This window comes from Alligator mississippiensis, chromosome 3 (assembly GCF_030867095.1).
Source record: "Alligator mississippiensis isolate rAllMis1 chromosome 3, rAllMis1, whole genome shotgun sequence".
In the NCBI taxonomy this organism is placed as follows: Eukaryota; Metazoa; Chordata; order Crocodylia; family Alligatoridae; genus Alligator; species Alligator mississippiensis.
Genome location: NC_081826.1, coordinates 242,373,929 through 243,527,361, shown reverse-complemented (window position 1 = coordinate 243,527,361; position 1,153,433 = coordinate 242,373,929). Strand labels below are relative to the sequence as shown.

At 42.0% G+C, this 1,153,433-nt stretch overlaps 6 protein-coding genes and 3 long non-coding RNA genes across 25 annotated transcripts; 3 read left to right on the top strand and 6 right to left on the bottom strand.

Moving 5' to 3' along the window:
- Positions 1 to 250,530: 250,530 nt before the first annotated feature.
- On the bottom strand, positions 250,531 to 445,969 carry CETN3 (centrin 3). 14 transcript variants are annotated; one of them, XR_009461092.1, is made up of 12 exons: positions 445,827 to 445,964; positions 441,231 to 441,366; positions 439,428 to 439,542; positions 434,860 to 435,051; positions 334,557 to 334,661; positions 333,542 to 333,622; positions 333,323 to 333,426; positions 268,733 to 268,966; positions 267,647 to 267,890; positions 266,311 to 266,452; positions 252,539 to 253,842; positions 250,531 to 251,927 (listed from the first exon to the last, which is right to left on the bottom strand). XR_009461092.1 is itself a non-coding variant. In XM_019483235.2 (7 exons), the coding sequence occupies exons 1-7, from the start codon at positions 445,841 to 445,843 to the stop codon at positions 409,819 to 409,821; spliced, it is 717 nt and encodes a 238-aa protein (XP_019338780.1). In that variant the 5' UTR covers positions 445,844 to 445,969; the 3' UTR covers positions 407,330 to 409,818. The 14 variants fall into 14 exon arrangements, 9 of the variants coding, with proteins under 9 accessions (XP_059581019.1, XP_019338796.2, XP_019338788.1 ...); XR_009461095.1 differs by having other exon boundaries at positions 250,531 to 253,403; positions 253,789 to 253,842; XR_009461094.1 differs by having other exon boundaries at positions 250,531 to 252,657; positions 253,789 to 253,842.
- Positions 445,970 to 455,110: 9,141 nt separating this feature from the next.
- On the bottom strand, positions 455,111 to 467,631 carry MBLAC2 (metallo-beta-lactamase domain containing 2). Its single transcript, XM_006263751.4, has 2 exons — positions 467,061 to 467,631; positions 455,111 to 457,888 (listed from the first exon to the last, which is right to left on the bottom strand). The coding sequence occupies exons 1-2, from the start codon at positions 467,629 to 467,631 to the stop codon at positions 457,503 to 457,505; spliced, it is 957 nt and encodes a 318-aa protein (XP_006263813.4). The 3' UTR covers positions 455,111 to 457,502.
- Positions 467,632 to 468,013: 382 nt separating this feature from the next.
- Positions 468,014 to 499,530, top strand: POLR3G (RNA polymerase III subunit G). Its single transcript, XM_019483265.2, has 10 exons — positions 468,014 to 468,103; positions 468,993 to 469,036; positions 470,879 to 470,933; positions 474,609 to 474,737; positions 479,943 to 480,072; positions 485,121 to 485,183; positions 486,834 to 486,884; positions 491,250 to 491,332; positions 496,608 to 496,742; positions 497,178 to 499,530. Exons 4-10 carry the CDS (start codon positions 474,618 to 474,620, stop codon positions 497,262 to 497,264), a joined length of 669 nt encoding a protein of 222 aa, XP_019338810.1. The 5' UTR covers positions 468,014 to 468,103; positions 468,993 to 469,036; positions 470,879 to 470,933; positions 474,609 to 474,617; the 3' UTR covers positions 497,265 to 499,530.
- A 4,800-nt stretch (positions 499,531 to 504,330) lies between these two features.
- Positions 504,331 to 512,088, bottom strand: LYSMD3 (LysM domain containing 3). The gene is made up of 2 exons (XM_006263754.4): positions 511,774 to 512,088; positions 504,331 to 508,671 (listed from the first exon to the last, which is right to left on the bottom strand). Exons 1-2 carry the CDS (start codon positions 512,074 to 512,076, stop codon positions 508,006 to 508,008), a joined length of 969 nt encoding a protein of 322 aa, XP_006263816.2. The 5' UTR covers positions 512,077 to 512,088; the 3' UTR covers positions 504,331 to 508,005.
- A 17,959-nt stretch (positions 512,089 to 530,047) lies between these two features.
- ADGRV1 (adhesion G protein-coupled receptor V1) lies at positions 530,048 to 1,017,238 on the top strand. The gene is made up of 90 exons (XM_019483282.1): positions 530,048 to 530,107; positions 547,378 to 547,562; positions 551,194 to 551,343; positions 552,563 to 552,658; positions 555,870 to 555,974; positions 559,237 to 559,350; positions 566,094 to 566,659; positions 570,411 to 570,681; positions 572,345 to 572,674; positions 584,004 to 584,180; positions 588,643 to 588,866; positions 602,082 to 602,208; positions 602,293 to 602,475; positions 607,487 to 607,667; positions 609,335 to 609,498; positions 611,663 to 611,786; positions 612,187 to 612,453; positions 615,639 to 615,765; positions 617,323 to 617,540; positions 620,510 to 621,253; positions 628,994 to 629,367; positions 631,186 to 631,362; positions 633,367 to 633,547; positions 634,153 to 634,355; positions 635,252 to 635,381; positions 638,583 to 638,663; positions 640,069 to 640,208; positions 642,970 to 643,579; positions 644,638 to 644,853; positions 646,909 to 647,124; positions 649,866 to 650,110; positions 652,797 to 652,978; positions 653,457 to 654,268; positions 655,885 to 656,094; positions 661,101 to 661,231; positions 661,511 to 661,610; positions 662,462 to 662,641; positions 664,254 to 664,417; positions 665,025 to 665,118; positions 668,901 to 668,979; positions 671,212 to 671,350; positions 671,877 to 672,018; positions 677,474 to 677,736; positions 680,514 to 680,689; positions 683,030 to 683,154; positions 685,770 to 685,936; positions 686,035 to 686,178; positions 687,175 to 687,282; positions 687,713 to 687,965; positions 689,454 to 689,576; positions 690,670 to 690,892; positions 692,968 to 693,172; positions 695,308 to 695,454; positions 697,424 to 697,679; positions 700,076 to 700,278; positions 701,069 to 701,245; positions 701,682 to 701,864; positions 703,305 to 703,484; positions 708,119 to 708,283; positions 710,838 to 710,955; positions 712,521 to 712,644; positions 713,726 to 713,864; positions 713,986 to 714,171; positions 714,622 to 714,854; positions 716,542 to 716,690; positions 718,591 to 718,789; positions 719,329 to 719,548; positions 722,715 to 722,954; positions 729,293 to 729,442; positions 730,709 to 731,179; positions 732,225 to 732,368; positions 735,054 to 735,225; positions 735,611 to 735,746; positions 738,603 to 739,450; positions 742,187 to 742,304; positions 743,173 to 743,344; positions 748,243 to 748,485; positions 753,769 to 754,176; positions 755,757 to 755,941; positions 757,445 to 757,694; positions 757,879 to 758,018; positions 759,776 to 759,936; positions 760,963 to 761,063; positions 856,844 to 856,960; positions 873,230 to 873,408; positions 917,493 to 917,650; positions 957,199 to 957,320; positions 1,003,931 to 1,004,122; positions 1,005,901 to 1,006,078; positions 1,016,799 to 1,017,238. The coding sequence occupies exons 1-90, from the start codon at positions 530,086 to 530,088 to the stop codon at positions 1,016,915 to 1,016,917; spliced, it is 18,651 nt and encodes a 6,216-aa protein (XP_019338827.1). The 5' UTR covers positions 530,048 to 530,085; the 3' UTR covers positions 1,016,918 to 1,017,238.
- On the bottom strand, positions 700,889 to 713,805 carry LOC132249589 (uncharacterized). The gene is made up of 3 exons (XR_009461090.1): positions 713,720 to 713,805; positions 706,634 to 706,784; positions 700,889 to 701,168 (listed from the first exon to the last, which is right to left on the bottom strand). It is a non-coding gene; the product is annotated as an uncharacterized LOC132249589 (long non-coding RNA).
- LOC109282179 (uncharacterized) lies at positions 781,506 to 829,568 on the bottom strand. Of its 3 annotated transcripts, none has more exons than XR_002089102.2 (4): positions 829,425 to 829,568; positions 811,530 to 811,663; positions 807,586 to 807,665; positions 781,506 to 781,972 (listed from the first exon to the last, which is right to left on the bottom strand). It is a non-coding gene; the product is annotated as an uncharacterized LOC109282179 (long non-coding RNA). The 3 variants fall into 3 exon arrangements; XR_002089103.2 differs by lacking the exon at positions 829,425 to 829,568 and adding an exon at positions 811,929 to 812,190; XR_002089101.2 differs by lacking the exons at positions 811,530 to 811,663; positions 829,425 to 829,568 and adding an exon at positions 807,797 to 807,900.
- Positions 1,017,239 to 1,099,108: 81,870 nt separating the features above from the next.
- On the top strand, positions 1,099,109 to 1,111,190 carry LOC109282180 (uncharacterized). The gene is made up of 3 exons (XR_002089106.2): positions 1,099,109 to 1,099,404; positions 1,106,426 to 1,106,563; positions 1,108,050 to 1,111,190. It is a non-coding gene; the product is annotated as an uncharacterized LOC109282180 (long non-coding RNA).
- Positions 1,111,191 to 1,116,955: 5,765 nt separating this feature from the next.
- Positions 1,116,956 to 1,132,263, bottom strand: ARRDC3 (arrestin domain containing 3). Of its 2 annotated transcripts, XM_006274232.4 has the most exons (8): positions 1,131,715 to 1,132,258; positions 1,128,232 to 1,128,313; positions 1,125,934 to 1,126,081; positions 1,124,645 to 1,124,747; positions 1,124,020 to 1,124,276; positions 1,123,407 to 1,123,569; positions 1,122,377 to 1,122,531; positions 1,116,956 to 1,119,742 (listed from the first exon to the last, which is right to left on the bottom strand). In XM_006274232.4, the coding sequence occupies exons 1-8, from the start codon at positions 1,131,992 to 1,131,994 to the stop codon at positions 1,119,686 to 1,119,688; spliced, it is 1,245 nt and encodes a 414-aa protein (XP_006274294.1). In that variant the 5' UTR covers positions 1,131,995 to 1,132,258; the 3' UTR covers positions 1,116,956 to 1,119,685. The 2 variants fall into 2 exon arrangements, with proteins under 2 accessions (XP_006274294.1, XP_019338863.1); XM_019483318.2 differs by lacking the exon at positions 1,116,956 to 1,119,742 and having other exon boundaries at positions 1,122,438 to 1,122,568; positions 1,131,715 to 1,132,263.
- Between the last annotated feature and the right edge of the window lie 21,170 nt (positions 1,132,264 to 1,153,433).

Here is a 1,153,433-nt window from a genome sequence, read left to right as displayed (position 1 = left end):
ACCTTGTCACCAATTATAGGCTCTGAAAAGACCCATCTCATTATAGTACTTATATTGCTTGCTCCTGCAGGTGATGCTTGGTATGGCTCTTCCTAATCTTGCCAACAAGAAAATCACCCTTGAAGTGAAAAGATGTCAATCAAGAGGCACAAAGAAAAAGCAAAAAAGAATTAATAAAAACAATGTCTGGAATATTAATAATGCACAGGAAGATAAAATGAAGCAATGGAAGGGAGATTTCTGCACGCTTTTACCAAATGGGCTATACCCCCTTCGTAATTTATGGCCAGACAACATTTTGATTATGAATCACACATTTGAATATGAATTAAGGTATTTATACTAGTATTATTTAATGGATAGGGGGTGAATATATTGTTTGAACTTGTCTTAACCAACTCTCCCTTTGCCTATTATGAGCTGGATACACACCTTCCAAAAGTTTACATGTGTATCTCCTCTGTCAGAGAGGCTATACCTGTTCGCATTTACACATGTCTTCAACCATAAACCTTTTTCAATCAATAAGTGATGACTGTGAATACATTCATATAGCTAACATTTTTTGGCAGCTGACAATATATGACCCAATATTTTATTTGTATTTATAATCACTGTATAGTCATTTGATCAAAAAAGTGACATGAAGAATACTGAGGTTTGATATGTTCACTAAATAAATAAGCACTGCATTCACTGTACTGTAAATTGTTATTATTTCATGTGTTTTATCTCTTTGTATTTTTATCTGTTCTATGCAAAACCTGATCTAGAAAGGTGGATTCCATTGACTGCAACTGGGCTCTGCACTGGCATATGGGTCTACACACATGACTCAGACCATAAGACTGGGCCCTCTGTTTGTAAATTTACAGAAAGTATCATCCAAAAAAGCACAGTTTCCTGATTTCAGAAAGAATGTGGAAACACAAGAACTGTTAACATAATATGGAGAAACATTTAACAACTTTTTTAAAGTTGATAGTGGTAAAATATTTAAACTTTTGGGAAACATACTTATTTTCAGCTACAGTAGATCCTGATAGTGCCCTAAAAAAAAAAAAAAAAAAAAAAAAAAAATATATCAAATCACAAATTATGGAAAGGATGTTTCTCCATGTACCTCTTTGAAAGTCAGAAGACCAGCTGTTAAGCAACAAGGCCTTTGTGAAAGTTTTACAATTCTATTTAAATAACACAATAGATGAATATGGAAAAACACAAATATACAGTTCTCAAAATCCATGATTATTTTGTGTGATTTAGTATCTGTACACATAGTTATGAGAACTGTAATAGGGGAAAAATAAAATACCTCTTAAATGATATAACAAAAATAATACCATTAAGATTTGGAAATCTAACACTTAATAGTGGCATTATTCAATCTAATGAACTAACAGTATTTAAACCATAAAGGGAAAACAAGTGGGGGAAAAAGCATCCCTGAAACAGAGATTCCATTTCCTGAAAAATCTGACATCATATCTGCCTTCTATTGTGGTATCTAAAGGCATGTTTGCACCATGTCCTTGGTGTCCCCTTGAGGCTGCTCTTCAGACCTCAATTTCTCTGCAGCTCTGGCCCTGGCACACGTGAGCAGGAATGTGTGTGAGTTAGACATTACTGGGATCATTCTTACAGGACACAGTGAAGTGCATGCAGTCTCTTGGGTCTAATGAGACAACTATTCTTTGTAAGCTCACCATCAAAATCTTTACAATTAAGTTAAATTTTTGCATTCAATTTGCAAAATAAAACAAACCCCCAAATTTCCATAATATAGCAGTAACCATGAACAGTATAAATAGCCAACAGATTGGAAACTGCAGTATAAACTAAAACAAAATTTCAGATATCCAAATTTAAAAATTTGGCCCGATCAACTTACCCTAAACTACACACCATTGTAGTTAAATAGCCAGTACTAAAACCCAGGAACTCCTGTGTTCAGACTACCAAACTAGGCTGCTTTACTGTTCATTTTTCACAAGAAAACCAGAGACAGTCTCAGTATGGTTCTTTTATATCAGTAACAAGGGTATTACAGACAATATATGGAGTACTGTGTCCAGTTCTGGGCTCCGCATTTCAGGAGGGATGTGGACAGCATTGGAGGGTCCAGAGGAGGACCACTCACATGATCGCAGGCCTTACAAGGGGAAGCTATGGGACCTGAACCTGTTCAGCCTCCACAAGAGAAGGATGAGGGGATCTGGTGGCCGTCTACAAACCGGCGAAGGGGGACCAGCAGGCAATGGGAGAGTCCCTGTTCCCCCCAAGCACTACCGGGAGTAACAAGTAATAACGGCCATAAGTTGACTGAGAGTAGATTCAGGCTAGATATCAGGAGGCACTACTTCACAGTTGGGGTGGCTAGGATCTGGAACCAACTTCTAAGGGAAGTCGTGTTCACTTCTACCTCGGGGTCTTCAAAAGGAGGCTAGATAGTCACCTAGCTGGGCTCGTTTGACCCCAGCATTCTTTCCTGCCATGGCAGGGGGTTGGACTTGATGATCTGCTTAGGTTCCTTCTGACCCTACCAACTATGAAACGATAGGATTGCCTAATGACTCCAGTCACCTGCCTCCTGAGTAAAATGTGGTAGGATTCAGATTTTCTATTTCATGGGAATATCCAAAACTTCATTTTTTTTTCATTCTGAAATAGACCAAAATACAATTGTAACTACCCGTGAAGCAAAATGAGGAATATGATGGCAGAGTAGTTACAGTGCCTTGTTATGGATCAAAAGATGCAAGTTCCAGGCTTTCTCCAGACTCGCGTTGAAGGATATCCACATTAATCTGGCCAAAAGTGAGTACCTTGTCATTTGAACTGGGCAGTCAAAGGTAGCCAGTCTTGATGCTAGTCAATCCTAGTCCCTGTCTGCTGTTTACTAAAGAAACAGATATACCTTATCTTCAGCCAAATGAGCCATCTAGGCTTAGAAAGGGAACTTAATGAAATGAAATAAGAATAAAAATAATTTCAGGTCAATCAAACTGTTTTGTTACAATTTTATCTAAACATGCAATTCTGATTTTAATCATTTAAGCTTTAACAAGCAGTGTAACAACAGCAATGGATTTTGTTTTATTTCACAAAATCAAAGTCTTCCCTTTCAGTAATGTCAAAACAGCACATTTCAAAATTATCAAAATGCTTCATTTCATTTTTTGTTCCGCTTCATAAAATTGCCTCAAATTTGAAATTGACATCATCAGGAAGTATTCCAATTTCAATGAAAACAGTATTTTTAATTGAAAAACCATTTTGACAAGATATATGTCTAACCTCTATCATGCTTGGGCACAGCTGAAGAGTTCTACAGTGATCATGGGAGGAAAGACTGGTCCCCTTACAACATGGTCACCTGGACATGACTTATGATAGCTATAGGGCTGCTCTAAGTAGCTAATTAATCACACAGAGGAACCATTCATATGTACTGGTACTAAGGACCAGGCCAAAAAAAAAAAAATATTTGTTCTAATTGTCATGGTTAAAATACTGTTGGTTTTTGATCAGTAATACTGGGCTTTCATTTTACTGCCAATGTTATGAATCAATATATTTATCAACTCTACCAAAGGCTCATGTGCCAAAGCTGAATTACAATTTAATTTTTAAATAAAATGCATAATTGACATGTGGCAAGTCTTTTTTGCCATAAAATATTAAATGTAATATGCATGTTTACAACATGTTTTTTTCCTTATTCTTTAGAAAAGTATTGCTTCCAAGCATGAGTTTATTCATATAATCCCACACCCCTTATCCATTTATTGAATCAAATAAGGTGAAAGCAATGAATTCCTGAATAACATAATGTAGATAACTTATTATAGGCTGAACGGTATCTTGCCAAAAACCAACAATCTAAATCTTTTAAGAGAGAATACAGAATTTCAATGGCCCTGTAACATGACTGTGCCTCAGGGGTGGCCATGATAGCCCCTGATAGCCACACATTTCCTGCCCCACTCCAGCTCCTTTGGTACTCTCCCTTCTCTGCCACACATTGATGGAATTATTTTCTATTGTAGAAGGGAGGCCTCCCCAGGGTCCCCGAGTGAGCTCTAGCCTGTTTTGACCCATGGGTCCCTTCCATACCCAGATGACCTCCAATCCTGTTCTTCAAGCCCTAAGTGGGAACCCACTTGGCCCCATCAGTACACAAGGGCACCAATTGCCTTGTGGGTTATTCATGGCTTCCTTCCACAGTAACAGCTATGTCCATGCCTCACAGATGTTACTGTGTCCACTGTTTAATCCTGCTGTAGATGCCTCAGCCCCCTTGGCTTTAGCCCCCGTTTAGTCTAGCTGCAGGCTTCTTGCCCTGACCCAATTATTCAGGCCCATATCTCTCAGCCTCAACCCTCTCTGTGTCTCCAGGTCCCTCAGACCTGCATCTTGTCCCACCCTCCTGGAAACCCAGGCCCATGTAAGGTTGCTCACAATCTGTGTTAGCCCCCCTGGCATCCATGACCTAGGGCAAGGCTGCTCTCAGTTCTAACCTCTGTCTAAAGTATTTGGGCTTCTTCCCCATGCAACCCACCAAACTCTGGAAGAGCTCTATGCTGGGTGCCCCTACAGCACCCCTCTGGCATCCTATCCACCCCTCTCAGCCAGTCTAAAACTAGAACAAAAAACACAAGCAAACACTTTAAACTCAAAGTCTTACCCTCCAGGTCATCATACTGCTGCTGCTAAGGCATTTTCTCATCTCTTCCTCTCTCAGCAACGGGAGTACTTGACAAGGCCTGCAGTGTCTACTTCTCACCAGCCTGAGCTCCTCTTCCTGCCCAGTTCAGGGCTGCACTGCCCTTCTGCCTCTGGGGCCCAGGTGTATATCCCCTAGCTCCTCCCCTTCTGTTCAGATGATCCCCTAACCAGCCACAGGTGTGCCCTTTCAGCATCCTGGACAGCTTACTGATAGGGCTGTGCAAAGCTTTGGTAGCTGATTCAAGTCAGAGGAGATTTGGCCTGATTCAGGGACCAAATCTCCAAATCCGAATTGAATTCAGAGACCAATCAAAATGCTCTGAGTTGATTTGAAGCATCCAAATCAATTCAGAAAAGCTTTGGAAAAGATTCGGCCACTTCGGAGATTCAGCCATAGACTAAACAGGCAGCAGACACAGCTGCCTCCAGCTGGTAAGTCTGTTGGGGGTTGGGAGATGGAAGGGGCATGAGGGACAGAGTGATTGGAACTAGGGCTGGGACAAGCTGCCCAGCTGGGGTGGGGGCGGGGCGGGGCGTGTTACTCGGGGAGCCCTGCACTCACAGGCTCTGGCAGCAGAGATCGGGGCCTCTGAGGGCTCATGGCAGAGGCCCCCACCCCACCATGCACTGCAGGGCAATGGGGTTTGCTGGCCCCCCGCCTGGCACTCACACAGCAGCTGCCCCATGGTACGGGTGCAGTGTGGCTCAGCAGGGCATTGTGCACTGTCTGAGACCTGGGGTGGCTCCACCTGTCAGCTGGAGCCCAGAACCCTGAGCCCCAATGGCCCCAGCTCCCAGACAGCATGTAGCGCCCTGCCAAGCTGCGCTGCACCCATGCGATGCAACAGCTGCCGTGCGGGTGCCAAGTGGAGGGGGGCGATCCCTGCTTCCCCCCCACAGTCCTGTGCTGTGTGCAGGGGGTTCTTTCACAAGCCGTCAGAGGGCTCACTGCTGCTGCAGCCAGTAAGTGGGGGGGGTGCTTTTTTTTTTTTTTTTTAAGCCCCTCACTCACTGGCTGCAGCAACGGCAATCATGGGCCTCTGACAGCTTGTGGCAGAGCCCCCCTGCCCAGCACTGGGAAGTGGGGGACAGCAGGGATCGCTCCCACCCGCCTGGCACCCATGTGGCAGCTGACCCATGGCGCGAGTGCAGCACAGCTTGGCAGCGCACCATGTGCTGTCTGGGAGCTGGGTCAGCTCCATGTATCAGCCAGAGCCCAGTACCACTCAGTGCCAGTGGCCCCAGCTCCCAGGCGGTGTATAGCACCCATGCCATGGTGCAGCTGCTGCACTGGTGCCAGGTGTGGAGGGGTGATCCCCGCTGCCCACCCCCACTGTCCTGCTCTACCATGAGCACCCAGAGGCCCCAATCACTGCTGCTGCATCTGGTGAGTGCGGGGCTGGTTTTTGTTTTTTTTAAGTGCTGGGACTAGGCTGGGGCCAGGCAGGGGATGGGGCTGCGCAGGGTAGCCACTGGAGCTTCTCCTGTGGCTCCCCCCACCCAGGGAGAGGCAGGCACAGCCAAAGGAGCTTCGGGAGAACCGGCAGCTGCTCAGCTATGCCTGCCTCTCCCCAGCCGATCCAAATCACTGAATCTCTCCAAATCAGCGCTGAATCTTCCAAAGCCAATTCAGCCAAATCGATTCAGGACAGCAATCTGAATCTCCGAATCAAATCACTGTCCTCCGAACTGGCTGAATCCAAATCTGATCTAAATACTTCCCTGTTTACACAGGCCTATTTACTGATATTCCTCTGGCTACCATAGCAGTGAACTTGCTACCTAACCATCCTATTGCTAGGTAGCTAGCCTCACAATTGGCACTTGCAGCCTATGGGCCCCGGGATACCGACTTACGCTTAAGATGTGATTAACCAGTTAATCATATCTTAAGTAGTCACATGACCACACAGTAATGCAGTTAATGGTGTGATAAAACAAGGAAGGAGACACAAAGTTATTATAGAAAATATGTGTAATAACTTTATTGCTGATTCCTATCACACCATTAATGGAATGTGTGACCAGGCTGATTAGGGCTCCCAGCCTCAGGGGTCCATTGGAGTCAAGGGCTCCAATATCTCTCTGAGGCTGATATCTATGATCAGCTGCTGCTCCCAGTCACAGGGGCACAATGGAGCCCTTGGCTCTGATATGCCCCCTTGGCTGGGAGAAGCTGCTGGTCAGGGCTCCCAGCCATGGGGACGCAGCAGGAGTGAAGGGATTCACTACTGGAACAACAGATCAGCTAATGGCCCCCAGTCATGGGGAAACATGGTGTCTCCCTGTGGCTGGGAGCCCTATCAGCTGTTGGGGCTTCTAGCCATGGGAGCTTGTTACTTGCTGGTACAGTGGAAGCCTGGGAGTAGGATTGCAGGCTTCCCCTGCACTGGCCATATGGCATGATGGGATCTGATGCTAGATCTCACAATCACAGACATAAAGAACTTCTTTATCAGTTTAGAATATGAGTTTCAGCTCTTCATTTTTTTTCCTTCAATCATGTGTAGGTTTATGAACTACTGTCAAACCAGAACGCTTCCCAATAATAATGCCATGCAATACATAGATAGGATGGAAGTACACTCTAACTTATTTTTCCAGACCAAACTCCATCTCATATTTTAGAACTACACATATTGAAAGAAGCTGGTCCTTCACAGAAGCATTTGCCACCAAGAATGTGTACACTGACTCACAGTCGAACCTATGAACTTCACTTGATCAACCTACTGGCTACAAAAAATCATGGACTAAATACAGACATTGGATTTATGACATATTATAACCCGCCTAACATCTGACTCCCCAGGTAACCTCTCTACTATTTACTAACTATATTCATTCCCCTCCCCTCCCCCACTGGTCTCTCATTCATGACTACCTCAATTTTCATTTTCACTGACTGGCTTTCTTGCATGCATGCTGGCCTCTGGGTTCTTTACTATTCCATCCAGCAAGAGCACAGACAAACTGCAGATGCTTCCTCAACCTGACAAAGGGTATTTGTACCCAAAAGCTTGCAAAGAAGAATTTTTCCAACTATTTGAGTTGGTCTAATAAAAGATGTTGGATTTACCCAAAGAACCTTGTCTACACTGACTGGTCCTATTCATTAATCCAAGGGGAGATTTTTAAAATTATAAAACACTGCCTCAGCCCATTACCTTTGTGGCTTTGGGACATACAAAGTATGGGATATTGTACTTTGCTCCAGACACACAGAGAGCAATTTGAGAATGTGCTCACAAGTGGAATGCTTTAGTTTTACATTGTCAACACTATACCTGTAGAGGATTACCAAAATAAGACTACAGCCTGTATCTACAGTTATTTGTGCATGTTACTATTTATAGGAGCTTGAGTTTTTCCTAAGCTAGGGCAATGACCTTTTCCTTGGAGGATTGATGAAGACTATCCCAGAAGGTCTCAAATTAGAATACTTGATGACCTGAAGAAGAATGTTTTGCATTAGAAAGCATGTCAAACTCTACCCCAACTATGCAATTGGTCCAATAAACGATATCACCCTAAGAAATCCTTGTCTCTCTGCAACTCTTGATAACATAATACTGATGATCCTTTCTTGCAGGTCCCTGAATTTAAACTTTATACCCAATACATCTCATAGAGAAGGCCTCATCCCAACCAGCATGTATGCACGTGTTGAATAGTAAGCATGTAAGTAATCAAATTGTCTGTAATCACATTATAAGTAATCACATGTGCCAATCACCTTGACTTCAATTACATGCTTCAAATTTCAGCATGAACCCAAGTGGCTTGCATAATCACAGCACATGTATTAGGTTATAAACTTCTTGAGGAAGAGGCCAGATTCACACTGTTTTTATATCCTAAGCACTGCAGTGGTATTTAGCATTAATAAGTAATCATAACTGCTGCTGGAGTTGTTCTGGTGAGTCTTCCTGTTTTTCATCCTTAATAACTTAACATCTTGCCAGAAAACCCTGACAAGCAATCCCACCAAAGACACATCCATAGACAATTATTATAGTATTGAACCATGCCATCTGCCAATTTTAGTAGTACTAGGGCAAGGAGAAAAAAACCCCTAACTTAGCCCCTTGTATGATAATTCATTTAAAACCAGTATTGTCAGGACATTCACTAAAACCAGGAGCTGCTATGGACAGCAGGACGAAATGATAGAGAAGTTCTTTTCACTGCTATCTCCTACACAATGACACTGGAAGAATGAAGAACTCTTTATAGAATCTAATAGCCATTTAGCTAGTTATTATTAAGGATCTGTCGCCATTTCCATTATGACATTCAGTTGTTAGGTTTATAACTACAAGTGAAACATCCTGGGAAAACTGGAAAACCATACCTTAGCCTCAGAATGATTTTTTCCCCCTGAAACATGAAGTAGAATCAGTCAGGCTGTTTTAGAGCAGAGATAAGCCAGAAAAGTTTTGGTTTGGGCCTTTTTATCCCCCTCAGTTATGTTCATTTATTTTTGAAAGACCTATGAACACCTCACAAAATTTTAACTTAAAGCAAACAATTCCAGATGGCAATATGGCCAAACAGCAACAGACCTCTGAATTAAAATTGCACCACTACCCATGGTATGACCCATAGTAATAATAAAAACATGACTAAAAAAGGCTAGAAGGTGAAATTAAACAGTGTCTCACCAAGAAGGAACCAGGAAGGATGTTACTGATGTATTTTGGCATAGAAGTTTTGAGTACTTCAAGGTCTTGGGCCATTGTTGATGTCTCTAATAATAGTATCACATCTTGGATCTCAGTCCACAGAACAACTATGCTTCAAATCTTCCAAGGAGCAAAAGCCTTTAGAGTTTGCATATGATAGTTTTTTTTAAAGGTTCAGGGTAAAACATGAGCCTTATTGAGGTCAACAGCAACATTCTTTTAGACTTCATAAAGGAGAGGATTTGACCCTTGGTTCTTACCAAACCTTTGCAATTACTTAGGTTTGCCCATTAGGAAAATATATCTAAAATTAATTGCTTCCCTCCTGTCCACTCTGTTAATTTAGTCATGCTGCCATTCACTCTTCAAGTCTTTATTGTTTACTTATGCAGATATGGAGACATAAAGCGTGAAGCATATTTAGCATACATCTAAGCCCTCTGTATAAAGTGCCATTTATATAGCAAAAAGTGATGTCATGCCATTTTCCTAGAGATTTCATAGTTAATTAGCACTGCAATGGGGCTTGACATTTTTTGTGGAAATTCTGCCCCATCCATTTCTAATTACAACATAAAAAAAGGACAGTTGCAAAGTATGCCTTTGAATCAGTTGGTTATTCTGAACTAACTGGCCCAATGCAATCAAATACTTGGAACAAAGTCCTTTAATGTAATTACAGAACTACTTGTTCATAAATGTACACAAGGAACAACAACAAGTTATAACTAGTATTACTGAGAACTAGCATGTTCTTTCTCCTCAATAAGACAATTTAAAATTATATAATTTCTCTCTCCCTTTTTCCTTTAAGTAGAATTATATCCTTTACTTTGGCATTTTTTTGCAAATAATAATAAAAAGAAGAGCTCATATTTATTTTAAAATATTTTTAAATTAAGGAGAACAGGAGAAAGACACAACAGAGGGAAGAGACATAATGATGGAAGAAAGAGGTCTTGAACAATAATGTAGGGTATGTCACAGGTCATGACTCCATTTATAATGTGCTTTTTTGTTTGACTGTAGTTTCCTGTGAACAAGCCAGAGAAAAGTCTTCAGTGTATTTATGTAATTATGTCTTGTTTACAGAATTTAAAGATTTAGTCAATGTAGACACTGAATGTGGTTCCTTAGGAAGAGGAATCCAAGAGATGTGTCATATCTAATGTTTTAATGAGTCCATGTAGACTTCCTGCAAGGAGGGAATTCTCTTGGGGTTTTCTCCAAGAGGTCATTGCTGGAGAATGTTTGCTAGACTGAGATAGAGCCATGCGTTGGGGGAGGGTTCTGCCCTTGCCTCTGAGAAGGAAAACCATTGAAGAATATAGGAAATGAATCACCAGACATGTCTTTTCCTGTCTCATCTAGGGAATGGAATAATTACTTTTTAATTCCACTGGGGCTATGGATCATTTCACAATCCTCTGAATCACAGGACTGGATAAATCAAGGCCAAAATATTCTCTGCATTTGAAAGAAAACAACAGTGATCTATAAGACTGTGCACAACAAACCCACCTGGGATCAGCACCATCACCCAGGGAAATTATAGCAGCAGTTTGGTGGCTTCTTTAACGTATTTCCTCCTCTAATGCATCTCAAGCTGTGCAGTTTGCAGCATCAAGATAGTCTACTGCCTGCAGGTTATTTTTTCCACAGTTCAAAAATCAACAGATAGTCAGGAAACAAAAGTTAGTCAGACTGTGAAGGAAGTAAAGAGCAGAAATGCACTTTAAACTCCCCAGATATGTGAGCTATCCACCAAGCCATCAATTACATAGCCAGTGAGTTTTGCTTAGAACTTGGCTCATCTGATCTTCTCTCAACTGTCCAAAGGACAGTTAACAGTTTTCATACGTCTGGTGCTACCTACATTATATAAAATAAATACAACAGCATTTGCAAACATAAGCAATTTTGAGTGAAATAACAAGTCCTGTGTATGGCCTACCAACTCTTGTTTGTCTCAGGATTACCTGCTCAAAACTCAACCAAGTAAAAGACAAGGCACATCTACACGTGCAAATGCTGCTCTATGGATTGACTCTACAGTAATTTACTGAGGAGTAAATCCACCCTGGGCAGGCATCTACTCGTTCAGACATTTGGGAAAAGATTTGCTCCCAATGGGAGCAGCCTGGAGAGAGCTGCTCCCCCCTGCTCTGCCTCTCTATATCAGCCAGTAGAGGTGTATGAAACAGGCCATATTAGATTCAGACTCAGGTTCAGCCCAAATCAGAGACAGTGATTTGATTAGTTGATTTGGATCACTGTCCCAGATTCGATTTGGCCAAATCCTAATCTGGAGCATCCCACAGGAGTGTGGGGGTGGAGGGGGCGCATGCACAGCGGTGAACCCAGAAGTGGACCGGAAGTGCTTCTGATCCACTTATGGGCCTGCTGCCAAGCACTCTGGGGACCCCCCTACACTCCTGTGGGATGCTCCATCTGCCCCAGCATCGCAGCATTCACGAGCTGCCTGGTACATTAAGATATGTAGAAAAAACATTTAAAGCTGTGTCTATGTCCTAATCATCAAATCTTTCCAAATCTCTCCAAATCAATTCAGAAAGCTTTGATTAGATTCAGAGATATTAAATGGTCTCCTGATTTAATTCGGATTTGGAGATTCGGCCACCAAATCGGGCCAAATCTCCACTGAATTGAATCAGTGACCAAAGCTTTGCACAGCCCTCTCAGCCAGGGGGAGTTGTAGGCTTCCCCTGGGTGCTAGCCCAGGAGCTGATAGGGAGTATGGGTCCAGAAGACAGCTCCCTGCAGCAGGGAGTTCCCTGCCCCAGCTTCCCAGTCAGGGGCAGGGGGCTTGGAAAGAGCTGCAGGGCTGGGGCAGGCTCCAACCCCCTGCCCCAATCTCAGGGGGGAATCCCACCTGCCCAGCTAGAGGCTCACTGCTAGCTGCCCCACCAGTGAATCGGGGCAGGGGGCTGGGATCTGCCACCCTCCAACAGCTCTTTCCAAGCCCCATTCCTATATTGTCCATTGGGGCACTGGGCTGGGAAAGAGCTGTGGGGCTGGGACCTGACCCAGACCAGGACAGTTCCCAACCAGTTCCAGGCTGCATGTGCAGACTTCCCCATGCAGCCCAACTGACCAAGAACTCTTTTGGTTTGGGTCAGGTCCCAGCCAGATCCAGGTTGGGTTGGGAACTTTCTCTGTACAGTGAGGTCCTGGCCCCAACTCCATGATTGGAGTAGGAGCTGGAAGACTGCTCCTTGCCCCTGGGAGCTGCCTTCTGCCAGGGCAGGCTCTGGTGGTAGAACCCAAGCCGGGACAATGTCCCTCTGCCCTGACAGCAGGGAGCTCCTGGCCCTGGCTCCACAATCACGGGAGCCCCGGCTCACAGGCAGTTTCTGGGGGCAGGAAGCAATATCCTGCCCCCCTCTGCCCGGCTGACTGGTAGCAAATTTGCTCCTGGTTGGCCATCTACACATGCCTTACTGTGCAGTAACTACTCGACTGTCAATTTACTACTTGTATTTGCATTTGCAGGTAGCAAATTAACTGCCAAGTAGAGCAAATCAATGCACAGTAAGGGTCTGTGCATAGATCTTGATGCTTACTGTGTATACAATGATGTTTATTGTGCAGTAATTTGCTCTACTGCACAGTGAAGTATTTTGTGTAGATGTGCCCACAGTGACATCACAGACATTCAGACCTTAGACAACAGCCACATATGATGAAGTAAGGTCTCTACAGGAAAAAGCTTATGCTCTATATCTCTGATTTAGTTAGTCTATAAGGTGCAAGTCTACCCAGCCTTATAGTAGACAAGTACAGCATTCATGCGCAAAGATGATGGGTAGCCTTTAGTGATTGGTAGGGCTGTGCAAAGCTTCAGTAGCCAATTCAATTTGGAGGAGATTTGGCCAGATTCGGCAACTAAATCTCCAAATCCGAATCGAATCAGGAGACCAATTAAAAGCTCTGAACCAAATCAGAAACCTCTGAATTGATTCAAAAAAGATTTGGCACCACTTCAGAGATTTGGCTATAAACTAAACAGGCAACAGTCCTCACCACACTGGACACAGTTTCCTCTAGCTGGTAAGTCTGTTGGGGTTGGGGGGAGGAAAAGGGTGTGGGGGAGGGAGGGATTGGGGCTCGAGCTGGGACAAGTTGCACAGCTGGGGCAGAGGGACACAGGAGGAGGATAGGAGGGTGTGGGGGCATGGGATATGGGCATGGTAGTGCTGGGAGTGGGGGCTATGTCCTGCTGCCACTTGCCCAGCTGGGGTGGGATGGGGTGGGGGCGGGATGCAGGCACGGCTCAATCCAGGTGGAAGGGGGCAAGTGCAACAGGGCATAGCCCCCACTCCCAGTGCTGCCGCACCCGCATCCCACACCCCCTGCCCTCACTGGACAAGTGGTGGCAGCACCCATCTCCCACGCCACCTGGGCAAGTAGTGGCAGGTCAGAGCCCACGCTCCCAGTGCTGATGTGGGTGTGACAGCACTGGGATCGGGGACTATACCCTGCCACCACTTGCCCAGCTGGCATGGGAGGAAGCGGGGGAGGGGGCAGGTGCTACTGCCCCTTGCCAGCCAGCGCGGCAGGGCAGGTGCAGCCACCACTTGCCAGCCAGCATGGGGAGTATGGGGGTCAGGTGCTGCCACCGCTTGCCAGCCAGGGCAGGGCAGGGTGTGGGATGGTGGGCACTTGCCAGCTGGAGAGGGAAGCGCAGGTGCTGCCACTGCTTGCCAGCTGGTGTGGGAGGGTGCAGGGGGGCAGGTGCTGCCACCACTTGCCCAGCCAGCATGGGGGACATGGGATGTGGGCACAGCAGTGCTGGGATTAGGGGCTATGCCCTGCTGCCACTTGCCCCCTTTCGCCCAAAGCAAGCTGCACCTGCATCCCACCCCCCTCCCCACCCTGACTGGGCAAGCGACAGCAGGGCATAACCCCCGCTCTGAGTGCTGCTGTGCCCACATCCTGCGCCCCCCCCCCACTCCTTCCCGAGTTCTGCAGCCCCCGTCCCGGCTGGGCAGTTTGTCCCAGCCCCAGCTCCAATCCCTCTCTCCCCCACAACCCTTCCCTCCCACCTCCTGCAACCCCAACAGACTTACCAGCTGGAGGCAGCTGTGTCCAGAGTGGTGAGGACAGCTGTCTGTTTAGTCTATGGCCAAATCTCCAAAGTGGCGCCAAATCTTCAGATCTCATTCAACCGAATTGAATTGGGACAGTGATTTGAATCTCCAAATCTAATCACTGTCTCTTCGAATCAGCTGAATCTGTATCCAAAGTGAATACTTGCCACTTTGCAAAGGCCTAGAGATTGCTAGTGATTCACTGCTATAATCTATTTGTCTGCGATCCTCTATAAAACAGAAGGGTCATTCTAAACCTGAACATGGACATTCCAAAATTCAGTACAATTTGTTTTCTGAACCTTTACTTATATCAAAATGACATGTGGGATTAAATCTATAAACCCAATACTAAATAGTTGTAGCTATGGTTTTGGGACTAATAAAATATTCGAGGAAAATTCTGGTTGTCTCTGTGTCATAAAAGAAAAAGTTACATAGAACCTGTCTTCCCTAAGTCTCTTTCCATGGACCAATTCCTGGCACATTATAGGCTTAAAACTTGTATGGACTTCCCCACTGGTGTCAATAGGAGTTGGATTAACTCCCTGACTGGTCTGGATGGAAAACCCAGAATTCCACTGTCTTGAAAAGAACAAAACTGTCTGTGTTAGAGCCAAGGTCACAGTCCTACTAGCCTTCTCTTACAGGGTAGAACACATACTGCAGTGTTCATCGGTAGGAGCTCAGCATAGTATTCTTCCCCTAAATGGCCCTGCAGCATTCAAACATCCTTTACCTACCACATCTTAGAGCACCAACACTTGATTTCAAGAGCTCTGAAGCTTTCCCATAGTGATCCAGAGAGAAGCTAAACCAGGATTTGACCCATAGACATAAATGCTTATACGTGTGTCCATTCAGACATACACATATACTATAAACACTTCTGAAAAAAAGGTACATTAAGGACAAGAAAGTGGGATCTAATAGCAAATATATGCATATACCAGAAAGCAAGAGCACATTTTAAAATAAAAAACAGTGAGGCTGAAACGGGTGTCTTGACATTTGAAATGCTTTCTTTTTTTTCCCTTCAAACCAGTGTTAGTAGGTTTGTACCACCTGTCATTGCTTCCCGAGATATCTCTACTGCTACATAATTTAATCATTCCAGCTGAAGTGTCAGGCAGTTAAATGTATTATTAGTTAAAAGTGGATAGTAGTTTACTTTGAAATAGAAGATTTGGGTTTTGTTTTTTAACTATTAAACACAGACAAAAATTAGAGTAAGTGCTTGTACAGTTTTAAATAATCGCATTTTCTTACCTGCTATTTTAGGTCTATTCAAGAGATTTCTAAGCACCCGTTAGCTCTTTAGCAATACATACAGAAATATATTTGAATATAATAATCTACACATTCGTGGAGAAAATGTAAACAGAACAACACATAAAACTTATGACAACCCTACATTTCTGTTAGAAATACAATTTTAAGCACAGACGGTGATTTTAGATAGGAGCAGCACATGGTACAAAAACCGACTGCATAGGACTTCGGCTACAAATAGTGATCGTATAAATAATAGCCACTTTACAAGTGGTTTAAGTGAATCACTGGTTTCTGTGGAAAGAAAGGAGTTTCAGGGCTGCACTTTGAAACTGTTCGATGAGGTTCTGTAAGAAAGTGACTCCAGGGGGTACGTTTTCAAAGTGGTATACAGTGATTTAGTGATTTATATTAATGGTAGTCGCGTGGCTAAATCACTATGTGCTGCTTTGAAAATGCATCCCTATGACCTCCCTTGTGCCCTCCCTAATCCAGCTGTTTTCAATACTGTGCAGTAAATTAGAGAGAATTCTGTGCCGCAATGTGAATCCTGTTGTGCTATGAAATCACATCAGCCTATCCATTGATGCTAATATTTAATTAAAAGAAGAAAGAAAACATGCACAGTCCAGGTTTAGGAAAAGAAGTACCTGCCCACTGGGTAATCCTATGAATTGCATGGTTAGAATAGACATAGGCAAACTTATTGGTATCACAGTACCTTTTCTCAGGGGTCTGGGGAGAAACAGACACAGCAGAGCTAAGCAGCAGATGGAACAAAAGCTTGTATAAAATTTCATACGTAAATAAAATCAGGATTAAAAAATTCAGGATAAATAAAAAAGGTACCTAATAGCACCCAGACCTGCCTTAACAATAAATGCAAAACCTGTCATCACATCTCTACTGCCACAACAATCAACACTTCCCACAACAAAACCATCAGAATCCATGAAGCATACATGTCTCTCGCAGAATGTGCTATACTTCATGAAGTGTAGCACATTCTGGGAGCAGGCTTGGGCTGGCAGGGGGCATGAGGGGTGGCAGCATCAGGTGACAGAGGTGCTGGCTGGGGCATGAGGGATTTAAAAGTACAGAGCCATGTGGCAAGGCAGCAGGCAGGAGTCTAGCCCTCAGCTAGCTGGACTGACCAAGCACAATTTACAACCATGGTCAGCATCTACACATGTTTAATCACAGTGAATTACTCTGACATAAGACAGTACTGTCCCTGACTATCTTACTGAGGCATTAGTTTACTGTGGCCTAATACCATCGCATGTGTAGACGGTAACATTTTACTCCGCAACTAATTAGTCTACTTCTCAGTGGGTGTGTCTAAATGTGTATTTATGTGCACCTAAACTTAATCCACCTTTGCTTAAGGTGCATTATGGTGATTCAGGCACACATATACACGTGGATGCGCTAATGTGCATTAAGTTGCATTAAATTTAGGCGTGAATAGTTAAGTAGCATTAACTCATGTGCCTATGCACTAATGTGCACTAACACAGTGTATATCCATTGACACATATCATGTCAATGCGCATTAGCACGTCTACACATGCGCTAATGCAACTTAGCTATTCAAGCTTTTTTTTTTTTTTAGGCTTGCAAAGCCTTAAATCACCATTCTGAAGTTACATTAAGGGCATGCATGTGTAGATACGCACCCTTAATGAGCCTTAAAAATGGCAATTTTAGGCTAAGCTTGCTTAAAAGAGGCACATGTAGACATGCCCAGTAAAGTTCATGAGCAGATGCAGCCCCTGTAGCACGTGCTAGTATACTAGCTATCACGTATAACAAAAGAAATAAAGAATGAGGGGCTTCAGACCAAGCTAGCAACCAACGCACAAATGCAGGGTTCTTGGAGAATGAGTTCTCCAGAGGCTAGCATATGCTAAAGCCCATATTATGGGACCCAAGTTGATAGGGTGCACTCAGAGAGACCAGAAAAGAAACAAAGGCGGAATTAGCCTCATAACTGCATGTGTCAACCAAATATTATGAATTTTAATTTTGATTGATATTGACCTTATTTGCATTTGACATGCTGAGAGCGAGAGAAAAGAAGAGAAATTATAATAGTGGCCAATGAAATCAGTGGTACTGACAACTATCATGTGACACGGGTAGACTATAACTTGTCATAGCCCTGGCCCATATCATAATATGCAGACAAGGAAAGAAAGGTTTGTCTCTTGGCAGCCATGCAGAAGGAGCTTTTACATCTTTCATGGGAGCAAGCTGCTGTCTTATGAGTGAAAATCTTAGAAATTTCCCGCTTACTGAGCATTCAGATGGCTTCAAATCTGTCAGGTGCTAAGCAGTGAAAGTTGAAAGTGCTCAAAAGGATAGACCTACAGTAGGACCCTGTTGGCCTGGAATGTAGAGATAAATATTGATTGGATAACATATAGTTCTTAAGACTTTTGTCTTCATTCCTCATACTGGCTCAGTTGGTTTTGTTATAAAACTAATTAGCATACATGTGGAAGCATTTTATGGAAGCAGCTTAATCCCAAACAAATGTGAAAATAAGCCTGTATTGTTTTTGAGAACTGATTTACATTAATTATCTTCTACTTTAAAAAAAAAAAAGCCTGCAAGCTTTTTTTTTTTAATCATTGTTTCTTTGTGGAGAAATTAAGAACAGAGCATTTCTATACTGCATTTGTACATAATAAAATACTTGTATTTTCAGCACGGAAGTCTCCTTCAAATTAAGACAGGGTTTAAAGTCAAAATGTTAAGGCCTAAGTGGCTAAACATAGGCACCTCAATTCATAACTAGCACCTAAATTGCTAGTCTGATTCTCAAAAGTACTGATCTGCAAAGGATCGGGCTTATTTTTAGGAACCTAAATATGGATTTGGGTTATGTTAGCCTACTTCAACATTTTTTCCAGGGTTATCTATAGAATTGTCCAGTTTGTGCAGATGGATAATCTTGTAACACATTCAAGACAGTTTTATGATATCACAGAAAGGTTAATTCACTCAGATTCAAGCAGTAACAATGCAACAGTAAACTGGCTTCAAGCAATAAACTTGTGGTTTCTTTGGTAGCTGTGTCTCTCTTCCTTAAGCAACCTGTCTGATTTTGGACAGCCCTGGTCCTGCCCTATTCCTCATCGTTTTTCTAAAGCACCACAATTTTGTATCAAATATGGATATTAAAAGCATGTTCTGCAACTAAAGTTTTCTTTTTTACAATCTACTCCCATAACAAAATTATGTTCCAACTGTCTATTGAGGGGTGGTTGAATCACATGCCAAGTATCTCTTGTCAGTATCAACCAAAGTCTAGTCTGAGTAAATATCCCAATTGGTTAAATATTTGGGAAATTTAGTATTTCTGATTTGATGCTGTTAGGTGACAGCAGAAGGTCATGAGTTACCAGACCTAATCTGAACTATTTCACCTGATTTATCAGGCAGAATTAGGGAAGTTGAAAGTAATTCATGTATGGCTTTGTGTTATATCCATTTTATGAGCTTGCTTTGATCCCTTTCTCAGCTTCAGGCAGAAGGGTTACACAAAAAGGACAGCACAAGTGCTTGCAGACCTAATTGTAGGTCCCCTCATTTAGTCTTAGTAAGAAGAGAGGGTACAGAGCTATGAAGCCAGTTTAAATTATCCTTTAGCTAGTTCCTAACTGTGTGTGACTGTGACTCATGAAAATAAATTGCTTATGTCACAACACAACTGTCTGCATCTTCTTCACCCTTGGAGGATATAGATCCCGGAAGGAGGTGCATTCCCCTGCTTTTTGAGAAGGAAGAGAAAGCTGAAGCAGGAAGGTAGTGTGGGAGAAGAAGATATAATTTATTTGATTTATTTTTATTTAGTTAGTTATAGGTCAAATACACCAGGGAGCTGGAGTCTCTCAATGAAAGCCCACCTGAGACCTTTTCACATCATTAGTCTTTATTTCCCCCTGTTCATGTAACCCTGAGTGCCATCAATGCACCCTGGATATAGTGCTTGGGAGTCTCAGGGGCTAAATGTGCAGCAGCTTGAATGGCATAGTGGAACTCCCTAAAAACAATGAAGTTAGATGCCTCTGCTCCTTATGTTGTGAACTAGACCCCAAAAGTGAATTAGGACCAGTCGTTGGATGGAGATCTGATGAATACATATAATCCTGAAATTGCTACAAAATGGATCAAGTTTAAAACAAGTAATACTTGCCTTTAACCAGATACTGGGGAGTTTTCCCTGCTACATGAAAACAACAAGTTTTTGTAAGATGGTTTCTTACTTCAAGTTTAATATTTTTCTCTGACAGAGATGAAAGAGGGTTAGACAGGAAGTTCATGATGATTGCTCTGAATATTTGACTGTACTTGACCAAGTCTACATTCTTTGCAGAATTGGTAATAGATACTATAAAACACACAGACATAAGGGAAGCCATTACATTTTGTAGGGAGTACCAGCCAGGGAAAGGGAAATGATTGTGTTGAGCCTTTTCTTCCTCGCTCCCTGACTAATCTTACTTGAGGTCTAAAACATGAATCTCAGTTCTTCCTTTTTATTCCACTTCAACACTATTGCCTTCAACTTAAAACCAGCTTGTAGTGGTTGTGGTTTATTACAATGATGGTCTTACAAGGACCTTTCAACCCACAAAAATGGTATGTTTTCTTCACTCATACCTTAATAATCATGGAGGAGAGGCCAGTTTGCTTGGGTTTGCCTAAGAGCAACTTGCTCAATGGATTTTACTTTTCGTTTTGTGTAAAGCACTATTGCAAGCAAGCATTTACTGACCATAGAAAGAGACGGCCATTTTAGAAGTACTCTTTTTATTTGTAAAACTCATATAGGAAATTTTGTGAAATACCAAAAAAAAAAAAAAAACCTTTAGTGGTTTATTAAGTGGTTTCATACAATTTATCTAAAGGACTCAAAGCTGTGCTCAATAACACTTGACATGGAAAAAAGGGGAAATATTGAATAAATTCCCTTTGAATTCTCCTTGGTGTGTTGTGCTCCTGGTAGTAGTGTTTTACATCCACACAGCAAACATAAATGACTAGAGATGTACTAGAAAATAAACACCCAACACATTTTATTTTCAGCAGCATTCCTTCAAATTTCAATGCTCCAGAAAACATTTGGCTTTTATTTTATATTCTTTTATTTTATTTAAATAATAGGGACTCACAATTTTGCTCAGTGAATGTAGATTCATTGAATGCAAGAACTATTTTGCAGTTGGCTCTCAATTATTGACATGACTGAGTTCAATAATAGTTCCTGCCAAATTTGTTGTGGAAATACTTAATGGGCATAAACAATCTAGCATGTGGTGCCAGGACATGTGCATGTAATTTTTTTTTTAAGCCCTGCAGGTGCTTAATGCTAAGTGGAGAGGTTCTCATCAATAGTCAAGCAAATCCCTTAAATCTGTGCCTGGCTTTAAGCATACGTTTAATCTTAATAATCTCAAAGCCACTTAGAAAATTTCTATAACATGTTCCATGGCACTTGCAAGGAGGGCCACTCACAAACATGCTCTGCCCACCCACTCCATACTTGCTATAAACTCCAAAATGGGGTATTGGCACCATTCTGGTGATCTCCCCAAGGCTACTCTTTTGGCCTCCAGTGTACTTAAGAGTTGCCCCAGAATGATTTCACTGTGGTGTTCCTGGGGTGTACTTGAGAATCACCTGCTCTAAGAATACCTGGGAACATGGTACATACTTTTAAGCACATGTTCAAGTGCATGTTGATTCAGGAAGCTAGACCCCAACTTTCTCAGACCAAATCCATCGTATAGATCTTGACTGAAGCCTAGGTTCATGTTATTGCCCAATAGCAGGATACATACTTTAGATCATAATAGGTTCACACATAGTTTCCCAAATACTATATATTCTATCAAAAATACATCAGTATAGTTCCCAGTCTACTTAGTTAATAAATTATATTGGTGTAGCACTAAATATTATGTATTAGACTATATCTACTAGACCTGTGCAAAGTGGCTAGTATTTGCTTCAGATTCCGATTTGGCCGATTTGGGGGACAGTGATTCAATTTGGTGATTCGAATCACTGTCCCGAATCGATTCGATTAAATCTGATTCAGAGATTCGGCTGCTGCCAAATCTCAGAACCTCAGAATCAGCCAGGCCAAGCTCATCCCCCACCCCTCTCCCAGCCCGGCAATGGCTGCCCCACCCAACCCAGCTCCCGGCACTTTGAAAAAAAGGCCCTGACACACTGAGTGCTGCTGGGCAGGGGAGGGGGCGATCCCCACTGTCCCCTCAACCCACACTGTGTGGGGGGCTCTGCTCTTCCCCATGGCTGCCCTGCACACCCCAACTCCATCCATTTAAGAAACCCCCCTTGAACTCACCATTCCTGCCCAGCAGGGGGCAATCTCCACTGCCCCCCACTGTCCCACAGAGGAGCTGTGCATGAGCCCCCCAAAGCTGCTGCAGGAGTGGTGAGTAATGGGGTTTTTTCAGGTTTTTTTTTCTTAAAGGGCCAGAGCTGGGGCAAGCGGGGCAGCCATGGGAGGCTGGGAGACTCAAGGCAGAGTTCCCCATGCAGTGTGGGGCAGTGGGGGCATTGTCCCCCTGCCCAGCAGCACCTGGTGTGTGGGGGCTTTTTCTTAAAGCACTGGGAGATGGCATGGGCCATGGCAGGGGCTGGGGGAGCAGATGGAGGTTGGGAGGGCAGGGGGAACAGGCAGGGGCTGGGGCCTGGCAGGGGTTTCACCATGTTCCCTTCCCACCTCCTCCAACCCCTCCTCCCCCACCTGCTACTTACTGGCATGGAGTCTGGTTCCACCTCCCTACTGCAGCAGGCACAGACTGTCCAAATCATCAAAGCTCTCCAAATCTTTTCAGAACATTCAGAGAGCTTTGAATTGATTCGGACCTTTTAATTGATCCCCTGATTCAATTCAGATTTGGAGATTTGGCTACCGAATCAGGCTGAATCTCTTCTGAATTGAATCAGCACTCGAAGCTTCTCACAGCCCTAATATCTACACATCTACACAAGATCTTTACTGTGCAGTAGACTAATTAGTTGCACAGTAAACATATTGGCATCTACACATGCATCCTTATTAGGCTGGAGTAAACTAATTGTATTTACAAATACTTTCCTGCTGTGGAGTAAAAACTCCAAAGCAGTGTATGTGTAGATGCTGGAGGGGTTGGCTGGGTCATGCTTCAGTATGAGGGCTGCCTGCTGGCTAGTTCACGGCTGAAGCACACTTGGGCCCCAGCCAGCCTTTCCACACGACATTGAGCCAGGCTGAGCAGCCCCAGGTTGGCAGTCTGACCCCCAGGACCTCCTGCCAGCCGGGGCTGCTCCACCCTGGCTCGATGTGTTGTAATCCTGGGCACATATGCAGATGCACACATGGCAGTAATAAGCTCCAGAGTGATAAACTCTGCAGGTTATTGCTGCACATTAATAAGCATGTGTAGATAAACCCCTAGTGTACATGTTAGGTTAAGTCAAGATTTTCACATACCTATAGCAACACTACTCTTAAGTCATCATATGTTGAAATAATGAACATGTCCCCACTTTCTACGTAAACAATATCACATGCAATATATCATGTGCATATTGACAGTAAGTCATTGAGTTAAGTTTTTGTGTTTAAACAAAGTTCTCCTTGTTGCTTTCTGCAAAAGTGATATCAACTGAATACAACTGCTATCAATGAATGTGATTTTTTTCCTTGTTTTCAGGACATATGTGATCATGGGATTGGATTAGGATGATGCCCAACCTTAAAACAAAACAAATGTTTTCCATGGCTTTTTCCACTCTGAGGAATAAGAAATTATTTAAAGCAAGCAGCAGTATTCAACTTCAATGCATTCTTATACTATTTCTGGGCTTGCATGTTCTCAGCATCATTTTATAGGATCAGGCTATTAGAAGGGTTTTATTTTTTATAGGAAACTGATTTTATTGAAATAATAGCTGTCATGGACTACACTGAAAAATGTAACTTTTTTATTGCAGGAAATACAATTTAACAACAAGAAAGAAATAAAATGACAAACACATTTAATTCTTATTTGTGGAGAAATCATGTTAATTTGTGTGCATGTCCCTCTCTGTAACTGGATTACTTTTGGGAGCAGGGGGACACCCTCGCCAAACTGGAGCCACAACGTGGCAACCTCTCCTGAAGGCGGACACATACAAACCTTTTCTCAAAAACAGGTAAGGGGTTACTCCTTTCTTTTAAAACACACAGTCAGAGGGTAAACTACAACTTCCTTTTCATACACAAGTTAGGGAACTTATCCAGCATGTGGGAAACCCAAATTCAACACAGTCTTTTGCTTCAAGGCTAGGGACAGACATTACACATAAACCGGTTTAGGTAATCAGAAACTGGTTTAAACCTGTAACAGAACAGATGTTCAGTGCACATAAACCAGTTTGAAAATGGCTGAAATCAGTTTGAGATAAACCTGGTTAAATGTAGTATCAGACTTAACTGATTTGGGTAAAACCGGTTTATGTAGTGTCTGTCCCAGACCCCTTGCTGTTTAAGATAAACCAGACACCCCCAGCATCCCAGCATGCTCTCTGGGATGGATAGGGCTCTCTGCTCCACAGCAGGGCTGGCCCCTCCCCTTTGCTCCCTGGGTGCAGCTCCAGCACAGACTGTGGTCTGCTTCTTCCCTCCCCCTCACCACTCCCTACTAAACAGGAATTCCCCCCTCCCCTCTGCCTTGCTGAGGAGGCCTCTGCATTGTAGCTCGCAGACCACATGCTGGCTATGGTCTCTGCTGAATCAACAGGTCGCTGGTAATGTCCCTCTGTTGTTTTCTTAATGGGGTGATAAACACTGAGTTAGGGGGTGATAAACACTGTTATCAATTCCAGGCTGGGCTAATCAGAGCATCCGGCTGTGTCTTGGCCATGCCCCTTCTCAGCTCAGTACTGTCGATGGGAAGGGAGGGCTGCTCTAGCACCCCCCAGCTTCTAGCCTGAGTCACTGACGGTATGTTCCTGCATATCTGAGATTTCTGTGCAGTTACAAACCAGTTCAGCCTAGCCAGGTTAGCTTAACCTGCAAAGACTGAATCAATTCAGGCTCAGGCTTTTTGAGCATCTGTCCCTAGCCCAAGAGAGTCAAACCTACAGTACCTTAATCACCAAGCTATAGAAGTATGTCCAATGATGGAAGAGATGATATTGTAAAGCCTTCTTGTTAAAGCAGCTACACTGCGCACAAAAAATTCAAGATTCATAAGGTCTGAGAAGAGGTATGACTCATGTATCCCAGTGTTTAGGACACTCAGCAGGGGTGAAGGAGATCTGGTTCCTGTTCCAGGGATTGTTGGTGTATTTTACAAGAAGCGGTCCTTGGAGTGGTTCTCCCTGCCACTTCCCAAGGCCCTTCTTAGGGGCACTGATTGTCTTTATTAATCAGCTGACACATATTTGACACTTGCTGCACCCAACCTGCTTTATACCCTGTGTGAGTTAACAATCTTGACATGCCATGGCAAGTCAGCATGGCTCATTCAGTATCTCCCTGTAAGATTCTAATACCTGCTAGCAGTATGCATGAACAAAAAAAGCCAGGCTACAACAAAGCTTTTTTTGAACTAGAAAAAGAAACATGCAAGTAATTTTATGTGGGGTTAGGAACACTCAATTTATAAAAAGATGGTTCTGCCACTAAACAGCGATCTAGTATAGCATTTACATATTTCTAATTAATTAATTATTCATTCACTTCCAATCTATTCACTAGAAGTCTGTTTACTTCCCACCCCCATTAATATAAGTGACCTAATTGAAAGCAAAGCTTGTGGCCCGGTGCTTTCTAGGTTTTGAAATAATCCTCCCTTCCCCCATGCAAGCTCAAACATCACAATGTCAAATGTTCTACTGACATTTCCCTTGGGAATCTAAAAGGCTAATTAGGGTGAGCTTCACCATAAAGAATACAGTTGTTAAAACAGCTTTTGTACACACTAGAGTAATGATCGTTCTTTACACATGCTGTGATTTGTTGCTGCAATTTGCAGTCATATATCTCTTAGGAACTAATTCATGTGTTTTTATTTATTGCACGTATGATTATTAATGATATCTTAACAACTGTTGGAAGTAACTTATTTCACCTCAATAAGTCAAGTACTTTAGCTCACTGTTTACAGATCTGAAGAGACACCAATTTCTCCAGAAAGCCATGTCTCCATTTCCCCTATTCAACACAGCTAGGAAAGATAAAGGAGTAAGTCCAAGCTATTACCATGTATGGATGAGATCACAGACCTTAAGGAACATTTCACTAACATTATTACTAAGTAATAAAAATTAATATTTTTCAGTTCTTTTTTTTTTTTTTTTTTCTGTGATAGGGAGAGCTCTTTACAAAAGTCCATACATTCAGACTGTCAGCATATCTGTGGAATAAATAAATACTGTTTTCCCAGTATGGCCAGTCAGGAATTGAGGCACTGAGGGATGAAGCAATTCACCTAATGTTGCAAAAGATACCTGTGTCAGAAGCAGGAATAGGCTGTTGTTTTCTCATACACAAGAATTTAACATTTCTTTTAATTTAGTTAACAAAAGCAACCAGAAGAGAAAGGAATAGTAACATTTCGATGAGGGAGAGCACGGTGTTGCCCCTAGATAGAAGCAGCAATTTTGTGGGGAAAGCTGTTATTTAATTCTGTAAGCAGGAAAGTTCTCAGAAATGTAACTGGGAGGAAGACAGACCAACAGTAAAGCAACACAAGCTTCATGCTATAAACACCACAAAATCTATGTCTTTTTTTTTAACTCCTGTGATTTAGCTGGAAGAACAGCTTTCCTACACTAAAGAAAGTGTTGAGTTTTGAGTTCTTTGGTATCCAATTGAATTGCTGCTGATTTTACATTAAAACTGAAATCTTTTTTTCTGGGTGTTCAGAGAAACAAAATGATATGTAATCAGGAGAGACAGATTAACTCATTCTGCCTAATTTTGATCCCACTTGAATATCATGAGTTTGAAAGTGACTATAAAACAGACATTATTAGGGTTGTGTTCCGTTCAGCAAAGACTGAGAGATGTAGGCAAAGGGACCAGAGTATCCTAATGAAACAAAGCAATAGCCCAAATTCTCTTCTTCTTGAATTCAGCTGACATGAGAAGTGAATGGGGCCCATTTCTTCTGCTAACTATGCTAGCATTTGGGGAGCAGTGGTTGTTTTGTCTTTAAACGACAGCACACATTTCCCTTAAATGTCAGGAAAAACTTGATGAACTCAAATAGAATTAGTCTGAGCTTTGCAAAATCTTAGGTTTACTGGTCTCTGCTCAGTAGCAAACATTTCAATTGCATGATTGTTTTATAAGCTGTCATATATATACTAAGCATTATCATAACCTGTTTGTTATTGTGTCATCTAATTTTATCAACACATTTAATTTTGTAGTGTCTTCTTTGTTATTTTAGTGTTAGAGTAATGTGATGTTGTAGCCATGATGGTACAGGAATTATGTGAGAGGCAAGGATTTTTTTGATGCAATATCTTTTATTATACCAACTGTACAGTTGCGATAAGGCTTTCAAATGCAAAGCATTCTTCTTCAGGTCTGAAGAGCCCTTAACATTAGCCCAACTATACAGGTGGTCCAATAAAAGCTATCACCCCACCCCAATCTTTGTGTTCTTTGTTTTTTGACATGCTGAGCTTTTAGCTAAGTTCTGCATGACAAATAAGGACCAAGGTATAATAATAATAATAATAATAATAATAATAATAACTATTATAGTGAAAGAAAATTAAAAGTCCAAAGTCCAGAAGCTTAATGTATTTTAGAAATATATACTATTAGATGAACATATATAAAATATGGATAAGATTTAAATAAAAAACTCAAATATAAAATATTGATCAGTGCTCAGTCTTTCTGTACCTTAGCCCAATGATCAAAAATGCTTTTGCTTTACAGTTGTACAGCAGCTAGAAATTTTTATTGTCTCACGCTCGTGACATGATTACTTGATGTGGAAAAACAATTAAAAATAATATATTTATTTTTATTTTATAAAAATAAAAATAATAATATTGACTGATGTTTTCATCTTCACCCTAAACAATATGAGCCAATATTGACCTCAGTAATACTTTTGTAAATTCAGAGAAATTCCTCGTAACTTCGTTAGACTGACCCAGAATTTAGACCACTGCTTAAGCAAGATTGTATTTGGTTCCAGGTGAAAGATGTCACCTACCTACAAATATCTAAATATTTAGTTAAATAAAAAGTGGGAATATGCTTTAATGAAATTTAGGGAACCTCTGTTGTTTTGTGTGATTATTAGGGGTGTCCGAAGCAGGTCATATTCAATTCAGATTCAGCCTGAATCAGGGATAGAGATTCAATTAGTTGATTTAGATCACTGTCCCCGATTCAATTTGGCTGAATCTGAAGATTTGATGCTGATTTGGAAAATCAGCGATTGGAACATAGACACATCTTTAAATGTTTTTTCTACATACCTTGAGGTACCAGCATGGCTCATGAATGCTGCGATGCTGGGGCAGATGGCGAGTCCCCCAGAAGCGGGGGGAGGGGGAGAGGGAGGGGACCCACGTGCTTGGCAGTAAACCTGGAAGTGGACCAGAAGCACTTCCGGTCAACTTCCAGGTCTGCCAGGGAGCATGGAGGTGAGCCCCCGCACCCTGCCCAGCTCGGTGATTGGCTGCAGGGGGACCCCGGGTGCCCCCCCAATCCAGAAGGCACCAGTCACTGAGCTGGGGGTATAGGAGGGCCCCCTGCATGCTCCCTGGTGGACCTGAAAGGACCGGAAGTGCTTCTGGTTCACTTCCGGGTCTGTGCTGAGCAGGTTGAGGAATGCCCTATGCTCCTGTGGGACGCTCCATCTGCCCCAGCATCACAGCGTTCATGAGCTGCCTGGTACCATGAGGTGTGTAGAAAAAATATTTAAAGCTGTATCTATGTCCGAATCTCCAAATCTTTCCGAATCTCTCCAAATCAATTCATAGTGTTCCAAATCAATTTGGAGACATTGTTTGGATTCAGATTCAGAGATTTGGCCACTGAATCAGGCCAAAATCTGCAGAATCATATCAGAGACAGAAGCTTTGCACAGCCTGATTAAATTGAAGAAATATGTACAGCATCTATATGAATGTTCATGCTGAAAGTATCACAAATGCATTTGCACATATATGTTCATGTAGATTTTTGTGCCAGAAGTTCATCACTTCTGTTCTGAAAATTTTGTCTTAACAAGTAGATAGAATTCCATATGATCCGTTATATGGTATAAACAGTGAATTATGGAAAGAGAATACTTGAAGCGATATTCTTAGCAAGTGTTATACAAACGATCCCTGAACTGCTTTTCCTTTACATAACAAACCAGTGGAACAATTTTCAGTAACCAATTAGTAAAAATGCAAAGCCTCTTCGTGGATAATTCTCAAGAAGAAAAGGTGCTAAAATGTGTCAACTTGTTTGTTATATCAACCAGATCTAAGACTTACTTGTTTACATCCAGGGACAGAGCTGAGAATGGGAGTTCAGTCATACCTCATTTGGCCATGCTGCACATGAGCTCTTAGCACAGGGCCAGGCAGGAGCCCCTGGTTTGCTTCAGCTTTAGAGCTCCTGAGATAAGTACTGCCACCACTGATTATCCCCTCCTTTCCCCTGCTCGTGAATTCAGTGGGGATGGGGAGAGAGGGAAAGGACAAATAGCAGCAGGATTCACCTGCTGGGCTCTAGAGCCATGCAAAAGCAGGGGTTCCAGACACTGCCTCAATCAACTGGTGAGCTCAGAGCTCACTGCTCATGTGGAGCTCTGGCAGGAGCCTGCACTGACCGGGCATTGAACTTGGTGGGGGAGGTGGGAGGTGGGCTCCCCTTTCCCTATTTCTGTATCTGCTACTATTACATCTTCTATGTTATTTGTAGGAAACTACCAAAATCGAGGTGGCTGCCCACTGATTTTGTGGTCCAAGCATGGGTCTCAGCACCATTTTAATAGTCTGAATGTCTGAATTTTAATAGACCCTCATATACCTCTGATTGGCCAAGGAGTCCCGATGGCTCCACACTTTGCTGCTGATTGGCTGCAAGGGCAGCCTGTCATATGTCCCTGCCCCTCACCATCAACTGGTGGAGAGGGGCAGAGCTATATGATAGGCAGCCAATCAGCAGCAAGGGACAGGGGCAGCAGCCCAATTGAATGGGCAGCCCGATCTTCCCCCTCACCCCCTCTGCCAGGGTGCAGCACCCTGAGGACTTCTGGCTCCGTTTAGGGAGGCAGCATTTTATTTTCAATAAATTCTCTTTTTTTTCTCCGTGGACTATGCAGACATTGCCCACTTTTGTGGGCAATGCTGGATTTTGTGAAATCTGCAAAATCACGATTTCAGTAGGTCCCTAGATACTTGAGAAACACATGGAAAGAAGTATCCAGAACGCCTGAACTCTTTACAAAATAGCTCACTGAATGTTTGCATGTGCAGCTGCTAGGATTATGCACACAAAATAGCTGTGGCTGGATGTGCTTTGTCATTTATGTAATATTTGGTGTGTGCATGTTTCCATGAAGCTCTCCAGATTCCCTTCTGAATTATAAATAAAGTAAATTTGACCCTAAATATTTTCACTAATTAGAAAAAAATAGAAGTATCTAGAGGTTCCTGTTTAGTGCAATTTCATGACTTCATGACACCCATTGAAATTTGGCAAGATGACTTGACAAGATGACTTTTTGACAACAGGCAATGCCATGAGACACATAAACCCACCTTGTTACTAATTACTTCTGTTACAAAATCATCTCTGACAAGAAGTCATACCTTGACAGTTTATTGTTACACTGTGAGAAGGCTGCCAGAGTTATGTAGTGAAACAGGATTTTTACATCTAGTGTCGTCACAGCCAGTCAGAAGACAAGATTAGGTGCTGCCCACATTTAAACTGATCTAATTTACATTTTTTTTAAGTAAAAGTGCAACCCTATTAAAATGCCACTAAAGTATATCATTCCCAAAAGGCTTTATGGGAGTTTGGGGTTGAGCAATAACAAAAAAAAGACTGAAGTGATGGGAATGTGCCTCCAGGACTGACTGTCCCAGTATGACTGAGCAGACAAGACTTGAAGGAAAGCAATGAATCTGCATATCTAAGGAGCATGATAACAACATCAGATGAAACAAGTGAATATCAGGACTGAAAAGGCTGCAGGAGTTTGCAAGCAGATGTCAAAAAGCATACAAGAAAACGTCAAGAAAAGTATAACAAGCACTGGTTGCAAAGATTACGGTGCTAAATATATGCATGATGAGCACATGCTCGCAGACCTAGAAGCTGCTTTGCAAGCAGGAGGACAAAACCCCATGAATAATGTCTATAGATAAACTTGGAATCAGAATACAAGCAGAGGTGCAAGACAAATAAAGCAGTGACTAGACCATTCCTCTGGTATATCTCCATCATGCTTGTTATATCAATATCTGAGCTGATGATCCCTTCCCATTAAAAGGGGGAAAGAAATAGCCAACAGTTGTCAAGAAAATACAATGGGAAATCTTAAAATGGAAATTATAATGAATGGTGCCCTTTAGGAACCCTTTTTTTCCTAGAAGCACAAATATGAAAGAGATGTATAGCCATGGAGAGTGGTAGTAAAGAGTGGCAAAAGTAATTACATGGTGAAAGGTCAATTAAATGGTTAATGAGCTCCCTTTTCTAACAGAGCATTGAGCTTCTGAAAGCTTGCAGAACTAAAGCCCTGCATGGAGTTGCACATTCCTACCAGAAGTTTCAGACTTAAATGGTACTTATGGAGTACATCAGTGCAAACCAGACATTTATGTCTGGAGTCACTAGGGCCAGTCAGAGTGAAAAGGTTCCTGGATAATGTCACCTCCGATAAGTCTAATCATATTCCAGTATTTATATATTATATAAATGATGTTAAGCAACATGCTATAAGACACACAGGAGACTAACATCCTTTACAGTACATGAGGGAACAGATCCCAAAAGAGGAGAGCCCTGGATATGAGACACTTGTATTTCTAACTATGCACATTGTTTTCCATATCCTGCCCCTTTAAAATTTCTAAGACTGTTCTCTGCAGGGGGTATATTTTGTGAGTCAAATTAGATGCCGCAAGGTAAAGAAGAGGCACATTGTGACTTTAGTCTTTGTTCTCTCTCATTTTGTTTTTTACCTTAATCTAAAAATTGTCCAATCTAGTCTTTATTCTTTGTATTTGGAAAATATTATATAATATAATGCATCACAGCTTATACTGTTCTGGGAATGTTTATGCAAAACTTGTTCAGACTACTCACACTCTTTGAAAATTATTTTCCCACCTTCTCATTCTTTTCCACATTCTTTCCTTCCTTTTCCCCAACAAACTAATTGCCGTCTTCCTCTTTTTTCCAGAATTCTCAAATCTAGTGTATATTATTGCTTTTCTTCCACTTCTACATTTCAATCCTAAGCACTTCTCTTTCTTTCCTTTGTCCTTTTTTTTTCACCTTTCTTCCTACCCAAAAGTCTTTTGTTCTCTCAACAGTTCCACCAATTATAAAATTCATTGTGGGGCCTCAACAAGATGGCCAGTCTCTGGTAGGCTTCTTCTAGTTGCTGCAGTCTTCCAGTTTTTATCCCAGTTCCAGTATCAGGAGTCAATACCATGTACTCTTAATTAAACCAATAACAAAACCTAAAAACCTAAAAACACCAGCAGGTACAATGATGACTACTAATTTCATGGATTCAATTAAAACAGTGGCCTGATATTTAGTATCTCATCCTATTCAATCACCCACTTCTAGTATAGCACAAGTCTTCTTGCTTAAAGCAGCTGTTCATTCAGTATATTTATATTGATAATGTTCTTTCTTTTTTTTATTTGGATAGACTCAGTATGGTTCATTTATCATTCATTTGTAAGGAGTCTTATATGAAGTCTTTTCTCAGATCTCTTACTATTATTTCTAAAATTAGAATCATAGACTCATACATAGAAAATTAGGGTTGGAAGGGACCTCAGCAGGTCATCTAGTCCAACTCCCTAATCAAATCAAATCGAATCCCCAACTATACCATCTTAGCTATGTCTTTGTCTACCAGGGTCCTAAAAACCTCCACCACCCTTTCTGGGTAACCCGTTCCAGTGCTTTACTACCCTCCTAGTGAGAAAGATTTTCCTAATATCTAACCTAAACTTCCCTTGATACAACCTGAGACATTGTTCCTTGTTCTGTCATCTGTCACCACTGAGAGCAGTCTAGGCCCATCTTCTTTGGAACTCCCACTCAGGTCACTGAAGGCTGCTATTAAATCCTCCCTCAGTCTTCTTTTCTCCTGACTGAATAAGCCACATTCCCTCAACCTCTCCTCATAAGCCATCTGCCCCAGCCTCCAAACCATTTTCATTGCCCTCGGCTGAATTCTCTCCAATTTGTCTACGTCCTTTTTGTAGTGGGGGGCCCAAAACTGGACACAGTACTCCAGATGTGGCAACACCAGTGCTGAATAGAGGGGAATAATCACTTCCCTCAATCTGCTGGGAACACTCCTGTGTATTATCTTCCACCCAGGCCCATTGGCCTACACAAACTCCCTGTACAATTCTCCCTACCAACTCCCTTCTCAAAATGACAAGTCCACGTTTGTCACAGATGCTACGAGTTTGCTTTCCCCTTCCTGTAGCGCTTTTGAGACTCATGGAAGGTTTCAGGTTGAGACCTCTGGGTAGTAAATTCCTTTAATTTTCTGTAGAAAAGGTAGATCTGGTCAGTGAATGACATACTACCCACAGTGCTGCACTACTGTTGGCTTTCAGGGGAAAAGAGTAATTCATCCTCTGAAGAGACAGTATACTTGACTGAAGTGAGCACATGGGTGGGATTCAGAAATTTCTGAGCTGGGGCCAACTGAAATCATAGGAATGACAATAAAAACATACTTGAAATAAATGCTTGCTATCTGCAGTGATAATTAATTATCACCTTCACTTCATTCTGGATATTTATCAGCTTCATAATATTAATGACACAGTCTCTTACCAATATAACATTGAAATTAGGAATCAAGGACATTCAGCTTCTACTCATGCTATTATCATGTTTTATTAGGTCCCTTAAAGTGAAATATGTATTCCCCCTCTGTGTGGGACTGTTGCTGTGGTTGGCCTTGCAGTGGGACCTCAAGGCAGTGGAAGGAAGGAGAGTTTGCAACCTTTCATCTTTGTATGTTCATGCTGAGGCTAACTATCTCTTATTCTGTGAAATTAGCTTGGTGTAGGGAGCTTTCCATGTCAGATTTTTCCATTTAATTTGTGGTGACTCATCTTTGTTTGTTTATGGCTACCAATGTATGCTTAGTTAATAGAAAACTGATGCCTCATATCCAAGCAGAAAAACTCTTGCTTCATTTCAAAACTGCCACATAATGGTCAGTTTTCCCATGCAATTTTTTGTTTAGCTAGTTCACTTAGCTTTGCAGTCGCACATGGAAACATCAATTTCCACTCATCCATGTAATATACTGCACCACCATCAAGGTGATCCATAAAACAAATACAGCTTTCTTAATCCACTAGACTCATTCTTTTCATTGTTTTAGCATTTGATTATATATTCCACTGGTCTGAAAAAAAATACAAATGGGAGATTTAAAAATCATCTTTGCTTAAGAGAAGTATTTCAGTTAAAAGCGAATGGACATTAACAATGGCATAGATATATACTGAAATTGTCCTAGCACCAGCAAAAACTACATGTCTGATCATGAAAACCTTTACTAACATGAGAAACCCATAATCCTGTGATTACTTGAGGCAAAGTTGGAGATGATTCTGCGGAAGTTTAACTGAGCCTACAGGGACTCTAAGTTACTGGATGAAAGAAGAAAATGTGAATGTAAATGTGAATTCTTATGCGAATTTAGAATCTCTCTAATCCTGGGGCCAGACCATAATTTGAACCTATACACCCAGAAGAAGAGTAAGAATCCCCCTTAAACCCTTTGGTGAGCTGTCTTAGACCATGTGTCGACAAAACAGGGGCCCTAAATTGAAGTACTGGGTTTTAAAAAACACCACATCAATTTACAGCTGATTAAACCCATGTTCCGTGCACACATCCTGCTGATTTATCTGCCTCTCTGGTGGGGAGAGGAGGGTGAGCTGCTGGTGGGTGGAGTGGTCCCTGGGCTGTGGGAGGGGCTGGTGCTTCCCTCCATGGCAGTGGTGGCCCCCGCAGGTGGCACCTACCCACAGGCACCTGGCTCAGGCAGTCCCAGGGGGCACCGCAACTGCGGAGGGAAGCACCAGGCCCCCACGCAGCTCATGCAGGCATGCAGGCTCCAGGGGGGAAAAAATATATCAGACTCACTACTTTTCTTGGGTGGAGCCTGCTTTCCCGGGCTGCTGCCATGTTGCCTGCAAAGCTTCCTGTGGGGCTGTGGAGCTGCATGGAGCCCGGTGCTTCACTCCATGGCTATAGGGGCAGCAAACTAAAACTTCTCAAAGGAATTTTAGTTTGCTGCACCCCAAGTCATTCAAGAGACATTATGCCACCAAATTTCCTACAGCAGCTGGAATTAATGCGCAATATGCTGCAGATGCATGCAAACACCGACACTATTAAAGCAGTGCAAAAGTATTTATCCCACTTCAAAGTGTCATGCACACATGCTTCTCATTTCATCTACACACAGCCCCAGTTCACTAAGCAGAAGGAATAATTAGATACTTCTCCTGCTGCTGCTCCCTCACACAGAACATGCATGATGAGAGGACAGAGACCTGGCTCTCACCCACCAATGAGTCTACCAAAGCAACTAAGCTAGCACAGCTGTCATAATTTGTTGCTCCTTTGGCTAGCAGAAAAGTATTCCTTCCTCTATACCATGAGCAAGACAAAAGCTGGAAGGAAAGAGTGCATCAGATAGGTGTGTTTCGTAGGGTGTGCAGGCAGGGTTCTGTGAGTAGACATGATATCTTTTATTAGACCAACTGAGTAGTTGGAAAAAATTTCTTAGCAAGCTTTTGGGCGCAGTCACCCTTCTTCAGGCATAGGAAGTCTCTGCTGTTCTGAGACTCCAAGGAATGAGACAATGAGAAGGGTGACTTGAAAGCTTGCTAAGAACTTTTTTTCCAACTACTCAGTTGGTCTAATAAAAAACATCACGTCTATTCAAAGAACCTTGCCTGCCAATGTCCTTAGACCAAAATGGCTACACCCAAAAACCCAGTGTCATAGGGTGGCACATTTTAAGCACTGTCTTACTTGGAGTTACTTAAAAGTTTCACACTCTTCAAAGTGCAGCTTCTTTTTTCCTCACTCACTATTTCAAATTGAGTCCAAACAGGTTTAAACATTTATGCCAAGGATCAAAAGAGAGAAGTATGGTCAGAAAACAACTAATTGGAATGTAAGAAGACACCAGTTAAAATAGCTTTCATACTATATTACAAGCACAACATATGCTTCCTTTCAGCTCCAAGATCTGTAAGCAGAGCCAACCCTAGGGGTGTGTGGGGCTGGGGCATATCAGCCTGTGCAGGGGGGAGGCAGGGGTGGCAAGTGGCTGGAGTGTAGAGCCAGTAGCATGCAATGGCTGCACAGAGTGGTGGCGCCCTCGGCACATGACAAGGGCACTTTCTGTGGGGCCTGTACAGCACTGTCTGCGGTGCCCCCCAAAGCGCAGGGCCTAGGGCGGTCACCCCGATTCACCTCCCCCCACCAAGGGACAGCTTTGTATGCAAGTTACATAAACTTATCATTTTTTAGACATCAGTAAATGAACCTGAGAATGTCTAAATAAGCAGAAGGGAATCTAAGTTCTAACACTTTATACCTCACCTCTGAATCACTCCAAGGGCACGTTGTATGAATGAGAATGTGCATCACCTTTTTGAGCCTGGTTCTGCCCCATTCTGTCACTCTAATTCCCATGATCAATTAAATTTTCATGGTCAAAGTGCTTGAGAAAGTTGCCACCTGGCATTTAGTTTGTAAAACCACAACCATCCTGTCCCCTTCTCTCTGTGCGATTAAAAGGATCATGCCAATGGAATGTGATAAATAAAACAGATACCCTCAAAAAGAACAAAGCACACAATTAAAAGTTGAGAAAGTATTCCAAAAAAGGCAGAAAGGACAAAAGGATCAAAATCCAAACAGTCTTTTTTAAAGAAACAATTGCTAGAGGATTAGAACATGTTGGCAAAGGAGCAGCCAAGGCTAGCTAATGATGCAATGCTTGGAATCAAAGAACATTCAAGTCTAACACAGAATTATACACAAGAAGAATGGTTAAAAGAAACAAGGAGCTCTGAAATGAATTGAACAGTCTGAAACTCCATCTTTCTAGCCAGGGAATGGTAAGAGGTCTCAAAAGATCTAAAATAAATTCCAAAAAGCAATAAAAACATGAGAATGGAAACCACATGCAACATAATGGAGTCTCAAAGCACCAAAGAACCTCCATCCAAGATAGACAGATTGCATGGTTACATTCAGCTTGGATGAGTTTTGAACATTTGTATAGTGAAAGCTTCTTTTTTTTTTAATGAATGAAGCAAAATAAAAATATTTGCAATACAGCTGGCAAGCAATCACTCATGCTGGATACTCCCTTTGACCCACTCCCAATAATTGAAATTACCCCTGAATAGAATGTTTCTTTTCCATCTCTCTCTCTGTCTCTTGTTCTTCTTTCTTCATATGTTATGTAAAGCACTACAGAAATAAATGGAGGCAATAACTTTATCATTCACTTGTATAAGAGAAAGTATAGAGCATTTTGTCATTAAATTTTGTTGCGACAACAAAATGCTGTTGCACAAGTATTTTGTTTGTGGGGGGGGTGTTTTGCTGTTTCATAATTCAGTATTAAAGTAAACTTTGCAGGAATTAACATGAACACCAATATGGTATTGAATCAAGAGCAAGAGAGGTTTTCCAAATTTTGACTAGCAACAGTCTCCAGCTATTCCAAAAAGGCAGAGTTCAAGAGATGCTCCTCTAATAGATGAGACTCCAGCCAGTGTTCCATCCATTTCCTCAATTTTTCTTCTGTTTTCCCCTAAGTGAACTGAGTAGTTACAAAAGGTGAAAAAATTGACAGCACTGGAGACTAAAGCCATAATTATATCCGGAGACCATATCTAGGAACAACCAGCACCAGAAGCACATCTTTCCTCTCATGGCCACTGTCAATATGCTTCAACCCTGACTCAGAAGGACCACCTGAGGGTGAAAGAGCAGTTCATACTTTTATCCCGGCTCTCCTGCTGAGATTGCCAGCAAGGGTGTCATATTTTGTGATGTTGGCTATGTACTGTATACACTTGTCCACTAAGAAATGGACTGACCCCACCAACTCATTTCAGAAGCAGCAGGCCATCAAGTGGTGACACTTTCAATTACAATCTGTGTGAGTCAGATTTGCCATTCACTTCTAGGTTGCCACTTCAAATGTAAGTCATCCAGCCCCTTCATCTCACTATCACCAGGTCTAACAGTGCCTCTGCTTTGTTCTGGGAGGTGTTTACAAATGTAAGGATAATAGAACTAGTAAATTTATGTGTGTTACCACAATAAATTCTTTTAAGTGTCTAAATCACTTTACAGTAGTACATACACATTGGATTTCTGATTTTAAAGCTTTAACCACCCTGCTGTATTCAGGCAAGAGAGCTTATTCATAAAGAACTGTATCTTCAGACTTTAGTCATTAGTAGAAATGGGTCATAGATCATGTCATGTTGTCTGTAACCTAGTTATAGTTCTGGCAGGCGAAAAGTTCTAAAATCATGGGTTCATATTAGAAACCTTTAAAAACTCATTAGCTTTTGATAATTATGCTAATATCCAAAGCACTAAAAACCATGGAGCTCATTTCTGTTAAAGACCAGATTGTGAATATGTTCAGAAGAAGTTTTGTCTTTTTAACTTCAGAGGAACAAAAGAAATAGATGATTTTTTATATAGAAAAAGACCATGTTTCTTGGATACAGTGCAATGAAGTTAGCTCATTCTGTGATAGAAAGAAAAATATTACAACAACTTCCTACTAAGTAGTTCCAACTTGGGGCACTACATATTCCAAGCCATTTTCACTGATTTTTTTTTCCTTCTCCATATCTGATTTAGAAGGCAGTGCATTACACTTCTAAAAGTAAGTTTATCCAGAAACCTTCTTCAGCTGCTTTTTTGAAGACAATGGTAAAGGTTACTGTGGGTACAGTGGCTATATAAGCAGCATGTATTATAAATAAGTAATACAGAGTTTCAGGCTTTCATTTTGAGGTCATCAGCTGCTTTAAAATGGTAAGGTTTCGGGGACAGCAACATTTTGCAGTAGGGAATGCTTTAATGGAGCTTAGCTCTAAGCACAGGCCACTTCTAACCTGGCTCCCCATTGCTAGAACCAGAGCCACAGTCACTGCTCCTGCCTCAGCAGGCCTTCTGCCACTACTTCTCCCTGATACCTGGTTGTTTTGTGGGCAAACCTCTGCCATCCCATAAATGCTGTTAAAGCCCCACTACCAAAATACCACAGATGCCACCCCCTTCCTCTGAAAGTAGTGTGCTTTGGATAAAATGGCCCCATGAACCCTGATTCAGCCTGTGGGTCGATGGTTGCCAAGCCCTAAATAGGTCCACTAGAGTATGTGTAGTTACACTGATTTAAATTAACTGAGAATCTGGCTTATGAATTTGAATTTGCTGTGAGTGAGAAGTGAAAGTGAGCTTGGTAACCTCATATTTCAGCCCTATTCAGCATTAGGCAAAGACCACTATGATATTCAGCACAGTTGGTAGTTTCTGTGCATGAGATGCCCTGTATTAAAATGTCAGGGATTCATAGATATTAAGGTTGGAAGGGACCTCAGCAGATCATTGAGTCCGACCCCCTGCCCCAGGCAGGAAAGAGCGCTGGGATCAGATGACCCCAGCCAGGTGCTTGTTCAGTTTCCTCTTAAAGACCCCCAAGGTAGGGAAGAGCACCACCTCCCTTGGAAGTTCATTCCAGATTCTGGCAACCCTAACCATAAAGAAGTTTTTCCTGATGTCTAACCAGAATCTGCTCTCTGTCAGTTTGTGGCTATTATTTCTAGTAACTCCAAGGGGTGACCTGGTAAACAGAGTACCTCCTATCCCTTTTGTCCCCCTCAATGAGTTTGCAGATGGCCACAAGATGTTACAATTCAAGATTGAATAGCATTGTGTAGCGCTGACTTCTCACACAGGCTCCTGTTTCAGGTAAAAATCATAGCATAACTTCCATTAATCTCAATAGCTACTCTCTCTAGCTGACCGTTCCTTCGTCTTCCTCAACTTACCTGTAAATGAAAGGCAATTGTTAAAAACAAAAAATAAAGCTAAACTTCCCCCCTCAAAAGGGTCAGTGCATTAAAATAAATACCATTCTATAATCATTATCACACTGGAAAATGGTAGGAAATTAACAAAATCACACTCAAAATATTAAAGAACAGTCGTATCATCTACAATACCTCCTGCTCAAAATACAATTCATATAACTAACGTGCCACATGCAAGCTATCACCTTATTCTACACCTCCCCATCATGCTGTGCTCTATATATATTATGAATGTGAGGATTTGGGGATGGGGAATGTCTCCTGCTCTTTGTACAGGGCAAATACAGTGCAATAGGCCACAATGCTAGTTAAGGTCTTTAAGCCCTACCATAAAATGAACAACAGCAGCAGCAGCAACAGCAATAGCAGCTCTGATCTTGCATGTCTTCTGTAATAGAACAAAAGAGACTGAATTAGCAACCTCCAGAGCTAAAAGCATTTCTGGATTGAGTACATATTTTATGGGAATACTTGGTACAAAAGGATACCCCAAACTAGTCCCAAAAGAATCAGAAATCACTAGAGTGGCTAGATGTTGAACATTTTTAGTTCTCAAAATTACTAACATTTCACAAACGTATTATTTAAATGAAATCAATACGAATGTTTGTTTTTATAAAAAAGATAATATATTTTTCTACCTTTGAGTTCTTGTAAACAGCAATCTGGCATTTAAAAAAATCAAGCTGTGTTCTGACTACTTCTTACATCATTGTTTGTAATAAAAATCTGAAATCAGAGCATTGCTGGTAATTTTTGATGTTGCATTGGGAAGAATGAGAGTACTTCTTTGTTCTTAAGTAACAGTATTAGCTTTCCAAAACTGATAGGAATAAGAGTAAATACATAACTCAAAAATACTCTGGGCACAGAGATAGGTAATAATGACTCTATTTTACAGTCAGTTTTCCTAACCATAACTAAGCTTTTAAGTTTTTCCTTGGAAAACTATATTTTTCAAGTTTAGTTAAAATAGCTTCTTTGCATTGCTTCTGAAGTGTTTGATTCATCCTAATAGAAGTCTCTGGGTAATAACCCTTTGTTACCATTAACCCTTTCCACAGTGGTCTTATTTTTCAGCAGAATGTGGTTGCGTCCTATGTGTTAACTATTTAATTGGTACCCCCAACTACTGGAGCATTTAAGAGTGGCAGGTTGTTTTGAGTGCCTCTGTTTTTGGGTGTCTGGACTGAGGCATATTAATGGACCTAATTTTCAAAGGGTGAATGATTAAACTTCTTGGATGATTAGGCCCATTTAAGGTATCATGTTGGGCATACTTAAGCTCAAAATTGCTAGCTACTTGCTCAAAACTAGGGTAACAAGTATATAGGGCACTGGAAACACCATCTTTCACTTAGTACCCTGAATATTTGACAATACTGAAGCAGTTAAAATACAAGTGTACTTTACAAGGAATGTATGGGTAAGCAGATGGCCAAATGAAAGAAATAAATCCACAAATCCATCAAATGTTTTCTTACTTGCAATAAAACATATTGGATTACTAGGACAATGATAAGGGGTTCAGGGCATGACTGTGGTGGTGGTAGGGAGATGCTGAGAATTACAGTAGAAAATTCTATTTCCCCTCATTTTGGTGAATCTGCTTCATTCATTTTATCCATTAGTCCTATGAAAGCTCCCATTTCAGAGCATTTGTTGTGGGCTCAATAAAGCAGTACAGGTGGTGCTGCCTCAGCAGGAAATCTACTCCTTGCTGAGGGACCGCCAATTATTTGTAGTGAAACTAAAACAGAAGAATAAATATTACATGCTGATGGATGCTTGTCAGAAAAGGTAGGGGTACTTTCAACAGGGCTTGTCAGACACAGTTCGTTCAGCAAATCTACATTTTCTATGGTAAAGTGGATAGAATATTCCAGCTGCTCCCCTGGCAAGCCTCAAGTTTTGTCTCTTAAATTTAAATTATAGATGACATAGTGGTGGAATGGAAATGGATTGCACCTTTAAAGATAAATCTATTGAAAAACTCATGCTTTCAAAGAAAGAAAGAAAGGAAAAGGTCCTCATGTCCACTAAGGTATCTTTAGTTTGTTGTAATATTTACCCTTCTCTATCTTGAAACTTAGCAAAGTACTTTTTCTCCCCATTTCACTCCACTTCCATCTACAGCTGTGTAAGTTTTTGTGAAGCTCACAGGGAGTGCTGGGTTGCAACTATAACAAAAAGCTTGCCAAGATGTGGTAGTCCAAACTGGCAATGTTTTCTGTTGTGTCAGCATTTCATTATTATTGTAATGTTTTCATATCATGGAATTAAAAAGAAACATGGAAGCATTGATGCCAAATCCTTTTGACAGAAAGCATGCATTGGGTATCTATAGGTATATCTGAATTTTTGGCTGTGTTGTAGGTGAACCTTCCAATTCATCATAAGAAATTGTACTTTTTAATTTAGACCATTAAGATCTAATGTTCTTGCAAGTTTCCTGCATCTGATAGTGGTAAAGAATAATAAGTAAATAGTTTGAAAATCTGCAGTACCTTAAGATGGCTTGAATGCCCAGCAAAGAAGGCTGTTCTTGGAATGGAGCTCAGAAGTTCTTTGTTTTCCACAACATATTGAACTAAAATACTGGGATTTTTGCAAAATATTAGGAATTCTACAAAAACATTTCCAGCTGCATAGTGCCCAAGTTTGCAAAACTACAAGGGAAAAAACTCACATAAATTAAACAGGCAGAAAAATGGTTGTTTTTTAATCTCAGGAAAAAAAGACAGCTGAATGCCAAGTCCAGAAACCCAGTGAATCAGCATTTTTCACAGTTGTGTTGTCTAGCAGAAATATAATGTGTGTGTGTGTATATATATATATATATATATATATATATATATATATATATATATATATACATACACACACACACACACACACACACACATATATGTAAGGATGGACAGTATGGCAGAATAATTGTCTTAAATCAAAAAGAAATGCATGCATGCATGATATGTGGTTCGAGTATTAAAGGCAGTTAGATTTTGGGTGTGTCATACATTAGGAAAATCCTGTAAGTTGGTGAATAATTCACAACTTACTTTTAGCTCCATTACACCACTCATTAAGTGAACCCTTACTGTGTAATAGTTCTGTAGGAAATCAACAGGCTTCATTCTGCCAAGCAATTGCAGTGGCTGAGGAAGAAGGTAAAGGTGGTCATAAGTCACCTTTAAGTCTCTGATCCTTGGAGAGGATGGAGACTGAAGCAGCCTAAGAGCTGCTCTGACTTTTGCAGGTGTGTACGAGCCCAGGAAGGGGCTATTACATCAGTGAACACATGTAACATACAACACAGTCCATAAATAGAAAGAAGGATACAGGGATCTGACCTAATGATGTTACCTGGAAGGCTGCTTGCTGAAACAACAAATAAGCCGGTATTGTACAATAGTAATAGGAAGTGAACGTTGCCTTTGTAATTATGAGTTTTCAGCTCAGAAACCTAACTGCAATTCCTATTTCCACTAATACCAGGGAAAGAAATGGACCATGAGATCTATATCTCCAATAAAAATTTTACCATTTGAATAGTAAGTCCCCTGAATATTTTAAACATTCAATATTTTAATAGATCTGCATGCAAAATGAGGAGTAACGGTAACTCATTTGATAGTTACTTCTTTCCTTTTTATTTTGAAATATATCTAGTAATCATTGCTAAGTATTTTTGCAGACTCCCAGTAGGAGTATTGAAGGCAAGAAACCAAACTGTTCTTCAGATAGAGCTGCACCGATTTATGAATTATTTGACATGGTTGCCTGTGATAGGAAAGAACTGGATTCCATGTTCCGGGAATTCCCTTTAAATTCTGTGTTCCTGTTGCCCTGTGGCTTGTTTTCAAATACTTTTTAAAATTCCACATATAAACAGTTTTAATTAGATTCTAAGGTCATGTGCTTTGTTATGTGTTAGAGAAGCTGTTATAATAAGGTTTTGGGTGCAAATACTGGCAATGGTGAATTCAAAATCTTTTTCCTGCACTATCCTGCAATGTTGTTTAAAACTTACTGCTTCTTCAAACATTCCTACAATTGAACTCATTCACTAGAACAGCATTTCTCAACCTTTTCCATCCCATGGCACACTTACATTAAAAAAAAAATTGTGGCATACTGCCCCCTCCCTCTGCCCCCAACAGATAATATGGCTGCCGATGCCACCACCACCCCATGGTGCCACCAGTCCACAGAGTGGGGGGGTGAGTGGGGGGTGGTGGCATGGGGCTGGATGCAGAGCGGAGGGGGGTGGTGGCACGTGGCAGTGGCACTGTTTCATTTATTAATTTATTTGTGTGACTTTTCCAAAATTCCGTGGCACACCTGTTCATGTCTGACGGCACACCAGTTAGGAAACGCTGCACTAAGCCATGTGTAGATGAAAGGAGAGACGTGTGTGCATGACACTTTAAAGCAGGCTAAATTCTTTTGCACTGCTTTCATGGTGTCAGTGTTTGCATGCATCGATAGCGTATTGCACATTAATTCCAGCCACTGTAGGAAATTGGGTGGTGTAATGCACCTTAAATGACTTGGGGCACAGCAAAATAAAACACCTCTGAGGAGCTTTAGTTTGCTGCCCCTACAGCCACAGAGTGAAGCATTGGCCTCCAGCCAGCTCCACAGCTCTGCAGGAAGCCCTGCAAGCAGCCTGGCAGTAGCCCGGGAGAGCAGGCTCCACCCAAGAAAAGTTGGGAGCCTGATCTCCACCCCTGCTGTCAGAGCCTGCCTGCCTGAGCTGCGCAGGAGCCCAATGCTTCCCTCCATGGCTGCGGTGCTCCCCCCCCCCGACCACCTGAGCGAGGTGCATGTGGGTGGGTGCCGCCTTGTGGGGGGTGCCACTGCTGCAGAGGGAAGCACCAGCTCCCCCAAAGCCCTGGGACTGCTTCTTCCACTGGCAGCTCCCTGCTGGAGGGGCAGGCAAGTCAGCAGGATGTGTGCATGATGCAGAGGTTTAATCAGCCCTAAGTTGAAGTGGTGTTTTTTAAAACCCACCGCTTCAATTTAGGGCCCCCGTTTCATCTACACACACCCCTAGAAGGTATGTAGCAATACCAAAGAGATGCAAACACATTAGATGTGAATTCATTTTGAATTCAGGCAAAATAACTGTTGCACATTTTGCAATACTCACCCTGCTGTACATCTTAAATAGATCAGTCAAAAGCAGACTGTTATGCATCATTACTTTAAGAAGGTAAATCTGCAGCAGTAGATCTTCCATTTAAATGTTCAACATAAATAAACACCAGAAATAAAATAAAGAGCATAAAGTACCAGCTTTTTAATGGTGTTTTGATGACTAAATAGGATGTCAGATGTCTGGGTCCAGGTTAATGAGAGAGAGAGGTAACTTAGGTACCTGACTGCCTCTTCAGTGGAATAACTTCCTTAAAAGGGACAAGGATTGACTCTCCCAAAAATAATGTCTACCCTTGAGTTTTGGATACTCTTGTGGGAGACCTGGGCTGGAATCCCCTCTGGTAGGAAGAAATTTGAATCTGGGTCTCCCATATCCCATATAGTAGGTAACCAAGAGGGTATTAAATAAACAAGTAGGCCATCACCTGCTGCTGCTGCTGTGTTTTGAAAGGACTTGCCCTGCTTCTTGCTTCTTGAAAGAAGGCAGGGCAAAGTTAGTCTCTGAATGAGTTGGATTCTAAGGCCAGGTACAGACATTACGCTTTTACCAGTATAAGGGTGCCTATACATGTGAAAGCGAGGCTGCCCTGACATGCTGTAATTACAACGCATTGGAGCACACTTGGTTAATCAAGTCTGCTGGTTCGTGCTAATTATCACTTTCCAACAGACTCTAGCATCATGTGTCACAGTGTCCCTGTACTGAAAAATGGCAGTGGGGGTGCTTTTAACTAAAACTTGTTGAATGAGCTTTAGTTAAAGTGCACCTGCCACCATTTTTCAGCATAGGGACACTGATACATGTGACACTACAGGTGCTTTAATTAGAGTGGCTCTTGGAGCACACGTATAAATGCCCTAAGTGATCTCAGCAACTGGTCTATACCCATAACAGAACAGAAGTATGGCACACAAAAGTGGTCTATACCCAGAACAGAAGAGAAATTCAGTATACATAGACTAGTTTAAAAATGGTGGAACCTGGTCTAAGATTTTTCCTCTCTTTTCTTAAATAAAAGGTGTCAGCTTCAGAAGAGTGCTTGTGTATGTGTACCCTAGAAAAGAAACAGACACTTACCTGTAGCCCAGATTTAAGGGCCTAAGCTTCAGTTTCAGCTTACTTGACTCCCCGCTCCTTAGCAATTCTTCTTGACTACCTCAGGCAGATCCTTGGGAATCCTTCCCAGCTTCTGGGAATGCTATTCTTAGGCATCTAATTCTCGACTGGACCTGTATAGGCTAAAATGTCTAATTCAAGATTCTGATTCCAGTTAGCTAGAGCATTGCCTATTAGGGCTGTGTGAAGCTTTGGGTGGTGATTCAATTCAGAGGAGATTCAGCATGATTCGGTGGCTGAATCTCCAAATTCGAATTGAATCAGGTGAGCAATTAAAAGGTCTGACTTCATTCAGACCTTTTCCAAAGATTTGAAGAGCTTCAATGATTCGGGCAGTCCTCAGCGGCTGCAGCAGGGAGCTGAAGCTGGATTCAGAGCTGGTAAGTAGTGGGTGGGAGAGGGAGGGCTGGAGGAGAGGGGAAGGGGACCGTGGGGAGACCCCCACCAGCCCCCATCCCCTGCCTGCTCCCCCAGCCCCTCCCAACCCCCCCACAACTCCAGCCCCTCCCTATAGCTTCCCCACCTGCCCCAGCTCCCAGCACTTTGAAAAAAAAGCCCCAGCTCACCAGGTGTTGCATGGCGGGGGGCTGATCCCCACTGCCCCACACTGCATGGGAGGCTCTGCATGAGCCCCACAACCCCCCTGCTTCCCCAGCCCCCCCATGGCTGCCCCACCCAGCCCCCTCTGGCCCTTCAAGGAAAAAAAAATGAGAAAACCCCTGGGACTCACCAGTGGCCCCAGTGGCCTTGGGGCTTTGCGGGGCTCATGCAGAGCCCCCCATGTGGCACAGGGCAGCAGGAGGCAGCAGGGATCACCCCCATCAGGCAGAAATGGTGAGTCTGGGGGTGAGTCTCATTCTTTTTCCTTAAAGGGTTGGAGCTGGGGCAGGCAGAGCAGCCATGGGGTAGGCTGGAGGAGCAAGGGAGAGGTAGGGGGGGCTTATGCAGAGCCCCACATGCAGCATGCAGCAATGGGGGGACAGCAGGTATCACCCCCTGCCTGTCTGCACCCAGTAAGTCAGGGCTTTTTTTTTCAAAGTGCCAGGAGCTGGGGCTGGTGGAGCAGCCATTGCTGGGCTGGGAGAGTGGGTGGGGGATGGGCCTAGCTGATTTGGATATTGGGAGATTCAGCTGCTGCTGAATCTCCGAATCAGATTCGGTTGAATCAATTCAGGACAAAGATTTAAATCACCGAATCAAGTCTCTGTCCCCCAAATCAGCCAAATCTGAATCTGAAGTGAATACTAGCCTAGTGCCTATGTCTGCTTTCTAAACACAGGACTTTTATACACATGCTCTGGGAGGTGGGGGAGAGGGCAGGGTGCTTTGATTAAAAAGCCCAGAGCATCACATGTATCAGCGTACCCATGTTGAAAAATGGCTGCGAGAGCGCTTTAACTAAAGCCCATTGAACGAGCTTTAGTTAAAGCAACCCCACAGCCATTTTTCAGTGTAGGGACATTGATACACATGACACTGGAGCACAGTAATTACCACACTCCAGCAAACTCGATTAGTCAAGTGTGCTCTAACACACTGTAATTACAGTGTATCAGAGCAGCCTCAATCTATATGTATAGGGTGCCCATAGATAGCCATTGGCAATTTTGAAAATCCCACTTGATTGATTTTTAACTTACTATATAGCAAAACAGTGAAAGTAGCTGCCACGTGCTCAAAGTAAAAAAATATAGAAACAAAAAGACTTTTGTCTCAAATTTCTTTGTTATAATAAGCCTATAGTAGGCATTTCCTGCAACAATAGGATAAATAGAAGGGTGATTTTTAAATTGATGGCTCTTTAAAAAAAATTCAGCTAATATACTTGTGCCTGAACCCAAACCAAATATTTTCAGTTGATGTAAACTGACATAACTCCATTGAGTTCAGTAGAACAAGGCTGATTTATGTCAGTTGACAATGTGGCCTACAATATCTTGCCTTTTGAAACCCACAGCTCCCAGGCACAGTTGGAAAAGCTTCCCTATAACCTCATTCTCTTTCCATTTTCTTTCCACTGAGGAACAGTTAGAAAAATCAGAATGTTTTCTATGAAGAGGTGAATGGAGCAGTTATGTACAATAGCAGTTTCAGCCTTAGAAACAACCTATGTTCAAACTGAAAATCCCCAGAACATATTCCTAAATTGGAGAGGTGCTGCAAAAAGAGGAATAAGTTGCTGAGCCCTCCAAAAGGGGAAAAACATTTAAAATCCCCTGCAAAACCACAGCACATGTCAAAGAGGGAAGTGCTGCTGGCCTATCTCAAAAGTCATTTGCACCTGGCAGAGGCGGAAGACCCCAAGAGTCATTAAAGCCTGATGTATGGGACTTTTTTTTCCTTTGCAAATGGGAGAAATGCTGAGGACTTGAGTCATCTTTGCAGTAAAACACTGAGTGCTGGATCCCTGTGGTGTACATCTGCACTTAGGCACTATTTAGAAGCAACGCATTCTCTGCCATATGCTACTGATTCACCTGGTTGGCTTGACAAACTGATCAAACTAGCATCGGAACCCATTCTTCCCCCTAATGCACCCTGCTGTCTTACTGCTTAAGTGGTTTTAAGAAGATCTTTTTTAAGGGAGGCACAGAGGACATCTATGGCACAGATTAGAGTTATGCACACTCTTTCTCTCCCTCTCTCTCTCACTCCCTTTTTCTCTGCTACCTCCCTTTGGAGATATCCATACCCAGTTTAAATGCCTGGAATTTAATGGACTTGTGATCATTTACACAGAGGGTGAATTTATACCTTTATGTTCCAGGGAACCTCCATCCCTTAACAGTATAGAAATACATTAATGCCAAATGCTAGTGAAACAGAAATAAAGATGAATCCCAGATGCTCATTTTCCACCATTTCTGAGCATGATGATTGTCATTTACTGATGGCACCTGCATGGAACCTCTACATTTTGATGGTCTATAAGGAACTTGATGTGCTCAGACATTTCTGAGCTTATGCATTGCTTACCTCTGTCCTTTGCATTGGTTACCAGGTTTCTCCGCAGTTTAAATGTTCAGTGAACAGGACAGATTAGGATCTCAAATGTTCATTGTGAACAACATCACAAATCCTTGGCTAGGTGGGAAACTCTGCCTTTAAACAAGAACATTAGCATATTAAATTTAACTTCCCACTTAAAGGTATTTCTTGGGCTAGACTGTCGTTCATTGCTCTCCAATCAATGAATTGTTTGATCAGCTCAAGTGCAGGTCATAATAAACCTTAGTATTGCTACAGTTCAAGGATATTATTATTTAACTGAAGCGGTATAGCATTATACCTCAGGGAAGAAAAAGGAAATATTCCTGTGGTTCATTTTTAAAATAAGTGGTGGCCATTTCAAACTGCCCAGAGATTTACAATGATCAATGTGGTTAATTAATGTAGTTAATAATTTAGCTAATTAATGGATAATTAAAAGGCTGATAAGGTGTATGTAAGATACATTCTCTCCCCTATGCAACATCACATGTGGAGCTTATTGATAGAAAAAATATCCCTCCTGCTAATGAATTTCTTGTCTGGGTAGTCACACAGACTTATTATTTCTATCAACAAAATGCAACACTTTAGGATGGGAAGTGAAGAATAACTTAGCCAGTAGAAAATACAAAGATGTTCCAGATGCATATAGCAGAACTTGGAATTTATCCAGCACACAGGGGCTAACACCCTTACTCTTGAATAAAGTGCCATGGGATCTTTTCACAAGAGTAACTTGCAGATTGCAAAACAGTTACCTTAACTAGTTCCTGATGTGCTGTATCACACCACATTCAAATTTCCATCTGTGGTGTCTGCAACTACTGTTCATAAGATGAAAGTTTATGTGCAGAAATAAATATATTGTATATCAGTGATGGTGTTGCAGAATGCATTCCATCATTTGATTGGTCCCAAAATTTAATTTGAAGCATACTTCAATTAGCAATAAATCACAGAATAATGCTGTTTAATAATTTGGAAGTCCATCAACCCGCCATCCTCATAGTATCATGTTGTTATCTTCTGACTGTATTTATTTCTCCAGGCACTGTCAGATAATTCTTTTCCTGTCTTGTTTTGCTGAATACTGCTGCCAGTTACTGCTGTAGAGCAACTGTCTTCTACCCAAGAAGGGAAAAGCTTGTAAAACAATTTGAGATCCTCTAGGAAGGAAAACATTAGATAAACATATGATATGAGTATTGTTGCTTCAGGGATACTTTAACATTACTTAGATCAAAAGGAAGGGATAGAAGCTTTATCCTCAATCTTTCTCTATGTGACTTGTCTTTTATTAAGGCCATAACTCAGTAAATACACATCCCCATTCTTAGCTATATAACTAAACAAAAGAATAGAAGTACCTCTACAAAGTTATCAAATGATTATCATATGTTGGCCTTGGTTGATAAAATACCAGTGAAGCCACAGCAACAAAAAAAGAACGGAGTTCACTGGTAGCAACCACAGCCCATGTATGCTGAAGCACAGGGAGGTCTGAGAAGAGTGCCGTTGCTTGAGATCATGTTCCTGAGACTGAAACAAGAAGCTGCAAGAGAGGAACTGCAGCAGTGTTTTTTGCTTGGTTGTTTTTAAGATAGAAAAATGTGCTATTCAGGGAAACCAATGATGAGTCTGAGGCAGACTACCCTGAGAGGAAAAGAATGGGTCCTGGTATTGGAAATAAAATGTGTGAGGATGAGGGTGGACGAGAGAATATACAAAGGGAAGTAAGATCTTTTGATGGCAGAAAGGGATAGGGGCTCTATGTGGAAGGTGACTTCACATGGAAATATCACTGGGCTGGAGAAACAGACAACCTCTCACGTTATTTGTGACATTTCCTCTAGAAACATGTAAAGCTGGTTTCATTGCCTATCAGATTCCTAAGTGTGCCTTCCTCTCTACTTGTTTGGAGGCAACTGACACCACTTCTGGACAAAGCCCACACAAGTTGCCAAGAGACAGCATGTCTGAGACCTCTATGTTAATCTATTTGCAGTTAAAGGAGAGGCTGAAAAAAATTCTCTGTGGCACAAGAGATAGACCTTTTATTTGGCCTGTTTTCATTGTAGTTCTTTCCAGTACTGAATATAACAAAAGCAAGACCAAAGAGGCATCTACATTTACAATGTCAATACCTTTAGTAATGACATAATATGTTTCTACAAATATAAATTTATATCAACTATGATGTTAAAAAGTTCTGATGATATGGAGCCAAATTCATCTCTTTTGTAAGTCTATTGAATTAAATGAGGTTACAGAAGGATAAATTTGGCTTCCAGTGTTACTTGAGAAAAAAAGATGAGTTTTTATGTCAAGATGTTTTTTATGAACTTGAATCCAATTTCTAATCATCCAGATTGCCCTGTACAATAAACTCTTGATTATGACTGCTGGCGTTAACAGTAATAAGACAAGATGATGTGTAGCACAATTTTCTTCATTCATCTCTTCATTCTCCTACTGCTTCTAAAAAGTCTCTGTGTCTTTCTGTTAGTTTTGTTTAAAAAGTCATGTAAAATTAGATATTATCAATCATGCTACACATTCCCAATGCATTAACATTATTTTGTTGATTGCCATGTCATTTCTGTGGGGCAGAGTTTTCAGTTCTTTTTAATGTTCTAAAAAGTGTATAGTACTGTATTCACATTACTTTATTCAATAAATGGAACAAACTTTGGAGCACCCTGTTTATGCACTGACTTATTTTTTCCTCTGTAATGGATTCCTAGAGTCTAATGTGCATAGAAGGTATACTGTCTCTCTACTGCGTGTCAACTCTGCATTTCAAACTTTTCTCTGCCAAGACTAATTAAAACAAGGAAAAAATCAGATGTTTGCACTCAGACTGAATGAAAATCATTTGAAGAACAAGCCACATGATGGAATTATAATCAACAAAAGACTTTCCTTTTAAAATCATAATCTGACTTTTCACTAACTTGGACATTTCAACTTAGAGCTGTGAAACTTAATATTTCTGTGGGAGTGTGGCTAATCAATTTCAAAGATGTTGCACATTGACAGTGGTTGTACTATTCCCACCATTAATACTGGGGTTAGTGGAACACCAGAGTATTTCAGTATTATAGATGCATAAAAAGGAAATGGACAGAAATATTTACAAATTTCAAAATGTGCTGAGTTTCAAGGCATGTCAAGCTGTTTTGCTCAATTGGTTAACTGATATTTGTTTCTGGGGCAATGTGTGACACTTATCTAGAACATAGGCTATTTATCTAGAAAATATATTTACAGAAATCTTTCTTTTAATACAGGTGGCATTTGTGTGGCTAATGTTATCTTAAATGCATAGCCACAAATCCTTCTTTATTTATTGAGGTCAAGCTGTAGAGGACTGTTCTATGGTAGCTGTAGAGGACTGTTCATGGTAACATATACACATATAGATGTATCTTTAAACAGCAGCCTGAAGGAGAGCTCAAGTTAGGTTGAGAAGGCTCAGAGAAGTAGCCCAAACTGACAGGCTGTCTTGCTATGGAGCATGGCTACAGTTTGGCCAGGTTCCCAGGTAAAAAAAACACGATTCTATTCTGGCATTCTAGCTATTCCATGCAATGCCAGTTTACTAGGTGGTTGGATAGGAAATGGGGATTTGGCCTTTTTACTGATTTTTTGTTGCAAATGCAGTGAAATTCAGTGCCTGCATTTGCAATCCACTTTTCATTTTACAAAACTGAACAATCCTTTGTTTGATATGCTACATGCATGACAAAAAAACCCTGTTCTTTCATCCACACACACAATTAAACATGAATACTGGTCTTATATTAGCTGTTTCTTTAATCACTGAGGTCCCTGTCAATAGCCCTAGCATGATCATTTTCACTGATATAGCAGGGAGAGGCTGTTATAAGCTGCTTTGACATCCCTCCTCACAATGCTTCTGCTCAGGGAAATCTCTGGTGCTTGGAGCTGAGTTAGCAGCACTTCCCTTCTTTATCTCCAGAGAAGAAACGATGTCCAGAAAAAAGAAGTGCCCAACCAACTAAGTACTACTTTGTAGTGTTTGATGGATGCCAGAAAGTTCTCCTGGAGTCAAAGGTTCCTTAAGACTCAGGACTACTATAATATTGCTTGGGATTAATCTGGCATATGGTCAGCCTCAGGGTTAAACCAGGTTCACTCTGCTTTCTGCTATTAAAATGAAAAGCCCCTTTCCTTCACTGTACCTGGCATAAGCTACAAAGAATCAGACCTCACCTTTGTCCTTTGTGTGAGATCCTATAACAGCTGAGGCCACAGCTAACAGGGCTATTTTCTGTGAAGAGTAAATTGTTCATAGTTAGTTATCAGCAGAATAAACAAGTCTTCTCAAAATAGGAAGCACTGGAAATGCTCTAAGGTGAAACCTGCTTTCAAGACATTTCTAGATTACTGCTGCTTCAGAGAGGTTGAGAGAAACTTGAATTGGAACTCTCGATCCTGGGGCTGGTTTTGTTCAATGTCTTCATCAGGGATCTGGGATGGCATACAGTGTACCTTCAGCAAGTTTGCAGATGAGTAATAGATGCACTGGAGGGTAGGGTTTGGATTCAGAGTGAACTAGACAAATTGGAGGACTGGGCCAAAAGAAATCTCATGAAGTTCAACAGGGACAAGTGCAAAGCCCTGCATTTAGGACAGAACAATCCCATGCACCAGTACAGGCTGGAGGCTGACCAGCAGCTCTGCAGAAAAGGACGTGAGGGTTACAGTGGAGAATTAGCTGAATATGAGCCAACAGTGTGCCCTTGTTGCCAAAAAAGCTAACGGCATACTAGGTTGCATTGGTAGGTGTGTTGCCAGCAGATAAAGGGAAATAATTCTTCCCCTCTGTTCAGGACCAGTGAGGCGACATCTGGAGTACTGTGTTCAGTTTTGGGTCCCCCATTACAGGAAGGATGTGGACAAATTGGAGAGGGGGAAGTGGACAGCAATGAAAATGGTGAGGGGGCTGAGGGACATGACTTAAGAGGAGAGGCTGAGGGAATTGGGTTTATATAGTCTAGAGAAGAGAAGCCTGGGAGGGGATTTAATAGCAACTTTCAAGTACCTGAAGGGAGGTACCAAAAAGGAAGGAGCTGGACTATTCTCAGTGGTGACAGATGACAGAACAATGACAGACAAGAGCATTGGTCTCAAGTTGCAGCAAGGGAAGTTTAGGTTAGATATTAGGAAGAATTTTCTCACTAGGAGAGTAGTAAAACACTGGAACAGGTTACCCTGAGAGGTGGTGGAAGCTCCATCCTTGGAGATTTTCAAGACCCAGCTAGACAAAGCTTTGGCTGGGATGAGCTACTTGGGGATGGTCCTGCTTTGAGCAGGGGGGTGGATCAAATGACCTTCAGAGGTGCCTTCCAACCCAAATTTTCTGTGATTCTATGATTTTATGATTCTCCAAGATTTCTGTCCTGGGCTCTCCTATATGGTTTGCTCATTGCTATTTAGGCAGAGACTAGATTTCACAATGCTGTTTGCATCTAGTGGAATTGCATTTACCCCAAACACTACCATCTGTAGGAAGAGATTCACTCAGAAGAGGGCTCATTGCTAACTGTTCATGCTCAATGGTACACAAGTCATGACACACATACCTCACTAACAATGATGTTAATCCCATAGGAGTGGATGCAAGGGGTGAAACACTTGGTCATTTTGCCATGAGGCTTCTTCAACACTTCCACTGCCTTGTCTGATATTTTTCAAAACTCCACATGATGAGTGTCACTCACCTACTGATGTTGTTTAGTAGTGAGAATCTGCTTGCCTCCAGGAAGAGAAAGGTACCCAGTGACCTATGACCTTGAATGCTACTTAGTTCCAAGAACTGTCAATGTTTATAGCAAGAACAATACAAACCCCTGCAAGGGTACCAGTAGTTTTTCCAGACAGCTCCATGATACTGTTTCACTTCTTCATGTACCCTCAGTAACCAAGCTTTGCTAAATCTCTTCCTCGGTGTGCTGCTCTTTGTTCTTAGTTTCATTCTCAAGAAGAAAAAAAGAAAAAACAAAACAAACAACCCCACCCCTTGATTCCAAATGCTAACACTTTATGCACACAAATATGCCAATGGGATCAAATATCTCACTGGATACATATCCCCCTGCGTGGGGGATCACTGACTGTTTTGATGTCCTGATCACCAGAACTGCTACTGGTTAGCACTAACGGATATCCCAAAAACAGAAGTGTGAAAAGAGCCTGAATAATGCCTATCTTTTTGATAGCCATCAGCAGAAATGTTGCATCGGCTTCATTTCATAGCCATTTCTTTCACTATTTGAATTCACCAGGAGCTAAGGAGGCATTCTGCTTCCCAAAAGCACAATGGCACCCAGAGCTTCTGCTTCGCTATTTCACCTCTGCACCATGCCCAGGGTACAGTTGTGGTTTACTAGCACAATAAGGCTCATTTTGTGTGTTGGGGGTGGGTTTGAGGGTGGTGAGCATGGTAACATACACACATATAGATGTATCTTTAAAATATATGTAGGCCAGGTTTGCTGGCCAATCACAGGAATTTTGATTGGATTTTTATTTGCCTAAGTTGAAATGTATGATAAAATAATCAGTAAAACCTATGACATACTTTAAAAAATATAAAAGGAACATTGTTTCAGGTCCAGAAATGAAGAGCTGTGACTTGAGAAATCCAAGAAGGAAAAGAAAAAGAATGTATTTTAAAGCCAGACTAGTCACTTGCCCACTGCAATTTACAGGGGAATTTTTTCTCCCTAAAACATTATTAATGTATTGGAATTCCTCAGGAAAAGAAAAGTGATTATAAGGCTAATCCAGACATTTCCAGAAAGTTACTATAAAATGACTGAGTGGCATTCGTTAACCACTGAGGTAAAATCACAAATCCTCAAAGTACACTTTTAGGCTACTGCTTTTGACCTCCCACAGACCATTTAGGTCTCAGTAATCATTGTTGACATGACAACCTCAAAGAGAAACAATAGATTTTGCTTTTTCCAAGTGAAGCCACAAAGTTGCTCTTTGGAATAAGAAATCAGCAATGCTGTCTGTAAACTGTGAATTGTAAGAGAATACTGGGTAATGATTTTTTAAATGTTTGAGCACTAAATGTGACAGTTATATGAAATGCCTAAGAGTCAAACCACATGCACAGTTATAAAAATACAACACACTCTCAAAAAAACAATAACACAATCCACTTCTCTTTTGACTAAAAGAAATCATTCAGCTACTCACTCACATGGTAAAACAGAAAATGACAACTGGCTTATGGAAGTGGCAGAGGTATTATGATGGGAATTACCTGTACTGAAAAAGGGGGGGGGAATCAAGGGGACTTTTGAAATTATTTGAGTAGTTTTTGTCTTCCAACATTTTTTACAAGCCCTGTAGTAAACCTTGCTCACTTAAACCACATAGGTAATCCAGCTGTAGTCAAATGCACACATTTTAAACTGGTTCAGCTCCATTGGTTTGAGTAGAGTTATGCCATTTTACACAGACTCAGGCTCTAGCTCAAAGTGCACAGGATGTGGTCCTAATTCACGGTACATTGAATTCATGGTACTTTAAATTAAGATTTTTTTTTTTAATAAAAAAAATTGCTTTGAAAGCTACTCTCCACTCGCTTTATTGCATTGAACTATGACATAATGTACTCAGATGATACACCCTTTAAATATTCTATCTTCTATAATGTCATATATCTGAAATAGAAGTTCTGCTGTGGAAATTTTGGGGTTTGTTATATTTCTTTCTGAGTCATTGCTTTAGCTGGCTTGACCTATTTCCTCTCCTAGAGGCTTGTTGTTCAAATTAAAGCCCCATTCCTCTTTTCAGGGGCACAATGTACAAAATGCAAAAATTCTGCTTCCACTGAGGGAAAAAAAACCCTTTTCTTTAAAAGTGTGATGTTGGCCCTTTTGACTGTTTGCTCTTTAGAAAGAAGTTCTTTGTTCTCAGATATGCCCAGCTAGGAGGCTTTTTTACATACAGAAATAAACACCTTTCCTCCTTTACCCTTCTGATAGGATGATGTGAAGCAATTCACATGGAAACATCCTCCCTCTGTTTCCTACCATGGGCTTTTCTGCAGGAAGGGTTGACTTTATTAATAATAATACAGGCATCCACTATCTCCTGTCCTTTCCATTGCATACAGCTTTGTGACCAAGCAATTTGAGAGTCACAAAAACTTGATCATCACTGCAAATAAACAGCAGTATGTAGACAGTTCTGAACATTTGCCTGACACCTGAAAAGACATTTTGAGTTCTCTTTCCTTGTAGGTGGGAATAAAAGGCTTTGGCTTTTCATGCTTTGATGGAACGCAGACTAATATGTACTGGAAAAGGAAATCTGCTGGTGGTCGTTTTAATATTTCCTTGTTGATTACTATTTGACATGCCACAGAACATATCTGTATTATTAGCATTTACTTTTTCTTTCAGAAAGAGAGAGCACAGTTATATTCTCCAAGCACTGCTTTTCTTGTGGCTTTCCTGCTGAGTGTGTAGGAACAGGATGTTCCATAGGGTAGTATGCTGTCTATTGTTCAAATGATTGGCTTTAAGAACTGGCTGGCTTTCACTTGTTTCTGTGAACTGGTCAAAGCTGAGGATTGCATTGACTGCTAGGATGGAGTGGAGAAACACATTTACCCTTCACTGGGACTCTGTGGAAGGGGTTTCTTTTCATGACATGAATGTAATGCATCCACAGGAGTTGGATTTCTTTGTGTATTGAGAATGTTATGGTTCAAATTACAGGGGTATTTTGAGATCACAAGACAGAATTCTTCCTTAATGTAGTGAGTGTTTATTATTATTTAATATGGCTAATGCGCTTTAAAATGGCATATGTACACATGCCCTTAGAGTGCAAATACAATAGTTGTGACAGTGTATATTCTGATGGAACCATGAAGTCATAGAAGTTACAGACAACATAGTGTTTGCTGGTCCCTGATTTAATACCATATGATTAGTTCTCAACATAAGAGTTCTGTTTTTTAACTTGGAAAAAAAGATTCATCTTGTAATTAAACTGATATATCTGTCCCTGTCATAATAGCAAAATGGACACACTCATAATCAATTTGTAAGAGAGAGGTGACATTATCTGGGTCAGTTTAAATAGAATCATTGCAACTCTACTAGATAATGTGTGATATGACCATAAATGCGCTGCAGGGATCTCTAGTCAGTTTATTCCTCAACAATTACCTTTATCAGATTAGATCAGGGCTTTGGACAGGGTCACAAGGTGGTCATTTGTGCAAGGACTCAAGATCTCCAAAGGTTCCAAGGCCACAATTTTCAAAAGTATTAAGACATCTAGCTCAAATTAATATTTGATTCAATCTATTTCAATGGTAGTTAGGCATCTTAATGCTTCTGAGAATGCGGACCTAAGTGCCTTGTCGTGTTCAGCTGTGATGTGAATGGAGAAATGAGTGCTTTGCCACATAGGCTGAAAAAAAAAAAAAAAAGGAGGAGATGCTGACCTGGTTTGTTTAAACCTGCCAAGCTGCTGACATATCAAAGAGATAGGCATACACAACCAAGAATATATTTTTGTTGATTTCCATGCAAGATCACATGATTTTCCCTAACCACATAACTGCTTTCTGGTTTAATTCATCTCTTAGATAGAAATTTGTTCAATATATGGGAGTGATAGTATTCTTGTGCTACTCAGTTCTGACTGCTACCAACTGACAAGGTCCCAGAAGGTAATGCATGCAGGTTCTGGGAGTGTTATATGAACAGAACTATTAAGTACAAGCTCTATTTGAACAAGCATTCACTCTGGATCTCTTTTCTCTCAACTCATTATTAAGAGTATGCGTGTAGGGATGGGGGGACTGCTTGAAATTCCAAATGATCTAATTTCATTTTGCTTCTGTACATCAAATATGAGAAGTTTGTAATACTTCTTTCTTCCAAAATTGATCCACAGCCTGAGGAAGATGCCCTTTTTCATTTCTTTTCTATCTATTCTAATACATAATTTCAACAGCACTACTGTGGAGGGAAATATTTCGCTAAACTAAAATGTGGTGCCTGGAAGAGAGAGAATTATCCAAATCTAATTATTAGACACTGAAAGCATTTCTAGAGTCAGAGATCCTACTGAGATGGCAGCATGCCGCATAAGTAATGTAGCAGGCAGATTTTATTTCATTTCAAGGAGACTATTCATCTGTGGATATAAAGCATCTTTGATAAATATATAGAGGAAGCACAGTACCATTCTAGTGACACTATCAATTATTAGTTAGAGTGTGCCATCGGTACACATGATACTAAACAACAGATGAAGTGTGCCAGACATATAACTGGTATAATCAGGGAGTAAATAGCTCACTGATTATGGGCATGTCAGCAAGTACAATAAAGAACAGTATGATAGAGACTAATCATTTTAGCTGGAAATTCTACACAGAATATGTGGTTTTGTGAAATTTTTTGAAGGGAAAGAAAGGAGGAGCCTGAATTTAAGGTTAGGACATATGAAAGAATCTCTTTGACTTCAGTGGGCTTTGGATTAGGCTTCTCATCTGACACTAAGTACAGGCATTCAAAAACCCCTGATGAAAGTACTCCATCACACTCTACTTAAAGCACAATAAGTTAGAGCAGGAGTGAACCAAACTGAAGTTTGCTATTCAGTGGAGCAGGGGTCGAGGAAGACTCAGAGCCTTCTGCACTGACCAAGGCCAGCAGGCAGGGAGGGATCTCACATACCTCCTAAAAGGCTGCCAGAGCAGCCCCTCTCCCATGCCCTACCATCCTAGCAACTGTCAGCAGTGGCAACGAGGGGGAGGGAGCCTCTTTGCCATGTGGGCTCCCCCAGACTGCTGGGTCAGGTATTGGGGGGGGCCTAGGACAGGTCTGCATGGCAGTGCCCCCCATCCCAGCCTCTTGACAGCTGCAGCCAGGAGCTTCAGCATAAGACTTCCCAGCCCAGCTTTTGGCCATACCATGAATTGGGGGGTGGAAGGTCTTGGGTGGGGGGGGAGGGGCCAAGCCAGGTCTGTATGGTGGGGGGGGGGAGGGGGCTTCCTCCCCCTACTCCCAGTTCCTAGCACTTCCAAAAGCCATGCTGGGCAGTCTCATGCTGTAGCTGTTGGCTGCAGCTATCAAGAGGCCCAAGACCTGACCCAGCAATCTACAGGAAGGCCTACACAGCATGAGGGATCTGTTCCCCAAACCCCTGCCCAGCTATACAGAGAGTAGACAGAGCCTTTTCTGTCTCCTCTCTGTGACAGCCTGGGGGCAGGGCAGGGCTGGGCTGGTGCTCACCCAGAGGAGACAAGCACTGACCAAGGTTAGCAAGCTGCCCAGTGAGGGGCCCCTGAGATACTGGGGGAATGTGACCTACCTTGACTTGGGATGGGATGTGGTACAGACCTTCAATAAAGCACTCTAATGTAAAGTGCTTTAGCCTGATACCACACCCATCCAAGATTAACTTGGTATCCACCATTTTTAAAGGGCTTTATGTGCTGTGAACATCTGTTCTGTTACAGCTGTAAAGCGCTTTCTACACACTTAACGTGTGATAAGTGTAATGTCTGTACCTAGCCTAATACTCTTGTCTTTTCAGAGCCTTAAATCTTGTGGAACTCTGTTAGGAGGCCTGTCAGGCTAGGGTCCATATTTGGCAAAAAAATTTAAAAAATGAAAAAAACCTGCAGTGCAAACTATAATACAAACTACAAAGGGAATGGCTGTTAGCTTTGAGATAGTTGTTATTTGAATCTTTAAACCTGAACTTTCTCAGTAAAACATGTATAACTACAGATATAAATCTACTGCAATTTAGTAGAAATTGGACATTTGTATCTAAAGCCTGGAGTTTAGCACTAACAAAAAGCCAGTCAGGCAATATGTACTTTTAGATGGATGTTTAAAATTCAGCAAGTCTAATCAAGGTGATTTTCTAATTTTATTCTAATCCCCAAATAGAACCAGACCCATTCTTTTCCTGTATGGTTTTTCTCATCATATATGCTACATCACTGGAGGCAGGATGTTCAGCAACCCTGTTTCTCTTCTCTCAGTTTGGTATGTTTCTGCTGCTGCTATTGCAAGTACTGTAAGATCTGTGGGGCTCATGTTTCTGAGAGAGCCCTAGGTCAAGTCAATTCCCTTTTATGCAAGTTATTTTAAGTCACATGTGAAAGATCTTGAGTATACACCTGAAAGATCTCTTGAAGGGTGCATTGATGACTAATGGGATTAATGATGGGAATGTTAAAACTTTATTTCTGCTTTAAATTACACTGATAAATCATAGAATTTAATATAGCTTCACAATAACATTGTGACTTAAAGCATTCTCAGTAACTTAAAAAATACCAAGTTACCTCCACAAGAATACACTGTATGTAATTTTTCAGTCAATTAATTTTGAAAATGTAAAGGAAAGCAGATTGTTTTCTGTATCAACAGTTCACCAAAAAGATTGTTTAAATTACAGTGCTCTCACATCTTTTTTTATTAGGTGTCTTGTTAAAGGTTGCAAAGCCATTAATGTTTCAGTATCTAGCAAAGTCTTTCCTTCTATTATATAACAGCTATTTTGCAGTATGAAGTAGTACACCATTTAAAAAAATTAAAGTCCACAATTATTCTGGTAATAAAATGTAAATTTAAAAGTACATGTAACTATCATGAAGAAGGAGCACTTAATTTTCACTTAGCTTCCCACAGAATGAAGGGTTAATTTAGTGAGAGAGATAAGAAGACTGCAGTAATTACTTTTATCTGCTTCTTCGTGGGAGAGAATAACTTCTAAGACTTTGAATTTTGAGGCCTAAATCAAGTGTTCATTTTACCTAGATATAAATCCCTTGAAACATTAGAAGGTACAATTAGCATAGATCTACCTGTATATCGGCAGTTATGTTTAATGCATGGGAATGGTATGCTTAATTTTACTGCTTTGAAAATATATCCCTAAGAGAATAAAAGAAAGACTTTAGTTCTCAATATTAGTCGAAGAGGAAGAGCCTAATTTATTTACTTGCTGCTATACAATGATAGCTTTACTATATCTGACCCTAATTCTATGAAAGAAGTCAGAAGGTCCAAAAACATGTCCAAGATGACCCTTTGCGATGTGGTGTTTTGAGATGAACAACCTGAATGCCCAGTACTTTTTAGCTAGTCAAAAGAGATCTTACAGGTTTCTATCTATAAAGTTATTGCCTAATGAGGATATTAGTTTGTGTTGAAGTAACGTAAAGAATTTGTTCTGCCATTTTCTCCAGAGTGAGCTATAAAGAGGCTTGGTAGTATCTGCATGAAAACAAGATTCAGCTTAAAAGGGGCTGCTACAAGGGAAGCAAGTAAGGGTCAGGTAAGGTGGCTTGTGAGGCTGTAACTACAAATGAACAGCATAAGAACAGTGAGACAGACCCCAGTTGAAAGAACAGAATCCTGAATGCTTAAACCTACTGATTATCATTTCAGAAGGGGTACCCTAAAAATCAGGCTTAATGATTTGAATAGGGCATGGTTATTTATGCATATATATTGTGATTATCAGAATTGCTTAACGGAATCCAAATGCCATTGAAAATCTGTGGGATTTGGACCTAACTCAGGGGTGGGCAATTAAATAATTTAAGGAGTTTTGGTGAACTGTTGCAGGCCAAAGTGGGGGGTGCTGACCTGGCATTGTGGAGGGGGGTACTGACACAGCCTGACACAGAGGAGGGTAGCAATTGATCCTACCTGGCCCTGGGCCTGTGCACCCTGCATCCACTGCCAGTGGCGCAGGATGGAGAGGGTTGGTGGAGCAGGCAGGTGGGGTCTCCATGGAGACCAGCCCAGGACCCCCATGGGCAGGGCACCTTCTATCTGGCCCACAGTGGGTCTCTTCCCATGGAACTGGCACCTGGCCAACCACTCTCTGGAACTGGGTGGATGGGATGGGATGGGACTGTGGATAGGCAGGGAATGTGGGCCCAGGGCCCAGGGCAGAGCCGTGATCCACTCCCTGCATGTTCCTGTGAAAGGTGCCAGTTCCACAGGCAGGGACATGTGGGGAGTGGATCACATCTCTGCCCTGGGTCTCAGCCCCATGCTGTCACCGCCTTGCAACCCCAGCCCCCACCTGTCTGTCCTGCTCTTAGATGCTACTCTCCATCAGCCCCATCCCATCTGCCCAGCCAAGCACACCCTGTCCAGGGAATCTCAGGCCAGTCTCCATGGAGACCCCAACCACGCACTCCATCCAGCATCCCCAACAGTAGGTGCAGGGCAGACAGTCCGCAGCAGCTGGGCAACATGAGCCACCACTCCAGGGGCTGCCAAGAACCTGAGTCTGGCAGCTGCACTGCTCCCACCCACTACACACCCAGGGGCCTTGGAACTGGCTGCATGTGTCATGGCCTGGACTGGCCAACCACACCTGGACTGGACAGATCCCAGGGACCCACCATGGGCCAGATAGAATCCCTTCATGGGACAGATCCAGCCCACAGGTCACATTTTGCCCATCCCGACCTAATTTCCTTAGAGTCCATTGAAAATCCCAAGCATACCATCTGTTGAAGGGCTTCTAGGGGCCAAGTTAGGGGCACAATTTTTATGTTGATTAAACTCTGAGTTTAACATTCTCAGACCATTTCCTCTCATTGGAATTGATTCCAATCTCATTACTACTAGTAGAATGTTGGTATGAAACACTAGAGTATCCCTATTGATCCTATTAGCTTTGCCATTCTGAAAACACAAAACCTGAAACTGAGGGCCCTGCTACAGGTTCAAATTAAAGCTGGATAAAAACCAGCTATAGAACTGTTATGCATTTTCAAGCACTGACTGTATAGCTGGTTGGCTCTTTTTATAGCTGGATAGTAATTTTTATGGTGTGATCATTGCTTTGCCCATGTGGCCAGTCTAAATCTATTTCACAATTAACTGGTTAATTGTATGATAACTTGTTTGCAGTTGTGGCTGGTCTTACTTTGCATGTGTGGCTAGTCTAAATTTATTGCATGACTAACCAATCAATTAGGTAATATAAGTAACATGTAGCAAGGGCCAGAGAAATGTTTAGGGACAGACCCAGACAGGTATATAGACACCTGGGGAATCTTTACATGTGCTCTGGGGGTTGGAGTAGTGCACTTTAATTACAGCAGCTCCCAAAAGCTCTAATTAAAGCACCCACAGCATCTCGTGTATTTACCATCCCATGCTTCAGAGGCTAGGGACAGATATTCAAAAAGCCTGAGCCTGAATTGATTCAGTCTTTGCAGGTTAGTCTAACCTGGCTAGGCTAAATCAGTTTGTAACCAATACAGACATCCCAGAAATTCAGGGACATACCTGCAGTGGCTCAGGCTAGAAGCTGGGAGGCCTTAGAGCAGCACTCCCTTCCCTCATGGGGGGCCATGGCCAGGCCCTGGCAGGACGCTCTGATTATTTCCCCCCCTCTCCTGACCTGCTGAGCAGGAAATGTTTATCACCCTTAACTCAGTGTTTATCAACTCATTAAGAAAACAAATCCTCTCTCCATTAACTAATGGAGCTCTTCTTAAACAGCTCTTCCAAGGAAGGACTTTAAGTTACCTGTCGATTAGCTCCAAAAAGCCTGTCTGCCTCTGTCCTCTCCCACAGCACGGACTGTAGCCAGCATGTGGTCTTGTAGCTAATGCTAATATATCTGTGTAAGGCAGAGGGAAGGAGGAATAATCCCTGTTTAACAGGGAGAAGCCAAGCAGACACTCTGTGCCTGCAAGTCTGTGCTGAGCTCCACCCATGGAGTACAGGGGAGAGGCCAACTCTGCTGTGGAGCAAAGACACCCGCCCAGCCCAGAGAGCGTGCCAGGATGCTGGGGGGAGTCTGATTTAATTTAAACCAGCAAAGGGTCTGGGACAGACATTGCATAAGCTGGTTTGAACCAAATCAGTTATGTCTGATACTACATTCAACCAGTTTTATCAGAAACTGGTTTCAGCCATTCTCAAACTGGTTTATAGATTCATAGATGTTAGGATCGGAAGGGACCTCAATAGATCATCGAGTCTGACCCCCTGCATAAACAGGAAAGAGTGCTGGGTCTAGATGACCCCAGCTAGATACTCATCTAACCTCCTCTTGAAGACCCCCAGGGTAGGGGAGAGCACCACCTCCCTTGGGAGCCCGTTCCAGACCTTGGCCACTCGAACTGTGAAGAAGTTCTTCCTAATGTCCAGTCTAAATCTGCTCTCTGCTAGCTTGTGGCCATCGTTTCTTGTAACCCCCGGGGGTGCCTTGGTGAATAAATACTCACCAATTCCCTTCTGTGCCCCCGTGATGAACTTATAGGCAGCCACAAGGTCGCCTCTCAACCTTCTCTTGCGGAGGCTGAAAAGGTCCAGTTTCTCTAGTCTCTCCTCGTAGGGCTTGGTCTGTAGGCCCTTAACCATATGAGTGGCCCTTCTCTGGACCCTCTCCAGGTTATCCGCATCCTTCTTGAAGTGTGGCGCCCAGAATTGCCCGCAGTACTCCAACTGTGGTCTGACCAGTGCCCGATAGAGGGGAAGCATCACCTCCTTGGACCTATTCGTCATGCATCTGCTGATGCACGATAAAGTGCCATTGGCTTTTTTGATGGCTTCGTCACACTGCTGACTCATGTTCATCTTGGAGTCCACTAGGACTCCAAGATCCCTTTCCACTTCCGTGCCACCCAGCAGGTCATTCCCTAGGCTGTAGGTGTGCTGGACATTTTTCCTCCCTAGGTGCAGCACTTTGCATTTCTCCTTGTTGAACTGCATTCTGTTGTTTTCTGCCCACTTGTCCAACCTGTCCAGGTCTGCTTGCAGTTGTTCCCTGCCCTCCGGCGTGTCCACTTCTCCCCATAGCTTTGTGTTATCTGCAAACTTGGACAGAGTACATTTCACTCCCTCGTCCAAGTCACTGATGAAGACATTAAAGAGTATCGGTCCAAGGACCGAGCCCTGCGGGACCCCACTGCCCACACCCTTCCAGGTCGAAACCGACCCATCTACCACGACTCTATGGGTGTGACCCTCCAACCAATTCGCCACCCACCGAACTGTGTAGTCATCCAAGTCACAGCCTCTTAACTTGTTCACCAGTATGGGGTGGGATACCATATCAAAGGCCTTCCTGAAGTCTAAGTATACGACATCCACCCCTCCTCCTGTATCCAGGCGTTTCGTAACCTGGTCATAAAAAGAGACTAGGTTGGTCAGGCACGATCTGCCTGCCACGAACCCGTGCTGGTTTCCCCTCAGCATAATTTGTCCTGCCGGGCTCTCACAAATGTGAGCCTTGTGCACTGAACATCTGTTCTGTTACATATTTAAACCAGTTTCTGATTACTTTAAGTGGCTTATGTGTAATGTTTGTCCCTAGCCAAAATCATGGCTTTAACTTTAAAAAGCACCCCCGCCACCATTTTAAAGCACGGGGGCACTGAATACACAAGACGCCAAGGCTGCTTTGGCCTGATTCAGGGGACAGTGATTAAATTAGCTGACTTGGCTTACTGTCCTGATTTGATTTGGCCAAATCTGAATCTGAAGATGAGATTTTGATTCAGAGAATCAGTGCTTCAGCCATAGACACGGCTTTATATGTTTTTTCTACATACTTTGGAGGTACCAGGTGCAGCTTGTGAACCCTGAGATAGTGGGCAGATGGAGAGTCCCATGGAAGCATAGGGGGGTGGGTGCCCCGCACACTCAGTGGTGGACCCAGAAGTGGACCAGAAGTATTTCTGGTTCACTTCTGGGTCCAGGGTTGAGTTCATAGGGGACTCCCCCTGACTCCCGTGGGATGCTCCATCCACCCCAACATCAAAAGCGTGCACAAGCCATGCCTGGTACCTTGAGGTACATAGAAAAAACATATAAAGCTGTGTCTATGGTTGAATCATCAAATCTCTCCAAATCAAATTGGAAGCTTCCGATTCAATTTGGAGAGATTAATGGGTCTCCTGATTTGATTTTGGTTTGGAAATTTGACTGCCAAATTGAGCCAAATCTCCACTGAATGGAATCAGTGACCAAAGCTTTGCACAGCCCTACTAATTAGCAAACTCCAGCAGACTCGATTAATCAAGTCTGCTCCAATGTGCTTTAATTACAGCATGTTGGAGCAGATGTCCCATACATATATAGGCACCCCTAACTCCTATTCAGGTTTCACTGGGAGTAAAATACCTCAATATCTTGGCAGATCTGAGATTCAGGAGTCATCTGGGAGACATTCTAGTTGAATGAGTTAGTATGGTTCTTGCAATTAGGAGACCTGCATTTTTATTCCAGTCCTCTATCTTAATTATTTTATGACCGCAGACAAGTCACAAGTGTTCTAATCTTCATTTCTGCATCAATAAAATGGAGATGCTAATATTTATCTACTTCACTGGGGTGTCATGAAGACTGAAGTGAACTATAATGGCAAAGTATTATTAGGAAACAGGTAGGAATACAATTCAGTCATTCTTTGCATTCTGCCATTTTCTCATTGCACTAGGTGTTGTGGTCTCTAGACAGACTCCTCCTATTGAAATGTCATAAAAAAGGTCATCTCCAATTAAATTTCCCTTTCAAAAAAGCCAAAACAAACATTTGGACTCCTCAGATAGTCAAGTACATTAGCAAAACATTGAGTGTGGATTTTCACTCATTAAGCCCTGATGCATAATTTCTTTTGGTTATCTATACGAAACCTGTTTCTTTTTACAATCATTTATCAATCTGTTTTAAAAGGCTACCTCACAATAGTCTTATATAACTAAAACACAAATGTGTTTCAATGCATAATTTTCAACATCCTGTGAATTATGGAACTTTACCCAAAAAGAATTAGTTGTTGCCATTTATTATACCAGAACATGATACAATCAGTGGGGAGAAATGGAGTTTTTGAACACTATACACTGAAAAAATAGAAGCAGCAAAAACAAAAAGTTTACTGCAGTAGCTGGTCTGCAGTAACTTACAAATTACTAACAACTTATGTAAGTTTTACATGTCTATTCCATCTGCTATTCATTAAAAAAAAACAAGTTGCTATGGAAACTGCCACATGCCATGGTATTTATGCTGCTTCTGATGTACAAAGCATAGTTTGTGTAGGAGTGTGTGTATGTATATGATGTGGCAGCTGTCGTCTCTGCCATTTTGTTGCTGCTCTAGAAAAAAAATAAAGCAAGTAGTGGCTATGAATACTCATTTGAGTAATGATACTAGTGCTCATTTGACTAAAGGCCCACGCAAAACTCCACATGGTAATCATCTGACCAACCCACACATGGGGTGTTCTCACAAAGGGGCCAAATTTCTAAAGGGGTACCTTTATAAATAACCTTAATATCCAACAATGAATTAGCACAACTAGAATCTAAAGAAAACTTACTTCCAGTGACAAAGGTGACACAAGGGTTTGAGGGACGTTCTTGTTTATCTTGATTGCGTGTTGTTTCCCCGTCTTAGTCTTAAATGTCTCTGCCTTTTTGAAGCAGCCAGTATTTTCTGGGTACTTCTGCGTACAAAGGCAGCTTGTAGACAAGTTTCCTCAAAACTACTTTTCCTTCAGTTATGTTTTGAAACACATGGAACAACCACTAAGGACAGACAAATTAGAATAGTTTAAAAATGAGACTTGAACTTTTGTCCAAAGCTGAAAACCAAGCTAAACTTCTTTTGAGTTATACTGTTCCTGTGACTTCAGGTAAGTTTCAAATGGTTTCATTTTTGACAGTTTTGGAGGGGGAAAAAAAATCAAGCAAGTGGCCATTTTCATGACAATTTTAACTCCTTCCAATACAATGCAGTGACTGTTATAAACTTCAGAAGAGATGTGCCTGATAAGATGTCTTGTTTGCCAAAAAAGCTGTTGAATTAATGCAGATAAATGTCAAACAAATATTTGAAACTGCCAAGTTAACTTACCTCACTTAAACCAACCCCTCATCTCCTTGAGGTCTGCTCATCACACCTAGCAAATAAAAATGTTTATGAACCAAATAAGGCCACATCCAAGACTGCAAGCTTCTCTAGCTACATTAAAACACCTCTCATCTGCAGTTATATTCACTGCAGGTTTTCTGCCTTCTATAAAGGACCAAAGAAGCAAACAAAGGGAATTGGCCTCTGGACCTTAAACTGCAATTATAGCAATGATTTGATGGTCAAAAAGGTAACTGCTAATCTTATGAGAAACATTATTATTGCTGAATAGTCTCTGTTCTCACTGGCATTGGGGCATCCTGATTTCATGACTACACACTTGCAAAGTGATTTAAAATATTGGGGAGAAGGCAGACACACATCAATTCTAACAGCCTTTCTGATAACAAAAGCAATCGAGCAGTATTTATTGTCCTTCTTGCATAGCACCTGACAGTGACAGAGCAGCAAACCATGTCACAGTCCTGGATCACAAGAAACCAGAGCAGCTGGTGCAGAGCCATAGCCTACATCTCTTTCAGCTGACTTTCAGGTGTCCCAGATTCATCCGTTTCAGAAGAACGCTGCACATCAGAAATCATGACATACAGCTGTGTGAAGATTGCAAGGATGCAAATAGATGGTTTTCTTCAGCAGAGCATGTTTGTTCCTTACTGAAAATATCTCAAATGTGTATGTTGAGCAGAATGAAAAACAAGAACATTTTTCGCATCTGAACAAGATTTAGGGCATGATCCTGCCCTGCCTGGCACATTATGGAGTCATTTAGAGCTGTTCAAAGTAACTGCTGCCTTATCTAAATACTCCATGTTTTGACCCTGGTAGTACAAATTGACCCCAGGCATGCCAATAAGAGTGCAGGACTCTATTTATTTGTACCAGTGTAAATTCCTGCCCAAGTTGCACTGCAGTTTAGTATCAGGCTTAGGGTGGAACTCAACTTTACTTTGTGTACCTAAATTGCAGTTTTCTAGTCACATAATGGACTTTCTGACCCTTACTCACAGTTTGCAGTTCTACTACACCTGCAGTGCGTGGATGATTAAACACATGCATATTGAATGAGCATTTAGTGTCATTTAGTGTACTGAGCATAGGGCAGGTTATCTGAAGCTTATTTGAGCCATTTTGAAAGTCACAGAGGCTTAATACACATGACAGTGAGGCAACACTAGAGCATTCTAGTTAGAACATGAATGGCGTGTATAGGCACCCATGATGACTTTACAAAGGGAATCCTTAAGTGAGCAGTTAAGCCACCTTTGCAATGTCAGAATCGTGCAAAGCAGCATCAAGGGATCAGACAACCTAACCCTGCATGTTTTCAAGGAAGAAGGGTATAAATGTACTGAGGTAGTGTTTTTAGAAGTCCCAGTAAATCCTGGTCCTGTAAAGTCTTGGGTGTCTCTAAGGCACAAGTCCTATTGAGGTTGATGTACTAAACAGCAAGCGGCACCTCAAAATATCAAATCCTCTCTTGGCATCAGCTAAAGAAGCTTCTCCTAGCTCCATTCATGACACTGTAGCTTAACCTACATTTGCACAGCATTTCAAACCATTGTACAATAGTGCCATGAAGCAAGAGGAGAATGTGTGTTGCAGAGGAGGGGGCACCTTAATTTGTTTTTCTGAGCTTTAATTCAATAGTCTTCATGCTAGAATAGCAAGGCAAATTACCATATTATGCCAGGCATGAGGCTAACTACAAATAGTTGGCCCTGCTCTATTCATTATAAACTTAAAACACCATATTTCATGTACTACCATCATCTGCCTGCTGACTATCTAGCTATTATTACACTATCTTTTATGATGGTACCTCAGGTAGTCATGACTGTTGTGCAACAGGGAGCTAGGGAAACATCTTCAGCTTTAAAAGCTACTAAAGGTTTTTTGCAGGTGTGTTTGAGACTAACACAGCACAAATTAAGTTATCCAATGCAAGAGTTAGACAATATGGACCACATACCCAGAGGGACAATTAACACAAACAGGAGAATAATCTACCATAGTTGCAAAATAAACAGAGCTCATTCACAATGAACTTGAAATCCCAGTTACATTGCAGAATACAGATGTTAGTCCCATAAAATAAATACAATTGGCACCTTTGGCTTATGATGAAATTCTACATGTTCTGAACAAAATATAGACTTTCTCCCTATATAGCTCACCTTACTTTTAGCTCAGAAGAAAACGTTTTTTCGGGGGGTTTTGCATACAATTCCCAACATGGCTTTTTTATATAAAGACAATGATATTTAGTACCCTCCCTTCTTAGTGCCATTACATGTACTAGCCAGAATCTCCTCTTTCCCTCTCAAGAGACAGAACAAAACAAAGATCAATGATTCTGACAATGTAATCATCCAGGCCAGGATCTCCCCAGAGTACAATTAGTCTTCCCTATCTTATCCGCATGTACAGATCCTATTCCCTTGCCCCTGGCACACTCCAGACCCTTTCAACAAAATATGATTCAATGCTTAAGTCCTGGAACTCGACCAATTCTTCAAGTTGCCTCTGAAGATGTTAAGTGATGACTCAAAACTCACTCCTTGAAGGTGTCTCCCTTATAGTCCACCAGTAACTGACCCTGTAATAACTGACCTGGAGGGATCATAGTGTACTATACATCCATTGCAGTATGGACGCATGCATCCCTGCTGAACATGGAATAGGATTACTAAGTCTGCCTAAGTGCCAAAAATGGCAATTACACAGCTCAGCAACTGCAGTGTAGGTGGTAAAGCAAAATAGGATTCTGCCTTTTGCAGTCCCATCAACTGTGAGGTATGAAGTACTGGATAAAGAATGCAAATCTCAGGCAATCCCCTTTTTACCCTAATTAACATCACCCATACACTTCTGAAACTAATCTTCAAATTGAGGTGTATACCATCAGGCATCTAAAAGCCATATTTATAGAAAAACTGAGCACCAACAAAGCTACTTTAAATCAATAAGAGCTGCAACACAGCACCTCTGAAAATCAGGCCTAATTTATATTTAGGTATCTAATCACCGACTTCAGGAACTTAAATTCTGATTTCAATACCAAATTGTTTCTCTTTAGCTGCCCAGTGCTGTGGCTTTCTTTAACTGAAAAAGGAAGGTAGAGGGGGAAAATAAATCAGTAGATGGCCTAAAGTACAAACAGTGGAAGAAAAAGAATATTGTCTATTCCCATTAGGCTTTGGAGAAAATAACCTTTTTTCAATAAAGGTTTGAGAGAAGTCCTGGCTGTGATTAATATTATTATTAATAGTAATATATCATGTTAATATTGCATTAGCATCTACAGATCCTAGTCATTGATTGTGACGAACTATATTAGGCACTTCTTAAACAGACAGCAGGCAACACCTACCCAAGCAACTACTTCATACTATTTCAGTGTCTCACACTTTAGAGTCACAAAAACTATTCACTGAGGGCTCGCAAACCTATACATCAAAACACAGATATTACCATAATTTTGGGTTGCAATATTTGTTTTGTGAACTTCTGATCTCCTAATCCATACTCATTTCCAGTCTTCTTTTGTCTTTGTCATGACGGTGACATGATATGCTCGATATGCTATATCACATTTGCTTTTTTAGTCTTGTCTTTAACTGAGAGTATTCAAACTCAGAAGCAAGCCATCTTATCAACTAGGAAACATGAAACTTTGAAAATGGGCAAGAGCTACTGTTGCTACATTCAGACTTCACACAATGTGAAAGAGCTTTCTTCACTCCTGGTACAAATGCAGAATATACTGTGAAGGTCAGAATTCTTTCCATTAAGAAATAAACTCAAGTGGTGTGTAAAGGGTGTCTGGCCCCTGAACCAAAGAACGAATACATCAGCACAATGTTATTAAGCACAGGTGTTTCTTTTAATTGTGATGCATTGCACAAATGTATTGTTTCAGTAGCCCTCAAACTTTCACTCCCACCTGCGCAATGGTCTATACACAGGGGAGACATATAAACACTGTAGGAATAATAGCTATCTCGAGACTAACTAGAGATTTTTCTTTATAGTGACCTCATTGCCTGCTTAAGAAGTGAGCAGCAAGTACAGATACAAATGGGAGCTTGTACTTTGTTTTGAGGTCTTTCTTCATCGTTATCTTTTATATTTTATAATATGATGAATGATTAAGAACAGCTTTTGTGTGCCTCCTGCAGTGGAACCAAGTGTGTCACCAAACAGTTTTGGGTTACACATGTAACACACTGGCAAGTGGAAGTGTTAGGATGGTTTGAAGTTATTTATATATATTTTTCTATAGTCCGTACAGGAGAATTCACTCTAGTATAGGGGACCCACCCCATAAAACTATCCTCACTATTTAGGCCTTCCTGGAGGAGTCTCAAAAAACCAGGGCTTTAGGGGGATTCCATATACCTTGTACTCTGTACTGAACCTATGCTACTCAAAATGGTGCAGGGAAGGAGTTGGAAACCATAGGAACCAGGAATACATAGAATGAAGCACTCTAATATTTTCGTTAAGTGGAAAGGGATATTGTGGCCATTTTCCTGGAAGGGTCAGAAAAAAATACTTTCCCCTTTAAAAAGAATGAATTATATGGGTCAATATGTCATTAAGCTATGTTAAAAAATGCTCATAACCATTTCATTTAGAAGTTTCTGCTCCTCTATGCATTGGAGCAGGTGGCTGAATATGGTAAAGAGATTGTCCTTTTGGCAGGGATGTGCCCTAAGCCATCCTCATTAGAAAAATCACAGTTCACACATGTTCAGCAAAAGTTTGTTAAAATGTTAGCATCCATGTTCTCAAATTATTTCATCTGGAATTAAGTTTGTCTGTCTTAGAGGTTCTCAATTATTTTAGTCTTAAGACACCCCTCCATAACTTTTCTAAATTTAGTGGCATTCCATATAAAAAAATAATTTCACTTGTTTTTTGACTATGGACAAATATCACACCACTTTTTTCTGTTGTAAAGAACTCAGATCACAACAGATCAGAATGTTTTTGACACTATGAATTCCTATTTGAAATCTCTAGTTTTATCTTGTGAATACTGTGAACCCCACCTAACAGTACTAATATTGCACAGCACACAACAGCACCCTTAAAATGGCTGTACATCATTTCAGGGTGCCATGCATCCTGGCTGAGAATCACTGCTCTGTCTCCACAAAAGCTCGTATGAACTACACATGCACTGTTCCAAAAGAATAACTAGCATTCCTCTTCCAGGCCCTCATAGTTGGGACATCAACAAACTCTGTTCCAGAACCTGGAACAGAATGCAGAATTGCTGACTCTCATCATTCCCCTGCTCGTAGCAGACAGAATGAATGGTTCAGTCCCCTTCAGTGCCTGGTACACACAAAAGATAATAACCTACTGTTTCTATCAGTTATTCCCTTAATTCAAGTGGCAGTACGTAGTCATGTAATTAAAGGCTATATCATAATGACTATGCACGAAGGGGTATGGACAACCTTAATTGTGGCATTTCCTGACTTTTTATTTTAACTTTGTAATCTTACCCTCCTTTTAACATAATTTTTGGGGATATAATATACATACATATTAGTTTTGGAGATTTCACAGATACCACATGAAAGTGTTCCAGAGTCAAAAATGAATGTGCAACAATGCTCTTTCTCCCTCCTCCTCCCTTTTTTCCTGTCTTTCTTTCTGTCTAGACACAAGCATCAAAAAACCTTGACAGTGCACACAACTTCATACAAACAGATTGTCAGATACACTTTCAGCTGTAAGCTATTCTAGGATTTTCAAAACTATCTGCCCCATATATCCATCCTGAAAGGAATTAATTAGCTGAGTTATGTTGTTCTCTTTACAGTTACTGTGGTGAGTTTGTCCTTGTAAAAAGTGAAACAAACAAAAAAAAAAAAATCCCCCAAACTTTAATATTTCCAGCTACCACACTTTGGATCATGTTCATGAAAAAGATATTTGCTCTCTTCACTTCTTTCATTCTAAGAAATCCCATTCCTATTTGAAAGTCCATACATGATAGCTATAGGAATAATTACCTAACCTAAACCTCCCTATGTTGTGATTTTAGATAGCATTTTTATACTTATTTTCTCATATCAATGTAGCATTTGAGCCCAATATACATTATGTAAATATTGAAATTTGCTGTAAGACATATTTGTGCAGTTGCTAGTATTCTACAATTACCAACAGCCCATACTGTAACTAGAATGGTATCTGTTTCACTTTTGGCAGGTATGAATGTCAATTATTTTTGAAAGATTTATTTTTATGTACCCAATTAAATATCTTTTAAAATCCAGATTATTGTGCAGCAAAAAATATATTCAATAAATATACTTTTTCTTTCTGTAAAGCAGTTATTTGATGTAGGAATGAATTGATGGAAGAGTGCCTCCAGTATGCTGTTCCCTGAGGTTCGATTCTAAAAGTCTCAGTTTAGGTCAAGAATTACAGCTGCTCTTGCAGGGCTTTTCCCATATATTGATGCATCAAGTGTTGGTTGATGCTCTGAGTGCTAAGACCTGTTATCATACTGACAGGGTGCAACAGAAGGGGAAGTTACATGAAGCGGCAAGGCAGAAATGTATAAAAATTCTAGAAGAGATACCATCCAATATTTGGAGGAGCAATTCTTTATGGAGGTTTAGAATTTCCTGAGTAAGGAAGAAGCTTCTTGGTCACAAGTATCACTCTGATATATTACTATGCTACCCACTATATACAACTCTAAAAAGAAAATAATGAGAATTTTATAGCAACTAAACTATCACTGTATAGCCTATACCATAAAAGTAGAGTTGGCTCTGGTAAGTGGATGCTTTAGACTTTGAAAGTGTCCCATTCTGAAAAATGAGAAAATCTAAGCCTAATTGAATAAATTTATCTTCATCCCCATTGTACATACCATTCTTAGCCACCAGCTTACTAATGGAACTTTTTGTTAATGACAAATTTTGTGGAGTCATCCCTCTGGAGTCGCATGTAATGTACATTGCCTAAACTGTGGAACAGATTAAGGAAGACATCTAGGCTTACCTGAACAGTTTAGGAGTAACAGCAGAATAAAGGGAATTTCATAGGACCCAATCCAGATGTCCTTAATCAGTTTTTACTCTATAGGGCAGGGGTGGGCAAAATGTGGCCCAGAGACTGGATGCGGCCCACCAAGCCATTCTATCCAGCCCGTGGGGCCCCTAAAAAATTTAGAAAATTAATATTTATCTGCCCTGGGCTGCCTGTCATGTGGCCCTTGATGGCTTGCCAAAACTCAGTAAGCAGCCCTCTGTCCAAAATAATTGCTTGTCCCTGCTATAGGGGCACATCCAGATGAGCATGCACGTGCCTTTTGCCATTTCTCAAAGCAGCGTGGGTTCAAAATTTGATACCTGGATATCCAGGTATCAAAAAAAACAAAAAAAAAACAATGAAAAATGTGGGGCAGGGCATGGTCCAATACCACGCCCTGAGGCAACCAGACGCTTGGGTCCTCCAAGAGACGCTCTGGTACCTAGCTAGAGCATCTCTATGGCTGTCCCTTGCCCTAGTGCTGAAGCACTCTGCCTCCACATGTGGGGCAGCCTGGACCAGTGCAGGCTGCATGGATCCCGGCTCCATCCAAGGTAAATAAGGGACTGGAGGTCAAGGGGGCTGGAGCAGGGAGGGCTGTGGGGATGCGGGGGACTGTGGGTGTTGGAGGGGCTGCTCAGGATGGGTGGGTCCCCCGCCTGCCCCCCACATGGCCCAGAGCTCCCCCCCATCATAGCAGCAGCCCATTGGGGCGCTCAGGGCCCTCCTGGCAAAGCCCCCCCCCCCCCCGCACAGCATGGGGCAGCATGGCTCAGCCCTAGCCACCTAGCACCCGGCACTGCCTGTGCCAAATCTCAAGGGCCTGGCCCAGCCCAGCTCAGCGTTGGGCCATGCACCTTTGGGAGCTCCGGGTCACATGGACTGTTACTCCACGCAGCTCACAGGGACTGCATGTCATGCTAGGCTGGGTCCCATGTGCACAGACCCCACATGCCAGCTGCTGCAGTTGATCTGAGGGCCGTGCGGGGTGGGAGCATGCACCCTACAGGGGTGCATGTGAGCCGAGTGGGGGTGCATGTGTGCCCCGTGAGGGGGACATATGTGCCCTGTGGAGGGAGCTGTGGACTCTGAGGGAGCACTGTGGCTGTGTGGGGGAAGCTGTGGGCCTTGCAGGGGGGGCAGTCCACATGCTGTGCAGGGGGGCTGCACCCTGTGGGAGGGTAGGGGACACATCCCTCCTGAGCAGCCCCCCCCAACAGTTCCCCAATCTACCCACACCTACCCATACACCTCATGCCCCACAACATCCGTCCCACACACACACACCCATATCCCCTCACACCCCTTCCCATCCCCGTCCTGCAAACCCCACATCCCCACATCACACACCCAGAATGCCCAGCTGCCAGACAGATTGAGAGCTAATGGCAGGAGCTGTGGCTTCAGGGGCAGCTGTCCCCACATCCTAGTTAGTGAACCCTAATTGTTATATGACATATGTTATATGTTCCCCCTAATTGTCAGAGGGAACCCTAATTGTTATATGATAAGGCAACCAAAAGCAAACATCAAAACATATACATATTAAAAATTTAGTATGATAATAGACACACTGGCAGGCTTCCAAATTGCTTTAAAATTGTAAATATATCAATAAAACATTGCCCAACTGATCTCTCTCTCTCTCTCTAAATATAGATATATATATAGATATATATATAGATATATATATATAGTGGCCTTTTGTTTTAATTGTAGAAGGACATGGATTTTGGGGTATTTTAAAGAACGAATTTGGGCTTTTTTTATCAGAGAGACTGCAGGTTTTAAATAGGAAACACCAGAATTCCTGCTAGTGAGTCAAGTGGCAGGATCCAGGCAGAGGAGCCTCTCAGGGCTGGCACCTGGGACCCAGCTGGAGGTTGCTGACCTTCTGGCCACTTGGGGCCAGGACAACATGCTTTGACAGTTCAGAGCAGGTCACTACACTGAGAACATCTTCCGGGAGATAGCTGCCCAGGTGGCAAGGCACGTGACAGTACCGACACATGACAGTAGTCCTGCACAAAGGCCAACTGTGCAGCCACAGCCCACTGGCAGCTGGCCCAGAGGTGCAGATACCTCTGCTGCAACCATGCAGTCCCCATTTGGGTCTAGCAGGTACACAGCCTTGGGGTCACATGCTGTTGCAGAAGTTCCTGAGAGCAAGTAGCCCTGAGCTGTTTGCCAGGGCAGGTTTTTGTACTGCTGTACTGGCCCCAGACTCCAGCTCCCCCTGGCTGCAGATCCGGGAGAAACTGGGCAGGGTTATTTTGCCCCCAGAGGCACAACTTGCCCCACCCCAAAGTGCATGTCCAGGCACATGTGCTGAAACAAAAATCCCTAAACTCACATTTGTACCGCTCCTATTTGAGCTGCTGCAAGCACACATGCCTGCATGTGTGAACGCACCTTAGGAGTCTTAAACCCCTGTAGACTAAAACAGGAATAAGAACTAAGTAAAATCTAATCCAGCACTGAGATATTCCCTTCTATTAGAGTGCCCTGGCTCATTTTGACTAAGGGTAATGTTGATTCTGCCCTAGGATAATCACTGGGATAATGCTTATTCTGAAAGATCTTGTGTGAAATGTGAGTTTAGTAAGCTGCAAGAAGCTGTGAAGTGCACTTCACACAAATTCAGCTTCAAGAGTCAAGAATGTGACAATGTTGTCTACATTTTATGAAGGCAGAATTCAAATTTAAGAGGCATGTCCAGAGGTGTATTAGATACAATCTAATGCTAGATCATAAGGAGTATGATATCCTGTTCCAGAGCTTTAGTGCACATCCACATTTTCACCTCTGACACACTTAGAAAGTGCATAGGAGATCTAGTGTAGCACTAGTTTTTCTTCTCACTTCATAAATTTAAAGGCATTAATGGCTGTGTGACCACAGAGGGGAAAAAATCATTGACTGGTAACAGAACATCAAAAATCAAACATACAATTTTATTTTTACATTGGCTTAGACTTTTCAGGTTATAAAATAGTTTTAAAAATACCAGTTTTGTCACCAAAATAAGCTTCTGAACTTAGCCCAGCTGAACTCTAAGGAAGCTCAAGAGCATGTGCCCTCCATATATATCATAGTTTCCTTTTAAAAAATACTTCTTCAAAATGGCTGATTTATTAACAGGAACTTTCTTGCTGCATAGGAGAAACTGAGTATGTACTTATGTTAAGTACGAAAAACCTACATGGATTGCATTGGTACATCTGCAAGTTGTCACAGTGAGTTCATTCCCTTTGACCTCTGGAAAGCATATTGTTCCCACCATAGGTGACTGGTAGCAGGTGCACAGGGGTGCACATGCCCCCCTAAAGGGGCTGGTGTCCCCTCAACGGCCGACACTGATGCTGTCGGTAGGGCTGGTAGGGGGGGCCCTGACAGGGCCGTCGCCATTGGTGGCTTCTGCGGGTGCCCCTCCAGATTCAGGAGGCACCAGTCACTCATGGTTCCCACCAAACTCCCCCTGAGGCAGGCTGCTCTGTACTGTCCCCAAAGCTGGCCCCACCTAATAGACACAATTTGTTGTCTATTAGAATAACAGCATGAATGCAGCTGCCTTCCACATCCTCTATATTCTGGGGTTTACTTTATAGAATAGAAACCATAAAAAGGAGAAACAGAAAATATTACAGGACTAATCCAGCTAGGCTGTACTTGGCATAGGGCTGCAGGAAGCAAATGAAAGTTGTGTTAGACCTCCCTTTCTGCTCCTCTGATTCATAATGGCACAAATGGGATGAAGGGAGATCCTACAGTCTGGTTTACATATGGGTAATGTGGGAAGTTAATGCTGTTATTAGAACCATAGTAGTATATATTCCTTCAGTTTTCATGATTAACCAAGGATAAGTAATTTGCAAGCTCAGTGCTAATGAGGGGGTACGCCTACATGAGATGCTTATACACAGTAGACTAATTCTACTGCGCATTACCCTGTCACGGCAAAAGCTGTGCTAATGAGCTAATACACAGTAGAATTAGTCTACTGCACATTAAATGTCACAAAAAGACTGTGTGCCTTTGCTACTGAGCAGTAGTGCTGGCTACTGTGCATTTAGTTAGTACCTCAGAGGTACTTAACTTAATGCAGAGTAGCAACATTAGACATGCGCAGGGAGTACAAACCAGGGAAATTTTCCCCTTTTAAGTGAGTTAAGAATATCACAAAAGCATTTTTTGAATTTATGAACTGCTCTGACCAAACAATGCCAAGCATTTTTGTTCTGTTTTGAAAAGCCTTTCTAGCAATCCATGACTGACTCGAGCATGTTAGTAATTAGGTTGTCTGTTGATTCTTCAAATTTAATTGTTTTCTCTTATAAAAAGAAAAGATTCTCTATCCAATTTATATTCAATATTTACCATGTACTCTAACTAGAATAGAGGGAGCCTGTGTGCTTGCATCTGTTGAGAAAAGCAAGACATAGCTTTTTGGAATTGCTTAGGATGAAATGTGTGAAATTAACTAGGAGAATAATCCACAAAGAACAAATCTGTGACATTGATTGTCATGTCGATATGTATTAAATAATGTGGGAGAGAGAACTGAGGATTTATTATTATCATGTTATGATTTTCTATTAAAATACTGAACTGAGGAGGGCTAGAGGTTCATGAGACTACCAATTTGTTGTGCTTAGGATGCCCGCTCAAATTTAGTCCAATTAGTGGTCACCAATAGTTATCTTCTGTTAGTCTTTTAGTACCTTTTATGAAATAAAATGGTAGCACCTTTTCAATTTTTAGTTGAGTGTCTACATCACAGAACCATCGACAGAGGCACCGGCTAGAAGCATCACTGACTTTTAAACAGGGGTGCTAAGAAATACATGCACGTGGAGAGGAGACTGGGAAATCTTGCACTGTTTTCTATACTGGATCTAGCTGGAGGATAAAGAAGACATCAACCTCCCTTCTTTTACTTTTCATGAACAAAATCTGAACCAAAGCCCCAGCTAAAATAAAATTTAAATTCCCTTGTATTTGCTCTTCCGGTAACACAGATAATACTACTTTAATTCTTAAAAGAATACCAATTTGCCACAATTACTTATCATAATCTTCTTTTTCCTTTTGCTTTTTATTTACAATAGTGAAGTATGACTGCTGTTTCCATAACTAGAGTTTAAGAATCGTGTAATTGTAGTATAATTGAGGTTATACTGTGTAACTCTCCTGTGGGAAAACAAAAGAAAATAAACTTTACAAAAAGGGGAGTGGAGGATGTGGAGGGGAGGAGACTGAAGCCTAAAAGTATCATGTAATAAAATCCAGACATGAATCATTGTTTTTAAAATCTTTAGTTCCCTTGATCCAAGTAAAACAGAAAGACTTGGCTAAGGCAGGTGCTATACAAACAAATACATTCTAACTGTATTGCAGCAGAGGACAGGCTTTGAGTAAAATAAGAAAGAGTATTTCTCTTCACACCAGCGAGATCAATCGTATATATTTGTTCACTTGGAAGTGCTAAAAAGCACCCTAGGGTATTGCAAGATATGACCAAACTGGAAGTTATGTTAACACTGTCCTGAATTGTTTATTATACATTTTCAAGGCTTCATTAGATTTTCCCTAACTAAATTTTGAATGGTTGGTAGCATGAATTTTAGGGCTTGCTTCTTCCTTGTCAAGTTCCCTCTGCTTTGTATATAGAAAATGTTTATCCATTATGCAACATTCAATCTAATATGTATATGGAAAATGCATGTCTTTTCCCATATCACTGACTGCATCGACATACAATATTTGGCTGGATCAGGTCCCTCTGGGCCATTTTAAGGCCTCTATATCCAGACACCGTGCAGTAAAGGGCCATTAATACAAATGAGGACCAGGCGCAGCATCTTCACTATGCCAACATGTGGAGGGGCCTCTGAATTTAAAGATTACCATCTCTGACATCAGTACTGCATTAAGTTTTCTTGGACATGTGGTGTATCCACTCAATTTTGTTACAAGAAAGAAAAGAATTGGGAAAACTCCATCTTAAAACATAAATCATTGACAAAAACTGACGGATCTAAAATGCATTATGAATAATACACTGTATTCTGAATTATCCCTCTGCAACTCCTTTCTGTGATGATTTGCCTGCAAAGCCCATCTTTACCATCTAACTATAGAAAATTTGGTGGAAAACAAGTCAGGATTCATCAGACTCACATAGCAGAATTATAAATATTTACTGCAATCATATCAGGACAGCAGTTGGCCATATTGCCAAAAAAGATTCATTAAAACAGAGGGGTTATAAATAATTTTGAAACTTTTTTACTTTTTTGTTTGCTTTTTTTGTTGTTGTTCAAAAATAATGTATCATTTAAAAAAATAAAACAAAGTTCAATAAAGTTTTCAGGGAATGGAATGAAATTAAGTAAATTTGGAATGGAAATAGAAACAATCACAGAGCAAGGATTTAAAAAGCTGATTAGCTTTTTAACTGGATGAATCTATGTAATAAGTCTCATAGAGTTAAACTGCCAGTAACATTGAAGGCTACATTTTTTCAAAGCAACCTATCACTGTCTTTCTATTGTTTTTATGTGATCATCACTGCAATAGTATCTGAAGGCCCCACAACATAGAGGAGGGAAACAAACAGAAAAACGCTGAATGACTTGTTAAATGTCAAACAAAAATTTGGGGAGAAGCAGCAACTTGGACCTAGGCATCCCAAATCCCAGGATAGTGCCCTAATCCCTAGAACACCCTTTGTCCCCATTTTTATGCTCAATGTTGCATTTTGGGTGCCTGACCTTTCCTACAGCCAATTTCCTTGCCAGTTTGTACAACTATACTGAGAAGTTGATTCTCAGATAGAAAAATGATTATTTCAAAATGCAGTAACCTCATCCAATAAAATAAGAGCCAATCCCCAAAACGTTTGCCCAGTTTCACAATCAAATTTAAAACAAAACTTTCCTTAAACAAGGAAATGTTCAGATACATGGCTCTTTTTCCAGCCAACAATTGTGCAGAAAATGATAAAACACAGGGGAAAAAAAGCTGTTCTCATATTTTCAATCGGTCTCAGATGAACACGTGCATGGCAGAAGGCATGACTGTGGGATTGCACATAGATCCAAGCATACCTTATTGCCAGTGCAGGGGGCTGAAAGACCCGCAACTTGGGCCTGGCTATGAGTGAGGTACAGCCAGGACTAGGAGCCTTGTCAGTTATGGGGCTCTTCGTCCTGGCTGTGCAAGGCACCACTAGCGCCAAGAGCCCAATGTGGGCTGGGGGTTTCACACCCCTCAAGTTTTGTGGATCATGGCAGCCACAATCCCCAGGACTCAGGGGCTTCACACTGAACAAGGTGTACCCTGAGACTGACAAGGCTCCCAGCCACAGGGGAGAACCTGCTACATGTACAAATTAAAGCTCAATACCAACCAGTTATAAAGTTAGTACACATTTTTGAGGTCTAACTAGCTCTGGTTAGAGCTTTTTATCATGTGATAGCTACTTTGCATGTACACTTGGTTTTAAGATAATTGTGCAATTAACCAGTTAATTGTGCAATACTTATAACATGTAGAGGGGCCTTAGTTATATTTGAGAGAAATTGAGTTCTCCATATTTCTCTCTCCTCAAAGATAAAGTGAGGGACCACAAGTCATCCTACTCTACCTGCAGAAGATAGTATTATTTAAGAGCATGACTGGTTAGAGAATGGGATTGTCTGAAAAAGGTGGAAAAGTTTCACACTAAGTAGAGGGAAGTACTGAGTAAACAGTCATGCTTCCACTTATTTGGGCAAGTATTCACATACTGTATCCCATGTCTCCCCACTCCCAGAGGAGTGCCCCATCACCAAATTACTTGTTACTTGCTTACTTATTTTGCTCCTATGAGAAGTTTTGGTGACTCCGTGTCTCAGCCTTAACAGAAGACATGGAGATAGCCACAAGTCTACAGCTTGGATGTATTTAGGAAGTATGAAATGTGGGTTTGAGTCCCCTGAAGGCAAGGTAGGCCTGCAGCCAGGTCTTTGGCATCATGGTTGATGCTCTGACCACTACACTATAGTAGAAATATTGTAGAAATACCACCATTTTCTATGTTCCAGAGTGAATGTGGGGTTCTTCCTATATTGAGCTAAGGGTTGCCTGTGTCACCCGCAAATTAGGTGTGCTCTACATCTCAGCTGCTCAGGGATGTAGATGGATTTTAGGCTTCTCTCAGAAGAGGTAGACCTAGCAGAGTTTGTGCCCTGAACAAATCCTTCTGGAAAGCACGGCTGGGGCAGAGGCAAGGGCAAGGGAGGGGAGGGGAGGCTGAGCATCAAAGAGGAGGGGATGCCAAGAGTGGTGAGCTAAGAGAAGCTACTGAGCGCTAGAGGGAAGGTGGAGCCAAAAGTTGGGAAAGAAGAGCAGCAGTCTTACCTGCTCTGGTGCTCCCAGTAAGTCAACGCACAAGGACTGGTGTGCCACTTTCCCACCCCATGTTATGCTATGGCTTTCCAGCACCAGTCTGGATTGCAGTGGCTTTTAGATGGGAATTAGATGCCTGGGCACTCGGTCTGCATTGTCTCTGACTATAAACAAAAACCTAACACAGGATGCTTAGGAATCTTTCCATTCCAAAATGGAGGCACCTATGGATTCTACATGCTCTTTTGACAAGCTTTCAATAAAGCACTCCCTCCACCATTTTTAAGTGCAGGGGCATGTTACATCAGATGCTCCACATACTTTAATTAGAGCAGCTCTTGGAGCCACTAATTAAAGGCCCGTTCCCCTCCCCTTCCCCGCCCCCCTGGAGCATGTGCAAAAACACCTGCCTAACTTTTGGTTAAACTTACACACCTATGAGAATTATTTGAAGCTCACTCTTAAATTTTTCACCATAATCCATTTCACACAGAAGATAAACAGATTAAATACCAACCGCAGGAAAATATGAATAAGGATAGTGCTGATTCACCCCTTATATTGCCTACCCACACAGCATTATACCATTGCATTTCATACCACAAAGTGGGGGGTTTCTTTTTAAAGTAGATTTTAAAATGCCTAGCTAGGTAAAGCAATATAATATGGCCTATGAAACATTAGCTCTCTCTCGCTTCCTCTTTCCCTCCCTTGGCAACTCTTGTCATCAAACCTCCATTATTTGAAGATAATGAAGTCATAAAAGGTTGGGGAGGGCTGTCAATGTCATGAAAATGGGATTATTACAATATGGGATAAAGTCCACTATTGTCCAACTTGGACATACACAAGCTGATTAGATACATTCACCTTTGAGCACTACACCTGGTTTTATGGTTTGGTAACTTCCCAAGGAAAAATAGTTTGGTGTGCTATTTTGAGTAGCACTTTGCCTGACAGATGTGGACTGAGGCAGGGTGCTCAGCAAAGCCTAGAGTATACCAAGTAGATTTTGGGAGAAAGAACAGAGGAGGCAGATTTGGCAAGTTATACCTAAGGAATGAAAAAAAGTATCACCACTGGAACTTTTATCCCCAGACCCTGATTGGCTAGAAGCTGCTCCTTCCATTTAAAAATGGCTTTCATTTACATTTTTAAAAAATCTGCATCCAGGGCTCTTCAAATGGCAGAACAGAAAATGCCTTCTTGTTACAACAAACAAAAGGGTGGTCCTCCTGGACAAGTGTTGGCAGTTAAATCTCTGAACGTAAAACTGGAAACTCATTTTGAAAGCTTGGAAAGGAACAATAGTCTAATTGGATCAATAATGTAGGGCACAGAATCCTAACAATAGAAATAATTCAAATTGCTGCCTAAAAAAAATAAGTTAACGTTATTTCAACACAGCTCAGTACAGGCTAAGACTTTACTTTGTTTTAAATATGGTTCATTGAAAGCAGGAATGAGGGAGTTCAGTTATTTCTTTCTGGAGCTGAAGGATAGGATTGATCTGTTTTGAGCGTAATCTACGAAGAAAAGTTTTGGAGAGAGACAACAAACTAGACATTGTTGCAGAAGTCCACAGACATCCAACCCAAACAACCTAACTTAATGTAAATCTAGTGATAGAACTGGATGATGATAACTTGGGCATGGATCCAACTCTAGAAAGAGATATGCCTGCTTTGATTATCTCTCTGGTGGCTGTCAAACAAAGAAATGTCATTATGTCTGTAGTTAAACAACAGCAGATGGGCCATATTCTTAGCCAATGTAAGTATCATTGATACACTGAAGCTACTGTGATTTACACCAGTTGAGGATCTGTCTAGAAACTATATCACAGGGCCAAATTTAATCTCTTCCTTGATATAACCTGACCTCCTCATTACAAATATAGCTAGAGATGCAAGATTTGTTTGGTAATATCTTTTCTTAGACCAGCTATATAGTTGGCAGAGCTATTAGACAGGTTTTCAAGCACAGAAGATCCTTCCTCAGGTCTGGAAAAGAGTAAAATACAGCCAAAGTTAAACAAAAGTAATTATTCTATCTGGTATTTAACTCCACTCTGTGTAATATCATCTTAAGATGGGAAGAGAACAGTAAGCCTCTAGAGAAAAGAGGAGCTATCAGAAGCAGGTAGAGAACAAGCAAAGAACAGCTGAAATAGATAAACCCAATTATATAAAGAAATACAAACATTCAGAAGTAAAATCAAGTACAGAAACTTAACAGGGGGAATAGGTAAATTGAAACCTCTTTTAAGTTCATGGTTTTTAGCATCCAGTAAGGATTTTTTGTTCCCAGGCTCATCTTCCAAAGGTACTGTACTCAGTTTTCCATTGGTACAAGAACTGTGAGGTCAGTGGTTGTTCTGTGAAGTGTCCTCCCACTCATGATTAGGTGCTTCTGTCCTTTAGCATTTTTCAGAGAGGTCATTCTGGAATCCAGTTGCTTTTCAGTTTCACCCACATAATGTTCATGACATTTTGGTGCATTTTATGTGATATATTACATTTTGTGATATGTCATAGGCACATGTAGTAGCCATACATTCTGACAGTGTTGTTGTGGGGTGTGTTGAGTGAAGTGACACTGTAGATATGTTGGCAATTTTTGCATTTGTTGTTTAAGCAGGTTCTTGTTCTGCTTTGTGTGTTGACTAGTGTGGAGTTTACTTTTGATAATGACCTGGGTAAGGCTAAGGCATTGTTTGAAAGACAAGAATTGGGAAGGTTTGGTAATATTTCTCTCAAGAGTGTGATCCTTTTCAAGTATGGGTTGTGCTATTTGATGATCTTTTTTATACTTTCCAGCATAGTATGATAGGTGACAGCATATGGCGGGGGTAGGGAGGAAATCTTTTTTGTATTGTAGTAGGTTTGTGTGTGGTATTCAGGTTGCTTGTTCAAAGGTCTATTTGGAGTGTCCTTCCTAGGTAAAGGCATTTTTTAAGTTGGGGAACATCACATGTATTAACTTCTGAGTAGATATGGTGGTATTTGAGGGCCTGGCTTTCTTGGTGTGTTTGGGGTCATTACTAGGGGTGTGTGAAGCAGGCCCTATTCGATTCAGATTCAGCCTGAATCAGGGACAGTGATTCAATTCATTGATTCGGATCACTGTCCCCGATTTGATTTGGCTGAATCCAAATCTAAAGATTCAATGCTTATTTAAAGAATCAGTGATTCGGACATAGACACAGCTTTAAAAGTTTTTTCTACGTACCTTGAAGTAGCAGGCATGGCTCATGATCGCTGCAATGCTGGGGAGCATCCTACAAGAACGTGGGGGGCCCTCCACGTGCTCAGCAGCAAACCCAGAAGTGGACCGAAGCACTTCCAGTCCACTTCTGGGTCTGCCAGGGAGCATGCTGGAATTCTCCCCATGCCCCTCTGGTTTGGTGATTGGCCACAAGGGAAACCCAGACCCAGGAGGCACCAGTCACTGAGCCGGTAGGGCACGGGGGTGGGAGGGCCCACGCACTCTCTAGCAGACCCGGAAGTGGACTGGAAGTGCTTCTGGTCCACTTCTGGGTCTGCTGCCAAGCACGCAGGGGAGCCCCCCTTGCTTCTATGGGATGCTCCATGCACTCCAGCATTGCTGCATTCATGAGCTGCCTGCTACCTAGAGGCATGCAGAAAAAACATTTAAAGCTGTCTCTATATCCAAATCACCTAATCTTTCCGAATCTCTCCGAATCAGTTCAGAGGGATTTGGAAAGATTCAGAGAGATTAAAGGGTTCTCTGACTCAATTTGCATTCAGAGATTTGGTTCCACTGAATCAAATCAGGGACCGAAGCTTTGCACAGCCCTAGTTATTACTAGCTTTATGAAAGTAACTGTAGCGTGGTCTGTGGATATTTTATTGTTGTTTATACAGGTATTAGAGAAGGCAGACTCAGTTATTTCTTTAAGGCACAGACTTCCTTTAATAGCAGGGAGCAAGTAACCTTAGCAATGCCAAATTATGTACTATCCTTCCCACTCAAGAGTAATAGATCTTGAAGTATGAAGGGAGCATTATCTGTATTACCCTAAGTTATGTATTACAGTTGTTCTTGGCCTTTACATGGGTCACACTTGGGGGGAAAAGATTCCTTGTACCTGGTTCATCAAGAGACTGTGGAGAGAGCAATCTAGCCCTAAATTTTCAAAGGAGGTGTTGACACTGCTTGTATTGTAATGCCTAGTTAAAATAGGTACACAAACAGGGGAGAAATATTGTTCCTGTAGTTTATATGGAGGTTAAAGGCCTATTGTATTGTATGTGCAATATGAAGCAAGTGATCTACCAAAAATGGATGAAAATTCTCTTTTTGTATATACAGTAAAAGTTCTGTTAACCAGAATCTAACAAGCCGGCATGCTCCACTAACTGGCATGCCAACTTGTAAGATAAAGTGAAACCAGAAGTTCCCACCGTGGCATTTCCGGTTTCTCTGAGCCCCCATGGCTCAAGGCAAAGCAGCCTGCACTGCCCAGCCCCCATGGTCTGGGGGCATAACAGACTGTGCGGGGCTGTGCGGCGCCCTCCTCCCTGTCCTGCGGGGCCCACAGGAGGGGCAGGGATGCAGCGGGAGGGGCGGAGGGATGCCCCAGATGCAGCGGGAGAAGCAGCGGCCAGGGCCGCTCAATTAACTGGCATATTTTGTTATCCAGCATCCTCATTCCCAGGGGATGCTGGATAACAGAGCTTTTACTGTAGTCACATAGAAGAGTATGTTTTGTAAAGAGTGTGTTTTCGATGTGTTTTCATAGAAGAGTGTGTGTTTGATGAGACTTGTACAATACGTGACATAGCTTTGCTTCTTTATCTTCTTTTTCATCTGAAAATTACCTTGACCATTAATATTAGCTGGGAAATACAGAACAGTTTGAGCATAAATTTGAAAAAAGTTCCTCCAATTTGTTGTGAAATATTAATTTTTTTTTTTTTTTAAACAAATTGCTATATTGGAATCACAGACTCATGGAAGGTACAGATGGAAAATACCTATTACGTTAACCATTCTTGCCAATACAGAGTTGTTCCCCGCAGTCCACTCTCTAATTTTTTGTCCATCTAGTTTTCAAAGTCCATCTGGACATATGAATTATATTATTTGGAGACAATATGTTCCTAAAATATGTGTAATGTATTTTGTCTTTGTAACTTCTAGCTAACAATCTACTTTTTAGGACAAAGTGTGGGCAAAAAAATTTACTTCTATTCAAGCGAGAATCCAGAGGGGGTGTAGCAGTGCAGTTGTACCCCAATTTGGTTGTGCCGCATGCAAGCTGTTGGTATGGGGGTTTAACCAGAACCCCTGCTTTCATGCCACCTCCTTTCCCCTGCTGCTGAATTCAGTGGGGATAGGAAGAGAGCAGGAAAGGAGAACAGTAGTAATGTTCACCCCCTAGGCTCCAGAGCCATGCAAAAGCAGGGGTTCCCAGCAGACCCTGCCCTAATCAACTCTGAACTCAGAGCTCACTGATCTCATGGAACTCCAACAGGAGCCTGCAGTGACTAGACAGTGAGTTCAGGACTCACTATGTGTAGCAAAACCCCCAGTTTTTCTTTTTTTTATTTATTTTAAAATGCATTCCCTCCCCTTCCCCAACCATTTCTGACTTTTTCTCTCCCTCTCTATTCCCTATAGATAAGTATAAGTAAGCTAAAATGTAGGATAAGCTTTAACATTTTATTTTAGGTAGCAAGTTTTATTTTTCTCTCCCCTCTTTGCAAACAAGTGCCCTGCTATTTTGATATAGATATTCATTGTTTTTGTCTTGATTTTTTTTACTGCTTTTGTGTGATTACTGTTTTAGGCCTATATATGTAAGTTAGCATAAATCATGTCGAGTTTCCATCTTATCCCCATGCTCAGTTGTGTAACTTATGACTCACACCTACCCCTCCTATGTAACTTGGTTCCTGAATGAATGGGGATGAATGAGGGTGCTTGAGAGACAATGGCAGTAGGTCTAAAAATACCTCCCTCTGAATGACCGAACCATCAACACCAATATCTGGACCAACAACCCAGCCCTTGGAACCACCCTCAGCATTCAAGAAACAAAAGATGAGGCAACCCACCATTGTGCCAAGCTGCACATGCTCAGTAAGAACACCTGGAACCCTCTGGAATAGGACTGACACTGCATGGACAGGCCCTCCCCATAGGAGATCAGAGGTAGTCTGCCCCATAAAAAGGGTAGTGAAAACTGATTGCTTGGGATGCCCTCTCCATCTGGACCAGCACCATGCCACACCACCTATTCACCCAGAGGTCCTGCTAGTGACCCCTCTCTGGACAACACCTACTGGACAAGGACCCCTTTCCAGCCTGAATAGGTAGCTATCACCCCCCCCCCACCCTCTCTTCAACCAAGGACTTGGGCTCTGCTTCTCTTCCCCACCTGGACTCCAAACCTTCCACTGAGTCTCTTTCTCCTGCTGCCATTGTGAGTGTGTGCATGCGTGTATGCGTGCGTGCGTGCGTGTGTGTGCATGTGTGTGTGTGTGTGTGTGTGTGTGTGAACCAATAACTTCATGGGGCTATGTAGCATGTCTGTTTAATAAAACTGTTATTTGGAACCCTAAGTTGGGTTTTGCTTTATTATAGTTTGGCCCTGCTCCAATCTCTGCTCCTCTCCTCTCTAACTTCTGTCTCATTTCTCCCTCTCCTGCTTCTGGCTCACTGCCACCTCCAACACCTGTCCTGAGCTCCTCTCTGCCTCCAAACCCTCTGTTTCTTTGCCACTGTCTTATCCCTACTGCCTTTTCGTTTTCCCCTGAGCAACCAGGATTCTGCCTCAGTTTCTTTCCTAACTGTCTTTTCCTTGTCACCACTTATCTGCCCCCCGCCCCCAATATCTCAGCTGTCTGCCTCAGTTTTCAGCCCCAAGCTCCCAGGTTTCTGTCTCGCTCTGTTTCCTAGCTGTCTCCTCCTTGCCAACAGGCTTTTTTTTTTTCTTTCTCTTCCACCAGTGACCTTGAGTAACCCTAAGGACACTTGATCTTAAGTAAACCCAAGCCTCAGTTCCTCAGCCAGCTTCTCTCTAGTCTACCAGCTCTACTCCGGGTTCTGGCAACTTTCACTCCCTATGCTTTAACTCTCTCTCTCTCACCTTAACCTTCTCTCAAGTATCCCAAGCATACACATACACACTGTACCATCCAAGTTAGGAACTTACCTGTGTGTATGTGTAGATGGGTTGTATGTGTGTGAACTGGTGAGTGTGTGTGTGTATGTACTGAAATATATGTCACTGTGTGCTTGATATATGAATTAATGATCTGTGTATGTGTACTGAGTGTGCAGGTATGGACAATTGATTTTTGTCTAACTTTTGGGGTATATAGATTCATAGATTCATAGATGTTAGAGTCGGAAGGGACCTCAATAGATCATCGAGTCCGACCCCCTGCATAAGCAGGAAAGAGTGCTGGGTCTAGATGACCCCAGCTAGATACTCATCTAACCTCCTCTTGAAGACCCCCAGGGTAGGGGAGAGCACCACCTCCCTTGGGAGCCCGTTCCAGACCTTGGTCACTCGAACTGTGAAGAAATTCTTCCTAATGTCTAATCTAAATCTGCTCTCTGCTAGCTTGTGGCCATTGTTTCTTGTAACCCCTGGGGGCGCCTTGGTGAATAAATACTCACCAATTCCCTTCTGTGCCCCTGTGATGAACTTATAGGCAGCCACAAGGTCGCCTCTCAACCTTCTCTTGCGGAGGCTGAGAAGGTCCAGTTTCTCTAGTCTCTCCTCGTAGGGCTTGGTCTGTAGGCCCTTAACCATACAAGTGGCCCTTCTCTGGACCCTCTCCAGGTTACCCGCATCCTTCTTGAAGTGTGGCGCCCAGAATTGCACGCAATACTCCAACTGCGGTCTGACCAGCGCCCGATAGAGGGGAAGTATCACCTCCTTGGACCTATTCGTCATGCATCTGCTGATGCACAATAAAGTGCCATTGGCTTTTTTGATGGCTTTGTCACACTGCCGACTCATGTTCATCTTGGAGTCCACTAGGACTCCAAGATCCCTTTCCACCTCTGTGCCACCCAGCAGGTCATTCCCTAGGCTGTAGGTGTGCTGGACATTTTTCCTCCCTAGGTGCAGCACCTTGCACTTCTCTTTGTTGAACTGCATCCTGTTGTTTTCTGCCCACTTGTCCAACCTATCCAGGTCTGCCTGCAGCTGTTCCCTGCCCTCCGGTGTGTCCACTTCTCCCCATAGCTTTGTGTCATCTGCAAACTTGGACAGAGTACATTTCACTCCCTCGTCCAAGTCACTGATGAAGACATTAAAGAGTATCGGTCCAAGGACCGAGCCCTGCGGGACCTCACTGCCCACACCCTTCCAGGTCGAAACCGACCCATCTACCACGACTCTATGGGTGCGACCCTCCAGCCAATTCGCCACCCACCGGACTGTGTAGTCATCCAAGTCACAGCCTCTTAACTTGTTCACCAGTATGGGGTGGGATACCGTATCGAAGGCTTCCTGAATTCTAAGTATACGACATCCACCCCTCCTCCTGTGTCCAGGCGTTTCATAACCTGGTCATAAAAAGAGACTAGATTGGTCAGGCACGATCTGCCTGCCACGAACCCGTGCTGGTTTCCCCTCAGCATAATTTGTCCTGCCGGGCTCTCACAAATGTGAGCCTTGATAATTTTTTCAAAGACTTTGCCAAGGATGGAGGTAAGACTGACTGGCCTATAGTTGCCCGGGTCCTCCTTCCTCCCCTTTTTTGAAAATGGGGACCACGTTGGCCCTTTTCCAGTCCTCCGGGACTTGGCCCGTGCACCACGAGCATTTGAATATTCCCGCCAGTGGCTCTGCAATGATGTCAGCCAGTGCCTTCAGCACCCTCGGATGGAGCTCATCCGGGCCTGCCGACTTAAAGGCATCCAGTTCTTCCAAGTGACTCTGCACCATCTCAGGAGCTACACATGGAAGTCTGGCGCCTTGCTGCTGCCTCTCTACAACCCCAGTGAGAGACTTGTCGTGCCCCTCGCTTAGGAACACTGAGGCAAAGAACTCGTTGAGGAGTTCAGCCTTGTCCCCCCTGTCCGTCACCAATTGTTTCTGCCCATTTAGCAGGGGTCCTATTCCTCCCTGGGTCTTCCTTTTACTCCCTATATATCTAAAAAACAATTTCTTGTTGTCTTTTACTTGGGTTGCCATCCTCAGCTCCATGGTAGCTTTGGCCCATCTAACTGCCTCCCTACAAGCATGAGCAGAGGAGGTATATTTGTCTTTGGTGATCTCTCCCTGTTTCCACTTTTTATGTGCTCCCCTTTTGGCCCTTAGGCTGCCCTGGATTTCTGTGGTCAGCCAGGGAAGCCTCCTGGCCCCTTTCCGTCTTTTGCCTCGCTCGGGGATCGTCTTGCTTTGTGCCCGAAGGATCGTTTCCTTAAGGCACAGCCACCCTTCTTGGGCTCCCATCCCTTCAAAACTCCTACTCTGCAGTGCGCCCTTGACTAATCGCCTGAGTTCATTGAGATTAGCTTTCCTAAAGTCTAGCACTTTCACCCTACGAGTTACCTTACCCACTCGACGTCTTATGGTGAATTCTATTATTAGGTGATCACTGTCCCCCAGATGGCTACTGATATGGAGGTCCCCTACCATGTCATCCCCCATTGCCAATACCAGATCCACTATGGCATTCCCCCTAGTGGGACCGTGTACCTCCTGTGTCAGGTGGAGGTCCTGTACACAGGTTAGAAAACTTCGTGAGCAGTGGGACTTTGCTGTCTGTGACTCCCAGCAGATTTCCGGGTAGTTTAGGTCCCCCATGACTACCGCCTCTTTAGCTTTTATGGTCTATAGTTTATAGTGTATCTGCTTGAATTGGTGATAGGTATGCATGTTCCTAGGCTGGTTTGGATGTGTATGTGCCTGAGTTAGTAGTGTGTGTGTGCACATAATGGATTTGTGTGTTTATATATGTGCCATTATGTCACACACTCCTGTCTAACAGCATAATATTGAGATCCTGAGAGTTGGCCTGACCCCATAGGGCAACATATGCATGCATGAGACTGCCAAATGGGAGAAGGGAGAGCTACGCCCCCTTTGTCTCATTTCTGGATCAGCTACTGCTTCTGTTGCTTACTTGAGGTCTGGAAGGCACCACTTAAACCCCCACAAAGAACCCATGTCAAGGGATACATCTTCACTGTGGTGACTGAAGAAGTACCCAAGTAAACTTTAAACTACCTAGTTCTGGTACTGATAGCAAGCTGTAGCACAGTACAAGCTACAAAATTCACCCAAGAAGTTGGGTAGGCATTGGCAATGTGTAGGGGGTGCATGCGGGTGCACATGCACCTCCTGAGATTGGCTGTACCTCCCTGAGAGAAGCACAGATGGAACTTCCACAGATGGCAGAGATCAGCCACTGGGGGTGGTGAAAGGGGGGGTTAATGGGGCTCAGCCCCCCCAAATGCCAGAACAACCCAGCTGCAGGCTTGTGCAGCATGGGGGGAGGGGCACACTGGGCTCAGACATGTGGGGAGGGGCACGCCGGGCACTAGCACAGCAGGAAGGAAGCTAAGGTTTCTTTTCTTCTTCTGGTTTCTGGGCTTGGGGGAGGAAGACCCCAACAATGCAGGAGGGAGTGGAGTAGGGATAGGGCTGAATCATTCAACCCCACCCCTCTCTCACTCCCTGTTGCACTGTGGGAATTGTCCCATGACCCAGCCCAGGTCATGGGGCAGTTGGATCCCGGCAGCTCCCACTGCTGCGCACACTGTGAGGGAGCCAGAGGAGGGGTGGCACATTCCCCCAGCCCCTTGGCTCCAATGCACCATGGCCCTGGATGCATCATGGCCCCCTGATCTTTGCATGGGGCAAGGGTGGGCTGCAGCTGTGAGGCAAGCTGGGCTCTGCCTGCTCTGCACCTCGTTGCAGTCTTTGAAAGTGGCGTGCCACAGCGCCATGTGCCTTGCTGCCCAGCCCACCCAGTGGCAGGACACACATGGAAGTGCATTGCTTTCAAAGGCTGCAGCAAGGCACAGAGGCACGAAGCAGGCAGAGCCCAGCTCACCTTGCAGCTGCAGACTGCCCTTGCCCAGTGGAAAGATTGGGGGGGGCACCTTCGCTTCCTGGTGCCACGACTCTGCAGGAGCCGCTGGGTTCTTCCCAGGGATGACTAAGACAGGGCAGGGTGGGTTGAGGGCTCTATCTCTGGCCTGGCAGTGCATCCAAAGCTGGCCCCACTCTAGCTCCAGGCCCCCCTGGGTGGTGTGGGGCTGGGGTCAGACCAGGGCCATTGTGGGGAGGCAGCCAGGACTAGTGCAGGGCTGTGGGGTGGTAGACACCAGTGCTAAGCAATGACCCCTGGTATGGAGGAAGGGGCAGCTGCATGGGTGCAGAAGACCCCAGCCCTGACCCTGATCTCTGCCCAGTGCCAGCCCAAGCCTCACTTCCTCCCCCACAATGGCACTTTCCCCTCCCCCCACCCCTCCTCCTGCAGACTTTTGTGTGTAGGGAAGGTGCGTGCATGCATGCACACATGCTCAGCCCCACCAAAAAAATTCCCTTCTCCCGCAGCTCCCCAGTCAGCAATTGGTCTCTGGGGGACCCCCACCCAGTCAGCAATCTGATGCTGCTGCCCCCCCAATATTAGGAGGAACCAGTCACCCATGTGGGTAGGCATGCAGGTGGTTAGTCTGTGCCAGGCTTGTGCAACATACGGCCCACGGGCCGCCATGTGGCCCGCCAAGCCATTTTCTGAGGCCCGAGGTGCTGTGACAAGAAACAAAAGTAAACACAGTTTACTTTCGTTGCCACCCCTTGTCCCTCCCTTAGCCCCTCAGCAGCTTCCTTATGGCTGCTGAAGGGCTGGGGAAGGGACAAGGTTCCCACATGCACCGCGTCAGCTTGATGTTGCCGATGCAGTGCATGTAGGAAGAGAAGTAGCCGTGTGCTGCTCAGGATGCACTTTCCCCCTACCTGCTAGCTGGTGCCGACCTGGGCGGGTCTGTCCCATCCGGAGCAGCATGCAGCTGAAGCCGGATTCCCACGTGCTTCTGGGAACAGAAGCAGCCCAGCCAGGTCGGCACCGGCCAGCAGAAGCAGCGGTGGAGCTGTGCGCCACTCGGGACTGACCGGCGCAGGTAGGGTGAAAATCCAGCTCAGCCCCTGCCGCTCTGGCCAGGACTGTCCCATCCCAAGCAGCACACGGCTCTGATGCCGCTTCTGCTGGCTGGTGCAAACCCAGCCAGGCTCCTCCCATCCCCAGCAACTCATGGGAAGCCGGCTGCAGCCGCATGCTGCTCCAGATGGGACAGACCTAGCTGGGTCAGAACTGGCCAGGAAAAGTGGCATGCAGCTGAAGCTGGCTTCCCACAGGCTGCTGGGGATGGGAGGAGTCCAGCTGGGTCTGCACCAGCCAGCAGATTGGTATAACGTGACAAGCCTATGTCTGGGGAGGGATCAGGCTCCATAGATCTGAGACCTGATGTAGGCTATGGCACAGAGACTCACTCTGGAACAACGTGCTAATAAATTTGTGTCTGTACCTGCCACGAACCCAAGTAGCAGGTGGTTGATACCTGGTAAGCTCATGTGAGTAAAGGCTGCTTATTGCTTTCTCTGTGGCCTTTAAAATGTTTTTATCCTACTAAAATATGCCATACTTTGTGAGAGTCATTGCCTCTGTATGAGAAAGCAGAATCATAGCCACTGAACTAAATTCATGCCCCGTGGGAATAATCACAATTCAGCAAAATGGGCAGGAAGGAAAAGCCAGAGTTCTAAGTGTGCACCCTAAAAGAGGCCATGAAAGAGTCAGAAGCACACCCTTAGAACCAGGACAGCTATTCGGTGACAGCAGTCCAGGAGGCATGATGGGAATCATCTACTCTCATGAGATTTAGGAAAGCAAGAGGACATAAGAGCAACATGTAGGCAGAGACAGTGCAGGGCCTTGGAGCCATGTTAATAAGTGAGGACAACTGTGTTCCCACTTTGGTCAGTGACTAATTGTGGGTACATCTTCATTAGCTTCAAGTCACTCAAACCTGCTGCCAAAAAATAAGCCCTTCCTACCTATTTACACTTTTCCTGCTCTGAACTGGAAATGAGGCAGTGAGTGCCCTTCTAGGGTGGTCCAAGGACAGTAGAAGCAGATCACACACAGAAAGTAAGAGATGTTCCCAGAATGTCCTCACCACCACATTTCCTCTGAAAAGCAGGGATATCCTGAGGTTCATTTAATGTTTGTAAAATGCTTGGAGAACCCCACATAAATGCACTGCATAGAAATGCAAAATATATTTTGACTTTTTTGGTTGGCACCTTGGGCTGAGATTTTCAAAGCTGAGTCAAAAGGCCAACTTCCATTAAAATGAATAGGATTTAGAGGGCTTCAAATCTTTTATGACAACTTTGTAACATGCCTGTCTACCCCTTTTTGAAAATCGCAGCCATAGCTTGGAAGCTCAGCCAAAGAACATAAGAGCATAAAAAGTGCTATGCTTGGTCAGCCCAATGGTCCATCTAGCTCAGTATCCTGTCCTGAACAGTGGCAGAGGTGGACGCTATAGAGGGAGAGTTTTGAACTGGTTAGACCCATTTCATTGTCACTTCCTGCAACTTCATTGGTGTCAAAGGTCACGTGACATCACTTCCTGATGTGATACTGCTTCCTGTGAGGTCTTTGAATATGGCTTGCCGACCCACTGGGTAATTAAAAGTTCATGATCCGGCCCCACATTAAAAAAGGTTGGACACCTTTGGTCTATGCTGATCTTGGTGCTCCTATAACTACAGCGCTCTCAGTACCCAAGCTAGTTGAAGCCACTCAAATCAACAAAACCAGACTCAATACCAACCTGCTGCAGTCTGTTCCAATACCAACCTCAGGACAAGGACAACAGAGTCCCTTTAGTTGTCACTTACATCCCCCTGTTTGAATACCTTAGAAACATTAACTACCTCCAAACCATCCTTGAAAAGGATGACTGTCCCAAAGTAATTATGAAGGACAAACATGTCCTAGCTGACAGGCAGCACCCCAGTCTCAAATAGTGGCTCTTAAGCAATAGGCTACCTAAATCAGGTCACACTGAGGAGCCAGTGTCTCCTAAATGCAAAGCTACCCAAAGCACTGGCATATCCTTTTATTATATAGTATATTGGCTAACAAACCTGAAATGACAGAAAGGGTGAGGGGAACTGTCAGCAGGCAAGAACAAGCTTGGAATGACTTCATCTGATCTATAACATTTTGAAAATGGATCTATGCACACTTTGAAACATCTATTGCTTTTTCTTCCTTGCCAAAGGATTGCATAAATGCTAAATCTAGCTATATATAGAACAATGAAACAGGCAGACTATTCTCTAATGTACCACTTACAAGTGCAAGCAATATACACTGACCAACTCACAGCAATCTTGGCAAGGATTCATTCACCTATTAGGATCTTAATTCATCACAGATGGACATATATTTGTATTTATTTACGTCTATAGCCATATGTTTGTTAAATAAGAAGGATATTAAAATAGTGATTTCTGACAATAGACAGGAAATTTAGAGTTAATGCTTCTTATTCTATGTTTAACACAGTTATGGTGCTATTCTGTAAACAGTCCATGTACTAAAACACATTACATGAAAGGTGATGATCAGAGGCAAGGACTGAATGTCTGACCCAAACCTCATTGAAAAGGCAATAGAAAGTATCCAACTGATTTCAACTGGTTTTGCAATGGGCCCAGTTTGAGAATTCAGCTGACCTGTTGTGGGTTTCAGGAAGATCCTGAGTGGTGCCTGCTACTGCCTTTATTGTGTTAAAATTCAGTGGGTTCGATATTTATTATTATCAATCAAGAAGAAAAAAGTTAGAAATGTGTTGTGAAAATTGTTAATATTCTACTAGGGTTATCAGAAAGGCCCCCAAGGATCTCAATGAAGATATAGTACACTCCCACCACTTCTGATTCTGTACAGTTTTATGTAGACTCAATGCAATTTAAGTAGAATAGTTTCCTTCGCAGCCATTATAGACATGTGAGACACTCCCATTATCTGCAGATCACTGAAATGATAGATGGTAATGACTCCTTATGAGGCAGAGTGTATGTCAACCTGCAGTGGAGTATGTTTTATAGCCCAGTTATAAATTCCAAAAGAAATGCTGACAGCCCCTTAACTAAAACAGTGCCAATAGTACCACCACACCACAAAGAAAATGAAAGGTTAAACTCTTTATTGCCCTTAATCCATGGTAGAATTCTGACTGAGGTTAATGGGAGTTACATGCCTGAATCAAGAGCAATGAGACCCACAATTTTTAAATAAACCCTCTAAATTTGGGCTTTGCACCCAAACTTTCTGCCCTTTAACAAAAAAAATAACAGAATGCTCACTGTTTTCATTGAGGAAAAGGATTAGACCTATAATAGCCCAAATTTAGCTCTGATAACTGACTGCAGCCAATGGACTTATATACCAAGGCAGAAATTTGTCTAGTAAATTACACCAACCTTATACATTTTGGAGGAAATTTTTACTATCACTTCTCTCAGTCAAGGCCTTACATCTTCCATGTTTCTCTAAGCATTAAGCATCTACTCTTATTAGTATTAAATATGATAATGATATGGTTAAATATGGTACTTTAATTAGTATTAAATATGATACAATAACAAAAACTGATCATATGAAATCAGTTCTCATTATTGACTACTGCAGATGGCTACGCCAGTTGGGTATTGTCCACAATCTTCTCAACTAGCATCTTACTGGCCAAGTCCATTTCATTAACAAAGTCACAAGTCTGAAAACAACTGAAATTTCTTCAACCCAGCATGACTCAATTGAAGCTGTTCTTCCATGATTTACTTTGCTTATCACAGTCCATAGAAATGTAGGCCTGGAAGGCTCTTTAGGAGTTCATCTACTACAACCATCTGCTCAAGGCAGGATCATCCCTATTTAAATCATCTTGTACTATACAAATATCTGTCAAATATATGCTTAAAATTGCACAAACCATCCTCTTACGCAACTACCAGTGAAGTAGCACCAAAACACAAAAAAATTTGCTTAACTTGCAAGTATAGCAGAAGGAGACACTGGCAGTGTCCTGCTGCTTCAAGGAGGAAGTAGTCTTTTAAAATACACTCCAAATGTAGCACAATGGGCATGTTTACACTTCGCTGTACAGTGATGTTGCTACGGTGCCATGCTATGTCGCCAAAGCACTCCATATGGCAAAGTAGCATGTGGCTACGTTGCCATAGGACGATGTATTAGACACACCCAATAATTCCAAGTGAATAAGAAAGTTACCACTATCCTTCCAAACACTAACTGTTTTCCCCAGGCTCCATCTATGTCTCCTTTATCTGATAACTTGCAAGGTAGTATTTTAAAAGGGGATACCACTTTGGAAGGACTCCCTTTGAAAGGGAAGAAGTCCCAGAAACAGTCATTTGAGTGAATGTGGGTAAGTCACTTAGCTTTTCTGTACCTCTGTTACCAACCATAAAAAGAATATAATGGTACTCTCCCACCTCACGCACAGGACTGCTGTTAAAATACATACTAAAAAATTGAGAGGTGTGTATCTACTATAGCAAGGGAGCCATACAAGTACCACAAAGAAACAATATTCTAAAATATGGCTATATTTCTAACTTGTTTTTAGTACAGGATAATTAGTTTTGTATTAATTTATTATTAATTACTTAATTTTCTTTTATAAAATAAGAGTTTAAAATTTGTGCCCAAAATCATTTTTATAAGTGCCAGAATCATGCAATTATTTTCATACAGTTATAATGGTCTAATGTTAATTACTCGTGTTTTATTACTAGGCCTATGAGACAAAACAATATCATTTAGACACTTTAGAAGAAGTAAATAGATCTCACTCATTTTAATAGCATATTTTTGAAATCATGGTTTGTGTAAAAAATTAAATAATTAACTGGCAAACCTTTAATTTTGCATAGATGATATAATGGAAGCAACAGTGACTGCTACAGTTAGGACTGCATAACGATTTCCATTCTAGCTCTCTGTTTTCAGTTATTTATAACTTTCTGAAATGCTGCCTTTCAGACAGAAGGCAATATTTCTTGGAAAGTTTGAGCAGAGCCAGTTCAGCTACTCTTGAATAGAACAGTAAAAACAATACACTTTTCCTATAATAAAAATATTCCAGCAACTTTTATTTAAATACTTATACAACCCAAATAGTAGAGCTGAAAGTTGTCCAGAAAGTAGGTTTTTGTCCAAGTTATAGGGTGAAAACTTGTTCTGAAGTCACTAGGCTATGCCCTAATGAAAATTAGACTTTGCACATGCAAAATACACTTTGAACAAACCTTATAAACCTTATTGCTAGGTAAAACTCCTAAGGAAAAATATGTACAGGACTAATTTAGCTGCATATAAAAAGTGAAATGAAAGAACACATGGGCTAAAGCAGGAAAGCTGTTTTCAGAGAATATTTTGATGAATAAAATTATACAGTTAAACACTCTGAATCAGGGAATGATAAAGTTGAAGTTGTAAGCTCAGCTCAGGTAACTGTAGTGTTGTGTTCTGAATGTAACTTGAATGTCTAACCTGCATCTGTAGTATATTTTTAAGCATTTAACATTCCCACACATGCTCGTACAATACATATTAAACCTATTGTACTAACACATGCAGAAAACAAACATTTCAGGAAAATTAAAATTATGCCTAAAGAAACTAGCAATATATAATTACCATTAAAAATGTTACTACAGAAAGAATCACATCTATTTAAGAAAATGCTATCAGCTATCTCAAATACAAATAGTATATATGCTGCACTTATCTGATTTCCAAATAAAATGCTTAAATAACTAAATTACCTGTAGTGCTTTAGTTACCGGGAGCTTGATTAGGAAACAATAAAAGATAGGTGATTGCTGTACATGTTGTAAATTATTTTCCTTTGTTGTCATTGTTACATTATAGTGCATTTACACTTCTAATTCAGAAATTCCAAGTCTAGGCTACTGTGAATTAAAGAAAAAAACAACATGGTGCCTGGGGATTTACAAGTTATTCTGAAATTTGTATTTACATATCACAAGATTTTTGTGCTAGGCTCCACTGCACATAATGTCTATTGCAAAATGAGGTTTGGCCTTCTTTACATTTGAAAAATATTTCAACAAGCACATGCTAACAGGAGAATGAACTATAAATTGGAAACATGGAAACATCTCTGCTATCATAAAGTCTTGGCTCACTTTTTGCCCCAAACCCTTTGCCTTCATGAAATAAATGTCTTGTCCTGGTTTATTTCATTGCCAAAGGACAAGTTTACTGCAACTTTAAAATGGTTTATATTGGCTTAAGGGAGAGTTGCTCAGTCAGGGTTTAGTCAAAAATGGTTTATGTTGACATGACTCAGGCCTGGGCACACATTTGCCTTCATTTTCTTTTCAATGTACCATACTTTTCAAACATGATGACATATCCCTGCCTGGAAGCAGAAGAATTTTTCCACAGTGACTTGAAACTTTCTCTAACTATACCTCTGCTTTTACTTATGTTATGAGACCTAGCTTTGACATACAACCATTTTAAAACCAGTTAACTGCTAGAAGAATCTCAAACTGGTTGTGCATAAACTATACAGTACGTTATGATATGATGTTTTCTGCCTTTGAAATAGTTATGTATTGAAATTTTACAAAGAAAAACATGTTTAATAAAAAAGCATTAAACATCTCTCTCTATCTGCTTTTCTGTAGAGCATAAGGCAAGTTACTCAATTTTAAAAGAACAGCAAGCTTATCTTCCTAGCTACCACACCTCTCGGTACTGTTATATTTCCCTTTGGCAATAACCAGTGCTTTGGGTTATATGGTGTTTGGGTTAGATGAAAAGATAATGTTAAATTGGTATTAAGAAAACAACATTAAAATATGCTCATTTGCACACCTCAATGTTGCACTTCTTTATTCAATTTCCGTATAAAGGGTAACCATTTGCTCAATATTTCTCCACATAATCTGCAGCCCCCAATACCCTCACATTTATTCAATACCCCTCCATTTCAGGATGAAATTTTAGTCACTACTACTGAAATTCTCATAGCCAGCTGAGCAGTTCCTTACCATGAACTCTAAGCCATCCTTTCTGCTGTTGAGGGTAAATTTAAGGTTAGTCTTAGTTGCTCTGGGACCAAGCTAGATCCTGCTGATCCCAGGGTCACAGAGATAGTTTGGAGTAACTTTTTCCCAACAACTTATTCTAAACTACACTGCATCATTTTGGGGGGCAATTTAAGCCCTGCCAATGCCTCCACAACTGGGCATTTTGATTGACCTAGCATGCTTTCTGGGGTGGGTGAGGACAGGCAGGGGCAGGGGTCTGGCCAGAAAGGAGTTTAATTCCCCCTCCCCATCCCACAGGCAGGGACCAGAGCTGGGTCTGCCAGGCACTGCCCCCTTGCTGCTGCAGCGGTGGACTGGCATGGCCCTTGAGGCAGAGGGGGCAGGGAGGAGGGTTATTCCATCCTCTAACCCCAGTGCCCACCAGGGGACCACAACCAGCTCTGCCCACCCTGACCACCACCACTGCTTGCTCCCACTGGATGCCAGAGGGAGGGGGGCAGGAGGGTTCTTATTCTGCTACTTGCTCTGAGCACAGAGTGAGCTGTGGTGGTGGCAGCAGCAGCTGGGGCAGGCAGACCCCACTGCGAGGCCCCAGAGGGTAATGGGGAGAATAATCCCGCTCCCGGTTCCAACCTAAGGGGCCCTGCTGACCAGTGTTTGGCCCCAGCCCCACGCAGCCACTCAAGTGGTGAAGGGGGAGTGAATATGATGTGGGCAGCAGCCCCTGTCATGCTTTCCCCAAACACTAACCTCTTCCCAGCATGAGGCCACACTGCAGGCTGAGGAAAGCTGCTGTGGACCATGGCAGTGGCAGGTTGGAGGGCTCTGGCTTCCTCCAAGCCCCAGTGCTGCCACGTGCAGTCTGCCACAGCTCTGCCTGTCCCATAGCAGGGGCCCCCACTGGGAAGGGGTTTGCACTCTCTGACACTATGACAGGAGCTGCTGCCTCATCCAAGTTCCCCTCTTGAAAGCACAGAGGCAGAAAGGGATCTTGGAGTCATTATTGACTCCAGGATGAACATGAGCCACCAATGCCAGACCGCAGCCAGCAAGGCCAGTCATACCTTAGCATGCATCCAAAGGTGCATCTCAAGCCAGTACAGAGAGGTGATACTCCCCCTCTATGCGACTTTGGTCAGGCCGCAGTTGGAGTACTGCGTCCAGTACTGGGTGCCACACTTCAAAAGGGATGTGGCCAGCCTGGAGAGGGTTCAGAGGAGGGCCACCCACTTGGTGAGAGGGCAGCAGGTCAGGCCCTACAAGGAGAGACTGAGGGACCTGAACCTGTTCAGCCTCAGCAAGAGGAGGCTGAGGGGGGACCTGGTGGCTGCCTACAAACTCATCAGGGGGGATCAACAGCAAATAGGTAGGTACCATTGTTCCTTGTCACCACCTGGGGTGACAAGGAACAATGGTCATAAGCTGATGGAGAATAGGTTTAGGTTACAGATCAGAAAGCAATATGTTACAGTTAGGGTGGCAAAATCTGGAACCAACTTCCCAGAAAAGTGGTCCTCGCCCCTACCTTGGGCAAATTCAAGAGGAGGTTGGATGATCACCTGTCTGGGGTCTTGTGAACCCAGCATTCATTCCTGCCTGTGGCAGGGGGTCAGGCTACATGATCTGTTCAGGTCACTCCTGACCTTAGCTACTATGAAACTATGAAACTATCAAGGGCCCTTCCCCCTCACCCATGCAGTGGCTGGGCAGGGGCATGGCCAGATGCCGGCTGGCAGGGCCCCTTGGAGGGGCAGGGATAGGGGTTATTCCCCCACCCTCCAGTGTCTGGTGGAGGGGGCAGCAGGGGTCTGCTCCAAGCAGGGAGCAAGCAGTGGTGGCGGCAGTGGTCAGAGTGGGCAGACCTGGCTGTGGTCCCCCAGGAAGAGTAGGGGTAGAGGGGGAAATAACCTCCCTCCCTGCCCCCTCTGCCTCAGGACCCATACCAGCCCACTGCTGCAGCAGCAAGGTGGGACCGCCTGGCAGACCTGGCTCTGGTCCCTGCCAATGAGATGGGGAGGGTGAAATTAAACCCCTCTCTGGCCAGTTCAGTCCAGGCTGAACATGCCCCGCCCCCAGCACAGCTTCCCTGCAGCCGAAGGCTCACTCTGATGCCACCCCCCACCCCCACCCCCAGCTTGTGGCCTGAGCAACTGCAGGCATGTGCCTGCCTTTCCTCAGTCCACGAGGAATGCCTGTGCTGTTACAAATCAGTTCAACCTAGGCAGTTAGACTAACCTGCAAAGATTGAATCAATTCAGGCTCCGGTTTTTTGAATGTGTGTCCCTATCCTTAAAGAAATAAGATACAATGTATTGACTAAAAGGGCAACATTTTTCAGACAAGGTTCCTTGGGTGAATTTGATATCTTTTATTAGACCAACCCAAATGGTTGGAGAATAGTTATTAAGCAAGCTTTCAAGTTCAAAAACCCTTCGTCAGGCTAAGGATGCTGCAGCAGTTGGTGCATGCTCTTCCTGGATGGAATGAAAAGTAAAGAAGCCAGGGGCTGGGCTGGGCTGGGCTGGGCTGGGGAGTCAGTTGCCAGGCAGATTGTAATGTATCAAAAATCCAATGTCTGTGTTTAGTCCCTGATCTCTAGTATCCAGCAGGTTGATGAAATGGAGCTCATAGGCTCGTCTCTGGGATGTGTTGTGTAAGTTTCCCTTGAGGATCAGGACTGAGAGATTGGAGAGAGAGTGGCCCTCCTGTGAGAAATGTGCCCCCACCGGTAATTGGGTGTTTCTGTCTTTGATGGATTTCCGGTGTGCGTTCATTCTAGTGGGCAGTTGTTGTCTGGTCTCTCCTACATATCTTCCATCAGGGCATTTGGTGCATTGGATGAGGTATACTACATTCCTGGAGGTGCAGCTGTAAGATCCTGGGATGCTGATGGCTCTGTTGTGGGGTGTAGTAATAGTGGAGGTGGTGGAGATGTGGGGGCAGGTTTTGCATTTCTTGTCATGGCACGGTCTGAATCCTTTTGGTGTGTTCTGGGGTTGAGGAAGTTTGCTTCTTGTGATGAGGTTGGCGAGGTTTGGTGCTCGTCTGAAGGCTAGGATGGGTGGCTCTGGGAAGATTTTTTTAAGAATAGGGTCTTTTTCTAATATGGGTTGCAATTTTTTGAGGATTTTCTGTATAGGTTCAAGGGATGGGTGATAGGTCATAACCAGCGGTGTGCGATTTGTGGGTGTTTTTCTTCTGTACTGCAGCAGTTCTTCATGTGGTATCCAGGTGGCTCTTTCAAACGTGCGATCTACCTCTCTGGAGGAGTGTCCTTGCTGGGTGAAAGCCCTTTTAAGATTGGTGAGGTGGCGATCCCGGGTGTTCTGTTCAGTACAGATGCGGTGGTATCTGAGGGCTTGGCTGTATATCACAGCTTTTTTGGTGTGTTTCGGGTGATTGCTGGTTTTGTGCAGATATGTGTGTTGGTCTGTGGGTTTCTTGTATACTGTGGTCTGTATTTTACCCTTCTGGATACTGATCATTGTGTCTAAAAAGGGGATGTTGGTGCTGGAGTATTCTAAAGGAAGTCGGATGGAGGGATGGTGACTGTTGAATTTCTGGTGGAACTCAATTAGAGATTCCCGGTTCTCACTCCAAATGATGAAGATGTCATCGATATAGCGTAAGTACAGCAAGGGTTTGATGGTGCAGTTCTTGAGGAAGTCTTCTTCCAGGTGGCTCATAAAAAGGTTGGCATACCGTGGGGCCATTTTAGTGCCCATAGCTGTTCCCATCGTCTGGAGGAAGTGTTGATTATTAAAAGTGAAATTGTTGTGTGTGAGGGTGAAGTGTATAAGCTCAGTGATATCTTTGGGTCTGTATTCTGGGTTGTAATCTTGTTCCTGTAGATATGTAAGGCAGGCATAGATGCCATCCTGGTGTGGGATGTTGGTATATAGGCTGGTAACGTCCATGGTGGCTAGGAGTGTGTTGCTGGGAAGGTGGTCTATGTTTTTAAGTTTCCGTAGCAAGTCTGTGGTGTCTTGGACAAAACTTGCTCTGTGGGTGACAAGAGGTTTTAGGATGGATTCAAGACACCAAAATCACCCAAACCAGCAATCACCCGAAACACACCAAAAAAGCTGTGATATACAGCCAAGCCCTCAGATACCACCGCATCTGTACTGAACAGAACACCCGGGATCACCACCTCACCAATCTTAAAAGGGCTTTCACCCAGCAAGGACACTCCTCCAGAGAGGTAGATTGCACGTTTGAAAGAGCCACCTGGATACCACGTGAAGAACTGCTGCAGTACAGAAGAAAAACACCCACAAATCGCACACCACTGGTTATGACCTATCACCCATCCCTTGAACCTATACAGAAAATCCTCAAAAAATTGCAACCCATATTAGAAAAAGACCCTATTCTTAAAAAAATCTTCCCAGAGCCACCCATCCTAGCCTTCAGACAAGCACTGAACCTCGCCAACCTCATCACAAGAAGCAAACTTCCTCAACCCCAGAACACACCAAAAGGATTCAGACCGTGCCATGACAAGAAATGCAAAACCTGCCCCCACATCTCCACCACCTCCACTATTACTACACCCCACAACAGAGCCATCAGCATCCCAGGATCTTACAGCTGCACCTCCAGGAATGTAGTATACCTCATCCAATGCACCAAATGCCCTGATGGAAGATATGTAGGAGAGACCAGACAACAACTGCCCACTAGAATGAACGCACACCGGAAATCCATCAAAGACAGAAACACCCAATTACCGGTGGGGGCACATTTCTCACAGGAGGGCCACTCTCTCTCCAATCTCTCAGTCCTGATCCTCAAGGGAAACTTACACAACACATCCCAGAGACGAGCCTATGAGCTCCATTTCATCAACCTGCTGGATACTAGAGATCAGGGACTAAACACAGACATTGGATTTTTGATACATTACAATCTGCCTGGCAACTGACTCCCCAGCCCAGCCCAGCCCAGCCCATGGCTTCTTTACTTTTCATTCCATCCAGGAAGAGCATGCACCAACTGCTGCAGCGTCCTTAGCCTGATGAAGGGTTTTTGAACCCGAAAGCTTGCTTAATAACTATTATCCAACCATTTGGGTTGGTCTAATAAAAGATATCAAATTCACCCAAGGTACCTTGTCTGCCTATATCCTTAGACCAACATGGCTACAACCTAAACCCCTGCAACATTTTTCAGTGCTTTATTCTGAAGGATTGCTGGACTGGGCTGAATACACAAATATCTTTCCTGAAGTCCTCATTTTCACCAGATTCTAACTTTTCCTTTTTTATAAAAACATTTAGTTTCCAGCTCTTACAAATGCTGAGGTAAGAACTGAGTGTAACTGATGCAACAATAGCTGCCTGCCTTTGCAGCACCTGAAACAATAGTTTGAGAAGTGTGATCTACCCCATTCAGCTTAAATGGGGTCTGACTCAATTGCTAATGATAATACTTTAACTGTAATATTGTTAACTCACTTTTTAGCAAAGTATAGAAGAAAGGAGAGGGAAGATCATGTTATAAAGATCTGTGCAATCTCCTGTGAGGGGTGTATAATGCAGGCAGAACTTGGAAGAATGCCACTTCCTCTACAAAATGCTTCTGACTCATTGCAGTTGTTCCAACCAGTTCTACTAATAGAGAACTCTAGATACTGATAGCCCTAATTCAAAATGTCTTGTTCTAGTGTCCAGTAATGAAATGCACTAGAGGGGCTAGATTCATTTAACTTTCATATGCCACAGTAGACAAAACTGCAGTTTTTGGCAATTATACACAGTGCAGCTCTTTTTGTGGATATTCTCTCAAACTCTAGCTCTCTCAGACTGGCTGCACAGAATCACCAAGGCATGTGTAATGCTAGGTAAGTTCTGAGACTTTGGTCACAGAAAACCATGTCTAAATACTGCTACACAAAGTAGGACACCATAGGGAGTATGACATCCCCTGCCCCCTCCCCACTAATTTTTGGTCAGATAGGGGGCTTGTACACGTGATAAAAATTGCCTTTTTTGCAGTTTAATTGCATCACACTTTGCATGTATCAGGTATTTTTGTGATTTAAATTAATTTATGTTACAAAATAAACCATATCTGCATGTAGTTTACTTAGCAAGGTACCCATTTGTAACATTTCAGTCTTTAATCTGACAGCTCATCCTCTGGCCACAGAAAAGGTAGGCTCCAGGCAGTAGCAGTGAGGGGCCTGATCCTTTCATTTCCCCTACAAAGCCTTCCCACCTCTCCCATCGCCGGGGGGAGAAGGGGGTGGTGAGCTGCCAGCAGGCTCAGTGGTTCCAGAGCTGCGGAGGGTTCCAGTCCTTCCCTCCACAGCAGTGGTGCCCCCTAGTGCCACCCAGGTGGGCTGCTAGCAGGCAGGGGGCTGCCCCATTTTGGAGCTGCCCAATCCAATGCTTCCCCGAGTCTGCCCAGGCTTCCAGCATGCTGTGCACTATCCCCACTGCCTTCTTTGGCCACCCTACTGCCACTTCCCTGCACTGCCCCAGGGGCAAGATAGCTCGTTTTCAGGTAATTCCAGGCATTTCTCCCTGGGTGGGCTCGGGGAAGAGTTGGATCTGACAGGTGCTACCTCTGAGGTGGGGTAGCATCCAGTCTGCTACCAGCCCGCCTGGGCAACCTCAGGGGGTGCCACCACGGCAGAGGGAAGGACTGGGGCCCCCTGCAGCTCAGCAGCTGTTCAGCCCACCAGCAGCTTCCCCCATCCTCCCCTCGGCCGCATGCAGGCTCCACACACACACACAAAAAATGGATTGGGACCCTTGCCACTCTTTTTTTCCAGCAGAGCCTGCCTATGTGAGCTGCTGGTGGGCTGAGCAGTCCCTGAGCTGCTGGGGGACCTGGTCCTTCCCTCCACAGCAATGGCACCCCTCAGAGCCTCCCAGGTGGGTGACTAAGAAGCCAGTTGCTGCCCCAGCTTGGAGGCAGCACCCACCAGATCCAATTCTTCCCCAAGCCTGCCTGGAGAGCAGTGCCCTAAACACAGTCCTTGTCGCCTTCCCACTGCCCAGAGACTTGCTCCTGGGGCAGCATGGAGAAGTGGCAGAAGGGCAGCTGGGTGTGCCACTGGAAAAAGTGGCAAGGATGGTGCATGGTGCACTGGCAGCTTGGGTGGGCTTGGGCAGTGTTAAATTAGGTACCTCTGAGCTGGGACAGGCCCCAACCTGCTAGCAACCCACCCAGGCAGCCCCAGGGGATGCCACCACTGTGGAGGGAAGGGGCTCAGGGGCTGCTTGGCCCACTGGCAGCTCACCCCCTGGCTGCAGGAAAGATGGGCAGGCTAGCTGTAACAGTGATGGAAGCCCCTAAATTGAAACAATGAGTTTTTAATCACAATTAAATACTCACCATTTCCATTTAGAGCACTAAACCCCTGTCATGTGTACAAGTGCCCATAGATTAGTGGTTAGGGAGCAAGAGACCCAAGTTCTACACCCACCTCACTCAGAAGGGCTTTGAACCTGTATTTCCTACTTCCTAGCAATGTGCTCTAACTATTATGCCACCCAGCCATTGCTACTATTGCTAACATCCTCTTGAAGTTGACCCTCTGGGTAGCCAGAATGGAAGATATTTGAGGCCAGAAGGAGGAAAACAACCTAGGTACATGGCAGTTCAATGAGGTGGAAGGTTCCAGCCTGGGTCTCTGCCCCCAAAGGGGCAGAAACTATCTAGGCATGTCCTACACATGCAATTAATGCTACTGAATATATTCCAGCTCAACTTTAGCTGGAGTAAACTAATCCCAATGACACCTCCTTTACATGCATTTAAGTGCAGTAATTTACTGCACTGCCAGATACCACTTGTATCTGACAGGACTATCCAGCAGCACAGTAAATTATTCTACTGTGCCTTAATTGCTGTGCATGTGTAGACGGTGATGCTTTACTGTGCAGCCAATTAATCAGCTGCACAGTAAAGCATCTCATGTAGATGCACGCTTCTAGTGCTATTCATGCACTCAATTAATATTAAACGCATGGTACAGTAGGATAACTTCAAAAGGAGGTCTGGGCAATGCTCTGAACAATACCTACCCCATGGCCTGGGGGTTGCAGCATTCTGCTGGGATGCTGTAAATGCAGGTTCAAAACACATACAGGTGAGGAAGCTCTAGAACTGGTGCCTCCTTTTCCCTGTGCAAGTGCCCTAGCCAAGGCTGGGAGGGCCTTTTTTCTCCATTTCACTTTCACCACATATGTGCGTAGGGCAGTCCCAATCTGCCACACATGAAAATATAATCCAAGCTGTGCCTAAGCGCTAAAGATTGCCATTGCACAGATACATAAGTACCACTTAGATGTGTGAAGGTGAAATAAGATTTAACTGTAAATATGCTTGTAAGATGAACTTACAGCCTTTGATCTATATTCTGTACCAATACACTTTTATTTGAACATTATAAGAAGTTATGTCTTCACTCTTCTGCTTACTGATAAAATGTAATTCCTACTGATTCCTGATAAATATATATCAGTCACATTTCATTTGATTTTTATATTTTTATACCAAGAAAATCCTTTAAGTCACATGGGCCAAGTACAGTCATATATATGTTAGCTATCCCTCAATGTAAGGATGATGTCTTCCGGGGGGAATTAGTGGTGAGTTGTAAAGTGGCTGAGGAGTCCAGTTGTGCTCTGCAAGTCTTTCCACAGATATGGCAAGTGGTGCTTTGGGGGATGCACAACTGTTGTCCAGGATGTTGTGTGCTTTCCTTCCTTCTCTCCCATTTCTCGGCTTCCTGAGCAAGACAGTTCTCTTCCAAGTAGGCTGTAACTTGATGTATGGTGCAGCACCATTAAGACCTGTTACTAGCCAGCATTTCCCAATTTGTAGGGCTGATGCCACCCTTCTTAAGGTATGCTTTCAGGGTGTCCTTCACCTGCACTTCCTCTGTCCTCTATGGGTCCTCTTACCATGGATGAGTTGAGAGAAGAGGATTTGCTTCAAGAGACGATTGTCAGCCATCCACACATACAGTTGATGTTTCATGATCTTTGCCTCAGTGCTGGTTATGTTAGCTGCAGAGAGGATACTAGCATTGGTGCAAAGGATCTTCCTGAGGCAATGCTGATGAAACCATTCCAGGTGCTTAAGATGGCTTTGATATGTCACCCATGTCTCACACTCAGAGAGAAGCATGGGGATAGACCAGGATCTTAGTTTCCATCTACAGAACTCAGTGAAAGACATGGCAAAGCAGCTTTCTGAAGGATATGATGGCACAGGGAATCCTATGTTTGATTTCTACTTCAAGACTGAGTGACTGGGAGAGGTGACTACCAAGGTATGGAAAATACTTAACGTTTTCCAGGGGTTCTCCACCAACGGTAATTTGTGGGGGGAGGGGGACAGCTTGTGCTGAGGCAGGCTAATGGAGCACCTTGGTCTTCCCAATGTTAAGGGAGAGTCTCAGGCTGTGATAAGCACCTGAGAAAAGGTCAAGGGTGGACTGCAAGTTGGTCTCAGTATGCACTAGGATAATACGGTCATCAATGTACTGAAGGTCGATGATGCCAGTCTTGGTAACTTCCGTTTTGCTGTGAAGGCACTGCAGGTTGAAAAGCTGCCTGTCTATTCAATACTCCGCTCTAATTCTGGGAGGAAGGCGGTCACAGATGAGAATCAAAATCACAGCAAGATAGATGGAAAAAAGGGTTGATGATGCAGCTCTGCTTGACACCAATACGGATGGGACATGGGTCTCTTCTGATGCACTGCAAAGGACTGTGACAGTATTCCCGTCATGGAGTAGCCTGAGTACAGACTTTACACTTACCAGTATAAGCGATCAGAAACCGGTCTATACCTGTAACAGAACAGAAGTTTGGCGCACACAGACTGGTTTAAAAATGGCAGAACCCATTCTAAGATTTGTCCCCCCAAAACCAAACTGCAAATGTATATTCTGTTCACTACCAACCTAAACCACACATCTTACACATAACTTAGATTGATTCTACCTTGGGCTTTTTGAATGTCTGTACCTAGCCATAGTGACATAAAGAAGCCTAATGAAAACATTACCTAGGCAATTTATAAGGTAATATAGACATCTGAACATATATTAATTTGATTACATACATAATGAACCACTGATAGAGCACATCAACATTATTGGCAGAACTCCCTACCTGAACATATTAGAAGATGAGTTATGTGTTTCCCATAATTTAAGGTGCTGCCAGGTTTCTGAGAGTATCTTCTTGAGACTTCATTCCCAGTTGTGGAGACAACAGAAACACTTACTTTACCCAGGAGCTTATGAAAAGTTGGCATGTGTGGATTTCTGAAGGGGAGATAACATTGCACCTGATCCAAGCGAGTTTGAGATACATCTACACAAGACACCAACTGTAATAACTGGAGTTACTGCACAGTAGCATCCCCAAATGGCTTTTTGGTGATGCTGACTGTTCAGTAGCTCATTACTACTGCACAGTAGTGTCACGTCATGCTTTGTACCACATGATGCTACTGTGCAGTAGAACAAGCTACTGCTCAGTAGTAATGAGCTACTGCGCAGTCAACATCTTGTGTAGATGTGGCCAGTATTGATGTTTGATGGTGGCAGCAGTCTTTGGGTTACACTCATTTCAGTGCTAAGCTTTTGCTTTCTGGGGTTCTGTCAACAGAGTCATCACCCTCCATGGCAAGCTTCTGGTATTGAAACCCCCAATATCTCTTAAACTAAGATTTTCACACATATGCAAAATGCCCTTACTATGTCACAAGACTGTCCTGGATTTAGCATTTCTACTAGATTATAAACTACAAGTGGACATAGATAAATAGGATATAATAGCTGAAAAGGATGTTGCTTCTGACCAGTTTACTACATAGTACTCTGTGCATAGCTGTAAAGTTTCATATACTGCCGAAAAATAATGTCAGCTTCACCTTTTTTAATTATGGATGCCTTCAGAGAAGGGGAAAATAAGAAGTGAGTGTTTTACTAAATAGAAAGTTGGTCATTTTGAAATTACAAAAAGTGAAATCCTATTTATATCAACAGTGAAATCAAATAGTGTGTGATCACTCTGAGGTTTGCAACATTTGACAAATTGTAATTTTGTTCTTCACAAACTCCTAAACACTTCCTGCTAAGTGACAACAAGCCTCAGCAAGTTTCCACAAACCTTCTGCAGCTTCTTTATCTCACTATAAAGAACAGATGCCGTTTTGGGGCTGCTGTGAGCTTTTCTGTTCTCTGCATAATAGGCACATGTATAAGAAAGAACTCACATCACATAAAAATGTGATAGCCAAGGCCTTCTGAAAAGCTTTTTCATTAGTGCACAGCACAGCAACAGCTGGCTCAGAACTAGAACCCTCTGTCAATCATGGCAAAACATGAGTGATATGTGACTTCATGGCAAAAGTGAAAAAATTTACAGCTTGGTACAATCACATTAATAACAAAATCATTTGTGTTGTTAAAATATACCAAGACGCTCAAAATTGTTTTCTAACAAGTTTAATGAAAACGAATATCTATTTTTCACATTTATTATTAGGAAACCAGCACAAAGTAGGTAAAATAAATAGAGTTCACACATTCAGGAAATTATTGTTTTAAGTTTATGAAGTTATTTTAAAGGCTTCAGGGCTCAGGTAGCAGCAGTGAACTGAAGCCCTCAAACAGTAAAGATGAATTCTGGGATTATAGCAAATACATACACACACCCCTTGACAATAGTGATAGGCAGTACTTTGAATGCCTAGTTCTTTAACTGTTCCTTTACTCAGCTGGACAGAAAAGGAGTTTGAGTAAGAATTCACTGATGGCTCTGGCAAAGATTTAAAGCATTATTTTAAACAGAAAGTGTGACTATGGCCTTGAGGTAAGGCCATTCCAGACTGATGGTCATCAAAAGTTAAAGAGCACTCCCTAACAGTACAAAGTAAAAGGAGTAAAAAAGAAATTTAAAAAAAATGTGATGAATAAAGTTATAGAAAGTTACAGTAAAGTCAGAAAAAGACAGGATGTGGTAAGTACACAGAGAATTTAAGAACCAAATCCTATAACAGAGATGCAGGCATAGTCTGGAATATCTATTTGCTGCCCTGGCTCAGGGTAGAGAGTGGCTTCCTGATTTATGAAATTCGAACACCCAAATCTACCTTGAAAGGGATATCACAGTAAAGGCAGATAAGAGATCCATAATATCTGCCCTACATTTAGTTAGTCTATGACGTGCAAATTTACCCTGCCTTCTGCCTAACTTAAGACTACCTCTCTATCACCCCTGCATGACATCCCAGCTTTTGAAGCAATGTTTCCACTGTCAGTTGAGCTGGTCCAGAATTTTCCAACAAAACAGTTTATTCACAGGAAAATACTAACTTCTCAAAAACAAAACTTTTCAGGAAAGTAAGAGCCAGCTTCAACAAGGATAAAATATCAGATCAGAGAGTGACCCCAGGGATCGAGACTATTCAGGACCTTTTTCTCCCTACAGTGTGAAAGGACCAGGTTCATCAAACCCCTATTCTGCCTGAGTCAGAAAACAGACTTGAACTTCAGTTTTCCACAATGACAGTACATTTCTGCCTAACCTGACCATTTGGACATGGATGATTTCAGTCTCTCTTGTTGGAGCTGTTCCTCTTTGAATAATTAAATATGCTTTGCAGCTGGTATTTGGACCAGCCCTTTTCAAAGCTCCTCTTGATATCCTAAACATTTGGCTATTTTTGAGGTGTGTGAGAGTGTCTTTCTCCCACTCTGTGGTTTTTCATGAGAATGATTTCAAAAGGCTTTGTATTCATTCTGATGTAAATGGAAAATTAGACAAACATGAAGGGGATATTAGGAAGATATTTTTTGGCACTCAGATTGGCAGGGGATTTATCTTTGAATGAAGTAGAGAAATGGTGCTGAAGAAGTCTTCTTTAAAGAAAGGAAAATCAACAGAAGTACAGAAAATGACAGAAAGCTTCCCTCCACAGGGCTTTAAACTAGGTTTGCTGAGGAATGGGAGAACAAAGCCCTGAGATAAGTGGGAAATAAGGTGACCTGGAGGAAGCACAAGCAGGAGGGGACAACAGGGGAAGTCTTCTCATTGTCCCTTAGAAAGTAGGGCAATAGGCTAATTACCTCAGGTGTCTGTACGTGAATGTACAGAGCCTGGAAAAAAAAGCAGGAAGAATTGAAAGTCCTCAGACAGTCACAAAACTATGACATGATTGGATTAACAGAGACTTGGTGGAATAGTTTGCATGACTGGAGCATTGTCATGGATGGGTATAAACTGTTCATAAAAAACAGTCATGGGAGAAGAAGAGGACTTGTGCTTTATGTAAAAGATCTGTACAATTGCTTACAGCTCCAGTATGAAACTGGAGATAAGCCTTTTGAAAGTCCCTGGTCTAGGGTCAGAGTGGAGAACAACAAGGGTGATGTTGTGGTGAATGTCTACTGTAGACCACCAGACAAGGAGGATGAGGTGAATGAGGCTTTCTTCAAACAGCTAGTGAAGTTTCCTGATCACATATCCTGGTTCTTATTGGAAACTTCAATCACCCTGACATCTGCTGGAAGGACAATACAGTTGTGCACAGGCAATCCAGGAAGATTTTGGAGAGTGGCGGGTACAACTTCCTGGTTTAAGTGTTGGAGAGGCCAGCTCTTCCTGACTAGCTGCTCACAAACTGGGAAGAATTGGTGGGAAACATAGAAATGGATGGCAACTTGGGTGGCCACGAGTTGATTGCGTTCAGGATCCTGAGGAAAAGAAGCAAGAAGAGTAGCAGAATAAGGACCCTGGACTTCTGAAAAGCAGAGTTTGACTCACTTAGGGAACTGATGGGCAGGGTCCCTTGAGTGGCCAGTTTGAGGGGGAAAGGAGTCCAGGAGAGCTGGTTGTAGTTTAAAGAAACCTTAAATGAGGGCACAGGAACAAACCATCCCAACGTGCAAGAAGAGTAGCAAGTATGGCAGAAGACCAGCTTGGCTTAGCAGGGAACTCTTTAATAAGGTAAAACACCAACAAGAAACTTACAAGTTGTCAAAACTTGTACAAACAACTAGGTAGGAGTATAAGAGTATTTCTCGGGCCATAAGTGACTTGTAAGTGTTGACAGTGGGGGATAAGCACAACACCACACAACCACTGCCGCCCCTGGTGCTGCCAGGCGCAGGCTCCAGCTGGGCTGCAACCCCATCCCCCACCATCAGTGCAGAAATATGGGAGGGGGCACATACCTCCAGAGCCCCCTCCACACATCATCTATGGCTCAGACATGCAGGGATGCAATCAGGAAGTCCAAAGCACAATTGAAGTTGCAGATAGCAAGGGATGTGAAGGGTAACAAGTAGGGCTTCTACAAGTATGTCAACAACAAGAGGAAGATCAGAGGAAGTGATCGGGGGTACATGCACTGATAGGAGGCCTTAAATGACTTTACACTAATGTTCAAAGTATGGGGAATAAGAAGGAGGAAGATTGTCCTCCAGGTAGCTAGTACAAACCCAGACATAGTAGAGCTCACTGAAACCTGGTAGGATTCAACCCATGATTGGGCGGTAAACATTAGGGGCTACAGACTATACAGGCAGGACAGAACAGGGAGGAAAGTTGGGGGTGTGGTGCTCTACATCAAAGAGCAATACATATCCTCAACTAATAGGATGGGGTCAGAGGACGGGCAGATTGAAGTGCTCTGGGTCAGAAGACAAGGGGGTCATGGGGAAAGGGACTTAACGGTGGGGGTCTACTACAGACCACCCAAACAGGCGGAAGAGCTGGACCAGGAATTCTCGGGCCAGCTTGCGGAGGCAGTTAAGTCAAGGGAAGTGGTTGTCATGGGTGATCTAAACTACCCAGACATTTGCTGGGAGGAGCAGTCAGCCAGGTCTGACCACTCACATAGGTTCCTTGCTGAGATACAGGACCTCCACCTAACCCAGGAGGTACACAGTCCCACCAGGGGGAATGCCCTGCTGGACCTGGTCCTGGCCACAGGCGATGAGCTGGTGAGGGGGCTCCAGGTCCTTGACCACCTGGGTGATAGCAATCATCATCTACTGGAATTCACCATCCAGGGCAGGGTGTCAAGGTCCTGCAGCAAGGCAGGAGCCCTTGACTTCAGGAGGGCCAACTTCAACGAGTTGAAATTGGTAGGAGAGACATTGCAGTCCCAGAGACTAGGTGATCTAGGTGTCTAAGCGGTTGTTCCTTAAGGAGATGTTCCTCCGAGCCCAAGGGACTCCCAACACGAGTCAAAGGGGGCAAGAATGCTCAAAAGCCCCCTTGGCTCACCAAAGGCATTCAGGAATGCCTGAAAGCCAAAAAGGAGGCATATACCCAATGGAAGGGAGGGGCTAGTACCAAAGAAGATTATACCTCCATCCCACCTTCCCCGGGATAGAGGTCAGGCTGATGGGCCTGTAGTTTGCTGGATCCACTTTCCTCCCTTTCTTGAAGATAGGTACCACATTGTCCTTCTTCCAATCTTCGGGCACTTCACCAGAGCGCCAGGAGTTCTCGAAGATCCATGCCAGGGGCTGAGCTATGAAGGAACAGTCATCATGGATTTACCAAGGGCAAGTCATGCCTGACCAGTCTGCCTTCTATGATGAGATGACTAGTCTCTGTGGATGCAGGAAGAGCAGTGGACATGATATACCTTGACTTTAGCAAGGCTTTTGATATGGTCTCCCACAATGTTCTTGCAAGCAAGCTTAGAAAGTACAGGTTGGAATAATGGACTGTAAGGTGGTTTGAAAACTGGCTGGATCACTAGGCTTGGAGGGTAGTAGTCAATGGCTTGATGTCTAGTTGGAAGTTGGAATCAAGTAAAGCACCTCAGGGGTTGGTCCTGGGGTCAGTTTTGTTCAATATCTTCATCAACAACTCAGAAAATGGGATAGAGTGCACCCTCAGCAAGTTTGCAGATGACACCAAGCTGGGGGAAGTAGTACATACACTGGAGGGTAGGATTCAGAAAGACCATGACAAATTGGAGAATTGAACCAAAAGATGTCTCATGAGGTTCAATAAGGACAAGTGCAAAGTCCTCCACATCAGACAGAACAATCCTATGCACTGGTACAGACTGGCTAAGCAGCTCTGCAAAAAAGGACCTGGAAGGTACAGTGGACCATTAGTTAAACATTAGCCTTTGTTTCAAAGAAGGCTACTGACATACTAAGCTAATGGCATTAGTAGGAGCATTGCCAGCAGATTGAGGTAAGTGATTCTTCCCCTCTATTCAGCACTGGTGAAGCCACATCTGGAGTAGTGTGTCCAGTTCTGGGCCCCCGACTACACAACAAAAGTGCACAAATTAGAGAGAGTCTAGTGGAAGGCAATGAAAGTGGTTAGGGGTCTGGGACATAGGACTTACATGGAAAGGCTGAGGGAACTGGGCTTACTTAATTTGGAGATGAGAAGACTGAGAGGGGATTTAATAGCAGCCTTCAAGCACTTGAAGGGTGGTTCCAAAGAGGAGAGGGTAAAACTAGACTTCACAGTAGTGGCAGATAAGAAAACAAGGAGTAACGGTCTCAAGTTGCAGCAAGGAGGGTAGTAAAACATTGGAACAGGCTACCCAGAGAGGTTGTGGACTCTCCATCCTTGGAGGCTTTTAAGACCTGGCTAGACAAAGCTTTGACTGGGAAGACCTAGTTGGGGATGGTCCTGCTTTGAGCAGGGGGTTGGACTAGATGACCTCCTAAGGTCCCTCCCAACCCTAACTTTCTATGACTCTATGATACAGAATCAGGACCTTTATTTTGCCAAAGTCTAAATTAAATATAAAAACTATTAGTATCAGAAATTTAAAACGATATTAGAAAGGAATTTAACTCCAAACAAACTGAAAGGTTTTAACAAACTGAATCTGTAAGTGGCTTTCGGTGCTCACATACTATAAAGTAAAGAAAGTCACTGTTGCTACATCATGTATTTTGGGCAGTAAAGCAAATAGTGCAGTTAAAAACTATGCTAGGTGGATATAAAAAAGTATACCTGCAGATATGAAAACTGAAGATATAAAAAAATTGGCTTCTACTAAAACACAGGCATTCATGGTAAGTGACTTCCACCATGCTCATTCCATGCAGACTGCTTAATTCCTCACATAGTCATTTACATGTGCCATTCGCTCAGCTCTTCACTCATCCTCTGTATATAGTATGCATGGCGTACACACTATGCAACAGGTCATCCAGTTTGTCATGAAACTGTATTGAACAGTGTGCCCAAAAAAGGGATTAGCTGTCAACTACACTACAGCTGCCTTGTACAAGTTACCCAGATGTTGAACAAGTGGATGGGAAGGGTGAAGTATGAGTAGGGTTTTGTAATACTACCTCAAGGCACAGGCCAGAACAGCTAAACTGGCATTGAAAGAGATGAGATTTAATTTGCATATGGCATATTCCATCACCAAATTACTAATCCTTTCCAGCCTGCCCAGAACAAAGGGAACGAAGATGGTAGTGTGTCAGAAGGATGTTTCTGAGACACAGTGCTTCTGTGGGTACTTTTGCAGCACACTGGCTTACACACTAAATTTTACTTATGGTTGCAGGGAAAGTTACAACTTGGTCCACAGTTTTATAGTAACTTTTAATTTCACATACATCCAGTTTATATTATGGAATATCCATTATAAATAGTAGTAAAAATACTATTCCTGTCCTTGAACTTCATTCTTTATCATTCGACATTTTTTTCAAAAAAGGAATTTCTTGTCCTACCTAATTCCATTCCTAGTTTGAAGAAACATGGACTCAACCAGAACTAAAGAAATCAATTTTTACAAGATTTTATGTTCTCAGAAACCTGTTTCTACAGTGCTTACGCATGCAAAGCTCAGTTTGACTTTATGGGAGTTTTACTTAAGTGAAGTCTGCAGGATTCAACTACAAGCAGCAATTTTAGCATTAACTCTTCACTAAATAACAAATAGGTCATTATTTTTTTCTTTTATTTAAGAGGCACTGTCATCAGTGATACTTTTTCTTTTTGTTACTTTCCTTGCTCTTATGACTAATTCCAGCACAGCTGCCAAATAGCAAATATGAGATAATGAAAATCTATGTGCTGTTAGGATACTTTTGAGTCATCTTAAACCTGTGTAAACCAGTAAAAAACCTGTCATTGCCTCTCTTGTTAACAAATCTTTTGACCTGCCTTAATTAGCAAGGGATTTAGAAAGTGAAACCTAGCTTGAAAAGTGAGAGCAAAGAAATGAACAATTCTCCTGCTATTATTCAGTAAATCTCTTAATTTTCCATAGTTTGAAAGAAATGGGTATGTACGGCAGAAACATGATGACAGTAGAGCTTCACTGGATGCCTGTAAAAAAGTAAACTCAATGCCTGACATCTCTGCGTCACATCAAAAATGAAGGTTACATGACTTTTCCAGTAGCTTTCTGGGGAACTCTGTGCTTGTCAGCTAGACATTTGTACTATGTGCAGTTCCACAATGTGTGAAAGTAACCAAATTAGAAGAACTGTCACGTGAGAACGTGAAGTTTTTTACTCATTTTAATGAATAGAGATGGATTAGTAATGGTGATTTTTTTTTAGTTGTTGGGACCATGCGCTGACCATTCTTATTGTTCATGAAGCATAGAATATTTACTTCAGTAAGCAGAGTGTGACAGACATGAACTGTAAAAACCAGAGCATATTTTTTAATCCTTGGAACAAAGGGTAATTTTTTGGTGTTGCATTTTTACTTGAGTACACACATTAAAGAGAACCATATGATTTGCAAATCTGGTTTAGTTCATCTCTTTGAGAATCAGGAATGTTCTTGTTCCCTCTTAATCACTTTATGCCATCACGGAATTAAAAGTAATTCAAACCTTTAGTAATCAATATGCATTCAGGATCAGAATTTATTGCCAGTCCTAGGTAAATAAGAAATATGTGCTTGATAACACAAAAGCAGCATCTATGAGTGAACCTGGGAGCTTTATGAGAAGATGATAAAGAAGAAAAGCTACACGATGTCCATCTGGGACAGATTTTACCAGCGTTCCATTCAAACTTTTCTTCAGCTTTCTCTTCTGGTCCTCTCCTGGTGACATACAATCAGAAACCATGTTTCTAAGAGATGTTATTTTCTGCCTGCTCACATGGAGCCCATTCCATCAAGGAATCTGTGTGTTTTCTGTATTATGTGTTATGAATATTAAATATTTGTGAATGGCTCTTCTTATTTCCTAAGAATAAGAAAGCCTGATCCAGGAAGGGGCTGAGAAATCTCTTATCACCTTTGATGTTAATATGAATGCTTAGCACCTCATTTGATGCTGTCCATTCTTTGTAATAAAGTAAAATAGGAAGTAAAGCAGGGGAAAATTAATTCTGCACATATGAGAGGTGAAATCTTTAGGGTTCCATTAAAATTTCACCTACACCTGTATCATTCCTTACAGTTATTTACTATCGTACTGTCTCTCTGCATTATGGGCAAGACTGATAACATAACCTGTTATTATGGTGCCTGACATTTCCCATTATAAAACCTTGTTTTCAGGTGCTTATTCCTTTGCCAAATTTTTTCCTGCATGTACTATAATGTTCAGTGCTGGCTGTCTGCCATATATATATATATATATATATATATATATATATATATATATATATAAAATAGATAAAATGGTTCTACCATGCACTATTTTTACTATCTTAAAGAGGTCTGGGGAACTTTTATTTGAAAAGAACCTTCATGGTTTGAAACAGGGACTTGAAAATTAGCAGGGAAGTGGTTTTTTTGTGAAGTATGTGCTTGTGCTCTTTCCACAAAGTTCTGACCAAATTTGGCCAACTTCTAGAAAACAGAAACCTGCACATGCTCAGCAGAGACTTCTTTTATTTTAGCAACTAAATTCCCCAAAGAGTCCGGCCTCATTGAACATGATCTAGCCTGGACCTGAGGAGACTGTTTCCTGCCAGAATGTTTCTTTCTGGCTCCTATGAGTTTTTCTGGCATCAGACTGAGCTGGGAACTCACTATGGTACCTGTAGCTCGCTATTGGGACCAGGAAGGAAGAAGGAAGAAGCTGGTTGGCTCAAATGGACCAAACCTAGATCTGCAGTGAGGTTTGGGAGTGAACTGAGACTAAGAGCATGGGTAGGAGGAGAGTGGGAGTAGAGGAGCAGAGAAGCTGGGATGAGCAGAAAAAAAAAACTAGGAATGGAATTTAGGGATAAAAGCTGGGACTAAATTGATGCTGGGGACAGGGATTGTTTGGGCAAGGAAGCTGAGACTGGAGCTGGAAAAAGTAGGGAGGAAGAGGCTTAGAAGACAATAGGGGGAGCCGCTTCTTAAAATAGATGATGATCACAGGAGAAAATTTGAATTTCCTGGAAAGGAGACAGGAAATGAGAACAGTATGGAAGACAAGGTTGGAGGGTGGGAGATGAACCTGCATGAAACTGCTGTGCTATGAAAATAACTAGCACTGACTAGGCAAAGAGACTGGAAGTCAGAGAGTAGACATTAAGACTGAGAAACCCATGTGGGGGGCATTGAGGATGGGAGCCATCGATAGGAACACAAGAAGAAGAAAACAGAAGGCCGATATCAGAAAAGACAAATAGGATGCAGAAACAAGATTGGAGAGCAAGGAAACATGGAGTGGATTGCAAGAAGACTGACACTGTGAGTAGTGGACTAGGGCTGTTTGGAAATTGGCTGAAAAAAATGGCTATGGCTAAAGGTTCAAAAAGCCTAAGGGAGAAAAGTTCTAAGGTTTGCGCTTAACTCTTTAGTGCCCTAGGTTAGGCAAGGAGGGAAAATCAGGTGTTTGCCCATCTGTGGGGGGAGGGAAGCAGGGTCCCTGCACTGGTCAAAGCCAGTAGGTTGGGGATGCTGGAGCACACCTCCCAGCAGCTGGGTTACCCCCGATTGGCCAGCTTGCCCCTCTCCTGAGCTCCACCCTGCCACTCCCCACCCCCAGATGCCACCTGTCAGCAGCCGCTGGGCAGGTGGGGTGGGCCTCCCCGAGATGTGCTGGCTGGCTTGTTGTGGGGGGAGCAGGGCTGGACCCACACCCTGGGGATTGCAGCTGCAGCAATCCCTAGGGCTCAGGAATGCGGGAAACTCCTGGACCCTGGCGATTATAACTGCTGCAGTCCCTAAGGCTCAGCGGTGTGTGAAGACTGCTACAGGGGTAATCTCACCCCTCCAGGGGAGCAGGGCTGAGGAGAGAAGCCATGCTGGGCAGGCCAGGCAGCAAGAAGGGGAGAAGCCCCCATAGTGTGGGATTCCCCATCTTTTTCCCCCCACTGTCCCACTGGGCTGATGGGTGCAGGCAAAATGCAGGACTGTAGAGTAAAGGCTTTACTGCCTCAACTCTGTGACAACCTGAGGACAGCACTAGCCTGACTCAGCTGGAGCAGACAGCAGGGCCCAAGGCTACCCTGCCTGCCCTGCAAGGGAAGGTTAGCAGGGAGCCGCAAAGCATCCTCAGATTCTGGGGGACTGCAAGGTAACTTGAGTCAGGAGAGGATCTGGAACAGAAATTCAATAGACCATTCTAACCTAAACTGATTAAATCTGATACTACATCAATCCAGTGCTATCTTAAACCAGGTTCTGCCTTTTTTAAACCAGTCTATGAGCACTAAACTTCTGTTCTCTTATAGGTTTAGACTCATTTCCAATCACATATACCAGTTTATGTGTAATTTCTGTACCTAGCCTATGTGAGGAGAGAAGGATTTCAATTATTATCTAAGAATAGAAAAGTGACAGGATTCTGGCTGGGGCAGGTTAGGCTGGGAAGGTCAGTTTTGGAAAGAAAAGATAGAAGAATCCATGCCCACTAGACAACACTTCCCTTCACATCCTGAAGGACAAAGGTGTAGCGCATACTCAAACTCTAATTAAAGGACCCTTTCTCATTTGTAAAAGTGTTGCTGTGGTCAGAAATAAAAGGGATACTGTTAAGGTAAACAGCCCCAAATTTGATGGGTAAGTATCTCCAAAAAAAATAGAGACTCATCTTTAAATGAAATACCTATCATTTCCTATCATGGACATACTATCTGCTTTCTGCAACCAGAACTGTCACAGATTTAATATTTAGGGCATTTTAGAAGATGCAGCCATAATAAAATCCACCTGGGACTCTGAATCTCTAATGTAGTCAGTACTGTTCCATGGGGAGCTAATCTGTTCCTATGCACAAACAAATGGCCTGGTGATCAATGTCAATCACACATTTTTTTAATGAGTTATACATTTGTCAACTTTACAGCATTAGCTGGGGGTATCCTTTAAAAAAATCTTTTTTTGCTGGTACCAGCCAAATTCCTTTCCATTGCTTTTAGTGGAAATTTTTTGTGTGAATATGGATTATTAGTATGAATTATGGTTCAAATATTGCAAGGTCAGATCCCTATTCTGGCTAATTTAGCTGCTTTTCTTCTCCCTGTTCCAACCCAACAGCACAAATAAAGTAGGCATTCAAATAAAAGAGAAGACTCACACCTCCACTGTTGGACTGAAGTGAAAGGTCAAATCTTGCAGTACAGACTGTCTTTTTTAAAAGGTACAGGACCACATACATGACAGCCATTCAAGCTACAACTTCTTGCTAAAAATGCTGTCACAGCAGCAATGACTTGTTTAAACATTTATTAAATCACTTCACAACAAATAGTAACACATCAAGTGCTATCCTCACATTTCACAGCAGTCTCACTTCTAAAAGGGAGAATGTTAGCCAAACTGTTGGGTTTTTTTAAGTCAAGATATTATTTTAGTTAATATCTTGGAGATGAATTGTTCTAGTGTTTTATTTGCATTCACACCTAGTTGGTACAAATATCTGAACGCAACACTTTCATAAATACAGCGGCCAGAATTGGTTCCCATAAAAACCAATGAGTGCTTCCATTTTGTATGACTGGCTGCTTCTTCATTGAGTCACTGAACATATATTTTCAATAAAATAGAATGGAAATCAAGGTGAAACCTGGACCTCATTTATTTAAATGGGTGGGGGGGAATAGTGACCTCAAATTAAGCTAGGATTTTAACCTGAGTCTTTTGAAAATTAGAGGTGTTTGGTTCTACCAGCATGTAATTCCTAAGGTCAGTACTTACCTATTCAATTTATCCAGAAGACTGAGGGGGGGAAATTTCCATTACAAATAATAGACATTCATGCACGTAAGGTTTATTCTGGGCTCATGTTTAATAAACAAAATTTCAGCCTAAGGTTAAATATATTTAACTAATTTGAATATAGTAAGGAATCCATTCAGCCAATATTTACCTTACAAAACTACAAAAAGAATAACAGTTGCTAGCAGCTCCATCTCATACTTTCCTCTTGTAAGAGTAAAAAGTATTTTTTTAAATGAAGATTTGCATGTGATTACTAGTAAATGCACAATTATTTTGTAGATATGGTTAAGAAAACATATAGACATAAAGGAGTCAACATATATATTTTATTTTCATTTTGCTAACAAATCTTCATTTTTGACAAGTAATTTGATTTTGGTGGGAAAATATATATCATCTCACTTTTTTCAAACTCCCATACATTTTACAGCCAGAAGAAAAGAGAGAAGTAGGCTCTCTCTTGTCTCAAAGATTTTTGTTTAAACAAAAGCCATTTTAATTTTTTTAGGAAAAATGCAATGGAAAAATGTAACCATCCCTAGTTCTTTAAAGAAAAACTGCTGTGCCTTTTCAGTTACTCTTTCTAATCAAGCTTGTTACAATTTTTAGCATAATAATAAGGCATCAATCACAGGGCAAATCCAGCCTATTCTCTGAACCTATAGATGGCCTCAACTGCAGCAGAACTGCTAGTGGTCCAGTGTGTGAACGGATGCCAAAATCAGTGTATGAGAAGCCCATGCCACAAGCTCAGTTCCATGGGAAGTTCATATATATTTATTAAATAGGGGCTTTGGGCAGACGACCAGCAACCCAATTATTGAGATGCATGATTAACTAAGAACACACCCAGAAGAACATGTGATATACCTAGGACTGTAAGAATGGCTCCAAAGAAAGGTCTCCAACTGTCAGATTTAATATTGAAAGGAAGCATTTTTTCCACAGACCCCCATCTCTCACCATGAAAATACAACTGTGTAATGTGGAGATTTTAACTGGATCAACATTATTTATTGTCAGACCATACATTCATTTTAGGGGGATCAGTTTATGAAGCAGCAATAATATCTTCCACAGATTATATACATAGAAAAACATTTTGCTATCTCCCTTTATAGCGTTTGCAAATTCCATCACAAATCGGCAAGCACTCCAAAGGAGGAGTGGGAATGGTCTGAAGGGTTATTTGGAGCTTTTATGGTAAATTTCTAAACCATATGATATGAGAGTTTTAAAGTGCCAATGTTTTGTTTTAATAGAAAATTTCGTATTACACTATCATTATTTTTCATCAAGGCAAAGAAAAATGCTTGGCCAAAAATCTCCAATTGTGTCCTGGAAGTATCTTTTATTCTGAAATTTGCCCCATTTTGTTTCGGTATCTGAGAAATAGACTCACTTTTCTTAAATATTTTTGTTTAAACAAAGAGCCAATAATAGCAGTAGTAGTAGTAGACAGCCGGAAATCCTCTGGATCATGGTGTACATGTAAGAGGGCTAGTCAGGTGCCTGATGAATCTGCCTTTACAGAGTCCTGTGACCATCACTTCAAGACCCTCATTGTATACACCTGGGCAAGAGTATGGAGGAGTGGAGGCTGCCCAAGACCTACTATCCCTGCTTTAGACCACTGAGACAGAATGTAAATGCCAGACCCAAGTCCAGGGCTAGGGACAGACACTACACAGAAACCAGTTTAACTGATCAGAAATTGATTTAAACCTGTAACAGAACAGAAGTTCAGTGCACATAAACCAGTTTGAAAATGGCTGAAACCAGTTTGAGATAAACCTGGTTCAGTGTTGTATCAGAGTTAAGTGATTTGGCTCAAACCGGTTTATGCAATTTCTGTCCCAGACCCCTTGCTGGTTTAAGCTAAACCAGAGTCCTCCAGCAACCCAGTATGCTCTTGGGCTGGGTGGGGCTCTCTGCTCTACAGGAGGGCTGGCCCCTCTCCTCTGTGTCTGCCTGGCTTCTCTGTGCTAAACAGGGATTATTTCTCCTCCCCCCACCCCCTTCCCTCTGCCTTACACAGACATCTCCGCATTAGCTAGCAGCCCACATGCTGGCTACAGTCTGGGCTGTGGGAGAGACAAAGGCAGACAGGCTTTTTGGAGCTAATCAACAGGTAGCTTAATGTCCTTCCTTGGAAACATTGTTTGAGAAAAACTGTTTGCTCCCCTCCCCCTCCCTCACCCATCTGTGCTAAGCACAAATTCCCCCCTCCCCTTTGCCTTGCTGAGGAGGTGTCTGTGTATTAGCCAGCAGACCACATGCTGGGTCTGTGCTGAATGAATAGATAGGTAACCTCTCTCTGTTTTCTTAATGGAACAATAAATACTGAGATAAGGGTGAGAACCCCTCCACCCCGACTTGCTTGACTGTCAGTTTGATGCAGACGGTACTGTATACAGAAGCATGGAGAGAGACTGAAAAGTTCCATATCATCAACAGATGCATGCAATGCCCATCCCACTCCCACTTTGCTTCAGAGTGCTAGCCCAGGGTTGTAAGCTGGCAACACTCCTGTTCCTTGAGCAGCCAATAGGGAAAAGCCTGGGACCGCAGGCCAGGTGGGGGTTCACACCCCTCCTTAATCAGAGCCCTGCTGGGGCTTGGCCATGCCCCACCTCAGTTTAGCTCTGTGGAAGGGCAGGGAGGGCTGTTCTAGCATCCCCCAGCTTCTAGCCTGAGCCACTGCAGGCATGTGCCTGAGTTTCCTTAGTCCAGAGGGATTGCCTTAGCTTTTCTACAGCCAAGAGTAGGGGCTAGGGTTTTGATGTGCCTTATACTCACCTTACTCTGGAGAGTGCTACGTTGCAGTATTTTATAGGAGCTATCCCGCCATGGGTAGGTCCACCCCATAGCCACCAGGCCCTCCAGTCAGATGCAGTTTATGATGAGAAAGTATATAGAGTGGTTAAGAAAAGTCACATCATCTGATGGTTATCATTTTGGACAGCCACAGTGCAGGAGTTGCAAAACAAGAAAATTAATGACCATTACAATAGGCAGTCATTTCTTTAAGTAGCAAGGAAAATACCAGGAGTAACAATTTCAATTCAGTTTTAAATTCCTGTACCTTCTTGCAAGGGTCTCTTTCCTTCAACTAGAAACAGAAAGGTATTCAGATTTAGAATTCACACATATGAGGAAGGAATATTTTAACTAGATTAATTAGGACTGTCTATTGCAGGGCCTCTTTGAAAACAACTTTGTGGGGTCCAAGAAAAAAGTAAATGTCTAGACAATGGGGGAATGGCTGAGAAAACTGCACTATGGATGGTGTTGGCTATTGTAAATTTGAAGAATCCATTCTACTGCTAGCATGCTTGGTAGATTAAAAAGTGAATTTTAGGCCTTGTTTATTCCACTTTTTGTTTCATTTTAGCTAAAATGCTCTGGCCATTTCCAGCAAAAAGAACAGGGGGTGTGGATTAAATCCATGCTAAAAAATAGATGAGCTTTTCCTCATGCTTTGAAGCAGTGATTTGAAAATTGATATAGGGTCATTGTTTGTGGCAAGGATATGTCTTATTCCATCCCCAGGAAAATCCATACCAGTCTGGCCAAGCTGTAAACCTAGATAAGAATCCTGGGACTGAGAACTTGTGGGGAACTGAAGGGAAATGGAATTAGATTTGTCATCCCTAGTTTCAGGGGAGACTGGGAATGCAGGTAGAACGAGACCAATGAAGACAGGACAGAGGAGTAGGAGACAGAAAAATCAGATGGAACATTGTAGGTAAAGAAACTAGAACTAGCTGAACAAGTAAATTAGGGGAAAGGAGTCAAATTTGGGGTGAAACTGGGAATGGTTTGGCAAGTAGGAAGGAAGACTGGGATGCTAATGGGAATCAGGAGAGATTATTAGGTGGTAAAACTGAGAATTAGATAAAGCTTGATCCTGGGTTTTGGTCCTGACTTCGACCTTCCTATCTAAATTTTAAGCATTATTATACCTAAGTGGAGACACCTACATGTTCACTTTGGTCTGGTACTATTTGACACAGGGACTACTTTATATTCTAGAGATAATAAAATATATAGACTTGTCTGAACTCATCTGTTCCTGTGGGGCACAAGTTATAGCCAGGGTTTTATTGACAAAAAGGCTCTCTCCATTTCTGATTGTTCTCTGGTGGATATGATAGGGACCAATAACAATAACCAAGAGCCAAAGCTGCAACTGTTGTCCCAATATTGAACTCTCTGAGTAATTTGTTCACACAGGCCAAAAACAACAAAGTTGTCAAGCAGATATGAATAATGATTTAGGGAAAGTGTGATTGGGTAAAATGGTTGAGTGAATTATTCACTTTGAAATATTAATTCAGGTCTAGGTTTTCTTATTCCTTTTTGGATTATTGTAATAGAAAAGTAGTGTCTTATAACTTGGAAGGGTATCTGGAAAATCAGTTTGCTGGCCGAACTGTGTAAGCAGGATAGTTGGGAATACTATGGAAATAAAATTTACAGCATTTCTTGTGATTTATTCAGCAGAATATCATTCAATAGTTTAGCCAATGATTAATATAAAACACAGTCTGTAGAATAGAACCTGGGCCTTCTCCCCAGCTGGATTTTTTATCCAATAAGACATAGAGCAAGGCCTCCTCTACGCCCAGAAAACTTGCATTCTTTTCTGTACAATGGCACAGCTTCTTCAAGCCAGTGAAAATTTACCCCACACAACACAGCCAATTGCTTGGGGATTAGGACATCCTTCTTGGAGATGGAATATATGAGTTTGTCTCCCTGACCAGACTCAGGAGGGAAATAACCCCAGACCTCCTACATCCTGGGTAGGTGCTCTATTATATACAACACATTCAATGTTCTTAAAAGAAAAAAAAAATCCATCTTCTGTCCTTTGAAACAGAGATTGTAGGAGCCTACTCTCAGAAAAGTTATGTGGGCCATGGATATCTTTGTGTTTTAGTGTATTTTGTTTTATTTTTTAACATTACCTTGTAACGTCCTACCATGAAGTGTGTTTTAGTTTGTAACTCTGATGGTATGTAATCAAAGTAGAAACAGCACAGTAGCCTGGATGCATTTTGCTGTAGCAGGTCAGCAAGGTCATGTCTACAAAATAAATTTACCATGCTCCAGTTTATCATTCTCAAGGAGGCTAACCTGCTCCAGGTAGTCTGTTACCTAAACTGGAAACAGTATAGTCATGTCTGCCTGATGCTTTGGGTGAGCTAATTAGCAGCGTGAAGAGACTCTGCCAATTAGTAAGGCTGTGCAAAGCTTAGCTGGCTGCTTTCTTTCAATGCTGTTTCGACTCATTTCAAGCTGAAAACGGTGAAATCAAAATGAAATGAAGGGCTTTGAAACAGGCCGGAAATGAAACAAGACCAGTCAAAATGTTTTGAACTAGACAGCAGGGCAGAGTCAGCACTGCTTTCCAATTCCCCGCTAACTTCCCCGGAGCTGCGAGCCGCTGGAAGCCGCTGGGAGCTGAGCCTGGTGGAGGGAGGCGGAGTGCAGCCCTGGTGCTGTGCTCCAATTCCCCTCACCAGGCTCAGTGGTGTGGAGGGTGCAGGGCCGAGGGCAACTCATGTGGGAACCCGACCCTCTCCCAATCGCAGAGTGGAGGTAAGACCCCGCATGGGCTGATTTGCCCCGGACCTGCCTGCCGCTGGCCCCAGGCGGCAGCACTAGCTGCATGTAATCTGGGAGGCAGATTGGGGGCCTGCACCCCCAGGAGCAGTCCAGCACAGGACCCGCAGCCCTCCCGGGTGTATGGGTGAGCCCCCAATCTGCCTGCCAGATGACCGGAGGCTGGTGCTGCCAGCTGGATGCAGCCCATGCTGGGAAGATTGGTGTTGCTGCTGGCTCCAGCTGGTAGCACCAACCTCCTGTATCCAGCAGGCAGATCGGGAGCTCCCCTGCACCCCTGGGAGAGCTGTGGGGGCTGTGCCAGACTGCTCCCCAGGGTGTGGCCCCTGATCTGCCTGCCAGATGACAGAAGACTGGTGCTGCCAGCTGGGGCCAGCGGCAGCACCAATCTTTCTGGCACTGGGTGTGGGCTCCCAGCCGGCAACAGCCTCCTGTAATCCGGGAGGCAGATCAGGGGCCTGCACCCCCAGAAGCAGTCTGGCACAGCCACAGCCCTCCCGAGAATGTGGATGAGCCCCAGATCTGCCTGCCAGATGACAGGAGGTTGGTGCTGCTGGCTGGACGCAACCTGTGCCGGGGAAGATCGGTGCTGCTGCTGGCCTCAGCTGGCACACCAGCCTCCTGTAATCCAACAGGCAGATCATGGGCTCATCCGCACCTCTGGGAGGGCTGTGGAGGCTGTGCCAGTCTGCTCCTGAGGGTGCGGGCTGCCAATATGCCTGCTGGATGACAGGAGGCTGGTGCTGCCTGCTAGGGCCAGTGGCAGCACCGATCTTCCCTGCACTGGCTGCAGCCTATGGACAAAACATCAAAACAGCATTGAAACAGCAAAAGACTTTTGATGGAACAGAACAGTGCTTTCAAAATGAAACGAAACTCGAAATGAAAAACTGTTCTGTCAAAAGTCAAAGTGGAACAATGCTGTTTCTCATAGGCCTACTAATTAGCCTTCTTCCATGCTCATTAGTAGCTTGCAGTACTGCATGGATATGGCTACACCGCTTCTGGTTGAGGAAGCATCCCACCCAAGGTAACAAAATGTGCTTGAGTATGCCAGTCTGGTGCAAGGTTCATTTATCATGTATACAAGGTCTTAGGTTCCAAAATAGTTAATTTGATTCCATTTGGAGAAAGTAGACTGTTTAATTTAAAGTAGACTCACTGTTGATGTGGGGTAGAACTAGGAACTATAATGTTTTTATATTAGATAGTAATCTGTACGTACCACAGCCCGATTTTTCAAGATGGGTAAATCTATTTTACTGAAACACTTCCAGTCATTGAGTAAATTGTATGTGGATTTGTGGTTTTCAATAATATTGTAACAGCAAGTTTGAAAAGCATCTAACTGAATGGATTCCATGCTCTACTATAAACAGAACTTACGGTTGGAAAAAATGAATTATTTGGTGTTACTGATACTTGTCTACTTTTTTTTTGTCTGACCAAAAGGTTTTTAATTATGAGTATTGCCAGCTCATATTTAAAAGTTTTCTTACAACTTTGGCAACTGGAGTTCCCAATTTGTTGATATAAAGCTGACTTTTTTTTAAGGTAATATAAGTTCTCCGTAATACATTAAGATAGATTTGTCTGTCTTTAATATTTATAAGATTAGCATTTATATTAGACCATAATGAGCTCCAATTAGTGTCATTCCAGTCTAAGCTAAGGTCTATAACCCAATTTTCTTATATTTCAGACATCTTCTTAGACATCTTCTTGACGAGCAAGATAGAAAAGAGTTGATTGATTCATGACAACATTTTTTAGGATCCATTGGGAAGATGAATTGTTTGAATGATTGATCAGCATTTTTCATCTGTCGCTCAAGATTTCTTTTATGAAAAATACCTTGTAAACCTATGCATTTACTGATAATAGCAAGTATTTGGAAATTACCATTTATTTTTCTGCTTGCTCAAAATCTAAACATTTTCCTGGCTTGTCAAATAAATCTTTAATTAAATTGATTTCCCTAGTTGCATCCTTTTTCACAAGTAGCTTGTTTAAATCCTTCGAAGCCTCAAGGTGCTGCCAAGCTGGCATCTAAATAAATTTATCATGTACAACCCCTGCTGAAACCCAAGCATTATTCCAATTAGTAATGCTGTGACTGATCATGGAGCTCCTTTTGTAGCTTTTTCAGGCACAAATATCCTGTGACCTAATGTCTTGACCCAGCCCAGCGACTCCAGAGACAGGTGTGAGGAGAAGAAGCTTCTCACTGAGATTGCAGAAAAGCTGCTTGACATCTCTCCAAAAAGCTTATAATCTAATTAATGGGGAGACATGATAAATGAGTGTTACAAACATAAGAATGGAAGGGAGAGAAGACAAGAATAGGGGTAGTAATAAACTCACACAATTTGCACTCCATATAGTCTTTGATGTTGTCAATGGAAGAATTATCTTTGACTTCTCTGGATACTGGAGAAGACCCTCACCTAGGCTAGCTATTTGCATCATTTGATGGGCCTGTATATTTGTAAAATATTCATTTTTTAAAAGGCATTAACTTTAAAATAGCTTGCTTATTTTGCCCTCAATATGTGTATAATCTTCATTTAAAATACACTACATATAAACACTGATATGATTTTAATTCTGCCCCCTCAGTCAGTACAGTTCAGTAGAAATGCATGTGACATCGCTGACAGACTACTTAAGCCTTTGTGCTAAATAATCCATATTTAAAATATTTCCATGTAGGGATATATGTATAAGTGAACATATAATCAAACATGGATTCATAGAGGTAACCCTCCATCTTAAAAGGAGTTGATCCATCCATAAACATTTTAAATAGGAAGGATAAATAATATTTGTTTGTGAAGCTAGTGGGGATAAAGATCATAAAATGAAATTCAAGATAGTTTCTATTTCTTTAAATCATTTTGATCTGTGCCTTTCTTGGTTTTGTAATTTTCTCCAAGCCCCCAACTCTCACACTAGAATGATTTTTACCCTTGAAATGGCTAGCATTGGGAGTACTGCCATCTGCTATGCCTCATGGCAATTCTGTCTTCAACAATTCTGGTCCTTAAGGCTTTCATTGTATTCCCCAAGTAATTGAAACTAGATGGGTATTAAAGGGATGATCCAAACCCAATGAAGGCAATAGGTTTATTTTAATTGATTTTCCCCTAATTGTAACCTTACACTAAGCCAATCCACAATGTATTATAATTATAGTAATTATCATCATCATCCAATGAGGAGATAACAAAATCAATCCTCCATAGAAGTCATGGTTTTGACATAGTAGGTATCTTACCTGTGATCAGGATAGGGAGTCTCCTTCTTTCCATTTCCCAGTTAGTATATGTTGTTTAATCTCTAATATTTATATAAATTCTAAGGTCAAACTATGGATCAACAGCTATGCTGTTGATAAACCAATTTCTTTCTTTATTTCTTTCCTTCTTTCTTTTGCTTCAAGTGTTTCTGGGAGCTTGTTAAATGTAAGTACTCAGGGAATCAACATAATTTCAGTTATTGTTTAATTATTGTTTTATATTGTTTTATGAGGTAGTATATCCCTTTCTAATCTCAATATTCTATCTTTAATGGATCATTTTCACTTAAAAATGGAATCTAGTAACTTTTCCAGTTCTCTCTGGCAATGGGTCTCTTTCCTTGATGTTTCAATTTCTATATTTTCCTATCAACCTGAGCCAACATCCTGTGCTGGAAAAGAGGATGCCAATACTAATGCAACTAGTAGGCCTGATTTTCATGGATGTAAATACATAGATATTAGGGCTGTGTGAAGTTGCAGGTGCTTATTTGAGTCAGAGGAGATTTGGCCCAATTCAGTGGCTGAATCTCCAAATCCAAATCGAATTGGGAGACCAATACAAAGGTCTGAATTGATATGAAGCTCTCTGAATCAATTCAGAAAAGAATCAGAGAGCTTTGGAGATTTGGGCAGTCCCCACTCACTGCTGCAGGGAGCTGGACCTGGACTCTGTGCCAGTAAGTAGGGGGCAGGGGGGCGAGGGCTGGAGAAGCAGGGAGGGGACCATGGGGAGACCCCTGCCAGGTCCCAACCCCTACCTGCTCGCCCCCTCCCCCCTCTTTCCCCCCCACTCCCAAGCACTTTTAAAGAGCCAGGATGCTGGGGCCAGGTGGGGCAGCCATTGACAGGGCTGGGAAAGTGGGCAGGAGATGGGACCTGTTTGATTCAGAGATTCAGCCGATTTTGCAGTGGACAAATTTCCAAACCGGATTCCGTTGAATTAATTAATTAATTAATAACCAAAACACTGGCTTGCATCCATAGATGCTTCTCAAGCAAATCCCAGGACGTCATTCTCCCCTTGTACTCGGCCTTAGTGAGGCCGCAGCTGTAGTACTGCGTCCAGTTTTGGGCTCCACAATTCAAAAAGGATGTGGAGAAGCTTGAGAGAGTCCAGAGAAGAGCCACACACATGATCACAGGTCAGGGAAGCAGACCCTACGATGACAGGCTGAGAGCCCTGGGGCTCTTTAGCCTGGAAAAGCGCAGGCTCAGGTGTGATCTGATGGCCACCTATAAGTTTATCAGGGGTGACCACCAGTATCTGGGGGAACGTTTGTTCACCAGAGCGCCCCAAGGGATGACGACTAGGTCGAATGGTCATAAACTACTACAAGACTGTTTCAGGCTGGACATAAGGAAGAATTTCTTTACTGTCCGAACCCCCAAGGTCTGGAACAGCCTGCCACCGGAGGTGGTTCAAGCGCCCACATTGAACACCTTCAAGAGCAAACTGGATGCTCATCTTGCTGGGATCCTATGAACCCAGCTGACTTCCTGCCCTTTGGGCAGGGGGCTGGACTCGATGATCTTCTGAGGTCCCTTCCAGCCCTAATGTCTATGAAATCTATGAAATCTATGAAATTTGGGACAGTGATTCAAATCACCAAATCAAGCTTCTCACAGGCCTAATAGATATGGACAATGCTCAGTAAAAGGCACAGTTCAAAGTGACATTTAATGCAGTCACAGAATCACAGAAAATTAGGGTTGGAAGGGAACTCAGGAGGTCATCTAGTCCAACGCCCGGCTCAAACCAGGACCATCCCCAACTAGATCATCCCAGCCAAGGTTCTGTTTAGCGAGGTCTTAAAAAGCTGCAAGGATGGAGATTCCACCTCTCTGGGTAACCTGCTCCAGTGTTTCACTACCCTCATAGTGAGAAAATTATTCCTAATATCTCACCTAAACTTCCCTTGTTGCAATCTGAGACTGTTGCCCCTTGTTCTGTCATCTATCACCACTGAGAACAGTCTAGACCCATCCCCTAGATCACTCTAGATGCCCATGTCAGGAAGTTGAAGGCTGATATTAAATCCCGTCCCAGTCTTCTCTTCTAGACTAAATAGGCCCATTTCCCACAGCCTTTTTTCATAAGTCATATGCCCTAGGCCCTGAACCATTTTCATCGCCCTCTGCTGGACTCTCTCCAATTGGTCCACATCCTTTCTGTAGTGGGAGGCCCAAACCTGAACACAGTACTCCAGATGTGGCCTTACCCATGCTGAATAGAGGGGAAGAATCACTTCCCTCAATCTGCTGGCAACACTCCTACCAATGTAGCCCAGTATGCTGTTAGTCTTCCTGGCAACAAGGGCACACTGTTTCCTCATATCCATCATATTGTCCATTGTAATCCCCAGCTCCTTTTCTGCAGAGCTGCTGTCCAGCTAGTCATCCCCCAGCCTGTACTTGTGCATGGGATTGTTCCATCTCAATTGCAGGACTGTGCACTTGTCCTTGTTGAACCCCATGAGATTCCTTTTGGCCCAATTCTCCAGTTTGTCTAGGTCACTCTGAATCCTAGCCCTACCTTTCAGCATATCTACTACTCCCCCCAAACTTGCTGAGGGTAAACTCTATGCCATCTTCCAGCTTGTTGATGAAGATATTGAATAAAACCAGCCCCAGGGACACTTCCCTTGATAATGCTGACAACTAGACATTGAGCTACTGATTACCATTTGAGCCCAATGCTCCAGCCAGTTTTCTATCCACCTTACAGTCCATTCATCCAGCCCATACTTCCTTAGCTTGCCTGCAAGAATGCTGTTGGAGGCCATATCAAAAGCCTTGCTAAAATCAAGGTATGTCACATCTACTGGTCTCCCTGCATCCACAGAGCCAGGGCATCCCTTAGGTATGGTGAATCAGGGTGACCACCCTGTACCCTGCACTTTTAGGGGCTCCATGCTTTGACATCATGGCAAGGAAAGTTTTAGAGAAAGTTAAAAAGCCAGAGCTAGAGCCAGCTGTTGGGGCTGGATGCACATGGTGTCCCATGAACCCTCCCCCTCCCCTCCAGAGCCCCTCCACATGGCACAGGAGACACTGATGTGGCCCCTGGCTGGGGCTGGCACTACCCTGCAGGACAGGCTGGTGGCAGGTGAGCCCCAGTCCCAGCTCTGAGGATTGCGGCAAAAGTGTTGCCTAGCACCCACCCCATGGCATAACCTGGCCCAGAGCCCCTGTGAGGTTGCTGGGCATCAGGGACCATGGCTCAGTTCAGCTTGGGGCCCCTCACCACAAGGGCAACCCTGACCCAGCCCAGCCCAGCTGGCGCAGCCCTCACCTCAGCTGCCCCATGCTGCAGGCAGCCTCCCAGAGCAGGCTGCACCAACAGCGGCACCCTCAGTGCCAGCACCAGGGCCAGGGCTGGTGCCTCCATCCCACTCTGCAGCCTGCACTGCCTAGCTCTCCAGGCCCTGCCATCCCGGCCCCGGCCCCGGCCCCGGCCCTGGCAGCCAGTGAGAGCCAAGCTGGAAGCTGCAGCTCTGCCCCAACCCTCCCAGTGGATTTCAGAATGTAGGTGGCATAACACTGATTGTGTTTGGCAAGGTTTTTCTAATTATATGAACTTCTTTTTAATTATATAAAAATCTTAAGGAGGCCCCATGCAGGCTGATTTGCCCTGGGCCCCACACCCCCCCTAGGGTAGTCGTCTCATCATAGAAGGCAATCAGGCTGGTCAGGCATGACTTGCCTTAGGTGAGTCTATGCTGACTACTCCTAATCACCTTCTTCTCCTCCAAGTGCTTAGAAATGGATTCCTTGAGGATCTGCTCTATGATTTTTCCAGGGACTGAGGTGAGGCTGATCAGTCTTTAATTCCTTGGATCCTCCTTTTTCCCTTTCTTAAATATGGGCACTATATTTGCCTTTTCCAATCATCCATGAGTTTTCAAAGATGATGGCCAGCGGCTCTGCAATCACATCAGCCAGCTCCCTCAGCACTCTCGGGTGCATCCCGTCTGACCCCAGAGACTTGTATATGTCCAGCTTTTCTAAATAGTCCATATGAATGAATAGCCATTCATTATGCATCAGAGATATCTATAAGGAATCTGTAACAGAGATGCCTTTTAGAGAAATTACATCATTCATGAATGCTGCTTCTGTAAGCTTCATTGCAACAGCATTGTGCATATGTTCATCTATTCAGATCTTTCCTGGACTGATGCTGGTACTTCCAGGAAACAAGTTCCTTGAATATAGCCAATGCACAACATATGCTTTTGAATTTTCAACATTAAAATTAAGGCAATGAAGTAAGCTTTGATTGATATTGGGTTTTTTATATAATTTATGTTTTGTTCTATTTTCTCTTCTGAGATTGGAAATTACATGTGTAAATGGAAAGAAACAGCTTAAGCCTGCAGTGTTCCCAGTAAGTATGGTTCAGCATATTGCTACCTACTTAACTCAAATGAACTTGGCCCATTAAGCATGAAGTCACTTACCACCAGCCCAATCCTAAAATAGGCCAGGTGATTTTAAGTGGGCTGGAGTCAAATATTTTGTTTGGACTCTAGAAACAAATTGGGGCAGTGAAGAAATATGACTGTAAAATGTGGAATGTCACATGATGTTATCTCATATTCTTTTGGAGTCTACATCCAAACATTACAGAGACAGGTTTGGAAAATGTTAAGAACTGTTACCTTCCTTATCCCTTTGTACCTGTTTTCTGATTTGGTAGAACATTCAGTGTGCTTGTAATAATTAGTTTTTTCTGCCTATGAAAATTTCCATGTTTATTTGTCAAAGAATGTCTGGGCCAATGTGTGTATATAAAGTATAGCTAAATTATGTATTTTATTTTACAGTCACATACAGTATATTAAAAAGCTAAAGCTCAACACACATAAAACATAGATGGAGAAGCAATATTGACGGCTATAACAGAGGTTATGATGTATTTCAACTGATGTTTATAATTTTCCCATCCATCTTTTTAACTATATCTACCACCATGGTATTCTAGGGGGCTCTTCTGGGTTCTCAGCTGCTTCTTGATTCCCAGAGAGCAGCACTGGCCAAGAACATTTTCATCCATCTGTACACAGGTTGGAGGTTGTGATCTTCACTGTTTATAGCAGACCTCAAACTTAGTTATGCATCTGTGACTATAGCTGTAAGGGCTACTCTTGGAGAAATACTGAGAAGATTCAGTTAATGCAGAATGTAGCTGCCAGCTTATTTAGTAGTGTTTTTGATACCTGAGTTCCAGAGACAGCACTAGCTACAGTTTCCTTCTTGATACAATCCCAGGTGGTGACAGTTTTTTCTGAAAATTTAAACACAATTTTTATTGTTTCATTTTGCCTAATTTTACCTCCTTCAAATGTTGTGTTTTCCTGACTTTCATGGAAATGGACATTTGACTTTAAAATATGTGAACTGATTGAATGTTAACCAGCCTCTTATGTATAATAAAGTTAACTTCAGCTTAGAATAGGCCTAATTTCAATTTAAAAAAAGGCTTTCTGTTGAAAGAAAGAAGGTAGGATTTTTGGTTTGAGGTTTTTAAGGGTTTGGAGGGTTGTTTAGAAAAATAGGTCCATATTCTATTTTGCTTTAAAACATTTATGACAAAATAATTATTAATGATCCAGAACTGAAAAAGCAGCTGGAACTACTTTTAATAAAGGATATTTGGGGTTGAATTAAAGAGGCATAATAGGATAGCTTAGTTTAAATGTGAACTGTTTACAGTTATAAAAGACTCATTTTGGGAGCACAGGAAAGATAGAACCAGCAAGGGTTTTGCTGCATAGCATTTTCCACAGAGGTGCAATCCCTTGCAAGCATTGTAAATTGAAAGGCAGTCCCCTGCAGCATATCCCTCAGAGAACTTTTGTCCAGAGGGTCATCTCTCAAATGTTTTTTTATCGCTATCAAAAGGGCTTATTTATGGACTCACATTTATGATGAGTTTTGAAGGTATGTTCTATTTTTGTATGATTTATGACATTTCTGACATTTTTTGCCCCAAAGAAACAATTCAGGACAGAACAGTTTTGCCTCAGAGCTAAATAACTTATCCTCTAACCCAATGGTAAAAAGAAAAAAAAAATCAAACTTCTACTATCACCTTTTGTGGTATAAACTTACTGAAGACAAATTAGTTAAAAATATGCACATCTGTTGGGTTTTATTGTTAATAACTACTACTTTACGCTTGTTTAGGGTTCACCTTGAGCTGTGAAACACTGTAACTTTTGGGTCCTAACTACCATTGAGAGCCTTCAAACAAGTCCACCTACATGGAGTCCCACCATAATCAGTTTGGCTCTGACTCTGCCATTTTACCTATGTGGATCAGATTGCACAAGTAAATTCTTTGAGATGTTGGATGAAATTCTGGCTACAATGAAGCCAGTGGGATTTTTGCAGTGGAGCCAGGATTTTCCAGTGCAGCCAGGATTTCAATACCACTGCTGTGACTATACTTTCAACACTGACCTTCTCACATACAAGTCCTATACTTCAGTTTTCAAGGACAAAAGTGCACTCAGTGAAGGGTCCTCAGCTCTGAAATTCCATTACCTAGTTGGGTAGTATAATAATAATGTTATAGCCATGATGGCCCAGAAACGATGAGAGACAAGGAGGATTTCTTAGAGGCTTTCTTCAATATCTTTTATTTGACCATCTGTAGTTGGGATAAAGTTAGACAAGCTTTCAACTACATGGGAAGAATGTCTTGCATTCAAAAACTTGTCTAACTTTATCCCAACTACATAGTTAGTCCAATAAAAGATATCACCCTAAAAAATCCTTGCCTCTCACATTATCCATTATGTCATCAAAGCTTGAAGTGTTTTTATTTCTTGGTCCAGGACAAGATGTAATGTTTACATAAATTATTTATTCAGGCCCAACTCTCAAAAAATATTTAGGCACCTAATTCCTACTGTTGACATATTTTATCATTTGTTAAAGGAGGGAGGGGCTTATATCTAAAGTTATAATGGGTACAATTTTGCAAAAAGAAAAATAGATAAACGTGGTACAGGAGGATATGAAGGGAAAGGCAGGAAAGTAGGATGTTGGAAAGAATTAGTTACATTAATGTATATCCGGTAGTCTCTAACAACACATAGAACAATTCACACTGCATGGTACTTGATACAGAAAAACCCAACTTTAACTGATCATAGCAACCTTAGTGACTTCCAAAAAACAAATGGAATTTCATTGGAGCAGGGTCCCCGAAGCAACACAATTATTAAATATGCCATTGCAGATTGAAAAAAATAGAAGGTTGTCCACCTTTTAAAAATGAGAAACATGAAATATCCATATTTTATCATTGAAAGTAAAACTGTGTAAAATTTGTCTAGCATGAACATCCATCAGAATGGCTTGTTTGGACTTGATGACAATCTAATCACGGTCTTGTTTGAATTGATAGTGGATAGGGGAACAACATGCAGTTTAATCAAATTTGCTCCTTTTTATTCTGAAACTTGTAGCTTACTTAGCATCAATAATGGGGTTATTTGTATTATGTGGTGATTGTTAGGTAAGGTTAAACATTTTAGAACTGTAAATAGAAATGACCATACTCTTCCAGTGCATATGCTATTCTATGTATTTCTCTGCCTCTTCTAACCAAGAAATGCTCACAGTCTCTTTGAAGTTCTCTTCAATGTCTTTATTTTTCAAAATTATTCAATTATCTATTTTTCAGATCTTATTATTTTATGGCTTGCTATTCAAGCTGCATTAGTTAGTTATGATCAGCTAGAAACTCACTTGATGTTTTTGTTTCCTGGTTTAATGAGCATACATTGCAGGGTAGGTTTAATGTACATTTTATATGGGTATTGCACTCCATAGTTTAAAAGCTTCATGAACATGTATGCTACTAAAACATGATCATACAAATATGACAACAATCACAATTAGCATGTAAACTTACTAAAGACAAGCTAGTTAAAATATGCATATCTGATAGATTTTATTATTAATAAATACTACTTCAAGCTTGCTATTAATACTTTAAGCCAGAGATTCTCAACCTGTGGTCCACGGACCACGACTGGTCCATGAGCTCCATTCAGGTGATCCGCAGAAAGGCTGCTGAACAAGTGAGAATATCTGTACTTGTAAGGTAAATATGAGATGTGTGCTTCGATTTGTAGAACAACAAAGAAAAAGTTTATTAAGTAGTCCACTGAGACCCTTAGCAATTTTCAAGTGGTCCACGGAAAAAAAAAAGTTTGAGAACCACTGCTTTAAATATCTCTTGAGTGTCCAGGTTACTTTACAAATTTACATATAAAATTGCATAATCATCTTCTACTGTAAAATGCTGATATCTGAGAGAAATTATGGTAACTTCAAAAGCACACAACAATGCTCCATAATTTAGATCAGGAAAAGAGAAATGCCATTTTCAACTGTAACTGAGGAAGATTTTTGTGTGAACAGAAAGAAACTGGACCAATTTAGCCAGTTGGTTAACAACTTGGTTTTATTAAGAAACATCACAATAGTATCATTAATGGCTGTTTTCATGCTCATAAGTAATCCTATCAATTAGTCCCCCACATGAGTTATACATGCTAGACCTGTCATGCATCTTAGCTGTAGGACACAAAGGCGCCAGTCAGAGGGCTCAAGTGCCTATACATCAATGCTAGGAGCATGGGGAACAAGCAAGATGAACTGGCACTCCTGCTTGCAGAAAACACTTACGATTTAGTGGGGCTAACTGAAACCTGGTGGGACTCTATCCATGACTGGATAGTATACATTGAGGGCTATAAGCTGTACAGAAAGGACAGAGTGGGGGGGGGGGGTTGCACTCTATGTCAAGGAACGTTATACATCGACCCTTATCAAAATGGATTCAGAGGAGGAGAAAGTAGAAGGATTGTGGGTTAGGATACATGGAGGACAAACAGAAAGAGATTTGGTGGTAGGGGTCTGCTACAGACCCCCACACCAAGGGGAAGAACTAGATTTGGAACTCCTGAGGCAGCTCTCAGAGACCATAAAGGCTAGGGAGGCAGTAGTCATGGGGGACCTAAACTACCCTGACATCTGCTGGGAGATGCAGACAGCAAATTCCCGCTGTTCACGCAGGTTTCTATCCTGATGCAGGAGGTACATGGTCCCACTAGGGGGAATGCCTTACTGGACCTGGTATTGGCAATGGGGGATGACATGGTAGGGGACCTACAGATCAATGGTCGCCTGGGGAACAGTGACCACCAAATAATAGAATTCATCATAAGGCATAGAGTGGGAAAGGCAACTAGTAGGGTGAAAGTGCTAGACTTCAGGAAGGCTGACTTCAGCGAGCTCAGGCATTTAGTTAATGATGCACTGGAGAGTAAGAGATTTGGAAAGATGGGAGCCCAGGAAGGGTGGCTGTGCCTTAAGGAAGCAATCCTTCAGGCACAGAGGAAGATGATCCCGATGTGGGAGAGAAGGGGGAAAGGGGCCAAGAGGCTTCCTTGGCTGACCAGAGAAATCCAGAGCAGCCTAAGAGCAAAAAGCAGGGCATATAAGCAGTAGAAACAGGGAGAGATTACTAAAGAGGAGTATACCTCCTCAGCTCGCAGTTGTAGAGAGGCAGTTAGATAGACCAAAGCTACCATGGAGATGAGGATGGCATCCCAAGTTAAGGATAACAAAAAATTGTTTTTCAGATATATAGGGAGTAAAAGGAAGGCCCAGGGTGGTATAGGACCGCTACTGAACAGGCAAAAGCAATTGGTGATGGACAGGGGGGGACAAGGCTGAACTCCTTAATGAGTTCTTTGCCTCAGTGTTCCTAAACCAGAGGCAAAACAAGTCTCACAATGGGATTGTAAGGAGGCAACAGTAGGGCGCCAGACTACCAAGCGTTGACCCAGAGATGTTGCAGAGTCACTTGGCAGGATTGGATGCCTTTAAGTCGGCAGGCCCGGATGAGCTCCATCCAAGGGTACTGAAGGCACTGGCTGACATCATTGCACAGCCACTGGCAAGAATATTTGAGCACTCATGGCGCATGGGCCAGGTCCTGGAGGACTGGAAAAGGGCCAATGTGGTCCCTATTTTCAAGAAGGGGAGGAAGGAGGATCCAGGCAACTATAGGCCAGTCAGTCTCACCTCCATCCTTGGTAAAGTCTTTGAAAAGTTTATTAAGGCTCTATATGTGAGAGCCCAGCAGGAAAAATTATGCTGAGGGAAAACCAGCATGGGTTCGTAGCAGGTAGATCATGCCTGACTAATCTAATCTCTTTTTATGACCAGGTTACAAAACACCTGAATGCAGGAGTAGGGGTAGACATCATTTACTTAGACTTCAGGAAGGCCTTCAATACGGTATCCCACCCCATACTGGTGAACAAATGAAGAGGCTGTGATTTGGATGACTACACAGTCCGGTGTGTGGCAAATTGGCTAGAGGGTCATACCCAGAGAGTGGTGGAGGAAGGGTCGGTATCAACATGAAAGGGCGTGGGCAGTGGGGTCCCGCAGGGCTCGGTCCTTGGACCGATACTCTTCAATGTCTTCATCAGTGACTCGGATGAGGGAGTAAAGTGTACTCTGTCCAAGTCTGCGGATGATGCCAAACTGTGGGGAGAAGTGGACACACTGGACGGCAGGAACCAACTACAGGCAGACCTGGACAAGTTGGATAAATGGGCAGAAAACAACAGAATGCAGTTCAACAAGGAGAAATGCAAAGTGCTGCACCTAGGGAGGAAAAATGTCCTGCACACCTACTGTCTAGGAAATGACCTGCTCGGTAGCACGGAAGTGGAAAAGGATCTCGGAGTCCTAGTGGATTCCAAGATGAACGTGAGTTGTCAGTGCGACGAAGTCATCAGCAAAGCTAACTGCACTTTATCGTGCATCAGCAGATGCATGACAAACAGAACCAAAGAGGTGAATCTTCCCCTCTATCGGGCATTGGTCAGACCACAGTTGGAATACTGCATGCAGTTTTGGACACCACACTTCAAGAGCGATGTGGATAACCTGGAGAGGGTCCGGAGAAGGGCCACTCGTATGGTTAAGGGGTTTGCAGGCCAAGCCCTACGAGGAGAGACTAGGGCAACCTCTTCAGCCTCCACAAGAGAAGGTTGAGAGGCCACCTTGTGGCTGCCTATAAATTCATCATAGGGGCGCAGACAGGAATTGGTGAGGCTCTACTCACCAAGGCACCCCTGGGGGTCACAAGAAATAATGACCATAAGCTAGCAGAGAGCAGATTTAGACTGGACATTAGGAGGAACTTCTTCACAGTTAGAGTGGCCAAAATCTGGAATGGGCTCCCAAGGGAGGTGGTGCTCTCCCCTACCCTGGGGGTCTTCAAAAGGAGGTTAGATAGGCATCTGGCTGGGGTCATCTGAACCCAGCACTCTTTCCTGCCTATGCAGGGGGTCGGACTCGATGATCTATTGAAGTCCCTTCCGGCCCTAACATCTATGAATCTATGAATTACTGCATAGTAAATGTGCATGTGTAGACACGCTCAGTGGGATGGAATGTAGTGTTACAGTTATGGTTGCTCCACACTTTCCATCATAAGATTCTGTTTTCAGTTCCTTGAAATGTTGCCAAACTTTAACTAGTGAATCTGAACCATGCCAGATGTTTCCTTCAGGCTGAATTTTTTGGAAAGTTGCTGACTAAACAGTCCTGCTATTTCCAAGAAAGAAATTAGGGGAAAATATGTTATTTGCCCATATTACACACTTACAACCACTGTATTTAGAAGTTCTAGCACTGACATTTTTTGGAGAGATGGTTTAATATTCAACAGAATCTTGCTAATAATGTTGCTTGCTCTTCTTCTGCAAACCCATCAAAACACAGACAAGTTTAAGGCTCTGAAAATCCCAATATATTTCTCAGTAAAGAAATATTAAAGTTGGTAGCTAAATTTATACTTACAGCCCATGTGGATTTGCCATACTCCATCACAGAGCTCCTACATAACAAGCTCCAGACTGCATGTGGTATCTCCACAGAACAAATGACTATACTCCAGACGAGTGCTGTAGAATTTTTCCTGTAATTGCTCCTCCTAGTTACCAGAAGCTGTTACTGAGCTGTGTACTGGAATTGAAAGCAGGGAGGCCATCTTTCCTATGTTCTCAGTCCCAGCTAACAATTGTCAGAACAGTTTTGCAACAGAAAAGACTGATTCAACAAATGAAGAGAGTTCATAGGAATATGCTGATTTCATCAATTTGTTTATGAAAAATTTCAGTGATTCATTGCAAAAGTCTGAAAATAATATTTTTTCATACAATTATATTACACACAAATTCTTCACACAAGTCTACCTCCTTTGGAAGTCTATAAAATTTGTATATACAGGATTAGGTAATTACAGCCTTACAGCTTTCAAGAATGCAATTTATAATAGTGTAATTTACTAGATTTATTAGTCTTCTGCTTGTTGTGTATTATGAAATGAAACAGTCCATTGTAGTCAGATGAATTTGTTAACTCATCACTTTCATAAGAGTGACAAATTGAGTAAGTTGAAGAGTTCCTCTATTCTCATAAGTCATTACATACAGATGTTACCTTCTCATTTAAAAAATCTGCACTTCTTTGATATTACCTAAAGATTTTACTATAGTGTCATCGTGGGCACGTCTATACATACATTAATGTGCTGTGGTTACAGTGCATTAAGTCAATGCTCAGTAACCAGAGCTACTATGCAGTAGCACCAACACATGCCTTTTTAGTGACACTAATGCGCAGTAGACTAATTCTACTGTGCATTACCACAGCTTTTACCATGACACGCTAACACGTAGTAGAATTAGTCTACTGCACATTTAGCATCTCATGTAGATGTGCCCTGTAAACTTTTGCTGTACATTTACAGAGACCTTTTTTATAATATTAGGGCCAAAAGATGTATCATCAGAGTGCAAAAAACAGAGATAGAAAAGATCCATTAAGTCCTACCTATTCCATCTTCTTGCCTAGGCAGGATTGCTGTGTACTGTATATTTCCTGGTGTTTTGTTCAATTTAGTTCTAGAGTATCAAGATTAGTAATCAAAACATCCTGTTTCTGACATAAATATAATACTCAACATTCTCCTTTCATTTACCATAGTGTAACTAAGGAAGAACTCCAAAGGCAGCAATGGCACTATGCCGGTGTAAAAATGGGGTGTAGTAAGAGAAGAATCAAGCACAAAGACTAACATTCTAGCTGCAAACTCCATGAGAAGCCATGGAAGTTACGCCTCTAATTGTTAGCTAAGCCTTGAAAATGTTCATATTAACTTAGAAATAACATTCCCTATTAGGAAACTCCAACAGCTGAAATCCTGCTATTCACAAGAAAATAATAAGCAAAAAGCCCTTACTAGACAATATTATTTTCTATTATCATCTATAGTATTCAGTGCATGAGCTTTTTGCTTGAATATCCAAACTCTTTTTTTGTTTCAAAATGTGATGTATTTAATGGCCCCATTTATGGATTGCTTCACATTTTCATTATATTTTGCCATTTAACATTCTCCATGATTGTGTTTCATTGAACAGATGCACTACAGTTTCTCTGCAGCGAATTCTATGATCCATAATTAGATGTCAATATGTTTTCTCATACTGCTATTGTGAATTAAATACATTTTTAGTTACATGGACATTAATTAAAAACATATGCTGGATTCTTAAATCTTTTTAAGCCAGTTCGGAAGAAATATTTCTGGTTTACTTGAATGCTATAAAGCGTTCCCTTTTATTTCTTTATTAGTTACTGCATTGTAAGATTCTTCCACCAAGCCAAAGTGACATATATTATTAATGTTTATTTATAGCAAGCTTGATCCATCCCAGAACTGAATGTAATATCTATAACTGAGGATGATCTCCCTCAGTTCCTATGGACTCTAATGAGGAAGCTCTGCCCCTTCTGAAATCACCCAGGTCTTTGAGGCATCAGCCCATTATTTACTAGACACTTGATAGCGCTGACAAGAGACATTCAGCTCACATTTGCAGTAAGCACCATTTATGTTTTCTCAGTGGTGTAAATGCATGTTAAAGATGTGTTTAGAGACTTTAGTAGAAATGAGAAGTATGCTCATGGACCCTACCCCTAACAGTTTAGAATAATATGACCAGTGAAATAAAGATAACCATAGTGGAGCAAACAGGGGTTATGTTTAGAACCAAGAACTTGCATAAGGATTAATGTTTTTATACCCTAGATCAGTGAACCACAAAGGTTTAAACAGTGCTGGGGCACACAGGGGTGCTACCAGATCCTTTGAAGGATGCCACAAGGTGTGAGGAGATAAATAGGTAAGCCAGGCTTAGGTTTGTCCCTGCCTGGATGATCCCCCAGCCCTACTGCTGAGCCCTTGTTTAAGGAAGTAAGCAATGAAATATATTTATTAGTTTTTGAAATGGGGTGCCACACAATGCACAAAAGTTATGGAGGGGTGCCTCGAGTTCAGTAAGGGGTGCATCAAGTCCAAAAAGTTTGAGAAGAGGGGGAGAAAATTCATAACTGGGTGGGAAACAGATTTTGATAGGTAGGAGCTATATTTTAAAAATAAAAAATCTTAAGCAATGAGTTTTGAGGGAGGTTTCCAGCAGGTTCCAACATAATGAATGGCATAAGGCTGACATAGGATATGTGATAAAACTGTAAACAGCTAGTGGGATGCAAACTAGTCAGGAAAAGAGCAAAAATAGTTTAACATATCAAGGTGTGCCAAAGAAACCATCATTTTTTCCTATTACAATAGCTGATGGGTCCTTCAAACAGTGCCCCCGCCCCCCCATCACAGACACACACACCTTTTGATCAATATAAAATTTGATCAATATATTTCTGGTTCTCACTTACTGGGGCAACAGCTGCCTTTACTCTGCTATAGCAGAGGTTTGAAACACAGCAGAAACCATGTGGTTTTGTTTAGAGGAGATGGGGGCAGAATAAGGGAATAGGCACAAGGGATCAGTGTCCTCTGCACCATGCAGAGTTATATCTGTGGACATTGTTTCTATGTTACTGCAGAATAAAGTCCATTAGGGCAGAGATATGGTTAACAAAATCTAATGCATAATGACTAGAGCAGGGGTGGCCAACCAGCAGCTCTGAAGCCACATGCGGCTCTTCAGAAGTCAATATGTGACTCCTTGAATCTTGGCACAAGCAGGCGGTGACCAGCTTCCCTAGCGATTATGTCACCTCATGCCATGTCACATCACGTGACTGGTTGCATATTACATATTACCATGGCTCTTTGGCAATGTACAGTACTAAGTTCTGGCTCCTTCTCAGGCTCAGGTTGTCCACCCCTGGCCTAGAGAAAGCCTCTATGTTAATTGACACAAGGAGCAAGTTGGGCAGAAAAGCTGAAGGGGATGATTTTATCCCACTCCTCTTCACCCCCACAAAGAGTGTACTCGGTCCATCTCTCCAGACAAACTGTCTTCTAAATCACAAAAGCCAAATCCTACATGTCATATCCCATTTAGATATGAACTAAATCTGGCAACTCTATACTTCATTGTTTTCAAAAAAATGTCTCTGTGCTTTTCCAAAGACAGGAGTTGGTTCTGAAAAACGGGCATGGAAAGAGTCTTCACAGATAAAAGAAATGCATGGCTGATACAAGGGGTTAAATAAATTCCTTTCACCTGGGGAGACCATTTCAAAAAATCCTAATCACATTTTCTGAGGCTTGTGGATGTTTTTCCACATCATAAGGCCATCAAGAATATTGATACAAGGACAGTCTTTCTTCAAAAGAACCCCAGGAGCTTTGTAATCAAATTTGCTGTGGATAAAGAGCTGCCCTGGGATAGTTTGTACCTAGGGCAGGTTAGGCATTTTTCAACAAAGCTTTTTCTTTTTTGTTTTTAATAAGAAATGGCAATTTATCAGAAAGGAAACTGTTTTTGTAGGAAAGTTTTGATAAATAGCTCACTTGGAAAAATAACTGGAAAAAGTTACAAATGTTTTCGAAATGCTCCATTTTAATATTTCTTAATTAAAAGTTTTGTGATTGTTTAGAATCACTTTTTGTTTCACATTTTAAGTTTAAGGAACAAAAGTAAAAAAGATATGAAGTCATAATCGAAACGAAAAAAGTTGGGGTTTTTTCAGATTTTCAGCATGAAAAATGTTGAGATTTTACCTTTTCATCTCAGTTTATAAAGCAAAATGCTTTGCAATCTCAAAAATTCTCATGGTAAGGAAAAACTATTTCCTACCCAGCTTTGTGAGAACATACTTGCTTGTAGCTAATGCTGTGGATCCCTGACATCAAACACCCTCATGGTAAAGCATGGATTTAGCAAAGTAAAAAAAAAATTAAAAAGACTACATAGGTTTTATATGAAGTTGATTTGCTTGCAATTTGGAATGCTTGCCTTTGCAAGTTTTTTGTTTATTAAACCTGGAAGAAATATCTTGGTCAGAAATTTAACAATGAAGCTCAACTTGCATGCAAGATTGACTATACATTTAAAACACAAATGTCATCAAAGTAGTCAAAGCAAAGCTCAGAAATAGGTTATACAAAGAGATAACTCATGACTAAAGACTTTACTATTTGCAGGTATCACATCATCAAATAGCTACGACAGTTATGAGTGTGAGTTTAAAGCAAAATCATTAGATCAAGGCTAGGATTTTCTGAATACATCAAAAGTCTCATAGCAGCTCCCAAGGTTCTGCTGATTAACCCAGTAGGATATTAATTATGAAAACATCTGCTATCCATACTCAGCATTCTCTTTCTCCAATTAGGAGAGATCTGGATATTTCAAACTTCTGAAGCACATAAAAAAGGGATTTTTTTTCAGAATTAAATCTATAGAGCACAGACTGAAATGAGACAGTTCACTACTAAACAAAGTGTAATGCCTACTGGAAGTTACAACAATCAACCAAAAAGATTCTCATTTTAAAATATAATTCAAGCTACCTGACCAAGTTTTGTGATGCTGCTAGAGGCAGCATATCTGCATTTGGCACATACTGAAAGATTGCCCCTTCCCCGAGAAAAAGTTCTGGGGGAAGGCAAAATGGAAGGAAAATTCAGTGAGTTTTCATCAAAATGATCAGTCGAGATTTGTTAGAAAGTTAGAATAGAAATACAAACCACAATTGCAAAGTATCAAATTGCTTAAATCTAGAAAATGTCAATGTGTACCCTTCTCAATATATACTTTTTCATCATCTTTTCTGTCTTCATAGCCCTGGGGAGAGTAATGCTGCTGCTGCTGTAGCTGTGGTGGTCCAGGAACATGAGAGAAGTAAGATTTGTGGGGTGAGGTAATAACATTTACTGGACCAATTTGTAGTAATTGCACTTCTCCAGAGGCTGATCCCGTTCCTATAATGGGGGGGAAGTTTTGGCCCCAGAGGGGGTAATACAATCACGTAATGGTCATGTGAGTCAGAGTCAATCTCAGGCTTCATTCACTTCAGTGGCTTACTGGACGAAACAGAATTCTGCCCTCTATGCTCAAATTGGACCTTTATATATATGTATATGGCCAGTCAAGTGTATAATTAGACCATTACAAATTCTGCCATTTCCTCATTAGATTTAATGCTCAATGATCAACCCAGCTAAAGGAATTAATGAGCAAAGGCTGCTGGCAAATACAGGTTACAAGTCTTGGCTCACCTGTGAACTATGGTGAAGTGACAGTTTAGATACAGTACTATTTGAAGCCACTGAGGTCTCTTCTTCAAACTAAGTCCTATCCTGAGTTACTGCAGGCTTCAGGGGGATAGATTCAAAGAAGAAATTGTAGGCTTGAGAGGGTCTAACTTTAGCATAAGCCACAGAGACAGAACAGGGAGGCCCTGCTCTTCCAATCCGCAGCCACAGGCATAAAGGATTCGGAAGGGTTACAAACCCTCCTTTCCCAGCAGCAGTTCCTTCTGAGTAGACTCTGACAATGTAATCATGGAAGGAGTTTTCTATAGAGATTACGGAGCTAGTAGAGACCTGGTGGTTGGATATATAGGATGCAGATAGAGCAATAGACAGGTCTGCTGATAACAAGCTTCAGGTCATTATTAGCAGGTGATTAACAAGAGTATTCGAAAGAGAGGGGAGGGAATTATTACAAGACAAGCTTCTGGGAGCAAAAAATGGGGACAGGTGGGAGGTTGCAAAGAGCAAGAACTGGACCTACGTGTTGCTCTTAAGTACAAGGAAAACAGAAGTGTCACAGAGTTCAAGAACCGAAAAGGTTCCTTTTCTAACAGCCACATGGAAGCAAATCAACATTCAGCTGTAGTAAATGTTTTGAATATTAATGGATCACATGCACGCTGTCAGGTCATTTAAACAACAACAACTATACATTCTCTACTTCTCTAAAGAAACAATCTAATTGCAGAGTGAGAGTTGACACAGCAAACAAGAAAAATGCAGTGTGATGACTACTGAAACCACTACAAGTCATTAATGAATAGTCACACTCCTGTGCAAGGATTTAGCAGACATTATCAGGCCTTTTTCCCCATGATTAAAATGCTTATGTTTTGATTACTACAACATCCCTTTCTCTAGCTTTGACACATGCAGTTCTGTCCCGCTTCTATCCATCCAGAACTTTACTGCAAAGATTGCTCTCCTAAACCACCATTTTGGCCATGTCACCCTTCTTTTTGTATCCCTCTATTGTGTTTCCCTTTTTCTATCATCTCAGCCATAAGCAACTTAACTTCACTTTCATGACCAATACCCATCCTACCAATAGTTTCTCATTCTCTATCAAAATGCCATATCCTACCTCTGATTAATGTCTCATGCAGTGCATGATCAGCATGATGCACACTCCATTATCAATTGCTGTATTTTCAAATAGGCATCATTGTGTTTTCTCCCTCCTGCTTCTCATGCTTGTGAGGAGCTCTCCATATACACCTGCAAAGTTACTTCATTATCTTCGTTCACAACTATTTAGAAATCTCCTCTGCCAGGATGCTTACAAAAAATTAACCCTTGATAGGCCATCAGTACTGAGACCACTGCTTGGTATACTAACCAATACTTTCTCATTGTTCATTTTAACTTCTTTGTCATATGTAACCATGCATTGCTTCTTCTTTTTGATTGAGATGGCACCCCTTAGAGTATGGACTGTCTTTTTGTTCTTCGTTTGTGCAGCACCAAGCACATTCAGATCTTGGTCCATAACTAGGACTTGTAAATGCTATGATATGCAAAGAAACAAATAAATAATAGATCCATACATAGCAGGGGTTTGGCCCTTTTTCCATGTGTTAAATGGAAATAAAAATATTTGAGAGTTTTCAATTAATTTCCTTTTTAATTAGAAATTTGTGAGCTGGAGCTGAAATGAAGCACTTTCACCATTTTTTACTGGTTTTTTGTTTTGTTTTAAAGGTACGTCATGTGATACCATTTGTTTTAGAATGTAATTGATTGCTGAATACTGTACCTCTGCAGTGAACTTTTTTTCCTGTCAGAATGCTGAATCCCAATGCAATGGATGATGTATTAGGTTTTGTTTCTTAATTCTTAATTACTGCTGAGACAGAATATGTGTGGAACTGCGATTAGCTTCATAACAAAAGGAACTAAAGCATGTATGAATGGAAATAACATTGATCAAAACTGGGAGTCGGCAAGACCTACTTCAGTTTTCCTTAAGGTACAGTCTCAAAGGGCCTGATCTTGCTAGTCTTTGTGTACTCATAAGACCTATTTAAGTCAGTAGGCGTTTTGCATATGTAAGGGTTGCAGGATTGGGTCCTAAGCCACATAAAGCATTGTCTTGCCCATTGTTAAGTCATAGTCAGTTATAAATATGCATGCCAGTTTTCCAAACATGCAGGCTTCATCATTACCACAGAAGTATGTGGAATCAGTTCTACTTTAGAAGCCTACAAATTGGCTTCTTTAATGGAATAAAAGAAACTTGCTAAATTATCAGGCTATACTTTAGCCCAATGCCCTAAATTACTGATTCAAGTTCTTTGCTCTCTCTTTCTCTCTCTCCCTCTTAAGTTTGTTCCAGCTTAAGAGTTGCTTCATGAGGTGGGGACATGGCAGGCAGTGAATAACAATCTTGCATGTAGAAGAAGAAATACCAATTGCATGATTTTAAATGAAATGTGGTTATCAAATACAGGTATATAACCACAGAAAATAATAAATAATCAAGACATTCATTATATAATAAAAATATAATGAGAAAAAAGGTTGAGGATGAAAAAAAGGCCCATCAGCTTGAAGACCAGATTCTCTGTCTCAGCTCCAGCCTCTTTGTTTCCCCTGGCTGAGGTACAGAGGCTGGAAGGCAGCCACATTGATTCAGCTGAGCATCCTCCAGTGGTAGCTCTCCAAATGGAGTAAAGCACTTGTGAGCAACAGTGGCAGAATCAGCTCATAGGCCATCTGCCTCCCTTCACTCCACCATCCAGAGTATATAGGGGAGGAATATATATGAAATTCCCAGTGGGTTGTACTATGGAAACCAAAGAATCAATAAGCTCCTTGATATCTGTACTTCTCACTAAATCGGTTTCAGCAGTGTGAGAAAAACCTTATGGTTAGGGCATCTACGTGGAAAGGGAAGACCGGTGTCCAGTCCCTGCTTAATAAACATTTAAGTATTTTGATTAAATAAATGAGCTATTGAGTAAAAGGCGGGCAGCACTACAGCTACTTGATCTGAAAGGCAGATACAGCATGTCCAGAAGAAGCAGACTTTTAGTCACCTAGGGAACTTTTCTGGTGGAAAAATTAGGCACCTATGGATTTCAAGTGCTTCCAGGGTTAGCAGACAGTGAAGCAGTTTCTGAGGAGCTAATGTTTGGATTTAACTATGTTGTGAGCCAGATAGGCAGAAGTTGGTCTTTTGGGAATTTAGCCCTTATTCTATACATAGAACATACTTCATTTTTAGAAAAAGCCCACAACCCAGTTCCTGGTGCAAGGAAAGAGGTAAGGATATATAAAATGGGAAGAAAGGAAGAAAAAAAATAAGCAGCAGCAAAGACATGGGAAATAGTAGAACAGAAGGCTCTCATTCACCTCACCACTCTGTTTCTTTGGTTAGAAAAGTTATTCGAGAACAAGAAAAGAACATGTAAACTATTTTGGGGTACTTGCTGGTATTCTAGGCCCCACTGTAACAGATGCCTTATCTTATACAGACCAAATGAATACTTTTCTATTTTGCATATATATCTAATGAGAAACAGCCTGAATATGGATTCATGAAAAGGAGGGACTAATAGCTCTAAACAGCTCCATGGGCACTAACTGCTGCGCTGCAGAATCTCAGGGCACTACAGACTTCCATACACGAGGAACTCAGTCTTTCATGATTTTGTATAACATTATGTGAGTCGGTCTGTTAAGGTTTTGGGGGCTGATTTTATGAGAAAAGGGGTACTTGGAGAAGTAACACTTTACAAGATCAGACACCAGAGCCTCACTGTACATTATTCAATAAATACAACACTTCTATTATTCCACATCTGGAGTACTCTGCAGCAGAAATTCAGTTGTGCCAAGTTATGTGATGCTTTCTGTTGTATAAATGTCTGCTAGGGACTAATACATTATGCAGAGGGAAAATTTGCCTTGGCAAGGACCATAAACATGAAATAATCATACTTTTCTATCTCAAACATCTATGTTCTTGTAGGTAGATGAAGACCAACAAACTTATCCATTGGTGATCTAAACCAAAACATGACCCCAGAGGTAAAACCCACCATGCTAATAAATGTTGATCTATTCCTTTTCTGAATCCACAGGTTGGATTCATAAGTTGGAGAATGATACTATAGGGAAAATGGAATTAATTTACTTCATCCTGACTCCTTTGGAGCACTGTTGAATAAAAGCAATAGCTGATTAACAATTTCATCAACTAAGTGTGCCCTCAGTGAGTTTGCCAACCTTATTGGCTTCATAGTTCAAAATTTGAAGCCAGCAGAAGAAGATTTTATTGTTAATCCACATTATTTTTGCCTCTCCAAAACATTTCAATCTGTGCTTGAGAGATCCCCAATAAGTGCCAGCAAGATCTGTCTATCAACAGCTCACAGATTCCTTTTACAAAACTGTAGCACAGTCAAGCCTGCAAACTGAAGCAAGAATTTGTGATGACTTACACCCACGCTTACTGTCTGTACAGATGGAAAACTGAACAAACAAAAAAACAAAACCCTTCATTTTTCCTTCCTTTTGTGACCTCCCGAATGAATCACTACAAGGTGCTCTATAGGTGCTGTTTTTAAAAACAGGTCTTACGACTCTGGAAGGCAGATATAAAATACATCTGGCTAATGGGTTGGCAGCATTATCTATAGGTAGCATGTTCTACTCATTCTTTGAAGACTCAGTTGGACTCCTACTTGCTTCTTCCTGAAAAAGAATGTGTTAGCCCTGCTCTATAAAATCCTTATGTGGTTTCAGTTAGGGAAAACCTGCTTCCTAATTCTCTTTTCATTCTAGTTATGTAGCCATAAAACCCAGTATCTTCAGCTGACTTAACCAAAATTTCTATTTATGCATGTCAAAAGAGCAGACCTAGATTTGTCTGACGCCTACGAGTCAAATATACCTTACGGACAGCCCTTGACTCTGGTATTTGCTTCCCTCATTTGTTTGGCCAGTTCATATCCTATCAGCATTCAGAATAATCTATTTTTTACAGGGGTGAATGTTGGGAAGTGATACATTTTACCTTATGGACTGGGAGTACAATTCTGTTGACAGCGGTATGTGAATTATGTGTATTGTTGTTAATATTTTCGTGTGAATATATTGGAATGGGTTCATTTGGATTCTGAAAAGCAAATCTGAAAATAAATATATTAAACTTTTACTGAATCCAACATTTGCATTTTTTCATTTAGATATTTCGCTGAAATACAATTTAACCTTCTGTTTTTTTACCATATTTTGTCATGAAGACAACGGAGAATCACAGAGTCAAGCCTTAAAAAATGAAGGCCTATAAATCTAAGGTGATGGTGGTTTACTTACTAGCTAGATTTAGTCATTCACCATATAATTAAAATAAAAGGCTTCAATTTACTTGAGGTAAATGTCTCTTGAATGGAAAAGCAACTGCCATTTTCTCTCCTACAGAATTAACTCTGTTCTATCTTTAAAATGGAGATTAGACTTCTCCAATCAAAAGCACTTTATTGAAAAGATTGTGCCAGTTTTAAAAAGTGATCACACCATGTGACTCAGTCCCTTAACCAGACAATTTTAGATAGATCCAAACTGGTCAACTAGGTGCCTAAGTGACACTTGGATGGAATTTAGGTACCTAGGGGCATCTATACACGTGCAGCAAGTGCACTGTAATTACAGCACATCGGAGCAGACTTGATTAATCAAGACTTGATTAATCAAGTCTGCTCGAGCATGGTAATTACCACGCTTCAGCAGATTCCACTGTCATATATATCAGTGTCCCCACCCTGAAAAATGCCAGCAGGGGTGAGCTCATTCAATGAGCTTTAGTTAAATTGCCCCCACCAGAATTTTTCATTGCAGGGACATTGATGCTTCAGGTTCTTTCATTAGAGCAGCTCTCAGAGCACACGTCTAAACGCTGTAGCTAAATGCTGAGCAGTTCTTCAGAATATCCTTGTTTCAACAGCTACTCAACCCTTGAGGTGCCTAAATTCATTCTGGACCTATGTTTTGGACTGAAAAGACCCCTATTTAGGTTTCTAAGCATGTACAACAGTGCCTCCATTTGAGCAGCTGGATGCCTGACTCCCACATAAGCTTCACTGCAACTTCGAATGTGGAGGTCCAATCCAGCAGATATGCTTAGAGCATGCCTAAGGCATGCTAACAGAGTGGAGATTCATGCAAAGCACAGCACTTTTACAGTCACTTTCACTTAAAAATAAAAGGTCATGCCCACCTTTGTATAACAGACTGGTAGCTGGAGCAATCACCCAGGAAATGCAAGACCTAAATTGTACTCTTCAACCTGACAGAATTCAACTCACATTTGCCACTTCCCAGGACACTGATTATAAGAATAAAAGAACAGGCTAGATGTGTAATGCAGAAATCATAGGTGTGAGGGAGAAAGAGAGTGATCGTAAGAGAGATTGTGATTCTGCAACCCAATAACTAAGGTCTTCAGGTAAATCCAATATCTTTCGTTAGACCAACTCAAATAGTTTGGGAAAAATCTTCTGTGCAAGCTTTTGGGTACAGCTACCCTTAGTCAGGCTGAGGAAGCATCTGTAGTTGGTCTGTGCTCTTCCTGGATGAAATATTAAAGCAGCCAGAGGCCAGTACATATGCAAGAAAGCCAGTTAGTGAAAATGTAAATTGAGGTAGTCAATGGGTGAGAGACAGGCTGGGGATGGGGAAGGGGAATGAATATAGCTGGCAAAAAGTAGAAACATTACCTGGGGAGTCAGATGTTAGGCAGGGTATAATGTGTCATAAATCCAATGTCTATATTTAGTCCATGATTTTTTGTATCCAGTAGGTTGATGAAGTGAAGTCTGTAAGCTCATCTGTGAAAGGTGTTTTGTAAATTCTCTTTGAGGATTAGAACTGAGAGATTGGAGAGAGTGGTGTGAAAAATGTGCCCAAATAATTGGGTAGTCTTGTCTTCGATAGATTTTCAGCATGCATTCATTCTGGTACATACTTGTTGTCTGGTCTCTCCTATATATTTTATATCAGGGCATTTAGTGCACTGGATGAGATATAATACATTTCTGGAGGTGCAGCTGTAAGATCCAGGAATGTTGATGATCCTGTTGTGGGTTGTAGTCATTATGGGGGTGGTGGAGCTGTATTGGCAAGTTTTACATTTGTTGTCATGGCATGGTCTGGATCCACTCAGTGTGTTTAGGCCATAAAAAGTTTGCTTGTGGTGATGAGGTTGGCAAGGTTTGGTGCTTGTTTAAAGACTATAATGGGTGGTTCTGAGAAGATCTCTTTAAGAATTAGGAATAATTTAAGAATAAATTATTTGCCCCTCCCCACCCCGTGTTACCCGTTGACTACAGCTATATTCATTCCCTCTTCCCCAACAAGCTGTCTCACCCTTTGACTACCTCAATTTACATTTTCACTGATTGTCTTTCTCACATATGTACTGGCCTCTGGCTGCTTTACTATTCCATCCAGGAAGAGCACAGACCAACTGCAGACATTTCCTCAGCCTGACAAAGGGTATCTGTACCCAAAAGCTTTCAAAGAAGAATTTTTCCAATTATTTGAGTTGGTCTAATAAAAGATATCAGATATACCCAAAGAACCTTGCCTGCCTGTGGCCATAGGCCAACATAGCTACAACCTATACCCCTGACCCAATGATTAACATACTCAGTTCAGCAAGGGGAGACCTGACTTCCAATCCCTCCTATTAGTAGGGGCCTACCTAAACTGTGGTTTTGCGGATTCGGCGGAAACTGCAAAAAACAGCATTGTCCACAATTTCCCGTGAAATCAACCAAAAATACAAACAGTAGTGATGTAGACTGAGTGATGGTGCCCTCTGCCAATCATTAGGGGTGGAGCTGTCATGACTCCTCCGCCAATCAGAGGCAAGGGGCGGAGCCACCGCAAAATGCCTGCAAAATCAGCTTTGCACACCATCAGCAGGCTACAAAAAACCCTTTGTCTCACTATAACTTAGGTAGGTCCCTACCTATATAACCTACCTATGGTTATTTCTGTTTTTTAACCAAAAACTGCCTAATGTAAAATACATACAAGCCTGGCAAGCAGGGGCCAAAACCCAAGACTCTCTCCTCCTCAATCACAGTCCATACCCCCAGATACATTTTCTTATTTGCCTTCTGTCCCCAAGGCTCTTGCATTCCTGGGAGTTAAATGGATCAGATTCAACAGGAAAGGCATGAGTAAAGGACAGTCCCTCATGATCTGCAGCTTCACATGTTGGTATTCTGGAATGTAAAATATAGATTCGTAAAAGCAAATGAGATTTGCTATAAAAAGGAATTAAGTATCTTTTTTGTTTTTTGAGCATTTTCCTTTTTTGTCTGGTTTGCCTTGTTTGATCTTGTGCACAGTAATTTGCAACATTTCAAGAATTTGCAGTCCCCATTAAATCCTTTATTAAATTACCCTGGGATGAAGGTCTAACACTAGCCTCTCCACTTTAGGTAAGGGCTCAAGCTGGATCATCACAGGGGCCACCAGGTATACTGAAGTGCTTTCTGTACTCTATCACATGATTGATAGGCCTCAGGGTTCATTGACAAATCTAGGCCCAGGTAGGGACCAAAGAATGAAAGAGCATGTATCCTTTTTCCCATTATATTGCAAAAGTGTAACTGTGTGGTTATGGCCACTGTTCTATACCACAGATTAGAGGTTGGGTGTTCATGGGGGCTTGATGAAGTGACTAAGATTTGCCTGATACCCTGCACTTTAATTGCTTAAAACCTGATTATTGGACCTTTCGGGGGTGAGGTGAATTTTATGCTATTATGAATTAGTAAGGGTTATCACTGCTGTATTTCACTTCATATTAACATAGAGAAGCATTCAATTATAAGAAAGCTAGAACAATATTAAAGGCAGACCTAAACTTGTCCGATAGCTACAAATAGGGTGTTCTTTTTTGACAGCCTTTGGCCCTGGTATTTGTTGCCCTCAGTGGTTCAGCCATTTCAAATTCTGTCAACATTCAGAACAATTTATTTTGTTCTCCAAATCTATTTTGAAGACTGGAATTGATTGTCCAGTCTATTTTGTTCTCCAGATCTGGGGAGCTCAAAATCTCGCCTCATTTACTTACCCATTTTTTTTAAATTGTTGTTTATCAAATAAAGCTTCACAATGAAATAATTCTTTATGGCTAAAACTCCTGCCACTCCAGCTTCCCACAGTGGATGAAAAAATCTGTCAGTGCAAGGAACTGTATGAGGTAGGTTCAAGTTTTGATGTTAGGCTGGAAGAGGTTGCAACAGATGCCATAGCCCCATTGAAACCCCAATGCAGGAGGGTACAGAGCCGTACTGAACATTTTTTCTTGTAAAAGGCAAGCTTTTGAAATAGTAAAACACACTGTATTATCTGGCTTTTTTTATTTACAGCTCTTCTTTCACACTGTCTCCTCACTTCCTAGTCTATCATGGACGCTTAATAGGAATTTTAAGCAGTGTTTTTGCCTTCATACATGCTTGAAGTGTTTTTGACTGTGGGCTCTTGCTATAACAATCATGTTGGGTTTTTTTTCTATAGCTATTTCTTTCTGTCTGACAGACTGCTGTTAATCACATGAGTAACAGTATTCTGAACTATATTAAGTTTATGCGGTTTGAAAACCTGCTATGTACCCCTCCCTTGTCCCTATGCCTGTTACCACGAGTATTTTCACAGGTTGTTTTTTGGAGATTTTTTTTTTTATCTAAACACATCTTTGCAAAAGTGAGATTATAAAACAGAAGGGTGCTTTCACCATGCTTTCATTATTTGCTGAAACAATTTATTTACATGAAGAATGAACTCAAAGGCACCAGAGGAATCCAGGAATAAAAAGGTGCACATAGGAGTATTAGAAAGAGCAAGGGGGAAATTTTCAAATGCAACTGTGTGATTTAGGAGCCTAAGTCTCATTTTTAAATTTACCAGTGACTATATCTACACAGCCAAATTACCATTGTTGGCAAGAAGCCTCAAACACACTGCAAAGCTCTAGGTAGCCTACCTCTTAACAACAACTACATAGTTGGTCCAATAAAAGATATTACCAACCAAACCCACCTTCTCCTAAATCATCTCCACATGGCACTTGAGATGGCCTAAGTAACACTACTGAGGCCAGGTACAGACATTATACAGATACACCAGTAGAAGTGTGTGGAAACTGGTTTAAACCTGTAACAAAACACCTGTTCAGCACACATAGGACGATTTAAAAATGGTGGAACCTAGTCTAAGACAGACCTGGATGGATGTAGTATTAAACTTAATCAGTTTAGGTTAGAGTGGTAAATCAAACTTATGTATCCATAGTGAATCACCTTAGTTCACTGTCCTCTGGCATCCCACGCACCCCTCGCAGGGCAGTTTGCTGGCTTCAGCCGGTGCTCGTATGCTCCCGGCCTGAAAAGCCTCCATCTTCTGCCTGCATGGCCATATGGTAGAGGGGCATGAGGAAGAATGGAGCCCCCTTGCTGCATGGTCTCAGCCCCAATCCAGCATAGTGGTGGGACAAAGGAGGTGCACAGCAGGGGGTCCATTCCTGCAGCCCTCCTACCCCTGCCCAACACTCCTGACAACTGCAGGCAAGAGCCACTGCTCAGAGCTGTGAACCTGTCTATGATGCCAGGAACTGGGGGTGGGGAGGTGGGGGAGTGGAGCACCCCCTCTGCATGGGCCCAGGCCCAAGCCAACACAGCTTGGGGGGGGAGGGGACTGGCAGCAGGGTCTCTGCTCCCCCTCCTCCGGTCCCACTTGACAGGTGTGTTGCTCTGAGCAGGGAACCAGGATTGGAGAGGGGGAACCAAGCCCCTTGCTGTACAGCCCCGCTCCATGTGTGCTGGCTCAGGGCTGGGGCCATGCAACAGGGGACTCCATTTCCCCACCCCTCCTCCCGACAGCCTGACAGCTGCAGACAGGAGCTGCTGCTCAGAGCCACATGCCTGCCTGCCACACAGGGAATTGGAGATGAAGGGGGGGAGTGAAGCCCCCCACCATATGGACCCAGCCTGGCCCTCTCAGACCTGAGCCAGCAAGCTGAGGAAGGCCCGCATGGTGGGGGGCTCCAACCCCCCACTCCCTAACCCTAGTTCCTGGCATGGCGGACAGCCATGTGACCCTGAGCCCCACAGATCTGAGCCAGAATATTTGCCCCCCTCTCCCTCCACTGACGCTGACAATGACAGCCAACAGCTGGTGGGGGGCGGGGCTGGGGAGAGGGGCACACTGGCCAATCAGGGGTGTCTGGCTGCTTAGCTAGGCTCAGAATTCTCTGACAGCCTCTTGGGAGGCATGTGAGCACTCCCCCAGCCTGCTGGCCTTGGCCAGTGCTGGCTGCCTCTGTGCCTGACCCCCAAAGCGTGAATGCTAGTTCTGTTTGCTCATGAAATAATCTAGAGCACTTAAAGAAAGCCACAGAAGGTAGTGCAAATTAATCTTGGGCTTTTTGGATACCTGTACCTAGCCTGAGAGGCCAATTAGCTTGCCTTTGTAGATGCACAGACACAGCTACGCTGCTTCTAGTTTGAGAGAGAGCACCTGCCTGGATCAGTGCAGTATGCCTGAATGTGCTACTTTTGGAGATAGGATTATCATCTCAAGAGCCTAATGGGAATTCAGCATCTAAACCACTTTGATGTTTTTGTTTAATTTTACCCTTCCCCCGCCAGGAGCCAATCCTAAGTAGCTGAGATGAGCAGATTGTGGAAAGTAGCTAGGTACAGTAGCTGCAAGTAGTTATATTAGCTGTTTTTTGAGGCACTGTGCTTCTGTAGTACAACCACTCACAGTAGAGAGACTACAAATATCCACAAAGAAGAGGTCTTCCCCCCCTACCCCTTCTCCAACCTCTTTGTTGCTGGGACAGCTTTCAGTTATACTTTTGCTATTGCATGTATACTCCAAACGAAGTGAAAAGAGCAATTCTTTTCATTTCATGGAATGCTATTTGTTGAACCATAGGTCTTCTCTAAAAATCTGCAAGTTTTCCTGGGCTTAAAAAGTATTTGGGAGCAAGAACAGATCTAGGATTTGGAAAAGGAGTATGTAGCAGAGAGCTCACTGTCATGTGTGCTACACAGTTGAAGGGGAATGTGACTGGCAGTAGAGACAAAAGGCAGAGTGGTAGCTCACTGCATGCGTGTCTCATGGCCAACATCAGAGTTCTTATTGTTGAAGAGCTGACTGTGTGTTCACTACCCAAAGTGAGTTGGGGGGTGTAACTGTAGTTAAACAAAGCCAGACTTCAATATAGATTCAATCCTATAGAGTTTTGTGAGTTCATAAATAAATCATTGTAGGTTTGCCTCAGTTTCATTCCTGTCTGTGCTTCTTTTAAAGATATCATAGATGAAATGTGCAAAATTTTCTGGAAAATAAAGCTTAGGTTTCAAGACAGGGATTCCTGTGAAATGAAAATGTTATTCACTCTGCTTGTATTGACTGATATTTCTGATATTGTACTTCCATTACAATTGCCTCAACAGCACACAGGGGGAAGATGGTGGTGAGCCAGTGGACAGCAGAGGATTCATTTCTCCATGGATCTGTCACACTATTAGAAAACTAAATTTTCTTGATTAACTTTAAGCAAGTTTTTGTCAGTTTTATACGTAATATTTATTTCCACAGTAATGCAGGGTTTTCCTGGCATGGTGGCATCACTCATCTAGAGAAATTTCATTTAATTCATAAGGAGGTCACAAAAAGTGTTGTGAGAAACCACAAAAACCATCTATATAGTTAATTAGTGTTGCTAACAGTGAGAACATGATGTGAGAATTTTCCCATGGCCATAACTGCAGATTTCTTATAGAAACTCTTAATCTCTTTGAGAAATATTAGAGACATTACTGCTGCTACTGTTCATATTGCAGTAGGTTTCAGGATCAAAAAATAAAGTGTTCTCTTGTTTTTCAACTCCATCGCCTGAATTTTTAAGAAACAAGCCAGTCTACTTTGCAATTCTACCTCATGTGTCATTTGAGAATGCAGAGCATTTTGCAGATATTAATTTCCTAACACCTAACACATTTAGACAATTCACATTTTTCCCCAAACCTGAGAAACAAAAGGGAAAACAAAAATGGCCCCTTCCCATGAAACATGTTTGGTTTGACAAATCAGCATTTTCAAAGGGAGAAAAAAAAACAACCCGTTCCCATCCTAGAAGATGTCATGGCAGTAAGGGTGTTACTCCAAATACCGTGGAAAATATAAGTAGCATATCACCATTTCATAAATTGCTCCTTTAATTTAAATAAGTAGTATTCTTTTCACTTCCCACCAGTAGCATAACTAGGGATGGGCAAGAGGGGCACCAGCCCACAGCCAATTTTAGAGGGGTGCCAGAATTGTCCCCCCCCCCCCCCATGGGCTAAGTACAGATAGTAAAAAAGCCTGATGCTGAATCAATTCAATCTTCACAGGTTAGTCCAAGCTATGTAGATTGAGCCAATAAGCAAGTGAACAGACATTCACTTTTGATTCTGGAAATGCAACTACATGGCTGCCATAGCCCAGGCCTAAAGCTGGGGTGAGGGCAGGGCAGAAGAGCATGCCTCCCTGCTTAGCTGGAGCAGCCAGCTTGAGCCAAGGTTAGCCTGCCCAAAGAGAGGTTTGCAAGGGAACTGCAAAGCAGCCTAGGATGCTGGGGGACTTGAATCTGGAGCAGATCTGGGAAAGAAGTCCAATAAACAGATTTACTCTAAATCAGTTAAGTCTGATACTACATCCATCCGGGTTTATCTTAAACCAGTTTCAGCTTTTTTGAAAGTGGTTTATGTGCACTGAACTTCTCTTGTGCTACAGATTTGAACTGGTTATATTGTTTCATATGTAAGTTCTGTCCCTAGCCATGGAGTCTATGCCATGGCAGCAAGAGGAGCCTCATGGCATTGTTCTTGAAGAAGCATCAGTTGATGCATGGACATCTCACTATTGTTGCTGTAAGAGCAAAAGCAGAAGCAGGCAAAGCACATGGCAGTGGCAGCAGCAACAACAGCACAGCTCGGGATTGTTTTAGAGTTCCAGGCATAGATAAGACTCCTGCCCCTCTCCCCACCCCCACCCCCAATCCCTGCTTTCAGAACTGTGCCCACCTGCTCTCCCTCAGGGTTTGTCCAGGACCAGTGGTGACACGTAGAGGGTGTACAGGGGTGTAATGCACCCCCTGAGAGTGCTGGTGCACCCTCTGACAGGCCGCACTTCCTGTTTAGGTGACAGGCAGGGGGGGAGCAGCGGGAGTGCTGGTGCCCGCCTTGCAAGCGCCAGCCAGGAAGTAGGAATGTTGTGGCCACTTCCAGGACAACACCTCCTTCCCCCGGGTTGGCAAGATCAGCTGCAGGGGACCCCCCCCCCCCCAGTCGGCGAGATCAGCTGCAGGGGGATTACCCCCCCAGTCACTGACTGGTCATGCCACATGCCCCACCCCTCCCCAAGTAAGGTGGCACCAGTCACACATGTCCAGGGCTCAAACCCTGCATGTTATGCCTCTTCTGACCCTAAAATAGTGCACAACTGTGCATTGCTACAAAACCAATGACTTTCTACACAGCCAGTGGCATGTTTCTGTGGAAGATGAAATGATTCCATAGTAGAATCAAAGAAAAGTAGGACTGGAAGAGATGTCAGAACATCATGTAATCTAACCCACTGCTTAAATTAGGATCATCTTTGTCTAAACCATCACAGACAAATGTTTATCAAACCTATACTTTAGAACATCCACTGGTAGATATTCTGCAGCCTAAATAATCTGTTCCAATCTTCTATTGTACCCTCTCAATTAGAAAGGATGAAGAGTATATACAAATGTCTTTCTGAACTTGCAGGATAAAAAGCATTGTATAAATGTAGTATTATTGTATAAATTTAGGCTTGATTAAACACGGTGGGCCATATCATCCATTGGTTTAATTGGTATTGATATGATTTACACAAATTGATAATCTGGCCCAGATTTTATAAGGGGAAAATATATATGATCCCATATTCAGACTCTAGCAAATGAGTTTAATCATGACAAGAATTCTAAAGAAACTTTCATGTCTCATACAATCATGCACTTATTTAACAGCCAAATGAGTGCAACAGATATAGATACTACTGAAAGGCTTTGTGTGGGGAAGGAGGGCAGCCAGATTTACTTTTGCCAGGCTTTGTCTGCCAAAAACATTAGGGGGCTTTTCTATATTTAATATTAGCAGTAGTACTGGACCTCTAGCTACTGTCTCTAGAAATGCACTCAGTGGGAGCGAATCTATCTTCACATGATATGACATGAAAGTGCATGTCTCGCATTAAGCTAACACCAAGCCACAGGCAGGTTATCAGAGCTGATGCCAAAGGCCGCCTGCTGCCAGAGGCTATGGGCTTTGCTGGCTGAAAAACTGTCATTACCTCAGCATAGCACACTATGAAATATCACTGTGATTCTAGCAGAACTTCGTCCATGTTACTGAGGAAGGCTGTAGGACAATGGCATATTAAATTATATATATTTTTATTTTAATATGTTTTAAAATTAAAGCTGATGAAAACTACAGAGAAGAATTGCCTGGATATAAAATCTTCTCTTTCATTGTAACTTCCTTCCCTTGCCCCCTCCTTCCCCCCACCCCCCACAAGTTCCTTGGCTTTTTAAGACTTTCCACACACCCTCTCCCACCTCTCACCTCCTCCCCCTCCAATCTGGCTTCCCCGCCTCCCTTGGCAGGCTTTTTTGCTTTAATTAAATAGTTAAAAGGTTGAATCAAAAGTTGTATAATCTGTTCAAATCAACTTTTATTTCAGATCAGAAGGGAGCAGAGACAGAATTCAGACCCCACTATGATTTAGAGCCTTTGGAACTATAGCAGTGAGCTGCCACTGCTTTCCTATTGCCACACCATGTTATTTACCTTCTGAGAAGCAGCATCTGCTCCATGCCATAAAACGTAGCAGCTTGAGCCTTGCTGAGCTATCTGAGTCACAGGTAGAAAGTCCTACTCTCCACTCTGCTGAAAAAATTCCCATCCAAAACATTTCATGACTTCTGGTTCAGCTTTTGTTAGTATCATATTACACCTAGAAGGGTTCATGGGTGGAATTGGTGGCCAGTGTTGCAGGAGGGAAATAAAAGAGGAAAAGGCAAGGGAAAAGAGAAAAGGAAAGAGAAATAAAGAGGAAAGGAAAGTGAAATGAGAAAAATGTAGTGCATGAATATAGGAAAAGAAGATGGGAAGGACAGAAATGAGGCAGAGGATACGAAGGGTGGAGAATAAGGTATGGAATCATAAACTTGAATTGTTCAGAGCAAACAGTAGACCATTACTGGTTAATTTTTCATTTACTGGTTCCACTTACTGGTTAATTCTACCACCCCAAAACCATAAAGAACAGTGTGCTGTGGCTGAAACTGTTTGAAGCCAAGACTCATACAGTGGCCACTGTTGTCCTTCAAATACTACTACAAAATGAATGCTAAATTATAATTTGAAAAATAACTGTGAATATCCTCACGGCTCATTTGAAAGTGACTGATATTGAGCTCTTCACCAAATATCCGAGTCCATATTCTCAGACTTTACACTCACTGTTCTTTGCACAGCAGGCGTGTGTTGATTTTTGTTTCCTGTCAGCTTACTTTCTTATGGATCCATTATAACCTTTCAAGGGATTCAGGAGGAATGAAGATTTTGGGGACTTGGAGTTGTAAGAGGAGGCTGTTTTCTGAAGATTAGGAACTGTATTATATCATTTCACTTTTATCTAGTTAACCTCTCTGCACACCCATCAAATGCACACCGGTGGCATTTCATCTAAAAAAAATATTCATCAGGAACACTTGGAGCTTTCTATTCACCTCTCTGAATTGCTAATTCTTGAGAACAGTAAGTGATAAAGGTGGAAATCTATCCTGAAAAGGAAAAAACAAACAAATCTTTTTCTGTTTCTTTAAGGCTAAGTCTAATGGGGCTACGTCTTAGTTACCTCATAGATGTATACAGATACTGCCTGATCAGGGTAACTGATCCTTTCTCACTTCACTATATATGGCATCAGACTCTGGCCCACACACTCCCCATTATTATGATTTTGTGGAGAATGCCACATCTTCCAATCTGATTATTCTGCCACCACTACAAGATTAAACAGAGAGTAAATGTGGCTTTCCGCCATCTTTGTATTCCCTGGATCCTTGAATCAATCACCCTAGGGCTATTCTAATATGCCGGCTGCCTCCACAAGCCATATTCCATTTCCAACTATATCTCTTATTACTGCTTTGAGACGTACATTACAATACATATTAAAAGCATCCATCTGTATTTTAGATGATGGATGAGCAAAATATCCAATACAGGTGTACACCAATTTGGGAGTGTGCCTCTATACAGGCACTCAAGTCCAAGCCTTCAGGTACTTTGCATCTGGGGAACTTTGAGCATGTTTCTATTGGTTCTACTAAGAATGCCTAAAGAAGTTCATCCTTCTTGACCCACTTGTCCACTCTTGCCCCACACTTGGAATGTCAAGAATGCCAAAACCTGGAAATGAGCATTGAGACTGGTCTAAGGGTAAGTGCTGCCACAGATCTTGATGTCTGTCTCCAGCATGTTTGAGAGCAGTGGTGTAGAAAGCCCTCAGGAAAATTTATTACCTCATTCATAGGGTAGGCACATGCAGAACAGGATCAGGTAGGTAGGAAATCATGCCACGATGTTTCTAGCACTGTGCACTTAATTGCATATCTTTGTCTTACATTGATTCACCACTGTGGCATCTCACTTACAGTATATGTATTAGGGGTGTGTGAAGCTTCAGTTGCTGATTTGATTCAGAGAAGATTTGGCCTGATTTGGAGGCCAAATCACCAAATCTGAATCAAATTGTGAGACCAAAAACACCTCCGAATCAATTCAGAAAAAGATTTGGACATTCGGAATGCAGTCTTGCAGGGAAACAGGAACTGAGAAGAGCAAGGGGGAGCAGAGGGGAAAGACTGACATCTCTCGCTGGCCAGTGACTGTGATCTTTCCATGAGTCCCCTTCCAATCATAGTGCTCGGGGGGAGGGATGTAGAAACAGCACATAAGCCTCTGTCTGCATCCTTTCTGTCCCTTTTGTGACCTGTTTATGTCTGAGCACTGAGAAGGCCCCCTGTTACAGGCTACCATCCCTGCTGTTTCATATCCTGCTGTGCCTTAACACACACACAAAGTCACACATATCATGAGTTTTGCATTTAGAAGCTTGAGGTGCAGTTTCCCAGAAACCCCTGCACCTATCTCCTTGAAACCTAGCAGGCTTCATGGCCTTAGCAGGGGCAACCATGCCTGCTGTTTTCACCCTGTTCTGCCTTAACACACATACAACATGAATTTTGCTTGTCAGCACCTTGCTGTGCAGATTCCCAGAAACCCCTGCACCTATCTCATTGAAACTTGTCAGCTTGAATGCTCTCATAATGGGCTACTGTCCCTGAAATTTTCATTGAAATCAGCCAAACAATGACAGAGTTATAGGTATTTCAGCAATTCCCCATTATAGTCTGTGGCTGAATCTTCGAATCTCTCTGAATCAGCACTGAATCTTCTGAAGCTGATTCAGCTGAATCTATTTGGGACAGTGATCTGAATCTCCAGATTGAATCACTGTCCTCCGAATCGGCCAAATCCGAATCGAATACTTCCCTACTCGCACAGGCCTAATATGTATCACTACAGTCAGTTCTTCTAGATAGGGGGGAGTACTGCAATAGCTCAGAAGCCACCATTTATTTTTTTTAATGGTGACCACTGTTTAATGAAACTACATGACTTATTTTTCGGCAGTTGTTCAGAACAAGCATTTTCCCCCATTTCATATCACTGCAGCCAATTTTCTTTTTTTCACGTAAAAAATTATTTCATCTCCATTTTTATATTTGTAATTAATTAGTGGGCTTTCACAAAAATATTCTCAGAAGACCTCAATTATATGCTGTTATTACATGTTTTCCCTTGCAAGAAGTGAAGGTAAAAAATTGCATTCATTTCATCTCCTACAGTTTCCTCTCACACATTGTCAACTCCCCTCACACGCACTCACCCCACATATAGTGACTGCATATGGGACACTGGAATGGCTGTGGGATAAGTGACACTATTAGCACAGTGTGGTAGCTTTGATATGTGACTCTCTGCAGGGCTGCCAGCAGAGTGACAGACTCTTTCCCCTAATGCAAAGACTATTCTTCATCTATTCTGTTCAGTTCTAATAGCCTATATTATCATTAGTGGCATAAAACAGATTGCACATCGTGACTGAAAGTCTTGCATCTCTCAGGATTAGTTCTTGTTTTGGAGTGCCAGTCCTCAGGCACTCAATAGACCTTTGTCAAATGAAAGTAAAGGTGGGGTGGGAAGGGAGGAACAGAGCAAAGCAAAATGCATGAGATAATAAGCCAGAATTTACATTATCATTGCATTTTGTAAATATTAATCATTCTGCAGAGAGAATTTGACTTGACTATATTTTCCGTATCAGGGATCATCACAGGGATTTTTTATTACCTTTACATATGCAAAAATATAGACATTATTCCAGATTTTTTTATTGTTGTTTTTTGTTCCTGAAATGTTTCTTGTTCCTGTCTTCGCCCTAAACAGTTTACAGTCTAAACAGATCAAACGTGGTGGGGCTGGTGGGAAAAAGCAAGGGATGCAGTGATTCACTGAAGGTCATATCACAAGTCATTAGAAAAGTCAAGAATAGCATCTAGGCCTCTTATTCTCAGGTTCAAGCTCTATCCACTGGACCATATTACCTGTCTTGTGGAAAGAACCAGAAATTAATTCAGTTTAAAAAATGTGCATATATACCTATACATGTGGGAAATTTTTTTTGGGAGGGGGGTGAGAGGGGAGGAAAGTTGGTAAAAAGAATTTAAAAGAAAAAAAATATTATATGCTTCATGGATGATTGTGAAGAATTATTAAAGTCAGCATAAAATCCTAAGAAATACTTGTGATTTGGCACATACTTTAACTTCATGAGTGAACTGATATTTTTGTAAACAAAGTTGCTAATTTAACCGAGACTAAAATAAACTCCTCTGTAAATATTTTGTGGTGTAATAATGCTTTACCTTGGGAGCAAAAACCCTGCCTGGTACATGTTGCCTCTTGAGGTTACTAATTCTGGGCATTTAAGACACTCAATTTAAAGTTATAACAGAGGATAAAGAATATTCTTATAACTTCAGTTTTTCAAAATAGTCATCTGCTAAACTAACAAGACTCACTTTATGAACTGATGATTTAAAGCTGAAATGGCAGCTCTGTCTCCAAACCAAGAATGAGGCTGTAAAGGTAATAGGAATTTTTCTGTCTACTGACGGCACTGGGACATCACAAAGCTAGTGTTTAGATTCTAACATACTCAAACACCACATTGCAATTCTTACTGCTATTAATAAAAAAAAAAATACATCTACGGAAAACAGTCTTATAGTTTCTGTAATATACCAGGACACATAATCACTCCTTTTGTAAGGAGGAAACCAAAATAAAATAAAAAAGGAATGAAAGAGACAACCAGAACAAGGGAAGTGATCAGAGTGTTAAGTCTTTACTTAGAACATTTCTACTCTGAAAACTGTGACATCATAGGGTGCCTGTGCATGAGCGGGGAGGCTGCTCCAATACGCTATAATTACAGTGCTCCAGAGCAGGCTCGATTAATCAAGTCTGCTGGAGTGTAGTAATTACCACACTCCAGCAGCCTCCTACATCTCATGTATCAATGTTCCCATGCTTAAAAATGGCAGCAGGGGTGCTTGAACTAAAGCTCATTGAATGAACTTTAGTTCAAGTGCTCCTACAGCCATTTTTCAGCGCAGGGATGCTGATACAAGAGATGCTGTGGTGCTTTAATTAGGGCAGCTCTTGGAGCCGCTTTAATTAAAGTGTTGTCCCCCACACCCCCAGAGTATGTGTAAAAGTGCCCATAGTGTTCCACATGGGTCTCACTGATTCCCTAGTTGCTTGGTTTGTGAGTAAAAATAAATTTATGTGTGTGGTTTTTAATTGCTAGCCATATAAACTTAGAGTTGATTCTGAAAGTCAGAGTAGGGTTTTTTTTATCCAAAGGAGCCATCACCAGAAAAAAAAGAAACAAAATCTGTCCTTTTTTATATCTATACCACTCCTGTTCTTCAAATAATATTTTCAGTTGCCCTGAAGTTATCCTACTGATAGCTATAACTAAAAACGTTATTTGAAGACAGTGGATTTATACTAGGGCATTATCCTTTAAAAGGCATGTCATTCAGGCATGTCATACTCCACAGAAATTGTTTAGAAAGGCCATTATTTTAGCTAGAAAGAAAGTAGGTTTGTAAAATGGCTTTTTTGTTTACTTAGAAAATAGCTAATTTTTTGATGAGGGAAAAAAATCCCAATTCATCCCTTAATTCAGATTAAATCTCCTTAAAATGTCATTGAAGCTATTTATCAGGAGTGTAAAAAACAGTGTGGTGGGGGTGGGGGATAAGAAAAATAAGGAAGAGAAAGAGGAAAAGAAGAAAATGCCACCAAATTATGAACAGGCATTCCCTCACAGAAGTGCACATTTTTCCATACTTATGCATTGTAATCTACATCTGTCCTAGCACATGAAAAATAATCAATTAGGTTTTACAGGCAAAAGGGAAAAGAGAGAACGAACAATCTAAATAACATCTTACAACAAGCCCCTAACCCTACCAGTTAACATAGCAGGAAAGAAGATTAATTACCAACAGATAAACATGGTCCTCCAAAAACCAACTTGAGTTTGAAAACATAGTGGGCACATCTACACATGCATTAAAGAGCCATAGTTACTGTGCATTAAGTTTAGCACCTATAATAACAGGTATTAACTCAATGCTCAGTAACTGGCACTACTGTGCAGTAGTGCCAGCACATGCCTTTTTAGTGACACTAATGCCCAGTAGACTAATTCTACTGCGCATTAGCACATTAGCATGGCTCTTGCCGTGACATGCTAATGTGCACTAGAATTAGTCTACTGTGCATTTTGTATCTCATGTAGATGCAGCTACTAATACCTAATTGGTGCCTACCTCTGAATTTTAGTTTATTTAAAAAAATAATAATAACATATGCCTTGGTTCTGATCATCTGATCCAGGTAGGTAAATCTTTATATCAGCATAGAGTCTCATCATAATCAGAGGAGCCTTTGACTGCATCACCAATATCAAGGTCTTGTGCTATAAGCAGGGATCCTGATTTTGTCTAATACAGAAAATCCAAAAAATTCTGATTTAAAAAAAAAAATTTCCATGATTAAAATGAAATGCCACTATATATAGATAGATAAACAGATAGATAGATATAGATATATAAAAATACACCTATATATATATAATTATATATATTTATAAAATGATAGATAGATAGATAGATAGATAGATAGATAGATAGATAGATAGATAGATAGATAGATAGATAGATAGATACATGCAGACTGGAAACAACTGAGGAAAAGGGGGACCTGGCTATGTTGATCAATTGTAGGATGACCATGAGCTGCCAGTGTGACCTGTGAAAACGTCTTAATCAATCCTAAAACAAATTAGGCAGCGTATGTTCAGAAATGACTAGTACAAATTTACAAGGCTTTGGTAAGACCTCATTTAGAATACTGTATACAGTTCTAGTCAACAAGGTTCAAAAATGTAAATTTAAATAGGAACATATTAAAAGAAGGATGGATGCCAAGGATGGAATGGAGACCTTTTCTATTGAAAGACAATTAAAGGAAATTTTTAGCTTGTTTAACTTAACAAAATAGAGCTTGAGAGGGGAATCTGATGATCACCCTTTACAAGTGTTAGAGAAAATACTAGGGAAGAAGAAGAGCTTTTCAGGCTGTAAAATACCACCAAATGATTACAAACTGGCTATGGATACATTCAGATGTATTTATTAGATTTATTTAGATTTAATTATTAGAGGAGTAAAGTTTTGGAATGATCTTTTAAACAAAGCAGTGAGACCAAAGAATCTAAATAATCTTGACCTGGATAAATTATGGAAATAATGGTATAATAGGACAGGAAGTTCTAGCTTAACAATCATTCTGTATGATATGTGGAGTGACATAATTGCAAATCCCATTTTAGGGGATAGAGGTAACTATCTTAGGGTATGTACAGTCATTCATTGGGTCTGAGGCAGAAATGACTGGAGCAAGTGACTGGGCTTTTCTAGCCCCGGGGCTGCACTGCAAACATGCGCAAGCATTCGTAAAATCAGGTTAACCCTTTCCTAGATCAGGACAACCCAATCTTAATCTAAATTAATGTACCTACATAGGTGAGCGAACTTAGATTGGGCGTGCCATTTTTGGGGTCAGTTTAAGCCCTATGAACACCTGCATGATTGGGTATTTAGATGGACTTAACCCTGGTTAGCTCAATGTAACTGTAACACCTGTACATTCCCTTATACGGTAGTAGGTATCTGCTAATCGCATACCTCAGCGCTTTTTGCCAAGTGACTATCAATATCAGTCTTACCCACTCGTGAATGCTATTCACTTCTGGGTTTAGTTTTGGTTTGGGTTTTAGTTTTAGCTTTGGTTTTGGTTTGGATTTGGTTGGGGATTTTGTTTGTTTTTCCTTCTTGCTCTGCAGCATTGGGACATTGGCCACAGCTAAAGCTAAGGGTTTTAGACTGGTGTGCACTTCAGCTCCCAAAGGTATTTAGAAAACCCAGAGGTTCCTAGCTAGATCATCTTGCTCGTACTCAAAGTCATATAACAATTACCAAAATACCAATTAAGTATCTGGATGGAATTTTTTCCTGGGTGAGATAGGGGTGGTTTTTGCCTTCTTCTTTATCATGGGCAATACTTTTTTTCCTGGAATCCTATGAGTATATATGTTAATCAGCTATTTCCCTATCAATGCAGTGGCAGGGCATTGGTAGGGCCCTCATCTCCTCTGCTTTTACTTACAGCATGTTAGAAAGTCTTCTATATATTTTGGGCATTGTGGTTTGTTGTAAATGAGGGTTTTAAGTGACAGACTTGAGGGATCCTCAGGTAAATGACCTGCAAACACAGGGAACTGAACCTGATGGCCCAGGACACACCTTCCAGTCCTAAGTTCCTGTCATGCTATAAGATAAGAGTCAAGATTTGTACATGCCTATCAGCAAATCTTATGAATTTTCATTGTAACCCTCTTCTCTATTGCCCTTTTATTCTTCTTCCCATTCTTTGTTCAGTGCAATCTCCTGCTATGTTAAGTCTAATTTAGATTTTAATGCAGCTCCGGGCATATACCTGTCATCTTTATTTGTCTGTGAAATTTCTTGCACATCGGCGTGGTGGTATAATAATTAAGGGTAATAAATTATAATTATACCAGTCCAAAAAGGAAGACACTGATCTGTTCTCCAAATGGAATAATAACAAAGGCCAACCAAATTACCCAAGGAACTATTTGTTTCATTTTGCTCTTTTTCTCCTGGCATGTACCTAGAACTAAAACTACACCAAATATTAGAAGCCAAGGATTTCAAAGACAATTTTCAAAACCCCAGTGATACATCTGACCTTGAAGTCAATACATTGGCACTGAGAGTATAGACTTTTATTTTTAATTTTAGAAGGTGTACAGTCACTATAATGATGGCTCTACCTTTGTTACTTAAAAGAGCACCCAATACTGTAGTATCTGAGTGCAATACAATCTTTACTATCCTATCATTCCCAAGTTCCTGTGAGATAGGAGGCACTTTTATTATTAAGCTACTTCATTATTCTCCTTTAAATCAATCCTTAAACTCCTTTTCTGTGATGTCTCCAAAAACCATGATAATAGTTAAGCTCCTGATGTGCCGAGACCACTGCCTATCATGCTGACTAATATTGTCTTGTTATTTCCCTGCAGTCCCCCGTCTGTCTTTACCCATCTGTTGTCTCTTCTCTTATAGCTAGATTGGAAGTTCTTTTTGGCAGAAACTGTCTTTTTGTTCTGTTTGCACAGCTTCCAGCTCAGTGAGGTCCTGGTCCATGACTAGGGCATATAGGCAGCATCGTAATACAAATAATAAACCTCTTTTTCAGAAAGGTAACTGAGGCAAGAGACACTTAGGTCCAAATTCTGTTCCACTTCTAAACTGCATAAGTGGCACTTCTGCAGCCTTTATCCATTTATGCCACTAAACACAATCTTGTCCCACCCATATAGCACCCAAAATTGTCCTAAGTCATCAGGGTCTCTTATCTGCCTCCACTTTAGCAGAGGATAATTACCCCTATCGTGCTTTAAAAGGATCCAGTATAGCCACCTAGCCCTCTAATTCCACTTACGCTAATTTGTAATCCAGCTCTGTCTGGTGATGCACAACTTTGTAAGTACTTGAGTACTTAGTTGGAAAAAATGACATGCAGCAAATATTTGATGCTGAAATCAAATGGCATAGCGATACCCCACTTTTGCACCAATACCATGGTGGCTAAGGCACTTGACCAAGAACTGGGACATTTGTGTTTTGGGCCTATTTCATCTCCCAAGTCTCCTAAACTGTAAGGCTAGGAGCACCCTCTATCCCTTCCGTTGAAGCTGGATCACTGGGTAGAAAGGAATGCAAGAATCACCAATTCAGAAGGAGAACTAACTGGAATGCGCCTGACTGTATTCAGGCTTCAGTCCCTAATTCATGCTGTCAGTCTTATTTCTAGTGTCTGGGGACTCTGTAGCCTTCCCATTGAAAGAAAAAGAGACCAAAGTGCTTTAGAACTGGAATAAGATCACTCACCTGCAGAGGAAACATTATTATGGAGAGAGCAGAAGCTAACTCCAAATGGATGAAAGAGAATGAACATGAGTCACCAATTCGATGCCGCAGCCAGCAAAGCAAACAAAATCCTGGCTTGCATCTACCGATGCATCTCAAGCAAGACCCAGGAAGTCATTCTCCTGCTTTACTCAGTCTTGGTGAGGCCACAGCTGGAATACTGCATCCAATTCTGGGCTCCACACTTCAGAAAGGTTGTGGAGAAGCTTGAGAGAGTCCAGAGGATACCCATGCATGGGATTAGAGGACAAGAGAACAGGCCTTATGAGGAGAGGCTGAGAGGCATGCGACATTTCAGCCTGGAGAAGCGAAGGCTCAGGGGTGACTTGGTGGCAGCCTATAAGTATATAAGACTGTTTTAGGCTGGACATAAGAAACATCTTCTTTACTCTCCAAGTCCCTACAGCCTAGAATAGACTTCCCCCAGAAGTGGTGCAAGCACCTACTCGACACTTTTAAGAAACACTTGGATGCCTATCTTGCTGGGATCATTTGACCCCAGGTGACTTCCTGCCCCCTGGGCAGGGGACTGGACCCAGTGATCTTGCAAGATCCCTACCGGCCCTAATGTCTATGAAATCTATGAAATCTATTATTTGAGCCCAAATAACTTCAAATTAACAAAGGAAGATTGTAGCAGGGCAAAGTTGAACACAGACTTCCTAAGTGCCAAGATATTACTTAAACACCAGACTATCGTTTCTTCCTGTAATACTGAAATACAGTGGAATAGAAATGTAAATGTCATCAAAAAATTGGACCACCTGCCCCTTTGTAGTTCATTTTTGAGGTACCTGTCATATTCATCCTTACAAAATGATATACATTGAAAGGTATTGTAATGGCAATGGATGCATTAAAAAAAAAAAACAAACCCAAAAGTCCTTTATGCTTTCTTAGAGATTTCTTTTTTTTTCCTTAACAAAATTTCTGCGTTGGTGTTAGGCAGATTTTCCAGGCTTCAGCAAACCAGATGGCCATCCAAAAATGCAATATGAAATTTTTATAGGAAGCTACGAACTGAACCCATCAAAGGGATAACAAGCAGAGATTTTTCAGGGATTTCAAACTTTTAAATATAAATTATATTTCAAGGTCATATGGATCTACATTTGAACTACAATAAATAAATAAATAGCCACAGTGATAATTACCTAATTTCTATATTTAGAGAAAACAGAACATGTGTGTAATAAACAATAGCACATTGTGATATTAATGAAGTGCCTGCTTCCTCTAAATGTAGAACTTCAGCAATTATCACTACAATTGGCATGTGTAAAGGTGCTGGTGACAATTTTTAAAAGGCATATCGCTTGTTTGATAGACCAGAATGCATACTTAGGACTCGCTACAGTCTGCTATGAAGCTATGTATTCCAGAAACCCAGTCCCCAATTGAGTCAAGTTTACCCTCAGCCCAGTGCAGTGGGCCAGGATGAAAAGATGGCTACAAGCCCAGTTTATGCCTCCCCAGCTCTGGGATGGCTAGGGACCAAATAAGCCACCAGCACAAATGAGAGTTACCATAAAGCTGCTTTAATTTTTGCCTGCTGTTATAGTCTCCCATAGACTGTACTCCTTTGCAAGTCATTAGCAGAGCATGTTGGATTCTGATCCTGTCTCCTTTGGCCCCCAATTACACTCCTTCTCTATCCCAGAATGCCCCATCATACCCTCCTGTTGCATTTACAAACCACTTGTATTGAGAAGAAGTCAAGAGCAGCTAACATAAAACTCACTGGTTTTCTACCATCCTGAGATTCACTCCTGTTGAAGGAATTCTCTGTTGCCTTTTTATACTTTAAAGTCACTGTAACAGGGTACCTGGCTCACAGGCTGGAGCCTAGCTGCAGGTGATTGAAAGAGGATTGCCTGCTTCCCTAGGGCTATGCCAGCAGATGGGGATGATTGGGTGGCCTAGAGGAAGTTACAAGGTTCCAGGGAAGGTAGCTAAAGGAAAGAGGAAATGTGGAGATGCTGAGGAGTCAGCACAGAGCTCGGGTTACTCTCTCAGGCCATGTCTACACGTGGTATGGACATCTGGTTCCGTAGGGACAACTAGCAGCGGTGCACCTTGCGCCGCTGCTACTTGTCCCCAGGGAATGCCTATGCCCATGCCATGTGTGCTCTGGTATGTGGCAAGTTACCCTAGGGATAGTGGGGGAGGCTGGGACCAGCACCGGGACCCTTACTCAGGGTCCTGGGGGCCTCCCAGGGCTGCAGCAGCAGAATTCTGCTGTGTGTAGCCTGGCTGGCAGCCGCAGTACGGTTCTGGGCCAGCTCTACCTCTCAGCAGCACATGCTGCTTGTGCGTGCTGTGCTCCACATTTTTTTCTTCCATGGGTTTTTTGACCAGTGGGTATCCACTGGGTATTTGTAAAACAACTGAACATGCAGTACGTAGCACTGCAGATGTATCTGTGCCACCACATACTGCATGGCTGTGCTTGTCTGTATGCAGCCTCAGGGAGAGGACTGCAGGGTTGGTTTAATTGTTCTTTGTTTAAGTGCTTGCTTGTTTTATGCTTTATGTTGTTTCCACTGGGTACAAGTTTGCCACAGAGAAAATAAAGATTGTATTGTAAAAGTGACAACCTACTGTAGTCACATTGTAGTGTATTTGTGCCAACAGGTGAGAAGAAGGCCAAACATTTTATCTTTTTGTCACTGTCATTACAAATTGTGACCCTGCTTCTCTATTGAAGTCAGTGGAAGTTTTGCTGGTGACTACAGGTCTAGGCCATCCCCATCTCTTGCTGTCCAGGCACCCACTTACTCTCAGCCTGCCTGTCTATTTCTGTATAATCTCTCTGTATAAATCTATCTTTTCTGTTTTTCATCAGGCCAATTTCCTATCCAGCTGAGTTTCCTATGACCCTAATATAATCTATTCACAGAAAGGAACTTCCAGCTGCAAAAAGTTTAGCACAGTGTGGGCAGGTAGTAGTTACTTCTTCACCACTGGGGTCTTTGTTTCAGCTGCAACTGAAGTAAGGTGCAGGATGTACCAAGAATAAGGTTGGTCAGTACATGGAGACCTCAGATAATTGCTTAAGTCTGTTCTAATTGCTACGAATACAACCACCTTAACAAATGGAAGCAGGTGTCTGCATACTCAGCTACTACACAACAGAGTAGTTACAATGCAAAGAGTATCCTTTCTGACTGCACACTGCTAGGTCAGAGGTCCATTATGAGCACTGATTGGCCCTAGAATTATGGCCCACCAAGGATTATATTTTGGTCATGCCTACAAGTGGCCAGAAAAGCTCCTTGGTATTTTGGACCTCAGAGAAGCATTAGCTGTGCATGGAAGATATTATGAAATTAATTACTGAAAGAGCAAAGTGGCCATCTTTCCAAATTACTTAGCTCAGCTGTTTCATTCAGTCTTCAACATTCTGAGCATGTTTGTATTACATTATAGGCATAATTGCTTACAATGGCTCTGTCCTTGCTAATGTGTCCTCACAAACAGATCTTTCCCCTCAGGATCACTAAAAGGCCTCCACAGAGGCCTAGGGATCTGACACATAAAGCCAAGTGCAGGATTTTAGCATATGCACATGGGTAAATCCAAATATTTTATAACTAATGAAAAAAAAGAAAGGAACTGGCCCTGTTTTTTATATCCTTCACTTAAAATTCAGTCTTTCCTAAACCATAGATATTTGAAAAAGATAAATTACATGTTTATAGTTTTAATAATTCCCTGAAGTTGAATCATAAAATAATTCACAATGAAAACCTTTTATATACTGTCAGTCTGACTGATAAAAAAAGAAAAAATGCTGCTTGCATTAGAACTTGTAGCCCCAAGCAGGTACCAACTCCTCCAGAGCTAGTCTAAAATGGTATGTAAGGAAAATTTTGTACAGCATTACTTTAGCAAATATTATAACTACTTTCCCTTCACCTAAAGATAACCCTGTGAGAACAAATAAATAGAAAATTCCACAGAGCGATCTGCCAAGGGAACCAAATTTTGTTTCAAGAAGGTGGTAACAGCCCATTTCCAGAGAGGACAGCATGAATTGATGCCTCACATCCCCAGTTTTGTTGGAATAATTATGTTCTGTCCCCAAGGACCTCCAAACAGCAGCACCCCATACAACAGCTACACAAAGAGTTAGCCATTCTGTAACTTATGCAATTATCCTTTCTTCCATAATAACCTGGCTCACTCAGGAATTGTACTGCCATTCGCTTCCCAACCATAACTGCGTATTCCCCCTCTCCATAATAAATGTAAAGAGAAAGTAATTGTTCCAGGATGAGGAACACCACTGAGCAATACAGTTCACTGAAGGGACCAAGCCACACAGATACGCTGCTCTATGACTTAGTCCCAGCGGTGAGAGTGAATTAAAATGTACCAGGAATAGAGAGGTGGGATCTATGAGGGAACACTCCCCTCTCAAGTCAGCATGAAATGAGGGGCTCTCTCTCTAGACTAGGAGTGAGGATTATTCTTCCATCTGTTCTTTCTTATTTAAACCTAAGATCACTGTATTCACCTAAAATGAGCACTCTCAACCAGGCAGTCATTTAATAACTATGGCTCAGAATTTTCCCCATTCCACCTTTTTGTGACGTATCCTCCTTTCTATTTCACATCTTGCATTCTTCCATGGCATATAATAGAGACAAGAATAGGGGTCCACGACAATAATGAGAAATTACAGCAATGACAATGATAGATACGGAGAGAAGCATGGTACATAGTCCTAGACCAGAAAGCTATTAAGCATGGTCTCACGTTATTTCTGAGATCTACTGAAGAACTCTGCTTAGTAATAATTTAGGAAATATGAACTTCTACCACCCAATTCTAATCATCTCAAGATGTTCTATGTATATCTGCGTGCTTTCATCAGGTGGCCTATTGGTAAATTTTCCATTCAACTATATATTTTATAATTAGAAATCAGAACACCAAATGCTTTTCTCAATACTGAGTAGAAAAACACTTGGAATACAAACACTCCACCATAGACAAGAGATTGGAACAAAAGACATTTTGCATGAGAATATCTTCTAAACCGAAAAAATGTCCTGGAGGTCAAAAATGTTAGGTAAACACTTTATCTGCTTCTAAAGAGAGGGGAGTAGGAAAAGACTAATAAAACTTTAAGTATGTTTTACTACAATGACAACATTTTTAATAAAACAAGTGAAACATTTTAATTTAAACATAAAAAGCAATGCATTAAAAAATTAAGGCCCTGATACTACAATAACTGATGAACATGTTTAATTTTACACATGTGACTAGTACCACTGAAATTATTAGTGTTATTATTTCAGTGGCACTGCTCATGTGCATGAATTAAGTATGTCTACAAGATTGTGGGAGGTTTTTTTAGGAGCAGAGTCTATATAATGAACATGTAATGCACATGGTACCTCCTCAGATTAAGTTTATTTATTTTGATATATGTATATAAAGATACTTAACATGTATAAAATAAGTAATTAACTGAAATTAAATGTTATAGAATAAAAATGTGAGTAAACCATGAAGGAGCATTACAGTAACTGAGTTTATGGATTTGAAAATTAGAAAAGAAAAATTCAGCCATGAGCAACTAGCACAGTAACCAGTTTGGAACTATCCTATAGTACAGTGGTTCTCAAACTTTTTTGACTCAATGCACCCCTTGATAGACTTAAGGCACCCCTCAGAAAATATCAGCTCTTAGTTTTCACTCCATTTTTGACTACAGAAAAATAATAGAGCAATTCTTCTGTTGCAAAGAATTTGGAAAGACCAGAGCAGGTCAAAACATTTTTAATACTGTGAATTCCTATTTGAAATATTTAGGTTTATCTTGTGAATTATATTTGCACACCTAATAAAGCTATACTGAGTGGCATCTCATGGCACCTTTGAAAGACTATTAAGAAACACTGCTTGAGAATCGCTGCTATAGTGGCTTTAACTATAAAAGACAATAATTAGCACATGCAGATTACCCTGCATATAGACTTATAAATATAACATTTAGAAGATGAAAAACACAAAGATAAACATAAATGCTTTCTGTGAAAGGGACTTACCAGTTTATCCTGAACTCTGCTGTGATCACAGAAAAACATAATACAGGAGAAACCCATATTTTCCATGACAGTGTTTTAGTATGATTATTATTAACCCAACCAAAAATAAATACAGTAGAATGCCTGGTTTATATTTGATGTGTAAATAAAGAAAAAGCGTTCGAAATAGGCAGCAATTGTAAAGAAACAGAACTGGGTGCTTGCATTCACTCTCTGTTACACACTATCTCTCTCTGATCTCTGTCTCTTTTTAGAGACCCTTCCCCTCCAATTTCATGGTACAACAACAAAAAGAATTCAGTTTCAACCAGAAAATACTAAGTTCATCTTTTCTACGTGCTGTTTATACTTGCTGTCTGACTGGCCTCCTAAAAACTGCTCATCCCACATGGCAGAGCGAGGATTTGGAGTCTGGGGGGGTCTGAAAGCTGTGGAAATAGCCTTGCAGAGTGGGATGTGGGATAAAACAAAAAGATTTCAGGCAGGATCAAATAAAGCAGTGTATTCTTTTGGGGTTTTTTGTGCCCAATTCCCTTCACCCTCCATATATACAAACACATAAACCTCTATCTGTTATGTTGGTGGCATGTTGCTTCTTCACCCTTACTTTTTGCCTTTTCCTCCTTTATGTTGCATGCCAAAGACAAAGGGGTCACATTGTGAACCTATATGCAGGCTCTGGGGTTTGTCTCACGTTCTGATGCTGCCATGGCCACAGTGGCTGGAGAACCGGCTGTTTCACAGAATTTCTGATGCTTTCTAGTCAGGACAAATTTTGACATTCTGATCACTAATTTAGTTCCAGGAGTCAAAGATCCCAGGAAGCCAGCTTTTTAGAAAGTCTGGAAGCCCTGGGGACCCCAAACTATTTCAGAGCTAGGGACACTGCAGCCCAGACTCCTAAGGAGTCTGCCAAGTGACCATGAGTAGGAGCCTGCCTGGTGTTCAGTAAAAGTCCATCGACACACCAAAAATCCACTATACGTTTCCACAAAACATTGCCATTTTGACAAGGTGGTGTTTTCTGGCAAAACTGTATTTCTTTAGAAAATTCCCTACCAGTTCTAGCTTGAGGACTGGCTTCAGTCTGGTGCTAATGTGGGAAAGGGTGACACAATTTGCTGCCTGGACAGAGTTGCTGCTACAAGTTTCTTAAGCTAGTTGCTAGATCTCTGGCAATGGAGTGGATGGAGACTTACCCTGACCAGATCACCCATTCTAAAAGTGGATTTTCTTATATGGCAAACCTGGCAAAATGATATGTAGGCTGTATTCCTTTTCCATACATAGCATCAAGGAGGCCTGTTAAGAGGGGTTAAATTTAAGGTGACCATGATGGGATGCAGTACAGTTGATAGCATGGGAAAAGCCTAATTCAAGGCACTGGGATTTAGTGGTAAAGAGGTGTCTCCATGTCTGATGCAGTTCCTGGCTCCCTTCATTTTGCTTTTCCCATCCCTATTATGGGATCACAGAATCATATGATTGAAGGACCCTTAAAGGTTATGGAGGAACAGAGTGAGTTAATTTTTCAGCTTCCATGCAACAACCCTTGGGAGGCCTGAATCTCTATTGAGGTCTGAACCTCCTCCTGAATCTCTGTGCAGGAGGCATGGCTTTTTACATTCATTCTCAAGCACTTAGTACATATGGACCATTGGTACCAGATGAGAACCACACTAGAGAAATCTGGGTAACCTGGGTGATCTGCCTTTGTTTTATATCCATTAGGCTACAGTCTCTGCAAGGTGTGTATATCATCTATGTCTCATTGTTTCTATGTTCAGATCAGTGCACTCCACAGGATGAAATATCACTGTGAGACCTAGTCAGCAATGAGTTATCATATTGCCCTCTAATGGCTCTCACTTCAAAAGGAAAGGGAAATGAAAGGAAAAAAATGAAAGAGGGAGGAGTGAAGGAGAAATGAGTAGCGCTATAGAGGAAGTAAACAAGAAGGGAGAATGTGAAAAAATAGAAATAGATGTAAGGAAAAAAGAAAGAAGGAAATATGGAGAGAAATAGACAGGGAAACAGAAGAGAAAGGAGGAAGAAATGGGAGAAAAAAACAAGGAAAACAGTGAAAGAGAGAAGGAGATGGCAGGAAAGTGAGGCCGTGTTGCACATTGCACTTAAGGGTGTGTTAACTGCGCTTAAAACTTCAGCATCCATGGGTTCACGCTGTAAAACACATGTTAAGTGATATATAATCATAGCAAAATTAGTGCTTTTTGTAGGAGCGGTATCTCTAAGTGGTATTAAGGTAACACATGGTCAGCTCTCATGGGACTGTTCTGCAGAGATAACGTGAGTGGTCCTCGCTGGCTCCAGTGCAGTGCTGGAGCTGGGACCAACATGCAGCTGTTTCTCAATCACAAAACCAGCTCCAGCCCTTTCCAAATTGTAGTAAACATTACCGTGCAACTTCTCAGAACAGGTTCTAACTTGCAATAATGCTGGTATAATCTAAATATACAACAAGTTCTAAGTGTCCCGTGCAATAAGGCCCTCAGCTCCAGCTGTCACACTTTTAATAGCAACCAGCAGATATTAGCTAATCTTTGTTCACCTTCCACAATGTGAATGAGCACCACAGCCTTCTCTGCACTGGAATTCAATATACCTGTGTGATACCAATGTGCACATACCTGTGTGTGATAACAACTGTACAAGTCAGGATGACAATGTCTTTGAGGTTCATGTGATCCTGTTGCTCTCTAGCATCTGTAATGTACTGAAGATAATAGTTCTAAGTATTATTACATAGACAGGAAAGAGCAGTCACTATATGAGGGATTATTTTATGCATAGCCTTCAGGCAAAAAGCCTCTCTAGGACAGAGCAAATACTGAGGGACACACAACATATTTTAGATTTCTCTCACTATTTTCAAGGTATTTTTCTCTCTATTTTCCATAAGCTAAAGCTTTTTTTAGCCTGTGCTAACAAAAACATTTCTGTCTTTTTGTTCCAGCAAATCAGGGTTACAGTGGGGTTGTGGTGGCTGAGAGGGCACCCGAGGTGAGTATGATTGGGTCCGTCTCTTCTGTGGTGGCATTGCGGCTTCGCTACGGGGCGCAGCCAAATGAAAGAATTGTGTGACTTAATAAATACAGCCCTCTGTAATTCTCACTGTGAACATGTGTACTGGTCTTATGCATAAGTATAAAAGGGTTGCAGACTGCCCATGGACATAATTGATTTTCTTTGCAGTTGTCCAATCCCCTTTACTCTAACCACATACCCTCCTTCTGTAGTAATCCTCTGTCTTGCAACTGTTTACCATGTGGGTTAAACAAACCCATACACAGCCTAACTCTTGTGCAAAACTTGATTTATGACCACAAAATCCATTTTTAATGAACCCTTTCCCAAAATATCAACAGCATGTTTTGATTTCCAAGAGAAGTTTAATAGCAAAAACAAAACAAAAAACCCTTCTTGCTTCTTGAGTGAGGAATGCTGTGGAGACTACTTTCTCCCCTCACATTGGCTGGTACAGTGTATTCCATCATTTTGCAACCACCGGACAAGATGTTTGTGCATTTCGACTGCAGCCTCAAAAGAAGGCGCCTGTCCTTCTAGGTAGAAAGTGAATGCAGATGATTCAAGGATGACAGGACAAAAGAGAATAAAATGAATGGCTTGATGACTAATATCTCAAACTGCTTCCCTAAAGAAATGAAGGCTCATGAGGTATATAACCTAGCAAATATTGGAGGAACTAGATCCTCTTAAGAGCACAACAAGTCCCAAAATATCAGATCTGAAAACCCATTAAGAACTGGTAGAAAATGTTGAACTGCAATTCCTTTCACTAACTTTTTTTTCCCCTAATGATAATACTAACCCCTAGAAATAAGAATCAGGAACCTATTATGCCTGGTGCTATATTAGTACAGGAGACAGTTTTTCCCCCTTAAAAGATCAAAACATAAATTAAGACTAGAGCTTAGTTTTCTATGGAAAAGTGGGAGTTATTTTTCATTACCTTTCTGTTTGTGAAAAATGTTTGGAAAGTGCCCATCTTTTGTCAAGAAATGGAATGCCCGCAATTAAAAGGTTGCCAGCTTCTGGCTGAAAACTGAACTATGTCAATTCCAGTATGCCATCAACACCGTTGTGCATTACGGGCGCTATAAATTGTTTGCTTCCTTGTGGGGAGCAAGTTTGCCAGTCAGCCTACGCATTTCCAGGAGCAATCCCAGGCATTTCCAGGAGCAATAAAGTTCATAATTTATAGGAGATGCTTATACAGCATTGATCAACAGGAAAGACATTGGCATAGTCCGATTTTATTTCCCATGGCACACTGCATCCCAGACATCTGATGCCTCTCTTCACTGCTGCTCTTCACCTCTCTGTTATTGGAGATGCATTCAAAACAGTGAGCCAATCTATGGGGAATAACAGTATGAGGCATCTGAACTGTACAGGTCTCGGGGAGCATCCTGGCAGCACTTCTAAATCAAAATATTTTGGATTATAATTTTACACTGATAATCAGAAATTTTCTATGGACCCTTTTGTATAGCACAGCTATTCTATACAAGCCATGCATGTGATAAGTGTGGGGGATATGTCACAGTTCCACAATTCTGGATGCAGCTGTAGGATGGAAGGGGGAAATGTGGGTTTGAATCCCTGCTGCCAGAGTTATTTCTGTTTAACCAGTGACTGTTAAATGGTGAAAATAATTAGCAGTCTTAGCTTCAGTAAACAGAACTCGTTGTTCCCTCCTACCCTAAGCCTTCATCATTGAGCTTCAGAGTTATGATCCCTCTTTTCCATCCATTGAATCTTACACTTGAATGGCTGCCCAGTAGCCAGCTTCAACAAGAGAGGTTGCTTCAACAAAAGAGATTACACTACTATTCTATAGCTTTGTGGTTACGAATCTCTCTTGGAAAGTGGGAAATATGGGTTTGAATCCAGGCTGCAAAGGACCTAGAAGCTAGATCTCCCATTTCCTGGGGCAGTATTAAAGCCAACAGGAAATAATGAAAAAAGATGGAAACCATCACTACAGGTTGTCTCTCAAGTAAGATGATTGTCCATGATGCACTTTGAACTCAATGGTTTTAGTTTAAATTGGCCATGCCAATGTGAGCTTAAGGGCCTTGCTGCACCTTGGACACGTTTTATTTAGATTATAGTAAGCATTACCATGAGTTAGAAAGTTTTCCATTAAAGAACATGATAACGCTTACTGGGATCTAAATAAAACACTTCCTGAGCACCAGAGCTGTCAAAGACTCCAAGGTGCTGCAGGGGCTAGGTCCAACAAACAGTACCTCCCAAGGGTCTACTGATCACATTACCTTCGTGGAGCAGTCAGACATTAGCTCAAAGCAGGTTAGGTAATATGAGTGGCTCCACTGCCATTTTTCAGTGCGGGGACACTGATACATGTGACGCTGGACTCTGCTGGAGCATGGTAATTATCACACTCTGACGTGCTGTTTAGTTAAAGTGCAGTGGAGCAGCCTCACTGTACATGTATTAGGCACTTGAGGTGCTTAATCTGCGTTCATTTTGAGCATGTTCAGAAGTCTTTGCCTAGATGCTCAGTGATCTTTTTAGGCCTACACGGATGAATTTAATAAATATGGGTGTCAAAGTAGTTTTACAGTCATTGAAATTGTGTCAATCTGGATTACTTTATTTGACTAAGGCACCTAAATTCTTCCTACTGTCCATTTACATGCCTGGCAACACAACTTTTGTTAAGTGTTTTCCATCTTCTCTCTCTTTACTTATCCAAGACTGGATTTTTTCCTCTTTTTTTTTCCTATAACCTAGCTAAATTTGTAAATGATGCCGCAAGCAGGGACAAAGTTAGTATCGTGTCACTAAAAAGTCTAAGAGTGAGCACTCAGTGGCCCTCTAAGGTGGCTACCTTGCCTAATTTCAAGGATCTAGGAAATGGGAATCATTCTTCCCATTCTCTGTAACAGGCACCTAACCCTAACTGCTCTTTGAATGCACTTTAGCCTGTCTGTTTACAGTAGAGAAATCCTAACCACATCAAATTGAATCAACCTCCTGCTGCAAGTACCTAATACTAAGGTGTTCCACGTCCTACATGTAGGAGCATACAAAACCAATTTGAATTTGGACCTAACTCACTTTTGAAAACAGGACTTAGGTTCTCAAAGGTGCTTAAATACCTCTGAAAATCCAAACATTAGGCATTTGTTTAAATTTTACCTGCGATCTTAAAAAGGATCATTCACTTCACAATAGTTAATGTCATTTAATCTCCAATATGCTTTCCAACGTTGAGAAATCATTCACATTGCTGCAAACATAGTGTCGCATTTCCCCAATCCCACCAGTGTTTTCCAGTAAGCTCAAATGCCACTGTGAGCACCACATCTATGTTTACCAACACAATAAGAAGATACAGCTTATGTAAGAAGAAAATCTATTGGCTGAAAAGAATTAATATTTTTGCATTTTCATCAGAGAGAATCAAATGTGCTATTCAAGGATTCTCAGCTTTGTCCTTCATACAGTCCCTTGATCTCCCCTTCCCTTGTCCTCTTTCTTTTGTAATAACAATAACAAAACTCCACCACGAGCCCAGCGTCCCTACTTTAGGGGAACTATGTATTCCCACAGGCTCTCCCTCTTCTGGGATAATAGCAGAAATCAATCACCCGGAGGGTTTATCTCTATATCCCAATTAGATCCACAAAACTCTGGAATCAGGTAATTAACTCTGCTACAATAAAACACTGTACATTCAGAAGTGACACATCAGCCCCAGTACTTGATGAATCTATTTCAGTTAATAGTAGCCCTGCTGGCTTTGTTTTGAGGTATGATTACAATCAAGCATGTAAAGATGATCATCAAAATCATTCATTACAGTAGAGTAAGGTGTACTTTAGTGCTGCTATCTAAAGTATACAGTCAAAATACCAATATCAAACACTCACTGTTAGGAAGGATATGAGTGGAAGGTCTGTTATATATTATTTTCCTATTGCTATATTCCAGCTAGTTAATTCATGTCTTCATCTAACTTCTCTCTGCACTTCATTTCTGGGGGGAAAATAGTTTCTATTGCTGAGAGGAGAGATTTCTTTCTAAAGTAATTTGACTGAAAAAGCACTGGCTTACCTACATATTTATTTACATCAATAATACCAAACGACTCGGTGTGGTGAAGCCATTCTTGACTACTGTGATACACTGTTATGTACAATAACTTATCTTTTTCCTGCGTCTTTTGTAAATTACCTTTTTAACTTTCATTACTATGCCAGATAAACAGAACCTACTTATATTTGCAAAATACATTTGTTTTGGAGAGAATGTAACCTGTTGATTAACTACTGGCAATCTGTCATCTTTGAGATTCAAGATCTGCACAAACTGTGGTGTTACTTCCCAGCGTGCCCCACTCCAAACCTCAAGTTCATGGGAATGACCAATACTAATGATCCCTGAACTGTTTCCCACAGCCAAATGACAGCTGTGATTCTTTAGCCCCAGCTCTACTCCTTAAAGCTGATTCAGCAGTAAATTTATGGCACTTCCTCTGCAGTGTCCCATGGTGGCTTTGGATATTTATTACCCAGGCCTGTCACTCAGAGATGTCTCTTCCCTGTTGTTCACTATCAGACTTCTAGCAGTCTCTATGTGGTAACAGGAGGTCAGGTAGAGACCCGCGTGTCACAAAAACCCCAACAAATAAACTATGTTTAGCTGTCCTGTTGTCATCTTGATTTAGAGATAACTTCTTTTAATGATGAGGTAGCTGTGTGCTTGGTAAGAGACCAAAGCATTCTGTTTGTAAGAAATGTACATAGCAATGCGTGTCTAAGGGAGTGTTCAGAATATTCCAACCACTAGAAAAACAGAAAAGAACTGACTTTTAAAATTAATTTTCAGTTGGGAAATGTTATCAAGACTATGGTAAAAATCCAGTGTAACACTACTGTTGAATGCTATAGGCATGAAACCATTAGCGTCCCACAGAAATGTAATAAGAGCATATCAAAAATATTCTTCAATACAAATTCATAGGATATTTTTTTTAATTCCATAATGGATTTGGCATTCTCTCATAAGTCCCTTTGTATTTTCCATTACAAAAGTAACTATAATAACAGTCAGCCTCAGTTTCCCCTTTGTAAAATAGGATTAAATGAACCCTCAAAGAAGGAAAATGTTTCTAAACATGGAACTTAATATATATTATAGGCAGTAGGAAATAATGTCGGTGTCTCATGAGATGCAGATATTGCAACAACAAGGCTATATGTCATTGGTTTTTAAATAAGTATGATAAACTGGGGGGCATATCACTAATATCCCACAGTGGATGCCTGTCTCTTTCAAATGTGGATCCAGAATTGGATCCTTATTTTTGATGGTCTATACAAAGCTTGTTGTGGTACTTCATCTACGCATCTTTTTGACTCATTATAGGAATATGCTTTAATAGCAAAAATCACTTGCAAATTCAAATCTAGGGATAGCAATCCCCTTCTTTTGACAAAATAAGGGGTTCAAGATTAGGCTCAATTCATCCAGATTATATAGATCTTTTATTTTTTTAAGAATGCCAAGAACAGTATTTATAACTTCAGAACTTACTGTTCAGAGACTACAGCTGTCTGCAACGGGCTGCTTAAGTACTGTTTATCCTGCAGCCATGCCAGCAGAGCAGTGCACCCTTGATCTTTCCATGTGAGCTGTTACACAGAAAGCAGGTTTCACAGCAGGTTCTGTGGCACAAATATATCATGATGCAAAAATAATGCTCCAAACAGCCAGACACATTCTCACTTCTACAAATGTCTAGGCAAAAGTGAATGTCGATGAAGTGGAATGGTTGAAAACATCCTCATCTGATGTTTAGATTTTTTTTTTCCCAAAAGAAAGTGAAACTCTTAGGACTTGATTCTGAATCTTGCTATACAAGTGCCAATCTTAAATTCCTCTGCTGATTTCAATGGAGTTATTCTAGATATATATCTAATCAGAGTTTGACACTTAGATTGGATATTGTTTCTAACATGCACTGCCCAGAACAGCCCCACAAAACACAACTGTCCCTCACCTTAGCCAAATCCAAGAACAAGGTTTCTTACAACAAAAATAGCAGAGTAAACCCATTTTTCAAAGTTGTGTGGGTTACATATTCAAATACCAGTGTAAATTGTGCTGAGGAAAACACATTTCTCAAGTTATGAAATATCACAAAAATCTCATTTGAAGTGCTGATATTCCATCTGTGTAATCAGAATTACAGAAGTAAATCCTCAGCAAACAAATCAGACTTTTGCACCTCACTGTGCAAAGAAAAATATTAAAATTGCAAACAGTGCATAAATAGGAACATTTAAAAATGTAAATTAACTGATGCCAGTAATATAAGGCCAAGCTAATAAGCACTCTCATTAAGTATCTTTATAGAGGCCATAGATTTAATTACCAGGGGCGCTTGTATGGCTTGTTCTGACCTACTAGCTACATTTTCGGTTTGCACATATGTGTGTTAGTGCTGTCTCCTTCCTCTGTCTGTCTCCTTCATTCTTATGAATAGCCATATTACTGAACCATACTAGAACTGTTCAGCAGACCTCTCTCACCTTTGCCTGTCAGCCTTAAATATAACAAGCTTTCCATACCGATACAGTGGAGCTCATTTTCAACCCTGTAAAGATTTAAAACATTACCATTCTTCAATCAGTATTAAGCAGTCAGAGAACTGCTTTTTCTGTTTATTTTCTACTCTCTGTAGCAGTTGGCCTACAAACTTTAACTATTGTGGACATGCAGCATAGAAGGAAAAGAGGAAGTTACGTACACAGTTAACTTACTAAATAATATGTGCTGAATGGAACACAAGCTATTTTTAAGGTACCTGACTTTTCTGGTTTCCTCACTACATACCACTGATGTTTTGGGGCTGCTGAAAAAAATATAGCATCTACAAACAGCTTCAGTGAAAAGGGGAGATTTTCAGAGGGGGGGGGGTTAGATAGAGTGCAAATAAAATTGTCAAATGCACTTTGCTGAAAAGTGTACAAAATAAGGCTATGGAAAGTTCCTCAATATATTTGTGCAGTATCTTGACAGAAAGAAAAAAAAATGAATCTTGTTTATTGGCATGTGATAACTGTCAGGTGGATGTCGATAATAAAATGTGTTTCATCTGTGCTCAGCTGTCCCCTCTGCTATCGTTCTGGTTATTCCTTTGAGTAATCAGTTTTCTGTAAGTTGCATTTCCATTACTCAGCCAAGGAAATGTATTGCAAGATTACATTACCATTTAATCCAATGTAATTGTTGCCTTACCGACTTCAGGCCACGGTCAGCAAAAATCCTTCACTCCATGTCTCTGTCCAAAGAAGCCCTCAGGCCCTTCCCTATCTCAACTGCCATGAGGCCATCTTCTGTGCGTGAAAATATCCTTTCCCTGCCCACAGAGTGAACATTTCTGCCTTTGGCTTCATTTCCTTTCTAGACTACAGGCCCACTGAAATAAAAAAGCAGTTTACTCTAGTGTTATATGTTTGATAGAGACAAACTGATGTTTGAACAGAGCATTTGCCTAAATAAAAAAACCAGCTCTCACTGATGGCTGAAAATATTCCTGATGCTGGTGAAGACATAGGACTCTTGACCTGCTGCCTCATTGTCACAATACATTTTTTTCAACCCATTACATCTATCAGCTAACTGGGGTTAAAAAAAGTTGATCTGCCATCTGTCCAAACTAACTTACAGATTCTGACCTATGACAAAAGTCATTGCTTAATTTAAGGTACACATTTCCTGCAGAAATTCTAGTTATGAAAAGTAGGCTGAATTTATGTGTTTAAATATGTTTATTTTTTAAACAGTTTTCATCATGCTGATATACCTCTGCAGGGAGTACAGTTAGGTTCACAGTGAGATTATTTTCTATTTCTCAGGGTTAATGTTTGATTTACCTTTGAGGGATGGTAGCTCCATTTTGCCACCCTTGGTCTTTGATGCCATCCTGCCATAGATTCACACAGTGTGGCTACATTTACTGTGCTAATCTTGTTACATACTTTTTTGTCACCCCATGTGTTTTTAATTGGTTTCTCAAGCACCCGCAGCAATACAGCTGCTCTATTTGGCAGCTGCAAGCACCCACAAACCCCTGTGTCTTCCTCTTCTCCACTGTTTAGGTATTCTCTTTTGGCACTAAAGTGAAAACAGTTGTAATCAGATGTAAAATGTAAAAAAGCATATGGAAATCTTGTGGCTTTGATGTTGCAAGAGAAGAAATGACTCTTGCTGCCTTCTGCATTTTGCATGCTGCCCTCTTCCACCCATGTGAAACTGGTATTTCTCTGTGTGATTCCGTGCAATGCTGTTATCCAGATGTTAATAATAACAACAGCAATAGTAAGGGAAATAATCAGAAGTAAACACTTACTGATTGGAACTAGAGAATCAGGGATTTCGGGTTTTCTTCCTAAATATTCTTCTGACTTGCTGTGACATGGACTTCACTTTTTCTGTCAATAAAATGGGGGGTAATATTACTTATGACCTTCCACAGCAGTAACAAAGTTGATTAATTGTGTGAGCAGCTTTGAGATGCTTGGATGAAAGAGACTGTATTACTACAGATATCACTCTTGTTAATGTGTTATAAATTTATAGGTAGAGCCTTTGTTCTAAAAGAATCCCAAAGTGATTTCTAAACTACATACATAGAAATACAAATAAACACAGTTACTTCTTAGGTAGAAGGTAACAACCATCACATAGAAACAAGCAAACCTCCTTAGAAAAGTATGATGATGCCCTTTCTGTGTCCACACAGAACAAACAAGGATTTTCGTTGGTTTATACGGTCACCTTTCAAAGTCATATACACACATTGAAATGCATCTTACTCATTTTAATTACCATGAAAGAATGAAGAGTTGAGCCAAGTCCATCAATATTTGAACCAACGGTTCCAGGAAGTCTAGGTGTTTCAAGCCCACTGCTTAAACCACTAAGCTGTCCTGTACATAGACATCCAAAAATTATATATATACATCCATTGTGAATAGGATTTCAAACTCAGAATAGGAAAAGGCTATTTATCCTGACAGATGGTTAAGGGGATGTTGTGGCTATCCCACTCAGTCCCCACAAGCTTAATTTATTGGTTTGAATATTTTTGGTAGGCAGGTAAAGTGAGCTTTTTGTACAAAGTGAATCAGGATTGGTGGATAGAAGGGAATGGAGAGAGATAATGAGTGAGTCTCAGACCGAGTTTTGGCTCCCCATGGAGGATCCTAGTGGAATGGGCTAAAAATAGTTCTGCAGGAGAACAGATTTTCTGCTTAATAAGACTGAGAACACCCAATTCACACTTATAAAACTCCCGTAATGTTTCTGCTGAATTGAGCTTTATATGGGGGTAGGAAAGAACTCCTACAAAATATGCTATTGCATTAATTATAAGTTTCCATTTGACAGTTTAATTAAGAAAAGGAGAGTTAGTGTAGGGCTTGCAGAATTCATGATGAATCACACATATTCATACAGACTTCATTTTCATGTTTCAATTATACACATTTCTAACTGATGAACAGCAACATAGCATTTTCTGTTTAATAAATGTGATATCTGTTAGAATTGATAACATTAGTTCAGTAATTACTGAGCCATTATTGTCAGACATCAGGAAAAAAATTGTGGAAGGATGCCCTAGTTATTAAAGTTTAGTATCAGCACTAAAAAAAACATTTTGAGGTTTTACCCACAGGCACAATATTTAATGGAAGTCAGAGATACAAGATGCCTATGTACATAATTAGGAGGCAGGAGAAAAAAAAAAGTAAGGATGACATTATGGCCTGGGACTTAAAAGATCTGGGTTGAATTCTAGTGTTTCTGACTTGGCTTTGGTCAAGATATTTAACTTCTTCATTCCACACCTCCCTATCTGCAACATGGAAACAATATCCCCTTCTTCTCCACTTTTGTTTCATCTGTTTTCATTGAGAACTCTTCACTGTTGTGACTACCTCTTTCTCTACATTTGCAAGTACATAACATAAAGGCACCCTGATTTTAGTAGGAAGTATCTTGCTGCTATCATAATACAGTTAATAATAATTGTGAGGTTTTTTTAGGTGACAAGATACCACCAAACTAAGCATATGTTCAGAGTATAGCATAAATAGTAGAGGAGGAGGAGATCAGGGCAGGTCTCTCTCTAACAACAGCGCATGTGATATAAAAGGGAGCCACAGGTTCATAAATTCTCAAAAAAGAATATCCTTTTTTCTCTTGTCCAAACATGGAAACAAAAATATGGAGGATGAGAATGGGAATTGTGTTCCATAGTTTCCGTGGCAAAGCTGACAGTGAAACTCTCTGCATCTACAAGTTCAGCCAAACCTTTCAGCTTGTTCCCAAAGTGGGGCTGGTTTGTGAAGTATGGGAGGCAAAAAATCTGCAAGGTCTGGGCATGCATGGGACATGTCAGGGCTCTTCTCTGATGTTTTGTTGTTGTTGTTTTTTACAATAACAGCAGTTTGCTAAATCAAGTACAGATGCTTGTTTCCTCAGTGCTCAATAGAGAGAGGGAGAGTCTCTTAAATCTCTATAAACACAACTCCTTATGCTTGAAGAAAGGTATCTGCTATAATTACCCTTTCAATTTATTCATAATTATCATTCAGAAAATTACTGATCTTAAGTCTTGCCAAAGAGAACAACTGGAAATGTCTCCTTGTTCACATTTCAAAGAAGCTATGGTTGCTTTTATTTTACATGCTCTGAGTTGGATCTGAAATAAATTAGGCACTTGACTCCCATTCCAGAAAACAGTTTTAAAAAAATTACAACATAGTTCTTACCAGATGAACAATTCTGTTTTGTTCAGGTAAAAACGCAAAAGAAACAACTCTGGTGGAGGAACACTAGACATGCATTTATAGGTCCCTACGTGATTGCTGAAAAATGTCTTGGCTCATGTTAGAATGTACAAATAAATGCCAAGACTGGGTTTGAAAGAGGAAGTCTATACCTGAGATATATGAGACCATATTACCTCATGAAATTAGCAAAGAAAGCATGCAGATTAATGCCATAAAGAAATGAATATCAGGGAACCCAGATTTGTTTGGCCCATAATTTCATGGAAATATTTCAGAGGAGACAAACTGTTTGTCTCCTCTGAAAAAACCAGGCACAACAAAAAACTGAAAGCTCACTAGCCTGGATTATAATAATGCAACAGTAAAACATGGGTCTTTAGCAGGGTGGTGTAATTCTTTTTCCAGCACGAGAGCAGTTCTGCAGTACATTGTGCCAAGATTGATTGTTAATAGGCCCAATCAGAAATTTTCCATCAGAAAGTTTTTTTGCCATTGGGAAATGCTACTTCATCAAAATTGAAATGTTCAATGGAAACATGATTTTGATAAAATACTGATGGAAACTATAGAGGTTCTAGATACAGCCCTTCCTGCCAGGTAGGTTTAAAAACCTGTTTGCTAAGCAGGTTTCCAATAGAAACCTGCCTGATTTGCTGCCAGTTTAACTGTCTAGCACGGTGTTTTTCAACCTATGGTCCACAGATGCCTAGAGGTCCGCAGACTATGAAAGATGTGTCAAAAGTCAATCAAAAGTATGTGATCAAAAATCATCAATCAAAGGTATGTGAATACCCACACTTAAAATTCAAAGGGGTCCACACCTCCATGCAAAATTTCCGAAGGGGTCCACTCTTCCATTCAAAATTTTAAGGGGTCCACAAATGAAAACAGACTGAAAACCACAAGTCTAGCAGCATACTGGGGAGTCCAGGCTCGCAGCTTTTTGGTAGTCCAGACCACCAAGGAATCAGATACCCAAAAACTCTGGAAGTTCCACCTCTACTTGTGGTTCTCCAGAACAGAGGCCTTTCTGAACATCCAGACTTCCAGTTCTCCATGAGGAAATCAGCCCTAGAGGCAGAAATCCCAGGGTTCCTAGTATCCACAGTTCTGCAGTAGCCTGCTAGGTGAGTCACCTCAGAGTTGAGTTGCCAGTACCATAGGCGGGGTGGACAACCTTGGAAACATTTTGAAAATGGTGAAAGCAATGGCATGTTGCTTTATTGAAATAAAATATTAGCATTTCTATTCTGCAGAAAATTTTGAAATTATTTTTAAAAAAATCCAAATCAGACCTAATTTTTAATTATGGAATTGTTAGTAGAAGCAGAATTCTAGTTTCTAACCAACTTAATGGTTACAATGCATACTTCATTCAAATTAAAATATTTTTTCTTAGAAATGGATCATTCAACTCAGGATTATGAATTTCAGAAACATTTTGTGTATCAGTTAAGCTACTTTGCACCAGAGGCTGAGGCCTAATAAAGTACTGGCATCTCTTCATATTATAATTTCAGTTCATATGCATTTTCAATAACTGCCAAAGTAGACTATTTAGTTGCCTTAGAGTTGCCTTAGTTTAGCAGAGATGTACAAAATGACTAGGCAGGCACAGTCTGTTAACCATCTCTTATTTGTTACCCAAGCAGCTGCTATTTTAATTTTAGGGAACCAAAACATCACTATGATTTGGGATAGAAGTTCCTTCTGTCTATCAATGTACCTTTTACATTGGTGTCTGAGGACTCGCATTAAAATTCCTCTCTTTTTATTTTGCTCAAGGTATTTATAGATATTAAAATTTACCAGTTCACCTCCACTTTTTTCAGTCCTGCTGGAAGAGTGAATAATGACAAGTCTCCTCAGAAGCTCAGTCATTGCCTCTAGGGGTGTGCAAAGCAGACAGTATTCAATTCAGATGCGGCCCGATTCAGGGGACAGTGACTTGATTCGCTGATTTGGATCACTGTCCCAATTTGATTTGGCCAAATCTGAATCTGAAGATTCAATTCTGATTTGGAGAATCAGCAGTTCGGCCATTGACACAGCTTTATATGTTTTTTCTACATACCTTGAGGTACCAGGCATGGCTCATGAATGCTGGGATGGTGGCACAGATGGAGCATCCCATGGGAGCACAAGGTGGGGTCTGCCGACAAGTGCATGAGGACCCCCTGCACCCTCTAGCTCAGCAATTGGCCACAGAGGGGCCCTGGGTGTCCCCCCCATACCCAAGAGGCACCAGTCACCAAGGCGGGGGGGGGTTCCCCGCACGCTCCACAGCAGACCCAGAAGTGGACCAGAAATACTTTTGGTCCACTTCCAGGTCTGCCACTGAGCGAGCAGGGGACCCTCCCCCCCACACACATATTCCTGTGGGACACTCCATCCACCCCACTATCTCAGCATTCACAAGCTGTACCTGGTATCTCAAGATACATAGAAAAAACGTATAAAGCTATGTCTATGGCCAAATCATCGAATCTCTCTGAATCAATTCGGGAGCTTCCAATTCAATTCAGAGAGATTAATGGGTCCTCATTCGATTCAGATTCGGAGATTCAGCCGCTGAATTGGACTGAATCTCCTCCAAATCGAATCAGCAACCGAAGCTTCACACAGCCCTAATTGCCACCCCATGAACTAGTTAGCAAGGTCTGATCAAAAAAGAAGACATCAAGGCCAGGTACAGACATTACACTTTTACCAGTATAAGTGATCAGAAACCAGTCTACACCCATAACAGAATAGAAGTTCAGCACACATAGACTGGTTTAAAATTGGTGGAATCCAGTCTAAGATTTGCACCCCCCCACCAAAGAGTAAATGTGTGTTGTGTTCACTACCAATCTGAACTATGCTGCTTACAGAAAATTGCATATCTTAGATGGATTCCTCCTTGGACTTTTTGAATGCCTGTACCTAGCCCAAAGGTCAGGTCCCTACTTCCCCTACCTTAAGTCTTCCCTTTTCTATGGAGGCTATACACATCACCTGAAAGAACACCTGATGCCTTTTTGTCCATTCAAATATTAGTCTGTCAGTAGGGGGTAAAAAAGAGTTACCAAACCCAGGTAATTCTACCTGGCATCTTTCCTGCTATTCTATTACAAGACGCAGCTTTACAAATAGTACTTGTAATAAAACAAACTCAGTTATAGTCAATAAGACCCGTTTGAGTTCTTGGATGCTTTAAAATCCAGGAAATTTTTTCTTTTAAAGTTTCAAATTATTTAGGACTCACCAGGAAGGATTGTTCTACAAGCATAGAAAAGCCCCCTCAGATTTGCTGTTCTTTAAAATGCAAGTCAAGAATAAATTGTCAAGCCAAATCCATTCCACTAATCAGTTTACAAAGGTGCAAATTGTTTGTCAGAACACAATGCCAACAAGGCAGTTTTGTTTAACAACAATCCTAGCAGCAAGAGTCCCTGGGGCAGGAAATAAGTAATCAAGCAACCAGGGTTGAAACTTTGAGAGTGCAGGCAACATTTATGTAGAATGAATTTTCTCAGTATAATAAGATCTTGCACATTGAATAAGGAAAAGAAATGGATCAAAGTAAGGGTTTGATCTTACAACCTTTACCCTACCAACTAACCTTTATTCACACAAGGAGGATAGCTCACATGAGTAAATAAGGGTTGAAGGATCAGGCCTGTAATAAAATACAAGTGGGATTTTCAAACATGCTCAGCAGATTTAATCCTATTCTGGCTGATTTCAATAATAGTTTTACCATTTTTTTTCAAAGCAGAATTAAACCAAAGCTAGCATTTCTGAAAATCTCACCTTTAAAAGTATTGATGTTACTATTTCAGGATCATTGGTTGTAGCCATGTTGGTCTAAGAACATATGTTTAAAATGGAAACTTCACAACGTGAAGAAGAAAGAAGCCAAACTCAGCAGCAAAATATATTTTCCAAGCCTGGACTAAATATTAACATTGGATTTATGGTACACTACATCCTGCCTGCCATCTGATAACTCCAGGTAACCTACTTGCTTCTTACCAGCTATTGTCTCCCAAACTATTCCGCACTGACATTTTCACAGAACAGCTTTTTACTGATTGGCTTCTTTTCTACCTTGGAGAACTCATAACAGCTTCAGTTTCTCCTTTGCCTGATGAAGAGCACGTGGGCCCAAAAGCTTGCAAAGAACATTTTTTTTTGCAACTATTTAGTTGATCTAATAAAAGATATCACCTCTACCCAAAGAGTTTTGCCTGCTTGAATTTACTACAAGCTTCATCATGCCAACCTTAGCAAAACACATTTTCATCAGAATTTCTGCATTTTCTCTAATGGGAAATTTAGCCAAGTTCTGCCTAAATACTTATTCTCAACCAGATCCTATTAAGGTGTCCCAGGCTGCCTTAATATTAGCATCGTTAAGTGTGCAACCACTTAGATGATTCACAAAATAAACCCAGAGGACACATCCAGATGAGCACACGTGTGGTTTGCAGCACCACAAGACCCGTCTGTAGCACTGTAAACCGTATGCAGTGCATATGCAGGTATTTGCTGCACCACTCATTTGCAGCACAGCATATTTTTTTGACAACAGGAGATCCCAGTGTCAAAAAAACTTGCACCAGAAAAAAGGAGTGCAGTGCACATTGTGGCAGCATGCACCACCCAAAACCAGAGCCTGGCCAGCCAGGCTTGCTGGCCAGGCTCCACATGCCTGAATCACTGCCACTGGATCCCCAGGAGGCCATCAGGACCCGGGGTCAGAGCATGCGTGCAGAGCCATTCCCCAGGGATAAATAGTAGTGGCACAAATATGGTTTTTTGTTCCCGGGGAACCCACATTCCCACTCATGGGGACGTGCTCAGAGATTTCAAATAGTAAGCTATGGTTTCAAAAACACACTGACCTATTGTGGTATTTCTGAGTTCTTTGAAATCAGAAGAATTGATCTATTAGTTTTCTGCAGCCAAAAATGGAGTAAAAGCTAAGGGCTGGCATTTTCCAGATCTCACGGGGTTTTGAATCTAAAAAGGCTGAGAACCACTGTCCTAGATATTTCTGCACAGATCTGTGTTGCAAAGGTGAACCTACCTGTTTGAAAACAGCTATTGGGCATGCTCAATTTGCCTGCCATTTTAAGTAAGAAGTGCAAGGTACATCTGAATCATACCTGTGGACATTTGGGATTCAGTAACTTGTCATCTATATGCACAAGGCCCCCAAGAGGCTCAATCTGTTAGACAGTCTGATTATATCTAACAGAAGAGGAAAGCCCACTCACTTACCTTTTCCCAATACACTAGTGATTAGGCTACGTGCTCAGGAAACAGACATTCTGCATTCTTGGCCCTGCAGACCCACTTTCCACCAGGAAACTGCTCCAGATAATGGCCTACCCAGAGTTGAGGACATCCTCCACGTATCCTGTTGGAACTGGGCCACTGGGTTGCTATCAGAGCAATGTTTATGTGACCAGAAAGAGAACAAGCTGACTCTATAGTCCAAATGGCACGGCCTAAAAAGTAGGGAGCCCTGTGTTCTGACCTATGTTCCCATTTTATCCACACAAAAAAAACTATCTGACACAAAATTTATCAGCAATCCCAGGGCGCACACTTTCTCAGGCCAGGGCCATTCTTCCTGGGCTACAGAGCCAGCCTCCTCTTGCTTGATCTTCCTTGGGTACCATGACTTGCCACATTCATTGCCCAGTGGCCCAGCTTTTACATGAGGAGTGGAGGATGCCCACAGCTCTGAGTAGCTCATAGACTGGTGGTTAGGATGCTTTCCTGGTAAGGGAGAGATGTGGGTTCCAACTCCCTCAGGGGCTTCAGAATCGAGACGTCTGACTTTTTGGGCAGGTGCCCTAATGGCTAGGCTCTTCCTCTTCCTGATTCAATAGGGCCATCACCATAAGCAGTTGAACCTAAACTGGGACTGGTATTCAGTAGTTCCTTTTGTCTGGTCTTTGCATCCCCCTGAATAGTGTGTGATGTCATATGGGTTCAGGCCAAGATCTGCTTAGATGTCTCCATTCAAAGTAGGGAAGGCAAGGATGAATAACTCTTTTCTTTTCATTCTCTCTTTGAGTGCATACACCTAAATCTTGACTGCACCAGCACACAGCACGTCCATGACTAGAAGACTTAGCAATCAGGGCCATGACTATTTATCATCCCATACTCCTATGAAGCATAATCCTCAATCACTTTGCTGAAATAGGATGATTAAGCTTTTACTCTCAGCACAACTGGAACAGCCCTTTTTTTTTACTTTTAAGTGTGTGAGAGAGCGAGGAAGAGAGTGAGAGAGACTACTGAACTTTAAACTTCCTGATAAGCTGTATTGTGGGAAAGTACCATTTTTAGGTTTACATGAAGGAGCTACCTCTGAGAATGTCCTTCTGGCCTGTGAAAAAACTAGAAACATCCCAGGAAGTCTCTGAAACATTGTACTACTGTGAGAATTTGTTTAAAAATAAACATTGGATTATTTCAGGCCTACTCCCTTGAGAAAATTAGACTGAATTACTCAGAACTACTAGCCTAATCTTGACAGAGCAAGGGAAATTAGCAACTTATGCCAAGGTTTTTTGTTTTGGTTTGACTCTTTTCCCTTTCTTTTTTAACGTAATGACTGTGTGCAATTTTCAAAGACAGAGGGGGAAAAAGACAGGTTAATCATGTGATTCAAACAGCCCCAGAGCTGAGACCAGGAAACAGAGTTCATGATGAGAGCATTTAGAGACCTAATGAATAGTTTTGAAAGGTGTAAACTATAATTCACAGAAGCATGAGAGCTTGGAAACCATCCACTGACAGACACAATCCAAAAGCAGACAAACCAGAGTCTCTGGAGTTTGGGGAATTTTTAAAGCTTTTTTTCAAGGATTTTTCTCAGGAGAAATAAAGATTTGAAAGGCCCAAGGAGTCAATCAGGGTCCCATGTCACTATAAAGGTTGCTCCCAAGCATGGCCAGAAAAGACCTTCCTTTCATGGAAAAACGATTCTACATTAAATTGTCTTCCCATCATCAAGGGCTGAAAAAATTGCACGGCTATAATCCCTCAATCATTATATTTATCATAGTTCATGTAATTAATAAGTAATGATAAGGAAAAGAAACAGGATGCTAAGATTTCAATAAGGAAATCATGCCAACAGATTGCTTGAAGCAAAGGTAATGCTTTGTGGAAAACTGTACAGAGAGAAAAAAAACCCTACTATAGATATAGGGGTATAAAACCCCTAATATATATATATAGAGAGAGAGAGAGAGAGAGATCAATATATCAATATATCTAGATGTAGATATATAAAGATATAGATATAGGTATATAGAGATATATGGAGATATATCTATATCTCTATATAGCTATATCTATATCTATATATCTATATCTATATAAAAAGACACTGCAACTGTCTGACTGCAGCACACACACACACACACACACACACACACACACACACACACATACATACAGCAGGGGAAAAGCAGCAGCGTAAGGACCCTTCTCCCCTTATACCTATACATAAGACTTACTACAGTCGCAGTCTCTTCACACTCCTGAGCACCCGGGTTTCTTCACAAGTGCTAGCTATTCCATTCCACAATAGCCAGAGGAAATGAGAAGTCATGTAAGAAAGAAAAGAAAGAATGGGCCCTTACAGTGTATTGCAGATGGCACACTGCTGGCAGGTTAAGACTGTTTGGGAGTACATGACTTAAGTAATTTTCTCAATTCAGGATAGTGGTTAAAGGCATGCAGAGGACTGCTTGAGACTTCTATTGAAGCAACACCTCCTGGCACAAGGAATTTGACTTCAAGATTCAAACACTGATCATGTCTTCATGGCTGGAGGTACCAGGGGAAGTAGCATGTTCAGCCAGAGAAAGAGTTGGGGCCGTGACACATTCATATCCTTTGTGGTCCAGGCACATAAGACATAATAGATTCTGAGCAGTGGGTTACAGAAGCATCTTGCATTACTCCACCATATTCTTCTAGGCAGTTTGACATGGCAGTAAGTGAGCTCTAGAAGATGAAGACTTTGTCTTTTCTGTCTGTCAGCCTGGCCATCAGATCAATGTGACTGGATAATGTAAAGGCAAAAGACTTCCTTAGGGACAAAATTTAAAAACAAAACAAGCAAACAAAATGTTTCTATACCCAGAAAGAAGTCAATACATCCAGCATCAGGAAAAAAAGATACAGTACATTTTTAGATGTTCTGCCTGATCAAGTTAATCTAAACCTCAAAAAACCACTATAAAACAGTATAACATCTACAGTGAAAATTCAATATCTGCTGCCATTAACAACATCATTAATAACAAATGTCTGTTTAATTACTCTTGCTAAGATTAAAAAGGCCATTATTCTTGTAACTTGAGAAATTCATTAGCTAGAAAGTCTGTTTAATGCCAAATGCACTCTCCTTAAAGATGTAGTGTCTAATATTTGAAGGTATTTCTGACATTCAAACATTTGTGTTGCTTGAAAAAGCACCACCCAACTGTGCTGAAGATCATGCTGTGACAATAAGCAAGTGCTGTTACATTTGAAATTAAGCTACAGGACATTTCACAATACTGTGTTGAGTTCTTTAGAATATAAATACACACATGTAGGGTAACATTTTCCAAAGGACCCAAATCATTTAGGAGCTTAAGTCTCACTGTGTTGTGATTTAGGTACTTTGGAATTAGATTTAGATTCCTAAATCATCTAGCATGTTCACAAATGGTACCTATAAACTATTCTACATCATTCATCTTTCACTTAACCTGGGCCAACACAGTGCAAAAGTAAATGCTCCAGAATATACAGTATGCGCATTTAGGAATTAAATCAGTGTTAATCATAGTAATTACATTTACCTGGATATCTGCTCTTTTCCCTACTAAGTGAAGGTTGTACAGGAAATTCAGAGCCAAGAATACCAGTAAATGCTGAAGTTTGGTAGTGGGGTGTACTTGGTAGCCGTGTTGGTTTGAGACAAAAAGACATACAAAAAACTAGAACTCTTGGTTCCAAAATGATACCTTTTATTAGACCAACTGAAAAATGGCAAGAAAATTGTCCTTTTCTGCAAGCTTTCGGGATCAAAGTCCCTTCATCAGACTCTGGGAAAAGTGTAGATGGTACAAGATGGTAAAAAGTCCCCATAGGTAGGAAGTAAACTTCATTTTTGCACAGAGAGAGCTGAAGATGGACCTATCGGGACTTTTTACCATCTTGTACCATCTACACTTTTCCCAGAGCCTGACAAAGGGACTTTGAGCCCAAAAGCTTGCAAAAAACGACAATTTTCTTGCCAATTTCCAGTTGGTCTAATAAAAGGTATCATTTTGGAACCAAAAGTTCTAGTTTTTTGTATGAAGTTTGGTAGTATTCTTTTTCAGTGGTACTTGTGGCATACACAAAACTGAATGTAGAGGAATACGTGGGTGTGAAAGGAGCAGGCACCACACTACTTACAGAAAACTGCCTAACTTAAATCAATTCCACTTTGGGCTTTTTGAATGTCTGTACCTATTCTAAAAGAAGTAAAATCTGGGACATTCTCATGTGCCATGTTAGACCTGGTGTGGAGTGAAGTGCGGAGCTGGCAGGGGATTTTACCAGACAGTGAAGTGGGTGAGGATACCTCCTTCCACAATTTGGAAGCATATTCACAAAGTGGCATTCAGGTACATAAAGGCTGCTTAAAGAGAATTACTACTATTCACAGCAGCAGCAGTAAACAGAGGCACAGTTAGCCTAGTATAGTTAGCCTCACCAGGAGCTGGTTCCAAAATTGTTTTCCTTTTCAGCTGACCATGCTCTACGTGATGGGGCCTGAGTTGATACCTTTTAGCCAGAAATAGCGATACGGAGAGCAAGAGGAAAACCTGTTACTGTATGGTACTCAGCATGGGTTGACTGACCAGGGTAAGACAGTGAGCAAATGCTCACTCCAGTCCCAGCAAAATAGTCTTAATTCATTCCATGAGTCCAAAACATTTCATTAGAATTTAATTCACTGTTTCAATTCAATACATTTTTAATCTTGAGCTGCTGGGAAGCAATGGAAAATACTAATTTTTTTTTACACCATTAGTTAATGCAGCGATTTTGGTCTGTTTAATATGTTTGCTTAGAGAGATTTACAGTCTTGAAAAAAGTTACCATACCTTTATTGTTGCACAGACACTCGTTTTAGAGAGTTGCTCTATTTGACATGAAGACATAAGCTGCAAATTTAAAAACTGGTAGTTGTATTCTAAAGATGGTGGTAGCAGCATCTTATTTCACAGTTGCTCCAGCTTCTCTTGTTTGCTCAAAGGTTTTTTGTCTGTCACCCTTTTCCTGGCAGGGACACTTTCTTACACACAGACATCCAGCACACCCTCCCCTCCCCCCCCCCCCCCCCAGCCCTTCTCTAGTGTTGGTATTATTTTCAGTCCTTTTTGTTGCAATGTGATCACTTTTGTTCCATCTGGCATCTTGTGCCCTCCTGTCTTTCAGGGAATCTTTCAATAGCACAAACCAGTAGCTTTTCCCTAAAACAGCACTACAGTAAATTTCACATGCATAAGAATAAGGAGAAAATGAAAACGTAGCTATTTTGGAACAGCCATCTCTTCATGGGATGGTATAGACACTTTGACATAGTTATAAACAGTTACATGGACTTACCAAAATCCTAAAGCTAGAGGTCTGAATGTCAGCAGAAGGTTTTAATTTAATGTCTGAATAGGAATTTAGGTCCTTGGCTCCAAGCACTCAGATTTGAAAGTACTGTCCTAATTTTTTTAAGTCACATTCCAGTAATAAATAAAAGGATCTCCTTCATGGTGCACTTCAGTATACTGTGAATGTCTACCACAAAGTTACAAATATATGTGTGAGGGTTCAAAGTGCTCTTTTTAAAGCCTTTCTCCTCCATCCCTAGGTCCTGCAAAAAGGTATACTGATTTAGTGGGCCACTGACCATGGACCAGTAATTATGTTAATATGGATAATGATATATGTTTGTATGACAGATTCCCTTTAGAGATAATTTTATAGTCAAGCAATTGCTTTGCTCTTTTTGGTTTTCATTTGGATAGTAAGTGAAATGAAATGATAACCATAATTTTTGTTAGTGTACAGTGCCATGCTGGATAGAGAAGAATTTTTAGTGAACAGAAGGCATCAACTAGTTTATTTTCAGTTCAGCTTTGTGCTGCTTTGATGTACTTGCAAAGTTTCAGGCCTTGACATTTCATATACAAAATGTCCATCCCATTTATCCATGTAATGTAGGATACAAAAATTTCAATTGCCAAATAGAGCTAAACCATATAGGAAACAAAATTTGCACAGCTTAACTATTCTCTTGGCTTCCTTCTCTTTTACCACTTTCAAAAAGGTGAGACACCCACCAACCTTAAAGTGTCTATCACAGACAAGACAAAACTGTAATGGATGCTAGCATGTGGTTTGGGCCTAGGTGAGTGGGTAAGAGCAGCCATATGGTCCAATTCATTTAAAAATGAATATACTGTGTAGCATATTGTGTGGGTTTTAAAAAATGAGGAATCTGTGCCAGCATTGCTTCTGAACAATCAATCAGCTGTTATATCCAAAATGTGCAAGTCAGGTTGTCTGGGTTTTATTTTTTGACCTGTAAAGCTTAAACTTGAATCGTATTAACAGACACAAAGTTAAACTGAATTTAAAAAAAACTCGCTCTCAATCATTAGACACATAAGCGTGTGTAAGAGTAAGCATTATATTCTGGAGACAGAATTAAAAAGAAACAAATACACTTTCCTGTCCCACGCATATTCATGTGAGATAAAGTGATTATTGTATATACCCATTTATAATACGCAATGGGTTAAATTCAGCCATAGAACTACTTCACTAGTTTAACTGACTTCACTCTAGGGGTCAATTGGGCCCATCACATACTAATTGCATCGTTGAAAATTCATACCTTTTTAAAGTAAATAGTCTTTTCTAAAATTACTTTTATGGAAAACAGGTTTGTTTGTTTTTTCAAGAAAATTATATATTTCCAGAATTCCTGGACATTTCATGCTGTTACAAGTTACATATGGTTTTCTCCACTGGAGTTATCCAAGCCAAAAACTTTAAAGGTAAAGCTGATCCAGGGGAAGCCAAGGATTTGACTAAACTCTGTAAGCAAAGAAAAAGCCAAGCCACAGAGAATATTTAGGCATTATATTCCTGCCCACAGCATAGTGCTGCAGTTCCGTGGAATGCACTATGATTGCCCTGCAACTTTGAGAAATCTGGGGACAGCTGCAAAAACATGGCTTCATCCTATACTGCTTAAACATTCTTTCCAGCTTGGTTTGTTGCAGCCTAGATTTTAATCAGAGACTCATAGAAAATTAGGGTTGGAAGGGACCTCAGGAGATCATCTAGTCCAACCCTCTGCTCAAAGCAGGAACATCCCCATCTTGATCATTCCAGCCAATACTTTATCTAGCCAGGTCTTATAAACCTCCAAGACTGGTAATTCCTTGACCTCTCTGGATAGCCTGTTCCAACGCTTTACTACCCTCCCAGTAAGAAGGTTTTTCCTAATATCTAACCTCAACTTCCCTTGCTGCAACTTGAGACGGTTGCTCCTTGTTCTGTCATCTGCCACCGCTGAGAACAGTCCAGCTCCATCCTCTTTGGAAGTACCCTTCAGGATGGTTCCAGAGAATCAGGGACAAAGAACTGGAACCCACATCATGCACTGGACTTGTGCAAAGATTGAACTTTCAGGTCACATCTACATGAGACGCTTACTGCACAGTAGCTGGTTGTGGCTATGAGCACAGCATTGCTTCTGAACAACCAGTACCCCGGGCAAGGCTAAACAGGAGGGGCACAGAGAGATATGCCCTGGAGAATATCAACCAGGCCTGTTGCCTGGTACAGCTAGGACCCGGGTCTGGGATTGGTCCTGGAACCACCCGGAGGAAGGAGCAGGTGTCTGGATGAAGGGAAATCCTTGGGACACCCTGAAAGCCAGGGGGAGAGAGGCCTGGTATATGAGGGATTGGGGACTGGTGTAAGAAGGGGCCTCAGATATGGATAAAGGCAGCAAAGTGAAGAAGCTATGAAGGATCCAGGAGAGGGCTTAAGGGTCCTTTGGTCCTGGGTAAGACCTGAAACTGTGCCCTGCTGAGGATCAATGGTGTAGGGAGGCTGCCTGTGACAGAGCAGTCTCCAGGAAATGCTACGCTTGTGCTTCCCCAGTGAAAGGCAAGGATGGGGAGTCAAAAAGCCTCAGCCCCCACTACCTGGTGGGTTACCCCATAGAGGGTACAGGTTGGGCAAGATCATGGGGGCTGAGAAGGCCAGAGGCCCAAGGCCTGTAGAACCAGGTCACGCCTGTGTGAGCTGAGAAGGCCTGTAGAAGGGAGCCAACCTGTGAGAACACTGAAGGCCCGTAGAGCTGAGCCAGGTCTGTGGGAGCTGGGAAGGCTGGCAGACCAGTGTGCGTGGGTAGCAGAGAGGGGCAAGAGCCCCAGACAGGGGCAAGAGGCCCAAAGAGGGGCCAGAGGCCTGAGTCGAATGTAGCCTGGTGAGTGGGCCAGAGGCTGAGTTTGGGCCAAGGTGTGCTGCAAGAAACCCGAGGCCTAAGGGGGCCAGAGGCTGAGTTTGGCCCAGTGATGATCAGAAAGCCTGAAGGTCTGCATAGAGTAGGGCCTGAATTGTGGCCCAAAGGTCTGTGCAGAGTCAGGCCTGAGTGAGTGGCCCAAAGGTCTGTGCAGAATCAGCCCAAAGGGCTGCATATAGTATGGCCTGAAAGGTGGCCTGAAGGACTATGTAAAATAGGGAGGAGTCAGTGAGGCCCAGGAAGGGACAGAGTTTGGCCCAGTAGGGGGCCGGGGAAGTATCCAGCAGTTTTGGATGCCATCTGTAAGGCACAGAACATGGTATAAGGGAAGGTTCAGAGCTGTGTATTTGACCCTGAGCATCAGGGCAAAAAATGGGCAGCCTCCTGCTTGTGTATATCGAGTTAACATCAAATGCGTGGCAGGAAAGAGCAGGGTGGGCTGCCCTAGACAGGAGCTGGGACGGTGACTTATGTGGCCCCAGGAAGGGCCCTGTTACAGATGGGCAAACTACCTGGAGTTCAGGGCTTTGTAAGGATTGACTTTTTCCTGGTTTGCAAAACTAATGTGACTTTACAAACCCTGTTTTCTTGTAAATGAAATACGTGGTTTTTCAAACCTGAAGAAATTTCAAACTAATATTGTTTTCAAGCTAAAAGGAAGGCCAAGTAATGTATTACTAAAGCTTAAAAGCTAAGCTGGCACACATGGGTAACATGTATTAATTCTCTTTTCCTATAACATATAGTTTTGTGTTTCCTTTTCTCCTGGGAGCCTTTTACTCGTGAGTAAACTGATCCTAGTTCAAATGCATGTGTAGATGTGCCCAGTCTCTCCTAAATATAACACAAACCTCACAAATGAATACATACTGGGCACATCTACATGTGATGTGTTACTGCACATTAGCCTGATATATTGCACAGTACAGGCATGTATCTACACATGTGTACCATTACTGAGCACTAAAATGGCTAATCATGCCTAAATTTGATACCTGCAAACGCAGTTGTGCCCAGAAAACTAAGCCCTTTATGTGGCAGCTGACCCAGATTTTAGTGCCCTGGGACCCAGGCTGCAACTCTGCAGTTTTTACCAGCAGGGGTGGCCTGCCTGATACCCCACCCTGACCCCCTCCGATGATGCATCACTTGAGAAGGGGCCCTTGGGCACTCCACCCACCCCAGCTCCCCAGCTCCCCAGCTGCCATATGCATTATCAACTTAGGGAGCCTGGCCAGTGGCTGCCTCAGCTGCTGTGGAGCCCCAGACCCTGCCACAAGGAGCAGCCAGCCATGTCACCACCAGCAAAACCAGCTCCTCCCTGGGGGTGGGGCGAGGGGAGGGGGAGGGAGGACTCATGGCCAGGTGCTGGCCCACCATGTTTCACAGGTTGTGGACACCAGGCACAGCTGGACACCATCACTGATGGGTAGGCTCACACTGAGCCACCAGCCATGCCAGCCTCAGACACATGGTAAGTCTCACACTGAGGGGAGGGCCCTCCTAGACCCAGCCCTCGCCCCTGCCCCCACTCCCTGTCCAGCCTGCCTGCACTCCCCTTGCCCCAGTTTTCCCCCTCACAGCATGCAGAGAGGCAGGACACAGTTCAAAACTTTATTAAGCAGCCTGTGTCCCCACAGCTGGGTGGGCACGGGCCTCTCACACCCCGAGGAAGGCGTTGATGCTGGCTATGATGTCCTTCTTGGCAGCGGGGGACAAGGACATGTAGCATTGCCACAGGTAGCCCTCCAGGCAGCAGCAGACAGTGTGGGGCATCCCAGGCTTGCCCCCATGCCATCATAGATCAGAGTCCCAAACCAGAAATGTAGATATGCCTAGGACCCCAAGAGGATCAGTAGCAGCAGGGCATAGTGTGTCAGGAACCCCTCAGCCTGCATAAACAGCTCATTGTGCACCAGCCAGGGTATACACAGCAGGAGCACACTCAAGTTGCAGTGGCAGCATGGGGGCCAGCTCTGGGGCACCTCCCCAGAGAGGTCCCCAGAAGGGAAAGCAGGGACATGGCCAGCTCCTCACCCCAGTTGTCCAGGAGCCCCACATGCCCCAAGACTGGGTGCCGTGGGCTGGGTGGCAGCACAGAAGAGTGCATGGCCTACAGGGAGATGTGGGGGAGTGGGGTCTGGAGCTGCAGCAGCAGGTGCTGCCAGGAGCCTGGCCTGTCCCACCCTGGGAAGGGGGCAGGGGAAGAAGGCTGCCTACAGACAGCAGCTAGCAAGCGCTGGCCCCAGGGAAGTGTCTGGAGATGAGGGGGCTGACCATGTAGGCCCAAGCCTGCCTGGCCTGACTTACCATGGTCCCTGGGCACCTGTGCACAGCCAACCCACAATCTGAGGCTGGGCAGCACATGGCCCCTGGTGCAGAGCATCTTATATCTGAAATATTGCAAACTCACAAAAGGCTTCTGTCTCTTGCTTCTGCAGGGACAGCATTTGGATGTGGGAGCCAGCTGCCACAGCAGCCAGCAGGGATGCTGCACTGGGCACTGGGGATGCCAACACCCACTACTGTAGCCCTCCATATGCACCAGCTGTGCCAGCACCACACAGAAGATTGGACCCTGCTCCTACAGTGACTGGTGGCAGTGGTGGAGGAGCAGGCAGGGGACACACAGGCCTAGTGGCAAGAGGACTTGGACTGGAAGGAGAGGTGGTGGGTGGAGAATGCCTCCTAACAGGTGATGATCTGACCCCAGCTCCTAGCCCTGGAGTGAGAGTGCCTAAGGATCCTGCAGGAGCACAATGCCATCCAGGGCTGGGCAGCAGAGGCCATGGGTGATGACCACCAGACCCTGAGCACCCCCCTGGGCCTGGTGGTCATGTACATACCCTTCACTGGCCAGCCCCTTGCCCTGGCCCTGCAGCCCCTAGTACCTGCCTGCTGCCCTGCAGCAGGCTCCAAACTGGGCCAAGGAGGAGGTCCTCTAGTGCCTCCCACCCACAGGAGCCCATGGCTGGCCCCCACCCCGCATCCATCGCCACCTGCCTGGGCCCAGGCCCACTGCTCACTCTGGTTCCATGCAGGTATGGAGCTGGAGGTGCCAGGAGCAGCATCACAAAGGAATACTGGCCCTGCTGGCTCTGGACTGGAGCATCTGGAGGGGGAGCCACCCACCCTGGAGGAGCATCAGCTGCCATTGCCCCAGCATGAGCCTTCCACCCACTGCAGTCACCATGACCCCTGGACACACTGGGGAACAGCCTAAGGCTGGGGTGCTGGCTTCCTGCTCCCAGGCTGCCCTCTAGTTGCCCCCACCCCATGGCCCCCCACTCTGGGATTCACAAACAGAGACTGGTACTCTTGCATATAGTTTTGACACAGGAAATGGGTTTTTTATTGTTGATGGGTGGGGAGGGTGGTGGAGGCACCCTGTTTGTTGGGGAAGGAGAGGGAGGGGGCTCTGTGTGTGGAGGGGGGGGAGGGATAAAGTGTAGGTGTTGTGAGGGGAATAAAGCATTTTGCTCAACATGTGCCTATCATGAAAGTGGTGCTGGGAGTGGACAGGGGGTAGGGGTATGTGGGCAGTGGAGCAGGTGGGCTAGACAGGGGAGTGCTTCATGAGGTGTTCCTTCAAAACCTCCCACATGCAGTGCCCTGGCCCCTGCTGGGGGGTACACACCTCGTCTGGTGCCTCACTGGGTGGACCCAATGCTGCTGCTGCCACCACAGACTGTGCTTCCACCACCAGGCTGCCTCTGCCTGGTGTGCCTCCTCTGCTCAGGCATCCCAGAATAACTCTCCCTGTGCCTTGCAAATATTTTGCAGTGCACAAGCTGCTATGATAACCTGGGAGAGATTATCTTTTCCACTTCAAGGTAGGCAGTGAGGAACCACCAACAGAAATGTTCCCTCTAAGGCATAGCAATCTTTGAGCACTCTGGTCTGTGAGCATGCTGCTTCGGTCCGCGAGCACGCTGCTTTCGTCCATTCTCAAATTGGTCCCGGCTCCCCCTTTCAGTGCACTGAACAAATTATTCTCACAACATTATTTGGGAGAAAAGAATCTTGAAATACTAAACTATATATATATAAAGACTCTATAATATACTAAACTATATATAAAAATTAACATTTTCTTCATGCCTCTGATCTAAGCAGCTGTCTTCCACCTGTATAGTTTTAAGTTGATTTTTTTTGTGCATGCCTCTCTTGTTTGCAATAGTTGTTCTCTGATAGCTACAAAGTGTACAGTAAAAAAATTTAAATATAAAACCCTACCAAAACAGAAAAGTTTATGTATAATTCTCCACCTGAGGAGAGCATGCAAAAGAGAATGGATTGCATGTGACAGGCATAAATCACACCACTTAATATACACTGTAAATCTCTCAGGTACTGTGAAACACTGAAGGTATATAAGAACAGAATAGAATAAATGGAATAGTACAGTGCTGTATACAGTCCAGTTGTCTGGGACATTTAAATAAAGACTTGATCAAACACTAGGAAATGTATTATTGAGAAATGTCACAATTACATGTTTAGCTACTCCTCTTCCCTACCTGACAGATTTCATCACTCTTTCAAAAATGATCAACATTGCCTCCATGCCTCCACAGCCTTTGAAAGCAGGGTGGAGCCATGTGCGTCCTGCTGCTGAGCAGACCAGGCAAGGAGGAGGTGCTTGGGGTGAAGCCCACCCAAAGGGGCTGGGGAGTGGAGCACTTCCCCAGAGCCAGTGGAGCCCACCTGATGCCTAGTTCTGCCCCAGCCCTTGTCCCCACCCTCACCTCACCTCACCTTGGGGAGGAGCCGTTGTCTGCCCCATGCCGCTCTCCTTCCCTGCAGGGTTGCCAGCCCAGTGAGGAGTGGAGCAAAGCTGAGTGGTAACTTATCACCGGTAAGTGTCCCATGCCAGCCCCAGTGCCTCTGCCACGCTTTGGGTTTTCAGGAAGCCGCAGCCCAGCTCCTGTCTGGACAGGTGTGTGGTATTAGAAAGTTAATGCACAGCAAGATTTTTTTTGTGCATAGCCATGCATGCACTCAGCTTAGAGGGAACCTGGGCCAGCAGTTCTTAAGGTGGCCAAAGGTGCACTCAATGAAGTTGTGGGTCTGGGCAAGGCACCAATTAAAGTGATCCTGGCAAGGGTCCAAGTGCCCAGTGTAGGGCCTCATCACAGGAGAAGTGGGTATGCTGTGTCCCCGACAAGCAGGGGTGGGATGACAAAGGTGCCCAGCTGTAGGTCCTCCACTCCTGGCATGAGGCACCTGCTCTCCACCAGCATGCCCAGTCCAATGTTCCTGAATATGCACATGTTGTGCGTACTGCCCACCCAGCCAGAACTCACATGCGTGAAGGTCCCGTGATAATTGACAACCACCTGCAGGACCACTGAATGGAACCCCCTGTGGCTACAGTAAGGCTGGTCTCCATGGGGTGGACAGGTCACCAGGATGTGTGCGCCTTCCAGGGCCCCGATATGCTGGGGGAATCCTGTGACCACCACCTGGGGGTCACAGATGTGAAAGACAGTGTCCATGCTGCACACCTCCAGGACAGCCTCCCCAGTGGTGGCCTTGCCTACCTTGAACAAGTGCCCCACATACCACAGGCTAGCAGTAATGGCCAGCTTAAGCAGTGCCAGAGCCAGGTGGGTGTCAGCAGGGAGGGCTGAGTGCATGCTAGTGTCCTGGTGCTCCAGGTGGGGCTAGAGCTGGCAGAGCAGGTTGGTGAAGGTGGCCTGGGTCATCCTACAGGCATCAACCCACTGCTCATCATCCCAGTCATGTTGCAGCCGGTGCTGCCACCAGTCCCAGCTGGTGCAGCGAGCCCAGAGGCAGAGAGGCTGGAAGACCAGAAAGTTGACAGCAGGCCCTGGCAGTGGCTTCCTGAAGCCTGTTATCAGCATGGCTGGCAGCAGCATCTATGTAGCAGCGGGGGCCTTGGGAGGGGCCAGGTGATAGTAACTGTGGCCAGCTAGCAGGGTAACTGAGGCAGCCGGCAGGATCAGAGGACCCTGTCCCTCATTGCCAGGGCCAGGGTCTGGGCCAGCCAAAGTTCAGGAATTCAGACGGAGCACAAACAGAGCTGCCACATGCTGCCTCTGTGCATGCCATGCTGCTTGACTGAGCACTGGAATTGGCTGCTCAGAGATAACAGTGTGGGGCTGTGTTTTAAAGATGACTGCCAAGTGCTGGCAGCTGGGGACAGAAGCTGGCGCTCCCCCTGGTGGCCACAGGGGCACATGGGAGGGATGGAGGGACCTGCCACTAAATTTAGTGCCAGGTTCCTACACGTGTGGACACCTACCTAAAATTGCTTACTGCATATTAGCTTAATGCACAGTGAATCTAGTCGCATTTAAATGCACATGTAGATGCACCCACTGAATGGTTGAACCCCTGGTGTGAATTTCTAGCCCCACAAGCGATGTTTGCCATTGACCTCAGTAGGGCCAGGGTATCACCCATAAAATAAAATAATTGAGTTAAAATTAATTATAAGCTTTTTCCCAAAAATTCTAAAAAAAAAGGAAATGAGCTTAAGTATATCAGGCTTTACTATCACTTCACATAAGGCAACTATGGGCATAAAAATTCCTAGCTTTGTCATACCAGTATGGCAGTGCTCATTATGTCACATAAAATCCTTGCATTGTTACTATAAAGACCCCTGTCTGAAGTCAACTGAACAATCAATATAAATATTTTCAAGAATATTAGGAGGAATAGATGTTGTAATGCAGTCTAGTACCAGGGTCATTATAGCACTGGAATTTACAGGCACCTTGATTCTCTTAAAATGATAGCACTTTTCCAAGGGAAAGGCTAGTAAATGTTTGTAGCTACTAAACTGATGCTGGGGGCCATTTTTTAGAGAATGTGTTTTTTCCACTAACAACATGAAGTAAATAATTATATGAATGCAGTATTGATACAAGCACTTCCCTCTCTCTAGCTTGCTCTCTCTAGCTTGCTCTCTTGCGTTCTCTCTGTCTGTGCATATCAATAAGGAACGGGACAATACAGAGCAACCGTAACTGTTGTGCTACACAGTATTCAGCAGATTATGCGGCAATGTTAAACTTCTTGATAAATATTAATTTTCAATATTATGCCTTCTCTGCTTTTTCATAAATCCCTTGAGTAGATCCTAACAAAAGCAGCATCAGCATGTTTTAGACTATTGTTACAACACCATCAAGTCTCCAGGATCCCCTGGACAGTACAGCCTGCTTCAATGTCCACAACTGTAGCTATCAGTTAAATTGCTCTGACATAGTCCAAAATGGGGTTAATCCAGGGCGCTTTTTCATTCTTCCTGTGTGTCTGCTCTCACTTCACTTTTCTCTGTTAGTTGTTCCCGGTCTCTCTCAGTTGCATTCTCAATACTATAGCATATGTTTTTAATTCCTTCAATAAAAGTTTTCACTTCCTCTGATCACTCAATAGGAATGAAAAGAATATTTCTTTAATCATTGAAGCTTGCTCTGGCCACTGACCTTGTTGCCAGACTGTAACAGTATTTGGCCACGGGCTGTCACCAAGTTGACACTATGCACTTCTGAAAGGAAGGGATCTAAACATGATAGTAAACCTTTCCATTCCAATAATCATGGTCTTCTGTAATCCAGGTTGGACCAAACCTGTAATCCAGGTATCCTATAATCCAGGATTAAAACCCGTAATCCAGGTTCTGGAATACAGGCCAGGCTCCCTATAGCTCATTTGTGGGGTGGAGGAGCATAGGTCTTCATCCTGAAAAGGGAAAGAAATGGAGAATCTGGAGAGTTATTTGGAAGTTCCACTCCATGATGCTAAAAGGGGAACCACATTGTTCTATCCTATCCCCTTCCTGTCATCTGTTTACCACCTCTTCCTTCTAACTAAATGGCCATTCTCTCAGCATCTGTTTCCTCTCTGTATTTCTTGCCTTCCCACTGCCTTTTTAGCAACCTCTGACTTGCCTATAAGATACTGGTTTCTGACATTTCAGAAAATCCTACATCTTGTTTTTCCTCACGCTATTTTCTTATGGCTCTTTTGAACTTGAGTACCAGTATCCCTCTCAGATCCATTTCCATCTCTTTATCGCCAATCTCCATAGAAGCCTCTAATTTGAATAATGCCCATTTCCTGATTTGCAGGTCCACCTTCTCTTTACCTCCTTCACTTCTCACATAGACCTTTCATCTCTCATCCTGTCAGCAGCTGCTGAGTTATGCTTTATGCTGGTAACCTTGTTGGGGTTTTGTACAAGACAAAACTTGTATCAGTTTTGTCTAAATTACACAGAAGAGCCAGATTCTGTGATTCTCCCAAGTAATTTAAACAAACTACAAGATAGGTATTCATAAATAGGAGCATCTCCCCTTTCAAAAAACAAGAACCAAAGTGATTGTTTTAAAGAGTTATTTTCCTATAGTGGATTTCCAGACCTCCTCATCTAGAAATCACCTTTGATGCTATTTGTAGAAATAAGTTGTGCCTCAAACATAAACTGAAGACAATGCAAGAACTTCAGGAACATATTGGGACAATATGTGCCTTTTTCAACACTTTAAATTTTCAGTGCCTTACAGCTCTAGTTTATATTTCAGTAATATGCTTTAAATTAGTTTTCTTAACCTTTTTTTTTAAGATCATTTAAAATAGCATCAATAATTTAAAGTTAAGTCTAAATTTGTATGAAACACCTTCTGTGCCTTTTGCATGTCTAGTCTTTTTTTTTTTAATTAAGGAGATTCTAGCAGTCATTTCTGACTTCTGTGGCATCTTTCTGCAAATCCTTTCTGGAGCTCTACTACGCTGGGGTTCATTTGTGTCATTCAAATCTTTGCTCTTTAAATATCCTCTTATAAATTTATTATGGCAATACATTCATATCTTTAAGTTTAATCTGAAACTTCCATAACAAGCAGGAGATGGAATAAATGAGTAGCAAGGAGACCAGACCAAAATTAAAATACTGTTCTGTCATTGCCCATATAAACTATTAGAGACACTGACACGATGGTATTTTAATTCTGTCCTGTTCTCCCTCACTTCCTCCTCCCTGCTTCACTCCTCCATCCTCAGCTTGTTACTGAACCTTCCGATTAAAGCTATAAGCATAGTACCACACATGCAGTCCTGAGAGTATATTTAAAAAGAAAGGATCTTAATGGCATGAGATGTACTTCAGTGTGAAATACAGCAGCAGACAGGCTCTCGTCTTTTATTAATTAAGTAGAATATTCCAGCAGTCCTTGAAGAAAGCACCATTGGCATATCTTTATTTAAACCCTCTTCCTAAACAACTGACAAGTTGAGTAACTTTTAAAAAAATGTTTATATAAAAAGGGAGCTGTTAAATTGAAAATAAGGGGCAGAAAAAAAGAAAGGAATTTCTGCTGGAATGATGAGATTGGTCCAGGAAGTCATTTTGCAATACTAATGCACTCTTTGTTCCCAGACCTATTCTTAGACTTTAATAAAGCCAACAGTTTAGAAAACCTTTATCTCTGCTAAATATGTCACTACATACCTAAGAATATGAATGCCTCTGGTCTTGTGGTATTTTTTGTGCGTGGGGGTTTTGGGGTTTTTTTTGTTTTTTTGTTGTTGTTGCTTAACAGGTCTGACTGTTTACCCTCCTCTTCAGTTAGAGAAGAAGAAAACAACTCTTTTCCCCCCATTTTCTTATTTGTTGAGTATCCAGGTAACAAACTACTTAAAATCGAGCAAACAAAACTTGATAATTGGCCCCTATCCCCATCTGAGCCAGCGAAGAATGTAACCATGGCAACCTGTAGTTTAGAGCAGACCATCTCATGTACCTTGCAGGATTTAAGCTTGTGAGAATCTATCCTTTCCTAAGTAGAATTATCATTCGGGGAACAGTTTGTTCTTTATTTTAAAGGATGGCTGAAGCAGGGCCCATAAATAGTCCCTGACAATGTGTTCAGGTGGAAAAAAAGATGAAGCTGACACTGAAGCACATAAAACCCCCACTAACCAAAGTTCCCCTATGCTGAAGAACAAACAGGAACGGACACTGGAAAAGACAATAATTAAAGATAAGATGACTCAAGCACAGCAGGTTGTCAGAAAGTGCTGTTGTAAATGTGTGTCTCTGCACAGGCTGAGAGGACTAGAACAGAGTGAGTCACATCTCAGCCAGAAGGTCTAGCCTCTCTCTTTCTTACTTTAGGTAACTGCTAGTGTAAAGTACAGGATACATATAAATTGTGAGAAACCTACATCTGTGAAGTGACTCAGATACTTGGGCAACCAAGCCACTCATCACATTGTTCTTTGTGCCTTCTGACCTATTACGTCACACTAAAGTTTTTCCTATTTCTTTTCTTCAGCGGTGCAGCCCACCTTTATGTTTTCCTCTGACCTTATATGCTTGTAAGGAACAAGACTGAGTCAGTAACAGTGCATGCTCCTTATCCCATTCGCTTTTCCTCCTGTGTTTCCATAAATTAAAAGCTCTTTTACAAAATACATTGGCCTAATATGAAAGCCATTGTATTTATTTTGTGTTCATATTATTTACTTTTAATTTTAGCTTTGTAAGGACAGTGGACTGTAACTAGAACAATTAGAATGAATTTGTTTGATTAAGTGATCCTGGCGATAGGGTAGATAAGCAAAGGAGTGGCTGAGCTTACTGTGGCCTTTTGATAAACTCTTACATTAGTAAGACGGGCTAGAAGTGAATAAATAAATAAATAATTATCATACGAAGAAAAGTCCAGAACCAATGAAAGAGAAACATGCCAAATACAGAGCAGAATTCGAATCTGTGTCTGAGTGGAACGCACCTCCTATATCTATTAATCAATGTATCAAATGGCTTTGAGATTTAGCAAATGGAAATTATCGTTATGTGTGTCAAATTATTTCAAAAGTGGATATCTGTCTACTAGACAGATCACTCCATCACATATCCTTTGGCTCTTGGTGAAATTTCACAACCTGGGTTATGCAATTGGTCAGACTAGAACTCATTGACTACTTTTGACTGTAAATTCTGTGACTATGATGCGTAGAACACACATGCACACATACAAGCACATACATACACTCTTCTTGTTATGATACAATGACCACAACAAGTATTATTTTCAGTGAGCATACCTCACTTCCCTCAGGTGATGCATTACATCCCCTTGTTTGGATAGGGTTTGGATTTTTTAAGGCCTTCAATCAGGGTGTGGACATGCAAAATGAAAGTATTCAGAAGAACTGAATTTCATTTCTCTGATTCAGTGATGTTCATATAGACATTCTAGCCTTGGAAGAATAATAATAATAATAATAATAATAATAATAATATTCAAGGAAGAAATATACTCTTATTTATCAGCAAATAAATATTACTCTCTGCTAAACTTTATCCTCAGAGAGTTTCACATCTTGCACTCTTTGATAGAAATATAAGCTCATTAACAGAATATTTTTTAGCCAGACCCTTATGACTTCATTTTGAATCACAGCTCATTAAAACAATTATAATCAAATGTTTCATTTTCTTTTTCCCTTGTGAGGAACAGCTGAAAAGGTTATGTTTGTTTTTCTTTATCTGAATCTCTAGGGCTATATAAACAGACTACATGGGCTTGTTTGCGCTATTTTTCCTTTATATTTGAGTGCGCTGCATGTTATACATTTGAGCTTTAGTGCTGTTCTCAATGACACGTGTTCAGCTTTCCTGAGATAAGGGTGAATTCTTGGCCCAGATGAAGTCCATGGGAGTTTTATTGTCATCTTCCTTGGGGCTAAATATTTAAAATGAAGGTATGAACAGGTAGGCGTGCCTCTTTTACTATATTATGGCTAATCCAAGTCCATATACATTTTTAAAGGTCAGAGACCCACAGAAGCCTAGCAGTATTAAGGTGCACTGGTTCTCACAGCCAATAGCACACAAGGGGATTATATAGCTAGCATTATGGATGGCTACTTTTCACTTCCCAGACCTACTTATAGCTGAATCAAATGAGAGCAGATTTTGGTACAAATCACAGTAAGGTTCAAATGCATGCCTGTGAAACCATAGTGAAAACCTTAATCATGCTGCCATCACACCTCTCAGTATCATTGTGTAATAAAAATATTATCAAAATTAATTAATTTAACTTTAATTTAATTTAATTAATTTCACGCACTATGAAAAATATAATAAAACCCAGTATCATGCTTTTTGTGCAATGCTCCCCAAAATAAAACAAAATAAAAAATCCCAAACAAAAAAACATACCCCCAAAACAGAAAAGAAAATCTATCATAGAAGAAAACTTGTTTACTTTATAACCAAAATTTATAAATTCATTAAACAACAAATCAAGCTTTTGCAATTACATTACATTTTCCTTTGAAAGATCATAACTTTTCCTGGGGAAATGGTGACATGTATTATATTACTCTCATTTTCTCAGTCTTTGAAAACTCAGAGCCAAAATACATTTGCCTTTTATAACACTGTTCTTGGTGTCAACAACTATATTGTAGAGTAAAGAGAAGTTCTTTATAATGGGTTATGGGCCAGAGTGCTTTAGCTTGTATACAGGAAAGTGGAAAATATGAGTCTGTTATATTAACATAGCAAACCCCTTCTACTAGCTCAAGTGGGAAATCGAGTTCCAGTCCTAGTTCCAACCTCTTCTAGGATATTAATATGTCTGTTAGCGTGTGTAAACCATTATATACCAAGGTTTGTAAGGTCCAAGCCACTGGTGCCACATGCGTGCATAAAATGTTAAGTTAAACCAATTAATAGGTGTGGCTTACAACTTTTTGTATTTGACCTTAAGCATAACTTCTGCTTCATGTGAAGAGAATGTAATGAAATGTAATAAACAAATAATATCTGACAGTTTCATATAAAGAAGCATCTTAGCTCAGTTCTTCAAACACTTTAGTCTTACCAGTGTGATGAATTAATTAATTAGAATGTATATACAGCATATAGCCAAACATATGATTTTCCCACTTGGCAGAAGATAAACATCCTATTGACATCCAAAGAGTACTATATTCTGGATTATGTACATGGTCTTAAATTAAAATAAAGGCTAGAAATACCCTTAGGATTTGGTGAAAGGTGGAGTTTGATCTAGTTTCTGCTCATACAATAGACTGAAAAAAAACATGCTATTGGTTTCTTGCTAACCATGCTTTTACTGTGAGGGATTGCTGAAGAAGAAACATGCTTTTACCTCTGGCTCACGTGTGCTGCAAACTAAGCTTTGTAAACTGTATTATTCCAAAGGAGTGCAGTTGCCTCACTGAGATATGGCATGGCCATGATCCATTGATAGTTTGCAAGATACATAACTAGGTCACAATTTTGGAAGCAGAACGAAAAACAGTGGGAGTAATGTGTTCATGACATCTGGCTACAGTGGACAGTTTCAGGCCAAAATGTTCAAAAAACATTGGTCAAGTCTTCAAATTCTGAAAGAAAAAATCATGAGATCTTTTTAAAAGTGGTTCTTTTTCTTTTTTGTTTCCTCTTTTCGATTCTTTCAATTTGCTTTCTGTTGCCTTAGCCTTTTATACTTGGGTCACAGTTTCAAGCCCTCCTCGGGAATCATAGAAACCAGACACTTACTTCCATTTTTTAAATAAAAACTGAGATTCTCAAATAATCCCGTAGCTGGAGCCAAGTTTTATGTAAAAGCTTCAAACATCATAAAAATCTCATGACAAAAATTACAAGATTTGGCTAAACTGTAATTTTGAGGTCCCTAAATATTTAGATTCCCTCCTCTCATACCAAGGAGCGTGATAAAAATGCTAGATAAATAAATTAAAGTCATCTGAATCTCTGGATCTCTGAATTAGTAAATGTAATTTTGTCCCATTCAATTTCTAGATCATTTTCTAAGAAGTAAGCCTTTAGCTAAGCATAGAATTCCTTTTTATGATTGCACTTGAAAACCATTCATAGTGAGTATGGGCACATCCAGATGCTGTTCTATGGCGATGTAGTGACACACTAGTACATTGATGTAGCGATCACGTAGGTCTACATGTGATCGCCATCTATGTCACCATAGTGGCACACTGTGCAGCTACAGTGTGCCACTACAGCGACATAACTGGTAAATTTTCATGTGCCACCCATACGCTGCAGTATGGGCAGCTAATGTGCCATGTTTTAGTACTTCTCCCAAGAAAGTACTAAAACATGGCGTAATACCAACATTGCCATATGGTGACATGTAGACACACCCTATTAGTATGAAATTCCAAATTATGATAACAGGCCTGTAACACTCCAGTTTCGTACAGTCAGCTTTGTTCTAATTTAGGTTTGATCTGTTCTATAAACTATATTCTAGTCCGAGCAGAGAAATCACTGTATCTATATGTTTTTGTTTATTTGTTTTTCACTCTTAGGAGAAAACAAGGGATCTGTGAAAGGCAAATCAAGAGTTCACGTGGTTGCTGTTGAAATGAATGGAAGTGGCAGTTCTTTTCATTCAGGGTGGCACAAACCTGACTGTTTTTATAAAGATATTCTTTATACTGACAACAGGTAAAGGTTTGTCACAAAAACAACACTATTTTAATGGACAGCACCTGAACATTAAAAAAGTGTACTCTCTCTAACAATAGCTCAGCCAATTCATTATCATAAAATGGAATAAAAAATCCAGATATTAGGACTGCTGCCACTAAAATTAATAGAGTTGCTAGTTTGCAATTAGAATGAATTTCCTCTGACACCTTCCAACTGCAAAGCTGTGAACCAATGGACATTAAACTTATTCCAGATTTGAATTGGTTTAACTATCAGGGTAAAGCTGTCAGTTAAGCTGTCAGTTATCCTTACCAGGCTGTCACTTATGATAAGAGAAACAACCACAGAGAGGTGTAGGAAGAAGTGTTGTTTTTTGGAGGCCCGTGGTTCTGCACACTTAGTAGGTTGGCCATATGTAGTTGACATGTAATTTGCACTCTATAAGTCTCCATAAATCATATGGAACCATACAGTATATGTCATTTTCTGATGTTCTTATCAAGGAGGGGTAAACCTGGTCTTTGTCCCAAGCCTGGTACATAGGCACTTCACAAGGGTCAAGGAAAATTAATAATATTCCCTTTTGTAAATGTTGCAATGCTGCTGTGTATCACAGCATTTGCAAGCTTTAGTGTGATGGTATCTTCTGATCTGTTAAGGTGGTGAGGTGGGGACTTCTGTGGGGCCTGCCAAGGCAGTAGCCCCAAGACAAGCTCCAAAGGACTGGGGATACTGGTGGACAGGGACTGCCCTTGTGTAGGACTTTTTGGATGTAGGTCTGGTGGGGCATCCTTAACCTCCTGGAGTAAGCGATGTAATAAGACATTTCAGCTTCAAGGTTCCAGCTGTACCCAAATGTACTGAGCAATGGCTGATAGTCCTGAGTAATTCCATCAGTTTCTCCATCCCATCCCCATTTAAAATATATACCAATGGCAGTGCAGAAGGAACTCCTCCAGACTATATGTAGTAGTTGTCATTGTTGGGTAATGATGCAGATGTGCCTGCAGAGGCCGTGGATTTCATAGATTTCATAGATATTGGGGCTGGAAGGGACCTCACGAGATCATCTGGTCCAGCCTCCTGCCCAAGGTCAGCAAGGGTAGCACCCTGTGCTGAGCTTGTTGGCAATGGAACAGCCCAAATCACTAGACCCATGTGTCTCTTGTCTCTCAATGAACACAGGGTGCCAAAGCCCAGTGTCCTGGAATGGTGGGGGAGAAGGGGAGGAGAAGGGGTAGTGTAGGGCAGGGAGGCAGCTCAGTGCAAAGGTTGATAAATGTGCCATGGGACATCTTAAAGTCTTGCTGCCATTGCTCATCTTCCTAGGTTCCAAGCATGAGGTGCTCCTACCAGTCAAAACTCATGGGCAGTGGCCAGTAGCAACAAGATGGCATCTAATACTGACCCACAGCATCCTGGCTTGTATACTGTCATGTTGTGCATCCTGCAAGTGGGCCAGCATGATGTCCAGAGCAGCATCATGTCCTCAAAGTAGTGCTTCATCAGAGCCAGGATCTTGTGCTGCTGAAACATGGTGTGCATGTGGATGCAAGTGGTCAGGGCAAGGATTTACTTGCTTCTGGCACTTGCATTCTCCAGCAAGCCCCTGGAGATACAATGCCAACTGGAATGGTCAGTCAAGCGGAGAAGGACATTCACATTCTCAGCACGACTCAGCCACTCAGCACTTTCTCTGCACTGGGCTGTTTTTGGCGTGGTTGGAAATATGGTAAAAGTTGCTCCAGCATGGCATGCCAGAAGGCTTCTAGGAGCAGAGTGCAAGTTGTGTATATAGGGTGTGTGGTAAACATTACTGTGCAACTGCTCAGCACATATTCTGACTTTAATGCTGTGTAACATGCCACAGATTTAACACATACTAAGTGTCCTATGTAACAAGGCCCTTATATATTATAGTTTACAGATTTTTTTACTATAATGTAGCAACAAGCTCATTTTGGGGGTGACTGCAGTCTGCAGCCTGCACTCACCAATCTGGATTCCTAACCTTGTTAGCATGGAGATGAAAAATAAGGGCAACATTGGACCCCTGCTGAATCAAATGGGACAGCTGACAACCGACACCCAGGAAAAAGCTAATCTCCTCAATGATTACTTTGTGTCAGTTTTCCACCAGCCCAAGAGAGTCACCCCACCTGACAGGACACAGGACTATGAGGGTACAGGTGAAGACCCATACACCTATACTTAGTGAAGACCTTGTGAGGGAGCACCTTGAGAGGCTGGACATCCATAAGTCAGCAGGCCCTGATGGAATGCACCCAAGAGTGCTAAGAGTTGGCCAACATCATAGCTCAACCATTGATGTGAATATTTGAGAACTCATGGCACTCAGGAGAGGTCCCTGAAGACTGGAAGAGAGCCAATGTGGTGCCTAACTTCAAGAAAGGAAGGAAAGAAGATCCAGGGAACTACAGGCCAATCAGTTTGACCTCAGTCCCTGGTAAGATCTTGGAAAAAATTGTCAAAGAATCCATCAACAACAGGCTGACAGAAGGTGCCATTTTGAGAGACAGCCAACATGGCTTCATTTTGGGTGGATCGCACCTGACCAACCGCATCTCCTTCTATGAGCAGGGAGTGGTGAGGGGAGGTGGGGAGCATAAGGAAGCCAGGCAGATGCCACTGTACCTTCAATCTCTGCCGGAGCTGCAGGCAGGGAGCAGGGGGGAGGGGCCAGCTCTGCTGGGTTGGAGCAGAGAGCAGAGCCCCACCCAGAGTTGCAAAGCATCTGGGAAGCTGGAGGATTGTGATTTAACTTAAACCAGGAAGGAGTCTGGGACAGACATTACATAAACTGGTTTGACTCAAATCAGTTCAGTCTGATACTACATTCAACCAGGTTTATCTCAAACTGGTTTCACCCATTTTCAAACTGGCTTATATGCACTGAACATCTGTTCTGTTACAGGTTGAAACCAGTTTCTGATCACTTAAACCAGCTTATGTGTAATGTCTGTCCCTAGCCTAGCTGAACACGTTACTTAATATGATCTGGAGATACTTCTTATCCAAAAAGTCATGAATTTTGCTATGGTACAAGTGCACCATGGTACAAGTTTTGCTATGGTGCAAGCACACCTACTTCATGTTTTACTGCTTGAACTTGTTTTTTAAGTACATTTAACACATAAGTGTCCCATGCAACATGGCCCTAAGTGTTTAATAAATAGTGTAAGTGCCAAATACAGGCTTCTTACTCCTCAACACAGAGAACAACATGACAGAACCCTGTGCTTCTTCCTGGTCTTCTGCCTCTCCTACACACATGAATTCAGAACCTGCTTTGCCTGTGATAGGAATAGGATTTTTTCTTGGCAATTAGTTTTGCCTTAAGAATTTCATTCTTTCCAGGCAGGACAACACAGGCATGATTCTTGCTCTTTGCTCATAACTACTTGATACTCAGAAAGGTAAAAGATGGGAACAGCCTAGGATGCACAAATACAAGATTACTGAAAATTGTAAAATGCAAGCAGTTGTGTCAGGCCTGGTCATTCCAAAGCCATGAATCAGGCCTCACAAAATCAGAAGACAGTCTTAAAATTATTATTTCTTTTTAAATAATGACTTCTAGGTTCTTTTATCTTCCTACTGACTTTTAAATCTTTAAGATGCATTTAGATAAAGCTTTCACTATTTTCTCTGTAATGAGGATCTGAAACCTATTTTTTTCTTTCTAATGAAAACTGAGTTTCTCAAAAAACACATAGTTCCAGGACTTCGGGTTTCAAGAAAACCATCAAATATCACTAGACTGATGACAAAATAACAGGAATTGGCAACAGGGGGGAACAGCATCTATACACTGGAATATTTTCTTCCTTTTCAGCCTTTCTAATGATACTTGTGCTTTTCATATTCCAACTCCACTTTAATTAAAACCAGTCACTTTCTTTTGTTTCAGCTCCAGATCTAGCTTGAAATAATTCAACCAATTCAGGGCTTAAAAAAAGAGAAAAGAAACTATCTGGATGGGTTTTTAATGGTGGGTGTAAATTCTATCATAATCAAGATTTATTTGTACAAATAACAGCAGTGGGAAAATGGAACCTCCAAAGTGTGCATTCATTTAAGAATCATGCAAGACCTTTGTTATCCTTGTGTTAGATTTGCCGAGTACCTATACACATTGTTAGTTAAACAACATTATCATAATCATAAATAATTCTTATCTCGCATGAAAAGCTGATTCTAATCTAAGCCACTGCATCTCTGTATTTCTACTGTACTTGTAACTCCCTCAAAGCCAAAGCAACTTTATTATAGATTAAATTGCAGTCAAATGCTAATTTATGAACTCTCTTCCTACTGCGCTAGATTGTGTGGCATTTTTTGCCTCTTATCTCAAAGCCTTAATAATGCATTAGATGGCCAAAGTTTCAAAAGAATTTGTTTGAGCTTTCTTCTTTGGCTTCATCTGCAGTTCTCAAAGAGCAATGCATCATCCAAACACATTATAGAAATTAGACTTTGCATTCCATTATGCATTCAGACATTTATAGCAGTATGATAAACCTGTCTGTACCTCTGGGAGTTGGCTTTATAAATCAATGCTTCCTGTAAAAAGATTACATTCCTATTTGGAATTATTGGGGTTCTATATCTTCTTTCTGTGCTGTTTCAAGAAATACCAGAAAGGGGGTAGGGAGAGAGAAACCCTCAAAAACAGGAAGAACAAAGAATATTTTGATTAGGAAGAATATCTTTTTTTGTTTTAAAGAAACACAGATCTTTCTGGATTTTATATCAGATATCTTCACTATGCTGAATTTTTACACAGAACCAAATCTTCTTAGGCATTTAGCTATTACTGTAACATCTGGACACCTTAACATATTTGTCTGCAGTACACCTCTGTGAGACAAGTATACTTGAAAGATCAGGCACAATTGCTCAAGTCCCACAGGAAGTTCAAAATGGATCAGGGAACAGAGATCTCAGATTTGTTCCTCAACTTCTAAGGGCCTTGTTATACGTCAGGCTGTGAGCCACACAAATGTTGATTGGTGTTAGTGCTAGCTTGGAGTATGCAGTACTCACATGCTTAGTCTAGAAACCTTTTTTGACTGCCCCACCTGCACAGCCGTGACTTTCCACTAGAGGCCTAGTGAGCAGGGGCAGGACTAGGCGGGTAAGCCAGGACAGGCTTCTATCCTTGCTCTACAAGTGGGGTTGTGAGAGGTCCTGGGATACAGGAGGACTTCAATTTGGGCAGCACATCTGTGGCGAGTGGCCACACCTTAATGGAACAGAAGCTAGGTAGTGCAGATCAGAGATAATCCTGCCCTGGATTGGTGTAACTATGAAAATTTTAAAACACTGTAAGGTGTTAATGTATGGATAATCCAGGGGTTAAGACCTGCAGAAGCCACCCAAAATTACTATATAACAAGGCCCTACATCAACCTTCTTATCAAGTTTGCCCTCTATTGGACAAGCATAAAGTGGGGGAATGGAAAGAGCAGTCACAAGAAGCATCAGTGGCAGGACAGGACAGGTCCAAACACACAACCAATGTGTTCTTGAGTGCTAGGAGGGATGCTATGTAGTAGGGGTGTGCGAAATGGGCTGTATGCAATTCAAATTCAGCCTGAATCCAGGACAGTGATTCACTTCATTGATTCAGATCACTGTCCCAATTCAACTCAGCCGAATCCAAATCTGAACATTTGATGCTGATGCAGAGAATCAGCGATTCAGCCATAGACACAGCTTTAAATGGTTTTTCTACGTACCTCAAGGTACCAGGCATTGCTTATGAATGCTGCAATGGTGGGGCAGATGGAGTGCCTCACAGCAGCGTGGTGGGGGGGCCCCGCGTGCTCAGCAGTAAACCTGGAAGTGGACCAGAAGTACTGTCGGTCCACTTCTGGGTCCACCACTGAGTGCACCTGGGGGCCCCCCCACACCCCCAGCTCAGTGATCAGCCATGGGGGGGACCCCAGGTGTACCCCCAGATTCAGGAGACACCAGTCACTGAGCCAGAGGTTTGGGGGGGGGCCCGCCCACTCCCTGGCAGACGCAGAGGGGGATCAGAAGTGCTTCTTGCCCACTTCTGGGTCCACTGCTGAGTGTGCTGGGGATGCCCCTGCACTCCCATGGGATGCTCCATCTGCCCCAGCATCGCAGCATTCATGAGCCACCTGATACCTTTAGGTATATAGAAAAAACATTTAAAGCTGTGTCTATGTCCAAATCATTGAATCTTTCTGAATCTCTCTGAATCGATTCAGAGGGTTCCAATTCAATTAAAGGGTCTCCTGATTCAATTCAGATTTGGTGATTCAGGTGCCAAATCAGCTGAATCTCAGCCAAATTGAATCAGTGACCAAAGCTTCACACAGCCCTACTATGTAGTATACTTGTGGCTGCGTTATGGTGTGAAGATTGAATGATGATGGACATGTCTACACATGCATTTAGGTGAACCTAAATTTAATGCACTGTCCCAGGGGACAGTGGTGGAAAGGACCCCAAACAGTAAACAGGAACCCCCTGGGACAGGAACCACAAATAAAAAGAGAAGTAAACACAAAAATGACACAAGAAAAATACTCACCGGCAATAAGACCCATGGCGCAGCTGGAGTGAGGAAAGAAACCCGCACGGGTTGTAAGCCACACCTTCACCCAGCTGAAGCCGGCCGGTGACGTAATCAGCAATCACCGGCCAGTGGGGATAAAGCAGACCACTGGGGAAGGTGGAGGGGAAGAGAGAACAGAACCGGGAAAGGCATGGATGCCGGACACCGCCCAGGATACTCTCTGGGAGAGAGAGCCGGCAGGGGCTCTCTGCTCCAGTGAAGGACAGCTCGACAATAGGGTCGAGGAGCCAGAAGAGGCTCTTGGCACCAGCAAAGGCAGCAGCACCAGAAGGACAGGAGAGCTGGAAAAGGCTCTCTACACCATCGAAGGTGGGAGCATCGGGGGCACCCAAGAGGCGGAGGAGGCTCTCCCTCCAGGACATATCAGACAAGAGCAGCAAGAGGGGCTGTGAAGCAAGACAGCAAGAGCCTGGGTGCCAACCCTTAATATACGAAGCAGCCAGGCTCCTGGGGAGGTACCGTGAGGCACCAGAAGAGGGACATCCCTAACAGGGGAGAAGAGGAGTAGTACCACAGACCTCACAGGGCAGAGTGAAGGGGGAGATGACCCGGGGCAGGAGGCCACGGGCTACCCCGGCCACACATAGGGCCTAACCCCTAGGGGGTTCATAGAGAACAAAGGGACTTTGTTCCCCTAATGGAAGGACCTCGGTGGGGACTGTACGGGTTCTTCGTGATAAAGTTGTGTTGTGTATCTTTTGTTTACCCCTTTTGGAGGGGTTGAGGAGTAGGGCAAGGCGATGCAGACTAGATAACTGCATCAGAGAACCTTTGTACTCCATCTTCCTCTTGGGGGCACCGGTTAGGCATTGTGACCCAGGCGGAGTCTGTCTCGGGACCGGAGTGAGGGATCGCAGGGAACTCAACGCTAAGTGAGTCACCCTTGGGGAGTAGTACCCAGGATGGGATAGGGCTATGAAGGCTACCAAAACTGGGACTACGACAGTATCGGGAGTACAGCCGAGAAGATTCAGTGCTCCACCAATGGTTGGTATGAGGCTGGGGTGCGGGGGAGGTAGAATCCCACAGATGACCGCCAGACAGACTCCACACCGCAGAGGAACCCCAGGTGGTCAGCCCCCTGCCCCCCCCCCCCACTGGTATAACATTCAAAGTTGTGGCAGGTGAGACTGGGGCAGGCCGCTCCAGGGATAAACATCTATTCACCGGCCTACAGGAGACTGTAGGGTGATCACTACCGGCCACTTGGGCCAAGGCCACATATGACCAGATGTTCGAGGCCAGGCAGGCACATGCACATTAGCTTAACCCTAATTTTCTATGTTTCTGTGAATTAAGGTAATATAGGCTCATGCCCACATGTGTGTGCACACATTAAAGTGCATTAACACCACATGTGTGGACTGACATGGGACTAAAATTAGTCCCACATCAGCCCATACACAGTGTTAATGTTCCTTAATGCATCTACACATGCATTAATGTACTTTAACTATTCACACCTAAATTTCATAGACATTAGGGCTGGAAGGGACCTTGGAAGATCTTCGAGTTCAGCCCCCCGCCCCAGGGGCAGGAAGTCAGCAGGGGTCATAGGATCCCAGCAAGATAAACATCCAAATGTCTCTTGAAGGCGTTCAAAGTAGGTGCTTGAACCACCTCCAGTGGCAGGCTATTCCAAACCTCGGGGGCTCAGACAATGAAGAAGTTCTTCCTTATGTCCAGCCTGAAACAGTCATGGAGAAGTTTGTGACCATTTGATCTTGTCATCCCTTGGGGCACTCTGGTGAACAGGTGTTCCCCCAGATCCTGTTGAACACCCCTGATAAACTTATAGGCAGCCACCAGATCATCCCTAAGCCTGCGCTTTTCCAGGCTAAAGAGTCCCTTTCAGCCTCTCATCATAAGGTCTGTTTTCCTGACCTCTGATCATGTGTGTGACTCTCCTCTGCACTCTCTCAAGCTTCTCCACATCCTTTTTGAATTGTGGAGCCCAAAACTGGATGCAGTACTCCAGCTGCAGCCTCACCAAGGCTGAGTACAATGGGAGAATGAAGTCCTGAGATTTGCTTGAGAAGCATCTATGGATGCAAGCCAGCGTTTTGCTCATTTTACTAGCTGCAGCATCACATTAAAGAATCATGTTTATCCTGTGGTGAATCATGACCCCCAAGTCCCTTTTGTCCATAGCCTGCCACCGAAGGTGGTCAGGTGCCAAGCCTATAAGCATGCTGCAGGTTTTTCTTCCCAAGGTGGAGAACCTTGCATTTTTCAGTGTTAAACACCATCAGGTTTTCATCCACCCATTTCCTGAGTGGTCAAGGTCAGCCTGGATCACCCTCCTGTCCTCAGGTGTGGATGCTTTACCCCAAAGTTTGGTGTCGTTGGCAAACTTGGCCAGCCCACTTCTGATGCCAATGTCCACATCATTAATGAAGATGTTGAATAATACAGACCCAAGGACAAAGCCTTGAGGGACCCCACTGGTCACAGCGCACCATGACGATTGACTTCCGTCAACCACCACACTCTGGGTCCAACCATGGAGCCAATTTCACAGCCAGCAGACAATGGTGAAGCTGAGGCCACAGTTGGCCAGTTTTGCTAAAAGGTGATCATGAGATACCAGATCAAAGTAAAGATATATGACATCTGTGGCGGGTCCGTAGAGGGTGCTCCTGCATTGAGCCACCCACCTCACTGCACCCAACCACCTTCCAGGCTCCGAGTGCATCTCATGGGGCGCCTCACGTCTGGCTGACCCCCTTCCTGGAGCACACCCACTAGCCTGGGGGTTACACTGCCACCACCCAGGGCTGGGCTTAATTCTGGCTCTGTGCACCCTGGGAAACACAGGTCTAGTAGCCCTCAAGGGTACTTGATTCACTTCAAGAACTTGGGATGCTTCCCTCAGTCAGAAGCACAAGTAGTGATCTCCCTTAGTTAGCCAAACCAAGGGGACCCCCAGGCATAATCTAGACACACTCCCAATAAGTCTCCCACACTAGGTACAAAGGAGAACTTTATTGGTTACAGGGGGTACGGTTGGAATAGGGTACAGGGTAGAGCAGTGTCAGAGAAATCACATAAAGCAAACTCCCATGGCTGGGTAGCCTTTGATCACGCATCTGAGTTACTGCAAGCTAAATATCTAGTTAGATCTCAGGTAGCTTACTCACGAGTATCATCCAGAGGCAGTTGGAGATTCCCTCTGGAGGCAGGCAGTTCCTTGATCATGAGTTTTGAGAGAGAGAGCAAGTTTCAGATGGTTCAGCTCTTCTCCCTTTCTGAGTCTTCCTCATGGCTGCTGCCCCCTCCTCCTGGGCAGTCCTTTTCTTATATAGCCCTTGTGACCTTATTTACCTGGTCCAATGGAGGCCAGCACCTGTTGGCTGTCAGCCAACCAATTTGAAATACATCACTAGTTGCCAGGCAGACTGGCAGTTCCTAGCTCCCCAGGTAGCCCAAGCCCCTCACCCAGGTGTGTGATACCAGTCACGTAGGCAGAGGGAGCAGGTTTCCCCCCTCCCTCCAGAATGTACCCAGCTCAGGTTACCTAAAGAGATAGGGTAAGGTGTGTATCCTCTGCTGGGCCCATCATAACCAAATTGTCACAGAGCAGAGTTTTTGGGGAGAAACAGAGGTGGCCTTCTGCCACAACATCAATCTCTTTCCCCTTGTCCAGGTGATAGGTCACCTGGTCATAAAAGGAAATAAGATTGGTCAAGCTAGACCTACCCATGACAAACCTGTGCTGGCTATCCCTCAGGATTTTGCCATCAGCCAGTCTGTTGAGAATGGTCTCTTTGATAATTTTTTCTAGAAACTTCCCAGGGATAGAGGTCAGGCTGATGGGCCTGTAGTTTGCTGGATCCACTTTCCTCCCTTTCTTGAAGATAGGCACCACATTGGCCTTCTTCCAATCATCGGGCACTTCACCAAAGCACCAAGAGTTCTCAAAGGTCTGTGCCAGAGGCTGAGCTATGATGCTAGCCAGCTCCTTGACTACCCTGGGGTTTAATCTGTCAGAGCTGGATAACTTGAAGGTATCCAGCCTCTCAAGATGTTCCTTCACAAGGTCAGGATTGATGGAGGGTAAGGAATGTCCCTCACCCAGGCCTTCCTGTCCCGTAATGGGCAGGGGCATCCCATGGGACTGGTGAAAGACCAATGCAAAATACCCATTTAGCAAGTTGGCTTTTTCCTGGATGTTAGTAGTCAACTGTCCCATCTGGTTTAGCAGGGGTCCAATGTTGCCCTTGCTTTTCCTCCAGCTCCCCACATCTCTAAAAAAGGACTTTTTATTGTCCTTGATACCTGTAGCCAGTTGGAGTTCAGTCACAGGCTTGGCTTTTCTGGTTCACTCTGTGCAGGTTCGGACCAGTGCAGAATATTCCTCCTTGGAGGTGGATCTCATCCTCCATCCTTTGTAGGCCTTTCTTTTCAGATGCAGGAGGTCTGCTAGTTCCCTGCAGAGCCAAGGGGGCATTTGATACCTGCTTTTGCTTTTGCAGGTATCAAATTTAGGTGCTAATAACCTAAAATTGCCCTTAATGTAGATATACACCCTTAATGTGCCTTAAATCGGGCTAAAACACCTTCAATTGGCACATGTAGATATGCTCAATGTGATGCATATGTTTTACTGTGCATCACAAACTGGAGGTGTTACTCACTGTCTTTGCTCCATTTGGAGTATAACTAAGGTATGTCCTATTAAGGAAACTAAGGGAATCCTAGGGATGCTGGATGTCAGTCAGGTGCAAAAACTATTATCTTGTAGAGCAGAGGACTAGAGCTCTGAAGATTATGAGAAGGAGCTCTTACACCTATGAGCATGTTTGCTTATTCTTCCACAGAGTAAACTATAAGGCCCTATCTGGGGATTACAGTGGACATTAAGTTGTATATGAGTCAACAGTGTGCCCTTGTTGCAAAGAAGGCTGACAGCATACTGGGTTGCATTAGTAGAAGCATTGCCAGCAGATCAAGAGAAGTAATTATTCTCTTCTATTTAGCAATCAGGAGGCCACATCTGAAGTATCATGTCCAGTTTTGGGGTCCCCACTGCAGAAAGGATGTGGACAAGTTAGAGAGAATCCAGTGGAAGGAAACCATCATGATTAGGGGGCTGAGGCACATGACTTATGAGGAGAGGCTGAGGAAACTGAGCTTATTTAGTTTGTAGAAGAGAAGACTGAGGGGATTTGATAGCAGCCTTCAACTACCTGAAGGGTGGTTCCCAAGAGGATGGGGCTAGACTGTTCATAGTGGTGGTAGATGACAGAACAAGGAGCAATGGGCTCAAGTTGCAGCACATAAAGTTTAGGTTGGATATTAGGAAAAGCTTTCTCACTAGGAGGGTTGTAAAGCACTGGAACAGGTTACCTCTGAGTGGTGGAATCTCCATCTTTGGAGGTTTTTAAGGCCTGGCATGACAAAGCCCGGGCTGGAATGATGTACTTGGGTATGGTCCTGATTTGAGCAGGGGTTTGGACTAGATGACTTCCTGAGGTCCATCCCAACCCTTATTTTCTTTGATTTTATGAACTATCTTGGCTTTCTTGAACCCACTTGCTTGCAGCATGACTGAAAATGGCTCAGAGTCCTCTGCTCAATTCCCTAATTGGTCTAAATATAAGGAGCAAGGTTTGCAATAAATTTATAAGATTTTTGCATTGCCCCAGATTAGTAAAGGATTCTTTAAAAAGTTATTTCTGCCTGTGGTTAAACCACCACTACATTTTATTATTATAGACTAAGAAGCAAGCATGCATTCTGTAATTATTTAGGGTAAGATGCTTTCATGGCAAATGTGGAGAAATCGGCAGCACAGACAGATTAGTCATTCATTTCTTCCATTTCTGTACTTGGTTTGATTTAATTTATAAGTGAAACAAGTTTGATAGTCTCTGCCTAATCCCCAGCAGACATTAATTTTCACCTGAAAACCAGCACAAAATCCAGTACTCATCACATCCAGGGGATGCTCAGTAATGGAAAAAGAAGAAAGAACTTGGAGCTTGAAGTGGCAATGCAAAAAAGTAAAAATAGGTGGGCAGCAAAAAAACATTTGAGCACCTAAGCTATAGGTTTACATTCCATGAAAGGAATGCAGACAGGGATAAGGTTTCACACTTGTTGTGCCCTCAAAATCCCAAGTGTAGCACTTGAATTCCACCAACAAAGGAAAGTACAGTGGAACACTGAGGTCAAGCCAAATAAAATACTCCCAAATCATAAACTGTCCAGCAGATTATCCTGAAATCCTGATTGGATAATGGAATTTCCCAGGTTCTTGATTTTTCATTACAAATATACAAATAACCACTGTAACTTGGGTATCAACATATTTCTGTTTACATACTAACTGTATAAGAACATAAGAAGTGCTAGTATGGGTCAGACCAGTAGTCCATCTAGCCTGGAGCAGACAAAATACGGCCTGCATGCCAGATCAAGCCTGACAGGCCATTCTAGCTGGCCCACAAGGCCCCTAAAAATTTAGAAAATTAATATACATCTTCCCCTGGCTGCCTGTCAAAGCTGACAGGAGCCAGAAACAGTAGGACCCAGGGGAACCCAGCAACAGAACTAAACAAGGGAGCGATCCTCAATGCACAAACTAAGTCTATTCCATCTCAGAGGAAAGGCAGCAAGAGGGCACAGCAGCCCCCCTGGCTCTCCAGGGACCTAGCAGACCTCCTGAGGCTAAAAAGAAAGGCCTACAAAGGATGGAGGATGGGAGTCACCTCCAAGGAGGATTATTCTGCACTGGTCTGGTCCTGTAGGGAGCTGACCAGGAAAGCCAAGGCTGCAACTGAACTCCAGCTAGCTTTGAGCATCAAGGACAATAAAAAGTCCTTTTTCAGATACGTGGGGAGCCGGAGGAAAAGCAGGGGCAACGTTGGACCCCTGCTGAACCAGATGGGGCAACTGACAATTGACGCCCAGGAAAAAGCCAACCTATTAAATAGGTACTTTGCGTCGGTCTTTCATCAGCCCCATGGGACGCCCATGCCCGCTACAGGGCCGGGAAGTCCGGGTGAGGGTGATCCCCTGCCCTCCATTAATGCTGACTTCGTGAAGGAACATCTTGAGAAGCTGGATACCTTCAAGTCAGCCAGCCCTGACAATCTTCACCCCAGGGTACTCAAGGAGCTGGCGAGCATCATAGCCCAGCCTCTAGCGCGGATCTTTGAAAACTCTTGGCGCTCTGGTATAGTGCCCGAAGACTGGAAGAAGGCCAATGTGGTGCCTATCTTCAAGAAAGGGAGGAAAGTGGATCCGGCTAACTATAGGCCCATCAGCCTGACTTCTATCCCGGGGAAGATCTTAGAAAAGTTTATTAAAGAGGCCATCCTTAATGGACTGGCCGACGCCAACATCTTAAGGGATAGCCAGCACGGGTTTGTTGCAGGTAGGTCTTGCTTGACCAATCCCATTTCCTTCTACGACCAGGTGACCTATCACCTGGACAAGGGAGATGAGATTGATGTCATATATCTTGACTTGAAAAAAGCCTTCGATCTGGTGTCCCATGATCGTCTCTTGGAGAAACTGGCCAATTGTCGCCTTGGGTCCTCCACGATCCACTGGCTGGAAAACTGGCTCCGGGGTCGGACCCAGAGGGTAGTAATTGATAGAAGTCACTCATCGTGGTGTCCTGTGACCAGTGGGGTCCCCCAGGGCTCTGTCCTTGGACCCATACTGTTCAACATCTTCATTAATGATGTGGACACTGGAGTCAGAAGCGGAATGGCCAAGATCGCAGATGACACCAAACTTTGGGGCAAAGCATCCACACCAGAAGACAGGCGGATGATCCAGGCTGACCTGGACAGGCTCAGCAAGTGGGCGGATGAGAATCTGATGGTGTTCAACGCCGATAAATGTAAGGTTCTCCACCTTGGAAAAAAAAACCTGCAGCATCCTTATAGGCTCGGCAGTGCTATGTTGGCTAGCACTATGGAAGAAAGAGACTTGGGGGTCATCATTGACCACAAGATGAACATGAGCCTGCAATGCGATGCTGCGGCTAGTAAAGTGACCAAAACACTGGCTTGCATCCATAGATGCTTCTCAAGCAAATCCCGGGACGTCATTCTCCCCCTGTACTCGGCCTTAGTGAGGCCGCAGCTGGAGTACTGCGTCCAGTTTTGGGCTCCACAATTCAAAAAGGATGTGGAGAAGCTTGAGAGAGTCCAGAGAAGAGCCACGCGCATGATCAGAGGTCAGGGAAGCAGACCCTACGATGACAGGCTTTGAGCCCTGGGGCTCTTTAGCCTGGAAAAGCGCAGGATCAGGGGATCTACTACAAGATCGTTTCAGGCTGGACATAAGGAAGAATTTCTTTACTGTCCGAGCCCCCAAGGTCTGGGACAGCCTGCCACCGGAGGTCGTTCAAGCGCCTTCATTGAACACCTTCAAGATGAAACTGGATGCTTATCTTGCTGGGATCCTATGACCCCAGCTGACTTCCTGCCCTTTGGGCGGGGGGCTGGACTCGATGATCTTCCGAGGTCCCTTCCAGCCCTAATGTCTATGAAATCTATGAAAACAGCCACAGCAGCAAGTCTGGCCCAGCCCCACCCCACCCCACCCTCTAGCCCTCGCCACCCCAAGCCCCAGCCAGAAGCCTCTGCCTAGCAGAGGCTTCTAAAGGCTTCTGGCCTGGGACTGTTCCTGCCTCCCTGCACCAAGGAAAATACAGATAAGTAGGACAGGGGGAGAGAGCCAGGGAAAGACCATAAGTGATTGCCCCAGTCCTCAGGGCTGGCTGGGTCAGCTCCTGTGGTCCTGGCACTGCAACCAGGAACCATGTGGTGCTGACTGGTGGGTGGGGAAGCGGGGAAATGGCTGCAGCAAGCAGGGGAAAGGGGCAGCAAGTGGGTGTGCAGAGCACAGCAACAGCCGGGCAGGAGCACAGGGTGCACACTGGTGCACTGGAGCCAGCGCTGACAGGGCCCAGAGCAAGGTGGCAGGAGCACAGGGCTGCCAGGGGTTCTATGGAACCGATCTAACTCCCTCCTCTCCCTGCTTAAGCAGTGCAGCCCATTTCCATAGAGCCCCTGGCAATCCAGCCCCACACACCTGGCACTCCTGTCTGGGCCCCACCAGCACTGCCTCCAGTGCACCAGCATGGGCCCCATGCTCCCACCAAGCTGTTGCTATACTCTGTGCGCCTGCTCGCTGCCCCTTCCCTCCACCTGCCACAGCCACTTCTCCGCTTCTCCCCTGCCTGCCATGCTCTGGCATCAAGTGGTTCTCAGCTGCAGCACTGGGACTGCAGGAGCAACTGGGACATGGAGCCAGAGTGGCAGGGGGGAGCAAGGAAGCAGCAGGAGAAGGGCAGAAGTGGCAGGTAGGGGGCAAGTGACAGTGAGTGGGAGCACCAGGCCCATGCCCTGGGGCCAGGAGTGGCAGGAGTGCAGAGCCCAGACTTGCAGGAGCACCGGCAGGGGCTCTACCTGCTGTTGGGGGGTGGGGCAGACTGTAGGTAACCGTCCCCCTTCACACAAGCCACAACCCTCCCCAGCCACTCTCCCCCCATACACTCACAGGTCCCCACAAAACCCATACCCACCCACACCCCACATACCCACACGTACCCATCCCCCCACAAATCCCACACACACACACACACACATACTCTCCCCCACATGCCACATACCCACAAACATATACCCACCCTCCAACCCACACCCTCCCACAATATACAAGAGTAAAACTTAATTTTAAGCTATTATACTATCACCTCTATGTACACTGCACAAATACATGTAAATCAGGCCAAAAATATTTTTTTTGAAATGAAATTAATGAATATTGTAGTACGTTTGATTTGTAGAATATAATTTGGTATTTTTCTGGCACAGAGATGGCAAAACCCCTTGCTGAAAGGAGTAATTCCGGTGGGCAAGGGGAGGAAATTCGGTGGAAAAGGTCAGGGTTTAGGGTGTGGAACTTCCTGTCCCAAGATGGCAAACAGAGGGTGGGGCACCTGTCAAGGGGCAGGGCTGCCCATGTGGCCCTTGATGGCTTGCCAAAACTTGGTAAGTGGCACACCACCCAAAATAATTGCCCCACCCCAATTTAGCCCATTTTCCTGTCTCTGACATATCCATATCGGGGACCTCCTGGACTGTGCCAGGCAGAGGTGAACAGATCCCTCTGTGCTGTCCTGGAGTATGGAAATGCCTACCCTGCATGCACCCTGTCACTTACTCTGGGAGGTCAAAGCTGTCCTACTGAACACTGCCCTCACCTATATCCAAGAAGTCCTCCAAAAGGGCAGGCCTTACCCACTAGTATCTCCAGCCCTGTGGAGCTTGTCTTGGGGTCCCTGCCTTGGCAGGCCCCACAGCACACCCCACCACACCACACAGGTTGGGAGATTTCAAGCCAGTCCACTTCTGAACAGCTCATTACTGATAGCCCTATTGGCTTGTGCTCCTCCCTCTCCAACATCCCATCCTCATGACTCACCCAGACACCAAGTGGTGGGACACATTCAGTGAGGGTGAGGTCCCAAGTGGACTAGTCTATACTCTAACCCCATGAGCCACTGGGGAATTCAGTTGGTGGCCCCTGAAGGCAGCCATCTGGCATGCTTCATGGACACCTGTAATACCTTCCCCTTCTGCCAGCAGAAGGAGACCCTGGTGCACACCTAACTTGAGTGCACCAGGCAGACTGCAGCTGCCTCCTCAGGAATCTGACTTCAGCCAAAGTCAACATATATCAGACCACAAAGGAGGCTCTGGCTGGGGGGAACCCAAGCTGTTTTCCTGTCCCTCCTCTGTTGCCATCTCCTGGAAGAGTTTCACTAGTTGGCGTCCACTGGCTCCTTGAATTAATTTAAGAGGCAGTCGGCATTGGTTGGTGTACTTTGCTCAATTTCCCCCCTTGGAAAACTCATTATTAACCTTTAACTTGCATCCAAGTCCCTTTTGTCTCTTTTGTTGTCCCCTGGAATCAGTATTTGTGCTTCCAGAGGCCTCCCCAATTGAGGGAGGCTCATAGGGTTTTTTGGTGGGCCCATTGTCCTTTGCACAACAAATAGATCTGTCTCTGACATTGGCAGAAATGGATCATTTAGAGGGAGACCACTAAACTGGGTATATCTAGAGTGATCTATCCCTGTTCATTACCCTCCTGACATCTACCATCATTAGGAATACATACCTGGATGCTTTGTTTAATAGTTGTTAATAGATCTGTCCTTCATGAATTTGTCTAGTCTCTTTTTGAACATGGCTATACTATCTGCTTCTAAAACCTCATGTGGTGATGCGTTCCACAAGTTAACTATGCATAGCCCAAAAATGTACTTTCTCTTCTTAGTTTTAAACCTGACTTCTACTAATTTTAGTGGGTATCCCATAGTTCTAGTATCCTGAGACTCAGTAATAATAGTTTCCCATACCTTTCATGATTTTATAGACCTCTATTGCATCCCCTTCATCCTTTCCAAACTGAAGAGCCCTAGCTTTTTTAGTCTCTCATGGTATGGCAATTGCTGCACACCCCTGATTTGGACCTCACTGGTATCTCTTTGAGAGAAATTGTTCTTACGTTCTATCAAGAAGTGAAAAGTTTCAGATTTTTTTTTTGAGCCTTCCCCTCCTTACAAAAAAATGGTGGATATCATTTATATTTTACGTCTAGAATGTAAGCTATGTTCTATTCCAGCACTTTATTTTGATCAGAAGGATTCATTCTGGATTGTTTATTTAATCTAGGATTTATTTAATCTAAGAGTTAAAGTAGGAAAGTCTTGGAAATAAAACCTGCAAGTTGAATACTATTTGAAAATCAATAATCTTTACTCTTTGCCAGTTCACTGCAATTAGAGATGTTATACAATATGGATAAGGACTCACGCAGTTTAACATATGTGATATTGATTCTTTTTTGTGCCTGTTTTTTATTTTATTTTTTACATTGCAAAATACTCCCAAGAGATACAAACAAATACTAAGCAGGCCAGACTTAGATGCTGTACCAGCACTATGGCACAAAATAATTCAGTGTATGCAGTCTTAAAACCATAAACATTAATCATTCAATGCAGTACAATTTGAGAATGTGGACTCATAAGACACATAATATAATGATAAAATATGGAAATGTCATTATAAAAAAAATCAATAATTACTTCTACTATCTCTTCTCAGTCAAGTAACCTACCACAGACAAATAAGTAGACAGATGTGAATGAAGGATAAGTTTTATAGAACCAAATCACATTTACAACCTTAACAATCTTTTGACATATCCATTTTATATGTTTTATTATATCATCATCTCTTATTAAAGTGGGTGGCACTTCCAATTATAAGACTTTGTTTACTCTTAGTTAAAAGTTTATGATGCTTCCATCATTTGAGTTAAAGGTTCCTGTGCCACTTGCCTAAAATTAAGAATATTTCAGGCAAAATGTCCCATCCTTTCCTGAAAGTGAGGCTAAAGGGAATATGTTGTTTTGTACATATTAAAGAATTCTTTAATTATTTTCTTAAAATGTCCTAGCATCTTCATACTATTGAGAATGCTGTAATGTGCCATGTAGACATACCAGCTAGTTTGAAGCAAGCACAGGTGATGTTGCATTGCACTGTATAGAGGAGTCCTCAGTGCATAGGATCTGAGGTGTAACTGGTAAAGTTTGCACCCTGGGCAGCTGGTGTGGGGGGAGGAGAGAAGTGTCAATATGACCAGCAGCCAGAAGGTTAACACAGCAGCCTGTAGGTGCACAGACCCTCTCATTGCCCCTGACTGGAGCCATGGTTCACTCCTGTTACCACGCACCACCAGTTCCCATCACCCAGTTGCCCAGCAATGGGCAACACTAAATTCAGAGGCAGCAAAGGCAACAGCTGCAGCAAAGGGGTTGCTTCCCCCGTGGCTGCTGGCCATGCTAACACCTCCCCCCTACAGTAGCATTGTTTCACACAAAGGGGGTATAAGGCTGGCACACCAGCCTCTTCCTGTGTACTGCTGATTTCCATCACTGGCAGCAAGTGGCAGCTATGAATTTAGTGCCTCAGTAGGGTGGCACCACTTTAAATACAGTCTGGTGCTCATGCCCCAAGTTATGCTACTACTGCACAGGATAGACTGGATCTGTGGATGGATTATGGTTATCTGCTAAAATCTGTTGCTTGTACAACCCCTCTCTTTCCTGGGATGTTGCAGAAGTTAAAAGATATGCAATGAACCAGGAAAGAGTGTGGAGGAAAAGAAAGGACAGCTTTATTGTTTAATAGTTTTGTTCTGGAGAATAGAATCCTGTGGAGTGTCACAGAGTTCCTCAGCGATCCTAAGCAAGACACTTATGCTAAACTTTTCCGAACTTCCAGTAACAGTGTACACCCTATTTCCTGGTCACCTAACTTGAGAGCACTGGGTCTGATTCATAGCTTGAAGATACAAATAAAGTTAATGGGAGCTGTGTTTGAATACATCAAGCCCTATTATAATGCTGAGTATGCTAAAAGGAAAAGCAAGGCATGGGCATCTCAAATTGGGCACCCAAAATTAGTGAACAGTTTTGATCTTAACCTCTCTTCACCTCACCTTCCTAACTGTAAAATGAGAATAATACCAACTCTTCAACCTAAATGTTTGTGAAATAGACAATATATAGATGACAGCCATAGAAAAACACATGAGAAAGTAAATACTTTTGTCTTTAGACCAGGGTTTAAGGGCATAAGGCCACATATTGAACAACTGGGAGGAAACAAAATAGCAAATGATCATTAACAGAACACCCTCCCTTCCATGCATGAAGCAAGACAGGGGTAGGGTGGAAAAAGTAGTATGTGGCTGTGTAATTACATGATACTGAATATGCAAAAGGAGGGAGGTGCAAATTATGGTTGTAATGATAACTTTAATGCTGATATTTCCTTACCTTTGAGGGATTCATTTTGCTATTCACAATATTCTTTTTATATTTTTGTGTAATATATAAATATGTATGAATATATACCCATATGGGAAAGGCTGGTTCATTTCATTTTTTGAGAGAACAGAGGCCACATAAAATTATACCAATGCACTTTTTTACACTGTACTGTATAGATACAAGATAGTGGCCCTTTAAGTAGTTTATAAATCCCCTTGTCGTGTTCATTATGTTTTCTTTTCAGAAGCTGTCAGAAACCAGTTACAGCAGCAATATGTATGTAACTAGGCCTTGCATGTTTGTATATATTTAATAAACATGGTTATTTGGTACCCAGCTGTACCCTTGTGGTTTCTTCATATTGTTTTTGTTGCGTAAAGATCAAAAGGCACAGCTCATACACCACATTGTAAAGAAAGGAAATAAGAAGGCAAAACTTAGATAATTTAAAAATCTTACTGGCATTTCTCCAAGACACAAAGCACAACTCTGGAGATTTCTTATAACCCTGAATATTACATTATGTACTTTCTCTAGAGCCAGAATCACTGTAGTATTTGGCTTACATTACTTACACTTCCAGATAGTGGAATTCTCTTAATACTGGCTTTCACAATTTTATTATCTTCAGTACCTTTGGCTAAAAGGGCCTCAAGAAGCAATTTTAACTTTCAAATATGACTAATGTAACCGTTTAACTCTGAAAGAGCCTTTTGTTTCATGTCTGAGTATGAAGATGTTTTTCTTATAATCTTCTTTCCCCAACAATTATCAGAGATGCTTGGCAGACACCAGGGTGGTTGGGATTGTTGGAGGGAGCTGCAGTTGTTACCATGGAAGTTAAGATCCCAGAGAGGCTAATGGAATCTTTGGCTCATTGGGTAAAAGAATAGTTTTATAATGGAAGGCTGCTGTCAATCACTGTCCTTATTGAAGATGTTGGGCATGTTACCACCCTTTGAGCAAAAAGAGAAGAGCAAGTGAGCGTCTTTATATAGTGACAGCTGGTAAAAGAGAACCTCCTGCCCAAGGTATTAGGCCACAGGACACAAAGCCTAAACAGAGTTAAGCTGTGCAGGCAGCTGGATTTCCTAGGGACTGACTGATTGCAAACACAGGGTGCAGGCAATTACCAACAGATAATGGCAAGTGGGATTTTACAATGGGTTAGCTGCTCTGCAGTAACTGCCTGGGTACACACTTCTATACGATTGATGAGAGCTAACCCAGTTAGCTCCTTCACTGAGGAGCAGGCAGTGCACTATAAAGCCCAGCCCTCTTTTGTCTCGTAGCCACTTGCTTATGTGCCCATGTGCAGTGCCTGTGAATGCCTCTGCAAAGGAAAAAGGCAACAGAAGGAAAAAGCAGTCATGAATGTAGCCCTGGAAAGAAGTCAAAAGACAGAGCTTCATCTGGGAACTGTTCTTGATGGAAAAGCTGATTTCTGAGCAATGAAATTCCCCCCTGTTTGTTTCTGCTGTTCTCTGGAAACAGGAATGTGTGCGCCTCATTTGGAAGTAAATACAATTACACCAAAGATGTGGTGGTCGAATGATTAAGATGTCCTGTGGTAGCCCTAGAAGGCATGAGTTTGAAGCATTTCTCTGAACTTGTGCTGAAGGCTCACCTACTCAATACTGTTCTAAATGAGCATCTCATCATTCAAGGGTGAAAGTCAAACTAAAAATGGGACGTGATGTTAGCAACACTGTTCTTTTATGTGCTATTGGCTACTGAAACTAGTGTCCCACAACTGGGATACCCCAAAAGTTGCTAGGCTCTGGTGTTCATTTTGATTGACCACACCATCAATTTCTCTTCCTTACAGAATTAACCCTGCAAAACCCCAAATACTGATGTACCATCAAAGGGGCAGCATTACTATGTCTGAATTCAGAACTTATTTGTACTTCACAAGTATAGTAGAAATATCTTGGACACCTGAACACAATCTGTGTTTCTTTTACCCACCGTTAGCCTTTCATATTTATTTTCCTTGCTGTGTTAGCACATGTAATTACTCAACATAATTTAAGGATCTGCCCATGGAGTGCTTATGTGAGAAAAATTGTCATTGACTTCTATGTACATTGTACCTGTGAGGAGACTTCAGAGTGTAGCTATGCCATTAGACTGTAGCTCTATCATTCCAAAGTGACAGGCTGTTTTGACATGCTTTCCTAGCAAATACAAATGCCTTAAATATTTCACTCCTGCTAGTTAGCAAAGTCTCTGTAGTTTTAGATTATTTTCCCAAGTGAACTTGGAGAGTTAAACTGTACCCTTAGATGCCTGTGCTGCTCTTGTTGGCAATAAAGGCACACACACACACATACATCTGAAGGCAAAATCTGGATGTTACTCAAGCCACGGTATAAACTTTAACACTGAAAATGATCTAAGCGCATAAAAATGAAGACCAAGACATCAAGGTACTGTATATAAATATAAAATAAAAGAGCGCTTTATGAAATATAATGTGGAGCAAGAACTATGAAGAAAGATGCAAAGAGACATGTTAGAAAAGCAAACATCTGTTTTATATTAACAAAGGATGGCTGGATAAAATTAAAAAATACTCACCACATATTGGAGGATCGTGGCAAAAAAAAAATTGTTTTGAAATTTGGAGAAGAATGAGGTAGAGAAATCTGAAAATTATAGGAGACTTTCATAAATGTAAACTCTGAATCAAAATAAGCAGCTATGGAATACAACTATAATGGTGATATTGCATTTAGAGGCATGTCAGCTACATAAAGATGAAATCCTTGGTAACGTTGGGGGAAAGAATAAATGAATAGTCGGTTTAATCAATAAAGGCTATTATGATTGAATAATTCCTGATAAGTTGCAGACAAGCCTCAATGGATAACATAATATTTTTTTAAGATATGAAACTAAAGAAAAATACCCTCATATCTATATTAAAGCCCAAAAGGGACAGGACACAAGTTCCTGACACCCATGTGAAACGTTTAAGAATGTATATGTATGTTTGTCATGTTTGTGTGTAACGCATAACAAAGACTGATGGACAGATGTATGCACATGTTCTCATATATAACAAAAATATTCAAAGATTGAATTTAAAATTCTTCTTTTATCCATTTTAATTTCTTAATAATGTATAATAAGGTTTTCAGGGGGAGAAAAGACATAAATTATATCCTTTTTATCCCCCGTTCTCTTGAAAACCCAAATATCATTAAAAAAACAACACACACAGATAACAATTAGAAGTGTAAAAAAACATGATTTCCTTCCCATATCTTTTTATTTTTCTCCTCATATTAAGTATGTCAGGCCCTTCACCAATCCCCATTGTAGTCAGCAGAAATCTTTCCTTTCACTTTAGCGTGAGTTGGATGGAGCCCTAAATGACTTTCATGTACCACATCAGGGCTCTGGCTGTCCATCAAGATTTCTATTTTCTCTCTACTAATATAACTCAGAATTGGTTCCCACTTTCCTCTAGCTTCCTCTTTATCCCACAGATAAGTTTATCCAGGATTTTTAATGTAAACTACAGAAGTGAGTTGCATAAACTCAGATCCATTAAAATACCCCAATCTTTGGTAATGTGCAGTCTTTTTTATCTCTAACTTATGAATCTTGCCCAGACTGGTTGTAAGGGACCCAAGGTTGTTGCTCAGACAGTTTTCCAGTTACTGCTTTAAAATCAGTTTATTCCAAGTACAAGTTCTGGTGAATAACTGTCCACTATCTCCAATACTAACCATGGAAGATTACACTGCTTTTGCCCAAACTTGAATTTGTTTGTGTGACCTCAGGTTCTTCTTCTGGGCAGCTGCACTATGCAGGCAGAAATCCTGGAAAGAAAACAGACAAGGGGACCTGTACGAGCTGTGCTTCCCACCTACAAAAAATGGTATTTTGGGGTCAACAGCAGGAAGTATTCCCTTACGCATTCTCTTGATAACTGAACTCATAGCCTTCTTAATGGTACCTAGACCCTTTTCAAAGCCTTCCATCTCCTCCTACTCTACATTCATCCTCCAGGAATGCATACTGCATCCAACATTTATAAAAAGAAAATGATTGCAGCTCCCATCAAGTTATTTACAAAGCTAAATATATCATAGGATTACTGTGTATTTAGTGAAAGGAGCTGTAGTGAGTGGCTAGTTCTTCAGTTCTGCCTTTCTGTCCAGTTCACTCCCTGCTCAAGTTCACCTAGCAAAGCTATTGAATAGGAGCTATGGCAGCAATGTTTGTGTGTGTAGTAGAAGAGGGAAATGTGCCTTTATTTTGCACCATGTTTCATGTCCCCCAAAAAATCCTATCTAAAGGCATGACTTCAGTGGAGCAAATCCTGAAATATCTACTCAGGCAGATCTCTCATTGACTGTACTGGGAGTTCTGATTCACTGAAAACTGAAGGCCAAGTTCTGTTCTGGGTAATACTAATGTAAATACTCACAGCACAATTTTCTCCTGATAAAGAATTCAAGATCTGGCGTTGTATTTTCCTTTCTGTTTGACTCCCCACCACAAAGTGCCGTGGTTCATATGCTTTCTCCCAAATGCAGAAAAAAACAGCTTTTAAAAAGATCAATATTACAAATTACATTATAGCTGTCTCCTGGTATCTCCCAATATTTACAAACTGGAAAATAAAAATAACCTTCTGATTTAATATAATCTAATGTACAGGAAAATATCAAACTATTTTTTCATCTCTCAATTAAAATGCTGTCTTAGAATGAGCACTTAAAGATAACTCTGCGTGAGCTTTTTTCTTGAATAAAACAATACCTACTGTATGCAGCAAGCTATGCACCAGATATATTTATTATATTTGTTAGGAAGTTAAAAAGCCAGCAACTATTTTTAATTTTGAAGGGTTATATTAACAATTGCTTTATGACATACTTGCTTAAGACTGCAGTTTATAAACACTAGAGACCATTTATTCTTTTAACAGTGTTATCCTCTTATCTGATGTTTCCTAATGGAGTACTTTGTTTAACATGTAGCACTTGCATTAACTGCACTACAATAAAAGTATTCTTTCTATCAGGTTCATCTTTTTAGTAGGCAGTCATGTGTGCATGTATGTATGTTAGCAATTACTGATCCCTTTAGTATTAACCTAATCAGGCTTCAGTTTGAGATTATCTAATCACCACTTTTGGTTTATGCATTTAGTGAGACATACTAGCCTTTGTACATTAGACGGTTGTGTTAATATGCGTAAGATAAAATGCAACAAAAGACAAGATGCACTTACAGTGTTTTGTTTTTGTACTTCTTTCCCTGACTGTTGTCCTAAATATATTTTCAGGCTATGAAGCAAGAAATAATTACATTCAAATTATATCCATGCTTGAGACTAAATATGCATGTAAGCTATGTGTTATTTTAAAACTCCTTATTCTCTAATCTTTGTTCCAACTGCTAAAAATACTGTAAGAATGCTGCTGAAAACTATTTACAGGTTTCTGGAGGAAAGAAACCCAGTTAGGCCTGCTGAGGGATACACATGATAGTGTCTAAAAGCCCCAGTCAAAGAGTGGAAGAAATGAAAAATTCTACTGTGGAAATAAAAACAAGACCTGGACTGGATGCAATCAGAGAAAGAGCTAAACATATAAAAGAACACTTAACCCTATAACGAAGATTTATTATTTGTATGTACTGCATCTGAGAAGAACTGTTTGTTATACGTACTCATCTGGAGGCTCCGTGAAGAGGTGTTGACATACATCAGCATTGTGGCCTTACCTGCAAGAGACAAAGAGAAAGAGGCTATACTGGTCATTAATTATATGATTCATGATATTATGGTTATTATTAAACAGCAGACCTGTTTGAGTCAGAGACCATTATAAACTCCACATGAACCCTAGTGGTGACCAATAGATCCTACAAAGTTTGAACAGTGGTTCTCAACTGGACTTGAGACTACCCTTGTTTAGCTTAAAGAACCCCTTGCTTGACTTAAGGCATCCCTCCACACATTTTTTGTGATTGAGCAACACCCCATTTCAAGAACTAATGTCTTTATTATAGCATTTACCTCATTGCAGAGGCACTAGGCAGTGGGAGCAGGATAGTGGCAAAGCAGAGATAAGCCTGAGTCGTCATTTAACTCTTCACACCTACTCATCTCCTTACACTTTGAGGCACCCTTCAAAAGGTCTCACAACTCCCCACAGTGCCCTAGCACCCTGGGTGAGAATCACTGGTTTAGAAGATTCACTAGTGCAGGCAGAGTAAAAGCACCATCTGAAGAAGGAGATCCATGAAAGAACCAAAGTATTTTCATTAGTTAAAGACTATGCAAAAGGGAGTAAGGGGTAATTATTAATTAGAAGATAAGCAACTTTCTCGGAAAATTGCTCTCTCCAAAATAGAAAATTTATGATGTCATCTGTATCGAATGGCATCACATGCCCAATACTCTTCTCCAACAGTGGCAGTCAGAAAAAAATAGAAAAGGAATATTTTATTATCCCCTAAGCAGGGTTCAAATTACGGGGGTGGGGGTGGGGGTTGAGAGGGTTGAGCTCCCCCCCACCCCTCCCCACACCTCCATAAGAGACAAGAGCTCCCCTGCAAGATTTGAAAGTCACAACCTGGGAGGGTCTACAATTTTATTGGGGCAGCCCAATATTTTTTGCAGACCCCTCAAGAGTCTTGCCCCTAAGTAGCATGTACTGTTGTTGATCAGTACACTAGTCCTTATATACAAGATGCCTTAGATACAAGTTTGTTAAGGAATGTGTGGTTTTCAGTGGTAGGAGTTTGAAATCGATAATACCAAATTCTACCCAGTTTGAAGATTGATCTTGGGCTTCTATCTATTCTATACCAGGTAAGTCTGTAGTACTGTACCTGGTACAGTGCACAAGATCATGGAACAAGTTGAGAGTTATAAATGTGTTACAAGTATTAGCTTATTTAGATGATCTAATTATATCCGGGAAATCAACTGATAAATGTCATTTCTGCAGATCAGCTAAGGACATGTATGCCTCTACCCAAGGAATTACAAAGAGCTCAAGTTCTTTCTAGGAATTAGTGAATATAGTTTTTATTAGCAGCAGCACCAACATGGATTCATAAAGAACTACACGTTGAAAAGCCACTGAATGTCCTCACCAGGCCAGGAGGAAGAAAAGTAAAACATCCATAGAACCATCTGAACAAAAATATTAAGATCCCTTCAAATCCTTTGGGAATTGAGAGGACAAAAAGGTATTGGAAGGCGGTTTGAGAAATCATGACCCAATTTTAGTCTCTGTTGAACTAAGCAAATCTTTTTGTCCTACATACAAATGCCAGTGTGGAAGGCCTAGGAGCAGTTTTATACCAAGAAATTGAAGGAAAGCAAACTGGTGGTCTTTTCCATCTAAGGGTCACAGCCCCAGTACAATGCATAAAGATGCGTAGTCATATCTTCTTGCCCATTCCCTAAAAGTGTTACATTAGCATTGGAAAGCTACATTACATTAGATGATTCCCCATTACTCAGGTTTAATGGTGATCCTTGGCAAAAGACCTAATTGTACATAAATCATGTTTGTGGTAAAGTAATTCCTATAAAAAGAAGTGGGGAATTCCAGAAAAGATTATCCTATCCCTTCTGGGGGCTAAACTACAATTAAAAGAATGCAGCAGAGAAAGCAAACAAGGAAACGTAGCACCAAACACCACCAGACCCTCTATAAAATCAGCTAGACAAATTGTTGCTATCAAAAAAGCCAAAGCCTATGAGCACATTCATTTCAGATATTTGGGAGTGGAAGAACCCTGAAACTCTTGTGGACTTACTGTATTGGCCTTGGATGCTTGAGGACACTTGTAGGAAATATGAGATATGTTCAATGTATTTGAAACTTTATCTACTAGAACTGTGTATCTGGGAAATATCATCAACAGCAAACTTTTGGATCTTATTTACATCTATTTCCTGTCTGTAAACAGACCAGAAACACATGGAAAATATTTTAGTTTCACCTGCCACTTTATCTAATATGCTCAGTCATTCCCAACCAGAAATTACTGTATGCCACAACATTTACTCAGGTATTGTAGAAAAAATACTTTTCAGTATATGGATTTCCAGCGTGATTACACTTAGACCAAAGAAGACATTTTGATGCTCCCCTTTTGATGTTCCCCCTTTAAAAGAAGTACAGTCGGTCACGTCAATCAGATGTTTAAATACGTTGTAGACTTTATGTCCAGAGCAGAAGTCAAACTTGCATATATGACCTAGAAGTTCCTGTCACCTCACCCAGACTGTCTCTTAGGCTGCTACACTTCCTGGACACTCTGTGTATCCAGGGGGAATTACCCTATGTCGTATAAGGCACAAGCAGAGAAATCCTCAAAGAACAAAGGTAGAAAAGTTACATAATTTTTCTTGATGTCTGAGCAAGAAAGCCAATTACCCAATTACTTATTCTTTGGCATGTTTTAAGTTGGAAACAGGCATGAAACTCATCACTGCCATGTTGCCATGTTAAGAGAGGAAGGAAGAGTGGCTGGGACTCATAAGAATTCCGATAAAAATAAGTATATATATGATGTGCTTATTTCAGAAGCTCCTGTCAAAGAAAAGAGTTTTGTTATAAAACCTGGCTATTGCCAGCAAGAACAAAATAGGTGCTCACAATATTACCTGTCTATGAAAAGATTATGAACTGTAACAGTCTATAAGGTAAAACTTGAAACTAGGCCCAGTTAAATTAAAAAAGTAATGTGTAAAACCTCCAGTTCATATCCTTGAACTGAAGAACACGCTCCATGTACTTCAGAACCACAGCAGAAAAAGGATGCTATGAAGGGCACCACCAAAGGCTTACTGTAAGTTCCTAGGGCCAATTGACTATTGGCTCCTATGGGCAGCCTAGACAATGAATTTAAACAAGAGGATGATAGCACAGTATAACCTGAAACAAGATTGTTGTCTCTAGCTTGAGGTGACCTGACCAATCTCAGTCATTTAAATCTAAGAGAAATAATGTAAATTCACTCCTTTTGGTTTCAGATCTCAAAGTAGAAGTATTTGTGTTATAATCTCTTGCTATAATCCCTGCCAAACCAGCCATGAATAGAGCCAGACAATGCAGATGAAGGACTTCACTAGAAAAGACAGAAAAGAGAGCTCCACAGCAAGGGTGAAAATAAAGGCCAGCAGTACAGATGGATGGTATTCGTTGAGGCACATCACCTTAATAAAACAAAATCATTTTGCTCAGTTAGTTGTTTGCATCTCCTGGAGGGTTCAGGGGACCAATTCCTTTGAGAATGGAGCCAAACTTACAAAAAGACTGTTGAACCATTCCTGTTCACCAGCCTAAACTTAAATGATGTTTGGTGGATGGGTAAAATAATGCAATCAGTTTACACATAGTACATGCTCACTGGCAAGTATGAAATTAGATGGACTTCTACCAAGATTACTGCAAAAAATGGATAATTTAATCCCTAGAATTTCTTGTACGGGCTCCAGACACTTTAGCTATTTGTGAAGCTAGATGATGGATTCATTGAACAATACTGTGCAGAAAGGGTACAATAATGAGATGATTCCTTTGAATCAAACCTAGTCTTAACTGATTAAAATGTGGTTAAGGAATTATTGTGTCTCTTCCAGTATCTTGCTGCAAAAAATGAAACCTAACAGTATCTTCCTTTCATTAGGAGAGAGCTCCCTGGTTTATAGTTTAAACCTAATCAGTACTTCAATATTTTCAGTTAGTGACATGACCTCAAGTCCCCATTTATGCAAAAGGCTTATAGCATCAAACAATATTTAGTCCTGTCAGAGTTGTATCCCAAGGGACAGTTTGTCAAATAATAATTTTATTGCCAAACATTAGTCCCACCATTACAAATTCTTCTACAGAATGAAATGGGTCACCCATATATGTAAAACTATCATTTCTTTATTCCAACATGTATATGCCAGATTTTGTAAGATTTTTAAAATCATCATGTCATCATAAGGCTAGTGAGGATGCCACCTTGCTGTGATACAATTTAGAAATCCTCATATTACATAGATAAATTAGGTAGATAATTGGTTTGTAACAGAGATCAGATCCAAGAGAGCTTGGAATCCTAAAATGTATATTCTATCTCTTTGAATAGAGATGTTAATACCCCCTGTATTATTTCTATGCAAAATGAGGCTAGGATACCTTTGCCTCGGAGATGTAATTGTCTTTTGCAAAAGAGAAAAATGTATAAATTCTAAAGCAAATGTAATATCTTTTGACATAGTTTTAGACCTCCCACACAGTAAGCTATGGGAGCCAATAATCTAAAACCAAGATATGTTTAAATCACTGAACAAAGCTTTTGCCTTTTTATACATCTTGTATTGTGTAATAGAAACAATATGAGCTGGTTGTGGACTATCTACATTTCTTTAGCCAACTCTTTGTCCATTCTATGACGCAGTTATTATTTTTCCTGATATAAAATCCATTTTAAGTAAAAAGATATAATCTAATGTAGTCTGCCAGCAGACCACCAATATAGTAATGAAAAGGATGTGGTCTATTTTTAGTACCACGTAACCTTTTAGTACCTGATATTAGGTCCAAAATTGCAATGAAACAAAGAATTGATAGAGTGATACCAGGGCAAGAAAACATTTTGCTGGAACCTGTTTCCTTGTCTACAAATCAGATTCACAGTTGAACCCAATCCTGCAAATGCTTAATATAAAGCATACCACTTATTACTGCCACATTGGTCCCATCAAAACCTCAAAATACAAAGCCCTATGCTCAGCCTTAAATTTTGCTGGATCAGGGTCTATGGAAGCTTATAGATCCAGGTCTATGGAAGCATCACTCGTTGCTGGACCCTGCAAGGGGTGATCTCAGTGGTTCTGGAAATGAATTTGAGTCCATAACTCAGGCTGTAGACACAATGGATGGGGTAAATGTGGAATTAGTTCCTGATTCAAAGCCTATTCCAATCAATAGAATGCATCCATTGTATAGTGATAAAAGTTATAATTTAGAGATATTCCTAACTTGAAAGTGTTGGGAATTAGGAAATGGCCTCAGTTTGGAAATAGCTGTGAGCCCATTAGAGTGTGGGTTGGCAGCATACAGCCCGCAGGCCCAACCTGCAGAGGCACTCCATCCAGCCCACAACACTGGAGGACTTTACTTGTGCCCATGCCAGGCCTGGGCAAAGGAACTGTGCCAGTGCTGAGCAGCTTCCAGCTGCACCCATGTTACTACCAACACTCATCCGATGTGGGCCAGATGGTTTCAGTGGTGCACTACATACATGCTGGGGCCAGGCAACTAGGGGATGCAATTGTGCCACTGCCACGTCTCCCAGGCCCCCACTCACTGGCTGTAGCACAAGTGCAACTTCCAGCCCATGGGGAGTTGTGCTGCTACCAACTATCTCCAGACTGCATCCTTGCTGCCATCACTTCTTCTGTCACCCCCATCTGTGGCATAAGCACAGCTTCTAGCTAGTGGGGAGTTGGGCTGGGCTCAGACAGCTTCCAACTCTGCCTGCACAGAAGCCAGGGTGGGGAGAGGGAAAGCAGGGAGAAACAACAGCAGTGCAGATACAGTTGGCAGATACCTGGGCCCAGAACAGCTCCCCACTAGTTAGAAGCTACACTCAGACCACTGCCAAGGAAGAGGGGATTTAGGGAAGCAGCAGCAGAATGGGTACAGCTCCCGGTTGCCTGGCCACAATGTGGGTTCAGGGAAAGCCCCCCACCACTGACATGCCGCTGAAGCCACATGCCCCACATTTGGCCAGAGGGAGATGAGTTGTTCCAGCCAGCGGCTCATTAAAGGTAGCAGGCCCCTGACTCAGAGAGACTAAAGGACTACAGAGGCTTAGCTACTACTCCACAATAAAACTTGTTAGTTCTTCTCATTAATTGTATTCCTGCATTTATTGAACACACTGAATTCAAATCAGCTTTTGATGAGATTCCCAGATATGAAAGAAATGCAATAGAAAAAATCAGTAAACAATAAATATTTATCCAGTTGTACTTCTTTGTCAAAATATAAATCAGTTCTGGCTGACAAATATGTTCATCCATCTAAGTTCTAGGAATGCAATATACCTTCTCATGGCTAAATTCTGATACTCCTACTCCTAGGGTGCATCTACATGAGATGCTTTATTGCACATTAGATTAATATAATGCACAGCAAAGTGTCACTATCAGCACCTGCACAACAATTACTGCACAGTAGATTAATCTAATTGTGATAGTGAGGAGTGCCAGACACACTGATACCAGCATGGAAGGATCCCAGGAAGCATGCTAGCCTGCTTGCAAAGAGTGACCGTAAGCCCGGTAAGGATGGGAAACAGATATTCCCTACCTGCAGGTGCAGCGATGCCAGCAATGGAGCAGCATGCACAGTGGCAGCCCCATTTCATAAATTTGTGCTCACTGCAGGTTGGCAAGCATGTTGGTGCAGATGTCATAAGCCCGTGCCCTGAGCACGTGAGCAGAGAAGGAATGGGACAGTGTGGAGGTAGCATCAGGAGCTCCGTGGCAACCAGACTCCAGCTACCCCAAGGCAAGCAGGAAACAGGACCTCCAGAGCCTGGTGGCACAGCCTATTTTGGCATAACTGCCCATACTAATGCATCATTTTCTAATACCTGTAAATACAGGTACTAGAAATAGGCACATTAAACTAATGCACCGGAGTGCACATGTAGACACTGACTGGGAGCAAATTGCTCAGAGTCAGCCTAGGCAGCAGGGGGCCACAGGGATTGGAGACAGCAGTCCCAGCTTGGCAGAACACTGCCTGTCAGCCACATGGAGATCGGGACTTGCCCCTGTGCCCCCTATCAGACCAGGGCTGGCACCAGGGGCAACCTGGAGTTCATCCTGGCTGCTGCAGAAGGGCAGGGCAGGGCAGAAGCAGCCCTAGATTTAGCTGCTCCCATCAGGAGTAAATTTGATCCCAACAGGCATACATTCAGATGTGTGTGGGGGCACAGTTTAATGTGCCTGAATTTTTTGCACAGAAAATTTAGGCATATTAATTTCACCTGTAGATGTGCCCACTGATTAGTAATGTTACTATATGAGAAGTCACCATTCCTCTTATCAGGGAGTTTTACTATTCGTGGGAAAAGGTACAGTTCAGTGCAATGAAACCAAATTGAGTCAGACCATTACTGTTTTATTTATTTGTATTATCAGCTTCCTTTATATTTATCCAAGGAAGATTTATACTCTTAATACTGGACCATGAAGGCTGATGAAGGAATTGTTTTTATTTATTTTCCCCTCTACTATAAGCATAATAAATGTACTTGTTACATAAACACTAATACTAATAATATAAAAGGCTTCCAAGATAATGTTCCAACATTGTGCCAGAACTTATTCTGGAAAATGATTTCGCCTACCAAAACTTCCCCTTTTGCATAAAAGGTGCTCTCTGTGCTTTCTTCAGCAACAAGGCTTTGATTCAGTCATCACTTATCCAACTAAAAGACAGTACATAAGCTTGGTTTAATCTCCCTAAGTTCAAAAAGTAGAATAAAGTTTAGCTTTCCTTTAATAAAGAAAAAAAAATGAGCTTTTTAAAGGAAGCTTTAAAGTAAGTAGTCTGAATCAGGTTTTAGTTGTGACATCAGGTATTGCTCTTTCTCCTTGTTAAGCCTAGGACTTGCATAGACTTTGGCAAAATTTTCAGCAAAAGTATAAATAAACCAAATGTTTTGCCACAAGTTATACTAGGGAAACCCAACCACTTACAGTATGTAGATGAGAGGGAAGATGGATAAAAGGAAAAAGGAGAAGAACTAAAGGTACAAAAACAAATATAAAACAATTCTAAACTTTATGTTCCTCTTCAGTTATCTGTTATAATGCAAATGGAAGATGCACCAAAATATGAGATACAGAGAGCAATCATATGGCTGACCCTGATCAGATCAAACATGACTTAGGGCTCTAAGTGCAAGGGTAAAGGGGACAGGGGCTTAAGTGGTATTCTCCTTCATCATTCTGGTCAAGTAGAAGGGCCCGGGCAGGGACGAATGCTTCCTGCAGGTCACTGCATGGCATGGGCAGATGTTGTCAGAAGGGCTTTGACTTCTTTGTTTGTAGGATGTTGTTCCAAGAAGAAGGATAGCTACGAAGAGACAGGATCCACCTCATGAAGAGAGGGAAGAGCATTGTCACAGACAGGCTTGCTAACCTAGTGAGGAAAGCTTTAAATTAGGTTCTCACTGGGGTTTGGAGACCAAAGACCTGAAGTAAGTGGGGAAGTGGGTGACCTGGGAGAACCGCAAGCAGGAGGGGGCAACAGGAGAGGACTTCTCATTCTTCCTGAGAAAATAGGTCAGTTAGGTAGTTACCTCAGATGTCTGTACATGAATGCACACAGCCTGGAAAAAAGCAGGAAAAATTGGAAGTCCTGGTACAGTCATGGAACTATTATGTGATTGGAATAACAGAAACTTGGTGCAATTGCTCGCATAACTGGAGTATTGTCATAGATGGCTATAAACTGCTCAGGAAAGACAGGCAGGGGGAAAGAGGAGGAAGAGTTGCAGTTCATGTAGAAGAACATATGAGTGCTCAGAGCTTCAGTGTGAAACTGGAGATAAGCCTGTTGAAAGCCTCTGGGCTAGAGTCAGAGGGGAGTTCAACCACGGTGTTGTTGTGGTGGGTGTGTGCTATAAACCACCAGACTAGGGGGATGAGGTGCATGATGCTTTCTAGGGCTGTGCGAAATTTCACCAAGTGTTTCCTTTCAAAGCTATTTCAACTTGTTTTGAGCTCAAAACAGTGAAATCAAAATGAAACAAAAAGCTTCAAATAAAATGAGGGCATTCGAAACATTTCAAAAGTTTCGAAACATTTTGAGTTTTGAAGCAACCCAGTGGCAGGAGGCAGGGGAGAGCAAGGGCTGCACTCCAAGTGGTTCCACAGCCCCACGGAGTTCAGCCCAGTGGTGGGAGGCTGAGTGCAGCCCTGGCTTTCCCTGGCTCCCACCACTGGGCTGAGCTTCGTGGGGCTGGTAGAGCTGATCGGAGAGCAGTCTTGGCTTTCTCCACATCCCACCACTGAGCTGCATCAGAGTCCAAGCGACTCTGCAGCCCCATGGAGCTCAACCTGACAGTGGGAGGTGGAGCACAGCCCTGGCTCTGCCCACCTCCCACCACTGGGTGGCGCTCTGTTGGGCTGCGGAGCCCCACAGAGTGCAGCATGGTAGCGGGAGGCAAAGCACAGCCCTGGCTGTGCTTTGCCTCCCGCTCCACGGGGCTCCACAGCCCCATGGAACACAGTCTCATGTACAAGTCCATGATTGGCAGATGTGATGCACACGAAGGTGCTGAGAGAGTTGGCTGATATGATTGCAGAGCTGCTGGCCATCATCTTTGAAAACTCATGGCAAATGGGAGAGCTCCTGGATGGTTGGAAAAGGGCAAATATAATGCTGATCTTTAAGAAAAGGAAGGATGTTCCAGTAAACTACAGACCAGTCAGCCTCACTTCAGTCCCTGGAAAATCATGAAATGAGTCCACAAGGAATCCATTTCTAAGCACTTGGAGAAGAAAGAGGTGATTAAGAAGGGTCAGCAAGGGCAAGTCATGCCTGACCAACCTAATCAGCAATCACCTTCTATGACAAGATGACTTGCTTTCTGGATGTGGGGAAAGCAGTGGATGTGATATACCTTGATTTTAGCAAGGATTTTGATATAGTCTCCCACAGCATTCCTGCAAGCAACCTAAGGAAGTATGTGTTGGATGAATGAACTGTAAAGTGGATAGAAAACTGTCTGGATCATTGAGCTCAAAGGGTAGTAATCAATGGTTTGATGTCTAGTTGACAGCTGGTATCAAGTGGAGTGCCCCAGGGCCAGTATTGTTCAACGTCTTAATCAATGTCCTGGAAGAGAGGATGGAGTGCACTCTCAGCAGGTTTGTAGATGACACCAAGCTATGGAGAGTATTAGATACACTGGAGGGTAGGGCTAGGTTTCAGAGACCTAGACAAATAGGCAAATTGAACCAAATAAAATCTCAAGGGCCACATCCAAACAAGCGCAGACATTTGGTTCCCTGGGACAAGTTGTGGTGGCTGCTTTTCAGAGGCACGTGCTGCCCATGCATGCGCTGCTCGTTTTTTTTCCCACAGATTCTTTGCAGTATGTGGCCTTGCAAAAATGTTTGTGACACCACATACTGCATGGCTGCACTGGTCTGGACACTCCCAACAGGTTCAAGAAGGACAAGTACAAGGTCCTGCACTTAGGACAATCCCATGCACTAGTACAGGCTGAGAACTGACTGGATAAGCAACAGCTCTGCAGAAAAGGACCTGGGAGTTACAGTGGACAATAAGATGAATATGAGCCAACACTGTGCCCTTGTTGCAAAGAAAGCTAATGGCATATTGGGCTCCATTAGTAGGTCTGTTGCCAGCAAATTGAGGGAAGTGATACTTCCCCTCTAATTAGCACTGGTGAGGCCACATCTGGAGTTCTGTGTCCAGTTTTGGATCCTCCACTGCAGAAAGGAGGTAAATAAATTGAAGAGAGTCCAGTGGAGGGCAACAGAAAAGGTTAGGGTGCTTGGGCACATGCCTTATGAGGAGAGGCTAAGGGAGCTGGGCTTATTTAGTCTGGAGCAGAGAAGACGTAGGGGGGATTTAATAGCAGCCTTTCAGTACCTGAACGATGGCTCCAAAAAGGATGGAGCGAGATTGGAGCGGTGGTGGCAGATGACAGAAAAAGGAGCAATGGTTTCAAGTTGCAGCAAGAGACGTCTAGGTTATATATTAGGAAAAACTTTATCACTAGGAGGATAGTAAAATACTGGAACAGGGTACCCAGCAAGGTTGTTGAATTTCCATCCTTAGAGGTTTTTAAGACCAGGCTAGACAAAGCCTTCGCTGGGATGGTATAGTTGGTGATGGTCCTGCTTTGAGCAGGGGGTTGGAATAGATGACCTCCTACCCTAATTTTCTATGATTCAATCTGGGATGGTATATTTTGACTCTTCTGCTAATCTTATTTTCTTTTATGCAATGAAAACACATAGCAGTATGTTAGACATTATCAATACTTTGTAAAGTATGGTTGTCTAAAATTCCTCAACCATGGTCCAATTAACCAGCAATGTGCCAGGATCTTAGGAGCTATACTTCATTTCCATAAAAGAGAACAGATGGCATCTCCAGTAATTTTCAGTACTAAATGCCACCCAAGGAGTTTCTGTGAACCTCAGCTCACTATTAAAGATGTGAGACACCACAAGACGCATTCTAGAGTTTGTTGTGTAATGGCTGACCACTCTTCAGACATCTATGCTTTAAGTGTAAATAAAAGATGTGGAACTGAATGAAGTCAACCTGTTGGACTCTGAGCTACATCCTCTGCCCTATTTGAGTCCCATTATACTAGTACATGAAGGGCATGTCTACATGTCACCATATGACAATGTTACTATGGCACCATGCTTTAGTACTTCCTCTCAGAAGTACTAAAGCACAGCTCAGTATGGGTGGTTACTGCACCATGTGCATGGCACACAGGTAGATTTCACTGCTATGTCACTGTAATGGCACACTATACCTGGGGAGCACACCTTCACGGCAACGTAGCTGGTGATCATGTGTAGACACATCATAGGGTGACATGTAGACACACCCAAAGAAGACATCCAGCAATTTCCCCAACCAGTCAAGATACTTTTTGTGCAGAAGAATCCTTATATGTTGTATTATAAGAATGGCCAGATGCATAACCTTTGCAGTCCCATTGCATAGGGGGACGTGCTACTTGCCTGGGGGCTAATCAAATCTACATTGAATTCTATCGGAAACTTTGACATCATTGATGTCTGTGATCTTTATATCTTGTCCAGGGATTAGAGAAATCAGACTTTCTACCATAGTAAAAGTTTGTACCATGAAATTACTCAAGAAACAAGACAATTCTAATATATGATTTTTTAAATTAGTTTTGCACTCTAGAGGAAATAACTGTAAATGAAGCAAAATATCTCAGTCAAAATAGGTTTTTTTTTCTGTTATCCAGCCATTTATTTCCCTGTTTCTCATCTCAATAGTCCCTTGATACAAAGCATAGTTTATGTTTTACATTACTTTTCATCTTCTGGTATTTATACTATTTTGCTTCATAGTCTTCTCAGCAAAGCCAGCTTGCTACATGCCTCTGATCTGATGGGACACTTACAGTTTTGTGGACAGATGCTTCCGATATTTCTTGGATCTTCTAACGGTGGGCATAATTTAGAAGTTCTGTAACTACCAGGCCACACCACCCCAAGTCCTCCAATAGAAGCAGACCTACTGGGCAGCCAGGAGGGCAAAGTTCACTGGAACAGAAGGGCAGAACAAAAGAGGAAGTGAGATCCTGTAATTTGGTGGTTATGGCATTTCTCTGGGATGGACAAGTCTTACATTCTGGTTCCTGCTGCCACAGTTTTTAAACCAACAACTGTGAAATATAAAATGCATAATCACTCAGGGAGGTAGTAAGAAGGAGTATGATTATGTTGGTCAGTAAGAAAGTCAGTCATCCAGGAGGTGGAAGTTTTGGGGTCTAACCCCAGATGCTCAGGGGGAGCATCATACCTAGCCCAAAATTTGGTGGTTAGAGCATTCTCATGTAAAGTATAAGACGTGGCATTTATTTCCCTTAGGGTCTATAACCCAGATTTTCACCACTCTCCTATGGAGTGCCCTTCCTATTTGGCAAAAGATCAGCACCAGCACCTTGTGCTGTGCTTTATATTTAGTTCCATGCATGCTCTCAAACACATACTTAGCATGCTTAAATCTTGCCTGAGGATTGAGAATTAGAAAATAGGTGCCTCCTAGCACCAATCTGGACTACAATGGAGCTGAGGCAGGAGGAACACACATCAGCAACAAGTCTGGGTCTCTTCTGGACATGCTCAGTAGCCTAAGTTTAGGCATCCAGAGATCTTTTCAGGCCCACATGGAAAAACCTAATGAATCCAGGTGTTTATTGTGGGTACCAGCCAGGTTAATTTGAAATGCTATTTTGATTTATGTAAGAGAAAAGGAATTTTTTGGATGATATATTTTATCAGACCAACTGCATGGTTGAGATAAAGTTATACACTGTTTTGAATCAAAGCATTCTTAGGCACCTTAATCACATCTAAGTCCTCTTCAGGTGTCTAAGAAGCCAGTTAAAACTGCTTCAGTAACTCCAAATTTAAACAGAATTTCAGATCCAGAAAAGCACCCCAATTTTAGTTCTAAGCACCTAGTAGTCATGTAGCTGCACCGGGTCTAGTCAAATGCTTAAACATTGGCATTTGCTTAAAATTTTTCTGGATTGGGACTTTCCACTCCCTTGGGATTCAGGAGAAAACTCCTCCCTTCCCCTCTCCCTTCCACCCCCCACCCCTCCACCCCCCCCAGTTCCAAAACTGCAAATTCCTCTACTTTCTCCAGATATAGTTGCCATCACAGTACATTACTTCTGCCCAGGAAGGTGTAGTAATCTGCTTCAACAAAAGAAAAAACGTATACCAAACCTGGAAAAGCCTACAAGGTGCTCCAGTGTCAGTGAAAGTCATTGTAAAAGATTCCTTTTGATTTCAACGTGCATTTGAATTTTCAGCATGCAACATTCTTAGGACAGCAAGGTGCAGTATGACAGAGCAAACATAGCTCTCCTCGTAGTTCATGTCAGAAGGAGTTCATGTCTCTACAAGGTGAAGCCACACTTCGGAACATTTGTAGCTAAAACAGCACCAGCTAACTGCAATGATTAAGAGTCTGAATCCAAAAGGAAGCAAATAGGTTACATTTATAATCCCTGGATACAAAAAGGTAATCACGCACTATACCAGCTATTTGAAGTTTAGCACTGCATCAATAATCTATTCACATCATACATCTAGCCTATCTTGGTATATAGCATGAGAATCCCTAGACCATTCACAGACAGTTTTTGTGCCTGCCTTTCACCTACCACCTTTTAAACGCAGAGCAGAAAGTATGGCATTTGTGTGCATTCCCCAAGACCCACACAGATTCAAAGCATTGTAACAGCACACTGTTGTTTTTACCAATTACTTTACATTTTTAAACAGGACAATGCAGCTCTGGAAATAGAGAGGTTTTAGGGTAGATCTGTTGTTTTTTTTAACAAAAAAATTTTATATGGCAAAATAAATCTAAAATCTGTACTAGGCAGGAGAGTGGCAGGGGATAACATGAGCAGAGGGAATAAAAAGAGCTCTGAAGAGCCCATACCAGTTGCTAATACTTAATCTCTTTAAATAATGAATTAGCTGCTCATATCTACTGTCGCTGCTAAGAGAAAGCACTTTCTTTGTGAAGTGAAGTAAAGCCTGAATACCCATGAATTATTCAATATAAAGTGTGCCAGTTAAAATGCCTTGATATTAGAAGTCAAGTGTAAGATTATCTTTTGTCTGTCAAAAAGCATCTCTCCCATCTCACTGAAACTTGAGGGGGTGGATATAGGGGGCCAAGCAGTGCACAAACACATAAAAAAGGGGGAATCATTGTAGTAACACATGGGAACCTCTTTCACTTACAGCTGAACTTCAGTCATATACCATAATAATACTTTTGAGCCTTATTCTACTTACCATTCCTATCCAGCTCCTTTTATTTAATGATGGGTTTTCAGTCTGTGACTTCAGTTGAATCACCAAACAATACAGTGATGCAGCAAAGTTGCTTCAAGGTTTCTTCTAGCAGAGACACTACCAGGTATTGATCCGTCAGCCTTTGCTGACTTAGAGAAATATATTTCCTTACTCAGGTTTCTAACAGCTTCTAGAGTTGAATGATGACCTTTCTGCTGTATCACAATATGTAATCTAGAAGAATGCATGATGCATCAGAGATTGTTAGTAGCATATAAAAAATATCATGCCCAAGCATGTTTCACCATTTACAAATATACCTAGGTCATCTAGCACACCAGTGTGACAAAGAGCCAAACTAAAATATGTGCTAGGAAACTGATGTGGTTTGATTCAGCAAGGTGCTGAGTGCGCTTGCTGAAAACCTATATATAGGGACTAGGGAATCAGGTGTCCTAAGTTCTGTTCTGGACTTTGCTGCTTTCTTGTATTTTTAACTTTGTTTTGTCCCCTATGAAATGAAGATATGCCACACAATATGCTAGAGGCTCTCCAGATGTAAAGCAATATAAAGCAATATCATTATTAAAAGATTATTTGTAGGACATATAAAGAACACTTGATGAATAAAGCCCTTGGTCTTTTTTTCAGCTGGCTGAATGGTCTTACTTTCTCTAAGTTGTTTACTTTAATTTTTTTTCATTAGTTTTCTATGAATTTATGGAATATATCATTCCTCTATAAAAAATAGTTCATAGCCAGAGGATCTGCTAAAGCAGCAAGGGGAAAGGTGATAAACATCTTTCCTCTACTATTTTGAATAAATTTATTGTTAATTTAATCTAACATTCACCCTCTTTTTAAGGCTTCCTCTTCCTGTATGTCATCTAGTCACTTTCAGCCTCTCCCAACTCAATTGTAATTTTTTTAATTATTTTTTTTTTAAATAAAATGCAATTATGGAACATTTTTTGCTATTCTGTTTTGTCCAGTGGAAGTGGAACTCAAAGTGGCTGTAAGTGTAGAAACTGAAACTAATATATATCTTAGTGGTTTGGGGGATAATCTCTAACTATTCCTCAGCCCTTTAGTTCTTCCCCCACAGCCTTTTTCTCTTCATTAATTTCCCAAATTCTCACTGTGGACTTATGGATTTTGTTTGTTTGTTTGTGTTTTGTTTTTCCTTCAAATACCAGCTATGCAGCCTTGGTAGTTGGTGCACAGATACAATATCAAAATGGCTTATGAACATATGGTCCAATCAAAATGTGCCTCTAGACATTATGAGTGGTATTTTAAAAAATACTCAGCACTGATATATCTCTATTTCCATTGAAGTCAATGATAAAACTTTGATGTCAATGACAGTACAGTTTGGCCAATGATGAGGATTACTGAAAATCTAATTCTGATTGGGTAAGAGAGCTTTTAATAGAGAGATGATATATTTAAATACTTTAAAAACAGAACTTTGGGTGCATGTGTATTCTGTAAAGTCCTCCTAAGAGTGATCTCTGAGAACTACCATTTTAAATTTCAACTGAAAAAAATGGATAGAACACCAAAAAAGGATATAATCCTAGAATGTTATATGTTCCTTTAAGAAAAACATCTGGAGATTGTACATTAAACTGATTTTTTTCTTATGCTGAAAAAGATATAGAGGATTTATTATATACCTTATAGAACTGGCTTCGCATCTTTGTTTTTCAGTATATTTAGCATAAGTGGGGTTGCCTACAGGACAACTCAATGATACAGTTCAGTGCAGATTTGGATACATTTTTAATCAAATCATAATGTATCTTAAAACCCGGTAGAATCACCCTTCCGAAAACTCTCTATGCATTTCCAAGTTCATAGGCAGAATCAAGCTCATTAACATACAACAGGCCAGATTCTCTGGCTCGGCAGAGCTCTGTTCAGCAAAGGAAAGGAGAAGGCTTTAAATCACATTTGCACATTGTCAGCCCTATGGCTGCCTGCAACATGTACAGAGGAGCTTAAGGAATCTAATCATGTAGTCTTGAAGCCTGAATGAAGAATACAATAAAATGTCTGTTCACAAATATTACATTAGCAAACAGAACAGGTAAGAAAGAGAATGTTAAAAAGGGGAGATGCTGTTTGGCATAAAGGACCTTTTTTTTTTTTTTATATATTTCAAAATGATCATTCCATGGTCCATTACAGGGGGGCTCAACCTCCAGCCTACAGGCCGGATACAGGTCCAAAAAATTGGTTGTATGGGAGCAGTGGCCATACTGCTGCCCTCCCCCACTTCCAAATACTCATACCATGGGGCTGAGCCATGCCTCTTCCCCCCACCCCCACAGGACTGGGCTACTCCCCCTTCCTTTCCATGTGGCCAGGTCATGCTCCCTCCCTCCTGCAGGGCCAGGCTGGGGCTAAGCCATTCCTCCCCACCTGCAGAACTGGGTCAGGGCCAGGCCATGGCCCCTTCCCCCATCCAGCCAGATAGGACTCCCCCCACACCCACCCTGATTGCCAGATCAGAACCACAGGCCAAATCTAGCCAGCAGATGGACCAGGCATTGCTTATCTGGACCAGGCATTGTCTATCTGGCTATTCCATTTCTACCCCATTTTTACGTTCAGTTAGATTGATGTAAAAGACAGATCTCAGTCAGATTCTGCTATCACAAGTGGTCAGTGGGACCACGGATAGAATATGATACTAATTACATGAGAGGAAGGGATTTCAGTCTTTGTTTCCTAATGTCCAGCAGGTTAATGGAGTTTATGGAGTTTTGCTTCAAACCTCACTTTTTAAAAGTGTTTGGAAGGTTCAGCACAAAGATAGTGAGATCAGAAAGGAAGTGGTTGTTCTGTGAAAAATGTACCCTCCTGTGCCTTTGACCTTTATATATATTTTTGTGAAAGTTCATTCTGGTGCATAGTTGCTGTTTGTTAACCTATGTAGTTACCATGAGGGCATTTGGTACACTGGATCAGATGTGTCACATTTTGGGAAAAGCATGTGCAGCGTTCCCTCTAAGCTGTGTGGCATCCATGGCCACGCAGGCACACCTGGCAGCGTGGCATGAGCGTGCCTGCATGACTGAACATGCTGTGTAGCTTAGAGGGAACGCTGGGCATGTGTACAATCCATAAATTCTGATGCATTCGTCAGGCTAAGGAAGCATCTGCAGTTGGTGTGTGCTCGGAAGTCTGGGAATAGGATTGCAGGCTCCCCTTGCACTGGCAATATGGCATGATGGGATCTGATACTAGACCCCACAATCACAGACACAAAGAACTTTATCACTAGAGAAAATGAGTTTCAGCTCTTCATTTTTTTCCTTCAATTATTGTTTCAGTTGTAAGCATATAACTCACTGGAGTGAAGAGAAGTTGTATACGTGCAACTACCTCAATAATCAGGACCTTTTTTTGTTTCTGTACTTGAGTCATATGAGTTTCTTCTTGTTCAAATGAGGAAGCACATGAGTCTAATCACTACAGTGGCATATCATTCTCTTGTCTCTAACAGTTCAAATGCTCTAGTAGTGATTGTACCTTCTTTCCATATTATGCTGAAAAAATTCATTTGACTTCAATAAAGATAATCACATCTTACGCTCATCTACAAAAGAACAGAAAGAAGCCCTATGTCTTTCTCACTCCACATGCAAGATCATTTCATAGGTAAATATGCATGCTGTATTAGAAAATAATATAGATTCAAAGAAGATGTGTGCATTTAATCTTACTGTTAGGTCATCCGTATTGCCACAATGACTGGAACATCTACCATTTCATACAGTTTTATTTTGTTTTGTTTTTAATTTTACCAGCTCTCACCACTCTTCCTTACCAATACATTCTCATTTGCTAACACACGTGTACGTGCTTCTGTGATGTCAAAATCCACTTTTGTGGAGACTTACTTTTTATTCGTAATTCATAGCTCATCATTGTTGGTCTCAACTGATGCCGTATTTTGCACTTGTCAAAAAGGGAATTAATCAAACTCTAGTTCTTGACAGTCAACCAGAACTGCTCTTAAAAGAACCCCTTCTTTGACTAGAGCTTCCAACATGGCACCCACCTACTCATACTTGTTGACCATTTTTTGATACATGCTGGCCTTTGACCTCCATGGCTAGTGGGACCTTCCTTCCTATGCCTGGAACTGTCTATACCAGATTTGGACAAATAATCCATAATTTGTAATTACTTGGGCTTCATTCTGGTTACAGTAAAGATATTTACACCCAACAAAATTCATTTTAAAAATTCACTGAAAAGACACAATAACACAGAAGAAAAATACCCTCAAAATGAGGGGCCACTCTATGTGCCTCAACTAGCACCAGGGGAAATGTGCTACTGGGAAAAGGCTTTGTGGCCCTCCTCCAAAACTTGATGCTAGGGAGCATGCAGCTATAAGGGTTCTAACCTCACTTCATGTGACCACTGCCCCTCTGGAGCTCTACTAGGTGCACATACCTTGGTGTTCTAGGAGTATCAGCATTCTTGCTGGTCCTGGATATATAAAGAAAGGGGTAAAAAGTCCCTTGTGCCTTTCTCCCCCTTAACAGACCTATATAGCACTGTCCAGGATTTAGCTCTAAGCTAGGATAGTCAGCAGCTTGCAGGTGTGCAGATGTATACTAACTTATAAACACTTTATTAACCTTTGCCCCCCTCATTTGTTTCTTCTGTCTGCTTATCTATATTTGTATAGAGCCTAGTTTAATGAAACAGAGACCTATAGGTATTACACCACCAGTAATAACAACGATTGCAGTGCATAGATTAATGCATTTTCGCATATAACTTTCCCTGAAACAGGTTTTTTTTATAAAGACATAATCCTTTGGCCCAATAAAAGCCTCCTTTTGATACTAGGCTCCCTACACTGCCTGCTTTCTGCTATTTGTTAAAATCCATTTTTCCAGGAAAAGGTAAGAGGCCTTTCTCAGATGTGGATTGGGATGCAGTCAGTTTTGGTAATTATTATGGAAGCACTACAGATTCTGAGTCAACCAGAAAAAATTGTCTTGTTATATTTTATATTTTGTCCTAGGTTCCCATTCTTCCTTCTTGTACTGATGTACACTTTGACAACCAAGTTCTCAGGCTCTTGAAGAAGAAATTTCATTGAAGACTTAGTATAGTATGATATGATCACACATTCATGGACTTCAGCAGTGCAAGAATGGCAGAACTCAGCCTTTAGTTTGTACAGCAACTGTGCATAAAAGGAGTAGGCCTTTGTGCTCCTCAGTCCATCACTGTGGCAAATGGAGGCAGTGTTGTTTCTCCTACTTTCGTGAAATACTTAATGAAGCTACCTGAAACTTTTGGGGTGCCTCCTCTGAGGAGTTTAAAATCACTTGCAGTTGCTTTCTACATACTGACTTACTGACTCTTCCTTACTATTTACATTCTATCCAATATGTACATCTGTTAGAGCAACCTAGTATTGAAATTATAATGCCAGATGTCTTGTGCCTGAAAATACCCACACTAATCTTATTACTACTATCACTATTTGTCTATGTATTAATCAGTTGTCATGTTGACAAGTTATTTACATTTGGATTGATTTTGACCTAGGTCTAAAAGGTAAAAAGAAAAAGCATGCATCTTTAGTTGAATCACTAACATTTTTGCATGAGATTTTGCAAAATTGAGTCCTCAAAATACTGGATCATTTGAAATCTACTATACTGTCTTAGAAAAAAAGATGCACTTTATAAGCATTGTGCAAACATCTGATTATAACACTTTACACTTTTCCTTGGGAAGCCTAAAGTTTGGAATGGTCTTTTCTCTTTGGCATTTTTTTAAAGCAAATATGAGATTTTTCTATGTGTTTTCCTATGGGAATTTAGCCCTGCATATTATACAGATTTCTTTCTGTTGGCTGATCTGACTGATTTACCTGTATTTCTCTTGATTCCTGAGATGCAAACATGGTGAGTTAAAAATAAATTGTGAAAGGTTTAAGCACAAGGTTTGCTCACCGAACTAGAATGGGCCTGTAACCAACCTATTCAGGTGTATTAAATATTTTGAATAAAGAAAGAAAGAACATGTTATAATAACTCTAACAAAAACATTCTATTGCCTCGGAAGCAGCATTAAGAATTCTCTGTTCAAAATACCTGCTAAGCACAAAGAATGAAAAGGATCATATTTGAAGATAACAGTGTTGAGCTCTTCATGTATCAGTATGTTATCCCAAGACCTGGAGATTATAGCAATGAGCCCTCAACCTTAAAAGGTATTGATCTCCTACATAACTGAAGAGGCTGCTGCTATATTTCTGTTTCTTCTCATATAAAGGTAGCATCAGATAAAGGATTTACCTTGGGGGTACTTCTATAGCAGTGGTTCTCAATCTTTTTATGCTCAAGGCACCCCTTGTTGGATTCAAGGCATCTCTCCATAACTTTTGTGAATTAAAAATGAACTTATTTATTACAGAACTTATCTCCTTGCATAGGGGACAGGCTTTGGGATAGAGGAATAGCTAGGCAGGGAGATCATGAGCCTGCCCTTATTGGCTTGTTTCCAGTGGTGACGCGGAGGGGGCACAGAGGGGTGACAGCACCCCCTGAGAGCACCGGTGCACCCCCTCACCAGCCTCACTTGCCACTTAGGTGACAGGCAGGAGGGCAGGCAGGAGTGCCGGCGCCCCCCCCTGCAAGCACTAGCCAGGGAGTGGAGTGCCGTGGCACTCCCAGAATCGGCCACAGCCACTTCCAGAAGCGGCCGCAGCAATCAGACTGATCAGCTGTCTTGTGATCAGCTGCAGGGGACTCCCCCCGACCCTGTCTGTGAGATTGGCTCCAAGCTTCTGTGGTACCCTTCAAAGGATCTCACAGCACCCCAGAGTACCCTGACTAAGAATCACTGTTCTACAGCCGTGATCTGCCTTCTCATTTAGGAAAATTCTTGTCATGTTTTCCTAATAAAGCCATATTTTCACCCATCCATAAACACATGTGCAACCTCTTGCTATTAGTCTTGTTGATTCTAGTTCACCGTATCGTCCAGCAAATTGACCTGTTTAGTCCTATGTCTGAAAAGACTGGGATCTGTGAAAAAGCAGGGGTAGAAAAAGGCAGTCTGCTTTTATAGAAGACTGTCTCAAATCAAAGATACATATAGAAGATGATTACATATAAAAAGAGTTTGCCTTTCCTTTATTTACACTAATCCTACACCAGTGCAATGCCATTCATCTTTATGGTTATTATTTAGTCTGCCATGAGGGACATCAGAATCTGGCACAACACTATCCATTATTATTACCATCTCTCTCCCTTCCCTTCTCCCTCCCACATCCCTTCTTTCCTTCCTCTGAAAATCCCTCCCTTCAGAAGCTCAAGGAGGAGACAGGAGTGCGAACACATACCCCATATATAACTATTTTGACCAACCAGCGGTTGGCGGGCATAAAATCTAAGACAGCTGGTTAACCAACCCCTTAGGGCTAACTGCTCCAAAAAGCACTTTTTTTTTTCACAGCACACGTTCAGATTCAGTATCTCCAAGCTAATTATCAGGGCTGGGATTCTCAACTTAATCATCACTACCAAATCTCCAGAGTGTGATGGAATCTAAGAGCTGACTCCTGCCTTCCTGAATCATACACACACAGATGAAGGGCCAGAACTCAACATACATTTCAGCTGAGAAGTCGTGTACACATAGGTAGAAAATCCTTGTACTTTACAAGTGGAGCGTAAACTGACTGACACAAGTGTGAGCAATGATTGAAGATTATAGAATGATTGCAATAAGATTATTAATTTTGCAAGGCTTCAGGGGAAAGAAAGTTTTGTTAGGATGCTTTGTCTGAAAGTGAATTTTCAGTGGACTCTCTATATGATTAAATTCATTTAATAATTTAGGTGAATAAGGTTATTTATAAAAGGATAAATAACCAATCTGCTAGGTAGGAGTAACTTTGTACAAAGCACACCAATTCTGGTTAAATTAAACAAGAAATCTAGTACATCACAGAATTATTTCTCTCTTTCAGTCTCATTAAATTTCAGTTCAACTAGGAATTGTATCCCTTAGATATCTATTCTGTTTTCAACTTTGTATCTGAGCGGAGCCTACACTGATACATTTCAGCATGTGGTTGCAGACTTAGAGAATGATTTGCAGCAGTATAATGCCAATAAATACACTGCTTAATTGTTTTGTAATATATTCCACATATACCTTTCTTTTGTCAGAATAACAGAGGTACTCTTATCTTCAGCTGGTGTAAATCAACATTGCTCCTTTAAAGTCAATGGAGGTATACCAGTTTACATCAGCTGAAAATTTGGCCCAGAGTTTTTAAAGGCTGAAGCAAGGCAACTACTTGGCAAAAAATAAATAAATAAATAAAAATTCAAAAACATAAAAAATCAACAAGCAAATCGGAATTGCAAAGTTTCCTCTTAGGGCATTTCAGCAGTAAATTACATTTCTTACAAACACTCCAGCTATCTGAATGTAAAATCTTGCTGGAATAACTGTGGTAAATTACTTGGTCTGTTGGATGAATGCTATTTGCTACATCCACTTGCAGATGTTCACTCCTATGTGAGGTTTTCTTGATGAAATTGACTATAACAAGCAAATATTTATCACACTTATAGCTGTCCAACTGCTAACTAACTGTGCTCAGGCGGAATAGGACATTTCCTTTCAAGAAATCTACACTAGGTTATTAAGTTTTTGTTGGTGTTTGAGTGTCATCAGCAGTGTTGCCAATTCACACAATTTTAATATAAATCTTGACATTTGGTGTTTTTTTCTTAAAGCCCCAGTTTCTGGAGTCATGCAAACATGTCAGAATTGCCGCTTTCATTTGAAATATATAACAGTGTAACAATCTTTCCAGTCCTCACAGTTATGAAGAAAAGCTTCAAAATGCCATCTGAAGACACCCTGAATGTTTAAAAGCTATCAAGTAAATACACAGGACTCAAAATGGACTCAAAATGTTATCTTTTTTAGGGTAAAGACACATGATACATTTAAACCAGAGGTGCTCAGCCTCTGGCCTACAGGCCAAATGCAACCTGCAGAATCTAGGTGTCCAGCCTGCAGGGCACCCCCTTAGGTCAGGAAATTTGGCAGTGGGGTAGCAGTGGCCATTAATACAGATACCCTCCCTGCCCAACAAATTCCCAAACCCCAAGCCCCACATGGCCTATCAGAACCGGGCTACCCCCTTCACTCATAGGGCTGAGCCACACTGCCTCCCTCCAGATCTGGATCAGGGCTAGGCCACTCTGGCTCCTGCACCATGGGGCCAGGTTGGGGCCTCCTACTGCGCTCCCCCTCTGCCCCACCACCTGTGCTCGGGTTAGGACTGGGCCATGCTCCCTTTCCCCCATGGGGCCAAGCCATGCCCCCTTCCCTTGTGGAGCTAGCTTGAGGCTAGGCTATCCCCTGACCCCCTCCTCATGGCCAAATGTTGCCCATCATACCTGCCCCTGGCACCAGATAGGAACCACTGGCCAGATCCAGCCCAGAAGCAGATGTGGCAATGTCCATGTAGCCTAGGAGGTGGGACAGTTTGAGTACCACTGATTTAAATGAATGTAATTTCTCCTTACACTGGAGTTAACATGGAGAAAATACATGCACTGCTTACAGATGTTAAAAAAAATGGTGCTTTAGTTTAATTCTGTGCACTCCCATGCTAAGCCCAGTGAATACCCAAAAGAGGCAGCGCTTTAGTTGGACCTGACTTGCCCAATGTCTGTACAGATCAGGTGCTTTAGTGAGGCTTTTGGGTGCTTTTATCTAATAGCTTATTGAATCAGCTATTAGATAAAAGTGCCAAAAAGCCCCACTGAAGTGTCTGATCTATACAGATGTTGTAGAGCCAGGTCAAAATAATGCACTGCTTCTTCTGGTAAAGCGCTTTTTTTTTCAATTTAACGTCTGCAAGCAGCCTTTATGTACATCCCTACCAGTATAAATCACTACTTTGGAACAGAGTTACCCTTCAGAAAGTGAAGTGTTTAGATTGCGTGTCTGCATCTCTAGACAATTTCATCCCAGCTGCCTTTCCACTGCAGCTGTTTGCTATTTGCAAAAAAAACTATTGGAGTTCAAGATCCTAATGAAAGGAAGGAAGGAAGGATGGAAGGACTTGATACTTTGGAGAAATAGTCTGAAATAAATTAAATGATATGCAATAAGGACAAGTGCAAAGGATGGAGCAATCAAATGCACAAATATAAATTGTGCAATGACTGGGTAAGCTGCAGTACTGCAGGAAAGAACCTAGAAATTATAGTAGACTACAAAATGAATATGAGTCAACAATGTGCTACTGTTGCAAAAAAAATGTTTTAAAAAGCCAGTAGCATCCTGAATGAAGAAACAGGAATGTCTGAAGCAACTCACAGGAAGTGTTTCTTCCTCTCTATTCAGGACTGAGGAAACCTTACTCAGAATACTGTGTCCAATTTTGGGCCCATGCTTCAAAAAAGACATGGGCAAATTGGTAAGAGTCCAGAAGAAAGCAATAAAAATGATCAGAGGTCTAGAAAGCATGAAATATGAAGGGGAAAGTAATAACACTTTTCAAATAGAGCAGGGTTTTTTTTATAAAGGGATAGCAGAAGGAAGCTGGGGGGTGGGGGGCACAAGAGCATACCTCCCTTCTGGCTAGAGCAGACAGCTTGTGCCAAGGCTAGCCCACTCATCTTGCAATAAGAGATTTGTAGGGGAAGTACAAAGCATCATGGAGTGCTGGGGGACTATGAGTCAACTTGAATCTGGAGAAGATCTGGGACAGATGTTCAATACACTGATTAACCTAAATCAGTTAAGTCTGATACTACATCCATCCAAGTTTATCTTAAGTTGGTTTCGGCCATTTTGAAAGTGGTTTATGTGCAATGAACTAGGCTAGGGACAGACATTACACATAAACTGGTTGAAATGATCATAAAATGTTTTAAACTTGTAACAGAACAGATGCTCAGGACACATAAACCAGTTTGAAAATGACTGAAACTGGTTTGAGATAAACCTGGTTGAATATAGTATCAGACTTAACTGATTTGGTTCAAACCAGTTTATGCAATGTCTGTCCCAGACCCCTTGCTGGTTTAAGATAAACCAGACACCCCCCAGCATCCTGGCATGCTCTCTGGGCTGGGCGGGGCTCTCTGCTCCACATCAGGGCTGGCCCCTCCCCTCTGCTCCCTGGCTGAAGCTCCAGAGACTAAGGGCTGCTCCCTACCTCCCCCTCACCACTCCCTGCTAAGCAGGAATTCCCCCCTCTCCCCTCCCTCCTCTGCTCTGCCTTGCTGAGGAGGTGTATGTGTATTAGCTATTAGACCACATGCTGGCTTCCGTCCCTGCTGAATCAACAGGCAACATCAACAGGTAGCTGGTAATGTCTCTCTGTTGTTTTCTTAAAGGGGTGATAAATACTGAGTTAGGGGGTGATAAAGACTGTTATCAATTCGCTGATGGGCTAATCAAAGCATCCTGCTGGGGTCTGACCATACCTTCGCCCCCCTCAACTCAGTTCTGTGCAAGGGATAGAGGGCTGGTCTAGTACCCCCCAGCTTCTAGCCTGAGCCACTGCAGGCATATGCCTGCATTTCTGGGATGTCAGTCTGGTTACAAAACTGATTTATCCTAGCCAGGTTAGACTTACCTGCAAAGATTGAATCAATTCAAGCACAGCTTTTTGCATGTCTGTCCCTAGCCTTAGAGACTAACTGGTTTAGAGAGGCATGAATTTTCATAGGCAACAACCTACTTCATTAGATGAAGTAGATGGGTGGATTCTTGATTTCCCACAGACAAGTAACTGGGGAACATGCATTTTACTAGGACATAATAGTATCCTTTGAAATGTCTTCTATTTACATTTTAATCTCTTGTTTGGCTCTCTGGATTTTCTTGCTGACAGAAACGTAAAAGTAGACTCAGAGTTAGATCTTTATACTTGACAGTGATGGGTGTCTCAGCATGCATGACAGAAGTCTAATTTCTACATAACACATTGAATATGCATCTTAATATGTCTTCCTTATAGCTACATATCTCCATGAATTGATTACCATTTTTAATAGCTTCCTGTGGTATCAAAAGGAAGCTCTTGCACTTCTGAATTTAGTGCACTGAAGCTCCTATGTCTAACACAAATGAATAACATGGACACTGGGTCCTGCCTTTGCCTCAGTTGTGGCTTTTTGGAGCCTGGATGTTTAGCAATACTCTCTATGAAGAACTCCACACCTGAAGTACTTGCACTGGGCAGATGCTATGTCACAGCATCTATGGCTCTCTCTGTACTTGCCCTGCAGGCTTTATTTAAAGGTAAATTTTCTGTACTGCCACTTGGGTGCCCAGTAATATGTCAAGCTGGTGACCTGCACAACAACTACATATTCTGTGTGAATATAGGATGGCTTTCTTGTTGCTGTCTCCATATTTTGCCATGTTCTCTTTCAAGCATAGAACTATGGAGAGTCAGAAAGAGCAGTTAGGAATCATGGCAATTAGAAGTCCTATAGGAAGATGAGGTGGGTCTCATTGGACCTCCACTGGCTTATAAGTTTGATTAAACTTTTAAAGACTTTCTGAAATATACCTCTACTTGATATATCTTACAGACACCAATTTGTGTATACAGTGACCTAGTTTGTGTAGCTACAAAATGTTGTGATGTGCTTGTACACACAATTACCTAATTGTTGTTTGAATCCTGCTAAACTCTTTGCGTATTCATTTAGAGGGTTACTAGGTAGGTTAATGACACCTAGAAAATTGCTCTGAACGAAGCTGTCGGTATACTGTGATGTATCATAAATATAGATGAATACAAAGTAAGATGCCAGGCATAAAATGCAAATGAGAAGGGAATGAAATTCAGTTAGTTGTTCACTGGAGATTCAGACCTTGATGGAGAAGCCTCTGTGGGGCTATCGAACAAAAAACAGGCTTATGCTTCCACTCCCCAGCTAATATTGAGCAGGCACCACAACCTGTCATAGAACACTAATTGAACAGGATGCTGCTAAAAGGAACTGTGTGTATGTGACAGTCCCCCAGTGGGAAGCCATAAGGTAGATCCATAGAAGAACAACACGCAAAGAGTACCTTGGGCCAATAATTTAGCCTTGAATGCAAAAAAAAAAAAAAAAGAAGAAGAAGTCAGGAGACTAAGCAGCCAAGAGAGAGAGCAACACTGTGAATGAGAAAAGTTTAAAAAAAAAAAGGTTAAAATGCCCCAAAGATTTGAATGGCCTCTGTGTAAGAAGCAACAGAAGGGCTGCCAAAGGGGATAAAGCACTGTCATGGGAAGTAAAAATTCTGCACAACACAACATTATTTCACATTACATTTTTCATACAAACCATGTCCCAGAACACTTCACTGAGTTAAATACTATAAGACAGCAAGGAGGATACAATGCAAATGACAGAAAGCAGCTGGGTAAGATATTGTTTCCCGAGTAAAGCCTCCATCCAGCAGGTCAATGGCAGAAGGAGACAATTAAATATGGCCAAGTTTGTCAGGAGTGACTCTCAGTTTGGGGTATCTTAAGTACAGCAGATCAGAATTTTTTAATGAAACAACTTCATTGGAAAATGATGATTCATTGAAAGGAAAACGTCACAAAGAAATATATTGATTTTGATGAACTTCACTGACCCACAGACAGACTTTCATTCATATTCTACTGGGTTCCTTGACAGGCTGCTTAAGAGCCCAGGCTTCAGGGATCTCGGATCTACCAAATTGCTGCGACAGTTGGCTCCCTAGGCTCCTGAAAACTAGGGAACTCCTTGGGCAGCCTAGGGAACCAGTTAGCTTGGCAACCTGGACACTGGCATACCCAACCTCAGGCTGTCCACATGCTGCAGCTGCCTCTGAACTGCAGACACTGGAAGTCCTGTCAGCTGCTGAGTGAAACTGGCAGTTTCACCACTGGTATTCAGTGGTGGACAGCACTGAATGTGACAAAAACCCTTTAAATCAGAGGTTGGCAATGTTTTTAGCTGCAGTGCCAAAAACACTCCAACCTTGATTTGGAGGAAGTTGGTATACCAGGAGCAGACAGCGATGGCACTTTGAGGGACCTGAACCTTGTTGTGGCAGTGCAGACCCAGCCTCTTCTCCTCTATCTACCCCAAGGTGTGTGTGCACCCATCACTAGCAATGAGCTGGGCCAGGGCTTTGCAGACTTCAGCGCAGTAGTTTGCAGTCTCCTACCACAGTGGGTCCAGGCTCTGGGCAGGCCCCTGCCACCCACTACAGAGCCCAGGCTGCTCGCACTGGGTGGCAGGGAGGCTGCAAGCTGCTGCACCAGGAGCCACAGAGCCCCAGCCTGGTTCATTGCTGGTGGTGAGTAAGAAACAGAGAAGAGACCTGGAGGGATAACAACTGAGAGGATGGATTCTGAAAGTGAGAACAAAAGAATGTAGGCTTTGGAAGAGAATGGCAGAGAATAAGAGACATGGGGGATCTTGGAAGAGTGACAGAGATGACATAGGGATCAGAAAGAAACAGATGGAGAAAGACATAACGGGGCAGCAGGGAGTAGGAAGTTTTCCAACCTTATTGTAGTTTCTGTGCAAGTTCTGAGCAAAAAATCAGGTTGGTTACTCAACTGGCCACACAAGGTAATCTCTGTACAGAGATTTAGCCACTTCCAGTGATTCATCATGTAACTCAACACGATCAACAAGTCACCTTATTCTTGCCATAAGGCAGCCCCATGAGTTACTTTGTGATCTCCTTTTTCATGTGAGAGAAATCTTACTTATTGGAAGCTGTTTCGAATCTCTGGCAGCTTTTTTTATTAAAGGCACAGCAAGTACAGCCTACCAGTCCAGAGCCTGGGGTCTCCTCTATTAATGGACTGGGGAAATCATTTGTATTCTAGTTGTATGCAAGATGATTTTCCTATTGAATTCTTCTTCTCAAGAGCAACTCTGTTTAGTGACCCCTATCTGCATATTAAAGAAAAAAATTTAAAAATCTATCTGTAGGAAAAATATACAAGGAAAAACTTGCAGGGGACATGGAAATCTCTTTGTAATGTCTTTGCTAGCTTGGAAAAGGCAGCTATTTGAATATCAACATGTAAGAACCCACTGATGTGATTTAAAAAATAAAATGGCTCTAGGAAAATATCAGTGGTTTTCATTATTTCTCCATCGGGAATTTCTGGCTTTGTTAGCAGAATCAGACGTTGTTGTTAGCAGCCAAATGGTAAACATTAAACAAAGCATTTCTTCCTAAAGTAAGTGTAGCCTGTGAAATATGCAGTCACAGTGCTTATCCTTACTCAGAGGAAAGGGTTAATGGCATGAAATATTACTCCCCTCCATGTGACACAGAGATTGAATTTCAGAAGGCAATATCTTACAGCATATCCTGACTCAGGCATGCTTTTACTGATTCAGCCATAGCATTCACTTGGAAAGCTTTACATCATGGCCTTGGCAGACTCCCAGGCTTTCTCCAAAGCAGGCTGCTATTTTTCCTTTAGCTTACCAAAAATAGCCACAGATAGATTTAGTGTACTTGGTTTGTCGGTGTTTACAGGCAAGAGTGTTGTCAAGTTTCCTCTGGGCAAGCAGTGACTTTTGCAGGTTGGCAAAAAATGAGAAAAAAAATTGGTTCTTTTGGCAGACAGAGAGACACACCCTACAGACTAAGAATTAGAAGGCTTGTGAGCATTTGACCTCTGCACTTCTTTTATTCCTTACACTGGTCTGCTAATATATACTTGTATTTTTAGTTGAAGGTCATTTCTGCATTCTAACTCTCTCTAGTCACCAAGAGGTTTACCACTCATCAGTCTCTCACTATGGCTCTGGCATATCATTGTACTGTACAGGGAAAACTAAAATAAAGTATCTGTGCCTTTTTGTGGAAGGGAAGGTTGCATAATATTTAGTGGCACTCTTCTTTCAAGGAAGGTGTGTCAAAATTCTGATTCTAAATGTCAAGCAAATTGCTACTGGGGAGAATTAATCTTGTGAAAACTTCCCCCATAAAACTGCTGACCTTAAGACTTTTTTTCCCTGCTCTTAGGAGGACAGACTTTCATCTGCCTTCACAGCTGTCATCCATTACAGCTCCTAGGCTGGCTGGACTGCCTTCTGGTTTGTGTATTGTAATACAAAGTGACTAACACACCCTCATGCAATGAGACTTTGTGTATGTAGAGCAGAAAAAATGTGAAGGAATACCAGTGGGAAACTGGTGTTAAGCAACCCTTCTGCTCAACTGCCAATATGGGTATCCCCCATGCACTCGCTATCCAGAGGGTTTTATGAATAGCAGCACTAACATGTTATAATGGACATTGCTTGATACACAAACATATCGAAAGACACTGCAGTACTACTGCCAACATAAAGGTTTCCAATACTAAATCTACAATAAAATGTTTAGCAAACTAGCAGCGTTGCAAGTCATGAGCAAGAGTAAACTCAAGCCCAACATTTTAACCTTAGATAAAAGACACAATAAAAAGCAGATTATCTCATATGTCTACATGAACTTGTAGCTTAGCTTTCTTGGGTTGCTAGCACAAATGTAACTGTATACACAGTACCTTTATTCAGGTTGTCAGTGGTCACCTCTAGCAGAAGGCTAATGAGATCTGATACTCTTTTTCAACTGAAATCCTATCACATGAAATAATGTAAATTTATTTTAAAGTCTGAAAGACTGGCAAAAACTGCTGTCTAATAGGAGAGCCACATCTGTTCACCATGCCCATATCTCATTTATTGCCACACACTGACCTTTCAGACACAATGATTGGTCAGAAAGTGGAGTGAGATGCAAGGGGTGGAACAGGATTACATCCTTTCTTAGAGATTTATGATTCCCTTGGATCCAGATGGAAAACTTTTATTGCTGCACCTTCTATATAGCAGAAGAACAATACCAAATCTCTCTAAAACGCTGGAGCATAACTCCTTTTTGTGATGACAGTAGGTTAACTTGACAGAAGGCTAACTTCTGGCTATGTAGCATTCAACAACAAAAAGAAAGCTCACTTGATAAAGGTAGAACCAGTAGGCAGAGCAGGAAAGTCCTTTGGTCAGACTCTCATGAGCAATGGTTTATTTGTGTGCACACACAAGAGAATCAATCTAATAAGTTAATAACATCAGCTAGTAAACATTTGCTTTGAGTTTCTCTCTCAGCTCAGTGTATGGAGGATTTGAACCTTTGATAGGTTAACCTCTAACTTTTTTTTAACTTGACAGAAGAGTGCTTCATTTTTTAAATCTTCAAGAAGTTGTAGTTATCTCTCTTCCATCGGTTTCCCACTCAGCTCATGTACTGAGGAGAAACTCCAAGATAAAAGGAATACTAATGCTTGCCCTTTTCCTTCTTGCCACGCTGGTATATACATAGAGTAGCCCCAACAATTTGCTCCCTTACTGGATCACCAAAAAGCAAATAGTTGTTTCTCTTTTCAATAGCTCTTACAGGTGGTACTTCCACATAATTTGCAAGAGGACAGTATATCTGTGACAGAACATTGTTGACTTTCATTTAGCCCTATCTTTTTAAGTGTCCATAAAGCTGGAAAAAGCACTGTCACAGAATGCTGACAAAGCCAAATGCAGCATACCTATGAAACTCTGAAAGACAAAAGTGTAGTTTGGATGTGCAGCACCCAAGCTTAATGACCAAAAATAAGAGCCTGGGTCTGGACCCAAGTATCTTCTTATCAGTATGCAGTGACAGGTGTAGGAAAAAGAAAATGAGAGTATAAGGCAGACAGTGACTAAGGAAAAGAAAAAAAGATCAGCTCAGCCATACCCTTCTTTTCTAGTGCTCACAGCCCACCCTAAGAAATCCAATTGTAGTATATGGGGCACTGTATATGGATATTAAGTAACATTCATACAGATACACACACCTGGTGAACAGGTTGATTTTAGTGTTGGTCACTAACCAAATGGATACATTTTTTGAGTGAAGCCTCTATAATTGTAACAGAACAGTTTAAGACTCTAATCCTCCTTTGCAATAGGATTAATCACTACGCCAGAACATTACTTTCACTCTTGTGTCTCCACTTCCCCTAAGCCTTCAATTTCTAGGATCCCCCATTTTCTATGCTCAGGATGGTAACTATTTCATTTGGACCACTCTTTCAGAGATGCTGAATTCTTTATTGTTAAGGGAAGTCCTTTGAAAGCAGGCCATGCTTATTCAAGTATCTGAGGCAGATGCTGAACTTAGATATCTGAGTATCAATTGGATAATGTCGGCCTTACTGCTAGCATAATAGGGTGCCTCTTATCTTCTCACTTGTTCACGAACACTTCTCAGGTTTGTGAGCACAAAAGCAAGAGAAAGGAACAATTCTTTTTTCAGGCTGGCATCATGTTCAACTTCAGAAATAACTTTTGGATAAGCTTTTCTTACCATCATCGGTTACACTAGCAGGGAAGCTGTTAGGGACATTTTCATCTAACTGAGCTGTTACATGTAGCAGAGTTTGTGGGAGGATGGCCCATCTTATTAGCTGACAGTGACTAGTGCTCTCTTAATTATTTCTTAGATGTCATATAAACTAGGAGCCTACAGAGAAGACAGGACACTTCAGATACTCTGAAGAAGATAACTAAACAGGCACTTGTATTCACTGGTCCACATTCATGACAAAAAAGTAGAATGTGTCCATAGGAATTCTGGGATTTTTTTTATCCCATTAGACAAAGATGTAGTTCTTGAAATACAGCTGAGCACATTGCCAGTCTATCACATCTTCCAAAGTCAAATCTCTTCAGAAGCAAAAATTAACTGTGATTACTTGATGCAAGACATCACTCAACCCAATCAAATTGTTATTTTGGGAAATCATAAATTTGTATCCACTGTCAGTTTGTCACTCATTAAAAGCTTATAAGAATGATTAGGAAATTATCTTAATAAGTAAAACATTCTTGTCTTCATTTAATTACTTAAAATATGAGATTACATCATTTGGATCTTATAAGACCTCTGACCACATCATTGGTAATTATTTCTTCAATGCATAATGTCCAGCACAAAAGAGTAGTCTTTTCCTGCATTTAGGTTTGATCCTGCGAGGCACGATGCTTCTTGCGAGGGTACTGCTGCACCTCTGACTGCTACCAAAGTCAAGTCAGCTGCAAATGTTCTAAGGACTTGATCAGGACCACAGGACTGTGTTCTTAATTACTTCTTCGGGCCAGGCACTCAATGCAAGCCTCTGACCTGCCACAGCAAAAAACCTTAAACCGTGCTTAGAGGAGAAGATGAGGAGTTCCTCAGTGTGAAACTGGCATAGCACGTTTTATGCTACTTCTTCTTCTACATCCCAGCATTGAGAAGGGGGGTGGGAGAGAAGAAGGGGAAACTGGATATGCTCAGGTGCCAGGGGCAGAGAGGTACAGGAGCCATTGTGCAACTGCTTTAGTAAGCATTATTTAGAGCAGTACTGTGGCTCCACTGCTATGCCATCAGCTCTTTGGACTATCTGGTTGTCCCAGGCTCATGAAATAGCTTAAAGGTGTTCTTTCGCAGTCTCATAGCCTCACTTCCAAAGCTATTCCACCTATATACCTCCGCAGGTTCCTTGTACAGTAAAACTACCAAATTGTAGTAGTCTAATGAAGGGTGGGTGAGTTGGGCACCAGCCTAGGCACTAACCTAAGGGGTGCACAACTTTAGCAGCCATCACTGCTGCTAGCCTGGGTGCTGCTGGTGCCCCAGCCATTGCTTCTGCCCATGGTGAAAAAAAACGTGCTTGTTATAACTCTGTCTAGCTGCTTTTTAACTAGCAAATCATGTCCTTCGCTAGCGGGAAAATCAGAATGGAGAGAAAGCTATGAACAGTACCTGGCCATAGGTTTTAAAGGCTCTAAAGAGAGAATCGCCTTTGGTCAGATTGGCCTTGTGCTGCCTCAGTACCATCTAAGTGCCACCTAAATGTGTCTCAGAGGTTTATGTGGAACTTAAGGGGTACACAATTTTTATTCACCCTCTACTCAGGAATAAATACAGTATCCCATTAGCGAACAAAATATTACTTTCCGTCCAATAATTGTGCAATATAGCATCATTCAATTAATATGGGATATACTATGTGTAACAACCTACAAGTTTCCTGTAGGTTGGAACAAGTATTGTTGGGGGGTTTATTTGGATGGTGACACTGGGAAGCTCAATGTGCTTGGGAGATTTTGCAATAGTCACAAGCACACACTGCACTTCATAGCTACAAGCACACGGCACTTCAAATAAAGAGCCACATTCTTGCAATCCAAATGGAGTCTCTTGGCACAGAGCCCTGTGCATGAAATACCGTGTACATTCAATCCAGATATTCACAAGGTAGAAAATAATGGAGAAATAACAAATCCAATTTACCCACAGGCAGTTACCAGAACTGAGCCCACCAATTAGGAGTACACACCATTGTGAAAATGTGGCACAGTCAAATATGATTACTTAATATGAATACAGTAGCTCATACACATTGCTTTACTCCTCCTTGTGTGGAGAACAGTTGAAACCCTGTTGAAATCTGCACTTCTTCAAACTCTATTTTCAAGAGAATAGCTACAGGATACCCAAGGGATTCAAATGCCCAACAGGTTAAGAGATGCTTTATTTAAGACATTGTCCTGCATTACTAAAAGGAAATGGTAATCTCTATAAGGGACCTTTATGATTTGCTTCCAGCTCATACTTGCCTCAGAGTTCAATTCTCTGTTTCTTTCTCTCATATCTAGAAAAAAAAATAAATGCCAGTATGACACTTTCTCAGAAAGTGACAACGTGGTTTCGAAACTGTCAGTACCTAATGAAGCATTTCAGTTCTATTTTATAAACTGTGATTATCGTGATCATTTTAATGATACATGTATGGATTTGACATCTGCAGCCCTTTAGCCTTTTAAATAATCTGGTCAGCAAAATTGCTAGGATGTAGGTCAATTTAACCATTTCTTTCCTTCCTTTCTTCCTTCCTTCCACTTTGGATGCTTTGGACCAGGCTCACTTGGAGCTGCGTGGGGTGATCCTGAGCGTAAGACTCCCCAGCTTCCTATCTCTTTGCTTTTCTGACTCCCACCTGTCTAGAGGTCTCTTGCCTCTGTTTATCTCCCTTTCTGATTCTTTTCTTGTATTTTTGCAGTGTTTTTTCTTCTTTTTCTCTGCTTTCTGTCCCCTCCTCCTCCACTTCCGGTTTCTTTGTCTGTGAGTTGCTACTTTACAGCTTTTTTCTTACTGTTTCTTTTTCTTTATTTCTTTTTTTCTTACTTGTTTGTTGCGGGGAGTTATCTTTTTCTATATCTTGCCTTTCAAGGGGTTCTCTTAATTCCCCCCCCCCCCGTTTTTTTCTTTTTTCTGTTTATGTTTTATTACCAACCCCCCATAATCCTCCCCTGAATCTTTTCAGTCCACCCCTTCCCTCTGTTCCATCCGAGGGGGCTGGGGTCCCTGGCGAGAGAGCACCATCCAGCAGACGGGCTGGGACTATTCCCTAGCCCTCTCCCCTGCCCATTCCACCTACAATGCCCACCCCCGCAGTACAGAGGCCCCACCAGGTGGAAGGGCTGATGCCTCCACTTGCCCCCTGCCTGCATCAACTGCTCCAGCCAAAGCAGCTGGAGTGGCTGGTGACTGTGGCATCAAGGCCCTGTTGGATGATGGGGCTCAGGCCTCCTCCCAGCCACCCTCCACCTTGTCTGAAGTGGCTGGTCCCAGGGAGGAGGGCCAGGAGCAGTCTGGCCTGCCCCCTATGAAGGATGGGCTGCCTGCCACTAGGAAGAAAAAAAACAAAGAGAGGAAGGTAAAGGGAGCCTCTCAGGACACCCCATCCCCACTGGGACCCTCCTCTGCTGGCACCAGGGGGCTCCTGCTGGGAAGCCTGACCCCATTCCAGCTGTCATGCTGGTGACCCTGTTACATGTTACCACAGACGGGGATGACTTGGAGGTGAGAGAGGTGACAGTGGGAGTCACCAACCCCTCGCCTGTCTCCCAGCTTCCAGAGTCGGGTGGCTGTAAAAGTGACGCACAATGCCTCTCTTCTAGAGGCCTGACCCAGGGGGCCACAGAGGAGTCTGCTAACCTCTTGGTCACATCCCAGCCTACTGAATTGGATGAGAAAGCTAGTGAGATGGAGATCCAGCTTTCTGAGTGTTGCAAGTGACCTCGAGAGCAGAATGACCTCTCTCCCAACAAGGTGGGGATCGCTCTCTTGGAGCGACCTGGACAATGAGAGGAGGCTGATGTGTCTAGACATTAAGGGTGTAGACACTGCATTTGTGGGTGAGCTCCCACCTGGGGTGCAGCCTCACCGTGCTTCTGTCAGAAATCTCCAGCCCATGTTGGCAGACCCCCCCGGGTTGATCCCAACTATGGGGGTCTCCTGGCCTTTTTGAAGCAGACCAAAGGACAGAAGAATGTAGTGGGGCACATCACCCAGTGGTGCGCAGATCCTAAACTCCTTGTCAAGGCTGCCAGAGCTGTGGCCAAACTTATGCAACAAGATCTAGGCACTCGGCAGATGGCTTACCATATGGAGAAGCTTGCACCATGGGTAAGAGACATGTGGGGCCTGGGGGGGTCCCTGGAGTAGAGTAGGGCATGATAGGCCTTCCCCAACCTATCTCTGCTTTTGTGTTCTGCTCTTGGGTGCTCACTCTTCCTCTCCCATACCCACACCCATGGAAGCCATGACCATTGGCACTTTTAACATCAACGGCTGTAAGATCCACTGAAACGGGAGGCTGTACTGGAGCTCCTGCACCAGAAGTGGCTGGCCAACACCTTCCTCCAGGAGACACATTCTAATGGGCTCAACCAGGTGGCTTGGCATGCTGCCTGGTGAAGCCACTTGTTCCTGAGCCATGGCACCAACCTTAGCACCGGGGTTGCAGCCTTCCTATCACCACAACTACAGCATGATATGGCAGTGGTGCAGGAGGCCATCCCTGGCCGCCTGCTGACTGTCCATGTCACCCTAGCACAACACCACCTGCTACTCGTCAACTTCTACACACCCACTGATGGCCAGGAGAGGGTCGCTTTCTTTGAGACCTTGGCTGCCCTCCTGCATGATGCTAGTGAGGATGGTGGAGACTTTAATTTCACCATTGACACCTCACTCGATCACACAGGGCCTGTGCCTCACCTGTTCTCATGGAGCAGTGTCCCAGAGCTGGTGGAGCCTCACTCGGGGCAGGCAGCAGCTCCTCCCCAAGGTGACGCAAGGCAGGGATGGAAGCTGGGGCAGGGGGCTGGCGTGGGCTCTGCCAGCTCCAAGAAAGTGCTCCACTCCCCCGCCCTGATGCGGGGGAGTGGAGCACTTCCCTGGAGCCAGCGGAGCCCGCACCAGGCTCGCGCCCCAGGCTCCCACCCCAGGCTCTCCTGGTGTGCAGCCTTGAAAAGGCTGTGTGCGGCCACACTTTTAGTTGTGCACGGCCACACACATGCACACCTTAGAGGGAACCTTGCTGGGAGCCCATGAGGCTGAGCTACTTCTCCTGGAAGCTATGGTAGGATGTGGGCAAGGTACAGATCTGGGCTTTTTGCCAGCAGTACATCCAACTGGCCACCAATGTACTGCACTGCCACATCCAAGAGCTGGAGGAGGATGAGGCAGAGCTCAAGGCTGTCCTGCTGGCTGCCAGCAGTGATACGGTGCTGTGCGAGAGCCTCCAATTCCACAGGAAATGCCTGCATTACTTGGCAGAGAGCGTGGACCATGGAGCGAGGATCCACACCTGCTACCAGAAGCTGGCAGAAACCAATGCCCCAACCCACTTCTTCTTCAACCTGGAGCAGCGGTAGGCAGCAAGCAAAGTCTTAGATCACCTCAAGACCCCTGAGGGCCGGGTAATCACAGACCCAGGTGAAGTACATGATCCTGCCATCGCCTTCTATCGTGACCTGTTTGCAGCTGAGCCGTCCTGCCCTGAGGCCATGTGGGAACTCCATGAGGTCCTGTCATGTCTCTGTGCCCTGGAGGCCAGTGAGCTTGATCAGAAATTGTCTCTGGAGGAGCTGGCAGCCCCCGCAGCTGGCCTCACCTTCATCAAAGCCCCGGGGCTTTGATGGGTTACCTGCTGAGCTCTACAAACCTTCTGGCCTCTCCTCAGCCCCTGCTTCCTGTGTGTTTTCCAGGAGATCCTTGCCTACAAGGTCCTGCTGATCAGCTGCCACCGAGCAGTGCTCACACTGCTGCCTGAGAAGGGAGACCTTGGCTGCATTAAGAACTGGCAGCTGTGTGCAGACTACAAGATTCTGGCCAAAGCGCTGGTGACTCGCCTCTGCACCATCATGGCCTCCGTCACTGGGCCTGAGCAGAGCTGCTGTGTGACCTATTCACAGCCAATGAACTCTAGACATTGGCCTCATCTCTCTGAACCAGAAGAATGCCTTTGATTGGGTGGGCCACACCTACCTCTCTTCTAGACCCTGGAGGCCTTTGGCTTTGGGCCCCTCTTCACCAGGTCCCTACAGGTCTTGTATCAAGACACCTCCAGTCTGCTCAAGGTGAACAGTGTGCTCTGTGTCCCATTCTCCACACACAGGGGCATCCATCAGGGCTTCCCCCTGTTGGGCACACTCTATATCCCGACCATCAAGCTGCTGCTGCACGCACTGCAGCACCACCTCAGTGGTGTGGCCTCCCCATCGGCCATGGGCCCATCCATTGGCCCTCTGCTTTGGCTGTCAGCATATGCAGACAACATGACCATCTTCCTTAACACCCAGGAAGATGTGTGGGCCCTGACAGACTGCCATCAAGTCTATGAACATGCCTCCTTGGCCTGTATCAACTGGGCCAAGAGTGATACCCTGCTGGATCAATGCAACCCCCCTGGACATGCCAGGGGGACTCACCTGGCTCCGAGAGGGCCTCAAGGTCCTGGGCATGTTCCTGGGACCACTGACCTTCATGACATGCAACTGGGGCGGCCTTGAAGAAGGGGTGGAGGCCCACCTACAATGATGGCACTGGTGCCTACAAAGCTTCTCCTACCACGGGCATGTCCTTATTGCAAACAACCTGTTGGCTGCGACCCTGTGGCACTGGTATAGTGTACTCGACCCACCACAGGACCTACTTGAGAGGCTCCAGTGCCTTCTGGTAGATATTTTCTGGAATGGGCACCACTGGGTCCCACAAGCCATCCTTTACCTACCTGTCACTGAGGGGGGCCAGAGCTTAGTTGACCTGGTGAGCAAGGCAGTCACCTTCCACCTGCAAGCCCATAAGCAACACCTCTATGGTGAGGAGTACCTACCCTGGCAACAACTGGCATATTGGTTCCTGCAGAGGGTGGGGGCCCTCAGCTTCCACCAGGAGCTCTTCCTGCCAGACCTCATGCTTCTGAACTGTGTGGTGCTTCCAGCCTTCTACCATGGCATGGTACGAGCCTGGCAGACCACCTTCTGCTTCCAGCCCCAGACCCAGCACCTGCACTTCCCACAGATGCTGAGGGAGCCCCTGGTGCACAACCCAGCCCTGAGGTGCCCCATGTGAGGCCTGGCCTCCACCAACTTCATGCCCGCCCTTATCCAGGCACGTGTCCTCCACCTGAGCCATCTCCTTCACCCTGCTCAGTTGGCCTGACGCTTGCCTGAGGCCCTGACCACCTGGCTAGGCATGCACTCCATCCACAGAATGGGCTGTTTCCTATGTGACATCCAGGCTGCCCTCACACCAGAGGTATCTCTGGGCATGCCAGGTCCCCCGCATCATGGATTCCCTGAGTGAGGCTTTTCCTGCACTGCCAGTCACCCTTGCTGTGGCTGGAAAATCAGCTAGCAGGGTTGAAGTTCTGGACTTCAAAAAAGTGAATTTCAACAGGCTCAAGGCAATAGTAGGGGAAGCATTGCAGGACCAGGGACTGAAGGTGAAAGGAGTGCATGAAGAGTGGTCATTCCTCAAGTACACGATCCTCTAAGCACAAAACAAGTCCATTCCCATGTGGAGGAAAGGTAACAGAAGGGCTGGTAAGCCCTCTTGGCTTAATAGGGATATCATGGTCCTCTGGAAAAAGAAGAAAGATGCATACAAACAATGGAAACTTGGGACAGTCCCCAAAGAGGACTATACAACAACAGTCTGCACTTGTAGGGAGCAGATTAGAAAGGCTAAGGCAACGATTGAATTTAAACTAGCAACAGAAATCAAGGACAATAAGAAATCCTTCTTTAGGTATATAGGTAACAGGAGGAAAACAAATGGAAGCGTAGGGCCACTGCTTAACAACTCAGGACAGCTGGTTATTGACACTCAGGAGAAAACTAAACTCCTGAATGACTACTTTGCTTTGGTATTTCACCGGACTAAGGGGAAAATCATACTAGATAAGGTTCAGAATGGGCATGGTGGGAATGACTGCCTTTTTACTGTTGACATTGAGCAGGTGCATAATCAATTAGAAAAGTTAGACATTTATAAATCAGCAGGGCCAGATGAACTTCATCTGCGGGTGGTGAAGGAGCTGGCTGAAGTCATTGCAGGACCTCTGGTGAAACTCTTCCAAAACCCATGGTGCTTGGGGGAAGTCCCCGAAGACTGGAAGAGGGCCAAAGTTATGCCTATATTGAAGAAGGGGAGGAGAGAGGACCCAGGCAACTGTAGGCCAATTAGCCTAACTTCTATCCCAGGGAAAATCCTGGAAAAATTCATCAAGGAATCTATTTGCGATATGGTTGCAGAAGCTAGGATTCTGAACAACAGCCAGCATGGATTTGTCGCAGCCAGGTCTTGTCTTACCAATCTCATCTCTTTCTACGACCAGGTAACTTGCCACCTGGATAAGAGAGAGGAGATCGACATTGCATACCTAGAATTCCAAAAGGCCTTGAATCTGGTATCCCATGATATTCTCCCAGGAAAATTGGAGAACTGCGGGCTTAACTGCTTGACAGTTAGGGGGGTAGGAAGCTGGCTGCAGGGTAGGACCCAAAGAGGTCTAATGAATGGATCTGTGTCATCCTGGTGAGAAGTGTCCAGTGGTGTGCCTCGGGGCTCTGTGCTTGGTCCAGTGCTTTTCAACTTCTTTATCAATGATTTGGATGTGGGGGTGAAGAGCTCACTAGCCATGTTTACGGACAGCACCAACTTATGGGGGAGCATGGTCACACTTGAAAATAGGCTGCAGATACAGGCAGACCTAAACAGGCTGGCAAGTCGAGTGAATCGAAAACAGATAAAATTCAACATTGAAAGGTGTAAAATGCTCCATCTGGAGACAAACAATCCCCAACATAATTAGAGGCTTGGTGGCACCATACTGACTAGCACCATGACTGAAAGGGACCTACAGGTAATAATAGACCATAGTATGAACATGAGCCATCAGTGTGATGCTGTAGCCAGCAGGGCAAACAATACTGTGGCTTGCATTAACTGATGTATCTCAAGCAAAACCAAGAAAGTGATTCTTCCCTTTATTGAGCATTGGTGAGACTGCATCCAGTTCTGGGCACCGCATTTCAACAAGGACTTGGAAAATCTTGAGAGAGTCCAGAGAAAAGCCACCAGAGAAGAGTCCAGACAAGAGCATGACTTGCAAGGTAAGAGACTTGCAAGGTAAGCTATACGAGGAAAGGCTGAGGGACTTGGGCCTCTTCAGCCTAAAAAAGAGAAGGCTGAGAGGGGACTTGGTAGCAGCTTACCACTACATTGGGGAAATACATCAGGGGCTCGGTGAATAACTGTTCACCAAGGCACACTTGGCGAAAATCAGGAGTAATGGCCACAAATTCCTGGAAGGCCATTTCAGGCTTAACACTAGAAAAAACTTCTTCACAGTCAGGGTGTCCAGACTGTGGAATAAATTTACTCCAGAGGTGGCACAACCACCTACCCTGGAAATCTTCAAGAGGAGACTGGATGGTCACCTCACTAGGGTCACCTAACCCCAGTTGTCTTTCCTGACTAGTGTATGGGGGCTGGACCCAGTGATCTTGTGAGGTCCCTTCCAGCCCTTTACAGTTTATGAATATATGAATCCTTATATGTCCTGTCCAATGGAGTCGGTGTTGTATAAACATGGCATCAATGCTGGTGGTGTTTGCTTGAGCCAGAACATTGGCATTCATTCTTCTGTCCTTCCAATTGATATAGAGGATTTTCCAAAGACATTGTTGATTTTATAGCTTTCAGATAATTCTGATATGTCATCCTAAGATTCACACCAATACAAGAAGGTAGGTTTGACAACAGCTTGGTAGATGAAAAGTTTGGTTTGCGTCCTGAAGTCATGATCATTCAAGACATGATTTCAGAGACATCCAAAGGCAGCACTGACAGATTTTATCCAGTGTTGAATACCATCATCTATGTTTACTTTTTGAAAAAGGTAACTACCCAGGTAGGAGAAATGTGTAACATTCTCCAAGGATTCTAACTACTATATATGGAGAAGAAGCTGGTTGGTTTGGAGTGGGTTGGTTTTCATGAGTTGACAGTAGGTCCAAGAATTTCATATGCTTCACAGAAGCAATCATGAGTGACCTGGAGCTCTTCAACTGAGTGGGCACACATAACACAGTCATCAGCATACTGAATATCAGTAATGGAGGTATTGGTTATTTTGGATTTGGAATGTAACGGGCTGATGTTAGAGATGCCCATATATGCAATATTGGATTCTGACTCCAGATGGAAGTCTCAGCAATGAGATGTGGAATAGCTATAGATGGAAAAGAGTGTTGGTACAATCGTTCATCTTTGTTTTACTGGTTCTAATACTGAAGGGGTCTGTTTCTGTCATGTTGTCATGAAAAAATCTGATAATGGTAACAAATTTTGGAAAGTATCTGAAATGGGGCCCCAACTTCATTACTGAAAAGGAACTGTTAGGGATGGAGAGAGGTCTTTAAGAAAAATGGCTGCTCACCACAGGTACAGGAAACACCATCATGCCTGTGATTGACACGCCTGGTTGGGAAATTGGTGGGTCAGGTAGCCAAGGGAAGTGTGACTACAGGCCAGGACCATCACTGAGGCCTCACACTGGATCTGACCTGCCATGGCAAAGGAGCTCAAGGCCATAGAAGGACAGAGGAAACTCAACAGCATCAGGCATCACAGGTAAATTCTTTTTGTTATATGTTTATTTGCTATCACTGTGGTTTGACACAGACCCAGGGTAGGGGCCAATTTTAGTTTGAAAGCAACTAGCTTATACCTATTGTAGCCCGGGTGTACACGGGTTTGTACTTCCTTCTCCAATTGAGGGAATTATTGGCAGGGCAGTGTGCTGCGGAGGGACACAACAGCCCAATGGCCATCTCCGTCCCCTATAGAGTCAGGTCCAGTCAATAAATTACTTAACTATATACAGATTTATTATCACAACAAAACCATTAAAGGGTAAGGACATAGAATATATATATATGTACAAGTTTACAAAACAATAAACCCTATAATATATATATATACACAGATATACCACACCCAGTTGGGGGGGGGGTCCCTCCCCTGTGGGGACCCTCTCTCCAGGGTAACTTACTACTACTCCGCAGTCCCAGTGGGTTGCCTCTTGCTCTCCAGGTCAAGCTCTGTCCCTGCCAGGTTTTCCTGCCGTCTGACTGCTGCTACCGTCCTGGCTTAAGGTCACAGGCACCACTGTGTGTATTGAACACTTCGCTTTGTGCTAGGGGTTGGAGGCCTGGACAGCCTTGTGCTTCATTGGGACTTGGTCTGTTCCTGGACCCTCTGGGCTTTGTCATCTGCACTAAGCTGCTGCCCCATGTCAGCAGCTGTAGACCTGAGCCACCTCAAGCGGCCCCCAGGGTCTCTCACCCTCTATGCAGCGCCTCCTGCACTGAGCTCCCAGTCTTGTTCCAGGGGTTGAGGGCCTGAACCACCCCAGGGGCTCCAAAGATCCTGCTCCGTGCACCAGCCTGTGCACCATGTCTCTGGCCGCACGCCAGAGGTTGCAGACCCGAGCCGCCTCATGCAGCTCCCAGGGTCTGGATGCCGTGTGCCGTGCTGCACACCGAGAACCTAACCACTGCAGCCATCCCCTGCACCCTGCTGATAGAAGTCTTCGGGGGCTCTTCCTGGGCTACTGCTTTGCCCTGCTGAGCAGCTCTCCTCAGCTCTTCTAAACCCACTCTTCTCTCTCCTCAGTCCCCGACACATGTGCCCCTTGTGCTGGGCACGCAGCTCCTTTTATATGCTCCAGGGCTCTGCCCCGAAGTCTTCCAGACCTGACAGTTTGCAGTCTTCAATCAGGTCTGGGGGAGCTCTTCTCCCCCTCGCCTCAGGAAAGGGGCATGATGTTATTTCTCTTGCTGCCTCCTGATTGGTGGATGGGCTCCACCAATCAAAACAGCAGGATCTCAAGCCTGGGATTCAACCCAAGCTCTGAAAGGTAAGCCTGCTACACTATGTTTAACTTTATACAGGAGGACTGGGAGCATCTGTGAGGGGGAACTTGGAGACAACAGGGAGCACAAGAAGAGTAACTGCCATTGTTGCTGGGAGACTAGACTGCAAACTGGGGATCTGAGCCTGCAACTAATCATGCTGTGTGCGCGGGACCAGATGCAGAGACAGCAAAGGGCAAGAAGCCCCAAAGATTGTGTGAGTAGGCCCAGAGCCTGAAAGGGTGATCCTGGGGCCATGGGGACCAGATCCTGAGAGGCCAACACCAGGGCTGGGGCCCAGGAGTCTAGGACAGGGAACTGGGCTGAGGGACCCAACCAGAGTAAAAGGGCCAAGTCTGGAAGGCCAAAGGCCAGACAAAGTTTTAAGGCCTGAGGGGCCAAATGCTGCATTGCAGGCTGGGGGACTCCCTCCAAATCTATACTGAGTGACACCTATGAGGCATGGACATGACTACAGGGGAGGATGGAGGTCATGATTCTATAACATAATTAGGGCAGTGGGACAGGAGACCTAGAGACAGAGTGACTATGTGGTCAGGGTAGAAAGAACATCCCAACCGCACTGACCTCTGAGGGCAGCTTCCCCACTTTAACATCAAACCATGGCAGGTGAGACAGCAGGGTGGGACCCTGAGAGGCTGGAGTGGGTGGGAAGGGCAAGATCAGGGCAGCCACTAGGGGATGATACAGCCACCCTCAGGGCCTGTCCTGCTACAGCATCCAAATCTTGTCAGGATCTTCCATAAGACCTCTCTGTTGATTGCATCAAGGACCTCAGTCGGGTCCATGAAAGCCATGCAGAGGTCTCAATGTTGCTCATGACACTTCTCCTACAGCTGTTTAGCAACAAAGATCATATCCACAGGACCCCTGAGTGGTCTAAAACCATATTGAGACTCACGTAGAATCTCTTTGGTGAGGAGAATGAGACTACTGAGGAGAATGCGGGAGAGGATCTTCCCAGCTCTGGACAGGAGATCCATACCATAACTACTGCCATCCAATCTATTTCCTTTCATGAATACAGGAATGAATCTGGCATCTCCGGTCCCTGGGAATCTACATGTTTCCAGATTTCTTTTTTTTCCACCATGCTTATACATTTCATCTACTGTTCTATCGGGACCACTTTTTTTGTTGTTCTTCAACTGATTAATGGTTTTCAAGGACTCTTGATAAGTTGGTGGATCTTGATAATTTGGGTGCAAGTTAGTCCTTAAATGGGGTATTTTGTGTCTTTTTTGGCTTTTCCTTTCCAAAAAAGGATGTAAACATGACACCTGCAAGCTGTCCTTCCCTTTCATGTTGAGTCTCACTAAGCACAGCAATATCAATACCAAATGGCATAAGTTCTCTGGCCATCAGTGCTGTCCTTTTCTCTGACAAGTCACTGTTACAGTTGTCAGTCAGGGTGTGAACATTCTAGGTTACAAACTTAATTATTCAATTTGAACTGCTGATAGTTCGATCCCACTGGATATGGTTTTCCTGTGAGATGAAATAAGACATACTATGCTTTGGGCACCTTTTCTAGTCCCCTGCCTGTACAGGGTGAGCCGAGTGAATCTTAAACACACCTCAGTCATGACTGCAGCTGCTGAATTAAACACCTGTCCCAGTTCCAAGTACAAAACAACCACCATAGATATATCTGATGTGAATATTGCCACATGCAAGGAACTACTATTTAAATGAGTACTGATCCAGCAAACCACTTAAATTTGTTCTATATTTTAAGTGAGCAGTCTTACTGGAATCTAGGTAACTTCCATTTATTTCATAAGTGGAACTGATTTCATTTTTTCATGCTACCATGCTTCAACTTGCAAAGGAATAAAGAATTAAAGGAGTGGATCTTATCTACAACTTGATTTTATGAGCTGTGTTAAAAACAACAAAAAGCTGATAAGTGTCCACATTCCATAATTAGTACCAACATTTTGCTGCTCGTCTCAGATAATAAAAGTAACAGGTGTCTAAGTTTCCTAAAGCTGTTAGTTTCACTAGAAAAGAGAGTTTTAAATTGCAAATGCAACATTTCATTGTTTCAGTATGGACATTTCTTGCTAAAATCAGAATGTATGGCTTATTTTTTTAATGTTATTTATAATGCCAGAAACAGTCTTAAGCACTAAACAAGCTTAAGACAAAGACCTTGATTCTTCCTTTCCTACTACTATTGAGTAATATTTACTTGAGAAAATACTATTATAGAGTCTATTTTTGTCCTCTTTGAACTCACAGGAGTTAAAAGAGTAAAGGGAGTACAGCTGATTGCATCAAGCCCAAAATTATTACATGAGTCTGTTTAGGACTGGAGCAGAATAACCACCAATACTACAGGTGGAAAGTATGATGCAGAGATACCTCTACACTAGGAGTCCTATATGACATGCTTATGCTGCTGATAAAATGCTTGTTTACAGCTCACACTGTGTGGTTGGTAGCCTTTATCCACACTGCCAACCCTCACTCAGAATATTAACATTACCAACATTACTAATATAGATCAAAGAAGGTGATGCTCCCCCTCTATGCAGCACTGGTCAGGCCGCAGTTGGAGTATTGTGTCCAGTTTTGGGCGCCACACTTCAAGAGGGACGCGGAGAATCTGGAGAGGGTCCAGAGGAGGGCCACTCGCATGATTAGTGGCCTTCATGATACCCCCTACGGGGGGAGATTGAGAGAGTTGAATCTCTTCAGCCTTCACAAGAGACGGCTGAGGGGAGATCTTGTGGCTGCCTATAAATTTATTAGTGGAGGTCAACGGGGAATAGGCGATGCGCTGTTTACTAGGGCGCCCCAGGGAATGACTAGGAATAATGGGTGTAACCTAGTTGAGAGTGGATTTAAGTTAGATATTAGGAAGAAATTTTTCACAGTAAGGGTGGCCAGGATCTGGAATGGGCTTCCGAGAGAGGTGGTGCTATCACCTAGCTTGGAGGTCTTCAAAAAGAGGCTAGATAGTCACCTGGCTGGGGTCATCTGACCTCGGTCCTCTTTGCTGCCAGGGGCAGGGGGTCAGACATGATGATCCATTGTGGTCCCTTCCAACTCTACAATCTATGAATCTATGAACAATTCAGTGCAAGCTACAAGCTAGTCTTTTGGAGGCTCCTAATTGTGGAGCTAGTGCTAATGTTAAAAACCCATTTAAAGTGTCAAATATGTATTAGCTAAAACTTAGAGGTAATTTTGCTACCAGCAACTGTAAATTGTACCTCTGAATGGAATCACCCACTGAACAGCCAAGCACCAAACAAAATTGAATACTGTCATAGGCAACTGGTAGTGGGCGCACGGGGGTGCATGTGCCCCCCCCCCCAGTGGGGCCGGTGCCCCCCCAATGGCCAACACTGATGCTGTCAGTAGGGCTGGTGCCCCCCATGACAGGGTCAGTGGCTTCTGCAGGTGCCTCCCTAGATTCAGGAGGCACAAGTCACTCATGCATACTGTCATAGCGACTTTTCACAATAAATATGGAAGTTCATGATTTTGTAACACTGAAATCTTATTTTGAAAATTCCTTCTGAAAGCACTAATATAAATCCATTGTTGAATCAGGGCCATGCATGTAATAACAATTATTTGTCTATGCCGTCACCACACAATGAGCTTCTAATCTTTGCTTGGCAAAGCGCTTTGGGATGTGTCCTCAAGAAAAGGTGACAGATAAAATCAAATTCTAGTTACTATGTATTTGCCTTACATACATTCTTGAAACAGGAACCATCTTTTCTTTCACATAAAACAAGAATAAAATTTTCATAAAGCAAGAATCACAGTTGGGAACTTTTTTTTCTTCAATCTTCTCCATAAACATATTTTTTCCCATAAAATATTAAACTCATTTCTGGAACAAAAAAGAGCACCTCTCAGATCTAAAGGATCCTGTTTATATTATGCACAGTTACTATTTAAATACATAATAATGGAAATGGTAGTGTAAGAGTGATGTTGTAGTCATGATGGTCCAGAAATTATGCGAGAGACAAGGATTTCTTAGGATATCTTTTATTGGCCCAACTATGTAATTGAGATAAAAGATATGTCTATGTAGTTGGAATAAAAGGTATGTACTGCATTAAAAAGCTTATCTAACTTTATCACAAATACATAGTGGGTCCAATAAAAAATATCACCCTAAGAAATCCTTTCCTGTCGCATGATAATCAAAAAGCACACAGGGACTTAGTTTACTATTGCTCAGGTCAAAAGCTCTTCTAAATTACTAAAACTTCTTTTACCATCTGCTAGAGCTTAAACAGCGATATACATTATATTAACTACTAATTGGGAGCCTGATCCTCAGCTGGTGGAGAGACATTAATAGCATTCTAACTTATATCCCACGTGTTTATAAATGGGTTATGATTTCAGAGGAAGTTACTGCAGTAACTGGAGGTGAGTTTCACACTGAGAAACTGGAGATGAAAAGCTAGCAGCCAAGTATGTGTTAAAAGAGCTGTCCACTAGAATGTTGAATGTTACACATTAACCTCTTTCTCTGTTCAAAAGCTCTGAATTCCCATGTTCCAACTGGTTCACTAGCATACAACTAAATTCTGATTCTACCTAAAGTGCTAAGCAAGAGGCTTCATAGTGTTGTCAATCATTAGTTAAATAGTAATTCTTTTGATTCAGTCTGCCTCCTGGGTTCCCTCTTGCTCTGAGAGGGAAGTACCCTGTGTCATGTCTATACCCATCTGATCTTGCATGCTTCTGCTCATATTTTGAGACAGAGGATACGGTATTCTGCAGAGTTCACACGTCTCCTTGTGCTGCCCTAAAATGGAGATCCAATGCAGGGCTGTAGAGTCCTTCTCCCCACCCCGCCCTCTCCATATTCCCTTACAGGGAACTGCAAGCTAGACCATGATTTCACCCACAGTAAGGTCATGGTATGAAGACAGGAGGTTTTTCAACAGTCAAAGTGCATCAGGTAATATGCCAAGAGTTTCTGTTCTGTTTTTTAAATTGTACTTTAAGTAGGTATTTCTTTACTTTCTATAACTGCTGTTTTTAAGGAGGATCAGAAGTCCCCTTGATTTTTGTTCTTAGAACATATTCCAAACCTAGCACTAAAGAAGAGTAAATATTAGTGCAGTGAATTCAGACAAGATGAAATCAAGCTGACCTAAAAGGCCATGAATATTGGAAATCTCCTTTCGCTTTATTCATTACTTGAATTCAGCTGATCTTTCTTGCACTGACATTAAAATTAGTGAGCACGTTGTTTCTGTCCTCTTCTGTTTGCTGCATGTTTGAAGACAGGATCATTACTGACTCTATAGAGTGTGTTCTCTCTCTCTTACACACACACACACACACACACACACACACACACACACACACACACGCACAAAGTCACAGCTTGTCAACAGCTTTAGCAAAGTAAAATACAAATGATAATTAGAAACATGTGACCCCAGAAAAACAGCACAGAAACTAAAAGGTCATCTTTTTTCCAAATGACCTAATTAGGAAAGCCTGGAGTGTTGGCTACAATATAATGGCTTTACACAGCATTTTAACATAGACTTCCTGTTTAAAACAGTACAATTTAATGCTCCTGCAAAAATATGAATTGGCATTTCATGCCAGCAAAATTAGGCCTCACAACATCACCTGCCTCAAGCAATCCCCAGGATGTTAGATCTATCAATTGAGTGTTACTGATTTACCATCCCATGATGACCATTTAGAATCTAATGTCAAAATTGCTGCCAACTCACAAGAGAGTCTGAAGTGGTTCCTTAATACCACCAAATAGAATATACATATATTAATAGCATGTAAGAAAACAGACCACAACCCTGCTTGCCCCCATTTCCTGGACATTTCATCTGGCTATTACATTTTTTCTCCTCTACCATTTCTTGATGAAAGCCAAGACATGCTATATAGATTGAACGATCTATCTATCTAGACATATATATATATATATATATATATATATATATAAATCTCTCTCTATATATAGATCTAGATATATAGAAGGGAAGGTTTGAGAAGAAAGAAGAATAAAAATGGAAGAAGGATTAGTCTCTATGCATTCAAATGTTAGTTTTCTAGCCATATAAGTGGCATTTATGGCTACTGAACATGTTCAGTAGGCTCTGCACTGTTTGGACTATGTATGCACATAACTGAGCATAAGTCCTGAAAAAATGAATTTTAGCCACAGTAGCAGAGTAGTTAGAGCACTTAGCCAAGAAGGAGGAGACCAAAGGGCTAGGCACCCTTCACCCAGAAGGGCCTTGAATCTACATCTCTCTGGGCTCAACTACACATGTGCAATTACTGTGCAGTAATCAAAATTACTGGTGCACATCTACACATGCATACCCGTACTCCACAGTAAATATGGTGGCTTACGCCAACTTGAGCATAAATTTGATACCTGCATCATGCAATAATCCAGGGGCCTCCCTGCCAGGTCTATCCAGGGTTCCTGGCTGGCTGCCTCTCCAGGCTTCAATTTGGGACTAAAATTAGTCCCAAGTGCTGGCAGCCATGTGGCCAGAGGCTGGAGCTTCCCTCCCCTGACCCTCACAACCCCAGTGACCACAGGGGCACATGGCAGGCTGCTCTGACCTCAGATTAAATTTAGTCCCAGGTTATCTGCATGTGTAAACGCCAGCCTATTCATGCTTACTGCACAGTAATTTACTGCACAGTAAATTTAAGATGGCATAAATGCACATGTAGACATGCCCGCTGATGTCAAAAATGCCACTTACACAGCTGGAAACCTACCATTTGAGTACATAACAGATAAATAGATTTTGTCCCATTGAGTATATGTAAAGTGCTATTTTCATTCGCCGACAGCTTCTGCATTCTTAACCAATCTTAACTGAGCCCATGGGAGTACATGATCTTCACTGAGGGTTAGGTATATGCCAAATCAAGCTTGCTTTGAGATTTCGTAATGGAGAAAGAAGCAGAAGTTATATTTTTTAAATACAAAAATGGTTTAAAAATATATTAACTTGATGATTGCATGACTGAATCAATTATATTCATTTGTTAGGTTGAGGGTTTTATTTTGTTTTCTTCTTCTTCCCCCAGACTGAAAACAAATGTGACATTTTAGCCTCAGAGGTGCCTTTAGAATGAAAGGCACTGAAAATAGTTGTTATAAAATGAAGGTGTCTTTGAATCATAACTATGACGGCAAAAGTACAATGATAGTGTTCTTTGTAAGTCACTCAGAGGGTAATGCTGTTTGTTATAATGGAGTTATCTCATTCACAATTAGACTGGGATATTGAGAAGTAGTTGGTACTTACAGTACATAGTACAAGTTCAAAAAAACTGTAATGCTAACAAAATACCATAACATTTATAAGATAACTCATGCAAATGCTCAGGTTACACTTTTTGGAGCTCCACTGCATGTGGCAAATTAGCTATTCCACTCCTGCCAACAATGACAGGAATTGTTTTAGTCTTCCATGTGCAGCTCTGAAAATGTAGCCCTTAGCCTCAAGAATATATATTTCACCTAAACCGAATCAAATCCCTTTAAAACATTCACACCTGCATGGGGCTGTCTGTTGATTTCGGGAGAATCAGGTCACTAAGACATAACTTGGTTTCAAAGACTGAAAGGTACTAATTTTACATGCCAGAAAATCCATCAGATCACAAGGAAAGTGAGGAAATGCTTTTATCTTTAAAATGACAGGCATTAATAATGTTACCAGAATTTCCCTTATGTATAACTTAACGATTTGAGGACTCTTCAATACCTGTACAATATGAAAGCTCCTGAAATTTGAAAGACAGTGTCCCTTTCTGAATAACTGACATTGCCAGAAAGGGTGTAGGAGGATGAAATATGTTCCCTTGAAACAGGAAAGGGTTGGACAAAAGAGAGTCAGAAAAAAAAAGTGATTAAAATACTGGCAAAATATCCATCACGTATGAAAAATATAAAAAGGTGTTGCAACCAGAGCATTCAACATCTGAATATTTGCCCTGCAACCACAAAAAAAGACAAAATAATATAAAAGAAAATATGGCCCATGATCAGTTCCAAAACGGAAAGGTTTTACTTAACCTCATCTTAATCTCAGTGTGATTTTCAAAGGTTCTCAGTGTTGGCCAGACTCTACTGTTATCAATTTTAATAGAAGTTTACTGCTGAATGCAAAAGTAAGTCAATGCTGAGTGCTTTAGAAAATCCTACTTATGTGTGCCCAAAATTTACCTAACTGAGAAGTATCTTGACAAACTATCAAAGACATTATAATCACTGCATTTGGCTTCATGATTGCCTGAACTAGATTCTGGGAATGGTATTGTCTACTGACTTCTGCTTTGTATTAAAGAGGCCAGAGAGACAATGGACTTCATTTGGCTTGCCAGCTCTGATTGGACCATCCCAAGATAACAGAGTTTGTATTTTTTCAGCAGATTTGGAAAGGTAACAAAAAACTTTGTATTTTTTGCTCTAATTGCATGTGTTTTTATTGCATTTCCTACCATGTTTTTCCTATAGATAGCTACTGGATCAAGAGAATAAGTATACAAGAAGAATGCAATAGATGTAATCTATCCCTACCCTAACTCATGGAGCTATTTATTTCATGGCAGGCTGCCAATATGTGTCTCAGTTGGAGAAAGACTAAATGACCACGTCTTGATCTGAAATGAGGCTAATCATTCCATAAACTACATGAGGGAGACATTTATCCTGTTATATGTGAGAATTAACAGGAAGAAAATAGCACATGGGCAGAATATAATACAGCAATGAGTCGTATAGGTTCACTAGACAGTCACTGAGATAATACTTACTCCTGGATTACACCATGCACTAAGCATTTAGCAGCACATCTGAATCTTTACATTTTAGCTCTTTTCTTCCAAACCTAGCAGATCTAGAGAACATTTCAGTAATGGAGCTCTGCAGGGAGTTAAAGTGTCACTGTGTTTTTTCTTCTCACCTTACATAATCACCTAGCTATCTAATATAGAAACTGAATCTTTGCCAAAATATGGCAGAGCTCCGAGGGTGGGAGAGAGAGATCACAGAAACAGCAAACCACATGACTCCTTGAGTTTGCAGAGCTAAATAGTCACTATTACCATACACCTGCTTCTCTTTAAAAATCAATGAAAAAATCACCATAAAATGATACAGGTAAATGATTAGATTTATTTACTGAAGTTCCTGTCACCTGAACTTCTGTTCTCTGCTGTTCTGCTGTTCAGTAAGCACACAGTGATGTTTTTCAATGGCAGAAATTCACTGCTTTTCTTAAAAGCTATTTTAAAAGGTGCACAGACAAGATCTATACAAAACCTAACAGGATATTCCACTTGGTTCATATGATCAGGTTTGCAGCAGACTGTGCAGTCAAAGCATCCTATTTTTGTTGGAAATACTACAATCTATAATATTTGTATTAGTTATAAGGTACAGATAAGGAAACTGAAGGATAGAAGTGCTTCTTCCACTTCACACTTTCAGTCGCCCACTCTCTTTCTCTCTCTCTCTCTCACACAGACACATATACATACCATTAATTTCAGTTCTACTTTTATTTTCTTCAAAGCACAGATTTAGTTTATCATAGAAGTTACTCATTCCAAAGGTGAAAGCTTTCTGCTTCGTTTGGCAACAGAAAGCTTTTTTAACAGGTTTGGGCTTTCAGAGTTCATGTTTCATAAGTTAACTGCATGATTTGATCAAGGCAGACTTAGCAGGAAAGGTAACACTGACTAGTTTATTGACAAAGTGTCTGATTTACAAAGACTTTTCACTGCACAGAAATCCTGATTATGAACTAATTAGCATTTTTTTCATCTTCTAATTTTTACTTTTGTACTTGGTAAATTTAAACTCAGCCTAGAGAAGTAGCAGCGTCTGTCATTTCTGCTTGATTATTAATACAGGCGGTGGGGTTCAAGAGGTGAACACAGAGAAATAATTTGTTTCTGCCTACCCATTAGAATACAAGAACACTCTTTCATTATAAACTCATTTGAAATATTGAGTGTTTGTAGCAAAGAGTTAAACCGTAGACTCTGGGCATCTCAGACAGGCATCCCACTTGCGGCTGACAAAGAAATGTTGCAAAGATGACCTATGCCTATAGGTCAGCATCAGACCCAGGAACTCATATTTCTGAAACTGTCTCAGGATTCTGTATATTATGAATGTCGAAGAGAAGATAGGAAGAGTAGTATGAAAGAACGGAGTTCCTATTTGGGGTCAGAAGGAGAATCATTGGGAGTAACAGTCTTCTTAAACTTAATACTTAAATTCTTCAATTGCTAGGAAATTGAATATAGGATTAGTTCCCCTGCTTCATAAAACTGACTCATTGAAGGACTAGAAAATACAGTTATATTCTTTTTTTCTTTTTCAAAGTTTAAAAAGAGCCTCATAGTCTCTGTGACAATAATAAGGAAGACACATGCTGGGTTCAGTCTTGAGAGTCTCACCTACAGAAAATGACCTTTAGGTTTGGTCTTAGGGAGGAGTCAGCATTAGTGCTGTTATAGTGACACCTACTGGGAAATTTGTGAAGTAAAACTGGAGGCCACTGGCAAAACCCTGTTGCTCTACCTTAGTAGCTATGGAAAATATTACTGCTAGATCTAAAACTATCAATAGACACTTTTGGTAAGCAGGTAAAGAAAAAATCTCCCTCTCCAATTGTTTTGATTAGTACCAACGTGAAAGCCATTCCAGGTGATTTTATTGTAAGCAAAGGGAGAGTAAAATGGTAGACACATTGCACAGATTGGAGCACAATGCAATGTGAGATGTATCAAATTAAAACGGATACGCTGGCATGGAATTAAGAAAATGACAGAGCCGATTTTTTAACTGAACTTGTCATTTCGTACGTTTTCCAGTCAAAGCACTATAAAATTTATGTCTGCAATTAATCTTTGTTGCTATGGTCCCTTGCAGATTCTTCTACAAGAATTCATTCTACATCTTTCAAGAGAAAGGCACAAAAAACAAAGCATGGTAAATGGCAAGTGGAAGAGGAGTATATTGTCTTTATTACGTACCAATAACCAGATAATGAATAATGCCATAAATAGTGCATCAGGCTGACCCTACTACCCTCTCAGGTTGTGTCAAGAAAACTGTGTTAAAGCTTTTGATAGTCATGATAATCACACATTATATGTATATATGTAAACCTATTATACTTGTATTAATCAACATAAAAACAGAAACGTAGGTCTTGTCTACTAGGATCATGTTGCCTGACTAACTAAGAGCCTTTTCCCATTAGTCTCTCATAGAGATTAGTTCTAATGGTAAATTAGAGTGATGGGTTTCAGATCTATAATCAGATTTTCAGAGACATCTCTGAGGCACCCAAGTGAAGTGCCAAGATTTTCAAAAGTGCTTATTGCCTTGCAGCTCCCCTTATAGTTCTTCATGGGAACTGCTAAGTGCTAGGCATTTTTGAACTGTAGCTTCGAACAAAAAAACCCCCAAAATCAATCCACTCAGCTCTAGTTCCAAGCACAATATTATTGTTATTAGATATGAAAAGGACATTAAAAGAAAGTTGCAATGTCAAGTCCACAGAAGGTAAGAAAGGTCAGAATTAAGATTTCCCATGCAATATGAATATATTGTAAAATCTTAGTACTGAGAGGTCCTGCCTAGGGTCAGGGCTCCATTGTGTTAGTCAGTAAAAATCTTTAAAAATCTTTAAATCTATACCAACCTTTCACTAAATCCCTTCTCAGTATAGATGGTCTAGAAACTATAAACTATGAGATCAAAAATAAAAGTTGATCTCAGTGTTTCCATGGGCTCCCTGCAAAGGGGTCAGGTATGGTCTCATTTTACAAGTAGAGATGGCCCCACAAAGGAAAACATGAATGCTGCATGTTCATGCTATGTTCATGGAGGCACTATATGTTCCTCAGGAAAAATATTTCCATCCCCTTGTTAACATCATGCTTGTGCTTTCCTACTAGGAATTTTAAAGGAACCTTAGGGTTTGGGTAAGGACCACCTTAGGCATAACTGAACTGTTAACCAGCCCTTCATGACACAGATTCTGAAGTCTTTACTCAAGCAAATCCCCAAGGAAATTATCTTGAGTTTTCCTGGATAAAAGCTGAGTAAAAACAGTATAGACACTTGAATAAGGACCTCAGGATTTGGTCCTTTGTTTCTAATTTATAAATGCTGGTCTTATCTGTACATGAATTAATATTTTACTAACACTCAGTGATTACTTGAGTGGGATGTACCAATGAAACGTATGTGCTGAGCAATTTTTTAAACAAGACTTTTAATACTTTCCTAAAGCATAGTTCTTAAGAAGTGGATCACCTGATCACAACAAACTTGTGGTTGGGGTTGGAAGGGCTAAACAGAAGTTCATTCAACAAGCTGTAAAAGCTTGGAATATCCCTTGTTCAGCAGTGGCTTCTGTAGCAAATTGGGGATGTGCATGATCACCATCATATTTTATTGAAGTTGGTAACAATTTTACTAATTATCAGCAGTGGGTTTCTGAAAAACATTTTTCTTTCCATTAAGTTTGTTTCTTACCTTTCCTTAGAGGCAGAACTGAATATTCATGTGTAGGTAAAATCTCTGTTAATTTGGCTTGCTGCTATTTTTTTCAGATAGACTGTTAACCCATCAATTTTATGGCACTTTTACAGAATTTGCTACATTTATAGAATCTTCACTGGTCTGTTTAATTACTTGGAAGTTTTTTTTTAAAAAGCTAAATAAACTTTTTTCTAAATCAAACATTTATAGCCGAAGAATCATACACATAGCTTCCTTATTTGTTCCTTCAATTTCTTGTTTGGAATCAGCTGCATGCAGTAATTTGGCAGTAGTTTTTTCAGTATTTCAGAACTGATCTTCAAAATTAAACATGTAGCATCTGTAGTCATAACTGCCTGTATGAACAGGTGATTAGAATATTTCTGCTTACCTATTTAGGACCCAGTCCTTCAAATTCCCACTGACTTCAATAGCAGTGTAGACTGTGATTTTGTTTTGGGTGCCATAAGGCATGCTCATGCACAAGGATGGTTAGTTCAGGAACCCTCAAGAAGGGCTGAACTCTTGAACTGGTGTCCCATTTAGATGGAATGAGCGTGTGTAGTTGGATCTTGGATAGTGGCAGAAAAAAATCCTGCGGTAAATGTACACAGGCACTATGACTGACAGCAGAACAAGTACCAAAAGAGTAACAACTCGAATGATTGACAGGCATTGTCAGCACAGGATTGAGTGAGCGAGTGGCATGATGAGATCATGAGTTGCTGAACTAGTGTTATAAAACAGCACTGCAGAGGTGCCTTGCATGCAGCTGATGTGTCCAGGGAGACTGGTGATCTCCTTGGCACATCTGCTATGTTCAAGTTGAAGAGTGGTGATCTCCTTGGTGCACCTTGGGAGTTCAGTGTGAGTGATCACTCCAGAACTGAATGTGTGTGAAGCTGGGTCCATGTGTGGTGCATCCCTGGACCAAGGAGAGTATAGTTTCATAGTTTCATAGTTGGTAGGGTCGGAAGGGACCTGAGCAGATCATCAAGTCCAACCCCCTGCCATGGCAGGAAAAAGTACTGGGGTCAAACGACCCCAGCAAGGTGTTCGTCTAACCTCCTCTTAAAGACCCCTAGGGTAGGAGCCAGCACCACTTCACTTGGAAGTTGGTTCCAGGTCCTAGCCACCCTGACTGTGAAGTAGTGCCTCCTGATGTCTAGTCTGAATCTACCCTCTGCCAGCTTGTGACTGTTATTTCTAGTCACTCCTGGTAGTGCTCGGGGGAACAGGGACTCCCCCAATGCCTGCTGGTCCCCTCTGACTAGTTTGTAACAAGCCACTAGATCTCCCCTCAGCCTTCTCTTGTGGAGGCTGAACAGGTTCAGGTCCCATAGCCTCTCCTCGTAGGGCCTGACCTGCTGCCCCCTGATCATGTGGGTGGCCCTCCTCTGGACCCTCTTGATGCTGTCCACATCCCTCCTGAAGTGCGGAGCCCAGAACTGGATGCAGTACTCCAATTGCGGCCTGACCAGTGCTGCGTAGAGGGGGAGGGTCACCTCCTTGGACCTGCTTGAGATGCATCTGTGGATGCATGACAAGGTGCGGTTGGCCTTCCTGACCGCGTCCCCACACTGTCAGCCCATGTTCATTTTGGCATCAATAATGACTCAAAGATCCTTTTCTGCCTCTGCACTGACAAGAAGGGACTTCCCCAGCCTGTAGGTATGCTGCTGGTTCTTCCTCCCCAGGTGCAGCACCTTGCACTTGTCAGTGTTGAAACTCATCCTGTTCTCATCTGCCCACCCCTGTAACCTGTCTAGGTCCAATTGCAGCCTATTCCTCCCTTCTAGCATGCCCACATCCCCCCACATCTTAGTATCGTCAGCAAATTTGAATAGGGTGCTTTTTACTCCCTTGTCCAAGTCACTGATGAAGATGTTGAACAGCGCAGGTCCGAAGACCGAGCCCTGGAGAACCCCACTGCCACATCCCTCCAGGTCAAAAATGACCCATCCACCACCACTCTCTGGGCGCGTCAGTTAGTGACCCATTTGACTGTGTAGTTGTTGATGCCACAGTCCCCTGGTTTTTTAATGAGAATGGGGTGAGAGACAGAGTCGAAGGCCCTCCTGAAGTCCAGAAAGACTACGTCCACTGCTATCCCTACATCTAAGGATTTTGTGACCTGGTCATAGAAGGCCATCAGGTTGGTCTGACAGGACCTGCCTCTAATGAACCCGTGTTTATTGCCCCTAAACATAACCTCCCCTGCTTGCCCCTCGTGGATATGCACCAGGATAATTCTCTCAAAAAGCTTACCCAGGATCGAGGTAAGACTAACTGGCCTATAATTCCCTGGGTCCTCCTTCCTCCCTTTTCTGAAAATGGGAACCACATTGGCCCTTTTCCAGTCCTCTGGCACTGGATCTCCTGATTGATTTCTCCTAGTGATCTCCTGATTGATTTCAGCTTCGCCTTGGACAGTAGTAACCTCCTTGATCTCAGAAGGAGAGGGGTAATCTCCTTGCTGGGGTTTGAGCTGAAAACTGGTGATCTCCTGAATGGTGTGTGCGCCTCTCCTGAATGGTGAGAAGAGCCTCATCCTACTAAAACCTTAGGGGGCTCCAAAGGGCTGTTGCTTTGGTAAAGTATTGCTTTCATTAGTCTTGCTGTATCCCATTATTAAGAGCTTTGCCATTTATGTACTAACTTGTATTATACTGTGGTCCCTGTCTTTCCCAAATTGCCCCACTTTTACTGTTAATAAATCTTTGCTGTTTCATCTTTAAACCATGTTGCGTAATATACTAAGAAAACCACATCAGGCATTCAACCAGCGTATCTGAGGGGGATGCCAGGCGCTGCTGGTCAACCTAGGCCAACCTGACTTTTTTTGCCACCCCTTTCCCAAGCCAATTAAAATCAGGGTTCAGTCTCCCTGAAAATCGTCTCACAACAGTAGAATCAGTCCAAGTGCAGTCGTGCACACATATTAACATCCATAATTACATTAAACCTAAGTTTCAAAACTGGGACTTCAATCATCTGACCACATCTGATTTGCATGTCCTTCTTGTGTAGACAAAGATACCCTAGGTACCATCCTGAGACATAGGACTCTGACTCAGAACCTATAATGCAGTTCTCAGTGCTGCCAGGAATGCGTTGGGCAAGACACTTCTTTTCTCTGATCCCTGGCTTCTCATCTCTAAAACTGGGATGGAACTAAGTTCTTCACTTGCATTTTCTATTTAACTTGCAAGCTTCTTTTGACATCTCTTTGCTTTGTTCCTATATTGTTTATAAATAACAATAATTAAGAGTTTGAATCAATCCCATCTGAAGTCAAATGTACATGAATTGAGTCCTATAGGACTCTGTGTAGGAACAAAAGGAGAATCAAAGGTTTTAGAATGAGAAAGAGATGATTTTATGTTTAAGGCACAGCACAGAAAGTCAAGAAGTCTGTGTTCTATATTCTTATCCTGGTTACATTAAACCTCTGGATACATCCAGATGAGCATGCATGTGCGGTTTGCAGTGCCTCGAGGCTGTTTGAGGCAGTGCAAACCACATGCAGTGCACATGCATCCATTTGTCATGCTGCTAATTTGCTGTACAGCACCAACATTTGGCACCGGGAAATCCTGGAGTCATAAAAAACCACCACCAAAAAAGCAACATGGTTCACATAGCAGCAGCATGCACCACCAGAAACAGAGCCGGCTGTCCAGAACCATGCTCTGGCTGCTGGCCAGGCTCCGTGAAGTTGGATCGGTGCTGCCGCTGTCACAGGAGGCCCCCAGGACTCCAGGTAAGGATTGGGCGTGTCATTCTTAGGGTGATTTCAACCCTGTAAATGCCTGCATACCAGGACATTTAGATCAACAAACCTTGGTTAGGTCAATCTAAATGTAATGCTTGTATGCATCCTAATAAAACATCATGTTTCTTCTTTCATGGTCTGGCTACAAGATTTTTACATTTGTGGTATAAAAGTCATTTTCAGGTTAGGAAATTAATAGACAGAAAAGATTAAACAGGAAGGAAAAAATCTTCTTAAGGTATTAGGAAGCACTCTAGTTAAAAAAATGGTAGATACTATTGTATTAAAGTGTGAGAGTTCACACAAAAGAATTTATTTGAAATTTTTCACCATAGAATGTGAGTCCAAATAATGAAATGCACTAATAAGTATTCCATAAACGTGGCCATTATTGTAAAAAGGACATAAAATGATGGGTTAACTACTAAATGGAAAAATAGTAACTGGTCAAAATAACAATGATTTGATTTATACATGAATATTCAGTTCAGCCTGTGAAAAGAAGTAACATAAATGATGTGAGGATATGACTATCAAAAATCCTGGGAAAGAAACTTCATGGAAAAAAATATTATTCATAAAAGCCTATTGCTGATAATAAGTAAATTATTACCAACTTTGATAAAACTGAGCAATTAATATGGAAAAGTGCCATAAAAGCATGTAGAGTTTCTAGCATGTAGTATGAGATGTTGCTTAACAATAGGGGAGCTAGGTTAGTTTAAAACTTCTGTAAACATCCTATTTTTATTGATCTCTACATTTGGAAAATTATCCTATCTTCTTTAAGATCTTTTCTTATGGTCTAATAACAGAAATGGAGAGGGTTTTTTTAAAGGCTTTTCAAAGATAATCTTCTCCACTTCAAGGAGAAACTACTTTTTACCACTGTGGTAGCAGCAATTTTAGTTCTAAACTGTATATTATATTGCTTGTGACTTAACAGAGTTATAACAGGGAATGTATAAATTACATAGGATAATGTCTACATTGACGTGCATAGAGGCACACAAAGCTACCCTACAGCTATCAGTGGATATTTCTGGACTCAGGCTTGATGTATATGGGATTTGTACCCTAAACATATCAGGCATACCTCCAAAAATATAAATATATAAAAATGGTAATATACAAGTAATCATATGATAATGTTGAGTATATCCATAGGTTATAAAAATAACATTTGCAGTATGAGGATGTTCTGTTGGACAGGGATTTAGAGCATGTATTGTCAATATCAAAATGTTTTCTCACTATGCAATAGGTGTTTTTATTATATCATATATATTGTAGCTGGCAGTTCTATGTCTAAAAAGTAAAATCAGGGAAAGGGAATTGCTACTGGAGGTAGAGATCCACCTTCATAAAAATTGCATCACAACTAATAAACAACTTTCACCATCCTTTTCTCTAACAGGTAAACAGAATTTGGGATGACAGACTAGCTTTAATCGTGCCACTGAGTGACTTACAAAAATATTGTACATGTGGAGGTGGGCAGGGGAACACCCTAGAAGTCGGTCAAGTGGTTAGAGTAGATGGAAATTGCATGTTTAGCTCTCACTTGCCAGCCAAAGAAAAAAGGGCACTCTCCATCTGAGAGACTCCTACAGCCATCAGCAGCAAAAACAAAATGGTAAAAGGGAGAAGGCCAAATTGGCCAGCAATTTCTATCCATTCCTTAAGGCAGTAGTTTCATTTGTTTTTCCTCCTCCAGTGCAAGCCAGCTAATAATCTATTATCTAATGCATTTGGATTCCTGCAGTAACAGTGGATCTTTCTTTCTGAGACCACATTTTTTCAGTCAGCTTTATGTATATGATCCTGTTCTGCCAAATAGCTCTGCCATTTGGCGTCTATATCTGGCCTGCAACATTGTGTTTTGCCCTCTAGTTGACCGTCTGCACCAATGAAAGACACCCTTGTGAAGAAGTGCCCCTTTGCTCTTGTGGTTACCAATACAGCTCTATAGAGTTTCCAAGGGTGATGCTATTATGTTGCTTCAGCCAGTGTATGCACCCTATTGAGTAATTTATTGGCCCCGATCCTAAAACAGGAAAGGCCAGTCTAGGCTTATGTAGAACTTCATTTTAAAAGGTAAGAATATTACACTTCATAACAAGCAGCCATTAATGAAAACCAAGAATGTAATTCTTATGGAATTATGTTTTAAATTTGTATGAATTCCCAAACATAATAAAAAGAAAACCAAAAATATTAACTTCTTGTATGCCATTCTTCCTGGGGCATAATTTTAGAATATTGAAAGGAGCATGACCCTATAGCTTTCTGACCTCCTCAGTAACATTCTTCATACTGGAGCCTATTGTTTAGAAGAGAGATTTTGTCTCCTCTCTAGTCCATCTTGTGCAAAGTTATACCCCAACATATAACTTTTTAAAGCAGGCCTTTTATTTTATTACGTAGTACCAAAAATCAATGGACTGGCAGGATTTTCTATATATGTCCACCAGGTCATTTTAACACCCCATATATGCAGGTCAATACACTTTTTAAAAGTAGCCATATGGGTTTAGATTATGTATATATGATTGATTCTCTCAGCAGTCCTTTTAATTGTGAGCAGCTAACCTTCTTAATAGCCATTAGCAAAGCTTGTGGCTTTCTGCTTTGATTGTGGATTACTATTTATTCAAATACTTCTTTTTCTCTTCTCTTGAATAATTGGGGATGTGCATAGTAAATTATCAAAACAAACTAAGGGGTGGCTTGAATGTCAGAATGATAAATCTGAGTGATTCTGATACCATAGTTTCCAATGGCTGATTAAGTGGGGCCAAGGTGGCAGGTTCTCATGAAGGATAAATAATCTGAAGTTCAAAATGCTGTCCAGGCTACCATTTGTTACATTAACATGAACCTCAATTCAGTCGGGGGGTTTTAGTGACAAAATGATTGCTGACACCATCACATGATTTACTGACTCAAAGTTGAATGGTGGGGGGGGGGGGGGCTGCAGGTAAAAATTTAACTTTGGGCCAACATTTTCTAATTTGGGCCCTAAATATGTGACCTGATTTTTGAAAAACCACAACCACCTAGTAGCTCCTCTCTCCCTCAAAGGGCAACAACTCAGATGGATGAAATATTTGTAAAGCAGTTTTTTTCCCCTGTCATGGCAACTGGAACTGGGTGTCACATGTTTTCAAAAACCAGGCTACTTATTTAAGCATCCAATAATACTTTACAATTTTAGGCTTCATTGTTGTAAAACTTGGCTAGTCTACCTGCCAAATACTTTCCTAGATACTTGCTTTAACTATACAGAGTTCCAAAAGAAAGGGACTTTTTGTTGTTGTTTCCTTTTCCCTCATTTTCTGCTAGTCTTTCATGAGAAGAAAATAAAATGACTACAGGAAAATAAACAAGAAAAGAAAATGTATGCAAGGAAATAAAATGTCTTGCAGGCCACCTCTGTTATACATGACCACTCTACATTTATTTTCATAAACTATCAGGCTCTATTTCAGTCTTAACTTAGACAAGAACAAGAGGCTAAAGCTGTGACTTGACAGTTGCTGCATAGCCACAAACACTTTCACTGGTGTTAGCATGGCACTATGTTGCTTTGTACTCAGTGGGCATATCTATATGTGCATTAAGGTGCTTTTTCTAATGCGCATCACATTTAGTACCTCTGGGCATTGTTACACGTGCTCCAGGACACAGTGCCAAGCACTTTAATTAGTGAGCTGCACTAATTAAAAGCACCCACACATCACGTATCCCCACATTGAAAAAATGGTGGTGGGGCACTTTGAACTAAAGCTCATTGAACATGTTTTATTTCAAAGCACCCTGCCACCATTTTTTCAGTGCAGGCATGCATGGAGACACTGCTACATGTGCTGTGTGGGTGCAATTAATCAAGTCTACTCCAATGAGCTGGATTTTCAGTGCATCAGAGCAGGCTCCACACATGTATAGGAATCCTCCAATGTGAACTACTAAAAGAAATGTGCATTAGGCTGCCTTCATGCACAGTAATGAATGTGCATGGCTTTTAAGTGATGCTTTAATGCACAGTAAAATAGGCTACTGTGCATTAAAGCGCACGTGTAGCTGCACCCAGTTTTTGTCAGCTGCCTAGAGCAGAAAATTCGAAGCTCAATCCAGTTAGAGAACGGGACTCTCCATCAGCTCAACTGCTTTTGAATGAACTTTTTATCCTTGTAAAGATTAAGATTCCAGCAGCAGTTGAAACTAAGCTCTTCATTTATTCTAACATTGAATTAAGAGCAGATCATTCCTACCATTGCACTCAGTCACTAGGTTCTGAGTTAACATGATAACGAGTTGATGTCTCAGATGTTGCCAAACTATGTACTATGTCTCTGCATGGTTGACTGCTTTCCCTGAGAATGGACTGACCTAAAACTAACAATACTTTTACTTGGGCCTGCAAAACAAATTAAACTATTGTGCTGAAGGTAGAAAACCAGCATTTGTCTATTAAGTCTCTTTCCTTTCATGCTATAGATTGATTCATCAGCCAACTTACTCATAACTGAGCTGAGTATAAATTTTGCAGTAAATAATTAAAACAATAAATTTGACTTTTATCCCTGCTATACATGCAAACAGTGATTTCCTCAAATTAACTTATTCAAATTTACACAATGCATTTTCAAAAGTGTTGTTTGTTTTTTGTTTTTTATTCTGTGGATGATTATATGCAGTCCAATAAGAAATTAAATACTTACTATTCAAAATGTGAGCTGTTTTATTTAACTATATCTGGTCACATACTCAACTACATGGTCAAGGCAAACTACATAGTTTCTATGCTAATTTTCTAATTTATAAAACTGGCATAATATTTATTAGGAGATATTGTTTTGTTGTGAGAAGTGCAGTGAGGATTAATTTGTTAATGTTTATAATGTGTTTTGAAGATTACAGCTAATATATGTGCTAATTTTTACTTATTGCATCATCTGTTTTTGTATTCCTAAATAGCTATTTTACTTTTTCCTATAAAGACAAAGGTGCCAATATCATTAATTATATCAGCTTATTAAGAGTTAGATACAACATGCCAGGAACCACCTATATAAAGTTATTTAAAAAGACTTCAATTAGCTAATTTCATCAACTATTGAAAACAATGCCACTTCTATAAAAAATTAAAAAAATCAATTCCATCATTAATTTGAAAACCAAATAATTTTTTCTCAGTATTTTCCTTTCTTCCTTCCAGTGCTGTTACCAACCAGTAATATTTGCTGTAAGCCCGTCTTAGTGGTGAAAAGGCTATTTCTGTTTGGTCTTTTATTTGTCAATAATACAAATAAGCTTTGTCATAAGGCATGAGAGTCTTTAGCAACTGGAGTCAAGCGGTTTTAAGATGCATAACAAACCCCTCCTGAATTTGCTCTTTTTTATACATTTGTATACAGAGAAAATAACTGAAATCAAGTTTGTTTCCATTATTGAGTGCCAGCTGGGAAAAAATGTTCCTGAAAAAACTGACTTTTCAAAGTCTGAAGTTCCCAGTCCCATGCAAAAGTTAAATGTCTCTGCTTTTCCACTGTGCAATGTAGAGAATGTGGTGGGAACAGAATAGGAAGGCAACTCAGCTGGAAAATATCTCAGATAGATGAAATATTTGTCAAGCAGTTTTCTCATGTGAATATGCCTCTAGTTGGTATATGCCAGTCAATAGAGCATGGCATTTGTTTCATCTTCTATACTGAGGATTTTTAAAAAAAGAAAAACTGCTGTGTAAGGCAGCTGAACTAAAGAGACAACAAAGCAATACAAGTTTAACAAAGCTTTATCTTTCATGAGGCAAACAGAAAAAGCATCAAGTTTTAATATCCTCAAAGGTCCTTTCTTTAGATGAGAGTGTGATACAAAGGAACCTGAAGGCAGGTTCAGTTTCTTCTTCTCCGTTAGACTCATATTCATTACTGCCAACAAGGCATCACTTTGCATCTTTAAGATGTAGACATCAAATGATAGCCCTACATTTGAAATGAATAACAACAACCAAAATATTAAAAAACATGTTTTCCCCAGATGTGCTGATGTCTCAATAGAATCTCTTTACAAAGAAGGAAACAAGACACACATAACTGTTTATCAGCTTTACAGCTTACAAAACTGGTGTCCTGAACAAAGACGGCAACATCTCCAGTGGATGTTATCTGATCAAATACAATCCATACATAAAAATCAAAGCCAGGGGAAACCAGCTATAAGAAAATGAGATAGCTAGTTCTAAAAGCAGCCATGTTAGTAGAAGATCCCCTTTTAAAATGGTTATGCTTAATGAAAGGCAAAATGAAAATTAAATCGGCTTCCCTCAGTCCCTCAGAGTTTACATACAAACAGGCCTTTGAGCTGGACCATTTTCTAGAATGGCTGACATTCTTTTCTTTAGGGTCTATTTGAAAGTAAGTGTGGATAAGGAATAAAAGAGTTAAATTCTGGATGAAAATGCAGGCAGCAGTTAGACTGTGAAGAAGAACCTAATATGACAAAGGGAACTACAGGATGTGAATGTACAATATATTGAAGCCCAAGCCATCTTAACTCAGTGCAGTGCTGAATAAGGTTAAAAAAAATACTTAAACGCTTAAAAATACTTAAACACCTAAAAATACTTATAATGCTTAAAAATACTTACATTCATTCTTACCAACCTATGATCCAGGTACAGACATGACACAATTACCAGTATAAGTGATCGGAAACCGGTCTATACCCATAACAGAACAGAAGTTCACACAAAACCAGCAGTCTATACCCATAACAGAACAAAGGTTTGGCGCACACAGACTGATTTAAAAATGGCAGAACCTGGTCTAAGATTTGCCGCCGCCCCCACCAAAGGGTGAATATGTGTTCTGTTCACTACCGATCTAAACTACGCTGTTTGCAGCAAACGGTGTAACTTAGATCAATTCCACCTCAGGCTTTTTGAATGTCTGTACCTCGCCATGATATGCTAAGTCAATGCAAGACAAAGAAAAACCTCCCCCATGGTAGATTTCCTAGGCAAGGTTGCCCTTGTATTTTTCCCCTGGGATGCCATTCTTGCAGTTGGCCTCATAGATGTAGCAAAGCCAAGCAACTGAACTATAGCATGACCATCTTGTGACTAGCTGCTCTTGGCTGGCTCATTATTTTCACCTAGAAGAAAGCATTCCAAGCTACAGTTGCATTTTTCCTTTCTTGTTTTAATAATTATTATTATATAATAATAATTAGGAGATAATTATTTTACCAACCCCAAACCCTCAAAAATATTAGAGTAATTTAAAAATTAATAAGATTTTTAAAAATAGTTTTTGTTCTTTGCTAGTTTTGCTCTTATTTTGTGTTCTAACGCTTGACCTTTTAGGTTTATATTTTCAGGTTTTTCTCCACAACCTTTGTAGCTAGAAGCTTACCTTATAAAAAGGGAAAACTGACATTCTCCCATTATCACCTGACTCTAGAAACCGAGGCTTGAAAAAAAATAAAAAGAACACCACATGTGTGAAACTTCCCATAAACACAAGACTCATCAACAAAGAGGTAGCATTGTCGTGCAGCCTCGATTGTCTTGCATAGCTAGGGTAGCACTAGTTTAAAGGCCTCAGACACTTGAACTGCGTCTTCTCACGTACCAACAAAGGGTGCCAGACAGCGTTTCAGCGTACAGAAGTGTGCCTTAGAGGCCTAAGCTAGGAACATTGCTTAGCTTCTGGCTGACTTGGAAGCATGTGGGATCCAATAGGTGGCCTAGTAAAAACAGGCTAGTAACTACCCACTAAAGGGACTCATTCAGGTCTGTAACATATGCCAGTGCTCACATGGGATGGCATCAGAACTGTCAACCATATGTCCTAAGTTTACTAAAAGAGATTCTTCTTTAGCCCAAGAGACAGGGTCCTGAGCTTTCTGAACAGAGGAATCTAAATTTTATCTACACTATCTATGCTAAAGCCCCCTTAATAGCAGAGGGATAGCATTGCTGTCCAGATCAATGATTCTCGACTGTGGTGATGTGGCATCTCTGGGTGCTGTGAGATCCTTTTAAGGGTTACACAGGGTGCAAGGAAGTAAGGGCTCACTTCTCCATGCCCAACCCAAGTAGGTAGGTGCTCACCCGCTATACCCAGTGCATGTGTAAGGAGGTAAGTGCTCACTCTTCCTTCCCCCAAGCCTGCCTGGACCCTATGTGAAGAGGTAAACACTGTAATAAATAAATTCATTTTTTGAATGTGGTGATGCTAAATTCAGAAAACTTATGGAGGGGTGCCTGGAGTGGTAAAATGTTGAGAATCACTGGGCTAGATAATTACTGCAATATTGTGCGCTGTGTTTTCCTCAGAAAAAATATTTTTACATGTTTCTTAAATACAAAATTCAGCTGTCTAAAAAGTATAGGTGATAGAATAGCACATCTAAAACCATTCACGATTAATATTATCCTTCTGTTGGGGAGAAAATAATGGTAATTATAGGATTAAAAGGAGAGAAGGCCAGCCTGATGAAGAAAGGGAAAGAGTATATGGTAGGAATGAATGATATTTTGGAGGTGAAAAGAAATGAAGAAGCATAGAGTAAGTAGAGTATCAGAGGGGAAATGAGAAAAGTGAGATACAGATGTGTGAAGTAAGATAGTTAAATAATTAGAACGAACAGTACATTATTTCCTACTTAATACACAATCACAATCCATCCAAGAAACATAATGCGATATATTCTGTATATTATTACAAAATGGCAATCTGTTTAATGCTTGTTTTTTTTGCCAGAACATTAATTCTCAATACAGAGCCTTTTATGCCTGTTTGGATTAATGATTGTCAGTTCCCATGTATTAAGTCTGGAGTTAATACATTCAAATAATTCAAACAATTACTGTATTTATAAGCCAAGACAAAACAAATTATTTACATGTGTTAATATTTAAAAAAAACCTTCCCCCACAGACTTCTAAATTGTAAATGCCAGTACTCAGCCAGAATGGCCTTACATTATTCTGCTTTCCAGGTGGTACCCTCATTTTAGCTTATTTATGCCTCTTGATACTGCCATGTTAGAATTAGTGTTAGATGTGGATTAATCAGCTGTGCATGAATTCTTCCCCTGGGATCTTAGGAAATAGCTATAATATCCTGCTCTAGGGGTTCTATAACAAATTGGACATCTCCCTTCATCACTAAAAGAAGGAAAGAAGGAAGGAAAGACAGCCTTTTGACTTTTTATAAAGGTTTATTAAGGGGAAAAGGGGTAACAATCCAACAAAGAAATGAAACACTGCCCACACAGGGGCCCAGGTACAACAAACAAAGCCTGGGGCTTTGGCCTGCAAGGCTTGCCCTCACAGTCTAAAAATAAAAAATCCAGTACATCAGCCTACTGAGACCCCTGCCTCTACCTGGGGAAAGGACTAGCAGTATCACAGCTCGAGGACTAAATGGCTACCTTCAATATTGCAGAGCACCTCCTGAACTGACCAATGTGCCTGGAAGGTGGGCACCGTCTGCATGCTCAAACTCCAGTGACAGGTGTGCCCGCACCAAAAACTGGAAGAGCCGCAGGGCATCACCTGAGCCGGCCCCAGCAAGCCAGTTCCTGCCACTCTTGAGGATGGCCATCTTAGCCTGGCTGAATAAGAAAGTTGGCCAGACAGATGACCCCCCACATTGGCTGCCCCATAGGGGAGGGAGAACAAGTAAATGGCCTCCGAGAAGGCCAAGTCTAGCACCTCAAGTAAGGTGCTGAGGGCAGCAAATAGTGGCGAAAGCCAAGGACATCTGAGGAAGGCTTGATGAAGATCCTCCTCCACTCCCCCTGGACAAAAGGGGCAGGCTGCTGATGCAGCTGGGTCTAGGTGGTGGACGAGAGTGCTGGTGGCCAGTATCCCATGTAGCAACCACCACTGGAGGTCACTGGTCTTTTTGGAGATGAGGGGCTTATAAAGCATGAACCACATGGGGCAGGCTGGCGTGAGCGCCAGTACTGCTATGTGCCTCCACCACACCATGTCAAATTGAGTGCCAAGGATGCAGGCATGGCAAAGATGAATCACCCACAGATACAGGGCCTTCCTGGGAAGCACATACAAGTGGATGCTGGTGCCACTGTCAGGAGGCATGGGAAGAGCCAATAAGGTGCTGGGCCTACCACCCAGGTCACCATCCACAACCGGGACAATGGGCAGTGGTGGAAAAGGCTTGCCCAGGACATCCCCACTTGGGGGGGCTCTCTGTGCCTGAAGGTGATCCTCTAGGGCAGCTGCCACATCTGGTGAGAGAGTGGCCTGCATGTCCTCCAGGAGGCAGGTGGCACAGCAGACTGAAAGCATGCCCAGGTGGGCACCAAGAGCCTCAGCTAACAAACAGTCTGACTGAGTAATGTCAAGGAGGTGTCCCAGCCAGATGGTATGTGACTGGAGGAGGGAGTCAACAAGGCTGTTAGAAGTGAGGCTTGGTAGCTTGCACTGCAGGGTGGGGTTATAGACCAGGGGCTCTTGTAGTAACTGCAGAAAACACAGGTGCCTGGCTTAGGGCAGGAGGCAGAAGACAGCTCGCCAGGACTGTGCCATGCTTTGATAGAAGAGCGGGAGGACACCCCAGTCCAGGAGAGTGGGGTCCTGAAGGAAAAGCTCCCAGTCGAAAACAAGGCTCCCCCCACCTGGTGCAAAAACAAATTAGCTAGATGCCAAAAGGAGAGGAGGTCATCACAGTAGAGGAGACTTTGAAGGCCACCACCCTGCCCACCAGGTCAACCAAGCCCTGGTCCCCCTTGGCCACTGGCAAATAAAGAATGGCTCAGGAGAGCCAGTGACGACCATCCCAAAAAAAGTCCACAAGAAGTTTCTGGAGCTTCTCAAGCAGGTCTGGTGGGGGGTCCAACACAACGCAACAGTGCCACAATGTCACAGCTGCCAGGTTGTTGACAATAAGGATCTGCCTGTGGTAGGAAAGGCTGGGCAGACGCCAGAGTCATCACTGCAGGCTTGCCTCCACCTCGCCACCAAGGTCTTCCCAGTTCCATGCTGAAAAGACTGATGGCCTGAGGAATACCCCCAGGGCCTTGAGGCCCTGCAAATGCCAGGTAAGAGCCCCGGGCAAGTCAGGGGGTAGAGGGCTGACCCAGGGACCAAGAAAGAGGGTGTCGCTCTTGGTCCAGTTCACACAAGCTGAAGAAACATGCCCACAGACTTGTTAACAGGTGACCAAGTACTGGATATCACCTGGGTGACCGACAGGCAGCCCGCTGAGATGGAGGCAGATGGAAGAGTTAGTCCGGTCAGGCAACACCACAGTGCATGGAGTAGGGGTCCTGCCCAGCATGCAGTAGCTGTGCTCAGGGCTGATGATCGAAGTCATAAAGATGCACAGCTGGTTAGCCAAAGCCTTGGCCAGGATCTTATAATCGGCACACAAAACGGTCACTGGTCACCAGTTCTTGATGCAGCCAAGGTCTCCTTTCTTAGGCAGCAGGGTAAGAACCACTCAGCAACAGCTGGTTGGCATTGTCTGGTCCATGAGACTCTCATGAAAGACAAGCAGGAGGCAGGGGTCAAGGAGAGGCCAGAAGGTCTTATAAAACTCAGCAGGTAACCCATCAATGCCAGGGGCTTTGCCTAAGGTGAGGTCCACAGTTCTCATTCAAGATGGTCAGCCTCTGATAAGCAAAGTCTAGGGAGGCCGTCATGTAAGCACCTAATAGACTAGGCAAATTGGTTCAGCTGCAAACAATTCCTGGTAAAAGGTGGTGGCATGGCATCAGATCTCAACAGGAACTGTGAGTTTTTGGCCATCTGGGGTCTCAATGACCTTCCATGTGGCTTGTCATTTCTCAAGGCTGAAGAAGTGAGTTGGGGCGTCAGTCCCTGCCAGTGCTTGGCAGTGGGCACGGACCTTCATACCCTGGCCTGCATTCCTTGCCAGCTCCCACAGATGTTTCTTATGGAGCTTAAGGCTCTCAAGCAGCCCCACATCACCGCCAACATCATGCAGGGCCACTTCAAGCTGCTCCACATCCTCCTCCAACTCCTGAACACGGTGACGAAGCTCTCTTGTTGCCAACTGCATGTACTGCTAACAGAAAACTGTAATTTGCATCTTTCCCACATCCCACCACTGCTTCCAGGAAGGGAAGGTGACTCTTGTGGCCTTCCATGTCTTCCAAAAGTGAGCAAAGCAGTCACAGAAGTGAGCATCCTGCAAGAGACTAGTAGGGTGCCCAGGAATGTGTCCTTCCAGGAAGGCTCAGTGCACAAGAAACCAGGCTGTGATCTGATAGTCCTGCTGGGGTAATGTAGCTGCTGTGCAGGAATGGTAGGTGGTGCCTGGTGATATACAGGTGGCCAAGGCATGCCACGGAGAGCCCACCGGCAGTCACCTTCATCTAGGTATACTGCCTCACATCAGCATGGAGATGGCACCAGACATCAAGAAGGTCCACTGCCTCCAAAATGGTCCACAGCTTCTGGGCCAAGGATGGATGGGGCTCCAGCCCATTCCAGTCAAGATGCACATTGACCATGCAATTAAAGTCCCTGCCCAGGAGGAAAAAGTCATCACCAGCAGCAGCACTCTGTAAAAAGTCAGCCAGGGTCTCAAAGAAGGCAGTCCATTCTCGTCCAGCAGTGGGAGGCAGCGATGTTGTGCGAACCGGATGTGAAGGGTGAGCAGGCGGCCAGGGATGACCTCTTGGGCTACCTCTGAGTCAGGTATCAGCTGTGGTGACAGAAGGATCATGACCCCTGCACTGAGGGAGGTGCCATAGTTTCATAGTTTCATAGTTGGTAGGGTCGGAAGGGACCTGAGGAGATCATCTAGTCCAACCCCCTGCCATGGCAGGAAAGAATACTGGGGTTAAACGACCCAGACCAGATGTTCATCCAGCCTCCTTTTAAAGACCCCCAGGGTAGGAGCCAGCACCACTTCTTTTGGAAGTTGGTTCCAGGTCCTAGCCACCCTGACAGTGAAATAGCACTTCCTAATGTCTAGCCTGAAACTACCCTCCGCTAGCTTGTGTCCGTTGTTCCTTGTAACTCCTGGGATTGCACGAGGGAACAGGGACTCTCCCAATGCCTGCTAGTCCCCCTTGACTAGTTTGTAGACTGCCACTAGATCCCCTCTCAGCCTTCTCTTTTGGAGGCTGAACAGGTCCAGGTCCCTCAGCCTCTCCTCGTAGGGCCTTTTCTGTCTCAACACTGTCGAGATGGGAGTTCCCCAGCCTGTAGGTGTGCCACTGGTTCTTCCTTCCCAGGTGCATTACCCTGCACTTGTCAGCGTTGAACCCCATCCTGTTCTCTTCGGCCCACCCCTGTAACCTATCTAGATCCGCTTGCAGCCTGTTCCTTCCTACTAGCATACCCACTTCCCCCCACATGTTAGTGTCATCCGCGAACTTGAACAGGGTGCTTTTTACCCCCTCGCCCAAGTCACTGATGAAGATGTTGAATAGTGCGGGCCCGAGGACCGAGCCCTGGGGAACCCCACTGCCCACATCCCTCCAGGTTGAATAAGACCCGTCCACCACCACCCTCTGGGTGCAGCCCTCCAGCCAGTTAGTGACCCATCTGACTGTATAGGCATCAACACCACTGTCTCCTAGTTTCTTACTGAGAATGGAGTGAGAGACCGTGTCAAAGGCCTTCCTGAAGTCCAGAAAGACTATATCCTCTGCAACACCTGCATCCAAGGACTTGGTGACCTGGTCGTAGAAGGCCACCAAGTTGGTTTGACAAGACCTGCCCCTAATGAACCCATGCTGGTTGCCCCTGAGCATAACCTCCCCTGCTGGCCCTTCCTGGACATGTGCCAGGATAATTCTTTTGAAAACTTCCCCAGGACCGAGGTGAGACTCATGGGCCTATAGTTTCCTGGGTCCTTCTTCCTCCCTTTTTTGAAGATGGGGACCACATTGGCCCTTTTCCAGTCCTCCGGCACATCACCCAAGCGCCATGAGTGCTCGTAGAGCTGTGCCAAAGGTCCCGCAATGACGCCTGCTAGTTCCTTCAGCACTTTGGGGTGGAGGTAATCAGGACCTGTGGATTTAAATACATCTAGTCCCTCCAGAAGTTCCCTGACAAGGTCCTCATTAACCCTAGGTCTGGGTGTGCCACCCACAGGGCCCTCGGGGGTGCCAGTGGGGGAGATATCCAGGTCCCTCCTCAGAAATACGGAGGCAAAGAAATTGTTGAATATGTCAGCTTTACCATCTGGTGAGATGACCAGATTTCCTAGCGTGTCCTGCAGAGGCCTCATGTTACTTGGCACCTTTTTTTGCCCCCCTATGTATTTGAAAAAGGACTTCTTGTCCTTGATCTGGGTCGCTAATCCCAGCTCCATTTCCGCCTTGGCATTCCTGACCGCCCCCCTACATTCCCGAGCTACCGAGTGCCATGACTCAAGAAACTGTGGCCTTTCCAGATGGCATGCCAGTCAGCTTGATTAGCTGCATTGGTGTGTGTTTCCTGCAGAAAGGTGATGTCCAGACTTTTATGGTGGTGCAGGAAATCAAAGAGTGCTGTCTACTTCACAGGGTCGCTGCAGCCATTGGCATTAAGAGAACCAAAGGTTGTGGCAGCCATGTTTGAAGGGCAGAGAAGGGGGAACAGACAAGGCCAAAAAACAGAGAGAGAAGTGGCAGAGAGCAGCAAACATGCAGGACAGGAAAAGACTGGGCCTACAACTCCCCAGCTGTCGCTTCTTATAACAAGCACCCAACATTACCTGCACATTTGCTAAGGCAAAAACTACATCCCTAGATTGGATAGCCACTGCTGCAGCCTTAGTGGACACCACAAATGTCTCAGGGTCTGGGAACCATTTACGTAAATGCTGGTCAACCCTCCAGTGGTGCTTGATCTGGTCTAGAAACTCAATGAGGCATTCAACAGAGTAACCAGAACAGAGAGGTTCCTCAGAAGCAGGAACAGGTTCCGCCTCCGAGGTGGGAACACTCCCTATTGAGTGGGACACCTTAGCTGAATCGGAAGACGCTACCTCCTGAGGGAGGACTTCTGTCAACTCATCCTCAAAGGCAGAATCAAAGTCCAACTCTGAGGAGGAGGAGCTATACACGTCATGCACTGAGAGCCCTCGAGCCCTGGGGGGAGCACTTGACCCCTCACCAACACTCACCCGGGCAGCACAGAGGACATGTTTGCAACCTATGAGCACCCCCACATCAGCAGCACGCTCCTCTACTCCAATGGAGGGAGGGGCATGAAGCCAGAGAACAAAGCTTCCGTCCAGAGGGGCTGAAACCCCAGCAGTGAACTGCTCACAGCTGGCTTCAGCCATTCCAGCAAAAAAAGGATTAACCCTGCAAGGAACCAGAGGGGTGGGGGATGGGCAGCCCTCTGCCAGCAGGGAACTAAGAAGCTGGAAACAAACAAACAAACCCGGGGGAGAGGAGAAAGGTAAGCTATGTGGCAGGGAAGGGAAAACAATAAGCAACAGAAAGCTGCAGGGAGAGGGAGAAGACAAAAAACAACCTGAGGGAGGGGCAGAGGGTTACTGCAGGAAAAAAGGCCTGAGAAAGGGAGTGGGGGGTGGGGAAAAGCAGGAAACAGTCATGAAAAGTGGGGGACTACAGTGGGAAAGTGGTCAGACTGCCTAGGAGGGAAAACAAAACAAGAGAAGGAGAAAGGCTTACAACACAGGAAGCTTTCAGAGCTATGAGCAAACCATCCTGTTGGTGGCCATTTTGAAAGCAAGAAAGCAAGAAAGAAGGACCACAAGTGTTGGTGTTCCCTACAGGAGGGCTTCTTTGGTAGTGAAGCAAGACTAAGCAACTGTGGACAGTCCTCTGTTGTTCAGTCTTTTCAGTGTTCTTTGGCTAACACACAAAAACTAAAGACTTTTATATTGTTTAGGCAATTTTATCCTGAATTTGGGGTTTGATTCTACTTAATTTTCCAGAAGAAAATCCCTGTGTGCTTAAGGCACCCAATTACTTACATCTTAACACAAAACGCAGCTGGTAGAGGTTTGCGTAATAGCTTTATGGTAAGATCACTTGTCCAGGAAGTCAGAAACCTGGTCTAAGCTCTTCTCACACTAACAGGATTCAGATCCACATCTCTCATTTCCCAGAACACTGTGCTAGTCACCAGGCTATGAGGAAAGCTAAGTAGGAGTCCACCCTACAACTACTCCTGTGGAAGCTGCTCCACGAAGTCACTAAAAAAAGAGCAAGATTTCTGGAACCAGAATGACAGCAAGTAAGAGAGAGTGACTGTGGGCAAGCAAGATGGCTACTTTTCCATGAAGACAGAGTCCCAGGCTTTGGCCTCTGCTGAAAAGAATAGCATGTGTTTCATGGGCTTTCAGCTTTGCTTGCTGTAACCATCTGAGTTGGGGTCCTCCTCCTGGTCAGAATGTGTTGGTCAGTTTTTCTCTATCAGGTGTGATCTAGTCATTTACCTTTCAAACTTGACTGCTTCCAGTTCTTTTCTACAGTGGAAATGGCTATGGTCAGTTCTGACCTTTCTTTCTTTCATCAGAAACTATTCTTCCTTGCTTGATGCCTCTAGTGCATCTGGTATTCTCAGGCACTATGTAAGGTATAGGTATGTTGACATTTTATATATAGTCCTAGGTGGCAGGGTTGGAAGGAGGTGGTTGTATCCCCTCACATTACCTACCTATAAACAGTAATATGTTTGATATGTATGGAATGTGCTACCCTAATAGAGGTGGTGCAGATAGCAAAACCTATAGTTAACACTAATCCTTTCCATTATATGGCCCTATTTTATGTTGCTTATAACTTTGCCAAATACATATTCATACATGGTTTCACTACCTATGTAGCAGATTTGTTTTCTTATTGTTGCAAGTTATGTTAAAAAACCTGGCAGTTTATATCTGGGAATCTCAATCAGTCCAATCACCTTTTCTAAGAAGAATAAAGTAGAACCTAAATGCTAGAAAATGAGAAATCCAAAGAACATACTATAATTGGCAACTTCCCGATACAGGTATCACCTGCTTCTTTACAGGTCCTCCCACAGCTGTAACCCTAGCCAATTCTTGTCTAACTTGGCTTAGTCACTACCATGACACTCAATAACTTTGAATCACCTCTGATGGCTGAGATACAGAGAAATACATGTAATGCTAGGTATTAAAGACAGAACTTCTTTTGCTGTGAACAAGCCAAATATCACTGATGCACCTGTTTTATGTTCAGAATGGGAAGACAGTCAAAAAGGAAGTGGCCAGCTTTAAAGAGAAACAGTGTTTTCAGTTTCTGAAAATAGCCCAGAGATATAACTGTTTAATAAGAATATGTGCCTGACTAAGCATATGTTTAAGATAAACTTGGTTATTTTTTGTCCTTTACATATTTTATTACATACATATTTTTTGTAATGTGTTTTAGCACGTATAAATTTTGTTTTCATTATTCTGGAATGTCATTTAATTTCATTTTCTGTTTTTGAGCTTAGGAGGTTGCACAGTTCAGTTGGAGGGAAGGTTTATAAGCAAGTATTCAATAAATCCCATGACATCTTATTGGTTTGGCGTTTATGCTTTAAACTTTGATTTTTAGTTCTCAGTGTAACTGAGAACATTAGAAGTCTTTAGGCGTGCACTAAGTCAGCATCCCTTGACGCACTAATTTTGGTAATTCTGAAAATGATTTTCCAACCAAAATATTAATTTTCCTGATACCCAACAGGAATACTGGCTAAAACTACACTTCAGATGAGGAAATTATAACAGGTCAGGAGTTTGTAGGTACAAGACAGACTAGAGAAAAATATCGGTCACTGATAAAAGAAGTCTCCATTGGAACATAAAAGTGTTCAATATCTTAGGATGTTAGGGACAAGGAAAAAAAGCATTTGGTGTATGACATACCTGTTCCTCTTTGCTGCCAGAATCCAGTTTAGAAGGTATACAAAAGTGTCTTATAATGAAGTGAACAAAGATTTTCCAAACCTACAAGGGTGGTAACCCTGGAGCTATGAAAGAAAAAAAAAGAATCTGTTAGAAACCACAGAACACTTGTTAGTATTTCAGATGATTGTAGCAAAGGGATTTTCATGTTGGTTAGTTGAAAGAGACAAGAGAACTTACTAAGAAGTATGGTGTGACATTTTTTTTTTCAGTTTGACCACGAGTCTGTGCAACACAGAATCTCTGCGACCTGGAGCATAGCTAAGGAGAAAAAAGTATAAAATATGTGACTCTTGTAGTTAAAAAAAGGTCATCTGGATCTGAACCTATATAAATAATTACTTAATGTAGTGTGTAAGCCACTACATAACACAAACATGGTATTTTATCTGTTGCTTCAAACCAGCTACACAAAATGTTACATTTGGTACACGCATGCACTAAGAGGTAACGTGGTAACTCTACTTACATATAAAGCAAAATAGATTAGAACAGGGGTGGCCAAAATACTGACCTCAGGCCATATCCAACCCACTAATTGATCCTGTCCAGCCCACCAGCTGCCATCGAGAGTCTGACAAGGGAGGGATGTCCCCATGCTGCTCCCCTCTGCCGCAGTTGGGGCCGAGCTGGGCTGAGCTACACAGCGCACAAACTCCTCCAGCCCCCGCATCCATCTCCTCCCTCTCCCCCTGCCTAGCTTCATTTTGATGCCAGGACTGTGCAACCACACAGGATAAGGTGCGATGCAATGCACCAAGTAACTGTCCTGCCCACCTACTGCAATGAGCTGCTACTGCTGCAGCACCACTAGGAGGTGAGTTCATGAGCAGGGGGGGCTCAGCCTGGGGCAGCCATCTCCAACTTTCCCAGTGTGGTATAGCAGCAGCAGCTCATTGCAGTGGACAGGCGAGCAGGATGGCTACTCTGTGCACTGCATCATACCCCATCCCATGTGGGCCTAGCTGCCAGCATCTCCCTGGCCCCCACCCCCTCAGCCCTCAACAGTTCACCAAAACTCCTTAAGTGGCCCTCCAGCCCAAATAATTGCCCACCCCTAGACTACAGATTGCTGAATTGATGGCTGGTAAATTAAGTCCTTTTAATTTTGCTAAGCAGCCAGATTTCCAAGCCTCTGAACTGAACATAGGAATTATGCAAGGGAATGATTTTGCAAGGAAAAGCACAAACCCACAAGGATAGCAGTTGAATCAGAGTTGCTCATCCGACACACCATTCACCAGATAATGTCAGCACTATGGAACTGGGTGGAGGAAAAGGCTGCATTTGATGCCTCTGTCTGTTGAAACAATAGAATTTTGCTAAGTTGCTAGTTCTGAGAAGCTAACTGAATCAAAAGCTGTGTTTCAAACAAGTGTCTGGAAAAGTTATTTTTTCCCTTTGAGTTAAAATCCCATCCAATATGATATGTTAATAAACATTCATGCCACATATGGAGTTAAAAAAGCAAGAGCTGCCTTCAAACATACCCATAGCATCTGGACATGATGCTTATAGAAAATCAAATAAATAGCTTTAGAGAAAATGTTTAATTTACAGCAGAGATGTGCCTGAGCTCTAGAGGTCTGGTGGGTGGGAGTGGTTACATTCACAACTGAAGCATTGGATCAGGTCCACTTCTACCTTAATTGATCAGATGAGGATTTCACAGTAGCTGTAGGGTCAGGGACCAAATCCAGCCCAAGCAAATTTTCAGTTGCACAGGTAGCCATATTGTGGTGCTGAGAATACCTCACTGGCAGCTGTTTAGCACATGTGAAGCATGCTTGCTGTACCCTTCCATGGATTAAAAGAGACACTTGCAGCTTCAATTTCATAGTTTTTCTGTCTGATATATATGATCTTGTGGCCCTCCAAAGGAGTTCATTTGGGGAACTTAAAAGTTCACAAAAAAGATCCAACCCCTTGTATAAGTGATTTCCTATTCACTATGAGCAAGGATTGCAGAGTCAACCCCTCCACTAGGTTCTTTAAACTCTGCCATCCCGCTTATATCCTTAATTTAGCTGCTTAGTACTGTCTTTGACTTTGCTCAGAAGGTTAGCTCTGCCTTGATAGCTTCTTAAGTTTTTGTATGACATTAATTAATTTGAATGCTATTTCTATATACAGAAAATTGCAATAGTTCATTAGGAATCAGTTTCTGTGCAAGGATATAACCATGATTGTGACAGTGATTTGGTTAACAGAGTCAGGAAACATAATGCTTACCGTTTTTTGTTAGCAGTATTTGGAGACCCTAGATGTGTAGTTCCAATTTTAGGCTATTTTTAATCCTTGTTTAGTTCTGAAAACAGAATTGGAAGCTAAGTACACTTGAGTTTGAATCCCAGGTCTGACACCTGACTTCTTTTATAGCCTTAAAAAATCACACTTAGCCAGAGGGCCACGTCTTTAACTGGTGTGTCACTCACTGATGTCAATAGAGCTAGCCTGACCTACATCAGCTGAGGGTCTACCTCTGTCTTAAAGAAGTGGCTGCTGATCTTAAGAACCTCCATTTTTAGGTCCTTATCTTTTGACTCATCTTAAACTCTCTACAGTTAAGGTAGAGCGGAGAGGTTAAGGTTAGTGTAGAGCTAGTTGAAAAAAAGACATATTTCTCACAATAGTTTCAGTGAAAACTTTCAAGTCTGAGTATTTTCACTGAGCCCTGTTAGAAACATAATACCCACCTAGTTATAAGGAATTTTATGAAGATTCATTAATGGTTTTTAAATGAAGAGAAACATGGAAGTGCTTAACATTTCTCCCCTTCACAACTTCTGTGACCACATTAATATAAAGAGGTTGTAAGGTTCTACCGACTCTATTTATCATTTTGGAGTAAGAAGATCTCCTTAGAGCCCAGAGAGACTTCAGAGCATAATATAGTTTACCTAGAGTTGTGGCTAGCACAGCACATTATCAGGATTAGCTGTGTTTTTTAAAATAAATCTTTAGACCATAAGTATCACACCAGCAATATATTTGCCATTACCTCATGGATTGTTGTGGCATGTTAAATTATTCACTTTCTAGTGCCTGATTTATGACATTTTCTGAAGTCCTTCTGAAGATCTAAGAATGGGGTGGACTAGAGAATATTTCGTTCTACAAAATTTATGGGAAAAAAATAATATTTTCTTACTTTGTGCTGTGGTAACTATTGTATTGTAATTGATATTCCCACTGCAGCACAGAAGAAGAATAATCTCTTAATAAAGATCAATAGCTACTTAATAGCTTTGTCAAGTGCCAGGAAAAATAAATTAGTTGTCTTGGATTATAACTGATTAGTAGTAGACAACTGTCGATCCTTCTGGATCATGGTGTATGCGTGAGAGGTCACCAGGATCTTCGACATAGACACTAAGGCAGGATTATGGAGGAGTGGACCTTCTATCTCCACTGTAAACCATTGAGACAGTATCCAAGGGCCAGTTGTTTCCATAAACGACAATATTGTTTGTCATGTGTATACACCAAGCGGGGGGTGAGCAGGGCGCCAAAGTGAAGGGGTACCAACAGTCTCTGCCCAGCTGGGGCAGGGCCCAGGACGGAGCCACAAATAGCTCATTTGGGGAGCACAGGGATGGAGGAAGGGCAGCTCCTGCTGCTGCATGCACTCCCAAGCAAGCATGAGGGAGCATGTGCTCCCCAGATCTGTGCATGGGGCAAGGGCAGGCTGCCACTGCGGGCTTTGCCCCAGGCACCAAACTTCATTGCTGTGGCACTGTATACACCAGAATCTCCAGTCTTCCTTGGGAGCAGAATCTGAACCTCCAGATCTGTGGAAAATTGCTGGCATCAAGATGTTACTCTGAGAAAAGCTCCCATGTTAGTGACACCATTTACTATTCCAATTGGTGGGATCACTACTAAAATTATACCTTGGTGAGGGGATTAAAATGAGCCAGAAGGAAGAGCTGTAAGAGATAAGAAAACTCTGTCTGTGACAATCTTAGGGAGAGAGTTTACATGAGCAAAATAAAATGTTTCCAAACCTAAGAACCTTATGAGAATGAAGCTGCTATATGTAAGTGCAGTCATTTTCATAGTTGTACTACCGTAAATAGAACTGCAGCCACTGAACCGGAATGATGGGTTTATTTGCCTCTAAAGGTCATCAGTTAGGCTCCTATCACTGCCGGCAAAGGGAAGAACCTGATACATTAACTTTTTAGACTTGGGTCTGAGTTCATGCCTGTTCCCTATTCATTGTAGTCAGTCCTCATTATAAGAAGTGGTTAACAGCTGTAGTTATCTCTTGCATTATTTGAGGCAGGTGCCTGTTCCTGCCTCTGACCTTGACATGCACAGCATGTTGCAACAGCTTGCAGTAATGCCAGGGCTTGTATTTCTAAGCAGGAGTCACTGTAGGAGTGGCTAAATTCAAAAAGGATTGAAGGTTTAGGCAGAAAAACAGCTTTGAGAGAGACTAATCATGTAAAGTATTACAATGAACAAGGGCAGCAGAAGTAGGTGTTCCCCTGTCAGTCTGATGCATACAAGACGAGAGCCCATCTCCACTCTCACATGCACTGACTTTTAAAAAAAAAATCACATAAAAACAACATCTCCACTACAGAGACATCTTTAACAAGTATTCTAGAAAGAGCACCAGCTATCAAAAAGGCTGCCAGGACCAGAAGGAGCCATCAATCGAACAAGTTTACATTTCAAAGTTTTTTTCAAGAACAGTGAAAATGTCTTTACCCTCCTTGATGGGAAAACTGCAGTGCTATAGTAAAGTAGCTATTTGCTGCTGCTTAGTGAAGCCTGTTCCTCTGAAGTGGCCCTTTAACCCTTAGAATGGTGCTAGAATATATAGATATATATATTAAGTAGCTCTCTTGAGAGTTCTGCCTAGAGCAGCTTCAAGACAGTGGAGTCAGTTAGCTATCTTTTCCCTTTTGTGTATTCCATTGTTCAGTTTAAGAGCTTCTCTGTAATGTTTGAGATTAACTGGTCGATTTTTTTTTTCTAAACCTTCCCTGATAGTATTTAAGAGACAGTAGGATGCATTCGTCTGTCTAATTTAGACATTTATCAAAAAATTCACTCAAGTTCCCTTATGTGACACAGCTTCATTCTCAATAAAAGAACCTAGTGCAAACAAAAGGCCATACTGTACTTGCTGCTGTAGTGTTGCTGCTCTCAGATATTCCACAATTAAACTACTAAACCTTTCTAGCCTCGTGGAAATTAGAGGCCTGTGTAAAATGGAATGCTTTTTAACAAGCTGAATCTTCAGTTCTGTGCTCCTCATTTCAGCTCCCTTCTTAATTTTTCTGAGTCATTTGAAAATGATTAAGCAGTTCAAATAATTGTTTCCTGGGTATATTAGTGGCACTATAATTGTCATGTTTAGAGCTAAAGATGGTGTAGACTGTAGTTTGCTTTGGAATATTCCAAATTCTGAATATATTCCGGCTCACTGATAAACCAACGTTTTGAAACTTTTACTACCAATTGCCTTCCCACTTTCTTCTTTATTTCCTCAATTGGCCCCCATGTGCACTTGGTTTTGACACTGTTCTTCATTACCCAAAGGCACTGTTTGAACTAAAAATGTAGAGGAGGTTGCTTGAACTAAGAATGGAGAGTGCTAGCCCTTGGCCAGGATCTGACAACCATTAGGATGCACTGGCTGTTGAAATCTCCATTCTTCTATGTGAAGAGGGTAAATGATAGAACCCCACTGTTTTTGCATACAGAAGAAACAAGTGTCGTTTAATGTAGTTGTAATATATAATTCATGTGAGTGTAGTCACGGCCTCAGACTGACTTATGGGTATACTTGGTATAATTTATTTGGGGGAAAAAATACGTTATCTGTTACCATGCCAACATTCTTTGTAAATACCATTGGTTCTCAATGAACTTCTTCTGACCTCCTGGTCTGAGGTTGTCACTGTGTGATGTACATAATTCTCTCAACACTGATCCATTACTTCTGCTCAGTGTTGGGGGTCAAGACTGTAGTGTAAAGTCAAAGATAATTAGCAGCCCTATCAATAACCAGCTGCAGGACTGCAGCCCAAACGACAAGCCAGAAAAATCCAAGGAAAGAAGAATAAAAAGTGGAGGAACATGCATGTATATTCTATAGTTTGAGCAGCTGCTGTGGACTATCAACATCATCAGGAGACCTCACTGCATTAGCATAAATTCAAATGACAAATGCACAGTGCTATTCAGAGACTCATTAATTTGCAATGGGTGCAGTGCTCATGACATATTAGTGAAAAATTTAAATGTCTTCGTAGCATCGTGAGTTTAGTTGTGGGACCTAAGTCGCTAAAATGAAAATGTGTGTAATTTTTTAGCAGTTTATTAAATTATGAAGTGTGATGACTATATCTGTGCATCTTTTAAGCAGATGAGGTCCAGCGTGCTCCAGCACCGAATTGCATGGTTTGTGTTGAAATTTTCCTGTCAGACAAATTTCAAGCAGTAGACAAGATAACAGGCTGTCTGCTAGACTCTGCGGCATGCAGGCTGATAGCTCCCCCTTCTGGATGAATTGTATTGCCACTCAGATGCAGAAGGAAAAAAACAACAGTTTTATTGTTTCTGTTTCTGTTAAGTTCATCTTCCTTGTGTCTTTTGCCAGAGATTTTGATGCATACTGGTTACAGTGGTCAGCAAAGGCAAAAATAAAATAATACAGTATGATTATACATGAGTTTGATGGCTTCCTCTGTAATGCCATATTCTTCCAGACATGAGGAAGGCCATATATAACGCAAGCACAGGATATAAAAAGCCTTAATTATGAGTATCTTGTTTTAAGCAATTGCTTTGTTTATGCACCAAAAAATGGAGAGAGAAAAGATTTAAATTTTTATATTGAAAATAACTTGGCTGTAGTGCTCTTTCATAATGTTACAATGAAGCTTACAATTATAACGTACAACAACTTAAATATATAGCACTGGGATTTATTCTTAGGTCTTTATTCTGCCCTTTGTGCATAACTCAGAGAAGGGTATATCTTCCTTTTCTTTAAAGACAGTAGAATTTCTACCATGTGCTTCTGTTTGCTTTGGCAGATCTGGTTTTGGACAGATTCAGGTGAAAAATGACCAGTATTTAACCTGTAATTAAACCCGTGTCTGATTTTTCATCACGTTCTCCCTGTCAGATTCAGCATGAGCTTCCTAGCCATTCCTGTAGCAGCCAATGTGCAATAGGATAGTCGCTATATTATTTGATAAATAAAACCTTTATTTTTAAATAAGATCCACAAAACCTGCCCAATGTACATTGCCTCAAATTCTCTAAGTGGTTCTCAGTGCTTGACTTCTGAGAAATCTTAAAGCGGCCTGATTTTTAGATCGTGGAATCAGTTACAAGTTGCACATCCAGAATTAATTAGTCACTTTGAATATTTGCAGGACTGTACGTAACCAGATAATATAATACGCTAGCCTTCAGGTGCTGCAATAATAAGCACCTTAGAAATACCTTCAAGAGATACACAAAAATGAAAGTATATTTATTGCACATATGTCATGTGATGTCTTTGATAATTGCAGAGCCCTATGATAAACTGGATTTATCACCTACTTTAGGTAGCCAAATGGTACTCTGACTACTAAATCATGTCTGGCGGGGCTACTTCTAACACAGTGGTTCTTAACATTTTTAGAGCTGAGGCACCTCTCAGAAAATGCCAGTTCTTAGCTTTCACTAATTTTTTTTGACTATGGACAAACAACAGAGCAATTCTGTTGCAAAATGATCACAAGTCAACTTGTTTTGAACACTAGAGATTTCTATTTGAAATCTCTGGTTTTGTCTTGTGACTAATATTGTGTAGGTGTTTGCACACCTAACAGTGCTACTAATGCATGGCACCCAGTGGCATAGGTGGAATGATCTCACAGCACCCTGGTTGAGAATCACTCTTCTAACGTTAGCAGTTTCCAGTTGGTTGTCACAGTGCCACTGGTTTTATGCCATAAGGGCTTTTATTTCCACTTAAGTACAAAACTTCCCATAAATAATTTGTCGATCAAGTGGGTTTTTTTCACTGATAATATTTCCCTTATTTCTTAAGAAGAGGTCTAAGCATCTTATAACTCTGTGAATGAAGACAAAGCCATTTCACACTCTGGCCATTCAACTATGTTTTACCACCTGCCACCTATGATATGGCATGTCAGCAAAGAAAAAGGTATTGTGTCAGCAAATTCCATGCTGTTTGGGAGATGCTGAGCATCCCAGATCTCTATTGCCTACAAAAGGAAGCAAAGACACTCGGCATCTATCAGGATTAGGCCCACAGTCATGAAAGAAGTGAAATCAAGATCCTTAATTTATAGGAGTATCTGGAAATAACAATGTTTAAGGGGATAACCTGGAACATGAAATATTGAGATTCAATTTCCTTCTGTTCTGCAGGCTTTCTGTGCGACTTCTCTGCATCTTCAAAATGTGGAACAATGATAGCATAAGGATAAATACATTGTAGATGGTGGGATGCTGCAATAGTATGGTGTGGGGTCCATATGTGTAATTAAGAAAAATGTAACTACCAAAAAATGAGCCGTATTACATATCACAAAGATCCATATACACATTAACGTAAGCCATGCATCGATTTATGGTAGTGGTTCTCAAATGAGGGTGCTGTAGGACCGTATCATGTGTTCCACCCTCACTCTCTGTTTCTGGAAGAAATCATGCAGGGTCAGATTGGGAAAGGGTGTGGCAAGAGCAGACACTCCTGCCTGCTTTAGGTTTTTTAGACAACCTTAATGGAGGCAGGTGTGTGACAGCCCTTTCCAGTCTGGCTGTGACTGAAATGTCGGGCATTTTTACCTGATGGCAGAGGCACTGCAGCAGCAACACCACGCTGAGGTAAACTGAGACAGCACAACCGTGGTTCTCAAATGGTGTGCCATCAAATTCAAAAAAGTTGTAGGGAGGTGCCCTGAGTCTAAAAAGGTTGAGAACCACAGCTTTATGGTCACTATGGTACTTTTGGAATGACAGTTCTATATAATATGTCTGAGTAAAGGAATTTACATTTGGATCACTGTGTTGGTTGAAAAGATATGTAGAATCAGATGTTCCTTGACAGCTCCTTATAGATTATGTACCTGAAACATTTCATATGCGTCTTTCATTCTGGCAGCATTTGACATAAGTCACTACATTTGTCTTCAGTACTTATTTACTTGGGAGCCCATAAATAACAAATACAAGATGTCTAACCCCTGCTCCTAAACAAATAGGGAAGAATAACACTTAGGCCTGATAAGGGGTTTAGACAAAACAATCTTGCAAAATGGCTCATACTGTATAAGCATATCGAACTGGATTGCCAATTGGCTTAAAACTGCTCCCCCTGAAATCAGTGCAAACATTATCATGGACATTATCAGGAGCAGAGTGAAATTTTTTTTAAATAACCCCTCCTTCATTTTTTTAATCTTTACTTAAACTAAAGTAAACCTCCAAATCTCTAGGTAATTGCTACTAAAGCAAGCCTTAATCAAGGTTGATTAAGAGAGAAAATTCAAATTCTTTCCTGCCATACAAAAGTAGATAACAAGAAAAGAGTATTGTAAGCCACAGGCTAGCCAAATACTCTCAGCTACTGCATATCAGACTCAGGGAAATGGTCATCCCTGATTTAAAACACATAAAGATATGATTTAAAACACATCACTTTAAAATTCTAAAATATGTTGACTGTGGGGAAAAAGGAAAATGTCCATACAGGATATCAGGCGGCAGACCTACCATCTTCCTGTGAAGGCATGTGCCAAATACTTTGTGAACATTTTCCAAAGGTTTTCTCAAAAGCAATATTGTTGTCCAAAGATTAAGACTAAAATTGTGGATCTGTGAGGCTAAGTACAGACAGTCAAAAAGTCTGAGGCTGACTTGATTCAGTCTTTGCAGGTTAATTTAAACTGCAGAGATTAAACTGAGAAACAACTGGGCAGACATTCACTTTTGATTCAGGAAATGCAGCCACATGCCTGCAGTGGCTCAGGCCAGAAGCCAGGGGGTGCTAAAGCATGGCTCCATGGCAGGTAGCCAACATGGGCTGTGTGTTCACTTCCTCTTCCTGCTGCCCCAAAGGTCTCTGAGATTTGCAGTCCAGACTCACAGTAGCAGGACTGTAAAGGGTTGCTCATCATTTCCTCTTCCTGCTTCCAGGTGCCTCTGGGGTTTGTAGTCCACAGTTGCAGCCAGCAGTAAGTTTCTGGCAGGGCAGCTCTGCACTCAGGGGAAGGGAAATTTAATCCCCCCTCCCTAGCCCCAGACCCCAGCCAGGATTTTGTGGGGGGGGGGGGCGGTAGTCCCTGACTCCCTGCCCCCCTCTGGTCCCTTTGCCCTTCTGAAGCCAACCCTTCCCTTCTGAAGCCAGACAGCCCAGCCCAGCCTAGCCCAGCCCAGCCCAAGGCTGGAAAGCATGCTGGCATGCTGGGGGACTGTGATTTAACTTGAACCAGGAAGAGGTCTGGAACAGAAATTTCATAAACTGGTTTGACCCAAATCAGTTAAGTCTGATACTACATTCAACCAGGTTTATCTTAAACCAGTTTCAGTCATTTTGAAACTGGTTTATGTGCACTGAACTTCTCTTCTGTTACAGGTTTAAACCAGTTTCTGATTACTTAAACCGGTTTATGTGTAACTTCTGTCCCTAACCTGAAAGACTGTAAGAATGCCTTTTCAACCCAGAATTTGCTATCAGTAACTGAGTATTAAACATCAAACCATCACCAAAAACATTCTTGCCTAAAATAGATATCTGTTCTGGCCACACAAGTCATTGAGAAGGCTGAACTGAAGGGATAGCTGAGGATTCCTCTAATGTACAGAAATACTTTGGTGGCATAACGTTGACATAATTGGCTCTATGGCACTCACCCCCTTCCCTCCACAATGGGAACAGAACTAGAGTGAACAGTGCTGTGACCACCTGGTCCTAATGGGAATGTTGATACCAGCAGACTTTAAAATATAGATGGAAATCATTTTGGTTCCTGGATTAGGGAAATTTCTAAATGATTTTGTCACATTCCTCCTTACCCTACCTGCATCAGAAGTACTAAGCCAGAGCTCAGCACAGCTCAGGATTCAGCCTATTAGCTAAAAGGCATAAATTAGCTTTCACTGGTAGACAGAATTTCAGTTTTCATTTACTTCTTAAAAGCCTAATGTGGCAGTCGAGTGGTAGGCCGGGCTGTGGCCAGTAGCCCAAAACGGCAGGTGGGTACTTTTGACCGATAGAGTAGAATTAAGCACCGATACGTATTGGTTAAACTAAGGTTGCTTTACTTACACTGGTGGTGATTACAGTGCAGGACGGAAAACTGACTTAGGTTACAGTTGCAAATGGAACAGGATGAAAGCTTTCTGAGAACAAGATAAGATGTCCGTGAACGGCTGAGCAAGCATGCAAGATGCGGGGGTATGTCGGGTAGGTCGGTGACGGGGAGTCGCTGGTGGGTGATCAGTCCACCAGGTTCACTCCGAGAAATGCACGGAGTTCTCCACACTCTGAGAAATGTGCGGAGTTTTCCGAGTTCTCTGAGTTCTCCAACATGGGCGGAAACTGCTCTAATTTTTATATGACTAACAAGCCAATCACTAGCCGCCAAATATGAATAATTTGGAACCAGCCAATGGTGGTGTGCATATTTGCATAAAGTTGGCGGGAACTTTTTCTAAGCTGTAACTTTCCATTACTGCGGCATATAGTTATTGGGTTCTGACATAGCGGAATTTTCCACCGTGACCTAGTTACTGCCACCAATGGAATTTTCCACTGTGCCATAGGCATACAACTACTTGGTTCTGACACCTAATAAAACAAATAGTCCTCAAAATTATTTTAATCAAAAACTAATGTTCTTGTATTTTTCTTATAAAGAACAATTTGATTCATTAACAAACAACAGTGTTCACAGTGTGCCACAGAGATTATATGGAAATAAAATCATCAAAACATCAGCAGTCAATATATTTTGCAATATGCAATATATTTGGGATCAACTGTACTATAGATTTATGCATCATATTGAAACTTCTCTACTTACTGGCACTATGAACTCGATGAATAACCCACTCCAGAGAATTCTGTAGTGGGAAAAGATATTAGTAGTTATTGTACCATAAGTGTATAAAGCAAGGCTTGTCCCTTTGGGTCTGTTTCCTAGGGTTCCTCCATCCTCTCTGCAGAAAGGCCCAAATAAATATTTTTTTACTTTACATCTTATAAGACAAAAGTGGTTACACTGCATTGCTTCACAGGGTAGAGATGGTTTAGGGAACATATATCAAGAAATTGTCCCTTCTCATGGACTTCTTGTAGTTGCCTGGGTAACAGAGCTTAAATGGAGAATTATCCCATTTTAAGCCCTTCACAGTACTATGATCTGTGAGGAAAAAGAGGCCAGAAAACTTTGATTAGAAGGGCCGAATGGAAATCTGATCAAGTCCATGGACTAAGAGAATCAATTATCTCCCAAACAAAATAAGAACAGCTGAAAAAACACTGCCCTGTTGCATCCATGTTAATCCAGTTACTTCACTGTCTTCAAGAGTAGAATTTGGTCCAAAGCAGTTAAGGAGAAGGAGGTTAGGATATTGTTAAGTCTATGACACTGTTTGTGTTAACATCTTCCTTGTGCAGAATGTGTTTGTGTTTCAATTGGCAAATTATTTACAATGAGTCTAGATGCACTCACCACCAAGGGCAATTAATTCAGGGTTATAAAGTTTGTATTTCAAAACTGGTATGAATAATTCAGTGTTAGATTGTTAAAGTGTGTTTGTAAAATAAAGCTCCAGCTTTTCTTTCTCATGAAAGTGTTTTGGGAAACGTGATTGTTCCTCTCTCTTCTCTCTCAAGGGAGGAAACAATGTCCCTTCAGCATTCCACATTGTGACCTGTATTTCTTCCACAACTCCAAGTGATTTCACCACTCTGAGTGATGGAAAATGAGAGGCTTGTCTGTGTGAGGAATACAAGTCCAGAAATGCAGTAGTTAAATCAGCAGAGCAGATTGTGATATATAACACTGCTTTATAGCCAGTATCAGATGTATAGGATTGGGATTTTTCCCATGCTATTAAAATCAGTAGTTTGACAAATGATTATACATGTGTTGGTATGTTTAACCTGAAAATGCCTTTATGAAATTGTTTGCTGTGTCTCTGATTCCATTCCAGATGCGCTCAGTTTATAAATGTCACACCTATGCAACCATAAACCTTAAAACTATAACTGTACCCTAGGTTACATTTCTGATTAGTCTTCAGTGAGGTGGTACAGGTATATCTGGTGACAAAGAGGTGTAATATGACTGAGGACTTAATTTAGCCCACACAATTTTAATTACTAAAAATAATTGCCTCAGAACCCAATAGGATTTTCCAAGGTTGGCAACAGAGGGTCAGAGGGCTGAAATCCTTTTTCTGTGTGATCTACCCTAACCTCATGTAGAATCAGTCAGGCCTCAAAGCTAAAATAGTGTTGCACCATTGCATATTCTGAGTCTATCGTTCTCTTCAGATTCTCAGCTTTTTGTTCATTTTTGTTTTAAATTAAGTTGTAACTCTTCTGGTTGTAAAGGAAAACATGCAGTCTTGAAGCAATTGGTGCCTGATTTACAGGAAGCCTGAAACAATCTCTGAGGGCCTTGTTACACCTTTGTTATGCTTGTTACGCTTTAAGCCACACAACTATTGATCAGTGTTAATGCCAGCTTGAATTTGGAGCAGTCACACTTCAGGACAGCAGGTGTGAATCCCCACCCCCAAAGTCTAGGCTTCTCCTCTGTCCCCAGGGCTCCCCCAGGTCCCCCTTGACCTCTGGGGCTTCTTCCTGCTCGCCCCACTCAGTTACTTGTGGCTGCCCACACTGTCAGTCCTAGGGGAGCAGGCAGGGAATGGTTAACCTGCTTGCCTAGCCATTGCTGCTGGGTTGCTGCTCTTTTCCGGGCTGAGTCCACCTAGATAGTCCCAGCCTGGGGGTTGTGGCAGCAGCAGCCATGCAGGCAGGTGGTGGCAGCAGCAGCCAGTCAGGCAGGTTGCCTGCTCCCCTGGGACTGACAATGTGGACAGCCACAAGTGAGAGGAGGAGGGCAGTGAGCAGGGACCTCAGGTTCTGGGAAAGAAAGGGGGGCAGCAAGCCCAATCCAGGCCAGGAAGGGAGTGGGGGCAGGTAGGGTGTTTGCACTAAGGTGTAGCCTAGAGTAGCATTTCTCAACCTGTGGGTCACAACCCAAAAGCAGATCACACAAATATATGAAAGGGTCACAAACAAACTTTAAAAAATGGATTCTCACATGCAGCCACCTTTAAAGGAGAAAAATGTGGGAAACTGTGGCTTTTGCCTTGCAGGCTGGCCTGTGAGGGGCTGCTTGAGGGCCCCATACACCACACACACCTCTCCTGCCCCACACACACATCCCCTGCCCCACACACTGGAGGACTGGGTCCTAGAGGTGAGGGGCAGTGGTTCAGGAGTAAGGGGCACTGGGTCGGGACTGGCCATCGATGTTTAAAAATGGGTCCTGGTACAAAAAAAGTTGAGAACCACTGGCCTAGAGTGGCTACATCTTAATGTAATACAAGCTGGGTAACACAGATCAAAGATAATCCTGTCCTGGAATGGCATATCTTTGAGCTACCTGAGGAGTTCTTAAAACTAGAATCAGGTGTTAATGTGCAGACAATACAGGTATTAAGAGCTCCAGGAGCCACCTAAAATTACCATGCAACAAGACCCTGAGACTGGCTAATTCCACTCAGTGCAGTTTAACTCAGACAACCTGCATTTCCATAGGGAATTGGGCCAGATGACCTTAAGGCTAGGGTCAGACATTCAAAAAGCTGGAGCCTGAATTGAATCAATCTTTGCAGGTTAATCTAACTTGCCTAGGTTGAACCAATTTGCAAGTGTACAGACATTCCCTCTGGACTGAGGAAATGCAGGCCTGCAGTTGCTCAGGCCACGAGCTAGAGGACACTAGAGCATGCCCTTGGCTATGGAGAAGCTGTGCTGGGTGGGTGTGGCCACCTGGGGCAGTAGCCTGGACTGAACTGACCAGGGAGGGAGTTTAATTCCCCCCTCCCTGTCCCACCAGCAGAGACCCAAGCCATGGTCCATCAGGCCCTCCCACCTCTCCTGCAGCAGTGGGGCAGGGTACAGCCAAACACAAGCCAGCGTGGCCCCCTGAGGCAGAGGGGGCAGGGAGGGGGATTATTCCTCCCTCTACCCCTACTTCCCCCTGGGTACCACAGCCGGGTCTGCCCACCATGACTGCTGCCACTCGCTCCCTGCTTGGGGCAAATGGCAGAATAAGCCCCCTCCACTGGATGCTGGAGGGAGGGGGCAGAAGGGAGCTTATTCTGCTGCTTGCCTCTAGCACAGAGTGGGCAGACCCTGCTGTGGTGCCACAGGGGTAGAGGGTAGAATAACCCCACTCCCTGCCCCCTGCCTTAGGGGCCCTGTCAGTTGGTCTCTGACCTCACCTCTGCCCTACCACTGGAGCACTGCAGAGGGAGTGTGAGTGATGGGGGCAGCAGCCCCTGTCATGATTTTCCTGGAGCACAAGCCCCTTCCTGGAAGGGGAATGCCCACCCTACAGTGCAGCCCCCCACTGGGAAGAGGCTCACACTTCCCAGATCCTGTGAAGGACTGCTGCTCCAGTGGCAGAGGTCAGGGAGTGGCCAGAGGGCCCCTTAGGCAGGGGGACAGGGAATGGGACTATTCCCCACTCCCTCTGGCATCCAATGGAGGGGCTTATTCCACTGCTTGCCCCTAGCAGGAGTGAGCAGCAGAGGCAGTTGGGGCAGGCAAACCCAGCTGCGGTCCCCAGAGCGGGGGCAGTGGCAGTAAAGGAGGGAATAACCCCATTCTCTGCCCCCTCTGCCTCAGGGACCCTGCCACTGCAGCAATGAGGGGGGAGCACCTGGCAGACCCTGGCTTGGGTCTCTGCCGGTGGGACAGGGAGGAGGGAATTAAACCCCTCCCTGGCCAGTTCAGGCCAGGCCAGTGCTGGGGCTGGCCATGCCCTCACTGCTGGAGCAGTCAGTGGAAAAATGCAGGTAAGTGCTGGTGGGACAGGGGGGGAGGGGTCAGCCATTTGGTTTTGGCCATTTTGAAACTGGTTTATGTGCACTGAACTTTTCTTCTGTTACAGCTTTAAACCAGTTTCTGATCACTTAAACCAGTTTATATGTAATGTCTGTCCCTAGCCTAAAGGTCATTTTCATTCCTATGATTCTAACCAATGAATATATTGTTAAAGCCATTAAATTTAGCATGTGGGCCAAGCTTGGGAAAATATCACTTGCTTTCCCCTCCTCCAAAATCAAGACCTAAAATAATGAAATACTGACAGGGAACCATGAGTCTTCTGATCCTGTGCCAAACAAAAATATCAACTGCCCAGGCACCTCTAGCATAGCCACAACTCCTTTCCATTCCCAAACCTGATATATGACTTTAGAGTCATCACCACAAGATGTTATGGTTTAAATATATTGATGGACTGTGAACCAGACTGAATGAGTGATGCAGGGGAACTTCCTTGCTTTTTCCCCCATATTGGACTCATGCCTGAGCACTGTGCATGTGAACTCAGAGGCAGATGGATGTCCCTTGAAAGCTTGGGTGCTGCCAGTGCTGTTGCTGATGGTAATATCTGTATCTTTTGCATATCCTACCTCAGGGCACAGAGGACAAGATGATCCACTGAGTGGCAGAACTGCTGCTTCAATCAACTCTTTTGTAGCCATGGCCAGAAAGCTTCCTCAGTAGACAACATGGCTTGTATACATCCCACACGTAGCCTCTCAAATCATGTCTCCTGGTATAGTTCTGCTGTCAGAGGGTATTGCCATGCAGGTTCCCAAGAGAATATAGCCTAAAGAGATATTTGGGAAATATTGTACCTGACAAATCTTTGTTGTTAATATGATCTTTCACCTCACTAATATTAGTAAAATGACATGGCTCTAGGAAGAGCTAAATTTTACACCATTTACCTGCCTGTGAAAACAGCAAATGGGAAAATCAATATTGAATACTTGCAGTCAGTTATGTAGTTTATATATGCTGTATGGAGCTTGAGTAAAAGTTACAATTTAAAGGGATACAAACATGGTTTAGAAACCTAAAAATGCAAAAAAAATAATAGTCCACCTAAATATTTCCTTCAGGAAAATACATCTTTAATTGTTGCTTCTCTTATACATGTCACAAGCCTGATTTATTGTTTGCCTGCCATGATAAACCTCTAACAAATGCTTGGATGTTTATACAGGGTGGCAGTATTTAGCGGGCTTGTTTTCTTGTTAGTACTGGACTACATTTTTCTTCATTTATGCTGCAACTGCGAAAGTAGATAGTAGATGTCCAAATTAAAGCTTAAAACATCTCAAGATCATTGGCTTACAAAAGGATGCACTAAGTGCTGTGCAGTTGTAGGAAGGAAACAAATTCCTTCTGTGGGCCACGATTCCCGGATGGTCCTTGGGAAACGGCCGCAGTTGCGTGTCGAGTGGGGCACCGGGTGGTGACACCAACCCAGACACGCTCGGGGATGCCAAGTGCCGGAGGGAGATAAACACCACAGACAATGAGGTGTGAAATAAAACTTGATATTTACTTACAGAACTGTCGACACAACTTGAAGGGTGATATAACTTGGAGGTGACGAACTATATACAGCAACGAGGGACAGGTGGTGGGTGGCAGGTGGAGACTGCAGTATACGAGTACGATGTCTGGTTGGGACAAAGTACAATGCGATCCGGATTTGGCAATGCAGTAAACTATAATGCTCGGAGCGACCGGAGCAGCTCCTGCTATAGACCTAGGGGTCTGACCAGGCCCCAAGACAGGTGATCAATCCGTCCTGAGAGTCAGAGCCTGGGGACCACGCACCGAGATGTGCGGTCCCCTATATAACTTTTTTGGCCAATCAGGAAGCTCCCCTGATGGTACATTCTGGAACCCATGGACATGCTGGCCAGCCAGCCATGCCCATTAGGTGGTCTTTGACTGGTTAGACCACAGGTGATCACGCTCTGTTCACGTGCCGCTCGCATGATGGGTCAAATTACTGATACACTCCGCCACCGCATCACTATTTACAATGGTTGCGTCACTTAACACTTCGATACAATAATCTGGCTGGGTCATTTTGCTTGTTGACACCTTCCAAGTAGCCAATAGGAAACATTGAGGAAGGCATTTTTATTATACTATGTTTACAACTTGTCCTCTCTCCAATTCTAAAAAATCCATTGTTTTGCCTACAAGTCTGCAAGGCTTTATAGTTGGACTTGCTAAAAAAATAGAAGTGTTTCAGTACACAGTTATTAAAACAACAGCTTCCCCATGTGTGCTGAAATTCAGATTTAAAGGAATTCATGCTAGTCTAGTCTGGCAGCATGGGATATTAAAGGTATGGATCTTCAAATTAGTGAACCTGAAAAATGAATTTGTGGCCTACCTCTTGTTACTCCTTTCATTTTCATGTATTTGTGTTTGTCTTGGTAACTTAAACAAGGTTCTTCAAGCTGATATTACACTAACATGAAAGCTAGAATAGCACTGACAGAGATTTTATCTGTTAAGCACCCAGTCCTCCAACTGAAAAACAGGCCACTTCTGACTGGATTCCTTGGCCACGTATAGACATTACACACAAGCCAGTACAAACGATAGGAAACCAGGGCACCAACAGACGTGCAGCTCCCTGCTGTAACTGAGAACACTTTGCAGGAAGCAGTCTGAATTACAAGGATCCCCGAACCAAACAGAAGTTCACTGTTGATTCCAGGGGGAGGGGAATCTAGCTGCTGGCAACAGCCTCTCCTCCCTCCCAGCCTGTGCCATTTCAAAATGGGAGGGGGGAAAGGGAGAAGAAGGAGCTCATTATAGGGGTTTCCCAGCCTCCTGAGGAGGGGGCTCCATAGACAACATGTAAGTATTGACAGTGTGGGGGGCACAACTCCATGCCACTGTCGCCATCACTGTTGGGCTGTGCACTGGTGCTGGCTGGGCTGCAGCCCCACACTGCATGCCCCACCATCAGCACAGAAATCTGGAGGGGCACGTGTCCCCTGTCCCCTCAAATGCCCCTCCCCATGCATCACCTATGGGTTCAACCATTGTTCCATTACAGCCCTCGTGACTGATGAAGGGCAATTTATCTCAATATATTCGTCCTTCTCCTTGTTTATCCTTACAGTCTGCTGTTAAACTAAGCCAATGTATTTATATAACAAACATAGTAAAGCTAAAGTTATTACAGAGAAACTCTGAATCCATCACAGGAGGCATGATACACATACAGTTTCAAAGGGTGGTATTCTCTCTCTCTCTCTCTCTCTCTCTCTCATATTTTCAAATATGTTTCTAAGAGATTAAAATACATTATGGTCTAAGTCCTAATGGTCACAGAATGCATCCAGGGAACTTAATTAACACCCAAATGCACACAGGGCAGTTTCCAAAAATGGATTTCTGAAGTGATAAATAAATTATTTATCAGTTATGTTCAAAATATTGACCTATCATTTCCTTAAAACCCTTTTATTGTGTAGTGGCTTATATTTATCTGTCTTTATAACAGCCTTCTCAGCCCTTGCTTTCTTAACAAGGTCATCTCCTTTGTGTTTTCATTACACCTAATCACTGTATTAATTATTTTCTGTTGATCTTTATCTTTCTTTTACTATGACAGACTGTGCAGTATTTTACAGCATGAGAAGTCTTTGAAATTCTAGACATCTGAATTGTAATTGTCTTGTTCAATCAATATAAATCTTGAGATAATTTGGAATCAGATTTTTTCTAGTCTGTAAGATATATGCAGCAAGAGAAGCCATGAAAAGAAAATGTTATACTTACAATATCTCTGATCATAAACACATTACTGCGCTTGATAACTGAGCTACAAAATATAATCAGCACTTATACAATGCATTGTGAAATGTTTGAGATAGCTCCCCTTACATGCAGCGTTGCTACTACAAGACAAAGTACTGGAATAATAAATGAAATGTTATATAAGTTTAATTGTTTATTAATGTTATATAAAATAAAATTAAATAAAAACATAACCAGAACTTCAACTTAATAAAATTAGTCATATCTATTGCTTTTCAGTCAATAAGTAATCATGAATGTAATGACCTAAAATGTTCAGAGACTGAATGAAATTCCGGTTTGGCCTGACTCCTATAGCTTTTGTACTGGCATAACTTTGTTACTTATGGGTATACTGGATGAGGTGGGAGATATTAATTTTTTTGTTTTGCTTTTACCAACATAACAATATGCATAGCTTTAGTATGGGCACAGTTATACCTCATACTGTTACAATTTATTCCCCTTTCCTATTTATTTAATCATATCTCAAGTAAAAATTTAAGTTCTTTGAGACAGCTTGAGCTTCCTCTCATTTGTACTGTGAAGCACTAGGAATACCAACCACTGCAAAATAAAATTAACCTAACAACAGACAGGGGCCCTAATTCTAAGCTTGTGCTTCAGGCACTTTCTATTGCTCCACTGGCTCAAAGTAGCCATAAGCTTAATGAGTTTCATATCTACTATAGGTGTGTGGCAGGGCACCTGCAGTGCCTGCCACTTCAAGGTTTCTTTTTGGCAGTGGAGCAGCCAGTGGGTGGGTGCTAGCCTCATCAAGGCTAGCACATGACCCTAGGAGGACCCTGGGATTGGTTGAGGGGACAGAGTAGCCTCCATTTCAACTCAGGCCCTCAGAGAGAGAAGCAGCAGTCTGAGCTTCGAGCAGCATACCTACAGGCTGGGGAACTCCCTTGTCATCAGCACAGAGGTAGAAAAGGATCTTGGAGTCATTATTGATTCCAAGATTAACATGGGCCACCAATGTGAGGACGCGGTCAGTAAGACTTACTGCACCTTGTCATGCATCCACAGATGCATCATGAGCAGGTCCAAGGAGGTGATCCTCCCCCTCTATGCGACACTGGTCAGGCCGCAGTTGGAGTACTGCATCTAGTTCTGGGCGCCACACTTCAGGAGGGATGTGGACAGCATTGAGAGGGTCCAAAGGAGGGCCACTCACATGGTCAGGGGGCAGCAGGGCAGGCCCTACAAGGGGAGGCTATGAGACCTGAACCTGTTCAGCCTCCACAAGAGAAGGCTGATAGGGAACCTGGTGGCTGTCTATAAACTGGCCAAGGGGGACCAGAAGGCGATGGGAGAGTCCCTGTTCCCCTGAGCACTACCAGAAGTAACAAGGAACAATGGCCATAAGTTGAGTGACAGTAGATTCAGGCTACATATCAGGAGGCACTACTTCACAGCCAGAGCGGCTAGGATCTGGAACCAACTTCCAAGGGAAGTGGTGCTCAATCCTACCCTGGGGGTCTTCAAAAGAAGGCTAGATAATCACCTAGCCAGGGTTGTTTGACTCCAGCATTCTTTCCTGCCATGGCAGGGGGTCGGACTTGATGATCTGCTCAGGTCCCTTCTGACCCTACCAGCTATGAAACTATGAGCCGAGCAGGCCAGGAGTCAACATGAGGCTGAGTTGCTCCTGGAACATCTTGGAGGTATGGGCAGGAGCTATGGGGATGGTTTGGAGGCTCCTGTTCCTGGGCATGACCTAAAACTGCACCCTGCTGGGGATGGATGGTCTGGTGGGGCTGTTCATGGTAGAACAGTCCCCCAGAAATGCCAGGCCAGTTACCACCTTGGTGAAAAGTGAGGAGGGGTGCCTGAAAACCACAGCCCCTGTCTATGGGTGGGTTACTGACAAGGGAAGAGTCTCTGGGCCAGGCAAGCCCAGAGGGGGACACCTGAGCCCAGTGTAGTGGGGCCAGGCATGGCGGCAGCCATCTGAGCCTACAGGTTGGAAGGTTCCAGTGCAGGGGGCTAGGCATGGTGTTAGCCACCTGAGCCCCACTGGGTGAAAGACCCCAGTGGCCAGGTGAGAGGCAGAAGGCCCAGTTAGGGGCTGAGTGAGAGTGAAGCCCTGGTAAGGGGCCCAGTGAGGGGCAGAAGGCCCAGTTAGGGGCCGAGTTTGTAGAGCAGACCAGTTGAGTGGCCCTAGTGAGGGGCAGAACCACTGGCTTGGGGGAACAGATGTATCAGCTGGGATAATATGGAAATACCGGATGTGACAGAAATATTGGAATTGACAATATGGAAATACTGGATGTGACTGTCACGGGATGGGGTCCCCAAGGATGGCTGTGTTGCCCCTAGGGCTCTGTGACCGTGCCAGTCTTGCCCAGTGGGCACCCTTTTCCTCACCTGCCACATCTTACTGGTAATTATAATATAGGAAGGCTGTTCTCGAGTTTGTCTGGACACAGTCCTGATGGACCCTGCTGAACCCTGTAAGTTCTTGGACCCCTTTTTGGGTCCCGCTCAAAATGAATGCCTCATGGGACACCCTTAGCCTTACGGGCTAGATGCAGGCTCCAAAACCACCCCTTTACCATGTCCCAAGCCTCGCAGATGGTATTTAAACATTGCCTCTCTGGAGCCTTACTATAGCTCAGCCTCCTGTCATCACCGGGCTCTCCTCAGCCCTGTCTCTGTGCCCACACTGGTGCTGGGCTCTCTGCAGCCCCTTTGTTACTGTGCCCCCTGGCACTGGGGTCTACTCGCCCCCTTTGTCACCACACCCCCTGGTGCTGGGGCCCCCACACTGTAGTGAGCCCCCAATGAGGCCTCCTTCTTCCCCAATAGCCTCAGCCCAGTCTACCAGTCCCTAAACAGCAACCAAAATATGAGCCCCTGGGCTATAACATAATACAAGCAGTTCAGGGTGTGCTCTGTCCCTTTAAAAGAGTCAAACTTCTCCCCAGCACTAAGTGCCTTGTAGGCCATGGTACCAGGTGAGCTCCTGAAGCCCCATTAGCCCTACATGTAGCATATCAGGCAGCCACAGCATCTCTGGGCAAGTCTTCCCTGGAGGCTCCTTCCCCTGGCTGCTGCCAGAGAACTAACTCAGCCCTGGGGTTTATATGTGCCCAGGGCCCTGCCTTCTTCCGGTCAGCTGATCGGATGCAGGTGCAGGCTAATTCCCTTGTTACCCTGCTGCCGTAGTAACCTGCACCTCTGGGGTTGCTGTCTGGCTCTTAGGGCCCTCTCCCCAGGCAGTTTCTGCTCTTAAAGGAGCAGGCGCCTTAGTGCCCTGCGACGGTGACATAGAAACAACTGCGAGGCATGGGACACGTGCAAGGGAAGATCGGAGCGTATACTTAGGCCCTTGCCATCAGGAGGTCGAGCAATAGGCAGCCTTCTGCCTTAGAAATAACATTTATATTCTTTTCATCAAGGTGTGGCAGAAGAGTGAAGTTGGGGTTTTGCCCTGAACAGGCGGGTGGCCAGCACTGCAACCTGGCCCTGAAAGGCCAGCCTGTTACAAGGAGGATCTTTAGCTTATATAGAGTGAATATAGTGTCTCCTTCACGACGCTACAGACCAGAACTCTCCTACGCGTTAGCTAGCTCTGGCTGCCACAAATACTTTCTTGTTGCTCTTATATAGAGTTGTTTCTAGCTTCTTCTATCATGTACTAGAGAAACAGCACAGAGCAGTCAGTGCAAGCCTCATCAGCTGTCTTAGTACTTTTCCATGGCAGCTCAGCATCTGGCCTAGAATCTATCATGTGGAAGATGAAACTTTCCTCAGGAGGATGTTTACAAATGTTTTCAGTAACTGTATGAACATGGAGAGCAAGACAATTTGCACAGATACATTTCAAGCATAATGAGAGGAAATAATGACACTTATATGGCTCACATTTCTTGAGAAAGCTGTACTCCCAGTTACCCCAGTGTTAAATCCAAAGTAACTACTGACTACAGCTGCAGGAGGTGACAGTTAAAGCTTATTGCTCATATCTGCTCCCATCAGGAAGAAATTGCAACATGTAAAGTCATTACCTTGTCACAGAAATAAATGTATGCAAATACCCTAAATAGGACATTTCCTGAGTTTGACTGCCTTTGAAAAGTGATTTGAGGATAAATAAAATATTTAATGTCTATTATTTTAAAGGGACACAGACACAAAAACAGATTAAGGTAAATTCAGGTTTATGTAAGAAAGAAATTTATGCACGTTTGTAAAAGTCATCTGGAGTTCCATGTCCCTGCTAGGGATGTAAAATCTTGTGCACAGAACAGCACTGATATGACAGGCAATCATCTGCTCCTCGACTATACCTGCTTTCTAGCTGTCTAAGGGCATGTCATGGATACACCCCAATACCAAGTTGCATTTGGGGCTCACCCTGTGGCCTGCAAGGGTATCCTGCCAAATTAGATTTACTTCTGCAGAGTTTAATCTTTATTTGCAGCCAGTGTAACACTGTGTTCAGGTTTGCCATTTTTATGCCAATATGTATTAAGATTAGACATAGATGTACTTTTGTGATTTCAGATTATAACTGGAAGATAATCTAATAACGTATTTAGCACACAACCAAGAAAAATCCAGTTCCTATGCATCTTGGACCAGGCAGGTCCAAGATGGGTGCTCAAAAAACAATAACTATTCCAGTTCATAGAAAGTCATGTTTGCTCCCTGTATAGAGTAAAGCAATGACTAACTAAATGGGTCCAAAAAGCTTTTTGAAAGGGGAGTGACACACCTTCAGTCACTCCCACCTGGTGGAGAGGGAAAGCTCATCTGTGTTAATATTAAGTCTCCCCAGAAACAAGATAGAGATTTGGAAGATATAACAGCCAGTGCCTGAGGAGACAGGAGGGTTCAGGAAATCTCTAGGGAAGAGGGGTTGTTTTTTCTGGGCCCAGCATCTGAGCTGATTAAAAAACTAGATGCTCCCAAACTTGCAGAATCCTTGTAGGCCTCAGCTAGGGTAAGCCACTAAGCAGGATGCTAGTTAGAAAAGCCACCTGCAGAGAAATTGCTGGTTTCAAGGGATTTCTTTGGTGCTGTTACTAGATAGAGAAGCAGGGTGAGATCTTGTACTTTTGACCTTATATTTTTCTCTTATCTGTCTCTCAAACTATAGTTACTTTTGTCTACCTGGTTTATCTTTTCTGTAATAAAACCTTTTTTTCTGTTTTGCCTTACTGATTGTCTGTGACAAGTGTGATCACAAAGCAAGGATGCTTCAGGCTTCCCTCTTCCTTGGAAGTGGGGGGGGTCTGCTTTTTTTTTTTTTTTTTTTTGCAAGCCCATGGTGATAATCTGAAAGAGTGGCAAAGTTTCCTCCACTGGAGCTGCAAGAGTTTGGTCTGGGGTGAAGGAGATCAAGCTTGGCTGGGGTGACATATCACCACAAGAGCAAGATCTAATCTAGCCCCTAAGAGAGTGGTCCTGAACCTTTTTCAGTCAACGTACCCCTTGGTCTCAGAGTGAGACTTCACATACCCCCTTTCAATGAGAAATTAATCTTTTTAGGACCTTCAACCTATGTTAGACAGTGTGTGAAACATATTTCACATGCCCTAAGACATGCAGCAGAACAGAGGGGAGAAGCTTGGGCTCTGGGGTCACCCCAGCACCTTAACAGTGCAGGGCTTGTCACAGCCACACACATCCTCCTAGACACTCCCAGTACTCTGAATGAAGCCTTGGCCGGAATCAGGAGCTCAACACACCATGCCCAACCCCTGAAAGGCATGCTGAGCCTTGCAACTATGCATCCCAGAGCCTTGCCACTGGTCAGGTGGGCTCAGGTGGCCACCTGAGCTGTGCTTGTATCAAGGGGGGGGAACCTCAGTCACCCCAGAGCAGGTACCTCTACCCACACAGAGGGGGCCACAGGTAGCCCTGAAATCCCTCCCTTCCACCTCCAGCTGCAACACCCACTCCTGGCACCACCAAGCACCATAAACGAGACAGCTCTGAGTCTATATGCAGTATGGCCCATGGGTTGTAGAAGCACAGTTTTAAAAAAATAAAGAAATCATTGGGCTGAATCCAAGGAAGCTGTCTGCCAAGGCAAAAGAGATTGCAAGTAGTTCTGAACTCACAATTTCTCCTCCCTGACACAAGGCACAGTCCAGGAAACATCAAGCAAGCAGGCCAAGTAGTCTTTTCTCACAGATTCCTTATGCAGTATGGGCTAAAGGGGTCCCAACTGCCTGCATATTCAAAAAGAAAAAACAAAAAATTGCATGCAATGCTCAGAGGACCCAAGGTCAAGGCAGACACAGGTCTTAAATCCCACACATTAGACTTATTAATCCAGCAGGCTAACCACCAGGTCATTGCAGCAGTCACTTTGCCTTTCCTCTTCATCCCTCTGTTGTTGCCCTGAGAGCCAGTGTTGCCAAGTATACAATAATTATCCTATTTGTACAATAATTTCAACCCTTGTACAATATACAATCAATAATAGTAAAAGTGTCCAAAATGTACAATATTTTTTGAGGCAGCTAATTGATGCAGCATATGCAAAACCCAAGTCACTCTCAGAGAATTTTAACTGACTTTTGGGTTTGCTGTCAGCACTTTCTTATGACTGCTTGCCTTGAAAGAAAAAAATGCTTTGACTTTGATGACACCATTTGTACTCACTCAGTGGCAACTTACAGTAAGCAATATAAAGTAAATAATAAGAAGATTTATTTGCATACTTATTTGCATATTTTTCTGTGTATGATAGTTTTTCAGCAAATACGATAATTTTGAGCTTCCAATATGACCATTTCACATTTAATATCTGGCAATGCTGCTGGGAGCCTTGCAGGAAACGGTGCCAGGCCTCAGCTGCTACTCAATGCCTTGCCCATGTTTTGAACAGACCCATTCTCCTAGACCCTCCCAATGCTCATAATGAAGTATGGACAGAACTGGGGCTCAGCGTGCCACACCCAGCCCCTGAAGGAAACTGTTCATGGTGTGCTGCACTTGTAACTTGCACCTCAGAGCCCTGCCATTGGTCAGGTGGGCTCAGGATCCCATCTCCACTGTGCTTGAATTGAGGGGAAAGCAAAATCTTCACCATCCCAGAGCAGGCACCTCTGCCCATTTCAAGGGGGCTATAGACAGTCCTGAACTCATTCCTTTCTTCCATTCAGCTTCAATATCCAGCCCTAGAGCCACCAGGCACCTTGGCTAGCCTTCTATCTTTGACTGTACATATTTCATAGATTTCATATATTTCATAGACAGTAGGGCTGGAAGGGACCTCACTAGATCATCTGGTCCAGCCCCCTGCACAAAGAGCAGGAAGTCAGCTGGAGTCAGATGACCCCAGCAAGATAATCATTCAAACACAACTTGAACATGTCCAGAGTAGGTGCTTGCACCACTTCTGAGGGGAGTCTATTCCAGACTCTGGAGACTCGGATGGTAAAGAAGTTCTTGCTTATGTCCAGTTTAAAACAGTCTTCCATAGTTTGTGACTGTTGGACCCTGTTTTCCCTAGGGGAGCCCTGGTGAACAGACATTCTCCTAGACCCTGATATATTTACAGGCTGCCACCAAGTCCCCCCTCAGCCTACGCTTTTCCAAGCTGAAGAGTCCCATGCCTCTCAGCCTCTCCTCATAAGGCCTGCTCTCTTGACCTTTGATCAGGCACATTGCTCTCCATTGGACTCTCTCAAGCTTCTCCACATCCTTTTTAAATTGTGGAGCCCAGAATTGGATAAAGTACTCCAGCTGTGGCCTCACCGAATAAACCGGGAGAATGACATCTTGGGTCTTGTTTGAGATGCATCGGTAGATGCAAGGCAGGGTTATATTTGCTTTGCCAGCTGTAACATCACACTGGTGGCTCATATTCATCTTGTGGTTGATCATGACCCTCAAGTCTCCTTCAGAGGTAGTGCTAATGAGTGGAGCATTGCCGAGCCTATAGGTATGATGTGGGTTCTTTCTCCCTTGCATTTCTCTATGTTGAAGGTCATCAGATTTATATCTGCCCACCTTGTGAGCCTATCGCAGTCAGCCTAAATCCCCAGCCTATCCTCCAGTGTAACCATGCTTCCCCATAGCTTGGTGTCATCCACAAACTTAGCCAGTCTGCTTCTAACCCCCAAATCCAGATCGTTAATTAATATATTAAACAGTACTGGTCCGAGTACTGAACCCTAAGGGATGCCACTGGTCATATGCCATGCTGACTTGGTTCCATCAACTATCACTCTCTGGGTCCAACCACGGAGCCAATTTCCCAGCCATTGGACCGTAAGGTTGTCGAGGCTGCAGTTCCCCAGTTTTGCTATGTGATAAGGCCAATGGACCACTGCTGCCCAAAAATTTAAAAAATCAAATTGGGCCACATTCAAGAGAGCCCTCTATCCAGGCAAAAGAGGTTGCAAGTAGTACTGAACTCACAGGCTTTGCCTCCCTGGCAAAATGCCCAGGCCCAAAGCTGCCAAACAAGCAAACTGAGTAGTAGTAGCCTTCCCACTCAGGCTCCTTATGTGGTATGACCTAAGGGCAGGATAGCTCTAACCTAACATATGGTCGGTCTCTAAGCTAACATGCTTCAGCAATTGCAGGCAGGAGACCCTGAGCAGCCTGACTACAGAAAAGCCAAAACCCCCATCACTAGGCCCTCCTGGGACATCCCTAGCTGCCAAAATAGCCCTAGTGCAAAAAGAACCCTACCCCACCACCAGGCCCAACCTCACTATTGGAACTCCTCTCATCCCCAGCCCTAGGTGAGGCAACCCAAGGTCCATCCCTCTTACCATTAGTATGGACTACGCAAACAATTTATGCCCCAACTATAACTTTGACATCCCTATGAAACTGAAGCAGAAAAACTGCTCTAAACTTTTTCCATACCCTACCCTAATACTAACCATGACTCCAAACCTAATTGTATCTTGGGCTGCTTGAGGCAGGAAGCCTCAGTCAGCCTAACTATAGAAACTATCACTAAACTCAGCCAGTTATTCACTAGTGGACAAAATAATGAAAGGAATGCTCCCACCCCCAAACCTGGTCCCACCTCTCAGCACCCTCCCAGCCCCACTCCTATGTGAGGAGCTTCATGGCTATCCCTCATAATTAGCATTGATTCTCCTACCTACCTGTGTCCTAACTATAACTCTGGGACCCCTTCCAATCCCAAGTTGAAGAGCTCTAAATTTTTCCCATTTTCTAACCCGAACCCTAATTCAGACTGTTCCAGGCAAGAGACCTTGATCAGCCTGGCTCTTAGAATTGTCTATATAAAGCCTGAGCCTGAATTGCTTCAATCTTTGCAGGTTAGTCTAACCTGGCTAGGCTGAACCAGTTTGTAACCGCACAGACATCCCCTCTGGACTGAAAAAAATCAGGCACATGCCTGCAGTGGCTCAGGCTAGAAACCAAGGGACCTAGAGCAGCCCTCCCTTCCCTTCCAGTGCTGAGTTGAGGGAGGATGTGGCCAGGGCATGGCAGGATGCTCTGATGTTCCCACCCCTCCTGAGCAACTCAGCTGGAAATGTTTATCACCCCTAACTCAGTGGGGTGAGAACCCATTAAGAAAAAAAAGCCTCTTTCCATTAGTTCAAGCTCTTCTTAAACAGCTTTTCCAAGGAAGGACATTACCAGCTACCTGTTGATTAGGTCCAAAAAACCTGTCTGTCTTTGTCCCCCCTCACAGCATGGACTGTAGCCAGCATGTGGTCTGCTACCTAATGCTGAGAGGTGTTAAACAGAGGGGTGGGAGGAATAATCCCTCCTTAGCAGGGAGAAGCCAGGCAGATGCCTGCAGTCTCTGCCAGAGCTCCAGTGAGGGAGCAGAGGGGAGTGGGGCATTCCTGCTGGTGAGGGGAGAGCAGCCTGCAGCCTCTGCCAGAGCTGCAACCAGGGAGAAGAGGGGAGAGGCCAGCCCTGCTGTGGAGCAGAGAGCTCTGCCAGCCTAGAGAGCATGCCGATGCTGGGAGTGTCTGGTTTATCTTAAACAAGCAAGGGGTCTGGGACAGACATTGCATAAACTGGTTTGAGCCAAATCAATTAAGTCTGATACTACATTTAACCAGGTTTATCTCAAACTGATTTCATCCATTTTCAAATGGGTTTATGTGCTTTGAACATCTGTTCTGTTACAGATTTAAACCAGTTTCTGATCAATTAAGCTGGTTTACATGTAATGTCTGTCCCTATCCCAAGAGTCCTACCAATCCCAAACAGAAAGACTGCTTGACCCTCAGTGGGTTCAGTCAGTTTCCCAGCTAAGTCCTTAGTAGGTTTGGCCACCCTTGCAGCTTGGTCCCTAATGAACCCTGCAATCAATCAGCCAGAATGCTTTCTCCCTCATTCAACTCTAGCTTCCACACCAAAATTGCTGTGGATCTCCCTGCCACAGTCCTTCTGGGACTACTTACAGTTTCTACTTCCCAGTACTGCTTTCATTAATTCCCATCAGAGATCTGCCTCTGGTCCTGTTTGCACCAGACTGACCCCTCTGATGCTGGTTCAGGGCTTACATCTCCAAGGGCTGCCTTCAGTCTCTCAGCACCTTGCCATAAAGGAGCAGTCCCCATTTTCTTACTCTTTTCCTCTAATTCTCCAGTAACAGGGCATGGTTCCATGTTAAAGATGGACCATGGGTCTCCTCACCTAGGGTTGTGGATGATAGGTCTCCCAGCAGTGGGGTCAGGCTTGGAGCTGGGAAGAAGCTTTTTAGTATCAGCAACTAGTAATGTCCCAATGGGGCTTAGTGATGGGGTTTGTGGGCTTTCCAAATCAATTCCTGTAGTCAGGCTGCTTGGGACCTCCTACCTGCTGTTGCTGGAGCAGAGGTTTAGAGCAGTTTCTTCTTGGGATTCATTGGATAGAGCTACAGTTAGGATACAGATAGGTAGGGCAGTCCATGCTCAGTGTAAGAGTATTGGATCCTGAGGCTCCTCACCTAGGGTTGGGGCTGAGAGGGCTCCCAAAGATGGAGTAAGATTTCAGGATGGGGGAATTCGTTTTTCTTTAAGGCTGTTTTTTTCAACTAGAGCTCTACTGAGTGGGCTAGCAATGAGATTGGGAGTTTTCCAAGACAGTTTCTATAATCAGGCTGAGTCAGATTTCCTGCCTGGAGCAGCCTAGGGTTAAGGTTGAGGTTAGAGTTAAAGAATGGGACTAGGCAGTGGCGATGTGTAGGGGGTGCACAGGGGTGCACGTGCACCCCTTGAGAGCACCGGGACACCCCCTGTCCAGCCGTGCTCACCGCTTATATAGTGGGCAGGGGGGCAGGCCAGAGCACTGGTACCCCATTGTAAGTGCCAGCTGATCACTGCAACTGCTCCTAGACGGGGCTGCAGTCACTCCTGGAAGTGGCTACAGTGATTGGCTGCAGCGATCGGCCATCATAGGAGCAGCCATGGGGGATCTCCTCCCCCTGATCGGAGGAATCAGCCATAGGGGGGACCCCTCCCCCTGTCAGTGGGACTGGTTGCAGGGGGGGCACATGTCCCCCCCTGACTAAGGCAGCACCAGTTGCCCATGGGAATAGGAATGGTTGAAAACTGCCTTTCCACTTGGGATTGGTAGGACTCCCAGAGTAATAGAGGATACAAGTTGGTAGGGAAGTCCATGCTAACACTAAGTAGGATAGACTCTGGGGCCCCACACACCTAGACCAGTCCTCTCCAATTACTTTCCCTTTACCATAGATCAGAGGTTTCCATATGTATAGTTCCCCATCATTCCAGGTAAAACAGTCACGTTTCAGATGTTAAAGTGTGGTGGACCCAACACTAGGGGGTGGGAATGAGCACCCAGGCCAGCATTCCTCTTAGTGGGTGATAAGGGGGGGAAGGGGATGGAGTGGGGGGAAGGGGGGAGGGGGAAGCATGGGGGAACCCATGCTTCGGGGGTCCCAGGGATGAGTGACTTGTGGCTGAAAGTGTTTTCACTGTTCTGCTTTTCCTTCTCTCCTAAACATGAGTGCAATAAACTTTAGTAACTGCACATGACTAAAGTCTGCAATGTGCTTGGCTGACTTAGGGTGCCCAGAGTTGGGAGAATTTGAACCAGTAGTTTTGGGTTCCCAGGAGCTGTAGTCAAGTAGGGATTGAGGACACATCTGGTTGTTAAGAAAGGTAACTTTTATTGAACAAGCAGTGCAAGGGAGCACATGAATAAAAACTGCCAAGAAAAGGAAGGGAAAGGGGACAGAAGAGTTCTGGTTGTAGACCATAATAGTCAGTGGCAGCAGCAGAGGTGGAGGGGAGTGGGGAGGAAGAGAGCATGTGGGCTGCCTAGAGGACCAACTAGACCCATGTCAGAGTGCTTGGTGTTCACACATACCACTGAACTACTGCACTGTGAATGGGTTCAAAAGAGTACTGATTTTTAGGGGTGTACTTGGTAGCCGTGTTGGTCTGAGACAAAAAGCCATAGAAAAAACTAGAACTCTTGGTTCCAAAATGATACCTTTTATTAGACCAACTGGAAAATGGCAAGAAAATTGTCCTTTTCTGCAAGCTTTCGAGATCAAAGTCAGTTCATCAGGCTCTGGGAAAAGTGTAGATGGTACAAGATGGTAAAAAGTCCCCATAGGTAGGAAATAAACTTCATTTTTGCACAGAGAGAGCTGAAGATGGAAGTCTATCCCTCTGGGTCCATGAGAGTGTCTTTGTGAGCTGTGTTGAGTAGCTCTTACATGTACTGATTTTTAGGTACACTTTTTAACCATTTCAGGTGGCTTTCACCCAGATTAATGGGTTTATATATCTGTCAGTATCAGGTTTAAAGCATATTTAAACCAGGCTAAGTGTTATCTGTGCCCTTACCCCTGGAACAGTATTTAGGTTACTCTAACTTATTACCTTTCCTGTCTATGATCATTTGAGTGCACAGACAGTTCAAAAGTGGAATTTACAAAACACCAAAATAAAAGTAAAACTGGATGGTTTCACCTAAACTTTAAAAATAGAGACAGATGGATAAGGTCAGTGTCCTGCACCAGACCAGAAGAAGAAAATGAAATGATATGATTAATACATTTTTCCCAGCGGTTCTAATCCTATGGTGTTTTCCATCTGCCTTTTCATCCAACTCCTTTTGTTAAACACCTAAGAAAATCTCATAACAGCAAAATACTATGGGAGAACTCTAAAACATTCTGCAGGTGGACCTGTTTTTTAAACTACCCTGAGACAATTCTTGATGAAAGGATTCTTCAGGGGATAATGAAGAAAAAAGATGGGTTTAACTTGGTACCAATATAGTATACAACTAGCAAGAGTAGTGACTAACAAGTTTTGGAGGCAAAACACTGACACTGAGCTTTTTTAAGGTGTTAAAAGTTGGGCATCCAAAATCTTGACCAATTGTCCAGCATACAGGAGAGACCTGCAAAGCTTCTTGAGCTTCTTCATTATAAACTCATTCTAACCCTGATCAGTCTGACTCTAGCAACTGTCTTGGAAGGCCCCAAAACCCATCACTAAGCCCAGCCAGTAGATCTCTAGTTGACAAAACAGGCTTAGAGCAAAAGAAATCCTTCCATACACATACACTTCATTCTAAAACCAATATGAGCTATATATGTTCTAAGAGGGATGCGGTACATTGGTGTTCTCACCAAATAATTTTAGGTATTCTTTCCCAATCTTCAGAAATTATATCTATGTCTTAGTTTCAACCACATGAGCATAAAAAACTGATAACTTGTGTGAATACAATCATGCTGTTTGCTATTTGTAATTATCATTAACAGAGAGTCTGGAGGAGGGTCATGATAAAAAAGATGAACCCAGGTTACAGTACAAGGCTGTTAGTTGCCTCATGAGATATAACCCAGTGACAACTGACAGTTTGTCCTCTAACCCTACCTTGATCTTCACAAAGTTGTCAGCTTCCCTTGAGCTAGGCAGATCTAAGCTGTCAATTAATAGATAATGTAAGTTTACTTAGATGTCATGTAATGCTGTTACCCATGTGGAAATACATCAAATGTCTTAGTTTGCTCTCAAGGCTATGGAGCTTAGTAAAAATATTCTCCCATGGGAAGCCTGGGCTTGACAAATGCCTGAGGATTAGTCATAGTCAGCCATCTCTCTGTGATGCAAAATGACACAATCATTGACTTTTTCAAATAGTATTACATTTCTGCTTTCTCAGAATAAAGAATGCAATCCAAGCTTTGCAATATAGCTTAAGGTATATAAACATGTTACAGAATAATGTCTGCTAAATCACAAGTACTCTGGAAATCAAATATTTAAGTAATATTTTAAATTTTATTAAAGTTAAGGTATTTTAAAAACAATAGCCTTCCATTCAGTATCATGTATTTAGTAGAGTTCTGTCTTAGACTGGTTTTCTCACCTTGTAATTAGTACTTTAAACTATTCCCTTTTAAAAGATCCTGGTTATGATCTAAGCACAAATTTTGAGATACAGGTTAATATTTTTCTGTGTTATTTCTATTTCTATTGTTTGGCTGTTTATTCAGTAAAGTGTGGCACCTTTAAATTCAACTATTATATTTTTTAAATAGGACCAAAAAATATCCATTAAAAAGCTTATTTTTCCTAAATCCCAACATCCAAAACATATGGAAAAAATTGCCTCTAGGTATTGAAAGTTGTTGCCTTTATCACACTGTGCATCTAAATCCCCAAGGATGATTGATTTAACGAGGTTTGCACATTAAAAATCTTTTTCATTGTTACAATAAGAGGAAATCACAAGAAAGATTAATGCCCTCTGCATGGTGCCACCAAATTAAAATGTCTTTCAAATGTCTGCACTCCAGGAACACTCCACTATCCAGGCCTGTACTTAGTAAAGCTTTTCTCAGTTTAAAGAATGTATTAGTCATGGCTGATGATGCTGGCAAGCTACAACATAAATATCTGGAATATGCATGTATTAGGACAAACTGGGCACTTTAAAAAGCTTAAAATAAGTGCTTGTTTTTTTCTAATTGGTATGAGCAGATTCCATGTCAGAAACACATGGGACCACCCAAAGATATGACATGCTGTCTTGACATCTTGTCACATGGCAATGGTGTTATCAGACATGAAGCAAAGCAATATGCTTTCCCATCACTTTAAAACTTAAAAACCGCACTAGCTTTTTCTTCTGGCCCAATGTGACAATGTTTCACCCTATGATATATTGAATTAATGCTAATATAAACACATTTTTTACCCACTGTCAGAACCATGGAGAGGGTGGGGCTTGCCTTTCTTCACACATGGATGATAAACATACTGTTGTTAACAATTATAACTTTCATTAAACTGGTCATTTACCCAAAATGGGCTGTAGTGTATCTATAATATAGCAGTGCAATAAAGGCTTGCGTAGGTGTACTTGACAGGTCAACACAAAAGACAGTACAGAGTCTAATTCAGTGAATGTGAAGGGTTATAAGAACTTACCCATGGATTTGTGGGCAATCTGGGTTAAAAGATGGCTAGTTCATTTGGCTTCAAGACCGGGGACAGGTAATGAAAATCTATTTAAAAAGGTAGGACGCTAGGGAAAACAGATGTAATACAAAGCAGCATGGTGGAATGTGTGCTTTGAAAAACCTCAGACAACAGGCCTAGAAATGGAAACATTACCTCTATGATAACGTAAGAGGTGAGGATTTCTTTGGGTGATATCTTTAAGTAAACAAACTGCATAATTGGGACAGAGTTAGACAAGTTTTTGAACACTCAATGAAAAGTACATTTTCACCAGGCCAACGTGATAATCTGGTCCATTGTATAATTCACTATAACCAGCACACAGTAATTATTCCTTTTACAGGAGCACCTAGAGGTCCCTACAAAGATCACGTCCCCATTATCTTCAACATTTCAGGAACAAAAGATATGTCTACATATCCAACACAGTTCCATGTGAAGATTCCTAGGCAGACAGCACAGTACCAAATGTTTCAGTACTGAAATTAGCTACTTCAGAGCTTTCTCAGGTATCTCTGCAGGGCACCACAATTTGCCAGGCAGACATACCCACAGATTGAGAGTCTTTGTCCCAGAGAGTGCAGACCCTAGACAAGGCACACTGGGAGAAAACAAGGAATATTATTGCCAGCATACCATGGGTGACTGGTGCCTCCCAAGTCTGAGGGGCGCTGTAGCGGGGCACAACCAGAGAGGGGTCCCTCAACAATGTGCTGCCAGTGGAGCCATTTTTAGGGGTGGGCAGAAGTGCTCTCCATGCCCAGTACCAGCTGGAGTGCTCACTGTCAGGGGGGCCCTGCTGGGCTCTTTCACCCCCACCCCCGTGCCTTCCCTACACATCACCTATGCCGTATATAGATGCAGAACTAAAGCAAGAGCAGGGGTAACATTTTCAAAATATATCCTAAAAGACCAAATCCTGCCAACTTTCACATTTGAAAATTATAACTTAAATGATTTTCCAAAAGTCTGTGGAATTTTCAGATCTGAGTACCAATTCAATGCCTAACTTATAATGCCTTCTGTCCTCTAACATAAATCAATATTGATGGGTGCACATATAATTATTGAAACAACAGAGGTATCTGAAGGGTTGAAATCCTGCAATTATTCTATTCTGAGTGTCTTCCTTTACTGCATTAAGTGACATAACTATCACCCATCATGTGTTTTTTATTGCTATTTCAAACAGCTCTCGGTAGAAAGAAAATATCCTAACAAATCTGACTACCTACTGGACTAATTTGTTATGGATCAGATCTATGAGGACCTAAATTTATGTAGAAAATCAATCAAGGAAATTGCCAATATTAATTCTACTTCCTACAAAATGAATCTCTAACTTCTATGCAGTAGATCTCAAACTATGGTATATGGACCAACACTAATTTTTCTAGTGGGCCTCAAAATGAAATGTTTGAGAACCAACAGTAGAGACTGGGCAAGTTGGTAGGAGAGATGGTCTATATTCAAAAATAAAAGTTCACCATCGTAAACATGCTGTAAGGTATGTCTACAGGGATGTCCATGTGCAGAAGAGCTGTACTGTTAATGTGTGAGTTAGGGGACCAGCATAAACCAAATATATTAAAGCCACTTAATGCTACCCAGCAGTTCAGGTAAAATGGCCCTAAACATGTTTCAGTTTTTTCCACTAATTCAAGATTCCTTAAACCTAGCACTTGTCTTCAATCGGTACGTCTACAGCAGGCTCTAACTGTGCAGTAGCTTAATAACACTGCACAGTAGCATGCCAGACAAAACCTATACTAATATGCTACTACAGAGTAGTATTAGGCTAGTGTGCAGTTAGCATCAGTAAAAAGCCATACACCGATGCTATTGCACAGTAGTGCCAGTTACTGTGCATTGATTTAGTACTTGGTTATGCACATTAATGAACGTGTAGATGCTCCCACTGTAAGGTTAGCAAAAGTTAACTACATTCCAGTTAGTAAGTAGGGTTCAAAACATTCAAACAGCAGCATTTGTTTGAAAGTGTATTAGCAATCCGGAAGCTATGTCTATCTTGTCTGAATTCTAGCTGGTCAGCACTATGTAACATGAGTCTTTGCACCTCTCAGTCAAGGGTCCATCTGACTCTTGTGAGACCCTTTAAAAAGTTACAATTCCCCACAACATTCTTCCCCAGCGAAATACAACAATTACATGTGAGACAGAATTCCAAAAGCACATAAACAACGTTCAGCTAACAACATTTAATACGGTTCTGAAGTGCCCTGTACTGTTTGGTATTCAGTGGACCAGTGGGTCTTCCCTGAAACAACGCACCTTTAGCAGGCAGCAATAAACCTATTATTTATGGTTTTACCATGTCCTAGGACTAAGCTTGCTCAGTCTACTGTGGTTGCTGCATATCTGAGACTTAATAAATACTGGTTTGACTGTTTTGTTATCTCCTGCCTTTCCGGAAATTCAAGATGATTTAATCTATTCCATCACAATGTGTGTTTGCCTGCAATAGTGACCTCATGAAACTGTGTGGGCTCTTGTGATTCCATTCCCACTTGCACCCATTATTTCCTATACTACATATACAGAACATCATTTTCATGAAGTGGTGGCAGCTCCTGCGAGTCCAAATCCTACTAAGACTGTTTCTTTATATTGCTGAAAATCCTGAATGATTCCAATGTCAAACAATGAAGACTTTTGTTTTCAGTTTTCTGTTGAACAAAATGTTAGTAGGTGACAGACCATGCTTCTTTGATAGTATTCTGTAATTTAAAAGTACTAAATATGGATCAGAGTCTGAATCTACTTTTTTTGGTAAGTGCTTCATTATTTTTTGTCATTTTCCACAAACTCATTAGATTGTGGATAGGAGTAATCAGCAGGAATGTCTAAACCTACACTTAACTGACTACTGTACTGCATTTCACTGTCAACTGATAACCAAGTGCAGCAAAAAATGACTGAACGTGTATGCTCCACTGTTTACCCATTGAATCCTCTAAAAACACTTCCTTATCCATCCTAAACAAATGTATTCCTACTTTGTTCCAGAGGTCCAGTTCTTCCTGTGCCCACTAACATAAGCTCCTTTGATTGCCTTGGTTTATATTTTTGGCATATTAAAAAAAATATTAACAGCTTCTTCATGTCACTATTCATTTGATGCCCACATAAAATAATTTCTAGCCTTTTATAGATTTTTAAAGCCATAACTGACCTTCATCCTTTAAAACACTATTTCTTTAACATCTTAGGAATCACTACCTTCGTACATATGAGCTTCTATTGATAACCCCACATTTAACCGTAATGGAGACTGAGAATACCCTGTACCAGTCACCCTGTGCTAATAGTTTAATTTACTTTCTGTTGCATCTCATCCTCAGTTGTTTTGGAAATCACAGTCCACATTTTACCTAAGAGCAGATAGTATTTTAATCAAACTTACAAGCATATAGTGTAGCTCTGGAGTTTGCTGCATTGCATTTTTGTCAAATGCTCTTAAAAGTGTGTCTACAACTCCTCTCTCTCAGGTTTCTCTTGAATTTGCAAATTGCTAGCTAGCTAAAAATAAATCTCTGTATTCTTGGGGTCAGTGGGAGTCCTTTCTATCCCTCCCCCCTTGTCAATAGGCAATAAACAGTTTACAGTCATATTTAGCTAACAGTGACCACTCATAAAGAAGGACATTAATTATTTTACATCCATATATGTCAAAGCCTCCTCCCGGATTGATATTCAGTAACTCAATGGTGTCCATTTTTCATTGTCCCATTGTAAACTCTTCTTATTCTCCTTAGAGTTGTGCGTGAACTTCACAGCTAAGGCTCGTTAATTAACTAGTGCAATTTATCACAATTGTTATTAAGATTTCCATCCCACTTCCTTTGGACATCTTTGCATAGTAATCTCATTTTGCAGATTCTGGCAGCTAGAATAGGCACACATTTGCCTACTGAATTCACCATTGCAAAGAATCTTTCTCCCCTTCATAGTCTATTGGGGAGGGCATGTTGGCTATGAGAGGTAATTTTTCTCCTAGCTATGCTGTTGTTTCCATTACATGGCATTTATAGTATATTTTTGTTTAGTTTTAGCCCAGCAAATCCATCCAAAGCTACTCAGAATCTCTGGTCATGCTTTTTTTTTTACTGCTTACTGTAAGATCTGTGTAGACATAGTAGGCCCTCTATACTTCAGGAATACATCATATTTTCTCATGAAACATATTAGGTGCCGAGGATAATGCAAATGGCAGTCTGAGAAAACAGTGCCTCCCTAAAGAGGTTGCTACTCTATACAAATGTGTGCTGTTTTTCTAGAAGCACCTATCAGAACCTTTTGAAATATCAAGATACATATATTTGGCATCAGCTGTGTTTTCCAGAATTTCCTTCATTGTAGGTAGTAAGTAATGACCCCCACATCCCACCACTGCCCCCCACCCCGCCTTTTTTTTTTTTTATTTACATCTTCAATTCTTTGGGGCCTTTGCACAACCTTGTTTTTCTCCTCAACCCTTTCACTACCCACTCTCTTGGTTCTTTTGCTTGCTCTGTGATTCCCAAAACAATGAGCCTAATCCAACTGCTCTTTTGGTCTCTGCCATAGAGTGATCAGATCTTTTCTATGAGCATGAACTACAGGATGTACTTTTTCAGCTGTCATGTGTAGTAAGGCTTCTCTGTCCCTTTGGATGCAGTTAGGGAACATGAGGAAGGAAGTGCCTTTGACTCTGCAACTGAAATAACCAGGTACCCATTTACAATTAGGAGGTGGGCAATGGCATAAGCCCACAGCAGGGTTTGACCTCACTTGAATACCCTGCCCCTATATCTCATTTCTTTGGAAGTCATCCACAAGTTCATCCTCAATTGTTTTGTTTCCATGACCCTTCAATGAGAGTATCCTTATGGAAAACAAACTTGATACATTTTCAACCAAGTAATGAGTACTATTCTTCCTGGCACTGCTATAAATTATGTATTTTCTCATTTTAATTTACCCATGCATTTAGTTAATGTACCTCACTGGGAAGAAGATCAACAAGAAGAAGGACAGGGTGGGGAAGAAAGGGGGAGGGGTTGCGCTTTATGTCAATGAGCAATATACTTTGACCCTCATCAAGACAGAATCGAAGTAGGAGAAAGGAGAAAGATTGTGGGTTAAGTTACATGGGGGGCAAGGAGAAAGGGATTTGGTGGTAGGGGTCTGCTACAGACCCCCACACCAAGGGGAAGAACTAGATTTGGGGCTCCTGAGGCAGCTCTCAGAGACCATAAAAACTAAGGAGGCGGTAGTCATGGGGGACCTAAACTACCCAGGCATCTGCTGGGAGACACAGACAGCAAAGTCCCACCGTTCACGTACGTTCCTATCCTGCGTGCAGGACCTCCACCTGACGCAGGAGGTACACGGTCCCACTAGGGGGAATGCCTTACTGGACCTGGTATTGGCACTGAGGGATGGTATGGTAGGGGACCTACAGATTGGTAGTCACCTGGGGGACAGTGATCACCAAATAATAGAATTCATCATAAGAAGTTGAGTGGGTAAGGTAACTAGTAGGGTGAAAGTGCTAGACTTTAGGAAAGCTGATTTCAATGAACTCAGGCAATTAGTCAAGGACGCACTGCAGAGTAGGAGTTTTGAAGAGATGGGAGCCCAGGAAGGGTGGCTGTACTTTAAGGAAATGATCCTTCGGGCACAGAGGGAGATGATCCCGATGCGAGGAAAAAGAGGGAAAGGGGCCAGAAGGCTTCCTTGGCTGACCAGAGAAATCCAGAGCAGCCTGTGGACTAAAAGGGGAGCATATAAAAAGTGGAAACAGGGAGAGATTACCAAAGAGAAGTATACCTCCTCTGCTCGCGCTTGTAGGGAGGCAGTTAGACGGGCCAGTTACCATGGAGCTGAGGATGGCATCCCAAGTAAAGGATAACAAAAAATTGTTTTTTAGATATATAGAGAGCAAAAGGAAGGCCCAGGGTGGAATAGGACCCCTACTAAATGGGCAGAAACAATTGGTGATGGACAGGGGGGACAAGGCTGAACTCCTCAACGAGTTCTTTGCCTCAGTGTTCCTAAGCGAGGGGCAGGACAAGGCTCTCACTGGGGTTGTAGAGAGGCAGCAGCAAGGCACCAGACTGTCATGCATAGACTCTGAGATGGTGCAGAGTCACTTGGAGGAACTGGATGCCTTTAAGTCGGCAGGCCCAGATAAGCTCCATCCAAGGGTACTGAAGGCACTGGCTGACGTCATTGCACAGCCACTGGCGGGAATATTTGAACGCTCGTGGCGCACGGGCCAAGTCCTGGAGGACTGGAAAAGGGCCAATGTGGTCCCCATTTTCAAGAAGGGGAGGAAGGAGGACCCAGGCAACTATAAGCCAGTCAGTCTCACCTCCATCCTAGGCAAAGTCTTTGAAAAAATTATCAAGACTCACATTTGCAAGAGCCCGTCAGGACAAATTATGCTGAGGGGAAACCAGCACGGGTTTGTAGCAGGTAGATCATGCCTGACTGATCTAGTCTCTTTTTATGACCGGGTTACAAAACACCTGGACACAGGAGTAGGGGTTGATGTCGTATACCTAGACTTCAGGAAGGCCTTCGATACGGTATCCCACACCATGCTGGTAAACAAGTTAAGAGGCTGTGACTTGGACGACTACACAGTCCGGTGGGTGGCGAATTGGCTAGAGGGTCACACCCAGAGAGTCATAGTGGATGGGTCGGTATCGGCCTGGAAGGGTGCGGGCAGTGGGGTCCCGCAGGGCTCGGTCCTTGGACCGATACTCTTCAATATCTTCATCAGCAACTTGGACGAGGGAGTGAAGTGTACTCTGTCCAAGTTTGCGGATGACACAAAACTGTGAGGAGAAGTGGACATGCCAGAGGGCAGGGAACAACTACAAGCAGACCTGGACAGGTTGGACATATGGGCAGAAAACAACAGAATGCAATTCAACAAGGAGAAATGCAAAGTGCTGCACCTAGGGAGGAAAAATGTCCAGCATACCTGCTGCCTAGGAAATGACCTGCTTGGTGGAACGGAAGCAGAAAGGGATCTTGGAGTCCTATTGGACTCCAAGATGAACATGAGTCGGCAGTGTGACGAAGCCATCAGAAAAGCCAATGGCACTTTATCATGCATCAGCAGATGCATAACGAACAGACCCGAGGAGGTGATGCTCCCCTTCTATCAGGCGCTGGTCAGACCGCAGTTGGAATACTGCATGCAGTTTTGGGCGCCACGCTTCAAGAGGGATGTGGATAACCTGGAGAGGGTCCAGAGAAGGGCCACTCGTATGGTTAAGGGCTTGCAGGCCAAGCCCTATGAGGAGAGACTGGGGCACCTGGACCTCTTCAGCCTCCGCAAGAGAAGGTTGAGAGGCGACCTTGTGGAGCCTATAAGTTCATCACAGGGGCACAGAAGGGAATTGGTGAGGTTTTATTCAACAAGGCGCCCCCGGGGGTTACAAGAAATAATGGCCACAAGCTAGCAGAGAGCAGATTTAGACTAGACATTAGGAAGAACTTCACAGTTCGAGTGGCCAAGGTCTGGAATGGGCTCCCAAGGGAGGTGGTGCTCTCTCCTACCCTGGGGGTCTTCAAGAGGAGGTTAGATAAGCATCTAGCTGGGGTCATCTGAACCCAGCACTCTTTCCTGCCTATGCAGGAGGTCGGACTCGATGATCTATTTAGGTCCCTTTCGACCCTAGCATCTATGAATCTATGAATTGGAAGCTCATTTATCCATTTTGCCTTTTATGTCCTATAGTTCTTTTTTTCAGTTGAAGTATCACTGTTTCTAGCACCACAGTGGCTTATGCGCTGGCATCCAACTTACAATTAATAAGCTTTTCATTTGTTTTTGGTCTGGTAATCTGTTCTTCTGCTGAAAAGACAACCTTGTTATTTTGCAGGGCTGAGTCCTTGATAAGAGACTATTAATAAATTCTTGGTTTTAAAACAGAATATAAAAAAGAAAGTAAAAACACATTTATGCATTTTTTTTTATGTGAAGTGTGGTGTGGCTCAAATTGCTATCACAAAATAGCAAGGTATTCATCCTTTCCTGAGAGAACTGAAAACTATTCAAAAGGTACATCATGGGTGCATTTATGCATTTGATCCGGGATCAGTTACTCATTAGTAAACTACTCATGAGGAAACAATCCTGGGCAGGCACTTACACATGCAGGGAAGCGGGAACAGATTTGCTGCTGATGGCAGCAAATGGCCCCCACTTCCTGGGGCCCTGCAATGGGCCCCTGCTACCACCAGGAAGAGCTCTAGCCCCTCCCCTGCACCCCCAGTGCTAGCCCAGGGGCTGGCAGGGAGCTCCCTGCCAGGAGCAGATTTGGTCCCAGTCAGGTGTCTAGACAAGTAGTACTGCACCATTACAAATCAAAAGTAAATTTGCTACTTGCATTTGCAGGTACTAAATTTACTCACAATTAGCAAGCTGTGTGGTAAACCTGTGCACATGTAGATGCACATGCTTACTGCACAGTAAACTATGCGACTGCACAGTTAAGCACTTTGTGTAGACATGCCCCATATACACCATAGGTGTCAAACATAGGGCAAGTGGGCTGAATAATGGCCCGTGGAGGTGAGTTATCCAGCCTGCTGTCTTCTCCTTGGGCCAGAGGACTGGGGTCAGGAGTTACCCAATCATGGGGTTTGAGTCCCCTCATCAGCCTCATGCTACTATGGGGGAGGTGTTTGTGCAGCACTCACTGCAGGTACTGCCAAGTTTACTGTTCTCCATTGCCAGGGGCTATGGGAATGGGCAGTACTCAGCGATGGGCAGGGAGTGCTGGCAGAAGCAGCTGCAGTAGGGGCCATGCCAATGTCTTCCCCAGAGCAGTGAGAGGCTGATGAAAGGGTGTGAATCCACGTTAACTTCCTAGCTTTTGGCTGCATCAACTCCTCCCCCTACTTCAGCAGCTCTGGCTGTGGTGGCAATGCTTCTTGCCATAGTTGCCAGAGCCCCAGCAAGAGCAGGACCTCTGGCAGCTCCAGTGGGGCTACAGGTGGATTCCACTGTGGTGACAGTGGATGTGACCCACTGGCACTACAAGACAGGGAATATGGCCCACAGATCAATATGAGTTTGACACTCCTGAGTTTGACATATAAAATAGTGTCAGAAAGCTGTTCTGTTCTGTTTATCACCCTTTTTTCCAATAGCATTTGCTAGCAGATACAGAATTATTCCAGACTACTTCCACTCTGGTGAAGTTTTCACTGCTCTGTTCTTGCACTCTGGGAATTTACTTAGCAGGAGTAAATTGAACTGCCGAGTGTTGTTGGAAAAGATACTTTGACAGAGCTGTGTCCTCAAGACTCCTCTAAACCATCTATGCTGCCTAATTGCTGGGCTTGGGCACATGTAGAGCGGGAGTGAGTAGTCAGGCCTTGTTTCTTGGCAGCAGTCCTGGGCTCTGCCTCGAGGCAGGATAGACATGACCTCAGTGTCTGAATTCTAAGTGATCAGCATTTTGGAACGTGAGCCTCTGCACAACACAATGATTGGTTCCAACATGTTCTTGCAAAAGCCTCTTAAACATACAAATCTCTCTGCGCTACAATCAGAAGTGTGATTGTAGTGTGGCTAGACACTTTTACTAATTTAAACCCGGTATCTCAGGTAAGAATGACAACTAAGACTGGGTGGCATGGTTATCAGCATAGTCTGTCTAAAAGCCCCAGAAATCTTGGATACTTAACTCAGGCAGTTTCACCCCACACAGCCACATACTCGTTGCAGTACCCAAACTAGCTACATTAAAACTAGCTCAGATGTGTGATTTAAATATCGATAGACCTTTCATAATTACACTGTATATATAGGCTCTAGACTGTGTATTAGCAAGGTAGCATGCATGTGATAGCACAGTGTAACTGCCCCTACTGCATTAATTTGAAAATCAACATGCTCGAGCTTCAGCCTAAGCTTTCTAACTGGCCAAGCAGCTTGAGTTTAAAGAAATACTAAACTCAAACTAGAGACTTGGGTGGGCACAGCAGTCAGGTTAGAGTCAAAGTTGAGTTAGAGCTACAGGTAATAGTGAAGTGAAGACAAGGCTCTGAAAATTTAGGGAAAGTGGAACCATCTTGCAAATTGCAGAAAGGGAAATATTTTCATTATTTAACAAGAATTGAATGTAGATTTTAGAGCCACAGACTTGTAAAGAAGAAAGCTATGTCACTGTAAGAGTAATTATTCAGAGGCTTCCTACTTATAGAGGACAAAGCTGGAGAGGACGAGCTAGGAGTTGTGGGGAACACATTGTGAGATACCACTCAGCATACACTTGTATCACCCCTGTCATGTCTCTCTAATGCTGCAGGCAGTTCTAACACACCTTTCAACTTGCATTCATGGAACAAGGATCAGGGTTTCAATTGTGCAGGTGCACAAGGGGTCCCACACACCATCTACCTGCCCTTGTGCTCTCAATCCTGAACCTGCACTTAAAGCAATAATGATCATCAGAGAGAACAGGTAGTGACAGGCTACAGGTATTAAAGGTTAGGCCATGCTCATTAGCCACCAGAAAATACCTAACCCAAAGGTCTTCATTGCTATGATGGTATAGATAGCAAAAATGTAACATGGATACTAAAAAACTGCCTTTTATATACTGAAATATAAACGGAATTGCATTTTGCCATAGATATGGTGTTTTGCCTATTAACAATTGGTGTAATGTTCAAAAGTAGTGAAGTGCTTCTGAAAGAGCTATGCCATACCAAATGCACAACTCCTCTGACTTCACTACACTGCTATAAAAACCAGCAGTACACAGCATAGGACACCTAGCATCAAGCCCTCCTCCATGAATAATCATGAAAAAAAAATTCCAAATTTATCATTTTCATATAACAACAAGCACAATAATAATCAAACAACAAGCAATACATGAAAACCATACAAAGAAAAATGTTAAAAACCGCAGTTTATACTTGTATATATATTATTGCTCCTTGGTAGCAAATAAGCTTCTAACTAGCTTCACCATCCCTGGTACTCCTTGTATTCTGAATCTGGTTAGCAGCAGATTGGATCCACCTTCTCTGGACCCTCTGGATGGATCCAACACACTTGTGTCACTTCTTCCAGCAGGTGCTCAGACCGGGACACACACCTCTGTAGCAGAGAGAATCCATCCAAATTGTGTGTCAATCTCCTTCAGTTCCTGTGACACTGGACAGGTTTTTTGTTTGTTTTTCCTTCTCTACCAGCAGGAGCTAAAGCTCACACAACCTGATCAGTGAGTGTTTTCAATAGAACAATTTTTTTCAGTCCTCCAGACTCTGCCACTGTTCACAGATAGTTCTCTCAGAACATTTGCCTTTGGGCTTCAGCTGCAACACTCACTACAACCTTGTTACTAGAATAGTTTTTCCTCTCCCTCTGAACTCAATGGTACACCCAATATGGCTTCCACTTAGCATGCTCAAGAAGGTATAACTGACCTTCCCATGATGGATGCATTTTGAAAAAAGTCTCCTTTTATGGTACAAAGGGAGGTTACACTTCTTTCTCAGAATTTCAGTAGAGTTAGAATTATTGGCTGTGCTGAATTAAAGCAATGCAATCTAGCATAGAGGAAGAAAAAGAAGGATATTGGGTTTTTATGCATTTCCTAAAAGCTCTGACAACACAGCTTTGATCATTCAGTCTTTATGGATGCATCTACATGTCGCCATAAGGTGACTCTACTATGGTGCCATGCTTTAGTACTTGCTTTTGGAAGTACTAAAGCATGGCGCAGTATGGGTGGTTACTGACCTGTGTGTGGCACATGGTTAGATTTTACTGCTATGTCACCATATACTGGGGGAGCGCACTGCTACAGTGATGTAGCTGCGAATCATGTTATCACACCTCTGGCCACACTGTCATTTGAAGAGAAAAAACCTCCCACACAAGGCCCTTTCCCCAACTTGCCACATCTTGATGAAAAGTATAGAGGAGGGGTTCAGTGTAAACTCATCTGGGTCCCCGTCCAGGCTTTACTCACAGCACCACCTCCCCTACATCCCATCCACTCGCCAGCCATTGCAGATGATGATTTGTGATCTCCGACTTCTGATGCCAACTGCAAGGCACTTTTATCCAAGTCCCTGTGGCCATGGGTGACCAGTCCTGCCGACTGGGGGGGTGGGGAGCCCCGCAGCCGAACCTGCCAACCGGGGGGGGGATCCCCCTAGGTGCCAATCCCGTGACAGCTGATCGCTGCAGCCAATCACTGAAGCCGCTTACGGGAGTGGCTGCAGCCGCTTCTGGGAGCAGCTGCAGCAATCAGCTAGCGCTTGCAGGGGGGCACCGGTACTCCCACCTGCCCCCCCACCCATCGCCTAAGCGGTGAGCACAGATGGGTGCACCAGTGCTCTGAGGCAGTGCACGTGCACCCCTGTGCACCCCCTACATGTTGCCACTGGCTGTGGCATTCTCAGAAGTAATCTTCTTATCCAGGGCTGTTCTTTTTTCAGGTAGGCCAGTAAGGATCACTGCACCCCTTGACTAGACTTATATCCCTATCCTACCTTCTTTTTCCTTGTAACTATTTTATCATAAATAAAGAAACCAAACTACAACTAAACAAGACCTCCTCTATAGTGACATTCCTTATCTTTGGCATAATATAATTCTCCCTAAAACATAGAGCCTCCCAGCTCTCTTTTTTGACTCATTCAAAGCAGACCCTCACTGGGGTCTTGCCTTCCTTGGCCACCTTGGCCAGGGCGAGCCTCCTGCCCCCAGGCTCTATCAGCCCAGAGCAGGCTTCCTCCTCTCCTTCCTCTCTGGCACCCTGCACACCGAGCTGATGTCATCAGCTGCACGCCGCCCATCTGAGCCCAGAAGGAGTTCATAAAGCAAAGTGGCTGCACTGTGCATGGCTCCAGCCCAGACTCCTGTCCCAATAAGTGCCAATCCCCTCCTTCTGACCCAGGCCTCTTCCGGACTGGGTTGGGACAGGCTTTAGGGGTTTGGGCAGTGTGTGGGGTAGCAGACTCACACCACCACACATGTGTACACCTATGTGATCACTACAGCAACACAGCATGTCATATGGTGACATAACGTGTCATTATGTCGCCATAGGGTGATGTGTAGAAACACCCACAATAAATCAGGTACCAATAAATAAATACATTGATACACCAACTAATAAACTATCTAGAACTTATTTACACACTCAACCTATAACTTGTATGCTCCAGGGTAACTATGAGGACCCTGTGTGCACTGCCTCTGGCTTGGTCTCTCAGAGAGCTGCATCTGTGCCCCTGCACTGGATCTGTGGGCGGTCCCTGCTGCTGGCATCCCTCTTCAAGCTCCAGGGGTCTCCATGCAGCAGGCAGTGAGGTCCTTTCCCTGACCACCAGTCTGTCTCTCTTCCCTTTGTTCTCCCCCTGTGGGCAGGGCTGCTCCCCGCTTTTAAATAAGCCTCCTCAGCCAATCTGCAGCCAGGACTCTTCCCAGGCTTTTGCTAACCCCTGCTGGGGTTACATCACTCCTCCCACTACAAAGAGGACTACCTCCAAAGCAGCTTCACTTGCCCTCAGGGCAGACGCTATCCCTACTGGGACAAACTCTGTCTCTCTGCAGGGCAGCCCTTCCTATCCCTTCAGGTAAGTACAATGTTAATGCTGCTATGTATGTAAGCAACAAAACAAACAAAACTAAAACCTACCACCTTTCTTCTGCCCTTGAGAAAGGCAATCCAAACTCTGTACTTCTGCCTCTGCCCCACAGCCTCTTATTTTCTCTCCTTTCCACACTGCTCCTGGACCTCTTCACCCCTTCTGGGACTCCACCCTCATTTACTGAATCATCAACAGTTGCAGCTGACTCCCAAGCTTCAGGTTAGGCAGATTATTAACTACTGCCTACCTGCAGCTCACTGAAGGTTGAGCTGCTCCTTAGGCTGACCCTGCTATCTAAACAGCTAAGTAAACTACTGTCATATGAGTTTGATGGACCTTTTCATATCTCTCATATCTGGAAATGCTCTTTTGACATATTTTGAAGCTAACCATAGTACATATATTTCTGCCAACAATGACACACTGATTACATCAGAGACATAAAACAGTATAGTTTACCTTCTTAAACATATATGCTAAAGACTAAGCCATAATAAAAAATATACAATAACACATATTAAAGTTTGATTTTTTTCTAAATTTGAATATTCCTAGAAACATACTGTTCTGTAGTCTAAAATCCCAAACAACTGCATCCATTTTTTTTTTTTAGGGGAGAGTGAACTAAGAAAGCAAAAAGCTTGTTTTTAATGCTGCTTCTTACTGCAGAATACCACTCAGATATGGTAATTAAGAAGCATGCACTGCTGCTGACTATCATGTATCTATTCTAGCACTTTCCCCTAGTAATAAATTAACTCCTAAAAATATTAAGATAGAAAGAAGGGTAGGAATGACCTGGGTCCAGTAAAAAAAAGCCACATGTTTCACTCCTTTCTGAACACCAGGTTCACTGTAAAGGTAGATGGTAGATGCCAAAAACCTAGAAAAGCTTTTCTTTGATAGCTGCAAACTCAGCAGAAGTATCATGAAACAATGATGGCTTTTCAAACGAAATTGTGCGGGTCGAGAGCGGTCCGAGGCCCTCGGGGGCGCATGGCGGGCTGTGGCCAGCAGCCCGGACACGCCGGGTCGGGGAATGCAGGCCGGCGGACTAGAATTAGGCACAGACGCTTAGCGGTTGATTTAAGATTATTTTACTTACACCGAAGATGGTCGCGGTGCAGGCAGGAAAACTTGCTTGAGTTGCAGTTACAGACAGAAAAGAAGAGAGGCGGACTACAGTTCCTTCCACGCGAACCTTCTAGCCCAATCCAGTTGAAGGCTCTAAACACGCGAGCCCGTCGTGTCAACCGAAGAAAATAACTCGAAGCAGAGAGCTCTGAATACACTCACACGAAGTTTGCTAGGCTCCGTGGAACTTGCGCGCAGGGAAGGGTACGTCAAGGGATCAGGCGGCGACGGGGAGAGGCCAGAGGTTGATCAGACCCCTGTAGCCTTCTTGAGATACACGCTGGGTACGATAGGCTCCGCAGCGCTTAGAGATCTTCACGAGATGTGAAGTTCTCCTCCTCCAGATGGTTGTGGAGTCCTCCAACTTGGGCGGAAACCACTCAAGCCTCTTATACGGCTAGCAAGCCAATCACTAGCCACCACGTGGGAATAATTTAGAACTGGCCAATAGTGGGACACAAATTTGCATGCGAATGGCGGGAACTCCTTGCACAGTGCATTTCTCTTTTGCAACCTAGAAATGCACCCTGCAAAGAAAGCTACAAGTGGCGGGAAATAATTTAGCAGTGCCGAAGCACACACAAACAAAATCACACCCTTAGGTTGTGACAGAAATAAGAGACAAAATGTGTTGCACCTGTTTGAGACATGTTTCTCTGCTACAAATATTTATGCAATATTTCTGAGGACAGTAGATGGATAACTGAGAGCTCAAAATGCAATTAAATTAATCTGTGACTTGTAAGATAGAGACCAAATTCTGGCTCCTTGTTTGCCTCCTCCTCTGCTGGGTAGAATGAAACCTCATTGAAACAAAGAATCTGTGCCCTTATGTCTTCTTGAAATATTTATGCACTTACTCTAAGGTTTCACAAAATTGCTCAGTACAGGTTTTGACTTTTGTAAGGTCTAATTCTTATTAAAATTACATCACTTGACAGGGGTCTTACACAGTCTGTGCAGATCACAACAAACAGAAGCCAAGGGCTTGCCTTCATATTTGTATTTAATTACATGAAATTCAAATGACCCACTTTTGAGTAAAACTGACAACGTGTTAATTCAGAGGCTCATTGCTTCATCTATTAATGTACAAGGACATTAATGTTCAGTTTGTTTTGCAGTGGCCTAGAAGTAATTGCCAAAGCTCTGGATAAAATATGGAATAATTGTTGGAGATCCTTACTTTCTTTTCCACTTGTTGGTGATCTAAATGAGCTGGTTCCTTATGACAGACCTGGCATATATGCACACAAATATTAGGGTCATCAATCCAGACTGATGATTTTAAAAAATCATGTGATCAAGAAAAAACACTGGAGCACTGGATTATAGTATATGTGTGAAAGCCTCTGTTAGGCAACGCACTCAAGCACACATTTAAGTCAAGTCCTATCCAGCAAGACACTTGATACTTGGTGGGACTAAAGCACATGCTTAAGGGGCTTGTTGAATTGGGCTATAAAATAGATGTATCTGAGCTTGATCAGGCCCTCTGAACCAGAGTCATCTGGCCTCTATGAACCAATTTTAATTACCATAGGTCATAGGTAAGGTTACTAAACAGTCTTCATTATTATATTCTGGTTTCATGTGCTCCCAACTTACAAGAATGTTCAGTTTTGGGTTTCAAATTATCCACACTTAGTCTCAGCCTGAATGTGCATGAGCAATAGAATACATAGATGTGTCTTGCATTTTTGTAGAATTTGCGGCATATTGCAGAAGTCAGAGAAAACTGCAAATATTCCGAATCCACAGCTGAACTCATGATTTTCTCTTGTTCCCAACCTTAAGGCAAGATGGCTGGTTGAAATTTTTGCAGAATGTTTCATTTGAATGTTCAAAATTAAACATTCTGTCTTTTATGACTTGTCTCAGTGGTATTCATTCCCTCCTTCTGATAGAGTATCTTTATCAGACCAGTTAGGTCTCATCTATATTAGCCAAAAGTAGATCATCAATTTACTATTAGTGCTAACGTAGTCTAGGCTTAGGCATTTGCACTACAAAGGGAGCATCTATACACAATGCTACATCGTGGTAGTGATGTACTATGACAACTTAGCATCCACGGCCATGTACCCGTGACCAGCAGCTACTTCACCATAGTGGCACGCTGCCCCATTATAGCATGTCACTATGGTGAAGTAGCAGCTAAAAATAACTGTGTGCCATGTATCCAGCGCTGTATGAGTGGTTACTGCGCCGTATGCATAACGCAGTACTTCCTTTTGGAAGTACTAAAGCACAGCACAGTAACAATGTCACCATAGGGCAACATGTAGACATGCCCAAAGTTATCTAACTTTTCTTCTGTGGAGGAGGGTCAGGAGTTCCTATTGACTGTCTCATGAGAATGCAGCCATCTCAGGGCAATCAAATCTCCAGCCCAATAATATATATCAGCAAAGATAGGAATGTTTCTTTCTCCAGCCTCCTGACACTAGTAAGATGTGTACAAACATCAAATCTGACTTATAATCAGGTATATGCTCATATTGTGAACTGCACAGAACTTTTTTTCTTCTGTTTTGATTATGTAAAGCAAAAATGAATAGCACAGCATTCCAGTGAGGCATGCGTATTTGTGACAAGTGTAAAGTTTTTGATCCTGAAGACATTCCTACCCTGCATCCTCTGCTCAGTACAAAGCTGCAAGTGGATAGGGAAAACCTAGCAATGGCAGCTTTCTTCAGTCTTTTAACAGTAAGGATCAGCCAGTAATGCAGTGAGTATTAAATTGTTACTATAACAATCTACAACAACAACAACAACAACAATAATAATAATAATCATCATCATCATAATAATAATTTGTTGTACAAGTCCTCCAAAGGCTGCACTTGTAGAGAAAATTTGGTAAAAACTATCACTCATTTTCTGGGGTGGTTACCTCAAGCCATGGTTCAAAGGATTTTTTCTCACTGTTGTTACTGTTTTCTCAATATGTTTTTTTGTAATGATGTAACTTGCATACCTGTAAATTATATTGTGTATGTCAGAATCAAATGCTCATAAAGTACTCGCGGTCACTAACTATATTTTGCACATTCTTTTCTAACTCTGTGTTACAAAGTTATTGATACCCTGCCCGCAAAGCATCTAAAAATACTCTTGCAGTCTAAAAGCTGCCTGCAAATTATTCTGTTCTGTGTAGCTGCAGACCACAGAAACCAATTTGTAAATCCAACTATGGTATCATTTAGGAAGTTACAGATAGGAAACTGCTTCCACAGCTTGAGCATTTGCTTTGTTTTTTTCTTTAGCTGCCAATATGTTCATAGTGCCCAGGGATAGAATAAACTCAGAGTATTTATTTTCCCCTCTTAATAAGAATTATTTTTCTGTGCGCCTTAATGTTATTGTTCTGACTCCATTAAATAGCATGTAAAACTAAGATTGGCAACTGGCTAAGTAAGAGATGAAGATACAATTAACTCTAGACTTAATTGCTATTGTAGATGTTTGTTTATTGAGTATGTAGTTTAAACAAACCTAATTTATTCCAACCTGTACATCATATCAAGCAATGTTACCATTCATTTTTAATTTGTATTCCCCTGTCACTTATTGTCTGATTTTTTGTTTGTTTGTTTTTGTACCACTTACAGTGGTAGAAACCATGGGCTCATCCCTTAGCCTGTCAAGTCCTAACTATGGAGTATAAAACCCAAAATGGCAGACCTGCAAAAATTATTTATAAAAATATAAAATGTTGTGAGCTGCCTCTTTTACAGTATCTGAGTTTTATAACTTACATTTCATGACACTTTATTTCTGTTGTAAATGATTTTCAGAAAAACAATGGGGGGCACTACAGCTGTGGAGAAGACATGACTTCTGTATTCAGATAAGGGATGTGGGGAACTGTACCTTTAAGAGGCTCTCGAGAACCTGTTTGAACTGGTTGTTTTATAGTGCAGAGGATCATGTTTTACAATTCCAACCGATGAGAACTCAGACGCTGTATGAAGCAGAACTAACAGATTCCTTGGAACTGACCTATAAATTGTTCAAGGAACAGATTTAAAAGCTTTATTAAAAAAAGCTTAATGTAGTTGCATGACAATATGGGACCCCTGTATGGTGGCTATAGTATATAGATACATAGTTGTTGTTTATTAACACAATCTAAGACATGCAGTTAGTCATGCCAGAAGATTATATTTATGACCTAAAATGCCACATTGCCACATTTATGTCATACAATAATTAAACCCAGCAAATGAAGTCACCTCTCATAATTTATTTTATACCCTCCCTTCCACTTGATTTTCCTGCTCCACCCCTATCCTTTCCTCCCTTCAGAATATAATTTACACTAACTAGTGTGTGATTAATACCAGGTCCCTGACCTTGGGGTGCCTTACACATGCATCAAGGCTACTATGACACACTGTAATTACAGCGCATCACAGCAGATTCAATTAATCCAGTCTGCTGGAATGTGGTAATTACCCCACTCCAGGACTATGGACAGAAATTACACATAAACTGGTATAAGTGATTGGAAGCTGGTTCAAACGTGTAACAGAACAAAAGTTCAGTGCTCATAAACTGCTTTCAAAATGGCCAAAACTGGTTTAAGATAAACCTGGATGGATGTAGTATCAGAATTAACTGATCTGGGTGAAACCAGTTTATTGAATTTCTACCCCAGATCCCTTCCAGATTCAAGTTAACTCACAGTCCCCCAGCAACCCAGGATGCTTTGCACCTCCCCTGCAAACCCCCTGAGCCCTCACAGGGTGGGCAGGCTAGCCTTGGCCCAAGCTGCCTGCTCCAGCTGAGCAAGGAGGCATGCTCTAGTGCCCCCCAGCTTCTGGCCTGGACCACAACAGGCATGTGACTGCATTTCCGGAGTCAAAAGTGAATGTCTGTCCACTTGCTTATTGGTTTAGTCTACGCAGTTTAGACTAACCTGCAAAGATTAAATTGATTCAGCCTAGGGCCTTTTAACTGTCTGTATTTAGCCCAGCAGACTCCAGCATCATGTGTATTTCAGCATCCCTGTGCTGAAAAATGGCAGCAGGGGCACTTTAAAGCTCAACTGAAACAAGAATTGCAGAATACTTTAGGAACTGTGGTTTTATTAACTATGCTGAGAAATAAAGGGCAGAAATTGTATTCCTCCCCCCTCCCCCCCCAAAAAAAATATTTTTCTCCCTTGGAATGGTAATGGATACATCATTAACTGGATATTTGTAAATAAAAGAGAGAGCAGAGAGAGATCTATATACCTAACTATTCAAATAAATCAGGTAGATGTGTCAAAATCTTGTTCCATACATAAGTGCACATCAGAAACTATTGTGGAGATTGGAGTCTCATATGTGTAAGTGTATAATCTGGACCTTTCTTTTTTCCAAATCTCTTACCGTGCATATCCCAAAACATTAATCTAAATAGAAAACTTGTCTTAACATACATTCTTGAAATTAATTCCATATGCATTGTTGCAAAACTTGTTCTGCTGTGTTTGGTTATTGCTAGGCATGTCCACTTGTTCATTAATGCACAGTAGTTACTATGCATTTAGTTTAATACTTGCTTAATGAAGTACTAACTAAATGCACAGTAACTACAGTAACTGCACAGTAGCACTGGTGCATGGTTTTTTTGAGATGGTTACTGAGCAGTAACCTAATAACACTGCACAGTAGTGTTATTAGCATGGTTTTTGACTGGCATGCACAGTGTTATTATGCTAGTGAGCAGTAAGTGTTTCATATAGACGCGCCCGCTGTCTCTCATGCCGTACTTATGCAGGTTGCATGTTTTGGTGGTCCAGTATGAATAGAATTGTAAAGAACTTTGAGATCTATTAGCATGAAAGGAGCTGTATTGTCATTGTCCTCTTCCACATCTTCTAAAATCTTAAATATGGTAGGAAAATACAGGCTGCGATTTATGTACTGCTTGCATTTACTTCTTTTTGTCCAGATCAGTATATATAGTAATCCAGGACAGAAAGAGAGACTTTATTTTTTATTCACAGTGTTTAATTCTGAGTTTTCCTATCTCTTACAAGTAGCTGCTACCCAGCATTTCTTCCTCTGCCTGTAGGGCATGCAAAAATCTGCTTTCACAAGCTGATGTCATGCTGTTTGTGACAGATGTAGCCTGCCCTGGCCTACTGAATGAAAATCACAAGTCAACTTAAATTTGCAATCCTGCCCATATGACATTAAAGTTCCACTAAACTGATCTAGGGTAAAATCCGTATAATTATACTACGTAAACTTTTTGTTTACTCCCGCTAATTCACAGATGAACTGAAGGAGGCTTGTGGCTGTTCATGCAAGCCTCTTATTAACAGAACTGGCCTTTGTTCCCTCTACAAGAGAATATCTGCTTTCATTTAAAAAACTGTCTAGCCCTTTTCCTTCCAAAGATAGTCTTCTACGCAACTGATCACAACAGCTGGGAAGAATATGCAGCTGAGAGTAGGGATGCTAAAGATCCTTTATCCCGCATGCATTTTAGGCAAAATGACTCAGCTAAATTTGGGGTTTGTACCCAAGAATGATGCCCACATGAAATGATCCATGTCTGGGAAGAAGTGGATATCATAATTTACTAAGTCAGTTGGCTACAGAATCCTGTTAATGACCATTTTTGTGGTAATGACCATTTTTGTGGGTGATCAAAGGATTTGAAATAAATCAAATGACAAAACAAAACAAAAAATTCTGATGTGTCATTCTCATGTATTTGGCATCATATTCTCATGTTTCCAGAATATCTATTCCCAAACTTAAGAAAGACAAAGAAGATCTATAAGGGGGAATGAAAAAAACCCATAAATGAATGGGAAGCAAGAAAAAAAATGCAAACATGACAGGAATGGATTAAGAGCCATATATTTTAAGTCCTGATAAAATATTTGAATTATTGTATGGAAAAATATCTCATTGTCCCTAAACCCTGTAAGAGAATCTGGCATGACTACTTATTCAAAATGGTTTCCTTCCACATCTTTTTCTTAAGTGAAAACTTGTCATGAGCACTTTCAAATGATGTTACTTGCTATTTAAAATAGCTAGGAAAAAGCAGCTGCAATATACTTTGGCTGAATGCCCCTTCCCAGGCACTCACCAGCTTGCTGCCAAGGTCCCACTGACCCCTCCAACATTTAGAGACTGTGGAGTCTGAACAAAGCGCAGGCACTGTGTCTGTTTTCAAGTCTCTAGTAAGGTTGATTGTTTATTAGATCAACTTACTGTCAGGAGAGATGTTAGACAAGCTTTCAGGTACCAAGTGAATTTTCTCAGGTTTGGGAAAGAAATAGATACAGCCTAAGGATAACTCTCAGGGTTTACAGCCTCTGTCTAACATCACTTCCAGAGAGCTGGAACCCCTGGGTCTAGCCCTGACTCCTCACACTCCCACCATACCGTAAATGCATGAGTTCCCAGAATCTTACTAAAGGTCTGAGCCCTCTGATTTACAGTTTACCTTTTCAGGAGACACATGATAGATAGTTAGATATGAACAAACACACACAGAAGCAGATGAGCTTTGAAGAGAGTTTCAAAAGACACATCACTTATGTTTAAAGAATAAAGCACAAAAGGTTACAGATCATGAGAGAGAGAAAAAAACCAGGCACCCAAAAAAACCTTACCACAATTACATATGCATGGTGAGTTTATACCTGTGATTCTCAGTCAGGATGCCAAAGCACTCTGTAGTGCTGTAAGATCCTTTGAAGGGTGCCACAGGGTATGAGGGGATAAACAGATAAGCATAAACTCAGGCTTGTCTCTGCTTAGCCAATCCCCCATCCAAACTGCCCAGGCCCTCTGCAAGGAAGGAAGCACTGTAATACAGAAATTAATCGTTAAAATTAGGTGCCCCCCTCAATTCATAAAAGTTATGGAGGGGTGCCTTGAGTCCAAAAACAGGTTGAGAGCCACTGGTTTATATAATAGCTATCAAGTTTAATTATCTAAGGGCTTATGTAGATGAAACAATATTTCCCATTTACATTGACACAACTGCATTTGTGTTTGCATGATCCAGGTTTTCCCGCCTCTCCAAAGTCCATTTAGCACCTTAAACTAACACTACTTGGAGATGTGTCAATTTGTGGTGCTTTCCAGTTACACTGCTCCAACTGTGGATTTGTTCATGCAAACAGCAAGAGACTCCAAAGACTTCTAATTAATTCCCTTCACCACAAGGGGGTGCTGTGTTCCGGCCTTTACCCAGTAGGTTCATAGATTCATAGATTGTAGAGTCGGAAGGAACCACAATGGATCCTCATGTCTGTCCCCCTGGCCCTGGCAGGAAAAAGGACCAAGATCAGATGACCCCAGCCAGGTGACTATCTAGCCTCTTCTTGAAGACCTTCAAGCTAGGTGATAGCACCACCTCTCTTGGAAGCCCATTCCAGATCCTGGCCACCCTTACTGTGAAAAATTTCTTCCTAATATCTAACCTAAATCCACTCTCAACTAGGTTACACCCATTATTCCTAGTCATTCACTGGAGCGCCCTGGTAAACAGCACGCCACCTATTCCCTGTTGACCTCCCCTAATAAATTTATAGGTGCCGCTGTGTGTTCTTTTTTACCCTCCTTCACTCCTCACTCCTCCCTCACAATATGCAGTTCAGGTCGGGACGGGTCCACTCAGACTAATTATTATTTTAAAATGGGGGAGACAAATAATCCCTTAATTTTCTACCCCCTCTTAATTATTATGCCCCCCTGCCACCTATAGTATATGTCCTCCCCCCTGCCCATGTACCCTCCTGTCCTCCCACCCCACCACAATGTACTCTCCACCTTTGACCCCACACCCCCCTGTCGTGTGTTACCACTGCAGTGGACATAGCTCCTGACAACAGCTGCAGCATTACTGTAATGGTAAGGTTTTTTGCAAGTAGTTTGAAACTTTGGAGTGGGTGGTTACATGACTTCCTTCGGTATTGCAAAACTTTTGAATTTCACCACATTCCATTTCAGAACCGTGACTAAAAGTCCAGGGGCAGAATGCTGCCTGCCAGACCCGATGCCCAAGATATGCAGTGTCCCAGGTGATATTTAAGTAATATAATATGTCCCACTGACCTTGTGTGTGTGGGAGCAGGGGGGGGAGGGGGCAAAAGTCCATTTTTTCAATTGTGTGCCAAACTCCCCTCCTCTTCCTCTTCTTCCTTTCCCCCACTTCCTCGCAGAAAATTTTCACAGGTGGAACTCACTGGGGGCAGCAACCAGCTCAAAGCCAAGTGACAAGAAGAGTAGAGTGAAGATAGAAAGAGGAGTAGAGTGAAAATATTTTCAGGGGTGGTTTTTTACGTTTTGTATATATATTATATTGTTAAGTTGTATATAGTTATTATTAAAGCTGCAGTGTTTTCAGTAAAGTGTTTTATTTTTGCTCTGTATATATGTCATGTTTTCTTTGGGGTGGGTGGGTGGTTGGGTTGGTTTTTGGAGACCACGCCCACCTCAGCATGGTGAGGATGCTGTGTGTGTGTGTGTGGGAGGAGGGTTTATGGAGTCATGGCATTACCTGAAAGAGCTGCAAAAAGCTGCAAAAAGTTGCAGGGTTATTGGTTACTGTTATTGGAGGGAGGGAGGTTGAAGGCTTGTTAAGTGCTAGCTAGGGTGCAGTGCAGCCAGCATGTCTTGTAAGAAAAAAGACTAAATAAGCCCACCCACCCCCCAGCGGCAAGCAGGCAATCTGCAAAACTTCTTCATGCATACACCTCCCAGGGCCTTTAGCCTTTAGCAAGTTTTTAAAGACTTAGGAAGTCTTTAATGTATTATAATGCATTTCATATGCATGGTCACTGAGAGGGGTGGGGGGCTGGGGTTAACGCCTGCTGCCACAGCTCCAAAACAGCTTCTTTTTGTCTGAGTTTTTTTCTTTTTTCTCCCTTGCCATATTTCTCCTCTTAGCCTTCTCAAAGGATTCAGGGTTCATTAGGGGCAGGTCCTGTCAGACCAACCTGGTTGCTTTTATGACCAGGTCACAAAATCTTTAGACGCAGGTGTTACGGTGGACTTTAGGAAGGCCTTCAACACTGTCTCTCACCCCATTCTCATTAAAAAACTAGGCAACTGTGGCAACGATGCCTACACAGTTAGATGGGTCGCAAATTGGCATGAGGGTCAGAGAGTGGTGGTGGATGGGTCATTTTCGACCTGGAGGGATGCGGGCAGTTGGGTCCCCCAGGGCTCAGTCCTTGGGCCCACACTGTTCAACATCTTCATCAGCGACTTGGACGAGGGGGTGAAAAGCATCTTGTTCAAATTCATGGATGACACTAAGATGTGGGGAGAGGTGAGCATGATAAAAGGGAGGGAAAGGCTACAACTAGATCTGGACAGGTTACAGGATGGTATTCAATACTGACAAGTGGAAGGTAATGCAACTAGGGAGAAAGAACCAGCAGCTTACCTATAGGCTGGGGAAGTCCCTTCTCATCAGCACAGAGGCAGAAAAGGATCTTGGAGTAATTATTGATTCCAAAATGAACATGGGCCACCAATGTAAGGATGCGGTCAGTAAGGCTAACCATACCTTGTCATGCATCTATAGATGCATCATGAGCAGGTTCAAGGAGGTGATCCTCCCCCTCTATGCGACATTGGTCAGGCCACAGTTGGAGGACTGCATCTAATTCTGGGCGCCGTACTTCAGGAGGGATGTTGATAGCATTGAGAGGGTCCAAGGGACGGCTACTCACATGGTCGGGGGGCAGCAGGGCAGGCCCTACGAAGAGAGGCTACGGGAGCTGAACCTGTTCAGCCTCCACAAGTGAAGGCTGAAAGGGGATCTGGTGACTGTCTATAAACTTACCGGGTGGAGAAGTGGGGGAACAGGAGAGTCTCTGTTCTCCCGAGCACTACTAGGAGTAACTAGGAATAATGGCCACAAGTTGACTGACAGTAGATTCAGGCTAGATATCAGAAGGCACTACTTCACAGTCAGAGTGGCTAGGATCTGGAACCAACTTCCAAGGGAAGTGGTGCTCGCTCCTACCCTGGGGGTCTTCAAAAGGAGGCTAGATAATCACCTAGCCGGGGTCATTTGACCCCAGCATTCTTTCCTGCCTATGGCAGGGTGTTGGATGTGATGATCTGCTCAGGATCCTTCCAACCCTACCAGCTATGAAATTATGAAACTATGAAACCATGAGAAATCACAATAAACTAAAACAGTATAGACATTTTTTTTTTACTCAACGGTGCCATTGGTAGTCAACTGGTGAATTTTTTTTTAAAGTACAGCCATTGCCAGCAAATACAATACAATGGGATAAAACACCGATTCACAATATGCTCCCATGGTCCCTTGAGTAATCCCTTGATATGATATGGATGGATGGAGGGCTGCATGGTGGGAAGGTGAGAGGGAGGCAGGCAGCCAGCCTGGTTACTGGCCCTTCCTGGTTACTGGCCCTTCTTGGTTACTGCTGACTGCACAACTTTTATGAAGTCGTGACATTTCTGGAAAGGGTCGACTATTATTGGATAGGGGGAGGTCAAATGTTTGGCCAGTGCTAGTGGGCAGCCAGCATTTTCTTGCAAGAAAGAAGACTAAACAACCCCACCCACAAAGCTTAGTTAGGGAGGGAGGGGCCCCCTCAGATAGGGGCCCCCTCATGTGGGAGCCCCCACGCATGGTACCCTAGGGGCCCCCTCAGGTGGAGATATATAGCTGGACTCCACTGGCTTGCTGAGTTGGGCCATGGATGGGTGAGGTGGGGGAGAGGGAGGGAGGGAGGCATCCTGCACCACCTTCCTCATTACTGAACATGTCCCAGCAGGAAGATGGCTGGGTCAAGGGGGGGAGTCCCAGGCATGGTCCCAAAGGGGGCCCTCAGGTGGCGGCCCCCAGGCACAGTCCCCTAGGGACCCCCTCAGGTGGAGATGAATGGCCCAATTCAGCTGGCTGGCTGAGTAAGGCCATGCTACTTTCCATTACATTGTAACTTTAGAATCTTTGCAGGCCACAAAGCTTAGGGAGGGAGGGGTCCAGTCAGGTGTGGGGGTGGGATTTTCTACTTTCTACTTTCTGTTATCCTTATTTATTTAAAATCTTCCTTCCTTCCGCAAGTCAGAGAAGAAACTCCAGGAGACAGAAACCTCAAGGAAACAGAGTGGTGGGTGGGTATCAGAAGACATGTACCCCAGTCCAAAATTACATAGGCGATGATGGAGAACAATGCAGTGAAGAGTCCTCCAACATGGAGAATATGGAAGACATGGGTGAGCAGGAGGAGGAGGAGGTGCTTCTGCAAATTCTGTTTACCTGGGGATTACTGCTGAAACGCTTGAGATTGATAGGAGCTGTGCTACAGTGTTCAGTGACAAGTTGTGTTCCTGGTTTAACAGCATTAATGACAATAATAAGAAGATACAGGTACCCAGAGGACTTGGAAGAGACAGAGGAAAGTGAAGAAGTGGAATTTGATCGGGCTTTGTTGAAAAACCTGAGGAGGACCAGAATACGTATGGTGTGGGCCTGTGAGAGCAGCTTGGACTGGTGGGAGTGAATTGTGCTGATGCCTTGGAACGAACAGCAGTGCCTGGAGATGTTCCGAATGAAAAGGGAGACGTTCTATCATATCTTCTTGATACTGAGGCCCCGCATCACAAGGCAGGACACTAACATGCATCGGGTCATCCCACCAGACAAGAGGGTTGCAATGGCCAGCATGAAACTGGCCAGCCCATTCAGCCTCCATTGCAAACCAGTTTGGCATGGCTGCCTACGTGGTCGGGCTGGCAACTTGTGAGGTATGACAGCTGCTTAATGAGATCGCTGGAAACAAAATTATCCACATGGCAAATCTGCAGCAAGTCATAGATGGCTTTAATGAGAAGGGGTTTCCAAACCGTATGGGGGGTTTTGACAGCATTCACATGTCAGTGCTGTGTCTTGCGAGGAGGGGGAGGACATTCACAAACAGGAAAGGATATGCCTCCGTGATCCTGCAAAACAACATTTATAAATTCATTTACACTTTAAATCTGTGTCTGTCTACAGGAGCGTGCAGTGTTGCGAACGGGAGGTAGAAAGGAGGACAGTCAGGGGAAGGGGGAGGAAATCTGGACTGGGCTAAGGGTTTGCTGTTTCCAGACTGTTAGTGGTTTGGGGGAGGGGGACATTACTCACCATCACCCACATCTGAATGAGCCCCCCCCCCTCTATGTGGGTGAGAAGGTTAACTATAGCTCTTGGCAGGCTAGGCGGGGGCAGGGGGGGGACCAAGCCGAACAGCAAGCCACATTTTCAAAAACATTCCAAAAACATTTATAAAACAATTCACAACACACCTTCAAAAGCCAGATGTGGTACTACACAAACAGATTGACAGAATACCAGGGCAGGGAATGGGAGGGTTCCAACGGGAGCCCCCCATTAGAAAAAAAAAAGCCAGGAGAGCTCACCACCACCAACATCAACGACAGCAATTGCCAATCAAGTCGGCAACAAACACCCACCCACCCGCCCGCTACTCTAAAGCCTGAATATTTTATGATACCATAGCCGTTATCATAGCAGCTATAGTAAATGAAAGAAAAAACACGTATATTTGTAACATGGTGGGATGGGAAGGGAAAGGGATGGGAGGGGAGGATTCAAGCAGCTTGTCTCTGGGATTGGGATGGGGTCTTTGGGATCGCGTACTGATGGAGGGAGACCAGACCGACCAAGCATAGGCGGGTGCAAGTAACAAGGATTTTGGGGTGACCGTGACTGTGAGTAGGAGAGACTCCTAGTGAAAGTCAGGACTGCCCAGTGAGAGTCTGGGGGTGGGGACTGGGGAGCCCAGGTGGTTTACATGAGCCTCCTGCTGTAATACATTAGGAAAGACATTACAGGGGGTAAATTAGTATTTGACTCCCCCCACTGAAATCTGCAGGGAATGACACACAAGGCTTAACTTGCTTGAAAGCGCCTTTTGTGTGAACGTAAATGTCACGTCGTGCAAACAAAAATGCACCAAAAAAAGCCACTTCAAAATTTTCAGGTGCTCTACATTAACACTCATGTCATTCACACATGCCCTAACTTATCACTTCTCAATTTCTAGTTGGCCCCTTTCAAAACAATGGGTTTTCCAACCTGGGAAAGGTTTTGAGGCATCAAAAAAAAATCTATTTCTGAATTGGAACAAAATATGAAAATCTTGCAAATTTCCACAAACCAAAAATTAAAATAATCAAAAAGAAATTGGTTCAGGTTAAAAAAATATTCCCACAGAAGACCCACAAAAAGATTTTCTCCATAACTGAAAGGAGTTGTGTTGTGTTTTAGGCAGTATTTAGTAGTAACAGGAGACGTTTAATTGACAATCAACTTCAGATGTATTACATTTTAAAGCATTTAGCTTACTGCAGCTCTTTGCTTTTATTAAACCACTTTTCCCTTTTCTGCCTTTATGTAACTTTTTCCCTTTTCTACTCCATTATACATCATGGCATATTGTTTACTTTCTCATCTTCAGCATCTGTTTCCTTTTAACCTTCTCTGTGCCTCCCTGCCTGGTTCTGGACTACAAAGTGGAATTGTTCTTCTAGTCATTATTTGTTTCTTGCAACACCCCAAAAGTGTTAGGCACTGTACACAAACCAGTGAAGGCAAAGCTCTGCTTTGAATACCTTACCCAGAGGGTGAATGTACTGGACAATAATGCATATATGAGCAGCCTCAGAAAGCCATATAAATTAAAAATAAAGAATAACGTGAAGAAACAGAAAGTACAAATTTTATTAATATTAAAATTCTTCTTTCTTTTCAACAATTTAAAATGAGGTGGTCTAATAGTAACAGTAAAAGCCCCTCAGAGCAGTTCATTCCACAGCATGAGGTGCTCTCTATGCAAAATTATAGAGTTAAGAATATTCCGTTAACACAGAGATCTGATTGGCTCAAAGGACCTAAGTGCTTTATAATCATAAGAATGCCTGTAAGTGCATATATAAATGCATAGACTAAAAATGTTCCAAGTAGACTGTGACACAATAAAACTTAACAGCTCTGTTATGGGCGAATGTGTCAAGAATCCCTGTTTTAATAACTACTTGATTATATACTTACCCAATCTAGTGAACATTATGTGTTTGCTGGTAAGGAGTATTGGGTAAATAAATAATTAAAGAATTCTTGAAATATTCATTCTAGGTAATTTTTTCAGCAACTAGAACAACAAAAATACTAACTTAAGAAGAGAGAGGTAATTCCATTATAAAAAAACCCGCACTTAAACATAGTTTTAAATTTGACTTAGACAAGGGTCCAAAAATTCAGAGCTTGGACTGAAAAATCCAGGCTGACACTTAAATTGCAATGCTCAAAAAATGAAAGGAAGAAGAAAGAGGGAGAGTAGGAGAGGCACAACAGTATGAATTAAGGCCAGAGTATCAGCCCGGATTTTTAATCTTAATTCTTCATTTCCTGACTTGTTAATTTAAATGTGGGTCCTTGATACTTATACACTAATTAATTTATACTTCCTATAATAGGTAAACAAGAAGTGAAATTAATTTTATTAATTCACAGTGGAAAAACAGGCTAAATATTTCAATTATGCCCTTTGTTAGAGTACACATGTATAGAGGCACCATAATCTGCTTCTATACATACTCTTCAACAACACCATGGTGGGACAAATATAGTCACTTCACTTCAGCTTCACACGCTGATTCAGTGATAGAATAAAGTACTTCACAGATTAGCTTAGTCTGCAGCACTTAAAGGTCAGGATTTATTGTAATGTAAATCACAAAGCAATTTTATCTTGACAGAGATTACATACTGTTACAATATTTCTCGCTGAATCTAGTGATGCGTTTGCTTTTTCTTTGCAACTGCTGTGCAAATTGGACTTTAGCCCAGAAAAGAAAAAGAGATGGCAGCCTGCTTGGTTTTTCAGCAACAACTTAATTTCTTCTCATATTTTTCAGAGCTCTGAAAAAGGTATTAAAAAAACCTTCCATAAATACAAGCAAACCTTGCAGAATATGAAAGTAGTTTGTGTAGACATTAGATAGGACATTCACTGAGTTATTTTGTAGAATAACTGATAACTTGACTCCTAGTGATCCAAGCCAAATGATCCCATTAGACTGTGCTGAAGCAGCACCATTTCATATTATTAAATATACATTCATTTAAAAATAATTATAATGCTTATATCCTGGCTAAAATTGCGAACAGTAAGAACATTCAGTGGTGAGGTTACTACTCATTTCTTAGCTTGTCCCATTAAATTGAGTGTTACCAGGATTTCAGAATACCATACTTCTTACAAAGTATCAGTCAAATGTGTTTGGGGATCAGCTGGGGCAGCTGGCAGAACAGAGGAGAGAAACTTGGGGTTCTGGGGGTCCCCCACAAATGGTTTGTTACATATATCTATACTCTGATTGGCAACAACCAGGTATAGGTTAGTCATGGACTGAGGTATGTGCACACAGTTTACTGTCCAGTATGGGAATATGTATTAGGCACTTTGACCCATAAACATACTTGAGAGGATCAGAGTAATGTTACTGTAGGACCCAGAGTAATGCATCCTTCCTTTCAGAGAGTCTATACTAGCTTTATAAAGATTTGGTTCAAAAAACATACAATAAGCACATAAGGTATGGCTAAATCAGTCACCTGAACAGACTCCACCATATTTTCACACAGTATTTCAAAATAGAGGGCCACATTTTCTGCTGATGTAATTCCATTTTCTCCCGATGAAACTGGTGCAGTTATTTAAGCAGAGAATTTGGCTCAAAGCATCTAATTATACTTCACCAGAACTTCTGTGACTTGATTACCTCGTTAATGGTGTATTGATTTTTACATTGTGTTCACAATGTTGAAATGTGATTTTGCAACACCAAACCAGCATTTTCAGAGCCTTCAACATTTTGCATTTTATTTCAGCGTAGATGGATGTAAAGGCACATCCCTTTGCATAAATAAGAGTGTGGGGCAGACAAAGACACAGAAATATAACAGTTTTTGTTTACATAATTGTATATAAGGCACAAGATACGTTTGCATAGCCCACTACTATCATTATTAGGTTCATTATTTTCATAGGAGATATACATCCTCAGTTTCAGTCAAGTATCTGTGGAGACTGTTACTTTTTCAGTATATCATCTGTTATCTCTTGCAAAGAACACAAAACTGTGGAAAATTTCCAGGCTGTCACAACTTTATTCTGAGATATGAGATTCTCTGAAAATACTTTTTTTTTTAATTAAGAATTTTAATACTTGAGAAAAAAAGTGTTAAACTGCCAGCCTTTGAGATTCCATAGGTTGGACATGGATTAAGAGCAAGACATGTCTGAGTTAGAGAAGTTACAATTGAAGACTGCATTAGTGAGATTGCTCTTGGAATACTGTGTCCTGTTTGAGTGATTGTATTTTTAAAAGGATGTTGGAAAACCTGAATAAGGTTCATAAAAAGATGCATGACTGATTTGTGATCTGAAAGGTATAACTTACTATCACAAACTTAAGGAGCTCAAAATGTAGTTATCTCAAAGAGAAAAAGCTAAGGGGTGATTTTCTATTGCAGTCTATCTGTACTGCCAGAGAAAGAAGATATGTGACACAAGATAGCTCTCCACTATAGGAAAGGCATAATGAAATCAAATGACAAGAAGCTAACATTAGAAAAAAATTAACTGGAAATAAGATACAAGTTTTTAGCTGCAAAGATAAGTTATCTTTGGAATAAATTACCAATGGACAAGATACATTCTTCATGACTTCAAGTCTTGAAATCAGGGTTGGATGTCTCCCTAGAAGATATGTACCAATTTGGTTACAGATTTAGGAGCTTAGTTCAGGAATTACTAGATGACCTTATGTGTCTTCTCATTATAGTCATTCATAATTATCTCTTTTGGCCTTAAAATCTGAGCTAGATTTAGAGAGGGTTCTTGGGCACATGAGCCCTACAACTAGATTCTCAAAAAACATCACAGGTATCTTAGGCCACCCAAGTCCCTTAGACATCTGAATTGCTGCCTAAGGTACTGCCTAAATCAAATAACAGCCTGAGCTGTGTGGTAGCTGTCACACATCGAAACCCAGTTGGATTCACAAACTAGACACCCCTTTACCTATCTTGCATGCAGGGTCCAATGTAGCAGATGTCCTGCAAGCCGACCTATACCCATAAAAATGAGGAAGGAGGTGGTTCCCCTTTTTCAACTTAAATGGTTCAGCAGTTAGAGCACTCTCCTGAGATGTGAAAGATCCAACTAAAATCCTTACTGCTGGATTTGAAGCATGGATTTGAGCCAAGGTCTTCCAGTTCTTAGATGAATCCCTGAAGCACTGGGCTCTCTATTGAATATTCTAGGATGGGTCTCTCTCAGTTTCGGTGGGTGATGCTGTTCCACTTTTCATACATAATTAAATAGTTGTTAGATCAGAGAAAGACCAAAAGAGAGACAGGGATTCAATAGCCTAGTGGGTTACACCCTCATCTGAGACGTAGGAAAAAATCAGGTTCCAGTGAATATTTAGTTATCTATGCAAAGCTTCCATGGGAGAGAAACCAATCATAGATTATGTTATAGATCAGTGTTGAGGGCATTCTGCCGAAAGGCATGAGACTCCAAGGTGCTGCTCTGAATTGTGGGAGTTCACTGAAATTCCTGGCTGACTTCCACACTGGTGCCCTGTAGGGGGATTGATGAAAAAAGGCTTACCTGACTTAGACACCTCCTCACTCCTGGACAGGGTTCATGTTTGTGAATCCCAAGCACAGACAGGTACCTAGGGCTTATGTCCCATCCATCTCCTTGATTTTCTAACTGCCAGCTTAGGCAGCTCCTAGCTCAGTGTTTTGGCTTTTGTAAATCCCATTATGGGGAGACTAGCTCTCTCCATTCTTTGTATAGGGAGAGTAGGTGCCTAAGTTGAAGGCTGTGATCTCCACATGGCAGCAGGTGCTCAAAAATGTGGTACAGCAAAGCTGGCCGAAATTCCCCTTGTAAATCTATCCTATGAATCTTGTGCGTATTACCTCATTATTTTACCTAAAACCTAATCTCCAATTACTAAATATTTTCCTTAGCATTTCTAGGAAGAATAACAAATAAGACTGAGAAATAAGGGCCAATTTTTAAAATGTCAGTCCTCATTTCAGAGCAGGACTAGAAAAACTGACACAGACCTATACCTATTTGTAGAGTAGAGTAGATATACAGTTAGTTTACGTGGCGACTGTGTATACTGTTAAAAACAAATCATTAAAAATCTGCTTAAGTGTGCAGGAACTCTTTTAGCATCATCTCAATTCTAGTCGGAAAGAATGCTTTTAAATAGTCCATACAGTTTCCTCGTAGATTTAATTAGGGATGAAAAAGCCAATTTGTCCAAGGGAAGCATCAACCTAAATGTTCACCCACATAGTCACCTTACCTTTTTGGGGTTAGGTTATCATACTCTTAACTACATTGAACAGGGCCTGAATATTGAGTAATCCTATTGGAGTCTATTGAGGGGTAAGGTACTGTTTGCTGTGAGTAAATGCATCACAATCTGGAAATATCTGAGTAAATACTGCTAGTCCTTCTTAGAGCCTTTTTACCTTCCATTCTGTAGTTTTAAACTTAGCGATCAAGAGAGATCAGGAATTTCTGCTTTTGTGTGTGGAAAACACAGAATAGAGGTTCCGAGGGCAGGAAGACAAAACGTCTGGTAGGGATTCAGAAGAAAAAGCATTATTTTTATGAAAGTATCACAGATCTGAATTCATGTAGTAACTTGATAAGAAGTTAAATGTTGCTGCCATTTTCATGGCTTTATAACCGCATTAATTTTGAGACCGTGAGCATTGTGGGTTTCAGATCCCAGGTTTATTGAGCAGCATTTGCAGTTAGAACAAGGAAATGCAGATCCTAATTGAAAACTCAATGTGCTGATGATCTGTGTGCAAAATGGGCCTGTAATCTGGAATTCTATTAAGCCAATAAAGGCAATACTGTGTTTTCAGATGCTTTTTGAGGCACAATCACACTTGAAGGTATTTTAAGAAAAATCTACTTGTCTGTTAAAGATGTACAGCAAAGATATATGTACCACTTGTACCATTGCTGTACATTTTATGTTTAGCTGAAGTGGCAACTTAGTAGAATCTGATGGATTTGGTGGATTCCTTTTATTGACTTGCCACCATTTAAATTTGCTTTTCTTTTATATGATAGGGTTTCAAAATGCAAATAAGGCAAAGAAGGCTATGTATAAAATCCATCAAATTCCACTGGGCTGTGCCCCAAGGTTGAGTAAAGATGCCAATTAGTATTCACAATACTGACTTCTAATGAGCATGAAAAGTAAGTGCTAGTGAAAAAGCAAAATCCATGTAATTCTACAATTTGTCAAACTCTGTAATCTTGACTGTATTTTGAAATAATACAATAATTTGTAAGGGATTTTTGAACCCAGTTAATATACTTTCCAAAATGTAAGTGACAGCATAGCAAACCATCAAATATCAAGAACATTTTATATACCAAGGAGCAAGAACTCGCACTAATTATTTCCTTGTTCTCACTAGTTTTGTAATTTTACACATTTGCTTATGCAATCATTGAAGCAGACCTAGATCTATTTGCATAGTATAGTAGATACACAGTTAATGTGGAGACTTTGTATACTGTGAAAAATAAATAAATAAAAATCTGCTTCTTAAGGTTGCAGGGACTCTTTTGGCATCATCTCAATTCCAGTCAGAGGGAACACTTTTAAATCAATTTTAAGACACACAAGTATCCTTTGGTCCCTCTTGAGTAAAGATTTCTTAGTTTATTAATTTTAGCATCATTGCCCTTGCACTTATACTACCACTTTCCAAAGCTGGAAGAAAAACAGCATTAAAATCAGTCATCAATCAAAAGAGAAAAACATGTATTTAAAGACTGTAACCAAAGTAGGTTAATAAGATATTTAGGTACCTCCTACGTACAGATCTGTCAATGCAAATAAATAATCTTTTGATTATTGTATCTGAAATTTGATACAAATGTCCCTTATTAAGTATATACATAGAGCAATCAGGTCAAACAACGACCTTATGCTGAATTAAACACCAGCAAATACAACTGTCTGTAGTCTTATCCTTTAAAAACTCATTATTGTTTATGGCACATTTATGCAAAATTAAAAATGGGTGATCGATTCCACTCGTGTACTGAATCAAATTTTTCACCTTCTTTGTTTTTTGGAACAGAGCTTGAAAAAAAAATATTGCTGTCAGAGTTTTAATGTGTATTCTGACATCATTGATGATCTCAGCCCAGCTCTGTAAAGTTCTTTGTAAAATGACTGTTGCTGAGCATGAAGCAGCTGCAGAGGCTGCCTTTAGGGGCTGGGGAGCCTTGGGTCCTCTCTTCTTCTTTCTGTGCTTCCATCTCCTTTAGGTTCTACTAGCCTCAAGGGCTAAATTCATTGCCTCCTTCAGCCCCTACAGCTACAACCGTGCCTCACAGGTGTTACTCGATCCTCTGTTCTGTCCTTCTGTAGAGTCCTCAGCACTCTTGGCTTCAGCCCCACTTTTCTCTGGCTGCAGGCTTGCAGCCTTGGTCCACTGATTTAGATCCTGCTCTCTCAGCCTCAGCCCTCTTTGTATCTCCTGTTTCTGGGCCTCTAGGCCTAGTCTTGCGCCTTGTCCCAACCCCTTAGGGCCCACACTAGGTTGCTCACAATCCATCTTAGCTCACCTGGCATCCCTGGTTGAGGGCAAGGCTGCTCACAGTTCTGCCCAGCCCCTCTGGAGTACCTGGCTCAGGGCAAGGCTGCTCTCAGCTCTTCCCTGCCCCACATGGCATCTCTGACCCAGGGCAAGGCTGCTTTCGGTTCTGCCCAGGTCCCCCTCCACCCTCCAAGTCCCTGGCCCACAACAAGGCTGCTTTCCTGATATACTTGCCTATAGCCTTTTAATGGGGCTCAGTTGCCTGCTTCTCAAGTGCTTGTGGTTCTTCTCCATGTCTTATGCCCTGCCCTTGGCAGAGCTTTAATCTTGATGTGCCCTAAAAAGCCTTCCCAGCTCTGCATTGTTGCCTCACTCAGGTCATCAGCTCCCTTTTGTTTCCCTCTGGGCAGCTCCAGGGGACAGCTCAGGTGCCTGCTAGTGCATCTCAGGAGCTCCTCTCCTTTCCGCATGCAGGGCCAGACTGCCCCCTCTGGCTCAGGCCCTGGGTATACACTTGGAAGCCATGCCCTCTTTCTGTCGCATGCCTTCCCCACACAGGAGTTTTCCCTGTTAATCAAGGGCCAGCCTGCACTCTTGCAGCTACAGCTCCACACAGCCAGTTTAGCCTGGTGCCTCCTCTTAAAGGTCCCCTCTCCCCCCCTTCCATTATACCTGAGTAACAGGGAGTTACCTGTGGGTACTCCTTGGGTGAAGAAAGGCTAAGGGATGTCACCCTGACAGAAATGCACTCTTGCTGAGGCATTAGGCAGTCAGCAGCAGTTCTTATCTATTGGTCTCTGCAGAAACTACAGTCATTGAGGCACTGAATGTCTGGACTTAATCTAGTCTTTGGGTTCTGTCTCAATGGTCTACAGGGGAGGTACTAGGTTTTGGGCAGCCTCTGTTCCACCATCCACCATACTCTTGCCTAGGGACATACATCAAAGGTCTTGGTGTGATGGTTGCAGGACTCCGTACAAGTGGATTCATCAGGCAACTGATTAGACCTCTTACGCATCCACCAGGAACCAGAGGGTCGACGGTTGTCTACTATACATGGCCTTTCTCAAATGTGGCTTTGGAGCTTAGAAAGAGAATAACCCAAAACAAAATAAAAATCCTTCCAAAATGGAGTGGATGCATAACACTATTTTCAAACAATTAATGGGGCTAAAGCAGTATGCTCAATCTTTTGGCCCCATGGGCCAGATGATGAGTGGGGCAGGACTAGCCTGCATTGGGCCAGGGCAAAGATTGGTTCCCAGGGGTCTAGCATTGCCCGCTTGCCCACATGCTGGGATCGGGGCCTGAGCCCTGGCACCAACCCCTCCCAGCCCTGTGCACCAGTGGACACCTGATCCAGCGTGCAGGGCATGGGACTTGCTATGGATCTGACAATTTGGCAGTAGGGGAGCGGTGCCACCTTTCTCCCACTGCCAAATTTTCAGACCAGGGAGGGGGGCAGGAGGGACTGGGCTGGATAAAACAGGGCTGTGAACTGGATCTGGCCTGCAGGCCAGGACTTGATTACCCCTGGGATAAAGCATCCTTTTTACTGTCAGATACTGGGATAACAATCACACCTTACAGGAATGATTCCAAAACAAAGGATCACATCCCTTAAGAAAGGTATGTCTGGGATAATTGAATCACATGCATTCAATTATCCCAGAGAGGGTTGGTCCTGAAGTTGGTCATGGACAGTTTGGAGCCAATACAAAGTTGGATTGTGAGCCTTCCAGTGGGTTCATTGCTCAGACAGCATGGGAATCACTGCCTTATCATTTACATTTTATGTCAAAGGTGAAGTACAAAAGGATTTGGAGAGAGACTAGGCATGATATCAAAAGCAAGTAAGAAAAATGATTTTTATAGCAACACTTTAAACTGACTAGGGGTGCATAATGTGATTTTTTTTCGTATCAGTATCTTCTAATACCCATTCAGTTGGTTGCTGCTTCACTAGTTGCTATTTCTAGCATAAAAATTGAAGTATTTTGTGAATACAAAAGCTTATAACAAGATGCTTTCATGAACATGGAGGCATAGTAGATCAACAGTTAAAAGCAATTCCTTTCACTTTTCAAGAGATTAAACTACTCTAGCTTTCTTTACATAGGCTGAACCTGAGCATTCCTTGAGAATGAAATACACTGAGTCTTGAACTTGGGACACATGTAATTTATTAATATTTTGGAAATGGCCTGTAATCAGGACGCATATTGTTTAGGAGCGCAGTCCATTTCTCACAATAACATTGCTTTGACATGAGTATCGTTTTTCCCACAAATAATTCACTGTCTGATTATTCCATTGGCTATCTGCTTAAATTCATATGATTTTATTTTGTGGGTCTGTAAGACAAGAGTCAATAGTCTCACCTTGTAGTTAGTAACTTGTAAGGAAAATGCACCTTCTTTTAGTGACATTCTTGTATGGATTATGGTGTCCTTGACATTTTGGAATGACCGTACCTAGCAATGTCCCATCCCTTTCATACTCCTGCTAACCTGTACTGAGAATCTTCAAGTCTTTGGGGCTTGTTAAATGCAGCAATATATAGAATTTCATCCTGGCAAATTTCTGTCCTCCAGTATTTGCTTCCAGACAAGGATGAAGTCCGAAAATCTCCTCCTTTAGTTCCCTGCTATTATTTCTTTCTGTGATTATTATTGTTGCAATGTTTCATCTTACAAAATAATCAAGACAATCCTGTATTCCTTGAATACCCACACCAAAAATTATTGGGGGGGTTACAGTTCACGAGGATTACAAGTCCTACTTCCAATTAATTTTTATTATTGCTTTAATTTCATCATACCAGAAGTGGGCCATGCACTCATCTTTTAGGCAGATCGTGACCTTATAAAAATGATACAATTCAACTGTATTTCATCTGCTTAAATATATAGAAATAATTAATACATAATAAAAGTACTTGGAGGTCTGCCATATATGATTGACCAAGATTCCCTGCATAAAAGAGTGGTCAACTATTCAAAAACCACGAGTAAATTAGATGGTACAATGGGCATTATATGGTATGTTTATTTGAGGATCTGTGCATAAGTTTTGAAGTGCCTAAATGCCATAGGCTAATTTCAAAAATAGAATGTAAGCTCCTAAATCACTTATGTACTTCTGAAATTTTTACTCCTAATCTCCAAATACAACCCTACATAGAAGCTAATGTATGGTACACTATGATGATAATAGCACATAGTCATTTAGTGCAATAGTTCCTTAATAAGCATGCTACATATTGTGAGAAAATTCAATGTACATGTAAAGTAAAAAGTTCTAAAAAATGATCCAGATACCTTTTTGTCTTTAAATAATCTTAACCATTAGCCTGTTTGGTTTACAACAGCTTAAGTAAAGCATTTCAGAGTATTGAAATGTGTAAAACAAAAGGAATTCCTGAAACCAATGTTCTTTTTAAGGAGCAGCAGAATGTTCTCAGGGCTTGGATATTTATTGATAGCAAAGGGAGTGATATTGGAAAGTATTCACTGTAAGTAATAAGATATACTTTGCCTTGTTATTATTTTTGAGTGTCCAGTTGTGTACTAGGTATTTCACCAAAATAAGTAAAGACACATCCCCTGCTTGGCAAAGCATGCAACCTAAATTCAGTATGACACAAGTGGGCAGAATAAATGAGCAGAAATGGCTGAGAGGAGAGGAAAGAAGGAGAAGAACAAGTGTGTAACAACAGGATCATACAGATACTAACAGAAGAAGAGAGACAGATGAATCTCGTGGTGGTTTTTGTTTCACTTTTTGACTAACTTTTTTCATGGGTAAGATGGGAGAAGTGAATTTTCAAGATGAATTTGAATGAAATGACGGCTGCAGCATGCAAATGGGATTGGGGAAGGCAATGTATACATAAAGAACAGCATGGAAGAAGGTGCAGATTTGCCTGTGGGAGATAGACAAAAGGGATATTGAGCCAGGCATAATTGGTGGAACAGCCAAATCACGCAGTAAATGAAAGGAGATCAGGCCAGAGATGTGACCAAAGGGCTGGATATGAGGCTGTAAAAGCAAGAAGGCAACATTTATATTTGAGGCACACACAATAGAGACAGTGGAGTGACTCAAGTTGGGGGGAGATAAAGGCAAGAAGGATGATTCTGGTAGAGGCATCCTGAGTTGAGCGGTATGCAGTTAAATAGAGGAGGAGGAGGCTGCATACTTGAGGCAGGAAATGATTAGGGCATGGGTGAGCCATTTGAATGCTGGGACAGAAAAAATGGGTACTAAGATCTCTCTCTCTTTTTTTTTTTCCTTCTCTGGAAAAAGCAAATAGTACCTCAGTGAATCAGTTCCAATTGTCTTGATAAACATTACATATCCAAAACAACAACGCTGTTTTCCCTCTTTATTTCTGTTTCCCAGTAAGGCTGCAAGATGATTCAACATTCAGAAGGGAAGTAAGTTATCAGTGCATTTAGAGTGCTTAGTTTTTATTTGTGCGTGTTTAGCAGTCACATCTTTGCCAGCAAAATACTATTACATAGGTGGAAGAGGCACACAAGTTTTTAAGCTATATGTATACATTGTTAGAGTCAAAATATTCAGTTATAAAACTTCAGCCTGATACTTGATTTGTTGCTGCTGTTGTTTTAACTTCAAATCCTTTTTCTTAGTCATAACAATAGGTCCCCCTAGTGGATAAAAAGCAGATACATTTTAGCCTGGCTGTTCTTACCAATCCACTATAACCGAACTTGATTATCAGGTTAAAGTCCTCTTTCCACTTGTACAAATTAATGGTGAGAAGACATAATTAATGTTTATGCAGCTCTTTGAAAATGGAAAACATTCTGTAAGTGATACACACTTTTATTGAGTTGGCTCATTAACCAGTAATGTCACAACTCTTCCCAAAGCAGGATCTAATCCCTGTACTGTGTCTTTACAAAACAAAAGGATGTGTATTAGGTTTTTGTAAAAATGAATCTGAATTTTATTATTTAGTTGTATAAAGCACACTTTAGGGTCACAATATTTAAGATATGTCTTATAGAACTAAATTAAGACACTGAGGCCAGGTACAGACATCACACATTTATCAGTATAAGTGATTGGAAACCAGTCTATACACATAACAGAACAGAAATTCAGCACACACAGACTGGTTTAAAAATGGTGGAACCCAGCCTAAAATTTGCTCCCTTCACCAAAGAGTGAATGTGTGTTGTGTTTGCTGCTGATCTAAACTATGCCGTTTACAGACACCTGTGTAAATTAGATGGATTCTGCCTCAGGCTTTTTGAATGTCTGCACCTAGCTTGGTACTGCCAGTGCAATAATAGTAGCCATTACAGCAGGGGTGGCAAAATCTGGCCACTGTGGGATTTTGTCCAGTCCACAAGTCCCTCAGTCCCATCCAGCCTAGGCATATGAGACAGTCTGGGCTGTGGCATGTGTGACCGGTTCCACCGCCCCAGGTGTGCATCAGGGCTGGCATGGTGCAGCAGCTGGACTATTTCCCAGCAGCCCTGGTGGTGGCAGGCCCTTCCAGCTGCCGCCACTGCAGGATCTGACCCTGCTGCATGGGCACCCTGGCCTGTCTGCCCCACACCCACTGCTGTGCAGAGGACCTGCACAGGCAGGGCGCTTGGCCGGGCAGCTGGGATGGGGCCATGGGAAGGTGGGGCTGGAGAGAGTCTGGGATCTTGAGGCAGTGATAGTGCAGGGCTGAGGCCTGAGCAGAGCCACAATCTTCTGCCCGCTCACCCCTACAATAGGTGTGGGTTATGTGGACAGGGGCGTGCAGAGAGCAGATTGCGGCTCTGCCCCAGCCTGGCCCCATGCTGTTCCCACCCCAGGATCCTAGGGTCTCCACGGAGACCAGCTGGGAGCCATGCAGGCAGGGCATGTGGCCAAGCAGATGGGATGGGTCTGTGGGTACATAGGGAGCTCTATCTAGGAGTGGGGTGGATAGGGCTGTGATCTTGAGGCAGTGACAGTGCAGGGCTGGGGCTGCGACAGAACTGTGATCCCTGTATGCCCCTGCCTGCAGAACCGGTGCCCACTGCAGGGGCGTGTGGGCATTGGTTCTGCCCCAGCCTCATGCTGGCACCACCCCATGACCCCACCCCGTGATCCTCGCCTTACATGCCTGTCCTGTGCCCCGTCTGCCTGCAACCCCATCCCATGGAGGGAGTTTTGGTGAGCTGTTGAGGGGGGCAGGTGCTGACCAAGCCCATGACAGCTCAGCAAAACTCCCTATGTGGCCCACAGGCCCAAATAATTGCCCACCCCTGCATTACAGCTGTAATTAGTTTGTGCTTACAAGACCTCAAAACATGTTTTAGTAAGTTAGGAAATCTCACCCAAGTTATCTTCAGCTTTTCTAAAAATACCAGGGAATTATCTGACTTTCACCAGGATTAAAGAAGTGACTTCTGTATAATGCACCATTCTAGGAACAGAATTTCTAACAGTGTTACCATTCCTCACCTCTACCCAGCACAGCATTCAATATGAATGCCAACCCTGGAGTAGATCTATGACCCATATTATTTTGAGCTACAGCTGCTTCCTGTATTGTTCCCTCCCCATCTCCTGTCAAACAACCTTGTCTGATTTAAATCAATTAACAGCTTCTCACTGTCAGGTTTTTTTTCCCACACAGTAACTACAAATTTCTTCACTGCTTACATCCTCCAGGTGTTTTGATCTATTCTTTTTTCTTTGTCTTATTATGGCAGTTCCAACCTGTATTTTTCTCCCTTTATCTCCCATGAAACAGTAGAAAAAACCTGAGTGTTTTAGGTTTGGGGCAAAATTGGCTCTACTTAGTATCTGATAATAAAGAGAACTGGCACATTGATACCTCTTCCTTATCCTACTTCTCAGTTACCCTGCTAATATAATCCTTAGGCCTTCTAGTGCAGCAAACCTCCTTCCAGGAAAAAGCTAGGAACAATGCCTAATGCTATGGTGAAGCCAAAGAAGGCTGTTGAATGCAGCATAAAATGTGTCAAGTATGCCAGCCAACCTGTGGCTCGTATGCAAGCTCAAATTCCTAAATGTAAATGCAGGTGCTTTCTGCTTGTAGACCTCCATGTGGCTTGGGGCATTAAAATCTAAATGCACATTAACTAACTGTATGAAATACTGTATTTGTAAGATGATTGAACACTGAGATACTGAGCTTAACCTAAATGATTAAAAAGAAACTTCTGCAAAACAGAAGAGTCCATCTTATTTGTAAGATGTTTTAAAGCTGCTAACAGATTTTCCACGTTAAATATAACCCTTCTTGCTAAGCCTTTTCTGTAAAAATTCCTAAAGAAAGGTAATTTTAGAAGAGTGAATGCCAAACAGTGCTGATCCAATCTTATACCTGCCAGTAAAATAGAGTCTGCTCTACTGAGTCACAAAAGTCAGGGAATAAAACCTTTTCAGTAATTCTTTGATTGTCAAAATAATGCTTTCTAGCTTTGAACTGCTTGGCAAACAGAATCAGAGTATAAATGTGTAAGGTGGGAAGTATCTATTTCTCGATCTTGGTCTTTTTGCCTCCACAGCATAAGGGGAAAGTATAAAGGTAAAAACTGCATGTGGCATTCCAAATGTAATCTTTCAAGGTGGATTCCCACGAACTATTTGATATGTATTCTGAGGAACTATCACATGCAACAGATGATCATTTGCTAAAATGATCAATTTGCTTGGCGTAGCAACTGAGTTTTCCCAAAAGAGGAACTGCCTTTGCTTTGGTTACAAAAGTTTCTGATTCTCTCAGCGTTTATAAGACTTCCAGTGCCTTCCTATTCATCTACATTATTGTACTGAAATTGTCCAATAAAATTGGTACAGGTTTTCCCTTGATATAACTTGGAGATGGTACAAGAGCTCGAAACACTGACCTCTCTTTTTTCTCTGAGGGACCATTTTCCTTTTGTTACTGAATGATGAAAACCTTCTCAACATCCCTGCAGACTTACTTCAGTGGCAATTATCTCCCAGCAAGACTGGTACAGAAAATGACCTCTGGAAAAGTTTTGCTTGCGACAGCCAGTATCTGATAGAACTCCTGACCTAATGTAAAATTCAAAGGAAACACATTGCTCTTGCTTCAGATATGGCTGATTCTAGAGCAAGAGAAGGTGAATTCATCTATATAGTAGTCACCATTAAGTCTAATTTACCAGTAGCTTCCACAGTGTAATACCTGGAAAAATATGTCCCCATTCTAGACAGAAATCTCAAAACTGTAAATAGGAATTAGAGTATTCTAGAAGCCTGTGCATTTTAGTGTTGCTGACTCCTGTGCTTTTATGAATTTTGGATTATGAGTGTATTTTTTTAAAGTTTCAACATATGCAGGTTGAGAGAAACATCTCAAAACCAGTGCTTTGGGCTTCATGGCAGTCTCACAGAATAACTTCCACATTGTCAAGGATATATAGATACCTGGATCTACCTTCTCTCCATCTGATCAGAGCAGAACAGGATAAAAATCTGGGAGCTTGAAACTAGTTCTTTTGACAGGAGCATCAGGAAACCATAGACTTTTTCTATGCACCTCAGATTCCAAAGTCTCTTGTCCCAATGTGCCAAGTGCTCTGAGGAGCTAACATCTGGCAGAAGCCTTAGGTGTAATAGCGCTAGGCAGTTTGATGAAGACACCTTACTGGATTTAACAGGGAGAAGCTGCATCTATACCAATACAGGCAATCCAAGTATTACTTTCCAGCACCATCTTTGTGACTCAAGTTTTTGCTTTGAAGCTAAATTCAAGCCCAATTTAAAAGATATTTCCTTGTGGTAACCAAACAAGTGTTTTGAACTATACCTGTTTGTTAGATGTGCAAGCATTACTAGGACTCCTTTACAGTTGGGTAGACTTTTGAGGCCAATGATGCAACGATGAGCATCCATCCTTGATACTGTTCTATCACACAGCCAAAGGTTGAAGTTGCTAGGAGGCCATCTTCTTTCTTTGATATAACACATGAAGCAAGGTGGGGGAAGAGGGAAGGACCCAGTATCAAGGCAAAAACAAGAAAAAATGTGCCTCATAAAACACACACAGAGGAAGAGATGTATTAGACCAATGCCAAGAAACTAAATTCAAGACGCTAAGGCCTTAGACCTTAAAAAAAAAAACTGGATCTGGAATACTAAGAAAAATTAGCAGAAAATACAATATTTACCACACAAACAACAGCCTTAAAGTTTTAGGGAAAAGGGTTTTGTCAGAGGTCAAATAATAGTACACAAAAACACTTGTGGCACTGGAAGCTAAAGCACTAAGAACAGGCACTGAAATACTCTGAACACAGCAGATATGAAACCCCCAGATTATAGGTGCTGACTTTGTTTTTTGCCAGCTGGAGCTTCTTTTTTATTTCTCTTTTTTTTTTGCATTCTTGCGCTGGGCTCCATGCACACCCAAAAGAGGCCATGTGTTACTTCAACCCAGCTTGCCTGATGTGGCTCATGAGTGCTGAGCACTGGCTAATAATTTTTGGTGTGTGCTTGAGCCCCAGAGCACCCATGGAGTCAGTGCCTATGCCCCACATGATACTCTGCCTATCATACCAACTAGTATCACCTCACTTTCCTTGAACTGCTGTTTGCTTGCATCCTTCTGCTGCTTCATACTTACTGGCACTGAGTGATGATCTGGAATGGTGATAGTACATGTAGGTAGAAAATGTCTTCACCGGCCACAGTGAAGTCTTAACTAACTGGAATGGTCATAGTACAGTGTTTTGCTTAGGAGAAAGTGGTGTGTGATGAAAGATTAAAAGGGAAACCCTATCTTACTTTCATTGTCCTCACACCTTAAAAGCACATAAACAAGGGCACGTCTGCCCATTTCATACTAAGGGAGAAAAAAAGCAGGAATGAAAACCATGGTTGGATGTTATCTTTAGAAATGACTTTCCTAGAAAGCTCTGCTTAAGAGCATTTTCTCTGATCTTGGATAGAAAGCTTTTAATCTTCCATTTTTATGAAGTTTTGATAAGACTGACTAGATTACAAAATGTTGGTTAAATACTCTGGGGCCCTTAAGAAAAATGGATATGTTCTTCCATATGGAAGAACTCTACTTACAACAATGAGGAACTACAAACTGGTGAGCTTAACTTTTGCTCCTGGAAAACTGGTAAAAACCATAATAAAAAATAAGATGTCCATCACATGGATGAGCAGGATTTGCTTGGGAAGATTCAATGTAGATTTTGTAAAGGAAGCATTTCCCTCACCAGCCTACAAGAGTTCTTTGAGGTTTCTTTGAATAAGGGTGATCAGGTTGATATAAGATATCTAGACTTTCAGAAGTCTCTGGGAAGGCCTGTACCAAAGAGTCTTAAACTTATTGAGTTGTAATGGCATTATAGGCAAGGTGCACTTGTCTATCAGTAACTGGATAAAGGACAGTGAACAAGAAGCAGGCATAAATGGTCAGTTTTCACAAAGAAGAGAAGCAAGCAGTAGGGTTCCTCCAGGATCTGTGTTGTTTGACCTTTATAAATTATTTGGAAAGGAAGATGAATAGCGAGATGGCCAAGTTTGTAAATGACACCATATTATTCAGGAAGGTGAAAAACAAAGCTGACTGACTAATCGCAGAAGGAAGACTGGTAAAATTTAGTGCATGGGCAACAAAGTTCAATGGGGATAAGTGCAGTGATGCATTTGGGAAAAAATAACCCAAGATGGACACATGATGGCACATACATAATGATGGACTCTACACTGACTTATTGAAAGAGAGAGAGGTCTTGGAATTATTGTGTCAGTCCTCTAAAAACATCAGTCCAATATTTAGCAGAATGAGTAAGGCATATAGAATGTTAGGAATTATTAAAAGAAATGAACTGAATACAAAAGAGAACATGTCATTATTCCAATGTATAAACCCATGGTATGTTTACACCTTGAATACTGCATGTATTGCTTGTCCTCCCACTTCCAAAAGGATACAGTAGAACTAAAAAAAGGTACAGAGAAGGGCAACCAGGATGATTAGGCATACAGGAAGTCTTCCATAGGAAGAGAAATTAAATTGGCTAGGATTTTTCATCTTAGAGATAAAAGGAAAAGGAAAAAGATAAGGAACAGGAAAAGATCTATAAAACAACAAATGGCGTGAAAAAAACTAAGGACTTACTAACATCTCTCACAAGACTAGATCCAGAGAACATACAATTAAATTATTATAAAGCAGGTTTAAAACAAATTAAATTCAATTCCTTTTCACACAATTTGTAATTAACGTGTGGAACTCATTGCTGCATGAACTTGTAAAGGCTGATAATTTAACCAGGTTCAAAAGAAGATTGGACAAATGGATACAGGATAGGACCATTAGCGAGTATTAAACATGATACCAAGACAGGTGACGAGCACAAGGAGTACCCAGGTAAGTGACGGGGTCCGAATAGTCCCAAGAATCAGGGGGTGCTGCATGCACCAATACAAGACCTTAAATGCCTCTACACTAATGCTCAAAGCATGGGAAATAAGCAGGAGGAACTGGCCCTCCGGATAGCTAGGACAAACCCAGACATAGTAGGGCTCACAGAAACCTGGTGGGATTCATCCCACGACTGGGTGGTAACCATTAGGGGCTACAGACTATACAGCCAGGATAGAACAGGGAGGATAGGCGGGGGCGTGGCACTCTACGTCAAAGAGCAATACATGTCCTCAACTAACAGGATGGGGTCAGAGGAGGGGCAGGTTGAAGGGCTCTGGGTCACAATACAGGGGGGTTATGGGGAAAGGGACTTAACAGTGGGGGTCTACTACAGACCACTCAACCAAGGGAAAGAGCTGGACCGTGAATTCTCGGGCCAGCTTGCGGAGGCACTTAAGGCAAGGGATGTAGTCGTCACGGGTGATCTAAATTACCCGGACATCTGCTGGGAGGAGCAGTCAGCCAGGTCGGACCGCTCACGAAAGTTCCTTGCTGAGCTACAGGACCTCCACTTAACCCAAGAGGTGCACAGACCCACCAGGGGGAATGCCCTGCTGGACCTGGTCCTGGCCACAGGCGATGACCTGGTGAAGGGACTCCAGGTTTTTGACCACCTGGGTGACAGTGATCATCGCCTACTGGAATTCACCATACAGCGCAGGGTGTCAAGGGCCTGCAGTAAGGCAGTAGCCCTTGACTTCAAGAGGGCCAATTTCAATGAGTTGAGATTGGTAGGAGAGGCACTGGGGTCCTGGAGAGTTGGGGAACTGAGTGTCCAAGATAAGTGGTCATTCCTTAAGGAGACGATCCTCCGTGCCCAAGGGGTGACAGTCCCAACAAGAATCAAAGGGGGCAAGAGTGCTCAAAAGCCATCCTGGCTCACCAAAGGCACTCAGGAAAGCCTGAAAGCCAAAAAGGGCGTACACCAAGTGGAAGGGAGGGGCTATCACCAAAGAGGAGCATACCTTCATCACTTGGGCTTGTAGGGGGGCTGTTAGGAAAACTAAGGCAGATACGGAACTAGGGCTAGCGTCAAGGATCAAGGACAACAAAAAGTTCTTTTTTAAATACATAGGGAGCATGAAGAAAGCACCGGGTAACGTGGGGCCCCTGCGGGATACACTAGGCAATCTGGTGGTTGCACCAGAGGAAAAGGCAGAACTTTTTAACAATTTCTTTGCCTCCATTTTTTTGTGCAGGGACCAGGACTCCCCCACTGAGATTCAGGATGGACTCAGGAGAGACTCTGATAGGCCTAGGGTCAGGGAGGACCGAGTTAGGGAACTTCTGGAGGGGCTGGACATGTTCAAATCAGCAGGTCCAGATGCTCTCCACCCCAGGGTGCTGAGGGAATTGGCAGGGGTTATTGAGGGGCCTCTGGCACGGCTTTAGTAGCATTTGTGGTGCTCTGGCCAGGTGCCAGATGACTGGAAGAGGGCTAATGTGGTCCCCATTTTCAAAAAAGGGAGGAGGGAGGACCCGGGCAACTATAGGCCCATCAGTCTTACTTCAATCCTGGGGAAACTCTTTGAGAAGATTATCCAGGAGCACATCTGGGAAGGACCGGCAGGGGAACGACACTCGGGGCGACTAGCATGGGTTCATTAGTGGCAGGTCCTGAATGACCAACCTGATTCCTTCTATGATCAGGTCACAAAATCATTGGATGCAGGTGTTGCAGTGGATGTAGTCTTTCTGGACTTCAGGAAGGCCTTTGACACCGTCTCCCACCCCATTCTCATTAAAAAGCTAGGCAACTATGGCATTGATGCCTAGTCAGATGGGTCGCAAATTGGCTGAGGGACCACACCCAGAGAGCGGTGGTGGACTGGTCATATTTGACCTGGAGGGATATGGGCAGTGGGGTCCCCCAGGACTCATTCCTTGGGCCCACACTGTTTATTAGCGACTTGGACAAGGGAGTGAAAAGCACCGTTCAAATTTGCTGACGACACCAAGATCTGAGGCAAGGTGGGTAAGCTAGAAGGGAGGGACAGGATACAGCTGGACCTGGACAGGTCACAAGGGTGGGCGAATGAGAATAGAATGGGATTCAATACTGACAAGTGCAGGGTGCTGCACTTGGGCAGTAAGAACCAGCAGCATACCTATAGGCTAGGGAACTTCCTTCTCAAAAGCACAGTAGCAGAAAGAGATCTTGGAGTCATTATCGATTCCAAAATGAACATGGGCCGCTAATGTGAAGACAGTCAGTAAGGCCAACCGCACCTTGTCATGCATCCACAGATGCATCATAAGCAGGGCCAAGGAGGTGATCCTCCCCATCTATGCGACACTGCGTCCAGTTCTGGGCGCCGCACTTTAGGAGAGATGTGGCCAGCATCAAGATGGTCCAGAGGAGGGACACTCGCATGATCCGGGGACAGCAGGGCAGACCCTATGAGGAGAGGCTACGGGACCTGAACCTGTTGAGCCTTTACAGAAGGCTGAGAGGGGACTTGGTGGCTGTCTACAAACTTACCGGGGGGGACCAGCGGGGAATGGGAGAGACCCTGTTCACCTGTGCACCTCCCAGAGTAACAAGGAATAACGGCCATAAGTTGTTTGAGAATAGGTTCAGGCTAGACATTAGAAGACACTACTTCACAGTCAGGGTGGCTAGGATCTGGAACCAACTTCCAAGGGAAGAGGTGCTGGCTCCTACCTTGGGGGTCTTTAAGAGGAGGCTTGACGATTACCTAGCTGGGGTCATATGAGCCCAGTATTCTCTCCTGCCCAGGGAAGGGGGTCAGACGTGATGATCTACTTAGTTCCTTTCCGACCCTACATCTATGCATCTATGAATCTACAGTTCAGGGGCAGCAGCCTAATTAGATTGTCTAGGCCTCTGAGTGCCAGAAGCTGCTAGGGAAGAGGGACAGAAGACAGATCAGTATGAACAGATCTTTTATATATGCTCTTCCCTTAGCATCTATTCTGCCATTGTGAAACACAGGATACTGGGCTACACAGAAATGTGGTCTGACCCAGTATGGCACTTCCTGTGTTGCTCACAGCAAGATTTGGACCAAGGGTATCCAAAGTGCATTCCTTAGTAAGCTTTATTTCTTCCCAAGCAAGTTCTCTTTTATGATGGGGTCCTGGGTCCCTAACTTATTTTTTCTCTACATGTACTGTTTTATCGAAGCATATAAAAGCAATGCTATACATGTTTCAGCTATATGTAGAAGAACTGCTATCTTTACAAACACGGGGTCTAGTGCTGCAAATATTTCACGCTAGACAATGTTTAATCCCATAAGCAATTACCCATTTGTAGATTCTAGCATACAGACAGCACACAAAATAGTCTATTTATCCTACTGTTGGAGTCCCTATAGTTATCATTTCTCCCACTTCCTCTCCCTCAATTTTTAGCTTTGAGAGAAAATGTAGTCTTTTTACCCTTACCACTTTCACCTAAAATATTTTCATGAAATAGAAAGTATAAAATGTTCATAACCACCCCATAAAAATAATTTTCATACTATTCTATTGTTTACATATTGTTATAAGGCATGTTATATCCATATGCAGTACCTGGTTTGTGCTGTTATGACATAGTTTTCTTTCGGATTTTATTTCATTTTATACCTAAAAATATTAACACAAGAATTGCATCATCATTTAGTTTTTTATTGTAATATCAAACTGGAGTAAAATGTTAACTTCTGAATAAAAAAACAACAGGCCTTCCTAACAAAGCCTATAAAAATATTTTCCAAGATGGCACTTAAAAGATCCTGCAAAGAAATGCACGTGGAAGGACCTTGCCTTCACATAGGCTTCACTGCCTTCAATGGGGCACTACATGACATAGCAGAAATGGAATTGCAATGTAACAATTGTACAAATATTAGCTGGTCAATATGGTAGAGTTACTGTAGAGTTGTTAGAGTCTCCTGCATGAATGTATCAATCTAGAGTAATAAGCTAGAAGGACCGCCAGAAAATATTTCCTTGATGAAAATATTAGAGCACACAATTGAAAGATAATGGGAAAAAGCTATTAGGGTTCACACAAATCCTACATTCAATCTCCAACATACTGCGAGATTCATTTTGCTGTATTGGCAACTAATAGATTTAAGGAGCTATAAGCAATTAAAAAATGATTTCTTGGAGAAGGGAGGGGAACAAGAGTAATCAAGGTCTAAAGTTATACCCCGTAAAGAAGCAGCAAGGGAAACAGTTAAGAAAAAGAACTATTACCAAGATCAAGAAATCTATAGGAAGTTTAAATTTAGAAGGATCCCCACGTATAAAATGGAAGGATGACTGGTGAGGAGGACATCTGTCTAGTCTGTTTTATTGTGTTAGTAGCAGTTTCTTTATAATCCTCTTTTCCTAAATAAATACTACTTTGCTTGAAGAATGCTGTCTGATTAATATATAACAGTCAGGAAACAACCTGAGGTATTAAAGTAGGATCTGCTAAGGTAATCCTGGTTGATAACAAACTGAAACCTTGGGTCCTTTCTAACAGTCCATGGTTCAAACTCAAGAAAGAGATGACAACTCAAGACCTGAGAGGCGGGTATACACAGGGAGATCAAAAGGAATTAGGACAGGGGTGGGCAAAATACAGCCCACGGGTCAGATCCGGCCCACCAGGCCATTCTATCTGGCCTGCGGAGCCCCTAAAAATGTAGTAAATTAATACTTATTTGCCCCAGCTCCCTGTCAAAAGCTGGCTGGAGCCAGGGGCAGTAGGGCCCACAGGGAGCCCTCAGCAGGCCTACAGGCTTAAACAGCCCAGCCCTGCACACCCCCAGCCAGTTCCCTGCTTTCCTGCTAACGCCCTGCTCCAGCACCACGTGGCTGCAGCTCCTGGCTGTATCCCTGGACTGCGGAGCATGGGACCATGCTGGCAGGGGTATGTGTGTGCGTGCGTCAGCAGGCACAGGGGCAGAGTATGTGCGTGTCTGCAGGCACAGGGGCAGAGTGTGCGTGTGTCTGCAGGCACAGGGGCAGAGTGTGCGTGTGTCTGCAGGCACAGGGGCAGAGTGTGCGTGTGTGTGTGTGTACAGGCACAGGGGCAGTGTGTGCATGTGTGTGTACAGGCACAGGGGCAGTGTGTGTGTGTTCACAGGGTGAGTCCCACATGCACACCCCTCCATACACATGCACCTACGCCTCCCCTCACACTGCCATACACAAACCCCAGCCACCGTCCCCCCCATACCCACCCACACCCCACATACCCACATCCCCCACAAACCTATACCCACCTCCCACAATATACAAGAATAAAATTTCATTTTAAGCTATTGTACAGCCACCGCTGCATACACTACACAAACACATGTAAATCAGGACAAAAATATTTTTTTTAAATCAAATGAATGAATGTTGTAGATGATCACTTTAGAATATAATTTGGAATTTTTCTGGTTCTGAGATGGCAAAACCCCTTGCTGAAAGGAGTACTTCTGGGGGAAAGGGGAGGGACTTCTGGTGGCAAAGGTCAGGGGTTAGGGGGTGGGAATTCTGGTCACAAGATAGCAACCAGGGGGTGGGGTATCTGTCAAAGGGCGGGGCTACCCATGAGGCCCTTGACAGCTTGCCAAAACTCGGTAAGCAGCCCTCCGCTCAAAGTAATTGCCCGACCCTGAGATAAGAGATACAGTTAGCTAATAAAAGAACAAAAAGTAAGAGACACCAATAGCTTTTAGACTGCATGAATAAAAACTTTGGTATTCTAACTGGCAAAATATTATTACCAAAAACACTGACCTCTTATAGAGAGAAGGTTAGATAGTAAGGTTGAGGGTGTTTCACCAAACAAATACAGGTTACTATTTGCTGAAAAACCCTCTCATTTGAAAAGCACTCCCAAAACTGCAGTGTACTGGAGAGTGCTTCAATCTACAAAGAATGTTAAAGAACAAAAATGGAACCATTAAAAATAGACAGGAATTTCAAAGATTAGATAGGCTTAAAAATACAGCTACTTCAGCAGGCATTTAAAAAAATGTTCTGTGCATATTAAAAAACTTATTTCTTTAAAGAAAATAGGATATTGCATCCTCAACCACTGAATGGAAAGAAAAGCTAGTCAGACATCTGGACTATTTATAAACAAACAAAGAAACAAAAAAACCCAGGATACATAGATAAAGCAGTACTAAGAACTAGTAAAATTCTTCTACAGTCTAGAATACTTGCAACATTTAATAATTCATGACACCACAAAAGAAGGCATCCGTATAAATACTAAGCAAAAGAACCCTCTGTTACTTTAAAAAAATACAGCAAACTTCAGCTTGTAGTCCAATTCAGTTTCAGATTAAGTGCAGAAATAATAAAGTTTTCAAATGCAATAAAAGAACATTTTTATTAAAATGAAGTTTGTCAAACCTTTATATATCAAAACTAAGGCCACAGCTAATGCTAACATAAAGTCAACTTCAAAAAAATTTATAATATGATTTAATTTAGAAATTGTATACAAAGCTATTTTACAAATGGGTACTTAAACATTTAAGAAACTTAACACTGTATTCTAAAATGAGAGTGTATCATTTATTCTAATGATAGGATTCAGTTACAAAATACTGAAGTATCAGTATGTAAGATGTGTGTTTCTTTTGGTCCTGTGAGGAAAAACTGTTTGTGAATGCATCCAGTAAAAGAAATAAAAACATAATGGGGCAACTGAAATGTTAACTGCCAATAATCCTCCCTTTTTTGTGCTGAATTCACTTCTTTTCTTGTGATTTTAAACATCTCCAGTCATAATTGCAATGAACTCTTCCTGATTGACTGTGGTAAAAGAGACAGAATGTAGTTAGACAAACATACTAGAAATCTATAATAGGAAGAACAATATTCTATGTACATACTACACATTACATCTTCCCATTTAGTATTTTAGAACAGTTCCAGTGCTAACAGAGGTTAATAAATAAAAGCTCTGCCTTCTTTGTTTTCAATTTTTAACAAGTTAAAACTCTTCACTAATGTCTTGACAAACCATAAGGTTAGAATTAAAGGAATTACAGAAAAAGTATGGAAGTCACGAAAGCCAGAATCAAGCTACTAAGATTAAAAGCAATATTGCATAAGCAGAATTTGGAATGGTGTACAGAGATCTCCTCATTATGCAGAAAAAATTGGAAAGTTATTTAAAGAAATTAAATGCACTGAATACCTTCTATCGTTAGAATAAAATATTTTTCTAGACTGCTTTCACTGTGAAGATAGTGATGCAATTCCAAAGTTCTGATCAAATTTTGATTTCTATTAAAAGCAGTGATTCAACCCTTACTTTATGGTATAAAAAAAACCTCTCTCCCCAAATGTATAGCATGTGACAAGTTATACAAGTCAGACAATCTTAATGAAACAGCCTTTGAACTTGATAGTTAAAATGTCCTGAAAGTATGTCCAAAATCTACTTAAAAACTGGATTGTACTTACACAACTTTATTAATGATTGCTCAATTCTGTTCTTATGATTATGTAAAATATAAAAAGCTAACATGTATACAACTATCTTAGGTGTTGCAAAGAGTCGAAAAGTTCTCATTAGCACAGTAATTGACCTAATGTTAACATCCTTTAGAAGTTCTATGACTATAAACTAGCTTGAGTAAAAGTGCTTGAAATGCCTTCCAGGCATTGCTGCCTCACATTCATTTCATACCTAGGCAGTGCTACCAGAGGAACTGAAGGAAGAGTGAAAGGCATCAGTAATACACAGAGATATTAGGAGTCAGGGACTAGGCTTTCCTCTTCCAAAACGCATGTGAACACATATGAATCCAAGTTAAGTGGCCAGTGCACTCTAAGCAATTTGTACAGCTCTAGGGTACAAATCTAACACAGTGAAAGAAAATGATTAAAGGTTAATGTTATCCATCTTCTAATCATCTTTTAACATCATGTGGAAGCATTCTCTTTGGGTTTGTTATTTAAGCTCCCTCTACACATGAAGGTGAAAGGATCTAAGGGATCTGGTCTACATGTACACGGCAGGACACACAAATATGGGTGCTGACAGACATGCAGCTCCCCACTGTAAGTCATGGCGTTTTAAAGAAAATTACATGAATTACGGTGACCCCCTATCCACCAACCCAACAGACATTCATTGTTCACTTGGTGGGATAGGGGCTTGAGCTCCACTTTGGAGCCAATCCAGGAGGAGCTGCATGTCTGCAGCCTCGCTTCCCTAGCACTCCCCACCATCCCCCCTGCCTCCTCCCCCTTGGCTCCAGTACTGCCTGCATGAAGGGAGGGAGAGAAAGGAGGGGACAGAGCTCCAGGCTGGGGTTTGCTTCCACCTGTGCCCCCTCCAGCACAGGCTGAACAAACCTCAGCCCACAGCTCCAGTCTCCCGCTTGTCCCCCTCCCATCATGCAGACACCACCAGGGATGAAACTGGGCTGCTGAAGCCCAGCCTCAATCAAACAGAAGTTAATGAAGTCACCCTGCTTTGGAGTGCCTTCATCTGAATCCTCACATAATGAGGGATAACTTGGCACATGACCAGGCACTTTTAAAGTGCTCTGCAGATGCTCTACAGCCATGCACTTCTGTCAGGAAATGGCTGTAGAATACTTTCAAGAGGCCAATCACATGACAAATGTCACTTCTGTCAGCACCCTGTGGAATCGTGCATTAGATCCAATCACACATTAAATCTAATTGTGCCTTACTGCCAGTGTGGGGGGGAGCCCAATCTTGGATTCCCCCTACATCAGCAAGAAGCAGGATCCCACAGCTGGGAGCCCCCTTTGCTGAGGGGGCTCCCAGCCATGGGAACCATGTGCAGCCGAGACGGAGAGCCCATCAGATGTGGGGATTCTAAGTCCTGGCTACCTATGGGACACAGCAGGGACTCAAAGCCCTGCCAAATGCCCCTGCTGTGCCCCATAGGCAGCCTGGATTAAGAGCCCCGTGAGCTGCAGGACTCTTAACCCCTGCAGCCATAAGGTGCTGGTGTGGTCTCCCAGCTGTGGGGGTGCCTGAAGCACCCCAGGGCTGGGAGATCAGAGTAGCCGTGATCTCCCAGCTGCTTCCTGGAGTGCTTCCTCACCTCTGCACCTGGAAGACTGCATTGGCTGTGATCTCCCAGCCCCGGGGGGGGGTGTTGTGCTCCCCAGTACCTGGGAGATTGCAGCTGGGATGCTGCAGCTGCTGCGGACTGCCTATGCATGCAAATTAAAACTGGATAGAAACAAGCTGTAAAGTTATTACACATTTTTGAGCAATACCTTTATAGCTGTTAGACCTTTTTAAGGCGTGATAGTTAATTTGCATGTGTAGCCAGTCTAAACTCATTGTGCAATTAACATGGTAATGGTGCAATAGATAACTTGTAGAGGGGGTCCTTAATATTCACAACTTGTTTTAAGCAACTTGTTGTATTCTGAAATGTTTAGAACTGAAAGAAATGTCAACACAAAATAAAAGATATTAAAATGGAGGTTAAAATTTTGCAGTGCATATCATTAGCTTAAATGTGAGACATATGGATATCTAAAATCATAAATATCCTAAAACCAACAACTGCAGATAAAAATTAAGTTGTCACATTTAAAAGAAAATATGGTATTAAAATTATGGAAATACACAGTTAAGCCACACAAACATTTATTTCTACATCTACCTATTCCTAAATCTACATTGCTCTGCCATGTTAAGGCAAAAGAATATAAATATCAGCTTAAGATCACTGACTTTAGATCAGCTTAATTTAATTTGGGACTGTGAACATTGAAATATAAATCAATCCCATAGCTATTTTATGTTTGAGCAGGTCACAGATTACAGGTCACAACTAAAACTGACTGGGTGACTTAAAAGTGCATTTCCCTAACTTAACAAGCTTAGCTCTTTTTTAAATATAAGTATAATTCTGATATTTTTAATTGTGTTCTGTAATGCCTGGTATTTGGATAGTTATATTTCTATCATTTATGTTAATGATATATCGTCTCTACCTTAATTCCATTTTAAATGTAATTTTATTTCTTAAAATAGTAAGCAATGACCTATGAGAGGTTTTTAAAATTATACCTGAGATTAGTGTTAAGAGAAAATTTACATACTGATAAGGTGTTCAAGAACTAAAAGACAATCTTGCCAATTAGAAACTAGGAATAAATATTATGGCCTGTGCTCCCTATTTAACATTAAAAATAACAGACATATGGATCACATTACTGAAGAAAATGTGAAGAGTATGTAGGCGCATAAATTAGATCAAAATAAGCTTGTTAGTTTCTTTAAAAAAAGAAAGAAAAAGATAGCAAAGACTGAAAAACATGATGAGAATCACAGAAGAGGATGCATGTTGGCCAAACTGGCTTCTACTGCAATAGCTTATACAGTATGCAGTGAAAGTTCAATTCTTAGTGAATGTCTTTTTTAAGTATGGTGCCAAACATAATGATACAGCACTTTATTCATCCAGGTACAGAGTGATGACTTCAAGTTTTACTGCATGAAGATGAGCACACCCAAACACAGATATTCTTTGGGCTTGCAGGGAGCCATATGATAAACAAGCACCAATGTGCACCATATCACACAAGCTACCTTGCTAGCTAAGTTTATTAAATGAATTCAGGAAATTATGGAGTTCTATAATAAATATGAAGGAAGGAATAAGTCAACATTGAAGTCAGGTGACTGCATGAAAAAAGTGCATCAATTAATGTTTTTTCCCCACATTTCCAAGTATGTTGTGCTGGGAAAGGGTGAAGGGATTCATCTAAGCATGTATCTTATTTCTTTATATAGTTATATTTAGGAACCATTGAAATTCCACACTCTGTAGTGACTTTTTAGTTAGTGACACCGAATGTAAATTCAGGAACAAGAACCTTTGAGTTTGCACTCAAAAAACAATAAGTTCTGCTGCTAAAAGTAAGTTAGGTGGAGTTCTATATAGCTGACAAGATTCCAAGGTAGGTGCAAATCTTAGTGATTTCTAAAATACACTATTTCTAAAACATGTACTTAAAGTCTCCAGCAAAAATAGTAATAGGAAACTTGAAATTATAATTTTTCATAAATAGCAATAATATCCATCTGTTGTAGGTCACATTGTAGGAAAACCCCGTTTTTCTTTTTTAATAAATATATATACATATACACATACATATACGCATTCCCTTCCCCAATTATTTCTGGCTTTTCTTTCTCTCCCTCTCTATTCCCTATAGACAAGCATAAGCGAGCTCAGACTTAGGAGAAGCTTTAACATTTTTATTTTGGTAGCAAGTTTTTGGTTTTGGATATCCACTGTTTTATATTGTATTATTAGGTTTGTATTGATTCTTACTGTTGTATATTGTATTATCATCATTTTCGTATTGATTTTTATTGTTTCATATGGATATTGTATGGTTTAGGCCTGTGTTTGTAAGTGAACCAAAGTAATGTCAAGTTTCCATTTTGTATGTCAAGTCTCCATCTTGTGTCCTCTGCCCGGGCGTCCCCTATGTCGCAACTGTATGATTCACGTACCCCTCCCATGTAAATTGGTTCCTAGATGAATGAGAGTGATTGGGAATGACTGAAATACAATGGTAGCAGGCCCCTATTGAATGGCCTGTAACGACTGGGCCATCACCTCGCATTGATTCATCCAGGAACCACGGACCTCACCCAGGAACGGAGACAAAAACCCAGCATTTGAAAGACAAAAGACCCTGCAGAAACAGCAACTCTACCATTGTACCCCACCATTACAGACACCCGAAACTGCACATCCCTGCATGGAGCACACATGCTCAGTATACCAGGGGATGAACCTTGCCTGGGCATGCCTCCTGTCACTAGGGTCACACAAGGTCTGCCCCTATAAAAAGGGGCAGTGAAGACGGACCCAGTGGGACGCCCTCTCCATCTGGACCAGCACCATGCCACAATCTATCCAACCAGTGGCCCTGCCGGCGACCCCCACTCTGGACAAGGACCCCTTTCCAGCCTGGATATCACCCCCACCCCCTCTTCAACCAAGGACTTGGACTCTGCTTCTCTTCCCCACCTGGACTCCAACCCTTCCACTGAGTCTCTTTCTCCTGCGTGCGTGCGTACATACCAATAACTTCATGGGGCTGTGTAGTGTGTTGTCTGTTTAATAAAACTGTTATTTGGATCCCTAAGTTGGGTTTTGCTTTACTATGGTTTGGCCCTGCTCCAATCTCTGCTCCTCGCCCCTCTAACTTGTGTCTTATTTCTCCCTCTCCTGCTTCTGGCTCTCTGCCACCTCCAACACCTGTCCTGAGCTCCTCTCTGCCTCCAAACCCCTGTTTCTTTGCCACTGTCTTATCCCCACTGCCTTTTCCTTTCCCCTTAAACAACCAGGTTTCTTCCTCAGTTTCTTTCCTGGCTGTCTCCTCCTTGCCACCACTTATCTGCCCACCTCCTCCCTCCCCCCCCCCCCCCAAATCTCACCTGTCTGCCTCAGTTTCCAGCCCCAGTCCACCTTAAGTAAACCCAAGCCTCAATTCCTCAGCCAGCTTCTCTGTAGTCCACCGGTTCTAATCCTGGTTCTGGCAACTTTCACTCCCTACACTTTAACTGTCTCTCTCACCTTAACCTTCCCCCAAGTATCCCAGGTACCCCAAGCACACACATACGCACTGTACCATCCAAGTTAGGAACTTACCTGTGTGTATGTGTAAGTGGGTTATGTGTGTGTGAACTGGTGAGTGTGTGTGTGTGTATGTCATTGTGTGCATGATATATGAATTAGTGATCTGGGTCTAAATTTTGGGGTGTATAGTGTATGTGCTTGAATTGGTGACAGGTATGCATGTGCCTAGGCGGTTTGGATGTGTATGTGCCTGAGCTGGTAGTGTGTGTGTGTATGCACCTAATTGATTTGTGTGTTTGTATATGTGTAATTGTGTCACACCCTCCTGACTAACGGGGCAATATTAAGATCCTGAGAGTTGGCCTGACCCCCCAGGGCAACAATAGCACAGAAGTTACACCCAAGTGTGGGTCCCCATTTATGCTAAGTCAGTGGTTCTCAGCTTTTTTAGACACGGACCCTTTGATAGACATGAGGCACCCTCAGCAAATGCCAGCTCTTAGTTTTCACTTGTTTTTGGAAAACAAGTGGAAAAATAATAAAGCAATCTTTTATCACAAAGAACTGAGAAAGACTACAATAAGTCATAATGTTTGTAACACTATGCATTCCTATTTGCAACTTCTAGGTTTACCGTATAAATCATGTTTACATACACAACAATAATAGCATCATGTGGCACCTTCACAGCACCCCTGAAAGGATCTCAAGGCACCTTGGTTAGGAATCATGATGAGACATTCCACATAAATACATGGGAAGAGAATCAGTAATTTCTGTACACTGATCGCCATCTGTTACAGAAATTTAGTTGTCTTCCATCCATTTTAGTGAACAGCAGCCTGCTTATGTGCCTTTATTAAAGTCCTTCTTTGGAAACAGGCCAGAGGGGCAAAAAGTAAAATCAGCTTGAAACAGAAAAAGAGTTTATTTGGCTGATTTTAACATAGCCTTTTCTCTATTTCTACCAGACACAAAGATGTACAATACACCCACTCACACACCAATCTCTATAAATTATTACAAGCTGGGAAGAAAGAAAAAAGTTATTTCTGTTTAAATATATAGTACTCTAATGCTACAGTAATGAAGGCCACATATATAGAGTAGCTAGATAAAGGCTTTTTGCTACTATTGCACCACCCAGTCATATAAACAGTTTCAAAGCAGTCATACAGAACTGCTTTAAAAATAAAAATGCACACATATTGACATGGGAGAGAAGTGGCAGCAGCATGGACACAGCATGCAGATGCCCAGCCCTTGTGCAGCTCCCCACAGGTTGGTAGCTACAGATATGCTACAGCCAGGAAGCTGGAGGTAGAGGAATTTGTGACAGCATGGGAGCAGCTCCTAGCTGCCTAAATCCAGTAAAGCCACTAGCTCCCATTGAACAGACAGACCCAGGACAGGGAGAAGCAGCAGCACCACCAGCTCAGCTAGAAGCTGCCTGACCCCAGCATGGGCACATGCAAAGGCCTCCAGTTCCATAGACCAGATCCAGTGGCTCTGCAAGGTGAATCCGGCCTGCGGGCTGTATGATGCTGACCCCTGTCTTAGGCAATCATGAACACTTTTTAATTAAATAAAATCCAAAACCAAAAACTTGGTATGCCATCAAAGTGCTAAGACTGAGCTTTCTTTTCAGGCTGATCGGATTCCACCTTGTAGTTTAATAGCAAAGTACACTTCTTTCCCAGAGACAAAATATAAATATGTTGTATGGGCAGCACAGAGAGCAAGAACTCTTATTTCCACAAAACACCCGCCTGCAACAGTCATTAGTTTAGTTAAAATCCAAGGGTTTCAGTTCACTTCCTATTCGAAATACAACAGCTCATGATAAAGCTTTAGCTTCCACTAGAAGATGATGCCCCAGAGATACTATTCTCACTACTGTTTCTCTCCTCTAAGGATGGAGTCAATAAATTGGGGTCCCTTCAATTCACTGAAGTGGAGAAAGACAAAGTAGCTTTGGTTATCAGTGGACCTTACGTCTGGCACAAAACAGTATCTTTCACACAAGGAGGAGGGTGTTAGAATGCAAGTAGTGCTATTTCTATATTTATATTATCTGTTAAAAATGTTACCAATAGGCAGTTTTAGATCTTTTCCCAGCAAGGGAAGAAGGAAGCAATAAAGAAGACAGAATTATATTATATGACCCAGTTGTTTGGAGCTAAATGGAGCAGTGAATCATAGATTTTTTTTTAGAACGACTCTTAAAGAGCAAGAAACAGCATCAGCTTCCTTCAGAGAAGTAAAAGAAACACAAAATCTCTAGGATAAACAACGTCATATGAATAATAGTATGCTGTCAGTCTCCCACAAGCAAAATCTTGTGTTTGAAAATCGAACAAGGTGAATGAATGGTTCAGTGTACAACAGGAAGTGGAGCTGTTTGCTGCTAGGTCATCAGTTTGAATGCAGAAACATCAACAGTGACTCAAATAGTTACAACTCAGTAACTTTATGAAATTTGTCAGTGGCCTCCATTCACTTTCTGCAAACACATATCCATTTAGAAAAGTTGCCATCATATCTAGGACCCTTGTTAGAAACTTCAGAGACACCAAGAATAAAATCTGTTTGTAGACTATAAAGCCTAGGAAATCCTTCTTTCAAGAGAGCACTAAGGTAAACTTGTAAAATTATGCATCTGTAAAGAGAAGTTAGAAGAACTTCTGGAACAGCCTCTTCTGTACCTACCTGTAGACAAAGTGAGGATTTTAACCTCAGTGGCATGAGTTTAACAACTTAGTACCAACATCACTAAGCTCCTTCAAGTGTATTCACCCTTTTAAAGATGAAGATATTCCCAAAAGGAAGTAGTTAAGTAGAACAGCAAGCATACTACCACCAATTCTTGTTGCCCACAAAGCTACAAGCACAGGGGAAGCTTAAGCACCCTGCCACCTAAAGGAATACACAACACCATGCAATGCATGGGAAGAGTCAGTTGGCAAAAGGTAGAAACAGGTGCCAAACTGAAGCGGATCAGCTGGGGCAGGACACATCCCACCCAGCTGATCTTTACTGGGCAAAAATCATGCTGCCCATTGTCCTGCAGAGGCCTGATATAAATAATGGAATATGTGTTTCCCTTGCCTGGATTCCCTGCATCCCTCACTGCCCCATATCTCCTTTCCAGGACCTGCAAAGGTATGGGTCAGTGCAGGTCCTGGCACAGAGGTACGGGAGCCAGTGAATCCCCAGCACCCCATGTCTCCAAATCAGAACCTAAGCTGACCCGTGCCTCCTGGCACCCTGGGGCTCCATTCCATGTGAAGCACAGGTCAGCATGGATCCCAGAAAGGAGGCACAGGGCTGTGAAGAAGCAAGTGAATTCTTTTCCCTGTGCCTTCATGCTGGGACCTGCACCAGGTCCTGTACCACCCTGTGCTTCAGGCAAAGTCAGGGTCAGTGCCAGTCCTGGCATGGAAGCCCCAGAGATTCCCCAGCTCCTGCACTACCCCATGCCTCTGCATGAAGCACAGGTCAGTGTGAGCCCTGGTGCAGGTCCCATTGTGAAGGCATGGGGCACTGGAGAGATTCCTCAGGTGCCATACCTCCATGCCAGGCCCCATACTGGATTTCCTTGCTTATGGAGGTGTGCGCCTGGAGATCCTGGGCGGGCCTCCATAAGCAGGAAACCCTGACTTTTTCCATTTATAGAGACTTGCCCAAAGATTCACTGGGGCATGTCTCTGTAGGCAGGGAAAGTCAGGCAGGTGGCTCCAGGGGCCCGAGGGGTTTGATTTTACCTAAGATGTGCAGGATTCGGCCCATCAAGCCCCCAGAACACCTGCCCAGGATTGCTGGAAAGTGTTGGCACCTCTGGGCTACCCACCATCTCCAACCACAGAACAAAAAGATGTCCATTGCAATAAAGCAGGCAAATTTATTACTACCTTTTGTTGAAGCCTCTGATGTGTCACGACAAAGGGCAGGGAGGTCCATTTACCTGCCATTTGTGCTGCCATAAAAATTGTTATGGTGGCATAAATGTGACATCGGGTGACGACTGTTTCTATTTTAAGAATGTAATTTATAAGAGCGTGCACATTAAGTGGGGAGCTGTTTAAGCTAAACCAGTAGTTTCATAGATTTCATAGACTTCATTAGGGCTGGAAGGGACTTCGGAAGATCTTTGAGTCCAGCCCCCTGCCCCAGGGGCAGCAAGTCAGCTGGGGTCATAGGATCTCAGCAACATAAACATCCAAATGTCTCTTGAAGGCGTTCAAAGTAGGTGCTTGAACCACCTCCGGCAGCAGTCTATTCCAAACCTTGGGGGCTCAGACAGTAAAGAAGTTCTTTCTTATGTCCAGCCTGAAACGGTTATGGAGTTTACGACCGTTAGATCTTGTAGTGCTCAACCTTTCAGCACCATGGCTCAAATAAATAGTATGGGGCCCACCTGAGGGCTGGATTTGGCCCTGGGGCCTGGCACAAACCCATCCCTAACCTGAATGCTGGGATTGGCCCTGGTGGCCCAGCACCACCTCCACCTTCTCCACCCCTCATGCACTGTGACTGGATCCCAGGTTCCCAGCACCATTCCCTCCTGTGGGGACTGGGTCCCAGAACCAGTGCGCAGGGCTCAAGGATCACCATGGGTCTGGAGATTTGGCAGCAGGGGAGCAGTGCTCCCCCACCGTCAATCTTTTAGACCCCTGGGGGTGCTCCACAGACCAGATACCATGGTACTGTGGACCGAATGTGATGAAGCAGTTGGCAAAGCCAATTGCACCTTGCTGTGCATCTGTAGGTGCTTCACAAACAGATCCAGGGAAGTGATTCTCCCCCTTTATGTGGCACTGGCCAGACCACAGCTGGAGTACTGTGTCCAGTTCTGGACGCTGCAGTTTAAGCGGGATGCGGACAACCTGGAGAGGGTCCAAAGGGCCACTCACCTGATTAGAGGCCTGCAGGGAAGGACCTACAAGGAAAGGCTAAGGGACCTTAACCTCTTCAGCCTCTCCAAGAGCAGGCTGAGAGGGGACCTTGTGGCGGCGTACAAATTCGTAAGGGGAGAGGAACAAGAAATAGGTGACGATCTGTTCACCCGGGCACCCCCTGGAACGACAAGCAACAATGGCCATATGCTACTAGAGAGAAAGTTTAGGCTGAACGTTAGGAGAAAGTTCTTCATGGTTAGGGTTGCCAGAATCTGAAATGGGCTCCCAAGGGAGGTGGTGCTCGCCCCCTCCTTGGGGGGCTTCAAGAGGAGACTGGACAGACATCTGGCTGAGATCACATGACCCCAGGGTTGGTGACTCTCTTCTTGCCTGCCAGGGGCAGGGGGTCGGACTAGATGGCCCACTGAGGTCCCTTTTGACTCTATGAATCTTCCCCGCAGGTAAGAGGTTGAGCACCCCTGAGCTAGGCAATAGGAAATACTGAGGATAGGGTAAGAGTGAATATTGCTAATAGCTATAATCAGATAGTTTTATGGATGGCCTCTTCAGGAACATAGCTCATGGTTTTGCATTTGGTGTTAATCAAGTCTGCCATATTCATTAACTTGCTTTGTGGAAAAGTGAGCAAGTCTGAGCTAGAAGTCATTTAAAAATAAGCAAAAAGAGCTTTCCAGTCACTTCTCAGAGTAAAACCACATTTTAAGTCAGAATCAGGAGAGAATTATAAGGAGGACAAGGCATACCACATTTTGTTCCATTCACTTACTTTCTCCATCTCCATCTTTATCAAATTCTTCAATCATAGCCCGCAGTTCCTCATCTGTCATGTTTTCACCAAGTTCTCTAGCAACACGTCGTAGGTTTCGCAGGCTTATTTTACCTGAATCATCATCATCAAATAATTTGAATGCTTTGAGTATCTCTTCTTGTGGATCTCTGTCCAATATCCAGTCTGTCACTAAAAAGTGGGAAATACGGTTATCATTTATTTTTTAAAATGCCAGTTGCATGTTATCACAATGCTTTTCTAAAAGCAAATTAAGCCTTTGGCTTTTAAAATTAGCTCACTGGTTCAAATTCCTCTTAGCCCTTAACCTAGGCATTTTAATGTGCATCTCAAGCTTAAATATTTCTAGCAATTAATTATTATTGTACTACTGTACTGTTGTTGACTTTTTTCATCTCTTCCTTTCAGTTTTAGTGGCAATACTGCACATCAGGATTGGGACCCAGTGAAGAAAGAATGGTTTAAAATTTTCTCTCCTGTGCAGTCAAGAAGTCAGATTTGGATATTAAATGCTTGCTGTATCTTAATGAGAGGAACCAGTTGTGAAGTGCAACATTTACTCTAATGCAACAGAAAATGTAACTTTGGTTTTACTGCCTTTACGCTTTGCTTCTAAAAAAACAGGACAGAAAATCCAAATTGCTTCAATATTGTGCACTGTAGATTTGGTAGTCCTTAGAAAGGATGCTTAACAACTCTTCTGCCTTTTTTTGTTGTTTGAAAAGTGGCTTAATAATGGTCACTTCCTGTTGCTCCATATTTTCTGGCCATATTGCATAAAAGAGAGTAAGTCCCTGATGCAGATCTATCAACAATCCAATAAAAATTGCTGCCATCAGACATGAGCTTACAGAGCATGATGATAGATAGCCATTGTATAAATACTGAACTTAGACAAAAATGATTAGTAATGGTCTTCTTACTAATACAAAATATTCACGGAGTAAGGAAGGGTAGCTGAGAACTAAGGACAGTGTAAACAGAAATCTGTTTAGGGTAAACAGTCACAGCACATACTTCTTAATAGTGCTTTTGGCTCTCCTCCATTTCTTCTAGTTCTGTTTAATATCCGTATACCTCCTTATTTGTGTTCCTTTATCTTTCTACCTGGCAGTTTAGCCTCACTGTGCTTTTGAAGAGTAGTGCTCCTCCACTATGTCAGCCTGTACACAATCCTTATCTGTTGGAAACTCGTGTTGAGGAAGAAACTCTAAGTCAATGGTCTCCAAGCTTTTTAAGTAGATCACCTTTGGCATTTAAAAGCAACCCAAGATCTACTGTGTGCTGCCACCACCACCCTTCCCCGCCCAGCAGGTCAGTCTGTGGGGAGGGATGGGGAGGAAGGGGGCAGATTGAGACAGAGGGAGAAAAAATTATTTGGGGGCGTGCCTCCCCATTAGGTTAAGTCCCACTTGTCCAGAGCCTCACTCAGCTTACCCCTGCTCCTGCCTCTGCAGCACTGTCCCTCACAGCTGGGGCCTCGATTTAGTCCCCACCCTTTCTCTCCTCCACAGACTGACTTGCTGGGCATGCACGTGGGCAGTCAGCCCCCCACCCTAGCCTCAGATCGATTCCAAGAGGCTCCAAAATCTGCCACAAGAGGCTCCAAGATCCACTGGTTGGTGTCCACTGTTCTAAGTTTACAAATGTGTAGATGAGAGTTGTTTACTCCTAAAGTTTGTAAGATTCTATTAGTTGCTACAGAGGGAAAAGCAGCTGGGCCTTAAGAATCTCAAGGTAACCAAAGGAGGTACAATAAAAAAATTAAAGACAAAGAAGCTCAAACCCTACAGGTTAATGAAAGGGTTTTTACTATACACAGAAAGACACTAATTCAGAACGGTTTAGTCTGTCTTGATTATTCCTTTGGTTATATCCATTTATCAGTTTCTGTAATATAAAATGAAAAAGAGGCAAAATAACTTGTCATGTACAAATATTTTGCTAGTAATTGCTTCAGTCAATTCTGGAGCCAGCAGAGTAAAAATCTTCACACACTCTGTACCTGCTAGTCTTGTATTACAAGACTTGCTATTTACGACTTTCATCAAGCCATTAAAAATACTTCACCCCTGCTGGGGCTTACAGAACCATTTAGAAACTGCTATTGTTTGCAGATGGAATGCACTGTCTGGTTTAGTGAACCTGACAAGAAAAATTCAGAGCTAAACTCCCAAAGAGCTTACTGCAACTATGCTGCAAAATTGCAGGTTTTTGATTTAGCTTTAAAATAACTACCTTTGCTTAATAGTATTAAATCATTTGAACCATGTAAATGTGTTATAGGGACACGACAACTGAGATTTATTTAAAGAGTACTACAAAAAAACTAATTGAGACATATTAACCTAAAAGATGAAAAATATAAAACATTTGTAAATATCAAAAGCAATACCTTTGATCTTTTATATAATACTTTCCTATATAAATCAAGACAAACTATTCAAATACTTATATATTTTTATGTAGCCCATTCTTGTATCCCTGCAAGTAAACAACATTTTGTACTAAACTTGGTAACGAAGATGGTTAAGATTTATTTTTCCCCTCTGTATAATTTACTTCACAGGAGGCCCAAATGGGCTCATATATAGTTTACTGTGCTTATTCAGGCACTTAAATATTACCTTTCCTGTTGCCTATATTCCCTCACTCCTGTTCTTTCAGCTAGAACTTACATCACTTATTAATAGAGGAGAAAGAACCTGGTTAACTTGAGTTGCAATCACTTTCACTAGAGCTGAATATGGCTCAAAGTTCTGAGATAATGTCAGATAAATATATTGGCTCTCCATGCTGTAGGTCACGGCTGTCCAACTAGCGGCCCACAAGAGGATAACATGTGGCCCACAAGCCCCAGGGGTCACACATTGCTGGCGCAGCCTGCAGGTCAGGGCCACACACCACTTGACTAGAGGCTGTATGCTGCCAGCACAAATTGCCAGGCAGGTGAGGGTGGGCATTGCTGCCAATTGAAATTGGGCAGCCCTGTTGCAAGTAGTTAAATCTACCTGAACTGTTTCATGGCCTCTCTTGGCACTTCAAAGTACACATGACAGGAACAGGAACAAACTGAACAGAGGCTATACTGAACAGGAGGGATAAGAGAACCCCCGCAGAAAAGTGAGTATGTGAAGGAAAGAGAAGCCCCACTCTCCCAGAAATAGCATTTTCTGTCAGTCATAAAGATATTGCACCAACAAGAATTTATGACCACATTAAGATGCAGTAAAAACAATCAATTTCATCAAGTGAAGATAAATGCAAACACCACCCTTAAAAATACAGGATAAATATTTTAATATTTATTATCCTAGGTCTCTTATTTTCGTTTAAGATTTCTTTGCAGTGATTGAGAACCTGCATTCACAGTCTACTAAACTGAACACCTACCTTTTTAAAGCACTCTTCCCAACCTCCTGAATTTGCTCCAATGGCAGTATCTGTACTTACCTACATTCCACATGGAAATGTATTTACTTCTTGGGGTACGATCTGCCCCAGTTCAATACATTTGTCACTGTAATGTTGTTTTAAGTTATCACTTACAATTGTGCCCCATCTTAGCTTTTTAATCAATCCGATTTATGGATCATATTTTAACTAATCCCTGATGTATAATATAGATTAAATTGGTCTTTAAACCCAAGGGCATGCATATCAAAATTGTACTGATTCGTTCTGAAGTTTCACAAGGGCATAAAAAAAACTGAATATATGATTTATGATATATGATTTTTAGTTTAAAACAAGACTGAAATTTTATAAATTTTGTAACTAATAGAAAGGTACAGGTTTGAGAAACTTACGAATTAACAGCAGCTGAATATCTTGAAGGGTAGTGCTTAACAGCTAGATCAGTTTTTCTTACCTTTGCTATAATATAAATCCATATTAATATATTACTACTCTCTGTTTACATTACTACTCTTCTCTTTGGGATTCTGACATGTTTCAATGCCCAATTACTATTTTTCCATCACATCAAGAAAGAGAATCCTATTATGCTCAAAAGCAGAAGAGTCATGTCTAGATTCCTGCAAAGTAGAGCTTTCCCTGCAGCACCGGTATGAAACAAGAGTGAGACTGTTTACGCTGCTAGTCCCCTATAGGCTGGTGCTGTGGGAAAGCTCTATATATCAGAAGTGTAAATGAGCTTAAACTGCTTTTAATCTTCTATTACAGCTCGGGGTGACACAAAGAGAAATATTCTGACTGAAAACAGAAGGGAGCAAGATAAAAAAAGAGAGGAAACATTTGCATATTGAAAAGAACTTGAAAATACAGAGAGAGAGCAAAAACTTGTTAAGTGCTAGTGAAGGAAAACAAATCTTTATTAAAATTGCCCATTACAAAAATCAAGGAGTCTTTGAAAGAGCTTAGGGAAAAGATTGTTCTTCATCCCTATCTAAAACCCTGCTCTTGTCCAGCTGTCTGATACTATTAAGAAACAGAAGTTGACAAGCTGCTGGCTCCAAATTAGCACTATTCCTGTACACCAACTTTCCCCCACTGATTTTCAATATGTACATAAATCAGATACATACCAACTTCATTAAAATCTTCAAATGTGATTTTTCCTGTTGCTTCTCGATCATAATCTTTAAGTATTTTTAGCACATCAGCCTTTTTTACATCAAAACCCAAGGCTCTCATTGCCACCTTTTGGAATAAAACAGAAGTACAACAATATGCCAGTTTCAGACTATATACAGCACAGTTTCCTTTTTCCATGAACCAATATCTAATTACCCAAGACAAAATGTGTTTAATGTGGGGAAGGAAACACTTTATCAAATAAATGTTTTTAAAAAATAATAAACTTTTTTAATCTAAAGCATTCTCTAAAGCACTAATTACAGGAGGATCATACAGAAAAAACACACAAAAATTTCACTCTTTTGGAGAATTCATAAAACGTGTTAAATCTACTGAGCAAGGAGAGGTATTTTTAAAAATTTTATTACAACAACTATAGCTCTGTTAACATGGAAATATCAAATAAAGAAACACATTTTAATTGGAAACCATCTCTATTGCAATGTAAACAATTGTAAATGATCCTTCTAACACTAAATTAAGGATTTTAGTATGCGGTCTGAATTAAAGGTAAAAAAAACTCCAATCCAACAAGATGTGTTTATTAAGTCTGTAATAAATGCAGGTTTTCTAGGAAAGAGGTTACCTTATGTAGCTATTCCTCATTTGTAATATTTTCAGGGGCACAACACAAGACTCCCATACCTAATCACACAGCCATGGAACTAATTTTAACCAGTAATGGGAAAAGGGAGAACAAGTATGTCTTTCAGTCCTAAAGGATATTAACATGCTGAAGGATATTAAAGATGCCCAATATCAAAAGTGCCTAGCTGTTCTCTGTCTTCAGGAGACCTAATGCAGCTGGAGCTTTGAAACAGAGGGAAGAAGGGAGGAAATCAGCATGCTCTGTCAAGGTAAGACAGTCAAAGAAAAGGAATGACATGCTTCTCTGTCCCATAGCCATGACAAAGCCAGAGTGTAGGAAGCTAACTAGCAGTTTCCCTTAGTTAGCTCTCTATAATGTAGTAGAGCTGAGAAGCTCTACTAATCACATAAGATACTGACTACCTCCCCAAACCAGTGTCCATCCTTGATGCACTAACAAGAAAACAGTGATTCATTAAAATAAATAGGTGTACCAAAATCCACATGCTGCCACTTAGAATCTGCAAAAAGGAGGACTGACCAGCAGAGCCTCCAACTCCAAATCAAGGTGGTGGTTCCCAGGAATGAAGTCTTAAGTGAGAGGCAGAACAGGGAAGATTTCCAGGAGCTTTCTATAAATTTAGCAAATATGAACTCTGAGAATCAATGGGTCTCCCCAAAGGAAGCACAGGTTAGTAGACACTAGCCCCTCATTTACTGTCTGATAAATATATTTTGCATCTCTCATATAAGCACGCCCTTTGAAATCAAAGGGTATTCATAACAGAGCAAGAACTTTAAAATATTTTGTAATTATGGGTGTCAGGCAACTTTGCAGTTACCTTTCTCCTAATTTACATTCTTTCCAAAATGATGAGCCCTGGACAGTACTCAGACTCCTGGCAATTCAGGGAACTACTGCGGCCACCACTGCCATATTACTTTTTTTTTTTTTTGTGAATGCACATCTGGGACACACAAGTGCACACCTGATCCAATTCTGAAATATAACTATTCCTTCACCAAAGCAGGAGTCCCTAAGTGCCAAGCACTCCTGATAGTACGGCCACTTGTTTCAAGTGCCTAAATGTGGGCTGAGCTCTTGTAGATATATGGCTGTAAATAAAAAAAAAATACTATCTTAAAAAAAACAAACAACTTACCTTTAATTCGTGATAATCTATTGCTTTATCTTTGTCTGCATCAAACAGTTCAAAAGCATCTTTAATTTCCTGCTTCTGCTCTTCAGTCAGTTCTCTTCTTTTCTTCCTTTTAGTTTTGTCTACTGCAAGTTCGTTCCTGTAAGATAGAAAGAACACAAAATTCCTGAATTCACTGTAACTACTACTGGTGAGATTTATCGTCAAAGTATTTTACACACACTGACAACTGACCAACATATCTGATAGGTAAAATATAGTACTGCCTTTTTTTACAGCTGAAGAAAAAGAGAAAAAGAAGTTTAAGTGGGTTACCCAAGGCCAAAAAGAGCTAGCTAGGATTATTTCTTTATCTAGACTTATAATACAGTATATCTAATTAAGAGATACTGGGCACTTCTACACAAGACATTTACTGTGGAGTTGCCTACGTAGCTTCACAGTAAAATATCACCATCTACACAAGTGGTGCTATTAAGACAAAGTAAACTAATTACCTCTGCAATAGGATAATACTGCCAAACACAAGTAATATCCTTCTGCAAAGTTATTTACTCTGCTGCAACACACATGTAGACACTGACCCAGCTGGCTGTGGCACAAGGGTGCTTCAGTGCGGGGGCTACCTGCCGGCTAGCCCCACACTAAAGCTCCCCTATGTCCCAGCAAGCCCCTCTGTAGCACAGAGCCAGCAGCAGAGCAGCTCTGGGCTGGCAGCCTAGCCCCTGGGCCCCCCTGCCACCTGGGGCTGCTCGACCCTGGCTCAAAGTGCTAGTCCCAGGTGCACATGCAAACGGCACACTCAGGAGCAAAATCTCTGGCACAACTACACCCAAATGTATTCAATCACCTTAGCAGCACATGTAGATGTGCGCACTGTACCAAAAATACAATTTGCATGTGTAATTAACTGCATGTACAGCTCCATATAATATTTTATACCAGGGTTGTCCAACTGGTGGCCCCGGGACTGTATGTGGCCCATGAAATGTTAAATACAGCCCCCTGAGTCCTATCCCACCACTGCCCCTTATGTGCTCCAGCCTTTCCTCAGGAGATGGGATGGTGCTGCACAATAAACTCTGCAGTACCAGGGGAGCCTGCAGCCCAAGACACCACAACGGCATGGGAGCCACCTACAAACAGGAGCCTCCACTACTGCAGCCTCCAGTTGCTTAGATGTTAGACAGCCTTGTTCTACACCACCATAAAAAATTATAATATCGCTACATCTGACCACCTTAAGCTCCTTATCTCACCTTGTCCCTATATGTCCAAAAGAAATAGGGTAGGTAAAAAAAACAAAAACTTTTTAAAATGAAATTTGAAATGGTGTCAATGTATGTTAAGGCCTGATCTTACTACATACAATTATACAGTCAAAGATCAAAATGTCCAAGATAAAAACATGCCTGAAATGCTATCCCAAACTGCATGAACTTGCAAAATAACAGCCCTTTTTTTGCAACACTGAATTATACCCCTACAAAAATCTAAAGACAGCCAATACATGATGAAAAGCTCAGAAAAGAAAGCACATAATTAAAAGGGATACTTTAAACAGGACAAAAATGGGCTAAAGTGGAGACCTGGAAGGACAGCTTAAATGACATAGTGCCTTAAGTGAAATTATTCACCAGTATAGAAGAAAGCTACTGGAATGTGTAGAAGGCTGCAGCTAGAGGTTCAGGCAACATACAACCTACTGCTGGAGCCATTTAGTTTGGTCCTCCAGCTATTACAGCAGTTTACAGTAGAAAAAAGATCCTGTTCTTACTGATGGGAGCACAGATGAAATGAGCTCCAGCTCACAAAAGCTTATGATATATAATTTAGTTAGTCTATAAAGCTCAAATCTACCCTGCTTTCTGCTTGACTTCAGACTAACATGGTTAACAACATGCCTCAGTACAAGTTTACAGAACCACTAAACCTCTACCAATATTTTGCCTACAATTCCTGTCCCAAAAATGCTACCACAGGTAAGACTTAAGAGTAGTACTAGTAACACTAATCAAAAATCTTAAGAAGGATTTTGCAAAGTAAACAAGGCAGTTTACTAAAGAGCTGAAAACAAGTTAAAATGCTTTACAGACTGAGTTTTAAAATTCATTTAAAACAGACATTTTAATTTATGTTATGTGGAAGTTTTTTGGTCTCTGATTTATACAGAAATAATGAACAAGCCTACATATGTCAGCCAACACTGCTAATATACACTCTTTTCCCTCTGCACTACTAGAACCAAGATGAAATTCTTCAGAAGCATGGAGACAGTAGGTGCATTGTATGTGATCTTGGCAAACGAAAGCTGTTAAGATGATAGTGGTTGGTACATTTTGCTGTGTCAGTAGAGTGGAACTGAAGTTATGCACACATAGGATGTGCAGTAATAGGCTTGTGCACACACAGAGATTTGCTGGCCATTGGAGATGCACACACTAGTATGGTCAAGGGTATTCAGACTGCAGGGGATCATGAGCATGTGTAATAAGGGACTACTAATTGCTGAGTCCACAAGAATGTTTACTAGAGAGAGTATGTGTTGAGTCGTGATGAGAATATTGAACACAGATAAGTGAACTGCTATATATATCCAAGAAAAATTGCCTGGGGGGCGTGAGGTACGTAAATAGGTTTAATTCAGGTTAGAGACACTGACAGTGTATCCAGAGAAATTTGCTTAAACAATAAGACTGACAAGTTGTGTATGGTGTGTTTGTTTTAATAAATTACAAGGTGGTGTTACTCTGAGAACATGTGTACTCTGTGTGCACCCTTCACCTATGTCCAAGGTAATTTAGTGCAATTACTGGAAGACAGGCACGTTTTTCCTTTAAAATTCAGTGAGCACGGATTCATTTGCAAAAGCAATTCTACACTGCACGCACAGGCATTTGCTTCTAGGGTGATGCAGTGGTGTGATGGGATGATGATGTGATGCTAGAGTTGTGAGTCTCAACCAGGGTGTATTGAGATCCTTTCAAGGGTGCCATGGGCTACCACACAATATTAACACTCTTAGGTATGCAAACACAATTCACAAGCTAAACCCAGATTTTTACAAATAGGAATCCCTACTGTTAAAAGTCAGACCTGTTGTGGTATTTTTGAGTTATCTGCAACACAAGAATTGCTCTATAATTTCTCTGTAGTTTTCTTTTTCTTTTTTTTTTTTGACTAAGAGCTGGCATTTTCTGAGGAATGTCTCTAGTCTATTAAGTGTCTTGAATCTAAAAAGGTTATGATCCACTGTGTCAGTGGTGTGGTGGTGATGCAATGAGATGCTTCTTTAAAGGAGAGAAGTTAATCACACCTGCAGCTGGCTGTTCAATGTGGTTTACAGACCATTACACATAAAGATGGTTGTTTGACAAGCACCACTGGAATGATGCTGAATAAGTGTGTTAACAATCACCGCTAGATAAGTACGTGGGGAGGTCTAGCCATGAAAAGCATTTAGACATTTACTGTTGGTCCTGTCATAACACGCTTCTCTTTAGCTGGGGGGTGATGGGGAGGGCAGGGGGAAGAATTCTGATGAATTCCCTTCATTTTATCTATGGTCCAGACTGACGTCAGCCCTGATGGATGATGACTGCATTCATTTCAGAATTTGCTTCGCCCCAGCTTTCCTCACACTGATTACCTGAGAGCTCCTCCAACCCTTCGTCAGACAAATACATAATCCAGGCAGACCCTGTACCACAAGCCTTCCTCAAAATCTTAGCCTCTGCCTGGGATTCATTCATTAACCTCCAGCAGTGTAGCCGTCCCATTTCCACACCCCAGCGCACGGTGGAGAATCTGCTCACTGAGCCTGCCAAGCACCCTGTGCAGGTGATAAGCACCAGGAAAAATATTATTTTGGGGGGCTGAGTAACTATTTGCAGGGCGGGGGGGCTAACCCCTGCCCCTCCCTCCCACAGGGCTGTTGCAGGCTTGGTGCATGCTGGTGCTGTGCACAGTGGTGGAGGAGCAGCACTGCAAACTTAGTGGCGGGGAGGGGGGGAGAATAAGCCCTGTTAGCCCCAGCCTTCTGCCAACTACAGTGCAGAGGTAAAGGAGAGACTGCTTCAGCTGGTGTAAATGAGAGCAGCCCAAAGGCTGCCACACGGCTTCAGTAGGTTAGAGCGTGGTGCTGATAAGACCAAGGTCACAGGTCTGACTCCTGGCTGAACCAGGTGGTCTCCCGAAGCCCCTTCCTGCCTTGCTTCTCTTCAGTCGCTTGTGAAGCAGTTTGCAGTTGGCCTGAGGACAGACAGCAGGAGGGCAGCTCTGGGGACATCCTCCACGCGGGCCTTGTGCCGTGGGGGGGGGGGGGACCAAAACCGCCGCGCTCAGGAGTCTGAAGCGAGATTAAGGACGAGCTCGTGCCGCGCCCACCCGCCCCCATGGCCAAGGGCGGCCTGGAAGGGACCCTGGCAAAGTCCTGGAGCACAAGCAGGTGCTGCGCGGGGCACTTGACAAGGATGGAGGCCGGAGCTGGGGGAGCCGAGGCCGAGGACCGCGGCCCCTGCGAGCTGGGGATGCCAAAGTGGGGCACTTGCTTCTTCACCCGCCCGGCCAACAGCAGGATCCCCGGGCCGCCATACCGACCTCAAGGCCAAGCTCATGGTCCCGCCCCCGCTGCCGGCCACACCAGACCGGGCCGGGCCTCGCTGGCTTCCCCCGCCGCCGCCGCCGCCGGGACTCGGGCCCAGCAACGCCGCTCCGGCTTCCCCTTGGAAACGCAACACAACCAACCCCTCGCGCCCTGCCACAGCTACTGCTCCTCTGATTGGCTACACCGCAGCTTCTTCCCGCCTCTCAGCGCGCGCTTCGCGCTGGCTGGCTCACGCGCTTGTCAATCAGCCGGGCAGCGTTGGAGCTGTTGCTGCGTTTTTACCCGTCATGCTTTGTGGCCCCGGCTGTTGGCAGGGAAACTGGCGGTACCATTGTGAGGGGAGGGGGGAACGTGGAAAGAGACCGGAATAGTTCTAGCGGCGCGGCTGCGCATTGGCAGGAGCCAGAGCGAGCGCCACGGAGCCCCGCCCCTCCGGGGTGTGGGGAGGAAAGGGCGGACGGGTGGTGAGGGTGCATGGGCAGCGGTGTTGTCTGGTGTACGGTAATTACCGTATTTACAGGATAATGTCAACCCTTGTACGATCAATAATATTAAAAGTGTTCGAAGTGTAAGGATATTGGCTATCCAGAGCATGGGTCTAGAGGCACAGGCAGACAAAACTCTTGGTGCGGAGGCGATATCTATTATTAGGCCAACTGAATAGTTGCAAATATATATTTGCAAGCTTTCAGACCCAAACGCCCTTTGTCAGGGAAAGGACTGTGAGAATTCAAAGACTGTAACATTTCTCCTGGGTAGAAATGAAACTTCGTATTGCACAGGAGAACTAAATGATGGTATGGTTCTCCTGAGTAGGCAAGTTCACGTATAAAAATGTTCACACAAACTAGGCGCAAACAAAGGTTGGCACAAGGTGTTTCCCTCAGGTGTCCGACCGTGTGCAGGTTGCTGAATTTTGCTTCTTTCTTGTTAAGTTGTTCGTGTTGCACAGGGGATCTAGAAGGTGGTATGCTCATGCCTTTGTTTGAGCCTGTTTGTATGAACCTGTTTGTTTCGGGCTGCATCAGGTCCAGACCTTACACACAGCCCAGCTCAGTGTCCTGCATGAAGTGAATTATCTGCATCCAAATGAATGCTTTGCCTTGAATCAGTCATGGCTAATTTGAGTTTATTGCCTTTCAAGCCTTGTGTGTAAATGCCTGGGCCCCACCTGTTTTGCTGCAAGTCATATCCCAGCCTAATGAGACTTTCATCACACCAATTGTCTGGTTTTAGCCTAAGTTACCTCCCAAGCTACAAAACCCTGGCTCATAACGAGGACTGTGAAACACAAAACTAGTAACACCAGTCTGCAGCAAGGAGCTGAGTGAGAACGTGTCTGAGGCTAAAAACAGACAATTGGTTTGAATCAAATTTGAGCATCTTGTTTGGCAGCAAAGCCTAGATCTTACAGATAGACAAGCCTATTGCCCCATGGTTAAATGCCATAGCAAGGAAGTTTGGCACCCAGGGCAAGCTCACAGTGGCAGCCTGCCCTCGCCCCACATGGATCTTGTGCAGGGGTGCACACAGTGGCGGGAGCCGCACCCTCTTCTTCATGCCCCCCTCCCCCAGATGAGCCACTCACAGCTCTGTCCTGCACCCCTCCCCGGCTGGGCAGTGCCTGCCCCAGTCCCAGCCCTGCTCCTTCCTCACTGGGGAACCTCGATCTGCCCTCCCATGCCCCTTCGCTCCCCCTGCCCCTTCCCTCCCACAACAGATTCACCAGCTCTCCAAGCTGGATAGTTGACAGTGCTCTCCAAGCTGCCGGGATGGCTGCGCGCATGCACGCGGCACTTATCAGCCACATCAGCCAAAATGTTTTGAAATATTTATAACAAAATATCCACCCGCAACTTGCCTGTTGGCACCCCTTCGCTTCAGCACCCAGGGTGGTCGCCTCACTTCCCGCCCCCACCTTTCCTACAGTACTGCCCAAGGTAAGTATGTCTAAATTAACACTTTGCCTCAGAAGAATCAGGGCTCATTTGAATGAATTGCTATTTAAGCCTCATGTATTAAAACTGTACCACATCTGTTTTGATGCAAGTCATATCCTGGGCTAATGCGTGCCACATTAAATTTGTTGTCTGTTTTTAGTCTTATTTCACAGGCAAGGTAACTGAGAACTTGGAAGGACGTCACTTTGGGCAGATCTGGCCTCAGATGTCAGAGTCAAGACCCTTCCGCTTGACCAAAGAGCCTTTCAGAAGGACCAGAGGAACCCAAGTGGTTCTATTATCTGCACTAACACTAGGGTGGTTCTGCATCATCCCTTACAGCTAGACCGAATATAAATATTCATGGTTATGCTTCTATAGAAAGCAACCTGGGACTAAATCCATAAAAAGGTTTAGTTGCCATTGGCATTCACAACAGTCCCAAATGATTATCTAAAAGTGGACCTTGCAGCAATTACAAAACATATTTCTTCCTTTTTTGCCTGCATCTTTTAATTAGATAGTCCTGGCACTCTCTTGAGAGGTGGTAGATCTGTTTGAAAATCTTTGCTCTGTCCCATTTAAGGTAGGAACTTTTACATGGGTTTTTCCATATCCTAACCTAACCACCAGGTTACTGGGTATGGAAGGTTTAAAAAAGTTCTCTTCTGCTGAAGCTGTTACACTTAGTATAATAATTAATTTTTTTTTGGTCCAGGGGGAGAGAGAGAAAGACTAAGCAAAAGATTAACCAACATATTATGGGATGTAGGAAACTCAGCTTCAGACCCTGCTCTAATAAACCTGCAATAACCTGTTGTTTAGGGAATGTATCAGGAATATGGGGAATCTAGGTTGAAGTCTAGAGGTGGAGATTTGAAAACAGCCTCTTAACTGAATGACCTAAACACTTGTGTAACACCAAACTCTTTTTCATTTGGTTTATTTTTCTCAAGCGATAAGGCTCACCAGCCTTAGGTTGGTGATAACAGGAAAAGGTTCAGAGCTGAGATTCCTAACTTGAAGTTATGTTAAGCACCATTCACCCGTTTAGACAGTTCAATGCTCAGGTTGCTGGTTTCTGTTAAACTTATTCCTAGGTACCTAAGTCTCCCAATCCTTACCTGTGTGGCTGGGTACCTAAGAATGAATCACTGCAGTGTCAAAGACCATCTGTAAATGTAGTTCCTGATTGTTTAGCACAAGCAATAGAATATAACATCTAGGAATCCTAGATTTATTTTTCCTAGATGATCCGAAAAGAGGCGCTGTTACATTTAGCTATTTGTGGAGTCAGAAATATAAACCTAGAATCCTAATGCTCAGCATTCCACTGCTGTGTCACACATACCTGTAAAACCCGCTAACAACCTTGACCTGGTGGGAGCTGCCCTATGTTTCAAATAATAGCATATCTCATTTCTCCCACCTCCATTATTTTTAAACTTGATTTGAGAGAGATGCTTGTGCTATGGATCAGAGATTACATGTTCTCAAATGATCCATTTGAGTGTGAAAAACTGGCTGTATTTATAAGTTAGTATAAAAACTCTCAACTAATTGCTGGAATGATTTTATATTGTAAAACTGGATTTAAAAACATATGTTATTATTGTGGTTACATTCATTGTACTGTTTAGTTTTTATTATTTGTATTTGGTTAAGTGAAGCTGTTCTTTAAAGTATAGGGTAAGGCAGTAGTTCTTGCAGATAGAAAGCAATGGGTAGGAGGTTTTGCCAACATATGCAGAAGAGTCTGTTTGTATAAGCGCCAGAAAGCTCAACAACTTGATCTCAAATACTTGTCTTTCCATAAAGTAATAATCTATTTTTATAGGTGTACAATTAACATAATTGGTGGATCGGATGCCTCATGGTATTGCTAATGAGCTATATGGTCTTTCACTTGTAGATCATCACTTGAAGCCTGCCCAGTACAGCAGGAATTGAACATTATTGAACATAACTTCTCGGCCTCTTGAAGGCTCAGATCAAGTATAGTTTGTCAGCCCCTTTATGAAATTACTTTGGTGCCTGCCATTTCCACACCCATAAATTTGTGGTGTCTCCTGCTCTTGAAATTTTATCATGAGTTTAGTGCTGTTTCTGTTACAGCCCTAGTTCTTGGAGATCAGCAACTGCGTGAAAGTTATTTAATTGGGGCAGAGGGGAGTAAATTCCAGTTTTCAAGGTTACAGAAAGAAATGTGACAACCATGATCAGAGTGTACTCTCAAAGTCAAAGTTCTACAGTAATAAAACAGAGACAGACTGCAATTATTTATTTAAATTGTAACAATCTAATTATATTGGGAGTGTAATGGTCATATCTATACTGGTGTAAAAAGTAAACTTTCTTCAAAGAACTTTGATTCCCTCCAGCATCTTTTTAAATGTTACTGTTTTGCCACTTGTCAATGACAACTCTGGGAACAGCATCAAGATTCCTGAGATAGGGCTGTAAATTGCACAGATGTAGGGAGACCACTAGGTGGTGCTCCTTTTGCCATTTATTCAGCCACTTGCTATGGAAAAGACTAGTGAATCTTAATGGACAGTTGCATTTTTGCTATTTAAACTTGTAGCTAACAAATAGTAAATGACTAATGTGTTTCTATAGGAAGATATGAATAACCACAAGATACTGTGCATTGGTTTTATTTACTTCGCAGATAGATTAATTGATTTAAAATAGATTTACATTGCATAATCCAGAACAATCTACATACACCTGAGCTAGTTAACTTAGAAACAGCCAACTGTAAATGAGCGAAGTCAGGCTTTGGAAATAACCTGAAATTCCAGACAGGTTAATTTATACTGCTGAGAAGCCTAGATTGTTTCCAGTATACATGCTAGCTAGTTTAGTTATGTAGGGCGCAGCATATACACAACCTCAGGCAAGAAATTAACTGGCCATGGCTTCATGTGATACTTGAACCAAATATGATTAGAAGTTCAAATAAGGCTGAATTGCCATTTTCCAAAAGGGTTATAATTCTGCGTGCTTTGGCAATTCGTAATTCTATATGGTAGTAAGAAGTGCAAAATATCATGCAGAAATCATAGAATCATAGAAAATTAGGATTAAAAGGGACTGCAGGGGTCATCTAGTCCAACTGCTGCCCAAAGCAGGACCATCCCCAACTAGATCATCCCAGCCAAAGCTTGTTTAGCCAGGTCTTAAAAACCTTCAAGGATGGAGATTCCACAACCTCACTGGATAACCTGTTCCAGCGTTTTACTATACTCCCAGTGAGAAAGTTTTTTCTAATATCTAACCTAAACTTCCCTTGCTGCAACTTCAGACCGTTGCTCCTTGTTCTGTCATTTGCCACCGAGAACAGTCTAGATCCATCCTTTCTGTTAGCACCCTTCAGAAAGTTGAAGTCTGTTATTAAATCCATGCTCAGTTTTCTCTTCTCCAGGCTAAATACACCCAAGTCCCTTAGCCTTTCCTCATAAGTCATTTGTCCTAGTCTGGTAACCATTTTCATTGTCCTCCACTGAACTCTCCAATTTGTCCACATCCTTTCTGTAGTGAGGCCCCCAAAACTGGACACAGTACTCCAGATGTACCCTCACCAGTGCCAAATAGAGGGGAATAATCACTTCCCTCAATTTGTTGGCAATGCTCCTACGCCCAGTTTGCTGTTAGACTTCTTTGCAACAAGGACACACTGAAGCCCCAGGCTGACGAGTCTGGGAGGTAGGATACTTGCCAGTGGTAGTGCCACAGACGGACTTGAACGATTGAGCTTTGCTCAGTCGATAGAATTTGGAACTAATTTGGCCCTAACAAAAAGAGAAAAAAGAAGGAAAAAAACCCAAGGGCACACTGCTGGCTCATATTCAGTTTATTGCCCACTGTAACCTCCAGGTCTTTTCTGCAGGGCTGCTGCTTAGCTAGTCAGCCCCCAGCCTATACTGGTACATAGGATTATTCTAAGTGCAGGGCTTTGCACTTGTCCTTGCTGAACTTCATGAGATTTCTTTTGGCCTAATCCTCCAATTTGTCTAGGTCTCTCGGAATCCTAGCCCTACCCTCCAGCATATCTGCTTCTCCCCCCAGCAGATTTGCTGAGGGAGCCTTCCATCCCCTCTTCCAGGTCATTGATGAAGATATTGAACAAAAGCCAGGACTGACCCCTGGGACACTCCACTTGATACTAGCTGCCAACTAGACATCAAGCCATTGATCACTACTCTTTGAGCCCGACAATACAGCCAGTTTTCTATCCACCATTAAAGTCCATTCATCCAACCCATACTTCCTTAGCTTGTTTGCAAGAATGTTGTGGAAGATTTTATCAAAAGTAGGGCTTTCAATTAATCACCATCAATGTGCACAATTAACAGAAGCACAAATGAATACTTTAACATGTTAAAAAAATTAATCGTGCATGTTGTTTTGGAGCATCCAGGCTCCTCTCTGCCACCATCACCACCACCTCCAAGCAGGGCAGTGGTGGCAGTGCAGAAGAGCCACAGGGCAGTGCGGGCTCTAGGCTGCTGCATCAGGAAGGTGGCGGGACACACGCACACACACACGCACAGTTTAGAGGTGCACTGATATATTGGTACCATATTGGGATGTCCCATACAGGTGCACAGCCACAGCCAGGAATGCAGCCTGGTAGCCTGTAGCACAGTGCCCGTCAGCTAAGTCTGTGGAGGCGAAGTGGCAGGGGGAGAGGGAAAGGGTGGGGGGTCAGATCGAGGCCCCTATGGTCAGGGAGGGAGTGGGGCAGGGGCTGCAGTGAATGGGACCCCAGGGCTGGGGCGGGTTGCGAGACAGAGCTGCAGGAGGCTTGTCCGGGGGCATGGGGGGAAGGGGAGGGCAGCTCCCTACCGCTGCGCACACCCCTAGGGGAGGCATGGGAGATATGTGCCCCCCCCAGATTTGTGCATGGGGCAGAGGTGGGTTGGGGCTCTACACCCTGCTGCTTTTGCTCTGGGAGCTGCATGCCGGCCACGCTGTGTCCCCTGCCTGCCCAGCAGCGGGAAGCACAACGTGATGTTGTGGCTCCCGCAACAAAGGCAGCAGGGCACAAAGCCCTAGCCCACAGCAAGCAGCCTGCCTCTGCCCCACACACAAAACCAGGGGACACATGCCCCCCCCCTTCTCTGTGGGTGTGCGCAGCAGTGGGGAGCTGCCCCCTGACCCCAGACATGCCTCCCATGGCTCTATCCCACAACCCACCCTAACCATGGGGTCCCATTCACCCTAGACCCTGTCCCTGCCATGCTCCCTCCCTCATTGTGGGGGCCTCGATCTGCCCCCTCGCCTCTTCCCCTTCCTCTCCACAGACTTACCTGCTAGGCACTGCTATACATGCTGTCAGGATGCATTCCTATAGGGGTACTGTATTTCCAGTTTCAAAAAAGAGGACACCTATAATGGGGGGCAGGGGGTTAATATAATTATGGGGGAGCAGTGATATACCTATGCCCTGCCCCTGTCCCTCAGTCCCAAGCCACAGCCCCCCCCCCCCCCAGCCTTGCTACCCCTCACTTCTGACCCACAGTACCTCGCATCCTGCCAGGGCATGTAGGGGTCTCCCCTCCCCAAGCTCCAGACCCCCCTGTGGGGACCCCCCCAGGCTCCAAACTCCCTACACATACCCACAGCCCCCCACACCTTCACAAATTCTTCCCCCACACACACTCCCCACACCTACTTCCCAACCATACAAAATACCTGTGTAATTTTGAGTTTTTAGCTGTGTGATTAAAATGATTGTGACTAATTTTTTTAATTGCGCAACTAATCACAATCATGCTTTTTAATAGTTTGACAGCCTTAATCAAAAGCCTTGCTAAAGTCAAGGTATATCACATCCTGCATCTATAAAGTCAGTCATCTCATCATAGAGGGCATTCAGTTTGGTCAGGGACAACTTGCCCTTGGTGAATCCATGCTGACTGTTCCTACTAATCACCACCTTCTCCTCCAAGTGCTTAGAAATAGATTCCTTGAGGACCTGCTCCATGTTTTTTTCAGGAATTGAGGTAAGGCTGACCAGTTTTTTTTAAAGGTGGGCACTCTCTTTGCTCTTTTCCAATCTTCCAGGACTTCTCCTGATTGTCACCAATTTTCAAAGATACTAGCTAGCAGCCCTGCAATCACACCAGCCAACTCCTTCAACACCTTTAGGTGCATCGTTTGGCCCCATGGACTTACATACATCCAGCTTTTCTAAATAGTCCCTAACCTGTTCTTTTGCCACTGTTGGCTGCTCACTTCCTTGCCAGACTGTGCTGCCAGGTGCAGTAGTCTGGGAGCTGATCTTGCTTGTGAAGACAGAGGTAATAAAAAAAGCACTTTCTGCTCCAGCCTTTTCCACATCATCTGTCACTAATTTCTCTCTCCTATTCAGTAAGGGACCCACATTTTCCCTGATCTTTCTCTTGTTGCTGACATACTTGTAGAAACCCTTGTTACCCTTCATGTTCCTTGCTAACTCCAATTGTGCTTTGGTCTTCCTGATTTCATCCATTTGCCTGAGCAACACTCTTATACTCTCCCTTAGTCATTTGTCCAAGTTTCTACTTCTTGTAAGCTCCCTTTTTGTGTTTTAGTTCATAGATTATATCCAGTTCAGTTATTCACACACAAGCAATAATACTGAAATAACTGTAGTATCTAGGTAGTAAATACAGTGATCAAGAAACACACAAAATAATTTGAATGGCTAATTTCTTTGACTATAAAAACCTGTTGTTTCTCTCACCCATGGCTTTCTTCCTTTTCCGCATCCCCCTTTCTCCTTTCTTTCCCATGTTCATTTTTCATTTCATTTTAAGTATTTTTCTGAGAAAAATTGTTTTGCTCTTGGACTGAGGTTCACTTGACTACTTCTCATAGGAGGTGCCAGAGCTCATAATTTAGTGCAGGTTAGTACTACTTGTACAGATATTCATTCTTGCAAGAGCCACAATTCTCTTTGTTTCTGGTCTGGGGAAGCACAATAGTGTTTCTCCAGTGCTCCATTCTCTCCTCTTTTCCCCCTCAGCTGGTGATCCCAGTCTAGAGAAAGTACAGGGAACAGAGGAGAGAAGGTGGCTCCTGGCTGTACCTGTAGTTTCCTTTCCTGTTAAGATTTCTTGTGGTGGGAATGTCTTTGCTAGAAATTACCATGTGTTCATACCCAGAGCCAACACCAAACCATTTTTTAAAACCATATTTAGTACTATTTTTCATGAGTTTTGCAGCCTCAACCTATGAAGAGTAGGCACTAACAGTGTAGTTTACAAAAATATGCTCTTGTCCCTGAGCAAAGATCTTACTTTTTCCATTTTAAACATTTTTCCTAACAAAATAACAACTGGACACCATTAGGAGTATAACACTTTTATTATAAGTATCCATGGCAAAATGATGCAATATTTTTTTTTCCTTGAAAACTGTGACATATCACTAAAGTCTTGATAAATGACAGACTAATTATTTAATTTTTTGATCTTCATAATTCGTCATAAAATTCTTTAAACTACTAAAAACAACTGAATTAACACAACCAACATCTTAGAGTTCTTACAAATAATAAGTCAACACAAGCATAAATATTGCAAAATTGGAGTGTTTAACATAAAATTTAAATATTCAAAGTAGTGTTAAAGGGACACTGTCAAACTCTTACGGTTAAAATCTGACCATTTCTTTAAAAAACTGTCTGAGAGGGAAATCCTCCACATATTTTATATCTAGACTATTTGCTTAGTGTTCTATTTCTTGTAATATAAAAATAAGGACTTTCAGACCCAAAGCATCACTTTCTACTCATTCTGGAGCAGCAGTTTACTAATAAAGTCCATTCTGAATCTGCTTTTATATTCTGAAGCTGTGTTTCTGGTTAGGTAAAAGTCCCATTAGCTTAGTTAGGAAGAACTTGACTGTTATTGATTGCAATATATGCTCATTGACTTTACTGGGCACTTTGCCTGTGTCAGGATTTGAGAATTCTGTAGCTCTGAAGTAGTTGATGCCAGGATGCAAATTCTGACTTTAACAGTTTTGGACAGCTTTTCTTGGTAGCTACTGAATCACAAAGTTCACAAGTCTCCCATTCTAATAGAAGCAGTAACTTGTCCAAATAATTTAGAGCAAACTGTGGCAGCCACACTATTCTTCTTCAGGCATTCTGAATTTGCTGCTTCCCGCAATGGGTCTCAGACTGCCAATCCTTCCAACTTCTCAGAATATTTGGAGTGCAATGCAGTTATCAGTAATATCAGAGCTGGAAGAAAAGCATGCTTTGTGGCCCTTTACCTAATGTCTCCCTCTACCTCCCAGGTTTTGCCTTTCTTTTCCTGCTCAAGGAAGGAACATATAGATCAAGTTAAATAGTTCTTCCTAGACTAAGCTACAAAACAAAACTATCAACCAAATGAAATAACTCCACCATAATCATATCAAAGTATTTGCATTGCCACAGAAAAAAAACCCAAGTCATGCTATAATAATTAACGTGCTCTGACTAGCCAGACATCCGCTTGATTTATCCTGCTCACATATCTATGCTGTTCAATCTAGCTATATCACACATTTGTTTGTCTTTCAAGTACTGCTTTTGGTAAAGGATATATAAAATAAACACATTTGGTACAATGAGCCATAAAAGGAGGCAATGATTTACCTAAGATACTCAATATAGCACAATTCTTGGAGAACAATACTGGTTATTTGATAATTTGTTTCCGAGGAGGCTATTCTTTCTGCCAGAATCTATGTAAAATGAGAAGGTTATAGGTACTTTCTGAATAGAGCACAAAATACAATTTGTTATGAACAAAGAGAAAAACTTCTCTTTATGAAAGGAATTCTCAAACAAAGCAGGTGAATTTCAATCCACTTATAATGAATGAATGAAATTAGCTAAAATAGAAAAACAAAATTTAACAGAGTAGAGCCAATTGTTTCAGGAGAGTAAGATTTATATGTAAAATTATCATACAGTGTCCTTTCGAAGAAGATACATGTATATTAAATATAAATCTTTTAAGTAATTATGCACATATAAACTTTATTTAAACAATTTTTAAAATAGCACACATTTCAATTTTAATAAGCAACTAACAATATATTTTACCATTTTTCATCAATGCATTTTATCTGGGTCTGGAACAAGAGACTCAAATGCAATGCACTTTACTTTTCCAAAAAACAATAGATACCGAAGCATTCTAATAAACAAACAATCAACACTAAGTTACAGTCACTTTCACAGGTAAAATGTTAAACATACTGGATTACACATCCAGTACCTATAACAATGGAATGTTACAGTGCTCTTTTCAAAGACAGCATTAAGAGTTTAATTACATTCCAGTCATTTAAAAATACTTCAACTACAATTCAACATGTAACCAAACACCACATGAAAGAAGTTGGGTTGCAGGCATGAATGAAAAACCTTTTGTTTTGGCATATCAGAATCATATAAAAAATAAAATATTTCAAACTGCAGTCAAATGGCATTCATAATAATCCATGTGCAAACATGCACTGAAAAAATAGAAATAAAAGATGGTAGCTTTGGTAAAAGCTACTAGTTTGTTAATTTTTTTATAATAGAAATAAAGTAGGCAAAAATAAGACTATTTATGGCTCGTTCATTATCAGCATGACTTTTCTTTAATATTGCACACTGCTCATTTGTTGTCAATACTAACTTTCAAAAGCCATTTTGGTTTCAATAGTTTGTTAGATCAACAAAATGAACTGCTACTAAGAAGTGAGTCTAGAATTTGTTACACGAAGAGCTAAACTTGCAATGGATCTCATGGCACAGGTAGAAACCTTGTGACAAACTCCAGCTTTTTCAATGTAGTTGGAAGCTAAGCGATACAGCCTTTCTGCTCCAAATGTGTTAAAATGCCCTGGAAGCACCTTCTCTACAAGACCTCTGTCCACCAATTCTATAAGACGCTCACAGCTTGCAACATAGTCACTTATCCTGCTGTAGGGAAGCCAGTCAATCATTGATCCATCATATACAACATCTCCACTGAACAATATCTTCCGGTCTCGGTCATGTAAACAAATACTTCCTCTTGAATGACCCGGCATATGCATGACAGTGAGCTGTCGATCACCAAGGCTGATCACATCTCCTAAAATGTACATATATTAAATAAAAAAAATATACATTTATTATTATATATAGCAAATCAGAACAAAAGTATATGACTTCTGCAAATGGTTATAAAGTCTAAACATGAAGAAACATAAGTAGAAAGAAAACTCTAAAATTCTTTTAGTTTCCTAAATTTGCTTTTTTTGGCTCTTTTTCAAACAGGTCTATCAAAATGTATCCTTATTTTAGTCCTTTCTAGATTTCAGAAATTATTTGGAGATCTGCAGTGACAGAACTTAAATCAAATGAAGCAAGAGTCCTTCCAAACTGCACCCTTTGTAATACCTTGGTCCATAAGAAACAAAAATTAAAAGGAATTTGAAGTGGTAACTATTTTAGTTCGCATTCAAAGTAGGCTTTTCGAAACACTTGTTTCACTATCTCTGTAACTGTGGAAGTATTTTAAGTGATATGGCCATTACACTAATAGAAGTTTAGACTGACGGAGAAAAATATTCAGCTACCATTACTTGTAAGTTGTATTTATTTTATATTTCTGGTTACTTTAGGAAGATTTATAATCTTGAGGCCCAAAGTGTGGGGAAGAGGGAAGATGTGGTTCAAAACTACCTCTGCACAAGCAGCTGATCAGTGTATGACACCAGATAGTTCCAAAGAAAATTCCATCCCATCCTTCCTGGCCAAAATAAATGGATATTATAATACTACAGCCATGGTAATAACAATAGTGAAACTGATTTAAAATAAAGGGGGTGGCTAAAAACTTCAGAATCCATTTCAGAGAACTCCAAATAGGAGCGAAGAGTAACAAAACAAATTGAGCCCTGGTAACCAGCTATTATTACAGCAGTTACAGGCTTGCTTTTCAAGAGAGTTGTGTGTCTACCACCCTTCTTGAAATCAGTGAACCTGAGCATACTCCCCCTGCCACACCCCTACCCCCCCCATAAAAAGTCAGATGCTAAAATAACTGTGTTTTATGTTGTAGCTGCTTGGGTTACAATTATTATGCTGCTATGCCAAGCCAAGTTTGGAATTGTTACCAACTTCAGAGACTTTCTTGTTTTTAAACTTCAAACTTATCTGATTGTGTTGTGTGTGCATGCTTAGTACAGGGAAACAATCTGTTCTCTCAACTTTTACATCTTTGTACCAAGCAGTAAGTTTTAAAAATATTTGGGGGATGCTTGCCGAAAAGAAACGTCGTAATGGCTGAATTAATACAAGTATAACAGCCTTGAATACTGAGGAAATTATGCAGAGGATGCCTAGTGTGGTAAACCAGACAATAGCAGAAATTAAGAAAACTGGAGCTGCAAATCAAGCTTTCAAATTGCTCCAGAATCAAAGTAACGCTGTACTAAAAAGAAAATAAAAAGACAATCAACACATATATGCAAACACAAAAACAATGGCATACAGCCAGTATTCAAAGAGAAGGAAATCACAGAATTCAGGAACAATCATCAAGAGAGATAAATGAAAGACAGCGCTGACAGCTTTACGAGCGCTTGTGGTGCTTGGGCCAGGTGCCAGATGATTGGAAGATAGCCAATGTGGTCCCCATCTTTAAAAAAGGGAGGAAGGAGGACCCGGGCAACTATAGGCCCATCAGTCTTACCTCAATCCTGGGGAAACTCTTTGAAAAGATCATCAAGGGGCCCATCTGTGATGGGCCGGCATCGGGGATGATGTTCAAGGGCAACCAGCACGGTTCCATTAGGGGCACATCATGTCAGACCAATCTGATTGCCTTTTACAATCAGGTCACAAAAGCGTTGGATGCAGGTGTCGCCGTGGATGTAGTCTTTCTGGACTTCAGTAAGGCTTTTGACACTGTTGACCACCTCATCCTCATTAAAAAACTAGGTGACTGTGGCATCGATGCCTACACAGTCAGATGGATTGCAAACTGGCTGAAGGGTTGTACTCAGAGGGTGGTGATGGATGGGTCATATTCGACCTGGGGGGAAAGCGGGCAGCGGAGTCCCCCAGGGCTCGGTCCTTGGGCCCGCACTGTTCAATTTCTTTATCAGCGATTTGGACGACGGGGTGAAAAGCAACCCGTTCAAATTTGCTGATGATACCAAAATGTGGGGTGAGGTGGGCACGCTGGTAGGGAGGGAAAGACTGCAGCAAGACCTGGATAGGTTGCAGGGGTGGGCTAACAGAAACAGGATGCATTTCAGTATGGACAAGTGCAGGGTGCTGCACTTGGGCAGTAGCAACCAGCAGCACACTTATAGGATGGGAAACTCCCTTCTTGAGAGCACGGAGGCAGAAAGGGATCTTGGAGTCATCGTTGACTCCAAGATGAACATGGGCCGACAATGCGAGGTCATGGTCGGCAGGGCTAACCGGACCCTATCGTGTATCCACAGGTGCATCTCAAGTAGGGCCAAGGATCCTCCCCCTCTATGCGACACTGGTCAGGCCACAGCTGGAGTACTGTGTCCAGTTCTGGGCACCCCACTTCAAGAGGGATGTGGACAACATTGAGAGGGTCCAGAGGAGGGCCACCTGCATGATCCCGGGACAGCAGGGCAGACCCTACAATGAGAGGCTACGGGACCTGAACCTGTTCAGCCTTCACAAGAGAAGGCTGAGGGGGGACCTGGTGACCGTCTATAAACTCACTAGGGGGGCCAGAAGGGTTTGGGGGAGACCTTGTTTCCCCTAGCGCTGCCCGGGATAACAAGGAATAATGGCCACAAGTTGTTGGAGAATAGGTTTAGTTAGACATCCATAAAAACTACTTCACAGTTAGGGCGGCTAGGATCTGGAACCAACTTCCAAGGGAAGTGGTGCTGGCTCCTACTCTGGGGGTCTTTAAGAGGCGGCTTGATGCCTACCTGACTGGGGTCAATTGAGCCCAGTTTTCCTCCTGCCCAGGCAGGGGGTCAGACTTGAAGATCTACAAGGTCCCTTCCGACCCTACTTCTATGATTCTATGAAAAGGCAGACAAGGTTCTTTGGGTGAATCTGATATCTTTTATTAGACCAACTTAAATACTAAAAATTATTTATGTTGGTCTAATAAACAATATCAGATTCACCCAAATAACCTTGTCTGCCTATATCCTTAGACCAACATGGCTACAACCTACACCCACGTAGCCCTGAGGAAAAACGAGAGATATATCAGGAGCAGCAGAAAAAAAGAAGGATAGAAAAGGCCAATTAGGCTAAAAATAAAATTTTGGATGGGATGACAAAAGTGAAAATGCACTAGAAGTTTCAGAGACTGTGATTTTTCTAAATACAAAAACTAACCTCAATGAACTGTTATAGTTGACAAAGAACATATCCAGGCTAGAACATTCAAAGAGCTAAGAGTTCTAATTTGAATGGAATGCTAAACATTAGAGGCGCACCTATACATCAGTCCAATATCAGATCAGCGCTGACATAAAGAAAACTGACTGTATCAGAAATCAGATGTGGCCAATAATTTGGCTGATAAATGGCCTGTGTGGCGTGCAGCCACAGTGCAGCACATAGGCAGTGAGGAGCAAAGCCCAGCAGCTTGGAGAACTGTATCCAGCTGTGTCCAGCTGGAAAGTCTATTGTGGTAGAAGGGGAGGGGAAAGGAAAGGGATGTGGGGGGGCAGATCAAGGCCTCTAAGGTAAGGGAGGGAGTGGGGCTGGGGTTGGGGCAGGCGCTGCCCAGCCAGGGCGGAGCAGGAGTGGGATGGAGCTGTGGCTTATCTGGGGGGCACAGCTCATGCTGCTGCATGCACCCTGGGAAGGCCTGGGGGGTGGGGGCTGTTTGCCCCCAGATCTGCACGGGGCGATCTGCAGCTGCGGTCAGGGCTCAGCCTGGCTCTTCCTGACAGGGCTGGGCCAGACCGGGCCGGGCGGCAGTGCTGGGAGGGGGTTTTGGGGAGGTATAGCAAATTTTGGGGTGGCTGCAACCCCCCCCCCCCCCCCCCCCAGTGCCACCCGGCCTAGCCTCACCTTCCCAGGCCTGCTGCCCCAAAAATCTCTTATCAGTGCACCCTTACTAACCATGCTTTGTTGCACATATTGTATATTATAGCACGCACTTCTTATTCGACAGTAAAATTACTATTTTCCATATATAAATATCAGCATACTACAAACATGAAAATGGCTACATTGGTGCTGTTAGAAACTTAATATTCTGATTCTTCTGTGCTTGCTCTCTCACCATTCAAGATATACAAGGTTAGTTCTTGTACTTGAATATAACTTTAACGGTAGGAATATGTAAAGAGAGATGTGGGTAGTGTTCTTATCAGAACAAAGAAAACGCAAAGATAATGCAAAAATACCACATTTTAACATGCACATGAAAATGTATTTTTGAAAAATCTTACTTTAATATAATAGATTTACTTGCAACAACTGAGCTGTTTTTGAGCATTTGTTTGAAGGAAAAAAAGTAATGTTTGTTTCAATTGTTTGAACTATGGAATGGCAAAAATTATCACCCAAACACATGGGAAATGAGTTTTCACCCTTTCAACAAGCTCTCATACTGTTAAAAAGTGAATAGATCAGGGTGCCCAGCCCTGGGCCTACAGGCCAGATCTGGCCCATGGAGCTGCCATCTAGCCTGTGGAGCTCCTCAAAGGTCCAGAAACATGGTGGAAGCAGTGGAATTGCTGCACCCAGCAGAAACATGGAAAAGCGGTGGCAGTGTTAATTGCCACACCCTTGCTGTAAAAATCCCAGACCCTGAGAAGCCCCACTGGCCAGATAACATGGCCCACCATGCCAGATCAGGCCAGTGCTTAGTGCGATTGAGCCTCATGTGCCACTCATCCAGCCTGCGGGACCAGAAGGTTGACCACCACTAGAATAGGTTAAAGTTTTTTTAAAGGTACTTAAGAAGTAAAGGGACAGACAAAGCATGGATAATTTTAGCTCCTAAAATTTGAAACATCAAAAGGATGTGAATATCAACTAGAACTTCATACTATCATTGCCAATAGTGACTAACATTTAGAATCATTTAAGTTCTAACAATGAAAGTCTTAATATCTAAAATTTCATCCTTGGTTAAAAGGTATATCAGAAACTGTTCACCTTTTCACCCTACCTTTCCACACACACATGCTAAGCACTTACTGATTAAAGCCAATGTAGGAGCTGCAATTGTCTGGTACACAACCATAGATGCCATCTATCTAGTAGTTCTTCCTACTCCTCTACATAGTCCTAATTTCCAACCCATTCCTGAAATTACGTGGGGTAATTTTGAAACCTAACAGGAAACTGAATAAAAACTTTATTTTCTTATGAATCACTCACTGTATTGATCTTTAAAAGGGCAAGCAACATGCATTTCAATAAAGAAAACTGCCTGACACCTCTATGGCTTATAAGAAATAACTAGCTGAAGGTCAGTTATTTCATGGCTCAGAGGCTTGCGTCTTTCAATCAGGCCCATCAATTTCTCCAGCTAGTCCATAAAAACCAGGGGATAGCTACTCCTTGTCTTCAAGTAATAAGATAAACATGTTAGAAACTCATTCTGCACTGGCAGGAAGACAAGAGTAGGTGACTAATGAGCATTTTTATTTCTAATTCTAAGATCCTATAAGCATTTCCAGGGTTGGTAAAATGCTTAATATGACCTTCTATATTTTAGTACCTGTATTCAGATGTTTCGTAAATTTTGCAAAGTGCTGCTGGTTTTTCTTGTTTTGTTTTTTAGCTTTGAGAGTCTGCAGTTCAATCTTGTAAGAAATTCATAAACAACATAAAGATCAACATCCTAAAAGTTACCACAAATAGTTCCCTGTCAAAACAGTTCAAGGAATAAAAGTCAGCACTGTCATTTAAAATATAATAAAATAGAACAAAAACAATCTAGTCATTCAAATAAAAGGAGTAAGTGTATATTCAGGTTTTGACAACAAATTCAGACAAGAGGATGAGAAACAGCTGAAACAGAATAAATTAACACTAGATGGCATATTACAAAGGTGCCGAACAAAGAAAGCAAAACAAAAAAACAGTAGTCAACAGGTGACTACCGAACTTGTAATAAAATTTAACACACCTGAATGACTCCTTTACACTTTCGTGAGATAAAAATGTTGTTTCTTATATGTAGTGGGCAACTCACATAAACCTTTACTATCATCTAAATATTTTAAAGCTAAAACCTTTAACGTAGAGATGCCTATATCCCCAACTTTATAGAGCCAACAACTCATTTCTGTAGTGAAGACCTATTCAAAAGGAGGAAAAACTGTACTGCTCTCAAGGATTTTTTAACTCTAACTTTAATCAAATATTTCTCCTGTACATTTTATAAATATTACCTAAAAGAAAGAGTTACCTTGAGTTTCATTTTGATTTTATCAAAATGAACTGAAGAACCTACCCTATATCATGCAGTAAAACAACTAGATAATTTTGAAATAGTCAGTGCTACAGCAATCTAGGTTGGCCTATATCCATGCTGATGTTTGAAAATATATCACAAATAAAACAACACTATTTCTTATGGTTGCTTTTATTTCCATACTATAAAAAGGGGTACATTAGTGCCATAAGAGAAGAAAAAAGGGTATCTGGCTCTCTCAGAAATCTTCACAATTAAAAAACATCAGAAATAGAATTTCTTTAACTGCTGAGGTAACGTTAATTGCTTCCTTTGCTTTAGGATCAAACCAGAGAAAACATATCTATAAACAAATGTGTGCCTGTATCTGCTGGATTCTTTCAGTATGGGAGAGGGAACCGAAATGTAAGTCTCAGATTTTCCTTACCTTTGTCATCAAAAAATAGCTGAAATACTGAGTATACATGCATATAGTTGCATTAATCTCTCTTAAGACATGAAGGGACAGACATAACCATACACTCAATAGAAGATTATCATCCTGTCTGGTCCAAATTGCTGTTGACTGATAGAGAATTCTCTCCTTGGGTGCAGATTCTATTGCCCATTAGTGAAAAAGCTTCCTGTAACAACCCTGACAAACTGGAAAACCACACAATTCCTGGCAGTCATCCCCAGCCACTGATTTGCCTGCTTCCCACGGGACAACAAAGTAATGTTTTTATTTGACTAGCTCAAGGAAAGTATTATTTTCTTTGTCACTTCCACAGAGAGATGAAAAATTAAGATTCTGAAGAGCGTTGAAAATGTTTGTCTTCTACATCTAGTAACATAATTCCCTCCAATACACCCGATTCATAATTTCCTTCAATACACCTAATATGCCTGATCTTCCACTACCCAATATCCGGAGCAGCTGTTTACATGTTGTGGTATAAACCATTACCAAAATCAGTATTCTCCACTGACTTGAGGTTGTGACATTTTATTTGTTCTTTGCACTGCTGTAAAAGGCCAGATAAGACCAAGGCAGAAAAGAATCAGGTCTCTAATCTGGAAACTAAGACAAGTTTGTGCCTACGTGCTCTACAGAGATTCACTACAAACATACAACTTGATGCAGCCATTATAACTCTGCTGATCAGGTAACAGACATCAGTGAAGTAGATGCCAATATAATTGCCATTCTTTATATTTAAAGACTATATACAGCAAATACCAATAATGCAACCAGAAACTATCCTGGTATGCATTCAGATGCATATAAACGCACCCCAGCCTATATGGCTGATATTAGATGTAGAAACAAGAACTGCAGTAAATGTCCAAGAGGTGTGGGCACACAAAAACACAGAGGCAATACATACAAACTTCTGACAGGCAACCACGCAGGTGCACTGCCCTATGTTGAGACAGATGTGCACTGTCCCTGTGTGCAAGTGGGACACACAAGAGGCAGCAGCGCAGGGCAGCACCTTATACACTAACTCATTCAAGGCATAGAGCACTAGGTGCAGAAGGACCCTGCAGGGGCACATGAATACCAGCAAAATGGCCTATACGGCTGGTGTGCCTGTGTATAGGGGCAACTGCTCCCGGCAGGCTCAGTGCCCCGGGACTGGATCAGTGCTTACCTGGAAGCCCAGATGTGTTTGCACCTAGGTGCTGTACAGACAAGGTTATTTGGGTGAATATGATATTTTTTATTAAACCAGTTAAAGAGTTGGAAAATTGTTCTTTGCAAGTTTCCAGGTACAAACACCCTTCTTCAGGCACTGGGAGAGTCTGGCATTTCTTCATATGCTGTTCTGCGTGGAATCCAACTGGTCTAATAGAAGATATCACAACTCTTGGGGAGGTGATTTATTTTGCAACGATCTAGGTGGTCTAGTAAAAGATATTGCCTCCCCAAGGGTTGCAGACTAACATGGCGACAACCTGTTTTTGTTTTTTCATAATTTTTGTATTCCAAGCCAAATTGGCCAAAGCATTTCCAAATCCGTGAGTCAGTCCAGAACCCAAAGTTGCCTTACTATCGGCAAATATCCTCCACCCCCACCTGGGGCTTCAGATGTTCCCAAATCCTTTGGCGGGCATCCTGTTTGCAGGCCCAAGCCCAGAGACTTGGGGACCCTGAGTTTTGCTTGCCCTTAGCTATAAGACCCCAGGAGCAAGCTAGGGAGGAGTCTCTCATTTCCATAAAGTAGGCATAAAGCCCAGGTTAACTGTGCATTACCTACACGGGTACTACCCCATGCCAGCAAAGCAGTCTTTCCTGAGTGCGACTAGGAAGCCATGGTGGTGATCGTGGTATTTCCCCTAGGTAAGCACAGACTATGCCTGATCTGAGCCCACAAGAAGCCAACAAGCCACGCAGCTACAACCTGTACCCCTAATAAAAGATACCCTACTGACCCCAAGGACCTCGTCTGCCCACGTCCTTAGACCAACACGGCTACAACCAACAACCCTAGGCATAGGGCTACCAACTCTCCTTCAGTCCATTCCCGCAGGTGTTATCACCTGACCTCATGACATTACTGACTTGACACCAGGAAGGCACACGCACATTACTACTACATTTTAGACACCAGCAAAACTACTAGATACATCCGATTCAACATTTAATAATATTAATGTTAACGCATTCCCTCTGGTTTCTCTCCCGGGTAGCAGTCTCCTGGAGGTTTGCATCCAACTCCTGCAGACTCCAGGGCGATCCTGGGGGGCTGGCACCCCACCCAGGTGCTCTCCCCGTCGTCCACCAGACGCACCGACCCCTTCTCGGCCCCCCCACAGCCCGGGGGGCAGGCGCGCCACCCGCAGCGCCGCCCCTGCCTCCCTGCAGGCCGGGCCGGGCCGTACGCACCCTCCTGCAGGACGTGCGTGGGCTGCACGGGCGGGACGCGGAAGCTCCGCGCGGTCCAGCCGGGGCCGGGCGGCCGCACCACTTCGCGGTCCGACAGCCACGTCACCGCCTCGTAGTTGTCGCCGCGCTGCAGGGCGCCCGCCTCGGCGCCGTGCACCGCCACCTCGGCGAACTGGTGCAGGCCGCCCGCGTGGTCGAAGTGCACGTGGGTGGCCACGGCCAGCAGCGGCCGCCGGCCCCCGCCCGCCGCCTCGTCGTCGGCGCCGGCCTCCAGCAGCCCGGCGGCGCGGAGGTAGTCGGGCAGGCTGCGCAGCCCCAACCCCGTGTCGATGACCACGTCGCGCTGCGACCCGCGCACCAGCCAGATGTTGGCGCGGTTGCCCGACTCGTAGAAGCGCTCCTGGATCCAGTAGATGCCGCCGCCCAGGGCCTTGTGCGCGAACCACTCCAGCGCCGACATCCCGCCTGCCTGCCTGTCCCCCTTCCCCGGCGCGGCGAGGGGGGCGGGGCCGGAGGTGGTGGCTGCGGGCGGGCACGGCCCTGCCCACTGCAGCAGCCGGGGTGGCCGCATGAGTGGCGGCTGCGCTGCCGCCTGATGCAAGGGGCGCAGCGCTGGGCGGGGGGCCTCGCCTCGCTTCGCCTCTGGGAACAACCCCCGGGCGCCCTAACGCCGGAGCTCGAGGCCGCCTACCCGGGGGGAGGCAGCGTCCACTGGACTCCTTGGAGGGCTGCTCCGCTCCGGGCCGCCCTTCCAGATCCCTGGCTTTGAACCTCTGACCCCGTTCCCTTCCCTGCTTTCCTTTTACTTTGCTCCAAGGAATTAGTGGCCGCTGTCTCAGTAGCCTCTTTTTCTCCGGGGGCGTTGGCCCACGACCCCTTCTCGCAATAGCAAGTGGGCCGGTGGGTGGAGGGACGAAGCCGCTTGAAGTTGAGGCTTTCAGATCAAGTGACCAAGTGCGCGGGGCTCATTTGCCCGTGCGGTGCTCTGGGCAGGTGCCCCTGGTGTACTGGTGCTCGCGGTTGCCTTGCAAACGTGGGAGGCGGTAAGTGGCCAAGTCCCTGGCAAATGACTCTCATCTTTCAGGCCAGGCCAAAGTGCTGATCTGTCAAAAGGTTTTGTGTTAGGGTAGCTTGTGCCTGTTCCCAGGTTCTCCCAAGGGGTTCTTCACCAGTGGGTGCCTGGGGCAAAAGGGAAGGGCCTTGCCACACATTCAAACAAAAACTGGATAGAAACCAGCTACAGACTTGTTACACATTGTCAAGTGCTAACTTTATAGCGGGTTGGCTCTCTGTAGAGCTGTGTAGTCCTTTTGATTGTGTGATGATTACTTTGCACGTGTGGTGGGTCTAATTTATTGCCTGATTCACCAGTTAGTTGTGTGATAATTACTTTGTGCTTGTGCTTGGTTTTACTTTGTGTGTGTGTGTGTGTGTGGCGGGTCCAAATGTATTGTGCAATTCACCAGTTCGTTGCGCGATAATTACTTTGCGCGTGTGGCCTGTCTTGCTTTGCACATGTGGCTGGTCAGAATTTATTGTGTGATTTGCCAGTTAATTGCATGATAATTACTTTGCACTTGTGGCCAGTCTGGCCACACCTACAATGTAAGTCTAAATTTATAGTGCAATTAACCTGTTCATTACCTAATATGTGTAACGTGTAGCAGGGGCTAAGTGGTTAATTGAAGTGATTTTTGTTGTTTTTATTTTTTTGGGCTCCCATAGGCTTAATTGTCAATCTGAAAAACCTCTTTCTGAGTGTGCACAGAGTGATATTTGGTGCCTCTGCTGCCGCTTTTAGCTTTCCAGAGCAAGCTTTAATGGAATGAAAACTGATACGAATTTTAGCTTAAATACTCCTCTTTGGAACTCATTTTGATCAGCTATAAAACTAAAGATAACCACATGTTTTTGTTTCTCTTGCTGCTGCAGAAATCCATGAACAGCAGCAGAGATAAAAGAAGCACATTCACAAGGTAAATTGGTAACAACTATTTCCTTTCCTGCAGCATCTTGGAGCCTTCGTGGTGTCTGGAGATCTGGCTTATGTACAGTTATTACATTTCTAGCAGCTAGAGTATATTAAAAATGGAACTGGGAACAGGATGTTGGCAGAGGTGGTTCCAGAGAAAGCGCAGTGGTTCTGTTGCACTCCCCTCCCACCCTTTCAAACCACACTGTGGGACTAGCAGCCAGGGACATTTTTAATTCCCTGAAGCAGGTAAGAATCCCTATCCCCCTCTTTCCCTCCATGCTTAGTGGTATGTCCACTTCACCCCATTCCCCTTCTTCCCTGCCTGCTACTATCCGGGAATAGGGGAAGCTCCAGAACCTCTCCTGCCCCATTCTAGCCAGGCTACATGGAAGTCAGGCTTAGCAGGGGACAGCAGCAGTGGCGGTGGGTGGGTTCCCCCTCCCTGAGCTTGTTCCTGAGTTATCAGGGAACACTTAGGGGACCTTGCACAGAGAGAGAACCTGTCCACTGCCACTGTCTCTGGCTGAGCACAATTGGAGTGGGGCAGGAACAGCTCTGGAGCTCCCCTTGTCCCCAAGGTCAGCTGGGGATAGCAGCAGCTTGAGCGGGGAAGGAATGGGAAGGCAGGAGAGGTGCTGTTAAGCACAGGTAAAGGGAGGGGATGCCAAAAGTGGGTGTGGGGAGGCAAGATTCTTACCTGATTTGGGGACTTAAGAAAAAGTCCTCAGCTGCTCTTCCCACTGTGTGTCCTACCCAGGGTACAGCCACCCCTCTAGTGCCAGTCGCTGGTCCCACACCCCTCTTTACAAAATCCTGGATCTGTGTATAGCTAGGGACCACAATCCAAGCTGTCCGTGTCCTACCCCCCCCCCCCCCCCAAGGGCTTGGTGACGAAGCTTTTTACGTGGACAATGGCATGTTTCATTTTCATGTTGTCCCCTTAATAAATTTTTGGTAATTTTTTTCAAGCCAGGTGTGTGAGACTTGATAAGAGGAGGTGTTTGGATAAAGCAGGTATTGGTGTATGTGGGTGGGATGAGTATGGAACAAACAGAAACTGAAGGAGTAGAGATAGTGGCAGTCACCTTTCATCAGCTCCATCAGGTGTGAAAGCTGCTTGCTCTATCTTTCAGATTCATATCCGGCCACCATTACCCATGCTTTTGTAACCTTGAGGCTAGATTAATACTTTAATGCACTCTATGTGGGATTGGCTTTAAGGACCATCCGGAAGCTGCAACTGGTGCAGAATACAGTGGCCTGCTTTCAGACATGGCTGGGTCCCCAGGAGCACATTACTCCCATACTTCCAGAGTTAGTACTGGCTTCCTGTAGTTTTCTGAGTGCAATCTGAGGTGCTGGTCATGACCTATAAAGCCCTACATGTCCTGAGTCCTATATACCTAAGGTAGGTAAGACCATTATGATCCCTAAAGTCAGCCGAGAATAGCCTCTTGCAAGTACCATCAGCACATCAAGTCTGCTTGGCCAAAACACATGGGCCAAAACATCATTCTCAGATGTTGCTCTTCAGCTCTGGAGCTTTCTCTCCCTTGACGCCTCTAGAGTCTGCCGCCATTTAAAGGTGGCATAGGATCTTTTTCATTTGGACAAGAATTTAGCAGGTGGCATTCAGCTGTGTGTATTATTTGGGGAATTGTTTTGCTTGATTAATTTTTATGACTGTCTTTGTAAGTTGCCCTGAGCTTTTGTGGGGAGGGCAGTGGCATAGAAATCAAATAAATAAATGAAGTATAGGGGAGTGGAGGGAGACTTAACACAAAGAGAAGGAACAGGCTGTAAATATAAATAGTACATAACAGTTTATTCCTTTAAATTGTAGGGGACTGTGGCACCACAAATATTTTTCATGCTGGCTTAACCCTCAAGGGCATCAGGTATTTTTTCTTTGTTTGTATAATTTTAAACCTCTAAAATCTACCTTTCTTTCTCTGATATCACCCCTTGCCCCCACCAAAACCACCCGCCCTGAAAATTCATTTTAAGGTTGAAAATAATCAAGAGAGATTTTGTTATAAAGGATAACTTACTTAAGGATGGGTTATTTGAAGCCTCTGTTTTGTGATGCTAGTGTCATGTCAGATGTTCTACTCTGCTCTCTAGCAGGGTTGTTATATGGGCCGCATACAGTATTTGTAATATCTAAGCATCTCTACTGATTCAGAAGATTATATTTTATTTTTAAAGCATTTGGAGTTAACCTTTTAGGAGTTTAAATGATCAGATCTTTGTCATACAACAGTGATGGAACTTCTGTTCCCCATCCCCCACCCCTGGAGCACATGTAAAAGTGCCCATTAGTTTTATTTCAGCTATAGTGTTTTAATGTCTGAGACTGATCAGTCAAAGAAGAGAATTTGAGCCTTATTCTAGATCAGGTAGTTGGTCTATAATGAAAGGTGAAGGGACCAGACCAGAAAAATAGATACTATATCAAAAATACATGCTCTTGGGCTATGACCCTGCAATTTTGTCTTGCCAAGGAGAAGAATTCCATGCCTGTGAAGATGGCCGCTGAATACATTGCAGGAGTAGGGCTTTGTTGTACTGGCATGAATAAGTGTTAACTGTGTTTTGTCAAATATCTGGGTAACGAAGGATTAGAAAATCTTGCCTTACTAAAATGCCATGATATATACCAGCTTCTTTGACTGTCCTTTTTTTCCTACTTTCTCTTAGATTTATTTGTTATGACTGACATTCTACTGTTGGAGAACATTTAATAACATTCAGGGAGCTGAAATATTTTTCTTTTTAGTAACTGACTTTTTTACTTTTCTCCTCACAATTTATCCCAGCATCTGCTAGGTATATTATTTAGCCAAGTGTTTTCAATTAGCATGCATTTTATCTTTCTATAGTGCTCTTTTATGGTTTCAGATAGCTTTGTCCATTATGTAAATTGTATATGTTGTCTTCGCTTTTTTTGTTTGGTAATAAATTTAATTATTTTCTATATTCTATTATGGAGCTAATAATATAATGGTTTAACTTGTTAAACAAGCTGGTGGGGAGGGGGGGAAGAAGCTCACATCACAGCTCCATGCCCTCATCTTAAGGATCAGGAATGATGAGGAAATCCCAGATGACCTTAGGGGTGCCATGATCATGACAGTCTTCAAGAACGGAGGCAGGTCCAACTGTGGAAATTTACAGAAGGATCACTTTGCTGTCTACCACAGGAAAAATCATTGTGCAAACCCTCCTGAAATATCTCCTTCCACTTGCTGAAGAGCTCATCCCAGAATCTCAGTGTGGGTTCAGGGCATCAACAGCTACAACCGACATGATCTTAACTGCTTGGCAGCTGCATAAAAAATTCTGGGAACAACATAAATTTTTCTTCATGGTTGCCTTTGACCTCATAAAAGCCTTTAACTCTTGTCAGCTGAGAAATGCTCTGGAAGATCCTTCTGAAGTATGGATGCCCACCAAAATTCATCTCCATTCTTTGCCTGCCTCATGATGATATGCATATGGTCGTTCTCAGTAATGGATCTTTCACGCACAGATTCCTTTGATGTTAAGATAGGAGTTAAGCAAGGCTATGTCATCGCTCCAACAGTCTTCTCAGTATTCCTTACTGTGATGCTACATCCAACTACCAACAAGCTTCCAGTTGGAGTGGAGCTAAACTATGTAATGAATGGCAAGCTTTTTAATCTCGGCCGACTTTGAGCCAAAACCAAGACCACCCCAACCTCAGTAATTAAACTCCAGTATGTTGATGCTGTGGTAATCTGTGCTCACTTGGAAGCAGACCTTCAGGAAATCATCAACATCTTTACAGAGGCATACAAGAAAATGGGACTGATGCTTACATTCAGAAGAATAAGGTCCTCCATCAACAAGCTCTTAATGAGCAGTCTCCAACTCTGGTAATTCAGATTTACAGAAAATTGAGTGTTTCCTGTACCTTGGAAGCTTTCTCTCACAGAAGGCTGGTATTGACAAAGAAATCCGACATAGCCTTAAAAGTGCAAGTGTAGCCTTTGGACGCATGAGGACATGGTGTTTGAAGATCATGACATCAGATCCAAAACCAAGCTCATGGTTTATCAAACAGTTATGATCCCCACCATACTGTTCAGAGCTGAGACATGGACAATGTACAGGAGATACTTAAAATCGCTGGAAAAATATCATCAATGCTGCCTGCAGAAGATCCTTCAAATCCAGTGGGATAATAGACTCACCAACATTAGTGTCGTCTCACAAGCAAACACCACCACAAGCATTGAGACGTGATCATCTAACATCAGCTTCAGTAGGCTGGCCACGTTATTCAGATGTCCAACTCTGGACTCCCAAAGCAGATTTTATTTTCCCAGCTCACTTGAGGCATATGCTCAAGAGGAGAGCAAAGAAAGTGCTTCAAGGATGTCTTCAAGACCAACTTGAAAAAATTTAACATTGACATCAACTGGTGGGAGACTATTGCCCAGGACTGCCCCAAATGGAGGAAGAGTCTGCTGCTAGGATCTCAGTACTTTGAAACCTTATGATGATGAGAGATGAGGAGATGGAGAAGCGGGAGCAGCAGAAACAGTGTGTCATGGACTGAATCAAGAATCCAGATCCACCCACCACACATGGAACCACATGCCCAAGTTGTAACAGAATCTGTTGATCCCAGATTTGCTTCATTAGCCATCTTTGGACCTATATACAGTAAAAGCTCTGTTATCCGGCACCCATGTGGAATGGAGGGTGCCGGATAACAAAATATGTCAGTTAACTGAGTGGCCCGAACAGGCGTCTTTGCCTGTTTGGGCCACCGCCTGTCCCGCTGCATTGCTGCCCCTCCCGTGGGCCCTAAGGGACAGGGAGGGGGGACCTGTGCAGGCTGCTATGCCCAGGGTTGTGGAGGCTTGGCAGCACAAGTGGGTATAGAACTCAAGAAAATATCGCCTACAAATTGCCTATCTAAAAATGCTCACTTCCAGGTTTTGTATTCTTATAGGGCTGCTCTGCATGGACAGTGCCTCTTTAGATGTTTAGTCCAGAACCTGTTCTTCCCTATGTGGTATGCATTAAATTTGCAGCTTTTAGACAAAACTCCCATTGACTTCAATGGGAACATTGTTTGAGTAAGGACAGCAGTATTTGGCATGTATGTTTCAGTACCCAAACCAGAAAAATCGAAGCTTCTTCAGGTACTGGTATGGGTTGAAAGGATAAAAGGAGTGTTTGTGTATTTACATTGAAAGTTAGCACATGCTGTTAAAATTAAATCACTGAAATGTAAAGATGAAAAGCATCTCTTTGTTTTCATTTTTATAAATTGGATTTGGTAGACTCACACTATCTAAAGAATTAATCCATCCACTCAATTAAAAAAAATACTGCTGTTTGTGTCACAAGACCGCATTTGTAGCTTGTAAGCTCAGTATGAGTCCTAGGCACAAACAAAAAGAAAAAAAATGTGATCAACTTGTATATCTGCTGCTATTTTAAATTCATTTCTTAGCTTTTTTATTTTTTTCTCATTTTATTTGTGGCTATATTTTGTGTGATGCACCAGAAATATTAAAAATGTATAATATTTTCAGTAACTTCAAATGGCTGGGGCAGGTAGAGGAAGAGGGCGTGCTGCATTTACCTTCAACATAGAAGCTATTGGTTTTTCTAAAGGCGAAGCACTACCTGAAGCAGCATTCAAACCCCCGCCACTCTTTCCTGTAAGTAGCAAGATAAATCTTAGTTCTAGAACATATTGTGTATAAGTACATTTTTTTAACTTTCATACCCAAGTAATGGGTGAAACCTTAAATGTGTGAAAAATCCTTAGTACTTTGTCAGTTTTGACTTGCCCATTGACTCCCATGACTGTTATTTGCCTCTCCTTTTTGTTCTACATTTGACCTGCTCCACACATCTGTTATGTTCTCTCTTTAACTTGATTCATGGGGCAGGGATTATGTTTCACAGTGTTTGCAAAATATCCACACAATGGATTCTGATTGCCAGGAGAACCTCTGGACTCCTGAATAAAAACAATGGATACTTGTACCCTTTTGAAATGGGATCTTAGATATGTAGAAGCTATGAACTAGTATTTGAATTTAGGAAAGGAAGATAAAAGTAAAAATACTTAGATAAATATCTCTTAAACTTGCAGCTGATGGGTACTTACAAAGAATGTAGCTGGAATGATAGTTTATATATCCAAGAGGGCACGTGGAAGCTTAAGATGTAGGAGTTCATTAAAAAATGACAGAATTTCCTGCCTTATTATATTTATGATTCTGTAAAGGTATCTGCTGCCTTTCTCATTTCTACATGGTACACAGTATGACCTACAACTTCAGATTTAATAGCTAATTGCTGCCGTCCTACAGTTTTCCTAAGTAGTTACATGGAGTTACTGAGATTTTGATAAACTTGATGAGAGATGCTAATTTGGCATGCTGTGGCTGCATTTACACGAGATGCTTACTGCGCAGTACTTTGTTACTACTGTGCAGTAGTGTCACAGGGCACGATCTGTAATACGATGCTACTGTGCAGTAATAATGAGCTACTGTGCAGTAAGCATCACCAGGCAACCGTGTGCACCAGTTACTGCACAGTCATTTAGTACTTGGTTATGCAAGTGTAGATGTGCACATCTCGTGTAGATGTGCACATCTCGTGTAGATGTGCACATCTCGTGTAGATGTGCACATCTCGTGTAGATGTGCACATCTCGTGTAGATGTGCACATCTCGTGTAGATGTGCACTGTAACAGCTAACTTGGTGACTGCCCTCAAGTGGAATCTAAAGCTCAAAGTTAGGTGCATACAGTGCACAGCGAGAGTTTAGTGCTTTGGCAGGGCAATCCAAAATGTCCACACACTGATTGGGGAGTTATCTAAGAGTTGGCCAATAGGAAACATTGGACACAGGAGCTTATTTGGACTCCCATACTTCTCTGAATTTTAAGTGTCTCTGCACTCCAGGTTCAGAGCTTGGAGTCCTCTCTGGAGGTAGGTACCCACAGTTGTTCTTGGAACAAACTGAGCAGGGGTTACTCTTAAAAATGAGGAGCTTGAGACTCTGGTAGTTTTGCATGTTTATCTATAATAGCCTTGTGATTAGTGTGCTGGTCCAGGAAGTAGGAAATATGGAATCAATGCTCACCTTGGCCAGAGGGCATTCAGAACCACATTTCCTACCTCCCAGAAGAGTGCCCTCAGATCATAGAATTGACTGGGTGAGGGCACCTCCTCTACTGAGCTTGTTGAAGCTGAGTCACGATGTGAAAAGGAGTACATAATTTATGAGGGTAGAAGGAGAGGAATCAAGAGAGAGCATGACTGTGTAGGCCAGTAATAGATTCATAGATTCATAGATGTTAGGATCGGAAGGGACCTCAATAGATCATCAAGTCCGACCCCCTGCATAAGCAGGAAAGAGTGCTGGGTCTAGATGACCCCAGCTAGATACTCGTCTAACCTCCTCTTGAAGACCCCCAGGGTAGGGGAGAGCACCACCTCCCTTGGGAGCCTGTTCCAGACCTTGGCCACTCGAACTGTGAAGAAGTTCTTCCTAATGTCCAGTCTAAATCTGCTCTCTGCTAGCTTGTGGCCATTGTTTCTTGTAACCCCCGGGGGCGCCTTGGTGAATAAATCCTCACCAATTCCCTTCTGTGCCCCCGTGATGAACTTACAGGCAGCCACAAGGTCGCCTCTCAACCTTCTCTTGCAGAGGCTGAAAAGGTCCAGTTTCTCTAGTCTCTCCTCGTAGGGCTTGGTCTGCAGGCCCTTGACCATACGAGTTGCCCTTCTCTGTACCCTCTCCAGGTTATCTGCATCCTTCCTGAAGTGTGGCGCCCAGAATTGCACGCAGTACTCCAACTGCGGTCTGACCAGCGCCCTATAGAGGGGAAGTATCACCTCCCTGGACCTATTCGTCATGCATCTGCTGATGCACGATAAAGTGCCATTGGCTTTTCTGATGGCTTCGTCACACTGCCGGCTCATGTTCATCTTGGAGTCCACTAGGACTCCAAGATCCCTTTCCACCTCTGTGCCACCCAGCAGGTCATTCCCTAGGCTGTAGGTGTGCTGGACATTTTTCCTCCCTAGGTGCAGCACTTTGCATTTCTCCTTGTTGAACTGCATCCTGTTGTTTTCTGCCCACTTGTGCAACCTATCCAGATCTGCCTGCAGCTGTTCCCTGCCCTCCGGCGTGTCCACTTCTCCCCATAGCTTTGTGTCATCTGCAAACTTGGACAGAGTACATTTGACTCCCTCGTCCAAGTCGCTGATGAAGACATTAAAGAGTATCGGTCCAAGGACCGAACCCTGCGGGACCCCACTGCCTACACCCTTCCAGGTCGAGACCAACCCATCTACCACGACTCTTTGGATGCGACCCTCTAGCCAATTTGCCACCCACCGGACTGTGCAGTCATCCACATCACAGCCTCTTAGCTTGTTCACCAGTATGGGGTGGGATACCGTATCGAAGGCCTTCCTGAAGTCTAAGTATACGACATCCACCCCTCCTCCTGTGTCCAGGCGTTTCGTAACCTGGTCATAGAAAGAGACTAGGTTGGTCAGGCACGATCTGCCCGCCACAAACCCATGCTGGTTTCCCCTCAGCATAATTTGCCCTGCTGGGCTCTCACAAATGTGAGCCTTGATAATTTTTTCAAAGACTTTACCAAGGATGGAGGTGAGACTGACTGGCCTATAGTTGCCCGGGTCCTCCTTCCTCCCCTTTTTGAAAATGGGGACCATGTTAGCCCTTTTCCAGTCTTCTGGGACTTGGCCCGTGCGCCACGAGCGTTCGAATAGTCCCGCCAGTGGCTCTGCAATGATGTCGGCCAGTGCCTTCAGCACCCTCGGATGGAGCTCATCCGGGCCTGCCGATTTAAAGGCATCCAGTTCTTCCAAATGACTCTGCACCACCTCAGGATCTACGTATGGAAGTCCGGCGCCTTGCTGCTACCTCTCTACAACCCCAGTGAGAGACTTGTCATGCTCCTCACTTAGGAACACTGAGGCAAAGAACTCGTTGAGGAGTTCAGCCTTGTCCCCCCTATCTGTCACCAATTGTTTCTCCCCATTTAGCAGCGGTCGTATTCCTCCCTGGGCCTTCCTTTTACTCCCAATATATCTAAAAAACAATTTCTTGTTGTCTTTTACTTGGGTTGCCATCCTCAGCTCCATGGTAGCTTTGGCCCGCCTAACTGCCTCCCTACAAGCACGAGCAGAGGAGGTATATTCATCTTTAGTGATCTCACCCTGTTTCCACTTTTTATGTGCTCCCCTTTTGGCCCTTAGGCTGCCCTGGATTTCTCTGGTCAGCCATGGAAGCCTCTTGGCCCCTTTCCCTCTTTTGCCTCGCTCGGGGATCGTCTTGCTTTGTGCCCGAAGAATTGTTTCCTTTAGGCACAGCCACCCTTCTTGGGCTCCCATCCCATCAAAACTCCTACTCTGCAGTGCTTCCTTGACTAATCGCCTGAGTGCATTGAGATTAGCTTTCCTAAAGTCTAGCACTTTCACCCTACTAGTTACCTTACCCACTCGACGTCTTATGTTGAACTCTATTATAAGGTGATCACTGTCTCCCAAATGGCTACCGATCTGGAGGTCCCCTATCATGTCATCTCCCGTTGCCAATACCAGATCCAGTATGGCATTCCCCCTAGTGGGACCATGCACCTCCTGTGTCAGGTGGAGGTCCTGTACACAGGTTAGAAACCTGCGTGAGCGATGGGACCTTGCTGTCTGCGTCTCCCAGCAGATGTCCGGGTAGTTTAGGTCCCCCATGACTACCGCCTCTTTAGCTTTTATGGTCTCCGAGAGTTGCTTCAGGAGCCCCGCATCTATTTCTTCCCCTTGGTGTGGGGGTCTGTAGCAGACCCCTACCACCAAATCCCTTTCTCCTTGCCCCCCATGTAGCCTAACCCACAATCCTTCTACTTCCTCAACCTCGGATTCTGTCTTGATGAGGGTTGATGTATATTGCTCACTGACATAAAGTGCAACCCCCCCCCCCCCCTTTCTTCCCCAACCTGTCCTTTCTATACAATCTATGGCCCTCCATATGTACCGCCCAGCCATGGGATGAATCCCACCAGGTCTCTGTTAGCCCCACTAAGTCATAGGTGTTTAGTGCAAGCAGGAGCGCTAATTCATCCTGCTTATTCCCCATGCTCCTAGCATTAGTATATAGGCACTTGAGCCCTGCGACTGGTGCCTTTGCTGCCCCCCCCGCTCTGAGTCCCAAGGGGCCCATTGTTTCTTACCTTCTTGTTCCTTACCTGTTCTGTAGTGCTGGCCTCCCCATGGCTTTCAGGTTCCCAATGTTCTCCTTCTTCAGGCTGGGCTGTCCTTGTGGGTGCCACATGGTTTGGTGGTCCACAGCTTCCCCTGCCCTCGTACTCCCCTCCCGCTGACGAGCCTAGTTTAAAGCCCGCCAGAGGAGATCCGCCAACCTAGTAGAAAACACACACTTACCTTTGGGGGACAGGTGAAGCCCATCCCAGCTGAGCATGTCCCTCGTCGTGATGTGTGCGGGTCATTGTCCAGGAAGCCGAAGCCTGCCTCGAGACACCACTGCCGAAGCCGCCAGTTGGTCTCTCTGATGCAGTTCTCCTGCCGTCTTCCTCATCCGGTCACTGGTAGGATGGAAGAGAAAACCACCTAATGAGAGGAGGGATGCTTTCTTTTGTATTATCGTATGAATGTTCAGTGTAAAATTGAATTGAACTGATGTTGCATAAAGTTCTGAGCACATAATTGGAATGAAAGAAAATTTATTTGCAAAGTGGCATAATATAGAATTGCATTACTCTCTGTATTAGGGACACTTCTTGTTCTTGTATGACAGATTTTAGCACATGATTACTACTGTTATAATACACCTAAATAATGCAAATAATTTTACACAGAGTACAGACTGTAAACCAGTGCCTTTGAAAACAGGAGAAGATGAAGAATACATGTTGGCCTTAAAGCAAGAACTTCGAGGGACTATGAAAAAAATGCCTTACTTCATGCCAGTAGAAGAGGAACACGAAGGTTTGTGGTGAATCTGTTTTTATCTATAAACAGCAAAATGTGGTATTTGTGTAGGATAATATAATAATGTTTTGCAATTCATATATTCAAACTGGAGTTATTATTTTGACTAATTAAAGGGACAATGTCAACTTAATCATGTTTTACTCTGAAATTTTTGCCTATGCTAGAGTTAAATGCTTGTGTAAAGAGACCATGGAATCTGTCTTACCATCAAGATATTTTAAAATTAAATTGTAAGAACAATGGAACACAGGACTAATTGGGATCACTTGGACCTTATAGTCCGGTCCCCTCCAATCACAGACAACCAGTGCAGTTTTGTTGGTGTCCAATTCAGAGTTCTTGAAATCTAGTACATAAGGTTTTCAATAGTTTGTTGAACATCTTCAATTAAACATCTAAAATTAAAGTTTCCAAACTTTGTTAGAAAATTGTTTTGGGGGGGAAAAAAACTTCCCCTTTTGTTTCCCTGTTACACTGCAGTAGTATCCAGAATCTGTCAACTGCATTTTGTTCTCAGTCATTAGTCAAAGAGGGTTTCTTGCTCATTGTTACTTTTTGCCTATTTTCATCATCTTCCTGTGATCTTACCAGATACAGTACTTGATGTTCTTTGTGGACTTACAGGAATATAGGAATTGCCATAGTGGATCAGAACCAAAATCTGAATAGTCCATCATCCCGTCTCTGATAATAGCCAGTGCTGGATGTGATAGAGAAACGTATACGAAGGTAGATGTAAGATAATTTACTACCTCATCCTCATCATTAGTGATGATTGAGCCCTGAAACATGAGGTTTAGCATCTCCTCCAAAATTTTCATCATAACTGTGTTTACCCAAATCCAGGGTAACTTAGAATTTAAGATGACACCCCCCCCCAATAATTAGGTTCTAGACATGAAAAATCTATAAACTTGTAATTTTCCATGCCCAGATTTTAATTATTGGAGGGTCTAAAATTTTTCCCTTTGACTGTTGTGTAAGGGGGGAAGCAGCAGAGAAGGCAGTCGGCCCCGGGGGGGGGGGGGGGGGGGCGGGAAACAGGTAGGGAGAAAGTAGAGGCAGGGGGGCAGCTGGGGGAAAATGGGTAGGGAGAAGGTAGGGGAGGAAGGTGGAAGCAGGGGGAGCAGGCAGTCTTCCCCCTACCCCTTGGCATCCCTGGTGTCTTCCCCCCAAATATACTCTCCTATCCCTTTCCTCCTCACCACTTGCCTCCCTGCGTACCTCCCCCTTCCACTGCTATCATAGCTGATCTGGTTGCAGGGTGTGCCCCAGAGCCCTTCCTTCTCCACATTGCAGTGAGCTTACAGCTGACACATTCCTTGTTCCCTGCCCATCTCCTCTCCGTCCCCCACCTTCCCTCCCCTACCTCCTCTCCTGGTTCGAAGGAGGAATCTGGAATCTGCAAATCTGGGCTTCCAGCATAGCTGTGGGCTCTCTACAGCCCACAGCAGGAATGGCTCTGGAGCTCCTCCATGCCTGCTACAGCTGAGTCAGATTCCAGCTGGGAGCTGTGAGGGGCTGGTCTGCAGGGAACCCAGCTGGCTAGAGACCACAGCAGCTGGGTGCAGGTTCCTCTTTCCCATCCTGGCTCCCTGCCAGTGAGGCAGATGAGCAGGGGATGAGGGAAGGGAGCCAAGTATGAGTAGACACTAAAAACAGGAATCGGCAGGCTGCTGATGCTGTCTCTGCATGTGGACTTGGGTTCCCTGCACAGTCATTTTTCCCATATCCTAACTGTGATGCTTGATTCTAAGACAGAGCTTTGTTTTGCCCGTGATGAATGCTGGGGGGCCGGGAGAAGTAAGGTGTTTTGGAATCAAGTAAATACTTTGTACATTTCATACTTGACATTTGAATGTCTAATCCATTTTATTTTTAGAGTATTTTGTTAAATGGATTTTACTTGTAGTAAAGTTGCTTTGCAGAATAGCTACCAGGTACAGGGTTTTAACAGTCAACAGATGGTTGGCCCCAGTCCCTAGGCAGCCCCAGGTCTCAAACAAGACCTGGGGGCTATTTGGGCTGAAAACTAGCTAATTATCAGCCCTGGCCCAGGTGACTCCAAGTCTGTAACTGGACCCAGGGGCTCCAGCCTGGCACTTATAATCAGCTGATTGTCAGCCCCATTTCCAGCATACAGGTTCCCTCTGCACTGGCAAGTAGTAATGAATCTGACACCAATGCCAAAATTGCGCCTTCTGCCAGCATGTGTGGCATTGTAGGAGGTGCAGGTCTTGGGATTGAGGATCAGATGCTTTTGCATCATTAAATGAATGTATGCCAGGGGCCTGTTTGATTTATTAATGTTGCCCATTAGGACTGTGAGAAACAGCACCACTCCGTTTCAACTTCTGTTTCGATGGAACAACATTTCATTTCGAAATTCTTTTAGTTTTGAAAGCATCGTTCTGTTTTGTTTCATCAAAACTGTTTTGCTGTTTCGACACCGTTTCATCCATAGGTTATAATGGGGAATCATAAAATGCAGCAGGCAGGCAGATTAGGGGCTCGCCCACACCCCTAGGAGGGCTGTGCCTGAGTCCTCCTGGGGGGTGCGGGCCCCCGATCTGCCTGCCAGATGACAGACTGGCACTGGGTGCAGCCTGCACTCAGCACCGGGAAGATCAGTGCTGTCACTGACCCCAGGTGGTAGCACCCACCTCCTGTCATCCGGCAGGCAGATCTGGGCCCCGCACCCCTGGGAGGACTCGGACACAGCCCCTGCAGTCCTTCTGGGGGTGTTGGTGGGCCCCTGATCTGCGCACAGGATTACAGGAGGCAGGTGCTGTTACTTGGGGCCAGCAGAAGCACCGATCTCCCCTACGCTGGTCTCAGTTGGCAGCACCCACCTCCTGTCATTTGGCAGGCAGATCGGGGGCTCGCCTCAGGAGGGCTGTGAGGGCTGTGCTCGAGTCCTCCCGGGGGTGCGAGCCATCGATCTGCCTGTCAGATGAGAGAGCGGCCTGCAGCCTGCACCCAGCACTAGGAAGATTGGTGCTGCTGCTGGCCCCACGTAGCAGCACCCGCCTCCTGTCATCTGGCAGGCAGATCAGGGGCCCACACCCCTGGGACGAGTCCAGCACAGCCCCTGCAGCCCTCCTGGGGGTGCGGGCGAGCCCCCGATCTGCCTGCCGGATGACAGGAGGTGGGTGCTGCCCAAACTTAAAAACGTTTCTAGTTCCCTTGTTTCGTTTTGAAAGCTTTTGTTTCATTTCCGTTTCACTGTTTCTAGATTGAAATGCATTGAAACAGCTTCAAAATGAAATGCCGGGTGAAATTTTGCATAGCCTTATTGCCCATATGATGAGTGATGAAAACCTTTCTTTAGTGACTGTTGGGCATGTTGTATAATTTTCTTTCAGCTCCCAGTGCCATGATCTATGTGAATTTTTCTTTATGTATGTCTGTTGTTATTCATTGTCTAGCATGCAGACATTTGTTTTATGTTTTGATATTTAGCTATTGCTGGTAAAGAGAAGTAACTGGTATACACACATTTTACTGTGTACGCTAGCAGTTGCAATAATATTCTTATGATAATGGCCCTTCTTTTCCCAGCATTGACTGTTCATACAGAAAAATAAAAGCTACTTACAATAGAGGTCTTTTGGAGACCCATTATTTTAAACGTGAGCTTTTGTTCTACTATTTCACTTGGCTCTTTTGCTAGCATTTGCCATAGTCACCAGACTGTATGTCACAATCATGAATAGAGTCGTACAGAACTTACTTCCCTGCTCCCTTACTTCCTATCCTGTTTATCTTTTACTTCCATCTGCTTATTGTGTAGGTTTTGGACTGTGAGAGTTCTTGTTTTTATTTGTTTGGACAGTGTCAAGAACAATGCAGCCCTGATCCTGTTTGGAATAATTAAATATATTTCTGTAGTAGAAATGAATAAGTTTATATTGAAAAGGTATAGTTTTTTATTTGTGGGTTTTTTAGGCATTGTGGTTTGCAGGAATAAGAATAGGATTATTAGGAAAAGTTGCAAATACTAGAGTTCCTGTTCCAGTTTTTCAATTTTGGCTGTGGGGCTGACGTTTTTGGCAGGCATCCCACTCCAGTCCAGACATGTAAGCTGCCTTTCCTACTTGTAGGACTCATGCTGGCCAGTCCTGCACTAAGGTCTTGTTTTTCCAAGAAGATTGTTTTTGTTGTACTCTGAGGTGTGAATTTATACTATATAACCACCTCAGGTAGACACTTTTATTCCAGTATAAGAATGCCTTTTTCAGTTTAGCATATGGTGGTTGGAATAAGATTATATTTAAAAACAAACAAACAAACAAAAACCTCATATAGGTACACTATGTTGTCTAAACTAGAAAGGGTTGGCAGCATAAGTGCATTTAAAAATATGAAGTGGGTCACTCCTGCGCTGACCATGCCCTAATGAGTATTTTAAAAAGTCATTGTTTAAAATGGGTGCTGACTGTGTTTAAACTTAGGCTAATAAACATATTTAATACACTTATTTTCTCAGTATAGCTAACTCCTAAATCATTTTGGATAGGTTATTTTAACCTCTGAATCCTGCATATTTTCCATCTCTGCAACAGAAATGATATTACTTGATTTACAGAATTGCTTCATGGGTAAATAGTTCTGCAAAACGTGGAAAATGAGAAGGGCCAACTTACTGCTATCCAGTCCTGTTTTCTTCTGTGTTGATGCTGAGTAGATTCAGTGCTTTTTACAGTTGGTAAAGGAAAATATTTTTTGTTTGTTTGTTTTTGTTTTGTTTTGTTTTCCAGTTGAAGGCAGATATCAGTTAAAAGACTGACAAAAAATACGTAGTCTTCCTTTAGATACGATGCCCAGATCCTACAAGCACTTAAGGGTTGAAAGTCCTATTGCTTTCAGTGGGGCTGCTCCTGGTAATCAAGTTTAGCATGTGCATAAGTGTTCAACAGTCATATAGTAGAAAAATGTTTCCTCGGAAAATAGAGAAGCGTGCGTATCTTATTGAAATATAAAGAACACTGTTTGCATTACCTTGTTTTATTCAATTGCTGGCTTTTTTTCTTGTTCTCTAGCAATTGAAAAATACAGTCAAAAATACCAGCAGCTAAGCAAAGAGCGTACGGCATGGACCCCAGGTAATAATGTACATTGTCACAAAGAAATTCTTTGTGGGTCTTCAGTAATCTTTTAGTTTGTTTTAAAATGGAAGACCAAAGTTTTAAGAAATGGTAGGCAAATAGCATTTGAGACCTTACCAAATCACATGTTCCTTATCAAAGACGACATGTCAAATTTGTGATATTAAAGGAAATGAATGAACAGCCTACAAAAATTAACTTTTTTAGTTTCCTGCTTGGGAAACAGTAGCTAAGGCTTGCCTCAGACTTTCCTGGAAGAGTTAAATTTGGACTGCATATGACCACAAGGTTTATTCAAAGAAAACTTAGAAAGTTATCAGTGATTGGTATTTGGGATTTTCAGTAGGGTTGCCAACCCTCCCGGGTCTTCATCGATCTCCCAGTGACTATTGGAAGCAATTTGGGAGATTGATATTATGAACGGGTTGAACAGTACAATTAATGACTAGAGGTGCACTGATACATCAGTCCCATATGAGATCAGCACTGACATAAGGAAAATTGACTGTATCTGCGATCAGCCTTTTTTGGCTGATGTAGCAGACAATGTCGCCGATAAATGCCCCGTGCATGTAGGCAGCCAGGAGCACAGCCTGGCAGCATGGAGAGCACTTGGGTCCAGCTGGTAAATCTGTTGTGAGGGAAGGGGTGTGTGGGGGGAGAGGGCAGATTGAGGCCCCAGTGGTGAGGGAGGGAATGGGGCTGGAGCAGGGGTAGGTGCTGCACAGCTGGGGCAGGGTGTGGGACGGAGTCGCAAGTGTCTTGTCCAGGGGACGTGGGGAGAGGGGGTGGCAGCTCCCGCCACTGCACACACCCCAGGACGGCATGGTGGATGTGTGCCCCCAGATCTGTGTGCAGGGTGAGGGTGGGCTGCTGCTGTGAACTGGGGCCAGGGGCAACGCCGGGCTCTTCCTGGCAAGGGGACTGGGCTGGGGCTATACTCAGGGTGCGCGGTGGCAGTGCTGGGAGGAGGGCTACGGGGAATTTTGGGGTGGCTGTAGCCCCCTCCCAGCGCTGCCACCGCCCAGCCCAAGCGCAGCCCAGCCCAGCCCTGCCACGAAGAGCTCAACGCACCCCAGCACCAGCCCACAGCAGCAGCCCGCCCTCATGCCACACACAGATCCGGGGGCACATTCCCCCTCTTGCCTTCCCGGGGTGCGTGTAGCAGCGGGAGGCCGCCCCCCCATTAAAAACCGCCCCCCATTAAAAACCGGCCATCTGAATCAGCCCAAAAAAACACTATCAGTGCACCCCAATTAATGACATTGCATCATGTTGGGGGAAAAAAATCTCCCGGAATAGCTTCAGTCATAGTTGCCAATCCTAATTTTGAATATAAGGGCTACCACAGCTCATTATCATAGGCTGATCATAATATATATATTTTAAAGGTCACTGTTATGTCTGGACATCTACTTGGGGCAGAAATTCCTTCATCATATGATCTTGTAAAAGGATTAACTTTAAAAAAAACAAACAAACCCAAAAGACAGATGGCACAATTGACTTCCATTGGGGAATATTCTCATTCTAGAAGCCAAACGTGTTTTTATACACAATCAAGTATAATGTGCCCTCAGTAGAGTTTTTGGGGACCTATTTTAATACAAATAAAATAGTTTTGTATATTAAAATTATTTCTTACAGATTGGAGAAGACTCCCAAGAGAAATTAAGCTAAGGAAGAAGATAAAAAAAGGTAGCTTATTTGTTTTTAAGGAACATGCAGTGCTTAAACATCAAGTGTGAATAATTATTGTTTGAGCTGGTTAGTAAAACAGTGGAAATGTTGCAGCAGGTATATTTCTCTGCCTGTCGTGCCACTATGTGTTTGGATGCTGACTGTAGCACTGTCAGGTTTTTTAAGACTTTTGTCATTGTTTTCAATTGCCAAAAATCTTTAAGCATCTTTTCCCTCACTCACAACTTACAGCTGTTGTTTTGCTATCTTTTAACTTTTTTGTCTTATTTTGTTGTTTTGTCCAGTTATCCTGTTTATAATTTAGTTGGCTTGTGTTTAATTCATACACAAAAACTAAACTAATGTAGGTTATTTTCTGTTTTTCTCTATTTTTACTTTTTTTGTTTATTTTCAGCTCTCTGGCAGAATTGTGAACCAGATCCTTCAACAGCAGTTAGAGTTGGTATTGGTTGTTCTTAAAGAAAATTGAGTTTAATTTTCACTGTAAAATACCGGAATATGAATTTACCTATAGCCTAGTATGTATGGCTATTATTTTAACTTTTATGTTAAAGCCTATTGCTTTGTTGATGTGAAGCAGCACTTTGACCTGTGTGCCTAGATGTTGATTATGTTATCATTGTTTACTTTCATTTCCCTCTTTGTTCAAATCTTTCATGTCATCTTTCAGTTCAAGGATAAAAAACAGAAAAGTGTCTGTGCAGTAGTCATGGAGACCAGCTCAGCTGGAAGCTTTGTTCCTTTTAAGAGCCTCTTTGAGAAGCTTGGTCCTAGAAAGAGAATTCAAGCAGTGTACTGAAACTTAAATACTTATTTATACAATTCTAAAAGAAGAAATCAGCATATAGCTGTTGTTCCAAAGTATAATTAGCACTCTCTAAATAAACATTGAGCCAGCAATAAGCTCTTGCATCTTAAGAAATCATCTGATGTATTGTTCATTTGCTACACAGTGACATTGAATGATTACTGTAAATGCAGCTTTAAAGACCCAGAGCCCAATACATTTTTCATATCTCATTAGCTGATATTTTGTTCTCAAGACAAAAGTATCTCCTTTTATCTTCTTAATTTCTATAACAAAAACTTCTGGTAAGGTGAAGAGTTTAACTGAAGGTAACATGAAAAAGATATCCCTTTTAAAAACTGATTTAAAAAAAAAAACTTAGGATAGAAGCTCTTTAAAAAGTTTGGAGGTTTGTAGGAAAGGAAGGTGGCCACCAATGCATAAGTACAGTACAGAGATATCACAAGTAAAACATCCCTTGCAGAGGGTGACTTCTTATTCTAGATCATGATGCTGTCACAGTTAGCAAGCTTGTTTCATCTCTGTCTTTTTTTTCATCTTTTTAAGTGCATCCCATTAAGTATCAGACCTTGTTTCTTTTTCTCTCTTGGGACATAATTCTACAATTCTCCAACTCCTAGCCTGTGTCTTCAGCTAGACTCCTGAACTGTGCCCTGTGTCAGCTAGCATTCACCCAAAAGATCTGACTGGATTCAGTATTTGTAGATCAGTGATGTGCAGACAGCTGTCTTGAGAACAAAATATTGTTTAACATTGGGAACCATGTTTAGAGAAAGGTAGAGGTGATCAAAATCAACAAACTGTCTATTATATGAGTCTGTTTCCTAATGGCTGCCCTCTTATGATGATGACCTAAGTAGACTGACACTCTGCTGTGTGTTTTGTATGTTAGTTTGAGTCTCCCAAGCATTTTATCTTTTTCTCTCCCTCCCTGAGTCTTTAAAAAAGAAAACTGTTCTTTTTGTTTTCTGGTTCCCAAAACTTTTCCTGTAAAGACTAAAACATTTTCTCTTAACAGCCTTCAGATACTTGTAGAGAAAAGGCTCATGTTAAGCTATTCTGTCCCCTTCCTGATGTGTCTTTTCACCTTTCCCATTTAAAGTAAAGCAATTTATAAATACAATAAACAGCCATGTCAATAAACTGAATTTGCAAATTATCATAGAGCAACTGAACTTCCTTCAAAGATGTAATATATTGAGTTGTAAGAAGCAATGTTTAAATCCTTGTTGCCACAGCATCTATAACTGGGTAAAGTATGCAACTGAGGGCAACACTGTCAATAACAAATGCTTCCTGCATAATAAAAGTTATGGCCTCTTGCCTGTTCTTCAGTCTTTTTTCAAAAAGTTAGTTCAGATAAACGAGACCAGACTGCAGACTGTACTAGTGTATTACGAAAAACATATTACCTTATTTGTTGAACTGCAATATTCTTTTCAATATTGTTCAATAGCAAAGGGTTAGTACTATGACTCTTGGGAGGTTACAGTAAGTTTTTTCATCCATAACAAAGGTTGTATCTCCAGAGAAGACAGCAGGGTAGTTAGGAGATTCCTGAACAAGGTTTAACCACTCTAGCTCAGATGCCAGAAGCTGCCTAATTGCAGCAGCTCAGAGCTTCACATGGGCAAATTTTAAGTTTTTGGCTTCAATAGCTTAATCTAGCAGTGAGTTCCACAGTCTGTAAACTGTATCTGGGGGTGGAAACAGTTTCCTTTTACCTGTTTGAATTTTCCAGGCTTTAATTTTATTGAATGTCCCTTGGCTCTTTGGTGATAAGACAAGTGTGAGGGAGTACTCTTTAGCCCCTTATTTATATACAGTACTAGCAAATTGCTCATCATGAATGATGGGGGTGAGAGGAAGGTGGGGATGAAGTGCTGCCACCCAGTGCCCTGCAGTGCTGCCACTCCACCTCTGGCCCTGTGCACCCCCCCCCCCACTCCCTGTGTCCGTCTCTGTGGGCCCCCCCCCCCCCCACTCCCCACATCTGGCTCTGTGCACCTCCCCCCCCACACCCCTGCTGCTCCATCCCCCACTGCTGCCGGCTCCTAGGAATGGGGGGAAGGGGAGCTTGCACGGCCACCGACACCCGGCACCATGCGACATGCTCCCTCTCCTCCTTCCCTCCCTGCTGCCTCCCCCTCTCTCCTGGCTGTTGTTGGGGCCGGGCAGCGGTGGTGGTAGCAGGAGGGGTCTGCCATTGGAAATCCCACCTTTTCCCCTTCCCCCCCTCTCTCTCCCTGCCAGCTGTTGGTGGTGGGGGGGGACAGTGCGGCAGCTCCCTCACCCCTTCTATCTGTAACTCTCCAGGCCCTCACCGACAACTGGCACACGCCCTCTTGGCGATACATGCGCAGTTGGCCCAGAGCGTTATGGACAGACAGGCAGACAGTCTAAGGCTTTTATTATATTAGAATTTTACCATGTCAACTCTGATTTGTCTCCTAAGGTAAAAAATCAGTTTTTTCTGTCTTCACATGGGACTTGTTTCATGACCGTGATTGCTTTCATCACTCTTCTATGACCTACCTATTGCTCTGCAGTATCCTTTTTGAGATAAAGTGTCCACCTCTGCACACAGTACTCCAGACAATGTGAAGAGTTATAGCACAGGTTATTTTGTTTATTCCCGCCACTGAAAATAATCCAGTGCTTTGGGGCCATAGGGTTTTGTCATAACTAATTAGACCACTAGTCCCCATTGCATATCTTGCCTCTAGATGTGGGAAGTACTTGATGTACCAAAAGAAGGTGCAAAATATAGGGGATTGTGCTAGGAAAAAGTAAAATACTACCATAAGCAAGCCTTTTACCCAAAAATAGAAATCTTTGCACCACCACTGCCCGGCCCCCAAAACTCTCTCTCGTAGGATTTGTTTTTCTTAAGAAAGAGTGAATTAGCACAAAGGATTGTCTCAAGGCCTCTCCACAGGTATAGCTATTCTTAGGGGTTAAACCTCAAGACTGCTTACTCCACATCCTAGAGTCACATCTGCTACATGCATCCAAATGAAAAAGTCAGTCACCTGTACAGACAGAACTTGCTTAGCTCTTTCTGAGTTTACAGTTAAGGTAAGATGAACATTGCCCATCTGGTGCAAACACTTCCTACAAGCTTGAGGATACTGCATAATGAAAATCAATATTGGCTCATCTAGAATTTAAATGATTGTAAGGATGTTTTAAAATATCTTTAAGATTATGAGAAATTATGATGATTAAGAGCTTTCTTCACTTATTTCCTTAACCAGTTTTGAATATACATTTGTAAATTATTAGACTGAAGCTGAATGTCTCAGTTTGGGCCAAAATTTGGTAAAATGCATATTCAAAGCTGAATTTTAGATCAACCCTCATTTATAAAAATTTGAGCTATTAAGGTTCAGAGAAGAATAAAGGATTTGCCAGATAAAAGTAAGCAAGTGGCAGAGAAGTTATATTAGTTTTTCAAGACAGATGCTAACACTGAACTTTTAATACTAAAGTAGATGTACGATCTTTGTTAGAATTCTAAGAGACTCAAGAAATAACCTCTTGTTTTATATCAGCAGGTAGAAAACCAAAAAAGGCAAAAGTTGATGCAAAAGTTGATGCAAACAAAAGTAATGTGGATGTGTTGAAAAAAATTGAGGTAAGACCTACTCATTGCAGTTCTATTTGCCTGCATTGTCTTTATTGTGCAGTAGAAGTTTCTGTTAGAGAACAAAATGGTTACGTTCCAATCTTCCCTGAGTGATCTCATAAATCAGCCATTACTCTGGCCTTGATAACAGATGACTGTTAGAGCTGTGCGAAGCTTCAGGTGCCGATTCGATTCAGAGGATATTCAGCCTGATTTAGTGGCCGAATCTCTGAATCTGAATCGAACCAGGAAATCAATAAAAAGGTCTGAATCTATCTGAAGCTCTCCCAATCTATTCGGAAAAGATTTGCAGAGCTTCAGAGATTTGGGTAGTCCCCACTTGCCGCTGCAGGGATCTGGACCCAGACTCAGTGCTGGTAATGAGGGGGCAGAGGGGTGCTGAAGGAGCGGGGTGGGGGGGCACCTGCCAGGCCCCTTCCCTGACCAACACCTGCTCTCCCAGCCTCATCAATGGTTTCCCCGCCCAGCCCGTGTCCCGGCACTTGAAAAAAGGGAAAAACCCCGCATTCACCGGCTGCTGCCAGGCCGGCGGGGGGGTGGGGGTGGGGCATCCCTGCTGCCTCCCACTGCTCCGCACTGTGTGGGGGGCTCTGCCATGAGGCCTCATCCCCACCTGCTCTCCCAGCCCTGTCAATGGCTGCCCCACCCAGCTCCAGCTCCAGGTTCTTAAAAGCCTTGCACTCACCAGCTGCTGCAGCAGCCATCAGGGCTTCTGGAGGCTCGTGGCAGAGCCCCCAACACAGCGCAAGGCAGTGGGGGGCAACAGGGATCGCTCCTGTGCCTGGCAGCAGCCAGCGAGTGCAGGGCTTTTTTATTTATTTATTTTTTTAAAGAACAGGAACGCTAGACTGGGTGGGGCAGCCATTGACAGGGCTGGGATAGCGGGTGGGGGATGGGGTCTTTTAGATTCAGAGATTCAGCTGATTTAGCAGCAGCTGAATCAATTTGCGACAGTGATTCAAATCACCGAATCGAATCACTGCCCCCCTGAATCAGCCAAATCTGAAGCAAATACTAGCCATGTCACACAGGCCAAATGACTGTTCTGCGATATGGTTATTCAAGATGGTGAGGATAGTCACTCAACCACCAGTCTCTGAGACGATTCCTAGCTTTCAAACTACTGTTATTTGGTCACTTGAATATCATGAAGAACATCATTCTCTACTTGCTTAACTGAATAATGGTGTTAGCAGTGAGGCTCGCTAAGGAGAGAATAATAAGAAATTTGGTGCTAAAGTCCTGAGAAGCAGCAGTAGTCCAGTCTACCAATGTTATAAATAAATCCATGGGGTAAGTTGAGGAGAGAGGAAAAAAATGGAAGGGTAGATTTGGAGAAAATTGTGACCTTCATATTAGAGTGACCTTCATATTAGAAGTCACTATAGTATGGTGTCCCTACTATGGCCAGAGGAAATCAAGTGGCAAATGATCTTTGTTTTTGTCTGCTTTATTAGAGACAGGTACCATGGGTATTAGTGCTTGTAAAGCACCACGTAGACTTCCATGGCTTATTTCCATTTTTATCTGAAGTTAAGAGGGAAAGAAAGTTAGGAGTCTTCACACCAGATATATTTATCTAAGATAGTAAGTCAAATATATTATTAGATTTTTATTTCTGCAATCCCTTTCAGTCAAGGTTGATTGTCTTCCGTGACTGTCTTATCTTTGGCTCCAAAGATAGCTGATGAGGTCAATCTAGGATTGACAGACTCTGTTGCAACTCAGGTGTCTGTTTCAGTGTGGTTTCTGGCTCTGGATTCCTGGTTCAGTCTGTCATGCTGCTTTTCCATCCCCTGTTGTTGTCATCAAGAGTTCAAAGTACTGAGATCCTTGCAGCAGACTCTTCCTCCATTTGGGGATGGTCTTAGGTGATAATCTCCCACAAGTTGATGGCAATTGCATTTTCTCAAATTGGCCTTGAGGATGTCTTTGAAGCACTTTCTCTGCCCCCCTCTTGTGTGTATGCCTTCACTGAACTGGGAAAACAAGACTTGCTTTGGAAGTCTGGAGTCAGACATCTCGATGATGTGGCTGTTGCAGCAAAGATGATTTTGGATAATCATTGCCTTGATGCTTGTGGTGTTTGCTTACGAGACGATGCTAATGTTGGTGCATTTATTATCCCACTGGATTTGAAGGATCTTCTGCAGGCAGCATTAATGGTACTTTTCCAATTACTTAAGGTAACTCCTGTATGTTGTCCACATCTCAGCTCTGTATACTGGGTGGGGATCATAGCTATTGGATAAATCATGAGGTTGGTTTCAGATCTGATGTTGTGGTGTTCAAACACCCATTTCCTCATGCATCCAAAGGCTGCACTTGCATTTTAAAGGGGATATTGTATTTCTTTTGATGTCAGCCTTCTGCAAGAGATGGCTTCCAAGGTACAGGAAATAATGTTTTCCAGAGTTTCACCTTATCAAAGGTTGGAGGGATTCTGAGATCATCTTTGATTGGGTGTTGCAGGATAGAGTTGAGAGCAATCTTGTCAACAATAGGAAGTTGATTGAGAAGGTCTTCAAAATGCTCCTTCCAATGGGTGTTGATAATTCCCCTTTCTTTGAGATTTGCACATATGTTGAATCTCCTTCTCCTTGTCTTCCTACCATCTGTTCTTCATATTGTGGGTCCTAGTTTGGACCTCTGCCCTGGCTTGTTGGAGATTCAATTTCTGTTGCTTGTGGTTGGTATCATTCTGCCAAGCACAAAAGGTCTTGCACTTATGGTGGATCAACTCTTAGATCTCCTGGTCATTCTCATCATTCCAGGCTTGATGTTTCCTGGTAGAGAATCCAAGTGTCTCTTCATAGGTGCCAGTAGTGATGAACATGAAGGCACCCCAAGTGCTGCCAACTCCCATTGTTGTTGATCGGAATTTGCCAGTTTTTCGTTGAAGCACTGGTAGAAAATGTCTTGCTTGGTAGGGTCCTTGAGTCCTTCAACATTGATCTTCCATTGGCAATGCTTCTGCTGCAGTCGTCATTTGGGCGTCCAGTTTGAGTGACAAAACTGAGTAGATGTGTCGCTGTTTGGTTTAGTAATCATCAGGTCCTAGCGTAGCTTAGGTAATGCGCACATCCTTGCGATCCCAGATACAAACGGTGATATAGTCAATCAGGTGCTGATGCTTAGATCATGGGTGTTGCCATGATGTCTTGTACCTGTTTTCTGGCAGAACAGGGTGTTGGTGATTGTATGTCCATGGTCCATGAATTCGGTTAAGATGAGATTGCTATTGGAGTTATCCTTTCCTACTCCTTCCTTGTTAATGGTTCCATTCCAGAGGTTCAGGTCCCTTCCAACTCTGGCATTTGAAATCACCAAGAAAAATGCGTTTCCTTCTGGAACGTCAGAAAGGACTTGGTCAAGGTTGGTGTAGAATTCCTTCTTGGTTTCGTCAGTGGTGTCAAGAGTTGGGGCATACGCGCTAATGGCAGTGGCATATTTAAGACGGGGAGTCATGAAGTGCTCATTAATTCCAATAGGGAACTCATTGAGTTGATTACGAGTTCATTCTTGATGGCAAAACCAAATCCGTGAAGCCGGCATCCTCCTTCCTGTTTATACTTCTAGAAGAAGTTATACCTATCTCCATGTTCTTTGAGCTCCCCATCTTATGCTCAGCACAGCGACATCGATATTGTGTCCCCTGAGTTCTTGAGCCACAATTGTTGTGTGGTACCCTGGATGTTCACTATTAGGTTTGTCCATGAGGGTGCTGATGTTCTAGGTCCCAAAATTGAATGTGTGTCTTTGTTGATTTTGCACCACAGTAAAGGTGATCCCACTGGATGCAGTTCTCCAGTGAGGAAGAAGGTAGACAGGCTATGTTTCGGCCACCTTTTCTAGTCCCCTCCCCACGTGGGGTGAGCAGGGTGGATCCTGAAGAGGTCTGCTCTGTTGCAGTGATAGCTGCTGAATCACGATCCTGTCTTCATCCAGGTGTTAGATGACCTTCTTGTAACTGCTACCTTCATGCCATTTCTTGACTAGGAGTTTCCAGACTTCACTGTCCTGCTCCCCTCTTCAATAGCTAGTCACCAAAGGGCTTGAAAAAAGTGCTGGAAAAGCCATTTTCATGGAAGATGCCATGTATGATATATTTTATTGTGGAGAAGATGCTGCACATTAACTTCAACACAGTTCTTGACAGAACAGGACTTGAATCCAATGCCAAGGAGCCCAAGACAACTGGAGATCTCATTCCACTGCAGCCTTCATCCATCTTCACAGCCATTGAGATTCTAACATCTTCTCCTTGTTGCACTGTTGAGGACTTGTAGACTCATGGCTGGGGGTTGGGCAGGCTTATTATAGTGGTTAACTGTACACACCATGTTACAGCACCATCAAAAGATATAGGTGCTTTTCAGGAGGGAAAGAATTGCCATCTGTTGTCCCTATCACGTCCTGGTGGTGCACTGCTGGTTCATCCACGACTGGTGGCAAAACTGTACTGCTACCCAGCACATCTACAGGTGGCAGATAGAGGAAGGTTAGCTGCAAAAGAAGCAGGGTTAACTAGGGGTGTAAATACCGATTTACATAAATATTTGTTTAACCTGTTGCGAAAATTATTAATTGGTCCGGCATAGAGATGGGGGTGGGTGCCCCATGGCAATGTGAATTGTGGGGGGGAGGCCCTGCCTGACTCTGCCATGGTGGAAAGGCTGCACCCACCCACCCTGAGCAGCATGGGGAGCCAGAGGCTAAAGCTGCCCCACCAGGCGGGCAGCACAGCCCAGGAAGTTCTGGAGGGATAACAGCCAGCAAGAGGCTGCAGCACCCCTTCTGTCCCCTCTCCTCTTCCCCTTCCCCTCCTCCTCATCCCCCTCTCCCTCACTCCTTGTAGCCTAGCTATTAGTCACCCCTGCCCTCTCCCCCCTCCCTTTCTTCTCACTTCTCTCCTCTCTCCCTCCCTCCCTCCTGCCCTGCCACTTTCCAGTTCTTGCTGGGACATGGCAGGACTTCCCTTCCTTCCCAGACTGCCTGGCTCCAGGCTAAATGATAACCAGTAAGCTAGAACTGGTTATCACTGAGGCGATCGCTTAATTGTTTAACCATTCACCTCCTGGGGTAAATCTGATGCATTGGATATACAAAGTCTTGGTAAAATACTGGGATTGTATTAAGCCACATATTTTCCCTACATTGTTGTTTCAATTGCTGGTTGTAACAAACCTGAATTCTGTGTTTTGGTAGGGTGGAGGGTGTGCTGTGAACAGAATATGTAGTTAATGTGACTGACTTATGACAGGAGTTGGAAAAGAAAGGCGATGAAGAAGAAAAATCAGATGAAGAGAAAGAGAAAAACAAAGATAAAGAAAAGGAAGATGAAGAAGAAGAAACAGCAGCAGCAGAAGAAGAATATGATGAAGAGGAACAAGAAGAGGTATAATGGTTCTTTTAAATCCGCTAAAAGAGCCAGTCTTTTTTAAAGATTTAATATAGTGGCAGGAATGATAACTGAAATCAAGCACCTGCCCACAAAGAAACTGCTAGTAAAAGTTATGCACATCATGACTTATCTTTTACCACTGTAATATAAGGCAATACTTTTGTATTGATAACTAGGTCTCCTAGTGAAAAAGGAAAAGGTGAAACTACTGACATTTAAACTTACCAGGAGTTAAGTTTTTCCTTTTTGGTCTCCCATCAAATTAAGGAAGGAGATTGTACCGTTTGTTTCAAGATGTTAGTATTAATCAGAATACAACATGAGGTGACTAGCCTTATTTAAACACTGTGTGAGAATTTAATACCTCCCTCATCTGCTTAAATTATATCTTAAAATACATACCTTCACTTATGTTATATTTTCATTTAGGAAAATGACTACATTGCTTCATATTTTGAAGATGGTGATGACTTTGGTGCTGACAGTGATGACAATATGGATGAAGCAACCTATTAGTTAATATGTCCTTCAGCCTTTTAATATTTCTGTTTAAATAGTTTGGAGGTGGGCCAAACAACCTCAACTCTTCATACAGCTAATAAAGTTTGAAGGACTAAGTACATACATGGACTAAGTACATATGTACTCAGAAGATTGGACACTTTGCTTTTATTATTTTATTGTGGTGAAAAATGGTAGACCAGATGCAATATTCTGCTCTTGCTAATTATTTTGCAGACAGATATTTATCACTGTAAAGTACTCTGAATCTCTCATATGATATATGCCATTGTATTGCCTCTGCCGTACTGGAAAAGAATGTATTTTGATTGAATTGTGCCTACGCGTTTGCACTTTCTTATGTTCTATGCATTACGGGCCACATCTTGGCCCTATTGAAATTAATAGAGAAACTCCTATGGACTTTGTTGAAACCAGGGCTTGAACCTTTTTGAATACATGTTGTTCCTGTTTAACAACTGACTTTCTAAGGAAGTTATAAACTTTGGTATTTGGGGGATTGAACTAACACTAATCACCGAGCACTTTAATTAGCATACTAACTTGAAGGTACTTTGGTGCCATGGACTAACAAGGTAAAAATATATTTTGAAAGGTTCTCACATTCTAGTCAAAAAAATTTTTTCACATCAGTCAACCAAAAAAGTACAATTTTTCAAAACTATTTCTTGCTGAGTGTAAGAAGAGGCAATGAATGAGGTTAAATTGCCTCTTATGAATTACTTTGTATCAAAAGTGAAGTTTGGGGCTTATTAGAGAACATGTAACTGAGGTCAAAATATGGCAGTGGGAAATTAGAAAATTCTAATTTCTAGTACTGGTTTTCAGATAGTTTTCCTTTGATGTTGAACAGGTCACTAAACCTCTCTGCCTTGGTTTCTCCATTTTTAAGTAAGTATAATACTGCCTACCTCATGAACTGTTGAATTGGTTTGTAAAATACTACCTGGGTAAACATTGTTTATTAAATATATGTTCCCAAATAACTATTACATGTAAGACTGGAGTCTGAAACAAAAGAAACATGGATCAAGAAAACCATCTATAATAGAAGAGAAACATGATGATGGTGAGAACAATATCATTACTTTTATTATTTTTGTGTATTTGAGTATGAATTTGTTGATTTGATCTGATCTTTCGATTACAGTAATCCTAGGGGTTACTTGTAACAACAGTAGGTAGAAACAGCCTTTTCAGCTGTGTCTAATATTTATGTGTAGAGAGCAACATATGATAGTAATAGGTTCCATTTAAAAAAAGTTTTTTGTTTTTTAATTCCAATAAAATAAATAGAAAATATTTGATCCTAAAATCTTAAATGTAAACTTGAAACTATCATATTGTCTTAGCCATGACTTTTTGTATCTTTTGAAGTGGCTACAGGAATTGTTTTCATGAAGAAGTAGTTGGAGACTTTGTAGCATTGTCTTTAAATCCCCTTTATGTGTAAGGAGATTAAACCTATTCTTGTGTGTATTTTTTACTTTATGCTTTTTTTTTTTTTCCTGGAATACCCACAGCTGCTGTTTTCAAGGAAAAGATGCTGAAGGATGCTAAAACAATACCAATCGGAGACCTTTTTATTTTAATTAAGGTCATGGCCATTTAAGAATTAATTTCAGAGTAATAACACAAATGAAAAATAGGAAATGGATATTTTTCCCTAGGATTATTGATCTGGACAATATAGTATAACTAAAAGTCTTTTATCTGTACTTTTGTCATCCCCTAATGGCACAAATTGGATCTGTGTTAGCTGATCAGATTGGTGCTTTCTTTTCCATCCAATGTTATAAATGCTGGTAACATCACCAATGCTTGGAAACTATAAAGATGTTCTCGCCCAATGAGAAATTGTTTTTCAGCTTGAAAAACATTTCCAGTTTTTAGTTTAAAAAATGGAATGTAAGCCTTTTAAAGCTTCCTTTCTTGGTGGCTGGGGCATGTGTGCCAAATACTTTTCCTTGGTGCTGACTGGATTCTGAAATTATATTGAATAATCTATAGAACACTTATGCAAGCACTCAGTGCAAGTAGAACTTAAAGCATGGCTGCATTTTTTTCTGATTTGGTTAAAATGTTCTCATTTTAAAAAAATAAAGGTAATTCTAAAAAATGAGAAATATAATGCAGGGTGTACATCAAATGTATATTTAAATTTTATTCTTAAATGCTTAATTGCTATGCAAGAAAATATTGCAAATCCTTGTATAATAATTTGTTTATTCAATAAATTGTTTTCTGTATTGCACAGGAAGGAAGCCTACCATGTTCCTTGTATCCTAACTAATAATAAGAACTTAAAAATAATGCTTGTTTATTTACTTACTTTTTAAGACTCTGGCTACACAAACTATATTTAATGCAAGCTTCAGTGGCTACACAGACCTGTATCTGTTCTCTCCCATGGATTTCTGCATATTTTGCACTTGGGCTCTTTAACTACACCAACCAAGGAAGAGATGGGTACAGTAAATGTCAAAAGGCCACAGAGAAAACTCTTTTGCTTATATTTATCAGAGCTGGTGGTAGTTGTAGCTAGTTCTTAAAATAGCCAGGCTGTCATGGATCTATCAACAACCACTTCATTTTCATAAGAAGTGCAAATTTTTCAAGTTGTTGTCCAATAAAAAGCAATTACCATGAAATGAAAAGCCAATTGAGCTCTGATACCATCAGAAGAATGACATAACAGATAAGAAACTATATAAAAAGCCACCACGTTTCAGTATCCACAAGTAAGAATTTTAACTAAAACCACAAGAAGGGAAATAGCAGGGCACAGCTTTAGATGTTTGGAGTAGAAGCTGATAAAAATGTCTTAGAAGTCTGTGGATATCTATGTATGAGTTATGTATGTGGATATGATATGTACAATGCTGGCCATAAGACCTGGAATCCTTGACTTCTTTTCATTATTAGAAATATACGGTCTCAAAAAAGACTTCCATTTTCTATGTTCCAAAGTAAATGGTCAAATGAGTTATATTTATAAATGTGACCTCCAGACCTTAAATACTCAGAAACAGGATCCTTGCTAATAATACTACATGCTACTACTTTGTTCATCAGTGCAAAAGCTGAAATTACTGCCTTAACAATTACAGCATCTGCCAGCACCCAGGGATTGTAGCAAAAGGATAAATGTGCATATAGTATATTTAACTACATGAAGAAAAGGGCAGGGTTAATTTGTAGGCGGATGCATATTCTGCCCCGGTAACAATATCCTTGACTTGACTACATAAACTCACTGCTTTAAAGACAATATGGCTGCATTTATCAGTTTGTGGCTGGGCATCTCCAAGGATGCTTTTGGTAATTAACCTCAAGGCACCAGTCAACTAGTTAGATTTTATGCATTATTCTATGCCTGCTCAGACTATCCTGTAGTTCAGTGGTCAGCAGCTTTTTAAAGCTGTGGACCTGAAGAACTTGGCTTGCATCAGAGATGAGCCAATGCTTCTGATCAGATCATTGCTGCAGGTGAAAGTGCTTGGTTCCATGGGTTGGATCTGGCTTGCTGATTCCTACTGTAGTTGTTAATAGCTCTTCTTTTGGAAAGGCAATCTTTTGTGTCATCCATGAGCAAGCTGGTAGGAGAGGCACTGAAAACCACTTGTGTTCAGCGATCTGGCTATTATAGAAACTGAAGCTACCATGACCAAGAAGGAGTGAATCTGAAAGTTGCTCCCACTCTGCAAATGGAATGTAAGAACAAATTTAAAAAAATTATGTGAATTAGTTTACCCTGGTGCCCAGAACTGATACTAAAACGAGACTAGTTCATGCACTTAGGAAATGTGCTTAGAAATTGAACAAAGCCACAGTTCTGAAAAACTCTCTCACTGGAACAAGTAATTCAGCTAAGGGCCTTGGGCTAAGCTGTGTAGTATGATATAAAAACATAAGTAGTGCCACACTGGGTCAGACCAAGGGTCTGTCTAGCCCAGGATTCTGTCTATGAGTGTCCTCTGTGGTCTCCCTTATTAAGGGAGGCTTATAGTTTTTGTGATGGACAAAAGCCTATGACCCTTGGCATATCAAATAGGCCTGTCTATGAGTGGCAGGAATGGATACTTTGAGGAAGAACATTGAACTGGGTACATCTAGACAGAGCAATGATTCTCAACCAGGGTGTCACAGCATTTGGGTGCCTTGAGGCCCTTTCAAGAATGCCACACATTAGCATTGTTAGGTTTACAAACATGATTTACAAGATAAACCAAGTGATTTCCAATAAAAATCCATAGTTGTGGTCTTATGTTCTTTACAATAGAAAAAGTGCTTTTATTATTTTTCAGCAGGGAATAAAGTGAGAACTAAGAGCTAGCATTTTCCAAGGGATAGCTTGAGTTTAAATGCTGAGAACCGCTGACCTAAAGTTATCAATCCCATGTTCATAACCCTGCCGGGCATCCACATTTGTTGGTTTAGAGATGCCAGAGGATACATCTTTGACTGCTCTGTTGAATAGCTGTTAGACCTATTGTCCATGATTTTGCTTAGTCTATTTTTTTAACCTGGCTAGTGTCTGCCTCTAGCACCTCCTGTGGTAATGAGTTCCACAAATTAACAATATGCTGTGTGAAAAAGTACTTTCTCCTGTTAGATTTAACTCTGATTCCCACATTTCAGTAGGTTCCCCTTAGTCCTAGTATTCTGGATCTTGGTGAATAGCAGTTCTATATTCACTTTTGTCTACACCCTTCATGATGTTCCCTATCACAGCCAGCCTTCTCCTTTTCAAACTGAAGATTCATAGATTCATAGATGCTAGGGTTGGAAGGGACCCTCAATAGATCATTGATTCTGACCCCCTGCATAGGCAGGAAAGAGTGCTGGGTTCAGATGACCCCAGCTAGATGCATATCTAACCTCCTCTTGAAGAGCCCCAGGGTAGGGGAGAGCACCACCTCCCTTGGGAGCCCATTCCAGACCTTGGCCACTCTGTGAAGTTCTTCCTAATGTCTAGTCTAAATCTGTTCTCTGCTAGCTTGTGGCCATTATTTCTTGTAACCCCCGGGGGCACCTTGGTGAATAAAACCTCACCAATTCCCTTCTGTGCCCCTGTGATTATAGGCAGCCACAAGATTGCCTCTCAACCTTCTCTTGTGGAGGCTGAAGAGGTCCAGGTGCCCCAGTCTCTCTTCATAGGGCTTGGCCTGCAAGCCCTTAACCATAGAGTGGCCCTTCTCTGGACCCTCTCCAGGTTATCCACATCCCTCTTGAAGCGTGGCACCCAAAACTGCACGAAGTATTCCAACTGCGGTCTGACCAGCGCCCGATAGAGGGGAAGTATCACCTCCTTGGATCTGTTCGTCATGCATCTGCTGATGCACGATAAAGTGCCATTAGCTTTTCTGATGGCTTCGTCACACTGCCGACTCATGTTCATCTTGGAGTTCACTAGGACTCCAAGATCCCTTTCCGCTTCCGTTCCACCAAGCAGGTCATTTCCTAGGCAGCAGGTATGCTGGACATTTTTCCTCCCTAGGTGCAGCACTTTGCATTTCTCCTTGTTGAACTGCATTCTGTTGTTTTCTGCCCATATGTCCAACCTGTCCAGGTCTGCTTGTAGTTGTTCCCTGCCCTCCAGCGTGTCCACTTCTCCCTACAGTTTTGTATCCTCCGCAAACTTGGACAGAGTACACTTCACTCCCTCGTCCAAGTCACTGATGAAGACATTGAAGAGTATCGGTCCCAGGACTGAACCCTGCGGGACCCCACTGCCCACACCCTTCCAGGTCAATACTGACCCACCCACTATGACTCTCTGGGTGCGACCCTCTAGCCAATTCGCCACCCACTGGACTGTGTAGTTATCTAAGTCACAGCCTCTTAACTTGTTTACCAGTATGGTGTGGGATACCGTATCGAAGGCCTTCCTGAATTCTAGGTATACATCAACCCCTACTCCTGCATCCAGGCGTTTTGTAACCCAGTCACAAAAAGAGACTAGTCAGGCATGATCTACCTGCTACGAACCCTTGCTGGTTTCCCCTCAGCATAATTTGTCCTGCCGCGCTCTCACAAATGTGAGCCTTGATCATTTTTTTCAAAGACTTTGCCTAGGATGGAGGTGAGACTGACTGGCCTATAGTTCCCTGGGTCCTCCTTCCTCCCCTTCTTGAAAATGGGGATCACATGGGCCCTTTTCCAGTCCTCCAGGACCTGGCCCTTGCGCCATGACTGCTCAAATATTATCGCCAGTGGTTGCGCAATGACATCAGTCAGTGCCTTCAGTACCCTCGGATGGAGCTCATCCAGGCCTGCCGACTTAAAGGCATCCAGTTCCTCCAAGTGACCCTGCACCTTCTCAGGGTCTACGCTTGGTAGTCTGGTGTCCTGCTGCTGTGTTTCTACAATCCCAGTGAGAGCCTCGTCTTGCCCCTCGCTTAGGAACACTGAGGCAAAGAACTTGTTGAGTTCAGCCTTGTCCCCCCTGCCCGTCACCAAGAGTCCTAGCCTTTTTAGTTTCCCTTACTATGGCAACTGCTCCATACACTGACAGTTTTATTTCCCCCTGTCATATACAGAACTGAAATCACTTTGTTTTTCCTTTATTGAAATTCAAATTGGAATTTGAACATGGACTGTAATTTGCTAGTATATTGAATTAAACCAGTTAATCAATTAAAAAAAATATTTTGCAAGTGCAAATTATTTATGAAGTAAAATGGGTTTCAGATATAAGCTCTGAGTATGACAGGTAAAGGTTGGTTAATATGCCACTATGTGGAAGGGCTTCCTGGAATTGTATTAGTGTTCTTGTTTCTTCAATACCCCTCCCTCTTTTTTAGTGGGGTAATCATTTTCAGAAATGTCACCGTAGGTAAAAAGCTACCATTTGGTGATCTGGATTTAAGTCTAGTTATTCATGCTTTAATTTATAAGTAAAGTGTGTTCTATTTATACATGCTAGGTGTGAATATTATACTCCAATCTAACCAGACAAATGAAGATATTTCATTACCCAATAAATGTAGCGTTAGCTTGTACATAATGTGTGTAATGTGTTAATGAAGTAAGGAGATATACAGACAATAAGAACATGTTTAAGTTTACCAACTTTCATTTTAAAAAAAGTTTATTTTTTTTAAGAGTACTCAGAAACTCTTCTAAAAATATGAAGCAATTAAAAGCAGACTTTTTTTTATATCAGAGATTTGCATCTTCAATCCAGGATTTTTTTAGAAATACTTACATATTAAGCCTGTGTCAAATATGTTTTTGTTATATAAAGACCACTTGTGGCAAGGTATTCCAAAATATAGCAGACTTAAATAAAAGTTTACATGATTCCAACAGTGCAATATGCACTTAGATTAAAAACTGACTTCGTGAGCAGCAGCAGCAGCATATTGTATCGACTAGTTTAAAGCATGATTTGCCACTCAAGTACACCATCTCTTATAAGTCTTTCTATAACTTTTACAAAACTAATTTTACCACAGCACTCAAATCATTCAGTTATGTGGAAATCTGTTCTATAGAGTGCAATCAGATTAATGTTTAGTGGTATAACTAACCAAAGATGTTGCATTGTTGATCATGTAGTAGCTGGAAAACAATAATACAGTTGTACAGAATGAGACTACCTACAAAAGAGCAAATTAAAAATGTAGATAGATGACTCCTTTCTAATACTAATATAAATGTCATATATAAGATTTGTTAAAACTTATTTTCTACTCTTCAAAAAAATTGCTGTAACAAAGGTCAGGTGAGTATAGTGTGGCTTAAAGAAAAATTACTTTAAGTATTTATCTAGTGAATACTTTGGAATTACTACCAACAACATTTTCCCATACAATATAATGCTCCACAAGTTTTCTTAGAATGATTTATGATATGTTACAGGTATCATAAACCCCCTTCCCCAAAACCACATAATTAGCCAAGTCTGAGATGCAAGTGAATAAGGTTTCTCAGTATGTAATACTGTGTAAACTGAAACACAATCTAATTATCATCATGGGTAAATTCTTTGGGCACTTCCTAATGACTGCCCTGAAAATCTTTTAGTAGCATTAAAAAAAAAAAATCTTTAGAGGTAGTATTAGGTGATCTCTGCTTGTATTACTACTTTATTTTCTTATGGTAGTGGCAGTCTAATTTTATTAGGTCACACACAATATTTAAAGATCACGGAGTGAACAAATGGAATATCAAACTCATGTACCACAGTTCAGAAACCCCTGTTTTCATGTTGCTTCATCAAGATTCACCACTCCCAGCTTGCCCCAAAACATTTCACAGAATGCAGGTGTATTTCTATCTGCCCTCAAGTTTTAAGCTATTCTAGTCTCAACATGCACATTTCTGTAATTGTCACAAGCTTACATTTAAAAGCACTGTACAGCACAGGCAGCTAGTGTTAGCCCAATTAAGAAATTATTTTTGCCATCCTTAAAAACCTTGCATCAGAATTTTAGATCGAGGAAGAGCTCATGGTGTACTACTTTCATTTCTCAGAATTACTTGTTTACACCATACACTTGGGTGGATACTGTTTAAGCATATTAGGAAACAGTGAAGTATATTCCACTCCTTCCCAGTCTGCAAACTTTTTTTTGGTCAAAAGTCTATTTTCATTTAATCTCAGCAGTCTATTTGTATAGCCAAATAATTATAAGCAGAACATTACAATAAACATGTTGATATGAGAAATAGCATGTCATAGGCACTATCCTAATTCATATTTAATAATAATACATAAGCACCATCCCTCCCATATTTAAACAAAAGGGCAACAGACAAAACTTGTCATTTCTCCTTTTGTTAGATGCAACTTAAAAAAAAAAAAAAAAAAGTTCTACAGTTTAGAAACCTGCCTCTCTCTAGGGGCAGATATTTCAGAGCAGAACAGTGGCTGCAAAGCAAATTTCTAGGCCAGCTGCTGTGCAGCTTCTTTTGAAATATTTTAGAAATTAGCAGAAAAAGTAGCTTTGTTTCTCTGAGGCCCATGTATGTGCTACCATAAGCATCCACTCATAAACACGAAGATAGAAGCTGCCTGAGATCACTTTGAGGAAAGACAGTTCCTTCCACAATTTAAGATGCAACTGGAAGGGAATATTTCCTTAATATAAAAAGGATTCTAAAGGAACTGTCAAGGCAAGTACCAAATGCCTTGGATTGTTCTGCCATACCAGTAGACCAGAAAAAGGCACATAGGCTTGCTTAACCAATTTTTAGCTGTTAAAATTTTCAAGCAGCAAATTACTATACAGAGCAGTAACTTGATGTACAAAAATCTCAATGGATTGTATTTAGGCATCAAAACATACCCACTTTATATGAAACAAATGACCTCAAGCTGGCCTATCAAGCATGTACAAAATTAATACATAAGAATGAGTAGACCGTGTGCACAGAATTAGAGATCCAAAACTGGATAGTGGTTCCTATTTGTATAGAAATACATTTTTACTCCAATACAAGTGATTCAAGATAATTTAAATGTCTTAGCTTTCTCACAATCATTCCTTAACTAATTACTTTTAAAACTCTATCCCTGCAATTTCACCATTTCATGTATGTTCTAAAAGGCAGTAATCATCATGTTGTCAGAAAATGTCTTCCAGCATACAGAATAGTAGGTTATAAACACATAGTACTTACCTGAATTTCAGTATATCTTTTTAAATACATCTTGGCAAATTAATTCCCTCACCACAAAGGCCCCAAAGAATACATGAAAGTAGTGCTAGAAGGGACCTCAGGGGGCCATCTAGTCCAGTCCCTAGCTCAAGACAGGATTCCTCTAACCATCCTAGTCAAGTGTCTGTGTAACCAAGGATGGCTATTACACAACCCCTCTTGGGTAGGCTGTTCCAATGCATAGCCACCTTGTATTGAAAAGTTTTTCCTAGTGTCCAACCTCAGCAGTCTCCCCTGTTGCAGTCTGAGGCCATTGTTCCTAGCCCTGTCTCCTACAGCTGCAGAGGAAAGTCTTAGTCTTCAGTCTCCATAATCATGCTTTAGGTACTTGAAGCCTATTGCAAAAATTTCCTCTCCATCTTCTTTTTTCCAGATCAAGTGTAGTTCTTTCAACCTTTCCTCGTTGCCTTCATTTTTCCTCTAGGAGGTTTTACAACAATGTAAAAAAGATTTTTTTTTTTATTTTAAGAATATTTCAGTTAGTTCCATGCACTAGCCCCCACATGAAACAACATATTCTTTGGTGTATGTTGTGAATAAAACAAGTAGGGTGCATCTTCATTTAATAGCTGTAGAATTCTTATTTAAGTATTGATTGTATTGTGTATGGCTAAGTAACATAACTGGAGTATGAAACACTTTCTGGAAATTAAACATTTCAAGGTACACAGCTTTAAGATGTAAATGATATAGTCAATTTTTTCTTATGTCAATGAAACCTGCATTTTTTACTTCACTTTAAAGAGCAATCATTAATTTAAATAAGACGACATAAATAGAAACAAATGTGCAAAGATTTTCAAAAATGTGTCCTGTTTACACACACACACACACACGCAATCTCACATTAGACCTGGAAATGTACAACATGTCTGACAATTTAAATGACCCAGAGAAGCATTCTCTCATAACCAAAGACAGAAGGTGCCCAAAACTCTTCGTTAAATTCAGGGATGCTTTGCTTCCCTTATTTTAATACTGCCCATTAAGTGAAAGTGTACATCATAAAATGTGTTATCTATGTTCCAGATGTATTTTGTATTCTAGGTTTTGCTCCATCTGAATATTACGTGATATGTCTATGAACAACAGTTGCCTGGTGCTTTTGATTATAATGCTGAATCTCCTCTTCACTTTCAACTTTCATGATATTTGCTGGGTTTATTCCATTTCCAATTTGTTTCTGATGTGATGGTGATGTGACTAGTGAATGAGATGATTCCATTGTAGAATGGTGACTAACATCCACTTTCATTAGAACCTCATAATATAAGAGATAAAAAACTGGAGTTACTATTCCAATCACCAACATAATCACTACAGCTGTCCACCAGCCTATGCCCCAGTCTGCTCCATAGTAGGGATCTTTGCACTTTTTGTTTTTGCCATCAGGTTCAAAGTGGATCTGTTGTGTTGATAAGGCAGAAACAACTTCATTAAGGTTCTCTCTTTTTGTATCATTACACTTTACTATTTGTTCTATATCTCTGTCTACTTCTTTCAAGAAATTGCCAACAGTCTCATTACAGGAGAATGCATCAGAAGTTGGTGATGTTTCTTGAATTTCTGGGCAATACTGAGAAGAAGATGCAGGTCGCAAAAGTTGCCTGCCTTTTGGAGAACAATGCATTTCGGTTAGTACACTGAACTTCTTCACTGGAATTTTGATAGACCTCAGTGCAAAAAAATCCTGGTCAGTGATAAGATTGTTAACCCTCTTGATGTCTGCAACCTAAGAACAAGATAAAGAAATATAGTTTAAACATTACAAAATATTCAGTAAATCTTTTCAACAGTCCTCTAATCTGCCAAATGACAGCATTCAGCACCAGAACAGAAGTAACATTTTATAAATTGACACTAGGGGTGCACGAAGCAAGCCATATTTAATTCGGAGGACAGTAATTCGATTCGGATCACTGTCCCGATTTGATTCAGCCAAATTTGAAGATTCTGTTCTGATTAAGAGAATCAGCGATTCAGATATAGACAAAGCTTTAAATGTTTTTTCTACATATCTCAAGGTACCAGGCGTGGCTCATGAACACTGAGATACTGGGGCAGATGGAGTGTCCCACATGAGCATGGGGGGTTCCCCTGTGTGCTGACTGGCAGACCCGGACTGGAAGCATTTCCAGTCCACTTCCGGGTCAGCTGCCAGGTGCAGGGGGACCCCCCCACCCCACCTTGGTGATTGGCCACAGGGGGGACCCCTGGTGCCCCGCCAGAACCAGGAGGCACCATTCACCAAGCCGGGGTACAGGGGTCCCCCACACGCTCCACAGCAAACCCAAAAGTGGACTGGAAGTGCTTCTTGTTCACTTGCAGGTCTGCCACGGAGCGTGCTGGCCCCCGCCCATGCTCCCGTGGGACGCTCCACCCACCCCAGCATCTCAGCATTCACGAGCCACCTGGTACCTTGAGTTAAGTAGAAAAAACATATAAAACTGTGTCTATGGCCAAATCATTGAATCTCTCTGAATCTATTTGGAGGGTTGATTTGATTCAGAGAGATTAAAGGGTCTCCTGATTCAATTTGGATTTGGAGATTTGGCCGTCATATCAGGCTGAATCTCTGCCAAACTGAATCAGCAACTGAAGCTTCCTAATTGACACCCAGTCAAAATTAATCTCAGGGGAGACAGAAAATAAGCAAACTTAAAATACATTTGAAACAGACAAGAGCACATTACTGGGAGGCATACATTCCATTTTAATCCAGAGACTCACTTTGATTGTCTTTTGGGAGGGGAAAAGTCATTTAACTCATCCTAGCAGTTCCATCTGTGAAGGGAAGAAAAAAAAAAACCCCAACCAAAAACTCTTCTGTCTCTATTGTAAAACTCTAGCTATTTTTTTGCAAATTAACTATTACTGTAAATCTAAGACATCCATTGTAGCAGAAAGCCCCTTCATACATTTCCCTTCTGGACGCTGATATAAACAGAAGTCCCTTCTTGCCTGCACCCTCCATTTTGTGCATTTTTTTCCTTCTAAGTATTGTCAGAGACCTAGCACACACATTGCATGGGTGTGGCAAGGCTCAGAGCAAGCCAGAAGTAGGGATCTGCCTAAACTAGCCAATAGGAACTACCAAGTATAAGGATAGGATTTAAACATGGAATTGCTCAATAGCAACTAGAACCTGTATGCTTAGGGAACTTCAGTCAGTCTTGGCTTCCAGTCTGCCCTAAGAAATATTTAAGCATGTTATGCTAAGTGGAAGTTTCAACAGGAGAGATTAAGCAGCTCCCAACCAAGAATGCCTAGTGGTCACAACACATTCTAGGACACACAGAATGTGGGTTTAAGGCAGAGAAAACATTTGAAACCAAGCCTCCTACAACCCTGACAGTTCCTTAACCGCTACTGGTGAGAGAGACCTCTTTAAGGTGTGTTTTGTTTGTAGTCCACTCAAATCAGCACACCCTGTAAGCAAGAGGCAGACTTTCTAGGGTGAAAGTCTAAATAGGACTTTCACTACCTAGCTCAGCATGCCGTGATACTGTGAAGATCCACAATAGCTGAGGACTCTGCAGGAGCTCTGGACTAAAACCCTGTACTCTAAGGTGTGGAAAAAGGAACCTTATTCAAAACCTCGCTTGGGAACAGATAGAAACACGTCAAGCTCATACAAGTTAGTTCCCAAGGCCACAACAGGCCTAGGGAAGAACATATAGACAAATAATTAAAAGTAATTCCCCACGTTAGTACCCATTTGTGGCAATTAAAGGGAGCTTCAAAGCCCTGGAATAAAGATATGATTCCCTCTCCATAAATTACTTTGAATGAGGCAAAATTCCATTAAAATAAAGGGAAAGTTATTATACTACTAAGCATTCAAATCAAGAAGCATCAGAGTAAAGGCTGCTCTATTTCATATCCACCCACCTGCAACTACCACATAGGCTTCATCCTTACATTCTTCAAAATAAATATGTTTTCCCCCCCACTTCCCCCAGGCTTTCCCCTCACACCCATTATTATGTTGCATATACTGAAACAGTTTTTTCTCCTCTGATCCAGTAGTGCTCAGCTTTCCAGCTCTGGAGACTGGATAAGAGGCTCATAGCTGGTACATGGATGCTATCCCATGCACCAGATCTGGCTATGGGCTAATCCAACCCCGAGCCCTGGATCTAGCCAGCGACCCTGCACACGAGTCCCGCTGTAGACCAGTGATCTAGCAAACGGGGCCACATCCTCTGGCCCATGGGTCTTCCCCTGGTTCCAGAAATCTGGCAGCAGGGGAGCAGCAGTTAACATTGCTGCCACTCCGTCGCCTAATTTCCCTACTTGTGGGGAGTCCCACACAGGCTTTCTGATTTGCCTTTGGGGAAATGTTGGCTTAGCCCCAAGGAAAACTAGAAGCCCGCCTTGGTGATGCAGGCTGCTAAGGGCACAGCACTGATTCTTTAGGACACACAAAAATGTAACAGGGATGGGAGTGAGGTCAGAGATATATAAGCAAGTGCACCAAAAGGAACATGGAGCACAACATGCTGGACAGCAGCCTGAGTGAGGCCGAGGAGCCAAGGGACAAGGGCAGGTAGACCCCCTCAGGCCCGGGCCCACGGGGTCACAGCCACTCTGCTCTAAGCCAGGTGTGCCTGACCCCAGCCGGGGGCCACATCCAGCCCACAGAGCCGGGTCACCTGGCTCATGGGGCTCCGTGTGGCCCCACAGATTTGGCAGAGCTGCCAGGCGGGGAGGTCGCGAGGGGCCTGACGACCGAGAGCGGGAGCAGGCCCGCCCCGACTGCAGCAGGCAGGGCCCGAGCCAGCAGCAGAGGCCGAGGCCTAGCCCGGGGAGCACTGGGTGCAGCGGCCCTCACCGAGCAACAGTACTGCAGCGCGATGGCGTTGAGCGTCTCGCCTTCGCGTATGTCCCTAGTGAGCAGGACGGGGAGGTCAGGCCGGTCCCGCGCGCCGCCCCGGCGCCCCTTCTCCCGGCCGCGCGGCCGCAGCTCCTGCCCGTCTGCCTCCTCCTCCGCCTCGCCCTCGCGGCCCAGCGCGTGCGGCAGCCCGGTAGCCCCGGGGCTGGGGGTGAGGGGGCCCGCGGCGGCTGCAGCCAGCGGCGAGAAGCGGGCGCCCGGGCTCCGCGCCGTCATGCTGCCCCACCGCCCCCCGCTGCCCATAGCAATGGCGGCGCCCACCGCCCCCTCACGCCTGCCGCCGCCACGTCCGCAAGGCGGCCCCGCCCCCCGAGCACGCGCAGTACGGACCGTTACCCCGAGCAGCGCGCAGTCTTCCGGGGTTTACGGGTAGTGCATGCCCCGCCCTCCGCGCGTCACCTCCCGCAGCTCCTGCGGCTCTAGGAGTGACGTTACCGCTCCGCCCACCTGGGGAGGGTGGGGCTGTGCGCCTCTTCCCCCGCTCCCTGGCGTGGATAGGGGGCGCTGGCAGCTCCTCTGCTCTCTCCCTCCGCCCAAAGCCTTCCCGACAGCCCTTGCGAGCGGCAGCAGAGTTGGGGGAAGGGGTCAGGGATGAGGAGGGCAGCAGGTCCCTGCCCTCTCCTTAACCAGGCTCCAGCAGGGCTGGTTCCTTTGAGGTGCTTGGAGGTGTTCAGGTGGCCCCTTGCTTGCTCCAGCCTTTGTGTGCTGCAGCGTGGTGGCCCCCTGGGCTGTGCAGATGGGATGGCTCATATTTGTGGTCCCTGGCAAAGGCCCAGAGAGCGGGTTTCTGCACGAGAGCATGTGTCTAGTCATGCGCTGCGCTGGCGGGGTAGGTCCGCGCCTCTGTGGTTAACGGAATAAGATCTCTAGTGAGCCCAAGCTTTTGTGAACGCAGGTATTAAGGTGCGGGTCTACCCTGCCTGCTGACTGACTTCAGATTAACACGTCTAAGCCTCTCAGTCTATTTAACCCTCAGACCAAGTCTGTAAAACTGCCAGGACAAGGGATTGCCACCACCTGTTCATTACACTCCCCTGTACTTATTCCTGATACCCAGGCTTTCGTGCCAGTGTTTTATCTATTTGTTCAGATGTCCACATTTGCTTTTCGCCAAGTTCACGCATCCGGCATCTTCAGTTCTCTGACTTGATACCTGCCCTCATTCATTTTCCTTGCTCCCTTCTTGAGCCAATTTCTCTGCTCATTTATGGATTTTTACTTTTGACGTTGCTTCTCAAGTTGTCCAGAGGTCAGCAAGGCCTGTTCTTCCCAAGCTGCTTTTCCGCACCTTAACTTATCTCCAGTTTAGCATAGCCAGAACTGTGACAGAGCCCGTATTTTGCTGTTTGGAAATAAATGCCAAGAAGAGACACCACTGGGTTTGGGCCAAAGAATGTGAATACCTAATAAAACAGTTTACGGTAGGGTAGTTTAGTATTGCTAAGTACAAGCATTTGAAAATGATAAGCCTGGCTCATGAGTGGATCTAGGATTTTGAAAAGCGTGGTACAGATGGTATGTATGCTGTATCATCCCATATGTACTGGGGCCCCTACCTCATTACTAGAGGGAACAGGGTGTTTGGGGTAGCTCTTTGATTTTTGTGGGGCCCAGGACACTTCTCCCTTCTGCTTCCCCCTGCCCTCCCTTTGCTTCCTTTCTTCTGTTGCTTTGCTAGCTCTCTCCTCCATCTCTCTCTCCCCGCTCCCCCACCATACACATGCACCCGTTCTTATCTGAGGAGGCCTTTATCACAGCATGCCACTGAGCGGAGGAGTCAGGAACAAGAAGGATGGCAAACATGGGTGGACAGCCCTGAAGGATCCATGGCAGAAGTACAAGGGTCAGATGATCCATGTTCACTATATGTGAACCTAGTCCTGGGTTAGGGGGAGAGAGGCTGCAGGAGACCTGAAGGAGGGAAGGCTCCTGGCAGAAAAAGAGAGAAGAGCAGATCTGGAACCAGAACTGGGACCACAGAGAGCAGGCTCGGACACTGGCCGGATGGGGAAGACTGGCAGTGGCACCACGGCGAGACAGGTAAGTTCCATGCCTTTATTATCTTTTTGGTGTTTGTGTTTGGACTGGAGGAAGAACAGGCTAGGGTGAGGTTGACCCACAATAGGGACATTCTTATGTTAGGAGTTGAGCTCCCAGATGGGAGTCTTTGACCCAGTGGATTGGGAAGTGGCTGAAGGGGTTAAAGAGGCCATGGAAAGCAGGCAAGGGCAGTACTCCAAACACCCAGTGCTCATGAGGAACAGTGGATAGAGACTGAGGGGGATAGGTTCAGTGCTGCAGGGGAGAAGGTAGCATTGGCAGAACAGGTGTGATGTGAGCCTGCCTGTGGGCCTGTCAAGGAAGGGCTGGTGGAGGCAGCGAAGGGGATGGCCCAACTCAGGGCTGCCAATTCTGCATTGAGAGCGTGTCCTGCTGCAACAAAAGCCTCTGGGCCTGAACAGTGGGCCCAGAGCTAACCAGCGCAGTTAGAGCAAACTTGGGCTGGGTTCAAGGTGCCCTTGACCAGACACAGACCTGGTGTTCAGAAACCCTGGTGCCCTATGAGGTTGGGCCCAAATTAGTTTATTCCATCAAGGTGTGGCTGTTGAGTCACTGACGGGCAGCACAGAGAAAAAAGGCAACAAGGAGAAGCTCCAGGGAACAAATTGGCCAGGCTCTTTCCTAGGGAGGCATACAACACAGAACTTATTTTTCTCCAAGTAAAAAGAAACTAGAAGCTTTACTAATATGCTAGGGGTTTAGAGTTTAAGATTGAAGCAAAAACAAATATAACTTTGTTGGAATGAGTTAAAAACAGTCTGTAAGGCTGTGAAATATGAGCTACATTACTGGCAGCAGCTAACAAACAGCAGAATTGCAGAAGAAAGGCTAGCTTGATTAGTGGAGCATCAAGTCCATTGTAATGGAGAAAGGGACAGTAAGTAACACTTGTGGAATAGTCTTTAGAAGGAATCATGTAGATGTTAATGAGCAATGAAGTCAGTTGACTCCCTCGCTGCTGCCTGACTAGAAATGCTACTGCCACTCATGCACTTGGTTTTAAACTTTGGGTAGAACAGGAATCAAAGGCAGGTGCTACTGCATCAGTGCATGCCTCTGGATCTGCCTCTCTGTCCACAAATTAGGTTACATCTTTTCTTGGACTTTACTGTAGTAAAATCTTCAGAGCATAATATCACTGTAATATCGTTGTGCTACAATGATATTACATGTGATAGGGTTTTTTGAGGGACCTGATGGCTTTCCAAATTGGTGAAAATACAGGAAGGACATTTGGGTAGGTGCCTGCCTGCTAGAGGTTCCACTGATCACTTTAATATTGTTTTTAATGATGTGTTGTCAGAGTATTATTAGAAATAAAATGCATTTTGATGCATCAACATTACTAAAGAATTATCAAGATGTGGGGGTTTTTTTAGTAGGAATGAGTTAAATAAAATTCTGGATACTTCATATGGTTTTCCTAAGGCATTTAGGTATATTTAACACAAGTGATTTAAAAAGAAAAATACAAAGAACAACAAGCATCACTGAAAGGAGCAGTACTAAGTAAAAGTGATAGTATGAAAAAGCATAAATGTTATGGGTCAGTTTCTCACATGAACTAAAGAAGTAAAATGAATAAAATGAATTTGGTACAAGGAAGTGCATATATCAGTGATTCTCAACCAGGGCACTGTGGCACCCTGGGATGCTGCAAGATCTTTTTAAGGGTGCGTGGGGGTGCTACACAGCATTAGCACTGTTTGATGTGGAAACACTGAAACATTTCACAAGATAAACCCAGAGATATCAAATAAGAATCCGTAGTGCCAAAAATATTCTGACCTGTTTTGGCCTTTCTGAGTTATTTGCAACAGAAGAAGTGCTTTATTATTTCTCTGTAGTCAAAAAACAAACAAACAAGTGAAAGCAAAGAGCTTGGTTTTTCCAAGGGGTGCCTTGAGTCTAAAAAAGGTTGAGAACGACTAGCAGTTAGGATGAACAGGAATAATTCTACTCCAATGGAAAGGAGAACATCTCACAGACGTGAACTGCTAGCTGTGTAAGTGGAACATTTTGCTTGTCTTGTGAAAAGTAGGGAATCATTAGCAGCAGCTAATTTAGGGCATCTTCTATTCAGCATTTGGTATAAAATAGCTCTTATTGCCTTGTGTAATTTAGAATAGTCTTTAAATTAATATAGCACCCATTGCAGCGGTAGAATGTCCTAAGAGACTTTATGGAACCCACCAAAATTATGTTTCACATACTCTTTTATTTTTTTTCTTCTTCTCATAAGGTACATCTATAATATCTTCAGTGATCCAAGTCCACCATGGAAAAAGCCACTCATTTCTGCTCTACTTAGTGCTACATGCAGAAAACACATTGTGTGTTCACATTTTCAGATCCCTATGCCTAGGGATATTCTCAGGCGTATGCTTCAAAAAGTGGTTCTGGACATGCCCGGTATCATTATAAGGGCAATGACATAACATTATTTCAGTGTGTGACATGTACACGGTGGGAATGAGATGCATTTCTCAGTGGCAGCGTGAGGATGACTGAGTTAGACCTATGCAAGGTGTATTTGGTATCATCTTCCCAACGCTTAGGTCTGAGACCTATTTATGGAGCCTTCTATACCTTATTACTGGTCAGCTACCCCACTGGGGTTGGCATAGCTGCATTGGAGTCCCTGTGCATATAAACAACTTTCACACAACCAGTATGTGTTGACTACTGCACAACTGCCCCCCCAGCTGCCCCAGCATGCTCGTCTGTAATACATTTTCCTCACATTTTACTGTTCCTTGTAAGACACCCCTTGGAAGATGATATGATTGGATTAATTATCTCCAAATCAAGATTTTCTCATGGTATCTCCAGATGACAAAATAATAGTAACTGAGTGGGAATTCCAGCTATTAAGAATTGTTATTGCACTCTTGGCAAGGAATGTCTGAAGCATGGACCAGTCTTTAAAAAAAGGAGGCTTTCAGTAATAGAAATGAAGCAACTGTACTTGTCAGTAGCTGGGAAACTGATGACTCAGACCCCATTCATGTTCTTGAAAGACTGTTTTATAAGACTGGTCAGGGTTGTGGGTGGACCTTGAGAGAAGTTTGAAGACAGATTCCATACTCAGTAAGTGTTTGATGATTGCTCTAACATACACCACTGATGGCATGTTCTTTTGGAGATTATGCATTTCTCTTTAATCTTTGGGTGGTGGAGCTAGAGGAGAGGTCAGGGCAGGAAATTCCACCATTTATTTTATCTAGAGAGGTGCACCATCAGGTCAAAAAAGAAACTGCCGAAGCAGCATTCTCTGTGTGTCGTCGTCCCCCCCCCCCCAAAAAAAAAAAAAGGGTATTGGAGTTTGCTCTGACCCTACTACACCCCTGTCTGTAACCATTTGTAACCAGTGACATTTTCCCATCAATAACAAAAGAGTATATTCCCAACTTGATGAGTCGGACTGTAGCTGCACAGCTCTCATGAATGCTAATGGGAATACAGCCTTTCTCCATCTCCATGTAGGTTACTTTGCATATCCTAATAGCGCATACTCAATGAGCAACAGGGTCAGTGTTAATCGCTTCATGGCATTCCAAGTGCAACTACAGGATCTCTACCATCTTTCCTTTGGTCATGTTAGGTCTAATGCTGCTTAAACAGAGCAGAAGCTAGGAAATGGGATACACATTTAGAAACACTAGAAGACTCTTAAAAGAGTAGTCCAGAAGGAAAGTAGGTCAGTGATCAAGATAACAATTATTACCTTTTCTGAATCATCTTCAGCATTTCCTCCACCTGCCAATGTAACCATGTCACTTTCCATCAGCATGTTGTAAGTTATGAAATAATTAGCATTTATATTTACAGATATAAATCAAGATATTCAAATTAGAGCTGCTAAAGTTAAGCACCTAAATGCATATTTTAATCTCATGAATGAAAGGAGATGAAATATCATGGGTCACTGAAAAAATGCAGAAATTTACAGTATTTGTGCCTAGCCGGTGATTAAAGCTATCCAGAAGTCAAGTTTAAGGGGGAGGGTCACATCAAAGTAAACTCCCAGTCAACATGACTCCAGTAAAACTAAGCTGTAGATTATTTCCAGCTTGTGCCTGCCTTTGGACTCTAGAAAAATAGTAATGGGACACTTCTATGAAACATAGACAAATGGAAATATGTAGCTCATGTGTACTTTGGTCCCACAAAGTCTTAATCACACGAGCAGTCTCACAGGTAGATTTTAATGGCAATATTCATGTGTACAAATTAAAGTATGTAAGTAGTCAGAGATCAGAGCCTAAATAATACTAGTGCCAATTCTTAATACACAAACCCTATATAGCTGTTTCTGATTTTTAGTGTTACTTGAAATTTTTTTTTGTTTCCCTTAATTTAGTCAGCCTGAATTAGTTTATTTTTAGTTTATGTTATTATATTTCAGATATCCACTTATTTTGATATATGCAAAGATATGTCCTTTCACAGATGATTTCTTCAGCACACCAGTAGAGTGCATTGGTTGCCTGGTATTCACTTTTAGAAAAAAATCTCTCGGTAAGAGACAGCATGCATGCATGCATGCATGCATGCATCTGATTATGTTTTGCATTGAGCTCTGTTCAGTAATTCATTGACTAAAAAAACCTCTCTCTAAAGTCAGCAGGTCAAAGTCAGGGGTGATATATAAAGTGGAAAATTAGACTCCTCAATAATAGTTTGAAAATCCTTTGTGATCTCATTTCCATATATTTAATAAGACTCACTAATATGTGTATATACTTGCACTTTACTAATTTGTAAATAAAGCTGCACTGATGTAACTTATACACTGAATGTTTTTCATAGCTTCATTGAATCTACAGCCAGTTGGGACCATAAAATTAACGACCTCTGGTTAATTGTCTTCTGTGTTACAAAAGTCTGTGTTATTATCAATTTGTTTCATCTGGTTTCAGCTTCTTTCTCTCTGCCTTTCTCAGCTAAATTGAAGAGCCCTTTGGCACTCTGAATTTTCTTTGTTGAGGTTTTTGTACTCTGTACTCAAGTCATTTCTCAATTTCCTTTTTTTGACAAAACAAATAGATTGGATTTTTAAAATCTCCAATTGTAAGGCATATTCTCCAGTCCTCAAATCATCCCCATGACTATTTTGTACTGTTTCTAGTTTTTCAATATCCTTCTTAACATGTGGACACCAGAACTGTTTTCAGTATTCTAGAACTATATTCACCAGTATTATGTGCAAAGATAAAAATTCCTCTTACTCCCTGTCCCTCATTACTTTGTTATTTATACATTTAAAGATTACATTAGCCCTTTTTTGTCACAGAACAGCACAGGAAGCTCAGGTTAAGTTCATTTTCCACAATGACTCAGAGATCCTTTTCAACAGTTCCCCATGCTGCTGGTATGGGCTGCATTCTCTGTTCCTAGAAATATTGGCTTATATTAAAGCACATTTTGTTTGCATGGGCCCAGCATACTAAGTGATCACTATGTATGACTGCCCTGTCTTCATTTATATTTACCATTCTGCCAGTCTTTGTGCCACCCATACATTTTTTTCAGCTACGATGAAACATTTTTACATAGTTACATTAAGATTGTTGATGAAAATGTTGGATAGCATCAGGTATAGCACTAATCCCAACTAAACCTCACCAGAAATACTCTCATTGATGATGATGCAGTGCCTTCTAAGATCTGTCATTTAGCTGGTTCTTATCCATTTGCTTTATCAATATTGTCCAGTGCTAGTTTTTTGTTGTTGTTCAGAAAGTCATGTGGTACAAAGCTAAATGGTATGCAAAAGTCTGCTACATCCATTGAAATCAGGTCTGAGAACCCATTTTTTCATAAAAATATACTGACTGGCATTACCATAATTCTTTATTGAATCTCATGTGAACTTACCTATTATTTTGCCCAGATTGATGTCAGGCTAATTGGGCTCTAGAATTACCTGGGTCATCCCTTTTAAAATCGGCACAACAATAACAATCTTTCCACTGTCTGGACTTTTCTTGGAATTCAAACATTGTGGATGAATGTCAGCACAAAAGATTTATTTAGCCAACAATTTCAGGACTCTTGAGTGCAACTCTTTTGCTTCACTGATTTAAAGACATTTATCCCTGGTAGGTTTATCCCTGGACAAATCATCCACAATCAGGGAAGTGCAAATATGAGTTTCAAGCCACCATTTTGCAAACCTTGATTTGCATCCTATGCAGCTTGGCTTCACTCCAAGTGCTGGTCTAAAGTGTCTTGATAAGTCCTAATGCTTTAGATTTGGGACAAACGCTGCATAAACCGGTTTGACCCAGATCAGTTAAGTCTGATCCTACATTCAACCAGGTTTATCTCAAACTGCTTTCAGCCATTTTCAAACTGGCATTGAACATCTGTTCTGTTACAGGCTTAAACGAGTTTCTGATCACTTAAACCGGTTTATGTGTAATGTCTCTCCCTAGCCTTAGAGGTTACTGCCTTCACAGTCTGCCATGTTAATGCTATATTTGGACACTGCACTGAGGGCATAATCACAGTTTCTATTCATAACTGTGCAAAGGTATAAAGCAATATACTTTTATATTAGCATTATTTTCTCCTCTTGTGAGTCATACAGATGATATTGTATATAATTTTTATTTTTCTTGAAAAAATAAGGAAAATTTTACCAAAGAAATGTATTTGGTGCTTCAGGAAGTTAGAAACCCAAATATTCATGGCAGTATGGAATTTTTGAGAATTGATTATAGTCTTCATACCGAGCAAGCTACCCTCATATTCACACTTCTCTTTTTTACAGTAATTTGTAGACAACTATTGATATCAATTTCATTTAGTATGATCAAATTTAACAAGGATCTCCAAAATAACTGTTGTCTTAAAGTGTGTTAGGAATTTATAACAAGTTAAATTTTGCAGTTGATATTTATACCTAAATAACATAGACAGGATTACAGCAGGTGTAACAGCTCTTTAACAAGAATATTTTCATAAATTTTCAAATGGATTCCCTCCTCCCCCATCTTCTACAACTTTCGTCTTTCTGTTTGATTCAGTCTGTATACTGGGCAGAATAATGCTTCAGAAACCTTTAAGTTTTCTTTTGCTGAGTATCAGGCATGTTAATGCAAATATATTATGAGTCATCCCCCCATATGAAGAAACAGTTTTGTAGCCCCCACCACATCGGTAAAGTGTTTGCAAGGTATTCATTTGCTGGCATGACAAGATGAATTTAATGAGAAGAAACAAGGAATTTGTTTTATTAGTTTTCCTCCAACTCACAAGTAATAAATCTTAAAAGCTTCAATATTGATTCAATGAAATGAATGGCTGAATAATTCTGGAGGGGCTCTGACAAGTGGACAAATGCTTCCATGGTTACATTGTGCTATGCAGTGTGGTTACTGAGCTTTGTTGGTTTCCTCCCTCCGCCATTGAAGTAGAATAACAAACCACAGGGAAGCGCCACACATGGTGGGCATAAACTGGGAATAACTTTAAAAGATCAAGTTAGCTGGTCTTACACAGATTTTGAACATTACACTTTCTCTTGATTTATGCAGTAACTACTCTAAGCATTTAAAAGGAAGAATATTGAGGCACATGTCCCTTTTTGATGGACAAACTATTTTTTATCATTCATGTGAACAATCCCCACCATTTGGTTTGATAAGCCATAAATGAAAAGGGTTCAATAGGAACACTTTTTATAATAGAGAAAGCTGCAAGATTTGCCAGATTTTTCTATGGCATGTTCTTAAGTACACTTTTACTTTAAGCAATTTTCTTACATCATTCCACTTTCCCATACCTTATCACTGAGAAGACCTTTACAATACATATTTCATGAATAATAAAATGTATGTAGATCGCATCCTTTCAGAAGCATATTACTGAATGCTTTCCAGCATAATTAAAGGGTCTGCTTCTTCACTCTCTCACACCCTTTGTGCTCAAAATTGCTTTATACTCATTTTGCACTTGCACAGATCTGAAGTGCTATATGAAGAGCAGAGCTGTAGAGTCAGACCCACAGATAGTCAGGATTTTAAAAACAACTAGAAGCAGTAACAAAGAGTTTCCCCGAGTTCAAAAGGGAGCAACAGAGTAAGCATTACAAATTAGAGGATGAAATCTGTTATGTTCTTCAACAGGTTTTACTCGGGCCAGAAATTAAGATGAAATCAAAAGGTGCAGCTTGAGAAGAGTACACAATTTACCTGCATAATGAATACAGTAAGCAGTCATGTTCATCCTATATACTTAGCAGGTCCAAGAAGGACCATGTTAGGGATATGTAGCTCCATGTAGACTAGTTCTTTAAAGACATGATTTAATACCCCAGTATATACATCAGGGTTTTGCTCATGAATAGGAAATCAGTTTCATAACAATGGAGGACATTTACATTCTGAGAGGAAAATCTTGGTTCCATTGCAGTAAATAACAAAACTCCCATTTATTTCAGTGGAACTAGGATTTTACCCTGAGTAGTTAGTTTCTACTTAGTCCTAATTCAGGGAAATTACCATTCACTTCATGGAAGAAGGAAAGACCAACAAATTAACTTCTAATTTTGGCCTTTAGAATTTAAGGGAAGAAATGATGAAACACGTGAGTTACGTAATCCACTTTAAATGAACATTAGAAACTCTTTAAACTTCTGGTTCCGAGGTACTTTTCCAGCTATTAGGCATGTAGGAGAATTCTTATCTATGAGGTAACATAAACTAAATAAAAATTTGCATGCACCAGATGGAGCTGCTTCATATTTTACTTTATTGGTTTGAAATACTTGCTGAGAAAACTGAAAGTAAAGTAAACATTTTTTGAGAGAGAGCATATAGGCGTACAAGTAAAAAGTTAAAATACATTGCCAATAAAACATTAGGAATACAAAGTAAAAGTGATCTGTATTGTAAAGCCTAGAATTTGCCTTCTGAAGATGTAAATTTTCTGTAAAGCATTCATCAGTGAATTTGCTGCCTAATGCCAGAAGGGCTTTGAACTTCCTACATCTGTTACCAAGGCATAGATGAGTTTTCAGTAATTTAGTGGGCGTTTTATGAGAGAGCATTCTGAGCTGCCATATAGTATCTACATTGTCAGTGGCATGCTGCAAATGAAGAGATGGACACACTTGATCGGAAAAAACAAGGCTGCAATTTTATTTAACAACAATAACTGCACAAGAGGGGCAGGCAGGCAGTTCTTGCCAAGTTCTCATCTTGCTGTTTCTTCATGTGACCTGCAAAGCCAGTAGGCTCCCACTGTGGTTTGAATGGGGACCACTAGACAACATTATAAGACCAAACCACCTCTGCAGGTATATAATGTTCCAGTATAGTAATAACCTCTGCCTCCAAGAGCTACACCCTGGGAGATGGAACAACTGAATCTGGGATGCAGACAGAACTGATCCAAACTTGAGAATCTATTTTTCCAAACATAATTCATTTATTTTTATCTCAAAGTATTTGGAAGTGATGTTTTTTAAAAGAAGTAATGAGTGTTTTATTTTTTGTGGATTTTGTTGTTCAATTTTCTCATCTGCCAATACGTATTGTAGAATACTCTGGAAGCAATGTCAATAATAGTTCAGCAATATTTTTGATAAATTACAAAAAAACATTTTTTTGATTCAGAATATTTTTGTTAAAATGTGAATTTTAGTTAAAAGCCATTTTTCTATGAAAAACCTTGTTTAAAAAATTCTAGCTAGCTCTTGTCATAGACTAAGTTAGAAACATAAATTAGCAGTCACCAGTAATGCCTTCTGCTACTTAATGAGCTCAGAGTATATAGCATGAAAAGAAAATGGAGTCCTTATACAGCAAACTAGAGAATCACTTTCTTACCTTAGTATTTCCTATAGCTTTGTCCATCTTGGAAGTGCAGAGAACCAAAAACTCTATCTTTTTAATCTACCCCTACATCATCTAGGTAGATATAACGCCTCACTGTAGATATTACTGTTCTTTCTATGTGTGTGTTGTTTCAGGGAAAAACACCATTTGAATCCTGCAATGCAACCATATACAATTTTGTAAGGGCTACCCATTACTGAAGACAATTAGCTCTTTTTTTTTCTTTATATTGTATCTCATGTACACATATACATACACACATACACCTATTTTTCCACTGGGAAGCTATCTAGCAAGTTAACACTGGTGCAAGCCTTTTTTTTTTTTATTCCATTTTCCGCAGAAGACCTTACCTTAGTTTTATGGAGACTTGACCAGATGTACCATTCACTGATTATCTGACATACAGCTAAGTTTATCACCACTCCCATTTTTGTCTCCTCCCACATGTGGCCTTGTCCAATACAAGTCATGATAGGAGAAATAATCTTAAGGAGTCCATGGAGCAAAGATTGTTAAACATTGTCAACCAATTTGCTGTAGCCAGGAAACAGCTATGTCACACGGAGCCAAAACAAGCAAATATAAGGATCTCAGCTACATAAAGATTCACACAAGATCTATTGTCTAAATGTAATTCACAGGCCACACTGAGTTGTCTGACCTGACCTGCTTCACAGAAACAGATGACATTACTGTTAAGTCCTCACACCCTCATCCATGGGGACTTCTCTGTATAGTGCTGACCTTGGTCCAAGTAGGCTCCATTGGACTTAAAAGGGACTCAACTAGGAAAACAATCCTTCACATGCACTCATGTTATGTTATCTGTGAATCTAAAGAGAAGACAAACTTGGGTATTATGCAAGTCTTTTCCTAGCAGAGCTGAACAAAGCACTGCCTGACATGACTATTATGGAGGTAACACCTGGATTAATTATGTAATTGGAAATGATATATTAATAGATATTAGGGATAGAAAGTAAATATGCAGCCAGAGTATTTTAATTAAGAATCCTATCTGCCAAAGATTTATCCACACACGTAAAATTACACATTCTGAATAGTTCTGTTAACTTCAGCAGGAATACACGTAGTATATGGAAAGCTAAGCCCCTGCAGGATTCTTTGCAAGATTTGAATTTAACAAACTGAGATTCTGGCTTGTTTATTACTTGTATTAAAAGTACAAGTGTTTAGACCAAAATCTTTAAATTTAGATGCTGAAATAGAAACAATGAGATTTAAAGAGTTCCCCTGACTTTAATGGAATATGTGGATGGTTCAGCACTTTTGAAAGTCAGGACACTTGTATTATGGTGCCTACATAGATGCTACCTTTACGGGATCTGAAATTGAAAAAAAAAAAACCTTATTGTTCATATAACACACAGACCTGCTTATAAATATAGAGAGTCAAAAAGAGAAAATGTTCCCTTTTGATCCTTTTCTTAGACTCCCTGTCTTTTCTTATATTTTCCTCTTGTCACTTTGTCCTCTTGCTCCTGTAAGTCTTCATTCCTTTCTCTCAGCTTTTTTTCTCCTTCTTCCAAACCCCCTCTTTTCTTCTTTCAGAGGATGCCAGTGAAGGGGAAAGGCAAGATTTCAAAACAAACAAACAAACTAGAGCCCATTGATACTGCTGCTGCTGCTGCTTTCAATACTCATTTGCCCGCAGCTGAGCCATTTTTAACTTGCACAGTTTAGGAAAATCAAAACAAAGAAAATCCAAACAAACAGAGAATTGGGGGATGCACTTAATTTACCTTATTTAGTGCTTTTAATGAAAAGAGAAAGTTAAGGCTGACCTGCAGGAGTAGAACTGCGCAATGCCAGATCCACTGTGGGTCCAATTCCAGGCCCAATTGTTTACTCTTGAAGTTTGTAAGAGATTGGACTGCTGTGCAGGCAGCATGCTGAGTTGTTAGGAGTGGTTACAGAGTGCCTCATGTCACTCAACAATAACCCTTCTGGCTGGTTGAGGAGCAGTGCTGACAGGCTTCAACAGGAGCTCTGTCTAGTCCTTGTCTGCAATAAAAGAGCTGCAATATAGGGCCCTGAGGATGGTATAATAGACATGGAAAAGCAGTAGAGAAATCCTCAGGGCTCTGGAAGAACTCAAGGAAGACTGCAGTCTTGGTGGTGAGGGGAGGCAAGGAAGTGAAGTATAAGTTATTACCATTATGGATCTGGAGGCAGTTTTATTGAAAGCCCGATTAATGTCTCTGTATGTGGGGCCAACCTTGTGAATCAGATAACCTGAGTTTAGGTTTCAAACTCAACCCTTGATTTCCTGGCTCAGCAGAGTGCAGTACAACATAGCACTCAGGCTTTCCAGGAAGAGGGAGTTGCACTTATCACTCTTAAGTGAACCATTCAGGCCAGGTAATTGAGCAACTTTGTTGAGCTCTGAAAGAACTTGCATCTTTCAGTGGAGAAGGGATGATTGCAATAAACAACCTTGGGAGCTGGAAGAAGAAAAGAGAAAAGGAAGAGATTTTTATCAATTGGAATGGACATAACATTTTAAAATAAAAGGACAGAATACAGTAAGAAGTTTTAAACCTACGTATGACCTTCTACTTGGTGATGCTGAGAAGAATCCAACTAATTGGATTTGAGTTGTGATTGCATAGTGAGAAATAAAAGTATCTACAGATAAGTATATTTCACTTCCCTGGTGCTCCTGAGTGTATGGATTATGGGTTGCATTGTAATGTTTCTGTGTTAACTGTATTCATGCTGTTATAATGTGTCCCTGAGTTTCTGCATAAAGCTAATACTTGGGGAAGGAATGAGTTAAAGAGACAGTGAAGCCAAAGATCTGCTTAAGTGTGGGAAGATGGACCCGTAGCATCCCCAGAGCCAGGAATTGCTTTGAGATGGTCAATATTTGGAAACTGGACTGAGATAAACATAACAATGGGAAGAGTAGGCTGGAGAAGAAGATTGCTTGAGAAAAGAGAGTCTAGGAAAGAGATTAGGAGAGGAGCTTTGGGGTCCCAAAAAAACTGAAAAGGGAACAGCTGTACCTTTAGGGGTGCTCAGGGCTGGACTGAGGTCAGACAGACTGCTTAACCCCTGTGAAGGGTGCCAGAGAACCATTATGTGGGTGGCTTTTCCCCCAGTAAATGCCTTTATTGAATAGGTTGCCTTCTTTGCTGCTTGAAAGTTTGGGTTATGCTGGGTTTTCCTAACAAGGTAAAGTCCCTCTCTAAGGTGTGGAACTGGAAGTGCTTGAGTCAGAGCCACAGAGAACCAGGGAGTGTGAGGGACTGGAAGGCCAGGGCCTCTGTGTGGGAAGGAACCTGGGCTTTCCTCTTCTCTAGAAGTCCTGCCTGAGCAGGTTTCAGGGGGACACTTTCAGAGACTAGACAAGATTGCACTAGTCCCAAGCAAGCACCCCTGTGGCATGCACTCTGTGACGTTGAGTGCACAGCAAACTCACGACAGCTTGTGCAGAGAGACCCCACTGCACAAGTTAAATGCATAAATGAGGCTAGCTGCACTTGACTTCTGTGTGTCTGGCATATTTCAGAGAAGTGACAAAGTGGCTTTGCTACCTCATTTCTGCATTTGGTGCATGAGGAGCAAAAGTGGGTAGTTAGGGCCATTCCAAGTGGTACAGATGTACTCATACCAGTATAGCCATACCTATATCTGTAACATGTAGCTGCAATGCCAAGTGAAACGCTGTCTAATTTGAGCACAGAGTTATTCAGCAGGCAGCACGGGGAGCGGAAGAATAGCTACTGATGCTTTCTTCTTAGGAAAAGGCAACTTGAACTTTATCATGGAAGCAGGGCAGAGTAAGTCTTTCACCTAACAACATGTTAATATATTAATCAATAATTTCACACCATGACTAGCAAATTCTTTTTTCAGTACTTCCCAAGTCAGAAACTTCCCATCCCATAAGCATGGCCTGTATTCCCAACTGACTGAGAGATGCAGATTACCCTGTGTCAATGGTGATTGTGCTACATATTAGTAAAAAAGCACAGTGGGGTGCATTCTTGCAAAATGTTGAAATATTCAATAAACTACCAATACAGAGAGGAATGTAAGGACTATTACTTTCTAATTTTCATACAGACCAAACTCCATCTGAGCCTTTAATACTGCTCTCGGTTCTTTCTCTGAAATAAATAGATTTATAAATAGATAAATAAATACATTTACTCTATAAAATATAATTTTGGTGATTTAGGCTGAAAAGCAGGCAAGACTGTGATGAATCTACTGTAGATTCATATTTGGATGTTTTCCAAGGCTTATGTGGCAGTAAATATTAAGGACAATTTGCATAGTGAACTAGGACAGATGTCTATTATATAGCTAAAGTTATCATTTTATGGTTTGAAAAGAATAAATGGATCTAGCATCACCCACATGCTAGATATATGTTTTTGCACTGGGTTTTTTTCCACCAGGATATGTCAGCCTAGATTTTTTTAGGCAAAAATTTTGGTGGCATATCATATGGCACAACCTGGAGATACGGGGCCAGAAATACAGCGGGATTCAGTTGCTGGGTAAGTGTTTTTGATGTGCAAAAGAGCAAGGATGTAAAGGAATCTGGTGTTTTGGAGCTGCTGCATTTCCTCTCCCTATTTTAACTGATATAATTTTTCTGAGGGAAGGGGAGGGAAATGGCTAGCTAGGTTCAGCAGAATGTAGATGATGGATGCATGGTTTTGTGGTGCTGCTGGCAACAGGCTGTTGGTTTATTAAGAGCTATTTTTTAAATTAATAAGGTGGTAATCAGGTTCAAGTCTTAGGGTGTGGCAGTTTCTAGGTACCAGATATGTGCTTTTTTTCAATGTTTTTTGTCCCAGAGGCATCAGGATCCTGACTTTCACAATGAGGTAGGAACCTCTACTCTTGTTTCCTATTCTGATTGCAGGATTTAGGAGTTTAGAGCCAAACCTTGGCAAGATCCAGGTGTCAGCTCTGGGTTTTTCTGGTGCTGTTGGGCCACACAGGGTTTCTTTGGTGGTGATCAAGTGGCTACACCAATTTCCTACTTCATAGAAAATTCAGGTTGGAAGGGACCTCAGGAGGTCATTTAGTCCAACCCCCTGCTCAAAGCAGGACCATCCCCAGCTAGCTCATCACAGCCAAAGCTTTGTCTAGCTGTGTTTTGAAAACCTCCGAGGATGGAGCTTCCACCACCTCTCTGGGTAACCTGTTCCAGTGTTTTATTATCCTCCTAGTGATAAAATTCTTCTTAATATGTAACCTAAAGTTCCCTTGCTGCAACTTGAAACCATTGCTCCTTGTTCTGTCATCTGCCACCACTGAGAACAATCTAGCTCCATCCTCTTTTGAAGCCCCCTTCAGATAATTGAAGGCTGCTATTAAATCCCCTCTCATTCTCCTCTTCTCTAGACTAAATAAGCCCAGTTCCCTCAATCTTTCCTCATAAGTCACGTCCCCCAGCCCCTTAAGCATTTTTGTTGCCCTCCTCTGGACTCTGTCCAATTTGTTCACATCCTTTCTGTAGTGGGGGCCCGAAAACTGAACACAGTACTCCAGATGTGGCCTCACTAGTGCTGAATAGAGGGGAATAATCACTTCCCTTGACCTACTGGCAACACACCTACTAATGCAGCCCAGTATGGTGTTAGCCTTCTTGGCAGCGAGAGCACACCATTGGCTCATGGTCAGCGTATTGTCCACTGTCACCCCCCCCCCCCCTTGTCCTTTTCTGCAGAGCTGCTGCCCAACCAGTCAGCCCCCAGCCTGTACTGGTGCATGGGATTGTTCTGTCCTAAGTGCAGGACTTTACATTTATCCTCCTTGAACCTCATGAGATTCCTTTTGGCACAATGCTCCAGTTTGTCTAGATCACTCTGCCCTCCAGCATATCCACTACTCATCGCTATTTAGGTAGTGACAGGTGGCTGACTGCTGCCAACAATCAAACAAGGCACAGGTGCAGCATCCAGGACTTCAGTGCACTGGGAAGCCTCGGGTTCCAGATTATTGTAGCGATTGGTTCGTGGGGGCATGGAGCCAAAAAATGTGGTAGGATCTAAGCACAACCAGCTCTCCCCCTGCAGTCCTTGGGGACAGAAAAGACTAGAAGTCCCGGCTGGGTGGAAGAATCGCCTAGACGCCCGGCGGCGCCCTGGGGGGGCCGGGCCAGGAGAGCTGCAGCGGGGCAGGGGGACCTGGGCTCTCCCCCCTCTCTGTGCCCGGGCGGTGGGGAGGAGAGAGCCGGCCGCAGCGCAGAGAGGAGGGAGGGAGGGAGGGAGGAGCGGGAGCCCGGGGGATACATAATGTGCGAGTGACTGGGAGCGTGCGGGCGGCGGGCGGCTGGCTGAGTCCGGAGGAGCGGATGCTCATGTCCCCGGCTCTAGGTAGGTGTCTGGCCGGGGGAGGGGGCCCTGCCTTGGGAGCATCCTCGGAGCCGCCGCAGCCTCGGCAGCACCTGTTGCGACAGGACCCGCGGGGAGGCGGCTGCGGCGGAGCCGGGCGGGCAGCGCGAGTGCCCGGGGGTGCTCTGCCAGGGTCGTCCGCGAGGTCCCAGCCGCGTGTCCTTTCACACCTCTAAGGAGGCTTGACAAGAAGAGAGTTAGACTGTTTCAAAGAAGTAAAATAACATCAAACGGGTGGAGTGGGGCACACTTCCTTTCCTTTCCTTTTCTTCATTCGTTCCTTTTCTGTGCTTTTCCTTTTCCTTTCCCTTTCTTCCTTTTCTTCCTTTCCTTTCCTCCTTTTCCTTCCCCTCCTTTCTTCTATTGGACGCTAAACAATACAAAATTCCAGATAAAGAAAACTAAGACAAAGCAACTTGGCATATGAGCATCCCATAATAGCTGTAGTTTGCGGGGGATGGCAATGGAAACATTAATGCAGCTTAAGTTACTGCTTCTGCAAGTGGCTCCAGTCCTGGGTCTTTTTGCTGCATTGGTTCTGTAGGAGGTCTCGCTTAACTGGCTTTGGCTAAACCTGCTGCACTTCATCTCAGATTTAGAGGAAATGTTTGCCAGACTTTCCATATTGGCTGATTAGCGTGTGTACTGTGGATTTCTAGAACAGATAGTTACGGTGAGGCTTGTCATTGATACAGCAGTTAGAAGTGGTCAGTCGGCTTCTAGTTGATATTGGGCATGTCTTCTGGGGCTATTCTAGCAGTTAAATGATAGGTATTTAGAAAATCTTACACATGAATAAAATACATATGTATAACTGAAGGTAGACTTGAATATATCCAGCAAATAGCCTCTCTATCCCTAAAATTGAAACGACCTCTGCCGCCAAAATGTATTCAGTGTTTATATGTGAAACAAGACCCAGTTTTGGTGGGATAATATGCTTTAAATAATATTAAGGTTGGAATTGAAAGTGAGCAAATATTAGGATCTTTGCAGTTAAAACTAACATTCCATGCAAATCTTTTTTTTTACTACTACATCAGTTAAGAATAAAGTGTTATTCTTAACTTCTTGCTTTAATTTTCTTAGCTGTTGATATTTATTTTCTAATCTTAATGCTATTTTATCGCTTCTCGGCCTCTTGAAGGCTCAGATCAAGTGTAGTCTTTGTGTTTTAGTAGTTTGATGTTGAAAACATTGCTATTGTATTGAGTACACTTGTGAATGGGCACGTTAACATCAATAGTAAAAGTGCATGATTATTGCCTTCCGACTATGGGCTGGATCCTACTCATGTTAAAGTTAATGAGAAAACTGGCATTAGTTTTGCTGGGATTTGTTTTGTTCACTTTGTGTGCTAGCCAGATTTCTAGACTACAAGGTCATAATAAGCTTGGGTTTTGAAGGCAGGTACAAAAGACAGGGAAACAGTTGCCCTTTTTTTTCAATAAAGGTTTCAGAATTAGACCTATAATATATCTTTCTGTTAACAATATTTTGTATTCTTTTGTTCTTAATTTTAAGGAAACAAGTGCCAACTACAAGAAAAGTTTAAAATCACTGACATACATGACATCCTCTTGTTTAAAGTATTGGTTTTACTTGCCTTTAGGTTTCTGTTCAAAAATATTCACAGATATATAGGGGTCAGTGCTTACACACATGCTTTACATTATTCATGTTAGCAGTGCTAGTGCCTCTGATGAAGAGTAGTGCCTTTGCAAGAGTAAAGATAAAGAGTTTGCACAATTAAGCAATGGACATGTTAATGGGATTGCTCACACGAGTAAAGCTACTGAGATATGTAAGATCTGGGCCACAAACTGTAGAGAAAAAAAAAAGACAATTTAAAAAAATTAAAAATTGGCAGCTCAAAAACTCACCTTTTTATTGCTATTCCTGCTTGGAACATCACCTAATGTGATTAACTTCAGTAAAACATTTCTCAAATTTTAAAATGACTTTAATAAAGAGGAATAGACTAAACTGTCTGAAATTATTTTAAAGATCTCTTAGTCTAAGTTTTTATGGGTATTAAAAGCTACCTACTATACATTAGATCCATTCTATTACTTGAACTAAATGTCCAAGATAATTTACTTTATTTTATTGCTAGGTAGCACTCTGTGATTTACCTTTCTTGTGCACCCTCATGTAGTGTGTGCTTAATATTGTTGCCCTTGTATAAAATGTCCCTTCAAGAAATATAAAGGATATTACGTTTAAATACTTTTAGGAGGGATCAAATATATATTATGTTGAAACTCTTAAAAAAGATACTAGGCCCTGATCTTCCAAAGGCTTAAGCATGTAACTTTACACACATGAATAGTCCAATTAACTCCCATTGTACTATTTGCTTGCATAAAATTACATGTGTGTACGTCCTACAAGATCTGGGCCCTAGATTGTAGCACTCTTGGAAAGAGTGCTTTCTCTCATAGGAACAGCCATGGTCTTGAACACTGCTTGGCGTATGTGTGACAGGAACAAATACTGTTAACACATTCATTGTCAAGTTCAGCTCACAAATTGCATACTGTGAATTTTAGACATTCAGGACAGTCACTGAAATTCAGAGAAGTATTTGTGCTTTTTTGTGAGTTATGTCTTAGTTCCTTAGGGTAGAGGAATTGCCAGTGTGAATAGCCGTGGTAGGTTATTCAGCCAAATCCAGGTGGGGGCATTGTCACCTTTTTTCTTTGAAAACTGCAGCTAAATCATGAATTCTCTTATTCCTGAGAAGCCTTCCCTATATAAGAAGGCTTTACTCGCGCAAGTAGTCCACTGAAATTGAGTAAGATCTTTTGTGGGAATAAGAGTTTAATCTAGGGTTCATCTATGAGAACTAGGCAGTATTTGTAGAAAGAAACTAAGAAGCAGAGATGTTATGAAGAAGTGACTTGTTGTCATTCTAGATTTTCTTCTAAAGTTATTTAAAAATTGTTCTCTCTCTCACTAAATTAGGGGATTTGTGGTAAATAACAAGAATTTATTCTAGGATACAATCTTGCTATTGATTTAAGTAGGCATTTTGCTGTTCGCTATTTGAATTTGTCCAAGATTGAAGATATTTTCTATATGCAGTGCAATTTCTGTGCGAGTAAATTTTTCAGTACATTAAAAATTCAGTTTCCTCCAAAACGTCATAGCGTTGCTTATATGTTAAGATACTTTGGTTATCTAGTATTGCCTGTTATATATTTCAAACATAAAGAAAATGTTATGTTTATTTGTGTTTGCGTTCTTGAATGGCCCATTCATTTTCCTCTGTCACTTGTCCTGAACTGGGCTGATATAGTTCCGCTTTGAACGGTTTCAAGCTTTACTTTATAAGGGATTTAACATGGCCTTAATTCAGCCATCTGTTCTGGGTTTGGCGGACGGACCAACAGATCTGAGGTACTGGTCAGAGCTTTAGAAATTTCCCACATTTTTAAAGGTTAGGGAAAGAGCTACCTTTATGAATAGATTTTGAATAATTCTCAGCAAGACAATGGTGCAGAAGTGGGGTAAAAAATGCATGTCATTCTCTGAAGCACAAGGTCCCCTGTCTGTCTTTAGCTTTACTGAAGGGCAATTAGCATTTCAACCAGCCAATTTGGTTACATGCAATGAAGTACTTGGGTTTGTAATTTGCTGCTCTCGGCTTGGTGCTGTTGAGAACTAGCCCTGTGTAATCCTCTCAAAGTACCTTTCTTTCCAGCATAGTTATTGTTGCAGGTCTTAAATAACTAATCAACAAAGAGATTTCCTTGTCTTGAACAACAGGGTGCCATGGGATAAGGAATATGAAATGCCCAGCTAATACGGGAATGATTATAATTATTAAATAGTGATTATTAAATGTGGCACAGGTTAAAAGGTTTAGAAAAGCTAAGAAAACCACAATACTTGACAAAGATAATGGGAGGAGTCTTGGAATCCAGACAGCTTTCACTACAGAGTTCTCTTCAGTACACAGCCACTTTATTATATGCTTGATTTAAAATAGATTGCACAGGTATAAGGGATTGGTTCATAATATAGATTGGAGAGGAAGTCTCATGCTAACCATCAATTCTAAAATGATGCAAATGTAATTTTTTCTTCTCTGGAGAGGAATTCTTTTGGGGACTTTGTAAAAGACATCTATAAGAAATATCCTATTCTCTATTTTATTGTAATAACAAATGAAATACATTTAAGCACATAAGTGATCTGTGTTTAGATTTATTTTTGTAATTTTATTCAATACAAGATTTATAGTTAAGAACACACTTTTATGATGTCAGGAACCATTCACTGAGTAATTTTATTCTAGCAAGGAAGTAACATGGTCAGATGTCAGTATATGTGAAATAATACCCTTTAATCCTTATCACCGGGCTATAATTTACTTCTGTGCACCTTGCAAATCTTTTTTTCTATATGATCATTATGTAAGAGGCAGTATGCAGAGGAGGATTGCGTACTTTATTTTTCAATGCATTCCAGCCAGAGAGAGAAATTAATGAACACAAAATGCAGCATCTAGGAATGTTTTATTTTCTGTGATATGTGGGCAGTCCATACGAGGTAATAATTTGAGGGCCTCAAATCTACATGGCATATTTTATAAAAATATGATGATAAACTTGAGATGTTGATAGCAACCACCAAGCCTCAGAAACAAAGGGAAATTTTTTCAAAATTTAGAAACCGGACCCACAGGTTCCCCATCCCCTTGCCCCCCTGGAAATCTATATAGCTAATTAGCAGCTACATTTCTGGCTCAAAACTATTTAAGAACCTGATCCTGAAATATGTTGAGCACCTGCAATTTATATGGCAATCAGTGGAAGTTCTGGAGATGAAGCATCAGTGATATCTTGGGTCTTATGCATCTGTTTGGCTCAATTGTATGAAAAAGCACATGAGACGGACCACAGCAGAATAGAAATCACTTGGAAGTGAAGGGTAAGTGCTGCATTGTGTTGTACACTTAGGAATCTTTGCAGTTAAGTAGAAAAATATATCTCTATATAAATTATAATATACTTTTTGAGAAGTGGAATGTCAGCTCTTGCTATGTCATGGCCAGGTTATGTGCCACATTTGAGGAGCAAGGCACTAATGTCGCAAATCATTATTTGAGTTAGTTTTACCAGTATGAGATATCAACTGACTTAAGTGGCACTGCTTGCATGAAAATGAACTTTTCTCATAAATAAGGTTTTAAAGGAATTGGGATGTACTACTTGATCAGCCTTCCATTTAAGTAAGAATTATACTATGTACCCACAATACCACAAGCTATGCTGCTAACCATTAAATCAGTTACGGCCATGGGCTAATGGTGCCTACTGTGTCAGGGGGGCACATGCCCCCCCCCAGCAGCCTGTCAGCGACTGGGGGAGGGGGTCTCCCTGTGGCTGATCATGTTGACTGGGAAGCACAAGCAGGGCATCCAGAAGTGCCAGCAGTGGTTCTCCTGGTGCCCCGACTCCCCAGCCGGTGCTCACAGGGGGGGCAGTGGTGCTCCTGCCTGCCCCCCCACCTGTTGCCTAAGCGGGGAGCGCACCAGCGCTCTCAGGGGTGCACCTGCAACCCTGTACACCCTCTATGTGTTGCCACTGGTTTAAGCGTAGAGTATTTTACTGCACTTTGGTTATAACTATGCAGAGATTCTGATCTTACCTGCACCAGAATGGATCAGGAATGGCTTGTCTCAAATGAATGGAATTACACTGGAATTAACTTGGTCCAGAGAAGATCAAACACGGACCCTTAGTATGCTGTTTCTTGTTAGTACATATGTTGTTTTAGCAGATTTCAGCCTAAGTTTGTTTATTTGTTGCATAGTGTTAGAGTCTGACTGTTACAAATATAGAAGAGCTCCAGCTGAGTAATTAATTGTAATGACTTGTGATTCAACTTTAAATAAGTAAGATGGCATCTGGTCCTTAGTATTAATGATTATTATTATATTGTCCTCTCTTAGGCCCAACAAGTTAAAAAGTGGTCCACCTGTGCACTGCATGCTTGTCATTGCCTGCTTGTCTTTGGCAAGGCAAAGGATGCATAAATGAATTTATCACTTCCTGAAAATGGGGCACTCCTGAGGAGAATAGGCAGAGCAGGCTATGACTTCACAGTCCCAAGATTTACCTGATTTATCAAACAAAGTTCACTTTTTTCTGGGATCATTACATACCCAGGAATAGTAAGGAACACATCAAAGGAATAATATGGAGTATTTATCTCCTTTCAAATGAGTGAAAAGAAAAAGCTACCAGAAGAGGAATATGAATTACCATGCTTCCACTTCCAGCACCTGGACAAAAGGGCACGTGGCTTTGGTCTTCTTTCAGGCTCCTGCTTTTGCATAACTGAGAGACATTAACACCTTGGTTCCTGCCTAATACAGTATATTTAATTTTCTTTTTAACATTCTGGTTAGTAGATATAAATCTGATGGCAGGTAGCTCAAGCTTCTTTCCTTCCTTAGGACAAGATGTATTCAATAAAGGATGTGTGCCTTCAGTCTTAATTCAAGAAACAAGATTTTTCATGTGGAGGTGTTTTCAAGGACATCAATAGTTATATGGTCAGAGCTACATATCAGGTTAGTGAGTTTGCATGAAGCTTTAGTCATACAATTGTGTTAAAAAGAAAAGGTCAGAGAAAATAAGTGACTAATATTGGTGTAATTGAAAAGACTCTCCTTCAAATGCAAATAAACCCTCTTGGCATCTGAGAGGGAGCCTGCTGAGGCTCTGTAATGAAGCAGCAGTGGGTGGGCAGCATGTAGCCGCTTAGCTGGGGAACTCCAGGATAACGAAATCCAATTCAGGGATCCTTGCAGTTGGTAATATGTGGGCACATCTACACATTGACATGCCTTAGGTACTTCCTTTTGGAAGTACTTTTGGGACGTACTAAAGCGTAGCTCAGTATGGGTGGTTACTGTGCTGTGTGCGTGGAGCATGGTTAAATTTTGCCGCTACATCACCATAACATTGCACTATACCACCAGAGCGTGCTGCTACGGCTAAGTAGCTGGCAATCACATGTAGACACGTCGCCCTGTACAGGTGTATAAAGTCAGGCACTTTCCAATACTCATTATTAAAAGGAGGAGTATAGGTATGTACCTAGAGTGATTCCTCCTACAGTAAAGAGAAGTAGGGAGTAGGTACTGTTAGAGATGGATGCTAGAGGGAGAAGGCCTGCGTGGAAAACCCAGGGCAGGAACAGATTCTCCAACAAAATGTTGTAGTCAACATGGAGGTCTAGACTGGGGAGGAGAGGAGCAGAGAGAGCTGTGATCAGTGTCATTGCCAGGCTCAGATAAGTCTCTTACTTCCTCCCTTAAGGTGCAGGTAGAGACAGTAGGCCCTCTCTCTCTGTAGCAGGATGTCCTTTTGAAGCGGTAATGTCTTTGAAGTAGTCCTGCCAGTCCTGCTCTCCCATCAGAATGAGGAAAGGGGAAGAAAAACTGGGACAAAGCAAACTATTCAAATGCCGGGTTTTGTAGGCACAGTCCTTGCATTCTTTGGAAAATGTCCTGAATCATAATGAATTGAAGCTATTTAACTTTATAAAATTTGATTATTATTACTATACATATAGGAGATGCTATATACTTATTAGTAATACTTATGTTATTACTTATAAAATTACATTGTTACAGTTTTTAAAATTACATTTTTATACTTGCATATGTCTCAATGTTTGTCAAGTTCAGTGCTTATGAAAGGGGCTAGATTGAGAGTGCTGCAAAATCCAGAGTATTTAATGTGTAAGTTTGGCAGGGAGGTGACATTGTAAGCCTTCCCATGCTGTTCCAACCAGTATGTTTCGCTCACTCGAGGAAACACTGCCTTCTGTCTCCAGCTGCCTCGGGGGAATACTGCTGGGTGCCAAGTACCATAAACTTTATTGAGAATAGGGATTTCTCTGTAGGCAATCCCAGGTGGTCCCCATGCTGCTGTCATTCTCAACTAGCAGATGTGCCACTCTTTTTCCGTGTTCTTGGCTGCATGCATAATGCAGTGATTTTTGTCTTCTGGCTTGCATGTCTTTGAAGTGAAAAATGTGCCATACATCTTCTCAAACTGTGGCCTCTCCCAAGGCATCACTACCATTGCAGATTGGCAGCATGTGATGGTTGAAAATCAGGTGTGCTGTGTTTTTTCAGTTCAGTGAAATCCATGCCATAGACCAAATTAATGCTTTTCGTTACAACATTTTTTTTTGGTGACAGTAAACATGACTTGAAGGAGGCTCCAGCACAATGGTCTGTGATCCACAACTTATTCATGATTTGCAACACTTCTGTAAACTACTATGTTGATCAGGGGATATCAGGGGATATCCTTTCAGATCTCACTCTGGGACTCTGCTCCTTCAGCACAAACTTACCTGTGTTTCAGAAAATACTATACCAAGCTAAGAAAATGTATAGTTGAAAACAGGCATAGCATTTGTCATGGGATAAACCATTTTATCAGACACCTATATCTGTTGTCCTGAAATAAATCCTAAAAAAATTTCATGAGATAAGGAATACTAACATTTTATCCTGGAACATCACAAAGTGCACCTGAGCAGTTATCTTGGGACTGCATCATTGAATCAGTGGCAGAAAAGTGGGAGTGCATTCAGCTGCCTGCTTAGGAGGGCAATGCGTGCATATGCCAGTCTCAGGATATTTCTGTTCTGGGACAAACACAGACATAATTTGTCCAGGGACAAATGCAATGGCTGTTCCTTGCCTATGTGTTACCTACTAAAGAGCATTAGTAAGCAACAGTTGAGTTGTAAACTGAATGTTTAATGAGAATATAATTTGGGGATTTGTAGGATTTTTTTTTACTGTAAGACTCATTTTATTTCTTTTGGAAGCTACATTTTTTTTATTCTCGATTCTGTGGATTATTATCCAGGATTTTAGTGTGTAACATTCTGTTGAGTGCCATTTATATCACAAACTGTATTTGTTATGGTTTTATGTAGCCCAAACTGACCTTTATAAATGTTAGCCTATAAGGTTCCACTTACTTCCTGAGCTGCAGAGTCACAAAGGGTGATCCTACCCCTCTTTTGAAGAACTCATTACACTCCTCTGAGCTGTGGAGAGAGAACTTACATTTTGATTAGACTATCAGTTCTCTTTTAAAAACCTCAGTTTTTACTAAGACCAAGACTGAGATCATTGAGGGATTAAATGCTAGACTAATACCCAATAGACCAGGGGTGTCCAACCTTTTTTGAATCTGGGGTCGGATCATGAACTGTTTATCACCCAGTGGGCTGGTGAGCCATATTCAAAGACCGCACAGAAAGTGATATCACATCAGGAAGTGATGTCACGTGACCTTTGACACCAATGAAGTTGCAGGAAGTGACAATGAAATGGGTCTGGAAATGTGGTTTAAAATCCAAAATAAAAATAATATAAAAGCAACAATAAAATAATACCAAATACTTGACTAAAATAAACACTTTCCCATAACGCATAGTGAAAGAAGCATAATACAAGTCAACAGATCAAACGTGGAAAAGATATCAGCCAGAGTGGAAACTAATCCAAGGTGGAGGGAAGTGTCTCGGCAGGAGACACCTCGCGGTGCTAAACATTGTTTACTTTCGTTTCCTGTTGCAGCACCTCGGGCCTCAGAAAGCCAGCAGTAGACATTAATCATCTAGCAATGAATAAAAAATGCATCTAATTGTGATAAAGTTTAGTATTTTTAGTATGAAAAACAGGAAGAGTGTAACATAAATTTGAAGAGTCAAGGATAAAATTACCAATCATTTTGTTGTACATTGAGATAAAAGGAAGTGTAATTCTTGTCTCACAGTAAAAATAATTTATGCCCTGTGCTTAACTTTTATATAATGCGAGTAGGATGGGACTACCCACCATTATGTCAATTTTAAGTCCATGTGTAAGTCTGCAGGATCGGGGACTTAGTATACCAAGCCAAAACTGTTTTTTTAATGGGTGAAATAGAGTAGTCTGTGGTGACTCCTTGGATAGTATTTTGATTCCATTGCTCCAAGTCTTGATTTCTGTTATTCTTTCTAGCTGTGATCTTTTATATTTGAAAGCTTTATATTATATGTTTAATATACATACACAAAAAGGCTATTTTGGCAGGTTGTACAAAGTAAATCTTGGCACAAATAATGTAATGGGGAAGAATACTCACCAGCTGAATAATTGATGGTATGATTATGAAACTTCTCTTGTTCCACAGGAGTAATCCTATAGTTTTAGAATGCCCCCTAGTAGATGTAATAGAATTCAAGTAATTCTAAACTTTGTAACCTTGCCCCCTATGGATCATATTTCAGTATTATTTACATGAGGCGCACACCGTGGGAAGATACTTGCTAAGTCTATGACTAGGTAACAGCTGAAGCTAAAAGGTCAACAAACTCCTGTGTTCAGTATAGCTGATGCCTTCGTTTGCAGGCTATGTAGATGTCTTGGAGTCTGTACAATTTCTACTACAGTTCACATTCCAGCTGTGATAATACGCTTGAGATAATGTTCATAATGTGGAGAACAATTTGGCACAGAAACCCCAGAAATCATTTGTAAACTAATATCGTCAGCTTCCTTAGGATCACTGCTCTAAGATGCTTAATTCATATTTTTAAAATTTTCTTTTCTCTCCATTTTCAGAGTTTTTGTACTAGAATATCTTACAGTTAAATTGATAGGTAGTAATTATGCATTAGCACACATATAGATCACCTTTCTTTGGAGTCATAGGAATGCTGGAGTTGTTTTACTGATTTGAACAGTCCAGCCTCCTGACCCTGATTGTTGCATATGAAAAGATACAAAGAGTGATGGAAGAAACCTCATAGTGGGCATTTATGAGGTGCTCTGTCCATAGGGGAAGGTTCTTTCTAGTTCCTCCTAGTTAGAAGCTAGCTTATGCTACTGCATCCTTTTCCAAATACAGATTTTTGTTTATTTTTATTTTATTTGAAATCCTGTTGTTATAACTCTGGAGCCTGTAAGTGTGAACAGTTTATTCTGTATGGCTCTCACATGTTTTTGTACTGAATTTCCTTGAGAACATTTTTCTGAGTGGAAGAGCCAGATTGTGATAGGACCTTGTGTGGATATGAATATGCAGAGGATATTGGAAATAACCTCCTTTCCCTTTGCATGGCTTGTGCAAAGAGACTTTAGTAGTTGCAAATCTTAAGACTGAGGTGAATGCACTAACCTTTCCATACCTGCCTACCTGAGTGGTATATAGTATATACATTTTAAATTGGTGCGGAAGAATAAGATAAATGTGGGATGTAGCCTTCTCTGCCCTCATACCTTCTCAAAGTTCCAAGAGTAGCCTACAGGTGTATAGGTTGTAGCCGTGTTGGTCTAAAGACCTAGGCAGACAAGGCTCTTTGGGTAAATCTGATATCTTTCATTAGACCAACTCAAATCTGTTATCTTTTTATTAGACCAACTATTTAAGTTAGTCTAATAAAAGATATCAGATTTACCCAAAGAACCTTGTCTGCCAGAGTAGCCTAGACTCATTTGTAGAAGCATGATGCAGTATTTTACTGCCATCTACACAATCCCTCAGCAAGCGAGTGTGAGGCCAGTCCCCCATTGAGTAGCCAATAAAAATCTCTTGCCAAAACACACTGCAAAATCTTTTGTTCCCAGGTGTTAGATAATTTCCAGAACAATTTTAAAAAATTGAGGGCTTCTCCACAGGAATAATATCTGGGCCACTCTATATTGGTTATTAATGTTGAAACACATGGGAATTTACCTAAATTTCTGTTATACTCAGAAGTCCCATTAAAACCTATGTGACTTCTGCCAATGGAAAGCTTTCAGGATTGCACCCAGGAAAAGTAAGTTTCAGTTCATGGTGGTGCAAAATTCCTCAAGCAAAAATTATTTTACTGGGTGACACACTTGTCAGAAATAATGAAACAGATTGCAAATAGGTTGTAAAATGGATCATTGGTTTTGTAGACATGACAGTTGTATTGACACTGATATTGTCGTCTCAGTAATTTCTGCATGTGTTTTGCATGGCACAGTAGGGTTATATGAATAATTTGGTGCAAATAATTTAATCAACTAAAATAGTCTTTTTTCTGATTGTAACCTGGGTATACCCAAGGGTGTGCCCTGTCCTTAATTGGATGGGATAGGTTGGCAGGAAACAGTGCTGTGAGAGGGATGCTGTGACTCGGGTACAAATTCCTCTATTCTCTATAGAGCCACACCACACCAAGAGTTCTTAACTATATACAGAATTTATTTAACATATAAAGAATTATATACAACTATATACATCTATATCTCAAATAATAGATAATATGAGAGAAAATTAACCAGTATACACTCATACATACACCTACTTATAACTATATTTGGGTATGGGGCTGTGCAGGGTATGCTTTGAGAGTGGCCCCCTTACCCAGGACCCTGAGTTCCTTAAAGTAAGCCACTGGGCCCACAGGATGATTCCATGCAGGCCTCCAGCATGTAAATACCAAGTTCCCAATATACTCAACAAAATTGAGCAACAAGAAAAATAGACTCCAGTAAAAAAACCCCAACCTTAAAATTATTTACCAGCTAAAATATAACACAACCAACACAGTACAACCAATTTACAAAATATTAGGTACAGCTCCCCATTTTATAGGGTACGCTTGCTCCCAGTTCTCTGAAAGGAGTGGGGGAGGGTCCCTTTTCTCCGGCCCCTCCCCTACGAAACCCTTGTTCCCTGCAGTTACAGTTGTCCCAAGGTGGTAGGCTAGTTTTCCCCCCATGTGGACCTGGATGCTGCTCCAGCATGCTGCAGGGGGTTCCTTTGTCATAGGCTGGGGTCTGGCGCTGGGCACCTCCAATGCCCCACTGTTTGCTAAGGTGAGGGGTGGGGCTTGGCCTGCCTTTTCTGGGCTGAGGCCCAGTGTCCTTGTGGGAGAAAAGAGGCTAGCAATGCTCCAAGAGCACCTTAGGGCAGGTGCCCCTTGACAAAGTCTGAATGGTCTCTCACTAATCCTAGGGCCCGAGGCTCTGTGCACTGGGGTGTGCACCGTGCGAAGTCCGAGCAGGCTCTTCCTGCTCCCAGGGCTGAGGCTTCGGCAGCAGCTCCTCCAGCAGCGTCTTCAGGAGCCTAGGGCTATCGCCCATTGGGGCAGCCCTCCCCAGCTTTTCTTGGCTCCGCTCTTCTCGTCCCTCGCTGGTCTAGTCTCCCAGCCAAAAACGCTGTTGTTTCATAACCATCTGGGGCTCCACCTTGGATTGCAAAAGATCCAGTCAGAGTGAGGGGTGGCAAAAACCTGACTGGGACCCCTTGTCCTGGGAACTCTGCCCCTGGATTGTAAATGCACCAATCAGGAGAAGGGGGGGGTACTCTCTCCTGATTGGTGGAAAAAATTCCACCAATGGCTTAGCATCTTGCTAGAGCTGGCAAGCTGTGTGCAAGCTGCGCCGCATCTGGTGTGCCTGCTACGTTATGTAATTTTTCTGTGAAGAGTCTGTAACTTACTTGTGTTTCTTTGAGGTTAAAAATTACTTGGTACATAATTTCTACGTATAGAAGCAGATTAAGATACATTGGGGCCCTGGGCCTGCCCACCCCTCCCCCTGTGGCTCAGGCCCCACCCCCTGACCTTTGTCCTGCCCACAGCTGCAGGCTCCATCCCCGGCCAGCGCAGCAGGGGCAGTGTCTGGAGCGGGATGTGCTGCCCCTCATGCCTGGGGCAGGAGCAGCAGGTCCCCCCACCCATAGGTCCATACTGGAGCCAGAGCTCGGGGCCACTTGCACAGGACCCCGCACAATATCACCTTGTGGCTAGATGGCACTGGGGGTGCAGAGCTACTGCCCACTGGGTGCGTGCGGTGTGGAGCAAGCTCTGTGGGTGGCCCCTCACCCTACCGCGGCTCAGTCCAGCTGCAGCAGTGTCTGATAGACACTCAGGATTGTGGCTAGGCTGAGCTGGGCCAGGAGCTTGCTCCACTGGGGCTGCCCTGCTGCCAGCAGGTTCTGGCCACACACCGCATCCTAGTCCACTCACTGCTGCCAGCAGCTCCAGCTGCTCCCAGGGCTCTAGTGTGGTTGCGCCCCATGGCCCGCTGCATCACACATGCCTGGCCTGGTCTGGCTGCTGGTTTCGTCTGCGCTGAGTTGTCCACCCTCCTCCCTGTACTCTCCCTCTGGTCTGTGCATTAATCCACCTATGTCTATGGATAATTCTTAGCCTCCATCTTGTTTGCAAGCAGCTTGTTGTGAGTTTTTACAGTGAAAAATTTGGCTTGTTTTGGTGCACAGATTAAATTAATACCATAATAAATTAGATATGGGCAGGCCCCTGCATCTCTGGGCTTTCCTGGGAGCAAAGACTTGGTTATCAGAGGTTAGTGCCAGATGAGCTCAAGGTATGTTCCTTTCACCTTACTGGATGAACATTACTATTAGAATAGCCATCAGTCTATGGGTATACCCTGGTTGCAAATTTAACATTTTTCAGAAGTGTTATTTTGGTGTACATAAACATTTTCTTTGTCAGTGACCATTTTTACCAAAGTTTACCAGAACATCTGGGGAAGGTTAAGATCACAAATATATTTGTGGAATACATTTGAGAGCTCACCATGATGCCTCTAATGACCAATTTTTATATTCACTGAACAATAGCTCACATATCCTATTTTTATGAAAAATGAGGTTTTATTAATGCTCATTGTCATTTCACAAAAAATGTTGGCACACTATGGAGAGAAATTTAAAACAAAATTATAAATTATAATACTGCTTCCATTAACCAAAGAAACTCTTATCTGAGGAAAATTATCTCCATTATAGACCATCCCTGCAATATGTTTTGTGCTTCTAGGCAGAGCAGGGCACTTATTTTGTTCTGCTTGTGGTAACTTATGTAGTTCAGTGACCACTTGGAGCCAGATTGTCTGATAGACATCTACTTCATTCAGCTGCTGAGTTCTAACAGATCAGGATTGTGTATTATAAATCAATGCATTAAATGATATCCAGTTCTAATTAGTTCATGCCACAGATTCTTTAAGGTACAGTTCCCACAATCTCAGTGCCTGTTGAATTCACTGGAACTTGAGGATGTTCATCACATCACTGTCCATAAAAAGGCAAATATAAATCCAGCTCTGTGGTTGCCTTATCGTTGGAGAAAATGGAGCCAGGCACTGTACATATCCAAACTAAGGGAGGGTTCCAGCCTTGAAGATGTTATGCTATCACTAAAGCAGAATGCCACTGTTTTGTGTAACAGAAACAAAGGAATATGGGAGAGAATGTGAGGGAAACAGAAATAAGAATTTAGATCAAATATATACACAGAAAGATGGCTTAGGGCAGGAGTGTCAAACATATGGCCCATGGACTGGATCTGTGTCATGCCTAGGATGGCATGGGTGGCCAGGTCTAGGAATAGCTTAGATCCTGCATGCTTCTCCCAACCCTGGGTAGCCCCTCAAATCCTAAGTGCAAGGATGCCAGAATCCAGGAGGTGAGTCTGAGAAGCCAAGTCAGAAATCTGGAGTGTCTGGCAGAGTGCAGAATCAGAGGGTAAGCAAGGCTGTATAGCTGGGACATCAAGCCAGGAGTCAGGTTGAGGGAGAGGATAAGTTGGGAAGCTGAAGGGTTAGCAGAGTGCAGAGTCTGCAGGCAAGCCAGGTTTGGTAGTTGAGAGATCCAGTAGAGTACCAAGCCATGAGAACAGCAAGGTAGTTTGGGTAAATGTTAAGCCCTGCTGCCCAGATACTTCCTCTTTTGGGTTGGAGGGAAAAAAGGGTCAGCTGATGCTGGGTGGGTCTTCCAGTTGCAGAAGGTGAGTAGGTGACTTGGCCAAGATGCAGTTTTTCAGTTCCCTTTGTCCAGCCCAAGTGGTCTGCTGGGGAGGTGGCAGATTGGTGTGAATGACCTGTCTGGGAAGATCCCAGGTTCAAGATTGTGGCCTGACACGAGTCACTCCATCTTGCCCTCATGGCTACTTCTGGGCCAGGATATTTGGGGGATGGGGCTAACATCAAGTAGGGCTCTCCTGGTGCTTCATTGCCCGTGGCCATCAGTGGTGGGGGTGTGTACTTATTCCATGGCCACTTGCCCTGCTGCCACTGCTGTTTGCATCGCTTCCAGTCCACCATCCACCACTTCTTACTGCCTGTCCTGCACCACTGGCCTTCACACATTTGACCTGAGGAGTCCTGTGGTCTGTATGCAGCCTGGGGATTGGGTTGCATTTGACACTCCTGCCTTAGAGTATATCTAGACCATACACTTGACATGCTTGGAGCAATGTCTTCAAATATGTCACATTGTTCTGTGTGTGCTGCTCCCTGACTGGAAGGAATGTAATTGCATGTGCATGGCACTGAAGTCAGGCTAATTGTAACACTTACCAGCATTAAATTAGCCTGCCTTTGGTAGTGTGTGTGGATGTAGCTGCACTGCTTGACAGGAAAGGTAGGACACGTAGAGCAGCATGTGGAATTGTTAGTGACCATGATAAGTTTGCAATTATATGTACATATATAAAATTTTTGACTATACTTTAAAACTTTACCCTCATCTTTCTGCAAACAGCATTACCTCTATGCCTGAATTGTTATATAATTGTTAAGTCTATACCAGTTGAAGAAAAAGATCATCCAGTTTGCGGAGACTTAAAGCTTGTAACTGTTCTGGACTTAGTCCTTTAGTCCCTAATCATTCCTTACTCAGGCACAAATGAATGTACTTCAGAACTGAATCAAACAGCTGTCAGTAATTGGTCAGAATCGAGCACTCGATGGACAGCTTCAATATGAGTACAGGCACTCCCTGCTTAGCACTCTTAATTGGTTTCTGAAAAACTGAGCTTTAAGTGAAATGAGCTTTAAGCGAAACCGAAAGGTTTTGATGACCCAAGATGGTGACTGCAAGAGTTAGAGCGAAACTTGCTGAGTGCTAAGTGAAATCAGGTATCAATTAAAAATGAGTGTTATAACGAAATAGTGCTAAGTGAAACAGCATTAAGCCTGTACAGAACCTTTTTTATTCAGGAATTATATGAGGCTTCTTGAAAATATAGTCCTTACGATTCATATAAATTTTCATCCAGGAAGGGAAAAATATATTATACTAAATTATACAAAAAAAGCATTGAGCAGGATATGATGTGTTTCCTCAAATCAATATTCAGTAGAAAGTGTTCCCTCTATTTTAAACACATTAACTTCTGTCATTCTTAAACTTCTTTTTTTTTTTTTGTAGGGATGCCCTCTGCTTCTTTTTTAGTTAATCTTCTTTTAGCATCACTCATCAGTTTTACATCGGGAGAAACAGAAGTAAGGTTTGGTGGACAAACGGAATTTGTAGTTAATGAAACAAGTACTACAGTTATACGTCTGGTTATTGAGAGGACAGGAGAGCCAGCCAACATCACAGCAATTGTATCGGTAAGAAACTGTACAAGTTTCACTTGCATGAAGTATCACTGTCTTCACGATCCTTGAATTATGTTGGTGTGTTTCCTTGTTATACTAAGTTAAAGAATGGGGTGTACAGATGATACTTGGGACACATTGGAATGAGGAACCCCTGAGCTAGAAACCCTTAGTTCCTATAGATGGGTGAATTTCTATTGGCTATGTCAATGTAGAGAGATATTTCCAGCCTACCAATGACTTGCTGAACCAGCTACTTCTCCAGAGAGTGTAAAATTTGATTTCTAGTTGTTTTCACTCTTGAAGTGCAGGTGGATAAAAGATGTATTCCTCCATCCATAGCTTTTACAGGCAGATGGAGAACAACTGTGTTTCTTCCATGAATGTATTATTTTAGAGCAGGTGACAATGTTACTTCAAAAAAATGACAGATAAGGAAACAGAGAAGGGGTTTGCATCCTATTTTTAAAGGCTAATTTTATAAGACTCCCTGCTAGTTAGGTGCCATGACAGTAAACTCTGAAAAATTAAGCTTAGGTCCACATCATTTTCTTAATTTTTTTAGCTATTGGTAACCATGGCCTTGACTCTACTTTCCTTACTCACATTGAGGAGTACACTATTTTGCACATAGTCTTGGGGAATAAGGTGCTAATCAATACGAGTAAGAATGCAGAATTGGAAGCATGCAAGGGAAAATGTGTGCAGTTATTATAGTCTGCTAACTTTCTTTTGAGTTGCTGCAAGTTGTATATCCAGAGAGAAGTCCTATTTTTTTGAGCATGTTGTCACAAAATATGGTATTATTCAGCACTCAAATAGCAGCAAGGGCACACCATTTGGAAGGGTTAGAAATTATTGTGTAAGACGACAATAAGTTTGGTTAGTAACTGGGTATAAAACTTGGCATGATTATCCCTGGAACTGGTACTTGATTGGTACAAAATTGGAAGTTTTTTTATTATGGATATTTTCACATTGTTTCCCATAAAGGTCATACTTTAAGATTGTTATTGTTAGTTTTTATAGCTATTTTGGTTGATCTGAAAAACAACATTGCAGTTACAGCGAAGAGATTGGAATCTGGCATCCAGAATTTTCTTTAGTGGGTTTTCTCCTGCAGAGAGGGTAAAATGGAAATAAAGGAGGAAAAGTTTGGTGAAAACCCTGTGATTCCCAGTAAATTAGATACATGTTTTTCATGCCATTACTGCCTCATTCCCTTGGCGAAAACAAATGGAAAACAGCTAGGAGTATAAACAGAAAATGAAGTGATAGAAAATAAAACAGTTTTGCATATTGGTGAGTACTATTTAATTGCTTTGTTTTGACTGCTGCATTTAAAGTAAGATGTTGAAGAGAAGGAATACCTACTGTAAGAATGTCAAAAGTGGTTAATGGGCTTAATTTGGCATGTGCAAGGATTGTGATATGAAAATGTGTATTTGTGGCTAAGCTTAAATATGCATTAAGAATTAAGAAGAGTATTGTAATGGATGTAAGTAGTACTGTCACAGTGGGGTCCTTTAGGAGGGCCGTGGTCTCCTTAAGGCCCTCTCTCCGTGCCAATTCGGCCCAAGGGCACCCTCTATTTCTCGCCCGCCACGTCTTTGATGTTCAGTAGGTTCGGGAGGCTGCCTTGCGTCTCCTCGGGCACGTAAACTCCTGGACCCCTCGTGGGTCTTATCCTGCACCCATGGGTGCCTTGGGGCACCCTACCCTTATGGGCTATGCATGGCTCCTACCACCCCTAATACCACTCCCCAAGCCTCGCAGATGGGATATATGTTGTCCGGTCACAGTACACCTATGCCCACTCTTGGGCCTTCTCTACAATAGGCTAGTCCCCTCTGGGACGTCCTCTCTGGCCACTGGTCTTTTGGGCCCACCGCACTACTACCCTCTCTGGTACGGGTTCACCGCGCTGCTATCCCCTTTTGCTGGGGCCAACCGCAGCACCTTGCCCTTCTCCTGGGGCGCTGTGCCACTAACCCCTTCCGTTGGGGTCCACCGCAGCACCCTGCCCCTGTCCTGGGTTTTCCTGCAGTGCAGACCTATCACCGGGTCCACGACGCCCGTCCTGGGCTTCTTAAATATTGCCCCTCTCGGGCTCCTCAGTAATCGGCCCTGCTCTAGGGCTGGGGTCTATGCACCCCGCAAGTGACGCCCTTGCTGGTGTCTGCTGTGCCCGTCCTGGGCTTCCTAATATGGCGCTCCCCCTCTTCAAGGCTCGCCACGCCCACCTTGGGCTTCTCAGTGCTGCCCCGCTCTGGGGCTGGGGTCTGTGTACCCCGCACACAACCCGGGGTCTGTGTTCCCCGCCCGCAACCTACTGGTTGCGCTCCTCACTGTAAGCTGCACTGGCACTGGCGCTGCGCCCTTACTGGCGCTGGGGTCCCCATACCACTGGGGTACCTATGAGGATAATGCGCCCTCCCTGGCGCTGGGGCCCCACCCCTATGGGGTCCCTATGAGGCCTCCTCCAACCCCTACAGCCTCACCCAAACCTCCAGTTGTAATACAAACACTAACCAAACAAAACACAAGCCTCCTGGCTGTAACTTAACTTAAGGCCGCCTGGCTGCAATAACATAGCTCCTGCGCCACAGAGCCACCATCCTTCAGCCCGCTCAAGCAGTACTCGCATCCTAGCCCCATGAGCTCCTGCCTCTCTGGCTGCTGGCAGGGAACTGCCAGCCTAGCTTCAGCCCTGGGCTTTATAAGGGCCAGGTCCTGGCCCCTTCTGGCCAGCTGATTCATATCAGTTGCCCTGGCAACCTGCAGCTGTGCTCCTTATCTCCGCTGGGGCTCCTCATGTACTGTCAGAGCTTCTCCTCTGGCAGCTTTCCCCTCTCTAGGAGCAGGAGCACCGAGGTGCCCTGCGACAAGTACATTGTGGATCATGTGGAAAATGCAAACAGTTTGTGAACTTTTGGAAAATCTGAAAATCTCTCTAAAGTAGCTAAAAAAAAAAAAGGAACAAAAAAAAAAAAAAAGGTCTTGATGCGTCAGAAATATGAACATTTTTTAACAAGTCTTATAGGAAGATGTGAATAGCCTGTCCATATTGGGGGTTTTGGAGCTTTCTAGTATTGGTTTAGATATCTGCAAAAATGTTCTCCCTGAAATTTTCAGTGGGAACTGAAAACATTCAACCCTTTTTGACAATTTGTTAGGCAATCAAATTTGAGAATGCTGTCCATTATAAACATACAAAAATTCTGGAAAAGTCAAGGAAGAAGTAAGGATTTCTTAGGGTGCTATCTTTTATTGGATCAACTCTACAGTTTGGACAGAGGTAGAGTTAGAAGGGCTAGTTCTGTACTTATAAGCACAATGCAGACATTGGGCCACCATGTGGTGTGCATGTTCCCATTTAAAACTACAGCAGACTATCTGTGCACCAGGTAGTCACCTGCTGGAATGGATGAAGGCCCTGGAATGAAATGATACCTGGTATCTCAGAAGAGGTAGTGAAAATTACTTACCCCATTGTTGATCTGTGGCACCTAACCAGGAATTCTTTGAGGGAGGAATAATATAGTGAAAGCATCATATATAATACATGAAACAAAGTCAGAAGAAAATCAAAACAAGGAGGAGGAAAAGAGATACAAAGTTCTTTGTGTGGTTTTTATTCTAGCTTGACGGAGAAGACACAGGTGATTTTTTTGATACGTATGCAGCAGCATATATACCTGATACAGAAACAAATAGAACTGTATATATATCAGTCTGTGATGATGACCTGCCAGAGGCTGATGAGACATTCATATTTTACTTGACGTTACAGGTAAGATCTAATTTTTCAGTTTATAGGAATTAAAAAAAAAATGGGGTAAATTTCTTCACCAGTAGTAAAAACTGGGATGAAATTGCAACTGGAATAAGCAAATGTAGCTCTACAAGTTTCTGGGAAGCATGCTTACATTAGTAGTGACTTCAGATCTTCCTAGCTAAAGCTTAAAGTTTTGAAAGCAACCAACTTGGTGGCTTAGCATTTTAGTTTATCAGGTCAATGCAGAAAGTTGTTCAATTACCTTGCCTGGGGGGAATGTCTACGCTTCAATCTGCCACGTTGACACAGGCTTTTGTAGAGAAGATGTATTCAGCTATGCAAGTTCAACAGTGTTTCTGGTTCATTAGGAGGCAGAGTTGTGAGATTCTGAAGAGAATCTTGGCCTTTCTTCCTTGCCCAGAGAGACAAGTTCTCAAGCAATTGGCTGAAAAATGGTGGAGAAACAGGATACTCCTCAATGCTTTAGAAGCAGAGGAAATGGGAGAAAAATGATTCCTTGAACATCCTGGTAAATAAGGCTACATTGCTATTTGAATGATGCCAGAGGCTTTTTAGAAAGACTTTTGTTTTTAGAGTTAGCGATCTGTTGTAAAGTCGGAAGTCTGCATTAAAAATGTATCCTCATCGTATCCCTGAGTTTCATAATTTCACAATAGATTGGTGGTAAATAGAAACACTCATTTTCCCTGTCTTCCTTCCCCTCTTCTCCTAACATTAGATTTAAGTTTATGACTTTAACATATTAAACTGGTGTCTTTTTATACTTGTATAAATAGTTTGCTTGGCCCATGAACTGCAAGATTTTTGAAATTTGTTTCCAAAGTTTCAGCTCCAAGAATCATTTTAAATACCCCAAATACAAAAATGAAAAACCTTTTAGTTTTTAGCAGAGCTGCGTGCTACATACCACATTCCTTATTGCTATGGTGTCATTAATAGATTGTCAAACTATGATTAATGATGTTCAGTGTCTTTTTCAAGCACTTTGTTTAATCAGATTGAGATTCTATAGATGTTTTCCATGAGGAGTAAGAGTGATTTGGGTGCATTCCATTGATTTGAATACCTTTTCCTTGGAACATGAAGTAAAAAATGGATTACTTTACAATTTGAATAAAAATGTGTTTATTTAAAAAACAAGGTCTTAGTTTGACTAAACTTCACTTTACCATTGCTTGCCTGGTTCACTTACCATATGTGTTGTTACTTTTAGAAACCATCTTCAAAGTTAAAGCTTGGATACCCCAGATCTGTCACTGTAACAATCTTATCAAATGACAATGCCTTTGGAATTATTTCTTTCAATATGGTAAGTTTTTATGTTCTAATCTTTTATCATTTTATAGAGGGCAGATTATCTCAAAGCCCACAGTACATAGCTCTGTGTCTGATTCCAGTGCAGTCTTTCATTTGGGTACCTAAATGCCATTTGTGTCTTTGAAAGTGTCTCCCTAAATATTTAACCAGAATTCATAAATATGTAGGACTTTAATGGTATTGGTAGTGTTGGAGTGATGCTGTAGATGTGATGGTCCATAACATAAAGGAAGATACCACCCCCAAAGGCCCCTTCCTCTCTTTAATGCCATCATATGCTTTTAGGCATGCGCTCTCTAGGTCCTATTCAGAGAGCCTATGTGATATTCTATGGCACTCCTAAAAGTACAGCATGCTTGCAGTCCAGGGTGACGTAAGACAAGAACTTGACACAAAATATTACAAAAATGTAGAATACTACCTATAGCAGAATTACTTTTATTACAAGTTATAGAGCTCCCACTGTTTTGCAAGTAAGGTGGGAGACTTCAGTTTGTGTCAAGGTAGCTCAGGAACCAGTTCTGCTCTCATCAATGACAAAGTTCACATTAGGTAAGTACAGGCCTTAACTTTAGATCAAAGTAACCAGAGTTAGGTATATTGAAATGCCCAATGGTACAGGTGTGCATAGGGCTTAAATCACCCCTGAAATGGTGCACCTGATCTAAGTTAGTTCACCTGAGTAGGTGCATAAACGTAGTTTTGAGATCCTACCCCCTTAACTCTGACCGGGCTATTTTTAGTTTCCTGATTTCCTCCCCCCTGTGGACCCAGCTACCCCACTGTGGACCCACTAGCATCTCCATCCTCCCTCCCCCCCGCCCCCCCCCCAGATTCGTCCCACTTCTCCCCTTTCCTTAGATTATTTACACCAGTTTCACCTTGTGGGTTGTGGAAACAACGAATGGGTGCATTCACACAGTTTAATGTAAACTGCATGAATTTAGACTGGGTATGGTGAGTTGCTGTACACACCCATACACACCCATTAACTTCAGAGATTATGGCACAGGATCTTGTCTCCTCCAAAGTAATTAACAGGACTTGGAGTATAGTCATGTCCATTTTGAGATCCAAATTCACTGCTAGTGAAATTTAAGGAAAGAGTACTCTGACTTAAAAGAAGATACATTTATTCATACAATCAGTGCAGTTGGCCAAGAAACACTGTGAATAAATATCTAAAAATCCAATAATCCTCACCTATTTGTCCCAAGTATTTGTGTACTTAACACCTCAGAATCTCAGAGGAGCACCAACCTATTATGGATCACATATACTGTATTTATTTGATTCTAAGATGAGGGTTTTTTTTTCCTATTTAACATGGGTTGGAAGCCCCTCATCTTAGAATTAAGTATGAGGGTGGGGGGAGGTAGGTGCCTGCTGTGGCTCAGGCTCCAGCCCCTACCTAGGACTGGGGCCATAGCTGCAGTTACTGTCTCTGCACCCTCCCACTTTCCTTCCCATCTCCCCTCCAGCTTCAGCCCCTGCTTCCCTGCCTGCCACTCTCCTCCCTTCTTCAGTATGCACAGAGCAAAAGTAAGACCCGGGCATGGAGCACAGCCCCAACCCAGCCCTGTAGCAATGATGCATATCCTACATAGCTGCTGTGGGGGTGGGGTTGGGGCTGTACTCAGTGCCCCAGGCTAGAATGGGGATGGAGCCTGCTGGCCCAGAGTGAGGGGAAGGGGGGAAGCAGAGGTTGGAGAGGGAGGGGGAAAAGCAGAGGCCGAGGGGAGGGACAGGAGGAGGAAGAGGGAAGGGAGTGCCCAAGGTTGGGGAGATGGAGACACAAGCAGGGTTGCCACAAGCTGCTTAACTTTTCCACACCACTTGCTTCCTTGCAGAGATGGGAGAGATGAATTAAAGGACTTCCAATAATTAGATTCTATACGTGGAAAATTAGAACAAACATATACATTTTTTCCATGTATAGAATCTAATTATCGGGGGCTCATCTTAAATTCAGAGTCATCATAGATTTGAGTAAATACAGTACTTTTGCAAAAAAGTGCTTGTGAATGACCTTTGCAGTGTTTTAGATAACATACAAACCCCCTGATTCCCACACGTAGCCTGTGGAGCCCCTGAAAAATTTCTAGTTGACTCAGAATTCCTGGTAGCTTTCTGGGGCTGCTCTACCACTTGTTAAACTTGTACTGTGTGCTTCTCCCCACTGTGCTAAGAGAGCTCAGCTAATTCCTGGAGGTAGATGAGACTGAACTATCCATTCCACAGCACTATTGTGTTACATTTGTGGTTACATTGTGGTTACATTTTTTGCAACATATCACAAGTATCTTAAAATGTTAGGAATCAGAAAACACCATTCAGCCAGACTTGCTTTCTGGATTAATTAAATTGTATTGATTGTGCAATAATTAAAGTATTTATAAACTATCTTTATTGCTAAGGTTAGTTTTTAAAATCACTTTTATAAAAAAAATACAATTAGATGACCAATTACAATGGCTTAAATCAAGGCGTTTAAAACTTTTTTAATAAGTGTACCTCCAGTGGCCAGATACGGAGGGTGGGGGGTGGCGGATGGGGAGTGGCGGCAGCGCAGGGTGGGGAGTGGTAACGGCAGTCGCTGCATGCCCTCCACCGCCCCGGCATCTGGCTGCCGGGGGTGTGGCCTGCAGGAGGTGCTGCTGACCTCCCTTTCCCTCTTCTCCCCAGGCCCTGCTCTTTGGAGGCAGTGGCTCAGGGTGGTAGTGCTTCATCCCCATTCACTTGTGCATACCCGCTAGGGCCTTCCTATGTACCCTTTGGCCACCCTTGGTCTAAATTATTATCCTGCAATTCTTAAAATCTATTTCCATCTAACAACCAAGTAAATTATTTTACAATGGGGAAAAACTGTTTTAAATTGGTTTAGGAACTTCTATAGACATTAATGATAAAAAGCTAGTAGGGTTGTGTATCTTAGTCATGTTTGTTTATAGCAAAAAAAAAAAATAAAAATAAAAAAAAAAAACCACACTCAAGTAACCACTGCTAATATTTTTATTAGAAGTCTCAAGCTTTTTATTAGCTGAACTAATTGGTTGCTAGGAAATATAATACCATCAGTCGACAAGTTCACAGATTGGATTAACTTGTCTGTGGGAGTTTGGTATTTCTGTGGTAACAGTTTTTTCACTCTGCTGAGATATTTGATCAGTGCCTGATTGCCTGTCGTTTCTCTTCCTCATTAGTCTGCCTTAATCACAGTGAATGAGCCTAGGAGTAGAAATGAATCTGTGCCTCTCACTCTAATTAGGGAGAAGGGAACCTATGGGACTGTGACTGTGACTTTTGAGGTAAGTTTATTGAAACAATTTCACACCTCAACATGTTTTCTTGGGACTGAAGGGTAGAATCATAGATCTGCTAAATGGAAACAAAAGTACAGAAAGGGCTAACTACTGAAGTCTAAGTTTTGTTAAATCTCTTCTATAGAAAAGAAACCTGTTATTCATCCCATGAAAAATGCTGCCATTAGACAGGCCAGTTATATTCTGAGAAGCAATTGTTGGGAGACACTAGAAAAGAGCAGAGATTCTTGATGATGTGTATGTTTTATCTTGGTAAATAGTTATACTGTATTGTTAATGAGAAGTTTCTAATTGAAAAAGTTAGGGACATACTAAAGGTTATTTTAGCTTGAATCACTGGAATATATACCGCTGAGCAACAGATACTAAGAATTTTAAGAAGGTTTAAAAAAAAAAACAAAAAAAACAAGAGGGACAAAAAGGTTTTAAATTGATACTGACATATAAACATTATGCCAAAACTTTGACATTTAACTTTAAATTTTGAATGTTATAATATACTGACTTAGCACTTTATGGAAGTCTGATACCATCTTTATGCTGCTTACTCGAAAAGTGAGCCACCCAAAACAATTGAGAACTTTTAAGAAAATCTAGACCATATGGTATCACATTTGATTTGAATGCGATACAAATACTGCATTTCTTATTTGATATTTTTTCTTACCTAGCTCAGATTCAATTACATATTTACAGTTTTATTTCTGTACTCAGATGAAGGAAAATTCTTTCATATATGTTATCTGAAGTTCATTTTTTCTCATTGTTGGGAAAGAGTAATCATCAACAGTCTGAGCTGGCACCCACTGAAATCTAAAGGTCTTTAGATTAGACAATAAAAGAGCTAATATTATTTTGTGTGCTATATTTAATATGCAAAGATAGTACATGTGCAATTTAATGCATGCCAGTTTGTTTTAAAGTCAAATATTTTTTTCCTCTGTAGAATCAGTCAGCTGTCTCACAGTATCTAGTATATGCATCTATTGAGATATAAACAAGTGTGCAATAAATTACCATAAATTTATTTGATACTAAATATAAACTTCCTGCTGCAGAACCAATCAGTTCTGTTTTACTGCATATAGCATTTGTGTCCATTGAGATATAAGCCACTGCATTCTGTATTGTAAAAATTCTCATGTTACCCTTAAGCAGCTTGTAATTAGTTTAGCTTTTATTTGCAAATTTACAATAATTGCATAAAAGTAACCTGTCACAAGCTAAGGAAAATGCCACAATCAATTCCCACTAGAATTCCTTCTCAGAATTTAATCCTATGTAACTAATTCAATGTAATGCTTTATAGTCAATATTCTCTTAGTTATTTGAAAGTAATAGCAATACATTAGCACAAACAAATGAGCCTTCCTGGGCCTATCTTGAAGTACATGGCCTCCACTTATTTGCCCATACATACTGTCACGGCGGGGTCCTCGCGGAGGGCCGTGATCTCCTTGAGGCCCTCTCACCGCGCTACTCCGGCCCTAGGGCACCTTCCATTCTCGCCCGCCACGTCTTGATGGAATATATAATAGAGAGGCTGCCTTGTGTTTCCTCGGGCCTGTCAGCTCCTGGACCCCTCGTGGGTCTCCCCGTACAATGGGCGCTACCCAAGCGCCCTAGACTTATGGGCTATGCGTGGCTCCTACCTCCCCTGATACCACGCCCCAAGCCTCGCAGATGTAAAGGACGTTGTCCAGTCTGTCTCTCTACTGTGGCCCACCCTGGGCTCCCTCTCTCATGCCCAGCCTCTTGCTGGGACTCTCGTCTGGCCCACTCTGGGCCTCCCCTGCCGGTGTGGTTCCGCTCCGGGACTCTCTAGCGGGCCTCCGGTCCTATGGGTCAACCGCACGGATACCCTCCCTGACTCTGGCTCCCCGCGCTGCTACTCCCCGTCTTCTCAGGGGCAACCGCAGCGCCCTGCCTTGGTCTGAGGGGGGTTGCCGCACTAGCCTACGGCCGGGCTCACTATGCCCGTGTGCCCACACTGGGCTACTCAACAAAGCACAATGGCGTTCCCCCTCTCTGGGGCTCGCCGCGCCCGCACTGGGCTGCTCAATAATACACAATGGCGTTCCCCCTCTCTGGGGCTCGCCACGCCCACACTGGGCTACTCAGTATGGCCCCACTCTCTAGGGCTGCTCAGTATGGCGCTCCCCCCTTCTCTGGGGCTCGCCGTGCCCACACTGGGCTACTCAGTAATACCGCCCCTTTCCTGGGGCCGGGGGGCTATGTTCCCCCACATGCACAATCCGGGGTCTAGGTCCCCGTCCGCAACCTGCGGGCTATGCCCGCGACCCACTGGCCGCGCTCCTCGCCGCCAGCTGCTCACACAGTGGCGTGCAAGCGGCGCCTTCCCTGGCACTATACAGGGGGCTATGTTCCCCCACACGCAATCCGGGGTCTAGGTCCCCGTCCGCAACCTACGGGTTGCGCCCGCGACCTACTGGCCGCGCTCCTCGCCGCCAGTTGCTCACGCACTGGCGTGCGAGTAATTGAGGCCTCCTCCAACCCCTACAGCCTCGCCCAAGCCTCCGGGTGTAATATCACAAACACAAAGCAAAACCACAAGCCCCTAGGCTGTAACACAAATGCAAGCCGCATGGCCATAACTCATCGTCATAGCTCAAGCCTCCAGGGCTATCATGAGCTGTACTTGCAACTCAGACTTCTCCCCATAGCTTGGCTGAGTGAGCTCCTGCCTCTCCAGCTGCTGGCAGAGAACTGCCAGCCTGGCTTCGGCCCTGGGCTTTATAAGGGCCAGGCCCTGCCCCCTACAGGCAGCTGGCTCCGCTTAGTTGCTCCGGCAACCCGCAGCTGCGCGCGTTACCTGAGCCAGCCTCAGCTGGGCTCGTCATGTCAGGCCAGGGCGCGCTCACTTGCTCCCTGGCAGTTTCTCCACTCTAGGAGCAGGCACTAAGGTGCCCTGCGACACATACATCTCCTCTTCCTGACTACATTGAGTTTCATTAGCCATCCAAAGTAAGCAGATTTCCCCCAGTAACCATTTGTTACACACCTGGCAACATGGCTTCTGAAATCGAAGTTTTCTTTGCCAAAATGGGTATGAAGTTGGTCTGAGATAGGAAACCGCTGTTATTCAGAGAAGACTTCTGTAGGCTACATGGTTTATTTGGACAATTATATAACCATATTATATTTCTATTCCTGTTAACCTACAGTTATTTACAAGCCTTGAATGTGTACTACATAATCACTGATTACAAAAATTAATTCTTTGCAGATAGGAAATGGTCCAAACCCAGCTGAAGAGGACTTGAGCCCAGCTAAGGGCAATATCACATTTCCTCCTGGGAAAGCAGTGCTAATTTATAATTTAACAGTGCTCGATGACCAGGTAGGAACAAGTTGAATTCATTTTAGAAGGCTTTGATATGCAAAAGGTTAAGTCATATGCATTTAGTATCTTTGAATAATTAATGCATAAAAAACTCACAGTTTAGGAGAAGTTAAAGAACTGTTCTAGTCCCAAAGTATAGAATTAGCACTTACTGTGCTATTGCGTATATCTATTTGCATAGCTCTCATCACTGTAGTATGTGATCATTTAAATTGCAGCAAGAGAAATTTATTTCAGATATTATGGAGGATTTTCTCACTATGAGGGCAATAAAACATTGACATAGGCTACCTAGAGGTTGTGGAGTCTCCATTTTTGGCAAGTAGGTTAGATAAACTAAGATGGTTTAGATGGGGATCTGCCTTAAGCTGGCACTTAGATTAGATGGTCTCCTGACCTCCCTTCCAGCTCTAATGTTCTATGGTTCTGTTTCTGTCTCTCAGTGTTTAAATTGTTGCTTCCTGATGTTACTGTTTTATAAATACAAATAAATAATAATGATAAGAAAACATTATTCCTCTTTTACCTATGGAAAACTGAAGCACAATGTGGAGAAAGCAACTTGCCTATGGTTACACAAGAAAGTTGTGGTTGATCCAGGAATTGATCCAGGTTTACCAAGTCTATAAGGATGTTCTTTCTTCACTGACTTCTCAATATTTCTATATCAAGCATTCTTTGTTTACAAAAGATTTTTCCTAACTCCTTGCTTGGCAAACTTAACCTGTATTTGCACAGTCAGCTTGGGCTCTTTCCTTAGTTTACATTGTTATATCAGCTACAAACTTACAGATCTAACTAAATCTGTATCTTGCATAATGTGCTTTCTTCTACTTAAATCCTTTATGATTCCTATGGAACTCCTTTGTCTTGAATTAATGAACAAGATTCCAGGTTGTTCTTTCCTAGCTGCATTGGCTCTACAGGGTTAACAGGAATGAAAAGCAGTTCAATGTTTATAACTAAGGTATGGGTACATCACTGAATATGCATCGGGAAGAAATGTATTGAAAAAGTGATTCTAATTTTATAGACACTTTTCAAAGTTGAACACTCTCAAATAGACAGCTCCTAAAATAAGCAAAGGGTCATTCTTTTAAACAACACGAACAAAGATAATAAATATTTAATATTTCTAATGTTTAATGACTGTACAAGTATTATAAAAGACTGGGAAGAATGGAGGAAAGTTATTGCTACATGAAAGGTGCCATGATGGTCTGTGTGGTCTCGGGACTGACTTGACTTGAGTAGTTTTATGAGAAATGGTTTAATCCAAAAGTGGCTTTTTGGATGAAAATTCTGAAAGGTATGAAAAAAAACCTTTAAAAAACCTTTAAAAATGGATAGATACATTCACAGAAGTTATTGTCCATGCTTTAGGTTGTTGATTGTAGCAGTGTTGATCGAAGGACATAGGCAGACAAGGTTCTTTGAGTAGATGTGACATCTTTTATTAGACCAACTAAGTAGTTGGGAAAATTCTTCTTTGCAAGCTTTTGGGCACAAATGCCCTTCTTCAGGCATAGGGAAAATCTGTTGGTGTTTGTGTGTTCTACCCAGGAAAGCACACAAACACCAACATACTTTCCCTATGCCTGAAGAAGGGCATTTGTGCCCAAAAGCTTGCAAAGAACAATTTTTCCAACTATTTAGTTGATCTAGTAAAAAAATATCACTTCTACCCATAGAATCTTGTCTTCGCAGAAGTTTTCCCTTTTTTTCAGGGAAGCCCCAGACTAAAGGAGACAGACAGCCTAGAGTAACAGCAGAACAGGTTAGGGATTATTAGAGAAGCTAGATGCTTTCAAGTTGTCAGGGCCAGATGGGATGTATCCTAGGGTACTGAAGGAATTGGCTGAGGTAAATTTGGAGCCACTGGCTATTGTCTATGAGAACTCATGGAGGTTGGGTGAGGTCCCAAATGACTGGAAAGGGGCAAAATACTATATTTGCCTGTTAGCAAATAAAAAAATGGGGTCCTGGACTAGTATCAGAGGAGTGGTATGACACCTCATTCGATAAGTGACACAAAGGCTTTATTTACTACAAGTATTCAAAGTTAAATGAGCCCAAACCAAAGTCCAGTAATTGGCTATAAGGTGATTATTTCTTACCAAATAGGTGATGAAAAGGTGGTCTGTTTCTCTTCAGCTTCTCAAGTAAGCTAGGTGCAGCAGTAGTTTGTGTTAGAGAGATTTCTCACTCTTGAAGCACGCCTGTTAGCTGTTTCACTTCTCTCTCATATCCTTTTCTCAGCATCTTCAAAGCATTCTTGCATTTGTGTAAATCAAGAGAGAGTCCCAAGCACTAATTGACAGGAAAATCCGGCTAATCAAACGACTCATTATTGGTTATCAGAAAGTTCCAATTTGAATTAATTACCTTCCACAGTGACAGGAGGTTATGCATTTCTGTTAAGTTTGGAACATAGCAAGAAACTGATTAACAACCAGAAAAAACACAAGGTTTTGGGGAGTGTCCTTGGAAGATCAAGGGAACCACTAGACAAAACAAGGTAAATCAGGAGGAAATGGCAAAACAATAGTAAATCAGGAGGAGACATCTACCACATATGGAGAATGTCTCTTCCTGCACATAAACACGAGTCAATTGCAAAAGAAATTTTTACCGTACAAATTAATCAAGGATAGGCATTTCACATGGTTACATACCAGACAACTAGGAGCCTGCTTAAAATCATCATGAATATAGTAAGATAAGCTGGAAGTGATACTTCATTATTTCTTCTCAGATGGCCTAGCCATGAACTCACATCCTCTTGCACTATGCAGTTAGGATCAATATTTTATATTTTAACTTTTGTGTGTAACTTTTGTGTGCCACAGCTTGGCATGAGTTTCAGAGTCATCAGTCTAGAAAGGAGCAAAATACTATATCTGCCCTTTTTCCAGTCATCTGGGACCTCACCTGATCTTTAAGAAAGGGAAGAAGGATGATCCAGGGAACAATGTGCCAGTTAGCCTGACCTTGATACCTGGAAAGGTCATGGAGTAGGTCCTCAAGAAATCCATTGTGAAGCACCTAGAAGAAAGTAAGGTAATCAGGAAAAGCCAGCATGGATTCAGCAATATTAAGCCATGCCTGACCAACCTAATTTTTTTTTTTTACAATAAGGTGACAGGCTCTGTGGATGGGGGGAGATTAGTGGATGTGATATACCTTGACTTGATCAATGTCCACAACATCCTTATTAACAAACTAAGAAAATACAGACTAGATAAAAATACTGTAAGGTGGATACATCACTGGTTGAATGATCTTGATCAACAAGTAGTCATCAATGGCTCAATCTCTAGTTTGGAGGAGGTATCAAGTGGGATTCCCTGGGGTCTGTCCTGAGTCTGGTATTATTTAATATCTTCATTAACGATTTGGATAGTGAGATCAAGGGCACATTTAGCAAATTTCTGGGTGACACTAAGTTGTGTGGTATTGGAGATACTCTGAAAGAGTAGGGCTAAGATCCACAATGACATAAATGGGCTGGAGAAATGGTCTGTACCATCTGGAGAAATGGTTTGCAACTAAATGAGATTAAGCAAGGACAAGTGCAAAGTCCTGAAGGACGGAATCATTTACATCGATAAATACAGACTGAGGAATAACTGACTAAGTTGCAGTACTTCAGAGAAGGACCTGGGAATTAGAGTGGGCCAAAAGCTCGCTGTGAGCCATCGGTATGCTCTTGTTTCAAAACAAGCCTACAGCACACTGGGCACAGGAGCGTCACTTGCAAGTCAAGGGAAGTGATTCCTCCCCTCTATTCAGCACTGTTGAGGCCTCACCTGGAGTACTGTATCCAGTTTTGGGTCCTGCACTTTAAAATGGATGTGAACAGCTTGGAAAGAGTCCAATGCAGAGTAACAGAGATGATTAGGGGCCTGGGACATAAGAATTATGAAGAAAAGCTGAAAGAACTAGGGTTTTTTAGTCTTATGACAATCTAATGCTGTCTGTGGCTGAAAGTTGAGCCTGCACAATGTTGTTGAAGGTCTAATACAAAAACAGTGAGGTTGCATAGATAAAATGATGGATTACTTTGGCCTGCAGAACTTTTACATATGGGGAGATTATAAATGAAAAATCAGTTAGTCCTGAGTTTGCTGATCTGGTAATTAAAAAAAAAATGTTAATAAGTTGAGCAGCACCTTTTATACAGAAATCATTGAGAAACCAAAGATATAGTGCCCCCCACAATGTTACTTTAAGCCCCCCCGCCCCTTACACATTACAGGTATTGTGCAATTACCTGGTTAATTGCCCAATTACTTTGAGACCAGCTGCACATCCAAAGTAGCTATCACAAGATAAAAAGTTCCAATCAGCTATAAAGTTAGACCTCAAAAATGTGTACTAACTTAATAGCTGATTGGTATCATGTAGCAGGGTCTCCCCTGCAGCTGGGAGGCCTGTCAATTGACAGAGCACCCAACTGTAAGGGTGAACCGTGCCCAACATGGAAACCCCCTCTTTTCCACACCCCACCCTCTGGATCAGCTGCTGTGATCCCCAAGGCTTGGGGGTATGTAATAGCCCTGGTCTAGGGGGATCATGGTTGCCATGATCCTCAAGGCGTGGACATGCTTGAAACCCCCAGGCCCACATGTGCAGCCATGGCTGAAAGTCCCGCACCTGACGGGACTCTGTCTGGCTGCACCCCACATGCTGCATATCCAGGGACCAAGTGTTCCACAAGGTGTGGGGCTGTTGCTGCTGGCTGCACATGGTCCTGCAGCTGCGAGCCTGCTCAGCAAAGGGAACGTCCAACCACAGAAGACTGGTTCTTGCTGATGCAGGGAGGAGCCCAGGATCAGACTCTCCCTACACTGGCAATAAGGCACAATTGTATGGATCATGCATTAGGTCCAGTTGAGCCTTTACTTGCATGTGTAGCAGGGACCTTCAATTCAGTTTTTGAATGTTTATATATACTTCTATTAGCATAGTTCTGCACAAATTTTTTCCTTAGTTTGAGAGAGAAGGCAGCATTGAGAAACTTTTGTGCCAAAATTTTCTGTGAAATTTGATTTGTGTTTTTTATCTGCCACTTTTGGTGGTCCAGGAGCTCTCAAATTCGAATTTGGGGGTAGAAACATAACTTAAAATGAAAAGTCCTTAGATACTGCATTTAAAAGAGAAAACAATAACTGCACTGTGCACGAGAGTATAGTCATGGGTGGGCTAAAAAAACATAAATTAATAAACTATTATCTGTATTTTCTTAAGACTGACTATGAAGGTGGTATAATTTAGATCTTTCATGATCCACATTGAAAAAATATGTGTAAGTCAAGATCATTATGCAAGTTAAAGTACCACAAGCCAAACAGGGAATAAAATTGGCATTAGTTATAAAGGCAGCTGCACACTCACTCCCTTAGCTATAGAAAAGCATCTGAGGGTGGCCAATTAGCAAATGAGCATGAAAGAGAAGAAATACTGGACAGCAGGGAATTCAGAACCTCTTTTAAAAGCTTAGACAATAATAGTGCTTAGAAAGGATTTGTCCACTCTATAGCTGCATACTTACCATCAGCAATAACTGTAATTGATTTTTTACTGTGATTTCTGTCAGAAGCAAATACTACTTTTTCTGAGTCTCAGAAACAAACAATGACCAGATGCAGGAGTTATTCATTGTGATTTGTGGACCTTTTTCTATGTAAATAGAGTGACAAAATGTAATAGAATCTTAGTTCTTGACTTGGACTTGCATTGATTTAACAAATGAGATTTGGGGGATAAAATGTAATAATACAGAACAAAAGACTTTAAAATACTGTAATCTGTTTGTCTTTTAATGCACTGAAAAGAAAATCATCCTTTACTGTTTACCAGGTAACATTTAACACTTAAATAATAGTTAACAAATGTTGCATAAAAGCATAAATATACTTCAGTACTATGATGCCATAACCTAAGGGACAACTCAGCTAAGCAGTGAAGAAGAATTCTGGTCTCATGAATGTCAGGGTGCAGCAGAAGGTATGAACAGTTATGCATTTTTAGCTGCTTTAAAGGGGCCAAAAAGGAAGTGGCTTTTGACCCTGAATGAAGCAGAGTTGAAGGTGGAGTGGCTTTCTTAAACTCCTATTGCAATAGAATCAGGCAGATGTAACAGTTGCTTGTATTGGTGCCTTTTGATATTGTATAATTGTTACATCTGTCTATACCCTGACAGTAGGCTTTTTTTTTCCCCCCTTCATTTAATAAATGAATAAAATATAATAATGTGACTGACTGATCCAAGACATGCTCATTTGTTGTACCACTAAGGCTGTATTCTCGGGCATGTTGGGTAAGACACTGGTGGGGTTACTGAGGATTTGAACCTAGGTAACTGAATGAAGAGCAAGTCAGATAAAGAAGAAGTTCTAGATAGAGATGGGTACATTATGCTAATTTTGGCTCTAGATAGTGAGCTCCGGTTCAGACCAATCACTAGTTTTGATGTACTTGTGTGTGAGGGTCCAGACCCCTTGTATTTGTGGAGCTTAGTGTTACTTTTCAGAAACTGGAAGGATTTTGTTCAGATAAAAATTTCCATCAAACAAACTGAAGGTTTGTTTCTCTGTTTCCTTTGATATTGAAGAGTTTTTTAATTTGTTCATATTTACTTAAGATGAATAGCATATAAAAGACACATTTTTCAACCAAACTGCTGTGCATACCTTACAAATGTGAATTATTATTAGTTGTTAATATTATTGTTGCAGATACCAGAAGATGATGAATTGTTTATTGTGCATCTGAGAAGTGTAGCAGGAGGGGCTGAAATTAACACCACAAGAAACTCTGTCCAGATTATTATTAAGAGAAATGACAGCCCTGTGCGGTTCACTCAGAGTGTTTATATGGTACCTGAGGAGGCTGATGTGCTACCAATACAAGTGCTTCGTGGTAAAGATGACAGCGGAAAAATAATTGGACCTGATGAATATGAAGTCTCTGTCAGTTACATCATTATAACTGGCAATACAACAGCACATGCACAGCTTAATTTAGACTTCTTAGATCTTCAGCCAAATACAACTATTGTTTTTCCACCTTATGTTCATGAAACTTATATAACATTTAAAATAATTGATGATGCCATACCAGAAATTGCTGAGACCTTTCAAATTATGCTGCTTAAGGACAGTCTGCAAGGAGATGCTGTTTTAATAAGTCCTTCTCTTGTTCATGTCACCATCATGCCCAATGACAAACCGTATGGAGTACTATCCATCAACAGCATTCTATTTGCTCAGACTGTTATCATCGATGAAGACCAAACTTTAAGGTACTATGGATTTTCAAAATGCGGTTAAATATCTGTCTTAAAGAATTTATGGAAACAACTGACTTTTAGGGCAGTTTTCAGAGTGGGGGGGGAAGTATATACACTCTTAAGCAAGTGTTATAATGTTGCAATGGTAAGTTTACTTGACTTTACCACTCTTCAGAGTTTAATACTGAAATCAAAGTATGACATAGTGCATCATTATTGTAAAGCTGCTTAAATTTATCTTTCTGGAACCAATATATAACTACTTTTAAAACATTTTCTCTCTGCCTACCTATACATATTATGCAGCGGGCTGCAGGTCAGGAGTGAGGGTCACCAGTAGGGATGGAGGGTGAGGGGCTGGGGGTTAGGAATAAGGGGGTGCTGGAGGGGTGGGGAGCTAGGGGCACAGACAGGGATGGGGCATAGGGGGCTGTGGGTTGGGAGTGAGGGGCTGGGAGAGCGGGGGACTGTGGGTCAGAAGTGAGATGCAACAGCATGGGCAGGGGCAAGGCACCAGCATATCCGTTGCTCAGTGCCACAAAGAAGTGGGGGACAGCTGCAGTTGGAGCCATTTCCTGGTGAGTGAAGGGGCTAGGTGGAGCTCTAATTTTCCGTGATATGCCAAAATATATATTTAGACTTTATTTTATTATAATGGTGGAAACACTGGTAGGCTTCCAAATGGCTTTAAAATTGTAACTATATCAATAAAACATTGTGTTCACCTGCTACCTATATATACAGTGGTGTTTCATTCCAGTTGCAGAAAAACATGAATTTGGGGTTTTTTAATCGGAGAATTTGGGATTTTTAAACAGAGAAAACCAGGATCCCTGATCACAGTAATGTTTTAGGATTAGTTTATCTTCATTATACACAATAATTAAACATTCTTAGTTTCTTCAAGTAACAAATGTAGACTTGGTTTGGAAATTGAGTTAGCTACAATTTACATAATTTTGTTTTAAAAATGGAATCTTGGATCAGTTCCTGAAAGCTGATCATTTTGTTGATCTTGGAAGAGAACATTTTTAGGAATAGGAAGCCTCTAACTGAAGAAACTGGAGTTAGAATTACACTGGCAGAATGAAAAACTAATTTGCTAATCACACCAAACTTATGTAGTAAATATGTGGTATTTCACTGCCACCTTAACACAAGTTTAAGTATTCTTGAGTAAAGAGTTTTTTCAGACTAATACATGCATTGGCAGATTTTTTTGAAAATTGGGGTGCAGATTGTGGCACATAATCACATACAGCATAACACATTTTTTCCAATTAAAGATAAACTGCAAGTTTTAGTAATGTGGTAGTGGTCTATCACTATATTACTCAGTTTAAGATAAAGTAAAAACAAATATAACCATTGGAATATGCATTTATTTCCTCCATTAAAGATAAACTCTAACAAAGCACAACAAACTAAGTGAAAAATAGAAAAAGATACTGTCTCATTCGTCCTGTAGCCATTATAATTAAATGTACACTGTGCGGGCCGGTGGCGAGCCGGGCCCGTCTTTGCGCATGTGGGCTGTGGCCAGCAGCCCGGGCACGCGGGGTCAGAGAAGACCGGGGACGAGCTAGAATTAGTCACGGACGCGTAGTGGTTGATTTAAAGATTGTTTACTTACACCAAAGATGGTCGTGGTGTAGGCTGGACAGTTTCCAGGTTCAGCTCTGCTTAAATCCTCGTTAGAGGACTACTACAATTCATTCTTTGCCCCGGAGTTATTAAAGCTCCGCGGGTTCGGTAGTTTCTTTGCCCTGGAGTTATTGAAGCTCCGCAGGTTCGGTAGTTTTTCGTACAGGAAGGGATACGTCTAGGAATTTATCAGCGACGGGGAGAGGCTAGAGGCTGTTCGTTCTTTTCCCCGGAGTTGTTGAAGCTCCGCGGGTTCGGTTATCAGGCCTCTATTGCCTTTTAAGAAAAGTGTTGGGTCCATAAGGATCCGCAGCGCTTAGAGATCTTCATGCTCTCTCTCTCGAACTCCAATTGCTCTCTCTCCAACTTGGGCGGAAACCACCCAAGCTCTTTATACGGCTAGCAAGCCAATCGCTAGCTGCCACGTGTGCATGTATTAGAATCGGCTAATAATGTGGCACGAATCTTCATACAAATGGCGGGAACTCCTTGCACCGTGCATTTCTTGGATGCAAAAGAAATGCACCATGCAAAGAAAGCTACAAATTTGGCGGGAATACTCTGTTGCACCGGGGTTCTCTTCTGCAGCAGAAAACTCTACCGTGCAAAGAAGCTGCAATTTAGCGGGAAAATAATTTAGCAGTGCCAAAGCACAAACAAACAAAAAATCACAACTTTGGGTTGTGACATACACCTCTTATTCAAATTCCTAAAACAAAATCTAGCCTTCGTGAACATCTTGAATGTACTTCCAATATTTCATTGCAAGTCATTTCTACACCTGAGTTAATATTACCCCACCTGAGTTAAGGTTTTTAGCTAAAGCTAAAAACAGTCTGCAGGGCTGTGAAATAGAAGAGGGACATTACTAGAAATGGCTAATAAACAGCAAAATTACAGAAGAAAGAATGCTTTGAATTATAAGACATCAAGACCTTCAAAAAGGACAGAGGGTAGTTGACACTTGGGGACTAGAGAGTGATTAGCAAGAATCAAGGAGATAATGATGAGTCATGAAGTCAACTGACTGTCTCAGTACTGCCTGAATAGATATGCCGCTGCCCCTCCAAGGCAGTTAATTTTAAAGACTGGGTTGAGCACACGTCAAAGAGGGCACAATTGTACCACTGAGGCTACCTGGATCCACCACTGAATAAATGTTAATAGAAATTAGCATATTTTTTTAAAGACTGAATGTACTTCATGGACACCAAATCAATCATTCCTGCCTCAGAAATATTGATGTTTTAAGTTTCGGTACTGAAGAAAAAGTGATGGTTTTGAATTAATTAAGAATTTACATCTAATTGTGCTTACTGAGAAGAAATTGGTTAAAATTTGTGTAAATCAAACTAACTCTGGTGCTCAACCTCTAGAGCTGCAGCAATTAATACTATCATTACTCTTCTGCTGTCAAATCTCTGGACCTGTGGGAAGCCCTGCAGGCTGGATGACATGGCCCCATGCTCTGGATCACACCAGTGTGTGGGGTTGCTCTGTGGCCGTATCTGACATGTGGGCTCAGACCAGAGTGCAGGGTCACTCCAAAGCTGGATCTGGTGTGCAGGGTCAGGCTTGGGATTGTACCTGTGGATTGACCCCATGCACCCACTCCATGCTTGGTCCAGCTCATAAACTGACTCTGCCTACAAGATCTGGCCCGTAGACTGGCCCTGTACTGCTCATCGGGCTTGTGGAGCCAGAAGTTTGATCACTACTGCATTAACTGATTTCACTAAAGAAATGTACACTGAACATCAATAGTTTGTTTTTGTTTTTTTTCCCCCCTTGATATCTTTTTCACAACATAAAAGCAGCTAAGGCTATGCCAGCTATGATTCATGAGCAGATGCTTTTTATGTTTTAGAAAAAGCTTAACATATATTGTAGTGGCAATTTCCAAACATTCAGTTGGACCAAACTTTAGGACCTGCATTTGATTTCCATTTGCATCATTTAAAATGATGCTAATTCTACCAAAATAAAAATAAAACAAACTTGCATTAGTATAAAATCAGTTAAGCAAAATCTCAGTCAGGTCCTTAGAATGCGATACAGTGCAAGTCGGCAATGTTCTGAGAGGACAAATAACAAAGAGAACTTCTGTTTTTAAACTTAGGTTTGAAGGAATCACGGTTGTAAGAAATGGTGGAACACATGGAAATGTTTCAGTAAACTGGATTATAATTCGTAATAGCAGTGATCCTTCACCTGTGACTGCAGACCTCACTCCAGCATCTGGAGAGCTGCATTTTGCCCAGGGACAGATGCTGGCAACACTTCCCCTGAACATCATTAATGATGATATCCCAGAAGAGGCAGAGGCCTATCTGCTGAGAATTCTAGCTCATACAATAAAGGGTGGTGCAGAAGTGAGTGAACCATCCGAGGTAAGTCTGTCTTTAGGATTTTTCTTCAAAGAGGGTCAGAAACATATTCTAATTTAGTAAGGATGTTAAATTAGAAGGGTTAAAAGATTTTTTCACTTAAATTCAAATCAAGGACGGACATTCTTAGTATATATTTACATTAAATTAATACCCAGAGGGCCCATCTGAGATTAGGGCAATGAATAAACACCAACCCAGATGAGGGAGTTCTCAGACTGTCCTGTTGATAGTAGTGTTCTACTTCATTTAAAAATTCACTGGAGCTGGGGTTGGAACCCACATGTCCAACCTCTCAGATGAATGCCGTAACTACCATGTAGGAGTTTTTCTCACTTTTTTCTGGATAAATTACTATTTAAGCATTTTATTCCAAGCAAAGTAGCTCCAAAAGGAGGGACTGAGGGGTGTCCTCAGTGAGAGGAGAGCATTGTACTTGTCTCCCCCTCATCCTGGGTGAGCAAGCCAATCTTTGAGCTATTTATTAAAAAGGGACTAACAAAATCAGAAGCTGTGTGAATCTAGCCCTTTGCAGTGACTAGAGCAGAGTCTTGAGGATCAGTGATTGGAGCAACCATATTAGCCAGAGGAGGATCCAAGACCAGTGTGTTGGGTCAAAAACTAAAGTGTCAAAGGCATGGACTGAGTCAAGGTCTGAAATCCCAAAATCATAGTTAATACAGTGCTGGATATTAGGATCCTGGGGATAGGTAGTTGGAACAGAACAGGATCTAGGAACATAACTGAGGCTTGAGCAGACTAGAGACAAGATGGAGAGAGGATCCAGGATAAGAACTGGAGACAGTGTTTAAAGGGATGGGAACAGAGGCTTAGAGACTGAACCTAAAGGCAGCCAAAAATCAAGAACAACTTCAGGCTTCTGAAGCTTGAATTGCCAGTATTTCTCTGAAGACTGTTCCTGCTGTTCTCTGTGCTTTAGCAACTAATCAGGTTGTGAGGTGGAATTAGTTCAGTTGTGGCTAGTAGCCAGGCCCCTTAAACCCTTCCCTTACTTTGCTTTTCTTGTAAGTGCCTGAAACAAAGTTTTCTGTCAAACAATTTTTTTTTCAAGTTTTCATTTCAGTAAGTAAAATTGAAGGAAAAAATAATGCCAGTTTATTGTGCACCAGATTTTTTTTCCCCTTAAGTGTTCAGTGTAGCTGCCAAATCATAAAATTAATTATTCACACAGTCAAGGTTGACATTCATTGATGAGGCACTGTGGGGATGTTTGTACTGCCAGTGTTGTACCTACTGTGTACAAAGATGACTTGAGTCTTTGGGGCTGTCAGTCTGGCTCAGTGGCTAACTGATGGGGGGGGTGGGAGGGAGCCATGGCCCCCAGGTGCTGGCCTGGGGGCGCGGTGCCAGCCAGGCCCTTCAGAGTTCTTATTGTGCAATGTGACTTTAAGTCTGGCTATGAGAAGGACTGAGGGGCGTGGGGAGGGGGGCGCAAATACAAACATAGACCCTCAGGCACTGGAGACCCATGGTATGTCACTGCACTGGCTTCTTCCATTCATACAAAATTCAGAAAAAAAAATTGGGTGAGGGTGGTTGGTTGGAACTCATTGTAACAATCGCAACAATTAATAGATACACGAGTAATATGGTACATACTAATGGTGGCGTATACAGTAATAAGGATATTTTTCTGTTCTTGTAGCTTTTGTTTTACATTCAGGACAGTGATGATGTGTATGGTGTAATAAAATTTTATCCTTTGGAGAACCAGAGGATTGAAAGCAACCCAACAGGGCGTTTTTTGTCCTTAAGCTTTGCAAGGCAAAGAGGCACAATTGGGGTTGTGAAGTTGATTTATACAGCACTGTACATTCCTGCTGGAGCTGTGGTTCCTGAGCGAGCAAAAGATGGCATCCTAAATATTTCTGGAAGAAGCTTCCTAATCTTTCCAGAAAGTAAAACCCAGGACATCTTAAATCTACCAATACGAAATGACGCATTTCTTCAAAATGGGGCACATTTCCTTATAAAGGTATTTTATTTATTTTAAAAATAGCAGAAAGAAAAAGAAATTACCTACTTCTTTTCAACAATGTAAAGTTTGAGTGTTGCTAGTAATGCCTTACTTTAATATAGAATAAAGATTACTGATGCTGTACAGAAAATATATGAAGGAAATCATAGCTCTGAAGACGTATATTCAAAAGATATCATGTTGAACCTTGTGTTCAAGTAGTTATTTTATTACCAAAGATCTTTTTCTTGCAAACCCTATGGTATAACCGAATGAATGTCTTAACCATTTAGCAAAGAATAAGTTTACTTTTGCAAAATTTAATTTTCCATCTTCACTCCAGTGGTGTAATACTTTCTAACAAATGAGTGCTATATACTTATTTTTATCATCATCCTCATTGTCCTCATGATAAAGGATAATTGAGTAGATTTTGTATCTGTGCTAGTAAATTAGCATAACAGGGATAAAAAAGATGTTGATCCTACATTTTCATTCATTGCTTGTAGGGTCTGATCTAAAGCCTACATGCTGCTAGTCTATGCTCTTACAAGAGATCTCTTTTGGGTCATAAGTCAGGCTCTAAGTAGACAATCTAAGCCACATTCAGATATGTTGCATAAGATACTAAGGGCTGAATTCTAATCATTCAAAGGATATGTGTGGACAGCTAAGATGATCTATTTGCCAAGTACCAAGAAGGATATAATCATATCCTATAGCCTTGTTTCCCTTAATTATACTTTCCCAAATGGGCTACAATCTTTCCTTTTTTCTTGAGCCTCTTTGGTATAGTCTAGTTGGAGTAGACTTGGCTTATGGAAGATAATGGGAGCATAAATAACCTAAACTAAAAGTCTTATAGGAAACTGTAACAGGGGGCCTACTTGAGGCTGTTCTCCGAGTGGCCTGCCCACCTGTTCCTGAGCCAACCACCCTCGTTCTCGCCCGTCACGCCTTTTTGTTAATTAGTTAATTTAGATGTTAATAAGTGGGAGGCTGCCCATTTCCTTCCCCGATGCCAGGGGGCACTATCTGCTGCTCCATTCCTTCCCTACACCGCAGCCCAAGCCTCGCAGATGGCATCTATGTTCTCATAATTACCGGCCCCTTGCTCTGGGCCCCAGAATCCTACTATTGAACCCCACCTGGGTTCCTCTGTTCAGGCGTACTCTTCCGCCATCATACTGGGCAGCATAGCTCCCTGAACTGATCTCCCTTCGGGTGTGATCCCCCCCACTGGGACCTTCAGCTCTGTAGCCCTGGCCCACCTTCAGGCCAGTCGGAACCCCAGACCCTCAGGTCTTGGGCGTTCCTTGTGGTGGGCCCCTGGCCCTTCGGCCCTTCCGGTCCTGGCCCCAACATGGGCCAGTCAGGGGAAATTCAGACAGGCCTGAGTCTATGGCCCTTACTCTTTCTCCCCAAGGGTCCACCCTCCGGGCCCTCCAAACAAGGGGTAACACACCCGGTTGTGGGGGCTAGGGGTTTAGGCACCCCAACCCGCCTTTCACTGGGGTGGTAACTGGCCTGGTATTTCCTGGGGACTCCTGTGCCACTGAGAGCCCCACCAGGCCACCCACTCCCGGCAGGGTGCAGTTTTAGGTCGTACCCAGGACCAGGAGCCTCCTGACCATCCCCTACAGCTCCTCCCTTACCTCCAGATAATACCCGCAACTCTGCGGCCAGGCGGTGTTGTTGCCTGGCCTCCAGCAGCAGAACTGCCCTCTTTATATGGACAGCCCCAGATCCAAAATGGCTGCCCTCATCAGGTACCTGCCGGCTGCTGCCTTCTGGCCCTTAAAGTGGCAGGCACCAACAACGCCCTGCCACAGGCACCAAATAACCTTTTTGGAATTTGCAGCAAACGTCTTTTAGTTTTTCAGATATAATTTTTAAAAGGTTTCTTTTTTTTCCAGCTTCATTAAAAAATGTTTTGCCAAAATATTAATTTTTTTCATAGAACATTTAGAAGGATTATTATCCATTGTAGTTTTCTAACCTACTGTTCTGCTGATGGCTATCATAGCCAATGTGCTAGTTAAAGTTCTTTGTATTTAAACTTTGAAGGACTGGACTTTCCTGCATTGCGCCCTAAACTAGATCCATTTTCTGTATTTGCTTTAGATGTAAAACAGATCTACTACAGATAACATTTAAAAACTTTTTTGTGTTTATTATTTAAACAAGTGTGGGGTGTTGAAAAAAAACTAATGCATAATAGACATTGCAGAATTAATGGTTTTCAGTAGTCCCATGAGCTCTGTACAGAATTTCAAAGTCTAGATCTCAACCAGTAGACTTGTACTTTCTTCATGACCCATAAGGATCTTTGTGTTTGGATAAATAAAACCAGAGGGACCTCTCATCATGGACAATTCTTTTAAAAACTCATTTGGAAAACAGCCCTATTTGTCACTAATACAATCCCTTCAAGTTGTGAATGAGCTATAAGCTCAGGGAGCCTGGTTAGAATGAGAAGATTACAGAGCTTGTACTGTACACAATAGATGAGCGATTTAAGACTCGGGTCGGGGATGGAGGAGAAGGAAATGAAGCTTGAATGAAGCTAAAGAATGGTTAGGAGAATCAGGGAAGTGAGCTGAAAATTCTTCAGTGACATACCCAATTAAATAACCTACTGTAGCCTAAGATACAACTTTTGGCATGTACAGGAAGACTAATGGGCTATTCCAAATTCAAAGGATCCCAGAGAACTGAGTGACTCTGAGTGAATCAGTCAGGTCAAGCACAAATGCTTTAGATACCCAAATATAAAAGACATGACGACTTAACTGCCAACAGGGATACCATGTAAGATAAAGTAAACTTAGTATTTATTCATTTGTCCTATGTTCTTTTCTTCTCCCAGTAACATCTATAGAAATAATACATTTAAATAATAAAAATGGAGACGTAGTGGCTATTTTTTGAGGTAGGTGGGGGAGAACGTTGGGCACGTGGTACTTCTTTCTTTGAAATGCTTTATACTGCATGAATCCATGGCATGAGTGTTTTTGTTGGCAAAAGCTGAAAATATGTTGAGGAGGGGTTGGATATAGTACAAATTATTGAGTTTGGAATATTAATTGCAACTTTATACAACAAAGATTTTGGCAGCCCACAACAGAATACTTGGATGCAGTGTAGGAAATATGGAAGATAGTAGCAGGATAACCTATAAGAAATAAAACAAAACAGAAATGTTATGCTTCAGTTATACAAATCAATGGTGTATCTTCACCTGACTATACTATTTAATTTTGTTCAAAATAGATATGATTTAAAATCATACGAGGCCTCTAATCAGGGCTGACTGTTGCCGTCGTGATACACCTGTGCACATTAAGGACGTGATGAAGGACTCAAAAAGACTCCTAAAAAGAACTGTACATCCCTACAAAAAAGACCCAGTTAATTATGACATTCAGGCCTGTATTGTACTAACCACAGAAATCTTCACTTACTTGAGCTGGCTGTAGAAAAGTTTAAAAAACATCCAGTTGTTTTATTGTTTTGACAGGAAGAATATTTGGAGGATCAAATGTGTTTCTATCTGCCTTTCTAGATTCTTTCTTTGTTCACTGATTATTTCATATTTGTAACAAAGAAAATATGTGATGGATTTCTAAAAAAACAGGTCTATTAAGAAGAGGTCACTTATTTACTTAGTGAAATAATCCAAGCAATGAATTGATGAAGAGAGAACCAGCGTAACCCAAATTGCCTCTTGATTAAGTAACTAAATAGGTGTTTTTTCTAGTGGGGGGTGAGGCTTCTTGTGAATGATCGTTTTTATTGAACCAGTTACATGACCGAAATAGACTGAGACAAGATTTCAAATTCAGTACATTCTTCTACTTGTTCAGATTCTGCTCTTTTTGCAATTGGTGTGAATCTAGGGTAATATTTCTGGTCCCTGTGGAGATGCTGCAGATTTAATACAATTTAATGGAGAGCGAAATATGGGTGACTGAATAACAATAACAAATTAATTAAATCAGTTTTCTAACTTGATCATTCAGTGAGTTTATTCACAGATATTTTTTGATTAAGTGTCCTGTTTTAAGGGAACTAGCAAAAACAATTGGGTCCATCTCTGTTTTGCCTTTTACCCATTCATAGACAGATGCAAAACCTGCTTCCCAAGTTCATGTAAGGCCCAGTTGTTATGGTAGGTATTATGTTTTGTGAAGAATGGCAGTGGGTGTTTTTATGTGGACCCTTATAAACTAAACATCTACTACATGGTTGTTTTAGCTTTCAGGAAAGTGGATTTGTAGAGTAGTCCTGTGGTCTTGCATCCCTGTCTTGAAGGTGAGAGCTCCTGGATAGACTGCAGCACCTGTGTGGAAACCTGATGGGGTTTTCAACAGTCTACCTGTATTAGGTTAACTGCAGAATCAATGCCTAACGTGAAACAAGGGAGAGAAAGAGGGTGGAACAAACAATAGGTGACAAAACAGGGGAAAGATGAAGGCAATAGTAATAAGGTTATCTAGTAGTTGCTTGGGGCAGTAATTTGTATAAGTGGATGGTTCCAAATAGTTTCATTTAAAAATAAAGCATTTTGTCCGTCTTAGCTCTTTTTAAATGGCTTGGATTGTTGGAAGTTTATGTATTATTTATATGTCATGGATTGTTGGAAATTATTGATCAAACATGTTACTTGTTAATTGATTTGATTCAGAAACGCTGCCTTGGAGTCCATTCTCTTCTATGAATCAACAAATAATGTATTCACAGAGACATTTTGCGAAATGTTTAACCAGGTCTGGGACCAGCATGATGCAACTGAGTTGCATTAATATTTTATATCTTTTGATTTTTAAAAATATGTAAAAAGTTCCATACTGAAAATAATTGACTCCTGCTTTTCCTTAAAATCAAGATCCATAGCAAAGGATCAATGTCAAATTAGCCACCAGAGGGAGACAGCATTGTTCTCTAAATGCAATTGAGACCTACTATATTGTAATTACAAAGGAGGGAAAAAAAAAATCTGAGCTATATAGCTTTTTAAACACAAGAAGTATAACAAAGACTTCTAAGTTCATACCACAGTGTAGTGCATGCAGTGTGTGATGCACTATTTCATCATATTCAAAGGAAATATTTATTTGCCTTGAGAAGATTATTTTTAATAACGCCATTCATGTAACTTTTTAGCACCTCTTTTAAATGGGTTTGTTCTTTATATAGTGTTACCATGGTAAATCTGATACTGCTTTTCAAGGCAGTAATCCTGCTGGATTCAGTGGCAGGTGCCACCATCTAAGTGGTTCTATTATTCCTTAAAATCTCTAAAGTATCCCAACTGCACTAATAAAAAGAAGGGAACTATAGTTATAAATTAATATAGGATTGTATTTTAGAAGTTAATTTGTAGAAAACTGGGCTGCCATTTGTTATCTTCTTTGTATAGCGATTCAGTATTTTTCAATTCAGTATATTTGTTCAATACCTTCATCAATGACCTGGAAGAGGGGATGGAATGCACCCTCAGCAAGTTTGCAGATGACACCAAGCTGGGGGGAGAGTAGATATGCTGGAGGGTAGGGTTTGGATTCAGAGAGACTTGGACAAATTGGAGGATTGGACCAAAAGAAATCTTATGAGCTTCAATAAGGACAAGTGCAAAGTCCTGCACTTAAGATGGAACAATTCCATGCACTGGTACAGCCTGGGGACTGACTGGCTAAGCAGTGATTCTGCAGAAAAGGACCTGGGGGTTACAGTGGATAGTAAAAGGAATATGAGCCAACAATGTGCTCTTGTTGCGAAGAAGGCTAATGGCACACTGGGCTGCATTAGTAAGAGCATTGCCAGCAGATTGAGGGGAGTAATTCTTCCCCTCTATTTGGCACTGGTGAGGCCAGAGTAATGTGTTCAGTTTTAGGCCCCCCACTACAGAAGGGATGTGGACAAGTTGGAGAGAGTTCAGCGCAAGGCAGCAAAACTGGGTAGGGGGCTGGGGCACATGACTTCTGAGGAGAGGCTGAGGGAACTGGGCTTGATTAGTTTGGAGAAGAGAAGACTGAGGAGCGATTTAATAGCAGCTTTCAACTACCTAAAAGGTTGGTCACCAGTAGGGTTACCATATTTCCGGGTCCAAGAAAGAGGACACCTGTCACATGGGGGAGGGGAGGGTGGGGGGGAATATGATGGGGGGGGCAGTGACATGCCAGTACCCTGCCCCTGCCCATTCTGTTGCTCTTCAATGCCAAGCCATAGACCCTGCCAGCCCTGCTGCTACCCCTCACTCCTAACCTACTGACCCCAGCCCTGCCAGTACCCCTCACTCCCAAACTGCAGTACTCTGCCCCCCTGGGCCATGATGGTGCCCCTGACTCCATACCCACAGCCCGCTTGTGCTGCCAGTGACCCACATTCCCCACCCACACCCCCATAGCCCTGCCAGTGCCCCTCACTCTTGACCCACAGCCCCTTGTTCCCCCAGACCTGCCGGAGGGGCCCCAGCTGTCCCCATCTTGACTGGGCCAGAGCGCAGTGGCTCCGATTCATGCAGGTGGCAGCAGAGCATGTCCAGCCCCAGTGTGGGCTGGAGGGAAGAGGAAGGGAGGGTTGTGGCACCCCATGCCTTGGGATGGGGCTGCTGTGCCGTGCTAGGTACCATGGCCCCCTCCTCCTCCCTCTTTTTCCCTCCCCTCCCCCTGCTTCCCTTCACCCCCCCCCGTGGTTCCTGGCTGCTTGGCCCCTGTGAGCACAGGCACCAGCGCCCGTGCTGTTGGCTCAGCCTCAAGCCCCACTGCCCTCAAGCGTCCCCCCCCCGCCCCTTTCCCTTGCTGGAGAACAGGCAACCCTGCCCTCCCTGCCCTGACCAAATGTCCAGGTTTTTCCTTTGCTCTGGGGATGGGAGCAAGGGGAGGGCAATCAGAGGCAGCAGGGAGCACCACTTGGGTCTGCGCCTCTCCACAGCTGCAGGCAGGTACATCCGTGTTCTCTGCTACTTCCAATCATCCTTCCCCTGCTCCCACCAGTGAAGTAAAGGAAAAACCTGGACATATGGTCAGATTTAAAAAGCCTGCCTGGTTGGAGATCAGAGGGCTCAAAAAGAGGATGTGACCGGGAAAACTCAGACATTTGGTAACCCTAGTCCAAAGAAGGTTCTCAGTACTAGTAGATAACAAAACAAGAGGCAATGATCTCAAGTTGCAGCAAGGGAAGCTTGGGTTAGATATTAGGAAAAGCTTTTTCCCTAGAAGGGTATTAAAACACCAGAACAGGTTACTCCAGGAGGTGCTGGAATCTCCAGCCTTGGAGGTTTTTAAGACCCCGCTAGACAAAGGCTTGGCTGTGATGATCTAGTTTGGGATGGTCCTGCTTTGGGTAGGGGATTGGACTAGGTGACCTCCTGAGGTCTCTTCCAACCCTAATTTTCTATGGTTAACCTTCTTTCAAAAAAAAAAAAATCATAAAACAAAAATGTTCCAGTTCTTGTTTGTAATTGTAAATGAATACAAAAGTGAATGCAATTCTTTGGAAAAAAGGAACATATTTTAGCTGCAGATTTCTCAGTAAATAGAGAGTTTTTGAACATGCTTCCAAGCTAAAAATCTTGGATGGTATAAATTGGTATGCTTTTAGTTATTTTAATAGCTCTTTGCCCCTTTAAACCACTGAAATAAGACTTTACTACCTAGTATTGGTAGAACAGTAGCCCACTCATGAATTTTGCTAAGGTACATATTTATCACAGTGGTCCCAAGAGCACTTATATGAGATTTAGGAGGAGTTTAGGATTTAAGTTCCACAAAATAATCCAGATAGGAGCCTACTGAGTTTTGTGGCTTTTAAGTATAACCAAAGTTCAGATGATGTTTCCTCCATTTTGAACTGCAGAGTTCCATAGGCATTTACATGGGTGGGTGTTTCTGATCGCACACCACTCCAATTGACATAGCTGAATTCAACCCAGAAACATTAATGGCAATGCCTTGTTTTTTCCCAGTAGAAGGGTAGCAGTATTTCCTACCTTTTACATAATAGTCTCATGGTTACAGAAGTAAAAAAAAAAACAAAAAACCCATGGCTTCTAGGCCAGTTATGCTACTGGACAGCCAAGAGCATGTGAGCCACGAGACCCAAAAGAGAGAAAGAAAGAGGGAACCTGAGTCGTAGCTTGCTGGTTACAGTACTCACTTGTTTTCTGGTCCCTTCTGCTGAGGTTATTTCCATTCTAAAGCAAATGACGTCATTGTAAAATGAATCATTTCCTGGATATAGGGACCAGAACTCAGGATTCACTCTCTGTATGCTGAAACAACTAGGCTACAGAGGCATGCTCCTCCTTGCTTGTTTTCCTTCTGGACCAATGATTCTTGTTCTTTAGGGCTAGGGACAGGCATTCAAAAAGCCTGACCCTGAATTGATTCAATCTTTGCAGGTTAGTTTAACCTGGCGAGGCTGAACCAGTTTATAACTGCCAAGACATCCCTTCTAGACTGAAAAATTACAGGCACATGCCTGCAGTGGCTCAGGCTACAAGCTGGGGGACACTAGATCAGCCCTCCCTTCCCTTCCAAAGTGCTGAGCTGAGGCAGGGCATGGCCAGGCCTGGGCAGGCTGCTCTGATTAGGGATGGGTTCTTCTTACCCCACATTGTTGATAACAGAGCATTTAGTTTAGGGGCAGGGAAATTCTTACCTGAAGTTCCTGCTTGGGGCAGGGAGGTGCGAACAGCCCCATGGTCCCAGGCCCCATGGTCCAGGGTTGGGGTGGGGGGAACAGCCCCATGGTCTGACTGGGGGGTGGGGCCAGGTGGGCCCTGGTATTGCAGGAGCCTGCCAGGGCTTCCTCTGGGTCCTACTGCCTCTGAGTGCTGTCATCTTTGACAGAGAGCTGGGGCAGATAAATATTAATTTTCAACTTTTTTTAGGGCCCTGTGGACCGGATAGAATGGCTTGGTGGGCTAGAACTGGCCTGCGGACTGTATTTTGCCTACCCCTGATTTATTTACACAGCAGGGAGTTACACAGGGAGTTATTAGCATTTATCTGCCCGTCAAATAAAACAAAAGCCTCTCTTGTTAGTTCAAGCTCTTCTTAAACAACTTTTTCCAAGGAAGGACATTACCAACTACCTGTTGATTTAGCTCCGAAAAGTCTGTCCACACTGTTCTGTCTGCTTTTGTCCTGTCTCCCACAGCATGCACCATAGCTAGCATGTGGTATGTTAGCTAATGCTGAGAGGTATCTGTGTAAGGCAGAGGGGAGGAGAGAATTCCTGCTTGAGCAAGGAGTGGAGTGGGGGTGGGGGGTGAGCAGGAGGAAGCCAGGCAGATGCCACTGTACCTGCAGTTTCTGCTGGAGCTGCAGCCAGGGAGCAGAGGGGTGGGGCCAGCTCTGCTGGGCTAAAGCAGAGCCCTGCCCAGGGTTGCAAAGCATCTATAATGCTGGGGGTGTCTGGTTTATCTTAAATCAACAAGTGGTCTGGGACAGACATTGCATAAACTGGTTTGAGCAAAATCAGCTTAGTCTGATACTACATTCACCCAGGTTTATCTCAAACCAGTTTCAGCCATTTTCAAGCTGCTTTATGTACACTGAACATCTGTTTGTTACAGATTTAAATCAGTTTTTGATCACTTAAAATGGTTTATGTGTAATGTCCGTACCTAGCCTTGGAAGCTCAGTGGTCCAGCTTCAACAGGAGAGATGGAGGGCTTTAACTTGTATAGCCTGGTGGTTCGGACACTCCTGGGAAGTAAGAGATTTTTCTTTAGAATTCCATCAGGCTTATAAAGGCTTAGAAGTCAGATTTTTCTACTTCCTAGATGAATAGCCTAACTACTAGACTATTAGGGAAAAGGTAAATACTACTACGGCAATTCATGGTTTCATTTATTCATCGTCACAAGTGAATGAAGCACCTAGTATTCCTCCTGAATCAGGCATCTAAGCTCCTGAGATGTGTGGGAGTTCATATACACCTCTGGTTACTCTTTATTATTGGTTACCTATGGAACTTATGAGGTTTTAGGTTCACCCTTTGGAAAGGCTTACATCTCCCCGTTCTTTGTATAGAGTGTTTAAGTGCCTAAATATGGTTAAATTGGATTGTCCGCCTGCTGCAAGCCACCTATGTTTCAGTATTCCATTGTCTACATGATAACCCCGGATCTGGCCCAGTGTTTTTATTCTACCTTGGCTCAAGTCTTTATTGTCATTCAATAGATCTGGGTCAGTAGCACTCAAACTTCTGGCCCCACAGGCCAGATGGGTGGCATGGAGTTAGTCTGTGGGTCAGATCCCATGCGGGGCCAGTGCATGGGATTGGCTTATAGGAGAGATCCAGCATGCTGGCCCAACCTCTCATACCTGGAGCCATGCACCAGCCTGATCCCAGCATGATTGGGTGCACAGGGCCACATTATCCTGGCCTGGAAATGTGACAACAGGAAAGTGGCAATTAATGCTGCCACTGCTCCCCTGTTGCTAAATTTCTGGACCCTTGAGGAACTTTGTAGGCTAGATAATGACGGGCAGGCTGGAGGTTGAACACCCCTGGTCTAGGTGATAAGGCTCTAGAAGAACATATCCTTTCAGTTTGTCTCATTGTCTGGAACTGCTTTTACTTTTTAAATTTGATAGAAATCATAGAGCAGTAGGGTTGGAAGGGACCTCCCTAGTTCATCTAGTCCAACCCACTGCCTGAGGCAGGATCATCCTTATCCAAATTATCCTATTCATATCCATAATCTAATCTCTTAGTAAAGCTACTGTCAACCCCAACACCCCAGCGTGATCTTTCAGATGGACCATTTCATTTTGGATAATTTTTCAGACAAAATGTAGAAGTCTTTGTTTGGTTGTCTGGAAAACTTGTAGCAAACACAGATATTTACAAATATTGAATGCCAGTTAAGAGCTTATCACAATTGCTTTGCTTTTACTCTTTTCCAAATGCATAGACAATAGAGAAGACAGTAGAAAAATTCAAAAGAGAAGAGCAGTCATTGTCATTTTTCCATTAACTGGATGTATTTAACGATATAATTGGCACTGGAGAGCAGAATAAGAGAAAATCCTGTAAAGTACTAATTTTCAACAGAAATGTTCAATTTTCATACATTTCTGCCTATAAAAATGGATTCGGATGACTTTTTTCTGCACAATTTCTACAATATGCAAAAATAATTTGCAAGTTAATTCACTATCTGAATATTTAACTTTTATTTTTGGAGAAGTAGAAGCTTGGGAGTTTACCATCTCATTTACTAAGAGGAATTATTCCTCCTGTTTGCCTGAACACTGCAAAATTTGCCAGATAGTACTGTTGCTTATATATAATGCTAAGGTGTCTTGTCTTTTAATATTTTTTTTTGTAGCTGGAAAGAGTCGAGCTAGTGAACATCATTCCTCCAATTCCATCTGTAAGTCCTAGATTAGGAGAAGTTCAAAATATTTCCCTAAGGATAACTCCTGACATTGCAAATGGGGAAATTGGCTTTACTAGCAATCTTCCAATCATTCTTTTTGAGCCAGAAGATGTTCCTGCTACAGTGGTAAGTAAACTGTATTAATGTTGTTGATTTAATATTGGAAATGTATTTGAAAAAAACCACTCCTTTTTATTCATTGTAGCCTCTTGAAAAAAATATTTCTTCTAAAAAGTTTCTTTGTCACACCTGATCCCCGATGTTACTCATGTTTTAAAAAAGGCAATTTAAACAAACAAAAAAGAACAGCAACAAGAATTCTTATAGGTAAACATGTGGGGCCAGTCTTCTAAGACTTCAGTCGTGTTGTTCCAGAATGAATTTGGCCAGTGGTAGCCATAGAAAAAGACAGACAGCGTTAGTCATTTATAGTCAAATATATATAGTCAAAGGAAATAATTTTTGATTTGGAGATTTCATGTACAGGCTCCTGGACCCTAGAAGTAGAGAAAGTTAGGTCCACACATAAGAACACTGAATTGAGGAGGCTGGGTTAAATTTCTCCTCCTTGCATCCTGTTTAATTTGATTGTCTAAACATACTAAATATCACCCAGCATATAGAAGATGTATTTGAGAAAGGGTTGATAACAGGTGCTGTGTTTGTAGACCCATCAGTGGCATATGACAGTCAACCACTGAAACCTGCTTGCCAAAGTCTACAATATGACATACAACTACCACCTAGTGCCCCTCATCCAATCTCTTTTGGGGAATAGACGTTTTACATAGAACGGTACAAGAAACAGCCATTGGAGATGACAGTGAAACAGTCTCCCATCGGGTAGCATGCTAGCACTGATCCTTTTAAACATATATACCAATGACCAACCCATACAGAGTAATAGGAGGAGCTTCATGTACGTTCATGATCTATGTATCACTTCATAACAGAAGGACTTTGCCGTTGCTGAGAACAGACTGACGTGTATTAAGCAAACTTTCAAATTTACTACAATGAGAATCAGCTTTGTGCTAACGCAGCCAAGGCGCAGGTCATGGGTTCTCTATGGTGTAAGTGAAAAACTACGTGGAAGTTAAACACATCACCTGGGATGAAATCCCACTAATCACCCAAGTCTTGTGTGCTTGGGGATTACACTGGACTGACACTTACCTTCAAAGTACACGTTGAAAAGATGAATGAGAATGTCAGAGCCAGGCAACATACTTTGAAAGCTGGTCAGCTCAAAGTGGGGAGTGAACCCCACATTACAAACCACTGCTATTGCTTTGTGTTACTCTTTTGCACAGTATGCGTGTCCAGTATGAGAGCGATCAGTTCATTCCAAGAAACTAGACCCAGGTCTAAATGACAGCTGTCATGAAATAACAGGATGTATAAAGCCAACACTAAAGGATAGCCTGTACTTACTAGCTGGCATTGCACCACGTGATATCAGGAGAAAGGTAGCGAGACAAAATGAAAGATCATGGCAGATGGAAGACCCCAGGCATCTAATCTATGGTCACAGAGAAGTAATTAAACAGCTTAAAGCTCAAAAAAGTTATTTGTGACCAGTGTTGTGCCATTGGACACTATGACTAACAGGGTGTGACTGAGGTTATGGAAGGAAAAATTATGTGCAATCAGGTGTTCTGAACTGGACCTGGATCCCCAGGAGGACCTTCCCAGAAGGGCTGCTCTAGATTGGCTAACATGGCAATGTCTGAATCGCCTGTGTATATAAACTGGAAGATCAGAAAGATGCGATCAAATGGTGCTATTCTAATGACAAAAATATATCTAAGTGTAGTGAAGTGCAGACTATGGAGCACTGGCTTGTTTGCTGACTGCTCGATAGGACCTATACAAGGAGGACCTTGCTGCAGCAATGGAAAGACCCATCACTTGTGCACAATTCTGGAAAAACGTTAATTTATGACAAGGACGTGAAAAGAATAATTTGATTGTCTAAGTGCTTTTCCTAAAGCAGTATATATAGCTTCTAGAAAGGGGCCTAAACTTTACCCAAACTTCGTGTTCAGGTTCTAGGTTTGGTTAATCCTCATTCCTAAGTTTTACATACTGATAAAATGTTGGAGCCACAAGGGAAAAATATTTTTTCTTTTTAAGGAATATAGCAGCTAAATTATGTTCCTGCCTGATAACGAATTTAATTTGCATGTAAATCAAACTTACTGTAGTCTTCCATGTAAAAGACTAGCAATGATTAAGTGTAACAATTTGAAACAGAGTACTTAAGTCAGGATACTTAAGTTAAAGTTGAAAACTCCACTTTAACTCAGCCTCTAGCTTTCCTGGCAAATCCTTTGTTATCCTGGCTGCTAAAATGCAGCGTCAGCTGATTGTTCAGGGTTAGATTTAATCCCCACCCTGTCAAAGCCCATTTTAAAACCATATTAGAAAAAGTTATCCCTTTAAAAGGTCAAGACAGGATCTGCCTGCTGGGTTAGATTAACCCTCATTATAAGGTTCATGAAAGGGAGCCTTTCCTGACTGGGGCTCAAGTTCTAATCAGCAGACCTTTGTTGCAGTTGCTATTTTGTTGTTTTAAAACCAATGCTGTTTGTAGAGATCAAAGCAGGCCTTAAAGGCTCAGAATAATGTAGACCATTCTATTCTATTCAAATTGAAATTAAATGTGCAGAAAATAAAAAATTATCTATATATCTGATGATCTAATAACTCTTTAATTAAAAACTGTCCTTCCTATTCAATCAAAAATAAAAATAAAACTAAGTCCCTCAAGTTCTAAAATTGCTGAAAATGTGGAAAGTTACCAAAAAGCACTGAGAACTACCACACTGGGTTGCTGTATTGTTTCTTTTATTTTAAGCTGAGTTACTACATCTGAGGTTGAGGGTTCTCCCTGCAGAATAACCTCCATGATATTCTGCAAACTTTTGACCTGAGGGAAACACTGGACTGTTGTTTCCCACTGCTCTTAAGTAAGGCATATCATTTTATCATATCACTGCTCTGTTGACTTTGAGGATATCAAAGTATGCTTCTCCATGATTTTTAAGATGTTTTCCACAAATGAAAGAGATCATAAACTATCAGTTCATGGAAATGATTGTTACACAATTGACCTATCAATGCAGAAGCATCATTTTGCCAGTCAGGCACAGTATTATCCAAATGTTATACTATTTTGGATTTTTATGAGGCTGAAAGAAGCTGTTTGAAATGAATTAACATTTCTCTCTCTGTTCTAAGTGGAGCCTATACATTTCTTTTCTCATGCTTACCCTTTCTTTCGTTGTTGTTTTAATTAAGATCGTTCCACAGTTCCTAAATTTGGACAGCTTGTTTGGCAGACTGTTTCCCCCTCCCCCCTCAAGCTCTAATTAAAACCTGCTAATTACTTTCAACACATTAGTTGATGAGATGGTACTATAATAACCAAAGTAAAATTATGATAATTATCTTTAAAACCCATTTTGCTTTTTGAAGAGATGAACTCTGGCAATTCCATTACACAAAGCTCATTATATTTGTGGTTGTCTGCTAAGCTGTCAATTGAATTAAGTTGTAGACAGCTTATTTTATCTCCTCTTTGTTAATTGAACATATACTCAAAAATATGAATGCACATGAATACATGCAGTTCATCTTTTCACACGTTTTCTTTGATACAACTCATGTTCTGTGGCTCAGGTGTGGTGAACTGTGGGGCCAGAGGTTGTGAGTTCAAGCCTGGGGGTGGATCTCTGAGTATGCCAGCTGGAAAAAGCAGCCCTGGGGGTCTTGATAATTTTTTTTAGACAAGCTGGAGCATGGGCAACTGGTGTCTCCTGGCTCTGGGGGGTCCCCCAGAGGCCAATCACTGGCTCTGGAAGTGCTGGTGGCAAACCAGAAGTGTCACTGGTGCTTCTCAGGGCGGGCATCGGCTGGTACTCCCCACTTCCCAGATGGCAAGGGCCAATATTGGGGCGGGGCACATGCCTCCCCCTACACGTCACCTATGAGTTGGAGAGATTACAGCGGAAAGCAATGAAAATAGTTTTGGGACTGGGGCACATGACTTGTGAGGAGAGGCTGAGGGAACTGGGTTTATTTAGTTTGGAAGAGAAGACTGAGGAGGGATTTGATAAGAGCCTTTAACTACCTGAAGGGGGTCTCCAAAGGGGATGGAGCTAGGCTGTTCTCAGTGATGACAGATGACAGAACAAGAAGCAACAGTCTCAAGTTGCAGCAAAGGTTGGTTTAAGTTGAATGTTAGGAAAAACTTTCTTATTAGGAGGGTGGTGAAGCACTGGAACAAGTTACCTAGAGAGGTGGTGGAATTTCCATCCTTGGAGGGTTTTAAGGCCCAGCTTGACAAAGCCCTGGCTGGAATGATCTAGTTGGGGATGGTCCTGCTTTGAGCAGGGGGTTGGAATAGGTGACCTCTTGAAGTCCCTTCCTACCCGAATTTTCTGATTCTATGAACTCCTTTGGTTTCATTGGTGTTATTACTGATATACAATGATGCAAGTGAAAGGAGAATCAAGCCTTCCATTTCGCAATACTCATGTCCAGATAATATTTTGCAAGTCTCAGGCTGGTAAATATTTTCTAGGTCTCCATTGCCTTGCATCGAGATGGGACTGATGGTCAGGCAACTGTGTTTTGGAGTCTAAGACCTTCTGGCCTCAATCCAAGAGCAGTAACACATGATGATATAGGTCCTTTTAATGGCTCTGTTGTCTTTTTATCCGGACAAAGTGATACTACAATCAACATTACTGTCAAAGCAGATGATATCCCAGAAATGAATGAAACTGTGTCATTAACTTTGGACAGGTATTGTACCCTAATTTTATACAGTGCTAAAATACTTTTAAGTCCTTATATAACACTGTACCACAGCACTTAGTAGCTCTTTCATGCAGGATTCTGCTAGAAACCTTAGGGGACATTATACCCTAGGTCAGTGTTATGGATGGGTTATGTTTTGAGTGGAGGGTAATATAGGAATGTAAATTCTATTTCCTATCAAATGAGAGTTGCCTTTACATTTCCTATGGCAGAATGCTGCTTTGAAAAACATTTAGAATCCTAAATCCATGTTCCAATTCCATTTTCTTATTTCTATTAAAACCTTTTTATAATAATCTACATTTAGGAACACCATGTTATCCTGATGTGATGCACACTTGTAGCATGGACAGCTTCACAACACTTTGCTCTACCTTTGATTTAAATGTTGATTTTTACAGTTAGCTAAATAGTAAAGCATTGGGGGGAAAAAGTTGATATTCCAGCGGATAATCTAAATCCTTCAGCATGTACTACAGTTAATATATTGCTATACATTTTTTTTAATGGTGGTTTTTAATAGTTATATCCATGGAAGAAGTATGGTAGTCTCCTTTTTTCTTTCTTTTTTTCCCCCTTGACATTCTTTGTATTTGAGAACTTGGTTAGTTTAGGATTCTCGAGCAACATTGATTACTAGAGTGAGTTACCTCAGTGACCTAGTTTTAGAGGTTGTAATCTCCCCTTTCTGGCACACAGCTTTCCATGCCTTTGTCACCTCCATATTGGATTTCTGTAACGCGTACTACTGCCTGCATGCAAATCATATTAAAAGGAGAAGTAGGATTGCCACTTGAGAACATGCATCGGCTGTTCTGAATGAATTCTTATGTCTGTTCACTATAAGTGTACGTAAACTACTGGAACTTTAAACCTGATTTGTTCAGGTTTAAAGTTCCAGTGGTTTAGCTCCACAGACCTACAGAAATTATATGTGCACGACTGGAGGATAAAGGCACAAAAAAGATGGGAATAGATGAAGATAGTGGAGGTAGCCAAGGGCCTCTAGTAAATTACTTAGATACTTGGTTACGAGTGGCTTAGTTTCACTTACGTTGGTGTAGGAACAGGAAGATGTAACAGATATACTGGAACAGCTCATACCAGTATAATATTGGTATAACTGCTGTGTCTATTCACGCATGCAGAATCATTAGGTAAATGCAGAATACATCATGCTAGTACAAGAAGAAGGGTATAATTCTTCCCACTTCCAGATATCAGTGCTACATCAGAACAAGACCTACACCCTCCTGTCAGCCAAATTAATAGCAGTCTGTGATGCATGCTCACTTGTATTCCACCTACCACCTTTCTGAGGTACAACTTTCCAGCTTTGTTGCCTACTATAGTAGACTTCCATAGACTTTCATAGACATTTGGGCTGGAAGGGACCCTGGAGGATCATCGAGTTCAGCCCCCTGCCCGAGGGGCAGGAAGTCAGCAGGGACCATAGGATCACAGCAAGAAAAGCATCCAAATGTGTCTTGAAGGCGTTCAAAGTGGGTGCTTGAACTGCCTCCGGCAACAGTCTATTCCAAACCTTGAGGGCTTGGACAGTGAAGAAGTTCTTTCTTACGTCCAGCCTGAATCGGTCGCAGCAGAGTTTGTGACCGTAGTACTTCCATCCCCCAGTTAATTGGCTTTAACATCCACAGCTAACACCTAATACTTCCTTCCTTTCCTCAAATCATATCATATCTGGAAGAAACAATTACAAGAAGTGCAGATTTACCTGATCACAAAAGCTGATCACTGTGTAGCCATCACCAAATACAAACATGTCACACAAGTGCACAACTGATGAACAGAAACACCAGAGCCTAAAGCACCAATAAATGCAAGATGGTTAGGAAGCTCCCTTAAAAGGAACTCGAGCCACCCCAGGGTGCTGTGGCACCCTAGTTGAGAATCACTATCATATAGATTCTTTATTACATAAAAAGGCCTGCATCCACTGAAGAGAGAAATGTAGGAGCAACTTCTGGACTTCTCTGAAAGTGGTTTGGGGTATAACTTGTTATAAGGGAAGTCGTGTTGCCCTCAGAAAGTGTTGGTAGAGACTGAAGGAAGAGTGAGAGGAGGCAATTAAGGATGTAGGAAATAGAGTATGATGAGGAAAAAGAAACCAATTAAGTCGATGGAAGACATGAGAGAGCACAAAAGGGGGAACGGCTTCTATCCTACCTACAATATTAATGTGTTACATACCAAAAGCCTTCTTTACTTCAGTCACTCTGTTCAATTCCCATGATATTGTTCCTTGAAATTAGTACTACAGTGAGGAGCTAAATAGGGAAATAAAGAGTTTATCACTCTTGTTTTGTGCCTATTGGGGGAAGAAGGGAGAGCTGATCAAGAGAGCAACTGGGGATGAAGTGTGCCAAAAGTAAACAGCTTTCTCACACCGTTGCCAAAGCCAGTGGTGCTAAAGTAGAGTACTGGAAGAAAAAAAAATGAACAGGTGAGAAAATCAAGAGCTTTCTAGATAGATTTCCCTCCAGCTTGGGGCTGAAATTTGGCATTAGCAGAAGCCAAGAATGGAATGAACATGGAGATTAAGCTTTCATTAGTTGAGATGACTCTTCCAAATCAGGGTTAAAGGATACTGGAAGAGTATTACATAAAAGATTGCAATGTTGGTTTCTGCATAGTTTTTCTTTTGTGGAGGACCAGAAGTATTCAGTTTCCAGGGTTGGCAACCACTACTGCTCAGCAGTTGTGAATTAAAATAAAAACAATGGCACAGTGTGCTAGAGAACCATTTGTGCTGTATTATATACAACAGCATACGTCTAAGTGAGAAAGTAGAGTGAGCAAGCTATGTAGGCTCAGTAAATAAACACAGGCACTGCATTTAGTACTATAATAGATCAGCGGAAGCCAATCTTTTGGGGCAGGTATGATATAAATTAGCCCTGCACCCTTTCTGAGTGCCACTTTGATCTCCTTCTGCCCAATCTGCTTCTCTGCTTTTTGCTTCCTGCCCTAGCTGGTGCTGTGCTGCCTGCCCCTTCCCTGATCTGTCCCATGCTACACAGGCTGCCTGTGCCACAGGTGGGCTACCCTTGCTATAGATGAAGCATGGTCATTATGAGCTCAAGTAAATAATATATTTATTTATTGACATTTGCGGTTGTATTTATATGTTTTGCATGTTTAAATATTTGTGGGGAGAGTGTGGAAAGGAAGAATTTAGATACCTAAAACAGGATCTGAATGTGCAATTTAAATAGAAAAAAATCCCACTCAGTCATGTCTTCACTTTGGAGGTGTCTGCACTCCAAGGAATTTCCTAGTTTGACCCGAAATTTTCTTAGTTGCATGTATTTCTGCTTTTAAATATTCTCAGACCACTCTTGGTGTCCACTTCCCACCTTAGTCTGATCAAGATCCAGGAACTTGGCAGATAAGTCTTTTGGGGACCTGATCTCTGGTACATGTGATCAGAGTATGCCTACTATTTCCTGACAGGATCTGGTCCTTGGCAAAGTGCAGTTGTTGCTACTTTCTTTAAAAACATAGCCAGACCTGACTCTAGGCCCTCCTCAGCCTCGAGGAATAACATCTTTCTTGTTCCAGGAGGTTGTCTTAACCATCAGACCACAGGCAAGGCTGGCATGATGACACTCTCACCTTTCCCCTACCTTGTTGTAGCCTGACCACAGTGCAGAAAGGAAATCAATATACTTCTGAGGGAAAGAAGCAAGAAGGAGCCTGACATTTTAGGGCTGTAGTTAGGAGCCTCATCTAGAAGGTGGTCGGGAGCAGGGATGGGAAGCCTCCTGCTTCCAGAAGTATTCATATATTTTATATTGAATTATATTATAAAAACAATAACAATCCAGAAGTCTGGCTTTTCCCTTTGAATCCTGTGAATCTTTTTTGTGCAGTGGCACAGCTTCAACAGGAGGAACGAAGAGTTCTCCTTCTCTACTCTGGCCCTGCCTAGTCTATAACTAGGTGACAGGGGGCCATGTCAGAATCAGATCTTAACATTTGCCCACCCCCTTTTCCAGGGCAGTCTGCCCTGCCTTGCCTGCCATGACTTGCTGGATAATAAAATACATGTAAAATGTGGGAGGCTGCCCATTTAATGCCCTGATGCCTGGGGCAAAATACATGGCTCCATACCGCCCCTACACCATGTCCCATGCCCCACAGATGGCATTGCAAATTTATAACAGCTCCAGCCCAAGGCCGAGCTAAACTCTGCCCCCTGTTGAGCCTCTAGCATTCCACTCTTGCACTCCACCCCCTCTCACAGGGCCTCATTCATCCTGCCTCTCACTGGGCCACTCGCAACCCACCCTGCTCCATAAGCGGCCCCCTCAGGCCATCAGGCTTAACTACTCCCACTCTGGCCAGTCCACATGCAGCCCTTCGGGTCAGTCAAGCATCCCTGCTCTGTGCAGTACTGGTCTTATGCCTCACACTTGGCTGAACTCAGCCGCTAGCCCCTCTCTGGGGAACGTGCTCCTGTTGTCACTCGCGGGGGTTGGCCTATGTGCTGCCCTTCAGGCCGCCCTTGCAACCCTACTCGGCACACCCCCAGCGCAGCCCTTCACACACACACAGTCCTTCCTGCTGATTGGTTGCAAGGGTGTCCATCATATGGCCTGGCCCTCACCATTAATTGGTAAAGAGGGACAGGGCCACACAACAGGAAGCACATTCAGCCAATCAGAGGTGAGGGGCAGGAGTGGCAGTCTTGGGCTCCCCTTCGTGATGGCAGCCTCCTCCTCCCTTCCCCCCCAGTGGGCTGCATGGCCAGGTCACAATGCCATGAGGACTGCTGGCTCCTTCTGGAGAGCCAGCATTTTATTTTCAGTAATTTTTTTTTCCCTACAGATTTCACAGACATTGCCCGATTTCACAGGCAATGCCAGATTTAATGATTTCTGCAAAATCACAATATTGATAGATTCGTACCTATAACCTGTGTTTAAGGTTCTCTCTTGGGATGTTGAAATGTAGTTTTTAACTCCCACAGGCTGAGACAGACACTGAGATTGGGGCTTCTGCTTTCTAGGTGAGTGCTCTAAGCACCGGGGAACTTTTACACGTGCTCCAGGGTTGAGGGGGGTGGGGGAGTGCTTTAATTAGAGCGGCTCTGAGAGCTGTTTTAATTAAAGCACTGCAGCACCTCATGTATCAGAGTCCCTGCACTTCAAAATGGCAGCGGGGGGCATTTGAATTAAAACTTGTTCAATAAGCTTTAGTTCAAGTGCCCCCACTGGCATTTTGAAACCTTGGGATGCTGATACAAGAGATGCGGGAGGCAGCTGCAGTATGGTAATTGCCATGCTCCAGCAGACTCAGTTGAGTCTGCTCCGATGCACTGTTATTGCAGTGTATTGGAGCAGCCTCTGTGCTCATGTGCAGGCACCCTAGTTTACTATATAAAAGGTGAGTATCACCATCTCCTCTGGACTGAGCATATTGGACCCACATAAGAGTTAGGCACTGCTTTGCTTTCTTTCTTGATCCCAAAGGAGCTTAGGTTGGAGCAAGGTGATTAACTGCTGATATGAGGACTGTTCTGGGCATGTGCAGAAGCCAAACTGCAGGCATCTAGGGAACTCTGAGGTCAAGCAGGGAGTCAGTGAATTACTGATCTTCAGGGTTAGGTGGTTGCTGAATAATGTTTTTTTGTAGTGTCCATTCGTACCATAAGGCACCTAGATTCCACTCAAGCTTAACTTGTGTTTGTTACTGTTGGTCTTTTATTGGTTACACCTAAGCCATCATAAATAACATTTCCCTTTCCTGCCACCATATATCCAGTTTAAATCTATACTTTAAGAAAAGACTGATCTAATAAGGAGGTCTTCCAGTGAGTCCTGAGGCCAGTGTATCCAGGCTGTGGGAAATCAAATAGGACGGATGTAGAGATAATATCCTGTGAACATTCTTATCTTGCACCCTTTTCATTTAAATTGTTGTGAGCATGGGCAAGTCGTGCCTCCCGAGTCTGGGGGGCACCAGTGGAGCACGACTGGGGTGGGAGGGTCCCCCAGCAGCCAACCGGTGACCGGAAGAGCCACTCAAACTGGAAGAGCACAGACCAACTGCAGATGATTCCTCAGCCTGATGAAGGGTGTTAATACCTAAAAGCTTGCAAAGAAGAATTTTTCCAACTGTTTGAGTTGGTCTAATAAAAGATATCGGATTTACCCAAAGAACCTTGGCTGGCAGGAGTGATAAAGTTCTTAGAATATTTTAAAAGCTAATACATACATTTTTAAATTTCTTATTTGAAGTAATTTGGGAAACTGGAACAAGTGGGTAGAGGCACTACTCTGGCTCACTTTTTCACCTGCTGTTAATCAGCTAAGTTCTGTTGTCTTCAGTGAAACTAGATCAGTTTACACATGCTGGCAACTTGTGTGTTCTTGTCTGTAAATATACTCAGAAAAGGTTTATGTTCTGAGTTATAAGGAAGCAATATAAACACTACAACTGTGGAATATGGATTTGGAATCTTTTAATATGAAGTGTCAGATGGCTTTCAGGTTGTCAGTGTAGAAGATATCACTTGGTTATAGATTTCAGCTAATCATGGAGGGCCCATTCAAGACCCTGTGTAAGCTCCTTAATTCAGGGATCAAGTGAGGCTTATGTGTTGTGAGATGCTCTCTGCATAGGCCTGAAAAGAAATGCTAGTATACTGTATAATGTTTTCTTCAGTACTTTTGTTCTTCAGTGGTTGCTACATCTTTCCCAGGATCATAACTGCTTTTCTTTCAAAGAGATGTGTATTGTTTAAGAGCCTTTCCATTTTTAAACTTGCTTAAGACTCTCACTGTAGAAAAATTAAGTAGGGCTTCACTTCACAGATTTGATCTGGCCTCTTGTTTTACTCAAACATAAAAATATGGGAAATAAGGAATAGAATTTTGAATGTGCTGTGTTGAATACCTACTGGTCACTTTAACTACTTTTCAAAATAAGTAGGCTTTAATGAATTAAAAAATAAATGTAAGAGTTAAATAGTCTCCAGAATCAAATGCATTGTGGATTAAACCTTGGCCAGAGGTCTTCTATGTGATGAGAAACAAAGTGGAATTAATACAGTGGCAAATCCTACTTTATTTAATACTTTTCTTAAAGCTAGGTCTTGGCACTAATTTAATCAGTGGATAATCCTGAAAAAATTAAAGACGGATGAGCACTGAATACAAATGTCAGAAGCAAAGTGATCAAACAACATTCCTTAGCAATTTGAATGTATGTTGCCTGAGATCCCTGCTCAGAGTTAAATGCGTTTATAGAAACAGGGTATTAATAACAGCAACAATACAGTTTCAGTGATAATTCTCAGGTTTTTAGATGCTTCTAAAAAGCATGAAATTTACTATTTGTTCAAAGTCTTGGTCAGTGTCCAAAATCTTTAAAGCTCAACCATGTTATGTTTCCCTCAATTTGTTTGTTTGGGTTTTTGTTTTAAATTTAAAATGGAAATATTTTGCAGGATAATAGAAATTGTTATGTTGGATCAGCACTGGAGTCCATTTAACTTCATTATCTTACCTGTACCAGCAGATTGAGAAGAAGGTACAAGTAATCTTGGAAAGCTTAATAAATTTTCAGTTTCTATGTAGTAGGCAGTTAAGGTGATAATATTTTTCTAAAACACCCTGTATGTGTTATGGCAATGCTAGGAATTATTAGGGCCTTTTACATGTTTGAGAGAGAAGCTTTTTGTGCTTTGTTTCAGTTACCAGCTCAGAATGTGATCTGACTAAAGTTTATGCATCTTATAGTGATTTTTGAGGTTTGTTTTTTTCCCCCCCCCCTATAAATGTCCTGGTAGAAAAATGAACTAAAACTCTTTTGATATATATATATATATCAATACTTTCTGACATATAGAGTAGAAATACTGTACCATATCTGCCATTAATAATCACAGGTGTCCTTTTTACAGAAGAGGAAGCTGAGGCACAGAGAGGTGAAAAGACTTCCCAACATTATCCAACAGGCCAATGGGAGAGATAGGAATAGAACTCATAACCTAAATCGCAGCTCTATGCTTTAACCGAAAAGCTTACCTTGCATACTGCAGTTATGGCAGAGACAATGTAAAATGAATTTGCTCTATTGTTTATTAGTAGGCAAGCTGGTGTCTGGTAGCTCCTGTACACAAATCATTAAAAAAACCTTTTGGTCCTGTGGTGGCTGAATGCTGCTTAAGGAAGCGTGAAAATATACTTAGTTTCAGGGCAGAAATGACACACAAGCCAGTTTAAGTGATTGGAAACCATTTCAAATCTATAACGTAACAGAAATTCAGTGCACGTAAACCGCTTTCAAAACGGCTGAATTTGGTTTAAGATCAACCTGGATGGATGTAGTATCAGTCTTCACTGATTTAGGTTACATCAGTTTATTGAACTTCTGTCCCAGATCCCCTCCAGATTCAAATTAAATCGCAGTTCCCCAGCATCCCAGGATGCTTTGCAACTCCCCTGCCACCCCCCTACCCCCACCCCCTTTTAGGGCGAGTGAGCTAGCTTTAGCCTAAGCTGTCTGCTCCAGCTAAGTAAGGAGGCATGCTCGAGTGCCCCCCGGCTTCTGGCCTGGGCCACTGCAGGCATGTGGCTGCATTTCCTGAATCAAAAGTGAATGTCTGTTCACTTGCTTATCAATTCAATCTATGCAGGTTAGACTAACCTGCAAAGATTGAATTGATTCAGCTTCAAGCTGTTTGATTGTCTGTACATAGCCTTATGGTTATATACACTGTGTGCAACAGTCTAAGTACCTAACTTCATGATACAAAGCTTCGATGCAAACCAGAATGCTGTGAATACAGGCTGTACAGGAAATATGCATGAACGGTAGTTGTGTTCTCCACTGCAGAATTAGGCCCCTTGACTGCTATTATATGCAGGGAAAATTAGGATCCCAGTCCTGCATTTGTTTCAGCTTCAGTTTTAAGCACGGCAGCAGTTCCATTGAATCATAGCTTAAGCATACGTCTAAAAGGTTGCAATACGAGGGCCTAAATCAGGAAGGTTTATGCAGTAGTATCCAAAGCTAAAAAAAAATGACAAAAATAAGTAGGATCAGCCAATTTTCCCAAGAAAATATAGCACAAGAGATGAAGCCAAATTACTTTTTTTTTGTGAACAGTTCACCATACTGATTTAACCCCCTTTAAAAGTCCATGTCTTGGTGGTTACTTTTAAAAATGTATTTGAGAATCCTTTTAATACTTGTATAGCACAAGTAAATCTTTTGATCCAGATTACTTACTCCTTCAGTGATCCCATTGGCTTCAGTACTTCATGTGAGTAAAAGGTTTTAAGTATAACATTTTCTATTTATATTTTAAATTTTGCATAATTGTTTTGTGAACTTCTTAGGAAAAATACAGTAAAGCCAAGCAAATTAATGGTGTCAGAAAAGCTGATGTAAACTGGCTAGTGCAGATATTTTTACAGGACTCAGACTTGTTTCTGTTGAGTCAAGGGGAAAATTCCCTTTGGCTACAATGGGGATAGATGTAAGAACATTCTTATCACCTGTCTTAATAAGACCACCCGGTTTTTATTTCAAATCTTATGATATTCTTCATCTGTTTCATTGATGTCACACTGGGTTTTATCCCATTACCCATATAAAGTTCACCACAGGCTATAAGGTGCTGGCAAAATTCCTCAGTCCATAATCTTAACAGAAATTGTGCCTCAGTTATATTTGGATTTGTTCAGCATAACTCAATACAACTGAAAAGGATATTGTTTCAGACTTGACCTTTCAGTTATTAAAAAGTTATTAAAGTTAAATCCTTAAGCTCGAACATAAGTATTAAAAATCTATCCAATATGGCTCATTTGCATCCTGTGTTATTACCAGAAATTTGGCTATAGATGTTACACTCCTATATCTAACTATGTGAGTTATATTTATTTATATTAAAAGTTAATTAACTTAGATTTAGCAAACCTGGAATGTTCTTCCTAATATTTTCATTTTATTAATGCTTGCTGTGTTTGGAATACTTTGGCAATATATTTTCTGAAGAAAAAAAATGTGTAAAATTCTGGTCCTATTGAAGCCAGTGGCAAAACTTCCAGGATCTATAGTAGAGACAGGATTTCACCCTCTTTAGTTAAATTTGTGTTCTAAAATTGTGCAGAATTCTTCCTCCATATAACTTAATGGCAAAACTTCCTTTGACATTGGTATAGTCAGAATTTCAGTCTGTAAACCTAACGATAAACATTGTGATGCATCATTATGGAAGTTCAGACTTTGACACAGCACAACTGCACTATTACAAAACTTTACTGAGTTTCTATTTTAGTCTGTACTATAAAGTAGTCATTATAGTTTTGTAATGAGTGTCTGGATAAATTGAAGCAATTAAGGGGTATGGAAAATACTTTTTCTTTTGTATATGGTACTTTTGTAATCTGAGTAACTGAAAAATTGCTGTAGATGAGCCTTCATGTGGTTTCTTGTCAAAGTGTGGGGTTTTTTTAATGCATTCCATTAAGCTCCTCCTATGTTTATCTGCTTATATAGTCGTTTTGGCAGATTGATGAAACAACAGATCCTAGAGGCATGTAGAGCTTAGAATAAAGATTTTTTTTTTTGTGGTCTAATTAAAGGCGCTAAGTAATTACAAATGAAGCTGAATAAAATTTACTCAGCTGCTGCGGTTTGTGAGCATGTACAGTGCTTGGCAGTAATAGAGCTCTTGGAGGAGGGCTTGGATTCAAGGAATGCCTTGAATGAGTCTCGACATGCTGATTGGTCATGGGGTCATCTCTCCCAAGTGGGAACTACCGAACCTCTTGCTAGCATTTGTCAACAGGGAAGTGCCAAGCAAGCAAGGTTCCCATAAAGTGAGCATTATTAGCTATTGGAAAAGCAAAAAAAAAAAAAGGCTTTGTGTTTTCTTTTTTCTTTTTTTATCCTTCTTTTCTAAGATGTGTATTATTAAGATTTTGGCAAATGGGACTTTTATTCCCCCCCACCCGCTTTCTTTCTCTCTGTCTTGACAGGGTAGAGACAGAAAGGTTTGTCGTGTACTTTGGGTAAGTGCAACGAACTGTGCCTTTGTCTTCAGTGAATCAACACTTTGTTTTGAAAGTGGTTGGTTTGGACAAGTTTCTGTTGTCTTTATCGTTTCTTTCCCTCTGAAGAACCATGCCTTCTGCATCTTCTCAGGCAATGCATGCTCCTTTGCTATTTCATTTAAGGACATGGGGTGCTGGCTTGAAAATGTTTCTTTATTTAGGCTCTGTGAATGATAAAAGTTATGAATGCACAGCTCACTGTTTGATGTTTGAGCATTTACTGAAACAGTGGATTAGTTGTTTCAAATTACTTCAAGTATAACTTGCCTCAGCTAAACAACTGAGCTTACTGGAGTTAGACAAAGTAAGTTTTTTGTAAATACCTGAAGATAACTTATGAAAAGAGCTATTTTCTTTCAATAGACCCTGCCTGTTTTTTTTGCATTATTACTGTTTCTACTGACATGCTATAATTGATAGATAGTGCACGTGAAAATTCACCCCATTAAATAATGAGAATCTTCCAGCCATTTCTAATCTTGTATTATGTCCTGTGACATTTGGTTTAGGACAAAGAGGTAAGCAGCCTTATTCTGTAGTGACTCTGGGACTCCTTTGAGGAGTTTTTGATTTGATTGATTCTAAAATCTGGTCTGATGAGATTGTTAATTCCTTTAATATAAAATGTAGACCAAGGGTAGGTAGGAATGAAGTGAGATTAGAAAGTCATATGCATGGGGCCTTGTTTTCTTTAGAAACAAAATACCTCTGGAGGAGACATGGATATTGCACAAGGTTTCAATTATGTGAATGACCATGGATGCCTTACACTATCCAAATTGTCAAACTCAAAGTGGATGTTCAGTGCATCCTTGAATGCTAGCATGCAAAAGCATCTCTTATGTCATCACACTTAAGGGTCATTGTGAAGAGTCTGATTTGCTGGTAAAAATGTAAGAAAGTTCTTTGAATATTATATAAAAGTGTTGATGCTTTTAGGGTAAACATCAATCAGAAATGTGTTGGAAAACATACTTTTTCTCTAAGTTTCCTTGTACTCCATGAATCCATTTTTCCCATTGGCTCCTATTAAAATATAAATAATTTAGATATTCCCATGTTTTTTATGAGAGATATAGGACTGGTTTCTGTGACACATGCATGTCATACATAGATTATGATACCCTTATGCTATTTTGTAAGTCCAAAGGGACCAGAAACTGTCCTCAAATGGCCAATGGAGAAATTCCCCACCAACATGAAAATTCTGCCAGTATAAATGTTCTAGTTTTGGGTGGAGGTATAGCTGAGGAGTTTTGTGCCCTGGGCAGCAACAGCTGAGTCACTAGCAGTAGCGGTGGCACTGTGCCAGCACCAGTGGTTGCTGCTGTTTTTGTGTCCCCTTTCAGTTGGTGCCTAGGGCTGGTACCCTGCCTGCCCTCCCTTAGTTATGGTACTGACTCAGGTCCTGTGCCTCCTGCTGTCTAACTTAGAATGGAAAGTGTGTCAGGAGGAGAAAAGGGGAGCTCTGCTATGCCTGTACTTCACAGGTTTTACAGATTACCAAGAACCTGGTCCAAAATAAAGCTGCTCGAAAAAACCTTTCAAATATTACACAAGCTGGGGCTGGCTCCCTGACACTGGCTCTACATTCTGCACCAAGTGGTGGTAAGGCACAGGAGAGAATAAAGTACATAATATTCATATCCAGTCTTGTTCCTACTAAAATTAATACCAGGCTATGCTCCCAATAGTGTGACTAGTAAATTAATTATTGCTATCTTAATGCTCTCAAACTATTTATTATACAGAAGTAAAATTCAACACACTACTAAGCATTGACCTTAAGTGTTCACTTGTGCAATTATATTTGTATTTCTTTGTGTGTTGTGTGCATGTGTGTGTTTTTTAAGCATAGATCAACTAGCTGTAATACTCGGAACAGAAAGTGAATGTATTTCAGGAAGTAAAAAAGCAAATTTATTTAAATTTTCTGATACAAATGTGATTTATTTGCTTAATCAGCTTTCTCCTTGCAATTAATTACAGAATTGTTTTCATTACTTGGCTAGAAGACATTAACTTTTTGTGATTTGCCATTGTTCAAATGCGTGTGTGTAGTGTGTAAAACTCCGATCTGAAAATAGTCCTTATCTTCTTTCCTCAGGGTCAGTGTGGAAAATCATATCCTTAAATCTGGCTTTACTACTTCTGAACTGATTATTTTGGAAAATGATGATCCTGGTGGAGTGTTTGAGTTTTCTCCCTCCACTAGAGGACCCTATACTATAAAAGTAAGCTTCTTGAACAATTAGTTCTGTCCAGCTGACCTTTGGTGAGAATGTTGGAAACTGGTTGACCTTTGCTTTCTTTTTAAGGAAGGAGAATCTGTTGAGCTTCAGATTGTCCGCTCCAGGGGGACACTGCTTAGGCAATTTTTACGCTACACTGTAGAACCCAGAGATAGTGAGTTCTATGGAAGCACAGGAATCCTGGAGTTTAAGCCTGGTGAGCGGGAAATTGTAATTACTCTGCTAGCAAGGATGGATGGGATTCCAGAGGTAAAAGAATTTTTCTACACTTTTATATTGTTCACAAATTGTGTGGGCTTGGCCATTTTGTTTTAAATCACAATTCTTGCATTTATTTCTGCACTCTGGAACAGCTTCAGTGGGAACGTTCGAAAATCACTCTTATCTACCTTTGCTCACAGGCTGGTGATTAGGCACTCTTCTAGGCTAAGTACAGACAGTCAAAAAGCCCAAGGCTGAATCAATTCAGTCTACTTGGGTTAGTCTAAGCCAGGGGCGGGCAATTATTTCGGGTGAAGGGCTGCTTATTTAGTTTTGGTAAGCCATTGTGGGCCGCATGACAGGCACAAAATTGCTTTTGATTCTGGAAAGGAAGCCACATGCTTGCAGTGGCCCAGATCAGAAGATAGGGGCACTAGAGCACACCTCCCTACTTGGCAGGAGCAGACATAATCCAAGGATGGCCTGTCCACCCTGGTTGGAGAGGGTTGTAGGGGAGGTACAAAGCATCCTGGGATGCTGGGGGACTGAGTTAACTTGAATCTGGAGGGGATCTGGGACAGAAGTTCAATAAACCAATTTAACCTAAATCAGTTCAGTCTGAAACCAAATCCATCTTAAACTAGTTTCAGCCATTTTGAAAGCAGTTTATGTGCACTGAACCTCTGTTGCGTTACAGATATGAACCAGTTATCAGTTATACCGGTTTATGTGTAATTTCTGTCTCTAGCCCTAGGAGGCAGAGCGTGGTAGGTTTGAACCTGTCCAGGCTGAACTTAGGGGTTCACTTCCAGGCTTTTATACAAAAGGTTGGTGCCAACTCCTTTTCCCTTTGTTTAAAAGGAAAAGAGTGAGCCAAGCATCCCTATCTGAAGGGATGATTTAGGTGTTTAAATTTAGATATAAATCCCAGTCTTGTTTTGATGTTAACTTGGGGTTGCAAATAGGCTCCTAAATGTGCAGGAGAGGTGGGACTTAAGATCTCTTTGGTATTTCTTGCTAATTTTCCTAGGAGTTGTTTCTCCTCCCCTTCTACTCCCTTCTCTCTGCAACAAATCCTTCAGTGGCCAGCTCCTACCCCCCTTATTAACTGCATAAGTGCCATTCCTATTCCATCTTATTAAAGTCCCTGCAAATCCTAAGCACCTAATAAAGCCTTAGTGTCCTGGATGTTTGAATTCTTAGGCACCCTATACATTGTCTAGGTAGTGTTAGAGTTATGTTGTAGCTGTGATGGTCCAGAAATTATGCAAGAGACAAGGATTTCTTAGGGTTATACATTTTATTGGACCAACTGCATAGTTGAGATTAGAAGCTTTTAAATGCAAGACATTCTTCATCATGTCTAGTGCTTAGCTTAACTTTTAGTGAATTCCCCTGCAGGAATCAAGTTCCTAAAAATTAGGGGTTACAAACTCTCAGAATTCCCATACCCAACACTCTTGCGGATCAGGTACTCAGTTCCTCACCTTTGTAGTAAGATGACAGTCCTACCTCACAAGGAATAAGGTTACCAACTCATGGATTGTAAAATCCAGGTTTTAGTCCTGTATCCTACACACAGCATTGAAATTAGAAACAGTCTATACCACCTCTGCTTCTAAGTAGTATAGTTGCCTTAGTGTGGCACTGTGCATGGATTAATGAGCTCTGCTGCTCAGCTAATTTGAGTTTTAGCTAATTTATTGCATAGCTATCTCATGAACTAGAAGCAATATAATCATGTGTGCCTAGCTCCAGGCCATGTCTTACTGTGTCTCTTGAGAGGTATATGTAACTGTCTCTTAACAGATGCAATGTGAATGTTTTGGGGAGAAAATTGGCCAATTTGGAACCAATTTCCTGTATTCAGGAAAAAAAGTTGGCATTTCAATTACTTTGTGCACACCAGGATGCAGTTCTGAAATTTGGGACTGTCCCAGGCTGTATAGGGTAGCTGGTTGATTTAACAAGGGTGTTGTGGTTCTAAGAACATTGAGCACCTTGCAGTGTTTGGATACCATATTGTTTGGGGCTAATATGCCCAAGTACAACTAAGAAAGATCCCTTTTAATAATATATGCATTTACCCCTGAGTTTGGACTAGAAGGATTTTCCTGAGAACAGTGTGAAATTTTCTAAATAATAGGGCTGTCAAGAAAATTAAAACATGGTCATGATTACTTGCATGATTAAAAAAAAAATAGTCACAATTCATTGCAATTTTAATCTCACAACTAAAAACTCAAAATTATGCACAGAAAAACTCAAAATTAAGGAAAATTATTCAGGTACTTTGTACTATATTGTGTCTCCCACAGCCAGGCAGCCAGGGGATGCTATGTGGCCAGTGTGCAGCTCCCGGGGCAAAGGCCGTAGGGAGCAGAGCCTCAGTGGACAGACCATCTCTGCCCCACACACAAATGTAGGGGTATGTGCCCCCCACCATGTCTTCCCTGGGGGTTCATACAGCAGCAGGGAGCTGCTTGCCCTCCACCCCGTGCCCCTGTACGAGCTACCAACAGCTTCATCCCATGACCTGCCTCAGCCCCAGAGTCCCATTCGCCCCAGCGCTTGCCCCTTCCACACTCCATCCCTCACTGTAGGGGGCTTCAATCTGCCCGCCCCCACCCTTCCCCTCCACAAACTTATCAGCATGACACCGCAGCATGCAGGCTGTAGCTGCTCATGTGTGTCTGTGTGCATGCTCCCTACCCCCCCCCCACCTCCTGCTGCAGATGCCCAGAGACCGCACCTAGGCTTCCTGCAGTTGTCTGCGCTGCCCTGCTGGGCAGCCTGGACATGGTGGAGTGGAGCCTGGGCATGGGCTCCAAAACTACGTGTGCAATTAATGCATTAAACAAATTAACACAAGAGCCAATTAATGCGTTAATCATGCATGTTTACTGTGATTAATTTACAGTCCTAGTAAATAAACATGGTAAACTGATATATTTCTGTGTTGTTGGCTGATAATGCAGTTTTGAAAATCTCTACGTTTTTCTGCTGTTACAAAATAAAATGGCAAAATGTAAAGGAAATTTATGAGGAAAGGTACCTTGACATCTTTCAAGACACTTATCCATTCACTGAAACAGCATATTTGTTAGGGCTGTGCAAAGCTTCAGTATCTGATTTGATTCAGAGGAGATTTGGCTCGATTTGGGTCTCGAATTGGGAGACATGGTAAAAGCTCTGAATCAATTCGGAAAAGCTTTGGCTGATTTGGAGATTTGGTCATAGATTAAACAGGCAGCTGGCAAGTCTGTTGGGGTTGGGGGAGGGAAGGGGTGTGGAGGAGGAAGGGAGGGATTGGGGCTGGGACAAGCTGCCATGGCAGGGACGCATTACGTGGGGGAGAGGCGGGGCAGGAGGAGGTGTGGGATGTGGGTGCAGCAGCGCTGGGAGTGGGGGCTCTGCCCTGCTGCCACTTGACCAGTCAGGTGACAGAGGGGGCATGATGCAGTCACAGCTTGCTCCAGGCGGAAGGAAGCATGCCATGCCCACATTCCCCCCTCCCCCCTGCTCTGTGCTGGCTGGCAAGTGGTGGCAGGGAAGAACCCTCACTCCCAGCGCTGATGCAGGTGCAGTAGCACTGGGAGCAGGGGCTACACCCTGCTGCTGCCCAGAGCGAGATGCACTTGCATCGCACCCCACCTTCCCCTGTGCTGGCTGGCCAAACAGCAGCAGGGTAGAGCCCCCATGGCTCCCCCTGCTGGGGCAGAAGCAGGCACAGCTGGAGGAGCTGTGGGAGAAGCCCCCATGGCTGCCCTGCCCAGCCCCATCCCCCACCCAGCCCAGCCCAGCCTCCAGAATTAAAAAAAAAATAAAATAAAAAAAGTCCCGTACTTACATAATGTGGCAGTGGGGTTTGAGGGCTCATGGCAGAACCCTCCTGCTCAGTGTGGGGGGCAGCGGGAACCACCTCCCCCCTGCCTGGCACCTGTGCGGCAGCTGCCCCTGTCTGGTAGCTGGGGCAGCTCCACATGTCAGCTGGAGCCCGGCATTGCCCAGCCTTCCAGTTCCCAAGCAACGCGCAGCACCCTACTAAGCCATGCTGCACCCACGCTGTGGGGCAGCTACTGCACGGGTGCTGGGGGCGGGGGAGTGATTCCTGCTGCCCCCCACTGGCCTGTGCTGAGTGGGGGGGGTTCTGCCATGAACCCCCAATCCCCACTGCCAGAGCCGGTGAATGCAGGGCTTTTTAAAAAAAAATTGCTGGGATGCTGGGGCCAGGTGGGGCAGCAATCAGGGGAGAGGTGGGGCTGTGTGTGGGGGGGAAATTGGGGAGCGGGGGCTGTGCGGGGGGGGGGTTTGTCACGTGGCCCCAGAGCCCCCACAGCCACTGCTACTGCTGGTGAGTGCAGGGAAGTTTGTTTGTTTGTTTTGATTCCCAGACTGCTGGGGTTGGGCAGGGGGGCCATCAGGGGCGGGGCTGGGGGGGGCAATCGGGTAGTGGGGTCTGCATGGGGGCGCTGTGCCAGGGTGTCCCAGAGCCCCCACAGCCCCTGCTACAGCCAGTGAGTGCGGGGCTTTTTTAAAGTGCTGGGGCTGGGAGGGGGCTGGGGCTGGGCAGGGCAGTCATGGGGGCTTCTCCTGCGGCTCCCCCGGCCCGGGGAGAGGCAGGCACAACCAGAGGGGCTGCCTAGCTGTGCCTGCCTCTCCCCGGCTGATCCGAATCGGCGCCAGCTCTTCCGAAGCTGATTCAGCTGAATTGATTCGTAATGGTGATCCAAATTTAATCACTGTCCTCCAAATTGGATGAATCTGAATTTAATACTTCCCTATTTGCACAGGCCCAATATTTGTTGATTCTGACCTACTGTATATGATCCCAGTGCTATATCTAGAGCTACAGACCTATGGAAGCAGATGAAGTTGTCTTAACAGAAAGATTCTGTGTTTTTCTGTGCTGTATGTAAGCGCATTATACCTCTAGAAATTAGTCTGGAAAGCACATACATACTTTTCACAGTTGCGTCTCCTTGTGTAGTCCATTCTTTTTCATGCTGTGAATTTTGTCAGTCTGTGTTATTTTTCTGACTAATTTTTCCTGTTTTAGCTGGATGAGCATTATACTGTGGTACTCAGTAGACACAGTGAGATGCCAGGCAAGTTGGGAAATGCCACAAGAGTCAATATAACCATTCTGAAAAATGATGATCCACATGGAATAATTCAGTTCTTCCCAGATGGGCTAACAGTAACAATAAATGAAAGTAAAGGAGAAGAAGTTTATGCTGGTAAATTTTCTTTTAGTTTGATTTTAAACTCTTACCAATACCTTGAAAATAAGAGGCAATGGAGATGGTGACTGCTTTTCCCAGTCAGAGAAATCTATGAAGAAGGCCTGTGTTACTTCCAAGGGTGCTAAATTTAAGGACAACCCCCCTCCCCAGTAAAATCCTAGCTTTAAAAAAGTGTAGAAAACAAAAGAAAAGACTATTAAGAAAATGCTCAAAGGACTCAAAAATACTTGTTTGGTATATATAGCAAGGATTTCTTAGGGTGGTATCCTTTAGCAGAAGAAAAGAAGCTGTTTACTGGGAGAGCAAGGCCTTCCAAGAGGGAAGAGGGTCATTCTTACCTTTCATATGTGGAATCTGGGGATCAGGTAGGTCTGATCCCCAGATCATAAAACCAATGTCAATGCTAAGTCTTCGGTTCTTAGTGTCCAGCCAGCTTATGAATTTTTGTTCCCAAGTTTGGTTTCTAAAGGTGTTACGTAGAATTCCTTTGAGCACAAGGATAATGAGGTCATAAATGGAGTGATAGTTCTGTGAAGAAGCTAATCCTACTGACTTGTGGGCATCTCTGTCCTTTATATTTTTTTTCTGAGAGAGTTAATTCTGGTGCGTAGTTGTTGTTTAGCTTCACTCAAATAGTTGCCATTAGGGCATGTGGTACATTGGATCAGATACAGCACGTATTGGGAATGGCATGGGTAGGAACCATGGATTCTGAAGGTTTTGTTGTGGAGGGGGGTGTTGATTGTAGCAGTGGAAATGTGTTGACAAGTTAAGCATTTCCTGCTCAGGCAACTTTACATCCCACTCGATATCTGGGCATCGGGGAGTTGTTTGGTATAGGCACATGGATGTAAAACACTTTTAGAGATGCCTAAGTAAATAAACATAATCTGTCTCATTCTAAAGTCCTCTGAAAAATCCTACGGGCAACGATATAAAATTGGAATATTGTTTTACTTTTCTTTTATTTTGGTCTCATCTTGGAAGTATATCTCATGCTTAACTTTAAGCATTTGACTAATCTGATTAAATCAATGGGAGTTGTCCTAAGCAAATCAACCTTGATTGTATTACCAAGGTTTGCATAGGTTGACCTCTGCATATATGCCCAAGTCCCATTCTACTGGCTGTACATTTAGATAACATATCTTCAAGGTGCTGTCCCCCTCCCCACCCCTAAAATGTTCTAATTGCTCTTGAATTCCAGTAAAGTCCCAAGAACTGAGGGTGAGCTATGCTTTGCAAGTGATACCAAGAATTTTGCAGATTGGATTTTAGTTCAGCAGTAGAGGTGTCTCTTCTGTGGTATTAAATTGTAGCCCAGTTGAAAATGCCTTGATATTCACCTCTTTTTTTTATATCTGTATGTCTTTTCATTTAGTCTATATTTGTTCTACTAAAAAGAAATCCCAGGCTATTTCTCTTTCTCTGATAATTTTTATTTTTAAGTTTCTTGCTTTGATCATCCATCATTAGAAGTTTTTAAGAGCAGGTTACACCAACACATGGATCAGATGGTTTTGATAGGGATCGTCATGCTTTGAGTAAGAGGCTGGACTGAATGGCTTCTTTGAGGTCCCTTCCAGCTCTGTTTGTCTCTGATGCTGTTCTTATTGTTTTAAGAGCGCACACTTACCAGTCTTCATGTTTGCCTTTCACAGCTGTTTACAGAATTGTAAGAAACCAAGGAAATTTTGGCAATGTAAGTGTGTCTTGGGTTGTTGATCCAGCCTGTACCAATGATATCTATCCAGAGCAAGGGACAGTTTTCTTTGGACACCAGGAATATTCCAAAAATATCACTATTTATTCATTGCCAGATGAGGTAAATCTTTTCGACATGCATACTTTTAATTTTTACTACTTTAATGTAAGAACATGCGGCCAAGGACAAACAGTTGGGACTAAATCTTAGAAAGAAAAAGTGGCTGGTTTTGAATAGGCTAACAAGTGCAGTTGTCAGAACTTAAATTCATAAAGAAAATAAATATCCTCAATTAAATTTAAGGTTATACTAACAGGAACAGCAGAGTCTCAGAAGGTGCAGATACCCCTAAATAAAAGAACAAAAACTAATCCCCATTCACTTCCCCTCTCCTGCTCAAAAAAATTTCAACCAACCAACCAGCCAACCAACCAACCAACCAAAAAAACCTTAATTATTTCTCCACATCAGCATTTACACAGGTAGAAATGGAGAAAAATATCTCCCTTCAACCTATGCTTGGGTCATATAACCAGAGAGTGAGACATATAGGATAAATACAGACATTCAAAAAACCCAAGTTATCCGGGTTTCTCTAAGTAGACTATGTTAGTTTGGGAGTGAACAGAACACAAGTTTGCCCTTTTGGGAGGGTCTGGGGTGGGGCACAAAGGGTGCTTGTGCTGGCCAAGGCCAGCAGCTTGGGGGTGCTCCTGCATGCTTACCAGTGTGCTGCAGGCTGCCGAGGGCAGCTGAATGCAGCTGAGCAGTGGGCCACCCCTGGTTGGCTGCTGGGCACATGCCTCCTCTCATTGCCCTGTCATCTGTCAGGCAGGTGTCAGCTGCAGGCAGCCAGCGGAGGGAGGCATGCTCACCCCTGGGGTTTGTAGGGGTGGGGGGCCCATCCCAAGCAGGACAGAGGCAGGGGGCAGTGGAACTTATGAGCTGCTGTGCTGGGAGGAGGTGGTGCCAATGGTGCACCCTGCATTTCTGGCCTGGGTTGATGGGACATAGAGCGTCTCTCCCCTGTCCCAGTTTCATCTGAGCCGTGGGAATGTGCTGGAGTGGCTCTGGGAAGGGTTCAGAGGATTCCTTCCCCCTCCCCCCCAACCCCTCCAAGCTGTATTTGGCTTTCCCCTCCCCCTCGAGCCAGCACTAAGTTCCCATCTGAAACAGTTTTCCTGGGGGGGAATCCTCCAGCACAGGGTGTCTGTCCCTCCACTGTCCTAGTTCCACCTGAGCTGTAGGGCTGTGCACAGGAGCGGCTCTGGGAAGGGTTTGGGAGATTTCTAGCCCCCTCCCCTTGCCCCCAAGACAGTGCTGAATTCCTGGCTGAAGCCACTTTCCCTTCAGCCACAAGGGTCTCTGATCTTTGGGCAGGGCAGCCATGCCCTTGCAGCTGCAAGGGAAGGGGCTTCAGCTGGGAACTTAGTGCTAGCTCTTGGGGGCGGGACGGGAAGCCTCCAATCCCTTCCCAGAGCCACTCAAGTGCACAGTTCTTTGTCTTGGACAGAACTGGGACAAGGAAGGGACAATCTGTGCCCCACTGACCCGGGTTGGGAATGTGGAACACACTGCCGGCACCATCTCCCCACAGCAGCTTGTGAGCCCTGCTCCCACCCTGCCTCTGTCCTGCCTGCAGCTGACAGCTAGAGAGCTCAGGGGCAGGACCCACTGGGCACTCAGTTGGAGCAGCTGAGCCCAAGCTGAGTTCCAGTGTTCCTCCCTGCAGTTGCGGGGGGGAGGAAGGGGGCACTACAAAGCAGCCTGGGATGCTGGCTGACTGCGATCTAAGGTGAGTCAGGAGGGGATCTGGTATAGAAGTTTGTTAGGCTGGTCTAACCTAAACTGATTCAATCTGATACTATGTCCATTCAGGTCCATCTTTGACTGGGTTCCACCGTTTTTAAACCAGTCTGTGTGCCCCGTTGTTACAGGTTTAGACAGGTTTCTGATCAATTATATCAGTTTGTATAATGTCTGTACCAGTTCTAAGATCATATGCTTAAATCCCATTAACTGCATTTGGATTTATGAAAGGTTTAAATGCTTTTTTGAATCAGGTAGAGAAGCTGCAGAACTGGGTTTCTGCTTCTTTTTTGATGAAGCATAGCAAATTGATAACTAACTGTTGATTTAAGTCCCATACACATATAAGGATGGATGAATAAACCCTTAGAGATTCCCGGGTCCTTGATGACCTCATTTTAGTTTCTCCAAAAAAGTAATTAATTAAACAGACTTAGACAAAAAACAGTTTTCTTTATGTTCTCTTCTCTTTCAGCTACCTGAAGAAATGGAAATATTCATCATCAGCCTTTTCAATGCGACTGGAGGAGCTAGAATGGGGAATATAACAAGTGCAATTTTACAGATCACGAAGAATGACGATCCCATTTATTTTGCAGGTTCCATTCCATTATTTTTAAAATATAGTTGCAAATACATTAACTACAAAGAGCATTCTTATTTCCCAGACAAGAGACACGTTAAGGTCAAATCCTTTTAGCACTAGAGGCAGTTGCAAAACTTCCATTTTTCTTGAAGTATTATGTGTGTGTGTTTTATCCAAAGCCTTCCATGCATCCGTCTCATTATTCTCTTTGTTCATATTGAAGTTGGATAAGTTTTTCTGTATATCGATTTGTTCCTATGGCTGAAAATATTCACACAACCTTTCCAGAATTTCTTTCTACCTCACTAAGGAAACCTTCTGGAGGATAACTTTTGAAGGGCTGAACTGTGGGATCTAGCACCAGAGATTCCTGTTTGAAGGCATGTGGTTGATTTGTTGTTTATATGTTTCAGATCCTGTCATTGTGAAAGTTCAGGAAGGAGGTGTTGCTAACTTCACTGTTTTAAGGAATGGATCTGCTGATGTTGCTGTTGCTGTCCTGTATGCCACTGTAAATGGAGAAGCCACAGTTGAAGAGGGAGATTTCATTTCCAGTGGAAGGAGTGAAGTCCTTTTCTTTGCTGTTGGGGAAAGACAGCATAATATATCTGTATATACCAATGAAGATGATATCCCTGAAACAGATGAAGCATTTTACATCATTCTCTTTAATTCTACAGGTTAAAACGTTTACTTGATCTAAGTAAAGTAATAATGACTGTTGCCGTTGTCTTGCATTAACTTGTGAAGTGATAATTATATCACAAAGTATCACATATCGGGTCAACTTATCTAGACAATGAATGTATACAGAATACTTGGATTTAGGCATAATTTTCTCTCATGTCCAGTTGCCTAAAAACTATCTGAAATGTCTGACACTTTATGCAGATGCAATTTTACAGTGGAACCTGGATCATTCCTTTCTGGGTGGTTTGTAACATGCTTAATTCACAGTGGGTTGCCAAATTAAGGATGAGCTGCCTAGATGTTTGCTGCACCCTTTACTTCAAAAGGTGTTGTTTACCACTCAGTGGGATCTCATCAGCAGCCTTGTGCAGCTGAGTGGAGAAATAGCGCCAGCTGAAATAAAAGCTACATCAAACAGCTGGAGCATCTCAGTGATGCTGTGTAGCAGTTACTGTGCAAACTTTCAGTTTTGCATGGACTAATAAACCTAGCTCTGCAAAGGAACTAGGATCCACTGCACTGTAATTCTGAATATGGATTTTTAAAAAACTTTTTATTAATAAATTAATGTAGTGAAAATCAGGTGCATCACTGAACTGACCATAAATATATTATTCTAAAAATCGTTTCTACATCAGCCTCATGTAGAAATAACAATTTTCTTGAAATTTTGAGTATTACTATCTGGAAAAATAAAACCTAGAACTGTCATGTTTTGGCAGAATGCCATATGAACAGGCTTATGCTCTCTCACTAATTCAGAGCTGTACATGGAAAAGATTTGTTCACATACATTTTGATCTCAGAACTTATTTAGCCAGAGATCCACTAAAGAAAAGGTTTATAACCTAAGAAATAAGAACTTCAAAATTTGGACTTGATGTCTAGATAAAATAATATTATGTATGTTACTTTTTTATTCAGCGGGGCTTCTTTTTTACAAAAAGAGAAGAGTAACCTTAATGAGACGAGTGTAAGAGTGAAAAAATAAAATAAAGGTGAAAAAGAAAATCATGTAGTAGAAAAATTATTCTTGCCATATTGTAATTGGCTCAAGAAGCAGAGGGCCCAAAACACTTGAAAAATTATATTTGTTTTTTTACTCAAAATAAGGCAACTTGTCTGTTTCCCTAGCCCTAGCATACTCTATTAGGACACGGGGTTTTGTTCTTTAATATAGCAAACAATAAAAAAAAAATCATCCTATATAATCTCCCACACCTTCCCTTTTAGCCCCTTATGGGAAATATCTGGTCTTTTTCCGACTAATGATTGTACAAGATCATGAAAGAGGGCAGGTGACCCTTTTGCATAAGGTTCCTAGAACTGATATGCAAATGATAAGTTTCTGTGCTCGTTTCTGACAGGGAAAAGACTGACATACTTCTTTGAACAATTTTTCATATTGTCCTGGATCCTCAAAATCTGTGAAGTATACAAAAGCAAGATCAGACAGCTGTGTGCTGATGAAAATATGGGTGGAAACTAAGAAAGATGTAGATAAAGTTAAGCACAAAGCATAGACTGCCCCATAGAAAAATTAGTTTGAAGTTGTTAATTTCTCTGTCTCTGCCTCTTAAGAGCATAAGTTTAAAAAAGGGAGAGGGATGAACAGAAAATGTTTTAGGATATATGGGACTGAATGGGATTCTTGTCCTGCACCTGAGACACTCAGGATGCATCCTTCACTGTTTGGCATGACTTCTTTCATTAGATAGGAATTATACTGTGTTTAGGAGGATTTTCACTGAATCAGATTCAAGCTTCTCTTAAAATCATACGCCGTGTCCAGATGAGCACGGCTGTGCGGTATGTAGCACCACGGAAGTGTCTGTGGTGCAACATAGAACACATTCAGCTGTTCTCTGCAATGCAAAGGAGCAGTGCAGTTTGTTTGTTTGTTTTTTGGGGGGGAGGAGGGGCGGGTTGAGCCCTGGATATCACAAAAAAGAAAAAGGAGCGCTGCACACAGGGCAGCATGCTTTGCTCAAAACCAGAGCCTGGCTGGTCGGAGACAAACTTCAGCTGTCAGCCAGGCTCTAAGCAGCAGGATCGCCACTGTTGCAGCTTCAGAAGGCCCTCAGAACCCCAGTGCTGGCCCCAGCCTTCCCTACCCCACCCAGGGTAACTTGCTGGGTGCACAGGCTGGGTGCACAGGCGTTCCCTGGTGACACCTAGCAGCAGCACAAGATGTCCTCCTGCTAATTGTTCCCAGGGAAACAAATGTCCAAGCTCGTGTGGACATAACCATAGAGTTGGAAGGCACCTCAGGAGGTCATTGAATCCAATCTGGTCAAGGGAGATGCGCCATTGTTGAAACTAAGTGTTTAGACAAGAGTAATCTCCTCTTATGATTCCTTACACGGTGTAGGCTAGATAGAACCTATCATAGATTTTTTGCCTTTGTATTTCCTGTTATGTGAAGTATCTGTTGTTGCATCTTTTGACTTGAATTCGATCATTTAAATTATTTGCCTTTTTTAAATGCAAGTTTCCCTTGCCAACTGCTGGGGTTAGGTTCCTGAAAGTTCCCGTGGTTGGGAAAACCACGGTTGGCAAGACAAAAGGCTAAGTATATAAGGGGTGTACATCAGGATCTGGGGGAATGCCTGTTCACCAGAGTGCCCCAAGGGACGACAAGGTCAAATGGTCACAAACTCCTCCTACACCATTTTAGGCTGGACATAAGGAAAAACTTCTTTACTGTCTGAGCCCCCAAGGCCTGGAATAGACTACCTCCAGAGGTGGTGCAAGCACCTACTCTGGACTCTTTTAAGAAACATTTGGACGCTTATCTTGTTGGGATGCTTTGACCCCAGCTGTCTTCCTGCTCCTGGGGCAGGGGGCTGGACTCAATGATCTTCCAAGGTCCCTTTCAGCCCTAATGTCTATGAAATCGATGAAATCTTACGGGAAAAATGGTAAGTGGTGGGTTGATGCGTGGCCACGGAAAACTGTGGTTACTCAAAACTGTATACACTGTGGTAGCTAAAATGGTATATAGAATATTAAGCATGGATACTCAAAATCGTGGTTGGCAAAACCCTGGTTGGCAAGGGAAACCTGTATGCATTAAAATATCTGAATTTGATAAGAAAATAACCCTGACTTTAGAGATTATTAAAGCAGCTTTCTGTTTTTGTTGAAAATAAGTAAATAAATTCTCCATCTTTAGGTGACACTGTGGTCTACAAGTCTGGAATGGCTACAGTTATCATTGAAGCTAATGATGATCCTAATGGCATTTTCTCTTTGGAATCTATTGACAAGGCAGTGGAAGAAGGCAAAACTACTAGTTTTCTGTAAGTAATGATTATAACAATCTGTTTAGATTTTCAAGAAATATTATATATGATATTTTATTGGAAATGCTTTGATCATACTGCAGACTTGCCAGTACAATAGACTTTGTTTTTATATAGAATTTAAAGAAAAATATGTATTTGAAGTAGCAAATATAATGTATATTTACAGAAGAACATCCAAACAAAAACAATTCAATTATATGATAAATGAAGGAGGTGTAAGTATGACTATAACAACAATGAATGTTCACTGTAGGTATGAAACGATCCAGTAGAATGTGACCTAAGGAAAAAAAAATCCTCTGAAAACCAAATGGTTTCTTTTTCAGCTGTTGATTTTTTTGGCGAGATACCTAGTAATCTTTGAACCTAGTTCTGAAAATTTACCCCATTTGATTGCTTTATTCTTTCTTTTATACTTCATTTTGTTTCACTTGCCTGTTACAAATGATGTTGACCTTCACAGTCCACATTTGATACCCCTCTAGGCTAAAATGACCTTGCCATAAACCATCCCCTGAAAACAAAGGTTATTATCCATATACTCCTCCCCACCCCCATAGTGATGTATTAAGGAACAGAAGGGATTAAGAACCTGGGTTTTATTGACAGGTGGCCCTTGTTACTTGCCAGGAGAATCAGCACGAGCTATATCATCTGGTGATTTTTTTTCCCCCAGGAAGGGAGCAGGCAGAGGTAAACTAGAGACATTATGGCAAGGATGATAGTCTGAGAAGGTTGATTCTTTATATTTTTATTATTTTTTTCTTCTTGATTTTTTTTTTGTGGATAGAAGCATGCAACTAGAACTCTATAGAGAGTCTTTGTATTATATAATACAATATTTAAAGGTCTAATTAGACAGCCTACTGGGAAAAGGGCATGTCTTTTCTGAACCTTAGCTGAATAAATATTATATTTAGCTGAGGTTTGTGGTATAGGAACAAACGGAGGTCTCCTCTAAAAAAAACCTAACCAATACTGGTATATTGGTAAATGAGTGAAGCTGAAAAACTGATTCCACAGAAGGGGTGGGAAAAAAAAGAGTTTGGCCTCTCAGGGCACTGAAGTGCAAAAATTATGAGATGCAGAACTCCTTTATATCCTTAATAATGCAAGGTCAACTCTTATGTCGATTTCAGGTAATGATTTGTATAGGATGGTTTGGATAGGGATGGTCCTGCCTCAGGCAGGGGATTGGACTACATGACCTCTGGAAGTCCCCTCCAGCCCTACTTCTCTATGATTCTGTATGATAAGGTGTATTGCTGTGCAACTTGAAAACACTGTAGTGTGGTGCACGCTTATCGGAAGGTCATAGTAGGTATTTTTGAAGGAATGTATGAGATATGCCTGTATACTTGAGGTAGAATTTAACCATGAGGCCGTAAGCCTTCAAGAGTAGATTGCTTATACTGTCTGTGAATGAATTATTTGAAGAACTATAAATTGCATTTGATTATACAGAAGGTCTGCACCTGGATTTCTTTTGTTCTTGTTTACTGTTTGATATGCGCCTGCCAGAAAGCTCATTGTGCCCAATTCATTGCACAGGATTATAAGGCACAAAGGACGCTTTGGCAATGTTTCCTTGACCTGGCAGCTGTTTAAGAATGATTCTTCTCTGGAACCAGGACAAGAATTCTATGAAACATATGGGACTGTGTGGTTTTTGGATGGTGAAGCATCAAAACCAATAACTCTTCATGCTATCCCTGATAAAATTCCTGAATTCAATGAATTTTATACTCTAAAATTGGTGAATGCCTCAGGTAATTTTCTCTCTTCTATTTCTTCCTCTACCCTTAGACCTTCTATTATAAAACCAGGTGAATGTTAAGCTTTTAATATGGAAAACATCATGGACATAGCCCTAGCTGTATCATTTATATTTTTCTTTATAATTTACCATTTTCCTAAGCCAAACATTTACTTTTTATTTTAATATACTCGCAGCTTGATCCAGCATAGTAGGACAGTTTGTCACTAGATTATTAGTTTTTTAATGAGAAATGGCAGTCAAATTGTTTTAAATGTAGGGGGCAACTGTTTGGTGACTTCTGAAATACGGAACTTTGGGCAGAAGAATGCCATTGTTACTACGACTTACAACAACCCCCCCACAATGTGGCTGGTCCCGCAAGGGTGAATGGGTGAGGCTACAGTGAAATTCTTTTAGACATAACTGCTGCTGCTTCTGATAGCCAGGGCTTATGTTTTGAAGTATTTTTTTTTTTTACTGACAAAGTTCTTCTGTGCCCAGAAAGAATTGAAAATTCCCCTGACCTTTTCCCAACCAATTGCCAGTGACTTAGCATTTCAGATAGTTCAATGAACTAGTTATTCCATAACTCCATAGATGTATGGTATAGATTTACAACCAATAAAACTAGTCTTTTATTTTTAAGCATTAAGTTCTCTGTTAATAATGATGATCTTCCTGTTATAAATACATCTATACCTTTAAAAAAAACAAACAGGGTGGAGAGGTAAGCTGTTTGGTAGACACACAGGCTAAGTACATACAGTCAAAAAGCTGAAGGCTGAATCGATTCAGTCTTTGCAGGTTAGTTTAAGCTGCCCAAATTGAATCTATAAGCAAATGAACACACATTCACTTTTGATTCAGGAAATGCAGCCACATGTCTGCAGTGGCTCAAGCCAGAAGCCAGGGAGAGCTAGAGCATGCCTGCTGGCCACAGCCAAAAGGAAGGGAAGAGAATCCCTCTGAGGCTTCCCCCCCTCTTCCTGATTCAGAGAAGGGGTGTGGGCAGGCACGAGCCAGGCTAGCTTGCTGGAGAGTGGAGACCGTAGCCCAGGTCTGCCTGGTGGGGACAGTGCCTACTAGGCTTCTTCCCCCCACCCAGTGCTGGGGGGGCGGGGGGGAGGAGGGGAGAAAGGTATTGGCATTGAATTCATAAAAGCCTGAACAAAAATAGTCCTGAACACAGTACTTTGCAACCTCATGCACAGGACAGAACAACCAAAACCCTTTCCCTAAACTAAGATACAGCCCAGGAAAACACAGTGAGAGTGCACGCGGCATAATCTAACTTGAAATGGATTATAATAAACCAAAAAGACACGAGAAAACCTTGCATAAGTCTTACATAATCCTGAGGGCAGAGCATCTCCTTGCAGCCAGGTATGCAGAAAGTCCTTGCTTAGATATTCCAGTCTCCCACCGTTTACAGGTTCTGCTTTATAATGTAAATGTAGTTCTCTGCCTTCTTTGTTCATACTGGGTTAAGCTGTCTGGGACCCTCTCCTGTTCCCTTAGTTCCATCTCTAGCACATACACATAATGATTGTGCCAGGTCTTTGCCAACACCTCTCAACTCCGAAGTGGTCTGGTCCTGCAGGGCTTGGCCCTGTGCTTGCAGGTGGGAGGGGACCAGTCCCTCCAGGCCTGGTTCCCAAACCTCTTCTCCCTCCCCCATGGCCTGGGGGAGCTGAGGGGAATTATGCCCCCTCCCCTCATCTTGTCAGCTGCTTGCTTCAGTCTCTGGCAGAGATGGGAGGTGGTGGAGTCTGCTGGTTTCCTGCCATTTGTAAATGTAGTTCTCTGCTTCCTTGGGTCACAAAAGCAGTCCAGGACCCTCTCCTGTTCCCTTAGCTCTGTCTCCAGCACATACATGTGATGATTGTGTCCAATCTTTGCCAATGCCTCCTGTCTCTCAGTCTGGTCCTGCAGGGCTTGGCGCTAGCACACTGAGCTGTGGAAGTGGGGATTAAAGCCCCTTCCAGACCCCACCCAGGGTTTGCCTGGGGGGAGCAGTCCCTCTCAAGCTGTTGCCTACCCATGCCTCATGCCCTGTTCCAGCAAAGAGCAGGCAGTGTGGGCAGCACATTGAGCTGCGGAAGGGGGGATTAAAGCCCCTTTGAGGCCCCAGCAGGGTCCCCAGCCAGGTTTCCCACCCCCTTGTCAGCTAGCCCTCACTGGTCCGGCTACAGACCAGAGGAGTGGGGTCAACCCTGCCCTCTGGAGCAAACAGCACAGCGTAGCCTAGGACTGAAAAGCATGTTTGGGTGCTGGGTGACTGATTTAACTTAAACCAGGAAGGGGTCTGGGACAGAAGTTCCACTTCAGCTTCAGTCAGATAAGTCTGATACTACATTCAACCAGGTTTATCTTAACCCAGTTTTGGCCATTTTGAAACTGGTTTATGTGTACTGAACTTCTGTTATAGGTTTAAACCAGTTTCTTATCACTTAAACCAGTTTATGTGTAACTTCTGTCCCTACCCACAAGGTGTTTTGTTATGCACCTCTGAACTGTATTTCATTTATGTACTCTTTGTGGTTCAGAGGCAATGAGCCAAATTTTGCCCTCATATACCCCAGTGGAAATCTGACATATATTTGCTATACATTTAAATCAAATGTAGCCCATTTTCTCTACCAACTTGAACAAAATTGATCTGACTGGCAAATTCAGAAGAATTGAGGATGTGCTATTTTTGCTGAAAATGCCTCTGTTTATTCCATACCTAACACATTTATAATGCGGGTTTATGGTTCTATTTAAAAATACACCGTTATGCTAGTTTTTAATTAATAATTCTGAGGCAACATTTTATTCATTGCACAAAATTTTACATATTTCCTTTATCAAGAAATTCTAGCTCCCTGTAAAATAATTTATAAAAATCAATCTTTGGTTGCCTGGATGGGTTTGTCTTTATACTGCTGTATGGAGCAGGAGTCGCATTAAATTCTGTTTTTTTTATTTACATCACAGGTGGGACTCCAGGCCCTGGTGGCCAGTTAGCTGAAACCAGCCTTGCTGTAACTGTAATGATCCCATTCAATGATGACCCTTTTGGAGTCTTTGTCATAGATCCAGAGAGCCAGGACAGGGAGATAGCAGAAGATGTTCTCTCTGAAGACGATCTCTCCTGTATTACGAACTTTACAATTTGGAGGCAGCAGGGCATCTTTGGAGATGTCCGGATTGGCTGGGAAATATTGTCTGGTGAATTCCAAGCAGGACTACCACCAATGATGGACTTCTTATTGCTCGGCTTGTTCCCTGCTTCAGTACAGTCACAACCTCACATGAGACGTCATCACAGTGGAACTGATGCTTTGTACTTCAGTGGAAATGAGGATGCATTTGGGATTGTTGGCCCCGAGTACCAGGACAGCACAAATAACATACTGGCCAATTTTACATTTTCAGCTTGGGTGATTCCTAACCCTAACAGTGATGGGTTTATAATAGCAAAGGACAATGGAAATGGGACCTTATATTATGGAGTGAAAATCCAAACGAATGAATCCCATGTTACTGTTATGCTTCACTATGCAACGTTGGGATCCAACATTACATATGTGGCTAAGAAAACTATCATGAAATACCTGGAGGAAAATACTTGGCTTCACCTTCTGATTACCTTGGATGATGGTATAATTGAGTTTTACATAGATGGCAATCCAGTGACTAGTGGAATGAAGAGTCTGAAGGGAGAAGCGATTGCTAATGGTAAGCCAACAACCTTAATTTCTTTTCTATAAAAAATTCTGCACTAAATATAAAGTAGACATCAAATATTGAAATAAATTGCTATATATGCTAGTTTATTAAAGAAAAATCTCAAGAGAACTCCCTTCTAGCTTTTCAACACCCCTCCCCCCCCCAAACCCCCCCCCCCCCAAAAAAAACAAACCCAAAAACATATGGCTGTATAGTTGGGCAACTTATGATGAAGTGGAGCTGACACTATGTACAATTTGCTAATAAAATTCTATCTATCCTAATCTTGGGTTTAAACTAAGTTAATATGTTTAACAGTTTCTTTCAGGGTTTAGATCTACTTGAGTATGTATCCAATAATAAGTTTTTGTTTGTAGCTGTGTTGGTTTAAGCACAATAATGTTGTCCTTATCCAATAATATTTTTTTTTAAATTCTGCTGAAAGTTACGCATACTCCTATTCAAGACCATTCAAAGTCAAAGAAAACATTTTCATCATCTAGTCTGTCTTCACCACACTAGTCATGGAAATGCACTCAGCAATTCCTGCATCAAAACCAATGGTATGGGATTGAATTACATCTTCATCTCATTTTTATTTTTTTGTTTTCTCCTTGATTGAAGCATGAGAATCAAATTTTGTTCTTCATTAACAGTAGAGTACCACCATCAAAATTAATGGGTTTCCATTTAGATTTGTAGTATGACAGCTGAGAGGACTTTTTCTATTCTGTTTTTAAAACAAAGGAAATTGAGACTGCTGAATACTTATGTTCTTATACCTTTTCTATGAAATGTTAAAGTGTATGAGGTATGCACAGTAGGAAAATGCTTGCTAGGTGTGACTGACATACATAGCCCTAATCCAGTAGTTGTTAAAATTTTTTGGCTCAAGTGAATGGAGTGGCACACAATTTCAAAAACTAATTTATGTCTCAGTACTTATCTCCTTGCAGAGGGGCTGGGCAGTTGGGGTGAGGGGACTGTTCAGGCAGGGATGAGACTGAACCTGGCTTATATGCTTATTTCCTGTTGCACCCCAGGGTCTAGGGACAGAAATTAAACATAAACTGGTAAAACTGGTTCAAATCTGTAACACAACAAAAGTTCAGTGCCTGTAAACTGCTTTCAAAATGGCTGAAACCAGTTTAAAATCAATGTGGATAGATGAGGTATCAAACTGAACTGATTTAGGTTAAATTGGTTTATTGAACTTCTGTCTCAGATCCCCTCTAGATTCAAATGAACTCAGTCTCCCAGCATCCCAGGATGCTTTGCACCTCCCTTGCAAACCCTGCCACTCCCCTCACAGGGTGGGCTGGCTAGCCTGTCTGCTGCAGCTGAGCAGGGAGGTGTGCTCTAGTTTCCCAGCTTCTAGCCTGAGCTACTGCAGGCATGTGGCTGCCTTTCTGGAATCAAAAGTGAGTGTCTGTTCACTTGCTTATTAATTTAATCTATGTGTCTTAGACTAACCTGTGAAGATTGAACTGATTCAGCCTCAGGATTTTTTGACTGTCCGTACTTAGCCAGGGTGTCTTGGCACCCTGGATGAGCATCACTGCTCTAATCAAACACTTCAGTTGCACAGATTTGATGTTATCTTTCCTTAGATGGAAAAGCTTTTAGGTAAGATTTAAACTCAGAAATGACCATATACAAAAATGAAAAGACTATCAAAATACATCTTTAAAATAGTATATATACTGGAATCATTCTTTTCCAGCTGCTTTTTCTGGCTCGTATACCCCCATGCCCCATTTTATCATCTTGGAAAAGAGAAAAAATGAGGAAAAGGCCTCTGTGCCCATAATAAGCATATTTGTGTGATGCAGCTACAAGAATATAGTTGTCCTCTCCCTTTCTATCTATGGTGGAGAGTTTTGACAGTTGCAAAAGGAGAGCGGGGACTGGTACTTGAGGATCCTCCCACTGTAGCTCCAGCTGGTGATTCATGTCCGAGTCAGCAACTGATAGTTTCTCTCTGAATCATAGAACTGGAAGGGACCTGTAAGATCATCAAGTCTGGTTCCCTGCCGTGAGAAGGAAGTTACTGGGCTCAGATGAGCTGGACAAGGTTCCTGTCCAGCCTCATCTTGAACAGCTCCACTGAGGGTGACTGCACCGCCTCTGCTGGGAGTGTGTACCAGAGTCTGGTGATCCTTACAGAGAAAAAGTTTTTTCTTATGTCTAGCCTGAATTTACTCTCTATTAGCTTATGCTCATTGGTCTTCATCCTCCCTTGAGCTGCCTTTCTGAAGAGTTGCTCCCCTAGATTTTGATGCTTACCCTTGACATACTTATAGGCAGCTGTCAGGTCACCTCTCAGCTGTCTCTTACTCATACTGAACAGGCCCAGTCCTGGAGTCTCTCCCCACAGGGCCTATCCTCCATGCCCTTAACCATACGGGTGGCCCTTCTTTGTACCCTCTCAAGCTTATCCATATCTTCCTTGAAGTGCGGTGCCCAGAACTGGACGCAGTACTCCAGCTGAGGCCTCACCAATGCCAAATAGAGAGGGAGGAGCACCTTCCTGGATCTGTTGGCCACACATTGGCTGATGCGTGTCAGAGGTCTATTTGCCCTTCTGGCAACCTCATCGCACTACCAGCTCATGTTCATCTTCAGGTCAATTGTGACCCCCAGGTCTCATTCAGATGTTGTGCAAGCCAGTGGACCGACACCCATTGTGTAGTTTTCAACCTTTTTTAGTCTAAGTACCCCCAGCAGCCAGATGCTGAGCAGAGGGGGTGGGTAGTGCATGGCTGTGCGCATGAGCTCAGGGGGGTGGTGCGCGGCTGGACACTGAGCGACAAGGCAAGGATGGAGCACTGTTGCCTCCCAGGAGCAGGGCTGGGGTGGAGTGAGGAAGCTCACTGGGCTGGAGTGAGGGCAGAAGTGCCCCTCTGTGGAGCAGGGAAGCTCACTGGGCTGGTGTGTGGTGGCAGCTGCTGCGTGTGAGCTTCCCCACCCCACAGAGGGGTGCCTCTGCCCGTGCCTCAGCCTGGCCTTGCTCCTGGGAGGCAGTGGCGCTGTGTCCCCACCTGCCCACATGTACACCCTAGGACTGGTCCATGTACCCCCAGTTGACAACCCCTGATGTAGTTATGATGGGGGTTCTTCCTACCCAGATGAAGGACCTTCACTTCTCCCTGAAAAACCTCATCTGACTCCGTTCCTCCCATGAATCCAGTCTGTCAAGGTCATCCTAGATCTTTACCTTATCCTCTAACATGCTTGCATTTCCCCACAGCTTGGTAGCATCTGTACACTTAATCATTGAGCTTTCTACCCCCTCGTCCACATAATTAATAAATATATTAAAGACCACAGGTCCAAGCACCAAACCCGGGGGGGCACCACTGGAGACAGTCCTCCAGGATGAAGCTATTCCATTGATTACAACAGTCTGGGAGCAGCCTCTAAGCCAGTTGTCCACCCACTTCACTGTAGACTGGTCCAGCCCAGTACCCTCCAGTTTGTTTGAGAGCAGCTCGTGGGAAATGGAATCAAAGGCTTTACTTAAGTCTTTGTAAATGATGTCAACCTTGTGTCCCTCATCCAGATGGCTAGTAACCTGGTCATAGAAGGATACTAGGTTTGTCAGGCATGATCAACCCTCAACAAAACCGTGCTGGTTGCTTCTTAACTCTCCATCAGTTACCAGCTTGTAACTGATGGCCTCCTAAGCAAATTTTTCAAAGATTTTATCTAGGACTGAAGTCAGGCTGACTGGTCTGTAGTTCACAGTGTCATCCCTCTTTCATTTCTTAACAACTTGGCCAGTGGCACTGCTATAAATTCAGCCAGTTCTTTCAGGAGTCTGAGGTGTAGGTCGTCTGTCCCAGCAGACTTGGAAGTGTCCAAGTGTTTTAGGAGATCCCTCACTGTTCAGGACTGATTTCATGTAATCTGCTGCCTTCCCCATGTTCCCTGAGCCTCTGGTCAGGCAAACAGCTCCCATTTGATTTCAGGAATACTGATGGGAAGTACGTATTTAAGAGTTCCGCCTTTTTGTGGGGATTGACTGTCGGCTGCCCCTGAGCATTCAGTAGGGATCTCGCAGTGGATCCTGATTGGGGTTTTTTGTTTGTTTGTTTGTTTTCCCCTTACTCTCTGTGTATCCGTAGAAGAACTTTTTGTTGTCTTTTATGCTGGTTGCCAGCTTGATTTCCATGCCTTCCTTAGCTTTTCATGTCTTGTATCTGCAGGCCCTGGCAATACTGGTGTATTCCTCTCTGGTTGCTGACCTGTTCTTCCATTGTTTATATGATTTTTCTTTCTTTTTCAATAGCTCCGTAATATCTCTGTTGAGCCAAATGGGTCTCTTGGCTCCTTTCCCACTTCTTGTCTGCCTGGAGATAGCCTGTTTTTGAGCGGTGAGAATTGCCTCCTTTAAGAAATCACCACCATTCCTAGACTCCCAGTTCATTCAGTTGCTGGTCGCAGAGGGCCTCTCCAGCTAGCTTCTTGAGTTTGCCAAAATCTGCCTTCCTGAAATTTAGGACTTCTGTTCTGCTGATTTGATTTCCCAGTTTTACGGTGGATGGTGAACCTTATCAGATCATGATCACTGTCACCCACAGTACCACCAACCCTCAGGTCATCTATGATGTCCTCCCCCTTGGTCAGCACTAAATCCAGAGTGGTCTTACCCCTAGTAGGCCCCTCCACAACCTGTGTCAGAAACAGATAGTCTGTTGTTGCCAAGAAGTTGGCTGACCTGCTGGATGTGGCTGAGTGGTACTCCAAACAGATATCAGGGTAGTTGAAGTCGCCCATGACTATCGTGTCTCTAGTGCAAGCTGCCTCAATCAGGCCTCTGGATAATGCCTGATTGCAGTCCTTTCCTTGGGAGGAAGGCCTGCAGTAGACTTCCACCATCAGGTCTCCCTCTCCTGATCCCCCTTGTATCTTGACCCAGAGGGTCTCAAGCGACCCTTCCCTGCTGTCAAATGTGACCTGCAGGGAGGGGTACTACTCTTTCACATAGAGGGCCACACCTCCTCCCTTCTTCCTGACCTGATCCTTTCTGTAAAGCCTATAGCCCTCAATATTCATTGCCCAATCATGTGCGTCATCCCACCAGGTCTCTGTCAACCCAATCAGATTTAATTCCTCATCAACCAGAAGGAATGCCAGTTCCTCTTGTTTATTTCCCATGCTTCTGGCATTCCCATAAAGACACCTGAGTTCCCCCCTAGTCACCTCAGGTTTTCTGTCACACTGCCTGTGTCTCAAGATGTTAGTATTTATGTGGATGTTGCTTGAACGCCCTCCCGTGTGCCATTGTTTCTAGAGGATTCATGCACAGCAATGGAACCTTCTCCCGAGCCCCAGATGTGCCTAGTTTAAAGCCCTCCTCAACAAGTCATAGACTCCCATAGCGAAGAGCTTCTTCCCTCTGCCTGTGAGATGAACACCGTCCCTTGCATGTAGACCACTGTAGTTAAACTGCATACCAAGGTCGAGGTATCCAAAGCCCACAAGTGTCACCATCTCCTAAGCCTTCGGTTGACCTCCTTGATGCACTCCTCCCTCTGATGGCCACAGCCTCTGACTGGGAGGATTGAGGAGAAAGACCACTTGTGCTCCTAGGTCCTTGAGCTTTGCCACCTGTAATTACAGGTGAAGAGAGCTGCCTGTAATTTGTTAGTTAGGCTACCAGATGCTCAGATGACTGACTGGCTGATAAAGACATCAGCAGAAACCAGAGGTATGACCTATGGCACTGAAATAGTATCCACTTTCCCCTGTCACACCAGTATTATCCTTAATACAACTGTATTAGGATGGGTCATGTGTAAAACAGTTTAAGGCAGCTTGGACTGGAATGCAAGGATTTTTACCTTGATACAGAGTGATTAGCATGGACATGCTTTATCATTTGCACTGCAGCCAATATAAATCTGTCACAAAAAGTAACAAACAAGTGAGAGAGCTGACCTAGACTGCACACAGACAGTTAGTTTCTCCTCGAGTGCTGATTTCACAGGGGAAACCACAAGTGTAAAGACATTCAGGATTTTTCTCGCGAGCAAAAATGGCTTCTCTAGGAGAAAAATAACCTAGGAACAACCAGGGTTTCTCCTGGGAGAATGAATGCTTGCAGACATTCTCTTTTGAAAAAAGCCACTGCAGTCCTTCAGTATCCCAAACTGTTTTCTGTCTGTCTCTTACCTCCTCTTTCCCCTCCCCACCTGGGAACAGCGTGTTGCTATATAGACTCTGCTGCTATAGCTGAACATGGAGGGAGACCTGCCGTTAGGGTCAGGCAATCAGGGCTGCCCTGTGCACTTGCATTCTGATTGCAGGCAGATTGAGGGAGCTATCAGTGCGTACTGGCTGCACAGTGTCAGCATAGCAAGCTCTCTGCTCTTCTAGGGATCAGCATTTGAATGTCTGTTCAGGTGTCTCTTAGTAGGTTTTTCTCCTAGGAGAACAAAACTGGGAGAATTCTTTCAGATTACTTACTATACATGTGTATAGATGCCTAAACACAGGCTTTGCAGATTTTGGTAATTTTGTAATCTTCTGTTGGTTCTGTACTATTCTATCGTTATCCAGGATTTTAATTCAGCTCTGCCACTTTTCCCCCCTTTGCACTGAACCCTGTTACTTATTTTTGCTAACTGCATAGCAGCTAACACTTATAACTTGACTTGCTTATCTTTAATAGTTTAAAACATCCAAATAGATTAGTGGCCTCTCGACATCTGGGTTGTGGGTGGCGGGTGAAGGGAAGGAAGGAAACAGGGAATATATTACCCTGATAGCAATACATTGCAACAGAAGCTTATTATTTTACATGTGGAGGCCCTGTGTAGATAAAAACACTAATGTTATTCATGAGATCTTAAAAACTAATAAGTCAGGAGGATGACCTTGAGGAGTAGGGTAATAGAAACAGGATGAAATTTAAGAGTACAAAGTGCAAGGGCTAATAACAATTTCTGTTATGAGATGGCAGCTCATCACTTGGAGACAAGTGAGAAAGACCTCATTGTCCTAGTCGATCATAGGATGACTATGAGCCAGCAATGTGATGTGGCAGTGAAAAAAGCAAATGCAATCCTAGGATGCATCAGAAGAATGATTTCCAGTACAGACAGGGAAATGTTAATGCCGTTGTAAATGGCACAAGTGAAATTTCATTTGGGATACTGTATACAATTCTGGTCACTCACATGTAAGAAAGATTAATTCATCTCGAAGAAGTGGAAAGAGGGCCTGGTTGGATGACCAGAGGAGCTGAAGAACCTGTCTTAACCAGAAGAGACTAAAAGAGTTAAGGGTATGATTGTCTCTATACATATATCAGGCTGGTATAGACAAGGGAGAGAGTACATATGTTTAAGCTAAAGGACAATGTTGGCACAGGAATAAATGGGTATAAACTAGCCATGAATAAATTTAGTCTGGAAACTAGAAACAGTTTTCTAACTATCAGAGCAGTGAGGCTCTAGAACTTGCCAGAAGGGGTACTGGGAGCAACACATCTTAATGTTAAGATGGACTTTGAGCAGTTTCTGAAAGGGGCTTTATCATGTTGTGCCTGCAGTAGCAGGAGACAGTGTGAACAAGCAATGCCCTGCAATATTTTGTTTCTAAGAGAAGATGTTTGTTGACATGCCTGTTACTTGTCTGGGGACTATAAAGGGTTAACCATTGACTTTAACAGGAACAGTTACTCATTTACACACTTTGGGGGAAAATGGATTAAATTATTGTCAACTTTTCTTTCTTGTCTAGGTCCTGGGATAGTGAGAGTTGGTGCAGGAATGAATGGTCATAGCAGGTACACAGGTTTCATGCAGGATGTAAGGCTTTATGAGCGTAAATTAACACGACCAGAAATCTATGAACTTCACGCAACTCCTGCGAAGAGTGACATGCACCCCATCTCTGGGTATTTGGAATATCGACAGGGAGAGACCAATAAATCGTTCATTGTGTCTGCAAGAGATGACAAGGAGGAGGAAGGAGAAGAGTTATTTATACTTAAACTTATCTCTGTGTGTGGGGGAGCTCGAATTTCGAAAGACAATACTACAGCAAGATTAAGAATACAAAAAAGTGATAATGCCAATGGTTTGTTTGGCTTCACAGGTGCATGTATTCCTGAGGTAAGCTGGCTCTCAAAAAATCATGGCTGAAAGTCTGGCCTCAGTGAAGTCAATGACAAAGTCCCGTTGCACTTCAGTGAAGCTAAGATTTCATTTAATTGGTTCTTATGGCTGATAAGCAAGATTATCTGACTTCAATAATCCCTGTATTGTCTGCGGTAGTCCTGTATCCTTTTATGATCCTATTGTGTGGTTTTCATTGGTGGTTCTTAAAATAGTTCATAACATATATTTGTTTAGAAAATTTGCACCTAAAAAGAGACAAGTACTACAAAATAAATTAATGCTAATAAATTAGTGAGTGAAAATATACTCTTCACTTGTTTCACATATCTGTGATTGATTAAATATTAGCGTAAAAGAGTTCCTGCCCCCCCCCCCCCTCCTCCCTCAGTCCTCCATACCTAAATTGGAGGGGAAGCATTTTAATAGTTACCCTTTCCCTTTGCCCAGAGTACAATGCCATGCTCTATAAAAAAGTCCCGTTGAATCAGGTCATTTTTCACAAGCCAAACTTCAGAGTAAACCAAGCTAATGACTTTTAATGGTCTCAGTTTGTTTTTATGAATTTTGCTATATATTTAAAATCGGTTATCTTTATGAACATGTACTTTGTAAAATTTTTAAGGTCTTTATAGTATTTTCATGGTTTCAAAAGTTAATAGTTTGCAGAGTACTAATAAGAAAGTAACACTAAATGTTTTTTTAGTTGAGAACTTTCATGTCCTTTCTATTATATTATCCCTGTTTTGAAGCCTTTATGATATGTTTGGATCTATTGTTTTTGGTTTGAATGAAAGCAGTTTTCAATTTGTGCCTGTTGGCTTTTAAGTGCCTGCCATATGCTATGAAAATAGACTCTTTCAGGTCTGAGTGCCATTGATACAGTCTGATACCACAGATCATCACCCAAGCATGGAGGAGAATTAAAAATGAATAGGAGATATTAATTGTTCAGCACTCACCTTACATCTCTTTCAGCAGGAAAGCTAATGCTGATGCTGTAAATACACAGCATTCTTTTAGCATGGGCTTATCTGCATTGTGTACATATCTGTCTAGTTGTGAACCAAGTTATTTTCAGTATATGCTTCAAACTGTCATACAACGTTGCATATAATAGATGCTATACATCTTAAACCTTTTGAAAAATGCAGGTTCTAAGTAATATTATGTTCTATTATTCGTTCTATTATTCAACTAGGTTTACTTTCCTATAAGGAATATATTATAGCACACAGTATTTGCCCTTTATATTTTTTCTCGGTGATGATAGGTAAAGGAGGAAAATACAGTCTGTTTAGCTCATGTAGTGTTTTTAATTCTGGAGAAAGCCAGAGTTGTTTTAGTGACTGAATTGCTAAAGGGAATGTAAAATATATTAGTGAATATGAAATAAAAACTTAGTTGTCCTTGGGGGTAGGCAAATCCTACATTGTTATATCTGATTCTAAGGAAATCATTGACAGCTCACCTATTCACCCCCAACTACAAGAGTGGTTTGGGGCATGTGACCGGATCTTCCCATGCTCTAGTGATACTTGCTGAGTTGATATTCCCTCAGGTAATATTAGAAACCAGTGCAAATTAGAGCAGCACTTGGGTTGTTCTCAAAAGTATCAAGGCCAGTTTATCTTCCAGACAGTACAGTTTTCTAAGTCACCTGTAAGATCTTAAAGTAAAACAGCAATAATTTATTATGATTCTATGAATGTCTCTCTGAAAACCTGATAATTTGAGGGGGAGCAGTTATTTTGCTTTTATTGTATTCATTTCCTTGAGACGTGCATTATTTTTAGCTTTCTTATTTGTTTACAGGCAGCTGAGGAGGGTTCTACTGTATCCTGTGTTGTGGAACGTACAAGGGGAGCCCTGGACTATGTATATATAAGTTACATTATCTCGCAGATCGATTCCACTGGCATTAATTACTCTGTTGCTGATTTTGCAAATGCCAGTGGCACTATCACATTCCTTCCTTGGCAGAGATCAGAGGTAAACCCTATCTTCTTTATTAAAGTTAATCATCTTGTTCTTTGCAAGCCTCCTGGAATGTACCTTCTCAGTGTCCTTTTCTGATTCTCATACTTGAAGTATTTCCTTCAGACAGGTTGTTACAAGCTTTTTTTTTTTTTTTCCCCTCTGTTCTGACACCCTGTGGATTAGACCAGTGGTTCTGAATGTTTTTATATTTGAGGCACTCCTCATTATACTTTAGGCACCCCTACATGACTTTTGTGAATCGAGTGGCACCCCATTAAAAAAATTAACTATTAATTACAGGGGCCAGGTAGTGAGGGTGGGGCAGTGGCCAGGCAGGGAAGAAACTGAGCCTGTATTTATCTGCTTATTTCCTCACACCTTGGAACACCCTTTGAAGGAGCTTGCTGTACCCTTGGGTGCTCTGGTGCCCTGGTTGAGAATCACTGAGTTAGAAAGATGTGTTTATGTATGCCTATTCCTGTATAGATGCATTCAAACCTGTACATTATATATATATATATATGGACTATAGCTTTACAAAAGAAGGTTAACTATGGATAGACTGGAGGTGAACTATCAGTTTCAAACACCCATGAAACTGGGGCAGACAAGGTTCTTTGGGCAGATGTGATATCTTTTATTCGACCAACTAAATAGTTGGAAAATTATTCTTTACAAGCTTTTGGACACAAACACTCTGCTTCAGGCAGAGGGAGAGTCTGCTGGTGTGTGTATGCTCTCCTGGGTGGACTAGAAGCTTAAGCCAATATGCAAATGGAGGTCTGTGAAAATGCATATGCATGGCAGGGAATGAGGGGATGATCCCTCTGATCTTCAAGTGTGTGTGTGTGTGTGTGTGTATGTGTATGAACAGTGAGTAGAGCTGTGAAATTCCCAGGAATAGCAGACCATTAGCAGAAGAAAATAATCATCTGCTAGTTTTCTTTTCTTTTGAACACAGCAGAAAGAAGCTTCTGTGAATTTTTTGCTTTTCTTTTCACCAGAACATAAAGGCGGAAAAGAAGCTTCCCCCCCCCCCCGCAACTACACATTTTTATCCACTGTTTTTAAAAATTGTTGTGCTTGTTTTCCTCCTCAGATCTGAAGAAGAATGCTTTGCATAAAAGCCAGTCTAATTTTATCCTAACTATACAGTTGGTCCTATAAAAGATAACACCCTCCAAAAAATCCCTGCCTTTCTGGTATCTATGCTGCCAAATCTCACATGTACTAAATATGATGGGTTTTGCTCATATATGCATGGGTGATTCTGATCTACATACTTCATGGAAGATGATCTGGATTCAGGATATCAACAAACCAGGGATCATATAATTCTGAAATATGATGGACATGCACATCCATCTGCTAATGATTTTGTTTTTTTAGTTATCAAAACCTATATAGCCAGTCTGCTTGACTGAAAAAGCTCTGAGTGTAAACTAGAGCTAATTTTTTCAAAGGTGCATAAGTGGGACTTAGGCTCCCAAGTGTCAAAGTTACTTTTGAGTTTTAGGCTATGAAGTTGCTTGGACACTTCAGAAAATTGTACCCTGCATTATTTCTGTTAATAGTTGATAGTTCTTCTATAAAACTTTAGGCTAAAGCAGGGGTTGGCAGTGTGCCAAAAATACCCAGAACCTCGACCTATAAGATGTTGGTGTGCTGGGGCCGATGGCAGTGGAGCTGTGAGGGGCCTGATTCTCATTGTGACAGTGCAGCCCTGGCCCCTTCCCCACCATTTGCCCCGAGGTGCACATGCCAAGCAAAATGTCTTTGCATGCCATACTGGCATACATGGTGGGAGCTGCCTACCCCTGGGCTAAAGGTAAAATGCTACCTGAATCTTTTAAAAACCTGCGTAGGAAATGGAACAATATAACTAAGTACTCAGTGCATTTTGACTAAGTTCCTATAAAAATTTGTGATGCAGGTTTGCTGTCCCTCTCCCCTCATGCCCTCACCCCCCATGCCATAGCACTAATTTAATTTGTCTGTGACTTCTTCCCTCTCTAGGTCTTAAACTTGTATGTGCTTGATGATGACATTCCTGAGCTCAATGAATATTTCCGTGTGACACTAGTGTCTGCAGTTTCCGGAGATGGAAAACTAGGTTCTACTCCAACCAGTGGAGCAAGCATAGATCCAGAAAAGGAAACTACGGATATCACCATCAAAGCCAGTGACCACCCTTATGGTAACAGTGGTGGAAATTTGCCTTTTTATTTCAGAGAGTTTCCTTGACTTCAGGTTCAGCAAATAAAGCTGTTCAGGCTTGTAGCTGAAGAAGCAGCATCCCTTTGGCAAGGTTACCACTTAACAGTCTTAATTTATTCAGTATTTATTTATGGAAAACAATTATTTATACTTTAAATATTGAACCATTTCTTCCCTATGAAACCAGACAAAGGAACCATAGGCAACTAGAGATTCTCTTGTAGTGGGCAAATCCTCAGCTAGCATAGGTAGCTCATGTAATGGTGGCTTGTTGAAGAGAACTTCTGACCAAACCACCCATTTCTGAATATGTATTTGTCAGTTCATTGTTTGCCCAATCCTGTGACAGACTGAGGACCATTCAGAATACAGCTGAATGTATTCTATTTCTATTGATACCCAGTGCTTTTCAAGATTCAGCAGGACATATTGGGTATTAATATCAATTTGAGGTGATGGTACACAGCATTTCCCTGAAGATTACATTGATATTCAAATTCCATGTACAATATATTAAATTAAACAACTCAAAATGTATGATAGATTATTTCTGATAGGTTTAAATATTTTTTTTGTATCTGTTAGGGTTGTTACAGTTCTCTTTGGGGCCTCCTCCTAAGTCCAGTGATAAAATGATTTTGCCAGCATCAACTGTGCCCCATATTACTGTTAAAGAAGAAATTGGACATGTCAAACTATTGGTAGTTCGTGCACAGGGCCTTCTTGGAACAGTTATGGTGGAATACAGAACGGTATCACTGACAGCATTCAGTCCAGAAGACTATCAGGTATATGTAGCAGAATTAAATGACTGATACTGTACCATTTTATTTCTTGGTGACACCTGCATCCCATCTCATTCCTTGCAGCTAGAATAGTTTTTCTTTTGGCTTTTTAAATATTCAGGAATTTTCTAAAGTGAGTCTTTCATAGGACTACTCCTGATCATGTGGCAAGCATGGTGAATGAGAGTGCCAAGCTGGAAAACATGCTCATGCAGGGACAGAAATGAATAGTGAAGTGTCATGAAATAATTAATAGAGCATCTCATATTACTAGATTTAGATGTTGTTAGAAATTTGGGGAAACTTACTCATTTCATGTCTTATTTTTCTATGATCAATGAGATGTCCATTTGGCCAGGGTGGGTATTGGTTATTGTTGCAATTCCAAAAATTTGGAATTATATAATTTCATCCAGGATTCATGTCACTCCTGCTGGCTCATGAGTGAGTTATGCTTAAGCCACGGAATGAAGTAATTGCTGACAAATGATTGGGTTGGACCTTTAAACCTGAATATGTAAAGAGAACTTCCTTAACATGTGCATACTTTTGTGCATAGACACATATAGTCATATATCAGCAAACCTAAGTGCATATATCTGGTTTTACTTGCATAAGTCAAACTAGACACAGAAATGTGAGCACTTTAGTGAAAGTGCCGTTTTGTAAATTTGGAGGTTTGTCTTGTACTGTGAAAGTACAAGAAAATTTTGAGCAACTTGAGATACAGTGAAAGATATAATCCTCCCTCCCGAACAAAAGACCCCCAAATACCAAATGGCAATTTAAATATTTCCATTAGCAAAATAGAAAGCTCACTTCTGTTTTTTGGTACTTTGAGTTCATACTGGTGTAACAGATAAATGTGAACAAAAGTGTAAACACCTTTTATTTTTCAGGGAATTGCAGGTACCTTAGAATTTCAGCCAGGAGAAAGATACAAGTATATTACTGTTAACATCACAGATAACTCAGTCCCTGAACTGGAAAAATCATTTCAAGTTGAGCTGCTGAACCCAAAAGGAGGAGGTAAGTCTTTCATGTTAATTTTTCACCAACATATGCATGACCTCTTTTTAGTCACTGGAGGGTTATAGCTCTTAGGTCCTGTTCAGGAGATTAATCTTCCATAGATGGAATTTTTCCAAAGAGAAACCTTATTTTAGTTTTCAAAGAAAAATTGGAAAAACCTTCATTTGTTAATCATTACTGGAAATAGCCAGGCCCAGGGAAACTTGGACTGGTTGGGTGCTGTTAAGTAATGACATTCTTTAGACTCTTCAATACAATATCTGCTTTTTATTTTCTCTTTGGATAGTTTCTTGATTGGTAATTATAATTAATATTAGACTAATAAAACAACTATGTGTTAAGTTACCTGTAAATTCATCTTTGTCAGCTCGGTTGTTTTTGAAATACGTTGACATTAAATAGCTAAAATCATGCCCGCTATCTTGTAAATGAAGTCAGAGGAATTACACAAGAGGTAAATTTGATCCATAGTTTTTCAAGCTGTGCATTGGAGCAGACTCAGTTAATCGAGTCTGTTGGAGCATGGTAATTACTGCACCCCAGCAAACTCCAGCGTCTTTTGTATCAGTGTCTCCATGCTTAAAAATGGCAATAGGCACTTTAACTAAATCCCATTGGAGCTCCTGCCATTTTTAAGCACAGGGACACTAATACACAAGATCCCCCCCCCCCCCCCGAAGCAGGTGTATAAATGCCTAATGGTAGTAACAAAAGGCTACTTGAGAACCTAAAGAGCTGTGTGATAGACAGATAGTAGGCAGTTCCTTGATTACTTGAAGGATGTTCCAGAAGTTTGGAAAAACTTGCACTGGAGATACTTGTCCAAATACATGGCAAGCTCAACTGCTCCTTCCAATCAACACAATCCAGACCACCCAGAAAATATCTGTTTCTTTAGGGCCTTGTTACACAGCAATTTTGGGTGGCTCCTGGAGCTCTTAACCCCTGGATTGTCTGCACCTTAACACCTTAAAGTGGTTTAAAATGCTCATTATGCAGCTCAAAGTTACACCACTCCAAGGCAGGATTATCTCTGATCTGCACTACCATTAAAATGTGGCCACTCCTCACAGATGTGTTGGCCATATTGAAGTCTTCCAGAGTATCCCAAAATCTCTCACATGTCTGCCTGTAGAGTAGGGATTGAAGCTTGTCCTGGCTCACCAGCCCTTGAATGGAAACTCACAGCTGCAGCGCCTAGTCCTGCCCCTGTTCACCAGGCCTCTAGTGGCAAGTCACAGCTGTGCAGGTGGGGGACAGTCAGAAAAGGTGTTAAGCCTACAGGTGTGACTGCTCCAAACTCCAGGCCAGCCGTAACACTGATCAACACTTATGTGGTGCACAGCATAAGGTGTAACAAGTCCCTTGTATATCTTTGCCTGCTGGAGATGTTGTTTTTAGAATAGCTTCTAGAGTAAGTGGGCTGGAGAAAAAAAAAGAAAATGGTAACACCTAGCTGCAAAATCAAAAGCCGAAAATTGCAGTTAAAAATAGAATAATTCAGAAACTCCATGGCAATACCTGATGAGACTTGTAGTTGATTGCCTTATGTCCTCATTCTTCTGTTTGAGCCATGCTCTCTGGTCAAATTGCATTGTTCATGAGGCACCACGATCTTGCTGAGGTTCTTATTTTCAGAGTCTTGAAGAATAGTCTACATTCTCATCAAATAGCAGACACTTCTTGCAAAAAACCCCCCAAAACAAAACAGACCTGTTCAGTCAATTTTCCATCAAAGCAGTTTTGACAGAAAACTTTCAACTAGCCCTACTTCAGAGCTCTGATAGATGGACATCTTTGAGGATATGCTTCCTTGTTGCTGCCTCCAATATCATGAGAAGTGCAAAAATCCAATTGCTTCTAATTCATAAAAACCTGTAGAATATCTTTCAGATATTCTTACCTTCCTCCATAGATTCTGCTTCAGTGTTGTTCTGTACCTTGGTTTGTCCCTTCCATAACATGAGGTGCCCATAGGCAAGCTTTTAGGGTGTAATACCAACTAGTCAGTCATGTATTCATTTTCTTCTATTCATTTACATTTTTGACTCCTGATCCAAAGTGTGGACTATACACAGTTGGTAGAACTCCTGGGCTGAAGTCCTGTTTTATGATCTCCTCTTCATGTGTTGGGGGAGTTGGGCATGTGGTTAACTTTCCATAGAAACATTGGGGGTTGGCCATAGCCAAGCCTGGGTATTTTGACTGGGGGTTGCTCCTGATGGGACTTAAACCTGGAGGTTTCTGGCTAGATGGTCAGTCAATGTTGGACTGATCCCCATGTTGGGGTTAGAAAGCAGTTTTACCTCAGAGTGGTACAGACAGTGAGGGCTTTTGCCTCCCTCTGTAGTAGGGGGCATGACTCTCCCCCTTGGATCTTGTGAGTGAATTTTAACAACCTTTGTAGCAGCAGGACATTGGCTGCTGTTGTTCTCCTGTTTTACTTGTGGCAGGTTAGGGTGCTATGTCTTGTGGTTGTGTCAGGGTTGACAGTGTAGGTTTACAGGCAACCCCCACTTAACACTGTTTTGCTTAGCACTGTTTCGCTACAACGCTCATTTTAAATTGATACCTAATTTCACTTAGTGCTCTCTAATCTCACTTAGAGAGTTTTGTTATAATGCTCTTGGTTGCCATCTTGGGTTATTTAAAAACAATTGTGGTTGCCATTTTGGGTCGTCAAATTCGGTTTTACTTAACACTTGGATTTTCAATTAACCAATTAAGAGTGCTAAGTGGGGGTTGCCTGTACTAATAGGTTAGACAGTGGATTTCAGTAGGCTGGGAGAGGGGTGATTTTGCTTCTGGTGTAGGTTTAGACTAGATGACCTCTGGAGGGCCCATCCAGTCCTACTTTTCTCTGATTTTCACATTCTCCAACCCAGAACAAAATAAAATACTGAGCATTATTGCAACATTATCATCAAGCCCCTGATACATAATTGTCAATATTTGATTTTCCAGTTGTTTCCATGATAATGCTAAGCAAGTAAAATGTGCCCTATATATCTTTTCTTACCCTCCTACCCCCTCTACACACTTCTGTTGGAGAATCAGTGTTCTTCTAAGCCAAATGTTATATCTTGTTGGGACATTCCCATTTTTCCCTTTTGTCCAGAAATGTTTAAATACTTTCTGCCTTTTTGTGTTTATAAATGTATATATGTGTATTGTGTGTCTCTGTCTGTCATCTTGAAGTTGCTGAACTCTTTAGAAATGATGGCAGTGGTAGTGGTGATGGGGACATGGAGTTCTTCCTTCCAGCTGTCCATCAGCATGGTAAGAAGCTTGGCCTATCCTTTGCCTTTTACTTGATTACTGTAATTTCTCATGTATAGTTAGCTATAACTAAACCAACCAGCACTGTGATTTCTTACTCCTAGTATACCTGACTCACCTGGATTTCTTATAATTGAATTATCTGAAAATACACTTTTTGTATTTTGCCTTGAGCAGGATTTCAGTAGCAATCAATGTAATTCTTTTGTAGAAAACAGTAATTTTTATATAGTTGGGATTGCAGCCTTAACCCTTTATTTGTTTCTCCCTAAATTTAGCTTTAGCTTGAAAGATTGGTTTCAAAATAGCCACAATTTCCCTCAAAGCAGCATAGGGAAAATATTTGTCATAAGTAATTGAAATTACCATAATTTGATACATGACACTTGTCTGACTGGTACTTTTGTTGGTCAAAAATAGCTCTAGAGAGAGGTGGTTAGTTTGGACATTAGACTTTAAAAAAAAATCGAACTGAGAAACAATCAAATAAACATTTATTTTTCATTCTGTTTTCATTTCTAAGATTGGATGGAAGCAGAAGGGTTAAAGTGCAACAAATAAGTGTGGTGTAACCTTAGAAAGCATCCAATCTGTGTAAAAGTTGACAGGCAGAAGCCCTGTTCCCATGAGAATTACAGCCCAGTTCTGCAGTCCCAAGAAATTTAGATAAGTGTCTGAACCAAAATGAACTGCCCAATCCAAAGCACTTTTTAAATCACTGGTTATGAATTTTACCCTCACATCCAGGTGTGTTTGGGAAAGTGTGTATTTATGAGACTATAGAAAGGAACAATACAAGAGAGATTTGCAACTTATAAACTACTTATATCTAACTAAACTAATATATCTGCCTTATATACACAAGTCAGATGTATTAGTTTAGTTAGATATAATTAGTTTATACGTTATAAGTTAGTTTATATCTATAGATATAGATATATAGATCTCTACATAGATCTCTATAGATCTCTATATAGAGATCTATATAGATATATATAGCATAAGGTTTTACAAGCCAAAGCTTACCTTATGGTGTATTCAGGAATTATTTTTTTTTCATTCTAACTTTGGAACTTGTTTCTTAAGTGCCAAACTGTTATGCTTGAACCTCAGGTGATATAAGCTGTAATGACAGACCCAGCACTGGGATTTGTGGGGCTTCATTTCTTTCTCCACCCTTTGTCCCCAGTTCTGCTGTAAAACAGAGAAAACTCTGTGAACATAAATTACTTGAGTATAGAATTTACCTCTTGCTGGATCCTTCATGTGGAAAAAATACTAGTTATACCTTTGCACATCTATAATTGTTTTAATATAATGTAGTGAACTAAAAATAAGTGTTTCACTGCTATGACCTAAAGATGGAGAAAAACTAATTTAACTGTCTTGGAATGTGTATCTATAGCTAGCCTAGGAATAGCATCCCACATCATTGTAACCATTGAAGCCTCTGATGATGCTCATGGTGTGTTTGAGTTCAGCACTGAGTCACTTTTTGTCAATGGAACAGAACCTGAAGATGGAGAGAACACAGTTGTTCTACAGGTGAGTAGATTTTGATTGTTCTCTGTTGCTACATGATAATCTTTGATCACTGTCTCATTTAGACTGAATTATAAGCTTACATTTGTGACTGAAATCTACATAAACTACAGTTTTCACTATACTCAGCTTACACATTAGAAAAAATACTCTTTAAATCAAATCACATCAAATCTATAGGTAATATATAATGCAGATAATTTCTAACGACCTTTAATCGAGCACTTTCAAATATCCACTTTACTTAAATTTTAGCTACTAATCTTTTTATAAAAAAAATAATGATACTACAAACTAACATATTTACTCCAATATAAGATGACCCTGAGTAAAAGGTCATCTCTCCCCAGTAGCTAGATTCTATGTATGGTGAATTGATAAATGTGTTATAATTTTCCAGGTATAGAATCTTATTATTTGAGATTTAAATAGAATTTGTCTCTCTTCAACTGCTACAGCAGGGAGAATAAATTTGGGAGTCAGGTAGTCCTCTTTCCCTCCCCTCTAACTTCTACTCCCTGAAGCCCCTTCTTCTCCTTACTGTCAGACCCTGCTCTCCTAGGCAAGTTACTACAGGTACCCATAGATTTACCTTTTGTGTTTTAACTTTTTTGAAACTGCTTCAAGTTTTAGCACAGGTATTCCATAAACACACTTTTAAACAGCACCTCTTTACCTATTTACAGAGGGCACATCCAGATGAGTGCGGTTGCACAGTATGTGGTGCTGCAGACACATTTGCGGCGCCACATAGTGCACAGTCTGGTGTTTTCTGCCCTGCAAGGGTGGAGAAACTGAGAGTGCACTTTGTTGCGTTGTTTTTTCTTTTGCAGGTTTTTTTTTTATCCCTGGATATCCAGGGGTCAAAAAAAACTACGGGGGAGGGGGAAATTGAGCAACACACATTTGGCCAGCGTGCACTGCTGAAAAGCGGAGCCAGCCTACCGAGAGCTGTGTTTTGCTGCCAGCCAGGCTCTGCGTGGCAGAATCTCCATGGCTGCAGTCCTGGGAGGCCCCCAGGACTCCAGATAAGGCTGCTGGGGCCCAGCCTTCCCTATCCCACCTGGGGTAACTTGCCACATGGCACGGGCTTTCCCCAGGGACAGGAAGTGGCAGTGGAAGGCGTGCCACAGCTTCTGGTCCCTGGGGAACCAAATGTCCATGCATGTCTGGAGGTACCCATATAGTACAAACTATACATGAGGCTCATGATTTACCATGTAGGACTTTGGACTGGGACCCAACAGAGTCAACAGCAAATTCAAGCCATGGTGACCCCACAGCTCAGCACTGCTCAGTATGTGTGTGTACTTCAGATACTCTCCCCCCTTTCCCTCCACCCACAAAGGATCCCTGTGCTTATTAGCCCCCTACTCATGGCTAGAACGAGGTGTTCTTTTCACAAGTCCTGGGATACTTCAAAAATGTATATGCAGGTGAGGCACAGAGCAACCTGGTTCAGCTCCATTAGGGTCAAACTAATCATATGTGCAAGAGGGTGTGACAAGGATTCTGGGTGAACTTTTTGGGGCCATATTTGGTGATTATTTGCCAGGCATGTAAGGCTGGTAAAGAAACAGGAATCATTGGAACTGTGAAATAAAAGCATAACTCAGCTGTGGGAGTGAAGAGGAAGTTAATATGTATTCGGTGTAGTGGCTCACTGTCTATTTAAAAAGTCAGTGCTGAGGGGGACTGCGTGCAGTAGTCACTACCATATATCTTACTCAGTCTGCACTAATCCATCCTTGTGATAGGTTTCCATCATGACTGCGATGGTGGCAGGGGAAATACCCTGATCAAGGTAATGCAATTAAAATGGCAGTGTGTAGTGGAGGTTGCACCCTTGTTTGCTTGCAGACAGGACTCCCTATGACAGCCTCATAGTTAGCTCCTGCTGGCCAGCTTCCAGTGGGATCCTCTTGGCTATGTGCCGACTTTATGGAAATGAGAGATTCCTCCCTTGTTTGCCCCTGCCGTCATATACTTGAGGGCAAGCGAAACTTGGGCATCTGAACTCCAAGTTTCTGGGCTTGGGCCTACATGTAGGATACCTGCCAAAGGATTTGGAAGTATCTGAAACCCCAGGCTGGGGTGGAGGATACTTGTCAGTATCAGGGCCACATATAGTTCTTGAATGATTCAAATGGGTTTGGACCTGATCTGGCTAATTTGATGTGGGACATTAAAAATTTTCCTTAAAAAAAAGAGTCCCACCAGCCTATCAAATGTAGCAATTTTGGCACCAAGGGGGTGTCAAGGCTGGTTCTGGCCTTCCGAATGCTGGCCTGGTATTGCAGTACTTCCAGGCCTGGTGTGAGTTCCCTGTGGTGGGAACACCCAGCTGTTTTTATTTTAAGGGCCAAAAAAACCCCAAAGCTACCATCAGCATGTTTGCCTGATATGGGCCATGTGTTTATAGTCATTAGTACATGCTGCTTGTGGCAGCAGTATAATGAGGTTTCCTTGTATGCAGATATAAGATATGGGGCTCCCACCCATGCTGAATTTTATTTCAGTAAATATGGTGTATTCTTACATAAATATTAAAAGAAAAGTGACAATGCAGAAGGCAGACAATAAATTAGAGTTGAGGAAGAAAAGTTATGGGTTTGCAAGAGGTACTCATTTAATTTCTTCACATTCCAGTTGTTCCTTGAATTGTGTGAAAGTTACTAGACTAAGAATGGGTATGTATGCATGTGAAACATGTTTTTCTTTCTTTCTGTAGCCAATTATTTACTACTTCTTTTTTCCACTTTAGGTTCTCAGAAAGCATGGGGCCTTATCCCAGGTTACACTGCATTGGATCATATTCTGTGATCCTGATGAAGACCTGATTTCTACCAATGGCAACATAACTTTTGATATTGGACAAAGAAGAGCACATCTAACAGTGCAAGTTGCACCTGATGAAGTTCCTGAACTTGATAAGATGTTTTTTGTTTTGCTCATGAATGTTTCCAACGGTCATCTGGGAAATCATACTAATGCTACATTAACTGTCCTAGCTAATGATGATCCGTATGGACTTTTTATCTTTTCTGGGAAAAACAGACCAATCAAAGTTGAGGAGGAAACCAAAAATGTTACCCTAACAATAGTAAGGTTACATGGTCTTCTCGGTACAGTTATAGTAGCATACAGAACCATGGATGATGATGAAAAGTCACTTTTTCTGCCCTCAAATGTTGCCAGAGCAACAGAAGGAAAAGATTATTTACCCATTTCTGGATCTGTGATCTTCACGGCAAATAAAAGCAAAGCTACCATACTGCTTCCTATTTTGGATGATGAGGATCCAGAAAGGTCAGAATCAGTATTTGTAGAGCTATTTGATGTCACTTTGGTGGAAAAAGTACAGGATCGGCCAAGTGAGTACTTTACACTCTAATTGTATGCGTTTTAGAGAGACTGTCACCTACCACTATAAATTGTAACCAGTCAAATCAGTTTGCTTTGCTATTCAAAAACGTATAAAAGTTTTGTGTATTAAATTTGTTTCAGTGGCAGCATATCATTTTATCAATATGCTGCTTTGATAGTTTTCACTGAATATAACATAATTATGTTTCTGTGTCCTTTTTGTATTCCTTTAACTGAACCATCTCTTGTCTTACATGAGACAGGGTCAGCTCTGCTTAGTAGGATCTGTTGATCTATACTTTGGGTTGTTGTTTGTTTTTTGTTTGTTTGTTTGTGTTTTTTACAAGCATAGCATCATGAAACAGTGATTAATAGACAGTATTCATATTGAGAGCCAAATACTTTGTGCTACTTCACTCACTACTTTCTGAACTTCTGCATGTTTTGTTTTAATATAGAAAATGCATGCTGATCAGCCATTCAGTCACATTTGGGAGGTTTCAAGCTGATTTGCACTTCAGAGCTTCCAACCTTGCCTAATTACCTCTCTTGCTTATTCTTGATAATCAGGGAAGCTTCAGATGTCATTCTGGGGGGAGATTATGTCATCATGTATATTTCATCATAGGAATTACTGAAATAATGCTCTAATTGAAACTGTAGTGCTCTTGCTACTGGCCCTATGGACAAATGAATAAATAACTATTGATTATGATTTGGCACTGTCCCACCTGTTTGAAAAATAGGATGCTCAAATATGCCACTTCTTAAGATATGATGAAAAGCATCTACAGAAAAATATTAAACTGTACAACTCAGGAGTTGCTGCCATACTGTAATTTCAATCTACCTAATCTAATTCAATCTAATTTCAATGGTTACAAAAAGACTTACTGGGTACTGTTGTGAAATATACTGTCTGTCTAACTTTGTATACTTTTAGTATGTTAGTTTTGTTGATTAACTGATAATAGACCATTAAACCTACTTAAGTCTTGTTAAAAACACCAATTTTCATAAGATAAAGGTCCAAGATGCTGCTAACCAAGGCCCTGTTGCATTTCAGTTGAGAATTCTCCCCGCCTGGGACCTAAGGATGAAACAATAGCTCAAGTAATTATCAATGCCAATGATGATGCTTTTGGAACACTTCAGCTTTCAGCTTCAATTGTGCGAGTTGCTGAAAATTATGTTGGACCAATCATCAACGTGACCAGAACTGGAGGAATTTTTGCAGATGTTTCTGTGAAATTTAAAGCTGTGCCAATAACTGCAATAGCTGGTAATAAAAGAGAATTGCAAAAATGCACATGCTATGTCAAATTTGAATGAATTTACTGGAGACTTTGATTAATACCAAAAAAAAAAAAAATTGATTAATGCCGACAAATGCATTTTGTATACAGTCTAACCAGACAAAATCAAAAGGAGCAATGAAACATTTACTGGCAGGGTTTAGCTTTAGAGGATTTAGGTCCTGAGCAGTATGCCAATCACAATAATTATCATTTGAGTTTACACCAATTATTAAAGATACCATTTAGGGATATGAGACATACATAAATGGCAATAAAATATACCTATTTAATTAAAAGTATTGTCCTCCTTGGATTTTGATCGTTTAAAAACAGCTTCAAGTTACAGACCTGTGGAATTTTTTTGTGTGTATCCACATTTCTCTAGTTTTAGAAAACCTGTAAAAAACCAAAAAACAAGCAAGCAAACCCCACAATAGAAATATGCATTTTTATAAGTTAAATTGCACTAAACAAAATCTCTAAAGTAAGTACATTGAAAATTTGAAGAAATGTTTTCTGTACTCTTTTAATAAAAACATCTTCAATTTTACTTGCAGCAAATAATAGGGAAAATTATTTCCAGGCGAATTCTGTTCTTTAAATTGACCGTCACTTTTATATAGGGATTACAACCTGACTATTACTTAAGTGTTCTATTAATATTTTTGTAAAGAATATTTCAGAAGTGCAAAGTTGAACAGTCAGGAATATACGATTAATTTAAAGATATTAAAGAAATAACCAGTTATCGTGATGACATGATATTTGCTCACAGCTGCTGCTTGTACTGTGCTGTGCTATATAAATTTGCAGAGAAAGCAGGGCTTGCAACATTATCACTTATTGTATAATTTATAATTTTTTTTTAAATATGTAAAATGAAACATAAATGCATACAAACATGTAAAACAATGATGAAACATGCACTAACAAAATTACACCAAGTCTTAAGATATCCTCAAATATCTCCTTATTGTAGTCTCACTTAGGATGCTAATTAGGATTCTAGCTGGTTTTGAACAGATAAAGTAGGTATCAGCTAGTGGAAGAAGTGTAGTAAGAAGCGTTTGTCCTCTCCAGAAAGGTCAGCCATCATTCTGAGGTTTGTGTTATCATAGTACAAAATGTGGAAGTCACAGCAGTCAAGCAGGGTAACATTAGATACCTTTAAAAAGTTCCGCTTTCTCTGATATCTGCTCAGGGAGGAGATGACGCTATTTCATTAAAAGTACTACAGCCTTTGCAGACAGAATGCGTCCAGGTACTGGGTGTTGTCTTACTTTCCTTATGTCCTGTTTCCATTTACATAAAAGTGGCTTCTCTAGCAGCATAATAGTATTATATTTACACTATATTTACAGTCTCATTTATATGGGATTCAAAGTATTGGGTAATATATATCAAACTCAATACCTTGAATTACTTGCACAGAAGGGAATAGGAAGATAGTACAAATGCTGTACAATAGTTATTTTAAGTTTCACATATAGTTTACATTACAAAATAACCAAGCAGCTTGATTGTAGATGCTAGATTATATTTCTGAGTGGCTTTCAAAGGAGATCCATATAAAATGAACTGTGTAAATCCAGCTGGGAATCCACAGAGACATACACGTGAGGTCCATTTGCAATTATTGCAGTCATTTAGCTAAATTTACTTGGATAAAAGTGCTTCCACTAACTGATACTATCTGGAAATCTAGGAGCAATTCACTATCCAAGCACAACCCCAACTTAATAGAGCAGGTATGCTGCATTCTGTGAGTGGGCAGACAACACACCTACCACCTTCTCCAACTCCTTTTCCTGTCCATTGGGTCAATCTCCATCTGGTCCATGTTGAGCCTTTACAATTTCAGTCCATCCAACTCTCAATCTTCGCATTACACTGTGAAATTAGAGACCACATTCAGTGGGGATGGAAGTGGGGGAAAGAAGGATACCCATATCCATAAGCAGGCAAGAAAGATAGATCCTTAATATTAAACTTGTATTCAAGCATTCCCTGTAGTAACCAGAGGATTTTTCTTTTTACAGGTGAAGACTACAGTGTAGCCTCATCAGATGTTGTCTTACTAGAAGGGGAAACCAGTAAGGCTGTGCCAATTTATATAATTAATGATATCTACCCTGAGATTGAAGAGTCCTTTCAAGTGCAGCTGCTGAATCAGACTACAGGAGGAGCCTTGCTTGGAGCATTAATTCAGGCCATCATAATCATTGAGGCTTCTGATGACCCATTTGGATGTTTTGGTAAGCTGAACTGGTTTGAATGTTCTTGATATTCTTATCTTTAACATAAATGTTTAGGCACAGTTGGCTGGACTACTTTTCCCCTGATGCACCATGGACTCCTCTCTAGCAGAGCCACCACAGTTAAATGAGGGAGCTATAATCCAACCAGAGAACCAGCTCCATAAACAGAATGGGAGCTTGAAAACCTGAATTATGTCACCCAGAAAGTGGTATGATGTTGAAGGTGTTGAAACAAATAAAGCAGACTTAGATCAAATCTTGGGAGAAAGCTTTCTCAATGTTCCAACAGTAGGACCAAGGAATGGGCTGTCTAAGCCAGTTGTGGCTTCTCTTTCATGAGAGACTTTCAAGCAGGGGTTGGATAGAAAACTGTCTGGGATGTTTCAGGAACAGTGCATTCTACACTTGTGCAGGAAGTCATGGTAGATGATCCTTAAGGTTCTTTCCACTGCTACGTTTGTAGGATTCTAAACAAACTGCAACATTGCATTCAAGGAAAAATGAAAATATTCTGATATAACCAAATCTGAAAATTTCTGGGCTCTTTATTCACCTAGTATTTCAATATTTTGTTTTGAATTAAACAAATTTCAGTTTCCTGTGGGGCAAAATTTAGGAATTCTGTTTTTTTTTTATCATTTCTATTCATTTACAAACCAGGGATAGATTTTAAGCAGTAACCTGAAGTGAAATTTGTGTACCATTATCGATCCCCTAAACCTGTATCTCATCTACATTATTAGTGAATAATCCAACAGCATATTTAAACCTCTGGTGAAACTGAAAAACTTGAGTAAAAATGGCTTCCTACTATTTTCCATTGATCGGTTAATCTTGTTTGTTCTCCTTGTAATCATAAATCAAAGAGTTTGAGTAATGTAAGGCAAAAGCTATGAAACATTTCCAAAGCAACTTCTATTGCAATGCTTTTGAAAAGTAACCTTTTGTGTTCGTTTTAAAAATGTCTTGGCAATTTGTAGGGGTGCACCAATAAAGATTTTCTTGGCTAATACTTATAGCCAATTATTAACCAACCATATCAGGTGATTCCAATCTGATAAATGATTTATTTTAAAATGCAAAGTATTTTAAAGTACTGACAGAAATATACCGTTTTTTCCCCCCTTTTTGGGGGGGGCGCACTCCAGAAGCCTACTTTGTCACATGTATCAGTGTCCCAGCACTTAAAAATGGCAGTGGGGGTGCTTGAAATAAAGCTCATCAAATGAGCTTTAGTTAACCTCCTGCTGCCACTGTTTTTAAGTGCGGGGACACTCTGAAGTGAAGCACAGCCTAGTGGGGCAAAGGCGAATGTGGGCTGCCTGCTGCAGGTTTGGGGCTGTCCGCCCTGCTGTCTTTGTCTGGGAAGCCCCATGCTGGCTGTGCCCCCTGCCTGTCTGGCAGCAGGGGGCACAGCTTGCCGCCCCTACTGCTGCCGGGTGGGCAGGGGTGTGTAGCTTGCATGGGGCTCCTGAGGGAAAGTCAGCAGAGTGGAGAGTGAGCATGCACCCCATGCACAAATTTTGGGGGGGCACATTCATCCCCATGCCTCCCTTAGGGGTGTGCGCAGTGGTGGGGAGCTGCTTTCCCCCCCCCCTTCCCTGGATGACCCACCCATGGCTCCATCCTGCTCCCACCCCAGCCCCATGCACAGCCCTGCCCCTGCTCCACTCCCTCCCGCACTGTGCGTATCTCCATCTGCCCTCCCACCCCCCAAGCCCCTTCCCCTCCATAGACTTACCTGCAGGAAGCTGCTCTCCACATTGCATTCCTGGCCACATGCATGTATGTGGCTGCATGCATACATGGGGTGCCCCCTGCATCTTGCTCCCGGCAGCCCCAAGCAGGACCCCTTGTAGGCTAAAATACTGCCTGCCTACAAGGGGAAACCTTGCGCTTCCTGAGGGAACCCAGGTATCCAAGGATCCCGGCCCTGCAGGGGAGAGGGAACCCGGGTGTCCAGGGCCCTGAGCAGAAGGCTTAATTATTAGTAAACATTATTGACTACAACAGCCAAAAAAAGCTGATAACATCATTTATCAGTGCTGATCCTATAAGCAACTGATATATCGGTACACCTCTAGCAATTTGCATTGGTAAGCTTGTGGTTTAAGAACATATTTGAGTTTGTATTTTTTTGGCTTTTAGATTTTTCCCTTTATCCTTTTTGTCTTCCTTTCTCTTTTTAAAAAAAACATTTTCTTCTCTATTCCTGTTTCCATTTTATCTGTAGAAAAAGGAAGAAGGTATGGATAAAGGAGCAATGGGGTCAGGGGAATAAAATTAATAAAATATTTTGCTTTCAATTTATTTACTAAAGCTAGGGGAAAAAACAGCAAAAGTCTTCAATGTCCAGAAAAGCTTCTCTTAAAAGAAATAGTGTCAGATATGGAAAACTTTAATTGGTTTTACCTGACAACAGCTGATTCTAGTAGTCTTTCGGGGAAGAATAACAAGAAACAGCTTTTATAATCTCCTTCTCCAGGCTTTAGAGATATATAATACTCAGGAGTAAAAGATTCCTGGTGATCTCTAACAGTATTTATGCCATCTCCTTGCCCTGTGAATTAGTTAGTAGTACTAGCACCTCAATTTCACAACTAGTAATTGCAAACAACAAAGTGATTAAATCAGTATAAAGTGCTTGTTTTGAAAGGTGTTTCAGTTAAATGAACAAACACTATGTGTTCCCCTATTCGGATAAAAAGAAAATAAATCTCTTTGTTTTTATACTTCAGTTTTTCAGATCACTGAACTCACAGTGGAAGAGCCCGAATTCAATTCGGTGACAGTAAGCCTGCCAATAATACGCAATGCTGGGACACTTGGCAATGTTACTGTAGAGTGGGTTGCTACCATTAATGGACAGCTTGCAGTTGGTGACTTGCGGGTTGTCTCGGGTAACATTAGCTTTGCCCCTGGGGAAACTGTTCAGACACTGTTGTTGGAGATCTTGGATGATGATGTTCCAGAAATTGAAGAGGTGAGTTGAATAGCTGAATGCTACAAGATGTGACAAAATGCCAAGCGACTCTGTTTTATTGTGGTGGTGGATAAGAAGCAGAAAAAGGGAGGTAACTTTAAACAACTTGGGAACATATCAGCCTGCAAATAGTTTTTATAAATCTGAAAATCATTTATCACTTTTTCCAGAATTTTGTTTCCTAGTTATTGATATTATTCTTTGAAAAGGTCACCAGATCTTTGAATGTTTCTATGGGATTGACCCTTCTCATTTGCACCTGCTAATAGAATATTATAAAGATACATGCACAAAAATTAGGTGAGGCTTGAGGGGCAAACTCGCACAAAAATTTTAGGTACAAAAAGGGGTTAGACAAGGATGTATCTTTGTTATTTAATCTTTACATGAATGACATTATCGGCAATATGCAGGATGCTCATTTCTATTCCCCAAAATTATTAGCAACTCTAATTCGTATGTTAATGTATGCAGATGATACCATTATACTGTCAAGAACCCCTATTGGATTACATAGAGCAATTGCAACTTTTGAGTATCTTTGTGGACAAAACAACTTAAAGATAAATTATGATAAATCCAAAATAATGTATTGGGGAAGCCATTTGATGAAAAACCCATGGAACATGGTGGGAATCAAACTCAAAGTTGTTAACACCAGATTCAGTCAGTTAAAACTAAAGCAGCCCAATTGGCTGTGGCTATGAAGAAACGTTATGAGATCACAGCAAGACGATCAGTCCAAGTTCCTATATCATCATATAAAGTTGAAGTTGTGTCTTAGATTCCATATGGTGCTGAAGTATAGGGTTATGCTGCCAGTAATGATGTAAACATAACTCGAAACAAGTTTCTTAGGGCTCTTCTGGGTCTTCCTCCTTCAGCTCTTGCATCTTTTTTGAGATTAGAGACAGGATTAGATTCTATTTTAACTAATATTATAACTAATATAACGAATAATATTATTATTATTAGAATGGTGAGATTTTGTTTCAAAATCCTGGCTTTTCTACCGTCTCGTCTGCTTAAATTGTGCTATATAGAAGACATCAATAATCCCTCTTCTCTTCTCTTCAGTCTCCCTGGTTAGCTTTTCTTTTCCGTACTTTTGTACTTTCTGGGGTGGGATACTATATCAAAGACAATGGAAGATTTTTCTCCCCCATAGAAAAAGTTTGGGTTTTTTAGAGGTTATGAGATGTTGTCAGGCAGAATGATTTTGCAGTGGCTAGGGCTACTTGTATTGCCCCTTTATATACTCTTTGGAAATTAGATTCTGGGGAGGGAGAAAAGTATTTACAGCTGGATCTCAACAATAAATGGCGATCTTCTTTTGACTAGACTTAGGACCGAACAGATTCTTTCAGATGTTTTGGCTGGACATAGACTTTCCATTCCAAGGGCTAAAAGATGTTGCATGTCTAGGAGTTTTGGAAGACCCTATTCATTATGTTTTAGAATGTTCTTTATATAACAACATAAGGAGAACCTATTTATCACCATTCTTGCAGAAATTTCAAACAGAGAGAAACTTTTCAAACAGAAACTAAAATGGCTCTTCTAGCAAACAGATCCATATTTAGTAAACTGTCTTGCAATTTTTGTTTATAAGGCTGAAGCGATTAGAGTTGAACATCCTATACTGTTGATATGATTGATAAATTGTAAGACTATTTCTGATTTTACTGTGTCAGTTGTGAATCTATGTACAATATCTCTATAGATTCATGATTTGATTTATTACTATATTTATACTAATAATGTTTTTATAATGGTTGGCTTTATTTTATTATTATATTTGTATTTCTGTTATTTTTGCCTACATTTATTTATATTATGGTTGTGTGTTTTTCATGTTGTTTCCAGGAGCATGGCTTTCAGCCAGAATCCTTAATAAACTGAACTGAACTGGATTGAATGGAATGTATCTATTTAAAAAACATAAATGTTTAAAAAAAATCAGAAGTCTCAAGCAAAATAATGACTTCAATAAATGGGTCCACTGCTGATTAGTGAATCAGATCCAAAATGTCTAACTGATCCAGTAGTAGTGTATCAGAGACACCTTTAACCCTCTAATTTTATGTGAAAGGTGTGAGGTAGGGGAGGGTTGGCTAAAATATTTTTTTCATCATATTGTAGTTAACAATCATGCAGTGTAGCAAAAAAAAAAAAAGAAAAAGAAAAGAAAAGATCGTTTGAATTTAAATGTAGACCTGTTTCTTTGGTTATTTATATTTTACTTCTGACTGAAAATAGTTTTGAAATAATTTCTTATTCTGTGGTAATTTTGAGTTCAACTGAATCTTCCTATTCACTGGCTTGAGAAAGATTTTTTTCACTATTAATAATGAGGGATGAAAGTAATGCAGAGGATGAAGAGAGACTTTTATTTGGTTTGGAAACTGACTATTCCAACCCATTATTTAAAATTAATGATTAAACTAATCAGGTTTTTTTTATTCTCTTTGTTATTTCTGAAGTGTTTTCAGCCAAAGGGCAGACCGTGAACCCTTTCTTCCCTTTAGTAGAGCACTCATTAAAGTCAGTAGGACTACTTATGCAACGAACCTGATTGCCAGTGGGAGGGGAGAGTTCAAACCTGACCCATCCTCTTGAATTGTCATTTCACAAAAAACTTGGTTAAGGAAAGTCTAAATGTGTTGGGTTGTTTTGTTTTTTTTAGATTATCCACATGGAATTAACTCAGGCTTCCAATGGTGGTGCTATTGGATCAGATAGAGTGGCAAATATTATAATACCTGCCAATGATAATCCTTATGGCACAGTGTTCTTTCAGCACCCCTTGTACAGATTTCAGGAGCCATTGGAAAGAAGTTCTCTTGCAAACATAACTGTTCAAAGAAGGTCTGTATAGCACAGTTGGGGTTTTTATGTAACTAGTTCCAGTCCCTTTTTTTTTTTTTTAATCTCCATGACCTTTGTCTTTTTAAATGATTTAGTTTGCCTCCTTCCTTAGGTAGTTTAACTTGTCAGTTTATCAGGTTAATCTTCTCCCAGGGTAAAATTCATATGTCTGTTAGGCTTTGTTTTTTTGTTTGTTCCTAAAATCATTTAAAGTTCTTTTATGAATTTGAACAGAGAGACAAGAAAGTACATTCTCCAGTCATCACTTTGGATTTATAGAAAGCAGGGGAGGTATAGAGGAAGAAGAGCAGTACCCCTGTGAACACCCTAGGAAAGAGATATTTCTCCAGCACAGCTTAGAGTGTGTTTTTTCTGGAGCATAGATTATTTGAAACTAACGAAGAGACCTATAGCATATAAGGAAAAATAAGTCTTGACTAATTACCATGACTTTCTCATTTATTGCAACACCTTCTAGCGGGGGAAGATTTGGTCGGCTTCAGATATTCTACAGCACTTCTGAGATTGATGTTGTAGCTCTTGCAATGGAAGAAGGCCAGGATGTACTTGCCTATTATGAAAATCCTGTGCAAGGAATTCCTGACCAGCCATCAAAGACTAGAGTGAATGTGTCAGCAGCAGGTGATTCATTATATACCTGTGCCACTCGGTGCCTAAAAGAACAAGCATGTGCAGCCTTTACATTTTCTAGTGCCTCTGGAATTCCTTTGTGCTTCTGGCTGACATCATGGATAAATCCAGTAAACAACAACTTGGGATTCTGGACCTACAAGAAAAATGTCACCAGTGTGTCTTTTCTTTTTAGCATGCAAGCCATTGCTGGTAGTGACTACGAATCAGTTACAAGGCAATGGGCCATAATGTCAGAAGGTGAAGAGTTTGCAAATCTCACAGTTACCATACTTCCTGATAGCTTGCCAGAGTTGGATGAGAAATTCATTATATCCCTTTTGAAAGTTGAACTGATGAACATCTCAGCCATCTTAAAAAACCAGCCAACTATAGGACAGCCAAATACCTCCACAGTTGTCATAATGATGAATGGAGATGCCTTTGGAGTGTTTATGATCTACAGTATAAGTCCCAATGCAACAGAAGAAGGTCTCTATTTGGAAGTGGAAGAACGACTTCAGACTGATGTGCAGTTAATGATACACAGAACAGAAGGCAGCATGGGGCAGGTAACAGTGGAATGGCGAGTAACTGGTGGAACAGCTACTCCAAACATGGATTTTATAGGTGATGGCGAAATTCTGGTGTTTGCTGAAGGTGAGGCAAAGTTTTCATTCATTTTTGTTCTGCCAAAATAGTGACAGGCAGAGAGCACTAGATAAACAGACTAAACCCCTAGACTTTTAAACAAAAAGACATTATCTTATTCACTTATTCATTGGCCAGCGTGTTAGGCATGCATTCTCAAGCATAAGGGGATGTCAGGTCTGTCAAAGAATGACACACTTCAGTGGCTTCAGTATCAACTGACAGTTTGATAGAGCAGACAGAGACCTGGCACACCCCTCCACATGCACAACATCCTAAAATGGGGCATGATTTGAAAAATTCATTCTGCCATACTTATTGGCACATGCCTAGCACTCTGCCATGGCAACTACATCATATACATTTTGGAATGTAATGGCGTAGGTACGCTGTGCTCCACCACCAGGCTCCTCTCCTGTCTTTTGATAGTGTAAACAGACCTGTAGTGTTTTCTTGTAGTTCTTCTGTCTGGTCCTCAAGATCTGCTATCCTCTACAAATGTAAATGTAATATTAAAGTCCATTAATAAGTAGCTCCTTTTGGGCATTTTGTACTGCATGTTATATAACTCCCCCCCCCCCCCCCCCCCGTTCCTGGCTCCTTTACATTGATGTATATCAGGAATGATGTCGTTGCAGTCCTTAGGTATAAATAAGAGGAGATCCAGAATACTCTTTCTGAGCCTCTTGTGCAGCAATAAAAATAAAACACCAAATCTTTGGGATGGTTGCCTCCCCTTTCTCCCAACTAGCAAGGTTTTTGAAATGACAGCATCTCTTTTATTTATTTATTAATTTTTAAATACACCAAGTACACTTACAACATTGAATAACACAACTGAGTTGCTGTCACATTGCAAAGTACAATACTCCATGGTACAGATGCACCCTACATTTTGAAAAGCCATTGGTGAGTGGGTGTTGTATACTTTTATTAAGTCAGCTATGTTAATGAATTATATTTAAGTGCCAGGTAATGATACAGTAGGAAACACCTGTGTGTTTTGTAAACATGCAAGTACATAACTGTAAGATGTATTTAGGTATTTCATGTGCTATGAACAGTAAGACTAAACTGGAGATTTTAGTGGTCACTTCTGGTAACCAGATATTTGATATTGTTTAATACTTATATTAATTTCAATGGATAAGTCAGCAAGGTAGGTAGGAAATGCACATGAAAGGGTTATAGAATTGTGAGAGACTATACAAATTCTTAGACTTGGTAAATATAATATATATAGAATTATGGGGATATGAGCATGCCAGTCTGTTCATGCACGTTCGTTAGAAAAAAATCACATGCATTATTGTTTTCTTTTATGCTAAAATTTTATCCTTCTTCTAAATGTAGTTAGAAGGGTGCTTTAAATATGAATGAACAAAGAATTCTGGTATTTGAAAATGAATTATTTAGACTTTTAAGGCTGTTTATTACACAGTAAGTTTAGTAGTTGTGTTGGAATGATATATAATTGCATAATTATATTCAGTAACATACACTCAACTGTAAAAAAGGATACTAAAATATAAATTTGACAAATTACTTATATTTTTCTTCCATTTCTAAAAGTGCATATGACTTACGATGACTTATATAGGTATTTTCCTATTTCTTCTTGATAGGTGAAACTAAAAAAATGGTCACGTTGACTATTTTAGATGACCCAGAGCCAGAAGATAATGAAAGTATTATAATCAGCCTGACCTATACTGAAGGAGGCAGCCGTATTCTGCCCAGTTCTGACAGTGTCACTCTGATTATTCTGGCCAATGACAATGTAGCTGGAGTTATTAGCTTTCAGACAGCCTCAAGATCTGTTATTGGCCGTGAAGGTGGGTTCTTCTTTATATTGACGACACTTACTTTGTTTGCCATCAACTTCCACATTCATGTTCTTTTTTCATGAAGACTTTATAAAGTTTATTCTTTTCATTCTGCTAATGAAAGTAGTCTTGAAAACACAGTGAACATCTGCTATAGTCCACTGAGGATTAAGGTCCTTCAAATATAATTCTCAGGGCGGGGACAAAACGAACAATTATACTGTGTTAGAAGTGTGAGGGTACATGAGACTCTGTTCTTTAGCTGAATACCTGCAGTTATTTTGCCTGTCTGATTCTATCCCTCAGCAAATGGAAATTAAACCAGGATAATTTATAGGTTTAACTGATGAAGTTTCACTTACTGATGGACAGGAGCAGTCAGATTGAAACAGTTCAAATGGAGCAGCTCATGTATGCTTATGAGTAGTAAGTGTCCCTTGCCCCATAAAGTGATATAATTTTCTGTCCATGCCCACAGAGAACCCCCTGAAGGGACAAAAGATTGGGTTCAAAACCATTTTGTATAGCTTCAGCAGTGTTTCCATTTTTTCTTCCTGAAGTCACACCTTGTGTGATTTTTGGCATTCTGTTTCTAGCCCCTTTCTAAATTTTCCCATTATATTCATTTAGTGCCAAATTCTGGGCTTTGATAAAACTACAGTCTTTGTTGAATCATATGTGTTGTTATACATTCATAGCAATAGCCTTATCTGCTTAATCATCTGTTAATGATTTTCACCAACTTGAAATATTCTGAAAGATACAACAGCAACAACAATGACAAAAATGGGAGCTTGTCATGATGAACACACCTCTTCCCTCCTTCCTTCATGACCCTTGGAGGAATGACCACTTGTGTTTTGATTGTAGGTGGTTTGGAGTATAGTAGTCCTGTCTCATCTTTAAATCCCATGGACACTTAAGAAGGAATATAGTGGTTTTAAAAAGGACAAATGTTTATTAATGTTTTAAAGGAAAAAATTGCATGTTAAATTTAAGGTTTGCTGCACTTTCAGATATGATGATTGTCTTGGTTTGGCTTTTGCTGCAATCTAAATGAATTACAGTATCAATGTTCTCTAAAGTTTGTTGATGTCTTGGTCAAGGCAAGTTAACTAGAACACACATCTCTTTCCCCAGGGAAAATATATACTGAATATATTTTGCTAAGAGGGACACAAATTCTCATTTGATTTTCGTAAACCAAATGTGTTCATTGATAGGCATGAAAGGACATCATTACTCTTTGAAAGTTTTCATCTAGGTGGTTTATGTTAATTCTGTGCTGGTGTGCCTCTTTTTTAAATCCACTTTTCCTCTGCATTAATGGTTCTGAGGAGCCAGTCACCAGCTGTAATCTTGACAAGCTAAGCAGAGCCATCAATGAGCACAAGGAATTAACACAAACTGTCTCAGCACCAGAGATTATGATGACCCTCATGAGACTTTTCCATTGGTTAAATTTAATTCACAGAACAGTAGCAAATACTATGTTGACATTGAAATATTGTTGTTTATATTTTGGAAACTGTGTTGGTTATTGCTTTTCCACCTTGTAAAGAATAAGAATGCATTGGCTCCCAGCAAGAAAAAATAACCATGCAGAATCTTTTAGGTAACAAGAATGAACTATATGACTTCATAGACTGCTTCATTTTTGTCTTTGATATCCAGAATTTCTTGGCCTGAAAAAAAATACTTATATCAGACATAACTACCAATGCTAGTCATTCAATATTTACTATTCTACTATGTAACTTCATTATTCACCAGCTAAATAATAAGTTAGTTTCAAAATGAGTATATCGTGCATCATAGCTTTATAGGCATGTATTCAGTGTTCTGTGTCAAATCACCATGTAGATCTCCAGGCTTAGGTAACAAATTTAAAAAATAAAATAAAATTAGGTGAAACTAACCTAATAAAACATTTTCCAGTCAGCAGAAATAGTTTTGATATTTCCTCAGACCTGCTGAAGGCAGAATTGTATACATATTCACTCTTCCCTATGTTCATTCTGGATATGGCAAGTAAAAGGTCTTAGTATTGGTGTCTGAGAAATATTAGTCATTAATGAACCTTTGGAATCGGTGATTAATAGTCAGTTAGATTTAATGTTTTGGTCAGTGTTTTAATATAGGCTGCTCATGAGTTTGTCATAACTGCTTTATACATGATGAATTTGCTGTGAACAATGATAAGTCACTGTATTGCATAATATTGTATTGAAATATGCTGTGTCTTATTTGTGCATTTTGCAGTTGTGGCACTAAAGTACGTTGTAATGTGCTAAGCGTGAATTTGTTTTTGAAAATGGACATGCAAAATTCTCAAATAGGATAGAATGGATTTCAGTGCAGTGTTAAACAATATATGATGTTCCCCACTAGAAATTGTAGACCCTAGCATATATACTTGGAAACCCAGAGCCACAGAAACCGTCATCTTGATGTCATGTTTAATAAATTTGAACTTTCTCTTCTCTCAGCAATGATGTGGACCAGCTTAGCGCAGATTTTAATAATCAGCAAATTCCAGGAGTTAACTGAGTTATGAAATGCTGATGCATAAACACATATACTGGTCTAAGTTATTTGGAAATGGACTTTATTTTACATCTGTATAGCTTTATATATAAATTAATTAAAATATTTATACACTTTCTTTCAAAATTTATATTCTGGTCTCATAAAGTTAATAATTCATTTCCATCTCATTACAGTGATGGACAAACCTTGGATAACAATGGTTCTTCAACAGAAAAGGAGCTATCTAGAGTATATTTATGATGATCTTCCTGTCATTTTAGCTGATCAATACTACTTACAAATATTCTGTACTGGGAATACTCTAAAATCATACTAGGGGTTGAACTGGCCTTACCTGATCTCACACTAATGAAAGAGCCAAGGGTGGTTCACAGCCAACTTAGACTATCTTCTTCCCATTGTTTCATTGCTGCAGCAAGGTAAAATGTTGGATCTGGTCCCACTAGGTCTGTTACAGATCTTGCACCTCTACAAACTAAGAGTAGTTATATTAGCAGTCAATGAAATCACACTGCTGTAATGTTAGTTATGGACTCAACAGAACAAATATGTACTCTTTTTATGTAGCAGCAACACGTAAGTCCTAACAGCCCACATGAACTGATTTTGCACTAAATTAATCTATTGTTTAGAGGAGGTAAGCTCCTTTCAGGTTTAAGAAGAGAATCTCCATTCCCTTGTAGGTGGTAGTTACTGAGGCGTGTACTGGTGCCTATACACAAGCTCTGGAATGGGGGAGGGGGCGTTTTAATTAGAGTGGCTCCCAGACAGCTGCTGTAAATAAAACGCTATAGCATTACCTGTAGTCAGCACCCCACATTTCAAAATGGCTGCAGGTATGGTTTAAGTAAAGCTTGTTTGATAAGTTTTAGTTTAAGTGCTGCCACCACCATTTTGAAATATGGGACGCTGAATGCACATAATGAGGAGGCACAGTGGAACTTTTTAAGTGGAATGGTCCAGCAGACTTGATTAATCTAATTAGAACACATCAGAGCACATGTATAAGTACCTATAGGTACAAGAGAAAGTAGACATCCCTGCCTGCATCAAATAGATTAGTTCTCTGCTCCTTTGACCTCTGTTGTGGTCTCTGCTATGGGGCCACATGAATAGGATTATGTCCAAGTTTAACAACAATGAAAAACAAAATCAACACGATTCCTTTGAATCTCTCTAGTACAAATGGACAGAAAAGGCATTTTTCTAGGAGTTAGGAACATCAAACTAAGCTTGTCACAGGTGTATTTTTGCATCTCTAGAGTAGATTGTGATGAAGAAAAAAAACCCTTAACTTCATTCATTTTTCCTTTTTTCCAAAAGAGAAGAATGTCAGTGTATATAACTTCAAAACAATCTTTTGTATATGGACAGGCCCAAATATCTTGATACTGCAGATTTCTGTATGTTTTCTTGACTTTCAGAAGCCAATGCAATACTGTATGTACTGGCAAACTTAAACAATGTGCACCTGAAAAATGCTGTTGAAAGACGTATGTAATATACTTACATTTTTTGAACAAACATATGTCTTATACTGTGTATATACTACCTATCTAAACACATACTCCAATTATAAATAATAATATATAATCTTTATTTGATGCAATATGTAAATCCACAAACCATTTGCATTTAAAACTCTTTTAAATGCAAATTTAAAACTCTTTTTAAAGGAATTACAGTAATATATATTTAAGTATTAAAACAAGTGTATTTTTGTTTTTCACAAATTTTCCAAAGATGGTTATGCTACTTTTTTTTCCCCAGTTTTTACCTTTTGGGCTAAATAATAGAAATGTAAATAGTATAACTAGTAATGCTTTTTGTAAACTAACATTGACCAAAGTCAATTAACAAAGAACTCTTGAAAAATTATAGGTCAATATTAACTTTTTTTTGAATATTTTCTTTTATTCTGTTTAAAATCTGTAACTGTGATTGTATAAATTAAACTCGCGTAACTGGGATTTACAGGTAATTGCAAGCATTTTTCTGCATGCATTGTGCAAAATTACATTGCAGTGAAATATTAGCAATATGTACATTTTTTATGTTGAACTGCAATAGGAATCCACATGTATCATAGCTGGTACATACAGCATTTACTAATATGGGTAGACTACATATTGCCATTGTTCCGATGTTTGTGCATGTTCTGGAGGGTATTTATTTTTGCCTTCAAGTTGTTCCTTTATGCCAAGTCTCAGCATGCATTTGATAATTCCTTCCAAAACTAAACAGAAAAAAGAGAACTGAAGAGTTTAAGATGTTGGGTTTTTCTCTCTCTCCTTTAATACTAAAACAAATGTATTATATACATCAAGGCTTACTGTTAGTGGATCCTTGAGTTTGTTTTGAAAAAGTTGCTAAAATTATGGCATGCATGCTTCTAATGTCTAGTTATATTACAAAGCAAAGGCAGTTCTGGTTTCTCTATGGCAAATATTGTGCTCTGTTTCTAGGAGAACACTTGCAGTTCCATGTTCTAAGAACTGCCCCTGGACTGGGAAATGTTACTGTTAACTGGAAAATTGTTGGTGATCGTGTAGAACAAAATTTTGAAAACTATTCTGGAATACTCTTCTTTCCTGAGGTAAGATCATGCAGCTTAAGCACATTTAACACCGATGGGAAAGCCATATGAAAACTGAAATTAATGCTGAGGTGAGAGAGGTTGAACACCTTTCCCCCCAAGATGTTTCCTGACATAAATGTTTTGTTCTCTTCCTCTTTGAATTCCAATTTAGAAGTTCTAATTTCCTGATCTCTTAAATTAAAACATCTTGTGAGGAATCACTATTCACATTCAAAGTATAGTGACTTGTATCTTGTACAGCAACAACTAATCAGTTTTACCACTTAAAATAAACAGGAATCGCTGACTGCATCATTCTTTGTTCATCTGCTGGATGATCATATTCCTGAAGAAAAGGAAGAATATAAACTCATCCTATATGACATCAGAACCCAAGGTAATGTATCAGGATACCCACATAGTGAAAGGAGTGGTATTTATATTAATGCTTTAGGTTCTACTAGCAAAAATGTAAAGCACTGCAAACACATTTTAAGGTGTGAATGTTTTCCCCCCATTGATTAAGATTTAATTGGTTCCTTATTTGTGTGTATGTATTTTGCCTATCTAATTCAGTGGAAGTTTATATATACTTCTTTAAGCAGAGCCAGCATAGGGCCTAATATGTTTATATTTACTAATGCCTTTTGGATACAGTTGTTATGAAGTAGGCTGCTAATTATAGCACTTAAAACAATTACTTTTATGCCACAAGCAGATTTTCCCATTTTCAATTGTTCCTTTAATTCAAGCAAGGCAGAATGTTCTAGTCCCACCTTTCACCTTCCTTCTGAGACAGTCGGCATTTAAATCTGTATTTATTACTAAAGCCATGGATAAGTTTACAGACAAAATCTTGTCTTTTACTTAACCTGTCTTCTGGATGAATTTTGGATGATATTCTGTTTTCTCGCATCATTTCATATTACACTCTTGTGCATTGTTATGCTTTTATAAATGTAGTTTAATTGTGATGCTGTATTGTAATTTGTTTCGTGTTCACTATAGAACATATGTGGAACCACCCTTTTTGGTGGCCATAGGTCCTACCTCGGTGTGGGGTTGGCAGCAGATGTGGTTCCATACCAGCCATAGAAAATCGAACAATGTGATAACATCCTGCTTGATTAATTTCATTAACTATGTGATTGACTGCCTGGCATATAATAATGCAAACTGTTACTATTATTAAAATAAATTTCAGTTGTTTGAAATTCTTTCTGATCAAATGCATTGACTATTTTACAGGAATTCCTTCAACGGGTGCTGCTGTTTTGGATAGCCAAGGGTATGAAGCTATTCTGACAGTTGAGGCTAGTGATGAACCACATGGAGTTTTGAATTTTGCTTCTTCATCCAGGATAGTTTTAGTCCAAGAGGGAAATAAAACCATCCAGCTTTTTATCAACAGAGAATATGGATCTTTAGGTTTGTGTAATTCTTTGCAATATGGAGGGCTTATATTTTATGAATGTGTATTTATTGGCCAGGTAAAAGTCAGGAGGAGTCATATCAGTCAGATGTTCATCTCTGTTTATACCTTTCTGACTTTTGAAATCTTATTTGAATAGTGTAGTTATTCCTGTCAAAAACCCAGAGAGGACAGTAACTAAATATTCTTTATTTTTATTCTAGCTTGGCAAGTATATTTCAGTTTGGGCCTCCAAGATGTAATATACTAACTTTGTCAGTAGCATAAGTCGGGGTGGTGGGTAGGAACTAGCCCTAGGTGCTGACTGGAGTGGGGGCACAGAAAGGGCAACACTGCACTGCTAAGCCAGCTACCATTGCTGTCACCAGCAGCCTGGCTGCAATTGCCATTCCTGTGTACCACTGCCACCCAGCTATCTCTCTGTTGCTGGGCATTTTGTGTTAGATGAATAGGGCATACAGATGGGCTGGATTGGAGGGGTGAATAGCAAAGGAGTAACAAAATTAATAAATGTACATTTCTTACCCAGCTAGGAGCAGTAATCATACTGTACCATGTGCCTAGTCATTATGCTAGGACAAAGCAAGCACCTGGTATAAAAAAGCGTTGTGTCTACTTTGTCACAGAGAAGAAACCTCTGTCATAGTCCCCTCTCCTTCTGCACAAGAAATCAAGGAACTAACCACAGTCCAATTTCCATTTAACTTCATGTACTTTTCCATTCCTTTGATGCTTTCTTTTGAAAAGGTAGAATATTGTTAATGATTATGGGTAGTTCTCAAATGATCCTTTCTTTAGGAATGTTGTTACTTTACTAAACTGTATAGTTATAAATTAGGGCATATAATGATGATATATGGCAACTATGCAAATATCCACTCCATGCACCATCTTTAAATTTCAGGAAATTGGTAGTTTCATGTTTGACTGAGATAGTTAATCACTTGATATATAAAAAATTACTGACATACTGTAGGAGAAATATGAGCAAAAAATAACCACAAACCATACTCAATTTGCTTTTACATCTAGTTTATTGGTTTAAAAGGAGGATGTTTAGAGAAAGGCTCCCTTTTCTTTGGGAGAGGGGGAAATCAGCACCATTTGGCAAGGAACAAAGATGATTTCTAGAAATGACAGTAGACTGGGACCTAGGACAGGTATGTTCAGTCAACCTGATCAAGTGCTAGAGCTTCAGATACACAAGCAGTTGCTTTCATTGTTAATTGCAAATTCTAGAAGCTATGGCATGGCTGGCTGTCCTGGAACCAAGGAGCCAGCAATCCTTTTGCCTCTAATACTGGGATAGTCTGTTTCGCAAGCCCAGTAGTCCCATTTGGAAGAAAGAAATATGGCTGGGGACTCTGAACTTTAAAGATAACATGACTCTACTGCAGACCTGCCTGGTTGATTGTTTCAGAGCCACGGACCTAGTGCTGACCCACAGACTCACTGAAAGCTTTTGATCTAATCTATTCTGCAGTTACCTGGCTGTAAATCAAGGATACCTCTTACTTTTTCTCATGCTTTTCCTGTCTTGCTACTTGGTTTGTAGTCATGCAGGAGCTAGAATAAAAACACGGTTTGCTTTTGTTTCAAATTTACCAGGTGTTATCAATATCACATATACAACAGTTCCAGGATTCCTTAAATTAAGGAATCAGACAGAAGGGACCTTGGCTGAACCTGGAGTTGATTATATACCTGTCTCTGGATCATTGCTTTTAGGGGAAGGTGAAACATCAGCTGCCATAAATATTACTATTCTAGAGGTAAATTTTAATCCCTTTCATCAATATACAGTTGAATGAAAGCATAATCTGGTCCCAGTTTCTACATCCTGCCTATAATTTAATGCTGTATAATATATTTCATTGTATTTCAGAAATAATGAAAAGAGCTTTTTGCCTTAAAGGTAAAAATGGAAATCAAAGGGGTGCAGTTAATCACAGATAGCAGATACAAATAGATATACAGAAATCAAATTGAACTGTCTCATTAAGTTTTACTCAGTATCTAGAATTAAGAATACTGTTCTTCATTAACTACAAACTGTTATTAACTGATTTCTCCTTTTGTTCTTATTTTTTTGTTTTTTGTTTTATTTTTAGTGGGTTATTTTTAATGCCTTTAAATTCACAATGGAATTTATATTCAGGAATAGTTTGGTGTCACTGTAGTGACTTCTCTATGAAATGTAATGCTTTATTTGAATTGTCTTACATGAAGATTACTCTCAGACCCAGTACTATTTCAGGAAGGTAGAAAGAAGATTTAACATGATTGCAATATTGGACTTAGTGTTGATTTTTGGGTGAGTTGCAAATTGTTTCTTTAAAAGACCCAAAAAGGGATGTTTATTCTGTTTGTGTTTTTCAGGATGATATTCCAGAGGTTCAGGAATTCTTCCTTGTTAATTTAACTTCAGTTGAGCTTGTCTTGTATCCTATGACAACATCACCTCCCAAACTGGGTATATCATCTGTATCAGTAAAATAATTACTTTTTCAATTTGTATTTGTTGTATGAATTTAATAATATTCTCAAGATTGACTGTTATTACAGTAGCTTAGTGACAACACATGTATAAGGCAAGAATAGCTAAAAGAGTTGGTCAGTTATCATAAGAACCAGGACTACAATGTATTCATTTCAGTTATTTCTACAGAAGCTATTTATTTAATGTATGTTTTTGTTTTGTTTTGTTTTTTAAAAGCCTTGATCATTTGGCTAAATGGTTAATATGAGGACTTCCTGTTGAAATTGAGAACTAGACTTCCAGTGTGAAAATACTTTAGGGGTAGTGAGAAAAAAATATTCTTGAAAATTTGATAAATAAATGATTATTTGCCTTAGTAAAATATCTTTGGCTATCTGATTCAGCACAATGCTTATGACAGTTACACAGAGATGAGGAGCTGGTCTCATTCAAACCCAAACTGCTAAACAGAGGGATAATTTCTTCAAAAGTAATACTGAGAATTGATTGAATTTACCAAGGGATCTAGGGATCTATTATGCCTTTCATGTTAAGCCCTATATTGGAGACCAACGGTGTTGGAGGGAGTATTTTGCATCGTACGTTGTATTTTCAGGATCTACACAGGGATTGTGACCACTAGGCCATTTATTTAAAGGTGCAGTGACCTTTTCAGATAAGAATGGGGCTATGGAGCCTGCAGAACCCCCTCCCCCCCCCAAACATTCATAGTAGCTTGCATCCTTCATTCACCCAAGGATTACTACTGTGTCTGGTGTACATTATATCTCTCCAGGCTTCTGCATCTTTATGGAGGCTGAGCACAATATTGTCTTTAATGTTTTGTCAAAAATATTGCCACCAGTTTGACTATTTTTATCCTGATAGTAGGGCTGTGTGAAGCTTCGATCCCTGATCTGATTCGGTGGAGATTCAGCCTGATTTGGTCGCTGAAACTCTGAATCCGAATCGAATCAGGAGACCCTTTAATCTCTCTGAATTGAACTGGAACCCTCTGATTTGATTTGGAGAGGTTTGGAAAGATTCAGCAATTCAGACATAGACACAGCTATAAATATTTTTTCTATATACCTCTAGGTAGCAGGCAGCTCATGAGTGCTGCGATGCTGGGGCAGATAGAGCGTCCCACAGGAGCACAGGGGCCTCCCCAGCATGCTCAGCAGCAGACCTGGAAGTGGACCAGAAGCACTTCCGGTCCACTTCCGGGTCTGGCGGAGAGCACACAGGCTGCCCCCCCTGCCACTCCTGTGGGACGCTTCATCAGCCCTAGCATCACAGTGTTCACAAGCCGTGCCTGGTACCTCGTACGTAGAAAAAACATTTAAAGCTGTGTCTATGGCCGAATCGCTGATTCTCTGAATCAACATTGAATCTTCAGATTCCGATTTGGCTGAATCGAATCAGGGACAGTGATCTGAATCAACAAATCGAATCACTGCCCCCAATTCCAGCTGAATCCGAATAGAATACAGCCTGTTTTGCATACCCCTACCTGATAGCTGCTTACTCAATATGTGCTTGGAGGAAAAGTGACAAAATAATACTTAAAGCAGTAAAATGACCTCACTAAGTTTTTTTTATTGCTGCTTTACTAGGTTTGCTTTTGAGGTTAAAATTATATAATTCTCTTAATTTTCCATTCACCTTTATTATATCAGCCCATTTGGTTAGATCCTGATCCTGCTTCCACTGAAATCAATGGCAAAATTCTCATTGACTTTAAGGAGAGCAAGACTAGATCCTTAATGTTAAGCTTGTGTCCTTCTACTGTCATTCTTTGACCTCTTTCCCCTTTTCTTTGCATGCCTATAGAAGTGACTGAGTTAATTCGTTACAGGCTAAAAGGTAAATTGTAATACTCATGAATCATATGGGCAGTCTGAACTAGGATTAGTTCATTGATGACACTTATTTCATAAAGGAAGTGTAACACCTGGGTGAAGTACATTTAATATCTACTAGAAGTAAATTCTGTAATGGGTCATTTAATCTTACCCTTCATTATACAAGGTACTTTGTCTCCTTGAATTACATTCACACAGCCCTGGTATGTCACTGGGATGAATTGGCACACACTGTAGATGCATTTAAATTAATGAGACAAAAAATTCAATATCATCCTGCATTTATTGACTCTCATATGAGAATTTTACCAATTATAGCAGGGGAAATTTAAGTTGGATATTAAGAAGAACTTTCTCACTCTGAGGATAGTTAAGCATTGAAACAGGCTACCCAGCAAGGTTTTGGAATTTTCATCCTGGGAAATCTTCAAGAACAGATTAGATGAACACTTGACTGGGATGGTTTAGTGCGGGATGATCCTGTCTTGAGCAAGGGTTGGACTGCTGCGGTCTGTTCCAGCCGTACTTTTCTGTGATTCTAATTTTTAATTTCTCTCATCTACCCACTTTATAATTTTCATGAAGGTATACATCCTAGTAAATATTTATTAAGCCAATATTATAAAGGTCCTCAAAATAAGGAAGATAATAGCAGGGAAACTAACTGAGGATCAAGCACGATGGGGAGGGATTGGATCAGGGAAGCTGAAGGTATGAACAGAAGCATCTGTAAACCTTGGAACATACTCTCCTCAGAACCTGGAAAAGAACACAAGATTCTTGGGGCTTGACTATCTTTTGCTGTCTCACAAATATCGATTTTGTGAACTTAGTGACAATGTATTTCTCTGTTCCCTTCCCGTCCTGTTATAGTGACAAATCCACATACATTATAACAGCCCTCTGCTTCTACCAATTGCTTAATTAGTTTATCTGGTAGAAATCTGTGCTGTGTATCTGAATATTCAGCTTTGTTGATTGATGCTTGAAAGTGGTTAATAGGGTAAAATGTTTTTTCTCCTCAATTTTTTTTTAGTTTTTTTAATGTGAGAAATGTCTTCTAAAAGATTAAAATGAAAAAAAAAATGAAGTTCCAAAGTTAAGGACTCAAAATTTAAAAAATACTAAAATTATGGTTGCCCTTATGCATCTATGTTCTGAAGAAAAAACATGTTTTAAACAAATCAAGCTGTAGGCATACCATATTGGACACCAGAAAGTATTTGCCGTTTCTTATATTAATTGCTCTGTCACTCAGTTTCTTGCCTATAAAATGGTGATGATAATATTGCCTTTTTACAGTGATATTGTGAAGATAACTGTACTAATGTTTGTGGAGTGCTCAAATGCTACTGTGATGAGTGCTAGAGAAAAGTCTACAAGGAAATAAATAAATCTCTGTTCAGAGTAGGTTTTGGAGCCTGTGCAGTAAATACGACACGGCCCCACATGCTTAATGATCAAGTTAAAACAAAGTATTGGTTAGCTGCTTAGTCAAGGAGCAGTATTGATCCCTGCACTGAATTAAGGAACAGTCCTGTGGAAAGTATCTGTGTGATTGTAATCCATAAACACAAATGGTCAGATTAATTTGCTTGGACAACCTTAATTCTGACACCTCCTAACATATCAGTGCTTGGCCTCACAAGCACTTAATGTTTATAAGCTTTGCTAGTAATGCTGTAGGAACTGGATTATATAGGTGATGGTCATTTTTCAATGCTTTTTTCCCCAAATATTCCCAATTAATATATCCATTCTCTTCCTTTCACTGTAGTTTGGAAGATAGAAAAATGCATTCTCTGCACAAAGTTTGGGAAATTAAGTTTTAATTATACCCTAAAACAATATAAATGGATTTTCTTTTTTCTTCTTCATTTTAATTTTTTTTTTTTGTATTTTATCTTTTAGATGTAGAAGGCATGTCTGCTCAGATTATTATTGATGCCAATGATGGAGTCAAAGGAGTAATTGAATGGCAGAATACCAAGTAAGTCTCATCTTCCATGAAGATCATAATACGTGGGTTGGTTACTAGGATTCCCAGTGGCAAAACTCCCAGTGATGTTGATGAAAGCTTATCAGACCTTTATTATAGTAAAACAGTTTTAAAGATGGTTCATCTGGCAAGTAGAAGATCTTTCTGATGCTAGTGAAACATTTTAGGACTAGTGAAGTAGATCTTTCAATGTGCCTGATTTTCGGTCTTACCTTTTATGTTTTACGCTCTTGGCCTCAGCTGGACCCAGTAACGGAAAAGTTGAACCAGTTCCCAAATCCAGATAACAATGAATTTTACCAAATACAGTATAGATACAACCCAAAATCTGATTCTTTGTGGGTGTGTTTACACATGCACGTTTCTGGAGTAAATATGGTGATTTATGCTGACTTGAGTGTAAATTTGATACCTGCATCATGCATGTATGAAATTTACGCTCGATTAATTACTGCGAAGTAACACACATGTAGATGGCTTACTACGCAGTAGCACTGTGTGTGTGTACAGACTTAGGACTAACTTTATTCCCAAGTCAGTCCACACACAGCGTTAATGTGCTTCAACGCCTGCACATATAGATGCTGACCTATTACTGTTTACTGCACAGTAAATTTAAGCTGGTGTAAATGCATGTGTAAACATGCCCTGTGTATAGAAAAGTATGTTGTTTTCTGCTTGAAAGTTCAAGTTCATCTCATTCTAGATGGCTCTGTGCATATATGTTTCCTTATTTTATGACATTTATCTCCTTTCTGCACACACATGAGTAAATGCAGGTAAGAGAATATAATTCTCTTCTTCATTCATGCTGTTGCATTGCAGCACATTTCTGTTGTAGTCACAGATCTACTTACATCTCCAAACTTCCTATGCAAGAGTTCCTATCATTGGGTACATATAGACAGGACTGATAACCATTTCCCCTTGTCTACTGTTAATTTCTTGGGACATGCCAGAAATTCCTGGCCTACGTATGGGCACTTTCCATGCATCTTGTGTGTCATAGAAAGTGGCTATGCTGACAAAGTGGCCATGTACAAAAATTCAGTTGTAGAAATTTTTCTACCCTTAGAAATGATTCTGGGAGGGGAAGGAGTACAGACGTTCAATCTGCAACCTCTCCCTAGCTCCTTCTACATTCCTGAAACTAGGGTGATCCTGATCTGAGGAAAGTGTGCACTATCCCAGTCCTTCTATTCCCAGGGGGATTGGAGCAGCAGGGCAAAGTGCCCTGCCTGCTTCCCTCACCAGGGATCATGATATAGAATGAGAAACAGGTAAGGAGCAATTCCAAGTGGCAGAGCTGTATGGCAAATACCCTGTCTACTTCTGCCACTGGGAACTCTGCCCTTAATGCCTCCACCAGGTTGAGGTGACCCCAGTCTCTGGAAGGCACTGAGTCCTTTCCCCTGGCTCTACTCCTCCTAGCTCCCAGGGAGAGTTAAGCAGGCGGAAAGTATGAGCTGTTCAGTGTCCTCTGAACAATATTTTGAGAGCAATTTCTACTTTATTGTAGTTATTTTACTTCTGGAGCAGGAGAAAAAGCTTGATTGCCTGCACACTTTTGGATTCTTCCAGGAGAATGGTGATTTTCCCAGTAGAAATTGAATGTCTATATGTAGCCATTGTATAAATCCTCCATTATGTGCTGAATTCCACTAAATAATATAAAAGTTATATTGAATATATGATTGACAGCACAAAGAGGTCTGCCTTGTACGGAAAGCGCTGAGTCATCTCATATGTGAATGTAACAATGATCTAATTTTCCATCATGTATCCAAACAATTAGATTATAAAGTATTAATAAAGTTGGAAAAGTAAGTATTTGGAATGGCAGAAAATGCCCAGGCTACCTTAATTCAGACCTTTTCCATATGTATTGTTATATTTTAACTATTTGAACAAAATTATTTTGATTTTACTATATAGGTGTAAATCTAATGTACATGTTTATAATATATAATTCAGAAGCAGGCACATATTACTTAGTAGAGGTTTAAGCTAACTTGCATATAACAGGTTGCATTCTAACCTTTTTTAAGGCAGATATGTTGCCTGTTGCCGCCCCCCGCAATCTTACTTTTGTAATGATGCAGGCTGAAAACCACAAACTGGTAATAGGAAGGGGGAGATAAATTATGCTCAATGTTATTGAATGAACTAAGAATTCTGAGTACCTTTCTCATTACTGAGGGTTCTTTTTGATTTTTATTTTAGTTTTGAAATAGATGAAAACCAAGGGATTCTGACAGTAGTAGCATACCGGGACAGAGGATCATATGGCAATGTATCTTTGTTTTTCTATGCCCAGAATCTGGAGGCCCACCTGGGTTTGGATTATAACGTGTCCTCAAGGGTAAGAAACAAACATCAAAAACAGTGCTATTAATTTCCTAAATTTCTTTACTATTTGCAAAGCAGTGTATTTTTCTCAATTAGCTCAGTCATGCAAAGTGACAGCCACTGCAGCTACAGTGGCTTTTACTTTCGTTTACAAAGTTTGTAAACTGAACATAATGCTCTCATAGTATGGGGCCTATTGTTCTTTAAATATTCTGAATAATGAATGTTTTAAAATATCAGACTTCCATTTTATTTGTAATGTTTGTTTGGAAAATTTATGCAACTCATATTTGGAAACAATGTTTCTTAGAAGATTCTTTACCTCAGGGCCTTTTAAAATATGTTTTTACTAAACATGGCCTTGTTTAGCCCTGATTCTGCAGTGGACTGATGATCTTCATTCCTGTTTTTAGCCAGTTTACATGTAGAGACATTCACAGTTTTGACCCTTGTTTCCATAGTGCAGATCTGTAGAGCAGACTTGCTGTATTTGGTTGGTGTTCTAAAACATGTAATGTCTTTGTATGCTTCCCCACCAGACTCTTTATTTTGCTGATGGAGAAAGGTATAAATTCATTGACATTGTGATTTTTGATGATGATACTCCTGAAGGGGATGAGAGATTCCAGTTAATTTTAACAAATCCCTCTGTGGGACTGGAGCTAGGGAAGAACACAACAGGTAAGATAGACTTCTCTATGTCATTCAGTTTTTAACTCCTGTTTAAATTTCATGCTGCCCAAGAAATCTTTGTATTCCTGAAACCATTGTTCATCTGCTATGGGTGATTTCTTTCCCTTTGAAGATACAGAAACCTGTAATGAAATCCATCTAAGTGCCAAGATTCTATTTGAAATGAATGGGTGTTAAAGTAAAACTTATGCAGAAAAAGAGCTTTGTGAGGAACCTCCATATTATTTTGTGCATTTGCAGGCTTCATGGTGCCTGCCTGGGGAGATCTTTGATTCCTTATTCTCAGTCCCTCATTTCTGGTTCCCAGTTCCTTATTCAAAGAATTAAACTTTAAAAGAACATTATCAAAATAAGAATATTTGTTTAACAACGACAACATATTGCAACTGAATTTGTTTGTAATAATTTAAACAAAGAAGTGGGTTTTGAAAGGCTATTAGTGAAAAAATATTCCTTGGGTCACTTCCAGGGACACTACCTGTGGACCTCAGTTTATTGCCTGTGGGCCACGTGGGGCTTCAGCTGCAGGTGCACCCCTGTCCTGCCAGAGACACAAGCAGTGGCTGCAGGCACTCTTCCCATGATGCCACAAAAAAATGGTGGCAATGGTGGCAGCTGGATCTAAATGGCCTCCTACCCACATCTGACTTGGGTCATTCCAACCCACAGCTAGAAAAATCTGCCTACCCCTGACTAGTGTGCTGCAACAAAGCATAGCACATCAACTGTATGCATTAAACCTTGAAGAACTGTGATGTAGCTGCCCTTAGGGAGGCCTGGGACACCCAAGATGAAGACATATGCATTAGCACCACATTACATTTGGAGGGGCAGAAATATAATGATATAGCACATGGTGTGGTCAGTGTGTCACTCCCTAAAACATGGTACACATGCCCTGACTAAGGATGCTCATATATTTCCTCTTTGAGTGTTGTAAGATAAGATAGATAGAACAATAATATCCAAAGAACGTCCTTTCTTCATGTAATCATTTTGGGCCTGATGATTTCTTCTCATTCTGGATGTCATCTCATGAGTATTACTTACCATGCATGAAGGTGACAGAGTCCTGCCTTCCCACTTAAGTTTAGTAAAATAAGAGTTTACCAAATATACAGAATTCCCTTTGCCTAGATTAATTTTACTAACAGGAGCCATCTTATTTGAATACAAAACTTGTTATCCTTAAATCATTTCAGCAGATGTGGCATGAATTGGGGAAGCAATACATAATGCCTGCCAGTTTTGATAATGCACTGAATCATGTTGTAAGCAGTAAATCTCTTAGTGTTTTGTGGCCAGTCCAACATAAAGCCCTACCACAGCAAAGTATTTAAGCATGTGCCTGACACTTGGACATATACCACATTCCCAGTGAAATTAATGGGAATGCTTATGTGGTTTAAGTTGATTAGGGTACAACCTTATAGGATCATAGGAAGGCAGGGGTGGAAGAGACTTTACAAGATCATCTAGTCCATGTGCCTACTCAGGGCAGGCGCATCCCTGACTAAACCATCCAAATCAAGTATCTGTCTAATCTGCTCTTGAATCTCTAGCATGGACATTTCACAACTTTAGGCAGCCTGTTCCAGTGCCTGACCACCCTCATAGTCAGAAAGTTCCATCTAATATCCAACATAAATTTCCCCTGCTGCAGCTTGAGACCTTTGGTTCTAGTCCTGTCCCCTAGTCACAGAGAAAAGCATATCTCCATATCCTTCAAGAATTTGAAGACTGTTATCGTATCCTCCCTTAGTCTTTTCTTGTCCAAGGTAAATAACCCTCATTTTTTCAGCCTTTCCTCATAAGGCTTGCCTCCGAGGCTCCTAATAGTGTTTGTTGCTCTGTACTGGATTCTTTCCAAATTGCCCACATCCTTCTTGAAGTTTGGGGCCCAAAACTGGACATACTCCAGATGAGGCCTCACCAGTGCTGAACAGAGAAAAAAAATCACTTCCCTTGATTTGCAAGTGACACTGCTGTTAATACAACTCAGGATGCTGCTGGCTTTTTTTGTAACAACAGCACACAGTTGTTTCGTGTTTTGCTCATGGTTTACTATAATCCCCAGGTGCTTCTTGGCATTACTGCAAGTCTTTCCCTAGTATTTGTATTTATGCATGTGGTTATTTCATCCCAAGTACAGGACTTTGCTCTTGGCCATGTTGATTCTCATCTGATTGATTGTGGACTGTATCTCCAATCTATTCAGGTCATTCTGAATCCTAATTCTCTCCTGCAGTGTCCGCAATTCCACCCAACTTGGTGTCATCTACATATTTACTAAGTGTACATTAATTCAAATCATTAATGAAAATGTTGAACAGTACTGGACATAGGACAGACCCCTAGGGAACGCTTTGTGATGCCTCTTCCCACCTAGACATTGAACTATTGAGGGACTACCTGCTGAGTATGATGATTCATCTTACAGTACTTGCATTTAGTCTGCATTTCCTTAGCTTGTTAATGAGGATATTGTGGTTTTGCACAGATTACTAATTTGCTTAAATGATGAGCGAGACCTTAAGAGGGGGCAAAATGCCACATTTATTGATTAGAATATTCAAAAGAGTGCTTATACACACGCACTCCCAATCACTCTGCAGATGTTATAATTACCGAAATGCATTGTACTGTGGTAGCTGGCCAACCTAGGAGTATGAGATAAGGAAGGAGTGGGGCACACAGATGCGTGTCTGTGCTCCAGTGAAGCTTGCAGTGTGTACCCAAATTCTTGCTGCTAAGTCTCTCTCCTTCATAGGGGTTATCAAGTTGGTATTGGGTGACTGGTCCACTTGGTACAGACTTACCTTTTCAGCCTTTTTCACCATTTAGTACCTTGTTTGTTCACTTTATACTCATTCATCCATATATCCATATATATAATAAAAGAAGAATGCAAAAAAGAAAAAAAAAACGTTTGTATCTTTTTAGCAAACAACAAGATATAAAAGTACAATGACAAGCTTAATTCATAATAGCAAACTTAAAATCTCTACAGTGGAAGATGGTGTTAAGCCCCTTGCTAAATTTCAGGTTTACCACATTCTCTGCATTCCTGCCTCCATGGAGCCTGTCACTTTATCATATAAGAAAGTCAGGCTAGGCATGACTTGCTCCTTCATGAATCCACGCTGACTGTTCCTCATAATCTTGTGTTCCTTTAGGTACTTCACAATGGATTCCTAAAGGACCTACTTCATAATTTTTCTGGGTATAGAGGTCAGATTGACCAGTCTGTAGTTTTCCGGGCCCTCCTTCTTCCCCTTCTTAATAATGAGCATTATATTTTCCATTTTCTAGTCATCTGGGGCCCCATCTGACTCCCGTGATTTCTCAAAAGAGATGCACAATGGCTCTGAAATCACCTTGGCCAATTCTTTCATTACCCTCGGGTGCATCCATTCAGCCCTGCTGACTTGGAAGCATCTAGCTTCTCTGAGTAATTCCTAACCAGTTCTGACATTGCTTTAAGCTGTTTATCACCTTCCCTATTTCTTCTGCCAACTGCTCTCACCATCTGGTAGCTTCCTCGGTTTGTGAAAACTGAAGTAAAAAATGCATTGCATACTTCAGCCTTCTCTGCATTGTCTGTGACTAGATTGCCTTCCGCATTCTGTAAGGGACCTATGGTTTCTGTGATCTTCCTCTTACTTTTGACATACCTATAGAATCCCTTTATATTGCCTACCATATTCTAGTCACATGAACTGTCCCACTATGTCTCCAGAATCCCAATTACATAACAAAACTGTGATTGTACTAGGCCTCCAGTTCTTTGTGTTTGTTCCCCATGCTTCTTGCATTAGCGTGTTAACATTTCAAGTATCTATCTAACTGTCCTGGCCTCTTCCTGAGAACATTGCAAAGTTTTTTCATCCAGATCTCCAGGCTCTTCACTTACCTCTGGGCTTTTTTCTTTATCCCTCAGTAGACCTATTTTAAAGCCCTCCTCACTAGATTAGCAAGCCTGTACATGAAGACTTTATCAGGTGGACCCCATTCCTGGAACATCACCCCATGCTCGAAGAATCTGAAGGCCTGCAAATGACACCATATCCGCAGCCATGTGTTAATCTCTAGGATGCATCTGCCTCTGGCTAACTAGAAAGATCTATGAGAATACCACCTGGGACCCTGTATGCTTCACCCTTGCATCCAGAGCCATGTAGTTACTTTTGATCTGCTCAGGGTCATCCCTGGTAATATCATTAGTGTCCACAGGGATGAGTAGTGGGATAGTAGTCAGAGGGTCAGATAAGTCTGGGCAATCTTTCATAACACCTCAGATGTGGGCTTCACAAGTCAGGCCAGCAGATGGATGCCTCTACAGGTCAGGCCTGCAGGTGGATCTCTCTGTGCCCTGTAGGAGAAGGTCGCCAGCCACCACCACCCATTGCTTTTGCTTGGTAGCAATGGTATTGATCCTCTCTCACTTAGGGGTGCATGGCTTGTCTTCCTTTGCCACTGGACTGGGCTCCTTCTCATCCAAAGTGAGAGCTTTTTACCTGTTTTCAGTTGGATAGCTGCAGGTCCAGAAGAGGAATGCTGTCTGTTTCCAGAGGTGAAAAGCTGCCATTTTCCACCTTCCAGAGAAGGTGCGACTTTCAGGGCTTTTTCTGGTTGTCCCTCTTTCATGATTTTGGAGGTCTCTTTGTTCATCGATTCAATGAAGGCCTCATGCTCACAGATGTTTTGGATCCCATCCATCTTCTCTTGAAGTTCCCTTCCCTGATTCCTAAAAAAATCCACCAGGAGGCGCCTCTCACACCAGAAGCATTCTCCCACTTAGCTGTACCTGGCAAGGATAGGCAGACTGTAGGCTCTGCAAAACCAGCCAGAACCTGGGTGGAAGTCTTGGCAGTCAGGGGCCATGCCTGGACAGAGCCTGCATAGGTACAGATAGAGGAAGGGCTGGCAGTGGCAGAAGCTTTGGCATTGTGACATTTTCCAGCTGTCCTGTTGTTTTTTTTCCCTGCTAACTCCTTCCTTTTTTTCTGCTATGTTCTCAACCAGACACAATCAGCTCCTTCCTTCACACAAGCCTACAGAATGTCTCCCAAACTAAAGCGGTCCCAAAAAGCCTAAGCCAGGCAGACATGTTTACTCGTGAGCACTTACAAGCCCTCTCCTCAGGCAGCCATCTTAATTATCTTACTGAACTGAGGTCTGAGGGAGAATATAATTATTTTCTATGAAAAAGGGTCACATTCTCCATCTCATTCCCTTATCCCTTCTAGTCCTGCACTGACAAAATTACAATATATGATGCTACGAAAATATATGCAGTCATACATTTATATGACATTACATGAAGAGATTATATATCGGGCTGTGTGGTGCATGTGAATGTGTGTATACGTTTGTATTTTGTATGTTTATATACACAAATCACATTAACATGATACATTTTTCATTTTCTTTCTTTCAAAAGCCACAGTCACCATCCTTGCTAATGATGACGGTTATGGAGTTTTGTCATTTAATAATAGTGATCACTTCTTCCTAAAGGAGCCAACAGCTCTCGACTTTATGGAAAGTGTTGCAGTACTGAATATTATTAGGGAACCCCCTCGGGGGCTATTTGGCACTGTGACTGTTCAGTATATCATAAGAGAAATGAATTCATCAGATGCGACAGTGGATCTGACCCCTTCACAAGGATATATTGTGCTGGAAGAAGGAGTCAGATTAAAGGTAATGTGCAGGTAGTAATTAAAAAACAGGATAAATAGACCCTTTGCAAATTAGTTGGAATGCAGACAGACATGCCACATTTTATGTTAGATTTGATTTTCAGTGTGTTTTGCTTTCCTTCCCCTCTTGTAGGAAAGTTGACTCAAATATGGTACATGATTTTATGCCATGTTGCAAATGAAAAGGTAAAAAAAGTATGAATATGCCATTACTTATCTCTGGTAGATGTTTAGTCCTGTTGTTGTTGTTGGAATACTTGTCACTTTGAACCATTCAAATAAATAGAAAATGATGTAAATGCTCAGGTTACTTTCATGTACACTCAGAGCCACTTTCCCTATATATACTTGGCATGCAGCTAAGTATTTAAGATGAAGATTTCAGACTGTAGTAACATTTTACCTTTATAATAGAACTAATGTATCATTCTATATCCTAAGAATACTTCCATTGCTCTCACCTAGAGAAAATATATTACTATAAGTGTAAGAAATTGTGTCAGCAATTAATGTCTCAAACTATAAAAATGTTCATTTTGGATAAGAATAGTATGTAGTTCTGTCTAGTGCTTATCTCCCCCCCCTTCCCCTCCCCAACCCCCCCCCCCCAAACAACCCCCCAAAACTTTGACCTAGAAAATGGATTATTTTGTCAATTAGTTTTAAATTTATTTTTATTTAGTTAGGGTAGAATCCTAATCCCTCTTCAGTTAGTGGATTTTTACGGTGTATACAAATGTTGCATTTCTACCAGTAGAATCCCAGTACCACCAGTTGAAACCCTTACTGTACAAGCACTCAAACAGTTTCTACCCAACTAAAAATGGTAGGTAGAAACTTCTACCATATCTGACAAGGTACAATTGGCTGCCATTTGAGTTTCTAGCAGAGAAATACATGCTTGTACACTTATCTCTCTAATAGGATCCTCCATTCTGCCCTCTAACATCCTATTGTACCTAGATCTGTCCCCCTCACAGTCCAGAGAAATAGTCTATGATTTGACCAGACTTCACTGTTCCAGCAGAGCACAGAGCAAATCCCTTCCTGGACGCAGCCTGGCCTGCCTCCACCTCCAGCATCTCTTTCTCCCCTGCCCAACCTTCTTCCCCAACACATACACACTGGCATGGACCAGTGTATGACATGGACCAGTGCTCCTGCGAGTCCTGAAACCTCTGGCCTCCCCCTGCCCATCCTAGACCAGGACCCAGATCCTACCTGAAAAGCTGTTCTTTCTGTTAGTGTTCTGTTTTTTGCTGAATATCCAGGAACCCTATATCTCCACTTTCCCCTTAACTTTTGAGAAAAAAATTGCTTTCAAATTTTTTCAATGAAAACCTGATGAATCCTTTTGGAAAATGTTTCCCACTGAAATTTCCATATTGATAAAATAAGCATTTTGATTGAAAAATCTTGACCAGCCTTAGTTCTGTAACCTTGTTTTAATTTCAAGGACCACAGGTGCCTAATTGGCAGGGAACATGGAATAAGTACAGTAAAAATTGTAATTAAAGCTGTTCTAATAGAATATGTGTAGTATCTTTGAAGAACTGAGCTCTATATTATGTAGGACTTGAGCAGAAACACTTTGGATCATATCTAGAGTTGAGTTAGTAGTCAGTGGGTGCCATCGACATGAGATGCTTACTGCACAGTAGCCTAATAACACTGCACAGTAGTGTGACAGTCAAAAACTGTGTTAATATGCTATTGCATAGTGTTATTAGTCTACAGCACAGTAACTATCACAAAAAAAAGTCTGCCGGTGTCACTGTGTACTAACTGTAGTTACTGTGCATTTAGTACTTCATTTAATGAATACTAAACGAAATGCGCAGTAACTACCACACATTAAATGAATGTGTAGAGGTGCCCAGTAGGGCTGTACAAAGCTTTGGTTTCTGATTCGATTTGGTGGAGATTTGGCTGAATTCGAATCTTCAGCATGAAATCAACGAATCGAATTACTATCCCCAATTCGGGCTGAATCCGAATCGAATACGGTCCAATTCGCACACCCCTAGCAGCCAGTGTAGCACGCATATAAAAAGCTGAGGTCTCCTTAAACCCCTAAATATGACATCATAAATTGATTTCACCTGGAAAAGAAAAAAGCATAGATCTGTACAGCGGTAGCCTGTCAGAGGTACCGCAAATGTACTATTCTGATCTTCTGCTTCTGGCAATAAAAAATTGCTTTCTGTTCCTATGGCACTTAGCTTAATTGCAGCAACATGAGTGAAGCTTTGATACAGCTATCACTAAGGGACAGTTCAATTAGGTGCCTGGTGAGTAGAACATATGGAAGGGGAGCTTTAGAACAAAGAAGGAAACCCAGTACGAAAGAAGTCTTTTCCAAGAGATTTGGAGCCTCTCTTTCAAATAACCTAAAATGTCAAAAACACCCCAGCCCTTTACCATGATCTCAAAAAACCTGAACCAAACCAAAACAAAAAAATTGTAGGAGAGAGAGAGGATGAAGAGAATGGGAAACAGAACTATGAGGCAATGAAAAGGGAAATTGTGTGGTCATCTAACAGTTGTTCAAAAGTAGGGATCCATAAAGAACAGGTTGAGAACTACGTCTCTAGATGACTATCCCACTGATTTCACATTTTTCTTACTGAGTGTGGTATCTGCTACTTCACTCCCACTGTGAGCCAAATAATGATTAGCCTCTCTGAAGTCACCAAAGCAGCAGCATCTGTTGGAGTTCTTTTCTGTCAGTAGGTATCATGTCTTAAATGCCTTCATGTCCTCCTTTTTTACCCTCAGACTCTGCACATTACTGCCGTACTAGATGCAGAACCAGAAATGGATGAACATTTTATTGCCACTCTGTTCAACCCAACGGGAGGAGCCAGACTAGGCACAAAAATAGAAACTATGATCACGGTGTTACAGAACCAGGCCCCTTTGGGACTTTTTAGTATCTACCCAGTTTCAAATAGGTACAGTATCTAATTCAATTAAAAAGAGGATAATTGTTCATACTCGATTGATGGGCTATTTCTCTGCATCTTTCTTTAGTGGAACTGCTTAAAGAAAACAAGGCAATGAGCAATGTATGGTTTTAGGTAATTGAAAATCATTTAATAATATTGTTGCTAAGCAAGAAAACAGAAGACACAGAGAATAATATATTCCTCAAAATAATATATACCATTGGCCTTTTAAGGAGCTGTAGCCTGCCTGCTTGTTTTCTTAGATTCTCATCGGCTTTTGCTAATGTTGTTGTGATTATACCCATGTAAATTGTATCGATTGCTGTTTCTCCAAGTGGCTCTATATGTTACACAAGGGGAAAAATGAGAATGAAGACTGATGTTCCATGCTGTTATTCTTTAGTAGCTTATGTTTATTTGCCTAGAAATATGATGGTAGAAGAACACTATTAGGATTGCAAAGCCAAGTGCTCACAATTTAGGATATGTGAGTATTTAAATTCCCTTGGGCGTGTGCATTTTGAGACAACCTTTGATTACATGAATCTGTACTATTTTTTTCTGCCAGGATCTGTGCCTCATTTGATGCACAGGATGGACAGTTCTCACTTCATGAGCAGCCATTTAATGTTTTCCTTTCTCTAGCTTTTCAATTTATGGCCCAACATCCTATTTGTTCCTAGAACTGTAGCCAGGCATTTTGGTGCCTGATGCAGGTCATGTGCAGAATGCCCCTGCTACATGCTACATATAATTACTTGCATTTGATTTGGCACCCTCTCCCCCTGCCAAGGAAGGGTGCCTGGTACCAGTACATCGCTGGCACCACCTTTGCTACAGTATTGTTTGCTGCACACTATTCAAGCCATGCTTTAAGCATAGAATTACTGCTTCCTTGATGGGTTTTCTGTGGCTATCATCATAATACCTGAGTACTACAGAAAATTTTATTTTCATAAGAGTTAGGGGAGGAGGTTAAATTATCTTATTTTATAATTGAGGAAGTGACATTGAGATAAATAGTAGTTAAATTTAAAAAATATCTAGGTAATGTGGTATCAATTTCATGTATCCAGTTTGTAATACGTGGGACTGGTTTCTTAAAAGTACTTAGCATTATACAGTACTTAATACGTTCAAAACACAGCTCCCATTGACTTCAGTTACAGCTGTGCAGAATGTACAATTTTTGAGTACCTGTGGAAACTGTTGCTTAAATGTCTAGGCTGGTCTCACACAGGGACTCTATGACAGGAGCAGGGATGGAAAGCATATCTCTAGAGCAACATTCAAGTGTCTTAAGCATGAGGCAGGCCTTTCTCTTTTTTGCAGTTCTTTGCTTTGTTCACTATATGCTGTTCAAATTCTGCAACCAGTAAAGCAACATCTGCACTACAAAATCTGGATCCACAGCCAGTACAGATTTATCCTGTACACTAACAGTACATACAGACGTTTGGGGAGGTTAGGTGGAGGTTTGGTTACATTAAAAATGGCCACCCAATCTAACTTAGTTCATCCACGTGTGGACCTTACTTATGCTTGAATCTCTAGTTAGGTGGATCTAACTGTGAACTGTACAGAAATTGAGGAAGTTTAGATCAGTCTAAAAATGACAAGTTAACTGTACCTTGGAGGTAGTCTAACTTAGATCAGTTCCACTTGACCTGATCTAATTGAACTTCTGTACAGTTCTCAGCCCAGACACTGGCCCCAGCCCTGAGGCTGCATTCCCCATAGACAGGATGGGTTGGTTCACTGGATGGGCTGGGGGGCTAAAAACAGCCCCTGGTCCCAGGGACGACAGCCTCCCTATTCTCACAAGCTCCCCACAGACCCCACTAGCCCCCTAACCCCACCAAACCCTCCAAGTCTATGTTAACCCCAATCCCCCAAACACCACCTGGCAAACTGTGCTAACTTCCCCAATTTACTCCCTGCAGACCCTGCTTGCCACCCCAAACTCCCATATACCCCTGCATACCACGCTTGCTCCCCCATCCCCACCACAGACCCCTCTTGACCCCCTGATCCCTGCTAACAGACCCTACTTGCCCCTTCAAGTGCCTCCATCCCAACTTGGATCAAGTGGCCATTTTTAACTTGATCTAACCTCCCTGATATCTAAACTCACATTCTTATAATTGGAAGCATCAGAAAACCTTAGCAAGAGGAAGTAATACCAGTTACACCTATAAAGCAGCTGGCTGCTAGTATTTTCTTTTCATTACTGTTGTTTGTGTTACAGGGGAAGCTCTATTTTAAAACTGATGTTTTGCTTTTCGTACCAATTTATGCATTGTAAAAAGAACTTCTGTTTTTTTATTTCACAATTCTTATGCTTAGAACCAACTTTCTGGTAGTTGAAGAAGCCAACACTACAGTTTACTTGAAAATATCTCGAAGTAATGGGCTCAACACATCTGTGAGTGTAGAGTGGGAGACCTTGTCCAACACTGCATTTGGCATAAGTAAGTTCTTTCCTATCTTTGTTTAAAATATCCTGTTGTTATATTGGCCTGCAATGCAGAGGGATATATTTTGAAATGCAAATCCATTTCTGGACTTGATTAAATAAACTGCTGAATTTCCCAGGGAATGTAAAGATTCAATAGCTAAAATTGCTTCACTGTCTCAAGGGCCCTCCCATTGTCTATAACTTCTGTTAGAGACTGCTGAAATTACCATTGTCCTAACTTATTTTTATATGAGGACTTGTTCCTTAGTATTGGTTATTTTTGCTATGTTGTTCATTATCCAGAGTATGCTAGACATTTTTTACACCTGCTTATAGTGACAGCCTGGGTCTGAAAGGCTTGCATTATAGAGTCTCAATATTGGCACATGCTCCACTACAGCTACTGAGTTCAGTCTTATCAGGCCTCACAGTGACTAAAGATTACTGCATGTAAAACTACATAGGGTTGAAGCCTGAGGCCAGTGGCAAATGTTCACTTAAAGCCATGATGGGATATGATCCCCCATTCCAACAGTTGGGCATCCTGCTATGCCATACATGCACGATAGGATACAAAATTTTGTAATCTGGAATCAAATCAAATCACACCAGACTTGCTAGTGCTAGGGGAGTCCAGGAAAATGATCCCAGGCTTCTCCTGTACAGGCAAGCTGGAACTCGAGACAAATCAGATGATTGTGAGCTGGATTGGGACAATACAAGTGTTCAAACTGACCCAGGTGGGTTCCTGGAGCCAGCCAGCTATCAGATGATTGTCAGCTGGATAGGAACAGCACTGTGGCTTAAACAGGCCCAGTGTGGTCCCTGCCAGCTCCTGATCAGCAAAAATAACCCAAACTGTACCTAAATTATGACGGGCTTTACATTAACTATTAGCACAGAAGAAAGAAATCTAGGAGTTTGTGGACAGTTTGTTAAAAACATCAGCTCAGTGCTCAGCAGCTGTCAAAAAGACAAACAAAATGCTAGGCATTATTGGGAAGGAAATTACAAACAAAACTGAAATTATCATCATGGGCCACACAAATCCATGGTGTGTCCACACCTTGAATACCATGCCCAGTTCTGGTCCCCTCAAAGGATATAGTAGAACTGGTGAAGGTGCATATAAGGGTAATGAGGATGATTAGTGGTATAGCAAGTCTTCCACATGAGGAGAGACTGAAGAAGCTACGCCTATTTAATTTACTAAAGAAATGCTTCAAGGGGGACATAAGGGTTTACAAAATGCTAAATGGTAAAGATTATTTACTGTCCCTCACAATACAAGAACTAGGGATCATAAAATGAAACTAGTAGGTAGTAAGTTTAAAACTAATAAAAGGAAGTTTTTTTTCACACAGCATGTAATTAAAGCTTGGAACTCATTGCCACAAGACATGGTAGCTAACAATTCAGCCAGATTTAAAAAGGGATTGGACAAATTCTTGGAGGAAAGGTGCATCAGTAGCTATTGAGCATGGGAGTTAGGGGCACAACCTCTGAATCGGAACTTCCTAGGCCTTAAATGCTGAAGGCTGTAAATGAGAGAGGAACAGTGGGAAAAACCCTGCTCATACCTAGTTCATTCTCCCTCTGCCACTGTGACACGCAAGACACTGGGCAAGATGGACCTATGACCTGACCCAGTAAATGGCAGTTCTTATATTCTTGTGATCAGGACCATGAAAGGCAACCCCAGTCTTGTCCAGACCCTGCTGACGATCAGCTGATTGTTCTCTGGTTGGTTCAAGCTCCAGTGTGGTCCCAGTCCAGCTGACAATCAGTTGAGTGTCAGCAGGATCGGGAATACATCAAGACTGGAACCCTGGTGCAGCCCCTGGCAGATGACAGTCTGATGATTTTTGTCAGGATTGGGAGTCCAGTGGGACCAGTTTGAGCCCTGGTGTGGTGTTATAGCCTCTGTTGCTCAGTGAGAATTGCCAGCTGGTAGGGACTGTACTGGGGTCACTTGGAGACCTGGTACAGTCCACCCTGAACCATGATCAATTTAAGGTGTGATAAAAGTCAGCCACACAATTATTACATTGTGCCATTCATTGCATTTAAGATTCAGTTAACTGGTTAATTGTATTGTAAGTGTAACACCTGCCTAAGAAATATTACTGCCTGCATAAGTATGTGCAAGATTGAGACCATACCTTTTGTTATACAGGTTAACTTAGATAAGGCTATGTTTATTTGTTCAAAAGTTAGTTAAGCAGATGTCTAAGTTCTGCCAATTTTTGTTTGAATGCTTCTTTACTTGGTTGAAAAAAAAAGTCTTTTGTATTTTCTTTTTGTTTTTCTCCTTGGTTTACTTGTATTCTAGTTTAATTCAGAATAGTCCTAATAAAAATTTGGCTTGAATTACCTGTGTAACTTGCTTGTGTATTAAGAATGCAAATGACAAAAATATACACCTATTGCTCAATTCGCTTAACAATCTTATTGCTTTAGCCTGTGGGTATGCTGACAATATTAAAATCCAGTATGCCATCAATAGTGTTATTTCTGCTTGAAAATAGATCTGAATTTGGCTTGTAAAATTAAAAAAGATGAGAACAGAAAAGACCCCATGAATAATCTAATAGTAACTAGTGTTTGATGTTTTCTAATATATTGCAGAGGATGGTATCAGTGTGCTATCTGTCTTTCAAACTTTTGTGGAAGAGTCAGAATCTAGCTGGTGTTTTTTTCCATCAGGAGATTCTTTATATGGTGTTCTGATGCGTAAAACCCCATCTAGTTTTTCTTCGATTTATCAATGGCGTGGAATTTTTGTTCCAATTGAGGTAAATTCTTCGTTTTGTTTTGTTTTTGTTTTAATTTTCTGTTTTTTATATGCAATGGAAGCAATATTAACAACTTTAATTTATGATTTTCCTTTTAGGATTTCAGTATCTGGAATCCTCAGAGCTGTGTGACATTTCAGATCAGTGGCACCAACTATCTGGTGATTACTCATGGAGAAATGAAACAGGGATCAGCCAGCAATAGTATATATGCATTCACACCTGGAGTCAGAATCCAGCTGGTAAAACTTCTGTGTTGTTTTTGTCCATTCCTGTGAGGCCATTTAGTTTTGAGCTCTAGTATACTATCATGTCCTTTCCAATTACCTTAAATGTGGCATTTTTGTGATAAGATGGTCCTATAACAAACTTTATTTATTTACAAGCCACGTGAATTTAAACTGGACCAAAATTAGCTCTGTCATAAGCTAGTGAAATACCTTTTACTTCACAGGAGTTGCATTTGCTTTACATGTTTATAGGCTATGTGCAGATGTTACACTGAGATTGACTTAATTTGGTGTTAGGTCAGTCTAAGTGCTGAGCTATACATATGTTTCACTGAGTTTAGATCAGTTAAAAAAGGCCGGTCTGATCCAACTTAGTTCATAAGTAGGTGAGCTATGTAGACTGGGCTAACTGGTACCTGAGCAACTGAACATGTGTTCAAGTTTGGAGCACACCCCCAGGGCTGGAAAAGTTCAGCCACTTGCCCTGGCCCCAGGGCTGCACTTTTTCAACCTCCTCCCCCTACACAAACTGAATCAGACTATTTTTAGCTCACTGACTCCTTCAACCCCTGGATAGACAATCCCCACAGACTTGGCAAACCCTCCCAGATTTGCCAACTCCCCCCCACTCCCTCTCCTTCTCCCCCTCCCCCCATGGACCCACTAGCCATTCCAATCCTGCCTGTCTCTCTCCCAACCTGACTGATTTCAATCGCGTTTCCAGTGTAGCTCTGGGCACTAGCGAACATCTATACAAGTGGGGACCCAATTTACAAACACACTGCTTGAAGTAAGCTGAGTGATTTTTGGATTAGGTCCCGTGAACATATACACTTGCTCACAGAGATTTATTAAAGAATTACACTTGTGGGTCAGCACATGGGATTGCTTTTTTGGCATTTTAATAAAAAATAATATATTAACCACTATTGCTATTAGGCAAATTAGCTGTTTGTCATAAATCTGAATTATTTCATAGAACTCTGTCTCTTCTTGTGCTTCCATTAGATACAGACACTGTCAGTTCCAGAAAGCAGAGATGTTAAACATTTCACTTTGAACCAGAAAGACTATTTGGTTATTGCAAGTCAGACAACTGATTTCAAATCCATCCAGGTTGTAATGATCTCTTCTTTCCTTTGCTTTTAATGTGTGCATAGTTTATGTTGTGGTTATGAGAAGTTATGACACAGTTGCCACAGTATTAGTACACCCTGTACCACTCTGCTAATGTGCCTTGGTGTTAGAATGGCACTGTCGTCTTTAGATGTGGGATGCAGTTCAGTTTCTATGTCCCTCCAGCTTTTCACTTTGTGGCTGAATCCACCAAAAAAAGTGTTGTTGGTAGTGATTAGTTTTTGCTTGCCTGCTCGAAGCTGGGCAGAGAATGACAACTTACTTCACTGAGCTGCCAGCTGTTCATGATTAATACATTTTAAAGAATAATTAAAATAAGTCTTCTGCCTGACATCTGGTTTCTGTTATCTTGACATAGTCTTAACTTTGTGTATCTAAAGAAAAAAAAAGTATTTATTATTTTCCATAGGTTTTCCAGTGGAATAATAGGATATTTACATTACATCATCAACTCCCACTTAATGGAGCTCTTTCAACAGCCTTATTTTCCAGAGGGGGTATTATATATTTAGTAATTTCTCTGTCAAGTGCCAGCCAGAATACCCTTCTGTACCAATGGTCGGATAATGAGTTTAAAGAGCTTAATCAAGTGCCAGTAAATGAAATAACACACATGGAGGCCTTGACTTCTGGATCTGATATCTATTTAATAGTGGCAAAAGGTATGAACATGAATTTTGCTAAGCATATGCTAGTCTGTTTGATGGAAAATATTCTGAGGCAGCCTTTTAAACAAAGTTTTACATGGACAGGAGAGTGGATACAAACCCTCATAATATTATCATCAGGTCAACCTCTGCTTTTTATTGCACAGACAGAAGTGTCACTTTTGTTATCAAGTCTTTACAGAACAAATGGGATATTGATTTGAACAGTGGGAGCTGATAACTCCTTACTACTATTTATGTATGTTATTCCACAAATGTGACTTGAGGCACATTGTTTTCTTAACTCACCTCTGTTGAAAAGGCAGATGGCTCACTTCCCAGTTAAATATGCATTTCCTTGCATTTGTTTGTGTCATGACAACTTTGACAATCTAAGGGCCACCAGAATCATTAAATAATCAGCATTTGGTAGAAGGCAAAGTAAACATGCATCTTTATAGACTAACTAAGATATATAGATCACAGGCGTTCTTAAACTTAAGTTTACTTCATCAGATGGGTTCATGAAAGCTTATATTGTCTCTGTGTATATCTTATTTAGGTCATACACTCACGTTCATGGCAGTTGATCTACAATCACACAGCTTGCTTTAAGCCGTGTGATTATAGATTGGGTTCCCATGTGTGCAGATGTTCAGGAGGACAATCTAAGTCAGTCGGTTGTTGGGGAGGGGCAGGTGGGATAAGGAAGCTAGCAGGTCTGAGGGAAGGGATCAGTGGATCTGCTTAGGGGGGTTGGTCATCCATCTGGGGGTGGGGATCAGAGGTCTAAAAATAGCCCAGTCAGTGTGGGGGTGGGGAATAGAAAAAGCACATCCCTCGGGCTGGGGTGAGCAGCTGGACTTTCCTAGCCTCAGAGATGCGCTCTGCACATGTCCAGTTAGATTGGGCAGGGGCTAGCCCAATCTATGTAGTGCATGTCCTTAGGTGAACTAATTTAGATTGGGCTCGCCATTTTTTTTTTTGCCCTATTTAAACTCCCCAGACAGAACCTCAGGTATGTGTATAAAGGTGTACATCTAACCTGCCTTCTGACTGACTTAAGACTAATACAGCTCACTACTTCTTTTAGCATTTGGTAACCACTGTCCCAGTCTAGCTATCTCTTGTTCCAGATACAAAGGAGATGCCATTTTGTGCTTCACTGGCTGCATCTATATGAGATGCTTACTGCTCAGTAGCTCCTTACTACTGTGCAGTAGTGTTGCATGACATGAACCATGATGTGATGCTACTGCGCAGTAGTAGCTAGCTACTGCACAGTCAGTGTCAGCAGGAAGCTGGGTGGGGATATAACACTGGTTACTGTGCAGTCATTTAGTAGTTGGATATGCAGGTACTAAATGACTATGCAGTAACAACTGCGCAGTCAGCATCTTGTATATATGGGGCCACTGTGTGGCAAGAGCTGGCTTTATGTCAACCATGTTTGTTTAATTACTGGACAGATAAAATGTTTGGTCTGTTGTTCTTCCTTTGCAGAATCCAGTAATTCAATTGAAATTTTAGTCTGGGAAACAGGACAATCTTTCTTCAGGCATTTTCAATCCCTTCCATTTTATGCTATAACCAAAATCCACTCCTTCATGCCCCCTTCAGGTTTAGGTAAGTTTGTTCCAGTACTACTTGCTCTGTTATGCTTTTTTGGAAAATGCGCTTAGATAATAGTGTAGTTGTATGTAAAGGTGAAATCATCTTTTTAATGGCAAGGATGACATCAGTCAAATCAACATGACACAAAAGTTTGGATGCATTAATAGCCCAAAATACAAAAGCTCCCCAGTAATTGGGCACTATTGTAAATTAATATTAATTCACAATGACTCTGACATTGATGCAACAGCATCAGTTGAAGCTGGGGGGTTGAAGGAGAGCATACTGGCGTGATAGAACAATGTTGGCTGCAGGTCTGAAGGAAACTAATTATGGCTATCTGTAAAAATAACAGTAATGATGATTGCACTTTCCTGGCTAGACCAGGGCTCTGTTTTTTTGAAAAATTCATTTTCCACATTCAGATAACTTAATGGGACAAATACTGACCTCATCTACATTGATTTTAAATCCTTTGACTATACTACAATTAAATCTAGTGTATAAATTGGTATAAATGAGATCCTCATTGGTTTCTTCTCTATAAGCAGAGAGAGCTTGGTAGCCATGTTAGTCTGAAGTCAGGCAGAAGTTAGTAGTAGTTCTCAACCTTTTTAGATATGAGACAATCCTTGGAAACTGCCAGCTCTTAGTTTTCACTCTCTTTTTTTTTACTATAGAAAAATAATAGAGCAATTGTTCTGTTGTAAAGAACTCAGAAAGAGCACAGCAAGTCAGAATGTTTTTTAACACCACAAATTCCTATTTGAAATCTCTGTTTATCTTGTGAATCATATCTGCACACCTATGCTAACATTGTGAGGCACCCTGTAGAACCCTTGAAAGGATCTTGTGACTCCCTGGTTGAGAATCACTGGTCTATAATGTATATATCTGCCCTGCCTTCAGCTTCTCTATAGCCATTCCCTCAGGAATTGAACAGTAACGGTGGAAATCAATGAATAAAAGTACTAAACAAATGTTTGTTTGGATGAGATTTGGAAAGTGAAAATGACCATGGACTGCTTTCAAGCATCTGTGGGATTGAACAAAAAATATTATATGCTGGTTGTTTAACCTGTCCTTTCATTTTTTTTAAATACAGTTCATGTGCTACTAGCTGGTAAGGATGCATCAGTACTGTATTCCTGGAACTTGGAAGTAAACCAATTTTCCCTAGTGCTGGAAGCCCCTTCTGCTAATCATGTCGCTTCAGCTATGGCAAGGTCACTGAATTCCAGCAAAAGCTTAATTGCTCTGTCTGGAGAGTCATATTCCCAGATTTATGAACTAACTACAGTCTCCAACCAGTCAGACTTCATACCTAGGTAAGTTTCCCATTTTATATTGTTCTATATCATTTTTATTTTGAAGTCCTTCATTTATCTTTAATTGCTGACTAAGAAACCTGTAAGTACCCTCTTTGTAAAGTTCTTGCATTCCACATATGGCCTGATCCAGAATTCAGTAAAGTCAAACATGATCCGAAAGTCATTGAAATGGAATGTATCAATGGATTTCACTCACATCTATATTGCATATAAATCTAACTTCATCTTCCCCACCACATCATTTACTATATAAATGAAGATTGCATGATAGATTTTTTTGATGCTAGTTCAGTTACTTTGTTTCACTATCTCCTTTGTTTAAAAAAAAACACAAAACAAAACAAGCCCCCTCTTTAAATCCAATATATACTTTGAGCATCAAAACAGAAGATTTTTTGCCATTTCAAGCAATTTATTGCCATGGCTTAACAAAATTGCATGGCTTTACAGCACTTTTACAATGGGTACAATGCTTTAAATTAACCCTCGTTAAATGAGGTATTACATTTTGAAGTGCTGTATTTTATAGCACTTTAGCAACCTGCAGTGCTTTAAATACTTTCTGTAGGCTGGTCAAATTTCTGGCCAGTGGAGAAATCCCAGAAGGCTGTGGAGTACCTCCTAGCCTGGACAGTGCAGGGAGGCTCAGAGGCACACCCCCCCACCCCAACAACACTGTACTTACGTCATTTTTAAGAGCACTGTAACTTTTTATATGCTATAGAAAGTGGTCTTCATTTATGGCACTATAAAATGTGTGTGAAGCACTTCTGTACACACCCCCAGTTTATAAAATATTTGCTTTTTGGGGGGGGGGGGGGAACATTTCAAAGTCCAATATTTATTTCTTGATTCAGAATCTAAACATTGGGGTTTTATATTAATTGGGTTTTTTATCATTTTAACAATTTTTAAACTTAAATAATATGGATATTCAGGGGTCAGAAAAATGTGGAAAAACCCCCCAAAGTAACACATGCTCAGCCAGCGTGCACTGCTGAAAAGCAGAGCCAGAAGACCCCCAAGGATCCCAGGTAAGGCTGCTGGGGCCAGCACAGTGCTAGCCCCAGCCTCCCCTACCCCACCTGAGGGCAACTTGCCATGTGGCACAGATGTTCCCTAGAGACAAGTGGCGTCACAAGATGCATCGCCACTACTTACCCCCGGGGAACCAAACATCCCTGCCTGTCTGGACACACCGTAAGTATTTGACTTGGGACTGAAAAAACTCTGGGCTCTTACTTAATGCTCATTAATTATAGGAACTGCCTATGCTGTTCTGTTGCACCTTATCTTTTATTTTCCCAAGATCACTTGTGCCAATAATAGCAGTAATTTAATTTACAAGACCTATCAAGAAGCCTTGAAATTGACTGCTCCTAGTCAGTTTCACCAATTAAACAGTTAAACAGGACACAGTTAGGTTACAAAGTAGACTGTGCAGGACTGAAAGATGCTATCTATGCATTTAAGCTGTTTATGCACTTAATTGATATGTAGCTCTTTGTTACAGTGTAAGAAATAGGTAACAAGCTGGGACTAACACTGTTATGCTTTATGCAAATTATGCAATTAGATAGCATGTACATAAGTGGAGCACACAGTGCTACAAAATTGTTATAAATTATTCATGTTTAGGAACTTTTTATATTTAACTGTTTTGCAGCATTGTAAGGTAGTTTTAGTCTATTTTTGATGGAGTTTATAAATAAGTATATTGACTTGTATAGCTCTCTAATATTAATTCATATATTATATTAATCATGATACATGTTTACTTGAACAAATTGGGTCTCAGTTAAGCAGGCTTCTTTATGCTTTACACGTTTGTTCTGTATGCGATCAGGGTGGTGCGGGTTAGGATCTGTTTTACTTTTCACATAATTTCTAGTAGGAAGAAAAAACATTAAACTTCCCTACGAAAGTTACGTGCCACATTCTTTCCTTTTCTGAAACTGAAATTGACACTTTCCTTTCTTGCCATACATAGCAAAGGCATAATGTTTCTCCTTTCTGCCATGATAAAAAACTGGCCTTAATTTATAAATATTTCATGTGTCTTTTTATGCTAGTTCAGGTGAATTGATATTTGAACCTGGAGACATGGATGCTGTGTTGGCAGTCAGTATCCTTGATGATATCATCCCAGAGGAAGAAGAGTTCTTCAGTGTATGGTTGAAAAACCCTAAAGGGGGTGCAGAGATTGGTGCTAATGGTTATGTTAACATAATTATTCCATCTAATGACCATGCCCATGGAGTCATTGCATTTGCACAGGTAACAATACTAAGTTACATCATTAGAGTCTTGGTATAATCTGTCAAGGGCCAAATAGAAACACAGAGTATTGTAAACTGAACAGATAGGTTTGATTCTCCAGTGTCGTAAACCAAACTAGTTTAGTGACATTTTATACCTAATAGCACAAATGTAAATAACTATGCAGGATCCAAAACAATAAAAAAATCAGTTCCAGCATCTCAACCCTTTGTGAGATTTTGGTCCCATGTAGAGTAAGACAGGTTCCATTAAATATTAGAAAAAGACTGTGGAAAGAAAATGGTTCCAAAATATGTATTATTTCTGCAACGATTGTGGTAATCAAAGGACTGACTAGTCACTATCAATACAGGAGGAACACTGGAGTGGTGGGAAATAGAGAAAAAGATACTTGTAGGATCTATCACAATGGGCTTATTAGGGTGTCACAGGGCAAGGTAGCCCCTTTGAAGATTCATGTGTGGGGCCTTGGTCTGAGGGCATGGCCACAGATCTTGGCCTGCTACCCTGTGGCCAGCTATCCAGGCTCGTCAAAACTGGTGTGAAGTCTACAGCAGGACCTAACCCTTTGCCCACTCCCTGTCACTGAAGTGTCCATCTGGGGTCAGCTGACCCTCCACTTCCCCCTATATAAACCCCTAACCTGGAACAGGAAGTGTCTGGACAACAGGGCTCAACCTGGTCCCAGACCACCTTGCTGTCTGGGCTCTCTGGCTTGTGCTCCGATGTACTTGATCTCCTGGCTTCTCAATCCAGCTTTCTCTCTGACTCTGTTGGCTACAAATGTCCAACTTAGGATCCTTAAAATTCTGGTTTATTAGGCAGATTGAAACACTGTAATGAGTTAAATCATAAACCTTGGGGCTGGTCCTTCCCCCCCCCACACACACACACAAGCTACAAGAGTCAGGTATACCTATCCCACAGGCGCTGGAGTCTGTCGTTGAGGCTTCTTTCAGCGTGGTGTTATCTTCCAGAAGGGGGTCGCCGGCTGGTCCTTCTGGCTGGACAGGTCGGGTGCTGGTCAAGTTGGAGATCAAGAGGGCACCCCTGAGGGTCACTTTTCACTGCTTTTTATCTGTCCTTGGCAGACTTTGGTGACTCCCCAGTTTTCAGGTTTGCCCAATCCAGGGGTTGTTGACCCTTGTGGGACTTCCCCTCGGTGGCTACTGGATGGCATCTGTCAGCCCCAGGGGTTGTCCACATGTACGTGCAGGTTTGGGAGTCCGTTGATGAATTTTGAATAGGGCTCTGGGAGCGGTCGATCTGGAGATATTCAGCCCAAAAGTTGGTCCGCGGCATTGGTTAACTCAGGCCAGGGCTTCTAGCCCTTGATCAGTGACGTTTAGAGATTTCCCGGTTTGTACATTGTCTTCTATTGAGTTCTTCCGTTGGTTGATCTGCAGTTTCTTTAGGTGTTAATTGCTGCCTGCTACCGTATTACACGTTCAATCACTGATTCACTCGCTCTTTCAGGGGCCAGCCTGATACAGGGAAGGGGAGTTTGATTCCTGCCCTTGTTAACATTGTTACAATGTATAACTTACTTATGAAACTAAACACATTTAGTTGAAAGTTGAAAGGTGAGGAGTATAAAATATAAGCTACAAAAGTAATGCCGTGGCACACAAATAGATAAAAATACCAAAATACAAGGGGAGATACAAAATGCACATATACAAATTTCAAAACACAATTCCTTATCTTAAAGTGAAAGAAAGAGGAAGGAAGAAAAGGTAGAAGAGGAAAAACATATCCGAGGAGGGGAGAGCAACTTCAGGCAAGAGAAAAAGGGGCTTTCTGCTACAACTCCACTCAGTGCCTAACCCCCTGGCTTCCTGACCTGGCTTATCCCTGGAATATGCTCATTCCTCCCAACCCTCTATCCCTCTGGCCCCAGAATATTGCTACCACTTCTGCCAGCAGTTCAGGGAATCTAGGCCTTCTTTTCTTTGGCTCTAATCTCCTAAAAAACACAGGAATGTAGGAAACATCGTTATGAACCACTTTTAGAATTTTTGTACCTGCTACCTCGGGATGGTTTTGAGTAATTGATCTGTGTAGAGCTCTTCATGTGTTTTCCAGATATTCATATTGTTTTTAATGGTCTTTCTACATTTATACTTTTCCAGATTTCTTTATCTAAGCAAGTTGAAGAAATGGAACAAGACAATTTAATCACCTTGAATGTAGAGCGTTTACTGGGAACATATGGCCGAGTTACAGTACAGTGGATGGCCAATGGGAGCATTAGTGATATATTTCCAGTTTCAGGAACGGTATGCAATAATATTGCTGATTAACAAAGCTATACTTTTAAAATATTTTAGATGATATCATAAGTCCTAGTTCTAGCTCTCTCATAGGGCATCTTGGATGCTCTAATGTGGTACAGCTCCCCATTTCCTCCCTCCTAGTACTTATTGACCCACCTTATGACAAACAGGCTGTGTTCTCTGAGCTCAGTATTTCCATTTACTTAAGTGAGGGTAGCAGACAAATTCTGCTACTTCAAAAATAATAGTTACAGGAAATCGCAGATAAATGATTATAAGATAAACAACATTCATTCTTAGAGAAAACTGGAGTAAAATAGAAGAAGGGAAAAGGACTTGGGACAAAGGACACAGCAAGGATGTCAAATGAGCAACTAAACATTTATATTAAAATCACTAAAACATTCCCTCCTATAATAGGGCCCGCTTCTGTGGTCAGCAATGGTGCCTGTTCCTCACTTTGTCTCCCTGGGGTATTGCCTTGTTGGAAAATAAATATGAAGTTGGGAGGTCAACCTTTAAATATCAGAGTGAGCTTTGAGGTCTACCCTGCTCATCTGGTCCTCTTGCTTTGGCCCAATCTTTGAACTTAGGTCCCTGAGCAGGGTGTCTTTCTTTACACTTGGCCTTAGCAAACTTACTTCTTTAGGCTCTACCAGGGCTTGCTCTCTCCCTAGCATTCCCTGTTAACAGAACTTTGTCACAGGCTCCACCCCCCCGACCAATAGTCTTTCTGTGAACCCAGATCCCACCCATCAAATATGCAGCCCCATCCCCAAGCACCCGCCGTAACCTCCCTACTCCCCAATAGCTGCTGCCATGCACCATGGCTCAAATAAACCAACACAACACAAACTAACTTATGTCTGTGTAAGAGACCTCCTTCTTCCAGGATTGGGACCAGAGTGAATCTCTAGCACTAGAGGCAGAGCTACATAAGCACTGATGACCCCTCTAGTCATCTGACCCCTTTCTCCCTTGTAACAGGGCACAGGTGCTGTTAATCATCTAATGAGCTGTCTGACCTTCTGCTGCCTGCACTGTTGCCCTTTAACTCTTCCACCTGTGCCTGCTGTACTTGGTAGCCTCGTGGACACTGACTCTTATTAACAGGGGTAGGGGACCCCATTACACCTCCCTCCCTCAAAAACTCACAATAAAGTAAATGTAAAGAAGATGCCACCCAGAACTCATTATGAACCTCATGTGGTTGCTAGTACTGGAGCTCAGAGAAAGGGTATGTTGTCCTTCAAAGGGAAAGTCCTGGTCCTGTTGTTAACTTTGGTGCAAATGGGGCTATTGAATATAATTGATAGACAGCTATTTCAGATCAAGTGGGACAAAATTAAGCCCATGGTCATCAGAAGCTGTTCCTTCCCAGCAGTTGGAACCTGATTTCCTGCAGTTAGCACTCTTGTACAAATACTTTCTGTGCTTCAGCTCAGCTCAGTTCAAGGTTGTACTGACTTTCTCAGTTTCTTGATTTTTGTGAAAGCACAGCAACAAATTAGAGTCTTTGATAGAAAAAGCCTCAATGCAGCTGCATAATTATTTTGAAATTATTGTTGTTCTGCTTCAAGTCAGGCCGCCGTTTTCAGAATGGGATGTCACTTAAATCCATTTTAAATGCTTCTTAATTAAGGTGGCTTGACTTTTTGCAGATATGCTGAAGTCATTGAGCAGTATGGGTGTTTATCTCCCAAAGTGACACAGCTAATTAAGATGTATTTCCTGCTCTATCAGAATCTTGTGCTTTTGATTATTTTGCCACAATTATTTACTTACCTTTCTTCAAAGTGACTCATTTTTCTGTTTGCCTGGATCCCTTCTCTAGATCCCTTTCGCTTATTTTTCTGTCCTAAATGCTTTTAGTTTTGCACATTTCATGAATGCAAAGGCAGATCATAGTGAAGATGAACAGTAGTATAAAACAAAATGAAATGTCTGACCTTCCCCCCCTTTAAACTTTTAGATTACATTTTCAGAAGGTCAAGCCCTGTCTACCATCACCTTGACGGTTCTTGCAGACAGCATCGCAGAACTTGCAGAGTTTGTTGTTATCACACTTACCCATGTCACTACTGTGGGTATTCAGGATCTGACAAGAGGAGCTATCATAGACTCAAAGAGGGCCAGGGCTGTGCTTACTATTCTGCCTAATGATTCTCCCTACGGCGTAGTTGGCTGGCATGCAGAATCTCTCTTTGTTAAAGTTACAGAGCCTGAAGGTAGGTTGGTGTTATTTTCCTGTCAAGACAAATATTTGTGGCTTTCAAAATCAGCATCTTTACAAACTCAGTTATGTGGGTTTTTAACTAGTAATATTTTATTCTACAGTTTAAAAAAATATTTTAGTTTTGAGCAAAATTCCAAACTATAGTGACATCAAAAGTCCTTCCAAACCTAGTAGTCTCGCATGGCTACCATAACTAAAGTATACTAGTTTCTGTAGTGAGTGGATTCAAGAGAGTGATGTGGCTTGCATCACATCCAGTTGGTTTTGACTTCTCAGCCTGAATGACCAGGTACCCAATTACTGATGGTTGATTGAGGGTACCCTGTAAGACAAATTCAGAGTAGGGCCCAAGCTCACATGTCTAGGAGCTGTATAACAAGGCATCTTGACCACTGTGTCACTACACTACAATCAGTTAACCAATGAAAGCAGTGCACCCTAGCAGGCAAGCATCCTTAGACATACAGAACTATGCCACTTTTTATTTTTAAAGACTCAAAAATCTTCAGTAATTGTTTATTTAAGAAGACTTCAGGTTGATTGTGCTATTAACTGGATTTTATAGGTGTTTTTTTCTAGTTTATAGAATCTCTTTCCTAATTGCTAAAAATAGAGCTGGCCAGAAGAGGTGTCTGATTGGAGGAAAAAGCTATTTTTTTTTTTTCTGTGGAAAATGATTGTCAGAAAAAATTAATTTCAAAAAACCGAAATGAGATTTTTCACCTTGCCAGCTGCCTGCCTATACCTGTCCTTGTCAATATAATATCACTTTCTCCATGCAAGTAGAAAGTGAAATTGATATAGCACATTATAGGCAGGCTGTCCTAGACTGATTGTCCTGGTGTCCAGGTTCCCTGATTGCCCATCAGGATGCTTACTAGCTGTGGAGGAGATAGAAGAGGTCAGAACATTGGATCATTTTGTTTTTCTGCAGCTCAGCTGCCTTCCTGGTACCTGGGTTGTAGGGGGTGGAAGTGAGAAGCCTGAATGCTCAGAGACCAGGATGCCTAAGTATGTCTACCAGGAAGGCTCCTGTGTATTTTTATTTCCTCCTTAGAGAAAATTTTGATTTTCTGAAAAGGGAACTTCCATCATAGTGAGAAATTTGTGGCCAGCCCTACTCTAAAGAGTACTTGGTGTATAGTAAGCTGTAAAATAATATTAACATTTTGGAATTTATTTTTTAAGGGACTCTTCCATATTTATTAGTTTCTTCTGTCTTCCTTGAAATATTATTATTGCCTTTATAGATCACATGCTGCAGAGATGTTTAATCCTGCAGATTCTACACCGGCCACAGGATATTACTTAGATTAAGAAGAATGGCTCAAACTTGCTGTCTGTCTGCACAATGCAAAAGGCTGCCAGACAGAAAATCTATGGAAGGGAGGTGGTATATGATGTTCCTGTGCTGCCACTATGCATTTACTACTCCAGAGCAATTAATAGGACTCTCCACCTCCATTCTGCATGATTTGAATAGAGAGACAAAGACCTGGCTGTGCAGGGAGGCAAAAGTTTGCTTGAAATGAAGTCTGAGGTGTTGCTGCAGCTTTGCTAGTATTCTTCAGAGTAAGCTGTTGTAGGGCAGCTATAGATGGCCAGCTAGGCAGTCTGTAGAATCAGAATGATTGTCACTTGAAGACCTTTCCCTTACTACATATTTTCAACCAGCAGTTACTGATCCCGTGAACTTCATATTCTTTCCTCTGTGAGTATAGCCCCACGGTACTGTTTTCCTGTTCTCCTTATCCTGGCATCCAGCTCTTAGATAGACTTCTCCCTTTTCCAAGACTAGTCTGTATCCCATTGTTCTGTATATCCTTTGAGCTTCAAAAGCTCTTTGCCCAACCTCCTGTGCACTAGCAGCTTCAGGCTTAAAGTCCTTTCCCACCAGGTAAAAAAAAGTTCTACATCCATGCTTTGAGCTGTCAGTCCTGTCATTTTCACCTTGTCATTTCAGGTAAATACAGATGTTACTTGTAGGGTTTAGTACGTAAAATGTAAATGGTATCGTACACTGCCTCAGAGGTATTTTTCTGTATCAGTATTAATAGTGTCTTCAGAGTGATTTAAAATATATGAAGCCCACTAGAATAAGTGGGCTGGCTGGGGACAAGTAGGAATGTGTCGTTATATGCTATATATGCTCTGCAAAAATCCAGATAGTTCCTGTGGGTGTTTAACTGCTTGATTCACTAAATGGGGAGGGTCCTGACTGGGATTTTAAAGATCAGATGTATACTCTAACATTTAAATGATTTCAGTGAGGGATTCAGACAACTCTAGCTCAGTGAAGTGAAAGAAAAAATCATCTGGAAAAGAGTTACAGCAAGCATATCTTGATGACTAACAGGCTAATAGAGATTTCCCATTTTTTTCTTGCAGAAACTTCAACTATTGTTACTTTACAAATTCTTCGAGAACAAGGATTTGTTGGAGACATTTCAGTGCAGTTAAGTTCAAAGCCTAATTTTTCACTCCTGCCCTCCAACCAAGCCACAAAAAATGAAGATTATATAATAGAAGAGGAAAAAATAATTATGGCAGAGGGCACAACAGTGGCTTATGTCAGTGTCACCATTTTGCCTGTGAGTAATTGAAGTTTTCCTGGCTAAGATGTATATGTTTTAAAAGGAAACATAGAGGTGGTTTTGTACAAAGGAAGAAGAAATGGGGCAAGGTTCTGAAATCTTGTTAGAGGAACATTGGCTTTTTAAATAGAACTGTGTGCACCAATTTCAGCAGAATTGGACACTGGTGACTAGTTTGTGAATTTTCCAAGTGCTCTTTTTCCAACCCAATTCCTTTTTCTGTAGGAATGAAAAAAAATGTTTTGGTGAATTCAAAACCCTCATAGGAATGTGTTAAGATTTTCATTTGGAACTCCTTCAGAAAGGGCACAATAATTTAACTTTATATGCCTTAACAGAGTTGGTTTCCAGTTTTGCAGGAATAATAATTAGTGCAATAGCTGTAATGATTTCTATCGTGATCAAAACATCAAAATTGAGAAGATATTACTTTTCAAGTCTTTTCTGAGTTTTTGGAGTTCTGGCCTGCTTTCCTATATGAAAAAGAAACAAGAATGCAGCCGGCAGTATTCATTAAAATTCTTGTAGATTTTTAGCTCTGGCTGACAACTTCAAGTCCTCAAAGTCACTAGAGTATTAAAAAAAAAAAAAAAAAAAAAAAGCTTCTTTCCCTTTCAGAGATGGTGTGATGAGGCAGAGAACTGGTTATATAATCCCAACTGCTGCGGTTTTATCTGATACATGCCTAGTCAGCAACACAGCTACCCAGTCAGTTCCCTTCTTTCATAATATTCATTTTACAACATGAGCTTATAAAGGAGGTGACACTTTAAAAATATTTTTACAGGATAATGTTCCAGAATTACATGAAGGATTCATAATCAATATTACTGATGTGCAGTTGGTAGACTCTTCTGTCACTGGAGGGCAGCCAAGCGTGAAGAGACCTGGGTTAGAAATAGCTGAGATAATGATTGAAGAAAATGATGACCCCAGAGGAATATTTAACTTCAATGTTACCAGGGTAAGACTGGATCTAAAATACAGAATAGTGTGTTCTAGCAATTTTCAGGCTGCATTTTAAATTTGTAGTAAAAATATTTCAGGTAATAAGTGTAATTTGTAATGAATAACAGGCCATATGCTGGACAGGCTATTTCTGTGTGCAAATTTCCCTACTGCAAATATACTTAGTTTATTTGGGAACAAGAAGCATTAAAAAACAGCGGTTTATTTTACCGTAAATCTAAATCAAATGATCACCTTAATCTTTGTGGTGTTACCTGTATAGTAAAGGTCAGAAATACTATATTGTTTATAGGTCATATATCAAAGGATCTAAATGCGGTGTTAGGGCATAGTTCTACACTTCTGGCAAACATTTAGCCTCAGGCTTCTGGAGAGAATAGGAAAAAAGAAACCATTTGCCATCGTACTCAATGTTTTTTCTGCATTTTTAGGACATAAGTGGAGCTGTTCCTGGTTATGAAGTGCCTCCACCGGAGAATGTACTGAAGCTGCCAGTGATTCGGATGGCTGGGAGGTTTGAATCAGTAGATCTGTATTGGGAAGCTGTACCTGCCACTGCTAGCCTGGAAGACTTCACTCCATCACATGGAATCCTTACATTTTCAGAAGGACAAGTATGCTCTTACTGTAAATACAAGTCTTTCTGGGATATGCAGGCAGGGTCTTTCTTATTTTCTTCCTATAAAAACTGAGTGTTGATTCACTAAAGACTTTCAGTTAAAACCTGCAGACATTTATATGGCTGCTTCACTTATAGCACGTGAGAAGTCCCATTGACTTTAATGGCAGTTTAGTGTTTAAACTAAGAGAAACGTGGTATATGTTGACTAGGCTGTTCCTATACCTTTATGTGCCCATCAATTGCCTGCTGCGTCAGAAATTCAGTTTAGCCCATAATTTGATGTAATCAAACAGTGGCTTGCTGTTTGTTTCTTTAGTTGTGTATGTATGTTTTTAGATTTCATGTCATATTAAGAGACAAATGAGATATTTTGGCAGGAGGAAGGAAAAGTGGGCTTGGACATTAAAAAAAAAAAAAAAAGATATGCTTTGTGAATGAAATCTTGGTTAGGACCAAATGCAGAATAGAGGGCATGTTGTTACTTGATAAAGAGATATATAACGGAAGAAACAAGCAGGAATCATCTAGACTGAACACTTATCTTTTAACATTTATACCAACAGGACCTCAGATTATGAATTTGAAGAGAGTTTGGTAATTCGCAGTGCACCATTGTGTTTGTTTGTATTACTACAAAAAACTTTCTTAAAGGAGAGTTGTCAAATAATTTACTAATTTTAAAAAATATTTTTTTTGATACATCACCTTGTTACATTTGAAATAAATGTTTAAAAAATCCTTCTAAATTTTAAAAGGGCTTTTCGGTTACTTGATAAATATTCAGCAGTGCCTTTTAGTAAGGGACAGTGTAGTTCCAAATATGTTTGGTCCCAGCTCTCCCTGGGCCATGAAAATTCATGCTTGATGCCTTTTCAGTTTCATGCTGGCTTAGGAAAAGTGTATTTGTGAGCTTTGCCGGTGCAACGTATGACACAGAAAGTTTAACTTCACCAGCATAACTGCTTAAACTGTCCCATACCCGAAACAAAACTGCAAAGAAGAGTTTTGTTTTGTTCTGTTTAAACTTCTCTTTGCTAATAGTGATGTTACTGATTACTTGTTATAACAGCTAGCCCAACATTTTTCAGAAGAAAATATAATTGTCAAGTTGTTTGGTTTTTTTTAATTTACACTGTATTGGGGTCTTTAAGGTTTCATCAGCTTTCATAGGACTTGCCATAAATGAGTTTTAAATATATTCTGAACATTATTTTCTTTTTATCTTATTTTACATAGATAAATATAGATGAATATAATTTTATATATGTATAATAAAATATATTACAATTTATCTAGCAATATCTTAAATTACATTATTACAATTAAAAAATCTAAGACTCAAATCTTTCAGTTTTATTTGGAAAGTACAGTCCACTTGTGTCATAGATGCATCTTAAAATGTCTTTATTAATTTGTTCTTTGTCTTTTGCAGGCCACTGGTGTAATAGAAATCACAATAATAGATGACACTGTAGTTGAATTTTTAGAGACATTCACTGTCACCTTAATCCGGGTGACAGGTAGTGCCAGTCTTGGGGACGATACCACAGTGACTATATTTATTCCACCAAATGATTCTCCTGTTGGAGTATTTGGATTTGAAGAAAAAACTGTAAGTTTTATTTATGATGTAGTTCCATGCAAAAGCACAAAGATTCATCTACGTATGTCTGCATTACAGTGGAAGGTAGCATGTACAGCACAGGCACATCTATGCTAGCTATAATTTTGCTAGAAAAGTACTGGTTGTCATAGAAATACAGCACATGCACTTCAGTGCAGGCTTTACAAACTTTTTGGGATCCTTACTCGGATTGCTACCCTTGTCTCTATTTATTACTGTATTTACTTGAATACAAGACAAGATTTTTCCTCCTAAAAATCTTGGGGTAAAAAGCATGGGGTAAAAAAAGCCTCTCAAATTATATTTGCATACAAGAAAACTTCATTAAATACATTGTCTATCATTAAACTGCTGCCAATAGCAGCAAGTGCTCGGTAGTGGAAACCAACAATGAAGCTGATTAAATGCGGCCAACACCAAGTGTAAAAGACATGGCCCATATTGGGCAAATGGGCTGATGGGAATTGAATTTATTTGGGGGGGGGGGGGCCCTCCCATTGGTGCTAAAAATGCTATATTTGATCTTAGCCAAAAAAGGTCGAGATACTGAATGTTTTGCTCCTTTAAAAAATGGTGCAGGTGTTCCTTGCACAGGGAACTGGCACTGCACCTGGAGGTACTGGCACTGAGAGGACCAAAGCCAGCCCTGATAACCCTCTCCTTGGTGCCAGAAATGCTTGTTTTTTGTTTTGTTTTCTTTGTTAGTTTTTTTAATTAAATATATGTCTCTATATATAGAGAGAGTTATATGTATACATCCTTTATCATAAACTTTCCATCACACATCTTAAAATCACATTAAGAAACCTGCGTTTCCTATTACAATAAATGTACCCACTCCACTGAGCCGCAGAGCACCCCTTAGCCAAAAGAACAGCACATGTGAAAAAGATGTATGGGAGTGCCTATTAAGCACAGTCCCCCACAGTGCCAGCTCTTTTTCAAGTCATAGCTGAACTGTAGCTTTCCTTCCCATTTTCAGTGATTCCTTTTTCTTTACCAACCTTAAACGTCTGGCAAATATCACCAAACAGGGCTCCAAACAGTTCAGCCAGAATCCCTCTGTTACCTACTCCCTTAGCCTGTTGCATATGATTAGTGTGGCCCTGCCCTCCCTGAAGTGAAGCTGAACCTGGTTGCTCTGTGCTTCATCTACATAGATATTTTTGGAGGATCCCAGGACTCATGACAAGAACACCTGGCTCCAGTTATGCATGGGGGGCACATGGATCATTTGTGAGGGTATCTGGAGTACACACATACTGAGCAGTGCTGAGCTGTGGGGTCACTGTGGCTTGAAATGCTGTTGATTCTACTGGGGCAAAGCCCAATGAACTCATGAGCCTTTTGCCTTTGGACTAATATCATAACAACGTTTGTACTGTAGATAAGTAGGTGTAGATCAAGCTGGGGCATCTGAATCCCAAGACCTCCAGGCTTGGGCCTGCAAGTAAAATGCCTGTCAATGGATTTGGGAGTATCTGAAGTTCCACAGTGAGAGCCTGTGTTGGAGGATGCTCACTAGCTGTAGCGCCATACATGGTGTTTAGAACGATTTGAGTTCTGCCTGCTCAACCCTTATGGTTTTTGGAACAATTGAGTTCTGCTCAATTGATATGATTTGGCTGAATGCACGCACGCATGCACACCCCGCTGCTTAAAATTGTAAAATTTCCTGCAGTTTCAAATAAGTAACTTACATCAATTCTAGATGAACTAAACGTATGGGTACCATGTACAAATTACTGCAGCTCTGTTTAATTTCAAGACCAGTGTTTTCCAAGTTTTTCCTCACTTCCATGTGCTCAGGGAGAGCAATCTGACAGTAAGAAGAGAGGGAAAGGGCTGCAAGGGGAAAAAGCTGGGGAGAAGCAGAGAGTAAAGGGGCTACCGAACTCCCAGATTTATTTCCCCAGCTGTAGCAGTGGAAGGGGGACAAATTTAAGGCATACCTCCAATAATTAGATTCTATACCTGCAAAATTATAACAAATTTATATTTTTTCCATACACAGAATTTAATTATTGGGGAGTTGTCTTCTATTTGAGTAAATATGGTAACTGCTGTTGGCATATGAGCTATGTGGAAGTGTTTTGTTGCTAAGAAACAGCTTACATAGGAATGACAGTTAAATTTAGTCTTCATGACAAAAAGCATAGTGACATGCCAGCCAATTGTTTAATTTTATATGAAAATATAAGTAATAAACTTTATTTTTATGAATGTAGTTTTTTGTTGTTTTAAATATTTCACAAATAGTTTAGTGTAATTTTGCCTGAATATGTGTATCTTGGGATATTTGCCTAATTTTGGTTGTTCAGAAAATGTATCTGGGCAGATTGGGGGAGAGGGGGAGGAGCAATATTGCACCCTCCTTCCAAAGTACAGCTCATATGCTAGTGGCATCAGTTTCTCACAGTCCCAAATGCCTGCATCCTGTGCAGAGCCTGAAGTGCATTTGGAGCTTCAGGCTGGTAGGAGGTACCCGGGACCACACAGCAGGCAGGCGAGGAAGTGGGGACCTGTCTGCCACTGTTCTAGTCTGACCCAGGGTAGAGGAAGTCCCAGAGTTGCTTCTGCCCCACTCCAGCTGGGGGCTGTGGGGACTGGCTGCACTGTGTGTGAGGCTTGCTAGTCACAGCAATGGCAGCAGACGGGTCCCTACTCCCTGTCCTCTCCCCTGGTTTTCCCCACACTGTGCTGGAGGCTCCAGCTGTGGGACATGGCTGTGCAGGGAGCTGGGCTGTAGGGAGCCCCCCCCACCTGCCTGTGCCTGCTCTCAGTGAACAGGGAACACATTGGGGGGCAGGAAGGGGGGCTTGGGCCCAGAATGGGAGTAGGTGCAAGGAGAGAATCCACTCATCACCACTGTCACTCTCCCAGGCATCCAAGGCAGCTGCTGCCTACAGCACTCAGCTGGAGTGGGTAGGAGCACTGCTGGGGCATCTACTGCCCCTGGGTCAGCTGGAGACAGCAGGCGTGTCAATGCATGTCCCCTTCCTGTGCCCAGAGATGTAATGAATAATTTTAGTGCTCTGGGCAAACCCTGCTGGAGAGGGGTGGGGAGGAGAAGTGTGGTGGCACTGAGTGGGGAGGACCAGGGCTGCTGAGAACAGGAGGCAGCGAGGGGCTCTTACCTGCTTCAGGGACCCAAAAAGACCCAGGAACTGCTTCTGGGACATCATCTGCTCACCAGGGTTGGAAAGGTTGCTGGTAGCGGGAGATGTAGTTACCTCTAGGGTGCCAGTTGCATCTCCTGTATACGTTACCCCTTTTGAAATCCTAGATCTGCCAATAAAAGATATAATCTGGTTATTTGGTTATTCTGGCTACACACTGTCACTAGGTCACATGGTGCTTTGTCTGATTCCTACTAATCCTTGGAGTTTTTATAAGCAGAAGGTACATCTAAAGCAAGCCCTTGGATGTTTGATTTTGCAGAGAAAGGAAGCACTTTTTGAAGGAGTGAGAAAATGCTTGTGATGAGCTGACACAAGTGTTTTTCTTTTTCTGTACAAGTCCCTACAACAAATAGTATATTGGGGTGTATATGTGGCCTCCAGTATTTAATATAACTAGGTTCCTTCTTGTTTCAAAAGGAGAGAATTATTTGGCTTTCCAGCCTAGCAGATTTGCATCTGTTTTTCTGTCATATTATTATTTTTTGTCTGGTAATAGGGTGTATGTGAAGGATGTCTTAGGAGCAAAATTATAAAGCACTCTGGTTTAAATTGAAGAAATAGTTTTCACAAATATGCTAGGCTATTTTATTAAGCTACAATCTGCATATGCTATATAGCTGGCATATGTATTTTTAAATAATCCTTTATTTTCCTACACCACTCGGACTAGGAAGACTGAGAACTGGTTTCCATGTGCCAAGCTGCCATGCCTTCATAGGTCTATTGCCTCTCTAAATCTGCTCCTTTATTCTGCTTTCTGCACATCCTTTCACAGCATCTGATGAAGCGAGCTTCAGCTCACACAAGCTTGCTTTATCTGTCTATTTACCTAACTACTTTGCTTAGTCTATAAGGTGCAAATCTATTCTGCTTTCCTCTAAATCTCAGAGATGCCAGGAAACTGTTATCTTGGCCCCTGTGGTCTCTCTGAATTGGGCTCCATGGATGGGTTTAGGCCCTCCTGTTCCTTTGTAGTATGGTAAGGAAGTTCTTAGCCTTGAAAAGATCAGGGCTATTTAACAATTTAGATGTGTTTTTTACAGCTTAACTTCAGGCACACACCTACCCATTTTCATTACTGGGCCTTTTACAGCTTTAATTTCTTTTAAGATGTCTAATGATGTAGAATGCTTTCCCTTTTGCTATTGTATCATTTTTTTTCTGTTTTTTTTCAGTGATTCATTGCATATAATTGTTTTGAATCATAAGGGATACAAAAATACATTAAATGACTAATCTTTTCTAGGCATTCAACAGAATGCCTGTATGCAGAGGATGTTCAGTCTTGTGTCTTGGAGACATGATAGAAAATAATAAATTTTCATGTGTTAAAAGCAGCGTTATATTTTTTTTCCTAAGGTAATGTTTATAGTAACATAATATTTTAATGTTCTTTCTTAGCTGTCTTTTCTAACTTTTCCTTCTCCTTTCTTTCTTCAGGTAACAGTTAAGGAGCCAGAGTCACCTGGTGACCCTGCTGCAACTGTGTTTCTCACTGTTAGTCGGAGTCAAGGAGGAAAGGGTGAAGTCCGAGTGATATGGATTCTTGAGGAAGCAGCCAGATATGACCTCACTCCTTTGAATGGGACTCTTCACTTTAATGAGGTATTCCCAGTGCTATAACATCCCATTTGTTCTCTTTACATGTACAAACTTTTTCTTTTTTGTATGTAGTTATATATAAACAGTTATATGTATATGACTGTGTGTGTGTGTGTACACGCATCAACCTATACACACACAACTGTGTACTAGTAGAGCATTGTTATGTACTATAACAAAACAGGAGGAAAATAAATACAATAGGGTGGTATGAGCAAGATATCTAATATCTTTAATTCAGAAAAGAGGTTGTGGCTTGTTCCCTCTAGCAGATCGGCATATTGTAAGTCATCCAAGAAATGTTTTTTAAATGCTGTAAATTTACTTTTAAGAGAATCAAATTTTTATATCTTAATAATGGCCATGGGAAAGAGTTATCTCACTGCATTAACTGACACTTAGATGGCTGTATAGAGGGATCAAACATACAATTAAGAGGCAGCCATTTCAAAATAAAGAGCATACTTTCCCAGCTAACCTTCAAAGTAGCCATTAGCTGCCCAAGTTATAGGTTTCATAGAGTGCCTATATACATGATGATTTTCACCATTTAAAGCATTCTAAAGCCATCACAATACATGTGGGCATCTTTGGAACATTTTTTAAATGGTGGAAGTCATCTTGATTAAACCTTGTTGTATGTGTTTTAAATGCAAGGCAAACTGTAGTGGTGCATCTCAGCCTATCTAGTTTAGTTTTATTGCATGTGTAATTAACTGGGGCTCTTCAAAGTCATAATTACTAATTGCTGCATCATCCAGCACCCTTACCTCCTACTCTGCAGAACTACAGCAAAGCACAAGGATTGCACCAAACTCTGGAATGTCTATTAAGTTTTAAGGCGTTGTACCTAAAGTGCTTTAAGTAAAGTGCAGGCAAGGTTCTTTGGGGTAGATGTGATATCTTTTATTAGACCAACTCAGTAGTTGGAAAAAAGTTCTTTGCAAGCTTTCAGGTGCAATCACCCTTCTTCAGGATTAAGTAAAGTGCAAAAGTTACAGTGCCTTTGAAATATCTGCCCTGCATGTATGTAGGCACACCATAGTGTGCATGTTGGGGGTGGGGGAAGTTCATGAAGACAACATTAAAAGACTGAATTGTGATTTCACTGACTGGCTTTCTTGCATGCATACCAGCCTCTCGCTTCTTTACTATTCATTCCATCCAGGAGGAGCACAGACCAACTGCAGATGCTTCCTCAGCCTGACAAAAAATATTTGTACTTGAAAGTTTGCAAAGAAGAATTTTTCCAACTATTTGAGTTGGTCTAATAAAAGATATCAGATTTACCAAAAGAACCTTATCTGAGAATTGTGAAGCTATTGGCAGTTGGCTGTAACAGACTAATTTGTCTGTTTAGACTTTCTAAAGTACTGAACAAGAAAAAATCCATTTTAAGTCAAACAAAATTTAATGTGCATCTTGGGATATTTCTATTTTATAACTGAATTAATTGCACCAGGTAACGTATTGATTAGTCTAATATATTGACAATTAGACCTTTCAGCAATAATGCCTATTTATTTAAACGAATGCATAATGGTACAGAGATGCAATCAACTTTCAGTCTTACTGATTTTTTTCTAAGCGTTTAATTATTGAAGTAAAGTTTGCTGTGGCTGTAGGAATAGCCAAAGTTTTCTGGAATTTTTTACAACCTAAAACACAACCCTTGTAAGTGTGCCATTTATTTTGGGAGCATTCAATTCAAGCAGAACTGGCCAGGAAACAGAATTTTCTTCTAAAAATTAGGGAGCTTTTTGGAAACTGTTTTTTCCTTCAGATTATGAGAGAGGTGCAAAGGCAGCACATCGTGAAATTCTGCAATATTTAACTTTCAAGTCACCAAAACATTCCTGCACAAAATATGTTTTGGTGTTTCTGAAATGTAATGATGCTTCCCAGGATTTTCAGCTTCGCAGGAGCCAATGTGGAGAGCCTAAGAACCAGGCAGCCCAAAATCCATCATGTAGGCTGCTTGGAGAGCTGGGCAGCTAGGGACCTCTAGGCTGGGGAAGGTGGAGGAGCTCGCCCCTTGTAAACTGACTATCTGAGGGACTGGATAGTAGGTATGTTGCTGGAAAGCCAAAAAAATGGGCTAATTGTCTTTGATATTTCTCCTGGAAAAGTGTCATTTTGATTGAATCTGTGTTTTTTAGAGGAAAAATATTTAGCTGGAAAAATTTTTAATGAGCTCCACCTAGTTTGGGGCTTTCTCATGGGCAGAGAGGGATCCATAATAAGATATATCCTGGACTCTTTAAAAATTATTTCATTTTATTTTTAAGCTTGAATTTTGCAGGGGGGGAAGCTTATAAAGGCAGAAAGAAGCTACTTTTGCTTTTTTGTAACTTGAAGACATGATTTTGGTTTTTCATTAATCTGAGGGAAACTTCAACTTTGCATACATCTTTTTAAAATTTAGATAGATTTGTAGAACGTGCCATGTGTTGAATTGTTTTCACTCTCACTGACTTTATTAGGAGATAAGTGTACCCAACTCCTTGCATGATAGGAATTTTAACTACTGTAAGTTTTCTTTGTCTTCCTGTTGCAGACTGAATCCCAGAAGACAGTTGTTTTACATGCCATACAAGATGGCCTGTTGGAGGGGAATGAAATGTTTACAGTTCAGCTAGTTTCTACTGGTGAGGCAGAAATATCCCCAATAAATGGTAAGGAAATAATCAAGTGGGGATAGACAAATGTAACAACTGAATCACTATAAAAGGATATCGATACAAACTTATGATACAACTGTTATGTCTGCATCATTTTGTAGTGACTGAAGCATACCAACAGCCACTCCAATCCTGCTTCATTCAGGGTCAAAGCTAGGGCTAATTTAGATCACTATAGGCAGATGCAGATCTAATATTCAGATCAAAACAGCTCTCCCCCTGCCCTTTTAAAGTGGCTAAAATCTAACCAAGATTTAGTATTTTAGGAAATAAAAAGTAAAAAGAAGTAAATTTAAGAGCTAAATTCTCTCTCAAAGGGAGATTTTGAATCATAAACTCCAATATATCCTGCCCTGAAGCTAATTCTTAAATGTATGGTATAGGTGACCAGTTTAAACAGGCTGGCTTTCCAGTATTAATCTCTTATGTGTAATGCACAAGCATTGAATATTAAGTAAAGATTTTGCTCATATTTAAAACAAGATTAATTTTAAGAATGAAAGATACCAGCATGACGGCAGTGAGATTTTTTTCAAACTTGCCCTTTTTTAAAAATTAATAAACACTCTTTTGGCCTAGAAACCTATCTGAGGTATAAAAGCACAAACAATGAGAGGTCATTACGAGACTGCAATTCACTTTAATGAGGTCTGCAGCCATTATGGGGAGGTGGTGGTGGACCCCATATTCTAACAGGATATGTTCTCACGGGAAGAATGAAATCGACTACCTAAATCACTGTTTGTGCTGGTGTTCATTCTTTGAAGTAATAAGAGGAAAATGGATCTCTCCATTAATGGAAATTTTTAAATAATAGACTAATGAAGAAAAAACAAGTTGGCTTCTCTCTGTCAACTTACAGCCTTTTTATACTCTGTAAATGTATTTATGCTACTTGTACAAAAAACAGGGGCCAAAATTAAATAGAATCCCCTGTTTTAATTTTTTACTCTACTATTTCATATTTCTTCATTTGAATTATGTTTATGTATTATCATATATTATGTTTAATTTTACTTTAGTTTAAATTATAGGAGGTGTAATTTTATGATATGCTTTTACCAATAACCATAAATCATGTAATTTAATCATTATATAATATATAATTTTATTGTTAATTCCACTATATAATTTTTAGTGAAAAGTGTAAATATAATGCTAGTGCTAGAACTTGTATAATACACTTTTTTAATTTTGTCACACCTTTGTTTTGTAAAAGTTGGTTAAAGTACTTGATTACATTTTTTATTTATTTAACTTCCATGGATTTCAGTGTGGCTGGTCTCAATTCCAATTAACATGTAGTTGATGGAGTTGTAACCGTATAAAAATAGTGTAAGTTGAGGTGAGAATTGGGCCATTTGACTCAGTTGCCCCATATACAGGACAAGGATAATGTGATATAGCCAGCATGGTGTTTGTATTAATTAATGAAGTCTTTTAAAAGTTCAAGGTCTATATATTCTGTGCAAGTTATTTATATTTCCGTTTTTGCTAGTATCATGTCAGTTTAATGATACCATTTAATTTAAATATTATTCATTGACTTTTCTTCACAGGTCTGGCAACCATCGTTATTCTTGGTGATCAGGGAGCTTCTGGGGTTGTCGGGATATCTCCATCATCCAAGCATATTTTCATTGGGGAGCCCTCCAGAAATTATAATGGAACTGCATTTATTGGGTAGGTAAAACTGAGTTCTCTGCTCATGGTCTGAATGTTCAGCACTTTATACAAGTGCTGAACATCAGCATGTTCCAAGGAAGTTGTAGAGTGTTGTATCTATTCTGTTTCTGAAAACTGGGTGTCACATCATTTTCAGGAAAGTCATTTATTTTAAAAGCATGGTTACAGTGTACAAAGTATATTTGAATCATACCTACCACATGGGGAGCCTGAAGGATCTTCAAAGACTTTAAAATGTGAATGCATTAAAAGGAAAAGGCTTTTTACTGAAGCATGAAAAAGAAAAGTGGAAAGTCAGTTGCACTGCAAAGTTCATGCCTTCTCAGAACTTGGTCCTGTGTAATTACTGCTACACAATCAAGTATCAGTATTTGGTTTTGTCTGCTGGTATGCAAAACAATAAAGAAATGGGAAATAAATTGAAACCTTTTTACAACTAAGCACCTGGACATGTAGGATCTAAATAAGCTAGCATGTATTTATACTGCTTTTCTTCTAGCACGCCAGTATAGGAAAAGATGTTTTGCTGCAGGCTGGGGACTCCAAAGGGCTAGGTAGTACTGCCCAGAGCATTAGCTCAAGAGAGGAAATGTGTAGGCAGAACTATAAATCTTGCCCTCCCTCATGGTTTGCCAGACTGGCTGTAACATGGGAAGAGTTGGCTCCAGATTTTTAGAGTAGCGGCCAAAAGCATATCCCCACTAGGTCCCTCAGCAAGCTAGCAGGATGCTTTTGCCTTACACGGCAAAATGCTGACAGGCCCTGCTGCTCAGTGGTCTGCCTCTTCCCTTCTGTAGTGCGCTAGCGCCAAAGATTGTCCAGTACATAGGGCAGGCAAAGCATAGACAATACTGCAGATACTACAATGCATTATCTACCTGCAAAAAGGAAATTGTAAAGATTGTAGTGCTGACATACTGTATTAAATTCAAGCTTCAGTGATCCTGTTTGATTCAGGCACAGATTCAGAGCAACCTGGCAGAGCATCAGCTGTCAGACATAGATAAGAAATATTAAAACTATGAAATTAAACATGAACCAGAAACATATGAATGTGTATATATGTTCTTACCTACAGTCTAGTACGTGGTCCAGGGATTTTTGGTGAGGTCACTGTAAACTGGAATATAACACCCCCTCTTCAGAAGGAATTTGCTGAGATATCAGGGACCTTGACGATGCGAGATAGGCAGTCTGCAGCTGTTGTATTAATACAGGTACAAGAGAGATCTATAGCATTAGCTATTCCAGTACTTCCTTTTTGGTTAGCTATTAATGGTAGATCTCACACTGTGAATGCTTTAAACCTCTTCAGCTTTATTTGTTTTTTCCCTATAGGCTCTAGATGATAACGTTCCTGAAGAGAAGCATTATTACCAGTTTCAGCTAACTGGAATCAGTGATGGAGGCATTATAGATGAGTCTAGCAGCACAGCAAATATCACTATGGTTGCTAGTGACTTCCCCTATGGGCGGTTTGAATTTTCACAGGAACTATTTCAGACAACAGAAGAAGAGAAATGGGTATTGAAATAAGGCTATAAAACTTAAAAGATGCCAGAATGAATCTAATATGGATCATTTAGATGATTTTACTAGCTTTTTAAATTAACCTTAAATATCTGATGCTGATTTACTGAAATCCAACCAGAGTATTTTCTGTAAGTGTTTAATACCATGCAGAGGCAGAGTAGTCCCTTCCACAGAGTGATTCCCTGTGGCGTAAGCTTTTGGAGTTTTTGGGATTGACAGAGAGCGGGGAGGGGAAGGTATGAAAGACACGGGGGGGGGGGAAGAGGAGCAATTCTGAATAATTTGATTAGATACAAAAATCAAATCAACATGTAATTTAGAATGTATTTTAATTTAGTAAAGCTTATTGATAAGGTGTTTCTAGAATAATATCCTTAAAAGAAGCCTAAGTAATTCATTCGAAGCTAGAAATTAAAAAAAAAAATGTTTTGTCTTCCTCAGGTCAACATCACAATTTTCCGTTCCGGTGGATACTATGGCCAAGTGCAGCTCTGGTATAAGACATTAAATGGAACTGCAGAGGGGGGCATGGATTTCACTTCCACTTCAGGGGAGCTTGTATTTGAGCCAAATGAGATGATGAAAAAGATTTCGATTGAAATTCTTCATGATGACCTTCCTGAAGGTCCTGAAGAATTTTCAGTTGTAATAACCAAAGTGAAGCTCCAGGGAAGGTAAAGATATATTTCATTATAGAGGAAAAGATTGTTTACAGGAACAAAAACATACTATAAATGGAATCTTGCCTAACTGCAGCAGAGTCCCTGCCTAATTCCTGTTCTGATTTAGTAAAAGATTTCATAACAAGGTAATAAGAGAGACTATGATCAAACTTAATATGGGAACATTCATTTTTCTCAACATGATTTATAAGTATTTTACTGATTGATAATGAAAGCTAAGAGCAGATCCTGCATAAGTTTTGAAGAAGATAGTTATTTTTGGATGTTCTGGAGAGATGCAGAAAGCAAATGGTCTGGGAACTTACATATTGCAAGAAAATGAAGATATCCTATTGATGAGTGAAATCTAGTTATTGAAATTGAGTAAAAGTTATAAAATGAGAAATCCTGTAGTTTTTTAAGAGGCTAGAAGTGATTGTATTTTATATTGAAACAAAATGTTTGAATTGCAAACTATAATTTGGAAAAACACGAATATTTTAAATAAAAGGTGGAGGATAATTGGAAGAAATGGAAACTACAACTCCCTAAAATTAATCTTCACATTATCATAAATAGCCCATCAAAGCTTTGCAATTGATTGTAAAAGTATAAAAAAATTAGAGATTATCTTATCTAGAATGAGGAACCAGAGATTGTGGCTCCCAATTTTACTAGGTCTGTTAAATAAGCTTATGGAATTGCTAACTTTAAAACTGAAAGCTTTCCATGACAAAATCAGAACAAAATCAAAATCTGTTCCAAAGTACAAGGTCACATTTTTCACCAAGTTGACATTTGTGGGTTATTTTCATTTTACTTGAAAATGAACTTTTGCACCAACCCTACTTCTAGCTGGCAAAAAATAACAAAAATACAAAAGTAAAGTCCAAGATTAAGATGAATGCAACCCTTGTCTCAGTCAAACTATTCTTGCCATGCTTATTCTATCTGGCTCCTTCTTTATCTTTTGAAATCATCCACCTCTACAGCTGGCTAGTAGCATGTCTTACTGTAGAATGACTGATGTGTTAGAATTGCCAAAGCTCATTCTACTTGCAACAAATAAGTAACATTTGGTTCAGTTTATACCTGCCAGTTATTCTCAATTTCACAAAATGGAACTATTTTTTCTCTCCTAAACGTGCTACATATGTGTAACATTAGCAGTCTAGTATTTTTGGTAGACTCCTATATGGGAATGTTGTTAAACCTCTCTGAAATCTCTCTTTATGGGGCTTGAAAAGTTTTGGCCTCAATTCCATAACAGACCATTATGGCAACTGTGCTCAACTAATCTTGTATGTCAACAACAGGAGTCATCATACGCCATAGGTTTATTACTTGAACCTGTGCAGATTCAAGGCTTTATGTTTTTATCTTTAGAGACATAATCTTGTTAATGATTGGTTTCTTTGTTACCATCTGTTCTCAGGGGGCAATCAGGCAATTATGTGACTATTTCAGATTGGGTGCAGATAGAACTGAAAAGAAGACAAAAAGCACCCACTTCCAGAAATAGGCTACTGTCTTGCACTAATGTTGGTTTGGGAGGTGTGGGAAGGGAAGGAGGCAAGAGGGGGAATGTAGAAATAATAATTGTAAAAAGAACAAAAATACCTATTGAATCTATAGTCCCATATAGGTTTTGTAAACTATCCCCCTTTATATTTTATGTTCTTCTTTATGCCCTTGCAAGTGGGTTTGATTTTACTGTTAGAGAAGATGGACTACAGGTGGACCAGCCCCCAGAAATAGGAAATGTCTCCACAGTTCGAATCATTATAACAAAAAACGACAATGCAGAGGGTATCATTGAATTTGATCCACAGTATATCTCTCTGCAAGGTGGGTTAACATTTAAACTGATGTTTAAAAAGATGGGCTTATTTCCAGGACACAGAATTGAGAATCAAGTTTTTTTAATTGTATTCTTGTTTCTGCCATAACCTACATGAAGTTTTCTTCTGGTAAGCTTCTAACACCTTTGTTTCTCATTTTGAACCTTTGGTAAATATAGTGTAAATGTCAATTTACTGTTTGCTCAATTACTGTTTCCTGTCTAGGGTGATATGATTTTCTAAATAAAAATAGCATTAGTTTTTTCATTCTCAGTCATTGTAAAAAAGGGAAGGCTTGTATATTGTCTTTGCCTTTGTTGGTAAACATTGTAATCTAGGCCCTGGAACACATTTGTTTAAAGATGCAATAGGTTTTGATCCCCAATCCCAGCAGTTGTGCCATATGGGCACGGCAAAACGTGCAGTTTAGGATGGGGGAATTGTATCCTAATCCTGCCCTTTCTACTCCCCAGGGTAGGGGGGAGCCCAGGATCATGAGGTGGGGCTCCCCCTACACCAACAAAGTAGGGGAAAAGTCAGGTGTCCACAGCTGATTGTTGGCCCTGGCCTGCACCAAGGCTGGTTCAAGACCCTGGTTCAGTCGCTGGCTGGAGCCAAGAATCAACTGAAAGTATTTATTAAAAACATTAAAATGTTGTTATTTATCATCATCATCATTAATAGCAGCATTATCATTAATTTTACTTATGGTATCATCAAAGTTTGCACTTTCTAAGTTTTTAAGTTAAAAGTATATTGCACTTAAAGAGAACATACTGGCATAAATTAATTCTAGCTAATAAGTCCATTAGAGCTGAGCAAGGAACTGGGATTACACTTTTTTTTATGTTACCAATAATAAGCAAAATCTCTGAAAATATCTATACCTACACCACTACCATGTTTGATTCTTGCCTTACGAAGCTCTTCTTAAAGTTTTCCTTCAAAATCCCTTGCAACTCTCAGCTATTTCTAGATGTGGTAACTTGCGTGTTCAGTTGTGGAAGTTGCCTAAAATACATTCCACTCTTGCTTAGTGTACTGCATTAGCTTATCTGCATATGGATCCGGTTTGGCTCAAGATGGTGTCATTAACGTGTACATTTTTATCTTGTTTATGATGTGCTATAAGACTACCTTGAATGTCCTTAACATAATGAATTAATAATTTGGCATACCTGTGTTCTCACAGTTGTCACAGTCATCATTCTGTACTATAAAAACATAATCTACTAATCTGTTACTAAGAAAACCACAGACCAAGACACAACAAAATAAAATTACAGCTGTGCAGTGTCATCATTCCCTCTGTAACTGATTCAGTTATTAAAACTTAGTTACTTGCATTAATTTTGATCAGTGTATATTAAAACTTATAATGGAACAAAAAGAGAGCCTAGGAATGCAGCATACCTTGATGGCATTCAGTGCTTCTTTGCCTACTTGTTTAAAGAAAATATTCAGTATTCACTACTTGCTCCTGTTCTGTATGCCAAAAACAATGTCATATAGCCATGCTTAGAATAGTGCTAGATACGTGCAGCACAGCTCTCATAAGCACATGCCTGTGAGTAAAATATTGAGAGCAGTACTGGGTGCACTCTGGACATGCTCCAAAGAACTGCTCTGTAGCATTTTTTGGGCACAGCTCATGTGAGTGGGGGGATTTGTTTACATAATATGATGTTCCTGAGCACTGACTGCCACAGTGTACAGAACCAAGTGGACAGAACCAAGTACCAGAGAATATCTTGCAGGTGTGAGTGAAAGTGGGCATTCAGGACACAATCACACATTTGGGATGCTTTAGTACTTCAGTAATACCTCAGTATGTATAATTTAAGAAGCTACATCTCAAAAGAATGTGTTCTTTCTGTTCAGTAGTTTACTTTGAATTGCTTTTGCAGTGGAAGAGGATGTTGGGATGATCATGATTCCTGTACTGAGAAAGCATGGAACTTATGGCTATGTGACAGCTGATTTCATCACTCGGGGTATTACTGCACTCCCTGGTGTTGACTACATTGTGAATAATGATTCTGTCATCTTCCGTCATGGCCAGAACCGGAGCTTTATCAATGTTTCTATCATAGATGATGATGAAAGGTAACTGTACTGGATGAATTAATTGTTCATATATATATATTTACTAACCTATTATTGTTCAAAAATATTTTTGAATCCCTTTGAATGTTGCCTGCTTATACATGGAATTTAATAGAACTAACTGCTGTCTCTGCCAGGAATCGGGATGTCTTGTAGCGGTGTTGAAAAATTGAGAAAATTTTAAAATGTAAAAATATCCTTTAGAGCTTCATGATTCTCATAAAATATAATGCAAATCAAGAAAGCACTGGCTTCCTGCTTAGGTTATCGAAAATCAAATTCATATGAATTTGTCAGAAATTATAAAAATGGTGTGCCTAAGAAACTACGCAATTTAATGTAAAAGAATGAAATAGCATGTTTGTTTCTTTCAAATCTCATGGTTTTAGGTGAAGAAAAAAAAAGCTTAATGCAATGTTTTGTTTGTGTGTTTTTCAAATATTGGGTGTATATCACCATTCAGGCAAATGACAAGATTTTCAGGTGTAGTATAGTCCAGATTTTCAGGTTCTCAGAATCTCATGATCTCTTTGATACAGGGAGTCTGACGAGCAGTTTGAAATCCAGCTGATAGGAGCCACTGGTGGAGCAGTCCTTGGGCTCCACCTAGTGAGCCAAATCACTATTGCAAAGAGTGACTCCCTTACCGGAATTGTCCGATTCCTCAACCAAAGCCGAATTATTCTGCCCAACCCCGATACATTGATGACACTGTCCTTGGTCCTGGAAAGAGCTGGATGGTTGGTAGAAGACACCCAGGTAGGTCTTATCTGTTGAAGCATTTTATGTAACTTTTACTACCCATAAATATGTTGGAAGAAAAATGGTATGAAACACACCTAATGAAATAAAAAGATAATAGATTATTACTATCATAACTTTGTATTTTTACAGCATTTTAGGCACAGGAATGAATTTAGTCCTTCATGCCCTTCTAAGAAAGATGATATTTCAGAGACGGAGAACCTGAGATATGAAGAAATTAATTGATTTGCTGCAGGTCACATACAGTAGTTGTTGAAGGTCTGGGAATAAGCTGTAGAGGCTAAGCTCTTCTAAAGTCATTGTCACTGGTCTGCTTAATAGCCCAGGATCCCCTACAACATTCATCACTACAGGCTGCTACTGCTGCCCCCAATCATCAAGGCTTGTGAAGGGAAGCAGCCTAGTGCCACTTGTCAGTGCTGTGATGTTCCTGGTTGCAGGCCTGGGAATCTGAGGCTATTACAACTAGACAAGAGCTTGCAAGAGAATTCTCTGAGTGCAGACGCATCACTTCAACCCTGTATTGCTTACCATTCATGGAGAGGCAATTTCAAAAGAGTTGTAATTTTGACTTTTCTGTGGAACTATAAATACCACAGTTTTCATTACCTTCTGATAATGGTGCTGTGATTCCACTAAATCGAGTTATTCCTGAATTAGAAAGAGAATAATCAGGCCATATCAACTGCAGTGGACATGTTTAAAGTGAAATCTTCCTTTAATAGTGAATAATATGTCCTCTTCTCCTAAGTGGTTCAGATCCTTATCATTTATATGTTGCCCTGATAAACCCTTAACATGTTATGTTGATTTTAATCATAAAACTAAATGTTTGTGTTTTTTGGCTTTAAACACATCACTTTTTCTAAGTTTCCATTGCAGATGAAATATCTTTCAAGGACTAGTCCACAAATCCACTGCTCTCTCTTCCTTCGTGTCCTTCTCCTTGACTAATTTCTACCCTGGTGCTTCTGGGGATTTTTTTTTTTTAATTACAGTTAAATATATATGTGTATGTGTGTGTATGTATATGTATATATTCAATACATACTTGTGTGTGTGTGTATCTATATGTATATATATGTGGGTGGGTGGGTGTGTATACAGCTGAATATGTATTATATATCCACAAAAACTAGCTTTTGAACTGCAGTCTTCAGACAAGTTAGGATCCTGATTTGAACTTTTAAGGCGATACTCTAATCAAAGTAATAAGAAAGTGAAATAAAAATTGACCTCTTTGCATTTATTAACCTCTACATTCTTGAAGTTCTGAGGGTTTAATAATAGTCCTGAGGGTTTAGTAATACTGGATTTTTAGTACTATTGAAATCTTGAAGTTTGTAGTAATATTCAAACTTCCTACTTCACCATTTCTTTTCTCAGAAGAAAGAAAATTGGAGGAAATTGCCACATATTGCATATGAACTACTAATTATATATGACACATTAAACTGTATATTTTAATATATATGGTAGGGGTGTGCAAAATGGACCGTATTCAATTTGGATTTAGCCCAAATCAGGGACAGTGATTCGATTTGTTGATTCAGACCACTGTCATGATTCGATTTGGCCGAATCAGAATCTGAAGATTCAGTGCTGATTCAGAGAATCAGCGATTTGGCCATAGACACAGCTTTAAATGTCTTTTCTACGTTCCTCGAGGTACCAGGCACGGCTGATGAATGCTGTGATGGTGGAGTGGATGGAGCATCCCACAGGAGCGCGGGGGGGCCCGCATGCTTGGCGGTGAAGCCGGGAGTAGACTGTAAGTATTTCCGGTCCACTTCCAGGTCAGCTGCCGAGCATGCGCCCCCCTGCCGCACTCCTGTTTCATAGTAGCTAGGGTGTGACAGGTTGCCCTCCCCAGCGCCATCTTCCGGATCATCTGTGCCTTATGCAAGGCACCCTTGGAGCCCTCTTGGACCTCTGCTGTCCCGCTCTAATCTTGCCTGCCACATCTTGATGTTATTAGTATGCGAGCGGGAGACTACCGATCCTATTGTGTACATTGGGGGTCTCTTCTATAAGGTTCTGCAGCACCCTGCATTTGTCTACGTTGAACCCCATCCTAGTCTCGTCTGCCCACTTTTGTAGTCTGTCTAAATCTAGTTGCAGCCTCTCTCTCTCTTCAAGTGTGTCCACTTCACACCACATCTTAGTGTCATCAGCAAATTTGGATAGCATGCTTTCCACCCCCTCATCCAAGTCGCTGATGAAGATGTTAAACAGTGCGGGCCCGAGGACTGAGCCCTGGGGTACCCCACTGCTCACATCTTGCCAGGTTGAGTACAACCCATCCACCACTACTCTCTGGGTGCGCCCCATCAGCCAATTTTTGTGGGATGCTCCATCCACCATGGGGGGACCTTGGGTGCCCCCAAGACCTAGGAGGCACCAGTTGCTGAGCCAGGGGGAAGGAGGGTCCTTGCGCACTCCCCAGCGGACCTGGAAGTGGACCAGAAGTGCTTCTGGTCCACTTCCAGGCCCACTCCCAAGCATGCTGGGGACCCCCCTGAGCTCCTGTGGGATGGTCCATCCAACCCAGCATCTCAGCATTCACAAGCTGCCTGCTACTTTGAGGTATGTAGTAAAAACATATAAAGCTTCGTCTATGTCCGAACCATTGAATCTCTCTGAATCGATTCAGAGGGTTCTGATTCAATTTGGAGAGGTTAAAGGGTCTCCTGATTCAATTCAGATTGGGAGATTTGGCTGCTGAATCAGGCCAAATCTCCAACGAATCCTATCGGCGACCAAAGCTTTGCACAGTCCTAATATATGGGATAGCATGGGCATGGACATAGGTGCTAAGGCACACGGTTGACAGTGCACAGGTCACAAGTTCAAGGCCACAGCAGAAGCACTCAGAGTGTGACCATGTCAGCTTCAAACAAATCTGTCAGTTCTGTTAAATAATTTGTCACGAGGACATGAAAAAGAAGGAAGGACCATTCCTCAGATCCTATGCCTCCAGTACAGGATACATATATAGATATAGATGTGTGTGTGTGCGCACGCACACACACACTATAATCAGATATCAGAAACAGAAATTCTGTGGAGAGTATAATAAGTTTTAAGTTGTGTGCTGTTTCTTTGTTGTCGGGCTGTTACAATATTGATGCAACTCTAAATTTGAAACTATCTTCCACAGATATATTGGGACATTTTAGGACCCAATTCAGAAGAAGTTTTATCTCCCCTGAATAGTGACATTGGTGACCCTGTGAATGGTTCATTCTATTTTGGAGAAGAAGAAGGAGGTCTAAGAACTATTAATCTGAAAATCTATCCTCATGAAGATGTTGAAGTCCAGGAAACGTTCATTATTAGACTGAGCCTTGTGAAAGGTGAAACTGAAATAGACCGGAAGGCAGCCAACATTACATTACTAGTAAGGCATTCTTGCTTTTCTCCTGCCTTGGGATGGCTCCTGCAGAGCTTTTTCAATTTAATTCAATAATATGCCTCGTTTGTTACTCGTCTCTTTCATGTCCTGCCCAGTTAGTCCAGCCCTGTGTTGTGGTTTCAGATCTGGAAGTATGGAGGCAATAGATCCATTAATAAAGGTTGGATCCATTAATAAAGTCTTTGGCCTCTTCCAGTTTTCTTGGTTTTCTAAAACTGGAAGCATGGAATGGAGCCTGGTGTCCAGACTCTTGATTTACTCTTTCTTTTTTCCAATGTCTTTTTCCTCTCTCTAGTTTTGTAAGTGAACTAGAGTATAATAAGAGAAGACAAAAAGAGAAGACATCCAGATACAAGAGAATAAGCCATATAGGTAATGGGCAAAAGAAAGGAGAAGGTAGGAAGGGAAAATGCTTGCTGTGAGGATTTGCAGAATAAAGGGGTTTTTGTTGGAGAGAAATGAAGCCTACAAGGAGGAAGCAGGATAATTCCTTTTGCCCCCGCAGGCTGAGGTGGTGTTCTGAATCAAACCCCAGCTTCCTCTAAGCCTTGGACCCAGATCATTACTGTGCAGTGTCTCCTGGCTTCTCACTCAGTACAGATACCTGCTATCCTCACTCTTTATGGAGGACTGTGAGAAGTGAGCATTCCAAACTGCATTTCAAATTAAAGAGTGCAAAAGGACAACAAAGGATTTTCAGGTATTTGTGTGGTCAGTCTTTTATAAAACTGTTCCCTCCCACACCCATTTACCTTGAGCCTGAGTTTTCAGAAAGCATCTCTCTTGAGACTCTTTTTCTTTCTTTGGCACTTTGATCCTAGTAACTAAAGTTAAATCCAGGTTAGGGTCCACTTGTTTGGCCTTTCATCCCTATTTCATCTCTCCTGCCTTTGTGGAAAGCCACAGATCTACAGTGAATTCCTACATAATGAAATAATAAGTATGTGCTGACCAGTAGGAGAGCACCTTTTATTAATGGATCTCTGAGTAGTTCAGGAAAATTCAGTGTTAATTAGAATGATAATTCATTTATGAGTCAAACTGATTTTTTATTTGTTTGTTTGTTTGTTTGTTTTTTTGTTTGTTTGGGGGGCTTTGCAACTTTCCATTGAGATGTAAAGTGATGGTTATGGATAATGGCATGCTATTCATTTCCAGAAGGCCCGATTTTCAATTTGCTGTTAACCTTACAGCAATTTCTGCCCACCATTTCTGGGTATCCTGAGCATTTCTTGCTATTGTAACTCTCTCTTCTCATGGAGCTTCTAAGAGCCGTAATCTTCTCTTTAGAGGGCTGCATTGAACATCCACCAAAGGGACACTCATATCTTCCCTCTTTCCCATCTTCTCTATCCTATCCCACATAAAATCAAGGATTAATGTTTTCTGACAATGTTTCCTTAATTCGTCCCCACCCCCCACCCCCCAGCAGGAAGGAATTATTTGACTCCCTGATTGTGTTTCTGGAGAGTCATGCTATTAAATATATTACTTTAACATAATACACCCTGATTTCCTTATTGCAGGATAGGAAGCTTCTGTCTGTAGATGACAGACAAAACTTAAGCTTGATTATCTTCATTCTGGAACAGTTCAGTCTGTTTTATTTTGGAAGGCTGTAACAAGGAATTGGATGCCCTTAACAGTACAGTGGATTGAATTTTGTAGCCCGTTGACCTGGGATCAGACTGGATGCTTCTATTCAGGACTTTTGAATAGCATCTGTTTGAGGCACAGCAGTTTTACACATAGACGCATCCAATTTTTAAAACTTACTGGGCATCTCCTCACACCTTTTGTGTAGCATTACTGGTTATATCTATATTTTCTCCATAACAGTTGTTCATTAGAAACACCTGGAAACACCAGCTCTGATTGCTGCTAGGATATATGACAAGGCACAATTGTGCACTGATAATTCTTCTGCCCACTCCCCACAATTCTACATTCCTCCTACTTTTCTTTCTGGATAATTTTTCCCATCTGATTTTGCTAGCATCTCTGCACTGGAAGCCTCCAGAAAGATTGAAGCTAGCCTTGATTCTCAGATCTCTTGCCTCCTTACTTCTGGTAGCTGGAATCATAATGTCATCTGTAATTGCTGTGCTGGATGTAAAAATGCTTTTTAAACAAATAAAATTAACAGTAAGTAATTTTGCCTGTCCAACAGAATAATAAATTAATACAGTTGTTGAGGGCAATTTTATCTTATTGGCATCTCAAAGTGCTCTCTTAAGCAAAAATGGAAAGATACAGTAAGAAAAGGGGCACTTCATTGAATCTGTAAAGCTGCATTACATTGACTAATATTATAGCTGAGCCTAGTTTGTGATATCCTCCTCATTATAGAACCTGAAATAAGTGGGATTTAGGCATTCCCATAGTATTGAAAATCCTATCAGGTGCCTGTCTGCATCTTTGAGTACCTAATGACTTTAAATTTGTTATTCTGTGTGCCCAACTACCATTTAGTAGCAAAAATATTCACTAAGATTGGGCTGTATAGAGAGGAGAGTTAGGAAGGAAATGCTTAATTCCTGTTAAATGTGCAATATTAATTCAGATAGATAGATAGATAGCCTGAAACTCCGTATTTATCTACAGCATACAGAAGAGGCAGTAACACAGTGTCACCTTCTCTGTGCAGTCACAGAATTACTTAAATATTATTGATCTACTAATATCTTTGACAAATAATGAATATTAGTTATCTTTCACCTATTGGATATCTAAGTGGACTCGGACATCTAAGCCTGTATACAGATGTTCATTTGTACTGGAAGAAATTTCTTCTGGTAGAAAAATGGCCCAGGAGCCAAATTGTACAAATGTTCCTGTAGTCTAGCCCTAGGACTAGAGAGCTTCACAGGCAAGCTCTTCAGCAAGGAGATACTGGGCCACCCCTGCTCTTAAGAAAACATGTTCATTGACAGCCTCTCCTCCCCCATGCTTGGCAAGGGGACAGGCTGTCAAGTGGCAGTTGGCAGCTGATAAAAAGCAGCAGCTGCCATAGACAGCTAGGGAGTTTCCCCCTAGAAGAATACCTCCCTGTCATGCCAGTCAGACAAATCCCCTGGTTTTTCCTGACAGGAGAATACCCCCATCCCTTGCAGTCTTCTGGGCTGGCCTAGAGAAGTGAGGCGGGGTGTGTGAAAGCTCCAGAAGCCTTGCAGCATGGGCACAGCAGCCTGCATCAGCCAGTGCTGCTCTGGCCTGACCCAGAACAGTGCAGGGCAAGGCAGGGGTCACTTTCCCATGGCACTTTCCCACTGTGGCACAGCAGCTTGCCTTACCCAGGATTGCTCTGGGCCAGCTGGGTGGCACAGAGAAACTGGTGGGGCTAGGAAATGGGAAGCCGGGCTAGTGAAAGCTTCTACATGCCCAGCTCCCAGATTCTCCATCTTCCCCTTGCCCTCCTGCCATGTAATAGTAGTATGGCAATTTAAAAGCAGTGGGCTGAGGTTTTCCCTGAACTTCACTTCTAGCCACTGGCTTTTAAATTGCCCACTGCAGTGAGGCAGCAAAAGGAAGCCAGCAGGAGCCAGGAACCAGATGGAGGACATTTTCCCCAAGCCCTGGTCCCAGTTTCTCGCTTTTAAATTGCTGCCCTGCTCCTCACCTGGGCAGTGGTGTCCGGAAGAAGAAGCCTGCGAGAATGACCAAAGTCCCCTGCCTGTTTTTGAAACCAGGGACCTACCCGGTTTGGAGAAGAGGCAGGGAGGAGCAGTGGCGGCTGCCCCCCTCACTTCTCAGTCTACCAGAGGTGGGGAGGAGCCCCTCAACAGCTTCTCAAGTTCAGGGTGATTCCTGTCTGGGGAAAGCACTGGAGCCTTTTCCTCAGCTCCACTCCTGGTCCTCAGAAGGAGTTTAGCTAGGGGAAAGTATACAGACTCTCAATTCCTGAGACAGACTCCCCAAGGAGCAATTTAAACCTGGTTGTTCCAGGGTTGTTTTTCTCCTGGAACAGCCATCTTTTGTTCAAGGAGAAATAGCCTGAAAGTCTATACACTTTTTGGTTTCTGTTAAGAAAACAGCAATTCTCCCAGCAGAAGGTGAATGTCTGTATCTAGCCTAAGCTTCTATTTCCCCCCTGTTCGTGGAAAGCTGTGCATCTACTGCATCTATTTTTTAAACATACCATCATCTTACCCTTAAGATTGAGTCTCAAAAAGCAGTGAAGATGAGAAGGATGCGTCATGTTTTGTATTACAATTTTTCATGGAGTCAAGTAGGGTGGAATGGGTGGAATAGGATCACACTTAGGTATCTGAGTCCACTTGTGTGTAGTGGGTTGAATAGACTCTGACCCCTAGTTGTTATTTAGGAGTAAATAGTAAACGGTATTTAACTAGTCCAGTTGACTAGTGACTTCGTGTACAGTTTGTTCATCGTTAGGGAAACAGTGAAATTCAGTTTCCAAACCTGTTCAGTTTTCAGTCTGCAGTTATTGAAAACAAGATGTCCTGCCAATATCTACTGTGACTTTTTGTGTGTCAGATGGTCACTAATCCTCTAGAAACTAGTATAAATCCACAGACTGCAATCCTCAGTGCCTGAGAAGTGACAATTTTTCACCATCAATATTTAAAGGAGACATAATGGCATAACTGTCGCTTATTAGTTGGTATCCTTTTGTCAGTTTTCTTCAGTGATCCAGTCCTCAAGTGTTTAACCAATTATTGCTTTCTAGACCAAAGAGTGTAAAGAACTCTCATCCCCATATTCAGATCTTGTCACTGTGTGGGCCGGGCCCCAAGCCCACCCTCGTCGCCATGCGCGGCGGTGATTCTGATCCCATTCTGGCTGCCATGGGCAAGCCGGGGGCGAACCGGGGTCGTACCAGACCTGTCTCCGGTGCACGCGGGCTGTGGCCGTCAGCCTGGGCATGCAGGGTGGGAGAAAACCGCAAAGCGGCTTGCACACGTGAGTTAGAATTAGTCACGGAGGCGTAACGGTTGATTGAAAAGATTGTTTACTTACACCCAAAGATGGTATCGGTGTAGGCTGGATAAGTTTCCAGGCACAGCTCCCGCTTGAACCCTCGTTGGAGGATTCTGACAAAACGATTGCTCCCACAGAGTTTGCTAGGCTCCGCGGGTCCAGTTCAGTTGGGTTCGAAAAGTTTCCCCGGAGTTATTCAGGCTCCGCGGATCTGATAAGTTTTTCCCCCGGAGTTTGCTAGGCTCCGCGGGGTCCGAAATTACAGGAAAGGGATACATCTAGGATTGCGCTCGGCGACGGGGAGAGGCGAGAAGCGAAAGCTCCGTAGGCTCGGTTCTATTGCCTCTATTGCCTGCTTAGGGGAGGCGCGTCGGGTCCACGAGGGTCCACAGCGCTTGGAGATCTTCACACAGAATATCTCTCTCTCCTCCCTCCTCCGGCTTGGGCGGAAACTACCCAAGCCTTTTGTACGGCTAGCAAGCCAATCGCTAGCCGCCATGTGTGCCTAAATTAGGAGTCGGCCAATAACATGGCGCGGACCCTAATACAAATGGCGGGAACGTCTTTACAGCGTGTATCACTACGATGCAAAAGAGATGCACACTGCAAAGAAGCTGCAATTCGGCGGGAAATCCCCCGTTGCACCAGAGCGCTCTCTAGCAGCAGAGAGCTCTACTGTGCAAAGAAAGTGACAAATTTGGCAGGAAATAATTTAGCAGTGCCGAAGTGCACACACAAACAAAAAATCACAACTTTGGGTTGTGACAGTCACAACAGAAGAGAACGTTCTCATATCTCTTAACTCTTCCTCTTCATTGGATTTGTTTCCTAAACCATTTATCATTTTCTTGGTTTCCTAAATTCTGCCCAAATTATTTCTGATATTTGAAAAAAATGTGCTATTTGAAGGTGAGTGAGTCTTAATTAGTGCTAAGTAAAACAGAGCAATTATCTGAATTGGCTTACACATGATATTACCATTATAAAACCCAGAAGCTTTGCTGCTTCTTGTCACACCATCATATCATTGATTCATGTGCCCTTAAAATCCACTCTTGATTCAGTGTTCCTTTGCTGTCAGCCCCAGAGGATTTTCTCCAGGAGGTTAGCTACACTCAACTTTTTGTAAGGCCATCTGTTTTATTTGCTTGCACATGACATCTTTTCCTTTAGATACCATGGTGGTTCAACTTAGTGTCTTTTTTTTTCTCTTTATACAATCTCCATTTAAGCTGCGACTGTACTCTTAATCTTTTGGAAGGACAGTCAGTAGAGAAGGGTTAATTTTGAGTAGTTGCATCCAGTGGTGAGGCTCCAGTGCTCAAAGTATTAAGGTATTGTGTGATATATAGCCTATCTGTACTGCATTTGTTGCTTTCTAGATACAAAAGTTTGGAGATCCCAATGGGATTGTGCAGTTTGCTCCCGAATCATTATCTGAGAAGAAGTTTGAAGAGCCATCATCATTGGAAGGACCACAGAGTATTACATTTGTCATTGAACGAGTCGAAGGCACTCTGGGGAACATAACGGTATTTTTATTCTTATCTAGGGGGTTATTTATAAACACTGTATTTTGAAGTCTTATCAATATGAATGCCTGATGGAGACCAGGCGCTATATAGAGTTCCTTATAATACAGCTGGCTTTCATTTGCTTGCTTCTTATTCAGTCTGTTGTGTCACATTTGGAGGAGGGAAGCATACTGAACAAGGCATCCGGCCCTCATACTTTCTGTTTGGATGTCCAGTTTCTATAATGATGTGAAAAAATGTGAATAACCAATGCACATTGTATTGATCTAGTATATTCTCTCTTCCCTTCCACTAGGCTTTTGACAGGAGAACTCAATAGGATATATTCTTATACTAAACTTTGTTGGAGAGGACCATGTAAATTATTTTCTTTCTTTCAACTTCATGCCACATGCAGATAAGAACTGGATCCTGTATTTGAGTAATGCTGATTATTCAGACACAGAGGTGCCCAACTCCCTTATGTCATTCAGAACTCAGCAAGATATACATGGCATTATGGAATGGACTCTCTTGTTTGTTTGCTTTATTGTAATTAAAACATTCTGTAGAATTTATATGCATGTGTCAAATATGCTGTCATTTGACAGCAGTTCTTTTTAGAAGGAAAACATTTTTGGTCATTTTAAACAAACCAAGATTCTGCACCCTACAATAAAAATATTTGACCATTTTTTTATATTTAAAGTGCACTTTTTTTCCTACTATGCAGTATCTCTGGAGTGTTCATGAACTTGTGTTTTGCTTTTAAACTGGTACAAGGATTTCTTGTCTATGGAAAAGTTAGGAAATTTTGGAGGGAGAAAAACAACTGGAGAATCCTGACCAGTTAATACAAGTCTCTTTGTAATTGAACCCAAAAAATCCGTAAAAGTTTGAGGTGACCCTGTGAAGTTACTCAGAAATAATCCCCACATTCATGTCACTAGAGTTAAGGGGTGGTGGAAAGCAGATTATCTTCCTCTGTTCTATGTATATGTCTTCCTATGTCACCTCTGAACGATAGCTGTGTTAGTCTGAAATCAGGCAGATGGTAGGGCAGGGTGGCATCTTAAAGACTAACTAGTTCAGAAAGGCATGGGCTTTCATAGGCTGCAGCCTACTTTCTAGTATCTGACAAGATCTTTCAGGAGCCACCTTGCTCTGTCTTCTATATAAACATTAAATAATGTCTGTTAAAACTGGTTTGTCATACATCTTATTTTCTGCTTTCCTATGTGCCTGTGTTTTGATTCTTTTGGCAATATTTTTTACTTATTTTAGATTTACTGGGAATTGAGTAGTGATTCTGACATAAAGGGTGACTTCCTTGCAACAAAGGGATCTGTCTTCATTGCTGACAAACAGAGTACAGCTGAGATCATTCTTCACCTCTTACCAGATGATGTTCCAGAATTAAATGAGACTTATATGCTGCAGCTGATTTCAGTGGAAGGAGGAGCAGATTTGGATCAAGAGAAGGGCATTACAAAAATCATTGTCTTTGCAAATGATGATCCCCATGGAGTGTTTGCTTTGTACTCTGATAGGCAATCAGTATTGGTGGAAAGGGATTTCAGTCGACACATTCAGATTAACGTAACTAGGCACGCTGGGGCATTTGCAGATGTGATTGTTGAGTACCAAATCTCATCTCATCAAGAACTATTAACTGCTCCTGAGCATGCAGTGGGACATCTATTGGTTCAAGACAGTGCAAGTTTTGGAATGAAGAGAGTGCCAATAAGCAGTCAGGTTTGTAGGATCCTTTATCTCCTTGACATTTTATTGCCCAGTTAAGCTCTGTTGAATAGTGTCTGGTGGTGGTAGTGGGAGGGGTGGCTTTGATTTTGTGCTGTGTATGGACCGACTTGTGCTTAAAGAAAATGTGACTTTTCAAAGTTTGGAGTATAAATCTATGGTTGTGAATATTTGTATATAGGCTATTCCTCCATCCACGTATATCATTCACATTTTCAGTTTTCGATCCTGTCATGTAGATCCAAATCCTCTTTCTGCTTTGGGGTGGGAACTGTTGAAAGAAAAATCCTGCTCAGTTCAAGGAGATTGAATTCTCCTTAACAGCTGCAGTAGCCCTCAGAACTGCTGTGGGATAGCAAAATATTAGCCTTTTTAATATTCTGCACTCGCTTCCTTAATGTTACTATACTTTGGGATTTATACTGCAGTAAAGCCTGAGGGCAACATCAAAGTCAGGTGGCACTGTATTAGCCATTATGTAGATATATTAGAATGGACACTTCTTGTCCTTAACGCTGTAAAAAGATGTCGCTTTTGGAGTGTGCCTCATTGTTCCAGGTTTTCACCTAGTTTAAAACAGGGGTGAGTCAGTCATTTATACACATTGCTCTTACAATGTGCACTGCTGCACCCTTGCCAGGAAGTGGTGTATGAGAGCGCGCAGCCTGGCCAATTTGACCCTGGAATGACCCGCAATAAGCCTACGGACGCACACAGCCATGCCCTGAGAAAAAGCATCAGCACATTTTATTCCACATACTTCAAGAGACTTAAGTGGGACAATGCACTTACATGTCAGTTGGCTTCTAGGACATAAGGCTTTCTTCTTCATTCACAGTATCAACATTTCATTTAGAAGAGTTTTGAGAAAGATCTTTGTAAAACAGCTTGTCACCATAGCTCTACTCTCTGAATGATATTACAAGAGCTGTAGACAGTTACTGCTACTTAACTCTTCGATTCAATGCGCAAACTTACTGTTTTTAATAGTATGAAATTGCTAGCTGCTTTTACTGTTGTTTAAATTCTCTCTTTAAAGGTGTTTCTTTTATTGGGCTCAAATTTTACTCTGGAACTAACCAATGCAAGCCTGGTTGACGGAAGTGCCAAGTACGTGCCTAAAATATTAGCAGAAGCAAAATCAGTTACTCTGTCTATCCCTGAGGAAGCTGCCAATCCTCAGGTCAGTTGCAGTACAGTAAGATTTCCAGGAGAGGGTGGCTCAAAACCCATTGTGCTACAGTCTAAATCAGGGCTTCTCAACTTTTTTAGACTTAAGGAACCCCTTGGAAAAGGCCAGCTCTTCTTTTTCACTCTAATTTTTTTACTGCAGAAAAATAAAAGAACAATTCACTGTTGCAAAGTACTCAGAAAGACCAAAACAGGTCAGCATTTTTTTTTACAGTAGGTGTTTCTATTTGAAATTTCTGGGCTTATCTTGTAAATTATCTTGCGAACAGTGCTGATACTGTAAAACGCCCTTAAAAGGATCTCATGGTATAGATTTCCCTCAATTTATGCAGGTTCCAGATATGCAAATTTGCTCTTATGCGATCACCCTTTTTCGACCCAAAATTCCTTATATGTGAGGTAAATTCACTCTTATGCGATCGGAGCCCTCCTTCTCCCTATTCACCCCAGTCCCTGGGCTGCACCATGGCACAGTGCAGGCAAGTGGTGTCAGCTGCTCCCAGGTCTGCTGCAGCAGCTGGGATGAGCAGGGAGAAGTGGAGCCCCGGGAGGTTTAGGGCACGGTGCAGCCCAGCAGCTACAGGCAGCTGGTGTCAGCTGTTCCTGCGGCCACTGTAGCAGCAAGTGGGATGAGTGGAGAGAAGCAGAGGCCCCCTGGCTGCAGCAGGCAGCAAGGCACGGGAACTGTGAGTGGGTGCAGGGTGTGGGACAGCAGAGGCATGGCTCTTGCTGCTACATGCCTCCCAGGAGGGCTACAGGCTAGGGGTCTGTGCCAGGCTTTTCCTTGGGGGGGCAGTTCGGGTCCCCGGATCTGCACATGGGACAACAACAGGCTGCCACTGCAGGCCAGGGCCAGCAGTGCCACCAGGCTCTCCCTGGTGCTCAGCGGGCAGGTTGGGAGGGCTACGGTGAATTTTGGGGTGGCAGCAGCCCCCCTCCCAGTACCGCTGTCACCACTGCCTGCCTGGAGTGCCGAGAAGAGCCCAGTGCCACTGCCGGCCCCAGCCTTGTTTACGGGAATGAGGTGGCAGCGCTGGGAGGGGGGCTGCTACCACCCCAAAATTTGCCGCAGGCCCCCCCCCCAACCTGTCTGCTGAGCACCGGGGAGAGCCCAGCCTGCAGTGGCAGCCTGCTGTTGTCCCACATGCAGATCTAGCACTGCCCCCCCACCCAGGGAAGAGCCTGGCACAGTCCCCCAGCCCACAGCTCTCCTGAGGGGCATGTAATAGCAGGACCTGCACAGCCCCATGCCCTGCACCTACTCACAGTTCCTGTCGCTTTGCTGCCTGCTGCAGTCCTGGGAGCTGCCAACGGGCTGTGCTGTACCCCTCCCCTAGTCCCAGCCTTACTCCCTCCCTCACCACCATGAGAAAATATCTCTATTTGTTACATTATAAAGTGGGTTTGCTTTATGCAAATTCAATTTGTGCGCCATTCTCTGGGAATACACGTACTGCATAATTTGAGGGAAACCTGTACCTTGGTTGAGAATCACTGGTCTAGACTTATCTGCTGTATTTAGATTATACTAATATTTGTTTGATTTTTTGTTTTTGTTTTTTTTATGGTCAACATCAAATTAATGGCTGGCTATCCTCCCTCAGTTGTTTATTATATGTTTATGTATAAAATGTTGCCACTCCTTAACTCACAACACACTATTTCTAAGTATATCAACTTTTAGTAGACTTTTCTACAAGTATCTGTCTAGTCATAATGACTTCAGGAAATTGCCAGTGAACTATAATAAAGGTTCTTATAGTTAATATACTCCAGTGTCTGCATGTAACAAAAGTGCTAAGACTTTTAAGGGAAAGTGTTCATTCTATATGCCATTAAATCTTGAAGACTCAAAGAAATGTATACAATTTCTTGCCATTCTTTGACACTGGTTGCCATATAAAGTTCAATATGATTAAGTTTTTGTTGTATGGAGAGTCAAATTCAGCTTTTATTTCCTTCAGTGGGGCTACACAGGAATAAAAAAAGAGTAGAATTACCCCATAATAACATACTATTTGTGCTACAATTCCTTTTCAATATATTGAACATAAGAACACTAACATGCTATTGTGTACTTCTTAAATTTAATTGACGTTTATATTAAATGCTTTCAAATAATTTATCTTGAAGGCCATTTTCTCCTTTTTTCTTTCAATTTGCAATTTAACTTAATTGATGTGGTCTGTCTATGAGCCTTGTTTGTCATATGGATGCCATTTATATTACCACCTTTAGATTGCAAGGCTAACCCTTTTTAGCCATAATTACAGTTGAAGAAGAGAGTTACAGTAGCAAGTTATCTTCTGAGCAATGTTATTTGACGGTGACTTTCTTTTCATCAGATGCCTAGTTGCTCATTAGTTTTAGGTGTGTGTGTATGTATATGTATACACTCATAAACCCCAAAAGATCACTGCTTTCTAGGACAGTCAAGGAAGCGTTAGAGATTCAGGCATTTTTTACGCAGGATGACATTTTGCAGACATGGGACCAGAGTTGAGTCTCAGGAATGCAATATTTAGATCTGATAACTGTGTATGAAAAGTGTATACTATACTATAGTACTATAATAGGCTAGACTTGCCTACTATAATTGACAAGTTAAAACAGAATATATGCACACATGTACTGTCTACTTTATTTTAGATAACAAAAACATGTTATGTTTCTGTAGGTTGGCTTTGATTCTGTTATTTTACGACTTACAAACATTATAGCAGGGACAGGTCAAGCTGTGGTAACCAGAAAAGGAATGTATGGTCCTGTAACAGTTAGCTGGACTTCTGGATACCCACGTGGGTTAATCCCAGAATTTGTTCATCCAGGAAATATTACACCTGCATTTGGTAAGTACTTGTCTGAGTACAGGCAAAGCTATAGAATTTCCATGGCTGACTAACTCCATTTCAGTTGGTGCTTTGGTTTGTTTGTTGATGTGGTTGCGCTCTGTTTGAATGCGACACTTGTTGGAATGGAAATATATTGTCTATTTTAATCTCAGAAGAATAAGTCTCCATTTATTAAAAAGCAAACCTTGAATGTCATAGATAACACATACATTATGCACAATGCTAGGCTTTTTACATTACTGCTTTATACATTTCTCATGCAGATTTCTACTTTCCTAGATAGTGTGATTCAGTTAAAGTTCCTATTTTTTGTTACCAAGTAAAAAGATGATTCCTATTTAACAGTTTGTGAATTCCTGCTTCTCTCTTATTTCCCCTCCAGGAGCTGTTACATTTTCCTATGGCGAACAAAGCAAAGTAATTTTATTTCATATTATTCCAAGTCTAACTACACATGAGGCATTTGCTATTCATCTCTCAGCAGCGCACAGCAACGTATCTGGTGGGGCTCGCCTGAGGTGAGGGTATCACTCAGTGTCTTTGTTGGTTGCATGGACCTCAGAGGCAGTAAAAATTATGATTTGCTTACAGACATTTAGTTTGTAATAAGTCCTGTCAAGTGAAGACGAAGAAAAAATCGGTTATATAAAAATGTGGTAACTGTTTTGGAGAACTGAATTTGGTGGATTTTGATTGTTTTGGACATGGTCTGTATAGGTCAAGGCAGCACCATGCTGAGATATGCTACATAGTTTCTAGGGTCGGAAGGGAAGTGAACAGATCATTAAGTCCAACCCCCTGCCCTGGGCAGGAACGAGTGCTGGGATCATAATACCCTAGCCAGATATCTATCCAACCTCCTCTTGAATACCCCCAAGTTAGGGGAGAGCACCACCTTCCTTGGGAGCCCTTTCCAGAGCCTGATAGCCCTAACCATAAAGTAATGCCTCCTGATATCAAGCCTGAACTCTTTTCAATCAATTTGTGGCCGTTATTTCTTGTTATCCCAGGTGGTGCCCAGGTGGAAAAAAAAAAAACTTTTCTTCTGCCATGACTTGGATTCAAACCAAGGTTGCTGCAGCCACAACACGGAGTACTAACCACTATATGATCACGGCAAGCCACTAGAAAAGCTACACCTGTGTTGCCTGTTTTAGCTTCTAAAGCAGATGTACAATAGTGTATTAATGCTTAAGAGCATGAGTGTTTCTGATAGGCTGGTGCTACTCTGATGTGGTTACTCTACATCAGGTTTGGGACCTAGCATGCCTGAGATGGGCTCAGCATATCTCAGTGTAATGCTGCCTTGCACCATATCTTATCATTCTGTACCAAAGGAAACGATTGGCAGGGCTTGTCTGATCAAGTTAGGGGAGCCTTGCAATGCTAATTCTATTCCACACCAGTAGGGTATGGGGTAATGTCTCTAAAACTAGTGTGTGTGGTAGTAGTTAAGAGAATAGAGGGTCCAAGATTTCCTGAGAAACTATAATAGAGAAGGCCACTATAGAGAAAAATATATCAAATAGGTTTGATTCCCTAGACAACATCAGCTACCACTACAGAGCTGTCCTTCTGTGCTCTTTGAGCTGCTTTTCCATGCCATGCAGGACTGGAACATAAGTATCAAATCCTACACTAGTACAGATAGATCCCTTCAATCCATGGTAGGTCTGGTAAAGTGTAGATAGTGTGGCTATTTCTTTCAGGTTGCATTGTTAATACATGTCCTTTTACCATGTGGAGGAAGAACTATCTTAGTCTTGTGCTTAGGCTTACTTGGAGAATTAGTACACTAGAAGCTACCCTACTCCACAATGAACACTTCCTAGTATTGTGACAAAGCAAATGTCCACTTCTGTTGAATGAACCACACCCCCAACCAGGTGCTCGGGAAGTCAAACAATTCTCTGTGCAAAACACAATTTTACCTGGAGGGGAAAGCTTTCCTGAACTCCTTAAAGTCCCCCAAAATGCTAGGAAACTCAGACTTATATAATCAAGAAACACAAGGTGCGTGTAGGTGAAACGGGGCCCTAAATTGAAGCGGTTGGTTTTTAAAAACACTGCTTCAATTTAGGACCGATTATACCTCTGTGTTGTGCACGCACTCGACTTACCTGCCTCTCCGGCGATGGGGAGGGTGAGCTGCTGGCGGGTGGAGCGGTCCCTAGGCTGGGGGGGGAGGGGGACTGGTGCCTCCCTCCATGGCAGTGGCGGCCCCCCCCAGGCATCACCTGCCCGCAGGCACCTAGCTCAGGCTGTCCTCAGGGGCACTGCAGCTGTTGAGGGAAGCACCAACCCCCCATGCAGCTCAGGTAGGCAGGCAGGCTCCAGGAGGGGAGGAGGAAGGGTGGAGATCAGGCTCACGGCTTTTCTTGGGTGGAGCCTGCCTTCCCAGGCTGCTGCCAGGCTTCCTGCAGGGCTTCCTGCAGAGCCGTGGAGCTGCATGGAGCCTGGTGCTTTGTTTCGCTCTACGGCTGTAGGGGCAGCAAACTAAAACTCCTCTGAGGAGTTTTAGTTTGCTGCGCCCCTCTTCATTTAAGGCACATTATTCTGCTCAATTTCCTACAACAGCTGGAATTAATACACAATACGCCACTGAGGCATGCAAACACCAACACTTTAAAGTGGTGCAAAAGCATGTAGCCCACTTCAAAGGGTTGTGGACACATGCCCCTTGTTTTGTCTACACATGGCCACAGCTCACAGGATTGGTAGCTGCTGCCTAGATCTCTATTGACATGGCATCCAGGCCTGAAGAGAGTCTGTAAGTGCCACAGAATAAGGTGCAGCAAAGGCATAATTAACAAGTTTTAAGTCTGACCCGGACAGAAGTCAGTACTAATTAAAATAATTATTTTAACTGGTAATATTTGAAAGGTTTTGCAGTAAATATCTGAGCTCTTCACTGGGTTTTCCTCTATCAATATACTTACATAAAATTCACAGAACTCTCATTTTTCTTTACATTTGTTAATTAAGCTAGTCTAAGGCTGTCTTTGTGTGCATATGTGCCTTACTCTGCAGGAGTCTCACCAAGAAAGCATAATGTTTTGCACAAAAAATACCTCTGTGTTTTGCCCTGTCTCCTGTCTCAACATTTGTTTCTTTTTTGCCTCAGCTTGTAATCGAGACTAAATGACTAGTGCCAGGGCACTCCACAGAAAATTTATTTTTCTTCCTCCATCATCCTTTCCCCTCAGATTCTTACTTCTCCAAGTATTTTGAATATTCTCAGAATGATAGCTTTTTTCATCCAACTTTTAAAGCCATAAATTATTTCCCAGGATTCAATGCAGTGCAAAATCAGACAATCATTTGTGTGATGGAGACCAGGTTCCTCTATTCAACTTTGTTGTTTTTGTTTTTAGATGGGGATTCACTGTAGCTGAAATTGAGCCAATGGGAGTCTTCCAGTTTTCCCCTAACTCAAGATATCTTTCAGTTGAAGAAGATACACAGGCGATCAAATTACATGTTCAAAGACTGTTTGGTTTTCAAAGCAACCTAACAAAAGTGACTTACCAAACTACTGCAGGAAGTGCCAAACCTATTGAAGACTTTGTACTTGTTCCACATGGAGAACTTGTGTTTGGACGTTTTCAGGCAGAGGCTGTATTTGAAATAATGATCACTGATGATACAATTTCAGAGAAAGATGAGGACTTTTTTGTAAATTTGACTTCAGTGGAAGCTTTGGACATTCAGCAATTTCATCGTAATTGGAAGCCCCGTTTAAATCCAGATTTTAGTGTCGCAACAATTACTATATTGGCTAATGATATTGTTGAAGGAATCCTCAGTTTGGGGCCAGGGATTATTTATACTGAAGAAGACACAAACAACAGTACACCTAATACGGTGATACTTCATGTCAGAAGGACCCAGGGGCTTGCTGGGGATATCAAAGTAACTGTTAAAACCTTTGGAGAAATAAGTGCACATAGTGGGATAGATGCATTTCCTTATGAGCATGTCTATGAAAAGTCAAATCTTACATGGGCAACTGAAGGAATAGACTTTGAAGAGCAGACTGTGGATCTGACATTGCTGGATGGAGAAGGAGAAAGCAAAGTGTCCATCAGAATTCTTGATGATGATGAGCCTGAAGGGCAGGAATTCTTCTATGTTTTCCTTTCTAACCCTCAAGGTGGAGCTCAAATTGTAGAAGGAAAGGATGAATATGGGTTTGCTGCATTTGCAACAATAATTATCAAAGGTAGTATTGTTTCCAGAGGTTAAATAAATAAATAAAAAGCAATTTAACATATGGAATCAGCTGGCCAACTTGAAGTTCCTTCAGAAATTTAAATGTTAATGTTGGGATTTCTTTGGGTAGTTGGCTTTCAAATTTCAGCATTTGCAGACAGGTGGAGCAGAATCCTTATGCCTGAGCACTGCTAGCCACACTCCATCTTGTTCCTCATGGTAACATGCCATCTTCCAGGAGTCAAACTCTATCATGTGTTGTCTGTACCCTTTTCTTGTGTGTGTGTTTAATTTGACCCAACAGCAGGTTCTGGTTTAAATTGCATATACCATGCCTGCAGAATTGAGAAGGGGACTTTGCCTTTTTCTGTTGGCCCAATTTCTACCCTAGTGGCTTCTGCAAGGTATAAACAAAAATAGAATCTGTCCTACCTGTATTCCCCACTTCTGCGCATCACCGTTCTAGGTCTCCCTGCTTTGGTTCCTCCTCTGTCTTTGGAAACGGAGAGGAGCAGACAGGCTATGATGATTATTGTGCATTAAATTAGACAGCTGGCTAAGGGCATGGGCAGGCATTTGTTCCAATGGTAAGAATTTCCTGGAAATTGTTAGCACTAGGAAAATAGGTTGAGAATAAGGGCATACAGGTGTTCTAACTCCTCAGCTGGAGAGCTACACAGATGCCTCAAAGGTGAGCTCTCCATCCAAATGCAACTGAAGGGCTGCTCCTTGAGTCCCCCCATAGTTAGGGGAACCTGATGATTGACAGCCTTCCCTGTCCTTGGCCAGGGAAAGGGGCAGACTGTCAGTGAGCAGTTGGCAGGTACTCAAAAGCAGCAGCTGCCAAGGATAGTCCCCCCCTGCCCTATCATGCAGGGATGGCAGGGGGAGGAGAACTCTTTTCACTCTCTCTTCCCCCACTTCACCCCAGTTGCCCCCCGGATATTCCCTGCCCCCCCCAGATATTCCCCAGGCCCCTCGACCAGTCTTGCAGGGTCCTGGGGCTGTGAAAGGGGCATTGGAAGCTGAGCTGCCCTTTGAACAACACCAGCTCTCTCGAGTACTGTTCAAATGGTAATGGGACGTCATACTGCCATTTGGACAGCACTAGTACTTCCTGCTCCTGTTCAACAGGTGACAAGCAGCCAAGCCCCCATTTAAACCAGGGGTGGGCAAAATGTGGCCCATGGGCTGGATGTGGCCCTCTAGGTCATTCTATCCAGCCTGCAGGGCCCCTAAAAAATTTAGAAAATTTATATTTATCTGCCCCTGCTTGCCTGTCATAAGGCTCTCGATGGCTTAACAAAACTCAGTAAGCGGCCCTCTGCCCGAAATAATTGCCCGCCCCTGTCTTAGAGGCAATGGCTTGTAAATGCAGCAACCCAAAAAGGCATTGCACGTGGTACTTTAAAACAGTACAACTGCTGTTTGAAACAGCTAGTGATTCAGGGTGGAAATGCTAGCTGTTTTCCACTGCAAGCTGCTTGAATGGCTGTACATTTGCATTTTGTGCCAGAAGAAGCCTGTCCACAGCCTAAGTATTTTTTTCTTTCACTGACTTCATTCTAATACAATAGGTTGATACCAGAGCACTGATTTTCTTGTTCTAACTAACTGCCATAACCTTTTCCCATACAGTTTCTGTACATGAATTTTGAGGACAAGTTTTATCAGCATTTTAAAAATAATGTTTAAACTCCTAATGGTCGGCCCCATACTGGAAATTTAATCCAAACAGTTACTTTTAATAATGCTAAATGGGCATCAGGTAAAAGAGCCAAATTCTCTCTAGGCAAGTATATGTGACTACCAGAATTACCTATCCAAAAATAGACTGTTAAAATGTGTGTAATTATGTACATACTAAATTAGATTGATCTGCACACCTGGCCATTTAGATGTTTAGAGGGCTAAAACGGCTTTAGAAGTGGTGAACCTGATCTAAATTTAGCTCATCTCAGGAGGTGAACTAACTTTAGGCTGACTTGGTTCACCTGATCTAAAATGGGTTAACCTGCTCTAGTCAATGCCTGTGCATGTTCACAGCATAGCTCTGAGGCTGAGAAAGCACAGCCATTTGTTCCAGTTCTGGGACTGTGCTGTTCCTATGCACCCCCACACTGGCCATGCTATTTTCAGCCCCCCAACTGCCTTCCTAAATGGGGCAGCCCCCTGCTTGGACTCACCAACCTCTGATCCCTTGACGCACTATACCCTACTCCTGCTGACCGTCCAGTCTTTCCCTATTCCTGAGTTACTTAACTCAGGCTGCCTTTGCTGCTCCCAGCACTGGTGAACACTTGCATGTGCTGCTTCTGATTTCGGTTTACATTGTTCAGAGCAAGCCATCTAAACCTACACTGGGTTCTGGGAATGCTTATTCACATCCTAGAGCTACATATAAAAATTGCTGTTTGTATATTAGACACCTGACCAGAAAACCCCTTTGAAAAGGAGCTTTCTTCACAGTTAAAAGGAAATCTTAAAAATTTATATTTAAGACATATATACATTTATATTTAATTACATATTAGCTTCCAGAATTTTTATTTTGCTAAGGCTTTGAAGAAAACTTCTGTGGGTGCAGCCTTCACAGCCTTTGAAAATTTGGTTATTTGGTTGTTTAATATCCTGTCTCCTTCATGTGGTTTTCATTTTGAAGCAGTATTTTCTTCATTAAAAAATTACAGCTCATTCTCCTCTTTATTTTTTTCTTAATCTTTTTGATTAATGGTTTCTCGCACAGGAAATGATCTTCAAAATGGCATTTTGGGATTCAGCCCGGAGGTACAAAGTGGCCTTGTGCTTGATGAAGATTCTGACAGCAGAGAAGTGCAGCTCATTGTCACAAGGCAACCAAACAGGTGCAGGCAACGGCTGATAAAAGTGCTGTCCCCACATGCTGTAATGTGCTGTGTTGAAATCAAGGATGCTGCTGTTAGCAGAAGAGGTTATCATGGAATTTTATAATAAATCTTTGACATTTAGCTGCTCAAATACTATTTTTTATGAAGCAAGTTTGCCCATTCAGAAATGTAAAGTGTGGTTAAGTCAGGCAGTGTACCAGTACTAAACAGAAAATAGAGAATTCAATCTTTCCCTAACTTAGATGAGATGAAAATTAATTTCCTTGTTATTTATTAATACTTACAGTTAATTGCTTACCTTGCTCAAAGTATATCTAAAATGTCTAATTTCCTTGGCTTATTATACAGTAGGTATAAGCGCTAAGAAATATATTTAATGAGATGAATATGTGTCGGTATATATTTATGGATTTCCATACATTTTGTGTATGCAAGTTTTATATTATACACATGTGTGTGCGCACACTGACAAAAGCACCCAAAAGAAGACTAGGTGATTTTTCAACTTTTAGGAAAGCCAGTTTTTGCTCCCAAATGCTTAAGTACTAACTTTCGAGCAATGAGAAATCCCATATACTTTAGTTAAGCCTGGGTTTGTATAATTTGCTAAATCCAGCAGGTTCCCAACAACCGAGTGATTTGGTCCTTCCTTCTCTGACTCTTATTAATGTAGTCAGTTTTAGAGGCAGTAATTTTCAGAAGAAGAAATATTTTTCACTTGTTGTAAACATTTTATTTTCCATTTTGTTTCCCAGTTTAGATTATGGTTTTTAGTGCAAAAAAGAAATGTATTTGGGTAATTTAGTTTTGCCAAAGCAATAGCTGTCACCTTCAACACATTTATACTGGTTTGCTTTGTTCATAGGGCCTTTGAAGATGTGAAGATTTTCTGGCGTGTGACCTTTAATAAAACATCTGTTGTCCTTATGAAGGATGAAGTAAACCTGGCAAATGAATTGGTAGCTGTCGTAGGGACAACCACCTGCATTGCAGGTCAAACTAGATGCAGTATCTCCATTAAAATAAAACCTGATAATGTGAGTACTCGTTATAAAATTACTTGGTTGGCATGATTGGTTGGCATGATGATTTACAGAGGTAAAAATGGTTCCTAGTATGAAATTTCATACATAGACTTTGTGCAAACTCCCATTTACTTAATTGGGAGTTTTAATCATAGTTGTGATTAGGTCACTAATTTGCTAGTGCTAAGAATTTCACAGAAGAGAGGTGCATGGGGTGGGAAGCTGAGGCAGTGCATCTGGACCCATCCTATACTGGGAGTTTCTGATCTGGCCAGATGTCTTGGTAACCTGCATCTCTTCAGTGACTAGAGAGGATTGGCACCCAGGTAGGGTCCCCACAGAACTCCCTGAGAGCTCACTGGTGGGCAGGCTGTCAGGGAGCCAGGTGCTCTCTGCCTTCTCTCTATGTTGGAGGGATGAAAGAAGAGCAGAGGACTGTGAGATACTAGGTGATTACTTTTACAAAACGAGGCGCACATTATATTCTGGGGTGTGTTGTATGAAAGGAAATACAGTAGGTTGCTATCATTTCAGTGAAATCTGTATTCATTAAGATGAGCTATTCCACATTGTAGCCAGGGTTGCAACTGTAAATGTATAGACTCTCCAGACTAAAAATGCCTGTCTATAAATTCCATAAAAACCTTTCCAGTCCATGAGAACATGAAGCAAACATAGCTCTATAAAAACACAGGCTTGATTAAAGCTCCACGCTCAGAAAAGAAGCTGTGCAGCTCTCTGCAGTGTTGTAGCACAGACAGGGCACAGCAGCACCAACCAGTGTCTGAGCCAGAGCACAGCCTTCTAAAGGTAGCTCTTCTCAGAGCTTTGTGGCTCCTTCCACAACCCCCAGCCATATGCTGGTGCTGCCTCCCATTTGCCTGTAATGCTGCTAGGTGGTAGGCACTGGTCCTTCTTTGGCAGTGTGTGCTGGAAGTGGGGCTGGTGGGGGTAAGGTCGGGTATGCTGGTAGAGCTGCATTGTGCAGGGTGCAGTCAGGAGTACCAGCATGTGGTGGTAATTAGGGGACTTATGGGGTGGGGACACTACAGTGTAAAGCCATTGCTGTAGTTAAGTTGGGTTGCCAATCCAAGAATGATTTGTTAAATATTTTTTTACTGATAATCCACACTTTTTTTACTGGCAACTAGTCTTTTTATTATGGTTTGAACCCAGCTTCTTATCCAGGGTCTGGTAGAAGGGTTACATTTTTATTATGTAAAAGCATGCCAGTGAAAAAAGTTTGGTTGTCAGTAAAAAGTTTGCTGATTGTCAACATTTCTTTTTAAAAAATTGTCTTGTGTTGACAACCCTGAATGCAACTGGGATACACCAAAACACTTTGCATATGGTTTCACAGACTCGTAAATAATAACGATAGAGGGACCATGGAAGGTTTAGTCCATGACTCTTTCCTTACAGTAGTATGTGACCTGAGTAATTCCATCTGGTTATGTAGAACATATAGGCATGTTTCTACCATGTGTTTAAAGTAAAGCACGTATGTGTGTTCTTTCTTGAAATAGAGTTCAATACAAATTTTAACCTTGGTAACAAAGGCTTCTACATTACATTGGGATCTTTAAACTTGGTTGGCCTAAAGCATTGGTTCAAATGTTGAAGCATAGCAGTAATCCTTATATATTAATGAACAAGAAAGTTTAGTTTAGAAAACTATTCATGACATCCTTCCTTTAAAACACTGATAAAAAGAAGTATAATAAGGAAAACTATTCCTTATGGTTTTATGTTTTGCTTCTACATGTTAACTTCATTAGAGATGAATACAAATATACTACTGGTGCAGTGGCAGAGTGATTAAGATATCTCCGCAAATCCAGAGGTATTATCTGGAGCCTCACTCTAGGTTTGTTCTGAAAGTTGCCTCTCCCTCTCTACATCCTTCCAGCTCTGTTCAACTTAGCTGTACTTAAGTACCTCAACATTCAGACCTGGAGAGTCCAAATGGCCAGATGCGACTCTGACATTGCTCCCTTGAGTACTGGGGGCTACAGAAACTGGTGCACATTAATCGTGCTAACACAGTGCATGGTTAGGTTCAAGAAAGAACGTTGATTTTTTTTTTTAGATTGTTACCTTCAAGAACTAACAGGGAATTCTGTCCTGCACCCTGTGCTTTTCAATATGTTTATTAATCATTTGGATGCTAGAATAGACAGCTTAAGCACATTTTCAGACAAAATGAAATTGGGGAGGATTGTAAACACACTGGAAGACAGGAGAGGAATTCAGAAAGATCTTGACAGATTGGAAAGCTGGGCTGGAGCAAACAAGATGAAGTTCAATGCTGACAAATGCAAGGTGGTACATCTCAGAAAAAAATAACTAAAAATACAGATAGAAAATTGGTGACAGCTGGCTGGTTGGCAGCATTACAGAAAAGGATCTTGGAGTCTTGGTGGATCACAGACTCAATATGAATCTGCAATGTAATGTAGTCACATGAAAGGTAAATGGGGTTTGAGACTGCTACAATAGAAGCATTAGGTGCAAGACACACAATGATAGTGTCTCTATACTCTGAACTGGTTAGGCCACATTTAATGTACTTTTTACAGTTTGGGGCTCCACATTAAAAAAAAACAAAACATGGAGAGGGTAGAGAGGGTCCAGAGGTGGATGACCAAAATGATAAAGTGCTTGAAAGGCAAGCCATAGTGAGAGAGGTTGAAGGAAATAGGCATGTTCAACTCATGGAAAAGCTGCTTAAGAGTGGACTTGATAGATATTTTAAATATCTGAAGGGCTGTCATAAAAATGAGGGAGAATATCTTTTCTCTCTAGGGGCAGAGAACAGGACATAGACCAGTGGATTGAAGTTGCAGCCAATAGGCTTATATTGGATATCAGCAAACCGTTCTTTGTGGTTAGATCAATGAGGCAGTAGAATAGACTGTCTACGGGAGTTGTGGAGTTTCCATCACTGGAGGTGTTGAAGAAGAGGTTGGATAAGCTTTAGTCAGAGATCATCTAAGAGTAGCTATGCCTGTGCTATACTGTGGGTATTTCCCAAGCTTCTGGGTTTTGCTGGTTGCCACATGGGGCTGAGAAGAAATTCCCCCTCCCCTTGTTGCTACAAATGTCAGGGGGAGGGGGGGAGGGAGGGGTGGTTGTCTTGCAGTCAACACCCAATGCTTTTGAGCAGCTAAGGCTGGAGATTTTCACTGGGATGTGCCAGTGCTCCTTCTGGATTAAGCCCCTGAGGTTCTTGGCTTCAGGGTCAGACTGATAGCCATATTTGTGGTCAGGAAGGAATTTTACCCTATGGCCAGATTGGTACAGGCTGTGTGGGTTTTTTACTTATTCTGTAATGGGGTGGTGGTGGGGGAGGGAGGGACGCCCCTCCTCCTCAGATTTCTCAAGTGTATTTTGACAGTGCTGACAGCAGAGGGACACTGGCCACCATTGTCCCCCTGCTCTACCAGTGGCAGGTTAGGGTGCTTGTGCTCTATGGTTGTGTGGCTGGGCTGCCTTTGTAGTTTTAGTAATAGATTAGAAGAAGGATTTGATTGGGATGGTTTAGATTTGGGTGGGCAAAACGGCCAATCTGGCCAGCAGCCAGGCTCCATTTCCCACCAGCCCCTGCCTGCATGGCTTTCCTGCGCAGCTGTGGCTGGGTTCTCCATGGAAACTGGCCCCAGCCATTCGCAGGGGCATTTGGGAAATGGAGTCCACTCTGACCGTATCCTGCTCGTGGGTTGAACTTTGCCTGTCCCTGGTTTAGATAGAGATGGTCCTGCCTCAGGCAGGAGGTTGGACTAGACCAGTGGTGATCCCTTCTAGGCATGCTTGTCTCTGAGTCTATGAATGTGTGTGGCAGGGCCTAGTTATTTACAGTGTCTGGCTCAACCTCAGCTTAACTGGCTAACTATTAGATCCTGTTTTCATGGTGAAATAAGCCCCCCAAAATTCCCAAAACTAGATTAAAAAATGAATCTACTAAGATTAAAATAAGCTATATAATTTTCAGTGCTTGTATTTTTTCTGATCCTAAAAAGGTCTACATTTTCAAGAATTGTTGTTATCTCTAGCTTTGTGCCCAAATAAAATTAGAGCTTTCTAACTACCCAGTATTTAGAAAATTAGGTTATCTTTTAGATGATTTGGTTTCACAGTGGACTGTGGATACAAAATAATATCCTATGAGATTTAGAACCAACATATTTATGGGGTTTTTTTTAGAAAATAATAATTTACATTTGCTATATTTGTATTCAATAAAATGCTGAAAAATAAGTTTTTAGAATTGAATGAACAAAATCTCTCACATACTACTGAAATGCATCATTTATATTTCTAGACTGCATAGGAAGTACCAGAAGTCTCATGAGAGACTAGTAATATTTTTTTTCACCTAGTTTGGAAGAGCTGGGAGTTTTTGACCCTTGTTAAGCATCTTAATACATGCACATTTTCCAGGGGCAGTAGGAAATAGCTTATACTTTATACGCTTTTGCTAGTGTGAAAAGGGAATTGGAGGAGAAAATCTACACAAGATCTATACTTTGTACATGGAATTAATTTGAAAATTTGGTCCTTAAGATTCACTTTTACGGCTTGGCATGCACTGATTTTTATATGTTTAAGGTATAAGGAGATTATAAGGTTTCTTTACAATTTATGAAATATTTATCTTCCTTTCAGCATTATCCCTTTTAGGATAGTACTTTATCCTCCTTTGATGTGAATGACGAATCACTGTGATAACTGTTAGTACAAGGAATTTACTGTGGAAACAGACTCATAATTTTCTAACCCCCCCCCCCCCCAAAAAAAAAACCAAAAAAACCCCTCGAACAAACAAAATAAAAGGAATATGTTCTTTAGCACATGCTTCTCTTAGTATTGTTGGACATAACACTGATCTGGAAATATTTATTTATTTACAGGTACCTGAATTTGAAACTTATTTTTTCGTTGAGCTATATGAAGTAAGCTCAGGAGCAGCATTGAACAACAGTGCCAGATTTGCTTACATAACTGTCCCAGAAAGTGATTCTCCTCGTGGCCTGATATATTTTGCTGTGGGGTCTCGTCTGGCTGTAGCTCATAAAAAAACCACTTTAGTCAGTTTGCAGGTGGTTAGAGATTCTAGCACAGCACTCACCATCTCAGTTAGCTACAGGACACAGGTAAGACTAGTGAATTAGTTTACGTGCTATATGCTCATCATTCTCTAAAGCAGCATTTCTCAACCTGTGGGTCATGACCCAAAAGTTGGTTGCAAGAATATATGAAAGGGTTGTGAACAAACTTTAAAAATGGATCAACAAACTTTAAAAATGGATTCTCCTTTAAAGTAGAAAAACATGGGAAATCATAGGCTGCTTGAGGCCCCCCATGCCGCATTCAGCACCCCCCCCCCCCGGAGTCGGGGTCAAGATTGAGGTGCACAGGTAGGGCCAGGGGGCTGTTTTCTATTTAAACTATTTACTGGGTTGGGATTGGCCATCAATGTTTACAAATGGGTCCTGATACAAAAAAGTTGAGAACCACTGCTCCAAAGCATACGCTAGTGTGCTTAGCATTAGATTACTTTTTTGAAGAAATATTCAAGTTATTCACTTATAATAACTGTCATTACTTCCATTCTAGTCTAGCATCTTTTCCATTACAAAAATGATTTCATTTTGATCACATTATCAAAGTGATTATGTGCAAGGGGTCTTCAATGACCTCAAGGAGTAATCATGAAGCATTAGCTAATTTACTATATTAGGTTTTTGCTGAAACTCTCCCTTTAAGAAAACTTCAGGCTTCTCCCTTTAAAATCAGGGTTCCATCACATCAGCATTTATACCTAACCAACTGCATTGCATTATTTCCTACGTTTAATTATGCCCAAAGAATATTTAGGAAAAAAATACTTTCATCAATATCTCGGGGACTGGCAAAGCCTTGAAATATTGACTTAAAAATACCCTTTTTATTAGTTGGAGAACAGAAGGGTATAGGATGGGATGTTTAGGTTAGCACTTGGGCTTCAAGTATGCAGTGATCATTGAAGAGGAATTCTGCTACTGAAGCATTATGTTTTGGCGAATGAACATTCATTTCCGTATTTCAGGAACAGAGTTTTGGAAGGGGCCTCAGGCTACTGAATCCAATCCCCTGCATTTTCAGGCAACAGTTCATCCAACTCACTGTAGCCACAACCACATTATAAAAGCTAAATCAGCACTCTATAGATAAAAAAAACAAAACAGGTAGGGGGATAAAAGCACCACCATTGCCTTGCTTAACACATGTTCGTGGGATCTTAGGAAAAGGACTATGGCTGACACAATACAAGAATACTGCTTTGCTATTCCCAGTCCTTGCCAATCTGATCCAAGGAAAAACTCCTTTTCAAACCCATATCCGGTGATCTTGACTCTTGAGCAGAAGAGCCAAGATACTTATGCTAGGTACCTGGCCAGTTTCAAAATAGTAGCAGAAGCAGCAGTATATCTCAGTCCCTTAAGTTGTGGCCAATGTGCAGTGCTTTAGAGGAAGGTGAGGAGAAGAAAAAAATCAGAGCTGATAAAGTATTAACACAGAAAAATTCTTCCTAGCAACTACAGGCGACCAGCAGAATCCCTGAAGTACAGTATTATCAGATACCTTCCACACAAAGAAAATGTTACCTCTCAACCCCTTACAAGTAGATTGCAAATACTTGAGTCTATGTATCTTATGAACTAATTACTTATCTGAGAAGCCCTCATCCTATCATTCTATCCCATCATTTCCTGAATTGCATCTTAATACAAAGTTGTGTGTTCTATTCTTTAGTAATGCATGTGCATTGTTTAACTAGTCATGATATCGCTCTCTATTTCCATGAATTTGTTATCTAGTAGCTGGTCCCCATGTTCTAGCCAGATTGTATGGTGGCAAATTTTCAAATTTTTGCTAGGAAAATATAGTAGTCCCACTGTCAGTAATCTGGTAAATGTAGAAGGAATGGCTATAGGCGTTTTCAACACGTACAGAGTATCACAAAGTTTAGGTCAATAAGGCTGAGTATAGATGGTCAAAAAGTCCAAGGTTAACTCAATTCAGTCTTTGCAGGTTAGTTTAAACTGCAGAGATTCAACTGAGAAACAACTGGACAGACACTCAGTTTTGATTCAGGAAATGCAGCCACATATATGCATTGGCTCAGGCCAGAAGCTGGAGGGCACTAGAGTATGGCTCTCCGACATGTAGCTAGCACAGGCTATGTGTTCACTTCCTCTTTATGCTGCCCCTGAGGTCTCTGGGATTTGCAGTCCAGAATTACAGCAGCCAGACTGCACGGTCGCTCATCACTTCCTCTTCCTGCTTCCAGGTGCCTCTGGGATTTGTAGTCCACAGTCACAGCCAGCACTAAGATTTAGCACGGCAGGGAAGCTCTTTACTTGGGGAAAGGGAAGTTTAACCTCCCTCCATGGCTCCAGACCCCAGTGAGGTTTGCTTGGGGGGCAGCCCCTGCCTCCCGCCCCTCCCCCCCCCCATCCAACTCTTCTCTGCTGGAGCAGACAGCATAGCCCAGTCCAGGGCTGGAAAACATGCTGGCATGCTGGGGGACTGTGATTTAATATCCGCCAGGAAGGGGTCTTGGACAAAAGTTTCATAAACTGGTTTGACTCAAATCAGTTAAATCTGATACTACATTCAGCCAGGTTTATCTTAAACCAGTTTCAACCATTTTGAAACTGATTTATGTGCACTGAACTTTTGTTCTGTTACAGGTTTAAACCAGTTTCTGATTACTTAAACCTGTTTATGTGCGGGGGGAACGAAGAGTTTGGCCTCCTTCCCACAGTTTCTTTGAATTTCCTTTGCTCACTGCTATTAATTTCTGTCCCCACTTATTTCTCTCATCCCTATTGGTTTTGGGAACCCAACTGGAAAGGATAAAAATCAAGTTTTTTCATAATTAGCAAAGATGGTGATTTCGTTGAAAGACAAGTCTGTACTGATGAGCAATCACAAGGATTTTCAATAATCTGCTGAGGAAAAATTTAAAAATGTTACTGCTGCCCACTAAGTATATTCCTTTAGTCAGTGCAAATAGCATTCGGAATGGATCTACTATTTGACATTAAACAGGATTTCTTTTCTACTGCAGAGACGGAGAAGATTTGCCTGAAGGAAGCTTTAAGTTGTTATCGATATATAATGCTGAAGCTGTTTTTAATGTAAATTTGAATAATAGCTCAGCATTTAATTTCTGTGTATGCATGGCTCTGGATGTATATGTATGTGGGGCAAAAAGGAAAGCAGTGAAGAATGAAACAGTATTTCCATACACCAGGAGGGATAAGACCTTAGGAGGAAATGAAGACATTTAGTTCACCTACAGAAATCCCACATGGCTTGTCTTCCATTTCTATTGTGTAATGTTTGTCCTTCTAAAGGTATAGAAAGACTGATTTTATGGTTACATCACTGGACTTGAACTGACAATTATGGTTTAGTTCCTGGTTGGAGCATGGGCTTCCTGTGTAACACTGAGCAACCTCCTTGTGTCAGTTTCTGATCTGTAAAATGTGATATTAATTATTACCTCCTTTCAGGTACAGTACAAAGCTCCTTGGTGTAAAGTTGTCTGTGAGGAACTCAGACACTGCTGGGCTGAACACATCAGAAAATAATTTATTTTTATTATTGTGACATCTGACAGGGCAGGAGTAGGGTTCAGGTCTAATACTGTCACTATTTGATGCTACAAAAATAAATCAAAGTTAAAAAAGAAAAAATCATATGTAGAGCTGGTTGAATCTTAGCATTTATGTTTAATGGGAATATTTTAAATACATTTATGCTGAATTGCCACGGAAAATAAATATTTGGCAGTCTTCTTCAAAATGGGAGTTCTGACAAATGTGCTTAACATTTTTGTTGAAATGACTTGAATTTCACTTCTATATGAATTTGATTTTAAAACTTGTTTTAATTCTGTATTTTAACATTACTAAATGAATAGTAGTGTATAATATTACATGTGCTAAAGTAGCATTTATTGCTACATGCCATTGAATTTTGTAAAAAATAATTCTAATATTCATATATGTGTGTGTGTAATTACGTGATCATCAATAGATCTGTTAACATTTAATAATAAGAGATATATGATTGACTTAGCCATATGGAAACTCATAGGCCTAGGCAGTAGCCTTTATTTAAGATATCTGATCATTAAGCACTTTTTTCCCCCAAAAAAAGAAATCAAAAGCAAGGTTGCTCTGGACTTTGAGGTGGATGCAGTAGTTTTGTGGAGTATTGTTTGTTGGACTAAAATATATGTGAAGGAGAGCAGTTTGGGAGAGAATAACAGAATAATGAAATAGAGACTGGTACAACCTAAACAACCACTGCTGTATGGCCTGTTAAGAAGTTCATACTGGGTTTTTGGGTAAGGGATGTGCCTGAAGAAACCATAGGGATTTAAGGATGGAAATTCCTCCAGTGGTTTGATTCTTCCTGTGTTCAAGGAGGGAGAATTTTGTATTTTTAAATAAATAAAATTGCATAAAAAATACTCATGTTTATTAGCAATTTCTCCTCCTAACTGTAATAACCTACAAGGCTCTGGTCAAGAGGAGATGTCTTAAAATACATTTCAAAACACATTCTTCTTTTTCTTTCAAAAAAAAAAAAATCTTACATTTTTTTCTGAAACAAAATTGGCAATTAACTTGTTCTTTTTTTCTGTGGCAAATGATAAAATCAGTCCAATTTCAGAAAAAAAGAGGTTTTGTAGCTTTGCAGGCACAATTCAGGGTGCTTTTTCAACCTTTAAGATCCTAAAGTTTGGAACTTATGCATCTCAGGGACCACCTCCCCCTTAAATCCCACTGTGATCTCTGAAGTCAGCTGAGAGCAACCTTCTGAAAGTACCATCAATACGCCAGGTTTACTTAGAGAAAATGCTATGGGTTATGCTCAGTAGTCATTCCTAGGCTCTGGAACTCCCTTGCACTTGAGGGCTGAGTCTGGACATTTTGTTTGGGTAAACTTTGTTTACCATTTACCCTTTGTACCCAAAGGACTTAGCTTTGTTTGGATAAATGGTTAACAAATGATGCTAGACTGAGATACTGTTTAGGGGGCCTCTTTCACATTGATATTTTAGTTCCTTTGTAAGTTGTTTTGTTTTCTTATGCTCAGTACAGTGTGTCAAAAAGCCCAAGGCCGAATCAATTCAATCTTCTCAATTTAGTCTGAAAAGATTGAATTGCATAGATTGAACCACAAAGCAGGTGAACAGACATTCACTTTTGATACCAGAAATGCAGCCACATGCCTGATTTTAAAAGTTTACTTTTATGTTTAGAAAAAAAAAATACTTTGTGCATTTAAAGTCCCTTTGTTTAAAGTTGTCCCTTAGTTTTGAGCTGTCTGCATTACCATAAAGTTACCCTGGAATTCTTTGTTTGGTTTTTAAGGAGCTGAAAAGACCTGAAACTTCATATCACACCTTCATATCTCCAGCCATTGCAGGACAGGATTTTATTAGATCTGAAGGCATATTGACATTTGAACCTGGACAGAGAAGTGCTGTGCTGGATATAACACTGACTCCAGAAACTGGATCCTTAAATCCATTTCCTAAATGTTTCCAGGCCATACTTTCTAATCCTACAGGAGGTGCCAGAGTGGATGATGCATATGGTATTGCCAACATCACAATTGTTGCAGATTCAGAGTCCCTGTCAGTATGGGGGCTGTTGGACCAGCTGTACCAACCACTTGATGAGACCATTTTGGATAGGGTCCTCCAGAATGTAAATATCAAAGTAGCCACAGAAACTACAGAAGAGCAACTCACTGCTGTGATGCACATAATAGATAAGGTAAATATTTATATATCCCCTCTGAAATTACTACTGACTTCTATAAGGGTGTAATAACTCTTGGAGTTGTGAACAGATCAAAATGATAATCAGCATCTATGACCAGGTGAGACAATGCTACAATTCTGAAAACACTGCTAATAGAAACCTGATAAAGGATATCAGAGACCAGTAAGACATATGCTTGCCATTAAACTAATGGTGGCTACTTACCAAGAATTCAAAACCTATTTAAAAAGGTTGACAGTGTCATAAGAATTATCTTGTACTAAAAAAACCCACATTCTCTTTTGTGCCAAATTTCCATCTAGCGCAGTACTGTAAGAGAGCTTATTATTCCTGTTTGATTCATGCTGGTTCTAGACTGAGCACCAGTTGATTTGGCCTTTGCTGCTTTCCTAGCTCCTTTATACTTTTGCAGTGGCACATGGGATCATTAAGCACCTAAATATTTCATCTCAAGTTGCAAAGTACTGCAAGGATTGATTAAAGGCAACAGTTCATTTCATGTAATGGTGATATTTTGAGACTAGAATTGGAAAGATACATACTGAAGCAAGGTATGAGAGATATTATTGTGTATTATTGTGTGTTTGAGTAATATTATTGTGATTGGTTTCCATCATGCCTTAAAATTGAATGTGTGGCAAGGTTGGAACCACAATGGGGTCTCCAACCATCCCAAATGAAGTCCTCACAGCAGACAATCAGCTGGCTGTGCACCAGGGTTTGTTTGAACGGCCCTGGTGTGGTTCCTACCAACTGACAATCAGCTGGCTCCAGGACTATACTGGAATGCAAACATGCCTCGGTTTGGTCCCTACCGGCTGATGATGATTGTCAGCCAACTCCTGGGACTGCGAAGAGGTCAGCTGAAGCCCTAGTGTGGGTTCAAGTCTGGAAATAATCATTTGATTGTCAGGCACCCAGCTTTCAATTTGCCACTTGCAAGTAGGACACAACTGGAATGTGTCCTGCTATGTACATGTTGCATGGCAGGAGGCCAGACTGTGGGGATCAGGGATCAGATCCCATTGCACCTTTAAATGAATGTCTGTCGGCAGCTTATATGGCATTTTCAATTCTTTCAAAATATAATCTCTCATACCTTACTTCAGTCAAAAAAATTTAAAAATGCATTTCATAAACAAATGTGACTGAAAATAAAACCATACATGATACATTTGCATAATTGAAAATGGGCTAAAATCACCAACTTTTTATTTCAAGTGTGTTTCTAAAAAGGGCAAACAAGAAGTAAATGCACTTTCCCATAGTTTATATGTCAGTTATTACTTTGCTTGAGAAATAATTTTCAGTTTACGCCCTGAGATTTACAAAGAGCTTTCTGCAGGCCCATAACTGAGATTTTTGCAGGATTGGGGCAAAAATTAAATATTAAAAAGTTTTATTAATAATAAATTTTGTCTTTCCAAGTTTTGATGACATTTCTCAGTATAAATATAATTAGGAATTAAGATAAACATAATGTCAGTGTTGTCAGACATAATTCTCAATTAAAAAAATTAAAGCAATAATTGTTTCTGCTACCTTTTTCATTTTTTTTCCTCCCAACTTAGGTAGCAGCTGAAGGTGAAAAACAGATCCTCACTGATAAAAACCGAAGTCTGTTCTATGAAATACTCTGTGCTCTTGCTAGCCCAAAGCGTAAGGACACAAGGGGATACAGTCTGCTAGCTGAAATTACTGAGAAGTTTGCATTTTCCCTCTTGACCAGAATAAAATGTGGATCATCTGGAGAAAAGTAAATTATTTTTAATTCACAGTATGAGGAAGGAGTGCTGGACAATGTACTGCCGAGATCTTAAGAAAACTGAATTAAAATATATTAGGAGTGTACATTCAGACTTGCCTAGTGATGATGACAGTTATATTACACAGTTCTTATAGAGATGTACTTCATTCTATGGTATTCTCATAGGCTAGGTACAGATACTTAAAAAAACCAAGAAAGAATCAATGTAAGTTGCACAATTTTCTGTAAGTGGTGTAGTTTAGATAGAAACAGAACACGCATTTACCTTTGGTGATGGGGGGGCAACCAGACTGGGTTCTGCCATTTTTAAATCAGTCTGTGTGCCAAACTTCTGTTCTGTTATGGTTATAGACCAGTTTCATTATGTACTATTACTGCAGAATGCTGTCAGTACAATATTGTAAGGGTTGGGATGTGACTAGAAGTCAGAAAATATAGGGCCTTAATTGTGCAATATATTATACATCGTTGGCTTCCACAAGTTCAGTAATGGAACTGGTCCCTAACTGCACTTATGAAAAAAAATATTGCATATCCATTCAATTAGTGCATATGCTAATGTATTTGTAAAAGTGAGTAGGACTAAGCCTGGACTGGGAATCTTAGTTCTTAATTAAGTTAGTTTATACGGTGCAATTTCCTACACTCTAGGATGCTTGACTGCATGTAATAACATTATTTTAACACAATTTTAAGGTGTTATTTCCCAGGTGTGTATATATTCGTATTTTTTTTTTGCAAATGAATGGTCCCTAGTTCTTAAACAAGTCCAACGATTAGCTGCAGAAGTAGGCATTTAGAGCATTAATCTGAATACAGTGAATTATACATGTGTAGGCAGTTCCATTTTACAGATTGTCTATCTGTATACAACAGATGAGGCAGATTTTTTCCCCAGAGAGGCATTGTTCTAGAGAGCATCAGGTATATCTAATAAGAACTGTGAAATGTCCAGAAAAACCCCAAACTAAACAAAAGCCAAAAAAAAGATCTGACAGTATTCACTAGAATAAGTGTGAACTGAGCCCACAGGCTTGTTCCTAACTGTACGCAATATGTCCTAGGACAAAAATGAAAAACACCAGTTCCCATTTTATCTTTCTCCTATCCTGAGATTCAGTTTTTAACCAAGATGCTGGGATAGTGGCCACAAGGCACCAATGGAGTTCTGACAAATTTTAATTGTAATCAGTCTTGAGCAAAACACCAAGGTAAAACAATGACTTCCAGATATTTATAAAGCAGCCCCTTCTGATTTAGTTTACATGGGGACAGCAAAGCCACCTCTCTTGCTTGTTTTGGCTTAACCAACTACCAAATACCAAAGTTCTTCTACAAACCATGCAGACATTAGATCTCTTTTTTAAAAAGCTATTATAAAAGGTAAAAAGTGTTAAGTGACATAAATACAGCAGTTGTTACTGCACACCCTGTAGTGAAAGGATATATTTCTGTTCCACTTACAGAACTATTGCTCTTCTGTTTCAACAGAGGTAAAACCATCCTTGACAGCTGCCCATATATTGCAATTATGGCCCACCACTGGTACCCTCAGCAAATCAACGGACACAAGTTTGATGGAAAAGAGGGGGATTCTATCCAGGTTCCTGAACGCTTGTTGGAGGTCTCTGTTGCTTCTTCCCTTCCTGGAGATGAGAAGTGTAAATTTGTGCAGTTTACAGAATACAGCAGCCAGCAGTGGTTTGCAATGGGTAATAAAGAACCTGCCCTGAAAAACAAGGTATGGAAATACTGCAGCTTCTTGTTAGGATCTCAGTTTGTTTCCAATATTGATTTTTTTAAAAAACTTTAATATTTGGAGCATGTCATAGTACGTTCCAGGGAGTAGATGTATACAATTACATTTATTCACTAACCGCCAGATTCTAATTTCAAATGTATCTACATTGTGCTTGCTATTTCAGATATTTTCACTAAGTTTGAAAGGCCAGAGCTCGCTCCCACTGAAAGATAACAATGAGGTTATCTATCGGATTTATGCTTCAGACAGTCGTATTGTCCCACATAAATCTCTCTGTCTCCTTTGGAATCAGGCTGCAGGAAGGTATGTTTTATAAACACTATAGCTTCTAGGTATGCAGAATAAATGTGTGTGTGTCAACTATATTTTGGGCACTTTCCAATATAAAATAATTTTGCTTTTCTGGAATCAGAGCTACTTTATGATAATGCTTTTTGTTAGTCTGCGATACAGATTTGAACAAGTTTAAATCATCAGTCATTTTCTGTAGATTGCTCAGTATAATTAGTTAAGTTGTTGGCAAAAACTATGACCATTTCATTAGTTTATTTAAAAAAAAAATGTGCTGCATTTCTCCATGCCACAATGAATTACTTTGGAGGGGACACAGACCAAAATATCTGCATCCCTTCAACTTTCCTCACCCTTCTTTTGACTCATGGGAAGGTACACTGAGCTGAGTGCAGGAGACTGTAAGTTTTTATCTTGCTCCCCTAGCTCATGCTAAGTCTCTAGTGCAGAAGTACAGATTAGCTGGTGGTGTTTTTTCTTGTGTGATCACTTGTACATGCTGCCTTGGGTTAGCCTGTGGTTGCTTTGTTTCTCACCCTGTGGCAAATTAAATAACCCATTGTGAGTTGCCAAAGTCTTACTCAGTTTTGATTATCATTTTCATTATAATGGCCAAATTAAACCACTCCATTACTGGATTAAATACTTTCTTTTTTGGAAAGAAGAGGGGCAGCAGTATAATTGAGGTACTTTTTGATTCTACCTTTTATGCCCACTCTCTTTTGGGACACTTTCCTTTTCTTTATTTTAGTACTTCAAATATGTGTCTAATTTTATGGAATAGGATACAGTGTCCTCACTGACACTTAAGGAGCTACCTGAAGCAACTTGGCCCAAGACCAAATAAAGCACGAACACTAAATAGGTTTAAAAAGGCACAAATATCAACATACAACAAACCATTCTCTATGGCCAGGTACAGACTTACACTTTTACCAGTAGAAGTGATTGGAAACCAATCTATACCCATAACAGAACAGATGCTCAGCACACAAAACCAGGCTATACCTGTAACAGAAGTTTGGTGCACACAAACTGGTTTAAAAATGAACTCAATCAAAGATTTAGTTCCTTCCCCCCCACCCCCACTTCCCCTCACTACCCCCACCAAAGGGTGAATGTGTGTTCTGTTTGCTACTGATCTAAACTATGTTGATTACAGAAAAACAGGTAGCTTGGATTGATTCCGCCTTGGGCTTTTGAATGTCTGTACCTAGCCCATGATACAAGCCAGGTTACAAAGCAAGTCATCATACCAATGCTATAAGAGCTTTGAAAAATATGATCACAGTGATTCTTTAGTGCAGCTATTTTCCATGTTATATATTTACTTAGTTTCCAACTAGAAAAAGCAAAGAAAAGCTGCAAATACTATACAGATTTAATTTCAAGTAGAAAATGTAGTCTGATGACTGCACCTGGAAGATGTCAGAGATTAATTTGTGAAGTCTGGAATTTTTTGTTTTTATAAGCATGTGAAAACAACACTTCTGCTGTCATTTTCAAGTCTGGTTAGCATGAGAATTAGACAAGGCCAGTTCCCTTGATATTTGCATAACACAAACTGATGTTTTGGGCAACTGGATGGATCATGCCTTGGATAAATACTTGACTAGTTCTACTTCTTAAAAATGAAATCCCCTTATTATTTCTGGATTATAAAAGGCACTTTAATTTCAGGCTGATTTTATTTATTTATTTTTAAGAAATCAGTCTCTAGATGAACACTTGTGAATGAGGACTTTGTGAATCTTTTGTTTCTGCTATAGCTGGTTGTCTGATGGTCAGTTCTGTAGAGTGGTTGATGACACTTCAGACTATGTGGAATGCTCCTGCTCTCACATGTCCATTTATGCAGTCTATGCCCAGACGGACAAGCTGTCCTCATACAATGAAGCTTTTTTCTCTTCTGGATTCATCTGTATTTCAGGTAAGTTGGCATAGGATTGTTTGCTTGTTAATAGCTGTTATCATTTTGTTTAAAAAAAAACACATTGTAGCAAACCACCTTGTTGTAAAAATTTGCCTTTGACAACTTTTAGGATGCTTCTGGCCTATTCAAAAGACGGAGAAGATGTTATGCCTTGATTAAAAAAAAAAAAAAAGCAATTACAGGGAGATAATATTTATAGGCTTAGATGGAAAGAGTTTTCATTCCCCCTTTAGATCTGGAGCAAAAGGCAAAGGATTTTCAGGTCCTGACCTTACTAAAGCAGACCTAATGCTGGTCTGCTAACCAAGAGTTCTCCTTGCATCAGGAAATCCATCAATGATGTAAAGTCAGTTTCCCTTTCTGCAGTATGCCACCTTCCAGTCTTCAAGGGCTTAACTTCACTTTGTAAAAGTTCCATCACCCTTTTCCAGCATCAATACTGTAAATATCCATACTTGATACAGATGGAACCTGGGATTCGGAATCAAACCCAACACATCTGCCTGTCATAAAACAATGCTACAAAGTGGGAAGCAAGTTGTACTACATTTGCATTGCTTTGAACACAGAACACTTCATAGAATCATAGAAAATTAGGGTTGGCAGGGACCTCAGGATCTCCCCAGATCTCCTGGGGTCAAAAAAAAACTCTGTTCTGCAAGGGGGAGCACCCGCACGTGTGGTGCATGGCACCATGGACAGGTCTGCGGCACCACAGATGAGTCTGTGGTGTCACACACTGCACATCTGCGTTTGTCTGGATGCAGCCATAGGATTTGGGAGAAACATCAGAGCTGCCCTGGTGGTTCTGCACTATTACAGAGTCTGAGGACAGCTCTAAGGGAGGCTTAAACATGGACCAAGCCTTAGAATTCCTCCCGGTCTGGGAAGAGCAAGGCATGAAGATGGCATATAGGAGATGAGGATTCTGGAGATTGTTCTTTAATTAACTTATTGTCTGAAACACTGAGTATATTTATTCCTACTTCTGAGAATCTTTTGCATTTTTTCCTGTTGCTGCAGGTTTCACTTTGGCTATTATTTCACATCTTTTCTGCACCAGGAGTTCAATGTTTGCAGCTAAACTTCTTACTCATATGATGGTTGCCAGTTTGGGTGCTCAGGTAGGAAAAGACAAAATTTAAAGTCTCTGTATTTGATTTGAGGCACCCTCTCCTTTTTCAGCTCCCTGTGGATGTTCCTGAATAGTGGTGGGAGGATTTTTTTTGTATTTTGAGAGAGAACAAAGCACAAGACATTTTTAATGGCAAATCACAAATGGTTATAAAAATAACATTGATAATTAGGTGAAAAATATACATTTTCAAACAGTATACAGCAAATATTATTGCAATAATATTAAAACAACTGTGCTAACCATAATACTGTACAATTCTTGATGAGGATGGTGGGAACATTCAATTTTAGCTGAGAATAAAAAGTGCCTGTGCTAACAACATAATTTATTTATATCACTTAATGCTGAACAGGCAGAAATAACATGAGAAGAATGAAAAAGATTTAGTGTATGTTTTTCTATGAGCAATAGGGCCTGGGGAAAAAAATCTTCCTACAAATTATGGTAGGATGAAATTTCCAACAATGCAGGTTTACTATATTTAACACAGAGGCGCAGGTCTTGGTTGAGAATTATTGGTCATAATACAGTTAATGAAGCAACTAAATATGGTAGTACAGAATTGACTGAACAGAAACATGGATGCCATGAGCTTCCAGGTGACTTTGGCAGTCGAATAGTACATGCTGTCAGCAAAGTTCAGGTTTCTGAAATGGGGAGAGCAGGAGAGGCCACCAGTGCTTCAGGGGTGTCTGCACCCCTCAGCTCCCACCCTCCCCCTCTTTCACTGCAGTGACAGACCACCATGGGAGCAACAGCTGGAGACTTTCAAAATAATCCCCCTCCCTTATAGCACTCTGTCTTTTCCCCTCTGTGCTCAGTGGCATCTCCCCTCCCCTTGTGTTCTTTTCCTTTTCCTCTCCACTTATGCCTTTGGGTACAGGAAACAGAGCTGTTGATCTGGCCACTTTTGCCCTGCTCCAGCTGGGGCTCTGGAGAGGCAGGCTCAGCCAGGGACAGTGGCGGGGCTTTCTTTTCTGCAACTGCTTCTGGGTTTGCAGGGAACACGCAGGAGGAACAGGAAGGGAGAGGGGAACCTGCCAACTACCCCGAGAGCTGCTGTCCCTTGCTCAGCCCTGGTGACAGTGGGGGTTCCCCCTTCTTGTACCCAGGAGCCTGAGAGGAGGGAGGCAGGAATATAGGAGGGAAAGTGAGGACAGAGAGGAAGGGGAGAATTCTTATCTGGTTTGGAAACTTTTTTGCTACATTTTGGTGTATTTTCCATATATCTCTGTGTATATTGGCAAGATTTATCCCATCAAGCATTTCCTGGTTCAACATCTCTGTATGCCTGTATGCTGAACAGAAAAAACAATAGAAATAGATAATGAACAGGTGCATGAGCCGGGCAATAAATAATTAATATTTTGCTCTAAAAAAAAGTGGTTATTGCAATACTGCTTTTATACCTATGGCCATGTGTGTGGAGTAGAGTGGCTAGATTCTAGGCTGAGCTCTCCATTAAACAAATCAAAAGTACTTATCAAGAAAATTATATGGTAGCATCAGCCCAAATGGTCTTGTGTTAAGCTTGTGGATCTTTTTGTACTCTTTTTGTGACCCATCTTGGCTCTGGTCTGGCCTAACTGCTGCTTCACTAAATATCTGTAGAGACCCATTTTCCTTAATTAGAGTTTACTTGGCTGCATTCACCAACTCTTTAGATTTTGGCATCAGTATTTTCACAGGGCTTAATTATAGTAACTTTAGATTGAAAGCACTATACATATGCCATAGCAGACAAACTGAGGTTTTCTTACGTCTAAAGACATACAAAAAACTCTGAACAAAAGCAAAGTGGTAGAGCGTGTGTGTGTGTGTGTGTGTGTGTGTGTGTGTGTTATTCAGACTCATCTATTACAAGAGTAGACTGGAGGATAGGCTTGGGTAGTAGTCTGAGATGGTGTGATCTACATTCAAGCCTCTACTGTGCCTAGTTCAGAGCAGAATTTTTTTCCCTGTTGCAGATCACTTCCAATCAGGCAAAACATAGTCTTGATCTAGGCTCCTACCTCTCAGGTCAGTACTCTCACTATTGTAGAACTAGTCTCCCTCTTGCCCTTATCCAAAAACATTATGAATGAAAGTTTATGCAAAACCAGTACAAGTCTGTTAAATGCTTCAAATTTAGTTAAACAAACACCTTGAGAATGAAGGCTATGTTGAGCAATACAGTTTAAAAATGCTTCCTTGGATTTTTTCTGTCTTTTCCTGTGAAATCCTTTTAACATTGTTGAAAAACATTTGTATTTTCAAATTTGTTTCATGTTGAGACATCATATTAAAAATGCCAGACATTAGACCAGGGGTGGGAAAAATATGCCCCAGGAGTGGGAAGGACTTTGTCTGGCCCACGGTGGGGTCCTCAGTCCTGCCTGGCCCAGGTGCTCTCTGGCCGGTAGTGCATCCCGCTGCTCTCTGGGCATGCAACAGGGCTGCAGCTGGACTGTCTTTCTAGGTAGCAGCTCCTCCTTGATGCCGCCACCATGGGCCCCATCCCTGTGGTACTGGTGGAGACCCATGTATATAACCCCAACCCCAGCCTGCCCCACACCTACTCAGGACTCGGCCCAGTGGAGTGAACCAGCTCCAGACCAGCTGGAACCCACATGCACAGCCCCAACCCTGGTCCACCATGCTCCTGTTCTGGACTCATCCATTCATGCTGAGCAGCTATGGCAGCAGCCGAGCAGAAGCTGCTGCTCAACATGGGGAGAAAAGGCCCTTCTTGCTGTAGCTGCCCAGAGCCCCTGCCGAGGCTGACCTGTAACTCCTCTGTACTGCCACCACTGCCCTGCTGGGTGGCCTGGAGGCAGCAGTGATGGTGGTGGAGTGGAGCCGTAGGGCAGCCCAGGCTCAGTGGCCAGGCTCAGCCGTAGGGCGACTGCAGCAAGAAGAGCCTGGCAATGATGAGGGGGAGGGGTTGCTTTTCACTTGCGCAGAACAACAGCTTCTGCCTGGCCACTGCTGCTGTTCAGCATGGGCAGATGGTCTGGAGCAGGCGCAGGGTTTTGCTGGGTTCAGGGCTGTGTGTGCTGGTTCCAGCTGTTCTGCTCCGGCTGGGGTGAGTCTGGATCAAGCTCTGGGTCAGGGTCAGAGCTGGGGTTGTATGCTGTTGGTGGTGCTGGGGAGGAGTTGCAGTGTGCATGGGCTCTGGGCTGTTGTGGGTGGGGGGTGCTGATCAGCATTAGACTCAAATTGCAGCCTAGCAGTTCATGTCAGATAACAGTCCTGTCTCCTCTGGTCTATCACTGAAGGGTTACTTTCTTCTGGACAAAGATTACAAGCAGTTCAAGCAGTGTTGACAAATTAAGTTCCTCTTCCTACCGAGAGTTCTGTGATTATGGAACAGCACCTGTGCATTAATTCAATTCTTGACATTTTTTAAATTTTTCTTTCTTGAATTTATGCATTTTGGGGAAGCTGTGAATTATCTTTTTCTTTTACCCTTTTTGTGTTCTTTCATTTAAAAAACTGGAACTTGGCACAACAGTCAAGGTAATGCAAATAAGGAAAAAGAATCTGAAATGCATGTGCCTCGTGGAATAGAAAAATGTGAGAGGTAGTAAGAGGAAAGTGGACTTATGATGGGTAGTGGACGACAAAGTAGGCATGGGTTTGTAATGCAAGTACAGAGCTATCATTTCATGAAGTAGGAAGACTGTAGTGTGTGTTCAAGTGTCTGGTGCACAGATTAATGGATTTAGTTCTAATCACTGCTTTAGAACAGGGGGTTGGCAGCCAGATCCAGCCCATGAAGCCAGTAGATCTGGTCCATGGATGTGGGGCTTCAGGGACATTCAGCAGCAGGGGGCTTTGGCAGCACTCACTTGCCCTCCTGCCATGGGAAGAAGCTCCAGTTGTGGGCCATCTCCCTGTGCCACCGCAGGGAAAAGTAGCAGCAACAGGCACTATGCCTGTGCCACTGTGGAAGAAAAGCGGCAGCAGCGACTGGATCATAGTGGCCACCTTCCCACCTACCTCTGACCTGAACTGGATCATTCCTGCCTGCAGCCTAAAAAGGGTGCTGACAAGGGAAGGGAATACAAAGGAGGCAAAGGAATGCAAAGAAAAGCCAGGAAAATAATGGACCAGCCTGAGGCCTTTATCTGCTCAGTACTTTATGCATGTGTTTCCTCCCCTGTATGCTTATCACAATTCTGTTAACCTGACTATACAATTCAAGTCCTATATTTTTTCTAAATGCTAGATATTTTGGAAATATTACTAGTAGACTATCTTACTCCTTTCCCCATTTGCTCCACTTCCACTGATACTGCAGTCTTCAAAAACCAGTCCCCATTCCATTTTGCTGTGTTGGAGGCCTTGTATGAAGGGAGTGACCATGTCTAAAGCAGCTAGCAGGGTTGGGGATCAATAGGAGGGAGGGCATCTGCAGGGGCAGTTGGTAGACACTCAATTTCTGCAAATGAAGGAAGGAGTAGCCGCCTGGAGAGCAGCTATTTAGGAGGAGAAAATGGCTTCACAGTACAGAGAAAGTGGAAAGGAGGTGTTCAACAGGAGCCAAATGAACTTCTCAGCTGCTGAGCAACTTGAAGGCATTTGCTAACCACCTATGGCAAGTCTGTGGTCTTCCCTAAAGTAATGTTGGTCCTGGCTGGAGAGTTCGTTGTGAGAAAAACTAAATATATATAATCTAGCTAAGTGACAACAAATGAGGAACATAATATAAACCTACAAAGGGAGCGTTGGTATAATAGGACATTCAGAATGTCATTGTAAGTCTTTGATTTTAGCAAACTAAGGAACCTGTATGATGGATGTTTATTCTGAGATATTTACGTTAACATCTGGACTGTTGTTATGTGAGAATCTATACTAAATGGCCCCCTATATAAATACAGAGAAAATGTTAACAGAAGATGAGTATTTTGTTCTTTTTAGGACATGTAGGGAGGATAAATCTGGTACACTATCAACTAGATAGACTATCCACCTAAACCTTGTTCTAACTAGGCTATCTATCTATAGAGAAGTATTCAAGAGACAAGGTGAACTATCTTTATCTTGAGCTAAGGTTCTTTGTGTTAGAGCCTAACATTTATATTTAAAAAATAGTTTCAATGGTGGTGTCTTGTATAATCCAGTATCAGAGAAGGCGCTTCATTAGGATGCTGCTAGTTGGCTATATGCATGTATATTTTTAACGGTAAAATTTTTTAAATGCTTTTGATTCCCAAATATAGTATTCAAGTGACATTTGTTTAAACCTAATGATTCAGGAGAGAGTATGTTCCTGGACTTCTCCAGTACTTTGAAAATATAGTAACCAGGACATTAATTAGGGTTGCTTTAATCTTAGTTGGAATGCATTAATTTGCAACAAACTGCAGGTGGCAGTCAAACACCTTTTCACCATGGTTGCTGAAGAAACTTGCTTTTCCAGTACAGAATTCTTCTTATGGCTGAAAGTAGTAATTGAATATCTTGGACCATGTTGTTGAATTGTGGTCCTGATGATCTTTAGAGCAGTGGTTCTCAACCTTATTTGACTCAAGACACACCTTGGAAAATGACCTCTCTTAATCATTCATTAATTTTTTTACTATGGAAAATAATAGAACAGTACTTATGGTGCAAAGAACAACAGGTCCTTTTTGGATTCCTATTTGAAATGTCTGGGTTTATCTTGTGAACCATGTATAGGTGTTTGCACACCTAGCCGTGCTAATATTGCACAGCATGCCTAGAAGGATCTTGTGTCAACCTGGTTGAGAATCAATGCTTTAGAGCTTCTCTCATAATGATGGCGTTTCGGTAAGTCTTCATAAATTGATGTTTCTGCATCTAACAGATCAAATTTTAGGTAGTTAATTCATCTCCTCTGAAAGACATGCTAACTAAAATCTATCACTTCTTTGAAGCACGTAGGCTGAAGTTTATCTACAATATTACAAAGCCTCCAAAACTCATTTTTTCCAGAATTATTAATTTCCAAAATAGAAGGATTTTTTTTTTCATGTAATAGTCATAAAAAGCACAGCAGCAATTAAGATTAACTGCTAGAAATTGGCATGGTTCAGGAGAAAATCTGTAGTTTTCAACAATTTAGGATGCAGACAATTTTGAGAACCCCTCTGCTATCAAAATAGTAATTCTAATCAATACTCCCCATTCAAAATAGATAAAGAAGTCTTTAAGAGGAATGTTTCTTTGTTTGAGGAACCCTTAGGCTGCAGCAGCACCACCCACCTAGTCATACTGTCATAATAAATATAATCACTCTTAAACCTTTGGGCCAAATATGCTATGGGAATACAGCAGACATATTAGGAAAAGTTAGATCTACTACAGTAAATATGACTTGCAATAACTTTCTTCACATGTGCCATTCATTGAACTCTCATAAGTTTTATTCTTTTTAAAAAGAACCATAACAATTTCATCTGTAACTATAATCTTTCTTAAAGATAATACCAAAAAATAACACATGGAGAAGCTGAAGATTACCAAGAATGAACATTTGGTAGAATTGTTTCTTCTTGGATCTGGATCACAAACAGAAATTCTAGTGACAGTGTAGCAGAGGCCTGGCGTGAATACTGGCTGGTAATTGTATGTATGCAGGAGAAAGTGTTTGGGATGCATGGGAGAAAAAAGTATTGCACTGGAACATCCAAAGGTGAGCAGGGAGCAAAGAGCTAATGGAGCAGCTAAGGGTGTCTGGACTGGAGCATGGAAGGGAAGAACTGCCACGCTGAAGCCAAAGTTCAGTCCAGAAGATGCAAATTTTTTTCCTGCAGTTTGCAAGTTCTTTTATTTTCCTTGTGCAACTTTGGAATTTTATATGAGCTCAAACAGTCTTTAACCTTAAAAAAAAACAAAAAAATCCCAAAACACACATACTTCCCCAGCAGCCTAAATAAATTCTCAGTTCACCTTCACCTACCCTCTACCTCAAACAAATTAACATTGACCTGGAATTACAAACAGTTATAAACAGCAGGGGGTAGGGAAGTAGTTAAAAGGATATTGAAAATGCAAAACATTTAGATTGAAAATTAAAAGTGAATATTGTACTTCAAAAAAAGCCTTGTAAAGTCATCCAAAGAACTCTACTGTTTCTACTGTTCTATAACACTGCTCATAAAATACTTGAAACCCCAGAGACAGTCCTGAACTCAAATGGTACAAATCTAAATTGCACCTGTAATTCAGACAGTTGAGAAGTATCATCCAAAATCTGTCCTGTATTTCATAACCTATTTTTCTGCTCCTGAAGAATTTAGGTTGAGGTGTAACCTGCCTTTTGTTATCACCACAACTTACTGCTGCCTGCTTTATAAAGCTACCTGGAGAAAACAAGGTTTTAAATAACTTTTCTGAGAATTGTTTGAAATATTTCCCCAAATATAGTCTTTCTATTAAATGCAACTAAGGATATTTTTCCTGGTCCCACTTGCCAAAGTAAGCCTTCCCTTCACTCCTCCAAGTCTATGAAAACTAAATGGACAGAATATATACCCAAGCAAAGAATTAAACACTCACCCTCTTTCCAGATAATCTAATAGTAGTTCATCTAACTCCTAACTCCTTTTAAACTATAAGCAAGAAGGACTTGCCACTAATTAAGGATGTATTTGGTAGCTGTGTTGGTCTGAGACCAAAAGAAATGCAAAAATATAGAACTCTTCATTCAGAGATGATACCTTTTATTAGACCAACTGAAAAATTGCCAAAAAAAAAATATTTTTCTGCAACCTTTTGGGGGTCACACACCCTTCACCAGGCTCAGGTAAAGTTCAAGGTGGTAAAAAGTACCCATATGTAGGAAATAAACTCCACCGGTAATTATTCCCTTACTGTGCCACATCATACATCAACTAAAACCAAATCCATGCTTGGATCAGAGTGTAGCCTTAATCCAGGTATCTCTCTGTAGGTCTGTCTCTTCTCAAGAGAGCTCTTTCTTTGGTCCCACCTTTAGACACCATCATCTAACCCATTAGTTATTCTTTATTCAGTTTTTGGGTAGGTGAGGCCTCACTGAAAGTCCTCTCTAATATATTCATGTTGTTTGCATAGTTTTGGACTATAAGTTTTTTCCATATCATATGTCACAGCAAAATTGCAGGTCTACATTGTCTCTCACAAAGAAGCTCTAGTGGGAGCAGGAAAAAGAAGGACTTTGACTCTGAAACAGAAACTGGCAGCTTGGAAATGAGCACTTTGCCACAAGTTCATAGAATTTTCTTACTTTTAGCTTCTCTGAGACATTATTGCCTCCCAGAATCAACACTTGTGTACAAGTGTTAGTAGTCCACATACCTCAGTGTCAGAAAAGCTGGCTATGCCAATTCAACAGGAATGGTTTACTTCTCATGGGAGAAGTTTCATTGATTGAAAGGGACTTCAAGGATCATCCCTTCGTGAATGCAGGATTCTTTATTCTGAAATTATCTGAGAGAGGTGCCTATCCAGCCTCTTCCTGGAAGTCTCTATTGAAGATGATTTGACAGTTTCACAAGGAGGTTGCCCTACTATTCTTACCACGGTGGAAAACAGTCTTTTAAAATGTAATCTAAATATGCTTTGCTGTAAAGCCATTGGCTTGTATCCTACCCTCTGTGGCAAGGGAGAACAATGTTTCTCTATTTTATTTATGGCAGCCTTTTAAGTATTTGAAATCTCTCATGCGTCTCCCTCTTCTTTTCCATTCCGCATCTCCTTTATTCCCAACTAATTGTTCCAAGTCCTTTCAAACTATCTTTATTTAGTTTACATTTCAATTCCTTTTTTCATCTTTGCTGCTTGTTCCGGATCTTCTGTGATTTCTGTATGCCCTTCCTAAAATATGGTGTCCAAACCTGGACAAAGTATTCCAGCTGCTGCCAAGTAGCATAATAATAGCATTATATTTTCCTAAGTCTTCCATACTTTATTTCTCTAAATGTAATACCAAATTGCATTTCTTTTGTAGCAGCATCACATTATGGATTGCATTAAGTCTGTGTTCTACTATAATCACCACATCTTTCTGGGCAGTCCCATTGCCTCATCCCTGCATAGGTTTCTGTTCCCATGTATAGTGCTTACATATGCCATTGTTTTATTTTTATAATAAAATAATAATTTTATTATAGTGTAGCTCAGTGCTCCAGTTTGTCAAGACCCATTTGAATTTTAATCCCAGCCTCCAAAGTGTTTGCAACCCTCACAAATTTGAGGGTGTTACCTGCAAGTTTGATTAATATATTATCTATCTTTACATCCAAATCATTAATTGAAAAATGGAACAGCATTAGATGCAAAAGACCTTTGTGGTACCCCACTTCTCTTTGCAAGGAAGTGCTCTAGTTCAAGATTGCCAATTACTAGCTACCCTGTGCTTCATCTGGCTTAATTAATTAATTTAAGGTAGAAAAAGAGATTCCCTATTCTACTTCATATTTCTTTAGAGAATTTCAAGGCTTGGTCATGCCCTGCTCACTGTAGCTTTTGTCATCGATATCACCACAACTTCTGATATGTCAATCACCGTCTGTAAGGAAACCTGAAATCTGAGTTCCAAGTTTCTTTCTGAAGTCTTGTGATACCTTGTCAGTGAAGCCTGCTACCTTGTGTCAACTAAGGAAGCCATATGAAGCAAAGAGTACCTATTAATCCTCCACAACTGCATCCAGACCTGGTTTCATTACATCCCTCAGTGCTGAAAACTGGATGGTTACTTAATGATGAAGAGATTCTGTAAATATTATCATACAAATTAGGAAGGATTATATAAGAATTATATATCCACTCAAGTGGAAAAGGTTCCCTCTTCAGTGGAGAAGCATTATATTTTTCCATTACAAATGGTTATTCCTCATAACTTAGTCTGTGTATCATAAAAAAGATAAGGACATTCTATTAGTTTAATCAGGGTACACCTAAGAGCTGGATCATCCTACATAGGATATTATGACGCTAAATACCTTTAAGTGTTTAAATACATATATTTCATGGCTTTCACTAGATTCTCCTGTCACGGTGGGGTCCTTCAGGAGGGCCATGATCTCCTTATGGCCCCCTCACCGTGCCAAGTCGGCCCAAGGGCACCCTCAAATTCTCGCCTGCCACGTCTTTGATGGTTAGATAAAGTGGGGAGGCTGCCTTACGACTCCCTGGGCACGGTTAGCTGGGACCTCTGTCCCCATGTGTTCCTGGACCCCCTGGGGGTCTCCCAGTATGATGGGTGCTCCCCAGGCACCCTAGCCTTATGGGCTATGCGTGGCTCCTACCAACCCCTAATACCACGCCCTAAGCCTCGCTGATGGGATAGACGCTGGTATGTCTCTCTCTCATTTTATATATATATATATATATATATATATATATATACATACACACACACACACACACTCTGCCCGTCTCTCGGGCCTCCTCTACGTACTCTCGCCCGCTCTGGGGCCTCCCCTGCTGTACTGCCCTCTCTTGGGCTCTCCAAGCCCACTCGGGGCCTCCCTGTAATGTTGCCCCTTTCTGGGGCCTTCTCTATAGTGTCGCCCCCTGTCCGGGGCCTTTACAATAGTGCCCCCTCCTGGGGCTTTCCCTGCAATGTCACCCAAACTCGGGCTTCTAAAATACAGCCCCCCGTCTGGGGCTCTCTACGCCCACTCTGGGGACTTCTCGGTAATGCCCCCTGACTCTCGGGCCCACCGCACTGCTACCCCCTTCTCCCAGGGCTCACCGTGCCACTACCTCCTCTCGCCAGGGGCAACCACAGCACTCTACCCTGCTCCGGGGTTTATCGCCGCACTAGCCCTTCTTCAGAGGCTCACCGCGCCCACACTGGGCTTCCTAATAATATGGCCCCCTCTCTGGGGCTCGTCGTGCCCGCGCTGGGGCTTCTCAAAGCTGCCCCTCTCTGGGGCTGGGGTCTACATACCCCGCAAGTTGCGCCCTCACTGGCGCCAGGGTTCCCATACCACTGGGGTTCCCCCTTGAGAACATTGCACCCTCACTGGTGCTGCGCCCTCACTGGCACCGGGGTTCCCATACCACTGGGGTTCCCCCCCTTTATGAGGAAACTGCGCCCTGACTGGCGCTAGGGCCCTACACCCTGTGGGTCCCTAGGAGGCCTCCTCCAACCCCTATAGCCTCACCCAAACCACCGGTGTAATATCAGAAGCAAACATAAACTCGAGCCTCCTGGCTATAACTCAACTCAAAGCCATCTGGCTAAACTATGTTGCTCAAACCTCTCAGAGCTGCCATCCTTCACTCAGCTAGAGGGGTTCTTGCAATGCTCGCATTCTAGCCCCAGAAGCTCCTGCCTCCCTGGCCACTGGCAGAAAACTGCCAGCCTGGCCTCAGCCCTGGGTTTTATGAGGGCCAGGCCCTGCCCCCTTCTGGCCAGCTGACTCACATTAGTTGCCCCGGCAACCCGCAGCTGTGCTTGTTATGTTCTGCCAGGGCTCTCTCTCCCTGGCAGTTTCCACTCTCTAGGAGCAGAGCACCGAGGTGCCCTGCGACATCTCCCTTTGAATGCATAGCGTCACCTTCCTGAGAAAATGTCTCTGTAAAGCCAGCCTTCTTAAGTACTGTTTATTTTTCAGCCCCTATGAATGGGTGGCACAGGCATTCATGCCTGGTGGTTTGTATATTGCTTTTCACAAACACCTGGTTTAGATGCTTATTAAGTCTCATTCCTTTGCCTTCAAGCATCAACAGCATTTCAGAAATGTTCCCATTTGGAGCTATGTAACGCAGCTATGTCAGGATCAGTTTATACATTTACAAAACACTGTTTCCTTATGGAGATGTCTATACTAAATGCTTTGCATGGCAAGCCAGTTGAACAATCACTGCTCAGCTAGACTGAGCATGACCTCCTATAAGGTCAGGTTACTGCATGCCCTTAGAGTATAAATAGACGGGCACTCTAGACGAAGAAATTGTTACTTACCTTGCAGTGTCTGTGGTTCTCTGAAATATATTGACTGTATATATTCCATGACCCATCCTCTATCCTCACTACAACAGAGGCTCATAACACCTGGGCTCTATGTTGGCAAAAGAACTAAGGGCATGTTGGCTCTGGTACACTCCTTGTGTCCCCAGGTAATAATAATCTGATCTTGAGCATATTGGACATTTGCACATGAAAGGTATGTCCAGACAAGTGTCCATGTGCGGTATATTGTGTCACAGACCCATCTGTGGCGCCGCACATACAGGCATTCCCCACACTGCTAATTTGCAGTGCCAGGGGGTTTTCTGATACTGGGAGATCCTGGTGTAAAAAAAAATCATCCTAGAAAAAAGCGGGGCAGAGCACATGGCGACAATGTGTACCACTTGAAACTAGAGCCTGGCCAGCCAGAGCCATGCTCCAGGTGCCAGCCAGGCTCCCTGCTGATGGTTTGTCACCACTGGAGCCTTAGAAGGCCCCCAGGGCCCAGATAAGGCTGTTGTTGGCCCCAAGCTCCTCTACCTTATCTAGGGCAACCTGCCATGTGCCAGAGTGGGCATGCATGAGTGTTCCCTGAAGATAAGTAGCAGCAGCATATAGTTGTGCTGTTGCTATTTGTCCTTGGAGCAACGCTCATGCACGCTCGTCTGGATGTGCCTCAAGAATAGAAAACACAGATAATTCACCTTGAAGAAGCATTTATTACTATAGGGTAAGTTGCTGTCTTTCTAATCACTCCCCGAGTGTCACTTGAGGAAACCTGGGTTGATTATCCAAGAAAATAACTTTTCTAGGGCCATGTTTTGTCTTTTCACCACTAGAGGGAACTTATTTTCTTCTGGAAGTTGTAGCCATATGGCCTAGAAAGCATACAGATTTGCAAATATAAATGAACAGTTATTATAAACTTGAAGCAATTTGGGGCAAAGGACATCTAAGGACAATGTGATGATTGTTATAGTATACCCTCCTGCTACAGAGAACTCTACACTTCTAGGTCAGATGGGAATTTTGCTGTGGAGGCAGCTGTACTACTTCTGCTCCAGCTTCTGAGAGAAAGGGGAATCCATGCAGAGGGGCTCCAGTATGTACTTATAATTGGCTGAGCCAACTGGCCCACAGTGCAAACAGCTGTTTCAGATACTATATTATCTATATGTTATGTAATAATATATTGCTTACACACGTATCCAGCACATTATTTATTTTCTACCCTTCTCTTCCTGATGGCCTACTTGAGAATGATAGAGAAATTCAAGGTCTCATTGACAGAAAAAGGAGAACCTTCAAGGTGTGGCATAATGACATCAGTTCCAAATGGAAGCAAGACATATATTGCCACATTAAGTATAGGAGGGAAAAATTCAAGAATAAAAGAACAATGGTAAGAGGAAAAAGAAAAAGAGACTCAAAACTTTGCCAACAAGCATGGCATGCATAGTTTCTTCGGAGCAACCAAAACTAATTATGGGCCAAGCACACAAGGAGCCATCCTTCTGAGGTCTAAGGATGGAACAGCATTCTTTAAAGATGGCTCCACCATCAATGCACAGTGGAAGGAGCACTTTCAAGAGCTCCTGATTCATAGATTCATAGATGCTAGGGTCGGAAGGGACCTCAATAGATCATCGAGTCCGACCCCCTGCATAGGCAGGAAAGAGTGCTGGGTCTAGATGACCCCAGCTAGATGCCTATCTAACCTCCTCTTGAAGACCCCCAGAGTAGGGGAGAGTACCACCTCCCTTGGGAGCCCATTCCAGACATTGACCACTCTAACTGTGAAGAAGTTCTTCCTAATGTCTAGTCTAATTCTTCCTAATGTCTAGTCTAATCTAGTCTGATCTGAGGCTTCAGTGTAGAAGACAGTACCACCAAGTCTATTTCACAACACCCCATGAAGAACTACCTTGCAGATCCACTAACTTATCAAAAGGCCTTGAAAACCATTAAGCAGATGAAGAACAACAAAGCATGCAGTCCTGGTGGAACAGCAGCTGAAATTTTTAAAGCAAGGTGGGGGGAAAAAAGCTGTCACCAATTACATGTCATTATTATGAAAATCTGGAAACATGAACAGATTCCCAGTGAATTAAGAGATGCTAGAATAATTACCATATTCAAAAAAGGAGGTAGATCAGATTGTAGTAATTATCATGATACTGCACTCCTGTTCATAACTTGCCCACATTCTCCTCAGTAGACTTGCTTTCCTTGCTAAAGAGTTTTCCTGAGTTCAAATGTGATTTCAGATTACCCAGAGGTACAAAGACTATCTTTGTTGATAGACAGCTGCAGGAGACGTGCTGTAAGGAACACAAATGTTTTTACCAGGCATGATTAAGGCTTTTGATTGAATCAACAGGGAGGACCTTTGGAAGATCCTGATGAGATTTGGATGATGTCAGAATTTGTTCCCCTTATCAGATTTCTTCACAGTGACATAACAGCAACTGTCCTAAGCAATAGCCATTATCATGCCCTGGAAACTGATCCCTTTGCTATCAGAACTAGAGTTGAACAAGGATTTGTGATTGCACCAACACACTTTTCCATCTCATTGCTGGCAGACTTCAATCTGGAGTCAGTATTCAGTATTGCATGGATGGGAATCTCATTATCATCAACTGATTATATTCCATTGGACAACAACGTAGCAGAGACACCTGAAAACCTTGAAACAGCTTTGGAACCTTGTCATCAGTGATAACTTTGGAAAATCCTCCATATCAATTGGAATGGCAGAAAAAATGAATGCCAGTGTTCTGGCTCAAACAGCACCAGCATTGAAGCCAAGTTTAAATGGCATGAGCTGCATTGCACAGGACACATCATAAGGATGCCTGACAACCAGCTCCTAAAACAGGTCCTATGCTCCTATCTCACAGATGGCCAGTACTCTAGAGGTTGGCAAAATAAAAAAATCAAGTACACCTTGAAGGCCTATCTGAAGAAATGTGGTATTAACCTCAATGTCTGGGAGACTCAAGCACCGAACTGTCCACCAAGGACACCATCACGTACACGTGTATTGATCACTTCAATCAAACTCACCTCACTATGGAGGTGGATAGACAAGAAAGGCAAAGGAAAGAGCTGTGACCCAGGATCCCAGAATTATTTGCCACATCTGCAATCAAACATGCAGATCTTGGATTAGCATTCTTAGTTACCTGTGGATTTACTAATGACTTTCCTACTTACTGGAAGACAGTCATCCTTGTAATGAGGGACTGATGTTGAAGACAATGATTTATATTCCACCCTTCCCTTCCTGATGGCTTGCTACCCATATCATCCTTATGAATTTTTGCTTTTGTTACCATTAGAAATAATTATACTTGTCCTTTATTTTGATTGTTCACTTTTTCATGTGTTGAAACATGTGACATCAGTGCATAAGCTGTTGGCATCTTCTGCCTGACTGTTATTTTCAATTTGTCTCCTACTGACTGCCAAAACTTGGACATATGAGCAATACTGTAACATATGTTTATATTACTCCATAGTCCTATTCTCCATATCTTCACTGCAAACAGTCTTGGCATAGTTAAGGACAGTATGTTTATCACTTTAATGCATAATGGTTTGAGAGTGCTTATCAATTGATTCATTCTACCTCTTTAATATTATACTCCCCACCCCCATATCATAAACATCAAGAGGGACAGAAAGCACCACTTCCACATTGTCTCTCTGACTGCCCCAATGTGAAGCAGGATGTCTGCCCTGCTGCCTCTCTGTCTACCTTTTTATTACTCGTAGTGCTACACCCAGGTTCATCACCTTCTTCTCTTGTTTACCAGAGCCTGTCTCCTCTCTCCTTTCTGTCCCGCTCATTGCTGTCTTATCTCTTTCCATCCTGCTTTGTGCAAGTCAGGTGTCTCTTTTACTGAGCAATTTTCCTGTTCCCAGTCTGCTCACTGAAGATTTTCCCTAGCTCTCCCACTGCCTAAGTGGAGAGAAGTGAACATCCACTCCTACCAAACTCTCTTCTTTTTCTTCAATGTATAAAATATCTGCCTGACATAAAATATCTTCTGTCCTCCTGATTTCATTGGGATTGATCAGGGGTATCACTGAAAGCAGAATTGGAACTTGCATGCTTCATATAGCTGGTACCATCTTAAACCCAGAGAAGCCCAGTTTGCAACTAAAACAGTGGAGTAACATGTTCATAAAAACCTACCTTCTGATTTATTGTAATTAAAAGTGTGTTCAGATGCACGTGTGACCCAAGGGAGGAGGAGGGAGGGAAAACATTGAATCCTGGATATCCCATCCAGGGATGAGCCGTGGAAACCCTGCTGTTGGTGCCAGTGCCCCTCACGCATTGAAAAGACCTGGATCTGTGCAATGCAGTTGGACGAATTCCCCCAGGCTGGAGCCATGTCTTCAGTAAGGTTCAAGCTACCACACATTTGCCTCCCATCCTCTGAACTGATCTGTTCATGGTGGGGAGGAAGATGGGGATTGCATTTCCCTGCATCAGGACCCATCCCACTGCAGGATGGGCCCTGCTGTGTTATCTCACAGTCCCCAGAGCTGTGCACTAAGAAGGAGGGATTCTTCCACAGCTGGACCCATCCTGGATTGGAAGTGGTCCAGCTGTACTACCTCCTGCCTCCATCCACAACTCCAGGTAAACTGAGGGCAGGAGGCAGGGGCAGGCTGAAGACAGCCTGTCAGCCATGAGGTTGGAGGGGTGAAGGAGTCTGCCTGGCTAGAAAGCTCACCTTTGCAGTGACTGCTGTCCAGCCAGAGGACTACGACACTTGCACACTCCCCCTCTCTCCAGGTTTTCCACTGGTCTTGCATGCCCATCCATAACCACTGGTAGCTTTTTTGGGAGACTTTTCAAAATCTGAACCCAGATTTTGCTTTGATGCATCATGCAGCCTTCTCGACTTAATTGGTACTAAAGGGATGTACCTAAAGGCAGAGTTTGATCCTAATGATAAATAGTTGCTGATCATGGATGGCTGAGCAAGTACACCTGTGACCACATTGGTATGTCTGTATTCATATGGCAGCTAATCTACTTAGCTTGGTTTGAAGAGGAATGGGTGGTATATTTGGAATTGCCCAGTATGACTGAAAAGCATGGCCTTTTGTGTTTTTCTTGTTGTGTTTATTATTTCTTGTCACCAAAGATATTTTTTGCAGACTTTCATGATGCTCATTTTAGGCTCTGAAGTTTGTAAGATATGGATGATGATGATGATGGTGGTGGTATAGTGCAATGTAAGAGACCTTGGTTAATACTTTCCAAAGTTTTCAGAGCTATTAAAACTTGACTGCAGTCTCTTTAGCACAGTTCCAGGCATACAAAGCTGTTTGTAAAGAAAGAGCAGTTAAGCATTTTCAGATTTAAGATTTTCGTCATCAGGTCATTCACCTTTAGCAGCTGGAAACCAAAGAACACTGTTCTGCAGATCAATGTAGCTGCCTAAAAAATGGATCATTAATTTCTCTGGTCTTTCACAATGGGGAGTGCCAATACAAAGCTTCAAAGCATGTAGTTCAGAAACCATTTTATTATGCCAGAAATGCTGAGTTGCACGATCGTTCTGACAATGGGACAGATCTCACCCTTCAGATTCTTGTAAACAAATAGCTCCTTTTCTCTATGAGAAAAGATGCAGCCTTTTTTTTTAAATGGTGACTGTATTTCAAAAGTTATTTTCAAGATGTTTTTAATAACCCACAGAATGCCACAGATATTTAAGTGTCACAATGGTATTTTTTTGTGATATGGTCTCAAGATACAATTAAAATTACAATCCTAACATGTTTTTAAATAGTGTGTTATAGTTTTTTAAACAAAGAAAACACTGGGTGTGTATATATTGTATGGCTTTGATTGTAAGTCTACATTTTGTCCCTCTGAAAGAACCATAAAAATGACACTTGACTCATAAGCAGGGTCAGCATATAATGGGGCCCCCAACAGTCTTGACTTATATTTTCAGTAGTTTTTGGTATGAGTTAAAAATGCCAAGTCATTTTTTTTTCAGTTTAGCATTTTTAGTGCATTTAACCCTTTGAATACTTCCCATGGTTATTTGATTCTCTCATGGGATTTTTCAATAGTAATGGCAGTTCATGGTCTTTGTCTGAAGTTATCAACCTATATTCAGGTAAAAAGCTGTTTCTTTCCAAAAATGAACATGGTAATGTAGGATTTGTTTATCATTGGAACAATGTTATGTTGGGAATGGGGGTGGGATTTGATCCATGGATTCTGGATTTTGCAGTTTAGCTTCATTAATTTGCTAAATATTTCATTTGTATGCTTAATTCAACCCACTTGTTTAATTTGAAATATGGACCAAAAAACGTGCAAGGATTTAGTACTAGGTAATCTTGACTAGGAATGCAAGCAGATAAACCCGTTATCAATTCTGCTTTGTAAATGATGCTCCTGCTTATTTGTCAGTTATTGTAAACCTCTGTCCAAGCAAAGTAGTTTTCATTGAATAAAATAAATAGTATTGTAAAGGTAAAAGATGGTCTTTTATCTGGTAATTACAACATAATGTGCTTTAAATAATCTTCTCATCATGAGTTGGCATTTTCTAACTGACCCAGTTTGCTCTTAAAGTTCAAATAGAGACAGACAGACAGATGGATTAACGGGTATGCATGCAGGGTCAGAATAAATGGTTTGCTAGGCCACATTGCTGAACATAGTTTTTAATAGTGCTGATCCTTTTTGACTAGGAAATTTGCAAAGCTTTGTGGAATAGTTGTCTTGCTGGCAGACAGCATTGTGTAGAAAACCAAGTGCTGGTGATAATATTAGAAATGTGGCATTAGTCATCTCTGACTGTAAGTTGAATTTTTCTCTCCCACCTTGACCCTCCCCCACAAACATGGAATTCTTATGAGAATATGAGGAAAACATCCTGTTTAAGAGCAGCAGTCCAGCTGTGCAGTCAGTGTGTTAGAGAGTTGCCCATTCTCAGGTTATCAGTCACAATCCATTTGAATAAATGTAGTCATTGTACTCCCAAGTAAAATTAGATGTTTGCAACTGGATTTTTGATGTGGCAACCTGTAGTTCAAGCAGTCTCGTTTTTGACTTTCCCTATTTGGGTATGTGTGTCATTACAAGCCATGTTACTTACACACCCAGTAAACTTAAATGTATGTAGTGCAGTATCAGGAGGAATTCTATTGTAGTCCTTAACAAACTCAGCTCCGCGCCTAATATCTGTTCTAAAAGTTACTTGCTGACTCTTTTCATAATCTTTCCCTGGGATTGACAGCATTATTAGAGTAGTAGACTGGGGGGTTGCCCTGCTCTCACTTGTACGATGCTAAAAATATATCATGTCAATGAGCAATGTAAGTCATAGGAGCATAAGATATGCCATATTGCTCAGACCACAAGCCCTCATTCCAAACCTATTGAATGAGGTCCATAGGTCTGTCCATTGACTTATTTAAACTGGACCCATCTAATTATTTTCTTCTCTATATTTCCATTTTAATATTTTCCCTTATTGGCATTTGGACCAAGAAACAAATCCTGCAAAATAAACAAAAGAGTTAATCCTTATGCTAATTGTCTAGGTAGTTCCTGAACATGCTTCAGGGCTTTCTCTGGTGTAAAATTTTATATTATTTTCTAGAAAAGATTTTAGTGAAGTAGCTGTTGCTACATGGGCAGCTGATCCTCAAGGATCCAGCCTGTATGATTTTGCTGTTTAAAGGAGCAGAAAAATATTGGGAAATCATTATGTTCTTGCTGGTCTGTGCAATGGATCTTGTTTTAAAAGTAGCAACTGAGCCACATGAGTTATAGTCTCTTCCAATCTAGATGCATGGGTAATTTCTTCTAATTTCAGATTGCAAATTTTTTTTTGAATTGGTAGTAAAACTGGAATCTGATTAAAAGTTACACAAAATTCACCAGGGCTGCCTGGTCATTTGAATATTTTTCTTGTTCCCCCCCCTTTCTCACCCTTGTCTCTTTTTTTCCTCTAGTTATTGTATTGTTTTTTCAGTGGTTTTTTTCCTGTCTTTTTGTGCCTGCTGAGTTTCTTCTATTTACTATAACTCATTGATCCAACACATTGATTCTAAAATTTTTCAAGAACTGGAATAGAAAAGTTAAAATTCTTCCATTAAAGCTGTACAACTCTCTTTAGTATCTTCCAATTCTGCCTGTTTTCCAATTTATGGTGTAATACTGTTTGTTTCTAATGCAGTGCTGCTAGTACCATTTTGTTTCTTATCAGTACTAAAAGACTACTGTTTTGTTTTTCTTTTTCTAGTCGTGTTGAACTGAGCCTCAACTCTTTTTCCCCTTAGCAGACATGTGTCCATGGATGTTTTTCCTCTTTTAAAGTCTTGCTTTGGTTCAGTATTCTGCTGCATTAGACAGCAGCTTTACTAGAACTGTGAGTAATGGAACCGTTCGTTGCTCATGCATTACATTACTTGAATGTACCCACAACTTACGTAAACATTTGATTCCCTAGATCTTCTGTCCCAAACCAAATAAAAGAGTAGAAAAGAAGAATTGATTTATTTTGCTGTTTTCAAGTAAACAAAAATTTTCCACTGGAAATGTGCAAGTATACAGAGGCAGGCCTGGTACACAGAAGTAGGCAGTGATGGCAGAAAATTGACCCCGGGGGGGAAGCCAAACTGACCACATTCTGTCTGGTTTTCCCTTTTAAAGAGAATATTCCCCTTAAAAGAGTCCAGTTCATGTTAACTTTCCAAAGTAAGCTCTAATACTGCTATTTAATTCAAAGTCCCTCAGCATTCTGTTTGCAGATCAATTTTTGCAAAGGAAGTGAGAGATGGAACAACTTATCTTTCAATCAGCATCATTTGATTCCTGTCCTCCTTTAAGTGTGAGTACTATTGCAGCAGTGGAACTCCTCCTCCTGTGTCAGTAAGATTTATCCCTCATGCCTGAGAAGGTGAATCAAGCCCAAATTGCCAAAATAGATCCTTGTATGTAGAGCCTGTGTAGGGAAGGAACCAAAATAAATGTTAGGCATTAGGCCTAAAACTTTGGTTCTAAAAACCATGTTGCCTTACTGAAAATCTCCACAAGTGTACTTTTGGGGACCTCAGTTTGCAATAATATGGGAGTTTTTGTATCAAACTCCATTTAATTTAATTCTAAAGTTGAAGTTCTTTTTGTTAGAGGGTTTTTTTAAATCGGTAGTTACATTTCTTCAATAAACCATATGTCACTATTAATCTGGCTCTTTTCATGAGGAATGAAGATGTTTTATTTCTGTTTTTAGTTTATCGTGAGTGGGGCTTAGTAGGCTATTTGGCTTGCTGGTGACTCTTCTAAACCAGTTCTGAAGGCCAATGTAATCAGTCTGGCCCCTGCCAGATATTCATTTTATGGCATGATGGGATCTGATCCCAGCAATGGCACCATAGTGTCAGAGCAGCCTTTAGAAATGTTAAGAACTTACCTCAGGTTTAACTCGCATTACTCTGCATTCAGTACCTCCTATTGAAATGAATGGGAAGTTGAATCAGATTGCCAGAAGTGGTCTGAAAATTACACCCATCTCAGGAGCTCCTGCCACATTACTGAAGATTTTAAGGACAAACTTATTTTGCATATTGGCCAGAATGGGCTGAGCTTAGTTGTCATCTTTTTTTTTTATACATATATATATATATATATATATATATAATTTGTATCCGAGGCCAAATTAGCCAAAACTAATTCCAAATTCAAAAGTCCAGAACCATAAGTGGCCCTAGTACTGGCAAACATCCTCCACCTGCACCTGGGGCTTCAGATGTTTCCAAATCCTTTGGTGGGCATCCTACTTGCAGGCCCGGATTTGGATGCCCCCGAGTTTTGCATGCCATTAGCCATAAGGCCCTCGGAGCAAGCAAGGGAGGAGACTCCCATTTCCATAACCTGGGCTTAAAGCCGCTGCACCTCAGCGGGTACTGAACCATGCCAGAAGAGCAGTTCTCTTGCGAAGCAGTTTAGGAAAACTGTCTTCTTGGACACAGATACACATATAAGCCAGGTTTTTAGGGCTGAGCTGACTGTCTGGTCCCAGCTGCAGAGAAGGAAGGAGCTCCTGAGAGGACCACAGTGACCGGTGGTGCAGTGAGAGTGAGCCTGAATTGCTTTGAGCCTATGGGATGGGGGAAGGCACTCTTGACGGATGGTCTTATTGCAAACTGTGGTCTTATTTTACTAGACATAGGATGCCGTAGAGGCATTGTGAGGCTTCTGAGAGCTCTCCAGAAGGGGAATATACTGTCAGTTCTGCCTGGGGCAGAACTGGGACTGGGTAAGTTGGGGATGGGGAATTGTGGAGGACTTCCTGGAAAGTGGAGAGTGTGGTGGGGTCTGCATGGCCCAGGAACTCTGTGGGGGTTAGGCAAAGGCACCTAGCATATTCATGTGGCTATCTGAGGGCCACCTCCCAAGTTTCTTACTGTTAACATCAAGGTGTGGGAAGGTTGTTAGAGTGCCAGAGAGGGAAACAGCTTGAGGTGGGCTGCTAGGAGGCCGCAGACTGCCTGAGACACACCTATGTAATATCTGCATATAAAATATTGCCCAACTTTTACAGGAGGAGAGTTAGCCACACTCAGTGATCAATGATAAAAGGAAACCTGGTCTAAATAGTGACCTTATTTAAGGGCTTGCAATTTACATAAGGTTGTAATGTCCCTTTTTTCTTTGGTACAAAAATATCGGGGCCCAAGCTGAGGAGATGGATGGTTGGATAAATCTCTTCCTAAGATTCTCCTTCAAACAATCCTGCAGGCCTTGTAATTATCATTCCCTGTTCAGGGAAAGTGGCTTGTTGGTCCTCTCCCCTTCTTAGCAGTGCTCCCATAGCTTCTTCTTCAAATTTGTATAGAACTCCACAAATGCATTCAAATGAATGAGGGAATCAGCCTGAGCCATCTTGTACTTTTACCTCATCGTGCAGACCCTGATAGAAATGGGAATATTATGGTTTCATTCCACATGGAGTCAGTTAAAAGCATTGGAACGCTGCAGCATAGCTGGAGACAGGACAGCCGCCCTGCCTCAGGGCCTGCATTGCTGGGCCACCCCGCACTGCTGCCATGACTGGACTCACCAAAAAAAAAAAAAAAACCATCAAAAAACTTGACATGGCTTGGAAAAATCCTTGAGCCAGCCTGACATTAGGCTGCTGTTCAAATATTCTGATTATAAAACCAGGGCCAGCCAGTTAATAAGTCAAGGACTAGGAGCCAAAGTCAGGAGGCAGAAAACAAATTGAAGGGCTTGAGGAGGGGCTTGGCAAAACAAGTCTCAGTGTTGACCAAGAGGGTACAACTGCTGCTGCTGCACAAAATACCTGAATCTTAGTAGCCACTCCTTAGGGCAACCAGTCTCACCGTTACCTGAAGGTATACGTCTAAAGACTGACTTATCCTGCTAATTCCATTGGCCTGAACTAAGTAGATTGTAGCCTAGGCTGACAGTTTTGTAGTGTAGTGTAAGATAAACTCCCCACTGGCAGTTCTCTTTATCCTATGTTTAGATGAGGATACATATGATATTGCACTAGGTCATTTCTGCCTAACTTTTGTGATCCTGTTATGTTTCTGACAATTCATTATAATTTAAATAGAAAAGGACTGAAGCAAACATGGTGCATCATGGTACAGGAAAGTTGTCCTTTTGTTAACATAACACAGTGTGCTTTAAACATTGTGTTGGAGTTATTAATAGCACCAAGAATAATAGCACAACTGACTTCTGATAAATACAAGTATGTCAGAGAATGGAAGCTTCCGTCAGAATTGGCTACTGTGCTAGGCTTGAGGGGAAGCAGAATCCAAACAGTATGTGAGAAACTAGAAAAAAGGAAGCAATTCAGCCTTGCTGTTGGGTCAGTTATATTTGATTTACACCCTGCTTCAGCTTTCTACTCCTGCCAAGTTGCATCCAATACACACTGTTGAAGTATTAGGGGCCTCCTTTCTATTCATATTCTACGTCAGTAAGAGCTGAGAGACCACAGAACTTACTTATTTTTGAAAAACTTCATTGTACTTGTTTAAAACAGTGAGCAGTTAATAACACTTTCTGACACATTCTTTTAGGTTTTTCTATAACCTCTTGTTTAGCATTGTTCCAGCGGAAAATACTCTTTCAACCCCATTACCTGTTAGTTTATTTCGTTCCAACTGTATCCTGCTTTTAGCATAGTACACTAACTTCTGCTCGTGATACAAGTTTTCAAGACTTAAGTATGGGTCTAGAATAACATTTATTTTCATGCAGTTTGATATGCATTTTGAAGCTAAATCTGTAATATCCTCCCTCATAAGTATGGAGTAACCAAAAATGAATTTCTGCACATATAAAACTTCTGTAAACTTCCCAGCTCTAGCCTTATGATGCTCCCTGGGCATTTCTATTAAACACTAATAGATCAAAATAAATAATTTGGAAAATTAATCTGTTCAGGAATATTGATATACAATAATGATATATAAATTGTACTGTATTCCAGCTAATGGCCTAGGTCTTTCCCACTAGGATCCAGCTAGGTGAAGTTTCCCTAAAATTTGGTGTTTTAGTGCTTAGGTGAGAACTATTTGTTTTGCTTTGGTGGGTTTATGTAAGCATTTTGTCACAAAGTTGTCCAATTGAATTTAATATCAGTGCAAACAGTACATCATGATGCTGCTGTAAAATGTAGCTTAACATTGTGTAGAATGAAAGACTTCCAATGAAACCATGCAACTTAGCAACAATAGTTGGTAAATTTTGCTGTGTAAGGAAACAAAGCTCGGGCTATTCCATAACTATTTTTTTGTTGTATTTAATGATTTTATTTTTATTTTTAAAATCATTATTTTTATTTAATGATTTTAGTTAATGAATGTTTTATTTGATGATTCTTGAGACAATGTCTCAGGAAATTGAGGGTGTCAGTTGGGGGCCTCAGCTGCCTGTACACCAATGCCAGGAGCATGGGGAACAAATAGGAGCTAGCCCTCTTGCTCTCTAGTGGTCAATATGACCTGATAAGGATCACAGAGACCTGGTGGGACTCCTCACACGATTGGAGTGTAGCTGTAGAGGGCTACACCCTGCACAGAAGGGACAGAGTAGGGAAAGAAGGCAGAGGGGTAGTTCGCTATATGAGAGAGCAGTACACCTCTCTGGAGGCTGACTTTGGCTCCAAAGATAAGCAGCTTGAAACCCTCTGGGTCAATCTACAGGGAAGGGCAAGGTGAGAGAAACCTAACTGTAGGTATTTACTACAATCCACTGAACCAAGGAGAGGAGCTGGATCTGGAGTTCTCTTGAGAACTGACAGAGGCCGCGTGTGCAAGGGACTTGGTTGTCATGGATGACTTCAATTACCTGGACATAGATTGGGAGGAACACTTGGCTAAGTCAGATAGTTCACTCAGTTTCCTGACTGTGATCAAGGAGCTCTTCCTGACCCAGGAAGTGCAAGGGCCAACCAGAGGTAACACTCTCCTAGACTTGGTCTTGGCCAAGGGAGATGATATTCTGTGTGCCTTGAACTTTGAGGGTAACCTAAATGACAGCGGCCCTGAAATTATCAGGTTCACTGTCCACCGCAAATCAACAAATCAATCAGCAGGATTGAATCCTAGACTTAAAAAATGCTGACTACAGCATTAGTAGGGGAGGCGATGTGGGACCAGGAAGGGAAGGTGAATGGGGTGCATGAAGAGTGGTCGTTGCTCAAGGTTACGATCTTTGAAGCACAAAAGAAAAGCGTTTCTGCAAAGAAGAATGGTAGCAGAAAGGCTGGCAAGCCCTCCTGGCTTAATAGGGACATTGCAGTCCTCTTAAAAAAGAAAAAAGAGGCGCATGCTCAGTGGAAGCTAGGGATAGTTCTCAAGGAGGACTATACAACACTGGCCAGCATTTGTAGGGAAATGATGCAGAAAGCCAAGGCAGAGACTGAGTTTAGGTTAGCCACAGGAGTCAAGGACCTCCTTTTTTAGGTATGTAGGCAGTAGGAGGAAAACAGAAGTGTGGGACCTCTGCTTAACACCTCGGGACAGCTAGTAACCGATATTCAGGAAAAAAATGAACTCTTGAATGCCCACTTTGAGTGGGTGCAATACCAATTAGAAAAGCTAGACATTTATAAGTCAGCAAGACTGGATAGGCCCCATCTGAGAGTGCTGAAGGAGCTGGCTGAGGTCATCGTGGAACCTCTGACAAAGCTCTTTCAGAATTTGTGGTGCACAGGGGAAATCCCTGAAGATTGGAAGATGGCCAACATTGTGCCCATCTTCAAGAAGGAGGAGGACCCGGGCAACTATAGGCCAGTCAGCCTAACCTCTATCCCAGGGAAAATCCTGGAAAAGCTCATTAAAGAATCTATGTGCAGTACGTTCACAGAAGGTAAGGTTCTGAATGACAGCCAGTATGGCTTTGTCGCCGGTAGGTCTTGTCTTACCAATCTCACGTCCTTCTACAACCAGGTCTCTCACCACCTGGACATGGAAGATGAGGTAGATGTTATATACCTAGACTTCCAAAAGGCTTTTGATCTAGTACCCCATGATATCCTGGTGGGAAAACTGGAAGGTTGTGGGTTCAGCTGTTCCATGGTTCAGTGGGTGGAAAACTGGCTACAGGGTAGGACCCAGAGAGTTTTCATGAACGGATTTGTCATCCTGGCGTGAAGTGGCCAGTGATATCCCTCAGGGATCTGTGCTTGGACTTGTGCTTTTCAACATCTTTATCAATGATTTGGATGGGGGAATGAAAAGCTCGCTGGCCAAGACGACACCAGGCTATGGGGCAGTGTGGTCACGTCAAAAGATTGGTTGTAGATATAGGCAGACCTGGACAGGCTCGAGAGTTGGACAGACTGGAACCAGATGAGTTTAACACTTCCAAGTGTAAGATGCTCTATCTGGGGGCAAACAACCCTCAACATACATACAAGTTCGGTGGTGACAGCTTGATTTGCACCATGTCCAAAAGGGACCTAGGGTTAACAATTGACCATCGCATGAATATGAGCCTTCAGTGCAAGGTGGTGGTCAGCAGGGCAAATAACGTACTGGCATGCATCAACCAATGCATCTCATGTAAAACTAAGGATGTGAGACTCCCACTGTACTCAGCACTGGTGAAACAGCAGTTGGAGTACTGTTTCCAGTTCTGGGTGCCACACTTCAATAAAGATGTGGAAAAACTTGAGAGGGTCCAGAAAAGAGCCACCCGTATGTTCTGGGACTTGCAAGGCAAGCCATACGAGGAAAGGATGAGGGATCTGGGCCTCTTTAGCCTAAAGAAGAGACGGTTGAGAGGGGACTTGATAGTAGCCTACCACTATGTCAGAGGAGTGCATCAGGACATTGGTGAAAAACTGTTCACTAGGGGACCTCTGGGGAAGACCAGGACCAATGGACATAAACACCTGAAAGGTTGCTTCAGGCTTAATACCAGGAAAAACTCCTTCACAGTCAGGGTGTCCAGACTGTGGAATAAACTCCCTTCAGAGGTGGTGCAGTCGCCTACTCTGGAGGTTTTCAAGAGGAGACTGGACAGTCACCTTGCTGGGGTCACGTAACCCCAGTTATCTTCGTGCCTGGAGCGGGGGGGAGGGCTGGATCCAATGATCTGCAATGTCCCTTCCAGCCCCTAACAATCTAGGAATCTATTAATTTAATTGAGAAGAGAATAAGATTTCTGAATTTTACATGAGAAGGATTTTATTATTTAAATAAGTGTCTGATAATTACTGTTTTCAAGTGTGGTGATGTCTTTTGTGTGGCTTAACTGGACATTCTTGGATCAATAATAATTATTAACTTTGCTTTCAATTTGACTGAATTTTTTTCTTAATGCTGTTTGAAAATCAGAGTTTTCACCCCATTGAAAGTTCTAAATATTTGCAATTTTTATTAAGAAAAATCTAAATATTTCAAACTAAGAACTTTCAAGGGGATGGAAACAGTATTTAGCCACAGCTGGAAAAAGCAGAGTAATCAAAGGGAGAGAGAACCATAAGACTATAGTCACTTAGGAGGCCAAAGAATGTTTCTTGAATGTAATGCAGGTGTCTTTGGGATAGCCTGGTTTTAGCTGGAAAGAGCCAGTTCATCAAATATGAAATATTTTTGTGGGAACATATAGGTTTTGACAATCTTCTGGGAAAATCTATCTGATTTCCTGTTAGCCCAGTCAGTGACCTACATAGAGACCATTGTTGCCACCTCCACAGCTCCAGAGTAGTTTTACGATGTTCACTGCCCAGTGGTGTTATAGATGGGCGTAACAATTGTGCTGGTATCAAAAGATATTGGTGTAAGGTGCCTAAGTGAACCTGTTACATCTGTATGATTATGCAGTAATATAAATAACACAACTATTCTAACTTCAACCTGTTTCATTTAGGGTCAATGTTAAGGTCATTTAGCTAAATTGCATCATGGGTCTGAGTGGGTTAAAAGGTGTTTTAATCTCATTCAGTCCTCCAAAATTCAGGGATTGAGTCATGCTAGAACTCTGGAAGCCCTAGGGCTAGGGACAGACATTCAAAAACCCTGAGCCTGAATTGATTCAATCTTTGCAGGTTAGCCTAACCTGGCTAGGCTGAAGCGGTTTGTAACCACACAGACATCCCCTCTGAACTGAAGAAATGCAGGCACATGTATGCAGTGGCTCAGGCTAGAAGCTGGGGAGTGGGGGCTAGAGCAGCCCTCCCTCCCCTTCTACAGTGCTGAGCTGAGGGGTGTGTGGCCAGGTCCTGGCAGGACACTCTGATTAGGGAGGGGTCCCTGTGACAGAGGGACCAGTGACAGAGACAGCAGGAAGTTGCACAGCAGGGAACATTTAGCACCGCATCAAAAAAAAAAAAGCCTTTCTCATTAGTTCAAGCTCTTCTTAAACAACTTTTTTCCAAAGAAGGAATGGAGGGATGTTACCAACAGACGGGTTGATTAGCTCCAAATAGCCCTAAGTGGACACTGTCCTGCCTTGGTCCTATCTACCTTACACAGGTGTGTCTCAACATTAGCTTGCATACCACATGCTGGCTACAGTCCATGCTGTGGGAGAGGGGAGGGGAGGAATCTGTGCTGGAACAAGAAGTGGTGGGGGGTGTGGAGTAAGGGAAAGCCAGGCAGACCCTGCTGTAACCTGCAGTCTCTGCTGGAGCTCCAGCTAGGAAGCAGGGGGGTGAGGCCAGCCAGCTCTGGAGGAACGGGCCCCACTCAGGACTGCAAAGCATCTGGGATGCTGGGTGACTCTGGTTTAAGTTAAACCAGGAAGGGGTCTGGGACAGACATTGCATAAACTGGTTTGACCCAAATCAGTTAAGTCTGATACTACGTTCAACCAGGTTTATCTCAAACCATTTGCAGCCATTTTCAAACTGGTTTATGTGCACTGAACATGTGTTCTGTTACAGGTCTAAACCAGTTTCTGATCACTTAAGCTGGTTTATGTGTAATGTCTGTCCCTAGCCTAGGAGACAGACAGGTTCTAGTTAGGGGTGTCGGAGTCTGGACTTCCAGCTCCATAACAGGAAGCCTGGAAGAACTGAAAATCCAGGGCTTCCAGCCATTCCAAGTTTTCTTCCTTGAAACTAGATACAGAGCCTAGGAATTTGTGCTAGAACCCCTGAGAGCTACCAGTCTGAGAGCCAAGGGCCTTGTAGTACAGTCTTTCTGGCTCAATTTCATTTTGAAAGTGTTTAGTCTTTTTGCATATTTTGAAACAGAAATATTTGGTCGTCCCATTTGCAGGAAATCTTGTAAATTTCTGCTGTCTTACACAATGGAACAAAATGTTTGTAGATTTTTGGAATTTCCTGTGGAATAGAAACTCTGACTTTCAATCAATTCTAGCTTTGAACACCAAAATACTATGAACAAGGGCTGTATTAACAAGGCATGTGACACTGGACAAATGGATACCCATACAATTGGATGCATGTTCTTTAACACTTGAGTTCAATTTAATCAAATTGTTAAAATTAATCTGCACTATATGGACACTATGTGTGGCGCTTACTGTCCACTAAGTTCGCTTTGAAAGTGAATGCTTATGTGGCACTGACACTCACTGTAGATTGTGCCCTCGAGGTGATAATTGCTGTGAAATTACATGCAATTTTGAATCTTGCCTGTGTTGGCCGAAAAGTGGCAGAAGGCTCCAAGATACCACAAGCAAAACAGTAATTTTATATCACTGCCTGATATAAATAAACGTAGACAGCAATATTTTAAAAGAAAAGAAATTAAATAGTTGGGATGAAGCTCCCGGAAGAGTTCTTCTTGCTCATTATTTCTGGCTTATTTAAGTTTAAAAAATAATAACAATTAGGAATAAGACACCATTCAGTAGCTTGTATTGCCGGAAATGATGACAGTGTTAAATAGATTTTCTTGTTGTAAATAGGTCCAATTACTGCATTATTAATGATATTATTTAAGTACTCATTAAATGTGACATTATTTAGTGGGTTCATGTTAGTTTAGAACCTTCATTAAAAGATTACTGTGAGGGATTTTGCAATCTTGTATTTTTCCATCCAACCAGGGTTATTTCCTACCATCTGAAGATCTGGGAAACTTTTGATATAGATAGTGAATTTTGGATTTCAGGCCCTCAGTGATGATGGGGATTGTGCAATCTGTGGAGTTAGTGCTCCAAGAATATGGACATAGATGGAGCTTCACCTATTTCATTTGCCACGTTTGTCATCTTTAAAATGATGTTTTGTGATGCTGTCCATTAATCCCAAAATGACCATTCATGTGGAAACTTCCCCCTTTGATATACAGTAAGGAAAGGCAAATGGAACTAACAACTTGCTTCTTGACTAGCCGCCTTTATTTCATAGAAGCCACTGAAGGAATAAGGTGTAGCTCAGCTTTAGCAAAAATGGGAAAATATGAATCTGCATGGATGCCACAATTGAAAAAACATTCGTGATCTACCAATATATCGTTATTGGACCTTACCATACAACCATCCACTAAGGAGGCTGCCATAGATTTCTCAGCAAGCTTTGGTTTTGTTATATAACAGAAAAGCATACTTAGCTGAAACCTCTGTTCGTGAGAAAAATCAATTGAATTGATTTCATCCAACCAGGGTTATATTTCCTACCATCTGAAGATCTAGGAAACTTTTGATATAGATAGTGAATTTTGGATTTCAGGTGCTTGGTGATGATGGAGATTGTGCAATCTGTGGAGTTAGTGTGCCAAGAATATGGACATAGATGGAGTTTCACCTATTTCATTTGCCACGTTTCTCACCAGGGAGGTCCGGGTGAGGGAGATCCCTTGCCCTCCATCAATGCTGACCTCGTAAAGGAACACCTTGAGAGGCTGGATACCTTCAAGTCAGCTGGCCCTGACAATCTACACCCCAGGGTACTCAAGGAGCTGGCGAGCATCATAGCCCAGCCTCTGGCAGAGATCTTTGAGAACTCCTGGCACTCTGGTATAGTGCCCGAAGACTGGAAGAAGGCCGGTGTGGTGCCTATCTTCAAGAAAGGGAGGAAAGTGGATATGGCAAACTATAGGCCCATCAGCCTGACTTCTATCCCGGGGAAGATCTGAGAAAAGTTTAATAAAGAGGCCTTCCTTAATGGACTGGCCGATGCCAACATCCTGAGGGATAGCCAGCATGGGTTTGTTGCGGGTAGGTCTTGCTTGACCAATCTCATTTCCTTTTATGACCAGGTGACCTATCACCTGGACAAAGGAGAAGAGATTGATGTCATATATCTTGACTTCAAAAAAGCCTTTGATCTGGTATCCCATGATCACCTCTTGGCAAAACTGCCAATTGTGGCCTTGATCCACCACTATCTGCTGGCTGGGACATTGGCTCTGTGGTCAGACCCAGAGGGTGGTAATTGATGAAAGTCAATCGTCATGGTGCCCTGTGACCAGTGGGGTCCCCCAAGGCTCTGTCCTTGGACCTATATTGTCAACATCTTCATTAATGATGCGGACATTGGAGTCAGAAGCGGACTGGCCAAGTTCGCCGATGACACCAAACTTTGGGGCAAAGCGTCCACACCTGAAGACAGGAGGGCGATCCAGGCTGACTTTGACAGGCTCAGAAAATGGGTGGATGAGAACCTGATGGAGTTTAACACTGAAAAATGCAAGGTTCTCCACCTTGGGAAGAAAAACCGGCAGCATCCTTATAGGCTCAGTAGTGCTACACTGGCTAGTACTAGGGAAGAAAGAGATTTGGGGGTCATCATTGACCACAAGATGAACATGAGCCTGCAATGCAATGCTGCGGCTAGTAAAGTGACCAAAACGCTGGCTTGCATCCATAGATGCTTCTCAAGCAAATCCCGGGACGTCATTCTTCCCTTGTACTTGGCCTTGGTGAGGCCGCAGCTGGAGTACTGCGTCCAGTTTTGGGCTCCACAATTCAAAAAGGATGTGGAGAAGCTTGAGAGAGTCCAGAGAAGAGCCATGTGCATGATCAGAGGTCAGGAAAACAGACCTTATGATGACAGGCTGAGAGCTATGGGGCTCTTTAGCTTGGAAAAACGCAGGCTCAGGGGTGATCTGATGGCCACCTACAAGTTTATCAGGGGTGACCATCAGTATCTGGGGGAACGTTTGTTCACCAGAGTGCCCCAAGGGATGATGAGGTCAAATGGTTATAAACTCCTGCAAGACTGTTTCAGGCTGGACATAAGAAAGAATTTCTTTACTGTTCGAGCCCCCAAGGTCTGGAATAGCTTGCCATCAGAGGTGGTTCAAGCACCTACATTGAACACCTTCAAGAGAAAATTGGATGCTTATCTTGCTGGGATCCTATGACCCCAGCTAACTTCCTTCTTTTCTTTGTTTAACTATTTAGCATGCTTGCACCAGATAATATTTATTACTATGCCTTTATGTCATCTTTTATGCCACTCTCGCATTTGCAACTGCATGCCAGTAAATGCTGTCTAGTACTTTGATTTTCCTTCAGATTATACCACCTCTGTTTCAGGCAGCCAACATTTGCTCCATTGTTTACCTTAATGCTAGCTAACTGTATTGTTATAGTCTATGGCTCATATTCAAAAGTTAGTTTAAATTGCACCATCTTCTGGCTTTCTCAGAATGTAGATTGTTGGTACTTAAATATTTAGCTTCCTTGAGCACATCTACATGAGATGCTACATTGCTGTAGCAATGAGCTACAGCACCATAGCTCATTGCTATGGCGATGTAGCATCAGCGGGCACAAACCGTGACACCAATGCTACTATGCAGTAGCGTCGGTGTCACAGTTCGTGCCTGCTGATGCTACATCGCTGTAGCAACAAGCTATGTCACTAAAGCAAGTACTAGATGACTGCACAGTAACTTCTGTTACTGTGCAGTCCCAACAGCATATGGGTCATTTCTGACCTTACTGCTCAGTAGGGTCAGAAATGATCCATATGGTTCCAGGACTGCACAGAAATGGAGGTTACTGTGCAGTCCTTTAGCAAGTACTAAATGACAGCGCAGTAACAACTGCACAGCTGGGGACATATGTAGACATGCCCCTTGAGACTCGCACCCATTTGTCATTGAGGTGGTTAGCCATATTAGCCTCAAGTCAGGTAAGATAGGGTGGAATCTTAGTCCCTAAGGTATTACCCAGCCTTACCTATTTATCATTTGTCACTGTGTACCTTACACTAAATTTCTCCCATGTAGATGGAAAGCCTAGAACTTCTATGTTCACTTCCATCCCTTTTGCAAGGGGAGACAATGTACTCTAAGGCCCATTTCCACAAATGACCTTTGACTTGGTAACGCTCAGCATTTACAAACCTGAATCAAACACCAGTTCTCAGTCCTGAGAATAGGTACAGTTTGGCATGACTGCGTCTTGGATATGAGAATGCTTATGAATGCCAGCATGTGTGTAATATAAAGGAGGAAGAATTGCATCAAGGGTCAGCACAGAGGGAGCTGAGGTTTGCTTGCTTCCTAAGGCAGGGAAAGGGAGGCTAAAAATTCATTGCTCTAAGAGACTTGAGACTGGTAGTCACTAACTAGTATTTGGAAGGTCAGTGAAGGGAAGACCATGATCAGCCACCTTCTCTGTGAAATGTGCCATGTTTTCTGTGGCATTATTCCCTCCTGAACTGATCCTCTCTGTTTTCTGTCAGACTTGCTGTCAAGAAAATATTTAGGAGAAAATAGTTAGAGTTCATAATTTTCCGTATGTAGAGGCTGGAAGCCAGACGTGGTAACAGCTGTAAAATTTCAATGTTTATATGGTAATACTATGCTATCAGGGTTTCAGTTCTTCTCCTTTTCATCTCTAAATCTGCCTGCTTATGACTACCATAGGATGTATGATTTAAAAATATGAAATGTATAAACTTGGGTTGTCCAATTCTAAAGATCAGCCAAATAAAATCATATTTAATAACATCTTATTTCTTTTTCAGATAGATCAGTGATAGCTGGTGAGAGCAATTACATAGAAATAAAAATATAGCAAAACTGTATATAAGAATAGCTGTTACGGGGTTATAGTTATCTGATGAAAACCATTTAAAACTGTGCCTCATTTCTAGTTTATATTTATGTACTTTCAACTTCCTGGAGCTGAATCGTATTAAACCTTTGACTGTTAGACTAAGAGCTCTCTATAGTCATAATCTTCTTCCCCCAGTAAACATCCACGGACACTGTTCAGTGTTCTAGTCACTTTTTAACCTTATCTTGGATAAGCCAAATAGGTTGATTTTCTTAAGTCCCAAACTGTAAGGCAGGTTAATAGAAAGTATGTACCTAAATCCTGTAGGCTGCTTTGAAATCACAACTCACAAATTTATCAGGGAGTTTACAAATTATAAAAATAATAATTATTAAATAACCTTTTTGAGTACCAAGGCAAATGATTTAATACAGTAGTGTCACTAAGGGGGAGAGGGGTGACCAGGGCACCAGCCATAGGCATCAACTTAAAGGAGTGCAAAAATAGCAAGCATCATGATGCTGCCTTGGCTGCTATTACCATCAGCCCAGCTGCAGCTGTTGCTCCATGTGCTACCACCACCCAGGGCATAGAACTACCCAGTTACACTGCTGATTTAACATTTAAAATGGAATATTTCATTTTCCTTCTCAATATAGAGGCAACTTGATCCATATGCGTGATTTGTGACATTAAAAATGTTTTGTAAATGTGAAAAAATGAACTATTGTCAAATAAACTCAATTTCTGCAAGCAATATCTGAGAGTAAATCGTGCGCATTGGTTTTGTGAGTGAACTGACACACTGCAGAGGGTACCCTAACAGTCTAGTGCTCTCACCAGTGGTGACTCTTTTATAAAAGTGGGGTTTGGATTTGTTTTGAAGGAGTAGGGATATTAACTTCAGTGTTCTGTTAGCAAAGTTCTAGTTCTGATGATTTCGGCAGCAAAATTGAACTTCTTGGTCATTCATATGGGTTGGTGATTAACCCATGTACATATTTAAAACAGTGTAAAATATAAAATAAATTTAAAAACCCCTCCTAAAACTGCTGTGCAGTCTGCTTATACAGAGTTATAGAGCCACAGAGCTGGAAGGGATCTCAAGTGCTCATCTAATGCAGTGTTTAAAAGCAGACACCTGCATTTACAAGCCATCCTAGACAATATTTTTCTAACTAAACTTAATAGAGATACTAAAACCCCTCTGTGATCTGTTCCAGTGCTTAATCACCTTCATAATATGACAGTTCTTCCTAAAATCCAACTTCAATCTCTGTTTTTTAGAATTTCAACCCATTCCGTTCAACACAGTCTTCTCCTGTCCTTAGTAGACATAGAGGATAGTTGAACGCTACCCCCTTATAAAATTATTTTTGCATTGAAGACTGTTATCAAACCTTTCATGATCTTCTCTTGTTCAGACTGACCAATCCTACATTTTCCAACCTTCCCCCAAGTCAGGTTTTCTAAACATCTAATTTTTTGTTCTCCTCTGGACCCTTTATGCTATGCTTACCCGTAGTAACATAGTACTCCAGGTAAGGCCTCACCTATGCTGAATAGGTGGAAGAATCTTTTCCTCTGCATACACTTCTCTTGTTTTGTAACAGCTGCAAATGAGTACTATGTTTCTTCCATAATTATGTTAATAGTTGTGGAAATAATCCATGTGAATACTATAGTCTTGGATGAGGAAGATATTATCCAAAAAAATCAGAAAGTTTCAACTCATTAGGTAGGGAAAGTAGGGAGAAGAAAGGATCTCTTTGTTCTATGTTTATGCTGTGTCTGGTGCAACTGTCTTATGATCTGTGGCAAGCAAGGCCATCTCTGGAAGGGGTGAATTGGGGTGACCATCCTGGGCCCCGTGCTTTGGGGGGCCCTGCAGACAGTGCTGTACAGGCCCCACTACAGCCGCCACGGCCACCGGCGCACTCACCACCCCTTGGCCCGCACACCCCTACGGACAGCTCTGTTGACAAGACTGATATTTGTAATAGTAACATGAATAATAGTAAGCGTATCTGGAAACCCTTTTGAGACCTATGCTAAGCCATGAATTTTGCATGAAAGATGGCAAGGTGAGCCTTAGAGTAAACATAAGCCAGCTATGAAGACAAAAAAGGAAGGTTCCCTAGGTCACCTGAAATTATAGGTCTGGTCAACGCCACTGCATTTTAGTAAAACACCACTAATTATCATATGTTTACAAACAAGTCATTTTGGCTAGGGACAGACATTATACATAAACTGGTTTAAATTATCAGAAACTGGTTTAAACTTGTAACAGAACTGTAACTGTAATGGAACAAATGTTCAGTGCATCAGTTTGAAAATGGCTGAAACCAGTTTGAGAGAAACCTGGTTGAATGTAGTGTCAGACTTAACTGATTTGGGTCAAACCAGTTTATGCAATGTCTGTCCCAGAACCCTTTCTGGTTTATCAGTTAAATTGGACTCCCCCAGCATCTCGGCATGCTCTCTGGGCTGGGCGGGGCCCTCCCCTCTGCTCTTTGGCTACAGCTCCAGCAGAGACTGCAGGTGTCTGCCTGGCTTCTGCTCTCCCTCCTCCCCTCTAAGCAGGGATTCTGCCGTCCCCTCTGCCTTACACAGACACACAGGGTTAGCTAGCAGACCACATGCTGGCTACACTCCATGCTGTGGCAGATGGGACAAAAGGAGAATCAACAGGTAACTGGTAATGTCCCTCTGTTGTTTTCTTAATGGGGTGATAAACACTGAGTTAGGGGTGATAAACACTGTGTTATCAATTCACTGCTGGGCTGGGCTGGGCTGGGCTGGGCTGGGCTGGGCTGGGCTGGTCAGGAGTGGGGGAACCCCTCCCTAATCAGTGTCCTGCTGGGTCTGGCGTCAGCTCAGCGTTGTAGAAGGGAAGGGATGGCTGCTCCAGCGCCCCCAGCTTCTAACCTGAGCCACTGCAGGCATGTGCCTGCATTTTTTCAGTCCAGAGGGGATGTCTTTGTGGTTACAAACTGGTTTAGGCTAGCCAGGTTTGACTAACCTGCAAAGATTGAATCCATTCAAGCTCATGCTTTTTGAATGTGTGTCCATAGCCCTAGTTTTTTCTTTTGGTCATCTTTTGTATATTATGAAGATGGTGCAGAATCCTGTTAAGATTTAGTTCAGCTTTTCATTAAAGGCACAGATAGAATGACAGTTGTATGAAAAATATGATTGCATCCTCCCCAAAACACATTACGTACATATATTAGTTAAGCATAGATAAATTAGAATTTGATGTTCTAAAAAACATACAAAGACAGCTAGGTTTGGGTACCACTGTAGCTAGCAATAATTTCATAAGCAGCCTATCAAACTTGAGGAGTTTACAATCTCCATTTCTTTGCCAGCAAGGTATTTAAATTTCTCAGTCCTGAAGTATTTGGCATATATCTATTCAGGTATATTTAATTGCTCTTGTAAGTTCTTTATTATGTTAGTATACTAGCCAAACATTTTTCACAACTAGTGGAATCATTGAAGTAGTGATATTTGGCTTCAATAACTTATAAATCCTCTCCTCTCACCTCAGTTTTCAGTGAAGACTTACCTGGGCCCTTAAAAATAAAGAAAGATGTTATTGTATCTTGTGATATTATTAAATTTAGTTACTTGTAACTTAAACCTTTGAACCAGATTTTATCAAGGTTGGCTGGCTGGCTGGCTTTTTAACAAGTTCTGCAACAGTACATGCACATATTTGACATGCCTACTTTCAGATATTTTTAAGTTAACAAAGTGCATACTTTTGATTTGAAACAAAAGTAAATGGGGTTAGGGAGGCTCTATTAATATAACTCAGTCATTTTTACAGATCAGAAAAACTATTTCCTATCTATATAAGAAATTGGATTTTTTTTCTTTTAAGGAAAAGAAATAATAATTAGTGACTGTTTATGTACCAAAGGCTATAATACATTTTTATATGTTTGCCCAAGGTATTATCAGCAAGGATCCTGGTTTTCTCTGTTTAAAATTGCAAATTTTCTGATTAAAACAAACCCCCCCCCCCCCCAAATTCTCTGATTAAAATCCCCCAAATCCACGTTTCTGACTCAGTATTTATAGCTGGCTTGTTACCAACATATAGGGTGATTCTTCAGGCAAAGGAAATGTATAGAGTAGGCTGTGTTACAGAGGGATTAAAACTTGAAGCAAATGTTAAGCTTGAGGAGGAAACTTGAATTAAACTTCATCTTTGTTAATATCTGTATTAGTAAAATGAAATCAATTTTTGAGTATACATGGCGTATCAGCTCTTTAGAAAGGGGCCTGATTTTGATGATGATCTAGGCTGTCCTATCCATTTATTGATTTGCATATTTCTTGTGAAATCATCCCCACAAATTCTTTTTTTTTCCTGGTATTTTTCTCATTCTTTCAAAATCTTCACTGATGAAATATAACAGCCTAGTTTTGACCTTTTTTCCCCTCACAAAGCATAAACCTACTTGCCTCAAATTTGACATCTCTGTTCATGTACTCTTATGATTAATTTATTCTTTTTCTAAGCAAGGTGTGCCAGTTTCTGTAAAGAAGCTATAATAGGGCTCACTGTGTGAGTGCCAGTAAATCTTTACAGAAGGTTTGCCACACCTTAAACCTCGAGCACTATTCATCAGCCAAGACCAATAGGATTAATATTTAGCATACCAGCTTCTATTTATTCAATCTGTTACCATGTGATCAAATATTTCAGCCATGTTTGCCAGAGACAAAAAATGTGCCAGTTCTCAACTTATCTCAAACTCATGTATCAGGTGAAAGTATTATTTATCAACACTGCTACATTCCTTAATTTTGATCAAACCAATTTCATTGATAAAAGTAGGATTGGACCAAACACTGAAGTTTGACCAATGTTGCTGTTGTAGCTAATGCTTTCCTTTAAAACCAGCTCCTTTAGTAGAAATCCCTGTTAGTTTTCTTCTCCTCCTTTCCTCCACACTTGTAGCAATCTTGGCAAAGATGTGTTTCACTGGCTGAGAGGGTTCTTCTGTAATTGCTGGTTACTTATCTGCTGCTAAATTCCAGAATTAAACAAACAAACACATCCATGCAGACACTCCTGCCTTCCTTTGAGTTACGCTGCATTTACAGTGACACAGATGAAAGGGGAATTTGATTCCATATACTTTATTAGTTTCTTTATTATCTTATGAGAGCTGCACTGGAATTTGTGAGCAATATGGGAAGAGGGTCATACTTGGTTCCAAACAGTGAAGGTTTAATATGGATATAGTAGCTGCAAGAACTAGGGAACTTATAAGGTCCAGTGGGCCCAGTCTCCAGCTTGATTATGATTATACATTTGATTCTGGACCTAACCACCAGGCTACAAACTGTGCTGGGCTTCAGGGCCCTCTTCATTCCTCCTGTTAAGTCATGCCACTTACCAAAGAGCTTATACTGCTTATACACATTATATTCAATTCTCACTTGGAGGTTATAGATGTGGGTTTGGAAACCATCAGGCTGCGAACTTGGAATTCTTACCTCTGGAGCAATTTTTTTTTCCCCCCAGCCATTAAAATATTGCTCTATAATCACTTCTACCTACTTCTTCTCTGGCTATGTGTTTTAAAATAAAAGAGTCATCCTCTGCTGCTGTTTTGAAACAAGTGATTTAAGTGCCTAAATCTGAGGAAGTTTCTGGCTTTGAGTGCATCTGACATAGGTGCCTCCCTGCAGTCTTCATTTAAGCCTTGAAAGGTTGGGGTTAGGATACATTTCTCTTTTCACTGTTCTCTGTTAATCAATTGTCATGGTTCCCTGTTGGAGTAGTGGCTTTGAACTACATTCTGAAGCATCTTGCTTTCTTCATTAATTGTATGGGAATCTTGGACTTCTAAGAACTGTGGATTTCAGTCTGGGAGCCAGGCACTGAACTGTTCGGTATTGCAGTGCTCATGCTTTTATGGATTTAGCCATACATCACTTGCCTCAAAATCTCACAGGAAGTCTGTGGTAAATCAAGATCTTGATCTCAGGTAACATTAGCACCGTATTTATCTTTCCCAATAAAACACAACAAGTAATTTGCCCTTATAAGGCAATCTTGTCCTAGATGTAAAATACTTTAAAACTTGAACAAATTTTGTCATGCTAGTAAGAATTTGCCACATCATATACTACAGTAACATTTTCTATAACAAAATACCAGCCTTTTTTTAATATTAACTGTTAGTTCTGTAAATATAGAAGGGTCCCTTCCATCCCCTCCCCCTCTGCAAAAATTACTTGGTTGTTTCTTTGCAGCTTATATTTACAAATTTTATTAATTTGCAGTGGGACTCCTGGTTCCTTGAGTAAAATGGTGATGTCCTACCCTTTATCTTTATTCCAACATTACCAAATCCAGAGACAGAGAGCACATGTGAACAAAGTATCAGGCTCTCTCCCTACCAACCTTGATCTGGACTCTTAGGTCTCTTCTACCCAAGTTTGTTATTCATGACAACCAAATTTGGGTGCAGTATTGATTCTGTGTTAGGAATAGCTGTATATTAATTGGTTGCTGGTCATCCTAGAGTTTGTCATGTGCTTTGCTTTTTACTTGCATTTTAATAAACATAAATAAAGGAAAATAATGCAAATGAGAAAAACTATATACAAAACAAGAAGGGTTAAGAAGACAATAGCAAAGATCATTTTTTTCATGGACAATAAAATAAGGCTGTGTGAGTGTGTGTGCGTGTGTGTGTAAATACATAATGGCTGGATTTTCACTGCTAAAGATGAACCTTCTGCTGCCAAGAGAGTAGAATTCCTAGAAATGAGGAATTCTAAAAGCTAGAATAAAAGCTCTAAAAGCTTCAATAAGTGAGCCTTGCCAAGGCCGCATTTGCTTCTCATCTGAGTGAGCACTAATTCTAAGTGATTTCATTATCTCTTGTGGTAACACAACTGGAATAGTAAGAACTTTAGGAAAATCGGATCAAGTAATAAGCGCTTTGGCTACATCTACATGAGAAGCTGGCTGCACAGTTGTTACTGCATAGTCATTTAGTACTTGCATACCCAAGTACTAAATGACTGTGCAATAACTGGCGTTATTGCACAGTAGCATCCCTGCATAGCTTCTTGGTGATGTTGACTGCTCAGTAGCTCATTACTACTGCACAGTAGCGTTGTATCATGGTTTGTGCTATGCAATACTACTGTGCAGTTGTAATGAGCTACTGCACAATAAGCGTCTTATGTAAACCTGATCTTTGTGGAGGAAAATGACCATGTTAAGCATCGTGGGGCCCAAAGACAGATTTGAAGCAACTGAATTTTGCTCTCTGGTGTTTAGGCTATTATAATGGTTGGTTGCTGGGAGACCTGCTTATTGGAAACCTAATTATCCAGCAATAGTTTGTTGTCTCATAAGTCCCTGTATCAGTGTTGACAAGAATATTCTCTCTGTGGGTGGTATTTCCTATGAATACTCTGCCTGCTGTCTGTTTTTCACTTGATTTGAATAATTCAGCTTTTTCATAGTGCCTGGATATCAGTGGTCATTTTTTATCATGTTTATTCTGTTGTTTTTCAGAAAAGTTTTTAGTGAGTTTAAAACTCCTCCTCTCTGGTAGTTCACTGTCTCACATGGAGTATTCTCTCTCTCTCTCTCTCTCTCTCTCTCATGAATTACTACCTTAGATAGCAAAAGAAACTTTTCTTTGCAGTCATTACAAATTCAGACTGTGTCTGCTCCTTTGTATTTATTCTCAGGAGGGGCCCTGATTCAATAGATATATTTCAGTATTTAAAGAGATTGCTGAGAAATAGTTAAAATTTTTACCTGGGTTACCATTATTCATGCCGAAATTTACTGTAGGGAAAAATAGGTTTTGAAATGGCTGGTCTACTGAGATTCTTTTAAAATGGCGAGTGCAGTGTGTAGTTTGCTCTAGCTGATATTTTCTTAACTACGTGGACATATTTTTAGGCTAATGCATGGCTAATGCAGGCTGCTTATTTTGGGTACAGATTCCCACTGTGATACATTGTCAAAATGAGCTCATCAGAGAGTCTGTCTGGCAAAAACTGTTTTGCTGTGATTCACCACAGTGCTTGCCAAATGGTTGCATTGTGTAACTCAGCCTAGTTAAAAAAAAAAAAAAAAAAAGAAAAGCTCATTGTAATACTGCACCATCAGCAGCTATTGCTTTTCTTTGTGTGCAAATCAAACAGTTGCCAAGCTCTGTTAGGCACAACATGAACTAGTACCATGGACTGTTGATGATTTTGACTGTGCTACAAAGTACAAACATGAAATGTTTTGATCAACTGTCCCACTGATGTATTTAAGTTAGGCCAAAAAGTGTATATCTGCATGTAACAGACTTGCTGCCACTCTGTGATGTGTCTAATATTTTTCTTTTGGAAACTGTGTGACTTCATGATTATGGAAACCATCCTTCTTTTTCTCCTTTTAACTGCAGTGGATTTCTTGAGTTTCTTAGCATCATCTTGTCTCAACAGAGTCCTAAATCTTACCTTATAATGGTTTATTAAAATCCTTTATTACTAAGATGGCCCATAGTAACTGAGCCCTGTAACATGATTTTTGTCTTCAACTTTTCCATCAGTTTCCCTGCCACAACCAGACAATCACCTAAGTTCTGTTCTTTACTGCACAACACTCCAAAGGTCCAACCATTTATTTCTATACCAAACTTTTCAGAAGCATGCTAATCATCTGCTGACTTTTCCCCTTGGGTCTACAGTCTTTTCCCCTTGGGTCTTTAATACGTAACTTCCACCCCCAAGTCTGTTCAGAATTCTGCTGATAAAATATTTCCTTTCAATATTTTTGTGATCTTGTACACAAATATATTTTGAGCCACTGTTGCTGACTGCCAGAGTGTCTAAACTTCTTGTCTTGACTTTCAGAATTCTATCATATGGATATCTTTCCACCCTTTAGTCCACTGAGGAAGCCAACCTTGATATCCTCCTCTTCTTCATTTCACCCCCCGAACAGTATGCAAAGAATCCGATTAGCTAGCCTTCTTGACTGTTCTATCCTTCTGGAAAATTCTACAGAATCCAAAGTGGAGGCAGGAGACCAATAAGTCTGAGAATATGCCCATGTGCACCTGATATGGTGCCCCCCTTTTGCTTGTATTGGGCTGATGGGTGATCTTACATGTAAAAATGAATGAACAGAGACGTGACATCAGCTTCAGAAGGACACACAGGCCGGTGGCAGAACATTCTGAACTCCCAAGCTCTTCCATTGCTGACTTTAGGGTGGCTCTTAGGCAGCAAAACTTTAAAAAGAAACTTGAACGGGAAGCTGCGAAACAAGAAATCATCCACAGACTGGACTGTGTTAAGTAGGGTTTAAGTAGGCGCTATGGATTCTTATCCCATTACCTGAATTAGCTTTGTGACCCTTTAGACATGTCTACACATGCTGTTAATTTGCGGTAGGCATATGGCATAGTAAAAATACTGCTTAGTAAGCCTACTGGGGGAGCACATCTACACGTGCTCTCACCCTGCTCTACCCCCCTGCAGCAGCCAGGAGGAGCTCCAGGCTAGCCCAGGAGCTGGCAGGAAACAGCTGTCTCCTGGCCCCATATATATCAGGAGGGGTCCTAATGTGCATGGGTTGGAAGAGCTGCTGCTGCAGAGCATTCCTGCCCCATGCATATGGGGACAAGCCCTGTGTCCAGCAGGGCTTCCCTGTGTAGCCCAGGGAAGTCTCCTGGTGCAGGGAGCTCCTGGCCCTGGCTCCACAATTGGAGCAGGGGCTGGCAGATTGCTCCCTGCCCGGCCGGAGCTCCCTGCTGCTGGGACAGGCTCTGAGCTCTGAGCCTGGACAATATCCCCCTGCCCTGGCAACAGGCAGCTCCTGGAACGGGAACCGAGAGAGAGCTCCCTGCCCTCGGGAGCTGCCCGCTGCCAGGGCCGGCTCAGAGTTCAGAGCCGGGGCTGAGACAGTGGCCCCCTGGCCTGGCAGCAGGCAGCTCTTGGCCCCAGTAACAAATTAACCCTGCGGTTGGCTAATTGACTTCTGAGTAAGTGTCTGCATGTGTAGACAGTGACGCTTTACCATGCAGTGAATTAGTCAACTGTTCAGTAATGTTTCTCATGTAGACCTTGCCCCACTGTTCCTACAGGTTTAGTGCTTGCTTTTTTAGCCTCCCCCAATACAGGTCCCCCTCGGCCCAGCCTGTCCCCTCCCTCCATTCCTGCCTTTTGTATTGAAATCACTGTCTCCATTTTATACACAGCTCTATGCAGGTCCTCTCACAGCTCTGATGAAGTGAGCTTAGGCTCAACAAAGCTCATGCTCAGGGCTGGATTAACCCTTTAGTGGGCCCTAGGGAAACAAATTTGTGGGCCCCCAGCTGAAGATGAAATTTTTATATTACTTTTTTCACTCAATAATTATAATATGTAAAATAAGCACAAGTAGGCCCCTTTTTCACTTGGGGCCCTATGCATGTGCCTAGTTTGCCTATGCGTTAATCCAGCCCTGTTTACGCTATATGTACCTCTGATTTAGTTAGTCTACAAGGTGCAAATCTACCCTGCCTTCCATCTAATATGATGGCATATTTACAAGGAGTATATATAGTTACATTTATTTTTTCAGAAATAAGAGCCTACAAGAAGATCAGTGTATCAGTTAAAATTACTGAGCAAAAAGAACAAAAGAAAAAAACATTTGAGAAAGTGGCTAAAGGACTAAAGGACTTTTTTCACATTTCTTTTCAGGGTTGTTCTAGTCATTAAAGGCAGAATCCTATCAGTAACCAAAGTGTCAAAAAAGGTTTTGGAACAAAATGAATGCTTAAATTGCCACCAGGACCAAACTGGATTTGTTCTGAAGAGTTAAGGATATGTATGACCTCCACACTAATATGTGTAATCTCTCAAAAAAAACCCTATTCTGATTGCATATTTTTATACAAGGCCTTAATGCTGTTTCATAGCATTACAGACCAATCCTTTTGCTTTCCTCTGAGTAACCTGGTTGAAAAGTAATTAAGTGTGGAGCTGGAAAATGCCTAGGTGAGCAAGATCTTAGCTGGATGGCTGAGGTTTTTTTCCTTGGCTTTTCCCATTAGCAGGTGCTAGGAAGCTTGCAGGTAGATGCTAACTGAATCTGATTCACTCACTGTCGCATGTGCAGCATATTTCTGCATTTTGAATTAAGGGAAGAGCTACAGTAGCCAGAGCAATCTAGGATTTGGGGATAAGCAGTCCTAAAGGAGGAACCATACAACCAGTCAAGCCTGGAGTTGTAGCTTCTTGGGTGTTTTGTGTTAATTGATCAATGAAGCAGCCCCAAGAAGTGGCTGACTGTTGCACCTACACAACTTGCACTGCTTCTGCTAGTGAGGTAGGGAGCAATACCTACTCACACTGGTCAGCAGGGTCAACTAGGCTTCTGTTGTGAAAATTGTCTTTCCCCAGCCTATTTGCAATGCAGTGTAGGAGTTGACAAGACATTGGCTAAAGCAGAACACATTAAACAAATGCTTAACAAATACGTTATTCTCATAGGTTTTCCCCTTGTTACCTAATACTTGAAAAGGATGTTATGCTGCTTTTGCTTTTGTAAAGTAAATATTTCATAGGAATATTGACAGAAGATATCAAAACAAATTTAGAAATAGGGTAATGCATTTCTGGATTAAAACATAACCTTATAATGAACTGCTGTTTATTTAACTACATTTTAATTAAAGAAAAAATTAAGACCTGGATGTACAGGCTTTTGTTGGCAGGGATTCTAACTTTAGGTTGTTTGGATTATCAATTAATTGCTACCAAGTTATGTAATGTTCTCTTTCCCAAGGTAGCATGGCAGGGTCACAGGCTGGGATGCTACATTATAAACCTCTACGTCTCCATAGGTTCTCCATCTCATTCCAGCTCCACCCATAATTCTCCTTAAGACATACCACCAACATGAATTCCATCAACCCACCCTCTTAACTGCTGCTTGCTCTTGTTAAGATTAGTACCAATATCATAATTCTTATGTTTCTAATTCTTCTAATTTGAATACAAATTTTGAGGTATTTGATGTTTTAGTAAAGCACTGCTTCCACTGCTTGGAACACTCATTTCACTGTTACCTCTACTTCCCAAAGCCTCTGTTTGCCCTACCGTGTGGCTGCAGAACATCTTGTCATCCAAACTGTTCTCCTTTTCTCAGCCATGCTCTAGACCACCATCCATCCTCTTTCCTGAGGGAGAGAAATAAAATAGAAATGAGTCAGTAGGTTCATTTTACTCTGTAGACACCATCATGCATTCCCATTTAAACAAAGACCACCGTTATCATTTTCATGGTGCTACCTAATGAGAACCCAGTTACCTCTCTTGAGCCTTCTTGGGGGGGAAAAAAGAGTGAGAATTTGAATCTTGAATGTGAATGAATCAGAGAGATTCAAGAAGGTTTTGGCATTTCCTGGAATGTAGACTTGGTTAAAGATTAAAAAACAGAATATGTCTTTGTCTGGGTTCTCTGTCTGCAAGCATTATAAATGTCCAACATCAGCATTATTTTGAAATCTTGGCTAAGATTTCTTATAAATGGGCATCTGAAGTTAATCTTCTAACCCGCTATTTAAGTGCCCACGTAAAAGGCCTGATTTTGAAAGGTGCTGAATACCCAGCCAGAAGGGGGGGGGGGGAGTGGAATGCATGAGGGGGGGTGTGTGAAGTTAGGGGTTCATTTAATTTTTTTAAGGATAAAATTCAAATGTGGGGTCAAATCTTACTTTACCAATTAGATAGCTAAGCTAAGTGTGATATATTCCGGGGCCGGGCAGGAAAGTGATCAGTGTGGGTTGGGAGAGCAGGTGGGGGGTGGGGATGGACAGAGCAGGGATCAAGAGCAGAGAGGGTCCCCCCCATGGCCCCCTCCCCCCTCCTCCAGCCCCGCTGGCCCCTTACTTACCGGCACCAGACTCCGGGCGAGGAGCCAATCACAGAGATGCTCTAGCAGCCAGAGCATCTCCATGGAGGACCCAGCCTCCAGTTGCCCCAGGGCATGACCGTGCCCTGCCCAGCTTTTTTAAACATCAGTTTTTTTAGGCTCCTGGATATCCAGGGTTCTAATTTTCTCCCTGAGCTGCACGTTTGCAGCACGGGGAACATTTTTTCATTCCCACACGTGCCTCTTGCCCCATCTCAAAGGGGTTTGAGATGGGGCAAGAGGCACATGTGCGCTTGTCTAGACATGCCCATAATGTCCAAAAGTTCCTTTTGTGTTATCAGATTATGATGGGCAAGATTATTTTAACCTTCCTCATATATCTACTGGTATTATCATCATATAATCTCATTCATGTTAATGAAACTATTTCTAAAGTTGTACAATGATACATATAAGAAAGTAATGCTTTAATCTAATGGATTTTGTTTAAATGGATGTCAAAATAGTAAAAAATTTGCAAAAGGATCGAAGGGATGGCTCATAAGAAGTTTCATAAATTATCATTAAATGTGTACCCCAAGCCAAGCTAAACGCAGCATTTGAAATGGTTATAATTTAAGGCCTAAAATTTCTTCATAGGGGGCGTAGAATGCCATTTCCAATGTTTTCTACAACATTAGTTATTATTTTTGGCAAATCTTGTGGTAACAACATTTTCTCTGATAAAATATCGGCTGGTGAATCCTAACACTATTTCAGTTTTTGGCGGGGGGGGGGGAGGGGCGGTCTGTACTCAATAAGAAAGTCTTTTTGAATCAAACAAAACTTTTTATATTTCTAGACTAAACTCCGGAATATTTCTAGAAAAATTTTAAATCTTGGAGCATGAGTAACATTCTTAAAATGTTCTGTGTTTGGAAAAATCTATGTTTACTTGTTTCAGAAATTGCTACAAACTTAAATTTAGATTCACATCGCCAACAGAGTTTAAAAGTTTCCATTATCAATTTTTTTCAGAACAGGAAAGGAAATAGATGGACATCTTGGCACTGATTTTATATATATAATTGAAATATTTAATATATATATATAAATTCCAATTATATATAAAATATATTATATATATTTATAATATATATTTAATATATATATATAAAATATGCATACTACATATTCCTTTCTTATACTACTCCTTAATTGTGTTGAGTTATCTCTAACATTTAGTATCTCAGAGCCGGTGTAATTAAAGTTCCCCACTGCCCACTCCCGTAGTACATGTTTAAATGCCCAAGAATTCCCAGTTAAATAAAATTGTTATCTGTTAATCTGTGACTTTTGGTTGCTTCATGACCCAGATAAATTAAAAGGAACGTGCATTTTTTGTGTGAAAGTGTTGCATAGAGTGTTTCTAATTGTACATTCTGAGACAAAAACCAAGTTGTTATTAAGGGCAAAAGTTCTTATGTCAGCAACTTAAGGTAAAAATGCCTCATAAATTATGGTGATTAAAAAACGAAAAAGGTATGCAGCCATAAAACTGGGTTAAATATAATCTTAACATTGACCAAAGCATTATAAAGTTTGAAAAAGCTAATTTATAAATACGAAAACAATCTTCAGTCTGCCAGTGAATGGTACTCTCCTTTTCCTCCTTTGTTGCCCTTTACTCAGATGAGTCCTATATGGATCAAGATTTTTTCTTAATGGCCTGATTTTTCTGGACTGGCTCATTACCAGATTATCTGCTATTTTTACATGGGTCTCTATCCACTTTAACTAGTGGAACAGTTCCATGTCTAAATAAATTAAATTTATGTTGCATCCAAGTGTTGAGGGTGTTCAGCCAAGATGGGAGACAGATTCCCTGATCTAAGTGAAGCCTGCAAACACAGGTTTATCCTGATGTACCTTGTCTTACAGTGATGTAGGGAAGGAGTGGACACACAACAGACAGCTCTATGCCACTATAAAGTACTAGAATTTCACTGGGAAACACTAGGGATAAAATTATACCACTTTAAGTTATACCAGTGTACGTGTTGTGTGCAAACGAGCAGTAGCCAGCTTTTCACTCACAGATTAGTGAGGTCCTATATTTGTGCCTGTTGCAGCAGCCACTTGGGGAGAACTGGTTATTTGTCTTCCGTGGATACTGTGGAAAGTTACATTGAAATACAACATTGATATAAGCTACAGTTGTATTAATAAATCTCTGTCCAGGTCTTCAGACAGAGTGGGAATTTGAGCCAAGGTGCCTTACACCCTCACTATGCGTCCTAGCTACTAGCCTATTACTTATTTTGGGAAAGGGATTAATCTGGTTTTCCAAACCAGTAATACTGTCCCACAAACATTTTTAGTTTCAAGAAATGGATACTTTCTGATGCAAAATTTAAATCTTTGAAGAATTCCTCATTTGTAACATGAGGAGAATTGCACAGATTTCACAAATACTGTCCTTTATCTTTTAGTATTCAATTTATCTCATCAGCAAGGTAGATTTTCTCTAATAATTATGTGCAATGCATGATGCAAGCTATGGTAAGCAGAACCACTTAATTTAAGAGGTTGCTACTGAGAAGAACTTGATTGTTATAGGAGGGTGCAGCTCGCTCTGCTGTCTGAATGTTGTCACTCCAATGGAGAAGTGAGGTGTTTTGGTGTAAAAAATGACAGGTACACACATGTGAAGTATATTTAAACTTCACAGGGGGGAACAGTTTTTTGGTTGATTTGGTTGTAAATGAAGAAGTGGTGAAATACTGATTGCTTGAGCTTCAGAAACCAAAGAGCCCTCAGTTCTCCCAATCAACAGTCATCAGCAACCACTATAACAACTAGCACTCATAAACTGGTTTCCCAGTGGATTTTGTCTAGTTTTCTGGTCAGGTTTAGTGTTTATATGGTGCTGCTTTTCTCCAAACCCCAGTATGGCAAAGCCATAAATTAGTCCTTTAGTGTGTTAACCTCTATTTGGCATCAGAATACAGAGAAAATATATGACCATAAATTATTCTTATCTTAATCTTTAAATGCCCTCCTTTCATAATATGGTGCATTTTAGGTTATTAAGTACACTTTTAGAGCTCTCCTTCAATATACAATGTGTTACTTTAGCATGTATTTGTTGAATTCTTAGACTGAAAGTTAAGAAAGTGGGAGGCCTCACTTCAGTCTGTTGTTTCTCATTCTGCATAAGTTTTCATTTCTTCCTGGTTTCCTGAGTCCATGTTGTGCTTTCCATTGGTTCACTGCTCCTTTTGTCTGACTTCACTGGGGGCAGGATGAAGACCTTGAATCACACTGTTGAAAAGAAATGATGCAAGAAAAATTGATAACCTTGTACTGGCTAAAGGGGAAAGGACTACCAAGGGTAGTAGGGCCAATAACAAGTTCATGATCCCTGCTAAATTTACTCTCAAGCTTGTCTTGTGCTAGTTTAATGTATTTTAGTAATTTAATGCATTTCCATTGTGAAAGCCTCTCTGTTAACTAAAGCAAAGAATAATCTAGAAACTCTCACACTAGATAGCAGTAATCAGGTAGGCAACCAGACAGAAAAAAATACCATAGTTACAGCAGGTCAAATACTTCCTGTACTTGAAAAGTTAAGCCTTGCACATTGTCCTTTAAAGTAAGCGCCCAAGGGTGAGATAAAATACTAGGAGAAGTAAGTTCTGAACCCTTCAACTTCAAAATTCAAGTCTGGAGACAGTGGACAGGAGTATCTTAGATTATATCAACTGTGGCTGTTTTATAAGAAAAAGGATGGCTGCTTTGTTCTTCTGTACTGTCACTTCTGTTCCAAAAGCTGTAAAGCTATTTCCTCTTAAGCTATTATCTCTTCATCCAGAAACATTAATTTTATGTTAAATCGTACAACAGCCCTTCAGAAGTTAATGTAGATCTTTAGAGGTCAACAAATAAGTGTAGAAGAATGAACCAGTTTTTAAGGTAGTATTCTCATGCTGTAGTTATCAAATGTGCATGCTCCTTTAAAGAAGATAGATAGGTAATTATGCATAGTTTCTATTTAATCAGTTTCATTCTCAGTAAACACAGGAAAGTGCCAGCATTTCCAGACCCAAACATTCCCATTCACTCATCACATGTTAAGTACATGGCCACTGGCCAGGTCACCTTTGTATCTTTCCAGGGTTCACGTTAAGGTCTAAATTGTGTTTGTTCCCATTGTGTTTCCAAGGCAACTGAAAGAGTGCAGGATGACTGCAGTGTATGAAACAGTTGGGAATATAATGTTAGGTGGCAGAGTACATTGTTGCATCTCGCCCCCCGCCCACACACACACTTATAAACATGACCAAAGTTTTGTTAAATTAGAATAAGTCATCTTGCCCTTCTGCCATTTTGAAAAGGCCTTCCAGTTTGATGGTTGTTTCCTGTTTACTAGTTCCACTTGTGAGCCCATTTTATGTATCAGATGAATTCAGATTTTATGTACGTAAGCTCAGGACCTGTAGAAACAAAACTTATGTGAATCCACTAACTTTTACCTACCGTGGTCTTTAGGATTTGCAAATCATGATATTGCTACTATTAAGCTACATGCTGTTGACTACACCAGTGAAAAAATATGTATTACTTATTAAATAAGGAAATAGTGCTTCATGTGAATATCTGTGTAGGGCAGGGTCCCCCAAATCCCGGGCAGGGCCCCTTTATTGCCCTAGGAGCAGCTTCCTCAACGGCAGGCCCACTGCGCATGCGCACAGTTTAAAAGGGCCCGCCGACCGGGAAAAAGCCCAGTTAGGCTCGGAAGCGGCGAGAGACGCGCAGGTGAAAGCTTGCTGCGCCCCCGCTGCCCCAAAGCCCCCCAGAAACCCTCCAACAGCCGCAGAGCCCCCCGCCAACCCCCATCACAGCTGGGGTAAGCGGGGCCCATGGAGAGAGGGGGCTAACCCCTTAGTGTGTGTGTAGGAGGAGGCGGCTGAGTGGAGCTGGGCCGGGTCAAGCCCCGCCCAGGCCCCTACTTTGCCCAGCCCCCCAGGGAGCCACGCGAACAGGCTGCGCAAACAGGCGTGTTTCTCTGCCGGCGCGTGAGTTAGCGCGGAGTTCGCGCGGGGGGGCGCATGGGAGGGCCCCAGACCCTGCCAGCGCACCCCCCAGGGTAGACAGCCCCAGCCGTAGCCAGCCTACCAGAGGCATGACACGGATGGGCACGCGCCGCACCCCGAGGGTCCCCTCGGGCTCCGCACCCCCCCCCCCCGGCACCTCAGAGACGGCCACCCAGATGGAGCCCCTGGTTCCGGGCTTCAAGCAGACGGAGCCCCTGGCTCTCGGCTGCGGGGGCTGCCTGTCTCTTTTTCAGGCTCTGGGGCCTGGGAGCATGGTGACCTCCCCTTGTGGGGTCTGCTCCCTTTTGGGGTCTCTGGCGCGCCAGCTGGAGGAGCTCCAGGCCACAGTCCAGAGACTGCGTGCCATCAGGGACTGTGAGCAGGAGATAGACTCCTACTGCCAGGCCCTTCTCCCCCTGGAGGCAGAGGGTAGACCACAGTCTCCCTCCACACCAAAGGAGGACTCTGGGACCTCCTGCTGTGTCCAGCCAGGGGCATGGACCAAGGTGGTCAAGGGCCCTAAGGCCCGCTGCACCAAGGCCCCTCCCCCACCAGAACTGAGCAACAGGTACGCACCTCTTGCTGCCCCAGCAGAGCCTGCTGAGTTGCCGGCCCCCACAGGCAACATGGGCCTAACTGCAGCTCCCGCCCCTGCTCTCCCCAAGACAAAACATAAGGTGTTTGTTGTGGGAGACTCCCTCCTGAGGGGGACTGAGGGGCCAATCTGCCACCCCGACCCCTTAGCCTGGCAAGTCTGCTGCTTCCCAGGGGCCCGCATCCGGGACATTGCGGAGAGGATCCCAAAGCTCCTCAAACCCACAGACCACTATCCCACGCTCCTTATTCATGTGGGCACCAATGACACTGCTCGGAGCACTCCCAGCCAGGTCATGAGGTGCTACAGGGATTTGGGAGTGGGGCTAAAGGGTCTGGGGGCACAGGTGGTGTTCTCGTCGATCCTCCCAGTCTCAGGCTATGGGCTGAGAAGGGACAGGAGGATCTATGTGGTCAACCAAAGACTGCAGCGCTGGTGTCGTCAGGAAGGCTTTGACTTTCATGACCACAGCCTGCTCTTTGGCGAGAGAGGCAGTGAGCTGCTGGGAAGAGATGGCCTCCACCTCTCTCCCCTAGGGAGGAGGCTCTTCTCAGCCAGACTGGCTGACCTACTCCACTGGGCTTTAAACTAAGCCCGTTGGGGGACAGGGGGACTACCGCCACTGCTGGCCCGCTGAGCAATCCTTGCAAAGCCAGCGGATCACGGCACTTCAGGGAGTCCACCCCTGCCCCAGCCCTGGTAAAATCTGTGGGCAAGGAAGGAGCCCCCCAGGGGGCACTCGCCTGCCTGTAAACTAATGCCAGGAGCTTGGGAAATAAGCAGGAGGAGCTCATCCTCCTGCTCAGTGCAAACAATTATGATGTCATAGGGATAACGGAGACCTGGTGGGACTCCACACATGACTGGACCACGGGTATAGATGGCTATACCCTGTACAGGAGAGATTGTGTAGAGAAAAGGGGCGGGGGTGTAGCTCTCTATGTTAAGGAAAACTACACGTCCCTGCAAGCCGATATTGGCGACCAGGGTGGACGGCTGGAGACTCTCTGGGTTAAAATCCGTGGGGAACACGGCACAGGGGACACAATGGTGGGAGTCTATTACAGACCTTCCACTCAAAGTCCTGAGCTTGACCAGGAGTTTGCCCAGGAACTGGCTGAGGCAGCTTGCTCCAGAACCATGGTTGTCATGGGTGACTTCAATTACCCGGACATCTCATGGGAGGATCGCTCAGCAAAATCTGAGCGGTCGCAGAGCTTCCTCTAGTGCATGGATGACCTCTACCTGACTCAAGAAGTCTATGGGCCAACGAGAGGCAAAGCGCTGCTCGACCTGGTACTGGCTACTGGGGATGACCTAGTCAGCGACCTAGCGATCGATGGGAAGCTGGGTGAAAGCAACCACGAGCTGATCACCTTCACCATCCGCCGAAAAGCTGGCAAGTCGGTCACCAACACGCAGGTCCTTGACTTCAGGAAAGCCGACTTTGACAAGCTCAGGAGGCTTGTCAGTGAGGCCCTAAGGGACTGTGACCACGGGGAGAGGGGAGTTCAAGAAGAGTGGTTGCTCCTCAAGGGAGCGATCCTCAATGCACAAACTAAGTCTATTCCATCTCGCAGGAAAGGCAGCAAGAGGGCACAGCAGCCCCCCTGGCTCTCCAGGGACCTAGCAGACCCCCTGAGGCTAAAAAGAAAGGCCTACAAAGGATGGAGGATGGGAGTCACCTCCAAGGAGGATTATTCTGCACTGGTCCGGTCCTGTAGGGAGCAGACAGGAAAGCCAAGGCTGCAACTGAACTCCAGCTTGCTTTGAGCATCAAGGACAATAAAAAGTCCTTTTTCAGATATGTGGGGAGCCGGAGGAAAAGCAGGGGCAACACTGGACCCCTGCTGAACCAGATGGGGCAACTGACGCCCAGGAAAAAGCCAACCTATTAAATAGGTACTTTGCATCAGTCTTTCATCAGCCCCATGGGACGCCCATGCCTGCTACAGGGCCGGGAAGTCCGGGTGAGGGTGATCCCCTGCCCTCCATTAATGCTGACTTTCTGAAGGAACATCTTGAGAAGCTGGATACCTTCAAGTCAGCCGGCCCTGACAATCTTCACCCCAGGGTACTCAAGCAGCTGGTGAGCATCATAGCCCAGCCTCTAGCACGGATCTTTGAAAACTCTTGGCGCTCTGGTGTAGTGCCCGAAGACTGGAAGAAGGCCAATGTGGTGCCTATCTTCAAGAAAGGGAGGAAAGTGGATCCGGCTAACTATAGGCCCATCAGCCTGACTTCTATCCTGGGGAAGATCTTAGAAAAGTTTATTAAAGAGGCCATCCTTAATGGACTGGCCAACGTCAACATCTTAAGGGATAGCCAGCACGGGTTTGTTACGGGTAGGTCTTGCCTGACCAATCTCATTTCCTTCTATGACCAGGTGACCTATCACCTGGACAAGGGAGAAGAGATTGATGTCATATATCTTGACTTCAAAAAAGCCTTCGATCTGGTGTCCCATGATCGACTCTTGGAGAAACTGGTCAGTTGTCGCCTTTGGTCCTCCACGATCCACTGGCTGGAAAACTGGCTCCAGGGTCGGACCCAGAGGGTAGTAATTGATGGAAGTCACTCATTGTGGTGTCCTGTGACCAGTGGGGTCCCCCAAGTTTCTGTCCTTGGACCCATACTGTTCAACATCTTCATTAATGATGTGGACACTGGAGTCAGAAGCGGACTGGCCAGGTTCGCCGATGATACCAAACTTTGGGGCAAAGCATCCACACCAGAAGACAGGCGGGTGATCCAGGCTGACCTGGACAGGCTCAGCAAGTGGGTGGACAAGAATCTGATGGTGTTCAACGCCGATAAATGCAAGGTTCTCAACCTTGGGAAGAAAAACCCACAGCATCCTTATAGGCTCGGCAGTGCTATGTTGGCTAGCACTATGGTAGAAAGAGACTTGGGGGTCATCATTGACCACAAGATGAACATGAGCCTGCAATGCGATGCGGCGGCTAGTCAAGTGACCAAAATGCTGGCTTGCATCCATAGATACTTCTCAAGCAAATCCCGGGACGTCCTTCTCCCCCTGTACTCGGCCTTAGTGAGGCCGCAGCTGGAGTACTGTGTCCAGTTTTGGGCTCCACAATTCAAAAAGGATGTGGAGAAGCTTGAGAGAGTCCAGAGAAGAGCCACGCGCATGATCAGAGGTCAGGGAAGCAGACCCTACGATGACAGGCTGAGAGCCCTGGGGCTCTTTAGCCTGAAAAAGCGCAGGCTCAGGGGTGATCTGATGGCCACCTACAAGTTTATCAGGGGTGACCACCAGTATCTGGGGGAACGTTTGTTCACCAGAGCCCCCCAAGTGATGACGAGGTCAAATGGTCACAAACTACTTCAAGATCATTTCAGGCTGGACATAAGGAAGAATTTCTTTACTGTCCGAGCCCCCAAGGTCTGGAACAGCCTGCCACCGGAGGTGGTTCAAGCGCCTTCATTGAACACCTTCAAGATGAAACTGGATGCTTATCTTGCTGGGATCCTATGACTCCAGCTGATTTCCTGCCCTTTGGGCAGGGGACTGGACTCGATGATCTTCCGAGGTCCCTTCCAGCCCTAATGTCTATGAAATATATGAAATCTTGCAGCACAATGAATCCACTTTTCTGAGCAAAGGATTTTTGAGATATGGCTAGTAATGGAAAACCAAGAACTGACATCTCTGGATTAATAAAGGGTATAGTTCCCCAAATCCACTTTGACTTAGGCAAGCAAGAGAAACCCATCTGTACCACAATACTATGGATTTTACTATGGAAAATTACATAGACCTATTCATATTTAGTATCTTGAAACATACTCATCTATGTTTCTGTAAAAGTGGCATGTTGGCAATGACCCATGACAGTTCTATGTTAGGTGCTCATAGAATGTGCCTAGCTCATACTAGCAGCACTAAGTGCAGTATAAAGCAGAGTACCCACAGGCTAGGGACAGATGTTCAAAAAGCCGGAGTCTAAATTGATTCAACCTTTGCAGATTAGTCTAACCTGCCTAGGATGAACCGGTTTGTAACAGGACAAACGTTCACACTGGACTGAAGCAATGCAGGCACATGCCTGCTGTTGCTCAGGCCAGGTGCCGGGGGGTGCTAGAGCATGCCCTCAGCTACAGGGAAGCTGTGATGGAAGGGGCATGGCTAACGCAGGCTGAACTGGCCAGAGAGGGGTTTAATTCCCCCCTCCATGTGCGACAGGCAGGGATCAGAGCCAGGTCTGCTCAGTGCTCCCCCCTTGCTGCTGCAGCAGTGGGCACCATGTCCCCTGAGGCAGAGGAGAGTTAATTTACCCTGAACCCCCACTGGCAACCAGGTCTGTCTGCTGTCGCTGCAGCACTCACTCCCTACCTGTCCCCTCACCAGAGGCCGGAGTGGGGAGGAATAATCCTGTTCCTGCTCCCCCACTCCCAGGCACCCTGCCTAGCTATGCCCCCGCAGCACCACCGCACTCCACAGCAGCTCTGCGGGCCCCACAGTGTAGCCTTTTGTTGGGTAGGGGCTTGTGCTCTGGGAAACTAGTGACGTGCTGTTGCCTGTCAGCTCACTCACTGCTTGCTGTTGGGTGGGGGCAGAGCCCAGCCCCAGACACTCGTTCTGTCCTGGGGAAAGTCCTCTCCCAGCAAGAGGGGGCTTATTCCGCTGCTGGCCCCACACACTTGCAGTCCTGGAGGGGTTAACTTTCAGTCTCTGGGCTCCCAGCCAGTGGCTGCTCCCCTCCCATTAGCCCCACAACAAGCTTTCCCTGTGGCTGGGCTGCTAGGTGCCATCAGCTTAATAAGCCCCTCCTGCTGGGAGGGGGCTTGCACTGCAGCAGGCTCTGCTCACCTGGCTGCAGCCGCTGTTCAGCCTGTGCTTGGGGCCGGCGGCTGAATAAGTCCCTTCCTGCTGGGAGGAGGTTTGCCCCAGCACAGAAGTGGCAGTGGGTGGGCTGGGCAGCCCCATGTGGGCTTTGGGCAGCTGCAGCAGGAAGCGCTGACAGTAGGAGGGGGATGGGCCGATTTTGCACCTGCAGCGAGCAGCAATTTCTCTTCTTTGCTGCTGCTGCTCAGCCCAGACGGGTGAGCCTGGAGATGGCGCAGGGGGCATGGGGTCAAGGCTGTGCACACTGGTCCCTGCATGTACCACAGGGCTGGGACCAGCAGCACCAGCAAATGAGCTGCGGTGGCCATGCTGCCTAGAAAGGCAGTCCTGCCGCAGAGCAGCCCCAGCCCAGCTGCGTGCCCAGGTAGTGGTGCCTCAACCCGGTGGCACTGAGGGACCCACCAGGACCCAGACAAAGCCCCTCCATGGGCTGGATCTGCGCAGTTGGTAGTATCTGGCCGTGCCCATGCCCAGTTGCTTGTGCAACGAGGGAGGAGCCACTGTGACAGGGGCGAGGCGGGGAGCTGCGAGGCAAGGAAAGCTGCTGTGGGTGATGGCAGCACTGGGGAAAGCAGGTGGGCTCTGGCCAGTGCTGCTGCATGCAGCCCACAACAGCTCTTCCCACCCCGCAGTGGGCCTCCCCACGCTGGGAAGTGGCTCATGCTCCCCAACATTGACAGGGACTGTTGCCCTCACCAAGGGCCCTGCCCCCTCCTGCTGCAGCCACTGGGTGGGGGCATGGCTAGACACTGGCCTCCAAGGGTCTTGTGGGGGGCAGGGATGGGAGTTATTCCACTTCCCTCCAGAGTCTGGTGGAGGGGACTGCAGGGAACTTACTCCCCTGCAGGGAGTGAGTATGGAAGTAAGGGTGGGCTGACCCAGCTGCCAGTTTTGTAAAGGGGAGACTAACCCTCCTCCCTGTCCCTCTCTGCCTCAGGGGCCATGGTGCCCTGCTGCTGAAGCAGTGAGAAAAGAGCATCCAGCAGATCTGACATGGGTCCCTGCTGGTGGCACAGGGAGGGGGGAATTAAACCCCTTTCTGGCCAGATCTCTACCCCTGCCTGTCCCTGCTCAGGCTGAGGAGCAGAGAGGCAGGGCCAGCCTAACTGGGCTGGAGCAAAGAGCCCAGCCTAGAGAGCATGCTGGGATGCTGGGGGAATCTGGTTTAACTTAAACCAGGAAGGGGTCTGGGACAGACATTGCATAAACCGGTTTGAGCCAGATCAGTTAAGCCTGATACTACATTCAACCAGGTTTATCTCAAACCAGTTTCAGCCATTTTCAAACTGGTTTATGCACACTGAATGTCTGTTCTGTTACAGGTTTAAACCAGTTCCTGATCACTTAAACTGGTTAAGTGTAATGTGTGTCTCTAGCCCTGGAGTTCACACACACCATTGGACCTAGCGTTTCCTCTTGGTGCCTCCCTGCTCTGCACCTAGGTGCTCTGGATTAGTCTGGGGAAGTGGGAATGGGAACAGTTAGACTGGAGACGGAGCCTAGGTACCTAGAGGGAAAGCATCTAATTTTTGGGCATTGCAACACCCAAGCAAAAACACTTGTGGAAACAATTTAGGTGTCCCTGGGTCAGCTTCAGCTACTACATGTTCCACAAATACTGCAAATTGTTTTGGAAAATGACTGTATTTTTAACTTGTTAATTGCATCTCCAAACACACACGTTGATAACTATCTTTTGCATTTGTTCCTAAATGCAAGTAAGCTGCTTCTATGTCTTCATATTATTTACTTACAGTGTCGTGCCTTACTACATTAAGACCCTAGTGTGGATATTATGGTGTCATCAGGGATCTTTCGATGACTACATTGGGTGTAGGTGTTAGAAAAATTAATCTCCTTTATTCAAGTGATGATCTGGTATGTATGATAACAGTTTTTGGCCACCTTTGAGTCCTACAATGTTATAAAGCATTGCTTGGCCAAAGAGAGCAGCATAGTTTAATTTACCAAAGGTACTCTTTTTCCCTGACAACCATGGTGGAGAAAGTGGCAATTGAAACAGCATTAGAAAATACAATGATGAGGATGTTTATAGCCTAGTCTTTCCAATGGTGGTCGATAGATCTGTAAATTCAGATCTGCTGGCGCACACTACAGGATTCCAAAGGAATATTGTTCTTTCCCTAGGATAATATGAGTTGAAATGTTTAACAACAAACAGCATAGATGTAGCTCAGTGAACTTTAACACATCAAGGACAATGTTCTCAAACAAAGTAACCTGCAAAGGTGATTGAGTTCAGTGCTGGTCTTGTTGACTTTTGAAGCCAGCGTATTTAATATGAAGTAAGTATATGTACATGGAGATGGACTGTATATTTTGGCTGTAGAATTTGGATTGTTCTTTAACCCTCTCTGTGACTACTGTATTACTTATTAATCTTTGTAGCCTTTGGTCAAAAGTCTGGGAAGCGGCTCTATGCCCTGTGCAGTAAAGTCTACATGGTTTTATCCTGAGTTCCTTCATGAAGTGCCAGGTATAGGTTTACATAAAGAACAAGATAATTATACCTAGCTTTTATATGGCCTTTTTCAGTAGATCTCAAAATGCTTCAAAAAGGATATCCTTGTCCCCATTATGCAGTTAGAGAAACTGAAGCAGGGAGCAGTAATATGACTTACTGTGACCACCTAGTACAGCCAGAGCAGATCCAGGAATAGCTCTCAGAACACAGGCCTTGAGCTCATTCTACGAGGCAGCACTGCTCAGAAAAAAACCTAGATTATGATTATATTGTTAATAAAAATAGATGTTTTGGCTATGACTGCAGTCTCAAACTTGCTCACTACAGTGTAAAGTCTTTAACTTTTAGAAAGTAGCTCCATTACCAGGGGGAAAACTTCACATAAGCCTAAATCAAGCTCATCAGGGGAGATCAACAGCAAACAGGCAGAGCCCTTTTCTCCCCAGCACCACCTGGGGTGACAAGGAACAATGGTAATAAGCTGATGGAGAATAAGTTTAGGTTAGAGATCAGAAGGCAATATTTTACAGTTAGGATGGCCAAAATCTGGAACCAACTTCCCAGGAAAGTGGTCCTCGACCCTACCTTGGACAAATTCAAGAGGAGGTTGGATGATCACCTGTCTGGGGTCTTGTGAACCCAGCACTCATTCCTGTCTGTGGCAGGGGGTCAGGCTAGATGATCTGTTCAGGTCATGAACCCTGACCCTAGCTACTATGAAACTATTAAATCTGGGGAATTGTACCTGTGGTCAAATGAGCGAGTCTTTTTTTTTTCTTAATGAGCATTTGCCATTTTCGCTATCCTCAATCTAAAATATTGCAATGACTATTCTTTATGGCATATTTAAGCCCTCTCTGAATGGCAGAATAAAAATACTTATTCTTAAGTCTATCTGCCTGTCTGTGTATCTGTCTGTCTATCAATATAATTCTTTAATCAGAGCAAGTTGAATTCAAGGGCCAAATTCAATGAGCTGCTTATAATTATCCTGTATTTTTCCCAGTTGATACAGTGTTACGTTCTCATGTTGGAGCAGGCATGCTGTAAATTTCCATGTGCAACTCAGAAGTTTATACCAGCTTTATGAGCATCCCCTTGTACAGTTCTCCTCCAGAAAGTGCTCTGCTTGTTACTGATTGACTACAGCAAAAAAAAAAAAAAATGCTTAAAGAATCTAAACTAGTGATGATACTATTATATAGATTAACATTGACATTGTCTCCATGCTCAAATAATGTAAAAACTCTCTCCCCTGAGAACTGGTGTTAGTAGTTTAATATTAATGAGTCATAAATAGTCTTCCTGTTTTATCCCTTGTGGTGCTAAAAACAAACCACAGTTGCGTTTAAATATTTTTGCTTTTGTTTTAAGGTATAAAAGAATGAAACAAGTAGTTGAACACCTTAGGGAATCATAAGCTATTAAACTGTGGCCAGGAGCTTCGATCCTTTTTCCGCAGGAAAGGATACTTTTCCTTTTGTTTGGTAGCTGGAACAGTGGCACATGAGATCAGTTTCAGTTACTGCACGAGTAGGATTTCTATTAGAATAATGAAGGAAAAGGAGGTGAGGGAAGAAGGAAATATTTAAAAAACACTTTTTTTCTGGTCAGAAATAGAATTTTGCAAGTAGTCTCTTCTGTTCCTTTTATGTTCATTTCCATTACTCATACACTGGGTGGGAGAGGAATGGTGCTAAAAGATCTAAGCTATTGTAATAAAATTATACCTCGTATGAACTAATATTCAGGATAAGTAGTGAAGCTGTGAACTGGTTCATACTTGGAGGAGATCCAGACAATCTTATTTCTAAAATAACTAAACAAACACTGACATTCAAATGTGCACAAATCTTATGCACAAAATTCCAATTATCTTTAATGGAATTTCCCCACATGAATCCCACACACATCAGCAAATACAGCTGCCTGGGGATGACTAAAATCCAGGAGGAACTTTGATTCCCCGATTTAAATAAAAATATTTAGTTTAACATACCAGGGAGAGGGCAGAAGTGGATTTTTTGTTAAGTGTTCATCATTTGAAGCTTATGGTAGTCTGTCAATACCACCAAATTAAAAATCAATAAATAAGACCCAACTTGTTAATTGTTACAATGTAAATTCCAAATACCTGTACTGATGGCTATTTTTTGTCTGAACTAGGAAACATGGAGAACATCATTTGGGAAAGTCACTTTCCTGTAAGCTCTCTAGCTCTTTATATAAATATAGCATCTGTTGTCTCATTCCTTGGCTATATGTGTTCTATACAAAGGTATGGAATCATAATTAAGCAGGGCTGAGAGGTGAAACAAATATTAAACAGAATACCTCTCATCTTGAAGTTGTAAACTATACTTTACCTGCATGAGGGACACCAGTGGTGCCATTTACTTCCATCCTTTCACCTAGTGGTCCCAATCTAGAGTACCTAGTATCATAGTACTTAGGGTTGGAAGGGACCTAAACAGATCATCAGGTTTGACCCCCTGCTGCGGGCAGAAACGGGTGCTGGGATCATAGCACCCCAGCCAAATATCTGTCCAGCCTCCTCTTGAAGACCCCAAGGTAGGAGAGAGCACCACCTCACTTGGGAGCCCATTCCAGCGCCTGGCAGCCCTAACTGTAAAGTAATGTCTCCTGATGTCCAGCCCAAACCTTCTCTCTAACCTTAGGGTAGATAAGGAACAGGATATAACAGGATTGCCCATGTGTATGGAGGAAGGAAAGTTCCTTTTGACCCTACTCCCTCTTTACACTCAAACCAAACTAGCTGTGCCCTCCTTCTGGTCCTCAGCTATGCACACACTAAAGGGACAGTACAATTTTAAACAAAATTATGGTATATTATAGACATTAGAGAGGCATATAAATGATTAGATCCAGTTCTAGAAGTATAAAGTAATGGAGTATTCACCACTTCTCTTGGGAAAATATATACCATTTTACTGGGAAGGTGCATCCCTGATTCCATTACTTCTCTCTATATAATGAAATCACCTCACTCAGTCATTACTTTCTCTTTTATTTGATTAAACCATTCAAATCTGTGTAGGCTTAACTAACTTGTACAAACATCTGGTTTGTACACGTTCAAATTTCCATGTGTTCTTATAGAGGCTGCTGTGATTTTTAAATCATTAAATTATTGTGAATATTCTTAACTTGAGGCATGTTTTTTCTTTTCTCCAGCTCCAATTTCATCTTCTTTTGAGGTTTTTGAGAGTCTCTTGTGAGGTTGAATTTTTATTTTCAGTAGTTTTGTGTGTTTATTTTAACTTTTTAGAGAAATGGTAGTATCTTAGGTCCCCTAAACATGTTGCATGTATTATGCAGTTATCTGGTTAATTGCCTAACTAATTTAGACTGGCTTCACATGCAAATTAACAATGGCACCATAAAAAGGTCCAGCCAGCTATTTGAGTTATTGCTGGAAAATGTGTAATAACTTGATAGCTGGTTTTTCTCCAGCTTTAATATGCATGTATAGCCTGTGCTCCCGTGACAGGGAGTCCTGTCACCACCAAACTTGGGAGCTCCCAGCTGCAGGACCATATGCCCCTACAGCTGGGAATCCCATCAGCTGACAGGATTCCCTGCCATGGGGTGCATGATGTGCTCCCCTCAACCGAGAGATCACAGCAGCTGCAGTCTCCTAGCCACAGGGTGAGGGAGCTACTAGCCACAGGAACTTGATTCTTGCCACTGCAGGGGGATCTCATGATTGGGCTCCCCCTGTGGTAACAGTAAGGCATGATGGGATCCAAGGCATCATCCCACAGTTACACAGGTATATGTGCTGTATAGTACAAGACATTTGCTAATAGTGTGACTTTGTTGCAGTCAAAATCATTCATGAAATAAATAGTGTTACATTATTTGGGCTTGTTTTAGGCTCCACATGTATGCGTTTCAGTAGAACCTGCTTGGAGAAACTGGAGAGCACTTGCAAATTGAGTACTGAGTACTGTGGCCCTTAGAAATAAAACTGCACTCACTAATATATTGTGAAAAAGAGGGTTGGGAACTGAAATTTATCCTTTGGGGTATGGAAAGCAGTGTGCACAACTACACTTTGTATCAGGATGTTTGTTCAGTTTTTCCTGGCACTTGCAAGACCCTTGTGGACACATTTATTCTCTCATCCCTTGAATTTATTGTCCAGAAGCAACTGTTGGCTACAAATGTCCAACTTGGGATCCTTAAAATTCTAGTTTATTAGGCAGATTGAAACACTGTAATGAGTTAAATCATAAACCTTGGGGCTGGTCCCCACACACACATACGCACATGCACACACACATACACACACACACAGTAGCAAGCTACAGAGTCAGGTATACCTATCCTACAAGCGCTGGAGTCTGCCGTCAATGGCCAGTCGAGGCTTCTTTCAGCGTGGTGTTATCCTCCAGAAGGGGGTTGCCGGCTGGTCCTTCTGGCTGGACAGGTCTGGTCAAGTTGGAGATCAAGAGGGCGCCACTGAGGGTCACTTTTCACTGCCTTTTATATGTCCTTGGCAGACTTTGGTGACTCCCCAGTTTTCAGTTTTGCCCAATCCAGGGGTCATTGACCCTCGTGGGACTTCCCCCCTCAATGGCTACTGGATGGCATCTGTCACCCTAGGGGTCGTCCGCATGAACATGCAGGTTTGGGAGTCTATTGATGAATTTTGAATAGGGCTCTGGGAGTGGTCGATCTGGAGATATTCAGCCCAAAAGTTGCTCCCCGGCGTTGATTAACTCAGGCCAGGGCTTCTAGCTCTTGATCAGTGGCGTTTAGAGATTTCCCGGTTTGTACGTTGTGTTCTATTGAGTTCTGTTGGTTGATCCGCAGTCTCCCAGGTGTTAATTGCTGTCTGCTACCATATTACACATTCAATCACTGATTCACTTGCTCTTTCAGGGGCCAGCCTGATGCAGGGAAGGGCAGTTTGATTCCTGCCCTTGTTAACATTGTTACAATGTATAACTTACTTATGAAACTAAACACATTCAGTTGAAAGGTGAGGAGTATAAAATATAAGCTACAAATGCCATGGCACACAAATAGATAAAAATATCAAACTACAAGGGGAGATACAAAATGCACACATACAAATTTTAAAACACACTTCCTTATCTTAAAGTGAAAGAGAGAGGAAGGAAGAAAAGGTAGAAAAAGAGAAACATATCCAAAGAGGGGAGAGCAAATGCAGGCAAGAGGAAAAGGGGCTTTCTGCTACACAACCATATGATGATTGATTCCTATGCAAATGTTTTAGGGCCTGGAGTTCCTCTGTGTCTTTCCCTAATAAAGCTACACAGGAGGAACTGTATTTGGCCTTACGTAAAGACAGTATTTCCTTCAAGACTTACAACATTTGGCAAATGAAGATTTTTTTTCTAGTATATCTAAGGTGGAGTCCCATATTGTAAAGAGCAAATCAGAGGGACAACAGCTTCTCAAATTATGCTACTTAGTGGCATGGGGATCAGTGATGGGGTGGACAGTATGGCTGTCTAAATTTGTTTAATAAATTACTTTATGAAATATATGGAAAGTGGGCAGGGAGAGGCTTTGTAGCACAATGGTCAGGACACCCACCTGAGTGGAGTGAAGCTAGGGTTCCAGTCTCAATTCCAGTGAGGATTTCATTGTTTTATAAAAAGTGAAAGAGCTCCTGCAGGAAAGACTAAAAGAAATTCATCCCAGAATTCCTAACTCTATTGTGCGGACACTTATTTTTGCTGACTGTCAGGAGACCTAAGTTCTTCTGTGTGAGTGCTTAGGGGCAGGCATTACCACCGCTCTGTCTCCTCTGGTTTGTAAATAGCAGCCAATTCCCCTTGTAAATCTTGTCTTTATTTCTGAATTCCTTTTGCTTTTACAGTGGGTTCTGCTTTATAGAATTGCTAGTTAATAGAATCAGCTGCTTATTTGAATCAATATGAGAAAACCAAAACCATTTAGTATATTATTACATGTAAAAATCGCTCAAATTAGAATGACAATTTTTGGTTTTTGGAATCATTTTACTGGAGAAGCCCAGGGATTTTGTAGTTTGCTGAGGAGCCCTCTGCAGGCTGGCAGAGTTCCAGCCTACAGGGGGCTGGGGGAGAGCAGGAGGAGGGTGGTCAGACAGGGGGTGCCATGTACATGTACATGGCCCCAAGCAGCCTGGAAAGCAGCTCCTGCAGATTAGGGGGGAGGGGAGAAAGGAATTGAGCCCACATAGGGAGGGAGTTGGGCAGGGCTGGGGCACCAGCGGGGAGGGGGACAGGGGATGGACGGCACATTTGTGGGGCGGGGGCCAGGAGCTGGACTCCCTGGTGATGTGCCTCCTGCATGCGTGGTAGCTTTGAGAAGCACAACCCCATGCTGCTGCCCTCACTGCCTGTGCCTGCCCCCACCCCCACCCCGCACAGCCCTGGGGGTTGTAGGTCCCCACCTGCCCCTCCAGGAGTGCGCACTGTGCCCAAGCCCACAGCAGGCAGCAACAGGAGGGGAGCTGGGCTTCATTCTGCTGCAGCAGCCACCGCCTCCTGCTGGGGGAAAGGGGTTGCAGACCCAGGTCCTTGGCCCCATAGCTCTGGCAGCTGGGCCCCCCTCCAGCAGGGCTGGGGGGCAGGGGGTTGTGGGTGGGGAGTGAGGGGCCCCAGCACGGCTGTGGGGGCTGAGGAGGAGGGGAGTGAGAGGCATGAGCAGGGTTGGAGCTGTGGGGGAGGAGTGAGTATCTGCATGCTCTTTAAAAAAAAATGTTTTTCCTTTTAATGAAATCACCTGGTTAATATAATCAAATCACCATTCCCCAAAGTGATTCCAATAAGAGGAATCCACTATATTTACAAAGTGGTTAAAAATTACTGTTTTTTTTTTTCCAACTGGCTTAAAAATGAGCAAAAACTTTTGAGGCCACTGAGCCTTAAAATATATCAGTTAGAAAAGAGTTTAAATTACTGTTGTACAAAGTTTATTCCAGTGGTGGTCAACACTTTTGGTAGGCATGCCACAAAGTAGCCCTACGCTCTCCCCAAGTGCTCCTTGCCTTTTTCCTGCCTGATCTGCTGCTCTGCTTTCTGCTTTTTGCTCTCTGCTCTCTGACAAGCTATTGCTCTGCTTTCTGCTTCCTGTCCTGTGCTCCTTGCCTGATCTGAAGCTCTACTTTTTGCTCCCTGCCCTATCTAACACTGTTGCCTCTCCACTCCCCAATCTGCTGTGCGCCATGCACAGACTGTCTGTGCCACTTGCTGCATCCATGCCTCAAGTTGGTCACCCCTAATTTATTCTAACTGTATACATCATGTTTACCTTTATGACGAATGAGATGCTACTTGTTTCTAATGGTTTTATTTACCCAGTTTGGCTAAAAACTGGTAACTTCATAGTCTAGTGCTAGCAATAATAATAATAAGAAATTAAAAGCTAAGAGTTTTCCCTGATAAAATAACAGACAACACTCAAGTTCCTGTGGACTTGTATAGCAGCAACTTCAGTAGAAAGTTTATTTTCCCTACAATATGTACATATTTTCATTAGTCTTTGTTGAAGTTCTGTCTGTCTGATGGGGAGACAAGGAACAATGGTAATAAGCTGATGGAGAATAGGTTTAGGTTAGAGATCAGAAGGCAATATTTGACAGTTAGGGTGGCCAAAATCTGGAACCAACTTCCCAGGGAACTGGGCCTTGCCCCTCGCTTGGGCAAATTCAAGAGGAGGTTGGATGATCACCTGTCTGGGGTCTTGTGAACCCAGCATTCATTCCTGCCTGTGGCAGGGGGTCAGGCTAGATGATCTGTTCAGGTCCCTCCTGACCCTAGCTACTATGAAACTATAAGAGACTTTCTTTTGTAATGATATTTTATTGCCTCTTCTGGCTTAGAATATGTGTCTATATTTGTGTTTAAGAAATTGTATTTGCTATACAAGGCAATATTTATTTGAATCAGCATATATTGAGGACAACTGGCAAACCCTGAAATCTGACAGAGGAACAATAGTTCATATCCATGCAAAACACTGCAGACTTTGGATTTAAAATACCTTCAACTTTCACTTACTGTAACTGGGAAAGGGTCTGTGTCAGGATAACGTGTGCTAGAATCCTCCTGATAATTCTGCTGGTACAATCTTCTCTCAGTGCAGTGAGATTTATATTTAGCTGTTTTGGGAAGCTGACATGTTTTCCACCCTGGAGAAGCAGGAACATATCTCAGCAGTAGTTTAAATCTTAACTTCTCACACAACTAACAATTTAAAAATTAAACTAGTGTTAATTATTACTAGGCTTTAACCCAGTTTTAAAGCTTCTGACACATTGCTAGCCCACTTTCTCTTGCACAATAGTCAGCTTAACAATACAGTCTGTTCCTCATTATGAGCTAACTTTGATACTGGAAGTAGCTTTGTCACACTTTCCAGAGTATTAACTTCTTCCATGCCAGGGTGTTTGAGGATTGTCATAGTTTCTAAGACTGTACCATACTATTTTGAAAGTTTATTTTCGCTAGAATATGGATAAGGCCAACTTTCAGTGGTTCTTTTAAAGTTTCTCTCTAATTTTCCTCTGTAGCTCTCTCTCTAGTTTCAATTACCTAAGCCATTCTTCTTTATTTCTCTCTTTACTTATTATTATTTCTTAACATATTTTCTTAATTAGTGGCAGCATTCAGTATTGTTTAAAAAAGGTTGGAAATGTTTCATTTATTTTGCTACAGAAAAAGCCAGTGGGTTTGTGGCAATGTGTGTTTAAAAAATTGCATTTTTTTCACTTCAGATTATTGGGTCTGTGAAGCCTTTGGTATACCAGCATCTTGAAAGCTACCAAAATTACTGGTACACCAGATGTCCGTGTAAGAGATACAGATGTTTCTATAGGGTCATTGTCTAATGGTACAAATGTTGGCATTCATAAGAATTGGTAAACTTCACAGACTATGGGATTGTTCATAGCAAAAGATTAGTCATGGCCAAGTGGAGGGAAAATGAAAGCTTTTGAAGAGCATCCACGTGTATGACTTGATTCTGGTTTCCCAAGAAGACTATATTGACATCCTCTCAGGCTCTCTGTTTCCCAACCTCCTCCCACATTATTTTATTGCCTCATTGTCTCACTTCCCTCCTGCCTGGTTCTTATAGTAAAGATTAGGTTGGACTTGTTAAATATGAGCAGGCTAGCTTATCACTTAAAGATAATGGGAGACAATGGCCATTTTGAATAAGGGCAGACATTTCCAAAGTTACTATATGAAATTGGGAAGTTTTAAACAGTTAATAATATTGCAAGATATGCCTGATTATAACAGTTTCCAATTCTGCAACGACATGGTACAGGATTTGTTATGTTGTAATGATACTTATTTTTAGTAGTTTCAGTTTATATTTATAAACAAAAGTCTCTATTCAGGGAAGAAAGAAATATCTGTAAAGCATGATATAAAGACATTTTAATTCGGGCATTGTTACATGTGCTTCTGATGTGGCACCAGACGCTTTTAATTAGGGAGCTGTGCTAATTGAAAGTGCCCGTGTATCATGTGTATCAGCAACACAGTGTGTCCCCCCCACTGGCAGTGGGGCGCTTTGAACTAAAGCACATTGAATATGTTTTATTTCAAAGCACATCACTACCATTTTCTCAGCACGGAGATGCGTTGTGCTGCTGATGCCTGTGATGCGTGAGGCTGCTAGAGCATGTCACTTTCTGTGCTCCAGCACACTCAATTAATAGAGTCTACTCCAACTCACTGGATTTGCCCACCACATCAGAGCAGGCTCCCCACAAGTGTGTAAGTACCCTATAGGAAGAAACAATTCCATTCACTTGTGTCAATAAAGCCTCATGTATTTTTAGAGAGCTTTCATGTCCAATTTCCTCCATTCTAGAGGTAGAATAAAGTATTGGCTTATAATAAATTCAGTATGGACACTTAGGATTTGGGCTTGTTTGTTTGCTTGTTTTGAAAAGTAAGCCATGTAGGTTTATCATTTGTTACTTACTGATAATTCTGTTAGACTTACTGCATTTCAATTAAACCATTCTTTTCCATGGGAAATAAAGATGAAATACACTGCTTTTTCAAACAATAGCTTATTCTTCCAATAATACTAAATAGTTGTTGCTTCTGTCCTTGGGATTCCTGTAGTGGGACAGCTACATCTTCAGATATCTATAGTTTACATCAAATTGAGGCTAGTTTATCTATCCTAAATTTATCCACAGAGGCCATGTCCACATGAGCGTAGACATTTGGTTCTCCAGGAACGACTAGCAGCAGGATACCTTGTGCTGCTGCTAGTTGTCCCTGGAGAGCGCCTGTGCCATGCTCCCTGTGGTGCATAGCAAGTTATCCCAGGTGGGGTAGGGGAGGCTGGAGTTAGCACTGGACTGGTCCCAGCAGCCTTATCTGGGGTCCTGGGGTCTCCTCGGGCTGCAGCAGCAGCCGCAGTCCTGCTGTCGGAGCTTAGCCAGCAGCTGGAATGTGGCTCTGGCTGGCCAGACTCTCTAGTGTTGAGTAGTGCACACTGTCACCAAATGCACCACTCTCCTTTTTTTGTGTGGGGGGGTCTTTTTGTTTTGGGGTTTTTTTGGGGGAGGGGGTTGCCCCCCCGGATATCCAGGGGGTCCAAAAAAACCCAACCCTGTGCTGCCCCCTTGCAGCACAGAAAACAGCTAAATGTGTAGTATGTGGCACTGCAGACATGTCTACAGCACCACAAACTGTACAGCCACGCTTATTTGGATGTGACCAGAATGAGCATTGCTTACAGACTTATCATTCCAGTGTCAGTAGAAGGTCCTTTCCCCCACAAAACATGTTTTTCATCAGTATAGTTTAGATCATTAATTTAAAGGTCTTGCCACATTTTTATTTAGATGTAAACAGCAACATATTGGGTCATCAAGAAAGAAAAATAATTCTTCATTAGACATAGGGCTGAAAGTTTGGATCTGACCCTAAACTTTTTTAAAACTTGGATTTGCTCTGGCATTACAATTTTACTTGGGCCCATCTTTAACTTGAATATGGTAATCAGATTACACCAGTAAAATAGGTGCTGTGGCACTGAAGAGTAGTGGCTATGTCTAGCAAGAGTGAGTAATGAACAACTTATTAAAAACCAAATTGGCTCATCTTATTGCAGGATTATATCTTGCAGCAATAACCTCCCCTGACCCCATTCCTTCCTTAGTGCTGTCACGTATCAGACCACCCTGTCATTTTCATCTTCATATTGTAAGACAGAAGGCAGTCAGAGTGGTTCTTTAGAGAGTAATTCAGAGGTGGGCAAAATTTGGCCTGCGGGCCAGATCCAGTTCACCAGGCCATTCTATCTGGCCTGCAGGGTCCCTAAAAAATTTAGCAAATTAATTATTATCTGCCCCTGGCAGCCTGTCAAAGGTGACAAGGCACCAGTGGCAGCAGGACCCAGGAGGAGCCAGCAGCAGGACCTAGCAGCCGCAGCAGCAAGGCCCGCCCAGCCTCACCCCGTTTCCCCACCACCACTCCCAGCCCTCAGTTGGAAGCCTCTGCTTAGCAGAGGCTTCTGGCCTGGTGGCCCTGGAGCCGTTCCTTGACTCCTTCCCTCTGGGAGTGCAACTCAGATAATAATGTGGGGGGTGGGGGGAGGGAAGGACCACTGGCAATCACCTCAATCCTTGGGGCTGGGCCGGGCCAGCTCCTGCTGCATCCTGTGGTCCCAGTGATGCAGTTGGCAACCACATGGTGCCAGAGCAGCTGGCAGGTGGGCAGGGGATTGGGGAGAAGTGGTGGTGGCAGGCAGGAAAGTGGGGAAATGGTGGTGGCAGCAGCAGCAGGCAGGTGGGTGAGTGGCAGTGAGCAGGCAGGAGCACAGTGATAGCTGGGCGCTGGGAGGGAGCGTGGTCCTGCACCAGTGCCCCAGGGCCAGGGGGGCCCAGACTGGCAAGGGCTCTATGGAGCCAGTTCAGCTTCTCACTCTCCCTGCTGGCACAGTCCAGCCCAGCTCTGTAGAGCCCCTACCAGCCAGTCCCCCCACTTGTGCACGCCCTGCACTCCCACCCAGCTGTCACTGTGCTCCCACCTGCTACCACTGCCATTTCCCTACCTTCCCACCCACCGCCACCGCTTCTCCCCCTGCCCCCTCACCTACCAGCTGCTCCAGCACCATGTGGTTTCACCGGACCACAGGGCATAGCCCTGTGGAGCTATAGGACATAAGTCATAGCCCTGTGGAACTATAAGAGCTGGCCCAGCCTGGCCCCCACAATTCTTGGCTGGCTCTGTGTGGTGTTGGGCTGGACTGGCTTCTGCTGCATTCCGCAGACCTAGCCATGCAGCTGGTAACTGCGTGGTGCTAGAGTGGCTGGCATGGAAGGTGGGGGACAAGGAAAATGGCAGCTGCAGGTGGAAAGGTAGGGCAGTAGTGGCAAATGGGGGAAGTGGCAGAGAACAGGTAGATGGGAGCATGGGGCCCACGCTGGTGCCCAGGAGCCAGGAATGGCAGGAGCACAGAGCCTAGGCTAGCAGGAGTGCTGGCAGGGGCTCCACGGTGGCAGTGAGGGAGGGGGTGATCACAGGGTGAGTTCCACATGCACACATGCACACCCCACCATACGCATATACCCACACCCCCCCTGCACTGTCATACACATTTACCCATACCCACCTCAAAACCCCAGCCAACCTCCCTCACCACACACACCACAACCTGCCCCAGCCACCCTCCGCCCACAAACTCATAGTCCCCCACAAACCCCGTACCCGCCCACACCCCACATATCCACAGACACCTACATGTTCCCTTACCCCCCCCACACACAGACACACACCCCACCCCATACCTACCCACACCTATCCCCTGGCCCACAAATTCCCCCCACACACACCCACAACCTCCCCCACACCCCACCATACGCATGTACCCACACCCCCTTGCACTGCCATACACATGTACCCACACCCTCTCAAACACCCCTGCTACCCTCCCCCACCACACACACCACAACCCTCCCCAGCCACCCTCCCCCCACACTCATAGTCCCCCACAAACCCCATACCTACCCACACCCCACATATCCACAGACACCCATATGTTCCCTTACACACATACACCCCTATCCACCTCCCCACAAATTCCCCACACACACACCCACAACCTCCCCCACATCCCACATACACACACATCCACAGCCCCCACAAACATATAGCCATCAACCCATACCCCCACATCCCCGCACAATATACAAGAGTAGGACTTCATTTTAAGCTATTATATAGTCTCTTCTAAGTACACTGCGCAAACACATGCAAGTCAGGACAAAAATATTTTTTGAAATCAAATTAATGAATGTAGTAGTAGCTGTTTCCTTTTTAGAATATAATTTAGTATTTTTCTGGTTCTGAGATGGCAAACTCCCTTGCTGATAGGAGTACTTCTGGGGGTAAGGGGAGGAACTTCTGGTGGCAGAGGTCAGGGGTTAGGAGGCAGGGCTTTGGGTCCCAAGATGGCGACCAAGAGGCAGGGCACCAGTGAAGGGGGTGAGGCTACCCATATGACCCTCGATCATAGAATCATAGAAGTAGGGTCGGAAGGGACCTTGTAGATCTTCAAGTCCGACTCCCTGCCTGGGCAGGAGAGAAACTGGGCTCAAGGGACCCCAGCCAGGTAGGCATAAAGCTGCTTCTTAAAGACCCCAAGGGTAGGAGCCAGCACCACTTCCCTTGGAAGTTGGTTCCAGATCCTAGCTGCCCTAACTGTGAAGTAGTTCCTACAGATATCTAATCTGAACCTACTGTCCAACAACTTGTGGCCATTATTTCTTGTTATTCCGGGGGGCGCTGGGGGAAACAAGGTCTCCCCCAAACCCTTCTGGTCCCCCCTAGTGAGTTTATAGATGGTCACAAGGTCCCCCCTCAGCCTTCTCTTGTGATAGCTTGCCAAAACTAGGTAAGCAGCCCTCCAGCTGAAATAATTGCCCGCCCCTGGACTAACTCATTCAGAAAGGCAAAAGCTTTTGCAGGTTATGGCCTACTTCATCAGATACTATGAAAAATGCTATTTTAAGTGGCTGATTGGTGTGCCTGTGCCTTGAATATGTTTGTAGGTTTTATTTTTGTTTTAATTTGTTCATTTAGGTCAAATCTTTACTTAAGTTCCAAAGAGTTTTAGATCATGGATTGGCGATTTGGATAATATGCTGTCAGTGTTTTCAGATTGTTTTGTTACTTGAGGAGTGACCTGACGTATTTGGTTAAACTGAGTTTAGATTCAAAATCTTTGCAAGACATGTAACAGCATTAGTTCTGAATATCGTATAGAGAAACAGTGCTGCAAAATCTGTAACATTTGTGGAACTCAGTTTTGCCATGAATATTTTTACAGTGGTCCTTATACACAGATGTACAGTAAAAAAAAGCCCTGCTAGGAAACCCCTCTGTCTTTTTAGCATGGTGATTTTTCATAGGGATGTGCACATTATTGTCTAAAAACATATAAAATTATGTGAATTGCTGCATTTCTTGAAAAAGACTTGATGGAGATCTCCCTGAGGATCAGTATAATTTAGGGGTTTTCCATAGTTTTCACTTTCACTGCTACCTATTAGATACTGCTTTTAGTTTCACACTGAACTTGTGTCCACTGAGAGGCACTCTTTGCACATGTTACTGATGTGAATGCTGAGTGTTTTCTGCCTGTTCATTCATGTGTTTTTGTAGTCATTATACATGGACATTTCTCTACATGATTGTACCTGAGCGATTAAATGATAGACATTCTCCCCTCCCCTCCTCCAAATCCTGAATGAACATTCTGTTCTTGGCAAAAGTGTTCAACCTGTACTTTAACATCAATACCTGGAAATGTGCTACAAATAGCAGAACACAAAGTATCAAGTAAATACAGTTGAGACTAGTCATTATAAAGAAAGAAAAAGGAGCAAAGTAGCAATGTAGCATGTAATACTGAAAGAACATCTGTTTTGCGTGACGGATAAATTTATGTTTGTAATGAGGATCAGTTACAATGCAGGACCATTTGAAGGCATACAGATGGGGTCTTAACGACTGTATATGTATTTAAGAAAAAAATCTGCTTTAAACTGTAGAGACTGAGGTTAAAGTCAGCCATGCTTTCCACCCCATGAAGATATCCTGGCTTCTTTCCAGTTGCTGGGAGCAAGAAGATGTATAGGCCCAGGTGTCTTGCTGGATTGCCAGGTGACCCTCTGATCAAAATGACACAAAGGTGACTACAGCTAAGGATCTATGCCCATGTATCTGAAGCCAGTGCTTTGCACAGGGTACTATAGGTTTCTATCATTTCATATTGCACACTTATATTCAGCCAATTAGACAGCTGTATACGTGGATAATCAAAACATTATTCTAAATTATGCCAGGTGCCAGAAGCTGAACCCCCCCAAAATCCTCATTTCCCTACCCCAGTGGTTGTAATAGAATACAAAGGAAATGTAGGAATTTAAACATGTGCCATTTGTTTCTCTCCTTCATCAGGTCTTGGAAACTAAGTAAAGTGGAGCAATATGGTAGCATCAGACTGACCATTCAGAGCATATAAATAATTTCAAATATACCGTCATTTAATTGGGCCATGTTAAAAAAAATAAAATAAAGTATAAATTAAGGAATGAAAGTCTTGTCTTTTCTTTATACGTGAAAAGTACTTTCAGCACATGTAACCTACTAGTGTTCATGAGTTTACCATGATTGGGATGATTTGATTTTGGTTTTGGTTTATTTTAGTGGAGAGTATGTTATAATTAGTATGACTAAGAGCAGGGAAAACCCGTTGAGTTCAAAATGCTTTTCTTGCAGGGAAAACATTCCACCATCGCATAACAAACTTGTGAAATAAGGCTGAGACTAAATACTGAAGTCACCCTGAAATGGAGGCTAGTTGTAGATGTGTGATAAAGGACAGCATTACTTGGATCTGGCTTGTATTTTAAGGAGGGGTATACTGTCTTCCTAGAAAGGTAAAGAAAAGGGGAGCAGAATAAAAAATGCCTTTATCTAGTTCTTGAAAGTTGATTCAGCACGTAGTTGCTTTAGAAATATCAAAACGAGTTGGGTAGATTAATGTTTACAATGTAATAATATGCACATACATGATACTATTGTGTTTGAACTGTTTTGCTTGAATATTTGATTTAAGTGTATATTTAAGGGAGCTATTTCTTTGCATCTCTGGCTTTTCTCGTGACTTTTTTTCCCCAGAAAAATTACCCCAGATTCACAAGAAATACTCATCTTTTTCAGCCAGCTAAATCATGTAAACAGCTCCCAGTATTGCAGTGGCAAAACTGCAGAGGAACTGCAATCACCTCGAGGAAGGAATGTAAACAGGGCTAAACATCTATCAGCCCACAAACAGCTTTTTTTTTTTTTTTTGAACAACTTAAATATGTGTTTCTGTTTGGCTGGCACTATCTGGAGAGAAGTGGTCTCTGTCTTTACCAGAGTGACACAAGCATAATCAGGGCTTAAAACATTTCTAGCAAAATAAACCTGCTTTCAGCACAGAAAGATTATTTATATCACACTGAACGTTGGATTCTTGGTATTTTTTTTAGTCAGAATTGTCCGTTGCAATACAGTATATTGCAAACTAAACATCCAGTGAAATCACAGCAGCCTGTTCTCTGTCAATCAGCTCGTTAGCCAGCACATAGAATGGTCACTTGTAATTCAAGGTCTGGGCATCTACTTTAATATGATAATTAAACAACATAGTTTGGTCAGAGCTATAAGGTCATTACATCTGATAAGCCTTCCATATTGTCCTAGAAGAGACCATAAAAGTATACTTTTAATTCTAGAAGTTTCATGTATTTCTGAAAAAGTCCACTTTTAATCAGTTTGGGAACCACTCTCTTTGTAACCTTCATGAAGAAATGAACATTTTAAAATAGATTTGAAATGTTTCCAGTCACTTTTCTTGTCTGACATGATGAAATAGAAGATACCTCTAGAATTAACTGCTTTTTGCTGTTGGAAATGAGCTTTGTTTTTCCTGCAAACCTGATTCAGTGGCTCACATAATTAGAAATAATAAATGGAGTTCAAATGTATTAAATACAAATGGCTAAGGGACTAAAGCTGTTTCTCTACCAATGGCAAGAGAATTTATAAATAGCTAGTGCTGCAACTACAATAAAACTGTTTGGAAGAATCTGCATTAAAAGATGTGATTGTTTAGCTCTAGGTCATTGTCACATTATTAAATGACACCCTGAAAAATTTGGCAGTTTGCAGGTTAATTATCCGAACTGCTTAGAATCAAGAAGTAGTGCTGTGTTATAACTGGGAACAAAAGCTCCGAGAGAGAAGATGCTGTTAGGGCTGGAGCTAGCCAGTTTGAACCGGCACCAGTTAGCAATGACAGGGAGAGTAGAGGTGGGATGGGGGAAGGGGAAGCACTCGTAGAAAAAAGCATCTCATTCCAGCAGCATGTCTCCACTCAGACTCACTGTTAAAGCCACTTTAGATTATCTCATTCGAATGTGTGATTGTTGGCATAATGTTCTGTGAAAGAGACCAGTGCTGTGCAGCCCTTTGCAACTCTTCTGCTGGAATTTGGTATGCTTTGCTTTTTTTTTGCTGTGTGGTGACATAATAACAGCAAGTGGCAGAAGTTGCTTAGTGTTTAACCTTTACAGGAAAAAAAAATGTCTGCTTAGTATAAAGAATTAAGTATGGATTCAGTGACAATGTATTTCATTTATACAGTGTGTAAAACTGCTGTATAATTGTGTAATTGTTTTATGCATGGGTATAACTTGTGCATCATTTTATATATATATAACTCCCATGACTTCATTGGAGTTGCTCGACATCTCTCTTTAAGTGCTATCAGAGGTAAGACCCTGAAGTCCACCTTTTTAGGATATGCAATAAATATAAGAACTATTTCAGGCTTCAGAGACAGCCATGCTTATGTTACAGGGTGACTACTTCCTACAGCAGGGAAATAAGTCTTAGGACCAAATCCACTGCTGGGTTGCATTAATTTTGTCTTGTATGTTCGAAGAAATATTTCCTCTGAGCAGTGTCCCCCCTTTCTGCAGCTGGCATACGGCATGCAACTGAAACATCCCTGTCTATTCCACCAGCCATAATGTGCCCCTGAAACCAGTGAGCTGACCTAAATTAAGAATACTTCTCAGGTTACAATAATTTGCACCAGGGACTGGATTGGCAAATTTTAGCAAAGGGCCAAAAGGAGCTTAACCCTGCACAGAGCCATAGTTAGCTGCCTGGAGGACTACATCTTTTATGATGCAAATATGTATTCTGTTAACTGTTTGCTGTAGGACTTCCTCTTTTATGCATAACTAACTGTTCTGCAGAATCTCAAATGTATATATTTCTAGCTCTGTTTGGTGAGAAAAACATGAACTGAGTGTACTCAGATACAGTGATGTTTCCTGAGCAGGGGTGGTGCAGAGCCTAATCCCAGCACTTCGGGCCTAAGAACCTGATCCTCATTCACAGGGCTGAGTGGGGGTGGCACAGGGCACCAGGGGCTGATCCTGGCACATGGGAGCAGGCTGAAGCTGCATGGGTCCTGATCCTGGCACATGGGGTGCTGTCCTGCCTATGAATTGGCACTGTACCACTCATCTGGTGCACAGGGCCAAAAGGTTGAATGCCATTGGTCTAGAGTGATCTATCTCATCATATTCTCCTTGGCAGCCACTTTCATTGGTTTAGTTATGCATCCTTGACTGTTCTGTTTAATAGGGGTGCACCAATAGAGAATTTTGGGGCCAGTACTGATGGCCAATTTTTAATAAGCCATGTCGGCCAGTACTGATCTGATTCTGATATGCAGCCAGGCAGCTTGGAGAGTGGCATCCGGCTGGTAAGTCTGTTGTGGGGGAAGGGACAGGGGAGAAGGAAAAGGTGTGTGTGTGGGGGGGAAGATCAAGGCCCCTGTAGTGAGGGAGGGACTGGGACTGGGGCTGGGGCTGGGGCAGGAGCAGGCTGTGCCCAGCCGGGGTGGGGCATGGGATGGAACTGCAAGTGGCTCATCTGGGGGGTGCAGGAGGGGTGGCAGCTCCTGCTGCTGTGCGAACACTGGGAAAGCATGGGTGGGGTGTGCCCTCAGATCTGCACATGGGGCATGGTGGGCTCACTATAGGTTGGGGTTGGGGTAGTGCCCAGCTCTTCCCAGCAGGGGGTTGGGCCAGGCTGTGCTCGGGGTGGGCAGCGGCAGAACTGGGAGCGGGGCTACAAGGGGAGGGGGAAGCAGCCACCCCAGAATTCTCCATAGCCTCCCCAACTGCTTTCCCAACATTGCCACCACCCGCCCCGAGTGCAATCTGGCCCAACCCCCACTGGGAAGAGCCTGGAACTGCCCCAGCCCCAGCCTACAGTGCCAGCCAGCCCTTGCCCTGTGCACAGATCCAGGGGCACACAGCCCCCATGCCCTCCTAGAGTGCATACAGCAGCAGGATCTGTTCATGGCTCTGTCCCCTGCTCTGCCCAGGCTGTGCAGTGCCTGCCCCTGTTCCAACGCCACTCCCTCTCTCATTGCTGGGGCCTTGACCTGCCCCCCTATGCACCTTCTCTCTTCAACCCCCTTCCCTCACAACAGACTTGCCAGCTGACCCAGCTGCTCTCCACACTGCTGGGCTGCGCTCTTGGCTGCCTGCATGCTATGCTGCAGCTGCGCATGAACAGGGCATTTATTGGCCACATTATTGGCCATGTCAGCCAAAAAAGCCAATCTTCAATAGAGTCAATTTTCCTTATATCAGTGCCGATTCAATATGGAACCAGTGGATCAGTGCACCTCTACTGTTTAATAGCCTTTAATGAAAGGGAGGAAGGGAGAGTGCTGATTCCCAGGTAGCCCACCTACTATGGAGGACTTGGTGAATGGGGTCTCCACATTGTTGCCGTGAGTGCTAATGCATGGGCCCTTGCCTATGCCATGATAGCTAAAAAGCAAGGGCTAGCTGCTCTTCTGTGTAAGCAAGACCCAGCACTGCAAGCAGCCTTAGACCGTTTGCATTGTAATCCAACAGGATTTTTTACCAGCTAATGTTCTTTATACATAATGCTTTAAATACTATTTTATTGTTTTATTTATGCAGCATAACAGTTCAAGAGTCATCATACTGATTGATTGATTGATTGATTGATTGATTGATTGATTGATTTTCTTGTCTCCTTTCTGGAACAGAATGACAGACGGTTTTAGTTTTAAGATTAGAAAAAGCAAAAATCACATTTGTCAAGAACTTAAACACAAACTTGATAATTCTGTACAGAATTTTGGCAGTATTTTGGCCAGCTGCCCCTATGCAATTTACTTCTTAACCATTCATTTCTCTTCTCATGCCACCAGAAAAGGAGGGATTTTTCCTTCCCAACCTACAAAATAATACCAAGCCTTCATTTCTTTCTGACATCTAGACCCAGGACACCCCTGTTAATACGGCCCAGTACGCTTTGTTGGTTCATGCTCTGCTTATGGTCTACTGTAACCCCTTTGGTCCTTTTTGCAGTACTGCAGTCTAGTCATTTATGCACAAATACGGACTGGACAATAAATTATTCTACCACTGAACGCCCCCTCCCCCCCCCCCATGGTGTTGTGGGTCAGTGGTAGAATCTCTCTGTCATGTGGGAGACCTGGGTTTCATTCCCAGACGTGCATATAACTACAGCTAGCGAGGCACCAAGTGTCTGAACTCGGCCTGGTCTTTTGATTCTGTCTCAGTTGGCTAAAGCAGGGATGGAAAGTCTGGGCAGCCTTCATTCCTCCTATTCCTGCCTAGGCATACATGTCAAAGGTCCTGGTGATCTCTCACTCGTACACTGTGATCCAGAAGGATCAGTGACTGCCTACTACTATTCTGTCCAAAGTACAGGGCTTTGCACTTGTCTTTTACTCTCATCTGATTGTTTTTGGGCCATTACCCCAATTTATCCATGTCATTCTGGATCCTAGCCCTCCCTTTTACAGCAGGGGTTGGCAACCTGTGGTTCACAGATTGCAGAGCCATTGGATCTGGCTGTGAACATGGGGCTTTGACAGCATTTGGTAGTGGGGGGGGCTTCGGCTGTGGGTGCTCTCTCTGTGCTGCTACAGGGAAGAGTGGCAGCAAACAGCTGCGTGCTAGTACCTGCTGGCTAGTACCTTGTGACTCAGGGTGGGATATTCTGATCTGCAGCCAGAAAAGGTTGCGTACACCTGCTTTAAAGTCTGCAATTTATCCCAATATTATCAGCCACAAATTTGCTAAGTGTGCACTCAGTCCCATCACCTACATTATTAAAGTTGTCAAATGATACTAGACTATGGGGAACCCCACTTGATCACCTCCCAACTGGACACTGAACTATTGATGACTACTCATGGAGCCCAGTGACACCTTGCATTCATACTTCTGAGACCCAGTATTTGCAAGAACGAAATCTAAGTTTGTGGACTTCTGTTTTGAGGACAACTTTAATGCTTGACTTTTGAGTTTAAAAGTCTCCAAGGTTTAGGCCCATCTTTACTAAAACATTGAATTATTTTCTTTCATACTGGGCATACATATAGGTTGAGATTTTGCTAATAAATAGTCCTACATTGATTTTGGCAACATATATGAAAACATTCAATGGCTGAATTTGACTCTTCAGTTTTACATTAATATTGTATTTGCATAACAGATATTTTCTCTGTGACCTACTATATATTTTATGCTAGTTTGTGCCCTGTGAGACCCATTTGTAGCTTATTATTAATTATTTGATATTGAATACATCAGAAAGAACAGCTTTCCAAAAGGCCAAAGTGCAATATACAGCTATTCCAATTTGTTCACTGCCCTTTGTAAATGTGGCTGTACTTTTCCTTGAATAACAGAGTTTGCTCTTTGAACCGAAGTATCTCTTTTACAGTCAAATTTCCCCCCCGTTTTATGCCTGCACAGCACTTGTTGAGGGCACAATGGAGAGGTAACTGTTACCACATAATTGAAGAAGAAGGCTCTGTGCAAAATAATGTAGTTGACTTGCATTGGATATGTTCTACATTTTTTAGAATACATTCCAATATACTCATTATATTGTGGTAGGTAACTTTATTGGTGAATTCAGTCCATTCATAGTTTAAATACTGAGTTTTTTATCATCTTGATAAGCCACAATCTTTTACAGATTTTTAAGCTGGTTTCACACCAAGTAATAGGATAGGAATCTGCTGAGGTTGTCCAAAAAAGACTGTTGCCATAAAGCATTTGGTAAAGAGAAATCTCACAGGTCTTCATGTAACTATGACCAGGTACAGACATTATACTTTTACCTGTATGAGTGATTGGAAACCAGTCTATACCCATAACAGAACAGAAGCTCGAAATGCAAAACCACATTCTACCTATAACAGAGCAGAAGTTTGGCCCGCACAGACCGGTTTTAAAATGGTGGAACCTAGTCTAAGATTCCCCACCACCACCAAAAACTGAATGTGTGTTCTGTTTGCTACCAATCTAAACTATGCTGCTTACAAAAAATCATGTAACTTTGATTGATTCTACCTTGAGCTTTTTGAATGTCTGTACCTAGCCTTTATCAGAGTCACATCTTCACAGCCACTTTTACTGAATTGAGTTTGAAGTGATTTTTGAGGTTTTATGATAAAATATCAAGAAATTGCTTTTGAATGGAGGAAACCTGAAGGAGCTTCTCTACATCTATCGGGAATAGAGTACAGTACTACTGTAAATCTGCCTCTTCAAATGACTCTCCTAATACTAATAATGACATAACAGTCTTTTTCTTTCTGTCAGTCCTTCATAACATCAGATGAAGTAGGTTGTTGCCTGAGAGTTATGCCTCTCTAAACCAGTTAGTGTCTAAAGTGCCAGTCTGCCCTATGTACTACCAGACTTCAGACTAACACAGCTACCCACGTGTGTAATATAACAAGTATTGTATTACATGACTAGTTATAGAAAAACTATCTGTACTAATTAAATAAACAAAATACAGACAAAATGTACTTCCAGTGAAGTGAATGTTGATGCCCAACTGCATTTTACAACTAGGAGCCCCATTTCTCTAAGGCCCATGATTAAAAATGCTTGAAAGAAACATCTTTAAAACAAAGCATTAATTTCTCCAAAAGCATATAGCATGAGGGGCAGATTCTAAAACTTTGATCTACAGCTATGGAGGGAATTATTTCTATAGCAAAAATTCACTCCTTTAAAAAAAATATGTAAGGAAATTTATCATAAGACTAGGGAGAGGAATACATAAACAAGTCATTACAAGTTTTTGTCCAAAAAGTTAATTCTAATCAGTTTTGACTGGAAACTGGATTTTTATTAATAGCAAGATGTCTTTAATGACCTTGATGTAGAACATGTGGTGCTTCCTCCAGGTTATGATATGTGTATCTCCATGCCAGGGACTGTTATACTCTCATTTTATTTTTCTAAATTGACAAATTTTATATATTTAAATCATTCAAAACTTATACTTGAAACTAGGTCTCCTACCTGCTATGGGAGGGCCCTGGCCACTGAACTATTGAACTATTGGCCACCAAACTATTGGCCATTCTGGTTTTTCACCCCAAATGCAAAACTTTAAAAGATCTTGGTTTCATCATGGGGCAGAACTGGAAAACTTTTGAAATGTCAAAAAGTTTTTTGGGGACAGGAACACAGTTATTAGAAACATAAGAGCGTTAAGTAGGAGCCAACAACAGCAACAAAAGAAGCATAGTCAAATAACTTTTTATAAGTCGATGGAAATTGTCAATAGGTATTCAAGTCATTAGCATTAAGCTGTTCTTATTTGACACTTCCCTTGAGTAAATTATATGATTTTCTACATTGTAGCAGTTACAAATTAATGGTGAAATCGGTGGGAAGGTACAATGAAGTTATTTTTTGTCTGTGGCAAAAAATCCATAGTAAAATGATGCTGTATTATAAATCTAGACGCATTAATGAATTTTCAAGAACTTGAACAGAGTAGAGTAGAATTCAACTTAGATACCTAAGTCAACTTGGATGTTTCATAGATCAAATGGAACCTGGTCCTACATTCCACCATATACTTTACTATCAACTAATTATTCCTTTTAAAAAACAAACCAACATGGATTTCTTCAAATTTTTTAGATTCTTCAAAAAAAAAGTGATTTTTTTTCTTAGTTAATCTCACATACACAGTACCTTGGAGGACAGATTCCACCTAGATGAGAAAACATCTCTGTTTGAGATTGAGAAAGCAAATCTATGCTCTAAGCAAAACCCAAAGCTTCAGTGAACTACATACTAAATTCTGTAAGACCGTTAACTTGACTCTAGTATCTCTTATTACAGTAAATTTAAGGAGCCCTCAAAATTGGGTTTGTTGCTTTAATTATTGTCTTAATTTGTAATTTTAACATAAATCTATCCTGAACCTGTAACTATGTCAGACATGTTTCATGACTCAATGCAGAACTTAAATTTTTGTTTAAAATATTGGTACACAGATTCTAAGTTTTATGTATATACTAAGTGAGTTTGACATGCAACAGATATAAATCACAAAATATTAGGAGGTTACTTAATGCAATTTACTCTGCTAAATCAGATGTGTGTATGGTTTTCTTGTTATAATATACCAAAAAAAAACCCCCTTCCCATCAATAGAAGGATATTTTTGCTGCTCATAGTGGATTTGCCCTACATTACTTCCTGGTTCAGTTTGATCAGTATGGGCCCAAGAGCCAGTATTCTTATTAAGTGATACAGTCCAAAGGTTTAGTATTATGTAGAAGTGTGAGAGAGGAAAGCCCTTTATTCTGTTTACTCTTTGTTCTAGATATGGAACTTAAGTTCTGAGAAGCCAGCCCCGTGAACTTGCTAGCATCATAAGAACTGGCACAGATTAATATATTGAATATTCTTCTGACGGTACTCTGGCATTTGATCTACTTGTACACACAATCCCAACATTTTCATAGTTTCTTAGTTTACAAATAAGAGTATAACCGAGAAATTAACTGTAGACTTTTATTATATTCTAAAAAGTAATTTTTCTTTTACCTGTTCTGCAACTTAAATTAAATATGTTCAGGAGTGCATATATCAGACAAAATCCAGCTGCTTCAATTAAATTATCCCCTTATCTGCACCATCCTGGATACTTGTGTTATTCCTCCTTGTAAACCAGTAGATGGAGACATATCATTAAGACTGTGTCTACAAAATTCAAAAACATAGACTTAGTTTATACACTAAACTTATTGTCCCCCATGGTGGCATCATTATGCATGCTGCACTGCTGAAAGCCTTTGAATCCTGTGAATTCGGAAGCAGAATAGTTGTCTCTGTACGGGTAGGCTAGTTAGCTTAAGGGATAGGCTAATTGGCCCTGTTACTTAGCAGTGCTAATCCGCTCACCCAGGGCACCATGCAGTGGTGGCTATACTGTTTCAATATATAAGGCTTAATTTATCCCTTTGTCATCCATCTGAAGATAGTAACAGAACAGTTGTCCTTGTAGACTAGATAGGAATACAAGAAAGTAGGAGAAGCTAAAAAACCCCTCAAACTAAACCTTATTTATGCGTTACCACATGAAGCACCAAGAGCCTGCAAATCCTTTTTTCCCTTATGTCTAGGGCTCATGTCTTCCCAGTAGGTAGTATGGCTAACACCAGTAAGATTTTAGAATTCAGCAGAGAGCTGTTAAGTTCTCATGCAGCCATTGCAAGATCATTGTTCCTGATCTGTGAAAGAAGCACAGACTCAGAAGGCATTCCCATTGAGAAATACAATGGTGCATGTAGACAACTTCAGCCTAAGCATATGTCCACAGGGAAATAGCAAGGTCCCCTTTCAGCAGTTTCTGTATCCACTTTATCTTTTGCCTCAAGCCTCTCATTGAGGACCAGCTGAAAACAGGAAGAGACAAAAGGAAAGAGATGCTACATACAGTCCCTGTCCATGAAAGCAGCCTAATTGGGCCCTATATTTGGTCCCAGGGGGTTGAGAGGGAAGGAGGAGAGAATGGAGAGGAAAGCAAGCACTATAGGCAAGATGTCCCGTATCAAGAAAGTTCCAGGTAATCAGACATTTTTTTTGAGAATCTTCTAAGTCATATTTGGGCTCATACTTGCTTCTAGGAATCCCATACATCAAGGATCCCTAAGGTGGTCTTCTATAAAATATTTTAAGAGTTTGTACTCAGTGATACTAGTCTCCCGTCTTTTCCCGCCCCGCAATCATTTGCATAGGACAAAGGTGTGGTACAGTGGAGGGGGAACGCTGGACTGGGACTCTGGTTATTTGGCGCACATGCACAGGAAGCAATTACCTCATTACATGAAAGCTAAATCAGGGTGGTAATGTTTTTCATTGAGGGCTAACTTACCACAGTTTCTCTTTCATCAACTGAAAGTTAAAGCTGGCATATGGGCAGTTGCTGTGGAACAGCTAATGCACATAAACCAGATATTACTCCTTTTTACCACATAGTTTTTACTCCTTTTTACCTCATCTGGCCTTACCCTTGATTTCTGTTCTTAGCTCTGTGACTGGCCTGCTGGAGAACTTGTGGGAAAATGCTTCATCTCTGTCTCAGTTTACTTGTCTATAAAATGGTGATAATGATAATGGATAGACTTCTCTGTATAGTGCAATGAGATTGGATGGAAAGTGATTCATATGAGAATGAGGAATAATCATGATTACGGAGATCAGTAGAGTAACTTTGTTATCTCTGGATAGCCTATGGTGTATTGTATCTACTGAAAAGCTTACCAGAAGCAAACAGAAAGTATCTTTTTTTTTTTTTTAATTTGGCCCTCTTTTATCATGTTGAGTCCATCAGGCACCTAAACTACCCAAGATGTTATCTTTTCTATTGTTATATGTTCTATTGTATGTAATACCAGTTAGTTTGGAATCTGTTGAAATACTGCTATTCGATTTGTTTTCCTTATACAGGAGACTCCACTTAGGAGTCTGACAGAGTTGCCTAACACAGAGCCAGTCCCAGTTTATTGCCTATTGCTTCCACTGTAACAAACCCTGATTATCTGCAAACTGGTGTACAAACTGCTTAGGTGCATAACATCTTCCAACCCCGCTGCTTACATTTGTAAGTTGATTGTGCTCTGGGTAACTGCATACAAAATGTGATTGTCTACTTTATTACTAATTGTCCTCTCTTTAACTGAGCCAAAAACACTGAAGGGAAAGCATGAGAGCCTTTTTTCTCTATAGAGGCCATGCACTTAAACAGATGCACTGTATTGAAAATCCAGGAGTAATAGCCCTCTCAAATGACATCTTGTAATCTGCTCTGAATAAAGCAGTTGGAGCAGAGCTGGGACCAGATGATAAATGAGAATGCAGGTTGGTCCCTGTGACAGACTTGCTTCAGGAGGGAAACAATCTACCCAGCCTTTTCCGGACACAGTTGACTTCTACTTTAAGCACAGATGCAGTAGCTGACATGGTTTTGAGTATGGAGCCAAAGCTCCTCCCATTAGATGTGCTGCTTGACTAATTAAAAATGTCCACCTGCTCAGGAAGGGTAATAGAGATTGATTTGTAGTGCCCATTCGCTGATTAACCAGTGAGCCCAAAATTAGGAAGCGCATAGGGCCAAGACTAGAACCCAGCAGGAAACACAAAAGCATCCTGCTCAGATGAGAGGGTTAGCTGGCAAGTATATGGTTGTTGATGCAGGGCTGGATGCCCAGTCAGTGATCTAAATGACCTCAAACTCTGCTGCTGTTTTTTAAGAATTTCTTTCCATAAAAGGAGCTACTGGCTATATTAAAACAGAGAGAAAAAATTCGTAGAATTAACTTGCAAAAGTATTTGTTTTTAATTAATTTTTAGGGCTTATTTTTTAAATGTATTGTGCCATTATACTATGGTATGAAAATTGGAATACTGCACATACCTACTGCACATGTGCAAAGTAATTAGAGTCTAGTAAAATAGACATTGAGATTCTAAAATTAATGTTATAACTAAGGCCAAAAGAGTTGTTGCTCTGAAGTGTTTGTCAGGTGTCTGTTAATTATGCACCAATTTGGAAGTTGTTATTACAGTGAAATAATTTAGTGATCACAATAAAATAATTTGGTATTCATGCAAATGTGCTAAGAATCCCAAGTGTTTGCATTATTAATACATAATGAGGATGAGAAAAAATAGTGAACTTTTATTTAGAGATAAATAAATTATTATATATTATTATAAGCAACTTAAATTTTTGCTCTTAATGGTATCATATTTGTCTGTTTCAATACATGCTGTGTATTGTACTTGAATCAGAAAGATTGACTTGAAATTTCTGCTGAGATTCATAAGGCTGCACATTTTTCAGTATATTCTTTGTTGGTATTTTTGGTCTGGCATTTAATATCAGAACACAGAAAGAACAGTTGGTTAACATCAGTGCTGCCCTGACCTACAGAACAAGAGCAAAAGAGCATGATTCATATAGACTACTATTAAACAATATGCCAAACTCTAAAATAATAAAAGAAAAACCTGCTTTTCTGAGACAAAAATCTCTGGACCAGTTTTTGTGAGGTATTATATATATGTATTTATTAACTTAGAAAGACTTGTAGAATCAACAGAATTACTTCTCTGAACAAGTTTACCCATATTTAGGCCCTTTTAGGATTGGGCTTTTAGTATTAATCTCGAATTAAGCATTCCAGGAAACTGTATACCACATCATTAGGCTATTGATGTATCCTTCATCGGTAGTGTCATAAATAATGTATCACAGCATGCTGATAGGTTCTGTGTGTGTGGCATATCCATAAACAGTTCCTAAAGGGGTGGGCTTCTCCCAGTGGTAAAATGTCCCTATCTTAGGAAGTAACTTTGGAAGGCAATTGAGGATGTTAACATGCTTCCTGCCTAAAGGAGAAAGGGAAACTGTTTATACCAACAACATTAAGTGACTTGTCTCTGTACCCTCTTCTAGTAATAAAGCATGTTGTTCTACTTTCTTAGCTGCTTGTGGTAACCTACCAATGAAAAAACTACAGGTCACAATACCAATCAATCCAGAACTTCAGTTCAGATTTTCACTGTGGTAGGCCACTTTAAGAGGTCAGGCAGCCTTTGAATCTGCTGGCAGGTGTGGGCCAGGGCTAACTGGGAGTCTGCTGCCCCAGGGAGCTGGAAGGTGAGACTAAAGCCTGATAGAAAGAGTCCTCTGACTCAGGAGGAGGGCTGGGCTTAGAGCAGGTATAAGCTTCAGGACATGAGAGAAGCCCAGTGGGAAGATCTGGAACCTGCTGAGAGACTACCACCTCAGCAGTGTGGCTGCAACTCCAAAAGGTCAGCTTGGAGGGTAACACCTAAAGCAGTCTGGAGGTTTGAGGAAGGAACTAAGGAGAGGATGAGGTTCCTAGGGACCTAGGGTGGGGTCCAGAGCTCAGACTCAGGGGCTGATAGCATAGGACCAGTGAAGGTTCAGGAACCTCAGAGGAGGGGCTAAGTTGAAGAAAACATCAATGAGGATGCCATCTGTGAGGCATGGGGCATGATGTAGGGAGGGAACAGAGCCATGCAATTAGCCCATAAAACAGAGACCATGAGCACCTGGTGGTCATTTTAAAGAGCAATTTGGGAAGCCCTGGGGTACCCTCCCTCATAAAAGTAATAAACAAGTGGCAGGCAATTGAAGGGGTGATTGACCAGAAAGTGAGGGCTGCAGGGACTGCAGGGCTTCACAGCCACCCATGGAGAGGTACCCTCCTACAGTCACAAACTCCAAAAGAAGAATACATCTCTCACTAGGTTTACTTCTTCACTAATATCCTCAAGGTCCCTGTGGTGTTGACCATCTCTGAATGAGACTTGTGGGACACAGCTGTCTCCAGAGCCTGTTAAAACTACCTTCAAATCATCCATAGGGCTTACTATAGGGCAAGGTAAGGTGTTCTCTTTTCCCTTCTCTCCTGCAGAAAAGCGTGCTGCCTTTTCAGCACTCTTCGAAAACTAAGGATAAAATTGTGACTGTCAGATTGGTTGTTTCCCATATGTTTTCACTTCCTTCTACTTCTAGAATTCTAGGTCAACCCTTTTATTTTACTTTCAAGTGTCTTATTAAATAGTGAATTTATTTAAGCATTTACCATGATGTTACTGAAAGCTTCAGGCATCAAATATTTACGAAGGAGTTGTAACATAGCTAATAGCATATCAGATACAGTTAGATCCCTGTAACACAGAGGTCTTTTCAGTTTTCTTTGTAATGGGAAAAAGAAAATTTTTATTAGAATGGTCTTGAGATTGGCTGGTTCAAGTTGGCAAAACCATGACAAATCTATTTCCCTCTTGCCTTTAACACAAAGTTGAATCTGCCAGTGCCTATTATCCTCAATAGTTATTACACCCTTTCTCTGACAGGATGTAGCTAATTTATCATTAATCAGATTCATCACATTCAGTGTCCACAATAAGGAAGATAATGTTATTTAAATGTAAAAATGGGTAATTTTCTTACAGTAAACTACAACAAATTCAGTAGTTTCAAATTTTCTCTATAAATTTATGGGATATTTCTGTACAGAGATGTGTAAATGTGTCATCATGATAAATATTAATAAAATACATATTAAACAAATTCACTATCTGATTTAACCATTGAAACAACATAAGTCCAGAAGCAACAGAAATTATACTGTAGTAGGCATCAAGCTTGAGTGTTTGACCTTCACCAGTTTTGACATTTTAAATACAAAGGGCTGGATTTTCTACGCCCAGCATTTAGGTAGTGTTCACAAAAATATATTTGCAGTTATAATGAACATCATAGAAAAGAAATGTTTAGAGCCTTGTGGTATTCATGGCTGCTTGCAGACATGGAAAAAAAACAAACAAAAAACATGTTTTACTTCAAATTCGGCATGCTCCAGCACTTAGCCCAGTGCATGCCCAGAAGAGGCATGATGATCAGATCAGGGATTAAAGATATATACTTGCATGTCAGATATCCAAAAAGAGTTGTTGGTCCTTTAAAAAAAAACCATAGTTATATTTTTCAGCCTAAATACAGAAATGGCAATCCCTGAAGCTAAATATAATAAATATGGCACACACAGGCTGCTTGCACACATGGGGAAACCGCCCTCCGCTCCCTCCAAACCCACTTTACCAGAAGCAGCAGCATGTTAGTTTGACACTGCTCTGCAGCATCTGTATAGATAGGGTGCTTTAGTGCAGCTTTTTGGCACCAAAAAGCCCTGCTGAAGTGCCCAATGTATACAGATGCTGCAGAGCAGGGTTGAACTAACACGCTGCTGCTTCCGGTAAAGCGTGTTTCTTTTTTTTGGCGGGGGAGGCAATTCCATGTCTGCTAGCAGCATGTGTGTACCATATTTATTATATTTAGCTTTAGGGATTGTCATTCTCTGTATGCTGTGTATTTAGGCTGAAAAAATGTAACTATGGTAAATCATGCCTTTTATTTTGAAGCTCCCACAACCTTTTGATGGAAGTATATATCTTTAATTCCTGATTTGATCATACCAGTGATAGTTTTATATACACATTTAAATGTGGATACAATCTGTCCACATTTACCATACAGGTTTGGTAAATGAAGTTTATGGTCTGATTTTTAAAATATGTTTCTAAATAGAGACAACTTTTGAAAGTCATCTTTTCTATGCCCTGCAGATGTTTCTCACTGTTTTATGCTGCATCTCAACCTTATTGTGCATTGTTTTCTTTCCTTTAAATATACCACATGGTAGTATTTCAGCACTTACATTTATCATGAAGCTTTGAATCTCCTACTTTTTTATACTCCGCTCCTGTTGCTTTTGTATTCTTTCTAAATATTTATTCATGTTGCTTTTAATTTCTAGCCCTTCTACTTCCTGCTTGACTGCTATGCTTCAGCTTACTGTGAAATTGCTTCAGTTTTCATGTCTACCTCTTTACCCAGCTTTTCAAATAGAACTCCTATAGAGAAAATAATGGATTGATTTGTCCATGTTAACCAGATTTGCAAAAGCAACATTTCCAGGTCTTTTTGTTCTCATAATTCAGCTCTTAAGGGACTTAATTGAATTAATTTAGTATTCTTAATTTGGACTTCTTGAATTAGTTCCTGATATCATCTCTGTATACATGTAATACTACATTTTAAGGCATTGGGATCATTCAGATGGTGAAGTTATATGAGAAATAACTGCGTTTTCTTCAACAAAAGGTTCTTCAGCCATATAACTAAAAAGAGAAGAAAAAAAGAAGAGGGGCCATTGTGCAGTGAGGCTGGAAATTGAAAATAGTTTGTTTGGCCCTGAGAGCAAGTTAAGACATTACCTCAGGGTTCAGTAAGAATGATAATGGTGAACATGAAGGAAAGACATGATTACTAATAGGAATGATGGTACGGAAGTGAAAATTACAATAACTGAGATAAACCAAAACTCAAATGCTGTACGCGCTCAAATCAAGGACCAGATAATCTCTATCCCAAGATTCTGAAACAGTTGGCATAAGAAATTGCTGGTCTCTTAGATTCTATAGTTTCTTATGCTAGTCTTTTAATAAATCTACAAAGTCTGGGAAGATATTGTATAACTGGAAAATTATAAAAGTAGTACTTGTAAGATGAAGAAAGGAAAGTGAACCAAACCACTATATGTTCATTGGTTGGACTTCAATGGTATGCAGTGCTTTAGAATTAATTTTGAAAGAAAGAATAATAAAAGACATAAGGATGAATGGGATAAAATATAACCTGATCATACCAGATGCTGCAGTGTTGTTTAAAATTACTCTGAGAGGTAAGGTAAATTATCCAGGACTGAGTGTGGTGCTAATTATGATACCTGATCTAGTTTATGTCTACATAGCACTGCATAGTGAACTACACATGTCAGTGTTGGAGGAGGCAAGCAATGACTGTTTAAACCGCCACTGCTCTCCTCACGGCCCCTTGCCCCATCACTGCATCTGAATCCAGCCTGTGAGGAACCCCATGGTCTGGGTGTGTCCCAGTGAGTGGGGTGAGTTTGACACCTCTGACATATCTTAAATGTGCTTGACTTATTTAACCACACAGATCAGAGTATGATAGGAGATGTGTTTGCTGTCTATATGAGGGAGTTAAACAGCAGGGAAGGAAAATAACTATTTAAGCTAATACACAATGTTAGCACCAAAATAAATGAGTATGAAATTGTTTTCAGTGGGGTCATTGGAAATAAAAGCCTAATATTGATCCTAAATGAAAAGTATTATATGTTTATGAAAAGCATTATATGACATGTTTGCCTGTAATAGCAGAGGACCAGACTCGATAACCCAGCAGATGCCTTCCATTCCTCTTTTCCTACAGGACATTTACTTTCGAAGATCTTTTTGCTTGGAATTCAAGGGTTTCATTGGTCAACCCAAGTAGAAATGCTTTATGACAAATGCTCTGACAGAAGATGGTTGCCTTGACTTATAATATACATACAGTACTTTTTTCTTTTTTTTCTCGCATTTAAATGGCCCAGCTTGAATTGTGTGCCTTGCTTTAGGGAACTGCTGCTATGCACGTAAATTATCTTGGTGGTCTGTTTTTAAATCTTGCCCTGAGTAAATTGTACACATCATCTTTTTGAAAAGATTACATTTTTATTATTAAAAACAATTAAAAAACAAGAACCATGTCTAATACTGCAAAAATTGTGGTTAACTCAGTCCTTGGACCTCACTTTTTAAAGGGATGTTCACTCTAGTAGAAACATTGTGATCATTAGGGGAGAGGTTCTGAAAGCATATATTATGGGCTGATGCACATACTGCTGAATGATTTTGTACTTTACTTAGAGAGTCAGACACCTCAACCAAGATTCTGACTTGAAATCCTGGCCCCTTGGAAAGCAGTTGGAGTTTCCCATTGACTTGAATGGGGTCAGATTTTCACTCCTGGTGTTTAGCATGATAGAAATGATTGTAGGGTGTCAGGCGGCCTAACTAGGTCAGCATTAGAAATGATAAGAAAAAATTAGAAACTGTTTACTGCAGTTTCCCAGTTCCAAAAAAATATTTTTCTGTAAAGTAATTCTGAATTTACTTGATTTAGCTTATGCATCCATATTTATTTTTAAAGTATTTTATATACAGCTTATATTTTAATTTTATACCAGTATGTTCGTCATTACTAATATGGCAGAGAGATTCTGTCTGTGTTACTTGCAATGCAAAGTTGTCTGAAGAGTCTGACTGTTCATTTGCAGTTGGACTCTGATGAAGATTTTACTTTACTGCATTTAATTAAGTCAGGTTTCTTAATGCTGGTAATGAATAGCTGATAATGAATTACGCTACCACTTAGTGGTTTATCAAGGAGCGTCCTGGAAGAGATCTTTTCAACATCAAAGATTTACCAACGCATTTACTAGCATATTTTTTACTTTATTTGGTAGTTATGTCAGAAACAACTTTTGGGTGCTATTCTTATCTCATTCTGAGAATGGTATTCTGGTATTCTCACTGCATTGGTACAAAAATATCCCATGCAAAGTGGTAAAGTTGTCAGTCAGCCTGTTCTTTTTGTCACTTTGTTAACCTTAAAAAGTAGTTATTTGTGACTTCGTTTATGATCTTCACAGGTAGCATGGAGAAGCAGATCCTGCTACTATCAATAATCAGAAAGGTGGCAAACAGACATCACCCTTGTGCCTGTTTAAATTTTTTATGGTGGCAAAAAACCCAAGTGAATAGACATCTTAGCCCTTTGTCACACCACAAATGCCCAAATTTGGGATTGCTATGATTCTTAGTCATAGTTTTTGTCACATTTTCATGGCTGACATCCATTTGCTTATGTTATGCTGTTTACAGGTACCTCGATCTTTATCAATTTTGTGATTTAAAATATAGGAAAGCTCTGGGTCCGCTTCTAAACTTGCATTCAGATATATCAGGAATGATTATATTGATATCAGTGCATTTATACCAATGTCATAACTGATAGAAAACAGAAGGGAATCAGGACTCGTATCTATTCATCACTGTTACTACTTACGAAAGAGTAAACAAGAACAGGTTGAAAGTATTATGTCACTGGGGCAATGTAAGTGAATACTGTAGAGTGTACAGTCAGGGCCTCAATAAAATAATACTTTTGTAGGCAAAGAAATACCATTAAATAGATTAGACAATAATAGTTCATCTCAACAATAAATTCTTCTAAAAATATTTAGGTGAAATTATTCACTCCACTGAGGTCAGTGGAAAGTCACTGATTATAGGGGAGACAATTTCACCCTAGGTTGAACATTAAGTGCATTTTTACCAAAGTATTTCATGCCGTTATTAAATACTCTCTCAAAGGTACTTTACTTTGCTCTGCATCATTCCAGCTTTCCTTCCAAATGAGAACAATTTGCTGATTTTCTTTATTAATATTTTAATTATAATTGGTACCAGTTTGTATAATGTGTGTGGTTTGTTTGTTAGTTTGTTTGTTTTTTCTTACAGATTTCATTTCTTGCCTCAGCTTACATTAGTCAAGAGCTCTCACAGGAAAGCTGCTCTGTACTGGGAGCTCTTATGCATTACCTTTATCTTTGTCAGTTCAGCTGGATGCTCATTCAGGTTAGTATCTTCCTCCCTAACTGATTCATAACTGTCTGCTTAATACCAATGGACTCATATATTTATTGAATTTCTTGATATCTGCCTCTGCAATCCAATTAAACAAAAAAACAAAGGTAGATGAACCCAACTAACCCTAGAAAGCAACACATCTAGACGAAAATTTTCAGACCATGGTGTATTGACTTATTCCAAAAAGTTCCATTATGATCCACTGCTACTGTGCACTTTGAAAAGTTCTTCTGTAGAAGGTATACTTTCAAAACACTGAAGAATCAGCTTTTTCTAGGGCTAATGACTTTTCGAAATTAATTTCCTACATTTCCATTTTGCAAGTCTCTTAATGATGGTGTAATAGTATAAGCTATACTGGTTGGTACTGGAATGAATGCCATGTTGTACTCTAGACGCAAATGAAAATAAATGTTCACAATGTAGCAAAAAGCAAGTGTGAGGCCAAGAGCCTGTATCGCATCAGCTTGGAGTCAATACAGTCACAGACGCTTTTAGAATTCTGATATGAATTGTGACGTGACATAAGCAGGTAAAACTCCCGTGGGAGTTGGCAGGTTAAATCACGCAGGTATGCTACGTGTTTAGAGGTAAATTAATCTAAGCAGTGACCAAGCTGTGGAAGAAATTAGAGTAGGCTTTATCATGTCTCTTTCTGCAGGTACACCCAGAGTATCAACCTGATGCATACGCTTCTGTACATATATGCTTTTGATGAGATTTGGACACATCATGTTTACAGTATGTGGTGTCAAATATGCAGTCTCTTGACTCACATTGCTGCTTCCCCACCTCCTACCATACTGTACAAAATGTAAGATGTGAGGGCCAAATATAAAAGTGATAAAGCATGCTGTAGCCAAACCTGGGATTTCACCTCAGTGACACCCAAAGAGGTTTCTCTGCTACCTGAGGTTCTGACGAGCATCTAGCATAAAATAGAAGAAACATCGAATTAAAAGTGGAATGGAAACCAACAGAAACCTAGACCTGACAGCTTTCCTCTGAGTTTTAGGCCAGCTCTTAGGGAGGATGCAGTTTAAAGTAAAGCTCTGGGTCCCCCTCTCCCCCTGCCCCCAAGCATTTGCAAGCAGCCACACAAACAATCTCATTTATACTCTTTTTGATTGCTGCTACTCAGTTTCACAGTAAAAAAACTAAATCTTATTAACAAGTCACTCCCCACTATGACCTCAGCAGACTTTTTACAATCTAGATACTTTTGGCTGTGTTCTGATCATATGGCATAACAACTGATTTCAATGAGAGATTGCATTCCTTTGCCAACAGATGACTTCAGATGTCAGTCATCTTAGCTTGCTGAATTAAAGTGGTTAAATTTATATTAGATTATTCTGGTTTCTCTTACAGCTCCATCTTTGATAGTGCTCCATCTCCTTGAATCAACTTCTGTGTGTTGCACTGGATAAGGTGAACATAGATCCCCACTGTAGCTATTTCAACGTGCTGTCATTTGCAGGCCAAGACATTGTTTCTCTCTACATCGTAAGACTGGAAACATTTGGCCATTGTGTCCGCGAGTAGTTGAAGTCTCACATGATTATCATTTTTTAGATTCTGTCTGGATCCTTGGTATTCCTAGGTGACCTGCAGCCACAGGCAGTGGAAGGGGGGGGGCTAATGGGGCTTAGCCCCCTCGCCCCCCCAACACGGGGCAGCAGTAGGGCCGCAAGTCAGTCCAGCTGCAGGCTTCCAATGGCTGGGGTGGGGAGGGGCGCACACAATGGTGAGGGAGCGAGTGGGGCTGAGGCAGGGGCAGGCTCCGCACAGCTGGGGTGGGGTGCAGGACAGATCCACAAGTGGCTCATCTAGGGGATGTGGCTTGTCCTGCTGCATGCGCTCTGGGAGGCATGTGGGGCATGTGTCCTGGATCTGCATGGGACAAGGGTGTGCTGCCACTGCAGGCTGGGGCAGGGGTTGCTCCAGGCGCTTCCAGCCAGGGGGTCTGGGCCTGGGCCAGGCTACTCTTGAGGCGGCAGCACTGGGAGAAGGGCTACGGGAGGGGCTGCAGCTACCCCAAAATTCACCATAGCTCCCCCAGCTCCCCTCCCAATGCTGCTGTCCCAAGCGTAGCCCAACCCCCCTCTCCCACCCTCCCCGCCCACCAGGACGAGCCCAGTATAGGCACGGCCCCACTCCATAGGGGCAGCCTACCTTTGTCCCACACAGATCAAGGGTCACACACTCCACGAGCTTCCCGGGGTGAGTGCAGCAGCAGGAGCTACTACCCTGTCCCCACACTGGGAGTCCCTGGACAAACCACTCATAGCTCCATCCTGCGCCCCACACCAGCTGTGCAGGGCCTGTCCCAGCCCCAGCCCCACTGCCTCCTTCACCACCATGGTGAGGGAGGGAGTGGGGCACAGGCAGTACCAGGGGCTGGAGTGAGTGGGGCCCTGGCCGGGCTGGGTAGTGGAACAAGTGGATGCCCAGGGGGCACATGCCCTCCCAATCTGTGTATGGGGCAGAGGTAGGTGCCGCTGCTCCTTTGGCCCACCCAGCAGCAGGACACGCGTGGCGTCGTGTGGCTCTCAGGGCTGCAAGACTAAAGGCCAAGTGTGCAGCAGCCACCTCCACCCTGCGCACAGACCAGTGGGGCTTATGCCTCCCGGGCCTCTGCTTGTCCCACCCTGCAGCCTGGCCGGGGCCTTACTCACCCCAGGCCCTGTTCCTGCCTATGTCCTGCTCCCCCCCTTACCGCTGGAACCTCGATCTCCCCCTCCCCCCCCACCACCCTTTTCCCTCCTCCTGCCCCTTTCTCCACAGACTTACCTGCTGTGGGGAGCACATGCACTCAGCACCCCCAAACATTTTTTTTCCTCTGCCTATGCCTGCTGCTTAAAGGAAAACTGAGCACTGAGTGAGGTACTGAGGTTCCCTCTACTAACATAGCTGTGAATAAGGCAGCTAAGGAAGCAATCTTCAGAAACCAGCTGAGTATCAAGCTATCTAAAGAAGCCAGGAAATGCAAAGGAAAGAAAAAGCCTAATAATGGTGATGATGCTTGCAGTGGCACCCAACTTTTGCACAATGGCTTTATTGTTTGGGTGCTCACCCATGAAATAGTTAACCTGGCTTTTAGGCCAGGGTTGATATTTCACTTTAGACAATCACTGCATTTCCTACTCCTGGAGCTGTGTTTTCAAGAGAAAATGACTGTGTGTGCTGTACTTTGTGCTGAGTTGAGGGAATTAGTTGTGCTCTGAGCCTGTCCAATGGATCAGGCCTCTTCCAGAACCCAGGCAAATTGTAGGTGCTTAGACTAGGTTCATTCTGGATTGTAGCAGGGCTTAGGTAGAAGTTAAGTGCCTAGCTGCTCAGATAAGTTTTTTGCACATGTTGAGAAAAACCTAAAGAGTTTTTCAGACCAAGATGTAGGTACTGAGTAAATTTAGGTGACTGAGGAGTTATGTGGTTACTAGCGTAAATGCATTCTGGATACTTGTTGACAGGACTCTCTATGATTTTGAGGAGCCTAAATTCCTTCTAAATCACATTTAGATTCCTAGTATACCTATCTGGGATGGGCCTGTAAGGTTATTACATGGCTAGTTGCAAAGAACTGGATTCTGTGATCTGTCCCTTTTAATCCTAAATACCTACGTACTATCTTAAAAAGACTATCTATTTTCACTCAGTTATGCCTGAATTGCATGTGGCTAAATAGGAATCAGCAGAAAGGAGTGTGGGAAACAGTAAAAGGGGCAGGACTGCTGCAGGCGTCCAGATACCCCAACACAGACCTTTCAAGAAAGTACAAACTAATTCAGAATTTACAGCAATTAACATTTGCTTTGTGGCCTTTTCACTAAAATCAACGTGGGCCACAAGCTCTTCTGGATAATTTGTGGGCTTTTTCTGCACTCTCTGGGGTAGTATGAATTTTATTTTTGCTCTTATGCGAGACAGCAAGCACACATATGGATGCTTCAGTCCTTTTCTCTCCCATGTGGGAGGGAATGCTCTAAACCTCTAGCATGCTCTGGCTTCACAATAGTATAGCTAAGGGCGGGGGCAAACAGGGCACAAACCCCAGGTGCAGAGTTGGATGTGCATGCAAAAACAGCAGTTGCTGCACTGCCGGTTTGGCCGCCACCACTGCCAACAGCCCAGCCGCTGGCACAGAAGTTAAGTGTTTAGGTGTGCCTCTGGGGTTTCATACCTCATAATCCTTTCAAAGGAGGAATTGGCACACAACACTCTAGGGTAAATTTTCACTGTGAAAATAAATTGCCATGAATTCATCATAGCAATATACACTCTCCTTCTGTTTGTGTGCATGTTTCTATAGCAGGGCATGATATCATAGAATCACAGAAATTTGGGGCTAGAAGATGCCTCAAGAAATCATCTAGTCCAGTTCCCTGCATGGAGGCAGAATCAAGATTTCTGAGCTCATCCTTGACAGATGTTTGTTAACCCACTCCTCACTGAATGATCTCTATCACGTACATGACTGCATGTAGTTTAAGTTTCTTTTATTTTCAGGAAACCTGGATTAACTGTATAAAATCTGCAAGAACAAAAAGGAAAGGAATACTCTAATAGCTGGTGCACAGTCCTGTCTAATGATTGGAAATAGAATTCCACCATGTGTTTTTTTTTCATTATACATTTCTATTGAGTCATAGAATTACTGTGGGACTCCAAAAGGAGGAAATTAACTATCATGGTAGAATAATTATATTCATCTTACAAAACTGATTATCTTCTATCACATAGATAGCATGAAATAATAACTCTAAATCAAACAGTAGAACTCTTTGACTGGTTGAAACCTTGCTGTATCTCTTTACTTTTCTTTTCTTTGCCCTTGGAGCTCTCTGTACAGGGTCTTCATCTTGCTTCTAAGGCTTTATCTCTCTTTTCTTACAAGAATTTCTTTCATTAGCTTCCAGGACAATCAGTCAATCTCTTTCTCTCCTTCTCTACTGTGTTATCAGGCCATGCCCCTCTTGACTTGTAAACTCTCATCAGCCAGCCTTAAAGGGACAGAGCAGTAAATGTAATTCCTAAGATTTAGCTCATTGGAGGATTTTTTAAAAACTGTAATGAAATGTAAGTCATTGATATTCATAATGTGCTTTATAATTCATGATAAAAGATAACACAAAAATACCTTTGATTCTCCAAACGGATCTACCCAACTGGAGTCCTGAAACTCACTTTTGAAACTTGATCTACATGGGTGGAGGATAAACAGGAAACCTACTAGATGTTAGGGCAGAGCTCAGCTTTACTTGACTGCCTTGCTGCTCAGTCCATGCGACTTCACTTATACAGTCCCAATTTGGGAGATTGACATCTTTTTTCACATTTCATACTAAGGGGGTACAAAGTTGTTTACATACGGAGCCTCTCATCCTGTTTGTCCAACGTGCATATAAACAGCATTTTTGTACAAATGTGAGGGTTTGCATGTGCAGTAGATGCAGCCACAGATGAAAACTTTACCCCCCTGTGTTCAAGTGCGCTTGAATGTATTTGACCTATGAAGTTTTACCCTGCCCAATGGTGTTACCAAATTTGCCCATTACTTTGTGGTGTGCTCATTTATTAAAGGATAGTTTCTAGGGTCTTGGTGATTCTGTCGATGTGCTGCTTGTGTTACTATATGGAGCTGTATCTCTCCCTTCTGCAAGCCCTCACCCCCAGTGGAGCTATCTTGCAGGACTCAATCTCAATGGGACTGGGTTCCTCCAGTCATCAAATCAGTCATACACACAAACACACACAAATTAACGTGACACGCCTGACCTGGCCGGGCTGATCAGTATGGACAGGCTGACACCCTCATATGCCAAGAATCAATTCATAAGAGCAACAATAAAATGCAGTCAGACACAAGCACACAGGTGAACAGAATCCTTCTGAATCCGGCTGGGTGTCCAGCTGACACCCTCATGGGCCAGCATTCAGTTCATAAGGGCACGTCTGAGTCAAACTGGGTTAATCAGCCTGTACAAGCTGATCCCCTTATGTGTTTTAAACTCAGCACGTCCCAATCTTTGGCCTCTTGATGAGCAGACCCCACAATAATTTAGGCTTCACAGGGATCTTTAGCATAAGTAAAAGAAGCGTTGCTGCAGAGCACGGGAGGAAAGAGAAGCAGAGAAGGAAAAATATACCCAATTACTACCAGTTTGACTATAAAAGTTATTTATTGCTAAGCATATGAAATATATAATAGTACTAGTAGTAACAGACATGCAAAAGAAAAACAAACACAAACAATGACAATACTACCCTGGTTTCACTAAGTATTTGGGGAAACTTAGCTCGAGCTTAACTGATACAGTTCAGGTTCAGAAGTTTATGCCTAGAAAAAAGAGATAGAGAGCGAGCGCTGGAATCTCACCTAGTCCACGGTACTCAGGCTGCAAAGCTGACAGGCACAGTCTGTAGCACAATCCTTGAAGAGAGAGATGATCTGTTCTTCTTTCTTCTTCTCCTTCTTTCCCCTTTTTGCAGCGCACACACTTACAGATTTTTATACCCTCAGTTCAGCTGCTTCGAAGCACCCTCAGTAGTGTAAATCGTTGTCTTTTCTGTTGACAAGGGGTTATCTGGTTTGGACCATCTCAGGAAACTGATTGATAATCAGGAAACACTTAAGATTAGGGAGTAACCCAAATACTTGGGAGCCAGCTTGAGATTCCTATGGATGGCAGATATACTGATGGGATATCTCATGGTTTCTTCAGGAGCAATAGATAGTTTACAGCATCAGGGTTTTGGATTTTTACTTGTTGTGCACAAGCCTCAGCTTAGCATGACTTTTCCAGATCTTACTATAGTCTTTTAACAGACTTAAAGCAATTATTGGGGTGCTCATAACCTTTTGTGGAGAGGACTTCCACCAGTCGTCTCGGGAAAGATATGACAACACATGGGATTAGGGCTCCAGCAGGCTGGATGCTGTGATGAACCCTTAACCATTGTTCCAATGTTGCCCATACACCCTCTGACTCGGTCTCTTGCCTCAGCATTCCCTAACCTGGCAACCGAGGTTTAGTCAATCAAGTTTAAATAGGCCTCCCATAGTGGGACCGGGGAATGTACGGCCCAAGATGCCTATTAAACTTAGAGCTGTGTGTGTGTGTGTCTGGGGGGGGGAAGTCCTTAGCAAATCCAGATTAGAACTGGTCTGATAAATGCTGAGCTGGGTGTGTGTGAACATGGGTTGATTAACATGGGAAGCACAGATTCCCCATCATGCAGTGCTCTCCTGCTTCTCTGGTCCCAGAATTCACTGCAGTCTCTGCTTCAGGCTTTCTGTTTTCCATCTCTCATGTAAATGAATGGTTATCTGGTTCCATCTCGGATGCAAATGAGACCTAGGGCAGTTGTTCACTCTTATCACCCTTATCTGGTGAGGGTCTTAGGTGCGTCTCTCACTGCATCTTAATCAGTTTCGTTTAGGTAGAGGAGGGGGGGGTGGTGAGTCCTTTGTGAGTCAGACAGACTGCATCCTGTGCCAGGGTTGCCCAAGAATACAGAGCTGAGGCGTAACAATGGGAAAGTCAGATGTATCCAGGGGCGGATCTACGGGAGTGCAGTGTCTCGGTCGCACCACCCTTTCAGTTGATGACTCCACAGGAGCAGAAGCGAGAGACTTTTCTGTAAGTCTCCAAAGCAAATAAGATTTCCCTCTCCCATCCCCACTGTGCTCAGTAGGACCTGCTCTCCTTTCCCTTTCCTTCTCCCCATCCCCCATCTACTGCTGCTGCTGTCCCTAGCTGCCCTGGAGGTCCAGAGGGTTAGGCTCTGGAGCCACTTCTGCCCACTCCAGACAGGCTCCATGTGGACCTGGGCTCAGCTGCAGACAGCAGCAGCAGTAGGGGAGTCCCTCCTCCCTGCCCTGTTTCCTGGTGTTTTCTGCTAGTGCAGACACAGATGTGCTGCCACTGCTACTATTGCTGCTGCCTGCCAGCTGAAGAACCCACCCACTGCTACTGCATTTCTGTGTCTGAAGCACAGGTCACACTGCTCCTGCACCCCGCTTTATGAAATCCTGGATCTTCCCATGAGTGCTACAAAGGGACAAGCAGTTCTCTTTTCCCAAGATAATTTTTTAAAGTTCTTTCTCCTCAGTTATTGCCATAAACACTTGGTTGCTGTGGAGAGAGAAATCGTTTGGGGTTCTGTTGGGTTTTGTTGTTTTATTTTTAATTCTGTCCATCTGTTGTCCTATGGCAAGTCACACGTTGTAAAATCCTTGCAATATTTTTTGTTTGGGTTCCTATAATAATAATAATAATTAATAATGTAACAGTAACTTTGGAAAGAAAGATCTGTTTTGACACATGTGATGCCAATAGATTCAAATGCTTAGCAAAGAATCTCTTTCCTCAAGCTTTTCTGTTAACCAATGAAAATGCTAACAACCGTAAATCGCTGAGTGTAACAGATGGTAGGCCAAACATGCTATTCCAAATAATTCAGACTAATCCAGTGGAGCTGCATCAGTTTACAGTGACTGTGGATCTGACCCAGAATCTGTTTGTATGTTTACAGTGTGTGTATGTTGCATACAAACATGCAAAACATTTGAAAATGAGTCAGACATGTTTCAAAGACAAGATATATGTAAAGTCTAGCACTTCAGTGCTGACCTTGAAAGGGGATCATGTCTAGTTAGCTGGAGATGATGACAATGCATTCATTAGCAGCCATTAGAGCTTTTATGGTGCTCCAGAGAGAGCTAGTTAGCTCCATGTTAGTCTGAAGTTATGGGGTGGCACATGCAAGACAAAGTGGTTCAGAGAGGCTTGTGTAGGCACCAGCATCTGTTAGTCTGTAAGGTACCACCCTACCCTGGTTTCTCCCTGTAATGTGCTGGGGGAACTTAAATGTTTTACGTAGTGATGGCAATATTACCTATTCTCCTGTAAGTCTGAGGCCAACTTGACTGCAAGGGAGCCAGTAGGTTCCCAAATTCACTTTCATTTTTTGACAGTTGGATAAATTCAGCCAGCCAAATGACCCTATATGGCTGTAAAACATACAGAAGTTTTAATCCATGTTGTTACCCCTCCTGGTACATACTATCGCTGACTAACATGGATTTTAAAAACCTGGCTAGGACAGGTCACTTATTCTTTGAGATGTCACATCAGCTTCCTTTGTGTGTACAACAGACATTGCACAGAAGCTGTGAAAGGTAAATACTTAAAAGGAAAAAAATATGTATTCCTGTTTAAATGTTACATTACTGGAAGTAGGCTGTGAGAGGCTGTCTGATTAGAAATATGCTTTTACTTTTTTACAAACCAGTTTCTGATGGTGTGATGCACAGCTCTCCAATGAAGAGCAACAAGCATGGAAAAATATTAACTATATGAGGCCCTGTTTCTTAGCCTATTTAAATGAATGCAAACCTGGAGTAACTCCACAAAATGTGGGGTAAACAAGTATGAGTGAAATGATGTGCTTCTCCTCTTTTTAGTTATGTTTGCTCCTGAATGCTGTCCTGTACATTCACTTGTAGCCCCAGTAAGGACCATATCTAGGATTGATCATTGCTGAATAGGCTCCTAAAACTGCATGTAACCCTGTTTAACAGGTGGGTCCTCTTGGGGCCAGTTTGATGTTGGCCTGCCCACCCGTCTCGGGGCTAACCGCCTGCCTCTCTCTCCTGCCACACCTTGATGATACATAGTTATGGTGTTAATTAGGCAGGAGCCTGCCCATTTTTGCACCCCAATGTTTAGGGGGATCTCTGCAGCTCCATTATACACTGCAGCCCAAGCCTCGCAGATGACATCTCACGCAGGTAAACTCAACTGTGCCCTTCCCCCCATTTGTGTGGTCCCCTCCCTGGGACCTTTGGCTCCCCCTTGGGCCCTGGACCCATCTCAGGCCAGTTGGGACCCCAGGCCTCTTTGCTTTGTGGGCATCCCTCATGGTGGGCCCCTGGCCCTTCGACCCCTCTCTGGGTCCTGGCCTGAGCTGTTTGCCTGCTTTTTCCCTCATAACTCTGCTGGATCCGGTGAGCCATAGGCCTCTCACTGGCTTGGGCTTTCCCCAACTAGGACTGTGCAGGGGCTGGAGGTTATTAGGCATCCCTAACCCAGCTTTCACCAGGGTGATAACTGGCCTGGCATTTCTGGGGGACTGTTCTGCTATGAACAGTCCCACCAAGCCACCCATCCCTGGCAGGGTGCAATTTTAGATCATGCCCAGGACCTGGAGCCTTCTCCATTCCCATAGACCCAGCCCATAAACTGCCAAGCTGTTCTTGAGCCTCAGCTCCACTGGCTGATGTCTCTCTCACGGCTGCCAGCAGCAAACTGCTGCTTCACACTTTATATATCCTGGGTCGCAAAATGGCCACTGTACTCAAGCACCTGGCTACTACCTGCTCTGCCCATAAAGTGGCAGGCACCAACAGTGCCCTGCCACACCCTGGTAATAAAACCCTTCCATTAATGTCCATTTTTAAATAGTACAGGCATATACACTGGAAAAGGGGAAGCCTTCTATATAATGTTGATACATGTGGTGGTTGTTTTACAAGCATATGTATAACTCCATTATAAAAAGAAACAAAAAAGTAGTCATAAAAACATATTACATTTTGAACGGTAGCTACAATCAGTAATTTAATTCCAGAAGAAAAACCCCACCAAGATGAACATTATCTCATTATGATTTTATATTAATGCGTAATTGTTTTGTATTGAACCTATGAACAATCACAGCTTGTGCATTAGTTCCTCCACCTGAACAGCTGAGAAATGGACCGTACATCTTATTCCTTGGTAGAACTGATTATTGTTATAGCATAGCAACAGGAAAACATTTGCTAAAATTAACTCTACTGTTTTATTTAATTTTGGAACATCACAAGAAACTGAAGACAAGAGGCTTGTAATTATCAAGATAAAAATGACACTGCTACGGAAATGGTAAACTGACCAAATTGCCTTAAAGCTCTGCAAGGATTACTGGAGCAGTATAATCTATGTGATAAATGAGATAAGATAGGTAATGCTGACTAAATAAATAGAGAAAACAAGGACAAGGACATACGGCAGGACTTCTTAAAAACAAGCTGAATTTCATGACTGAGAACAATCATGTTAATAGTCAAAATTAACAGAGCCAATAGTCCCTGACAAAACATAATAGTATAAATCAGTTCAAGGGTGTCCCGTCAGCAGTCCTAGTACTGAACCAGGCTTAGGTATGACAGGAAGGCCATGTAGTTTGATGGTTTTTACAGAAGAGCAGTTTTCCATTACTCTTATGTTTCTTCCCCATCACAAAAAGAAATCTCTCTTTCCTTTGCAGAAGATGACAAGGACAGGATCTGACATAATTAATTAATATTATATATCAAGTGAGATGTTAACAGTTATTAAGAAAGCTCAGGGGCAATGGAAAAATCTTTTCACAAATATTCTTTCAAATTCTAAGTGAGTGCTTATTTAGTTCTATTTTCATTTAATGTTTCTTTTCTAGGAACACTCAGCAATTGACTGTATCATTAGTAACTTTTGTTACATTCCTTAATTACCCAGGTTATGTAATCTGGTTTTGTTCATTGACTAATAACATTACTATTCAACCATCAATGTGAGGATTGTGTATGTCATATACAGTGTTTTTTCCATTACTTAGTTATATAAATCAGCAAACACAATACCAAGTACTTATCCATAGTACTTACAAGTCTATCCCAGAAAGTGCAACCAGAATACTTATTTCCAGAATTCAGTTTACCACTTGAGTGAAGTGAAACTCATAGATTTCATAGATTTCATAGATTTCATAGACATTAGGGCTGGAAGGGACCTTGGAAGATCATCGAGTCCAGCCCCCCGCCCAAAGGGCAGGACGTCAGCTGGGGTCATAGGATCCCAGCAAGATAAGCATCCAGTTTCATCTTGAAGGTGTTCAATGAAGGCGCTTGAACAACCTCCGGCAGCAGGCTGTTCCAGACCTTGGGGGCTCGGACAGTAAAGAAATTCTTCCTTATGTCCAGCCTGAAACGATCTTGTAGTAGTTTGTGACCATTCGTCCTCGTCATCCCTTGGGGCGCTCTGGTGAACAAACGTTCCCCCAGATACTGGTGATCACCCCTGATAAACTTGTAGGTGGCCATCAGATCACCCCTGAGCCTGCGCTTTTCCAGGCTAAAGAGCCCCAGGGCTCTCAGCCTGTCATCGTAGGGTCTGCTTCCCTGACCCCTGATCATGCGCGTGGCTCTTCTCTGGACTCTCTCAAGCTTCTCCACATCCTTTTTGAATTGTGGAGCCCAAAACTGGACGCAGTACTCCAGCTGCGGCCTCACTAAGGCCGAGTACAGGGGGAGAATGACGTCCCGGGATTTGCTTGAGAAGCATCTATGGATGCAAGCCAGCGTTTTGGTCGCTTTACTAGCCGCAGCATCGCATTGCAGGCTCATGTTCATCTTGTGGTCAATGATGACCCCCAAGTCTCTTTCTTCCATAGTGCTAACCAACATAGCACTGCCGAGCCTATAAGGATGCTGCGGGTTTTTCTTCCCAAGGTGGAGAACCTTGCATTTATCGGCATTGAACACCATCAGATTTTCATCCGCCCACTTGCTGAGCCTGTCCAGGTCAGCCTGGATCACCCGCCTGTCTTCTGGCGTGGATGCTTTGCCCCAAAGTTTGGTGTCATCGGCGAACTTGGCCAGTCCGCTTCTGACTCCAGTGTCCACATCGTTAATGAAGATGTTGAACAGTATGGGCCCAAGGACAGAGCCCTGGGGGACCCCACTGGTCACAGGACACCACGATGAGTGACTTCCATCAATTACTACCCTCTGGGTCCGACCCCGGAGCCAGTTTTCCAGCCAGTGGATCGTGGGGGACCCAAGGCGACAATTGGCCAGTTTCTCCAAGAGACGATCATGGGACACCAGATCGAAGGCTTTTTTGAAGTCAAAATATTTGGTTAATGAAATTCACAAATAAGTCTGAACTGATGTATTTTGTAACTTTGCAATCTACTGGTGGATAATCTGTTCACAAAATAAAAGGCCGGAAATAACTGTATAAATTATTTCCTCAGCTCAGTGTAGTATAACCTCTATAAGATGGAAGAAAGTGAAGAAATGTGTTGCTAAATACGTAACATGAATGGGTACCATTATAGATATTTGTTAAAAAAAACTAATAATTTGCTGGGCCTTTTATTTTGTGTGTATGTAATCATGTGTTAAACAAAGTGATTGGGGCTGGAAGATATCTTCTGGACTATTGTGAGAGGCAAGGATTTCTTAGGGTGATATCTTGTATTGGACCAACTATAACAAACAAGCAAACAAAAAAGACAAGCTTTAAAACTATAGTAATTTTAATGATGGGGGAACAGTGCTGCAGAATTTTATTAACTTCCTATTCATAGTCTTGCTGATGGCCTGTTCTCTAAGACCGTGGACAGGCATTACATTTGTAGAGCTACATGTGCCCTTGGAGCACTACAAAAAAACAAGCATATATCCATTCAAGCTGTTTGTAGCACTATAAAGATGGCAAAAACACTGCAGAATACTTACCCTTTCAAAGAGGAACTTCTTGGTTTTGCAACACTACACGCAATGCCTATACAATTACAGGTAATGTTAAAGGGGTCTCTAGGACCCCCAGCATCCCACAGTTCTCTGCTCTCCTTCCCCTAGAGGGAGGGAGAGTTCCCTGATAATGCATCCAGCAGCAAGCTGCCAGGGAGCCCTGCTGGGACCCTGTTGTGACAGCCACTGCTGTTTCAAAGGCTTCAGGAGCAATTCTGATGATTGGTGGAGTGGGAAATGGGGGCAGTAGGGTTAGGGTGAGAGAATTCCTGCCACTACTGCAAGAGCCCTGGCAAAAGGTGAGGTTTTGAGAGCAGCAGTGGGACTACCAGGAGTGGTAGGTGGAAGGAGAGCAGTTCATCCCCAGAGGCAGCAGTGGACTCGTCTTTGCCAGCAGATGCTTTTCAACAACTGTCAGCTGATCATTGACAGCCTGCTCCATTCCCTGGCAAGGGAAGGACAGGTTGCTAGTGACTGGGCTTCCTGGGGACAGGGGACCCAAGGAGTAGCCTCCTATTGCCTCTTGGCTGGAAGGCTCTCCTTTGAGGAAACTTTGTAGCTCTCTAGCCAGAGTGCTGGAACCCCTGTACATCCCAATTGCACTGTTCTTGTAGGGCTACAAAGTGCTATTCATGCATGGCAAGTATGATATATTTTGTGTGCCCCCATTTGATAATGAGGTCAACTTAAAAAGATACAAGTGTGTTTCAGAAAGTAACAGCAATTTTGAAATATAACCATTTTGTATGCAATGAGTGGGATATTGCACAGTAGTAGCAAATACTGTTGGAGGGATTATCAAAGGTATCCGTCATTTATGACTATGTAGAGAAGTGATGTGGTCTGGTAAATGATTATTGCATGCAAAATGGTTTTATTTTGAAAGTCGTTACTTTCTTAAACACCCTTGTAAAATAACTTTAGAGATGTATATAAATATGTACTTTTATTTATTTGTATTTTTCATAAGTTTTTACTAAGATTATTCCCCCTTTTGTCCTTCTTATCAATTTTTGTCAATAGTCCAAATAACACTCAAATCCTTACATTTTTCTGCTTAGATGTAATTTGATTTCACCAGCTACCTTAACTCATTGGAAGAGAGTGATCAAGCATTTGCTTTCGCAAAGGGTCCATATGCAGTTAAGGTGTTTGTAAAGGTGCAAAGGAAGGTGAAATCTTTCTGTAAGCACCATGGCTAGGGACAGGAATTACACATAAACTGGTTTAAGTGATCTGGAACAGGTTTAAACCTGTAACAGAACATAAGCTCAGTGTACATAAACCAGTTTCAAAATGGCTGAAACTGGTTTAAGAAAACCTGGCTGAGTGTAGTATCAGACTTAACTGATTTAGGTCAAACCAGTTTATAAAACGTTGGTCCCAGGCCCCTTTCTTGTTCAAGTTAAATCAGTCCCTAAGCGTCCCAGGATGCTTTGCATCCCTGGGCTGTGCTGTGCTGTCTGGTATAGGTGACAAGCATACTAATGTCAAAGCATGGAAGGGGGACAAGGGGATGCAAGTGGGCCTGTAAAAACCCAAGTAGAGATGAGTCCTGTGGGATCTCCAACACCTGCTGATTCCTCAAGAAGGACTTCCTGAATACCTGGCTGTAAGGAGACGCTCAGGATTATGTACAACTTATGCAAGGGTTTCTTTTTTGGTTTATTATATTCCATTTTAAATTATACTAAGTCTTGTGTGCTCTCACTGTGTTTTAGTGGGCTGTAACTTAGCTTAGGCGAAGATTTTTGGCTGTTCCTTGTTGTGTTGTGCTTGAGGTTGTAAATTGCTGTGTTCAACCCATGCTTGCTTCAGAGAAAGGACTATTCATGTTCAGGCTTTTATGAATTTAATGCCACTACCTTTTCCCACACCCATCCCCTCCTCAGCCTGGCAGGGGCTGCTTGCCCCACCTCCCCCAAGCAGGAAGCACATGGGCAGAAGCCTGGCAGGCACTCCTCCCCAACCCAGGCAGACCCAGCCAGGGACGTAATTTAAACCCACAGCCTCCAGGTGCTAGCCCAGGGCTGGGGCCTGGACATGCCCCCTCCACTTGAGCAGGGATGCAGGAAAAGCCTTGGAGCTTCAGTCCTTTCCCTTTGGCAGTGGCTGGCAGGTGGGGAGGCATGCTCTAGCGCCTCCGGTTTCTGGCCTGAGCCACTGCAGGCATGTGGCTGCATTCCCTGAATCAAAAGTGAATGTGTGTTTACTTAAAGCAATTTATATGACCCTGCTGTTTCTACATTACAATCAAACTGTTGAAAGGGTTTGTTTTGTATCCTGGAAAAAGATGTAGACAGCTAAAAATTAGTATATAGAACTTTTAACAGAGATCAGGCCTCTACTAAAACTATCTGTCAACCTTCTCTTTGAGACGGTGAAAGCCCAGAAGCAAACAGATTTTGCAGTGCAAAAATGGAATGTTTGTTGCAATAAATTGGATCTCTCTCTCTCTCTCTCTCTCTCACATGCTAATTCCAAGTTTAACTAACCCTCAAAGTAACTTTACCTCTTCTTTAATCAAACCTCTTCTCATTACGTGAAGGGGGAAAATGAGAACAAATCTTTGTTGGAAAAATATATATACCCTTATATATAATATGCTGGCTTTTCTGATTGTTTTGCTTTATTGATAGTTAATCATTTCATTAAATCACAGTGATTTAATATTCTGTGTTGTTCCTTAGGCTGTTAACTTCTGGTATGTCCTGGTGATGAATGATGAACACACAGAGCGGCGCTATCTGGTTTTCTTCGTTTTGAGTTGGGGACTTCCAGCTTTTGTTGTGATCCTGCTTTTAATTATTCTGAAAGGGGCCTATCATCAGAGCATGGCACAGATTTATGGCCTTGTCCACAGTGATCTGTAAGTTTTTTTTTTCTTGGGAAAATATTATTTGGTGATTGGTCTTTGTGTATTCTTGTCTCTTCTTTTTTTTTTTTTTTTACGTTTCTCTTAAATGTAGACAGCGTCTCACAACTTTGAGTAAACCCGTTACTCATTTTCATGGCTGTGCAGTTCCCTCCAGGAACAAAACTTGTGCAATTCCACTGTGAAAGAAGACAGTAAGTATAGTTGGAAGGGAGCAGGGCATCAATTGCACCTTTAGAATATATATATTCTTCTTTTTTAGATTATTAAAATATTCCGTATTAGAAGGTGAAATTATTGCCACCAGTGTCAAATGTATTTTTGAAAGTGTCTGTATTTGTGGATCTTCAGCATGCTGATATATATTCTGAACTCTAAAGTATTCTCAGTGTGAGCATTACCATAAACACAAAGCTAACATTGCCTGGCTCAGGACTATATTTAACCTGAGTAAATTAATTTAGTTAAAACAACACTTCCTTGTAAGTCTCAAAAAGAAAACATTCTAAGGGGGGTGGTATAAAGGCAAAAAGGTTTTGGTTTTCTTCTTTTTTAAAAAGCCAGGCTGTGATCTTACCTATTTTAGGATATGAAGTTATTGTGAAATAACAAACCCGCCCTGCATGCTTGCTCACCATGTGCCATAATTGCATGCTTATTGCACACAGCTGCTTTTTAGAATACTACCAGGATGTACTAGTTATTCCATTCTGGTATAAGCCACTTTGGTACAGTGTCTATAGTAAAAATGTCATTTCCTATCTAATAAATGATAACGCTGTCCAGGGGTTACTAGCCTCTTGGGTTTGGTTTGGTTTTTGTTTGGGGGTTTTTTGGGGGGTGGGAGGGTGGGGAGGGGGAGATCAAAATAGGATCCAAAACAAAAACACACCCACCTTCTGCACAAGAGAAAGATGCTGGCTGCTCACTATGTTCCATTCAAATTGCAACATGGCAAAATACACAGTGCTTAGAATGCACAGCTATTCTTAATAAGTGAGCAATCTCTAAAAAAAAAACCCCAAAAAACTTTATTTTTAAAGCAAGGCTTCTAAGTTGATATTGGCTTTCAGCGCACCCTTATTTTGTTTTATTTTGGTATATTGGCATTTAGAGACCAAATGCTTTAGAATTACAATGGATATGACTTTGCATTTCAGTTGGGTATTGTTCTTTTATGGTGCCACACTTCCTTTGCAGTGGGCACAAGGGGCCCAGTATATAGCAGAATTGGACCTCTGCTGTTCATTGCAGCCAGTTTGTGGAATGGTGGCATTCCAGCATGCAGTTAAACACTGTTTCATTGTCGCTGTTTTGATGTAGATAGTCAATGTTCCCTCAAAAAACAAGAAGAAACCCACATCTGAAAGCCCAGTTAGTAGATGGAGCTGAACTATTTAAATATGTTTGCTCCATATTGAACATAAAGAACTCTTTCTGAATGTTACCGCAACAGTGGCAGGGAGCTTGGATATTTGGTATTTTTGAATACCCCGTAGGCCACTGAGCCAGTAAGTCTGAAGTATCTCCTGGATAATATGCTAAGCCTAAAATGGCTTTAACAACAACTCTGGCTTAACCAGGTTTAATGGGGATATATCTGAGATGGTTTTTCATAAACACGGTACTCTTCAATCTCAAAAATTATTTTTAAAAGTGGTCTTATTGCTTTAGATAAATTCTCACAAAGCCGAAACAGGGCAAAGGATGGGATGAATATGTCATTTAATTTGCTTATTTTAAACAAGCTGTAGAAGTGGAAAAAATAATGATGACCTTTCCAAAACCAAAGCCTCATTCACAGAAATAATATAATAACTCCGGTCTCATTCACAGAAATAAAATGTGCTTGATTACAAAGAAGTTCATTTTACATAAGAGTTGGAAGATTACCTTAAAAGAAAATGCAACAGAGCCTGTATCTTAGCTCTGTTTTTAAATCGTTATTCCTTCAGACACTCAAGTCTCTAGAAGTGGGAAACTGAAGACATCTCTTGCCCTTGATAAGAATGTCATGGTATTGATTAATGGCCTAAAGACGTAGAGTGATCACATGAAAGAAATAAGGATTTTAGACCCATATGAAAAGAAAATGTATGTAAAATAACACGCCATTTAAAATGGTAATAGGTATTAAATAACACTGAAAGTGGCTTTTTATGTATGATAATATGCATCACGTTTAACTCCTAACAGGGTAAAAATTTACATTTTTTTCTATGATAGCAAAACAGTTGTTTCTGTTGATCTGATTTATGTGCATTATATGTACAGTGTTGTACTGCACACTCCGCTGTGTTCCCTCCCCATGAAAGGGTAAAAAGAAGTCTATGCTCTCATGACTAGTCATGTACTGGCCTTCACTGTGGTATAAGTAAAAACAATATCATATCTATTTTGAAACATAAATGAGATGCAGAAGAATGTTAGGAGATAGAGGGAAGGTTTAATAGCTAACAAGCTGAAGCCCTGAAGCATGAAGTTCTTAATATTTCTTTCAAAATTTATGTTTGCAGTGACTATTATATCTGTGGTGCACCAATAATTTTCTAATTCTTTTCGGAAACCTGATAAAGAACTTTAAATACTTCCTGTATCAGTGAGTTCCACAGTCTTAACTGGTATCTCCAAGTATTTCCTGATAAGTAGGGTTGGAGTGTTGTTGTGGAATTCCTGATTGATATTAATTTGCCATCTTTAGGATAATTGAGTTGAGTCTCTTTATAGTGTTCCTTTTTAAGTCTTAGTCCACAGTAATCATGTTTTCCCTCAGTAGCTCCTTACACAAACTCAACATGCCCACCTCTTTCAACCATTGCTCAGACAGCTGTAAATAGGTGCCTTTGACCCAAGCTGTTACACTAAATTCCTTCTGTCCTTGGTTGGGTCTAGTATTTTGTAAATAGGAGTGCAGGAGCAGTGACTGGTGCTGCAGGAGTGGCTATGCCCCTGTTCCCAGATTGCCTCCACCCAAATAAGATTGGTAGATCATGCCACAGGAGTACCAGCTGGGAACTTTTAAAGTCCCCAAATCATGTAAGAACCTCCACACCCCCACACTCTGCTCCTCTTTCCCTCCCCTCTGTGGTCAGAGCCAGCTCCCCTTCCCATCCTTCCCATTAATCCCTTTTGCTGCCTACCACTGCCACTGTCTCTGGTTGCCCCAGGGGTAGGGGAGTTCCAGAGCTACCCCTTCCCTGCTCCAGCCAGTCTGTGTGGGGAGCCAGGCAGGGGTAGGGCAGAGGTAGTGCTGTGTGGATTTTTCCTCCCCCTGAGCCTGCTTCTGGGCTAGCAGGGAACACGCAGCGGGAGTGGGAAGCCACCTACTATCTCTGCTGTCTCTATCCCAGGCTAAACCTGGCTTCTCATGCAGCCCAGCTAGAATGGAACAGGTGCTTCCCGCACCTTTGCAACAGGTGGAGACAGTGGGGACACTGGCAAAAGTAGGAAAATTAGGGGGGGAATGGAAGAGGACATGCCTTTTAGTACAGAGAAGAAGTAGGGGGTGGGATTCTTAGCTAATGTGAGGACTGAAAAATGTATCCAGCTGCTGCTCCCACAGTGTCATCTGAAAGGGCATGCAGTTGCACCACTGCACTGATTCTGGATCCACTTCTCTTTCTGTCCATGTAAATTTTCGTTATGAAATCAACAACTTTATAAGAAAGTTGAGCTCAGACCTTCTTTCCATGCTTGGCATCCCCTAGATGCCTCTCTCAGGCCATCAAAACATGCATGAGATGCAAAAGAGCCATTTTTCACCTCTTTTATATCCAGGGGGTGTAGATGTAAAACACCTGCCTTAAGGTGCCAAATACTCCACTGAAGTCAGTGGAGCTAAGTTAGCAGAATTTACCTGAACCTTTTTACCATAAGATCACCTGCACTGGGTGAGCAGTTTTGTACAAATACTGCCAACTTTGTTTTTAAAGCTCATCAGTGTCATTGTACAATTCTCCAAGTGAATGAAACATTTGGGAGGTCAAATCCATTCACATATTTTTTTTAGGTGTCTCCTAAATTATAAAACCCTAGTGAACACAGTACATTAGCATTTATTTGTAGGCAACCAGTGATCCTTTGTATCATGGTGGATGCATAAGAGGTCTAGACAGGTGAATCTGCTTGTAGCTGACCAGCCCAATTCAAGTGACACAGCTTGTTATAAGTTTCACAGATCCATGTGTCGTCTGAGTTGAAGTCCAAGTTTATAGCACAGTGCCTCATTCTTTCTCACTTTGGTTCCATCCTCTGGATCAAAGTCACTTCATGTTGAGCTGCACCCAGTGCCAGATGTTTCCTCCAGATTGGACAGAGTTCTGTGCACTCCCTCCCAGCTTTCTACACTGATGATGAATGGCATCATATCATTTTTGCACACACTGTGGTACTACCATAAAGGGCAACCCCACTTTCTAGAGCTGCCTCACATCTCATTGTACAAAATATTCTCGGAGATATGTCCTCCTCCCTTTCTCCTGACTTGGCCAAGCCATCTCAACCTCCTATTCTTGATAGTGGTTTGTAAGTATGTCAGTCCTGTGCACTCCAGCACCTCTGCTTTTGTCTTCCCCCTTTATTTTCAGGATCTTCTGCAGATATGTCATGTGGAAACTTTTCAGTCTTCTGATGTGCCTAGCATATGTAGTCTATGTATATGAACCATAAAGCAGGAGTGACAGCATGCAAGAATTTGCATTTTCACCTTAGTTGATAGTTTGTTGTTATTCCACATACATTTCTGAGATGGCCCCAAATTCTTAGCTTCTTTTCTGATTTCTAGTCAGTTCAGTCTGAAGGTCAAAGTTCCTGCTGAGCAAAGAACCCAAGTAGCAAAAGCTGTCAATGACACCAAGAGATTTACCCTACAGAGTGATGTCAGGTACTGGTTCTTCCACCCCTTGGTACATGATCACAGTTTTCTTGAGACTAATTGCCAACCCAAAGCTCTTGCATGATACAGAAAATCTGCCCAGGAGATTTTGCAGGGAAGATTCACTCTGGGCAACCAAAGTGCATCATCCACAAACAGAAAATCTCTCAGAACCAGCTCCTTTACCTTGGTGTCTGGTCTAAACTATACAGCGTTGAACAAGCTCCATCCAGTCTGGTTCGAAGATAAGTGCCTTCATTGCTGTCCTTGGATGCATAAAAAAACAGGAATAAAAAGTAGATGTTAAAGAGGATGGGGGCTAAGAAACACACCTGCTTTACCCCTTTGTTAATGTCAAAGGCATTTGATTTTTTGTTTTTGTACACTACATTTGTCTTCATACCTTGATGTAGTAAGAGAATGATGATCAGCAGTTTGGGTGGAACAACCCAATTTCTTCAGAATAGTAAAAAGGCCCTGTTGAAATGACACCAGGAGATTTGGTGTCATTTCAGATTGAAAAAGCCTTGAAAATTGAAAAGCCTTTGTCACACTGTTGAAGGCTAAGTACAGCGGTATTTGTTTTTCTCTATAGTTCTCTTGCAGTTGCTTGACTGAAAATATCATATCAATGGTGAAACATCCTGAATGAAAACCTTTTTAACTTTCATGATAAATTCTTTCACCTGGAGTTTGCAGCTGAGGGAGCATAATGCAAGTGACAACTTTTCCAACAATGTTCAACAGGGAGATATCTCTCTTGCTGTCACAGTCACTTTTATCCCTCTTGTTTTGGTATAATTATACAATCTAAGCATGCTTGAAATCTTGCAGTACTGCTTCCTTTTTACAACAGAGTAGTATAACTTCATGAAGCTTTTGAAGTAATTCATCATTGGCACATTTGGAGATTTTAGCAGGCAAGCAGTCATTGTGGGATACCTTGTTCCCAGGAATCAATTTAATGGCTTTCTGCAAATTTTCTAATGTAGGCTTATTGTCCAAATCCATAACTTCAAACTGTGGTAATTCTTCAAGGTCTTCATGTTGTATTTCAATCTCACTGGAGAATGGTATTCCATAGTATTCAGCCCAGCGCTTAAGGATACCTACAAAGCAGTGGGGGCTAGGGTTTTGAGGTGCCCTATATGTGCCTTATTTTGAAGGTTGCAACATTGTGGTGTTTTGTAGGAGGCACTCCACCATGAGTAGCCCTCCTCCCTACATTGTGACCAAGCCCTCCAGTCAGGAGCAGTTTATAGTCATACTCAAGGCCAACATCAGCTTAAGATGAGTAGAAAATACTTTGACAAGGCAATCTAAATGTTTAAGGCAGAAAATGTTACACTGAAATGGAGAAAGAGAGAATAATACATACTAATCAGGATTTTGGTACCTGACTCTCCTGAGTTTCACCTCAATTACATCAGTAGTTATTCTAAGGAATAAAGCCAGACCTATTTGCTAAGTATGTATTTTGAGAGCATTTACATCAGACAGGATTTTACAGGCTGCCAGCTGTTCTCATTTTGGAAACCACAACAGGTACAGTTATAAACCATAAACTGCCAAGTGACTTGGGAATGGAAACAAATCAGTCATTTTAAATAGGAAGCTTTGTTCAGTATTTTAACTGGAAAAGAAAATTATCCAGAAACAGTTTGTCAAGTACGATTCACACTACATCCCAAGTGAAGGCATTTTGAGTCAGGCAGCTACTAGCTCACAACCAGTATTTACTAAAAGAGCCCCTAAACAATGTTTAATGCTGTTCTGCTGATAGGAAAATGCACTAGTAATTCCACAAAGTCCTTATGGAATCTAATTTTGTCAGTGCAAAGCTACAGACCCCCTATCCTTGGGTCCCAGTGAAGCCATTCATGCACATATCCCATTTACTTGCAGAGCGAAAACCCCAAATTATAGGATTATTAATAAGTTCTGATAAATTTGAGCAAGAGGCTTTCTAGCACCAAATACTCTGAATTTCTTTCTTAAAATTGCCACTACTTAGTCCGTTAGAGTCAGTACTGGGAAGAGCTGATGTACAACACTGGTTGCTAAGATTATAGGCCATGGTTGGGATTTTCAAATATTCTGAAAGGAGACAAAAGCATAGTTTAATGGAACTTACGCTTCTAACCCGTTTTAAAATTTTATTTCAGATCAACAATGAAATGTGATTTGATAAAGTAACAAATATTGTTTTAATTAGAGTAATATCCTTTAATATCAAGACTAAATTATTTTATATTAGTTCCATAGAAAATGCAAATCAGGTCAAATTTTCAAGTCACCAGTGCATGGAGTAGATGCTCATGATTACCTACATCCAAGGCTCTGCTACAATCATACAATAGCAGGTAATTTCATGTACTTTCTAGCTGATGTAAAACAATGTGCCTATGGTCACCCATGTCATCCATCATTCCGAAACTCTTCTATCTTATCAGAACTTTATAGTTATGAATCGATGATGCTAATGTGTAGATCTCTCGGTATGCAAAAGAAACAGGTTGTTGTTACTGTGGCAGGGGGCCTGGTGTTCCTGCCACTTCAGGAGTAGGCAGATTGGGGCTAAAGCAGCCTGCAGATGTGCCCTGGGCTGATTGAAGTCATCTCATCCAGGAGGAGGATATAAGCCCAGGCCATGAGATTGAGCCAACAGTGCCTGCTTAGAGTTCACCACCTCACCAGGATGGCTGCAGCTCTAGAAGGTCATCTTGGAGAGTACAGCAAAGCAGTCTGGAGGTCTGGGGAGGAAGAGGTTCCTAGGGAGGGGTCTGGAGCCCAGATTAAGGGGCTGAGAGTGGGGAACAAGGCAGGGTCCAGGAGCCTATTAGGAGGCTGAGATTTGGGAAACAGAGATGGTCTAGGAACCCCAGAGGAGGGGCTAACTGGAAGAGAACATCAATGTGGATGCCATATGTGAGGCATGGGGCCATGCAATTAGCCCACAAGGCAGTGACCATGGGCACCTGGTGGTCATTTGAGAGAGCAATTTGGGAAGCCCTGGTGCAGCCTCCTTCATAAAAGTAATAGATATCAGGGTGTGGCATGCCACTGAAGGGGTGAATGCCCAGAAAGTGAGGGCTGCAGGGACTCCAGGGGCTTCGCAGCCACACCTGAAGTGGTACCTTGTCACAGTTACTTATAGATTAGCCATTGCAAGTATACTCATGCACATTCATTTTTTCAAATGGATACAAAATAAAACTGTCTTCCTCTCTCCACCTTTTTTTTTTAATAAATAGAAGATTCACTTTCATTATTTTTTCAACTGTATTTGATCATTTTCATTTTCTCAAGGGCCCTCAAGTACCCATGAAACTTGTATTAAAAACAAACATAGTCTTAATGGCATCTTCACGGGTGTGGTAGAGCACCTCTCGTGTCTGCCATTTTAAGAGCCTGAAGAGGCAGCCGGCCGGTGTGGCACAGCTCTGATGAGCAGCCATTTTAAGATTCAGGCCAGCAGAGCTGGAGGCAGCACTCTGCTGCCTGGCACCAAGGAAACAACATCCCCAATGGAGCTGCTGCTCTGGTAGCACTAGGAGGTAAGGGCAAGAGCACATGGGAATGACCTAAAAGTGCAGCCTGGCAGGGATGGGTGGCCTGGTGGGTCTGGTCATGGTGGAACAGCCCCCCAAAAATGCCAGGCCAGTTACCACCCTGATGTAAGGTGAAGAGGGCGCCTAAATCTCAGCCCCTGCCTTTGGGTGGGTCATTTAACATCGGAGGCAGTTGGGGCCAGGCACTGCTGCAGCCACCTAAGCCCGTGTGGGGTGCAAGACCCTGGAAAGTCAAGAGTGGGGCCAGGTATGGCTGCAGCCACCTGAGCCCATGTGGGATGCAAGACCCTGAGGAGTGAGTGTGGTGGGCCAGGCACCCTGGTTAGTGGCATCTGAGCCTGAGGGTTGCGCATTTGACCCCAGGCCCCAGCGTAGGGGGAGGGGTGGGTATGTGCCTCAGTAGAGACGGAGGTGTAGAGCAGGGTGCAGTGGGGCACCTAACGGCCTGCACCAGAGTGGCAGTTGGGAGGCCTGGAGAGTCTAGCAAGGGGCATAGAGCCTAGTGAAAAGGCAAGAAACCCAGAGGCTAGGAGCCCTGACTGCGTGTGTGTGGGGCAAGGAGCACAGCAAGAGTGAGGGACTCGCAGCTCCATGAGAGAGGCCAGAGTTAGGGGGCCAGGAAATGGCTACAACATGAGTGCAGAGAGGGGTGAGTAGTGAGGCCCTGTGAACAGGGGGCCTAAGATGAGGCCCTATGAGGAAGGGGTGCGATAGGGCCCCAATGAGCAGGGGGAGCTGAGGGTAGGCTCTGCTCACATGGGGGGCTGACTTAGGTTCAGATAAGCCTTAGGGCGCTTGAGGCCGCAGGTAGGTCCAAGGCTGATTGGGTGGGGCAACTGAGGAAGTGCTGTGAGTGAACAATGGGGCAAGTCAGGAGCCCCTGATTCAGAGCAGCTGGGTGAGCGACCCGGTGAGGGCCTAGAGGCAGAGTCACTCCAGTGTTCTGCTAACCACCCAGTGCTCGCTTGGATGAGGGTCATGAGAGAGGCCCAAGAGGCTGTGCGCTTGCTGGCCGGGGAGTGCAGGGAAACAAGCCCCAGGACCCTCTGGGTGAGGGCATGGTGAGTGTGGCGCTGGGAAAAGGAGGGGTGGTATGAGAGTGGCCCCGCAAAGGGGCAGTGTGAGAGGTGGTGGAGTGAGAGAGGCCTCAGTGAGAGGGAGGTGGTATAAGTATGGCCCATAACAGGGCAGAAAACAAGAGGCCTAACACCGGGATGAGTTGAACCCAGCCTCAGGCTGGAGCAGAGCTGAACTGTAAGGAACGTCTGCAAGGCTTGAGATGCAGTATAGGTGTGGTTGGAGCTGCGTACATAGGCCCAGGAGAACAGAGCATCTGAAGGGCAGCCTCCTGCCTAATTAAGACCTTAAATTTTGAACTTCAAAGCGTGGCAGGAGAGAAAGGCGAGCAGCACACCTGGAGGCAGGAGGGAGACCAACACTGTGGCTAGTCAGGGAGTTCCCATTTTGCCACAACGGAGTTAAGGGTATTTGCATGGAAACCTTAAAAGAATAAGTCGAAGCACCCACAATACTGTGTACACACATTTCCTCAGTAAGAATCATGATTCTGTTTTGTTTTTTGCTGAGAGTTTTTTAGACATATGTATGCAATACTTATTAATGAGCACTTAATCAATAATTCTATTCACTTCAGCCTCAGCTCGAGCATTTCAGTTGATCTCAAATGCTTTGGTAAAAATGAAAAGAGAATTGTTGTCTCTCAGTCCCAGGTCCCAAAGCGCAGAATTTGAGTAAGAACCAACAACGCAAATGGTAACCAGTAATTTCCACTTAGTTTGAAATTGGCAAAAAGTTAACACAATAGGTGTGTGAGGCCTTTAACCTATGCATCCGAGACACAAAGAATAGTTTATTTAATACTTTCACATTGTAGCAGGTTTCATTACTGAACTTTAAGAACAATATATTATACTTAATTATTTACAAAGTGTTTTGAGATACTTAGCTAAGAGTTGCTATATAAATCAAAATTGCAATAATTTCTTTGTTACGTTTCTGTTATCCCAAGAAGACTTGTAAATAAGACTATGGCTGTTCCAATACAGCAGGAATACATAGAAATTAAATCTGTATTTTTCAGTATAAGTAGAATTTGTTAGGAATGGTTTTATTTTCCTGTGAGGGTTTGTGATTTTGAAATATTTTCACATCCTGAAATTTGAGCAAAAGGGGAAATTAAAAAAACCTGTATCAGTGTTCTTTTAAAAAAGTGAAATATTTAAGGCAATTAAAATATTCATCATCATTTCAATCTTTTAACTTAGTATAAATTAATTAAAATAGCAAAACAAAGTTATTTTAAATTGGAAAATGGAACTATTCATTCTGAAAAAAATTAAAAATCCTGTTTTGACCATTTCAATGGAATTTTATTTAAATACTTCTGAATTAATAGATATGTTGAATCTGATTACTTCTCAAAGACTTTTCAAAATTTGATAATTTCTAACAACTGCAAAAATTTGGTGAGCAAAGTCCTAACCATTGCTAATCATGATCATCTTTCTGCTAACATAGCAAGTACATATGCAATGCCTCTTCTTGACTCTTGTTCTACCTGTCTTCTCTTGTTACAGTCTTCACAAGAACTATTCATTTCTGCTCTTAGGTTCTTTCTCTGTCATAGGTCTCTGTACCTCCTTCAGTATCGCTTCGCTTACTGAATCTGAATGAGGTTTAACTAAAACAAAACTCCTTTTTCTCCATACTCTCCATACTTTGGAAAGCTCCCAAAAGAGTAATTTTCAGCAGTATCTTCAGAACTGAAACAAAGGGAGTGTCTGTCTGCACATGACAAGAAGTCAAAGGTGAATTTTGAACATAACAAGTGGTGCAGCTGTCCACTGAAGGTCTGGTTCCTCAAGACACACCTTTTTTGATAGTAACCTAATGATAGTTATCCTTGTGCTGTAAGAATATTATCCTTACTTATTTGTTTGATTAATAATATGTAGTTAGAGCAGTAGAATTAAAAAAAGATAGTGCCCACTCCTGAATACTCTCATTGCTAAACCAGGTGTGGTTGAACATCATCTCTAAGACAGAAAGGTGGGGTTCAGGCAATTCTAGTATTACTCATTCTTGTATCAAGGAAGTATCAAAAAGCAAGAATGAATCACTGATTAGTTTGGGGAGATTATGTGTGTATATATAGGACTATATGATGCTATGCAAAGTGTGTAAAAGGTGCTAGTGTTGAGAAATACATGCATACAGATAGTGCCAAGTATGGAAAAGCTGAAAAATAAGATCCACCATCTTTTAACATTTCATTAATAGAGCTGTGACACAATTGAAAAGCTGATGTGTGCTTCAGGTTCAACCTGAACGAAGCCAAGAAAATCATTGTTAGGCATTCATGTAACTTCTTCCCGCCGAAGGCTTATTTGGCCTTGACTCCAGTGGTGAGATAACAAGCTTCCTTACCACCTCTTTCCAGCCTAAACTGAGTTTTATTCCAATGACTGCAGCCCCTATCATTCCTACATATTGGATTAGCTCAATAATTTGTTGAGTCAATCGGCCCAATTTGTTGCTAGTGCAATAAGTGTAGTAAAGGTCCTCAGAATTGGACGTTCATTACATAGTCTTTGCACAGGATTCTGAAACATCATCACTCTGTATATAGTAACATGAGAAAAACACAAATCTAAACAAACATAAACCCTGTGCACATTTCTGTCTCAGTTTCCTCACCACTTTTGTTTTAACTGAGATTGGTCCCACTGCCATTAGGGCAGTGTAAACAGCTCAGGAGTATCTTAGCAGAAATGAATGGAGATGGCTTATTTTATTAACAGCAATCTGAGATCAATAGACAAATGATGTAGACATGACTTAGATGAACTGCAGCCAAATGCCATACCTCTACTGTTGCAACAGTATCAGAAAAGAGGGCTTTCATTTTCATTAGCTGATTTCTTGTAGTTCACAGATGGCATCATGCCCATGTACCACTATGTACAATGCATAAATAAATACATGTATTTCACTAAATGCTGAAAAGTGGGTGTGTGGGGGGGTGTATATACATGTTTTGCATGGATCAAAAAGATGTAATACTTGACAAAAAATTTCTGGGCCAAAATTTACATTACATTCCCCCTCATAGCATCAATTGACAGAATCTAGCCTGTTATGCTTATGTATTATTTCCTCCACTGCATAATGTTTGATCTGCTGCTCAGGCTTATATAAAAATGTTTTACTGCTAAAGTTGATTTGTTTAATTATCTTTTATTTATTCCTTCATTACTAACATATGCTTTCAATGAAGAAAAACTATTATTTTTGGAGTGCTTTTTATATTTACACAAACATTTTCTATTAATATTAAGCAAATGTTAATACATCAGAAAAAGGCATAAATAGGTTGTACCCTCAGAGCATGTAGAAGAAGAAATATTAGCTTAGTATAGTAATGAAATTTTGAAGAATACAATTGGGGAAAAAAAGGTTTTGTTTTTGAAGGATGAAACACCTAGTCAGTGTTAGATTCGAACAAATCAAAATTCTTAGTTTTGAAAAGTTGCAATATGAGATCCTTATGGCTAGAGGTTACACCTTAAACTATGTCACTGATTCCTGTCTGGCCCTGATCTTACAAGGAGTGCTATGGACAAATCTCTATACCGAGGCAGAACCCCAGTGACCGTACTGTGCTCTGTGCTGGGCCAGGAGTTCATGGCATAGCTGCAGGATGGGGGCACTGTACTGGGGTCACATTTGACTGAATAGCGAAATTGACTGACAAACTCTGCTAACTTGTGGTTTATAATGAACAGAACAAGATTGGATGCTGCCAGACTGGCTTAACCTGGGTTGTAGTACCATTATATATCTTCATTCAGAATGAAACAAACCCTTCTTTAGAAGAGCCCTTCATTTGGTGTGCCAGAGTAAAACAAAGAAAATACGATCAAAATATGTGATGTGGACTCCAGTGCTGGAAATCTGCCAGCAGCTCTAGGGTACTGCATATAAATTGACATATTATTTATAATCGAGTATATCCAATCATATTATTTTCCTGTATTTGCGTGCTCCTCAATAGATAGCAAAACATTGCTTGTTTGTTGAATCTTATCTATAGTATTATCCTACAAGCTGTCAGTTTTTTCTCCTCCTTCATTACAGGAAGTATGGAGATGCGGGCTGTTCTTGGTACAAGAATCAACTGCATTTTGGGAGATTGATCCCCTCCTGAGATACAGCCCAAGTATGGGCCCAGTCTACATTAAAACAAAACAGGCATTTAAAAAAATCATTTCACTGGCACAGTTATGATGCCCTTCAGAAAATGGACATAGCTTTATCAAATGAGTTTTTAAAGTGGCTTTAAAAGTGGCAGTTAGGGCAGCTTAGTCAGAATCCTTATATTAACCATAAAGGCGGGAGGGTTGCAGCACATGCTTCTCCCAGCATATATACAACCAACAATGAACGTAACAGGTGAGGCAGAATATGCAAATAGCAAAAGCATAGAGGCAGCATGCAATGTTGGGGGGAAAAGGCAATGAAAGCCTAGTGGCTAGACAGCTCCTCTTTTTTCTTCCTGCCCTTTTCTGGTGGAGACTGTGAATATGAACCCCATTGAATGTTTAGCAGTTTGCATATGGAAACCTGTCCTTTTCCAAATTACAGCTGAAATCTCCACAGGAAGAACAGATAGAGACCAGAACTATAATTAAGAGCAAATGTGCCTGTAGTAAAACACAGCAACAGGGAACAATTTTCCTGAACACAGGGCAATTTAACAAATATAAAATAAAGAAATGTCAGAAAAGTGACCTTAAATAATAGTTCTGCATTTCAGAGCCATTAATAATGAAAGTCATGGGTGGGGAAAGAGCTTTAAGTGTCACCAGAAGTAGTATCATTAATTAAAATCAATGATTTAGTTCTTTATATAATTTTCCCTATTTTTACTTGGTTCAGGATGCAAATACAAAATTTACATACATACGAGTTTTCCTTATTGTTAGAAAGAAAGAAAATGAAAAAGGGATTGGCTTCCCTAATACTACCCTTCAGCAAATGTTTGAGAGAGAAGTCTTGCTCTGTGTGATAAATGCTAATAGATTTACACTTGGTTTAAAATAACTTCCCAGAACTGAAGTCAATTAAGTGAGAACACCCTTCTCTTTACCTCTTCTCTTGATGGAGAAGGGGTGGTGGCATCAGTCTCTTGAATCACGAATGATGTCTATCATGGCTTATTGGGTCTTGAAGAGTCCAATCCTTGAGCCCCACATCCTCCCACAGAAGTTTCAGGTCTTTCCATAGAGGAGAGTAGGCTACAGGCTGGGATTTCTCTCCTTTTCTTCCTCCACTCTCTCTTCTCTCTTGCTCTGAGGGCAAGATGCTTTACTTTGAAACAGGATGCCACTTGGTTGAGGCTGTGGCACCATTGCAGTTACTTGGCAGCCAGCTTCTCCCAACTCTTGATGTTGGCGTCCATTTTCTTGAGGTATGCCTTCAGTGTGTCCTTTTAGCATTTTCTTTGGCCACCATAAGATCTCAGGCCACTACTCAGCTGGGAGTAGAGCACTGTTTTGGGAGCTGAGAGATGGGCATTTGCACACAGTGTCTGGTCCAGTAAAGTTGGTACTGAGGATCACCTACTCAGAGCTGATAACAAGGGATCCTGGGTTTCTCTGATTAAAAAATTGCAAAATCTCTGATAACCCCCCCCAATCCATTATTAAAATTAAAAGCCCCCTGTAGGCCCCCCTAGTCCTGTTGGTGCCCCTCAGTACCCATAAAGCACCCCAGCCCTGCCAGTGCCCCTCACTGCCCCCACAACAGCCCACCTGCCCTACTTGTACCTCTTGCCCCCCATCCACAGCCCCTGCCCCCCAGCCCTGCCAGAGGGGCTCCCAGTGGCCAGGGACCCTGGGAGCCCCCAACAGCAGGGCAGGCCACTGCCCCCAACAGCAGGCAGCTGCAGCAGAAGGAGCATGGAGCTGGCTCCCCCACTGCTGCTGCCTGCTCAGGCAGTGATGGGGCCAACTCCTGGCTCCCCACAGCACTGTCGATGCACCCAGCCATGACCCGCAACTCCTCAGCCCTGCCAGAGGGGCCCCCAGCCTCCTGCAAGCCCCACTTATTGCATAGGCTCCAGGGATGAAGAGTGTGGCTGAGCTGAGCCCCCAGCGGTGGCTGCCTGAGAGTCTCAGGCTCTGCCCTTTCCCCTCCCTCTCCCCCTCCAGGCAGGGCTGGAGTTTTCCTGCCCTGTTTGCAAACAGCTCTTGCAGGCTGGACCTTTACCAGCCTGCAGGGCTCTTGCAAAAGTGGGGAATCCATGGGTTTTGCTGCTAAAAGGAGAAATCTGCGTTTTCTCTGATAAAAAGGGGAAATCTGTGGTTTTCTCCATTTTGCCATGGGAAACGGAAAACCTGGAATCCCTGCTGATAACATTAGCTTCATCAAGGATGTTGGTGTTTGTGTGGAGATCTTCCCATTTGATGTAGAGGAATTTTCAGAGGCATCATTGGTGATATGTCTCCAGGCTCTTGAGAAAGCGACAGTAGGTCACCGATGTTTCACATCCATAGGGCAGTGGAGATGATGACTGCATTGTAAACCTTGATCTTGGTGTATTTCTAGAGATTGCAAACAACTTCCCAGGGAAGTGGTCCTTGCCCCTACCTTGGGCAAATTCAAGAGGAGGTTGGATGATCACCTATCTGGGGTCTTGTGAACCCAGCATTCGTTCCTGCCTGTGGCAGGGGGTCAGGCTACATGATCTGTTCAGGTCTCTCCTTACCCTAGCTACTATGAAACTATGAATAAAGACACCCAAAAGCAATTTCCCAAAGGAGGCCACTTGTGTACCAGCTCCTGTGCTGGATATCCTCATTAACATTCACTATCTGAGAGAGGTGACTTCCAAGGTAAGGCAAGTGCTTAGCTACCTCCAGGGTCTTTCCCTCCATGATAATTTGGGAAGGGGGTCACATTCATGGTCCAAGGCAGGCTGATAGAGCACTTGAGTCTTCTTGATGTTGAGAAAGACACCCAAAGTTTGGTAGGCTTGTCTAAAGGGATCCAGTGTTGTCTGGAGGCCTTCCTCAGTGTGCACCAAGGATGGTGCAGTCATCAGTATATTGAAGGTCAAGGATGGTTGTTCTGAGTACTTTGGTCTTTGAGTGGAAGTAACCCAGGTTGAAAAGCCCTGTATCCATTCAGTATTTAGTGTCAGTTCTGGAAGGAAGGCAGTCCTTAATGAGAACCAGGATTGCCATCAAATAAAAGGAAAACAGAGTTGGAGAAATGATGCTTACTTGCTTTGACCCCAGTTCAGACGGACAAATGGATCTGTCTCTGATCCACTACATGGAGTGGTCACAGTCATGTGATCATGGAGAAGCCTCATGAGCTTGATGTACTTTCAGGACATCCAAATCTCACCATTACTTTCCACAGAGCTTCCCAATTGATGTAATCAAAGGCCTTAGTGGGGTCAGTGAAGACCATGTACAGGTTTTTATGTTTTTCTCGATACTTTTCTAAGACTTAGAGGGCAACAAAGGTCATGTCAGTTGTCCCATGGGATGGTCTGAAACCTCACTGAAATTCCAGGAGGATTTCCTCAACAAGAGTTAGAAGACAGTTCAGAAGGATGCAGGAGAGGATTTTCCCTGCCGTGGAAAGGAGGGCGATACCTTGATAGTTCCCACATACAGACTTATCTCCTTTCTTGAAGATAGTCATTATGTTGGCATTCCTTAAGTCCCCAGGCATCTCTGTGTTGTTCCAAATTCAAAGAATAAATCTGTGGGTTCTCAGTTCCAGTTCCTCACTGCCAGCTTTGTAGATTTCAGCAGGTATGCAATCCAGTCCAGTAGCCTTGTTGTTCTTGGTTTCCTTGATGGCACCCTTCTTCTAGAATAGGCGGGTTGGTGAAGGATTCCATTTCAGGGTACTGGGGGATGGACTTGATACCAGGCTCCGTCACAGTCAACTCAGTTCAGGAGTGTCTCAAAGTGCTCTTCATATGTTTCATAAACATTAGGGCTGGAAGGGGCCTTGTGAGATTATTCGGTCCAGCGCCCAGCCTAAGGGGCAGGAAATCAGCTGGGGTCAGATCACCCCAGCAAGATAAGCAGGAGTCATTTCTTACAGGTATCCAGGGTATTTTCATCTAGCTTGGATAGATTCATTAAGCTTAGTAAGTGGGCGGACACAAACCTGATGACGTTCAATACTGATAAATGCAAGGTACTTCACCTCCGGGTGGGGGGAAACCCGCAGCTTACTTATAGGCTTGGCAGTGCTATGCTTGCTAGCACCGCTGCAGAAAGAAACTTGGGGGTCATGATTGACCACAAGATGAACATGAGCCACCAATGTGATGTCTCAGCTGGTAAAGCAAACAAAACCCTGGTTTGCATCTATAGATGCTTCTCAAGTAAATCTCAGGATGTCATCCTTCTGTGTACTCGACCTTAGCGAGGCCGCAGCTGGAGTACTACATCGAATTCTGGGCTCCACAATTCAAAAAGGATGTTGAGAAGCTTGAGAGAGTCCAGAGGAGAGCCACACATGTGATCAGAGGGCAAGAGAACAGGCCCTATGAAGAGAGGCTGAGAGCCATGGGACTCTTCAGTCTGGAAAAGCGTGGGCTCAGGGAGGACCTGGTGGCCACCTATAAGTACACAAGGGGTGTTCATCAGGATCTGGGAGAATGTCTGTTCACTAGAGCGCCCCAAGGAAAAACAAGGACCAACGGTCATAAACTCCTACAAGACCGTTTTAGGCTGGACATAAGAAAAAATGTCTTTACTGTCCAAGCCCCCAATGCCTGGAATAGACTCCCTCCAGATGCGGTGAAGGCACGTACTCTGGACTTATTCAAGAAATGCTTGGATGCTTATCTTGCTAGGGTCCTTTGACCTTAGCTGACTTCCTGCCCCTGGGGCAGGGGGTTTGACTTGATGGTCTTTGAGGTCCCTTCCAGGCCTAATGTCTATGAACTCTATGAAATTGTCTTTGAGAAGCATCAAACCATCCTGTAATCACAGGGAAGTAGGATCATGGGAAGTTGGGCCATAGGTGGCTTTTGTTACCTGGAAAAAGCTATACATGTCATGTTTGTCATCAACATAGAGCTGTATCTCCTTGGCTTTATCTTGCCACCACTGATTTTTAATTTTTGGATCCACTTTGACCTTCATCCTCGAGGAGCTGGTATGTCTCCTTGTTCTGCTGAGATGAGGTATCATCTTTTGAAACAAAGTGAACCCTTCTCTTTCAGTTGGCATTGCTGCCATTGAACCAGTCTTGGTGTCATTGGGGGTGTAGCCAGTGGATTCAGCACAGGACATAAGAACTAGGGCTGTGCCAAATGGCATTGTTCCATTTTGACTTAATTTTCAAGGTTTGCTTGGAACAGTGTTTTGTTTCGAATTTCATTTCGAGTTGAAACAGCTGTTCCATTTTGCTTCATCAAAACAGTGAGGCTGTTTCAATGATATTTCGATGTTTCGCCTGACCATCATGCTGGGGAAAGGAACTCAGCCCAGCTGGGCTGAGTTCATAACCCCCGGGCTGGATTGGGCTGGGGATGAGCTAACTTCCCAACTGCAATCCGATCTTCCGTGGGGGATGGGAACTCAGCCCAGCTGGGATGACTTTCCATCCCCAGCCTAATCACAGGGCTGGGAAGGGGAACTGAGTGATCAGGCTCAGTTCCTTTCCCCAGCCTGATCACAGTGTTTGGGAGGGGAACTGAGCCCAGGCTTAGTTCCCTTTGCCTGCGCTGTGATGGGCTTCCTGCAGCGCGGTGGCGAGAGAGAGGAAAATTTCACACATCCCTAATAAGAACAACATTTTTAAACCCCTTCTAGAGTTCCTCAGTGTTGCTTTCAATTGCAGACAGGGCAGAGAGCTTTTCATGGAGACACTGTTGGAGATCCTTATGGATCTTCTGGTCTCGAAGAGATTTGGTGTTGAAAGTCCCTTATATTGCTTTTGGCTGTTTTCAGTGTTTTGGAGTAAGTTGGAATGTATCTGACAAGGCAGTGATCTGTCCAGGAGTCATCAGTTCCTTGCATGCCTTGTATGGTACAGACATTCATTCAACCACAAGTTCTAACAAAAACAGTCTGCCAGTGTGGGTGTTTCTTGGTGGCCTTGTATTTTGTCTCTCATGATGACAAGACCATGCTCTGTGCATTTGCTCAGGAGAAGGATGTTGTTGGAATTGGTTTTCCCTACTCATTTCTTCCCAGTGGTACTACTCCCAGAGTACCAGGTCACATCTGACCCTGGCATTCAAATCACCAAAGAGAATGATCATGTCATCCTTGTGAGTATTAGTCAGAATGTGGTCAAAGTCAGAGTAGAACTATTCTTTGACATTGTGTCATCAGCATCAAATGTTGGGGCATATGCACTGTGATTATGGTGGAGTACTGGTTGTTGCTGAGCTTAAGACAGAGCGTCATAAGCCGTTTGTTAATGTTCCAAGGGAGCATTTTGGAACATGCTTGGGTTAATGTTCCAAGTTGACTGATGAGCTGGTTCTTGATGATAAATCCAGCATTACAAACATGTTTCTCCTGGGCTGGTTTCCCCTCCCAGAAAAAGGTGTTGCCTTCACCCTCTTCCCTCAGCTGACCCCCAGCCAGTTATCTTGTCTGACTCAGAGCTGCAGTGTTGATGTTTTATCTCACTAGTTCCTTTGAAATGATGGCAGTTCTTCTTTCTGGTCATTCATTGTCTTGATTATCCATCAATGTGTGAATGTTTCATGTTGCAAAAATCATTTTTATGATGTCAGAGTAAGTGATCCTGTTGGATTTGGTTATGCTGCCTTGACCAGGTAAGAAAGCCTAGGTTTAGGGCACCTTTTCTATCCCCTTCCACATGGCAGATGAGCAAAGGAGATCCAGAATAGGACTGCTCAGTCACAGTAGCAGCTGCTGAATTGCATTCCTGTCTCAACCCAAGTGAGATGACCATCAGACTACCACTGCCTGCATGCAGATTCATGGCTGGAGACTGCTGGATTCACCAGCCCTGTCTCAGTCACCAGTGGTCCATTACCACAGAGCTGTTGAAGGTTGGTACAGGAGAGTGTGTTATTTCCTGTAATAGAAGCCTGCCTGTGACTTGGTATAACATGGGGAAGCTGGTATGTGGAAATAGCAGCTACACAATCTTGACAAAGTAGAAATCAGGGACCAGTGACAAGGGAGAACCCTAGACTGCAGAAGACCTCCATTTTGCTGCAACCTTCTACCCTTTTTACAGCTATTGAGATCTTGACATCTTCTGCCTGATGTGCCATTGAGGACTTGAAGTTGAACCATGGTTTGTCTGGAAACCTCCCCTCAGGCCTGTTTGCCATAGGTGATCCTGCCAGGAGTCTGACACCATAACTCTGAGAATCATTGGGACACACAAGCCTCTCCACCACTACAAGGTCTCGGTTCGTGGAGAGGGCTGGAGAAGCATAATATAAAGTTGTTCTTAGAGAATGTTCCAGGAGCTCCAGCATGAAACACACTGCTGACCCACAGCAATTCATGAAAATGAGGCAATGTAGCTGTTGTCAGGCAGTCCATAGCTCACGCCCATCATTGCACCCAGTTTATTTTCAGTTCCCAGAGCTCTGAGAATCCAGTATGTTTGCGAGCCATGGCTGACTGAGGATTTGGGCACCTAAAAGCTGTGGGAGCCATGGTTGAGCTAAAAGTTTCAAAGGTTGGGCTTAAAGGCTCAATTTTATTTTGAAAGTCTTGCCATTTTTCTGATTTCATTGAAACTTTTTTATTATTACTTTTCCTGATGAAGGAAATTCCACTTCAAAATTGCACTTTCAGCACTTCATTACTGATAGTCATCCAGTACTTTCCCACAGTTCCCTTCACATGGCCTGAAGGACAGACAAGATCTCCCCAAAAAATCCAAAAGTAGCTCAGTCTAATAAAGCACAAAAATATGGAATTTGCCCAAAGATCCTAGTGACACCCCAAGATACTGCAGCGCCTGTGAGGGCAGAACTGCTCACATATGTCTTTGCAGTGCAGCTACTCACCCTCAGGCTGTGCTAACCCAGCTGCCCAGACCTCAATACCTATTACCTATGCTAATTATGTGGTCAAGACTTATCTCAGCATAGACTCAGCCACCTGCTTCTAGATGCTCAAATCTAAAGTCTGTTAACTCAGGCTCACCTCTCCTCAATTGGCTCACTTCATAGAGAAACATAAACAGGACTCAAGTGACGTAAGACTTTACAGATCAGTGAACAGCCTGTCTTGTGCCCTTTGTACGACCTGCAGAACTAGTGTAACTTGTTCAGGGTATGGCATGCCTTTAAGAAACACTGAAAAACCTTCTTATTACCCAAATCTTGCTTTTGTTTCTTTGTTTCCCATAAGGAAAACAACACTCTCAGAATCAAAGTGCATTGCTTTTCCCAACTAATCCCTAAAAGTATCATTGGAAATAGCAAAGCTTCCTATAAATCAAAAACTAGAGCTGGGTGGTTGTTTTTGACTGATGAGAACTTTGCTAGAAATTTCAGCCTCAGGGACATTAAAAATGTTTGCAAAGTACTTTGCAGATCAAAACTCAAAAATAATTTTGACCCAAGCAATGGGCAAAATATTCTAAATCTCTGAAATGTTTCAGTTCAGAAATGCTGAAGCATTTCATTTTGATGTTTTCTAAATAAAAGATTTCACTTTTTCATTTTGAAATAGTTATTTTCATTTAAAAATACCTATGTTGAAGAAAAAAAGGAGATAAAAATGTTCAATAACTGGAAAGTAAAACAAAATGTTTTATTTCAGGTAGAATGAAACAAGTTGACCAGATACATTTTTCTCGTTTATTTGAGGCTTTTTGTTTTGGTTTGGTGTTTCCTTCTACTGAAGAAGGACCTAAACATTTCTTTTTTGGTTCAATTGAAATTGAATTTATTCCCATTTTTTCAGTTTAGCAACTGGACCAAAGAATCCATCATTTGCCTAATTCTACTGAAACAAAAGAGATTACATGAAATCTAAAGTTTTGTTATTGTTAGGACCTGGATTTGTTTACCGAGTTATAAACAGCTTTTATACTAACACGGACAGTAGTTTCTCTTACTTCAGTGTAGAATTACCCATGAAAGAATTAGGGGTAAAGATAGGTGCCTTATCAGAATTTATGCTATAAGCCAAACAAGTCTTAATTGGCTCAGTGCTGTTTGGTTTAGTGGAGCAGTGACGCCTTAAAGCAAAAAACCTGCTCTGATTGCCCCTCACCTGCCCAGCTGTGACTTGCCACTAGAGGCTTGGTGAGCATAGGTAAAACAAGGAGCTAGAGGAAGGACAGGCTCCCTGCTCCTTCAGGGCAGAGAGTGCTGCAGCCCCAGCTCCTGGAAGCCATGGTGCTTCCTGCCACTGGTATGAGCAGGGGAGGGAAACGCATTGCTTGGACCTAGCTCTGCTCCTTGCTGGGAGCAGAGCCAACTGGGTAAGAGCGGGGGAGGGAAACACATTGCTCATACCCGGCTCCGCTCCCTACCGGGAGCAGGGCCAGCCAGGTCTGAGCTGCGCAGTTCCCTCCCCGCTTGGACCCAACTGGCTTTGCTTCTGGCGAGAGCAGAGCCAGTAGGAGCAAGTGATGGGAGGAGGCATAGCGGTCCCACTGCTTCCTGGGATGCTGGAGGACTTCAGGTTGAGCAGAAAAATTGTACAGGGTGGCCACAAGTTAATGAAACAGGAGCAAAATTAGGTGAATTTGACATAATCCTGCCCTGGTGTGGGGTAACTTTAAGCCAAATAAGGAGTGCTTTAAACCACTTAAAAGGTGTTAATGTGCAGACAGTCTGGGGGTTCAGAGCTTCAGAAGCCACCTAAAGTAACAAGACCCTCTGTTTTATGTAGAAAGCAGTTGGCAAGCATGCTGATTATGCCTTCCCAATCACCAAAGAAGGCAGACTGGCAGATTTATTGCCATGAAAGTGCAGAGCAGTAAAGGAAAGACTAATGGAAATATCAGTGGCCTCATTGTTTCAATAATACTGTTCTTTGTTTTGTTTTTGCTTTGTTGTTTTTTTTTCCTTAGATCTCCAGCATCCATTTGGTGTTAATATCTTCTTAGTATTTTATTTCACAGAAGGGAACCTTCAATGTGAAATCTTTCAGTGAAAGAACATCAGGTGATACAATGTAAAGACAAATTCTGTGGGCTGAGTATTAATACCATAGCCAACTCTTTTGAATCTCATTAGGGAAAAGAGAGTATTATTAAGATTGTTTTTTTTTTTCTCCCCTCCCACATTTCCCTGTGCAGTTGAGCTCTGTATATACAGCAGATATGATAGAAAGAAACACAGAAATTTGTTTTGTTTTTTTCTCCTTGATGCACAATAAAACTAATTGACTGACAGGAATGTTGGAGTGAATGCCCATTCAAAACATATCTCTGAGGAACCCTTTCTTTAGTAGGGCTGTGCGAAACAGCACCGTTTCATTTCGACTTCTGTTTCGCCGTTTCGACAGGACGGTGTTTCATTTAGAGTTCTGTTTCATTTCGAAAGTACTGTTTCATTTTGTTTCGTTGAAACTGTTTTGCTCTTTCGATGTTTCGCCCATAGGCTATAATGGGGAAACATGAAACTGCCTATAACTTTGTCATGTTTTGGAAGATTAGGATGAAGACAGCATGAATGGTAGACCCGTTTGAGGGCATGAAGCCTGCCAAGTTTCAAGAGGATAGGTATAGGGGTTTCTAGGAAACTACACCTCAAATCTTGAAAGCAAAACTAATGAAACTTGTAAGTGTGAAGGCACAGGGGGGTGAGAACAACAGGCATGGTAGCCCCTGCTGGGGCCGTGAACCATGCCAGGTTTCAAGGAGATAGGTGCAGGGGTTTTTGGGGAACTGCATCTCAAGCCGCTGACAACCAAAACTCGTGACTGTGTGCGTGTGTGTGTGTTAAGGTGCACCCTCACTGGCACTAGGGCCTCTACACGACAGCAGGTTTAAATGACAGCAGGTAATAATTTAGTAAGCAGCACAGTAGCACCAGCAGTATCTCAGGAAACCAGTCACAGTCAATATCAGAGCAGTCCTTCTCCCCTCTTCTCCCTTCCTCTCCATACTTTCTGTTTCTCTGCAGGCAAGCTCAGCTTCAGCTTCAAAACTCAAAACGTTTCAAAACTTTTGAAACATTTCAACTGCCCTCGTTTCATTCTGAAGCTGTTTCGAAGCCCTTCATTTAATTTTGATTTCGCTGTTTCGAGCTGGAAATGAGTCAAAACAGCATCAAAATAAAACAGTGAAATTTCACAGAGCCCTATTCTTTAGCATTTTCAAATTAGTGCCCTTGCCCTTTCCTCCTCCTTTGCTCTGTGTGGCTCATTCTCCTCATCCTCTCTCATGGTTAGTAGTAATTTACTCAATTGGCTCCTGGGTACATGTGCTTGCTTTAGAAATAACATACTACGCAGTGCGAGTACAGCAGGAGTACTTTTTCACTCCTGTTTATTACCTCACCGTGACAATGGAAGTCTTTCCACTCCTTCACCCTCTGAGCATTAATTTTGCCAAATGTTCTCTTACAACTCCTTGGCCTGTGCCAACTGCTCTGACTTTACCAAATCATTGAATCTAGAGCTGTAGTGGTGGAAGGAACCTCCATAGGTCATCTAGTCTAACGCAGTACCTGAGACAAGCTCATCCCTATCCAAAGCATCCTATACAAATTAATTGTCCAACCTCTCTGTGGCCTGTATTCTCCTCGGCCTCTCTCATGGTTAGTTGCAAAACTACACCATCAACCCTGACACAGTGCAAGCTATAACATCCTAACCTGGTACAAGTAAAACAGAGGAACCACAGTGACCGATGTCCTGCTGCTGTAAAGATTGTTAATATACAACCTTTGTTATATATTGAGATCCAAGGAAGAGGGCTGCACCCCCTACAGAGGAAGTTCCGTACCAATTTGACCATGGGATAAAATACTTTTCACCCAAATATGGTGATCAGTCTGAACTTGACAGAGTGGGAGGACCCTCTGGCCAGGGACCTCTGAGTGAAAGGCTCAAGAGTTCATTTTCAGTATTTTTAACCTGCTCTGACTTTACCAAATTCAAGCATAACTTGTGATAGAGCACAGGTGAGAGCAAATCAGCTGCTTTGTGTCTAGGTTGTCGTTATTTTCATCATTCTCATTAGAAGAGGGTTATTCTAGCCATATGAAATATATGGTGATGAACCAAATGAAGCAATACTGTGTAAGCTGTATTCTGGGAAGTAGTATTTGATTACATAAATGCTGTGTCATTGAGTATGGTGGGTTACATGTTTCATAGCTGCTTTAGACTGGAGACTTGCAGGCAGCTTCTGTGATTCATCTGAGATCTGTTTACTTTGATTGTTTCTGGCACTCTTGAGCAGTGCACATTCCAGAGAAAATCCCCTAGTTGTACTGTACTAGTATTGGCTGAACTTGCCATTGGGGACAAGTGGTTAAATGAAAACAAAAGCAAGAGTTTGGTAGTAAGTAAAACTCAGATGTGGGGAAAGTCCCAGATCTTCACAAAATTTGAGTTACGTCTTTGTACATAGTTCTTCCTTCCTAAAAGAAAAGAGCAAGTTTGGTGTACTTATAAGGTGATTTTAATAGCCAGTGCGTGAAGGTTTCAGTTTCTTGTATTTTTTTCCTTCATTTTGTAACTAGAGTAAATTCGATCCTTTTAGGCGGGGTTATTTTGGCATAAAAATGCACATCTCAATTTATATCCTCATTGCTGTTGTTTTATGTGTCAGAATGTTGTCCTCACATAGAATAACCTGTGGCACAACTCATGTTTGGTGGAAAATCAGAACTGTGAGCATATATATGGACATCCTTGTTCATCACGTACTGCGTGAGGCTGACTGCAGAGAACCATGGCTTTCCCAAACAGGTCCAGAAGTATATGAAGCTAGTAAGCAGAAGTCAGAGCACCAAGGGAAGCGCTTTTAGGCAGAAATGAATAGCGTCTCAGTCCAACTCTTCCTCTGGACTTAGTGCTACACCTACCCTTAGAAAACTGATGGTTTGGGCCATCGTATTTTGTTAAACTGGAATAATTAGGAAAGTAGAATGATAATTTCTACAGAATACCAGTACTGGCTAATAAGACAAAGCCTTGAAAAATATTTTCATAAACTGCTGCTGTACAGAGTGCACATTAGTAATATTTGATTTATAACAAATGGCAGATTGTCATTTTGAATATAAAATACTTATGAAAATGCAAGTGAGACAAGAAATTGACTTTCATTAGTGTTTTCTTTGTAGTGCAGAGGACCAAAAGGGACTGCCACAGTTCCTGATGTTGAACCTGAAAAGTAAACTACCTTAGTTGTCTGTCTGTCTTGTTTTTCCCTTTAGAGAACAAGCACGCTATCATTTGAGCCAATAATAACCTCAAGCATTTGTATTAATGTTTGCTCAGCAACAGTGTGAGGCTTAAGAAGCCAATAGAAAAGCGTTGTTCTGCTGCTTTACATATAGTTCATTGTGTATCTGTAATTTCCTGTTCACCATCTGGGAAAGCCAGATGCAGCTCTTTCGATAAGAGGCACTAAGGTTCAAACTATCTGTCTTTTGAATGTAGATTCAGACTATTTGCAACTGAACAAACTGGTACTTCCTTCATTGTAATACGTTGTGGGTTTCCGTTCCATGCTCTCTCCTATGTATACCGAAAGCAGTGCAGTCTATTTACAAAAAATACGCCAACCAACCAAGCAGGAGAAAAAGAAAAAGCAAAACCCTGTATATTTTTAAGCTCCTAACTGACTTGTAGGAAGCTAAAAATTCTGCTGCTGAATTCTTTAGGGTATGTTCTAAGAGAGAGAGGTTTAAAAAATCACTAAAATAAGGAAGATGAACTGCATTTCACACTAGCAGCAAGAATATTTGTACTTGACACAAACTCTGACTGTGCCAAAGGTTTAACAAACTTTTGCTTTTGTTTGAAGTTCAAAGATATTTTTAAAAGTTTACGGCTCTTAATTCTTTTTATTAATTTATTTCATCTGAAATTTCATTCACTTCATTGCATGTTTTTGTTAAATATAATTCCCTGGTTTCATTCTATGAAAGCTACAATGACTGTCATCATTTAGACAGCTGTAGATAGATAATTTCTGCATTTAGAGGTAGAGAAATATAGGAGTTGGAATTATTGCAACCTGCCACTGTAAATACTAATCGGTTTTACTTATTACATGGATGCTGTATGCATGATAGATTATTCTTTGAGTAAAAAATCTAGGTGAGCAACAAATATATATTTTATACTATATAACTTCAAAGGAGTTTCCTTCTTAGCATTGACATTTAGGTGTCAAATGCGGGGCCTGTTAAAATTAGTGGGAACAGTCCCATTGATTTCAGGTAAAGTCCAATTTCAACCCATTTATTTAGGACTTCATCCAGTGTTGACTTCAGGTTTTGGTAGTGATTTGTGAAACAAGGACACTGAATGAAATGACTAATCTTACTCACAGTTAAAGTATGTGCACATCTGTACACATACATGTGCAAATCTAAAACTATTGAGAGGTATGTTTCCAAATGTTGTATGGAACACATTTCTAAGTATCCTTCCAGTTACAATGCATAAAATTAAGCTATCTTATAATAATAAAAGTAGTTAACTTTACTGGAAAAATTTTGAGTGCAAATTATGGCTTATCTGTGCTTCTTATTCAGTTTGCTAGTAGGTTCTTTTCTACAAAAGGCAGGCAGACATTTTCTAAAATACTGAAGAGAGCTGGGCAGGCTGCATTGAAATTAGGAGCCTAACTCCCTTTGATGATCCTAACCAAGATGCTCTGGCCTGAGTCTAATTTTATGGTAGTTTTACACCTCTATAAGGCCATTGACTTTGCTGAAGTTTGGCCTGACTTAACAGCCATTACACTGATCTGATACAAATGTAACTGAGCGTCCTGAAGCTGCCCTGCTGGTGACAATGTGATCTCTAAATTAAATAAGAGTTTAGAGCCACTTCTGCCCTCTCCTAATCAGACCTGTAGCAAGAGCAGCTTGGCTGGAATGAAGGGTTTGGCTTAGTATGTCCATCACATAAAGAGCTTAGATGAATATTTCTAAAGCTTTTTAATCATGAAAGAGTGCATTGTGTGTATTTCCTGCAGGTCTGCTATGATATTTACTTCGCAATTTTAAGCTTTCACCAATTTATCCAGTACATCTGACTTTTGTGCTCCTTAGCTTTAAATCTTAGAGTAGGTCTGAGGGTCATTGAGAAAGATGAGCTGTTTGAAATGCAAAGTGCATGTTTGATTCAATAAAGCTTCTCTGGCACATTTTTTTCTTTTCCTAAAGAGGCATCCATGGGTGGGTATAATGCTGTAAAATCCAGATGTTAGTTTTTTATTGAATCATACACGTCTAAAGGAAATGTAAAGTTTCTTTTGAGAAAGTTTATGATATTCAGTAAAGTAAATATATACATAGTATTAAATTAACTTATTTTTGTAGGAAAGTCACCTATACTTGAAGTAAAGGGAAAAAGATTTTTCATCTCATCCAGACTATATTCACATAATGCTTTTATGACAGTTGTATTTCAGTGGCTGATGTTTCCTGTTTTAGACAGACCTGCTCAAATAGTGACCACACAATCTCTGAAACAGCAAAGGCACACTCATTTTCATTGGTTTGAAAACTATGACAGATATAAACTTCTCAAATGATCAGCTTGGTGTTCAGCTCTTTATGTATAGGGTTTTTTTTCCACCATTTTAACAACCAGGATATGACTATCATAGGCTAGGTACAGAAAGTCAAAAAGCTTGAGGTAGAATCGATCTAAGTTAGGTGAGTTTCTGTAAGTGGAGTAGTTTAGATCAGTAGTGAACAGAACATGCATGGACCCTGGGGGGTGGAGGGAGGAGACAAATATTAGACTGGGTCCTTCCATCTATTAACCAGTCTGTGTGCTGAACTTCTGTTCTGTTACAGGTATAATAGATTGGTTTCTGATCACTTAGTGATCTCTGTAACTGGCCATAAAGTCATATGTAGTTAATGAAAGTATTTCAATATACTTTAGGTGGCATCCCTTATAGAAGTCAACTAGTTTGTATTTTGTTCCACTAAAATGTATATTGGGAGTAGTGAAGAAAGGCAGCAAAGAGATTATCTTAGTCATTACCAGATCTTCATTAAGGGGGTATCTGTTCTCATTGCTTAAAACTGGTTTTGTAAGTGACTGGTATCTCAGATTTTTGGCCTAATTTGAAATAAAGGGGTCTTATTTTTCAGAAAGTGCTGTGCTCTTATCATCTGAAAATGGCATTTCTTTGAGGTATCTTATTTTAGGCTTCCAAAAATTGAAGCACCAACTAATTGCTTTTTGAAAATCTTGGCCTTAATACATAGTTGCATACTCAAATATCTCAAATCATGCCCAAGACTATCAAGTGATAGACTATTTACTTGATTCCAAGATGATGGGTTCTTTCCCCATTCATCATGGGGAAAAAACAAAGCCTTGTCTTAGAATTTAGTATCAGACTACTACAGCTGTGAGCTGTGGAAAGTGTCTATACAGGGAACCCAGCTGAGCCAGAGATAGCATCAGCAGCATGCAGATTCCTGCTTTCAGCTTGGCTCCCTTTCCCTTCTTTTCCCTCACTGGCAGGGAGCCAGATGGGGAAGAAAGAATCTGTTCACTGCTGCTGCTGCAGACTCGAACCAGACTTCAATCTCCCTACAGCTCCCATTTGGAGCAATTTGACTCTCAGCTGTTGCAGGTACAGGGGAGCTCCAGAGCCACCTCTGCCTCATGCTGTAGGGAACAGCTATGCAGGGAGCCCAGCTCAGCAGCATGCAGATTCCTCCTCCCAGCCTGCTCCTGGCTAGCAAGTGAGATGGGAGGGAGAAGGGAGTAGGAGAGGAGCCGGGCAGGCAGGGAAGAACCTGTGTACTGCCAAGCCAGGTTCCCAGCACAGCTGTTTCCTGAAGCATGAGTAGCGTTACCATACGTCCAGGTTTTCCCGGACATTTCCTCTTTTTGGCCTCTTGTCCTCCGTCTGGGCGGGTTTTTTAAAATGCATGCAAATGTCCAGGTTTTTGCTTTGCCTCTGCTTTTGCTCATGGCTGGGGGCAATGGAAAGCTGATTGGCTGTTGGGAGATCATGTGCTCTCCATGTGGGCCCTGGCAGCTGCTGGAAGGTGTGTGTGTGTGTGCGCGCGTGCGCACATGTGCGAGCAAGCTGTTTGGATAACAGGGCTGGGAGGGAGCAGGGGCTGTGGGTCAGAAGTGCAGGACACCAGCAGTGCTGGAAGGCAGGGGGCTTCGGGCCAGGACTGAGGGGCACTGGTAGGGCTGAGAGGGGGCAGGGGGCTGCAGGTTGGGAGTGCAGGGCTGAGGGGCTGTGTGGAGTGAGGGGCACCAGCGGGGAGTAGGGAGCTGCAGGTCAGGAGTAGGAGCACCAGCAGGGCTCTGGGGGAAAGGGGCTATGGGTCGGGAGTGAGGAGCACTAGCCAGCATTGCTGGGACTTGGGAAAGGGGCTGCAGGCCAGGAGTGAGGGGCACCAGCAGGGCTGGGGGGGCAGGGGGCATATCACTGCCCTCCCCCCACACAATCATATACCTCTTCCCTCCCCTCCCAGGTGTCCTCTTTTTGAAATTGGAAATATGGTAACCCTAAATGAGGCAAGAGTGCCTTGGGGCTTCCCCTGCACTTGGAGCAGGGGGAAAACAGTTGATGAGGAGCAGATGAGGAAGCAAGTGGTGGGTTGCAGGCACTGGGTAGGCATGGCGGGGTGGCTTAGGCTGCCTGCCACTGCTTTCCTCCCACCTGCCTCCTACTCATGCTTTCCCCACTGCCTGCTTCTCTCCTTTGCTTTCCCTGCCATCTGCACCATCTCTGCTTTCCCCGCACTTGCCCCTACCCTCCTGCTTCCCTCCCTACCCCTCTGTCCCTGCTTTCCCCACCATCTCACCCACCTAGCTCCCCACCTTTGCTTTCCCCCTGCTTGTTTTCTGCCTCTGCTTTCCCTCGTGCCTGGGGAGGTGCAATATAAGACAATCCTCCAATAATTAGATTATCAACATGGAAAATTTTAACGAACTTGTGATTTTCTATGCCAAAAATCTAATTATTGGAGGAGTCATATTAAATGGGGGAGTCATCTCAAATTTTCTTGGATTCAGGTAAATATGATCTTAAACTCCGGGTGCTGGTATTCTTGTCTCATTTTGACTCCGTTTCTTTTTTTGTTGTCTGTAAATATTTAGTGTTTATAAAGAGCTTTGAACCGGGACCTGGGTCTTACTGTGACCTTTCCATGCCATTATTACCCAGAGTTCACCCTAAAGTTGCAGCTTTTTCTGAGCTCCTCAAATAAATTAAATACTAGAATGTGTTCATGTCAGAGCCTTCTTTCTGTTTTTTGGAGTTTTTTTGCCACTTGGAATAAAAAAATAGTCTCTTAGTCCTCACTGCTGATGATTTTATCTCATCTTCCCATGATTTTCAGATTTTTCATAAAGATTTCCTAACCTATAACACTTATGCAGGACACATTTTGCATTAAAACTAAAGCTTGTGGTAAATATTATTTTGTAGAATTAGAAATTAAGGTAAACATTGCAGTTTAGTCTGCAGCTGTAAACATGTTTTTTCCCTGTATGTTTGAGAGCTTGTTTTTCTAAGAAATTTTATTATGCAGCTTAGATTGTGAGATATTTTTGTTGAACTAGAATAGGAATAAGTTTGCTTATGCTCAAAGGCATAGGCTGGCAATAAGCCTGTCTAGCATGAAGTGGATGTAAATAAAATAAGTACCAAGTGTATCTTCTGTGCACGTGCACTATCTTTCTATGCATGTGCACTGATATGCAATTTTCCACACATTACAAATGTAAAAATTAAGGAAAAAAGTGTATCAGCATTCCCTACAGAACTTCAGTTTCTTTCCTATTTCCAGACATCCCCTCTAGTGCTTCAGTTCTCAAAATTCATATTTCACCTGCAATAAAATTATATATTTTCTCAAGCATTTTCAAAGCCAGAGTATGGCTAAGCACAGAAGTTGTACATAAACTAGTTTAAGTGATCAGAAACTGGTTTAAACATGTAACAGAACAGAAGTTTGGTGCACATAAACCAGTTTCAAATGGCTGAAACTGGTTTAAGATAAAAACCTGGTAGAATGTAGTATCAGACTTAATTGACTTAGGTCAAATCAGTTTATGAAATTTCTGCCCCAGACCCCTTCCTGGTTCATGTTAAATTAGAGTCCCCCAGCATACTTTTCACCCCTGGGCTGGGCTGGGCTGTGCTGTCTGCTTCAGACAGCATGACTGGCCCCACCCCTCTGCTTCCTAGGTGGAACACTGAGGGCTGGATCACTGCCCCATCCCCCCAGGCAAATCTCAGCTGGGGCTTGGGGTCAGGGAGTGGGGTTAAACTCACCTTCCCTTGAGTACATAGCTTCCCTGCCCTGCCCTGCCCTGCTGGCTTACTTAATGGCTGACTGCAGCTCTGAACTACAAATCCCAGAGGTACCTGGAACCAGGAAGAGGAAGTGACGATCAACCCTGCACAGTCCTACTGCTGTGATTGTGGCCTACAAATCCTAGAGACCTCAGGGGCAGCAGGAAGAGGAAGCAAACACACAACCCATGCTGGCAATGTGCTAGAGAGCCATGTTCTTAGCCACCTGGTTTCTGGCTTGACCCACTGCAGGCATGTGGCTACATTTCCTGAATCACAAGTGAATGTCTGTTCATTTGCTTCTTGGTTCAATCTTTGCAGTTTAGACTAACCTGCAAAGACTGAATCAATTTAGCCTCAGGATTTTTGACCATCTGCACTTAGCCTATGAAAATAAAAACTAGCTTGTAAAGAAATGCAAAGTACTGAACTGGCCTGTTTTTTCATTTCTGAGTTTGATTTATGCTGACTGGATATGAAATGTGGAATTGTCCTAAAGAGAATTCAGTAACAGGGCAAACAATGACTACATTATTGTCTACCTCAGGAATTCCAATAGGAAAGATCGTCTAACATGTAAGAGGAGGAAGCAGCAATGACTGTAGTTAAGATTGTCCAACATTTTCGCTTATAGGGTAACTTCTTCCTTTTACCTTCACCAAACTTCAGCTGTTTGTGCTCAGATTTCTCATGTGGGAATTTCTCCCCAGGCTGATTTTATTTTTTGAGGGCTAGGCAGGCAGGCAGGCTTGACCTCAAGTGGCTCAGTATGAAATGGTTCAATAATGTCCCAGTATGACATTGGAGGGGTGGGGGGATATTTCATCTTGCTCAATTTTAAAAAAAAATCTTGCAGGTGTTTCTCTGAGAGGCACTAATGTTTTAGTGCATTGAAGCAGCTACTTACAATTTACATGGTAGTTGGTGGGATTACCTAGTCATGAATATGCCACTTCTCTGACCCCCACATCATTTTTGTGGCTCTTCTGTGCACTGTCTCCATTTCTCTACATTCTTTTAAAAATGTGGATATCAAAATTAGATGCAATATTCCAGTATCTCACTAATGCTTTATACAAAGATAAAATCCTATCATTGTTCATGCTTGCCATTCTTGTTATCTGTTGCCCCTTCTTTTCATCATTTGTGCACTTATGCATCTATATGTGTGTGCATGTGCACACACACACACATTTGCTGGGTGCAGGACACCCTCTTGGAATACAACCCATGTTTGAACCTAAACTTTGTGAATGATACAAATAACATTTAATACAATTTTAGATAATAATGGCCAGAGCTGACCCGAGCAGGGTGTGGGGCCCGGGGCAAATCAGCCCATGCAGGGCCCCACCCCTGCTCCAATCCCATGCATCCCAAACCCAAAGAATCTGCTGCTGCCATCTGCAGCAGCCACTGGGGCGGTGGGGAGGGGAGTAGCGAGTGGCTGGACACAAAGGTGGGGGCACGGAGTCACCGTGGTTGCTCCACCTAGCTCCATGGAGCCTCCCAAAGTGCAGGGCCTGGGGCAGTTGCCCCAATTCGCACTCCCCTTAGGGACAGCCCTGATAATGGCTTTTACACACTGATAGTATTTTTCTTCAGATTGTTGGAAAGATAATAGCTATTCCTGACAACACCCTTTTAAAACTGGAAAGTATTGTTACTGCCACTTCGGAAGATAAGGAAATGGAGTGAAGGAAACTGTCTTGCACTTCAATACTGAGAATTATCTCTATGAGGTAGATGTCCTTAAATTCCTGAGTCTCACAGGTAGGCTCATGTCACTAGACCTCTTTTTTAAAACAAAGGCTCAGTTTAGCAAAGTATTTTACCTACAAAACTTTAAATATCAAAGATGATATTGGAACTAAATTATTGGATTTAAATTACATTTGTTTTAAAACATCTTTGGAGGGAAAAGAGTAAACATGAAATGATAATAGTGCTTGGGGGATAGAAGTGTGAAAAAGATTTAAAAAAAACCAAACAATTTGCTTGTGTCAAATATCTTTGTATATTCATTTTTTCCTTTAAATATATCAAGTCACATTCTACACTTTCTCATTGGTGCAAAGTGTGTTAACAATATCTTGGTATATTAGGAAGAAAGACATCATATTTTTTGCCATATGCATACCTTCAGAAAAAAAATACATGAGAATGAAGGACAGAGGAAGAATATATGTCATTGCTACATGTATTTGCTGCACCTGATACCATGGAGATGAATTACGGAGATGAATTACATGAAAATCAAATGACCTTCATTTTAATTTGTTCTCTAGAATGGGAAAAAAGTTCTAAATGTGAATGTTGGTGTTGCCCTGTGTAAAATAAAAATAACAGCAATTTCTAGTTTAATATTTTGCACACAACTACTTGCAGCCCCCAAAACAGAAAGTTTTATGTTGGATTTGCATTTACTGCAGTGAAGTTCTTGTTAAAATTTGAGGGCTGAAAAATGACAGGAACATCCTGTTGAAAAAACGAGTTCTTGAGATAGAATGTTGACTCAAACAGCAATAGCTTGCTTGTTTCACAACCTCTGAGAAAGTATTTCCTAATATTTTGACACATGCCATGTTCCTGATCCCAAACTTGTACTCAAGGAAGTTCCCATTGCATTACAAATCTCATTATATTGCCTTTTCTGATATGTTTGTTCCAGTAAAGGAAGTAAGACCAGGCTAAGAATTCTAATAGGTAGGACTGATTTAGCCGTAAAATGGTCCCTTTGTTTTAGAAGTTTGGTTAGGGAAATGATGGTTTTTGGTGTTTACTTCTTTTGAAAATTGAGGGTTGATTCTTATGAAACAGAGATGAATCAGTTTTTATGGACTTATTTGATCCTGACATACTGCTGTGGATAGACAAGTAGTTTTTTTGGAGATGGTGTCTTGGCCCAAGACTTGTGAATTGAATGTACAAACTTCCCATGCCAGGGTGTCATCCAACTCATCACTCAGAGGTGGAATTTTCCTCCCTATTCCAAAGATATGGTAATTCAGCCAACACTGAAGAACCCACTCTGGATCTATTTGATTTAGCTAAATGTCAAACCTCCATTCCTGAACAAGCTCAACATGACGCTAGCCTAAAGTAACCTGCAAGCTCATTTAGTCAATGCTAATATCCTAGAGCTATTACATAACAGGACCAAGAAGCACAACCACTATGTAAGCAGACAAGGTTGCATACTAAAATGTAATAAAGTAAGGCTGAATCTTGAAGAATTTATTCACTCTTTCTCAGTAAACTCTCACCGAAGCATATGAGAGATTGCTGAATAAAGACTGAATAAAAGGTGTGCATTAGGGTTTGAATGTTCATATTCTTCATGGATTCCTGAACAACAGGTAGTTGTATGCTAGACTTGGCACTTCCATTCCCTGCAACTTTCGTTTTTGCTGAGGAGGAAGATTGCAGCAAGCTTCTGAATATCCATTTTGTATATGCCTGTGTATTCATAGAATTAACCCCTAAGGGTGCATACAAACAGTCAGGGAAGTTAGGGGGAATTTGTCTTGATCTAAGGTAAGTCAGGATGGGGGGGGGGCTATCAGGGAGAGGTTTGGGAAGATGGGGTGCCAAGCAGGGTTCAGTTGTGGGGGTGGATCCAGGGAGCAGACAGGGTCTGCAGGGGGGGATTGGGGGATAAGGGGGGCAAGTGCCCAGGAGGTATTGAAGAGGCAAGCAGGGTCCCTAGGGAGATTGGTGGGGTCTGGGAGGCTCATGGGGTCCACTAGGGGTGGTGGAGGGGTTCTCTCCCCCACCCCCTAGACCAGGGGCTATTTTTACCCTCACCCCCTCCCCACTCCTAGACAAACAACTCCCTGGTGAACCTGCCCCTTCCTCTATCCCACCTGCCCCTCCTCCCACCCCAACTTAATTTGATCAGCTCCTGGCACTGGTGAATGCCAGTAAAACTTGCACCAGAAGTGGATTGCAGGATGGGGGCTTTAACAGGCTTGAGCGGAACTAAATGGTCTGCAGGAGGCGGTGTCTGTCGGGGAGTGGGGGATAGTGCTTGATGGACTAAAAATAGCCCGCTGCTGGGGACAGGATAGGAAAAGTGCAGGCCTGGGCCTGAGGCCAGCAGCTGGCCTTTCCCAGCCCTGGGGTTGCACTGGGAACTTTACAGAAGTTCAGGACAGTTAGATGGGTCTACAAATGGCCAACCTGATCTTGGTTAGACTACCTCACAAGTAGGTTTAACTTAGATCAGGTCAGCCATTATTGATCAAATTAGTCTTCCTGAGATTTCTGTACAGCTTGCATTTAGTTCAACCATGAATGAAGCATGCCTCCTGAGTCTGGGGGAGTATGACGACCACCCACAGGCAGTGTCGGTGGCGGGGGCATGGCGGCAGTGATCAGGGACCACCCACAGGCAGCTGCGGCAGTGTGAGCAGCTGGGGGGGAGGGTGGCAGGCAGTGTGCAGGGACCTTCTGCAGCTGCCATCCATGCTGTCAGCAGCGGCAAGTGGTGAGTGAGGACTGCCTGCAGCTGCCAGTGGTGGCATCAGCAGCGAGGTGGGGGTGGCAACTGCCCGCAGAAGTCTCCAGTGGTGCACATGCCCCCCCTACACATCACCTATGAGCTCAACCTAATTAGGGATCTAAGTGTAAAATCCTCACCTGGGTGAACTAAAATAGATTAGGTGACCATTTTTTACGTGATATAATCTCCCCCTACCTCCCTGAATGTTTATATGTACCCTCAGTGTTCTATCTTGGTGCAGAGAAGGTTAATAACTTTTTAGCAAATATTCCCTTGCTGAAGAAATTAGTAGAACTGCCAAATGTTATTTGCAACAAAAAGTATGTAGCAGCTGCATAAATGGCAAATTAAAATAGCATCTTTGTTATTTGAACTCATCTTGGATGATAGTGTTTGTTATCAGCCCCTGATGCTGTGATGATCTGAAGATTCAAAACTCTTCTGAAAGCATGCAGGTTTCTGGTTTGTTTTTTTTTAATCAACTGAACTTTTAACATTAAACTCTTCTTTTAATATTTCTGAGAAGACATAATCTCCCTAATAACACTTCCATAGTCTTCGTCAGAGACACCGACTTCCTCCTCTAAATTAAGATCATATGCAGCTTCTGTGGCCAGATTTCCATAGTGAGGGTTTCTAGTGCAATAATCCATGTGGAAGCCTTTTCATTGTTTAATTTTGTTTCCTCCCTCAGCTGTCAAAAGCATTTCTGCTTCTTTTGAAATCCTGCAGATATTTTAATCTGCCTTTTTATTTATTTATTTTTTGGTTTATGGCACTCAGGTACAAAGCCAAAGCAATATGCATCTGGGTAGTCCTGTACCCTCAACTACCAGTTTAAAACTGAAGTAGCATTGGGTGGAGCTCAGATAATTGTATTCTGTTTTATGTAAATTCTTAAACTGCAGTCATCACCACTATCCAACAGGGCATTAGGACTGTGATTGATTAACATCTGTCCCCTGTTTGTTCTTTCATTGCCCCTCCTCCTTTCTTCCCCACTCCCTCCCCTCTTGCTCACCCCAGGGAAGAAGCATGTGCAGCTCTGTGTTTTGTCTGGCTAGGTTTAAAGTTTGTACTTTTGCAAATGTACTGCCAAGAAATGCACCTTTTACTTGTAGTGTAGGTATTGACCATGGTCTTTATCCTGTACCTTGGTCTTCATCCTGCGTGCATCCCTCTGAATATACCCTCTGAGACATTAAGCTTCTTTTTAAAAATATTCTACAGGAAGCTTGCATAGAAATCATAAGACAGGTTTTGTGCACTTGTGGTAGTCTTGGAGACATGCTGCAGCACCTTGTATTATGGATTTCCTAAGCACTGCAGGCTTCTTGCCTAGGTATAGCAAATTGCCGTAGCCCAACCAAAGGATGACGAAGGTGTGAAACTGAAGGTAACCAACTGGTGATGACAGAAACTGCTATTTTCCTCATGAATGTAGAAGTAGATGAAAGCCTAGCATCAGTGAGAAATTAAAGATTGACCAGTTTTGGATATATATAGCATCCATCAAAGGAGACAACCCATTACCCATAGATTCCTTTAAATGCTTTCTTCTGTTCCCCAGCTTTATCTCCGTGTTGCTTGAGTACAGCTTCAGCCAGCTCTTCTTTCTCTATGACCTGAACTTGTTCAAGAAATAGGCCTTCATAGTGAAGCAATAGGTAGCAACAGCCAATCATAACAGTAGTCAGTCACATAGGTAGGTTGTGTATTACCTGCATATTACAATCTGACCAATTCCCCAAGAGGATGAAAGGAACTGGAGACGCAATTAATCCTTGTGGAATTCCAAAACTGAGGGGCCTCTTTTTTGGGTATGTAGTTGTTGTGCAGTGTCCTCTTGCTACTATACTGCATTACATTTTCCTCTTTTATCTTTCATGAATTCATCGTTACTGTGCCAAATTCACAATAACAGTAGAACAGCTTCTCAGATATGTTCTCAGATATCTCAGAAGAGTTCTTAAAACAGCTGCAGCAGCCAAAAGAGTGGCCCCCTACTGATTCTCCTTTGTACCAAGGAGGATTCTAATAATTTGATAATCCAGAAGATTTGCGATGTTTCATGACCCCCGGCTTTCCACAGTTGGAAAACTCTTCTTGGAACTTAAGACAAGAGAGAGAATAAAACTTTTTTTGCCAAATATGTTTTTTTTAAGTCTTTTTTTGTTAGAAGGGAATCCCTGCTAAAATCATTGCTAATATGAAATACTTCCTAGGATTATTGTATTAAAATGCCTAAGGTCTCCCCCTACCCTTTTAAAACAAATTATGTAGTTGTACTAACAACTAAATGTAATGTGCAATGCACTCCTTATGTCAGTTGTTTTCTTGCTTTTGCTTTTTTTTAATGTCTAGAAAAAAAGATGTGGGGTGGGAGGAGGGCATGGTCCTATTCAGATTCAAGAAAGAACATAAGTATGTATTAAGGGGGAAGAAGAAAGGCAGGGTAGATATGCACCTCATAGATTAGCTAAATAAGATACAAGACAGCATAAGCTTTCATGAACCCAGGCTCATTCCATTAGACCATAGGAAATCAAAGAAAAGGAGTCTATAAGTATGCTTGTCCCTTGAAAGAGTCCTAACCTTGTTAGGTGTCAATTATAAGAATAGGTGTAGATAGAAGAGTCCTAGTCCCAGCTGGCCACTAGGTGAAGTTATTTTAATTAGTGAATTAATTTAAATGTAGACAACTTACCTGGTTGTCCTCTTTTTCCAAAAGAGGACAATTACGTCTATTGACCTGTAATGCCCCAATCCATTCTGTATTATTAGTCTTTTTAAAGCAGTTTTTAAAAATACATTAAGATAGAATGGTCTTTCTGTAACAAGAATTGATCATGGTAGATAAAACATTTACATTTATTAAGGCTATTTCTAGTTTTGAACCAAATCTTTCAAGATCTTTTTTTTTTAATGATTTCTAGTGGTAGAATTAAAAGCATGTCTTTCATACTTATAATTATGGATACGCCTAGATTTTTGTTTTCTCTGACCTCAAATGGAAATTAAATCATTATATACTTGTGAGGAAATGTGTCTTTAAGAGGTTTTGTATTTGAGAAAATATTTTCAAAATTATCCCTCGGTATCACAGCTGAAATGCCTCTTCACAGGGGATCTGGAGCAGGTCTGTGATGGGTTTATAGTAAGAAGGGAAATGTAGAGATTTTTGTGGAAAACACATGCAGAACCTTGAAAGTGAGTAAAGTAAGTGGCTTTAGCATGAAATAACAGAGGAGGGTGAGGCTGGCAAAGAGCGAGGTAATACTAGTCTGGAAAATGTTACCATTGGGGAGACCAGACAAAACCGGCTTATAAACACCTGTACATGTACTGTAGAAGGAAGAAGAGGCTGGGTTTTGGAAACATTCTTACAGCAAGCGCTCGGATCTGTCTGTAGTTCTGCTATGATAGATAAAAGAGAGGAATGAGTCAAAGGATGACCCCTGGATTATAGGAATGAATAATAATGGGTACATTATCAAAAGTGACAGAGAAAGGTAAAAGTAGGAGGAGTTCCTTGGCAGAAACAGTGAGGAGTTAACATGGCAAAAAATGTAAGTTTAAGGTAGTAACAAGATTTCTGAAAAAATATTAGAAATAGATGGGGGCTGAGATGCTGGTTTGGTCAGAGAAATGTGTTGGGAATAGAGAGGTAGCTCTCTGAATCTGCAGTGCAAAGCTAGTGTTAAAGCTATGAAATTGCAGCTAGATAAAAATTTCCTGAAGAAGCTGAAGACCTTTGCCAGCACTCCCTTTTCTTGAGAAGATGTTGCCAAAAGAGTATGTAAAGAAGTGGGCATGCCCTAAGATGACTTTTTGGAAGTAATTCAGATTCCTAATTACAAAAGGAAGGTGGGGGGTGGCAGGTGGGGAGATGAACAAATAAACCAGAATCTTAATTATTATTCCTCTTGATCTGATGACTTAACTGCTGGGCATTTCCTAACAGTAACCTTAACAACTCAGTATAGGCCACTCTGCTCCCATTTGATTATATTAGCAGTAGTAGTAACTAGCAGGATGTAGAAGTACAAAACATCTTACTCATGCAGGTAGCTCTGTCCTTACATAAATTAAAGGTTTCATTTACAAAAATGTGGTAGGTGAAAAAGTGTTAAGTGGAAAATTGTGCTGCAGGAGATTAATTTTAATCTTTAAACAAATAATGCTGGTAATTAGGGTGCTGATAAGGATAGATTCCTGAATACATGCAGTCTTTGCTGTTATTCTTCACACCATAGTTTGCTTGGGGATTGGAGAGGTTTTGCATCCATTGCCATCAAATGGTAGAAAGCTGGAGCACGCACAGTTGAAGGTGACAAATGGTACACTAATAAAAAATAAATGTGAGCTTCTGATATGTAGCAGAATACCTATTTCCTTACTATTCTGTAGTCCTATCCCATACATTTTTCAGTATGCAAGGCATGAATATCTGTCTACATGTAAGGATGGAGTGTGAATAAAACATATAAGAAACACTGGCCTTCACCACCCCACCCTTTAAAAAGACTCAAAAATGAGTTTTAAACTTTTTAGACCTAATTCAAAACGGCTTTGTGTATTCCTCACCTTGTAAATTGCTAATATGTTACTTGATCTAACACCCAAGGACATTGATGAGAATGATCCACTTCTGTGAATTTTCATTCTTTATGTGGCTTTCATTAGTAGAGTCTAGAGAAACATGCCTTTTTCAGCTTCTAGACAGCTGTTTGCCAACAACCATATAATTCACTGCAGTTGTGAAGTTAAAAAAAGACCAAAACAAAACAAAACAAAAAGACAGGGATATTAGAACTTATGGGTACATCCACGTGTTCATTAATGCACCATAGTTACTGTACATTAACTTGAGTACTAAATCCATGTGCAGTAACTCGTACAACTGTGCAGTAGGGCTGGTGCATGGGTTTTTAGTAACGCTTACTGCTCAGTGGCCTAATACTACTGCGCACTAGCGTATTAGCACAGTTTTTGCCTGGCACACTGCTACTCAGTGTTGTTAATTTACTACACAGCTAGTGTCTCGTGTACACATGCCCATGGGGCAGTATACCAGTATCAAGATAATCTTTGAAGACAATGTAATCTCTTCAAGCGAGTTTATTTTATACCAGTCTGCCTTCATGTATTGCAGTTTAGACTAAACAGAAACACAATTTGGGAAGGAAAATGAATTTGATGCATAAGGAACATCAAATTAAAGGATTCAGCAGATCAGGTTTTATGGTAAATGTCTATAAAACACCCTTACTAACACACATATGTTTAGTACAATAAGAAGTTACCATCTGCCTCTTGTTATATCATTTTCGTGCAATAATTCCATCAGCAACCAGCAATGTATCTGGTTGAACAAATATTTGGCCAAGAGAGTCCTAGCAAGGATCTAGGTTCTACAAGGAGAGGTAGTAAAATCAGTGCTTGAAACTGAAGCAGTAGTTCCTTGAAATAATTCCCTGGAATGGAGACACGGGCATGCAGGATTTGCTGTGTTCAATTCAGAAGCAAGCCTAAGCAAGCACAGAGAAAGCTTAGATGATATTTTTTTTCAGCCTTTCCAGTGTGTATATTACATCAGCATAGGCTCCCTTTGGACTTTAAATGGCAGGGATGACTTAACAAGTGGTAAGGAGAGGATATCCACATTGCCTCTTCTGAGTGGGTGTAGTCATGATCCCATACCCACCGCAGGCACAGTCACTCCCAGAGCTCTCCATTTGACAGCACAGCTTTGCATCAGGCTCATTGCAGGTCAGTGGTTCTCAAGGCCAGTCTGGCTTTTTGGAGTGTTTAGCAAAGCCTGTTCTCCCATGTGGTGGTTCATATCCTGTCATTTCTCAATATTTTATATCACATTCCTGAGTATACTATTTTTTTCAGTGATACTTTGTTTGAATGTTCATGTAAACCTGAAGAAGGGCACTTTGTACTTGAAAGCTTGTCCAACAACTCTCTCAGCTACACAGTTTGTCTAATAAAGATATCACAAAAACCACTTGCCTCCTGTACATCCTATTTAAAAAGTTATAATTTTAATATATGGAAAGGGTGAAGAGAGGCAAAATAAAGAAATTAATGGAAGTGGAAGAGCATTTGGCTTCAAAATACAAGTGACATATAATTTCCAATAACTAAATGGGAAATAGCTGTCTTGCCTATAAATTTAGCTGTTTTATGTAAAAATATGTTTTTCAAAATGTCATTTGCGGTTTTAAGGGCTAAGTATGGAAAATTGCATAATGTACTTTTAAACTTGTGTAACTAGGAACAATCACGTCAAATAAACATAGAATGTATAGTGTTTTGTTAAAATGTACTTAGTTCTAGTGTAGAGGTTGATTTATCTCTGGTGTCTGGTCATGCTAAAAAAAAAAAATGACATATTACTAATTTCCTAATGTATTATTTTAGTTTAGCTATGTTAAATGCTTAAAACCCTTTTAAAACAATGTGCTCAAGTGAGATTACTTTGGGTATGTAGTTAAAGCATTTGTAGATTGCAAAATATATCCCCCTTTGAGACAGTTTGTATTTGACTGCTTGTGTATAATCATTCATATTGTTCTTAATGTTTATAAAACTGGTGCTTTTATATTTTTTTTTCTTTTAGGTGCTTTATTCCAAATGTCTACGCTGCCCTCTTCACTGCTGCTTTGGTACCACTCATGTGCCTGGTGGTGGTATTTGTTGTATTCATTCATGCCTACCAGGTAACTCCTCAGTGGAAAGCATATGATGATGTTTTCAGAGGAAGAACTAATGCCGCAGGTAAGAGATGTGGGATGCTGCCGAAAAAAAATATTGAAGGCAATTCTGACTTAGTGTGAAATTCACTCCAGGGACAAACACTTGCTGAGAAACCCCAATTCAGATAAATGTTTAAGCTCATACATAAATTCAAGCATGTTAGGGTTTCCTTTGAAGCCAAAGGGACTCTTTCTGGCTTAAAGTTATGTCTGACTTTTAGTATCTTGCCAAAACCTTCTGCATTACTTACGTGTTTTATATTGTCTTTTTATAGTGCCTCTGGAAAAAAAAATAACTTTTGTAAACAGGTACCATTACATAGTTGTTAGTGGAGTTGTATTGATTTATACAGGGCCGAATTAAGTTTTATAAAAGTTCCAGTAAGCATTGATCTCTGTTTTTAAAATATAGATTGAGATACTTAAAAGAAAACTATAATACTATAAAAATAAAATTGTACCTTAGATGACTACATTACCTACTGGATAAAGAAATGTTATGTGTGTTATATTTACCTTTTAGATGCAGTGCATCTACCTTTTAGAAATACTCAAAGTAAAATATGAAATCTCTGAGGTCTGGAAACTTCTTCAAAGATGTATTTTTTTTCAGTGGTAACTTACCAAATTACCTAATGGTAATTTAAGTTGGATAAGATCTCAGTGCTCAAATATAACATGTTTCACATGCTTTCAACTGCTTAGTATACTGTTCTTAACATAGTGTGCAGCTTGTTCCCTGCCTACCCCTTCAGGATAAGGCAGCAATGCCTGCAGCCTTCATAAAACTGAGACAGTTCACTCTAAGACAAAGAAAAATATCATTAGTTCAGTTATCCTTCTTTTTATATATCAAAGGTATATTTGTCTTAGTATAAAGGTTAAAAAGCTCCAGAAGCAACGATACCTGCTGAAATGGTGAAATGGTACCATTTTTGTAATTATATTTTGACTTAACCATTTATTCTTAAATTAGTTATTCTCATATGCATAAAATGTATCAGCCAACCTTCATTAGAGTTAACTTTCAGTCCTGTTTGCATATAACTAATGGATTTAAACCTGCCCAGTGCACAGGTATGACTGGAAAACAAAAATGTTCCTGAATTTTCTGAGACAGTCCTGAAATGTCCTGTCCTGAATATTTAGATGATAACAATAACAGGGTGAGAAAGATAAATGTCAGAATATATTAACAGTACCAACATTTGATTGCATAGACATGAATAAAAATATGAATGAAATACATTATTAAATTAATAGGATATTAACTGCTGTGTTGCAAAATAGTTCTAAATCAGGGTGAAGAGGAAATTGTGAGATTTTTGGAAAAAATTATTAGGAAAAAATAAAAGTAAGTGTTCATGAGGGTATTCTTTTATCAGTATAAGTAGTGAGTACTTTGGTACACTGATATATTCAAGGGAAGCTACCAGATTTATTCAAACATAAGACAAGATTTTTTCCTCTTCAATTAGCCCCAATCAGCTTGGGGAAAAATGCTCCTCGTTTTACATTCGCATACAAGGAAAACTCATTAAATACATTGCCTTCATTAAATTGCTGCCAAAAACAGCATGTGCTCAGTAATGGAAACCATCTATGAAGATGATTAAATTCAGCCAACACTGAGCATGACTGTAAAACACATGGCCCATATTGGGCAAACATACTGATTTAGGAACCTACCACATTTTTTTTTTAATTTCATTTCCAAGGCCAAATCAGTTCCGAATTAAGTTCCAAATTTCAACTGAGCAGAGCTTAATCCTTCAAGTCTGTGTAGTGCCACCACTGGCAAGTATCCTACCCTCTGGACTCTTCATTCTGGGGCTTCAGATATTCCCAAATCCATGCCAAACATCCTGAGTACAAGCCCCAAGCCCAGAGGCCTTGGAGTTCAGGTGCACTCTAGTCTAACTTGCCCCTAGCCAAAAGGTTGAAAGCCCTATAGCAGTCCCCCATTGCCATAAATTTTGTAGCCAAGATCCATGCATTTAGAAACATTTGCAGACTCTCGCAGGAGTTTTAGTTTGCTGCCCCTATAGCCGTGGAGTGAAGCATCAGACTCCGTCCAACTCCACAGCTCTGCAGGAAGCTCTGCAGGCAGCCTGGCAGCAGCCTGGGAAGGCAGGGTCCGCCCAAGAAAAGCGACAAGCCTGATCTATTCCCCCACCATCCCCAGAGCCTGTCTGTCTGCCTGAGCTGCATGGGGGACTGGTGCTTTCCTCCGCATCTGCGGTACCCCCCCAGGACCACCCAAGCCGGGTGCCTGAGGGTGCGTGCCACCTGGGAGGGGTGTGCGCCACTGTCGCGGAGAGAAGCACCAACCCCCCCCCCACAGCCCAGGGACTACTCTGCCTGCCAGAAGCTCACCCTCCCCTCCCTGCCACCAGAGAGGCAGGTAAGTCGCACGTGTGCACGACATGGGGGTTTAATCGGCACTAAATTGAAGCGATATTTTTAAAAACCCACTTCTTCAATTTAGGACCCCCTTTTCATCTACACACACCCAATATGTGCCAGAATATTTCTCCTGGCTGCTTGGGACCTTGATAACAACCAATAAAGATTTTTGGTGTCTGCGCCTGTGTGTTGTCCTTTTGTTCTCACTCACCACAACTTTGCTTTAACTTATTGTGAGCAAAATCCTCACTATGAGTCTAACATGCTCAGGCGGGACCAGTGGTTGTCTTCCCGGGGCTCCTACCTCCCTGTATACCCTTTCCTTTCAGCAACCAACTGTTTCTGAGGAAATCTTCAAAATGATCCAAAAGTCCCCTTCTAGAAAATCAGTGTCAAAATTATAAACAATCAATCCAGTCTCTATCAATATAACAAATTTATAACAAACTGTAACATAGACAAACTCATGGTTAGTTGCTCTTTCACGCAAAACACCCTCGCTGTGTCCTGGAATCCCTCCCTTGTGCTCCTCCATCTGGGGTCTTGCTCCGGTGCCCCTCTTACCAGACACTCCTGTGACTGTCTGGACTTACAGTGCTTTTCTTCTGCCCCCTCTCTGGGGCTGACTTCTTATGTATAGCTGACCTTTTCCTTCAAGCCAGCTAATTTCAGTATGCTGTCCCTTCTTGGTGTACCAGCTCTCTCTCTGTTGCTGGCTCTCCCCAGCATGCATGTTTTCTATAGTTGTCTGCTTCCTGCTTTCCTCCAGATGCTGGTCCTCCCCACCATGTAGGCTCTTCCCTGCCTACCTGCTCTCCTTAGTGTGCTGGTTTCCCTCCCAGTGCCAGTCAGCTGGCTGGTGGCTTTTGTCTGGGGCCAGCTTGGGGCTTCCAGTTATACCAGAAGCAGCCAGATGCCTGCCCACCTGCACCCAGCACACGCTTTTAAAGCATGTCTGGGGCTGTTTGGGCTCTGAATGCTGCTCCCTCAATGCTGCCGGGACTCTTGCCCCAAGGTAGGCAGCTCTATCGGCCCTTCCCAGGCCTTCCGCCCTACTCTCGGGGTCCATTGCTGCTTCCCCCTTTGTTCCCTGTCCCGTGCTCTTCAGGACAGTGGGAGGCATGCTCCCACACTCCCACAGCTGAGCTGAGCCTTCTTTCCTATTTCTAATGATTCTTGCTTCTTCACCAGCCTTAAAAGTCTAGCAAACATTACCACATGGGGCCCTAAACAGTTCACCCCGAATCCCCTCTCTCAGTCTGGTGCATATGATTAATGTGGTCCCACCCTCCATGATGTGGAGCCGGACCTGGTTGCTCTGTTATTTATCCGCATATAATTTTTGGAGCATCCCAGGGCTCATGACAAGACAATCCAGTTCCAGTCATGGGGGGGGGGGGGCTAATTAGCACATGGTTCTTTTGTGGGAGTGGTATGTGGAGTACACTCAAGTACTGATCAGTGCTGAGCTATGGGGTCACCGTGGCTTGAAATGCTGTTCAATTTGCTGGAGCCCAGTCCAATGAACAATATGGTAATTTATAAGCATTTTGAGTTTTGAACTAATAACACACATGGTTTGTATTGCATATAAGTAGGTATAAAAGTGCTGCTTTAAAAGAATGCTTATGGAGTACCTGTGTTAAAATTTGCAGCAGTTTCAAAAAAGGTAAAAGGGGTCTTGGTTGTAGCCACGTTGGTCTAAGGACATAGGCAGATAAGGGAAATCTGATATCTTTCGGTAAATCTGATAGCTTTTATTAAGCCAGCTAAAATAGTTGGAAAAATTCTTCTTTGCAATCTTTCACAGTAGTTTCAAAAAAAGTAAAATGCTAACAGTGAGGTGATGAAGAGGAAGAGGCTGCAGGGGGAAGAAGTTGAGGGGCAGAGAACAAGGGGGCACCTGAACCCACAAATTTATTTTCCCTGCTGTAGCAGTAGAGGGGAACAAATTCAAGGCAAACCTCCAATAATTAGATTCTATACCTGAAAGATTATAGCAAATGTATAAATTTTCCATATATAGAGTCTAATTACTGGCAGTCAGGCATTTTATATTCAGAGTTGTCTTATGGTAATATTTAATTGTCATAGTCCTTCAAGTAAACACATTCCCACTGAAAATATATGCAATATAAGTGAGAGAGAGATTGAAGGGGAGACTCAATTTTGAGTAGAAAACAATGCTATCTAGTGAGTCTGGCAGTGTCAATGGTTTCTACAAGGCTAATATCTATTAGTATATTTAGCCTAAGAGTAGATTTAGATAAGGGCATGTCATTTCACTTGTCTGTAAAACGTACTGCACACACACAAATAAAACAGTGGTTTGCAAACTTCCTAAAGTCACAAAACCCTTTCATATTACTTCTGCTGCTGTGGAACTGATACAGAGCCAGGTGACCCAGCCCAGCAATGGTTGTGCACTTCCTCCCAACCTGTTCTTCTATTGCCCCAGTCTCTTTCCAGAACCCCTAGTGATCTGTTGTGGAACCCCAGGATTCCATGGAGCATAGTTTGAAAAGCACTTCTCAAATATTTATTTTACTGGAATTTGAGAAGTGGTTGAACTACTGAACCTTATCATACAAACATATGCTTTTTTTTAAGATCTAGTTTCAGTCGGTCCTTTTTTCCAGTGTTATATATTCTATGTTTTATATGTATAATCAAAATGCAAATGCAGATACCAGTTTATTTTTTAAGAGAACTGGCTGATGGCCCCAGGTAGTTCTGTCTGTGAAATGGACTAAAATGTCATGCAGATGATATCATGATTAATGATCATGCTTCAAGAGCAGAGATGTACAACTACAACAAAAAAATTATCTGGAAATAGTCTGTTGTATAAAGTACAACAATTTTAGTATTGCCAGTTTACTAGTATTGGTGAACTCTGATTTGTTCCAGTGCAAGAGATTGTTTTCAGAAAGAAAAAGTGTCGCAAATACTGGTACTTGTGTAATTATTATATGCACATAGATATTTATGCAGATGGCCACTGGCATGAATATCTGGACCAGCAGTAATTATATTGCCATTGTGGAAGCTGTTTGGGAATCATCAAGCTGAACTTCAATATTGTGTTTCATTTTGTCCTCTCTCTAGGTGTGGATAGATTCCTATCAATGCCAAAGGGGGTTCCCACATGTTCTTGGTACTGAATAATGTTGGGTATTATCATATACATCTAAGGGGAAAATTTCACCCTTTGGCAACTGTAGGTAGGACATGTCTCCACATGAAATAATAGTTTCTTAGGCCAGTATTCCACTATTGTAGGGAATAAACTGGTTGTCTACATAGACACACAGCTTTTTATCTTTCTGTTCTTTTATTTTCCTTAATTTCTATTTTTTTACTTTAGATAATATAAGTAAATGTTACATTCTTTCTGCATGCTTGAGTTCTTCTGTTTCCCTGGACTAGTATCTGAAGTCACCAAAGAAAGGTAGGAAGCACTGCACAAAGGAACTCAAAGAGTTCATTGTTCTGTTCCCACAGCATTTTTCTGAGGGACAAGAGGAGGAGTGGATTTGATTGTCTCACTGCCACTGACATGCAATGAAATGAATCCTTATCATTACTTGAGGGTGTCTATATTGGCATATGCTACATCATATTGTTTTTCTTGCTCTGTAGAAAAAAACTGTCATAGGAAACAGTTCTTAGTGGTTCTTCTGGCTTATCCTAGGGAAATTAAACCACGTTCTTCCCAAAAAAGTTTGAAGCCTTATTATAAATTTTTGATTTTGGCTTTCTCTTTCTTTTTTGTTGTCTACAAAGAAAGGAAAATTGAATCTAACCCTCCATGCAGTAACTCAGTAATAGTGCTTTTGTACAAATTCTTAAACCTCAAGATGCCCTATCATACTCATAATCTATTTTCTATTCAGATTGTTCCTGGTTAGACAGTTCTCTGACTTCCGGCCTTTCATAGAGATTTTCTTCCCATTCCTGTAGATTTATTCAGTCCTTGATTAGGGAGTCGCAATCCAATCATTTACACCTCTTCAAGTAGCTCTTTCTTCTTTAAAGAAAATATCATGGCCCAGTTACAACTAGTTTAGTCATGAATGACACATGCCTCCAGAGGCTGGGCAGGGCATGGCAACCACCCACAGGCTGCAGCAGCTGTGTCAGTGGCGGGGGCATGGCGGTGGTGAGTGGGGACCATCTGCAGGCGGCCGCGGTGATGTTGGCAGCAAGGGCAGGCTGAGTTGGGACTGCCCACAAGTGGCCACAGTGGTGTCGGCAGTGGTGAGCAGCAAGCAGGGACCCTACCCGCAGCCATCAGTGGCTGCATCGGCAGTGAGGGGGGGGACAGTGACTGCCCACAGAAGCCAGCAGCGGCTTCGGCAGTGGCCAACCTCAGGGAGGGGGGGGCCGGACATGTCCCCCTGTGCTCCCCCAATGTGTCGCCTATGAGTTTAGTCTATTTCATCTTTTACTAGTCACAGATACCATTAGGGCTGGGTGAAATGGCTATGTTTTGTTTCAGTTTGGGATTTGGCCATTTTGGAGGACAGTGATTCATTTTGGTGTTCCGTTTTGATTTGGCCGAATCTGTTTCAGAGTTTCAGTGCTGTTTTGATGCTGATTTGGATATGCTGGGGAGAGGCAGGCACAGCCGGGCAGCTGCAGGTTTTCCTGTGGCTCCTCTGGCTGTGCCTGCCTCTGCCCTGGTGGGGGGAGCCACGGGAGAAGCCCCCATGGTTCCCCTGCCTGGCCCCAGCCTCCCGGCACTTTAAAAGGAGGGCTGCAGGGCTGTGCCAGACTGTTCCCAGGGGGCACCTCTGAAATATTCTGAAACATCTGAAACATTTCCAAAATTTTTCAGATGATTTCGTTTCATTTCAGAGATTTTTTCGAGCCTTCAGTTTCATTTTGAATTCAGTATTTCAGGCGCTGAAATGGGCCCAAACACCCCCAAAATGAAATGGCTGTTGAAATTTTACACATTTTACAGCCTTAGATACCATTACACTGGTCTGTAACTTCACTGTACATAAAACTGTACCAACCCCATTTGTTCAGCCTAAGGTGGCACTGTGAAAGCATGTGGATGTAGAGCAGGGTAGATCTGTGTTGCTTATAAATAGATTTGAGGACCTGGCATCAGGTCAGGAAATTTTCTGCAATGGGATCAGACGGGAGGAAAAGAGGTCATGCAATGGTCAAGAAATAATTATCTATTTGGGAAGAACCACAGCAGGCTCTAAAATCATGAATAGAAAAAAGCAAGCTCACAATGAATTTCATTTGTCATCTTACTAAACCCAATCTAGCTTTACAAAGACATAAAACTGGTTTATTTAGAGAACAGAGTTAAACTTTGGACTGATTATTATTTTTAGACCCGTTTGCTTAGCTATACTGCAAATAAGTTCTGTTGACTTGAGAATTTTTCTATAAATAGAACTGTTCAAAAGTCAGTTTTGACAGAAGCCAAATGAAAAGTGCAGTGATAAATAAACAACCCTTGGGTAAATTAGTATCAAGGTTTGTAGGGTGAGATTCTGATTACACTGACGTTGGGTGGTGGTGGTAGGGGACTGGGATGGTAACTGGCATATACCGACAAAAGAGATTTAAATTTGGTCAGACTGGAGGTGATTATTGATTCTTTAAAGAATTTATATGCATAGATATAGAAAAACAATATTGATCAATATGACAAAAAATTAACAGGTAACTGAAGAGACATATATTGTCATCCAATGTTTACATGTTTTATTTTGCAAACTGTTTGCTGCCTCTTTTATTTTAAATAATTCACAAACAAGTTTGAGTATAAAAAAGTTCCTCTGTCAATATTAGTGCCCAGTTTCATCTGAGAAGTGAGTTCTGTTTTATTTTGGGAAAACTTTTTTTTTTTTTTTTTTGCTGGATTACTTCAATTTATTGAGCAACATGTAGTGACATAGCTTTCATGCTTCAGGCCTAAATGCATGAACACTTATCTAACTCAGATTCTGTCCTTGTAAATGGTGCCAAAACCAGTCTAAAGATTAAAAAATCACTTACCAATTGCCCAAATGGAACAGATTCTAATAAATTATGTCTTAGATATTTGTGTGCAACTTTTTAGCCACCTTTTGCTCCTTTTCCTGTTTTCTGGTCTGGCTGTGTCTGAGCCCAGTGTCTTGGCGTAAGTTAAAGTAGCCTGCAAGTTGTTGTGATCTCTGCAGCTGCTGACAGCTTCCAGAAGACCATATGGCATCCATGGTTCAGCCAGCTGTACAATGTCCCAGATATACTTCCTGTACTGGTCAGAGTGTAGCCTAAACCTGGACTTTTTGGCAAGGTACAGAAGTTATATTTATTGTGCAGTAGGTGTGCAGAAAGCGCTCTACAGCTGTAACTGAACAGATGGTCAGGGCACATAGCACTGTAAAAATGGCAGATCCCAGTCTTTAAACTTCAGTGCTGTAGGTTAGAGCACAGCAATGAACATCTGTACCTGATCTCGTCGCAACTCATCGTTGGTTACATTCTGTTGGGAACCCATGGGGCTTAGCAGCACCCCACTCATCCCCCCTCACAGAATGGCGCCCTAGCCTCAGCCAGCGTGCCAGGCTTCAATCCTCAGGCTGTCAGTGAAGCCTCTGTTCCCAGACCCCCATCCTGTCTCTCCATTGCTGACTCACCGTGTGGGTGTGATTTTGGCCAAGATGGTTATTGCCCTCACCTGATATGTTGGCTTGGTCCATTTTCTCTTTCCAGCTTACCTCTCCCCCCTCTGACCCCTTCAGTTAGCATAGATCCATGCACACAAAGAAAACTGCTTATTGCTGAATTTCTCTTATTGCATAGTGTAATGGTGCAAGTGCTGAATGTGCTTCAGCTCTAATTTCAGGCTGAAAGAAATCAGGATGGCTTTTGCTCACAGTTAACCTGTCTTAAGAATCGATTCATGTGCACTGATTTCTGGCAATGGGAATGTTCCCTAATGTAAAAAACATACTTGAACATGCTCAAAATGTACATCAGCACACCTACGCATACTTATATGTAGCATCACTACTTTCCAACTTGTCTTGGGAAAACCAAATGTTACGTGTAAACTATAAATTGTGAGAAACACTTACACTTTCTGTGCTCAATACAGGATGCAGGACCAGAAACTCATCAGTCCTGCTCACAGACCCAAAGTCTCAGAAATCTTCAGTGTATTCAATATCCCATAAAGAAGCAGAGAGTGTTTTTCTGTTCTCGTATCTTGAAGGCGGTTTTTAATAATTCTGGTCACTTGAGTAATGGTTTGGAGCCATGTGCACTTGATAGAAAGTTGGTTCAGACAATCTGCTGCATAGTTTGAAGTATGTTGCTGGGAGTCTCACAGATACATATGTAGGTCAGCTAGCTCCAGGGACTCTTTTTTTGTCAAGCTCCCACATTGTTTGTTTTATTAGTTACCATTTTACAGTTGTCGTTTTTCCTGGCTATATGAATAATAATATCCAATGGTCTTGCTAGCCTTGATGCAGTGTTCCTTTCTTCTAGCCACTCGGCAATCCCACAAAAACCTGCTGGGACATAATATTTATGATGTTCCTCTTAGGAAACACCTCACATTCTTCAATGGGAGGAGAGGGAACTCTTTCCCTGCCTTTCCAAACTGCTGCTTGCAAAAGAAGTAGTGATTTTATTTTCCTTTCTGAAACCAGTAGATTCTCTAAAATCTGTGCAGAATTTTGAAAACCAAGAGACAAAAAGTGTTACCCTCCTGAAGCCTTAGGCAGTGGAGGTAGTCAGGTTGTCCCATTTGCCAGCTCCTGCCCCAGAAAAGATGACTTAGTATCACCAGGTATTTGGTACTGTGTCAATATTCCATCAGTTCTGTTTTTATTGTCTAAGCTGGCACCCAACATTAAACATTATCAGTCAATAGGAGGCATTGTGTGTCTGCAGAACAGGGAAGACACACAGAATGGAGCCCCAACCTACAGTGCCAGGACAATACATTGTTTACCAGTAAATTCTTTGAAGGTTTTCAAAGGCATTGTTTCTTTGCACTCAGGGCACTAAAACTCCCATTGTGTGTTTTCTGAAGTAGTCTAGTAGATACTGCATGGAACTTTGGGGGAGTGGGGGTGGAAGTTTATCACACAGTTCTTCAGTAACATGTAAGTTGTTGAAATGTAGTAATATTTAAATCTGAAATTGTGGTAATTTTCCCTTCAATAAATCAGGATTGGGTCTTTGTATTGTACTGCTCAGTCTACAAGGTACATTTCTAGCTTGCCCTTGATTTGTCTCCTAGCAATGAATTAGAGAAATTGCTTGAGCTTGGGAAAATCCCATCTGAGGCTGTGTAATCATTAAGTTGCAGTTACAAATATTCAAAAATTGTACAGTTTGGAGGAAGGGGGAAGAGAGAAAATAGTACATTCCGGGGTGAATGAAGCCAACTAAAGCTTATCGGGTAAAGCTGCTGAGATTTATACACTGTAAAGGAAATAAGAATAAGTGCCAGCTATGTGTGTGGGTATAAATTAGGAAGGAAAATTGTGCCTGAAATAATTTAGGGGCACTCCACTTTCTTCATCTGACGGCTTTTGTAGGAAAAATAAATAACCAAAAAGTAAACTGTATTTCTATAACCATTCTTTATAGTGTGAATTGTTGTAATTATTTATTGTGCATTCCCTTGCCACAAATAGTCTATAGTACCTTTAATCTGTTGTGTCAGCAGCTATTCCTACCAGCAAACCTATTTTCTCTATTTGTGGAAGAGCAAGCACAAAAAGGAGTCTGAATAAAATTTAAGCATATTTGTTTGATTTAATATTTTTCAAAAAATGTTTTGAAAGATGTACTTATCTTCTCTCATTCAGTGTAATCATACAGCTTTCCTTGAATTGTTGAGCAAGCGTCCATGGAATTTTGTTGAATTAAGGCCCTCAATTAGCCCATTTATAGTTTTTTAATACCAAAATACACAGGTATTAATACTAGAGTCCCACTAGGCCATCTAATAATAGAAATTCTGAAAACTTAATTGAGAGTTGTTGCAGTAGCTCTTCAAGTTTAGCCTAAGCAGATGACTTAAGAGGAGAGACTGAGGAACCTGGGCTTATTTAGTTTGCAGAAGAGAAGACTGAGGGGGGATTTGGTAGCAGCCTTTAACTACCTTTAAACCTTTAACTACCTAAAGGGTGTTTCCAAACAGCATGGAGCTAAACTGTTCGAGGATGACAGAACAAGGAGAAATGGTCTCAAGTTGCAGCAAGAGAAGTTTGGGTTGGATATTAGGAAAAATTTTCTGAGTAGGAGGATGGTGAAGCACTGGAACAGGCTAGCTAGACAGGTGGTAGAATCTCCATCATGGGAGGTTTTTAACATCCAGCTTGATAAAGCCGTGGCTGGAATAATCTAGTTGGAGCTGCTCCTTCTTTGAGCAGGGGGTTGGACTAGATGACCTCCTGAGTTCCCTTCCAACCCTAATTTTCTATGATTCTAAGAAAATTAAGGAGAAATTATAACTGTTTAATATTTCTTGGGGAAAAAGGGAAGAGAGACAATAAATATCTGTAGTTAAACTCTAGACAGAAAGTACGCTGGAATAGGCCAGTGTAACAGTAAAAATGCCAGCATTTGGAAGGGTTCATGAGTCTCACAGGTTCTCTCATAATTAGTTTTTGTATCAAGATAATTAACATGGTCACTAACAAATAGAAAAAGCATTCTACATTAAGAGGGTGTATACTCCATTTTTAGTTTTTCATTTTCAAAGGGCGAGTTGTATATAAGTTTTCTAGAAGTTGTATAAGGGTTCTTCTAAATGATTCATACACAACTGACCCTTTGAAAATGAGAAACTGGAAATGGAGTATAACCCTTTTAATGCAGAGTATGCTTTTCTTGTCCATTAGCAACAATGTAAATGATCTTGATATCAGACTCATCTGATTTTTATCTAAGCTATTATTGGATAAAACTATTTTGGTATATGGACAAGCCACCTTCTAAATATATTGTATTGTTTTTCCTAACAGAAGAAAATAAAAAGTGGCAATTAATGTTCTACCAACTACCAGTGCTAAAATGTACTTTGTTTAACAAATTAGTGATTTTCCTTTTTCCTTCTTTTTTCTCCCTAAATAAAACCTGAATTTATTAGTCTAGCCTTCCCTTAATACCCATGTGCATATAGCTACTCAATCTGGGAACCCCATTCTGTCTAAGAATACCATTTTAATTGTATAATTTTCTCCTTTTGTTCAACCTTCCTTCTTTAGCTTAGGTAGCCAGAGGTATTAGGAGAAATCTTTTGCCTATTAGTTGGCTAACAAACAAGAACATTGAGAAATCATAAACCAGGATGGTTTTTCATTGGAAGGGAAGCACCTAGTGAGCTGGATACAGCTCAGAGGAATAGGTCTTTTCAATCTCTCCTTAAGACAGGGTGGAGCCAAGACAACCAGTCCTTCCCTCTGTAGTGGCAGCACCCCCTGTGGGTGCCTGGGCAGTCTGCCTGGGCTGGCTGCTAGTGGGCTGGGGACTGCCTCAGCTTGGAGGCTGCACCCAGCCCAATCCAACTGTTCCACAAGCCTGAGCTGAGGCAGCCCTCGGCCCTGAGGGGTACCGCCACCATGGAGGAAAGGACCAGGCCCCCTGCAGCTCAGCCTACTGGCAGCCTGCCCCTGCCCCTCCCCCCAGCTGCAGAAGACACAGGCAGGCTCTATGGGGGGAGGGGGGAGGATTAGGCTTCTCTCAGCTTCTGTCTTCAGCCCACCTCTCCTGTGGCCAGGGGGGCTAGCTGTCATATTAAAGGCTGCAATGTTACAAGTAACTATGTTGCAAACTAAACTACATTGAGATGTGGTTTAGTTTTCAACATAATAAATTCATTTAAATCAGAATGTATTTCACATTACCCTGTATGTGTAAAGTGTAACACAATTAAACCGCAAAAATGGACAATTTTTGTCATGTATACTTTTCATAGATTTCATAGATATTAGGGCTGGAAGGGACCTTGGAAGATCATCAAGTCCAGCCCCCGCCCAAGGGCAGGAAATCAGCTGGGGTCATAGGATCCCAGCAAGATAAGCATCCAAATTTCTCTTGAAGGTGTTCAATGTAGGTGCTTGAACCACCTCCGGTGGCAGGCTATTCCAGACCTTGGGGGCTCGGACAGTGAAGAAATTCTTCCTTTATCCAGCCTGAAATGGTCTTGCAGGAGTTTATAACCGTTTGACCTTGGCATCCCTTGGGGCACTCTGGTGAACACCCCTGATAAACATATAGGTGGCCATCAGATCACCCCTGAGCCTGCGCTTTTCCAAGCTAAAGAGTCCCAGGGCTCTCAGCCTGTTGTCGTAAGGTCTGTTTTCCTGACCTCTGATCATGCGCATGGCTCTTCTCTGGACTTTCTCAAGCTTCTCCACATCCTTTTTGAATTGTGGAGCCCAAAATTGGACACAGTACTCCAGCTGCGGCCTCACCAAGGCTGAGTACAATGGGAGAATGACGTCCCGGGATTTGCTTGAGAAGCATCTATGGATGCAAGCCAGCGTTTTGGTCGCTTTACTAGCTGCAGCATCACATCGAAGGCTCATATTCATCTTGTGATCATTCATGACCCCCAAGTCTCATTCATCCATAGTGCTAGCCAGCGTAGCACTGCCGAGTCTATAAGGATGCTGCAGGTTTTTCCTCCCAGGGTGGAGAACCTTGCATTTTTCAGTGTTAAACACCATCAGGTTCTCGTCCGCCCATTTCCTAATCCTGTCAAGGTCAGCCTGGATCGCCTTCCTGTCCTCAGGTGTGGATGCTTTACCCCAGAGTTTGGTATCATCAGTGAACTTGGCCAGTCCACTTCTGATTCCAATGTCTGCATCATTAATGAAGATGTTGAACAATATAGGTCCAAGGACAGAGTCTTGGGGGACCCCACTGGTCACAGGGCACCATGACAATTGACTTCCATCAACCATCTCCCTCTAGGTCTGACCACAGTGCCAATTCCCCAGCCAGTGGATCGTGGTGGACCCGAGGCTGCAGTTGGCTAGTTTTGCCAAGAGGTGATCATAGGATACCAGATCGAAGGCTTTTTTGAAGTCAAGATATATGATATCAATCTCCTCTCCCTTAACTAGGTGATAGATCACCTGGTCATAAAAGGAAATGAGATTGGTCAAGCAAGACCTACCCACAACAAACCCATCGGCCAGTCTGTTAAGAATAGCCTCTTTAGTAATCTTTTCTAAGACCTTACCCAGGATAGAGGTCAGGCTGATGGGCCTGTAGTTTGCCAGATCTACTTTCCTCCCTTTCTTGAAGATAGGCACCACATTGGCCTTCTTCCAATCTTCAGGCACTTCACCAGGGTGCCAGGAGTTCAGGGGTGTAGATTGTCAGGGCCAGCTGACTTGAAGGTGTCCAGCCTCTCTAGGTGTTCCTTCACAAGGTCAACATTGATGGAGGGCAGGGACTCTTCCTCACCCAGGCCTCCCTATCCTGTAATGAGCAGGGGTATCCTGTGGGACTGATGAAAGACTGACGCAAAGTACCCATTTCATAGGTTGGCTTTTTTCTGGGCACTGGTCATCAGTTCTCCCTTCTGGTTTAGCAGGGGTCCAGTGTTGCCCTTGCTTTTCCTCTGGCTCCCCACATATCTAAAAAAGGACTTTTTATTGTCCTTAATACTTGTAGCTAGTTGGAGTTCTGTTGAAGCCTTGGCTTTCCTGGTTCGCTCCCTGCAGGACTGAACCAATGCAGAATATTCTTCCTTGGAGGTGGATCCCATCGTCCATCCTTTGTAGGCCTTTCTTTTTAGCCTCAGGAGGTCCGCTAGTTCCCTGGAGAGCCAAGGGGGCTGCTGTGCCTTTTTGCTGCCTTTCCTCCAAGATGGAATAGCATTAGCTTGTGCATTGAGGATCGCTCCCTTAAGGAGCAACCACTCTTCCTGAACTCCCTTCCCCTTCGGGTCATGGTCCCTTAAGGCCTCACTGACAAGCCTCGTGAGCTTGTCAAAGTCAGCTTTCCTGAAGTCGAGGACTTCTGTATTGCTGACTGTCTTGCCAGCTTTACGGCAGATGGTGAAGGTGATCAGCTCATGGTCGCTGTCACCCAGCTTCCCATTGATCATTAGGTCGCTGATTAGGTCATCCCTGGTTGCCAGTACCAGGTCAAGCAGCGCTTTATCACAGTAATTTGTGGACCCCATTACATAGCTTGGAGAGCCCCAGGAGTCCACAGACTACATCTTGAAAATCATTGTTCTAGGGTACCCATGAGGATGGAGCCTAGGGAAGATATGTATGTGCTAATAGGGAGACTTGAGAGGTCTTATTAGTTTGGCTTAGAAAGAAGCTGGGCCTTGGGGGCCTCACATCCCAGAAAGGCGGCACCACATTGGAGTCTGTATCTTAGAGGGTGAGTGAAAGGCCAACTAGAGTCACCATCTGGATCCTGCTGCTCAGCTTAAAAACATGAGAGCCAAGGTTTAGTTCCAGTACAGGAGCCTGGTAAGCTTCCAGCAGCTTACAAGTCTGTTGTATCATAACACTTTTTCATCAAGTTTTAATAATATCATGCCCATGGTCGAAGCTCCCTAGGCTAACGTGGCAAGTGTTGCCTTTCTTTGGTGTTTTTTGCCACTTTTCAGCTGCATTATAGGAAGCCTTTTTATTGCCTTCCCTGCTGCAGCTTACTCAAAACTCACCTGTTTGATTGCTCAAGATAATCTGAATGTGCAGTTATGGTACTCCTGGACAGAGGTGCTTTTATTGCCCTTGTGTGAAGCGGTTAAATATTTTGCTGATAATCTTCTCTTTCTCTGTCTCTGTTCTCATAATTTTAACCTTTGGTCCAGTTTTAGGGTGTCACGCTTTCTCTTGTTATGACTTCATTGTTAGACAGAAGCTTTTGGTGCATTAAGCTCTTAAATTCTTCTTAAAGGAATGTGCTTTTCCATTGCCTAACTACAGATCCTTTAAGTTTTGACAACTGTAGAGTGTGAGGAAATCTTCATGTAGGGTAGAAGGCATTTTTAAGATGTGTTTAATTGATCAGCAGTCCCCAAAAGTATATAATGTATTGTTGATGTGCGCGCTGGGTCTGACCCCGGGTCGCTTTCGTCGCTCTGCACGCGGACTGTGGCCAGCAGCCCGGGCAGGCCGGGTCGGAGAGGGCGGGCGCCGAGCTAGAATTAGGCACAGACACGTAACAGTTGATTTTAAGATTATTTTACTTACACCGAGATGGTCGTGGTGTAGGCTGAGAACTTGCTTGAGTTGCGGTCACAACAAAAAACACAAACACACGTGGAGGTTGCAAGGCTCCACGCAGACAGAACACGAACAATCACGTGGAGGTTGCTAGGCTCCACGCAGACAAACTCCGGATGTCCAGGACAAGCGCGCATTAAACTCGTCGTTACGTCTTATAGTAGGCTCCGTTCGAAGACGGGAAGAGGTGGGTGGTGGATCAGGCCGCCAAACTCCTCTGAGCGACACACAGGGTTTCTATTACCCAGCCGCGCACACCCAGAGTCCCCATGAGATGGATGCGGAGTCCTCTTCGGCTTGGGCGCAAACTGCTCAAGCCTCTTGTACGGCTAGCAGGCCAATCGCTAGCCGCCACGTGTGAATAATTTAAAACTAGCCAATTGCAGGGCACGAATTTGCATACGACGAGCGGGAAACCTTTGCATCATGCATTTCTGTGCTGCAAAGGAAATGCACCCTGCAAAGATCGCTGCAAAGTGGCGGGAACACTTCCCTGCACGCGGGTTCTCTGTACAGCAGAACTCCTCCGTGCAACGAAGCTGTATACCCACGGGGATAATTCTTAGTGCCGAAGCGCACACAAAAAAAATCAGACCTTTGGGTAATGACAGTTGATTGAAATATTGCAGAGAAATAACTGCTGCTGTGCTCCCTGGTAAAGCACATTATGATTGACGGTGTCAAATATTATTGTTCTATAGCCATTATGCACTATGATAGAAGAAGTTGAAGATGTAAAGAGATCAGTTGCAAAGTTAATGTGAACTTGGAAGTCGGGATTCAGTTCAGCCTCCAAACTTGTCAGTGTAAGATATGAATCCTCTAAATGTGTGCCACAAGTGACTGAAATACAAGAATACCTTTGTTTTCTTCTACTGTCTACTTTATTCCCCACTCAAAGCAGCTGTGAACTGTGCCTAAGAAGGTCACTACAGACATGCAAGTATCTGCAGTGTGCAGTTTCCTGAACCTTCTCCACTATCCTCCTTTCCTCTGTTCAGTTAACAAACATGCCTTTGACTTGCCCACAGCAATACACCATCTCAGAAGGCAGAAATGCAAGACAGGCACATTTGACATCAAAATATAGATTACTACAAAATGTGGTGCAATAGAGAGGTCTAGCAGCTAGGAGTGTGTGAAGCTTCAGTCACTGATTTGATTCAGAGAAGATTTGGCCCGATTCGGAGGCCAAATCACTGAATCCAAATCAAATCAGGAGAAAAAAACCCCTCTGAATCGATTTGGAAAAAGATTCAGAGATTCGGAAGGCAGTCTTTCAGGGGAACAGAAAATGAGAGGAGGGAGAAGGGTCAGGGGAGAAAGACTGACATCTGCAGCTGGCCGGTGTCTATGATCTTTCCCTGAGTCCCCTTGTAATCACAGTGCTCTGGGGGAGAGACATAGAAACAGCATATAAGCCTCTTTCTGCAGCCTTTCTGTCACTTTTGTGAGCTGTTTCTACCTGAGCAACAGTATCTGAAAGGTACTGGACTGGCTTGGCTTCCTAGTCAGTATCCTGCTAGTTTCTGTTATTGGAAAGGATTGGATACAGTTTACTAATTGGAATTTCTCTACTTACCCCTATCCAATCCATTTCTTTCAACGTATTCTTCCCCCAAAAACCTCTTATTTGTTCTTGTTTGGTTTTTTTCCCCTACACTTTTTAAAAAGAAATCTGTGTTTTTCCTGGCACTGTGATCCATCACTGTGCAGGAAAGCACATACATTACACACACTCGCATACATGCACAGAGATGAAGAGATATTAATATTAATTACACACATACAGAAAACACAACAGAGAAGAAGTCAGATGCATACAGTAATCAGAGAAGAAGAGATATTATTAGTTACACACACATACAGTAAACACAACACAAAAGAAGTCAGACACATACATACAGTAATCAGAGAAGAAGAAGAAGAAGAGATATTAGTTACACACAGAGAGAGAAGAAGAAATATTACAGCAGCACACACTCACAGACACATTTTCCAGTACAGGAAAGATTAATATGAAGTGTGTTGTAAAGGTAGGTGCCAGGTCTTTTAGCAGGGAGGGAGATGGGGTAAGGGGAGAGCTAGAGCTGCACGTCCTGCCCCCACCTCCTCCAACATAGACGCATCTTCTTTCCTGGCAGTCATGAGTCTTCTGCTGCCAGTGGAAGCAAGGAGGTGTGATCAGTACCCATCCCTGCTCCTGCACTACCTCCCCTAACACCAGAAATAGCCACTAGCAGCAGAATTACAGTCTCTTTCACCCCAATTTCTTCTGCCAGCATGAGCCTCCCAGTGCCAGAGGAGGAGCTGGATCTGGAACCAGGGGACCCGAGTGCCCTAGCAATAGAAAGTCTGGGAACTGAGGGAGAATCTTGAATTTGTGCTCCACACCCCTCAAAGTTCCCCTAAAGCCAGGTCTTCTTCTCTGGAAAGCACCTCGGAGGAGGTTGAAGTTGTGGAGGCAAGTGACTCAGCTGAGTCAGCTCCTCCTTTTCTTGTGCCTCAGCCTGCTGAGGAGGGGGATGAGGCAGGATCCCCACCCTCAACCCAGAACTGGAGTTGGGGGTAGTGTAGTGTGGGATCATTTTGAGGTGGCAGGTGATCCTAAGTATGCTATCTGCCAGCACTGCTGAAGGCAGATCAGCCAGGGCAGGGAGGTGAAATGCTTCACCACCATGGCAATGTTGCTGCATCTCAGGAGGCAGCACCCCCTTATCCTTGTTCCTCCTCAGCCTGGCACCAGTGGGAGCATACCCAAAGTGAAGTCCCCCTCCAAAGCCCCCATCCCCATGAAGCAGAGGCAAGCCACCCTGGAGCAGTGGGGGAAAGCTGCAGACAAAGGGGGGTGCATTGCAAGGGTGAGCGATGTCACCCAGAGCATTGGGGAGATGCTTGCTCTAGATGGCCAGCCCTTCTCCTTTGTTGGAAATCCAGGGTTCAGGAGGCTCATGGAGCTCATGGCCCCATCCTACCAAGTCCTTGCATGCACCACCTTTAGAAGGATGGTGGTGTCCTCCCTGTATGAGGCATGCTGGGAGTACTTGAAGGAGGAGATGTGCAAGGCAGGGCCGCAACTAGTCTTGCACTTCACCTTGGACATTTGGAGCCGCTGGAGTGGAGATCACTCCTACCTCTCCCTCACAGGGAACTGGTGCAATCAGTCAGGCCATCAGTGGGCTCTCCTTCAAGAGGAGGCGATGGATGAGTCCCACACGGCAAGGGAAATCATAGTGGCCATGACCTGCATGGTGCAGGGGGCGCTTGTTGGGCAGGGCGAGTTCACCCACGGGTTCATGGTCACCCACAATGGGGCCAGTATGGTCAAGGCAGTCCGTGATGCCATCTCTGTTGGCATCCACTGTGTGGCACACAAGCTGCTCCTCATAGAGACGCGTTAGAGGGGAAAGGGCTGCTGGTGATGGTGTGTGCCATCACTACCACCCAGCTGATTTCAAAATGCAGGAAGGTGGCAAGCTACTTTCATCGCAGCATCAAGGGGGCAAGATGCTCCAGGAGAAATGGGCAGAGTTGAGCATCCTGCAGCACAAAATCTTGCAGGGTGTGGAGACTTACTGGAACTCCACTTACCTGATGCTGGAAAGACTGGTGGAGCAACAAAAGGCCATCCATGAGATGGCCTTGCTCGGGGAGTTTGGGATCAGCAGCCCCCTTAACAAAGCAGAATGAGATACCATCTCCCCGATCTTGGTGGCCCTCAAGCCATTCCTTGAGACCACCAAGACCCTCTGCACTGGCAATGCCCTTCTAGCCAGGTGATCCCCATAGTGAGGGAACTTGAGAACCAAATGGAGAAGTCCCAGGGGATCAGTGTTCCTGGCTGGGGCAAGCCACTGTCATCAGATGTGCAGGCACTGGTGAAGCGACTGAAGGAGAGCATCAGGAAACATCTCGATCTGTTGCAGTCCAATATGGTACACAAGCTGGTGGGCATGTGTGACCAGAGGGTGAAGGGGAGCATGTGCACTGGCAGCACCAAAACCGTCGATCACTGGACGGCAGTGCTGGTGAACAGAGTCGGAGGCAGAAGGGCAGAGGCAAGGGGACGTGGAACACAGTGATCCACTTTCCCATGCCAGCACTCCTAGCACCAGCCAGTCTCCTCCATGCCAGCCACTGCCAATGTGGGCCAAGGACATGGCTTCAGTGTTGGGGTCCAGACACACCAGACCCCAGCCTTGGTGAGGTAGTGCCAAGGCTTCAGTGGCTACCTATCTCACTGAGGACATGGAGCCACTGGACTGTAACCCCTTGGCCTATTGGGCAATCCACATTGGATGTGGCAGGATCTGGCCACGGTTGCCTGGGAACACCTGTCCTGTCAACTGACCAGTGTTCCAAGTGAGAGGGTGTTCAGCATTGCTGGGGATGTTGTGACACTCCACCACACCACCTAGGATCCTGGTTTGGTGGAGAACCTGGTGTTCCTCAAAGTGAACCTCCGGCTGCTGGGGTTTCCCAAGCTCCACCTGCGGATGGAGTGAGTGCCACCCTCCTCATTTCATCCATGCCTGTTTCTGGTTTTGTGGGTTTTTTAAAACCATATAATGCCCCACTCTCAGAGCTGGAGGTGGCACTCACTGCATCACCAACCAGCAGGGGAAGAATATGTCCCTGCTGAGCTCCCATGCCAGGATGATCTTGGAGGTATAGGCTGGGGCCATGGGGAAGGAGGAGGCCCCAGATCCTGGGCATGACCATTAAGACTGCACCCTGCCAGGGTTGGGAGGCCTGGTGAGACTGCTGGTGGTACAGTAGCCCTAGGAAATGCCAGGACCAAGGATGTCCCTGGTGAAAGGCAGGTAGGAGGCACCATAACTTCCAGCCACAGCACGCACACACACAGTCCTGGCTGGGAAAAATCCAGATGCCTAAGATCTTTGAGAGGCCTGAGGCTTGTTGGTTGCAGTAGAATTGTGAGGCTCCAGGTGAGCCCAGCTTGGCTGCCTGGGATGCCATCTGCGAGGCATGGGCTTTCAGATTTAAAACCCCTTATCACATTGAGGAAGCATCTAGCTGGTGTGTGTATGCTCTTCCTGGATGGAAGGAATAGTAAAGAAGCAAGAAGCTGCCATGCAATGCAAGCAAGAAAGCCATTCACTGAAAATGGAAATGGAGGCTCCAGGGGGTAAGAGAGAGGCTGGGGAAGGGGGATGTAGCAGGTAAAAGCAGAGAGGTATCTGGGGAGTCGTATGTCAGGCAGGTTGTAGTGCATCATAAATCCAATGTCTATATTGAGTCCATGAGTTTCTCTATCTAGGATGTTGTTTAAGTGAAGTTCATAGGCCCATCTGTGAAAAGTGGTTTCTAAATTCCCTTTGAGGATCAGGACTGAGAGATTGGAGACAGAGTCGTTTTTTTGTGAATAATGTGCTCCCACAGGTAGTTGGGTATTCTTGTCTTACATAGATTCTGGTGCGCAGTTTGTGGGGGTACTGGAGATATGTTGGCAGGTTTTGCATGTCTTGTCATGGTATGGTCTCGATTCATTTGGTGTGTTTTGAGCTGTAGGAAGTTGGGTTATGGTGATGAGGTTAGTGAGGTTCAGTGCTTGTTTGAATTTACAGACCGCTTTTCACAGATGGACCTATGAACTTCATTTCATCAACTTCCTAGATACAGAAACTCATGGATTCAATATAGACATTGGATTTATGACACACTACAACCTGCCTGGCATCTGACTCCCTAGATAGCAAGTACCTCTCCATTTTTGCCTGCTACATCCCCCTTCCACTCCCCAATCCCTTTCCCCAGCCTGTCTCTCACCCCTAATGCCTCAATTTACATTTTCACTGACTGGCTTTCTTGCCTACATTGTATGTCAGCCTCTGGCTTCTTTACTATTTCTTCCACCCAGGAACAGCACACACACACCAACTAGATGCTTCCTCAGCCTGACAAAGGTTTTTTAAACCCAAAAGCTTTCAAAGAAGAATTTCTCCAACTAGTCTGTTGGTCTAATAAAAGATATCAGATTGACCCTAAAAACCTTGTCTGGGCCATGTTCTTAGATCAACACATCTACAACCCACGCCCCTTAACACATACAAGTGACATGAGTTTTGCTTTCAGCAGTTTGGGGTACAGTTTCACAGAAACCCCTGCACCACTCTGACTGAACCCTGGCAGGCCTCCCTCATGCCCGCATGAGGGGATAGGCATGTGGCAGGACAGGTGCCAGTGAGGGCAGCCATTTAATGCCCCGCTTTTAGAGCTGGAGGTGGCAGTTTAGTTTCTCACCAGGCAGCAGGGGAAGAACATCTCCCTGCTGAGCTCCCATGCCAGGAAAAACTTGGAGGTATAAAGTCTGGAGCTATATGGGGAGGAGGAGGTTCCATATCATCCTGGGCATGACCTAAAACTGCACCCTGCCAGGGTACAGAGGCCTGGGTGGAACTGCCGGTGGTGCAGCAGCCCCATGAAATGCCAGGACCACAAGCCTCCCTGGTGAAAAGCAGATAGGAGCAGGAGACGCCTGATAACCTCCAGCCACCACACAGTCCTGGCTGGGGAAAGCCCAGCACTGTAAGATTTTAAAGGCCTAAAGCTTATTGATTGCAGTGGCGTTGTGAGGGTGAGAACAGGGGCTACCATCCCTGCAGTTTTCACCTCTCTGCGCCTTAACACACACACAAAGTTACACGTCACAAGTTTTGCTTGTCCTCAGCCTGAGGTGCAGAAGATAGCCCTGCACCTATCTCCTTGAAATGGGACAGGCCTCATGCCCTCAGAAGGAGCTACCATCCCTGCTATTTTCATCCAAATCTGCCAAAAAATGACAAAGTTATAGGTATTTCAGTGATTCCCCATTATAGTCTATGGCCAAATCTCTGAATCAGCGCCAAATCTTTCAAAGCCAATTCAGGATAGTGATCCAAATCTCCAAATAGAATTGCTGTCCTCTGACTTGGCCGAATCCAAATCGAATACTTCCCTATTTGCACAGTCTTACTAGCAACTTAGTAGGGAATGCTTGGAATCACTGAGAAAGATTACCTCTTTCCAGCATTTCTTTATGGACATCAGAGAACTCTTCACGGTGCCTGAATGTCAAAATCTGGTACCAATCTGTCAGGAGCATGTTGCAATCTATCTGTTAAATTCTGGCTGCATTTATCTTCATGCAATCCCATTAGGCAGAATTTGAATCTTTCTCTGAGGGAATGGCACTACTTTGTAAATATATGTTAAATAGCTTCATAAAATGTAATCCACACTTTGGGATAATAAATGTTTCAGAGAGGAAAATACCAAAATTAAGAAAATAAGCAAGTAAAAGTATTTCTTCTCAGACCATCTGGTCATGAAAAAGGAATAGATGGCACAGGGATCACCTTATATAATCAAGGTGATAATGCATACCTTTACAGGAATTGGATGCACTGCTAGTAGATTAAGCAAAATGTTCCAGCCATCCAAGATCTAAAAAAATATCTGATGACAAAACTGTGTTAAGTTACAGTGCACACCAAGGCTTTGTTGAAACATGTCCCACCCACACCATACTGCTGCTGACTTGACTGTTCCACCCTAGACTTTTTTCTCTTCATGACTTAACGTTTATCCAGGGATATGTAGGTGGTTGCATATTCTTTGAACCCAGTTTGATTTTAGACTTACACCACTGTAAGAGAAAACAGTTTTTTCTAGAAACACTATTTTATTTCTGCAAAGAAATCACAGACAATGCAAACCTCTTCTACTCTAAGCCTGGTTGGTTTCAATCATATTTATTGATATTCTCTTCTTTTATGCAGTATCTATTTTAACAAACAATTTAAAATTAAACATTTTACAGCTGTTTAGCAGATTTATTTGGTCTAGTTTTTAAGGTCTTATTTGACCAAATTGTTGGGACAGAATATCAACAAGGTGAATACAAGCAACCATTGAACTATAAATACTAGCTGAGTTTCAGCATTATTATTGGTTATGATCTCCAGAGTGAGTCTATTGTCATTGATAATGCTGCTGTATAATTAACCTGAAGTTGTAATGATATGTAATGATAACAAAATTCAATATATAGCAAGCCATAAACAGCTTCAAAAGCTTTTTAAAATTATTATACAGAAAAGATACAAAACCTTAATATACAAAATACATATATATACAAAAATAATATATACCAGTAATAGCTACAGAAACTTGTATAAGATTGAAATGTCACCAGTTAAGATGCAATCTTTGAGACCTTGTTAATGTTAAAATCATGGTACTTGATTCTGATTTCACTCATACTGTTTTAACATTGGTAACATTTCATTGAGTTACTCCTGATACATGCCACTGGAAGTGATAGGAAAGTGACACTGACTGTACTTCAAAGGCAATTTAGATATAGCTTACATATTACCTCCGGTCTTTTTAGCCTTAAGTTTGCTTTCAGTAGTTTTACTCTCTTAAGAGTAATCAAAAGCCATTGGGGGTTTCAGGCTATTATTTCTTTTTTTTGTTTAAAATTATTTTAAAGTAGTACAGTGCATACCAAAATCTGATTTGATGTTGCTTTTGTAATATTATACTGATTCAGTTTGTCCTATCTTCATTTTCCAATCCTATTTCATTTATTTTTTTCACAATGATAAAAATACAACGCAAACTAAAAATATCTAGCATAAGGAAGATGCTATGTAAACTTCCTTGGAACAGTCCTGGTAGTGTTAGAGTGATGTTATACCTGTGATGGTCCAGGAATTATGCAAGAAGCAAGGAATTAGGATGATATCTTTTATTGGACCAACAGCATGGTTGGGATAGAGTTAGACAAGCTTTTGAATGCAAGACATGCTTAATAAAGAATGTCTTGCATTATAAAGCTTGTGTCCCAGCTATACAGTTGGTCCAATAAAAGATATCACCCTAAGAAATCCTTGCCTTTTGGAATATTCATTACATTACTGTCTTCCCAGGTCCATCTTTGAGTTTTAGAAAAAGAATGTATTAGTGTTCTTTAATTGCCTCCAATACACTGCATTAATTCCAGTTTACAAAAGGCTAAGTTCATTAAATGTACTTTAGATTACTTTCAGATTCAAACAAGGCAATGGCATTTCTATTCATTAACATTTGAACATACATATGTATTAAAGAAAAGCTGTGCTGATAGATGCTGAATTTTTATGCCTTTAGAAAATTGTTACATTAATAATACCATAATTTATTACTGTATGTTTAAGAATAAAAATGGGGCCATTTTCACAAGAATAATTACTCATGTATGCATATTCACTTATTAGACAATGGAATGGCCCAATTATTTATTAGCATTTTAGAAAATTAATGTTTGTTAGATCTGGTTCAGTATAGCATGAAAAACATATCTAATACTCTCCTCCTCATAACATTTAGTGTTCTAAAGTGTTTTGCCTTTTAAGGCACTTTAAGAGCATTATGAAGTCAACAACAGTGAAGACTCCAGAACCAGTGATGACACAGGGTTCCCTTTCCATGTCAACTTGCATGGTAGAGAAGTACTTACCTAAGAATATTTGCAGATCAATTTTCCATGTGAAAATCTATTGAATGATTTCCTCTGTGAAATTGGAAATATGTATAAACATGTATAGGAATACAGTGTCAGAGCAAATAGGGTGTGCAAATAGGATGACTCTGAAGTTGGGTGACCAGTCTCAGAAGAGGACAACCTGAAATGCGTTGGTTGAGGGAGGGGGAGGTGGGCTAAGCACGTCTGTCTCAAAGGCCCTCTGGCTTCCTGACACTTCCCTCTCCTCCTGCTTCCCCCACCCGTTCCTTCTCTGGTCTCAGCTAAGCATGCTGGAGAACTTTGCAGTGGGGGGGAAAAGTGGAGTACTACGGGATAGTGGAGAACCAGCAACTTCTTGTTGTGTGCCCTAGCTAAAAAAAGTGTTGCCACTGCATTCAGTCATGGCATTTTGAAGCATTCCAATGGGGAGTTTTCTGAAACCAGGACAGAACTGGGACATTCAGAGCAAGTGTTTAAAATGTCATAGCAAAAATGGGACATATGGTCACCCTACCCAGAAAGTCCATGGAAAAATCCTGACCAAACTTGACTCGTCCTGTGACAGCCAAGTACCCTGGTTGCTCTACTAAATATGCTTTGCTAAAGCTTGCTCTAAAGTCTCTAAAGTTGACGGCAATTTTTTGTGTCAGGTCCTTGGTGTGAAACATTTGTTAGCAACTCCTGGGAGGTTATCGGAGAAACATTTTGAATTGTCACGTTTCCCTTCTGCTTAGTTAATTAGATTGTGGTCAACTCCATGGAGAGGATGACGTATTTTTTTCTTTACAATGCAGCTTAAATAGGTATTTGTATTTTCATTTTGTTTATGACCTAATTTTATGTATTACCCATAGAGGGAAGAGGCATTAATTGTCCTAGGGTTAGATTTCTCACTCCAATATTCTTGCTGAAACACCTGGACTCTCTTTGAGCTGTGGCTTTGCTTTGTTATCTTCAATTAAAAAACTAGACATAGTATTACTGTACAGTAAAATGAAATGTTTTAGTATTTCATTTCTTTAACACTTCACCTCAGAGTCCTAGGTTAGGACAGGCATGCTATTATTATCTTACATGCACGCTATTTCATCTGCAACAGAAAAACAAGTCAATCAAGAAAAGTATATCAGTCACTATGCCACTTCATAGGTTTTGCAGAGGAACACTGCCAAACAGTGAGCCCAGTTCTGCCTGTACTGAAGTAGGTTTCATAGATTTCATAGGCATTAGGGCTGGAAGGGACCTCGGAAGATCATCGAGTCCAGCCCCCTGCCCAAAGGGCAGGAAGTCAGCTGGGGTCATAGGATCCCAGCAAGATAAGCATCCAGTTTGCTCTTGAAGGTGTTCAATGTAGGCGTTTGAACCACCTCCGGTGGCAGGCTGTTCCAGACCTTGGGGGCTCGGACAGTAAAGAAATTCTTCCTTATGTCCAGCCTGAAATGGTCTTGTAGTAGTTTATGACCATTCGACCTAGTTGTCATCCCTTGGGGCGCTCTGGTGAACAGATACTGGTGGTCACCCCTGATAAACTTATAGGTGGCCATCACATCACCCCTGAGCCTGCGCTTTTCCAGGCTAAAGAGCCCCAGGGCTCTCATCCTGTCATCGTAGGGTCTGCTTCCCTGACCTCTGATCATGCGCGTGGTTCTTCTCTGGACTCTCTCAAGCTTCTCCACATCCTTTTTGAATTGTGGAGCCCAAAACTGGACTCAGTACTCCAGCTGCGGCCTCACCAAGGCCGAGTACAAGGGGAGAATGACGTCCCGGGATTTGCTTGAGAAGCATCTATGGATGCAAGCCAGTGTTTTGGTTGCTTTACTAGCCGCAGCATCGCACTGCAGGCTCATGTTCATCTTGTGGTCAATGATGACCCCCAAGTCTCTTTCTTGCATAGAGCTAGCCAACATAGCACTGCTGAGCCTATAAAGATGCTGCGGGTTTTTCTTCCCAAGGTGGAGAACCTTGCATTTATCAGCATTGAACACCATCAGATTCTCGTCCGCCCACTTGCTGAGCCTGTCTAGGTCAGCCTGGATCACCTGCCTGTCTTCTGGTGTGGATGCTTTGCCCCAAAGTTTGGTGTCATCGGCGAACTTGGCCAGTCCGCTTCTGACTCCAGTGTCCACATCATTAATGAAGATGTTGAACAGTATGGGTCCAAGGACAGAGCCTTGGGGGACCCCACTGGTCACAGGACACCACGATGAGTGACTTCCATCAATTACTACCCTCTGGGTTCCGACCCCGGAGCCAATTTTCCAGCCAGTGGATCGTGGAGGACCCAAGGCAACAATTGGCCAGTTTCTCCAAGAGGTGATCATGTGACACCAGATTGAAGGCTTTTTTGAAGTCAAGATATATGACATCAATCTCTTCTCCCTTGTCCAGGTGATAGGTCACCTGGTCCTAGAAGGAAATGAGATTGGTCAAGCAAGACCTACCCACAACAAACCCGTGCTGGCTATCCCTTAAGATGTTGGCATCGGACAGTCCATTAAGGATGGCCTCTTTAATGAACTTTTCTAAGATCTTCCCCGGGATAGAAGTCAGGCTGATGGGCCTATAGTTAGCCGGATCCACTTTCCTCCCTTTCTTGAAGATAGGCACCACATTGGCCTTCTTCCAGTCTTTGGGCACTACACCAGAGTGCCAAGAGTTTTCAAAGATCCGTGCTAGAGGCTGGGCTATGATGCTCACCAGCTCCTTGAGTACCCTGGGGTGTAGATTGTCAGGGCCGGCTGACTTGAAGGTATCCAGCTTCTCAAGAAGCTCCTTCATGAAGTCAGCATCAATGGAGGGCAGGGGATCACCCTCACCCGGACTTTCCCATCCCGTAGCGGGCATGGGCGTCCCATGGGGCTGATAAAAGACCGACACAAAGTACCTGTTGTCACAACCCAGTGATTTTGGTGCCTCGGCATGGTGGAATTTTCCCGCCACATGAGAGCCTCTTGCAAAGTAAAGGTTTTCTGTTGCAGCAGAAAACCCCCGGTGCAAGAGAGTTCCCGCCATTCGAATGCAAATTTGTGTCCCACTATTGGCCAGCTCTAAATTATGCACACGTGGCGGCTAGTAATTGGCTTGCTAGCCATTTAAAAATTAGCGCGACTTCTGCCCAAGTCGGAGAACTTTGAGCACGCTGCAGAGTGCCTCTGAAGAGATGTGACTCGTGGCTGAGCTGATCGATAGACTGATCACCTATCGATTCTTCTCCCCGTCGCTGAGCGCAATCCCAGAAGTATCCTTTTCCCTGCCGGCCTGATTTGTAGACGGACATGCTGGCCTGAACCCTGCCAGCTGGAACAACTAACGTAGTTGTTCAGACGACCGGACCATTTTCGTCGCAACCACAAGCGACGTAAGTAAAGTTTTACAACCATAAAGCTTTCTTGGCCTCTTTATTCACCAGCCCGCCCAACGGACGAGTAATTATTAAATCACCTAGAGTCGGCTTTGGCCGTCCGAGACATGGCGATGAGGATGGGATTAAAGGGCACGGTGATAGAGAAGAACCTAATCAGGTGCTGCCCCTGGTGCACCGGGACTCGCCACATAGAGAATACCAATGATCTATGGGCACATATCGCTTACCACCAGGCGGTAGAAGGGGATGAAAGAAGTATTGATGGTTACTTCTCCATAAAGAGAGAAGAAGCCGTAGTGAAGGAATGGAGAACTAAGCTATCCCTTGGGGAGTTCGGATGTATAATGGGGAGCGACCGGGTCTATTATCGACCCCCGGAGGAAACCTCGACCATATCCTTAGCCGGGGTGAAAGCGCGGAAGGCCGAAAAGCTGACCCCCGCTCAAGAGTTCGCTCAATGCATTCGATACTTAAGGGAAGGAGGGGAACCCCCCCCCCACGGACTGATTCAACTGTCCGGATTTGGTGCCTGAGTCACGGGGCCATGAGCTCCTCATTCAGCTCCGGGAGGATTTGGAGACTAAGGGCCGTCATGTGCTGAGATGGGGTCTAACTAAATGGAAGAAGGGAAAAATGATGAATGTGCTGTTCTGTACAGTAGCGGGTCTGCTAAGGGAATACGCAAATTTAGAGGCACAGATGCATACGGCGGGTAAGGAGTCGCTGGAGCGGACAGCAAAAGGCTCTGGAGCGGTGCTTATCAATAGCACTGGCCGCATGATACCGCTAGCAGAAAATGGCGCCGAAAGAAGCGTGAGCCATCCGGGAAACCCGGAAAAGAGGGGCGGAGCTTCAGAAGACCCGGTGGGGATCCGCCTAGCGCCCCCGCCCCCTGAGGTGACGTCGTCCCCAGTGGCCCCGCCTCCTTGCCAAGGGGAGGGGGCAATGGGAGGAGAGATGTACCCAACGCTCCCAGACGAAGAAATTAACTCTTTCTTTACCGCAGCTCACCCGATAGCTGTGACGAAGCATGTTGCAGATGAAGATGGTGCTACACGTACCACTGTTATCTCACGCACACGCACCTGACCAGAAATTCAAGAGCTTTGCAAGGAATCTAAGATAAGACCAGAAGAAAACTTGGCAATGTGGTTAGGATGGTTAATAGTGGAATTCGGATCTGACACCTTAGACAAAGAAGAAGCGAGTGCCTTGACCCGACAAGCGGCATGGAGCGGAGGACGTGCTACCGACTTGAATGTGGTCACAGACAGTGCCCACTGGCCCATCCCGCTCCCGGCGCTCGTAGTGGGACAGGTAACCCACAAATTTCACACCTGGCACGAAGGTCATCCACAGAAGGCTACTGCGGAGCAACTCCTCCTGGCTATAGTTGGGGTGTCATATCTCTCATGGAGTCTGAGAACAAATCCAATGGGACTAACCGCCGTGCAATGAAAAGAGAGATGGGCTCATCGCCACTTATCAGAACCTGGGGCAATTCCAACGCCCTTGGAAGCTATAGATGCCTGCGTGGAGGTATATGGAGTAGCAAACGCTGTTACACTCCGACTCTTCTTGAACCCAATGGCAGGTCAACCGGTGGGAAATCTTTTAGGCCATCTCCCACATCTACAAGCACTTATGAGGCAAAGTGAAGAAGCTTCTGATGATATAAGGGACCGACCTTCAGCATACCCAGCCGGAACACTGAGACCCAGACGTCAAGAATTTATCCCTCGACGAGAGCAAGGATGGTCACCTCCAGGAACCCCAAAGGAAAGAACCCTGAACGAAAGAACCATGTTTGGTTTTCTTCTTTCTCGCACCGGACTTACAAAATCTCAGTTGCGAGTTTTGGGAGAACGAACCCAGTCTCGTCTAGCCGAAGCATTAGGATTTAAATTCAAGGACCCATCAAAAACGAGTAATGGCCATCGGTTCCGCCGGCGGCCTTCTCCAGTTCAGACCTGACCCTACTTATTCTCGACCATACGCCGAACTCACTGTTTACAACCCTACCAATCCGGATGACCAACAACAAGCATTCTTCCTTCTCGATACTGGAGCTCAAACCAATGTGATTACCTCAACGATACCTCACCAAAAGACCACCAAAACAATTAAGGTACAAGGGCTTAACGCTATCGCCGTCACAACGAAGGTCAAATTTTGGGTCCAAGGCCACCGATACCCCCTAGAGGCTGTCCTAGGGGGCATCAACGTTTTAGGGATCCCGGGAATAAAAGCGCTTGACCTTAAAGAACAAGTGCTACAGGCATTACCCGTTATTATCCCAGAACAGGATTGGCATCGAGCAACGCTTCGTAACACCTCCACCTGGCGATATCGACCGACCCCCAGCTAAGGGACCTCTGAAACAGTCCCTTACTGACCTCCTGTGGCGACTCGAGCAACGAGGCTGTATTAAGACCGTAACAGCCAGCACCTACCTGTCATCAGGACGGGGAGTAGCGAAACCTGGAAAGCCCAATGAAGCCCGATTGGTTGTGGACTACAGAGAAGTCAACAAAAGGTGTCAGGTACTTCAACAACCTAAGCCATCTACTCTGCCACAATGTATGTTTGAGATGGCACAGTTCCAACAAAGTAAGTGGGTCGGAGTCACATTGGATCTTAAAAATATGTTCTTTTCCATTCCGATAACTGACCTGGAAGGAATACTAAACGTGTATTGATGGCATCATGTACAGGTGGATGGTCTGTCCACAAGGATATCGTAATGCTCCATCACTAGCCACTGGTGCCATGAATAACACCCTAAAGAACTTTCAAGCTTCATACTCTCTTCCCCCAGAGAAGGAATTAAAGATTTGGAGTTATGTCGATGACATCGCTATCATGGGTCGTGATAGTTCTGTAGTTACTAGTATAGTTAACCAACTAGTCGCTCACCTCCAGAGTGAAGGATGGACGATTAACAAGGAAAAGTCGTGTTTACATCCTGTAGATGACATTACGTTCCTTGGTACTCGGTACATCGGTTCCATTCACCACGGAATTTCGCATGAGGGTCCTGACATTGATCCATTAAAAACATTCTTCCCTATTACTAAGAGGCACTTTCAACAGCTGTTGGGTTATTTGAATTGGTATCGGCATTATGTTAGACCTAGTGATTTGGCACTCCTCACCAAATTGCAGCGACAGATCCGTAACAAATCCCGAAGGACCACGCCTTGGACAAAAGGAGATCAGCGAAACCTGCTTCGTCTGCTAGCCACGGTCAAAGATATACAACTCCATGCCATCGATCTGGGTGAGTCACTAACCGTAACCCTCAGGTTCACCACCAACCATGTGTGGGCTGTCGCACATAACCCTCACGATGAGCTAGTATATACAGCCCATAAGACTCTTCAGGCAGCACAACATCAATATGGAGCTGTAGGAAGAATCCTCCTAGCCGAACAACTGGTGGAGCCATTAGCAAGGGGGCATGGGACGTTACGCACTCCCGGTGCCACATTGTTACCCTTGCTGGATGCGGGAAGAGTTGACCCACATTTTCAGGGGGAATCCAAGACCTGGAATACGCTGGTGCTTACTCACCATTACACCTGGCATTGTTGGAGGTTGGAGGACACAGTACCTGATCCAAGCCCGGAAGAGGAAGAGAAAGTCCCTACATTGTATGGAACTTCTGCACCGGCATGGATGGCCTCAGATGGAACCTCCCGACATGGAGGAGACTATGGATATTATTGCAAAGCTTGCAACGATAAGGAAATTTTTCAAGCCGACCCAGATGATAATTCGGCCCAAAAATGTGAATTATTAGGATTCCTTAAGGTACTAGAACATTGTCTGACACATCATAACGATACACTCCCTGTTGCAATCATCGCAATTGATTCGCAATATATTTATAAAATTCTTACGGGCACAACTTTTCCCTCCGAAAATTTGAACGATTGGCAAGATATCTGGGAAACGTTAACTAAATTTGTGCGCCTCCCGTTGATTAGGCACACTAAGTCCCATCGTCCAGATACTGATCCAGTCCATGAGGTAATTGATAAGTTCTTAGAAGATCCACTCCAGACCAACATAGTCTTGCCTATCACATCTACCTCCGGTCCTGAAGTAAATCCATTCCTCGCGTGGCTTCATGAAAATTGGGGTGACCCGGGACCACGAGCTTGCCATCGACGTTGGTGCCGAACCTTTACGGAACCGGCTTCATACGGAGCTCGGCGCAATTGGGAAAAGGTAGCTCATGCCTGTGAGATATGTGCTAAAGAAAAGTGCCACAGAACCAAGCACCAACTTGGAGCTTTCGATCCTTCACAGTTTCAGGCAGGAAAAGTTTGGCAGGTGGATTTGCTAGGACCCCTCCCAGGGTCTAAGCCACCAAATAAAGGACTAGTTGTTGTCGACTTGGGAATGAGACAGTTGCAGGTTGTCCCCCTACGGAAAAGTAATGCTACCGCTGTCATTTCTGCTTTGACTGCTGTATTTGCTACCTGGCAACCCCCTCATGAGATTCAGTCTGATGGAGGACTCCCGTTTAATTCAAACGCTCTGGACAAATTCGCTCGCCTTCATAATATAGCCTGGCATCTTCATTTGCCGTACCACCCGCAGTCCAACGGTGTTGTGGAAAGACACATAGGTCTGTACAAAGAGCAGCTTCGCCTTAGAGGAGGAGGGACATTTAAAAACTGGACTAAATTTAATCATGGTGTCCTTATTTCACTAAACACTGCTAAACCATTATGGGATGAAGCTAATGTCCAGAAACCTCCACCTTGGGAGCCCAAGTTCCAACCAGACGAGTTAGTGTGGATTTCAATACCGCACCCCCATCAATCTCATCCACAAGTTCACAAAGGGACCGTTCAGTGGTCGGGACAATACCCCAACACCTATTCTGTCCAATTGGAAGAGAAGCCCGATCGTCCTCCTATTATCGTTCATCACAACTGGATGACATGCCGTTCCAACGTTCCCCCAGTATTCTTACAGTAAATCCAATTATGAGTCTTTTGTTTTGTGTTGTTGTTTTCTTTCTTCACAGGTCTAACCCCAGAAAAGTAATAATTCACAAACGCCCGATTGTGAGATTCATCAAGCACCATACTGCAGTTCGTTCGAGTCAATAAAGTGATAGTTGTGAAGGAGACATTGAGACGGCGAACGTCCATTTGCTCAGGACTTCTTATAACACTATTTTCTCATTTTTATTAGGCATTTTATTGACATTGTCTGTTAATAGGAGAGGACGGACTGACTACCAGATGAAGAGAATCCCAAGCAGACGATGATCAACAGTTGTTGTTATATGTTCAAAGTTATTGTATTTTGTAACTTGTTGAAAAGACCGGTCTATCAAGTTGTTTGTTTATGTATATATATATTACTGGTTGTTGAAGCTTTGCCAGTTCAATGAGTCCCGAAACAAAGATGCCGTATGATGTGCTCATGTGTCTAAAATTCCAGTTGTGCCGTCGGCAAGGGGGCATGTCACAACCCAGTGATTTTGGTGCCTCGGCACGGTGGAATTTTCCCGCCACATGAGAGCCTCTTGCAAAGTAAAGGTTTTCTGTTGCAGCAGAAAACCCCCGGTGCAAGAGAGTTCCCGCCATTCGAATGCAAATTTGTGTCCCGCTATTGGCCAGCTCTAAATTATGCACACGTGGCGGCTAGTAATTGGCTTGCTAGCCGTTTAAAAATTAGCGCGACTTCCGCCCCAGTCGGAGAACTTTGAGCACGCTGCAGAGTGCCTCTGAAGAGATGTGACTCGTGGCTGAGCTGATCGATAGACTGATCACCTATCGATTCTTCTCCCTGTCGCCGAACACAATCCCAGACGTATCCTTTTCCCTGCCGGCCTGATTTGTAGACGGACGTGCTGGCCTGAGCCCTGCCAGCTGGAGCAACTAACGTAGTTGTTCAGATGACCGGACCGTTTTCGTCGCAACCGCAAGCGACGTAAGTAAAGTTTTACAACCATAAAGCTTTCTCGGCCTCTTTATTCACCAGCCCGCCCGATGAACGAATAATTATTAAATCACCTTGAGTCGGCTTTGGCCGTCCGACACACCTATTTAATAGGTTGGCTTTTTCCTGGGTGTCAGATGCCCCAACTGGTTCAGCGGGGGTCCAGTGTTGCCCCTGCTTTTCCTCCAGCTCCCCACATATCTGAAAAAGGACTTTTTATTGTCCTTGATGCTCAAAGCTAGTTGGAGTTCAGTTGCAGCCTTGGCTTTCCTGGTATGCTCCCTACAGGACCGGGGGTGGTCCTGTAGGTGTCAGTGCTCTCACTGAGATTGGGCCTTACATGGCAAAACCTGCAGAACAGAACACCTGTTCACATTGTGCTTTGTTACAAGCTGTTCCTGTATTTGTGAAAGCATAAACATTCATTTAACAAAATTCATTGCCAAAGTAATAATTAAATCCATGAAGCAATTATTCTCTGCCTTGCTGAAAGGTAGCCTTGACATTGGATGCTTGATTATATTCACGTACATATGACTTTATTGTATTACAATAAGCAGCATAATTAAGGAAGACTATATATGCTCCAGCATTCCTATTTCCACAGTCATGACTGTTTTCCAGTCTATCCAATTTGTTGGCATAGCATTAACACAATGGGTAATAGGCAGTGTTTTGCAGGACACCTCTGCATCTTGAAATTTACCAAAGTTGGCAAATATGGACTTTGAAGTCTGTTGTGAGCATAGTCGATGCCAGGAGCCAACCCAATGTAATGTAACTTCTGGAAATTTCTATTCTAAGTTTAGCACCCGTGTTTTAGAACATTGTGCTGCCAGGCAATATCAAAACCTCAACATTATTTACATCCTTCAGACTACTGATATAATGGCAAATATATAGGACACGTCCAGATGAGCGTGCATGTGCCTCTTGCCCTGTCTCAAACCCCTTTCAGAATGGGGAAAAGGCACATGCAGGGACGAAAAAATCCAGGGGTCTAAAAAAACCCCAAAATTTAAAAAACCAGGGCAGGGCATGGTCCTGGACCATACCCTGAGGCAACTGGAGCTAGGTCCTCCCCAGAGTTGCTCTGGCTGCCAGAGTATCTCTATAGTTGGACCCTTGTCCTGGTGCTGAAACGCATGGCCTGCCAGACAGTGCAGCACCAGGGCTCCAGTGCCATAAGGAAGTGGTTGGGGGCGCTGGAGGAGGGTGGAGGGGACCATGGTGGGGGACCCCCACTGGCTCTGCCCACTCTGCCAGCCTTCCAATCCCTGCCCCGCCCAGCCCAAGCCACGCCTGCTCCTGCAACCTCCCCAATCACTTTCCTGCCCAGCCCCACCCTTCACCTCCCCACCAACCCTCCTGATCCCTGCTCTGCTAGGCCCCACCCCCTGCCTGCCCCTCCCGAACCCCCTCACTTTCCTGCCCAGCCCCACCCCTACATGCCCCCCAACACCCAATCACTTTCCTGCCTGGCCCCATACCTCACCAGGCCCCCCAAGCCTCCCTGATCACTTCCCTGACCGGCCCCACCCTTCACCTGCCTCCCCACCACAGCATCCCCATAGTTTAAAACAAACAAACAAACAACCCCCCACCAGCATTTACCGACAATCTGGTTGCCATCTGTCTCACTGGGGCCCAACCCTCACAGTGCTGGGCAGTGGGACAATCCCAGTGACCCCAGCCCAGGCCCTCCTGTCCCCTGCTGCCCTATGGTGCCATGAGGGGCTTTGCCAGGAGGCCCCGGAGCACCCCCACCCCTGCTTCTGGGGTAAATAGAGGCTTTTTCTCACTTTTTTCTTTTTTTTTCTTTTTTTTTCTTTAAAGTGATGATGCCTAGGGTTGGGGGAGCTGCCATGGGGGTACTAGTGGGGGCTGGGGCTGGGCAGGGCAGCCATTGGTGAGCCTGGGGAAGTGGGGGGTGGGCTGGGTTGGGCAGCTATCGGGGGGCTGGGGTGGGGCATGTGGGCCTTGTAGGGGGGGTGGTAGCCCCTGCGGGTGCCATTGGACCCCTGTTGGGGGGTCATAGCCCCTGTTGTGGGCTGTAACCCCTGTTAGGGGGCCATAGTCCTTGTGTGGGGGCTGAATCCCCTACTGGGGGACCAAATCCCTTGTGTGGCGACCGAACCCCCTCTTGGGACATCATAGCCCTTGTTTGGGGGCCGAAGCCCCTGTTGGCGGGGCTGTAGCCCTTGTGTGGGGAACAAACCCCCTGTTGGGGGGCCAAATCCCCTATTGGGGACTGTAGCCCTTGTGTGGGGGCCAAATCCCCTGTTGGGGGGCTGTAGTCCCTGTGCGAGGGCAGCAAAATATATATTCATGAATTCGTGAAACATGTATTTAGAGTTCACTTTATTATTATGATAGAGACACTGGTAGTCTTCCACATTGCTTTAACACTGTAGATATATCAATAAAACGTTGCCCAACTGATCGCTGTCTCTGTCTCACTCTTTCTGTGTCTTCATAGTGGTCTTTTGTTTTATTTGTGGAGGAACATGGATTTTGGGGTATTTTACAGAGTGATTTGGGGACTTTTTTGTTAAGAGATTTTTCAGTTTTCCAATAGGGAACACCAGAATTCCTACTTAGGAGGTCAGTGGCAGGACCCTGCCTGCTCAGAACTAGCACCTTGGACCCAGCTGGCTGTGGCTGACCTCTTGGCCAAATGGGGCAAGGAGGGCATGCTTTGATAGTTCAAAGCAGGCCACCACATCCGGAACATTTTCAGGGCGATAGCTGCCCAGATGGCCAGGCAGGGGGCCCACATGGCAGTAGTGGTGCACAGAGCCCACTGGAAGCTGGCCCAGAGGAGCAGATGCCTCTACTGGCTGTGCAGTCTCCATCCAGGTCTGGCAAGTGGCAGCAGGTCACAGCCAGGCACCAGGCCCCACTGCCAGACCATTGCAGTGTGTAGGGAACTCTCAGGGCTGCTTCAGCAGTCCAACTGGCACAAGGGCTGGTGTCCCCAGGTATCAATTGGCTGGGCCCCAGAAGGTCCTGAGAGCGAGTAGCCCTGAGCTACTTGCCAGGTCAGCTTTTTATACTGCTGGGGACAGCACAGATGCTGGCCTCAGGCTCTAGCTCCCCCTGGCTGCAGATCCAGGAGGAGCCAGGCAGGGTTATTTTGCCCCAAGTGGCACAATTTGCTCCACAACAAAGTGCATGTCCAAGCATGTGCGCTGAGGCAAAAAGCCCCAGCTCAAATTTGCACTGCTTCTATTTGAGCTGCTGCAAGCGCACGTGTTTGCATGTGTGGGTGCGCCCATGGAGTGCATCTGGATATAAGGCAGTCTGTGAAAACAAGTTTATAGGATAAGATTATGATTAAAACAAATCTATTTTTATCGGTTGAATTCTGTGCATTCAGCCAGATCCTTTTATATGTGCATAAAGTTAACTCATACACATCTTAGAAGACAGTGCAAAGACTTGAATGATTGAATAAATTTACTTGTTTGCTTAAATCTTTACAGGATCAAAGTTATGATCATTTTAAATTTGCAGAATAAATACAGTACATCAATAAATTAGCCATGTTCTCAATTTAAAATGTTATAGTCCTAATGTCTTTTAGTATTAATTTTAGATTTTTTCCTAATCCCTGGAAGTATATTTTTCATATTTTTCCTCCAAATGTTCCTGAATTAGAAGAATTCTTCTCATACTTGCTAAGTTTACTAAGCTTATAATATTTACTAATGACATATGTACTCTTCCCACCATAAAGCAAAACTTCTTATCTATTTTACATACTTGGATTGTCTCCAGATGGATTCACCTTGAAAGACCGCTGCCAACTCTGTTAGCTAAACCAACCAGCAGGTGGTGCCCTGAGAGAGGGTTGATTCATATCTCCTACCCCTTTCCTACCCCAGCACCCTCTCCCAGCGAGGGATAGCAACTTCAGGAATGCAGGTGGTCATCAGTGGAGCTTGTATACCACAGTTCACACTAGTCCGCAAGATATTCAGGTGTATACGACTAGTGAAAGAGATAGTGAATAACTGAGCTTCTTTATGTTTTGAAATGCTTTAAAAGGCATATCAACTGAAAGACTGAATTATGATTTCCAGAGATCCCATTGGTCTTGTACCTGTTTGCCCTAATTTCCATTACATGGCTGTGGGGAGGACTGCACGTGGCTTACAGGCACCTCTGGATGTTAGTCTTCTTTGTCATCTTTAATAGCCTGGAGGTAAGAACTTTTACCCTTTTTTTGCTGGCCTGTTCCAGAGAAAGAGAACAGATGCATTGTTGATGACATGTTTGATGTTTCAAGTTGTGCATATTGAGGAGAAACAGAAAGAAAGTGGAGGTGTTTATATGACAATTGTCACTAGAAATTTGGTTATACATAAAATTACTATACTAAATTCATATTCCACTAAGTGCATTGTTCCAAAGTAATGGCAATAATAATAGCATAGATATTTATCTCGGCCAATACATTAGAAAAAAAACCATAATTTATTCTATATATAACATAATCCTGTTTTGATGAACAAGGAAATGAAAGGATCTTCAAGCAACGGTAAAAATAAGAAAAGAATAGGGTCAGTATAAAATAGAAAATCTTTTTAAAGATATGAACAAAATACTGATATTTAAATTGAAACTTGGGATTAGCCTGTGTTGACCCAGTTAAAAACATCTTTTTATACAAAAAGAACATGATAGACTGGAGTTCCATTTGAGCTAATGACACTGAAAAAACATACATGGAGAACATATGTAGTTTTATTTTGATACATAAACCTATGTGTAACCTTCAGTGACCCTGATCCTTCAAATTCATAAACAGATGTGTATTTTTACACATGTAAGTAGTTCCATTGAGCTCAGCATTGCTTGTGCATAAATGTTTGCAGAACTGAGACTAGCCTGTGAAGACTGAGGAAATTCCTGCAAATTACAAAATGATGGGAAATAAACAAGAACACTGTACTATGTTATGCTGTTTAGATTTTTCTACCACTCTAATTACAGTAGTATCTGACCATATTCCAGTAGTGCATGAGTAACATGAATGATATCTGACATCTATTATTGATATAGACAAAGTCCTTGAAAGTGTGTAAATTCATGCAAGTATTCTGGCTTCACAAAACAGACTTTTTTTTAGGTTTTAACTCAGAAGTAATGCCACATTTCACTCAAAAAGGTGGAACTTAAACATTTCCAAAATTTAAATTTCATTTAGAAGTGCTACAGAGGTGTAGGTTTAAAAGTGCTTACATTTTCAAAACTAAAACAAACATATTTGTGAAATGGCTCAGGTTGGAATTGTGACTTTTAAACAATTTTATAAACAGTTTTCCACCACTTTTAAAGAACACTAATTTAAAATGTCCACTTTAAAAATAAACCCCGCTAGCACTTCTTCAGGTGCAAATGTAATTGACTTAGTAAAATACAAAAAGGCACCAGAGCTCTGTCTACACGAAGGCTCCTGTTAATGCAGCTGAACTGGTAGTGCCAGTGGAAATTCTTTGTTCGAACATTCACTGTTCAGATAAATTTGTCTGGATAATCTACCCACAGAATTTCAGTGTTGTTCCCTTTAATACCTAATAGTTTCAGAGTGGTGAAACGCATCACTGATTTAAATTGCTTATATTCTTGCTTTATTATCTTTATATATTTACCTATTTTTAGAATGCACTTTAGGCTTGTATTACATAAAAATACCCTTTTTCAATTATCTGGATACACATAATTGAAAAAGGTAACTGATTAGAATGGCAATCCTAGAAAATGGTGTTATGCCAGTAAGTGACACGTGCACCAATGTTGATGTGTCCATGTGTGTCTGATAAAACACAGTGACTTTACTGTCAATGAATATTTAGAAAAGATGCATATGAGTATGTATAAATATTAAGTAACCTTGAGCAAAAACACATAATTCCAAGCTGAGCTTTTTCAATATTGCCAGAAGATACTTTAAATGTATGTAAATATGCAACTTAAATATTAAATAAAGGTTTTTGTAACTTCTTAAAGAGCAGATCCTGGGAATGGGTTTTCATAGATTTCATAGACATTAGGGCCGGAAGGGACCTCGGAAGATCATCGAGTCCAGCCCGCTGCCCGAAGGGAAGGAAGTTAGCTGGGGTCGTAGGATCCCAGCAAGATAAGCATCCAATTCACTCTTGAAGGTGTTCAATGTAGGTGCTTGAACCACCTCCGATGGCAGGCTGTTCCAGACCAGTTTTAATTTGTAACGACAATTTCAAGAATCAAGATATTAATTTATAGAACAGGCATAAGAGGTGAAACAAAATACTGAAAACTGTGCAAGGATTATCAATACTAAAACAAGCAGAGGCCAATAAGATTCATAAAGGGTGTGTTAAACTGTGGACACAAAAGAATCTGGAGAGTGTATGTAAAATACAGATGCTAAACATGACCATGCCGTTAAAGATTCAGTGATTTTTTTTACTGAAGAAACTGTAAGTGGCACTGTGGTTAGTATTGTGTTTAAAATAGCACTTAAAATGGGGTATAAATGTTTGTTTGTCTCCAAAAGTAGTTCATCAAACACTGGAAATTTCACAAAGGGTTACATTCTGTGTCCTTTGAATTTTCCATTTAGATGTTTTTGCTTTAGTTGGTTTGGATTTTTGTGTCTGTTTGTTTATTTGCTTGTTTAAAAATTTGAATATGACTGAAAGTTTTTCTTGGTAGCCTGCTTTTCTATTGATTAATAAAGATATTGTCCAGATGCACAAAACTTAGCAGAAGTGAAACCCGACTAGATGTGGTGCAAGAGGATTTTGGTGGATTTTTCGATTTTAGAATTACGGTTCCTTTCAACCATAATTTACATTAAGTTATGCAACTCAGTGCATCTACACATACAATTAGCATGGCTGAATAAACTTGGGTGCAGTTCATGCCAGAGTTTATTGCTCCCAGGCACAGCATTTACATGTGCACCCAGGACCATAGCATGTTGACCCAGGATATCGCAGCAAGGTGCCTGGGGGAGGGGGAGGCACTGGCATAGGGTGTGGGGGGTCAGCCTGCCAGCCCAGAGCTGTTCTGCTCCCGCTCAACATGTTGTGGTGGGGCTGGCTGGGGCACAAGGGTGCTACAGTGCAGGGCTAGCCAACAGGCAGCCCCCACACTGTAGCACCCTCATGCCCCAGCCAGCTCTGGTCACTGTCTACATGTGCATTGTGGCACACTAACTTGTGGCAGGCAGTACTATACTATGGCAGAGTTAATTAGTTTATTGAGGCCTAATATCTCCACACATGTACATGGTGATGCTTTACTGAGGAGCTAATTAGTCACCTGCACAGTGAAGCACATGTGTAGATGCCCCCACTGAGAATTTATGTGCTTTGTACACAATCCTGGGAGATTGGGATTTGACACACACAAATCCTTCTTCATCAAGAGCCATACTTTTCTGTTGCATCTATGACAGAGAGAATCATGTACAGCTGCTGAAAGATGACGTGTTCTCCATTAACAGCTGCATTGCTAATCCCCAACAGCTCTGTCCTCAGTCCAGTCTCTTCCTTCATTAAAACAAACAAAAAAAATCTGCTAGGAAATTAATGAATAAGAACTTTCTTGTTTATTACAATAATATAACAAAAGGCATGCCTTACCTTTACAATTACCATAAATCACAGATCAGTTAGTGTAGTCCTTATATTTATAACTGCCTGTTTGCCCATACTTCTCTTTTCCTAACACAATTGCCTACTGCACTAATATCCATATGATGGTATTGAGAGACAGGATTCTCATTTTCTATCATGGCATTGCCAGTGCACCTTTACCTGCATCAAGCTTTGGATCTTAAAACAACAGGGCAGCACATGCTGAGATGGTAGCAACATATAAATCTTCACCTTGAATTTCCCAGCTCTTTCATTCTCTCAGTTCTCTTAAATTTGACTGATTTTTGCTGCAAAATACAGAAAATCCCACTTGTTCAACTGGTTATTACCAAACCATCTGCCACATATGTTCGGATGTTCTGGCAGGAATTGAAGTACAAGATCCAAGAGGGGAAAAAAAGGTACCATAAAATTTGCCTGTCACCACCATGCCAAGTAATATCCAAGTTATGTTATTCTGGATACTTGCATTTAATGACTTGTCTCCTGGTATGCAGCAGAACTTCAGCATTTAGGTCTTGTGTACCCATGAAGAGGGTTAGCATTTGTTCCTAAAGATTGACAGGCTGTCATAGAAGAACCACCACAGGCTGCATTGTAGCACCTGCATAGCAGATAGAGCCAATGGATTTCTGTTTCTCTTATATAGATATGAACCCTGTGAAGCACAAGAAAAATAAATCCTGAAAAGACAGTGCTCTAAACATGCTCATTTTTTTGCCTTATTCTAGTCCTGGAGGATCTGTATAGCCTCAAGTATAAAATGTATATTTTTCCTCTAAATTGAAACTAGCTCTAAAATTTCACAAAATAAGTAAAACACTTTTTCTGGCTTGATTTATTAAATATAAATGCATAGGCCTGGAGTTCCAAAACATAAACTTGTAAATAACACCTTTTACTTTGAGCTATGACAAGTATAACAGCCTTACCCATCATATTTTAAAAAGTGTGTTTTATGATTTGGTGGAGCTTTTAAACAAAAAAATATAATAAAAGAATAGCTAATACTTCTTTTGCTGCTAGACTTTAAAAATAACTTTTTTAAAAGTATAAAGCTGCCACATATTAAAAGCCAAGCAAAAAGAACATTTTCTAATGCTGGGTGCCCAGAGAGCTGTTAAAAATATAAAAGATCTTCTTTCTCAACTGTACAGCCTTATGATTTTTTTAATGGAGGTTTGTTTTCATTGTTAAGCCACTAAAATAAAAAAATGTTTAAACAAGTATTTTCTGAAAACATGCAACCATTTTAATAATAGCAGCAGCACATTGCTTACTAGGTTATTCTCCTTCAGAAAAAAAGGAAGTTCAGTGATCTAATCAGGATGCAGAAACGGTACCACGTGAGTTAGGTGAGTAGCCATTAGGGCTGTGTGAAGCTTCAGTTTCTGATTTGATTTGGAGGAGATTCAGCCTGATTCGGCAGCCAAATCTCAGAATCTGAATCAAATTGGGATAAAAAGGTCTGAATAGATCCAAAGCCTCCAAATCAATTTGAAGGAGGTTCGGAGATTTGGGCAGTCCCTGCTCGCTGCCACAGGGAGCTGGACTTGGACTCCGTGCCAGTAGGTAGGGAGTGGGGGGAGGGGTGGCTGGAAGAGGGGGAGGGGATCTGGGGGGGACCCCCACCAAGCCCCATCCCCTCCCTGCTCCCCCAGCCTTCCTGAGAACCCCCCAACCCCTGCCTGCTCTCCCAGCCCCATCAATGGCTGCCCCACCCGATCCCAGCATCCCAGCGCTTAAAAAAAAAAAATGCAAAAAAAAAAAGCCCCGTATTCACCAGATACTGCAGTAGCCATTGGGGCCTCTGGGGGCTCATGGTAGAGCCCCCCCATGCACTGTGGGGCAGTGGGGAGCAGTAGGGATGTCCCCCCCCCCGCCCTCCAGCCTGGCAGGAGCCAATGAGTGCAGGGTTGTTTTTTTTAAGTGTCGGGATGTTGGGTCCAGGCAGGGCAGCCATTGACGGGGCTGGGAGAGTGGGCAGGGTATGGGGACTGTTCGATTTGGAGATTCATCTGATTCTGAATCAGATTCGGCTGAATCGATTTGGGACGGTGATTTGAATCACCAAATTGAATCAGTGTCCCCTGAATCGACTGAATCCAAAGCAAATACTAGCTGCTTTGCACAGGCCTAGTAGTCATGTAGCATGAAAAAATGAGCAGTGAATGGCCCAGTTGAAAATTTTGCAAACAAAACCCATAGACTGAGATGTGTTTGTTTCTGCTATCCATCAAATAATCTATGAATACTGAAAAGATTAATAAAAGAAAAAAAGCACACAAACTACTTGTGAATGGAAAAAAGGATAATTACTAACAAATAGTACTCTAAATAAATAAATCAAGCTCTTGTAAGAAGCTACACTTTTATAAAGGACTGTCATATTATACTTATCACTAATTAGGAGCTAGGATGTCTGGCCTCTAGATTGATACAATTAGATACAAAAGTTCCCTCTGGTCTGCAGTTTCTACAGTACAGAGTTTAGGCTTGCTATGAACAGCTAGTTTCCAATGTCCTTTGAAACTTCAATCTCAGCCCTAATGTTTTAGGAGAGGAAGACAGAAAAATTAAGCAGCATTCAGTAATGGACAGGATGCTTTCAGAATGATTCCAAGGAGAACTAGCTATGTTCTAGTGTTTGTTGTTCCAAGTTGTTCCCATTGTTTGTCTTTATCATCTCTGGGACTTGATCATGATCAATTAAAACCAGTCTAAGCATCTCTACTATAAAGGCTACTTTACCATTTTTTTGTGCCACATTATTGTTATACATTACGTCTAAATGTGGTTTAGAAACAAGTTACTGTTCTTTTAGAGCCTTTTCCCAACAGGAAAAAGAGCATTAAAAGGCTCACAAGAAACAGGACCTGTTTCTCTTCTTGCTGAAGAGATACAGGGCGCATAACAAAACTGAACATTTGACACAACAGACCATAATACTCAAACACATAAATTATTTTGTAAAAGAAAACAGAAAAGGAAAAACCATGTTTAGCTTCCAGGAAGGGTTCAGTAGATATGCTTGGTGTAAGGTATTGTATATTATCCAACTTGTTTATCATCAGAATAAATCAGCCAACTCTTGGGAAATGCATTTGGTACAAATAACTACTACAGAGGACAAATTGTTTTCACACACTTCCTTTGCTCTCTCTTCCCAGCAACTGACAGTAATAAGAAATGTCACTGGTTTCCACTGGAAACAAATATACAGTATGAACTATTCATGTATGGTAGAAAGGAAGGCTATTCCTTTCTCTGTAGCCCCTGGAATAAACATGCAAAGTGCTATGTGTAGGGACAATAGCTGATTTATATGGTCACTGAATAAACAGTGACTGAGAAAATAAATACAACTAAACTACTTCTACTCACTGAGGCTCTTTCTGCCTGCTTATAAAAGAAAAAAAAGGAAAATCAAAAACTGAAAAGCTCAAGAGGAAAATGATAACACCATATTCAGAATATCTGATGTTTTGAGTTCCTCGGCTGTACGTTCTTGATTATATTACTAGGGTAGCATCTGTGTCACAGAAACATTCTCTGTGTTCTCATGTGAAAGGCCTTGGATGCCTTTTCTAGTCAGCTGCAAAACAGAGTGACTTGCCTAAAATCTGTACATTTCATTGGCTAAGCCAGTTACTCACAATATGCTCATCAGGTTCAGGAACGGAAGATTAAGCTGTTATTTAAATTGGTTGCTGGTGAGTAAAAGGGTTAAGATCTTAGAATCAATCTTGCATGTGTTACAGTACTAGAAACTAATTGTGAATTCTTCAAATGATTAATGACGTTTGTTTGGATAAGCGATTGGTGGACTTCCATGTTTTTACATTCTATGAGGAGCTTATCCAGTGTTTGCAGAAGTCACTAGAAGTATTTCCACTGACTGTTGTGGGCTTTGGATCATCTCTTAATTCATTTTGAGGCTTCCTCCAATCTCTCTTCACATTTGCTTGACTCATTTTGTCTCTGCAACTTCCCAACACTTATGACTGCCTCCCTGAGCCTGTCCTTGGTACCCACATTCCAGATTGCCTTTGACACCCATTTATCCTCCCAGTTCACATTTAAGCTAGCTAGGTGAGGTACCAAAGAGGTCTAGCTGTGGCAGTGTAGAGTGCCACCTAAAGTAACTGCTTTTGGGCAGCATAAATTAGCTTCATGCTGCCATAGAGATACTTCTTCATGCTAGCTTTAAACAAATTAGCTCAGGTGTCCTGAGCATAGGTATCTCCCCACCATACTGTAGTTTCTTATGAGACTGAAGTCTAGTATGAGATTCAGATTACTTAGATGGAGATGTATAAAGCAGATGCATGTAACTCTGCAGGAAGACAGCTGGGTCATGCACCAGATCTTAAAAGATGGGCATCAGTTAATGTTGCCACCTGGCTTGTATGTCACCAAGCTGATAGTCATATTCAGGAGGGGAATATTTCCTTCCACTGAATGAAATATCTCATATTAGCAGTGCTGAACAAACAAAAGGCTTCTGCTGGCTTCCCTGGTGTACTATAGTACTGATACAATGCAGCTTATGCTACAGGTGCTTCACCATGCTGAAGGCTTATAAAAGAGGGCTCCTTCAGTGTTGAGTGGCTTTAGAGAGAGAGAGAGAGAATGAAAAGCAGGAACTGTTATAAGGGTTTCCATAAGTGAAGCTCTTCTGAACCATAAAAAATGTTTTTTAGAACTCTCTCTTACTATATAGGGATCTTTTTACCTTTCTTTAATTTAGAATTTTTAATATGAATCAGCAGCATGAACTGCTTTTACTAGGCAACATTTTAAAATGACTAAGTATGAAAAGAAAAGTTTTACCAGCTATTGGAAAGAAAAAGCAACTGAGAAACAGAGGATAGTAGAGCAGTTTGCATCTCCAGTTTCACAAAATATGTAGCTAGTGTTTTGAAAGCTTGGAGATAATGTACCTTCCAAACCTATGATTCTATCTCCTAAAGCTTTTTGAAATGTCAGAAGCATTTTTTTTAAAGTGTATTAAACATTTTACGTTTGTAAAAACTTTAAAGGAAATGCACATGAGATCAAATATTTACCTTTGCAATTTTATAAGTACAGTCAGGTAGGAACATGTGTTTCCACCCCAGGAGAATTTTTCCAGTTCTCAAAAATTTTCTGTTACTAAATCTGGACAAAATACAATAAAAAAAATGTCAGTAGCCAAAAATCTGTCCCTCCTGCTTCCTTTGCCCCTAAAATAAGAAATCAGATCAATTGGAATGTTTTTTTCAGTGATAACCATCTTATCTTTTAGTTTCAATTATGAAAAAAACTTGAAAATTGAAATTTTAAGTAAATGTTAAAATGGACCATTTTGTAAATGTTATATATATTTTTTTTAATATATTTTTTTAAATCTAAGATTCATCAGGTCTCATTCTTTCCCCAAACAATTTTGGTTAAAATGAATCTGAACTGTGAGATGGGGAGGGGGAGGGGAAGTTTCTTTGGAAAATTCCTATAAAACTTCGTGCCCAGTCTCACTGGTGAAGAGTAAATTAAGTCAAGAATGGTGAACCCTTTCAACATTGTTGTAAGCATTGTAGTTATTATCTGTAGCAAGTCAGACCCTAGGACAGCCATGTCACCCCCTAGCAACCACCTTGGATCCTGCCTTATTCAGCCCCTTTCAGTGCCCCACCCTTTAGTCTTGTCTGCCATACCTTAATGTATGGGGATACCTTAAAGTAAAGTGGGGATGCTGCTCTCAGAGACCTGTGTATGTAAGGTGCTGTTTCTCCCCTGGCCCCTCAGACTTAGGTCCCTGCCCTGGCTCTTCCCCAGTTCCAGCCTCACCCTCCCAGGTTTTAAGCACCTTAGCCCCAATATTGCCCTCCTGAGCTCTGGGGGCTTCAGGCCGTCCTTCCACTTCTTTCTCTTTTGTGATGTGGACCCATGTTTATAGTTTATTTGTTACAGTCTTACGTCCTATGTTCACAGTCTGGTCCTCAAACAATAATAGTAATGAATCCTTAGGTGCAGTGTGCATCCTCCAAGCCTCCCCTCACAGCTACTCCTGGTCCTCCAGTTTATATTTAAACAAGGTATAAGCTAACCACTATCAAACCAAAATTCACCCCCAGCCTGGGTCTCTATCAGCACAGGGGATGAATAACCATACAACAAAATGAACTTAACTTCGATGCTGGTACTCCTGGGCTTTGTTTTCAGCCCTTCAAGGGTCTGAAGTTCCCTTGACCAGACAGGCCAGAGCCCATTCCACCACCATGGTTTGAAATTTCTCTGGTCTTGTGGAGCAGAGCCAGTCTCCTCTTATAGCCATGGTCCTGGCCTTATGAAGCCTGTAACCACCTCTCTAGGTCACTTGATCCACCATTTCTGCCCCAGGCCGGTCAGTCACTGGCCTGATTGCACTATCTACACCTGATACCAGCAGGCATCTTCTTTGGGCCCAGTCTCACTGGCCCAAAAGGCTCTCTGCCCCTGCTAGTGCCTCCAGGGACCTGGAGCCAGCTAACTGCTGCTTCCTGGCTCTCTCTCCTCTTCAGTAATGGGACAGGGCCCCATTATGTTATCAAGTAGCAATTTAAACATATTAGGCCATTATAAGTATTTTGCCTGAGGAATGAATGAAGATTAAATGGCTATACCTATTTTGCATTCAAGTGCTCCAAAGTGATCTTCAGTCTACACAATTATAACTGAAAGGTATTTTTTTCAACAAATGTAACTAAGAATCTTCAGAAATGATAGATTAATGCATTGGCAAGTTCTGCAAACTGGCTGATTTATGGAATTATCCAATTGTAAAAGATGAACTAATTTGTTCTAGATAGATAATAGGAATGAAAAGTGCAGAAAATTGAATAAGAATGCTTAGAATATATTGCATCATAAACTTACTGTGTCAGGTGCCTTTATATGTGGACCTGAGGGCTTCTCACAGAGAACATCATAACTGCAAGCTACCATTGAAGCTATCACACAGGTTAAAAAAGGTAGCACTTGTGCCCCGGGGAGCACAGAAGTCATTCCCAAGTAGAAGGGTCTGGCGTTATTCAGGCCTTTATTCATCAAAACATCTGCACCACAGATTTACCATGCTGGGGAGCAGGACTCTCAGACTAGGTACAGACATTCAGAAAGCCTGATGCAGAATTGATTTAAGTTATGCGGTTTCCTGAAAGTGGTATAGTTTAGATCAGTCATGAACAGGACACATATGGCACCTGTAAACGTGTGGAGAGGCTTTTCCGAGGTATTGTAATTACAGTGCATTGGGGCAGACTCGATTAATCAAGTCTGCTGGAGTGTAGTAATTACCACGTTCCAGCCAACTCCAACATCATGTGCAACAGTGTCCCCACATTGAAAAATGGCAGCAGGGGTGCTTTAACTAAAGCTTGTTTGATGAGTTTTAATTAAAGCTCCATTGCCACCATTTTTCAGCCTGGGGACACTGATCTACATGATGCTTTGGGCACTTTAATTAGAGTAGCTCTCAAAGTTGCTCTAATTAAAGTGCCTCTCTCCTTCCCGCCCCCCCCCCCGAGCATGTATATAAACTAACTTCACAGAAAGCACTGTGAGTTAGAACAATCTTCCTGACCCAAAGATGTAAGCTGTTGGGTCAGGAGGGTGGGGGATCAATCTCTAATTTGGAGCCAATCCACGGAGAGAGGCTGCACCTCTGAAACCTCTTCCTCTAGCTCCAGCCTCATTCCCCCAGCTCCTATTCTGTCTATTCTGGAGTTTCCCCAGCTGTGCTGGAGTGGTGGAGTGGGGGAGGGATGGCTTGGAGCACTCCACCTCGAGGAGGCTTTAGTCCACCCAGCTCACCCTTCAGCACCAGCTAGGCAACCCCCAAAATGAGCTCCCTCCTCTCCTTTCCCCATTTCCCATTCTGAAAACAGCACCAGGAGCACAGCTGGGCTGTGTCAGCCTAGACCTGCTCTAGGCATGCACAGACAGAAGTTAATGAAGGCACTCCACTTTGGAGCACCTTCATCTCAATCCTCATGTAGTGAGGGTTCAGATTGTCATGGAATCAGGCCCTTTTAAAGCACTCTGCAGCCATGCACTTGTGTTTAGTCACAGCGATAGAGCTCTTTCAGAGGCCAAATCAAGTGAAAATTGTCACTTCTGTCTGTACCTTTAGACTGGGTTCCCCTAATTTGAAGCCAGTTTATGTGTGCTGAACTTCTGTTCTGTTACAGGTATAGACTGGTTTTGTGTACCAACCTTCTATTTTGTTATGGGTATAGACTGGTTTCCTCTCACTTATAGTGGTAGAAGTGCAATGTCTGTACCTGGCCTTGGACACACTGCACTGTTACACCCAAACTACTTTCTGAACTAGGAACAATATATTGATTTTATTTTATTTTACTTGATTTTATTTTATTTTATTTCTTCAATTTATATGCCACCCTTCCCAACAAAGGTGTAGGGTGCCTTACGATAAGAAAACAGAAGAAATTATAAGCAGGAGAGTGAAAAGAAGACCAAAACTTAAAAGCTTAAAAAAGGAACTGGAATATCAAGATAAAGCATAAACCCCATAAATAACATCTCAACCTAATTTTTTGTAGCAAATGCCTGCCCAAATAGGAAGGTCTTACAGCACTTCCAGATGTCCAGCTTGGGCTCTTGTGAGCCTCAAGAGAAAGCAGTGTTCAAATGGCACTGAAGATGAACTAATTTGCAGCAGAGAATTAGAGTACTTGTTAATTTACCTACGGTGTGATACAAACATAGGTACGCAGTTTCCAGGTCAGGTAGCAATCCACATAGAGCAGTGTGGAATTCTTTAGGGCATTGCTGCCCAGCATGATAGATTTGTGGTGTATCCATAGCTTAAAAAGTTTACAAGAACTTTACCAAGAACTACAGACATGAACAAAGTTAGTGAACAACCCCACATCTAAATTCAGGGTGAGAAATTGGGAGAAGGCAGAGGGAATGCACCAAGAATCACAAAGAAAGTTTGAAAATGAAGGGAAAGTGCACCGATATTTGTGGAAAATGAAATCCATAAATATAAAGCATAAAAAAACACATGAAATTCAAAAAATGGTAATGATGATAGTAAGTTTCACTTGGGGTCATTTGCAAGAACTGTGGCAAGAGAAACCACAGCGTCATAGCATGTGACAGAAAAGACCGCATTTCTTTGAGAGCCAGCAGTGACTCAGAGAATGAGATTTGCATGTTACAACATTGATTCAAAATATCAGAAATTAAAGTTTTGTGTAGTTCATACTAACACTACAAAGACAATGCAGCAAAACACACACACACACCCTGAATGCCAAGAATGCCAAATAGGTTGCAGCAAAAAAGTCAAATTAAAATTATACAATGGCATGGTCATACTACAATGTAGGATAATGTAAATTTTAAGAAAAATACAAAGGAAGTTATGTATCCTGAAATTTCAGCTATTACAGAGCCTTCAGCTGTCTTCAGCTAAAACAAGTGAATGCATGAACCTGCTGTCTTTAAATTTTGGTTAACACTCAAAGAAAAAAATGCATTCTGGCATCACTCTGCACTGCTCTTTTTAAAGCTGTGTTACACTTGGAAATAAATAAAACAACCCATTCAGGACAGAGACATTTCCCCATAAAGTAACCATTTTATTAAAAGAAATAATATTGCAAACATTAAAGCCAATGGAAAAAGATGGTACAGTGTGTTAGTGAATGAGAATCCAGACAAACTATTCATTTGCAGAGATCACTGTAATTTAAACAAACACTGAGAAGTTCATTACAGCTGAGGGAATAGTATGTGGCTTGACAAACACAAAAATATTCTCACTGTTTAATGTCTAAGGTAGATATTGGCAAGTATTACTAAATAAGGAAAGCACCTCCTTGTCACCTTTTGGAAACCAGCAGGTAGATGCACATGGTTGATAATACCATTTGGTATGAAACCCTCAGTAGAATGATCTCAACATTGACAGAAATATTGCTAATAAGACATAAATGTGACATCTGATGTGTGGACCTGGAGACATCATGATGCACACTGGGATACCTTCTTCATGTGTTAGAAAGAGTTAGGGAAGTAAATCTAAAATTTAAAAAATAAATAAATAAATAAAAAGATGGACAGGACTGTTTCTGATTTTACAAGGGCTATGACATGACCCCGCAAAAGTAAAAGCAATCAGTTGTCCATACCTAAGGATGTTAATTCAGTTCAGAAACATTTAAGATTCATGAACAATGTGACAAAATCTGTTAGATGTGTGTTCATCCCTGACAAGACTACTGGACAATGACAAAATGTGGACATAAGGTAGAATGCTGTTACCCTTTGTAAATCTCAGTGGCAGCTTCCCAGTTGCATAAATGGTCTTTTTTTGCATTTGGGCACAGTTTATTATTCCTTCAGCCTGGACGAATAAGTATGCATGCACATCCTGATCATTCCCAGTAGGATAAACACTGCGCAGGCAAGTGCAGGAATACTTGTGTGTGCCCATTGCCAATTCACATGTTATAAAAATGTAGCCAGTAACCCATGTGCAACAGGATAGTCTGTCCCCTGATACATATGAGCAACCAGCTCTGCTTAGGGCACTCAGTTGTAGAGCATCCTGCTAATGAGGGTGTCGAGTGGGAGCTTGAAACCCAGAGGAGAGAGGAGAAGGCTTTGAGAGAACAGTTTGCAAGGAGGAGAAGCCAGACTGCCATACAGGGGAAAAGTCTGAGGAGAAGGTGACTCTTCTTCTAATATCCAGAGAGGGAAGATGATTTTGGTTTTGTTTGGGTTCGTGTTATTAGAGATTGAATTTTGTTTGATGGGAATTGAACTTCCTGAGGAAGTACTAGTCAGCCTGCAAAAAGCAGCACAGTAAAGGAACTGCTTACACCATGACTGTCAAGTGTTAGACAGATGAAGAGGGTCTAGAGCCTCAGTCTCTTGCTTACTATACAAGTGCTATTAACAGTCTGCTGTTGGGGTAAAATTCTGGAGGCGGGTCTTCTTCCTTCTGGGACTTATGATCACTGATATGTGGACATTATTTGCATACCTGTCTGGCCTGGCCATTGCCTATTGCACATGCTCAGCATACACATGTGTGTTTATGCATCCATGCTGCAGGAATAATAAAATCACAAACTGTGCAGAAATGCCAAAAAAGCTACTACTTCAGCTGGAAAAACTGCCTTTAGCTGCATAAATTGGAACACAGTTCTGCTCAGGTTACCAGAACTTGATGCATCCATTGCTTGTATTAAAGAAAATCGAGCAAATTCTGAAAAAACTACAGACTGCATGAAGGATCAACCATACAACGTGAAACCAATGAAAGGGGCTTAGGCCTAACTCCTACAAAAGTGACAGCCATCTCTTTTGTGTCACGATCACTATCACCAATGAAACAAAGATTGAAAAAGCAGGTCTTTCAATAGCATTTAAGCACTTTGTTCAAGTATAGGTATCATCTGAGTGAATGACTTGACTCACTTGTCACTATACCATGTTTAAGCATAAAAAGGTACCTCCCAAATTTGTATACTCAGCATTAGTGCTTCTTTTTTGTACCATGGTCATTAATTAAAATATTTAATAAAATTAGTCCCAAGAAAGAATCATAGAAAATTAAGGTTAGAAGGGACCTCAGGAAGTCATCTAGTGCAACTCCCTACTCAAAGCTGGGGGCATCCCCAATTAGATCATCCCAGCCAGTGCTTTATCAAGCCGGGCCATAAAAACCTCCAAGGATAGAGATTCCACCACCTCTACGTAACCCGTTCCAGTGCTTTACCACCCTCCTAGTGATAAAGTTTTTCCTAATATGCAACCTAAAATCCTCTTGCTGCAACCTGAGACCATTGCTCCTTGTTCTGTCATCTGCTACCCCTGAAAACAGTTTAGCTCCATCCTCTGTGGAAACACCCTTCAGGTAGTTGAAGGCTGTTATCAAATCCCCCCTCAGCCTTCTCTTCTGCAGACTAAATAAGCCCAGTTCCCTCAGCCTTGCCTCGTAAGTCATGTGCTCAATCCACCTAACCATTTTCATTGCCCTCCACCAGGATGAGTCCTCGAGGAGCTACACTAAAAACCTCCCTCTAGGTTGATGGGTCTCCTTTTAACCAGTACCTTGCAATTCTTATCTTAATTCCCATCTTGTCCAGCCTCACTAATAATTTCCCATAACACACTATAGCATATGTTTCACTGAAGTCCAGGTAGATATGTTCTATTGCATTTCCTTTGTCTAGGAAATCAGTTAACATGTTTAAGGAATTATTGCAGTATATAGGAAAACGCAATCTACTTTTGATTAAACCCGTTACATTTTGCCTCGTTTTTATTTTCATAAAAATCTGTTCAATAGTCTTGAATACTATTGAGGTTAAACTGCTAGTTCCACAATTTTGTGAATCACTTTTCTCCCTTTTTCAATATAGGTGCCATCTTTTTTATTCTCCAAAACACTGTAAAACTTTTTATCCACAGGGGACATGCCTAGAAGTAATGGGCTGAAATTACAACAGAGATTTAGGCTAGATATTAGCAGGAGTATTCTAATTACAAGGATGATCACGCACGAAAACAGATTATCTAGATAGGCTGTGGAATTTCTAGCATTGGAATTTTTTAAGTGTAGGTTAGCCAGATAGTCATCTGGGACAGAGGTGATGGTGCCTTGCGCAAGGGTTTGGGGTAGATGTCTCCTGAGGACCCTTTCAGCCATATTTTTTCTATAATTCTTTGAGGGAAGGCGAACAGAAAATGTTTATAAATGCTTTTCCTCTTTAGTTCATGGAAGCTTAAACACACATTAGTTCCAGTACACATGTACATTTTTTACTCTAATGAAAAAAGTGAAAATACCCTTTTTGTCTAGGCCCTGTTTCCTTACAGATTCTAGAATTAACCACTAAATTTGATCTCTCTGAGTCATTCTTTCATATCCTTTCTTAGGTCTCCAATTTGATAACATCCTATGAATTAGGAGGTGCCAGGCAGCATTAGCTAGAAATCTTTCAGTACTCTATAACCAGATGGCACTTAAAACACCCAAACGCTCTGTTTCCAATTCCCTGCACACATAAATAGTTCCAGCCAAAGTTTTCTAAAATATGTCACATGGGAGGGAAGAAGGGAGGTGTGGACAGAGAAACCACCATATTTTCTCACATAGAACACATACTCCCCCCCCCCGCCAAAAAAAAACAAAACAACAAAAAAACAGCTGGTAGACATTGGACTGTGTATTATAAGTGAGAAATATGGTATTTATCTTTCCTACTACTGAGACTAGGGACAGACATTACACACAGGTTGGTTTAAGTGATCCGAAACTGGTTTAAACCTGTAACAGAACAAATGTTCAGTGCACATAAACCAGTTTGAAAATGTCTGGAAGCGGTTTGAGATGAACCTGGTTACGAGCGCTCGTGGTGCTCGGGCCAGGTGCCAGATGATTGGAAGATAGCCAATGTAGTCCCCATCTTTAAAAAAGGGAGGAGGGAGGACCTGGGCAAGTATAGGCCCATCAGTCTTACCTCAATCCTGGGGAAACTCTTTGAGAAGATCATCAAGGAGCACATCTGTGATGGGCCAGCATCGGGGATGATGCTCAAGGGCAACCAGCACGGTTTCATTAGGGGCAGGTCATGTCAGACCAACCTGATTGCCTTTTACGATCAGGTCACAAAAGCATTGGATGCAGGTGTTGCGATGGATGTAGTCTTTCTGGACTTCAGCAAGGCCTTTGACACTGTTGACCACCCCATCCTCATTAAAAAGCTAGGCGACTGTGGCATTGATGCCTACACAGTCAGATGGATTGCAAATTGGCTGAAGGGTTGTAGTTGGAGGGTGGTGGTGGACGGGTCATATTCGACCTGGGGGGAAGTGGGCAGCGGAGTCCCCCAGGGCTCGGTCCTTGGGCCCGCACTGTTCAATTTCTTTATCAGCAATTTGGACGACAGAGTGAAAAGCAACCTGTTTAAATTTGCTGATGATACCAAAATGTGGTGTAAGGTGGGCACGCTGGTAGGGAGGGAAAGACTGCAGCAAGACCTGGATAGTTTGCAGGGGTGGGCTAACAGAAACAGCATGCGTTTCAGTACGGACAAGTGCAGGGTGCTGCACTTGGGCAGTAGTAACCAGCAGCACACTTATAGGATGGGAAACTCCCTTCTTGAGAGCACGGTCATTATTGACTCCAAGATGAACATGGGCCGACAATGCGAGGTCATGGTCGGCAGGGCTAACCGGACCTTATCGTGCATCCACAGGTGCATCTCAAGTAGGGCCAAGGAGGTAATCCTCCCCCTCTACGCGACACTGGTCAGGCCACAACTGGAGTACTGTGTCCAGTTCTGGGCACCCCACTTCAAGAGGGATATAGACAACATTGAGAGGGTCCAGAGGAGGGCCACCTGCATGATCCGGGGACAGCAGGGTAGACCCTACAGTGAGAGGCTACGGGACCTGAACCTGTTCAGCCTTCACAAGAGAAGGTGAGGGGGGACCTGGTGACCGTCTATAAACTCACTAGGGGGGACCAGAAGGGTTAGGGGGAGACCTTGTTTCCCCTAGCGCCCCCCGGGATAACAAGAAATAACGGCCACAAGTTGTTGGAGAGTAGGTTTAAATTAGACATCCGTAAGAACTACTTCACAGTTAGGGCGGCTAGGATCTGGAACCAACTTCCAAGGGAAGTGGTGCTGGCTCCTACCCAGGTGGTCTTTAAGAAGAGGCTTGATGCCTACCTGGCTGCGGTCATTTGAGCCCAGTTTTCTTCCTGCCCAGGCAGGGGGTCAGACTTGAAGATCTACAAGGTCCCTTCCGACCCTACTTCTATGATTCTATGAATGTAATATCAGACTTAACTGATTTGGCTCAAACCAGTTTATGCAATGTCTGTCCCAGACCCCTTGCTGTTTAAGATAAAACAAACACCCTCAGCATCCCGGCATGCTCTCTGGGCTGGATGGGGCTCTCTGCTCCACTGCAGGGCTGGCGCCTCCCCTCTGTTTCCTGGTTGGAGCTCAGCACAGACTTGCAGGCACAGAGCATCTGCCTGGCTTCTTCCTGCTAAGCAGGGATTATTCCCCCTTCACTCTGCCTTACGCAGACATGTCAGTCAGCATTAGCTAGCGGACCACACACTGGCTAAGGTCCATGCTGTGGGAGAAGACATAGGCAGACAAGCTTTTTGGAGCTAATCAACAGGTAGCTTAATGTCCTTCTTTGGAAGAGCTGTTTAAGTAAAGCTCCATTAATTAATGGAGAGCTGATTTGTTTTCTTAATGAGTTGATAAACACTGAGTTAAAGATGGTGAGCATTCCTTGCTGGGCAACTCAGAAAGGGGGGGTGAGTGGGATAATCAGAGTGTCCTGCCAGGGCCTGGCCACACCCTCCTCAGCTCTGCTCTGTGGAAGCAAAGGGAGGGCTGATCTAGCACTCCGCCTCCACCCCAGCTTCTAGCCTGAGCCACTGCAGGCATATCCTTGCATTTCTGGGATGTCTGTCTGAGTTACAAACTGATTTAGCCTAGCCAGGTTAGACTAACCTGCAAAGATTGAATCAATTCAGACTAAAAATTTCTGAATGTCTGTCCCTAGCCTGAGTGACTTAATTGGTTGCCAAAGGAAGTGTGCTGAGTAGTTAGGAGACCTGCTGGACTTTAATTCCTTGCTGCTTATCACAGTACTTCATGGCAGAACTCAGTCATTTGGCCTTTGGGGTGTCCCCTGGTTCAGTGACATGTCCCTGCAGTCTAGATCAAGCCATCATGTGGAGTCAGTCCACAGCTGGACCCAACAAATGGGTTCAGACACAGCAGCAGTCCACGGGCCCTATCCAGTGTGCAAGGCTGACCCTGTGCATTAATCCCACACACCAGATCTGGCCTATGGGCCAGCTATGCCCCACTCACAGGGTGGAACCTAAAGTAATATATGCAGGTATCTCACAGGGAGCAGAAGAATGAGCAGGCTTGGCTCCCTGGCTACTGCTACTCAGTCACTACAAGAAAAGATCTTTTCTCCTTCATTATGCCTTTCAAAAACAAGTGCATATTGTATTCAGAGGTGTGTTGTATGAATGAAAATATGGTCAAATCAAAAAGAGTAGAAAGGTATCCCTTAATCTTTCAGAAAAAAAAAATTAATCTGACAAATCAGTATTTTCTTTTTTCTTGAGTTTTTTTTTCATTTTTTCAGCCTTTGAGCTGACAGTCCCAACGCAGATCAAAGGGGGCAAGAGTGCTCAAAAGCCCCCATGGCTCACCAAAAGCATCCAGGAACATCTCAAAGCTAAAAAGGGGGCATACACCCAATGGAAGGGAGGGACCATCACCAAGGAGGGATTATACCTCTGTTGCCTGAGATTGTAGGGGGACTGTTAGGAAGGCTAAGGCAGAGACGGAACTGGAACTAGCAACCCAGATCAGAGATAACAAGAAGTCCTTTTTTAAATACATAGAGGGTAAAAAGAAGGTACCAGGTAACATGGGGCCTCTACAGGACACACTTGGAGATCTGGTGGTTGCACCAGATGATAAAGCTAACCTATTTAACAATTTCTTTGCTTCCATTTTTCTGGACAGGGACTGGGTCATCCTCCCCATCCAGATCCCGGATGGACCCAGGGGAGGTGCAGCCAGGCCCAGGGTCAGTGAGGACCTAGTCAGGGAACTTCTGGTGGTACTTGACATGTTCAAATCAGCAGGTCCTGACGATTTCCACCCCAGAGTGCTGAGGGAATTGGTGGAGGTCGTTGCGGGACCCCTAGCACAGCTTTATGAGCACTTGTGGTGCTCTAGCGAGGTTCTAGAGGACTGGAAAAGGGCCATTGTGGTCCCCATTTTCAAAAAAGGGAGGAAGGAGGACCCAGGAAACTATAGGCCCATTAGTCTTACCTCAGTCCTGGGGAAGCTCTTTGAGAAAGTTATCCAGGAGCACATCTGCGAGGGACCAGCAGGGGATATTATGCTTAGGGGCAATCAACATGGGTTCATTAGAGGCAGGTCCTGTCAGACCAACCTGGTCACCTTCTACAACTAAGTCACAAAATCCCTGGACACAGGTGTCGCGGTGGACGTTGTCTTTCTGGACTTCAGGAAGGCCTTCGACACTGTCTATCACCCCATTCTCATTAAAAAATTAGGCTACTGTGGTGTCAATGCCTACACAGTCATATGGGTCGCAAATTGGCTGGAGGGCCACACCCATAGAGTGCTGGTGGATGGGTCATTTTTGACCTGGAGGGATGTGGACAGTGGGGTTCCCCAGGGCTCAGTTCTCGGGCCCGTGCTGTTCAACATCTTCATCAGCGACTTGGACAAGGGGGTGAAAAGCACCTTGTTCAAATTTGCGGATGACACTAAGATGTGGGGAGAGGTGGGTACGCCAGAAGTGAGGGACAGGCTACAACTAGATCTGGACAGGTTACAGTAGTGGGCAGGTGAGAACAGGATGGGTTTCAATGCTGACAGTGCAAGGTACTGCCCCTGGGGAGGAAGAACCAGCTGCATACCTACAGGCTGGGGAACTCCCTTCTTGTCAGTGCAGAGGCAGAAAAGGATCTTGGAGTCATTATTGATTCAAAGATGAACATGGGCCGCCAATGTGAGGACGCGGTCAGGAAGGCTAACCGCACCTTGTCATACATCCACAGATGTATCATGAGCAGGTCCAAGGAGGTGATCCTCCCCCTCTATGCAACATTGGTCAGGCCATAGTTGGAGTGCTGTGTCCAGTTCTGGGTGTTGCACTTCAGGAGGGATGTGGACAGCATTGAGAGGGTTCAGAGGAGGGCCACTCACATGCTAAGGGGGCATCAGGGCAGGCCTTACGAGGAGAGGCTATGGGACCTGAACCTGCTCAGCCTCCACAAGAAAAGGCTGAGAGGGGATATGGTGGCTGTCTATAAACTGGCCAAGGGGGACCAGCAGGCAGGGGGAGAGTCCCTTTTCCCCCGGGCGCTACCTGGGGTAACAAGGAATAACGGCCATAAGTTGACTGAGAGTAGATTCAGGCTAGACATCAGGAGGCACTACTTCACTGTCAGGGCGGCTAGGATCTGGAACCAACTTCCAAGGGAAGTGGTGCTCACTCCTACACTGGGGGTCTTCAGAAGGAGGCTAGATAATCACCTAGCCAGGGTTGTTTGACCCCAGTAGTCTTTTCTGCCCGTGGCAGGGGGTCGGACTTGATGATCTGCTCAGGTCCCTTCCGACCCTACCAGCTATGAAACTATAAACTATGAGCTAAATATTGGTCATTATCTGATGGTCTTCGCTGAATGTTTGTATCGCAGTATGTTGAGTAGTAAAAGAACCATGATAGACTAGGGCAGTTATGTTCTACTACACTTGTTTCTTCTACACTTACTTGTGGCAGGCCAGTAAAGCTGAATATATTAATTCAGAGATATATCAACTGAAACTAAGGCAACTCACTTTTAATACGAAGGAGGAGCACAAAATGTTTCATCTGTTGGTTAAATGTCTCTTTGTAGAAGCCCATGTCTTCCTTTTGCAGGGAAAATGCGGGTTTAAGAAAAGGGAATGGTTCTTATTAAGATTTAAAATAAATTCATTTCATGGATAATTCCAGATTAGTTTTTATAACTACATGAGCTACAGTATAAATATTTGGCTACATACAAGTCTGCAGTAGTATGATAATGTAGTCTTCTAATTTGAGGGAGCATATATAGATCAGGGCTTATATAGGGCATAGGGTGGATATTTGCATGAACTCGCTCTCTCTGCAGAGCTCTGCAAAAGCCAAATAGGAATCAAATTAGGAATCATAGTCCAATAAACTAGCCAGGCAGACTTCAGGTACTGTATCCAACATACCAGCATCTGTCTGCATATCCTAATGAAATTTAACCTGAGTATCTAGTATCTCTCCCCATTAGTTACATGGACGCGTATATCTTTATGTATGCTGAGAGTGATTCTCAGCATTCGTTAATAAATATAGAGTTAACCATTGCTTCAAAACTTTTTCTGACTATATGGTTTCCAAGAATGAGGAGTTTATCATAAGTCTTCTGATATTTCATGGGTTTTTTAAAGTTATTTTTCTTGAATTCTAGCTCCTGAGTCAGGTGATTATATGAGACTCTACTTTTGTTAAAATAATTAATTTTTAGTCTACATGGTTGCATTTTAAAACCTCAGAATGTAAATTTGAAAGGCTTAAATACCAGCAGGCAACCTCAGATTTATTATTTTTGAAATCTCATTATTTTAAAAAGCAATCTCATACTTGACTCATGAGTTTTGACCATTTGGGTTTAGCAGCACTTCATGTTTTGACACAGTGGCTTTATAAGAGTTTCATAGAAATTTCCAAATTGGGATTTTAGGTCAGTCCATAGCTCAGCTTATATGAAGTATGATTTTACTGAGAAATTACAGTCATGTGGGTGATGAAAATTTAGTTCTTTGATGTGACCAAAGGCGATTGCAGGTGACATACAATTACAAGACAAGATCATTTGGTGCACTTAGCTGATCATCTGATTTTTACTATGCTTATGGAAGTATCCTACAATTCAAAGAAATTCATTGTACAATGCTCAGTGAGAGGAGAGTTTGTCATCTCTTCACCTTGTATTCCCCTGTTTTATCACACAAAATATAGGATTGAGCCCACTCATTCTCTGCTCCCACAGAGGTCCGGGGATGATTTGACTCTTAAGTCTTTACCAAAACCCAGAGAAATATAGATTACTATATTCTACAGAGGGGAAGGAAACTGAGACACAGAGAAGACAAATGACTTCCTGAAGTCCACACAGCAAGTCAGTGACAGACCTGGGAAAAGCACATAGAAAACATGATCCCAAGTCATTTGAAGTAGACCTTTTTCCTCCCATTATAATGAGAAATATTATTGTTGTTAAATTACTTCTTAGTGATAGCCTATTCTGAGGGAGTGAGTGAGACATTTTTGGCATGTGTACCACAAATTAACCCAAGTGCCACTCTAGTCCCATTCCTCTGCCTGATCTGCTTTCAGCTCCCTAGTTTGTCCTCCCTACCTGATCTCCTGCTCTGATTTCTGCTTCCTGCACTGTACCCCTTGCCTAATCTGCACTACTTTCTGCTTCATGCTGTATCTGCTGCTGTCCTGCCTATCTCCACCCTGATCTGCCACATGCCAGACACAGAGGCTGCTCATGCTACAGGTTGGTTACCCTGACCTACTCTATGATACTTGTTATTAATATTTTTCTGAGAGGATGCCTTGTAGGCATCTCATTTTTCTGAGAGGACTGACATTACAGCACGCTTGAACATCTGAATTTATTTTCATAAAAATACCTGGTTCTCTAGGCTTATTGTTGTCAACCAGCATAGGGACTGGATTTTTTTTCATCATTACAGCTTTATCTTTTTGGAAAGGGTTGATTTCTGTTTAGGAGGATAATTCTCAAGGTGTAAGTTATTTTTTAGTTCTGTTCTGGCTATTTTACAGGAGGTTTTGTTCTGTTCTGTTCTGGCTATTTTACAGCACTGGTTAATATAGTGCTTCCTTTGATGCTTTCTGCTGTGTTGTTTTTGCTCTATGTTTGTACAGTGCCTAGCACTAGGGACTTGTGAACCATCACTAGGATTCCTAGATTGTATGACGTTATACATCATTATCTACTTAGCTGTGTTCCTGTCTGAACTGCCTATTTTTCTTATAAAATGTTTGTTCAATTTATAACACTGCATAGCATTCAATAACAACAAAAATAGCCGTTGTGAGTGGTGCCAATAAAAAGTAGAAACTCAAAATGTGCTAAAAGGGACTGCTAAGTTATCAACCCCACCAACTACCACTAATTATTCTAAATGAGTGATATGGTGTAGCAGGAAATGTGTTGTAGTGTAACATGAAATGAAAGCTTCACAAGTACATCCTATTTAAAAAGGAAAACAATTTAAGAGATAAAATGGGCTAGACCATGAGAGAAGCTACAGACAGTGGTATGTATCTGCTTCCACTGAAGCCAGTAGGAGTTTTCCTAATGATTACAATGGCAATAAACCTGGCTCCTTCATGCATACCTGCAGTGCCTGTTGATCAACCGATTAAGTCAAACTTTTTTTTGTTCTCTAAACCTGTATAAAGGACATAAAGAAAGACAACAAGAATTTTCAACTGGCTAGTAGGGAGCTCCTGCCATGGCATTGTGTCATTCATTGATGGTCAGTCCAAAAAAAAAGAGAGAGAGAGAAGGAAAGAAGGAAAACCCAAGCCAAAGAATGTATTCTACAGAGCGGGGAATGTATTCTTTGACTGCTCACAATTACAGAACAAGCCACTGTATAGGGCTGAATACAACATTCTGATTTCACATTGGGGACAAAGTGCCTAAAACCCTTGGAGGCGGGGGCGTGGGAAATGAGACAATAGAGACAACTGCCCCAGGCACTGATAGCGGGGGTGGGGAGGGGGGAGGAAGCAAAAAAAAGTGGTTGCTACCAGCAGCCATGCATCTGTGATCATGAATCAGAAGTTCCCACTTCTGCTTTGCCCCAAGTGTTCAGCTGTGTTCCTTCACTGCTGCCTAAAAGTTGGACTCTGGGGGTATATCTACACAAGATGCTACAGCACTGAATGTGACACAGTACAGCACCATAGCCTCCACTGACAAAAATTGTGACACTCCTGCTATTTTCCATAGCAATGTGCTTCCTCGTTATAGCATGTCGCTACAGTGATGTAGCAGCCAAAAATAACTGTGCATGGCCAGCACAGTGTAGTGTGGGCTGTTGCTATGCTGTCTTTTAGTATTTCTAAAAGGAAGTGCTGTCACTGCACAGTAACAAAGGCGCTGTACAGCCATGTGTAGATGTGCCCTGTGACACCAAACTTTATGCAGTTAAGTCCTTATTGGATCTGGTGCAAGTTAAGTAGAACCTAGTAAATTCCAAAGAGTTTAGGTCTGTAATGTAGACACACAGGTTTTGAGGTAAAAGAGCCCAATTAAGTTTGAATTCCAAAGAGAAACAGTGATCCATCTTAGTGTGAAGTCAGACAGGAGACAGGGCAGAGTGGCATCTTACAGGCTAACACATTAAGAGAGTCATAAGATTTCATAAGCAACAGGATGATTTTCAAAGGGTTAAAAATTAATGCATTTACCAAAACTGCAATTTCTGATCCATTATTTGTAACTGTGTTGTTAAATAATTATGTAGACTTGTTTTTCATGTTCAGGAATGCTAACTTAGGGCTTGGTGATCCACTGTTAAATTCAATGGGAATTTTGCTGTTGACTTCAATGCATGTAGAATCAATCCTTTAATGAGTACATTGTTCATGCATTTTGGTAACTTCATAACTCACGTGTTTGAAAATGTTGCCAATATTATCTGTTCATATTGAAATGTTTTTAAATGGATTTTTTCCTCCAAAAAACCATGTTGACAGTTAAATATGAGATCTGAATAGGCCCACTTAATATCAGCTCTCTCAGGAAACTTTCTAGTGCATGCAAGGGCCGCAAATCATTTATGTTTGGAAAGAGTTGAGCAATTGTGAAGCTGGAGCTAACCACAATTGGATGAAAATTGCTAAATTATGTTTTCTTTATTTTGAGCAAAATGTCAAACATTGCTCTTTTGCCTTGACAAAGGTCAATTGGATTAAAAATAAGCACCAGCTCAACTTGTACCATCAGTTTATTATTTGTTTAAATTGTCAGATGTGTTGTTTTGGTTTACAACAGAGTCATGGAAAGTTTTAGTGACAGAGATGTATTAGATCATAAATTGCAAGCCTGGTAACCACATTGATTATTTTTCCTTTGTTCTTTATAAGAGTCATGCAGTGAGAATGAAGAGAAGTTTTCACAAGAGTATCCTGTCTGTATGTGTGTGCATGTGTGTGTGTGTGTGTGTGTGTGTGTGCGAGCGCACATTTGCATGTAAATAAAATCTGTGATATATTAAAATGCATGCCACCAAAGGAGACACTTCCTAACAGTGTAATTGTACTTCAAAAATCAGTGAAGTTCATAGGCTCATCTGTGAAAAGTGTTTTGTAAATTCCCTTTGAGGATTAGAATTGAGAGATTGGAGCGAGAGTGGTTTTCTTGTGAGATATGTGCCCCTACTGGTAATTGGGTAGTCATGTCTTTAATAGATTGCCAGTGTGCATTCATTCTGGTACACAGTTGTTGTTTGGTCTCTCCTAAGTATTTTTCTATCAGGGCATTTGGTGCATTGCATGAGATATATTACATTTCTGGAGGTGCAGGTGTAGCATCCAGAAATGCTGATGGTTCTGTTGTGGGGTATAGTATTTGTGGGGGCATTGGAGATATGTTGGCAGGTTTTGCATTTCTTGTCATGGCATAGTCTGGATCCATTTGGTGTGTTCTGGGCCATAGGAAGTTTGCTCCTGATGATGAGGTTAGCAAGGTTCAGTGCTTATTTGAAGGCTAGCATGGGTGGTTCTAGGAAGATCTCTTTAAGAATAGGGTCTCCTTCTAGTATGGGTTACAATTGTTTGAGGACTTTCTGTATGAGTTTAAGGGAGGTATGATATGTCATAACCAGCAGTGTGCAATTTGTGGAGGTTTTCTTTCTTTACTGCAGCAATTCTTTATGTGGTATCCAGGTGGTTCTTTCAAACATCTGATCTGTCTCTCCGGAGGAGTGTCCTTGTTGAGTGAAAGCCTTTTTAAGATTTGTGAGGTGGCAATCCCAGGTGTTCTCCTTAGTGCAAATTTGGTGGTATCTGAGGGCTTGACTGTAGATTACAGCTTTCCTGGTGCATTCAGGGTGATTGCTGGTTCTGTGCAGATATGTATGTTCGTCTGTGGGTTTCTTATATAACATTCTTCGATACTGATCATCATGTCTAAAAAGGAGATCTTGGTGCTGGAGTATTCAAGTTGGATGGAGGGGTGATGATTACTTTCTAACCATGGTCTAGTATTTTCTTGCTAATTGTGTGTAACCATCTAAATGCACTAACTTACCTGACAATATCATTTACTTCATAAAATAAAGTATACACCAGGCTCTTGCTCCAATAATGCCATCTGATCCAGTCAGTGGTTTAACTAAATTGATTTTAAAATCAAATTTACCAGTTACAGTGCTACAACTCTGATTTGTAGACATACCCCAGATTTTCAGTGTCTCTGGGCCGAGGAGACACTGTTGTGAGGAGGATTTCATCTTCTTTAATTTTTCTTTTGTTACATTTTCTTGTAGCAAAAAGTTTAGAGGCAATGGCGCCCTTCCAGCCTGAGGGATTTCAGTCACATGCCAGTTGCTCTGTTTTTAATTTAGTATGTAGTAAAGATTTGACCCACCCTACATACATCTAGTTGCTGTTACTCATCACCAAATGCTAGCCTTAACTTTGTGTTCATACCTCAGAGTAGAGAAAGAAAATATTATACTCTTTATCACTAAAATTATATGCCCTTGCTATGTAGCTGGGGTTGGAATTAAAGCTGTAAATGCAATTGCAACCATCTATGTATGTGTTTTTTGGGTGGTTCGATGATGGAATGCACAGATAGCTTACTAGGAAGTAGAAGAGGTTGAGTGCTTTTGGATGTTATGATGTCAGGGTATGGCAGAGTTTATCCTAGATGTTGCCTTAGCTTGTTATTCTCTTGATAGTTAGTAACCACTTAAGAAATTTCATAAGAAATGTTAGGGAAAGCTAGCCTTCAAAATGCTGTCTATACGCAGATAATACACATTAAAGCATATTGAGGTTGTTACCCAGAAAATGTATATTAGTTTGAAAACACTACAGAAACTAATGTACGAAAAACTGGGTAAGGCTTTGTTTCAATATCCAACTTTTTTGTTTTTTGATGTGCTAAAAAATATTTTATCAAAGGAACTGTGAAATCCTGAGACCTGGATACTTTGAGAGGGAAGATCGAGCTAGATGTGGAACTGGCCTAGCTATTTCTAGCAGCTTCAGTATACTGAAGTATATGCAACACTAAACTGGAGGCATCACATATTGCCTACAGCAGGGACAGCTCCCCACCTACTCACCATCTCTGCCTAGTGGGAGTTCCTGGAAGTATTTTATCTGCAGGGAAGCAAAAAGTACCAGCATTTCAGCTGTCCTGGAAAGAGAAGGTGTAGCCCTGCTTCTTGCAACTGCTCTCCAGTTTTTGGGAGGCTAACCCCACAGGCAGCTTCGACTTGGGAGTTTTTGCATTCAGTTGAGCACAGTACTGGAACTGGGCCCAGCCTTGGCACAAGAAAGTATGAGGCTAATCCTACATTCTCTTTCCTATGTAAGATTGGGAACAACCTTGCCCAGGGTATATTTGACTTTTGTGACCCTGGTGTTATTTTAGTTAATATTACTTTCCTATAACTTCCACAGACCTGGAAAAAATTCAGCCAGAAGAAAGGGACTCACATTTGGGATTTTAATTCAGTTTCCCTGACAAGGTCCTTTCACCTCATGTAGTCCCTCCAGTATAGGTCTTGCCAATTTGTTCCTTGCTCTTACTTCCAATACATGGGCCCAGGCTAATATCAGAAGCAGCTTTCAGATTGGGTCTAATCACGCCCCTGTGCTGGATCTGCTTTCCAGTCAGAGCATGGACTGCCAATTATCAACCTCGCTGAGAGAAAGAAACAAGAGGACAGGGTTGTTTTCCCACAGCACCAGCAAATGGATCAGGAAGAACGGTGAAAGAGAGAGATGGCTGGATATTAATTGGGTCAAGGTAGTAGGTATTTGCCTGTCTCATGAGACAATAGAATTACTCCAAGTGAGACATCAGCTTGTTGAACATAATCCTCGCTTAAAAATAAAGTGAAGCTGGAGTGACCTCTCCAGGGTGCAAAAGCCTGGGCAGTGTATATGAAGACACTGAGCTACCCACACACCAGTATCCCCCTCTCAGCCTTGCTGGTTTAATCCAAAGGAAAGGCAGGTGCCAGTATGTTTGAAACCAGCTTGGCTGCAAAGGCTGCTGGAGCAAAGGAGCAGCTCCTATTTGTACATATATCAGGGCTTCACTCCTAGAATGGCTGCCGACCAGAGTTAAAGAGTCCAGTCTACCCTATCATGGAGCAGAATTCAGTCCCACAACTTTTTGGCAGCATTTCCTCCTCCAGGGGTAACAAAAGGGAAAAGCAGGAAAAAATATATCCAGGGCTCTCTCTAATCTTATCTTTCTGCACCGTGCAGACCTGCTTCACAGGGTTAGGACTTGTCAGCTCTGACTGTTTACTTTATATTGGTATTCACTGTGTAGCCAAGAAACTGCTGTCAAACACTTTGGGTAGTGAAAACATGATACTGCAGAGTCAGCAGTAACTGCCTTGCATGGGTTCTGGAAAAAATGGACAGCAATCTGTATTCTCTACATCCAGGCTGAGATCTCAAAAGAAAATATTTTCAGTGCCAGTTAATAGGTAGTCTGAAAAAAATAGTAATACAGAGCCAGCTGCTTAGAGAATATGTGAAAGCTGACTATTTTTTAACATCTCCTATTGATTTTTTCCCTTAAGAAATATTCCACAGATGGTTAGGAACAGGTCACGGAACAAATCATGTTAGAATTTTTCTGTTCAGTGCTGCAAGCATTACTAGGTCATTTTTTTGCATTAATCCATTACAAGAGAGGAAAAAAGAAACCTTCAGGTTTTTTTTCAATACAAGCAAAGCAACAACCTTGATATGTGTTTCATTCTGTACACTACCTGCTGCTGACAATGGAGAAGGCTGCACTCCCAATAAATTCAGGAGCCGTGGCAAGATATGAAAATCATAATTTTCTCACTAGTTAGTTTTGAAATATACCTTTATTCTTTGGGCTTGCATCTCTAAAGGTAGGCAGTCAATTGAATTATCTGTATATTAATTTAATTTCTTTTCTAAATTTATGCAAGTTTCCATCTTTGTGGCTGGGGCCAGACATACAAAAAGCCTGAGCCAGAATTGATTCAATATTTGCAGGTTAGTTGCAGTTTAAACCCGCACCCTGGCCTGCAGGGACCCCAGACAGGGTGAGCCTGGAGGTGGAAGGGAGAAGCAGTCCTTGCTAGGCTTTTTGCCCAAGGGGGGAGGGAGCAAGGGAGGCAGCACCTTAGGTGAAGTGGAGCTTAGTAGAAGCTGCCAGGCTGAAGTTCCCCGCTGCCCCCACCACCCAGAACAGTGCTGCAGGGGCAGGAGTGGGAGGAGGAGGAGCAGCACCCAGCCAATTGCAGCTGCACCAGGAATAGTCCCACTAAAGCTGCATGCTGGCTGGGGCCAGCAGCACTGCTCTGCTCCCTTCACTTCCAGCTGCAGCTCCTGCTCCTGCTGCACCACACTGCTCTGAGCAGGTGGAAGCTTCAGCCCAACGGCTTCTGCCCAGTGCATGGAGATCCGGCTCCAGCTCCTAGCTACCTTCCACCCGCTTTGCCCACCCACAGGGGCTGCTCATCACACCAGGTGGGCAGAGGGGATAGTAGGAAGCCAGGAGCTAGACCCAGAACTCCATGGGCAGAAGCCCTTCCCACCCACCCACCCAGAGCGGCATGACAAGGGCAGGGTCAGGGGTGGCAGCTGAAGGTGAGGGAGGCAGAACACGCCCATTAGCCCCCAGCCAGCTTGTGGTGCAGCTGCAGCTGGCCTGCACAGTGAGGGACAGGGGCATGGTGGCAGCAGTGGCAGCTGCAGGCACATGAGCCCTCGCAGCAGGCGACTGCCCAGCTCTGGGTTTGCCGACGCCTCTGAGTCAGCTAAGGCAGCTGCAGACATTGCCAGTCTGGCTGTCAAGGCACCCACCGCAGCTGCAGCAGCGTGGCCTCTACGCCACTGCCCAGCCAGCCACCACCCATGCTGCTGGGCCGGGCTGTCACAGAGGCTCAGCCACCTGGGAAGGGCCCTGCCCCTGCAGCCTGGTTCAGGCCTTCCCTGCCAGCTGTGGCTCCATAACAGCCGCACCCAGCCTAGTCATAGGGAGCTGGGAGCAATGCAGCTGCACAGCTTCCATGGCCCCAGCCCGAGCCACAGCCAGCTGAGAAGGGCTTTGGCCCCTTTGCACCTGCCCTTAGCACCGCCCACAGGCTGGCCTGGCTCAGCGCCCCAGCCTTAGCCATGGATGAGGTAGACAGATGACAGGGCCCTGCTGGCTGTCTCTATCCACACCCCCGCCCCTGCCGCTGTAGCGGCAAGGGTGGGTTGCCCTGACACGGACTGCTCTGCCCAGGCAGGCAGACCCCGGCTGTGGTCCCTGGAGGGAGAGGGGGGAATACACACCCACCCTACCCCATTAGCCTTAGGGGGCCAGGCCAGGCTGGCATCAAGCCACGTGCCCATCCCCGCTCCAGCTAGACAGTGGAGGGGTGGGGCCAGCCCTGCTGTCTGCAGCAGACAGCACCGTACCACCCAGGGCTGAAAAGCATGCTGGGAGACTGTGGTTGGGTCTGGGACAGAAGCTCCATTAACTGGTTTGACCCAAATCAGTTAAGTTTGATACTACATTCAACCAGGTTTATCTCAAACCAGTTTCAGTCATTTTGAAACTGGTTTATGTGCACTGAACTTATATTCTGTTACAGGTTTAAACCAGTGTCTGATCATTTTAAATGGTTTATGTGTAATGTCTGGCCATAGCCATAGCTCTTGGTTCATTAGTACTTGCTGGTACCAGTGCTTCAGCATGCTAATGTTTCTATTTGAAAAGATAATTTTCCTTTTTTTGATGCTTGACAATTTACTTGGTTTACAAGTTACAAACTGAAAAATAAAATCTAGAAACATAAATTTCTTTAAAATGTGTGCCAGTCAAAAAGTTTTTAATACAAGGCTCTGACATGTATATGTTGAAGAAGATTTATGAGTGACTCCTGTATATATATGTGTGTGTGTGTGTGTGTGTGTGTATGTATACGTATATGTGTATATGTATGTATATGTGTATGTATATATAAGCCTTTATGGAAGAAATTCAGTTAACTAGATGATTTTTTTATACTTCATCTCTATGGGTTTTTGTACTTCATCTCTATGGGTTTGGGTTTTTTTTTCATGTGGGATCAACTAATTTCCTCAAGTCCGAGAGTGTAATGACTTCAGCAATAGAGTCAAAAACATTATACCTCCACTTCCATTCACTTACTTGTCAGATACTGAAAGGTGGTTCCTTGTGCCCTTAGCCCTTATTGCTTACATTTCACTTACTTCAGGGAGCCTTACTTACTAAGTTAGCTTTCTATTTTATAAATAAAAATGTCTGTTTCTGTTGCTATTAAAAATGAAATTTAGAAAATTTCTGGTAGGGAGAGAGCCTAAATAGCAGATTATACCCTTCACCCAAGAGTGATAGAAAGGATCTGTCTATACTCCTTAGTGAAGCAGGGGAGGGCTGGCAATATCTTTTATTGGGACAACTGTTTCGTTGGGAGAGATGTTAGACAAAGCTTTTGGGCACAACAGTCACCTAAAGAAGGCATTTTATGCTCAAAAGTTGGTCCAATAAAAGATATCACCAAAACACCTTGCTTCTCACATTTTCTGGATCATCACAGCTACAACCCTCCAGCGCTGCTACTATTTATTAGTGCCATGTGGAAGCAGCTTCCGGTAGGGGTATCATGAGACTAGCCTAAATTCTTTCAGTTCTAGCACAATTTGGAGTAGTCTGCAGACCATTCCAAGCCACAGCTATCTGCAACAGCCTTCAAGGGCCATTGTGGCAGTCAGGAATTACACAAGCACAACTGTCCATGCTCCTGTCTCATCAATATTATCCTGTTCTGGTGGGCTGTAAGTAACTAGGCTGGCTATCCAAAATCCAACGATTCACCTCAAGCCAGTTATGTTATCATTTTGTCTGCTTTATGTCAATGGTGCAGGACAAAATAGAAAGGTATCTGGCTTGGTTTTGGGGGTTTTTTTGTTTTTTGTGATAAAACAAAGCTGCAAGGCTGAAAAAAGAAAAGGCCGGCTCCATTTCTCATTTACTGGTTACCACAGAGTAACCAGTAGCACATAGCTAACACTGGATGAGAGGAAGAAATCTGTGCAAAAAATGTTTATGAATACTAAAATAATACTGCAAAGGATGAAAGCTTACAGAATTATAACAATGTCTCCTTTTACAAAGCTTTTAACATTAGAAAATGTTTTCACGCATGCAGAAAAGAGATTTGACAAAAACTATTTGTTGGGTGTATCCCTTCAAATTTTCCCTGTCTTTTAAGACCAAGTTTTCATGCCCCTATTTCTTTTTTTTTTTACTTTTTATGTCATTGACACACGTGAACAGAAAATACAATCTCTACAAAATATTCTATAAAAAAGAACAATTTAGCATGTGTGTTGCAGAAAAGATCATCTTTTTGCAGGTTTTTGTTGCTGCTGCTGCTGCTGTTTTTCTTTTTGCATCAAGGAGACTGATCTGATCTTTATACAACATCACAGACAGATACAGTGTCAAAAAATAACCTCTCCAGTTGGTAGCTTCCCAGAAATAACAATCTGAGTGTCTGGTTGTGGGAGGACTAGCACTGCCTTCGCCTGAGCATGTGGCTACAGATGATGCTTCAGGGCGATATCTCTGTCTAGTACACACAACTGGAATGGTAAGTAGGTTTTATTGTAAATGAATAGGGTTAAATGAAGACCCAACCTAGAGTGGCTTGGCTTGGCTACATTTACTGAGGCAAGTATGGCTTGTACTTTCCTTTAGAGTAATGCAATATAGTCTCCATTTTAAAACCACTCTTGGTGATGAACAATCCCAAAGCACTGCATGAGGAAAAAAAATGAGGCACTCACTTCACCCAGCTTTGGAAAGCAGGAATGCTCTCAGCCTGCTTTCAAATATAGCTAGAGAATTGGCTGATCTAATATAATTAGTCAGGGAATTCCTTAGCCCAGGGGCATATTTGACAAAAGCTCTAGCACTTGTCATCTCTAATGTGTGTTAGGGAGCAGTTAATAAACCAGAACACTTTAGTTGCAAGGTCTGACGTGAAATGTAAGGTTATAAATGTTTACCCACAGAAAGCAAGTATGAAAATAAGACTCCACTGTATGTTATAGAATACAAGATATAAAATCATGAAATGTAATAATATAATATATATATATAGGTTTGTACATGCTGTGTAAGGATGGAAGAATAAGATAAATGCATTGATAACATCCTAGGAAATAACCTTGCAGCCTTTGGAACAGTCCAATATTTTCTTACTGTAAAATGTACATACTGGCCAATAGAAAACAGAAAATGTGGGTTGATAAAAATTTACTTTACTTCAAAAGGGAGCCTTTCCTGTAGTTCAGTTGAACCCAATGTCTACTGTTTCCCATGACAGGCAGAACATTAATTGCAAACTTTTACCTCCCATTTCACTCTGAAGTAAATGATTCCATTTTAGTTTAATCTGTTGTAGATTGGGAGCAAGAGAAGGAAATACATGTCCAAGAGTAGTGATTCTGTCCCCTCCTCCCCCTTTAAAGTGATGTAATTGTTTGGCTGTACAAAGCAGATGTAGTAGCCAAAGGAAAGGGGTATGGTGGGATTCTGTTATGCCTTACCAGTCTTTAGCTGTTTTAGCCACATAAAGCCATTTGCAGTGGCTTACATCAGCCTCTGGCTGTCTCTGAAGTGGTTCAGGGACCCATTGTAGAGCTGCAACAGGATCAGGAGATTGAAAAGGCAAAATTTGAGATGCTCTTGTACACCTTCCATCTGACCTGTGCTCTCTGCAGTTCAAGACACATGCTATACTGTGGGCCATGATATCTTTGTTTCCTTCTTAGACAAGGGGCACTGAACTAGTTTGGCAAGAAGTGCGATTTACAGAAATCTTATTGGGGGAGGGGTCTCATTTTAATCAGATGCATAGCCTGATTTTGTATGTTTGGCAAGTTTAGACTTACATCTATATTTCCAGTACTTCTCATAATTAAATTCATGTATTTTCTGAAGTTTTTTCATTGTTATTTAGTTCCTTATCACATCCAATCTCTTGGTTTATTCCCTCAATCTGGCCAGCTCATCTAGTCTTCTATCTAAACTGTTTGCTCTTGGTAAACAGTGACTTTGTCTTCTGATCAGCCATGTGAATCTCTCACCTTTGGTTCCTAGATCTGTCTCAGAATTCTCTGTACCCGTTAGAGCAGCAACACAAGAGATACAAGGGATTCTCTTGTATAAGAATGGTTGCCTGTGTGCATTGATGTTGAGAAATATGCAGAACGCTCATAATGAATCCTGACCCTTACAGCAAATCTACTTGAAGATTTGCCAAATCATTTGAATCTTTCAGGTAAGCCTCGGCCAAGATTTAGGATTAATCTCAGCTGAATGTTAAGTGCCAGAAAGCAATTTATGGTTTTTCAGTGGAAACTATGCAAGATTCAGCATGGTTTTGGCATAGCTGGTTCAATATGAAGAGAAACTTGGCAGTTTTGACCACCTTTCAGGTTTGTATGAACTTGAAAATACAAAATGAAATCCTGGGGATTTGAATCCTTATGAAATAAAACTGCTAAAAGAAATCAATAAGAGTTGCATAGTTATGGTTGATGAGCTCAGTTGCACTGTAGCAGGATTAAAGCAGACTTCAGTTTGGCAGAAATTTTCAGTACAGAAATATGTCCCTTAATTTAATGCAGATGTGGTTTAAAGAAGTAAAAAAAGTGCCCCCAGATTCTGATCAATAGATGTAGAGCAGCGGTCTCCATCTTTTTAAGCAGGAGATCACCTTTGGCATTTAAAAGCAACCCAAGATCTACCATGCACTTCTGCCTTCCCCCCATCCCCACCTGCCAAGCAGATAAGTCTGTGGGGAGGGAAGTGGGGGCAGATCGAGACAGAGGGAGAAAAACTTATGTGTGGGTTAGCCTCCCCAGCAGGTAAGTTCCACCCAGCCAGGGCCCCACTCAACTCACCCTTGCTCCTGCCTCTCTAGCACTGACCCTCACTGCGGGGGCCTCAATCTAGCCCCCGACCCTTCCCTCTCCCATGAACTGACCTGCTGGGCTGGGGCATGTGCGTGCATACACACAAGCATTCAGCCCCCCACCTTAGCCTTGGAAACTCCAAGAGGCTCCAAGATCTACTGGTGGATTGCGAGCCACTGGTTGGTTACCACAGATGTAGAGTGACCATCTCTAAAAGCTAGAATCAATTTAACTTTCTTATTCTAACAAAGATGACTGTGTTTCTGTTAACACAGATCTTTGTCTAATTGTGAAATACAATGCATATAGCTGACTACATTTGTTATACAGCATTATTACTAATACACACTGTTTAGGAACCAGATTAAGTCTAATACAGTGAATAGGCTACTATAAGAGCCATACTCATAATGTAGGTTCCTTCAGTAATAGATGCCAAATAGTCCATTCACAGTTCTCAACAGCACAATATTTGTATCTGTCTTTTCACTAAGCCTGCTGGGCTGATGGTTGTAGGTCCCAGACAACAAAGAAAAGGCTTAGAAGCATTAGGACCCAGCAGCATCCCACACAGCTATGATTAGACAGGTATGTTAAGGAAAAGCTGGATAGTGGGAGAGCCTGCTCTATCTGGAGGAAGTTCCTGAGTTTATAATTTGAAGACAGAATCATGGAGAAAGGAGATGATGAGAAGAAAAAAGTTTCTGAAAGGGAAAGTGGTTGGGTCATTGTGCTTACTGGGTGGGTGAGAGTTACAATGCCTGTTTTTTTGTTTTCAATGGCTTTGGCTAATGCTTATGGGCGGATCTAGAATTTTGAAAAGAGGGGTGCACATGGTGAGTTGGATCATCCCATATAAAACAACCCCTATTTTTCTCCAGTCAAAAATAAACTACAAGCTTTACTAATATGATAGGGCTGTATTATTCCGTTTAAGTTTGGCACAAAAAGAAATATAACTTCATTGGAATTAGTTAAAAACAATCTGTAGGCCTGTGAAATAGGAACTGAATTACCATGAGTAGCTAACAGACCACAGATCAAAGGATAGCTTGATCAGTGGAACATGTTTATAGGAAGTAAATTTTTTAAAAAATTAAATGAAAGAAAAGTGATAATATTGGTAGCATTGAAACTGGTAGTGGCAGCTGCCCAAAGTTTTGATAATACAGAAGAGGTCCAATTTTGACTCATTAAATAAGACCATCAGTTTAAAATGCTTCTCAACACAAGGATGTGGCATGCATTAAAAATGCTCTACTACACAAGGATGTGGCAATGTCTTGAATGTTAAGAAAAACAGATTTAAATAGAACTGATTTAGTCAAGACTCAGCCTGTCCTATGCAGCCAGACTGGACTGTATGACTTATGGAGATCCCTTCCAGCTAGAAGTGCACCGATACATTGTCCCATATCAGATTGGCACTTATGTAAGTAAAATTGACAGTATCAGCAATCAGCTTTTTTGGCTGATTTGGCTGATAATGTTGCTAATAAATTCCCTGTACATACAAGCAGCTGCAAAGTAGCACACAGGTGGTCAGGAGCGGAGCCCAGCAGTGTGGAGAGCAGCTTGCTCTGACTGGTAAGTCTGTTGTGAGGGAAGGGAGGAGGGCAGATTGAGGCCCCCACAGTGAGGGAGGGAGTGGGGCTGGGGTAGGGCAGGGGCAGTGGCAGTGGCAGGGGCTGCACAGCCGGGGTGGGGCACGGGATGGACCCATAAGTGGCTCGTCCAGGGCGCATTAGGAGGGGGGACGGCTCCCGCCACTGCATGCACGCCAGGAGGAGCCCTGTACAGCCTCGGTCCCAGCCCGCAGCGGCATCCTGCCCTTGCCCCATGTGCAGATCCAGGGCCACATGCCCCCCATGCCCTCCTGGGGTGCATGTAGCAGTGAGAGCTGCCACCCCCTCCCCGTGACCCCCAGGTGAGCTGCTCTCAACTCCACCCCACACTCCTCCCCGGCTGTACAGCATCGCCTCTGACCCAGCCCCTGCTCCATTCCCTCCCTCATCACGGGGCCTTTGATCTGCTCCTCCCGCACCCCTTCTGTCCCCCGTCACCCCTTCCCCAAAACAGACTTACCAGTCGGACACTAATCTACAAGCTGCCCAGCTGCATATTGGCAATTGTATTGGTATCGACTGATATGGATCGTTAAAAATTGGCCATCGGTATTGGCTCAAAAAATCTCTATTGGTGTACAGCCCTACTTTTTTTACGATTGTAGTATTTAAATTTCAAAGGTAACCTCTCTGGAAACATGAATGGGAGTTGTTGTGATCCCATATTATGTGACTTGATATCAAGAGATGCTTTTGCAATCATTACACCATTAAAAGATCTTTAATTTCTTGAAACAGAAAAAAGATTGGAAGATCGAGAGCTTTAATATAATAAAGTAGGCATAAAGGGCTTGATATCAATTTTTTTAGATATATAGAGCACTGCACAAAAATAGTGTATGCAGTGACCATAATTATTCATGCAAATTGCATATTTGGAGGAACAAGTATACAGTAATACAGAAATACCTGATTAGAGTGCATAATTATGTATTTGTGGCTGACATAGTTGCATCAGTGGCTGCTATTTTGAAAAGAGTTTAGGAAAGACTGCATCAGTGCCAATACAAAGCTGTCCATTACATTGTACTTGCTTATGATTCCCTGATTATGATTCATTTGTCATAATGAATCACTTGTTCATGTGTGGCTTCACTCCTTCACCTTGTACATATAAGACATGAAAAGGTATCAGCTTTCATTGTCCAGTATCTACCATAGGGAAAGTCTGGGATTATTATTGGTCTGTGTGCCAAGTACAAACAGCCTTTCTACAGCCCAACAGCGATGGAAAACTTCAGGAAAAACAGAAAGCAGCAGCATAAGAACTAGCAGTAAATCCGTTAAATTCCCAGGGAGGTTCACAAAAGAGTTAGCTAAGGCACTAAACTTCAAAATCATCTTAACCAAGAAGTCACCACAAGGAGGAGGAGCAGCAACATACGTGCCCACTAGTAGCCACCAAAGAAACCACAGGCAGCAGAGAGAAAAGACCACCTGAAAGCAAAGTTGTACCAAGTAATACAAACAGCCACCATGAAGCAGACAAATGGAGTACTGTAGAGGATTGGCTGCCAAGAGCCAGGTGTCAGCATCCAGAATTTAAAGTTTTCTAGAATCTATAATTAATAAAACTGAAAATCCAAAATTAAATTAAAAGTGTGCGCCCTAATAAAAAAGTAAAATCAAAATCCTACCACAAATGAGGCTGAGGTGTTCAGCTAATACGAGATAATTTATTTGAATCATGTGCAAGCTTCTGTTGAAGCTGGGCCTGATCTCTGTTTTGTGACTTCCTGCTCCTTGCTGAGAGATCAGCCTCAAAAGCCATGCCACTCCTTCCAACTGAGAAATATTACTGCTGCTTGTTGCTCCATGAGCCCAACTACAGGAAGAATCAGCCTGCACTAGGCAAAGAAGAATCTTGGCCCTAGGCATAGGAGAGCTTTTTATGGGGGGGAAATAATATCTAGCTTAAAATATGAACATTTTTAATAATTATTTTCAATGTTATAATGCTGCTGCATTGTAACATTCCGTTCTGATCTAACACAAGATTGTTCTCTTGCCATGTCTAGAAACAAGAGATCTCAAAAATACTCACCAGAGAGCTTGTTCTTATGTGATTTATGCTCCAGCACTGCAAAGTCAGCATATTTTGAAGTATTCAACTTCTCAAAGTTTTTCCATATTCTGCCTCCAGCTTCTCTGATTTTGGCTTCTAGCTATTTAATGGTTGGTTCCGTTTTTCCCTTAATTCCATCGATTTCAGTGATGTTTTGCTGAGTTGCACCAGCTGAGAATATTTCCCTTTGTTCTGAGTCTACAATATTATAAGTACATTTTTTATCTAAGCCATATTTGTAGAATAATATAGCAAAGCAACTGATAGGCTGTCAAATTCAAATATTGACTAAGGCTTGTATGTATAGGGCAGGTTGTGCTTTCAAGGGAGATGATGATGTTCTGGTGTAGGATAAGGCTCTGGAATTGTTTGGGTGACATTTGCTTTACCAGAAGTCCTACACAACTGCTTTATTTCTATCAATGGGAAATCCTCTCTGCCTGAATAGCCTTATTTGAAATTCCTTTTACAGGGAAGGTTTTATATTGGAATGATCTGTTTCCAGTTAACCTTGGAGAGGCTCTGAAATGTCAGGGTATATATGCTAGGACACGTGAGTGTGTGTGTGTTTCTTTAAGAAAGATGTAATGTCTTGATGCTCAATGTCACTTTCCATAAATACAATAAGGGCACATCCCCATGAGCAGTAACGTACATTCCCTGGGGACAGCTAGCAGCCGCACACATTTGTGCTGCTGCTAGTTGTCTCTGGCGAACACACCTGCATGTAGCAAGTTGCCCCGGGTGGGGTATGGGAGGCTGGGGTGATCTGGAAGCACAGAGACTGAGCGGCAGCCACAGTGTGGCTCTGGAGGGCCAGGCTCCAGTTTTAGACAGTGCGCATTGCTGTCACATGCGCTGCTCGGCCCTGCTCTGCTTTTTTCTGACATGAGTTTTCTTGACACTGGGATCTCCCAGTGTCAAAAAAAACCACTGTCCTGTTAATTTGCAGTATGGCGACCACCTGCATGTGCTGTTTGCTGCACCACAGACAGGTCTATGGTGCTGCAAACTACACATGTGCATTTGTGGGGATGAACCCTAGATATTTTTCTTGACTCCCTTTAATGGGAGAAGAGCTGTAAAGATGGGGTTTGTTGCTGACCTTCAGTCTGGTATATTTTATTATTTTATATTACAATTCTTAAATTCCCAGCTTAGAAGAGCTCAGCGCTAGACAACATAACAGTACAGATCCAAAGATGAAGAGAGTCAGAACATAACCAGTTTGTGCTAGATATATAATGAAGGCCACTTCAATGAGTCATCGCTTCAAATTTGTGTATGTGTTTATGGGGGAGTGCTTGCATTGTGTGCTTCTGTTGAGAGCCATGCAATGCCTGTACTTAAGTTGTTGGCTTCAGTAGCTGCCTACTTCTTGCTTTTCAACAATACAGTAGAAGAAAAATCAGAATTCCCAAATCACAACCGGTATTACTGTTGTTATATACAAGAAAAAACTAAAATGAGTAAAACATATCAAATAACTCCCTTCCCACTCAAGAAAATCCCAGCACTAAAATAGAAATAACAAGGTAGAAAAAAATATGTATAGGACTTAATGCTTGAGTCCTTTGTTCAGTGGAAACTGTGGACCCTGTAAGGTGTCACTTTCTGCTGCCTATAGTCACAGGGATAAAATGAGGTTCTAATTTATTAATCTGGCTGATCTACACAAGACCCCTTTGGGAGGCAAAATGAGTCTTATGTTTGTATATCACTGATTTGAATAGTACATTGTGGATCAGCTTCAGGGCTGTTTTAAATCCATTGGCTGGAATGGTTGCCAGTGGACTGTAGTGTGTGTTTGCCACCTGATGACTTTTTCAGATCAGTCTTTCCTGACTGTTTTGTGTTGCTACAGCCAAGGTGGGAGGTCATGGTGGGAGACCATAAATTGCCAGTGTTGTACAAGTGTGTTTGCTGAATCATCTTGGTAACAAGTACCTGGTTTAGTATATGATCATGATCACTATATCCCAAAATAGAAGTGAAACAGTCTGTGCAGCTTAGCTAAATATCACACCCACAATTTCTAGTCAATCACCAGACCTACATGAGGAGGGTAGTGGCAGTGGCATCATGCTACCTGAAACTGCCTGCCTTTACTTTTTGTCTGTGACATCCTACTGCTCTCTAGTGCTGTTCTCTTCTGTTTTCAGCCACCAATAGCAGCACAAGCATTTATGCCCATTAGTGCCGCCTTCTCTGTCATAGAAATAACAGCAGCATTAGTACTAGTCTTATCATGCGATTGTAACTCTCTGATGAGTGTGTGTTCCTTTCTGTGCCTGCTTCATTTGTGACAGCCCACAGTTATGGAAGCTTGACTCTTTATCTCAACTTGTGGCACCTCATGATTTTATCTCTGGAAAATCCATGTTTTCATCCCCTGGTGTTCTCTCATGATCATTTTAGTCCAAAGCCAATTTATTTATCTCAGTCTGTCTGCACACTTCACAGAACTAGTTTGTAAAATAAAGCCACTGCTTCTGAAGGTCTGTGCAAATCAGAAGGCAGCATTGGTATTATGCAACTGATGTTTTTTAGACAATTGGATTGCCTAACTGACACCTGAGCAGCATAACTATCTGGCTTACCTGTACCTCTGCGTATCTACTTGCTGGAGCAATTGTCTGCTGTCACTGAACTGGTATCTCTTTTTCCACTTCACTTGTTGCCTCCTTTCCCAACGCCCTGCAGTTCTGGTAGTTGCCATACCATGTTTCATACTGGTTCTCTTCTGCAAAACTTTTCCTATATGTCCTTAAAGATACTGGGGTAGAATCATCTTGGTAGGTATCTTGGTAGAACGTGAGTCAACTTGGTCAAAACGATTAATAACAAAATTTAAAATGGGAATCCATCATTTTGCTAACCCCATTATTTTCATAGTCACTACTGCTAGAAAAAAGACTTTATGCTGTGAAAGATACTGCCACTACTGACAACACTAGTGTGTACACATTTCCACTCCTATTTCAAAGCAAGCCATCATCTAGGTACTAATATTTAACTTTTAGCTAAAATGGGCACAGATAAATCTAGCCTGATTCAAGGCTTCTCAGTTTTTATGGCTGCTAAAACTCAGCAATCTGTGTATAGAACTACTTGATTACACCAAAACAGTGTGAGCATACTTTGATTTTGCAAAAGGTAGTTGCAGTGGCAGCTAGCAGCCATAATTGCAGGGAGTCTGTTACTTGAGGTCTTTTTTAAAACAGCCATGCATAAGCTGATTGATGGTACATGGCATCACTGTGCCAACTCCTCTCTTCATTGCACATGCTTCAGTTTTCCTTGCACAATTGGGGAAGTGAGTCAAAGAAGGAGCCACCCTCTTCTTGGTTAGCTGTAATAAAACAATGCCTTTGTGAATTATAAAGAATAATGAGATACAATTTGAACTGCTTGATCAGCTATTGCTTGAAGGCAGTGTTGCAATATTAAACACACAAGAGTAGGAGTACTCAGGATTCTTGATCCTAACATCTGACTCAATCAGTGACTCCCCTTTTGACTCCCTTTGTGTTCTTAGGCAATTCAGATAACCTCTCTGAGACAATTTACTCGGTACATGAAAACACAAGGCAGCAGTTTCATCACCAGTGTGCATCAAAATGTGAGAGTCTCACTGAATCACATATAATGAATTTTGTCCTGGTGTTCAGTGCTAAATATCACTGCAGTAGCTTCTTGCAGGATTTCAAAAGAACACAGAGATCCCCAGACATTAGCACCTCTTCTGTTTGTCACTAAGGTAGCTATTGCAGTACAGTAACTGGATAGTTTTAATTTTGGAATACATCCTTCAGGTCACTGAAATTAAACTCTTCACTGATCCCATTTTCCTTTGGACTAGGAGCATATTACTATAAAACAAGAAAAGGGTTGTTTTAAAACTTGACTTACACAGATGAAATCTGGTCAGTCTCTCAATTTTTCCCTGGGTTTAGCCTAAGATAACAAGAATAGGAATTCTTTAGCACTAGATATGTGAAATACAGTGAAAATTAAAATGGTTCATCAATTAGTAACCATCCATGACACTTACAAATCCTGAGCTTACTTGCTTTGTGCATATGCTCATACTTTCTTGCTTTGGGCCTCACTTACATTCTTCTGTTTATCCACCTGTTATTTTGTAGAATAAACAATGGGACCAAAGTGTTTTTGTTTGTGCATTGCCTAGGGCAGAGAGAGACTCTAGTAACCAGGAACTACCACAGTAAAACTACTGAAGGAGAGTATAGTGACAGAAAGAGCTGATAGGGAACAGCCAGCAGTCTTGTGGTTGCTTTGAGGTAGAGCAGCTTAAATGGATGCTGGGGCTCTACAATCTCATCATTTTTCCCTTTGCCAGTCAACTATGTCTGTCTTCTTTCTGGATTATGCTAGCCACCCCTACAGTAGACCGGTAATTGGTGGCACTTCACACCCTACTGGTTTCTCCTGCCAGACTGGCCGCACCTAAGTGGATGTGGGCCTGCTAGAAGTTGATACCTCCATAACCACATCCCTTTTCCTTGTGATTGTAAACAGAGGTGCTCAATCCTCTGCTCACAAGCCAGCTCTGGGCCCAAGTCCCACCATGTCATCCAGCCCATGGTGCTCCCCATGAGTCTGTGGGGCGCCCTACAGGTCATGGCCCTGCATACTGGATTGGATTCTCAGGGTGGCATGGGACCTGATCCTGGAGCATGGGGCTGGGCAAAGGCAGCATCTGGCTCCAGAGCCCAGCCTCAATTTTGGGCCAGGGAGCTTGGGGCCCTGGAGCCCAATCCTGGCATGCAAAGCTGGGTGGTGGCAGTGTGGGACCCCAGAATCCGATCCCAGCACACAGGGTCTGATTTGTTCTAGAGACCAGCCCTGTGCCATTCATTTGGTGCATGGGGCTAAAACACTGAATGTCACTATTGTAAGAGAAGGGAACATAAAGTTTTGACATGAGGGTGATTTTTCAACATTCAGGTAACTGTTTGAAAATGCAAAGCTTCAGATGAGATGTGCAAATATTATGGCTGGGTGTTTGGACACTGAAATCCTGCAGAGATATAGGATATTTGCAGTCAGGGCTTTTCTTTTTCAAAGTATAGACTTAAATCATTGTGTAGAAGGCAGGGCAGGGTGGCACTTTGGAGATTAACTGGTTCAAAGAAACATGAGCTTTTGTAGGTAACTAACTGCTTCATCACCCGCTTTGTCAGATATGTAGTTTTATTTACTCCAGATTATTTATTTATTTATTATTAGTACTTATTCATTAGCCATTACTGACAAAAATCATGCTGTAAAAGAATCAAAACAATTATTTTTCTCAATTCAGTTAATTCTTTATTAACATTTTTATTGCCTGTTTTACTGTCACAAAATAAACAAGTGAGATGCAAGCATTATAGAAGTTTTGTGAGAATATTTTCCTAGTGTTTAGCTGGTTGGAACAGAAAGGGACTCCATCTTCCTTTGCTGTGCTGTAGGTAGCTGTAGACTAGCTGATGATAATGGCTCCTTCTGGTATTAAAATCTGTTAATCTGATAACATGTGGTTTCATTGGGGCTGCTGTGTTGTGGGTGTGCTTGCATGACTAACTTGGGTGTTCCTAGTCTTGTTTTCTATTCAAAGGAATTCCTTAATACATGCAGCTAAATCAAAGCTGATTTAATATTTATTACCTCAGTTACCAGTTTGTGCCTGCAGGTACCTTTAAAGTATCTTGTCCTGTTTAGTAAAATTTGTTTCAGAAGTCCTGAGGACAATATTAGCCATAAAGACAATGCAAATTTAAAACCAGGAAAATGTTCTGCATCCTACTTTCCAAAAAACTCCTTCTTCTCTAGCATGTTGCCTTTTTTTAAGTTTTTTAGCAATTAGACCAGAAAGAGAGAGTTAGTCTGCATTCACCAAACTTGAATTATAGGATTTATAGGGAGATAAAAGACACATTTAAACACTTTGTGTTAACCCAATCTAAAGGTCAATATTAGCAAGCTTTAAAGGCAAGCTTCAGTGACATACAGTACAGCCTTTGTAAAAATCATAAATAAAAGACAGTGTTGAATTAGTGGATGATAAGGAGGATTTAATTTGTAGCTACAGCTGGTTATGTATGACAGCAGCAATGGAGTTTACATGAGATGGATTTTGGGGCAGGAGTATTAGGATCTACCATGTCAATAAGAGAACAAATAAGCAGCAGCCAGTTGTCAAGTCCAGTTGTAAAGAAGTCCCTAAACCTGTTTTCTCCTTGTTTAGGCAGCTGTGAAACTTTAGTTGTTTTTGTTGTTGTTGTGCTTCTTTGTTCTGTAACTGGGTTGGCTAAACCAGATAATCATTATTACTGATCCCTTTGTTTTTACTGGAAGCCTCCGGATATAAACTGCTGGCTACTTCTAGGTCTGTGATTTACAGTGATATCTTCTCTCGTTATCCACTGTATCACACCCCAGTCATATGAACCACTGACTGAGTGTTGGGAAGCATCTGCTCTGGCATGTGGCAGACTTTGTCATAAATGCATTCCTAATCCAGTTCAAGATTGCTTTGTTTCACATATTGATGTTCTTTTCTCTTCCTTTTTTTCAGGGTCTTTATGTCTTTGTAGTATATTTTATCCTACACAATCAACTGTGTTGTCCTGTGAAAGCAAGTTACACTGTGGATATGAATGGGCACAGCACTCCAGGCTCACCCTTTTTTACCCATGGCAGTGGCATGCCAGCACCAGGGGGAGAAATCAGCAAATCTACTCAGAATCTCATCAGTGCTATGGAGGAGGTACCTATTTGCTATACCTCATGTCATAAGTATGAAAAATGCAGTTATATCTTTGATGGGAAAGCAACATAATGGGATAACTTTGATTTGGGATGAAGTTAGAGCTATATACATACAACCATAGAAAGGGCTTTGGCTTGTACAGTAAATGTTGTTATTCTCAGGAATGATAACACTGATGTGAATTACAACTTTTTCATAAAGTTTATGCCTGACAATTACTGCTTTTTCATACTACTTACTAGCTTGCTTACAGACATTTGTTATAGCACTGTGAAAACTGGATTGATTTTGTCAGGTTACTGTAGTTCTAAGATAAAATCCTGTCCCTGGCAAAACTCCTGTTGACTTCACAGAACCAGACTCTCACCTACAATCTTTACTGATGCTATAAGGAGCCTTGTCAGATGTCAAGATATGTAAAACAAAGATATAATACTCAAAATGAAAATATTGTAGGCCTTTTCCCAGACTTTTCTCTCAGATTCAGTAACTTCTTCAAACTTAATGAGACTTCATATCTTTCCTTGTCCATAGCCCTCCCTTTACACAATAGTGCCTAAAATAACTTCTGTTTCCAGTCCCTTTGTTTCTCTGTCCATTCTGGGCCCTGACCACAACCAGATTTACATTTTGTATACTATAGGACTGCAGTCCCTTGTTTTTTCTACCTTATGTGCACTGATTCGGACTGGGGAGTGAGAATTTTCCATCAGAAGCTGCTGTTTTGATGGAATTGAAACATTCTTCAGGTTGATTCTGTTAAAACTTTAATCAGATCTTCCAGGTATTCCAGATCTTCACCCGGCCTGCTTCTTTTCCTGAGTTTCTCAGCTCCTCACTTGGCAGTATGGCCAGTTCTGTAGCTTACTGAAACTGCCTGGCTTCCCAGCTGCCACACTGCTGGTCTTTGGGAAAGGCAGGATTCCAGGAAGCCAGAAAAAGTTCAGTATTTCGCCTGCAGTATTTTTTTTAAAATATATATTTTAGTGATGAAATATTATTTTTTTTTAAATTCAGTCATTTCCACAAACTAAAATCCATTTTTTCAAGCGCTCTAGCTTTGAAGTAAACGGCAAATGGGATACAGCAAAAAAGATGTCCAAGCTATCAGGCTGTCCATCAGCATTTTCAAATACATAGGATAGTGTGAAGATAAAATACTGTTATGGTATCATTGGAAGGCATTGGGTTGTCACTGAAGGAATCATAGGAAAAGGAATGAAAATGGATCATGAGTTGTGGAGAGTAAAGGTAAAATTAATCAAGGGGAGAACCAGTGCCAGCTCCCCTAATCCTGGGGCAAGGCTTACTCACGAATTGAAGCTAATGTGGTGATGGGGGTCAAATAATAATATGGACAAAGGTCTGGTCTACATCAGTCTATACCAGGCCAGAACTCAAGGTCTGCCAGCAGAATTGCCAGGGTGCTTACACTCACTGCTCCCCTTTGATGGCACAGCCCTTTCTTCTGCTGATAAAGTAACAAGTTCTATGAGTGAAAAAGGTTTATACTGCTGCCTAACAGGCAGCAAAAGGCATGCTTCTGCCAGCTGTGGCAGCCCCTTTAACAATTGATGCCTGCCAGATTGCCTTGCATGCCATGCTGGCACAGCTGCTATATTGGACCTCCACAGATAGGTTTCCTATGGTGGTTGCTGTTTGCCAACTGAACTTCTACCAGCCAAAGCCGTATAATGTAAACAAGGCCTAACAAGACAGAACACTAGCTTTAGTAATAACTGAAGTTCTGAGGCTTTTTTTTAAACTTATTTAAGGTGTCAGCAGACTGGGAGAGGGCATCCCTGCGGCCAGCCAGTCAAGCCAGCGCTGCCTTTAAGCAGAGTCCGCAGAACGGCGCTGCTTTCCATGCTACTGGGGGATTTAGTAACGGCTCACTGATGACTGATGAGGAGTCACAAGAGTTTGATGACTTGATATTTGCTTTAAAGACTGGTAAGTGGCACTTCTTACTTCCCCTTTTAGAAGCTTATGCTTTGGTCTGATACACAGCAGTTTCCCATGGAGTTACTGTAATATCAGATCCAGTTGCTGCTAATACATTCCAATTGCCGGTGCAAACCTAGAACAAAGTTTTGTTTTGTCATGACCTGTTATTCCATAAACTAAAAAATAATGTGCAAATTGTTTTTAAAAAAAGAAAGAAAAAGAAATAGGCTACAAAAATGTAATTTAAAGACCGTTAAGCTTGTGGTGCAAACATACAGAAGGAAACAGTTAGTTTGGAAGCTCTAGCATTTCTTCTCAAGTAGCAATAGGTGTTAAACTTACTGCATCTAGGTACTGGATGTCTTGTATTGTTCCCTTGCTTTTACTATTCAGTCCTTTTTTTCTACGGTGGTTGATCATATTTACTAATTAGAATATGGAAGAAGTAACAAAGAACAAATACCAGTGGTCCTGGGAAGGATAATATGTGAGGACAAAACCTGCCTGACTTCTCACACTATACCATGGAAACTTGGAGCCCAGTCATGGCATGCTTGAAGGAGTGAACAACATGGGGTTCAGCGAATAACACCTATGCAGGAGCCAGTTGTAATTAGGTTGCGAAATAGCTGGAGAGCACAAGAGGAGAGTGGCCTGCCTGAGATGCCTACATTTACACCACACTTGTAAAACAGGCATAGTCAGTGCAACAGACAGTCATAGATTAAGTATAAGCATTCAGAAAGCCTGAAGCAGAATTGATCTAAGTTACACTGTTTTGTGTAAGCAATGTAGTTTAGATAGTCCTGCCAATGGCTTTGGAGCTCCCAGTTAATGCCTCTAGGGTTCCCATCTGAGTGGTTCTCAGTTATACCCATCTCTTATGTGACAGTGAGATCATGGACCTCCTAAGTCTGTCTAGAAATGGGTACTACATAGGATACAAAATTCACTAACCAAGTGAAAAATTCAAGAATATAATAAAAAGTCACTATTTTTGTCTGCTGTCTTTGGAACACTGTTGTGGGGGACACTCTCAGAGAGATAACATCAAGAAAATAAATTGGCATATCCAATGCTGTGGTATCATTCTAAAGTATATCTTTTTTTAGAGGCCACAAAACTTTGTGTAATATCTCTGAAAATGAAGAGTATGGGTGGGAGCACCAGAAATGTTGGTAATGAAAGGGTAATATTATTAAAGATAGTTATACTATTTTACTTCTTGATCCAGCTCCCATTAAAATCCATAGAGTGTAACTAGTTGGATTTTTCCTTAAAAAATTGAGCCAGAAATGTTATTTTTCATTTAAATTCCTAATATGTTGTGCAATAGTTGTGTGTGTATTGTTATATACATCATGTGGGTCCTGGATCATATTTGATCCTTTCAAATATGAGAAGATACTATTTAAAATTTAAATTCTATGCATTTTTACTTTTTTTATTGTCTCAGTTATGCATGTGTGCAAAGTGGATATGCTGTAAATCTGAACTGCTTTGGATAGGTTGCAAAATTCCTGTTTAATTAATTAAAAAGTGCACCGTGTTTTTTTTCTGCATATATACAAATCTGACCGTTTCAAATAGTTCATATTCATTTCTGTGTTTAAGAGTCTTACATAAGTGATTCAGCAGAGCTTCCAACTGCATCACTTTTAAAGTGTCAATATTACAGTAAATCTACACAAATACATATATCTGCTGGTGCCACTTTTAAAGTTGCACTATCATCATTTAGGTCATCTTTTTTAAGAAGAAAAAGAAATCTGGAAGATAATTCTTAGAGATTAAGCACAAAATAAACAGTTGTTATAGAGTAAAATATGAAAAGTTAGTGGCAATGATATTTCTTTGCATTGTCTGCATTGTCTGTTAAATTTCATTTTCACTGGATATTTTTCAGCATATTTCAATTTTGTTTTCCCCGTATCGACCATGATTTACAAAAGCTGGGTGCCTAAAGTTAGATATCTATATATATTTTTAGGCATGTAGGAAAGTAGTTTGATTTTCAGTCAACAGCTCCTCTGGATATCAGGTATGCACTTTTAAAGATGCTGGCTTTTGTTCTTTAAAAGACTCTAATGGAAAACTGGATGAACCAATTTATAAGATGTGGAGACTCTCACATTCATCGGCCAGATGTTGCACATGTTCACTGCCAGACATAATGTTTGTTATCTTAACCAACTCCAATAGCTTTCGTGAGTCTATTCACACCAGTTAATATGACATAGCATGTGCCTGACTGGACCTTAAATCTTCAGAATCAGACTGGGAACATCAGTGACTAAATCTATTAATTTATTTAGCAAGAGTAGTAATAGTTTGTCATAATTTGAAGGAACTTTAATTTATTTGAGAGCCAGGCCTGAGCCAAGACTAGTTCTGATGGAGGCCATAAAAGTAGCTAAATGATCTGATTTAAGAGCTGAACCTTACAGCTAGCCCGAGCCACATAATGTTCTCAAGCATCTCTGAAGTTCAGAAAAGTTTGATTCAGGATCCAGGGGTTTTTTTTGGCTATGGCCCATTTCTATTCTGTACAGTATGTGTCATGCAAACTTCATCCAAAATCCTTGACAAAGTCAAATTACAGGGATAAACAACAATAGGTAGAAAAATCAAAAGATTCAAGCAAAGGAGAGAAAAGTCAGAGCTATTAGGAAACGATGCACTGACATGACAAAGAGGTTTTAAAAAGCTGTTCTGGATGAGTGAAGCTTCAGTAGGAAATGTTGTGGGACCAACATTGGTGTAACAAGGTGAGCAAAAGTGAGTAAGTATAGAGAGCAGACAAGAGAACAGAAAGAACAGTCAGTCCATAGACGACTTAAAAATAAGATGGCAATTTTGACCTGGACCCTGAAGCAATAAGTCTGATCCGACTATGTGAGAAATGTAATGGTATATATAAGCAAAAAGGTAGCAGTGTTCTACGCATTCTGGAGGCTAAGCAACAGAGACCTGGGGAGATTGGTCATAGAGGCAGGAAGAAATGAGGGCATAAATGAAAACTACATGGCTAAGTACAGACAGTTAAAAAGCCCAAGGCTGAATCAGTTCAGTCTTTGCAGGTTAGTCTGAGCTGCGTAGATTGAACTGCTAAACAAGTGAACAGACATTCACTTTTGAATCCAGAAATGCAGCTACATGCCTGCAGTGGCTTAGGCCAGAAGCCAAGGGGAGTGGTGCTGGAGCATGCATCCATGCTTGGCTGAAGCAGACAGCTTGGGCTAAGGCTAGCCCATTCACCCTGCAAGGGTGGGGTCTGTGGGGGAGATACAAAGCATTCTGGGATTTGTGGGGACTGAGTTTACTTGAATCTAGAGGACATCTGGGACAGAATTTCAATAAACCAATTTGACCTAAATCAGTCAAGTCTGATACTACATCCATCCAGGTTTATCTTAAACCAGTTTCAGCCATTTTGAAAGCAGTTTATGTGCACTGAACTTCTGTTGTTTTACAGACTTGCATCAATTTCTGATCACTTATACTGGTTTAAGTGTAATTTCTGTTCCTGCCCCAGAAGAGATGTTAGCTGTGGGAAATGTTGCAGAAGCAGAGGCAGGAAAAAAACTTTTTCAAAGTTAAGGAGGTTGGCTTTGTTCTGGATCACAGAATTAAATGTTGAGTTAAGAATGAAGAAAAAGAAATATCTCAATGCACTCCTCTTCCTAAAGACAAGTAGTATCTTCTGGTTTCCATTAAACACTAATTGGCACCTAATTTTCAGACTGAGGAGAGAGGCCAAAGAATAAATACACATAGGACTAGAAAGGACTTCTACCTCCTTTGCCTTTCTCCATTTGAGGGGATTCCCCATGTAGTGGTGTAATATAGAGAAATCTGAAGGATACTCAGACTTACATTAGCTTCCAGTGTCCTGTGTGTTTTACCAGTAGCCAGGACTTGCTGGAAGTATGAGTAACCAGTTATTTAATTTTTCCATCAACTCTATACTGGAAGGTATAGCATAAAAGCCATTAGAACAACTTGATCTTACCAAAACCTCCCTTGCATTGTTAGTAGAGAGACAGTGATAGCAAACCAGGTAGATAGCAAACCAGCTTCAAAGCAGCTTGGTGTGCAGGGAACAGAGAAATAGATGCAGCTTTCTGTAACTTGTGCAACTCCCTGAGCTTCACCTCTGTGTAAGGAATTACAGAAAAATTTCCCCAAGAAAAATATTTAAAAAAAATATACTACCCTTCAATGTCTTATAAAACCTTGTTTGCTTCCTACTAGTAATTTAGTAATTAGTTTGGCTTAAATGATTTATTTTATTTCATTTCCTTTGTGGCTTTCACAATAAATCAAACCATTGTGCTTCTGCTGTAAAAATAATTATTCCTTAATTAGTTTTTGTTAATTGCATTAATTAGCTAATCATTATCTTTAATTTGGGGTTAGATTTCATTTTGCTGCTGTGATTCCTTTTGCAGAGTTTATTATGAGAGTAAACTTAATTGGCCCCTCCCCTCTTAGATTAATTTATATAAGTACATGTGGTCTTACTAAATGAAGCAAAAGACCATTTTAAAATGATTTCCATTTGAGTACAAATATACTGCATCTCTGCTGTTCACAAAGAATTAAGGATCTAGATCGTCCACACACTGTGTAACAGGAAGGGGGTTGATACTGCTGCTGCTCATCCTGCTGCAGAGTTTCCAGGTTTCCCATTAGGGATGCCTTTTGGCAGCACAGGGCAAGCGGTAGGGACAAGGTCAGTAGATAGGGATTAATACCGCTGTTGGTTGCCTCACCACCAGAGAGGTGATCATTTGGCCAAAGAGACCCAATAGTTCAGATACAGCACGCCAACCCCAATTATTTGAACAGCCGTGGTATAGAACAAAAAACCAGTAGGAGCTGGCCCTAGAAACCAGGTTGCTCAAAAACTTTGTTCCTCAAGCAGAAATTTTAACACTACAGTTGCATGCTAAGTTTACTGATTTCTCAGTCTCCACCCATGTCCTGACTCCTTTATGCACTCCCAGCCTCACCTGTCTGTGACACACGCAAAGCGAATGTTGTAAAGTCCCTGTGGGCCAGAGGAAAAGTTCAAAACCATAAATGTCTCTAAAACAGGCCACATGCACTGTTTCTATCCTCTCTACTCTTCCTGCCTATATAACATGAATAATCATTTTTGCAAAGCTCAATGTAGGTTGCTGGCTGCCAGGCTGAATTTGCCTCTATTAATATTTTCCAAAACAGCACCCTTCTTAGTTTTCCTCTTCCCCTAGTAACTTCTGTATTCCTTTCCACCCTCTACTTTAACAGAAGAGAGAGAGGATGCCCTTAGTCCTGTCTAGACCTAGTCTTGTGGCTAATGTATCTTTCTGGGATCTAGGAGGACCTAGAACCAAGGTCTTTTGCTTCCTAGACAAGTATCCTGACTAGTTGGCTACTGGACAAAAAGAAAGTGGACTCTTCTCCTGACCAAGCTGGATTCCAACGTGATAGAAGTGCATAAGACTGCCCCACTGAGAAAATGGGAGAATGTATGTGCCTCCCCAAGTAGAAAAGAATAATTTTCTGGAGGCACATTAGGCTGTCCATTAAGAGAGTGGTAGAACTATGAATCTGCCTGGGTGGAGAAGGATTGCATGCCCAACATGAGATACGTACATTGTTGACTATTGTCACCAAAGACTTAGGCAGTGTTATCAGTGGGACACCTGAGTCATCTGAACTCTTTAAGCAAGAAAGAGAGACATTTATTAAGGCTATAAAAGTAGGTAGTTGATAACAGTGAAGATAAACACACTTATCTCAACTGGGAGGACCAGGAAAGGGACGCTGAAACCTGGCACAGTCCTCTGTTTGTCTGAGCCTATCATATGTATTGTGTGTTGGATGCTCTTCTGTGTCTGTCAGCCTCAGGTTTTTTATATCTATGTGGTCACATGCTATGGGCTTTTTCATGCTTGGGAACAGACATAGATGACAGTTTTCTCCTCCCCTGACACCAGAATGGACCCTTTTCAACACAAACTGGGAAGAAGGTTAACAAATGTGTATAACTGGATTAGCAAATATTTCAAGAAGTTCAACAGGGCAGCAGCGGAGGCCTTACAGGTATCTTTGAGACACTGAGAATCTAGGCCTTGGTGTCTTATAGCTATACACTCAGACCTCAAAGGCACTTTTTTAAAAGTTGGCTTAGACATTCAATTATTTAGTATCCCAGGAAGGAGCTGGAAACAAGTCCTCATTGTCTGTAGCACAGGTATGGTACAGGCAGAGACAGTGGTAGCTTTCTCCTTCTGCCTCTTTAAGGCACATAACATATGACATGAAGGGACAACCTCAAAGAGTAAAAGAAAGATAAAGGGGAGGCTTCCTGACCATTTGTTTGACGTTTTATTCATTAATGCCAACAGCGATACTAAATGAGAGGGTGAGCATGGTTCCACTAGGACTAACAGGTCATTTCCATTGAACGTGAACTTTGTTATTGTTTGTTAACAGTCCCTAGAGTCATCCAGCCCCATAAAAAAGAAATAAAGTATGAGTGTATATGATATGTTCTTAATGCATATATTACGTATAAAATACAAAATGTGATTGACAGAAAATACTGCATGTGTATATAAGACAAAGAAATTCCTGAGAAATTATAGGAAACAAAAAACCCCCAAGTTGTATCCCGTGAAAAATACTATAGCAAAAGTGGGAGATATATCAAGAGAACTAAGACAGATGAAACTTGGGCCCCAGCTATGGAACAACTGAGGTACATCCAGTACTGGAATGCACTGAATAAATCTTTCAGCCGGTAGATGTCACTGGAGGGACCTTGCTGTTTTGAAAGGGAAACTAACTAATGCAGTTTACAGCTAATCCTTCATTACAAAAAAAAGAGGAAGAATGGCTTTCTTGAATACCAGATGATATTGTTGCTAGACAAATTGAGATAAATTATTGATACTGCGTATGGGAGTGAACACCAAGCACCTTTTTTATATTTATTGAAAAAAACATTCACTCAAGCTTCTCTCAGGAATTACAGGCTTCCTTTGGAATGATTGTATTCAGTTTTGAAGCTTGAAATGCTCCGACCTGAGAACACCTTGGCCCTCTGAACTCTGTAAGCCCTGTCTTGTAAAACATTCCTTGCCTTACTGATGTGTAGACCAACTGTTTGGTAATTTGGTATCCTGGTTACATTTACACTCTAATTCCTAAAAAGGATCAATTCCTAAACACTTTCTCTGTGGTATCATCAGCAGAGGAAGGACTGCTATAAAGGGAGTTAACCTACTTTAAACTCGGGTCAGTTGGATCAGTCATGGGAATCTTCTTCCTTGAAAGGATCCCTTTTTACCTTGCATACTACATATTTACATTCCACTTAGAAACATACGTATGACAATACCAGATTAGACTACATTGTCTACCATCCTGTCCTCAATAGTGGCCAACATAGAAAACTTCAGAGAACCCCTGCTTTGGACAATCCTGAAATAAACAGCCTATAAAAGAAATCTTTTTCTAAATCCATGGGTTAATAATGAACTTATGACCTGAAGCATGAGGGATAGAATACCTTACATATCGTATTTACCCAAATCCAAGATTAGTTTGAATTCAAGATGAACCCTCCCCCCCCGCCCCAATAATTAGATTCTATGCACAGAATGTAATTATTGGGGGGTCTCCTTAAATTCATAACCCCCACCACTGCAGCAAGGAAAGCAGCAGGAGGAGGTAGCAGGGAAACCAGTGGCCAAGGGTAGATAGCCTAGTCACCACCTGTCCCCCCCTCCCCCCATACCATATATCCACCCACAGTGATTACATCCCCTAGGGCCTACTCCCTGCCACCTGTTCCCTCTGCCACTTGCCTCCCCCTGGTGGTGGCCCCCTGATGCCTGTCCTTATTGCCACTTGTTCTGCCATGGCCTGCCCCCTCACCACTTGTTCTGCCCCCCTTACCCTTCCTTCCAGTCACCACTTACTCTATATGGTGGCTCTGGCTCCAGCTCTGGCCCAGTGCCTGAACTACATGGTGGCTCCACCCACATCCAACAGCAGGGCTGCATCTCCAGCCCCAGCCATGACCAGGGATTCAGAAGCCCCCTACTGTTACACCAGTGGTTTTCAGTCTGTGGTCTGCAGACCATGTTTAAGGGGTCTGCAAAAGATGACTATGATCAATCAAAATATGTGAATACCCACACTTACAAGTTCTTCAAAGGGGTCTACACCTCCATTTGAAATTTCCAAAGGGGTTGACACCTCCATTCAAAATTTGTAGGGGTCCATAAATCAAAAAAGGTTGAAAAACAATGTGCTTCGTGATCTTCCTCACTTTCCACTCACGTTGTACAATGTCCGCCACTCTCCCCTCCCCAACACCATGCATTCTCCCCTACACCATGAGATCTTCCCTGCACTCCCCCCACCCCGCACCACATGATCTCCCATGCTACCCTCCCCTGCATCGCACAGTCTCCCCTACATCTCTCCCCACCTCCCACCACTTGGTTTCCTCATGTTTCCCTCCCTGACAACACACAATTTTCCCCATGCTTGTTCCCTTGCTGCACTGTGCAATCTCCCTGGGTCAGAGCCAGAACCACAGCAGCCCCCTAGCCCAGGCTATACTGAAAATGAAGATGAGGTTTCTTTTTCCCCCATGTTGAATAAGAAGAGAACAAAAATCATCTGGGATTCAAGTACATAAATACAGTATAAAAATAATTCTATCTAATGCAGACGTGAAGATCTCATTAACCATATAAATGTGAAATGCTTTTCATAATCTATACACCTTTTTGTCTTAAAAATATCTTGTGAGCTCCACAGGCTATTTATGTTGTGCAAAAAGAATTCTCATTTATCGATTTTAAATGTCTTTAATATTATTGAGTGCCATCTTGCTTTAGCAGGAATGCTTTGTCAGGAGGGCTAAGTATAAGTGCCTGTTTTACCTTCTCAGTACCATTCCTTATACTCTCTCTCTCTAAGAGGAGGAAAGAGTGAAGAAACAAGAAAAGGAAAAAGCTACATAATGTACTCACTCAGTTGCTGTTTTTCCAAGCACTTTCAAGCAGCTCAGTCACTAAAACCCTGAATCAGCAAAGTACTCAAACATTTTATGGAAGAGAGTAAGGCCATTTACTTCAGAAGTTGTTATCACAAACAGAAGAATTTTGCTGATTCAGGGCCTAAATGCCTCTACACCTGGTGTTATAGTATTTCTTAACCCTTCAGACACATTTTCACTCTGGCTGTGTCCTTATTGAAAGTGATCTTTATTCCCTCAGTAACTTCAGACTCTTAGGTTGACTACAGACATGAAAAAAAACAACCAAACTTTACTTTCAGCTCAGTGCGCCCCCACACCGAGCGCAGTGCATGACCAGAAGAGGCACTGCATCAGTTTGAATTAGCTCGCCTAACATCTGTATAGATAGCATGCTTTGGCGGGCCTTTTTGGTGCTGATTGAATCAGCTATGAGATAAAAGTGCCAAAAACCCCCGCTGAAGCACATGATCTATACAGATGCTGGGGAGCCAGGTCAAACTGATGCGCTTCTTCTGCTAAAGTGCTGGGTTTTTTTATTCATGGCTGTCAGCAGCCCTAGACTTTATATCTTCTTGCCTAAGCCAAACCCTCAACTTAAAGACCATCTCTACATTCAATATAGCAGCATGACTGCCTGTTATAATAGAGACTTCCCTTTTTCCATACTCACTGCTTTTATTTTTAAATCAATTTCCTTTGTATTTGGAAATGCGTGGAGAAGCTTACTAGCGGGGACAGCAACTGGGGCCCCAAAAAAATGAGGCAGATTATAAAACTGAAGAGTAAAAAGCAATGACCCCAAGCTTTCCGTTCTCACAGTCCAAAGCTGAGGATGCCAGCAACAGAGGAAAGAGCAAGCTGTCAGTTTTAGAACTGCTTTACATTTCTTAAATGATTTTTTCAGCCTGGAAATATTAAATAATAGCTTTTCTGAGCATAACGTTATTAGAACCCTGTAAGCCAAAAAACATACTAGTGTAACTCCTTTGAAATCAGTGGAGTTACACCACAGAGTATTTGGCCCAGTCTGTCTAATTGCCTTAGTCCTTGATTATTTTTTGGTAACAGATTTCGCTTGAAAGCAATGCCTGACATTAATCTGTTTTGGAATTACCGTGCTTCATTATATTGATGTGCAGTTCTGAATATATATTCATTTCAAATTCAAATGACTAGTAAGACCTGTGGTGTATGTTTTTGCTTTATTTACCCTCTCATAGACCCAAGTCATCTGTTCTCTCACTAGAACAAAAGCAAAAAACATGAGCCTGTGGCAGGTATAGGTTTAAATAGGGTAAAGGGAGGATGTTTAACATGCTGCTTTTCTCGTGCTGAAATTAGAACCCTCTTGAAACAGCTGAGGTAGTCATTTTAGTAGAACAGAGCAGATCGTACCATCAAAAATGAATCCCCTCAAGAAAAATTTGGAGCTCATCTTCCAAGAAAATATTTGAGCGTGAACCCATGTGAATAAAGTGTGAACTGGCCCTTATTTAAAAGTTTTCAAACTGCGGGTACAAATCTGACCAGAATCAGGAAACCTGCTGTACTCTTGTGGGAGAGAACAGCGGCAGTAATAAAAATGAAGAAGTAGGGCAGGTATCCCCGTTTAACAGAATGTGATGTAACCCAGGATATTTAATCCTCACCAGTTCTTTCTTGGCTTATGTCTTTCAGGTGCAGGCCTCACTGTTGGTGATACCGACTCCTGCCATGGCAGCCAGGATGGAGGCAGCATGGCTAACTCCCAGATTGTAGAACTTAGAAGAATACCCATAGCGGACACTCACCTCTAACTCCACTGTTTGGTTGTTTTGGGTTTTTTTAATTCATATCTCCATATTTTTATATATGTATTTCCTTTTGCACTAAAACACTGTATGCATCTGTGTAGTAGAATTCTGTGAGCTGTACTGGGCGATTAACAAGAATGCTTGTTTGTTTGTATATCAGAAAATAAACTGTAAATTTTTTACAGTGGCTGAGCATCCACAGATACAATGGCAATTGGCCCAGGTTTGTTTTCTGTAATGAGATGCATATATTCCATGAACTGTAGCTTTTTTTAAAAATTAACCTGTATGTGTAACACTGTTTAATAAAAATGATAGAGTCAATTTAATATAAACAAGTCATTATTTCTGGCTGATCAGTTTAGAAGCAAAAAATATTATATCTGGAACTGGAATTTGAAGCAGTTATGTAGAGTTGGGCTGGAAAGGATTTTAATTAGAGGTGCACTGATATATCGGTCCGATATTGGATCGGCACCGATATAAAGAAAAATGTCTGTATCGGAAATCGGTCTAATATGGCCAATAATTTGGCTGATAAATGGTCCATGCATGCGCACAGCCATAGCGCAGCACGTAGGTGGTGAGGAGCACAGCCCAGCAGCTTGAAGAGCAGTGTCCAGCTGGTAAGTCTGTTGTGGTGGAAAGGGAGGGGGAAGATAAAGGCCCCTGCGGTGAGGGAGGAATGGAAATGGGGCTGGGGCAGGGGCTAGAGCAGGCGCTGCCCAGCCAGGGTGGGCTAGGCGTGGGACAGAGCTGTGGCTTGTCTGGGGGCATGGGGATGGGAGGGACGGCTCCTGCCACTGTGCACCGCTTGTCCGGGAGCTGCTTGTCTGGTGGCTTATCTGGTGCTCAACTGCTTGTCCAGCAACTCCTGCTGTTGCTCCCGCTGCTCATCCAGGAGGGCATGGGAGGGAGCGTGTGCCCCCAGATCTGTGAGGGGTAGGGTGCGTTCTTCCCAGCAGGGGCTGGGCTGGGCTGCACTCTGGGCAGGCAGTGGCAGCACAGGGAAGGGGCTCTGGGGGGAGGGGGGTAATGCAGGCACCCCAAAATTTGCCGTAGCCCCCCTATCCCCCCATTCCAGCACCACCACTGCCACCCGACCTGAGTACAACTTGGCCCAGGCCCCCCTGCTCTTCAAGCTGCCATCCTGGTATCAGAAATTGGCTTGGTATCGGCCGACGTGCCTCCTTAAAAATCGGCTATTGGTATCTGCCCCAAAAACCTCTATCGGTGCACCCCTAATTTTGATTGCGTGGTTCCACACTGCGAAGTACCGTGCCTCTGGGCTTTTGAGAAACCAGATCTGAGAACTTCACAAGCACACAAAGGCACAAGTCTGGACCCAGAGAGCTAAAAAAGGATAAATTCTTACAGGATACAGCATTTAGTGGTCACAAACAAGGGAAAGGAAAGTGAAGGGCAGTAATAAAATCATTCCTTTGCTCCAAAGTAGTGTAAGGATATCAGGGTTAAGGTAAGGATTGTTATTCTGTTACACTGTCATTTTCTTAAAAAAAAGAAATGTCTAAGTCCTTTAGCATATACCAGAAGGTACATCTTTAGGAAGGAGTTTAGTTAGTGGCATTTCAGTAGAGGCTACATAGATAGCTGTTTTCTAACTGATTGAAGGGTTAAGTATTGCATTACAATCAGGGTCAGATCAAAATCTAGGGTCATAAACCAACAAGGAAAATTACTCCCTTAACAAGACACACAGGAAGTATTTCAGAATGAGGAGGAGGAGGTAGAATGATCTTATAAAAATCATTGTGTGCAAAAAAAGGAGAAAACATTAAAGGAAGAGGCCTAGGAAGTTCTCCTCAGAACATTTTTGTTTAGAGTGGTGTACTGTAAAGTACAGTGAATAAAAACAAGACTTTTATCAGGGGCTTGCCTAAAGGCTTTATACTGAGCTAGCTCTGAGCAACAAACTCCCTTTAAAAGAACATTTGCGAGAGTTTCTTTTTTAACTAGTGCATTTTATAATTGAATTCTGCATAACTGGACAAAGAAGGAAATCAAAGTCCCTGTCTGGTCAAACTGTCTCTGAAAGGAGATGCCTGGTTTTCTTAGGTAAACGGTAACTTCTATAGTTGGTTTCTAAAATAAATGCATAAATAATGGCTGTCTGCTAGATCTTGCTATTGCTAAGGTGATTTTTGCACTTTTGTTGTAATCCTCTGTTTTCATATGCTCAGAAACCTTCTGAGCTTCTGCTTTAGGCTGAATACTTGCACATTTTTCTCCAGCCTAAAAGGAAATTATTTTGAGACATCTGAGCAACAACATTTCAGTTCATTTTGGAGATGGAGAGAGCAAAAAATACATCCTTTGAGGCAACTGTTCAGATGTGAGAAATAGTTCTGGCTGTGAAGGTGGGCAGAGTGTAGGATACATGATTACTGGGCTAGAATAAATGTGCTTTGATCATGCTGGTGTGATGGGGAAGGGGGCCTGGCTATGGTTTTGCTGCATCTAATGACTCATCAGTGCGAAGACAGCCTTCTAGAGGTGAATCCTGCAGCTGCCAGCTTGTACCAGCTGGGAATGAGAAAATGCTCCCATGTCCCAACATTCCTTGCACTTTGAAGGGGAATTTCTTTGAACAAGAAGTCCTTTTTTACAACCTCAGTTTAACAAAGTTTTTACAGATGTACTTAACTGCAGCTCTCTTCAGCAGAACACTTAAATATATGCATAATGTAAGTTTGCTTACATTTTATTGAAATCAATAGGATTTAAGCACATATCTAATTTTAAGCTTCCCACTTTGTTTTTTCCAGCTTCTGTGCCCACTGTTCCTGTGTTCTCAACACCATAAAGCAAATTCTCAAGGCCAAATCTAGAGCCTACTGAAGTCAATGGTTGAAATTCCAATGGGACCAAAATTTGGATGTTGGGGCCCAAAGCAGTTGGGCAGGCATTGCAGTCAATGGCTGTATCCAGACAAATGCAGCTGTGCGGTATGTGGTACCACAAACCCATCTGCAGCCCCACACTCCACACATTCAGGTGTTCCCTCCACTGCCATCTTGAATCACCTATATTTCAACTAAAGCAAGTCAGTACAGTTTGCTTCTAATGATAATATCCATGCTTTTGCCACTGAGAAAACAGCAATTAGAATGGGTTTTTGCATTTGTATTGGCTCAGGAAAGGTTCTTCTTGGCCAAGGCAAAGATTTCACATCTGTCCACCACAGCCTTAACAAAAAGTATAGCTCTGGAAATGATTGCAACACTTCCAAGGGTTGCTCAACTGCAAAGGAGTTAGTATCGTCAGAGCCATTTCATAGGCTTACAATACATGCTACTACATGCAGGTGGAAAGCTTATAAAAAGAGAGTGTTTGATTTTGACTCACCACCATAAATGCTAACAGCTTGTGCCACTTTGACATGTTGCACAATCGGCCTGGTTATGAGTTCAGTGTAAATACATCAGCCTTTTTAGAGCAAGGCAGTATTTGGATGTTTATCCTTTGGCAAGCTTCTTATGGTTTGTGATCCCCAAATGAATCTCTCTTACCATCACAGAATCACTTACGTGCAGGAAAATCCTATTTCCTAATAGCACAGGACTCTGTATCAGTTCATTTCTGCTGTTCCTTCACACAGTGAACTTTTTGCATTGGAGCACTGCAACTGTATGCTCTTCATCCAATGTGCCAAGCAGCCAGATGCGAGAGGGGAAGCTTTACAACTGAATTGATCCCAGGTAGTATTTAAAACCTGACAGAGACTATAAGTCGCATGTGGATTCTACAAGATGAATGAATAAACACAAAGTAAATATTAAAATTAATCCTCAGCTACAAGGTGAACAAAACTAAGATACTATGTATAGATTCTTTCCCTCTCCGATGTCAAAGGTCCCACAAATATTGCCCTAGGAACCTATCTTCTCTGTGTGTGAAGGGTTAAAAAGAGATGCATTTCATGCCTAGATGCACATCTCCTGATAGTAGGGAGAAGCGATTTCCATTTCCATGCTATAGTAGAAAAGTGACTCATCTCTCCTCCAAAGACTACTTGAGTATGTTGGCATAGAACATACAAGCCTATATAGTGCATTTATGTTTCTTAGGAGCTCATTAGGACATACAGTTTGGGTCAAGTGCCTAACAGTAGATGTGATGGAATATTAATACTTTAAAAAAGATGTGAGAATGCTTTGGTGCAGAGCAGCCAGGTAAATGAATACAGTCATTATCACTGGCTTCGTTACTATCTTTTTAAGGAATTTATTACCAGAAAGGAACCTGGCAAGATTCTGATCTCACTCTCATTGGTGTAAATTGAAAGCGACTCCACTACCTTCAGTGTTTGTAGTAATTTTTAACTTTCAGAGATTGATAACTTTGACACATTCTGTCCATGCTACACAGTGGGTGCATCTACTTGTGCTTTTAGTGGGGTCTAAAGTACAGGGCTAGGTGGCAGACAGCCTCCACACTTTAGCACCCTCATGCACCAGCCAACCCCTGTCACTGTCTACATGTGCATTTTAGCGCATGTAATTACTCCGTCATGGGATAGTGCTGTGCCTGACAGTACTATCTTATGGCGGAGTTAGTTAATTTACTACACCCAAATACCAGCGCACATGTAGACTGTGATGCTTTACTGTGGTAGTCAATTCCTGCAGCAAAGCACAAGTGAAATCCCTACTGGTGTCCTAGGACCAATTGCTAAATGACTCACCTCTTACAAGGTCACAGAGCTGGAGAGTTAAATATTTAAGCCACCAGGGTAAAAATCCATGTGGAGACATGTATATAGTGGAGACATATTCATGTGGAGACATACATAGTTTCTTTATAATTAATATATGGGCTTCTGCCCAAAGTAAACCAAATTAGTACAAAGGGTTTAGGGTGGAAAACTGAGCCCATTTAGTGCGACATGCCACTTTCAAATAGATGCATGTCACTCCCATTGAGCCATTTGAACGACAACATTTAAATTTTTTTGTCGTTGGTTTCCCAATCTTTACTTTAGTCTCTTCGCAAACACTGCAATTCGTGAAGCATTTCCATAATCATTTACTTCTATTTGGAAGTGCCGGGTAGGCTGAACAGTGTAGAAACAGGCCTTGCTCTCAGCGAAAGGCAGAGGTGTTGCTTATAGAACTGCCAGACAAATTGAAGTAATGAGCCAGAAAAGAGCAGTGCATTCTGGGAACTGTCAGCACACTGGTTGGGAGCATGACTTGAACAACTCTAACTCCAACCCCTGGTTGAAATGTAACAGCTTGGAGAAGTCCCCATGAATGTGTCATAACAGCATTTCATGTCAAAAGTGCAAAGGAGGGTTTTGCCAGAAGACGGATGGATTTCACCCAACTCAACAACTGACTTTGAGGACAACAAAGTCATTCTGTGAGGTGGGGAACATGGGTACCACATTTCAGACTATTCAAAAATATTACCCAGGCAGTCACCAACTTCCAAAAACTGTAATCTCCGTCCAGTGTAACTATACTCTGAGCAAAATAAACATTAACTCCATGCAGACCATTTTGTGAGAGCCAGGTACTGGTGAAAAACAAATATATGTTACCAAGCAGACAAAAACAAAACAGTTGTTGTATGTGTGAATTTTATGTAACACGTATCACACTCAATATCAGTACCACAGCTAAAGCAGTACGTGCCTCTTCCCACTGAACACAGCAGGTGTGTTAGCCTAGGTGACTATAGGAGCTGAATTAGGCACAACATTTGGCTCTAGAGAAACTTGAAGAAAACAGTACTAAGCTCTAGCATTAGGTTTACTGTACTGTGAGCTCATGTGTATTCCTCCATTCATGCAATTCTTCCCTTCTCTTCTGCCTTTCTCCACCTACCCTTGCTCATAGTTGCTGCTGCCTCAGGGAGTAGGCACCCAAGCTGAGGGAATAGCCGTTTCCTCTTCTACAGAGGTCCCCCCAACATCTCACTTCACTAATTAAGAGCCACATGACCTGCTTTTCAAGAAAACTATGCAATGATTTTCTTCTGTCAACAATAATTTCCTCAATAGGTACTGTAGCAGTGGGAGGATACCAACAGTGCTACATCTTCCATCTTTCTGGGTCCAGTTCTGTTTAATACAATAGCATAATGGGGTGGGGGATGAAAGGAGCTTTCTTCTGGGATCAAAGTTCTGTGGGAAGCACTGAGCTTGTCAAGTTGGAGTCACTTCATCCAGATAAAATTCCACTCCATGCATATAAGGGAGCACAGGGACACCTCCTTAGAGTATAAAAGCTCACTCAGATCATCAATTAAAGAGATCGTCAACTCTGATCACACTGATGGACTCTGTTGTGGAGCCCTGTTGTATATTTGTCTCATCTGGTGGGGTTAGAAGGGTAGATCAGAATAATTACATTTGGATTTTGAGTACATTTCCTGCTGATGGCAATGCTCCAGTGCTGAGTATACATGTGAAAATGAAAGTAAAGCAGAAATGCCTATACAATTTTGTGAACAATCTAAAATCAATATTTCTTCCAAGCCAACCTAGGCTATAACTATCATCAGGGCCAGAAATGACTGAAAAGTGTCCTACCCCAGCCCGGTAGTGAGGTACATTCAGGTCACAAGTGAAGATTCCTCTAGTTTACATTCCTTCTCAATTAAAAAATGGTCCTATACAGGATTCTGAAGCCTGGTCATGGAGAGAGAGAGTATTCCCAGGGTGCTGGAGCAACCCATGCAGAGACAATTGCTACACTCACTAAAAGGGTGCAGCATGCACTTCTGCAGCACAGTTGAGTTCCCCTGGCTCTCACACAGTACAATGTAACATGAAGTTCGTCCCCCTGGTATGCAGAAGGATCGCTCACATTCTGTCTGCCTGAAGAGACACTGAAATGAAAGCTCAACATATGTCATCACATGCTTACAAATGAATTATATGAATGATACTTATAAATAGATTTTGCAAGCGCCAGGTTTTCAAAAGGAACAGGAAACCATGTATCATTGATCAAGTTTACATATGTAATTAGGCAAGCTTTGAGCGCAGCCCTCAAGCCCTCAAGTGACTGACCCAGACCCTGTCTACCTGCTAGCCCAGAATTCTCTCCATGTCATGTCTGCAATACTAGCATTGCTCCTCAGCTCTGTGATCCCAGGTCTGCTTCCCACACCCTGTATCTAAAAATTCACAACCCCTGCTGAGCCAGTTATTCTAACATTCCCTTCTCCCTTTCTATTGCAAGTCCCTTCTCCCCTCTCCTCCCCCACCCACCCCATTACAAACCATCTGAGCTCTAAATGAGGAGAGAATCATTACTTCAATGCCAAAATAAGTGATAATTGGCCACCCACCTGTTGACCACTGAAACTGAAAGATCTCAGCCTATGAGAGAGAGACATGATTGGTTGTAGGTCATCTGGCTGGCACAGATCCAATAAACTGGCAAAGGGGCAAGAGTCTCCAGGTTGGTTTGGAGTTGCAAAGAGAGAAGAACAGTAGAAAAGCTGGGGGATGGTAGTAAGGTGTTGACCCAGAAAGCAGTCTAGACCTAGCAAAGAAATCCAGACTAACACAAGAGACTGAGGACAGTCTGTGTAACAAGAATAAGGTTGTATAATTCTGTTTACAACACATAAGAATAAAAAATTTGAATGCAGGTTGTGGAAGGCCAGAGATACTGGGACCTGAGCTTCCTGGGTTCTCAACTGGGTAAGAAAGCATTAACTAGTATGTGTAGATGTTTGGAATTGGGTCAGCTGCACCAATGCTGGGGAATATGTTGTGTGCTGGTTTGTTGTCACCTGCTGTTCTGAGCTGCTGAACATCCCCAGGTACTATATAGAACAGTAGTTCTCAACTTTTTAAAGAGTCATGGCACCCTCCCCAACTTCTTTGAATGTAGTGTTATCATCAGTTGAGAGCCACTACTGTGCTTCCCCACCTTAACTTAGTGGCTCTCAGCTGGGTGCCACTGCTACTGCCAGGTAAAATTGCTCCACACAACTCATGTGTAGCCAGATTGAGAAGGGACCTGAGGTGAGAACCACTAGTATAGAAGTCTAGGCACCTGACAGTGGCCAGACACCTGGGGGAATGAAAGCACAACACAGTCCAACCAGTCTCTGCCATGTATCTCACTACCTATGATTCTAGCTTAAGGACCAGAGGGTGCACAGCACAAGGCAGTATACAGCAAATATTAAACTAGCTGCTGAACTGGAAGCACTGTAGTGGTATTAGTATGATGCTGCCCCATGATGAAAAGCTAATTAGCCCACTTCCTTAATACGGCTTTACTGCTTTTGGTTCCAGAGCCAATGTGTTCAAAGCTATGTCAAGAACCTCCATATTGTCCTGCTTTACACCATGCTAATCTGAATAGGTGCCTGGAACCCCTTGTTGGACATGGGCTTAAGTAGGTCCAGAACACTTCAGTGTAAAATCCTAAAAAATGTAAGGCACAAGTACTTTTGCCCTCACTGGGTGTGTGCCTTGCTGTTCTTCATTTGGAATCATACCAAGTATGAGGCTGGTTTTGGCTCAAATTCTGGTATCCTAGTGGCAGGTAGGCAGTATGAGTATCTGAAAAATGAAATCGGGTCAGATGGTGTTAAAGTAGCGTAGTGGATGTCAGTAAGTTGATACCTTTCAATTGGAATTGCTAATAAAAAAACTTCTTCAGATTAATATTGAAGATAATCCTTCGAGAATCAGAAAAAAAATCCTATGAAATCCCAGGAGATGAACATAGAAATCCTCAGAGCCAGTATACACAGTTATGCCATCACACCCCAGGGATAGAAGTGTTGTTTTGAAACTAGCATGCTCCATAGGAGAAAGCAAATGGAGAAACAACATCATCTTGCTTTTCTAACCCAGAAAAAGAGACTTGAGTGTTCCTGAGAACAATCTTTTATTGCAAAGGAAACAGAAGCTGAGATTTCTCTCCTCATCATAAAACTAAGGATAACATACCGAAAAGACTTCTGGTAGTCTTTCTGGCACTATATGAATTAGCAATAAACAAGAAGGGAAGATGATTAAGGAAACTTGCTGAGAAATAGATGGACTGAAAAAAATAAATATATTGAAAGCTGTCACTGGAATTATTGATACCTGACTCAAAAACCTCAATGATACTGAAGCAACGTTAGTCAGGCAGGGGGAAATATTATAATTACCTGAGTGGGGGCCATTTTGACTAACAATCAAATACAATTAGGAATGGTGTGAAATATATGTTAATGATTGTGCAGAGCCTGTGACTTTCAGTTAATGGAGCTGCTTGTTGGTTTGGGGTTTTTTTGTTTTGTTTTTTTGGTACCCATTCAAATATACACTTTTTAACTGAAGTTTTAGTAACATGGTTATTTCCTTCCATATACTTCTATATTCTTCAACCTAAATTTATTACTGGGTCAATGCTCATTTTGTTCAAAATTAGGCACATAATCCCTGGGGGTTGGGGGGAAAGTGTTCCTTCTTGTGATTTAGGAAAAATCATGCTCATTTACTGTGAAATAATGGAGGGGAAAAAAACTTGCACTTTGAATAATAGGGAGGTAGTGCATTTGTAAATATTCATAAGAGAATACTGGATTCCCTGAAAGATGTGATGTATCATTTTTCTTTCAAAGGAAAGAGTAAAAAGGAAAGGGGGGGTTGAATTATTTGAAATCATTTTCAATCCCATAGTCATTTTATTTTAAAGATATCAGAGCTATATGACAAAATTCTGCTTTCTGTACTTGGGCAAAACTGAAATTGGAAGCAGGACTGAAATTGAGGCACATAGGCACATTAGCTAAGCTACAAAGACAAGATTTGGCCTTCAATGATTGGTTTGATTGTGCTGGAAGAACAGGAATTGTAAAAACCATCAATCACTTTGCACCTGTTCGTACCAAATACAGGAGATTAGGTTGTGCTCCATTCCTTGACAGAAAATAGCACCTTAATGCTTGAGAGCAAGTCTTCTCAATATCAATGATCGATGCGAGTATCTAAAGCTAAAGTATTATGCATTCACAATTCTGTATGAATATTGAAATATAATCCTGTTTTTTTTCTCAAATCATTTCTGTTGATTTCAGAAAAATGCTGTTACAATCACTTACAGATTGGGAAATTCTGTGTCTGATGGCACAGAATTTCTGAAAATCTGTCCACTAATATCAATTAGTAGATTAAATCCTGATATCCTTGTTAAGATTCCAATACTGAAAAGTCTCATACATGCACTTTATGCACTATCAGTAGTCTCATCATAGACTTGAATAAGTCATTTTGGGATCAGAACCTAAGTCCTTACTCAAGCAAAAGTTCCATTGGCATTTAATTTTAGTCTTCAGCTAAAGAATCTCATGAGGTTCAATAAGGACAAATGTAAAGCCCTGCACTTAAGATGAGACAATCCCATGCGGTGGTATAGGCTGGGGACCATCTGACTAAGCAGCAGCTGTGCAGAAAAGGACCTGGGGGTTGCACTGGACAATAAAGAGCCAACAGCGTGGCTCATGGCAGAAGGCTAGGAAGAAGGCTAATGGCATACTAGGCTGCAATAGTAGGAGTGTTGCCAGCAGATCAAGGGAAGTGATTATTCCTCTCTTCAGAACTGGTGAGGCCCATCTGGAGTACTGTGTTCAGTTTTGGGCCCCCCAAGACAGAAAGGATGTGGACAAATTGGAGAGAGTCCAGCAGAGGGCAACAAAAATGGTGAGGAGACACATGACTTCAGAGGTTGAGAGGCGACCTTGTGGCTGCCTATAAGTTCATCACGGGGGCACAGAAGGGAATTGGTGAGTATTAATCACCAAGGCGCCCCCGGGGGTTACAAGAAATAATGGCCACAAGCTAGCAGAGAGCAGATTTAGATTGGACATTAGGAAGAACTTCTTCACAGTTAGAGTGGCCAGGGTCTGGAATGGGCTCCCAAGGAAGGTGGTGCTCTCCCCTACCCTGGGGGTCTTCAAGAGGAGGTTAGATGAGTATCTAGCTGGGGTCATCTAGACCCAGCACTCTTTCCTGCTTATGCAGGGGGTCGGACTCGATGATCTATTGAGGTCCCTTCCAATCCTAACATCTATGAATCTAGGAGGGGCTGAGGGAACTGGGATTACTTAGTCTAGAGAAGACGGAGGGGGGATTTAACAGCAGCCTTCAACTACCTAAAGGGTGGTTTGAAAGAGGATGGAGCTTGACTGTTCTCAGTGGTGGCAGATGGCAGAACAAGGAGCAATGGTCTCAAGTTGCAGCAAGGGAAGTTTAACTTGGATATTAGGAAGAACTTTCTCCCTAAGGTAGTAAAGCACTGGAATAGTTTACCCAGAGAGGCTATGGCATCTCAATCCTTGGAGGTTTTTATGACCTGGTTAGACAAAGCTTTGGCTGGGATGGTCTAGCAGGGGACAGTCCTGCTTTGAGCAGGGGGGGTGGGCTAGATAACCTCCCGAGATCCCTTCCAACCCTAATTTTCTGTGATTCTATGATTTGTCTGAATATATCAATATCAAAAACTATGTACAAGTATGTTAGGGGACAAGCAAGTGTTTTAGAGTATAAGTATCGTAATTTCTTGATATACATGATGGGGACTTTCCGAAGAGATGAACACAAAAGTTGTAACATGCCAAAACTCATAATCCTTCCTGATAGTTATTGGACACGTTTTATTCTTGGAATGATTCATACTCATAGTGTATATGGAATTTGTTTAAAAAGATCTCTTCTTCAATAATATGAGAAGGAAGCACCTATACCAGTGCTCATACTCTGGCCTGAGGGCCAAATGCCGCCCATGGAGTCTTGGACTCTGGCCCATGGGGCTCTACACAGATCAGGAAATTTCGTGGCAGGGGAGCAGTGGCAGCTGCTCCACCCAGTCAGGCTGGGCCCAAGCCATGCCCCTTCCCTCTGCAGGACTGGGCTGAGGCTGTCTCATGGTCCTTTCCCCATCCTGAGGCCAGGTGGGGGCTGGCCTAAGTCTCCTTCTACCATGCAGCTGGATGAGGACCAGGCTGCCTATCTCCCCACTCTGCACAACTGGGTGTGTGGGGATACCTTTACAAATGTTATGTGTAAGTTGCTACATTATGCCCGGAGACTAGAAGGGTATAGCAGAATGGTAGGCAGCACACTGCTCTCTGAATAAACACTCTTTCTTAAGCTGAACACCTTGGTGTGAAGAAAGACAAAAAGACAAAAAAAAAAAAGGCATCTTGGAATTCCAGAGGAGTTAAAGCTGTCCAGCAATGTAGCAGAAAACTGGAAGAAATTTAAGCAGTGCTTCACCATATATGCATGATAGCCAGTGGAACTACCGGGAAGGAAGATTAAATTAAGCTAGCTATCTTTTTAAATATAGCAAGCCCAGAATCTCTGTCTCCTTATAATAGCCTACAACTGTCAGAAGCACAACAGAAAAGCTATGGCACAGTTAAAAAAAATAAAATAAAATAAAAAGTTTGAAAGTTTAAGCAATATTGTATACCAAAAGAAAATGAAAACTTTGAATGGCATAATTTCCACATTAGACAGCAGAAGGAATGTGAGACAATAGAGGAGTCTGACAAAGACCTTAGACTGCTGAGCTAGGCATGCAACTTTGGAGACCTAAAAGAGTCCATGATCAGAGACCAAATAGTATTGAGAAAATGGCAGCAGTGCACTTTGAACTAAAACGTGTTTGATGTGCTTTAGTTCAAAGCGCACCACCACAATTTTCTCAGCACTGATGCACTCTGCGTCACTAATGCACCTGTTCCTGATGCAGTGCCAGGTGCTTTTAATTAGCATGGCTCACTACTTAAAAGTGCCTAGCACTGCATTTGGAGCACATATAAAAATGCCTGGGAGATAGCTGGAGAGAAAGTGGCATATGTATCCAGGGCACTCTTTAAGCTAGAGTGTCTATATGCAGAAATTGAGAGAGAGAATGTTTTTAGCTCTGGTGGCTATAAGAAATGTCATATATTCATCTATGGGATGCCTTTGAGAGCTGAAACTGATCATAAACCTCTGGTAACTATAGCAAAGAAAGGGTTATCAGACATGCCACCCAGATTACAGTGACTTTTCTTTCAACTGCAAATGTATGATCTAGATATATAGTACACACCAGGAAAACATCTACTTATTGTAGATACATTGTCCAGAGCCTATGACATAATGGCAAATTACACAATTCCAGACTCGGACATAGTACATGTTAGTCTAATTAAAGATTCCTGTTACAGATAAAATGTGGGCACTAATTGCAGAAGTTACTGCTCAGGATACCACATTGCAAAAAGTGGTAACAGCTATTTGTGCTGGTTGGCTTGGAAAACATATACTTAGCCCATACTCTCAGTTCAAGGAAGAGCTGTCAGTACTGGATAGCATTTGTTCAAAGGCTCACAACTTGTTGTTCCAGCAGTGCTAAAGAAAGACATGTAAACAGAATACATGAGGGGCATCTAGGCATTGAAAAATGCAAAAGGAGAGCTAGGGGTGCCCTATATTGATCCAACATAAATAATGATATAGAAGGTGCTGTAAAGGCTTGTACAACATGCCTAAATTACAGATCAGCACAAAGAAAAGAGCCCATGATGGTCATGGAGGAGCCCATAGCTCTGTGGTATCAAGTGGGCATTGACATATTCATACGTACAGGAAAATATACGTATTAGCATTGGATAATTATTCTCACTATCTTAAAATTGCATTGCTCAAAAGGACAACAGCAAACTATGTTGTAACTCGCATCAAATTGATTTTTACTAAGCATGGGATTCTGTGAATTGTGAAAAGAGACAATGGACCTCAGTTCACCTGTTTTGATTTTAAAGAGTTTTGCAAACAAATATGGATTCCATCACAGCACTTCAAGTCCTAAATACCCCAAAGCCAATGGTTTGGTGGAAAATGGAGTACAAATAGTGAAGAAATTGTTGAAGAAAGCTATACATTCACCACCTGTCACTCTTAAATTACAGGGCAACACCTACGAAACATGGGCTGGTAACCGGAAACTCAAAACCAGGCTGCCAAATCTTGTGGATGATGCTCACCAGAATGAAAATCAAGACACGAAAACATTTTAAAAAAATCCAGCAAACTCAAACAAAAATGGTACAATGACAGGGGTTCCAGGGAGTTACCACAACTGCACAACAAAGATATGGTACATATTTCAGATGGATGAACATGGAAACAAAAAGCACTCTTCCTACCAAGTAGCTCCCAGATCCTATGAAGTAGGTGCACCAGAAGGACAGGTGTTAAGAAGAAACAGATGACACTTGCAGCTCCTAAAGTAGAGAAAAGAAGCAGAATCAGGAGATTCATCAAAGGAAACAGAGCTAACATCAAAGCAACAAGATATGACAGAAGAGATTGAAAATGATACAGAAATAGAGACTCTTGAACAAGGAAACCAAACAAGAACTGAACCGGTAAGGACTGAGAATGCAGAGAAACCAAGAAGATCACTTAGCTAAGAAGCCAACACAAAGACTAAGAGAGACCTGTTAAAATGTGCTTTAACCGTGAATTGAGCTAAACTGTCAGTGTAAGTATTATATGGGGATATGTTATAAAGGGGGAGGGTGTGTGCATACCTTTATGTATAAGTTGTTACGTTTCGCCGGGGATTGCAGGAGGGCACTGCTCTCTGAATAAATAAGCTTTATTGTTTTATAAGCTGAACTCCTTGGTCTTCTGAGAACAACACAGGATGGGGCCCTGCTGGATCCAGTCTGCGGAGGGTTTGGGCACTGCCCATCTGGTCAACTGGTCAGTGGTGCTCAACCTTTTTGGCCTATACTCTACCAGATAATATACAAGGTTCCTCATTCAGTTTGGTAGTTTTTGTTTTATTTTCTCCCCAACATATTCTGTGACAGTTAAAATGGTGACAACACTGTATTTCCTTATAAGCAATTGTCTAGAACTTCGCATCATCTGAGGGGAAAATGTGACATGGTGACCGGAGACTATAACATAATACTTCACATTCCCCAGTAAGTGGCTGAGAGAAGGGCATCCCATGTACAAACACTAGTTTGAAAGTACACATTTTTTTTCCATGGGAAGTAGCTTGTGTATCTTATCGTGTATTTATAAAATAAACAACCAAAAAAAAAAAAAGCCTCAAGACTAGGCTTGAACCTTGCCTGTGTATCTAGTGGGATTAGTCAGAGTTAAAGTAAGTATAAAGTTAACTTACCGGGTATTTGGTTGCTAAGGAGTCCTCTTCAGTTCCCATATGAATAGCAAACCCTTCACTTTAAACTTTGAAACACTCTGGACACTGGCAACCAAATATGAAGATGTGCCAGGGCCAGCAGGAGAGTTAAGAATCCTTAAAAAGGTCTCTGGATACCCAAGGTGAGCAAGGCTATCAGTATAGTAACCCAGAGCCTTGACACAGCTTCCCAGGCAGTCCCTCTCTGCTATGGTAGTGTAGCTCTTCACAGTGTAGAACAGGGATAGGTTGGTTCAGCTAGAGCTAGTTAACATGGGATCTACAGAAGTTTCCTTGACCAAGGAAAGGGAACACAGAAGCTGTCTCTAAAAACATCTTGACTGAAATTAGAAAGCATAATCTTGGTAGTGTTGAGGTAATGTGCAGTGAAAGGCCTGTGGAAGGATACTGTGATACCTGAAAGCTTGCCTATGTCTATCCCAGCCATATAGTTGGTCCAATAAAATATATTGCCCACACAAATTTTTGCCTCAAAGTATAATTTTAACCTTCTGGGTATACAATAGTCATAAGCTCAGGTAAAAAAAAAAAAGTAGTAATTGAACTGTTTCTTTGAGTCTCACAAAGTCTACCAGTCACCACTAAGCACAATACAATCATTTTATAGCTTTGCTTTAAGAGAATTAAATGACTAGTCACCATATAATGGCCTTTTTAAGGCAGTAGAGAACAGAAATATTGCCAAGATTGTTACTCTTCAATGTAAATCAATAAATCATAGCTGTATTCTGTACCTTGACCTCTTCCAGCAAATTACCATGGCACTGAAGAGAACCACCTAAACTTCAAACAGTTATTAATTCATGCAAATAAGTCCTCATTTAATAATCAATCTGCAGTTTCACAGGGATTTAAAGACTTTTTTTTTTTCCAGTGGCATCACAGTAAGGATAAATTCAGCCCACTGATTCTGATAATAAGCCAGGGCAACATGACGTTCCATCTGTGCTCCCTTGGCTGCTTCCATAATCTAGAGGGCCTTTGTAACCTATTTCATTCTGTTCTGTGTCCTTGCAATGTTCCTAGTGGAAGGAAGCATCTGATCACTTGCACTATACTTGATTCTGTCCCAGCCAGTGTTAACTTCTTTACTGGCCTAACTGCTACAACTTATGTGGTGTTCATCAGACCCATGCAAAAATACATATATATTTTCCCCATGATACAGTGTGTTGCTCAGGAAACTTGCTTGCAGAATCATTCACTGTCTTGTTACACAATATTAGCTAAAATATTTCCCTTCCCTAATGTCCCTCTGCCAGCACTAAAATAGAAGTCCTTGGCTGGCTATAAATTTTACTTACTTCAAAGCATTGGCAGAGAGGCATTCTTTGAGTGCACCTATGGTCACAAACAGTACTTCTGCTTCCTGTTGCAACTTAACCTGATCACAGAAAATCTGGATTTGACACAAGAGTCTCAAACCCAGATGGTTTTGTGTACTTGTATGGCTTACAAAACCATACCTTCTAATTCTGATACCACAGAAACATTACAATTTTTCAATTTCAAAATGTTTCACGTATATGTTGAAGACACTAACTTAAAAATTAAAATTGTCTGGCAGTAGGAAACGTAATATGTGGGATGTTCCTTCTGAGTTATGTCCCCAAGGATAAGAGATGGGATGATCCAAGGATTGCTAACAGGATTTATTATTTCTACAGCTAGACTGCTGACTCAAATATTGTCCTGTATAGTAAAAACTAAAAGTTACTGTCATCAGATGGCTGTCTTGTGACCTGCGTAGGCCAAATCCATTTGTTGGTAGACATGTGGCATCAGTTCAACGTTTGAATTGAGTGAAATGAGTATGGAGACTGAATTACCATGTCATACCAAAGGCAAGATACATATATATATATATATATATATATATATATATATATATATTTAGTGATATATTTTATTGGGCTAACTGTATAGTTGGGAGAGATGTTAGACGATCTTCTCTAGCATGAATTGCCCTTCTTTAGGTCTAGGTAAAGAGAAGACACAGCCTGAGCTACCCCAAACATGGTAGCCCCTGTCAGATGCCAAAGGTCAAGACTGAAGTGCATAGCATAACCATGGTTACTCTGCCTCTTGCCATGCAGCTTTATTCCTACTACCCAGGCACGGGGTATCAGTATCCAGGGTTGCTCATAAACATTTGTTTTGTTTAGAAACTCATCAACAAAGAGATGTGGACAAAATGGAAGGCTGATAACAGAATGCCTGGAAAAAGCTACTTCAGGTTATTCAGCAGAATAAGTTTATTACTATTTTCATTACCAGAATGGGTTTGTTGTTTTGTAATGTATTGCATTGGCGATGTGCAGGGGGTGCACGTGGCTGCATGTGCACCCCACTGAGCTTGCTGGTGCACCCTCTGCAAAAAGTGGGCAGCACATGTGGGTGGTTGCCACTCGCCGCTGACACCGCTGATGGCATCAGTGGGCAGTCCCTGATCACTGCTGGCTGGTGCCAATGCTGCTGGTGGTGTCTGCGGGTGGTCTCTGACCATTTGCCCCCTCCCGCCCCTGTCACTGACAGTGCCGTAGCCACCTGTGGGAGCTCACTGCTCTCTGTTGCCATTATCTCACTGCCAGCAGCGCTGCCACAACCTGTGGGAGCTTGCTGTGCCCTCCCCCCCCCGCTGGGGCAAACTCCTGCAGATGGTGGCAGCGCAGCACTGTTGGTAGGGGGGGGCCCTGTCAGGGGGGGCACATTCCCCCCCTCCAATGCCCCCTTACCAGTTGCCTATGCCCATGCCTGTGTCAGGGTTTGCCTATGTGCAACCCTAGCAGCTCTATTCATCAGTGGACAAGGTTCTTTACGTAAATATCTGCTGGCTTCTGCAGGGCCACCCCCCCAGACTCAGGAAGCGCCAGTTGCCCATGATATATTGTAAACAATACAGATTAAATCCACAGTTAAACAGGATAAAATTATAATCTACTGGGATAGAAGATCCATGGAAGATAAACCCATTTGCTGGATTGGTTATTATTTGACATGTAAAAGTTGAATGTAATAATAATGTTTATTCCTTCCTTTCTCTGTTGAATCACTAAGAAAAGAGTAGTTTGTGTTATTTTATTTTAAATCAAGGTTTTCAATTTCCACTAATAGCAGCAGGAAATGTTCTGCATTTCTGGTTAGAATTTCTATCAATAAAGATTTCATTTTGCTTCTAGGGAAAAAAAAGTTTGGAAAAATTCAGCTCTCAGATGCTTATTAAGTCAAACAGTTATTGACTACTGCTTAAGTTCCTGACATCTACAAACTACAAGCAACACCTACACACATACCTGAAGTTAGAAACCTTCTATTATAGCGGTCATTCAGGATCTACATATATAACATGCTTACAAAGGTACTGAAAAAAATCTCATTGAGTGGTACAATGCAAATGATGAAGGATTGTGCGATTATGAGTTCCCTAGCACATCCTGAACTGTGCAATGCTGCAGTTAAGGGGATTGAACAAACTGGCACTATGCAATAAAGCTCTTGAAAAACGCATGAGAGAACAAAAGTACAGTTTACCTAGGGAGTGCCAAAAATGAGTCTTGTGTAAACACCTATTAGAAAAAGTTTCTAAAATGCTGATAGTGTTGTAGACTTTTTTTCCTGGTCATTTGAAAGGAGTGGGGGTGCAGAAAGACTTCAGTCTCCATCCTGCACTGAAGCTTTGCTTAAACACGTTGCCAAACAGGTTTCAGTGAGGCTGAATCTGAGAGCATGGTTCCAGTGTAGGATGGAGCCTGAAGCTTTTTTTTGTGTGTGTGCGTTGTGTCCCCAAAAGGATTTTAGGAACAAAATAGGGGAGTTTTAAAAAGTGGTTTTAAAAAAAAACCCTTATTTATTTCATTCTGTCCCCTGTTTGGTGTTTCTGGGACTTGAAGAACCAGCATGATCTCCTTGTGGATTTTATTTGACTTTGGGATTTAAATAAGTATGTAGGAAGCTCCAAAATTTAGTATTAGCAATACTATTCAGACAGAAAGACCATGAAGGTTTGTGGGGGGAGGTGAGTGCTGGAGATTACTGCCCGAACATTCACTAGGAGCAGAAATTTGTATCTGCGCTGTACATATGGCAAGTATAGTATACACTTAGTATTAGTAAATATTTACATTTTAATTGCCATCACCATATGCACCACTATTTACTAGTAGTTTACAAATGATGAGTTATTTTCAATTTTAAAATATATGCAAGCTCTAGAGCTAGAAAGCGTAAAAGGATGGAACTCTCTACTTCTTTCTATGGGAGAAAATGGAAAAACTAAGCTTAATTTACATGCTATAATCTTGGCCCAGTGCATTTTTGCACTTTGTCTAATGTTATCTTGCTTGGCATTTGCTTGTATTTGGCTTCTGGAAATTATAATATATTGTGTGTGTTTATATGTGTTCTGTAAAGTGGGTGGGACTGAGATTGGTAATAGCCTGAAGAAACTGGATTGTCTTGAGGGCAGAGTGCGACCTTCTGGGTATGGAGCCCAAAACTCAAGGAGGTAGCAAGAGCTGAAAGAGGTTATCCAGCAGATTTGAAGCACTGCCCGTGGAGCTTGGTGTCATTCAATTCTGAGTGCCTGGGATGGTGGTGGATAGAGCAGGATCAGTTACTGCCAGCTTTGCTAAACTGCAGACAGTGCCTGGGAAAGGTAGAGAGAGCTATCATCAAGAGAGAGCTACCATACATTAGGCCACTAGTTTGCAAGTGATCTTTAGATTGATGGTGAGAACTGAGAGCAAGCAGGGAACACAGGATAAGAAGCAGATCAGGAAGGAGCTCACAGTGGCATTCAGAGGCTGCAGGGTAGCAGGTTTGTGGCATGCCTGCCAAAAGGATGGCCCCCACTGCCCCAAATAGTAGTGTGTCATCTGCTAATGGTACCTCATGCATGGACAAGCCTGTTGGTGGGTTAATAATTTAAAGGATGTCCAGTACTTCCAAGTGGGGTAAAATCAACTGGAAAGGTGGTCAGGAGGCCAAAATTAATTTTCGTAGAGCTGGAAACAGGAACCTGGCTCTACATTATTAAGTTTGAACCATCTATTTAATTCATTTTAAAAAGGTTGCCCATGCTCTTTCAATCTAGCTTTGAAACCTGCTGTCTCTACCTGAGCTCAATACAAATAATAATCCTCCAAAAGGAGTCCAATAGTTGACTATAAGCTATTCCTAATATGATTCTTAATATGATAATATCAGTGTTAAGACTGATTGAAACTTCATACTGCTGTTTTTACAGTGTAAGATAGCATGATCTTGGCATCAAAGGGTGCTGCTAGAATGAACCTACCCCTCATTGACCTTGCTTTGTATGATTGCTGCTTTCCATTTTAAGTTCATTGCCTTTTCATTTATTTTGGACTCTGGACATGTCCTGCGGTTGGTTTGGCCTGAGGGAATTGTGTGAATTTTAGAGATGTGATAAATATTGGCAGTGTTCTGAGTGTTCTTGTTTGGTTCACCCCTCACTTAATCTGGAACGTCTAGAAACCAGTTCTTTCTTTCTTAACAACACCTATTTCCCTGGAACTCTTTTTATTTTTTATTTTTTTTAATTTAATTGTATATGAAAGCAAAAAATTAGTGTTCTGCCATTTTCTTGCAAAAGAAGCAAACCTAGCACTGAAGCACTAAAGACCTTTCATTTAATCAGTCATTTAGGAGCTGTTTTTTATAGTGAAGACAGCTGTTTGAAACTGGGTCTGATTTTTTTTTTTCATTGCCCAGCCTGATGCAAAGTGAGTGTAAATGGATACATTACTTCTTTAATAGCATTTTACAGCCACTTTATGCTTTTTTACCTGGTACGGGGCAGTGAAGAGTAAGGCCTATATTTTCAGTAACAACAATTGTATTCTATTAAGAGAAACCTTATTGTAGGGAGATATTTGGGTTAGAATTGCTAAACCATATTGCCAATTCTGATTATGATATAAAATTATTAAATCTATGGATAGATTATATTAACTGAATGATGATCCGGGAATATCTGTTTCAGAACAAAAATGAAGGTATGTGTGGATATCAAAAGGCTGTTCTTCCTCGTCTCTCCCTCTGCCAGCATCTCAGACATTGTGACATACTTTGTTCAGTCCTATATATGTGGCAGCTACTTAGGCATTTCTTTTAAGGAAATGCAACATTTCCATTAATTATTTCTTTAAACTGAGGCACTGGGATAAGTATTAGGTGCTTAACTTTGCTACTATCAATGGGTAGTTCTTGTAAAATATTAATGTTTTATTTCACTTCATTGGTATTAAGAAATGAAAATCTAATCTAATCTCTCCTAAGTCTTTAATCATTCCTAGTAACATGCTAGTCTACAGTCTATTATGGCTATATTGATTATACCCATCACAGGCCCAGTAACAAAGACATTTGAATAAACTACCTATAAGTCACATGTTATCGTTGTTTTTGGCATGCCAGCTATATAACTCTTGGCTACATCAAATAAATACATTTGCAAGGTTAACTATGCACATGTATTTAATTCCTGCATGTTTGGTAAGAGATCTTGAGGCAACAGACCAGCACTTAACTATATTCAGAAGGCAGCGCATAAAGGTACAGTATACTCAGTAAATTAAATATGTAAGTATGAAAGCTTTTAGTAGGTCTTGTAGGAAAGCAGAAAAATGCCATAACAAACATCAAATAATTCTAAATGTGATTCATTAGTACTTTGGTGAACAGATGAGTTTAAGTTTGCTGTTGTTTATATTGGGGGTATTTTAATTGTTCATATGTGTTCAGATCATACCTAAATGTTCATATTTGTAAAATATAATAGCTTGCTTACTTGAATAAGAATTATTCCTGATAGTGAATTGTTTGTTCTTCTTAAGTTTAAAATGTTCAGTCATTCAATCAAGTGGCAGATAAATCCTGTACAGAGAAATCACTTGGTAAAAAGTGAAAAGATTTGGGGCAAAATCCCTAGGTTGAAATCTAGTTGCATCAATTATTTGATGATGACTTGTTTAGCGAATATACAAGTGGCATAATAAAGATGGAGAAAATATTTAAATTACTAAATATAAAGTAGGGGGATGAAACAGATGTCAAAATACTAATAGGTGCTTAAGCATCACATACATTTTAACTGTTCATTAGATTCATGGTCACCAGCAAACTGGTGTCTAGGAAGTTCTCTTAGTAGAACAGCTCAGGATGAGCAACTATGAAGTCGATGTACACAATCCTCAATCACACTACAGCTATACAGAGGACTGCTACTGACTTCCCAGGTTGTTTTTAGCACACCTCACCAGCCCACATCAGAAATGACTGAGTTTGCACTACAGATTGCTAAGCAGCACTTGGCAGTGTGAAGCCAGGCAGCCTCTCGTCAAGTTGACGAGGAAGGCATTTCTGATTGAAGGAGCAGCTTGTTACCATGCTGCTTGCTGCACTTTGACAGCATATGCTATGGAGATTCAGTCACACAATCCAGACTGGTCTTCTGCTGATGAGTCAGTTGTGAGGAACCTGCCCTTATCGTTTGAAAGGTAGGAATTGTGATATCTTCTGACTTGTATCGAGGAGTCTCTTTGCTGTGATATGGTACCTACCTAATGCAATGGGATACCATATGAAAGAGGACTGGTAGCCACTTGATGTGTGTTGGTCTCGCTAACTAATTACTCAAATCCAAACCGTATGGAAGAAATGTAGTCATATAGGAATGTGGTATTCTCAGACTGAGAAGGAGAAGACTAGTGCTTATCTGCTCAGCCTTAGCTCTGCTAGTTGAGACCGTACATTTATTTAGGAGACCATGTTTGCTTTCAGTTCTCTGAGGGTATGTATATACTGCCTTAAAACTGCACTTGGGAGCTCTGCAGTAAACCATTCAATGCCTGCTCCACATGTGCTGTCCTGAAACTGATGTAGTTGCCTTAATGAGGCACTCAACATGTGCCAATAAGTGTGCTTTTTGGAGAGAAATACTTAGCATTGCACTACGGCAGGCCCGTGCTGTTATTCTGAGATGGCATGCACAAATTGGGTGTGGTGACTGACAGTCTTGAGGCAGTGTAGATATGCTTTAAGAGGGCTTATTTGATTAAATTCAATGTTCTTATCATGAGCCCTGTTAGTACCTCTCAGAAGCAGCAAATCCAGATGTTAGCTGCAGTTGTAGTGGAGTAATGATAATAGCTATATGTGTAGGAAGGAGGATTAGTTAGCAAACCAGTCACTTTGAGATAACGAAGTCTATATTGTCAATGACAAATTCTGCCAACTTTATCCTTCAGCAGAAAAAAATATTATAATATGACAAATGTTTTATAACAAGCCACTTACTGTCTTATAAACTTCCTAAATAGCAGAGATGGATTCAACTGGCCAGGAACTTACTGCATTTATCACCAAGAAAGAATTCAGTAAAAATAGTGGGGGGAAAATGTCTATCTCCTATGGCATTCTGGGATATGTAGTTCCCTAGGCTTGTGGGAAAGTAGGCCAGATAGTATGACATTCTGGGAAAGGAAGCAGGAGTGAAAGAACCTCTCCCTGAAGTTACACAAACCTAGTTTGCAATGGAGTGGGAGAATAAGTTGAAAAAGGGGCCTAAGAAGAAGTGTTGGATGACTGGAGAGGACACTATGAGAACGAGAGAAGAGTAAGGAATTCTAGCACTTTTTTGGAAAATCTCTATGTGGTGTGTTTTTGGATTGAGAAGCGGAAATTCCAACTAGGGTTGAAACTGATATAAGGTTCGTTGTTCATGGAACCTCGTGGTACTGGAAAGCATGGGTTTTATCTTGGTTGGAAGAACTATCAAGGGAAAACTGAGGAGGTGTCTGTAATGGAAAGGTAAAATGTTTTAAGGCAGTGCAAATTATTTGTGCTTAGCCACAGACTCAAGTGGCACCGGTTTAAGAACTAGTTAGACATGTAATGAGGGGCAAATTCTGAGCCAGCAACCAGCCTGAGCACATGTACAGGAACAAGCAGCAATGGATGCACCCTGCAAGCTAATTTCTGGGATAGTATTTCTTGCCTTGTAGTTCTCCATGTGCAAAGCAGAGGAATCTAGTTTTCTGGCCTCCACCCACACCTTCTGACATCCTTTTGGGAAGAAAATGTATACCCCTCAGTGGTATCTTCTACCCACCAAAGTACTGACTCTTCTGCATGCGTTCCAGTGTCAGCTGCCCATTGGGTTGGGTACATATACACAGAAAGCATATTCTTAAGAACTAGATACAATATATATATATATATGCACAGCAGCTCTGCATTATAATTAACATGTCTCAAGATGAAGTGGATTGCAACTTAGTTCTCTGGCATGTATAATAGTATTTCCCAGGTTCTTCCTGTTGTTCACTAAACTTTCAAATAAAGGGTTTGTAAGGTTAACATTCTGTGACCATACTTTACATGTATAGTTCTTTCCTTACAGATATCAATTGGTTTAAACACAGTTCATGAAGATCCACTCAGACTTCCTCCTTTACAAGACTGATATTTTTTCCTTCATCTCCAGCCAAGTTGGTCAAAGAAAAAAATACTGAGATGCGAATTAGGTCTCCATCCTCTTTGCATCTTCCCCTCTGCTTTCCCACAGCTTCAAAAGTGGAGACTTCTCAAATTACTGACCTCCTGTCCCTTCTTAATGTTGTCGCTTCTTCTTGATTTTTGTTTCTCCTCTATTTTTACAGATAAAATACTTGGATATATCAATGTCTGTCTATCTGACCCCTTTGGGTATCCCCAATACCAATGATGCCCTGGCTAGTTCTTTCAAGAAATCTTCTATGTATATAATGCCCTTCCTGGTTTATACACATGGCCACTATCTTTAATTCATTCAAAACCTTCCCGAAGACCTACCTAGACTGTGATACCTATAATTTGCTGTGATGTGGTAGTGTGTGTGTGTGTGTGTGTGTGTGTGTGTGTGTGTGTGTGTGTAAGAGAGAGAGAAATAAATTGTGTAACTGCTACTGGACATCAGTGCTCAGGTGCTGCAGCCGAGTGCTTTTTGCAGTGCGTGTCTGAGATTAGAAACTGCCCATGACACAACTTCCCTGGCAGTATCACAAACTAACTTCTGTACTGCAATACAGTCCACAAAAAATAGATTTTCTCACATGACAGATCATTAGGTTTTATGGGATATTTATCGCTTCATTGATCTGTGGCCATACAGCAACACTCAAGAACTTTGTGGGCTACTTCCACCTTTATGAACTTGGAGGAAGCTATCCCACAGCAAATACAACCATATTGTCATATAGAAGCCCGCTGGGCAGTTCGAACAACCTTTGGCAAGTCATTAGTTTCAAGGTCCTGTTAAAGTGTGCTTGTCTTGAATGGTGGTCTCTAGCTGTAACACAAGCCATTAAATGCTTATTACAGCTTTTTCTGTCTTTTTAGCATGGAAGAGTAGACTTGGAGAAGTTTGGATTCTGCTTTTGATGACATAATTTGGCAGGATTGAACCTGAACTCCTCTTGCTTGTTCTCTAGGGCTGACTGCTCTTTTTCTGCTGGCTCACTTCTCCCTCTTGTGCTCCAGAGGTGGCTGGTTAGATGGCATGGTGGTTCTTGGCTGAACATATCTGCCAGCTTGCTGGAGGCAGCATCCTAGAGCTTGTATTTGTCTGGGTCAGTCACAGAAGAATAGTTGACCTTTCCTTGACTGGATCATGGGCTCTCTCTGAGCAGGATGCTGGGAAGCAAACAACCTTTTCAAGAAACCTGTATTCCCTGAACTCGAAGATCTTATGAGCTAGTAACAGACCTATTTGGTCTGTTATGGCTAAACTCCCTCATCGTAAGTGAGCACCGCTTCATTGTTTTCCATGAAACTGGGCCAGACTTTGCTGGCATTTGTTCTTTGAAGCGTGGCCAGGTGTAGAGAAAGTAACCTGGACTGCTTGCTCTAAGGAAACAGACCCTTTCCAGCCATTTGTGGTCCAAAGAGTTCCAGGTCAGCTACAGGGAAGCAGCCTGTAGCTGTTCGATATTTAACAGTGCAGGGCTCTGCTGGTTGGCAGTACAATGTAATGGTGGCATGCAACATTGCAATGACTTACAGCGCATCTGTTGCAGGCTTTACCTTAAGTTGTATTTGTACAGAAACCACAGATATAGGATGGCCATTGCTGTCTTATATGGCTAGGTTTTTGTACTGTGCTTCTCAAGACATATAGCACTTTAAAATGCTCTGCATATACTTTGTATCCTGAGTTCTTAGTCAAAACACTGTGACAGTCTAATCAAAATACCTAGTCTAATCAATCCTTGTATGGAAAAAAATCCTTCTATTAATGCAATCCTCATTTGCAAAATTTCCTAGGTAAACTTTGGTTTGATCTCTCTTTGTGTGCTTGGTGACATCAACTGAGCAAGTGTTTGTAAAAGCTACCTACAGTCGATGACTTTATGATGAACTCTTAATCGCACAATCCCACCCCCTTATTTCATTGTATCAATTGTGAAAGAGCAGGCAAAGCCATAGGTAAACCTCCTTCCTGACCTTTGAGTGGCAGTTTCTTACTACATATATGTACCAGGTAAAGGTATTTGTTAGTCTATGATATCCAGATGTCAGTGGGATTTTGCCAAGATCTGTATTTTCTGTGCTGCACTTTTCTTTTAGGGAAAATATTGTCTTTACATTTCTGTTCTGAACAACATTGAACACAGTTTGTTTATTAATAATGAATAGTAAATAGCTGAGCTTCTGAAGCTGTCAATGAATTATAAGCATAGATTCATAGATGTTAGGGGTCGGAAGGGACCTCAATAGATCATCGAGTCCAACCCCCTGCATGTGATTTAGAGATGGGCAAAATGAATTGGCCAAAGTATGAGCCCAGCCTTTTCACTCTCTCTAAGTCAAGGAGAGCTGCAGGAGTTCAGTATCTTAGAAAAATAGGTTGTTCTATTTAGACATCTAAGTCTATTTAAGGGATTAAGTTTAGGCATCCAATATTAAAAACGTTTCCCTTACTATGAAAAAGAGAGTTGTGTATAATGCAAGACGTGCTCTTAACTCCAGGGAAGTGTGAGAGGTTGTTTTTTCAGTGTGTTAAGAACATGTGATTAAGTGAGCTGTGGCTCATGGGAGCTCATGCATCTCCAATTAAGTTAGGCATCTCTGATTAAGCTAAAATGCGCCTCTGCCTTGCCTTCTTTTTATGTTGTACAGCTTGCTGTATTTCCTAGTGCAAAGCTGGGGGTGGACGCGATGTTTAATGGCATTGTGGACCAAGTGAGTCTTTAGGAGGGATGTGGATAAGTAGAACATGAGATCAATTCCCTATATTTGTGATACAAGTTTTCTCAACTCTCTTGTATTAAAACAACTTTACCATCAAATCTCCTGCTCTAATGGCTTGATTTCATATTACCTAAGACTGATTGTGCAGGCAGAGTCAATCTAAGGGGGACAGAATTCTTTGCCCCAAAACAGAAACAGGGTACCCAGATTGTAGTAGGTCTATGTACCCTCGCATATTCTCCACCTTTTATCCAATAAAGAACTTGCTTTACAGTCACTTTAATCATGTCAACAGGAAGAAATCTTGGAACCATTTGTATAAGGCTTCACAGGGTTGTGCATTATGGACTTGGTCTGAATTTATCAAGCTTTACTGGTGTACCTCTATCTATAATAGATGAGAATGGGTTTTCTTTGTCATTGTAGTTATACTGGTAAAAGCTCTAGTGTAATCATAGGTATACCAGTAAATGAAATGGTCTTTTGCATGAGCAAGTTCACTGTGTTTCACTGGGTTGGAGTGAGCTACCCTCATTTGTAAAGTAATTACTAAATGTGGCAAACCCTTTAACTTTGGCTTTGTCTATTTTTAGTGCCAGTGATCTCAAAATAGGTCAGCATACTCGTTAATCAAGGTGATGCTGTGATTCAAGGTCAAATTCTCCCATTAGTTACCCATGGATTCAGCTGTTTTCAGTGGGAGTAGCATGTACATATCTGAGTTCAGAAGGGTGAAGGTCTCTAAATAACTTTTTAGAAACAGACTTCAGTTTCCTTGAAACCTGATAAGAAACAAACAAATCAACCAGACAGTCTCCTTTCTGTCAGACAAAGTAGCAGGGCAAACTCCTCACAGTTTAAAGGGTGAAAACCTGAAATAACTGTGCTGTAGCCTAACAGAGTCACCCTATATGTATCCCAGTTTAACTAAGTGTAGAACCAGTGCCCAGAAGCTTGCAAAATACGTAATATAATTTTCAGACTTGCTAACAGTTTGCTAAGGTAGGTTTAAGGGGGCAAAAGAATTGGAACTGCTAATAAAAAATGTAGCCTGACCAAACCTGACCAGTCTATATTTGGATAGTTTTAATAGATGGCAAGTGTAAAATGTTTCTTAAAAAAAAAGGGGGAGGGGGGAGGGAGAGAGTCTCTTCTCTTCTCACATCTTGCCAAACTATTAATTGAGGCCACCATCCCAACTGGAGCTAAAATTGTGGTCTGACTTTTTTTCCCCTTCCCTCCCAGTTCTTGATTAATGGCCTTCAATTGTTGGCATCTCTAGTAGCATGGAACTGTCCCTAGAAGTCCTGTGACCAGCATGATCAAGCCACAAAGGTTATTAAACCTTTAATGTGAAATCTAAGGTAAAGGTCAGCAGTACCCTGGTCAAAGTTTATGGGTTAGAGAGTGTAACCTAACAAGTGGAAACTGGTTCATCAATAAAGTACTATAAAATTTAATCTGGGGATGATTACTGGAAATCAGTGTATCATTAATTAATAAGATAAAGGTAAAGAGAGATTTCTATGTGTTACTAAAAAATTCAAGTCTTGTTGTTCAAGCTGGAAATGGAAAGGGTGGTAGGACACAGGAGGGGAAGAATCTACAAGACTGGCTGCCACGTTTTGTTTTGTTCCACTCTTTTTTATCTCCGATTCACTCTAAAAATAATCAGGATTATATATTTTGATAGATTGCCTGTAAGAAGGATATAAGAAAGGGAGAGAAATTTACTTTAAATGGTGACTTTTTTAGTTTTCATATCTCAAACATTTGATCTTTCTGGGAAGTAGAACCATTTTGCGTTGTCTCATGGCAACACTAGATATAAAGCAGCATTTAATACAGAGGACTGCATGTAAAATGGGACATATTTAGAATGGGACTAGAGACTTGTTTTCTGGATTTTGTTCTTGCCTTTGACACAGATGTAGGAGATCACTTAGGAAAAGTGATTAAACCCATGTTCCTAACATTGAAGAGTTGTGGGGAGGGTTGGTGGGGAGGTGGAAGTGGAGGTGGAGCTAGGCTGGGGGAGGGGGGGGGTTAGTGGTTCAGGGTGGGTAAGCTAATATTTTAAATCTGGGGAATTTAATTTAGAAACCTGTAAGATGGTAAGCACAAAAGTGCTCAATTTTGTAAGGTACCCGAACATATAGATATCAGTGAATACTTGGGTATTTAAAGGTAAATAGACCTTTGTGCTGAAGAGCACAATTATTATCAAGTTACTAATCTTAACAGTAATGTTCTGTACTTTGATATGACACAACACAGCATTAGGAGACTATATACACCTGTAGCCATGCTTTCAAAATGATCTCTAAAACTGCATGTGGAAATATGCTCCCCTAATTACAGCACGCAGGCCTAATTTGAATATGCCAATTGGAATGGTAATTGTAGAGGTATCTTCAAAATTTGGTCATGATAGGATGCTTGAAAGCCAAAAGACTTCAGCAGAGCCATCGCTACCTCTAACCCCTCATGTCAATTTTTTTAACAAATGATGGGCCTCAGGAAAAGATCTCTCATGTCTTCTTTAGAAGCCTGGGAAAGCTGTTACAGTGAAAAATATTGATATGCTAAAACTATCAGTTTGTGTACATGGGGCAGTTTACATCAACACATTTACTGGCTGATTTATTAATTTGAACATGTTGCCTATGGTTTTGACCTATAATATTAAGGAGGCTTTGATGCACCATGTGTTGAGTAGAGATTCAGGACACCAATAAGTAAGGGAAGGGACAAAGAAAGGATATATTGTTTTCACAGTACCAAATGGACAAAGACTAACCAAAACTGTTAAAGGACATTGGAACTACAGTATCTTGTCAGAGCAACAAGGTACAGTGCCTGTATTATTTTCTAAACATTAGCATAGCTAAACAAGATAGAGAGAGGACTTGAAGCTATATCAAAGGTCTCTTGTTCTGGTTGTTGTACAATAGTTGTCTGTCAAACTTCCAGTATCCTACAAAACAAAATTATACTTGTGTTGGGTACAAAAGATCCCCTGATAAGTTCTTAAAAATAGCTGAGAACTCTCAATGACGTCAATGTGTTTTGGATCAAACCCAGTCTGCAATTCTTTATCATAAACACTGTTACTGAGCTGTAAGTTTGGACCTAAACAATGTAATTTGAGACTTTTAAGTTGCAAGGGTATTAAATAACATCAGCAATGTATATTGAGAGATTTAGAATAATTCTGATTTCAAAAGTTGTATGAAATTTATTTTGTGCAGATGCTGGGATGGCAGGAAAAGTAAGTTTACTATTGTATTAGATTATTTATACAATATATTTTACATGATTAATAGTATAATAAAAAGTGACTTTTCTAATATTGTTATTTAATAATAAGAGAGCCAATATCTGTAACCTTCTCCCCTGCCCTCCCCCCCCCCCACAAAAAAACCCCCCCAACAAAAACCAACCCTCTCTCAGTAGCCAGGGTCACTACCCATGAATTCTCATAATTAGCAGATCATTTGCAGGCTCACTCCATTAGCTGGAAATCAGTCCAGAAAATCTCCAGTTTTAACTAGAAATGAGCCAGTGCATTTTTTTCATGGGAACTGTAGAGATCAAATCAGCAGAACAATATTCTGACAACTCTCACTTTTAGAAATGAGAATTCTATGGTAATGTATTTTATAGTTTTAGTAGATGATTTAAACCAGGGGTAGGCAAAATGCGGCCCAGGGGCCAGATGTGGCCCACCAGGCTGTTCTATCCGGCATGCGGGGCCCCTAAAAAATTTAGAAAATTAATATTAATTTGCCCTGGGCTGCCTGTCATGTGGCCCTCAATGGCTTGCTGAAACTCAGTAAGCGACCCTCTGCCCAAAATAATTGCCCACCTCTGATTTAAACACTAAAAGAACCTCACCCCTTCCCCAACATATAAGATATGAACGCTCTTGTGAAGTCAGTGGGGGTCTGTGAGTTCTCTTAAACCTGTGAAATAGGCCATTGGTGTTTTTGTAATGAGGTCTTGCTGACTTGGAAGAGCAAGGCTTAACGAGAAAAATCAATACATTTTAAAGCTAAGTCTACAGATCTTTTGCAATAGCACAACATTAAACAAACCTCAAGCAGACAGAGATGTGTGGCACTCAAATTGCCATAACCTCATGTTATTTTTCTGCTTTTATCACCTAGGTTGGGCAAAAGATCCAGTTTATTCAACTGAACAACCAGAGAGATGGAAAGGCCTAAGCTCAAAACTGAAAGGCAAACATTTTCGGAGTTCTTGCAACAAAGTGCATAATTTAATTGTTTTGTTCAGTTGCTCTAGCTTCAGCAATGTTTTATGCATGTGAGGATAATCAGATTTAGAGAAGCACTGTTACCAACATTTAATTCAGATATCTACTCTATCAGTTTTATTTGGCTACTTGATTTGGTGCCCGGTGATAGCAACAAAAAGTATTAGGTTTTTTCAAAGGACAGTTCAAATGACAATACTCACCATAATCACTACAACTTCTATTCCCCATGCTATAGCCCAAAGTGTTCATTCCCTAATTTATTTTCTCAGTCATTAACAACTGTGGAGCCTGATGCTGCAGTACTGCATGGGCTGACTCTGTCCCTCAAACTTTGAATAGTGAGAAGCTGAAAATAATGGCACCTCTACCTGACAAAGCCTGGCCAGCTAGAGAGAGGGCAAGATATTTCATTGCCATTTCTTACCATTAGCCCTCCTCTGATTAGAAGATCAGATAGAGAAAAAGATGTATAGTAGGACTGTATGAAGCAGCAAGTATTCAATTTGGCTTCAGATTTGGCCGATTCAGAGGGACAGTGATTCGATTCGGTGATTCAAATCACTGTCCTAATTTGATTCACCCATTTTGGATTCGGAGATTTGGCCGTGAATCTCCTCTGAATCAAACAGGCGGCAGCTGCAGTGTTGGTGGCGGGAGCATGGCAGCGAGTGGGGCCCCACCCCCCGCCTGCTCCCCCAGGCCCCTCCCATGGCTGCCTCACCTGGTCCCGACACTTAAAAAACCCAGTACTAACCAGCTGCAGCAGGGGCGATCAGGGCCTTGTGGCAGAACCCCCCCCCCCCATGCAAAGTGGAGTAGCAGGGGTCAGCCCCTACCCCCACCTGGCACCTGCATGGCATCTGTCACATCGTGTGGGTGCAGCACGGCTCAGCAGGGTGCTGCAGGGGTCCGTGTGCTGGCCAGGAGCCGGGGCCACTCAGGCTGAGCACTGCCAGGCTCTGGGTGAATGCTGGAGCTGCCCCAGCTCCAGGACAGTGCACAGTGCCCTGCTGAGCTGTGCTGCATCCATGTGATGCGACAGCTGCTAAGCAGGTGCCAGGTTGGGGGAGGCCGATCCCTGCTGCCCCGTGCTGTGCAGGAGGGCTTTGCCACGAACCCCCAGAGGCCACAATTGCCATGGCTGCAGCTGGTGATTGCGGGGCTTTTTTTTTTAAGCACTGGGATGCTGGGCCTGGGCAGGGCAGCCATGGGTGGGCTGGGGGAGCAGGCAGGGGGTGGGAGGGCTGCTCGGAGGGAGCTGGGGGGGGCCAGTGGGGGATGGAGTCAAGTGGGGGTGCCCCCCATGGTCCCACCCCACCTCATCCAGCCTGCCCACCCCCTACTTACTGGCACGGAGCCCAGGTCCAGCTCCATGCAGCGGCAAGCAGGGACTGCTCGAATTTCCAAATCGATTCGGAGGCTTCTGATTCAATTTGGACCTTTCAGTGGGTCTCTGGACTCGATTTAGAGATTTGTCTGCAAGGGGATTTAGGCCATGACTAAGTTTGGGACAATAGGGACAAGTTCAAGGAACAGCCTTAACACACAGGCCCAGATGCATAAAAGTACTGCAATCCTAATTAATACAGATTTCAGGGTCCAGAAAAGCCTGTACATGCAGAAATCAACCACTACCCTAGGAGATGGAGATGCCTTTAAATCAGACTAAGTGAAGGGAGGGGCAGAGGAGACTGTTTATAAATTATGAAGTCAAGTTCCTGGAGGGCTTATGTAATAATGTTCTCACTGACAGCGCTTGTCAGTGAGACTTGGGTTCTGTCCACGCTAATAAAAGCTTTGAGATATACGTAGATGCCCACGGTAGTGGTTTCTGGTACAGTTCCTGCTTACCTTAGCCTTGTAAGAGGTGAGAACAACCCAGCAGAAAGGGGGGTCCTCCCCAGAAAGTCTAACTTTGCTAACTACAGGTCAGCAGAATCCCAATGCTGCCCCTTTCTTATGTTTCATTAAATGCAGCTGACCTCATTTCTGAGGTCAGCGCAGATCCTTTACTTCCTTAGCTTGTTTACAAATCCTGTGAGTTCTATTCCTGCAATTCACAGCCAGGGATTTTTCTTGGAAGAGTTAACTTGGCACCCAGGCCTGTGGAAGAAAGAGAGTGTGCACTCCAGCACACATACATGTGCAGCTTACTCTTATTAAAAGCAGTGGATGGAGCATAAAGGGATACGGTAAAATTCTGCCACAAACAAAATGAAAACCCCAAGTCTCAAAATCTCTGCCAACATGTTGTTTCATTTCCAAAGAAATGAAGGGAGAGAATTAAATTAAATTGAATTAAAAAAAAAAAAAAAGAGAGGAACCTGGAATCCTACTCCTCTTGGAAGTCAGTGACCTGAAGGCCCATTTGTTTCTGGCCCTAAAACAGGTAGGGGGACCTACTTCAGAGGCTTACACAAGGGATAGAGAAGCCCCTGCACTCAGGGACATTAGTCATCCTTGTACACAAGGAAGCATTGTACAAAAATTCGCAGACACTTTTTACACCAGTATTTTTTTGAGCAGACAAAACAGGGCCACGTACAATGCCAGAGGTTGCATGGGTCACCGGGGGCAGCAGACCTCTGTGACTCCAAATGGTCAATTGCCATCAGAAACAGTTGATCTTTTGGTAATGGGAGTTTTGGGATTCTTTCCACCAATAGAGAAAAGGAAACCCCTATATGTAAGGAAAGTTCATGGTATTAAAATCAGCAGAATTTAACCGTGAAATGTTAAATGGGTGAATGTCTTGTGACTGTCTTAGAAAATACTCAAATTCACATTTATTATGGATAATCCTGGCTGTTTCAAACATATCAGATAGCTCAACAAAATCAGCACAATGAAGATCTTAGATGATGACAACTATGAAAGCGTGATGGCCTGTCTGACTTCTAAAAGTAGAGCATGACATGGAGCTAATTGCCAGTCTCCAGCTGTGGCATGCACTAGTTATTTGATCTGGTTGAGGTACTTTACTGAATCCATGAAATTTTGTTGATATCATATTAAAAAAAAAAAAGTTGAGTAATAGCTCCATTAAATATAAATAAAATTGAGTGGCATGATAAAAGTATATGCTCTACTCAACTTTCTTTCCATGTTACCCAGGAGGGGGGGACAGCATGCATACATGTACACACACCTGGATTAACATTATTTGTTTGAGGTTGGTTGGGTCTTCTTTGTGGGGGTTGGGGGTATTGATTCTTTTATCAATAATTGTATAAATGACTAGCTCAGGTTCTTTTTTGGAGAGAACTTTGAACACCAGATTTATGAAATCTTTTACTTGTGTGTGTGATAGTGTGTCTTCTTCCTGCTCCTCCCCACTCCCCCATCCATGAGTCTGTTCCCTTCAATATACTCTCTGCTGGTACTGGTTAGCTTACATGTACGTAGATCATGTTTGGCTAATTCAGCAGCAGGGGAAGAGTGCTGCCTTTCTGATTTAGTTCTGTGCACTATTTTTATATTGAAAGCCAGTTTTCTTCTTGGCCAAACCAGCCCTTTTAAAGTCCTTGTGGAAATTTGGACACACCCATGTGGAAAATCTGTGGAGACAGTCAATATGAAAACAGCTGGAAAACAGTCATTATAGGGAAGCGGGACTGAAGTCAGGAAAAAATGACTTGATTTCTTCTGTGATTTATTTTAGTTGGTTTGTATTAGAAAACTTCTGTGGGACACATTCCTCCCATGTTCAAGGATTCTGTATTTAGAGTGAAGTCTGCTGGAATGAGTTTGAAGAGGAACAGATCATACTCTCAGGGTCTTTTAATGTAGGCAACAGTCTCTGTGTTCATTTCTTCCTTTCCACATGAAGGGGATGGATGTTCATTTCATTTTTCTCATTTTCCCTTGCATCTGTCTTTGTCTAGTCTTCTGTGAGTATAGTGTACAGGTTAGAAGAAAGATGAGAAAAGAGCATTAGTAGTAGTGAGAGAAGGGAATGCCATTTTCTCTGTCCAATCTAGTTTTCTCAGAAGTTAATAGAGTTTGAAGAGCTCCTTCCATGAGGAGTTGGGAGGGGAGAGGCTTCTTACTGGTTGAAGCATTTCCTCTACTTACCAGACTATATTATATACATTAAGGGTTTCTTTCCTTCTTTCCTTCCCCATAGAGTCATACTTGCAGCAGATTCTGGATCCTGCTCTCAACCACTCTGGTGGCACAAAACAGCTTTAAAGCAAATTTAACTGTCATCAATTCAGCTGTTGTCTTGCCGATTTTTGTTGTTTGTTTTTGGGGGTACCTAGGGTTACTTAGTTCAGCCCCATGTGCCTTTGCAGCACTGGAAGGAACTGATAATGGAAAGGGTGTAGCCAGAGTGCTGCAGCATCCATGTGATGCGCAGCTATCTGGAGGCAACAAGCAGCGCTGGAAAGATAGTCGATACTCTTCATGCCACACAAGAACATAAGAGAGATTAATATTTGTTCTGAATATTGTAGGTCCCTCTGTCTGTCTGAGTACTATTGTGTTGTTTGCTATATCAGGACAAGGGGTTAATTTAATCCTGGATGACTTTTTATACACAATTTTGTTTAGTAAAATGTGGGTTATGGGCAGGTGGGACAAGTAAGACCTACCTACATTTGTAAAGAAAAGCTAAGATACAGGGAAGTAATGTGCCTCTGGGCCTCTCATTATTGTCTTGGGGGGGGAGGGAGGGGTTCTAGCTGTTGTGTTCTTCCGCAAAGGAAGTCTTTAATAGGGCCAAAAACATAGCTGAATCTTCTGAGGACTCATGGATGGCAGTGGTATTATGCTATAGACATCCAGTCCAAAAGTGAGATCAATGGCAATGGCAATAGAAGTGTTATACTTCATCCAGCACACCAAATGTCCGCATGGAAATTATGAGGGTGAACCCAGACAAAAACTATGCATCAAAATTTCCATGAAAAGACAAAGGACAGAGGCAGTAGAGCACAGGTAAGAGAGCGTTTTTCACAGAAAAATCACTCACTGTCTGACTTCACAGTTCATGTGCTCAAAGGAAATCTACCCTTTACTGAATGAGCATGTTCATAAAATTACTGTACGCTAAATACAAGGGACTTAACATGGACAATGATTTCATGATCCATTATAACTTACCTGCTACTCACTAACCTTTGCACTTCACAGGAGATAACAATCCTCCTGAACAATCTTGGTCTTCCTTTATCAGGTTTTTACTGCATCTCTGCTGTCTGTTTGCTACCTGATTTCTCTTGCATCCTCTTTTTATTTACACATGGAGTTTTTACATAAGCTGGTGTTCCATCTGTTATTTGGCTCTGCTGTGTCTACTCTCTACCAGAGGCCTAAGGAAGGGTATTGTGATACCCAAAAGCCTGACTGTCCAGATGTGCAGGGGCATACAGTTTGTGGGGCCACAATCTGCACATAGTGAACATTAAAATGTGTGCTGCATTGCAAATTTGCAGCACATTGGCAAAATTTGCTACCGTGGGAGGGAGAACTCCCTGGAGAAAAAAGCAGTGTAAAGCATGCAAAATAAACATTTGCCAGCACAAACAGAGGTCAGGCCATCCAGAGCAACTCTTTGGCTGGCAGCCAAGCTTCTGTGCCCCTGCTGCTCCAGAAAGCTACCAGGCCACCAGGTAAGACTGCTGGAGCCAGCACTGGGACTGGCCCCAGCCTCCAGCTCTCCCTGGCTGGAAGGAGCTGGGCAAAGGCAGTTTGCCCATTGAGGGACAATTTGTCCCACAATGAAGTACATGTGCAAGGGTGTGTGCTAAGGCAATTTATAGATTCATAGATTCATAGATGTTAGGGTCGGAAGGGACCTCAATAGATCATCAAGTCCGACCCCCTGCATAAGCAGGAAAGAGTGCTGGGTCTAGATGACCCCAGCTAGATACTCATCTAACCTCCTCTTGAAGACCCCCAGGGTAGGGGAGAGCACCACCTCCCTTGGGAGCCCGTTCCAGACCTTGGCCACTCGAACTGTGAAGAAGTTCTTCCTAATGTCCAGTCTAAATCTGCTCTCTGCTAGCTTGTGGCCATTATTTCTTGAAACCCCCGGGGGCGCCTTGGTGAATAAATCCTCACCAATTCCCTTCTGCGCCCCCGTGATGAACTTATAGGCAGCCACAAGGTCGCCTCTCAACCTTCTCTTGCGGAGGCTGAAAAGGTCCAGTTTCTCTAGTCTCTCCTCGTAGGGCTTGGTCTGCAGGCCCTTGACCATACGAGTTTCCCTTCTCTGGACCCTCTCCAGGTTATCCGCATCCTTCTTGAAGTGTGGCGCCCAGAATTGCACGCAGTACTCCAACTGCGGTCTGACCAACGCCCTATAGAGGGGAAGTATCACCTCCCTGGACCTATTTGTCATGCATCTGCTGATGCACGATAAAGTGCCATTGGCTTTTCTGATGGCTTCGTCACACTGCCGGCTCATGTTCAACTTGGAGTCCACTAGGACTCCAAGATCCCTTTCCACCTCTGTGCCACCCAGCAGGTCATTCCCTAGGCTGTAGGTGTGCTGGACATTTTTCCTCCCTAGGTGCAGCACTTTGCATTTTTCCTTGTTGAACTGTATCCTGTTGTTTTCTGCCCACTTGTCCAGCCTATCCAGGTCTGCCTGCAGCTGTTCCCTGCCCTCCGGCGTGTCCACTTCTCCCCATAGCTTTGTGTCATCTGCAAACTTGGACAGAGTACATTTCACTCCCACGTCCAAGTCGCTGATGAAGACATTAAAGAGTATCGGTCCAAGGACCGAACCCTGCGGGACCCCACTGCCCACACCCTTCCAGGTCGAGACCGACCCATCCACCACGACTCTTTGTGTGCGACCTTCTAGCCAATTCACCACCCACCGGACTGTGCAGTCATCCACATCACAGCCTCTTAATTTGTTCACCAGTATGGGGTGGGATACCGTATCGAAGGCCTTCCTGAAGTCTAAGTATACGACATCCACCCCTCCTCCTGTGTCCAGGCGTTTCGTAACCTGGTCATAGAAAGAGACTAGGTTGGTCAGGCACGATCTGCCCGCCACAAACCCATGCTGGTTTCCCCTCAGCATAATTTGTCCTGCCGGGCTCTCACAAATGTGAGCCTTGATAATTTTTTCAAATACTTTACCAAGGATGGAGGTGAGACTGACTGGCCTATAGTTGCCCGGGTCCTCCTTCCTCCCCTTTTTGAAAATGGGGACCACGTTAGCCCTTTTCCAGTCCTCCGGGACTTGGCCCATGCGCCACAACCATTCGAATATTCCCGCCAGTGGCTCTGCAATGACGTCGGCCAGTGCCTTCAGCACCCTCGGATGGAGCCCATCCGGGCCTGCCGACTTAAAGGCATCCAGTTCTTCCAAGTGACTCTGCACCACCTCAGGATCTACGCATGGAAGTCTGGCGCCTTGCTGCTGCCTCTCTACAACCCCAGTGAGAGACTTGTCGTGCCCCTCGCTTAGGAACACTGAGGCAAAGAACTCGTTGAGGAGTTCAGCCTTGTCCCCCCTATCTGTCACCAATTGTTTCTGCCCATTTAGCAGCGGTCCTATTCCTCCCTGGGCCTTCCTTTTACTCCCTATATATCTAAAAAACAATTTCTTGTTGTCCTTTACTTGGGTTGCCATCCTCAGCTCCATTTGTGCCAATGCAAGTGCATGCTCCTGCTCATCTGGATGCAGCCCCTATGTCTATGGCTGCATCCACATGAGCATGAACGCTTAGTTCCCTGGGGACAGCTAATAGTGGGATACGTTGTGCCACCACTAGCTGTCCCCAGGGAATGCCTGTGCCATGGACCCTCTGGTGTGCAGCAGGTTACCCCAGGTTGGGTAGGGGAGGCTGGAGTCAGCACTAGGCTGGTCCCAGCTGCCTTACCTGGGGTTCTGGGGGCTTCCTGGGGCTGCAGTAGTGGTGGAGATATCCAAGGGTCAAAATACCCAAAAAACCCACAATGCTGCTTCTTTGCAGCACAGAGAACAGCTGAATGTGCGGTATGTGGTACCACAGACATATCTTCAGTGACATGTACCACATGGCCACTGTCATCTGGACATGGCCAATGTGTCTATCCCAACCAGGTATTTGTTCAATAAAAGATATCTCCCACAAGAATTCTTCCCTCTTGAATGCATGTGCAGATGTGCCATTGTGACTCTCCACTGGCAATCTTTCTGAGGGAATGGATATACAAGATCCTATAAGCTAAAATAAGGTATCAAATTGTAGCATATCAACTAAACTGTAGTAACTGCCTACGTGCATGCCTTTACCCTGAGATGAATGCTTTCTCTGGGAAGTAAGCTACCTTGCAATTACTGTGGCAAGAGGGTTTCTACGCCAGCAGTTAATAGCACGTCACTTACTCTAAGGTAAGTTTGCACCTTTGCTAACTTCTCAGTAACTTGTCTGTATGTCCATATTCTGAATTAAGGGGCCAAAGATGCAGTTCATTCTGTGTCACAGTTCAGTGGCTAACGGGAAAGGAAATGAAAACAATGCTAAAAATATTCCATTGTGACACTTGGGCATCTACAACTATAAGCAGAATGCTTCACTGTCCTGGCCTGAAGTATGGGAAATCAGGATCTGCATTTTCTTCAGTCTGTGTGGAAAATAAATCTTAGCAAAACAGCAAATAAAGGATGCCTTGTTTTAATGAGGAGGGGACACAACTCTTAATTCATAATGGCTGTTTAGTTTAGAGAGAGCAGTCATCCACATGCCAGTGATTCAATCAGTTAGCTACCCCAGTATCTTACATGGTCAAGTTTTAATTGGTTTTGAGGCTTAGTCAGTTGTGTTGAGGGAAATTAATGAGGGGGGTTGAAAATAGGGCTCATAATGGGAAGCTTGTTTCAGCTGTAAATATGTAATGTTCAGATATTAAGGCCAAGCTGCAACACTCATTCTCATGATATCTCTGGATGTCTGATTGGCTAATTACACAAGTGAAGAAATAATTCATTTGCTTATTTGAAGTGCAGTTAATTTACACTACCTGGTAAATGATTGACCTCCACACACATTTCTATATATATTTCTCCTTTGACAGGTTACTCGGAGACAAAAAGGGATATCTAGAATGCTGCATGTTGAGGCTGAGTTATGCAAAGGAAACTAGTGTAGATGAGGCAAATAAACCTAACTGGAATGTCAAACATACAAGGTTGGGACTGCAAGAACATGCTATTTTTTCTTGACCTTAGCCTGGCTGCCCAGGTCAGGCCATAGGAATTTATTATACTCATGAAAGCTTTTTCTTATTAAGGAGGAAGGAGATGAAGGGGCCTCCATTTGGTTTCTTGCAAAACTGAGGGTCATCACTGAGAACAAAAGTTATATTTTCTGGAAGGATGCTGACGCAAAAAGCTTGGCATATGAAAGAAATCACAAGCAAATACCCAGAGGGAGATGAGGAAAATGATTAAACCATGGAATAGTGGGAATAAAACAAAATTCTGGCTCTTCTTTCATCCAGGAGTAATGAGAAGTCTTGATTTTTAAAGTTACAGAGCTTCATTTTGGTAATATTCGTGTAGATGACTAGTCCAATGAGCTCAATAGAACTATTCACATGAGTCAAGTTACACCTAGAAAATATGATTTTGCCTCCCTCTGCTAAGTGGAATGATAGGTCGGATGTCAGATACACTAAAACTTTGTCAGTCTCTCTTAACATGGAAACATTAACGGAAGATGGACTTTGCCAAGCCTTTGAGATGACTCAAAATACCCGTTTTGCTGTGTGTTATTTTTGAGAGCTTTGAGCAGTAACTAGAAACAGATTTTTAGTTTAATGCCATGAGGTCAAGACAGCAAACAAGACACAAGAAATTATTGAAAAGGGATTTCTAAGAATGCATATTTTATACAGTCCAAAATCCCTGTACTATCCCCTTCTCATAAGGGATACACAATTTAAGGTTTCGTAAGTACATAAAACCTCATAAAATGTTTTTTTTTATGAATGTGGACTATGGAAAAGAACACCTACTGCTTCCATTTCAAAATTCCTGTAGCATATTTTAGTGGAAAACAATTAGGAGGGAATGAATTTTACCAAAACTGGGTTTTTGCATTTGAGGATATTAACTTTGCTATGACTTTCCTACAATTTGTTCCATCAGATTAAGCTGGGGAACAACCTCTCTTAGCATTTCACTTGTGAAAGAAGGATGGTGAAGCTCTGCTAACTGTCTGATGAACGCTTCCAAAAATCTGAAAGAATGCTGGCCTAGATTTTCTTCTGCCACACACTTGGATTTCTCTACACTAGAGCTTTTAATTCAGGTTAATTTCCTGGTAACTTTTTATTCGTTACCTTATATTAAGCTAATCTGAATATGCCAGCTAACTAATATGCTGCCAACCTACATGCATTCAAAAATCATGAGTCAGACCATGAAATAATCGTTAAAATCATGGGAAGTAGAATAGTAATAAAAATAGGGTTCTATTTGTTGGCATTTATTTAGTCCCACTTTCACTTCTGGATATTTGAACTTCCTCACATCAATTTTTCCAAGCTTTTCTCTACATTTTAGTGGGGATAGAAACCCATTTATTTTAAGAGATCACCACTTCATTCCAGGTGCTGGGGACTTGCAAATAAAAATGAACTAAACATTACAAGAAAATTGTAGGTGGTCATGTAAGTAGTGTAGGTTAACTAAAAAAACCCCTGTATTAATTTAATTGTATCAGTTTTTACTGATTTATTCACATTTACACAACAAGCTATTAAAAGAAAAACCCTTCCCCCCCAAGTAGCTATGGAAGTTCCCAGTAAATATGAAACCATCAAATCTTTAATTCCCACTAACCAGAATTCCAAAGGTTAGTTGCTCACTATGTAAATAAGTATTAAAGTGATAACAAAAAACTTGTTTTCGTTGTTGGTATGTTCAGGCCTAAGCCTCAAAGTGAGGGTCATATAAAACTGCAGTTCTGCACAATTCTCTGAGGCTAAATGTATCCCTCCCCTCTCTGTCCTCAGCATCTTTCACTTACTTCTTTGAGGAATGTGCTTAAAGTGGTACAACTATCTCCACAATCAGAACAAAAAGGGGAAGAGAAATCCACCCAATTCTCAGTCCAGTTCTCTTGCAGGACAGCTATGGTTAGCTCTCTACCCTCCAGTGATCTATTTAGAAAAGATTAATTCAGAACTATGAAATTAAAGTGTGATGAGTGAATGTTCCCAGAAAAACAGCTGCTGCATTACTTTCATCACTGCGGGGCTGATGAGATCTACTTCAGGTCGTTCTTTTCCATTGGCACCGAGCCACAGTAGTAAGAACCATCTTCCCAGTGTCTGTGTTCTTAACTCACCGTTAGTTAAGAGGTTACAATGACAGTGTGTTTAGAAGCTGTTTTCAGACCTCGGATTGTGATCATTTGCATTGCAAATCACTTCATTTCCATTCTTAACTGTGACAGCAGGCCACTCTGAATGCCTTCTATGTGGCTGAGTAACTCAGCTGGTCACTAGTAATGTGTTAATCAGATGGCCGCATAAGGCAATATCATGTTTATTAGAAGAAATGGGAGCTATTACAAAGACTGGGAACTCCGTGATCATCTGCCTCAATGGCTGTCAGGTAGTAAACTGGTATTTTAAGTACAATTTTCACCAGAAAATTATGAAGAAAGAATAAATGACACTGGATTAAAATAGTGTGCAATACCTTGGATGCTGCTTATATTCACTGAAATTGTTAATTTTGCTAAATTATGTGAATAAGTGTCTCGGATGCATTTAGTGCTATACAAACATAGTGATGTGTCCTGAATATTCGTGTTCTTGAAGGTGCAAGGGGATCAATTCAGTGACCATACATTCTTGAATAAGAACTACCCTTCAGACCAGATTCTGAAAGGCCATATTCCAAAAAACATCTAAATTGCATGCAAGTCCAAGACTGGGATTGTAACCTCCTTGCTCAGCTGCTACCTACCCATAGAAGTGTCTAAACTTATTATTTAACACTAAAATGCCTTCAGAATCTGAACATTCTACTTCTGGGCAAATACAAAAGCATGCAGTTTTGATGGGGCCAAGCTGTTTGAACTTAGCTCATGCCTAAATCCAGCTGGGATCCAGAAACTAGACATCCCTCTTCCTAGAAGCATCCCCCAGAAGCAGAATCATAGAAGATTAGGGTTGGATGGGACCTCAGGAGGTCATCAAGTCCAGTAGGCATTCTCAGAGCACAGTCAGTACACACCAGTATGGTTTTGGCTATTTATAAAATGCAATTGTGGCTACCTTTTTTTCTTTTAAAATGGGGCTGTCCCTCTGATGGCTTGAGGGCTGCATGCAGCCTCCAATGGGTTAAACTGGAGCCCCTGAGCTCCCAGTGTAGGCACAGTTTCCTCTGTCACTCTCCCTCAGGCAGCTGCTACTATTAAAGTCTCCAACTTCCCCCTTCATCCTCCTGCTAAGGGAGTCTGAGAATGGCTTGGGGAAAACCCTTGGACCCTGTAGAGCAGTGTGGGTGGGATACAGCATGGTGGAGGGGCAGTACCTATAAAATGTGATGCAGTGCAGTGCAATGGGACATGAGAGATGTGCAGTATGGGGTGGGGGACAGTGCAGTCCAGTGTGGGGGATGTATGCAGCACAATGCAATAGTGCAGTGAGGAGAGGCAATGCTTTGCACTCCAGGGGAGAGAGGGCACACATGGCATGTTCTGTGGCCCATGGGAGTTCATCTGCTATGAGGTACCTAACCCTACCTCTGGTATAGAAGACTAGGTGCCTCATTCAGAACTCTGGATTCCAAGAAAATGACAGTGGTCGTCTCCGGGAATTTCTGTTCACCTGGGTAATCTTTTTCATTTGGGCACTAGACTAGAAATAGAAAAAGCAGTCTAAATATTTGGATAACCCAAACTGGAAGGAGCACAGGATTTGTATGCAAAAAAGAAAATGATATAAATGTGTATATGCTAACTGGCCAATATATCATACCGAGTGTTTAGAAACTGCTCCTTGATGGATGGTGCTATACATCAGGTGCTCCGTTAGAACTTAATCCAGTCATGTCTTGGCAAGGTGAAGCTGGACTTTTCTATTCCAAGCCTGCACTTATCTCCAGGAACCAGAAAATCCCAGGGCTCCTCTATGTCTCCTTGAAGCCCTTTTCAACTCCTTATGGTCTCTAAAAGCCTTACTCTATTTTTTTTTAATGCCCTCAAAATCTTCACTAGCTGCTCATAAACCCACTGAGCTCCCCTCACGTGGCTCGTAAAAGGTATGGTTTGAGTTGCTGAGGAAGAATGGAGGCATTACAAATCAGTTGGCTATCTTCGTGTAGCTCCAACAAGTTATTTGGAATAAATATTTCTAATAGTGGCCAATGTCCAACATAATGTTAGTTTTTGGGGACAGTGAGAGTTTTAGTTGGAGGAACACCTCAAAATATGCAGAAAATGGGACCAATTTTAAAGGGCTTTTCTAAATATTTCCTTTGGAAAAAAAATAGTAAATGTGACAAGAATGACATAACAAGGTTGATTGTTCCTTGAAAATTTTATTGGACCACAAACTGGACCACAGGACTGGAAAAGGGCTAACGTGGTCCCCATTTTTAAAAAGGGGAGGAAGGAGGACCTGGGCAACTATAGGCCAGTCAGTCTCACCTCCATCCTTGGCAAAGTCTTTGAAAAAATTATCAAGGCTCACATTTGTGAGAGCCCGGCAGGGCAAATTATGCTGAGGGGAAACCAGCACGGGTTTGTGGCGGGCAGATCGTGCCTGACCAATCTAGTCTCTTTCTATGACCAGGTTATGAAACGCCTGGACACAGGAGGAGGGGTGGATGTCGTATACTTAGACTTCAGGAAGGCCTTCGATATGGTATCCCACCCCATAGTGGTGAACAAGTTAGGAGGCTGTGATGTGGATGACTACACAGTCCGGTGGGTGGTGAATTGGCTAGAGGGCTGCACCCAAAGAGTCGTGGTGGATGGGTCGGTCTCGACCTGGAAGGGTGTGGACAGTGGGGTCCCGCAGGGCTCGGTCCTTGGACCGATACTCTTTAATGTCTTCATCAGCAACTTGGACGTGGGAGTGAAATGTACTCTGTCCAAGTTTGCAGATGACACAAAGCTATGGGGAGATGTGGACACGCCGGAGGGCGGGGAACAGCTGCAGGCAGACCTGGATAGGCTGGACAAGTGGGCAGAAAACAACAGGATGCAGTTCAACAAGGAGAAATGCAAAGTGCTGCACCTAGGGAGGAAAAATGTCCAGCACACCTACAGCCTAGGGAATGACCTGCTGGGTGGCACAGAGGTGGAAAGGGATCTTGGAGTCCTAGTGGACTCCAAGTTGAACATGAGCCGGCAGTGTGACGAAGCCATCAGAAAAGCCAATGGCACTTTATCGTGCATCAGCAGATGCATGACAAATAGGTCCAGGGAGGTGATACTTCCCCTCTATAGGGCGCTGGTCAGACCACAGTTGGAGTACTGCGTGCAATTCTGGGTGCCACACTTCAAGAAGGATGCGGATAACCTGGAGAGGGTCCAGAGAAGGGAAACTCGTATGGTCAAGGGCCTGCAGACCAAGCCCTACGAGGAGAGACTAGAGAAACTGGACCTTTTCAGCCTCCGCAAGAGAATGTTGAGAGGCGACCTTGTGGCTGCCTATAAGTTCATCACGGGGGCACAGAACGGAATTGGTGAGGATTTATTCACCAAGGCGCCCCCGGGGGTTACAAGAAACAATGGCCACAAGCTAGCAGAGAGCAGATTTAGATTGGACATTAGGAAGAACTTCTTCACAGTTCGAGTGGCCAAGGTCTGGAACGGGCTCCCAAGGGAGGTGGTGCTCTCCCCTACCCTGGGGGTCTTCAAGAGGAGGTTAGATGAGTATCTAGCTGGGGTCATCTAGACCCAGCACTCTTTCCTGCTTATGCAGGGGGTCGGACTCGATGATCTATTGAGGTCCCTTCCGACTCTAACATCTGTGAATCTATGAAACTTAGAGGCTTAATTAAATTGCTGAAGCATGAAACAGAGAGTTTTAGTCTTGAGTGAAGACAAAGTTGCAACTCCATAGGTAAGGTTGCATTGACATTTTTGAGATAGAGGTGCACTCTATTGACCTTTTCAATGTGTTCCAGACAACATAGTGCATCTAATATTTGCTGTAAACCAAACCAGCTCAAAATCGAAAGTAGAATATAATGCTGAAGTTTTATTTTCATTTTTTATAACAGAGAGCCAAGCCTATCAATGATCTTGCCAGTACAGGTTGGTTTGGTTTGCATTTGACACACAACAGCACTGACATTATTGACATTTTTTGTCTAAAAAATTCCTTCTCATCATTACTGACAAAACTGGTAAGAGGTTTAGAGAATCTGCATTAAACCCCCTAAACAGGAGGGGAGTCAGGCCTTATTTTCCCTTTTCCTAAAAGGAAAATAAGGCCTATATTTATATTTAGGTCTATAAAATAAAACCTATATTTTATATTTAGTCCTTTTAAAATTTATATGAAGGCCTTTAAAATAATTATATTTAATCCTTGGGGACTAAAAATAAATGCAAGCTCAATTAAAAGTTTTTAAGTGGCTGTCTCTGTACTGCAACAAGCTCTCTTGGTGTTAAACCCTGAAACTAAGGTTTGAATGGTATGTGCAGTTATTGTCAAGCTAAGAATCCATGTTATACTCTTTAAGTGTGCAAATATGAGACACTTATAAAGATAATAAGGAAAAATCCAAGAATATGAGACACTAATATTGGGAAGCAATTCCTTTGAAGTGTAGACCCATAGTTATTATAGAGATTGTCAAAAGAAATTTGTTTTTTGGCAGAGGAAAGAATGATTTTCTCTGGTGAATTTATGATTTGTTTTAGCTGCATGTAATCAAGGACCTAAGTAATGAAAAATATGGAAAAGAATGAAGTTATGCTCATATGTACTGCAGATAAATTAATTGTTATCTAGGAAGTACTATGTGGATTATTTATTGTAGTGGTTGTAATGGATTAGATGTGTGTGCACTTTATTAATCATCCAATACGGGCACGGCCAAACGTTAGCATATGTGGCACAAGTGCTGTGGGGAGCTTCTGTGTGTGGCACATGGTAAGTCATGGAGAAGCAGGAAACACAGTGACATATAGATCAGGGAGCAGAAAACAAAGCAACAGATTGGGTAAGGGAAGGGGATCAGAGCGGCACTGGGGGAAGGGTGTGGGGCTAATGTTGTGCTATTTCTGCCAAAAAGGTTGGCCCGATCTGGTCTAATAAATAATATTAGGAGATGTAAACTGCACTTACTTACCTCTCGCTTGTGGGAACTTTAGAGCACTGCAGTTTGATTAAAGTTGTATCCCCAGATATTATTTAGTTCTAATATTATAAAAGCCTAAGTCTGTCCATAATGCTATAATCCCACTCTGATTGGCTGATAGGAACAGCCAATCAGAGTGCCCAAGTGTGTGGGAGTGCCACCCTGATTCCGAAGCCGGGCTGAGGACCGGACAGAGGGTGCGGGAGCTCCTCGGCTCTCCCTCCCCGCTCCCTGCAAGAAGCAGAACAGCAGCGGCACAGGGCATTAGGTGGTAGTGCTCCATCCCATCCTCCTCCCCCTGCCCTGCCCCCCATCATTCTTGATGGGCAATTGGCTAGTATCTATGCAACAGTGTAGTGCAATGATCAAACAGGTCAGATCACTTTGTGGTAGGTTCTCTAGTCCCTTGCCCTAAAAGCTCATGATGTAAAGGCAGCACATGTATGAAACTGTATGCGAGGTAACCAGTAACACCTTTGTTTCAAAATGATTGTTCCAGAGCACTTCCTCTGTAGCAGGAAGTGGCACTCATAACGCTTTAAGAAAGCATGGATATTTAGGGCATAAAATAAATAAGGCATAGGAAGTAAGAGGATATGAAACAGGGATTAGCAGTCCTGTTGAAAACTCAGTAGGGAAATGAAGAAGGCAAAACAAGCCATCTATATGATAAAGGGCCGGCAAAAGTCAAAGGTCTCAACATGTGTCTATCCATCTGCTGTAGCTTAAGTTGAATGGAAAACATTCAGAATTGGACATCCCAAATATCTGGAGCAACAATCTGACCCCCAATAGGGAATACCCCTGAAATATATGTAACACCTACACACACTTTGGTTGTGTATGGCAAAGTGTGTGCTTTTGGTTGTTGTTGTGTGTATGTGTTATGTGGGCAAGATGGCCCCTGTTGTTCTGGCCATGTGGTCTGCACATGGAAAGCTGGGGCTGTGTATCTGGGCAAAATATGCAAAATCCTCTGGCCTGATTGGCCAGGGGGAAAAAAGTCTTTTTAGGCAGATTGGTTAAGAGAGAGACTAGAGTGTGGCACTCCCTGACTGGACAAAGCCAGGGTGGTGTCATGTGGAGGGACGGAAGGTGAACTAGGTTGGTTCGTGGTGAAGAAGAAGCTTCTAGGAGCTGCTGAAGAGTGAAGTCTTCTCCAAGGGAGAAGGAATTTACAGATAGTGGAAGGGGAAACTCAGGTAGAGAAGAGAGAGAGGAAGAATTGTTCCAGTGTCTTGGAACTCCTCTCTCCTCCATTTCTTCCCACTTTTCTGAGGTTTTAAGGGGTTAATACCAGAGAGGAGGGCATTGGTTCCTCGGGTTTGCTGGCTAGCTTTGGGCCAAGGTTGAGGTTTGCAACCTTCTGTTCCCTGTTGAGCTGTGGGACCCAAACTACCTGTAGCCCAGGCCTAGAGGGTTGGCCTAACTTTTCCCCTTTGTTTCTTTTGCTGGTCCTTTGATCCAGTCAAGCTGTGTGGTTGGGCTAAGTGTAGCCTGTAATCAACCTGGCTCCCATTTGAGTTTGTCCTAAAGTTTTCATTTCAGCAGGCCATATAATCCAGTCGAGAAGTTTTGGGTTGCATGCATGCTGTCAGGAGCCGCAGTAACCCCTTAGGCCCGCCCCCCACACACACACACAGAGCCTCTCAGTGGGAGCAAAGATTGGCACTCTACCACTCTCCAGGAGCAACAGAGCCCCTTGCAATGCAGAGGGACCCACACTCTCGAGCAGCTTCCAGTGGCATAGTGAACGCAAGGAACAGCTCAAAGGACTTTCTGGTATGGGTCGCCTTCTCCAGCCCATTATTGAAAGGCAGGCATAGGATAGGGGTACAGGCCCCCAGAGCTACCTATTGGGGAGCCCCTGCCACCTGTAGACTTTGCTTTATAGTTAATAGTGTTTTAAAATTATATTTACTTGGCTTTTTTGTTTTTATTCTCTTTAATAAATTTGGGTTTTTGTATTTACACTGATTGCGAGGAGGGAGCTTTATTTATACGGGATGCTCCAGCAAATTTAGTGTTCCCAGATTTCTGGGTGGGGGTTTGAGCCATGGGTATAATTTATGGGGTACCCCAAAATGTGAACCCAGCCCTTCTTGCTGCTGGCCAATGCCCAGCAGAAGGGTTACATATAATTAAGATTTTTTTTTCCTATATACTATTGATGGATAAAATAGGAATGGAACAATATAATAGAAGTTGTACACAATGAGAAACTGGATGGCCCAGGGATGTGTTGTCATCAGCAATCCCTCAGTCTGAGGATGATCTCTACCGTGGCTCATTGATGGGTCTTGAGGTGACTTTAGAGTCCAATCCTTGAGCCACAAACCCATCCACAAAAGTTGCAGATCTTTCTATAGGGGAGGGTAGGCCACATGCCAGGATTCTCTTTCCTTCCTCCACCCTCTCTTCTCTGCTTCAGGGGCAAGATGCTTGGTTAAGGTTGCAGTGCCAGTAGTCAGCAGCCAGCTCCTCCCAAGTCTTGATGTGAGCATCCATTTTCTTGAGGTATGCATTCAATGTGTCCTAGCAGCATTTCCTCTGGCTGCCACATGATCTTTGGTCATTACTAAGGTAGAGCACTTGTTTTGGGAGGGAGTCGAGAGTCAGGCATCTACACACAATATCCAGCCCAGTGAAGTTTGTGCTTCAGCATCACTGACTCAGTGCTGGTAACGTTGGCTTCAGCAAGGATGCTGGCATTTGCAGCCATCTTCCCATTTGATGTGGAGGATTTTCCAGAGGCGTCGTTGGCGATCCTTCTCCAGGCTCTTGAGAGGATGACAGTAGGTCACCTACATTTCACATCCATAGAGGACAGTGGGGATGATGATGGCTGTATTGTAGACCTGTATCTTGGTGCCTTTCTAAAGAACACAGTGAATAAAGACATGCGGAAGCAATTTCTCATAGGAGGTACATGTGCACTGGCTACTGTGCTAGATTTCCTTATCAATGTTTGCTCTCTGAGAGAGGCAGCTACTGAGGTAAAGGAAGTACTCATCTACCTCTAGGGTCTTTCCCTTGCTGGTATTCTGGGGAGGCTGATAGAGCACTTTAGTCTGTTGATGTTGACAGAGAGACCCAGGGTTTGGTAGGTTTCTCTAAAAATATCCAGAAAGGTCTAATAGATCCAAAAAACCTTGTATTATTAGTTCATTAGTTAAAATCTTGGTTAGTGTTGAGTTAAATAAAATCTTAGTGTTGAGTTAAATAAACTCATGTGTAGAGTATTTTTTCAGGCAGCGTGCAGTCTTGGATCAGGCAAAATATTCACTGGATTTATGTTGGATGGTCATTTGCCAAACCAATACAAATATTCTGAAAAATTGAAATAGTTCAATAATGAGAGTTTAAATTTCCCATACAAAATCACTTCTTGTTTCCAATTCACCTTTTTTTGTATGTTTACAAAAAACCAACAAAACACTGAAGTGGAATGAACCCCCTGCACCACCTTTACTTTAATTTATTTTTCAGTACTTCAAGGAAACAGAAAATTCATGTAGCCTCAAATTAATTAGCTCTGCTCAGTAGCTTCAGCACCTGGGTCTGTCTACATGGCACAATGTAGCATCGTGAAGATACCCAAGCTAGCTCTAAACAAGTGACCTCAGATACCAGAAGAGGAATAGCCATGTTAGCTCTGCCCAGGCTCATATAACCCTGCTTATCAGCAGGAATTGTTAGTTTAGACACAATGCAGTGTTTGTGAAGTTATACTGCTTTCATTATCTAAGATGGGCTGGCACTATATATTAGAATAACAATTATAGTTGTACAAAGTGACTGTCAGAAATTCTCAACTAGAGTGAGAGAGATCAGATTATTGGTGGTACACAAGATAACTCATTTCCTAGTCCTTAGCTTCCTGGTTGCAGTTGCATTTCAACAGGGTGGGGGTTGGGCTGCTATGTGGCTGCATCATTCTTCTAGCTGTATTACGTAGTTATAAGGAAATGATTTATGCCTTCCATATTAGCCTGTGCACAGAGTCCTGTTCTTACACCGGTAACTTATTCAGAGTGTTCCAGCGAGGCAACATTAGGAACATTTTTGCAACTGTTGTCTCTTGTACTTGTCCTGTGACTAAATAGGGTTTTGGTCTGGCACCTTTTACAAACAGCACTGTTTTGCTTTGTTTTTAATTGCTGTTCTATTGTCGGGGTCATGCGAGTGTAAAGTGGAACAATAAAGCACACCGTTTCCCAGTTTCGGTGACTTCTGGCAAAGTGAGTATAACATGTCTAATTTGAAACAAAGGCCATGCAGGAAAACAGGGCGAGTCAGTTGCTGATGCAAAGTACCAGAAAGTAAACAATATCCAACCAGTCTTATCTGGATTTTAGGTGCCCATTCAATGATTTCAGTGAGCAGAGATTGCTTTTCACGTGGGAACCTACTGTGAAAATTGGAACAAGTTAGTAAATTCAGAAAATGTCAGTCACCAAGTACATTTTTTTTCAGTGTTTTAAAACTGTAGCTCCCACATCATGTCTCTATGAAGAGATTCCCATTTATAGAGGAGGAAACACAGATGCCCCTTGTGAAGTTTCCTTGTATTGAGAGATGGGATTTGGCTACAGAAAGGAGTGAAGGTGCAACTACAGACTCTGAATCCACACACATTACAGCCCCTGGGCATATTTATTATGCAAGGAAATCTGTGGGCCTAGATCCACACAGCATCTATTAAGCTTCCCTCTGTTGTTTGAAAGAGGCCATTAACAAGTGATTCTGGGGGACAACAAATCTGAAAACAGGGCAGGATTGTGGGTCAAAAGTTAATAATGAGGATTTCAAGACAGCACAGCATGCCAGCCAAGGCCCAGTGCCCCTTAGATGTATCTAAAGAGCCAGTGGATGCCACCTAGTGAAACTCTGCCCTTATACATGAGCAAAGGAGTAAGAGGAAGTTAGCCCTGCAGTCACCTGGGATTCACTGAGTCAGTGTCTGATGGGTGGTGAGCTTGGCCAGAGACGGGACAAGGTTGCCCAGGAGGTCTTTGGACTTGGTGACACCATTAGGGTAGCCAACTGTTTGAAACTATTCCGGGAGATTTCCAGAACACCAATGTGTCCGCAACACACAATGTGAATGTGCCCAGGCACCTGCTTGTATCAGTTACAGACTACAGTGTGTAGACTTTACACCAGGAAGGGAAATGCATATTACTATTACATTTTTAAAACTCACTGGACTACTGTATAAATTGGATTCAACATTTAATATCTATTTTAATGAATGCCGTATCATGTATCTCCTGGGTGACTCACAGCAGGCTCCTAGAGATTTATAGCTAATTCATGGAGATTCTAGGCCAGACCTGGAGGGTTGGCAATCCTAGGCACTGTGGATGGGGACTGCATAAAGACAAGGTGCAGGAAGAAGTGTAACCAGAACAGCAGGAGAAGGTTCCTGAGGAGGTAATAGAGGGACTGTAGCCTCATGCACTTTGAGTAAGCATGTGTCACTGCAGCATGCAGGAAGCATTTTTGCTTCTGCAGCTGATCTGTCCCTCCTGTAGCCACAACCCACCCTCATAGCAAAGGCTGCATTTATGGTATGTGGAGATTGGGTCCTGAATAAATAACAGAGGCCTGGCTTTTCCTTTAAATCTCCATTGGGCCAGCTGGAGAACAGTGCTTCTCTCTTCTATTCCTGCTTTTTTGATCTCTATACAGTGCAGATTTTTAGATTCACATATCTTCCCAGTGCAATAGCCTTTGTAAAAGGGCAGGCAGGGTCTGCAGGGAGGATTGGGAGGCAAGTGGGGTCCAAAGGGAGATCAGGAGTAGGTGGGCCTGCAGGGAGGACTGGGGGGCCTAGTGGGGCTCAAAGGGGGGTTGGAGGGATTGGGTGGGGGGAAGGTGGCATCTGCATGGGGTGTGGGTCAAGGAGGCTAGAAGGATATGTGGAGGTGTTGATGGGGACCAGGAGGGTTTGGTATGATTGTGGGGGTGAAGACGGGGTCTGTGGGGGGGGCTTGGAGGAAGCGGAGGTGCTAGCAGGGTCCATGGGCGGTTGTTGGGGTCTGGGAGGGGCCTTCCCAGCCCTGGAGCTGGGCTGAGAACTGTACAGAAGTTCAGTTAGCTTGGTTGCACTGGATACAATCTAAATTAGGCTACCTCTGAAGTGGGATTAACTTGGTTCTGGTTGGCCATTTTTAGACTGACCTAAGCTTCCTGAACTTCTGTACAGTTTGCACTTAGATCCCCAATTAAGTCAATCTAAATGTAAGGTTTGCACCAGGGCAAACTAAGTTAGATCGGGTGGTGATTTTTAACAAAATGTAACATCCCTGAATGTCTGTACTTATCCCGAGAGGGGGAAAAATCTGGACACCAATTTTAGAGGCATGACAAGAGTTTGTTCCCCGCTGTATGTGAGGAAAATATATACTTGTATTCTGGTTTTTGCCCTATACAGAACTAGTGTTTCTCCTCAGTTTATTTGAAAGACAGATGCAAAATGAATTTTATTACTTATTTGTGTAACGCCAAAGCTTTAAATTGATTGTCACTATAGTCATTCAAGAAAGATATTAATAACAAAACCTAGCTCTTACATAGCTCTCTTCACCCATAGAATTCAGTAGATATTGGTATCATTATCTTCAGTTTACAAAAATACAGAAATGAAGTGATTCTGCCAAGGTTACTCAAGATATAAGTGGTAAAGCTAGAATTAGGATCCAGCTCTCCTGCCACTCAGTGCAGTGCTTTAGTCAGTGGGCCACATGCATTGTAAAACTTTAAAGCTGGGATTTGTCATGCACCCAAATCCCATTGAGTTCCAATGAGACTTAAGAGTTAAAACCTAACTTTCATAACTTGGGATTTTCCAAGGAGCTTAACTCCATAGTTTTAAATTAAGAAAAAAATCTCTTAACAAACCAATTGGCAGACAACTAAATTATATTGTAATAGGATTATGATGTATTACTCTTACTATAAAATTATTGATGTGGATTTTACATGCTGATGTAAACAGCTTTTAATTGCAGGACTTCTACAGCACCTAAAGTCTCTGCCATTCTAGAAACTCCTCATGTTCTGCTTCTTTATACAGCTGGTTTCAGAATTTAAAATAGCCGGCTATGGAATAGAGGATTAGAAACATCTCGAAGTGAATTGCATAAAATAGGACTGGTTTTGACCTAGATGAGGTAGTAATAGTAGGGGTATATCAGAAGTCAGCTAATTAGATGGCAATATCAAGGGAATAAGTACATTTCATAATTCATCAGCTGAAAATGTTCTTTAGTGTTTTACTTTCCCACTTAGTACCAACATACTATGACAACTGATCCTGGGGGGGGCACCAGTGGCCGATCCCCAACTGTGGAGGGAGGTCCCCCAGTGGCTGATCATTGCCAGAAGTGCCAGTGGCAAACCAGAAGTGCTTCTCTCAGCATCCCCACATTCTCAGGTGGGGCACCAGCTGACACCCTCCACTCCCTGGCCGGTGAGGGCCAATCTCAGGGGGGGCACATGCCCCCCCCCACATGTCGCCTATGACTGAAGACCAAATATACATCACTACTAATGCTGATTAGTGCCAAAGCTAATTTTCAGATATCTAGCAAAGATGACCTTATAACTCAGAAACTTATAATGAGGTGACAGAATAGTGAAGCAACTCACTGTGAATTTTCATTTCATACAGGTTGCTCATTACAGAGATGATTGCAGTGTTTTTATTGTTTTAAAAAGCTTTTTGTTAATATCATTTTTAATAAAACATCACTTTTTTTCGTTGAAGAATTCAAGCAACTGAAAAGTTTTAGATCTTTTATGAATCAACTTTTTTTTTTTATAAACAGGAAAGCAAATCAATTCAGTATTTTACTGCTAATGCAACTGCTGGTCGAAGTACTGAATTGTGTGCTGTGAAAGTTATGTTGCTTTGCACACAGACTCTGGGCAAACTGGCTCAGAGCGGATTTAGACTGCAGTTAAGGAGTGTCTTTTAAGACTGTCTGGGATAGGCTGATGAAGAACAGCTGATGGACTGGGAAATCCATTGGCAGGGAATTCGGTGAGTCAGCACTGAGTCACTTTCTGCTCTACGTGACAGGAGAAAGCACACACAGCAGCCGTTGATGGCTATGTAAAGAAGTGCTTAGAAACTTCCAGTTAGAAGTCTCCCCCCTTGCCGTTCTCTGAAGAAAGGGCAGTCTTGTCTGGCTACTCACGTAACAGCACTTGAAAAAGGAAGCATGTGATTAAAAACGTTGTGAAATCAAAATGTAGTCATTTCTAGTGCTAAATTCCCACATGTGTATGTTTAGAGGATACTCTGAATCCATGAACTTCCTCTGCAACAAGGACTCTATTTATTTGCACCTCACCTACTGCTACTGGGTTTACTGAGAATTTTAATCATTTTCATTTTTACAGTGAATTATCCCCCCCCCAAAAAAGAAGTAAACCAAGCTCAAATTGAATAGTATTCTTGAAAGAGTCACCATTTTAGTGATGAAAAGTTATAATTCTGCATCTTGATACTGAAGGTGCAAAATGTGTTAATTTATAAATAGAAAACCTGTTAAAATCCCATCTCTTAATGTGTATAATAGAGCTATACACAACTCGCTTGGTTAGGATTTTGGTATAAATTGAAAATTAAATTACACTTGAAACCTCATTTAAGGTTGGAATTGATTTGTGGCAATTTATGGTTTTCCATCAAACTTTTTTTTTGGTATGTATGTAATACTAGATACAGCTAACTTCCAGGCATCATGGAAAGTAATTGGTAAATGCTATTTGAAGTCCTTCATGCTAAAGACCAAATTCTGCTGTCAAATATTCAACTCCTCTTTTACTTGGCTAATAACTGAGAGGCTGTAACCAGCTACCTGTCATATATTTCAGTTGTATATTATCCCTAGCTTCCAGTATTTGTACATCTTCAGATCAACCTCTCACCTGTGGCTATGGACAAAACTTCTGCAAAAATATTTGTAAAAAATAGGCGCACTGTTGATTTATTTTAGTTATGTTACCACAGTTCGATATTTTCATACTAAAACAGGTTTTTGTGTTAAATAACTAGTTATGTTAGGCTTCTTAGTTCTTAAGATCTCAATTTGGAACAATGGAAGACCGCAATATTATGAGGGTAGTAGAGCAGCACTTTCTGAAATGAGGCTCCTTTAACATATATCCTTTTTACCAGTTGGGAATGTCTAAAATTACTAGTCACTTTTGGAATTCTTGGTCTTATTGCAAAGACAACAGAATGACTAATGATTGGGGGGGGGGGGGTTGTTTGTTTGTTTTTTTACTTGAAAATACCTCAAAAATAGTTCTGTGTGGGTTAAACCAAAACAGAAAAAGACCTTTTTTCCCAATTAAATGGAACTTAATGTTGGGTTGCTGATGGATAATTGTAAGAAGGAAGGATGGGTGTAGTGAGAAAGGAGAGAGTCAGAGAAGTCTAAATAGGAGGAAAAGCCAAAGGATTACATGACCCCCACATTTGGGTATTGATTAGAGATGATCAAAGGGGTTCAAAATTCTCAAGATCTTTTCATGTTGTGGAGCAGGGGTGTCAGACTCTTTTGGCCCCATGGGACTGGTCTTTGGCTGAATGAACAGTGCAGGAGGCAGCCATGGGGGGCAGATCAGGCCCACTAACCTCATTTTTCCCCATTTCCTTTTCCTTTTCTTCCTTCCCCCACATGCCAGATACAGCACTTGGGGTGTTACTCTGGCTGGTTCAGGACTGCACTGCATGCAGTGCCTGCTCTGGCCAGGTTGGGAAATCAGTGACGCACGCATGCAGCATGGGTCCCAGATCAGTTAGAGTGGGTGCTGTGAGTGGCACAGTCCTGAACTGAACAGAGAGGGTGCTGGATCAGGCATGTAGAGGATCCAAGGAGCTCCAGCCCCATCCTCACATGCTGGATCCAGTGCCTGCTCTGCCCAGTCTGAGACTATGCTGCATGCAACACTCACTCCAGGACTTGCACAGCATGCAGCCCCCACCCCAGATCAGCCAAAGTGGGCATTAGATCTGTTGTGTGTGGGACCCAGCACCAGAAGCTGGATGATGTGGCTGAAAAGGCTGGATCCAGCCCGTGGGCCATATCTTTGACACCCTTCCTGTGGAGCAGGTCTTACTAACAGTGTGTTGTGTATACAAGCCTTATCAAGTTCCAACCACAGAAATCGCTTAACCTCGTTTGCAGAGTCACAGAGCATGGGGTAGAAGACTATTATTAGGAAAATATGAAATTTTGTGTGATGGCTTTTAGTCTGATTTGGCATCTGGAAACCAAAGAACCAGCACACTGTCATGCTCTCTGCATGGATCATCAGGAAGCTCCCCAAGGACTAATTAGTGGTCCATAAAGCATAGACTGTAAGGTTCTGATAGTAACTCACCGCAAACCCCACTTATTCTGAAATTAGATAAAATGTTTGCTAGATTTTTTTGGCGGCAGCAAGGACCAGAAAATAGGTTGTTTTTGCAATATTTCTAGCTGGATCAAAATTAGAAAACAGTATAAATGAAGTTATATAAGTATCTAGAATAACAATGGCTTACAAACTGCTTGTCGAATTATCTAAGAATGACTAACAACTGGTTGAAACTCCAAGGGGCCAACAATTAATTCTAAACATCATTACTTTAAGGAAAATTACATGCAAGGCTTACCTGGTATTTTTCCTCCCTTATTCGTACCTTTATTATTATTCCAAGGATTTTTGTTAAGTAATGTTCATTAGGATTAGCTGTGGGCACCCTGGAGTTTCCTCTGAAAGTTTGTTAATTGGCAGAAAATGGTGTTTAGATGGCTAGCTCTTCTCAAGTACAGCACAAGTTTCCTCGTCATTTCTTCATTGATAAGGACATTATAGGAACAAAAGTGTTTAAAATGCTCTGAAAATAACTTTGTAATAACTGGGGGGGGCACTCCGCTATACTTGCTGTCAGTGACTTCCAGTTGAAAACTACTTTATTTGTAAATTTAAACTTTTTTCCTAACTGCCAGCTCTGCAAATTAATCTAGGACCTAATAATCTACTTGGTTTCTTTTTTTCCTCATGTACAAGTAATAATGCAAATTCTGGAAATTTAGCTAAGTATTCTGTTGCAAGGTGCAGCTATAACTTTTCCATGATGCAGCTATAACCGTCTGTCCAGTACCAACAAAAGCCAAAAGGAGTAACAACAAAAGGATGCAGTCTGTGTAGTGGGAAGGTAATGCTTTTTCCATGAGCACTCTTATGAACAATACCATTAAATAAAAGGAAATAAATACAGAATATAAGTAGGCAAAGAAAAAGAGGTGACTATAATTTTCATATTAAAAAAAAATCCTGAAATACAACTCGTTCAAAAAATTATCACAAAAAACCTTGTGTCTTGGGCTAATTTAGAGAGCCAAAAAATAGTGGCCTAATCTGAAAACTCCGTTGTATAAAGGTACATCAAGAGTGTCCCCACTGAAGCCAATGGGGTCATTTACAATACAACTGAAAATGGACCATGGCCCAATAAATGAGACTATCAAACCAAAAGCCCTACCTTGATAGATAGCCTAATAATCTGATGCCATGCTTCACTTGTTTCCAGGCAAGTCAGTTTATTACCTTTTCAAGATAGAGATTTCAAAGAATATCCATTTTCAAAACTGATAATCCTGGTCAGCAAAGGCACTGACTCCGTGGGTGCTCTGGGTGTCAAGCACCCACTGAAAAAAGATTAGCAGGTGCTCAGTACCCACAAGCTACATAGGGCAAGCCAGGCTAAAGTAACACACTGCCTCTTCTGGGCGTGCATGGGGCTCCGTGCAGATATGCAAAAAATAAAAAAAATCCCCCCACCAGCAAAAAATCAGTGCCTATGCTGGTCTGTAAAAGGACTTATTGTACAATTCTTCAAGAACCATACAATGGAAGGCTAGTTTTTGTTTTGTTTTGCTTTTTTGTTTTAAGTCAGCAATTACTTGAATTTTAGCTCCATAGAGTTATCCTGTAATTACAAGGGGCCAAATTCTGCAATTTCTTGTTGGCAGATATCAAAAGGAGTTTTAAAAAAAAGGCAGAAAAAGAACAAACCATCCTCACGATCAGAGGCGCACACTCATGTCAATGGATTGAATCGGCTTGTTTGAATTTGGGGATATGATGCCCTGCATTGGTGGGTTAACATTTTTTTGTAACAGGTAATGTACTCTCACAGATTTTTTTAGAAGAGGTAAATACAACTTGATTATGTTGTAACTATAAATGAATGTGACTCCTAAACTGATCTTAAAACTAATCATGAGTAAATCTCTTCTACCTGTGGACGCTTTGAATTTTATTGATGTATCCACAACTGATGTCAGCACCGACTTGTATTAAACAAAATTCATATCGGCAGTTGGGTGTCAGACTTACTGCCTTGCCTGACAAAAATAAATATAAATGATTCTCTTGTACTTTACAAATCAGCAGTAAGAGATGATGGCCAGTTCATATGGTGGGGGAAAGGGGTTGTTCCTCCTCAATGACCCTAAAAGAAAGAGTTGCTTTTATGTAATCTGATAGGCCTGAGGGCTCTAGATAGCATGGTGTCCTTATTATGTATGATGTGTTTAATATTGCCCTCTTTTAATCTTGCCTTTGGATTGGCCTATTTCTTTTACGATGTATATATATTATCTGCTAGTGAATCTGAGTTTTCAAGGTATGTATGATTAAATGGAGCCAGGAAAATAAAATGAGAGATTCAATCAGCAGTTTAGAACTCACTCTCGCATACTTCTAATGAGGTGGTAACTTCAAATCTTGTTTAATGGGACTGGAGGAAGCTTCACTCTTGTAGAGATTGTCAGCACCTTACAAAAGCAGCATATTATGTACGTTAACAAATGTAGTACATTACCTTACTGTATCACATTAGAAAGATTGTGTTCCAGACTGATCAAAGGGTAAATTTTGCTGTGTTCTTCCAAACAATCAAACTGTTTGCCTCAAAGGGAGAGATTTTTGTATTGCTAAATATGGTGAATTAGTAAGCTTCTAAGTGCTGTTTGAAAATCAGAGGCAAAGTCTGCCTTCCCAGATGCTACATGAGAGAGGCAGAGCCCACAGACTAGCTGTAAAGTTTTGCTGTAGGGTGTAGAAGGATTTCATCTAAACTTGTCAGAGGTGCACTCTACAAATGTATCTCTGTGGAGATACCTTGCATATAGTCACATAACAGGCCTGGGTGTGGTTCAGGAAATTTAAATAGCAGATTGAGCCCCAAGTCTGGTGGAACCAGTACTGCATATATCCAAAGCAATTTGCTCAATATGGAACGAGGGTATCAATTTCAAAGAGGCTACTCCAGATTAGAGTAGAGTTTGCAGGCAGGCTCCAAGGTTAATTTTGTGGCCTTGAGAAAGCAATCCTTTCCCCAGTATCTAGACTGTCTATCAAAGTTGGGGGCTCTAATCAAGATTGGGGAGTGTAATTTCCAGTGGCTAGAACAGACTGGTTGGCTGATACCAGTTTCATTCTGAGTGATTAAAAGAAAACACCAGGAGACTACAAAGAGATCAGAAGAAATTGGTCTCCTGTTGCTGAAGTTGTTATTGTTTATCAGAAATACATATCAAAGTCCAGCTGTTCTTTTTTGTTTGTTTTGGTTTGCTTTTTTACTTTTAAAGCAGGTTACATTGATTCTATGGTGGGTTTCTGTGACAGGATATTATACATATTAAAATGTGTTTAAAGTGCAAAGTAGTATATAGCAAATGCTACTTTGCACACTTATACTACTAATTGGCATACTTAATTGGAGGCCAGTGACTGGTCCTTGCACTCCTGTATCTTCCTCAACAAGCTCTTTGTATGTCATGCAGTTTTATAGCTTTATGTTGAATTGTGTTACTAGCTGTCATCAACCAATAGATATCAAGGACTGTGTATCCTCCATTTTCCATGCTCAGGTTTTCTAAATTCCATCTAAAACAACAGGGTTATGCTCCCTGCTGGGTTTTTGTGGTTGTTCAGGTGCATCATTTGTAAGTTATTATTATGACATCAAAACGAGACATGCCTCTCAGGTAAGCACGGGTTTTGTAAGCTTAGCCAGAGCCCGTCTGTATGGTTCTCCTCTTGAACCCAGGAATGCTACCCTCTTCAGGAAATAAACCCTGCCAGCTCACTCCCAGCCAAGTGCACCAAAGACTGGCAGTTAGGAAGAGAAGACAGGCTCTGAGTGATCTTAAAAAGCTCACAGCTAACCTGCGCAAATTTCCCACCCATCAATGCAATTGTCAGGATTTCCCAAGACAGACAGCATAAGCACGGTGCAAAGGCTGCTCCAGGCATTCAGGCCATTTCAAAGTATCTTGTCTGCCTAACTCTAAGTCCAGAGATCTAGGATACATGCAGACCTTACACTTGGATTGACCTAACTAAGGTAAGGTTCATGTAAGTCATGAGCTGTACATATGTTCAGGGAGTCTTGATCAGGCAAGCAATGGTCAGCCCAATCTAACTTTATTCACCTGAGGACAGGCACTAAGTTACAAGGGGCACGGGACAGCTCAATCTATTGAACGTGTATGCATTGGGAGCACAGCCCCAGGGCTGGAAAAGCCCAGCTACTCACCTGAGCCCCAGGGCTGCACTTGTCCTACCTACTCATCCCACCCTGACTGGGCTGTTTTTAGCCTTCTGACCCCCCTCCCTCACATGTGGATGGACAACGTCCCCGTCCCCCTGCCCCCCAAAATGGATCTGCCAGTTAAAATTCACTGATCCGACATCAACTTGGATTATGATGATTTAATTCAACATACATATAAGCAGTCCTGTCAGTTATGTAAGCAGTTGGGAAGTTTTACATCAACTGTCTGTGGTTGTGTCTTTAAAATTGCAGTTTGGCTTTGGATGTCATGCAGGACATCTTGCCTTTTCCCCAATAAGGGTTGAAAACAGAGTAGGGAGGATGAAATGTTGTAAATCCATTGTAAGAAATCATGGTTGACACTTTTTTCTAATAGCTTAATCACTCATCTTGCTGGTGGAGTAATGGTGACTCAGGAAAAGTTACATTTGAAGTAAGGGCTTTGTGTAGGCAGGACACCACTTCCTTAGTGTCTTTCTTCATAACTCCATAATTACTCTGATCATTTTTCTCACTAGCACTTGAATAAATTGGTATTTCACTAATTAGTGTTTTTGTTATCAAAATTTTGAAGTTTATGGCACAACCTCTGATCCAAATATGGTAAAATGCTACAATTGTGTTAAGCAAATTTTGCTTTTGTGGTACATAGTATCACCACACCCCTCTAAGGCAATTAGCTATTATATTCATTTCACTGCAAGCCTTCTATTGGTCTATTGCATTATAATGACCAAAGTGTTTATCCCTATTCTTTGGCTTTATCAGAATCTTGAAAGATTTTTAATTTGAGGGCCAGATTCTCAACCGATGTGAAGCTATATTGACTCCCTATACTCACTGGAACTGCACTGATTTATACGGGTTGAGGATTTGTCACGGTGTTTATCCTGTAATAGAAGTTTCACATTTAGGTAGTGATCCTGACTGAAAATCTCAATGGGAGACAAACACTTGTTCTCAAATCAGAAGCAGTTCACTTGAGTTGCTGATATAATGACAGTTTCAATGACAGTTTTGACAAACTTGGGCTGTGCATAACAATATCCAACACCATTTATGTTCAGGTTTCATAGCAAATGGCTTGTTAACATTCAGTGCTTAAGCAGTTACTGGTTTCAAACTACTCTAACAGTATAAATAAATGTATTGTTCTGGAGGGTTGGGCAAAGCTTCACTGAAACTCATTGGCTTAATTATTGCACTTCATTTAGGTAAATATAAGAAGCAAGCAAGCTCCATTATGAACCCACAAGCTGAAATGACATGAACTACTAACCAAAACAGAGGTACATAGCAAGTCATGAGTAAAAGCTAAACTGTGTGACCCAAGGGATTTCCCTGGAGACTGCTACAATATATGGAGGGACTGGGCTAGAATCAATTGGTAGATCTACCTGCATATGAGAAGCAGCAAGAATGTATAGAAGAACACGTACAAGAATATTATAAGCCCCTGAAACTTCAAGAGAAGCTCTGGTCATATGATGCTTACCAAAAGGCTTAGAGCGTTTTTGGGGAAAGTGTTGGTTGGAAAGAGACTTGGAACTGTGAGCAAAAATCTGTCTCCTGTTTGATTCCCACTGTGTTCAGGGACACAGGATTTTATAAAACCTTTGCAAATAAACAAGACTGCATTAAAGAAATAAACACCCGACTTCCTCACTGATGCTAAGTTCTCACACACCAGCATCCACAAGTAATGTCTGCCATCATCTTCGTTAAGATACTTCATCCTAGTAGAAACTTACCTGGATTTAATTATACATGGGTTATTTTTACCTCTTCTGTTGTCTACAACAAATCCAGTAGACTTGATGGTCAAGTTCGGGGTTTCCAAAGAATGCCAAAAACATTACAGAACACAGCACTATAGCTCTTCAGCACAACAAACTATTGCAAGCACATCAGATCTTTATTAGAATCTTAGAAAATCAGGAGTGGAAGGGACCTCAGGAAGCCCCAGGTCTTAAAAACCTAAGGATGGAAATTCAACAACCTCTCTGGGTAGCCCATTCCAGTGCTTTACTACTCTCCTAGTGAGAGAGTTTTTCCTAATATCTAACCTAAACTTCCCTTGCTGCAACTTGAGACCATAGCTCCTTGCTCTGTCATCTGTCACCACTGACAACAGTCTAGCTCCATCCTCTTTGGAACCACCCTTCAGGTAGTTGAAGGCTATTACTAAAATCCCCCTCAGTCTTCTCTTCTCCAGACTAAATAAACCCAGTTCCTTTAGGCTCACTTCAAAGTCATGTTCCCTAGCTCCCTAACCATTTTCATTACCCTCACTGGACCCTCTCCAATTTGTCCACATTCTTTCTTTATTTGGGGGCCCAAAACTGGACAAAGTACTCCAGATGTGTCCTCACCAGTGCTGAATAGAGGGGAACAATCCCTTCCCTTGATCAGCTAGCAACATTCCCACTAATGCAGCCCAGTATGCTGTTAGCCTTCTTTACAAAGGCACACTGACTTCTTCCATACCATTGAGTAGTTGATAGAATTTTGAATTAAGCCTGGGATCTTTGTCTTTATTTTCAAAGTGGTCCATGTCCTGCACTCAGGCTATCTAAAACACTGCTCAGAGACGCAGGCTGAAGATAGTCATCAACAATGTCACTCCCTTGCAAGTGGAACTGTCTGGAATGAGGGTAAAGCTTATTTGTGCAGAACAGAACTTTCTTGGGCTGGTCTGAAGCTGCAGAATGAACTTCCCCAAACACTAAAAACCATCACAACCTTGTACCCTCCCAATCCAAATGCAAGACAATACTTTGATATCGCTTTCTCTTATATAAATGCTTATACTTAAATGCATGTAGTGTATTAAAAAAAATCTAACACCCTCCTTAAACAAGACATATAGCACCCGCTTTCTCCCATGAGAGGAGATGAGAGCTCACACGTGTAGTTGCATTGCTTAACAAACGACTGTGGAGGTGCTTGGGTACTACGTTGCAAAGTATGGTACAGCAACCTGAACATAATAGAAAAGATTACTTCCAGCATCCACAAAGCAGCTGGAGGAATAAAAAGTAACACCATTAGATGGACAGGTGGCCTGTACCATGCTACCATTTACCCCTGTTAAGCCTTTCACATCTTGCTGATATCCATTTTATGTCAGCAAGAACTGAAAGTTGGTACTGTCTGACTTTTTGATGGGCAACATGAAGTGAGCTAGTGTGAAATCAATAGCTGTCAGTGTAAATTAAATTATTTTTCTTAGTCCTTTGGATGGCTTTTGGAAATTGAAGGAAGAAAAAAAGGAATGCTGAGAGAGAGGGAGCTAAAGAGTAGGGCCATTTGGACATGCCACAAAATTGGCCTTTAAACCAGCTTAATGCCCTGTTGCACTGCTTTAGTGGTGCAGCTGTTTGTACGTGTCAGTGGCATAATGCACGTTAAATGACTTTGGGATGCAGCAAAATAAAACATCTCTGAGGTGGTTTGGTTTGCCGTGGGGAGAAGCACCGGACCCCATGCATCTCAGGGGCTGTATAGGCAGCCTGTGCAGGCAGGCTCCACTGAAGGGGGGGAAAAAAATGTGGTGAGCCTGATCTTTTTTTTCTTTCTCCCCAGAGCCTGCCTGCCTGCCTGAGCTGCGTGGGGGCCTGGTGCTTCCCTCCGCAGCTGCGGTGCCCTCCGGGACCACTCGGGCCGGGTGCTTGCAGGCGGGTACTGCCTGGGGTGCGCTACTACTGCTGCAGAGGGAAGCACCAGCCCTCCTCCCATGCCCCTCCCACAGCTCAGGGACCACTCGGCCTGCTGGCAGCTTGCCCTCCCCTCCCCACTGCTGGAGAGGCAGGTTAGGGTTGGGCCTGACCCTTGTGGACACACCAGGGAGTTTACTTCACCCTAAATTGAAGCAGTGTTTTTAAAGGCCCACCGCTTCACTTTAGGAAGTATTAAACTGAAGGAAACCCCCGTGGCGTGTACAAATGCCTTAGAGAGACCAGTCGTACTAAAAGTGAACTAGAAAGTTGTCTTTGATCTGCAGGATAGTTAAAATTATGGGACTGCTATATGTTTGTGGGTGGATGATCTATAATAAACCTTGAGTTAATAAACCATACGTTATGACATGAGGATTACATGTTTTTAATACACTTCAGTATTATTTTTTTACTGTATAACTTGTACCACAGATACAAAATCTACTGCAGCTCTCACCAGTCTAATTTTAGACCAAGTTCTTTGTATTAAAAAGGAATGGAAACCAAACCAAAACAGAAAAATCACCCCAACCCGAAACCAGATGTCAAAATTTTCACTCTGGAGAAGTCGGACATAAATTTGATCACAGTAGGAATGCAGAATCACAAAGTCTCTTGTCTAGCAAGTAGCTACCAGGCACTTCTAATTTACTTTGGTTTAATTGGGTACTTTTAAAAGAATGTTTATCAAAGGAATTGTTATATCACAAGACACAGGGATTGCTTTTTCCAGCCTGAGCTTCTAGTCAGAGAAACATACTTCATTATGTGAATGTCAGAGTAAAAATGGTGTTACAGCACTTTGCTGAGTTGCTACAATAATAAGCATGTCACAGATAGATCAACAGGGCTTTTGCAGTGTATTCCCACTTTCACAGAAGTCTTATAGGTATTTTGCTGATGCGCGCTCTGTGGGATGGAAGAGACTTTTCATCTGTAGAGTAGCTGTGGAAGGTAAAAGGCTGCATTTTGTAAGCGGTAAGAAAGCCAGAAGTAGTTTCCATACAGAACTTGTGTTTTAATAAGATATTTACAGGTTATATGAGATGGGTCCCCCCTATGTGATCATGTTCAGTCAATAATGGGGGTCTGACCAACCTTTCTAATTTTCCATTTAATTCATAATTTTAGGCCTGGGTGACAGTGAATGGTATAGAAAAGAAACATGTTTCTGTTCAGACCAGCCCTATTTGAATTGGTGGAGTTAATTCTTAGGTCACTGGTTCAGATTCAATAAATCCAAGGGCTGCCACATCTTTATACTTTGATTGAAAAGGTTGTGCAATTTTGAGAGTCCATCTCCAGTATGGTGAGCTAAGAAGGCTTGACTCACTGGGGGGAAAAAGGTTCCCTGTTCTCTGGGAACTAACCAGTAGGAAGTGAGGCCAGCTTCCTCAAACAAATATCCCTTTCCTGAAACACAAATCCCTGCAGGGCGATTTATACAGATGATGGTGATAGACTTTTCTCTGTGGCCATAAGGGGCAGGATTTAGGAGCAACATCCTAAAGATGTAGCAGTGAAAATTTGGGTTGGAGCTTAGGCAGAACTTCCTGACTATGAGAGCAGTCAAGCATTGGAACAGGCTACCTAGAAAAGTTGTGGAATCTCCATCCTTGATCCCTGGTTGGACTGGGTGAACTTGTGGGGTCCCTGCCACCTCTACTTTCCTATGATCCTGTTCCATCTATGGAGCCACACCTTCTGCTGGACTGACATAAGGATATGCTGTTTCATGGGAAGTTAAAGTTTCATTGAAGCTTGTAGATGTACCATAAGGTATAACTGGCATAAAAAGGGATCCCTAAAACTGCAATCCATATTTATTTTAGTAGGAACTCCTGAGGACTAAACATATCAGGAACTGATTTTATTTAAGTGGCTAAATAAGAAATAAGGAGCTTTTACTTTAGACATCCACTTTTGAGAATCTTAGCCTTTAGCAGAGTCCAGAAGTCACTGGAGTCTGTCAAATTTATCACCTGGTGCATAATCCTGGCCTATGGCATGTGACTGGGATTATGAATAAAGGCCCATCACTCCTCCCCCTTTTCCTGGGAGTCTCTGCAGTTAAAAGAAAATGTTTTGTTAATTGTAACGTGGAGAGCAGATATTCATTCATAGGCCTATTTTCAATCAGTCTCCAGTTGCTTCTAGTTTTGCAGTTTATACTATTTTGCTGTTTATGTGGAGTATCATGGTGGGGGCAGAGGGTGGGGAGTAAATATTATACACAGAAGGCCATATGCTAGGCCTGAGGTAATGGGAGAAATGGTCATGAAAAACTTCCCACTGGCCCAAATGTAGTGAGAAACATAAAACAGTATGTTGCGTATATTAGTGACCATTACAGGCAGCAATCAGTGGATAACTGACTGTTATATGATGGTATGACAGGGTATTGTCCTTAGTCACTGTAACCCGGATCAGCCAAGTAGGACCAAAAATATAGCTGGCTATCCAGGTAGTTTGATGTTTTAACTGTAACATAACACCCAGATAAAGTTCAACCTATTTCTAGGACCACTGTAAGAGAGTAAAATAGTGCAGCTTTCATCTTTTTGACCTTTACATACTAAGGGAGGAAGTAGTCAGGAAAGCAGCTTACAGAAGGGTGTCAGACAAAGCAGAAGAGGCCTGCAGAGAAAAAAGGAAATGGGAGGCAATGATGATGATTAAAGATCTTAAAGTTGCAATTATCTTTTTTGTCATTTAACATTAGAACGTACATGTGTAAAGATGGAGGTGGGAGAAAGGGAACGGCTGCTTTCTGAAATAGAAGCCTTGAACTAAGTGACATCTTTCAGTTTTATTTCTATTTGTTAGATAGATTTGGCTTCCTCAACAATAAATAGGATGTGCATAAGGATCAGAGGGAAGTATTTAGAGGACATAGAGCTGCAGTGACTCTAGTTTTAAGAATGGTTAAAAATGGATAATGCTGTTTTGATGGTGTTTGCTGTTTGCATGTTAATATCTTTGCCAAAGATAAAGTTACAGTTGTCAGAAGCAAATGGAGAGCAACTGGCAGCTACTCAACAACCTCCTCCACCCCATCCCTTTAGAGAATATTTTCTTAGACATTGTAACTTGGTTCCCAGTATGTTAAGCTCCATTTAATATGCATGTTGAGATGTGTAGTGTATTTTCTGAAGTCAAAAACACAGAACAAATTGTGAAATTTCACTTGGCAGAGGAAAGTTGCATCATTGGCTTTCCTCTCAGCCTCAAGAGGTTTCATAACATCTGAAGACATCATCATTTTCAGTGTGAGAAAGTTGACATTTAAAATAGAGACTAAGAATAGAAAAACTACATTGTTAACCCATAAATAATAAGGATGTAAAATGACCTGTTGATAAAAAAGCTAAATTAAAAAAAAACAGTTATCACCAGGGATTCTGGTTTTCTCTGAGTTAAAAAAAATCCCAAATTTCAGTTTAAAAAAGTAACCCCAACTCCACATTTTTTCTGGGTTGTAAATGAAAAACTGCTAATATATAGTAGTGGTGCTTCATTTTAATCACAAAAATGTGGACTTGGGGTTCCTTTTTTAAAATTGAAAATTGGGGATTTTTTTAAATCAGAGAAAACCAGGATCCCTGGTTATCACACCAAGGATGCATGTGGTATGCAGGGAACTGACAAAAGTGACACATCATGCTATCAGGCCCCTGACAGCACTCTACAGCTGTGTCCTATCGGAAGTGCATGGCTGCAAAGCACTTTAAAAGTGCCTGATCATGTGACAAATTAACCCTCATCTAATGAGGGTTCAGATAAAGGCACTCCAAAATGGAGTACCTTCATTAACTTCTGTAAGTCCTTGCATGTGATAGGGGCTGTGCTGCATCAACTTAGCCATGCCCCTGGTGCTGTCTGCAGGATGTGAGGGGGGAGAAGGGAGAGGAGGAAGCTGGGGCTAGGGTTTGCCCAGTATGAACTGGACCAGGGCTGGGTGGATTGGAGCCCCACTACTTTGCAGAACCCCTTCCCCACTCCATCTCCCTCCATCTCAGGCTAGGAAAACCCCAACCCAGAGCTCCCTCCCCTCTCTTCTCTGCCCTCCCCTCCTGCAGATAGCACCAGAGCAGGGCTAGGGGAGAGAGGCTGCAGGCAGGCAGTGGTGTTTGATTTTCCAAAGTGAAGCTTGATTTTCCTCCCCAGTGAACTTCTGTTGCATCAGGCAGTTACTGTAACTCATGGCACTTTCTGTGAAGCACCATGAGTTCGAGCGGGGAGCTGCACATCTGTCAGTGCCCACCAGATCTTCTGTCCCAATAAAAACAAAGTGAATGTGCTGTCGTGATTCAGGGTTATTATCTAGGTTCTCACTGAGTTTGTGAAGAAACCCACACTCACCCAATGCTCAGGATAAAGACTATCTGTTCCTTGATCTCTATATAACATTTGGTATTATAACTATTGACAACATATTTTATATGGGTAATTACTTGGAGCAGGATACTAGGCTCAGTAGGTTATTGATTGACTTTGTAGACCAAATGCTATGTTTCTGATATAAAATGAATAATGTAAGTTGAGATAAATTTTTCTAGTGGTACGTTTTCCATAATTAATTACTCTTTCATATCTGTACAAATATTTTAGTCACTTATTATTTGTTCTGTTCCCTATGAAATCTAAAGCCCTCCTAACTTCAAAAATAAGTGTCTTATAGTATTTAAAAGGCAAGAGAAATGGATTCCTGGTATTATTAATTTCTGGGACTAAATTTGAAAATGAGACTTGTACCCCAGAATCACCAGTAAATCCCTGTGAAACTTGATTATCTGGGTTCCCTTGAGTTTGCTTGAACCTCTCTTTACACTGGAATTTTAAATGGAGGCCATGAAAAAACCCTCTCTATTTTGAGTCATGCAGAAGAAATCCTGTGTTTTGAGGACTTGTACAACAATCCATGAAATGGGGCTTATAAATGCTACGGTGTGGCATGGATGCCCATGAGAAGAAACTTACAGCCAGTGCAGGAGCAGCAGGAAAAGTGGCAGCCGCAGAACGCCACTGAAGATCAAAGGTGCCCCCCCCGCGCTGGTGTGGGTGTGCTTTGTGGATGCATGTCGCTGATGATTCACTGGCCGGCATTCTGGAAGAGGGATAAAATCCTCTCTAGCTGACATCCAGGAAGGACCCGAAGTGGAGCCTCCCAAGCTCCTGGAGCAACAGGAAGTGACCAGCTGCCTCAGCAAGGGTGAGTGGTGGCAACCCCAAGAGTTGGGGTGCCCAGCTAAAGCTGGCTTGGAGGAGCTAGGATAGTCACCTCTCCAGAAGCTGTGGATCCCAAATGATGCCGATAGAGACTGGGACAGCAGCAAGCCTACAGAAAGACGAGAAGCAGAAAAGTGTTAAAAGCCATGAGTAACCCCTGGGGGATTGAGCCCTGAAGTAAAGTGCCTCAGATTACTCACGGAGATGAGTCAGGCCAACGTCCATTTACAAGGACTGTCCATTTACAAGGACAGTAAACCGTCCAAACTGGGACTGAGAATAAACAGGGCCTAATGGCTAGCTGTGGTTGACTGACTGAAAATTAGCCTCAGCTGAGACCTAACTTCATATTTGGCTGACTGTAGGCAGAGTGTAGGGGAGGCAGAGCCCTGAGACTGAAGACCTGTGCATCAGATCATAGAGGGAACAAAGAAAGGCAAGACTTAAGAACTTCCTTTGATAATCATTACAGCCAAGTTATGGCAGGCGAGAGCCCCTGGGGACCTTAAAGACTCACGATAGAGGGCAAGCTGCCAACTGCAAGGGGACAGCAGTGCCTGATTGGCCAGAGAAGTCAAAACACTTGGTAAATTATATACAGCAGTAGAAATAATTAAAAATTATAGTCATTATGGGTGAAACTAGTAGAGCTACCTATTATTATGGTTACTCAGGGCTTTCTATTGTAACCTGCATTTTCATTTATAGTTTTGCCAATGTTTTAACCATCTGGGCTGAAAGTTTCCATTTTATCTGTCTTCCTCTGGATGAACTCCTGTGTGGAGGGGTTGGGGGGGGAAGTGTAAGAAAAATTCAAAGGAAATGGTTCAGATTGAGATTTCTCATATTGAGGCCAGGGGAAAATATGTTGTTTGTACATGCTTTAAAAATTATTTGAACAGTTTCACAGATTCACAGAAGTTTAGGGCTGGAAGGGACCTTGTGAGATCATCAGGTCCAGCTCCCTTGCTCTGCACAGGAAAGACTGCTGGGGTCAAATAACCCCAGCAAGGTGTGTGTCCAGTCTCCTTTTGAGGATCTCCAGGGTAGATGCCTGTACCACCCCCACTGGGAGTCTAATCCAGAGTCTGGCCAGATGAACTGTGAAGAAGTTTTTCTTTCTATCCAGTCTGAAACCTTCTTCTAGGAGATCACTTATACTAGTTTATGTGTAATTTCTGTCTCCATCCCTGCCTGAGGTCTCTTGCAGCCATTCTATGTTTCTATGATTCAGTGTGGTGTTACAGTCAGTGTGATGGAAGTAAATTCATTCTGTAATGATAGTGTTGGAGTAATGTAATGGGTCAGGAAATACATGAGGCAAGAATTTTTTGTGGATGATATCTTTTATTGGACCTACTGCATGGTTGGGATAGACTTAAACAAGATTTTGAATGCAATGCATTCTTCTTAAGGATATCTTGTCTATGGTCTAAACCTTGCCTTATTCACTCTGTAATATTTTTTTTTAAACTTTATGTTGGTCTAGTTATTGACACATTTACCTTACAAATATTTTGGGGTTATTTTAACATAAGAACTGTAAAGGAGGGCGGGGGGGGGGAAGAAAATGGAAAAAGTTATCTGAAGATGTGCCACTCCTCAGCAACCACCTGAGTGCTGTCATGAAAGAAAGCCAGGACCAGAAAAGGTCTGTGAGACTGAGTGCAGTAATGCCTTTAAGAAGGGACTTCCTCTAAACAGAAGAGGAGCTCTTATTGGGGAGCTGTTTGGTAATAGTAAACTGACACCCAATATCTGGTGGGGTATATGAAGAACTTAGGCCTGTGTAGGCCACCATAAGTGATTGTTCAGCAATAGGAAAGATTAGGCATGTCAGTAGGCTGTTGTTTTGTTTTATTTTATTTTATTTTTTTTGTGGGAGGAGGTTTCATTCCTTTGTGCTCTAATATTTTCCGCTGTTAAAATGAAACGAGGTGCTATGATGTTAAGAAAGTTGTCAGGTCCCTATATACATCGCGGGTCACAGCACACCTCCAATTCTAGTCAGATCTGGATAAGCACAATCAATACATAAAGTAGTTAGGGGCCAGTAGAAGAAATGTCATTATTCCACTCCAGGAAAGATAAAGGCATAAGCCTGATGCCTCAAGGGATGATCAGAGAGGCGAAAGAGGTGCAAATAGTACTACAATTGTATTGATCACAAATAAGTGGGCGAAACAATGAGAGCAGCTTTTATAATGATGCTGGAGCTTTATATTGAGGGACCCAGTTCCATTTCCATTGAGGTCAGCGCAGAATAGGAGTTAAAGTAGATTTGTCAGGTGTTAAGTGTTTTGGGTGAGGAAAAAAAGGAGAGGGAATGTGTTAAAAGACAAACTGTTTGACACCCTCAAAACCTTATCCTTTATCAGCTTTTAGAAATACATTTTCATTAACAGTATGAAGGATTCTTATGCTAAGGACAGTTCCCATGCATTATGAGTTATGCAGATCTTGGCAAACAAACCTGCATAACTGAAGCAAGGTTCCAATCCATTTATACAGAAATATCTGTTTTATAACAACAGTTGTTTAGCCAAGGTTGAAGGCTGTACAGCAATTTTTTGCTTGGAGAAATGACTTATAAATACCCAGGAGTGTTCATTGATTCATCTGATGAGCAAAAGCATGTGTTATGTTTTTAAAGGAAGACGCACTTTACAAGATTTTCTATTTTGCATACATAAACACATGCATAAGTTCATGCAAGTGAGTAATAGGACTGACCACACTGGCTATATACATGGGTTGTGCAGTTTACTAGGGCTGTAAAAAGCTGCGGTAGCTGATTCGATTTGGAGGAGATTTGGCTCAATTCGGGGACTGAATCTCCGAATCAGAATCGAATCGGGAGACCAATTAAAAGCTCCAAATCATTTCAAAGCATCTGAATTGATTTAGAAAAGCTTTGGAAAAGATTTGGCTGCTTTGGAGATTCAGCCATAGACTAAACAGGAAGCAGACACAGCTGGCTCCAGCTGGTAAGTCTGTTGTGGGTTGGGGGAGGGGAGAAGGAAGGGGCATGGGGGAGGGAGGGATTGGGGTTGAGACTGGGACAAGCTGTGTGTGGGGGCGCGTTACTCAGGGAGGTGAGTTGGGGATAAAGGTGTGGCAGCACTGGGTGTGGGGGCTGTGCTCTGCTTGCCCAGCTGGGGTGGGTGGGATGCAGGCGCGGCTCACTCTGGGCAGAAGGGGGTAAGCAGCAGCAGGGCAGAGCCTCCGCTCCCAGCACTGATGCAGGTGAGGTAGCGCTGGGAGTGGGGGTATGCCCTGCTGCCATCCGGAGCAAGCCGCGGAGGCAGGCACAGCCGGATGAGCCATGGGAGAAGCTCCCATGGCTGCCCCGCCTGGCCCCACCACACACGCACAACAAAAGCCCTTCATTCACAGGCTGTAGCAGGGGCTGTGGGGGCTCTGGGGCCACATGACAGAGCCCACCTTACACAGCTCCTGCTCCCCAATCTCCAGCCCTGCTCCTGATGTGCCCCTTCCACCTGGCCGCAGTCTCCTTCAAGCAGTTTAAAAAAAAAAAAGCCCCACACTCACCAGATCTGGCAGCGGTGATCATGGCCTCTGAGGGCACATGGCAGAGCACTGCTGTGCAGTGTGGGACAGTCGGGGGCAGTGGGGATTGCCCCCTCCACCTGGTACCCGTGTGGCAGCTGTCTCATCGTGTGGGTGCAGCATGTCTCAGCAGGGTGCCGTGCACTGTCTGGGAGCTGGGGCAGCTCCACATGTTGGCCAGAGCCCAGCAGTGCTGAGCCCCAATGGCCCCAGCTTCCAGACAGCGCATGGTGCCCTGCTGAGCCATGTTGCACCCATGCCATGGGGCAGCTGCCATGTGGGTACAGGTGGGGGGTGATCCCTGCTGCCCCCCACTGCCCCTTGCTACATGGAGGTGCTCTGCCATGAGTGTCCAGAGGCCCCAGTCGCCGCTGCTGCAGCTGGTGAATGTGGGGCTTTTGTTTTTTGTTTTTGCTTCTTTAAGTGCTCGGACTAGTCTAGGGATGGGGTCAGGCAGAGCAGCCATGGGGGCTTCTCCCACAGCTCCCCCCACCCAGGGAGAGGCAGGCACAGCCAGAAGAGCCATGGGAGAACCTGCAGCTACCCAGCTGTGCCTGCCTCTCCTCAGACGATTCAAATCTCTGAATTGGCGCCTGATCTCCGATTCTGATTCAGCCAGATCGAATGTGAACAGTGATTCAAATCACTGAATTGAATCATGGTTCTTTGAATCAGCCAAATCCGAATTGAATACTTCCCTATTAGCACAAGCCTACAGGTTACATTTTTGCAAGATCAGAGTTTAGGATGAAATATACACTAGTATAATGTACATTCATTCACCTGTCACTGTAGCTGGATCTCTCACAAGGTTAAAAAAGGCTGGGATTCCTTGCTGCTTATATGGGAGGCTACCAGAGAGAGCAAAATTGCTACAGGATATAATGTGGTGATTCATTTGCTACTATATCATTCTTGCTTCTGAGTAACAATTGAATCATAGTAGAAGTTAGAGAAGGAAAAAGACTATTTGTCATTTAAAATTCTAAGCTGTGTATTAACTATGGTAGATTCATCTGCCCTTAAAATGTTGGCCAGTTTCTTCTATTAAAAATTCCTGTCTATAGTGATTCTGTTAGGTCCTCTTTCCTTCCTGCCCATATGTGCTTAATAAGGCCTCAGGTGGAATTGAAATGTTTACCATAGCACAGCCTAGAAGTGGTTGCCTGCCATGTGCTACTCTTCCTACAGAAACTGCTGATCCATGTATATGGTTAAACCATGTAAAACAAGCTTTTTTTTTAAAAAAACCCTCTCTCTACATATTACTGGAAAAGATCAATATATTTGATATTTCCTATGCCACTTCTCTTTGCAAACTAGAAGTCCTAGAAGTTTGGACAAATAAGAAAGGGAATTTTAAAATTCTAAGGACTGAAATATTTCTCTGTGATTGACTTATTAAAATGTTATTCTTAATGTTCTTTTAGGCTCATAGAATATAGGGGCAAAATAAGTAGTGGGGAAACAGTGAATTAGGAAGAATAGTGTGGTGATTGCTGGATACCATCACTTTTCATGTGAAGACTTGGTTATGACTAAGGACTTTTAAAGGGGTTGATTTATTTCTGGAGGAGTTTTAGTTAAAGTCCACTGAAACACTTACAGCCTTTTTATTAACTCTGGTATATATGTTACCATATAATACAAATCTATTTTAACAGTGTTTTTTAGGGCTTCTCTTGTTCTACTCCATTTTTTCTTTTTAGGAAATGCATATTGTTGCTGATTTTTTTTTTTTAAAGTGTCGTCAACTCATCATCACTGGGAACTGATTTGTGCATTTCTCAGAATGTAAGTTCATGTGATCATGACCTGGTACTAGTTGGTAGTAGCCATAGTTTTCAACACCTGGCTTCCTTCTGATGGAATCCTCTCTGCAGAGAACTCGGGTTAACCAGTTCACTGACCATTTTTAAAATCTAAATGGAAAACACTTCTTGTAATTTATATCTGTGATTTGTAAATCCTAACTTTAGTTATTACTGGGATACTATTTCCTATATAAAATTTAAAATGTTACTGCTGTTAGCATTGCTTGAGACTTTTCCAGGTAGCTAGGGTCAGTCTAGTAATTTTGAATATTTGAAGTTTTTTTGCTAAGTTATAAAGTACAAATAACAACATCAATTATGTTTCCTGCAGGAGTTTTCTTATACAGATTTTCTGCTGTTGTTTCCAATAGCCTCTTTCCTTGCAAAATTGTTCCTTTTTCATTTGGCAAAAATGTTTTCCCTGTTTTCTGAATAGGGTTGAAAAAAACAAGGTTGTGATTTGTTTACTTCCTTGTTTGTGCATCAAGATAATTAATTATATACACTGAAGGTTGGAATAATGCTTCCACATTTATTGAATGAAAATGACTCATGGACTAAAGTGACCATTACAAATGCTAGGACTAAATCCCAACATCCTTACTTATGATTTCTGCGATCATGTGGTTTGTCTGTTTTTAATTTCATATCATTTTTATTTTCATTCTGAGGCAGCTGGAAGCTTCTGTGATTTATGGTCATAGACAGTAGGGCTGTACGAAGCTTTGGTCCCTGATTTGATTTGGCAGAGATTCGGCCCGATTTGGTGGTTGAATCTCTGAATTTGAAATGAAACGGAGGACCCTATAATCTCTCTGAATCTATTCAGAGAGATTTGGACAGATTTGGCAATTCAGACGTAGATACAGCTTTAAATGTTTTTTCTACGTACTTCTAGGTACCAGGGGCTCTGAACGCTGCAGTGCTGGGGCAGATGTAGCATCCCACAGAAACACGGGTGGCTCCCCAGCATGCTCGGTGTCAGACCCGGAAGTGGACCAGAAGCACTTCTGGTCCACTTCCAGGTCTGCCAGGGAGCGCGCAGGGGGGGGCCCCCCATGCCCCTCCAGCTCAGTGACTGGTGCCTCCTGGGTCTGGGGGGGGGCATCTGGGGTTCTTCTTCAGCCAATCGCTGAGCCAGGGGGGCACTGCCCCCCACCTGTGCACTCCCTGGCAGACCCAGAAGGGTCAGAATCAAATAGGGCCCATTTTGCACATCCCTAATGGAGAGCTGTTCATTTCTAGCAGTAAGAATTTCCCTGAAATTTCTCCCACCATAGCACAGCAACCTGTCTCCCTCGTACTTTAATAGCAGCCTTTAGCTACCTGAAGGGGGGGTCCAAAGAGGATGGAGCTAGATTGTTCTCAGTGGTGGCAGATGACAGAACAAGGAGCAATGGTCTCAAGTTGCAGCAAGGGAAATGTAGGTTAGATATAAGGAAAAACTTTCTCACAAGGAGAGTAGTAAAACACAAGTTACCCAGGGAAGTTGTAGTCTCCATCCTTGGAGATTTTTAAGATGCAGCTAGACAAAGTCTTGGCTGGGATGATCTAGTTGGGGATGGTCCTGCTTTGACCAGAGAGTTGGACTAGATGACCTCCTGAGGTCCCTTCCAGCCCTAATTTTCTATGATTGTATATTTTATATGGTTCCTTAATATTTTCACTGTTTTAACAGAGAGTTTTGACGGAATTGGGAGATGAAGGAAAAACTGGGACTAGATTTTCCCCTCTCATTATAAACATATAACTGGTTTGATGCAACCTTAATTAGGCCAGGATATGACTTGCACCAAAACCTAGGCTTAAATGGCAATTAAGTCGAATTAGTTGTGATTGTTGTAAGGCAAAGTATTAATCTGAATAATTCACCGGGACTTAATGCTAATGCCGGACAGTGAAGTGGTGGTCTGTAAGGTCTGGATTTGATGCGGCCCAAAACTCTGTGATACAAATAAACCAGTTGTCTGTTTTTAGCCCGAGAGAGGTGTCCTATGGGAAGTGAAGTCTCAGTAGGATTCTTTTCAGTAATTGTCCTCTATCCTTACTCAAAACTGACTTATACATTGGCTAGGTATAGACATTCAAAAAGCCCAAGGCGGAATTGATCCAAGTTACATAGTTTTCCATAAGCAGCATAGTTTAGACCAGTACAGAATACACATTCACCCTTCGGGATGTGGGGTTGGGGGGGGGTGCATATTTTAGACCTGGTTCTGCCATTTTTAAACCAGTCTGTGTGCGCCAAACTTCTGTTCCGTTATAGGTATAGACTGGTTTTGTGTGATGAACTTCTGTTCTGTGTACGGGTATAGACCAGGTTCTGACCACTTTTACTAGTAAAAGTTTAATGTCTGTACCTGGCCTAAACCTGGCACAACCCAATTTACAAACTGCTCTCTCAAATAAAGTGATTTCCTCACTTTAGTGATTCACCTCCATAACAAATTAACCTGTGACTCGTATATTTTTTACATATACAATTTAACCATAAACCTGTAAGGAGTTCTGAACTGTTGCTTGTGAAAAATATTTTTTCCTTATATGCAATCCCCCCAAAAATGAAAATATAGATCAGGAACAATGTTTGACAGTAAATGTCCCGGCTTTTGTTGGCTTGTTTCACAACAAGAGGGTTATGAAATTGTGAATCCTGCAGGGATTTTTAATAAAAAAATGAATGTCTATTTCTGCTTGTTTCCTTTTAAAAGAAAAATGTTGCTGTGAAGATTATAATATGGACCATGTTTTATTTACATTAGAGATACAGTATTTTATTGCTTCTAAGGTTATATATATCATTAGGAAGGACAAACAGAAGACTGAAAGAAAATATAATATTTACTTTAAAGGTCCAAAGAAGTAAATTCATAAATAGCAATTTTAAAGTGTGCTGAACTGATGAGTCTACCAGCTTCCTCTTCAGACATGTAGTACAAGGTCATTGGTATCTGGAGATGTGACAGTCATTTGATAGACTGCATACTTTTCATATGCTGGAAGGGAACAAATATCTATATTTATATATATATATGGAATATGTATGTATGTCCATTTGTGTACATATATAGTGATTTTTATACACATGCACACACACACACACACATGCTTGCTATATATGTACACAGGTCTCTCTCTCTTTCTACACACACACACACACACACACACACACACACACAAGAATACATTTATCTTTTGACAAAATTGAATATCTAAGGGTAGGTAATTTGGGCTTAATGATGAGGTCCATGGAAGGGCTACTTCACTATTCCAGTCTATTCTTCTGCCCTTCTGGGTATGTGGGGCCGTTTCTCAATCGGCTGGAGAGAGAGAAGAATGAATACTGGCGTACCAGGGGGAGAACCAGAGCACAAAGCACTTGCCAGCATAGCTGTTTCTTGAGCAGTATTGCCAGCCAAGGTACTTTAAAATCATGGGATTTTAAATGCTGCATGGTTCTTTGCCTTTTGGCCTTGTGTTTGTAGAGTCTTTGAGGTTTTATTTTCTGGCGTCTCTCCACAAACATAAGGGTTAGAAACTTGTTTGCTTTTACTTTAGAATAAAAAGTAGACATATTCATGAGTGTCTCATCCCCTAATCCATGAGTTTGGATTTTAAGAAAAATACCAAATATATTGAGAGGCAGAGGAAAAATACAAGAAAGGCCGACAATGTCCTCACAAGTACAAGTGAGAGAAGTCCTGATATTGATTTGATCCCCTGCTGGAGAAAAGTAGCATAATGCCACGTATTTCCCTTCTCCTCAACACTCGCAGTGTTTTGATCCATTTGCAGATAGGAGACAATGATATGAAAAGTGAAAATATGCTCCTTTTCTTGTGGTTTTGAAGAGGATTATGATACATAGTGAAACCAAAATGGCTTCTGTCTTTAAAAGTAGGCAGAATTGCTAGAATTGTCAAGTAATTTCAGAAGCAAAAATCATTCTTTCAGTGTCATACTCCAAACAGTAGGACACATTGCTGTTCAGATTATATCTTGAAGGGATGAGAAGAACCACACAACAGATGCTAGGTTAAAAAAATCTTGTTATTGGAAGTTAAGCTTTTTATCTAGGGAAAGAAATGGAAGTGTCAGAGAGTTTGGGTCTGATCTCTGAAAGGGATAGCCAGTGATCCCACCTTAGGCAAGGAAAGAGGTATTGTTACCAAGTTTTTAAAGGATCAAACATACCTGAATGTGGCTAAAACTCCACCAAGTCACCAAGCTGTCACAATTTTAAAAAATGAAATTAAAATAATTTTACATATTGAGAAACTCATGATTTCAAGCAAGATCCAACAAGCCCTCAGTTCCTGATATATAAGTTCTATGTATTTTATTATTAAAGAGACATTCTCATCTCTACTTGAGATGATTACATAACTTTTCTCATATATATTCATTGGCCATGATAAAAATATAAACCTAAGACCATAGACAAAATAAAATATTCAGTATTGCCAAATCCAAGCATTAAGAAATCATGAGACAGACCCCAAAAATCGTAGGGTTTGCTTTTGAGAAGTGTTGGGGGAGAGTTTGGCCTCCTAGTTTTATGTCCTTTAATATACATGCTGTTGTCCATCTTCTTAAACTTTCTCCACATTGGAATGCATGTTTTTCTTAATTGTTGGGTTCAGCCTTCCCTTGTCATTAGGGTTCACAGCTGTGGGATACTTCTGGATCCTCTGCTGCACCTGGATCTTCAGGTGGTGCCCATGAGTAGGTGCACTTTTCACCAACTTCGTCTGGTGAGAAGGCTGCAGCACTTTTTCAGGGTCTTGTCTGGCTGCTCTCATCCGTGCCTCCATAACCGTAAGGCAAGACTACTGCAATGCACTCTGTGTGGTGCTGCCCTTGAGAAGTGTCTGCAGCTGGTGCAGAACACGGCGGCCTGTTCTCTGATGGAGGTGGGTTGTCAGGAGCACATAACTCCAGTGCTCCAGAGTGTGTACTGGCTTTGGGCATAGTTCAAGATGCTGGTTTTGACCTAAGGCCCTAAGCAGTCTGGGCCCTATGCACATAAGGGACTGCCTTCTTGTTGCAATCCCTAAGGTCAGCTGAGAGCAACCTCCTTACACGTACCATCAGTATGCCTAGTATAAGTGAAATCACAAAACAAAAGACAAAGTTTATAAGAGCCAGGATCTGATGATGACATATTTTTAATTTCATACTGTGTTTGGTGTGGGCTTCCTTTGCTTTTTGTTTTTTTAATACTTGTACCATATTATATGCATCTGCCTCAGTTCATTACATCTGTTTCTTTTGGCTTTCAGCCTTACTGAACTTGTTTTTCCTGCTGTGTTTCTGTAAACAACTCTCAGCAGCAAAGTCCAGCCTACAGCTGGATCAATCTGTTCCTTCAAAAGTAAGCCACCCGTCTATATCTGGAACGGCTAAGTATTTGTCTGGAAACGTGCTGCAAGTGCTAGAAGCCAGGATGTAAGGAGGTGTAGTTTTGTTTCTGACAGATTTGTTGTGCAGCCTGGGTGAGTTACCTTTTTCCCTTTCCTTGGTCCCTCCCCATGTCAAATGGGGATAACTACACTTAGAGTCATCTACTGGGCAAAGCTGGGAGGAGGATAAATTAGTCTGTGCATTAAAGTGTTCCTGGATGGATAAGTTTATTAAGAGCTTTGATTGTACACAGATTGTCCAGGAGATTCAGCCTCTGGGGAGTGGGGGAAAGATGCAACCTGTGTAAACCAAGTGCTTGCTTAAAGAAAAATGATAGTATCTGAGCTTTAGAGATTGAGCTCCACACCCCCTGCCCTCCCCCACCCTGTTTCCTGCTAGAATTACTAAGAAGTTGCGAGAAACCCAGTCTTGCAAGCTATTGGGATGATTGCTATAAACAGCTGCTCTAAATTATCTTGGCAACTAGAGGGATATGTCAGTACTGAGATGACTCAGAGGGAATAGAAACCAGTTCATGTAGACATGACTCAGCTTCTGTTAAATAAGCTTTCCTTTAAACATGTCTTGTCAAATCATTACACAGCACATTTAACAGTATTTTGCACTTCTTTTCTTGCTTGTCCGTTCTTATTTCCTGTTTTCACTGCACTCAACATATCAATATACTGGGGCAAAAATTGGTAACAATACCATATAAATGTAAAGCTTAAAGGCCAAATTGGAGTTTTCCCTGAGTAAGATTGCAGTATCTAGGCTTAGGTTTGAACTACTACTGCTGCTTATATTTTGATTACACTTAACTACATTCTAAAATTACAGGCTGTTCCCAAGAAAACTCACTTTTGTACAAATAATGCTTGCATTTCCCTGTAAGTTATCTCTATGATTTTAGGAAAAGCCTTCATTGCAGCATACATCAAATAATAAAGAAGGAGCAACCAACAAGGAACATCATAACTATGACTTCTTTAAATCTTTCATTTGGTTTAACAGTAAACCTCTTCCACTCAGCATGCTGTGCTCCATTATGCATGCAGCCTAATCCACCTTCCTGTCTCTTCATTCAAATCACTTTCTAAACCCATATGTTCCATGAAGCCAAAAGGTGTACATCACTCGCTCTGTTTTTTCAATGTACCAGTAAGTGCCTGTAGACTCTAAATCCTTTGTAAGATGCCTTTGTCTTTGTACATTTATGATACACAGTTCATTATTGAATCTGTAGAAAAATGCAGTGTTTTAATTCTGCTTTTCAAATGCATGGCTCAAAATTATGAGAAGAAAGCAGCAACGAATTTTGTTAATTGATTCAGTCTGCTTTGAGATTAAGGTAGGAAGCTTATCAAATATGGTACATGTTCTACTGCAGTCAAGCTTATCATAAAAATAAAAGCACATTTGAATCTAACAGTATTACCTCTAAACTTACATTTCCCATGTTCAAGACATTCCAGAGTGCTGTACATGCTACAGAATATACAGAATTTGAAACTCATTTCAGATGCCCAGAATATGTGAGCAACCCCCCAGTAAGAGGCTGGTATATAGGCTAAGTTTTAAATAGAAAAAAAGTCAGTCTAAGCTACACATAAAAAAAATACTGTGTGAAAAAGTTAAAATTAAGCACTAGGAAATTGTGCATGTAGTTTACTCAGTCTGGACATGCAATTACATTTGAAAGAAAAATTTCAGTGCATGTTTTAAAATGTATATCTGTCTGTGGAATGGTGAAGGGGAAAAAAAGGTTTGGCAGCCTTTTGGCAATCAGGGATGGATTTTTTTTCCTTAAGCAATTTTTAAAAATATGAAAAGTAAATTGACTCCTTTTTAGTTTGAAAAATGCCATGCTTTCATGAAATATTAAAAAGAAATTTCCCTCTTTCTTCATATTAAATTACTCTGACGTAGTTTTCCAGTGTAGAACTGCTGAAATGTGCTGCTGATTATAGCAATTGTCCAGTCTTCCTTTACTTCAGAGGAAGCACATGAATTGAAAAACCATAATGAAAGGAATCATTTGGGTAGTTCTTGGCAAAGGATGTCTCCACTTCTCCTTGCAGGAAGTACTGCTTGTGTTTTATGATTTGCTCACATGAAACCTCTTTCAGATCCAAAACTATCTGAGGTTTCACTTAACACTTTATATTCATACTGTAGGATGTGGTGGATGGAAACTATGTGGAATATATTCCTATTTTAAGTTGATAAGTCAACACAGGTTTGAAAATCTAAAGGGTTTACTGAGATGATAATGGAAAAAGTACTTGAAGGTGGTAAGCTAGCCTCCAAAAACTTAATATGTTATTTTAAAGAGTGTAAAATGAGATCACTAAAACAGTTTTCAAACATTAAGTCCCCTTGAACCAGTACTACTAGTTAAAAAGCACTAGAACTTTTATGGTGAAGAGTGCATTCTGGATCAGGAAGCATCAAATGCTACTAGATGCTGAATTACCCAGAATGAAAAAGCACTCCAGGCCCAGATTCTGGCAGATCAGTATGACCTAGTGTGCCAGCAGAATTTGTATTTGATAATAATCTTGACCTTTTTAGAACTGGCCACAGGAGGTTTTCATTGGTCTGTGCTGCAAAGGTACAACACTTGGACCATACTGGGACTTAGATGCATGTCTGTGCTTTCTCTGTTCCCTAGTATCTTGTTCTGATTCCAGAGTAATTTACTCATTTGTTCCTATACTGAACTTTCTCAAAGTTAGGAATAGGGTTTCTCTGAAGACATTTGTGTTGAAAAAACACAGTTGCAAATCCAAATTTTGAATGTTACAGCGTATTGTTCTGGATACGGACAAACATACACTTGTAGCGGCCTCAAAAGGGGACGGGGAGTTGCTGGTTGGGATAGCACAGGGGCTGCTATGCTGTCACTGTTAAAGGTGTGTGAACCAGTAGGGATACAAGGAGCAATTTCACTACACAACTTTAACCCTGCTCCATCCAGTGTCAAAGTTGGGGTGCTTTAGTTCACTTGTATAATTTATATGCCAGCTCATATACACATAAGGGTTACTATATAACAGCTGTTGTACCCTCCAGAGCAGCAGCTGCCCCCGCCCCTTCTCTTTTGAAGCTGCTACAAGTGTTCCTTTGTCCTTAGCCTCAGGCTGTATTTGCTTAGTGTTTGTGCTTCTCACATATGGGTAAAATGTATCTATGGATTCGTAATAGGATGGCAGCATGTAATTTATTATAAACACAATAATATTGCCTTAAGCTTTAAGAAGCTTGCACAGATTTCTGGCCATAAGGTAGTGCCCCCTTTTAACATCAAATAATTAGGATGCTTTTAACATACACAATGTAAACAGCACAATGTAAACATGTGGTGTACAGTACACTTTCTTTTACTTGCCCATATAGCAGCTTCCTTTGGAGAAGCCTATTGCTACACAGCAGCAAATAGCTTGCTGGCCCTACAGAAGCAGTTTTGGTGGAATTTGGGCTTTCTAGTATGGCAAACACAATGGGCTTTCCAGTGTGGGCTTTCCGGTATGGCAAGCACAGTGAGCTTCCTCTTTCCACTATGGCTTAGTGTTATTCACAACATTCCTCTCCTTAAAAACTTGCTCCACCAGACATGGCTGTTCTTAGCACTATCCTACCAAAGCAATGTGCTATTCCATGTGTGAGTTGGTAGTTGCTTGGTGGTAGCTGCTTTAGTGGCAGATGAAAAATGGACTAATATCTACAAGGATGCAGTGTGAGCACTTCAAAATGCAGTCCAAACTGCCTGTCAGTTTAACCATCAGTTTGGGGAGATGTCTGAAGCAGAATCTTTAATGTCTTTCATTTTTAATACATGTGCTTGTGACCTACTTTGTTATGGAAAACGAAGTGATTAGCAACTACAGTTGAAATTAAATTGCAGCAATTATTTTGAGTTTTGTACTATACAGCCAAGCAATATAATATTATACAATTGCAACATTCTGTAGTCTAGCGTGCAATATTCTGAGGCTTGTGCCATGAAGAGGGACAATACAATATATGGGATTTGGTTATTCACCTAGATTTTGAGCTAGCCAGCCAAGGGTGCAGGTCACTCATAACAAATAGCATGTCTCTTATTTACCTGTTATGCTTCATCTTGCACAATGCTACACTTCACTCTGTTTTAGATAAGGGTTTAAATCCCATTGCTTTCATTGATATCTAAAGTTATAGAACAATTAAAACTATACCATATCTTATCATCCTAGAAGGGCAACATTTTGGAAGACAATGCTGTTAACGATCACATAATTGACCATGCATTTAGATAGAGAGGGAATGACTTTGTCTCCCTGGTCATCCTTTTAAAAATGATTTTGAAACTTCAGTTTGTTGAACTGAAGGAAATATCAGTTATTTTTTTCAGTTAATAATAGAGTTAGGTAACATTAGCAGAAAATAATCTAACACAGATGAAAGCACTATATTTATGCTTCATTTTACTCTGCTTATTAGTTTATGGATACAGAGACAATAGTGGAATGCCATAACTGCCAGATTTTGCAACTGGAATTTAAAATCCAAAATATCTAGGCAACTTGCCAGTGACCACTTAGCTGTTGATATTGAAGAACACGTGCTGTTTCTACCAGATCGGGATTCATTTTTTTTATCACACTTTTTCCCCCCAGATCTGTCTTTTATTGAAATGTTACATGACCTGATATTCATACTGACTTTATGGTTAACCTTTCCTTTTACAGCTGTCTTCTGATAGAAATACAAAAGAGTTGACAAGCTAAAAATCTTTTCCCATGATTAATAGGATAGCATAGGGGCAGGCAATTGTTTCAGGCGGGGGGTCACTTACTGAGTTTTGGCAAGCTGTTGAGGGCCACATGGATAGCCCTGCCTCCTGACAGGTGCCCTGCCTCCTGGTCACCATCTTGGGACCAGAAGTCCTGCCCCCACCCCCTGATCTTTGCCACCAGAAGTCCCTCCCCTTGCCCTCAGGAGTAGTTTCTGGCAAGGGGTTTTGCCAGAAAAATACCAAATTATATTCTACAGTCAAACATTTACAACATTCATTAATTTGATTAAAAAATATTTTTGTCTTGATTTACATGCATTTGTGTAGTGTACATAAAGGTGATTGCACAATAACTTAAAATGAAGTCTTACTCTTGTATACTGGGGGGCATGGAGGGTGAGTATAGGTTGGTTGGGGGCTGTGGGTGTATGGGGGAGGGTGTGTGTGTGTGGTGGGGGTGAGGGGGATGGGGTGAGGAAGCATGTGGGGATGTGTGGATATGTGGAGTGTGGGTGGGTATGGGGTTTGTCGGGGGAGGGGGTGGCTGGGATGTGTGAGGGGATGTCGGGGTCTGCGTGTCTGGCAGGGTGTGCTTGTGGGACTCACCCTATGAATACTCTCTCTCTCCCCCTCCCTCATTGTGCATGCGCACATGCATGCACGCGCACACACACACACCCCGATCCCTCCTGCTCCTGGCCCTGGGGTACTGGTGCAGTCCCATGCTCCTGCAACCCGGCAATGCAGCCTGGGGCCATGTGATGCTGGAGCACGTATACAGGGAAGCAGTGAAAGCTGGGGCAGGCAGAGGCTTCTGAGAGAGGGGGCTGGGGGTAAGGAATGGCCAAGCTGGCTTTGTTGCTGGCTTCTGCCAGCTCCCCCTGGCTCCTACTGCCCCTGGCTCCTGTGATCTTTGACAAGCAGCTAGGAGCAGATGATATCAATTTTCTGAATTTTGTAGGGGCCCAGTGGGCCAGATCTGGCCCATGGGGTGTATTTAGCCCACCTGGGATAGCAGGTCATTAATCAGATGTAGAAGCAGCAATCAGCTGCTTAAGCATGTAAATGAAGCCCAATTTAAAAAATCTAATGTAGCTCTGATAGCATCCTAAGTGGGACTTTCAAAATACATCTCCCTTTTAACAATGTATTTAAATATATTGCCAAGAAATAAATAAGTCTAGTTATATATTTAGGCTTGGCGTAATTTTATTTTAATTTTTAAAAAATAATGTTGACAGATAATATAAATGTTTTATTTTTAAGTATTTAGTTTATTGATTTTAATTTTTAGGATTGTGCAATTTAACTGCCTGCTGTGACAAACCTAACTACTGTAGGATTGCCACCAGCTGAGCAGCAGAGCTTCCATTAGTTCTGGTTACACTCACCTGTAGCTCCTTTGTTCACTTTGTCACTCCCTCTTTATTCCCAATCCCCTGGGGTTTCTGGGAGTTGCAGTCCAAACTACAGTCAGCACTGTTCTGTAGGGCTGCACCTTCTGTCATCAGACACTCTATCAGCCACTATTTTTCTTGCATCCTTTTCTATTAATTTCAATATTTTTTCATCAGTCTGTGAGTATGAGGTAAAATTGACATTTATCAATGTTTGCTGAAAAAAAAAATCAAATTTTTCCAAGACTATATATAATCTAAGAATATAATATAGTACAACAATGTACACTCAGGAATTAAAGCTTTGTTATAATCCACATAAACAAGCAAAATGTAACAAAATGGGTGCATCTACACATGCAATTAATGCAAACTGATTAACTGTGGTACATATCGCACTGGAGTATAGCTCCCAGGTGCTGCATTTACAGATGCACCCAGGACTACAGCATATTGAACTGAGTCGGAGCAGCCCCAACTGGCAAGGGGCCCTTGTGGTCAGCCTGCCAACCCAGAGGTGCTCCTACCTGGCTCAGTGTGCTCCGGAAGGGCTAGCTGGCACACAAGCGTGCTGCAGTGCAGACCTAGCTAGGATGCAGCTTCTACAATGAAGCACCCTTGTGCCCCAGCCAGACCAGTCAGCATCTACACATGTGGTGCTGCACACTAAAGAATGCTGTTGCAGGATAGGACTTGTATTTACAAGTACTAACCTATGGCAGAGTTAATTAGTTTACTGCGGCCTAATAGGGCCACATGTGTAGACACAGTGACTTGACTGCGGCTCTAATTAGCTCTGCGGTAAACATCTCATGTAGACATGCCCAGCAAGTGTGGGGCTTATTTTGGCTTCTTGTCTATGACCAGTTGCTTATATACTGTATATTTGAATAATTGCAACTATTCTGTTTCCCTACTCTTGCTTTCCTTTTGTAGTGGGTAACGGCTAGAAATAACTAATGTCAGCTGTGAATACTGGAGGAAAGGTCAAGAATATGAAGGTAATGCAAGTGTGGACAGATTTGACCCTCCCTGGGAACACAGGGAGACACTCCCCCACACTACCCACACATGGTAAGCAAACTAGTGTCATCAATTCTTTTTACGTAAGTCATATGAGTGGGGAAATAAATGACTGCAGCAGCTACTAAGAGTCAACTAGTTTTCCATCTCAAGATACACTTTCTCTATTTTGATGTCAACAGGCCTGTGATCAAAGTATGTTCACAACGTTTCCTCATACTTTCAATATATATATTTTAAGGGATATATATATTATCTTGCTCTATAGAATGTGCACCACATCAAACCAGTTCATAGCAAAGCTTTGACAGTTTCCCTGTCATCAATAAGATCAAACCTGGAGCAGGTAAATTTGCTAGAACATGCATTTGCAAATATTAAGCCTTTTCTAGACACTGTATTGTCCTTGCAAACTGCTTAGCATTACTGAGTGACGCTGTGGCTAGACTGAAAGCAGACAGCTGACAGGGGTTACTCTAGAACAAGTATGATGCCAGTGAGGTAAACAGTTATTCAGTGTGCAGTATCATTTACTTATCTGTTAAAAGTGTTTTGCCTAGTTGAATCTTGCTGCATTTATTTTTCCTACCAAGTCATATACCTTTTGCTTTCCTTTTACCATTTGCCTTTTGCAATAACACTAGCAGCTTCCTGAGTAAGATTTCTTGGGAGTTAGGTGAGGGTTTCTGAACTTTCAAATGACTGCAGATCTCCCAAATATTTGCTCCTGGTGTCCATAACATTACACTAGAGCTGGTAAAAAATGTTTTGCTTCTGTTCTTGGGTAAAATTCTGAGCATTCTAGGATAATCCCATAAGTGTTTTTGAAAACCTTTATTGGAAACGTCCCCATATTTAGACAGATCTATGAGCTAGAGAAACAAAACGTCTTCTTATAAGGTTAAAAAAACAACATTATGTTCGAGTCCAGAATGTCCTTGTTTGAACTTGCAAGAACTATTTTGTGTAACTAGTAAACAGACTTCTGAATTACATAAAATGAAGCTGCCTCTGATCCAAAACCAGTATTTGTGTGTGTTTGAGGAAACTTCTGCATGTACTAGAGACCACATATGTGTTTTGTGACATAGTGGGAGAAATTTTCATGATTCCATATGTAGGTTTCTCCTAAAAAAAAAAAGGGGGGGGGGGGGGCTCTATAAACTGAGGATCACTAACTTATCGAATATATCTACCTCTTCTTATAGATGCCGGGGGTCCATGAATGTTAGCTGGGCTTCTCATAGCAACTACAGCAAAATTTGGGGTTAGGTATTGGCCTCCCCACAGGTAATAATGCCAACATCAATTATCTTTTTCCTTTCTTTATTTATAAGGAAAAGAGAAGGAAGAAATAATCCCCTTGGAATACTGGACTAGCTAGTTTAAGGCTTAGTGTAGTGAAACCTATTGACAATGAAAATGTCTGTTAAAATAGACCCGAAAGCTTGCTAAGAACATGTTTTCCAACTATTTAAGTTGGTCTAATAAAAGATATCAGATTCACCCAAAAAGCCTTGTCTGCTTATGTCCTTAGACCGACACGGCTACAACCTACACCCTGTAACATGGAAGATACTAAATTCTGCCACTTGAAATGGAAACTGTACAACATGAAAAAGAAGCTAACTCAAGAGACATATATTTTCTAAGCCTATGCAAGAAACACAACTTTGTTCCCAGAGGATTAAACATCCACAATCCTCTGATTACTGCACACAACTCCAAATATGCTTCACTGCTATGCAGGAAAACTTCAGAGAAAATTAGAAATCATCTTCTTCACCTAATCTACTCCAAAAGAGACCAGCTCAGAAAGGAAATCACCACCTGCTACAACAACTTAAAAGAGAAAAATCTAGATATCTTCCCTAATATTATACAATGGACACAAAGAGACTACAGAAATTTTTCTACAACAGTCATCCAACATAAAAAGCAGAAATGGAACAAATTACTCCAGGAGCACCTTTCCCAGCCACAAAACAACCATCAGAGGAGCAACACCAACACCTTACAACATTCCAATCTCAGATTTGATGAAATTGAAAGCAGCAACCAACCCTCAAATATCATCAATCTCTCCACACACGCTTACCAAAACTGAAAATTCTGTCCTTCCTAAAGGCCTAAATTTCTGTCCAGAAAAATACCCTAATAAAGTACGTCAATGTGGAGAACTAGAAGAATTTGTCTGACGCCTCTGCCTCAAGGAATATTTCCACAACCAAAATGAATCCACTTTCAACAACAACTCATCCTCTGACAACACTGAGGAAAAAATCAACCGCGCAAAACCCCCCAAAATTAGATTGGACACCTCACAGTGGATGAAATTCTAACCTTGACTGCTACAATGACTGCTTCAGGGAAAGAATGAACAATGAAATAATCAACAACACATGCCACCATAACAATTTCTCCCCACCAGGGAGAAAGGCCATAGAATCTCTAAGATCTAACCACCAAATAGTAACAAAGCCAGCAGATAAAGGAGGAGCCATAGTCATCCTTAACCATGAAGGCTTCATAAAGGAAGTCAGCAGACAACTCTCTGAAACCACCTACTACAAAGAACTACAAGAAGATCCTATTCTCCTTTTCACCTTGAAACTCAAAAATACTATCAAATCATTTCCATCAGAACGACAAGAAAAACTACAGACCTTGATCCCCCTACTACCTAATTCAGGGACTTTTTACATGCTCCCTAAAATCCACAAACAAGAACCCTGGCAGACTTATCATATCCAGCCATGAAACTCTAACTGAGGAAATATCAGGTTTCATTGAATCAATCCTAAAACTGCTTGTCACCCAAAGAACGAGTTTTGTCCAAGATACTACAGAAATTCTATGGAAACTTAAAAACATAGACCACCTTCCCAGCAACACCCTCCTAGCCACCATGTACCAACATCCCACACCAGGATGGCATCCAAGCCTGCCGTACATACCTATGAGAACAAGATGACAACTCAGAATACAGACCCAAAGATATTATTCACTTTATACGCTTCATCCTCACACACAACAATTTCACTTTTAATAACCAACACTTCCTCCAGACCATGGGCACAGCTATGGGCACCAGAATGGCCCCCCAGTATGCCAACCTTTTTATAAGCCACCTGGAAGAAGAATTCCTCAAGGACCGTACCATCAAACCCTTGCTATACTTAAGATATATTGATGACATATCATTTGAACTGAAAACCTGCAATCTCTGATTGAGTTTCAAGAATCATCATCCCTCCATCTGACTATCTCTTGAATAATCCAGCACCAACATCTCCTTTTTCGACATGATGATCAGTATCCAGAATGGTAAAATACAGACTACGTTATACAAGAAACTCACAGACCAACACACATATATGCACAGAACCAGCAATCACCCTGAACACACCAGGGAAGCTGTGATCTACAGTCAAGCCCTCAGATACCACTGAATTTGCACTGCGGAGAACACCCGGGATTGCCACCTCACTAGTCTTAAAAAAAAACTTTTACTATACAAGGACACTCCACCAGAGAAATAGATCACACGTTTGAAAGAGCAACCTGGATACCACGTGAAGAATTGCTGAAGTACAGAAGAAAGACCCCCATGAATTAAACACTGTTGGTTATAACATATCACCCCTCCCTCAAACCCATACAGAAAATCCTCAAACAATTGCAACTCATACTAGAAGGAGACCCTATTCTTAAAGAGATCTTTCCAGAACCACCCATGCTAGCCTTCAAACAAGCTCCAAACCTTGCTAACCTCATCATGAGGAGCAAAATTCCTATGGCCCAGAACACACCAAATGGATCCAGACCATGCCAGGACAAGAAATGCAAAACCTGCCAACACATCTCCACCACCCCCACAATTACTACACCCCACAACAGAACCATCAGCATTTCTGGATTCTACATCTGCACCTCCAGAAATGTAATATATTTCATGCAATGCACCAAATACCATGATGGAAAATATGTAGGAGAGACCAAACAACAACTGAGCACTAGAATGAATGCACACCAGAAATCTATTAAAGACAAGAATACCCAATTACCTGTGGGGGTACATTTCTCACAAGAAAACCACTCTCTCTCCAATCTCTTAGTTCTAATCCTCAAAGGGAATTTACAAAACACTTTTCACAGACAAGCCTATGAACTTCACTTCATCACCACCACCCCCACTTCCAGCTTGTCTCTTACTCACTGACTCCTTAATTTACATCTCCCTGACTACCTTTCTTGCATGCATGCCAGCCTCTGGCTTATTTACTATTCCATCCAGGAAGAGCACACACTAACTGCAGATGCTTCCTCAGCCTGACAGAAGGTTTTTAAACCTGAAAAGGCTTGCTAAGAATGTTTTTTCCAACTATTTAAGTTGGTCTAATAAAAGAGATCAGATTCACCCAAAGAACCTTGTCTGCATTAAAATGCATGGAATCAATTTGTGGCTTTCACTCTAGTCAACCTTGACTATTACAGTACTTGTTATAAGCAGCTTTCACTGCTTGTTATTTTTATTATTATATTTATGTAAACTTTTCAAGCAGATGTTGCAAACCAAAGGAGTAAACACAGGAGAGGGTGAAGGTGACACCGAAACATCACGTTGATAGACGAGTCATGTATAATGGTTACAGGTCATGGAAGAATTTATTTTGGAGGGGAAATTGGGGCTTAAGTGGGACAAGTTAAATTATAAGACTTAAGTATATAAAACAAATATTAAGAATTCCTACAAGCCCTCTACCTAAGTTATCAACACATGAAAATTTCTTGTAGGAAATTTATACAGCCTGTCCTTCTTTAGATGCCTCTAAATCACTTCACCTGTGATGCCTACAGGAAATTTTCAAGTGTTGATAACTTTGGTAGAGGGCTTGTAGGAATTCTTAATATCTAAATTGGTCCTGTGAGAGAATTTCAGACATAGAAGTTGCGTCCAGATGAGCGCACACGGTTTGTTGTGCTGCAGACACATCTGTAGTGCCACCAAATGCATGCACTGCACATGCAGCCATTTGCTGCACTGCTAATTTGCAGTGCAGCAGGGTTTTTGTGACACAGGGAGATCTTGGTGGGTTTTGGTTTTTTTGGGGGGTTTTTTTTTGACACCAGGAAATCCTGGTGTCAAAAAAACCCACAGAGGAAAAAAGTGGGGTGACAAACATGGCAGGAACCAGAGCCTGGCTTGCTGGAGCCATACTCTGGCTGCTGGCCAGGTTCCGTGTGCCCAGATCATCACCACTGATCAGATCCCACTGACCCTCAGAACCCCAGGTAAGGGTGCTGGGACCAGCCTAGATGGGCAGCCTCCTTTACCCCAGCTGGTCCCAGCTTCCTTCATTTAAGGGTGTTCACTCCCCTACTACCCAGGGCAACTTGGCACGTGGCAGAGCATGTGTGCATGGGTATTCCCTGTGGACAAGTAGCAGTGACACAACTATGTGCTGTTGCTATTTGTCGCTGGGGAAACACACGTGCATGCTAGTCTGGACACGCCCAAAAGATGGAATGCTAGATGCTACAAATAGGTGGGTAGAGTAACTATTGATGGTAAGAGGGAAGAGCTGGTATACATAGGTTAAAAACACAGATAAAATAGGAGGCAGCAGAGTGGGTCAGAGCCAAAGGTGAGGACAAAAACCTTGAACTTGTGGTTGTGAATGTGAGCCGGTGGAAGAATTCAAAGAAGATTCAATTCTCTGGTTGGGACAAGGGATAAAGAAGCTGTCATTGAAAAATCTTGTCCTGAGTAGGTTTAAAGATTAGAGACATGGGAGACTGTGTTACAGTAATTGAAGTAGGAGATAGCCTGGATGCTAATTTTAGTTGTGTGAAAAAAGAAAAGCAAACATTTTGGAAAAGGATTTACTAATGACAGTGACTTCTGAATGTTTACAGGTACCTACAATTCTGTTATTGACTTCTACATTGGCTAGGTGTTGCCTTACTTGTTCAGCACTTTCCAGTAGATTAATTACTATATTTTTTGAGAGGTGTGCACACCTACAGCAGTATAGTCATAGTAGCTGACATTTAAAATAAGAACCAGCTGTGCCACATCCTGTTTGTTCTACTTAAAACTAAGCTGTTAAATAAGCCTATAAAAGAATATGCCTTGTAATTTACTTCAAAACTTCAAAACACTATGAGCCATATTCTGCTCCAGTTATTACAGATTAAAATTAAGTGAAGGAATCTGAATTAAAATTTGGAGTCTAAATTAGGTCCCAGAATTCCATGGTGATGTCTTCTGTGAATTTCAGTGCTGATGACCAATAAGTATTGTTTGGTCAATATAACTGATTATTCCAAGTCCACTGAAATCAAGAGAGAGAGTCGCATTGACTTCAATGGATTTTGGATCAAGCCCACCACAAATTATTATTATTTTTTTAAAACAGTGAACATAGTAATAATTATCTGCTGAATAGCTTTTGATCATATATATCTGGTTGGGCAAAAAGGGCAAATAATTATTCTTGATTATTAGAAGGATGATCTCTTTGAGTACATGATGGGCTCTAATAATTTTGGCGCTCTGATTTTGTAGTACACATCTATAATTTGGCAAACAAAAGTTCAGGCTAAAAATTGCAATTAAAAAAAATATGATTGAAGAATTCCTATAAGACTTTGCAGTCTTTCCTCCCGACCCCACCTCCACCCTAGAAAAAAATTGCTTTTAAACATTTGAGAATCACTGGTTTTCATTATTTACTTTCATGCATCCATTAAGTTTCTTATATCAATAAGCAGCTGATGGCAGCATTGACTTCCTTATCAAGTGCCTGAACTTGGTTTAGGTACCCAGGTTGTAGCTGTATTGGTCTAGAGACAAAAGGAATCAGAACTCATGGCAGAGGTGATAGCTTTTATCAGACCAACTAGATTTGTGCAAAAAAAAAGAAATCTTTATTTGCAAGGTTTTGGGCACAGACACCCTTCTTCAGCAATAGGAGAAAATATTGTAAAAGTTCTCCTAGGCAGAAATGAAAGTCCATATTTCATAGGAGACTTGAAGGTATGGTCAAATCTCCTGTTTGGAACAGTTCATTTTATGCAGATTAGGCTCAGAGAAAAGTTGGAATAGTCTGTTTACCTCAAAGTTGTTTGATGGCAAGCAGGATGTAGTCATTTTTCCTTCTGGTTATGATGTTTCATATTTCACAGAAGAGTTAAAAGATGGAATGCTTTCTGGGCAGGAATTTCTTATGTGGACTTGGTTTAGGGAAGAATGGGTCATTTAAGGCAGATGTGGTCCTGAGCATGGCTTGAATATCTCAGACACCTGCTGGGCTGAAGAAGAGGTGATATTTCTGTCTATGGAGGCATGTCATGATGGCTAATTAAATTAATCTGTGCTCTTTTCATGCCACTCTTTGAGAGCCCCTTTCCAGGGAGTTCTCACAAACCGAATTCTGCACTGTCGGGGCAGCTTCTTCACACTGATCCCTCTTTTTGTAAATGGAGTCAACTTTGTTCTATCACCAGAGGCGCACAGACTTGTTACATTTCTCTTTCCCACTAGCTGTGGGAGGAGGATGTGTGGAGAAGTAACACCATGAAAGCTAGAACATGCTAATTTTATGGCATGTTTCCATGATATGCAATACATTTTCCTCTTTGCCTGATCATTTCATTCACTTTTTTTCTCTCTTCACTGCATCACTGCCTTTGTTCACTGTCTGTCTTCCAAGACTGAGGCAGCCTATGTTCCAAGGTGCTCAAAACAGCTTCTCAAAACAACAGTTTCTTTCTGTTACAGAATTGCTGGCACCACCCTGAATCTTCCTTATTATGAAATAGGTCAGGTGAAAGACACATACATAGTTCTTGTTGCATCTGGCCTCCACATAGACGCTATCACTTTGTCCTGGTGTCTACTGGTTTGGGAGATATGAGAATTTAGCTCTAAAAATAGCAGGCTGTAGCTATGAGGAAGCATTTTAAAACTGCATGATTATTTTGATAACAAAGAGGTCACTTTTTTCCATTCTTAGGGTATCATCTGGGTATCAGGCAAAAAAAACAACAACCCCCTGCCTTATCTGCTAAGGTCATCCAAGGTTACAGTCAGATGGCAAAATGTTGTGCTGTAAGTAGGTTTGCTAGAAAAAAGTCTGAACCGTATTTTATTTAAAGCACTGCTCATTTAGTAAAAAGCACTGGCATCTTTTACAAGAAACCTTTTTCTGGGTATCACTCAAAAGGTGCATTCTTCTGATTCTTCTGTAACTTGATTGTTGGTGTCAGGCTGAACTTTGGCTAGGCAATAGTCCCCCAGAGTAGCTGTCTTCATATAAGGTATTCACTCCAGTGCCCTGTTCGAAATTCACAGAAAGGCTTTTATTTGTGTAGCCTGGGTGTACATGGGTTTGTACTCCTCTCTCCAATTGCGGGAATTATTGGCAGGGCAGGGTGCTATGGAGGGACACAGCAGCCCGTGACGTACTTCATTCCCTATAGAGTTAGGCCCAGTCAATTAATTACTTAACTATATACAAACTTATTATTACAACAAAACCATTAAAGGGTAAGGACATAGATTATATATATATATGTACAAATTTACAAAACAATAAACCCTATACCATATATATCTTTCACATCACACCCAATTATTATTTAAAAATGCAAGCAAACAATAAAACAATCCAGAACAAAGGATATTGATTGGGCAACTTTTTAACTGTATAAATATACAAACTATTACTTTAACTTATTCACTTAAACTATAAGGCACAGTCTACAAATATAACAAGCAATTCTTAGACTACCTGGGTGCCCTCCAGGGCAGGGGCCTCACTCCCAAGGTACCACTACAGGAAAGGTGAGGGGAAAGAAAAAGAAGAGGGAGACCCCAAAGTCTTCCAAGCCCCCCCATCACCCAGGAGCAGCCTGCGTGGTGCCTCTTCACAACTCTGGGGGTCCCTCCCCTGTGGAGACCCTCTTTCCAGGGTAACTTACTACTTTACAGTCCCAGAGGGCTGCCTCCTGTTTTTCAGGTCGAGCTGTTCCCCGCCTGGCTTTCCTGCCACCCGTTTGCTGCTGCCGGCCTGACTTACGACCACATGCACCACTGTGTGCAGTGGGCACTTCGCCTTGTGCTACGGGTTGGAGGCCTGGGCAGCCTTGTACAGCACTGGGCCCTCTGTGCAGCATCATCTGCACTGAGCTGCTGCCCCGTGCCAGCAGCTGTAGACCTGAGTCACCTCATGTGGCTCCCAGGGTCTCTCACCTTCCGTGCAGCGCCTCCGGCACCGAGCTCCTGGCCTCACGTGGACGGTGGGGACCTGAGCTGCCCAAGCGCACATGTACAGGAGGGCCTTTCTTAGCAGCAGTCCTGAATATAGCACAGGGGCAATATAACACATGGATTGGGCTATGGTAAGTGAAACCAAAAATGTCTGATTTCAGTAAAAAGCTAATGTGATTATTTTGATATGGCATGAACTACTAACGGACATAAAATACACGTTTAACAGCAAAAGGTAATCAGTGATTAGAATGACTTACAAAGGGTTGCTAGATTCTCCATTACTAATTATTTTTAAAACCAAGATTGGGCATTTTTCCCCCCTTAAAAAAGAAATCCAAAAAAGAATAGTCTGGGAATTTCTGCAACTTGTTTAGATTAGCAAAATGGTCTCTTCTGGCCTTTTAGCCTATGAAACCTGTCTTTGGGTACCAAAATACCAGCATTGCCAAGGCTACAGAATTTCTGAACACCTATCAACAAAAAGTGCATTGGAGTTGAGAGCCCCTGGCTTCCAGCCCAGTGAACTTTTCCTTAGGCCAAACAACATTTTTAAACAGGAAGACTAAGATAATCCATTTTGTCAGAGGTTCAACTGCGCGTGGTATGCGGAAGCAAGATGCCATTGTAATAGATTCACTTATGGAATGTACAAGGACTTTATTACTGAACCACGGATGGGAGATAGCAGTTTTCAGTATGAATGGATTTTCAAGAAACAGTAAACGGTACCTCTCTGACCCTAACGCTACTGTCTGCTAAGTTTCATGTCCTAGCTTCAAATCATGGAAGCCCTAAAAGCTTAAAAAAATGCTAGTAGACAACAGTGTTAGACAACATAGAGATAATCATGGATTTTTTTTTTTTTTTTTACATATAAACACAGCATCCTGTAATGATGTGCGTCTTGCAAATTAGACATGATTTCCTTCTAGGAAATTGTTTGGACTCTGGTTTCCCCATGTAGACCCAGCCATTAGAAGTCTAGAACTCAGCGCTTCTGCTGTATCAGATCCACAAATCATGAACAGCTTTAGTGAAGTTAACATGGATCAAACTGTGACAAAATAAAATGTTCTTTAAGTTGCAGTCGTGTCTCATGAATTGTGTTCTCTCTCCCTCCCCCCCCCCCCCCCCCCCCAAGTAAAACCACTCAAGAAAACCAATTGTTTGAGTTTTTTCTAAAAAAAGTTTATTTCCACAAGGAAGAGCAATAGGAAAAATTAAATGGTTTTCCACGTATTGTTTTTTTAAACAGAGTCTACAAGGACATAGTCAGCACCAAAACTAAAAAAAAAAAAAAAGGAAAAAAAAGAAGAAAAAAAAGTACAAACAGCCATAGAATATAACTATAAAGCAAACATTTAATATTGCACTTTGTTTTTCTAAAGTTTTGGATTTTACTTATTTTTTCCTTAATTAAGGTCATGAGTCTATCTCAAATACTGGGCTACAACCGTGAACCCTCACACTTTATAATAATGTTGAGAATTGACCAATATTTATAAAAGGAAAAAAAGTAATGCCTCTAAAGAACTGAATAAAGAAATATTTTAATGGAAACTTTTCTTTGATAAAGGTTTTAGATCTTTAAATCTGACCAGTTTTGTGTTGCAGTGCCAATTACTATAATATTGGTCAATCCTGCTTTATATATAATTTTTCCATTATACTGTGATAAGTATTAATGCTATGTGTATCAACAATTGTTCCCTAGTCCATTCAAACAAACAAACAAACAAAGGAACAAAAAACATAAAAATAAAATAAAACCACCAAATGCCCTTTTATGCCAAAAATCCCATCAGCTCTTTTTCTGTAGGGGAGGGACATTCACAAAAATGGCCTAATAAGATAAGACATCACCCAATTTCCTTATTATCTAATATATTAGTTTGCTTACAGAAGCCCAAACCCTTTAACTGAATCACTTAAAACGCGATTCTTATTTATACTGGGTTTTTTTCACCCTGTCATCATTTTTAAACATGAAGTGTCTTCCATGTTTTCATAAAGGCCACTTATGGAAAAGCCTATCTTGTCATTTCTGAAGCCTTAAAAATAAGAAAGCATTTTGTAAGAATAAGCACCAGGCCGGAGACAAAACTTCCCCTTGTCCCCCACTTCCAGCTACTTTATAATAGATGGCGTAAATGGTAGAAGGGACGTGAATTCATAGAACAGTCAACATGAAAACTGCATACCCATTAAAAATATGGGCTGCTTTTTTCTGAAGAGGAAAGTTTGTATAATGAGTAGCTTTCTGCAAACAAACGTACAAAATCCCTACTGCTTATGTGCTGGTTTTTGTGCTACAAGATAAACTGGTTCCCTGCCACCCTCAGGTACACTGGGTTTACGCATGTTATGCAGGGTAGAAGCAGTTTGCATGTAGCATTTAAGTGTTGTATGAATGTTTTGTTATATGCAGAACACCAAAGAGGATGTAATCAAAGCAAAATCTCTGCTATATAGTATTTTAGTAGGACTAGTAACTGCAGTAGTCCAGTTCAGTTAGTTTCATTATTCTGCTTATCTTTTTTTGTCCTTATAATTTTGTAAACACAAAATGCACAGACTAAACTTTCTTACTACAACCTTAACCACTTTTTTTTAAATATACTTTGTACTAGTATACTATCTCTATGTATGTATAGAATTTCTGGTGATTAAGTTGCTATGTATAAAAATAAACTCACTTTCCCACCTCAACCCTATTTATGGGATGAGAATGGAAAGCCTCTCTCTGAATTATGGCCAGAACTTTTTTTTAAAATTTAAACTTGCTTAGGTCTTGGCTAGTGTATGCTGGTGCTGCCTTCATTTTGCTTCATTTTTAAGCTTCACAAGTTGACTCTCTCTTCATAAATTGTAGAAAAGATAAAAAGGGAATAAGGGTGGGTTTGTTACTTTTGTGTATGTCCCTATTCCAAATCCCCCTTAAAAAAACCCAACAAAAAACCGAACAAACAAAAAACCCCAGAAAACCCACAAACACAAAACAAAAAGTAACAGTGCAACATAAAACAAATAGCATTCCAACAGTTTGGCAAGTGATGAGTTCACCTGAGATTAAGTGATTTTTTTTTTAGGCAGTCTGTAACAAAATGCTGCTTTGCGGTAATAGTAGAAAGGCAACAAATTCTTAAAAGAAATCAAGAAAGTATACAATCTTGACAAAGTCTCTTATTAGTTTCCTTCTGTTATCTTCCCCCCGCTACACATCTGTTGCTTATCTACTACAGTAGGCTGCAAAACATACAGCAAGAAGGATTGGCTTGAAGGCATTTGATGTTTGTAAATAAATCCACAACAGGATCCAAGCTGAAGAGGTGATACATGATCAGCCTACTAGGACAATTCTGAGCATGTGCATATGCAGGTAAAGTCCAGGCTACATTAAATTAAAAAAAAAAACGTCAGTGCATTTGTTATCTTAAGTTTTTTCAAAGCTTTCTTTTGCTCCTTGTTGTGCGGACTACAAACAAGTTAGAAGGGGTAATAACAGTCCGGCATAAATGAGAAAGCTGTAGTGACACTGAACCGCACAACGTAAGCAATGAGCATGTGCAAATTTTCAAATCAGAGGAAGTCATCCCTCTCTTTTACAACATGGTGAGTGTTTTGACACATATGACCGTAGGCTAATAAGGCTGCTCCTAATATGTGCCAGTATTTAAGGGAAAAAAGCTCAGGTCTTCAAGCATAAGGAGCAGGCCTATGGTGTTGCTGTAGGCTTCAAAAGCATGATCACAGGTTTTCATTTATTCACCGTTTTACAGGCAAGAGCAATACCACTTCCTTTGAAAGTGTAATCTCCACTATGATGCCTTGATCTTCAACACGGCAGAGATATGATTAAAAACCGAAGTCAAGTCAGCTTGCAATGATTTCCTTCAGCGAGAGGGACAGGATGGTCTGTCATCTGTGGGCTGATCTGGGTTTGGATCAATCTAAGTGAAAATAAAAAAAGAAACAGAGAGGAAAATTAAAACCATAAGGAAAAAACAAAACAAACCTCAGAAGTCCAAATTATTAAAGTTAAGTATCTTGAGATAGTGAGCAGTGATAGGTATTTGTTTCTGACCCCAAACTCATTGAAGTCAACGAATAGACTCCAGTTGACTATAATGGGCTCTGGCTCAGGCTAATAAAAGGTCTATGTTAGCTTTTACCTAATTAACCTCTGAGTTTTGTATATTTTAAATACAATGAAAGGTTACTGCTGAGAGACTTAACTGCTTGGATGTAAAGACTTAAATAGTGATGTGTGAAGGGTGATTTTTCTGGATAAAACTTATTTGCCATTTCAAGCAAATTTTGTTTCAAACACAATTTTCTGTTTGAAATATGTTGGTTTCTTAAATGTGAAACAAAACACTTCCTGGTAATACTAGGCTGACCTGTTAAGACTAGGGGGAAAAAAAAAAAAATCACTTTATTTTGTCACTATTTTTTGTTACAGCCTTTTATTTAGCATGAGAATGAACTGATTTCCTCTGAGGTGTTTTAAACTTGCATTGTCTTGCCCTGCCATTTTAAAACTGTTCATATCGCAAAATATGAAAAAGGAATACACTTATTGAAAACCAAATGCCTGGGACATCTGGCTATCTATTTTAGGAATATTAGCGTTGCCCATCAATGTACTATTTTGTGAATTCAATGGTGTTAGATGCCCACTGAGTTTCTTAACGTGCCTATGTATATGAATCCTGAGGTACCTAAATACCTTTAAAAGATTGGCCCTAGGTACATGTCATTTAAAAAAAAAAAAAAGAACTAACCCTCCAACAATTAAGTCCCTTAGGGGACTTCTTAAGAGTCTTTAGCATTACTAATGAAAAAAAAAAATCAGCTAAGTTAATATTCCAGAAGACAAAAATATCACCATACTACAATCTGTACTTGCCTAATATTGCTTTTTTTAAAAATGTGGCATTAATTAGCCTTTTTGTTCTGCACAAACTGTTTTCATTCTTGCAGATTTTAAGTATGTGTCATAAAAGACACCTAAAGACTGTGTCTTTAAACAGGGCCATCCTATGGTGCTTTATAAAACTAAATATCCATCTTAGAAAAAATAATGAATTTAAGACTGATTTTTAACTCAGAAATTGATCCAAACATGTTACCTCTCAGCCGGAAGCTGATTCTAATAAAAGTCCATTGTGATTCATGAAAGCTCTACATCAAGGGTTTCAGAGCATAAAAAAAAAAAAAAAAGAGGGCCACAGAACCAGGCAGGGAATATTCTAAGCTAGTGGAAGGAATGAGAACAAGGGGCAGGGGAAAAAAAAGTGGGGTGAGGAGGAGTGAAAGGCATAAGAGATGCATTTTGGATCTAAACTATGTTAAGTGCTTTAGATTTTAGAACAAACAAGACCCCCCAAAACAGCCCCCCTCCTCCCAATGAAGTACTTCTTTGGTTTAGCAGAGAATTGACACTATGGCACGAGTTACAGGCCTAGTAACATAGTTGAATTCGCCTAGAGATATCTGGTTGGGTTTAGATGACTGAACCAGAAACAAAGGAAGTCACACTCTTTGGCAAGCAAATAAATGAGAACCTGGCTAACAGAAATGGGAAACAGAGAGGTAGCTGCTGGCTATTACCTTTCTCATTACGCTGGCCTCCACTATCAACTATATACAAGAATAACATTCTGGAAAAAATATCCCAAGAGTTAAGGGCTGCCAAAAGTAGTATAATTCTAGGCTCATAGGCATATCATGCTAGAGATGTGAATTATAAAAAACAAATATAAAAAAAACCTCTGGATGTGCCACCTTTCAAATTTAGGGATGCAAAATTTGAAAATGTAAGGGTGATTTGCAAATTGGAAACTGATCTAAACATGTCACCTATCAGCTGGACGTTGATTCTAGAAAAGTGGGTTGTGAAAAGAGAGATTAGTTTATATCCTGAAATAAAATTGAAGACTTCTAACATGATGCATATATAGTTATCATTTTGCCATACTATGGGGTTAACAGAACAGAGCATACTGGGCCAACAGGAAGTTAGAGAAAATAATAGAGATAAGGAAAAAACCAAAGGGGGTGGGGGGAGGTGGGAGGGGAAACAGTTCATTCGCTCCAATGGGAAAGAGATGAAAGATTGGAGAGAATCTATTTTATTCCTATCCAGGTTACTGTAAGAGGTATACTGAGCAGATAGCAGATCAGGCACTAAAACAGAAGTGACCTACTATGGGAGGGGGTTGATAATTTTCAAAAGTGGTTGCCTTAAGTTAGTTGTAAATTTAAATGTAGATGCCGAGACAAGGAGATATAACCTTTATTGAAGGAGTATTGAGCATAAACAGCTCCTACTTTCTAGTCCAGATTCCATTCTCAGCTACTTTGCATAAATCTTCTACAGCAATGATACTGACATGAATGAAATTCCTGAAAAGCTATTTTGGTGCACGTCTTGTTCCACCGTCTTTGCTTGCAGAGGTTAATAGAATTATAGAAGGGTGGAACATAGTTCTCATTTCCAGCTTATTAAGAGTTCCTCCACAAAAAAGCAGAATACAAACACCTAAGAGCCATAGTAATTAATGGCATATTTGTATACTTACCTCTGAATAAAGAGGTGGAGGCAGAAAACGAAATTCTTGGATGTAGGCGAATAATGGTCCTTGAAGTGCCCTCTCAAAATCGTCACAGGCAGCTAGGGGTGCAAGGCTGGACTGTCTTTGCTCCTCTGTGACCACTTCTGCATAGCTAGGAGGTGCTAGAGGGAAAAGGTACACGCAGTTCGAACTACAGTTCTTATGCATGTCAAAATACATAATATGACAAATATTAAAACTTTAATCATTAAAAAAGTTAAAGTGCTCAGTGACAAGAATTATAGCTATGCTTTTGTATACAAGACTATACTATACTATTTACAGAAATTAAAATTTACACTGTTAAGATGACTGACAATCATCATAGACTTTAGGCTTGATTATCCCCCTAAAATCTGGGTATGGGACAGCACACTTTTCTACCTAGGCAAGCAAAGAGTGAGATGACCTCACTTTCTTTTGGAGGCCTCTCTTTGGGCCTAAAGTTCATGCACATGGATGTGTTGACAACTGAGAAAAACAAATTACAGGGAGGGGAAATATATATAATTCTACCAGTGAGCAATGCAGAGATTCCCTGCACAAAAGTTGATACAGCCCAACCTATGCTATCTTTCCACCAGGTTCCCAGCTTTAAATGGGCCTTCATCTGGACCCGACAGCACTGCTGCAATGGACTGGGCTGCTTGCAAGCCAGGGAAGTAACTGGGGACTAGTAATTGGAGATACTGAAATTCCACGCTGAAATCCCCTAGTGTCCTGTGCCATCTGCACCGATTCCCATGGACCTTTAAGATGTTGGAGCAGCTGGGCTCCACTGCTCTTTCTACAACATAAAAAAAGGGAACCACAGACCCACCACAATATAACTGCATGGTGCAGAAATTGCATGGAAAGAGACCCATATGGAAATGTCCTCCCGCCATATGGGTTTTACTGAGAAAGGGTTTTTTAATAAAATGGTGATGAGGTAAATCAGACATACAAGCCCAAAATACTATTAAAGCAGCTGAGATTAATATTAAAATCAATTTACCTTCAGGTCTTTCAGGCAGTGTAAGACCAAGCCAATTCATATTCATGCTACACTGGCTGCTTACACTTGATGTTCTGCTGCCAAACGGATGTAGAGGAATAGTACCAATGACAAGTGGTAAATTAAGGAATAAGTCCATTGCTCCAGGGATATCAACATATACCTAAAAAGTAAATGACAAAAAAAGCCTGTGAATAGACGCTGGTTTGAATCAGTCCCTAGGGGGTTAATTCTGCCCTCAGTTCTAGGTGAGAGTTATACTTGCTTCTAATACACTATTTTAAAGGATTGTGCCAAAAAGAAGTGCTGAGCCCTACCAAGTTAAATAGAAGTTGAGAGATCTTCACATTAGGTACAAAATATTTTAAAAATTGCCATGGCTGTAAATCATCTGCCATTTGTCACAGAATCAGAGGGTTGGAAAGGACCTCAAGCATCACACCTAGGCCAACCTCCTGGACAAATGCAGGACTTGCTATTCCCAAACCTATTCTCCTTTATGCATTTCAACAATGATGCATTGATTTTTTTTTTTAAAACAAAATTAGCATGGGATCATGCCTCCAAAAAAGTTATGCATATGCTTAAGAGAGAATATGAACAGGACACATACCATTAATGAATATTCCACACGGATTATACTACAATCAAGGATTGAGGGAGAAACGGGTGGAATTTTCAACTGTTTGCCATTCCACGTTTCTGTTTTCCCAGATGACAGGGATTCCCCACGCAGGTTGGCAACAAGCTGCTTCACTTCCTTCATTTTCCCTTTGGCATAGAATGCCTGTGTTTGGTAAATGGCTGCCTTTGGCACAACCATACGGGAAGAGCAGTTCTCAATCTCAGCAAAAATCTGAATTGATTCACCTGGAATGAAACAGAATTTCATTCAGTTCACATCTGCTTACATGAAAACACATATATTTTTAAATATGTTTACATGGTTACAATGGGCCAGCTCCTGCCAATATTAAATTTATTGGCAAAAATATTCATTGATAGCAATAAGTAGAATGAAGTTCAAGTATGAGCTGATGTGACAAGTGTGCAAGGCTAGTAAAGGAAAATGTACTTTTCCAATTTGAAGTTACAGCTATGATGCATCTGTTTCAAGCATGCTCAGAAGACCACAATATGCAAATGAAAAAACTACCTGGATACTTATTTATGTAAGGCCATGAATTGAAAAGGGTAATTTTAAGAGAGTGAAGAAAGAAGTTATTCTTGCTACATACCTGGGGTGTAGCCCTTCCTTTCAATTTTGGCACTTAAGGATATTGGGCCTGAGGTACAAAACCAACAACAGAGAGTCTTCTCTTTTGTGCCTGCTTGGGGTGACTGCAAAAAAAACAAACAAACCCAGAATTAATTGTGCATGTTAATGAGGCTCTAATTAATGCAGAGAAATAGTATTAAGATGCTAAATGGCAAAACCCTGCTGGTTTTACTCAAAAGAATATTTATGTTGACTTCCTTAACACTGTACGAGTAAACAAAGAATGTTTTGTTCCAATTCCAATCTAGCACTGGTATTATTTACCTTACCAGAGCTACCTCAATTAGTCTCATCCTCACTGAAGAATTCATTGAAAAAACAAAGACAATCAGAAAAATTTTGCTTTAGGGAAAATTAACAGCTTTTTGGCCCACATATCTTCAACATAGTGTCAATAGTTTTTCATAAAATTGTAACCAAAAGCATCTTTCTACATTTCACTTAACTATATTTCATGTAAAACAAAATCCAACTACTTTAATCCTGAATATTAACTTTTTTGCTGTTCTCAGAATAAACCTGCTCCTATTCCCACCTAAATCAATGAAGTTTGCATTGTTTTATGTGAGATCACGATTAATGGTCTACTCAAGTTCCACATACATCTGTCCTTTGATTTAGTAGAGATTATAGGTGAGGCCATAGATCCTCTGATAAAATCTGATTTTTCATCCATATATAAATCCCCCACTCCCTTATTTCAATGACTTTTAAATTTTGCATGCATTGCTCATTGAGAAGAAAGAAAAAGGATTTTAGGCCAAACTGAAATTATAACCTCTTTGAAAACATCTTGTCCAATATCAAAAAGATGTAGTATAAAAAAGTGTTAGTTCCTCTCCACTGGTAGGAAGCTATATTAAATTTATCACTTATGCACTACAGCACAGTTTACTGTACATTTAAGTTTCACAGTCTGTTATTAGAAGATTTGTAAGAATAGTGCTCTTTTAGCAGCTAAATTGTTCTGTATTAAATTGACAAGAAATACTGAATAGAACTCTCCTGAATGAGAATTTTTTGTAATTTGCCACCGATTCAGTTTACAGATAAATATAAAATATAGATAACTTCAACTCCAACCACTTTGTAACTTCTCAATATGGCAGTTTGCTATGAGTTGCTAAAATGGGTTAGTCACCTGCAGTTTAACTAGCAGATAGTATTAAAATTAGATTTTGTAATGGTTTCAGTGACTATAGATATGCCAAATACAAAAACAGTATATACACATCTCTCAATTCTTACCAATAATGAAGGAGTGTTGATATCTATATGTTCAAAGACTGTAAATTCCTTCTTTAATTTCACTGGTAGAAGCCAAGGTCTGTGCAATTCGGCTTTCACCCAATAGCGCACACTGCCATGTCTGCCTTCAAATGAGGTAGCAAGTGGTCTGTGCAGGACAAAGGTCAAAATTGAGTAAGCCTTTTTCTGTCTCTAACAGTGATACAATTGATCAAGCTGCACTGTACCATTTATTTATCTAATTAAGTACAACTTACTTAGAAAGTTTCCACATTTCAAAAAGATCAACTTTGAAAGAAAAATAGCTAATCATGAAATCTTTCAACAGTTATGATGTAGGAATGTGATGCATTTTTGTCTTTGGTAGTATATTTTGTGAGTTAACTTCTGTGTAAAGTACACTTGTACCTGCCCTCTAATAGTATCTGGCTTTTCCTTACTTAAAATGTATGACCTGTTGTTCTTGTAGCTCACCTTAACTAATTTAAGACACTCCAAATAGTTACCTAATCCCTTTGTATTTGCTCCCAAACCCCCTGTAGTTTGATGAGGCTACCTTAAACTGTCTTTCAGAAAACCAAAATCCAGCAGTCTCTACTCTGAACTTTCACTGAAGACACTGGGAGTTAGTTCTATCTGTGGGAAAAACAACCTTGAGGGATCGACCATATGCTTTTCTAACATTTAAAAAATATCTAAATCTCAAATCTGCATCATTTTGGGTACCATGAATTTTAATACTATAGGTTTTGACACACAGACTACAACAATTAAACTCAGTCTCACAAACCCGTTACATTGTGGGAGAGTAATTTATTTCAGTCTAAAATGAGACCTATTTGCACACCTGAAGTAGTGGGCGCTTTTTTTTTCTTGATGAACAAACTGAATAAACTTATTTAGTCATTGTTCTGGTCAGTACTAGCTGTCTGAAAGTGTGTATCGTTCCTAAAGCTTTGTTTTGTCAGCCCTCTTTCACAAGATCTGCTTCATCTGCAGCAAATTTAATCAGTTAATTTTACGGTCACCCTTTTAGGTCTGTACCCTATTCTGCTGCTCATCTTCCATACCAAACTCTTGATCTCTTTCAAATAGTGTCTTTAGTTTTAATATCCAAACTCAAACTTGTTTCACCATTATCATCCTTGCTTCTGGAATGGTAATTGATGGGCTCATCAGAAGCCAGTTTAGCATTCTAGAATTCTTATATGGGTCCTTTTTGACAAGTTTTAGTCATATCTATTGCAAACAACTGTACTATTCATACGATTCCTTCTGAGACCAATGTTAGGAAGGGCTAAATACCTGCAACTCCTATAAAAGCCAGTGGGAATATTAGATACCCTGCACCTCAAATAATATGAAATTTTACTGGCTCCACATTGTGTGGAGTTAGGATATCTTAACTCATATGGAATCCCTCCAAGGTTTTCTACCTCAGTGTAGGCTTTGCTTTTACCCCAAATCTTTTTCCCTCCTTCTCCCTTCTAACCACTTTGTCTCTCACTTAGTCACTCAGACATGCTGGTAAAGCCCATGAGATTGGGAAATTGTGTGAAGAGATTTCAATCACTTTACGTATACTTATGGACACTTGAGACGTTTTCTAAGAATGGACATCCCATGCATGTCTGTATTTATCACCCAAATATTTCTGTTAGCGTTCTTGCTCTTTGTTTTAATCCCCAAGATAATCTTGGTTCCTTGCTATGCATCTGTCTGCTTATTTCCTTCTTGGTTTCTATATAGCCACCATCTTGCAATCTGCATACAGATTTGCCTCCATTTACTAGTTTAAATCTCAGAACCATTTAATCTACATGAGTCCAGATACAGTTCATTTTCTTGCATCCATTCCAAACTGCGCCCAAACAGATTAGTACTGAATCCTGTTTGCAAAGTCTGCTTATCTACATGACTGAGGGAAGTTTAATGCAGCAAGAAGTGATCCCAGCAACTCTCCAGGGACCAGGATTGATCAATCAATCAATTTTCTCCTCCTTGTAGTGAGAGGAGCATCATATGGACAGCCAACTTATTCACATCATTTGCAACAGGTCAAAAAGGGAATGATTGATTTAAGAGTAACAGTTGGCTTTCAATTTTTTTTCCACTCACAATAATAATAATAATAATAATAATAAAAAATGTTAAGATTTGGTCCAGGTTGCTTCTTTTAGTGCAACCTCTCCCGTCCCTGAAAAAGTGTTCCCCACCCACTAAAATCTTTCACATGGTTTAATAAACATGTGCTTTAACATGGTATTACACAACATGGGTATTGCATGTAGTACTTACGTCTGTGGAAGCTCAAAGCTGAATGCATATTCATGCCTTCCTGAATGAATAGTGTGGAGGCCTTCTTCAGAATTGTCATCATCTAGGGGGGAAAAACCCAATATGCTATTCCACCTGAAAACATTTTACACATAATATATTACATAGGTTTCTTTCTTGTACTGAAAGGAAATGATATGCTTGTTATTAAATGTAAACTGTACAGACATATCCAGGAAGAGCACGCAGCAACTGCTGCAGCGTCCTTAGCCTGACGAAGGGTTTTTGAACCCGAAAGCTTGCTTAATAACTATTCTCCAACCATTTGGGTTGGTCTAATAAAAGATATCAAATTCACCCAAGGAACCTTGCCAGACATATCTAATTCACTTATACCCAAAAGTGAGTTATGACAACTGAATTGTTATGGGCAGGCAACATGGTCGGATGGAGTTAACACACAGACATAGGCCAGTTGCTTTTAATTCGGATTATTAGTACTTTGAATACAGTCCGGGACGTGGCTTACAACTCCATGCTTTATTCTGGAATCATCCCGATGACAACGTTTTTCCAGTATAATCCCTAGGGAAGTCCGAACTGAAACGGTTTCACGTTGTTCAGAGAGTAACCTCATGTCATACTGCACATCCAGCCTGCTGGGCAAGATTCAACTGCACAATCCTCCTTCCTTTTCTTCCCTACCCAGCCACCACACTGAGGTCTGAAAACCCTGAAGAGACCTTCTGCAAAACCCGATCTTGAAAGTACCAGAGAAACTAAGAGGCGGCGGCCGGCTCCTGCAACCGGTGTCACACAGACCCGGGTTCTCAAAAGCTCTGCAGTTGCATGGCTCCGTCCTGCCCAGCCGCCGCCTGGGAAGTTTCCCGGTGCCCACAAACAAGTTGCCCTTCTTTGTTCCCTCCCAACCCTGCCTGGGCACGGAGAGGCTGAAACGACCCGGGTGGCTTGCGACCCTGGCGCTGGGGAGGACCCAAGTCGGGTCAAGTGGAGATGCTGGAAGTGGCAAAATAACTGGAGGCAGGGAAAAAAATCGGGCACTTCCCCACCGCCTGAAGCACCGAAGGGGAGACCAAACAAGAAAAAGGGGGAGGGTAATATTTCGGTGGGGGTTGGTGCAGGGTTTGCTTCCCCCCCACCCTCCGAGAAGGGGCAAGGCTGCGAACCCCCGTCAGGGGCCAGGAATGGCGGAGGAGATGGGGCTGGGCAGGTGACTGGACCCCACGGCAGGCCGGGGACCCTCCTCTTCTCCTCGCCCTAAACTCCATGCCTCCCCCCCCGGCCGCCCGGCCGCTTTCTGCCAGCTCAGCAGTCCCCGGGAGCCGGGGCGTCGGCGGCGCTGTGGTAAACAAGTGCTGAGCTGTCAATCACAGACCAGACTGGAGCAGGAGAGGACCGGCCTAAACCGGCGCGAGCAGAGCCCCAACCAGCCGGCGCGCCCGGCGCTCGCAGGCGCACGGCACGGCACAGCACACGCGAGCGCAGGCGCGCAGCCTACCCTGGCGGGCGGGAGGGGCGGCACCCGCCACCTCCCCACGGCTTCTCTCGGGGCTTCCGGGCTGCAGCCCCCCCAGCCCCACAGCACACGGGCCCGATCCTGCCCCCGGCCGTAGGGCAAGGCGAGGAGGATCGGGCCCCCGCTGCCGGGGGAAAGGGGTTCTCGATCCCCAACCCCCCCCCAAACCCGCAGCGGCGCACGCTGGACTCCAGGAACCGGGACCTGCCCCGCCCCCACTGCGCCCCGCGCCAATCAGCGGCGGGCATCGCCTTAGCAACAGGCTAACAAACGGCGCCGGGCCAATGGCGGCGGCGCGGGGCGGGGCTGGGGTACTGAGCTGGTGTGACCGGCGTGGGGCAGAGTAGTGGGCACCCGGGCTGCCCGGTGGCCGCAGCGGCTGTGTGGGGTGCGGCCGCCACCGCCGACCCGCGCACCCACCCACCCACCAACCGGCCCCTTTGTTCGCTCCCTGTCCCGGGGGGCGCCCCGAGTCGCCTCCTGCAGTCATCCCCTGGGCTGTGGAGGGAGGGACACAGGCCCCTTGCCGCCCGGCATCCGCAGAGGGGGTGGGGAGAGGGCACGAACTCTGCCTGGGGAGGGACCCCATCATTTTACCTCAGGCCTCGCAACCCGCTCATTTTGTGAACATTAAAAAAAAAAATAAAAAAAAAAAATCCTTCCATTTATTCCAAAAGCCTTTGCCAGCGCAACCCCCTAAGTTCCCCTTGAATGAGATGGTTTTGTAAGGGGGGAAAGGGGACCCCCCCCCTCAGCTCCCGCACTGGTCTCTGCAGCACTTATTTATATATATGCAGAATAAGTGAAAGGGAACAAGGGGGGGGGGGAAGAAAAAAGAAAATTACATAACCAGTTTTAACATTATTTTCTTGTGCTAGGAATTAAGTCATCGCCACCACCTGACGCGTGTAACCAATCTGCGGAGAGGAGAGCTCGCACCCCCTCCCTCTCGCCAGGACTGGTCCCAAACAGGATTGAACCGCTTCTAACAAAGGGTGGAAACTTCAGAAAAACAAGCCAAGAGTCCCCTATACTTCTACCATGTCACCATTCAAACAATAGATTAGCCATCTGAAGACCCGCTGCCCCCTTGCCAAGGCTTGATTCCCCCTTTTTTCCCCCCCATTATTTGATAGGAATCTATTTTGCACTGTACGTGGCTGGCACAGCAGGTTTCAATGAATGCAGCTTCCCTGAACTCCCCAACTTAGGCATGATGCTCCAGTTGGGCACTTCAGGGACTCAAAGGAGGCTTGCAGGCAGACCTTTATACCTGCCTCTCTGACAGATGTGGCGTATAAAAGACATTCAGGTGATTTATTAACTTACTGGGGGAGGTGGGAGAAGAAGAAGCCACACGTGGAGTGCTGAGAGTGTATGTCAAAATAAGCCACAGGGAATCCTTTATCTGCCAACAATTATCCATCCTTCGAAAGGCCTCGCATAATCGATTTGAAAAATAGGAGTTATATCCATAGACGTCTAAAAGCCTGATTCTGTCTTGCATCTCAACATTTGATGAGAAGTTACAAAAAAGTCACTTAAAAGCATTAACTACCTGGCTTGGCCCCCCAGTTCTCAGTGCAATACGGAACACAACCCTGCTCATGTCTAGCTATAGCACAGTTTTTTTCTGACACACTTAAAATAATCATAAAATTGGAAGTGCCTCTGCAAGAAGCTCTGTTAAAGGCAGGTTGTTGGAGAAAGTCCTGTTTTGCAGGCACTTTGCAGATAAAGTCTGACCCACCATCAATGTCCATATCATCAAAACCTACAGCCCCTAAGAGATGTAGTACATTTTCACATCCTTGTATGTTGTGGTTTTTAATGGATATAATAACCAGCCCCCCTCCAAAGACTGTTCAAGCCAAGAGGATGCGAAGATGTGCATGCCTGCTTGCATCAAAAATGACTGTGTAGGATTTTGACTCCCGAATTAAAATGAAAAAAAAAAAACAACTTACCTCTCTCGTGCCCAATTAAGATGTCCTTATGGTTGAAATATTCTACTTCTTCAGTGTAATTCTGTGTATAGGCAGTGTTGGATCCAGCATTTCTAGATTCAGTCCAGCGCACTTTTGCATGTCCTCTTGCGTGAATTTTAAGAGATTTCACTCGAATTTCCCCAGTAACTTCTAAACTGACCCTTCCTGAGACTGTGTCCCCGCTAGAATAGACGGGGACGTTGCTGTCATTGAGACAGTCAAAGCTTATTGTCAAACTCTTCACCTTCCCCAGCACCATTTTTTTTTTATAACAAAGTCTATAAAAATATACTGTAAGAAAAAAACCCCCAAAATCAAAGTCAAGATCTCATATAAAATGGGATCTTCACTTGACACTGTTCAAAGCCTCTGCCGTGCAAAAAAGCTTGCAGGCAGGACCAGTGTCTGCTCTACAAACGCTTCATTGGGCTTGCTGGAAAAGTCACAGCACTAGTGGCTGTTCAGCTACTACCCAGCTCTGAGGTCTCTGTACAAAGACAGGGAGGCTGCGGACTGCCAGCTCACTTTAAGACCAGCTTTGTGAAAAACAACCCCACTGCGCATGTGCGGGCGGCTGCTGCTTCCCTTCTGTCTCACTGCTACAGGAGGTGTAACACAGAAGGCGACCGTGCTGTGGAAGAGGACCTGGGTCTGCTCTCCATTGTGTGTCTCTTGCAGTGATCGCCCCCCTAAACTCTTTCAAACGTGCCCCTCTAGGCCAGCACCCCAAAGCTTCTAATGGCAGGAATGCAGCATTATAAATGCAGCGGAAGGAGGAAGGAGAGTGGTCTAATGCCAGAGCCCTTACAGCTGACTAAGGACACAGCCTCGAGCCCGAAGCATTTGCTTCTGAATGCTGCTGGAAGAGGCTTGAAGAGTTGGGAGAGAAATGAACTGAGGAATCTGCCTTTTATTCGGGAGAAGAGATTTTGGATGGTTCATCTGCTTCAAGCACAATCTGGTGCATTCCAAAAGGCAAAATATTTGCTCTTCAGAAGTATCTTAATGAGCCAGAAATAGAAGTCGATCTTGGCAGGACTAGTTTATCCCCAGCCAGAGGGTGGGATGAACTTCACCAAAGGCAGAGAAAACCCTCTTTTGTTCGGTTCAAACCGGTTTTGGAGACTGGGAGAATCCACATATTTCAGTTATGTCTGCTGAAGATTTGTGTCAGCTGTTCCTACCAACCTCTGAATTCACCAGGAGAAAGAGTTTCTAAAAGGAGAGGAGCACCTGGCTTCCCATTTATATTTCATTAGCTCAATTACAGACCCCACCTACCATTTTTATTCAGATAGTTAGCATTTTTGTTTTCTGGGTTACCTGTGTTAAAACAGGCAAGCAAGTAAAACCTCCCCAAAACAGCTCGGAATGAATGTATATATTTCACAGATAGTTTTCTCCTTTTTTTCTGATTCCATAAGATTTAGTGCAATTTAGAGGGAGATAGAAGAATACCTTTAAGTACTGCTATTTGGAATCAAGCAAATCCTTTCAAAATAGCCCGCATAAATTCAAAAGAGATGTGCTAAATGGATTCTAAGAGAAAAAAAAAACAACCAGACACTGGAGCATATTAGGCACATAGTCTTTCTAAAAGCTCTGTGCAAAACACCTTCACCACCAAAGAGATGTTCTTTACAGTGATATTTCAAATGCATCTGTTACACAGTTCATCTACATGTTCATTGGTACACGGTCATTGCTTGACCATGCTCTCCAGATTAAACAATTTATGGCTACGTTTCTCTTTCCATGTTTATTAAATTCCACGTTCAGTAAAATAATTATTGCAATAGTTATATAATTTAAACAGTTCATGTTAGAAAGGCTAATATGGGTTGACAGGTATATTAGCTCTACTTAGAGAGGTATGTTTCTAAAGCAAAGTTTAGAAAAGCAGACTCACTTGGTAGCTTTATGACTCTTCTCAGGTCATTCATGTTTTGCCTGAGTCGACACCTGGTGGAAGCTCTCATACATTTTTGCCTGGGCCATCTTCTGTTCTTGCCTTCTGATCTGTTGATACTTTTTTATGTTTTTGCACCACCCTGTGGTAAATATGAGGAACTTACTCTGCAAAAGAGAAACTATCAACCCTTTTTTGATGTTTAGTGTGTTTGCTCTCACCCCACCTACCACCTACATAGGCAGCAAATGCCTTCAGTGGGCATATCTCGCCTCTCCCATGTGGAAAGAAGGAGAAGGAAGAGTGACACTGTTTACAGGGTATTTTGATCTAAAGAGTCTCATTTGTGGGTCTGGCATGTATGTTAGGACAGTTGTTGAAGACCAGCTGGGCCAGGCAAATATTATCCCACCTGGATGCTTCATTCTAGAGAGATCTGACATAAAACTTAATATAGTTTAGCCTGTATTGTCCTTTTTCTGCTGGTGTTCTGGAAGCAGCAATTAACACTACTGCTGCCTCGCCCCGAATTTCCAGACCTGTGGGGAGCCCAGTAGGCTGGATGACATGGCCCTGTGGGCTGGACTTGGATCATAGGTTGGAAGCTGAGGACCACTGTTCTAGGTGGTCCTACCATTTGCCCAGTCATGTCTGCACCTCTCCTGCAGAATATCCCACCCAAACTTTCCACTCTGCCGTTCCCACCTCCTGCCTGCTCATACCCACGCTTGCTTCCATCCAGCCAGTCTCTCACTTATCATACAGATATGTTGCATTTTATAGATGCAACATATCATTTACATTTTTAGTGTTAAGCAGATGACTGCATGCTGTCATTTTGGTCTTTGATTCATTTTATTATGTATAGGAAATAAAGTTCAGACTAGGAGCTTTGCTTGGGACGTTTTGTGGGTGTGTAGATGTATGTACACTTTTTATTATTATTTTTATGGGTTTTTTAATAAGTCATTCATAGTTTTTGTTGGCATAAATTATAATTGTTTCTTGTCTTTGTAATATGCTATTTCTTTTCTGAACTGATCATTCAAATGTTCTATGCCATCTTGTGGTTAATGTGAAGAACTGTCTCTCCTGCCAGCCTTTTGCTCTCTCACCTGTTTTTTAAACCTGCCGTCTATTAATCATACTCTCTTGCCCTTTCCAGACACAGCTTTACAAATCTTTCATCAAATAGCACCTAGAACTGGTTAAAATTCTCTTCTGAGTGTTTTCAATGTGAGACCTCTGGACAACCACCTTCCTTTCCTGACCTTCATCACATATATCTTTGCTTTTAATTTTTTAACACCTGGTTATTAGATGTTAAATCATTACTGTTCATACTAAATAACTTCCTTGTCCCCCATCCCTTACAAAAATAGAAGATCCTAATTTAAGCTGTTTGACACAGGGCAAAATATTCTAAAGCACCTAAAAGTGACTTAGCAGTCTAAGTCCCATTTATTTCAATGAGCCTTAGTATCCTAAACCAGCTAAATACTTTTGAAAAGTTTATCCAGTGTCTTTTCAATGTAAGATTACAAATGTGGGATGACATGCCCATTGAAAAATACTGGGATTTTGTTTTGAAGTCAACATACTACCTCTTAAGATCTGCACTATCATTGTAGTGCATTATCTCACACTAGCCTCGTGGAATTGTGTAACACAGATGAGCATTTTTAAATATAAGGTATTTTCAATTCTTTCTGGCTATGAAAATTAGGATTTAAACTGTGTTAATTGTGTTTAATAGAATCTCCTCTTGAGTTTCAATCTATTTTACTCACTTGAGTTGAGAAAGTTCTGGGGAAGTAGGAAATGCTATGTGATTCTTGATCTATATTTTGTGTAATGACTAGATAATGTAAAATATAAAACCAGTATCAGGAGCAGGGATGGAACACATGATTTCCCCCTTCTCTAATCACTAAACTAAGCAATAATCCCTCATTCATATGCACATGAATTAGTCTCTTTCTGACTCAGTGAATCTTGCATTCTTTTTCTGTACTGTGCACCAGCTTCAAGTGGAGGGTTTGAGAGTGCTTTTCATGCAGAATATTCCACAGCCTGGAGATTATGTCATACTCCAGGGATGTCAGAGGTGTGGATTTGAATTTCTTCCATCAAAAGGGGTACTGAACCTGGGTCTCCCTCTTCCCTTCTCTACTTTTAGGGAAATAGAAGGATGCACTTTAGGCAGAGGAGGAAACTGAGCTTACGTGCTGAAAGGAATCAATCTTAAAATCACCGAATCGTAGTCTTCAACATCTCTAACAGGTGGCCAGCCTTTCAGGGAAAATAATTTCTTACCTAGGTTCCAGAGACTATATTTTGCAGAAGAGCTGATCTTGGTTTATTCACAAATGAGCAATTCAGCAAAGATCAGGGCTCCTGGCTGAAGAGTGAGCTTCTGAGGCAAAGCTGGGCTTTTTATCCCTAATTTTTAGCCAGCTTTAAAAAGCTTAACAAATAAAGACATCATAGATAAAACTATCAGATATGTAAATTTGCTTATTATGCTATTTATTCGATTATGTAATGGTCCAGGAAATAGATCTATCTTAGTTGAAAGTATAAAGCCATTTCTGTAGCAAAACCAGATCTAACCAGTACCAAACCACATGGCTAGCTCAAAGTGTCCCTTTGGTGGCCTACCTAGCATCACTTGTTTCCCCCCTGTGTTCTGGAGCTTTCTCTCCTAAGGGTTTTTTTCACTGATTATCACTTCTTTCACTTATTCCTCTTTTATCTTAACTCTAAAAAGAGAGCTGCAAGCAAATATGATGGCTGTCTCACTTCACTATTAAGCAGCCTATGACCTAGTAAAGTCTACAGGGCTCTTATGCTAGAAGACAGTTTATGTACGTGGATTCTCAGTGGACATAGGGACCTCCCTACTGGCTTGAATGAGAAATTTCTAAAATGATTTAGAAGAGTAGGGGCCAACCTTTTTGGAGGTTTTTCAGCCTTAACAAATTAACCCCATACCTTCGTGAGTGCCACTCCAGTTCCCTTATTTTGTCCAATCGGCTGCTCTAGTTTCTGCTCCCTGCCCTGTGCTCTGTCTACTGTTTTACTTTCTGCTCTGGGCCCTATCTGCTACTCCCTTGTCTGTTCCCTCCCCGATCTGTTGTGTGCTACAGAGAGAGGCTGCCTATGCCACTTGTGGCATGTGGGTCATCCCCACTTCAGAATTGGCTTCTGTTCTCAGCATTTCCCTTTCGGCTAGCTCCAGGCAGCTAAATGTTCAATGTGTAGATACTACACATGCTAACATATGCTATGGCCATGTTTGGATTCCAGATGAAGTACCTGATCCCCCACATACTACACAGGGAGTTTAGACATCTAACACAGGGTTCTCGATTCCACTCTGGGGACCAGGCACTTGAAAATGACCTAAGTTATTAGTGTCTTTTTTGGATCTGGCCCTTAGCCTTTTTGTTCCCCATTCATAAAATGGTGTTAATAGTTCTTCCCTTCTCATGTCTTCTGTGAGGATAAATCCATTACAGATGGTTAGGTACTCTGATGTTGATGTAATGGGGGACAAAATAATATCTCTATATATGAGCATTTTGTAATTGCCAGATGAGCAATAACCAAATGCGATTTTTTATTCTCTTCATTAGGAGTTAACTTAGGTTCTAAGAGGGGTTTTATTTTGCCACATACCAAACTAGAGGGTTGTTCAAGTGTAAGAGTGTTCTGGTAATGAAAAAAGAAAACAAGGTTATAAAACACAGATATTTGGGGATTAAGTTACATGATGTGGACACGCATCACCAATAATATAGAGAATCAAGGAGTTTGTGAAAATGGCTTCTAAATTCACCACAGATGAAAAGGTTTTTTAGATCACATACTCTCAGAGCAGGTTGTATATTCCTGGAGAAAAATTTTTCGTAAAGCAGAAATATATACAAAAGTTAAAAGTTATATTTCTTGGCTTTCTCCTCTGCTTAAAGAGTAATAACTTTGGTAGTTTATAGAACAGTGGTTTTCAACCCATGGTGCACGGACCCCTAAGGGTCTGTAGAGCATGTCTAGGGGGTCTGTGAAAGGTGGATGTAAAGTCATCAGTCTTGTCTGAAGGGGAAACACTGCTGGTGTTGCTGCTCTGCTGCTGTTCCTCCAGCTCCCCCCATGTCCATGTGACCTGAGCTTCTTTGGCAGGCAGGCAAGTGCCAGCAAGCAGAAGGCAGCCAGTCAGCCCCTCCTCATCCTGCTGCCACTGCTGCTTCACAGGACCTGGCTACACTGCAGCCCTGCCACTCACCTGGAGATACCAGTCTACAAACTGGAACAGACGTGTCTGTGTGCGAGTGAGACAGAGAGACAGTGAGCACGCGCGCATACCAGTTTGGATGGAATTTCCACTGGGAAAACTGGCAGTGTCTTGAGGCACTTATGGAAAGCTTTATTTCAATACAATAAGAACCGCGCGCATTTTTAGTGAAAGGTTAGGTTCTGCAAAACTGATGGGAGGCCACCAGCAAACATCTGGTGGGGTATAGGGTACTAGTTTCATGACTATTTCTTCAGAGTACATCTAAAACATGTGAATGTGTGAGGGTTTGATGTAGTAATCTGGGGGAATCCCTGGGTGAATGGTTGTCTGTGTATGCAGGGGACTGTACCTGATGGCTTTCATCAAGAAGCTTCAACTCTGGGTTACTTGAGTAAGATAAAACAAATTTGACACACTTGAAACCCTTGACAGCTTTTTGGCTGAAAATGCCTTGACTCTGGACAGTCAGTGATGTGAAAAGTGAAAATGAGAAACACTTGCTGGCACTCAAATCTCAGTTTTGCCAGTATTTTCCTGAAATGTGCAATGAGAATGAGTGGATTCATAACCCCTTTGTAGCAGACTGCAACTCTAGTTCTTGTCTAATAGCTAAAGAAGAAGAGCAATTACTTGAGTTATCCTGTGACTGAAACTTGAATTAAAGCAGGAGCCTGTTGCCCAATTCTGGTTGAAAATAAAAAGAAGTACCCTAATCTGACAGGTAAGACCATTAAAGTCTTAATGCCATTCACTACTTTGTGAAAGTGGGTTTTCAGCCTTAGTATCAATAAAGGCGAAATATGAAAACAAATTAGATGCTGAAGGAGATCTAAGACGGAAACTGTTATGTATCCTACCAAACTTTCATGTATTTTCTGCCAAGAAGCAAGCTGAACCATCTCATTAGAACCAACAACAAAATGTTGGGTTCACAAATTGTATTATTGCTATTGTTGTTATTTTTATTTTTAACACACCAGTTTGTCAATAATTATCTACTTATGTTTACTATACATAGATTACCAAAGAGGTCCACACCTCCATTTGAAATGTTTTAGGGCTCTGTAAATAAAAAAGGTTGGAAAACCACATTATAGAAGACTGATAGGCCTTAGTAAATAATTTGTAACAAATAATATTTTAGACTCAACTCTTTTTTCTATTTGGAAATTATGTGCAAGCAAATTGGGATATTTTTCTGTTTATTTTGTGTTCAATAGTGTTTGTTTAATAATTACTGAGAATAATTTGATGTCTGAATGTCATGAAATATTAAAAAACAGAATACAGCTTGTGCTGTTGATCATTTAAGTCACATTTCATGTTTCTATTTGTTGATAAAAATAATTCCTACAGATTACCAGTTCAGAAACAATGAAACATATACTGAAGTCCAGCTTTTATCTTCAAAGCAGCAACCTTCAAGTAGCAGTTGGGGTGCATCTACTTATGTGCTTTACTGCAGAGCTGACTAATTAGCTCCGTAGTAAAGTGTCACCATCTACATGTGTGCCCATATTAGGGCACAGTAAATTAACTCCGCTGTAGGATAGTACTGTCTGGGACAAGCACTGTCCTACATCAGAGTAATTACGTGTACCAAAATGCACGTGTAGACAGTGACTGGGGTTGGCTGGGGCATGAGGGTGTTATAGTGCTGGGGCTGCCTGCTGGCAAGCGCCACACTGTAATACCCTCATGCCCCACCCAGCCTCTCCACAGCATGGTGAGCTGGGGCAGAGCAGCCTCAGGCTGGCAGGCTGACCCCCCACCAGGGCCTCTGCCAGCCCGGGGCTGCTCCACCCTGGCTCAATGTGTCATGGTCCTGTGAGCATGTGTAAATGGTGCACCCGGGAGAAATTAATTCTGGCGCAAACTGCAAAGGAGTTTATTGCTATGTGCTAATTGCACATGTAGATGCACCCAGTGTGACTTAAGCATGTGCTTAAAGAAAAGTGTGTGCATTGTGGGAGTCGAGTTGGGGCACAAATCAAGTTTCTGGTACCCTCGTTATAGAAAGTGAATTTAAAATATGTGTTCCATGAGTCTTAACCACTATTAGTTTAAAATCCGCTGTTTCTGAGACTGACCCTGATAATAAACTCATTAGAATATTTGTAATAGGGCAAACAATCTTTACAAGCCTAATTTACAAGAGTAGTAGAATAGTGGGATAAACTGCCTAGAGAAGTTGTGAAATCTTCATTGGAATCCGAGAAATTTTGGGGCATACCCATTGGTCAAATTGCATACAGGAGTTCAGATCTGCTTTAAAGATCTGTGAGTATTTTGCCCTTAATGTGGGCTTGCTGGTTGCTGATCTTCCCATAGGTCAGCCCCTCAGCATTAAGATTTTCATACAACAGAGTAATATAGATTGTTATTATCTTATTGGTAAATTAAGTCTAATGTGTAGATTTTGTCCCCAAAACATTCATAGCAGTTTCAAAGATAAAAGTCCCAGTGACAATGTAATATATTGCAGTATATTAACATAACAACATGTATTATATTGCAGTAGGATTTCAGGCAGGATAGGCACCTGGATGGGATGTTTTAGGCATGGTGTGTCCTGGTATGTCCCGTTTAGTAATGGTCTACTTAGGAATGGACTAGATCATGGACTACATTGTATTGTATATACCACACATTCCAAAGGCTGCCTGATGTGCCAGGCAGATGCCACATCTTGAACAGGAAGCAGAAGCAGGAGGATGTGTGGGGAGCCTGGATATTCTTGGCAGCAGAATACAGAGCAATGAAGGGGAGCAGCACCCAGACCAGGAACCCATGGGCCACAGATGAACCCCTCAGGGGACATATGTGGCCTGTGGGACGTCTGCTGAAGAACCCTGGACTAGTTGGCCCCCAAAGTTCCTTCCAGTCTTATGATTCTGTAATTTGCACACAGTACCAGCTTGATTTAGGATAGCTCCTGTGTTGCTGAAGGCGAAAAGGCATTAGAAATTAATTCATAATACACAAAGAAGTATGTTTATGCTGTGTAGCCTGAAGACTTGATGCCAGAACTGAAATTTAAACTGACTTAGTAGATGCTGGGAGCAGCTGATAGGGTAGGTAAGAGGGAAGGGTACATGGTACCCAAAAGCTTGTCTATATCCCTCCAAACTATACAGTTGGTTCAATAAAAAATATTACCTACAAAAATCCTTGCCTTTCACATTATCCCCAAAGAGTTATTTGTGTCTTCTGATCCTGGAGTTGGTTTTCTAACAAATCCAAAATGGCAAATGAGGTTTAGAGGAACCATGACGATTTTCTGCTATATGATGGTCGTGACCCCCAAGCAGATCTACTTTTGTGAAGATTTCCACCTCTTGTCCTTGTCATTTTCTGTGTATGAAGATCCCTACCAGTGTTATCTCTCGGGGACCACTACAAGCTAGCATACCTGAGAGTGCCTGTTATAGGTGCAGAGCCTCTGGCCCATAGTCAATGAAAGAAATAAAGAACTCTTTGAGTGGAAAAATGATACTATTCTTTCTTTTCAGCACCTGTGGTATTTTGAGGATTGGCTAGAGCTTCCTACATAAGGAAAGGAAGATAGGCTGTATCATGAATTCTAAATGACATAAGATAGTAGCTAACCTGCAAAGTTGAGAAATCCAAAAATTGTATTGGAGGTTTGTGAGCTAGAATGTATTGTACAGCTTTGTTGAGAAAACCTACTCTGTGCTCTGCCTAAGGAGGCAGGACTTAGCTCACTGGCACCAAAACCTGAGCTCTTTCATCCTTCTTTACTGAGCTCGTTCATGCTGCTTATCTTTTATCAGCTTCCAGGCTTTGCTTTTGCTTATGCTTGAAATCCCCAATGCTTTTTCTTAAAACATAAAGCCCCCTCCCCTCCTTTCCACTTAGGTATCTAGGAGGCTTACATTTCAGTAGCTCATAGGATGGATGTGCAAACCATCTGCTCTTCTGGTCTTTGACTCTTGGTTCCTTTTCCATTAAGTAGCAATAGGATTAACAGAATGATATTATTTTTCTCAGATTACAATTCAGTTGGAAAGATTTCTAGATTCAAAACCTGTCATAAAATACTGCAACTTTATTTTCTAGAAGGTGGTCTTACCTCTATTTCTGTCTGTTTCATCAGAACACTCTGTCATGATTTGTATTTCTGTGTACCAATACATACAGGAAACAGGAAGATTTGTAATGGGCCACCTGCTGTTTTACCCAAATAGGCATTCTTTTCCATAAGAACTATGCTTACACCTTGTTTTTCAGAAGACAGCTCTCCTTATGCAACCCAAACTCAGTGCTAGACAACCTAGTTTGCCTCAGTCTAGTTAATAAGACAACTCATCTTGCCTTTTATCAGTGAGATAAATGTTTCAAATATATGTCGCAATGCTACTTACTCCTGACTCCCCTAACAAGAGTCATGTCAATCTTAATTATACTGCTGCAGGTTTCTGAAAGAAACGTGGCTAGCCAAAGTAATAGCACTGAGCTTTTATTCTTTGCTCAGCAAGTCAGCAGAGAGGCCTCCTTAAAATGTGCAGAAATAGACAAAGTGTTCAGCACGGTAAGCAAACCTCTGCACCCACACTGAAACCAAAATGGCTGTGGAGGAAAAGAAGTGGGCGTGATAGGAGTAAACGACTGTGCTGAAATTTGGCAGGTGCAAAGATACAGAGAGAGACGAAGGGGAGTGAGAGGTCATGGTTGTTTAGGTCAACTTGACAAGTTCAAGTGGTGGGTGTATCAGCTATCTCATCAAGCAGATGATTTGGAACATATGAAAATGCTTAAGAGCTAGAAAAAAAGTAGGGGAGAGTCATCTTCAGTGACAGCTATGGACAGCAGTAGTTTAACTGGGGGTGGGAAGGTAAGCAGGGCAGCAGGCCTGGGTGCTGACTTAGTGGGGCACCAGAATGGCACGTGCTGGGGGCTGCCAGTATGCACTGTGACAAACAGCAGCAGAAACAGTAACCAAGATTTTCTGGTGCTCAGCACCATTCCCTCCCCATTCTGCAGGTCTCAGCTGGCCCCTCCATTCTTAGGCATCTCTGCCCAGGACAACAGAATTCCTATTTGCACCTCTAACTGACTGAAATGCTTTACAGATTGACATGAAACATTATGTCTCGCAGTCAGCAGCTCAATGCCTCCTGTTCTGTTTTGGAAAAAAAACCAGAAAAAAATCTTAGGCCCAGATACAAAATGGGACTTAGTTTAGGTGTTGCTATGAGATGCCAGACACAACATTTCAGCATGCATACCCAGAAACAAAATAATAAAAAAAAAAGATCTCTAGTCATTGAATGGAGAAACTTAAGCAACATCTAGCCTAAGAAGATGCCTAGGTCAGTGTAATAGGGCAGTCTGGCCCTTTAAGGGAGGCAGCCAGCCCTGGGATACAAACCCAGCTGTGAGGAATTATCTGGTCATTTAAAGCTCAAGCCAAGAAAGAACAGGGAAGTGAGTAAGGGGAAAGGGTATTCTGTTGGTGGGGAGCAGGCTGCAATCCAGAAAAGTTTCTTACTAGTAAGGGTCAGAGATAAAGGTTCTTCATTTGCTGCATGGAGAAAAGCTGAAGGTTTGCTTTACTTATTCATTTTTGTGTTTGGGCCAAGGATTATTTTTTTCTATTATGAGGGCTGGTAGCAAAGCCAGAAAGTAAGATACTTATACCTATTACTTGGGCTGTCTGAAGGACTCCTAAGGGGACAAAGACCACCTGTGTGGTAGGAGGTGCACCAATCTGCTTCCAGTTGGATTTTGGAAGTTTGGGAGAAAAGAAAGCTTGCCTATGCTTTCCAGATTATGGATCCATATCAGTCAGGGACAAGTGGCTGTTTAGCTCAGTTGGTTAGAGCATGGTGCTAATAATACCATACATGCAGGTTTGATCCCCTGTTGGATTAGATGATCCCTCTTAAGGTCCCTTTTTTGGGATAACACCCAGTTATTGATTCTACTCCAATGGCCAGATATCTTTAAAGTGAGGGACTGAAATGCGTCTAGCCCAATATTTTCAGTGGTTTGGGGGAACCATTCCCCTTATCTTACCAACTAATGAGTTACAAAACTCTGTACTTGATAATCTTCAGTGACCCATGCATTTTCACAAAGATGGTGAATCAAGCTCTATAGAAAAAAATGTGAGGTCAAATTTGCTTTCTAATCTGTTGAACAATTTCACTGGAAGTACTAGTCTGGTTTTGGCAACAGTGATCCATATGGATTTGTGGTCTGATGCTAAGACTATTGGTAATAGAGGATCTTCATTTAATTTTGTTCCTGTCTGCAACCATGACATGAATAAGAGTGAGCAGAGGAAAAAGCTGTGGGACAAATTCTAATATCCTTAGTGAAGGAGAGCAGTCCCTTTACACTCAAGTTCTTCTCTGAGGCCACCAGTGCAGTAACATATTTAAGAAGAGAATTAGAATGTATGCTTTTGAGAATGGTACATGTCAACTTTCTGTTACATTCATTTAAAAAAACACCAAACCTTTAGGTACAACTTTTCCTACAATCGGAGTTAAAAGGGGTGTCTGATAGGCAAATGATTTACATATGCATAGGATTACCTGCTACCAACTAACCTTGCACACTATATCTATAATAAGAAGAATCTTTCTTAGCAGGCTGGGGAAAAAAAACTACTTGGAAAGAATTCAGCTGAGCAAGTTTGCAGATGGTGTCTGCTGAGACGGATCATTGTTATTTTTGTTGCCCCATTGGGGATGGTTAAAATCATCTTCACACTGAAGACAGGAACTAACATACTTCCTAACTGAAACTACCTGTTTGAAAGGACCATAATGGTTAACATAGAGCTAAGTAATATTTTGTCGCTTGTATGACTGAATCTCAATTACTGTTTTGCATATGGGTTGCTATTGTCCAAAAATATAGTAGTGCTAAATATACCTATACCCACAGAGAATGAGTATAAAGTTTGGCCACTAGATTATAGAACCATAGAAACTAGGGTTGAAAGGGACCTCAGGAGGTCATCTAGTCCAACCCCCTGCTCAAAGCAGGATCATCCCAGCCAAGGTTTGCTTACTGGGGTCTTAAAAACCTCCAAGGATAGAAGTTCCACGATGTCTCTGGGTAACCTGTTCCAGTGCTTTACTAACCTCTTAATGAGAGAGGTTTTTCCTAATATCTAACCTCAGCTTGCTGTAGCTTGACATTTACTTCTTGTTCTGTCATCTGTCACTACTAAAAACAGTCTAGCAGCTCCATCTTCTTTGGAACCATCCTTTAGGTAGTTAAATGCTACTATTAAATCTCTTCTCATCTCCAGACTAAATAAGCCCAGTTCCTTCAGCCTCTCTTCATAAGTCATGTCCCCCAGCCCCCAATCATTTTGATTGCCCTCCACTGGACCCTCTCCAGTTTACATCCTTTCTATAGTTGAGGGGGAGCAAAACTGGACACAGTACTCCGTATGTGGCCTCACCAATCCCAAATAGAAGGGAATAATCGCTCCGCTCAATCTCCTGGCAATGTTCCTACTAGTGCAGCCCAGTATGCCATTAGCTTTCTTTGCGACAAGGGCACACTGTTGGCTCATACTGAGCTTATTGTCCACTGTAATCTCCAGGTCTTATTCTGCAGAGCTGCTGCTTAGCCAGTCAGTCCCTAGCCCATACTAATGCTTGGGACTGTCCCATCTCAAGTGCAGGACTTTGCATTTTTCCTTATTGAACCTCATGAGATTTCTTTTGGTCCAATCCTCCAATTTGTCCAAGTCTCTCTGAATCCTAGCCCTTCCCTCCAGTGCATCTACTACTGCCCCCAGCTTGGCATCATCTGCAAACTTGCTGAGTGTGCACTCTATCCTATCTTTCAGGTCATTCATGAAAATATTGAACAAAACCAACTCCAGGACTGACCCCTTCTGTACTCCACTTGATACAGGCTGCCAACTGGACATTGAGCCATTTACTACTACCCTCTGAGCCCAATGATCCAGCCAGTTTTCTATCCACCTTACAAGCCACTAGTGCAACTTCTGTGCCTAAATTAATCAGTCAGGGGAAAACTGATTGCAGCAGGATTTTTTTCTAATACACATTTACATTAATATGCTGCAATATATTGAATTGTCAATAGGATTTTTATCTTTGAAACTCCTATGAATGTTTTGGGGACAAAATATGCACAATGGGCATTATGTTCCAATAGGACATTAAAAATTGATAACACCGTGGGTGTTTCTACAAGTGCATGTTCATGCAACACAATAAACTTCAGTGCTTATCATGCCGGAGTTTATTGCTCCTGGGTGCCACTTTTACACATGTGCCTGGGACTGCAGCACATTGGGATGGGTTAGAACAAGGGGTTCAGGGGGGTCAGCCTGCTAACCTGGGGCTGCTCTGACCTGTCTCTATGTGGTACAGAGGGGCTGGTTGGGCACAAGGGTGCTTCTGTGTGGGGCTAGCCAGCAGACCATCCCCTCACTGAAGCACCCTCATGCCCCAGCCAGCTGAGCCAGTGTCTACATGTGTGCTGCTGCAGAATTTTTGGCAGGATAGTACTTACAGTGCTTCCCTGCTGTAGAGTTTATTAGTTTACTTCAGTCTAATTGCCCTGCACATGTAGATACTGAGGTATTTACTGAAGAGATAATTAGTTTACATGGCAGTAAATATCTTGTGTAGATGTGCCCACTGTTATGCAGATCTGCAAAGTAGGTCTGAACTTCAGTATGCAGCTTAACCAAAAGATGATGGTCCCCCCAGGTTCCTCTGAGATTCCTAGACCCAGAAGGAAAGAAAGAATTCAGATTAAACATTGATAAAATAAATATGATTAAACTGGTGCCTTTATCAGTAATTTTCACAGAGAGAAATCAACTTGTATAATGTCATGGAGCAGGCAAGTGGCAGAGCTGGGAATAAAATCCTGGTCTGAATCTGCAGTTTTCTATCCACTAGGTGACACTGCCCTTATCTACTAGGTGACACTTAAAATACCTTGCTGGCTGAGAGAGGAGAATTCTGATCATTGTAAAGCAGGTAGGTGTTGTTGTTGAGCTGCTCTGTTAGTAAGTACTTCTTGTGCTCTCTCCTGTTGTAAGGAAGAAGTTTTGAATAAGTTGTTATTCCCCACCGCTTCTGAGGAAGAAAAGCTTCCTGTAATGTAAGGAAAAGGTCTACAAGAACAGATAGCTGAGCAGGTGGTCCAGGCAGGTGGTCCAAATTAACTTAGCCTTTGCAAAATGAAAGGAGCCCAATTACTCTGCTAAACATTTTAGCAGTCAGCATATTGTCCATTCTACTATTGTAAAGAAAAGACTCATTATCAAAATAACCCTGTATGATAAAACACCTGAGTAATGATTACTGTGAAGGCAGCTAAAGTACAAAAAGTTCTAATGGCATGTCCTTAGCTGATGTCAATCGCCAGAGCTCCAGTGACAATTTACATTAGGTGTTTGTGTTTTTGAGACCTGTCTTCAGACATACATGTGAATAAGATCACTAAATGTCAGGATTGATGGGAGAGAGAAAAAAGACCACTGGTCTTGGAGAAATACTAATAGTGGTCTCTGTTCATTAATTATTACATACTAATACTGTGAGATAGTGATGTGAAGAAAATCTGGATGCTGGCAGATCTAGTTATTCATAATGGGTGAAATTCTTAGGAGAACAGCTAAATATAAGAAGAGGAATAAAGTGATTGAAGTTAGTGTTGCAGTGTTTAGCAGTTATTCAGGTAAAGTATGTGCAAGTTCAATATTCATTTTGAATTTATACAATGATATTTCTCACCTTTTATACGCATCTGTTGCTATTTCTATGCTGTGCTCTGTCCTGTGCTGTGAATCTACCATGTACTAGCTCTTTAAGCAAGGTGATTAAGTTCTGAAGTTTGGTGGTATCAAAATATTCTTTAAAGATTCCTTCAAATCTAGACAACTGAGCATCTTTTACTGTTGCATTTGAAATTCCTGTGTGTTTGGATGTTCATTTAAGAAAAGCTCTTATTTATTCAGAATGGATCCTATATATGTTTGTGCAAGAAGCTGTAGTGTAAATGTAATCAAATTTTAGTGCCATCTTGTGGCTGATTGAATGTACATCAGGTGAAAGATGCCAATTGTATAAGTATTTACCCAATTTGTTTTACAGATTAAAAACAGAAGTAGGAAATCATTGTATATAACAAACAAGCTGATATTTTCTGAAATGTGCTCAAGATGGGTCTGATTTAAAAAAGTATTGAACATATTTAAAGTTTTGTTGATTTTAATGGTAACTGAAGTGCTGATCAGGGCAAATTACATGTTCTGCTCTTTAAATATTTTTTTATTTTGCTGGCTGTTTATTTTGCATAGGATATGAGTGGATTTTTCTTGCAGAAAGGAAATATAAGTACTAAAAAAAAATCTATTACATGGACTCAAAGCCAGAAAGGACAAGTGTATCACAGTCTTATTACATGCATAACACAAATCATAGAATATCTTTGAATTAATTCCTGTTTGGACAAATCATCCACTACTGATGTTAAAAAATTTACCAATGCTGAATCCCCTAAAATTGCTGTTTTTCCCATTGGTTGTAACTTTATTAACTTTATTAGGAAGGGAAAATTTGTTTGATCCATATAATTTTGTTGGCTATTTGATTCAAAATTTTAGAAAGTGAACTGTAATATGGGGCAGATTACTTTGAATACTTACAAATGTAAATGGTACTACAGGTACAAAAATGGAGTGGCTTAGGGAATCAGACTATATATTTCTTATTGAATGAATGACATTTTAAACCATAAAAATACTTAAGCGAGATGTAGTGGCAGGGAGGTTGTGATCTCTTACTTTGGTTTTGGAGGAGTGAGATTCGTGTGGAAGACTTCCCTTGTGAAACCGTTCTGGCTTGAGATTCAAAGGGGGTTAGATATGATTAGATGAATAGACTGTAAGAATGGACTGGTATGGATGAATGGACTGTAAGATGGATAGAAAGCTGGCGGGATTGTTGGACTCAATGGGTAGTAATCAGTGGCTCAATGTCTAGCTGGCAGCTGGTATCAAGTGGAGTGCTCCAGAGGTTACTCCCAGGGCTGGCTTTGTTCAATATCTTCATTAATGATCTGGAAGATGGGATGGGAGTGTACCCTCAGCAAGGTTGCGGATGACACCAAGCTGGAGGGTGTAGTAGAACTGGCGAGTAGGGCTAGGATTCAGAGTAGCCTAGACAAATTGGAGGATTGGGCCCCAAAAAAATCTCATGAGATTCAACAAGATCAAGTCCAAAGTCCTGTGTTTAGGATGGAAGAATTCCATACATTGCTACAGCCTGGGGACTGACGGGCTAAGCAGCAGCTATTTCGAAAAGGACCTGGGGATTACAGTGGGAGTAGTATATATGGTACACATGTTGTCAAACTGACAAGCCCCACCCACTGACAGGTGCTCTGCCCCCTAGACATGCCCCCCGCCCACTATCTTGGCTGCCATCTTGGGGTTGGAAGTCCTGTCCCTAACCCCTGACCTTTGCCACCAGAAACTCCACCCCTGAACCCCCCTGGCAGCCATGTTGGTGGCCATCTTGGCCACCATGTTGCATCCCAGAACACCCTGTTCCCATTACATGGCTGGTGACCTCATAAGGCCCAACTCCCTGGCAGCCATGTTGGTGGCCATCTTGGTCACCATGTTGCATCCCAGAACACCCTTTTCCCATCACATAGCCTGTGACATCAGAATGGTCGCTCCTTAACTGGGAAACTCCTCCACCTGATAATGCTGCTGAGCCAATAGGGAGGCAAGTATAGGGGTGGGACCTAGGCTGGCAGTCCCTGGCCTGCCTCTTGTCTAAATCCTGTTGGGAAAACCCTCCAAACCAGGCCGCGTGTTTTCTGAGACCATGCTAATACAGGCAGAAGCAAATATGGATTCTTATGCTTTGGAAGCCTCAGGCACTGTTCTCAGCAGCACTATGGGTGAGATCTCAATGGTTGAGACAGATAGTTTTATATATCTTTTTTCTTTTTTGTTAATGCTTCATTTACTTCATTATAGTATCTTTTACTTACTGTTTCTTGGGGGGGTCTTCATTACAGCAGAAACAGCCCAACCTTACACCAGAAAAACTTCAGAGGGGGACAGAACAAGACAGGGGTGGTATGTATGTAACCATTTTTAACTCTCTATACATAGAGATATTTGGGGTGTGTTAATATGAGGCTTATGTCAGAACATCATTTTGTAACTGTTTAGTCCAAGCAGAAAACCCTCCTTGAAGAATGGAGAACCAGAGCAAGCATGTCCCATCATGTCTTTATCCTGTAGTGAAAGGTACATTTTTTCTGAAATCAACCTTTTGAAACTCTTTAAGTGTTTTTGGGATGGTAGGGTTAATTTTGCTATGGGTCTTTTAAAGCATGGGTGTTTCAGCCTTGTAGCTTTTAAAACTGTATGCATTACGGGGTAGGGTGGGTGGGGGGTGGGGTATGTTAGGGCTAGCTGTGTTATTGGGGGGTGATGGGGTTAATTTTGCTATGGATCTTTTAAAGCATGGGTGTTCAACCTTGTAGCTCTTTAAAACTGTGCATTTTGGGGATAGGGATGAGGGTCAGCATGTGTGTTTTAGGGTTAGGAGATGGGTTAAGGGTTAGGGACAGAGTGTGTGTTCATCTTGGAAGTGGATTGTCGATGCTGAGATGTCAATGTTATATTTCCCAAGTGATCTCATGCAAGACCGCCCAAGAGAGACAATGTTCCAGAAACACCCGAGGAACACGCGCCAGTTTGAAGGCCTCTAGCAGCACTCACTGAAAACCACAGAAACGCCCACCCTGAGGATCAGAAACCCCCCGGACCCGACCCCACTCAAACCAGAGCAGAAGGACACGGTAAAAAAAAAAAGAAAAGACCACGTGGTTCCTCAGAGGAAAATGCACCACCAAACCCTGAGAGAGCCATGTGTGAAAGCACAAACATTCACCATTCCAAAGCTGCTGTTTTGGGGTCTGTGAATAAGAAACACAAGACTAATTACACACTTTAGAGAAACCTGAGGAGGTTCTCCCCATGTGCTTTAAGGATCATGATTATTTCTCAAGGAAAAAGAGGAGCCTTTCAGGGGCTGTTGATGCACATAATGCCTTAAAGGATCATGGTTATTTTTCAAGGGAAAAGAGGAGGCTTTGGGGGGTTGCTGGCACTTGTAGAGCCTTAAAAGATCATGACTATTGTGCAACCAAAAAGGCGCATGTTGTACGGAGGGGAGGTGGGCTGTATGGTCCTGACACTAGGTGTGTTATGCATCATAAGAGGGGAGGCCCTGATAAACCTGAAAACAAGTGGCTTGCAGGTCAAAAAGTAAAGGCCTGTTTAAAGATGAGGGTAGAAAAGGCTAAACGCATATTGAGAAAAAATAAGAGAACCCCACAATTGCCCCACACCTCCCCAAGCCTGTGGAGCCAGAGAGCAGGTCTGATGAATGTGATGTTAAAGACCCTCTAAAGGGCCCCTCAAAAAACCCCACTCCCCCCGAGCCTGTTGTGTCAGAGAGCTGCGTTGGTGAAAATGAATTAGAAGAGCCTCTAGAGGGGCTCTCAAAAACCCCAGCTCCCCCTGGGTCTGTGGAATCAGACAGTGAAAATGGTGAAAGTGATTTAGAAGATGCCTCGAAGGGTTCCTTGATTGTAGACCCTCCTGAGCCTGTGGAGGATGTCATGCCGGATGTAGAAAAGGGGTGGGTGAGAAGGCGGGAGTGGCCTATAGCTAGGTTCGGAGCCGAGAGGTGTATATATAGAGGAGTTATGTTTTAGGAATCTTGAACTTGTACCGGTACATGTGGCTTTTGAAGCTATAAGAAGGGGGGTACAAGGAATTGTAGAAATTCTCTACTGTTTATTCACGCCTGCTGATTATGCCCAGCTCCGTATTGAAGCAAATGGCATGCACAACTGTTTATATTCCCCAACTATTAATTTAAATGACATGGTCACTGAGCTGTTTTTAGAGTGGATCAGCAAGCTCTTACAAAGTCAGAGAGAAATACTCTTTGATTCAACATTTGGGTTGATTATGGTAGTTGTAAGAGGTGGTTCCCAGAGTGCTAAGTTCTATCCCCTATTCACAAATTATTGCCAAAAAGAGACAGTATTTAATTGATCTTGACACCTTTGAAACTAAGCTCCGTTTTGCTGGTAGTCTGCTCGCTCTGACCGCTCTTAGCAGCTCTGCATCTGTGGCTCCTCTACATGGTGCAAGCCAACTGCACGAGAAGTTGAGGTGGTCAGCACAAAAGCAGGTTATGTTGAAGGACATAGCATTGTTTGAAGATCTCGTAAAGGTTAACGTCCATATAGTTATGCATAAGGAGAAAACTGGGTGGAGTTTCTTTAAAACACACAGTACGCCCTGGTACCCAAACACCTGTTTCCTTATGTTGCACAATGAGCATTATTATGGGGTTCTGGATGTGAAAAAATTTCTTTCCCCAAAAACCTATTGCAATCTTTGTCAGGCGTTGTACAGCCATAGCCACGTGTGCAGGTTCTGGTGCTGCCTCTGTCTGACCCCAGACTGCGCAGATAATGTGGGTAAGGCACAGAGGTCTCCTAACTGTAAACTGGTCTGTCGGTCATCAGGGTGCTTAGAGAGACAGAGTTCTGGCTTCTGAGAAAAGGGTTGACTGTTTGTCTAAAACATTGTGCTATGAATGTAAATCTTATGTGGACAAAAACCACGAATGTAAGGGGAGGCAATGCAAACAGTGCTATGGGCAGATCAAGGAAGTAGACAAGCACTAGTGCTTTATGCCCTGGATTACTAAACCTGAAATAGGGGAGGGCTACATTTTTTATGATTTTTGAATGTACGCAGGAGACGGGGATGCATGTACCAAATTACATTTTTGCAATGGAGTTAGCTCTAGAAACCCCCTGGGAGGGTAAGATCCAAGAGACAGAGCAGACTTGGGAATTTAAGGGTGAAGATTGCCCCTCAGACTTTATTAAGGTCTTTATCAATAAAAAGTACCAGGGCTACACATTCATAGCTCGCAATGCCAAGGGCTACGATGGCTACTTCATTGTTAGCCAACTATTAAAAGAAAAAATGGCCGTGAATCTCATCACCCAGGGAGGTAAATCATGTGCATAGAAGTCACCAGCCTGGATATCCATTTAATAGATTCTATGAAACTTAGCAAACTCCCCCAGGCCATGGGTTTTAAAGAATGCAAAGGTCATTTCCCACTTTTTTTTTTTTTTAACGCACGGGAAAATCAGAATTATGTGGGACCTCTCCCTGAAGCAGAGTACTATGGGGTTGAAAGCATGATGCCTAGCAAGAGAGAGCAAGTTTTAGATTGGTATCGGGACAACCGTGATAAGGCCTTTTGATATGCAAAAAGAGCTGGCCTATTATTGTCAGGGGGATGTAAAAATTTTGAAGGAGGCCTGTCGCTTCTATAGGGACGAGATCATGAAAATGACTTCGCGGGTAGAGATGGTGAAAAAGGAGGGTAAACTAAA

Excerpts from the sequence above, each read along its gene's own strand:
- ARRDC3 (XM_006274232.4), bottom strand. The coding sequence starts at position 1,131,994 with ATGGTGCTGGGGAAGGTGAAGAGTTTGACAATAAGCTTTGACTGTCTC. Across the intron at positions 1,122,532-1,123,406 it reads ACTGCCTGAAAGACCTGAAG|CACCTCCTAGCTATGCAGAA; the intron begins GTAAATTGATTT and ends TTTTCCCTCTAG. Across the intron at positions 1,119,743-1,122,376 it reads CTCCACCTCTTTATTCAGAG|ATTGATCCAAACCCAGATCA; the intron begins GTAAGTATACAA and ends ATTTTCACTTAG.
- ADGRV1 (XM_019483282.1), top strand. The coding sequence starts at position 530,086 with ATGCTCATGTCCCCGGCTCTAG. Across the intron at positions 686,179-687,174 it reads CTGGAGTCAGAATCCAGCTG|ATACAGACACTGTCAGTTCC; the intron begins GTAAAACTTCTG and ends TGCTTCCATTAG. Across the intron at positions 1,004,123-1,005,900 it reads TCATCAGTGCTATGGAGGAG|GTGTCAGCAGACTGGGAGAG; the intron begins GTACCTATTTGC and ends AACTTATTTAAG.
- MBLAC2 (XM_006263751.4), bottom strand. The coding sequence starts at position 467,631 with ATGCGGCCACCCCGGCTGCTGCAGTGGGCAGGGCCGTGCCCGCCCGCA. Across the intron at positions 457,889-467,060 it reads CACGCACGTCCTGCAGGAGG|GAGATGTGATCAGCCTTGGT; the intron begins GTGCGTACGGCC and ends TGTACATTTTAG.
- POLR3G (XM_019483265.2), top strand. The coding sequence starts at position 474,618 with ATGGCTGGGGCAGGTAGAGGAAGAGGGCGTGCTGCATTTACCTTCAAC. Across the intron at positions 474,738-479,942 it reads AACCCCCGCCACTCTTTCCT|AGTACAGACTGTAAACCAGT; the intron begins GTAAGTAGCAAG and ends AATTTTACACAG. Across the intron at positions 485,184-486,833 it reads GCGTACGGCATGGACCCCAG|ATTGGAGAAGACTCCCAAGA; the intron begins GTAATAATGTAC and ends TATTTCTTACAG.
- CETN3 (XM_059725036.1), bottom strand. The coding sequence starts at position 325,794 with ATGCTTTCAGTCTGCTGTGCCACCTGCCTCCTGGAGGACATGCAGGCC.
- LYSMD3 (XM_006263754.4), bottom strand. The coding sequence starts at position 512,076 with ATGGGCAGCGGGGGGCGGTGGGGCAGCATGACGGCGCGGAGCCCGGGC. Across the intron at positions 508,672-511,773 it reads CGCTGCAGTACTGTTGCTCG|GTTGCAGACATCAAGAGGGT; the intron begins GTGAGGGCCGCT and ends TCTTGTTCTTAG.